Below are 1143451 nucleotides of genomic sequence, written 5' to 3'. Positions count from 1 at the left end.
CAGAAAAAGAAACGAAGGCAACGCAGACGGCAAGGGCCCAGGGCTGCACGGCAGGGCCGGAGCTCTACCTGCAGACAGACACACGCCACCAGGATCACCAGCAGGCAGGACCTGGGCCATCATGTGACAGACACCCAGGGAAGGGGAGGGAAGGGAAGGGAAGCCTCGCCTCAACACCTGGCTCTGCGTCTCTCCCAGAGACAGAGACCCTTACAGGACGCCACCCCAGCCAGCCAGAGCTGCATCTGGAGGCTCAGCTGTGAATGCCGGGCCCGGCTGGGGCCGGGCCCTGCAGAGACCTCTTCACTGGGCACAGCCCGGACCCGCACGCACAGCTAGCTAGCTAGCTGGCTACCTCCCTCCCTCCCTCCCTCCCTCACTGCTTCTTAAAAACACAAAGCCCTTTGAACGTGAAGTCCTTCAGATATATACGCCCGACTTTCTCTTTGAATTACGAACTCAATTATGCAGAAAATAAAGGCTTTGAAGTTTTAGAAAAATAAAAATAAATTAGCTTTATATTTAAAAAAGCCAAATATGTATCAAAGCCCATTTGTGAAGAGTTAATACACATGACATCAAAAGCCATGAAAAGTCACCTGTTTTTATAAACTGAAGTGTCTTAAGCCACTAGAAAGCCCTCTGAGCAGGCAAGTTAGACTTTCTTTCATCGCCGCTCTTACACAGAGGAAAACGAATGCTGCAACATTCCCATTTCACCAAGAGGCAGTCCAGCCTTGGGATCCCTCCTCCCCTCCGCTATGGCTTTCCTCTTTCTGTCTGGACAGGCTGAGGGCAGGCAGAGACACTGGGGAATCACACCGCAGGCAATGCAAGACAGCGGACAGGCAAGGCATGGTGCAGCTCCTGCGGGGGAGGGGGAGGGGAAGGGCTGCCCACCGCGGGCAGGCACAGACCTGGTGGAGCTGGGGGAGGGGAGTGGGGGAGGGCTGCCCACCGCGGGCAGGGCACAGACCTGGAGGAGCTGGGGGGGAGGGGAGTGGGGGAGGGCTGCCCACTGCGGGCAGGCACAGACCTGGCGGAACTGAGGGGAGGGGAGTGGGGGAGGGCTGCCCACCATGGGCAGGCACAGACCTGGAGGAGCTGGGGGAGGGGAGTGGGGGAGGGCTGCCCACCGCGGGCAGGCACAGACCTGGAGGAGCTGGGGGGAGGGGGAGGGCTGCCCACCGCAGGCAGGCACAGACCTGGTGGAGCTGGGGGAGGGGAGTAGGGAAGGGGGAGGGCTGCCCACCGCGGGCAGGGCACAGACCTGGAGGAGCTGGGGGGAGGGGGAGGGCTGCCCACCGCGGGCAGGGCACAGACCTGGTGGAGCTGGGGGAGGGGAGTAGGGGAGGGGGAGGGCTGCCCACCGCGGGCAGGGCACAGACCTGGAGGAGCTGGGGGGAGGGGAGTGGGGGAGGGCTGCCCACCGCGGGCAGGGGACAGACCTGGAGGAGCTGGGGGGAGGGGAGTGGGGGAGGGCTGCCCACCGCGGGCAGGGCACAGACTGGCGGAACTGAGGGGAGGGGAGTGGGGGAGGGCTGCCCACCGCGGGCAGGCACAGACCTGGAGGAGCTGGGGGGAGGGGAGTGGGGGAGGGCTGCCCACCGCGGGCAGGCACAGACCTGGAGGAGCTGGGGGAGGGGAGTGGGGGAGGGCTGCCCACCGCGGGCAGGGCACAGACCTGGTGGAGCTGAGGGGAGGGGAGTGGGGGAGGGCTGCCCACCGCGGGCAGGGGACAGACCTGGAGGAGCTGGGGGGAGGGGAGTGGGGGAGGGCTGCCCACCGCGGGCAGGGGACAGACCTGGAGGAGCTGGGGGGGAGGGGAGTGGGGGAGGGCTGCCCACCGCGGGCAGGGCACAGACCTGGAGGAGCTGGGGGGAGGGGAGTGGGGGAGGGCTGCCCACCGCGGGCAGGCACAGACCTGGAGGAGCTGGGGGAGGGGAGTGGGGGAGGGCTGCCCACCGCGGGCAGGGCACAGACCTGGTGGAGCTGAGGGGAGGGGAGTGGGGGAGGGCTGCCCACCGCGGGCAGGGCACAGACCTGGAGGAGCTGGGGGGGAGGGGAGTGGGGGAGGGCTGCCCACCGCGGGCAGGGCACAGACCTGGTGGAGCTGAGGGGAGGGGAGTGGGGGAGGGCTGCCCACCGCGGGCAGGGCACAGACCTGGTGGAGCTGAGGGGAGGGGAGTGGGGGAGGGCTGCCCACCGCGGACAGGGCACAGACCTGGAGGAGCTGGGGGAGGGGAGTAGGGGAGGGGGAGGGCTGCCCACCGCGGGCAGGGCACAGACTGGCGGAACTGAGGGGAGGGGAGTGGGGGAGGGCTGCCCACCGCGGGCAGGCACAGACCTGGAGGAGCTGGGGGGAGGGGAGTGGGGGAGGGCTGCCCACCGCGGGCAGGCACAGACCTGGAGGAGCTGGGGGGAGGGGGAGGGCTGCCCACCGCGGGCAGGCACAGACCTGGAGGAGCTGGGGGGGAGGGGAGTGGGGGAGGGCTGCCCACCGCGGGCAGGGCACAGACCTGGAGGAGCTGGGGGGAGGGGAGTGGGGGAGGGCTGCCCACCGCGGGCAGGCACAGACCTGGAGGAGCTGGGGGAGGGGAGTGGGGGAGGGCTTCCCACCGCGGGCAGGGCACAGACCTGGTGGAGCTGAGGGGAGGGGAGTGGGGGAGGGCTGCCCACCGCGGGCAGGGCACAGACCTGGAGGAGCTGGGGGGGAGGGGAGTGGGGGAGGGCTGCCCACCGCGGGCAGGGCACAGACCTGGTGGAGCTGAGGGGAGGGGAGTGGGGGAGGGCTGCCCACCGCGGGCAGGGCACAGACCTGGTGGAGCTGAGGGGAGGGGAGTGGGGGAGGGCTGCCCACCGCGGACAGGGCACAGACCTGGAGGAGCTGGGGGAGGGGAGTAGGGGAGGGGGAGGGCTGCCCACCGCGGGCAGGCACAGACCTGGAGGAGCTGGGGGAGGGGACTGGGGGAGGGCTGCCCACCGCGGGCAGGGCACAGACCTGGAGGAGCTGGGGGGAGGGGAGTGGGGGAGGGCTGCCCACCGCGGGCAGGCACAGACCTGGAGGAGCTGGGGGAGGGGACTGGGGGAGGGCTGCCCACCGCGGGCAGGGCACAGACCTGGAGGAGCTGGGGGAGGGGAGTGGGGGAGGGCTGCCCACCGCGGGCAGGCACAGACCTGGAGGAGCTGGGGGAGGGGAGTGGGGGAGGGCTGCCCACCGCGGGCAGGCACAGACCTGGAGGAGCTGGGGGAGAGGGGGAGTGGAGGAGGGCTGCCCACCGCGGGCAGGCACAGACCTGGAGGAGCTGGGGGGAGGGGGAGTGGGGGAGGGGGAAGGCTGCCCACCGCGGGCAGGCACAGACCTGGAGGAGCTGGGGAGAGGGGGAGTGGGGGAGGGCTGCCCACCGCGGGCAGGGCACAGACCTGGAGGAGCTGGGAGGGAGGGGAGTGGGGGAGGGCTGCCCACCGCGGGCAGGGCACAGACCTGGAGGAGCTGGGGGGAGGGGGAGGGCTGCCCACCGTGGGCAGGCACAGACCTGGAGGAGCTGGGGGGAGGGGGAGGGCTGCCCACCGGGGGCAGGGCACAGACCTGGCGGAGCTGGGGGAGGGGAGTGGGGGAGGGGGAAGGCTGCCCACCGCGGGCAGGGCACAGACCTGGCGGAGCTGGGGGAGGGGAGTAGGGGAGGGGGAAGGCTGCCCACCGCGGGCAGGGCACAGACCTGGCGGAGCTGGCAGAGCTGGGGGAGGGCCCGTCGCACTCATCCAAGGCTTGGGCGGCTGCGGGGGCGTCCACAAGCGTCACACACTTCCTTTCCTTCTTGCGCTGTGCGTCTGGGGGCAGATCTTGGCGAGCAGGGACGCCGGTGGCGGGCTTGTCCACAGAGACTGACTTTTCTAACGGGAAGTTATCTCTTAAGTTGTTTGGACAGGACTGTGTCTCCTCTTTGCCAGGTGAGAGTCTAGAAACCTCCTTCCCAGCAGCGCTGTGGGCAAGCTGGCCTTCGGGGGTGGCTCCGTCCACGGGCAGCACCTCCCGCCTCTTCTTGAGAACAGGCACGTCCATGGCCTCTGCGATGGAAACCATTGGGAAACCAGTCAGCGAGGCGTGAGAGGCCCAGCCCTGCTGTCCTCTCCCACCGACACACACTCCCTTCACCGCATCTTCCAAGCGGACCAGGCCACACTGCTCCCCTGGGAACTTCAGAACGAGCACTGGGCTCTGGAGTCTTCACGCTGCCTCGCTCGGTGGAGTGGGCACGGAAGGACCCTTGCTCACTACGTCAGTGTCTAGGGATCGCGTGCCAAGGAAGGACCCGCTGAACACCGGGGGCGCGTGAGGCGCACCTCGCAGACACCCCTCGGGACTAGTCAGAACCCCACCCCACCACGGGGAGCTCCCCTCACGCAGCACCCCCCACCTGCCATCACAGCCCCGGTTCCTGTGCCCGGTGGGGACAGAAAGTCACCGAGTCACATGCTCGACTCTTTCTTCCACCTGAGTGCACCTGCCACGGCAGTGAAAGCATGAGTGAGCCGAAGCCAAGTACAACAGCGCCACGCAGGATGGGCTTGTCCGTCTGTAACACGAGCAGATTTTTCCTTCTGTGTCACACGGGGGGTTTGTCCGTCTGTGTCACACGGGACGGGTTTGTCCATCTGTGTCACACGGGACAGGTTTGTCCGTCTGTGTCACACGGGACGGGCTTGTCCATCTGTGTCACACGGGACGGGTTTGTCCGTCTGTCACACGAGCAGATTTGTCCTTCTGTGTCACACGGGGGGTTTGTCCGTCTGTGTCACACGGGACGGGCTTGACCATCTGTGTCACACGGGACAGGTTTGTCCGTCTGTGTCACACGGGACGGGTTTGTCCGTCTGTGTCACACGGGACGGGCTTGTCCGTCTGTGTCACACGGGACGGGCTTGTCCATCTGTGTCACACTGGACGGGTTTTGCTGCAACTGCTTCCACTACACCTGCCTTGAGGCACATCTTCTATTCTTGTGCTCAGTGCCCAGTTCATTTAATGTGCCTATCATTCTTTGTTGTTGCTGTTGGTCACAGGGCTTGAACTCAGGGCCTGGGCACTGTCTTGTGAGCATTTTTTGCTCAAGGCTAATGCGCTACCACTTTGAGCCACAGCTCCACTTTTGGTTTTCTGATGAGTAACTAGAGATAGAAGAGTTTCACTGGCTTTCCTTTGGTTGGCTTTGGACTGTGATCCTCAGATCTCAGCCTCCTGAGTAGCTAGGATTATAGGTGTGAGACACCAACACCTGGCTTGTTCTTACAATTTTGTAGCAGTAAATTTTCCTTAAGCCATATATATGTATACGTACATATATACATATATATAAAACCACAAACTTGTATATAAAAAGACTTAAAAAAAGTTGATACAAATTCTCAGCGCTATTCCTGCCTTGAGACAAAAGTAAACCAAGTCCACACACCTACACACACACACACACACACACACACACACACACACACACACACACACACACACACACACGTATCTACCTTCGGGTTCGTACTTCAACTTTAACTCATCCAGCTTGGCTCTCAGCTTCATGTTCTCACTTTCCACAACCTGCAGGCACCTTTCCTGGGCAAAGAGTTTTCGCTCAAAATCCAGGGAGCGCTGGCTCTCAAACAAGGCCTTCATCCGCTGGATGGACAGCTCACCTCGGGTGCTCTCGTTTTCTTTGCTACAGTGGCAGAGAAGTCCAAGTTCACACACAGAACAGACATGTGCTCCGGAGTGAACTTGTGTATTTGAACACTTAGCTAAAAATGTGTTTCTCTGGCATTTTTACTAACAACAAAATAATTAAAATAAGGTTTAACAATGGCAACTCTCTCCAACAAAAAAAGAATTCCCGCTGGGAAGGTGGCTCAGTGGTAGAGCACTTGCCTCGCATGCATGAGGCCCTGGGTTCCATTCCTCAGCACCACATAAACAGTGGTGTTATGGCTCAAGTGTAGAGCGTTAGCCTTGAGTTGAAGAGCTGAGGGGCAGCGCCCAGGCCCAGCGTTCAGAATTCCTGCATTCTTTTCCAATGTATCTATATGACAGTTTAAGTTTCAAATTACATGTTCTTCAAAATGCTCTGGACTGAGAGCACTTTCTGGTTTTTGTTTTGTTTCTCGCAGTGCTGCCCGCGGCCAGGACACCTACTTCAGCTCCTGGATCTTCAGCTGCAGCAAGTCTGTGTAGTAGCTGCTGTCCTGCGGAGTGGAGGGGCTGGCCTCTGCCGGGGGCTTCTGCTTCACACTCTCATACAACTCCTAGGGAGAGCACGGGTTCTCAGTCCACACCGCTGCAGGCTGACAGGCAAGGCCAGCTCCGTGCACTGCCCAGCTCCCACCACAGGGTGGCAGCATGCCCACAACTACTCTGCCCCACTCTTATAGGCAAGGGGACAGAGAAGAAAGACAGACTCTGAACCCAGGCTGGCTGCACAGTCTGTGCTTCCAACCACATCGCTGCCTGTTTCAACTTCTGGCTTGTTTTTTTGTCAGTCGTGGGGCTTGAACTCTGGGCCTGGGCGCTGTCCCTCAGCTCTTCAGCTCAAGGCTAGCGCTCTACCACTTGGAGCCACAGCGCCACTTCTGGTTTTCTGGAGATAAGAGTCTCAGGGACTTTCCTGCCCGGGCTGGCTATGAACTGCGATCTTCTAATCTCAGCCTCCTGAGTAGCTAGGATGATGGGCGTGAGCCACCAGCTCACATGAGCACCCAGCACCTTCTGGCTTTTTGAACAGAAAGAAAAGCTGGCTGACTTGAATTCTGAACTTGATAAAACCAAAAGAGGTCTGAAGTTCCTTCTGGTACCTATCCATGCCCCCAACATTGACATAAAGTGTATTTCTGCAGGGGGAAAAACGTCAATCTTAAAAAAAAAACAAAAACTTGCAGGGAAAAAAGTAGAACTCCAGACCCACGGGTGGGCAGCATCACAGCAACAGGGCAAGCCTGACGGACTCCCTGTAAGCCAGCCTAGGCCTGCGGAGATGAACTCCCCTGTGCAACTAACTGGGGCTAATAAAAAACAAAGAAAACCAGGAGAAAATAAACACTGAGTCAGTGTGTACGAAACACCTCAATTCCATATAATAAAGAAACCTATTTTAAGGCCAGGGCTCATGCCTGTAATCCTAGCTACTCAGAGGGTTGAGACCTGAATGGTCATGCCTTGAAGCCAAGCCAGGCGGAAGCTTCTGCTAGATCCCGTCACCAGTCGGCTAGCAGAATGTCAGTCTGGAGGCATAGCTCACGTGAGTGCCGCCCAAGAAAGAGCACACAAGCCAAGCAAGCCCAAGGCCGAGCTGAAGCCCCAGAACCAGAAGACCAGCACAAAAACTGAACAACAACAGAGTAAGTGAGAAGCAGCGAGAAATTCAAAATGTGCTATCTTTTAAAGTTTTCACATACCTTAAATTTCTCCAGATTTCTAACCTCCCCTAGAAGATGCTTTATCTCCCCATTCTTCTGCTCCACCATGGTAAACAACCGCTCTTGCTGCTCACACTCTGCCTGGGACCCTCTCATTTGTAGCAACGTGGCAATTTGTAACTGGAAAAAAGCCGCAAGCACATACAATAAGGCAGAGACTTAACAAGAGCACCTCTGGTACAATCTTACCTTGTATGTGAGTCTAAACTTTAAAAAAGGATTCGAAATGCTGTAAGTCAAAACTCGGTGGCTGTTTCTCATCTTGTATTTTAACAACACACAGCAGTAAGTCCTGCTGTAGGCAGAACTTTGGGTGTATTTATCCTGCTTTTTACCCGTGTCTGAAGCCCTTGGCGTAACCGTGTATGCTTTGGGAGCTCCCCAGCGCCCGCTCTACCTTCATCCGCTGCATCTGCTCTCGGTAGAAGGCATTCTGCTTCTTCAGCGTCTGATACTTGACCTTCATGCTGTTGAGCTGCCGCTCCATGGCCGCCCTCCGATCTTCTACCTGGGAAGTACTCCTGCGTCTCACTGTTCTCGTGAGCCAAACGCCAGCGCCATCCAACCCCTGGTGGGTTTCCCCCAAGTACCTCCGCAAACAGTGAGTTGCCCTTGCTGTTGGGGTCCAGTGCCTGCTGCAGGGCCTGATTCAGCTGCAGCTGCAGATCCTGGCTCTCCACCCGTGCTTTCTGCATTCAGAAGAAAGCATGCATGGTGGATGGGCTGACGCGCGGCACTGAGGCTGGAGCCGAGCCTGGGGTCCTCACCGTACCTCCAGGGCGCTGTAGCAGGACGCCGCTTCCTTCTCCCGCTCGTCCTTCTCTGCCCTGAGCTGCTCTGCCTGGCGCATCAAGTCGGCGCTCAGATGCTCCAGTCTCTCCTGAGCGTAGCGGAGCTCACGCACCTCTTCTTCCAGGCCCGCCTGCTCCAAGGGGAGATGGTGAGGAGGCACTCCCGTGCACCGCGCAGTGGCGGCTCACTCCCCAAACTAAAACTAAATAACTGTTCGGGGGCTCTTCGGTGAATACTAGACTTTTTAGCAGAAAAAGAAAAGGCTCTCGAGGACCCTCCTCTTTTCCTACCAACTCAAGCCCTTAACCTTGGTCTCCAGCCCAGCCCACCAGCCTTCGCACTGGTGAAGGAACGCAGGGCCGTCCCCAGGGGCAGCCCACCTTCAGGCGCGCCACATCAGACAGCTCCTTTCGCAGGGCCAGCGTCTCCGAGGGGGTGCTCTCCTGCCGGCGCTCGGACACGAGCCGCAGCTCCTCCGCCTTCTGCGCCAGGAGCTCCTTCTGGTGCTCTACCTTGTGCCCCAGCTGCTTCTCACGGAGCCTGGCCTCGTCCAGGTCTGCCTCCAGCCTTCCCAACTAAAGCAAAACAGGAGGAAGATTTGAGATGCTGCAAGTCAAAACCACCATTGTACTACGGAAGTTTCCTATTCGCCCAAGGCTAGACATCAAGTGGGGGTGGGAACTAATGCCAAATGAAAACAACACCTAGGGAGAGGAGGAGAAATACAGCATTACTGCTCAGCAGTGTCTCTGAGATTTACATAAACTAAGCTAGGTTACCCTCTCTGAGTCCTGGGGAATGACTGTATTACACAAAAGCAGCACTAATAATGCATATTAGACGGAAATTAACACACTAGCCCAAATATGTGACCTCACTGATACAGCTATTACAGTGGGAAAGCATCTCAGGCACTGGTGGCTCACGCCTGTCATCCTAACTACTCAAAGAGGCAAATAAATCTGAGGATCGCTGTCTGAAACCAGCTTGGACAGAAAAATCCGTAAGACTTGTATCTCCCAATTAACCACAAAAATCCGAAAGCACAGGTGTGGCTCAAGTGGTAGAGTGCCAGATGTGAGGGAAAAAGCCAAGACAGATTGCAAGGCAAGGCCCAGAGTTCAAGCCACAGTACCTCCTCTCATACAAACACACGCACACGTACATACATGCACGCGCATATGCACACACAGAAAACACAGGTAATTTACTGAAAATTAAGTAATGACAGGTGGTACAAAGACATGGAAAAACCAGAAGATGATACACAAAAACTTCTAAGAGAGCAGAAGAGTCAAGGCAAGTTCTGGTAGAAGGCCCAGACCTGACAGCATTTCAGGTTAAAGCACTGGGTAACTGGGTGCTGGAAGGCGCCCACTCCAGTGGTCCTGTTCTCCCGTGTGTCCAAGTGGAGCCAGCATGCAGGGCCTCAGCCATGACTGACCATGCAGTCATGGAGAGAGAATGGGTCCTCTCTGATGGTGTTATCTGTAGTTAGCGGGTGCCTGCTGTAACTTATACTAATTCATGAGGAGTTCCTGATTAGTTCTGCAGAATTGCAAAGTAGAGCATGAGCTGCGGCAGGCGGGCAGATTCCTCCCACAAGGGCACTGCTGCACTGTGTAGGCCCAGCCCTTTGCCGGGCCAACTGTGTCCCTCACTCGGGCTTGTGTGTGAGCTCGTGTCCAGTCCCTGCTGCCAGGCTCATGGCAGGGATCCAGACTGGGCCGTACTTGGGGAAGCCTGTCTGCTCATGTCCACACGGCACTGCACAGAGACGGGGGATTTGCTCTGGAACGCGGACACCCCACCTTGCCTCTGAGCTCCTCTGCCTCTTGCGCATGCCGTCGGCCCAGCTGCTCTTCCAGCTGCTCCAGCTGCAGCTTCTGCTGCTGCTTCATGGCTTCATACTCACAGCTCAAACTCTCTAGCATGCGGCTCTTAAGCTCCACAGCTCTCTGAAGAGTGTATTTTTCTTGTTCATATTTCTGCAAACAGATCCAGTTACAACCCAATTACACAAACACCCACTACATTGATCACACGTAGCCAGGCTCACTTCTGACTACTTCAGTCTATTTTAAATGTCTACTGCTCACCATGCACCAGGCATACAGCATCTGGAGTTAACTGTGTGACTCAGCCTCAGTGAACTCTGTGGACAAGTCTGACACACGTGAAGGAGTCTCACAAACTCCCAGGGAGGTGAATACAGGGACTGGTCCCAGTGGGTGGCCGGTTGCCAAGCACCAGCCTTGGCAGCCGGCCCTGGGAAGGAGTGGAGGTGAAGGTGTACTCTGGCTCTCATGGAGCCATGACTGAAGAGAAGTGGTCTGAAGGGAGATCAGTTCATGAGGGACCCCCGAGCCCACATAAAGAACTCAGGTTTTATTGTCCAGAGGCCTGAAGCCTTGTGTGCCTGGTGCAGGGAGGGGCACAATCTTTCGGGTATTCCCTGCGGGCCTTGGGAGCCATGTGAGGATGACAGTGTGAGTGGCAGGCTGGGAGCAGGCAGGCCCAGCACAAGGGGCCGCTGTGGCCCAGTGCAGAGAGGACGGTGGCCGGGGCACAGCTCTGCCTGGGTGGATGGCTTATCGGTCAAGTACTAAGAAGCAAACGATAAACATGAGACTCTGGGGTTTTTGTGAATGCTATTCCACTTACAAAAGAGAACCAAAAAAGAACGCTTGCTTAGTGGGCAGAGATCAACTATTATTTACACTTTTCCTTTTCAGGGGTGGTACTGGGGTTTGAAATCAGGGCCTCATGTTTGCCAGGCAGGGGGTGCTCGACCAAGTCATGCACCCAGCACAGTTTCCTTCTGTCACGATTCAGATGTCCACAAGTGATAGCTGAATAAATAAGTGGGCTTCCGAGGAGAATGAAAGGCCTGCGAAGTGTCACGGGACATTCAGACGTCACGGAGCTCTGAAACAGGTCAGGCCCGCTCAGCAGCATTCAGACAAAGCCACACCAGGGGTCAGAATGGCAAAATGTGGTAAAAGTAATCAAACTGGATTTTTTTTTTTAAAACATCAGAATACATTAGGTTAGAAAGAATATGAGTAATTCATTTAGTTCATTCTCCTTTAATATGGAAGGGGTGTACAAGGAATGGGATTATGCTGTAAAAAACAAATAATAATAATAATAGCATCACAAACCTCCAGTGGCTAACCAGGCCCTTATAAACCCAAGTGCACAGCCCTACCTCAGTCACGGCCATCAGCTCATGACGACACTGATCCAATTCATTCTGCAATTCAGTTTGGCTCTCCAGGAGCTGTAGGCCATACTGCGCAGCTTTCAGTCGCTCTGATTCAGCCTCTTTGAGCTTATTTCGAAGACCTGTCATTTTGTCTTCCTCCATGTTCCTCTCCTGTCTTCAGCTGCCTATAAACTGAAGAAATATGATTACTTGAGCTTACATGTAACTCGGAAAAAAAGCTTACAAACGCAACCTCATTGCCACACACAAACATAAAGTACTGAGATTCAATTCTTGACTTCTAAATAAGAGGTCAGACCTACTTCTTATTCCAAGAACAAGAATTACTTTTGGTAATTTTGTTCCTTGGTTTGAGCTCAACACAGAAAAAGAAAAACACATTTAATTTTGCTTCCAAGAAACTTGCCATCTGGAAATGTCTGGGTGATTTGTGCCCAGTGTACAATGTTAAGGGAGAGGTTCCCATGCAACTCACGAGAACAAGCGAAACCCAGAAACTCTGTAGTAGCGTGACGGTGCATCCAGTGTAAAAGGGCGTTTGAAGAACACCGTGTCTGAGGTATCACGATACTGAGTACTGACCACTGGATCTGAATTAACGGAGGTCACTTGTGACCCCAGGGGCAGCAGTGGCAGAGGAGGGGACGAGAGCCCCAATGGAGTGGGTTTAAGAGGATGCAAATAGCAGAAACTGGAGGAGCAGCTGTAGAGGGGATAACAGCAACGTACAGAAAAGTAACAACAAGCTTGTATACCAGAAGAGTGAAAACCTATTACACAAGGGGCGATGGACTGCCCTGATTCAAGAAGATGATGAGTTCTAACGTGCAGGGACTAGCACAGGGACACTCCGGGTAGACACAGTGAGTGAAATATGTGTAGGTGACCTTCCAAATGATTCCATGTGTCAACGAATTTGGACACAAGATGAAGAATGAAGATGAGGAAGGAAAACATGGGGCTTCAAAAGAGAGAAAACTGATCACAGGTTACTCACTGAGGGCTGGCAGCTACCGCTTTATAATGGAAACGTTTATGCGCCTGCACGGTGGCGCGGCCAGCTGGCTAAGCACTGCGCTGCTGCTGTAACCAACACCTGCGGACTCAACTGCCTCAAGTACCTCATTCTGCTTCACTCTTGGAGGTCTGAGTTAACTGGACATTGTCCTCTCAACATCTGCCAGGGAAATAAGGAGCTAACCTCAAGATAGTCCCATGGACTATCCCCAGGAAGCCACAAGTAGCTCTCATGCATTCGAAGAATCTGATTGGACTCCTATGAAATTGGCACTGTGTCCGCAGCGAGGGCACCATGGAGGCTCAGACGCCAGGCAATGCCTGGGCTTTCCTCCGGAGGGTACATCCATCCGTAAAGCGGTGTTCTGCCTCCTGCCCGCACGATAGACACAGGCAAGAAGAAGCGACAGGGAGCGGCGCGAGGCCCTTACCGGGGGACCTGCCCTCCTGGGTAGGGAAAGTTCCCCGGGCCGGGCCGCGGGCGGGGATCTGCGGGGTGAGCGGGAGCCGGGCCGCGGGCGGGGATCTGCGGGGTGAGCGGGAGCCGGGCCGCGGGCGGGGATCTGCGGGGTGAGCGGGAGCCGGGCCGCGGGCGGGGATCTGCGGGGTGAGCGGGAGCCGGGCCGCGGGCGGGGATCTGCGGGGTGAGCGGGAGCCGGGCCGCGGGCGGGGATCTGCGGGGTGAGCGGGAGCCGGGCGCCGCCGCGGAGGGCGGGCCGCAGGCGGCACCCCGGCGCGCACGGCTGCGCGGGCCGCTCCGCACGGGCGATACCCACGCCTGCCCGGGGTCCTCCGCGGGCGAACGACCCAGGAGACGGGGCGAGTCCGCACCGAGCCTCCCCTCCAGCCTTCAAGGCGAGGCGCTCACCCAGCACTCGAGGGAGGAGAAGCTCCGGCCGAATGCGGCCCGGCCCCGGCCCCGGCCCCGGCCCCGCCCTCCCCGGCCCCGGCCCCGCGCTCCCCGGCCCCGCCCCGCGCTCCCCGGCCCCGCCCCGCGCTCCCCGCCCCGCCCCGGCCCGGCCCGGCCCCGCGCCACGCTCCCCGCCCCGCGCTCCCCGCCCCGCGCTCCCCGGCCCCGCCCCGCGCTCCCCCGCCCCGCGCTCCCCGGCCCCGCCCCGCGCTCCCCGGCCCCGGCCCCGCGCTCCCCGGCCCCGCCCCGCGCTCCCCGGCCCCGCCCCGCGCTCCCCGCCCCGCCCCGGCCCGGCCCGGCCCCGCGCCACGCTCCCCGCCCCGCGCTCCCCGCCCCGCGCTCCCCGGCCCCGCCCCGCGCTCCCCGCCCCGCGCTCCCCGGCCCCGCCCCGCGCTCCCCGCCCCGCGCTCCCCGGCCCCGCCCCGCGCTCCCCGCCCCGCGCTCCCCGGCCCCGCCCCGCGCTCCCCGCCCCGCGCTCCCCGGCCCCGCCCCGCGCTCCCCGCCCCGCCCGCCCCGGCCCCGCCCGGCCCCGCGCCACGCTCCCGGCCCCGCCCCACACTCCCGGCCCCGCCCCGCCCGCCCCGGCCCCGCCCCGCCCCGCCCCGCCCCGCGCTCCCCGGCCCCGCCCCGCCCCGGCCCCGCCCCGCCCGCCCCGGCCCCGCCCACCCCGGCCCCGCCCCGGCCCCGCGCCGCCCCGCCCCGCCCCGCGCTCCCCGGCCCCGCCCGCCCCGGCCCCGCCCGGCCCGCCCCGCGCTCCCCGGCCCCGCCCCGCCCGCCCCGGCCCCGCCCGCCCCGCCCCGGCCCCGCCCGCCCCGCCCCGGCCCCGCCCGCCCCGGCCCCGCCCCGGCCCCGCCCCGCCCCGCGCTCCCCGGCCCCGCCCGGCCCCGCCCCGCCCCGCGCTCCCCGGCCCCGCCCGCCCCGGCCCCGCCCGGCCCCGCGCTCCCCGGCCCCGCCCCGCCCGCCCCGCCCGCCCCGGCCCCGCCCGGCCCCGCCCCGCCCGCCCCGCCCCGCGCTCCCCGGCCCCGCCCCGCCCGCCCCGGCCCCGCCCGGCCCCGCGCTCCCCGGCCCCGCCCCGCCCGCCCCGGCCCCGCCCGGCCCCGCGCTCCCCGGCCCCGCCCCGCCCGCCCCGCCCGCCCCGGCCCCGCCCCGCGCTCCCCGGCCCCGCCCCGCCCGCCCCGCCCGCCCCGGCCCCGCCCGGCCCCGCCCCGCGCTCCCCGGCCCCGCCCCGCGCTCCCCGGCCCCGCCCGCCCCGGCCCCGCCCGCCCCGCCCTCCCCGGCCCCGCCCCCGCCCCGCGCTCCCCGGCCCCGCCCCGCGCTCCCCGGCCCCGCCCCGCGCTCCCCGGCCCCGCCCCGCCCGGCCCCGCCCCGCGCTCCCCGGCCCCGGGTCGCACCGGTCCAGCGCCGGACCGCGTCCGGCCGGAAACGCGTCCGCGAGCGCCGGGTTCCGGGCGAGCAGCGTCCGCCCTCCGCGGCCCGGCCCGGCCCGGCCCGCCCCGCCTCACCTCCGCTCGCTCCCCGGCGCCGGCGGCCGCCGAGCTGCGCGATCCGGGCGCCGCGGCCGCCTCAGGACCGGGACTCCCCGACCTCCGGTCCCCACAGCCCTCCGCCGGCGCCACCGCGTTTGAACGCAGTCCCGCGAGAACTCGCACGTCTCGCGGGAAGACCCGCCCCAACCTCGCGTCCCGGAACCCAGAGGGACTTCCGGCAGGGCGTCCCGCCCACTTCCGCTGCGGGCCGGGCGCGCGTGCCGGGTGGCTGGCGGCCCCGCGACGGTGCGACCGCGCCCCCCGCGCCCCCAGCGCCCCGCGACGGTGCGACCGCGCCCCCCCGCGCCCCCAGCGCCCCCAGCGCCCCCAGCGCCCCCAGCGCCCCGCGACGGTGCGACCGCGCCCCCCGCGCCCCCAGCGCCCCGCGACGGTGCGACCGCGCCCCCCCGCGCCCCCCGCGTCCCCAGCGCCCCGCGACGGTGCGACCGCGCCCCCCGCGCCCCCCGCGCCCCCAGCGCCCCCAGCGCCCCCAGCGCCCCGGGCCTCCAGCGCCCCCAGCGCCCCCCGCGCCCCCAGCGCCCCCAGCGCCCCCACCGCCCCGCGACGGTGCGACCGCGCCCCCCGCGCCCCGCGACGGTGCGACCGCGCCCCCCCGCGCCCCGCGACGGTGCGACCGCGCCCCCCGCGCCCCGCGACGGTGCGACCGCGCCCCCCGCGCCCCGGGCCCCCAGCGCCCCCAGCGCCCCGCGACGGTGCGACCGCGCCCCCCGCGCCCCCAGCGCCCCGCGACGGTGCGACCGCGCCCCCCGCGCCCCCAGCGCCCCGCGACGGTGCGACCGCGCCCCCCGCGCCCCGGGCCCCCAGCGCCCCCAGCGCCCCCAGCGCCCCGGGCCCCCAGCGCCCCCAGCGCCCCGGGCCCCCAGCGCCCCCAGCGCCCCGGGCCCCCAGCGCCCCCAGCGCCCCGGGCCCCCAGCGCCCCCAGCGCCCCGGGCCCCCGAGCCTCCAGCGCCCCGGGCCCCCAGCGCCCCCAGCGCCCCGGGCCCCCGAGCCTCCAGCGCCCCGGGCCCCCAGCGCCCCCAGCGCCCCGGGCCCCCGAGCCTCCAGCGCCCCGGGCCCCCAGCGCCCCCAGCGCCCCGGGCCCCCGAGCCTCCAGCGCCCCGGGCCCCCAGCGCCCCGGGCCCCCGAGCCTCCAGCGCCCCGGGCCCCCGAGCCTCCAGCGCCCCGGGCCCCCAGCGCCCCGGGCCCCCCGCGCCCCGGGCCCCCAGCGCCCCCAGCGCCCCGGGCGACCGCGGCCCCAGCACCCCGGAGCGGCGCGACCTCGCCCCCAGCGCCCCGGGGCAGTAGGGCTCCATGCCCTCAGCACCCTGGGGCAGCACAGGCATGTCCCCTAGCACCCTGGGGAGGGGCGACTGTGTCCCCAAGCACCCCGAGGCAGTGGGAATCCACGCCCTCAGCACCCCGGGGAGGCGTAGCCGTGCCCCCAGCACCCCCGGGCGCTGGCGGTCAGTTGTGGTTCTGTGGACGGCTGAGATGCCTGCAGGGCCGGAGGACAGGATCCGTGGAGGCCACTGCGTCCCGCACCTGACAGTTGGGAGGGCTGCTGGTCAGTTAAGATCTTGAAATACGTCCTCATTTTGTCTCGTGCTGGCACGGAGCTGTAGGCAAGCCTGGGTTGAGTGCTGCTGGTGCCACCACCGGACAGTAATGACACTGGGAAAAGAAATCCAGCCGGCCTGCTCACAGCCAGCTCATAGGGCTGAGCCCCGGGTCAGCCCTCGAGACCCACGGCCAGAAGAAAGAGCTCCAGTCTGTTCACAGACAGAGAGACGGGGCTTTGTGTCACACCACAGAGGATTCAAACACAGGAAGGGACTTTACCTGCTGAGCAGCACAGCAAATCCACCCAGCCCACCATAATCCCCAGTGCCGGCCCCGCACAGAACTGGGGATAAACCCTTCCTTCATGGCAACCGCTCTGGCCCACTGAATTACTAGGAACCACAGAGTGGGGTGTTAGTGCGTCTTGAAAAGCGGTATTTATTCTGACTCAAGCCTACTTAATCTGGGTGCCACAGGTGAATCGTCTACTCAAAGGAGCTTAGAGTTTAGCCAAAGAGCCATTTGCTCAACAGCAAACTCTCACTTAGAGGATTTGTTAGACTTCCTTGTTCTTTGCGTGATTAAATAGCGCTGTGAGCCGGTCTTCGTTGCAGGTCAAGCAGACACAGGCCCCGGAGCCAAGACACAAGAGCCGGCTTGATTCCGTTCTGTGGCTCATACGGGAGGGGAGCGTCTGAAAGTCGCACTGGAAGGTGTGGTTGCTGTACTGTGTGGGACGGAGGAAGGATGTACAGGGAGAAGGGAGCTCTGCACAGGACGTGGGGAGCCGACCTCCACAGAGGAAGAGAAGAATCCAGCAGGAGAAACGGAAGAGCCGTCTGAGAAGAGGTCCAGAACTGGGGTTGTCGCAAGTACTACGGTGCTCAGAACGAAGACTTGTAGCGGGGAGGCGGGTTTGACTGTGAATAGTGACAAGTCAGGGTTCGCAAGACGCCTTCCTAACCCATAGCTGGGCACAGTGGCACGTGCCTGGCATCCCAAACTAGGAGTCTGAGATTGGGAAGATGGAAAGTTCCAGGCCAGACTGGGCAAAAATGTCCATGACACTGCTCTTCGGCGGAAGGGAGCTACAGGCGGAGTAGTCCCAGAGATGGGAAGGCAGATGGCGGGCCAGGTTTGTACCCAGGCAGGTGGTGAGGCAGTATCTTCCAAAGTAGCCAGAAGCAGAGCTGGGGGCCGGGAGGTAGAAGGCCCTCCTAGCAAGGGCGAGTCCTTGAGTTCAAGTTCTACTCCCTCGAAGAAAAGATGTGTGAGGAAAACTGCCAAGCCCTGCTTCCTGAGGGGGTGCCCGTGATGGTAGTTACTGCTTACGACCTGCCTCTGCCGTGCCCATTAAATACTGTAAGAAATTGGGGTACCTGTTCAATTCACTCCTGAATAAGACACATTCAAGAGGCCTGAGTTACAGGCCTCCCTATTCTGTGGCCTCAAATTTATTTGACCTGCCGTGGAGGGCGGGGGTAAAACTTGAGTCTTAGCCTCTGTCTGAGGGGATGAGGTTGACACGTTACGTTTTTGTGCACAAGCACACACACACACACACACACGTGTGCACACACACAGGAATTCCGTTGTGAGGTGGCAGCTGTCCTGATTGATGCTTCACTTGGTGTATTTGATGTTGAGGGAAAAGTTTAAAAAAAAAATCCCATTGGGAGTGCCCACCATGCACGGGGGCTGGGGGGGGGCGCGGGGGGGGGGTCAGGGGAGTGTGCGAAACAGTCGCAGGATCCCAGGCTTCACCCCAGGTCTCCCGCCTGCGGCCAGGAGATGGCAGCCTTGGCAAACATTTCCTCTGACGGAAGCCAGCGTCCGCACAGACAGGTGGTTACTTACTGCCTGCTTTTCAGCTGATTCATACTGTGCCCTGTAGCTGATCACTTGAGATCATTATTCAGCCTCCTCTGGGATACGCGTCCCCTCCCTCTGCTTTACTCCTTGGCTTCTTCCTGCAGAGACCCCACGATCAAGGGTTAAGAATGCAACACCCAGAAATGCCAGCCGTGGTCACACGGGTCCTAAAACCAGTCGATGGCTCTGCTGTGACCTTCCTCAGCCCCAGAGCACCTAGCTTCGTTGGCGGCTGTGATCGCCGAGGGCAGGGGAGCGAGCACTTTCATAGGCCATCGATGAGTATGGGCACTGTTGGGTTTTCGTTATCAAGAGCCTCGTCGCAGCCTCAATGTGATTTCCTCCTGGACCCTCTTCTGACCAGCTCACACCACCCCCTCCAGACACCTGCCCTTCTTCGGAACGCCGGCATCCGCGGGCGTCTGGGTGGCCTGCCTCGGTGCTCTTCGACCGAGTGCTCAGGGGTGGGAGGCCCTGGGTTCCTGTGGGTTCTGCCAGCCAGCGTCATAGCGTCTGGGACGTGCTCATAGGCTGGCGTGCAGTTGGATGGATGAATGGAAAAAGAAGCGCATGCTCAAATGACGAATTCCAAATGCAGTTCATTGATGTCCGTGAGACTCTACAACTCTTGGATCTCTTGGAGAGCACAAAAGTATTACTGCTCTTAATCCTGAGAGAAAAGCACAGCACATTCACTCATTTATATGAGGGAACAACCCCAGGCCATCCAGCTAATAAGCTTTAGCATATTTAACCTTCTCTGCAGGGTGTGTGTGTGTGTGTGTGTGTGTGTGTGTGTGTGTGTGTGTGTACTGGGGCTTGAACTCAGGGCTGTGTGCTCTGGCTTGGCTTTCTTGCTCCAAGGCTGGTGCTCTACCACTTGAGCCGTACCTTTAACTTCTGGCCTTTTACTGTTGGATTTAGGAAAGTCTCAGAGACTTTCCTGCCTGGGCTGGCTTTGAATCTCCATCCTCAGATCTCAGCCTCTTGAGTAGCTAGGATGACAGGTGTGAGCCACCAGCCCCCAGCCCCCCCTGTAATCTTCACTGCAGCCCACACCGGGCATTTTAAATGCAGTAGGGACTTGGTATGAAAAGTCGTCCTGGAGAAAAGGCCTACAATGCAATCCTTGACTTAAGTTCACTTTGTGTAGTTCTCTTACTCTTTGTGTACGTTTTCCACATTGAGTTCTCTTCTAGGGAGAGCTGCCTGGACAGACTTAAAGTTTTGAAACTCACTGTTTATCATATTCTACAAGGTCGGGGCAGGTTTATTTATTTTCCCAACTGGAAGGAAAGTATGATTGGATAATTTCCAGCATCCTTAAAGTCCCTGAGTTATGAAACGATCAGTGAAAGCTAACACAAGTATGAAGTGCCAAACATCAGTCTGGAGAACACGGGAGCAAGGTCACTTTGCTCCTGGGGATCATTTTATGTTTCCCGTGTTCTGGAGGAACGGTGAGGAAGAGGTTCGAGGGTGGGGCCTGCCTGTGTGGGCGCGGCCCTGGCAGAAGGCCGGGACCTTGACCCCATCCAGATCTGTCCCGGCAGCCCACCCCCGCGTTCCTGCGCTGCCGGCATACGGGGCCCTTGTGATAGATCGCCGTCTTGTGAGATTCTTCCCTGAAGCGCAGGTCTGGAACTCATCAGGTGTCCTCTCCGACATTCCCATCTTCCCCTGGCTCCCACATGGCCCTGGCAGCTGGGGAAAAGCTCAGGTCCTCCCACGGAGCATGTTTCTCTGGGAACTCAGATCCCTGGGCCTTTGGCACGAATGTGAGGTTCTTTCTTTCTTTTTTTGGTTACACCAGGGCTGAAAAAATCTCTCTTGGGGGGTGAGTGAGCTTTTAAATATCAGAGGACACACCGTTCCAGGGACTGGCGTGCACGTAGCGGGTGGTAAGAAAGGTCAGCATCTCTCACGACTGCACGTGATTCATCCGGGCCAGGTTACATTTCGCCCCGCCATCCATCAGTCTGCCCACCGTGGCCCTCTTCCCGTCATGCCGGTCGGGTGTGCACAGAATACTTTCCCTGTGGAAGCGAGCGCAGCTAGTGAGCTAACCCTGGCGTGCAATCGTCGCCATTACCACACCACAGGCATTACGGCGTGTGAACTCCGAGAGCACTCGTGCGCAAACCTAGACCACGTAGGGTGATGGTGGGTACAGCCGAGAGACCCCTAACCCCCGTGCGTGGAGGGTGGGGGGAGAGGGAGAGAGAGAGAGAGGGGAGCGGTAAACACAGAGCCCAAGGCTATGACTGCCAGCCCGGCTGCGTACTGCCTCAGAGCAGAGTTGTAAAACATTGCTTTTTCAACTTATTTACTGAACTCTGCAGTGTTGAGGATTGAAGCCCAGGCCTTGCACACACTAGGCAAGACCTCCTCCCACCGCGCTCTGTGGAATCCCAGCCCTACAGTGTTTTGTACGCACGGAGCGCACGCCGAAACGTAGAAGATGGCATCGTAGGTGCGTGAACCAGCAACCTGGCCGTTCAGTACCATGGGCAGGTGCTTGTGTGTCCGCCGCACGTGAGAATCACGGGAGGAGCCCGGCAGCCCCGTGCGGTATCGGCCCCGCACCTGGGCAGTCAGATTTCCAGGGGCCTGGCGCCGGTCCTCAGGTGAATCCCATTTGCAGCGAGGTTTGGAACCAGCTTCCGTCCATCAGGCATTCTCTCTGGGCTCCTCGCCCCTCGGAAGCTGGGGCTCGGCAGGACTTCTCTCTAGAAGCCAGCAGCGTCTGCACAAGGCCGCCGTCGGATTCATGGGGTCAGAAACGCCCCCCACGGGCCACCGGAGGCTGACGGATGGGGAGAAGGTAGGGTGCTGGTTTTCCAGCTGTTTCCATGCTGTTTAAACGCCCGCTCTCTAGCTTGGTTCAGTGAGTTGGTTCTTACGTCCTCCGGGCTTTGAGGTGCAGCCACCCCCTTGCATCTGTTGGCAGCCGGTTGTCTGATAAAACACAGGATGCTCGGTTCCGGTGGATCTCGGCTAAGTGGAGTTCTGTTTTGGTGTGTGTGTGTGTGTGTGTGTGTGTGTGTGTGTGTGTGTGTGTGTGTGTGTGGTGCTAGTGATGAAGCAGGGTCTGGGGCGTGCCAGGCAGGGCTCTGAGCCCTTTTGTTTGTGTTTTTTGTGGACAGGATCGTAGCTCACGGCTTTTGCCTCGGCCCCTCATGCGGTGGCACCATGTTGATAACGTTTAGTTGTAAGTATGTCCCAGATCATTAGAAAGTTACCCGCTGTTTGTTTTTTTCTCCTGAAATGTCAGTTTCACTGGTGTCTTCTGTTTTTTTTTCCTCGTAACTCTAATGGGTAAGCGAGTCCCGGGCAAGTCCGAAGCCAAGCTTCGGCAGGGAGAGTCTGGTCTCACTAGCCGGGAACTGTCCCTCGGCTCTTTGCTCTGCTAGGCACAATGGCGGTAGTAACAGGCAGAGGGTAGCCTCGTAGATCAGCATTAGATGTTTCAGAGAGGAAGGTGTACTGGCAGAAAATTAAAGAGCAGGGTGGAGACGGGGACCGGCGTGTTTTACCCCTTGGCCGAGCCCTCCTTGCCTGTGCATTTATAGAACAAGAGGGAGGCGTTTGCCACAGTCCCGCGTGGTCAAAGCGGTGGACCTCTCTCTCCTGTGTTCTGCTTCCCCAGGCTGTGTGGGGAGGGCCCAGGCTGTGTGGGGAGGGCCGAGGCCAGAGGCCTCGGGGCAACGGCTCAGCGGAAATTCAGGGAGATCGCACGTGTGGATGATAAAAGAGTTTTATTAAGTTCATCCAAGGGAGGTTAATCTATGACTCAGGACACCACCTCCGGGAAGAGCTGTGCGTTTAGTCAAGTCCGGACAGAACGGACAAGTGAGGTTACTTGGGGGAAAACGCTTCCCAGATCTCCCCCTGGGGCCTAAATCCGAGGTTCCTCCAGACCCTGGGGTGTCTGTGCCCCCTCCCCACTTTCCAGACTGGCTGGGGCTTCGGCTTCCAGTAATGTGTCCATGGAGCACGTGCTATAGAAAGGGGGTGCTGCAAAGTTGGGGTGCTGCGGACGTGTTGTGCTAGTTGTGCTGTGTGGGCCCACGTTCTGTGATCGAACGAAATCTATTTGAGCCCCGAATCAGAAACTTGGGAAATGCATGCACGCACGCACACACACACACACACACACACACACACACACACACACACACACACACACGGAAAAAATCAAAAGACATCCTCATCCTGTGCCCAATGGCTTGTGTGAGACGTTGGCTGGTTTTCGTTCTGTGCCGGGCAGTCATTTTCCTGCTCACTGTCCCTGGCTTGCTCACTCCCGGGAGAGCGTGGGACACACCGGCAGTGACCTGGCTGCACACAGGTTTCTGTGCTGTGAGTCAAGACAATGGTGGAGCCCCACGGCACCGACCCCGCAAGAGACTCGGCGGTCCTTTTATGCAAACGCGGCTCTCAGAGCCAAGTGGCTCTGAGGGTCCATCCACCGGCCTGGGCCTCCGCGATACCGTTGCAGGTTGATTTCTGTTTTGGTGGCGTCTTAGCGCAACGCACACGGTGTACATCACATCTGTCCCGCAGTCCTAACTCTGCAGCTTATCAGAATTACTTGCGGCAAAATCACACATCGGTTCTGCAGTCACTGCTCTTGAAAGCAGGATGAGAAGAGCCTGAGAATTGTTAAGCTCCTCTTTTAAGTGAAAAGGTTTCTAAGCATCAGGAAAAGCCCGCAGCAAGTGCTGCTGCCCGCCCCCCCCCCCCCCATGGCTTTTTCCTCTCTTTATCTGTGCGTCCAAGCCTTCCACACGGGATCAACGCCATTGCTACAATTGTGAGAGTTTTTAAAGCAGCTCCGGGGGCTGATAAAGACAGGAAACGTGGAAATGGGATTGACATGTCCTCCAGGCCGCATTCAGACCCAGGAGAAGAATGCGAAGACCATTTCCTGTCACTCAACTATGTGCACACACGCGCACACACACACACACAGAGGACTTGACACTTTCCCACACTGGAAGAAAAATGTGTGGCGTCTGTGACGGCAGGGGCCGGTGCCAAGCTTGGCGGCGGGAACTGGCTTTGCTTCCTGCGACCCTGGCGCCCTGTCTCCACCCTGGATGGGACCCGGCTAGTTGATACGCTGGCAGGGACTCATACTGGAAGCTAGGGAAATTCAAACTTTGCTTTACCTTGATCTAGCTCTAGAGAACTGACAGGGAAGTTTGCAACTGCCCCCCCCAACCTCCCGCCCGGGGCAACATCTGCCCCGTTCTCGTTACCAGGGGGGAAGAGTTTACTTAGTAGGAGAGAAAAGACGTCTTTATAAGAAATGTGTCTTTGCGACTCCTATTTCTGGGAAACCTGATATACAAAAGCACCTACAAGTATTTGAGGTCAAGTTCCAACTGTTTTTTAAATTAAATACTTGACTGTTTTATGTATTATGGGAATTGATTGCATTTGGGAGCCTGGCGATTCGGCAGTTTGTAAGAAGCTTGCTTCTGTCTTTTCTCCGTCTCTGTCTCTCTTGTGTGCGCTCTCTCTAAACAGTATTTTATTATTATACATAAACACTGCTATTCTAATGAGCTATTTCGACTTCATCACGCTTCTTATCACTTTGGATTCTTTTTCTTTGTGTGTGTGTGTCAGTACCAGGGGTTGAACTAGGGGCCTTGTGCTCTTTTGCAGCTTTTTCCAATCAAGGCTGGTGCTTTGTCACTTGGATCTGACACTTAACTGGAGGTAAGAAGCTTGGAGATTCTTCTGCCTGGGCTGGCTTTGAACCTCGATCTTCAGATCTCAGCCTCCTGAGTAGCTGGGATTAATATCCGTGCCACCAGTGCTCAGCTTGGTAATTTTGACTTCTTTTTTTTTTTAAAAAAGGATTTTTTTTTTTTGGGTCCGGTTGTGGGGCCTGAACTCTGGGCCTGGGAGCTGTCCCTCAGCTCTTCAGCTCAAGGCTAGCGCTCTGCCACTTGAGCCACGGCACCACTTCCGGCTTTTTTCTTTTTGCTTATGTGGTGCTGAGGAATTGAACCCAGGGCCTCAGGCATGCAAGGCAAGTGCTCTACCACTGAGCCACCTTCCCAGCCCCTAATTTTGACTTCTTAAGGAGTGAAACATCAGAAAAGAATGTTCCCCTCCGTGGGCAGGTCAGTCAGAAGTCCTTTGCTGTCCTCCCTCCCAAACCAGGGTGGGAGGGAGGGGTGGGGTGGTCGAGGAGAGCCGGGGCTCTGTGTGTGAGCAAGGCTCTGCTCTGCTACGGCTCCTTTGGGACACAGGCTGTAGAGAAGGAATAGAAATCCTAATGAAATCCTACATGGCCCTTCTGTTTTGTCAGCAGTTAACTCGGAGGGAAGCACCCCCTTTTTTAAAGCTCTGGGTCCGCTTACTACCCCTCTCACACACCCCCGATCTGTTTTGGGAAGCCGCTCTTTTGCGGGGAAGCTGAGCCTTAGTATGGACTTTTGGGCCCAGCCCGGCCAAGTCTCTGACTCAGAGGCTGTTGAATTCAGAGAAGCGTGCACAGGAAGAATGTCTCTGAAGACATTCAGCAGCTCCACGCCGGGCTGCTCAGTCCAGACCTGGAAGCCAGCTCCATCGTCAAACCCCTCCTCGTTCATCCGTCTGGCTGCTCTCTCCCCTCCTGTGAATCTTCACCGAACCTCACAATTCTCACCCTAAACGAAACCACCTTGGCAGCTGGGGCTGGGTGGGAAGGCCGGGGGCATCCGGAGGGGAAAGACCTACCGACGAGATTTCTTCAGGGAGTCTTTCAAAATAATTTTTCAAATAGCTGTGGGCTGAAGAATATCGGTCAAGTTGGAGAAGGAGCGAACCTTTTATGGGCAGTCACAGCTCTTCAAGCCTCACAGACGCATCGTGGTGTGCAGTGCACGCGGGCAGGGTACGCCCCGTGGGAGGTGGGCTGGGCCGCGTGGGCCTCCGAATCCATTCCCTTCGGGGTATTAGTGGTCGGCTCGGCGTGCCTGTAGGAGCTGAGGCACACGGACCAGACCTGGCGGACAGGATGGAGGAAGCTTCCGGCTCTAGATGTCCCGGTGTGCACCGGGGCCTGGGGCCCCACAAAGCTTTATTTGGATCCCAGCTTCCGTTCTGGGGTGTCGGAGCCTGGTTACCTGAGGCTCGGCGGTCACCTTTGCGTTCGGACCGGGGAACCTGGACACCAGAACAGGGCTCCCTCACAGAGTTACCCACACATCTTCTGTGATGGGAAGAGCCAAAACAGCCAGAGTGCTGGCAGGCTGTCACCAGACACCTTTGCCGAGGTGACTTTGGGTGACTTGCTCCTGACAATCCTCTAAGACCAGGAAAAAAAAAATTCCTGTTCTGTAAACTTGCTTTACCGCAGGAAATACATGTATTTCTCAATCAGCCGGATGTCGGCCTTTATCCGCGCCTGGCCTGGGCCAGGCCTTCCTCCCCACCGGCCTCCACACATTCCCGTTCTCCTCTCATTTAACGTCGGTCCTGTGGTCCTGTCTATGTTCCGACACCACCCTGGGGGCTATCTCCGGGGCCTTGTCCCACTTCGGGGATGGGAGGGGTCCAGATAGGTTTCCCAGCAAGACCAGCTGTGCCCGTACCTGGCTGGACCTCCTTACACAGGGGAATCCACGGCAGAGAAGAACATTCCATCAGACCTCAGGGAGAGGAGGAGCGGGTAGCGGGGCGCACACACCGTGTTATCCTTCAGCTCTGGGCCCTTCCGAGGTGGGGTGGAGTCCATTCTCCCAGCAGCGTTGCTTCCCATCACCCATCCTGTGAGCAGTGGCGCCAGTCAACACACACACGGGATCTTCTCTTTCTTCCCAAGAGTCTGCCCTGCGTTCTTGCCTAAAAATGGCGTGTGTATCTTGCATTGAGGTGGCCATTTTCCTCGGGGAGTTTGTGATTCGGTCTGTCTGTTCCTCCAGGACGACGTCCCTCCCTTTCCCTGTCCTCTCCCCCACAGCCTGCCCCGGCTCCCGACTCCCTTCCTGCTACTGTGTCCGCCCCGTTGGGGGCGGCCTTTGGAGGATGCTTTCCGGACAGCTGTGTGACTCCGTGGGCAGGTGGGCCGATGGCAAGGTGAGATGCTCACATGCACAGACCTGAGCCTCCCGGAGCCTCAGGGACGGCTTCAAGGTGAGCAGGGCTCCTCACCGGCACTTCCCGGCGCTGACGGTCGGAAGATGAACTCCATATGTAAACGCGCGCTGGTGACTTTCTGTCTGCTGCAGATTTTCTGCATGACAAGCTCATGGCTTTAGAGAGGCTTAAGATGACAAAGCCAGCAACTTTACGGTGGGGAGCTGGGGGGGGGGGCGCTGTGTGCTGGGCTAGACAGATTGAACTTGACATCGGGAAGGTGCTGAGTAAATATTTCACGGGTGGAAACTCAGAGAGTAATCATTCTTGCTCAGATAATAGCATACACAGTTGGGCTCGTATTCTGGGATTTGTACAACCCACTCTCAAGCACGGGGATGCAAGGAGCTTGGGGAAAAACGAACACAAAAAAGTTGGATATGTTACTGTACGTGACAAGGCGTGTATCAGGGACCAACAGAGACCTCCAGAGCCCAGCAACAAGAATGCAAACAGCTCAGCTAAAAGTGAGCGAGAGACACAGGCGGCCGTGCTGAGTCAGCAGGGACCCGTGCCCAGTGGCCGAGCGATGCCAGCAACGGAGGTCACGCCCACAAGGAACACACCACCACCACCACACACACACACACACACACCATGCGCACGCTGACGTTACAAGGGCTGTGGATGCCAGCAGATCACAGCCATCTGTCTGCCTGCAGGAAGAAAAAGATCGGTGAACTGGAAGATGAGATTCCCCGACAGCCCAAGAGGTACACACACACACACAGATACACACACAGACACACACACAGACACACACAGACAGATACACAGACAGAGACACACACACACAGATACACACACAGACACACAGAGACACACAGATACACACACACAGATACACAGAGACACACACACACACACACAGACACACAGATACACACACACACACACACACACACACACACACACACACACACACACGAGAAACGGCAGCCAACTCCCAAAGTAAATTGGATGGTAAATGGACTGGCTTTAAGGCTCCTCTTCTGCTTAGACTTTTGTATATGATATAATATCACACTCCTTGCTATTTACAGGCTCGCGGGGAGCTGACGGGATCTCCCGCTGTGTTCTAGTGACGGGGCCCTGCGCTGCTGGATGTCACTCTGCAGCCGTGGAGGGCGTGGGCTGTGGCAGTGGCTTTCACATGGAGCAGGACGGTGTGTGTGTGTCTGTCTGTCTGTGTGTGTGTGTGTGTGTGTCTGTGTGTGTGTGTGTCTGTCTGTGTGTCTGTGTGTGTGTGTCTGTGTGTGTGTCTGTGTGTCTCTGTGTGTGTGTGTGTCTGTGTGTGTGTGTGTGTCTCTGTGTGAGTGTGTGTGTCTGTCTGTGTGTCTGTGTGTGTGTCTGTCTGTGTGTCTGTGTCTGTGTGTGTGTCTGTGTGTCTGTGTGTGTGTGTCTGTGTGTCTGTGTGTGTCTGTGTGTGTGTGTCTCTGTGTCTCTGTGTGTGTGTGGCCCTCTGGTCATTTGGAGAGGCACGCTTGCACTGTTGGTGGAGGATGGCAGGGCCGGCCCTGGGGTTACCACATGTGTCTTCTCTCGGCTGCATTTCCAGTGTCAGGCACGTTAATAACCAAAGCGCCCCCCCCCCCAGCACCAAATCTGCCCGTCTCCCGTGGACTCCCCAAGACCTCCACGCAGCAGGCCCTGAGCTGCGGTGTGACAGGACATGGGTCTGTGTCGTGCGCACGTTTAGTTTACTGAAATCCAGGAGGGTGATGGACGGGAAAGACCGGCAGGGCGGTGCTCTGGCGGACGCGCCCACAGGAGACCGTATGGCTTTGGAACTGAGAGCTGGGGCCAGCTGAGAGCGGCAAGGACGGCCTGCCATTCAGCTACCCGGAGGCTGGGGCAGGAGGACGGAGTCGGAGGCCAGAAACCAAACACAGACAAGAGGTGGGGCGTGGTTCAAGGGCTCAGTGCTTGCCCAGCAGTGTGAGGTCCGGCGGGCAGCGTAAGGAGCCAAGGGGAGGGGTGCGGCGGGAGGGCCCCGGGAGGGCCAGCGCACTGCCCGGAGTGGGCGAGGCCGCGGTGGGGGGCTGCTGTCTCCTGAGTCTCTCTGGCTGTGTGTCTGCGTCCGCCATGTTTGAGGGTGGCCCGGAGGCCCTGGCCAGCTTCATGCCCTTAGACGCAGCCCCACAGCCGAGGCGTGCACGTCTCCTCTCCTCACACATCGCCCGGCAGAGGAGGGGCTCACACAGCCAGGAAACGGCCCTGCGCTCGGGGAAGCTGCACGTGAGGACTCGCTCGCCCAGTGCTCTTGCCGACGCCGGCGGGGGCGTGCACCTCCACGCCCCTTGCTGCCTGGTGTGGGTTAGGTTCTGCAGGGTGGGAGGGGACGCAGGGGTCCCTGCTGGTCCCCGTTTCACCTCTTCCTCCAGCTGGTGATGTGACTTTGTTCTTTTTCACGGCTGAGTACTGCTCCGTGGGGCGCCTACACCATCATTATCTGATCAGCTCCTCGGTGGACGGGCCACTGCGCCGTCTTGAAAGGCTTCGTAGACCGGGTGAAGGCTTCATCTTCCGTGGCACGTTTCTGTCTCTGCGCGTCTGTCTGTCCGGTGCATTCCTCCCGGCTAACGCGACCACGCGCCCTGCTTCCATTTCTGTCCGTCGTGGCCCTTCACCTCTCGCTTCCAGCATCATTGAAGTAATCAAGGTCCAGCACAGAGCAGCGGGGCTCAGGAGAGAAAGGGGGAGGGAAGGGAAGAAAGCCTCCGGCTCCGGTGTCCGTGCGAGCTTTTGGACCCGTGCGTCTCATCTCTTCCCAGGTGTCTGTCTTGGAGGTGGAGCACGCCAGGGTGAGGGCTGCCTTCTCCAGGGTGTGTCCACCACCTGCTGAAGAGCAGAGCGGGCCAGGGGGCAGAGCGGGCAGGCCAGGGGGCAGAGCGGGCAGGCCGGGGGGCAGAGTGGGCGGGGGGGGCAGAGCGGGCGGGGGGCAGAGCGGGCGGGGGGGGCAGAGTGGGCGGGCCGGGGGGCAGAGCGGGCGGGGGGGGGCAGAGCGGGCGGGGGGGCAGAGCGGGCGGGGGGGGCAGAGCGGGGGGGGGCAGAGCGGGCGGGGGGGCAGAGCGGGCGGGGGGGGCAGAGCGGGCCTGGGGGGCAGAGCGGGCGGGGGGGGGCAGAGCGGGCCTGGGGGGCAGAGCGGGCGGGGGGGCAGAGCGGGCGGGGGGGGCAGAGCGGGCGGGGGGGCAGAGCGGGCGGGGGGGCAGAGCGGGCGGGGGGGGGCAGAGCGGACGGGGGGGCAGAGAGGGCGGGGGGGCAGAGCGGGCGGGGGGGCAGAGCAGGCGGGGGGGGCAGAGCGGGGGGGGGGCAGAGCGGGCGGGGGGGGCAGAGCGGGCGGGGGGGCAGAGCGGGGGGGGGCAGAGCGGGGGGGGGCAGAGCGGGCGGGGGGGCAGAGCGGGGCGGGCGGGCAGGCGGGGGGGGCAGAGCAGGCGGGGGGGCAGGGCGGGGGGGCAGAGCGGGCCGGGGGGCAGAGCGGGCGGGCAGGTGGGGGGGCAGAGCGGGCGGGGGGGGCAGAGCGGGCGGGGGGGGCAGAACGGGGGGGGGCAGAGCAGGCGGGCGGGCAGAGCGGGCGGGCGGGCAGGCGGGGGGGGCAGAGCAGGCGGGGGGGGCAGGGCGGGGGGGGCAGAGCGGGCGGGGGGGCAGAGCGGGGGGGGGGGCAGAGCGGGCGGGCGGGCAGAGCGGGCGGGCGGGCAGGCGGGGGGGGCAGAGCAGGCGGGGGGGGGCAGGGCGGGGGGGCAGAGCGGGCGGGGGGGCAGAGCGGGCGGGGGGGGCAGAGCGGGCGGGCGGGCAGGCGGGGGGGGGGCAGAGCAGGCGGGGGGGGCAGGGCGGGGGGGCAGAGCGGGGGGGGCAGGGCGGGCGGGGGGGGCAGGGCGGGCGGGGGGGGGCAGGGCGGGCGGGGGGGCAGGGCGGGCGGGCAGGTGGGGGGGCAGAGCGGGCGGGCAGGTGGGGGGGCAGGGCGGGCGGGGGGGGGCAGGGCGGGCGGGGGGGGCAGGGCGGGCGGGGGGGGCAGGGCGGGCGGGGGGGGGCAGAGTGGGCGGGGGAGGGGGCATTCACGGTCAGCTCTCTTCTTCCCAGCTCTTACTTCCTGGGGGATTTCGGGCTTTTTCAAAACCTATTTGCCTGTCATTCTTCAGGGATTCACTGAAAAGACCTGAGCTGGAGGAAAAGAGGAGGAGAGAATCCTCACCCCCTTCCCCGTTCTTCCCGGTTTGAACTCGCTTGCTGTTTTGTTTTGTTGTTATTTTCCCGCTAAGTGTCTTGGTGAGAGGAGGCTGGGATACAGGACAAACGTCCTTCTCCTGGCCGTGAGCTCTCTCCAGGCTTGCTCCAAGCCTCTCTGCGCATCTATTTTCTCTCACGACGCCAATCACACCAGACGAAGGTGACAGCGGGCTGGGTCATCACACGGGCAGTGCCAGGCTCGCCTACAGTGGGGTTTACATGGCTGAGGAGCCCGTGCTGTGGAGCCCTGGCTTGCTGAGCAGAGCGGCAGAGTCCCTCGGAGAGCTTGGCTTCACTCAGGCGGCGTCCTGCAGAGCGGGGTTCCAAAGCCGACCCGGGGAGCTAGAAATCCAGGCTGGACAGGAGCCTCACCAGCTAGAGTGTGGTGGAGTTACAGGGTGGCAGCAGCGGCCGCCGCGGGGTCGGAGGCCCAGTCAGTGGCCTGGTCTCGGGGCTGTCTGAGGTGTCACGTTGGTACGTCTCTGGGAGGCATGGCGGTCTTGGGGGCTGGAGGCATCCAGGTGTTGTGCGTGAAGGGCCACTTGGCCTGCAGTGAGCTCACCAGTTCTGCCTTTGGAAGGGGCCTCCGGGGCTGGCTGGTGAGCCTCCGGGGCTGGTTCGGCGGTGGTGATTTCACGTGTGAAAACACAGTCTCCGTCTCCCTGGCCCGAGCAATACAGGTGTTGGCGGCCGCTCTCCAAGTACCCTCATTCAGAGCAAACACCGGCTTTGCTGGAAATTACCCGGGTCATTTGGTGTGGATTTGGCTTGAACCGGTTCGGTAACTTTCCCAATCCCCTGTTGTGTTTTTTATTTTTTTTTTTAATTGTTTTTGCCAGGGAGACTGGTCCTGCTGCGTCTAGACTCAAGCCATAAACCAGAGACCAGGGATTTTTTTTTTTCTACCCTCAGACTGACGTGGGCGTTTTCCAGGCCAGGGCAGGTGCCTGTCACCTACAAGACGGAAGAGGCTGTGGGTCTGGGTCAGAGTTCACCGGAGCGCAGTGAGTAGCAGGCGTGAGGCCCCAGAGCTCCGTCCTCCACCCCTCCTCCCCCAGCGGCGCCCAGGGCCTGGCCTCCTCCACAGCCGCCCAGCCTCCATCCCAGGGCCTGGCCTCCTCCACAGCCGCCCAGCCTCCACCCCAGGGCCTGGCCTCTGCCTGGCCTCCTCCGCAGCCGCCCAGCCTCCACCGCAGGGCCTGGCCTCCTCCGCAGCCGCCCAGCCTCCACCGCAGGGCCTGGCCTCCTCCGCAGCCGCCCAGCCTCCACCCCAGGGCCTGGCCTCCTCCACAGCCGCCCAGCCTCCACCCCAGGGCCTGGCCTCCTCCACAGCCGCCCAGCCTCCACCGTCAGAGCGCAGGCCCCGGCCCAGCCTCCACCGTCAGAGCCCAGGCCCCGGCCTTCCACACCAAGGCTCCGCTTCGCTTTTTTCTTTCTTAAACGTGTTTCTACTCCACCATCAACATACCACTAACTTGGGGGAAAATCAGTTTCCTACAGGAAGGTAGACATTTACATGAACGTGGTAGAATTTTTCATCTCAATTGCTAGGGGGAAAAGAAAGTGGCTAAGCCAAAGCCTTCGTGGAGAGGAGGCAGAGGGGAGGTTTTTCACCCGGCGAAGATGCGGGGTTGGTTGGTTGCTCGTCTTCGGCCAGCTGGTGTTCTAGGCGATGCCCGTCCAGTCTCAGCGGATCGTCAGATGAAAACGCCCTGGGTTCGAATGTTGGTCACACCCTTGAGTGTGCAGGAGCTGAAGAAGAATACCCACTCTGTCCTCCTCCTCCTCCTCCCCCCTCCCCCTCCTCCTCCCCCTCCTCCTCCTCCCCCTCCCCCTCTCCCTCCTCCCCCTCCCCCTCCCCCTCTCCCCCTCCCCCTCTTCCCCTTCCTCCTCCTCCTCCTTCTTCCTCCTTCCTCCTCTTCCTCCTCTTCTCCCTCCTCCTCTTCCTCCTCTTCCTCCTCCTCCGCTTCCTGTTCCCCCCATCTTTTTTCTTCTCCTCCTCACCCTTTCTCCTCCTCCCTCCCCTTCTCTTCCTCTTCCCTGTTTCTTCTCCCCCCCCCCCCGCCACCTCTCCCTCCTCCCTCTCTTCCTACTACTCCTCCTCCCCTTCCTCCTCCTCAACTTTTCCCTCTCCCACTAACTGTGTATATAAAGTAAGAGACACAGTCAGGGAAATGGAAATTGTGCCTTTAAAGCAATTAGTTCATTTTCAGAAATTCCAGTTGGGCAGACACCTAGACCCAGCTCCTGGAGACCAGATTTACCACCTCCGGTCCATGGCCACTGGTTTTTAATGTATCCTCAAGTGAGTCTTTAGTTGCAATGCTGACTAGCGCATCCCAGTAGTACCTTACAGGCATGGGCATTGGGAAGCTCCTTTCATGGAAAGCGTACCGTCCATCTTGCAGGGTGTTTTCCTGGCCTTGTTCAGCGGTCCGTGGGTGTCAGCCTTTGAATGATAGGCCTTGCCAACGTGGACAGGGGTCGGTGGTCTCCGGCCTTCACGCACCTGAGCCCGTGCAGAGTGCAGGGACGCCATTCACAGCCCAGCTCCGCCTCCACACTCCCCTTCCTGCGGGCTTTATCTTTGCCAGCTGTGGGCCTTGAACTCAGGGCCCCAGCGCTGTCCCTGAGCTCTATTTGCTCAAGGTGAGTGCTCCACCACTTGAGCCACAGCACCCCGTGCAGTTTTCTGGTGGTTCAGTGGAGATGAGAGTCTCATGGACTTTCCTGCCCCGGCTGGCTTTGAACCACGGCAATCCTCAGACCTCAGCCTCCTGAGTAGCCAGGGTGACAAGCCCGAGCCACGGGCGCCCGGCTTGCCTTTTGTATCTGTTAAGAAAGTCTCCTGCCACTCCGTCCCTCCTCTTCCCTTCTGTGTTAGCACCTGAAGTTGTTTTCCTGGGGACTCTGGCTGCTCTGGAGATGTGCGGAGCGAAGGTTCACCCCCATCCACAGCAGAGACACCCGACCCCGACTCTGCCACCCAGCTTCCCGCGGACCCTCGACTCTAAAGCACATCCAGTCTTTCTACACCCGCGGCTCCGCCGATGCACGCTCCTGCCCAGTGTACAACGGGCTGCTGCTGGCTGATACCTTGGCGCTTCCACAACCAAGTGGCCACTGTGCTGGGCAGCAGGCAGTGGAAAGGGGGTTCCTGGGGCCAGCACAGAGAGTACACCGGTGCATGGTTTTCACCCAGCCACCATTCTCCCTCACTCCTCCCCTAGGTTCACAAGTGACTTCAGACATCTGGTAGACGGCCTCGGCTGGCGGTCTGGGTGGTTTCTTTGCTCTTCTCTGCTTGGCTATTTCAGAAGCGATTGTTTCGGCCACGGTACCGTCATGCAGCCATGCCCAACCCCGTCTTGAATGTGAAGCCTGGAAATTCCCCTTGCGGCACGTTCGCTCAGCGCTGTTTGGGGCCGGGGCACCTGGCAGGACTCCGGGATTTCTGCCTGCATGCTCCTTTTTCTTCTCCAAGTTGACCCTACTGGGTAGATGGGCTCTCCGTGTGTAAGATGGGGGAGTGAAGATAAGAACTTCCTCCAAGGCTGCCTTGGCTGCTCAGCCGCAGCCTTCAACTACTGAGTCCATCTGCCCAGCCCAGCGCCAACGTTCATCTTCACCAGGGTCGGCCGTGGTGGAGAGGCTGGGGCTCACCAGCCCACCCACCAAACACGCCAGAGCCCAAGGGTCTCAGCCTCTGAGACGCCAGATGGTGGCGGCGGTGCTCTCTTGGTCTGATGGATTTTGTTGTTAGGCAGATCATGAAGGTGAACTCACGGCTGGCCCGCAGTTCCCAGGCAAGCTTAGTTCTAATCTTTATTCTTGGTGCTGGAATTTATGGACTTGTCTTTACTTAATTCATCACCACTAGTTTATTGCAGCCAGTCTTCGAGAAATGTACATTTATGTCATTTATTCGCCTACCAAAGATAAGAGGTCTGCCCCGACCGGATTAAATATAGAAAGGAATTTGCTGGCTCGTATACATCGAGCCATCCCAGAGGACGGCGGGTTTCTCGAAGTTTTCTCCCCACCGCGGTTCCCTTCTCAGGGTTGGGAATCCGGTGAGGAAGCGTCCACAGTTCTGTGCCCACCTTTGCAGAACACATCTAGAACCCTCTCCTGCTGGGCAGGAGTCCGTCCAAGCGCCCGGTCTTGATTTCATTACGGTTGCCCCGGGAATTGGAGTCAGGGGTGAGCCAGCTCTTACACATCCGCCCCGTTCCCGGCTTAGGGGTGCGGATGGCTGTCCTGGACGCAGGGGGGAGGGAGGGCTGGAACTGGGAGGAACTGGGGTGTAGCTACTGGGACAGAGATGAAAGATCCCAACCAGCAAAACATCAGAATGCCTTTGAGATGGATTTGGAGGCGTTTGGGAGCCTGGAGCTGCTCAGGGCCTCCCGGTCCTGCTGCCCGCTCCTGACGCCCGGCTCCTGGTGCTTTCCTGTGTGGGAGCCCCAGCCATCCTCTCCATCCATCCCAGCACGATCCTCACTTCTTGTCCAGCTGGGTTTCTGTTGGCCTCTGGTCCATTCAGACTCCCTCCTGCGGGCACGGGAACTCTGCGTGTTCCATCCAGCTCGCTTGGATTGCTCTTTGGCATCGGAGAGGTCAGAGCCCCCGGGCCCTGCTTCTTTGGCTTGCCCTCTCTTCGGAGGCACTGTTGAAGGTAGGAGTTGAGGTGGCGAGGCCCGGCTAACGTTCGCCGTGGTTCTTCCACACCAACGCCGCGTGGACCTCATCACATATGCCAAACACAGCTTTTGAGAACAACTCCCTGGATGCCATCGCGTGAGAAGTTCTAGCGTTAACCGTCTAACACGCCAATACCGCCAAGAAACCCGAAGCCCGCTGTGTCGGGGTTGGCTTTTCCCTGTCAGCCTTCTGAATGCGCACCCCGCCATCTCCGGAGTCTCCAGACCTGAGCCGCAGCCGTGCGTGCCGCGGGACAGCGCTTCCGTGCAACCTGCCACAGAATTGATTCCCACGCGCTCCAACGCCAACGGGGCGTCAGCGACGACACCTCCATATCCCAGCAGAAACGCCGCCGCCGGCTCGGAGTCCTCAGACCTTTGGCTCAAGTTGTTCTCGTTCTGACACCGGCTTTGGGGCTCTCTGGTCCCCCGTCCCCTTCCCCTCCCTCACTCTGAGACCCCATGTTTAGAAAGTGATCTGTCTCCAAGGATTCAGGACGTCAGTCAAGCCAGAGCTGGAGGGAAGGGTCAGGGCCGGGCCCGTGGGGGACCAGCCGGGTGGACTGCTTGTCTAGACGGACAGCCTCGCTGCGTTAAACCTGACTGCACATCTGTTAGCCATCGAGGATGCTCCTGACACACAGCCAGCTGCAGGCGGCCGCCTGGGGGCTGGCCGGTCACCAAAGACGTGGTAAGATGGTGGCAGAAGAGACTCTACCTGGAAAGGGAGGCCCCAGCGGGAAACGGGGAGCCGGCCCGCGTGCCGGGAACGGAACGCGGTTCACGCCGCTCCCCGGGGAGCAATCCCGACCCCGGGCCCTCGTCACGCACTGTTTAGTCTAGGTGTAAGAAGACGTTAACGCAAGTTATGGCAGCAGAAGAGCACAGGTCTTCCCGGGGCCTGCTCTGGTGCGGTCCCCGCCGCCCCTCCCGCCCCAGCTCATGCTGACAGGAGCCAGCATTCCCTCAGACCTGGTGGTCTTCTCCGTTAAAATCTGGGGCGGGGGGGGGGCATCTAGTGTGAACGTGAGAAAGGAAATGGAAAACGAGTCAAGAGTCATCAAAGCCATCAGATCACACAGCTGGGATTTACAGGCGTGAGCCACCGGGGCCTGACGGTCCCGAGGTGGGGTTCTTACGGTGAGTCTCCCGTGGGGCAGAGCCCAGGGCGGGCCGCTGGGGTCCTGTCTGAGTCTTTAAGAGATCATCACTGTCTTTCCTGAGAAAGAAGACGGAGACTCTCGGAATGTCCACAGTGTGCATTTGATCGACACAGAGCCCGGATGTCAAGTGAGGCAGAAACGGTGTAGGAATCCTGGAGAGCCCGCTCATCTTAACCTGTCGCTCGGGCTGCTCCCGAACGTCTCTAGATCCTAGCCGGCACACAGACACCCAGGGGAGGCCTGAGTCCACACACACACCCATGCACATGCACGTACACCTGCACAGATGACTTAAAAACCACCGTAAGCCCTGTTCATGCCCTTACAATGAATTGAGCCTGCAGATGGCCGGGAGAGGGTGGGTCTGCCTGCAGTGACCCCTCTGGCCCCCCGTTTCGTACTGGAGTGGAGTCGGCTTGAGGTTGACACCAGGGCAGGCGGAGGAGGGCTGCCAACAGCATTGGAGCTCTTGGATTACGTGCTGATGGCCGCTAGCAGCAGCCACTTTGTCAATGCGTGCCCTTCAGCTATGGGGCCCATTTTGAGTTGTAATTTTATTTTTGTGACTCGGTAACACGTTGTGCTGGCTGAGACGTGACTCTCGTCCACCTCTGTGGCCGCTTGGGGGGGTGGGGGAGGCTCGAGGTCTGCTCGCTCCTTCCCCTGCAGGAGAACCTCACCAATACTCTACATGATTTTGGTCAAGCGACCAAAGCCAATTCAACCCCCCCCCCCCCACACACACACACATTCCAGCTAATCCAAAAGAAAGGAAGGGGAGATTTATTAGCACACCAGGCCAGGAAGGAGAGTCAGGAGAGCCCGGAGCCCTGTGGTTCTCCAAGCAGTTCTCTGGAGAACAGTGGTGGCGGTCCCGGCTCCACTCGGAGGTCATTTGAGGCGCTTTGTGGTCGTCCTGGTGAGCCCCCCACCCCCGTAGTTTCCAACTCTTTTGCTGTAGCCACCAGCTCTAAATGGCGGCCAGTTTACTCAGCACCTAGTTGGACCAGCCGCTTTCATTGGACGGTGGGATCCGATTCCCCACCTTCAAACAGGAGTGCTTCCCGCCCCCCAACTGCTTCCTACCCGGGAGAAGGGAAGTGTGGGGAAGCAGATGGCGGCTTCGGAGAGTGCCGCGCGGGCGCGCGAGTATTGGCTGCGGCCATGGGGCTCCGTGGCCTGCAGGTCAGGACTGAGTCGCAGGGACCCAGATATCACCGACTGCACGCCCAAGGCTCGGAGCCAGGGCCTGTTCCTTCCCCCACGCGCAGAACTGTTGGACACTGCAGGGCACGTCCGTGTAAATGCGGAGCTCCGGTCAGACGCTGGCCTCAAACCTTGGCAGTCATCACAGCAAGCTAATTTACTTCTCCTCTTAGCCTTACAAACAAAATAAAACAAGCCTGCTTCTAATCCAGCCACTGGGTTAAACAAACAATGGGCTCCGACAGGAACAAGGCCCTTCCTTTTCTCCCCTGGCCTCCTCCGGGTGGGACTGGAAGGATTTGCATTTGTTCTTGTTGCTGCTGCTAGAGAGGGATTTGTGGCTGTCACCGAGAATAATGGGGACCCAGAGATGATTAATTAGACTCTGTGTCAGACCCGGGAAACTTGACCACAAAGCCGTTTCGGTCACGTGAACGGAGATGCTTCTTTCCTCTCAGGACGAGGAGGGCTGATTTGAGTTCTAAGTGGCCACGTGGAGAAGTTCCCCGTGGGATGGTGTGTGAGCCCAGCTCACATCCCGAGTCTCAGCAGGTCCCACGCCCCAGCTGTAGAAATGCAACCCAGAGAGGCATACGCAGAGGCTTGCCGCACCGGGTGGTGGGCTGAAGTTGGGACCATCGGCGTAGCCAACCTCAGACGCGCGAAACTTCTGGAGAGGAATGAGCTGTGGGTCACAGGCCGCTGCAGGAAGACACGAAGTGCCAAGAAATGCTCATGGGTGCCGTGGCCAACGCAGGACGGAAGTGGGCTGATGCTACGCACGTTATTTAGACGGCGGTCTGTGCATCAATCTGGAAGACTACTGACCCCTGAAAAAGCTCTAGGGAGCTTCAGAACCACGGCACGTGTTTAAAGAGCGTGCTGATGGGTCGGCGGTCTGCGGGGTTGTGGTGGGTGGTACTTGTGAACTACAGAGAAACGTGGAGAGAGGGAGGAAGGAAATGGGAAGGGGGGGGTGATTTCTCTCCAGGCTCTTCTGCTTCTTCGTGGTGACTCTGTAGCTCCAGTACTCTACAGTACTCTGTAGCTCCAGTACTCTGCCACCCCACGGAAGGACGCAGGCCTGTCTTCCTGCCAGCACGGCCCCACACATCAGCATCAGCACAAAGCCTTTGCCCGGCGTCCGGGGAGGAGACGCACCTGCCACCTTTTGATGGAAAACAGCAAGGTTCTGGGAGAGCAGGTGGGACCAGGATAAAACCGGAGCCATCTTGGAAAGAACGAGGTAGTCTCCCAGAGGAAGAGTCACCGGATGCCTGTCAGTGGTGGGTCTGCGCAGTGAGCAAGCGACGCTGGAGAAGTCGCCGGCCGGAGAGGCCGTCACAGGTTCCAGGCCTTTGGACACGCTGGGCTGAGCGGCCCGGGGCTCCTGCGGCTGGCGCTGTGTGTTTATGAGCCGAGCTGAAGGCCCGGCACAGCCCTGGCTCCTGGGGCTCTTTCGGATTGTTTTTCCCTGGCAGGGAGAGCGAGGACCTACAGCAGAGAACCTTCTCACATGTTTTCCCCAGGCTGCAGCCATTCCAGAAGAGATTCTGCCCTTCACAGCCGCTGAGCCGTCATCAGCCTTCTCGGGGAACACACGCATTTCCCCATCCCGACATCCCCCCCAGTGGATGGGCCGGACCCTGAGCTCCTCCTCCAGATTTCTTGCAGAGAGACAGCGCGCGGCCTGGGAACCCGCACACACACGCCGTGTCGGAAAAGGCGTCTTCTGTCCTGCCGGAGAGCAGTCCTTCCCTGCCTGCTTCCACAGCTCCAGGCCGCAACGTGAAGAACGTAATCCACGGCGGGTGAGAATGAGCTGTGTTCTACCCCGGCCTCCGCTTCTTCCTGCAACACCCGGGCGCTCAGTCACGTCAAACGGCTCGCCCGGAAGTGATGTGCTGATGAGCTACGCGGATGTGGGAGGGGACGAGGAACGGAGGCCCATAACCCGGGGGACGACACCTCCTCTTCCCCATCTCCTGTGTTCTCTCTGTGCAACTTATTTGTTGAAGAGGCTCAACTGTCTGTCCTGTAGGATGTGCAATGTTCTGGGTCTCTTCCCGAGCTGCTTGACATGCAATCACTGTGGTTGATGTAACGGGGATCTGCGACCCTGTCCCTCATCCGCTGAGGCCGGTACTCGGATCGGAAGGAAGCCGTGGCTCACTGTCTGTCGTCTGGTGGCCTTGGCGGCCACCATTATCTTCACCTCACCCTGCTGGCTGTTTAGGGATATCTGCAGAAGAGTAATTCCATTTCTCCTGCATTTCCTGCAGGGAGTTCCCTGTAAAGAGAGGCGCCCGTCCACGGACAGGCGTGGTACGGACTCTCCGGAAAGGAAGCTGGGCCGTGATTCTCTGCAGGCCCCACAGATTCCCAGGAGTTCTCCAGGTGCTGGGTCTTGGCATTTCATGAGCACAGGAATTCAGGGGTGGCGGGGTGCTTGAATTCCTCAGCCTGATTTTCATATCCACACTCAGTTTTCCTCACTCCTGAGGGTGGAAACCTCTTGCCGTGTCTGCCGTGACCCTGTCCGGGTGTTCCCGCGGGCCGACATCGGCACTGCCCCCTTGATTCTGCGAGCTCCCGGGCAGCTGGGGTGCCGGGTGGAAGAGCCGTGTCTGAGCCTGCGCAGGGCTTTTGCTCGTCCGTTGAGGACAGTCAGTGAGGGTTCGTGGAGGAAAAGAGGTGCACCCCGAGAAGCAGGCCTGTTTAACACCCCCCCCCAGCAACGGCCACCGTCACCAACTGTCACCGTGACCTCTGACCCCAGTGGGTTGTGCTCGCCCTGGCTTTCTTGTGGTTTTCTATTTTCCCCTTCGCGCTCTCCAGCTCATACTCCAGCTGCCAGACTGTACTTTTTATTTTTCATGTACACCCCGCAAAGGGCCACCGGCCGCACGAGCCCCCCTCCCTTCGTAACATTATAGAGATGGCAAAGCTAGAAGACGATTCCTTTTCAGGACTTAGGTCGAGGGCAGGGGGTGGTGGCCGCAGGGTAGAAGGGAACATTGTGGGTCATGGAATGACCCTGTCCGCATTTTCTGGGACTGGTAAACGCGTGTGGGTGGTCAAAACTTGTCCGTCTGCTCCCTGAGATTTCTGGGAGTTCTGGAAGACCCCACACCCGCCCCTTGCCCTCCGCCCTTTCTCACCGGCACCCACGAATGCGCTTCCTTTCTCTGCGGGATTGCCGGCTGTAATCGCAGCGTTCTCCTGTCTGGCTCTTTATCGCCACGTGAAGTTTTCAGCTTTTTCCCTGCACAGACATACGGTTGCTGATGTTTAGCCAACTCTGCCGCGGGTGGACATTTACTTCCCCGTTTTGGCTGTTGGGGGAAAAGGTTGCTATCAACATTTGTATACGAGTTTGTGCGGACGCACGCTTTCACGTCTCTCGGCACCGGCCTGGAGGAAATGGAATTAATGATGTGTGTGGTCATTCCATGTTTAACCCTTTAAAGGTGTACCAAGAGAGCGTCCGCCATAGCTGCACAGGTTGTAACCCGCCAGCCATCGGCAATGAATCCCACTTTCCTCTCTCCCGGTCCACATCTGCTCCCGCCCGTCTTTGCGGTGGAGGAGCCTGCCTGCAGCCGACTCTCCTTGTAGCTCCCAGAAGGATCGGTGAGTGACGAGTGGGGCTTGTGGTGCGTTTTACACCTTCTTAAAAGAACGCCCATTCAAAGGGTTCGCCGTCCTCCGTCACCGGGAACGGTGGGTGGAGGGGTGAGAGGCTGCGGTGCAGATGGACAGAAGGACTGAGTGTTACTGTGCTCTGGTCAATAGGGTAGACACGGTGCTAGCAACAACTGTGGGTCTCAGAGTAGCTGCAGGAGAGGGTCTTGAATGTCCTCAAACCCAAAAAGTGACACATGGACAGGTATGCCAGTGACGTGCACAAATGTCACTGTAGTCTCCATCTATATGTCAGATCACTCTGTGTGTGTGTGTGTGTGTGTGTGTGTGTGTGTGGAGAGGGAGGGAGGGAGGGGGAAGGAGAAGGGAAGACAGGAAGGAGAGAGTCTCTCCTAATGCTGTACATTCTACACGTGAAATAGGAATGAGATCCGGGCCCCAGGGGCTCACACCTGACATCCCAGCTACTCAGAAGGCTGAGCTCTGAGGATCTTGGTTTGAAGCCAGCCTGGGCAGGAAAAAGCTGTGGGACTCTTCTCTCGAGTGAACCACCAGAAAAACCCTGGAGGGGCGCTGTGGCTCGAAGTGGTACAGTGTTAGCCTTGAGCAAACAGGAGCTCAGGGACAGTGCCCAGGCCCAGAGTTCAGGCTCCAGGACTGGCAAAAAAATAAAGAAAAAAATAACAGCTCCATAAACGTTGATGCTCAGAACAAAATTAATTAATTAATAAAAAACAGGTTTTTATCCCAAACTTTCTGAGGGAGTGTGGCTCCTATTAATTTTTTTTTCCCCCTCTAACAATAATGCCCCTCGGGTGCTTCGAATGTCACAATGGTTAAAACTAGTCAGCTCTGACATACTTAACGTGATGTAGTAGCCAGCACAAACAACTCCTTATCGGATGGATGTGATCTGATCGATCGGCACAGGTGAAAGCTGGCAGAGGTGGGTGGGGGAGACACAAGTTAGCCGTGTTGGGGGTTTTCTTCCCTGTGAAGCAGCACCTGAGGGGCCGGAGTGCTGTAAACCACGTGTGCGTGAGTTCAAGCTCATCTTCATCCGCAGCGATTTCATTATGAAAGCGGCGGCTTCTTCGATGGATTTCTGCCTCTTGTGCCAAGACGTGTTTTCCTATACCCTGTGCCTCCCAGATGGTGAGATTGGTGGGCGACTGGGAGAGGAAGGAGTCGGCCCTGCCCTGGCCAGGTGGAGCTCTGGGCTGGCCGGGTTCCAGCCCCGCCCCAGCCCCCCCCTCCACGCTGGTCCTCCATTGCTCCCGCTGCTCCGGGGATCCTACCCCGCCTCTCTCGGGGGAAGGGAGGTCTCCCTTGCTGCAAAAGCACGCCACCGATGGCTTGCTCGCCCGTATCTCCGCTCTCTCCCTCCGGAAGCTGACACAAGAGAGGCCTTGTGGGTTTCGCCCCCAGCATCTCCCCGCCACAGGATGGAAGGAGTTTGGCCGACACCCGTTGACCAAACTCACGAGTTAGGTCTGCCGGGGTTTGGCGCAGCTCTTTTCTGACTGACTTACGATTGTCAAAATGCACCCCCCCCCCCGCCCCAAACACCCCTCTTCCAAGGAGCTTTCCTCTGCTTCTCGGCCTGGACCAGGCTTCTCGGGGTCAATGGAAAATGGAGGCCGGTGCGTTGTCCTCCGTGGTGTGGGAGCGGCCGCTGGGCCAACGGCTTTTATTTAAACCTCGTCTCGGCCGGCGGCGAGGAGCTCGCGCTGGGCTCCGACCCCTGTCCTCTCTGTCCTCTGGCCAGGGCTGGGCAGCCTGTCACATGTGCGCTCAATTGCTTCCCAGCATCCCAGGGTCACCCCGACGGGAGAGAGCTGTGCAGCTCAGCCCCGAGGCCCGGGAAGGACGGATGAAAGCAGCGTTAACACATCGCCATTTGCCTTGGCAGCCGCTCAGTTCGAGAGCAAAAGTCCTCTTGATGTGTCAAAAGAGAGATAAACACTCGTTTGGGGAACATGTGTGATTGGACTGCAAATAACGGGCAGGGTGGCTGCGTTTACAAACAGTTCCTGTCATCTAAACAGCGTCGGTCTTCCGACCGCACGCACTCTGCCCGCCAGCCCCAGGACGGACGGACGGGAAGCATGGAGGAGGGAACAGCCCGGGCTCTGCACCAGCCCGGCCACACGCAGGCCGCGCCCCCCTCCGGATCTGGGGTTCGCCAGGACGACTCAGCCGAGGGTTCCTGGGAGATTTCCCTCCCCCGGGGTTCCCCCCCTTCCTCCCATCTTTTGAAGTTCCCCCGAGCTGCCTGCTTCTGGCTCGGGTTTGTTCCTTCTCTCCAGGGCTGGCGTCTGAGAACCGTGCTGTGGAGGGCGGGTTGGGGACGAGGAAGGAGAGGGTCCCCCACTTGCCCCTTTGGTTGGTGGAGGTCTCCCCACCTTGATAAGAGCCCCGCCTTGATAAGAGCCGCGCCAGGCCGATTCTCCCTGGAGAGGTTTGGGCAGCAGGCCCCGCGCTGTCTGCTAGGCTGGTTGGTGATGGCCCGGCTGGAGAGGAGGGAGGATGCGGGATTCCTTTGGCATTCACCACTCCAAGCTGTGATCCACCCTGTACGGATCACATTCCTGATTCCTGTAGAGCCGGACCCCGCCCTCCCGGCGGCCTCAGAAGTGGCGGGAGGCAGCCATCTCGTGAGGGCCTGTCTCCACCTACCGGAGCCCCGTGGGCCTCCCTTGTCCCCCAAGATCCAGCTTAAACATCCTCTGACGCCCAGATGCCGCAGGTCACCCCGGCCACCCCGTCCGGGATTCAGAGTTCCAGGGACCGCAGCACGAATTTCCACAGCTCCCCCCCGTTCGAAATTCTCTATCACCCTCTCAAAGCTGTGCTGTGACCAAACGCAGAATCCAGTCCTTTCTGTGAATTCCACACCGCTCACCCAGCCACCCGAAATATGTGTGGACTTAACGGAAGACACTTCCCACAGAGGTGGAGCAGGGGCGGAAGTGTATTTCCCAGCAAGCTAGATTAAAGCCACCACCAGACAGCGAATGCTCGTGGGGGCGGGGGAGTGCTTTTGGAGCCGGTGACCTCCCGCTTGAGCCACGATCACCGCCTTCATTAGAACAGAGTCTCGTGCTTAGGACAGACTCGTCCTTTGTGTTGGTTGACGTGGGATTCCACGCACTCGAATGCCCCGCTGGCCTTGAACCACCGTGCTTCTGATAGCTACCTCAGGAGGAGCTAGCATTGCCAGCATGAGGCCCCAGCCTCTACGCATGGCCACAGCAGCCCAAGGCCACAGAACGCTCCTTCTGGAGGAAATCCCAGGCTCTGCTGCTTCGTGGGATGGGGCACAGGACACAGGGCCTGAGACGTGGCCAGAAATGACAGCCTGGCCAGGTGGACACCCAGAGGCCGGCTAGTCAGAATGCTGGAGTCCAGGGAAGGCACACGCAGCCTCCACCGTGCAGACTCTGGGCACATCTTAAAGGCCCTCATCTCTCCCTGGTTTGGGGGGATGCCGGGGACGCCAGGTCCTCTTTAGAGCTAGCGTGCTTTCTCTGGTGAGACTCTTAGTGAAGATTTCACAGAAATTAGGGATTGCTTAGAGCTTAGAAGGGTGGGCGACTCGGAGATCCAATCGGTGCAAAGTAAACTGTTCCGGGCTGGCGTGAGGGAGGCCCGGGGCGTGGATGGCCTGGGCACCTGACCTGGGCGACTCTCAGTGCTCGGGTCTGACATTCTCTGGCTGGAGCTTCCTGGCAGCAAAGGCAACGTGGAAACATGTTGGGCTATTTAGTTTTGGTTTTCTGACAATGGAAAACATAGACATATTTTCTGTGGAGACAAACTTTTTCCTGGAACCAGACTCGGGCACTTATCTCATGAGTCATGGGTAAAGGGCGCGCACGGGCTGGGGGGGCGTCCCCCTCTGCGGTCTCTCCTGGGACGGCGGCTTTCCAGCTGGGCGCGCTCCTCTCCACCATGTAGGAAAACATGCATTTTCTGGTAACCGGGAGCCCAGACAACCACAGTGGAGATGCACAAGCTGGACTTTGGGAGGGACCTGCGGGCGGGTCCGATGGCTTCTTGGGGGGGGATGTTGTTCTGTGGTTCACCGAGTCACCGCGCCCGTCGGGAGCCGCCCACACTGGTGAGGGCCCGGGGGTCCCCTGGAATGTTTGGGTGGCTCCAGGCTGCACGCAGAACTCCTGGTCCAAGGAGACTCCTGGGCTCTACCTCCCCTGGGGCCTCCCCAGCCTCGTTTCCTGAGGTCTCGGAGCCATGGCGCCCTCCGTTTTCGGAAGGAGATGGTTAGGACTGGGGTACGGGTGTGACTGACCCCGTGCTGCGGTCTCCTGGTGGGTGGGAGGCCCCACTGCCAAGACGTTTGGGGAGCTGGGGAGAAGCGGGGCGGGAGACAGGAGCTGTGCACGAAGGAGAAGGGCCTGGTGGCTCGGGGCGTGTGCACAGTGTTGAGTGTCCACCCTCCGTCACCTTTAACCTAGAGTCACGACCCCCAACGCGGCTTGTCCCCATAGCTGGGTCCCTGACACGTCAGCCCCCCCCCCCCACCACAGGCCCCACCCACCCACGGAGCTTTCTTCCTTCTACCAGATGCGCTCACGCTGGACCAGCCGGCTGAGTGGGCTCAGCCCGGCCCGCACAGGCCTTCGAGTCTCCAGGCTCCTCCCTTCCCCGTGCAGACCCACGGGTTAAAACCTCACGCGCACACGCGATCCTCTGCTCTGCTCAGCCTTCTCCCCCATCCGGTCCCACGGCCCCACGCTGCCAGGGCCAAAGCACCCCCGCGTCCTCCATGCTCACCTGACGCCCGCCACGCAGCAGAGAGAAGACAACTTGAGGAGAAGGAAGTGGGCGAACCGATTCCAGTCCAATAGTCACTCGGCAGTGCTGGCTTCAGAATGGGCCCCCAAAGGGTTGCACACTTGGTGTGTCCATGGCCTGGGGACAAAGAGAAACAAATGTGACACATGGGTGTTCAACGAGAGAGAGACAGAGACAGAGAAAGAGAGAGAGACAGAGAGAAAGACAGAGACAGAGAGAAAGACAGAGAAACAGTGAGACAGAGAGACAGAGAGAAAGACAGAGACAGAGAGAAAGACAGAGACAGAGAAAGAGAGAGAGAGAGAGACAGAGACAGAGAGAGACAGAGACAGAGAGACAGAGAGAAAGAGACACAGAGAGAAACAGAGAGAGAAAGACAGAGACAGAGAGAAACAGAGAGACAGAAACAGAGACAGAGAGACAGAGAGACAGAGAGAGAGCGTGTGGTTGCACAAGCCGATGTATGCTATTTGCAAAGGGAAAGTGGGCTATGTATCTGTGAGACACCAAAGGAGAGAGTTGGTCAGCAAGCTAAGCTGTCTGTTGCGTCACTAAAGCCACCGGCCCTGGCTGGCATCTGGTCACTGTGTCTGGTCACAGCTGGTCACACCCAACTGGTCACCAGTGGCGCTGGTCTTTCTTGCTGGCCCGATGTCTGTCCGCCGTATCCTGCCGGGCTGGGGTCTGCGTGCAGGAGCGGGGAGGCCCGGCGTCTCGGCCCACCCCGTGCCCCGTGGGAAGGGACAGGACGGCAGAGCAGAAGGCCGTGGCCTTTACCACAGGGACAAGCAGCTTGTGGAGCGGCGTGCACGCACACACGCAGGCACACACATGTCCCTGGCTTGGATGGCTTCTAGAGGCTGGGGCTTGGCAAAGTTCTTGCTGAACACATCGAACAAAATAAACGACAAAATCCAGAAGGAATGCAGGGGAAGTCATGAAAAACAGACCGGTGATTCATCGCCATTTCAGCCTAATGGCTACAAGACCTCCCCGCCCGGCCGCCCCCAGCGTCGACCCGCCCTCATCAAGAAGTCTGCTCGGCAGCGGCTCCCCCTGCCAGGCCTGGCCTGAAAGAGCATGTTCTAGAAAAGAGTCTCTGCGTGGAGTGTTGGCTTTCGTGTTAATAAGGCGAATCTTACTTTATTCCCTTGCTTTTCCACGGAGGAATTCAGACCCCTCAGTACTCCCCGGCACACGCAGACGTGACTTCACAGGCCGGCCTTACCCCCCAAGGCCTGTGGCACACCATGTGGCTCCCGGCGGCGTGGGGCCGCGGGTGTCTTTGCCGCTTCGCCCAGGCCGCAGCAGACCCTCGACGGCTGAGTGGAGACCTCCACTTGCCTTGGCCCCTGGGAGTGAACCAGCTGTCAAGACCACCTCGGCGAAATGAAGACACCGGTGTTAAGTGTTCCCAGTGGATTCTTCAAGAACTACCGACCAGGCCAAGGTCGAGTCCCCGGCCAAGCTCTGCCGGCCGAAGGGGAGGCGCAGGTCACCACCAGGCCGGATACATAGCAGACCTGCCTCTCTGCCTCCCGTAGCAGCGTTCATAGTACACATGGTACCACAGTGGTACCAAAGTAAGTGTAGGCTGTGTGCCGTGGCTCATGCCTGTAGTCCTAGCTACTGGGAGGGAGCCGAAGATCGGGAGGATTGTTATTCAAGGCCAGTCCAGGCAAAAAATTATACCCCATCACAGTCACTCTGCCAGGCCTGGCTGTGTAACGCCTGTAATCCCAGCTGCAAATGAGGCTGGCCCTGGGCGAAAACCTGAGACCCTACCTGAGAAATACCAGACAAAAAGGGATGAGGGCCTGCTTCAGGTGGTAGAGCGCCTGTGTAGTGGGCAGGAGGTCCTGGCTTCAAGCCTGAGTCCCAGTACCACCTCCCCACCCCAAAACAATACAAAACAAGCAGAAACACCCCACAGTTTCACATCTAACATTTGGGGCCAAACGTCTACTCATTTCTTCTCCCAACTGAAAAGTTGAAGTTTTGCTCTTCTTTTTTTCTTATGCTCACAATGAAGTGGGGGGGGGGGGGGAGAGGAAAACGAGCGAGCGAGCAAGAGAGAGAGCACATAAACTAATCACCAGTGTCTCCCACAGCTTGCTCTGTCGCTAATACAAAGCGTGTGGCTTGGAGCGGGGGTTGAAGCCTGGAATGCAGGAACTGGGCCTGGCTGGAGCTTCTGGCTCCTTCCAGGCCTCTGGGTTGAGCTCCAGCTGGCCCTCCTTCCTGTCCTTGCCAGTCTGCCCCTGTGGGGGCAGGGTGGCCCTAAGACGCCCCCTCCCCGACCTGCTTCCTGCCTGCCCTTCCGTGTGTGGGCCCGTGGGTCCCTCCGTCCCGGGACCCCCTCAGTCAAGCAGGGCCCTTGCAGCCTCCTGGGCTGGAGAAAGAACAGAAGCAGAGGCACCAGGTTCCCAAAATACGTCAGCACTGTGGGGGGTGGGGGTGGCCGATAGCGCCCAGGGACACCTCTGAACCTGGGAGGGAGAGGGTTGGGGCAGGGGCCGGATCGGATGGGGCTCACGGAGGGCCGAGGGACGCCCACCTTCCTGCTCTCTGCATCGCTTGGCTCCACCTCGAAGCAGGGACAGAAGGTGTTTCAGCCCCTTTGTGCGAATGCTTCTGTATGATGGCTTTCCACGGGAGGACTGGGTGGGGTGGTTGTTACGCAGTGAGCCCTGACTCCCCCTGCCTCTGCCTACGCAGAAAGGCCACGGCCCCAGCGGGCAGTGGACGCGCAGAGGGTTTGGTTTAATGAGTGAATTTGTCCAGGCAACCAGGTGGTTCCCACCGGTAATCCTCACTACTCAGGAGACTGAGATCTGGTGGTTCGAAGCCAGGCCGGGTAGCAAAGTCAGTGAGACTCCTGTCTCTAACAAACCACCAAAAGGCCAGAAGTGCAGCTGTGTCTCAAGCAGTAGAACGCTAGCCTTGAGCAAAAGAAGTTCGGGGGCAGCACCCAGTCCCTGAGTTCAAGCCCCGGGACCAGCCAAAGGGGCGAGTAAATTTGTATGTATTTTCAGGAGTAGTTCACCAGTCACGACATCTTCATTGGTTGATGGATTTTTCAGTTCATGACTTAATGTCCCAATACGTACATGTGAATACACAGGAATCTCTTAAATCTTAGTGACGGAAGCCAGCAATGCCTGAATGAGTGACTCCCGTCGACGGAGCACGGAGGACAGAATGGATATTCACAGTCCGTGAGAGTCTCTGGGCGGCCGAGGCCGAGCGTCGACTCACAGTCCAACGCAGACTCTTGCTTATTTCCAACTTGAAGAATGTGATCCCGGGAGTACCCTCTCCCCCCCCCCCAGCCCTTTTCTGGGGACCCCTCTGCCAGGGGTCATGTTTCAAGAGTCTCGCCTCCTATGAAACCAGCCACGGGAGAAGCAGGTGTCCCTGGGCCAGTGTTTTCCTTGGCCTGGAGGGTGGAGGAGGAGGAGAGGGAGCACTGGACTTCACCACCTGCACAGGTCACGGTAGATAAGATCTGTGAGCAGAAGAGGCCAGGATGTGCTCTGCCAGGCCCCGCCCACTCCTGCCAGGCCCCGCCCACTCCCACCAGGCCCCGCCCACTCCCACCAGGCCCCCCACTCCTGCCAGGCCCCGCCCACTCCTGCCAGGCCCCGCCCACTCCCACCAGGCCCCCGCCCACCCTGCACTTGGCTTGCATTTACACCATCCTGTGAATCACACAATGCCATCTCTGAGATGGATTAGAATGGCCGTTTCATAGTTGCTTTAGGTGCCGTCACTAACCCAGAGCTGTCGGTATGCTGGAGGATGTGCATAGATTCACCGTTTTCCAGTCCGTGGAAGTCCTCGATCAGTCCTCCACGGAGGCTCCTAAAAGTGTGGGGAAATGGCAGAAGGCTTCCTGGAGGAGCTGAGGCCGAGGCTGAGCAAGGAGAGATGGAAAGTATGTGGCCGAGAGAGCGAAGGCTAGAATTCCTAGCTCTTTCCTTTCTCTGCGACCCGGGTGTGACTACTTCAAAATGAGAATAACTCTTGATCCAATAATTCCACTTCTAGGAATTTATTCTCGGGAAGTCACCAGACATAAAGATTTGTGGACACGGATGCTCAGTGCTGTGTGATTTATGACAATAGAAAATTAGAAACAGCCTAATGTGTATAGCGAGTTGGATAAATGAATCCATATGATGGAATATAATATAGCAATCATAGCCTCTTTAATGAGGCAGAAGTGCTAGAGTTAAACACAGTTGGACAGAGGAGTTTAAAAAAACGTGACCTCGATGTGGCTGTCGATGGATCTGAAGTGGAACGGAGCAAGTGTTATGTGTGTCAGGCGAATGGGACACAGGAAAACAGCCGGATCAATGGGAAGTTTTTGTACAGCTTCTGATATTTTCATAGATGTCCACTTTGCACTCCTGAGTATTTTGCCCAGGGTCTGGGCGCGGTCCTGAGGTTCTACCTCTTGAGCCACACGCCCACTTCCAGCGTTTTCTAAGTAGTTTATTGGAAATAAGAATTTCACGGACTTTCCTCCCTGGGCTGGTTTTGAACCACGATCCTCAGATCTCAGCCTCCTGAGTAGCTAGGATGACAGGCGTGAGCCGCTGGCGCCCGGCTGCACTGCTGATTTTCATGTTCGTTCCCTCCGCACGCACTGCAGAGCGGTTCCTGCTCCCTCACACCCTGCCGCCATCACGTTGGTCTGCGGGAACCCGTCTGCGGGAACTGGGGTACAACTTGGGGATGGCCGTTCAACGTCCTGTGTCTCTCTCTCCTCCTGCTGCCTGTCACCTTCCCCCGAGAGGTTCCTGCTCTGCCCAAAGACTTCTCTTTTCCAAAAGGGACTTTCAGAGAACGGCTAAGTATCTGCATTGAGCGGCAGCTGTAGGCCAGACCCCTGTGTGCTCGGTGGCTTCACCAGTGAGCCAGTCCGGGATCAGCGCGTGTGCACCCCACAGATGCCCTGCCGGGCAGCGCTGAGCCTTTTCTGGGACGGCGGCACTTCAGAAGAACGCCAGGTTTCTCTCCATGAAGGGAGCCGATGCCTGGGGGCCACCGTGGATCCGCCGACCTGCAGATCCTCGTGTTCCCATGTCTTTGAAGTTCACATCTGGGCAGAAATCGCGGGGGAAGCCGCCCCCCCCCCAGCCCTGGGGCTCCAGCACGGCGCGTGGAGGGCGTGCCCGGGATCTCCTGTCCTCCAGGCCTCCTTCTTGCTCCTGTGTGTGTGTGTCGGGGAGAGGAAACCTTCTGTCCGCGTGGTGGAGGAACGGGGTGTGGCTTCCAGAGCACCCGGCCTAAGCTTGGGTCGGGTGGACGGCAGGTTCTTCGGCCTGATCGCTGGGCATTCGGGGCCTGTCCCCTGCGGCAGGACTGGCAGAGGCCCAACCCTCAGGGACCTCACAGGCCGGGCCTTGTATTGCCACCGTGGCCTTGGTTCTGGGAAGCGTGGCTCCGGGGACTGTGTAACCCGGTAACCCGCCCCCCCCTCCCCCACAGGAAACCCGCTCCAAGCCCAGCTCCTCCAGCAGGGCCAACTTCAGAGCAGCTCAGCAATCAACAAATCACTTCGCATGTGTCCTTAATAACAAGGAAGAGGAAGAGGGAGCCCAACAATACCTCTCCACAACCTGCTTTTAAAAACCATTTAACATATATGAACCATACATGTTATTGGAGCTCCATGTGATGTTTCTACCTCTGCGAATGTGAACTGACCAAACCCAACCTACCTTCCCCAGCAGGTCAACTTTCCTTTCTTCCTTGGCAACTGCTATTCTACTTCCAGGTCAACTTTTCCTCCTTCCTTAGCATCCGCTATTCTACCTCCAGGTCAACTTTCCTTTCTTCCTTCGCCACCGCTATTCTACTACCGGGACAACTTTCCTATCCTCCCTAGGACTAATGTTCTACTTCCAGGTCAGCCTTTTGACTTCCACGTAAAAGGGAGAATCCATGGCCTGTGTGGTTCTGTGCCTGGATCGATTATGTCATGGACAGTTTTCTCTGATTTGTCTGTGCTGCTGCAGATGGTAGGAGCTCACCCTTCCCTCGGCTGTGAACAGAGCTGGGCAGGCCCGGGCACACGGACATCCCATTGGCAGGCCCCCTTTCTGTTTCGTGGACAGCCGGGTCATGGAACCCATCTCCCGTGCCTGGGAGCGGCTGTGTTCGCCTGTACTCCTGCCGACGTTATTTAACAATGCTCTCTTCTCCTTCTCCTTGCCAGTGGGTTTTTTCTTTTATTTATAACAGCCATTCTCCTTACCCTTCCTCTTTTTTAAGGACTGCAGATGCTCTTTTGTCTGTTTTCCATTTTGAGCTTCTGTGTGTAATTATTCTTGAAGGAGGACGGAAAGAGCTCTAACCCCGTCTCCTTACACAATACTTGCGCGCCGATGCCAGGACACTCAGGAACCCTCTGGTGGTGCCAGATTCCCCGTCTTGCTTTCCTCCTTGCTTATCCTTCCCTGGCCAGGCTGCAGGAGGCACAGCAGGCAGGGTGCTTGGGAGCAACCCCCCCCCCCCATGGGAGCCTGGGGAAGGAGGGCAAGGCAGCTACCACCTCCTCCTCCCAGGGGCCAGAGGAGAATCTCCCTGCATCTCCTAACATCAATATTGTATTTCCTCAGTGCTCTGGGCTCCGCTCCCAGCTTTGATCTGCTTGCCGCTGGGGCAGAGCTAGACAGGTGACTTTCAGGATGCAAATCAGGGCCAGCAGGCTCCCAGTGCTGGCTTTGATCTCCTCCCTGAGGATGAGGCTGGGAAAGGGTGCCTGGCTCCCGCACATACAGATTCTAGCTGACCTTAAGCTGGGAGCCGCTCTGGGGAGGGCCTTCTGTGCTACTAGAGCAAAGAGGAAGAGAGTCATTCAGCTGTCTGGGATCGGGTATCAGGACTGCCTGAGAGCAATGTGGAGAAGGGGGGGGGGGGGCTTTTAACTGTGAAGAGATGGAGGTTAAGAGGCTGGATTTAAAGCGAGACCTAGGTGTTGAGAGGTAATAGGCTTTCCCACTGCTGTGCTGGGGCTTCGTTTACTGCATCTGACGTCAGTCATGCCCGGTGGCCCATTTCCCACATGGCGTGGTGCCCGGAGGAAGAAGAGGAAGTCAGAGTCCCTCTCCCAAGGACAGGGGTGGACGGACGGCTGGGTTTTGCGGATTTGATTCTCTTGTCCGTCACCTCGGAGGGTCAGCGCAGGTGCCTTCACGGCTGTCTGGCTTCACCGGGGTAGATTTACTTCGGTGTCTATTTCTTAATACTTTGCAGAAGTGAGAAGCCCCCCGTTATTCATCCATGAGATTGCTTCTGGCAACTTCTACTCTAGACGAGGCCCTCAGTTGGATTTTCAGTTGGTTTGTGTATCGTCTAAGCAAGAGAAATCTCTCCGGTGGCCGTGGGGGCGGGGGGGGGGTACGAGGCAGGCGGCTGCGGCTCCACAGAAAACGCCATTCTCCCTCTCCTCATCTGCTCGCTTCTCCGTGGACCTGCTCTGGTTGCTGATCACTACGCAACAAACCACTCCAAGGCGCCGTGGCTCCCCATGGCCCGTCCCTGCCCTGCCGCCCCGTGGGTCTGCGGACGGCCGTGCCCCACACCTCCCCGAGGTGCTCCGTGTCCGGGCAGTCACACAGAGCCGGGGCTCAACCAGCTTGGGCTTCCGAGGAGGCTGGACTCCTGGTGGCGGCGTGGGACTCGAGGCGAGGCAGGAGGTCGTCGGGGCTGTGGTCTACACTTACTAAGTGCGACGCTCTCTGCGTGTCTTCCGTTCCTTTCAGCACGGTGGCCGAGTCCTGAGGGGACTTTCCCACCGTCCCAGCGGACACCGTGGAGATTCTCACAGCCTGACCCTGGGTGCTGAGCTGTCACCGACACTGAACCTGGCTGACCGCAGTCCAGAGCCAAGCGAGGAAACGAAGAGCAGGGAGAGCTAGCGAAGGGCAGGGATTCCCTTCATCAGGGACCCTGTGGGCCGCGTTTGGAGACCGGGTACCCGAGGCCCACTCCTGGGCTGCTCCCTCCGCGATCTGCGTGCGATCCTTCTGACTACTGTGTCCAGCACTCTGGATACGGTCCCACGACACCCTTCCTCCTCCCGTCCCTGCGCAAGATGGCCTCATTGTCTAGCTCAGAATCTGACGTTCATGATGGATGGGGTACTCCGCTTGGTCAATCCCTGGTCTGTCCATGACGTGGTGCAGCCCAGAAGCACAAACCACAGCAGCCAGCCACGCCCACGCCACAGGCTGGGTGACAGGCTCCCTCCGGGGGACACCATGGCTTTGCTCTTGCCTGTGGGATTTGATAATGAACTAGTGCAACTACAGAGGACTACAAGCCTGGAAAGGCCCATCTCCCTGCCCCCAGTGCTCATGTCTGGGTCCCTCACCCCCCGGTGCTCATGTCTGAGTCCCTCACCCCCCGGTGCTCATGTCTGAGTCCCTCACCCCCCGGGTGCTCATGTCTGGGTCCCTCACCCCTGGGTGCTCATGTCTGGGTCCCTCATCCCCCGGTGCTCATGTCTGGGTCCCTCACCCCTGGGTGCTCATGTCTGGGTCCCTCATCCCCCAGTGCTCATGTCTGGGTCCCTCAGACATGTCTGATTACTCAGGTCTTACTCCCCCACCCCAGGCAGTCATGTCCAATGTCCAGTTTGTAGCTTTCCAATGATGCGGTACAATTCAAGTAGGACAGGCCGGAGGATTCCTGGCACTTCACCCCGCTCTTTGCTCTTCAGGACTCAGAGATTCCTCTCGCGTGCCTTAGTGCTTGGGAAAAGCAGTGGTTGTTTAGACCCCTCGCTTAGAGACGAGGGAGCAGAGATTTTAGAACTAGACTGATGACTACGCCACAAACACACACAAAGACAGAGGCGGACAGATCTCATTTCCCCAGACTATAAATCCTGCGCTTTTGTCCCACCGTTCGGGGCCTGCGAACGTAAACGGAGAACACAAAAGGCAGCAGGTAGACGTCTGTTGACACGACAAGACCCTTTCAGTCAGGGGCGCCATTCACATCCTCACAGCTCGGCAACCAGATTCCCCATCCATGGAGACTGCTGGCCTCTGCGTCGGCTGACCCGCCCTCTAAGCCTGTGTGCGGGAGAGGTGGGCCCAACTGTCCACCCAACCACCTACCAACTACCTGACCATTCAACCTCTACCCAACTACCCACCCACCGCCTACTCTACCACCCACCCACCCACCCACCCACCCACCCTACCATCTACCCACCCACTCTACCACCCACCCACCCACCCACCCACCCACCCACCCACCCTACTACCCAGCCACCCACCCTACCACCCACCCACCCACCCACTCTACCATCCACCCACCCACTCTACCATCTACCCACCTACCCACTCTATCATCCACCCACCCACCCACTCTACCATCCACCCACCCACTCTACCATCTACCCACCCACCCACTCTATCATCCACCCACCCACCCACTCTATCATCCACCCACCCACCCACTCTACCATCCACCCACCCACCCACTCTATCATCCACCCACCCACCCACTCCCATCCACCCACCCACCCACTCTATCATCCACCCACCCACCCACTCTACCATCCACCCACCTACCCACTCTATCATCCACCCACCCACCCACTCTACCATCCACCCACCCACCCACTCTATCATCCACCCACCCACCCACTCTACCATCCACCCACCCACCCACTCTATCATCCACCCACCCACCCACCCACCCCCCAGTCCCGGGACCAGAGGCGACTCACTCTTCCCTTCCTACTCTTGTTTCTCACTAGCATCTTGGCACATCCCCTCGCAGCATTTCCACAGGCTGCGGTAGGTTCTCTGGGGAGCTGACTGTACCCCAGCCCAGAGACTTCAGCCTGCACAAACATGTGGAGTCTTACTGGGATTGTTCAGAGCTGCTTCCAATCTGGGCCGCAGAATTAGGCAAAATGCCTTGCATTTATCTTGGGAGCCATAAAATGGATTCTGTAGAGTGGTATTGGTTAAAAATGAATTCTCCTTACGGGGTGTGTAAGAGTGCTGAGAGCCTCCTTTCCTTTCTGGAAGCTCTTTTAAGATCACAATCTATGCGCGTGACCTGGGGGGCTCGGGTGACAAGGCTTCTGAAGATCCCGTCCACAGGTAGCTCTTAGGAAGCAGGGGAATTTATTCTTCAGTACAGCCAGAAAGACTCCACTTCCCTTCGGGGGATTTCTTTTAAAGTCCTCCAGGCAGAACTGTGTCACTGAGGTCAATTGACTTCAAAAAAAAAAAAAAAATCACGCTTTTCAGCCAAACCTACTCACTTCAATCAGAGAAGAGCCACGGTGGCCTTACTCTGTCCGACATCAAACCGTCTGCTCATCCGCTCACTCCCTGCCTCTAGTCCTGAGGCCACCAGCAGCGGTGAGTTCCTCTCCCACAGTGGGTCTACCTTGGTCCCGGGCCTCCATCCAGATAGGCTCCGGGGGATCACACCGTCTTTGAAGCCAGAAAGACCCCCATTGTGACTGACTCGACCCTTTCTAGCTGGGTGATCCTGAGTGGTGATCCTCTTCTCGCCCTTCCAGGATCTCCCCCGGGCCGTCATTATTTATTCCCTTAGCTCTTAGGGCAGACTCTGCTCCTGTGTTCAAGTACTCAAGCATCTCAATCTGGTGTCACCAGGATCTGCACTGTGGCCCATCACAGATCTAAGTCTCTCTCTTCTGGTAACGTGATCCCCCTGGTCTTCCCCCCACCCCCATGCTTATTTGGGCTTTTCCAGCATCATGCCATGGAGGTAGCATTTCCTTTCTAATATTGAAAAGATCACTGCCCGAGGTCTGCAGAACTGACACCTCTCCATCTTCCATCTGGACACGGGGATCGCGTGCTGAAAGGCAGTCCCCGGGAAACCACGGAGCCAGTGGTTTTGCCGTCCCGCACTTCACTGGGATGGCCTCTTCCCATCTTCTCTTCTCAAAAGATTCCTCGACATATACCCTGCCTTCGAAACCAGTTATTTACACTCGGTTCGCTCCAGAAATCCCTTGTAATGAACCATACAAATCTATTTGCCCTGCTGCTACTATAATTACCTATATCTTATTATAACTTAATATGGAACAGATTCCCCCCCCCCTTTCAGTGAAGCCAGAAGCGACTGGGCATTTGCTAAAACTGCCACCGCCGCGGCGGTGGAGGAAGCAGTGAACCCACTAATTGGATAAGTGGGGGATGGTGTGGAAATTTAATTAAACTGGCATTTGCTCTCGCGGCTGAAAATATTAATCAGAAAGTGAACTGTATTTTTTTTTTAAAGAAGGGAGAGGCGGGGGATGACATGAAAAACCTCGCGGACGCCGTTTCTTCCTGGCACTGGAGAGATAAATGGCCTCTTCCCTTGCATGAGGTTTGGTTTTCGGTCCCCGGAGCTCTGCTGACAGCTTCTTTGGGCGGAGATCACAAAGAAAGTGCTTGGAAAACTGTGAGGTGAGGGGAGGAGGCGTGTGAGATTCTCGATTTGGGGACCAGATGCATCCCTTGGCAGCTCTTGACACAAACATAAAGATAAAATATGTGTCTAAAAAAAAAAGAAAAAGGAAGAGAGCCAACGCTTAAGAATCGCTCCTCCCGGTATGAGATGAGCTTCACATCTGCAACCATTCAAGCAGTAACACTTAAACAATTGTCAAATTTGAGAGGGGTGGACGAGGGTTTGAACCCGGCATTTAAATACATTCCACGGACCCGGGGCCTCTGGAACTATGCCCCAAGGGCCGGGGTGGAGGAGGGCACGCAGCTGGCGGCCGTGTTTGGTTTACACCACTCCGGGTAGTTGGTTGGAGTATGCTGCCTGGCCCAGTTGTCCCTGAGCGGCTGCTGCCCTGTCACCACGGGGGCCTGGCTGGGACCCCGCGTGGACTCGGGCGTCATGGGTTGCACTAAGGGCTGGGGAGCCTGACAGGCAGAGGGAGATAATTCTGCACTCAGAAGCTCAAAGGCCCCGGGGCTCTCTCTCCTCTGTTTCCGGAGTTTGGTTTAGGTTTCTGGAAAGGACTTCCTGCTCGGTGGCCACCTTGGAAGCAAGGCCTTGTGAACGCACGCTGTTCTTGCGAGTCTTCCGTGGGTCCTCGTTCGGTTTGGGTGGTTTGTGTCTCTTTCTTCGCCAGGACCAGGTGGCAAGGAGGTCCAGAGGCAGGAGGAGGTCAGGCCGCTGCCCACTCACCCGGACCCCCGCCCTGGTCCTTCCGAGGTCCACCGTGGCCGAGGGTGGCAGGGACAGCCTGGGAAATCCCTCATCGGTGGCTTCTGACAGGTACCGAGGTCAGTCCGGGTGTGAGAACACTGAATGGAACACAGCTTCACCATAGGGTGTGGCGATGAGGACACTTCTACTGCCCTTGACGATGGCAGATCCTGACGGTGTCAACTGTAAATTAAGCCTTATCATTGATCGGGGCAGGCGTGGGGTTAGGGGAGGAAGGCATACGGAAACCGATCGTCGTAATGTAGGGAAGTCTGAGCTATGTGTGATTGCTGCAGACTAGGAGAACAACTGTAACACGAACGTGGTGGTAGAAAACCCTAGGAATTTACCGTCTCGTGGCTCCGTGCGGGGTGGGGGTGGGGGGAAGTGAAACCTCAAATCAAGGTGCCGGCAGGGCCCCCGGCCTCTCTGCAGCCTCTCGGGGCACAAGTTGTCCACACGTCTTCCCAGATGCTGGTGTTCCCCTGGAATCCTTGGCACGCGCTGGCCTGTGGGCCCGGCGGCCCGGCCTCCATCTGTGCGCATGCTCTCTCTCTCTCTCCTGGCTCTCAGAAGGATGCCAGGTACTGGGCAGACCCCTCCTCCTCACCCCCCATTCCGGCCCCGACTTCCGCCTTGGCCTGTTTACAACACAACGGTGCCTCCGGCTGACAAGGCCATGTCCCTATACCCCACTTCGGGGGTTGGGACTTCTCCGTGTGTCTTCGGGGAGCTGTGTTCGGTCCCGGACAGTGTTTATGGAAGGAAAGATATAGTGGACCCATGGCTTCCATTTAGGTTCACATGCCCGGAAAATCCTGGGGGCGCACGGACACATCACATTTTCATCGTAATTCCTAGATAGATAACTTAAAAGAGGGCAAGGCAGAAACCACCTCTCCAAGGCCCAACTCTAACCTTCCATTCAGCTATAAGCTGAATCAACACGTCTGCCCGTGAGGTTGGAACCCAGGATCCAGCCCTTACCTCCAAGTCTCTCCGCTGCTCCCAACCCTATACCCCACTGTCTTTCAGGACACATTTCAAATTCAAGCAAAACTCAAGACAGAAACAGCGTCCAAGATCCTAGCTGCGTAGTGTGGCGAACATACAGTCCCAGCTCCACCAGAGCTATAATAAGAAGTAAATTTCACGCAAAATAGGATCACAAGTTAAAATAGATTTTGCAATATTTCGACACAAAGGGCTCTTGAATCTCCACCAAACACCAGCTGCTGTTTATTAATTCGTACGGAGACACCGGCCACCCTGCATCCTGGCGTTGAAATGTCCTTTCTATCACGAAACAGGATGGCTTCCAACGGCGTTTATTTGTTCTTACCGGCTTTGAAACCGTTGCCTCACTCGGTGAGAGAAGATGTCGGTGATCCTCTGCGTTTTCTTCTGTTGAGCCTTATGCACAGGAATTGGACAGCTCTCCATCCTTCATCCCTAAGTCATTTCTTTTAGGAGAACACTCTTTAACAGAGACCCCTGGCACTTCCAGAAGAGTTTGAAATCTTGTTGCTGATGTTTCCCATAAAAATCAGCTCTTTGTTCGGGGGGTGAGGAGGAGGAGGAGGTGGGAATTTGGAGGCAAGTTCACCAGAATGATTCATCCCGGGGACATTGTAATCTGGGGACAATGGTTTGGACCTGTGATTCCCAGCTCCTTCGCACTAAGCAGAGTGGAGATCTGTGGCTGCGGGGTGGCAGTGGGTGGACTTTCCTGACGTCTTAGAAATGAAAAGCATCCTCTTCGTCCTGGTCCCCCGGTGGAGGGAGTGTGGGAAGGGATGGTGGTTGAGTCATACCTTGTGGTGAAGGACACAATTGTGAACGTGTATCCTGGACATTCCTGGAATGCGTTTGGTATCGGTGTCTCCCACTGAGGATGAGTGAGCGGGCGAGTAATTATGTGCATGCGTATGTACCGAGAGAAATACGTGAGGCTCTCTCATTTTCTTATGCTGGTACTGGGGCTTGAACTCAGGGCCTGGGCACACCCCCTGGGCACTGCCCAAGGTTGGCATTTCACCACTTGAGCCACAGCTCCATTTCTGGCTCTTTTGGGGGGAGCATGGGTGAATATTGGAGACAAGTGTCTCACGGACTTCCCTGCCTGGCCCGGCTTCCACTGCAATCCTCAGATCTCAGTCTCCCAAGTAGCAAGGATGACAGGCGTGAGCCACCGCCGCCTGGCTTTGGAGGTCTCTTTAACTCAACCCAGTGCCTTCCGGTGCGGTGCCCTCCACATGGCCTTCGGACGTGATGGCGGCCATCTGTCTCGCTGGGTTGAGCTGGCCGAGGGGGCTCTGGGTCTAGCTCAGGCATCCGCCGCCGCCGAACAGAGGACCTGACGGAGCTGCCAGAGCTGCCTGTATGGGGTACAAGGACCCAGAGCTACCCAGATGGCCGTGGGGGAGACCACGGCAGAAGGTGCCGGCCCTGGCTGCACCTTGCACGCCGACGCCAGTGCTTCTTCTCAGGGAAGCAGGGCTGGTTGTGCTGGGCGTGGGGCACGGGAGGAAATTTCTGTGACTCCCTCCGCCCCCTCCCCATTACTGCCTACCCAGCCTTGTCGCACACCGGCCTCGGTGAGGCCACCTGGACACGTGGCAAGGAGCGAGCTGGGGGCAGCTCCATCCTGCTGTAGGCAGAATCAAGCTCTCTGTTCTCTGTTTCTCCCCAGACGCCTGAGATTTGATCACTTCCCCAGAGGAGGCGACTTTCACAGGCCTCCCTCCTGCTCTCCGGGCCCATCCGCAAATTCTATCCGTATGGGCTCCTTCATTGAGCTCATTAAGCCGTTGTATAATGAGGACGATTTTGGCGGCCGCAGATCCTTCAGTTCACTCCCTGTGGCCACAGCTTCCTGTGTGTGAAGAACTCGAGCCGCCCACCCCGAATGGCTGCTCTTCAGACATCTCCCGGCAAAAGCAGAGGCCTCTTTCCCTGCCTTCCGGGACAGGGCAGGGGGTGGTGGCGGCATCTCCAGGCTGCCAGACACAACACTGCATCGTGTCCGCCCTCCCAGACCTGGGCGTCCACACCCGCATGCATGCGGAAGGAGAGGGGCCTCTAGCACGGAATGCAGGCTGTACCACGCCCGTGGACCCTCCTCCTACAGCAGGGCTGGGCGGCCTCTCCTCCTCCACTTCGCTTTCTATGTCTTTTCCTTTTCTTTGTCCTTTTCCTTCTAGCATTACAGCTGTAACGATTCTGTTCCTCTCGATGATGACTGACTGGTGGGCAGAACGCAAGAGGACAGGCGTTGGCATGGGTTTGTAAGCATGCCGCTCTGAAAAACTCAAATGGGAGAAGCTCAGAGTCTTGGTGTCCCAGCATCCTGGAAAGCCTCTTTTGAAACTGCACACAGAGCTCGGGGCACACAGAGGAGATGAAGAGGGCATGAAGACAGGGCAGGAGGCATGCTTGGGAGCAAAGGCTCCAAGGCCCGGCCGCTCGGAGCCAGAGGCTAACTTCAGTCTGACCCTAGGAGCCTTCTCACTTCCGCTCCCGAGACACCCCGCTGCTGTCTATCACGCAGACTCAGTTCTGAATCACGGGGTGCTAAGCTCTTTTTTTTTGTCTTTAGCTTTACCATCTTAATATCATTGGAGCTCAGACGATCACGGTTTAGAGCCAGACGAACCATCTCAATCACTTACACACACACACACACACACAAAACACTGGGCGTGGTGGTGGATGTCTAACATCCCAGCTCCCTTCGAAGTATGAATAGGAGGACTACGGTCCAGCCCAGCCCCAGGCAAAGAAGTGAGACCTTTGTTCGAAGATCACAAATGCAGAAAGGGCTCGGATAGGGCCCAACTGGTTGAGCTGCCCAGAAAGCACAAGAGTCTGAGTTCAAACTCCAGTATTGAAAAAAAAAACCCAAACCCCAAAGCCCACAAGGCTTCCTATTGTCCAGATTTCTTTCCGTTGCCCGTTTTCAGAACGCCATCTTTTGGTATTTCCCCTGGCGGCAGGTCCTCTGATTGTGTGGTCTGAGGACGCTGTGCTTCGTCTAATTTTGCTGTGGTTTTCTCTTCAGAGTAGCAGAAGGCCCTCTTGCTTTGTCTCTTTTTGTCACTTACATACATTCCTGTGGCCATTCAGAGAAGGCACGGAGAGTTGGGGGCTGCCCCGTCCATGATCTCCAAGTGAGACATTATCTATGGTTTCCTCATGGCCCAATCTTGTCTAGGTTGTTGCAAGGATCCTGAGAGACTTGAAAAATACCCACGGCAACAACCGAGGTTGATCTTTCCACCATTCCTCTCCCGCCTTTATTCCTGAGGAATGTTTGCGATGGACATCAATTTCTTCGATGCCAATTGTGCTCTGAAAGCAAATGAAGGCCCAGTGCAGTGGGTTGAGCCTGTAACCCTACCTACTTGAGAGAGGAGGTTGAGGGACGATGGTTCAAGGCCAGTCCGGGCAAAAAGAAGCTTGTGTGACTCGTAACCCATGGCTGGGTGTCAACACTGCTGTCCTGGCGGTGGGGAAAGCACAGTGTCCCGATGTAGTGACGTGTGTCTGTCATCTTCAGAGACCCCGGGAAGGAAGAGGTGGGGGAGGGGTCACAGCCCCAGCACAAAGGGGCTGTGAGAAAGAGAGACTGAGAAAGAGACTGGAGGGGTGGTTCACGCAGCCCGTCGCCCACCTCACAAGTGCGTCTCCCGGGGCTCCATCCCCAGCACCACTAAAACAAACCAAACGTAATACCGTACCACTGGCTGCCCAGCTTCCACTGACACACCTGCTGTACCGCACTCCCCGTTACATGCCTTGCCCTCTGGCTACTTCCGGGAACGCTGTTCATAAAGCTCCACTAGGGTGTGATTCGGTGTGGGCTCTGTTATGCTTGGGATTCGTTAGGGTATCTACGATCTGCAAACCAATATTCTCACCCATTTGGGACCATCCTCATCCCCTCTTCCCACTTTTCTCTCATTTCTCCTTTGAAGTCCTTAGGTGACGGATGTGCTACTTCTGTTGTAGACAGTCCCTGCACCCCTGAATCCGACCTGCGCTCTCTCTCTCTCTCTCTCTCTCTCTCTCTCTCTCTCTCTGTGGCAGGTGCTTTTCCCTCCCCAGGCAGGGTGCTAGGTAGTTTCTTCTGGGCTGTCTTCCAGGGTATTTGGTTAGAGTAGGCTGTTGAATCCAACTAATAGGTCCTTAAAAAAACACAACTCTATCAACAAAGCCTGAGAATTTACAATTCTCAGGCTCCTGCTGGAAATGTTCAGTTCAGCCTCCATATCTATGGAAAGAATGGGCCAGTCGCTTTCGTTATGCATCTGGATGGAATTGCCCCATCCGAAGTCTTTGCAGTGCGTCCCGTTTTCCCCACCTCCCGTTTTTTACCTAGGATATCTCACATCTCTTCTTCCAGCATTGGACGAGGCGATTCATTTTTAAACTGATTGGGTGACTTTGCTGCTTTTGTCTTCATCTCAAGAGGAAGCGTTCTCATTCCAGGGTCTGTGGTTCCAGTGATGTAGTCTTACCTGGTTCCAGCTTTAGGGTGTAGGGTTCCATCCCATACAGTAGACTCTTTGCTAAACGTCGTTATTAGGAAGAGTAGTTGCAGTCAGGACTGTGTCTTACCAAAGATCACATCTGTGCAGAAGCGAAGGAATGGCTGTGGCACTCACATCGTGAGCGCCTCCCACCTTCCAAACCTGAGCGATCTCTGCTAAACACAGTTTAAAAGTGCTGTGGTTCTTCAAATTTTTTATCCATTCTGCCACAGGAGTGCACCCCTTCCCCCCCTCCCTTGGGCCATGTCGCCTGGCACGTTGCTCTAGCTTGTGTGCGTGTGTGTGTTGTTTTATGAGATAAAGTCTTGCCATGTCACCCAGGCTGGCCTGGGTCCTCCTCCTCCTCCCCCTCTCCAGCGTGCCCCCTTGTCCCTAGCCTCTTCACCTCCCCTGTCATTATCCTCTCCTCCTTGACCACACTCCTACCCCTGCTCATTATTGCAACAAGTCTCTCCTTGGGAGCTGTGGTCGTGGGGTCCTATCTTCCAGCGGAGCTTTTTACCCAAGTGTTTCCTTAAACAACACAATGACCTTTCAGACAAGCCCCCCCCCCCCCCCCCCCCGCCGTGGAGACACGGTTGCAGCTCCTCCTCTCCTGCGCGTCCTCACGAAGCACCCGGTTGCTGTTTGTGAGCTCTCCCTGCGTGAGGAATGTGCCTGAGAGGGTTCTGAACCGGTGCCTGGCCAGGTCCCGGTGTCTGAGGTGCGTGTCTGCCTCCCGCCGCAGGGCATTGCCAGCTCTCCGCCCTGCAGGTGCTCCGGACATCTGGAGGTGGAAGGTACATATTTATGCACCGGCAGACATCTCGGGTCGCTCCGCCGACACGTTTCCCACCAGGGGCAAGACGCCGACGCCGGGGCCGTGACTCCCACGCTGGGTGGTGAGCGGTCCGTCTCCCTGACCTGCTTGTGGCTGGGGAGCGCTCTGTCCGTGTCGAACACCTTTTCCTCCATGTCTGATTGCTGAGGGATGATGGTGCTCCATGTGTCCTGGACTTTGAAAAGAAGGAGAGGGAGAGGGAGAGGGCGAGAGAGGGAGAGAGACAGAGAGACAGAGAGAGACAGAGAACGCGCATTAGAGGGCTGCCGAGGGACAGTAACCTCTGGGCGAGCCCCCTCTGCCCCGGTCATCCTGTGTAGATGGGCTGGGTGTTACCAGCATGCTGCACTGAGTTTGTGTTCAGAAGTGATGGCTGGAAGGACAAAGGAACCTGGGGCACTTTCCGGTTCTGCTGTGTGTATTTCCTCAGTGCTCCCAGGAGAGCAGGTGCTAGGCTAAGTACGTCAGGTAGGTGATCTCTTTTCCTCCTTTCTGAAGCCCGAAGCTGTAAGTCACTTTGTTCTCCCCACTTGGTAGAGCCGGACGCTGGGGGCTGAGGAAGGAAGGAATGGACTCAACCTTCCAGGCTTGAGTATCAGGGGCCTGGGAGGCACGCTGGGCTGCCGGAGACCAGCGCTCTCCCTGCGACCTTGTTCCCCGCCCTTCCCGCCCAGAGGACAGGCCAGGGAAAACATCCCACGTGATAATTTTTACTTTTTTGCATCAACAGAATTCTTTTGGACTTTTAACATAGCATTAGTGGCAAATCTAAACCAGGTGCCCGCTCCGTTTTGTTTTGTTTTTTACAGGAGTAAGAGTTGAACCTGGGGCCTCGGCTGGTCTGCCCGCTAGCTCCCCTCAGCCGCCCCACCCCCTCCCCCCAGCCCCCCTCCCCCCAGGCCCCCACACCCCCTGCCCCCAGGCCCGCTCCCCTCCACACCCCCCACCCTCCCCCAGCCCCCGCTCCCCTCCACACCCCACACCCCTCCCCCCAGCCCCCGCTCCCCTCCACACCCCACACCCCTCCCCCCAGCCCCCGCTCCCCTCCACACCCCCACCCCCCTCCCCCAGCCCCGCTCCCCTCTACCCCCCCACACCCCCTCCCCCAGCCCCGCTCCCCTCCACCCCCCACACCCTCCCCCAGCCCCGCTCCCCTCCACACACCCCACACCCCCTCCCCCCATCCCCAGCCCCTTTTTACACTGTTATTTTGATATTGAGTCTTGATTTTTGCCCGGGCCACTCCAGGACTGCGATCCACCTGTTTTATGGTTCCTGCTGTAATTGAGGGGACGGGTGTATGCCATCCAGCTATTGATTGAGATGACTTCCTTCCCTTGAAGGTTTTGCCTGGACCGTCTGTCCTCAAACCTCGGTCCTCCTGCTCTGAGCCTCCGGGGTAGCTGGGGTTACAGATGTGAGCTGCCGTACCCAGCTAGTCGGCGTTTTTTAGAGGGAGTCTAGAGGACAATGCTGCTTTGTTCTTTTCCTATAGGAGCCAGGGCTTCACAAAAGCAATGGGAGCCTTCACGGCATCTCAAAGAGGAGGAGGCCATGGCACAGCGGGTGGAGCGTGGAGAGGCCACAGGGGAGAGGTTAGAGGTCACGGTCCTCCGAGATGAGCTGGCCTAAACCCTGACCTCTGCGGAAATGTCAGAACGTTTCATGGTGGATAACTCTGCGTCATGATTAAAGCGTCTCGGGAGATGAGCCCCATTAGAACCAACGGGTCAGAAGCATGTAATTACACGACGCCATTTTTTATTCTATTTCTGTGTTGGTCTGAGCATCAGATCACTTCCTCAGGAAAGAGAAAGGGAGTCGCGCAGCTACCAACGTCAGAATTCTCTCATGACCGAAATCCTCGGGTTCCTGCCGGCATCCTGCCCCACCACCAGAGCACACACCCCTAGTATAGGACCCACTTCGTTGATTCGCCTCATTGACTATAGGTTGATTGGTTCATTCATTCATGCATGCATGCAACCTATAGCAAATGCCCACTCTGTGTCAGGCAGTAAGAGCCCAGGATTGTGTAGGACTCAAGCCAGGCCAGGGAGCTTCACAGTCTCTGGGAAACAGAGTAGGCTTCTTTGTATCTCAAGTCCTTTTAGCCATTGTTTCTGCTTTGTTCCCCCTGCAGCTTCTCGGGTAGGTGAAAATTACACGACCTGAAGAGCCAGGGAGTGTTGGGTGGGGGGTGGGGCTGGTTGTCCTCGGCTTCTCTGAGCTGAGAGGGAGCCGGTATGAGCTGAGTCTTCAGGCCTCCGCACAAAGCCCACAGCAATGGCCAGGAGCTTATTTCTTCCTCTCCCCTCCCGGTGGACGCGGCTTTCTCGAGAGGTCTTTCAGCACTGGGGCTCTAGTGAGTCTAATCCCAGGGCCTCTGCCAGGTGAGAAGCGTCCAGTCTGCCAGGCTGAAGCTGGATGCTCTCTGCCATGTTACTCAGTTAACGTCTGCACCAGCGAGGAACATCAATCGCCCCGGCCTGGCTTACGGCCCTCGGGGACGGAGGAGGTTTCCAGGTTCCACGGAGTATTTACCAGGAAGCAGCAAGCGCTGCTCACGTCACCCACATCCCCGCCCGCCCTGGAGTCCACGGCCGGCCGCGAGCTTTCCCTCACCCGCTGACTGGGGGGCAGGCACACACCCAGCCAGCGCTTCCGCAGCTTCTAGAACTCTCAGGGACCAACACCGCAGCCTTCGTCTGTGCTGAGCTGAGCTGGCCACTCCGTCTGGAACACCGTTTGGTTTTATTTATTTATTTTTTTCCCTTGAAAAATGGACCAACTGGCACACCGGTTATTTGCGCTCGGCAGGCATTTTCTCCGAGACTGGGTGATGCGGGCTCGGGTCCTTCCAAACACGTCCAGAATAAAATCAGAGCATCGGGGAGGAAAAGAATTAATTATGAAACATTTATGTGCGCCGCCGGATTCCAAGGTTTCCCTGCTAGGGCTCCGAGGCCATGGTAATGATTATGATGAGTTAAAACATGTCATGCGACGGAACACGTCGGCATTTGGAAGATATGGGCAACGCGGGAAAGAAAACCACGCCTTCCCACTGGTGGAGTGTGACCTGTGGGCAGGTAGCAGTCGGGCCTGGGATCTGGGGGGACGGTGGGGACTCTGCTCAACTGGCCTGGCGTGGTGTGGCATCCAGGGCCTCCCCGGTTATCCCGAAAGCTAGGGATGCTCTCCCCGGTCTTCTTTGTGGGCTGGGGTGTGTGTGGCCTTTTTCACCTCTTCAGCCCTGAAGGCAGAACTAGACCAGACGCCTTCCGTCGGACCGGACGCAGGAGAGAATTTGTTTTTGAAAAATGTACAGCAGTGTTAGTCTTCCCACCTGATATTTGTCTTTCTAAAATGTAGTGTTCAGGTACAACAATCTGCACTTCTATATAGAATCTATACTCCAGAATTCTATAGATTCTATTTAGAATCTATACTAGATTCTCTTGAAAGGAGTGAACGTATTACTGTTCATTAAAAAATTTTAATGTAATTTTATTGTTATTAATAATTTGATATTACTAATTTTATTGTTATGGTGCAGAGGAGTTACCACTTCCAGGTCTGGTAATGAGTATATTACCTTCCTTCCTTCCTTCCTTCTTTGCTTCCTTCCTTCCTTCCTTCCTTCTTTGCTTCCTTCCTTCCTTCCTTCTTTGCTTGCTTCCTTCCTTCCTTCTTTGCTTCCTTCCTTCCTTCCTTCCTTCCTTCCTTCCTTCCTCTCTCTTTCTCCTTCCTTCCTTCCTTCTTTGCTTCCTTCCTTCCTTGCTTCCTTCCTTCCTTCCTTGCTTCCTTCCTTCCTCTCTTTCTCCTTCCTTCCTTCCTTCCTTGCTTCCTTCCTTCCTCTCTTTCTCCTTCCTTCCTTCCTTCCTTCCTTCCTTCCTTCTTTGCTTCCTTCCTTCCTTGCTTCCTTCTTTGCTTCCTTCCTTCCTTGCTTCCTTCCTTCCTTGCTTCCTTCCTTCCTCTCTTTCTCCTTCCTTCCTTCCTTCCTTCCTTCTTTGCTTCCTTCCTTGCTTCCTTCCTTGCTTCCTTCCTCTTTCTCCTTCCTTCCTTCCTTGCTTCCTTCCTTGCTTCCTTCCTTCTTTGCTTCCTTCCTTGCTTCCTTCCTTCCTTCCTTCCTCTCTCTTTCTCCTTCCTTCCTTCCTTTCTTTCTTTGGACAATGTCACCTCTCTCTTTATTTTCTCCCCATTTCTCCCTCCCATCCCTGCCCACAAGTTACACAGACCATTTCCCACAGTGTGTCTACTGAACAGCACGATTGCATCTGTTCACCCTTTCTCTTCTCTCTGCTGTGCCTGTACTTTATTCCCCCAAAGGAAAAAAAAAAAAGCAAAACCAAACACCAACACTAATAACACCAATAACAAGGGGAAAAAAACTGTGTTTCCATTGTCTGGAGTTTGTTTGGATAGGTTTTGTTCTGTTTTTTTGTTTTTTGTCAGTCGTGGGGCTTGAACTCTGGGCCTGGGCGCTGTCCCTCAGCTCTTCAGCTCAAGGCCAGCGCTCTACCACTTGAGCCACAGCGCCACTTCTGGTTTTCTGAGAGGTTTATTGGAGATAAGAGTCTCACAAACTTTCCTGCCCAGGCTGGCTTTGAACTGTGATCCTCAGATCTCGGTCTCCTGAGTGGCTGGGATGACAGGCGTGAGCCACCGGCTCCCGGCCATCAGTAGAGTTTTAAATGTCCAGAGTAGCCGCAGCTTGGGGTTCCCCCCGCCAGCGTGTGCTTCTTTCCTCTTTCTGGGGTGGCCCAGAGTCCTGTATGGATTCATTCAATGTGAATTTCCGGATGACAACTACTCAGTTATCTTCTACCCCACCAGCCAGGGGTGCTCAAGTACTTTCGGGACGGGGGTCTTGAGACTACGGTGTTTGAGAATGAGTGCTCTGAGGGAAGGAAGCTGCTCCGGGGCGGGCGGGCCCTGAGCAGGTCTTTGGTGACCCTCTGTCCATTGCTCCATGCACATTGGCTCCCAAGCGCCCCAGGCAGTCCTGGTCTGGGTGTTTCCTGCACCTCCCTGGAGGTGTATGCAGGGGTGCATCCGTCCAGATGTCCCCCCAGGGAGAGGACCCTGAGGCCAGAGGGGGCAGAGGAAGGGGGGGTCCTTATGGAGCTCTGACCCCCAGTGGCAATCTTCCCTCAAGAACTCTCCGTGGCTGGGGCCGGAAGTCTGCGTGCAACGAACCACCTGGCCAGCGATGGGAGTGGACGGCCACCGGGCCGGAAGGGAGAGGCTCGGGGGACGCACGGGAGAATCGACATCTCCAGCCGAGACTCAGGAGGGAGCCCAGAGGCCAGGCCGTTCCCCGGGTGACCTCACTGTCCCTTGAAGGCCCGCAGCTCTTCCCACGCTAGCCCGGACGTGGATTCGTGGCCTGGACCACAATTGCTAGCTGTGCCGGGCAGCCGGGGTCCCTTTAATTCAGCGTCGACACAAATAGCCCAGCACACCCGCCCGTGTGAAGCCCACGTGCCCGCAGTGGGGGGGGCGGGCGTCGCGTCCGGTGGAGGTGAAATCCCGCCCCTCCCCACGTAACCCACAGAGGCTCGGGACAGGAAAGCCACTGGCCGGATCTCGGCCACACTCCCATGAGGACCCGCCGGCTTCTCCCCTGACCACGGCTGGGAGGGTTAACTGCCTTTCTCAGGTTACTGGTTTGGGGGTTTTATTTCGGTCGGTTTGTTGTACTGTGGCTTTTGGTGGTGCCGGGGACTGGCGTCAGGGCCTTGAGTCTGCAAAGCCAGGGCGCTGGCAGTTGAACCACGCCCTTCCACCCCCTTAGTTAAGAGGGTTGACGTGTCCAGGCTGGCCTGGCCTGCCGTCCTCCCGCTTCTGCGTCCTCCTGTGACTGCGAAGGACAGGAAGGCACCACTGTGCCCGGACCTCATGCATCTGTGCCGCTGGGAGACCTGGCCCGTGCCGCCACGCCCGGCCCTTGGGTGACGTCTCTCCAACTTCTATGCGCAGGCCTCCATCCACCTGGCCTCCGATCTCTGGGATTACAGGGTGCAGCACTGCGCCTGGCTTCTTGTGGTCGAAAACCCTTTTTCCTTTTCTGAAAGAGCTGACGTGGCAGGGTCCTGAGCTCTGACCCCGCTGCAGCCTCGGGCTGGAGCGCGATGCTTGGCCTTGCTCTGTCTCTGTGTATAAACCCATCATGCGTGCGGCAGCGCAGCCTGCAAAGGTTTGGTCCAAGCCGACCCCCGGCAGGGGCCCGTGGAGCCTGTCCCAGCTCATAGCACGCTTGTGCGTTAGGCAGCAGTTCTATGAGCAGCACAGAGCCTGTGTCGGGGGTCCAGAAGCTCGCTCGTGTGAGGAGCTTCGTTAAGGTATCTTTAATTTGCTAAGCTGCAAAATGTTTTCCATCTCTAAAATGAGAGTGGGTGGGAAGGTACAGATCAGTGTGTAAGACGCATCTTCGCTCAGAGTCAGGGCCGGGCCCGAGGACTCGGGAATGACCACCTGCTGGCGCAAAGCTCGGGTCCGCCAGCAGACCCCCGCGGCACAGAGGAGGGTTGGCCCGCACCCCGCTAGACCCCTTGTGCTGGCCGGCCCGCACATGCCTTCCCCCAGGGCATGAGGTGGTTCTCACATATGATTTTAAACGACTTTTGCCGTGTTGGGGATGTTTCCCGGGGGTCAGGGGGCTTCACCACGCAGAGGTCAGACAGGGGGTTGCAAATGGATCTACCCAGAGTAGTTCGAGACAGCCACCTTCACGTTATCGCGTCTCTGAGCGAGGCACAGCTGGACACGGAGCAGCAGCTGCCTGTGGTCGGTGCGTGGCTGATCCTCCCGGAGCCGGTGCTCTGCCCGTGGGAATCTGAAGGTGTCTTCACATCTCCCCAGTTCCGCACTGGTGAAATTTAACGTCGTGATCACACCGCAGAGGCCTTTTCCCGGCCAAGGTTTTCAGCTTTACGGAAGTCTAACGGACAGTTAAGAATTGTGTGTTCTCCAAGGGCACAATGCGGTGCTTTGATCACTATGAAACGATTATACCACCGTCAAGCTAATGATGCTGCCCGTGGCTCAGTTCCCGTGGTGTGGGGGTGAGAATACGTACAACGCGCCCGCCCAGCACGCGCCCGCCCAGCACGCGCCCGGGAGGTGGATGTCTCCCTGCTAGACGCACCGTTAGGCTAAGTTGCTTTTCTTAGTTGCTGAGAAAAGCCTTTCTCATCAGCTTTGCCCTGTTTTCTTTTGTATCTTGCGTCTTTAACAATAAATCTGGGCTTTGATGGTCTGGGTGTTACCTATGCTTTCCCAGAGATTATTCGTTTGCGTTGGTTAAATTGTGGAAGCGTGAGGGCTAGCCAGTGCATTACAAGGGTAAAGCCAGCCTGACCAGCCACACCGGGCGGGACTTTTGTCCACACCCCAGCATCTCATCCAGCTCCAGACCTCTTTACCTTCCCCAAACTCCATGCTTGCAAATCGGGACCAATGTTTTGTGTACTGGGTGGAAAATTCCCACTATACCTGCTCAAGTGCAAAAGGCAGACAAATACATCCCTGGAGAATATATGGGAAAATTAAGAATGGTGATGATTTGCAGGGACCAGTTCTAGGACTTGACCCAGGGCTTCACACTCTTGCTTAGTTTTCTTGCTCATGGCTAATGCTTGAATCACACTCCCCCCTCCCCCCACGCTGGTTGTTTTGGAGATGAAAGCTCAAGAATTTTTTTTCTGCCCAGGCTGGCTTTGAGCCACGACCCTCCAAGTCTCAGCCTCCTGAGTAGCTGGGATTACGTGCATGCACTACAGTACCCAGCTAGCATTACAGATACCAGCCCCTCACCCAGCAAGGATGGTAATGACCCTAATAAAAGACACGGTTTTAGGTGTCTTTTAGGTATTAAAATAAGTGACAAAAACTGAAAAAAAAATTTAGTCTGGATTGTCAAGAAGAGGCCGGGCTCTGGTGGGAGCTGTGGCTCTAGCCCCCGAGAGGCCAGGCTGGAGTCATGGTGCTGGGTGGATACCCCAGAAATCCGGCACCCCTCCTGGCTCCCCCCCACTTCCCTGCCCGCCCTCTGTCTACAGCAAGGCCCAGCCACAGAGCGGGCGCCGGGGCGGTGAGGTCTGCGGAGCACCCGCCGAGACTCAGTGAGCGGAGGAAAACCACCAGAGAGCCTGGGGGCCATTCTGAACGACGAGGCGGAGGGTCGGGAGCAGCCGGAACTGTCTCCAGCCAGCCAGGCCCTCGGGAAACTGCCGGTGTTCAGATGGTGCCCATCATCCCAAGGCCAGCTCCGGCGCTGTGCCAGGCACCGCATGGATCATGCTGGTGTCTAGGCCGGGCGTGAGTGGCCTCTGGTGGGGGTCCAGTGTGCAGAGGCTGAGTGTTAGACCCCTGGGCCCCCGCCACACAGAGACCAGGTGGGGGGGGCAGAATGCCCTGGAGGGGAGGCAGACCCCCAACAGCCAGACAGACCATTGGGCGATTATGGTGGTAGGGAGGGCTGGACATGACCAAAGCAGTGGTCACTCTTGGAAATGGAACAGAGGGGGCAAAGGCCAGTACCGGTACCGGAGACGCGAGTGGCCTCGGTGGCTGGACGGGCGGCAGTGCAGCGGAGTCCAGGGCAGCCCCTCACCCCCCCCCCACCCCGCTGACCTCCATCTTGGTCCATGCGAGGGGAGACAGTCAGCAGGGCCGGTTCTCCTGGCCAGCCTCCTTTCTAAAAAACCCACATCTCTCGCTTTCTCATCCTTTCCTTCTGTTTTTTTTTTTTTTCTTTTGTATGAACGTAACAAATTTTAGAAGCAGCTTGGAAAACCCCAGTTAGAGACAAATACACCAGCCCCCCTTTCCTCTGCGGCAGAGGCCTGAACACCGCTGGACAATTCCTGGAGCTGGGGCCGGGGCTGTCTGGGAGGCTGGAGCGGAGCTGGAGCGGAGGATCTCGTTTTCACTCCGCTTGGCCTCGGGTGTGCGCTGTGTCTGTGCTGGGATTGCGGATTTGCTGAGAAGATGGTTGTTCAAAGCCGTTTCGCTCTGCGGCCTTCCTGCCTTGGAGGAGGGGAGGGGAGAGGCTGGAGGAGCCTGCTCCTGAGGCCTGGTCGGTACGATGTGAGCCGCCTCTCCCCACCGCCCCTGTCTTTTTCTTCGCCAAATCATTCTCGGGAAACAAAAAAATAGGAATTAGTCTTAAGGGCTGTATGCAATGAAAGACTCCAGGCCACCCTGGTGAGACTTTCCAGTGTAACACAGATCACTGGCCGGGTGCCAGCGGCTCACGCCTGTCATCTACCCCGCTACTCAGGAGGCTGGGATCTGAGATGGCCAGCAAAGTCCCCGAGACTCTTATTTCCAATGAACCACCAGAAAACCGGAAGTGGCAGAGTGGCTCGTAGTGGTAGTGTTAGCCTTTAGCCCGTGTTTACCCAGACATCTGTTAGCTTTGTAGCGACTAAGCCTCTTTCTCCCTCCACGTCTTCGCCTGAACAATGAGTTTCTAGCGTCAGCACTTGATTTAGAACTGCGATGAGGAGCAAGGGAAGCAGCAGAGGGAATGTGAGCCTGTGAACCGTCCGCATTGACAGTGACCATGGTCACCACGTTTGACCCGCGACCTCCGGACGGATCTTACAGGGTGGGTGTTAGCTTTTCCCGTGAAGGAAGCAGAAACTCAGGGAGCCAAAAGAACAATGGAAGGAAGAAAGCGCTGCGTTGGGATAGAACAGCACAGAGGAGGCTACTCTCTGCAGATGGGGGGATGAGGGTCTGCTCGCTGGGCGTGCGGGACGGTGGGACACACGGGAGGAAGAGGGCCGGGGAGACGGGACCGGATGGGGGGCACCCCACACGGCCCCCAGGAAGGACACCAGCTGCCCAAACCGCGCTGTTAACTGAGCATCTGCTACGTACACACCATGGCGTCAACGTACACCATGACGGGGGAAACGGAGGACTGCCATCAGCCCCACGGAGCCACCACGCACTCTACCGGGAGGAGGAGCGAGCGGAGCCGCGCGCGGCCACCCCAGTACCCTTCCGGTGCATTCTGGCATCGAACAGAAACGCATGAGAATGTCAAACTTGGCGGGGGGACCCCCCGATTCTTCACCCAAAGTGCTTCACTTCCGGGTCATTCCAACCTCTCGACAGAATTCAGAAGCGTAGGATTTCGCGGCGCTCCCGGGGTTCAGCCAGCCTGGCGGGAGGGGAGCGGCTCAGCCCGGGGGGGGGGGGGGGGTGCGCACGGCCTAATGCGAGCGGCCCGTTGACGGTGGGGTCCCCAGATCGCTGGGCTTGCTGCTCACGGTTCTCGGGGGAGCACAGAGGAGGGCTCAAGGTGGCAGCGTGCCCACCACCAAAACCCCCTGCCGGCTCCTCAGCCCTGAAAGAATGTGAGCCATTCACCCCTGACCTCAGTCACCGGCGGGACGGCCCCGTGAGGACCAGGCATCGCCAGAGGATCCGCGGTCCGAGGTCACCGGCGGGGCGGCCCCGTGAGGACCAGGCATCGCCAGAGGATCCGCGGTCCGAGGTCACCAGCGGGACGGCCCCGTGAGGACCAGGCATCGCCAGAGGATCCGCGGTCCGAGGTCACCGGCGGGACGGCCCCGTGAGGACCAGGCATCGCCAGAGGATCCGCGGTCCGAGGTCACCGGCGGGGCGGCCCCGTGAGGACCAGGCATCGCCAGAGGACCCGCGGTCCCTCCAGCTCTTCTCTTCCTTCCGCCCCTCCGCATGCTCTGTCTCCCTCTGTGTGTATCTCCAGCCAAACTCCTATTTGTACTTTTAAACCCAAGACACAGTTCACCATCTGGGGGGACAGGGACTCCTCCAAGCCTCCTCACACATCCATGACTAGAAGCTGCTTCTCAGGTCGCACGCCAACACCCAGCCGGTCCACTTGAGTTCGGAGAGGCCCCCGGAGGTCAGGAAGGGCGCGGCGTGCTTCCTTGCAGCCCACGGGCCGCCCGTGGAGGCAGACAGACCCTCCGTGAGGTGCTCAGAGCTGCCCTGGGCTGGAGTCCATCCCGCGACACGGTACCCGCCACTCAGGCCAGCCCAGGGCAGCTCTGGCTAAGGCTCCACCATCGCTGCCCTCTGAGGCCGCCGCAGCCGCAGGCAGATCACGAATCCAAAAGTTAGATTCCCTGCGTGGCCAGAGAAGACAGCCGTGATGTCTGCCTTTGGCTCAGCGCCCGGTGTCCAGCGCCTCCCGAGTCACAAGTGACCGTTCGGACATTTCCCACTTGGTCTTCCCACGGCCTCCATCGCGGTCCTCCCCGAGTAGGAGCTGAGACCCTCCAGGACCCGCAGCAAAGCGGTGCTGCTGGCCACGGCCGGCCTTCTCCTGAGAGCCTCCGTCTCCGTGAGAAATCCCCGTGCTTCTGGATCCCATTCTCCATGTCCAGGAGACATAAGTGATAAGAAATCATCACGAGGCTAATGAACAAGGAGGCCGGGGGAAAGGCAGACCTCACGTTGATAGAATAGTCAACCACGTGCCAAGAAAAGAAAAAGGGAATAAAATAGCTGCTGTCAAATAAAGAAATGGAGGCTCGAAGTAACTTAATAACTGGATAATTGGGTCGAGACTTGGCTGATGTCTGACTGAAAGTCCACGTGTTTTTCATTATCCGTGGGTGACAGGGGTAAGGGGAGGAGGGGGCAGGACATGGGGCTGGGGGCTGGGGCTGGGAGGCAGGGAGAAGTGGATTTTGTGGATATTCAAACAGGGATCACTGAACACAAACAAGTAGCCAGAAAGGGCACAGAGTTTTTGGGGAAACGAAGCCAAGAGAGACCAAACAGAGGTGCCATACCGAGTTGGAGTTGGCATGGCTCCTGGGTTTCACGAGCTTCCTCTGTGTGGCATGAGCTTCCTTGGGCCGGGCTACCTTGAGACTATTTTATAGGAACCTGGTGTAGGAGGGGGTAGGGTGAGCTCATCCTGGAGCCCCTCCCAGGATCTTATTTGAAGAGGTGTTTTAGGTAACGGTGCTCTAGTGGTTCTCTGCCTCAGGGGGATGCATTTGAACATCTTGTCTACCTGGGCTCCATCCAAGAGCAAACAAGCCGGGTTCAAGGTGTGGGGCCTGGCATCTCTCCTCTCTCCAATTCTCCCAGGCTGATGAGCAGCCACAGTGGAGACCAAGTTCAATTCTAAAGCAAGGTTTTACCATGGAGAGATCGGACACCTACTTTTTAAATTCTCATTTCTCTACAGGGTCTCCTGTTGGCCTTCGGCGTTGTGGCCAAGGAAAATGGCACTTTGTAGAAGGGATGATCCTACGGGTCGGAGTAGGGGTTGGTTCGGAGCACGGTTGCTCTCTGAGCTTTTGGGGGTCAGAGTTGGGTCCCGGCCCTCTGCTTTTGCTGGGGTACCGCCATGGCACTAGAAAGGCTATCAAAAGTTAACAACAGGGGATTGTGAGAGACTCTGGACGTGCCCGGATGAATCCAGCCTTGGGCTGGCGTCAGGAGACACGGGGTGCGGTGGGGAGCGTTTCCACTCTTTTGCAAGTCCCGTGCTCCTTGAAATTGCTGCAAGTCCCCGGGAAGATGGACTCTGTCTCACGGAATTAGAAGTGAACTGGAAGAGATGTCGGGAGCCAGAGAGAAAGATGAATCACGGCTAGCATTTAACCCTCTCCTGATGTATCTATTTCTTGGGATTTAGGACAGGTCAGGAGAGAAGAATTGGCCCAGAGCTACTCAAAGAAGATATGGCCAATGGGCTGGGATGTAGCTCAGTGGCAAAGCGCTTGCCTAGCAAGTGCAACATCCTGGGTTCAATCCCCAGTACCAAAAGAGAAAAGACAAAAAAAACACAGTTAAAAAAGAAGATATGGCAGCAGAGGGGGGAGGAGGTGGTCCCGCCCCTCCATGTGTTCCACTCACACGTGAGACCCACTTCTTCGCATTTTGGGGAGCAGGAGTCGAAACTAGTGTATCAAGTCCATTTCTTTTTTTCTGATAAGGAAAATGGGGTCCGGAGAGACGAAGTCTCTTAGTGTTGGGCCGTCAGCCATTGGTAGAGCTTGACCCAGAACCCAGGACAGATGACCAGCCAGGCAGCGTGTAGCGACTGCTGGAGACCGGGCGCAGGGAGGGGAGCTGGGGCGAAGGTCGGATCTTGTCAGCGTACAGGAGATGCACGCATGGAAATATCACACTCGACCCCCTTGAAATGCGTTATTTGTACATGGTTCACACGCACAAAGAAAGACAGGCAGGAAACGTGAAGGGAAATGGACAGGGGGGTGAGAAAAGGTAGACACCCAGGGGAAGGCCGTGCGTCCGTCTCTCTCGTTAGGGGAAACGTGCGGCCGGCGTCCTGACCCCGGGCCAGAGTAAACCCGCTAGCGATGTAGGAGGCCTGACTCATGTCTCCGTTCCTTCCCACCCGGAAGGTCTCGGTGCTTGGCCTGATCAGAAGCGGGGAGCCGGCCCTGTGTGACACGCTGATGTAGATGGACCGGGCTTCGGCGGCTTCTGTCTGCGCTTCCTGCGCGGCTCTGCCTTGCCCGGTTCTGGCCTCCGAGACGGCTGCTGTCCTTCCCAGATGTGTTGTCCGGGTCTCCGGGCCTCCTGACCTGACCCTGAGGACCAGGCCACGTGGCCCTGCCCCTCCCATCCCTGCCGGGGCTGGCGCCGGGCGGAGGGGACTCTGGTGCTCCTGGGGAAAAGAGGACAGGAAAATGCTTTCCCTCCGCCACATTCCTCTGGGTAAGCTTGCATTCCTGTTGATTCTCTTTTGCAACATGCAGTGGTGTGTGTGTGTGTGTCCTTTCCAATTTGAACCAATTTTGTCATTCACCCTAATGCAGAAAGCCGCCAGTCATTCTGAAATGATAGCTCGGGCTGAATGCTGAGAGCCGATTCCAGGCTCCCCGGGGGGCCTGGCGTGCGGGCCTCCGGCCCCTCATCCTGCCTGTCCTCCTCCCGCTTGCTTGTGGTGCTCCAGGTAACACTTCGGCCTCAAGCCCGAGAGCCTGAAGGCCTTAGGTGGGCTTCCCCCGGCCACGCGGACCCTCCCTCTCGGACAGACTTGTGATTCTACACCAGCCAGGCTGGGGACGGAGAGCTGAACCCTCTACAGAGCATCTCCTGTCCTCTCCCAGCCAAGACGCGTTTGGCTGCCAGCAGCAGAAAAGTCTCACACTCAGAGCAGCTGAGCCCCGCCTCCCCCACCCCGCCACGAAGTCCTTCGAGCGATTGGGTGATCTCCTGAAGAACCGACAAGATCCCGTCCACTCCCCACGGTGGGCGGCCACCAGGCCGCCACGCTCCTCTGGCTCAGCTTGCAGGGCCGCTCCTGGGGAGCTCTCTCGACAGACAGACAGAGGGACGTACTCTCAGCCCGCGCCCTCCATGCCCAGGCCAACATCCTCAGGACCCCACACAGCCGGCCTCACGTCCTGCCGGCTCACACCGCTCCCGGACGAGTCTTCATCCATCCCCGCCCCTGCGTGGAAACCTGTCCGTGATCCGGGACCTGCTCAGGTCTCCGATGGGCCCGGCCTGGGTCTGGGGGAAGTGCTGCCGTGATCCGTGAGGTACTGCCCTCCGTGGCTGTCATTTTGCTCTTTTGCTTGGCAGAAGGGAACGGGCACACACCTCGTAGGCTTCTCGGAAGGCTCCCGTGGTCTTCGACCCTGCAGTTAGGAACCTCAGACACACTGGAGTCCTCCGTCCCTAAGTCTCCCCCGGGACGGCCGGCAGCAGGTGGGGTGTGATTCGGGGGTGTCTCCACCTTCCTCTCCCCCCCACCTCGTCTGCGCTGCGCTCCCGGAGGACGGCAGTCGCACACATCATTGCCCTGGGCCTCCCCCGGGATCCCAAGCTCGGGCCTAGGCAACAAACACTCAGCATACACGAGCGATTGCTTAATTATTCAATTAGTTGAGTAACACACAAGCTCCGGGCCGGTGGAGGGGTTTGCAAACTACCAAGGGGGAATCACGCCATCAATAACTCACAGGCACACGGAATGGTTTCTGGAAAACTAGGCACACGAGTAAAGGGCCGGACGGGTCCTGGACACAGCATCCCAGGAAACGGTTCAGACCGGCTTCACCGTTCCACATCTCCATCCGTGTCTCTCTCTACACCTCCTGTCCACACAGCCGGCTCTGCCTTCTCAAACAACCGCAAGCACGCCTTCAGACGGTCCCCGCACCCCGGGGCCGTTCCCGTACCGCAGAAGCCCCTCGGAAGGTATTCCCGAGCGAATTCATCCCACACGGGTGCCAAAACGCTCGATGGTGGACATTTGCCCGTGTTCCAGGTCCGCATCTCCGCTCGACTGCGGATGGTGTGGAACCTGGCTTCTGTTTCTTGGGGGGGCAATCGGCCCTGGCTTTTCGAGCTAGCACACGGTAGCTGAACCGCTGACTCCCGGTGCTGGCCTGCGATCCGCCATCTGCCATTCCAATCTGCCCTGGCACCACGGAGGAGAACAATTGGCAGGCGCCGTCGGCCGAGCCCCGGCTGCCCACCGGGCTTCCAGTTTCCTAGGGTTGCTCTTCTTCCAGGAGTAAAACCTAGGAGAGAGATACTAAGCAGGCCTCACGTTCAAGAGCCTTACCGAGTGGGTTCTAGAACCTTCCATTCCCCTGGTTCTCTGCCGCAGTGTGGGCCTGCCTGCTCTCCCTCGTTCGTTCTCTTCCTCGCGGGCCAGCCCCTCCGCTCGCCCTGCATCCGCCAGGTTTTCAGCACGGCTCTGACTCATGCCGACCCTGTTCACCTCCATCTCTTGAAGGGACAGGAGAGCCACTGAAACCTACACAGAGCAAGACGGGAGGACAGGAAACGCCTCCCACCCAACAGCCCGCAGGCTTTTCCTTGTGTACTCGGAACGTAGGGCTTAGCCGGCAAGCCACACCAATGTCCTGGGGCAGGAGGGATGGAGCCCAGACAGGAGAGAGGTTCTCGCTCTCCACGGTGGCATTCTCGTCTCCCGAAGCCCAGGGGCAGAGGCACACGCGGTGGCACCTGTCCCCGTACATTTCAGACGGTTCCTTCGCATGTTTTACTTCGTTTCCTTACGACGGTGACTTTGAAGATTCGCTTTGATCTATTTTACATGGAAATAGATGGGAGTCGGAAAAGAAGAAAAGAAAAACACTTCCAGAGCGCTTCCCTCCCTTCTGCTCCCTGCCGCCCCTGTGGGGCGGACGCCAGCGCTGTCAGGTGTGGAGGCCACCGGCCAGAGCCTGCGTGTCTGGGTCCTGAGGAACCGTCTCCCCTGGGCGCGCGCTGCCTGTGACTCGAGCTGGACGGTCTCTCGAGAGGCGTATTCAACGGCGGGAACGCAGGCACTCAGGCAAATGACTTCCAGCAGAGAGCGCTCATAGCGTGGTGGGGTTTTCAGGTCCAGGAACTCAGCAGGCGGGGCGGGATGCTTGCAGGACCGAGCCCCTAGAGCGCCAGTCTGGTGCGTGGTGAGCCTCACGCGCACATGTGAGCCCGGAGGACTGCCCCCCCCCCCCCCCCCGGCCACGTTGATCCGGCTGTTTGAGTCACACTGTGGCTTGGTGCTCTGGACGGCTGCATGGCAGCTCACCCATGGGTCTTCACTGCTGTCTGGAAGTGCAGCGCCTCCCGTGTTCTGACTCTGAGCATCCTTGCTGGGTGACCTGCACAGTGGGCTCCGCGCCGGCTCCCGCAGCCGGCCGTGCCGGGCCCCACGCACGCATCCATGCGTGTTTATCATCAGAGGGTGACGGGGCCTCGACATCCGGAGGCCCTGCTGTCCTGGACCTGGGATGGGCTGAGGGGACATCGCCCACAGGCCGCCCCGGGGCGTGGGCTGCGCACCGCAGGGCGCTGCGGCATGGCCCCCTAACCCAGCCTCAGCTCCCCCCGCAGAGCGCTCGCCCGGCCTGTTCAAAGCCTAGGGTGTGATCCCCTAAGGCTGCCCCCTCAATAAACCAATGAGCAAACACAGGCCCCAGAATGTGTAGAGAAATCCCAGCTTCCGCCCCCCCCCAGCCCAAACTCCCGGGGTGGGAAATGGGACATCTCCCCCCCCATGCAGGCCGGGGCAGCGCCAGCACCCAGGGGAGGAAGGAAGGTGGCGGCCGCCATCTTTGACCGCCTGCCACTCCCCACCCCACCCCATGTGGTGCCTCCACCTCGGGCCTCGTGACCCACAGCAAGAGAGCCTGGGTCAGGCCGTGCCAAGAAGCTGGGGGTTCTGCGGGGTGATGGTGGAGAAGGTGGACGTTTAGAGGCAGAGAAACCCTCGCTTTGGTGCCTGAGAAAAGTTAGCACTCACGGCTTCACGGTGGTGGTCGTGCAGCACATCTCAGCCCCGCTGGGGGCCCCGGCGTGGGGGCCGCGCAGCTCTGCCGGGCGGTTTATGCTCAGGGCTCCAGCAGGCGGCCGAGGCGGTCAGGAAGCGGGTCAAGGCGAGCCTTGGGGACTTCGCGCGGCCTGAGGGAACAAGGCCCAGGCCGGGGGGCCCTTAGACGGAGCGGGGGGGCAGCACCCAGCCTCTGGCTTGTCTCTCCTGAGCCTTGCTTGTCTCACGGGGATGGCTGGGTGGGATTTCCAGTCTGATCCGGTTCTGGTCTTGGCCAAGATGCCTTGAGCCATGTCGGAAATCTCTAAATCAGCCTATGTCTACACAAGCAGCCTGGACAGCTTCAGCCAAGGCTGCTGTGCGAGCCCTCAATGACCCGGCCCCGTGGGTCCTCAGCGCCGATGACCCTTGACCCGGCCCCGTGGGTCCTCAGCGCCGATGACCCCCATGAGCCTCCATCCTCACTCCCAGCCCGTCAGCCCGTTCCCTGCCACCTGCAGTGGAGGCTGTTCTATGCCTGGGGGCTGGTGGGGCGCCTGCGGGAAGGGGTGCTTCTCCATCCTTCCCTCCATGCCACTGGCTGACCTTCTCTGCCATGCTCTAAGCCCTGGGCAGTGGGGGGAGGGGTGGGGAGGGAGTGGGGGGAGGGGGAGGGAGGGGCGGGGGAGATCAGCCAATCACCACTCCAGGAGGAGAGGGAAGGGCTGTGGGGGGAGAGCCAGGTCTTCCTGGACGTGAGTGTGTATCTCTCTGCTCCTGTCCAGCCTGGGCTCCGTCCCCGCGCCCCCCTGGGGGTCCCGGGACAGGCTGGGCTCCTCGGGACAGCGCTGGCTCTGGAGCAGCGCCCTGCCTGCCCCACCCCCTACGTTGTCGGCATCGCCTGCACGGGGTCTGGCCTGTCCGCCCACCGCAGCCCAGCCCCCTTCCCACCCTCGCCTCGGCACGTGCCTTCCCATCCCCTGTGGAAATCTCATCCTTCCCCCCACCTCCCCTTGGTGAGTGAACCCCGACCCCTGATGTCTCGGCCCATCTGTATAGAGCTGCAATCTACATAAGTCAGCAATCACCTGTATTTGTGAACTGACCTGCAGAAGCCAGGGACCATCTATATTTGTGAGTTGGATGATATATATATATATATATATATATGTATGTATATATGTATATATACATATATATACGTATATATCATATATATGTATGTATACATATATATATGTATATATATACGTATATATATGTGTGTATATATATGTATGTATATATATATATGTCAGGGACCATCTGCTTTTGTAGGTTGAACTGTGTACGTCAGGGACCAGCTGTATTTGTAAGTGGATCTACATAAGCTAGGGACCATCTGCATTTGATTGCCTTGTCCCTCCACTAGACCACAGAGACAGGGCCGCAGGGACCGTGTCAGGTTTATAGCCAGGGTATCTATCACGGCACCCTAGTATGTAGTAGACTCCTGATAAGGAGGTTTTGAGTAATAGATATCATCTGAGTAATCACATGGTCCACACGTCCTCCATAAACACACCTTCAGCTACTGTGAAGACATACCCATACATCTTCGGTAAAACGCATGCATGTGTTTTCAGAAAATACGATTCAATATCCATCTTCCTGGAGGTCAGAAAGTAAGGCCATTTAAAAATAACAGCAGCAGCAGCAGCAGTAGCAACCGAGGCTGCCGAGGGCGGGGGGGGGGGGGGGGGACTGGCATCATCGGATTTCATGCAATTTAATTTGCCCCGTACCTTCATTCCTTTAGGGTATTTTTAGAAACCCGGTACCCAAACAGGGCTCGGCAAGGAAAACGTATACTCCCTCCACCACCACGTGTGTGGTGTGCAGCAGAGCAGAAAAACCACGGCAGGGCTGAGCATGGAGGAGAAGAGGGTGGAGCGGAGCTCTGGGTCAGGGCATCTCGAGGAAGCCAGCCCCACGGCTGTTCCCATTAAAACAACGATTGCTTTCGACGTAGGGTGGACAGCAACCGTAAGCAGTCTGTAGCCTATAATCTAACACGACTCAGGGAAATGGTCTTAATAGATAATTCAGCTCAGTGTCTCAGAAAGCCCAGCAGGGATCGCTCAGAATCGGCCTATATTGAGCTGATGTCGTACCATTTCTCTCCACGATTTTGTTGTCTTCCACTTCAGGATACTTGGCAACACACACACAACACACATGCACACACATGCATACACACATGCACACACTCATACACACACACGTGCACACACGCACAGGCACAAAGAGCCCGCCCAATATTCAACCCCTCCTGTCCTCACTGGCCACTTACATACATCACCAGCCTGAGCCCTCTGGCCGGCGTGGTATCAGACCCAGTTAAGGGTTAGCTGGAAGAGAGGAAGTCAGTTCTGGGGTGTGAATGCTCTCTCTGTGGCAGTCACATGGGAGAGAGAAGACTCGGCCCCTGTGGTCTGGTGGAGGGACAAGGTGACCATGCATTGTCCTCCCCAGATGGGCAGCGCCCTCCCCCCCGCCCTTCTCCCCAGGGCCCTTGGCTCCGCTGATGCCCAGGGAGCGGACCGGGCCGGCCCTGTGCCATTCTTATGTGGTTGGGTACTGGACTACACAGGTCCCTGGCTCCGGAGGCCACCAGCTCCTCAAGGTCAGGCTCGTGGCTCAGATCCCTTTCTCACTCTTGGATTTAACTAGGAAACTCCTTTCTTTTGGGCTCATGAAAAGCTCCAAATTCTAAGCCCAAAGACCCAAATCTGAGACATCCTATCAGACAGATGGAGAGCGGAGACAGCACCACAGGACTACCAAATAGAAAATCACGAACAATAAACTATTCCCGAACAGACTCCAGGGATCTCCACCAAGTAAGGTTTGGTTTTTCCATTCCTAAGGATAGGAGAAAAGAGTTCAGATACACAGAGCCAGTAGGTAGAAAATATTGTATTTCCTTATAACAAATCAATGAGAGAAAGGCCAGATCACATAGGAAGAAAACTAAGAAGTTAAAAACTATCACAGAAAGCATAAACCCATCGATTTTATTACATTAGAATCATAGTGAAAGAATATCGCATATCGACTACATTGAAGTGTTCAATGTCACTAATCAGGACTCACGGGACTCATGAACACACTCACCCACCCACACGCCAGTCCCCCTGATGACAGCTCACAAGCAGCACTCAGAAGACATGGGAGACTCGGATCTTCACACCCGAGCCTGCAGTACCACACCAGAGCTACCAACACCACGCAAGATTCCGGAAGACGTCACAGAATACTCCAGCAGAGTCCCCAGTGTCAGCCTTTCCCACAGCATCTGCCTGTGCGGTTCAGGCAGCTCTAGGGACTGAGGACGCGGTGTTTCCTCTGGTCTTTCTTGAGTGAGCGTGTCCGCCCAGCCAGCCCCACGCCACGTGGAGGAGCGTGGGGAGAGGGGGGACCGTGTGCCCACGTGGAGGGGTGGGCGCTTCCTGCATCTGCCTCACAGGCCTCGGGGTAGAGAGGAACCGGGGTGCAGAGCTCTTGTACCCCAAGCCCAGGCCGATGAACTTGAACTTGGTGTGGTCTGCACTGGGGAAGAAGGAGCAAAGGAATACTCGGCGATTCGTGAAGCAGATATCCATGTACCTGCTCCACCCCCACCATGTCTGAGCCGTGAGTGAGTCAGGGCAGGGGCCAGGCTGGAGCCCAGGCCTGGGTCGCTCTCTTCTCCTTCCTGTCCCTCAGCCGCAGCGGCAGCAGCAGCGGCATCTGGAGATGGTTCAGCCACTAGCTGCACAGCTGCATCTCAGCTCGGACGGCCATTGTGTGAGAGGAAAAGGAAATCTCATGTGTTGGCCGGTCTGCATGGTGGTGTGGCTCCAGGCACACAGGCACACATGTACTTGCGTGTGCACACATACACACGTGCGTGCACACACAGAGGAGCCTTTATAAGCAAGCTCACATTGAGGAATCAAAGCCAGGCAGAGAGGCGGCTCACGAGGCGGCGGCAGACTAGAAGCTAGCGGCCCGGAAGAAACGCTACGGTGAAGTACCTTTTGAGCATTTGATGTGCCCTCCTCAGAAGTTGAGGGTAACCATTTCAGACCTCCCCCCAACCCCGAACATCTGAAAAAGAAATGAATAGATCCTTTCAAAGGAGAGGATTGCGTTTCAAACGGAAAAGTTGGTTGAGCACACACGCGTGTTTATTCATCCTATGAAAAGGTAAAGCCCAGGGAAAGGGAGGCCAAGTGTGCTGATTTCTACGCTCTGGAACCAGGTGAGGAAATTGGATTTTGATTTATACGTCGCATTCTACAAAAGTCCAGCTGTGCCACGGATCTCCATAGAAAAGTTAAATTCCTAAAGGAAAGCAGGGCAGAATGTACGTGGGCCACGGAGTAGGGGCAGGTATTTATCACACACACAGCTCACAGAGGAGTAATATTCATGACAGCAAGAGAGCACACACTCGGATCAATGACAAAGATAAAACCGGACAGAAAACAACCCGCAAAAGACTCAAACAGGTGCCTCCTCAGGAAGCTCCAGAAGGTCTGGTTACTATGTGAAAAGGCGTTCCAATCCCTGGCTTATTACATCACCTTTATAATGACAATAAACAGGTGTTTTAAAAAGATGTTCACACACACACACACACACACTCCCCGTCATGAGGGAGATATGAGCCAAGACTTCAGTGTGGACCGCCAAAAACAAGTAAGAAGAAGAAAATAAAATCACCAAGCAATGGCCCTGCTGTGCAGGCGGGCGGTGATGCCGGAGAGCATCCTACGGGGAGGTGCACCCTCACCTACCGCACCCCGTGTGACCGAGAGACACACGTCTGTCCTCAGAGCCAGGTGGAGCTGAAGTTGCTTATCCCAGACCTTCACACGCCTGCCTTGTTCTGCCAAGAGAACAAGACCACCAGGAATCCCAGCCACAGCGAGGAATGGATAGAATTTAGGACCAACGTTTCTGGAAAAACTGGCCACGAACCCAGTCAAGCAGCAGCTCTGAAAGTTGGAAAAGACACAGGACCAGAGTTCCCTGGAGGCCCCCCCAACCCCCTCCCCCAGCCCCTGCGGAGCACATCGGGTACTTGGAAAGCTAAGGTGGGGGGATCTGAGTTTGAGGACAGCCTGAGAAATCTCCCATGGTTCCCTGCAAAGAATAAAGCGCAGAGCTGATGTCTGGATATTGAACGCGCTCCGTTCCCCCCCCCCCCCCCCCCCCCCCCCCCCGCTGCTGGCCACGTAGTGAAGGTGAGGTCTCAGGACTCACCTGAGCAGTGGGCCTGCCCAGACGGGAACCGCAGACGCAGCACCAAACCTGACCTCACAAGTTCCTTGTCTCCGGCCCAGTGTTTCAGTGATGGAGAGCTAGCGAACACAAAGGGAACACTGGGAGGTTCCGTGACTTCACAAACAAACACGACGAAGCAGGAGAGGTCAGGATGTAGATGCCTACGGGGGTGTACCAGGAAGAGACTCGGGCCCACGGGTGGGCGTGTGTGCGTGTGTGTGCGTGTGTGTGTGCGTGCTCACTTTCACTTGCAGCTGCGGGGCTGTGCAGCTCTCTCCTCCGTGAGGAGTCGGATGGAGTTTGACTAACCCCCCCAGGCACGCCGCCCTCCCACAGCGAAAGCGACAAAGCAGCCCCACCTCGGGCCAGGAATGTCCCCAGCCCACACTGCGGTCGGCCCTCCACCCAGCCTGTCCACCCACCCCGTCTCTTTCTCTGCTCCTATAATTTTCACTTCCCAGGACGGTGTCTGGTTGGAATCACGGCGTGCGCTCTCCCTGGACGGGTTTGTCACACCTGGTAGGGAGCACGTGGGTCGGGTCTGCGCTGGGGTACGGTCCTGCGGCTCCGTCCACTGCCAACCACTCTTTCCCCTGAGCAGGGAAAGCACTGGGGTCCCGTCTGTATTCGGCGTCTCTGGAGGGAGGTCCTGTGATGGTTGGCCACAGGGCTCTGTGGGGACGTAGGTTCCTTTCTTCGGGGTAAGCTGAGTGGTCACCTCAGGATCGAGGGGTCACATGATGAATCTGCATGGCTCCGTCGTGGGGGATGCTGGGGACATGCTCCACCATGCGGCGAGGGCAGTCGTGATTCGGCGTGCTCACCAGAAGACTGCGGGGAGCAGTAGAAGAGGAAGAGGAGAGGCGCAAGGCTGAGCCCCCAAGAGAGTCGGAGAGACGAGGAGGCGGCGACAGATGCCAAGGCCGAGCAGCGGGCCGCGGGAGGAAGGAGAAGCCACGCGGGAGTGGGGGAAGGATGGAGAGCGGACGGGGCGCAGTCTGGTGCCCGCGTCGGGAAATGGGGGCTAGCTGCGTACGTGGCAGAAGGCAGACTCTGTGGACGGAGCCTCGTGCTGGGGAGCATCTGGAAAGCCGAAGTTCCTGGGAACCGCTTTCAGGATGTCACTGCTAGGGTAGGAGAGATGAGAGGGAGGGGAAGGCCTAATTGTTTGGGGCCATTGGAGAAGAGAGGAATGAGGAAAGTCGATTTGCCTCTCAGGGACCTCTTTTTACATATTAGGGACCCAAATTCATAGATCATACTAAGTTGTAAGCTTGGCATCACTGAATCCAAAGGAATATTCTAGAACTCCCGTTGGCATCCTCTCAGAGCCCACCACGTATACCCGTCCTCCGCTTTCCCGCCCCGGGTTGTTTTCTTTCCTTTAGAGACCTCCTAGGGAACCAGGAGTTCTCTGTCATATCTTCATTATTGTTTTTTCTTCAAAAAAAGTCATATGCGATCAGCTCAAAAACTTCAAAAAGAGGAGTGAAGATAAGCCCTTCCCACACTTCTGCCGCTTCTGGTGTTTTGCTTTCTAAGGCCAATTTCTTTAATGCCAGCTCCCTCATCAATTGCGCATCGCGGATGCAGCCAGCGCTACATGCTCTTTCCTCTAGTGTTATAGATGAAGCGCTTTCTAACACGCAGCTCCTCAGACCCCACTGTTTTGTAACTTGTCACGTGCTCACTCAACATGAATGAGCGTACTATATTTCTACTCAGCGATGTATGGCTGGACTTTTGAATTGCTTCAGATGTGCTATTAAAATACACTAGGATGAATGTCCCTGAGCATATTTAAACATAATTGAGAGTTCGTGATAAAGCTATCCGCCGCCGAATGGTCAATTATTAACTGTGAATGTGCTGTTAATGAACTCTCCTACATCTCATTAGATGATCTGAAACGCAGAAAAAGTAATTTTTAAGTTGAAACCTCGTAGCAGCAGCCACGGAAACAGAAAGAGCACATGAAGACATTCCTTGAGCTGATCCTCCTTGCGGAAGCTTCACCCTCAGCTACACTTGGCTTGGAATGTTTGAGAGAAATGAAGTACTTCACGTAACACTTGCGCTCCTCCTCCAGCCTTTTTCCTTGTCCCGGGAGCTGACCGCCCAGCAGAACTTTGCGTTCACACTCCTGATCAATGTCTGCATTGCTATCTTCATCTGAGTGTGTCAATACGGAACATAAGGTCTTCAATCTGCTTGTTTGAAGAGTTCCATAAATGGCTTCACACCGAACGTATTTTTAAGCTCCGTTTTCCTCTTAGTTACACCCTAAAAGCATGTTCATGTTGATACGTTGGTTGACACAGGTGCGGCATTTGCCTCGCTGTGTGTATGTTGATGGTGGTGTCGGTTTCCCCGATAGTTTGCACTTGCGAGTGGTGTTATAACCAGCCCGTTTGCACAGTGCCTCGGTGCAGGCTCAGGACGGACTCACTGGGTTCTTTCGGCTGTGCAGTCAGATGGGGGTAAGAGCGAGTCTGTCACAGACCTCCTCTCTGCCAATGCAGTGCTGGGTGCTCACAGCTTGGTCACTCGCTGGCATTGGGCTGGGGAGCAGGGGTGGGGGAGGGGGACAGAGATGCGTGAATTCTCTCAGAGGAATGATTTCATTATTCACATTCTACTTCATATCATGAACAAGTGCGGGAGTAGAACCATGAGATTGCCCTCTGCGTGCAATAATACAAGCACATAATATAAGGCCGGCGGTGGTGCCCTCCCCGGCCACCCAGCTGGGCAGGGAACCGAATAAGAGGACTGCAGGTCAGACGGGCCCGGGACCCGAACGTGGGAGACCCTACTTGGAAAATGACAACTGCAAGAAAGGGTTAAGGATGTGGTACCTGTGGCATGGCATCAACCGGGCACACAGGAGGCCCTGAGTTCAAACACCAGCAACCCCAAGGAAAAGACGAAAGAGGAAGATGCAAAAGAATGGCCCCGTGCCCTGTTGGGGACTGCGGGTGGGGGTGGGGGGGTCTGTTTAGAAAACCCGCTGCTGGGTGGGTGCAGTGTCTTTGTCTCCATTGAAACGAAGGACCGGGATGTGGGTTCCGGGGATGAGGAATGCGGGGCGCTGGGGAGGGGATGTGTGTGTGAATGTCTGATGCTGAGCTGGGTGATGGGAATTACTGTCAGCCTCGGGGCGGGGTCGGATGTGGCCGGGGTTGAGCTCCAAGGCTAGGCAAAGGCATAACCCGCCCACCTCTGGAAGGAATCAAAAGCCAGAAGTCACAAAACAGACTCTGTTGCTCCCAGCACGGTTATGTCAGCTATGAAAACGCATTTACAAGTCACCCGGCTCCAAGTCAGAGCCCTGGGGCCTCCTAGGCCATGAGAAATAAATAGGAACGTTTTTGAGAAGTCTTCTTTCAAACCCCGTCCACACACATTCCACCGTGCACACAGAAAGGAGGGCAGGGCCTGGATTCAAAAAGCAAATTGTTCTCACCCTCGAATGGAGTCTGGCGTCTGCCTGAATTCTGGAGATCGTGAACTCTTTTCTGTCCCTTGTATTAAGCGTGATGTGCATAATCGGGACTGTACCAGTTCCCAAGTTACAGGACATAAAAGACAGTTGTCCGACATGTTTTTATCTTTATCTATCAGCGACTTGACCTGGCAAATGGGACGTGAAGGCTAGGACTCATGACCAGGAGGGTATTTCACTGGTGAGGAGTCTTGTGGCGGCCGTGATGTGACAGATGGAGAAACTGAGGCTGATGTGAGGTGGTATTTGTTCTGTTTCTGAAATGTGTATAGGCGGCAATATTTTCTCATTTAAAGATTATAGCAGGGAGGCAGACATGAGAGGATCGTGGTTGAGTCTAGGCAGGCAAGACAGTTTGTGAGCTCCTCTCAGCACACAAGCCGGGTGTGGTGGTGTGTACCTGTTACGCGGGGTACGTGAGAGGCGGAGGCCAGAGGATCACGGTTCGAGGCCGGCCCCATCAAAAAGGTGAGATCTTATCTGAAAATGGAGGCAGAAAGGGCTGTGAGTGTTGGCTTAAGAAGTAGATCGAGGAGGACCTAAGTTCAAGCCCCAGAACCACACAAAACAAAACCAAGCCTCTGGCTGCCACTTGGACGCATGCACAGAGCTGGGTAACTAAAACCATAAGGAAGCTGTAGGACATTTCCACCACTGCAAATACCTCGTGGCTTTCCCCCAGCCGCCCCCTGAACTCACTGCTCCTTGCCATCAGAGACGTGGATCCTCGTCTGCTGTCTCTTCAGAAGGGCGCCCAGGGTGGTGGAGACAGAAGTTCCCGGAGGTGGTGGATGGAAGCTCCAGGCTGCTCCCCAGCAGGAGGGCCCTGGAGACTCCCATCTGGACACTTCCTGACTGTTTCATCATTCAGCGACCATTCACCAGTTGATAAACATCTGGTTTGTTTTCATTGTCGGCTCACGGTAAATAAAACTCCCCAACAGCCAGTGTCCGGGCCTATGGTGGACACAGGCCTTACCTTCCTGGTTAAACTTCCAGGAACAGAGCGTGGGTGGGGCGGGCGTCCCTGGCCTCCGTGGGGGGCGCAGCGTGGGGCGTCTGGGGGCGTCCGTGGCTGCTTCCATGACCGCGGTCATTTCTATCTGTGTCCGCGTGCCCACCTCACCTCCACTTAGACCACGTCCCTCCCCCCGCAGGTAGAATGGCGCGGTCCGAAGGCGCAGATGTTTTCCATTTTGATTAAATCCAATTTGTCGTCTTTTTGTTTTTTCCTGTGAGGATCTGCGCCTGCTCCATCTTGGCTAACAAACCCTCACCTCGCTCAAGCTTAGGAAGATGCTTCTCTGACCCCTTCCCCTGGGGCGTCCACGCTCTGGCCACGCCATTTCAAATGTGTGATGGGTCAGGCCTGGGGTCAGCCCACGGCCCGCCGGTGCCCTCCGTCCCCCTCCCCCTGCCCCCCCCCCCCCCACCGCAGAGGTGCTGTGCTGAGTGCTGAAGCACTTAGCATTCCGGCTGAAATCACTGACGGGTTTGGTGGAGTCCTGCTTTGCCCTCTCTGTACAGTTGAGTCCACATAAAGTTGTGACCAAGCCATACTTTTCTCTCCGTGTCTTGTTTATTTCACTTAGCATGACATCTTCCAGAGGCTGCCGTGCTATGGAAAAATGGCAGGATTTTAAAGGCTTTGGAAGATTAAATTTTACACACACACACACACACACACACACACACACACTCCCTTACATGCCAATTTCTTTTTTTTTTTTTCTGTCTTTCCTTTTGAACTCAGGGCTTGATGTGCTTGTGGTCTAAGTTCCACGAATGATCGAGGTCCTGTGACGTTTGGCTTTTTGAGCTCGGCTTAACTGGCTAAACACGATCATCTCCAGTGCCATCCATTTTCCTGAAAATGACATGTTTTTTCTCTATGACTGAGCAATATTCCGTTGTGTGTGAACACACACACACACACACGTGTGCATGCGCGTACCGTGTTTTCCTTACCCGTTCATAGGTGTTGGCGCTCAGCTGATCCTGCAGTTTGGTTGTTGGGAAGTGCATTGCAGGTGTCTCTCTTGTAGCTGGATTTTCAGTCCTTCAGTTTACAATCCTTTGGACAGATGCCCAAGAGTGGCATTGAAATAATGAAGTTGTTCCTTTTTCCCTCACGTTACAGACAGACGATCCTCCTGGCTGTCTCAATAGAGGCTTGGGAGTTCTGTGCTTTTCTCCTGCCTCTCTACCCACCTCGCAGGGTAGCTGAATATTTCCCGACTTCTCCCACATGTCCAAGAAGTGCTGTCTGGATCTCCTCTGTCCATGTTCTCTGGTTAGCACAAGGGGCCTGTGTGAGTGCTGGGCATAGCTGCAAGGGAGTCTGGGAAATGTAGTCTTCCCATGCCGGGAGGAGGAGGAAAGTGTGGCCCTGTGGGCATTGAACACCACGGCGATCCCCCTTGATTTTCCTGAGAACTAGACAGTCAGCCGATGCAGCGCTTGGTGCCCCGCGCCCTCCCAGGTGATCCTCCGTGCCTGCCGCAGAGCTGCTGGCCAGCAAGGCTGGTGATCGCGGCCTGGCCTCCCCGACAGCGAGCCGGAGAGCCGTGAGTCCCCTGTGCCCAGGATCCAGGCTCCGTCTGCCAGGCTGGGTGACAGCGTCTCACGCCCCGATTTGTGTGGCTCCCTGGGTCGGCCGCATCTAAGGAGCAGACTTTCTGGTTGATTAGGTGACTGAATGGCAGCGCCATCTCCCGGCCGACGGCCCTTGCTTTGCGGAGACCAGTTGTCATTGCGTAGATTGGAGCGCCTCTTGTTCCATCCCTCGGCCCCTGGGGAGGCCCTGTGGCCCTGGCGTGTGACCCTCTCCCCATGGGACAGTAGGAGACGGGATAGGGCGGTCAGCTCCCTGGGGAACAGATGACCTCTGTCAGTGGACATGGAGTCCATCTGATGATGGCCAGCACAAATGACTGGCCTCCACAAAGACGCAGCAACTCTTCAGGGATGGTGGGCAGGGAGGAACATTCTGGAAGTATGGGAACTCTCCCCCCACCCCACCACCACCACACACATACACACCAAGAGAGGAAGCAACACTGAACGCAACAAATAAACCTGCAACAGGAGAGTGTGAAATGAGCTTGCTGACTGGAGAGCGCATCGTACATTTAATTCATCCTCAAGCATCAAAGACTTCTTGATACTGGTAGGCCTCGAGCATGCAAAAACAGATCCGGCACCTGTGTGCCTCTGAACGCTTTCGGATCACATAGCACCCTGGACTTGAGGCATCGGGGGGGGGGGGGGGCAGCAAGGGCTCCTGGAGGAGGTGACAGCCGCGCCGAACCTGCGGGCGCTACGGTGGGAGAGAGGAGCCAGGAGGAGGAGGCCTCCACCCAGTGAGAGACCCCGCACCCGGGCTGGAAGAGGCAGGGGTCCGCCCAGGTTCAAGGCGGCGCTGTGAGAAAGACACCCGGATCATCAGGGCCGAGGACGGTTGGCAGAGCCAGAGGTTGGAGATGAGATTGTAGGCTGTGTGTGTGTGTGTGCGTGCGCGCGCGTGTGCGAGTGCACACACACACACGTGCATGCACACTGGTCAAGTAGGGGAAACAGCAATGGCTAACTGTAGGATGTGAATAGCACAGGAGAGCCAAGAACTGGAAAGCACTGGTCCAGCGTGCTAGCCTCTTAACACTCAGCCCACAGCCCCCTGAATGGGTGTGTTCCCGTGGATCTGCCACCTACCACACGCTGTCTTCTATGGCAGGAAGGAAGGAAGGAAGGAAGGAAGGAAGGAAGGAAGGAAGGAAGGAAGGAAGTGGGGGGGGGGATTGGGTGGCGGCAGCCAGCTCACGTGCTGGCTCCTTCCCGGTAATCTGGAAATGTGGGACGGTTTCCGGGCCCCCCCCCCCCGCCCCACCCCCCCGCCGTGGGGCCCAGTCTTAAGAAGACTTCTGAAAAAGTAAAGAGGGAAAAATCCAACAGTTGGCCGAGAAAGCTTTTGGCCGAGAAAGCTTTTGTAGAACTCTGAGAATCACGCTGCACCGTGCAAAGTTGTCTTTGGCAAGTGGATCTAGAAAATTCTACCCAACAGCCTGGTCCGCGGGGACTTCGCAGGACTTCTGCAGGAGGAAGCCGGCACCTTCCCACGATGACGGGGAGTCGGGAACGGAGCTCGGGAGCCCCTGTGCTGCCTGGGACCCCGGCAGGGCTCCCTGCATACCCATCTGACGTTCGGTGTTCTCAGTAGATTACAGAGCTGACCAGGCCCTCAAAGTTGGTGGGAAATAATGTCAGGATGACACAAGATAGAATTGGATAGAGTGGATCCCAAGATCGCAGGGCTTCTCAGGGGGGCGGTCGGGGTGGGGAGATCTGGGGGACTTTTATCCCCTAAAGGAGAATGAAGAACTGTAGTTACCAGAAGGTGCTTGTGACCTGGGGGGTTCCGTGATGGCTGAGGCCAGGCCAGACCAAACACTGCAGGATTCCCTGCAGCCTCCCTTGGTGGGAACCTGCAGCTCCGTGGGGGGCCCCCTGCGCTCGGTTCTCCCGTGGGCTTCTCCCACATCTGAGCGCCCACGCAGCCGCGCAGCCACCCAGCCTGGGTGCCTAAACGTGGGAAATGCAGCCGCAGGCCCAGGCTGGAGAGATCGCAAAACATGCACGCATGCCTGCCTGCATGTGTGCATGGAAAAGACAGCCGCAGCCCCGTTCTTTCCTGCTGCACAGTCTGCAGAGCTCCGGGGCCCTGGACCCTGGCCTGGGGCTCCCACTTAGTCTTAGGACTAAATTGGTTCAAGCTTGGGGGGGGAGGAGAGCTTCAGAGGAAGGGGAAGGGATGCCTGGAGTTGCTCCTGGCTGAAGTCACCCAGCACCGCAGCCTCGACGTCTGTGGCCACCAGAGGGCACCGGCAACACGAACGCAGCCAGGAGAGGCCGGCGTGGGCCGGGCGGGACGCTGGGTGTGCATGCCCGTGTGAGTGTACGCGTGTGTGGGTGCACGCACACATGCGATTGGGTGCCTGCAGCGAAGACTTTGAAAATCAGCTAAGCATGGTAGAATAAAACCTGATCCCCAGCAGGATGAGTGCCCGGCGCAGAGTTTCTGGAAAGAACAGAGACGGAGAGGAGAGGCTGGGGAGCCGGCCCCAGATGGAAAGGGGGTTCACAACTGATGTGTGTTCCGGAGCCCACGTGTGCACGTGTACGAGTGTGCAGCATGTCCGGGCCCTCCTGTGTGAGAGTATGACTGTGCAAGCTTGCTGTGCCCATGTGTGTGTGTCTACAGGTGTGCGGCGCGCCCTGCCCAGGTGTGCATGGCCGTGCATGTTCACAGGGTCCAGACGCCCCGGGCGTGCGGGGCTGGAGGAAGCCTGCAGGCTCCTCACACCCAGGCACAAGCATGCACAAGTGCAGGAGGAGTGCTCGCTCACGGGGGTGCCCCGCGTGCCCGTGTCACCCCCCGGCCCCCGCCCCGGCTCCCTGGGTCGCGTGGCACCGCGCTGTGGCAGGTGGCGCTGTGGGGCGCGTCCTGGGACCCCGTCCACCAGCGCCCTGGCTGGCTGGCTTGGGACCGGGTCACCCCGTACCGCCCCCAGCCGCAGGGCCGGTGTCCAGCCCGGCGCGCAGTTAAAACCCTCAGTGCACCCTGGCCCACCCACCTGTCCTCCCTGCGCCCTCCCCGTCCTCGTCCCTCCCCTCCTCCCGCACTGCTCCCCATCCTCCTCACGCTCCTCCTCCTCCTCCCCAGCTCCTCTCTGTCCTCCCCACGCTCCTTCCCCTCCTCTTCGTCCTCCCCGCGCTCCTCCGTCCTCCCTCCCGGCTCCCGCGCTCCTCCCCGCGCTCCTCCCGGCGCTCCTCCCCGCTCCTCCCCGCGCTCCCTCCGTCCTCCCTCCCGGCTCCCGCGCTCCTCCCCGCTACTCCCCGCGCTCCTCCCCGCTCCTCCCCGCGCTCCCTCCGTCCTCCCTCCCGGCTCCCGCGCTCCTCCCCGCTCCTCCCCGCGCTCCTCCCCGCTCCTCCCCGCGCTCCCTCCGTCCTCCCTCCCGGCTCCTGCGCTCCTCCCCGCGCTCCTCCCGGCGCTCCTCCCCGCTCCTCCCCGCTCCTCCCCGCTCCTCCCCGCTCCTCCCCGCTCCTCTCCCCGCTCCTCCCCGCGCTCCTCCCCGCGCTCCTCTCCCCGCTCCTCCCCGCTCCTCCCCGCGCTCCCTCCGTCCTCCCTCCCGGCTCCTGCGCTCCTCCCCGCGCTCCTCCCCGCTCCTCCCCGCTCCTCCCCGCGCTCCTCCCCGCTCCTCCCCGCGCTCCTCCCGGCGCTCCTCCCCGCGCTCCTCCCCGCGCTCCTCCCCGCTCCTCCCCGCGCTCCTCCCCGCGCTCCTCTCCCCGCTCCTCCCCGTTCCTCCCCGCTCCTCCCCGTTCCTCCCCGCGCTCCTCTCCCCGCTCCTCCCCGTTCCTCCCCGCTCCTCCCCGTTCCTCCCCGCTCCTCCCCGCTCCTCCCCGCGCTCCTCCCCCCCCCCATCCTCCCTCCCGGCTCCTGCGCTCCAGCAAACTTCCCAACTTGGTCGACGCGCGCGCGGCGCAGCCAATGGGAGGCGGCGCTGGCGGTTTTGGGGGGCGGCGGGCCGGGCCCCGCGTCTCGGGTGTCGCCCGCCCGGCGCAGTGAATGGAGAGCGCGGGCGCCCGCCGGCCGCCCCGAGCCCCCGCCGCCGCCAACGCCGCCGCCGCGCCCCGGAGCCCCGGAGCCCCGGCCCCGAGCCCGCGCTCCCCGGGCGCCGCGCCGCCCCGCGCCCGCCCCGGCTCCCCGCGCCCGCCCGCGGCCCGGCCGGCGGCCCCGCGGGGCCCCGGGGGCGCCCGGCTCCGGCTGCGGGGCGCGGCGGGCGATGCGCGCGGCCCCCGCGCCGGCCCCGCCGAGGGCGCCCCGGGCCCCGCGCGCCTGAGCGTAGCGCCCGGCCCGGCCCCGCGCGCCCCGCCGCCGCCGCCGCCGCGCGCCCCGCGCCCCGCGCCCGGCCCGGCCCCGCGCGCCATGGCCTCCGTGCCGCCCGGGGCCCGCGCCGCCCTGCGCGCCCGCCTGGCGCTGGCCCTGGCGCTGGCGAGCGTCCTGAGCGCGCGGCCCGCCGCCGCCTGCCCGGCCAAGTGTACCTGCGCCGCGGCCAGCGTGGACTGCCACGGCCTGGGCCTGCGGGCCGTGCCCCGCGGCGTGCCCCGCCTCGCCGAGCGCCTGTGAGTACCGGGGCCTGCGGGGCGGGCCGGCGGGGGAGGAGGAACGGGTGGGGAGGGCCCCCACCGGGTCGGCGTGGGCATGTGACAGGGCCGCTGTCCCCCCCCTCCAGGGGAGTCCAACGCCTGGAGGTCCAGCTTCTGAGGTCAGGGTGAAGTCGGGGTGCTCTGCTGTCTGAGGCCAGCGCACACTCGGGGTGCTCTGCTGTCTGAGGCCAGCACACACTCGGGGTGTTCTGGTATCCTCTGAGCCCAGGCTGAAGTTGGGGTGCTCTGGTGACTTCTGAGGCCAGCACACACTCAGAGTTCTCTGGCTTCACCAACCATGAGGCCAGGATTAAGTTGGGGCGCCCTGCCTTGGCACCCCCCGTCCCTGGAGATGCCAGGTGGGGGTCATCCGGCCAGCCCTCGGGGAGCGAGCAGCCACCGGGGTGGAAAGATGGATGGCCCCGGCCCAGCACCGCTGTGATTCACAAACCACACTCAGCTGGGATCTGGCCGGCCGGGAGCCGGGCGGTGGGGCGGGAGGGGCTGACCCGCGCTTTCACCCCAATTGTGCAACCAAATATTTACTTTCCGTATGTCAACATTTTGGAAAGGGTTGTCATTTGGATCCGCAGACCAAATTCAGAACTTGGACTCAGGGTGGGCTCGGGGTGTGGTGGGGAGGGCAGAAGGGAAGGGAGGCCCTGGAAGGCAGCCCTGGAGTGGCCAGGCTGCGGCACCCACCTCCCTTACCCCCAGTCCTGAGTCCAGGCATCATGGGGGGCACAGGGTGCACAGATCTTCCGTGCGGCACCCCTGTCCCCCATCATCTCCTCCCCTCACCCCTGCTCCTCTCTCTCTTCCCCTCCCCTCCCCTTCCCTCTCCTTCTCCATCTCCACCTCCTCCCCTCTTCTTCTCCCTTGGGCCAACCTAAGAGACCTGCCCTCCTGGTTCCTGGAGCTCATCCTTTGGGGCAGTGATCTTCCGGGGGATTGGCCAGTGACCTTCCAGAGGGGCCCAGACAGGACAGGCCCAGGAGGACACGGCCAGGCTGTGGCCAAGGGAAGGTCACAAGCTGGGGATACAGGGATCTGGGGCGTCACAGCATACACCCCCGGGGGTGTGTTCAGGGGGTAGAGCCTCAGCGTGGAGTGGTGGTCAGTCACGGGGTGCTGTGTAGCCTTACATGGCGTTACGTAGAGAGCTGGGCGGCCACGCCCCTGGCTCAGTGCAGAGCTGCAGCCCGGCGCGGGCCGGACCACTGCTGCTCTGCCACCTCCCAGCGTGGGGTCAGCTGGGACACGTGCAGACTGACCCTTCGAGGACAGGCGGCCACCGCTGCTTCTTGGGTCCACCCTGCCAGCCTTCTGCTGCCTTGACCTCCGCGTGTGTGTGAGGAGGGGGCCGGCCTCCCCCGTTCCAGTGTGCAGGGAGTTTTCAGAAGCTGCGGCCAGCCCCGCAGCCCTTCAGCGAGCGCGAATGGGGTTTTCCAGTTCCACACGGGCGCACGTGAGGGACAGACAGTCGGCCACAGTGGGCCACGGGCGGCTTTGTCTGCCCCCTGATCAGGACCTCCTCAGGAAGGGCCTCCTCCTTCGCTCACCAAATGTTACCCGGGCCTCCCGGCCTCCCTCTGTGCGAGATCCTCTCCTAGGCAGGAGCAAGCCGGGGCTCCACTGACAAGAATGAGAGCAGGTGGTCGAAGAGGGAAATGTCCTTTCCCCTACCCATGCCACAGCCAGCCGGGGCTTGGGACCTTCTGAAAAAACCACTTTCTGATCCCAGTTGTTGAAGTGTGTGTGTGTGTGTGTGTGTGTGTGTGTGTGTGTGTGTGTGTGTGTAAAAGAAGCCCTTTCTCCATCCCCCAGCCGGGCTTCTCCGCCTCCCAAAGAGCCTTCCAGGAAGGTGTGAGAGTTGTGTGTGTGTGTGTGTGTGTGTGTGTGTCTCTCGGGAGCTGCTGGCATTCTGGCCCGGGGCTGGCAGAGTTTAGTTTGTCACGAAGCTGTGTCAGAGTTGGGGGTTCCTTCCTGCAGTGTCACACCCCCTCTGCTCTGAGAAGGCGATTCGTTGTACACCACAAGGGAGCCACAGAACTGCAGAGAGGAATCCGGTGGTGTGTGTTGCCTGAGCTGCAGAGGAGAGGCGGGGAGAGGCGTGTTTACCCCCAGTGCAGGGTAAACACGGCTGCACACAGGGACCCCGCAGAGCCCGCATCCCCGTCCACGCGCAGTGTCGCTGGGGAAGAGCTTCGGGTGAGAGGGAGGTCTTCTCCCTCCCCTCCCGGTTGGGCCTTGACCAGCACGTGTCCCCCACTGCCCGGCCAGGTGACGGCCTGAGCCGTGTCGGGGAGGGAGAGGCAAGGGTGGACATCTCTGGTTTTTCCCCTGGCCCCAGAAGATGTATTTAAATAAACATTTCCTGTTTGTGAAGGAGAGCCGGCCAGAGGCTGAAACGTGAGAATGTGGTAACTTAATTTTCCCCGTGGCTCCAGATGGCGGTGGGGCTTTGCCGGAGGTTGGCTCCCATCAAAACCGACACGGTGTCATGGGCTTTCCTTCCCTGGACCACAGAGGTCCCGGGTCAAGTGGGAGACTTTCCAAGAGTCCCAGCGGCCGGCCAGCCTCTGCATTTTGGTCCTCCAGCCCCCCAGGCCTGGCCCAGTGGCCGGGGCCGGGCGTTCCCTGGTCTCTGTGGACCAGGGAGTGCACGGTAGAAGCGGTCAAGCCATGACCTTGAGTTCCCATCAGGATCCTCCTCTCTAGTTCCTGACACAGTGTCTCAGGACCCTCGACAACCCAAGCGTCTCTTCAGTCCTCACATGGGACAGACGGACAGTTACAGATTCGCATCCTGCCGGATGGCCAAGGGCTATCTACGCATCTCCTGTCCCGCAAGATGCTGCCGCTGCCGCCACGTGGAATCTGGATGTCAGGAACTGAAATTTTCCCCTCCCTGGAATTACCAAAAATGCCTCCTGGGCGACCCACTGTGTGCTCTGGCTGCCACCGTTGCTTGGCAACCCCGTGAAGCGCCTACTGTGTGCACCCGCCGGTGCAAGGAGCTCCTGGTCCAGAACCCTGGAAGCCCACGGCCTCCGTCCGTGAGGACCGTGCCTGTCTGACTCGTGTGTACGCACGCACGCACGCACGCGCGCGCTCTCTGTGGTTCCCGACAGCTGCACTTCTTGGACTGTTGGTGTGCTTCATCGTCGTGAAGGTTTGCTTCCAGTCGTCCGGTTTCCGTTGCTTCTGCATCGTGTGGCATTTGCCTTCTGTCTGGTCTATTACCGCCCCCCAGTTCTTCCCCCAAAGTGAGAATGCGGGGCGGGCGAGCTGAGGGATCTTTTGCCTGGATCGCGTCTTCCAGAACGGCAGGATTTCTCTTTTGCTGATGGGATCAGGAAACCCACGGCTTTGGGATTGGATTCCGCTGCCTCTGGAGTGTTGTGTTGCGGCCCTGGACGGAGGTCTGCTAACCCCTCTTCAGAGCTGTGGTGTGGGGGTGTCATCATGGAAGCCCAGAGCGGCCCAGGGCCTGTGTGCTGTTCTCTGCTCATTGCTCAGTGCTCCCCCGTGGTCCCAGTGTGGATGGTTCAGGTCTTACCTGGGACTCTGGGGAAATGATGATCAGGATGTGGTTATCGGCTCCTGGCGCGTCGGAACTTTCTGCACACCAATAACTGGATGACTTTTTTTTTTTCCTGCCATTCCCGAGGCTTGAACTCGGGGCCTGGGCACTGTCCCTGAGCTCCTTTTCACTCAAGACTAGCGGTCTGTCACTTGAGCCACAGCGCCACTTCGGTTTCCTGGAGATTAATCCGAGATCAGAGTCTCAAGAACTTTCCCACCGGGACTGGTGTTGAATGGCCGTCCTCAGATCTCAGTCTCCTGAGTAGCTGGGATGACAGGTGTGAGCCGCTGGTGCCCGGCATCAGCGGGCATTTTTGCAGGTCTGTCCCAGGCCCTGGGCTCCAGGGCCCCTGGCATCTGTGGTAGGTTTTGCTCGAACCCAGAGCCCTACAGAGGTTGATGAGCCGCACTCAGCACAGAGTGCCCAGCGCCCTCCTGCCTGGACCTCTGCCCCTCTCCCCCCCATCCACCCCGCCTCTCCCCCTTCCCAGCGCTAAACCCAGGCAGTGGAAATGGCAGTAGCTTGTAGCCCTGGATGCCTCTTCATGCACAGAGGAGTTTTCTGGTCCCTTCTATCTCTGCCTACAAACCTCCTTTTGTGGCTGCCCCCTTCCCGCCTTTACTGAAAACAGCTGTCTGTACTAGTGTGCCTCCCGCATCGTGCAAGGTGGTCTTCACTCTTTGTAGAGCGGCTGAAAAGCCAGAAGTGGTGGAGGGGGCCCGGGATCACCCAGGCAGCTTCCTCGACCACCTCTGAGCTGGGAGGGGGTGGATGCACAGGATACCCTGGGCTTGGCACACGGCGCCGTCCCCCTGTTCATTGTGCCCCAGCCTTAGACCATCAGCCCTGCTCAGGCAGGAAACTCGTCCAAGGTGTCCTCTGCCTGTGAGTCCCGCAGAGCCGGACCCTCTTCCCACCACTGCCTCGGTCTGGAGGCTGGGATGGATCATCCTCGTTGACACAGTGACCCCAGGAAGAGCTGGCGGGGGGGGGGGGTGTAAAATCCTCGGTACCGGGCACCCGAGAGCCGGAGCAAGGGTGACCCTCGTCTGAGAGGTTTCTGACTTGGATTTCTTTCTGGCCTGGCGTAATGACAGGCCTTGGCAGCCTCCACGCCAGCCCGCCGCCCCATGTTTTCTGTGCACCTTGCACACTGTTTGTGCACCACTTGGTGGCCTGCAAGGTTTTCCACTTGCCGGCACTGTGTCAGTCTTCAGAGGTTTCGAGATCTGGAGATCTTCAGGTTAGGCCTGCTCTGGTCTTTGTGAGGAGACAGTGCACCCCGGCTGCCGCACCCGAACCCTCAGTACGTCCCGGACAGGTGTCGCTCTGGGCCGGCCCTTTCCACCCCAGCTCCGTCAGACCTCCCCCCAGCAGCCTTTCCTCTGCTCCTCTGTCATCTCTCGAGTTAGGTCTGTACAACTCTCACTTGCTGGTGTTGATGTCGGAGACAGGGAGGGGATCCAGACTGGCCACAAACTCGGGTCCTCCGGCCTCAGCCTCCCGAGTGCTGGGACTAGAGCTGTGTGTCTTCTGCCGTGGTGGCCTGTCGATCACCGTGTGGGACAGGAGACCAGAGAGCAGGAGATGCCCGCCTCACTTTCAGAACCCCTCTCTCTCTGGAGAATTCTCCAGTCTCCTGGGGACCAGTTTGCCCTGCCGAGCTAGCACCTCCGTGAGCTCACCCCAACCCCTGAAGTGTCTAGGACCTCCTGTCAGCGGGTACCCCGAGGGCACCCCGCTCAGCTCTTGCCGGTGCTCTCCGCCAGGCCTCGGGCCCGGTAGAGCCGGGGCGTCTGTCACAAGCGCCCACGCACCTGCGTCCCAGGGGTGTGGGTCATGGGTTCACCAAGGCTTTGCTGTCACCTGATGCACCAGGCACTGCTTCCCCCGTCTGAAACAACCAGACTGCGTTCCTGACCCGTGCGCGCGCACCGTGGAGGGTGTGGTAATTTATCACCGGCGGATGACGCGGGGACCCCGTGCCGGTCATGGAGGATGGACTCCCCGGCGAGAACCACGTAGTGAGAATCTCCCACCAGGCACCAGGCACCCGAAATGTTCTCCTCACCAGAACAGCGAGGAACGAACGGGACCTCAGCCTGGGCTGCCCCTTCCATCTCGTGACTGTTAAGACCAAGGCTCCCTTGCTGGGTTCTGCAGGGAGAAGATCCTGGAAGGCCAAGCCTTCCACCAGGAACTACTGACGAACCAAGCCCCACCAGCCCTCTTCGCGTGTACAAATGCGTAGAGAAACTCACACGTCGTTAAAAAAAAAAATGGTACAAAGTGGAATTAAGAAACTCCAGGGGAAAATACTGTTCGGAGAACAATGGTGTCTGAGAAAGCACTGGCGTTGGTCTCCGCAGCCCGCTGGCAGGCAGCACCAGTTCTGCATTTTATTAGGGACCTAACTGCGTAGAGCCCTGGCCTTATGTGAGAGGCATTTCATAAACAGAGACGAGTGGAGCAGCCCCACCTGAGGCCGTGGGGAGATATGGGGCCACCTCTGGGAAGCCAGCGTACCCCCCCGCCTCGGGCTGGGGCCGGACCCACTGGATGACGTTTCCTTCTTCTCTTTGAGGTTTAACTAAGCAGGACAGAAGTTTCCCTGGGGACAAAATGAGGGAGTGGGTTTTGGAATGCAATCCCTTCTTCGGGCAGATTTGCCTAATTGGACCGGCCAAGGGAAGACTTGGCTCCAGCGGGGAGGGTCTGGAGAGCTGCTTAGAAGTCTAGCCTTCTGCCCTAGGGTGTGACCCTGTGGGAAGGCGATTCTCAGCAGCTGGAAGAATGTAGCTGGGCCTGGTGGTGCAGGGCTGTAATCCCCAGCACTCAGGAGGCTGAGATAGAAGAGGATCATGCGTTAGAGGCCAGCCCCCAAACAGAACGGAAGGCTCAGGGCCTTGCCATCGCTGTGGGCAACGTGTCCTCTCTGTCCACTCTTGCTGGAGGCTGGCACCTCCCTTGCCGTCAGCTGTTAGCTGTGTAGGCTCTGAAGTTCTGCTGCAGGAAGTCGGCTCTGCTCCTCCTCCTCTCCTCTCCTTCCCTAACTGCTGGGGCATCCTGGGATCCAGCCCACCTCTCCCTGCTGGTCCCAACCCGTTCTGACGCTGAGTGTCTCAGAGGCAGTGGGGTTGGGGGAGACACTGGCGCTGCGATCTGCAGGTGCGTGTGTGTGTGTGTGTGTGTGTGTGTGTGTGTGTGTGTGTGTGTGTGTCCCCTCTTCATTCCTGTGTTCAGGCTGAGATCACTGTGCAGTCTGAGAAGCCAGGGTCGTAGATGAGGCCCCCGGATACATGGCTCACAACGGGAGGCACAGATGGAGAATTTGCAGAGCTGCCGGCAGGAACGCCGTGGCCTGTCCAGCGCTGGAGAAAGAGTGGTGGGAACCATGATGGTAGAAGTCAGAAACCAGACCGGGAGCCATTTGCTTCCGGGAAGTTCTTCTGGGCTTCCTGCCACCAGCCTTACACCACCAGATGTAGTGTCGGTGGCTTCCTGGTGGAGGCCCCTGGCCTTGTGCATTCCTAATGCAGCAGAGGCCCCGTGGTTGGTTGCCGCTCTGGGTTCTGGGCTGGAGTGGCGTACTCACTCCTGTGGAGGTTTACAGCCGGGAAGCTCTCTTCCCTTCCCCTCCCCAAGGAGACCATGGGTTTCTTTGTGTGCTGTTAACGAACAAAGAGCCCCCCCCCCTTGCACAACAGCGGTTCACAAGCAGAGAGGGCCTGATCGCACCTCCTGCCAAGTGTGAGTGTGTGGCTGTGTGGGAATCGGTGCTGTCGAGACCGTGGAGGGAGGCGGCTTGGGGGAATTTTTAGCAACTGCAGCATGATGGAGAGGCAAGAAGACATGCCTGGGAATCTGGAGGCCTAGCTGTGCCTCTGATGCACTGTGTGACCTTGGGTAGGTCACTTGACCTCTCTTGGCCTCTTAAGTTTCCTCGTCTTTAAAAGGGAGGAGACTGGAAGATGTCCAAGGAAGACTTCAGTCATCATATCTTTGCTTCTGGGCTCGGGAATCTGGGATTTAGACCTCAGCCAGCACTGCGCTGACCCAGGGGATACTTTGGAGGTGAGACCGGAGCCAGGGCAGCTGTTTTGGGGCCGGGTGTGGGCAGTGAGGGGGATGAGGCAATGGGTCCTGATTAAGGCTCAGCTAATCAGCCCAGCTCCCCAGTCAGCCTCCTGACATTGAGGAAGAAAAAGGTTGTTTTGTGTCAGAAAGAGCAGTTTGTGTTTGTTAACACTGATGGCTCTGGGTTTTGTAGGTTTTATGCAAGGCCTTTGTTCCCTGCTTCCCTAGGCTGTGGTTTAATAGACGCTGAACCTAGGGTGTTCTATGTTTCTGAGTCATTGCGGGCTTTTGATCCTTGTGTGTTAGCTCCCCTGGGTCCTTGGATCCCATGGTGGAACTGGTGTCCAGCCCAGAGGACAAGGCCTGGCACTGCATACCATTCAGAAAGCCTCCACTCTGTCTAAGAAACCACCTTTAGGGGTGTAGAGCTGCCAGCAATTTCACTGTGCTCTGTGGTTCTGTGGGTCAGGGCAGAGGCTGTGGCCCAGGAGTGTGGCTGGTTGAGGTGACACTGACCCCTTGGTGGGAATGGCCGGAGGCTGTGCTCAGCCAGGAGCTCTGACTGGTGTCTACCCCAGAACCCCGGCAGATGCTTGAGGTTCCTGTCAAAATGGCGGCTCCTGAGCAATTGTGTGGATTCCCTTAAACCAGGCTTCAATGCTAGTTCAGATTTAAGAGTGGAGCCTCCCCTCCAGGGAAGGCATCTTCCCACCGCAGCTTTCTGTCCCAGACTCTCCTCTCCACGCTAGGTGAAGTTTCTCAGGGACAGGAGCCATGCATTAGTACAGTGAAGATGGCACCCACAGACCTTTACAAATGAGATTGACTTGCATAGGCCCCAGGTCTGAGGGAGGGAAGGACCTTCCTCTGGGAGCCAGAGGCAGCTGTCTGCAAAAACCTGAATTCACAGTGTGCCTATCAGCAGGTTACTTGTCTTTCTCATCAAAAAATAAATAAGGAAATAATGGCAGCTGTGAGGAAAGTCCCCAGTGGGCAGGGGTGCTCTGCGGAGCCCGTGGCCTTGTGGTGGGGTGCAGATGCCGCTTCCCTCCCAGCGCTCCCTCGGGATGACTCTAGGCCCTGCCTCTCTCTCAGTCTCCAGCCCGTCACCTGATCAGGAAGGACTCCATGCATGTTACCTGCGGTGGCTAGCTGCACCTGCTCCGTCCTCCCCTCTGTCGATCCGTCCACGAACCAACACGTGGTTTGATGTTGACAATGTATGAGGAGCTCATGGTTGGAGGCCCCAGATGCTGGGTGGAGCTGGAGGAAAGGCCCACAGCCAGGAGGCAGGCCTTAGGAGAGAAGCGCGGGGCCCCTATGAAAGTGCTTGACTTCAGCACACTCACGACCCAGTTTAAGTTATGCCAGGGGCCCTTGCCCACCCCACGCCGTCCTGAGCTCCTTCGGGCTGGGCCTTCCTCCCGCAGAGACATCCCTGTACCTGGATCCTGAGGCCCGCAGGAGCGTATTCACTTCCTCCCTGTGGTGTCTGGTTCCATTCAGGCCTGGTTTTTTTCTCCCAGCATTATTTTCCTGCTTCTTATGTGGCAAATTTTAAATGAGGGCGCCAGGGGCAAGTCACAGTCTGTGGGGAGAACTCAGCAGAGTGGGTGCCTCGTGCTAGGCTTCCGGGGAAGGTGAACTCGGCCACCACCCCAGGTTACGTTCACCCGCGGGGTGCACTGTACCCCGAGGAATTCAACCCCGCTGGAAATGACAGCAGAGAGTCCCCAGCCCCTGGTTCCCAACCCTGTCTGCCGTTGAAATCACTCGGGGGGATGGAAAGTTTCTGAAGCCTGGGTCCTGTCCCAGTGTCGCTTCTAGTGTGATTTCGGGGTGCTCTCTGGATGTTGGGGTTTTATGAAAGCTCCCAGATGTTCCTGGGTTGCAGCTGCATTTGGGGAAGTGGACTTCGTTTTAAAGTCTAGAGAATGAATGAGATAAGGCCTGGGGAGGGAGGACGTGGCCTGGCGTGGGGGTTGGTGTCCGGCGTGCGGAGCGGCGTCCGCCCTCTGCTCTCTGATCCCCCTTCTACCTCCAGGTGTCCTGGGTTGGAGCGGTCACAGAGATGCGGGGGCTGGGGTTCGCGCTGCCCTCGCCCGCCTCTCCTTCTGGGCTGAAGGCCACATCGTAAACAGAGCCAGATTATAGAATGTACACAAGTGCGATGTGTTTCCCCTCCACAAAATGACCATGGCGAGGTCCTCAGACTGAGGGGCCACTGCCTTCGTGGACAGCACCATTGATTTATAATTTCCATGGTGACAGCAGCGTCCGATGGCCTCTCTGCTGTGGGGCCCCTGCCCCTCCAGTGCCCCCTGTACCCAGCGCTCTGTCCCCACGAAGTCCTTTCTGTAGAGAAGACTGCCGTGACGTGTCTGGCCTTGCAGTTCAGTGCCTCAGAGCTGGTGACATCCGGAGCTAGATTTTGGGGTGCTGTTGTGGGGGGCTCTCCTGTTCATTATGTTTCTAGGAATGACACCCCGGAACCCTCCAGGTAGATAGCAGTAGTAACCCGGCTTTGCAGGGCCAGGTGATGGCAAACACAGCGTAGCTCGATCTCAGGGAAGTACGTTTGTGTTCCTCGGTCAGCAAGCTCGTGACCGTGCCGTGGCCATTGTCAGTGGGGCCGGGACACTCGCACGCAGGTACCCGGGCCAGATGGCTGCCCGGCCTGCGTCCTTGCGTGGTTGTAGTGCGGTGATGCACCCGGGCAGCACCAGGGCGCCAATTCTGTCTCCAGAAAGCGGGGCACGTGCATGGAGCACTCAGAGCATGGCACGGCCACCGTGGCCCCTTCCGTGGCTCCCTTAGAAACCTGTGGTCTCCAGGCACGTCCAGGCCTCCGACTGACAGGCTGTGCTCACTCGGATCTCCTGGGATTGGCTCACACCGTCAGCTTTACCGTAACGACGTTCATTTCTTTGTCAACATTTTAAGGTTGGTTGGTGTGTTTCCAGCGTCGTTTTGAAAGGCTGGCAGGCCGGGGAGAGGCGGTCAGCCTGGCTCCGTGGCAGTAACCACGTGGCTCTCTTCACCACACCCCTGCACTCCGCACAGAGCTCCCGCTCCCAGATGGGCCGACTCCCAGCCTGCCCTGGGGCCATGCTGTGTTCTCTTCCTTCAGCCCAACTTTGCACACACCTGTCGTGTCTATGGCTCCCCCAAACTTGCGTTGGTGGCACCTCCCTGGCCGCCACACCGGCGGTATCTGTTCCTGTTCTCATTTTAAAGATGGGGAAACAGAGGCACAACCCAAGGACAGCTCCTGCCAAAGTCAGGGTGTGAGTCCGCGGCAAAGCGGGGAGCGGAGGCCGAGCCTCCCTGCCTCACCTGCAGGCTCCTCTGGCTGCCCGGGTCGCTGCTGGAAGAGACTTCCAGCATCCTGAGACGCTCTGTCCGGGCCTCTGCGTCCTGAGACTCTGTCTGAGTCCCTACATCCTGAGGTGCTCTGTCTGCAGGTTTTCTCGTAGAACCCATTCTCCGTACCGGGAGCCCCGAGCGTGACCGGGCGGGGTGGACGTCTTCCCACACTGTGCTCTTCCGTATCTGCGCGTCTTCTGCTGTGTCCAAGGGGGCTGCCCGTGCACCCCGCTGCGCCCAGCGGCAGCCCGGTGGGGTGAGTGCTATTTCCTGTGGGAACACGCGTTCATTGGAGGGAGCTGAGGGGAAGTGACCAACCGGGAAATGTGCTGAGGGCTCCGGAAAGAAATAGAAACGAGGAAGAAATCACCACCCGGCACCCAGAATGCTCCTGGGCACACAGCCGGGAACGCGCACCCCCCAAGGACGGGGGCCTGGATGCTGTCCGTGAGCTCTTTTGCACCAGGTGAGCGCTCTGCCACTTGAGCTCCACTTCTGGTGACCTGCTGGTTCCTTGGACATGAGAGTCTCATGGACTTTCCTGCCTGGGCTGGCTTTGAACTGTGATCCTCAGATCTCAGCCTGCTGAGGAGATGGGATGATAGGCATGCACACCAGCTCTCCCATTCCTCTGGGCTGCTGCCTGGGGCAGGGGCTGCTCAGGCAGGGTCGGGGAAGGCTCCGGGGCTGGGTGCCCAATCAACACGACCCCATGGTGTTGTGAGGCCACGGCTCCCGCACACCTGCAGTCTGGCTGGCGCTGCCCCTAGCTGGGTTTTTGGCTTCAGGGTCTCTGTGTGCAGTAAACGTTCCTGTCAGGCACAGGCGCAGCCTCGGGCCCAGGTGCTGGGTTTCATTCCATGAGACGTGGGTGTCTTCACTGAGCTGCCTCAGAGCTGCCCGTGTGGTGGAGACAGAGGTGAAATCCGCCCCTGCATCTCCTGGGGGTAGGGTGGGGAGGGGCGGCTCCTCCTGCCTGGACCCTCACTCTGCCCCCTGGATTTCTGGCCTCACTGCCTACCTTTGTTTTGGAAACGCTACCCAACTCCAGCCCCACCTGTGGGGGGGGCCTCGGTGCCCTCTGACCCCGGGAGGGGGGGCTCTGCTGTGCTGGAATGCATGGTGGCGGTGGCTGTGCCCCCCTTACCCGCCCTCCCCGGCGCCCCAGCTCCCAGGAGCAGGGCAGAGCTCCTTATCCAAGCCCAGCTGGGCTGTGGATGGACAGGGCGGCCTGCAGGACATTGACCCACCATGGCTGAGATCCTGGGGTCCCGAGAGTGTGCATGTTAATGTCGGAGCTCCGTGTGTGTGTGTGTGTGTGTATGTGTGTGTGTGTGTGTGTGTATGTGTGTGTGTGTGAGAGAGAGAGAGAGAGAGACAGAGACAGACAGAGAGACCGCAACAGCGCTTACTCATCGTGCCGGTCACCTCGCCATGCCCTGAGAAGGATTGTTCCGTTTTCCTGCTCACAAGAACAGGACGAGATCCCAGTGGAGGTGCAGTGCATTGCTCTCCCACCCCTGTGGTTCCCCAGTGTGAGAGCGGTCATCTGGGGCCGGGGGTCCCCGGTCAGAGGTCTCTTCCCACCCCCGTATCTGTGACCTCAGCTGCTCCTGGAGGAGGGGACACGGGAGAGCTGAAACGTGCAGGCGGTGCTGGTGGAAGGCAACGTGGTCGTTCCTCACGAAGCTAGCATTCCCACGTGACCCAGTAACTCCACGCCTAAGACTTGATCGATCAGTTGTGAACACCACTGCCCTCGGACCAAGAATTGAGCGCGGGGACTCCCTCAAGCGATGATTACGTAAAGTGGGGGGCGCAAGAGTGAGTGTGGAACAGCCATCCCTGAAACACGCGAGTGAGCGCTGGCATGACCCACACACGCATCCGTCCACGGACCAGCGTGTGTGTGCAGCGGAATACGACCCAGCCCTCAAAAGGAACAGAGCCCTGGGACCCGCTACCACGTGGGTAGGCGCACCTGGCCAACATCGCCCGGAGGGAAAACGCAGAGGCCGAAGGTGAACACCACGTGCCTGCGGGAGGCAAACTATATCCCATATGCTCACCATACTTTCCTAAAGCAAACCTCATCGCCAGAGAATCAAATAGCCGGAGTTAGAGAGGAGAGAAGTTCTGTGGAAACCCTGTTCCTATCATCACCTGGCACCCCGGTTCTCCCAGCATGGGGCTTGGGCATAGTACATGCATATTTCTCTCTCCCCCCACCTTCTCTTTTCCCGGCTGAGCCAAACTGGGAACACAATAATTCTATTTGTGGCGGGAGACTCGTGGAGGCTGGGGAGGGTGCGTTCCACTGCCATGGTAACCGGGGAACACAGAGATGGTAAAAATGAAAATGCAGGAATATCTTTGGCAGGTGGGGTCAGCCGGAGGTAACTGCGAGCCTGGGAAGAGAGCGATTGTTAATAATTGTTCTAAAACCCCAGGAAAAAACAAAAACAAAAACTAGCCAGGCCAGGCCAGGTCCCCACAGCTCCAGCCCCGAGGACACCCCGGGGGCCCTTCCAACTGGCAGAGACGGAGCACTGGGTGAAGCTGGCCCTGGAGCACGGGCATCTTGGTGAAGGAAGATGGGGCCCAGCCGTCCGTCCACCCCCAGCGCAGTTCGAATCCCAGACAACGCGGTGGGTGGACAGGTTGGGACTGCCCCACCTCCCCTGTCTTCATCATGCAGAGTTCTGTCTGGGCCCCCGATGGTGTTGCTTTTCCAAGCTTGTCCAGTCCCGTGTCCCTCGGCCTGGCAGTGGCTAGTCTGAGCTGCCGACAGACATCTGCCTTTCCCATCACATGTGGACAGGAGACGCGGGAGCCAGCGTGCGCTGCCCCGTCCCGTGTGCTGGGTGCCGGAGACCTCCAGACCTCTGGCCACCGCCCCCTGCCTGCCCGCTGACCAGGCAGAAGCAGAAAGAGGGTACAGAAGCTGCCTTCAGGAAGACGAGGATGCTGCTGCCATTTCCAGACTCCCCAAGGCAATGCCGGTCTTCCCCGGTCCCCAACGATGGATCGCCAGTCATCTGGGCTGGAGGCTCTCGGTTGGACCAGGCACCGGTCGCTCCGAGGCCCTGTGGAAGTGTAGACTGACAGGCCCATCCAGAGCCAGGGGGAGGGCCTCCACTGGTGGATGAGGCCAGTGTGCATTTCTAGAGAGTTCCTTTGTCTGCCAGTCCTGTTTTGGGGGTGGGGGGATTCTGTCTTGGCTGTTCCCCTAGAATTACCTGGCACCCACTGGTCTCTGGGAGCGTGTCTACCATCTTGAATTGTGGCACGCTGCTTCTTACCTCTCTTCATGCAGCGGTTGGGATTTTCCGTGTAGGGTCTACACTGGGGGGGGGGGGGGGGTCAGGAAGCCCCTTAGTGCCGTGTGCAAGGCCTCACACCCGCAGGCAGACAGACGGGTTCCGAGTGGGATCAGCATCACCAGCCGGGTGAAATCTCAGGGTGGGTCTGGCTCCGGGGGCAGTCTGGAATTTTCTCCGAGGGTCCCGGTATCCAGTCGGTGCTCACGCAGTGCTTGAACACTGAGCACACACGCATCTCTGCGGCCCGTGGCGGGAGGGTCAGCATGCCTATGCTCTTCAGCCTGGGTCCAGCCCCGGAGCTCAGCCCTGGCTGTGTGCTGAAATCACGCTGGGGCCTCAGAGGCTCTGGTGCCCGGGGGGCTCGGTGGGCTGGTCTGGGGTGCGGCCCGGGCGGCCAGGTTTCCAAAGCGCCCCGTGATGTGAGAACCCCTCCAGGGGGACTCGTGGATGTAGAGCCTGGGGCTGCGGGTTTTCTGCTGGGCATTTATGGAGGCTGTGCGTGTGTGCGTGTGTGTGCACACGTGTGTGTGGATGTTCATAGTGATGCGTGCGCACGCACGGTGCGGGGATGCGGGGAGCTATGCACTCCTCTTGAGCATCTCCGGCATCTTCCAGGCGCAGGGCCTGGAAGCCAGCCCTCGGGCAGAAGCTCCTCACCTCCTTCCTACAGGGCGGCTGCTGGCTGCCGTCCAGGGCGAGAGGGCTGTGTCTCAGGTGTGGAGGGGGGCTGGCGGGGGGAGGGGGGCTGGCACTGCCTCCGGGGCCCCGAGGTACCCGCCAACCATGGGGCACCATCTGCCAGTTTCAGGTGGCTTCTGGGGTTTCTCGGTGGAAACAGGCCCAGCTGGGTGAGCCCACCGGTGGGAGAGGTCACAGCAGCCCCCTCCTCCGCCCTCCCTCCCCCCACCCCCGCGGGTGCTGACTCAGCACAATCCTGCTGTAATTAAGCATGACAAGAAGGAAGGGGGGCCACGCACTTGGCCCGGGGCCCCGGGGGTTCACAAGTGCCAGCTGCTCTCGGTTTTCTCGGAGGCCAGGCAGGGCTTACCTGCGGGGATGGAGTCTCCCAGAGAGGGTGCTGGGGGAAGGTGACTCCCCGGCCACATTCCAGCACCCCAGGCCCCAGGCACACAGGGAGGGCTGAGATGGGAGCCTTCGTGTGCAGAGGGGAAGACTGTCCGTCCGTCCGTCCTCATGGGGCCTGGAGTCCGAGTTCAGGGACACAACTGGGCTTGGGGAGGGCTGGGGCACGGCGTCTGGGGGGCGTCCGGGCCCCGCGGCTCCTGGCGTGCGGCTGTCCTCAGTGCTCCTCCAGCCCTGGCCCGCTGTCCTGTGGGTTCCCGTGGGGCGACGCTGTCCCGCGGAGCTCCCGCCTCCGTCCTGGGACAACCTGCCAGGCCTGGATGACCCCACCGCCCGCAGCCGCAGAGCCTTTCATTTGGCCCTGAAAGAGCGGCAGGCTGGCATTTGAGGAACCGGGAGCCAGGTGTCATGGCCGGGGCCGACTCTGGGCGGCTGAGCTGGGACCAGGGCCTGCTGGGAGCCGGGTCTGGGCAGGGGGCCTCTTCCCATCGCCCCCTCCGCTCCGCTTTCTTCAGAGCTCTGCGGGCATCCTGGGGCTGCTCTTGGCCGCCGCACTGAGCGCCTCCAGGGTACCGCCGTGTTCCGCGCACACCGGAGCTGGGCAGGGCTGTACCAGCAAGACCAAGAGCAGAGGGAGAGGTGTGTGCACATACCAAGGGTTGTTCTGACCCTTGATACCCCCAGATCCGCTTAATGGCCCACCCATCCTGAGGAGAGCTGTGTCCCAGGCTAGCCCCATCCCACAGGGGCCGTGTTCTCAGGAAACTCTCTTTGTGGACATTGGGGTATAAACCCCAGGTAGTTTCTGTGCATCAGGAAGTACTGTTCTTCAGAGTCCCCGCCCCCCCCCCCCCCCAAGCATTTGAAAGTGCAGGGCGCTCTCCATCTGGAGGAACAGAGGCGGTGGGTCCCAGCCGGCCTACGGGAGCCCCGGCCCAGATCTGCAGGCCCACATACGCACTGTATAGTTCACATGTCCAGCCCTGGGCCAGGTCACGAGCACCGGTGGGTGACTCATGGCGTGTGAGGCCGAGCCGGCACGCAGCCGACGGGATCTCCCCGCTGAATAAAGAACGCAGGGTAAATCAAAGTTTCCCCCTTCGAGTCAGGGGTGGGAGCTGGGCCGCCGTCTCAGAAATGGCAGGAGGTACACACACACACACACACACACACACACACACACACACACGTTGGGGGCGCTTGCGGGAGAGCACAGAGATATTTTTCTTCTACGTAGAGTGTAGCGATCTCTTCTTCACCAGGAGACCTGGGAGGAGCGTGCGATACGTGGTAATGGGAAACAGATTTCCCCCAGGGTGGATGAAATGCCCCCCTCCCGGGCCGCAGGGGCGCCAAGAGCCGCCTTGCGTTCTCCCAGGATCCGTGAGGAATGTTATCAGGTCATCACAGGAAGGCTCGGCTCTGCCCGGCGAGGGCAGGCTGGACCCAGTACGGCCTCTTCCTGTCCCTGGCATGCTACCAGTGCCAGATGGCGGAGCCAGGCCACCTGAGGGCTCTGCCGTGGGGACTGGCTGGCCTGGGCCGTGGTGTCTGGGGTTGGGGGCAGATGACCTGCTGGGCGGAGGAGCCACGTGTCTCCAGGGGGCCTCGGATTGGGGAACGTGGAGAACTGAGGCAGGGCCTGGGCCGTGGACCTGGACAGAGGTGGGCAGTGCCACCATGCGTGGATGGACAGGAGTCTCTGGCCAGGTGTCCAGGGGGAACGGATGGACTGCAACCACCTAGTTCTGGGTCTTGAACATGCTTGCCCTCTACCAGCTCCGGAGACCTGGAAGGGGGCTCTGGTCAAGCCCTGCCCTCTCCGCTGTGAATGGAAACAAGCTCAGAAGCAGGGGGAAGATGTGGCCCTGGGGCAGCTACCGGACCTCCCTCCGGGGCCCTCGCTTACCGCGTGGCAGCCAGAACCGGCCCCCTCGGGGACTCTGAGGTGCACCGATCCATACAGGACGGCAGAAACCAGCCCTCGGCGTCACCGCGCCCAGGCGCCGCCCGCCCACCTCCCTACATCGCGTCATCAGACGGCCTCAGGTGTGCTCCACGCCTGCGAAGGAGAATGAGGGGTTCCCCCACCGCACACGGGGCCGATTTGCAGGACTCGGGGCTCACGGCGCGTCTCCAGGTGCGCCTCTCCGTCTCCCCACAGGACACTGAGCCGTGTCGGCCCCGGGTGACGCCGGGGTCCGTGGAAGGCATTCTCTGCTCTGAGGAGCTCATGGTGCATGTAAAACAGGAGATGCTCCACTCAGGCAACTGAGAGCCATGTGCAGGCTGAAGCCATTTTGGTGGACAACAGTGAGAGTGGGCCACGGACCGGCCACGGACCAGCCAGGGCTCTCTCCCATGGAGCCAACGGATGCCACCGTGTGTCACCTGTCAAGTTTCCTCTGTGTGCCCTGGACGGTCAGGTCCAAACTGCATCCGAGACCGCCCCTCCCCAGCCTCCGCCTCCCTGCCTTCCTCCCCAGCCTCCACCGCCCCTCCTCCCTTCTTGCAGGCCTTGGTGTTATTCTGTGATTACCCCGCATCATCCTTCCCAAATGTGCATCAAATTAAGGAGTTACTAGGGTACGGCAGGACATGTTTATGGGGGAGAATTTCCTTTAAAGTCACAGCTCGGCCTGAACTCACTTTATTAGTGTTTACACAAAGCGTGTAGCCAGTTCCAGAGCGCTCCGTGTTTATATCCTCCGCCGCTTCCTTCCTGCTTTCTTAAAGAGATCACTGCGCCTCCTCCATTTCACGCTCACGGTGCGTGCCCTCTGCCGGTGCGTGCCCTCTGCCGGTGGCCGTGGAGGTTTGACACGCTTGGAGGCAGGGCTGCCGTGTTCCACAAGCAGGCGTGTACGGAGGAGTGGTCTGGAATCCAAGCCCATAGGTGATAGGTAGTGGTGGGAAGGCCCGGCCCACAAGTTCAGAGACGCAGGGCAGAGCCCCCCCTCCCAGAGCCCCCTGGGAGTGGCCCTGTTTCTGTCACGAGTGGCTTTGCTGTTGTGCTAGGCTGACCCTTGGTCGTGACCCTCCTGGGAGAGCCCCGATGGCCGTCTGTCTCTCCTGCTGGAGTTATTAGCCGCTTCCTCTGACTCAACAAAAGCATTCGAGTTCAGCTGATAAATGACAGGGGCGCTCCGATTCCACGGCCCAGATTTACTGGCATCATAAAATCCTGACACCAGCTCTCGATCCAAAGTTGTGTTCAACGCAGGGCAAAGGAAACGAATCGACACGGTCACTAAGCCGGGGCCGGCGTTCACGCCTGTAATCCCAGTCTCCTTGGGAGGTGGAGCTGGGCGGAAGCTCGAAGCAAAACCAGATGAAAACCGGTTGAGACAGAGCAAAAGTTCAGACCATCCCGTCACTCCCCAGGTATTTGTTTGCTGGCTTCGCGCTGAGCCCCGGGGATTCAGACACACACACAATGTGGTGCCAGGAGGAAGAACTTGGAGTTCTTTTAACGTAGGTAAAACGCTGTATGGGTTCCTTGCGTGAAGCTGCTGGTCGCAGCACGTCTTTGTTGTTGTTTCTGGTTAAGTTTGTAGCACTGGTCCCCGGGCTGCCTGTGGCGGTGAAGACTCCCTGGACCTGTCGGGTTGTGACCGTGCACACCAGTGCCCCAGTGTGCCTGCACCGCGGCTGGTTCGTGTGTAGGAGGGCAGCATTGCCTCCTCAGCCTCGGGATACATCCTGGACTCTGCGCACAGTGCTCGCCGCGTGGTAGACGCCGTGCACTGGCCCCTGCGTAGAGATCTGGCCGTCAGCGGAAAGGCACCAAGAGCAGGGATCACAGGCTGCTGTGTGTGTTCTCTGTTGGCAGCGGTTACGGGGCTCTCTGAAGTCTCATTTAAGATAACGTGTGCTCTGGGCACCGTGTGTGGCTCTCACCTGCGGTCCCTGCTCCTTGATTGGGCGGTGGCAGTTCGAAGCCAGCCTGGGCAGTTAGCGCGACCCCCAGCGTCAGGCCACAGGAAGCTGGGTGTGGTGGCGGGCGGGAGGTGTGAATCGGCGGGGTCGGGGTCTGGTCCAGCCGCGGCAGGACGTGTGGGATCCTCCCTGAAAAAATAACAGATGAGGAGGGGTGGGGCGTCTGACTCCAGTGGTGAGGCCCGGAGTGCCATCCCAGGACCGAGGGCACGCGGACGTGCACGTGCACACGCGCGCACCCCGATACCGAAGGTCGAGGCTGCAAGTCCTAGAGGCTAGAACATCTTATTTTTCTCTCCTTCGAAGTAGGGGAAGGTGCCGTGTGCAAAGCCGGGTCCTGAGGTGGGAGGACCCTGTGGCCACCCTGCTGCTCCCACTCAGTTCTGCTGAGCCCTGGGCAGTGGGTGGAGCCAGGAGATGGGCAGAGCCATGTGGTGGGCGGAGCCCTGGGCAGTGGGTGGAGCCAGGAGATGGGCAGGGCCATGTGGTAGGCGGAGCCCTGGGCAGTGGGTGGAGCCAGGAGATGGGCAGAGCCATGTGATAGACGGAGCCCTGGGCAGTGGGTGGAGCCAGGAGATGGGCGGGGCCATGTGGTAGGTGGAGCCCTGGGCAGTGGGTGGAGCCAGGAGATGGGCAGAGCCATGTGGTAGGCGGAGCCCTGGGCAGTGGGTGGAGCCAGGAGATGGGCGGGGCCCTGTGGTAGGCAGAGCCCTGGGCAGTGGGTGGAGCCGGGAGATGGGCGGGGCCATGTGGTAGGCGGAGCCCTGGGCAGTGGGTGGAGCCAGGGGATGGGCGGGCCGTGGCAGAGGGCGGGCCATGAGGTGGACGAAGCCTTGGGCAGTGGAGAGTTCCAGGAGGACTCTGCCCGGGTCCCATACTGCGGGCTGATGGACAGGAGCTGACAGCACCGTGACAGTGGCTCCGTCGTGGATCTTTCTAGAACCTCATCACTGGTAGCATCACAGCCCATCGCCCTGAGCTCCAGAGGGGACCCCACCTGTACAGGCTGCAAGGACTAAGCATGTCCCCACCAGAGCCTGTCCCCCAAGCCGGGGACCACGGAGCCGCTGTCCCGTGCATGGGGACAGGCTCGGATTCCGGATTAGGGTGTGAAATGCTCTGGAATTTGCAGTGAGTGTACACACAAGAGCATCGCAGACATCTAGACTAAACACCGCTGCAACCAGGACCAGCTCGGGGTGGGGGGTTTGCTGTCTGTGACCCAGAGCCTGAGGCTGACTGAACCCACGGGGAGCCCTGCCCCCGGCAAGGAGCAGAGATAGGCCCATGCAGCCTCGTGGGGTACCCCTGGTCTGACCCCCCCCCCCCCTTGCAGGTAGCTGTCTGTCTGCACAGGGCTGGCCGCGGGCCTCTTGCAGGTGTAAAATTATAGATGCAAGAACGCTGCCAAAGCCCCAACTTCAGCCCAGGGAGGCTGTTCGCGCACAACCGCGGGAGAAGGAAGCCGGCTTTTCAATCAGATTCAGTCATTCCTTTCCTGAAAGCGCGCGTGTGTGTTTAAACTTGTATGCGGTTATGCAACGGGTCTGAATGAAGTGCAGAACACCCTGGCGGATGCCTCCTGGTGCGTGAGTCTGGGGAGAGGAAGCAGGGAAGGGCCCTGCAAATGAGGGGAGGGCAGGGTGCGGCCTGGGGCCTGGGGCCTGGTGTGGCTCAGAGGCCCTCGAATACTTGCTGCTGGCTTTCAACAACCGAGGAGGAGGAATGAAAGCACCAGGTCCTTTGAGCTGGGAACAGGATAGAAAGCCGGAGCTGGGCAGGCCAGGGAGGACCCGGCCAAGCAGATGTGGCATGGGCGGCTCCTAGGAATTTCCGGTCTTTCTGTTTATTTATTTTGACAGTACTTTCACTGGAACTCGGGGTCTTGTGTGTGCTAGGCAGGGCCTCTACCACCGAGCCAGGCCCCCAGCTCTACTTGAGACAGGCTCTGGCTGGGCCTCCTCAGGCCACCAGCCTGCTGTTTGTTGCCTGCAGTAGCCGGGCTGACAGGAGTGCACCACTGTGTCTAGCTTCCTTGGTGGAGATGAGTTCTTGTGACTGGTTTTCCCGAGGGCTAGGCTGGAGCCGCCGTGGCCCTGAGCACAGCAATGCCCCCCCCCCACCTCCACACACACACACACACACACACACACGTGGTTGGGATGCCAGGTCCCACTGCCACACTCACACCCAGCACGGGGGTTGAGATGGAACCTTGTGACTGTGTTGTCTGGGCCGGTCTCAGGTGTGGTGGTCTTCAGATCTCAGCCGGAGGAGTAGCTGGGATTACAGGCGTGAGCCCCCATACCTGGCTGAACTTCTGTTCCCTGTGGCTGTGGGGAGTCTTAGGTCAGCCGGACGAGTGTTTTAACACTTTTTTCCATTCTGTTCACCCACCTGGATCCTTCTGTTCCCCCCCACCCCCTCCGCTGGCTTCTGGTCCTCTATTCTGAGATCCACAGCCCTTCTCCAAGATGTCTTCCTGGCTACGCGGGGCCTGGTACCTGCGCTTCACCCTGAGACGCTTCCCTGGCCGGAATCTGTACTCCCGATGTTCGCTGGGGCGTTGCTCCTCCCTATTGGTCTTCGCTTGCTACCTGGCTCTGTGTCGCCTCTCCTTCTGGCAGCCTCCCTGGCCTCTGCACCCCCAGGGTTGGTTGAGGCCGGGGAGGGAGACCCTTTCCCTGCAGCCCGGGGCTTTGGGCTGTGGCTCGCCTCCCTTCCACTGGGCCCTGGGCGGGGGGCTGCTCTCACCTCTTGGCCCAGCCTCCCTAACCTGGCTGCTTGCCCCTCCGGGTCATAAGTTCGGGGCCACCCGTCTCCCCATGGCTGCGCTGTGACACCAGGTCTGTCCCACATTGAAGGAGGGGAAGGAGGGAGAAGGAGCTCAGGGGCTGCCCTGGGACCTATCTACCATCCTGACCCAGGAGACGGGAGCCCTGGAACAAGAACGGCTTCCCCGTTCAACGTTCTCTCCACTCTGCCAGGGCCAGAGTGGCGGTTGAATAAAGGTAGACAGAAAGGAGGGAGGAGGAGAAAAGCGACCGGAGGGAGGAAGGAAGAGAGGGAGGGAAGAAAGGAAGGAAGGAAAGATGGATAGAAGAAAGGGAGGAAGGAAGGAAGGAAGGAAGGAAGGAAGGAAGGAAGGAAAGAAGGAAGGAAGGAAGGGGGAGGGAGGGAGGGAAGGGAAAGGAAAGAGGAGGAACCTGCTTTTCTTTCTTTCACGTTAACAGCCAAAATAAGAAAGATATCTGCTTGCACTTTACCCTAAGGCAGTGCTTCTGGGCCTTTATCCATGCTGCCTCTTTTACCCAGAATCCCTTTCCTGCCTGTCACACATTCCTGCGCCCCCTGGCTGTGCGGGGCTTGCTCCTGAGGTCTCAATTAGAGCGCCACTTCTCCCGACCCCTCCCGCGACCCCGCCAGCCACACAGCCCTCTCCTCTGGCTCCCGCGGGATTTGTTTACGCCTCTGGCGCACTGGGAGCAGGGGTCTCTAACTGACAGCTCCAGGGCCAGGTCTCTTTCTTCCGCCTATTTTTACACAGCCACACCCACTCATTCAGGCTGAGCCATGGCTGCCTCACGCCCCAACGCAGAGTTCAATTTGCTGACCCAGTTGTGTTTTTTTACCGTGTGTCCCTTTTTAAGAAAAGTTTCCCAAGTAGGCTTTAAAAAGCCATGGATGGCTATTGCTTCCTCACTAAATTCTGCGTGCTGTATCCCTGCCGGACTATACCATAGCATTTATGACAGACTGAAGTACCTAGTGGCCAAGACGGGTTTGTTGAATGAATTTGCAAATGAAGGAATGAATGAAGGAACGAAGGAGGTATCCCATTGGGAGTGCTAGGAAATGTCCCTTTTGATTCATGGTCTTCCAGTGTTGTCCTGAATTCTTCCCCCTCCTTCCCCCTCCACCCAAGGTGTTGAACAGATGTGCAAATCGCGCGCTGGTTTTGCGATTCGGGATGGGGAGTGAGCACAGATGATTGCCTGCTGGGTGGGGACAGCAGCGCCGAAGTCCTGGGTGCCCGTGGGTGCCCGTGGGGTACCGAGGGAACGCACCCCCTCCCAGGTTTGCAGAGGGAGCTGGGGTCTTCCCGGGGAGGCAGGAGGGGAGATGTGGCATCATCTTCTGTGACCTTCTGTTTGTTTATGTACCCCCCTGGGGCTCTCGGCTCTCCTTCATTTAGCAGATGACACGGAAACGCTCTGCCCCCAGGGGTGTTGGGGCCGCTGCTGGGTGTCCTGGTAAAAACGGGCCTCTGCGTTCAGTCTCTCTGAGTTTGAATCCCAGCCTTACCACGTACTGACATTCCATCTCACGGCAAGTTTGCTTTGTGGGTAAAATAACACCAAAAACCTCCTCTAACCAGCGGAGAAAACCGAGCCTCAGCCTCATCTGGACAGGGAGATGGTAATAACAGGACTCACCGCAAGTGACCAAGTGGAGCAGAACCTCCTCCCCCCCCCCCCCGCCCCCTCATCACAGGGCCACTGGCCAGGAGCCTGGGCCCGGGACCCTGGGGCTGGCTCTGAGCAAGGTCGGTGGGGACACAGCGCTTCTTACCTGCTGAAGGGAGCGAGCAAAGCCCACCTTTCAGCACACTTCCTGACAAGACCAGGAAGAGTGGGAAGAAAGCTCTGATGCGGACTGCATCTTTCAGCCCAGCCTCCAGGGCAAAGAGTGCTGGGCTCCCGGTGGAGTTGGGTGACTTTCCTGGAATCCCCTAGAAAGCAGGGGCAGAGGTGTGTGTGTGTGTGTGTGTGTGTGTGCGCATGTGTGCGTGTGCATGTGTGTGTGTGTGCATGCGCGTGTGTGTGTGTGTGTGTGTGCATGTGTGCGTGTGTGTATGTGAGTGAGTGAGTGACGTGTATGTGTAAGGCCATCCAGGGGCTGGGACTCTCAGCATCAGGCCTCCTCCATGGTCGCTTCTCATCCCAGTCCCAAGATGTGTGTGTGTGGGGGAAGGGGGCGTGGGTTGGAGGTGGGAGGGGCAGGAAGTTTTCTGGCTCAGGCCTGCAGGCAGCCATCACTTCTGCCAGTGTGGTAGCCACCAGGTCTGAAGGGATCTGGTCACGTGATGCGTGCCGGGCAAGCTGGGAAGTGTAGTCTCTGAGTGTGCAGCCTGGTCTGGTGGACAGCCTGCGGATCGGCAGGACAGTGGTTGTTACGGTGCCCTGAGCCCCGTGGGGAGGTATGGACCTTCCTAACGGTGCGGGCTTTTCCTTTGCGGAGCCCAGGAGAGCGGCCCGGGCATCTTCAACCTTCAGCCATCATCCTGGGCCTCCATGCCAGGGCTGAGGGCCTCCACGGCCAGGTCGGTGTGCGTGCTTCCGTACCTGACCTGTGGGCTGGAAGGGGAGCTTGGGCTTCCTAACTCTGTATGCCTGGGCCCCCCCCGGAACCCCACGGTGTTTTGCAGCACACTCTGTACCCCCCTTGGCACAACACACATTCATTGGCACTACCCGTGTGGCGATCCATCGCCGGCACCAGCTGCTAGGATTCCAGGCCGGCTTCTGATGTTCACATTTGTACTTGCGTTGTCAGCCCTGCAGTTGTGTGTGGGGGGGGCTTGTGACATGGGGAGCGGGCACAGGTGCCCCCGCCCTGGAAGCCCTGCCTCCCCCCCGCCCCGTGTGCCCGCGGCCCTGTGGAATCTCATGAGGGCAGACCCAGCTCCGGCTCCCCGAGGAGCTGCGTGGATGCAGTTTTGAGGGTGGGAGGTGGAATCAGGCGAGGTTACGCGAGGACTCGAGCGCTGGATTTTTATTTCCATGTCAGTCCTCATTCCTTGGAGAATGGTTTCCTGCTTGCACCTCGCGGGCCGTACCCAGCTGGAGCTCAGTGGGCTTCGGGTGGCCGTCACCACCGGAGGATGCCTCGGGGCCAGTAGTACACCCCGTGTTTGGGTTATGAGCCCTAAGATCATGTGATGTTGTGGCCCTGTTTCCTGGGGTGACAAGCCACCTGCACAAGGATGCTGGATCGCCGAGACGTTCTTGTGTCGGGGAGCGCGGGGCTGAAGTGCTGTGTGGCACCATGCGGCGATCTGGAGAGAGCAGGGCCGGCGTCGACGCCGGGCGGAGAGCCCGGGCTCTCCTGGTCTGGAGCGAGGGGAAGTGCAGTTCCAGGGGGCTCACAGGGGAGGTGGTGGGATGGGTCGGCCCGTCGAAGCGCAGAGGCGTCTGGCTTCCGGCGTGCGGGACGCAGACCCGGGACGTCTCTTGGCTGGCTGGCTCTGGAGAAGAGATGGGTTCCGGCAGGCCTCAGTAGTTCTCAGTTCCAGTATGTAGAAGGGAGTGTTTGTGTAAATTGTGCATGTATTCCTGGGACCCCTGTGTCCAGAGGGAGCTGGAGATGTCTGAGAGTCGGGCCTGGATCTGGGGCTCACTGCAGGAATCCCTGACACGGGATGTGGGGGGGGGGGTTCCCGCCCATGTGTCTGCTGAGGTCTGGAAACTCAAGGCTGGGGAGGGGATCGCGAGGCTGGTCTGTTGTTGGTGGAAGGGGCCAGAGGAGCGAGGCAGCTAAACATAACAGCTCCGCTGGGCACAAGGGAGACCTTGTTCTACCGCAGCCCGCGGCTGGCCGGGCGCGCCCAGGGGGTCTCCCATCACTGGACTCGCCTCCCGCACCACCCCAGCCCCTCTAGTCTATGCAGAGTTGGGATAAACACCGGTGAGTGCCACCCACCAACGTCTGGCCTGGCTTTGCTTTCCACTGCAGGGACCTGGACAGAAATAACATCACCAGGATCACTAAGACGGACTTCGCTGGACTCAAGAACCTCCGAGTCTTGTGAGTAGCCCGTGCTCTGTAGCGGTCAGCTCAGCGGCCCCGTGAGAAGCTCTCCACACCCTGACGTCACATTCTGTCCCGGGAGGCCCGAACTCGCGGCTGGGCAGCCCTGCATTCCCACACACAGCTGGACACGGTGTTACGTTCTGCGGCCCTGCATTCCCACGCACAACTGGACACGGTGTCGAATTCTGCGGCTGGATTGGCCAGCCCGGAAGAGCGACGCCAGAGCTCAGTTCTAGTGACAGGGAGAATGGCAGGTGACAGATGATACGTGAGCATCGGGGCTCCTGGGAGGAGAGCAGCGTCAGGCGGAGGAGCTCGCTAGCTTCCTTGAAGAGGATGGCTTCCTCTGCCGCCCTAGCATCAGCAGAGCAGTCAGGATGCGTGTTATCCATCGAGGGGCTTCCCAGAGGTCCTGGGAGTGGGGAGGGAGAGGGTCAGACAGGTCACGGCTCTTGCTGAACGTTCACAGCTGTGCGGACAGGTAGCAGGTCTGAGATGGGGATGGACAGGAGAGGAAAGCAAGACCCCCCTCCCCCCGCCCTGGGTCTGTTAGGGGTGAGGTGCGTCTCCAAGACTTGTCACTGGAAGAAAGGGTAGATGCTCAGAGGTACCAGAGGGAGGAGACACTGAGTCCTCCTTCCCAAATCAGTCTCGAGTGTGAGTGCACACCCAGCCTGCCATCTGGGGACTTGGTCTGCTTCGTGGCGTGGACTCTTGGTGCCAGCTCTCTACCAGCAGTACCAGCCAAGCCTAGGGGACCAAAGCTCCATTCTCTAACCACGTCAAAAAGCATCCTCTCGTCTTCTTCCTGTGGCATCTGAAAGACTGGAAGACATGGCAGTTTCCATATCTGCCCCAATATCCACTTCTCTATCTAGCGAGTTTGAACATCCTTCACAGACGATCAGAGCAGTATCCTCTGAAGGGTCTAGAACAGTCCTGGGACTGCAGTTTATCTTTTCAGTTAATTGGTATGGTTTCTTTTTTTTTTTTAAAAAAAATATATTATTCTGGTATACTATGCCAGAAAAGCTCTTACCCCTACTTTATGAGTCCTGTTAATACAGACGCTGGGGTTGGTGATCTTCGTCTTCAGCTCCAGGCTGAAGTGACCCTGTATTCCAGGGGCTGGATTGCTGGCTTGAAAAGAGAGCTGGACGAATAAAGCATCCCAGCTCTGGGACAGCATGTCCCCTCCTGTTCTCCGCTGAAGGAAGTCTGGGCAGTCTTCTTTATCATCATTATTTCTTAAACCTTCCTCGGCATCTTTCCTCTCTCTGCCCCTTATTTACAATCCATAGCGGGACTAAGGAAAGCCGGGAAGGTCTCCACGGCGTGCACCTGTGCCCCTGGCTGTCGGAGCCGCCGACGGGGGCCGGCGGGCGGGTGAGGTTGGATGAAGACAGGCCAGACCGTGTCTCGCCGAGCCTCTTCTCTCTTAGTAATCCATCGAAGGACTCTGCTGTGTTTGCAGTGCGGGCGGCCAGTTTAACCCCAGAGTCAAACCCCGCCTGGCCGTCCTCACCCGGGCTGTTTCCGATTCTGGTCCAGTGTTGAAATTAAGCAATACCAGAATGCTGTGAATGAACGCAGACTCTGGCCACAGACGGCCCTTCTGTGCCCTCAGCCATCTGGCCAGTAAATGGGGGTGGCCCCGCTGGCCTGCAGGCAGCTCTTGCTGGCTTCTTAGAAGGCCCGATGCAAGTTTCATGGCCCAGTCCTTCGAGATTCTTGTCTGCAGTCAAATGGCAATGATTTGTGGGGTCTTCTACGGGCCCAGACTTCTGCAGATGGGGGCCATGCTTTAGACAGGCCTTTCCGAGAGGCTGACGCTTGCACAAGGCAAAACAGGAGAGCCAAGTGGAGAATCGTAGGAGATTTCAGGAGGAGGTGGTACGGGTTTCCCGGGCTAGAGACCACAGGGAGCTGCTACTGCCCAGGGCATCAGGGAACGGTCCGGGGAGAAGTTAGCCAAACCTGGCACAGCTCTCCCTCCAGGGCCAGTGCCACCCTGAGGCCGCCTGGCAGGGGGAAGGGCTAGAACCAACAGCCTCGGGGTCCCCTCCAGCGTGCCCCCCAGAGCCCCCTCTCCGACCCTCATCGGCCGACCCCAACAGGAGGCGGGGGTCCACGGAATGTGTTTGAGTCCTTGGAGGAGGAGGGTGTGGTGGGCATGTTTGGCAGAGGCTGGCCGGGTGTGTGTGCAGTCAGCCCTTTTTACCCCCTTTCCTGTTTCTGGGCCATGCTGAGCACTGTTTGGTGAGGGGAGGGACATTTGCTGGGAGCATGTTTACAACAGAGGCGTGTGAAACTATGTCAGGTGCGGGCGGGGAAAGCCCGGGAGCGGGCCGTCCGGTCCCACCACCCATCCCACCACCCTGAGCTCCCTTGAAGGGGTCCGGAGGGTCCCAGGAGGGGGCTGCCTCCCCGGGAGGCCCCAGGCCGCTCTTGACCCCGCTTGTGCCTTGTGGTTTTAGGCATCTGGAGGAAAACCAGGTCAGCGTCATCGAGAGAGGCGCCTTCCAGGACCTGAAGCAGCTGGAGCGACTGTAAGTGCACCCTGGCCGCCTCCGGCTGCCTGGAGACAGCCTTGCGGGGTGGGGTGGGGGCAGGGGGGGCAGGGAGGGAGGTAGAGGGAGGGGAGAGGGGGGAGATGCCTTTTTTTTCAGTTTGTTGGGTTTTATTTTTTGTCCACGCGACTTGTGATGTTATTGAAAAAGCGAAAAGAAACCACGCGCGGTCACGTTGCTCTGGGTGCCGCTCGCTCCTCTGCATGTGTTCTAGGGATCCCAGCGAGACCCACTTACTTATAGTTCCTTGTTGTTGTTGTTTTCAGATGCTGGGGTTTGCATCTGGGGCTTGTTTTTCTCCTTCCACGGGCGGGCGGGGCGTGGCTGTCTCTGTTTCTGTCCTGGGGAGGGGTTCCTGTGTTCCCCAGGCCTGAGGAGGCCCAGCCTGCAGTCCCCCCCCCCCCCCGCCCCCCTTACCCCTGTCCTGGAAGCCGCTGAAGATTCTCCCCACGCCTCTGCGGCTGCTCTCTGCTCAGGCTGCTCCTCCAGAGCAGAGCAGAGCAGAGCAGAACAGAGCCCTCTGTCCTGAGGAAGAGAAGGAGGAGGAGGAGGTGGGGGAGGAAGAGAAGAGGAGGAGGGGCGGAGGGGCGAGTGGGCTCAGCCTCCCTTCCCGCATGCCTGTTTTTCCCAGGAGCCTCAGCCTGTCTCTGAAAACCCACACATTTCCACGAGAGAACACACTGCCAGTGGTTTAAAAATAGGCCCCAGATTCTGCCTCAGTGGTGGGGGGGGGGCGGGCAGGAGCGGGAGAGGCGGGGAGGGGAGGGAGACTCCGTTTACTTCAAGGATGAGTGCTTTTGCAGAACACCCCGGTCCCTTTGGTGACCAGGATGGCTCAGAGGGCTAAGGGGGAGCTTCACCTTCCTTTCCTCAATCATCGCCAGCAGCTCCCAGCATCTGGATGCTGGAGCCGTAGTCACGCTGGTGGTGGCTCTGGCTCTCCTCTGCTCCGTGTGTGTGTGTGTGTGTGTGTGTGTGTGTGTGTGTGTGTGTGTGTGTGTGTCCGTCCCTGTGGGAGTGGGAAGGGACCTGTCTCCCGTCAGCGAGGCCACCCAGCCCAGCGCTTTGCCCTGTTGTGTGTTGTTTTCCTCCTGGGTTGAACCGTACCATGTTCTTTGCTCTCATTGGCTCAAATATAGGAGATGAGTCCCTCATCAGGGTAAACGGTTATGGAGGTAGGATTGTCTTTGGCCAGGCTTTGATTTTTTTTTTTTTTTAAGCTTCCTCAAACCTCATTCTTTGTCTTTATTTAGAAACGGAGAAAATAGAAAAGAGGTGTTGTTGAGCCTGTTTTTCCTGGAGAACAATCCCCGGGGGCCCGTGCGTGGCGTGGAATTAGTGGGCTACCTTGGACGCCGGGGCTGTGCTGGTGGTGTGCATTTGTCCGCTCTTTGGTCCTTGTGACGTTCCAACACGGCATCTGGTCATGGGGACGAGGGGCCAGGGCCTCCTCCCCAGGGGAGGGGGCAAGCAGCGAGGTGAATGTCACGGGGAGGGGAGGCTCAAAGCCGCGTCTGCCCGGCGTCAGCGCGCGCGTGAGCGGCAGACACTTGAGGAGCGTGGTCCTGACTCCCGCTCTCCCGCCCTCGGAGTCCCTGGAGAGTCGGTGCCACGTGGCGTGAGAGGTGCGGCCCCTGGCTCCGTCCGCCGGGCTGCAGTCCCAGGCCTCAGTGGGAATCACCCCCTGCGGGGCGCTCGCTCCCTGCGGTGCACACGCACCACGCCTCCGAGTGGACCCGCGTCCACACATCCGCATACACCGGCGTCTGCGTGCAGCGTGTGTGTGCACCAGGCCCACGGGTGGGAGGACCAGGCGCGGGAGGCTTCCCCGCAGGAGACGCGGGAGAGGGTGCTGTCCTGTCCACGCGTACCCCCTGGGCTGTGACGTCCATGCAGCAGGAAAGGTCAGGCTCCACGCCGGCCAAGGGAGGGGCCGGACTCAGCCTGGGCTGGCCAGCACCGCCTTCCATCGGAAGTGAGTCAGAGAAAGATGAGCAGAGGGAGCTGGGCTAGAGTAAGAGCTGGACAGGCCGCCCGGAGTAGCAAGGAGACGTACGTGTGTGTGTGTGTGTGTGTGTGTGTGTGTGTGTGTGTGTGTGTGTGTGTGTGTGTGTGTGTGTATGTGTGTGTGTGTCCATATATGCCTGTGTAATCCTGACTGTGCCAGTTAGTTTCTATTGTATCGGGCTAAGTGTGGGAATGGGAAAATATAACGTATTTGCTGTGTGTGTGTGTGTGTGTGTGTGTGTGTGTGTGTGTGTGTGTGTGTGTGTGTGCATGCCAGTACCGGGACTTCCTTCCGTTGTATTTGCTGTGAAGAGGAACTTGAGAATGGATTGAGCCACCCCTAGGCCTCCTGGCTCACCTTACCTGGGTCTATGTTTGGGAATAGATTAGTCCTTACTGATCATATTCTGTGATATAGCCTGAAAGAACTTAGAAGATATATAGATGTATATATGCATAGCTATATATGTATGTATCTCTTTCCCTTTGAAGCTCCAGGAACACTTTTGTGACTTAAGAAATAAGCAACCAAGATTACAATGGAAGTTTATGTGAAGTTGCTTTTATTAGAAAAATAAAGACGAATATAAAACCTCATATTCTCCCTAGAAACAAAGTATGCAAAAACAGACACCCACAAAGAGACAATAGCTAAACAGAGAAGCTATTCAAGAAGAGTTATAAGGCTTTAGACCTTACATACGTGTATTTATATATATTTATGTGTGTGTATATATTTATACTAAACAACAACATAAATCACAATTGTTAAAACCTCAGAAGTTGAATAACTAGAGAAAAATAGAGTTTGGAAGATGGAGTGAAGAATCCAGGAAAGAAGTTATAAGTAAAGAAGTCATTTCAGAAGAAATATTGCTCAGTGCAATCCCAACGAACAGTCGTGTAGGAATTACAAATCTACTCTGAAGACTTAATGTAATTCTTCAGAGTTGGGACACTGTGGTATGGGGGAGCCAATGTACACATGCATCGGGGTGTACAACAGCCCAGGTGAACAGAATCCACTGATTCTTGATAAAGGCGCAAATACAGTTCAGTGGAAGGGGAAAAAAAATCACCTCTTCCATGGTGCTGTGCAATGAAGTTCCGTGTGCTGAAAAATGAGTCCACACACAAGCCATGTGCTGTCTACAAAATTAAGTCGCGTGGCCCCTAAGTCTGCGTGTGAGAAGTACAACTCAAAAGCTGGGGGAAGATATGTGGGAAATGTTCTGGAACTTGTGCTTGACACAACTCTAAAAGCTCCACCCAGGAAAGAACAAAACTGAGGAGCTGGGCTTTATTTACCTTGAACACTTCCGTGTTGCAAGGGGGTACTGGTAAGAGAATGGAGGAAATGTTTACAAAACACCCGCTTAAAGATTTGTAGGTAAGATACAAGAAGAACTTCTAAAAATCGCAGTAAGAGGACGGACGCAAACACAAAATGGAGAAAAAGATTCGAACAATACTTTGCAAAGAAGACACAGACCGTTGAGCAGAATGGCCGGGACACAAGGGGCTGAGCCCAATTTCAGGCGGCAGACGCCCGTTGCTGGCAGTGATGCCCAATGGTAGCGCACAGCCACTCGGGAGGCATTTGGGTTTCCTCTGGGGCCAAACCTCATCTTACCACACGGCAGGTGCCAGAGGCTGCAGGGGAGAGTGTGGACGGACGGTCTAGGTGAGGGCCGGGTTAGGATCATGAAGCCACGCCCTGCTCCGGGACCCTGTGTGGGACCCCTCGCTCCCATCAGGCCACAGAGCAGTGCAGAGAGTGGCCCTTGCAGATGTAAGCGCCTCGAGGAATGGAGAGGAAGCAGTTGTGTCGGGCCTCACATCTGCCTCAGCCCCAGAGATGGAACCCGCTCAGATGCTCACCTCCACGGCTCTGGGAGTGAATCCTTCCGCAAGGTGGAAGCCTGGGAAGGTCTTCAGGTCATTGAATGGTCTCGTGGCTGCTACTGGCTTCCCTTTCCTTCTTCTTGGCTGCCTGGCTGGACCCCCAGGACCGAATCTGAATGTGTGTAAAGTTTTCAAGGAATCGTGTGAGACTCAGACAAAACAGCTGAGTTCAGTGTCTTCACTGAAGCCTTCTTTGAGGAAAGCGATCTATAACATTAAAGCTGGGGAGAAACGGAGAAATCCAGGCATGGATGGACAGGCATCGATGCCAGGCCTGCGTGGTTCACATCGAGCACTTGCAGGTCGCCGCAGACCCCCTGTACCCCTGGGAGAGGAGTGCTGTCATGGTGAGGGACCCCAGTTCCATAAGAAATACAAACAAGCTGGTGGCTCACACCTGTCACCCTAGCTACTCAGGAGGCTGAGATCTGAGGATGGTGGTTCAAAGCCAGCCTGTGCAGAAAGTCCATGAGACTCTTATCTCCAATAAACGACTCAGAAAACCGGAAGTGGTGCTGTGGCTCCAGTGGTAGAGCACTTGCCTTGAGCTGAAGAGCTCAGGGATAGTGCCCAGGCCTAGAGTTCAAGACCCACAACCAACCAAAAGGAAGGAAGGAAGGGAGGGAGGGAGGGAGGGAGGAATTCAAACATACAGCGAAATGGAAGTCATTATTGAGTCTAAAATGGTGGATACCAAATAGAAGATATTTCTCTTTTTCTGTATTCTTGAACACTGATATGATCACAGATTTCACAGATGTGTCTTAAATTTTTTTTTTTAAAGAAGTTATTCTGTCCATTTTATAGAGGGCAAAAATCTGGAACTCAGAAAGCTAAAGTAACTTCCCGTGGTAGGATTTGAATCTGGGAATATTCTGAATCCAGCTGCCAGGCAAAGTAAACATAGTCCTTGGGCACAGGAAGGAGACAGAGATGCTGAAGGCCCCGCCTCCTCCTGTCAGAGAGGAGGACCGGGACTTGCAGCCAATTGGACAGCCCTGTGCAGGATTTGGAAACGTGAGCTTCCTTGGAGTTTTCTGTTCTTCCAAAGGGTGGAAAACCGGCCTCCACCCTGAGCCAGATCCCACGAGTGTTTCAAAGAGTTGAGAGATAAACCACGGGGTTATTTATTAAAGCTCCGGTGTGTGGCAAATACATTCTTGCAAAGGACCACCGGCACCCCTCCGGGCTGGGGTCCCGGCCGGCCTCGCCTGCACCGGTGCGTGCCGGTGGCTCACGCCCACGGCTCTGGCTCCGGGACCCCACCCCCGAACGCCCCGTGAAGGTGGCCTTTCTTCCTTTCATTCCTCACCACATCAAAAGCCCGGCCATTGCTATTAACTGCGAATTATGGACAGGCCTTACTTTGTCAGATTTGTTGCCTGTGGTATCTGCACTTAAATGACTGTGAGTCCGTGGAAAAACAGCTCCGTCTGGATGTGGGTGTGAGCTGCCCACAGCTCACTTCTGACAGATGCTTCCCAATCGGCTTATTATCCCTCATTTCTTTCTTTTTTTAATTCTGTTTTGGAATAGATTTTTTTTTTTCTGTGCATACCTTAAGAATGGCAGTTCGGGCTAAGGGCAGCCATGGGATGGGCGAGCAGGAGCGTAAATATTGGGTGCGGAGCAGCACCCCACTGTCGTGGGAGAAAGTCCTTCGTGCTGCCCGTCTACCGTCTGGGGGTCTGTGTGTTTTCACGTCTGCAGGAAGCTTCAGGAAAGGGAATAAAACCATGGCAGCAAAGTGAAAAGGATAGCCAGATCGCAACGACAGCTCCACAAACATCCCCAAGGCATGGGGGTGGGAGCCCAGCCTCTGGACAGCCCCGCCCCAGCCCTCCCTCCTGCCCTCCCTCCCCGGTGCCTGGTGGAGAGCCACCGCCCTGCAGCCACAGGCTCAGGACGGCGAGGTGTGGGACTGAGAGGAGCAGGGAAGCGCTCCGAGGCCACCCGGAGGAAGCCTGGGAACTCGGGGGGACATCTGTGAAGCTCCGGCACCTAACCACCCTAGAGTTGTGGAGATTCTCAGACAGCATCTGTGAAACTGCTCAGGGCTGCGTCCAGCCCAGAATAAATGCTTAGAAGCACTTCCTGCAGCCCGGGGAAGACTGAAAGGAAGATAGATGGAAAAAGAGATGGATCACCTGCTCCTGGGAAACTGCTCAACCTGCCATCTTTAGGATCATCTTCCTCTGAGCATATCTGCATCCAACTGCGTCCCCAAACCCATGGCGGCGTCTCGAGCTCTGGACAGGGAACAGAAAGAGCCCTGTCCCGTGCCCATGCTTGGGATTCACATGCTGGAGGTCAGGGTCGAATGCCACGGGCTTACTGGAGCTTTCCAGCCCCAGATGTCCAGCCCTTGAACCCAGCCTTCAGGGAAGCACACACCACAATGGCTGGGGGAAAGTCCGGAGACAGCAAGCAAGCTCAGGGCCTTGCATGTGCTAGGCGGGGTCTGACCCTTTCTTGCTTTTTGCCTGGGGTGAGCCTCAGACCCTGATCCTCTCACCTAGGCCTCCAGCAGACCTAGCAGGGCAGTCATGCCCTGCCGGCCACATGTGGCTTCCTTGTTGAGATGGATTCTTGTGAACTCTTGGCCCAGGCTCTGTGATCCTTGACCTCCATCTCTGCTTCACGAGTAGCTGGAACTATAGGCGTGGGGCACCATTGCTACCCTTTCTTTTTTTTTAAATCTACGCGCACTTTTGCTAGAATTCAGGGGAGGGGAAAGAACACTATAGTTGAATAGTTGGTCTTCATATTTCAGAGTATGAGGAGGATGGTTCTAAGGCCAGGAGTATGTCCACCGGGGTTTGAACTCTGTGCATTCCTCTCTCCGTCTCGGGGGAGGACACTCTTCAGAGATGTGGAGTTTGGAATAAAAACCGGGAATTGACCTTTAACGAGAGGGCAGAGAGAGCCACTTCTGCGTGCGCCATGGCTGAGAGCTGGATTTTAAATGTTTGATTAGGTTATTAGAGTGTTTTGCTTTGGCATAATGAGCTATAAACTCGTGATTGCTGGCCAGCGCCGTTAGTGGGGAAGGAGAAATGATCCTGAGCAGTGCTTCAAAACCCGAGATTCATTCTCTTAGCACGGCGGGGCTCTGAGTAAATCACAACATAGGAGCGAGCGTTTTGTAATTCAGGTTCTGATGAGTACGTTCCCTGGGAGCAGGAGAAGGAAAAGAGGCTCTCCGGGGCGCTTTTACATCCGTCTTGTTGGTAAAAATGTTCGTTTCGAGTATTCCGCTTTGTTGTTTGGCCTCAGACAGCGGACCAGCGGCTGGGGACCAGCACACGCTACGGGTGCGTTGTCGAGCAGTTTATCCCGAGAATGTCAGGGCGGCGGGGGATGCTGGATGCTCAACAGATGGATTCAAACCAGCTCCGGGGGCTCCGGACTTACGCCACAGGTGTCCGGGGTGGGGGGCGGGGAATCGATCCCATTTTCCTCTCTGTCTCTCTAAATCTGTCTGTCTGACTCACAACACACTAGTAACTTCATCACACATTTAAGATCCAGCTCTTTCTCTCTCAGTGGAGGTTAAAAAACTCAGGGTGTCTCTCTCCTGCTACCTAAATCCCGACCCTACTGCTGAGCTCAGCCCCAGCCCAGCCCCAGCTCAGCCCATGCTCCCCAGGTTTTTGCCCACACCCCTCATTCTGTTGCCAGCAGTCTTACCCCCCGCAGCAGCTCCCGTTTGCAGCCTCTGTCTCCCGCCTGTGCGAGTTTAGGGAATCGCTCTTAAATGGTAAAGGTCCCCTCTAGGGAAGGTCTTTCTGGCTCCTGGCTTCCGACTCTCTCCCCAAGATTCTTCTAGCAATTTCCTCTCAGTCCCAGAGTCTCTCTCCGGCATGGCCGGGTTCCTCTCCCAGGAGGTACTAAATAAATGAACTGTAATTACATTTATGTGATTTATTTGAGATGTGTGCACACCGGGAACTTTATACCGCACGGCGCACAAACGCACCATTTATAATTGATGGAGTGGGGCGGTCGTGGTCACTGGAGAAAGTGTGCATGCGGGCCTCTCTGGGGATGCCCGGCTTCCGTGGCGAGACCAAGTTCAGGCAGCCACCGCCGCCGCCGCGGCTGGAATGCTGGGGGTTGGCCTGGTGGAGGGGAAGGCAGGCCGAGAGCTCAGGAGGCCTCCACGGCCTGCTGCCCAGCCTCGCCCGGGGCTCCGGGCCACACCAGAGCCGTGTGTGATGATGCAGGAAGGTGTTTAGCAGAGCACCGACTGTGTGACCCACAGGGAACTCAAGCATGGTGGCCGTGTGGTTTCAGACGTGGGGACGTGATTTGGTGGTCGAAGCCTCTTCCAGAGATGCAAGCAAGCGTAGACCGGGGAGACAATGAGCCTGTCAGTTCACAATGGCTTAGGAGCGGTCAGGCCTTTCCTGTCTGTGCCAAACCCGCTCAGCGCTCTTGGTCTTGGGGTTCGGGGTCCTTCTGCCTCTTGGGACTGGCCCCCCCTTTCTGTGTGCTGTGACTCCGTGGGCGCCTAAGGTGTTTCCCCTCACCAGAGGGGCCGAGGGGCCCCAGAAGCAGAGGACCCAGCTCCCCCACCTCCAGAGTAAGGTCTTGGTATCCTCCTCACCCCTGTGTTTTCTGAAGACGCAGCAGTTGGTGGTGGACGGGGCGGGATTCCGCGTCCCTCGTGGACGGGCTCCAGGGGCCGGGATTCCCCCCTCCCCCAGTCCTGTCCCAGCCTTCCCCAGGCTCCCCTCTGCGTCTGAGTTCTGCCTGCAGACAGTCAGGAAGACAGATTCCCCGGCCTGTCCGCGGAAATGGTCTCTGAGTCGGCCCTGGGGGAGATAAGAAGCAAGCCCTTTGCTGGTGTTTTTCCTGCTTGATTTATTTGACAGCGACTCGTTTTGTACCTCTGGAATTTCGGAGTCCCTTTTATCTGCAGAGGTCTCTCTTCAAAGCTCAAGGAGAAAGGAAGGCCGGGCTGCGCATGTGGTTCAGGAGGTGACGCTCCAGACCCCCAAACACTGCCTTTCCCATTTGTCTTCCCACCATGAGATCACACGGTTCTAGAGCCGAAATCCCACAGGTAGGGGAAGCTTTGCCCCAGTCCCCAGCGCCCACCACCACCATCGAACACACGCAGGGGCATTATTTGGTGACATCAGTGTTACAACCCGCCAACCAAAGGAGCCGTCACCAGTTCCTGGGATCCTGGAGAGCCTGGCCGTCCCTGGGCCAGGCCTGGTGCGGAGATCCTGGGTGCTCTTCCTCAGGGGGTCTGAGCTATGGCAGGAAGTCCTTCCCAAGAGCAGCCTTTCTGCCAGCCTGTGACTTGTCAGACGGGGGCTTCCCAGAGAAGGCCCTGTGGGAAACAAGCACGGGTACCGAGTGTCCAGGCTGAACTTACGCGTGCCTGTGATAGTCCACGCCGCTGGATTTATTGGTCCCCCCAGGACACTCCTGCGTTGGCCGCGTTGCCAATCCAGGCTGTGACTAAGCGGGGGCTGTCTGCATCTCACTCTGGGTCTGGGCTGCTGAGGGTGCTGACAGGGGTGGACAGCCAGGCTCTGCCCAGCCCTCCTCGAGAATCCCAACACACTGAGAAAGCCTTTGCAAGCCCTGCTTTCCCGAGCGCGTGCGCGCTGCGCCAGGACTGGGCTCTGGCGCGGCTTTGCTGCTCCACCGCCCCACCCTGTGTGTGAGTCCGGCAGCTGGCGCCACGCCGTTTTTGTTTTTGCTTTCTCTTTTTCAATAGTTTCTGTTTCTGGAGCTAGAAACAAAGGAAATCGTTAGATCCGGGAGGATCTTTTTTTTCCTCTCGTGACAAACCTGACAAGTAATTGTCACCTCTAATTGTGACCCGAGATCAGATCAATACCCCGCAAATTGATATTGAGCGTCCGAGGTCCTCACGGCCCTGCGCCGGATGGTCACCAAGGAGGACACGGTGACATGGTGAGCGGAGGACGGCGACCGCCTGGAGGTGAGGCCCACGGAGGTCCGTGTAAGAATTGGAGATGCCGTGAATGCGTAGAGAGGCCTCCACGGACCCCAGGATGTGCTAGTGAACAGTGGCCAGTATCTCAGTCCCTACCCGATCCTCAGCCTCTTGATTAAGGTCTCAGTCACGGAGCACGTGTGCACGCCACCGCACGCAGCTCCACGTGCCGGCTGGTCACCCGAGGCAGACGCCGGGCTTCCTTGAGGGTCTGACGGTACCTGGTCGTCACCTTCCGTGGCTGCCCACGCATCCCGAGCGTTGCGATGTCACGGTGCCTTCGTCCTCGACTCTGTTCCCGCTCGGCCGGCGCTGGCTGGTCGGCGATCTAGCATAGCTGCGGTCCCACCCGGTTTGTTGGTGCTCGCGTCATGCCAGCCTGCTGCGTGGGGCAGGTTCACAGAGCCTCTGTGATCCGAGTACCCAGGGAAGCCAGAAACTGGCGTGCAGCACCATGGATCCAACGAGAACCAGTCCCCGGCAGTGCCAGACTGGGGGGGCGGGAGGAACGGAGTCCCCACAAACCAGGTCACTGCCGACACGCAATTGGCCGGGAGCCCGGGTGGCCAGGCAGAGGCCGGGACGCTGTGGTTGTCCTGCGGGTGGTGGCCTCCTGTGGGGAGCATTGGTTTGATGAGCCAGGAGACAGTGGGTTTGAGACTGGAATGGGTTTCTCCCACCGAGTACGCATGTTTTACCGTCTCTATTGATAACTCCTCCCACCTCTGTCCTCCTCTACTCTGGGGTCCCTTTCCCACATGCCCTTGCCCCCTCCCTTTTCTAGGCTTCCCGAAGTTATTCTTAGAGGAAGTTACAAGAGAAAGATAAGAGATAGGCAGGCAGGTGGAGGTAGAATGAGAGAGAGAGAGAGAGCATGGGAGAGCTCCTCACGTATGCCCGGCGGAGCCCGCATCCTGCATAGGTGAAGGAGATCGGCGCTTAATTGGCTGGGGTTGGAGAAATCCGGACAAGTCCCGAGGCGCTGCCCGTAGTGCACGGCTGGTCTTAAGCACTGTGAGCGCTGGAGAAGAGCTGAGCCGCTGCAGCCTGCCCGTCCTCTGCCGCTGGGGGCCGGGGTGGGCCTTTTCTTTCCCTCTTGGTTCTCAGCCAAAGCTGCAGAGTTGCAGGTTGACCCTCCCTGTCCACCCTGTCCTGGGGGAGAGAGGCCTGGAGCTGCAGCCCCGGTGCGCTGGCTGATGATCTAATCAGGAGAGCCATTTGGGTCTGTTCCTCTATTTAGGTTGGCTCCCGGCCTAATCTCCTCACAGAGGATGGGCCAGCTCCCCTTCACGTACAAGTACTCTGCGGAGTTGGAGGCTGCCAGGCTACAAGGGACTGGGCAGTGCCCTGTCGAGGAGGGCTACGTGGGGCGGGCAGGGCAGGGCTGGGCAGGGCTGGGCTGCCCCTCCCCGGCTTCCACTCAGCACTGAGCAGCTGCACACTCCACCCTGCCAGCCACTCACACATGCACAGCGGGGCCTCTGTCCGGCCGGGGAGCGGAGATGGAGAGACAGAGGCTTAGAGGTGTTAATGTGCACGTGCACGATGGCTCTGGAGCTGGGAAATGTAGAACCAGAGGCGGCGGGCGGGCGGGCAAGGGAGGGAGGGAGGGAGTGCTGGAACTTGAACCCCACAGGGCTGCTCTGTCCCTCGAGGCTGGGCTCCTCTGTCCTTCTGTGACAGTAATCCGAAGTCTGCGGCTCCACGGGCCTCTGTGAGCAAAAGCAGGACTTGCTGGCTTGGTTTGAGACCTGACTTTGGTTTCTCTTCTCGCTGAACAAGCGCTGAACCTCCACGACTTACGGAGATAGATAGGGCTGTGTGCATGGTGTGCAATGGACGGAGCTGTACGGTGTCTTCGTCCACCGCGGGCAGGGACGGGCCGGGGACTGTAACAAGACGCCAGAGACTGGACTTGTAAGGAGCAGGAAGCTCCTTCGCACAGATCCAAAGGTCGGGAAGACCCCACGGTGCCGGTGGAGCCGGTGACTCCCGGCTGCATCCTCACGCCACGTGATGGGAGAGGCAGTCAAGGGGCACCACCCCGACACCCCACCTTCTCACACCCTCCCTTTGGGCAATTTCGACGTATGAACCAGGGATGGGGTAGTTCAGACCTTAACTCCCAGGAAACACCGAGGACAGCTAAACTGGACGGTGACAAGTGTCGGCCACACAGACAGCTAGCTGGCCTGCTCCCTCCTCCCCCCGCCCTGGACCCGGGCTGATTTTGAATAACAACGCGTGTCCTCATTTTGATCACTGTGACCTTGGGATGCCATCTGGAGACCGTGGAAGGACCGTGACATTCCTGTCCAGTTACCAGCTTTGTCTCAGCCCCCGCCAGGTTCACATCTGGAGATGGCGCGGAATTCCTTTCAGGATGGAACCGGTGGTGGTGTGTGTGTGTGCGTGTGTGTGTGTGTGTGTGTGTGTGTGTGTGTGTGTGCGCCTCTGTGTGTGTGTGCGGGTGTGTGTGTGCGTGCGCGTGTGTGTGTGTGTGTGTGTGCCTCTGTGTGTGTGCCTGTGTGTGCCTGTGTGTGTGTGTGTGTGTAGATGAGCCATGGTGGTCCAGAGGCCAACACACCTGGAATCTCTTTGTGAGGATCACGGGTTCAGCCCGCAGAGCCGGGCCCTTGGTTTATTGCTCGCTATGTGAACATCTGGGATTCGGTTTGCGACGCCAGGCTGGGAAGGGACCCTGGGTTGGGGGTGGGCAGGGGAACCGTTGCCCGAGGTGGGGGTGACGAAAGGGAGCCGGGCTCCTAAACCATTCTACCAGCAGAGAGTCCTCCACAGGCTGGGAAGCATAGAAGCAACACACACACACACACACACACACACACACACACACACAGAGGAATTAGCTAAAGAGGACGTGAGTGGGTCAAAGCATTAACGCGATCCGTAAGGCACCTCCTTTCCACTTCGCCCCCGTTTCCTTTCCACCCAATAGTTCTAATAATGTCCAGGTATTTTTCTTCTCTGGGAAGAAAAGAATGGGGGAGGGAGGTAGAGGATTGGACCTAGACCAGGAAGGAAATGCTCTGAGAAATAAAATTGTAATTAGTTATCGACGGGATCTGGTCATAGATAATTGCGTTGCATTCTTTGGCTGGGGCCTGCAAGGGCTGAGAGACATAGCTCGGGCTGGCTGGCTGTGTAGACAATCTAGCCGAGCGAGCGGGGGCTACACGGGAGGCAGGCCCGGCCGTCCTTATCAGATCTCGAGGGGTGTGAGTGTTTCCCTCGGAAACGGACAAGGAACTCGCCATTCACAGGGAGAGCGTTTGAATCTTTGGCCGCTGTGGGGACATTCCCCGCCCCCCCTTCCCACTTTGAACTTAGCAAGAATACAGCACAGAGGTCAGTGGGTTCAAACAGGGTCGGGTTAGGCAGAGCGCTTCCCGAAGATTTGTGCTGAATGGCAGAGCCCTCTCTGACATCTTCTCCAGATGGCGTGTTTCCCTGTGCATCTGTCTCTTTTCTACCTGTGTGGGTCAAAGAGGTTTGAAACTGGACGGGGGCCTGGGGTGTCTGGCACGGGGTAGCCAACAGACCAACCAACCAGCGTGCACCCTTCCTCGGGGCTCCATTCCCACCCCGCCACGCTCTCTTCTCAAACCTGTTCCCTCGCTTTCCCTCCCAGGACCCGGGTGGCTCCCCCCCCACACACACTCCTTTCTCTCTGTGATGGCTTCTGTGACCCACAGCCGAGTGCTCGCTCCTCCTCCATCTCCCTTTTCATCTCCACGGTGGCCACGTCTAGATTCCTGGTCTTTGATACCATTGCCCGGTCTTCGCCCCAAAGCTTGGTTCACATATACTGGAGTCTATGGGCCACACTACTTTGTACTTATTGAAGCGCTACCTTCCTTTGTCCTCCTCTTTCTGCCTGACTCTGGGATCCCTTACGACTTGCTTTTAATTCATCAGCAAGTGTTCTCATCTACCTTCAAGCCATTGCCAGAGTTTGACCGTTGGACACCTCCACAGCTGCCAGTTTAAGGTCTGTGTGTGTGTGTGTGTGTGTGTGTGAATGACATGTTCACACGCACATCCCACACATGAATAAACAAGTGCTTTCTCCCACCCTAGTTGTAACATAACTAACGTAGCTCCATAAACAATGTGGAGGGGGCGGGCTCCCCAGTTCACTCTCTCCTGGCTTTGGTCAAGCCTCTGGGCTACAACCTCGCCGTCTCCTGTATTGTTCTAGGCAGACCCGGGCCTTGCAGATCAGCACCCCTGAGGCCGGCGGACCCTCGGTGCCCTTCGGCTCACTCTCTGCACAGCCTGTAGTTTTCCACTGCAGCTGCTTAGAGGCACCTCCCTGCGCCCTGCTCCCCTTTCCTGCTCCTCTCCTGAAATCAGGGTCTGGCTGCGGGGCGTTCATGCACATGGCTGCTCACAGGGCAAGGGGCAGCGGCAAGGCAGGCTCCCGCCATCGATGTGCTCTGAGTTCCCTGAACAGCCATGCAGGTGGAGGAAGATTGGTGTGATGTGAGGCATAAGCAGAGTTCCAGAGGGATTGAGGATGTTCTCGTTGCAAGCTGAGATCCTGAGCTGGTCCCTGAGAGGTGAGGTCCTGGGAAAGCCCAGAGTCTTCTAGAACTACATGCATCAGGCTCCAGGAACTGCCTATGAGACCATGCCAGGACCACACGCAGGACTTTCAGAATAGACGGACGCGTCAGGGTAGATGCTCCTAATAGATGGCCCGGGACCCGCTCCCCGCTCCAGCTCTGGCTCTCTGGGGCCTTTGATCCCAGCGAACGGGGTCTGGACAGTGAAGCCGAACAGGCGCAGGCTCCACTTCCCAGTCTGCCTTGATTCAGCTCCTCCAGTTTTGACACGAACAGATGTTCCTCATTACCGGGCCCCCCTCTGGGCTTGTCGAGCAGCCCTCCGGTCAGCCAGGGCCCAGAGAGCAAGGAAGTGGAATGGCAGAGGGAATCAAATTGTGGGCTCTGGCATCCAGAAGGCCTCCACTGGAGCCTTATATATAAACTGTGGGACATTGGAGAAACTCTGTCACCTCTCTGTGGCTCAATTGCCCCGTGTAGCAATGACCTACATTAAGAGCCACTTTAAGGACACAGTGAGACAGCACATATGTTTGCTCCTTAGCAAATAGCAAATACCCTAGCCTTAGCAGGAAGAATTACGTGAGAAAATGAGGGATAGAGAGAGGGAAGGAAGGAAAGAAGAAAGAGAGAGGAAGAGGAGGGAGGGAGGAGGAGAAAAGGAAGGAAGGAAGGGAGGGAGGAAAGAAGAGGCAATTACTGCTTTGCTGCTGAAGGCATGTTGGTAATTATGAGAGTCTTGCCAGATATTCACCTAACTTCCTTGACACTTCCCCGATTGCTTTGTAATTAGGTTTGGGTCACGTGGCACTGGTCTGAGAGCAGAACGCTTGTGAATCGCTTCCAGGTCACAGGGCGATGAGTCAGTGTGCCCCTGTCTCCTGGCCCAGCAGCCAGGGAGACCGAGTTCTCCAAGATGTCCACACAAGATGAACAAGCCCCGTAAGCAAGGTAGAGCCAGCCTTGACCGGCTGGGCCCAGTGAGATTTTGGAGTTCATGTGTTCCTGCCTTGCTAACCAACACAGCCGTTGGTGGAGGAGAAATAAATCTGTATTTCCGCGCTCTTGGGGCATGGCAGGCCGTAAACGCCGCCATTGAAGGAGTCCTCCAGAGACTCCAGGACGCTCTCTCGGATGTGAGAGGCCCCACGGCCATCCCGGGTAGCCGGTGAGCTGTGCCCTAAAATCATCTCCTGGGGACTTTTCAAATGGGTTCCTGTGAGCAACTTCAGGGAGAGAAGGACTGCTCCTGGGCAAGAGCTGTGGATGATGGCAAGGGAGGTGTCCTGGATCATCAGAGGTTAGCGGAGGTGTCCTCCTGGATCATCACGGTTAGCGGAGGTGTCCTCCTGGATCATCACAAGTTAATGGAGGTGTCCTCCTGGATCATCACAGGTTAGCGGAGGTGTCCTCCTGGATCATCAGAGGGTTTTTTTTTTGTTTTTTGTTTTTTTTTTTCGGGGTAGGGTGGTTAAGTTGCTATGAGGTTACACGCTGAAAAAAACCAGTCTTCAGAATTGGCAGACGTCAAGCGAGTGTCACTGAGCCAAAACTAGGGTTGATTTTGCTCCTTATACATGGGATGAACATATGATATTGTATTATATGTAATGTCTCTAACACATATTATATATAGCATGGTATACATAATACACATGACAACATAATACACGATATAAGTAATATCTAATACATATATTTTTGTGTCAATTACGGGCTTAACTTTGGGTTCTGGGCACCGTCCCTGAGTTGCTCAAAGCTAGCCCTCTACTACAGCACCACTTTTCTGGTTTTCTGGTGGTTACTTGGAGAAAAAAGTCTCACTGACTTTGCTGCCCAGGCTGGCTTTGAAGCACAATCCTCAGATCTCAGCCTCCTGAGTAGCTAGGATGACAGGCGTGAGCCCCCAGCCCCCAGATCCTCTGCCTTCTTGTTTGGGGGTGTGTAGCTGGCCCCCAGTAGGTTCAGTGAGATCGGGCCTACAAGTACTTCATATCATTCCCGAGGACTAGTTGTTGAAACACGTTGGAGAGAACTGCACAGTATGGAAATTCTAACTCCCCAGCACGCACCCTTCCTTTATCGATGTGTTTGTAATTTCAGCAAGTCTGTGCCCCAAACGGGATCTGTTCCCCCCGCCCCCCCCAGCTCCCTCCAACCTCCCGTGCATTCGGGCAAAGCCCCGTCGCGTCTGTCTCCTACACGTTGTTCCCTGTCGGCCGCCACCAGCTCCTCCCCCAGCCACACTGATTACCCAAGGGCCTCCTTAACTGCTGTCTTTGCTTCCAACTTTACCTTCGTCCAAACCACGCTTACTATTTCTGCAGAGGACATCTGAAAATTCAAACCAGATGGTCATTCCCTGGCTAGCGCCCTTCCTGTCGCTCCTTAGCCCTCTATAAAAAGCCAAGCCCAGATCCTTGGTCAAGATCCACAGACCTCTCGAGAAAGAGAGGATCCTACACAGCTGGGTCCTGTGCTACATCATCACCTTCCTACTACAGCAGTGCCCCTCAGGAACACGCATGCTCTAACTCTAGAACTCTCTCCCCAGTCTCCCTCCTCCATTAGCTTATGGAATTTTTTTTTTTGGTGTCCATATTGGGGCAAGAACTCCAGGCCTCATACTGTCATTCAGTTTTTGTCATGCATGACTGGCATTCTACCACTTAAGCCATGACTCCACTTCTGACTTTTTGCTGGTTTAGTTGGAGATCAGAGTCTCTCTCAGATTTGTCTGCTTGGGTTGGCTTCCAACCTTGATTCTCCGAGCTCAGCTTCCTGAGTAGCAAGAGTTACAGGTGTGAACCACTGGTATCTGGTGGACATGCGTTCTTAAAGGGAGCGTATCTTATTTGTCTCTATATGTTTCTTTCTAAAAGAACTGGAAATGTGGAAGGAAGGATGGAGATGATGGATGGGTGGATGATTGGTTGAATGGATGGATGGATGGATGGATGGGATGATTGGTTCAATAGATGGATGGATTGGTTGAATGGATGGGTAGATGGGTTGGTTGAATGGACTGATGGACAGATGGATGGGTGGGTGGGTGGATGAATGGATGGATGATTGGTTGGGTGGATGGATGATTGGTTGAATGGATGATTGAATGGATGGATGGATGGGTGGGTGAGTAGATGATTGGTGGGATGATGGATGGGTGGCTGATTGGTTGAATGGATGGATGGATGAGTGAGTGGGTAGGTGGCTGATTGGTTGAATGGATGGATGGATGAGTGGGTAGGTGGGTGGATGATTGGTTGAATGGATGGATGGATGATTGGTTGAATGGATGGATGGATGAGTGGGTGGGTGGGTAGCTGATTGGTTGAATGGATGGATGGATGAGTGGGTGGGTGGGTGGATGATTGGTTGAATGGATGGATGGATGATTGGTTGAATGGATGGATGGATGAGTGGGTGGGTGGGTGGATGATTGGTTGAATGGATGGATGGATTGGTTGAATGGATGGGTGGATGAATGGGTGGGTAGGTGGCTGATTGGTTGAATGGATGGATGGATGAGTGGGTGGGTGGGTGGCTGATTGGTTGAATGGATGGAAGGATGAGTGGGTGGGTGGGTGGATGATTGGTTGAATGGATGGATGGATTGGTTGAATGGATGGGTGGATGAATGGGTGGGTAGGTGGCTGATTGGTTGAATGGATGGATGGATGAGTGGGTGGGTGGGTGGCTGATTGGTTGAATGGATGGATGGATGAGTGGGTGGGTGGGTGGCTGATTGGTTGAATGGATGGATGGATTGGTTGAATGGATGGATGGACAGATGGATGGATGGGTGGGTGGATGATTGGTTGAATGGATGGACGGGTGGATGGAATGATGTACAGGGTGGCTGTGTGAATGAATCTACCATTGACTGTTTGAATAGTTGCATGAGTGGATAGTTGGATGGATGGAGAGTTGAATGGATAGATTAATGGATGGCTGGATGTATTCAACAAAGTCATAAGCACTTCTAATTGTATTTACCCACTCATGTGTGCCCAGGATGGGCCCCACAAAGACGAGGCTCTGTTTCTGACACTTCCCAGTACAGATGGAAAAGCAATATGACTGTTCAACTCAGCAGCCCACGGGGTTTGGCCTTCAGGCTCCTCCATTGTGTCCGTCAGGAATGTTGCAAGGTGCTGTGGCTCTTCGGGAAGAGGGAGGGGATTCCTGGCCGAGCCTTGTCCTGTCCCGGCCTAGCCCACGTTCCTGTCTGCGACCTCCTCAGATCTGCCTTCCTACAGCCCTGCGTTCTATCCAGGAATCCGAGTTTCACTCCCAGCCTGAACTGTGGCCAGAGATCTCCACCTCTGGCCTAAGGGTCACAGAGCGGCAGTTGGCACAGGCCGGGCCCCATAGCTGTGGCCTGAGGCCAGGCCTTCCTTTGCCTCCCAGAAGAGAACCTCGCATTGCCCTTCCTCTTCCCGCTTTGTGGAGCCCCCCCGGAAGTGTGTCCTGCATGGCCTTGAGCCTCCGCTGGCTTTCCAGGTGCACGGTCACACCGGCCTGCTCACCAGGCCCCCGCAGCCCAGAAGCACAGTGCCAGGCCTCTGGGAGGAGCCCGAGCAGAAGTGCCAAGGCCCTGAGGCCTCGGGGGGGGGGGTGGAGCAGAGAGCCCGGGAAGGCCACCCCACAATCCTCGCTCAGAGTCCAACAGGCCGCAGGCCTGAGCAGCTAGATTTGGGTGTTTTTATTTTTGGTCCAGCCACAAATGCCGGCCACGCGATGAGAATGACTCCTTCCCTTCCCTCGGCCTCCGAGCCCGGCCTGGCAGTATTTTTAGCTCCGACTCTGGTTTGGGGCTTTTAGCCCACGCACACCCTTGCCCTGCCACGGCGGCCGCGGGGCCGGAGAAGTTTTGCCAACCGTGGGGTTGGGAGTTGGGTGGGACTCATGCCAGGCTTTCTACAGGACAGCAGAGGGGTCAGCTGCCCCAGGCTGGCCTCACCTGGGGGGAGGGCCGTGTACCGCGCCTGAATCCGGCCCCGACTCACTTCCCCTTTGCTCAGATTTCTCAGCTCTGTGATTAGGAGGAAGGGAGCGGTGGGGGGGAGGGGGGGAACACCATTAGCTCATCTAACCAGACCTATTCCATCCATTCTAGCTGGAAACGTTACCCAGGCTGCCAAGGGCTCTCTTTCTGCTCTAGAAACTTCCGGGGCTGTGAGGCGTGTGCGTACAGAGTGATTTCAGGTTCCCGTGCAGAGGGAGAGTGCCTTGCACTAGCCAAGCTAGAAATAAACTCGGGGACCGAAGGACGGACCCTCTGGCCTTGTACCCCAGAGGCCTCTTAGGTGACTCGGAGCGTCACCAAGCCTCAGGGTCCCTGGGCTCCGTGGGCCCGGCATCCACGCGGGGCCAGCTCCACGGGCCCCCACCTCACGCTCAGGGCCCCCAACCCCGGGGCCTATCTCTTCATCAGTCCCATCGGGGACCGCACCGGGAAACTACCACGCTTCCCCTCCACGACCTCAGGTCTGGCTGTATCATGCTCGCTCTGTAATACCTGGGACGCCTCGCTGCTTCTCTGGACCCGTGGAGACATTTCCTGTCCTTTGAAATGAGAAGGGGAAGCCTGAACTTGGAGGTTGAAAGACGGGCGCGTCGTGTGATATAAATATGTTTGCTTTTCGGGAAACCTCTTGTGGAGAAAGCGGTGCAGAAGGCAGAAGCACCCCCCCCGCCCAGGGCCGGCGGGGTCACGGCGCACGCAGCCCTGCCGTGGCCCAGAAAGCCAGCCTGGCAGGCGCGGCACTGCGTCCCCATCCTTCCACCCATGGTGACACACCCGCCCTCAGCTCCGTTCCTATAGCAACTGCCATCTGCTCCTGTCAGTGTCAGTCGCATGGAGAACTTGGAACGTTTTCCCCGGTATTTAATCTATGCCTCACATGGCGGTCCATCACTATCACCTGGTGATAACTCCGCAGCAGCACCCGTGGTGAGACACGTTCCAAAGTTTTGTCTGTGGTCCTGGTGGGGGGAAATGTGCTGCGATCAACTACTGATGTCTGTCTCAGACTTGGGACAGAGGAGGAGAAGCACAGTATGCACGCGGGGTTTGTGCTGAGGACTGACCTTAGCCTTCCGTGCCCGGCTGCACCGTCGGCTCTACCAGGGTGGCATAGGGAGACACACCCACACCACACACACACACACACACACACACACACACACACACAGAGGTCCAGACTTTCTGGGGGTCCCAGATTGATTGTTGATGCCTGTGTGCAATTTCGTGCTCTTTTTGACGTCTTTCCAATCTTCTCTCCCCGGCAGGCGCCTGAACAAGAATAAGCTCCAGGTTCTTCCAGAATTACTCTTCCAGAGCACACCGAAGCTCACCAGACTGTGAGTACCGCTGACTTATTCACTCTTTCGCTTGGACCTTGCCGGACTTTGGTGTTCTGCTCCAGGGCCACCGGTGTGTGTGGCACCTGTGATGTACAGAGCCTGCCAGTGAGGCCCTGGCAGGGAGGCTCAGCCTGGGGCTCCGGCAGTGTGGAGGACGTGGCGCGGAGGCCCGTGTAGCCCTTGGAGGGTATTTTGTTCACTGCCTTGGTGACTGTTGAAACGGTTCGTGTCCTTGCTCGTTTCCTGCCGTTGCCAGGACTCCGGGTCTTGAGGTCTGTGGTTTGGTAGAGAAAGGAATGTGCGCCTCCTCGGGTTTTGTTTTAGCTTCCAGAGCATTTCAGAAGATCGCAGAGGGGAGGAGCCGGCAGTCCCCCATGCGTTGATTTACGGGAGAGCTGGAGATGAAGGTGGTGGTGGACATGGCGGGCTCACATTGCGGGCGTCGTCAGCAAGTCCTGATTCCCCACCGTGCACGGATCCATGACGGAGGCCCGGGTTCTCGGTCCTCGTGGCCTCTGGGGGTCACGGGGTGTGCCTGATCCTGGGTTGCTGACCATCTGAATGGTGCCAGACAGGCAGGAAGACCTCTAGCGAGGAAGGCTCTTAACATTACCAGTGAGGCCCTGGTGTCGTGGTCCAAGCTCCCTCTCTGTGGCCGGGTCTAAGGCCTACTTAGACAGTCAAAGCAATGCATGGAGGTTCTGGAAAGAACTGGAAAACACCAAACAAATGTCAGTGTGCGCCCTTCGAATGATCTTCCAAGTCAGGAGCACAGATGTACATATGTGTCTCTATGCACGCACGTGAACACACACACACACACACACACACACACACACAGAACCGTCCACCATGAGCAGGGTTCCAGTAGACTCGTAGTCCTGCTTGCTTCTGTCCCTGCCACGCCCGCCAGTGTATCTGGGCGTCGTCCTGGGTGACTGCTAGAAACGGCCCTCCCGGATGGGCACGCGGTGCAGTGCCCAACACACCCCAAGTGGGTGAGCCAGGTACCACGCTGATTGATTCCTTCCCCTTCCCGTGCGGTCAGCCCTCAGCTAGGGTCTGACTCCAGTGATAGCCAGATGCCCGGAGGCCCCGGTCCCCCGAATGACACGGCGCGATGGTAACGTGTAGGGCTGTGCATTCTCTCCTGTGCTTTAAGTCATGTCTCGATTGCCTACGGTACTCACGGCAGTGTGAGTTACGGTACTCACGGCAGTGTGAGTGCGCCCCCCCCCCCCCGCCTCACCTCCGTTTCCAGGCAGGGCAGGCTCTGGGGGGAAGGGGGTCTCTGGGGGACACGAGGGCTGGATGCGTGTGCTCCGGCGGCTGCAGGGCGTCAGGTGGGCATTGCAGGCGGCGGTAACAGATCTCTGAGCAGCCAGGAAGCTCCTGGCTTGGGTCCTACAGCCTTCCCCACTGTGCCTTGATGTACCTCCTGCAGGGGAACCCCACCCCCTCCCTGCCCGCCTCTCCCCCGCCCCACCCCCTCCCTGCCTGCCTCTCCCCACCCTGCGAGGGAGCTGCCGGTGCGCCTTGGGATATGGGGTGTGGGTAGGATGCCGGGGTGCACCTGTGGGTTTTCCGGAGCTGGAGACTTGCAGGAGCTGAATCTTCTTACCACCTGCCGCCAGTCGCCCTTCCCAAGGGGAGGAGGGGGACCAGGAGAGAAAGGATGCCGAGCTTCGCAGGATCGCGGTTCCACTCACTTGGTGTCTGTCCTTCTCGGGGCCTCAGGCCACGCACACATGGGTCCCCGGGGAGCGCTGGCCGAACGGGGCGGGGGGGGCGAAGGAAGCAGGTGTCCGAAAATGAAGCCGGGGCCCTGGCGCCGACCCCCGGCTCTACGCTTTCCTTCTCTGCGGGGCCTCATGAGATTCACTGTGAAGGATTGCGGGGGGGTGGGGGGGCGCGGGGGAGGAGAGAGGTGTTCGTGAACCCTAGATGACTCTGCATTGTGAACTTGTAGGTTTGGTGATGCGCGCATGCCCAAGCCAAGGCTTCTATCCGAGATCCCAGTCCCGAAACATTAAGAGAGAGATTTTACTGCCTTGAACATATGCTAGCCAGCGGACCGTCCTAAACTCCCCGCAAGTTCTGAGAGAGAAAGAAGGGGGAGGGGGAAGGGAAGCTCTGCCCAGGCCGCCTGGCACATCTGGTTGGGGTTATGGCGGGGTCCCTGCAGGGGTTGGGGGGGGAACCACGGCTGGAATGCGAGACGTCCCACAAAACGCGTTTCTGAGGGGCCGCTGCCTGGAACGTGGTGCCCCACGGCCCCCCACCGCCCTGCTCAGAAGGTGGCCTCGGTGGCTTCACACGGTGGTGGCCTTTCTGGTTCAAAGGTGAGGATCCCGCGGGGGAAGCTGATGCGGGGTCCGGGGTCATCTTCTGGTGCGCGTCGCTCCCACGTCACGGGCCACGGCCACAGAGGCCCCCGTCCTGGGGGGATCTGGTCACCGAGCGCTGACCAAACCGGAGAGGCAGCGAGTGCGGTCACCACGCTGCACCGACAATGGCAATGGGGGAGGGGGGCGGCGGGAGAGGGTCCTGGGTGAGGGCGTCAGACGGGCTTTGGTGACCCGTCCCGGGCCAGTGACGGGACACGCATGCGTGTGGCCGAGCGCGCGCAGCGGAGCACCTCCGTGCCCGGTGCAAAGTGAGGAGACCAGGGATGCACACAATGCAAAGCTGAGGCCGTCAGTCCTCTACTGGCGACGCACCCACCGGCTCCCGGGAAGACCGCTGCGGGGTCAGAGGCCGCCGAAACGCTGCCGACGACCTCCTGTGTGTCACCAGGGCTGCGGGGATGGCCTACTGCGAGCAGGGCAGCTGGGCACCGAACCCAGAGGTGCCAGTGTGCGTGCCCTGCCACCCGGCTCCCGTTCGGACGGCCTAGGCTGTGCCCGAGTCAGAACCACAGCCACGTCCCCCACGTTGTCCCCGGTCTCAGCCCTCGTGGTGCGGCCTGCGACCAGGCCGGGCCTTGTGGCCCCCCGTGCTCACACGCAGAGCCGATCACCAAGGACGGAGTCGGCGTCCACCCGCAGCACGCACCCTCTTCCTCCCTGTGGGGAGGTGTACAGCGACCGACCGGGACAGCAGGGGTAGAAGAGCAGCCTCTCCGGCGTTCCTCCCCCATCTGGGCCAGCGCCCGTCCTGAACTCCGGCAGGCATCCCCGCCCGAGGCCCTTCCACACAGCCCGCTCATCCTGCCTTTCCACCCGGCCTGTGGGAAGCTCCGGGGGAACAGGGTGGCGATTCCACGTGCCCCGTTCTAGCCTCACGTCAGCTCACGTGTGGAGGAAATCTCTGTGACTCGGTCTCCCTCCCGGCTCTCCTGCGGGCTCTCCAGCCTGGGTTTGAACCTTCACTTCCCTCTGTAAGGTTTACAGCTCCTTCTGAGTCCTGGGGAAGGAGTCAGAGGGAGGGAGTGTTGACACAGTATTGGTAACAGAACTACGATGACAGGGAACCGTCCAAGCTGGACGGACGGACACCGGGACACTTGGACGGACGGGGGACGCTGACGTAGACTTCACGCTCCTCGCCTGAACGCGGCGTGCTGGGCCTGGGGTTTGGACCCACGGCTTGGAATCGCATTTGCACGTTTCTTTCATGGCGTGCCTCTCTCCCCGTGGTTCTCGTTCTGAGGACCGGGCCTGCCCTCCACGCGGGGCCCCTGCTGGTATGCGGCTGACGGCGCTCCCTGGCTGGCCAGCCCCGAGCCCGCCTCCGCCCCGTGGCGTCGTGGTGCGGCTAGAGCTCAGGACACGATGTGGAGTCCCGCCCCTGCGCCCACGTTCCCGGGCAGAGGTTGCGTCCTGGCATCACGGAGGCCATGCGGTGGCCTGGGGACAATGCTCGGCTTGCAGGAGGGTGAGCGTGACGGAGCCGCCCCTCCGCCTCCGTCTCCTGGATGACATCTGTGAGCCCCCGGTGAGGGCCACGATGCTCCTTAGAGACCGGTGTTAGCTGTGCGCAGAGAGATGCGTGATGGATTCCATTCCCGTCACTGCCCCGTCTCACACACACACACAGCCACAAAGGAGACACACATATACAATGTGCACACAGCCATAACACACGCACGTGACATGCTATATCACACAGCACACACAACACACCTCACACATCTATGGCTTAGCACACACAACACACACAACACATATCACATACATACAGCACACCACACACAGCACATGCAACACACGCATCATGCACCGCATGCATACACATATAACACAGCACATCCCGTGTACCATGCCACGTGCCTGTGACATGCTACACCACACGCAGACCCCCCTTCATCCCTCCCCACACATCTGCCCACCCATGCACGGGGCCTGTCCTGTCACTCCACGTGCATGCGTGCACCACGCCACACATGCACACGCATGAGTCCTGTCTGTGTTGGAGTCTGCGTGTGGGTGATGCGGACCGTGCTCCGGGCTCTGGTGCAGTGCACAGGGGTAGTTTCACGCTGGTGAGCCTTGCCCCCCATTTGGGGCTGAGGTGCTGGTTTTGAGGGGCGGAAGCGTTGGGGCAGGGGAGGGGCCCCAGGTGCCTGGAGGCGCCTGGGTGGCTCCGTGGCCGTGGCCAGGTGTGCATGGGGCCCAGACACAGCCACGGCCGATCTGTGTGCCAGGAGGTAAACCGTGACTGTCAATGAGTTCTGGTCTGTGTGAGAGGCACACACACGGGTGCACCCCACGCGGTCACAGGCACACACGTAAGGAGGCACACCCGTGTGCACAGCCTCACAGCAGACACGGGAGCACGAGGAAAAACGGACGGAGACGCAGCGGACCCGGCAGCGCTCCGCCGGGCTGCTGTCCAGCTGAGGGGAAGCACGTCTCCCGCAGACTGCGGAGCACCGCGGAGGAAGCGTGCGCATGCTCCTCGTGTGCAGGTCGGGGAGCAGCCTCGCACGGTGGGTGTGGTGAAACACAGACTGCACCCCGGGAACACAGTGCTGTCCCCGCAGCGCCACAAGCCTTGCCCCTGGGAATTTCAGCACCTAGACAGCTAAAGCCGGCCTGGAGCGGGCTTGGCCGAGGAGTCTGGCCTTCCCAAGCGCCGGTCTCTACAGGAGTCTGCGTGTAAGCACCACGGCCGCCCGGTGCCGGGCAGCGAGGACCCACGGGGCTCCCGGTGGGCAAGGTCCCGGTCCTGCTTCCCGGCTGGGCGCTGGTTACTCGGCTGGCATGCCCATAGCCGGTGCCCTGGGGGACAGGTGTGAGCCCACGCAGGTCCCACAGCAAGCCGACACGGCCGTCCTCCAGCTTTTTCCAGCCCATAGAGAAGGGTTCTGAGGCCCAGGAGCTCCTCCAGCTCCTAAGCATGGGGTGGTGAGCAGTGAACGCGGAGAGAGGTCCAAGGCTCCCCCTGCCCAGGGCCCCAGCACGTCTGCAGGGTGGTGCCAAGGAGGCTGACCACCGGAAGGTCAGTGAGGGGCAGGGGGAGGGGGAGGAGGTGACGAGCCCGGTGAGCAGGCGGGGGAGAATTCCAGCTGTTATGGGAAATGGCCACGGGCTGGGCGCCGAAGAGCTGCCAGCCACAACTCCCCTGGGATCCCGCCAGGGGTCGGGACGCTGGGACACCGTCCGATGCCAAATGGCTTGTCGTGTTTTATTGCCAGAGAAGGGGGGGGGGGGGATTTTGACTGTTTGCCCTTGGCAGGGACAGGAGCCTAGAGCAGGGTAGGGAAGGGGAAGGGAAGAGGGAGGAGAAAAGTTCACCTTCCTGGGGTCTGAACTCAGAGCCTGGGTCCTGTCCCTGAGCTTACCCCGCCGCCGGCCCCTCCTTCAAAGCTAACGCCCTACCACGTGAGCCCGTGGCTCCACATCTGGCTTTTTGCCGGTTACCTGGAGACAAGAGTCTCACGGACGTTCCTGCGGGGGGCTGGCCTTCCTGAGCAGCTGGGATGGCAGGCATGAGCCGCCAGTCTCCGGCTACAAAGTTCACTTTTCATCCCAGAGAACGGAGAGAAAAATCCAGGCCACGCCAGGGAGCTTTGGCCTGACCTCGCTGTCAAGGCCCTTGCGGCCCTTCTCCCTGCGAGGAGAGACATGGAAGCCTCCGTGTGAATTACCGGGGCGGGGGGGGGGGGGGGGGCTGGCCTAGATCCTTCCACGGCAGGTGGTGTGGAGCAGAGGCCGGGCCAGGCCTTCCATGTTCGGGGCATTTCACAGCTCACTCCCAGATGAATGGCCCCGGCCAGGTGTCCGCGGGAAGGTGAGGTGAGGTGTAGGAGCCCATCTGCCACTTCTCTGAGCGGTGACCTTCGTCACCACTCGGCTGTGGTGATCGCAGGTCTTCCCTTTCCCATCGTTCAACATCAGCTCTGGGTAACGTTTGTGGATCCGTGAGGATTGGGTTCAACTGCCAAGAACAGAAAACTCGGCCATCACGGAGCTGGAACAGCCAGCCGAAGATGGATCTTTCCAGATCTATATCTATAGACGTGGGTGGAGCTGAGGTGGGCTGGGAAGGCCTGCGTGTCCCCGTCCAGCCTCCCCTGGGGCATTGGCTTCCTGGGTCGGGGGCACGTGGGGACCTCAGATGTTAACGCCTCCTCCTCCTATGTGTGAGTCATTGGCTTTGCTCGGTCTAAGCGTGAGCCTCCGTTCCTGAGTTTCAGAGCCAAGGCTCTTGCTGGCAGACTGGAGGCTCTTCATGCCGTCGTCCTGTGTGTCCTGACCCACGAGTTCTCCCCTGATTCACTGCTGACCTTGTGGATCCGTTGCCAGGGTCGGCGATGGACGGTGCAGGCGGCTAGGGCTTGGACAACCGGGCACGCGCCACGCGCTGCCCGCGACTGCTTCCCTCACGCCGAGCGCCCGGCGCTCTGGGAGCCCCGTTCCACCATCGGGGCCTCTTCCCTGCCCTTTGCGGCACACCGAGCGCAGCCCCTCGCTCTGCAGAGACGTTTGCACACCAGCAGGGCGGTGCGGAAGCCCTCTTGGCTCCCCGGCTCGGCCCAGATGCTGAGCCGAGGGCCCCGTCACCTGGTAGGATCAAGGTCCCAAGGGAGATGGTGACACGCGCGCTCAGTGTCCTCCAGGGCTCTCTCCTCGGGAGGTTCTGGAAGGGAGTTAGGGCTTAGAGGTAGGCGTGAGGACATGTTAACTCAGGTTGGACTTACAAGCAGGACAATGCGGGTGGGCCGGTACTAGGGATGGAGCCCAGGGAAGCCTCGGAAATAAGAGCCTACGTTCCCCCCATCCCCACTCCACCCCCGGCAAAGGAAGCAGGGCGGTGCAGGGTGCAGGGAAGGTTCTCCAGGGCCACGCTAGACTGAGAATGATGCCTTTGTGAAGTGGTCACCTGCTGTGGCAAAGGAGAGACGGCCGAGGCCCCGGGGCCAGGCCGGGAGCCCCCAGCGGGAAGCAAGGGCGTGGCGCCTTCTGTTGGACCCCCGACACCCATTTCCCTCGCTTCTCTCCAGGCCCCTCCTCTCTCTGCCCCCGTTCCTGGGCCATCACCTGACACCCCAGCCCGAGCTGTGGGGTCAGTGTCTTCTCCTCCCGGACCCCCTCCAATCCAGAAGTCCAACTGAAGAGAAACGTGGACCAGAGCAGATGGGAGCTCCTGCCCAAGGTCGTGCTCAAGGTCACGGCGCAGGAACGGAGCCAGGTTACCTGCTGTCCCTTCCTCCTGTGTCCTGGCATTCCCAGCAGGCTGTGAGGAGGAGGGGTCATCAGAGAGGCTGGTACAATGCTCAGCGTCCACACAACCAGCGTGAGGCTGAAGCGGGCGTGCATGTGTGCACGTGTGTGTGTGTGTGTGTGTGTGTGTGTGTGTGCACGCGTGCCTTTTGTTTAGACCCCGGTGCCCGTCCGCGGGTCCTGGAAAGCCTGCACAGCCTCACTGCCTTCCTCCTTATCTCATTTTATGTTTAACCTCATTAGTCGCCCACGGACCTCTCCTGGACCCCGCAGTGCGGCGGGCGCGCAGGGCAGGGGGCCGTGATGTTTATCTCTGCCGCGGGCGTCTGGCAAGGGTAATTAGCCCAGAGTCCTGAGCAGGGCGGGATCTGGGGATGAAGGGGCCCGAGAGTCAAGCCAGAGCCCCGGCTAATTCACAGAGGTCCTTCTGAAACAGAACCCCGCGGTCTGTTTATTTGTGGCTCCTCCCGGGCTATTTCTCCGCGGACTATTTATATTTGCGTGTGACCTGAGATCTGACCGCACGCTGTGGGATCCCGGCAGCTGCGTGGGTGTGAGCGCGCTCTCCTCTCCTGCAGGAGACTCGGTTTCTTCATCTGTTAGGAGGATCCGAGGGTAAAGCAGTGGCCTCGGCCTCCGCTGGGTGGACAGGGAGGTCAGCGAGAGTGGGCTGGTTGTCCTGTCTGGCCTTCCATGGCTGTCTGGGGGCCGAGGTCCCGTTCCCTATGCCCGTGCACAGGTCCTTATTCCTGCCAGGGTCAGGCTGTCTCTCGGGGCCTCTCCTGGCTCCGGAGAGAAGAGTCCGGTGGAATTTGACGGTGAAGGGCCTGCCTGTGTTCTCTGTAACTGAGAACGCCATTCCTCGTACCCGCAGACCGAAGACTCGGTTGATGTTTTTGCTCCCTTAGCCTTCTTGGTAGCATGACGCTATTCACAGATGCCCACAAAAGCGGGTGTCAGTGGCCCCTGCGGTCCCCGTGTCTCTGACTGTGTGGACAGAGGGCACGCCAGGGGTCGCGGGGACGGGGTCCCTGGCTGAGGAATCTGACGATCCCAAGACCCTCACTACAGAACACGGAGGTCGCCAGTCCAAAAGCAGATCTGACGACCGGGACTGAGCACTGGAACGGGAGCACTGGAGCTAGGATGCATCGGAGAGACCAAGAATGCCTGCGTGCGCTCTCCACAGGGAGACGGGACTGTGTGCAAGCACCCCCCGCACCCCACACAATCGCTGTGTGCCCGTGCCCCTCTATCTGCAGTCAGATGAAACCCACCAGCATCATTTCCTCTCCATTTGTCATGCAATTAGCGTGTGATTAGAATTCCCCAGGCTGCTGTAGGGACGGACAGGGCAGCTGGGGTCCTGGATGTTAGAAGGAGCGAGGTCTGGCTTCCAGCCCTGCCTGCCTCCACCCAACGGTTCTCGCCATTCAGGGCAGGTTGGCTTTTTCTGGCCCTCAGTTTTCTCCTCTATAAAATGGGGCTGATAACTCCCCTTGACTAGAAGATGCATTCCGAGCCTCATGTCTGGGACTAAACCCTTTTGCTAACAAATGACGGGTGCTATGATTGTTTTGACTTTTTTTTTGTCAGTCGTTGGACTTGAACTCTGGGCCTGGGTGCTGTCCCTCAGCTCTTCAGCTCAAGGCCAGCGCTCTACCACTTGAGCCACAGCGCCACTTTTAGCTTTTTCTGCTTTTGTGATGCTGAGGAATCGAACCCAGGGCCTCATGCATGCGAGGCAAGCGCTCTACCACTGAGCCACAGCACCACTTCCAGTTTTCTGGTGGTTTATTGGAAGTCTCATGGACTTGGCTGTCCGGGCTGGCTTTGAACTGCGATCCTCAGATCTCACCCTCCTGAGTAGCTAGGATTACAGGCGTGAGCCACTGGTGCCTGGCTTAATTTTTTTTTTTTTTAAAGAAGGAAACATCTAGTCACTGGCCTGCCGTGGATCTTTCTCGGAGAATGACCTCGGGCTCCTAGGTTATCATCGAATGCCTCAGCTTCACCGTGTTTTATCTGCCCCGGGTCCTCGTTAGACATTTAGTAGACCGTGGCAGAAGTCTGCACTTCTTAGAGAGTCCCAGTGCTGGAGCACAAGGAGCAGCCGGGTCCCACTCCTCCCAGCGGAGGCCGAGAACGGAGGCCGAGCCTCCGCGGTCTCCACACCGCGCGGAGAGAGGCAGCAGTGCGTCTCCTCAGGTGCTGTGCTGAGTTCACCTCCGGGAGGTTTCGCCTCAGACCTATGAAGAGCATTGCTTTGCGGGGCAAACGGAACAGCCCCGACTAGCCAGCCCCAAGCCGCTCATTCCAGACAGCCAATTAAACCCCGCTGCCCCCTCGAGAGATCTCAGCCTCTTCTACCCGGTCGCCTGCCTGTCCTCTTCAGTTCCTCTTCTGGGCACCGAGCGATTTCCCAAGCGAAGAGGAGGAGGAGGGTGGGAAGGGGGAGGGAAGAGGGACCTGAACCCCAAGAAGCCTCCCTCCCACACTGTGTGGGGGCTGACAGGGAACACCCATGGCATGTTGAGTCATGCACCTCTCGGGGGGGGGGGGGGGCTCTCTCTCTCTCTGTCTCCACAGAGGTTTGCCAGATGGTGGGGACGGAGCTTGGGGCCCCGGGGCCTCCCCAGCATGCATCATCCCGGTGCTGCCCGCCCCACCACCCCCAGGTCACAAGGGCCGGCTCCATTAGCCCGCCATTGCCCCGGTCGGGCTGTGACCGGAGGCCTGTAGGCCACAGCAGGAGGAGGAGCATGGGCGAGGTCTGTGACGGTCGGAGGAGATTCCGATCTGGAGTTAATGAACTGCTTTTCTCTGTGTGTGTGTCCCTGGGTGGAATGAGTAGGCAGAGGCCCAACGCCCGGAGATTTGTGGGCTGGCAGGAGGTGGGGAAGAGCAGATCATGGAGCTGGCCCCTGCCTGCCAGGCCCTTATCTTTATTTATAGCTGGCTCCGCCGCCCAGAGCCCAATTTCTGCCCTTGAGTGGCTGGTGCCTCGCAGCTTTAGTTCATGAAACACTGTTTGTTTATAATCCTTCACGGATTCCGCTTTATTCAAGAGGAGGCTCCGTGCGGAGTATAAATAAAGCGCAGGCAAAGGTTTAGTTTGTATTCACAGGACATGCGCCCTGGGCGGGAACGTACCACACACTCGTGCGCGCTCGTGACCTGAGTTTATTTTAAAAAGAAATCCTAACGGTCTCCCCCAGGCTCGGGCCGCACATGCTCCGGCCAGGAGCCGCGGGAGAGGTGGGAACGAGACCCCCGAACTCTGCTCTGCGCGGTGGGTTTGTGAGTTACTGGTTGTTTCTGTCTGCTTGTGAGATTCTTCACCGCTTCTTCTGTTGACAGACGAGGAGTCCCATGGACTTTTGGCCTGCCCAGGAGCTAGGAGAACAAGAGAGGGGCACCGCGCCTTCAGCAGGGAAGTCAGACATGAGGGCTGGAGTCCAGGCAGCCAGACCCTGGAGGCTGGGAGGACATCGTCTGTGCCCTTTCTTCCTTTACTTTCTTCCGGCTCCTCTCCCTCCTCTGTCCCCCGGCTCAGCCCGGCCCCTTCCCATACAGAGCCACAGCCCCACCCAGCCCTAGGCTCGAGGCCACATTTCCTCCAGGACCCAGCAGGAAGGCCCACCATTTCCTGAGCGGCCCTGGGTGAACCCATCTCCCCCGGCCTCCGTCTGCTTGTCATGGGACTGTGGTGATCTAGTCCTGCCCGGGAGGCCTTGGGCCATGGGGTGGCCATGCCTTCTGGCCTGATGAATTACACATCACCTTGCTTTAAACGGAAGGAACTCCGTTCCGCCCCCGACCTTCATTCGCTGGGGAGCGGGTCGCGACCCAGAGACAGAGTGGTGTCTGGATTTAATGACGCCATAGCTCATGGATGAGAGCCCTGCCCTGGCAATCCAGGCAGACCTCCGGGCTGGGCTCCCATGAGCCCCTGAGGACGGTTAGCATCCCTCCAGCGCCTGCTCCCCAGGTCCCTGCTCCTGAGCCAGTCAGCACAGCACATAATCACGGCCGTCCCCGGAGTCCTCGATGGACAGACCGCACCAGCACTGACTTACCCATCATCCTCTGGGCTGCGCCCCCAGCCAGCCTGCGCCCCGGGGCCCTGCGAGATTCCTCCTCCTGGCCCATTCTTGGCTCCGATGGTGGTGGGGAGAGGGCCGTGTGGATGGGCCGGCCCATCCCGGTGACCGTGTTTTCTGCGCTCGCAGTGTTTGAGCCCCGAGGTTCATCAATCAGTGCTTGCACCAAGGGGGTCCCAGGACGCTGGCAGATAGATGGCCTTCACTCCCAGCATTCTTCATTCTTTTGTCCGGGATGGGTGGGCATCTCTGGCTGCTGACGAGACACACGGAAGCTGAGCCTGGTTTCCCAGCAGAGCCCAGGTCTCCGTGTGGCGCTGTAATGTGGTCGGTGTCTCGTGGTGCCCCCTGGCTAACTTCTTCCTGGCGTGTTACGCTCACGCCTGCCCCTCTGGAATTCTTGTGCCCTCATTTGTTCCCACAGTTCATCAGTCAACCTGGGTCGCTAGCCCTGCACCCTGGGTATGGTCCTGGAGCCCGGCTCTGAGGTTCTGTAGATCCCTGGATCCTTGTGACACTTCCAGTGTTGCGCGTCCGAGTGTGGGAGAGAGCACGTCACACGGGCGAATCACCTCGGGCACGGTGCTTGCTCAGTAAAAGCCGGTCTTACTTGTTACTCTTCCCGCTTGTTACTCTTCTGCGCTGACTCACACACCCTCGTGTCTACTCCAAGCATCTCAGGACCGGTGGAACCTTCTGTTGGTTCTGTAGACGGCGCCAGGCACACAGCACAGGCTGCCCACGGCTTTTGGGTTTTAATCAGACGAACTTCCGCCAACGGCTGGTGGTCTCGGCACCGGGTGGCAACGCTCAGAATAAACCCCCAGAACACCGGGAGTGGCGCTGTGGCTCAAGTGGTAGAGCGCTTGCCTTGAGCTGAAGAGCTCAGGGACCGTGCCCAGGCCCAGAGTTCAAGCCCCACAACCAACAACAACAACAGAGCAGGAAGGTGCGGCTTCATTCTGGAGGACGGGAGAAGCGGTGGAGGTGGGGACAGAGCAACCTCGGGGGACGCTGTCCCCTGTGCTCCTCGGGGCCCGCGTGGCCTCATCTGACTGCTCCGAGGTTCTGTTGGGTGGGGTTTCGGGTCTCTCCTCCGGGATGGGGGCAGAGCCCGGGCTCGTGGGGGGCCTCTGTCCCAGCGCAGCCCGCTGTGGAGGGGGTCGGTGGCCCTGTCAGTAACCCTGGCTCTCCTCTCCCTCCTCGGGGCCCCAGGGCCCCCCATGGAAGAGCCCCTTCGGCCCCAGGGAGCGGAGAGTGACTTTGAAACTGCGGCCCCGTGGCATCTACTGGGGAAGGCACCAGAACGGGCAGCCAGGACCGGGCCCAGCATCTGTCTCCAGATCCTCCAGCCTCCTGTGGCCAGCCTCCATCCTGCCAAACCGCGAGGCCCCACGGAGGGCCTGGCCTTGGGGGTAAGGCGGGTTACGCCGAGGTCGGAGGGACAAGGGCTCAGGCAGGTGTCCAGAGGAGCCGGGGTCAAGGTCAGACTGAGGGCCGCTCGGGTGTGGGCTGAGCAGGGAGGCAGTCTGCCATCCGGGGCGGGCAGCGGATGACGAGAGAGGCAAGCGATCGGGGAAGGTGAATGAGCAAGCGCCCCCGGGCCCCTCCGAGGAGCTCGCCAGGAACAGATGCCCTGCTCCCGCCTCCCGCCTGGAAGCAAGCTGCCCTGCACGTGTGTGCACGCATGCGCACGGTGCAGGCAGCGCGGGTGCAGGCTGCGGGAAGGACAGGGAGGGGCCCCGGGTCCGCCCAGTGGTGTCCCCTCCACAGCGTTCTGAGGAGGAAGTCCAGAGGGCTCCAGAGGCAGAAGCGGTGCTGGGACAGCCAAGATGGAGCCTGGGCTGTCACAGCTCAGCTCGATGTCTTATGTCTGTGCGCACGCATACATGCACGCACGCTCAGCGATACACGTCTAGGCACCTGTTTGCATTGCATGCAACTCTTGGTTTGTGCATGTGTGTACGCGCGAGTGCGGGCGTGCACTTGTACACGTGCACACGTGCATGCGCACCGCTGCTTCAGCCTGCTCTGTAGACCGGGACACAGAACTCCGGCCAGACTGCGGGATGGTGCTTGTGGTTTGGAAATGGAGGGAGGGGCAGAGGCAGCCGCGTTGGATCCCCGAGCGTGCTCCATGCAGCAGTGCCCTCTTCCGCCCCGTTCCCTGCTTCCAGAAAGGAAGTGCGTAGCGTCGGTTCAGCCACTGTCTCTCCTCCAGCCGGTGTATTTATTGTGTAGTGAGCACCTACTTACCCCACACTCCGTGGGCGCTGGGTAGATACAGAGGCCTCTATAGACAGTAGACAGAGAGACCCAGGTTTATAGACCCTGTGGGTCTGTGGGAAGAGGTCTCTCTCCTCCAGATGTTCGGAGGCCCTGAAGGAAGCATCTTCCTTACGAATCGCAGTACAGAGGGCAGCCCGTGCCCTGGAGGAAGGAGGCAGAGCAGGCGGGCAGGGACGGGCAGGTGCTCAGGAGAGGCACTGGGAAGATGCTGATGGAAGAGGACAGTGGAGACCTGATTGAGGGTAGAGTGGAAGTTACCCAGGGGGAGGGAGAGGCCAGAGAGCCCTAAGGGAGTTAGACGGAGGCAGAAAGGCCCAGGGGTCAGGAGTAGCCCAGTGCGTGAGGCAGACAGAACCGAGGATTTCCGGTCTCAAGGTATCAGAGCACCACGTGGTAACGCCGTGCAGGTTTTATGTGCCAGTCTATTAAAAAAAAAAAAAAACAGTGAGGAAAAAACGTTCATCTCCAACGAAACAGGCGAACAGTTGAAGAATAACAAAAGCAGTTAGGAAATAATCTTCACCGCCAGCCACCGCCATCCTGTGTCAAAGGCAAGCTGTAAAAGCACGCCCTAAACTGTGTCTGCCCTGGGCCGCTGAGAGGCGACCGGAGGGCCACCCGGGGAAGGAGAAACGGGCTGATGCGTGTGTGCCGTCTCGGGGGATGGAAGGGGTGAGGGGAAGTGGTGGACCGGGCCGGGCCCACGCTCTGCATGTTCAGAACCATTGCATTATTAATGAAACATTTGCATCTTAGAAAAATGATTTAAAAAAAAGAAACAGGCTGCTACATGTAAAAATTAAGTAACTCAATTTGTTTTAACAGCTTGCGCCGTAGCTTAGCAATTTGTTTGGCATCTACACGGCGCTCCATCAGAACAGCAATTATGCCATGCTAATTATTCCCGGGCATTGTGTACATGTGACATTTAATTACCGAAAGTCTGTAAGAGGAGACTTCTCCTCCTCCCCCCGCCTGCCTGGCAGACGCCTCTTCTCCTTGGCACCCACGTGGTCTCCATGCCAGCTTGTCATCTGCCATGGATGGATGATGGATGGATGGATGGGAGGACACACGGACGGACGGACAGACAGACAGAAGGCTTTGTGTGTGCCTGCCAGCTCTGCGCAGCCCTGCTGCCCGAAAGTCACCAACAGTCAAAATTAGCAGACGACGCAGATGTAACTCTCCCCCCTCCCTCCCCCTCCCGTGGCTCCATTCTGATTTCTCCCCCCACTTCTATCAGGAGAGGCCGTCCGCTGTCAACCTGGGGTGGCCTCTGGCAGCCTGTACGTTGCGTCTCCTGGTGGCATCTCGGTGACCGCTGCCCATTAGTGTCGACCTTTGGGGGTGGGGATGGGCTCTGCTGGAACCACCTCCATTCCTGCTCTTTTCAGTCAGTCCACCTTAGGGTCCTGGATGCCCCCTCCAGCTGCAGACACTCCGAGCTGGGGATTTGCAGAAGTCTTGAGTTTCCCAGCTTTGTTCACTAGATCGTTTACGGAGCCTGGGCCTTTTAAGAAGTCCTAATCCTTGTGTTGGGCGTGAGTTAAATGTATCCGAGCAGGCTGCGCTGTGGTGGGTTTAGTGAAGCTTCTTGTGTACATACAGGTTGTGTAAACACACGCCTGCTACCCCTCTCCGCTGGGTCTCTGCTCCCCTGCTCTGGGTGTCTAAGGCTTTGGAATCCCACAGCCCTGCACCCCGGCCTCCACCTCTGCCGCCTCCTCTTTCACAGCAGCATAACTATGTCGTGATGAATATGCACGCGCGTATAAGAGCTAAGTACTTACCGGCAGAGGTACTGCAGGTGTGTGCACACAGCTCTCCTTTGCTGCACCACGGATCTTCCCTGCCAGAAAACCTTCCCTCAGAACACGGCAAATAAGGAGCGAGAGCCCTCCCTGCCCCCAAAGACGACCGCTGCTGACGTTTGCCTGCCTTTCAGCCTTCCAAACGTGAGGCGCCCCACCCGTAACTACCCCTCGATAACAATTACCCCAGCCCCATCTACGTGCATAACAGTTTCTCCTTTAAGTGAATTTCGGTTCACCGGATCGGCCGATGGTACCCGAGGTCCGATTTCAATGGTGTGAGAAATGATTTTGGCAACAGAAGTTTCCTTCCGTAACCGTTACGTTGCTTCTACCAGACGGATTCCTCAAAGGGGAACATTCCCAAGGCTTTGGGGAAGCCGGGCAGGAGCCCCCAATTTCCTGAGCGCGAAGGAACTTCCGCTGTGGAATTCCAGGGCCGCTCCAGCCCCCCCTGTGAGTCCTGACTCAGCCCCCAACGCCGAAGCTCCGCCTCGCCCATTCATTAAATCATCCGTGCTCTCCTTCACCCTCTTGGTCTTCCACACGTCCACCCACTCCTCCCATTCTCTCAGTCATCCAGTCATTCGGTGAGTGGTTCTGTCTGGGGGCGCGTCCTGGTCACCGAGGCGGACGGCCGCTCCCCCTCCCCGGACGGCCCTGGCGGCATTCTCTGGGTATCTCCATCATTCAGGATCTCCGAGTGCCTGGGTGGATCCTGGGGTCCCCGCAGACCTGGCCTCCTAATTATATGCCCCGGGGTGACGTGACACCGGCCAGGGGCTTCAGTCTGAAGCGACTCATGGGTGGGGGAAGCCGCTTGGTTCAGTGGGGGAGAAACATTCGGGCCACCAAGGTCAAATTACAGTCGGGCCACCAAGGTCAAATTTGAGACAAGCCGCGTCCACCACAGGGCCTTTGGCCAACGTTCCCGCCACCTGGCCGCCCCACCGCGTGGCGGGCAGCAAGCACCAGGCTCCCGTGGCCTCCCTCACCTCCCGCCCGGCCTGCTCCGGGCCCCGGGCCTCGGTGGCTGGTGCTGGAGCGGCCTCCGTGAGCCAGACGTGGACTGTGCTCCACCGTGACATCCCGAGGGGTGCGTGCGGTGCAGCCATGCTGGGGGGGGGGGGTCATTCCTTCTGAATCAACCCGTTCCTCCATGCTCACGGACGCTGTGAACTGGGGGAGAAGAGGGGCTCTGAGGACCACAAAGCCTTGTTCATTTAGCAGCACCAGATCTGCTGCCCCCCCCCCTCCCCTTCTATCTCACTGTGTGTATGCACTTGCCCCAACTTTCCAAGTTTTTCTGTGTCCTCTGTTCACAGCATAAACAAGATGTAGAGGTGTGTGTGTGTGTGAGAGAGAGAGAGAGTCTGTTCTAGTCCTGGGGTTTGAACTCAGGGCCTGGGTACGATCCCCGAGCCTTTTGGCTCAACAACTCTACCACTCGAGCCATAGCTCTACTTCCGATTCTTCGGTTCATTGCACCTAAGAGTCTCTCCTTGAACCGTGATCCCCAGATCTCAGCCTCCTGAGGGGCTAGAATGACAGACGTGAGCCCAAGGGTCTTCTTACACAGGGAGACATTCCGGGAGGCACCCTCGGGTCCAGCAGTTTCTCCGCAGAGGTAGAAGCCAGGAGCCAGGACACAGCTCATCCCACCGGACGGACAAGTGACGAACGCAAGCTCCCCACAACCCGGCTCCCGCGGTGTGTGGTCTCCGGGACGCCATCCGAGGGGCCCAGCCCGCGGCCGGGCACGGAGTGTATCTCCTCTCTTCCCGTCTGGTTTTATCTCTACCTTGGGAAAGATGAGGGCGTCTCTTGGGACCGTGAGCCCCGGGACGCGGGCCTGGCTCCTCTCGGGCTGATGGACAGGTATGGGAGGAATGCGTTTGTTGGCAGGAATTAGTGCCGGGCACAGATGGAAGTCACGATCTTATCCGCCCTCTCTCTGCTTTGGTGGAAAATATGTGTGGGGGGGTGCGGGGCAGGGGGGTGTGCTGTGGTGGGAGAGGGGGCAGGCAAACCGTCTGAGCTGTCAGCTGCCGCTTGTCCACAGGCCGTGAAGCCCGGGCTCCCTTGTCCCCCCCTGCCCCCACCGCCACCACCGGTAGGCTTTTCAAGTCCGTGTCCAGCCGTGGGTCAGGCCCAGTGCTCGCAGGTGGGGAGATGGCCGCTTGGGGGCCGGAAGTGGTGTGGGAGACTCGTCTCCCAGGCCCATGGAGGGCGGTGGTGCTGGTTGTGTGCGACCCCGGCATCAGAGCGGCCAGCTGTCCAGCCAAGCTGGGGCTAGCGACCGTTTCCCTGGACAGGCTGACCCACGAGGGTCTTTTCTGTGAGGTTTTTGTTTCCTAACATTCTTCCTTGAAACCTGGAGGAGTGATACACTTCGTCCATTCTCCAGATGTCTTCTCACGGTCCCCCACGCCCTCCCGATCTCTATTCCTCTGGTCAGAAGGGGTGGCTCCTGCCTGTAATCCCAGTCCCTCAGCAGGCAGAGCTGGGCAGCACCTTGATCGGACATGGGGGAGGGACAATGGAGGTCCCGTCTCAACCAATAAGCCAGGCATGGTTGTAGGTACCTATAACCCCAGCTCTTCAGCATGCACGCGTCAGATAGATCATAGTGCTCAGCTGCTCCCAGGCCAAGAGCGTGAGACTCCTTCTAAAAACATACATAACACAGCACAAATGGTAGAACAGCTTCCTAGCAAGCACAGAGCCCAGGCTCAAACCCCAGCAGTGCTGCCCTGTAGAAGAAAACCCCTTTCTTGGTTCTGTTCTGTCTCTGCTCGCGGACTGAGGGGTTCAGGCAGACCGGAGGCTGGAGAGTTTGGCTCCGGGGCCTTTGCTTGCCTGTCTGTCCGCCGGTTCTAAATCCCTTTTAACAATGTGACAGACGTATCGTGTGGCCCGCAGTGGTCCTTAGTTTGGGTTCATGAGCTGACACAACCAAGAGCCGTTTGTACTTGGCAGTGTTTCCAGAAACCCATCCAACTCGGATGCACCAGGAAATGACTCAATCCGAGATTCAGGTGGGCGCTTTCTCCAGAGAGGGAGGTGTGACGCGGGCAGGTGTTTGGACCTGGGGCAGACGCCCAGTGCGCCAGACAGAGCCCCTCCTTCCAGTTTGCTCCGAACTTTGCCCTTTCTTCTGAGTCACGGGCTGGTCTTGCTCTCAGTACGTCCACCAGACACTTCGGAAGCATCAGGAGCTAGCCGCGAACTCCATTTCAGATTCCTTCTTGGTGTTGTCACCTGTTCATAGAAACTTCCCCAGGGGTACAGACCTGTAATCCCAGCCTCTGTGACCACCACCGCCGCACGGGCCTGAGCCCTCCCGCCCATGCTGCCAGAAGGGAAATGTCGCCCCGAGACACCGGGGCTCCCCACGCATCAGACTCCCACGTAGCAAGAGTTCAGGTCAAGTCGGGTCTGGGGGGCTAAGGGAGAGGAAAATCTAATGTCCCGCCTTGCTCTTAAGTCAGGCAGCACAGCCACTCGCGGGGTTAAGGTCCAGGCCTCGCTGGCCACGTCAGCCTCCTCTGCTGCATACATCCGTCGTGTATAGAGCAGGGTGATGACACCAGCCCCTCCCTCTGCTACGGCCTCCCGACCTTCTGCCTCTGACTTCTGACCTCCAACCTCCAACCTCTATGACTCTTTCTGGCTAGGTACCATGCGTGAGCTGCAAACCCAGAGGTCTGGGGATGCTGGTGTGGTCCTCTCGCTTCGGCCTCCCTCGTCTCTGAGGAGGGAGGAGGGGTGACTGCAGCCCGCCCACCACCCCAGCGCCACAGCGGGGCGGGTCGCTCACCAGGCCACAGGCCGGGTTTGTGCCCTCGGGAGGATTTGTTGGTGAGTCCCCGCTGAGCTCAGGTGAGGAAGGAGGAGGCCCGGCCTCTGGAGGCTGGCCAGGACCAGCACACTGTCCCTTCTTTCCATCTGTCCCATCCCGGTCCAGCAGGTGTGGTCCAGGCCCCGTCCGGCCCGCCGGCCCGCCGTCCTGCGGCAGGGATCACCCACTCCTGTGCTTTCACCCTGCCTTGTCCTCCTGCCCGCCCTGGCCGCCCGTCCTAGCCACGCAGTGGGACCGGGCAAGGGGCATGGTTGGCGCCAAAGCTGCCACAATTTGACTGTGTCATCCGTAGGAGCAAATACCCGAGGCCTGGACTCAGGCTCCCCCAGGAGGGCTGCTGCCTCAAATACGAGTTGCAGAAATGCACCCTTGTCGCAGCTCTGCGGGCGCAGGGGTCGGGATCCCAGCAGCGTGGGGAACCCGGGCCTTGTGTCTCCCGGTGCCCCCCGACAGCCCCAGGACGGTCATCACCCCCCCCAAGACCACACACACACACACACACACACACACACACACCAGAGTCACAGCACAGAGCACCCGGAAGGCGCGGACACAGCCCCGCGACACTAGAGGAAGCCGGGACCAGCAGTTGGGACCAGAGTGTGACAGGACACGGGGCTTTCTGCCCCGTCCCGCAACGTCTTTGGGTTTGGGGGAGAAGAGACGTCCCCTGGGTGTGTGCAGGGCAGAGGCTGCGGGGAGACGCGGGGAGACAGCCAGCCATGCTGCAGCAGGGAGCGGCCTCCCGCCGTACGGGCCGGGCTGCCCAGCTGCTCAGCACTCACTAGAAGCAAAGCCAGGCCCGGCTGCCCAGCCCAGGGCTGAGTCTTCCCCCCCCCCCCCCCCCCGGGGAGGGAGTTTGGCCAGAGGACCTGCCAGGAGCTGCCCTCTCCCCGCTTCTCTCTGCCTAGCCTCTGTCCGCAGGCGCTGAAGGCCTCTGTGTCTTTTCAAGTTCAAGGCAGGGATGGGCCAGTTGGGCCCGACTGTTTTGACACGGCCTAGGAACGGAGCCAGCCGCTGTCGCTTCTCTGGGACACGTGCTGCAGGGGACAGGCCGGCCGGCCGTGGTGGGGGGAAGGAGAAGGGGGGAGGGAGGCCCCAGACCTGTTTGTTTTGAGAGTACTTTGTGTGTTCATCCAATCGTTTGGACATCCGAGTGAGTGTGCGAAGCAGACCGCCGCCACATCTACCTTGTCTTTGCAGTGCTTTGAGGTGCTAGGTGGGAAATCCAGGGGGGCTCTCTCCTCCCTTCCCTCCCCACGCCCCTGGCATGGACCCTGGACAGTACTCACCCTGTGCTGTCAGCTCGGGGCCCTGAACCCCAGCGCTCTACCATCTGCCCTTCCTCCTGTGCTCGGGAGAGCACCCCTTGTCTGTGTCTAAAGACCTCTGGCTTCTCCGTGCGCACCCCAGGCTGCCAGCAGCCATCGCTGAACCCCGCCTTCCTGCCTCTCCTTGTCCCGGGGCACCCTGCTTTATCCATGCCTGAGTGAGCACCGAGCGCAGAGCGCCGGGTAGGTGAGCTCTGCCTTCCTGGACCTCGCCTCTGTCGTCACGAAATGCCAGTAGCCGGCTGGCTTTATAAAGGAAAGTGGTCTGTCCAGCTGCGTCGACCAGGAGACTGAAAGTCCACACAGCGTCTTAAAGGGGCCGGCCCGCCGGGGCTGGGGTGGATAGTTGCATCAGGAGACGGTGCAGGAAGGAGAGCTCGCCTCTGGAAACAGGAATCTGGAGAGACTAGGTTGCCCCGTCCCTTCTGAGGCCGCACCCCTATGGGCTTGAGATCCTCCCTGGCTCTTAAAGCCCCATTACCTCCAGAATGACCACAGTGACAACCACGACACCACCGAAGGCCCTGCTGCCCGGGGCGGAGGCCTCCCCTCTGCGGGGGCCCTGGTCCTCCTGTCTCTCTTGGTCCTCTGGGGAGACCTTCCAGTGTGTGTGTGTGTGTGTGTGGAGGGGGGATCCCACATGGAACAGGAAGAAGCAAAACCCTCCCTGCGGGCATGAACCATGGACCCGTGCGTCTGTTCCAGGATGGCTCTTGTCGAATTTAAGTTCACGTGTGGTGCAGCCCGGTATTGTCGGCGTGGGGAAAACCAAGGGAGAGGGAGAGGCTGTGGATATGCCAGAAACCTGCCTCTCACCCGTCACAGGAACACAAAGGGAAATGGAAAGATGTGGTATTAAAAATCTGTTCCTCCCTGGACGGGCGCCAGCACCCATACAGTTACACACGGCTTTCCTTGAGGTTTTCCCGGGAAGACGGCCACTCTTTCCTTGACATTAAGATGCTGGGCATGTTTCTCTGGAAATGTCGCACCCCAAAAAGAGGATGCCCATCTAAGAAGGGCAGACAGAACACGCGGCAGGTAAACCCACCCCCGAAACACCCGAAAACGTTTGAGGGTCCTTTCTATGTGAACCCCCCACCCCCCAGACTTGCTTGAGAGCTGGTGATCTTGGTCTGTCCCCGAATGGTTCTCTGGTGGCCAGGAGACCGGAGGGGGAGGAGGACGCTTCCCAGAGCTCGCCAGAGCTGGTGCCCAGCCCCGCGACGGGAGATGAGGGCCTGGCCCAGAGCACAAGGGGCCCTCTGGTCGTTTGTTGACCCGCCGCTCCTGGGCCCGCTCAATGGGCCTTTGACTTTCGATGAAGCGGGGCCCTGTGTGCAGTCAGCTGCTAGTTTTTAAAGCCATTCCATGTTGACAGGTGAAAGCCGCGTCAGAATTACCTGGCGCGGAGATGTCAGGGAAAATACACCCGAGGAAATTGGAAAATATGACTGAACCCCAGCTTGCGCTCACCCCTCCCCGGCCTCTCTCCTGGGGCCCGCGGGGCTCTCGGATCACTCGGGACAGTTTTCCTTGTGGAGGTCAGATGGGGAAACAGACCACAGCCAGGTAAAGCCGCACACGTTGGCTGAGAACTACAACTGGGGTCCAGACCCTGGGGTGAAAGCTTTACGCTGGAGGTGTCTGTGGATTGGAAGATGGCGGGAGGAGCGGGCGGGAGAGCCGAGCGTGGCCTGCACTTAGGAAGGGAGCGGCTGACGGCTCACGAAGGCTTGGGAGTGTGCGGCCCGTGCCTTCCTGGGTGACATTTCCCCTCAAAGAACAGAGCGGGGTACGGCAGAGCGACCTGGGTCCATGGAGCGGAGGGGACGGAGGGGGCAGCAGGGCGAAGCTCGTTAGAGTCGTGGGAGCATTTTCTGGAAGGGCAGAGGTAGCGGTGGAGTCAGGAGCTCTCAGCCAGGCCGCTGGGGGCTGTCACTCTGGGAATCTGCCGTGCAGCCCTGTGCCCCCCCGCTCCGCCGGCCTCCACTCCTGTCCAGGTGTCTGACCCCCCCCCCCCGTGCGTACGGCCCAGGTATGTGATCCCCGCCTCCTGGAATGTGGCCCCTCTGGAGATAGGATCAGCAGAATGACACTGGCTGCCAAGAAACAGCGCTTTGGGAGGGAGCCCTGCTAACCAGCCGGCCCAGCACCGTACCCAGGGAGGAGAGCTCGCAAATCATGGTCTCCAGAAGCCGTCCACGCTCACCCCTTCCGTCCTCCTCCGTGCGTCTGTCGGTGGGGTGTCAGCCCCGCCCTCCTCCCCTTCCCTCTGCCCTTGCCTGTGTGACCCACCTCCTTAACTGGACCCAGCAGCTCCCGCCCTGGCTCCCTCAGAGCTGCAGATATACCAGAGGCTTCACGTGGGGTATGGAAGAAGTGAAGAGCCCACTGGTAGAACAGAATCCGCCTGCAATGCAGAATCGATTCCCATTCTGGTTTTGTGATGGAGGGAGGGAGGGAGGGAATGAGGGAAGGAGGGAGGGAGGGAGGGAGGGAGGGAGGAAGGGCCTTCTCTGTGGTTCTCTGAACCTACCTCTACTAGGAAGGACAGCACCTGCTGAGACTGGTTCACACTCAGAGCACTCATGTGCCTTAGAATGTTCTGGTAACTGGCCACGTGTGTGCGGTATGTAGATCCACCTGTATTCCTGTATGTGTGGCGTGGGCAGGCAGTGAGTGCCCACATTTTTGGGGGGGGGGGGTCCGGTCATGGGCCTGAACTCTGGGCCTGGGCGCTGTCCCTCAGCTCTTCAGCTCAAGGCTAGCGCTCTACCACTTGAGCCACAGCGCCACTTCTGGCTTTTTTTTCTGCGTATGTGATGCTGAGGAATTGAACCCAGGGCCTCAGGCATGCAAGGCAAGCGCTCTACCACTGAGCCACGTTCCCAGCCCATAGTGCCTGCATTTTAAAAGATGAGAATTTTGAGTTTTTGTTTTGCCTTAAGAAAGACACAGGCTAGGCGCCAGTGGCTCACGCCTGTCGGATGACAGTGACTCAGGAGGCTGAGACCTGAGGATCACAGTTCAAAGCCAGCCTGGAAAGTCCGTGAGACTCTGATCTCTAAGTGACCAACAAAAAGCAGCTCAGGGACAGCACCCAGGCCCTGAGTATGAAGCCCCAGGACTGGCACACACGCACACACTGTACACGCACACGCACACACACACACACACACACACACGAGGTCTTGGCTCCTTGGAGGGGAACTCTCATGCTGGAATAATTTGTGACTGATCACACACACCCAGGCATGAAGCCCCACATGTGGAGAAGCCATCTCTCCAAACCAAATAGGAGCCGGCGGGCCGGGCGATGCCTGGCAGGAAGGCACGAGCAGGAAGCCCAGGCTCAGGTTCTTTTCTCTCTGCATAGCTCTCTGACGGGTTCATCCCAGGTGAGGGAAAAGCACTTGTCAAGTATATATATATTTAAAGAACATTTGAAAGCCCCTGGTTTAGGTCCCCTGGGCTCCCCACTTGCTGTATAAAGAATCTCAGGCCTTGCCTGCTAGTGCCATCAGACGGAGTGGAACCTGTACTTGGTTTTCTATGGATGCCTGGGAGCCGTGGAGGGGTGGGGCATGGAGGAATGGGCCACGTAGGGGTTTGTGTGGAAGAGTGGGGCGTGGAGATGTGGGTGTAGCCCAGCTCATGGCTCAGGAGCCGTCAGTGGTCATCTCTGCGGGGCTGCTGTACTCCAGAAACGGTTCCATCCACCAGACACTGAGGTGCTGCTCCGAAGAAAGGCAACAGGCCATGGCTTGGGGTCAAAACTGTGCAAGGGCCATGTATAAATAAAGTTTTATTGGATCACAGACACACCCATTCATTGGCATATCCTCACCAGCCCCACCCCGCTCGCCCATGAGGATGCAATTGAGTAATAGTGAAGGAGACTGTCTGGCTTGGCAAGCCTAAACCATTACCCTCTGACCCTTCACATGCAGCCCCTGCTCTAAACAGAATCTACAGATACAGAGAAAAAAATATAAAAGTAGAATGTACGTGTGCGATGTGCATGTGTGCGTGTGTAGGTATGTGCGTGTGTTCAAAGTCATTGCCATAATATCCCAGAGCACCAGGAGGATGTGGTTTGGGCCAGGACTACCCGGCCTTCATATGTTTAACATGAGGAAATCAACCCACTGGAAGTGAAGTTCCGTGTGAGTCCTGGAGTGCTGGGTGAATCTGAAGGAAGTGGGCAGACTCGGGGGTCCGGTTCAAAGTCCCTGTGACCTGGGTTTGAATGTCTGGCAGAAATAGAAATAGGAAGGAGGGCAGGGACCCGGGATGGAGGGGGGGCGTTTACAACCTGCATCTGTGACTGGCACTGAGGGCGGCGGCCCTAGCCTTTTTTTACTTTTTTTTTTTTTTAATAGGTTCTCCCCGACCACCTCCATCCATCTGATTCTCCTTGGTTGCACCTGCAGGGTGGAGGTGACAGCTTCTTGTTGAATGAGAAGGGTTGTTGTGGGTTTTGATTGGCTGAGAAGGGTCCTCGTGGGTTTTGATTGGTTGAAAAGAGTCATCATAAGGTTTGATTGGCTGAGAAGGGTTCTCATGGGTTTTGATTGGTTGAGATGGATCGTCGTGGGTTTTGATTGGTTGAGAAGGGTCCTCATTGGTTTTGATTGGTTGAGATGGATCCTCGTGGGTTTTGATTGGTTGAGAAGGGTTCTCATGGGTTGTGATTGGTTGAGAAGGGTCGTCGTGGGTTTTGATTGGTTGAGAAGGGTCGTCGTGGGTTTTGATTGGTTGAGAAGGGTCGTCGTGGGTTTTCATTGGTTGAGAAGGGTCGTCGTGGGTTTTCATTGGTTGAGAAGGGTCGTCGTGGGTTTTCATTGGTTGAGAAGGGTCCTTGCGGGGTTCTTTTGCCTGGAAGGTCCTTCAGAGGGGCTGGGATTAGAGGTGTGAGCCATGGCACTTGGCTTGGATTAGTTCTAACGGTCATTATTTGCTTAACAACTATCAGCACTGTGCTGGGTGCTGTAATTGCTCTCGAGATGCCTTAGAGCATCCAAGGAGGGCATTGTGGGTTTTTCTTCAGGGTCCTGAGCCTCCTCAGCTTGGGTTGGCCTTAGGGTCCTATTTGTGAATGAGTGGAGACGACCAAGTTCTCCTACAGTTCACTTGCAAGGCACCGGCAGGCTGCTTCGGTTCCTGGGCCGTTGGCTGCCAGCTTCTGCCCTACAGCCTCCTTGGAGGTGGGCAGGGAGTGTGGAGAAACTGCTCTGTGAATGCTGATTGCTCTCCTCTGCCCTTGGCTCAACCCACTCCCAGGCCGGGCGATTTCTGCTCCCCCAGCTTTGGTTAGGATGGGTGAATGTCCAGGGGTGGTCGGTGCCACAACTCTACTAGAGCTGCAGTTCCGCCCCAGCACCGGGCGATGGCTGACGAGCAGGCCTCGATGCTGGCTTTGCACACCATCTGCTCACACGGCAGGTGCAGGCACAGCGGAGGGAGCCCCCTCCGCGCGGGCCCCGTCCTCCTGCTCACGCCTCTGGGGTCTCCCTGGGAGCCACTAGCCTCCCTCTCTCGACAACCAGACAGTGATTGTCAAGGTAGCTGAGCCCCTTGCTAACAGCTACTCGGGAAAATGTGGGCAGCACATTGCCGTGTGGCACCAGCTTGTTAACACGGGGCCCCGAGGAACTGTGCCCTGGCCTGTGACGGGAGCTATGTGGCTCCAGGAAAGAGCTGAAGGAGGAGGGATTTCTGTTGCATTGATGCCTTCCAGTCACTTGGGGGGTGGGGTGGCGGGTTACACGGGAAGATGAGTCAGAGAGCAGAGCCACTGGGCGGTCTGTGTTCTGCCACCTGGCATACTGTGTGTGTGTGTGTCTGTGTGTGTGTGTGTGTGTGTGTGTGTGTGTGTGTCTGTGTGTCTCCCTTGCAAACCTGCAGGAATTAGCAGATAGAGATCCCGCAGGGTAGAATCTGGCAAGATGGCCACAGATGTCAGAACGGTTAACTTACCACATGGACTGCCATGACCAACAGGAGATTCCCGAAGATCAGGGGTGGCCGAAAGAAAACGTGACTCGGTCCGACGCTGATCTGTCTCCTCCGGCCAGATCTCTCAGTAGATGGTGCACAGCTGCTCCCCTGCCCCTCAAACTGACTCCCAACGCTGGCTAGGAGCCCCCCCCCCCGCCTGAGCCCCGCATTGCAGTGCTGCTCCTCAGCCCTTCCCTCTCCGACTCCCCCCGGAATCTTCTCTTTGCCCTCTCACCCCACCCCCAGAAGCCTTCCCCTCCAGAGGGACATCCCGTGGCAGTAGGTAGAGAGGGAGGGCTGGGTTGTATCAGGTTGAACATCCTGATCTGAACACCTGAAATCTAAAACTCTCCAAAAGCAGAAACTCCACACCCACACCACACGCGAAAAGTCCGGGAGGCTGATCTTGGAGTCTGGTTACTCAGCGTGGGGAAGAGCCTGTTCCTGGGCAGCCTCCGGAAACCGCAGGGTCCCGCGCGCGCAGATGCACCGAGCACCCGGGCCCTCGCCCCCTCTCTGATCACGAGAGCTTTCTAGAAGGAAAACTAAGAAACAAAGGGTACAGGTATCCTTAAAGTCTCCGTGCCTGTTGTTAAACTTCCAGAAAGGTTTTTTTAATTCTTCCCAGCAAGAACTAAGAGCTCCAGCCTTGGGGAACTCTGTGAGGATTGGCGGCGGCGGTGGCTCTGAGTTTTCCCCCTTTCTTCGTGGCTCTCATGTGCATTCTTTGGCCTTCTAGCCATGTGCTGGACATTCCCATGCATGTTCAAGCTCAGCGGCTCACCCAACACTTAGAGACAGACATCTTCGCCAGCCTCCGGTTCAAGCCCACGCTTTAACTGGATGGACACTTGCGGCTGGAGTCTGCCGACCGCCGAAGGAGAAGCTGCTCTGTGGTCCCAGAGATTGACTCCCCAAGAATTTAGTTTGCAAATGTAGCAGAATGGCCGCCGGTTCTGAGTTCCCATCCTGGCCTTTTATTCTGCTGCAGGTCATTCGTGCTCAGCTCACGTGTAGGGGGCGGTAAGCCAAGAACACAGCACACACACACGCACACACGAACACAGCACACACACACACACACACACACACACACACACACCAAGGGTTCCCAGAGCAAGAGGCAGAGTTTAACCAGAGAAAATTGCTTCCTTGTCAGCTGGTAGCACCTGGCTAATAGCCTGCTCAGCTCTTTGTGACTTGACGGGTCTCCTCTCTGCCCCCTCTACCCTGGGCCTGGTGTGTGTGTGTGTGTGTGTGTGTGTGTGTGTGTGTGTGTGTGTGTGTGTGTGTGTGTGTTCTGCATATGCTGGTTCTGGTCTTGAACTCAGGGTCTGGATCCTATCCTATGGCTTTTTTATTTTGCTCAAGGTTGGCGCTCTACCACTTGAGCCACACCTCCACTTCCAACTCTTTGCTGGGTAATTGGAGATGAGAGTCTCCCAGACATTTCTGTCTAGGCTGGCTTTGAACCCTGATCCTCAGCCTCCTGATTAGATAGATGTGAGCCACCAGCTCCCAGCAAAGGGGACCTGGAAGTTTTATTCTTCTCCCATTGAATCATGCGATGCGTCACATAGTTGTCTGGAGACGCTCAGCATGGATGCCCTCTCCTAGTGGTTCTCAGATCACAATGCCTGCACACAGCCTAGGTATCTGAGCACAGCGGACAAAAACTCCCACCGCTTAGAGGTGACTTTCAGGAGCAGCAGGAAGGATGGCAGATAGACCGCGAGAAGGACTTCCTGACCACAGAGTTGGCTGTGTGGGAGAAGAGCTGAGAGACTGGGCAAGGGGAAGGTTGTTGGCGAAAAGCTTCCTCAGGGATGTGTTTTTAGAAGAAGAAAAAACAAAAACAGAATATTTCCATCATATGCTTTCTAGCTTCCACTGGGGGCAGTTGTGGGCTGTTGCAAGAGCTCGTGACTTTGGAACCCAGAGCTGGTACCAAGGCACCTGCCTCCACGGTCCTGACCAACCCCCCCCCCCCCCGCCCGGGGCAGACCAACCCTGGACAGCAGGGCTATCGCCCCCTCAGGGTGGGCTGAGCTTAGCAGAGCTGAGTTTACCTGGGCCTGGCGTGTGGAGCACCATTCTCCTCCTGGTTGTACCGACAGACGCCCGGGCCACACGGAGTCAGGCGCTCCCAAAACCTCCTTCTGATAGGCCCCCGACTTGGGGCTCTGTCCTTGGCCAGATGAATCCAGTTTTAGCGAGAATCCCCTTGAGTCAATCTAGCCGACACCTACCTCTCCGTGAGGTTCCCTCCGCTGACCCCCTTCCTCCCCCGCTCCTTGGCAGGGACTGCACTAGTCCCTGAATTCAGAGTCCAGGCCGGTCTGTCCCTTGTGCGAGGCCCCTGAGGAAATCTCCTGGTTTCAGCTCCAGAAGGAAAGGATGAGACAGGAAGGAAGAGAGGGAAGGAAGGAAGGAAGGAAGGAAGGAAGGAAGGAAGGAAGGAAGGAAGGAAGGAAGGAAGGAAGGAAGGAAGGAAGGATCAGTGAAAGGCATCAGACACCTCACTCCCACAGAGGGCCTTCCTATGATCCTCTTCCTGTGATTCTCTTTCCATGGGCCCTGATTCACTTCCTGTGATTCTTTATTATTCTCTGATTCTCCTTTTCTGTCTCTCTCTATGGTTCTGATGTTTTTTTCTGATTCCCTGTGACTCGTCTTTTGCTGCAGTTCTCTGATTCTCTTTCTCTACGACTATCTTCCTATGCGTCTGTCTCCAGTTTTCCTCTGATTCTTCGATCCTCCCGCTCCCAGACCCAAGCTAGGTCTTGGGTTACTTCCGTGGCTTGGAGGTTCTGATCGCCGTCAGTTAATCCAGCAAATCAGACAGAGACGGGGCCGTGGGTACAGAGACACAGCCCAGGGGAAGTAAACCTAGACGCCATTATCCATTAAAGGGAGACTTCATTTCTTCAGTGACACTTTTATTTTTAATAACTGAGGAAGTTTACTCTGGAGATTCTGGAAAACATGGAAATGAGCATCTGCACGTCCATTAGGAGATAACCTACCCTTAGCATCTCCATACGCAGCCCCACTCCCGGCTGAGTGTCAGGGCTGTGTTCGCAGTGTGATGCTGGGGTGTATTTTTATGTTTAAAGTACTTCATTCTCTAAAGACCTGACATTGCGTCACGCAGTTGATGGTCTGTGTATCAAGTCTGGGACTCAGAGAAACGAATCGAGGTTCTGTGTCTGATTAGCTCTTTCCAATCCCATGAATTTCAAAGCAACAACAACCTTGGGAAGTCGGTTAGCAATTTTCTACAACCTATTCTAGATGTTCCAAGGACTCGGATTTACAAGGTCTGGGTCCTTGTAAATGTTCCCAGCCTCTCTCGGGCTCCCAAGGTTCATTTCTCCTGGTCCGTCTCTTCAATTAGGTTCAGCATGAGAACGAAAACAAAAAACTTGATTCTGGCCACTTTTTTTTTTTTTCCTGGAAACACTCTGTTTAAAAAAAGGAGGTATAAAGAAAAACGGGGAGAACAGGACTAGAAAGGGAAGGGGAGGAGGAAAAGAGAACGGAAAGAAGAGGAAGAGAGGGGGAAAGATAGGTGGGTGGGTTGGGTTGGAGCCTGCTGAGACACCGCACACGTCCGGCGATCTGTTGTCCCTGGGGACAGGGGTCCAAGGACAGGCCACCGGGGTGACACCGCACGTGCCCGGGACTCCTCAGGTTCAGTGCGTTTCCCTCGTAACGCCATCAGACTGTGCCAAAGACTCGCTGCCCCTCAGCAAAGCTCGGGCTCTCACTCGCCGTTTACAGAGGCTCCTTTGCTCTTTCCCCCGCTCTCTGGGCGCCCCTTGCTCTCGGGAAGGTTCTCAGCCCTCGGGGCTGGGAAATGCTCAGGCCCAGTGACAGAACGTAGGCCCCGCGACTGAACCGCAGCGCAGGACTGGATGGGCGCTTCTCTGCAGAATGCACGCCAGCCATGTCTCTGCTTCTCTTGAATTTTCTTGTTGTTTTTTTTCTTTCAATTTTATTATTTCTTTTTTTTTTTATCACACTTGGCCCAAACCGCATGTACTGTCTGGGAATCAAGCAGACTGAGATGAGATCCCACAGAGCAGGGCTTTGCCTGGCGGAGAAAAGGCACGCCCTGAAGACAGTGCTGGTGGTAATCAGGTTTACTCCAGCCTCCATTTGCTGCTTAAAGAACCGGGCCCCTGCCTACGATGATCCAGGCTCAGTCAACTGCTGGGGTCGTCCCTGGGATGGCGATGTTCCTCCAGCCCCTGTTGGCAGCACGGTGGGTGCCCTGCCCTGACAGGGGAGCTCTGGAAGGCAGAGTGTGTAACAGAATACCTCCAGCATCACACTGCATGATCGTGTTGCATTGGGATGCTCTCCCTCGGAGAGGGAGCACGCCACATCCCTGCTCACCCCCCGCACATGGAGACCTGTCCGAGTCCAGGTACGTGCTTGACGGTCCCTGACTCAGGACAACTAAATGGAGACCTGTCCGAGTCCAGGTACGTGCTTGACGGTCCCTGACTCAGGACAACTAAACGCAGACATCCCAGCGTCCGCAGCTCCCTTCTCCCGCCCGCCCAGTCCTGGTTACTTTAGACTTCTCATGCATTGAGGAAAGATGACCAACATGTCAAATCCAGCCATCATCCAGCGTGCCTGGTCCAGAACAGGTAGCGCCACCCCAACGAATTCTGCTTACATCGGACTGTCCTCCCTCCACTGGCCTCGGGCCACGCGATTCCTGTGTCATAAAGTTACTTAGAGCTCTCAACCAATCATAAAGCTACTCAGAACTCTCAACCAATCATAAAGCTTAGAGCTCTCAACCAATCATAAAGCTTAGAGCTCTCAACCAATCATAAAGCTTAGAGCTCTCAACCAATCATAAAACTACTTAGAGCTCTCGGCCAATCATAGGGTGGCCCTTAGGAGATCAGTGGTGAGCACACCCTCCTTCCTTCTCCTCCTGCATACTGCACAGTACATGGGGAAACTGAGGCGTGAGGAGGTGTAAGTGCTTTGCACAGAGTGATCAGGAGAGGAAGGGAGGACATCAAAATTCAAAGACAGAGTACCTACCCACCTACCTACTGGGGGCTGGTGGATGTGAGAGCACTGGAAAGAGATTTTCAAAAGTTTTAAGGTCAGTTTGAAAGTTAGGGCTAGAGGACGGAGAAGCTGGCCAGCGCTGGCAGACGGCCTGCGGCATCCAGCCCAGGGGTGTGGGAGCCTGTGATGGGCCCGGCCTTTGCATCTTTAAATACCTCGGAAGGTCTGCTTGGCAGTAAGGGCCTGGAGCGGAGCCAGGGGCTCGGTTGGCAAACTTAGCTGCTCGAGAGACTTTCTGATGGAACTGCCGATGGCACGTGGACAAAAAGGTCAAGCTCGTTTAGAAAGGTCATCCTAACTGGCTGAGCCATTAGTGCAATCTTGCCTGTTGCTTCTCCCTGGTGAGTCTCGGCTGAGATCTCCAATGTGGTCCTCTCTGCCACACAGGGCCAGTGGCTGGAGACGAAAGCCGGGGGCGGGGGGGGGGCCTCCCTCCTGGCCCCTTCTGGAGAAGGATCTGACCCCGTGAATCCTCCTGGGGGCTTCCCAGGCCTGTCTGGTTACAGACGTAGCAGATTCCTCCGTGATCGCTCCCTACTCCCCTTCTATCCCACACCACCTCTCGACGTTCACTCTGCTTTTCTGTCTGTCTGTCTGTGCCCCTTCTTTATCGCTTCCTCCCCTTCTTCTACTCCCTCTCTGCTCTCCAAACCCCTGGGGGGCAGGGACGCTCCAGACCGGCAGGCCAGGCCAGCCACCATCCACGGCACAATCCATTGTCTCTACCTGTGAGGGCCTCCGACCACTCAGACCCTTCTAAGCAGCCAGTGACGGTCAGTCACGTTCCAGGCTCACAGAGCGCCGCGTTTATGCCTCTGGATGTCCCATCTACCGGCCTCAGGCCTTCCGGGACCTGCACAGGACCCCTGGCCAGTGGCTAGTTTTCTCTCCTGCCCCTGACAGGTGGACGCTGACTGTCCTGGCACACCTTTCTGAGCTGTTTCTCCTCCACTGAGCCGTGCTCACCCGTCCCTGCTACAGGGACACAGCAGAGCCCACCCCAGCAGGATCCTCTGCATAGATTTGTCTGCAGAAACAAATACCTGCCGCCTTCATTTGGGGGGAGGGGAGGGGTAAAACAGCAAGATGTAAATGTGATTCTTAACATTTCTCTCCCTCCTTCCCTTCCTTCCTTAATTGTTTCTCTTCTTAAAACAGGGCGAGCATCCTCTTAAAGCAGGATTTATTGTACTTTTACAGCTGGCTGGGGAACACTGCTAACCAGCCCGAATGGTGGAAAATTTCCAAGCTGCACAGTTCACTCGTTTATATGACCTAATAGAGAGATAAATAAGCCATGATTCTTCTTAAGGACTGGCTTTTAATTAGATTTTTAATGGATACTCTTTGACTTGCCCCAGCGTAAGTACTGCTGTATTAGTCCATTATTGTGATTAAAAGCAGCTAACAACGATCATAACCAAATAATTTTCCCCGAATGTTCCAGCTCAGCGTGATGCCCAGGGCTGACAGAGGCCGGGCTGAGCCTGACCCCAAGAGTCCAGGTCCAGGGTGCCCGAGGCTGGGCCCAGGGCTGGGCCTACGACGGGGGACAGCACCGGCCTGGGCCTGTGCGCGGTGTCACGTGCTATTCAGAGGCCCCTCGACTTCATTTCTCGGGTGGCAGAGGCTCCTGGGAAGGGTAGTGGGGTTCTCCCCGGTGTCTGCTACCAGCTGGGATGGGATTCAGCAAGCCTGCCGGGAGCTCTGGAAGCCTGGGCTGCCTGCCCTTCAGCTTCCCGCTGGTGTCCTGCCGACCCCCAGGGCCCTGGGGGGTTCTCTGTGGAGCCTTACTCCCGGTAAGCCCGTACGTAATGTGTGGGGGCATTCTGGGTGAGTTTTACACGCGTACGTTTGCTGAAGGGACAAAAGGGGCTTTTCACAAGGCCAGAGTCATCGTGGACATTTTTTTTTTAATATTATTTTTTGGGAACTACTCAGAACAGAAATCCCAGTTACTATGAATAGCGTGTGTTTATTCTCCTGTCGTTTCCTGGGCCTGCGTTGATAGCTCTATTATTTTCTCTTTCAGAAATGGCAGCGTGTTGTTGCCTTAGTAATATATCACGGGCGGTTTCTCATGCCACTAAATGACCGTCGATGAGGTTGCTTTTGAGGCCCGTCAGGGGCACCATTACACAGACGTGCCATAATTTATTACTCTCTGCCTTCCACCGGCCGTTTAGACGATGGTAAGACCTTTATTATCGTAAGCAACACGTCAATGAATTTCCCATTTTAAAATATTTGCACATTCTGGGGTGAAAATGTGGCATGATTTTGCTCTGTTCTGCCAGGATGCCTTCTAGAAAGGCAGAGGAACGAAAGCTAACAGCCCTGGCCCGTGGAAACTGATTACCTCTTCTCCTGTGCCCCGAGATTCCAGTGCTCACTTTTCCCCGTTTCTTGATCCATAGTTGTGTTTTGGTTTGGTTTGGTTTTGAGTCACGGGGAGTTGGTTTATTTCACCTTTCCTTCATGTGAAGGCCGCAGATTTCCTCTTCTCATCCTTTGCTCGTTTTGTGGCTTCAGTTTGGTTCCCTTGTGAAGAACTCTGCCAAGATAATTCTCCTTCCTGTCTGCATTACTTCGTGCCGAAGGAAAGTCAGGGTCAACTTTGGATCTGCGGTTGGGGAAATAGAATATCAGCCCTGTGGTCCTCCTGGTCAACCCAGGAAGTAGTTCACATTTCTATCGACCAATCTGAGTTTTATTTGCGTAATTGTCGCTTAAGCCGCATTTTGAGTCCAGAATCTTCCATGTGCTAGCTTTGTGAATTTGGTCCTCACGCCCCTCTGCTCTGAGACTCGGTCTCCTCATCCATCAGACAGGATGCCAACGTCGCTCTTTTCCATAGTGACAGGTGTGATTGGGCGTATAAAAACACAGTGTCTGGTGCACATCCTCGAAGGCTCTGTGATGGACACATGGGAGCTGAGCAGAATGGGGCACCCAGGTACAGGTAGCACAGAGCGACCCCAGGCCCCTCCCTCCTTGCTGAAGAGACTCCCAGGAAAGGGGCACAGGCCAAGTCAGAGACGGTCCGTCTCCTGTGGAACGGGCCTGCGGCAGGCCCCTCACAAGGCTCACCTCCATCCTGGCGCCCGGCCGTGGGAACAGAAGCACTCCCAGGACCCAGGTCTGCCCTGGGGAGGGTGACTCGGCCTCACATTCCCCGGCAGGGAGCCAGCTGGGTGCCTGGTACGGCCAAGCCAAACGCTGAGCTGGGGGTCAAGCGGCGACAAGGAGGTTTGTTTTGGCCATCAGGTTCCTCTGACGTACTCCCAAGAGACAGGGACCCAGAGCCTCTGGGGACGGCTGGACGTTGGCTCCGCTCTCCAAATACTTCCCAGTGGCAGGAAGGGCTGGGAAGTGGCTTTTAACAGGGCCTAGCTTTGCCTTAGGGCTCTCTGTTCGGCAGCCTGGTGCCTTCCACACTTTCTTCCCGGCATTGAGTCCTCTCTGATCCTTCACCTCCCGTCTGCTCTCCAGGTGAAGGCCAGGGGCTCACCTGGGGCCCGGGGAAGAGGCAGTGTGACCTTATTTGGAGCTGGTTTGTGGGAAGCCATAGTCTGGCTTCTTTGGCGTGGTGAGGACTCGGGTGGGATCCGCATCGAACCCTTTGCCAGGATTACTCAGGACTGGGCGAACTCTCTCCTGTCGGCTTCTGGCCTCCTCGGGGACCACACTAGTAATTTCCACATCTCCCTCCTGCCACGCATGACTGCTAAGGATGAAAATTAAAGCAGTGGGAATGAAAGGTGAGAAGATAGAGTGTTAAGGCTTGCAATTAGACTGGGCTCCGGTTTCAAACCCGCCAGGGGGGGAACTCTCTAAAGCACTTCTCCCCACTCATTAAAATGAGGAGGCGGGGCTGGACGATCGCCCCCATCCCTTGTGTCCAAAACATCCCAGGAGGCTGTGCGAAATCTCAGGACCCGTCCCCAGCACCTCCCCACCCGTACCGCACCCGTGGAATGGAGCAGGCAGCGTGCAGAGAGGAGACGGGCCGGTCTTTGTACTCTGAACATCTGGGCAGCCACGGCTTAGATGCTGCTGGACCTGACAGCAGAGGACCTGCATTCACGCGAGCTCAGTCACGCTCCTACACATACTGAACGTAACTGGAACGGAGCCGTTTGCCTTCCTGACCTTAGTTTGTGATTCTGTGAAGAAAAAGAAAAATTTAAGAGAGAGAGATAAGACTCGACTCTAGGTCTTGTGAGTAGCAAATAAGATTCTGTATCTACAAATACGTGCAGACTGCAGAACCCTGCATCATGAGGACAGCCGCTGGGCTGCGTCCGGGAAGAACGTCCACGGGGGCCACTGAAAGACTCAGGGGTATTGTCCCGGAGTCAAGGGTGACTGAAGCAAGCGAAGACCGCTCCACCCCTCACCTCCCGTCCCCACACCTGAGACGCCCTTCCAGGAAGCCCAGGGTTCAATCTGCCTACCTGCCAGGAAAGAGAAGGACAGGGGACAGGTGGAAAGGTGTTCCTTCATTATGGGCCGGTTCCGTGTCCCTGGCCCTTCCCTTACAAAGATAATTGATGTGCTAATTATGCCACCTTGCCACTGCTCCCCAGGTAAATGAAAGAGCTGCGTGTTGTCAAATGATTCCATAAATTAACAGGACCCCTTCCAGGTAGGTGGTTTCATGGCTCAACCCTGCCTTTGTATCGTCAGAATTTGTGTGGAGAGGAGATGGGGGGAAGGCGCCCTTAAAGAAGTGTTTTCGGTACTTAACGCCTCCTGCCCCCTCTGCTCACGGCGTCTGGTGTGGTACGGTACACACGTGCAGACTGCTAGTGTGCAATGCTCATTGCACACCCAGGAGAAGCTCACCGCCCCTGTGGCTCGTGGTTTAAATTCCTTTGCACGCCTCTTCCTGCCCTCAGTACTGCCGAGAACCTGGGGTTCATGTCACATACATAAAACTTGGACCAGGACCTCCTTGTTTCACACACACACACACACACACACACACACACACACACACACACACAGAGGAATGGCCACAAGTACAATGGATCCTGGAGCCAATAGACCCCAGAGGATACAAAGACCCAAGGAAATTTCCTCCACTCATTGGACAAGTTGAGAACACAGAGGTTCAGAGAGGTTAGGAGGCCTGCCGGGTGCACACAGCTTGTGGGAGTTTTGCCCATGGGGAGCACATTCCTTCCATGGTACCAGCCCATCCCCACCCACCCCAGCCCCCGCTGGAGGATCCTTTCCCTCCCCAGGGCTGTGAATTCACCTGCACGGGGCCCGGTCCACTTTGCCAATGCGCTTGCTCCCTGGTCTCTTGGAGCATTCATGGAGTTGAGATCCTGAAAGCCCCAGCTGTAGGAATGGCAGGAATTGTGTGTCCAATGGGCACCCACTGGGGCCAGCAGTGAGGGCTGAAGGGCTGAGGTCGGCTGCCAGCCTAGTTAATCTCTTTTAAGAGATTGTCAGCTATAAATGTCCGGGAGGTGGCCAGTGATCCATGGTGAGCACTAAACGATTGGTAAGTCAGAGCTCTCTATTGATGGCAAGCAATGTCAGAATCCGGCAACTTAACAACGCATGTGGAAAAGACAAATCAATCACACCCGGGTCTCTCTCCGAAGGTGGTTTGGGGAGGTACCGTGCGCAGATCAAGTGTGGAGACACGTCTGTTTAATGGGGTGCTTTAGGAACAAACGCTGGCATGGTAATTGAGGAATCGTTGGCTCTCTACGCTTCCCCTGGCTGGGAAATCTGCCGGACAGAGGACCCTCAAGGCCCCACATCAAGTAGGAGCCCCCTCCTCCTCAGACAGCCCGCTCATGGAGGAGCAGGCCCCAGAGAGCTCACAGGGAAGGTTCTAGAACATTTTCTGACCCTCGGCTGCTCCTTACCTAGAGGAACAGATTGAATGCCCCCCCCCTTCCCCCCCGCCCCCCTCCCCCGCCCAGCCCAGGCCCCAGCAGCATCAGCCGGGGCTACCGGAAAAGCTGCCATCCGGGGCCCAGGGCCCCCCACCCCCATCAGCCCTGCCTCCACCAGGCCACTAGCTTTCTTTGCTTGTTTGTCTTTTGCTGGTTCTGGTGCTTGAACTCAGGGCCTGGGAGTTATCCCTGAATCTGACTTATGCACTTGCTCCTTAGTCATTTTGCTCACCTGCGGTGGAAGGTTCCAGAAAGTAGGACTCCGCCTTATTCCCAGCTGCCTGTGGCACAGCTCGGCCCGTGGACGGCGTCCTCATGGAAGTTGGGTCCTGGCCGCCCACGCCTCCCGGCAAGGGAGGTGGTGTGAAGGGAATTGTGGGGGGGAATTTCAGCCTCACCCCAGACCCAAAACAGCAGGGTGAACGGGGTCATGGATCACAGATGTGTACTTTTAACAGCTGTAAACTTCTAAGAAGCAGACATAAGCCAGGCACCAGTGGCTCATGCCTGTCATCCTAGCTACTCAGGCTCAAAGCCAGCCCGGGCAGGAAAGTCCGTAAGACTCATCTCCAGGGGACCACCAGAAAACCAGAAGTGGGGTTATGGCTCAAGTGGTAGAGGGCTCACCTTGAGCAAAAAGAAAGAGCCCAGGCCCTGAGTTCAAGCCCCACGACCAACCAAAAAAAAAAGAAGAAGCAGGTGTGGGTGGGTCCACGTGTAGAAGGCTCAGCAGAACCTGGCGGAGGGAGGCTTCCCGGCCGCGGTTGTTTAGTTGTCTTCGCAGTAACACGGCGCATGACTTTGGGCCTGGATTTCAGGAAGCTCTCTGCAGTGTTGGAGAGATTCCGGCTGGAGGGACTGGCTGGGACTGGAGGAAGAGAGTCACTACAGATGGAATGTTCTAGAGCCACAGAAATGTGTTTGGGGGATTGGTGGCCAGTCTCCTCATGTGGACCGGAACAGACTTGGTTGATCTCCTCTCTTGGGAGATCCTCACCATCTCCTGCAGCTCTAGGGCCTCCAGTCTTGGCATTTTCCTCTCCTTACTAGGACGCATTGGTCAAGGCTGACAACAATGCTTCTCCATTTTTTTTTCCATCTGTGAAGATGGCCTTTCAAACAATAAAGTCGCAGTTGCAGATAGCAGGGGTCTGGAGACCAGTGCCTATTTGGGCGGGGGGGGAAGCATGCACAGCACAACCCACCCATCACTCAGATCTGAGGGAAGGGAGGGGAAAATTCCAGAGCTGAAGAGAGGTGGATTCGTTTTTGTTTTTCAAAGCTAAGACACTAAACAGATGTGAAGGCTAGGAGGAGCCAGGGTAATCCGGGAAGATTCTCTTGTTTGGTTTGTGCACAGGCAGGTGGAGGTTGGAGAGTATCTGATCTATAAAACATAGCCTATAGGCGCCGTTTCTTGTCCAGCCACACTTCACACATCATCCACGGCAATCCTGTTCGCCGGAAGGGTTCCCACAGAGAGAAAGCAAAGCCGGCCCAGGCCACTCAAGTCATAAAGCACCAGGGAACATTGGGTTCTCCTTAATGCTCTGCGGAAAGCCAACATGAAAATGAAGTTAACCGAGTTCAACTGAGTTCTTAAAAGCTGGATCGAGGGACACAACCCACATTTTCCTGTTGGAGGAAATGGAAGGAAAACCTGTCCTCTCCTCCGGCATCTCTTGACCCTCCGTTCTTGGTGGAGCTGAGCTGGAATAAACAAGTGTCTAATTTGGTTGGAAACGTTGGAGAAGAGAGGCCAGCTCCGGTCACGGAGTGCATTTCAAACAAGTGTTGACAGGTGCCGAAGCCGGGCTGAACGGGCACAAACCCCCTGCCGGGCCCAGGGCTGGACGGGGTGGGGGAGGGGCTGTTCTGATGTGGTTTGTCTGTGCCTATTGCTGAGGCTCTTTGATATCTAGGCCCGCCAGACCCAGCGGCTCTCCTGTGCGCACCGGCACCTCTCGGCACGTTTGCCTGGAGACGGTAGCTCTCCGCTGGGTCCGCCTGTGGAGCAGGAATTTGTAGGCCCCAGACGTAGGCCACGACCCAGCATTTCAGAGGAAGCATGGGTGACGTGGTACGCGATCCACCTTCTTCCACTTCGTACCCAGATCCGCCACAGAAGATGCGGCCAAGTGGGCCATGGCTCGCTGGAGCCAGGGATGGTGGAGGCCATGGCCTGTGATCCCCACTGCCCCCACCCCCTCCACCCCCAGCCCACGGGTCTCAGCCTGCTGACAGACAGGCTCATGAGTGCTCCCAGTCCACTCTGTGTATTTTCTGACGTCTTCCCTCCCTGCCTCTCGTGATGGTTGGGAAGTCTTGTGTGGCATAGCTCGCCTTGGATAGCTGGCTGCTTCCTGTGTGGGGGGGGCAGGGAAGGCGGGGGGGAGACGTGGGTAACCACCACGCTCTCCATCGGAACCAGCCCGCTGACCCCCCAGGAGCAAATTACACCGAGAGAAGAGCTGTCTCTGACGCGGGCCGTGTACTCCTCCTCCGTACAGGAGACACGAAAGGGGGGGGACCGCAGCCGCCCCGTAAATCCGTGATGGCCTGTTGGCCTCCGCTCAGGCGGGGGGAGGCTGTCCTGAAGAGATGAGGACTTTTTTTGGGGGGGAGTGGGGGGAGCACATCTGGCATTCATTGACTGAGGAAAAGGGAAGGGAAGGAAAAAGGATCCCCAGCCTTGGGACAGAATTTCAATTCTTTTCATGTTGCCGTGTGGGTGAGGAGACACGCCCCCCCAGGAACCAAACCCGGGTGGGGGGCGGGCAGGGTGGGGTGGGGTCTGTGGGCTTCCTTTCAAGTTTTAAAGGGGACATAAAAAGGCACATGGATTTCTGTGACGAAGCTCGCTGGCTGGCAGGGTGGGTGTCCTTTGGAAAAGGGGGAGCTGGGAGGGGGGGCGTTGGGCAATTGTAGCTGGCCGTCAGTGTCTTCTCCGCTTCTGGGGTTGTGATGTTTCTCCTTCACTGCCCTGTGGGCAGGCCGGGGTCAGAGCTTGTGGTTAAGAGACGCCAGGGCAGGCAAACTGGAAAGGGATAAAAGTTTAGAGGGTGTGTGTGTGTGTGTGTGTGTGTGTGTGTGTGTGTGTGTGTGTACACACGCGCGTGCATGCTAGCTCTCTCCCTCCCCTTCTCTTCTCTCTGGTTCTGTGGAGCGATCTGGTTCTTAGCCCGACATCCCCAAATTCAGACCCCCTTCCCACCCCACCGCTTGGGATGGGGCAGAAGGAGAGTCCACACCTGCCCTCATCCCAGATAGCCCAGAAGGCCATCAAGACCCGCCAAGACTTTAAAATCAGAATAGGTCCCGGGAAGCCCGAGTGGCTCACAGATGCCATCCAACAGTGGGACCCCCACTTTTAAGTTTTAACGTGAACTCTGGCTCTACCCTTTATGGCTGTCTTAATTATCCTGGACTCCCGAACAGCTGTCTATTGATTCCAATTAGCGTGATTGACAACTCTTCTGGAGGTGCGGGCTAATCAAGTGGAGGAACCCCGCCGAGATTCATTTCCTCCTTTGCAGCCTCTGCTGGGCAAGAGGAAACTTAATAGAGAATCGAGATTCCGCACCCAGGGCCGTGATTTACTTTTTCTTGCGCAGCCCGGCTGTGTCTGGCCTTGGGGAGGGGGGCGAGATTTTTATTTTCTGTTAAATGGCAGTTTATTTGTGAACCAATCTAGAATTGGTTCTGTTGCCTTTCCTTTTTCTTCCTCTCTATATTCTGTGGATCTAAGTTGCTCCCTTGAGTGTTGAGGGATTTTTTTTTTCCCTGAAAGGACCCACCAAGTCTTTTTATTACTTTCTACACCACATTTCGAACTTGACAGGAGCTTCTAAGGACAGCCAACTTTCCCTCCTCTCTCTTTCTCCCCCCCCCCCCCCCCCCCCGCTCTCCTTGATGTTTATAAAATTCACATGCAGATCTTTGGTTTTCCCTAAGGATATATATAGATAAAATAAGAGAGGAGTTGTGTGAGAGGTCAGACTCCACAGGCTGAATCTAAATGTGCTCCCCGGCAGGAACTGAGGCAGCCAAGGCCTTCAGACATCCCCATGGCTGGTGAGTGCCGGGTACATGGAAACTTCTGGAAGGGGTGGATGTGATCTGACGGGGGGGCCCACGGCCTTGCCAGGGTGTTCCTTCCCTGTGCTCTCCTCCCGGTCGCAGAAGGAATCTGGAGTCACAGCAACACGCTCAGTGTAAGCAGCGTCACGTGGTGACAAGACCAATACTGTTAAAGGCTGTGTCATACCCGGTCCAGAGAGGTCAGTGGTCAGGCATTAACTGGCATTTCATTTGACCGTAAATTCCACAGCGGACACGCGGTTGGTGTATCAGCACCGCCCTGTGGATGCTGCCAGGTCAGAACTTGTCCTCTGGGCTAGGTGAGATCCAATAACAACAGAGAAACATGACTCAACTTTGTGCCTGGTGTGCTGGCCAGATAGAATAATGAGGGGGTGGATGGATAGATGAATGGATGATGGATGGATGGGTAGGTGGGTGGGTGATGGATGGGTGGATGGATGGATGGGTGGATAGGTGGATGGATGGATGAATGGATGGATGGGTGGATGGATGATGGTTGGATGGATGGATAGATGGATGGATGATGGATGGATGGGTGGGTGATGGATGGATAGATGGATGGATGATGGATGGATGGATGGATGATGGATGGATGGATGGATAGATGGATGGATGGATGGATGGATGGGTGGATGATGGATGGATAGATGGATGGATGATGGATGGATGATGGATGGATGGATGGATGGTTGCACGATGGTTGGATGGATGGATGTGTGGATGGAGGATGATGGTTGGATGGATGGATGGATGAATGGACGGTTGCATGATGGTTGGATGGAAATATGACACATAGATGATGGATGATGGATGGATGAATGGAGTAGATAAGGTAAGACAAGGAAAGTGTTTTACACACACAACATAAAAATAACAGAACATTTTTCTGGGCAAGTAAAGCCCGAAGTCTGTCCTGAAGAAGGAGCTCATAGGCTTTGCGTGCTCGTGCAGTAGGGGAAGCAGCCCTGTGCCTCTAGCCGTGGTGTGACTTTCCAGTAGGAGGAGAGCAGATGGGAAGAAAGGCCAGAGGTCCAGCAGCCGAGGTGTCGGTGCCGCCTCCAGGCTGACTGGAAAATACTCTCCCCTTACTCCCATTGGGGTCCTGTCCCCTCCATCTGGAGGAGAAACGGGGAGAAAGGGAAACAGCTAAGAGGAAAGAGACATCTCCACTTCACCGGGAAACCCAGGTGTCCACAGCCGGCCATACAAAGCCAGCTCCTTCCTGGTAAAAATAAACATGTGTGGCAGCATTTCTTAGCCAAAATAGAGCCAACCACGATAAATACAGACACCACCGCACAGCCACCCCGGGACGCACGGTGCTGTCACCCATTCCAGCACTTAGGTCCCAGCCAAGTCGATTTCAGCGTGCTGCTGCCATTGGTCAACCACCAACACCGGTTTACAAGTCCTCACGTCACCTCTCACCAGGACAGTGGCTCTTCAGACAAGTGGACCTTCCCAGCTTCCTGCAGGCAACCGGGCTCTGTGGAGAGAGCCTGCATTGGGGGGCTGTCCTGCCCATCATCCCTGTTCCCCTGCTAGGTATAGCGGGCGGGGTAGGAGGGAGGTTAATTACCTGCCCTCAGAGAACCAAGTGAAGAAAAGCACCATCCTGCTCCAAGTCAGTGCCGGCGTTGATTTCTGTCCACTTGCTCTGGTTTTCTTAGGATCTTTGAATAGCCTAAGAGCTCTTCGTTTGGGCAGTCGTACTGCTCACCATTAGAGAAGCTGGGGCGGGGGGACACGTTAGCATCCAGGAGCAAGGCCAGGGCGGCCTGGGTCTGAGGAGCCTACAGGACCTCAGATGGCGGCGTGTGTATTTTGTCAGCTACGCATGGTGGTGCCCTACAAATGTAACACGAGTCCCCCTTAAAGGAGGGAAATTTGCCAATGAAAGTCTCAGAACTCACCTCTGCAGGGCAAGGGCCTAAGAAGGGAGAGAGCAGACGGTGTTCGGGGCCAGCAGGAGCAGCACGGGCCCACAGGGAAGATCTCAGAGCAGAAGGGTGCAGACAGGGGGACAGACGGGGGACGGACACGGGGAGAGGCAGGGGACGATTACCTCCGAGAAGAAATCGTGTTTGTAATTGCGCACACTCGGGGCTCGTACTAACGACTGCAGGAGCCGGCTGGGAGGTAGAGGGAGACGGGAGATGGACACGCTGCTTCCCGCTGAGCCAGCTTTGGTGCTGGGAAGAGTGGGAAAAGCCCTGCGTGGGGACATGCTCAGAGGAGATGTCCAGACCCAGACAGAGAGGTCGCCCCCTCTGTCTCTCTCTCTCCTCTTCTCTCCTCCCTCTCTCGGCATCTTCCTCGCCTTCTCTCTGGCTTTTACAGCCAAGGCAAAGCGAGCAGTACCTGCAGCGCATCGGGGTCTGGAAGCTCCCCCTCTGCCTCTGCTAACGGGAACGCGTCCCCGGCCTTGCTCCCACAGCAGCGCTGTGTGACCTTTGCCCCTCCGCGCAGGGTCCTGGCGTGGGGTTCTCAGGGTGCCCGGCAGAGGTGCTGCTGCCAGACCCTGGCCCAGAGTTCAAATACCAGTAGTGCCTCCTCTCTACCCCCTCAAAGAAACGATGCAGGAGCGAGCAGGTGGATATTGATTATTCTAGATAGAGAATGGATGCGTGGAGGGCAGCCGTGCTTCCGGAAGTGACCGGATGTGGGCGGTCATGCTGTGACCAGACAAGGCCCAGCACAGAGACTGTGGGCAGGTGGATGGACGGACGGACATGGTGGATAGACATGTCTGCCCCCTTCTTCCTGTCCTGTGGACGGCACCCGTGCCAGACTGCATGGGCCTCACGCTGGGCTATCAGTCATCTTGAGAGAGATCGGTTCTGGCTCTTAGGTCCACTCACATACCTTCCCTCCTCTCTTCCCGTGGAGGTCGGGAGGTTGAGGGATCTTCAATCTGGCGCTATCACGCCAGGTTTTGCTACGTCGATAAGGCAGCCCCCCGGGGCTGGGGGTGGGGGAGGGCACAAGGGAGACTCCGGGGCAGCTGGGGTCCAGACAAAGATGCATCTGGAAGCCGAATCGCGATCATGTTCTCCACTAAGTGTTCACGCATCTGTCTCCCCCAGAGGGCAGGAAATCAAGCTGTCGGAGGCGGGGAGGGGAGAGGAAACCCGGACCTCAGCCTCCAGCTCGAAATGTGCAAGACTGTGTTGGCGGTTGGGCCATCGGCCCGCGGGGTCCCACTGGACGTGGGTCGAGCTGTGGCTAACACAGCTCATCCGCCTCCCGGCTGAGGGATAAACACAGACAAGCCGAGTTCTCTCAGTAGAAAGACGCTTTATGGCGCCAAGACAGGGACGTATTGGGGTTGTATAAACAGGTAGGAAGGGGCAGGGGGATTCCCCAGCAGAGCAGATGGGGCGCAGACGGGAAGCGGAACTCAGCTCCTCGGGGCCGGCGGGGAAACCACACCGCGCTGCCTGCGGGGCTCGCTCGCTTATCCAAATAAATAGAGTCCCTCGTTTGTGCCAGCTTCTGTGATGTCCACGTGGGATTGGAACGGTGTCACCAGTGGTCCCACAGTGTCCATCCGTGACGGCTGTGTGCAGAGAGGCGTTCCCTTAGGAAGGAGAGAATGTTCCAGAAGCTCGTGGCTCAGGACCTGTGCAGGCCGGCCGCATCCTCGTTGGCTGGCCTTGTGTGTAGAGCCCGTGCCTGCTTTGTGCCCTCCGCGGGCTGTGGCCGAGCCCGGGATCCCGGACTTGAACCTGCGCCCGTGGCTCCCCCCGGCGAGCCCCACCCCCAGGGCAAAACACCAGTCACGGCTGTGAAGCCGTGGAGCGGGAGTGGGGCCCAGGCCGAGCTGAGCGCCCCTCACCCGCGGGGACCCCAGGCAGGTCTTGAGCCGGGCCACAAGCTAGGGTGCAGCTTGGCGCCAGCCGCGCAGGGCGGGCCTCTGTCAGACCGGGGTGTGTGACCCCATCTTCAGATGGACCTGTGCGCCCTGCACCTCCACCAGACAGACACAGGCAAGGCCGGCCCGATGCGAGCGTGCGTGCAGATGGTGCGCCGTGTGCTCACCAACAGGTGGGTGTCCCATCCCTCTGACAGACAGCGGGGACACCCTCAGCCCCCACGCTGCCCCAGGCTATCCCACAGGCCCTGGCCCAGCCCCACGCTGCCCCAGGCTATCCCGCAGGCCCTGGCCCAGCCCCACGCTGCCCCAGGCTATCCCGCAGGTCCTGGTCCAGCCCCGCACTGCCCCAGGCTATCCCGCAGGTCCTGGTCCAGCCCCGCACTGCCCCAGGCTATCCCGCAGGTCCTGGTCCAGCCCCGCACTGCCCCAGGCTATCCCACAGGTCCTGGTCCAGCCCCACGCTGCCCCCAACCCCACCCCTCCCAGTTCTGATCCAGTACTATCCCAGGTTATCCCGTGGGTTATGGTCAGAGCATAGTTTATCACTGGTGCCGTGTTAGTATCTCTCAGTACTGCGTGCTGGTTATCATCTCCTCGAGTACTGGTGCGTGATGGCCTAGGAACTGGAAAGCACAGCTCACACCCACATGGTCCTTCTGGGGCTGTGAGATCGTGCCCAGCACGGGTGCTGAGGTTTATCTGGAACATGTACACGCGTGTGCACACGTGCATGCACACACACACACACGGTCACACGAAACGGCTAAACAGCAGTGTCAACACAAGGCAGTCGTGAGAACGTGCCCAGCACGGGTGCTGAGGTTTATTGGGAGTGAACACACACGCATGGGCACACACGCGTGTGCGCACAGCGCGTGCCCGGTCACACGAAGTTGTTAAACAGCAGTGTCAACACGATGGTGAAGAACGAGGTGACCAGGAAGTCGTACACCACCCAGTGCCAGACCAGGGGCTGTGTCAGCGCGTGCCACAGGTGGTCGTAGGAGGCCAGCGGCGCCGTGGGACCCTCGTCCGCCGCCGCGTCCATCAGCAGGTACAGCTGCTGTGGTCCGGCTGGCATCCCGGGAGAGCTGGCGGGGCCTGCTGCGCACCGGGCCGCGCGGCCGCGGGGTCCCCTGACGGGCCAAGGCCTGCGAATGAAGCTGGAGAGAGATTCGGGTGAGAGGGCGCGGCCCGGCCCTGATGTCACCCGGGGCCCTGTCACGGGTCAGGCCCACCCCTGACACTTTAATTAGCTGGGACAGACCGGCGGGGTACAGTATTTTTCTATTTCAAGGCACAGAGACCCCCCCCCCCCAGCTCCCACTGAGAACTGTTCGGGTCTGCCCCAGCCTGAAACTACTTTTCTCTCCTTGTGCAAACACAAGCCAGGATTGCTAGGACAAAGGTCTTAATCAACGGAGCCAGAGAGGGGGTGGGGGGTCCCTGGGAAAGGAGAGTCCTCCACGCAGACAGCTGAGGGGGACACCCGCTCACCTCAGCCGCCTCTCCTTAGGATCTGAGGATCAGGTTCCAAGGCCAGCCCTTGAGACTCTCCCCGGCAAGAAGCTGGCATGGAGAGTTTGCTCAAGTGGTCGAGCACAATGCTAAGGGATAGCATTTCGTTGGGGACGTGGGAGGTGACAATGTCCCTGCACCTTTGTTCCCCCGCCTGGGGTGGTGCCTTTGGAGCCTTCTGTGGCCGTGTCTAGGGAAGGAGCAGTACTGGGTTTTGAGCTCAGGACTTTGCCCTTGTTGGGAATGTCCTCTACCACTTGAGCCTCGCCCCCAGCCCGTTCCTTTGCTTGCTCTAGTCAGTCTTTGCCAGAGGCTTGCGTTTTGCCTGGGCCTGAACTCAGCAGGCATGCTCCCATCCCTCCCTCCCACGTAGCTGGGACCTCAGGCGCCCGCCACCCAGCTGGAGGACAGAGGTGGACATTCCCTGACATTTTCAGAGCTGGCCTCGAACTGCGATCCTCCCAATGTCTGCCTCTTGAGTAGCTGGGATGGCAGGACTGAGCGACCGTCCCAGCAAGACCCCTTCTTTAAAGAACCCTCGATCGTGAGACCACCACCGGCCCCCGTCTTGTTTGGCTAGCCCAGCTAGACTCCGTGGGAGCATTAGGCTACCCAGAAGCATCTAGATAAGACAGGAGTCCCCAGGTCATTCATCCACGTGACCCCGAGACGCTGGCGGACTCTGGTGGGCCGGAGCCCCCGCTGTGGCGTTTGGTTTATCGGTTCCCATTTGTACAGCTTGGGTCTGGGGTTTCCCTCCATCTCTGCTCAGGGGCTGCAGAGAAAACCGCCCCCCGAGGGTAGATCGCCACCCTCCTCCCCGGCTCTGATCCCTGACCCGCATTTCCTCCACAAGGACCGTGGCTCTGTTGGGAAACAAAACACCACGCGCTGGCGTGGCTTTGACCGTGGTGCTCAGGTTTGGAGCCTGGGAGACATCGATGCCACGCGCCTTGTACCACGTGAAGGCAGTGCACTGTCCATGGTGGTCTGTCATCTCCTAGGAAGCCGGGGCCGCAGCTCCCACCTCCCGGGGCGGTGGGCAGGGAGCAGCCCACCCTGCCGAGCCTCCGCTCCCAGGCTAAGGGGCCCGAGGGTTTCTCTATGCAGCTCAAGTAAGGAAAACCCCAGCCAAGAAAGGTCTGTGTGCAGCCCGGGACCACACAGGCCGGGACGGAGGGCAGGCAGAACCCCACCACGTAAGGCCCTCTCAACAGACCCCAGGGAAGGTCGCAGTTGGACTTGGAGGGGGAGCGTGCGACCTTACTCCCAGACATGGGAGGATTACTCCATCCCAGAGATGAAGACCAGCCTGGACAAAAGAAGCAGAAGACAGCGACGACGACAAAACCCAATTTGGGTTTGCTTTACCCGAGCCTCTCCTCCTACCTGTCCTCACTCCTTGCTGCTCTGTGACTTTTGGTAACTTACTATACCACTCTGGGCCTCGGCAACCACCTCTCAGAAGTAGAGAAACGTAGGCTGCTGCTGCGAAGGTGAAATAATCCACGCACAGAGCTTAGCACGGTGTATGGCCTCGATGCCGGCAGCCTTAGATTGTTCTAGAAGGCAAGGATCCAGGTTGGTGGTTTACCTAAGAAACATCTCTGGGACTTTGAATGACGCCAACACTCGGGCCAGCGGGGCAGGGGTTCGGAGACTTTCCGAGCTGGCGATTTCCGCGCGGACGGCTGGGGTGGTCCTAGGGCGTCATGTAGAATAGTTATGTGCTAAATAGTCTTGTAACTACTTTCATGCCTATTAGGAAAACTGTAATTAGCGTCTCAACCCTGATTTCACAGGTCATTTGTTTAGGTTGACATTCCTCTGCAGACGGCGCAGGGGTACACACTAGATACGAATAACACACGCGTTAGCGTTTGCACACTGATGGTGACCCACAAAGACGGAGGCTTGAGAACTGTGTGCCACGGCTCAGGGCTGCATTCGCATCCGCCCGGGAGGCTCAAGGGCCAAGAACAGCCCGGGCGGAAGCAAGCTGAAACACTAGAGAAAAAAAAAAAGGCCGGGGGGCATGGCTCAGGCGGTAGAGCCTTCACTGAATAAGCAGAAGTCAGCCCGTGAGTCCAACTACCCACCCCCCCCAAAAAAAAGTGGGTACAAGCCAAAGAAGTTAGTAAACCTATGCCCAGTGTAGGTGATCGCTGTAAAGACTAAAGTTTTATTCAGCAGTTACAAACCTTTCAGCCAAATAAATAAATAAATAAGGTAGGTTTCACGCAGTAGATTGAGAACACCTAACCTGTCTGAGAACAGAGAGCTCTTTGTGTCTAGAAACTTCTTTGCAACGGCGATAACACATAGCAAACATGGCTTCGTGTTTACCCTGGGCTGTAATTATCGTTACCTTGTGTGTGTTGGCATGGCTGGTGGTAATGACATTCTGAACTTTCGTAACGCCTTACCCCTGACAAAGCCCTTTCGCCGATGTTATGTAATTGGGCCTCCTAATTGAAATTCCAACCCACGGAGGCTGGAGTTTTGCCCCCTACCCCACTCCCATCACCCTCCCCCCTCTCCCCCACTCCCCCCATCCCCGGTCAGGGCCAGCGGGGTCAGGAAGGTGGCCTGTCCTCCAGCAGAGCTACGCAGACCCGGGGCTGGGTCATGTGACTGACGGGTGGCATTTGTAATTCCCTTAACACCGGCCCTCTTTGACTCCTCGGCCCCTCAACCAGGCCAACGCCGGATGCTTCCTGACCATCCTCTATAGTGCTTACCTCCTTAGTACTCACAGCTTACTGCTACTGGCAATCACCAGTGCTTATTTCTAGTGGTGCTTGCCCCTAGTAACACTTGATAACATGAGCAGCGTGCAGACGCTGCAGGCAGGAAGTATGAGCCCACCGGGCAATCAAGCTGCTTTTTTTTTTTGGCCCAACCTAAGGCTCGAACTCGGGGCCTGGGTGCTCTTCAGCTCAAGGCGACCGCTCTACCACTTGAGCCACAGCACCACTTCTGGTTTTCTGAGTAAGAGTCTCATGGACTTTCCGGCCCAGGCTGGCTTAGAATGGCAATCCTCAGATCTCAGCCTCCGGAGTAGCTGGGATGAGAGGCGTGAGCCACCAGCGCCCGGCTCCACACTGCTTGTTAAGGGGGTGGTGTAGTCTTGCTGTAGTGGGACCCACGGCCCTGCCTGCAACTCCCGCACCACAACCATGTCAGTTCTGCAGCAGCGTATGAGAGCTCTCGTTCACGTTTGTTAGAGGAGCACAGAAATTAGAACCCGAGCTCACTTTCTACTCCGATGGTTGCCTCTATAATCAGCCAAGCTTCCGTTTCCTTACCGTTAAACTAGGTGTCGCATTGGAATATCACACTGGACTCTTCACCCTTTGTACTGTTGTCTTGAAGGTAACAGTGGACTTTTTACAAGGAAGTCCAGCGTGGCAGATACGATCTCCTGTTCTAAGCACTTTTTTTTCTTTTTGGCCAGTCCTGGGGGCCTTGAGCTCAGGGCCTGGGCGCTGTCCCTGAGCCTCTCTGTGCTCAAGGCTAGCGCTCTACCACTTGAGCCACGGCGCCACTTCCGGCTTTTTCTGTGTATGTGATACTGAGGAATCGAACCCAGGGCCTCATGCATGCAAGGTGCGCGCTCTGCCTCGGAGCCACCTTCCCAGCCCCTCTCAGCTCTGCGGGGAGGAGGGGGGGAAGTGGGCAGGGGATGCTCACACTCACACACACACACACACACACACACACACACACACACACACACACACACACAGCCAAAGTTCTCGTGTCCCTGTAACTGAGATCAAAGACCTTGTCATTTACTTCCCACTTCCCCCCAACATCTCTTTGTTGGCAAAATACAGGAAGATCTGGGTTACTAATGCAATTTCAGTCGGTTTCAAACTAAATAGAAAGAAAAAAAAATGGTATTCTAGGGACTGGGGTTCTGGGAGGTCTCTCCACGCCCTCACTCCCCACGGTCTCTTTCCCTCCAGTCAGTGGCTCTCAATCACGGGGACCCTGTGAAAGCGGCTGGCCAGCCCACCCGGGCCTGGCCGGGCGGCGTAGGTCTGGGAAGAGCCTGCTTTGCATTTCTAATGAGTCCCTCAGGAGCGGCCTCGCTCCGTGCTGGTCCCAGGCCCACCCACAGGACCACACGTGGAAAACCACGGTGGGAAGACAATAGCCAAGAATGTTCCAGATGCCGCCCAGGGCAGAGGGGGCAGGCTCGGGGCGCGGTGGGGGGGGGGGAAGGTAAGCACTGAGGAACCCAAGCGCTGCTTGCGTCCTGCGTCCGCTGTGCCGTGCCCCGTGTCCCTTACAAAGCCCGTGGAAGGACGGGGTGACCGTGTGGGAAAGGCTGTCACAAAGCAGTTGGGAACTTCGGGGTGTCTTCCCGACCATTCCCGGCTCCGTCTCCCTGGCCCTCCTTCCTCTGCGTCTCCCACACACATTCTGATGTGTTGACTGTTATTGTCAACAACTCCCCCCTCCGGTTTCCAGAACGTTCTCTCTGCCTCAAGGCTACCAAGAGGTATCCAAACCAATTCCACTTTTACTTACAGAACTCCCCCTCACCCCACCCCAGCCCCGGCTCTCTGCCAGGCTGGGTGGGGGGGGGGGGGTCAGGCCTGGACACCTCCCTCGTTTCCAAAACTTTGCAACGTCCCGAACGAAATGATTCAACGTGTTTAGCCTTTCCCCCGGCTTACCCTTACCCGGGTGATCGTGCAAAAATAAACAAACACTTGGCCCTGTGGGCGGAATGGTACTCGCATTTAGAGTCTTGTCTAGCTAGCAACCCCCCCTGGAGGAAGGAGATCAAAAGCAAGCCTAGGAGTCTCTTCCCAGAAGACACGCACCTGCACAGGTAAATGCAAAAGGCCATGCACAATTCTGCGACTTCCTTAGTCACGAATAAGACGGCCAGGGTGTACCAGGCACTGCAGGGAAATCTCAGCCGGTCACACCTTGCAACAACCCTGTCTCTAGAAGACAGCACCCCAGCAGAGCCAGGGGACCGCTTCATCTCCTGCCACACAGCCCTAGAGACACCCGAACAGACAGACGCAGCCTGTACACCGCCCTGGGCCGATCGCTTGTCTTTCGGGAAGAGATGACCCTGAGTTTCGCTCAGACCCTCTCCCCCTCAAGTCTAGAATGCAAAGATGGTTCGTTCTTTTTCTCCCCGCTCCCGTTCCCCCCCCCCCCAGTCTTAATGGGGGAAATGTGCGGGGGAATGACCAGTGGCATTCTCAAGGCTGCTGTGGCTCGGCGGTGGTCCCCACGTTTGTAACTAACATGTACGGCAGGGTCCTGGCCTCCCACCCACCCCACCGCAGCAGCCTCCCTTCTTCTCTCCTCCTAAGGTGTCTTTTCAAATGAATGCTGTCTTATCACCGTTTCTGGCCAGAGGCAGCATTCTCTAAAGACAGGAGAGACAGCCCGGGAAGAGAGCAAGGGCTGCGTCCTGCCAGGAATCTCCTCCACGCCCCTCCCGTGGCCTTTTGCAGATGCTCCCTGGAGAGCTTTGAACCACCAAAGCTTGGAGGCTTGTTTAGATTTGGAGTCCCACTGCTTAACTCTCCTCCAGGTCTGGCCACAGTGAAACAGATCGGCCCAGGCCAGGAGCCCCCCCCCCCCCCCCCGTCCCGCCCTGTGCCCCATTCCCCCTGTTTATATAAGCAAATTGGACCCGCTGGTTAAGCTCCACAGGAGGGGGAGGTGGCCGGCAGCAGGGAGGGGGGCGCGATGGGGGAGGGGAGGAGTGGAAAGGACCAGATGCAAGGGGCCTTCGGATTGGAGGATGGCCGGGAAACCACATTGGTGGGATCCGATTAAGTCAGCAGCAGATAAGGGCCTTGGCCTGGTGCCCGTGCTGGGGGAGGGGGGGAGGGGGGCGGGCAGGGCGGGCATTTCAGTTCTTGTTAAAAAACTTCCTGGCTGAACCAGGAAGGAGTTCTCCAGAAAGCCGACGGCCGTGGGCACCGACAGACCCCAGGGCGGCCATTCTCCCATCCGCTCTGGCTCTGGCACGGCCCGTGATGGAGCCGTGGCTGCAGCGGGCAGGTCTGGAATGGACTGCGGGGAAGGGGGTCCCCTGAGCTTACCCGGTCTGTTGTGACCTTCCTTCCCATCAGATGGGGGGGAGCTGGGGGGCAGGTGAGCAGCCTGGGGTGGATGAGAACCCACATTCCGGCATTATCTCCCTTGAGAGTTGAGCTCACACTTACTACCCCAGCGCGTCCACGCTTGGCCCCGCGCCTCTGTCCATTTTCCCGGTGGTGATTTTTGAGAGGGGGTCACGCTTCCAGCAGCCCACCACCTCCGTAGCCTTCCAGCCATGGTTGGAGTGACAGGCATGTGTGGCCACCACGCCCGGCTTCCCCCCTGAGGCATGGAGTGTCTCGGACTTTCCTTCCCAGGATGGCCTGGATTCGTGATCCTCTCCATCCCGGCCTCCCGCATAGCTTGGTGTGTGATGAGCATGCCACCATGCCCGGTATGGTCTGGCCTCACACTACAATCCTCCTAATCCTAGCCTCCCATACAGCTAGGATTATAGGGCCTGAGCCACTGGTGACCCTGTAGACCTGGGCCTTGTCATCTGACTTTTAACTCACTGTTCCTAGAGATCTGCAACTCGATTGGACCGCATGGCATTGCTCTCACCTAGACCTTGGGCCCCCTGTGCTGGGGCAGGGGAGGGCAGGTGAAAGACCAGCTGTAGGAAGTTAGCTGATCACCACCCTGTTTCTTCTAGGTGGGGCTAGGGCTCAAACCCATGGCCTTGTGCAGAGCATGCTAGCTATCCTTGAAAAGCCCATCCAAAAGCGGCTTTAGGGTCTGATGTTTTGTTCTCTGACGATGGTCTCCGTATCATCTCCCACACAGACATCACAGCTCACACGTCTGCACACTCCCCGGCCTCTGCAGACACGGGGCAGGCGGTGTTCTACTTACAAACGCCTCTGCTCACAGCGCCCGTCCGTCAGTCCTTGGGCACCCCCCCACCCCATCCCTGCTTGTTGGAACCTCCTCCCGAGTGGTGCGTGCGTGGAATCAAGCGTGCCTGGAACAGTAGAACTCGCACGCTTGGTCTGTTTCAGCCTGCGTCCGAGACCCACGCCACTGCGTGTCGAACATCAGAGCCATCGGGCTGTGAGGTTCGGCTGACCGCCGCCTCGAGCCACAGCACTCGCTTCTGATCTAGAGCCGCAGAACATTCTAGTCCCTTCCGCCCAACACACTCTCCCAGGGAGCACCCCCCCTGCCCCCCCCGGGCCGTACCCAGAGCTTTGAGTTATTTCTACTATATCTGTGAGTCTGTGAACTCACCGTGGGCAGCCTGGGCTGGAGGGTGAATGCCAGCAGGAATGTGGCCCGGGGCAGCCCCATTGGTCACTTGGGCGTGGGAATGAAGCCCCCCTGTAAGATCAGGGGCTCACCTGCACTTTTGCCATCCCAGGTCACAGGTGGGGCTGGGGCCGGGCTGGGGACCGGCCCGCGTGGCCATGGCAGACAGGACAACCCTCAGTCCCCCGGCGCCCTGATATTCATCTCCACCATCCAAGGGAGGCAGATTTTAGGCCTAGATTCTGTCGTGCGATGAGCTGTCACCATGGAGATGAAGTTGGAAATTCTTTTCCTGACAACAGCACTGTTAAACCCTTTGTTTAATTATTTGGGTGTGGAGGGGGTGCTGTGAGCTGCTCCATCGGCCCATCCATCCGTCCGTCTGTCCGTCCGTCCGTCACAGCCTCGGATCCCAGCCCCTTTGGATTCGCGGAGCAGAGCAGTCCCAGATGGCCTAAGATGAGGCTTCCGGCCATCCACGGAGGAGACCACAGGAAAGGGGGAAGAACGCACAGGGTCCTGGTTGCCTTCCGCCCGGCCGCACAGCTTTGTCCCCCTGGGTCGGGCTGGAACCATTCCTGAATTCGCCTTTTCACGTGTGTAAGAGCTTCTCTGAGAATCCAGCCTGGCCCGAGCCTGCGGCAAACTCCATCTCTCCGCTCTCCAGTTGATTCCAGAGCCATGTGCCCAATGCCCTGCTCTGACTCGGACCCGGGTCATCAGCACAGAGACGGCTGGAGACTTCCAGAACCCCAACACCTGCCCTCCCCCTCCCCCAACCACCATCCCTGAGACCTGCTTCTAACCAGCTGCCAGCCCTGAGAATAGAGTCTGACGAGTCGCAATTCTGTTTCAAAATTGTTTCCCAAGTGTTGAGGCTGGTGGGGGGAGGGGGAGACCTGAGAATTCACCCCAGGGCCCTTGAGTGGACCCTGGCACCCCGTTAGGAGCTGCTTCAGGTTGAGCCTGTGTCTCAGGATTGTGTCTTTCTACCTTTCCTTGTTTTACCCTCTCTTGTTCTCACTCTCTCTCATTTGCGCCAGGGCCTTACACTAGCCGACGGGCAGTCACCCTATTTTTGTTCGAGGCGATCTTGTCCTTCTGCCAGTCTAGCCCCAGCTCGGATGCCCTCACATCTGCCAGGACGACGGGCATGTGCCACTGTGCACCTTTAAAGAAGGAACGCAAGGGCGGGTTGCTTCCAGGGACAGCCTGGGGGGGTGGGTCCCAGGCTGCTGTTCCCACCCACGAGCCACGTGGTCTGTTCCCTCCTCCAGCCCCGCTGCACGCCTGCTCTCCCTGCCCGGTTCCGTTGCTCTGGAAACCAGCAGGCGCTTCGGCGCGATCGGCACCAGGATCCTGGTCAACCCGAGCAGCTGTTGGGGCAATGTCTAGCAAGGCAGAAGTCCCCCGTGCTCAGGGCAGGGTGGCGGGGTTTTGACTCAGATGTTTGAGATTTTCTAGAGAGCATTGGAGCCTGGGTGAAGATACAGAATCTAGGCTGAACTCTAGCCCGGCCGTGGGTTAGATCCGCCATGCCGAGGGGGTGGGTGTGTGCGCGGTGCGGCCTTCCTCCACACCCCGCCGTGCTGGTCTCTCCCCACAGCGGGGTGCAGTGCTGTGTCTACCTCCTGCGGTCTGCTCCTGGATGAGAGGGCTGTGTCCCCCTGGGTCTGTCCTCTTGCTGCCCTTAGGGACCGGAGCTTAGCATGCTTTCCTGTCTCCCGGAGCCCCTCCGGCCTGCTGGGGTGCTGTGGGTGGAGTTACAGCTGGGTTTCACCGGGGTTTCAGCCTCTCCCTTTCGGCAGTGAGCTCGGCTAGCGGGCACCGTGCCGTGGGTCTGAATTCAGGCCACAGTCAGCAGCAGCATCGCAAGAGGGGGACGCTAACGGGTCATAGCCCCCCGCCCCGTCCACTCCCCATTTTGCAGACGCTAAAAGGCATGCGCTTCCCGTCCCTCGGCCCCGGTCCTCACGCGCCTCCGTGCTGCGCCAGAGGGAGGTGGAAGGGCGAGCTTCTCCCCCGGCGTCCGGCCGGCCCGCACCCCTCGCTCCGTCGCTCTCCCTCTGCATAGAGGTTCTGCTGGTGCTGGCATCGTGGGCCCTGAGGAGAGAGCTCGGGCCTCGATCGCACGGCTGCTCTCCAGCCGCCTCTTCCGCCCAGTCCCTCCAGCTGATGGGAAGGTGGTTAGGACATCGACAAGACTTCCCTCCATCGCTCTCCCTAACTAACTCCTAGCCGCGGGGCACACGGCGGGACAGTTCAGTTCATTCCGCCGGCGGCGTGAGTGAGTTTAGCAGACAGCGAGGGATCTGTACAGATCGGGATCTCTTTTCCCATCATGAAAGACCTCAAGCCCCACTTGCAAGAGCTTCTGGGAAATACATTCAAGCTCTGGAACCCCACCAAGGATAATGGGGTTTGCTGAGTGGTTAGACAGCCTCCCGGAACCTTCTAGATCAATGTGTGACAGGCCTTGTCAGCGAAAGGCCATTGTCAGAGGCATCACCGTTTGAGTTTGGCAGCTCCCCATGTCTGTCCCCCCCCCCCCCGCCCTTCCCTTCCCCCCCCCGTCCACCCCTCCCTTTGTCCTGTGGCAGCAGCATGTGCCATGTGTTGCCAAAATGGCGGCCCTGTTCCAAGAAAAACCTGATTGTGCAAACAGGCAGTTTGGCTCCAGGGTGCTAGTGAATCACCCTCCGTGCCAGGCTGGGGAAGAACCCCGGCCAAGCAGGGCTCAGGGCGTGAACACTCCTCTGTTTGCAAAGATCGGGGAAGAGGCTGTCTCCACACTTGGCAAGCGGTGAAAGCAAAGGGACTAAGTGGCCGTAAGAGGAGTGGAGGGACACGTTTCAGTAACCCTTCACTAAAAACAAGAAACAAGGCAAATGTTTGTTTTTATCAAAAATGGCGATTGGAAGCCGGGCTCTCCGGGGCAGGTGTGGATTCCCGCACTGTGCGGATCTCGGTCCCAGGCCCGCCCGCCCTGGGGAGAAAAGAAGAACTAACAAAAAAAGCAAGAGAGGCCTGGGAGCGCGGCCCAAAGAGTAAAGCACCTGCCTCCCGAAGCACAAGTTCAAAATGAACTTGTGCACGCCGCCCCTCTCCAAAAAGCATCACGGGTGGGATTTGGGAATCCCACCACCGGGTGGCTGCATGGGAACTGGGATGCAGACCTTCAACCTGCGTCGTAGGGAGGGACACAGCAGTGGCCGTGGAGAGTCAGAACCGCAATCCAGCGGCTCACCCCTGCATCCTAGCGGAGGCTGAGATCTGAGGATCGCAGTTCACGTCCAGCCTGAGCAGAAAAGTCCGTGAGACTCTGATCTCCAGTGAACCACGAGAAAACCGGACGTGGCACTGTGGCTCACGCACTGGCCTTGAGAGGAAAAAGCGCAGGGACAGCGCCCAGGCCCTCGGTTCAAACCCCACGACTGACTCAAAACAAAACTGCAATCCAGGCTGAGCTTTCCGTGATTCCCAGGGTTGGCCCCTCCTGGTAAGCGCTGACCCCCAGGTCTGAGGAGGGAGAGCTTTATGTGGGAGTGCCAGCCCCTGTCCCCTCGGGTCCGCTCTCCATGCTACTCCCTCTCCACGTTCTCCCTCTGAAATCCATAGTCCTCCTGTTTCCCAGCAACCAGCGGGAAGGTGACCGGTGTCAAGGGAGAGGCAGGAAGCGGTGCTTGCCACCAGTCGGCAGAGGGAAGGTTAAGGGCACCCGGCCGGGGAGAGGCCACCGAGGCAGAGCCCGTGTGTACATGGTCCCCAGACGGAGCAGAGACAGAAGGAAAAGAGACGCCCGCCCCGGGACCCCCTTTCCTTTCGAGAGAGCCAGTCGCCAGGTTCCCCACGGCAGCTCACTCGTGCCTGGACAGGAGAGAAGACAACGGGGCCCCAAGGTTCTCTTTTCTGGTGGGAAGTGGGAGACGTGCATCGCTGTGCGCGGCGATGTGGCGCAATCTGGGTGTGTGTGCGTGCGCCGGCGGGAGCCTGCCCCGGCCAGGCCTCGCCCGGCCAGCTGGGGCCGCGTGGCAGGATGGAGCCCGCGGTCCGCTCAGCACCCAGCCCTGGCCAAGGGCAGGCTCTGAGAAGGACAGCCCTGACTGGCTCTCCTCCCGTGTGCCTTCCAGACGGGCATCCAGGTGCCGCCCAGTGGGGCTGAGAAACTGGAGCTGAAGAGGAGGGACTTGCAGCAAGCCTGGTTCACACCCCAAAGGCAGGGATAAGGGAGACCCCAGTGGGGGGTGGGTTCCCTGTTTGTCATTCACATTTGCATGGATGGAGAGGCCCCATCCACAGCCAGCATTGGGTTTTTTACTCTGGATCTCTGGTCAACAAAGTCAGTCCTCAGAGAACCGCTGGTCGAGATTCAGCCAAAGGCGGCACCCCCCCCCATCTGCTCCCTCCTCTTCTGTCCCCCCCCCCCCACTGCTAACCCAACAGGGCTGCGCGCTCCCAACTTCTTAGCCACTTTGGCTCACGCCTGTAATCCCAGCCATGCAAGAGGCTGAGATGTGAGGATTGAGGTTCAGAGTCAGCCTGGGCAGGAGCGTCAGATTCTGATCTCCAACTAACCCGCAAAAGACCAGAAGCTGGAACTGTGGGTCGAGCGGGAGCGCGCTAGCCTTGAGCAAAAAAGCTGAGGGCACGTGCCTGGACCCTGAGTTCAAGTCCCAGGACTGGCAGGTGTGTACACATGCGTGCACACGTGCACACATGCACACTTATACTAACTTTCCACATCATCAGAGAGGCCCAGGTCCTGCCAATTTTGATTCAGAAAATTTGTTGGAGATATAGATATATAGATATGGATATAGATACATATATAGAGAGAGAGGAGAACCTAAATTGTATGTATAACAATGCAGGTGAAGGCTACCAGAACAAAAAGTTATCTTCTGGAGCCACTCAACCCCTGTGTGTCATGCGGCATTTTGGGGTCTTTCGCCTTTGCTCCTTTGAAGGCTGGGCTGCACCCTCCTCCCGGGAGACAGGGAACCAATAGGAACCGAGGTGCTTTGGGGACCACACGCACGGGCAGGGAAATGTTGTTTGAAATCCTTAACTGCTACCTGGAGGTCCAGGAAGGACTTGGCAAGGCATGAACAGAGCAAGGAGCAAGCTGTGCCCAGGATTCTTTGGGGCCACTGAAGGACCGGCGGTGGCGGAGTGGGGGGGAGGGACGCGGGGAGGAGGCTGACCAGACCACCTATTTAGCTGGGGTTAAATTCCACCCCAGGAGGGGCAGGAGATGGGGAGGCAGCGGCAGGGAAGGAGTAACCCAATCCCAGGGCCGAGGCCTCCTTCCTGCGTGTCCAGGTAGCCTTTGAAAAGTGGCGCGGTGGTCAGGTCCGGAGCTGAGGCTCGGGTTTCCGTTTTAATGATGGAGCTGAAGCCCGGTCCCAGCCCGGGTCCCAGGGAGCAGGGTTTCCTGTCCGCGCCGACCTGCCCGCACTCACCCCATAGAGATCCTGGCGGCCCCCCGGGCACCCCTGCGCACTTGGGTTCAGACTCACCAAACCGCAGGATGGAGGAAGAGGCCACGGAGATGCTGTGCCAACGGCGGGTGGAAAGTGTGTGAGGGGCGGGCACCCGGGTGTCAGGGGTCACAGCTCGGGGGGGGGGGCACAGTGCCAGTTATGATGTCACAGAGGGAAAGTGAGACCCTGAGGTGGGGCTCGGCCAGGCCAGTCCCTCTGCCCCCCTCCCCCACCCCGGAAAAGAAAGAGACAGTGACGTTCCACTGGTCACCCTCATTGTGGTGACTTGGAATAATCTAGACACTGGGGGGCTGGTGTGCACCGTTTTCTTCACCCTCGACATTCTGCTGCGTGGATAATGTGCCTGAAATGCTTGGGGTCGGGAGAGGTGAAGATGGGGGGATTTTTTGGTTGGTTGGGTTATTTTGGCAGTCCCGGGGCTTGAACTCTGAGCCTGGGCGCTGTCCCTGAGCCTCTTTGGTGCTCAAGGCTGGCACTCTACCACTTGAACCACGGTACCACTTCTGGCTCTTCCCCAGAAGATCCTCCTGGACTTGTCTGCCCAAGATCCTCATCTCTCAGCCTCCTGGGCGGCTAGGATCACAGGTGTGAGCCACCGGGGGGGGGGGGGGGGCAGCTTGTGTTATTGTTTATCATTCTGGAATCTTGGCGCATCTCTCACGAGATGTCTTGAGGAGGAGGAGGGGGAAGTCTAAGCGCAAGATTCACCGGTCATCCCCACACACTGCACGTCACCTGAAGGCAGATTTATATGCCACCAAGCGCGACTGGGCTCCCTCCTCCCTTTGACCTGGACCAGTCGAGCCCTGGATGCCGGCGACTGGCTGTGGAGTGGGCTGGTGGGTGCGTTTCTCTAGCCGTGCCCCTTCTGGGGTCCCCAAGGCACCCTGGAAAGTCTGGCCTCGTCTCTGCACGGCTCTCTCCTCCACAAATCGCCCTCCATGCCAGCCCTCTGAGCGACAGAGGAGTCTGGTCTTAGCTTCGGCCAGGAAGACAGTGAAAAGGACCGGCAGCTGGACCTGTGGTGGGGCCTTCCGGAAGCCCCAAGAAAGGGAGACGTACCTGCGGCTCCGTGGCTGAGTCAAACTGTTTCACAGTCCGCCTCCTCTTCAGTCTGGAGAGAGGAAACCTGGGATCAGACACGCTTGGACCTCAGGGCTCACGGGAGACACGTGGGAAGCGAACGTGATGGGGTCATTTCTAGGATCTGGGCCAGGCCGGGACTAAGCCAGCCGGGTCCTGGGGCCAAGCTGGGCTGGGTGCTGACGCAGCTTGGCTTAGAGCCAGATCCCCAGCCTGCTGCTTTTCCTGGGAATGATTAGCTTCACGTTTCCCATCTTCCCGGGTTCCAGGCAGAGTTAGTGGCCTGCTCTTCCCTGCTCGACCACGCATCAAAAGCATTCCTCCCTGGCAAAGAGGATCCCCAGGTTCACAAATCCAGGTGTGCAGACTCACGCAGGCCTTCTAGCCCACACCACACCGTCCACCATGCAGCTCAAGTCGTCCTTGGGATGGCCAGATTTAACAAAAACAAAGGGAGCTCGGGCCATGGCCTCTGGAGGCTGGATCTGAGGTCCGCGGTTCAGTGAGTCTGAGCAAGGAAAAGCTGGGAGTGGAGTTGTGGCTCAAGTGGTAGAGCACCAGCCTCACATGCAAAAAGAAAAAAGCTTAGGGACAGTGCCTCAGGACCTGCAGGAAGGAAAGGAAGGAAGGAAGGAAGGAAGGAAGGAGGGAAGGAAGGACCCTAGTCCTGGGCAGCAGCTACTGTATCTGCCATCTGTCCATCCAGGCCAGTGGGAATCTGGGACGGAATTGACCCTCGGTCTGCATCACAATTCTAGGGACTTTGACGGAGTCCGAGTAAACCAGAGACGGATGAACAGCAAACATAAACGCGTGGTTGCACTGGCATTGGTGTAGCACACGTGTGGTGTGGCACCGGCTTTCCTGCCCTACGCTTACAGCTCGGGGTGAGCCACGGTGTCCGCGTGCTCCACGCCTCGCCCCAGGCCCGCACCCCATGTGTGCGGAGCCGGCTGCGGCAGCCAGGGTGGAGTCGCTCCGTGGGACCTGGGGCTGGGGCAGCCAGGGTGGCCTCTTCACCTCCACCCCGTACCGAGCCACATCAGGCCAGCACTGGACGGAGGTCCAGCTGGCAGAAAAACCAACAGAGGGAGTCCATCCTAGTTGGTCTTAAAAGCCTCGTAGCGCCCACGGTGTCCCACGACGGCCACGTTTTCTCGCCTGAGCACGGTGTCTCGCAGTGAACATGTTTTCTCAGACACGATCGGAAAGACCCTGGCTTGCCCGGCCCGCGGGCGAGGCGGACAGCAGGCAGCCGACTCTCCTACCTGCATCCCCCGCGCACCATCACGCTGCCCCTGGCCTCGGGGAGGAGCCGGGCCGACTTCCCCTCACGTTCACTCCCCGACAAGGCACAGAATGAGCCCTTTGGGGTCTGTTTCCTTCCAGGCGGGCTGTGGGCTCCCAGCCAGCGATCCTCTCCTCTCCGTTAATGAACTAGGAACACCGCCCCCCCCAAATTAGAAACAGATAAGGAGAGGGGGGTGCTGGGAAGGGGGAGACAGAGTCTTGTGTTACGTTGATGATTTACCCATGTTTTCCTAACGTGAGACCCGTTGGCTGAGGGGGAGGGCCTGGGTGGTGGTTTTAGTTATTTTTTTTTACCAGGGAGGAGCCTCCGCCGGACAGCTCCGCAGTCAGCCCCCCCCCCCCCCCCCGTAAATCCCCGCACCCGCTACTTCTCCAGAGCTGCAGTCTCAGAGCTCATCTCGCTGGTCCTTGCCAGCCGCGGCTCTGGCCTCGTTGGGGGCCTGGCGTGGGAAGCCATTTCATAGTTATTCTTGTTATTATTTGGAAGGAGCTGAGCAAGAAAGAAAAAGAAATCACCCCAGCGATGGTGCCACCCACCCTTGCGTCTGTGCGGGATCTTGCCTTGGTAGCACAGACTCCAGCATGGCCAGGACTCCTCCACCGGTGCTCCCGGTGGCCGTACCCGCCTTGCCCACTCCTGTCTATGCCGACGAGATGTCTGAAGGCTGCGGTAAGGAGCCAGGGTGGCCAAGGAACCGTTCGGATATGGCACTCCCGCAGAACATTCTAGAAGCTGACTCCCCAGAAAGTGCCACCCGCAAGCCCGCAGCAGGGGGGTGTATGCTATACAGCCAGGCCAGAGGGTCTCAACCCCAGAGGCGTGGGGTTAAGATGCGGAGACGCCACGCTGTGCAGTGGCACCCAAGGGGCTTCCCGTAGGGTGTAGCCAGCGAACCAAGGGGTCTTTGGCCCCCACGAAGCTGAAGAGCCACAGGACAAAGGCAGCCTTCAGGCCCGCCGGGATCCAGCGAGACTCCGGCTGTGTTACTCACGCTGAATCCAGCCAGCGTGTTGGGCCACACAAGGCACAGGTGTTCAGCCAAGATGGTGGCTGTGGAAATACCAAGGAAGAATGCCACGGAAGAATCCAGACTCAAGAGCCTAGCAGTTCCCGTCCGTGGCTGCCTCTGATCGCTCGCTTTCCCGGCCGACCGCACGCGCTTGTCTTGGCTGCGTTTGCCATCCATCCTCCCGCCGAAATTGCCTCCACTGTTTCCACACTCAGAAACTCCCCTCCCGCCAAGCCGGCTGGCCGTGTTCACCTTCCAGATGCCAGAGTGCGGGCCAATTCTGCGCCTCTCCAACCACACACCTCCAGGCCCCGAAGTGTGGGTGCCCAGGGAAGAAAGGCGGGAGGGGCCTCTGCTTAATTACCGGTTCGTTTGCCACCAGAAAGCCGGTGCAGAGAGGGAACCTACAGCCCCCAGTCTAAAACTCTCTCCCTTTGTTCTGTTGAGATTGTTGATGAGAATTAATCATTGAAAAACAAGAGCGATACACTCCCGGGTTCCAGAGATAGCTCGCTCCTCGTTGCTCCTCCTCCCCGTTCAGGTGTGATAAAGAAGGGTTCGTTCATCACCGTTTATGAGGTTTTATCTCTGGCCTGTCGTGAGACAGCAATTGTCTGTGTCCGGAATATCCCACTTATGGTCAGCCTCAGAACAAGTCTTCACGTGGGGCGGAGCCGGGGCTGCCTCTGTGCGTGAGGCCCTCGGACGCCGCACCTGTGGGCTTTGTAGTGTGAGGCAGTGGTTCGGGGCACCACCCCGAGTTCATGGGAGGGCCAGGGGAGGGAGGAGGCCGCAGGGGGAGGCCGAGGATGGGTGTCTGAGTCACATGCTTCTGATGAGCTTGGTCAGCCCTGAAGCCAACAACTGCCTGATCCCATTGGGATCTGTAAGAGGATTGATACACAGAACAGCACCCCAGCCACCCACCCACCTCACTGCCCAGGCACACCTGGCCCCAGCTGCCTGCCCTCCGTAGAGGAGCGGCCGGCCGCAGGTTGTCTGGCCTTCCTGATGGGCACCAGCTAGACTTGGGGTTTCGGAGGGCGATGGCGTCACGCAAGATCCATCGGGAAATGCCGGGGAGAAGCCACGTCCAGGAAACCGTCCCGGCGATCCTTCTTGGGAAATCGCTCGAGGAGCGGGAGGCGCCGGTGTCCCGCGAGCTGCTGGCCTCCGCCGTCCCGGGCCACGGGCAGAGCCCCAGCCTAGTGCGGGCTCAGCAGGAGAGCGGCGAGGGCAGCCGAGGGAGTGAGCCAGGGAGCCCCACATGAGGGCACGTGCTCCCGATCCGTGGGGAGGACTCTCCACCTCGGATGGGTGAGGATCACGGCCTCACACACGGATCCCAAGGGCTCCCCTCGGGAGGAGAGCCCGGCCTCCCTGCCGGCCCTGCGCCTCAGGTTTCTGAAGCAGATTAGCCCCGCCACACCCTGCACCCCACACCCCACGCCCCATCCACAAACACAGGGCTGTCAGATCGCTCGCTTTCCCCATTCGATCACCAGTTACCCCAGGGAAGACCGAGGTCGCTCCAGAAGTCACTTGTGCAAAAGCAAGACTGAAAGATCTCGATTGGGAAAATAGATGTGAAACAGTTAAGTGCGTATTAAAACCGTGCAATTAATGGCCTGGCAGGGACCCAGTGCCTTTCGTAATGCCGACCCTGTCGGATGAGCTAAGCCACTATTTGTTTCCCTAAATTATCCCACATGTGCGTACACATTTGTGTGCGTGCACACATACACACTCCCCCCTCCCTCCACTGCCAAGTGTCTCCCTGCACCCCCTCACCCCGTTCTTAAAGGGGTGACGTGATTCAGTACCCGCGTCCTGTCAGGTCTAAGTCTTCCTTCCACATAGCACCGGGCTGTGCGGACAGCCGGCCAGGACGGCTGCTCAGGCCACACCCGTGGCGTGTGGGCTCTCCATGCCACGGGCTGGTCCGTGGGTCACGTGCGAGTTCATCACGGGAGGCAGGACTGCGATTTAAAAAATGTTTCACTTCTGGGCTTTTCTATCTCATGTCTTCCGACGGTGGCTGGCGGCAGGTCGTGGAAACTGTTGCAAGCCGAGCTGTGGGAAAGCGAGACACCTGGCACTAGAAGCAGGTGCTACTCAGTCCCCCTTAGTGTCCACAGTGGGTGCTGAGGGCTGGGTGCCCAGTCCTTGGCTCTCAGGGGGCTGATGTCGCCTTGAGTCTCCCCGTGAGCCTCCACTAGGTGACTTGCAGTAGCTACCACAGCAATGTGCTGTGCGTGGAGCGGCAAGCGGGGGAAGGCGGGGGGGGGGGGGGCGGCTGCGGCCCCGGCCCAGGCCTCTCCTCTTCCGTCTTGGGTGGCTCTGCGTGCTTCCCGTGAACCGAAGCCTCTGTGGCTCTCGGAACGGAGACTGCGGCCTGGTTTTGAGGTTCCATCGCAGGCTCCAGGCTGTAATTATATTTACGGGGAAGAAACAAATAAGCGCATATTTGCCAATCCAGCCAATTAGGCCGAACGTGAAAATAAACCTGGGAAGGGCGGGGAGGACCCACAGTCATCATCTTTATTTTCTCCCTTGGTGGTAAGAGAAGGTCCCGGCTTCCGCCCCCGGGCGCCCACCCACGGCTCCCAGCGGCCCCGGGGCTGTGTGCAAACTTTCGCCACCCCGTGCGGAGTGGCAGTGGGGTGTGGGGGTGGGGGGACTCTGTCTTTTCTTCTCCACTAGGAACGGTGGTCCGGATGGTCCGAATGGGGGTGGGATGAAGAAGGATTTTCGGGGGGGCCGAGGAGACGTGCTGAGAGAGGAATGGTCCCAGTTCTTCCCGACTGGTCTCGGCTGTTCTGCCTGGTCAGAGGCCGGACCTGCCTGTGGGTTCGAGCAGTCAGCTCCTGGTTCCTGAGGCCCTCCACCCCTTGAGGCGGGCACAGCACCCACATAAAGCTGGGAGACCCCTTTATTGCCAGCCAGGGGGCCCTGAGCGTCGGCGTGAGCAGGGACCAGGAAAGATTCAAACCCGCATCCTTCCACGCTTCTTCCTGTCAGAGAATGGATTGTGCTCTGTGAAGGCCTGGGGGGAAGGAGGGGAGGAGAGTCTGGATGAACCCCAGCTCACACGCGTGCACAGAGCCGCTCAAGCGCTGGCTGCTGCCAGGGGGGGTGTTTGCAGTTTTTGTGACAGAGCGCACACTCCAAGAGGCATGAGCGGAGCGGAGCCGTCTGCGGGTGATAGAGGGAGGAGTGGGGAGGGCAGGGGAAGGAGGGGGGAAGCCAGGCCTCTGCCCCCTTTCACGGGATGCAGCCCCAGGGCATCACCAAGGAAGAGCCACTGCCCGCTGTGAACCTTAGCTCTCCTGCGCCGTTCCTGGGGGGTGAGCTGGAGGCATGGGTGTCCCTAAGGCCTCCTCAGAGTGGGCGCCCCCAGGCAGGCCCCGCCCTCGGCCGATTGATGGACAGCAGTGCTGACCAGCCAGGCAGCGACGCAGCAGACCCCGCCCCCAAGCCCCACCATCCTTGGCTGTTCCTTCTGTCTGAAACTGGGACTCGGGATCTGATGCTCAGTGCTCATTGGCAGGGCCCTAGCACCTGAGCCAGGCCTCCGGCCCCTGAAAGGCCGGTTCTGTCTCTTTCTGTCTGTCTCTTGGAACGACACTGTCCAGGTCCAACGTTGGAGCAGGGGCATTGGTTTTTTTAAAGTTGGGGTTTCTCATTGAATGAAATGCAGTCACCGCCTCTAGGCTGCCGAGGCTGGAGGTTGGGTGGAGACGGGCTCGATCATTCAGAAAGCATCCAGCACGCAAGCCAACGCCCTGGCTTCTTGCAGCCTGGGGATGAGACTCCAGCTCCCCGGGAAAGTCCTATGTCTTACCTACTGTCTCTGCTTCCCCCATTGTCTGTAGCTACGGGGACAATCAACTCTCTCCTTTTCTTTAATGTCTTTTTATTAGCATATATTAATCGTGCAAAAGGGTTTCGTGGCGGTGTGCGCGTACAAGCATGTAATGCGTGTTGATCAAACACACTCCCGATTCCTCTTTCTCATTCCCCCCCCCCCCTGCACACACACTTAATTCCCTAATTGTGTCCAATGGTTTTTATGGTTCTGTTTTCATCCGTGCGTCTGAACTCCTTCGACCTTGTTCACTGTCTTTTCTCGGATCCTTTGCCTGGAAGTTCAGGTCGGCTACCCTTCCTCCAGTAATCCTTGGGACCAGAAATGCTTTCGGATTTATGTGTGTACGGATTGATTGGGGAGGGGCGGCGTATGCATCACGAGATACCCCCGTCCAAAATGTGTCATCTGTTTAGGTTTCTTATACACACACAGGGATGGAGGTAATTTCGTTCGCCATCAGTGTCCGTCACGTGAGCTCAGGAGTGAGCATCGTTGGAACATTCCAGAAGGGGGAGTTAGGTGCATCCGACCCCCCCTCCCCCGTAGCTGACATCTGATTTTTCGTTCTTGGGGGCGTGGTTGCAAGTCAGATTTTCCTCGCTCTTTTAAGGTACCCCCAGCACGCACACAGAGACCGTGTACTGGGGCTGGACACGGCCCTTCCCACCGACCCAGGAGGGGAGAATGAGGCGGGTCATCTGGACGGTTGCTAGGAAGTTTCCCCCTGCGGTTCTGGCAGATTCTTCGGAGGCAGCTGCCCCTGTGTTACAGTACCTCCTCTATCTTCTAGAAAAATCACTTGGATCCGTTCCTACCTCTTGTCCTTCCACTCACTGTAGAATGTGTCTTGGAAACTCATTTTCAGGAAGGTTTTGTGGCCAAGAAGGGTTTTGTTTTGTGAGCATCTTTAACCAAAACACCAACACCCCCAAATGGTCGTGTCTCCGTGTACATTAGGGTGTTCGCTCGTGAACGGAGGTGCCTGCCTCTCCTGGATTTGTCTTTCTCCTCTGTTTTGTAGAGCTTTTCTGTGAGTAGCCAAACTTTCCAATAAAACCCTTGCGTGCGTGGTACAGACTCTGAGGCAAAGTCACTTGGTGCTGGGGTTGGATCTGCGGGGCCATTAATGCCCAACAGGGTTGAGAGCCAGCGTCTGGCCCTGCAACATTTCTTTAGGAAATAAATCAAGAAAATTCTGCTTTCTGATGTGAACAGTGAGCACCGACAGCTGGCGTGGCCCGGATGGGAACAGCGCCGGAGAGTCCTGGGCACGCCGCTGCCTTCCTCCTCTGGGCACACCCCGGGAAAGGCTTTGGCGGCAGGGGGAGAGGGGGCCTGCTAGCCCAGCCGGCTCCAGAGAGCTCCCGGTGTCTTGTGAAAAAGACACCTGTGCAGGTTTGGCATCCAGGGGAAAGCGAGCCCCCTGTGCAAGCACTGGAAGTCCGCCAGGTTCCAGAAGATTCTCTGAATAACGTCTACAAAGCCACACGCACGCACACGCACGCATGCCCACACCCCTCCTCGAAGCCCCGTGGCTGAGGGGGGTACGGGGAGCGTTTTGGAAGCCCTGAGGATGGAGTCCCACGCTTTCTCTCTAGCCCAGTGTGCTGCCTGAGCAGGCTCACCCCGGTCTCCCCATCCTGGGAAGTCTGGGTGCACTCCACGGCCCATCTCAGGTACAAAATCAGTGACCTGGGGCTTTGGGCCAGCTCTGGCCAGCGCGTGCCCAGCCATTGAGATCCCCATCAACGGATCCCACGGAATGTGGCCACCGGCTGTCCACCTGAAAGCCAGACGAAACCGACCAACCAGCAGGGCCCATGGGTGCGTTAGCATCCCCTCCGCCACCCAGCACAGGCTCAGGACCCAGGGGGCTTCCTGTGGAGTCGGGCTGCTGCCGACCGGCCCTGCCCCGGGGGGAGAGCAGCTGTGACCAGCACCTCCCTCAGAAGGCCACACCTACGCGTTCACTCAGCCTGGTCCTCCTGCTCTGCTCAGGATGTGCAGATGGCAAACCCCAGAAACAGAGTCAGGGGCTCGTGTATATTCTTTAACCTCCCAGCACCACCACCAAAAGGGAAAAGGAAGGTGGTGGGTGCATCGGTGCCGCAGAAATCATCCCACTGTCCATCTCCTCCTTCTGGAAGTAGAGGCCTCCTCTCTAATGGGTGGGCTGCCACCTCCTGGTCCTGCTGGGGAATGCAGGAGAAGGCCGGAAACCACGGAGCCATGATGCCTCTGGGTTCACAGGGATTGTCTCCCACCTGTGGGAGGCAGCCTCCAATGACGAGATTTGTTATCATTGACGGATGAGGTTGGACGGCAAGTTTCCGCCTGGCGCCTGCTCCTGTCAGGGTCGGGGCATGTCCTGAGGTGGGCGCTCACGTGGTCACGGTCCAACAGATGAGCAGAGACAAAGATGGTGCTACCCTTGTAAAGTGACACAGCTAGGATTCCAGCCCTGGGTCCTAAGACTCACTGATGGCCTTGATGAAGATGGCCACACTGGAGGGCAAACGGAAAGCAAGATGACACTGCAGACCGCAGGAGCCACATGCATCCTGGGAGAAGCTAGCTTGGACTGGGGAGATGAAACCAAACTGGGGAGAGGCTCCAGCATCAAAGGCAGTGGGCTCCCATGAGGGGTCGGGGTTGAAGAGCAAGGGAGAACATAAGATAGTTTTCTGCTCGGACTGGCTTTAAACTGCAATCCTCAGATCTCAGCCTCCTGAGTAGCTAGGATTATAGGTATGAGCAATCAGTGCCTGACTCACTGAGTTTTTTGTTTATAATGCCCATTTAATGATTAAATACGTTAGCTACTATGAGACACATCTGTCCAAACCCTGCCGGGACCTCTGACGTCATCGGGGTTTTAAAAAATGTATTCAGATTAAACACTGTACATGCTTCCCAGCCCAGTGTGCTGTTCTCGTTCGCGTCCGCGTGTCCAATGGTCAAGTCAGGTAAACACATCCACCCCCGTCAGCTCTCCTTTCTCTGTGGTGGAAACATTTAAAATCCTCTGGAGCATTTTGAAATGTGCAGTCCATTCTTGTCATCCAGAATTCCCAGCCGATAAACGCCCTGTCAAAGACATTCACGTCCTTAGCAGGAGGAGGAAAAAGAATGAAATCAAGTCATGGGAAATAGGGGCAACACTCCTTAGTCTGTCGGTAAGTAGACACACACCTGCATGTAGGGAAATGCAGTCCGAATGCAGGCAATTAGACGCAAAGTAAAGGAATGACAGTGTTGTGCTGTGTGTGTGTGTGTGTGTGTGTGAGCGTGCATGCACGCGCACACGCTTCTGTCTTTGAAGACCTGTAGCCATCAACTCACCCACGGGCTTTGGTCACCAAAGAGTTAACCGGACTCAGTCCTAGCTCTAGCCTCTCTCCGGAGCCCCAGAAACTCCAGATGCCTGTGATACAATAAGCCAGGGCTCTGAGAAGACTCTGTGCCTGACATTGATTCAAAACGCTTATCGGAGGAATACCAGCGCAGATGATGTATTTTAGAGGTCCGGCACAGAGCTATTGATCGAAGGTGAAATTAAGACTTATGGTGAGGAGAGTGGCCGGCGGGGGTGGGGTGGGGTGGGGGTGGTGCCCCAGGTGCCGGGCAGCCGGCGCGACTGGCTGTACAATAATTAAAGTCAGGCGGGGTTGGTGAGATCGGTGGCTGCTGATTAGGCCCTCTGGTGCCTCCGGCTGGGCGCGCGTTTATTTGATTTTATTTTGATGGGGGCAGGTGTGTGTGTGTGTGTGTGCGCGTGCGTGCGCATGCACGCGTGCACATGTGCACACTGGATACTCGGAGCAGGAAGTGGGCTCGGTCCTGCTCTGGATGGCTGCCTGCTCTGATCTTCCCAGATCCTTTGCCGTGGTGGCCGGGTGAGGAGAGCCAGGCTCTGGCGTGCTCTTGGCCTGCCGCTGCCCAGGCCTCATTCCCTGGAGTCACGGAGGAGTCACGGGTCGTCGGCATTGGTTCCCCACCCTCATCTTGGCCCGGGCAGAGGCCACCCTTCACCTTGGTCTGGCTGGAGCGTGCGTGAGCACCTAACTGGTCCCGTCCCGTCCCTGTGACCACCACACGGGGCTCCGTGTGGACAGGGCGCCGTGATGCAGGACAGGCAGGGCGGGGAGGGGCTGTGCAGCCAGTGAGGTGGTCTAGGCAACACCCCCACCCCCGCCATGAGTGGGCGCACCTAAAGGGAAGGACCTGGGCTTGGATCCTGGGGGCCCTCACGGCTTTCAAGCAGGACAGAGCCTCAGCTTTGCTCGTGGACAGGTGTGTGTTCTGGGAGCTGGAGCAGGTAATCCCCTGTCCCCACCCTTTCCTGTCCCCTGCCCCTTCCCCTCCAGCCTCGCCCTCCCCTCCCCCTGCCTCTTGCTCCTGGGAAGAAAGCTGAAGGCTGAGGACCAAGACCTTAATGCTGCCGAGGACCCCCAGCAAAGCCACGCCCGCCTCTTTGGATCTGTTTGATGGAAGCGTGGCTAGCGCAGAACCTGGCAGGGAGCCTGGCATCCCCAGGCCTGCCTTGAGTTGCGTTTGAACTTTCTAGAAGGAAAAAAATCACACCAATACAGCCTCCTGGGATCCCCTTGGGAGCTCCCAGCCCCCTGCCTGGCCCCTCCCGCTACACACACCCCGTTCCTCAGCGACCAGACCCACTCACACGCTACCCACACACCCTGTTCCACAGCAGACCCACTCACACGCTACACACACGCCCCGTTCCACAGCAGACCCACTCACACGCTACACACACGCCCCGTTCCAGAGACCAGACCCACTCACACGCGACACACACGCCCCGTTCCACAGCGACCAGACCACTCACACGCTACACACACGCCCCGTCCCACAGCGAGCAGACCCACTCACACGCTACACACACGCCCCGTCCCTCAGCGACCAGACCACTCACACGCTACACGCACGCCCCGTCCCTCAGCGAGCAGACCACTCACACGCTACACACACGCCCCGTCCCACAGCAACCAGACCACTCACACGCTACACACACGCCCCATCCCACAGCGACCAGACCACTCACACGCTATACACACGCCCCATTCCACAGTGACCAGACCACTCACACGCTACACACACGCCCTGTCCCTCAGCGACCAGACCCACTCACACGCTACACACACGCCCCGTTCCACAGCGACCAGACCACTCACACGCAACATGCACGCCCCGTCCCACAGCGACCAGACCCACTCACATGCTACACACACGCCCCGTTCCAGAGACCAGACCCACTCACACGCTACACACACACCCCATTCCTCAGCAACCAGACCACTCACACGCTACACACACGCCCCGTCCCTCAGCGACCAGACCACTCACATGCTACACACACGCCCCGTCCCTCAGCGACCAGACCTACAGCGACCAGACCACTCACACGCTACACACAGGCCCCGTCCCTCAGCGAGCAGACCCACAGCGACCAGACCCACTCACACGCTACACACACGCCCCGTTCCACAGCGACCAGACCACTCACACGCAACACACACGCCCTGTCCCACAGCAACCAGACCACTCACACGCTACACACACGCTCCGTCCCTCAGCGACCAGACCCACTCACACGCGACACACACGCCCCGTCCCTCAGCGACCAGACCCACTCACCCGCTGCACGCACGCCCCGTCCCTCAGCGACCAGACCCACTCACCCGCTGCACGCACGCTCCGTCCCTCAGCGAGCAGACCACTCACACGCGACACACACGCCCCGTCCCTCAGCGAGCAGACCACTCACACGCTGCACGCACGCCCCGTCCCTCAGCGACCAGACCACTCACACGCTACACACACGCCCCGTCCCTCAGCGACCAGACCACTCACACGCTACACGCACGGCCCGTCCCTCAGCGACCAGACCACTCACACGCTACACGCACGCCCCGTCCCTCAGCGAGCAGACCACTCACACGCTACACACACGCCCCGTCCCTCAGCGAGCAGACCACTCACACGCTACACGCACGCCCCGTCCCTCAGCGAGCAGACCACTCACACGCTGCACGCACGCCCCATCCCTCAGCGAGCAGACCACTCACACGCGACACACACGCCCCGTCCCTCAGCGACCAGACCACTCACACGCTACACGCACGCCCCGTCCCTCAGCGAGCAGACCACTCACACGCGACACACACGCCCCGTCCCTCAGCGAGCAGACCACTCACACGCTGCACACACGCCCCGTCCCTCAGCGAGCAGACCACTCACACGCGACACACACGCCCCGTCCCTCAGCGAGCAGACCACTCACACGCTGCACACACGCCCCGTCCCTCAGCGAGGAGACCACTCACACGCTACACACACGCCCCGTCCCTCAGCGAGCAGACCACTCACACGCTACACACACGCCCCGTCCCTCAGCGAGCAGACCACTCACACGCTGCACACACGCCCCGTCCCTCAGCGAGGAGACCACTCACACGCTACACACACGCCCCGTCCCTCAGCGAGCAGACCACTCACACGCTACACACACGCCCCGTCCCTCAGCGAGCAGACCACTCACACGCTGCACGCACGCCCCATCCCTCAGCGAGCAGACCACTCACACGCTGCACGCACGCCCCGTCCCTCAGCGAGCAGACCACTCACACGCTGCACACACGCCCCGTCCCTCAGCGAGCAGACCACTCACACGCTGCACGCACGCCCCGTCCCTCAGCGAGCAGACCACTCACACGCTACACACACGCCCCGTCCCTCAGCGAGCAGACCACTCACACGCTGCACACACGCCCCGTCCCTCAGCGAGCAGACCACTCACACGCTGCACACACGCCCCGTCCCTCAGCGACCAGACCACTCACACGCTGCACACACGCCCCGTCCCTCAGCGAGCAGAGCCCGCCTGTGCCCCCACCTGCACCCCGGTCCCAGCGCTTTCTCTGCAGACCTCATTCTTGGAGAGAACTGGCTTTGTCAGCAGCTCAGCCTTTTAGACTAAACAGAGGAAGAGCAAGCCCTGGGGAGGAGCAGTCCCTCTGGGACGTGGCCCTGGCGCCCTCTGCTGGCGGGCGGCGGCGCCCGCGTGCGCGGGGACCGAGTCAGGACTCCGTCCTCCTCCTCCTGGGCCTGGCTGGCCTCCCGCCCAGGCCTGCCAAGCCACCTCTGATTAAAATCCAGGCGTTGGGCCGGGGCCCCAGCTCATGCCTGTGATTCAGCTCCTCTGGAGGAGGAGCTGGAGAGGACCCCGGTTCAAGGCTAGCCCAGGCAAGTTAGCGCCCCCCCCCCGCCCCTCACCATCTCAACCAATGGGCCGACGTGGGGTGCCCTTGAATTACAACTATGCACAAGGCCCGGAGTGGGGGGGTGTTGGCAGTGTGAGACCAGGCTGGGCAAGAGGGAGACCCCAAAGCAAGGAAAGGGGCTGGAGCATGGGCGTGAGCGACAGAGTTCCCCACACCTGGGTCCCTCTGATGAGAGAGGAGAGGCCAAAGCCCAGGCCGGGCTGCCTCCCCTCCCTCACCCCTGCCCTCCCTCCCCACCCCTGCAAGCCATGAAGACACCGAAGGAGCCCAGTGTGGGAGACAGAACCCTCCCCCACTCCCCCCTGCACCCCTCCCCCGTTCCCTCCCCCTCACCCCCGCCCAGGTTAAGCTTCTAACCTACAGCAAGAATTTGGACGGGCAATTTCGGGAGACAGTTAAACGATTAGATAGTAAATTCACTTAACAGAGACTAATCGCCTGGGACTGGGTTTCATATCCTGTTTTGAAATAATGTATTTTCTTTTGTGCTCTGGTCTGAATCTGCCATCCTGCTTCTAATCGCGGGAGGCAGTGATTTCTAATCTTTGACCCTCTCCCGGGGAATCTAATCGCAGTGGTTTTCTGATCTTCCTCTCCTTATATGGTGAAGTTGGGGGAAGGAAAAGAACTCACAGCCCCCCCCACACACACACACATACACACACACATACACACACACACACTCACACACACACACACACACACAACTGCATGCTCCACCAGGCAGCGCTCAGAGACACTGGGTGGACAGGTGAGGTCAGACCCCGCCCGTTAGACGGTCCTGAGTGGGCACACATGGCAGAGAGAGCAGTCCGACCAGGACTCGCGAGGATGAGCGCAGTGACAGTCGGGAGCTGGGCCACCTGTCCTGGGCAGCGTGGGGCCGGGTGGACCATGGATGGAGAGCAGGCTTAGACCACGGCCACCCGCTCTGGAAACTTCCCGGTAGTCGGCCCTCCCCTCCTCCCTCAAGCTGGGAGGTCTTGGGGTGTTTCCCAGCGATCCAGCCTGATATCCTCCCTTCCCCAGTGGTGTCTCCAGGAATCCTGGAGGTACGTGCCGAGGCCGGATCAGGTCTGACTAAAAAATGGCAGTGGTGACCTTGTGTGCTTCCCCGGCCCTCCCTCCCACACCCGCCCCCCTTTCTCCGGCCCTCCCCCCGCTGGGGTCCCCCACACCCTTTTCTCTGCTCCATTGCTCTGGGACAAGTAGAGCACGGCCCCCCCCTGTCCTTGTGACAAAGGGGGAAAGCCAGGCCCTTCACAGCTGAGCGCGTCCTCTTGCTGACAGTAACCACACTCGGCTGGGGGTCCCTAACTCAGAGAAGGGACTGTTCCCTGCGGGGCACCGGGAGCAAGGGCAGAGGAGAGGGAGATGCGTGGTGGGGCCGCGGTGGGCAGGCCGGTCCGGTCACTCGCTCTCAGCCCCTCCCCCAGGTCAGCGGCCACTCCGCACGCACGCCGGCCAGGCCCAGCTTCCGCTTGGGCGTCCCAGAGGGAGCCTCTCACTGGATGGTGTGGTCACCTGGCTGCACTTCCTTCCTCACGGCCCTCCCAGCTTGCACCCCCGGCTCCTCGAAAGGTAGCCCAGAGGTCCACGCAGCCACGTCTCCCCAGAGTCCCACCTTGCTGGCAGACAGTCACAGAGAGATTGCCACCCGCCAGGCACCGGTGCGCACGCCTGCAATCCCAGCTGCTCAGCAGGCTGGGGTCTGAGGCTCAGGGTTCAAAGCCAGGCAGGAAAGCCTCCTCCAGGGAACCACCAAAAAGCCGGAAGTGGAGCTGTGGCTCAAGATGATAGAGCGCTAGGCTTGAGAGAAAAAGGCCGGGGACAGCGCCCAGGCCCTGAGTTCAAGCCCCATGACCAGCACTGCGACAGACAGACAGACAAATACACAGGAGAGGGAGGAGAGAGGAAAGGGGAGAGAGAGATGGTGCCCAAACCAGAGGAAGTCCCTCCCTTGGCCTCCCTCCGCACCCCCCATCCCCCACGGTTACCCACCAAAGGGCAGGTGAGCCCAGTGGGCTCCGTCTGTTTCCTTCCCGTGGCCTCTGCCTCATTTGAACCTGTGCTCGCCGTCTTTCTCCCCTTTCTCCCCCTCCCCTCCCCTCACATTCGTGACTGAGACCAGGAACGCGTAGGAAAACAAGCACCCAGCCAGCAATGCCCCCCCATCCCGGCTCCAGGTTAGCCTGGTCCCCACGGGAAGCCTGGGAAGGGAAATGACCCTTTTCGTGCTTTATTATCGTGATGCGTGACCGAGGAAGGAAGGAGAGACACAATAAAATGAACGCTCCTCGGCCGTGTCGATCCTCCACGGCTGACGTCGACAGAGCTGCGGGACCGGCGGAGCCCGAGCCTGCGTTCCCGGGAGCCGGACACAGCCCTGATGTGTCCCCCTGGAGGGGGGATGGGACCCCCAGGCACAGGTCCGTCCACAGGAGGACGGGGTGACGGAGAGCCCCAAGATGCCTGGCTTCATTTCATTCCTACGGCTGTCCCCGGCAGTCACCGTGAAAATCCGCTTTCTATCTGCGGTCAGCCGGCCCGGGAGCCATGCTCGATGAGTCCCTCCTGGGCGCTCTGTCGATTTCCTCTTCTGAGCAGGGATTCGAGATGGTGGCTTTGCCTGCCACGCTGAGGTGGGGGACTGAGGGGCCGTCCGGGGGGAACAAGCAGGGCTCTGCACACCTGCACCCCGCTGCCCCGGCTCACCCCCACACACACCCAAGAATTGAGGGACCCCCGTTCCTTCAGAACCATGCAGACGGCCATGGGGTCCACCCCCCCCCAGAGGTCATGGAAGAGTGGAAGAGCCCAGGAGACACCCTGCGAGAGAGCCTGCTCCCCGCCGGACAGGCTCAGCCGTGTTCTCTTGGAGCCTCAGTTTACCCGGCCCCCAGGAGAGAGGGCAGCGATGGAGCTGCCATCAGGCGGCTCGGGGGCTGGAGGAGACGGCGGACGCGGCGGCACCGGGTCCAGCAACGCCTGGGGTTGCTGTGCGTGAACGGGGGCTGCGCCGCCCCGGACACGGTGGAAGCGGCGGCCGGCGGAGCAGCGGACGCAGCCGCTGACCACGCAGGCGCCGGACCCTGGCGCTTTGGCCATGCAGGTCCTTCACGTGCTGCCCCTTCCTGCTCCCAGAGCACACAGCCAGAGCCGGGGTGCTGCCAAAGTGGGGGGGGGGGGCGGTGTGCTGACAGTGCCCGGGGCAGAGGGGCAGCGCGGGTGAGGGGCAGACTCCCGGGGGGCAGAGGAGCGAGGGCAAGAGGTAGAGCCCGGTCCGAAACATGGCTGCGGCCGCTGCACACAGAGGGGTGGAGTCACCTGTACGTCTCTGTAACCTCGTGGCGGTGTGAGTAGGGGTGTGCGCATGCACATGCGTGCCTGTGGATGGCGTGTTGGGGGGCGTGTGGGTGATTGTCTGTGTCCATGTATGAGTGTGCACCTTGTATGTGTCTGTGCATCCCTGTGTATTCCTGAGCATGGGTGTCTGTGGATGTGGATGTACTTGTAGACAGACAGACAGGTGAGAGAGAGAGAGAGAGAGATGATAGATGAAAGATGATAGGTTGGCAGACAGACAGACAGAGCCTCTCCAAGGCCAAGCCCTGGACAGCCAGAGGCACAGGCCTCCTGGAGGCTCCCGGCCGGTGCCCAGCCGCCCCTGCCGGTGTGGACCCGGGAGGCACGGTGTCCGCGCCCTGCCCTGCCCCCCTGCGGCTCTGCTTCCAGTGCCCGGCATGCTGGGACTCGAGGCGTGAGTCAGGCCCCTCCTCGTGGCCGCGGGGCCGGCCTGACCGGGCCTCCCGAAGAGCGGGGACTCTGGGTGTGAGTCCTGGCGCCCGGCCCTGGGACACAGTATCTCCCAGGGTGTCCTCGCAAGGTGGTAAAACTTTCTGAAATCAGCCACAAAAAGATGTCTCCGGTCCCTGTGTCTGAGAGCCGCGGACCCGCCGCTGTGAACGGCGCGGTGAGGTCCGGGAACTGTCTGGACAGGAGCAGCCTGGCGTGGGCTCCACTCCAAAGGAGGGGGCGGGCTTTCCAGATGATGGGCGCGGGCTGTGGCCAGTCCCGACGGGCCTGGAAGGAAGATGGCCGGGTGGGGCACCGCCCTCACCAGAGGAGAGGATGGGGGCTAACGTACGGGAGGGGAGGGTACCTGTGACCCCGGGGGACTCGCGTGACCCCCAGGCTCCCGCGAAGGTCGGCCTTGATCAGCCCCGTCGCCGTCTGCCTGCTGCTTTGCCTTGCTAGAAAGGAGGTATGAGGCGGTACCGGGGTGCTGCGCCCGGCCTCTCCGCTGGGGTTGGGGTGTCTTGGGGTGTGCGCTCTGCTTTGTCCTCTCCGCACACGTGGCCTCCAGGCTCTGGTGGCCCGGGGCCCAGCTTCCACCCCCCCACCTCCGGATCCTCGGCCGCTACGGAGAGGAGAGCCAATACCGGAACACCCCACACCTGCTCCACAGACGGGAGCGCCGCGACCCCATGACCAAGCTGCCCGCCTCTCACCCGTCGGAGCAAGGGCGCGCTCGAGGCTGCCGCCGGCCAGGCTGGGCCGAGTGGCGTGTGTGTGTGTGTGTGTGTGTGCTGACCGCTGACCGCTGAGGCCCGTGGACCACCTGTGGGGGGTGGGGGGACGGGGGTCCTCCCTCTGCCCCGCAAACCTTGGGGCACCCCTTGTGCCGGGCATGGGGTCTCCCCCCTCCCTCCCGCCCCGCCCCCACCCGGGCCGGCAGAAGGGGGACCGCACGCCAGCCGACGGGAAGACCGACGCTGAACCCGTCTAATTCACCCTCACGGCCTGGAGCTGGCGCCTGCAGGCCTGCCTTCCAGCCGGGGCTCATCTGCCGTGGCCCACCGCGGGCAGAGAGGCCGGGTCACCCCGCGCCGCACCCCATGGACGGCCTCGTTCCTCTCTGCAGGGCAGGACGGGGGGGGGGGGGCTTATTATTATTCATTAGTAGCAGTAGTTGTCGCCCTTACTATTATTTCAAGTTTGGTAGTCCTTGAACTAAAAAGAAGCACTTTGAATCTTCCTCTGATGAAACTGAAGGCTGGGCCGGCAAAGCCCCCATGCGCGCGGCCTCCAGCTGGAGTCTCTTCTGCATCACCTTAGACCTCGTTGTGTCTTTCCAGACACCCTAGGGACCCGTGAATCCCGCGGTCGCACAGCTGGAGAACCTGAGCCAGGGCCGTCTAAGTCTGCCTGGATCACCTAGGCAGGCAGACAGGAGGCTGTCTGTGGGAGGATGGGGAGAGGAGGCTGTCTGTGGGAGGATGGGGAGAGGAGGCTGTCTGTGGGAGGATGGGGAGTGGAGGCTGAGATTTGAAATGAACCGCCACCACCCCAAGGATGATGGCCTTGGGTTTGTCCAGATCGGCTCCGTTTGTGTTTTATTTACCAATCGTGAGTGAAGCTCCTCAGGTTCTCCGGCTTCCTTCCCGCCCCGTGTCCAGCTGGCTGGGAAAGTTAAGCTACGCTTGTGTGGGTGCTGGGCTTCTCCGCCAGGCTTCCGGTCACCGCTTGCACATCTTATCCAATCAGATGTTAAAAAAAAAAAAAGGCCCCTGAGAACGCATGGAAATATCCGCCTCTCTCCTTCTCTCCCACGGTAGGAAAACGGCTTCCAGCGGTGACGTTGGGCTCCCCACACTAAATAAATCTCCCTCCCACGTCTCTGATGAGTTTTCATTTTCACAAGATTCCATCACCAATCCAGTCAAATCGTTCCTCGTATTTTCTACCACCTTGGGACTTAAACAAGCAAAAAAAAAAACCCTCCACTGCACTCCTGAGGACTTCATGGAAGTGAGCACACACGCTCGCCTTTATCATGGGAAGCGTTTCTCACTTGGAGGGAAAATCAGGCTAGGGAGCTTTATTTGTTTGTTGATTGTTTTAACTCCAGACAGCTCCCCGTGGCCTCCTAAATTAGACCCTGTGGTATTTATTGCTTGGTTGGTCTCTTAAAATCCAGGTTGAGGGCCTCCTCCCTTAACACCTTGCCTTTTATTTTTGTTTTTTGTTAGCGTTTGTTCTTAATAAGGTGATGTGTGATGGAAGTAAAATGCGGTCTCCAGGTTAGGTGATTGGGAGGCCAGTCAGAAAGAGAGACAGAGACAGACAGACAAAGGCTAAGGCCTCTTGCTGATCACTCACTCGGTAATCCCAGGCTGGCGGGTGCAACCGTTCGTGTCCCCAGGAATGCCTATGGAGGACCTATCGAGGGGCAGGCTGTGGGTTAGACACTGGCAACGTGTGTACAGACAAGACTTAGGCATTGACTCGGACGCAGGATCACACATACACAAAAGACACTGCGTCTGCTACCTGCCGGGCAGCAAACGCTTTCTGCTCTCCTGCCCCAAGTCCTTGCATGATCCTCAGCAATCGAGTCCAGCGTTCCCGCCCCGGGGGTGCATGCCCCCCACCCCGGGGCGGGCCGTGGAGAGGAATCGTTCTCTGACCCCCAGAGTGTGTGTGTGTGTGTGTGTGTGTGTTTACACAGACGGGCAGCCACGGCATCCCGCACAGCTGGAGTCCCGGGAGGGGCTGGGTGAGCACAGGCCTACCCCGTTCCTTTTCTGAAAGTTGGTGATTCCAAGAAGTTCTCCGCCAGATTCTCGTCGGCCACTCGTGCACGCACGCGGGCGTGGACCAGGCTGGGGACGCGGCACCATCGAGGGGCGCTGGGTTCGAATCCTGGCCCGGCCTCTGACAGCGCGTCACTCTCCCCCTGCTTCCTCCACCCCGCAGGGGGACCGGTGACCGTCCCCAGCTTCGTGGGAGGATGAACCCACCCCCGGCCCGCCCCGAATAGCGCCTGGCACGAAGTGAGCCCGAGATGTGAGCCCTTACGATCTGAGGCTGAGGCTCCGCGCGGGGAGCGGGCTGCAGCTTGCGGCCGGCGCCCGGGCCCAGTGCCAGCTTGTCTCTCTTCATTGGAACAAATGAGCCTGTGTTTGCTTTGCTTTTTCCTCCACTTAGAGCTCTCGGCCGCGGAGGCGCAGACCACACGGGGTAGCGGCTCTCCGGGGCGGCGTGCACGCATGTGGGGTCTTTCCTTACACGCAGTCACACTGGCATCAACACAGAGCTCCGCGTGGGTTTGCGCGCCTGGGGGAATCTGGGGTGTCATTCTGGAGAGAAGCGCTTGCTTACAGATGGGTAAACTGAGACTCGGGTGAGCTGGAACTCTCTCAGGGTCACAAGCAAGGGAGCGTGAGCCGTGCCAGGGTGGACACCCGTGTTCACACATTCCCAGGCCCGTTCCATTCTGCTTGGCCACCGGCCCGACTGTCGCTCAGGAGGTGGAGGTGGGAAGATGGAGGGCTGAAGCCGGCCGGGGCAAAACCTCGAGACCCTACCTGGAAAAGCACGCTCCAAAAGACGGGTCTGCGGCCCCCTGGGGGCTCCTCAGGCCCCACGTTCAGTTCAATCTGCAGTGCTGCTCAGAGAAAGCAAGCTCGGCCCTCGGGGACGGCCCAGGGCCGGCCTCCCCGGGAGGGAGGACACGGGAGCCTGCAGGACGCGGCTGCTCCGCAGTGGGCTGAGCACCGGACACGTGATCTTCACCCTCGCTCCCGGGTCATGCAGGGATGTGACCGTCATGGGCTCCTTCAGCAGGAGAGACCCAGGGCATCCCGGTCTGTGATCTGGAGGACCTGTGTGCAGAAGGGAATGCCCGCCCCTCCTCCCCACACACCTGTTCCCGACTCTCCCTCCCCCCCACACACCTGTACCCCCCGACTCTCCCTCCCCCCCCACACCTGTACCCCCCAACTCTCCCTCCCCCCCCACACCTGTACCCCCCAACTCTCCCTCCCCCCCACACCTGTCCCTGACTCTCCCTCCCCCCCCACACCTGTACCCCCCAACTCTCCCTCCCCCCCCACACCTGTACCCCCCAACTCTCCCTCCCCCCCCCACACCTGTCCCTGACTCTCCCTCCCCCCCCACACCTGTACCCCCCAACTCTCCCTCCCCCCCCACACCTGTACCCCCCAACTCTCCCTCCCCCCCCACACCTGTCCCCGACTCTCCCTCCCCCCCCACACACCTGTTCCCGACTCTCCCTCCCCCCCCACACCTGTCCCTGACTCTCCCTCCCCCCACACACCTGTCCCCGACTCTCCCTCCCCCCCACACGCCTGTCCCCGACTCCCTCCCTCCCCCCACACCTGTCCCCGACTCTCCCTCCCCCCCACACCTGTCCCCGACTCTCCCTCCCCCCCACACCTGTCCCTCCCTCCCCCCACACCTGTCCCCGACTCTCCCTCCCCCCACACCTGTCCCCGACTCTCCCTCCTCCCCACACACCTGTCCCCGACTCTCCCTCCCCCCCACACCTGTCCCTCCCTCCCCCCACACCTGTCCCCGACTCTCCCTCCCCCCCCACACCTGTCCCTCCCTCCCCCCACACCTGTCCCCGACTCTCCCTCCCCCCCACACCTGTCCCTCCCTCCCCCCACACCTGTCCCCGACTCTCCCTCCCCCCACACCTGTCCCCGACTCTCCCTCCTCCCCACACACCTGTCCCCGACTCTCCCTCCCCCCCCACACCTGTCCCCGACTCTCCCTCCCCCCCCACACCTGTCCCTCCCTCCCCCCACACCTGTCCCCGACTCTCCCTCCTCCCCACACACCTGTCCCCGACTCTCCCTCCTCCCCACACACCTGTCCCCGACTCTCCCTCCCCCCCACACCTGTCCCTCCCTCCCCCCACACCTGTCCCCGACTCTCCCTCCCCCCCCACACCTGTCCCTCCCTCCCCCCACACCTGTCCCCGACTCTCCCTCCTCCCCACACACCTGTCCCCGACTCTCCCTCCCCACACACCTGTCCCCGACTCTCCTTCCCCACACACACCTGTCCCCGACTCTCCCTCCCCCCCACACACCTGTCCCCGACTCTCCCTCCCCCCACACACCTGTCCCCGACTCTCCCTCCCCCCCACACACCTGTCCCCGACTCTCCCTCCCCCCCCACACCTGTCCCTGACTCTCCCTCCCCCCCCACACACCTGTCCCCGACTCTCCCTCCCCCCACACACCTGTCCCCGACTCTCCCTCCTCCCCCCACACCTGTCCCCGACTCTCCCCCCTCCCCCCACACACCTGTCCCCGACTCTCCCTCCTCCCCCCACACCTGTCCCCGACTCTCCCTCCTCCCCACACACCTGTCCCCGACTCTCCCTCCTCCCCACACCTGTCCCCCCGACTCTCCCTCCCACACACCTGTCCCCGACTCTCCCTCCTCACCTTGACTCTGGTCCTCTGATTTCTCAGGTTGAAACGGCACTGTGTGCCCTTCAGCTCAGGGCGACTGTGATGAAGCGTTCCGTTCCGGGGTCGGCTTCCAGCAGGACCTGTGGCACAGCCTTTTCTCTGCCAGGTGGTGCAGGGAGGCGGGGGCCTGGGCTTTCTCTCTGGGAGAGTTCGTAGCGCTCTTCTCTAGCTCCATGGGTGCCTCTCATCTGTTTTTCCTCCTTGAAAACCTCTAAACGGGTCTGTTTGCCTCAGTGCCCGGGGCGGCTCCCTGCCACGAGCCAGCTTGTGTGCCGCAGAGCGGATGCAAGGCGTGCCCTTGGTCATCTGGCCTGCCCTGGGCCTCGGAGCACAGGGGCTCAGTGAAGGCCGCAGCCCGGGCTGGTGGCTAGGCAGGCCCTGGGGACGGGGAGATTGGGAGGGTGCGGGGAGCGGGCCCGAGACCCAGGAGGCAGCTGAGCCTGGCCATTAGTATTCGGCACTCAGGGAAAGCATGCACACCGAGGCCCCCGCAGGGCACCTCCGGAGAGCGGGGCCGTCCAACCTGCACAAACAGGAAAATAATTTTCTTTTCAAAAACACCGCCGTAGCCAATTGGTTTGTTAATGGGTTCTGGCAGCCTTTGTATTAGTCTGAGAAACCATTCCCACCACCGTTGACAATGTCAAACTCATAAATGGCTCTTGTTAAATCCCTACGTCCAAATTAAATAGGAAACACCTGGGGCGCCGCGGGAGACGCCAGCACCGCCACTGGGCGGCCGAGAACGGGCCCTGCAGGGTACGCAGGGTCACCCCGAAACGTACAGAAGGAAAGGTCCGGGAGGCCGGGTGCTGGTGGATCATACCTACGATCTTCCTCACCCCAGAGGTGGAGACCCGAAGAGTCAAGGTTCAAAGCCAGCCCAGGTAGAAATTCTTCCACAATTAATCGGCCACAATGCCAGGCCAGTGGTGTGGCAAACGGTGTGAGCAAGAAAGCCGAGCAAGCGTGCCCAAGGCCCTGAGTTCGAGCCCCAGCGCTGGTGCAAAGAAGTAAACATCGAAAGGGAAAGTCAGAGGATGCGTGGTAACCCGTCGGGACAGAGCTAGGAGTGAGTTCTTCTTCTCACACTCCCGGGGTAGACAGCTGGAGTTTCAAACAGATGATCAGCGTTCCCTCTTGCTCTCTGCCCGTCGCCTGTGTGTCTCTCTTCTCCCAGTCATTCCCAGTGCTCCATGAGCTTGGAGCTCAGGGCAGACAACCCCACGGAACCTTCTGCCATCTCCCGGCCCTCCTTCCTTGCTGCTCTTTGATCCTCAAGAGTACACCTACTCTCCCTGCGAGGCTCTGTGCTCAGCCTGACACCTGCTCCCCTCCGGCAGACATGGCACCTTCCAGGTGCGTTTTCCTCAGCTCCCAGCTCCACAGGAAAGGCCTCTTTGGGGGTCCACTGTGTCTGTCTTCTAGAAGCCATCTTAACAAGCTTAACCGTAGCCCTTGTGTTGTTCCCCAGCCACAGGATGCAAGGAAGATGGTTTGGGAGGGCAAATAAGTACGCGGGCGTGCGGGCGCTCTGCGAAGGGTGAGGCTGGGTCCCCTCACCCCAATTCCCTGGGCTGAGTCAGCTGCGGAGGCTGCCAGGGACGGGGGTGTGCGTTCCTCAAGGCCGCGCGGGCATCCGCCGCGCGCCCGCCGGGCTGTTCTGGAGGCCCGTGCCCGCCTGGACACCTGCTCGGGGTTCCACTCTTGTCATCTCGCCCAGTGACCACGCTCCCTCGCTCTGTCTTACAGAGAACTTCCTGCGCTCCTGGCCGCTGTGTGCCCTAGATGAGCCCTAAAGAATAAGACGCTCACTCCTTGTCCTCCTAAACTGTAGGCGGGCCCTCTAGGTGACCTCCCGACAGTCTCTGAGTAGGGGGCACGGGAAACGTCCACCTGTCAGGTGACTGGCGGGACATTGCACCAATCAGCTCACAGCTGTGGGAGCGAGCGAGGGAGAGTCCGTTTGGGGTCTGTCTCCTTGCACAACCTTTGGCCTAACTCTTCTGATTCTCTTCCGGAGAAGTCTCCACTCTGAGACCTCCGTGTGGGCCTCCCCATGGTCTAACCCGACTCACCAAGTTGGTCTGGCCAGATTTCCCCATATCCGATCGTCTAAACGTGAACCAAGATTTTACATACGTAATCCCCCCCTAGCCATCCACCCATCCATCTGCCCTCTGGTGCCTGTTCCTGCCCTTTCCCTCATTTTTTCTCTTCCTTTCTCATACTCCTTCTTTTTGTTCTTTTTCCCCACCCCCACCCCCCACCCCCACCCCCCCCACCCCCCCACCCCCCCCACCCCACCCCCCCACCCCCCCCCCCCAGCCACCTTTGTTTTCTCTGTGGCATTTCCTCCTCTTCCTGCAAAAATGCAGAGCTCGGGATTCTGAGATTGGAAGGGAACCGTTGAAGGGAATTTCTGGGGCCTTCGGAGCCGGGCGTGGAATGCAGCGACTTGGGGAAGTAATACCAGATGTGGCACTGGTGCCAACAATCTGCCCGAAATGTAAATGTGCGTGGAGCTCTGGTCACAAAAGCTCTTGCAGCTGGAGAGCAGGGGATCCAGAGGCTGGCTGGGGAGAGGGGCGGGAGGAGGGAGGGAAGGGGGAGGGGCGGGAGGAGGGAGGGAGGGGGGAGGGGCGGGAGGAGGGAGGGAGGGGGAGGGGCGGGAGGAGGGAGGGAAGGGGGCAGCCGCCCCTCCTCCAGAGCTGGCTGGAGGCAGGTCTGCACCTCACGTGTGTGTGTGTGTGTGTGCGCGCGCGTGTGTGTACCTCCAGCATCCCCTCCTGCTTTCTTCAGAAAGGTGATCCATCTTCCCCGAGTTTCTTGGAGGCGGTTTTCCAACAAACTTATAACATATTACGGGTGGCTCCGTGATTCATGGGTTCACTTTCACCCCACCGCCCTCGGGAACCATCCGGGATATTTCTTCTTACCTGACGGTGGTGGAGCCTTGAGCAGAGCGACACCCCGGTGTGGAGTGCGGAACTGGGGCGGAGGGGTCCAGGGACCCCCAGAGGCTTTCGTCCGGGACTGCGCGGTGTTATCGCCAGCCTCTGGCAGCCCGTGCAGCCAAAGATCCACAGTTCCCTTACACAGGCTGACATGAAGGCCCGGACTCCAATTCCAGACCAAGTGTACACAGGGCTTTCACAAGAACCCCTGCGCTTGACCCTGGCAGAGAATCCCGGGGTGGACCTCGAGCCGAACGCTGGGGGGCCAAGTGTCCTGAGACCTCCGGCCGCCCTCTCCCTCCTCCCCCTGCCCAGCCCCGCCGCCGCCCTGCTCCTCCTCTGTCCTGAGCTCATCCTTTCTCCTTGGGCTGTGTCTCCTCAGTCAAGGGGAAACAAATCTGCTTTTGAAAGCATTCTAGGATTCCCCCCACCCCTTTTTTTCCTCGATGTACATGTGCTACATCCTCAATCTGCATGGTCAGTAAAACTCACTGAGATCAGGAAACACCAATAGCCGGCTGTTTGGTGTGATATTTATAGATCAGATCGTGAAGGGAAAACTTCAACCTGCGGATGGGCTTGGGCTCTGTGTGCAGGGCAAAGAGAGGCGGATAAATCATTTATCCGTTCGGTGTTTATCTGCAAGCCTATCTGATTTATAGGTGAACCATTTGTCTGTTTGGCATTTGTGTATACATCTATCTGATTTATAGATGAACCCTGTACCTATCAGGAGGAGTCATCTGCTGTGCTATACCCAGACAGAACTGAAAGGGAAAACAGGGCTCTACTCCTCACCTCTGCCATCCCTTTCCCTGGAAGTACTTTGAGATGGATTATTTCTTATGTATAAAATGAGTCCTTCCTGCTTTATTAGAAGGGAGTGTGGCCTGGGAAAAACTGTCTCCAGGGCAAATCTGGCCCCTTGTCTGCTCACTTTCAATAAAGTTTTATTGGAACCCAGGTGCGCTCGCATTGAATTGAGTGCAGACTAGATGGACCCCAAACTGAAATACTGGCCTCTGGCACCGTGAGAACACTCTCCCGGGCATGCACCTATGACCTGCACAGACCGGCCCTGGTGCACCGGGCCAGTATAACCAAGTCCGGGGAACTGGGAGACGTGTGTGCACATACACACATGTGTGCAAACACGTGTACTACTGGGGATCCTGGGGGCTGAACCCAGGGCCCCACACGTGCTAGGCCAGGGCTCTGCCGCTTCAGCTAAGCCCCCAGCCCCAACGTCTGTGCACGGAGTCCCGTGTCTCACAGCTCTGGGCTGCGGGAGTTTGGGTGTCTGGTGCGGGTGTCTGTCTGCTGGTTCACGGATGGCACCTTCTAAAACCATGTTCCCACCGAGTACTAGGCACAGCGCCACCCTCTGCCCCTTCCCCAAGGGCGCTAATCTCCTTCCGGAGGCCCCCTGACCTCCCCAGGCCCCGCCTCCCCAAATACCATCCCGTGGTCAAATCTGGGGACATGCCGTGGGGGTCCACGGCCGGCTATGTCTGGTTCATTGCTTCGTGTTGCTGGTGTCTTCTGGGGTTTTGAAGCGTAACTGCCGTGCACCCCGGCTTCCAGACACGGCCTAGTGAGGATGGCTCTCCAGGCCGGCGCATCAGATGGCGCCAGAGCGTTACTTCTTGCCCGACCCGGTCACCAGCTTTGGGCCTGATGGACACGGCTGAAGGGTTCCTGGTGGCCGCTGGGAGCCCACGGAGCCGCACATGTGTGACCGCCTGCATCCGTTTCTCACGCCGTCCCCCTTCTGCGTGTCCGTGGAGGTGCCGAGCGGCTCCTGAGACGCTGGGGACCGTGGGCGGCCTGTGTTCAGCGGGAACCCCGGCTTCCTCCAGCCCAGCGCGGTGGCACGAGGTGAACGTCAGGACTGGGAACCTCAGAGCTCCTGCGGGGGACGGGCATCTCCCGGGTCAGCCGATCCAGGGAGCCTCAGAGCCCCCCCAAAAGAGCTCGCTAAAAATACAGATGCTCAGCCTGGGCCCCAGGTGAACCCGGAGAGGTGGGGACGCCCCGATCAACACGAGGCTCCCCTCCAGCGTCAGGCCCTCCCTCTCCTGACGAGAAGGATCCCACCAAACCAGCTCCCAGGAGCCCTGGGGCCACAGTGGCCGCCCGAGCCCCCTTCAGCCCGGGGAGCTGCCGACTGCACCCTGCCGGCTTCTGACCACGCAGGCTGGCCTTCCTTCCCCATCCTCCGCCGAGACTCCACACTGCCACCGTCTGGCCACAGAGCAGGAAGCAGAGGCCTGCAGGGCTGCCCGGCCGGCCACAGCTGGGGGGTGGGGGGAACCCAGGGGGCCTCCCGGTGCACAGGTGACACCACCTCGGCCAGGGACAGGTCCCGGGCCCGACCCCCCCCCCACGCCCACCCACAGAGGCGGGGCCCCGTGTGGGTCTTTAAACCCCTGCCTCTTTCTCAGTGTGTGGTCACAGGTGGGTATCGGGGGCTTGGTTACAGACAATGTGAGTGCTTTCTCCCCACTGCCTACTGAAACTGCAGGTCCTGCCGGGAGGGCGGAGCTGCTGACACAAAGGACCCCCTCCCTCCTCCCCTCCCCCCTCCTCCCTCCCCCCTCCCTCCCTGCACACCTGCCCTTCGCTCTGGACACCTGTGCTCTGTGATGGAGGGACAGGGCTGGCGTTTCCTCCCAGAACCCCGTCCCCCGCTCCCCCGCAGCACTGAGGCTGCCGTCATCCCATGGACTCCAGGTGGAGATGGCCGCTCGCAGTCCTAGGTCGCCGCTGGTCCTCGGTAGCCCATGGCTCCAGGGCAGGCAGAAGCCCAGACAGGCTGCAGCTGTTTCTTGCCCAAGCAGCCTGCAGATGGCCACCCCCGTGGTGGTCAGGGGTCCGCGTGGCCGTCGGTCAGCCCGGGGTCCTGCCTTCACCCCGCCTGTCCCCTGGAGGTCGCTGTTGTGCTGTGTGAGCCAGGCGGGGACCACTTCAGGGAACACAGACACCCTGGCCCCCCGTGGTGGCCCCTCGGGGCCGGGGGAGGGAGGAGCTAGCAGTATAAGGCCCCGGCCTGCTTGAGGGCTTCTGGGAGGCCGTGGCTCAGCGTCCCAGCTGACCACGGCCCCTGCTCCCGCGTGCCCTGCCGCCGGACAGAGCAGGTACTGAGAAAACGGGCCAGCCGAGCCCCACTTGGGGGTGGAGAAAGTTCAGGAACACACACACACACACAGCATCTGTGAGCAGAGACCTGGGTTCAAATCCCAGCCTTGTTAGAAAGAGAACCTGGAAACCCTGCTCTCGCCCCCAGGCAGATACATTGCTGTGGGAATGAGTCAAGAGGACCATGTATAGGACTTCACTCGTGGGATGGAGTCCCACGGGATGGAGGCTCGTGGGACAGAGGCCCCGAGGTAACCAGGTGTTAGAAGCAGCACTCGGGGGCCTCCAAGCACCCAGCCTGGGAGGAGAAGCTCCATTTTTCATCCAATCATGGAAACACACACAGGCCCGGCAGGTTAGAACAAAGCCAGGCAGACTTTGGGCCCATTGGGCCCCATCCTGTTTCCTCTGGGCTTGGTTTGGGGTTTCCCTGAGCCGCTGGCTGCCTCCTGCCTCCGGGGTGGGGAGGGAGGATGCAGGGGTGGCCCCAAGCAGGTGGCCCTTTCTCTTACCCTAGGGATTTAAGTGGAGTAGTAGGGCAGGCCGAGACAGCGCCAGGACGAGTCAGCAGAGAGACCAGAGCCCCTGGACGGGGCCGAGCAGAAGCTTCTGGTCCCCTTTTGGTTTTCTTCCCCCTGGTCAGGTCAGTTATTGGACTCCCTGGCATGAATCAGAGTGCGGCGTGCGAGTTGATTTGACCATCACTTTCCAGAAATTCCCGCAGCTCTGCCGATTTGTACACACACACCCCTCGGGGGGCGGGGGGCCCTCCTGTGCCCCCAAACCTCCCGTCTCCAGTCTCTGGTTCCAGCCCAGGTGGGGCGCTCAGCGCTGTCTGCTGAGGAACCAGTAGGCGGCAGGAGTGGGGTCCCCTCCATGGGTGGGGGGGAGGGCACCCCGTGAGAGAGCTGGAACTGCCGATACCCCAGCAGACAAGCTTGGTTGGGTGGCCAGCCCCGGTGTCCCGATGACCGCGGATCCCCTGGCGTGTGCGCCAGCTTGGCCTTTCTAGGGTTCACTTTGGCATGGGGATCCCTAATCGCGGGATATGCCCACACTTGCAGGGGTGGGTCTGGGACTGCCCGCTGCAGGGGTGTGGGAGATTGCAGAGCCGATCCAGCAGGCGAAGAGGTGGAGGGGAGGGGAGTTAGAAGACAAAGAGGGGAGAGCTGCTGGGTTAATTCCTCTTTCCTGGGGTGCAGAGACACCTGCCCTGCCCCGAGTCTGCGTTTCTTCACCGTACAAAGCCGCCTATTAGGAGAGACAGGATGTCCACCCCCCGCAGCTGGCTTCGGAGCCTCTCCCCAAGACAGGCCCAGCTGACCCCCTCCCCAGCCCCTCCATGGGCTCTATCCCTGGGGGGGGGGGCGTGGGTGGGCGGGGGAGGGGTTGTGGGCAGTCTGCGCTGCTGCTGCTGCTGCTGCTTCTAAGAGTGGAGTGGTTATCCAATTACTCCGACATGTGGCCGTTCTAGGGACTTGTAAGTGGATTAAGTTCATTATAAAAAGATTAGTCGTGGGATGGGGATGGCGCATAACAAAGTGAACCTTCTTCAGAAAGTGCGGCCTGGCCTCCAGGGTGGGAGAGGGGAGCTGCAGGGACCGGCAGGAGGGGGGAAGGGGGGGCTGAGCCAAATGGCTCTGTTTATTGAATTACCGCTTAGGGATTTGTGGAGGGGGGGGTGCTTTGTGTTCCCACCCAGCTGTGCCTGCCAGCAGCCGCCACTGACCACCTCTCCCGCCCCAGCCCCCCCCCCCCCAGCCCCTCTGCAGAGCTGCTTCTCAGAACCACCATCCTGGGCTGCCCCAAGAGGCATTGATTGGAATAAGTTGGAGAGACTGGGGGGGAGGGCAGTTGAATGCATGTTTAATGCTTCCTTCTCCTCTACCTCCAGCTGCAGAAACTTTCCCACCTCCCCTCCCCACCTTGTACAGAATATATCTTAGGCCTCTTCTGGAATCTGCCCAGGAGGGAGAAGGGGTGTCCTTGCCGTTCCTAGAATAAATATCTGGCTCCTAGAATAAATATCTGGCTCAGTTGGGGTACCCCAGGGTGCACAGCATGGGGAGGGGGGATGAAGGAGAGAATCCGTGTGGAGCAGGAAATCGTAGATCACTCTGCGAGCCTTTCTGGGGCCCTAGACTCCCGCTGGGACTGGGGCTTGAACTCAGAGCCTGGGCTCTGCCCTTTAGCTTTTCATCCAATGCTGTCCCTCTACTACTTGAGCTACAACTCCACTTCTGGCTTTTTGGTGATTAATTGGAGAGTCTCGTGGACTTTTCTGCCCAGGGTGGCTTTGAACTAGGTACCTTAGACTCTCAGCCTCCTGAGTAGCAGGGATGACAGGCGGGAGCCACCAGCGCCCCGCAAGGTCGTTTCTTGACTCACCGAAGAAGGACAAAAGCCAGGGGACATGGATTCCTCCTACAGGGGGGGCCGGACAGCCACGCACCCCTTGCTCTGAGCCCCAGCCTGCCACGTCTGCCTGCTGCGGGTTGGCACCCGCACGTCGCGGTTGCTGCTTCTCAGGATACACCGCTCTTGACAACGCTGGCAGCTTTCAATTTATTAGGCTTATTAGGCAAATCAAACTGTCCTGAAGAGCCCAGATGCGCTCTGCGGAAGATTCATTTCAGGACTGATTTAATGCCACCTGCCCGGCTCGTTTCTTTCACATCTCCAGGTTGGAACTAAATCACTCGTGTCTCCTACCAGGGTTGGTGTTTGCAAAGTCGGCCAGGCTGTCAAGGGCCGGAAGACTCTGGCTGCTTCCGGCTCCTCCTCTTTAGAGCGGAGATGGTCAAAGTGCCTGGTAACTTTGTGTGTGTGTTGGGGGGGGGGGGGGTCCTGGCCTTTTCCTCTCTTCCCTCGCATTGGCCTTGGTGATGGTGCTTGTGGAGCAGCGGTGGAAGGTGCATTCAGATCATAGTCCTTCCCCGTGGAGGGATGGCCCGTGTGTGCCCTGGAGTCTCTGACAGAGCCCGAGTTGACACGTGGGATTCCGTCAGGACATCCTTGAAGAGTGTGTCCAGCCAGGACCTACCGGTCCTTCAGATCCCCCCCCCCCCCCCCGGGGGCTGCCGCAGAGGGTGGAGGGAAGGCAGAGACCGGCACAGAAGAGACGCGTCAGAACTAAAGCAGCCAGTGGCCCCCAACGGCCGTCCCTTGTTAGCGTTCATTGCCTGGGTCCCGTGTGACACGCCTCATTTATTACCGGGCTTTTCCTGTTTAATCCTCCCCGTCTCCCCCCACCCCCAGCCCCCAGGTTACATCTGCTGGGAGCTGGGCCTCCGGCTAGTCTCCTCCAAATCCCTTCTCTGTCCCTGCTTGGGAGACAAGCCGTGTACCTTCGCCCCGGCTCAGCACCCGACCCCCGCCCCTCTTCCTGACACGGGAGTAAAAAGAGGAATAATCGGATTAAACTAAGCCAACCCCCCCCCCCACACACACACAGCTCGTGGCAAGCGCACCGTGGGTGGCGGCTGCCCTGACCCCGATGGACCCCGGGGTGATGAGGCTGTAAGCGTAAAGCAGGCTGCCGTCCACCCTCCCCGCTGGCATGTCTGCGCGGAGGTGGGCCCTGAGCCACCCCCCCACCAGGCCTCGGCCGCACCCCCCATCCCGGGAAGCCGCACCCCTACGTGCGGACAATGTCTGCGGTGCTCCCCGCAGCCCTGGCGTGGACGTGGGGTCGTGTCCAGCGGAGACACTGAGGGAGCTGGGAAGGCCGCCCAGTCAGCTTCCCGACATTGATTTTCCTCCCCGCTCCCGTTTACCTTCGCAAATTGATTGGCCAAGCCTTCCCACTCGGGGTGTAGCTGGCCACGCAGAATTCACCATCGGGGCACACGCCACTCCTGCGCTACCTGGTTTAGTTTTGTGAAGTCTGGGCTTCGTGTGGCAAAGTGCACCGAAGCTGTGAACACACACACACAGACGTGTACACATGTTAAATGCACACGCACGGTACGCATGCATGCATGCCCATACACACACGTGTGTACACTTCCTATCAACCCCACGTTTTGGTGGCCCACTCCTCCGTCAGTGGACAGGTGGGTGGCTTAGAACTTTTGGCCAGTACGTTGTGCACCATGAATCGTGGATGTAGAAACATCTCTTCAAGACCCTGGAATGGCGTTTTCTGAATCATAGAGTCGTCCTGCTTTTCAGCTTCGGTGGAAACACCACGCTGCGTCCCGCGGCCTTCCTGCCACAGGCCACGGCTGTCCCTTCTCTCCATCTCAGTGCTACACGGAATCGCGGGGCTCCGTAGTCCCCTTGGCGTGGGCGTGGGGTGCTGTCACGCTGTGTCCGTGATTTGTGTTCTTCCCGGGGCAGTTGTGCGTTGTGTGCGTGGCCGTGGTGTGGCTGGTGTTTGCGTTCTGCGTGTGTTCCGTGGCCATGGTGTGGCTAGTGTTTGCGTTCTGCGTGTGTTCCGTGGTCGCTGTGGCTGTGATCTGCGTTCTCGTTCTTCCCAGGCAGTTGAGCGCTCTGCGTGTGCTCTTGGCCATGCGGAGAGCAAGCTGGCTCTCTCCCTGACCCCGGTTCTGCCTGGGAGACGGTGGTAGTACTGTGGCTGGCAGTGGATTTCCACCTCCTCTCTGAGCTAAGGAGGAACTGGGAGGAAGGAGGTAACGCCGGCACTCTGCCTGTTAGGTCCAGGGCTGAGAATTACAGGGGCGACTGCAGGAAAGACATTAGGGTATAAAGAGCACAAAAGCAGAGTCCCCAGTTACTGGTTCAGCGGGTGACTCACGGCGGCTGTCTGCTGACACCAGTGCAGTTCTGGTCGCTGGAGCCGTGTGGAGCCTTCCTCCTTCCCACCCCGCCCCTCCGGTGCCCTCCAGCCCTCTAACACCAACTCCTCCTTCTCTGCCTGTCCTGAAACTGGAGCCACCTCCCCAGAGGCATCGGGGGCCGTGGCTGCCCTGCTGCGCTTGGGCGTGGCCCCCGGCCATGGCTCCCGCAATGGCCCCTTCCTCTCTCCATCCTGGGCCCCGGGGTCCTGGGCTGGCCCCTGGGTCGGTTCCCCCGGCCGCCGGCTGAGCTCTGAGACGCGGCATCGTGGCAGGAACGTGGCCAGACGGCGCTCTTCCCTCCTGCGTGGACCGCTCATGGCCGGCTCGCTCCTTTCCGAGCGGCGATCGCGCCCCTGGGCTCAAGCGCCTCGCATTCAGACCCTCGGTGTCTGCGTGTGAGAAAATCCAGGAAACCGGTTTTGACCGGCTGCCTCTCCCGTCCTCCCCTACCTCGTGGCCCTCAGGGATAGGAAAGCCACAGCAGCCATCCCCAGTCCCCCTGCGGCCTCTGGTGCTCTTGCTTGCGGAGGTCCAGGGCGGAGCTCAGAGGGAGGGGGTCACCTCGCCACATGGACCACGGGGGCGGGCAGGGCTCTGCGGCCAGAGGCCTGCGTGCGCCTTCCCAGCGTCCACACGAGGCTGGGGGGGGGGGGTCTCGCTGTGGCGCCGCCGGCTGCTCCCCCTCCTCCCCCCCACTCCCGGGAAGTTCTGCAGCCTCTCCCCGCTTCCCCGCTGTCCACACGCCTACGTGCGTGGACTTCACTCCCTCCCAGGAGGACCCACGGGAGCCTGTGGGGCCGAGGAGGACCACAGATCGCCTAACCGGCGGCAGTGGATTCTGCCTCCATTCCCGGCTCCTGCAACTTGGAGACTTACTCGAACCGGCAGCCTGGTGCAGCCTGCGGCCTGTCTCCACGTCGGAACCCGGCTCCCATCCTCTGTCCGCCCTTCCGCCCGCTCACTGGGCTTCAGAGGCTTTCCCAATTGGAAATAAAGCCCGGAGGTGTGGCTCGGGGTAAAATGCCCACCTTGTAAGTGCCGGGCCTCGAGTTCAAATCCTACCACTGCCCCCCGCAATAAAAACCCCTCTGAAAGGATCCTGGCTGCTTACGGGGGGCCTGAGCTGAACGGAGGCACACGGGGCGGGTGTGGATTTCTTTCCTGAAAGGAGGATTTGGGGGGGGGGACAGGCTGTAAGACGTGCATCCCAAAAACGCATGCAGTTGGGGCGTCCTGTCACAGCCCCCCGGGCCCCTTGGCAAGGCCTCTGGGACCCCCGGAAGGTGCACACCGGCATGGCCGTGGCAGGGAGGGGCAGGAGGACGGTGGCTGGGAGAGAGACGGGAGAACCGGGCAGAGGGCAGAGGGCAGAGGGCACGGAGCCTCATACCGTGGCGGAGACGCTTGTCTAGGTCAGCAGTCGGCGAACGTTTTCCGTAACGAGCCGGATGACAGACGCTCTGGGCTTCGCGGGACAGACGTTGTCTGTGGCGGCTGCCGTGTTGTGCAGCCACGGGCACGGTGGTGGTGGTGGTGGTAAACTCAGCTTTGGGCACCGGCTGGATTTGGCCTGTGGCCCGCACTCTGCCGGTGCTGACGAGCCTCTAGGAGATGGAGGACTGCTCTCCGGTCGTGTTTGTGTTTCTAAACGAGTGCTAGGCCCCCGAGAGGACAGGACGCTGGTTGGGGCAGATGTGAGCAGCCTGGAGGAGGTGAATGTGCTTTGTGTGGCTGAGGATGGCATCCCGGCTGGGGTTGGGGTGGGGGGGGGAGAATACGAGGTAGAAAGAAATGGAGTGGACGGGGACCTGGAGAGTAGAAATGCTAGGCTGGGGGCTGGGGGCTCAGTGGTGAGCATTTGCCTTCTCAGGTTCAAAACCTACCCAGTTATAACTTGGGGATCGGTCAGCCATGAGGACTTATAGACGGCGGTAGGAGCAAGGAGTCAGATTGCTCTCTCTTTTTTCCCCCCCATTGAATGATTGGTTCACATCAACCATTTCCCCGGACCTCCTGAGCACAGGCCTTTTCTCTCCTGTGCGTGGATTCTCGGTGATTGGGAGCCGCGCTGAGCACCCATACACCCCGAATGAGCTGTGGACTCCATCCCCGGGCGCCTCTCCCCCCCCCCCCCCGCCTTCCCCATCCTGGAGGCTGAGGGGCCCCTGGCTCTCCAGGGCCTGTCTGAGCCACTGCAGTCTCTTCATCTCAGATTCAGTTCCCTTAGCAGCCCATCTCGTATCGCCAGTGCCCGGCCCAGCCAGCTGGCATCCACGTGGCCCACGCCCAGCCCAGCCAGGCCCTCTGTCTGTTCTTCTGTCCACTCCCTCTGGAGTGAAAATTCATGAAAATTCATGAGACTGTGCCTGTGTGCCTTAGAGCTTTGATGGGCCTGTCGCTAGCCCTTACCGCAGCATTCCAGCATCTGTAGAAGCCCAGCTCTCTTCAGATCTCCTCCCCCTCCTTCTCTCCTCCTCCTCGCTGTGGTCTCCCTCCCTCCCTCCCTCTGGTCTCAGCGAGTTCCTCTCCCCAGATCCCCCTGCACATCCCAGCTCCGCAGATGTTCACGCCCCTCATTTCAGGTCTCCACCCGTGGTGCTGTCTACAGGACCAGACTTGTTTCAAAGAGAAAGGCTAGACTTGAAGCCGCTCACACATGTGGACTCACAGACCTGGCCCTTTGACTTCTCAGAGCCCCCAGAGGCCTGTGAAACGGAGCTGCCTTGCAGTCCGCAGAGCACACTCCCACGATGCATTTAGAACATCCCAGGTGACAGAGAGAAAACTCCCACAATGCATTTAGAACATCCCAGGTAATGGAGGGAAAACTCCCACAATGCACTTAGAACATCCCAGGTGTTCTATAAACCAGACCCCTTTTCCCTTGTGTGCCCCAAGACTGGTTTGCATCATTAAGCTGGTATGGACGGAGTTCTTAGAACCATAGCTGGCTTGGGGCACACACGCAGGGAGGTTAATCTCTTTTTCTTATTAAGTTGAAGGGGCATCAGGCAGCGTTGATCAACTCTTCCCTGTCTGCTGGCCGTTCCCTCACTCCGATAATCACTGGGTGGAACTGGAAGTTCAAGAACGCCACGGGGGGGGGGGGGGTCACGGGGGGGGCTCAGCGGGGGGCAGGGGGCAGGAGGGGGGCCACAGCGGGACCTGGAGACCAAGGAGACGCGGCCAGAGGCCGACCACGGGCGCCCGGTGTGTGCATTTCCCAAAACCAGCTCCACCTCGGTTTTTAATCTCGCTAATGGCCAGTGCTCATTTGAGGTGTCATGCTGAAATAACTCTTTCAATAAAGGAGATGGATGCACTGGTCTCTCCCCTGCTCCTCTGCGTCGGCAGGGCCCGGTGTGGTGATGTATATCACCCTTTTATTTTAATTAAGCCTATAGCGGCCAGAGGCTCGCAGAGAACGTGCCAACGGAGAGCTCTGGCTGGCTGCGCCGGGTGTGAGCTCGGGGCTGGCGTGCTCCGTGTACCCGTGGGCCGTGTTCCTCGGCGGGAGGAGAGCTTCCGGAGCCCCACGCTCCTCTGCGTGCGAGGGTTCTGGAGATGTCGGCTGTTTGGGAACGCCAAAAGACGTGGCACCGAGAGTTTGTGCAAAGGTGGAGGCTGGCGGGAAGGGAGGATCAGAGCCGATCCGTTAGGGAGGGTCCCACATCTGTGTCAAGTGACAAGACTGCTACGGGTACAGATTTGGGGGAAAGAAAACATTAAAATACCAGGATTTTAAATCCGTCGCAGATTTGGGGTCTAAATGTTCATTGTGGTGCCTAAAGCCCCTATGCTTAGCCATTCCGGTCTGTGAGTCGGATATAAATGAATGGAGGAGTGATGGGGGGTTAAATCATGGGCGTGGAGGTTTATGGGGTGACATCAGGGCAGCCGGGGGGCTTAGCGCCTGGCGTGTCTGCGTCCTGTGTCCTTAAACGTAGAGGGACATGGACCTCGGTTCACCGTCCGGGTGAGATCGGGCACTGCCGTGCGGCAGCGTTCCCAGACACCGAGCACGGACCCAGAGCTTCTCAAGCAAGGTCCCTGAGCGGGCACTAGCAGGGGGAAGGCCCCACATTGTACGAAGACCACCAAGAAGTGTCTTCTTTTGTATGGTATTGGTCAGTGAAGGACCTATGCTAATGACCTGGGTAGCACTTTAAAACATATTATTATTATCATATTATTATTATTAATACCGCCAGGGAGGAAATGAAAGACCTAGGGGTATTTGAACTAGAAAGAAAAGGCCTCAGTGTGACTTTCTCCACATTAGGCAAGAGGAGTTTTTGGTGGTGGTGGTGGTGGTTCACTATAAAATTAGTGATGGCCTTCGCATTTTCAAACCGTGCTTTCCCTAGTCTCGCGGTCTGAAAGTCCCTCTCTCTCGCACAGGGGTGCGTTGTGGGACGTGTCCCCGCAAACTCGAACACAGACCGTGCTGTGTTTTCGTTTCCTGTGCTCTGCTCTGTTGATCGGTATGCCAGAACCCGATTCTTCAGTCGCAAATCACATGGCGTGGTGGGGTCACAGGGTCTGGAGGCCCCCCGGGTTTTCCGTTCAACACAAGGCGGTCAATCACTGGGACCGATTCCAGTCTTTCCCTCTGTGGCCAACGTCCCAGGAGCTAGCATGGCCAGCGGGCACGCGCACAGCACCTGAGCTCCCGGAGCTCGGACCCCGCGGGCGGAGCGTCGGCGGCTAGGGTGAGACCCTTCCATACCCCGTGTTACACACGGCCCGGAGGGAGGACTTTGGAGAAGGAGGTCAGTACATTCCCAGAGGGTTTTAAGAACAAGTGACACGGCCCCGTCTCAAGTCAGAGATCCTGGTCAGGAAAGGCCCTGGGAATATCCCAGAGATGGTGGTCGCTCGTGTCCTAGAGAAGAGCAGTCCCAGAGCCGACCGGTCACCCCGTGACTCCAGGGCCTGTGGCCTGTGTCCACCCACAGAGAGCTGACCGCTGCCCCCTGAGCTCAGCCAACAACAGGGCGAGGAGGCCACTGCCCCCCACCCTGGGGTGAGAAACCCTCTCTGTCCCCCATGTTGCAGGTGTCGAGTGACCACAGACAGCCAGCTTCTCCACCCACATCACCAGCCCCGGGATCTTCTCCCTCGGCCAGGGTGGGGACGTCCGGTAGGAATCTGCACACAGGCAGGGGGGCCCCTCCCGCTAGGCGTCCCTCCACACGCTGAATTGGGGGTGTCGGGGTGTCCCGTTCTTCCCTGCCTTCACCTGCCCGTGTGTGCTGTCTCCACATGTTTTTCTCTTCCCTTAATTCATTAGATACAGCACTACTGTTTATTCCTCCGGCTTCCCATGTGTCTGCTCCCATGTCTTTGAAGCACCAGGAGGTTGAGAAAGAGAGAAAAAGAGAGGGGGGCGGCAGGAGGATTTAACTCTCCAGGGCTAACCGGAGACTGTTTAAATTTGTAGAGGTGACTTTAGCCCTTTGTAGATCTTTCTCTAGATAGAAATGCATTTGTAATCAAAACGATCCTCCGTACCCCCTCGATCTCCAGGGTAGAGGAAGGAAGGACTTGGGGGAGAAGCCAGCAATTTGGTTCCCAGGTTGTTTGAAGCCAGTGTGTGTCCAGGGATTGAAGGTTGCCTTTGCTGTGAGCCAGGCCCTTCAGCCCGGGGCAGAGAGTGACACAGGGCTCTGGGAAGGGCTCCTTGGCCGTTCTACAGAGAACTTGGATTGAGCACCCCAGATCCTTCCAGAATGGAGGGGATGCATCTAGAGATAACGTGGACGGAGACGCAATGCCAGGTTTTGGGGGGTTCCCCTCTTTTTTGATGGGGAGACAAATGTTACAAGAGACCTCAGGCTTTGGGGAGGAGTCTGGTGGGGAGCCCCTGAGGCGGGGGGGGGGGGGGGGGAAGGGGAGGGAGCAGACAGGACTTCACACAGAGACTCGAAAAATAAAAATAACAGTGGCCGTGAGTGTGCGCCGCTCCTGGCTTGGGCTTGTGGCGGAAATGCTTCAGAATCTGGTACCGGTGAGGAAAGCAACTCAGGGCTCTGGCTGGGACAGACTCAGGAGATTTGTCACCCCTCCTTTTCCTCCAGAACACACACGCACAGCAGTGCAAGGAAAGGTTCTGTGTCCTGGCTGTAGTTCTGTCATGGCTGTGGTTCTATTTCATGGCTGTGGTTCTGTCATGGCTGTGGTTCTATTTCATGGCTGTGGTTCTGTCATGGCTGTGGTTCTGTCACGGCTGTGGTTCTGTGTCATGGCTGTGGTTCTGTGTCATGGCTGTGGTTCTGTGTCATGGCTGTGGTTCTGTCACGGCTGTGGTTCTGTCACGGCTGTGGTTCTGTGTCATGGCTGTGGTTCTGTGTCATGGCTGTGGTTCTGTGTCATGGCTGTGGTTCTGTCATGGCTGTGGTTCTGTCATGGCTGTGGTTCTGTGTCATGGCTGTGGTTCTGTGTCATGGCTGTGGTTCTGTGTCATGGCTGTGGTTCTGTCCTGGCTGTGGTTCTGTCACGGCTGTGGTTCTATTTCATGGCTGTGGTTCTGTCATGGCTGTGGTTCTGTCATGGCTGTGGTTCTGTGTCATGGCTGTGGTTCTGTGTCATGGCTGTGGTTCTGTCATGGCTGTGGTTCTGTGTCATGGCTGTGGTTCTGTGTCATGGCTGTGGTTCTGTGTCATGGCTGTGGTTCTGTCATGGCTGTGGTTCTGTGTCATGGCTGTGGTTCTGTGTCATGGCTGTGGTTCTGTGTCATGGCTGTGGTTCTGTGTCATGGCTGTGGTTCTGTCATGGCTGTGGTTCTGTCATGGCTGTGGTTCTGTGTCATGGCTGTGGTTCTGTCATGGCTGTGGTTCTGTGTCATGGCTGTGGTTCTGTGTCATGGCTGTGGTTCTGTGTCATGGCTGTGGTTCTGTGTCATGGCTGTGGTTCTGTGTCATGGCTGTGGTTCTGTCATGGCTGTGGTTCTGTCATGGCTATGGTTCTGTGTCATGGCTGTGGTTCTGTCATGGCTGTGGTTCTGTGTCATGGCTGTGGTTCTGTGTCATGGCTGTGGTTCTGTCATGGCTGTGGTTCTGTCATGGCTGTGGTTCTGTCATGGCTGTGGTTCTGTGTCATGGCTGTGGTTCTGTCATGGCTGTGGTTCTGTGTCATGGCTGTGGTTCTGTGTCCTGGCTGTGGTTCTGTGTCATGGCTGTGGTTCTGTCATGGCTGTGGTTCTGTGTCATGGCTGTGGTTCTGTCATGGCTGTGGTTCTGTGTCATGGCTGTGGTTCTGTGTCATGCCTGTGGTTCTGTGTCATGGCTGTGGTTCTGTGTCATGGCTGTGGTTCTGTCATGGCTGTGGTTCTGTGTCATGGCTGTGGTTCTGTGTCATGGCTGTGGTTCTGTCATGGCTGTGGTTCTGTGTCATGGCTGTGGTTCTGTGTCATGGCTCTGGTTCTGTCATGGCTGTGGTTCTGTCACGGCTGTGGTTCTGTCACGGCTGTGGTTCTGTGTCATGGCTGTGGTTCTGTGTCATGGCTGTGGTTCTGTCCTGGCTGTGGTTCTGTCACGGCTGTGGTTCTGTCTCGTGGCTGTGGTTCTGTGTCATGGCTGTGGTTCTGTCATGGCTGTGGTTCTGTGTCATGGCTGTGGTTCTGTGTCATGGCTGTGGTTCTGTGTCATGGCTGTGGTTCTGTGTCATGGCTGTGGTTCTGTCATGGCTGTGGTTCTGTCATGGCTATGGTTCTGTGTCATGGCTGTGGTTCTGTCATGGCTGTGGTTCTGTGTCATGGCTGTGGTTCTGTGTCATGGCTGTGGTTCTGTCATGGCTGTGGTTCTGTCATGGCTGTGGTTCTGTCATGGCTGTGGTTCTGTGTCATGGCTGTGGTTCTGTCATGGCTGTGGTTCTGTGTCATGGCTGTGGTTCTGTGTCCTGGCTGTGGTTCTGTGTCATGGCTGTGGTTCTGTCATGGCTGTGGTTCTGTGTCATGGCTGTGGTTCTGTCATGGCTGTGGTTCTGTGTCATGGCTGTGGTTCTGTGTCATGCCTGTGGTTCTGTGTCATGGCTGTGGTTCTGTGTCATGGCTGTGGTTCTGTCATGGCTGTGGTTCTGTGTCATGGCTGTGGTTCTGTGTCATGGCTGTGGTTCTGTCATGGCTGTGGTTCTGTGTCATGGCTGTGGTTCTGTGTCATGGCTCTGGTTCTGTCATGGCTGTGGTTCTGTCACGGCTGTGGTTCTGTCACGGCTGTGGTTCTGTGTCATGGCTGTGGTTCTGTGTCATGGCTGTGGTTCTGTGTCATGGCTGTGGTTCTGTCATGGCTGTGGTTCTGTGTCATGGCTGTGGTTCTGTGTCATGGCTGTGGTTCTGTGTCATGGCTGTGGTTCTGTCATGGCTGTGGTTCTGTGTCATGGCTGTGGTTCTGTATCATGGCTGTGGTACTGTGTCATGGCTGTGGTTCTGTCATGGCTGTGGTTCTGTCATGGCTGTGGTTCTGTTATGGCTCTTCTGTGTCATGGCTGTGGTTCTCACGGCTTTGGTTCTGGGCCTCATCTCGGTTCCAGAAGCAAAGCCCCCAGGCCAGCAGGGGTTATGAGTAGGGGGCCGTGGGAAACCATCCTGTGTTTCTCTAGACTCAGGCAGACAGTGCTCGCTCTGAGCGGGCACCCCGTGGACCTCAGGTGGGGTGTGGGTGTCGGAGTCTTCGGGGCTCGGTGACGGAAGGCTGGTGATGTTGGTGGAGCCGGCTCATGGCTGCGTGCCGTGGCTACTCAGCACCCATGGGAGGGGCGGCAGAGTGCCCATGGAGAAGTCCCGCGTCTGCCTCACCCCTGCAGCGGAACGCACCTCCATGCTGTCAGACGAGGGTGGCAGTGTCACCCGGCCGTGTGGAGGGAGGGGGGCCCAGAGGCAGGCAGAGAACCCGCCGCGGGTACTCCAGAGCTGCCCGGCCCCCTGCACAGCCCGCCCGGTCCCGCGTGAGCCCCCACCCCCAGGCTAGCGGGAAGCCCCGGGGAGGAGGGGGGAGGGAGACAAAAGGAGGAATGGAAAGGGGGCGGGGCTCCTCACGCTCGCCCAATGCATTATTTTTAAAAACCCTCTTTGTTAAGTGGCAGTGAGTTATGATCGAAATCAATAGAATTGATAATGTTTTCAATCTTGAAAGGTTAACTACACATTTGACACACTCTCCAATCTCCCAAGCAACTTGGCTTTTAAGACAAAAGAAAAAAAAGAAAAGAAAGAAAGAAAGAAAGGCAGGAAGGAAGAAAAAGATCCTCTGGGCAAGAAGCCTCCAATCCACTTAATTTAAGGCCATGCTTATGGCTGGTCACTGACCTTGAAATTCCATTAGCGCTAATGAAGGACGGGGCTGGAGACTCATCCAGCCTCATGTCCCGTAAGTGACGCTGTAGACACCGGGAGGGGCCTGTCCCTCGGTCCCTGCACCGAGCAGGGACATGGCTTCACCAGGGCCTGCCGCCCCGGCCCAGCTCTGACTGGCAGGGGCTGTATGGGAGGGGAGGACAGGAAAGACCATCAGAGTAAGAGCTGAAGGTACAGCGGCATTGGAATCCAGGCAGAATCTGCAGGATCCCCCAGCTCCCCAACATTCCTTCTGAAAGAACCCGAGAAACCAAAACAACATCCCCACATGCTCCTGTCTGAGATGTACCAGGGAGGGTTGTTTTGCCGACATCTTTTGCAGAAATCTTTTAAGCCTCAGATGCTGTGCTGCTTCCTTACGAACTAAAAAGTCCAGCCAGGCCTCACTCCAAGCAAACAGCGACATTCCTGAGAGCTGCTCCTCCATCCACACACCGAGCCCGGTGACCCAAAGTCCTGACAGTGGTTAAAGACAAATGACTATCAAAATCTGAAGATCAAGGTCAGAGGCCAGCCCGGGCAGGAAAGTCCATGAGATTCTTATCTCTACTTAACCAGCAGAAAACTGGCAGTGGAGCTGTGGCCAATTTTTTGCTTTGAGCAAAAAAATCTCAGGCTCTGAGTTCAAGCCCCATGACGGACCCTTCAAGGCGCCCCCCTCCCCCATTAGTATTTTTGGGTTTCCAGGCAACGCTCCGAGCTTTCCCAGCCGTGGGCCCACATTTCTATCCCAGCCCCTGGGAGGTGGGGGTTTCACAAATCCTCCCCTGCTGGGGAGCCTCAGATGGACCCACTATCCCTGAGTACTCAGCGAGTAACCCCACCTGCCTCACAAATAAGGAGACAAAAGTACAGGAGAGAGAGGAGAGAAGGGACCAGCTTTGGGTGGAAGAGCCACAGGACGGCAGCGTGGGGATTAGAAGCGCGGTCCCTTGTTACCCAGGGGACCGGTCTGTGTCCCTCTCTGGCTACCCAGGGCAGGCACGGCGGCGGGCAGAAGTTCATTCCGTTCACCATCCGCTCCGTGCGTTCTATACGCAGCTAACTGCCTCACGCGCTTGCTGCAGCCGTCTGAGATTAAATTTTCCTCAAACTCCGGGCAGACTAAGCCGGCCCCGGGAGCTCTCTACTTCTAGCCCCTCCCCTGCGGAGAAAATGAGGTGAACGGCACCACTTTGGAGATCCTCGGGGAATTATCCGTCAGAAGTGTAAGTGCATGTAACCCCTTTTGACCCAGCAATTCCACGGCTGGGAAATTCTCCCAACAGATTCACTGAAAATATTCCTGCCAGTGTCGGTGCCTGGAAGTTCATTGCCCCGCAGGATACTGCGGGATGTGGAAGGGCTGGTTTATGTCACCTCTGGAGAAAGGGAAGGTGTGTGGCCCACTACAGGAGTAGGGTAGAGTTACGCATTCTCATGACGGGCAGTGGGCAGCGATGGTGGAGCAAGGGACAGTGGACAGAGACACACATATATTCTATTATCCGTGCCTGTTTTAAATATCTGTGTGCCAGGATATGGAAGAGCGTTTTTATGAAAGATACTCACACACACACACACACACACACACACACACACACATCAACTTAAGATCTTTAGATCAGAGGTCAGAATGAAGAGGAAATAACCCCAGTTTTTGCTTTTCGTTCTATGTCTTGTTTTTAAGAAGAAACTTGTGGCTAAGTGTTAACTTTGTAAAACTAAACATATAAACCAGTGGGAATGACCAAATCAAGCAGCTGGATAGGAAGAGTATGACATTTCCCACCCGTATCTGTTGTAGCCACTGAACGAGACGGCCGTTCATAGTTCATAGTGCTCAAACCAGCAGCAAGCAGCAGTCCTATGGGTATCTGCTGAGCCCCGGAGAGGAGCCTAAACCTTTAGCCCAGGCAGCCGGAAGTAGAGGTGAGCAGTCAGAAGACTGCGGTTGAATTAGGGAGAAAAAAAAAAAAAAACAATAGACGTGAAATGACTCAGAGCTCCATCAGACGATCGGAAGGAAGCGTTCCCGGTCTCTGCATGGCTTAGAATGCAAAGTGGAGCTCTTCTGGGGACTGCTCGGGAAAGGGCCGGACCCTGGAGCCCAAGAGGCCAGGCAGGTAGACACGGAAAAGAAGAGAAAGCAGTTTGGGGGCGGGTGCGGGGAGGGAGACCAGGGCCAGGGAATTGAGAATGGCTGGTTCCGAGAGGAGCCTATGATCAAAGCCACCGGCCGAGCAAGAGGCTGAGCTTACAGTGACAGCATGACCACGTGCTGGAGCCAAGCCAGACTGTAGTTCCATCGTTGTAAGTGTGCAACGCACATCCTAGAGACATTATAGTGGTTAACGTGGAAGGCGCATTCTCGGGTCCGTTTGTTTGCAATATCAGAAATGAGTCTAAGCGAGGACGAGAAGACAGAGACAGGAAGAAAGGCACAGGGAGGCACGGGCGTCCGGGACCACATCTTCCAGTCCTGGACCTGAGCCCTGCCTTGGTGTGTGTTTGGAGGCTTCCCCGGCCCTGGCAGTCTTTCTCCTTGCCTGTCACTGGGGAGTACTTCCTTGTCTTGAGGACGGAGGTAGGATGAGGATCACTGTCCGAGAGGAGGCGGGGTTTAAGCCGCAGGGTATCAGCGTGCATCTCCTAACACGTACGGGACAGGAGGACAGTTTCCCGTGGATAACAGTGATGCCGGCAGAGGAGAAGAGGCACCACGGCCAACTGCGCACACGTGTCACATCGCACGTGGCGTGCATGTGTCTAATGACCCGTTTGCATGTGTGTATCTAATTTGCACGTTGTACACACCTATCAAATTATACGTTGCACGCATACGCGCAGTCACACATTGTATTCCTGTATCTTATTGCACATCAAATCTATATGTATTGAATTACACCTGTTGTGCATGTATCCAATTGTACATGCCATGCACATACCAGATTACACATCACCTGCGTGTATCAAATTGCACGTTACATACGTGCATCAAATTGCACATTGCATGTGTGAATTGAATTGCAAGACCATGCTTCATCAGTAAGTACAATATTAAATGCGAAGAGAAGATGGAAGTTTAAGGTTGATGGTGAGGTGCTCTGCCAGCATTTGTCTGGGACATCTAGGTTTTCTTTTGGCCAATTTCAAGTCACCATTGCATTGGCTTCATCTCCCAGACTCGCTAAGATCCGCAAGAAAACAGCTCCTCCCAAAAAAAAAGGCGGCCAGATCTGCAGGGCTCAGGACGCTGGCTCTCCCCACTCTCTCTCTCCGGGACTGGAATTCTTCAGAAAGGTCGCCCGGTGGGAGTTGACTTCATACCACCAAGGAGGATGAACAGATTTCCCAGGTGTGAACATGCGTGGAACCATTTCCTGAGCAGACTCTGCAAATGCCAGGTTTAATCAGAAACTCTTCATGGAGAGCAGCCTTGCTGGTACACAAGTCCCGGGGAGTAAGTTCAGATCCGCGGTGCAGCTTTTCTCCACCGGTCCTGTCTGGCGTGGATTCAGACAGCACCGAGAATGAGACCAAGACAGAGCGCCCCTTCCCCCCCCAGCTACCTGCCCCCCCCCAGCTCTCTCCCAGACAGCGCTGTGGCCTAACACCCACATGTGTGCTACAGAGCTGTCCTTCACACGTGTGTACCGATCGCTTGGTTTTCACTAACACGCACAGATGAGAATCTGGGCTGGAAGGCCGGCCGGCCCGCCCGCTTTCTTCTAGAGGAGCCGTTCGGATTCCATCACGGCTTCCTCTGCTTCAGTCTTTGTGCCAGACACCGGACCAGATTCCCCGTGTCCAGGGTCGAGGATTTTCCTGGGGCCTTGTTTTGCTTTCGCAGAGGAAGGGAAAGGGCTGTGCCTTTTCTCCATAGCCTGGTGGAGAAGACGCGCACGTGCCACAATGAGCGTGAGCTGTGCTTTCAAGAGTCCTGGTTCATGAGGCCGTGCAGGCCGCGTGTGCAGATTGCTTGTCCTGAGCAGCACACTTGTTCCGTGGGCCGGGGGGACAGGGGGTTGAAGACATGCAAATTGCACACGTGAGCTTAGGGGAATTCATGGACGGTGCAGGAACACGCGTGCAGGTGTGCCGGCGTGCGTGCATAGTGATGCAAATGCCTGTGCGGGTTTGCAGACACAGAACGCCTTTCAGCAGCCCCGGTGAGCTACTGTCGCATAGGCCGCGCTCCGTCAGATACTCGGGTTTGAAGATGCCGGCTCTGTGGCTTCCGTGTCCCCTCCGGCCTTTGGGTTTTCAGGCGTGTGTGTGTAAACTGTCGGACTGCGCCACCATTCCCCACCCCACCCCCCACCACTGTGGTCACCTGACTGCAGCAAAGAGGACCGTGTGCAAAGAGGAATGCGGTACATTTGTATCCGGTGCTGGCGGTGGTTTGGATGGTATAGATGATACAAAAGGAAGGTGGGCTGGCTTCTTCGAGGGCAGTGTCTGGGTGGTAAAGCACCCAGCCCGGAAATCAGCGTCTGTAGCCGGGAGCCAAGGAGCACAGGGATTCTCGAAACTCCAGGCCAGGGATTCCCACAGAAACGCCTTATAGTGAAGTACTTGCGTGGAATGGGCAGGTGGAATACAGTCGCTTCTCTGCAGAGCCAACAGCAGCCACGCCAGCCTGATGGGAGGTGACAGGGGACCCGCCGGGGACCTGTGCCAAGGTCGCAGAGGGGGGGGCTTCCCCAGGGGGCAGGCACCACGGGGCCGTGCGCCGGAGGAGATAGGGCCCAAACGGATGGATGTGGAGACGTTTCCAGAGAAGCCTCCAGCCCCGGTGTGTCCGTGGATTTTCTGGTGGTGAAATATTGTCCCGGATATTACCAAATTTTTTTTTAATGTGGAAACTAAAATAAATGGCAGTTTGCAAAGAGAGCACCCAAAGAAGGCCGGGTTGGGGCGGGGGGGGGGGAACACTGTCCCCAGCGTCCACCCAGGGGTGACAGCCATCAGGGCGGGGTCCCCGGAGGAATTGGGGGGCACAGGAAGAGATGCGGCCCGTGGGGAGATGGCTGAGGGCCTCGGCGGTCTCTCGGGGGACGCGTCTTCGGCTCTGTCCACCCTGCGAGCCTCGCGGCCCGGGGACGGGCGGGCTGAGGCGTTGCACCGGGCTTCGTTACCCACTCGGGTTTGTTGCTGTTGCTGTTGTTTAATATTTGAACACGAGGAGGATCTGCAGGAAGCGGGTTTTCTGGTCTTCGGGTTCCCTTGCGGTTAGCGCGGCTCCTTGCACAGTTGGTCACGCTCCTCCTGTGCCCTTCCCCCCACCCGTGACCCTTGTTAGAAGCCCCGCGGGGTCACCTTCCAGCCATCGGTGCAGAACACCACGTCCAGCACTCCACGCTGGGTCTGGGACGCGGAGACGCTGTCATTCATTCAGGCTCTCCTGCATCTCACGCCCTCCTCCTCCTCCTCCTCCTCTGAACAGGCAAGTCGTTCCCGCAGCCCGGGTGATGTCATCGGGGCTGGAACGCAGCCCCAGCCCAGCCGAGCAGAGCCCAGTCTCAGGTCACCCATCCCACTGTCCTGCGGGCAGACGGGAACGGGTCGGGCAAGGGTGCGGGAAGGTCGGAGCCCTGGGTGACCGCTGCATCCCGGACACCCGGGACAGGTCCCCGTGTCCGCCTGGGCTACGGCGCAGCTGCTTTGTGATCTGAGGCTAGATGGGAAAAGAAGAACGTGAGACAAAACCTGGCCTTCTGTCCGTCTGCCTGTCTCTCCTGTGTGTGTGTGTGTGTGTGTGTGTGTGTACACACATAGCTTATCCATAGGAGAAAGGCTGAACGAAACAAGCAAAATATGTACAAAAATAGTTATTTTGAATGGAAAGAAAATTCTGGCTGGGGGGAGGGTATGTTCACGTGTTTTCCAACATGCCTTTACCCAGTGGGCACTGCTTTAAGAAATAACCGGAAAATATGCTGTGCTGTGCTGCGGACAGCCCTGCGGGGAGGGGCAGCACCCCTCTGCGGTCCCCCGTGGGTATCTGCCCCCCCGCCCTGCTGTCCTCTGAGCTACCTGAGCAGAAGCTGTGCTGTTCACTTCTGTTCCCTGTTTTCTAACTAACACCGTGTCTGCCATGCATTGGGTGCTGGCTGGATCATGGGCAGGAGAGTGGGTGGATGGATGGACGGACGACAGACAGACGGTTAAAGAACTTTTACATTTTCCCAACCCGAAGAAATGATCCTGTGTGAGGGCTGGCGGATGTGTGAGCTGTCCTGGTTTGATCCCTACACCTTGTGTGTTCCCCTACCAAATGTACCCGCAGAGACGCTGCGGGTGGGCAGAGCGCGGGAAGGACTGTGCGTTCACGCAGACGGGCCTGTGGCAAAGAGGCGGGGAAGAGAGAAGGGATAGTCAGGAGGCTGAGATCTGAGGATGGCGGTTCAAAGCCAGCCTGGGCGGTTCAGTTCCGTGAGACTCTAATCTCCAGTTAAGCACCGGAAGAAGCGGTAGAGGGCTAGCCTCAAACGAAAGAGCTGAGGGACAGCGCCCAACTTCTGAGCTCAAGCCCCACGGGGGGGGGGGGGGGGGTGGATATAGACGCTCCAGCAGCCACAGAGCCGCCAGGTGCTACACGCTACACGAGACCCCAGCCCAGCCCTGCCTGTGTGACTCGGAGCCTTCTCTCTCACCTGTGTTCTTATCTGACCCCGAACCCGGGCCATGCCGCCCTGCTCCGGTTCTCCATCCACCCGGCCCTCCCTGCGACCGGCCCCAGGGGCTCAGCCCTTCCGGCCTCATGCTTTGCCCCCAGGCCTGTCCCCGGGCGGAAGTCCTCTGGGTGCTGCTTTGTTCTGCGGTACCAGCACTCGAACTCAGAGGTGGCAGGCTGGCGTGGCACCATGCAAACCTCACCTCCGGCTCCTCTTGCTTATTTGTTCTTAGAGACCTAGGCTCTGCGTGCATACGGAAAGGTTAGGACTGACTTAGAAAAGCTTGGGGAGGGGAGGAGGAGGAGGAGAATGAAGAAGAGGAGAAGGAGGGGGGAGGAGGAGGAAGAGGAAGAGGAGGAGGGGGGAGGAGGAGGAAGAGGAAGAGGAGGAGGAGGAGGAAAAGGAAAAGCAGGAGTCTTTACTTGCCTTGCCTCACCATTTGGTTAGGGAAAAAAAAATGTGCTTTTGCTTGGGATGAAAGGTTTTGCCTCTGTGTGTGTGTGTGTGTGTGTGTGTGTATGTATGTGTGTGTCGGGGATTGAACCCAAAGCCCAGTGCATGCCGGACAAGCGCTGTACCCCCCACCCACCCCGCCAGCCCCCTCCCAGGCCCACTGAGTCACTGTCCCCCCCCCCCCGGCCCGTGAGCCCCTGCCTGGCTGTCTGTGGGGTTGTCCTTTGTGTGTTCTCCGGGGGACCTCCTTGCGGACTGTTAGAGGACAAACTGAGGACCGGAGGAGAGCGATGGCGTTGGCACGTTCAGCGGTGGCTGGGCGGGTGTCTCAGGAAAGTTGATTAGGAGGATTAGAATTGAAGGATTAAAAGACTTCAAAAAAAAAGCCAGGCCATTCCTCGGCCCATTACTTTATAGACATTCTCTGAAGTCAGGGGGAGGGAGGGCGGGAGGGAGGGAACGGGAACTGGCCTGCGTTCAGAACGTCAATTACGTCTTTTTTAAATTCCCTTTTCACAATTTATTTGACATTTTGAACGGTGGCCAAAAAAGCTATTATAACCATAAAACATATTCATCGGGATAAATCTCATTAGCCGAGCGATTTAATTAAGGTATTGGCATGCTTAATTGATAACGAGTATGCCAAGACCATTTTCGGGTCTCATTTCCATATGCTCCCCGCTTGGAGAGATGCGAGGAGCTGGATCTTTAAATAAAAGGAAGAAGCGGGGGAGGAACCCTCCCTCCATAAAAATGCTCTAGATTCACGTCCCGGGGGACGGCTTCCCGCCTCTCTCCTTGACTTCCAGCAAGCCCCTGCCCGGCTCCACGCGGTGACGCACGGGCCTGAGTGCCTGTCAGGCCCCGGTGATCAATAGGAGAATATTTATATTAATAAAGCACCAAGTTAATTAAATAAAACGGCCCTCTGGGTAAACTTAAGATACTTGGCGGGGGGAGGGGGTGGATGGAAATCGATACGTCCAACATTTGAGCATTAAGGATGTGTCTCGGAGTCCTGTGGGGCTTTGAGGGGAAAAAAGGAAGAGGAGGAAAGGAAAAGAAAACTGGCTTTGTGATGTGAAAAGTTTGAGCCGCCACGCTCCACCTTGGGCCTCACCTTGGACCTCACCTTGGGCCTCGGAAGGCAGGGACCGTGACAGGCATGGGAGAGCACCCCTTCCATCCAGGGAGCACCGATCTTATCCTGGGGAGCAGCTTCCTGTCCACAGAGCTCCGTAAACTCCCATGCCAGCGCCCCCTGTTTATTCTACATTGCTCACAAGTCAGGCAGGGCGTAAAACAATCATCACACCGTTTTTAAGCTAGTCAACACACACATACACTCATACGCGCACAGTGCTGGGACTAGGGCTTGAACTCAGGACCTGGGCACTGTCTGTTAGCTTTTTCTCTGAAGGCTGGCACTCTACCACCTGAGCCACACCTCCACTCCCGGCTTTTTGCTGGTCAAGTGAAGACAAGAGCCTGTCGGCTTTGTCTCCCCCTCAGATCTCAGACTCCTGAGTCTCGGCACCTAACTCAACGTATATATTTGAAGTCAGGATCGGAACTGGTGCTTAGCTGAAGCGTGCGCCCACAGACGCGCTGTTACACTGGGGATGCTCGCGGCTGGCTGGGAAGCGCCTGCCGAGTCAGCCTCCCGCAAGCCTGCAGGGTCCTGGCAGGTGGCTTTTTTGGTAAACAAAGTCACATTAAACTGTTGCCCGAGGACGAGGCCAGGCTCCCCTCAGAGAAGGGGCCTCCTGGCAGGTTTGCCTCTGCCTCTCTTCTGGGAAACGCTCTCTTCTGGGAAGCGTGGGAAAGAGGCTGCATCATGGATAACCTCAGCCTCCTGGCTCCACACAGAAGCCCAGCCCCCGCTTCTCAGCTCCTCCCCCTTGGGTCCCCCTCCATCTGTGGGATGCTCTGCCCTGACCCCCCATCCATCCACGTGGGGTGGGGGGAATGAACCCCGGCCTAGTGCGCTCCGCTCCAGAAGGGGTCCCGGCCCCGCCTCATCCCTTCCAGCACCGGCCCATCCGAGTCTCCTGATTGCAAACGCTTTCTTGGCGTGGGACTGTCTCCGGATGCGGACCATCTCTCCAGGACAGATGACGAGAGACAAGGACGCGTCTCCAATTCATCGGCAAATGCCCGGCTCCCGCTCTCGGGCCCGGCCCAGGATCGATCTCCATAAAGCTACTTCTGGAGATGAACTCACCCACCCTCCCTGGGCCTTTCTCCTGTCCAGCGTCCAGCCTATATCAGCCTGGCCTCCGGGCTCCAGATTGACAATGTCGGCTCCCACAATCAAATTAGGGGGGAAAGCCTGGAGGAGGGGGAGGGAGGAGGGGCAGTGTGCAGCATCGGGGGAGGGGGGAAGGAGGAGGAGGAGGTCATTGGCTGGGACATCTCTGGCCCAGGCCATGTCCCTGGATCCCTGTGTCACCAATGGCTTCCCACTCCCCTGGGCCCTTCAGTGGCTTCCACAATACAGACAGAGCACACCTCTCTCTCTCTCTCTCTCTCTCTCTCTCTCTCTCTCTCTCTCCCCCCCTCCCTCTCCCTCCCTCCCTCCCTCTCTCTCTCTCTCTCTCTCTCTCTCTCTCTCTCTGCTCCTCACCACCCTGCCCCCAGACCCGGCCTTCACCTCTACCACCCAGGTTTCCCCTGGGGTGGGACTTGGGCATCCAAGGCTGTGGGGTGCTGGGCGCGTGAGCCCCATTCATGTCCCACGAAGCGTGGCTTCTCCTTCCTGCGTGGGCGGGAGGGGTTTACAAATCCCTGCTGTCCTCCGTCCCCCCTTGGCCCTCACCCTGAAGACGCTGAGCCTGCTCCAGGGCAGACGTGACCCGTGAACACCACACCCCACGTGGCACTAACCTGAACGGCTGCTTATCCGCCTGCATGGGGTCCTAAAACTCGACCAGAGCATGGATGCCAGGGCCCATCTTGATGATGATGACGATGATGATGATGATGATGACGATGATGATGACACTGATGATGATGATGACGACGATGATGACAATGATGACAATGATGACGATGATGATGATGACGATGATGATGATGACGACGATGATGACGATGATGATGATGACGACGATGATGACGATGATGATGATGATGACGATGATGATGATGATGATGACAATGATGACGATGATGATGACGATGATGACGATGATGATGATGACGACGATGATGATGATGATGACAATGATGATGACGATGATGATGATGATGATGATGACGACGATGATGATGATGATGACAATGATGACGATGATGATGACAATGATGATGATGACGATGATGATGATGACAATGAGATGACGCTGATGGCGATGATGATGACAATGATGATGACAATGATGATGACGATGATGATGATGATGATGATGATGATGATGATGACGATGATGATGATGACGACGATGATGATGATGATGATGACGATGATGACGATGATGACGATGATGATGATGACGATGATGACGATGATGATGATGACGACGATGATGATGATGATGATGACAGTGATGATGATGATGATGATGACGGTGATGATGATGACAATGATGACAATGATGACGATGATGATGACGTAGGCTCTGAGCTGCTCTGTGGCGGTCTACCCTTACGTCCACTCTTTATGCCACCCTGATTGTCTCAGATTCCACCCACCCAACAAAGCACAGGCTTCGCCCTCCCAAGTCCCAGGGGTTCCCACAGCCCACCTTCCCCTTTTCCCTACTTATTCTTCTCTCTTAAAGCCGGAAGGCTGCGGACCCTGGGCCGCACGAGGAGTGAGAACCGTTTAGACGCACCCTCCTTCCCGTTAGCGAAGTCCCTGGCTCCGCGTGGCTCTGTGTCTGTGAATGTAATTGGGGAGGGGGGATTCTTTTTGTCTGGGCTCATCGAGAGCGTGAATTCCGGGAGGAGGGCAGGCCTCAGCGCCGCTGTGTCTGCACGTTTGGCGTGCAGCACACAGTAGGAGCTTGCGTCCCACACACAGCACACAGTAGGAGCTTGCCTCGTCTTTGGGAAACAGACGTGAGCTGAGGTCAGATCTGTGGGGGCGGGGGGGGCAGGGCGGGTGGATGAGCCGTCCGGCTGTTTCCGGTGAGTTCTAGCCGGTCCACCCCTCCATCCGGCCACATCTTCACCTCCAGGAGCAAGCAGAGAAAGGTCTCCCAGCCCATGGGGCGGTGGGGAAGCCATCTTGCCCCCGTGGATGCTCGGGTCCCGTGGCCTCCCCCCCAGTTGGTGAAGCCATCTGTGATGCAGGGTGCTCATCCTGGCCTGGCGCCGGGCTGGAGCACAGCGTCCCTAGGCTGGGACACAGGCTGGGCTCATTGGGTTTTGACAGCAGCCCACCTGCAAACACAGAATCTTGCTCGTTATGATAAATTGCCTGTGGAAGAGGTTTGCCGATGGAGATCCATCTCCCCCGCCAAGTCCGCTCGGCAAAGTCCTCAGGGAGCACTGCCTCTCCCTGAGTTCCTACAGACAGAGTGGGGGACCCAGGGGCTGGGCAGGGAATGGGGGGGTAAAGGGTTGTGGTTACATGGGGGGGGGTGCTGACATACTGGATTTGTGGATTATGCAACCGAAATCTTTTAATCCCTAAGTGAGCTCTGATTGATAGTCGTTGGCCATTGGGCAGATTTACACACACACACACACACACACACACACACACACACACACACACACTTAGGCAAACAGGAACATGAACATCTATCCCCACCAGCCTTGCAGAACAAGGCAGTTACCCGCCCCCTGGTCCACGGCTCCACGTCCCCCATTTTGCAGGGACTAACTGAGAGTCGGTGGATTTGGGGCGGTTGTGTATTTCTTTATGTTTTTAGAAGGGTGCCGTTGAGCCAGGCATCAGTGGCTCCTGCCCATCATCCTAGCTACTCAGGAGGCTGAGATCTGAGGATGGTGGTTTGAAGCCGGCTGGGGGAAGGAAAGTCCCTGAGACTCTCATCTCCAATTGATCACAGAAAAATCTGGAAGTGGCACCATGGCTCAAGTGGTAGAGCACTCGCTTTGAGCAAAAAAAAAAAAAAAAAAAAAAATAGCTCAGGAACGGCACCCAGGCCCAGAGTTCAAGCCCCAGGACCGGCAAAGTGAATAAATAAGACTGTAAAACATCAGAGGGCGGCGTGACTGGTTTGGATGCGTGGGGTGGAGGAAGAGTGGTAGGAAGGCGTGTACACCCATCCGGGGCCAGGTGGAGCCGGTCTCATTGTCTTTTCCTCGGCGCACGGGCTCCCTGGGTGACCTCTGCTCCCTGGGGTCGCCTGCCTGTGCCTCTTTGTTTGAGAGTGATGTTTTAATCTGCTGGGAATGGGATGGTGCGGAGCTGCCCTCCCCCAGCTGCTGGGAGGGAGTGCGGGGGGGGGGGGGGGGGGGGGGGGAGGACACTGCCTTCATCCCAGCAGTGTGCGGACGTCACCGAGACCCAAAGCTAACGTGTCCCAACTGGGGGCGTCTTTATCAGTCTATCCTTGGCGGATGCCGGCTCCTCTCGGATGGTCTTGAACCGAGAGCCGTCGGCAGCAGGGCTACAAAGCCCGCGCCCTCAGAGATGAGCTCTCCCCAGGGGTTTCCTGGGCCAAGGTCGAGACTTTCCCCGCCTGTACCTCATTCCCCTTCCTCCTCCTGGGGTCCTCCCTTGCTGGCCCTGCTGGGAGGACTTCATGCATCAGCCGCTCAGCCTCGGGGTCCTTGGGCTCCCCGTCTGCTTCCGGGACACCCCCAGTGGGGTCAGACCGTACTCCCGAATTAACCCCCTGCTCCCGCCCCGTCCAGAGCCACCGGGGGACGGAGTCCAGGAGCCGCCCCGCAGGTGACCGGTGGGGGGGGCCTCAGCACCGCCTCTGACCGGGAAGATCGCGTGTCACGCTGGCGTGTTGGAGTCTCTGCCTAGCGTGAGCGAGCTCGGGGCCCGGGCCGGCGTGAACGGGCGTTTTCAGCCAGGGGAACGCGGCGTCCGCCAGGAGCCTCTCCCCCGAAGTCAGATCAACCCTCACATGTGCTGCGTGGTGTCCCCTGGTCTCCCCGCATCTGATGAGGCCCGTGGGGTCCACGCCGTCACTGCAGAGACAGGGAGGCTGAGGCTGTGAGGGATTCCCACGGCTCCTGGATCGCTCTACCCCCTTCACAGATGAGACCTCCACACGCACACACACACACACAAGTTTCTGGAAGCTTCCAAATCCCACCTGGGATCAGCCAGGCCACCAGTAGCTCACACTTGCAATCCTAGCTACTCGAGATCTGAGGATCACAGGTCAGGGCCAGCCAGCGCAGGAAAGTCCGTGAGACTCTTATCTCCAAGTAAGCGCCTAAAACGTCAGAAGTGGTTCATGTGGTAGAGGGCCAGCCTTGAGCCAAAAAGCTCAGGGACAGCTCCTGGGCCCTGAGTTCAAGCCCCAGGACTGGCACACGCACACACACACACACACACACACACACACACACACACACACACCCATGCTGCCACTTTGTACAGGCAGGATTTCCTGTCCGTGTGCTGTAACAGGCCTCTGTCTGAGGAAGCCCAGGAATCACTGCCGAGTCTCTCCGGGAGAGTCTCTCCGGGAGCCACACAACCTCTCCGTGCATTTATCATCTGCTGGCAGGCAGATGAAGCAATCATAAATTTGCAAAGAAAGTTAATCTGTGTCCAAAGCATTTTAGTAAATTAAAAAGGTTGGGGGACGGGCGGGCGGGAAGGGGTACGCATCCGTCCCTGCCAGCTCCCGTTTGACTTACTGTCTCCTTAATAAGTCCGCTTTGCTCCTGTGTTTGGGGATGGAATAATCGGGCGGTTAATCATTTTCCGGAAGCTGAGAGATGCACTTTCGCTAATGCACTTCTCTTTTCGCTTTACGGCCCTAATTATTTAGAAAGTTCTCCTAACCCGGAGCCCCGTTCCCCAGCCAAGACGCCGCTCCAGCCGCCAGCTCATCCCTCCCCGCCCCGGAACCCGACGCGCCCTGCACCCCCAAAACTACCCCAACCCCTTGCTTCTCTTTCCGGTCACAACTGCTTTCTCTGGGTGGTCTTTGGGGTGTTTCTGGGGATCCGGGGCTCCTTTCCAACCCCTCATAAAGCTGACGGTTCTGAGTCTCCCTCCCGCTTTTGCTCATCCACCACCATTTGATTCCAGAGCTTATCTGCCCGAGCAGCCAAAGATAACAGCGCAGCCCGGCCTGGCTGGGGCTGCGGGACAGGGGCTGGGGGCCGGCCCTTTCTCCGGAGGCCAGTGGAGAGCGGCCCCGTGGCCCGAGACACGGCCTGACCCTCATGTCACTGTTCACAGCTCGACTCCCGGTGGGATCCAGGCTCATGAATCAGGCCACTCACTCACCCAGGCTTCAGACAGGGGGACCTAGATTCGGGTGGCGTGCACCCAGTTATTCAGACCCAGAAACCCCAGGACTCACGGCATCTGCCCCAAGCTAACACGGCAGCGGGGGGGGGGGGGTGGTGCAATCGGTGCTGAGGCCAGGCTTGAACTCAGGGCCTGGGCGCTGCCCCCGAGCTGCTTTTGGTCAAGGCTAGGCTCTGCCACTTGGGCCACAGCGCCACTTCTGGGTTTTTTTTGTGGTTGATTGGAGACAAGAGTCTCTCAGACTTTCCTGCCCGGGCTGGCCTTGACCCGAGATCCTCAGATCTCAGCCTCCTGAGTAGCTGGGATGGCAGGTGTTTTACACACACACACACACACACACACATTCATTTTATCTCCAATGCTGGTGTGCTGGCAGGGGCTTGGTTCTTCTATCTTGGTGCCGGTGTTTTCTGTGTGTTTTTAGGAAGCCCGCTGCAGGCGTGTGTAAGTGTGTATTGATGTGTAATGGATGTGTGTGCGGTGTACACGCCACGCTCTCCTCACGCTCTCCCAGCCGCAGCTGCACAGACCCCGCCCGAGGCTGCTCCCGGGGTCTCCGGGGTCCCCGGGGGCTTCTGGGGGGGCCTCACTGAGGACAGTAGGTTCCGGCTGACTGTATATGTGCTGTCCCAGAAAGCAGGCCACAAGCCGTCTGGCTCTGGGGAGAGCGAGGGAGGACGGGGGGGGGGGGGGGCAGACGTGGCTTGGGCCGGCTGTGGCCCCCTCGGTCCCTTCCCTCCCTCAGAGCAATGCTGGGGTGCCTGCGGGGCGGGGGTCCCGGGGTCTTCCCCCGGAGGTGGCAGGACCCCGAGAAGCAGGTGCAGTGTATGTGACAATAACCCAGAGCTTGAGTGGAGGCCGGGGGGCGAGGGGCCCCCCGCGTGCGGGCTCCCGGGGCTCCCGGCGGCGGCCGCTCCCGCCTGGTGACCCGTCCAGCCCAGGGGTCAGAGGAGCAGCGCGAGGGCTCCTCACAGCGCGTGCACACACACACACGCACACACACACACACACAGGGGTTTTGTTATCTTAATGAGATGCGAGCACGGCAGATCTAACCGCCTCTCCTCTCCTCTTCTTCTCTCCAGAGACCTGAGCGAGAACCAGATCCAGGGCATTCCCCGGAAGGCGTTCAGGGGCATCGCGGACGTGAAGAACCTGTGAGTGCCGGGCTGCCCCGGCCGGGGCCGTGGGGCCGGGTGGGAGGGATGGGGGGCGGGGGGGTTCAGGGCGGCTGCCCGGAGCCCCGCTTCTCCAAGCGGTCAGTCCTAGGCCAAGGCCTGACACAGAGGCCGCAGGGTGGGGGGCTGGCGGAGGTGTCGGGCGCCGGGAAGAAAGCGAGGGCCTGATGGGTCGCAAGACCTGAATGAGTAGAGCCTGGGCGAAGATGGTGGTGGTGATGATGATGATGGTGACGTCACTATCATAAACATGTCCAGCCTGACCCCCCCCCCCGAGAACCCTGGGGCCTGTGCTCCAGAAATGCAGCCGGACCCCCGACTTCCACGACCGAAGACGGGTTGGTTCTTCACTTTTTATTTTAAGTCACTGTTGATGGGCAGGGAGCGCGTGCGCGCGCGCGCACACACACACACACACACACACACACACACACACACACACACACACACCGGGACGCCGGGCCAGGACCTTGGTCCTTATCTCTGAGATCCGAGCTGTGTGTGCCCTCATAACGTGTGTGTGCACACACATGTGAGGACAGAGAGACAGACAGACAGATGGACAGAGACACTGACAGAGAAGCAGGAGACAGAGACAGCCCAGAAAGGAAGCCGGGAAAGCGATGACAGGGACACAGAATGGACACAAGCACAAAGCCGGTGTGGGTTGTTTTGAGAGGTGCCCCGAGGTCTCTGCCACCCCGCAGGACGGGGCCCGCAGGACGGGGCCCGCAGGACGAGGCCCGCAGGACAGGCACTCCAGGAGGGAGAGGCAGTGGCCCCGGTGGCCGGCCCCATTGGGAATTCACGGTCTGAAAACAAAGCCGGGCAGGAGGCCTTTGGTTCCCTGTGAGTCCACCCGGCGGCCTGGCCCGGGGTCAGCCCTCCGCGTCCCGAGGTGAAGGAAGGCTGTGTCCGGCCCCAGGAGCAGGCAGTGGGGAGAGGGGGAGCAGGGAGGGCCAGGCCCGCACATCTGTCCAGAGCAGCTCGCTAATCTTGGTCACTGCAGCTGTAGAGGTGTCCACACTCCAGGTCAGCACACGTGTGCATGCGCACACACACACATGCACACGGCCCTGTACAATCCAAGGTGCTTTCTGGCTCTGCTCATGTTTCCTGTGCATAGGTTCATTCCGAGTATCTTCCTGCCCCAGGACCTTTGCACGACCTGCCTGCCTGCAGGGCTGTCCTCCTCTCTCAGATCCCCTTCCCATCTCGGCTCAGAGCTGCCTTCTCTGCCCCTCGGAGGCGGTGCCTGGGTTGGGCAGCCATGGTGCTCCGAATTCTGTCTGTCCGTGCCCCTGCCAGAGGTGGTGTAGTGACTCAGGCTAGACTCTCAGCAGACAGGGGCTGTCAGAGAGACCCTCACGGGTCTGGGTTTGGGCCTGGAGAGCCTCAGATAGCTGGAGAGTGGGAGAGGGTGGGGAGGAGATGGGGGGGGGGCACATTACCACGGCTCAAACCCCTGGTGCTGGCATGGCAGGTTCTCATGGGGACCCAGAGTCGGGCCTCCATTTTGCTTTGTTGCTGTATTCAGTTCTGTTTCTGCTGGGACTGTTAGAGTCAAAATGCTCCGCATGGCCGCTGGGTGACTTAGGGCGGGTTTCTTAACCTCTCTGAGCCTTCCTCCCCAAAGAGATGAAGGAAGGAATCTGGGGCACGGGCACACCTTGTGTCAGCATGATGCTCTGTGGTTTTGGGGGAACCCCCCCCTCGAGCTGCCTTCACAGACAGCTGATGTCCCCCAGGTAGAGAGGGGGACGTGAGGCTGGGGGACAGGTGGGAGCTAGGCCAGACCCCGGGTGACCCGGGCTGGGTGAGCGGGGGGGGGGGAGGGCGGCCTGCACCCCTCAGCGTCCACCTCCGGGCAGCGGGGCTGGGCCGGGACCTCCGAGGGTGGCCCCGGCGTGGCTTGGGGCTCCGCCAGCCGCGTGCCCTCTGCGGGGCCGCTTTGGGGGCACACGGGAGACAGAAAACACGGGGGACCCGCCCGGGACACAGCCGCCGTGGGTGCGTCCTGATGATTGCTGACCCACTGTGTGTACACACGCGTGTGTGTGTGTGCGCGTGCCGGGCTTGAACTCAGGGCACACACACGTGTGAACATGCGTGCACTGACACGCAGGAGAACCTCCTTCCTTCCCTCTGGGGGGGGCCTGTGTGTTTAATGATGGGGATGCGGGGACCGGGCCGGGCCGGGCCTGTCCTCTGCCCGGTCAGCACTCAGGCCCTGGGGTGGCTCAGGCTGCCGCGGTGGACGGATGGATGGAAGGACGGGCGGGGGTGGGGAGGGGGGGAGGGAGCCTTCCGGGGGAAGGGGCGGCGACGAGGACCCGGCTCCCGCCTGGCTCTCCTCCCCCGCAGGGCCGCTCCCCGTGCCCCCGCCCGCCCTGGGCTGCCCGGCCCAGCCTGGGATCACAAGCCCCCCTCACCCGGCCCTCCGTCTCCATCTCTGTCTCTGTCTCTCTCTGTCTCTGTCTCTCTCTGTCTCTGTCTCCTTCTCTCTGTCCCTGTCCCTGTCTCTCTCTGTCTCGGTCCCCATCTCCATCTCTCTCCTCTCCTGGAGCGTGTCCTTTTACTTCTTAGACCCTTCTGGCTGTGCCCACGTCCACTGGAAGGATCTGGAAGGATCTGTCTCTTTCCATTCCTTCATTAAATCACTGCACTCCGGCTCGCTCACACTCCCTCCCGTGTGTCTCTCTCCCTCTCTTTGTTTTTCTTTTAGTGGTAGTACTAGACTTCCAACTCGCGTGCTCTAGCCACACGCCTGTCCTTTCTGTGTGTGTGTGTGTGTGTGTGTGTGTGTGTGTGTGTGCGCGCGTGCCAGTCCTGGGGCTTGAACTCAGGGCCTGTCCCTGAGCTCTTTTGCTCAAGACTAGCGCTCTACCACTTGAGCCTCGGTGGCTCCACTTCCAGCTTTGTCGTGGTCCCTTGGAGACAGGAGTGTGACAGATGCTCCTGCCCAGGGCTGGCTTTGAACCGCGACCCTCAGACCTCAGCCTCCTGAGCAGCTGGGGTGACAGGCGTGAGCCACGGCGCCCGGCCTCCCCGCCCGTCTAGCCGTGGTTAGGTTTCAGGGCCCGCCCCTCCTCGGCGGCCAGCCGGGCCGGAACTGCCCTGCCCCTCCACAGTGCTCCACGCTGCAGGTACGGCTGAGTACCGCCGCGTGTACAACCCGGCCAGGGGCACCGCTGCTGAGGACCCACACCCACGGTCACGGGCCCCCCGCTCGGTGGGATCCCCAAGAGGCGCCCGCCCGGGCCCTGGTGGCCAGCTCCGGGGGTCACTGGGACAAGCCACAGCCCCACGGGGACCCCAAGAGCTGCCGTATGGCGGTGGCGGGCAGCGAGGCTGGGAAAGAACCGGAGGACGGGAGGCAGCGACCGGCCCCCACCGCCATCTTCCCCGCCCACCCTGCCGCAAGCTCCAGAGAGCCCAGGCCGCCCGCACACACGCCTCTCTGCCTCTCTGTCTCTCCTGTCTCTGTGTTTCTGTCTCTCTGTCGCTCTCTCTCTTTCTCTTGCTGTCTGTCTCTAGTTCTCTGTCTGTCTCTCTCTCCCCCTCCGTCCCTGCCATCTCCGGTGCCCGTCAGCTCTCGAGCCGGGCAGACGCGGGGACAGCGCTCCGGCTCTTCATGAAGGGTCCGTGCGGGAACCCGCCCCTCCCCGCGCTCTGTCCAGCGCTAACTTGATTAACATGGAAAAGCGCGGGGCTTGGGAAGCAAACGTGAAGTGGAAATCTCTTTACGGAGGGCTTGGGCCTCCCGAAGCCCGGGTTTATGGATTCCCGGGGTTAATTTATGCCATCTTCGTCCCATACATTAATTTGGAATATATTTGTTGAAAATTTCCTGTAGCTTGCATTTATGGTTGTCAAAGGGGCTTTTATCTCGGGTAAAAAAAATGGTGCTGGTTTTAATTACAGTTCTAAATGGCTTCCTGGCCACCTTGAACTCTGGGGCTACATTATCTCTGTGACAGCCAGCCGCTCCCGCCGTATCGATTTTGTCATTTGCTCCATTAGGGTGGATGCAAACGTTTTGCACAGAGCCCGTTCCGGCCTGTTCTCTGGGGGAGGGGTAAGAGGGTCCCCAGAGTAAGTAGATGCCCCCCACCGTTCCTCTCTCCCTTTCCCTTGGCCCTTTGGGTGCCCAGCTTCTGCCTGCCATCCCCTGGCGCCCGGGAAGCTTCTTCTCCCGGCATCGACTCGGAGACACTGGGCCTCCCCGAAGAGACTCCGTCCCAGAAACAGTCTCCCTCTGTGTCTGTCTGTCTGTCTGTCTGTCTGTCTGTCTCGCTTTCTTCCTTCTCACTCACTCTGCCAAAATTCACGGGACACAGACTCAACTGTTTTTTTCTTCTCCGTGTGTGTGCGTGTGTGTGCGTGTGTGCATGTGTGTGGTGTGCATGTGTGTGTGTGCGTGCGTGTGAGCATCTCTGCACTGTAGCTCAAACTCAGGGCCTCCTGCTCTTGCTTGGCTTTTTTGTTCAAGGCTGGCGCTGTGCCGCGTGAGCCACAGCCCTACTTCCAGCCTTTTGACGGCTGATTAGAGATAAAGAGCCTCACAGACTTTCCTGCCCGGACCGGCTTTGAACTGGCGTGTTGGGTAACTAGGATCACAGGTGTGTGAGCCACCGGTGCTCAGCCATCTTGGGTTGTTTTTTTTAATCAGAAAGAGGAGCGCTTCAGATTGATTACATGCTGAAAATTCAGGAGCACCAGGCTCCAAACTCACCCCTTCAAACCAGCGGGAACTGCAGCTGCCAGCCACCACCCACTGTCCCCCAGAGGTCCCCCGTCCAGACACCGCCTGCCCTAGAAGCTCACCACGGCGGCTGCTTGGGGGTGTGCAGTGCTCCGAGCACCGCCCCTGATGCGGCATGTTCTGGAAGAAGTTCCTGTCTGATTTTTCACGCCTGCATACTATCCCCTGGCCTGTCCACACCGCCGTCTCCTGTCCATCACCGGTGGACGCTTGGGCTATTTCTTTCTGCCTCCCGGTGGCCACCATGAGTGGAGCCGCTTGTGCGTGAACGCCCGGTCCGCTTCCTTTGGCTGAGCAGGAGCCGCTGGGCCCCTGCGGCAGCGCAGAGCGGTTACCAGCCCGCCGGTGCCATGGGGCTTCATCCACGGCTCCGAACAGGGCTCTGGTGTTCCGTCTTTCAGGGATGGAGTCCCAGGTGACCTGAGGGGGGGTGCTGTGCCCACTCCCACTTTGTAAACGTCGTTGCAAAACAAGAGAGGGGGAGGGGAGAGAGAGAGAGAGAGAGAGAGAGAGAGAGAGAGAGAGAGAGAGAGAGCGCACCCCTCCCAGGTTAGCAGCAGAGTCCCTAGGAGCCTGGGTGCAAAATCATGTCCCAAGCCCAGTCCCTGTGCCTCAGTTTCTCCTTCCACAAAAGCAGAGCAATGGAGGGCGGGAGACACTGGGCCCGGAAGGTGGTGTCGTGGCCGTGGCGGTGCCGTGGCCGTGGCGGTGCCGTGGCGGTGGTGGTGCCGTGGCCGCTGCCCCCCCCCCCCCCCCCCGCCGGAAGCTGGTGCAGAGGAGAGCCGGGCGGCCAGTGGCTGCAGCCTTGGGGTGTTCTAGGTGCTGCGCTATGTCCTGGCTTCATTGAATCGGCGGACGGACAAACAGAAAAGGAACGTCAGGGTGACTCTACTCCCCGGCTGCCACGGGGCTGCCACTTTTCTGGCGCAGAAAACACATGCGGGTTTTTCTCTGATGCAAGTTTGTTGGCCTCAGCGTCTAGTATTTCACCCTCCTCCTCCTCCTCCTCCTCCTCCTCCTCCTCCTCCTCCTCCTCCTCCCCCTCCCCCTCCTCCTCCTCCTCCCCCTCCTCCTCCTCCTCCTCTTCCTCCTCCTCCTCCTCCTCCTCCCTCTCTTCCTCCTCCTCCTCCTCCTCCTCCTCCTCCTCCCTCTCTTCCTCCTCCTCCTCCTCCCCCTCCTCCTACCACTCTTCCTCCTCCTCCTCCTCCTCCCCCTCCCCCCTCCTCCTCCTCCTCCCCCTCCTCCTCCTCCTCACCTCTTCCACCTCCTCCTCCTCCCCCTCCTCCCCGCCTTCCTCCCCTCCTCCTCCGCCCCTCCCTCCTCCGCCTCCCCCTCCTCCTCCCTCCCCTCTCTTCCTCCTCCTCCTCCCTCCTCTTCCTCCTCCTCCTCCATCCTCCTCCTCCTCACTCCTCTTCCGCCTCACCTCCTGCCCCTCTTCTTCCTCCTCCTCCACCTCCTCCTCCTCCTCTACCCTCCTCCCCTCCTCTCCCCCCTCTCTCCTCCTCCTCCACCTCCACTACACCACCTCCCCCTCCTCCACCCTCCACCACCCCCTCCTCCTCCACCCTCCCTCTCCTCCACCACCTCTTCCTCCTCCTCCTCCCTCCTTCCTCCTCCTCCTCCTCTCCTCCCTCCACCTCCTCTCTCTCCTCCTCCTCCTCCTCCTCCACCTCCCCTCTCTTCCTCCTCCTCCCTCCTCCTCCCTCCTCCTCTCCTCCCCCTCCTCCTCCTCCTCCTCCTCTCCCTCCTCCTCCTCCTCCTCCTCCTCCTCCCTCTCTTCTTCCTCCTCCTCCTCCTCCTCCTCCTCTTCCTCCTCCTCCTCCTCCTCCTCCTCCTCCTCCTCTTCCTCCTCCTCCTCCTCCTCCCTCTCTTCTTCCTCCTCCTCCTCCTCCTCCTCCTCCTCCTCCTCCTCTTCCCTCTCTTCCTCCTCCTCCTCTTCCTCCTCCTCCTCCTCCCTCTTCCTCCTCCTCCTCCCTCTCTTCTTCCTCCTCCTCCTCTTCCTCCTCCTCCTCCTCTTCCTCCTCCTCCTCCTCCTCCTCCTCCTCCTCCTCCTCCTCCCTCTCTTCTTCCTCCTCCTCCTCCTCCTCCTCCTCCTCCTCCTCTTCCTCCTCCTCCTCCCTCTCTTCTTCCTCCTCCTCCTCTTCCTCCTCCTCCTCCTCCTCCCTCTCTTCCTCCTCCTCCTCCTCCTCTTCCTCCTCCTCCTCCCTCTCTTCCTCCTCCTCCTCCTCCTCCTCTTCCTCCTCCTCCTCCCTCTCTTCCTCCTCCTCCTCCTCCTCTTCCTCCTCCTCCTCCCTCTCTTCTTCCTCCTCCTCCTCTTCCTCCTCCTCCTCCCTCTCTTCTTCCTCCTCCTCCTCCTCCTCCTCCTCCTCCTCCTCCTCCTCCCTCTCTTCTTCCTCCTCGTCCTCCTCTTCCTCCTCCTCCTCTTCCTCCTCCTCTTCCTTCTCTTCTTCCTCCTCCTCCTCTTCCTCCTCCTTCTCTTCTTCCTTTTCCTCCTCTTTCTCCTCCTCCTCCTCCTCTTCCTCCTTCTCCTCCTCTTCCTCCTCCTCCTCCTCCTCACAAAGGAGGGTGGGCATCCAAGCTGAGAGCTGCCCCCTCCCCAGGGAAGATATTTGATGTGTATCTCAACCATAGCCACTTCGATCTAGAACAGAAAAAGAAGCAGCCGGGGGTGGTCTTGAATCTCCAAGCGTCTCAGGAAATCCAACAGGAGTTTCTCTTCAGAACCTTGTTAAGAACTTGGCCTCCGGGCCGCATCACTTCCAGATTTTTCCTCTAGTCCATGGGGTGGATCTTGACGCAAATGCAATGAAGCAGTTCGTGCATTTCATTCATGTGATTCTCCAAACTGCCTTTGGGGGGGCGGGGGCTGGATGAGTTTCTCCACTTTGAGGACACACAGACCAGACCTGGACCTCGGGGAGATCACAGCAGCCTTCGTGCGCCCCTTCCCCTCTCCTCCCCCTCCCCTCTCCTCCCCTTCCCCTCTCCTCCCCCTCCCCTCTCCCCCTTCCCCTCTCCTCCCCCTCTCTTCCCCTCCCCCTCCCTTCCCCTCCCCCTCCCTTCCCCTCCCCCTCCCCTCTCCCCCTTCCCCTCTCCTCCCCCTCTCTTTCCCTCCCCCTCCCTTCCCCTCCCCCTCCCTTCCCCTCCCTCTCTCCTCCCCCTCCCCTCTCCTCCCCCTCCCCTCCCCCTCCCTTCCCCTTCTGCTCTCCTCCCCCTCCCCTCTCCTCCCCCTCCACTCTCCCCCCCTTCCTCTCTCCTCCCCCTCTCTTCCCCTCTCCTCCCTTCCCCTTCCCCTCTCCTCCCTTCCCCTCCCCCTCTCCTCCCCTCAACACCAGCCAGCTTCTTGGTGTTTATTCTGTTAAACTGTCGTCAGCTGCTCGGTGGAGTTTCCTCCCCAGTGAATACCGTATTGTAGATCATGTGTTTCTGGATACGTACATCCCATGTATGTTTTCACGTACGTGTGTATCATTTAGGTCTGACTTCCACGTAGGAGAGAAAGAATACACGTGCCGGCTGCCTCTCTAGCCCGACTGCAAATGACATATTCTTCCTGACAGATGGGTAAAATTCCATTGCACAGATGCCCCGCGGAGGGTGGATGGACCAAGAAAATGTGAGACAGATAGGAAAGGGAATGAGAGAGACAGAGAGAAGGCAGAGAGAGAGAGAGAGAGAATTATTCCTTCGATGGGATGATCCCTGGGCCCAAGGCGGAGGCCCGGCCTGTCTGCTCCGGCCGGTGGTGACCCGATGCTCTGGTCCAGCTCAGCACCATCTCTCCAGCACAGACGGCCCAGGCTGTGGCCTCTGCTTGCTCCTCAAAGTCACACACTAGAAGCTAGAACCGGTTGCTGTGTCCACAGGGAAGTCTCCCCAGTGTCCCGGAGCGGGCAGGTAGAAGGCCTCTGGCTGCAGTCTGCGCGGTTGGATTTGGGTTTAGAAAAAGGGGTAAAGAACAGAGAGGGCAGGGATCACTCTTCCTGCCGGTCCACAAAAGCCGGTTCATCTCTCAGCTCCCAACCCCTCCTCCTCCCCCACCCTCCCCCACGCACTAGCCCTCCCATCACCAAGGAAACAGAGCAGGGGGGGGAGAGGGGGTCCCCAGAGCTGGACCCCAGCAAGGCTGGGGCAACGGGGGGCGGGGCACTTCTTACAAAGAAACCCCGTTCCCAGGGGGGTCTCAGGAGAGGACAGGGCTTCGGTCCTGGTCACCGTCCCCTCCCCCCCAGCCTCCAGGTGGCTGCTTGCAAGGGGAGGAGGTCAGGGAGCCTCTGGGAGCCCGCGCCTCCAGACACCAAGTTTGGAGATCAAAACCGACGCCTGGGTTTGCAGTGCGGCCAGGGAAGCCATGCTCACATCCAAAAGCTGCTGGGAGTCAGACAAGGCTTCCCGCTGCCCATCCGTCCGTCCGTCCGTCCGTCCGCTCAGAGCCTTGGATTTGCTCTGTGACGGTCTGGGGGTCTGGGCGGTTGTTGTTCTGTTCTTTATCTAGAAATGCCAGAGAGTTGCAACGAATCGAATCGCAAGCTCCCCCCTCCTCCCCCCGCCAAAGGGGAGCAGAGCGTCTTCCCAGACCCCAGCTTGCCCAGCGGGGGTCCCTGCTCCCCTGTCTTCAGCACAGATCCATTCTGCCAAGGGCCCGTGGTAGAGCACAGCATAGAGACACAGGCACGCCGTGGGGTGGCTACAGCTTCGGGGGGGGGGGAGCGCGGTGTGCAGACTCTGCTTCACACTCAAAGGTCAGGTGTGTGTCACCCATCCATCACCGGACTCCGGTGTGTCCCCCAGCGCATGCTGTCTACCTCCACTGGGACGCTGAATGCACTGAGTGCAGATGCCATAACACACGGACCGGGAGCACACCCTTGTTAGATAGACGCCCGTGGAAGTGTCCGCCAGGTTCAAGGCTAAGCACTGTGATGCAGAGCTTCACGCCACGGAGGGCCGCATCCCTTATGAACTGGAGTTTGCTTGGTGGAAGTCTTTAGGTAACAATCACCTAACTCTCGCCGCAAATACGCGTGCGGGAAGTATCTGAGGTCCGCACTTAACCTGCGCTGTCAGATACGTTTGGAATTACAGGCCGCCGTAGGGAGAGATTCTACGCAGCTCTCTAGGTGTGTGTGTTCAAGTTGTCAATTCTGTAGGCAGAGTCTTTGCCGATCCTTCAATAATTCACGGACTGGCAAACATATCCATAGATGTGTGTTCTCGGGTCTGGTGGAGGAGTATTAAACGTGTCAGAGAATAGATGTGCCCCTCCTCTTGCTGGTTGGAGGTGGCGGATTCGTGTAGAATCACATCCTGATGATGGGGGAAAGAGCAGCCCCTCATGAGCAGATCGTGGCTCAGAGCAAGGCGTCCGTTTGCACCTGTGACCGGCCCTCACTTATGAGACGTCTGTCATTTCTTTGGAACATACTTTTTTTCCCCTCTTCACTGGCCAGTTAAAATAACGCTGAGCTTTATTTGTATTTTGGATAGACCACCCCCCGCCCCAACAGCAGACAAACTCGTCGGCAACATACTCTTCCGTAATGATGCTTCTAGCACGTTAAACTATCATTAAAAGGGGCACTGTGCTGCCCCTGCTAGATTTTCTTATGTTCTGCTTTAAAGACAGCTGGGTGACAGGGAAGCAGGAGGCTTCACGTGTTTGTCCCCGGCTTTGTTTGCAGGAGCAGGAAGTGCCCAGTGTTCTCTTTATAACGACCACCAACTCTCCCCAGCCTAAAAGAAAAAAAAAGCACCTTAAATGTGTGGGTGCCTGTGTATGTGTGTGCGCATCTGTGTCCATACACGCGCAAACACGCGTGTGTAAGCGCATACATAAAGCTTATCAGAAGCAAATCCAGACTCCATCCGTCACCACCGCTGCTTAAAACCGCAGGTGAGGTAGCCGGCTTCCGTATTCTTGAAGCCCGCCTCCCCTTCTTCTCTACCCCGGACTCAAACTTCTGGTCTCAGCCCTGTTGGATTGGTTCCATGCAGTCCCAGAGCAAGAAGCCCTGGCTGGGCCGGGTGGGAGGCAGCCCCGCAGACATGCCAGGGGGCAGACCTGGTGTGCAGCTAACTGGATGGAGTATCTCCTGTTCTCCAGGCAAGTGCGCTCGCGCTCTCTCTCTCTGATTATTGTTGGGAGGTGACTTAAGGATTTAGATGTACTTAAGTCTTTGAACGGCTGAAGAACTAACTATTCCTCTGCCATTACAATTACGAGCTTTGGAATTGTAATCGAGCAGGCTGAGCGGCGATAATGGGAGAGTGTTGTGTTTAGAAGCGGGGATTCTGGCGGACACGTGCTACACACACACACCGCTCGTGCCTGTGGACATTATGTTAAGCCCGCGTTCTCGCTGGCTCTCCTTCCTGGCTTGTGAGTATTCTCAGAGGAGGAAAGCACAGGGGTCAGGAGAGGAGGCTGGGGCAGACGTCAGGCATCTGCCCTGGGGTCTCATCTGCGGAGTTCCTCCGAATGGACCGTGGTATCATTTTCAGCTCGTGCTGTTTGCTGACATCCCAGCTTCCCTGGGGAATTAGAGTCACTTTGATATTGGGAAACGTTTGGGGCTTGTCTGGTCATTCAGAGACGGGGGGATGGGACACCAAACAGGGCTGTGTGCGGATGACACCGAGGACAGCAAAAGTCCCCGCAAAGATGGCATCGTGCTTACCCCGGCCTCTGCCCTCGGTCCTCGACACCCCTTGGGGACTCTGCCAACCCCATCTTGTTCTCCAGGGCCTTCTCGGGTGCTCTCGGGGAGAGATCTGAGTCTCAGAAAGCCGGGGTCTCCGGGAGGTGCCGAGCCTGACACGGCGTGAGAGGAAACCAATGCGCATAGCAACTCAGAACCACGGGAAAGGCCACAGAGCGCCACGGGGGTGCGTGGTTCTTGGCCTACCGCTTCCTGCTCGGTGGTTCAGCCGAGATCCCCTGGCCTCTGTGGGGCGAGCAAGTCTTCGAGTCCTTTCGAAGGCACAGTTGGGACCTTTGACCCGATAACTCACGGTGAGCTTGGAGCATGGCCGCCTCGGGTAAAACACTGCGACGTCCACCGCCCCACAGGCCAGCGTCTGTCTGTCTGTGAGCAAGCGGAATGGAGGCCAGCTCAAGCATGACCAGCGTGGGCCAGGGGGCCGCCCTTCAGTGTGACTGTTAGGTCTCGGCACGTCCCATCGGTGTTCACATCAACGGTGGAAATGCAGCTGTCGGGCCGCTGCCGTCAGGGCTCGGTTTCCCCGTTTCTGAATACACAGCGTGGCGGTGGCTTGTGTGCCCACCGCCCACGTGTGAGCGCCGTGTCATGTGTGGCCGGGTATCACCGCCCCCACGGGGACCCCCAGGCTCCGTCTCTGACATGCCCCCTTGGCCTGGGAAGCAAGGCTGTGTCAGAACCCTGTGTGTGTTCCCAGAGAACCTTCTAGCTCTTCCATGACTCACATGCCCCTTTTTTTTTAATTCTCCTTTCACCACTTGGAATTTTTCCCCCGCTTCTCCTTTCCTATAACTTTCTCCCACCCCAGAAGATCCCTTTTTTCACACACTACCCCTCCACACACACAAGGAAAAGGTGCATCTTTAGAGTCTCTCCCTGGATTTGGTGTTTCCCAAAATGAAAAGAACCCAGCAGACGGTAACAAGGCGTGAAGAGCGAGACAGAGCTAGGGAGGGGCCGTCGCTCCTCACCCGACGATTTAGAGGCACGGGCCCAACAGGCCGTGTTTTCTGCCGAATTCAGCATGTTCCCTGAAGAGTTTCTGGGAGCCAAAGCCTACTGGACCGCGTTTCTGCTTGGTAGGCCCGGCAGCCTCTGTCCACACCGGGAGGAGGCAGTGATTCATCCACCTTTATTACCCCAAGACAAATCTAGAGGTGGGGCCACATGGCCGCGCGGAAGCCCAAAGAAGGAGAAACATCATGCAGGAAACGGGCCGGGGAGGGGGTGTGGTGGGCAGGAGCCCTGTTGAGATCCCGTGGCTCCAACATCAGCCGCCTCGGGGTCATGGGGGGAACTTGGACATCCGGTGTGCCACTTGGTCCCATTGTCAGTCTTCATCATCCCGGCCTGGTGCCGTGAAATGTCCCCCCGGCTCATGGATTCCACCCCCCAGCGGGCGGAGGGACGTAGCCTGCCGCTGCCCAGCCTCGGGGTGCCCTGCTCAGACACGGCCACGCCGTGCTGCACCCGCACCTTCTTCTCTCAGTGGCGATCACATCCTAGTTGCCAGCTGATAAAAATAAGAGCGTCATGGACGGTGTTCGTGGTGCACAGCACATCCTCCCATCTGAGAGGTGTGTGTGTGTGTGTGTGTGTGTGTGTGTGTCCCGAGGTGAAGGGAAGGTAGGCACACCCATGGAGCCTTACTGCAGTCTGACTTTCATTCAGCCGAACTTTCCACCCAAAGGCTCCGCAGGAGGTGTAGGCATCGGGTTTTAAGAGTCGTCTCCTGTGGCCCGGATCTTCTGTTGTTTTTAGGGATTCGATGAGATATAAGTACATAAGAAATACACACGCGCGCGCGTACACCTATGTGAATATATGACACATCTAAGTGGGGTGCGGTAAGTAGCCCCGACTTCATCATGCTCGGCTCTGGATTTAGAGAGGATGCATTTTCTTATGCCTCAACAAAAAAAGACCCAGTTCCCCGCTGAGAACGTGCCGGTCATGGAGGTGCCTTGTTCAAAGGCCGTGCTTGCACAGCAGGGGGGGGGCGGTGGAGGGGGGACTCCAGAGGGCCCCTGTCTGCCTGGTTTGGATGTCTGTGGCGAGGTGCTAAGGCTGCGGGCCGCTCCTCCGCTCCTCTTTCTCCCCCATCACGCCGGCCTCTTCGCTGAGTTTCCTCCACTTCCCGGGAGACTGGTCCAGCCCCCCGGGGTCTGTGTTTAGTCAGGAAGTGTTTCGGGGCGGGGTGGGGGGGAAGGGGGAGCATTACAGGGAGCGGAGACGGCAGACCACCGCAGGCATTCGGTGCTTAGAATAATAACAAGACTATAAAATTAGATTCGTGGGGTCTAATTTAGAAGGGGTCCATCCCCCCCTCGCGCCCCCCCTCCCCAGACCGCTGCCGGGCAGATCAGGCCTGGAGATTTAGCGCTGTGGCAATTTCCAGGGAAGGGAGCGGAGGGAGAAGGGGGGGGGCGTCCGGGAGGTCGTGCGGGGCAGAGCGCTGACCTCCAATGATTTACAGGCCTTTAGCTTAATGAAATTGTTTCGGTGACATGACAGTAAGAGCGCGTAATGGATTGGATGCCCTAATGTAATGAAATTACTCCCTTCTGCCTAAAAAAAAAAAATGCGCAATTAATATTTACTGAGACCTGCCAGCCTTTGGTGAGCTCGCCCGGGCCGGGCCGTCATCTCAGACGGAGAGGAGAGAGGGGAGAGACGGGCAGAGGCAGACAGACGGCGGCTCTGCGGGAGCCGAGAGGGGGCGGAGGAGGGACGGCGCTGGCTCCGCTCTCGCTCTCTTGCTGCCGGCCCTCTCCCTGGCCGGCTCTCCTGCGCTCCCTCTGTCTCTCTCTCTCTCTGTCTCTCTCGAGCCGGGTGGTCCCGGGCTGCCCCATCCCCCTGCTCAGCCTTCACCATGTCCCTTGCTTTCTAAACAGGCAACTGGACAACAACCAGATCAGCTGCATCGAGGACGGAGCCTTCCGAGCACTGCGTGACCTGGAGATCCTGTGAGTTGAATCTGCGGTCGCAGCCGGGGGTGTGTGTGTGCGCGCGTGTGTGTGCGTGTGCGCACTGTGCAGGGAGCGGAGCGGGGAGACGGCGTGTGGGACCATCACGCAGTCTCCCCGGCTGCAGCGCCTGGAGATCCTTCTGTTCACCTTGGCCAAAGTATCTGCGGGCGGCCAGAGCGTGGGGTGGGGGGGAGGCTGCCGTCCCCGAGCCGGGGGGACCCTGGTAATGAGGGTCTGGAGGAGGAGGGGCCCGGAGCTCCCCCCTCCCCACCGCGCCCACCCACCCAGGGAGTGTGCCCCGGGGTGTTTGGCTCGGCGTTGGACTCAAACTTCAGGCAGAAACCAAGTGGAGGGAGGGGAGGGGTGAGAGGGGCGTGCCCGCCCGTCACCCACGCGCGGCGCCTTCCGGAAGCGGAATGTACATAGCGAGGGGTCGGTGTCCAGGGTTCTAGCCAAGGAAACGGAGTCAGCCTGGGGTCACTGGCACAGAAGTTGGGTTGTGTGCGGGAACGTTTTGTTTCTCTCGCAGGGCTGTCCCGGCCCGGGGAGGTCTGGGGGGAGGCGCCAGGCTCCTGGGGCACTGCCAGGAGATGCCTGTCCCCCCCGCGCCCCTCACCGGCCGCCCGGCCCTGTCCTGTCTCCTTGTTCTGCGTCGCATGGTGAAGGGGTTGCTGGTCCACCCTGGCGGTAACGTCCACCCCTTTCCACATCCCGCAGGAGCGGTTACAGTGCTAGCCGCTCCCTGACAAGAGATGGGGTTGATGGCGCATCCCTTGGGGGGGGGGCAGGCAGCAAAATGACCGAGTCGGGGTTTCCTGCGTGAGTGAACACATGTGCACGCTGCAGTGTCCCCCCCTCCCCCGTGCACAAGGTCCCCCCCTCCGCCGTCCTGAACCCAGCCTGCAAGACCCCAAGCCATGGCTGGGGACAGCCCCTCCGCCCGCCCGGAGCCGAACCCCGGATATAAACGGGGCTCTGGTGCCGCCAGCGGCTGGAGAGGGCATGCCAGCCCAGAGCCGCCCATTGGGAAGGGCCAGCGGCAGCTCGGCTCACGGAGCTCAGCCGGTCGTGCTGAGGACAGACGGTCTTTCCTCACCCATGTGCTGACCCCGGAACCGGCCAGGAATGCCTGTCCTTGGGGAAGCACGTGCCCGTCCAGACTTAGAAAGGCAGGACTGCTCGTACTGGAGGCCACGGCCTGCGAAACGCCTTCGTAGCCCCCCTCCCCAAGCCCCGCAAGGTGAGGTCACACCAGAACCGGGAACCCACTGCCCGTGACTGCCCGCTGGCTGCACCCTGCGAGCTGAGGAGGGGTGGTCTCCTTCCCCCCCACCCCCCGCTTCCGGGGCTTTACCCACGACCACGCCTCAATTCAAACCTCTGAATCCTCTCCCTCCCTGGAGAAGAGATGATTCCAGTAGTCCGTGCGAGGCCCTTCCCACACCCCCTCCCCTCCAGCCCTGCCCTCACCCCCTCCCGTCCACCCCACCTACCCAGGACGGAACCCAGAACCAGCCGGTATCTGTTAGGGAAGGGGAAAATGATCTCCAGCTACAAGTGAAAAGCTTAGAGAGCCATGACCAAAAGCATAAAGTCATCAAAATGAAAGTTCCCATTTACCACCACCCCCCACGCCACCCCGGGGCCTAGGGCCAAAGCGTGAGACCCCCATCAGAGACAGGCCCACACACCCCGCCCCGCGGCGTCTGACGAGGTTATCCTCTCGATTTTGCACAAAGGCGGATCGATAGCTCTGTTTTTAAAGATGCTTTTCGTGCCGGCCTGATGCGGCGTCTAAGTACTTAAAATTAAGCATCATCAGTCATCCCATGGGTTTTTAATTTCCAGCGCAGGCCCTGCGCTTTGGGGGCCATCCGTCTTCACGGTGAGCCGCTCGGAAATCGGCCGGGGCTGACATCTCCATGTTCGGAGCGCCCAGCGCCAGCCCCACGGCCGTGTTCCCTAGCAGACCTCCTAGCGCAGTTTGGGAACCACAGAGACGCTGGCCGGGAGATAAGAAGTGGGAATTGAGTGAGAGTACCAGACCCCAGAGAATACCAGCTCAGTAAATCTTTCACAGACAGACAGACAGACACACGACAGCCTGTCCCGAGGAGGCTGTTTTAGTCCTTGAGGTGTAACCGTGTGCGGATGGAGGAGACGCTGTGTGAGTCTAGGCGGGCTTGCTCTGTGACGTCATCGGCTGGGGGGGCGCGAGGGAGGACGGGCGCGTGGCCGCCTCCCGGGGGGTCGGCGGACGTCAGCTGCTCTGGGACTATTTCAGCCCCTTCTGATCCCTGCTTGCAGCTGGAAATGCCCGCTGCTCGCTCGCTCCGCCGAGGCCCGGGCCGGTGTCCCGGGTTATGGGGGAGGAGAGCCTGGCGCATCAGGGAGGGGCCCCGGATGGATGATGGGGTGCGCCCGCCACGCCCTCACCCACGCTCTGCCCAGAGCGCAGTGCTCAGCACGGAGTGCGGCCGACGGGAGAGGAGCGCTCCGACAGCCAGACAGCCAAAAACCAGTAAGAGCAGAGCGCGGGGCATGGGAGGCAGAGACGGGAGGATGGCGGCTGGAAGCCAGGCCGGGGCGAGGTGGGAGGCCCTAATCTCAGAAGGAAGCCGGGGTTGGTGGTGTGTGATCGTGTGAGAACAGAGGTGTGCAGATGGTCTGGGGCCGGCCACAGCGTGAGACCCCCCCACATCGGAGACGTAACTAAAGCAGAGGAGGGATGGGTGTGGCTGGAATGGTAGACCAGCCGCCTAGCCGGTGTGGAACCCTGTGTTCAATCTGGTACCGCACGGAGCGGGGAGGAGAGCAGAACCATCTCCAAGCTCGCACGCCATTCCCAGGGAGGTGGCATCACGGAAGCGATCACCCTGCGCTCCTCTGTGGGTGTCACCCCCGCTCCCTCCTTCCACAGAAGTAGCCCGTCCCAGAGAAGATGAGTGGCTGTCTCACTACTAAGTGACCATGTGTCCGGCTGTCTCTGGGATCCGTGGTTCAGCAGCCGCCCCCCTCCCACACCCAGGGGGTCCCCCGAGCATGGCCGGCGTGTGGTAGCAAGGTGGCATGAATTGTCCTCCTAGAGCTGGGCTGGGAGAGCCGCAGCCGGGCCGGGTCGGTCGACCGCAGGTCTGCAGACTTGCCCTCTCCTCCCTCTCTCCTTGATGCCAGGGGCCGGGTGGGATGGGGAGGGGCTGGCCGCCGACTCCCAGGGCATTTGCCCAGCTCACTTGGTCCTTCTCTCCCTTCGCCACATTTCAGGGACTCTTTTCCAGACACCTTTCTGATCGCTGGTCCCGGGACCAGCCCATGCCAAGGGTTGGGGGGGACGGTTCTGTCTGAGGTCTGGCCTGGGTGATAATGTATCCGACATCCGGTTTGCTACACTTAACACTATCTGCAAATACCTTTCCATCTCCCTGGAAAGCGTTGGGAATCAGATTCTTAATCACACCTGAATCCCTCCTGGCATCGAAGGTTCTTAGGAACCAGCTTCCGTGAGTCAGCTTTGCCCTGGTCCCCGCATTGTGACTCCTGTCTCCCTACCTGCTGTGTACGTTTGGTTTCCTACCAGTAAGCCGTGCCAATACCAGCTGTGCCAGGATGCCAGTGGTCAGGCATCTGCCTGGCACAGACCCGAGCGGTGGCTTTCCACCCCCTGCCAGTCAGGCTGGGAGCCAGACGCCAACCCGGCCGGCAGGCAATCGTGCGTCCAAAAGAAATGGCTTAAAGCTGACTGAAAGAAAATTGAGAATATAGACAAACGGAAGAAAGATAGGAGACCCTAGTTAGCAAAAGACGTGATCAACATTCTTCCGTCAGTAGTGTGGAGGGAAACGAAAAGATTGAGCAATAATTAATAAGCAGATTGGAAGGAGGTGCCTGGTCACCAATGCCAGACCTCAGGACACACCCTGGAGACCTCGCCAGCTGCCAGGGTGACCGCCCACCCCAGTCCCCGCCCAGCTGGGCCGCACGGAGACCAGCCACTCTACCCACCACCGGGGTGACGGTCCTAGCGGCCTCAGCTCCCGCTGGCCACGCTGGTTAAGCCGGTGAGGTCACACAGCCTAGTGGCCAGGACACCCCTGGTGTTTCCAGAATGACCTGTGGCCCGGTCCTGCTCTCGATAGGAGGATAGAATGGTGGGGTGAGGGCTGCAGATACCCAGTTTTCAGTTCTGTGAGCCCTGACCTCAGTGGGGTGGGGGCGGGGGGGATAGTGGGTGTCTCCATACAAGATGGAGGTACAGGACCCCGGTAAGCCTGAGGTCTTTGGCACTGTGGGTCCTTTCAAAAGCCACCACCCTGTATGTTCTGAGAGATGGCGGCGGGGGTGGGGGGAGGGGGGAGGGCACGCATGTCCACCACACCGCAGGGACGCCCCCTCCCCCCCCCAGCCCCTCCACTGACTTGAAGCCAGAGGTTGAACACGCCCTGGCAAGCCACGGGTGGGAATTCTCCCTGGAGATGGGTTTTTGTTGTTTAAAAATGTGAAATTAGCATCTCACATTTAAAACTTGGATGGCTTGCCTGGGAATCCAGGTTTTCGGCTTCTCTTGAACATTCAGGAGCACGGGAGGCCGTGGACGGGCGAGCAGCTCGGCGGGGGGGGGGGGGGGGGGTCCCCCGGCGGGGTGTGTGGCCTCCACTTCGCCATTTACCCCATCCCATGAAGCCACTGCGCGCCCCGTGCCGCCAGGAAGCGGACACCCGCTGTGTGTGGGAGACGGGGGCTGAGACGCGGAGGGTCCGGAAATGGAGCGAGACACCCGGTGGTCAGCAAGGTCCGGTGCCCCCAATTCCCTGTGAGTTGAAAGATGGCTGCGACTGGGTCTGTGTCCTTCAAGGTCACTCAGGAGACCTGGGCGGGGCTCTGAGCTGCCTCCCACACCCGCCCCTCGTCCCCCGCGGGCCCCCAAACCCGTGCTGGAGGAGGGCCGTGCGTAGATGGACCAGAGGGCAGTGGGGGACAAAGGCCTCTGGGGGAGACAGGCGGGTGGGAGGGGGAGGGGTGTGAGAATGTTCTAGGTCACTGTCAGTCCTGGTCTCAAAACCTGGGTTTCTGCCTCCCCCCGGCTGGCTGTGCGTGTGGAGCCCGGGTGCTTGTCTCCGCCGGGCTGGCTGTGCGCATGGAGCCCGGGTGCGGGCCTCCGCCGGGCTGGCTGTGCGCGTGGAGCCCGGGTGCGGGCCTCCGCCGGGCTGGCTGTGCGCGTGGAGCCCGGGTGCGGGTCCCCTCGAGCCGCGAGACGCCGCTCCTCACCGGGGAGTCACACTGTCCGCGGGGTTAGGACCGCGGGATTGTGTGTGAGCCGCCGCCCCGTGTCTCCCAGGCAGCACGAGACGCCACTGGAAGGCAGCACCCCATTCAGAGCTCACGCTCCCCGGACACGGAGAGTTCCATTTCCTCCCTTAGCCGGGAGGATGTGGGGGTCTGGCAGAAGGGGAAGAACTTACCAGTACGGGGGGCAAATACGGAGGGGGGAGGGGACGCTCTTCTCGCAGCCCTGACTCCCATCCCTCCCAAAATGACAGCCTGTGAACCTATCCACTGCAAACAAGGCTGCCGGTCAGCAGCGTGTGCGGGCACCGAGGCCGGCTGGCAACCACAGCTTTCCGTGCGGCCGGTGCCCATCGATAAAACGCCCGGGTCTAAACTTAAAACTCTGCTGAGTCAGCACCATGATGGGGATCCACAGAAACACCCCACCACCGCCGCCGCCGTGTGGCCGTTGGAGGTCATAGCTGACCGCGGAGAGGAGGACAAGTCCTCCGCAGAGCTGGCCGTGGTCCGACCCGGTGGCGGGGTGTGTGGTCCGGCTGACGTAAGCGTCCAGACCTGGGCGGGACACTCGGGGAACTAGAACCGGTGCACGCGCTGTGTCGTTCCCAGGGCCTTCCCGCGTGCCGGCGGCGGCCGGCACCCCCACCCCGGGACGGGGTTATTTCAGAGGCAAGGCATGGATAAGGTTTTGCTGTTGCGGTGGAGTTCTTCGCGGTCGCCCTCCCTGGCTCTGCGCTTTCTGTGTCTACGTGGTGGTTCCTCTGTTTCCCCCTCTTGGTTGGTCATGAACATAGTCAGGGCCACATGGAAAACTGTGGGCGTGCAGTTCACCCAGCGTTTCACCCGGGTCTCTGTGGGAGGTGGCCGACGTTTTCCGTGTCCGCAGGCCTCCAGATCTGTGCCTGGTCCCCGACCCACATGGTTTTGAGTATGAAACTGGGGCGGCTTTGTGGGAAGTCTTCGACTATCTTGGGTGAGGATAGTTTGCTTTTCAGGCCTGTGCTGCAAACGGTGACTTGCTCAGGCGATCAGAATTCAGCTGCGCTTTGTGAAAACCAGTGGTAGCTTCTGTACAGCCCTGGGAAGCCAGGAAAAACACTGGGTCTTTTCTAAATGATCTTGTTCCCCTCCCTCCACACACTCCTCCCTCAAAGTCCACCCCAACACGCACACACGCACGCACACACACACACACACACACACACATACACACAGAGTCTAAAATGTGAGGGTCAGCATGTGCTTAAAATGACCGGCCAGGCTTTCAGAAAGCAAACATTCCTTTAGAATCTAAAATCACCCCAGAAGTCAGCGCCGTGCTCCGACCCATCTGTCTCCCGGCCTGGCAGACAGTTAGAGAGACGCAGCCTGGGGCCTAGGGCTGCAAAGGGGAGGAAAGGGGCCCCACTTCCAGGGGCCACACTGTGGGGGGGAGGGGTGGATCACAGGCTGCCGGGGTTTCGGCCTTTGTCTGGTGGGGGGAGCGTGGACATTGGGGACCGAAGTCTCCTTCCGGTAATGTCATTTTAAGGTCACACCGACCCCTGTGGAATTTGAAGGTGAGATGCTAGGCTGGCGAGATCCGGGAGGGGTCCTGGCAACTCATTCTCATCCTCAAAAAGGGGAAAAAGAAAAAAAAACGCCACTGCACCAGAAAACCTCAGCAGTGGGAAATTGTCACGCCAGAGCCAGGCCACAAAGCAGGTTTGTATGCAGCGTTCTTTTTTGTTATTTTCAGGGGTTTTTTTTGTTATTGTTTCTATAAAGGTGGTGTACAGAGGGCGTCAGTACACAAGTCAGGTGAAGGGTGTGCGTCTCTTCGGGGACACCTGCACACTGGATAGGCAACCTCTTGCTCCTGATTGCCAGACAGGAAACAAAAATTCAGCGAAGCCAGCCTTGCGTCCCGTCTGTGCCGGTCCCTTAACCCTTCCTTGCTTTTTTTTTGGGGGGGGCACCTTTCCGTTCTAAGGCCTCTGGCCACTGCTTGGGAAATGATCACCCCCCAGTGACCCCCCCCCCAAAAAAAAGCCAGCAGACAGCTTCCCGTTGTTTGTAGAGTTGGTGTGGATACCAGTGAGCTCTCGGCTGGCGGACGCCAAGCCCTTAAAACCCTCTGTTTTTCCTGGTGTCTTTTTTCTGTCTCAAACTGTCCATGGTTTGGTTTGTGGCCCTCAGCCTGGCGCCTGCCCACCGCAGCGGCTCGGGGCGGGCGGCGGGGAGGGGGGTTGGTTGGTGAATGGATTTTGTTTCTCACCGTGACTTAGTTGTCAGTCTGAAAAACCTGTGCAAACCCTACAAATCTCACGTCCCTCGCAAGAAGCCGCAGAAATGCCTGGCAGCCCGGGGCGGCCGTGTTGATCACAACGCCACTCCTCGGATGGCTGGCTTACTGACCCTGCCTGGCCCAGCTTGTTTAGCGTGGACAATCATCTGTACGCAAAGACGTCCCGGGCCGGGCCCTTCGTGTTCTGAAACCCACCGCCCATTCGGTCAGTGTCAGTTGTCTTCCGTGCATCCGGCATCAGGCCAAATCCTGACTGTAGAGAGAGCCAGGCACAGAACAGACTCCCTCGCTCCCTCTCGCTCCTTCTCCCCCTTCTCCCTCTCTCCCCTTTAGAACAAGGACACATGCCTGAGTAGTTACAACCCTATAGACTCTTCCTCCTCCTCTCCCCTCCCTCCTCTCTCCATGGGTATGCACACCAATACTGTCCTTTAGCTGGTACTCTACCACGTGAGCCATGGCTCCGCTTTCGACTTTTTTGGTGGTTAACTGGAGGTAAGAGTCTCACAGACTTGCCTGTCCAGGCTGGCTTTGAACCTCGAGCCTCAGATCTCAGCCTCCTGAGTAGGTAGAGTTACAGTCATGAGCCAGGAGCGCCTGGCCGGCCATTTCTTCTCTTCTTGATGACGAACTCCACAGCCCTTAGTGGGTTTGAGGTCAGGCTTCGGCCCTTGGCCTCCTGCCGATACCGTGGCCTGCTGGCCGTGGCCTGACTGCTCTAGCTAGCAGAGTGGACACACATGTCCGAGGCCCTCTCCTAGAGCACAGAGAGGGGAGAGTAGCACCTTCCCACTTGCATTGACGTTGATGGTACTTTTGTTTTTCCAATTAACTCCGATGTTCAAAGGCAGCAGAGTCCTTCCGAACCGCTGCTGGCAATATTGTGCAATGTCTGGATTGGAAATTCCATGCAGTCAAGAGCCTGGAAGGGCTGGCTGCCTCCGGCACGGAGCCCACGCGGTGTCCAGCTGACCAGTGGAGGGCTTAGAGGCTCCCCTCCCGCTTTGAATCTTTCACCCTTCACATCTTCTTCTCCGAGTGTCCGTTTTCTCTTACCCCCTGCTGGGAGGATGGAGATGTATTCCCGGGTCTCATAGGAAGAGGTTGTAAAGAAGAGCTGGGGGCCGGTCCTGGTGTTCAGGAATCCGTGCCATCAAAGGCCCTCAGCGGCCGCGGCTGATTGTCTTTCTTTCTTTCTGGGGGTTTTACGTGACACCTGAAGCCCGTGTAGAATGTGACTTGGCGGGTGAGAGCTGGGTGTTTAAAAATAACGTGTACCCGGCGCCAAGCCACGTTAGAGCCGGGTACAAATATTGAGACAGAAACCCCAGCTGTGACTGCTTCGGCTGCTAATTTGAGGTGTCAGACGAGAGGCCGACGGCTGTACGTCAGCGGATAAAGCCCCTTGCCGGCTCGTTATGTTTTCTAACCGTCGAGAGTAATGGCCTAATCAGCAGCATCGGTTGTTTTCATTATAAGCCCTCACAATGGTTATGAGCTTTCATTTAAACGGTCCCCAGGGAGACGGAGGACAGGGACTCAGTGATGTGTGGCGCCCAGGGCAGCTGAGGAGAGAAGGTAAGGGGGCAGGAGTCGCTTCCCTCCCTCCTCTCCTCCCCCGCCCCTCCCCTCTTCTCTCCTCCCCTCTCTTTTCCTCCCTTCCCCTCTCCTCCCCTCTCTTCCTCTTCTCCTTCCCTCTCCTCCTCTTCTCCTCCTTTCCCTGCTCTTCTCCTGCCACATCTGCGTTCTTGCTTCTACTTTAAGATACCCATCAACCCCACTGCCAGGGGCTGCCGTGGAGGGCAAACCTTAGAAAGCTTTACCACCCAGGTCCTTCCTGGTGGTGTGCAGCCTCCGGCATCATGCTGCTTGTCAGGGCTGAGCTCTCGGTATTTCAGCCCCAGTGTGGGAAGGACCTCGGCCGGGGCCGCTGTGAGGCAGTTCTACGTGATGCTTACACCCCCAAGTCCTAGTGTCGCACCAGCTTCCATCCATCCCCACTGGTCTGCAGATCGGGCTGGGAGTCCAAATGGCTAGAGTCGCCAACGCGAAGTCTCCCCAGGAGAATTGAGACAATGGGACAGGGACCCGGCACGAGGCCGGCTGTACAAAGACCGAGTGAGAACTCCTGGCGGCCGACCCGGGAGCCGTGTCCTCTCCCGGCCCAGCCCAGCGGCGCGGGGGGCACTGGTGCGCATTTTCCCAGGGCCGCGCTGCGGCTGCGAACACGGGGTCCGATGGAGCAGGGTCGGTGAGGCCGTGTGCCCTGAGCTTCTCCGACCGGGTTGTGGGCCTGGGTCTTTAGCACCAGAGCCCCACCCCTCCCCTGCCTGGCGCCGTGACGGTGGGCGGCCAGCAGTCCGTGACTGCTGGCCGCCCATCGTCACGGCGCCAGGCAGAGAGACTGAGAAGGGGCAGCCTTGATTGCATCCGAGGGCAGGCAGGGACAGGACGGGCCCAGGGGACAGAGGTGTCCTTAGCTGCATCCCTGCTGTCAGACGGGAGCCAGGCGAGGGGCGGAGGGGCTCCCAGCTCCTCCCGTGCCCAGGCCGCTCCACACCAGCCGATCGCGTCTCCCCACAGGCCCAGGGAGACAGTGACCCCCAGCCCCCCTCTCCACCTGGGGTCCGCTGGTCCCTGGACCCCACGGGTTAAGGACAGTCAGGGTGGACCCAGGCTCACTGTACAAAGGACATCCTGTTGTCATAGCAACTGGAGACTCACCGGGTCTCCCTCTTGATGGGGGGGGCACCTTGCTTGTCTAGACTTAGGGACGAAGCAAGCCTGCCATGACAGAAAGTGAACAAGCCCGGCTCTCCCCGGGGGAGGGGGATCCCAGACTTCCAGACTCCCCCTCTCCCCAGAGGGAGGGGTCTAGAGGCACCTTGCACTTACACGACACACTCAGTCACACGGCTGCATTAGAGCCATTTATGCAGTGCGACGGGCCCACGGCAGAGAGCTGACACCCAGAGCCAGGAAAAGCACCGAGTGACAAAGCGGTGGCCTAATCGGAGGAGACACAGGGAAATGTCAGCCTGATTAGGTTTGCCAGGGTGGCGTGGCCGGGCCCCGCTCCGGCACCACAAAGATGGCTATCTGGAGAGGCAGCAGAGACCAGACCGGCGGAGAGACGGAAGCCGCAGCAGAGCTCTGCTCGCGGCCCCTCCACCCGGGAGCGTCCCCTCCCGCGCTGCACCGCACACTGAACTTCAATGAGGAGGTCCGGTCCCACTGCCTGCCAACATTTTCTAGAAAAGCCGGGGAGTGGATAGCTTGGCATCGCCAGGCTGCCCGGGTCTCTAGCAGATGTTGGCACCCAGAGGCACCGGTCCAGACAGACTTCACCGGACGCCCCCGGAGCCGGCACTGCGGGTGCCACCTCCTGGTGCACCTGTCATGTCCAAGGAGCCCCGTGTTCCCCCAGTCTTCAGCTTAGAGATGGCAGGAAGCACACAGTCTTTCTTTTGGGGCATTCTGCCTGCACTCTTGGGGAGTAATGCTCGGTCTTCTGATCCTTAGCAGCCTGGGGGGGGGGGGCAGGGAAGCAACAATCCAAGGTCCTTTCTAGTGAGCAATCAAGACGGGCTGGCATGCCCGCCTGGGTGGCTTCCACGTGGAAACGACGGCTTCTGGTTAGGTATTTACACCCCGGGCGTGACTAAGCCGGAGAGAACTCAGACCAGCACGGGAGTCGAATTTCAAGTTGGAATAAATTCCATATTATAAAGGGGAGAGACACGGGAGGGGAGAGGCTGGGACCTCGGGATCACAGGGGGGAGGCGGCCGTGTCTGCTTCCAGGTTGCACTGAAATGCGCATGCAGTAGCTCGTATCTTCTGAAAGGAGGGAGGCCAGGCAGCCCCAAACGTCTCTGAACCAACTGACTCCGGGGACTCGAAGCAGGAGGATCGGAGTTCAAGGTCAGGCTGGACTCCATAATGAGACCCGGTCTCCAAAAACCCCAACGATCGGGAATGGAACTCAGTGACTCAGGGGCTTTTGCCTAGGTGTGCAGGATCCTGAGTTCAGTCTCAAGCAAGGAGAGAGAGAAAAAGGGAGTGAGGGAGAGAGGAAGGGAGGGAGGGGTTTGAAAAGGAGGTAGAGAGAGAAAGAAACAGGCACAGAGAGAAAACAATGGAAAAGGAGCCGGGGTCCCAGCAGCTATGATTAACTTGCCGATCTGAGGAGAGAGGAGGGTCATCCTGTGTTCCCCGGAGACCCTAAATGTAATCACGAGGGTCCTTCAAAGAGAGCGTGGCTGGGTATCGGCGGCTCACACCTGTCACCTGGGCTCAGGAGGCTGAGACCTGAGGATCGAGGTTCAAAACCAGCCAGGGCAAGAGAGTCCGTGAGACTCTTCTCTCCAATGAACCGTTCAAAAGCTGCAAGTGGAGCTGTGGCTCAAGTGGTAGGGCAACGGCCTTGAACAAAAGACCTCAGTGGCAGCACCCGGACCCCTGAGTTCAGGCCTCGGGACTGGTGCAGAGAGAGAGAGAGACAGAGAGAGAGAGAGAGAGAGAGAGAGAGAGAGAGAGATACACAGAGAGAGAGAGACAGAGAGAGAGAGAGATACACAGAGAGAGAGAGACAGAGAGACAGAGAGAGAGACAGAGAGAGGAAGCAGAGGTTCACAGAGAGATCGCAAGAGGTCTGAGTGACTCAAAGAGGTCACGAGCAAAGGAATGCAGGTGACCTCTACAAGTTACAAAAGGCAAATACAGTCTCCCCACTGGAGACTTTAGAGGAGCAGCCCCGGGAGCCCACATCGGACGTAGTGCAGTCCAGCCTGTAAGAATAAGTTTAAGCCAGCCAGCCATGCCTATCTGTTATAGCAGCAGCTGGAACCTTGGGATCCGGCTTGCGTGGACTCAGATCATGACCCCATGAAATCGGGGTGGCACAATGCAGCCCCTAGCCCCAGAGCCTGCCTGGCGTAGGAGAGCCTGCCGGTCAGCCGGCCGTGTCTTCCCCCTTAATCACCGGGCCAGCCCTACCCGATGGGCGCCGTTAGAAAGGAGGAAACATAATGAGAAAGTGGTCAGCAGGGTTGCGGGGCTGGGGGGGGCAGAGCCAGACCCTGAAGCAGGCCGGGACGGTGGCAGCCCACTCTCACCACCGTCCCTCCGCGCTGGGCAGCCAAGGCCAGCTTCCCCCATTGAATGCCAGATGGCCAGGCGGGACACGAGGTGCAGACGGCAGAGCGCGGCGCTCTCTGCCTGGGTAAACGCTGCCAAGACTCGAAACCAGACCGATCTGCTCCCTGGTGAGGCAGCCTCGCGGCTGCCGGGGAACCAAGCATGCGAGAGGCAGCGGGTCTGGGACGCCCGGCTCGGGCCGGCCCGTTCCTCACCGCAGATCATCATCAAAGCCTGAATCCTGTGCTCCGACGTTTTGGTCCTGGACTCAGAGCTATTACGGTAAATGTCTCACGGCCCTCCTGACGACTCACATTTGACTGTCGGCGTAATAATACGTGAATAAGTCGTTGCAGCTGCCCTGCTGCCGGAGGCCTTACTGGGGAGGCCTGGGTGTATTCAGCTAGGCGGAGGCTGGGCTGGGGAGGGGCTGCCCGGCCTCCTGAAGGAGGCTGGCCTTCGAGGATCAGGACGGTCAGGGGTTTTGTGGCGGTGTAGTCAGCGTTCCGCATGTGGCCTAGAACTAACTCTTACGACGGCTAGAAGAAGAAATGAAAGGCTGGTGTCGGACCTGGGCGTACTCCTCATCTGCTGACCGAGACGAGGAAAGCCAGGTTTGTTCCAGGCCAAGACAGGTGTGTGTGTGTCCTGAGAGAGCAGGCAGGGGTCCTCTGGACAGAGGAAGCTTCCAAGCAAGTCTCGTCCGGGATGGGAAAGTTGGCAATGCAGGACCTCGGTCCCCACAGCCGGGGTGTGGGAGGGGCTGGGAGGGGCTGCACTCCGATCCTGTCCCTGCCTCGCTGTAGCCCGGGCTGTTTGTCTGTGAGCGGCAGCCCCGGGGCTGCGCGAGGCCAGGCAGAGGACGCGCACGCGCACCGGACGCACAGCCGAGCTCCAGGAGGAGGGGTTTTACGCAGAGTGGGTTGTTACAGGAAAGAGGGGGTGTCCCTGAGGGATGGGGCCACAGGGGTCTGTCACCATCTGGGGACCGGCCCGCCCAGCCGCGGGGCAGCTGTGGCCACCGATGACTGGTCCCTTCTGCAGCCTCACCCACCCCTCCGGGAACATCTCCCCCCCCCACCCCACCCCACAGCGCATCTCCCTCATTAACCATGGCCTCCTTCCTCCATCTCCACAGAACCCTCAACAACAACAACATCAGCCGCATCCTGGTCACCAGCTTCAACCACATGCCCAAGATCCGGACTCTGTGAGTGCCCTCCCCCACTCCCACCCCGGTCCTCCCCCTCCCCTGGCCAGGCAGCCCCCCCCAGACCCCCCCGCAGTGCCCATGCTGCTAGCCAAGGGGCGAACAGAGGCCCGGGGACGGGTAGGTAGCATGCCCGCACCACCATGGCTCTGGTCTGCCATTCTGTGCCCCAGGGGCCCGCCGGCCACCCCCTCTTCGGGGCTGCTCAGCATCTTTGTTGTGTGTGTTTGTTGCTCTCTGGACTCTGGTGGGAAACTGCTGGTGGGGCTGTGGAACTCTGACGTGTGCCGGTGTCGGGCATGCGGCCCAGCCAGTGGCCCTGGCCCTGTCTTACCACAGTGGTTGTCATTGGGAACAGAATGGGAGGAGAAGTCTGTCTGTCTGTCCCTCTCTAGCCCGCCGAGCCCCCCTTTACCACATTCCCTGCTCCCCGATACAGGCGGGACTCTTGATCTGTCTTTTGTGTCTGGGATGGGCGTGTGCCGGAAGCGCGTCTCCCGTGCTGCCCACCACTGCTGTAGGTACACGGACACCCCGGCTCCCCCATTTCCTGCCAGGAGCCCCCCCGTCCCCCGTGGCTCCCGCTTAGACGGCTCTGCCGGCCTTTCCTGGGGTTCACTCGCTGCCGGCAGGGCTCGTGGTGGTGGATTTGGAGCGCGGTAGCCGTGGGGAGCTGGCCCTTCGTGGGCTCTGGAGACCCGGGGCCCTTCCGTGTCATACCTGGCACAGGCATGCGACCTTGTTCTGCTCCCCTTCCCCCCCCAGGCCCCAGCAACACAGCCCACCAGATATCAACACCCCTGGAGGCTGCGGCTTCCAGAGCAAAGCCCCTCGGACTCACGGCAGTCCAAGTCACCAGGATGTGTGACCAGGGAGCCCCACCCCCGCCAGGCCCCCCAGGCTGCCGACTCTGAGCCAGCTCTGGGGTGGACTTCACTCTGTCCTGGACTCGGCCTCCTCCGGGAGCACCCCTCCGGGAGCACCCCAGACCTCTGCAGAGGGACAGCGCTGCGGTTGTGACCCAGCAGCCTGGCCCGGGTGACCTTGATGGGAAAACCCGTCCGTGCTTGTTTTTGCCCTTTTTTATGGGTCTGGGCGCTGTCCAGCTCAAGGCGAGCCCTCTACCACTTGAGCCACAGCGCCACTTCTGGTTTTCTGGTGGTTGATTGGAGATAAGAGTCTCTCGTACATTCCTGCCAGCCTGGCTTTGAACCATGATCCACAGACCTCATCCTCCTGAGTAGCTAGGATGACAGGCAGGAGCCTGTGCCCAGCCCCAGTACGTGCTGTATAAGCAGACCCCAGGACAGCCTGGAGCTGGGCGGGCCGGGGGCGCGGGGGTCCGGCCCCGCCCTGGGGCACAGCAAGCTCACCAGGCCTCCGCACCAGAGTAGAACAGGCTGGGATGCGTGGAGCAGCCGGTACGCCGTGTGCAGATGACAAATAAGGAACAGTGACAGCTCCGGCCGCCTTTGCTGGGGCTCCATATCTGCTCTCCCACCGTTTCCTGGGACCCCCCTGACACACACACACACACACTCAGAGGACAGTCTAGCCCAGCCAGAAAATCCACCCATTCCTCTCCCTTTGAAAACAGGGCAGACCCGTCAATAGAATTGTAAGAAGCCATTTGGTCTCCAAAGACCTCTACACAGCTCCCAGCCGCACCCCCTGCCCCCCAGTGCCCCTAGCCCCGCCTCCTCCGTGAGCTGGGAAGTAGAAAGTAGCAGGCCCTAGGCAGGAGGCTGGAAGACAGCCCAGGGCGCTTCCTGTTTCCCCTTCACCCCCGCTTACAGCCCCCCCCCCACTTTGAGCCTCAGGGCCGCTGTGGAGGAGGTGAGGCAGGGAGGTTGGACGGTTCCGGGCTGCTGTACTGGGGTCCTGGATGGTAGCGTGTTGGGGGCCTTCTTTGAGGAGTCCCCAGGGGAGGTGCAGGCCACAGCACCCAGGGGGCTTTTCTGGGGTGTCTCTGGGGAAGGGCGGCAGGGTTTATCGCCTAGCTTCTGGTCCCGCTGTTCTCTGTGGTCCAAACACTCATCCTCTGAGTTCAATCAACCCATCAATCTGGTCTTCCCCGCGCTCCCGGCTCCGCTGCTGCCGTTTCCTCTTTAGTTTAATTTCAGAGATGGCTCCATGCAGAACTCCTTGGAGAGGGGCTGACTAATCCCCTGCCCTGTAATTAAAGTAGGGAAGGGAGGGTCAGGGGAGGAGGGGAGGGGGAGGGCGACGGGGGAGGAGGAGAGAGGAAGGAAGTCATAAACGGGATTGCCACAGGAAAGCTTTTACATCGAATTCAGAAAGCCGCATTTTATAGAAAATGAGCCCCGACCCCGCCCCTCCCCGTCTTAAACAGATTTGCCAGAAATTGAATTTAGCCTCTGCGGCTTAAAAGGCACCTTCGCCGGCGGCCCTTTGGTCTCGTTCCCTCACGCGCCTCACGCACGAGGAGCCCTTGCGAAGCGTCCACCCCAGCGGGACCCGGAGGAGCTAAGCTGTGGCCCCTGGGCCGTTGTGAAAGCAGAGCTTCCTGGCTTCGACCGCTGGGCAGGATGCAAAGGCAGGAGAAAGACAGCCAGGCGGGCGGAGGGCAAGGCTGCCCGAGCTTCTGAACGGCCCAGGAGCCTCAGAGCCACCGCGCCCCTCGGGATCCCTGTACCAGGACCAGGGAGGTGATTGGATCAAGCCCTTCCTCTCCAAGGAGGGCAGAGCCTCGGTTAGAGAGGATGGTGCCAGCTCTCCGCCTCCGGCGCTTGTGGAGCGGACCGGTCCCGGCCTGGGCTTCCAAACCTAAAATGTTCTGGTTATCACAGGAAAAAAAAAAAAAAAAAGTTGGGTTGTTGTTGTTTGTGATGGTCGTGGGGCTTGAACTCAGGGCCTGGGCACTGTCCCCGAGCGCTTTTGCTCAAGGCTAGTGCTCTACCATGTTGAGCCACAGCTCCACTTCCAGTTTTCTGGTGGTTATTTAGAGAGGAGAGTCTCATGGACTTTCCTGCCCAGGCTGGCTTTGAATCGTGATCCTCAGATCTCAGCCTCCTGAGTAGCTGGGAGGACAGGCGGGAGCCACCAGTACCCAGCCAAAAGCTCATTTTTTGTTGTTGTTCCATTTCATCGGAGAGGAACGTGCGGCTGAGTTCATTCCTGGTGGTGAGGCCCGCCGTCTTCATGTTACCACGGCTCCGCCAGAGGAGACACCACCCTCCCGAGTTAGGGCTCAGCTCTGGCTCTTCCGGCACGTGAAGAGCGGCCGCACTCTAACCTGTGGGGCACTCTGGGCATGGGGTCCTTGCTGGACCCTTTGCCCACGCTACGTGCATGTCTAGGGAGGACCGAGGGGCGGAAGGCTTCCTCCTCTCCTGAAATCACGCCGCCGAGCCCCCTCGGGAGCAAGGTGGTTCTGCTCACTTAGTGACCCATCCGCCCTCCTGGCTCAGGACTGTGCCTCCCTTCCCTTCCCATCTCCACCCCTGCCCGGAGCCCACTCCCGCTCAGGGGGGCCTCAGCGGAGAAGAAAATGTCCCAGTCGCTGTGTCTATTCGACGTCCCAAGCAAAAAGAAAGTCCCATCCAGACCAATCATTCCTCCAGCAAGATCACCAGGGTCTCCACAGACGGGTTAGAAGGGGGGGAAAAAAGTAGGTGTTGCGTGGGATTCTGGGTTGCTCTCCTCTGTGTGCAATGAAAGATCGCGGCCAGCTGAGCTCCCGTGCCCACGGATGGCGGATGGCTTTGCCCACAACACACAGCCTGAACTCGCCACTGCTGGGCGAGGTTGGCCTGGCGCTGGTAGACAGCAGTCCAGACCTTCCACTCTCCTGTCCCGGGCAGCGAGGTGGCCGAAGCCCCACCTTCCGCTGTCACTCGGCGCTGAGCTGTGAGGCCGAGCGCTTCCCCGGGGGGACAGCGAGTGGCCCGGTCCTTCTGGCCCGGGGTGAGACTCAGCCCCCCGCGGGAGGGAGTCCGGGCACTCCGGGGTTTTCAGAGGCTCCAGAATCGGTTAGCATCACGAATGCCCCCGGTAGACGTGAACGTGGCAGGGACAGGAGGGCCCCGGGCAGTGGACCCCCAAAGCCGCATAGGAAATGAGGAAGGCTGAGCATCGGGTGGCGGCCGTGCGGGTCTCCCGCCGGCCCACGCTGGACGGTGAGGGGACCCGTGTCTCCAGCCAGCCTGGCCACTGGCAATGTCACTCTAGCTGTCCTGTGTGCAGCGCGGGAAACGTCGGGAGAGGAGTTGCGGCGGGGAAGATTGCTCAGAGCCCCGGGGCACCGGTCAGGGGTGGGCTCCAAGGCACCGGTCAGGGGTGGGCTCCAAGGCACCGGTCAGGGGTGGGCTCCAAGGCACCGGTCAGGGGTGGGCTCCAAGGCACCGGTCAGGGGTGGGCTCCAAGGGAAGAGCCGTTGCGGCCCCGGCGTGGGGAAGCCGCGGGGGCCGCAACGGCTCTTCCCTTGGGGCGTGGCTCTCTTCACCGCGGTGACGCCCCCTCTCTCTCCGCCCCTCCCTCCCCAGGCGCCTCCACTCCAACAACCTCTACTGCGACTGTCACCTGGCCTGGCTTTCCGATTGGCTGCGCCAGCGCAGGACGGTGGGCCAGTTCACGCTCTGCATGGCTCCCGTGCACCTGCGAGGCTTCAACGTGGCGGACGTCCAGAAGAAGGAGTACGTGTGTCCAGGTGAGGCTGCCGGGCTCGCTCCCCCCCCCCCCGCCCCCCGCCTCGAGCCAATCCCCCAGTCCAGCATGTAGCGGAGCCGGCCTCCTCCCGGACGCTCCTGACGTCTGGTGAACGGACGCGCGGCTCACTTTCCGCGCAGCCCTGTAGTCTAGCCCCGCCACCATAAAGCTGGACGCTCCCCAGGGACGGGGATGATCCCACACGCACACGTGCTCCTGATGTGTTTCCAGCCTGGCTGGAAATCCTAGCTCTGCCCCTGACGTGCAGGGTGTAACTCAGGAAGTCCCGTCTCCTCCGCTGTAGAAATAATAGCAGCGCAGAGCTCCCAGGATGGTAAGAAGACCGGACGCGTGCCGGCTCCCGCTTGACGCCCGGCCCAGGGTGCCTGCCCAGCCAGTGGGGGCAGGTTATTCCAGCAAGTTACAGGGTGGCATGGAAGCCCCCAAGCCAGGCTGGGCAAACCTCAGAGCCGGACCTGCGTGCGGCTGAGGGTGACTGAGCCGAGGGCCTCCACGGAGCCTCCCAGAAGAGGTAGCTTTGAAAACCGACTCCAAATGCGCCTGCCTATGTGTTCTCATTTTCTACTGATCACCTCTATGTCCACTCACTCCCTTCCCTTTTCTTGGGTCAGTGAAGTAGAGATTGCCTCTCGGTATTTTTCCCCCCAAGGGAAGAAAGGAGAAGGTGAGAAAAAGAAAAGAAAGGGGGAAGAAAAGGGGGAAGGAGGAAAGGAAAAGAGAGAGAACAAAGGAAATACTCAGTTGCAGTTTTCCGGGAGCCCGGGAGTCCTGGGATGGGAGGCTCTGAAGGCTGAGTGTGAGGGGCTGGCCCAGGCCGGGAGCTGACCAGTTGTTCAGAGGGCTTCTGGGCTCCCAGCCGCAGCGTGGCCAGGGTGGGCCCCGCCCATCTCCTCCCTAGGCCGCAGCTGCCCTGCGCCCGGATTTCCCTGTGTTCCCTTTCCTCTCTCTCTCTCCGCTGCTCCCACCATCCTTGATTCTCGGAACATCTGAGGGGGATCCCCGTAACTTCTCAGAGACGCCCACTTAGAAATCGCTTCCCATCAAACACAGATAATCGAACCGTTTATCGCACAGGCGGCCAAGCAAACACGGCGGCTGTAATGACAGTCACTGTTAGGCACGGGGTTTGCCTACCGGCCTAAGTGCCGAGTAGGAAATAATTGCAGAGTGCGGGAGTCGTCTGAGAGCTGGGGGGAAGGGGGGGGGAACTAATGACTAATTAGGGACAACGTTAAACACAGAGTTAGGTGAGGCCAGTGCCGGTGTAATGTGTTTGTTGTGATTGTCACCTTGTCCTGGATACAACTTCCCACCCGAAGACCAGCAATGTTGGGGTGGAACCCATGGCCCCGGACGGCCCCTCCCCCCGAGGTTCCCGGCGCCCAGAGGCCCCCAGCCCCCCAGATCCTCTGAGCAGCCACAGATCGGGTTAGTTACATAGACATGTGTGGATAGTCACTTAGGACAATGCCGGTAGCTTCCAGCAGATTCCAGACTCCAGTGTGCTGTTAGCAGACTCCCGTCCTGCCATCAGGGTGCATTCTTTAAATGAGTTAAAAACCCAAACGCCATGGCAGCTTCCTTTGGAGAAGGACAGAGTCACTTTATGGTGGGGTGGTCTAGGGGACCGCTGGACCCCCGACGCATAAACCACCATGGATAGCGGCGGCGGGGTGCAGACACGAGCCCTCCGCCGCCCCTCGGCAGTGGTTAGGCTGCGCGAGGGACTGCCAGCGGGGAGCGCGCGCTGCCCGGGGCCTGCGGTTGGGACTGCCGCGGTCAGTCGGGAGGCCCCAAGGAGATGTTCACAGAGAAGGGCAGGGTCCGCACTGACCACACACAGCACCCACAGAGGGTGCTGACCCCACCCCCTGCCCACGGCCCAGGCTGGCATCGGAACGCAGCTGCCTGGCGGGACGCTGCCTGCCGCTGGTTCTCGGAAGGTCGAGGCAGGCTCCGGGTTCAATCCATTCCCTCGCTCCTCACGGAGGACGCTTCCAGCAAGAACTTGGGGACGAGAGCTCTTTAAGGAAGGGAGGTCACAGGGCTGGGAAGGTGGCTCAGTGGTAGAGCACTTGCCTTGCATGCCTGAGGCCCTGGGTTCCATTCCTCAGCACCACATAAGCAGAAAAAGCCGGGAGTGGTGCTGTGGTTCAAGTGGTAGAGCACTAGCCTTGAGCTGAAGAGCTGAGGGACAGAGCCCAGGCCCAGAGTTCAAGCTCCATGACCGACAAAAAAAAAAAGAAAGAAAGGAAGGGAGGGAGAGGGGGAGGGAGGTCACGGCTCAGCAGCAAGGCAGGTGCAAGATGTAAAGGTGTGCATCCATCCATCCATTCATCCACCTATCCATCCATCCATCATCCATCTACTCTTCCATCCATCCATCCACCCACCCACCCATCCATCCATCCATCTACCCATCTACCCATCTGTCCATCTACTCATCCATCTACCCAGCCATTCATCCATCTATATTCATCCACCCATCCATCCATCCACCCACTTATCCACCCATCCACCCATTCATCTACCCATTCATCCACCCATCCATCCACCCATCCACTCTTCCCTCTATCTACTCATCCACTCATCCATCCATCCATCCATCCACTTATCCATCCATCCACTTATCCACCCATCCATCCATCCATCTACCCATTCATCCATCCATCTACTCTTCCCTCTATCTACTCATCCACCCATCCATCCACTCATCCATCCACCTGTCCATCTACTCATCCATCCACCCATCCATTCATCCATCTATCTACTCATCCACCCCTCCATCCACCCATCCACCCACTTATCCATTCACCCACCCACCCATCCATCCATCCATCTACCCATTCATCCACCCATCTATCCATCCATCCACTTATCCACACATCCATCCACTTATCCACCCATCCATCCATTCATCCACTCATACATCCATCCATCCATCTGTCCACTCATCCATCCACTCATCCATCCATCTACTCATTCATCCACCCACCCATCCATCCATCCATCCACTTATCCACCCATCCATCCACCCAACCCATCCTTCCATCCCTCCCCAGTACCAAGCCCACAACTCCAGACAGGAAGGTGCGTTATCTCTCTCCCTCGGCCTGGGAGGGGCCCTGCCGACCCAGCCCAGGTTATCTCTGTGAATTAAATCCAGCTGTCTGGAGCCAGGTCTCTTCTCCCAGAGGCCCTGGACACCACTCTTTATCTGTCTAGCAAGTCAGTGAGGCTGGCTAGCAGCACACTTAGCAACATCCGTCTCCTCCATCAACTACCCTGTTCCAGGAGTGGACATCTGCTCTCCCCAGGGTGGGAAATAAACCTTTCTTTTGCTTTCTCATCTATGCATGATCTGGGATGCACCTGCCACTCTCAGCTTCTTGGGGAACCTCCGAAGGGTTTCCCCTTTGTTCCATGCACAAGGCTAGGGTGCCAGGGCTAGGAACGGTCCGGGAGCCGTGACGCCCCCCTGCTGCCTGGACTAGCTAGACCAGATCTTTGTCGAGTTCCTGATAGACCAGAGGAGAGCTTTGCCTTATGAGTCGCCAGCTTTTTGTTGTTCTTTGTGTGTGCTGTTTGGTTTTTAGACTTCATCTAAGGGCTGATGTGGGAGTTTCAATCCTAGAATTTATTTTCTGTGGGGTGTTTTCCAGCTGCTTGGCCTGAGAGTCCCTACCTGTTACAGTCCATCATCTATGGCTATTCGTGAACTAGTGAACCGCTCCCTTGGAGGTCTTGGAGCCTCTGGTTTGTCTACCCACTTTAGACTCACCTCCGTGGCCTTCATAACGGCAGGTGCACTGTGTCTCCTGACAGGGTTCACGAGAACCCCCAACTTTATTTTTCAGGGGCTTTCCTGCCTAGGGCAGTGCTTGAACCTCAGTTCTTTTCCATACACATGTGCCCTTTATTGCGAAAAATGAGATACGCTTCTTTCCCTTGGAATGAGCACGCTTTCTCCCCATCCTTCCTTCTTCCTTTTCTCTCCTCCTTCCTTACCCCCTTCTTTTGTTCATTTAGGACTAGCTACTACAGACAAAGATAATTCAGGTAAGCCAGGACTGCCCACCCGTCTCCTTAGGAGGTTTTAATTAAAACGCCATAATTGAACATTGCAGGAATGAGATTATTAGGTTTATTTAGCCATTTCCGAAATTATCATGCCTCTAGTATTTAAATCACATTCATTTATATTCTCATCATCATTGCTGGAGTTTTCTGCTATCGCAGTGGTCTGTTGTTGGCTTTTGAAAGGCCAGAGGCCCATAGGGAAGCTTAATTTGAATACTGGAATTAATTTATTTCCACACACTTACAAGGCCGTTGGAGTCACTTTGTTTCTTAACTCTGTGCGCTCTACTGGGTGATATTTTCTAACAGAAATAAACACATGAGACATCCGCTCTCCCCCGTGTTCGCTTAGCCAACCTGGTCTTTGTCCCTGCACCTGCTCCCCGGCCTAGTGAGCTCCCCGGCCCCCGAGGCCACTGGGCCGCTGTGTTCTGTCGCAGTAAGGACAGGCTCTTCGCAGAGAAGACCGAAGAAGCCCAGCGCCCCGAAATGTTAGCGCAGCATCCTGTGGCTGTGGTAGGGGGCGGCTGCCCCTTCCCTCTGCCCCTCGGCGTCCTGGCCCACGTCGGGGGGCGGTTTTCTGGGGGTACGGTGGTGTGTGCTGGTGTGTGCCGCAGCAGGGCTCTCCGATGAGGGTCAGGGCCATTCCCCGCTTGCTTATTCTGCAAGGTCCATGCCCACAATGGCCGCTGGGGGAGCTTGTCCAGAGTCTTTCCTCCGGAGCTTGGTGACCTCCGGCCTCCAGGGCCCGCCGGCATCTGGGCCAGGGTCACAGGTGAGCTGGCCCTCACACCCGGCCTGTGTGAGTCGAGTTCCGACTCTGCCTCCTCCGCCCTGTTCAGCATCCTGAGAGCCAGCCCATCAGCGGGAGGCAGACCTGCTGCCCTGGAAGAATCCTCTTCTCAGGCTGTCCCAAGAGGAGGGGAAGGGCGGGACTTTCGCCCGCCACTCACAGGCGCTCAGGTGTGGAGCTTTAGTGTAAGCCAGGACTGTGATCCCAGCCCACAGCAGCAGGATGCATGCCTCGGGGTCCTTACCCAGCCGCCCTCCTCTGGCGCGTCTCCATGTAATTCACGGAGTCGGGAGCGGCCTGGTTAAGGAATCTCTCAACAGCTCTCCTACCTTAAAGGCTCGCCTGGAAATGTACGCTGGCCGGCGTTGGCAGAGTTGGAGCAACCCCCCTCACCCCCCCAGCCAAGCCAGTTACTTCCCAGGGAGTCAGGGGCAGGGCCTCGCTCAGCTTGGGTTTGGGATATAGTTCCACTTTAAAAAACACACACTCAGCCGGGCACCAGTGGCTCACGCCTGTCATCCCAGCTACTCAGGAGGCTGAGAGCTGAGGATCTCGGTTCAAAGCCAACCCAGGCAGGAAAGTCCACGAAACTCTTATCTCTAATAAACCACTAGAAAACGGGAAGTGGTGCTGTGGCTCAAGTGGTAGAGTGCTCGCTGAAGAGCTGAGGGACAGCGCCCAGGCCCAGAGTTCAAGACCCACGACCGACAACATACACACACACACACACCAGGCCTCTCTCCGTATTTCCAACAGAAGCTAAAAGCTGAGGGATCATAGGGGCACCACCACCCCACCCCTGCAGGGATGACAGCCCTGCAGGGCTCAGAGCTCCATCCCTGCAGTCCCCAAACAGTAACGTGGATGTGGAAAGAGAAAAGCCCAGAGACGATCCTTGGTGGAAAAGCACCCGGCAGTGGGTGGAAGCAGCCGTGGACGTAGTGCTAAGTCCTAGTACTGCGTCCTGTGTCGTTACCACCTAGTACTTAGCAGCAGTACCATGGCCTGTGTACTTGGCGCACAGTTCTACACCTTACGCACCCCTCACCGTGACCCCCGTCCGGCCTGCAGGTCCCCCCGCGGAGGCTCCGTCCTGCAGTGCCAGCTCCCTCTCCTGCCCGTCCGCCTGCACCTGCAGCAACAACGTGGTGGACTGTCGAGGCAAAGGCTTGACCGAGATCCCCGCCCACCTGCCCGAAGGCGTCGTGGAAATGTGAGTGTCCCGTCCGCCGCCGCCGCCCCTCTCCTGCCCAGCCGGTCCCATGCTAGGCTGCCCACACCGCAGCCGTGAGAGTGGACCATTTAGAACATTCCGGAACCTCTTGCCCGCTTCCCCAGGTCTGAGCTCAGGCATCACGCCTGTTTATGGTCAGTGGCTACGTATGGCCCATGGCCAGGTTGGGGAACAGCGGTGAGCAAAGGAGACCTAGCCTTCTACCTTCGCGGCCTCGGTGGGGTGGATGGCGGTGGCAATAGAAAAGTCAGGCAAGGACAGGCTTGACGCAAGCCAGCGGTGAGACAGCTGGCATCTGGGAGAAGCGGACAGAGGGAAAGGCATGTCCAAAGGCCCTGGGGTCGGCGCGTGCCCGGTGCCCTTCCGTGCTTGCTGATGACCTCTCCCTCCTGTGCTCTGTTTCCCAGACGGCTGGAACAGAACGCCATCAAGTCGGTCCCGGCGGGAGCCTTCACCCAGTACAAGAAGCTGAAGCGCATGTGAGTGTTTCCCTGGGGAGAGGTGAGCCCCAACGTCTCGGGGCTGGGGGGTGACCTGCGCCGTGTCACGCGCCCATGCCCCAGACGACAGCCATGCTCGCTCTTCCCGGTCAGGTCCAGACGAGCCTGAGGGACAGGGAGGGAGGGTTCTGCGGCGTCAGCCATGGGAGTCATAACGCGAGCGTCCACGTGCAAAGCTAAGCCCCTCGCCCGCCACTCGCGCTGAGCAGAGCTGTGTTCAAGCAGACAGGGAGTCAGCCTCCAAACCCCCTATTACTGCGTTGTGTGTGCGCCGATCCTGGGGCTTGAACTCGGGGCCTGGGTGCTTCCCTGAGCTTGGTGCTTTTTGCTCAAGGCTGGTGCTCTACCACTTGAGCCACAGCTCTACTTTGTTTTTTTGGGGGGGGAGGGGTGGTTAGTTATTTAGAAATATGAGTCTCACAGACTTTCCTGCCCAGGCTGGCTTCAAACCTCGATCCTCAGATCTCAGCCTCCTGAGGAGTTAGGATGATAGGCGTGCGCCACCGGCACCCAGCTCTGCATTGCTAATTTTAATGCCAGCTTTAGTGATCACAAGCCTGAACTGAGCACTTTAACAGAGTCATGATGGTGGCGCTTAACTTTCTGTGTGCCTCCACTCTCCTTTCCCATCTCTCCCCTCCCCTCCCCCCCTTCTCCTTCCCCACGGTCCTGCTGCGGGCGCTATATAAATATGGGCCTGACTATTTAAACCCCGGTCATTCTTCTCCCGTACCCCAGCTGCCGGGCCCTGTCCCTCAGCTCTTCAGCTCAAGGCGAGCGCTCTGCCACTTGAGCCACAGCACCACTTCCAGTTTTCTAGTGGTTTATTGGAGATGAGAGTCTCACGGACGTACCTGGCTCTGAACCGCAATCCTCACATCTCAGCCTCCTGAGTATCTGGGATGACGGGCGTGAGCACGGGGCCCGGCTCCCCATTCACTTTTCAAGCCCAGCAGGATGACGCAGCCGATGGCAATCCCACTGAGAGATGGCGCCTCTGTCTCTGTACCGCTGAGCCAGGCCCCCGCTAGGATTTTTGGTGGCAATCTGGCGGTTTAGGGCACGGTCCTGTGTCACTGTTTCTGCTTCACCCCGTGGGAGTGGCCGTGACCTGTGCACTCAGAATTCATCCGCCCACCTCAGTCGTGACCCAAAAGTGAATGCAACCTCAGATGGTGGGACGGCCGTAAGGAACTGAACGGAACCTCAGGAATCCAGACTGAGGCAGGGCCCCAGGCCAGGCGGGGGCCCGGTGACCCTGGGTGGCTGTCCCTAAGAGTGACCCACCCCAGTACCCTCCACCAGTGTGCGACAAACAGAACTCCCCGGTGACAGCTAGCATCCAAGCCGAACAGCCGGATGCTGGGAGAGTAGACCCAGGTCCTGCCCCGGCTTTAGAGAGATGGGGTCCTGACAGTCCTGGAGGGCCCCAGTGCTGGGTTAGGAGCTCTTTCCAGCTGGGTATGATAGGGCATGCCTGTAATCTCAGCACCCAGCAGGCTGAGGCAGGAAGACAGTTTGTCCAATGGCAGATCTGGGCTACATGGTGAGTTCCAGGTGAACTTGGGTGACAGAGTTTTTTTACTGCCTCAAAAAAACCAACAAAAAGCCAGGTCCTGTGGCTCCCGCCTGTCATCCCAGCTACTCAGGAGTTGAGATCTGAGGATCTTGGTTCAAAGCGAGCCCGGGCAAGAAAGTCCGTGAGACTTTTTTTTTTTTTTTGTCGGTCGTGGGGCTTGAACTCTGGGCCTGGGCGCTCTTCAGCTCCCTCAGCTCTTCAGCTCAAGGCGAGCGCTCTACCACTTGAGCTACAGCGCCACTTCCGGTTTTCTGGTGGTTTATTGGAGATAGGAGTCTCACAGTCTCTCCTGCCCGGGCTGGCTTTGAACCGTGATCCTCAGATCTCAGCCTCCTGAGTAGCTAGGATTACAGGTGTGAGCCACCAGCGCCCGGCTTCCGTGAGACTTTTATCTCCAATAAACCACTCAGAAAACCAGAAGTGGCTGTTGTGGCTCAAGTGGTAAAACCCTTGCCTTGAGCTGAAGAGCTGAGGGACAGCCCCCAGGCCCAGAGTTCAAGCCCCACAACTGACCAAAAAAAAAAAAGCAGAGAGTTCTCTGCACTCCTCCTCTTCTTCCTTGGGGAAGTGAGATCTCATCTCAAGGTAACGAGGGCTGGGGGTGGAGCTCAGCCGTGGACAGCTGGCCTCCCCAGCGTGAGGCCCTGAGTTAAAAAAAAAAAAAAAGGAAAAGGCTAAGTGTCCCCCAGTGTGGACACCCGCCCCACTGCTACACTGCCAGGCCTCGATTTCCCCTCCACCGGCCCTGACGGCAGCACAGAGAGGGGACTGGTACCCGGGTGGGCAGAGTGTGGGGGCTCACGCCTGTAATCCCAGCTCCTCAGCGGGAAGAGATCAGGATTGGAGATCAGAAGGTCACAATTTAAAGCCAGCCCCGTCAAGACGTTATTGAGAGTTACACACACACACACACACACACACACACGCACGCGCACACACGCGCACGCACACGCACGCACACACACACACCCATCTCAACATAATGACTCACTTCCGTAAACCCAGCTATAGGATTATGGCTAAGAATGGCACAAAGGGAACAGAGTTTCCGATGAGGCCCTGGGAGGATACTCTCGGCGTCTCCCTCGCCCCATGAAGAGATAAACCGCCCAACAGGGCGGGGGGAGCCCCGGTGGGATGTGGCGGGCGCACCCTGGGGGGTCGCCGCCGTTGGGTCTGCCGGCCGCACGCGTGTGCATGCTCACCTGGCCTTCCCTTGATGCTTTCAGAGACATGAGCAAGAACCAGATCTCCGACATCGCTCCCGACGCCTTCCAGGGCCTGAGATCCCTCACCTCGCTGTGAGTGGGGGAGGGATGGGGGGCCCAGGGCGGGAGGGGACGTTGGGGGACGTGGGGAGGGGGAGCCGTTGACCCAGGTACACGCTCGTCAACCTGGTAAAGAAGCAAACTGCTCCTGGGGGAGTGGATCGGAGGATATTCCTGCCACACAAGCGCTTTATTTACATCGGTTCAGTGCCCACCTTCTTCCCGTCCACACTGGCTTCTAATCCCAGTGCAACTTCGGTCTGGCCTCAGTCCCCTTCCACCACACGCTGGGCAGGGCTGTTGAGGGGAGACCCCCGGGGGAGAGTCATCACACACACACACTCACACACACACTCCTCAGGACCATTGCACCACCCCAGAGACAGGCTCACTGCCCGCTGCCGGATTCTCTAATCCAACCCGGTGACCATTCTTCCGTGTGCTGGGCCTGGCTTTGATATCTCCAGCATGTGGGCTGCCCACGTGGAGAGGGGTCGGAGCCCCACCACCAGAGGCTGCCAGACCCCAGATGTGAGCACTGTGGAGTCTGCCCTGGTCCGAGGTAGCTTGGCTCACACAACATGGAGTCGGGGGAGGAGGGACGGGGAGGAGTTAGAATTCACAGTCTGGTGAGCAAACAGGAATGCGCAGACCACGGGCCGCTTGGGCAGCACAAGCCGGGCAGGCACTGCCAGCGCTGCTCGCCCCTAACCCAGGCTCTGGTCAGTGGAGCAGACGCCAGACACCTGCTACACACTGTGCCTCGAATTCCCAAGGAGACGGGACACAGCTGACAGGGCACAGAAACACACCCGGCCTCCACTGGGGAGGGGCTCGGAGACAGAGCTGAAGAGCCCTCACCCGGAGCCTGCACATCCATCCATCTACTTGTCTGTCCATCTACCCATCCATCCACCCATCCATCATTCATCCATCCACCCACCCATCCATCTATCATCCATCCATCCATCATCCATCTGTCCATCCATCATCCATCTGTCCATACACCCATCTACCCACCCACCCACCCATCCATCCATCCACCCATCCATCATCTGCCCATCCACCCTTCCATCCATCATCCATCCATCTCCCCATCCATCATCCATCCATCAATCCACCCATCCATCATCTGTCCATCCATCCATTATCCATCCATCCATCATCTGTCCATCCATCCATCCATTATCCATCTATCTATACACCCATCTACCCACCCACCACCCATCCATCCATCCACCCATCTCTCCATCCATCCATCATCTGTCCATCCATCCATCCATCATCTGTCCATCCATCCATCCACCCATCCATCATCCATCCATCCCCACCAGCCATCCACCCATCCATCTATCCACCTATCCATCTGTCTGTCTAGCCACCCATCCATCATCCATTCACCCATCCATCCCTCCATCCATCCACCCATCTATCCATCCCTCCATCCATCCATCATCCTTCCATCCATCCTTCCATCCATCCATCCATCAACCCATCCACCCATATATCCAACATACTTAATATGCTAGGCCCAGCTCTGTTCTCGATGCCAGGGCTCAGCCGGGAACACACTATCCTGTCACTGTACTCGGGGAGCAGGTGAAGGAAGGGCATACGTTTTTTAAAACAAACATTATAACGTGACGTCGGGTGATTTCCTGAATAAAATCGAGTAAGAGAGAGCAGAAGATGTCTGCTGAAACACTAGGAGATGTCTCGGTCAGGGGAGATGCGCAGGGCGGGCGGGAGGAAATCAAGGCAGAGTCCTGGGCCTGTGGGCGCCTCGAGGGGGCCCCTCCCCGGGACGTGAGGACCGGGCACACCCCCACCCTGCACTCGGGCAGCCTCTGGGCCTGAGCGGCCCTGCCTGTGACAGCCTGAATGTAACGCTGGGGCGATGGGTGGGCCGGGCTGCCTGGATGGGCGAGGGAAGCAGATCGGAGCCCCGGCTGCCCAGACTGCCCCCGGCGGCCTGAGGAGGCTGGGAGGCGGTGCGCTCAGAACTGGCCCAGGGTGACTGTGTCCTGCGCTCTCTTCCAGCGTGCTCTACGGGAACAAGATCACTGACATCGCCAAGGGACTGTTCGACGGGCTCGTGTCCCTGCAGCTGCTGTGAGTCTGTGCGTCCCGGGCGCGCGGTCCCACCGGAGTCCGCCACGGTGTTCTCTCCCCGAGGAAACAGAAACCTCTGCACTGGGCTCTCCAACCTCGCCCCCGGACTCTTCCTCTGTGGACAGAGAGCCAGGGCCATGGGTGCCGGGGGTGGAGGACCAAGGGCAGGGGAACACAGTTCAGGACCCGGCCCAGGTGTGAGGTTTGGGGTGAAGTTAGGACTCACAGAGGAGGGCTGGATTGTGGGGGGACTAAGATGCTCACAGGGAAGGCAAAGGCCACCATGACCCAGCCGGGAGTGTGACCTTGACGTGTGTGTGTGTGTGTGTGTGTGTGTGTGTGTGTGTGTGTGTGGTAATTAGAAAGGAAGATTGGAGAGGGGGTGATGGCTGCATGGTTTAAAGGAGGATTTGCCGCCTGGAATGCTAAGCTCCGGGATTATTTATTTGCATTTAGATCATCCCTTTGAGCTGAAATGTTTGAAGAGGATAATTGAACTGCGACAGGGAGGAGGGGGAGTTGAGCGTGTGCTACGTTTTGGGGGTGCGGGCTGAGGGAGCGTCCCCGCAGGTGTGTGGCTGGGCAGCGTGGGCCTTCACGCATTGTGTTCCTCTCTGAGTCTGTCTCGAGGCCCCCAGTGCACTGGAGAAAAACAGAGAGGTAAGCCATCTGCCCTGAGCCACACAGCCAAGCCGGTGTGGAGGAGGGCTGAGCTAGCAGGGGCTAAGTGTGCACGGCACAAAGTGAGTTCAGACGGGTATGAAGCAGAGGCCCGGCCTCCTCCAAGTGCAGTCAGGAAGTCGTCATTGAAGGCTGAGGCCAGGTGCTCAAGCCAGATCGCCGGCTGGCGGGGCACAAGGCCCAGGGAAGAGGGCACCCAGCACCCAAGGACCATTCTAGGAGAGCAGGTGGCACTTCCACACCAGCTCTTCCCAGATGTGTCCATCTTACTCCCTCGCCTTCTTATGTCTTTGAAAACCCCTCCTCCACCGGATGGCTCACGTCTGTAATCCTAGCTGCTCAGGAGACGGAGAGCTGGGAGTCGTGGTTAGAAGCCGGACAGAAAAGCCCACCAATGAGTCGGGGGAAAAAAAAAAGTCAGGAGTACCCAGTGCTCTGAGTTCAAGCCCCGGAGCCAGATCGAAAAACAAAAAGCTGTCTCGGGCAGAACTATGAATCCCTCCCCAGCAAGTCCTGAACCCAGCCTGTCACACCAGGAGTGACACTGGAAGACAGGGAGAAATCTGTCCGTCGGTCTGTCTGTCTGTCTCTGTCTCAGTGTGTGTCTGTGTCTGTGTGTTCGAAGCTCGCAGTGTTGAGGAAGCCGTGAGGACCAACTTGGAGGATGGTTTGGTGGGCCTTGGAAGGGCGTCTCGCAGGTGGCCCGGTAACTGCCGTGTGGGTGGGCGTCTCTCGGGTGAGCTTGGGGTGCTGGCACCCCGGCGGCTTTGGTGTCCTGTGGAAAGCGGTGTCTGTGGTGGAGGGGTCAGCCTTACCCACAGCTGGGTGGAGATTCTCGGCCTTGTTTGTCGGGGATGGGGTGACGCGCGTGGCCGTGCTGAGGCCGATCCGGTTTCCAGCCCCAACGGCTCTGCTCTGCCCGGACTGGGCGGGGAGGCGGCTCCCGGTGAGTTACACCCCCGTGAGCATGCCTGGGGTTCACACACCCAACGCAATCCCAGTCTAGAAGGATCTGGCACCCGGGGCGGGCTTTGCTCCTGCGGCTGAGCAGTTTGGACCACGGGTCCCGTTGGAGCTGATCTGGTGCTCTGAGGGCTGCAGATTGAGCTCCCCACCCCCACAGGGAGTGCTGCCACCTGCGGTGGAGGTTTTGTAACCTGAGCCAGGAGGTGTTAAACCAAACCAGATTATCTCCGTGTGCACTGGAAGGAGTTAACAGCCCCGGGCACCTGGAAGAGACTCCCTGCTCTCACCCAGAGCTGCCCCGCTGATGGCGACACCCTGTGAGCCAGACCAAGTGGCAGCATCGCCCCCGGCACCCACAGACCGGATAACTGTTCAAGGACCTCGGCCATCGCCACTGGACACACAGAGGACAGAGCCAGACGGGGCCTGGAGTCTCTGAGCGAGAACCCCGCGTGTGCATCAGAACAAGGCTCCACGTGCCCGCAGAGGGCAGAGCGGCGCTCCTGGGAGAAGGGACGTCACCCTGGCCCTGTGCCCCGGGCAGGGCGGGCTGGACTGGGTGAGAAGCCTCATCCCGGCAGCGTCGCTCAGCCTGGGCCAGATCTGCGTTCCTGGGGGAGGAGGAGCACCCTGCATCTCCAAGAAGACAGATGGGCGTGTGTTGCAGAGCGGCGAGGAGATGAGGGAGATGAGGGCGGATTCTAGAGAAATGACAGGAACCGCTAATGGAGGATGAGGACCCACAGCCCGGTCCGAGCGCACTGTGGGGAAACGGAGGGAGACACCACCAGAGAACCACAGAGCACTTTCCTCTTGGCCCGGAGGAGCCTGAAGTGAGTGGAGGGAGGGCCGCTCGCCACCCCTCTCCCCCTTGTATCCGCCCCCCGGATCCGTGAGGCGGGCTCAGCTGTGACACCCACGGGCCTGCACACCTGCGTGTAGTCTTCCCCATGGAGGAAGCGTGTGCCGCACAAAGCAGTTCATCTCAGCGTCTACACCACACTCTCCAACGTACAAGTATGCGGCACGTATGATCTATCGGGTCATACACAAGTGAGTATGGCAGATCCTACGCATGTATGTAGCACGTGTGAGCCACCCTATCCCACACACGTGTGGCCCATCGGGTCACATGCAAGTGTGTAAGCATGTATGACCCTTCTGATCGCACACAATTGCACAGCATGCATCAGATCACGTGTGCGCGGCACGTGTGTCCTACCAGATCACACGTGTATAGCTTGTGTGATCTGTCCGATCACATGTGAATGTAGCGTTGTGATCTGTCCGATGATCACATGTGTGTGCTGTGTGTGACCTATTGGATCTGATTGTATCACACGTGATCTATCTAATCGCCCGTGTATACATGCGTACAGTGCCTGGGACCTATCAGCTCACGTGTGTTGGCGTGTGGTCTATCGAAGCACAGGTGTGCAGCACGTATGACCTATCCGATGGTCCCCTCTCTCTGTACAACCCCGATGTTCTCCTAAGAGACACATCTCGCATCACAATAGTCCCCAGCCATCGTCAGGCGTGTCCTGGGGACGTGTCCATGAACTCAGTATACACCCGCCTGGCAGAGTCAGTGCTGTGGACACCAATGCCCGCAGTGTAGACAGCAGGCAGCCTAGGTGGAGGCCTGCACACCGCATCGTCAGCCTGGGTCTCTGTGTCAGCCGCCCAGACCGCCCTGCACGGTCACCCCGGGTGCTGAGAGCTGCCGACACCAGCCCCCACAATGGCCCGGTGAACCCCACAGTGACCTCGACTTGAAAGCTTGCTCCGTGCTAATGCACAATCAGGAACGCACCCGGGCCGGCCCACTGAGCTGCATCCAAAGCCGCGTCCATCACCTTCCTGCAAGGCGGCGGGACTTCAACGTCTCCCTGCTCCCAACAGGCGAGCAGAACCTTCTAGACCCCACCCCTGGACGGGACGGGGGAGGATGTGTGTGGATTTTGCAGGAGCGAGCTCACTGGCTGCTGGCTGCCTGAGTCCAGTTGGTCCCTGTCCTGGCTCCCGGCTTCCTCGCCAACACCGCCCACGCCACAGGACGGGCGCACGGGAGAGTTCACGCCGGGCACTCGGGGAAAGGCGTGGCCAGGGCAGCCGTCGGGACAAGATCTGAGGGTGGAGAAAGAACACAGCGTGATCGCCGGAGCGTCACCCCACAGCCCCCCACCCCCCCGCCGCCCACAGAGGACAGCCAGGACAGAAGGAACTTCTGAACCCCCTTCCAAACACAGCAGGAGCACCCCCTGGTCCAGGAAGCCCCACCCCACCCCGTGAGCCTGGAGCTGCGCCCTCTGGAGGCCCGTGTTATAGTCAGAGCCACGGGTGACCTCCAGCCAGGGCCAGGGCCCCCTCCCAGGGTCTCTGGGCTCTGCCCGTCTCCCCGTGGGGCCTGCGGATGGACGGACGGACGGACCACAGACGGACCACGGGCTGCAGAGAAAGCACTGTGCAGCGCCGGGCTCCAGCAGCACCAGCCTTTTCCCCCTCGGAAGCCGTGGACCGCAGCCACGCCCACTTTTACCCAGATGAAGCAGTCAGCCAGCTGGTCTCTGTCACAGCTGTCACCCTGTGGGGAGGCCCGGGGACGGCTGGGGGTCGCACCACGGCTCCCACGGCCTCCAGCTCCAATTCTTCCCCCGACCACCACCACCAGGGCCCTACTCCCCCCACACCCCCTCTCCCGGGAGAGCCGGCCGCCGGGGTCTCACAGGGCCGGATTTCCCCGGCTGGAAAGCTGCGAGTCGGCCTGGAAAGGAAAACGTTGAAAATCAGACTTGTTTTGCTCCTTCGTTCCTCCCCGCCCGGCTGGTTCCGCGGCTGTCGGTCTGGGATCGTAAAGGAACATTCTTGTCTTGCAGGCTCTGTCCTGGAAAGGTCTCCCATGGCCCTGGTGAAATCTTCTGGAAAGTTTCCACCCAAAAGTGATTTCTGTGCTTGCTCCCCCTCACCCCCCCAGCGGGGGAGCAGAGGAGTCAGGCACTGAACACACAGCAGAGCGGGCCATGCAGGTGGAGAAGCTGAGGCGGGGTTGGGGGGCAGAGAAAGACCCCCAAGTTGTGGGCGAAGCTGGGCGGCCACTTCACGAGTGTCCGTTAGCTGCACAAAGATCTCGTGGTGACGTGTCCACGCACGTAGGGCGCCCTGTCAGGGCCCGAGGCACCCGGAGGGCCTGGGGGCCCTCGGGGCTGGCTCCCGCCATGGTTACCCCCATCCCCGCCGGTGCGTGTTCCTGCCGGCTGGGCTGAGCCGGGCTCCTGCTGTGGCTTAGGCCTGCGGTGCGGTCACGGCCGGGGGTGCGAGCGTTTCTCCCTGCGTTGTCCACCCGCCGGCCGTGTGGCGTCTTCTTGTGAGAACTGCTTGTTGGGTCCACTCGCCCGTTTCCTAATTTGATTCCTTTTTTATTCCGGGTGTGTGTCCTACCAAAGACTCGTGTCACCCGCCGCGGGCAGCCTTGAACAGGGGCGGACGGCAAACGGGAAAACAAGCCCTGACCTCGGGTCACGGAAGCAGAGAGGCTCAGGACCCCGGGGGGGACCCCAGGCTCCGAGGGCAGGTGGCCGGGCAGCCTCTGTGGGGCCGTTGCTGGCCCTGCTGGGACTGCAGGGGTTCCAGGAACCTGAGCCGGTGCGCCTGCGCGTCTGGGGGGGGAGGGGGAGCTACGAGGTGAGAACGAGGAAGGGGAAAGGGCAGAGGTCAGGTGACCCCGGCCCCCTCCGTCCTGTGGGTATACGTGTGTATGTGCGTGTATGTGTGTGTGTGTGTGTGTGTTGGAGGTGGGTTTCGTGCAGTGCACGCACAGGCCTGTAGGAAGAGGGAGGGGAAGGAAAATGAAAGGGGAAGGGAGGGCGATCACTGAGGTCATCAACTTCCACGAAGGCCAGTGACACCCCCCTCCGGGGCCCCCAAGCACTCTGCAGAATTCTCCCACTAGTCTGTCAGCTACAGCAAAACCGCTGGGCCCGGGGTGTTTCTTTCTCTGTGCCCAGGTGTTGCCCTGGTCTTCTCCAAGGCCCCAGGCTGGAGGCAGGGTCAGGTGCTGGCCACGTGGGGCACAGGGATCCCCCCTCCCCACCCCGCCGTGAACCCAGCGGGCGCCCAGCCCACACGCCACGGGCCGTCTCCACGCGTGGCCTCATGGCCTCCCTTCTCCCCGCAGCCTCCTCAACGCCAACAAGATCAACTGCCTGCGGGTGAACACCTTCCAGGATCTGCAGAGTCTCCACCTGCTCTCACTGTACGACAACAAGCTGCAGACCATCAGCAAGGGGCTGTTCACGCCGCTGCAGTCCATCCAGACGCTGTGAGTACTGGGCCCGCCCGGCAGCCACGGGCCCACACGCCCGCCCCGCACACGCAGTCCGGGGGTGAGGGCTCACAGCCAGGGTCGGGCTGGGGCGCGGACACAGAACTGCTCCCCCGTGCAGAGCGCCTAGGCAGGGCTGAGGGCTGGCCCTGTCTAACTCCATCCGTCCAGCCCCGGAGCGGTGAAAGGAGGGTTCTTTATGTGGGAGAATCTAAGACCCAGATAAGCTAAGCATTTTACTCAAGGTTGCACAGCTAGGCAGAAGCCGGGATCTGGGGATGGATACATGCCTGTAGTGCCAGCCATTTAGAGAGGATCTCAGTGCGAAGCTCCCCCCCCCCCCCCCCCGGGAAAGAGAGAAATGTAGCAAGACCTCATCCCAACTAACCAGCTGAGCTTGGCGGTGTGCATCTGTCATCCCAGCTGCAGGAGATGTAGATAGGCAGATCAGGGAGTCAGGCTGATCTCAGGCAAAAAGATGCAACCCTATAGCCAAAGAATAATGAAAGCCAAAAAAGACGGGGGGGGTGGTTCAAGTGGTAGAGCCCCTGAGCCCAAACCACCCAAGACTCAGAAGGAAAGACAAAGGAGCGCCAGGACTTGAATCGCAGCAGAGGAGATCCCGGGCTCTCGCCTTGCACACAGGCCTCTGTGCTCCAGGCAGGCTCCATCTCCACTGATGCCCCCGTCCGGACCCCCGGACCCTGCATCCCGCAGCCCCACACCCCTGACAGGGAGCACCTCCCTCTCCCCACACCCCACAGCTGCACACAAGGGAGACCACGTCTGTATCCACCTCACAGGGTCGCGATGGCTCAGCCCCGCCCCGCGCCCGCGCAGGCCGGGCTCGGCACTCAGTGCTGCGCTGAGTGCTCCTTGGGGAGCGGAGGAAGCTAGGCCAGGGTGCGTGTGTGAGGGTACTGGCCCCTGTTTATGGAGGCCCCGCCATCGGCCGGCGGCTGAGGAGTCTGGGAGCTGAGTGAGGCTGGAGAGAGAAAACGCGTAGGTCTCCCAGGACACGTGGGTGGGGACCGGGCTGGTGTCAGGGCCCAGGCCCCTCCTGATTCACAGCCATGTCTGTGTCCCCCCCCTTCCCCCCGCCTGCCTTGTAGCCACTTAGCGCAGAACCCATTCGTGTGTGACTGCCACGTGCGGTGGCTGGCGGAGTACCTGCAGGACAACCCCGTGGAGACCAGCGGTGCGCGCTGCGCCAGCCCCCGCCGTCTGGCCAACAAGCGCATCAGCCAGGTCAAGAGCAAGAAGTTCCGCTGCTCAGGTACCGGGCTGGGGGAGGGGCGGGGGGGCCCCCCCCCGTAATGCCGTCTGGAGGGCAGCCAGCGCCGCTGCGGATCCGGGAGAGCACTTGGCAAATTCAATTGGGGAAATTCAGTTAGCCCGGCAGAAAAACCAATTACTGTATGGATCTACACACACATACACACACACACACACACACACACACACACACACAGAGCGCCATGCTGGCTCTTGGAGCCCCGGGCCCTGGGGCAGGAGGGAGCTGTCCAGGGGGAGCCTTTGCACGTCTGTCTTGTCCTAGCAGGGAGACAGAGATTTTTTTCCTCTCCCAAGCGAGGTTCAGAATAGCAGCCGACCCCGGGCTCCTGCGGGCGCTCGGGTCACAGAGCCCCCTCCAGAGACGGTGTCACGGTTCCCGGTTCCTGTCCTCTGGTGGTGGTGAGAGGAGCCCCCGCCGGGCTGTGGTGTCCGGAGACGGGGCAGGCCCGGCTCACCAGCCGCTGGATGCACACACAGCTCACACTTCCTGTCCTTGGCACTGGGGGAAATCCCCACGCGCAGGAGCACCCGCCCCCCCCCCCAGGCCCGACGGACCGCATGGGCGCTGCAGTGTCCGGGCGTGGGCCTGGCTCCGGGAGAGGGCCGGGAGATGCACGCAGCCCTCCTGCAAGTCCAGTCTGTCTAGGGACTGGACGTAAGCCCATCGGAGGGCTTTATGACCCCACGGGCCACTGTCAGAATAGAGAGGTCGGCAGCCCCCGATGCGCCCCCCCCCCCCGGGCCCACCCGTGACTACGTTAATTACCTTGGCCAGTGAGTGCTTCCTGAGGGAAGGACAGAAGCGGGGGAGGGGGGCGCGTGTGGCCAGCCTTGGTCCTGAGTCTCAGGAGCGACCCCAGATGGAGGTCAAGACCCCGAGCTGCAGAGGGGGAAGGGTCAGCCCAGGGCCTGAGGACCTGCAGCTCTGGGGACCCGCCCGGCCCACGGACGGGCCGTCACCGTGGGCTGCAGGGAGGGGAGGGCTGCAGGATGGAAAGAACAGAGGAGGGGTCACAGAGACAGCCAGGGGAGCTGGCAAAGAGCAGAACTGAATTTTGACAGCTCTAGCGGACCCTTCCCCCTCCCTCCCTCCCTCCCTCCCTCCCTCCCTCCCTCCCTCCCTCCTGCCCTCTGTGTGCAAGATCCTACCTGCTTTTTCTATCCGCCTGGAAGCATTTGCAAATCAAAAAGAAAAACCCGGGTGCCAGGGTGGCCCGGAGGCAGGCAGAGGGCCCAGTCTCAGACTCATCTTGTCCAAAACCGCACGTTGGTTTTTAAATAACGCTCAGCAGAGCTGGTGGCCTGAGAGAGCATCCTCCTGTCTTTAGTGGGTGCTTGGGTGGGGGGAGCCACCAGGTTGCTCCAGAGGCCTTGAGAAACACAGGATCCCCGGCTGGGCCCGGCCTAGGCCTCCGGGGACGCAGAGGGAATGGGTGAGCGCAAAGCTCTGGGGGCAGGAAGAGGGGCCCCTCCCTCGGGTGGGCAGATCATAGGGTGCACTTCCTTTCCTACAAGCAGCTGCTGTCTTTAGGAGCCGACTTGGAGCCCTCCCTCTGATGGCTCTGCTTCTCTGCCCTGGGCTGTGAGATCGGTTTAGGGGTGGCTTGATCGTCGGACATGCCAGGACAAGTCTCCCCGAGGCTCATTTCCGGGCCCCGGGGCCCCTAGCGGAAGGGATGTACGGTTTGGGGCACGTGAAATGGGTAGAGTTGGTTGCCGCGAAGCCCTGGCGTGCTCAGCCCTGTGGGGGGGGGGCACCATCCAGAGGCCTGCTATCCCCCCACCCCCTCACCCTCCCACCCCCTGCCCTGCCATACTGGCACAGAGGGCCGGGGCTGTGGCCTGGTTCCTCACCCATGTCCCGCCCTGTGGAGATGCTAAGCCTTGCAGGAGGAGCGGCCTCAGCTCACAGACCTCCAGCCCGCCTGGGAAGGAGGAAGCCTGGGGACCGCGGGTGTGTGAAAACGGCCCCCAAGACCGCCGAACTCAGTCTCCCTTTTGTGCCCCCCGTGCGGCCCAGGGAAGGAGATCAAGGGGTCCAAAGGGTCTCAGAACAGGATGCCCCGGCCTGGGCTCACGGTCAGCCACCCTGCCTCCCCCTCCTTCCTCCTCTAAGCCTGACAGACGCACTGGCCACGGCCCCGGGACCACAGCCCGTGACCACGGTCTCCGTGACCGCGGTAGCCGGCCCAGACACTCGGACCAGAGCCTGTGGGCTGCACGCACTATTGCCTCCGCTCAATCTCGCTCTGTCTCTCTGTCTCTCTCTCTTTCTTGTGTAAGATGTGCTTTCTCTTTAATTCTACGACTCCTCCTCTATTTAACCTCACCTGGTCTGGACAGGAGGTTTCTGAGGAGCCAGAAGTACGGAGGGACCCCCATATCTAAGCAGTGAGATGTCAGGCTGTAGGGCAGGGACGCTTTTTCCTAATGAAGACTACAAGGGAGCCGGTGCCAGTGGCTCACACCTGTCATCCCAGCTACTCAGGAGGCTGAGAGCTGAGGATTAAGGTTCAAAGCCAGCCCCAGGCAAGAAAGTCCGTGAGACTCTTATCTCTAATGAACCATTCAGAAAACCAGAAGTGGCGCTGTGGCTCAAGTGGTACAGCATTCACCTTGAGCTGAAGAGCTGAGGGACAGCGCCCAGGCCCAGAGTTCAAGACCCATGACTGACAACAACAAAAAAAGAGTATGAGGGAATGGTGGGTGTGTCTTTATGGTAGGTAGGGGATGGAGGAGAGGATGTGGGGTCCTGGGGCTGTCCAGGCTCTCTTCATGCAGAAGACCCCGTTCTGGGATCCCTGTCCGATCAGTTGGAACAGAGTGCTAGGCTCCGTGCGGGCAGGGCAGGAACACACACGCATGCACGCACCCACGCATGCACGCACACACGCATGCACGCACACCTCTGCCTGCCCTTTCACCCCTGGGGGAATCCTGGTACCCAGGTGCCCCTCCTCGCTCCTGAGTCTTCCCCCTGAGCCCCCGGGCGGCGTGGATCCTGCGGAAGTCCCCTCCGGACTCCCGGGGCTGCTCCCGCCCGGCGGGTGCTTCCCCCGCTCCGGCTTCGCTCCTGCGCCCGCCTCCTCTGGCCGCTCCTGTCCTCTCTCTGACGCTGCTTCTCGCCTCCACCTGGTCCGTGGCCGCGGGGCCTTCCCTTGTGCTTGATCTAACCATGTGGCAGCTCTGCAAACGAAACATGGTTCTGTCAAGCACCGAGGAAAGCCTGGCGTTCTCCAGCTCGGCCGCCGCCGTCACCGCCAGCACCGGACGCTTCTCCACTCCGGACGCCACAGCCCGCCTGCCCGGGGAGGCCGGGAGGGACCTCCCGGGGTCCCCCCAGAGGGCCAGAGGCAGGCCAGGGTACCCACCCAGTCCGGTCCGATGCCAGCCCAGCTGTCCATGCAGGGGGACGAGGGATGGAGAGCACCCCTTGTGCTGTAACCGGAGCACAGTGCGGCTCACTAGGGAGCTGGAGTCTGCATCCTACCCACGGGAGACCCCTCCTAGAACCCAGAGCTCCCCGACCCCCGGCCCCCCAGATCACCTGCAGAACCCCGGCCGTTGGTGTCCCCGGAGCTCTCCAGACTTTTTATTTATAATGTACCGAGAGCTTGCTGTCGGCCTCACGCTGGACTGTAGTGCGATCGCTGCGTTTACTTTCCATCCTATCTTAACACTTGGTGTCTGTCCAGAAGAGCGTAGCCTTCCTCAGCGCTGCCCCCTCCCCCCCGCCCCTGCGCCAGGGGCCAGGCCTGGGGAGCCGACCCCTCGCGTGGGTCCCGGCCGGGCGGCTGGACTCCGGGATAGAGCTGCACTCAGACCAGAGGGGGACCGCTGGCGAGGACAGGCCTAAAACAGCTGCGGGGACGGGTCCCTGGCTGGCCGGCCGGCCCGTGAGTGGGGACGCCGTCCGTGTGCCCGGCTGGCTGCGGCCTCCACCTTCCACGCACCACTAACCACCTTTCTTGCTCACCACTTTTCGTTCACGCTGCTGGGCCACGGCGGAACTTGGTCCTCCGTTCCTCTTTTCCTTCTCTGTCATCATCCGCCCAATCTCGGGGGCATTGGTGGGGGGAGGAAGAGTGTTCTGGGCCCACGAACCAGCTGCTCAGCTGGCCACGCATTTAGTGACTTCTTCCTTGCAACAAGCCGCTGCCAGAGAGTAGCACAGGGCACAGCATCCTGGAGTCGTGGCCTCCTCCCCCCGGGGCCCGGGGCTGGTTTATCTCCACCTTCCTGAGTTACTTCTGGGAGGCATAGGCGGCCATGGGGCTGAGAATCCTCACACGGCCGTACTGCTGTGGATTTCCACCTGTGACACACTGCACTCTGTCTATTAAAGCTGTCAGTGCTCACACACCAAGTGTAGGTGTTCTGAACCTGCGGGGGGGGTGGGGAGGGGAGACGGGGGACCCAGGCGGGACACCAGATGGCATGGTCTCTCCGCACGAGCCTGGCTGGGCGTTGGTCTGTCCTCAGATCCTCCTGACATCTTGCAAAAAGCACCGCCGCTCCCAGCTGCTTCCAACCTCATCAGCGCTTCCGGTGAGATTGAAATTCACTCTTCAAGCTCGGCCAAAGTTGAAAGTCCTGTGGGGTAGTGATGAACAGGACACACGGCCCTGCATGAGCCCGCTAGGTTCAGCGCGATAGAAGCGGCAGTGAGGGCCCGCTCCAGCCACAGAAGGAACTTATCGGGGTTACGTGCAGATACTGGGACACAGTTCTGTCCTCTCCCTCCCCAAGCCCCTGGGTACCGCCAAGTAGAGCTCAGGCAAAACGGCAGGAGGAAGCCCCGGGAAGAACACACGGGTCCATCCGGTCTGATGGCGGGATGGTTTCTTTAAGCTGGGTCAGCCGCTCCGTGGCCGAGGCTGGCCGGTTATCACGACGGTAGAATCTAACAGTTACAACCCGACGCGTGCGCTGCCCGCCCATCCCAGAGCTCCTCCCGCTCACCACACACGGCCTCACCCCCCTTCCAAGGAAAGTGTCCACAGCCGGCCTAGCGTGCTGAGGCCGCCGCCTCCTCTGTCCTCTGCCTGTGGGCAGCGGATTTGCACCACACGCTGGGCCTCCAGGGCTGAGATCCACGTGCTGGTTGTGTCTTCCTGAGCTTGAGGAGATGGAGCAGGGCGGGACAGGAAGAAGCAGCCCGCTGGGGTTCCCTGGTCCCGGCAGGGAGGGTCCGTCATCATCGGGCAGCCGCGAGGCTTGCTCCTGACCAGGATGGTCCCAGGAGGGGAGGTGACACTCGGGTCCACAAACCTCGGGACAGGGTCCTGGCCCTGTTGGGTCAGGGGTCAGGACGCCCCCATAGCTCTGCACGTGTGCCTGGCATGGAGCCGGTGGGTGAATGAGGGGAGGGCGGCAGGCTGGGCCCCGTGGGTGTCTGTCTGGGGAGCCGCCGTGTCCCGCGGGCTCACAGGTATCCGCCGGGGGTCCCCAGAGCCATCCGACGGTCAGCCAGCCCTGTGTCTGTTCCTGGGAGACCCTGGGAGAAATGCGATGTTGGGGGGCGGGGAGAGATAATAATAAGATGTGTAACTGTAACCCCTCTGTGCATCACCTTTGTAATAAAAATAAATACATTAAAAAATAAGTCCAGCTCCCCTTCTTCCCAGCTCAGGGCTCGCTGTCCCGAGACACAGCCTGAGCCGGACTCTCACAAACCCTTTGCTCTTCTACACAGACTTCCAAATTTAACGTGTCACCATTATTTCCTATCTGTCTTTTTTTAAAACAGTAAAAATAAGCCGGGCACCAGTGGCTCACGCTTGTCATTCTAGCCACTCAGGAGGCTGAGATCTGAGGATTGCAGTTCAAAGCCAGCCTGGGTGGGAAAGTCCCTGAGACTCTCATCTCCAATAAACCTCCAGAAAACCGGAAGTGGCGCTGTGGCTAAAGCAGTAGAGCGCTCGCCTTGAGCTGAAGAGCTGAGGGACAGCGCCCAGGCCCAGCGTTCAAGCCCCACGACAGACAACAAAAAAATTAAAATGAGAAGGGCTACCAGCTGCCCGGTGCCAATGTTGTGGGTTCTAATTCTCCCAGGGCCCAGCCCTGAGCAAGCCAAGGCCGCTTGTCAGCGGTCACTTGGGAGCACAGGCCAGGGCTCCTTTGGGGTGTCTGTGGCCCCTTCCCGTGCCGGTGCCCACCCCTCGGGTGCCCACGGAAGCCCTGTCAGAGCCTCTTCCCTCGGCAAGGCCCCGAGGTTCAGTGGTCGAGTGCGGCCCTGGCTTCCGGCCCGGGCACCACACTGCGCTCCGGTTAGCACGCGCGTCTGCAGACGCACGCACGGCACGCACACTTACACCTGTGGCTCCTCCGAGCCCGGCACGGGGGGCTGGCCTCAGCTCCTCCCAAAGACCCGTGACCGCGCCTGGCCCCCCGAGGTCACACGTGACGCGTGGCCAGGCCTACGGGTCAGCCAGGTGGCCCACCACCCACGGCGAAAGGCCTCGCCTGCCCCCGCCACGGCCTGGGCCCCGACCGCCTCCCGCTGACACCCGCCCCCCCTTCGGCCCCCCAGGCTCCGAGGATTACCGCAGCCGGCTCAGCGGCCAGTGCTTCATGGACCTGGTGTGCCCCGAGAAGTGCCGCTGCGAGGGTACGGTGGTGGACTGCGCCAGCCAGAAGCTGTCCCGGGTCCCCGCTCACCTCCCTGAATACGTCACCGACCTGTGAGTCCAGCCGTCCCCCCCCCCCCCCCGGCCCCGCCCCTCCACGGGAGCCCCCCCCACGGGAGCCCCGCCCCCACGGGAGCCCCTCCCCTCCACGGGAGCCCCGCCCCCGCCCCGCCCCTCCACGGGAGCCCCGCCCCCCACGGGAGCCCCACCCCTCCCGGGAGCCCCGCCCCCGCCCCTCCACGGGAGGCCCCCTTGCCCCTCCACGGGAGCCCCTCCCCCCCCCCGCCCCTCCACGGGAGGCCCCCTTGCCCCCCCACGGGAGCCCCGCCCTCCACGGGAGCCCCGCCCTCCACGGGAGCCCCGCCCCCGCCCCGCCCCTCCACGGGAGCCCCGCCCCCCACGGGAGCCCTGCCCTCCACGGGAGCCCCGCCCCCCCACGGGAGCCCTGCCCCTCCACGGGAGCCCCGCCCCCCACGGGAGCCCTGCCCCTCCACGGGAGCCCCGCCCCCCACGGGAGCCCTGCCCCTCCACGGGAGCCCCGCCCCCCGCCCCCCATGAGAGCCCCGCCCCCCCACGGGAGCCCCCCGCCCCCCACGGGAGCCCCACCCCCCCCTCCCCCCTCCTCCCCAGTCACCGGCCCAGCTAAGTCACCCCACCCCTGCCTCTGCCCCCCCAGGCGGCTCAACGACAACGAGATCTCTGTTCTAGAAGCCACCGGCGTCTTCAAGAAGCTGCCCAACCTCCGGAAGATGTAAGTCAGGTGCCGGGGCGCGGCTGCCGCCTCCCCCTCCTGCCCCGGTTTTCCCCACGCCGTTCCCGTGCCGGGGAGCACGGACCCCCGGGCAGACGGCTGTTTCTGGGGAGGCCTCGTGTCCGTGCATCGGGGCCCCTCCGGGAAGGGGACCCCCTCGGTTTTCTCCAGTCTTTTCTGCTCACCGGTCCCTGCTGGTGGGATCTGAGAGACAGACAGACAGACAGAACGTGCCCGGCTCCGATCCACCAGAGCCCCAGGACACTGGAAACACAATGTCGCCCAGTCCCCTCCGGCCCCGTGGGGTCAGTGCCCGGCCTCGGGGTCCCCAGCCGCCAGTGCCCAGAGCTGACCGTTGGGGGCCGGTGTCTGAGCCCCCACCACGAAGCCTTTGGGCTGCGGTGTCTGCGAGGCTAAGGGGGTCCCCCTTTCCATCCGTCTCCCTCTCGCAGAAACCTGAGCAACAACAAGATCCGGGAGGTGCGAGAGGGTGCCTTCGAGGGAGCGGCGGCCGTGCAGGAGTTGGTGCTGACCGGGAACCAGCTGCAGGCCGTGCACGGGCGGGCCTTCCGCGGGCTCAGCGGCCTCAAGACCCTGTGAGCGCCCAGCCCGGGGACTGGGGGGGGGGGGCGGGGGGGGACCAAGCCACACGGTGCACATGTGAACATGTGTGTACACTTATGCGCAGGCAGGCACGCCACACCAATGCACGTGTATGAAAACGCAGACACACACAAGTAGATGCACCCACAAAGGGACATGTATTCCAGCACGCATGTGTAGATACCAGACAGATACACGCACACACACGTGCACACACCCATGCACACCTACACACTGCATCCCTGAAGCACGGTGAGGGAGACATGCACACGAGTTTACCCCACACACAGACAGACACGGGTTTATAGAAGTGACCTGCGTGCAGACACCTGTGCACACCTGCATGCGCACGCAGTACCTGAGGATGAAGCCGTGTACATAGGAAAATCTGATTTTCACACACACAAATGCACGCCTGTGCAGGCCTTGCGACCACGCACGCTCCCCGGGGCGCTGCAGGATGGGAGCCCTGCCCCCCTCCCCCCTGCCCCCTCCCCCTCCCCCTCACCGCCCCTCCCCTCTCCAGGATGCTGCGGAGCAACCTGATCAGCTGTGTGGGCAACGACACGTTTGCCGGCCTGAGCTCCGTGCGGCTGCTCTCGCTCTATGACAACCGCATTGCCACCATCGCCCCCGGAGCCTTCACCACGCTGGTCTCCCTGTCCACCATGTGAGTCCTGGCCGGCCCCGCCCCGGGCTCCACCCTCAGCGAGCCTGCCCCTCCCACCCAGGTCGCCCTCCCGTCCATCATCCTGGAAGGGTGTCCCCCTCGCTTGGCAGGACCGAGCATGGGGTGGGGGGAGGGAGGGCATTCTGGAGGGCCAGTTCGTGGCAGAAAGCAGCCGGCACGCCTCCTTCAGTGCCGGAAGAGTCTGTGCAAAGGCCCTGTGGTGTGGTGGCTGGAGCAGACTGTGGGGGACCAGGCCAATGGGGAACTAAGTGCACGTGCCGTTCCCTTCCCCTGGCGCCCTCAGAAACCTGCTGTCCAACCCCTTCAACTGCAACTGCCACCTGGCCTGGCTGGGCCGCTGGCTGAGGCAGCGGCGCGTGGTCAGCGGGAACCCACGGTGCCAGAGGCCCTCCTTCCTCAGGGAGATCCCCATCCAGGACGTGGCCTCCCAGGACTTCACCTGCGAAGGTGAGCAGGGGGCGGGGCGGGCACCCAGGGAGGGATGGGACAGGCCCAGCCCCCGCCCAGGCTCCACCCGGCTCCTGGACTCCCGTCACTGCATCTCAGTGGGGCGGACATGGCCCTCCTCGAGCTCAGATCCCGGTGAGCTCCGGGAGGACACCTGCGTGTCCCCCAGGGGCCGCGCTGGGGGCCCTGGTGCTGGGCATCCTGGGAGCCCTGGGCCCTGTCTTTCTTTCATAGCATGTTCTCATTAAAACATGGCACCGGCAGCTCACGCCTGTTCCCCTCGCTACTCGCGAGCCTGAGATCTGAGGATGGGGGTTCAGAGCCAGCCTGGGGTGGGAAAGTCTGTGAGACTCTGATCTCCACCAAGCAGCCGGAAGTGGCGCTGTGGCTCGAGTGGTGGAGCACTAACTAGCCTTGAGCACAAAAGCTCAGGGACAGCGCCCAGGCCTTGAGATCAAGTCTCAGGACCAACACTGACAGAGAGAGGCGGGGGAGAGGGAGAGAGAATGGGGAGGGGGGGGAGCCCAGCCCTGTGTGTGGGACATGCACACGGGAAGACCTGAGGCCGGGGCTCTGTTCCCAGAGCCCGGGTGTGTTTCAGCCAGCAGCACAGTTAGGGAAACGACGGGAACACTGGTGAGACCTCCTTCCCCTCCCTCCCTCTCCTTCCTCGAGGCTCTGCCAGCAGCCTCGAAACACCAGGAAAGGCAGACAAGTCCTGCCACGGAGGACACCAGCCCCTCCCTTCACCCTGGCTCTGGTTCATTGCCGGGGTGAGGCAGCGCACGCTGACCATCCCACTTGCCTGACTCTCCCCTGCTGGGCTCTTCACCCTCCGTGCTCACCCTCCCCGGTCTCTGCAGGCAACGAGGAGAGCAGCTGCCAGCCCAGCCCGCGCTGCCCGGAGCCGTGCACGTGCGTGGACACCGTGGTTCGGTGCAGCCACAAGGGGCTACGCGGCCTCCCCGCCGGCATGCCCAGGGACGTGACGGAGCTGTGAGTGCCAGCCTCGGGCATCCGCCTGGGTGCCGTCCCCGGGAACTCTGCCACACCCAGCTGCGGGAGCAGAGGAGAAGGTGGTAGAGAAGGAGCCCGGGCAGGGGTGGAGACGGGAGACAGGGGCTGCTCTCCAGCCCCGGCGGTGGGAGCGCCTTCCACTGGAGAGCCAGGCCAGGCCCGGTGCGGTGGCTCACGCCTGTAATCCTAGCCACTCGGGAGGCCGAGCTCTGAGGAAGCCAAGGCTCCGCAGAGCCGCCCAGCCCGGCAGGGCAGTCCCCCGCGGAGCTGGTTCTCCCCATGCACATCGTCACTCTGCTCCTGTGCCCCAGGTACCTGGAAGGAAACCACTTGACCACGGTGCCCAGGGAGCTGGCCACTCTCCGCCACCTGACACTCATGTGAGCAGCCTGCGGGGGGGGGGGGGGGGGAAGGGGGCTGTGCTGCTCCTGTGAGTGCTGCGGGCACTGTGTGTGTGTGTGTGTGTGTGTGTGCACACTTAACTATCCACTTACTCGTGTAAGTGCATGGGAGAATGAACCAGAGCTGCAATGGAAGATGAGCATTAGGATGCGTGCACACTGGGCCAATAGCTAAAGAGGTGGGAGGGTGCATGGTGGGTGGACAGAGAAGGCAGGTGGGTAAATAGGACAGTGACTGGGTGTATAGGTGGGCGAGGGAATGGAGGAGTAGGTGGGTGGGTGGGTGGATGAACTCGTGATTGGATGAGTGGATGAGGAGGTGGATATGTGGCTGAGTGGATGAGTGATTGGTAATGTGTGGATGGATGGGTGGATGCATGAATGGATGGACATGTGGATAAATGGATGGATGGATGGATGGACATATGGATGGACAAATGGATGGATGGATGGATGGATGGACAGGTAGATGGACAAATTGATGGATGGACAAATGGATGGATGGACAAATGGATGGATGGGTGGACAGGTAGATGGATGGATGGATAGATGGATGGATGGATAGATGGATGGACTGATAGATGGGTGGATAGATGGATGGATGGATGGTTGGATGGATGGATGGATGGGTGGGTGGATGGATGGGTGGATGGATGGATGGATGGATGGATGGATGGATAGATGGACAAATTGATGGATAGATAGATGGACAAATTGATGGATAGATAGATGGTGGATGGATGGATGGTGGGCCAGATGGTTGGATGAATGAACAGATGGACATATGTGTGGACATGTACATGGACAGACAGAAAAATGGGTGCATGCATGCATAGATGGATGGATGGTCAGATGGATGGATGGATGGATGGATGGATGGATGGATGGATGGACAGATGGATAGATGGGCAAATGGATGGATGGATGAACAGATGGACATGTGGATAGACAGACAGATGGATATATGGATGCATGCATGGATGGATGGTCTGATAGACGGATAGATGGATTGGTGGTAGCTGCATAGATGGATGGATGCATAGATGGACGGATTGATGGACATGTGGATTAGATAGGTGAATGGATGAGTAGATGGGTAGATGGGTTAATGATAGGAGGATAGACAGGTGGATGCATAGACTGATGGATGGTCAGCTAGATGATGGATAGATGGTGGTTGGGTGGAAAGACAAGTGGACAGACAAATGGACGGATGGATGGGATGCAAATGTGACTCGGGGAAATCTTCCTTCGAACACAGCCAACGGTAAGCCATGGCCCTGTGTTTTGCTCCTCCTAGCGACCTGAGCAACAACAGCATCAGCGTGCTGACCAACTACACCTTCAGCAACATGACCCACCTGTCCACCCTGTGAGTAGAGGCCGGCGGCCCGCCGACCGTGCCCCCAGCGGCTCTGCTCTTTGCTTTGCCAGGGCAAGGGGTTGGGCCTGGGTCACCGGCAGGAAAGTGGGCAGAGGAGGGGGCAGAGGCTGGCCTCGTTCATGCAGACACCCAGCCTCCTCCGCCCCGCAGGCCTCTGCCTCCAGCATGGTGTCTTGCTCAGATGCACTGACTCCTGAGGCTTTGTGTGTGCTTGGCCCAGCGGGAGGCCGGCGAGGGGCCGGCCCTGGGCCCTGGGGGAGGCAGAGGCCAGGAGCCAACGCGCTTCCTGGCGTTGACTCTCCCTGTCAGGGTCCTGTGTGGGTGCGTTTAGACGGGGAAGGGGGGGGCTGTGTACCTGGGAGTGGCCGGCTGTACCCCGGGGCTCATCCACACCCGGGCATAGCTGGGGCACGGCCCGACACCTGGCGCCTCCTTCCGCAGCATCCTGAGCTACAACCGGCTGAGGTGCGTCCCCATCCACGCCTTCCACGGGCTGCGCTCCCTCCGAGTGCTGTGAGTCCCCGGGGCCCGGGTTGGGTTTTCGACGGCTAGGGGCGGTGGGGGGGGGGGTACAGGGAGGGTCAACCTGAGGGCCTGCGTCCCACGCCCCCCCTCCCGAGGCCCATCCGGCCACCGCCATGGGGGAGCCCTCCCCCCAGCAAACTGCACAGCCCCTGGGGCCCTGCGCGGGCCGGAGTGGGACAGGACCCAGGGCCTGGCGCGCCACATCGGTCCTCCAGGGAGCCCTCCGTGCAGAGGGCCACGCCCAGCCTCCCTCTGGCTTTGGGTATGGCGCGGGCCTCCGCTCCTCGCGGCGTCAGACCATTCCAGCCCCTTGCCCGGCCCTCCCCAGCCCTCCCCAGCCCTCACCCCCACCCCCACCCCCATCTACCAACTGTTATGATTAAGTCGACTGCTCAAAGTGGATCTCTGTACACCCGTTCACAATTAGGGGAGCTCTGGTTGGGACAGCTCAGTGGGTGTCAGAGAGGGAAGAACAAAAAGAAATAGCGTTTGTCTGCCCGCTGCCTCTCAGGGGGGTAAGGGGGTGCCCGGCACCACCCCCACTTCCCCAGCCCTCCGCATACGCCATCAGACGGAAAACTCATCTCCGTGCGATACGCTTGGCTCCTTGAATGAAGTGCCAGCAGGCTAGCCGGGCGCCAGAGACTCACGCCTCTCACCCTAGTACTCAGGAAGCTGAGATCTGAGGGTGGTGGTTCAAAGCCGGCCCGGAGAGGCCACCAAAAAGCCATGGCTCACATGGTACCACGGCAGCCTTAGGTGAAAAAACAAAAAGCAGCAATGTGGGAAGGGTTTTACCACCTAGCCATGCCCAGAAGAAAGAAACATCATTATTATTCCATGTAAACACTGACGCTATGAGAAAGACAGTGGCGAGACAGTGGAAGGAAACGCGGACGGCTGAAACACAGCCACGTCTGTGATAAGGAAGCAGAGGTTAAGAGGAGAGAAGATAATAACGAGGCAGCAGAGACAGTTGCGGGAGACCTCGGGGCCTTTTGAAATCCGCAGCTTCATTGTCTGCAAGTGGATTTGAGCACCCATGCACGCACCCCCCAAATCTTTCTTTCTTTTCCCTGCCATTCCTGGGCCTTGAACTCAGGGCCTGGGCGCTCTCCCTGAGCTGCTTTTTGCTCAAGGCGAGCGCTCTACCACTGGAGCCACAGTGCCACTTCCGGCTTTTTCTGTGTACGTGGTGCTGAGGAATCGCACGCAGGGCTTCGTGCGTGCTAGGCCAGTGCTCTGCCACTGAGTTGGCAGTTTCCAATGCTTCTCACCGCTGGGTTCACCTGATCCCACGGCCTTCTGTGGCAAGTCGTGCTTTATTCTCCCCACGGTATAGCAGGAAAGTGAGGCTCTGAGCGGGGTCAGCACAGGGTTACAGAGCCGGCAGGCTGGCCGGGTCCAGCTCAGGCTGCAGGTGACCCCCCCCCCCGTCCATCTCCTCTGAAGCCCCACAACCCACAGGTAGATACGACCTCTCCAAAATGGAGACTTGGCACCTACCACCATGAACAGGGGCTGGGTTCTGACTCCATCCAGGGCTCTGGGGTGTGAAGCCGAACTCCCTTCCTCCCCCAACCCTCTGCTTTCATGCAGAGGAACTCTGGGCACCTGCACTGGGCTGGGGGCGGGGGGTGAGGGGAGAATCAGCCGGAGCTGCCAGCAGGGCGGCTCTGGGAAGCACCGAAGGGGCTGAGCCAGGCCCAGACTGCGGCCTCCTGACCTGTGCCTCCTGCCCCAGGACCCTTCACGGCAACGACATCTCCAGCGTCCCCGAAGGCTCCTTCAACGACCTGACGTCCCTGTCCCACCTGTGAGTAGCCCCCACCCCCCCACCCCCCACCCCCCCGTGCGCACCGGTACCCAAGGGCAAAGATGCTCACATCCTTTATGCAAAACAGCCTGATTTGCATGCGCCCCACCCATCTTCCACCATATAAATGCTGCGGAGATGGTTGCTTTACAGCCTGGCTTAGGGAAGAAAGGCAGTCTCTACCTGAGGGGCCTGGCCACGACTCTTTCTCTTACTTTTGGCCCTCAGTTGGTTGCATCTGCCCAGGTAGAACCTGCAGGGCAGAAGGATTTTCTACTGCTAGATTTTTGACAGATCTTGAGTTTGTAACACACACACACACACTTACTTCAGTTCATGCATCCTCTCTCTCTCTCTCTCTCTCTCTATATATATATATATATATGTTTATGTGCACATACATATACTTGATAACATGTTATCATTCTAACAAGTATTGTGTACAGTGATATTTGTAACTATAGGAAATTGCATCATAAACGTGACAAAAGAATAGAATTTTTAGCTGGGTGCCGGTGTCATCCTAGCTTCTCAGGAAGCTGAGATCTGAGGATCATGGTTCAAAGCCAGCCCGGGCCAGAAAGTCCGTGAAACTCTGATCTCCAATAAATGACTCAGAAAAAGCCAGAAGTGGAGCTGTGGCTCAAGTGGTAGAGCGCTCGCCTTGAGCACAAAGAGGCTCAGAGACAGCAGCACCCAGGCCCTGAGTTCAAGCCCCAGGATCAGAAAAAAAAAAAAGTATCATTTAAAAAAAATAAATTCTAGAATGTTCTTCCTAACACCACTTGGACCACACCTAAGAGCTCCCTCCACGTCCCCCACCCACCCACCCACCCCTGCCCTGGGTCTTCAGGTCGAGTGACTTGAGGCTGCTCCCTAGGTTCAGACCGCAGAGCAAAGCCTGAGAGGTGGCGGACTCGGTGGGGTTGGGAATTCAGCTTCTCCTACGGGCGCCAGGTGGGACCCCACCCCATCCAGCCCCAGCATGCAGGTTCTGCCCGTGGGCGGGCCTCACACCTCCTTCTACCTCCTAGGGCGCTGGGAACAAACCCTCTGCACTGTGACTGTAGCCTGGCCTGGCTCTCGGAGTGGGTGAAGGCCGGATACAAAGAGCCCGGCATCGCCCGCTGCAGCAGCCCCGAGTCCATGGCCGACCGACTCCTGCTCACCACGCCCACCCACCGCTTCCAGTGCAGGGGTAAGTGCTGCCGCTTCCCCCCTGGGGGGTGGGGGTCGGGGGGCCTGCTCTGCCCCCCTGAGTCACGGAAGCCCTCCTGCACTGTGCGCGCGCTACCGCACGCTCTGCGTCTGAACCTCCAGGGTCACAGATCCCTCAGCATCCAGGGGAGACTAGACCCCAGGGGTACCAAAGCCCCCCTTACCGGGTGTCAGATTTCCTCAAAAACTGCTATAATAGGACCTACTAGGATACAAACACGGGATAACATGTTGCTGTTCTATGCTGTTTGGGGCGCAATGAGCAAAAGTCGAGGCCCTGCATTTGGCTGGGACTCTGTGACTGCTTCCTGTGGTGGGTTGAACCTGCACACATGACCCCCCCCCCCCCCGCCCCGTTCCTGGGACAGACTGAGGTCTGACCTCAGGGCCTCACACGCACCCGGCAGGCAGGCAGGCAGGCAGGCGCCCCCAGACTCCAGCCTCTCAGCCAGCCCTGGTTATTCCACGGTGGTTCCGTCCTCTGCATCCCCAGCGCCCGGGGTGACAGATGCATCGCGGGTGTGGCCTTGGTGGTCCTCCCGATGCTGGCTCTAGAGCAGCTGGGGGTCCCGGCATGAGCCACCGTGCCGGATCAAGAACATACACTCCCAGCGCACATCTTCTCCCCGTGACGGTACCACGTCAGACTCCATGCTCCTCATCTTTATGCGCAGACTTCGTGTCCTCTGAGTGCCTTGTTTTCTTTATGAGTTATACGGGGGAGGATTTGGTTGTGACATTTCCACACACGTACGCAGCCAAGTCCCTTTTGCCTTCCTAAAACAAGTTCAGCTAGTTTCACCGCTCTATTTTTTTTTTTTCTTTTTTTGGCCAGTCACGGGGCTTGAACTCAGGGCCCGGGCTGTCCCTGAGCTGCTTTGTGCTCAAGGCTAGCGCTCTACCCCTTGAGCCGCAGCGCCACTTCCGGTTTTTTCTGTGTATGTGGTGCTGAGGAGTCGCACCCAGGGCTTCATGCGTGCTAGGCGAGCGCTCCACCACGGAGCCACCTTCCCAGCCCCTCTTGTTGCTTTGGTTTTTGTCACTTTGTGTTTGGACTGTTTGAGCTAGGACCCATTAAAGTCCTGCGATGCAGTTCACCTGGACACGGGGGGCCCTGGTTGGTCACAGCTGCCCGCAGCACAGATACCCTGCCCCTTGGCAAAGCTCCATGATGGGGAGGGGAGGTGGAGCTTCCCCTCCAACCTCCTGCTGAAGGAAGCCAGCGGGAGACCCTTGACTCCATCCTGGGGGGAGGGGAGGCCCCCAAACACCATCCCAGCATCGCCCCTGGGCAGCTTCCTGATCTGGGGAGCGGCACTGCCGGAAGGACTTCCTTGTGTCTCTGGCCTTAGCCCAGGCCCATGTAAGATCCCCGTAGAGCCCCGGCCCAGCTTCCCGGACCGTGAAGATACACCCAGGGTTCCTCATTATGGTGCATTGTTCACAGATTAGTACCCAAATTGGATCAGGCTAATTCCTGTAACTGATGCCACTGCGGAGAGCTTCTGGGAAGCGTCCCGCTGTGACTCCCGCTGGCTGGACGCTGGATGGCAGCTGGCTGACTGGGACTCCAGCCAGACAGAGCCAGCCGCGCTGGGGCTCGGGCGTGGGGAGTGGCAGCGAGGGGAGGGAGGGAGGGCGGGCGGTGGGCAGTACCCCCCTCCCCGGGGGCCTGCCCCTGACACCCTGCTCCGCCGCCCAGGGCCAGCGGACGTCAGCATCGCGGCCAAGTGCAACGCCTGCCTCTCGGGCCCGTGCAAGAGCAACGGCACGTGCCGCCCGGACCCCGTGGAGCATTTCCGCTGCACCTGCCCCCCCAGCCACAAGGTACAGCGCGGCGTCTTCTCTGTCTCGGCCTCAGGGCGGGGAGGCTGTGCCGACGATGGCCGTGCCCAGGCCGGCCTGGGCAACTCCGTGTCCCAGTTCGTTTACTCTCCTCCATGCCAGTCAGAGGGCACCCCACGTCCCCCCACCCCCCGCGTCCCCCACAGAGTCCCGGCAAGGATGCCCTGGGGCCTGGGAGGAAACACTACCTTTGTGTTTTCTCTGTGGGACCGGGGGAAATGACACCCCCAAAGCCAGAACGTTGAGGTGCCCCTGGGTGAAGGCACCCCTCCCCCGACCCCTGCCTCGCCCCCCTCGCCCCCAAGTCCTGTCTGGAAGAGTTGCTTGCAGCATGAGAGGCCCTGAGGAAGGCAGGGTCTGCAGGCCTGCCCCCCCTTCCCCTCCAGCTCACCACCTCGGCCAGCAAGGGCATGAAACCAGTCCACCTGCGTGTCCTGGGGCGTGGACACAGGGCCGGGCACTGTCCCTGAGCCGTTGTGCATGGGTGGTGGTGGTGCTAGACAGACAGAGAGACAGGTAGATGGACGAAGTCAGGTGGGCCTTTTCTGTGTGGTGTGAGGCCAGCACCAGTGTTTCGGAACATTCTGGATTTTGGATTTGAGCATTAGGGGTTCTCAGCCTGGGTTGTTATTATTCCCTGAGGCCCGTGGGGCTGGGGGCTGGGGAGGGGGGTGCACAGAGGCCAGGCCTGTCCCTCGGCCCAGCCTGCCTGCCTAGTGCCAGCTGCTTCCCAGCTCCAGCAACCCCATAGGCAGAGCCTGACCTCACCCGCCGAGCTGCCCGCAGCCTGAGCTCACTGCACTAGTGAGAACAAGCCAGTGCCTCGCCCCCCCCCCCCCCCGCTCCGGGTCTGCTGGTCGCCCCAGGACCTTTGTCCACCCTCCTGGGCTGGGTGCTGAGTTCACCCTAGCAGAGGTCAGGAAGCTTCATCTTCAGCCGACAGAGAGGAGATGCATCCGGAACGCATCCAGGACAGGAGGGCGTGGTGACGCTGGCGTCACAGGCCCTGGGCTCCATCCCCTCGGCTTCTCCCGGAGGAGGCTGGGAGCTCCCAGGGCCTCGTGGGTCCCTCCCCAGACCCCTGTCCCTCTCGCATCCCCCAGGGCAAGGACTGCGCCGTGCCCGTCAACCCCTGTGCCCAGGACCCCTGCCGGCACGGCGGCACCTGCCACCTCAGCGAGGTCCACCGGGAGGGGTTCAGGTAGGCACTCGGGCCGCCGCTCACCCGGGCTGTTACCCCACCCCGCACTGTGCAGAGGAGGAAACAGAGGCAGCAAGGGGGGGGGGGAGTCCTTTGCCCAGAGTCACCCAGCCAATGGGATGGCTGGGACCGGCCTCCAGAAGCCAGCGGCACAGACCGCTGCACAGACATGAGCCATTCCAGAAGCCACCTCCAGGTGGGGGGGGGGGGCTTCCGGAATGAGGTGACAGGAGGTTAGAGTGGGAAGACCCAGGGAACCGTTTCTTGGTGTGTCCCCGAGAAACACCCGACTAACCGACTGCCCCAGCCTCTCTCTCCACGCTTCCAACCCGCCTCTCGGGGCGCCTGGCTCCCCGCCCTCCCCACAGCTGCTCCTGTCCGCTGGGTTTTGAGGGGCATCGGTGTGAGGTCAACCCGGACGACTGTGAGGACAATGACTGCGAGAACAACGCCACCTGCGTGGACGGCATCAACAACTACGCGTGCGTGTGCCCGCCCAACTACACGGGTCAGTACGCCCGCCTCCCCGCCCCCCACCCCCGGCCCGGCCCGCACACGCCTCTCCCCGCCAGACAGCCCCGGTCCCCAGCCATCCTGTGCCCTGAAGGACAGGAGGATCCCACGGCTGCGGTCTCAAGACCAAAACGCCCATGTCCACACCCACCTGTCCCCCTGGCCTAGGCATCCCCCGCTATCCACCCCCTCGTCCCCCGACACCTGACTTCTCTTCCCCGCGCCCGCCAGGCGAGCTGTGTGACGAGGTGATCGACCACTGCGTGCCCGGGATGAACCCGTGCCAGCACGAGGCCAAGTGCGTGTCCCTGGACAAGGGGTTTCGGTAAGGCCAGGCTGCGCAGCCCCAGCGTGGCTCACCGGCTGGGTCCCCACCAGTCTGGGGTTGAGGCTCTGAGTGGACCACGCCCTCCCTGCCTGCCTCCCTCCCTTTCTTCCCCTCTCCCTCTCTCCTGCTATGCGTTTCTCTGTTTCTGCCTCCTTCGTGTTCTGATCTTCTCAGTATGTTTCCCTTTGCACACACCTCTGTCTCTGGTGGGTTTTCTCTTTCTCTAGGTTTCTGCTAAGAGACAGAGATCATGGAAGGATGGATGGATGGATGGATGGATGGATGGATGGATGGATGGATGGATGGGTGGATGGGTGGATGGATGGATAGATGGATGGATAGATGGATGGATGGAGGGAGGGAGGGATGGATGGATGGATGGGTGGATGGATGGATGGGTGGATGGATGGATAGATGGATGGATGGATGGATGGGTGGGTGGATGAGTAGGGAGATGGGTGGGTGGATGGATAATGGATGTGTGGATGGATGGGTGGATGGGTGGGTGGATAGATAGATTGGTGGATGGATGGATAGATGGATGGATGGGTGGATGAGTAGGGAGATGGGTGGGTGGATGGATAATGGATGTGTGGATGGGTGGGTGGATAGATAGATTGGTGGATGGATGGATAGATGGATGGATGGGTGGATGGGTAGGGAGATGGGTGGGTGGATGGATAATGGATGTGTGGATAAATGAACAGATAGATGATGGATGGATGGTGGCTGGGTAGATGGGTGGGCAGATAGATGGATGATGGATGGGTGGGTGGTAGATGGGTAGGTAGATGGATGGATGGATAATAGCTGGGGGTCAATGGATGGACTGATCAGTGGATGGATGATGCATAGGTAGATAGATCAATGGATGATGGACTGCCTACGTGGATGGATGGACAGTTGGGTGTATGGATGCATGATGGGTGAGTGGATCGATAGCTGGATGGTTGATGGATGGGGGGGTGGGTGGATGAGTGGGTGGCTGGCTGGATGGATGATGGATAGATGAATGGATGGGTACATGGGTTGATGGATGGATGGATGAGTTAGTAGATGAATGGATGAATGATGGATGAGTTTGTGGATGGGTGGATGGATGGGTGCATTATGGATGTATGAATGGATGATGTATGTGTGGATGGATGCACGGGTGGATAGAGATTTCCCCTTTCTTCTTTTTCCCTTTTTCTCTTTGCCCTCCTCCTCTCCCCTCTCTCCTCCTCTCTCTATCAGCCCATCTCCTGACTAAAGCTAGAGAAGCAGAGCCATTCCGGGACAGGCCGTCTAAAGTGTCTGGTTACCGCCCACCCAGGTTCCCAGGCCCACAGCAGGGCTGCCAGGGGGTGGGCCTGCCGGAGGGAGGGGGGGACAGGAAGGAGCTCAAAGGCCGCCCAGCCACGGTGGAGAGGCAGCGGCTTCTGGGGAATGCGCGTGCGAGTCTGAGGTGGGGGGGCGTGAGAGAGTCTGAGACCCAAATGGCAGGTCAGATGCTACAGCGTCTTTAAGGAGGACGCCAGCCAGCCAGAGAGCTCAGAGCACCTCCTTCCTGCGCCTCTTCCTGCTGGGGCACCGACCTTGACCTCTGGGGACAAAGGCTGGGATTGTTAGTGACATGCAGGAGGGGTCCAACCCATCAGGACCTGAGGGTGGGGGTGGAGGGGCCTGGGAAGGGGGGGTGCGGGCCCTGAGCCACCCGCCTTCCAGGTGCGACTGTGCGCCCGGCTACAGCGGGAAACTCTGCGAGACGGACGACGACGACTGTGTGGCTCACAAGTGCCGGCACGGGGCCCAGTGTGTGGACGCGGTGGACGGCTACTCCTGCCTCTGCCCCCAGGGCTTCAGGTAGGACGGGGAGGAGGCAGCCTGGCACCAATGGACACAGTGGTGTGGGCGGGGCTATGCCTGAGGGGCGGGGCCCAGCTTGCGGGCAGAGCTGGCTGATTGAGAGTGGGCGGGGCCTACTGTGGGTTGGTGCTCCTTGCATGCAATGGGATGCAAACCATGCAGATTGACCTTGGGCAAAGGCTAACTGCACAGCTGTGAGCCCGGAAGGAGTGTTTCCAAGGCCAGTCTGTTCCAGAGCCCACTGGATGAGTCCCTGAGACTCCATCCAAAAGCCAGACTGGAACCGTGGCTCAAGCAGTAGAGCACCGGCCCAACAAGCAGAGCCAGTGTGAGCCCCCAGACACTCCGGGAATTCCCAGAAGGGGCAGAGCAGGCAGAGACTTAGAGGAAGAGGACTGGCGCTGGTGTCAGCTGCGGGGCGGCCCACCGCGTGCGTGGGCCGGAGGTTTCTTAGGAATAACAGATGCTTCCTCTTCTCGGCCCGCCCCTTCTCCCTCACCCCCACGCCCCGGCCCCTCCCTCCAGCGGACTGTGGTGCGAGCACCCCCCGCCCATGGTCCTGCTGCAGACCAGCCCCTGCGACCAGCACGAGTGCGAGAATGGCGCGCAGTGCATCGTGGTGCAGCAGGAGCCCACCTGCCGCTGCCCGTCCGGCTTCGCGGGCCCCCGCTGCGAGAAGCTCATCACCGTCAACTTCCTGGGCAAGGACTCCTACGTGGAGCTGGCCACCGCCAAGGTCCGGCCCCAGGCCAACATCTCCCTGCAGGTGGGCGTCCCCACCCTGCCCTGCCTGCCCTGGGAAGGACCCCAAGCCCTGGCTGTGCTGAGCCCAGCCTGGGCGCCCCGAGTCACGTCCCCCTAAGCACCTCAAGCCTGGCCAGGCAGTCCGTGAGCACCGTGGGCGTGTGTAGTAGGTGCTCACTGAGGGCCGGGTGAGCACTGACTGCCGGCCCGGCCGCTGTCCCCGGACAGGTGGCCACCGATAAGGACAACGGGATCCTCCTCTACAAGGGGGACAATGACCCGCTGGCCCTGGAGCTGTACCAGGGCCACGTGAGGCTGGTGTACGACAGTCTGAGCGCCCCGCCCACCACGGTGTACAGGTGAGGAGCGGGGAGGGGAGGCCCTGCCGCAGCCGCAGCACTGGCTCCCCCGGGCTCCGTCGCCACCTACTGGGCACACTCAGCACCCAGGTGGGGGGCGGTGGTGGCCGTGGGGGGGGCGCACAGGGCCTGAGCAGGAGACGCCAGTTCAAGGCTGTGCGGCTCATGTCCAAGTGGAGTCACTGTGCTGTGTGATGTGTGCGTGTTCTGTGTGTGTGTGCTCTGTGTGTGTGTGCTCTGTGTGTGTGTGCTCAGTGTGTGTGTGCTCTGTGTGTGTGCTCTGTGTGTGTGCTCTGTGTGTGCGTGCTCTGTGTGTGTATTGCGTGTGTGTGCTCTGTGTGTGCGTGCTCTGTGTGTGTGTGTGCTCTGTGTGTGTGTGTGCTCTGTGTGTGTGTGTGCTCTGTGTGTGTGTGTGCTCTGTGTGTGTGTGCTCTGTGTGTGTATTGCGTGTGTGTGCTCTGTGTGTGCGTGCTCTGTGTGTGTGTGTGCTCTGTGTGTGTGTGCTCTGTGTGTGTGCTCTGTGTGTGTATTGCGTGTGTGTGTGTGTGCTCTGTGTGTGTGTGTGTGTGCTCTGTGTGTGTGTGCTCTGTGTGTGTGTGTGCTCTGTGTGTGTGTGTGCTGTGTGTGTATTGCGTGTGTGTGCTCTGTGTGTGTGTGCTCTGTGTGTGTGTGCGCTCTGTGTGTGTGTGCTCTGTGTGTGTATTGCGTGTGTGTGCTCTGTGTGTGTGTGCTCTGTGTGTGTGTGCTCTGTGTGTGTGTGCTCTGTGTGTGTGCTCTGTGTGTGTGTGCTCTGTGTGTGTGCTCTGTGTGTGTATTGCGTGTGTGTGCGTGTGTGTGTGTGCTCTGTGTGTGTGTGCTCTGTGTGTGTGCTCTGTGTGTGTGTGCTCTGTGTGTATGTGCTCTGTGTGTGTGTGCTCTGTGTGTGTATTGCGTGTGTGTGCTCTGTGTGTGTGTGCTCTGTGTGTGTGTGCTCTGTGTGTGTGTGCTCTGTGTGTGTGCTCTGTGTGTGTGTGCTCTGTGTGTGTGTGCTCTGTGTGTGTGCTCTGTGTGTGTGTGCTCTGTGTGTGTGTGCTCTGTGTGTGTGCTCTGTGTGTGTGTGTGTGTGTGCTCTGTGTGTGCTCTGTGTGTGATCTGTGTGTGTGCTCTGTGTGTGTGTGCTCTGTGTGTGTATTGCGTGTGTGTGTGTGCTCTGTGTGTGTGTGCTCTGTGTGTGTGTGCTCTGTGTGTGTATTGCGTGTGTGTGCTCTGTGTGTGTGTGCTCTGTGTGTGTGCTCTGTGTGTGTGCTCTGTGTGTGTGTGCTGTGTGTGTGTGCTCTGTGTGTGTGCTCTGTGTGTGTGTGCTCTGTGTGTGTGTGCTCTGTGTGTGTGCTCTGTGTGTGTGTGTGTGTGCTCTGTGTGTGCTCTGTGTGTGCGTGCGCTCTGTGTGTGTGTGCTCTGTGTGTGTGTGTGTGTGTGCTCTGTGTGTGCTCTGTGTGTGTGCTCTGTGTGTGTGCTCTGTGTGTGTGTGTGCTCTGTGTGTGTGCTCTGTGTGTGTGCTCTGTGTGTGTGCTCTGTGTGTGTGCTCTGTGTGTGTGTGTGTGTGTGCTCTGTGTGTGTGCTCTGTGTGTGTGTGCTCTGTGTGTGTGTGCTCTGTGTGTGCTCTGTGTGTGTGCTCTGTGTGTGTGTGTGCTCTGTGTGTGTGTGCTCTGTGTGTGTGTGTGTGTGTGTGTGTGCTCTGTGTGTGCTCTGTGTGTGTGCTCTGTGTGTGTGTGCTCTGTGTGTGTGTGCTCTGTGTGTGTGCTCTGTGTGTGTGTGTGCTCTGTGTGTGTGTGCTCTGTGTGTGTGTGTGTGTGTGCTCTGTGTGTGCTCTGTGTGTGTGCTCTGTGTGTGTGTGTGCTCTGTGTGTGTGTGCTGTGTGTGCTCTGTGTGTGTGCTCTGTGTGTGTGTGTGCTCTGTGTGTGTGTGCTCTGTGTGTGTGTGTGTGTGTGCTCTGTGTGTGCTCTGTGTGTGTGCTCTGTGTGTGTGTGCTCTGTGTGTGTGTGCTCTGTGTGTGTGCTCTGTGTGTGTGCTCTGTGTGTGTGCTCTGTGTGTGTGTGTGTGTGTGTGCTCTGTGTGTGCTCTGTGTGTGTGCTCTGTGTGTGTGTGCTCTGTGTGTGTGTGCTCTGTGTGTGTGCTCTGTGTGTGTGTGTGCTCTGTGTGTGTGTGCTCTGTGTGTGTGTGTGTGTGTGCTCTGTGTGTGCTCTGTGTGTGTGCTCTGTGTGTGTGTGCTCTGTGTGTGTGTGCTCTGTGTGTGTGTGCTCTGTGTGTGTGCTCTGTGTGTGTGTGTGCTCTGTGTGTGTGTGCTCTGTGTGTGTGTGTGTGTGTGTGCTCTGTGTGTGCTCTGTGTGTGTGCTCTGTGTGTGTGTGTGCTCTGTGTGTGTGTGCTCTGTGTGTGTGCTCTGTGTGTGTGTGTGCTCTGTGTGTGTGTGCTCTGTGTGTGCTCTGTGTGTGTGCTCTGTGTGTGTGTGTGCTCTGTGTGTGTGTGCTCTGTGTGTGTGTGTGTGTGTGCTCTGTGTGTGCTCTGTGTGTGTGCTCTGTGTGTGTGTGCTCTGTGTGTGTGTGCTCTGTGTGTGTGCTCTGTGTGTGTGTGCTCTGTGTGTGTGTGCTCTGTGTGTGTATTGCGTGTGTGTGTGTGCTCTGTGTGTGTGTGTGCTCTGTGTGTGTGTGCTCTGTGTGTGTATTGCGTGTGTGTGCTCTGTGTGTGTGTGCTCTGTGTGTGTGTGCTCTGTGTGTGTGCTCTGTGTGTGTGTGCTCTGTGTGTGTGTGCTCTGTGTGTGTGTGCTCTGTGTGTGTATTGCGTGTGTGTGCTCTGTGTGTGTGCTCTGTGTGTGTGTGCTCTGTGTGTGTGTGCTCTGTGTGTGTATTGCGTGTGTGTGTGTGCTCTGTGTGTGTGTGCTCTGTGTGTGTGCTCTGTGTGTGCTCTGTGTGTGTGTGCTCTGTGTGTGTATTGCGTGTGTGTGTGTGCTCTGTGTGTGTGTGTGCTCTGTGTGTGTGTGCTCTGTGTGTGTATTGCGTGTGTGTGCTCTGTGTGTGTGTGCTCTGTGTGTGTGCTCTGTGTGTGTGCTCTGTGTGTGTGTGCTCTGTGTGTGTGTGTGTATGTGTGCTCTGTGTGTGTGCTCTGTGTGTGTGTGCTCTGTGTGTGTGTGCTCTGTGTGTGTGCTCTGTGTGTGTGTGCTCTGTGTGTGTGTGCTCTGTGTGTGTGCTCTGTGTGTGTGTGTGTGTGTGCTCTGTGTGTGCTCTGTGTGTGTGCTCTGTGTGTGTGTGTGCTCTGTGTGTGTGTGTGTGTGTGCTCTGTGTGTGCTCTGTGTGTGTGCTCTGTGTGTGTGTGCTCTGTGTGTGTGTGTGCTCTGTGTGTGTGTGTGTGTGTGTGCTCTGTGTGTGCTCTGTGTGTGTGCTCTGTGTGTGTGTGTGCTCTGTGTGTGTGCTCTGTGTGTGTGTGTGCTCTGTGTGTGTGTGTGTGTGTGCTCTGTGTGTGCTCTGTGTGTGTGCTCTGTGTGTGTGTGTGTGTGTGTGCTCTGTGTGTGCTCTGTGTGTGTGCTCTGTGTGTGTGTGCTCTGTGTGTGTGTGTGCTCTGTGTGTGTGTGCATGTGTGTGTGTGCTCTGTGTGTGTGCTCTGTGTGTGTGTGTGCTCTGTGTGTGTGCTCTGTGTGTGTGCTCTGTGTGTGTGCTCTGTGTGTGTGTGCTCTGTGTGTGCTCTGTGTGTGTGCTCTGTGTGTGTGCTCTGTGTGTGTGCTCTGTGTGTGTGTGCTCTGTGTGTGTGTGCTCTGTGTGTGTGTGTGCTCTGTGTGTGTGTGCTCTGTGTGTGTGTGTGCTCTGTGTGTGCTCTGTGTGTGTGTGCTCTGTGTGTGCTCTGTGTGTGTGCTCTGTGTGTGTGCTCTGTGTGTGTGCTCTGTGTGTGTGTGCTCTGTGTGTGTGTGCTCTGTGTGTGTGCTCTGTGTGTGTGTGCTCTGTGTGTGTGCTCTGTGTGTGCTCTGTGTGTGTGTGCTCTGTGTGTGTGTGCTCTGTGTGTGTGTGTGTGTGTGCTCTGTGTGTGTGCTCTGTGTGTCTGTGTGTGTGTGTGTGTGCTCTGTGTGTGCTCTGTGTGTGTGCTCTGTGTGTGTGTGCTCTGTGTGTGTGCTCTGTGTGTGTGTGTGTGTGCTCTGTGTGTGTGTGTGTGTGCTCTGTGTGTGTGTGTGTGTGTGCTCTGTGTGTGTGTGCTCTGTGTGTGCTCTGTGTGTGTGTGTGTGTGTGCTCTGTGTGTGTGTGCTCTGTGTGTGCTCTGTGTGTGTGTGTGTGTGTGTGCTCTGTGTGTGTGTGCTCTGTGTGTGTGTGCTCTGTGTGTGTGTGCTCTGTGTGTGCTCTGTGTGTGTGCTCTGTGTGTGTGCTCTGTGTGTGTGCTCTGTGTGTGCTCTGTGTGTGTGTGCTCTGTGTGTGTGTGTGCTCTGTGTGTGTGTGCTCTGTGTGTGTGCTCTGTGTGTGCTCTGTGTGTGTGTGCTCTGTGTGTGTGTGCTCTGTGTGTGTGTGTGCTCTGTGTGTGTGTGTGCTCTGTGTGTGTATGTGTGTGTGCGTGTTCTGTATGTGTGCGTGTGTGTGCTCTGTGCATGTTCTGTATGTGTGTGTGTGTGTGTGTGCTCTGTGTGCGTGCTCTGTGTGTGTATGTGTGTGTGCGTGTTCTGTATGTGTGCGTGTGTGCTCTGTGCGTGTTCTGTATGTGTGTGTGTGTGTGCTCTGTGTGTGTGCTCTGTGTGTGTGCTCTGTGTGTGTGTGTGCTCTGTGTGTGTGTGCTCTGTGTGTGTGTGCTCTGTGTGTGTGCTCTGTGTGTGTGTGTGCTCTGTGTGTGTGCGTGTTCTGTATGTGTGCGTGTGTGCTCTGTGCGTGTTCTGTATGTGTGTGTGTGTGTGTGTGCTCTGTGTGCGTGCTCTGTGTGCGTGTGTGCTCTGTGCGTGTTCTGTATGTGTGTGTGTGTGTGCTCTGTGTGTGCGTGTGCGTGTGTCCGGGGCGGCGCGCAGGCGCGCTGGGTGGGAGGCCTTCTCGGTGTTGCCGTAGTAAGCGGGTCGCCCCCCTCTCCTGCCCAGCGTGGAGACGGTGAACGACGGGCAGTTCCACAGCGTGGAGCTGGTGATGCTGAACCAGACCCTGAACCTGGTGGTGGACAAGGGCGCCCCCAAGAGCCTGGGGAAGCTGCAGAAGGGGCCGGCGGTGGGCGCCAACAGCGCCCTCTACCTGGGAGGTAACGGCCCGCGCGGCCCTGCGCCCCGGGCGCTGCTGCTGCTGGGGGGGAGGGACTCTCCGGGAGAACGGGACTCAGGGGTGCACCCGGGAACCAGGGGCGGGGCAGGGCCTGGTCACTGCTCAGGGGCGGGGCGGGGCAGTCACTGCACGGGGGCGGGGTGGGGCAGGGTGGGCCTGGTCACTGCGCAGGGGCGGGGCAGGCCTGGTCACTGCGCAGGGGCGGGGCTGGCCTGGTCACTGCGCAGGGGCGGGGCCGGCCTGGTCACTGCACAGGGGCGGGGCGGGCCGGTCACTGCGCAGGGGCGGGGCCGGCCTGGTCACTGCACAGGGGCGGGGCAGGCCTGGTCACTGCACAGGGGCAGGGCAGGCCTGGTCACTGCGCAGGGGCGGGGCGGGCCGGTCACTGCGCAGGGGCGGGGCCGGCCTGGTCACTGCGCAGGGGCGGGGCAGGCCTGGTCACTGCGCAGGGGCGGGGCCGGCCTGGTCACTGCACAGGGGCGGGGCGGGCCGGTCACTGCGCAGGGGCGGGGCGGGCCGGGTCACCGCATAGGGATGGGGCGGGCCGGTCACCGCGCAGGGGCGGGGCGGGTCACCCCTCCCGCGTCCCCCCAGGCATCCCCACCTCCACGGGGCTGTCGGCCCTGCGCCAGGGCACGGAGCGGCCGCGCGACGGCTTCCACGGCTGCATCCACGAGGTGCGCATCAACAACGAGCTGCAGGACTTCAAGGCGCTCCCGCCGCAGGCCCCCGGCGTCTCCCCCGGCTGCAAGTCCTGCTCCGTGTGCCGCCACGGCCTGTGCCGCGCCCTGGACGGCGACAGCGTGCTGTGCGAGTGCCACCCGGGCTGGGCCGGCCCGCTGTGCGACCAGGAGGCCCGCGACCCCTGCCAGCGCCACAGGTCCGCCCCACCCCGCCCTCCCCGCCCTCCTCCCTTCCCCTCCTTCTTCTTTCTCCCTCTTCCTTCCTCCTCCCTCTCCTCTCTCCCCTCCCCTCCTCCCTCCTCTCCTCTCCCTCCTTCCCCTCCTGACTCTCCTCCTCCTGTCTGCCCCCCAGCTGCCTCCATGGCCAGTGTGTGGCCGCTGGCCGCTCCTATGTGTGCAAGTGCGTGGAGGGCTACGGGGGGCCTCTGTGTGACCGCAAGAACAGCTCAGCCAGCGCCTGCTCTGCGCTCACGTGCCACCACGGGCAGTGCCACGTTTCCGGCCACGGGGAGCCGCGCTGCTTGTGCCAGCCGGGCTTCAGCGGGGAGCACTGCCAGCAGGGTGAGGAGGGGCGGGGGAGGGAGGGGGAGGGGAGGAGGGGAGAGGGTGGGGGAGGGAGGGGCAAGGAGGGTTGGGTATGGGGGAGGGAGGGGGAGGAGGGTTGGGTGTGGGCGCTGGCTTGGACATGGACAGGTGCTCTAGAGACGAGAGCTAAGACTCCTGAAGCATAGACTTTCGGGATTTTGTAGGGCTTCTTCCCTGTCTTCTTCCGGCCCCTCCTGTCTCCTGTCCTTGCCCAGCCCTCCCCAGCCCTCCGTCCTCTGTGTCCTGTGTCATGCGGTAAACAGAAAACCACTCCCCGGTCTCACCCATTCTCTTTATCGCCAAATCACCCCGGTTATTGAGGGTCTCTCTTTGTGTGCCTTTGTGGTAAGCTCCAGAAAGGAAAGATGGGGAGAAGGTGGATGGAGTGAGGGACAGTTGGTCTGATGGAAGAAAGGTGGATGAATATAGTTGGGCAAATGGATGGGTGAGTAGATGGATGGATGGATGGATGGATGGACCAATGGATAATTGGTCTGATGGATGATTGAATGAGTGGGTGGAAGGTAAATAAATGGATGAACAGTTCTGATGGATGAGTGAATGGAAGGTGGATGGATGGATGGATGGATGGATGGAGTGATTGATGATGGAGGGATGGATCAATGGATGGATCAATAATGGATGGATGGATCAATGGATGGATTGATGATGGATGGTTGGGTGGATGGATAGATGGACCAATGGGCAGGTGGTCTCATGGATGGATGAATGAATGAGTGGATGGAAGGTAAATGGATGGATAGTTGATCTGGCGGGCAAATGGCTAGACCAATGGACAACTGGTCTGATGGATGAGTGAATGGAAGGTGGATGGATGGATGAATGGACTGACTGATAGTCTGATTGATGGTGGATGGATGGATGGATGGATGGTTGGGCAGATGGATGGATGATGGACTGATCAATGATGGATAGAAGACGGATGGGTGGATGGGTGGATGGATGGATGGATGGATGAACTGATCAATGATGGATGGTTGGGTGGGTGGATGAATGGACCAGTGGACAGGTGGTCTCATGGATGGATGAATGAATGAGTGGATGGAAGGTAAATGGATGGACAGTTGGTCTGGCGAATGCTTAGACCAATGGACAATTGTCTGATGGATGAGTGAATGGAAGATGGATGGATGGATGAGTGGACTGACAGTCCGATCAATGGTGGATAAGTGGGTGGATGGATGGATGGACAGACAGTTGGTTTCACAGATGGGCGGATGGATGGAAGATGTGCGTGAGGATGGATGAATGGACCGGTGGACGGTGGGTCTGATGGAGGATGGACAGCCCACAGTCCCCCGCCCCCCAGCCCTGACGCCCAGTCCGACCCCCGCAGAGAGCCCGTGTGTGGGCGAGGTGGTCCGCGAGGCGGTGCGGCGGCAGCGGGGCCAGGTGTGGTGCGCCACGGCGTCCCGGGTGCCGATGCTGGAGTGCCGGGGCCGCTGCGGGCACCGCTGCTGCGGGCCGGTGCGCAGCAAGCGGCGCAAGTACGTGTTCCAGTGCCCGGACGGCGCGTCCTTCGTGGAGGAGGTGGAGAGACACCTGGAGTGCGGCTGCCGGCCCTGCTCCTGAGCCCGGCCCGGCCTCCCCGCGCGCGCGTCCACGCAGGAGAGAGGCGCGGGGAGGCCTCCCCGCGCGCACGCGTCCATGCAGGAGAGAGGCCCGGCTCCCCGCGCACGCGCGTCCACGCAGGAGAGAGGCCCGGCCTCCCCGCACGCGCGCATCCATGCAGGAGAGAGGCCCGGCTCCCCGCGCACGCGCGTCCACGCAGGAGAGAGGCCTGGCCTCCCTGCGCACGCGCGTCCACGCAGGAGAGAGGCGCGGGGAGGCCTCCCCGCGCGCACGCGTCCACGCAGGAGAGAGGCCCGGCTCCCCGCGCGCGCGCGCATCCATGCAGAAGAGAGGCCTGGCCTCCCTGCGCACGCGCGTCCATGCAGGAGAGAGGCCCGGCTCCTCGCACGCGCGCATCCATGCAGGAGAGAGGCCCGGCCTCCCTGCGCACGCGCGTCCATGCAGGAGAGAGGCCCGGCTCCCCGTGCGCACGCGCGTCCATGCAGGAGAGAGGCCCGGCTCCTCGCACGAGCGCATCCATGCAGGAGAGAGGCCCGGCTCCCCGTGCGCACGCATCCATGCAGGAGAGAGGCCCGGCTCCCCGCGCGCACGCATCCATGCAGGAGAGAGGCCCGGCTCCCCATGCGCACGCATCCACGCAGGAGAGAGGCCCGGCCTCCCTGCGCACGCGCGTCCATGCAGGAGAGAGGCCCGCGGAGGAGGCGGAGGAGAAGAGAGTATTAAGTATATTGTAAAATAAACAAAAATAGAACTTATTTTTATTATGGAAAGTGACTGTTTCCATCTTTTATTATATAAACCCACCACGCCCTCTGTCTGTGTGCCAGCCAGTGCGCTGTACCCAGTTTTGTGTTGTGCTGTGTATTTGCTGTGTTTCTATAAAGACAAGACAGACTAATAAAAAAAAAAAATGTTTAAAACTAAAGGATAAAAATAAAGGAATGGCAGCCTGGTGGGAAGGCGGCTCGGGCCCAGCCCTGCTCACTTGGGGAAGGGGAGGGGGGCAGAGGGAGGGAGGGAGATAAGAAAAGGGGGATGAGGAGGAGAGGGGAATGAGGGAGGAGCAGGAGGAGGAGGAGGAAGGGAAGTGGAAGGAGGGGAGGAGGAGGGGGTAAGGAGGGGGAGAGGAGGGGAGGAGGAGGAGTTCCACATGGGGGAAGAGAGGAGGGGAAGAGGAGGTAAGGGGGAGGTGGTTGTGGAAGACATTGTGGGGAGAGGGGGAGGAGGACGAGGAGGGGGGAGGGAGCTCAGCCCTGGAAGGGCTCCTGGGAGCTCCCCACCCTCCCCCCTCACCAACGCCCCCAGCCCCACCCAGCGCGAAGTCGGGGAGCCCCCCCCCCCCCCGCGAGGTGTCTGGTAGCCCTCCCTGCCCCCCTCGGGCCCCAGACCCCTCTCCACCCATACCCCAGGCTGTCTGTGTCGTTTTGGGTCTTTGGCTCAACCCTGACCTGAAGAAACGCTGAACGCAGGGCCGGCCATGAAAGCCATCCTCAGAGATGGTTCTGGAAGAGATGGGGTTGGGCCTCACTTCTGCTTGGGCACCTAGGTTCTAGAGTAGGCAGATCCCCAGAAGGTTCAGTGTGATGTCCTGTGTGTGTGTGTGTGTGTGTGTGTGTGCATGCTCACACACATGCACAGACCAGGAAAGAGAGGAGGCGGGGCGGGCCCCATCTCAGACTCACCCCAAGGCTGCCAAAATGCTGTCCTTAGCAGCTCCGTGAAGTCTGCGCCCAAGCCCTTCCCGTGGCTTGCGGTGACCCCGAGCCTAACACCATGACCAGGTAGAAGGAAGGCCCGAGTTCCTCCCTGGAGACAGGCTGGGCCAGGCCCGGAGGACCCCGCGTGCCCCCCCAGAACCCCTGTGTGACAACCGGTCCCTCCCTCCCAGGTCCCTTCTCTGCGTTGTGCTCTGTGGAGAGCCCCAAGTTCAAATCCCCGCTTGGAGTCTCAACGGTGTGGTTTCCCCTTGGTCATCCAGCTGCCGCTGGTTCCCATCGCTGCCTCCAATATGGAAACTTCTGGAATAGCAAGGCTGTCCCCAGGGACACTGGGTGAACATGGATGCCTCCATTCTAACCAGGGTGGCATCTGACGCCTTCATCCCCGGCCAAGGAGGCCAAGGCCCCGAGCCCCTCCTGAGCTCACGGGCACGTGCCCCGCCGGGCACGGGGATCCGGAGACCCCCGCACACCCACCACACCAGCCCACCGCCACGCCAGCTCCCGGGACTCGAGACCAGGAGGCAAGGCTGTCTGCAGAATAAATGTCTGCATGCGAGAACCAGAGCGTGGCCCACAGAAGCCAGCCGTCCCCCCCATGGACGTCCTGTTCCCCCCACTTGCGAATTTACCCCCCGCCCACGCCCTCTCTCAACGTGGAGAAGGGAGGAAGGAGAGGGGAGGAGGGGAGGAAGAGGAGGTTTCTCCCGCGTTACCTTTATCCCTCTCCCCTTCGCCCAGCCTGGGGAAAGGGGAGTCTGTGTTTGTGTCAGTTTCTTCACCAGCCCTTTATTTCTCAACATGGAGAAATCTGGTTTCTGCCCTCCCCCGCCCCGCCCCCCACCTCCATCCCCTACCCCCACCCCCACCCCGCACTCTGATCTTTCTTTCTTTCTTTCTTTTCTGGGGCCTGAGCTCAGGGCCCTGGCGCTGGCCCTGAGCCTCTCGGGGCTCAAGGCTAGCGCTCTACCGTTGAGCCACACAGCACCACTGGCAGCTTTTTTCTGTGTGTGTGGCACTGAGGAATGGAACCCAGGGCTTCGTGCAGGCTAGGCCAGCGCTCTTCCCCTGAGCCACCTTCCCAGTCCCTAGGAAGTCGTCTTCAGAGCTAGCTGACGAGCTCTCCAGCTCCCGTTCTTCCTTTGTCTGTTAGCCCTGGGCCGGCGCTGGCCACGTCGGCCTCACTCCCCAGGAGAGCCCCACGCGGGTGGGACTGTCGTGGACGGGATCCACGATTCCAGCACCTGTCACCCCCACCCCTCCCTCCATGATGACAGTCCAAACGAGGAGACACCTAGTCCTGATCATTTACACGCTCAGCCTGAGGACAAGGAAGCGTCAGCCTGGACGGGGACAGTTCTGGGAAAGAGCAGAGCCTAGGGGTGAGGCATGGCCAGACACCCCCAGGACAGGGAACAGACGGACGTCAGGGCCGACCACAAGGCCGGAGTGTGCTCAGGGTGTGCGCCTGGCTCACACGCTGATGTGCTCCACAGGCTGTGAGCCCCGGCACCCTTCCAACCCTCCTCCTCCCTCCCCAACACACATCTCCAGCTAAGGCCCTGGGAAAGCTGGGGGGAGCGAGGAACCTTGAGCCTAGACCAAAAAAAAAAAAAAAAAGATCAAGAGCCTGTCTGAAACACAAATGAGAGCAAAACAGGCTGGGGAGGTGGGCCAAATGGCACAGCACCTGCCCTGAGTTCAAAACTCAGTTCTCAGTTCTGCAATCAGCCAGTTAATCAATCAATAAAATGGCTTGGGATTCCGTTCATGGTCAGAGTCCGACTGCCACCACCAAACCTTCCCCACCAGCCTCAGCCCCCAGGCCCACCCAAAACACCTGTGGAAAAACAAAATAGGCCCAGCGCTGAGCTCCTAGTTCCTAAGCCCAGTTAATCAGGAGGCTGAGAGCTGAGGATCACCGTTTGAAGCCAGCCGGGGCCATAAAGGCCCTGAGACTCTTAATCTCCAGTTAACCACCAAAGAGCCAGAAGTAGAGCCGAGGCTCAAGTAGTAGAGCACAAAAGCTCTACTGGGACAGTGCCCAGGCCCTGAGTTCAAACAGCTCCAGGACCAGCACAAAACAAAAATAAATAAGTGGCCCCATGAAATCAGTGCCTATGTCCAAGTTGACTGATTTTTTGGGTGTCTGCTGATGGCGTCGGGGGGGGGGACATCTCAGGAAGCCATAGACAACCACAGGCCCCCCTGGGGTACAGCGCTTGCCCAGGCCTCTTGTCCCAGTGCCCATGGCCATCCCCGTAGAAACGGTGAATTAAAAGATTTCAGTGTCTCTTCCAGAGAAACGGGGCCAAGGCCACGCCTCTTTCTCAGAGCCTCTGTCCCCCAGAGCAAGTTTCTCAGAAGGAGGAAGAGCAGACAGGGGTGCGGTGCTCACTGGGAGGGAAGTCATAGCCCAGCCCACCTGGCCACCAAGGCTTGGGGGGAGGGAGAAAGGGGGCGTAGCAAGGCGCCTCTCCCTGGTCTCCTTTCTCACCCACCAGGCTGGCTTGACCACACGTCCGCCAACGCTGAGCTCGTGCTTAGATTGTTGCTCAGCTTTTCTTGCTTTCTTCACTCCCTTTATTTTGCTCCCTCAAAAAAAAAAAAACCAGAACAAAACAGACAACAAGCTACTAGTACCTCCAGGCACCAGTGGCTCACACCTGTCATCCTAGCTACTCAGGAGGCTGAGATCTGAGGATCGATCACAGCTTGTAGCCAAAGTTTAAGTCCCAATACCAGAAAGAGAGAGAGATTGAGAGAGAAAGAGAGAGAGGAAACGAAGGGAATAAGGGATGAAAGGAAGTAAAAGAAAAAAAGAAAGTATGTGTGTGTGTGTGTGAAGAGACAGAGAGAGAGAGAGGGAGAGAGAGAGAGAGAGAGGAGAAAGGTAGAAAAAGGAGAGCTCACGGATGCAGTGTGAAGTACCGCGTGAGGCAGGCCTCCAGCCTGAATTTAGAGACGGCTCGTGCAGTGGGCCAGGCCTCAGAGCAGAGCTGAGCACAAAGCAGGAAGACTGGCAGGACTTCCAAGAAGGCCAGCTTTCTGTGGGGCTTCACCAAACACAGGCTGTATCAGGGAAGAGAGGCCAGGAGCTCTGAGTGTGAAGAGGTGCTATGATTGTATTTTTATTAGCAAGTGTTTTCTGGTGTTGGAAGGGGCTGAGGGTGATATGTCCATGCGTGTATGGGACGTCCTTTGATCCAATTTCACTCTTTCTGGTGACACTGTCCAAGAAGAAATGCACTCAGTACCTGAGTTATGGGGTCATAACCCCTTCCCTACAACACCTTACAGTGACAGCACAATTACATTGTAAAAATCTCACCACTTCCACTACTCTTCCTTGCGTCCCCACCGGCCCTATTTTACAGTCTTAATTGGACAAAAGAGGAGAAGTTCAGGCTGTATGTCCTCATGTGCCTGGCTCTCTGCCTCTTCTTCATGGGGCCTGAACTCTGGGCCTGGGCGCTGTCCCTCAGCTCTTCAGCTCAAGGTTAGCTCTCTACCACTTGAGCCACAGCGCCACTTCTGGCCTTTTCAGTATATGTGGTGCTGAGGAATCGAACCCAGGGCCTCATGCATGCAAGGCAAGCACTCTACCACTGAGCCACCTTCCCAGCCCATCCGCCTGTTCTTCTAACAGGGATACAATCATGTCACCACCGTAATGACCCCATCAAATCCTCTCATCCTAATCTCCTCTCAGAGGCCTCAACTCAAAACACAGGATCCTTCCCCGTCTCCCACTTCTGAACACCAATAGCAGATGGCTGGAAGTGTCCAGCCATCTTCCAAGCTTCCCAACTAGTTTCACGCAGGGAAAAGAGGAAGAAGGAGGAGGAGGAGGAGGGGGAGGGAGAGGAGGAGGAGGAGGGAGAGGAGGAGGAGAAAGAAGAAGAAGAAGAAGAAGAAGAAGAAGAAGAAGAAGAAGAAGAAGAAGAAAGTTACTTCTCCATAAAGTGAGAATGGAAGTCCTATGGATGCCATCCAACCACGGTACCAGATGGGCTGGTGGGGTGTGCTTTTATCCCAGCACTGGGAAGTCTCAGACAAGGGGGTTCCCAGTTTGTGGCCAAGCCCGGGCTACAATTGAATCAAAAGTGGCCCAACAAGAGCAAGATTGTGATGCTCTGATTCAAGTTCCAAGGTTTTCTTTCTTTTCTCTTCTCCCCAGGTGACCATCCCTGAGCTGGGGACGGGGGTGGCAAAAAAATAACAAGGAGACACCTGCAGCTGTGAGCCATGTTGATCCTCACAGACCAGGACTGTGTGCGCTCCGGGAAGGAGGTGAAGGACCTGGGTATTAAGGGATCATAAGAAGGGCTGGGAAGGTGGCTCAGTGGTAGAGTGCTTGCCTAGCATGCATGAAGCTCTGGGTTCGATTCCTCAGTACCACATACACTGAAAAAGCTGGAAGTGGCGCTGTGTGGCTCAAGTAATAGAGGGCTAGCCTAGAGCACAGAGAGGTTCAAGGACAGTGCCCAGGCCCTGAATTCAAGCCCCAGGAGGAGGAGAAGGAGGAGGCCAGGAAGAGAGCCAGGAAGTGGCCCAATGGGGACCCATTCCAGGATTACCCACTCTGCCAGGACAAGGCCCCAAGGAATGGCCACATACTGATGGCGATTCCCTGGAGATTGAAGCGGTTAAGCCTAGTACAGTGCCACATGGCTGTAGCCCCCGATACTCAGCAGAGGGGGCCGGGGGCCGGGGGCGGGGGTGGAGTGAGCTCAGGAGTTCAAGGCCAGCCTGAGCAATATAGTGAGACTCCACCTCATGAAATAAAACACTTACCCGCTTTTCACTCTTACGCATAGTGTAAATGAGGCTTCAGATATTTTTATAGCTTGATGTCACGATCTAAGAGTAAATCATCAACCTGCCAGCTCAAGGGTATGTCTGTGCAACACACACACACACACACACACACACACACACACACACACACACACACTGGGACTGCCCTTGGAAACAGAACACCTTGCCCTCCTTCAAATGGCAAGTAGGTAGTAGCTATCAGCTAAGTTACCAAACCCAGAGAGTGTTGACCTTCAACCCCTGCTGGGGCGGGGCGAGGCTGGCTTCCAGGAGGAAGGCTGGGAGCCAGCCTACACACCTGGACAGGTGCTCCTCCTTTCCTCCCGCGCCAGCTAGCCTTGGAGGCAAAGACGGGATAGGTTGGAAGGACCGAAGCGGGGTTGGGGTGAGGCGCTAGGCACAGATTTGTGAAGCACAGGACACATTGTTTTTTAAAGTTGATTGCCACAACTTAAGGGGCAGAAGGGCAGAGCGCTACCCAGAGCACCAGACCAGCCCCACGGCAGAGCAGCCGCAAGCCCCCACCCCGCCGGAGGAAACAGGAATAACAAGGCTGGGGTACGCGGGCGCGTGGCCACACAGACACCCGCGGAGCCCTCACCGCAAGTTCACGCGGAGATGCCCACTTCCCACTTGGCCGTGTGCTCACGGGACCAGGAAACCTCAAGCCGGGTGCCAGGGGCTCACCTCTGTCCTCCTCGGTGCTACTTGGGAGGCTGAGAGCAGAGGCTCTGGAGGTTGGAGGCCAGCCCAGGCGGGAGAGTCTGTGAGACTCTTTATCTCCAACGAACCACCCAAAAAGCTGGAAGTAGAGCTGTGGATCAGGTGGTAGAGTGCTAGCCTTGAGCAGTAGAGACTCAGGGACAGCACCCAGGCCCTGAGTTTGAGCTCCAGGACCAACACACACACACACACACACCACACACCACACAGAATAAATAAAATCAACTGGCAGAAACTCCTTTATGACAAAACGTCCAAAGTGGGAGGTGGAGGTTCTTGCCCTTCCGGTGTTAAACCAGCCTTTCGTCTCTCCCCTCTTTCCCCGCAGCCAGGCCTCTCCCGCAGCCCCGCCGCCCGGAGCTCTTATCTTTACAATTCCCAGAGTAAACTTTCTCAGAGAGCAGTTCCAAACCTGCGCTGCTCTGCTCTGAGATCTTTGCTGAATGTCTGTTACTCTTTGGACAAAGTCCCAAGTCTTTAGCGCAGTTTACAAGACACTTTACGGTCTGGTGTCAACCCTCTAATTGCTTTGAACTGCTTTTAAAATGAAAATTCATGTTGGGCCCTGCAGGGGCTGGATCCACCAGCCTCCCTGACTTACCTCCCCTGCCAGTCTCCCTCCCCCGACCCCCTACTGGCCCGCTGCCACCCCCAACATGCCTAGGCCTTTTGTACCTGCTGGTCCCTCTGCTCAAAACACCCAGCCCTGGGTTCTTTCCCCCAGGCTCTTCACACTTCCCAGGGGTGTCTTTGGGAACAATAGCTTTCCCTACCACCAACCCAGCAGCCAGGCTCTGTGTTCACACCCATACTCCTAGCTACTGAGGAGGCTGAGATTGGAGGATCACAGTTCAAAGCCAGCCTGGGCAGGGAAGTCCAAGAGACTCTTATCCCCAATTAATCACCAAAGAGCTATATGTGGAGCTGTGTCTTAGCCATGAGTGCCAAGGCTCAGTGCATTGCCCAGGCCCTAAGTTCACATCCCAGCATCTGCGCACACACGCGTGTGCACACACACACACACACACCAGGCTCATCCCTGCCCACTGTCTCCTGACTTGAGGAACTGGCGGCGGACACCCAGGGCTGGGCACCTAAATGCACACGGAGCCAGCACCAGGAAGGCCTCTCCCCGCCACACCGGGCCAGCCTCTGGTCTCCACGCCGCGTCATTCTGGCCTGTTCTTCACACCCGAGTCTACTATAACCAGATACACGGTCGGCGTCCGGGCCCGGCACGCGGGCCAAGGGTAATTACAGTCGCCCACCCCTGCGGAAGTGTTACTGCAGCTTCGAGGCCCGGATTCTCCCCCACCCCACCCCCATGAAGCAGTGATTCACTGATCACAGGTGCTCCTTGGCTTCTGTTGTATTAATGACAGGTTCTAGACATTTCCACATGGATGACAGCTTCCGGGTTGCATCAGAGAGGCACCCGGGCCAGTCCATCCAACCTGTGAGCCCCGGGTGAGAACCAGACCCTATGCAGGGCTGGGAACATCTGTGCAAGTTTGAATCCCAAGCTGGAAAGAGAAAGCAGGCCAGGAAACAGAGGAGAAAGGTGAGCAAATGCAGTACAACCAGGAAGGGACAGTTATACGCCAGGGACCAAAGAGGATGTTTGGTTAATAAAAAGGGTTTTCAAGGCTGGGTTTTAAAGTAGGAGTAGGAGTTCACTAAGAACTCAAAAAGAGAGCCTTTCACTACAGAAGGGGACAGTGCATCAAGTGGCATGTAATGGAGAGTCAGAAAAGACAAGAGAAGCAGCTACAGATTCCCATGGGAGTGTGCCTGACAGGTCCCACACCTGTGCCAAGACACCGGAATCTATGTTGAAGGTGGTATAGCCCAGAGAGGCCCTGTCCTGAGACCCTCCAGCGTGCTAGGGAGAGGATGGGATTAAACCAGCCTCTGGGCAGGAAGGGCCTTGAAGAGTGTAAATGAGCTGCTAGTAGGCACTGACGGCTGGTGCCTGTAATCCCTGTAATCCCAGCCACTCGGGAGGCTGAAGATCTGAGGATCCCAATTCAAAGCCAGCCTGGGCAGGAAACTCTGTGATTCTTGTCTCCAATGAACCACCAAAAAACCAAAACTGGAGCCGTGGCTCCGGTGGTAGAACCCTAGCCTTAAGCACAAAAGCTCAAGGACAGCGTTCAGGACTTGAGTTCAAGCCCCAGGACTGGCACGAAAGAGGGGAGGGGTGGGGGGAGAGGAAGGAGAGGGAGAGAGAGAGAGAATGGAGAGAGAAAAGACAGAGAGAGAGGAGCAGAGCAGAGCGAGCTGCAGAGCCCAGAGACAGGCACCCTTCCCTGTCGAGAAAGAAAATGCCCCAGAGAATTCACACACACACACACACACACACACACACACACACACACACACAGAGCCCAGTCACCCCAGCTGGGCCGGGAGAGGCGTGTCATGAACTCTCCCAGCAAGCTGACTTTTAGGACGGAACCCAGGGACAGGAGCCGCACTGACATCACTGGGAGCCGGAGGAAGGGCCATGACTTCCCACTGATTTATTCCCGGTGTCTTCAGGAAGTGCCACCACCTACCAAGGCCCCAAACTGGGGTCCGGGGAACCCTAAAACCTTCCTGGCACCTCTCTTCCTTCCCCACCCCTCTCCCTCTCCTCCTCCGGTTGTCTGGAGCCAAGGTTCGGTCTCTACGCAGCCCTCCCTAGCCGCACCCCGCCTCCACCTCACCGATCTGAACTGTGACCTGGAAGGCAGGGCTGTATCTTGGTCTCCAACTTCTCAGAACATTGCCTGGGGCCTTGGGAGAACTCCAGACGCAATTTGTTAATGACCTTTGGGGCTCTTTGTCTGTTTCTTTTGTACTGGGGCTGGAACCCTGGCCTGGTACTCTAGCCCTAGAGACCAGTGTCACGGCTTTTTGCAGATTAGCTGGAGATTAAAGCGCCTGGAGATTTGTCCTTCGGGGCTGGCTAGAAACTTTAATCCTCAGACCTAACCCTTCTAAGTAGCTAAGATTACAGGCGGGAGCCAATGTCTGGCTGAGGGTTTAAAAAAACCTGTTTTTGTTTTTGTTTTGTTCCTGGAGGAGTTTGGTTTTTTTGTAGTTTTGGTTTTCTTTTTTTTTTTTGTCAGTTGTTGGTCTTGAACTCAGGGCCTGGGCGCTGTCCCTCAAGCTCTTCAGCTCAATCCTAGCGCTCTACCACTTGGGCCACAGGGCCACTTCTAGTTTTCTGGTGGTTTTTTTTGGAGAGAAGAGTCTCACAGACTTTGCTGACCGGGCTGGCCTTGAACTGAGATCACTCAGATCTCAGCCTCCTGAGTAGCTAGGATGACAGGCGTGAGCCACGCGCGCCCGGCTCCCGTGTTCCCTTCCCATCCGCCATCATCCCTCACAGCCTGCTCTTGTTTAACAATTCTCTCCTTCTCCTAGGCCAAGCCTCCGGGCCTGGAACATAGTTCCAGCTTTGTTTGCGCTTGTCGGCATCCCGTGCTTGAACTGTCACGGTGGCGTCAGGGTGGCAGAAGTGACCGGGGTGGTGGCTGAGGATTCAGGTCTCGGTGACGCTCTCTGAAGCAGGCTGGGGCTTGAGTCTGGGAAGCCCAGGGGTTATTGGGGCGTGTTCTTGGCCATCTCTCTGCAGTAGGACCCTGGGCTACGGCTTGACCTGAGACACAGCTTGATCCTGGTGTATGTGTGTGAAGTGTGCTTGATGTTAGACAGCTTGATCGCGGTGTATGTGTGTGGAGTGTGCTTGACGTCAGACACAGCTTGATCGCGGTGTATGTGTGTATGGTGTGTGTTTGATGTCAGACACAGCTTGATCACGGTGTATGTGTGTGGTGTGTGTTTGATGTCAGACACAGCTTGATCGCAGTGTATGTGTGTACGGTGTGTGTTTGACGTCAGACACAGCTTGATCGCGGTGTATGTGTGTGGTGTGTGTTTGATGTCAGACACAGCTTGATCACGGTGTATGTGTGTGGTGTGTGTTTGATGTCAGACACAGCTTGATCGCGGTGTGTGTGGTGTGTGTTTGATGTCAGACACAGCTTGATCGCGGTGTATGTGTGTGGGGTGTGTGTTTGATGTCAGACACAGCTTGATCGCGGTGTATGTGTGTGTGTGTGGGGTGTGCTTGCCGTTAGACACAGCTTGATCGCGGTGTATATGTATGTGTGTGGGGGTGTGCTTGACGTCAGACACAGCTTGATCGCGGTGTATGTGTGTGTGTGTGGGGTGTGCTTGCCGTTAGACACAGCTTGATCGCGGTGTATATGTATGTGTGTGGGGGTGTGCTTGACGTCAGACACAGCTTGATCGCGGTGTATGTGTGTGGGGTGTGTGTTTGATGTTAGATACAGCTTGATCGCGTGTATGTGTATGTGTGTGGGGTGTGCTTGCCGTTAGACACAGCTTGATCACAGCGTATATGGATATGTGTGGGGTGTGTTTGACATTAGACACAGTTTGATCGCGGTGTATATGTATGTGTGTGGGGGTGTGCTTGGTGTTAGACACAGCTTGATCGCGGTGTATGTGTGTGGGGTGTGTTTGACGTCAGACACAGCTTGATCGCGGTGTATATGTATGTGTGTGGGGTGTGTTTGACGTTAGACAGTTTTGATCGCGGTATATGTGTGTGGGGTGTGTGTGCTTACTTCATTCAAGACATCATCACAGAGCCTACCATCTGCCTCCTCCACAGATACCCACTGGGCAAAAGCAAATGAAGCCCTCAGGCTTCCTCTTCCTTTTGCAAGAGGGGCTGGGTTTATAGTGGACAATAAACACTGGGCCGGGAAAACTGGCCCTTGGCCCATTCAGGTGTTCTGTCCAGCTCCTACATTCGCTGTGCCAGGAATGGTGCTGAGGATAGGTCAAGAGGGAGAAAATGCAATAATCAGACGTTGCTAGTGAAGGACTGGGACTGAGAGCCAAAAAAGAACTACCTGGAAACTGAGGCAGACTGACCTCTCTCAGGGAACAGTTAATTAGCCCTGGTTAGGTTGTTAGGGGTAGAGACAAAGTCCAATATGGTGGAAAACAAGGGTGCAGCACAAGAATGGCTCTCTTGTTCCCATCAGGCTGTGGGGGGGATGGGAATCCAGCGCCTTGAGGCACGCACCTCACAAAGGCAGAGGTGCTCATGCTCCTGGGGTCTCGGATGATCGAAAGGAGACTTCCGAGCTCAAGCTCCAACGAGAAGGTCCACAGGGGCGCACGGCCACAGGTCAACCAATCAGACCAAAGATAACTCCCGCTCCTCCCAAGAGGACCGGACTCTGCTTCAACTGACACCCTGTCTTTTAACTTTTTTCCTTCAATGCGACCACATCGTACCTTGTAGTTCTCATTTTGGAGTGGGGGGGGGCAGGGATCATTTGCAGGACTAGAACCCTCACTGCTTGCTGCTCAGGGTCTTCTTGGCACATCCCTATTGAAGTGACTGTGTGTGATTCTTTCTGAGAACAACACAGCTGAAGCCACAACTTTTACATCACCCGCGGGTGCTCTCACCTCTGTGGCCACAGAAATGGGAACGGCTTCTGCCCCAAATGTACCCACGTTGCCGTGAGAATCGTTTCTAGCTTCCCTTTAGGCCTGTCAGTGGGCCTGGACATCCCTTCCCCTCAGACTCCCGCCCTGGTACTATCAAAGAGAGGCCGGAAACCGTGCAGAGATCGCGACCCTAGGGAACTTGGTGTGCGTTCACAGGAGGCTCAGAGATCACTCATAGGAGTGTGGACTCTTGGAGGCTGTGTCAGATCAGAAGTCCTGACTGTCAATGAAATGACGGGAAGCAGGATCATTCTAGAATATCTACGGTTCTGTAGGGGATGGAAAAGCAACAGAATTGTGAACAGGAAGAAAAAGTGAAGTTCACCACTCAGTTGGGAGCTGCCACGTCTCCTTCCTGGGCACTTGGAAGTAAGGATGACAAATCACCACAGGGACAAAGGTCAGCATGGTGGGAACAAGGATATGGCACAAATCACCTTTCTTGTTTTGGGCCAGGGTGGGGGTGGGTGGGAGGGGGCTCCAGGACCTAACCAGCCCCTCCCCTAAGCCCCAACTTCTGACACATTGGGAACTTTAAAACTCAAGCCTGAGTTTTGCCTTCCAGGGAGAACCAGTCCCATACCAGGCCCTCAGAATCATTTGCATGGGGTGCCAGTGGCTCACGCCTTCCTATTTCCTGAACTACTCAGGAGTCTGAGATCTGAGGGCTGCTGAGGGAAGCCAGCCCTGGCAAGGAAAGTCTTGTGAGACTCTTACCTCCAATGAACCACCAAAAAAGAAAAGCCAGAAGATGAGCTGAGGCTCAAGGAGGTAGAGCACCAGCCTTGAGCACAAAAGCTCAGGGACAGCCAGCACCCAGGCCCTGAGTTCACACACACACACACACACACACACACACTCATTTGGTTCCTGGTGGGACAGACATATTCGCTTCTTCTCAGCTGCCAAGGGCCATCTGCCCCTATTGATAATGTTGTATGTCCAAGAATGTCCTTGGCCTTTGGCAGGAAGGCTGGGGGTGGGGTGGGGGTCTGCAGGGAGGATAGCAGGGCTCTGGCGACTTGCTGGAAGGCAAAACAGAAAGCTGGCCGTCACTGCAGCCCCAACCACCTGCTCAAGCCCCTGGATTCCTGGACCTGGGGAGAACTCCGCAATCCCCAGGAACCCCCAGGAGTCCCCAGGCCCCCAGGATCGCCCAGGGCCAGCCCAGGCTCCCTCCAGGGCCCCCAGGATCGCCCAGGGCCAGCCCAGGCTCCCTCCAGGCCCCCAGGATCGCCCAGGGCCAGCCCAGGCTCCCTCCAGAGCCCCCAGGACCCTCCAGGGTCAGCCCCAGGACCCTCCAGGGCCCCCAGGAGTCCCCAGGGCTAACCCCTTTGCCCTCCTGGGGGGGGCACAGAGGGGCGTCCAGGCCTGGCTGCGGGAACGGAGCACCTAGCCTTCCTGCCTGTGACTCAGTTTCCCCTCTGTCATGGGGGCCAGGCTGGCAAGCGCTAGGGGCCGCAGGTGCGGCGACCGCGTCCCAGGGCGAGCCTGGCCACGGCGGGCTGGCAGACGCGGGCCCTGGCGGCGCCACCGCGGTGTCATCATCATTACTGTTACTGTTGTTGTTGTTGTTGGGGGCCGCGGCCAGGCCCGCCCTGATTCCCTCGGAAGGACTTGAACTCGCAAACGCTTGCGCTTTCCCCACGGCGCGAAGGCCCGCTTCTCGGGGAAGCCCGGGGCCCGCGGGGGCCGGCGGGACAGCGGGAACCGGATGGACGGACGGACGGACGGAGCAGCCCCGCGGAGCTCCCGCCCGGCCTTTCCCGCCGCGGCCCCGAGCTCGCCCGCCCCGCCCACCTCGGCCGCCATTGGTGGCCTGGCGGCTGGCGTGACTGGGGCCCCGCCCCCTCCTTCCTGGGACCACTCTGAGGCGATCTCCGGAAGAGGCTGGGGGGCGGAGGGGAGGGGGGGGAGAGCGAGGCTCGGAGAAGGGGGCCGCGGTGCACCCTGGACTTTGTAGTCCGTCTGCACAGCCGTAGCCAGAGAGTGGCGTCTCCGGACGAGGAGAACTACACTTCCCAGCAGCCGCTCGGACGAGCGGGCGGGGAAGGGTGGGCTCGCGTCACGTGGGCGCGCGGCCTGGGCGGGCGAGTCCTCAGTGCGGCGGCGGCGGCGGCGGCGGCGGCGGCGGCTCGGGGCACCGGGGCCTTTTGTTCGGAGCAGCTGCGGGGGGGCCCCGGAGCGGCGAGGCCGGCGGCCTTCCCCAGCTCGCCCGGGCCCGGCCGCCCCACCCCGCGCTGGGCCGGGCGTCGCCGCCCCGCCCTGGGCCCGCCCCGCCCGGGCTGAGGGGAGGACCCGGCCGGGCCTGGCCGCGCGGCCCCGGCCGCCGCCCGTCCGCCCCGAGCTCGGCCCCGAGGCTGCCGCTCGCCGCTCCGGCCGCCGCCATGAAGATCAAGGATGCCAAGAAGCCCTGTAAGGAGCGGGGCGGGGCGGGGCGGGAGGGGGCGCGCGGGCGGCGGCGGCGGCGCGCGGGGTCGGAGGTCGGAGGTCGCGCGCGCCCCCTCCCCGCGCACGCGCGCTCGCGGGGCGGCCGAGGCGCTGGCGCCCGGAAGGCGGCCGCGGCGGGCGGCCGGCCCGGGGCCGTTTCTCCTCGCCGCGGGTTTCCGGGGCGCGACGCCGGGCCGGGCCGGGGGGCGGGGGGCGGCCGTTCTCCCCCGACGCCCGTCCCGGGAACGCGGGGGCCGCGCGCCTGGCACGCCGGGAGCAGACGCTGCCGTCGTCACGTGAGCCGCCCAGGCTCCCCGTCCAGTGCTCGGCGGGCCCGGGGCCCGAGCCTGGGGAACCCGGCACACACCGGCCCGGGCTTCCCGGCCAGCCTCGTCGCTGTCAGCCAACAGATGGCCCGACCTGGCGCTGGGAGCGTGGCCTGGTGACACGCGACAGCCCTGTCCCTGCCCGGCTGAACTCACTGCAGGGACGAGGAGTCCTGGACACACACACACACACACACACCCAGCTGAACACACACACACACCCAGCTGAACTCACTGCAGGGATGAGGAGTCCTGGACACACACACACACACACACACCCAGCTGAACACACACACGCACACACAGCTGAACTCACTGCAGGGATGAGGAGTCCTGGACACACACACACGGCTGAACACACTGCAGGGATGAGGAGTCCTGGATACACATACACACACCCAGCTGAATACACACACACACACACACACACACGGCTGAACTCACTGCAGGGACGAGGAGTCCTGGATACACACACACACACACACACACACCCAGCTGAACACACTGCAGGGATGAGGAGTCCTGGATACACACACACACACACACCCAGCTGAACACACTGCAGGGATGAGGAGTCCTGGACACACACACACACCCGGCTGAACACACTGCAGCGATGAGGAGTCTTACACACACACACACACAGGGCTGAACACATTGCAGGGATGAGGAGTCCTGGACACACACACACATACACACACCCAGCTGAACACACACACACACACCCAGCTGAACACACACACACACCCAGCTGAACACACACACACACACACCCAGCTGAACACACACACACCCAGCTGAACTCACTGCAGGGACGAGGAGTCCTGGACACACACACACACACACCCAGCTGAACACACACACACACACACCCAGCTGAACACACACACACACACACACACACCCAGCTGAACACACTGCAGGGACGAGGCCTGGACACACACACACACACAACCAGCTGAACACACACACACACACCCAGCTGAACACACACACACACACCCAGCTGAACACACACACACACACACCCAGCTGAACACACACACACACACACACCCAGCTGAACTCACTGCAGGGACGAGGAGTCCTGGACACACACACACACACACCCAGCTGAACACACACACACACACCCAGCTGAACACACACACACACACCCAGCTGAACACACACACACACACACACCCAGCTGAACACACACACACACACACCCAGCTGAACACACACACACACACACACACCCAGCTGAACTCACTGCAGGGACGAGGAGTCCTGGACACACACACACACACACACACCCAGCTGAACACACTGCAGGGACGAGGCCTGGACACACACACACACCCAGCTGAACTCACTGCAGGGACGAGGAGTCCTGGACACACACACACACACACACGGCTGAACTCACTGCAGGGACGAGGAGTCCTGGACACACACACACGGCTGAACACACTGCAGGGATGAGGAGTCCTGAACACACACACACACCCAGCTGAACTCACTGCAGGGATGAGGAGTCCTGGACACACACACACACACCCAGCTGAACACACACACGCACACACAGCTGAACTCACTGCAGGGATGAGGAGTCCTGGACACACACACACGGCTGAACACACTGCAGGGATGAGGAGTCCTGGATACACATACACACACCCAGCTGAATACACACACACACACACGGCTGAACTCACTGCAGGGACGAGGAGTCCTGGATACACACACACACACACACACACACACCCAGCTGAACACACTGCAGGGATGAGGAGTCCTGGATACACACACACACACACACCCAGCTGAACACACTGCAGGGATGAGGAGTCCTGGACACACACACACACCCGGCTGAACACACTGCAGCGATGAGGAGTCTTACACACACACACACACAGGGCTGAACACATTGCAGGGATGAGGAGTCCTGGACACACACACACATACACACACCCAGCTGAACACACACACACACACCCACCTGAACACACACACACACACCCACCTGAACACACACACACACACACCCAGCTGAACACACACACACACACACCCAGCTGAACACACACACACCCAGCTGAACTCACTGCAGGGACGAGGAGTCCTGGACACACACACACACACACCCAGCTGAACACACACACACACACACCCAGCTGAACACACACACACACACACACCCAGCTGAACACACTGCAGGGACGAGGCCTGGACACACACACACACACAACCAGCTGAACACACACACACACACCCAGCTGAACACACACACACACACCCAGCTGAACACACACACACACCCAGCTGAACACACACACACACACACCCAGCTGAACTCACTGCAGGGACGAGGAGTCCTGGACACACACACACACACACCCAGCTGAACACACACACACACACCCAGCTGAACACACACACACACACCCAGCTGAACACACACACACACACACACCCAGCTGAACACACACACACACACACACCCAGCTGAACACACACACACACACACACCCAGCTGAACACACACACACACACACACCCAGCTGAACTCACTGCAGGGACGAGGAGTCCTGGACACACACACACACACACACACCCAGCTGAACACACTGCAGGGACGAGGCCTGGACACACACACACACCCAGCTGAACTCACTGCAGGGACGAGGAGTCCTGGACACACACACACACGGCTGAACTCACTGCAGGGACGAGGAGTCCTGGACACACACACACGGCTGAACACACTGCAGGGATGAGGAGTCCTGGACACACACACACACAGGGCTGAACACATTGCAGGGATGAGGAGTCCTGGACACACACACACCCGGCTGAACACACTGCAGCGATGAGGAGTCTTGCACAGACACACACACACACACGGCTGAACACACTGCAGGGATGAGGAGTCCTGGACACACACACACAGGCACACAGTTGTCTGTCTGTCTATGGTTCTCATTTGGCAGAAAGGGTTCAAGACATACTCGTGTTCCGGTTCCTGATGACTGTGGCCTAAGCCGGGCACCAGTGGCTCACGCCTGTCATCCTAGCTGCTGAGGAGGCTGAGATCTGAAGATCGAGGTTCAATGCCAGCCCCCGGCAGGAAAGTCCATGAGACTCTTACCTCCCAGAAAACCAGAAGTGGCTCAAGTTTGTAAACTAGGAACTGAGAAGGTGGCTCAAGTGGTAGAGTGCTAGCCCCGAGCAAAAGAATCTCAGGGACAGTGCCAGGCCCAGGACCGGCCAAAAAAAAAAGTTTGTAGAATAAACTTACAGGTTGAAAATCAGAGAGTGCTTTTTTTTTTTTTTTAAAGTGTTTATTGTAGTGCATTATGAAACCATTGATCTTAAAATAGAGTCTTACAGAAACACTGGTCAGTTAATATGACTTAGAAGACTAAAATTCCTAGTTTAAAGGTCTGCTAGTTCTTTATTATAAGGAATTCAGATTTGTCTTGTTTTGTGTTGGGAAAGAAGATAGTCGGCTCTAGAAATAACAACTGACAAATGTTGCTGTACTGTTTTTAATCCACTTAAGTTATCTAACACAATTATGTTGTGGGTCTTTTAGGTTTGTTTTAGGTTTGAACTTGGTACCTGCAGTTTTCACTCATTGGCTAGTGATTTACCAGCTGGGCTACACCTCCAGCTTGTTGTGTTTTAAAATGAACTATTTGAATGGATTGTGTTTTTAAATAGTTATACAGCTATTTGTCACATGGTACATGGGAGGTACTTCATATGTTTAGAGGTGACTGTAAATCCTTCTGGCTAATACTTGCCTTTAGCTTCACACATTACTCCTAGATACTTGGCCAGAATATTATCAGATCATGAAGCACATGTAAATATTAGCTAGAAACTTTCATAGAGAATTGCTTTGATCATTGTTTGTGTAACTAGCCTTCTGATCACGTGTCAGTTCAACCCTCTTCCATGACTGACATGACTTCTTAAGGTTTTCAGCTTGTGTTTAGCTTACCTGTATGACAGTGTAACAAGATTGACAAGGTTAAGATATATTTACCTGTGATGTAATGCAGGCTTTGAATCAGTGCTTTGATGAGCCAGGTAGTAAGGATAAGGAACTTCAAGTTTGGGTTAAGCACTGCTAGTTGTGTATATAGCATCTATGTGTAATTTGCTTCTGTGTAATTTGATTGATCTGTTTTGTAAATTTAGCAGTTATGTAGAAATGATCATCTCTAGTAGATAGGTGCTTTTGGAGGCAATAGTTTCTCATAACTTCTAGTCAAAACAAGTGATTTGTTAAGGAAAACAAACTGTACCTAAAACTAAGGAGTGAGCGTATGAAGGTGAATACTGGTGTATCTCAAAATGCCAGTTTTTATTTGTAAGGATTTTTGAGAAGCATACCCAAGGCCCTGGGTTCATCCCAGTACTGCCATGGTAATAATAATAATAATGGGGTGAATAAGGGGTTTTAATATGTTCCAAATTTTTTTAAAACAAAGGTCTTTAGCATAAATAATCTTACCTTGTGGAAATGTTCCTGTGCCAAAATGTTACTTGTGTGATTTCCACCCACTCCACAAAATCTAGAAGAATGTGTAGGTCAAACAATTCGTCTTGCTTAGGAAGTGTCAGAGCATTCATTTGTTTTCTATCTTGTGTTTGTCATAAAGTCCCTAATCGCATGTGTCCTTAGTAGACTTGAGACCGTTCTAAAGGAGTGTCTCCTAAGGGTGCTTACCCAAGGAAACATTCTTGGTGTCAGTGTCCATCCTTCTTAATGGAAGTGTTGTTTCTTGCTGCTAAGTATTATTTGAACAGAGTGACAGGCAGGGGCAGGGAAACCATCTGTGATTTTTCACATAAAACTCTTACAGCAGGAACTCTATATGGCATAATAAACTAAAAGAAATTATTCAGGGATGTAGCTGTCACTTTTTTTTTTTGGTCGGTCGTGGGGCTTGAACTCTGGGCCTGGGCACTGTCCCTCAGCTCTTCAGTTCAAGGCCAGCACTCTACCACTTGAGCTACAGTGCCACTTCCGGTTTTCTGGTGGTTTTTATTGGAGATAAGAGTTTCACGGACTTTCTTGCCCGGGCCGGCTTTGAACCATGATCCTCAGATCTTAGCCTCCTGAGTAGCTAGGATTACAGGCATGAGCCACCGGTGCCTGGCTTAGTCATTGATTTTTGTAAATAATCGCCACCATGTTCATTCAAGATGGGTTCTGTAGCTAGCCACTTCACAAAAAATGAAAAATTGGTTTCTTCTGCTTCTTTCTTGTGCTAGTTACTGATAAGGAGGAGCCGTGTCCTGGCATGTAAGTGAAGCCCTGTCTGAAGAAAAGTGTGAGCTCTCTAGAAAATGATGAGAATTATTCCTCCTGCACATTCAAAATCACAGCTAATCCTAGTAAAGGTGGAAATTCTAGAATAGAGAAATATATAGAGTCCTTTTTCATTGAGTCACTTTTTATTTTCTAATGCTATACATATACACATTTCAAGTAATAAAGTAGGAATAAAAGTAGAACTATAAGCCAGGTGCCAGTGGTTCACGCCTGTAATCCTAACTATCAAGAAGCTGAGATCTGAGGATCACATCAAAGCCATGGGGGCAGGAAAGTCAAGGAGACTCTTCTCTCCAATTAACCACCAGAAAACTGGAAATGGCACTGTGGCTCACGTGGTAGAGTGCTAACCTTGAGCTGAAGAGCTCAGGGACAGTGCCCAGAAGCAGAGTTCAAGCCCCACGACCGACAAGTAAAGAAAAATAAACAGGGCTGGGAAGGTGGCTCAGTGGTAGAGCGCTTGCCTTGCGTGCCTGAGGCCCTGGGTTCGATTCCTCAGCACCACATAAACAGAAAAAGCCGGAAGTGGCGCTGTGGCTCAAGCGGTAGAGCGGTCACCTTGAGCTGAAGAGCTGAGGGACAGCGCCTAGGCCCAGAGTTCAGGTCCACGACCGGCAAAAAAAAAAAAAGAAAAGAAGAAAAATAAGCAGAATTATAGAATGTTCCGTGAAAACATTGTTTTCTTGACAATTTTTACATAAAACTGTAAAATGTATTTTGTTGCAAAGCACACTTTTAAAGGTTATTGCTTCTGGAGCAAGGCCCCAAGCATAGGTAAGCTTTTGACCTATGTAGATTTAGGGTGCTGCAGCCATACTTCACAGGCACATCACAAGGCCCACTTCTTCAGTCTGCCACCAAGGAAGCTAGTTTACGCTCTCTTGCTGAGAATATTAAGTATACAGATTGTCTGTAGAGAAAGTTCCATTCTCCTCATCAGCTGTGCATCTTTATCTTGGGATGTGTTTAGTACTGCTCGCACTAAACTAGAGCAAAGATGCAGCGCTCACCTGTTGACCCATGCTGCAGGTGTGGTGTGTCCTGTCTCCTCTTCATGCACTTGTGTTTATAGTCTCCTGCCGTCAGCTCTCCGTGGGAACAAGTTTTACTCATGTTACGTTTCGGTTCCCTGATGGAGAGGAGATAATTCAATAATTACTCCCTGAAGGGAGTTGGAAGTGATACCTGGGGAGCTTAATGGATTCTCCAGAGTCACACAGTTCAGTTCACAGGGCAGCCTGTTCCATGCCTGTCCCTGACAAGACATACCTCCACCATAATTAACCAGCTGTGCCCAGAGACCTAGCGCCTAATGAGCAAAAAAACTTCTTTAAGGAGGCACTTCTCCCGTGGGCTACTGGATGGATTACGGGGCAATTTTACTATATTAAAATATAGAACAGATGTGATACCCTAGTTGACTCAAATTCATTCACCTGGAACATGGGATGAGTACATAGTAAATAAAGCATATCTATCAGACCATGAATTGAAAGGCTCTGAGCCATCCCTAAGCGTCCTATGTTTTTTTAGAACGTGCACAAAGCTGAAGGAAAGGTAAGTTACATGTGGGAGGTATGTTTCACCTACTAACTGTTGGTGACTGAGTGCCTAGTTCAGGATGAGTGGAGTTCATGGCTAATTAGTTCCTAATGTGCATTTCTAAAATGAATGTGTTTCTCCCATTTGCAGCTTTCCCGTGGTTTGGCATGGACATCGGGGGGACTCTGGTGAAGCTCTCATATTTTGAACCCATTGATATCACTGCTGAGGAGGAGCAAGAGGAGGTGGAGAGCTTAAAAAGTATTCGGAAATACCTGACTTCTAATGTGGCCTACGGGTCCACTGGCGTCCGGGATGTGCACCTTGAACTGAAGGACTTGACTCTGTTTGGGCGAAGGGGGAACTTGCACTTTATCAGATTTCCAACCCAGGACCTGCCTACCTTTATCCAAATGGGAAGAGATAAAAACTTCTCCACGTTACACACGGTGCTATGTGCTACCGGAGGTGGTGCTTACAAGTTTGAAAAAGATTTTCGCACAGTAGGTATTTGTGACTTGAAAACCAATGATTGAGGCTTGCTGTGTTTAGTTTTGAAATATGAGTCTGGATCTCACAGAGGAAACCTGGACTTAGGACTAGATCTGGGTGGTGTCCCTGGTATGTGGTGAAACTGGAGGACTTGGGAGGTGCTGACGCTGCAGGGTCTGGGGTCAAATGTACATAGCTCCGCACGTTCAGTTCTGCTCCCAGAGCCAGCCCTCCCAGGGCGTCTCTCCAGAACCATTTGTTTAGTGCACAAGTTCCTGTCTTGGTGATCTGGCCAAACTATGATTGAGTGCTGATCTGTTGTTAACATGTTAGAGGTTGCAAAACTGCCAGTCTCCTTCATAAGTTGAGAGTTGGGATTTGGGGGCAACTGAAATTTGGCTTTACTTTCTTTGAAAAAGAAATTGTTTTTCTTTTTCTTTCTTTCTTTCTTTCTTTCTTTCTTTTTTTTTTTTTGGTCGGTCATGGGCCTGAATTCTGAACCTGGGCGCTGTCCCTCAGCTCTTCAGCTCAAGGCTAGCGCTCTATCACTAGAGCTACAGCGCCACTTTTGGCCTTTTCTGCTTATGTGGTGCTGAGGAATCGAACCCAGGGCCTCATGCATGCAAGGCAAGCACTCTACCATTGAGCCACCTTCCCAGCCCCAAGAAATTGTTTTTCTTATGATGAAAAATACTGATTTAATTTCAGTTTGAGTCATTTGAACATGAATTTCACAAACTGGCAGCCAGGACATTTTAGATACATATTTATTTATTTTTAATTTATGGTACTGGGGCTCAACACGCTTGCTTAGCAGGTGCTTTGTCAATTGAGGGATAGCTCCATTTCTGCTTTTTGGTGGTTAATTGGCGATAAGAGTCTCACGGATTTACCTGCTTGGGCTGGCTTTGAGCCATGACCCTCAGATCTCAGCTTCCTGAGTAGCTAGGATGCAGGCTAGTGCCACAGGTGCCTAGCTTTTATGATTTTGAATCTCATTCTCACCAACTTTTCTTAACTCTCTTGAGACTCAGGATCCTTCTGTCCCCACTTCCTTAGTACCTAGGATTGAAGGTACGCACCACCATGCCTGCTGGTGGGATAGTTAGTGTTTGCTAATATGCTTAAAGCCAGTTCTTACCCTGGTTATTAAAGATACTGTCATCCAAATATGGAGTTCCAATTTTTTTTTTAATATAGCTGTTTTCTTTTTTTTGCTGGTCTTGGGGCCTGAACTCTGGGCCTGGGCACTGTCCTTCAGCTCTTTAGCTCAAGGCTAGCGCTTTACCACTTTGAGCCACAGTGCCACTTCTAGCTTTTTCTGCTTATGTGGTGCTGAGGAATCGAACCCAGGGCCTCATGCATGCAAGGCAAGCGCTTTACCACTGAGCCACTTTCCCAGCCCAAATGTAGCTATTTTCTAGTATTTATAATTTTGGTTTGTTGATATCCAGACCTAAAGAGTGGAAGAATAAAGCTAGGAATAAGAGTTTGGTAATTTAAAGCCCATAGTAAATTCTAGGTAAAAGTAAAATGTTATAATACATTCCTTTCTAACCTGAAATGAATGTAATTGTTTCATTCAGCTACCCAAATTGCAATGCAAAGGCAGGGATGTATCTATCTGCTCACAGATGCTTTTGTATAGTTAGAACACAGGACTAATGAATTAGCTAAATGCTTGCACATATATGCGAGCACCCAGCTAGCTATTAATTTACCATTGGTAGCCAAGATTACTTTTGCGGAATTCTGAATGCTGAAGGTATAACTGCCAGGTGATTTGATGAGTGAATCAGTGGCGTCATGCTGAATAGCACTTGGTAGAACTCCACAGACAGCTGAAGCCTGTCATCTGAGCTACTCAGAAAGTGGAGATCAGGAGGATCAAGGTCCAAGACCAGCTAAAAAGACTCCATCTAAACAAAAAAGCCACAGTGTTTCACATCTGTAATCTGAACTAGGGAGAGGTATAGGAAGATCACAGTCTGCCTGCCCAGGCAAAAGGAAAACCAACAAGTAGTATGGCTGAAGGGTTAGAGGCATTTGCCTAGATAGTGTAAGTAAGTAAGACTTTGAGTTCAAATTCTGGTAGTACTCCCCAAACCTCTCCCAACAACAGAGGGCACAGGTAAGTAAGTTCTATGGTCACTATATCTGACATTTGTGAATATATTGGTAGGTAAATGCATGCTTATGAAAATCTAGATCATCAGATTTTCCTACTGCCCCCACGGCAGTGTCTCACAGGGCAGGCATGGGCAGTCCAGAGACTCTGTCGCACTTTGGCAGTTGGGTGGCATCCAGCTTCTTGCCCACAGGATGTCAGTGTGGCCCCTGCCTGTCGCTGTCTTTGAAAACAACAGTTCCCAGCAGAGAGGCAGAGCCCTGAGAAATTAGGCACGAAATGTGTCACAGGTGATACTGAAGTTTTGTCAGGTGCCTGAAAGTTTTGAATGGATCCTCTTTTTAACCCAGTTTTATTTTTGGATTGTCGTACAGATTGGAAACCTCCACCTACACAAACTGGATGAACTTGACTGCCTTGTAAAGGGCTTGCTGTACATAGATTCTGTCAGCTTCAATGGGCAAGCAGAGTGCTATTATTTTGCCAATGCCTCGGAACCTGAGCGATGCCAAAAGATGCCTTTTAACCTGGATGACCCTTATCCACTCCTGGTGGTGAACATTGGCTCTGGAGTCAGTATTCTGGCGGTGCATTCCAAAGACAGCTATAAGCGTGTGACTGGGACCAGGTCAGTCATCCTTTGGTTTTGTTGCAGCTTTCACAGTAGCTTCCCAGAAGTTGTGTGGTTGTGTGTGTGTGTGTGTACGCGCGTGTGTGCGTGTGTGTGCATGCATTCGTGCCTGCCTGTATCCAGTGCTGGGGATCAAATCAAGGCCCTCAGTCATGCCTCATGTAAAAGTGCTGTATATTGAGCTACTCCCCCAGCTGAAAAACACATGTATTGATGCTAACTTTACCAGGAAAACGACAGCTATTAGTGCAGCAACAAAATCTAAAGATAAATTCTGTGTTACAGATAGTACTTTTATTTTGTCGGTCAAAGGGCTTGAACTCTGGGCCTGGGCGTTGTCCCTCAGCTCTTCAGCTCAAGGCTAGCGCTCTACCACTTGAGCCACAGCACCACTTCCTGTTTTCTGAGTGATTTGTCATCTCACAGGCTTCCTTCCCTGGGCTGGCTTTGAACCATGATCCTCAGATCTCAGCCTTTTGAGTAGCTAGGATGACAGGTGTGAGCCATTGGCGCCTGCCTTTTTTTTTTTGGTTGGTCCTGGGGCTTGAACTCTGTGCCTAGGCGTTGTCCCTGAGCTCTTTAACTCAAGGTGAACACTCTACAACTTGAGCCACAGCGCCACTTTCGGTTTTCTGGTAGTTTATTGGAGAGAAGAGTCTCCCAGACTTTTCTGCCTGGTCTGCCTTTGAACCATTATCCTCAGATCTCAGCCTCCTGAGTAGCTAGGATGACAGGCATGAGCCATTGGCGCCTGCCTTTTTTTTTTTTTTTGCTCGGTCCTAGGGCTTGAATTTTATGCCTAGGCGCTGTCCCTGAGCTCTTTAGCTCAAGTCTATATGGCTTTTTGTTTTTTGTCAGAACTGAGATTGGAACTTAGGACCTTGTGGTTACTAAGCATGTGCTCTTAGCTGCTGAGCCAAACCTCCAGCCCTGTACTTTTTAAAAATATACTATGAAGACTCAAAAACCCAAATCCCTAACTGTTCATTATTGCTCAGTATTAGAATTTCCATATTGCTAAGTGCATTTTTACCTACAATGATTAGAGTAACGTTTTAACAGAAAAGCACTCACAGAAGCAGCAGTGCTCTGTTGATTTCAAAAGTATACCTGTTTATATTTTGTTCCTTTTGTTTTCCAAAGCACTTTTTTCTTTGACTACTTTTCACTTGTTAATAAAACCTTGCTGTGTGCTCAGCATTTTCCCATTTGAATTATGGTATGGGATAGTGTAGTTAATTTTTTTTTAAATTTTTTTTTGGGTCCGGTCGTGGGTCCTGAACTTTGGGCCTGGGCACTGTCCCTCAGCTCTTCAGCTCGAGGCTAGCGCTCTACCACTTGAGCCACAGCACCACTTCCGGCTTTTTTCTTTTTGCTTATGTGGTGCTGAGGAATCGAACCCAGGGCCTCATGCATGCAAGGCAAGCGCTCTACCACTGAGCCACCTTCCCAGCCCCATAGTGTGTAGTTAATTCTTTTGTTGTTGTTGTTGGTCACAGGGCTTGAACTCTGGGCCTGGGCGCTATCCCTCAGCTTGTCAGCTCAAGGCGAGCACTCTTGAGCCACAACACCACTTCTGGTTTTCTAATGGTTCATTGGAGATAAAAGTCACAGACTTTACTGACCAGGCTGGCTTTGAACCGAGATCCTCGGATCTCAGCCTCCTGAGTAGGTAGGATGACAGGTGTGAGCCACTGACTCCTGACTGTAGTTAATTCTTATAGTATGAATTTAGTGTGGATTCCCTTAATAGGGTAAAGTTAATGTTTGCAAATAAGCCATACCTACTTAGAACATGCACAGGAAAAGACCATCCTGAGGGTATGCGTAGGAGAGGGGCACAGTCTCCACAGCTAGATGCACACGATCATGTAAAGTGGCGTTGAGTGAGATGAATTCCAAGAAACAGAAAAGAGGTTTTTTGTTATTTTACTTTTTTTCCCCTTTGTTACTATTTTTATTTTCAGTCCTTTTTGTCCTGTATATAAACTTGGTTTTCTTGGTGGGGTAAGAAGGGAGCATGGAAATGGTGGGACAGAGGGTGAACAAATGCAGCAGTGATACTCACTAAGATACTGTGTTGAAAATGAACTACACAACTTGTGGGGCAGGGAGAAAACCGGGAGAAAGGGAGGGAAGAGAAGAAATGTGTTCGTTGCCTGACTTACATAACTCAGCCTCTGCACAGCTTCCTGAGTCTCTGGTGAGGGTAGTTTCATCAGTGTTTTGTTGTTGTTGGTCTTGGAGCTTGACTCTGGCCGTGGGTGCTGTCCGTCAGTTCTTCAGCTCAAGGCTAGCACTCTACCACTTGAGCCACAGCGCCCACTTCTGGTTTTTTCTGTGTATGTGGTGCTGAGGAATGGAACCTAGGGCCTCATGTATGTGAGGCAAGCACTCTACCCCTGAGCCACCTTCCCAGCCCAGTTTCATCCGTTTTTAAGAAATGGAAGCTCCTGTGTAGTAAGGAAGAAAGATTTTGAAATACTTCAGATTAGATTGATTTTTCAATTTTAAATTAGTACACCTGCTGTGACACTTAAATGTAGTAATTTATTATTGTAGGGGCTAGAAGCCCACCTCCACTGTAACTCTATTCCAGAGAATTCGTCTACAGAGTATGATTTTACTAGCTTTAACTATTAACCAAACTTAGCAGGGTTTAGGGATGACCAGGAATCACAGATTAATAGGTTAGAGATTGGAGAGACATAATTTCATGTTGCAAGTATTTTTTTTCAAAATTTTAGTCGCAGGTCAGTTTCTGTTGTTGACATGATGACCCGTTGTGTGCTTCTCCTGACCCTCCGCGCTGGGTCATGTTAAATTGTAGCTTGTCACATCACATTGATTTCATCACAGGATATGGTAAGGAAACAGGCCCTTCACAAAGTCATTTCTTGTAAGCCATTTAAGATAACAGATTTCCTTCATATCCTTCATGGTAGAAGTTTTAGCACTCCCGCCCCACTGCTTAAGTAACAGAGCTCAGTAAGTCCCACAGGCTGGCCCGTGACTACTTGTCCTACTACCTGAGCCTCTGGAGGTGTTGGGATTATAGGCATGAGCTACCACACTCTTCCTGTTAGCAGCCCTTTCTCTCTCACACACACACCAGAATGTGAGGTGTTAGTCCCAAGTGCCCCAGTGCCCAGTTCACTCTTGGTTTCACTCAGCAATTCTTCTTGCCCTTTCATGATGTTGGCATTTTAGTATTGTTTTTTTTTGGTAAGTGAAAGCTGCATTTTTCACCATGGAGACAGATTGCTGTGTATAAGTACAATCTAGCAAGTTTTCTTACCTCTCTCTAGCCTCGGAGGTGGCACCTTTCTGGGCCTGTGCAGTTTATTGACTGGCTGTGAAAGTTTTGAAGAGGCTCTGGAAATGGCATCCAAAGGTGACAGCACCCAGGCCGACAAGCTGGTCCGGGACATTTACGGAGGAGATTATGAAAGATTTGGTCTACCAGGTTGGGCTGTAGCATCTAGGTAAGTTTAACCTTTGTGTTACTGCTCTGTTGTTCATTGTTCTTGGAAAGCAGTGTATCAGGGATTGCACAGGAGATTTTTGTTCTGTATGGTTTTGAATTTGAACATTGAAAGTGTAAAAATTAACTCTACAGACAGAAGTTTATCACAAGTATGCCTCTTAAGAAACTACTTTTACTTATTCTGAAATCTCCTTCCAGCTTTTCTCTATGCAAATATGGATATCCTTATTATCTTTTCTAAATAAAGAATTGTCATTGACATACTTTTATACTTTACGCTACTATATACAGCATCCTGTATGTGTTCTAAAGTGGCCATGTAGCATAAGCATAATTCCATGTTGAAGTCACGTTCTCAGTCTGTTCCTGTGTCCCAAAGCCAGGGGGGGTAACTGCTGTTGGGGTGTTAGCTACAGAAGATGAGGAGCTGAAGGAGGGCCTTCCTGTAATCTGGTGGACTAGTGGCATAGATAGTGAACCTTAACGTACATTTCTACTAACAGTGAGGTCAGGAATAAACATGTTACTCTGTGTGCGTGATTGTTATGTTCTGTTTCTCTGTTGGATTGTCGCACAGTTGATTGATCAGTCTTTTCCTTTATGGCTTCAGGATAATGATGCATAGTAAGTAAGTCTTCACATTCCCAATATATAAAGGAGTAGAGCCTTGTATTCTTCTGGTGCTTCAGTGTTTTACAATTTCTATCTTTGATTTAATAGAAATCTTTAATTTATCTTGCAATTTTATGTGAGGTGCATACCTAGTTGGAGGTTTTTCGATTTTTTTCCCTTTGATGCACCCTACAATTTATATAGCTCTTTATCACTCCAGTGATGTCGGATGACTTCTGTTTGTTCTTGCCGTACCCTGGCTGCTTTTTGCTACTTTACTGGTACACAGACGCCTGACTCTTATTAGTAGAAGTGTAAAGTGTACTTGATGTTACAACAGCCAGTCTCCTGTTGCTATTTTGATTTTTCTATATGAAATTTACAATCATTTTTCCTACTGTAAATGAAAAGGCTTATATTTTTAGTAATTTTATTATGCTTATATGTTAGTGACAGTGACATCTTTATGGTGTTTTATCTCCCTTTTGTAAAACCTAGTTTATGTGTTTGTTTAAGGCTTCTTTTGTTCCTTTCCGACGTCTTGAAGGTCTTTGTCGTATGTGTTCATGCACTGTGGCGGGCTTGGGCCCCCTCCGGGGTGCCGCCCAGCGGGCCTGGGTTTGGACCCTGTGCTGTCACTTGTCGTGTCACACACATGTTCCCATGCCAACACATGTTGTTACTGCCCAAGATTTCTTTTTTTTAATGTAGCTTTTCTGTTCATTTTACTCTGGAAAAGCTCCCATCACGCCTCATCGACTCTTTTTTTTCCTCTGTTTCTAAGGTAGCTTGTACTTGCTTTTGCTTTTTTTCCCGTTCTGGTTAGCACTTGCATTGCTCTCTTCCAATGTGGCTAGTAGAAAATAGGAAATTCATGTCATTTGAGCCTCTAGTGGAATGCTTGTGTACATGTAATGAATGTGGTATTGAGTGACAAGTTTGACATTGAAGATTAGGTAATCTTGGAAAACATTTTGGCTTTTTACGAGTAAGTCAAAATGGATTTTGCTATTTTTTTTCTCCACTTCTTAAGTAATCGCCTTCTAATTTCCTCATTTAGTATCAGGTTTAAACATACATGTCTTCATCATCTTTGCTTCTTTATAACATCCCAGTGTGTGCTTTTCTGTGAGGTTGAATATAACCTGAGTTCTGTAAAAGATATTCCTTAATAAGCGTTTGCTTATTCCCGGTATAGATCTGTTTTTGTGTTTCACCCTGACTGATGACACTGCCCAGATTGTGGGTGTAATGGGTGAAGCGTGGCAGTTGCTGTGGCTTTGACCAGCTGTTGCTTCGTCCTGTTCCTCTGCAGTTTTGGGAATATGATCTACAAGGAGAAGCGTGAGGCCGTCAGTAAGGAGGACCTGGCGAGAGCGACACTGGTCACCATCACCAATAACATTGGCTCTGTGGCACGGATGTGTGCGGTTAACGAGGTAAAGACAAGTCACATCCTTCATTTGTTGCAGACTGCATCTGATCGGGCTTTCTTCCGGAGGCCTGTAGCACAGAAGTGTTCCGTTCGTGTGTGTGCTCTGTGGGTAATGGTTCCACTGGCTGTACACAAAGTAGCAGCTGATTCAGATTAAAGTAGCCATTGAGCCACCGCCTCCTGGTTCTTTCTGACCCTTAGCCATTTGGAGCAAGTGGAGGAAGACATACATGCTCAGAGGTTCTCTCTGCCCTCGGCTTCTCTACAGTGCTGCCTTGTTGCATGTGGATCAAGCAGCATTGTACAGGGCTATGAGGACAGCGAGACTGCGTCTTCATGGCCTGTGTGAGGGGTTTGTGCTGCTGGCTCTGAAAAGCATGTGTGTGTAGGATGAACTAGGAGCTTTGCTTCTTGATGAAAGATTTGTTCATTCACTCATCGATTGAAAACCCCATCCCGCCTGTCCCCCTCCCCTTCAGAATTTGTATTATTCTGCGGATATGCATGATAAGTCATTCAATGTACATTAGTGGCTGAGTGGGAAAGGAAGACCGTGTGTGTAGAAGGCCTGGTGTGCATAGTTACACACAGAAGTGTTTGAGGTGCTGAGACATCTGGTCCGATGACTCCTCAGTGCTTCATAGAGAATCTTGGAAGATTTCAAACAACTAGAAACCAAGGGGAAGAGAGAAAACGCGGTCCGTGGGCAAAGACAAGACGTTGCCGACATGGCCATGCAGGCAGGAGCGAGGCTGTGGCACAGGAACAAGTACACAGAGCCCCCGCTCTGTGGATGAGAATGAGATTGGGGAGTGCTTTGTGAGTGTGGAATCGTGGCAGGGAGAATGGCTCAGTAGGTCAGGCTGGGGACAGGCAGGTTGGTGGGCACCGCTGTTCTCCACCTGAGAACAGTAGACTTGGGCTCTGAGACGGCCTTGGGTTTCCTCCCCTCCAGCCACACTCAGCCTGGCCTCCCCGGCCAGGTCCCAGCGAGCGCTGCCTGCCATTGCAGGGCCAGCCGCCTGGCATCCAGGCTCCACCCCGCACGGGTATGTGGATGTACAGAGCTTTGCTCGGGGACCGAGCGGGCGTGGACTGGCAGCCGCTCTGAAGCCGCCTGGCACCCAGGTTCCGCCCCGCATGGGTGTGTGGATGTGCAGAGCTTTGCTCCGGGACCGAGCGGGCGTGGACTGGCAGCCGCTCTGAACCGCTGCACAGCGGCTCCTCCACAAGTCACTCTCTTTGTTCTCTTAGAAAATAAACAGAGTTGTCTTTGTCGGAAACTTCTTACGCGTCAACACCCTCTCGATGAAGCTCTTGGCCTATGCATTGGATTACTGGTCAAAAGGTCAATTGAAAGCATTGTTTTTAGAGCACGAGGTATGACAACTATGTTTCATTAATTGTTTAACAACCTGTTTTTAAATATCGATGTTCCATGCTGCTTCATGCCTTGTGTTTGTAAGGTAAAACTACATTTTAGGTTTTTTTCTTGAGACATGTTGTAGATCTGGTTGCTCTTGCATCTGTCCTCCTGCCTGAATGAATGTTCTAAGTGGTGAGATTACAGGCTTCCAGTTAGAATTTCAGGCTGGGTGCAGTAGCTCACGCCTGTAATCCTACTGGAGAAGCAGAGATTAGGATTACAGTTCAGGGTCATACCCAGCAAAAGACAGCTGGACACCAGGTCTCCCTGTGTCCGGCTCTGTGCTTCCTGTCTGCTACAAAGGGCAGAGCACACCGTGATGTTCTGGCTGGCCGACAGCTCAGAAGGATGGGATGAAGCCCTGACGTGGACTGCACTCTGAGAGCTGAAGGAAATTCCTCCCTTTTTTTTTTTTTTTTTTTTTAAGCTGGACATGATGGTATAAATAGTAGGACTGACCTCTAGGCCAGCCTTGGCAAAAACTCAGGAGCTTGCCTGAAAAAAGGTAAAAAAGGGCTTAAGGACGTGGCTCTAGGTTCAAACCCCAGTCCTGCCAAAAACAACCATGAGAACCATGAATGAGGATTTCCTAGTTCTTGTGAGCAAGTGAGCAACTTGAGGTATCTCAGCTCTTTAGATACCTAGGGCTGCAGAAGACTCAGTCGATACTCTGCTTTGTTAAATTATTTAAAATGATAAATGTGGCTCATCACACAAATAGGTCATTTAGCAAGGAAATTCTGACTAAACTCTACCACCAGAGGTCCCCACCTGACTCCTACTACCACTAGCATTTGGAATTTGTGAATTTCTTCACATCCAGTTTCTAATTCAATTAATAGTCCTTGTTATGCTCTGGGCTAAGTAAAGTTAACTTTAAATCAAAGTCAGTTGGTTATATTATTTATTGTAAGTTCCTAAAACAAATCCAGAATCTGGCTCTGCTCTTGTAATCCCGCGTTCCTCCTGCTGCCCTCCCTGAACGGCAGGTCGAGGCCTGGGCAGCCAGCCAGCATGCAGAACACAGAGGTTATTTGATTTATTATTATTGAATGGTCCCAAGACCCTCAGCTCAGCTGCTTTGTAGTCTTGGAAGCTTTTTATATTAAAAGGATATGTATCTGTTCAGAAAGAGCTTAAACTTTTTATCTTTTTTTTTTTTTTTTTTGTTACTCGTGGAGCTTGAACTCAGGGCCTGGGCACTAGTCCCTGAGCTCTTTTTGCTCAAGGCTGGCACTCTATCATGGTGCTTGGCTCAGTATTGCTTGGTATTAAAAAAAAAAAAAATGGCAGGCACTGTGGCTCACACCCGTAATCCTAGCTACTCAGAAGGCTGAGGTCTGAGGATCATGGTTCAAAGCCAGCCTGGTGGGAAATTGCAAGACTCTTATCTCCAGTTAACCACCAGAAAATTGGAAGTGGCACTGTGGTTCAACCTTGAGCAAAAAAGCTCAGGGACAGCACCCAGGACGCGGGTTCAAGCCCTACAGCCGACAAATCGGTGACACATAAATGTAATCTCTGCTTACTGAAAAGTGCTGACATTGCCTAAAAGCTGCCCTGCTCTAACAGTTGCTCACAATCACACAGGGCTACTTCGGAGCGGTTGGTGCACTTCTTGGACTGCCAAACTTCAGCTGACGTGTCAGATCTGTTCGTTCAAGTAGCTGAAGCCGCAGGCAGGCATCCGGGCACCGCCGCGACTGGGAACCAAAGGATGAAAGAGTCACACTGCTCCTGTTGATCTCTAAATGTCCCCATGGTCAGCCGGGAGCGTTGCTGCTGGGGAGGAGTTGCTGAAGATCCCTCATTGATGGTGTCCTCCGTATGTAGATAGCCCATGTCCTGCCGCAGTGCAACACAGACCTATTTATTTTACGTAGCTCACAGTGTAGTACCATATGCTCCAACACAGACCTTCAAGTCTCAGAGCTGGTTCGAGTATGAGAAGTAATTGGTTGTATTTGTTCACATCTGTTTTATGTGTGTTCTGGTTACGCTGTATCGCACTGTATCGCCCTGATTGCACTGTATGGGCAATCTAGGCGATTAGTTGGAGACTTTGGGAATGTGAAGGCAGCGCTGAATACTGGTTATGGTAGTTTTTGTAACATATCCTCTGTCACAAAGCATGTTGGGGTGACCTGTCCCCAAAGATGTGATTCTTCTCAAATGCCACGATGATTTACTTGAAAAACTCCTGAGTCTCAGGAGAATCCTGGGAAATTATATTTTGATTTTTGAGTTAAATCAACACAAGTTAACATGTTTCATATTTTCAGATTGGAAGCTTCCTTCCTTTGGAGTCTAATGGGGTCCTTGGACTGCGCAGACAGTGTGCTTGGGGCAAATTCATACTTTTTGTGCTCTTTTGTGGCCATGTGTATCTCAGGCCAATGTTTCTTCTCATTAGATCGGAACCATGAAAGCTAAAGATTTTATGCTGCTCTGAAAAACTGCAACAGAATCAACTTCTACTTGGATATTGTGAAACTGGGGATCTGAGGCAGAATTGCAGAGTTAAAAAAGATCAGTGTTTGATACATTCTGGTAATAAAAAGCATTATAGTTCCAAAATGGGTCGGGTTTATTCTGTCGTCGGCTCACGTACTGTCAGGTGATGACCTTTGGAGTGTTTGTCTCCAGCAACACGTTGGTGGGCCACGGGTCCAGGATGCAGGCTGGCTGCCAGGGAGCTCACCTGGGTAATTGCCAGCGCCTGTGGTGTGCTTGGGAGAGCCTGTGTGTACTTAAAACCACTATTGCGGGGTTGCATTTTTCTAGAGGGGCCTCTGCTTGCCAGGTGGGCTCCGCCGCATGACCCACGCCCTCAGCCTTATTTTGCTTTAGTTATTTTTTCAGATAGAGTCTCATGTTTCTTTACCCAGGGCTAGCCTCAACTTCCATCTTCCTTCCTTACACCTCCTGCAGCCGAGACCACAGGCATGCCTGCCTGCACTACCATGCCTGCTTGTTCTTTTGAGATGGAGTCTTGGGAACATTTTTTACCCAGAACTACCCTTGAACTTCAGCCTCCTACTCTGCCTCCTGCCTGGGAACCCAGGCGCGAGCCACGATGCCAAGGTCACCGCCACTCTCAGGGCTTGAGGAGGACATTCTGAGCAGCTTTCAGACCTTGTGCTCAGGTGCTCAAAGTTCACGGAGACAAATACAAGTGTGAGAAACATAAATAACATTGTTTCTTTTGTGCGTGTATGCGTGTGTGTGTGTGTGTGTTGGGGCTTGAACTCAGGGCCTGGGTACTGTCCCTTTTTCCCTTAAAGCTGGCCCTCTCCCACTTGAGCCACGCCTCCACTTCCACAGTAACATTTAGACTGTTGGAAACTTGAGTTGGGGCACTAGGTGGGCATTGTCAGCTCTGACAGTGATGCTACGCTTGTGAACTCTTTCCTTGGAGCGCAGGCCAGCTGTCTCAACTCGGTCGAGTGAGAGCGGTGTGGCTTCAGGCCCGTGGCGGAGGCCCTGTGTGTGTGTGTTAGGTGTGGCTGCAGGCCCGTGGCGGAGGCCCTGTGTGTGTGTTAGGTGTGGCTGCAGGCCCGTGGCGGAGGCCCTGTGTGTGTGTTAGGTATGGCACACAGGCACTCAGTCTCTTAAGGCTGAATATCCAAGTACCAGCTTGATCTCTGTGCTTAGGTTAATAGTTGTAAGCTAAAATTCATGGAGAGGGAACAGTGGTGTCTCCCATCTGTAATCTGGGAGTGCTGCATAGAATGAGCGGAGGGCAAGGCCGCCAGGATTCTGAGTGGTAAGTTCCCCATAAGAACAAGTGCAGCCAAGGCTGGGAAGGTGGCTCAGTGGTCGAGTGCTCACCTACCATGCATGAAGCCGCCTTGGGGTCCATTCCTCAGCACCACATACACAGAAAAGGCCAGCAATGGTGCTGTGGCTCAAGGGGAGCATGCTAGCCTTGAGCAAAGAAGCGTAAGGACTGCCCAGGCCCTGAGTTCAAGACCCTAGACTGGCAATACATTAAAAAAAATAAGAGTGCACTCACAGATTGCTCCCAGGACCGCGTCGCTGAGCATGGTGTACCCCAAAGGCCTGTGTTCTTCAATGTGATCGGTGAAGTGTCAGTGTGGTTGTACACTTTCTAGCAAACACATTGAGAAAGTAGGAAACTGCGTGCAAGTTGTTGTAGTTGAGTATTTTTATTTAGTCTCACAGATCCAAAGTACAAGAAGACATATTTGGGAGAAAGGCTGCATGAAGCCCTGGGTTCAATTCTTCAGTACCACATACACAGAAAAAGCCCGAAGTGGTGCTGTGACTCAAATGGTAGAGCGCTTGCCTTGAGCACAGAGAGGCTCAAGGACAGTGTCCAGGCCCTGAGTTCAAGCCCCAGGACTGGCAAAAACAAAATTAAAAAGCCCTTACATTTTCTGCTGAGGCTAGAAATACTGGTTAAGACAAAACAGTGAATGCTTTTCCTGTGTTTCAGAGCCCATTAAATTGACAGCGGGCTGACAAGTGACCATCACAGCGCCGGTCATTTCCACTTCCAAGAAGCAGTCCCTGCGGCCCCCTCCCCTGTCCTGTGTTGGAATTCCATGCCACGTCTCGCTGGACACTGGACGGGCGTTCCCATGGGAGATGCCGGGGGGGGGGGGGGCGCGACTTGCGACTTTGTTCCCCCCAGATATCCCCAGGTGTTTGCTGTGGTGCTCTGGAGTGAAGTTGCGGGGTTGCATCCTAAGTGCATTGTCCTGCCTTGCCTGCTTCCACACTGGCGTGTGTTACCAGGTGCTGGGTTTCCCCGGACCGGGAGGACACTACGGTTCTTTGATGGCCCGTGGACACACCTGACAGTCCGTGCAGGTGTCCGCCATCTGTGAACATCGCCGTTAGCTAGATGACGCGGGCACTATCATAGCAGTTTCCACTGTATGTCACGGGAGTGTCCCACGTTGGAATGTGACAGTGTATGAGACTTTCTAGTGGCCCCTTGTTCCTTATGGGCGCGGACGGGGTGAGCGTGAGCCCCTTCCAGAATTAACATATTGCTTTTGTCCAACTTGCGGCTACGTTCGTAAAGCAGGAGTGTAGTTACCTGCAGTAAGTTGAGATGGAATGGTAGCCACCTCCCGGGCTGGTGGGTGGCCTGGGTGGCATCCCTGCCTTGCTCCTGTGTCCCCGAGGTGAGCTGGCCCTGTGGGGGTGGGGGGGAGGGGTGGGGGTTGAAGGACTAGCTCGGAGGAGCAGCTCTGTTCTGTAGTTCATCTTTCTGCTGCAGACACCACCAATTTTATGTTTGGGAAGGTAGCTATGCGATGTTACTTTTCAGCACAGAGATTAGAAATGCAAGAGTGTTCTGGTGATACTGAGGTTTGAACTCAAGACCTGCTTGATGGAGCTGGTACTGTACCACTACTTCCATAATGCCTCCAGCCCTGCTTTTTGCCTAAGATGGAAACTTTCTGCCTGGACAGACCTCAAACATTGGTCTTCTGGATCTTCACTTCCTAAGGAGGTAGATTAGATTGCAGGTACGAACTACCAGTACCCAGCAGAAATCAAGGTTTGGAATTGCATAAATATATTCAACTCTAGCATGTTTTTCTTTTTTCTAAGTATCTTTCATACATTTTAATACTTAAGATTTGAATAAGCTGGGCACTGGTGGCTCACGCCTGTCATCCTAGCTACTCAGAAGGCTGAGATCTGAGGATCATGGTTCAAAGCCAGCCTGGGCAGGAAAGTCCATGAGACTCTTCTCTAATAAACCACTAGAAAACCAGAAGTGGTGCTGTGGCTTAAGTGGTAGAGCACTCGTCTTGAGCTGAAGAGCTCAGGGACAGCACCCAGGCCCAGAGTTCAAGACCCACGACTGATCAAAAAAAATAGCTCTCAAAGCAAAGTGTTTTCATTTTTTTTTTTTTTTTGGTCCGGTTGTGGGGCCTGAGCTCTGGGCCTGAGCGCTGTCCCTCAGCTCTTCAGCTCAAGGCTAGCGCCCTACCACTTGAGCCATAGCGCCACTTCTGGCTTTTGTCTTTTTGCTTATGTGGTGCTGAGGAATCGAACCCAGGGCCTCATGCATGCAAGGCAAGCACTCTACCACTGAGCCACCTTCCCAGCCCAGTGTTTTCATTTTTATGCAGCTACATAGATAAATACTATAAAATAGCTTGACATCATTTAGGTTGATTTTGTGGTATGGCTGCCATCTGGGTATCATACCAGCTCAGTCAGCAGTTAACACAGCCAACTATTTTGAAATTTGCCTTCCTTTCCCTCCCTCCTTCCCTCTCTTTCTTTCTTGTGGTGGTCATGGGGCTTGAGCACGGGGTTGGTGGCATAGGGCAGCTCTCTTTCTGATGCCTTCCTCTCTGTGAGCGTCTTTGGCTCTGAACTCTTCCAGACTTGAACCTTGCTTGAAAGATGGTGTGTGCGACAGGCTACGTTGTAGCCTGTACCACCTATGAAACTGTCCTTGTGCACGCTCTTTTCCACATGTGGAGTCTGCTGCGGTTCCTTCTGGAAGCTCTGTAGGCGTGGCTGAGCTGCCGGGGCGGGGCGGGGGCTGCTGAAATGGCAAATCAGCCACGCAGCCAACCCCAGTGTTTCCTTTACTGACTTGGATTCTGTGCATACGCTAAATGAATGTCAAACGCAGGCTCTTCATCTTCTGATTATCCGTCACCCCTTGGGCGGCGGTCTGCTTGCAGCTTCTTCCCTTGCTGCGTGAGCGCCGGGGCTGTGGCCAGGTGAGTGTCCTCTGTGTCCCCATGGTGGGGACGAGGTCTGTGAGATGACCTCATGATCCCACTTCAGAAGCGGCGCTGCACAGCCCAGCAGCCCAGCTGGCCGCACCCGTGAGGCGGGCCGAGGGGCTGTGCTGGTGAGCAGTGCTGGCAGCGGATCCCAACATTCTAGCCGGGTGCCGTGGCTCACGCCGGTCCTCCAGCTACTCGGGAGGCTGAGATCTGAGGACTGCAGTTCAAAGCCAGCCCGGGTAGGAAAGTCCGTGAGACTCCGAGGATCTAAGCTCATCCAGCGAATCAGCTGCGGCTCTGTCACTCCAGGCTAGAATGTTCTGGAAGAGATCAAACAAGTTCTCAGGCAAGCTGTGGTGGCCGGCCACAGCTTAGGTGGCTGCAGGCGGAGTGGCAGGGTCCGGAAGGCAGGAGTGCTGGTGTTGGGGGCCAGCGTGGGCTATGTCGTGAAAAAAGAACAGAACACTGCTCAGAGCGCGGAGAGGACGGGCCAAGGACAGGCTTGGGGCAGGCCGCGGGCAGGAGGACCCGGGGGACCCCAGGACGTCGCCAGCCCTGGCGTTTGAGCTCAGGACGCCAAGGTGTACAGAGTCGAGTTCATTGGGTGGCTCTGAGCTCCCCGGTCGTGGTGTGGCGAGGCCCCGCTCGCCTGTGAACCCAAGGACAGCCCTCATTAGAGTAGACATGCCGGGCTTGCTCGGGGCCTCCGGCTCCCAGCACTACCTCCGGCCGGTTTTCTTCTTTTAGATTCTGCTCAGGTGGCCTCGTCCTGCTCATAGCACACAGGCTGGAGCACACTTGGCTTGTGTTTGAGTTGCTCTCACCAGCTTTTCTGGTCTGGCTAGCTGTCACCTACAACCTTTACCTCTGCCTCCCGAGCCACTGGGATTACAGGTGTGTGCCACCACAGCCAGCCACGTATTCGAAGGATTGTCAGTTCTGGGCCGCAACCCTTGCAGCAAGGGGTGGGGTGTTGCATGGTGCTGGGGCGGGCGGGAGGGGGGGAGGAAGGGGAGATTTCCACACTGGACTAACACATCTGCGTATCAGAAGGCAGATGTGAACAGGGGAGTGTGACCTAAAGGGCGTGAGACTGGTTTCTGGACTCCCAAGTTCCCTCCAACTGGTGCTGGGGGCAGCTTGGTGTTTTGGGGTAACGTCTTCCTCCTGTGTTCTTTGAGGTGTCCCACAGAAAGGGCCTGACACCTCCTTTGCTTCTGCACCCGCGAGGGCACTGCTCAACCCCAGACAGCCAGAAATCGATGCTCGAAGTCCCTGTGTCCAGAGAGCAGGTACAAACGCGGGAGCCGGGTGGCCATGGCGCGGAGATTCAAGGGGTCCAGGTGGCTGGTCTGCGGTGTGGACCCTCGAGGCACGGCAGGCAGGGTGGGGCTGAAGGGGGGCCGACGGGGCCCATTGTAGCTGTGCACGAAGACGTCACTCGTGAAGCAGCCGAGTGCCTGAGGCGAACAGAACGGCTGCGGCCAACGCAGGCCTGGAGCCCCACGGTGGAAAGGGCCCGCGTGAGCAGTCTGCAGGAAAGCCACTGGTGCCGGTGTTCAGGGGACCCCCCCCCCCCCGCGTGAGCCCTGAGGAGGCCGGTGGAGCGCACACCGAGGGGAGGGAGGGAGGGCGCTCCCACACAGCGCTGCAGAGTGGAGGGGGCGGGCAGGGGGCTCGCAGGTGCTGCACCTGCAGGGAGACCCCCCCCACTCCCCCAACCAGGAAGCTTCCGACGCCTCCACTTTGCACCCAGCTCTGTGTGGTCGCCTGGGGTCGGTGTCCAAGACCCTTCACCATTGTGACCCCAAGCTCATCGGCTGGGGTGTCCCCCCAAGAGACCTGCAGAGGACAGGGGTGTCCGTGATGGCCCTTCCATGATGCCCGGGGCCCTGTGCACACCGCGGTGGCTTCCGGTTGGGCCAAGCACCACATTCCCAATCGGGAAGAGAGTTGGGGGGCTCTGTGGATCTGGAGGGGACTGCGGCAAGGGGCACCCCAGGGCCCCTGTTCTCCAGAGGGCTGGCCTGGAGCTGACCCCCTTCCCTCCCTCCCTCCCTCCGCAGCCCAGCCAGGCCTCTGCTGACACCGCGCCCTCTTCCTTCCTTCAAGGCTGACAGCCTTGTGCAAATGGGGACAGGCCCTGCCGGCTGGCCGGGGCCCTGACCCCGAGAGCCAGCACTGCCCCGGGGAAGCGGGGCCAGATCCTCACAGAGGCCGAGCCCACGCTCTGCCCTCCTGGGTGCGCCCCCACCCTGGAGTCCGGCCCCCAGGCCGCACCAGCCTCTAAGGCCACAGCCTTGGGGGGGGGGTCTGTCCCCACTGGAAGTCACACTCCTGCCACCGCCCTGTCACCTGGGGGCCGCTCCCTCTGCCCCCAAAACTCTTGCTATGGGGGAACCTCACTGGGATACAGGCAGAACAGCGAAGCCTGGAGCCCAGTGTGTGTGTGTCAGTGGTGTGTGTCAGTGGTGTGTGCGTGGCAGTGTCCTGTGCGTGTGTGTGTGTGTGTGTGATCCCGGGTGCAGCAGTGTCCCGGCCCCTCAGCAGCCCCGTTGCTGGCCTCCTCCGGTGGAGGCCCCGCCTGCCCCCCCCCCCCCCCCCCCGGCCCCGCCGGCCCGGCCTTCCCGCCCCCCCCCCCCCAGCACGAACCGGGCGGGGGCGCGGCGCCCGCCCCGCACACAAAACCAGGCGGCCTCTGCTAGAAGGTTCCTCTTTAATGAGAGCCGGGCGGGCGCAGCGCGCGGGGGAGCCGCCCGCCCGCTAGGCGCGGTAGACGCCCAGCACCACCGCGTGGTGGCGCTCGTAGGGCTCCAGCGTGAGCTGCTCCTGCGGCCGCAGGTCCTCGCGCCGCAGCTGGCGGAGCTCGGCGGCCAGGGCGGCGGCGGCGCCGGCGGCGGCCGAGGCCCGGATGGACACCAGGAAGTGCCCGCCGCGCCGCAGGAAGGCGTGCGCGTTGAGCGCGGCGATGCGCGCGGGGTCGGGCTGCGCCACGTCGGCCACCAGCACGTCCACCATGCCCACCAGCATGCGGTAGCGCAGCGGGTGCCGCGCGTCCTCCAGCACCGGCACGATGTTGGGGCGGCGGCGCGCCACGCCCACCAGCTCGCGGCCGGCGCGCGGCGACGGCTCCACGGCGTACACCAGGCCCTGCGGCCCGACGATGTCCGACACGTGCGACACCGTGGCGCCCGACGCGGCGCCCAGGTAGAGCACGCGCGCGCGCGGCCGGATGTGCAGGCGCTCGGCGCCGCCCAGGATGGCGGCCGCCAGCTTGGAGCGGAACGGGTCCCACGTGCGGTACTCGCGCCGCGCGCCGCCCTCGCCCACCGTCACGCGCCGCTCGCCGTACACCGACTGCCCCGGCACCAGGTTGCGCGTGGCCAGCGCGTCCTCCGCCCCGCGGTACACGAACACGCCCTCGTGCCGGTGCGGCTCCACCGACGCGGCCGCCACGGCCCGGCGCCGCCGGCCCCGCGCGCGCCCCGCGCCGCGGCCCCGCGCGCCCCGGCCCCGCGCGCGCCCCCCGCCGCCGCCGCCGCCGCCGCGCGCGCCCGCCGCCGGCTTCATGCGGCCCGGGCGCCCGCGGGGGGGACCCGGGCGCGGCCGGGGGTCGTTGGTGGATCCGGGGGGGGGCTCCGGGGGTCCCGGCGCGTCCGCGTCGCCCCGGGGGTCGCCGCTGGGTCCCGCCGGCCGGGGGGGGGCGTCCGCTCGTCTGCGTTACCGGGGTCCCCGGGGTGCGGGCGCGGCCGATCGCGGCCGCGGCCGGTGGGTGCGGGAGGCGGAGGCCGGGAGGGAGGCGAGGGCGGCGGGGTCCGGCCGCGCCGAGACGCAGGGCCGGCGTGATTGCGTCAGCACGCGGCCCGCCGCGGACGCCCTTCGACCCCCGCCGCCGCCGCCGCCGCCAGCTGCGTCGGGAGCGCGTGCGGGGTGTGCGGGACCGGGGCGCGCGGGGGGCCGGGGCGCAGGGGGAGGCCGGGGCGCGGGGGGCCGAGGGGCGCAGGGGGAGGCCGGGGCGCGGGGGCCGCTGCCTGGAACTACCCAGAGCTGGGGACCGGGGACAGCGCCGGGCAGCACCAGGGACAGCGCCGGGCAGCGCGGGGACAGACCGGGCACAGCCCTCCCGCGTGGGGCCCCGTGGCGGAGCTCGGAGGGGAGCTGGGCAGCCCCGATCCGTGCGCCCGCCCTGGGCCTCCCAGCCTCTGGGGCGCGCGGGTCACTGGGGACGAGGGAAGCCGGCGAGGGCCGAGGCGGCTCGGACCTCACCCCCTGGCCAGTGCGCCGGTCCTCGTGGCCAGGCCTGGCTCAGCAGATCGTCCCGTGCCGCGGGCCGTGCAGAGATCTGCCCTGGAGATGGCTGCTCCGGCCCGGCCCCTTTGGCCTGTGGGTCAGGGTCTCTTGCGAACAGGTCCCTTGCCGGCAGCCCCAGCTCCCCTCCCTCCCCCCCCTCTCTCCCTCCCTCATTTCCTTCTTTTGGTGCCGGTCCTAGGGCTTGAACTCAGGGCCTGGGTGCTGTCCCTGAGCTGCTTTCGCAGGCGCTCCTGGAGCCCCAGCTCTCCTTCCTGCTTTGGTAGTTTAGTGGAGATGAGCGTCACAGACGTGTTCTTCCCTTTGGTTTGAAGTGTGTAGCCAGTGTTTTGTTATTGTAGCAGATTATGTGGAACTGCACTGGTTTCACCACGTTAGATGAAGAACTACACTTGCACTTCACCCAGGGCAGCAGTTGAACCTGTCTCATCAACTTCTATATTTCCTTGATAACTTCCGAGGTTAGATTTGATTTCATTTTTTCATTGAGATTAAGTGCTTTTCCAGTATTGTGGGATAGTGATACTTAAAAGTCACAAAACACGTTTCACCCGTCACAAGGCAAATGGTCGTTGCCGTGGTCTATAAAGTCCGTGAATTCTGAGTTTTGACAATACAGTCGTTCCTTCCACGTGGGTGGCACGTACATTTCTTCCCTTTGCTTAGTGTGAGCTGTTCCCTCTTTCCCTCTCCTTCCCTCCCTCCCACCGCAGCCCTTGAGTTGCTTACTTCGTGTTCATCCATGCCCAGTGCAGCAGAAGGGCCCTCTGTTGGATGTTTCCCCGTTTCCCTCTGATTTCGCTGTATTCTTTCTGAATACTCACGCTTGGCCCCAGCAGCATGGCCTGGGATCTCGCCCAGCTGAGAGAGTCCCGCCGTGCCCAGCTTTTTATTAATTGAGATAGGGGGTCTCATGAATTTTTGGCGTGGATCACCTTGAACTCAATCTCTTTAACACTAGCGTGTCTCCATTACATCCGGGCCCCGACTCTCCTTTCTTGGTAGTGTGTATTCCTTTGCTTGATCCCTAAAAGATTTTAGATTTCTTTTTGTCAGTCATGGGGCTTGAACTCAGGGCCTGGGTCCTGTCCCTGAGTTTTTGTTTTGTGCTCAAAGCTAGGCCTCTACCACTGAGCCATAACTCCACTTAGGGCTTTTTGTTTTGTTTTGGTGGTTCATTGGAGGTAAGAGTCTCACAGAGTTCCCCGCCCAGGCTGGCTTTGAACCTCGATCCTCAGATCTCAGCCTTGGCTAGGATGACAGGTGTGAGCCACCAGCGCCCGGCTCTCTGTAGTAATTTTTGCAGTTGGAAATTGTGGGCCTTCCCATGTTGTTCTTTCTCAGTTTTTTGTCTAGTTGTTGTCCACTGACATTTTGTGTGTGTTGTGGGAACAATTGGGGAAGACTTACAAAGAAGTCAGCTTTTGTTTTGTTTTGTGTGTGTGTGTGTGTGTGTGTGTGAGTGTGTGTGTGTGAGAGAGAGAGAGAGTGTGTCAGTCAGTCTGGGGTTTGAACTCAGGGCCTGGCCGCTGTCCCTGAGCTTTTTTTGCTCAAGGCTAGTGCTTTACGACTTGAGCCCACAGCTCCATTTCTGGCTATTTGGTGGTTAATTGGAGAGGAGTCTCGTAGACTTTTCCTGCCTAGCCTGGCTTTGAACCATGATCCTCAGATCTCAGCTTCCTGAGTAGCTAGGCTGCTGGCGGCAGCACGCTGGATGCTGGGGAGGAGAATGTGGATGTCTCCCACACAGGCCGACGGCGCTTCCTCTGGGTAGAAGCCCAGGAGTGGGATTGGCTGGGATTAAAGACGGCTCTCCACCTGGTTTACCCGAGGAACCTGCTGCCGGGGCCACAGTGGCTGTTGTAATTTGTTTTCCACCAGGAGCAGTGGTGGTTTTCTCTCCTTTGCTGAGTCCTACCAGTGGGCAGGTGGGGCTTATACTTGGAGGCCAAGCTGAGCAAATGAATCCAAGAGACTCTTCTCTCCAGTTAACCAGCAAATGCCAAGTGGGAGGCATGGTTCAGGTGGCCGAGTGCCAGCTGTCAGCAAGAACTCGGGCACTGTAAGGCTGTCGGGTCCACTTGCTGTGGCGTGGAGCGAGCTCGTGTTTCTCCAGTCTGGATGATCTGGCATTACGGCGCCGCCGCCGGTCTCCCCTGGACCTTGTTAACGCTGGCTGGTGCTTTGGAGCGCTTTGGTTTTGAGTGCACACAGGTGTATCCCTGTTTCCTCTTGCTTTGTTGTTGTATAAAATAGCTTGTTATTTGGGGTGTGTGGTGTGGTGGGGGAGGGGGTGGTTTTAGTCTCCCAAGCCAGGTCTGGCACTGCAGCCCTGGCTGATCCCCCGGCTGGGACTACTGACAGCTGCGGCCACACCCAGCTTTTTCTAGTTGGTCGTGGGGCTTGAACTCTGGGCCTGTGCGCTGTCCTTCAGCTCAAGCGAGCGCTCTGCCACGTGAGCCGCAGCGCCGCTTCCAGTTTTCCGAGTGGTTTATTGTAGCTAAGAGTCTCATGGACCGTCCTGCCCCGGCTGGCTTTGAACCGTGATCCTCAGATCTCAGCCTCCTGAGTGGACAGGATGACAAGCGTGAGTTGCCAGTGCCCGGCCAGCCCTTCTGCCGTCCTGGGTCTCCATTGCATGGAGTGGCCGCCTCCGCTCCTTCACCAGTCAGTCCTGGAGCTTGACTTCAGGGCCTGGCGATGTTCCTTAGCTTTGTTGTCGTTGTTTCTCTGCTCTGGGCTGGTTCTCTACTACTTGAGCCACAGCTCCACTTGTGGCTTTTGTTATTGTTAATTGGAGAAAAGAATCTCATGAGTTTTTCTACCTGGGATGGCTTTGAACCAGAATCTTCAGATCTCAGCCTCGAGCAGCTGGTTGGTAGGCATTGTGGGCTGCGTGTGCCACCAGTGCCTGGGTCTGGTTTACCCTTTAGGAATAACTCTTTACTATTCTGTATAGTTCCCTCTCCTCTTCCTGTTTGTTTTCAGTGTTGTACTTTGGTTCTGTTGTATTACTTAGCAAGTAAGTGAGACTGGCTGTTCGGTGGCACTGAGAATTGAACTCAGGCCTGGTGACTCCCAGGAGCCATGACCCCAGTCCTTTGGTTTTTAGTTTGTTGTGGGCTGGCTTCCAGTTGTGATCTACTTCTGCAACCCAGGTGGCTGGGATGACAGGCATGCACCACTGAGCCTGCCTGCTTTAGATGCTGGTGATGGGCTCTGACTTTCCATGCCACACAGCTGGCATCCTCACTCTTACACTGATCTTTCACTTGTGTGTGTGTGCCAGTACTGGAGCGTGAGCTACGGCCTGGGCACCGTCCTTCAGTTCTCCGCCCTCCTGAGTAGGAGCACTACAGTGTGGCCCAGAGCGCGGTCTTCTGCCATTTGTTTCTGTGCAACTCCTCAGTGTCTGAGGCCTTATCTCACACCTCTTCACCATCCTGCTGCAGGTGTTTTTTCCTCACGTGCAGTTTTTTGGTGATGAGTTCCCCCAGCCTTGTCTGAGTCTTTACCAATCCTTTACTTCAGTGTTATTAGAGGGTTTGAGTTCGGGATCTTGGCTTGCTAGGCCCCTTCTTAGCCATGCCCCTAGCCTTTTTCCTTTTTTTTGCTGGTCCTGGGGCTTGAACTCGGGGCCTGGGCTCTATCCCTGAGCTGCAGTGCCCAATGCTGTCTGTTCTCAAATATACATTGTGTGGCATCATTTTGTAGTGGGCTACAGATGTGTGCGCATTTCTGGAATCTGAGTTCCACCCTTTGGTTCAGGTCTGTCTTTGGGGCAGCAATGTGATGATTTTTGTTTTTTTTGGGTCAGTCCTGGGGCTTGAACTCAGGGCCTGGGCACTGTCCCTTAGCTATTCAGCTCACTCTACTACTTGGGCCATAGCGCCACTTCTGGCTTTTTCAGCTCTTGTGGTGCTGAGGAATCAAACCCAGGGCCTCATGCATGCGAGACAAGCACTCTATCACTGAGCCACCTTCCCAGCCCCGTGATTTCTTTTTGTGCCAGGCCCAGGGTTTGAACTCAGAGCCTGCCTGGGCACTATCCTTGAGTCTTTGTACTCAAGGCTGGTGCTCTGCCACCTGAACATGACAGCTCCACTTCTGGCTTTTTTTGGTGATTACTCAGGCTGGCTGGCTTCGAACCACAGACCTCAGATCTTAGCTTCACGGTAGCCAGGGTCACAGGGGTGAGCCACCAGCACGGTTGGCCTGTTGGCTGCTGTTGCTGAGCAGCAGTCACACCGCTCCTCTGGTTTCCTGCCGAGCCGGGCTCGGTGGTCGTCTCCAGCACGGTGTCTGTGGCTTTGTGGCCTCCGTCTGCACCCAGGGGTTGGTGCCGTTCCCCACCCCAGCTCCTCACAGCCCAACGCAAAGCCCCCTCTGCTTGGTTGAGCCCTACGCCCATCTTAGTCCAGCTTTGCAAGTGGTTTTTTTTTTTGGTGCTAGTCCTGGGGCTTGAACTCAGGGCCTGTGCGCTGTCCCGGAGGTTTGTGTTCAAGGCTGCTGTTCTATCGCTGGAGACACAGTCCCACTTCTGGCTTTTTGACCAGCTGTAGGTAGGAGTCTGTCTTGTGAACTTTCCTTCCTGGCTGGCTCTAAACGGCAGTCCTCAGATCTCCAGGAGACAGGACTGAACCAAGATGCCCAGCTTGCACTTCCTTATGTATTCTTGAGATTGTTAACCTGGTGTTCTGGGTATGGATTTTGAGTTACTATTCGGGTCCTTTGGCATCAGCCTTCCGATCTTGTAAGGCAGTCCAGGTAGTGTTGTGTTGTTCATCAGGATTATTTACTGGCAGTGCTGGGTGTTGCTGTGTAGCTCAGACCCGAGTGCCAGGACTACAGGGCTGCGTCTCGCCAGTGCTGTCTTGGGTGTCTTTATGGGACGCGGCTGTCCAGGCTGAGCTCGCTCTCACTCTGGCCGGTGTGGTGCTTCCCGCCGGCCCTGTGCTCAGCCAGGCCTCTGGGAGGCACTGTGGTGGAGACAGGGTCTCCACTGGAGCAGGGTGCAGGGGGGCTCCCCACCACGCCCCCCGGGGCCTTGCAGGGGTATTGCTCAAAAACAAACAGGTGTACTTGTGAAAGTCGATTTTCTTTTTATTGTTAGAAATAGATGTGAAAGAATTACATTTGCATAGATGGCTGAGAAATCTTTGCTAAGTTCTATCTACATGATTGTTGTGTTTCAAAACCAGGCAGCCAGCACCGGCGGGAGGATCACATCTTCTGCACGGGCTTGATGCCCAGGATGTCGAAGCCCTTGGCCATGACGGTGGCCGTGGCCTCGCACAGCAGTAACCGCCACATGTTCACCTTCAGCACGGCGCCTGGACAGAGAGAGAGAGAGAGAGAGAGAGAGAGAGAGAGAGAGAGAGAGAGAGGTGAGGGTCGGCCTGTGTCCGGGAGCCCCTCCCCGCCGAGCCCCAGCCCCAGGTGAGATCTCGGCCCTCACCGGTCTGCCGGTCCTTCTCCACACAGTAGCAGCTGTCGTAGAAGTCGGTGAAGGTCGTGGCCAGCTCGTAGAGGTAGTCGCACAGCGAGTGCAGGAACAGGTCGTCCAGCGTCTTCTGCAGGACCTCGGGGAAGCGCAGGAGGCAGCGGCCCAGCCGCCACTCCTTCTCATGCTCCAGGCTGATCTTGGTCTCCAGGGCAGCCTTCTGGAGCGTGTGCTCATCCACGTTGGCCAGCCGCGCAATGGACCTGCGGCCAAGGCAAGTGGGGGCTCTGTCTAGAGGGGGAGGGCCTGGGCGCTGCCGGGTGCCCGTGGGGCTGGGTTTAGGGGAATGCGCCGGGTGCGGCATCCGGCGTGACCTTCCACGTCTGGCGGGCCCTCCAGGGCAGGGCCTCTGGGGCCTCTGGGAGGCCTACCTGATGCGTGTGAAGGCGTACAGCAGGTAGGCGGCCGTGTTCCCGCGGTCGTCCAGCATCTTGTCGAAGGAGAAGACGTAGTCGTTGAGCCGGTTGTGGGACAGGTCCGAGTACTTGATGCAGCCGTAGGCCACCGAGCTCTGCGCAGCCCGCAGCTCCTCGGGCGTCAGGACCTGACAGGGCAGAGCCACGCCTCAAGACTCCCCGCCACACCCCAGCGGCACCAGGGAACCAAAGCCAAAATCAACCACCCTACGAGAGATGGCCTCAGAGTACAAGCCTGAGACCAGACTCGGCTACACAGCCAGACTACGTTACCCAACCCCAAAGAAGAGCAGAGACAAAGTACAGCAAAAACCATGAGGGCTGGGAAGGTGGCTCATGGCAGAGTGTTTGCCTGGCATGCATGAGGCCCCAAATCAGCAGAAAAAGCTGGAAGTGGTGCTGTGGGGCTCAAGTGGTAGAGCGCTAGCATTGAGCTGAAGAGCTGAGGGACAGCGCCCAGGCCCAGAGTTCAGGCCCCACGACAGACAAAAAATAACTATGAAATGGCTGTAGTTAGACCCAGCTCCCCACTAATTACCTGGAATGTGGATGGAGTTCTCCAGTTAGAAGAGGAAAAAGACTGATTTACAAACCAAGGAGCAGAACCTCACTTGAGTTCTGAGGCTGAGGCCCAGGGAGGGGACTGTCGGTGCAGCGGGGGCACAGGTCACACGCTCCATGTCCGTCCCCATGTGTCAGCCCGCCGTGCCAGGCACGCTCACGCTACAGGCTCTCAGCCCCAGTGTGTGAAGCTGGCTCCAAAGCGCAGCCTTGGTCTAGCGTGAGCGAGGAAGCCAGCTGCAGGGCGAGGCCGGGCCCTACCTTGTCCCGTTCCTTCTCCTTCAGCTTGTCCATGGAGCGCCTCATCCCCTCCTCCAGAAGGTCTGTAAGGCGCACCGTTTCACCGGAGCGTGTCTTAAACTTCTTCCTGAAAACACACAGACGCCCCGTCGCTTGGACCCGGGACCCGACCTCCCAGGAACAGGTCTGACGTCCCATCCTTCTAGACCTGCTCTCTGCCCATGCCTCAGCCAGCCTCCAGGAAACAGCCGTTTCTAGCCGGCTTAGTTTCCTAGAGTGCAGCCTCCCGTTAGCCGCTGTGCCCCTTCACAACACGCAGCTGCCTGGTGCCTCGGCCAAGGCAGCTCCAGCAGCACACAGAAAAGCTTGGAGGGCTTTCTAGAAGAAGGCGGGGCCCATCTGCAGTTGGTGCCCGGGGGGAGGCTACGGCCGGGGCCTGAGCTAGAGCCCCACCCACACCTCCGTGGGGGAGGGGACAGGCGTGGGGCACCCACAGCTCCGCGGGGGAGGGGACAGGCGTGGGGCACCCACAGCTCCGTGGGGGAGGGGACAGGCGTGGGGCACCCACAGCTCCGCGGGAGAGGGGACAGGCGTGGGGCCCACTTACTTGTCCTCACCAAGCACCACGCCGAAGCCGGCGTGGGTTACGCGGGTCACCTGAGGGTCGTACCAGCCCATCATCTGAGCAGCCGCAAACACCGTCTGGAAGTGCACAGCCTGGGGAGGGCGGGGAGGCGGGAGTGAGTGAGGGCGGCTCTGGGCCCCGCCAGCCCACCGCACACGGCACTCCCTTAGCATGTGCCAGGCTCCAGGTTCAATCCCAGGCACCAGTGGAAAAGCACATGAATGAGTAAATAAAAACAAGTTGTGTCTGTTGTCCTGGCACTGGAGAGGCTGAGGGAGGAGGATTCTGACTCACAGCTCAGCCTAGGCTACATACTGGAGTGAGTGAGACCCCAGCTCAAAAATAAGCAAACGTGAGCTGGGAAGGTAGCTCAGTGGTAGAGCGCTTGCCTTGCATGCATGAGGCCTGGGTTCGAATCCTCAGTACCACATAAGCAGAAAAAAAAGCCGGAAGTGGCGCTGTGGCTCAAGTGGTAGAGCACTAGCCTTGAGCTGAAGAGCTGAGGGACAGCGCCCAGGCCCAGAGTTCAGGCCCCATGACTGAACTCCCCCCCCCCCTCAAAAAAAAAAAGCAAAGCTCACCTCAGGTGTTTCTAGGAAGAGCAGCTGAGCCCCGCCCCTCCCGCACTGTCCCCGGGGACACTGGACTGCTGCACATCTGGGTGCGTGGAGGGCCTGGCCTGTCCTCCAGGGCCACAGCCCTGCCTCTCCGCTGCATACCTGCCCGCTGTCCACCACGTAGATGATCATGTCCGCCTTCTCCTCCAGCAGCCTCTGTTTGATGGCAGCCAGGTCCGAGGTGTCGTAGGTGTAGCCCCCGTCCGACTTCACAACGGTCAGCGGTACGGAGCACCCCGGGACAAACATTATCTTCCTGCCCTCGTCCACCTGCACAAACCCTAGCGCAGAACAGCAGGAACTCGGTCAATGATGTGGGAGGTGGGGCCGGGAAGGCGGCTCAGCCGTAGAGCGCTGGCCTACCAAGCGTGAGGCCCTGGGTTCCATGCCTCAGTACCAAATACACAGAAAAAGCCGGAAGTGGGGCTGTGACTCAAGGGGTAGAGCGCTAGCCTTGACCAAAACAGAAGCTCAGGGACAGCGCCCAGGCCCTGAGTTCAAGCCCCAGGACTGGTGAAAAGAAAAAAAAAAGGGCGATACAGACAAGGGCCAGCCCGCGGTCCTAACCGACAGGCTGAGGGCTGGGGATGTGCACTGGGGCTCACTACGAGTCCTCTCCACTCGTGCCTGTGCTGAAGAGTTCAGAGACACTAAGTGCTGGGAGGGGGCTGCGGTGGGGACAGGAAGCTCATGGGCTTTGGAGCGCAGCTGGGACACACAGTAGGACCTGCGTCAGACCACACCCCCCACAGCCTACCTTTATCCTCAAGCTCCTTCACAACAACTGGCATCCTGTCCTGGTAAAAGGATTCTCCCCTCTCGATTAAAGAGATGTCCAGCGCATCGTAGATTTTACTAAATTCTGAAGGAAAAACAACCCAGAGTACAATTATGAACACCTTATATTGAAAAATAGCTGTAATTAAAAAAACATCGCAGGAAATAAATTACATTCAGTAAAGCAGTCTGACACAGACTCTCACATGCTGCCATTTCGGGAAACCAGGGTGTCTTTTAGGTGTGTGTGGCCACAGAGCATCTCAGTACCGCAAGGGGCCTGGCAGCGAGGCCTGGGCCTACTGCCCTGGCCACCAAGAGGCTGCTGGAGCAGGCTGCGTAGCCCTGCACTTGGAACCTTTGCCGTGAGCACAGGCCAGGAACCAGCCACACCTGAGTAGTTTCCTTTTTCTTTTGTTGTTCATGGGGCTTCAACACTGGGCCTGAGTGCTGCCTCTGAGCTCTTCAGGTCAAAGCAAACACTCTACTACTTGAGCCACAGCGCAACTTCTGGTAGTTTACTGGAGGTAAGATTTTCAAAGCCTTTCCTGCCTGGGCTGGCTTTAAACCACGATCCTCAGATCTCAGCCTCCTGAGTCGCTAGGATTACAGGCGTGAGCCACCAGTGCTGGGCACAGAAAAATAGTGGAAATTAGGGCAGAAATGAAGGAACCCCAAGACGAGTCAATCTGCAGGGGAATTTTGTGAAGTTTTCACAGAATTCTCCACTATCTAGCCTGAAAAACAATAGGGAACACTAATGAATACTCATTCTATGAAGCAAGTTGATGAATGCTGATGCACACATATCTCAACAAAATCCTTGCAAACTGAATTCAACAGCACCACATTAAACAGATCGTATACCACACCCAAGGTGGTCCACTGCAGGCATGTATGTGCAAAATACACAAATCACTAAATGTATCACATCACAAAAAAGAATCAAGAACAAAAGCCACACGACCGTCTCAACGATGCAGAAAAGGCCTTTGGCAAAATTCAGCAACCTCCTATGTTAAAGTCTCTGAAGAAACTAGGAATAGAGGAATGTATCTGAAATTAATAAAGGCTGCATATACCTATAGCCACTTGTATATTAAGTGGAGAAAAAAAAGTGGAACTGTTGTCCCTTAAGTCAGGTATAAGAGCAGTAAAAGAGAAAAAGAAATTAAAGTTGTGAAGGAAGACGTCCCTAAGAGCAGATGATCTAAGTCCCTATAGACTCCCCCACAAAAGTTCAGAACCAACGTATGAAACCAATAGCCAAAACCCAGTAGCTTTTATATACCAATAACAAGAAACAAAACAGAAAAACAACAGACTCAAAAACAGTAACATCTAGGTTTAACCCAGGAAGTGAAAGCGAATGAAAACTATGAAACCTGGAAGGAGCCAGAACACAGTGGCTAACACCCAAATCCTACCTACTCAGGGTGCTGAGATCGGAGGATCATGGCTCAAATCCAGCCCAGGAAGGAAAAAAAAAATCCAGGAGACTCTCACTTCTAACTAACCACCAAAAACTGGAAGTGAAGCTGAGGCTCCAGGGCCAGAACATCAGCCTTCGGCAAAAATGATCAGGGTTAGGACCCAGGCCCCGAGTACAAGCCCTTAGACAAACCAAAAACCCTGAAAGAAAGCTGGGTAGAATAGCTCATAACTTTAATCCTAGTTACTCAAGAGGCTCTGAAATCTGACCCCTGCAGTTGGAAGCCAGCCAGGCAGGAAAAGTCTGAGACTGCTAAAGTAACCAACAAAAAGCCACAAGTAGCACTGTGGCTCAAGCGGAAGTGTAAAAAAGCTAAAGGACAACATGCCCACAAGACCCAGCAGTGGCACAAAACACAAACTGAAGATACCAAAGATGAAAAGATCTTCCCACACAAATAACGTAGCCATAATACCAAAAGCAATCTATAGATCTGATTCAGGGTTCACCCAAATCCCAGCATTATTCATGACAGAATTAAAGCCAATCCCAAAACACAGAGGTATAAAACACCCCAAACAGCGAAAAGTTATTCTAAGTAAAAAGAGCAGTGCTGGAGGCCTCACAATACCATACTTGTAATTACGCAACACAGCGAACAACTCAGCTCGGTACCAGCACAAGAACTAGACGGGAGTTCAATGGAAGAGAGTAGAAGACCCAGAGCTACTGCTGGCTGATTTTTGAGCAGAGGAACCAAAAACATACACTAGAGAAAAGACAACCCCTTCAATAAATGGTGCTGGAACCGGGGTGCCCATTTGCAGCAAACCAACACTGGATCCGGGGTCCCACCCAATACAAATAAAACAGGTCCAAAGCGCTCCATGGGAGGCTTGGGGCAGGGAAGCCTTGGAAGGCCCTGGTAAGTGTTTTCTGAGTGATTCCGGCTGCCCGGAGGATGGCTGCAGGAACTGCAGGAGGACTTTATCAGATTAGAGTTTCCACCCAGCAAAACAGTCACCAGAACCCAGAGACAACCTACACAAAGGCAGACCACCTTTGCCAGCTACACCACCGATAGCTGACCTCTGAGGATTGTGATCTGAAGTCAGCTCGGGCAAGAAGTCCGTGAGACTTTTATCCTCAATTAATTACAGAAAAAGTAGGAAGTGGCCCAAGTGGTAAGAGTGCTAGCCTTGAGCAAAAGTAGCTCGGTGACAGCACTCAGACCCAGAGTTCAAGCCCCAAGACTGGGGGAAGAAAAGGGCTCAACATCCTTGGCTACAGAGGAAATGCAAATCAAAATCATAACTTTCTATTCTATCCTAGTCAGAGCTGCAACCATCCAGTAAAGAAATTCTGGCAAGAATGCACACTGTTAGTGGGAACGTAAAGTTCAGCACGGAGGTTCCTAAAAAACTGAGACCTTCCTTAGACCGCACAGCACCTCTCTCGGGCAGTCAATCAATACACCAGCAAGACAACTGCGTTATCTATTTACTGCAGCCCTGCTCGCCACAGCCAAGGTGCCCAACACAGGTGGCAAAGGAGAATATGGACTATGACACAGCCAGCAAGAAAGGTGGAATGACATCATCTGCAGGAAAGGGTAGAGAACGTCCCACTGAGCAGGACAGACAAAGCGCAAACAAGAGGGTATCGATGGTTTTGTTCAGGTGTGGAGGTGAGATGCCCAAGACAGTCACGGACGTGGACACACACCTGCACCTGCACACATGAGCAGACACACATGGACAAACGCAGAATGCAGGAGGGTGAACCGATGGACATTAATAAAACAGCATAGCAACCTCAGTGAAAGCAGCCGCTGCTGGGGAGAGGGACTAGCCAGGGGTGAAGACGACGCACACACAAGCAGACTACCTGCATGTCTGAAAACAACACGGAATCCGTGGGGGGAGGGTGGGGGGGGGCGGGGCTGGCGGACACACTCTATACATTTGTGGAAAGCCAATAAAGAAATCCTCCGGTGTGACTAAGGTATGCCCACACTTGACCTTTCTGAGCTGTTCATTTCAAAACATTTAAGCAAAATCTTCCTGCTCACACTCAAGTTTAGGGACATGGCTCAACTGTGAATCATGTGCACAGCATTCAGGTTTGGTCCTCAGCACACCATGATAAAGAAACATAAAGGCTCAAGAAAATTACACACAGCTGATTGAATGTTCTAGAAACTCACCCGCACGGGACACGTCACAGATGAGGTTCCAGGCTTTAATTATGTCCGGGTTTTTACTCTGCAGCAGAACCACACACTGGTACGCGCGCTTCTTAAAGTCTTCTTCACTATCAAACCTCTTCTTAGATTCCTGTGTTGTAAAAGGAGTGAGGTTTGAACTTAAGACCCGATCCCACTCTTCCAGAAACGGCATCTGCTCACTTCTGGACACTGGCATGCATGCGCGCGCGCGCACACACACACACACACACACACACACACACACACACACGAAAACACACAGCAGAACACTCCCTCTACATCGTAGCCAAGGATGCTGCCACAGGTTAAGGGGATTTTGGGCTGAAAGGGGTGTATCACCAACTTGGCAAGATCTGTCAAAACAAACAACTCAGGGACTGTGCTCAGGCCCTGAGTTCAAGACCCAGGGCAAGCACCAAAAAAAAAACCCAAAAACCAAAAAACCAAAAAAAACGTACTAATGGCTGGGGAAGCGGCTCTGTGGTGAGCTGGTGAGCTTCTGCCTAGCATTTGGGGCTCGGGGTGGTTGATCGCCCTTAACAATGTGGCCTGGAGTGGAGGAACTCAGTGTGGGGGCCGTGGGTACAGAGGCCCACAGGTCTGTTGCTAGGCAGTCACACAGATGGACCTGGATGGCAGAGCCCACCTCTGAGGGCTCAGTGACGTGGCTTTGTTTCCACGTGCGTGACATAGTTTCACTAGCTACCTGGGAGGCACATGTGTGTAAAAACATTCCCGTGTTTTGCGATGTTCAAGAAACCACCTCTGCTGGGCACTAGCAGCTCATGCTTGTCATCCTAGCTACTCAGGAGGCTGCGATCTGAGGATGATGGTTCAAAGGCCAGTTGAGGCAAGAAAAGTCCATGACATTTTTTTTTTTTTGGGTCCAGTCGTGGGGCCTGAACTCTGGGCCTGGGCGCTGTCCCTCAGCTCTTCAGCTCAAGGCTAGTGCTCTACCACTTGAGCCACAGTGCCACTTCCGGCTTTTTTCTTTTTGCTTATGTGGTACTGAGGAATCGAACCCAGGGCCTCATGCATGCAAGGCAAGCACTCTACCACTGAGCCACCTTCCCAGCACCAAGTCCATGACATTTTGATCTCCAGCAAACCACCAAGCTCAAGGACAGTGCACAAGCCCTGAGTTCAAGCCCCAGGATCAGCATGAAAAGAAAAAAATAGTAAAATAAGAAAGCACATGTCTGTGTAGCAGAGCCACAACGTAACTGTGTAGTAGATGTCGGATACTATTCCTAACAGCCTAAGGAGACACAGAATGTTCTTTCCTTTTACACTGTAGTGCTGACCCTGAGCTTTCCTGCTTAAGGCTAGCGCTCTACCACTGACCCACAGCTCTATTTCCAGTGATTGGAGGTAAGAGTATCAAAGTCCTGGGTTGGGAATGTGGCTTTGTGGTAGACTGCTTGCCTAACATGCATGGAGCTGGGTTCCACTACTCAGTACTAAACAAACAAACAGAAAAAGCTGGAAGTGGTGCTGTGTCTCAAATGGTAGAGCGCTAGCCTTCAGTAAAGCTCAGGGACACTGCCCTGAGTTCAAGCCACAGGACTGGCCAAAAAATGTCTCAGTCTTGCCTGTCCAGGCTGCAGCTAGGATTAAAGGCATGAGCCACCACCCCTGACAAAGACACAGAATGGTAACAAACGGTATGCTACTAACAAAGGTGACACACCTTGTAGAAGGCCTGGAGATCTCCAATGGGAGGCGACACTGTGAGGTAGTCTGGGAACTTATCCTGCAGGTGGGCGATGAGCATGCCAAACTGGGTCCCCCAGTCTCCCACGTGGTTCAACCTGACACCAAAGCACAATGACACAGCTAAAGATCACACACAGTCAGCAGCTCCACTTCTGGCTTTTGAGAAGACATAAGTAAGAATCTTTGGTTCCAGGCGCTGGTGGCTCACGCCTGTCATCCTTGTTACACAGGAGGCTGAGATCTGAGGATCACGGTTCAAAGCCAGCCCAGGCAGAAAAAGTCCATGAGACTTATCTTCAATGAACCGCCAGAAAACCAGAAGTGGCGCTGTGGCTCAAGTGGTAGAGCGCTCGCCTTGAGCTGAGGGACAGCGCCCAGGCCGGCTTTGAATTGCGAGCCTCCAGAGTGGCTACAGTGATAGGTGTGGTCCGCCAGCGCCCCTGGAGTCTCTTGCTCTTTGCCTAGGTCACTTCCAGAGTGGCTGGAATAGACATGGGTCAGCGTGTCTGCACTGTTCTTTGCTAGGGCCTCCCCGGTTTTGACTTGAGCTGGCTTCAGATTATGGTTGCAGTCTTTGCTTCCTGTGGCCTGAGCCACAGCATCTGGCCCAAATGTTATTAATGGATGTGATTCCTTTCTCATTTTGTCAAATGCCAGATGAATTCCTCAAGTGGACAGCAACCTGCTTACCGAGCCTGTGGCCACGCCATCTCTCTCTACTAGCCAGAGGAAACCCCGATTTCCCACAGGGCCATCGTGTCCCAAGTCTGTCCCGGCCTGCCCCTGCCCCACTAGGGACACAGAGAGCACGCAGAAAACCTCTACCGGTGGGAGGAATGGGGACTTACCCCCACCCCATTCCAGTCTATTAACGGTAGGAAAGGAAAGGGCACCTGGCAAGGGCCTGGCACGAATCTGCCGGGCGGGCAGGGTGCCCGTGGGCAGCAGCAAGCGCACACACCTACCTCAGCACGTCGTAGCCCGCAAACTCAAAGAGGCGGGCCACGCTCTCTCCGATGATGGTGGACCTCAGGTGGCCCACGTGCATCTCCTTGGCTATGTTGGGAGAGGAGAAGTCAACCACAACCTGCACGGAGAGGAGAGAGAAAGATCCTCAGGCCTGGCATCACCACTTCATTAGCACCGATTAATGATGTATCGAATCTGGGCAGGCAGCGGCAGCTGCAATTCACGTGTGCTGGGTTTTCTTGGTCATCTACGTCTACGTCAGTAGCTGACCAGATTCACGCATACCCTCACCGTCTCTTTGGGTTATACCTGCGTACATGTCCTTCTCTACCTCCGCTGTCATAATGACGTGGAGAGAGCCCCACAGGCCCATTAGAAATGTGATTTGACAACTGTGTTCGTAATTGGGAAGCGAAGACCCTTTCCCCCGGGGCATTTCCACGCACTCGTGTTGAGGGTCACACACGTACCTTTTTATTCTTCCCCAGGGCAGGCAGGTGAACCCCGTTCACTAGGAGATGGGACAACCGCTCTGACACAAAGCCTTTTCTGAGGTGGACGTTAATGAAGCCTGATGGAGGAAAAGAGAACCACGTCAGAAGGCCCCGCCCTTTCCACAAGACCAAACCCCCAGCGTCCTTACCCGAGCTCCTCGGGCCCCAGAACCAGATTAAACGAGGCAGACTACCCAGAACCCCTCTCCCGAGGCCCACCTGGCCCCCAGCACCACGGAGGCCTTATCTAGGTCTCTTGGTGCTCCTGCCCCTGTCTTCAAAGCTTCCTGCTCATTTCAGGGCCCATTCACTCCCAGCTTAACAGAAAGCAGAGACCTTTAACACGGTTCTGACCATCATCGACCTGCTTTTCCTGAAGAAAAACCAAAGGAGCCAAAGCAACCCACCCCAAATGGCAGCTCTAAAATGGTCGCTGAGTCTGGGGGACAAACTCCACTTCTCAGCTTGTAGTCCTGGGAGGTTTTTACCACCTGGTCCAGTACACAAAGGTGAGCTGTTGTGTGTGTGTGCACTTTTCAAATACTGAGGATGAAAGCTAAGGCCTCTGCAAACTAGACAGACACCCTGCTCCATCCTGATTCTTTAAAAACTTTTAGTCAGGATCTCACTAGGCTGCCCAGGCTGGCCTTGAACTTGGAATCTTTCTGCCCCAGTCTAAGCAGCTGGGATTACATGTATCATTCCTGGCAATTTTTTTCAGGGGTGGGTGGGGTGGCACATGCCAGGCAAGCATTTTATTAGAGTCACACCCCTGGCCCTAGGACATGATTTTTTTTGGTGTGTGTGTGTGGGGGGGGGGGGGGTCAGTTATGGGGCTTGAAGTCAGGGCTTGGGTACTGTTCCTGAGCCTTTTTGCTCAAGGTTACCACTCTACCACTTTGAGACACAGTGCCACTTCTGGTTATTAATTGGATGTAAGTCTCAGGGACTTTCCTGCCTGGGCTGGTTTTGAACCACAATCCTCAGATCTCAGCCTCCTGAGTAGCTAGGATTACAGGTATGAGCCATGGTGCCTGGCCCTATGATATAAATTTGATGAATACTCCTTTTCCTTCTTAATTTCATAAACTACTTAACATCAATACAACTATTAAAAAAAAACTATGTTGAGTAGAGCAAGGAATACATTTAAAAAGGGAGTGGGTGAGAACAAAGATAAGCCAGATGCCAGTGGCTCACTCCTGTAATCCTAGCCACTCAGGAAGCTGAGAACTGAGAACTGAGGTTCTAAGCCAGCCTGGGCAGACTCTTTCTGAGTGTCTCTTTATCTTCAATTAGCCAGAAAAAGAACTGGAACCAGAGGCCCAAGTGGTAGAGGGATTGAAAAGTCGAGTAAGAAGGTGAGCCTCATAGTTCCGGTTCCAGTGCTAGTGGAAAACCAGACACCAAAGGAAGAGCATAACACAGCATACCAGGACCAGCGATTTCAACGTTTTCAATGTACTCGTTTTCTGGCAAGTGCTTGGTAATGTTCTGGGCGATTTCTCTTGGATTCACTTTCTGTTCCTTGGCTTTGAGCATCTGTAACACCATGTAAGACAACTAATTACATGACAGGCTTTTATCAAGTTACTTGGAAATGGGGGACGAAACGGGAGATACACTCCTCGACCTCCCGGTGGGGGCACAAGCGAAAGCACCAACAGGCCAGGAAGGGAGAAGTGTGGACAGATGCAGATCTCCATCCCAGATGCATCGCTCGCACACTGGGACGCACAGCAGAGTTGGAACTGAGGCAGCCAGTCTCCACAGTCTACCTTTCTAATTGTTAAGTAATAAGCAGGCTGCACAGAAGCTGGCCTCCTCCCGCCCTCCCTCCCACAGAGCCACCATACACGCTCTGGCTCTCTCTGCAAGGCCACAGCAGGACATCGGTCACAGCCGCAGGTGCTTGCTGGGGTAGCTGCTGAGCATCTGGCTGACTCAGTTCCCTGCTTCCTAGTAGCCACAAGCACATGGCAACCCTGGCCACGGCAGAAAGAAAGCACCACACCAGAACTACTGCAAGTAAAAACACCCAGTGTCTGTACAGAGTTGAACAGAAAATTCCTGTTGTGGCAGGAAGAATGATTACGATATGGCGTAAACTCGTGTGGAAGCGTAACACTGAGTGCTTCCCCTCCACCCCATGCCAAGTAATGTACACCAATAAAAACCTCTGAAACACGCCTGTCACGTTTCCAGGCTGCGTCCTTTTTTTACGAAGGCCATAACCATCCGCTATGCACAGGTAGCGTGACCCACACAGAGGACGGGAGCAGCGTGTCACCTGAGAAATGCCCATGGCACTGTTGCACTGGTAGTCCCCAAACTTGGGCTGCTGGCTGGGCGTGACGACCAGAGGGGGGCTCTCCAGGTCCGGGTAGGCGGCCCTGATGGCGCACCGGAAGACGTCCTGTAGACGGCTGTGGATGTTGATCATGTTCTTAGTGGGTCGGTTCCTTTCTGCCTGAAGACTCTGCGTGAAAAAGGAAACCGTGCCCCTGAAGCAATACACCACACAGAATCGCAGAATGTCCCCAACACTGACGCATCTGGGGACAAACCAGAGGAGGACAGGCACTCGGGCACACGGCTGTCCTCCCGGAGATGCGCTGAGCCGTGCGACGGGGCAGCCAACGAGTCCCTTCAGGGGACGCTCTGAGGTCCTTCCTCTTTCTTTGTTCTTAGTGTCTGTACTGGGGCTTAGAACTCCCACTCAGATTTTTAAAGACGATGTACTACCACTGGAGCCACACCTCCACTTGTGGCTTTTTGCTGTTAAACTGAAGGATGAGAGTTTCAAGGATTCAACTGCATGGGCTATCTTTTAACTTTCAGCTCGCTGAACAGGTTGGATTACAGGTGTGAGCTGCGAGAGCCTGTCTGAGGTCTTATTTCTACATTTTTTTCTTTTTTCTTTTTGTCGGTTGTGGGGCTTGAACTCTGGGCCTGGGCACTGTCCCTCAGCTCTTCAGCTCAAGGCAAGCACTCTACCACTTGAGCTACAGCACCACTTCCAGTTTTCTGGTAGTTTATTGGCTGGGAAGGTGGCTCAGCGGTAGCACACTTGCCTTGCATGCCTGAGGCCCTGGGTTCAATTCCTCAGCACCACATAAGCAGAAAAAAAAAAGCCGGGAGTGGCGCTGTGGCTCAAGTGGTAGAGTGCTCACCTTGAGCTGAAGAGCTGAGGGACAGCGCCCAGGCACAGAGTTCAGGCCCCACAACCGGACCCCTCCCCCCCCCCAAAAAAAGTTTCATGGACTTTCCTGCCCGGGCTGGCTTTGAACCGCGATCCTCAGATCTCAGCCTCCTAAGTAGCTAGGATTACAGGTGTGAGCCACTGGTGCCAGGCTCTTCATTTATTTTTATCAGAACAAATACCAAGAGGAAGGTGTACAAAAGCTGACAGAATCCTCTTCAAGTCTGGAAGACACTGAGTGAGCCCCTTCCAGCAAACCAGATGAAAAGCCAGCTAGCTACATGGCCCAGACAGGACTCAAAGCTCACGGTTAGCCTGGGCCACACAACCAGACCCCGTCTCAATACACAACAGAAGTCAGGACACATCAGAGAACAGTGAATGTTGTAACCAGAAAAGTGGGAGGCTTTTTGATGACGAGTCTGCGGGAGAAAAGTCATGAGTTCAGGAAGGTCAAGCACAGCAGATCCCCTGCTAGATAACAGATCTGCGAAGGGAGTAAGCAGGACCCAGGCAGGAGAGTGGGCTGGCTCAGGAAGAGCAGCCACACCAGGAAACAATTATGGGAATGAGGTCATACATTAGGATGAGTCCTCAGCAAACCTGAAAGGCAAGCAAAAAACCTGACGCAAGCTCATTTTTTTTATTTCGTAAAACTTCGTATGAGCCTAGCTACTCAGGAAGGACAAAGACAGCCCAGAAGGAAAGTCTGCTGAGACTCTTATCTCTAATAAGCACCCCAAAATCCAGAAGCAGAACTGTGACTCAAGTGGTAGAGGGCTAACCTTGAGCAAAAAAAGCCTCAGGAAAGGCACAAAAAACACAAATACAAAAGATAAAACCTACGTTATAAGGCCCTTAATGAACAGAACACAAGATTCATGGGGGAAAAAGTTGTAAAATTCAGATGGAATAACCCACAAATGATGCTATACAACAAAAAAGAAAAATAACTTTTAGGCCAGAGAAAGTTAAGCATTTCCCTTTTTCAGATAGGGGCAGTAGCCTGTAATCCTAGCTACTCTGCAAGGAGATTCAAAACCAGCCCCGGCAGACATGCCCGTGAAACTTGCCTCCAATTAACCAGTACAGAACTGGAAGAGGTATGGCTCAATTAGTGGGACACCATCTCAAAATATCTAAGAGAGCTCAAGGCCTGTAGTTCAAGCACCAGTACTGGTAGATGCCCCCTCCCCACCAAAAAAGAGCAAGGTAGAAGTAATGATTTAAAAATGAGCAAAAAACTTTCACAAAAACTGTAATCAGACCAGGAATATTTTTGAAATAACAGTTCTTGGCTGGGTGGTGGCAGCTCACGTCTGTAATCCTAGCTACTCAGTAGGAGGTTGAGATCTGAGGACTGTGGTTCCAAGCCAGCCCAGACAGGAAAATCCGTGAGACTCTAATCTCTAATAAACTACTCAGAAAAGGCCAGGAGTGGCACTGTGGCTCTAGTGGTAGAGGACTAGCCTTGAGCAAAAGAAGTTGAGGGACAGAGCCCAGGCCTTGAGACACAAAACAACAACAAAAACAAAAACTGTTCAACTTGCCCACGTAGGCCAGAAACCCAGGCCAGGAGACTCAAAATAACAACAAAAACCAAAACCGTTCTATTCGTTCTTCTGGAGGTCTGCTGTAACTCGTAACTCCCACAGACAGTAACCCTACCTTTGGCCGCAGGGCTGTCCCCCGGCCATTTGTACCTCACTGTTCCAGCCTCCTAGAGGTCGGGTGTAATGTTATCTCCACGCCCAGAGCTCAAGCCTTTGGGCTGGTCCCATTTAATCCAGCCTACAAGGGATCAGTTTCTGCTGGTGAATCGTGCAGGCCCGTAGACCCAAGCCCAGAAAAAGTAAATTCTACTTTTGTGCTGGGTCTGGTGGACTTGAGGCTCTGAGCCCTTTAGGCTTCAATTTTATCACTTTCCTGGCACTTTCAGGGGAAGAAAGAAAGGAGAAAGAGAAAAGAAAACCTGTGCTGCCAGGCATGGTGGTGCACACCTTGAAGTCCCAGAGGCAGGAAAATGGAAGAATCCAATTCCAGCCTGGACTACAGTGGACTGTCTCAACACAAGCGCTACGTCAGACTAAGAGTTCCAGGCTGCCATTGGCAGTGCCCGCTGGGTCACATGCTCAGCCCTGTCTTGTCTAAGGCTGGGGGACAGACACCATTTCTACCCGCTTTTCCAACATCCCGCCGGCACAGATTACTCACAAAGATTTATAAAAAGATACTGGAGCACTCACCTTTTGGAGTATATTCAGCCGATACTTTAGTTTTAGGTTTTCTTCTTGCAATTTCTCCAAATTTACAGTTGTTTCTAAATAGTCGCCGTTTTTCAACCGGTCGATCTCGGAAGTCAGAGACTTAATCTCTTTTTCCTGTAAAAAAAAAACGCAGTGGGACCACCGTGAGCCTGGTGACCTAAGGCAGGTGGCCCGAGGAACTATTCCCTTCTTTCATCTCCTCACGAGGAAGAGAGACTCAGAGGTGAGGATGGCTTTTCCCCCCCGGACGCCGGCTCCCCTGCCAGCTCATCATCATGACTGTTTTTAAGGCCTGTCCTGAGGCTCCAGTTCCCCTGCGCTGTCGCTCCAGGCTGGCACCCTCCCCCTCCAGCCAGGCCTTCATTTCTGGCTTTACACCCTCCTGCGGGGGCTGGCCTGGCCCTGGGACCCTCAGGCTGGTGCGTGGCCGGGGCTTTGTCCATCTGGTGAACGGGGGGGGGGGGGGGGGGGGTGAGGGCGGGCGGAGGGGGGTGAGGGCGGGGGGGGCGGGGGGGTGAGGGCGGGCGGAGGGGGGTGGGGGGGGGTTAGGGGGGGGGGTGAGGGCGGGCGGAGGGGGGTGAGGGGGGGTGAGGGCGGGGGGGGGGCGGGGGGGTGAGGGCGGGCGGAGGGGGGTGAGGGCGGGGGGAGGTGAGGGCGGGGGGGGCGGGGGGGTGAGGGCGGGCGGAGGGGGGTGAGGGCGGGGGGAGGTGAGGGCGGGGGGGGCGGGGGGGTGAGGGCGGGCGGAGGGGGGTGAGGGCGGGGGGAGGTGAGGGCGGGGGGGGCGGGGGGGTGAGGGCGGGCGGAGGGGGGTGAGGGCGGGGGGAGGTGAGGGCGGGGGGGGCGGGGGGGTGAGGGCGGAGGGGGGTGAGGGCGGAGGGGGCGGAGGGGTGAGGGCGGGCGGGGGGGGGCGGGGGGGTTGTAGGCGGGGAGGGGAGGTGAGGGCGGGCGGGGGGGGGCCGGGCTGAGGCTCCCGCCCCGTCGCTCCTGTCCTCGGCTCACCCCGCGGGGAGCCCGGGGGCCGCCCCCGTGCCGTGCCCCCGCCCCGCCGCCCCCGTGCCCCCGTGCCGTGCCCCCCGTCCCGCCCCCGTGCCCCCCCCCGCCGGCCCGCCCGGCCTCACACCTGCTGCTGCAGCCGCGCCGAGCACCGAGCAACTAGCGCGTCCATGCTCCCGACGGCGCGCCTCAAGTCCAGCGACCGGAAGCGGAAGCCGCCGTCGGCCGGAAGCGGAAGCCCCGCCCTCCGCGCGCGGGGCGTGCCCCCGCCGCCGCCCGGCGCCGCGCTCTCGGCCGCCCTCTCGCGGGAGCCGGCGGCACCGCACCGCGAGCGGCGCGAGGAAGCGGGGCGGGCCGAAGAGACGGGCGCGCGGGCGGGCGCGCGGGCGGGCGCGCGGGGATCGGGTAGAAGAGACGGGCGGGCGCGCGGGCGGGCGCGCGGGGATCGGGTAGAAGAGACGGGCGGGCGGGCGGGCGCGCGCGCGGGCGGGCGGGCGCGCGGGCGGGCGGGCGGGCGGGCGCGCGGGGATCGGGTAGAAGAGACGGGCGGGCGGGCGGGCGGGCGGGGATCGGGCAGAAGAGACGGGCGGGCAGAAGAGACGGGCGGGCAGAAGAGACGGGCGGGCAGAAGAGACGGGCGGGCAGAAGAGACGGGCGGGCGGGGGTCGGAGGGGAGAGGCTCCGTCCGCCGGGCTCGAACCGCAGCCGGGCCGAGTGCGGTCGTCCCCAGTTCATGGAGGCGCAGAAGGTGGCTGGGGACGGCGTGCCCACGCGTGTGCACGCGCGTGAGTGTGTTCATGTGTGTGCACGCGTGTGTGTTCACGTGCGTGCACGTGTGAGTGTGTTCATGTGTGTGCACGCGTGTGAGTATTCATGTGTGTGCACGCATGAGTGTGTATTCATGCGTGTGCACGCGTGTGAGTGTGTTCATGCGTGTGCACGCGTGTGTTCATGCATGTGCACGTGTGTATTCATGTGTGTGCACGCGTGTGTGTTTATGCGTGTGCACACGCGCGTGTTCATGCGTGTGCACGTGTGTGTTCATGCGTGTGCATGCACGAGTGTGTATCCATGCGTGTGCACGCGTGTGTTCATGTGCGCACTGTGTATTCATGCGTGTGCACGCATGTGAGTGTATATTCGTGCATGTGCATGCGTGTGTATTCATGTGTATGCGTGCCTGTGATAGTGTGTACTCATGCGTGTGCACACACAAGGTGGACGGGACCCCTCAGTACACACGTGTGACAGTGTATCTGTGCTGTACACCCATGTGCACACACACGAGGTGCACATGGCATCTTGGTACACATGTGTGACAATGTATCTGTACCGGTACATGCATGTGCACACACACAAGGTGGACAGGGCCCCTCGGTACACATGTGTGACAGTGTATCTGTGCTGATACATGCATGTGCACACACACGAGGTGGACATGGCATCTTGGTACACATGTGCTTCGACACACAGCTGTCCAGGCAGTTGAACACAGTTTAGTCTCTCAGGAAGTCTCTAGCAGACAATTCACATTTGTAGCTAGGCCCCGAGCCTCGGGGTGTCTGGAGTCCCAGCTCCTGAGGAGGCCAGGGCAGGGGGAGGCGGGGTCCAGAGGTCTGCGATCCGCAGGGGTGACACAGCAAGTCCATGACATGATTCTCATGGACCGGTGAGCAAGTCAGCATGCTACACAGTGAGGCCCACAGAGAACCGGAACCCCTGGGGGTCCCGACCTCCCCTCCCCTTCTAGGAAGCTGATGCTCTCAGATCCCACCCACAAGCAAGATGGGGCCGTCTCTCTCCGCCAGCCTGGGCACACTGCCCTCTGCTTGCTGCTCAGGACAAGACTGCCTTACTTCTCAAGGCTGGATAGTATTCCACTGCACATGTGCTAAACTAAGCTCTTGAACAACGGATACAAGACTGAGGAACCAGGCATTTTCAGAGGGAAGGGATGGGAGCTGTCTCCTCCCGTCTGCCCTGCCCGCCCCACCCTGACAGAATAGCCGTGCCCACGCTTGACTGCTGGGCACCCCAGAATTTTGCTGGTACTAGGGTTCGAACTCAGGACCGTGTGCGTGCCAGGCAGGTCCTCTACCACTTTGACCACGCTTGGCCCTTCTCACTTTTTTTTTGTGTGTTGGGTCTCATGTTTAGCTGTGTCAGCTACTAGGGCCGTCCTCTTCCCGTGGCTCCTTCGTTTGGTGGCCAGAGGTTCATCTTAGGAAACACGCTTTTCTTGAAGTGAACTTTGTTCACGTCCTGTTAAGTTTATATCTTGGGCAAAGGAAAAGATCCCAAGATTTTCTTGTGGATGGGGAGATAAGAAATAAATAAATAAAAGGAGAACCAGGAAGCCGAATTTCCAATCGACTGGGGACCTGGAGATGGAACCCAACTCCCGTTATTCAAGACCCACGGGTCCCAGAGGAGGCCGCTGGTCACCCAGGGCACAGACAGCCCCTTTGGGAGAAGGGCCTGAGGCAGAGCAGAAACGGCGACAGTATTGAGAAGATGTGGGCAGAAGACAGTGAACCAAACCTTGGAGGGGGAACGGAGCCCACTGCCCGTCGCGCAAGGCTGGTGCTTGTCGACTCAGTGGGAATGAGATGGCTCCGTGCCAACCCCAAATTTCTGTTGAGCCCCAGTACCTGAGCAGGCCGGTGTTAGTTGGGTGTCCAGGAAGGTGTAGAGATGAGGTCATGGCCGCTGGGAAGTCAGCAGCTCTTCAGCCGGCCGTGTCCAGGTGTCTGGCAGAGGAAGAATTTAGGCAAGAGTTGACTCACCAGGAAAGAGGATCTGGAAAGGAGAGCTAAAGACAAGATTAGAGACCTCTCTACCTCCCCAAGCAATATGCAAATAGGAGGCCATTCAGTCGGAGGAAATAGAGGAGCAGAAAAACCAACCAACTGGCTCCTGTATTCCCTGAGGGCATGGGAAGGAAGGGTCTGGCTTAAAGACCAGGGCTGAACTAAGGGCGGGTACTTCACACAGGCTTGTAAGTGGTAGAGTTCTCAGTCTGGGTGTGCTGTCACATCTTAACCCTGCGGGACTGTCCAACATCCCGTGAATCCAGACTCTCCTGGAAGCCCCTTCCAGGTGGGGGAGGTGCACGGGGAGGCCAGCAGGCCCCTTCCCCCCACACACACTTGGCACGGGTTCTGTGTCAGGCCTGCCTTAAAGTACATCTCCCCAGGAAGGCTGGAAAGGCCGAGTCAGGTGGGAGGAAGCAAGATAGCCCAGGGGCTATTCACATCTCTCCCTGCAGGGAAAAAGCAGCCCGGAGACTTGAGGTTGAAGGGCCAAGGCGAGTGCAGTTCAGCTGGACACCGTCCCGGCTGTGTAGGCCAGACTGTCATCCAGTGAGAGAATGCACGGTAAGGAGTCTTTAGTAGAAGGCCAGCACCATGGTGAGTGCCTGTAATCCCAGCTACTTGCGGAGGCTGAGACTGCAGCTGAGGCCCAGCCAGACCCCATCTCAACCAACCAGCCAGGTGTGCTGGTGCCGGCCTGTTACCCCAGTTAGGTGTTAGATAGGAGATTGTGGTCTGTGAGTGCTATGTGGTCCCGTCTGGACTTGAACCCCTGGAATCAAGCAATGCTCTGGTCTCTAGTAGTCAAGACCACAGGCGGGAACAAACATGCCCAGGAGCTGTTGGCCTGGCTGAGAGGCGGGAGAGGCCACTTTGCCCGGGAGGCGAGCAGCATGGACACAAAGGCACCTCCTAGCTCGGGACAAGAGAGAGTCATCTTCGGGACTTTTAGATTGCTCACTGGCCTGGGTCCCTCCCCCTGCTGGCCCCCTTCCTCCCCCTCCCCTCCTCGAGAAACACAGTTGACAGTGGAGAGAAAGAAGACAGGATTCGCGGGCAGATGGGCTCGCTGTGTGTGTGTGAGCGGGGGCCATTCATCTCACATTTCCGGGCTGGCTTCCAGAAGATTCCAGAGGGACACCTGCGTGACTCCCAGGGGGACATTGCTAATGGGCTCTTCAGCGTCTCCCACAGCGACCGCACTGTTGGCGGTTCACCAGTGGCTGGTTTCCACGGAGACCTTCCCAGCCCGGCCGGAAGCCACGCTGGGAACGCGGGCCGGCCTGGGGCTGGCGCTGCCCGCGGGGAGGCGGCCAGGGCTCTGCCCTCGGCAGCCGCACGAGGCCTCGCTGACCTCAGCCGTGGCGCGAGGATCGAGGTGTTCCTTGGGACCGTGATCCAGCTCGCCAGAGGGACCACAGGCAGAGCAAGAAGCGGCTGTTGGCTGAGAAGGAATTGTTAGATCCCCCTCTCCGCCCCCCCGCCGTGCTCGCCGCCTCTCTGCAGGCTGCATTTCCTTTTTTGTGTGTGTGTGTGCCAGTACTGGGGTTTGAACTCAGGGTTTCATGCTTCTGAGCCTTTTCTGCTCAAGGCTGGTTCTCTACTACTTGAGCCACAGCTCCGCTCTGGCTTTTTGCTGCTGAATTGGAGATAAGACTCTCCACCGACTTTTCTGCCCAGACTAGCTCTGAACCATGATACTCCTGAGTAACTAGGATTACAGGTGAGAGCCACAAGTGCCCACCGGGGACTTACTTTTCTAACCATAGAGGCCCCACGAAGCCAGACCACAGCCAGAGACAGCTCTGAAAAGAGAAAATGCTGTGAGGCTTAGGTCCTCCGCTCCTGGCTAACATCCCAGCCACTCAGGAGGCTGAGATCTGAGGATCGCGGTTCAAAGCCAGCCTGGGCAGGAAAGTCTGGGAGACTCTTTTTTATTTTTTTTTGTCGGTCATGGGGCTTGAACTCTGAGTCTGGCGCTGTCCCTGCACTCTTCAGCTCAAGGCGAGTGCTCTACTGCTTGAGCCACAGCGCCACTTCCAGTTTTTGAGTGGTTTTTATTGGAGATAAGAGTCTCACAGACTTTCCTGCTGGGGCTGGCTTTGAACCGTGATCCTCAGATCTCAGCCTCCTGAGTAGCTGGGATTACAGGCATGAGCCACTGGCACCCGGTTGGGAAACTCTTATCTCCAATGAACCACCAAAAAAGCCAGAAGCAGAGCTGTGGCTCAAGTGGTAGAGCACCAGCCTTGAACAAGAAGCCAAAGAAGAAAACAAGGTTGTATGTTCCAGCTCCAGGCCCGGCATCCCTCCCCCAATAACGAAAACACGTGGGAAACCCAGAAGCAAGGGGAGGGGGCCTTAGAGATGGAGGGCAAAGTCTTCCGAAAAGGCCACTTTATTGATGGACAAACGGCGTTCTCCACAGCCCTCCCCGCACCGGTCAGTGGTTTCACTGGGCCTGAGACCCACGCGGCCTGTCGCCAGCCGGCGCAACGCCGAGTCAGGTGACCACGCCGGCTCCGGGGGGCTCACCAGGAGCCAGGACACACCTCAGAACCCCCTGGCGGCGTCTGCGCTGGGCTGACGTTTCTGTTGTCCATGGCGTACAAAACCCGTGCCGGAGGGAAGGTCAGGTGTGCTGCTGCTGTGGCGTTTGCCGGACCCGGACGTCCGGGGAGGACTCCCGGCCCGAGCCTGACTTCTTATTGCGATCCAGCCTCTAAAACAGGCGAGGCCGGGCTGAACGGCTGGCAGGAGAGCCGCGAGGGACGCTGCTACAGCTCATTTAAATTCTCTTTCCCAAAAATACACTCCTAAATATACAAACTATACAATCTGGTCACTTAATGCTGTTTTTTTTTTTGTATTTTTATGTTTTTCTCCCCCTTATTAATTATTTAGTGTGTGTGTTTTAATCATCATCAGACCCAGCCAAGGAAAACAAACAAACAAACAACTGTGTTCATCTCAAACCAACAAGAGTGCTAGAGGACTTGTAGCTCGGTTCCTTCATATAACCACACATAAATACGTTCGCCACAGGGGGGCGCTGGCGGCCTGCCCGTGGGACACGGGAAATACTTTTCTGGCGATCAGACGTCATCTGCGGACAGGGCTGGAATGTGCAGCGGGGGCTGGGTGAAGAACCCCATCTTCTCCCTGGGAAGGCAAAAGCCGGGCCTCAGCCGGACTCCGGAGGCATTGGCAGCAGGATACATCTTTGCGTGTGGGTGCTAGGAGGCCCAAGGCCTCCTCTACCGGGAGCCACGCCTCAATGCTGGGTCACACACATTCTCTGTGTGGGAGCTTTCCGTTCTGGGTACCGCAGAACCAGTGGGAACCATCACAAATGTATAGGCCAAGGCTGCGACACATATCTATAGTCCCAGATACTTGGGAGGCCGAGGCCGGAAGATCTTGAGTCACAGATTTGCGACCAGCCTGGGCAACACGGTGAGATTCATCCGCCCCCTGCCCCCCACGGACAGATATCCCCTGTAGAAAGATGGGGTGGGGTGGGGTGGGGTGGAAATCTCCCAACTGAGAGCCACTCTCTCAGGGACCCATTAACATGGCCAACTGCCATCTGTTCAAAGCAGGGGCCCTGGATCACTCCCAACATTTGATCTATGAGATCCAGCTCATGCCTGTAACCCTAGCTACCTGGAGGCAGAGAAGAGGAGACTCACAGCTTGAGGCCAGCTAGTCTGGGCAACCAAGTGTCTGAAACCCCATCCAATAGCTGGACAAAGTGGTACCTGCTGCCCTAGCCACACAGAAGCCGGAGATGAGGAGGATTGAGGCTTCAGCTGAACGGGGCGTATCGCAAAACCACCAGAGCACACAAGGCCGGGCCCGGCTAGGTGGAGAACCTGCCCGTCTACCAGCAAGTGCACACCCCAGCGCTGCCACCAAGGCAGAAAAGGCACGTCCGAAGAGCCACGCGGACCGCAGCACCTCCTCAAGGGTTTATGTTCCACAAGAGGGTCTTTTTGGCTATCTGCTGTGTCGTCTGGTTTTTTAGTTTTTGAGTCAAGGTCTTGGGGTCTTGCTGTGAGAGTTGAGTAGCTCAGCATGCCCGAGGGCTGGCGTGACAGGCCTGCACCCCACGCCGGCCTCAGAGGACTCCTTGTTAGTACCCACGCAAACACAGCATCCTCATCAAAGGCCAGCGCAGATCCACCCGCAAGGCCCTCTGGGGGCGGGAGGCCCCACGTGGGGTCTTGCGGTGGGAGACCTGGCTCGTCTGTTTAGTGTCCACCCCCTGGCCGGTCCTCGTCAGTAGCCGCGTGGGAGGGGCCGAGGGGAAAGGCCAGGCAGGGGGCTGGGAGGACCCCAGCATTAGCACGCCAGGCTGGGGCTGAGGCTCGTGGCTGGCGGGAGAGCCTGCGGCGCGGGGTGCGGCTTGGCAGATGGTAGGAAGAGCGCCAGCGCTGGCTGGGGGGACTGAGGAGGGCGGGCGTGCGGGGCAGGGGGTGGGGTGCCCGCTCACCGCAAGGACTGCACCTCTGGGGGCTCCTTGTGGCTCTGGCCCCGGAGTCTGAGCACATCCTTGGCAGCCGACCTCAGCATCTTCTCCGTCTGCAGCTCGGCCCTCTGCTCCGTGCTGTCCACCTGTAGCGCAAAGCCAGCAGGGAGACCCTGAGACACGTGCCTTTCCACGCCCACAGCCCGCAGCCCCATCCTAGCCACTGGAGGGTCGAGGCCAGCCCAGGCAGGAAACTTGGCAAGACCCCTGGTCCACCCCGGGGTTAAGAAACAACATCGCACGCAGCAGGGAGACAGGAAGAGAGAAAACGAGCCTGTGTGTGTGTGTGTGTGTGTGTGTGTGTGTGTGTGTATCTGCCTTCCTCTATGCACAGAGCATCTCCAAGTGACCAAGGCTCACGGTGTGGGATAAGAGACTTCATGATCACCAAGTGCCAGCAGCTCACGCCTGTCACCCCAGCTACTCAGGAGGCTGAGATCTGGGGATCGTGGCTCAAAGCCAGCCTGGGCAGGAGATTCTCATCTCCAACGGACCACCAAGAAGCCAGAAGTAGTAGAGTGCCACCCTTGGGAGAGAAAATGCTCAGGGACGGTGCTCAGGCCTCGCGTTCAATCAAGCCCCAGCACTGGCGCAAAACCCACCGCCAAAGCTGTGTGCAGACCCGAATGTGTCACCGGGAGCCCTGGTGGGAGCGGGCCTTGTGCGGGGGGCCTGGGGGCCGGCCGGCAGCGGGGCGGCAGCCTGGGGGGCAGCCTGGGCGGGAGGGGCTCACCCTCCGCTCCAGCAGCTGGCGCGGCAGCTCCCGCTCCCCCAGGCTCTGGGCGCGCTCCAGCTGCTCCTGCAGCTCCTTCAGCGCCGAGATCTCCTGGGTCAGCTGGTGGTGCCAGGTCCGCGTGGCCTGCAGGTCCAGCTCGAGGTCCAGCAAGGTCTGGAGCGGGCGCTCGGGGCGCAGGGACTGGACGGATGAGGGCTGCGGGGGGGGGGGGCGGCTCCGTCACCAGGGAGGCCCGCCCTCTCTTTCCAACCACAATCCCCACCCCTGACTTCATCTGCAGACTCTCACGCCTCCCGAACCCCGCTGTCTGCAATCCCCCGAGCACCACCGAGCATGGCGCCACCACCACCCTTGCCTAACTGCACTCGTGCTCCAGGCTGGAGGAGCGGGAGATCCACCCAGGCAGTCACGTGACCTGCAGCTGGCCAATCAGAATTGCACGCTCGCCCCTGCCCCATCCATTAGCAGGTAAACTCTGTGGCTGTGGCCGCACAGGTCCACTGGTCCACAGGCCGGCCCTCACCCCGGGATGGAGGGGGGATGGAGGAGGGCAGGGCGGGACCTTCCGGGGGACCCTTACCCTCTTCATGCGGATGCTGCGTCTCTCCAGCGAGTTCCGAACGAAGGCGGGCTTTTTGGACAGGGTAGAGCTGTCACTGTCGCTCCGGTTCAGCTGGGAGACATACACAATCCAGCATGGTAAGAAGACCTTCTAGAAGGTTCTCTGGGGGGAGGGTCACCCAGCCCGGTCCTCCCCTCCTGGGCTGCCCAAGGCCTGAGGGGCCACTCAGCCACACAGCACTGAGGCAAGATGCACAGTGCTCCGGCCTGGCCCCACGCTGAACAAGACGGGGTTCCTCACCGCCTTCTTCCAGCCCCCCCCCCCCAATCCCCAGGAAGCTGGTAATGCTCTTTTGGTCTGGGCTGAACAGCTGGTTAAGAGAAGCCCCCACCCCCCACTCTAAAATTAACTGCTGTGGGGGGAAAACAGGGTAGGGAAACAGAGTGCCCCCCTGTAGTCTAGGGAAATGGCAGGAGAAGATCTCATTAACCAGCAAAAAGCTGAAAATGGTGCTGTGGCTCCAGTGTTAGAGCGCAAGCCTTGAGCACAAAGCTCAGGGACAGCGCCCAGGCCTTGATTCTAAACTCTAGAGCCAGCACGAGCATGTGTATGTGCGCGCGCACACACAGAACAATAACAACAAAAACTACCAATGTTTCTCACTACTGACTCTTATTTTCTCCCAAAATTTATATATATTTCTGGGCCTGGGCGCTGTCCCTCAGCTCTTCAGCTCAAGGTGAGCGCTCTACCACTTGAGCCGCAGCGCCACTTCTGGTTTTCTGGTGGTTCATTGGAGTTACGAGTGTCACAGACTTTGCTGCCCGGGCTGGCTAGGATTACAGGCGTGAACCACTCATGCTCAAGGCTGGCCCTCTACCACGTGACCAGAGCTCTGATTCCGATATGTGCACTTAAAAAAAATTTCTCAGTGAGCCAGGCGCTGGTGGCTCACACCTGTCATCCTAGCTACTCGGGAGGCTGAGATCTGAGGATCACAGTTCAAAGCTAACCCAGGCAAGAAAAGTCCGTGAGACTCTTATCTCCAATTAAGCACCAGAAAACTGGAAATGGCGCTGTGGCCCAAGTGGTAGAGGGCTTGCCTTGAGCTGAAGCACTGAGGGACAGCACCCAGGCCCCGAGTTCAAGTCCTACAACTGACAAAAAAGTGAAAAACGAAGTCATCTTCTCCCTCCGGGAGGCAGAGTCCTGTGAAGAGACTGCCACGCGGGGACACGGAGGCTGGGCAGGTCGGGGAGCCACTCACCCGGCACACGTACTGGCTCTGGGGTCCCGGGGAGAAGGTCTTGGAGCGGATGATGGTGCTCCCGCGGAGGAGCGGCCCGGATGAGGGGGGGCCCGTCCGGTCCTTGGGCCGCACCACCATGGGGGGCGGGGCCGCGGTGTCCGTGTTGGTCTCTTTGTCCACCTGGGGACCGGCGGGGGGTCAGCAGTGCCCACCCCGAGTCTTCCAGCTCGTCCTGCCAGGATGGTCCCCAGGGCTGGGAGTGCAAATCCTCCCCTGGCAACCATCGGAGCGCGGGCTCCCCGAGTTCCCACGGCTTCCCCCCCAGCCTCCTCTCCCCCTCAAGAGAGCTGCTGGAGAGCTTTCTGGAACTACAGGGAGGGCTTGTTTTGAAACCCAGGCTGTGGGTCTTTTTCCTGTCTCCGCACAGCGCTCCCCAGCAAGCACGCACAGAAACACCGGAACGCACACGCGGTCCTCTAAGAGGCAACACTAATACCTTGGCCCTGCACCCCGGGGCCCTGCGTGAGGGTGCACAGGCTTCGGGGGGCCACAGGCACCTCCCGCGGCCGGCACTCAGAATCCACGAAGTCGTGGATGCAAATGCTGCACCGCAGCGTGCAAGAGGAAGCCCACAGAGGCCCAGGAGCCCGAGACCCGCTTTCCCCAAGCAAAGACGTTGGCTCCCTGCAGGCTCTGGTCCCACTGGGCATGGCTGGGGATGACAGGAAACCCCTTTATTCTCAGATTTCTCACGTGTGGTTCAGACCAAGTGTGGTCTTAAAAAAGTGCAAAGCAATTTCTAAAACCAAACTTTTTTTGTCAGTCGTGGGGCCTGAACTCTGGGCCTGGGCGCTGTCCCTCAGCTCTTCAGCTCAAGGCCAGCGCTCTACCACTAGAGCCACAGCGACTCTTCCAATTTTCTGGTGGTTCATTGGAGGTAGAGTTTCAGGGATTACTTTCCTGCACAGGCTGGCTTTGAACCGCGATCCTCAGATCTCAGCCTCTTGTATAGCTAGGATGACAGGCGTGAGCCGCTGGTGCCCGGTTCTAAAACAAAACTTTTAAATTCCCTCATGTGCACTGCACAGTGCAATGGATATGGAGAAATACTCGGCCAGTCTTGAGTTCTTATCAGGTGTGATTTATGTGTGTGCATATGTGTGTGCACGTGTGTATGCATATATGAGCTGGTACTGACTGGGGCTTGAACTCAGGGCCTTGTATTTTTAATTATTTTTTAATTCTCATTCATTAGTGGGACAAGAGGGTTTCAATTCACCTGTCAGCTTATAAGCAAAAAGTATCTTTTTTTCTTGCCAGTCGTGGGGCTTGAACTCAGGGCCTGGGCACTCTCAGTACTCAAGGCTGGCGCTCTACCACTTCAGCCACAACTCCATGTATGGCGTTTTTGCTGGGTAATTGGATGTCAGAGTGTCATGAGCTCTCCTGCCCGGGTTGGCTTTGAACCGTGACCCTCAGATCTCGGCCTCCTGAGTGGCTAGGATGGAGGAGAGAGGAGACAGAGCCGAGGCCTCCATGAACTTCTCCAAAACCACCTGAGGCCGGGAGGCCGGTCAAGGCAGCTGGTGCGGGCTGTCATCCCTGTGGGAGGTCCCGGACGCAGAGCGGGGAACGCTGTCTCCATGACCGGGCTGTTCCGGGGGCCCCAGACTTACCTTCAACGCTGGCTGCTCATCCTCAGCCAGAGAGGCTTTCCTGGAGAAAACGTCCTCTTCTCCCTCCTCTTCCTCCCCCTCCTCGGGCACAGCCTCGTTCTCACTGGTCTCCTCCGTCCTCCTATGACACAGAACACCCGGCTCACCATCCAGAGCCGCACCTCACCCTTCCGGCGGGCTGCCACGTCCCCCCCCTTCCCCCAACACCCAGGGCCTGGCGTCTGCACACACGGTTGTTTAGAGCCGGGGCTGAGCAGAGCGTTCGTGACCCTGGGTTCTCTCTGGTGAGACCCAAAACAAAACACCTAACCAATGAACTGGCTGGGCACTGGTGGCTCACACCGGCAGTCCTAGCTCCTTGAAAGGCTGAGATCTTTTTCTCTTTTTGTCTGCGATTGGGACTCAAGCTTCGCACCTGATCCTTCACTCATTCATTGGCTGGCATTCTACCAACTGAACCACACCTCCAACCCCAGGGGCCGGTTCTTTTCTTTCTTTTTTTTCAGATCTGAGGATCAACATTCAAAGCCATCCTGGGCAAGAAAGTCCATGAGACTCTGTCTTTTTTTTTTTTTTTTGTCAGTTATGGGGCTTGAACTCTGGGTCTGGGCGCTGTCCCTAGCTCTTCAGCTCAAGGCGAGCGCTCTAGCATTTGAGCCACAGCGCCACTTCCAGTTTTCTGGTGAGTTATTGGAGATAAGAGTCTTATGGACTTTCCTGCCTGGGCTGGCTTTGAACCACAAGTCAGATCTCAGCCTCCTGAGGAGCTAGGATTATAGTCGTGAGCCATTGGAGCCTGGCTTCTATGAGATTCTTGTCTCCAATAACCACCCCAAAACCAGGAGTGAAGCTGTGGCTCACGTGGTAGAGTGCTAGCCTTGAGTGGAAAAGTTTGTGGACAGGAAGTGGCGCTGTGGCTCAAGTGGCAGAGCCCTAGCCTTGAGCTGAAGAGCTGAGGGACAGACAGAGTTCAAGTCCCACAACAACAACAAAAAAAAAAAAATTAGAGAAAAAGCTTGGGGACAGTTCAAACCCCAGGACAGACTCATCTATCTATCTATCTATCTATCTATCTATCTATCTATCTATCTATCTATCTATCATCTATCATCTATACACACACACATATACACACACAGAAGTATAATTGGACACTGCTGTGCAGTGTCTACTAAATGCAAAACACACTGGGCCCTGCAGTGACACATATGGCATCTGTCCTGGACAGACAGACACCGCGTCCCTAGGGGAGGAGGCAGTATTCCAGTGTGGAGTCTGATGACTGTCTCCTGCATGTATTCAATACTCTGAGCTCTGTTTTGTTTGTGGATCTTCCAAAAAACACCACCACTGGCGGCAGCAGCAGCCCCCTCCCCCAAATCCTGCGTTCTGGTCCTCTGCTCCGGAGGACTCCAAACAGAGCAGAAGAGGTTGGCACAGAGGCCCGCTGGGCTGTGGTGATGGTGGTGGGAGCGGGTAAGGAGGGGTGGGGTCGGGGGTCTCGGGGCCACCCCAGGACCCAGGGCAGCGCCCAGCCCTGGGGGAGGGTGTGTGGATGCCAGCAGCAGCAGCTGCCTTTGTGAGTCAGGGGCCGGGGAGTTTGAGTGGCAGGAGGAGGGGAGCGGGGGCCGCAGGGGGAACGAACAGAAGGCCGTTGCTAGGAGACAGCTGGAAAAGTCCTCACACAAGCTGGGAATCGAGCTCAAACCAACTGATCTGGTGCCAGGTTCGCAAAGACAGGCAGGACCGGGCCTATTTCTAGCGTCAGGGCTTCGCCTGGGTAAAGGGGGATACAGTGCAGTCCCGGGGTACCAGAGCAGAGCAGGGGCAGTGGGGGGACACCAGGCGGAACACACAAAACCCCCAGGCGGCGTGTGTGGCCTTGCTCGCAGGGCGCCCAGAACCCCGCAGCCTGCGGGGCCGATGCCGCCTGGAAGGCTCCTGGCACCCTGTGAATGTGGAAGAGCGTCATTATCAGCGGCTGGCACAAATGCTAGGGGAAGCACACTTCCGCATCCACAAAGGAGGTGGCACACAGGCGTGGCTGGCCACACACCCGTGGAGAACCGTGTGCACGGCCAGAGCAGACTGGACGACAGTGGACCCGAGCTGGGCTGCTGTGGCTCTGCTTTTGTAACAGACGAGGACTTCCTCTTTATGTGTATTGTTTGCCCTCTGGTCCGAGCTCCCCCCCTCCCCCCCGATGTCATGTCCAGGGATCTCATCCATCGCTCCCCAGGCCTCAGGAGCCTGCCCTCACTCACCAGCCGTCCTCCTCCGCCTGAGAGCCGGCCCGTTCTTCCTGCCTCTTCCTCAACTCCACTATGGTCTGTTCCAGCAGTGCGGACACCGCATCCTGCAGAGGAAGAGGCCATCGGCCGCTTAGAAATCAGAACCACAGGCCTTTGGGCTGGGAAGGTGGCCTAGTGGTACAGTGCTTGCCCAGCGTGCATGAGGCCCTGGGTTCAAATCCTCAGGACCGCATACACAGAAAGATCCAGAAGTGGGGCTCTGGCTCAAGTGGTAGAGTGCTAGCCTTGAGCAAAAGACGTTCAGGGACAGTGCCCAGGCCCAGAGTTCAAGTCCAGGACTGGCAAAAAAGAAGGAAAAAAAATTATAGGTCTTTGTTCCTCTCACCAGCAATTCTGATGATTACACCGTTAGCTAGCAAATGAACTCGGGGTCCAGGATGGGGAAGGAAGGAAAGAACAGAACAATTACAATGGACATGGCAGCTCACGCGGTAGTCCTAACTATGTGGGAGGCAGACATCTGGAGGACTGTGGTTCAAGGCCAGGCTAGGCAAGTTAGTGAGTCTACCATCCCAGAGAAGCTGTTTGTGGTGGCTCACACCTGTAACCCCAGCTAGCTAGGAAGCACAGGCAGAAGCATCTTAGTCTGACAGTGGTGGACAAAAGAATTAAAAGTGAAAAGGAGCCGGGCGCTGGTGGCTCACGCCTGTAATCCTAGCTACTCAGGAGGCTGAGATCTGAGGATCGCAGTTCAAAGCCAGCCCAGGCAGGAGAGACCGTGAGACTCCTATCTCCAATAAACCACCAGAAAACCAGAATTGGCGCTGTAGCTCAAGTGGTAGAGCGCTTGCCTTGAGCTGAAGAGCTGAGGGACAGCGCCCAGGCCCAGAGTTCAAGCCCCACGGCCGACCAAAAAAAAGAAAAAAAAAAAGTGAAAAGGAGCCAGATGCAGGCAGCTCACACCTTTCATCCTAGCTGCTCAAGGGGCTGAAGATCTGAGTGTTAGGGTTGGAAGCTAGCCCGGGTAAGAGAGTCCGTGAGATTCGTATCTCCAATAAACCACCAGAAAACCAGAAGTGGAGCTGTGGCTCAAAGTGGTAGAGTGCTAGCCTTGACTAAAAAAAAGAAAAAGCTCAGGGCAGTGTCTAGGCCCTGAGTTCAAGCCCCATGACAGACCCCGTCCCCCCCCCCCCCAAAACAGTGGAAAGGGTCAAAAGGGAGATGGCCAAGCGGTGGAGGACCTGCTTTGCAGATAAGCCGAAAACAACAAAAATGGAACAACCGAGGGCCTGGGCTATGGTGCGCACCCCAAGTTTAGAGAAGACAGAGAAGGGGTACCCCAAACGCAGAGAGGAGCGAGGAGGTGGGGGGAGGGAGGGAGGGCCACACCCCACGGCCTGCAGGGGGCTCCCGGCCCTGCTTCTGAGGCCCAGTCTGCTGAGCCCCGCTTACCGTGTTTGTGGGGCCTGGGGACCCCGCGGCCGGGGCCTCCCTGCTCAGCCTCCCCAAGTCTTGCGAGCTCAGAAGGTTGTACCAGCGGGTGAAGCTCTCCCCAGACCGGCAGATCTCGGCGAGGCTGATCTGGGCTCCTCCCTGCAGACACAGGAAGGAGAGGGGTCCTGGGGATGGGCGCAGCGGGGATGGGTGCGGGTTTTAATCTGGCTGCACGGGCGGAGAGAAGGGGGACCACCGAGAACTGACAAAGCAGCGACGACACAGCCATTTATGGTGCCCGGATGGCAGGCCGGCTGGCCGCGCCTGGCCGGTGGCTCTGACTGCCGCGTGGAGGGGCAGGCGGGACTCTAGGCCCTCGGGGGAGTGGCGGCCTGCCATCTCAGGAAAGTGGCCGTGTGATCTCTACACGGAGTGCGTGGTCACAGCCACACAGAGGAACAGAGCCCGCTGCGTCCAAGTGTGTCGTTTGGGGTTTTGGTATGAGGGAGATGATGCTGGGGCCTCGCTCCTCTGCTAAGCAACTGCTCTGCCCCTTCAGGTTACTGTTTTATTGATTCATTTATTTTATTTATTATTTTATTTGTCAGTACCGGGGCTTGAACTCGGGGCCCGGGTGCTGTCTTCTTACGCTTTTCTTTGCTCCAAGCTGGTACTTTACCACTTGAGTCACAGCTCCACTTCTGGCTTTTTGGTGGCTCACTAGTGATAAAAAGGGACTCACGGCCGGGCACCGGTGGCTCACGCCTGTCATCCTAGCTACCCAGAAGGCTGAGATCTGAGGATCGAGGTTCAAAGTCAGCCTGGGCAGGAAAGTCCATGAACCACCAGAATACCGGTTATGGCGCTGTGGTAGAGCGCTGGTAGAGCACTGACCTTGAGCCCAAGAGCTCAGGGACAGCGCCCAGGCCCAGAGTTCAAGTCCTACAATCAACAACAACAAGAAAACAACAAGAAGACTCACAGTCTTCCCTGCCTAAGCTGGCTTCCAACCGTGACCCTTACATCTCAGGATCTACAGGAGCTGGGATGATAGGTGTGAGTCGCTGGCACCGAGCACATTTTATTCTATTTTCTTGCTGAGATAGGGTCTCACTAACGTTGCCCAGGCCAGCTTCGAACTCTAGCTTCTTCTGCCTGTTTTGAGGACACAGGACCCAAGGCCACGCCCACCAAGCGCTGGGCCCAGACACTGCCAATCTGCGTTCCGCTGGAACTGCTGATTTTAAGAACAGATTGGGGATTCCACAGCCCAACAGTTCTGGGAGACTCCACGTGGGTCCACGTGGGAGCGTGACAGCCCTCCTCCTGTCTCACTTCCTCTCCTCCAGCCACAGAACCCACAGCCTGGCGTCCAGACCCCGGGGGCCTGCCCCAGTGCCCACGGGGGGCAGGGGGTTCCCGTGGGTCCCAGTAGGGACCACGCAGCGGAGGGGCTTTGCCTGCTGCTGTAGCAACCCAGAGGCCGGGGGAGGAAGGGCATCCGCTAGGGAGGAGCAGATAGGATCAGGTCCTTCTCCTGGCTTAGCGGCTGCTTCGCTGGAGACGCCCTGGAAAGTGCTCGCCCGGCCGCCAACGCTTCATCTCCAGCTGCACCCACAGAGCCCCTTGCTGGCTTCAGATGCCACATGGGGGGTGGGAGGTGGGAGGGGGCTGCCAGCGAGTGCTGCCCGGATCACTGACAGCTCTGGCCCGAGGGAAGAGCCTCCCCCTCCGGTGAGCCCATTTCCTGGCTGGCATGCAGTATCTTTTTGTTGTTGTCAGTTCTGGGGCTTGAACTCTGGGCCTGGGTGCTGTCCCTGCACTCTTCAGCTCAAGGTGAGCGCTCTACCGCTTGAGCCCAGCACCACTTCTGGTTTTCTAGTGATTTATTGGAGATAAGAGGCTCACGGACTTTCCTGCCCAGGCTGGCTTTGAACCGTGATCCTCAGATCTCAGCCTCCTGAGTGGCTGGGATGACAGGCGTGAGCCGCGGCGCCGGCTCGGCTTGCAGTATCTTATGCCATGCGTATCACTGCTTCCCTGTCCACGCTCCGCAGCTCCTGGAGCACAGCCCTGTATTTGTGGCGCTGTTCTGGGGTGGGGGGTAAGGGAGGGACGGGGCGGGCTGCCATGGGTGCTCAGCATGTGTGGACACTTGCTCCACATCCCAGTTGCACCAAACACGATCTAGAAACGGGGCTAATGCTCCCCCCCCCCACCCGCATCTCCTTCCCGCCTTGAGGCTGGAAAGCAAGTGGACAGACGGACGGACGGATGGACGGACGGGGTCCTCACCAGGCACTCCTCGGGGTGGCTCGTGTCAGAGGCACAGAGGTCCACTCGTAAGGTCTTCTGGTGAAGGGCGGGGTAGGACATGGACACCCAGAAGGCCTCGTTGAACACCAGGGTGTCGGCGGCGGCGTCCAGGGGCCGGGTGTGGAGCAGGCAGGCGCTGCTCTCTGGGCAAGGAAGGATGGCCACGCGGAAGTTCCTGGAGGGACGGGACAGGAGTCCGCTCAGCCGGGGATGCGCGGCGGGGCTCCCGGTGCCGTGCCCAGCGTGGAGCGCAACGTGGCATCATCTCCCCGGCCGCCCCCAGGGGCTCTGGATCTCGGAGGGGGCTGAGCCCCAGGCAGCGTGCAGAGGCCCAGGGAAGACCCCGAAGAGCCAGCAAGGACAGAGGTCTCACCCCTGCAGAGGGCACTGGGATTGTTATGCCAACCGCAGAGCTGGCCTCGGACCCCGAGCCTCCCTCCTAGGCCCCGCGGCCCCGTGTCCCTACAGGTGTCGAGGTGAGAGGTCACTGGCACGTGGCATGCAGGTGTCCGTGGCTGGGGGGGGGACACGCGGCGGCTGGCGTGCCCGGGCGGCCCTCAGAGGCTGACCTGCAGCCTGCCCCATGCGGGAGGCTCTACCGGGACAGAGCAGGGAATCTAAGAACGGGATCCCGCGGCACTGCCTGCAAACACGGGTCCTGAGGCTTCCTCCTCCCCCACGGACACCGAGCGTCTGTTTGCCGGTCTCACTGCTCTGGGTGGGAATCCCAGCGCCACGCTCCGGGAGAGCGGAGGAAGCAGACACCGTGTCCTGCACGGGGTGTGTGTGTGTGGGGGAATTGGTACCAGGCCGGCTCGGTAGCACTCACACTTTCCGGCCGTGCTGGGGGGACAGCACAGAGAGGCCGCGCAGCTGTCCGATCCGTATGGCGAACTGCTTACTCTTCTCATCGTACCTGAGAGGAGAGGGGGAAGGACCCGCTGTGGGCCACACGCTGGTCTCTCTCCTCTGCCTGCTTGTCCGTCTGCCTGCCTGCCCGTCTGTCTGTTTGCCTGCCTGTCTGCCTTCCTGCCAACCTGTCTGTCTCTCTGTCTGCCAGCCTGTCTGTCTGTCTGCCTGCCTGTCTTGTCTGTCTGCCTGACCATCTGTCTGCCCATTTGTCTGTCTGCCTGCCCACCTGCCCGCCCATCTGTCTGTCTGTCTGCCTGCCTGCCTGTCGATCTCTCCTAGGGACTGTAGTGATTTACATGCACAGCTCTGCTGCCCAGGTGAATTTTTAAATACAGGCCAAGTGTGTATGTAAGATCCTGACGCTAAAATGTTGGCAATAAATTCCAAAAAAACCCACAAAAAGCAAAAACAAAACAAACAACAACAACAACCCCCCCCCCTAAAAAAAAACAACCCAAAAAAACCAAGCCAGGTTGCTGGTGGCTCACATCTGTATTCACAGATGCTCAGAGGGCTGAGCTCTGAGGATCACGGTTCAAAGCCAGCCCGGGCAATGAAGTCGTGAGACTCTTGTCTCCAATAAACCACCAGGAAACTAGAAGTGGCACTGTGGCTCAAGTGATAGAGTGCTCGCCTTGAGCTGAAGAGTGCGGGACAGCGCCCAGGCCCAGAGTTCAAGCCCCACGACTGACCAAAAAACAAACAAACAAAAACCAAAACAAAGCAGCTGAGCTGAGCTCCAGTGGCTCAGGAGGCTGAGATCTGAGGATCACAGTTTGACACCAACCTGGGCATCTGAGACTCTTATCTCCAATGAACCACCAAAAAGCTGGAAGTTGAGCTGTGGTTCAACTGATAGAGCACTCGCCTTGAGCTGAAGAGCTGAGGGGCAGCGCCCAGGCCCAGAGTTCAAGCCCCAGGACAGGCCCACACATGAGGCAGTGGAGGCCGCCCCAAACCCCACCACCAACAAAGAGAGCATGATGCGGGCGTCAAGCCAACCCGGGCAGCAGCCCCGGGCCACCCAGCACCTGCGCTCCCCTGGGAGGCGGGGACAGCTGGCAGCTCTGTGGCTGGAAACCCATGGTGGCCGGTGGGGCCCGGGCGCTGCTTCGGCCCGCAGAATCATGGAGTCACGGGCGGGTCCTTGGGCAGGGCCACCCTCGGTCCGCCCTGCCACCCCCATCCCGTCCCCAGCCCCCCCCCCCCCCACTCACTTCAGGGTGATCTGAGCGCGAGCGGTGCCCCCAGCGGCTTCTGATTCGCTGTCGAACGCGGCGGCTTTGGAACTGCCCAGTCTGGAAGACAGCAGGGCTGGGGTCAGCCTTCTGCAAGGGTCAGCCTCCCTGTGGGGTCGGGGATCAGCCTCCCTGTGGGGTCAGGGGTCAGCCTCCCCACAGTGATCGGGAAGCAGGGTTCTCCCCGCCAGGCTGGAGTGCCTGCTGCCCCTGTTTCCTGGGGTCCCCTCTCTGGAGGAACCCCGTTTTCCAGCCACGGCTTCCCTGGCTCACAAATGCTTTCTAAGTCGCTCAGGGCCTCCTCCTCATGTCTGCCTCCTCCCACTGGCCCGCACAGGGCTGGGCAGGGCACTGACAACTCCCTCCCCGGCCTCCACACGCCTCCCTGGCCTCCACATGCCTCCCCGGCCTCCACACGCCTCCCTGGGCCCTCGGGGACGCACCTCCGCGCAGAGGCCTCGTACACACCACTGTCCCCAGCCACGGACTCGTCGGACACAGCGGCCGAGACACAGGCCGCTTTCAGGCTGCAGCCCGGAGCCGCACCCACCGCTGCGGGGAGGGGGAGAGGCGAGCTGAGAGAGCAAGACCCCCCCCCTGCACCCCTGCGGGCGCGGCCCCACTCCTGCGGGGCCCGCTCATCTTTGTACTCATGCTGACCCCAAAGCAGGATGGTCTGGGTGATTTCTGCCCCCGACTAGCTGGGCTTGCAGGCGTGAGCCCTGCGCCCGGCCTACAGAACGGTTTCTCCATGCACCCTCGGGTACGAGCCGTCCACGGAACTGCACACACCTCTGAACTTCCAGCAAGGCCCCTGCTGCTTCGGGTGAGGAAGACAGAGGCGACTTTATGTTTAATAACTGGGGGAGGGGGCTGGAGCCCAGGGCCAAGCAAACCCCACCACTGTCCTGCGCCCCAAAGTCCTGGGCCGACAGGAGGGCGCGGGGCACGCACCTCCTCCCTGCTGGGACAGCTTCTAGAACCATCCACGCGGAGCTTCTCGGGATGGGGGAGGGGACACTTGCTCATGCTCTGCCTGCCCTCCCTCCCCCCCCCCCCGCCCTGGCGCTGGGGACAGGTGGAGCAGACAGACAGGTGACATCTGGCCTCCAGGGGGACCCCCCCACCCCGGGGGGTCGGACGGGAACAGCCCGCACCTGGAGACCTCAGCCCCAGCCTCGCTCCCACCAGTCAGTCCTGCACGTAGCGCCTGCCAGTCCCTGGACATGCTGTGACGTGGGGTCTGAGCAGGGGGCCGGCCCACCGGGAGCTGCCCACGGCACGGCCCGGGGCTAGCCTCAGACCCTTCTTGCCACCCCGTCGTGTGTCCGTCTGTAGAGCCCACACCGGCTGGTGCCTCTGGAATGTTCTTTCTCACACCATGCAGGGGAGGGGTCAGATCAGTGTCCCCCCCCCCCCCCCCCCAGCTTCCTAAGGGCCGACCTCAGGTTCTGGCTGTGTTAGGAGAAAATCCTGCCTCGTTCCCTCAGCCCACGGGGCATGGTGGAGTGGAACTGCCAGCCCTGCCCCACACGCCCGAGTGTGCCCCCGCTGCCCAGCCCTGATCCTGCTCCGTCTCTGTCCCCACGCGAGCTGGCACAGCAGAGGCCACGCCCGCCGGCCCCAGAGCTCCCCACGGGACGTTGCTGCTGGACACCGGGACAGATGAATTTGGGGTGTCTGTTCGACTGGGCAGGAGCAAAACCACTGGGGGAAATCCCTTTGCTGCCTGTCACCCTAGCTACTGAGAACTGAGCATCAAAGCCAGCCGGGAAAGAAAGCTCCTGGTGCTTATGTGCTAGCCTTGAGCCAAACAACAACAACAAAACAACCCGAGCAACAGCGCCCAGGCCCGGAGCCCAGGCCCCAGGACCAGCACAGAAACCAACAACCACCACTCTCTATATAGGAGGGCCCAGGGCCCGGGGCCTGGTGTCCGCCTGCCAGGTGAAGGAGTCCTCCAGCCTGTAAAGACGCACGCATGGAACCAGACAGTGACCACCGCAGGGCCAGAGTGCAGGGTAGCCTCCGCCAGCAGCCCACATCTGCACACGGCCCCTTCCACCTCCGCCAGCAGCCCACATTTGCACACGGCCCCTTCCACCTCCGCCAGCTGCCCACATCTGCACACGGCCCCCTCTACCTTGGGCGGTCACTCCTGGCTCCTCCAGCCGGTGTCTGTCCCGCAGGCCGCCACCGCCACCACCAAGGCTCAGCCCACAAAGGGCAGCGCTCAGTTCCAGATCGTCCACCTCCAAGGGGATGAGGAAGGCGTCCGAGGCCAGAAGGGGGTCGGCCAAGAGCGGGGAGCAGGGAGGGGACGGGGAGGAGAAGGAGGAGCGTGGGGACAGGGAGGCGATGGACTTGGGGGTGCCCGGGGCTGGCGGGCGGGTCCGGGGCACCTCGCCCTCCGGGATGGCGGCTCTGCAGCCCGAGGGCCGGAAGCCGGCCGCGCCCTCCAGGAGCAGCTCGCAGCCCGGCGGCCCCAGGGGGTCGCAGCGGAGGTCGGTGGCGCTGGCCGACGTGGACGAGTCCAGGCTGGAGGTGAGGGAGCCCAGGCTGCTGCCGGAGGACAGGGACTGTGTGCTGCTGGAGAGGCTGGGGGAGGGCAGAGGGAGGGTGAGGGCCACCGGGACTCCGGGGAGTACCACACCTCCCCCCCCAAGTATGCCATATGCCCCCATTCCCCTGAAGAATAAAATTCAAGACCCCGGCAAATGCCGGCCGTCCTTGTCACCACAGAAAGCCTAAAAAGGTCGAGTGCAGGCCGGGCACCGTGGCTCACGCCTGTTATCCCAGCTACTCAGGAGGGTGAGATCTGAGGATCTCGGTTCAAAGCCAGCCTGAGCAGGAAAGTCCGAGAGACTCTTATCTCCAATAAACCACCAGAAAATCAGAAGTGGCGCAGTGGCTCAAGCGGTAGAGCACTCGCCTTGAGCTGAAGAGCGCAGGGACAGCGCCCAGGCCCAGAGTTCAAACCCCACGACCACCAAAATGCACACGCCCTGATGCGGGCAGGAAACGCCATCTGTACGCAGTGGCCCAGCCCAGAAGCCCAGGCCGGAGACCGAGTCTCAGACGCTCGAGCACCTGAAGGGCCGTGCCAGTCCTGCTTGGTAAAGACCGGCACTCCCGACAGCCACACGCACGCCGCAGCCGGTGAGGGCAGACGCCACGCCGGGGGGCGCTCGCCCACCCCACACCCACCTCCTGAGCTGGCCATGCAGCACCGTCGCCAGCCGCGTGGCTTCCTCCAGCTCCCGCACCAGCTGGATCCTCCTATCCGTCTGCGTTAGCCTGCGGGGAGAGGTCACGCTCCAGCTGCCCACGGCCCCACAGCCCACACGCACACTGACCGACCCAAAGACCCGGAGCTAGTGCCGGTGGCTCACGCCTGTCATCTTAGCCACTCGGGAGGCTGAGATCTGAGGATCGCGGTTCAAAGCCAGCCCGGGCAGGAAAGTCGGTGAGACTCTTTATCTCTAATGAATCACCAGAAAACTGGAAGTGGTGCTGTGGCTCAGTGGTAGAGCGTTCACCTTGAGCTGAAGAGCTGAGGGACAGCGCCCGGACCCAGAGTTCAAACTCCAGTAATGGTGAGCACACATATGCGTATATGTATGTACACACACAACACACATGTGCGTACACGTATGTACACACATACACACAAAGCAACAGGTGAGTAATATAACTAGAGGCTTATAAAACATTTAGAGGCTCTACTTCCTCTTCTTCTGGAAAGTTCCTTCGCTGCTGGGAAGCTGATGGCAGCCATTGTGGAAAACCCTGTGTTGAGCAGGAGGTAAAAGGAGCCGCGGGCGCTATGGTCTGCTGCAGCCTGCCAGGCAGGCCTCGCGCCTCGGTTTCCGATCCCCGCAGGACCTTTCCACCCTGGTCCTGAGCAGTCTTGGGGTTGCCAGCCCTCTGCACATGGGGGTTCATGAACACGAGAGCCTGTTCCCCCCCGCCCCCCTCCCCGGGGGTTAGCTCTGCTTTCTGTCCACCACCGCTATACTGCTCGTCCCTGGCACCACGTACGTGCTGAATAAAAAGGTGCGACTGCACCCCCCCCCCGCCCCCGTGCCGTGGTGACTTGGTAATACCCCCTTTGCTGTCTATACCTCTTTCCTTTACGGTGCCGTTCCTGGGGCTTGAACTCAAGGCCTCGGTGCTGACCCTGAGATTTCTGTTTTGCTCAAGGCTGGCATTCTACCACTTGGACCACAGCTCCCCTTCCAGCGTTTTTGCTGGTTCGTTGAAGATGAGAGTCTCACAAGCTATCCTACCCAACCCGGCTTCAAGCCTCAATCCTCAAACCCCGCCTCCCGAGCAGCGGGGATGCTGGGAGAGCCCCCAGTGCTGGACTTGCCGCCAACCCCGTGGATTGCCCGGGTCTGTGGATGCCATGCTGCGGGCTGGCTGTCCAACCACCCAGGCCCTGGGAGGACACAGGAAGTGGAATGACCACTACCTGCTTTGAAATGTTTGCTGCTGTTATCTGTTTTCTTTCTTCGGTGCTGGGGATAACAGAACCCAGGGCTTTGCTTATACCAGGCAAGCACTCTATGGCAGCGCTTCACCTCTAGCACTTGGAAGGGTGGACTTCCGAAAGCCGGCACCAGGCAGCCGTTTTGGAAACGTGAGTCCCCACGGAAAGCACCAGGATGGCTCCAGCCCTGCCCTTCTGCCCCTTTGGGCCTGCAGGACAGATGGAGGCCCGTCTGTCTATCCCCTCGCACCCCCCTGGCCCCCCTGATCCCAGGCCCCCCCTGACCCCCGGCCCCCCTGACCCCCGGCCCCCCTGATCCCCAGCCCCCCTGATCCCCAGCCCCCCTGATCCCCGGCCCCCCTGACCCCCGGCCCCACCTCTCGGCCAGCGCCTTGCTCTGCGTGTCCCGGGCGGCCTCCAGGTCCTTGTCCAGCTGCTCCAGCTCGCCCTGGCTCCGCTCCCGGGGGCTGGTGAAGCGCATCTCCTTGAGCAGCTGCTCCTTCTCGCTGAGGAGGACCAGCCGGTCCCTCTCCACGTCCAGCGCCCCAGGCCAGGCCTCACCGTCCAGCCTGGCTAGCTGGATCTTCAGGACGGCGATCCTGAGGACCAAGGGGGTGAGGGTGAGGCTTGGGAGCCGCAGCGTGGCAGGCTCAGGGAGGGGGCCGGACGAGGGTGAGGGCGGTCACACCCAGGCCACATGCCGTCTCCAGGGCACGTGCCTTTCAAGCTAACGACCGCATGTGGGCACCAGCCCTGAGCCCACTGCACAGCTGGCGCTGTTGGGATGGGTGCAGATGTGGGGTCCTCGGCCACGCCCCCCACGACCCAGCTCCCCTGGGCTGGGCGAGCCCCCAGCCCTGCTACTACGTGAGCGGCCTCCAGCGTGCCTGGCCTTTATCCAGGAGGGACACGCGTTAGAACGCTGAGCTGGGCACGGCGCGGCAGCTCAGCGGCTGGGCACCGTTTTGCACGCACGAGGCCCTGAACCAACCCCAGCAGCAACCGGAAAATCAGATTTTTGGGGGGTCAGTGGTGGGGCTTGAACTCTGGGCCTGGGCGCTGTCCCTCAGCTCTCCAGCTCAAGGAGAGCGCTCTACCGCTTGAGCTACCGCACCACTTCTGGTTTTCTGGGGGTTCATATGAGTAAGAATCTCATGGACTTTCCTGCCCAGGCTGGCTTTGAACCGTGACCCTCATATCTCAGCCTCCCCAGTAGCTAGGATGACAGGCGGGAGCCACCGGCGCCTGGCCGGAAAATCAATTTAGTACCAGAAGTTCACAGCACGGAGCCTGGCCTGCTAGAGTACTGACCAAGAGCAGAAGGGAGGCCCGGCGGCCTGGGCCCTTCTCCTCTCCAACCAGCCTGCAGAGGGCCGGAGCGGAGGCGCGGGGCCAGCGCTGAACAAAAAGCCAAGCAAGGCTGCAAGGCCTCGAATTCAAGCCCCAGCACTGGGGTGTCCCCCCCCCCCCCCGCCTCCAGTACCGTCTCTTCGCCTCTTCGTAGCGAAGCCGCAGTCTGACCTTCTCAGCCAACTGGTTGTTGCTGCCACCACCGAACTAGGGGACGAGGAGAAAGCCAGGAGTGAGGCCGGGGCTGGAGTCTTGTGAGCTCACGTGGGGGGTGGTGTGTGGCCGCAGCCCGGGGTCACCCCTCCTCCCCGGGGCGGGGGATGGGCACGCGAGCCCAGCGAAAGCACTTTGCTTCCTTAGGGCCTCGCGGCTGGCCCCAAACTCAGACGTCTGCCAGATCAAGAAGAGCAGCGCCCTGGGCCTGGGTGTCACCGTACGGACCCAAGCAGCTCAGGGCCACAGAGCTAGGGAGGCACAGAAGACGTCGGGGGAGGGACGGGGGGGGGGCACCCGCAAGAATGCAGCCAGAAAGGAGGTGCCGGCGGCTCACGCCCAGCTATTTAGGAGGCTGCCACCTGAGGACTGCAGTTCAAAGCCGGCCCGGGGAAGGAAAGTCTGTGAGACTCTCATCTCCACTTAACCACTAAAAAGCTAGAAGTGGAGCTGTGGCAAAAGCAGGAGACCACCAGCCCTGAGCACAAAAGCTCCGGAACAGCGCCCAGGCCCAGAACCCTGGCTCCTCAGACTGGCGGAAAAGAAAAAAACCACAAATCTGGGGATGGGGGCGGGGGGGGGGGGGTCGACAGAAACCTCAGCAGGCTGCAACTGGGCATGAAACGCTGGGAGAGTGTGGAGAAGGTTCTAGAAGGTAGGATGTGCACCGATTCTGCAGCTCACAGGTGGACAGCAGGGTGGTAGGGGGAAGATCCCAGAGAAGGCACCGTGTCCCCGCATGCCACCGCCGGGCCCAGCTGGGCCTCGTGTTGGGGCGTGGAGTGGGGACCGGGAGGGGGCACAGGCCCCGCCCCGCACACTCACGCTTCCAGAGACGTCCGTCTGCGAGCTCACGTCTAGGAACTGCTTGGGCAGCGGGCAGCCTGAGCTGTCCAGGGAGCCGCTGCTGGACCACAGGTCTGAGCGAGACCCCCGCTCGGGGTGGAAGCCATCCCTCAACGCGGCCAGGCTCTGTGGTGGAGGAGAGACGGGGTGGGTGGGCACGGAGCCTTCGGCGGGGAGGGCGCTCTGTGGTTATGAGGAGGGTTTCCTCAGTTTCCCTGTCTGGAGCCCACGCTGGCCCCACACGTGATCCACGTGGCGAAGAGTCCCAGTCTTAAGAGGAAGCTGCCTGCATCCTGACTCTATCTGCCAGAGTGTGTTTGCTCAGCTCATTCCCTGCTGTGTGACCTGAGAGCCCCATGAACCTCTCTGAGCCCCAGAGTCCTCTCCTGTAAAGCAGGAACCCTGCTGTCCTCTCCCCCAAATCCATCCGTGTTCCCTACACGCCTCAGACGCACAGCCATGCCTTCACCGTGACCCTCCACCGAGAGGAGGGTGGGCGGCGTGGAATTTTCCACTGGTGACTTGAGGTTGGTGCCGAGGAGAGGCTCCGGCCGGGGCTCTGGGGTCGGGTCCGCCCCCAGCCTTCTTTGTGTCTGGTATTTTTCAGCTCAGGTCTGACGTTTCTGCTGCTGGCTCCCCTCCTCCTGACACCTTCCGAACAGCCGGGATGCCAGGCGCTTGCTGGCACGTGTGGGTGAATGGTTGAGATGGGGCCACTCTTTTGCCTGGGCTGGGCTCGAATCCAGTGATCCTCCCCTCCCGCTGTTTCCAGAGTCGTTAGGATTACGGCGCCTGGGCCTGAGTTGAGGGTTTGGGGATGCTGAGACTCTGGTGATGGTTTGTCTGGGCCATGGTGGGGGGAGTGGGGGGAGGGGGAGGGGCTCACACACCTTAATGAGGTCTTGCTTCTCCTTCTCCCCGCAGGTGATGGCTTTCCTGATGGCTTCCGTCTCTCTTAAAACAGCCCGGGCCTCGTCCAGTTGGTAGCCTCCCTCAGCGTCAGACATCTTCCTGTTGATTCTGCCAGACAGGAAGTGGCAGGTCAGGCACCTACCTGGGGGCGGGGCCGTGGGGCGGGAGAGCGCATGCGGGGCGCATGGGGGCGCAGCTGCGCGCCGGGCCGGGGCGGGGGTCTGTGAGGGAGGCCAGGCCGCTGCCTCCACGCAAGGCCGCAGGGCTCCGGCTGCCCAGCCGGCCCCATGGAAGAGAGCTGTCCACTGGGTGCTGAAATGCCTCGACCCCATTTCCTCAGGCCCTGGGCAGCTGGGCTCCAGGAGGAAACGGGGTGGGGACAGGCAGGGAGACAAGGGAGGGGTCCCCATGATGAACTCTGTGAATTTTGTTTTGGTCGTGGGGCTTGAACTCTGGGCCTGGGCGCCATCCCTCAGCTCTTCAGCTGAAGGCGAGCGCCCTACCACTGGAGCCACAGCGCCACTTCCGGTTTCCTGGTGGTTTATTGGAGATAGGAGTCTCACGGACTTTCCTGTCAGGGCTGGCTTTGAACCGTGATCCTTAGATCTCAGCCTCCTGAGTAGCTAGGATGGCAGGCGTGAGCCACCAGTGCCTGGCTTCTGTGAATATTTTATCTCTAATTAAGCACCAAAAAGAAGGAGAAAGAGAAGGAGGAGGAGGAGGAGAAGAGGAGGAAGAGGAGGAGGAGGAGGAGAAGGAGAAGGAGAAGGAGAGGGAGAAGGAGAAGGAGGTGGAGGAGGAGGAGGAGGAGAAGGAGAAGAGGAAGAAGAGGAAGAAGAGGAGGAGGAGGAGGAAGAGGAAAAGAAGAAGAAGGAGAAGGAGAAGGAGGAGGAGGAGGAGAAGAAGAGGAAGAAGAGGAAGAAGAGGAGGAGGAGGAGGAGGAGGAGGAGAAGGAGAAGAGGAAGAAGAGGAAGAAGAGGAGGAGGAGGAGGAAGAGGAAAAGAAGAAGAAGGAGAAGGGGAAGGAGGAGGAGGAGGAGGAGGAGGAGAAGAAGAGGAAGAAGAGGAAGAAGAGGAGGAGGAGGAGGAGGAGGAGGAGGAGGAGGAGGAGGAGGAGGAGGAGGAGGAGGAGGAGGAGGAGGAGAAGAAGAAGAAGAAGAAGAAGAAGAAGAAGAAGAAGAAGAAGAAGAAAAAGAAGAAGAAGCAGAAGCAGAAGCAGAAGCAGGAGAAGGAAATGGAGCTGTGGCTCAAGTGGTACAGTGCTACCCTTGAGCAAAAAGCTCGGGGACAGCATTCAGACCCTGAGTTCAAGCCCTAAACCAGAACAACACCACCAACAACAAAAAGCCCACAATAAACAACCAACAAAAAACCAAAAAAGAAAAACAAAAACAAACCCAACCCATTGCCACCACCACCAAATCCTACACGAGCAGAGCTCAGTAGCTCCGAGCTCCTGCCTCAGCCCTTACTTGCGGCTGGCTGCCTGGCTTTGGTCTTCCTCTAGAAAATGGAAAACTTCTTGAATAACTTCACCAAGTGAAGAGCAAGCAACAAGGTGGCTACACTGATGGGCTCCCGGTCCCCCTCTGGGCGACCCGCTGGGGGAGGGGGAGGGGCCCGTCCGCCTGCGTCCCCTCCCAAGCTGGAGAGGAGCCAAGTGCAGGTACACCCTCCCCTCCCCTCCCCTCCTCTCCCCTCCCCTCCGTCAATGCCCTGGCAGAGCTGCACGCACTGAGGGCCTGGGCACTGTCCCTCAGCTCTTCAGCTCAAGGCGAGCGCTCTACCACCTGAGCCACAGCGCCACTTCCAGCTTTTTCTGCTTATGTGGTGCTGAGGAATGGAACCCAGGGCCTCATGCGTGCGAGGCCAGCGCTCTACCACGGAGCACCTTCCCAGCCCGGGACTCACTTCTTCAGGGTCTGGAAGCCATGCTCCTTGAACTGAAGCTCCTGCTGCAGATGGGTCATCTCCCTCTTCAGCCTGTTGACCTGGATGGCAGACCGCACCGGGCTGAGTCGGGGATGGACCCGGGGAGGGAGGGGACCCCAGACCCCGGCTCGGCTCCCGCACACCCCGCAGGGGCTCACACGCCCTGCCCTCCCGCCGTCTCTGCATGGGCGGCGGGCGGCAGCCCGGCTGGAGTTCCTGTAGGTCCCCCCACCATCTCCCACCCAGGAGATGGAACTGAGTGTCCCTTCCCATGCCACTCTGTCCTAGAAGCGATGGGAGTAACAAGATGCCCGAGGTCCTGGGTTCGAGAGTCCTAGGTTCTCAAATGCCAGGTCCAGCCTGGACAAAGGCATGTCTGGTCCGGGTGGCGTTGTTAAAACTTGTCCTCACGAGTCGTTATTAACGATGGACAGAGAGCTTTCCTATTGGGAGCCTAGGCATGCAGTTCCTTTAAAGGAAGGCCTTGACACGCCAAGCCCACATTTCGGCACGGGACGGGCCCGTCTCTCTCCGTTCACAGCCCCCCACCCCTCCCTGCCGCTCCGGCCCAGTTCCCTCACCCACGAATGGCGTGTCAGCATCTGACCTGCGAAAACCATTCTTTTTTGAGTCTGGCTAGAACCGACGGTGCACAACACTGGCCATGCCACGAGCAGCCGCGGGCCGCTGTGGTTCTGCGCCGGAACGTGGGCACGGTGATGCGTATCACCAGGAGTGGGGAGGCTGGACGGAGCGGGACAGAGCACACCAGCAGGGACCCTCCTCGACTCCACGGCCTTGGAGGATTCTCTCCGCGTCCTCAAGCCTCTGGCTGCTCATCTCTAAAGTACAGGTAATGGCAGCCACCACCCCGTGAGGTGCAGCGCTGTCTGGGGCTCAGCAGACGCCAGGGAGATGAGAGCTGCTAGCAGCGTGACCAACTCACTCCCACGGCTGCCTGGCCCGGCTACTGCGGCCTTCAGGATGAGCTAGAGTTCGAAAGGGGAGAGGCAAATCCTCGAAGGCGGCAAAGACCTTCACCAATGGAGAGGCAAAGCCTCTAAAGGAGCAGAGACCTCCCCCAGTGGGATGGCAGAGGCCTCTAAGGGGACAGAGACCTCCACCAATGGGAGTGGAGAGGCCTCTAAAGGGGCAGAGATCACCACCAATGGGCCTGCAGAGCCTCTAAGAGGGAAAAGACCTCCACCAATGGGGAGGCAGAGACCTCCACCAATGGGAGGCAGAGACCTACCCGGGACTTGGTAGTGGCAATTTCCGCTTTCAGGATCTCGGGGTCATACTTCGAGCTGGATGATGAACACACTATAAGGCAACAGAAAGAATAGAATTTTGGTTGGAGGAAATGCAAAACTGTCTTATTTGGCAGGCGAAATAGACTGAAAGGACTAAAATAAGCTAACTAGTCAACAGAAGGGAAGCTGTCTATCTAATAAACATGGCACAGAAGTCAAACGCTGGCACTGCAAAGAGATAAAGCAAACTACTGACTATAAAGGGAAATTCTGCCGGGAGCCTGTGGCTCACATCTGTCATCTAGCAAGTGAGGAGGCTGAGATCTGAGGATCACGGTTCAAAGCCAGCCTGGGAAGGAATGTCTATGAGACTCTTGTCTCCAATAAACCACTAGAAAACCAGAAGTAGTGCTGTCATTCAAGTGGTAGCGTGCTCACCTTGAGCTGAACAGCTGAGGGACAGCACCCAGGCCCAGAGTTCAAGCCCCACAACCGACAAACAAAAGGAAATGTCTGAAAATCATTCCATAGAATATATCTTATGAAGAAATGTACAGAATAAGTGATATACAGCTGGTGCCTGTGGCTCACACACTTGTGATCCTAGCTCCTCGGGAAGCCAAGACCTGAAGGATTGTGGTTCAAAGTCAGTCTGTAAAAATAATGTCCTTGTAATTCGATCTCTAATTAAGCAGCAATAAATCAGGCATGGAGGGGCCCTGGGGGCTTCACACCACACACTGGGGCTCTCTTACTCTGGGGTCCTCTGAAACAGCTCATGGAACTTTAGGTGATGGCCATCTTTAAACATATCTGCACCTATTTCTCTATCTACACACTCACGGGCAGAGTTGGCTAGCCCATTCCACTTTCTAGCCTTTACTTTTCTTTGGTCTCCCCTCTGCTGGACTTAATAACTGTCATTTCCATGCTTGCTTGGTTTTCTGCAGACTTTGCCCAAGCTCAACTCCACACCCTTCCTGTGATCTATGCCCCTCCCTGGCCCAGAGCACAGACCAGCACACCTTCCCCCCCACCCCAGGCCTGACATCCTCCAGCCCCCCTCCCCGTCTGTGTCTCAGATCTCCCTCTTTCTGGACTATCGCTCCTCTGGACAGAACATTCTAGTAGATGATTGAGAAGGGGAGGGGCGGAAGGAAGGAAATCTACTTTTTTTCTTCTCCCTGAAATGTTACATGACTCAAAATATCTTGATCCTAACCCTACATTTAGGTAAAAGTAGTTTTGCTGGGTATAAAATTCTGGGGTCAAAACAAATCCCCCCCCCCCCCTTTCTACCTGTAGAGGCATCGATTGCACCATTGTTTTTTAAGTTTCCCAGGTCCCTGGTGATAGGCTGTAGCCATTCTGAGTCTTGATCGTTTCCTGTGGCCTGTTGATTTTTCTCCCAGGAGGCCTGAGTTTGCTCCATGGTTTCAGGGTTCGACACCAATGATGAAGTGTGGTATGTTGATTCATCCATCATGTGGAACCGTTCCTCCTCCTCTTCCTCCTCTCCCTCCTTCTCCTGTCATGAGAAACTTTCCCGAATCATCTCCTGAAGCCTCTCTCTCTCTCTCTCCTTTCAGGTCGTAGGTTCCCTGGACCAGGGTGGCTTTTTCTCTCCTTAACTTTTCTATATATTCCTGTAGCTGTCCTCAGCCTCAGGTTCCAATCTTCCCACAGGCCCTGGGGCAGTCTCTATTCTTCCTTCACTGTGGGGGGCCTGCGGGGAGGTCTGGAGGGGAGCTTGCCCACTCAGATGTCTGGTGCCGGACATGGCTGGCCGCTTGGCCCAGGAACCCTCGATGCCGGTGTCATTCCTTCTTCTCTCTTCCAGGCCTTTTCAGGCCAGACTTCCCAGGCTCTCCTCCTGTCTAGCCTGGGGGCCCGATGGACGGCCTCCTGCCTTGCTGGACACCAGGCGGTCTCAGAGCCCTGGGTCTCTTGGTTATGTAATCCTGCTTCTGCACGGTGTGCTGTGGCTTTGAACCTGCCTGGAGTCTAGAGCTTGACTTACTGTCTCTGAAAGTTCACCCACCACCACAGGCCAGGCTGCTGCTGGTATTGGTCCTGCCTATAGCAATTTGGGGAGGGTCTGAGGGTCTCTCTCGGAGGCAATTTTCATCCAGTGCTCCCTACCCAAGGCCCTCCTCGCCCCACTCCCGCTTCCAGGGATTGCTGAGGCCCAATTCCCTGCGCCCGAGTCTCGGCAGGACTCCCAGCTCGCAGCCCGCGGCCCTTTTTCAGGGGCCCACTGGCATCCGCCCTGCTTTCCAAGGCCCACATCTTCATCATGATGTCCTTTCTTCTGCAGTTCTCAGGTCCTTCTGTCTCTCTCTTTTTCTTTTCTTTTTTTTTTTTTTTTTGGGTCCGGTTGTGGGGCCTGAACTCTGGGCCTGGGCACTGTCCCTCAGCTCTTCAGCTCAAGGCTAGCGCTCTACCACTTGAGCCACAGCGACACTTCCGGCTTTTTTCTTTTTGCTTATGTGGTGCTGAGGAATCGAACCCAGGGCCTCAGGCATGCAAGGCAGGCGCTCTACCACTGAGCCACCTTCCCAGCCCCCTTCTGTCCCTTTCAAAAATGGCCTTATCTGATATTCTCTTCATTTCAACCCACCAAGTCCCCGGTGATGTGTTTTCCACACAAGAAAAGGAACCCCAAAGACGCCAGTCTCTGGGCTGAAGTGCTCAGAAACACCTGCAGGACGCTGCTCAGCGCCAAGGAAGCGGCTCAGAGGCCTGGTGTGGGCTGCGACTGGCCGACCACTCGGGCACCAGAGGCAGTCCGGTGAGGCTGCAGAGAACCCCTCCCCCCATCCTCCCCATCTCCGAGCTGGGAGGTGTGGTAGGCCGAGGCCTGTGGCTGGCCAACATGGATTTGGTGAGGACACTGAAGGTGGCAGAGCCGAGGGACACCCAAATATGCACTGAGTCACTGAGGTTACAGGCATGCACCACTGTGGCCAGCTAGACCCACCAGTTCTTAACGTGTTTGCTCAGTTGATCTCTCCATCCCCTCTTCTACCCTTGCTCTTTCTCAGTGGGTTTCTAGCTCTCAGTAAACCTTCAACAAATGGTCAGACAGAAGTGGTAACAACGCGGGAGAACCACGTTTGAATCCCTCATAGACTCGGCTAGCTGGATGTGTCACTCTCTTCCTTTTGTCCTCTCTTATTTCCCCGTGGATCTTTTCTAGCCCGGGAGTGAGTGGCTGATCACAGGCATGAGCCACAGTGCCTGGCTCCCATCTCTATAACTGCTTTCCCTCCACGTCTCCCCAGCTAGCCCCTGTTGGGTTTAAACATGGAGGAGCTACAGGATGGGACCGGCCACAGGAGCTGGCTTCCCACCACAGGGTGCAGAAGAGCTGTGAACCCGTAAACAGCAAAGGGATGGATGGGGATTCGGATGCGTGTGGACCGGCAGCCCTCTGCCTGACTCCGCCCTGCATGGGTGGGCAGTACTCACAGCTGACCTGGGAGCCCAGCCTGTGCTCCCAGACGGCGTGTAGCTGCTGGTACTGCTGCTGCGCCAGCTCCAGGCGCTGCTGCTTCACCTGGTAGATCTCCTTCTGGGCACTCAGAGCCTCCTGCGCCACCACCAGGTAATCCTTCAGCATGTGCTCCTGCTCCCGCCGCCACTGCTCCCGCGGGTCCTCAATCTGAGTGGTTTCTGGAACAGACCAGGGGCTCCGGCTCAGCACCGTGCGTGAGGAGCTGCCGGGCTGGTGACCGGTGGAATCCACTACCAGACACCAAGGGGCAAAGCACATGGATAGACTCACAATAAATGTACCTGGGTTAAATTTGCTTACTACACGGAAGAGAATCTACATGTATGTGGCTCAGTCATAGAAACAAAAAGGACACCGAGGTGGAGCTGTGAACTGGATGTCAATCTCTACCTGAGGAAGGGCCAGGTTTGAGTTGTAATCTATTCAGAGGCCAAAGGGGATTATAAAAACTGGAGGTCATCTGTCTTCATGAAGAGTAAATGGAGGGAAAAGTGTTCAAGAATGTGAAGAAATAGCCGGGTGCTGATGGCTCACGCCTGTCATCCTAGCTACACAGGAGGCTGAGATCTGAGGATCACGGTTCAAAGCCAGCCCAGGCAGCAAAGTCCGTGAGACTCTTATCTCCAAGTAACCACCAGAAAACCAGAAGTGGTGCTGTGGCTCAAGTGGTAGAGAGCTCGCCTTGAGCTGAAGAGCTCAGGAACAGTGCCTAGGCCCAGAGTTCAAGCCCCACAACCGACAAAAAAAAAAAAAAAGAATATGAAGAAATAGCTGGGTACTGGTGGCTCATGCCTGTAATCCTTGCTACTCAGGAAACTGAGATCTGAAGATCATGGTTCAAAGCCAGCCAGGGCAGGAAAGTCTGTGAGACTCATCTGTAAATTAAGCACCAAAAGAGCCAGAGGTGGAGCTGTGGCTCAAGTAGTAGAATGCTAGTCTTGAGCAAAAAAGCTCAGTGACAGCACCTAGGCCCTGAGTTCAAGTCCTAGTACCAGCATACATCACACACACACACACACACACACACTCCCCTTCGAATGGCTATTAATTTATTTATTTTTGTCAGTTGTGGGGCCTGAACTCTGGGCCTGGGCGCTGTCCCTCAGCTCTTCAGTTCAAGGCTAGTGCTCTACCACTTGAGCCACAGCGCCACTTCTGGCTTTTTCTGCTTATGTGGTGCTGAGGAATCGAACCCGGGGCCTCATGCATGCAAGGCAAGCACTCTACCACTGAGCCACCTTCCCAGTCCTGAATGGTTATTTTTTCAAGAACATGCATTATCAACCTGCATTAACCCCTCTATCCAAATTGACATAAAACAAGGCACGATCTGGCGTCTAGAACCTTTGGTGGCTCCTGAACACTGGGCAGGGCAGGAGGGGGGTGAGGAGGAGGAAGGAGGCAGGGGAAGGGAGGACAGAACTTACTGGTGTTGTGGTCTATGAAGTAATCTCCAACCTGGGGGTCGTAGGCCTCTTCCCAGCCCAGAGGCAGCTCATTGCTGATGCAGTCAGCAAAGGTGAGGGGTTTGGTGAACCTGGAGTGAGGAGAGAGATCTATTCCATCAGCCCACGGCCCCCCGTGGCCCCTGTGGCCTCTGCAGCAAGCCTTCCTGGCCTCCCACATCCAGGAGTTCTGTACTGCAGCCAGCTCTGCTGTCTCTGGTTCCTGGGAAGGGGGCCATGCCGTGCGGTAAGATGGGGGCGAGGAGGTCCTGGAAGAGAGGGGAGGGGAGAGGGAAGCCAGCCACCTTCCCTCTTGAGCCTCCTTTTCTTTTCTTTGTCAGTCGTGGGGCCTAAACTCTGGGCCTGGGTGCTGTCCCTCAGCTCTTCAGCTCAAGGCGAGCACTCTACTGCTTGAGCCACAGCACCACTTCCGGTTTTCTGGTGGTTCATTGGAAAGAGTCTCACGGCCTTTCCCAACCAGGCTGGCTTTGAACCACGATCCTCAGATCTCAGCCTCCTGAGTGGCTGGGATGACAGGCGTGAGCCTCCGGTGCCTGGCTTTGAGGCTCCATTCCTTCATCTCCAACGGAGGGTTTGCAAGGCGGGGCTCTTGGGACAAGTCTGTCTCCTGCCTTGGCGCCCAGCTCTCTTTGGTCTCTTCCCCTACAGAGCCCTGGTCTGCCGGCCTGCAGTCTTTCCCCTGGCTCTCTCCCGGGGTGGAGGGGGTTTTGCACCCACTGGTCCTTCAGAAAGCTGGCCTCCTGCCTGCCTGCTGCCCCGGGCTGGCCGAGTGCCCGCACAGCTGTCCTCCAACAAACATCTCCAGCAAGAACTACCCGCTAAGCACCCACACTCCTGCTTTTCCTCAGGTGCTGAGACCTTCCAGATGAAGCTCCCACAAAGCTTTGGTCAGCTGACCCCCCCCCCCCCCCAATAAGCACCCTGTCCTTGGGCCTCGAACACAGGAAACCAAAGCCATTTCCCTCTGTGCCCAGCCCACCTCAGCCATCCCGTCCTTCCGCGCTCCATACTGTCTAGAGCAGCCCCATCCTTTCCCCTCCCCTTCCCTTTCCTTTCCTGTTTATCTGCTTACATTAGTTACAGGGGCAGGCGGGTTCACTGTGACACTTCCATGCACGCATATAATGCATTCTTACACCACCCCAGCCACTCAGAGGCAGGCATCTCACTGTGCACTTGACACCCAGAAAATGAAGAAGGTGGAGTGTCCTCCCCCTCCTCCCCGCACCCACCCCTGAATCTGAAGAGCACCTTTCAGATTCATCCCAGAGGATTAAGGATTTTAATCTGTGATGCATCCACGAGGTAGAGCTAGCACCAGCCACGTGTCTGGGGAAGGAGCGCGTCAGACCACGGCTCTGAGGGGAGGGACAGGTGCAAAGCCAAGTTAGTTTTCCATCTTGCTAACGTGGGCATGTGCTCCCCGTTCACCGCGGGGGGGGGGGAAACAGCCCTGGAGGGAGAGACGCACAGGGGCTCAGAGCCCCCCAAGTTCCCCGGCTAAAGACTAAAACCTAATGCAGGTGAACAGAGCGACAGGTCTCAAAATGTTCTGGAGCGTGGTACAAGCCACGCTGCAGGACTAGAGGCGAGACTGTCCTGGCGCCTGGAGCCCCTCAGTTATCTGTGGTGGGGTGCAAAGACATGCAGGGCACCCCAGAACCCCACTCCCTCTGAAGCCCAGGACACAGACGTCCCAGAGCTCGTCCAGGGACGGAGGAAAGGACTCAGCAACGTAGGCACAAGCTGGACAGCAGGCTTGCTCCGCCACCAGCACCAGGGGAGGTGGATGGCTCAGTGCGTGGAGACGCGTCTTGTTATACCTGCGCTGGGATTTTACACACGCACACACACATGGACATAAATACAGGCACACACACCTGCAGACACACAGGTACCTATAGACACGTGCACACGCACACAGCCACACATGCACGCGCACACAGGTGCACACCACATGCACGCACACAGCCATCCATTTGTGGGCAAGCACGAGTATACACAGCATGTACGTGCATGCACACGCGTGTTCACGTATGTGCTTCCTGCTAGTGAAAGCAGGACTGTGTGGGACCCCACCCCCCTGAGGAACTGTGGGTACTCCCCGGGCCCGCAGCCTTTGCTCATGGCAGGGAGATGTTCTGGTTGAGATCCGGACAGGACCAGTCTGCCGGGAGGGAGCTCCAGCCCGCAGGTCTGTTCTCCCAGGCTGGGCACACAGCCGGGAAGCTGGTGTCAGCTTCAGGGTTCAGCGGGAGAGTGGGCTCAGGGATGAGAGCCTGCACCTCATCTAGAACTGGGGTGCACCTAGAATCCCAGACTCCTGCTGTGTGGGAGAGAAGTGCGGGTTCATGAGATGAGGGCAGGTGGGTGGGGAGCCTTGGGGGGGGCGGTGGCGCTGTGGGCGTGATCCCAGAGTGTCTGTGCACCCTGGGACCCGTGTCACCCTCAAACTTAAACCGGAAGCCCCATTCTTTACCCTGAGACAGGAAGTGGCATCACGGCTCACAGGCCCTGGCCAGAACCTCCTGCTGCCGTACCTCGAGGTCTGAGCACCCGTCTGCCTGACTGTGCTTATTTTCTGGTGCCAGCCCTGGGGCTCGAACCCCGGGCCTGGGTGCTGTCCCTGAGCTCTTGAACTCCTGCCACAGCTCTACTTCTGGCTTTTTAAGGTGGTCCACTGGACATAAGAATCTCACGGACTTTCCCGCCGGGGCTGGCTTTGAACTGCGATCCTCAGCTCTCGGCCTCCTGAGTAGCTAGGATGGCAGGCGTGAGCCACCAGTGGCTGCTGGCTTCACAAAAATATTTTTAAGACCGACATGGGGGCTCATGTCTGTCACCCAGCACCCGGGAGGCTGAGGCAGGAAGCTGCAAGCTCAGTGCCAGCATGTGTGTCCAGTTGGGTCTCCAAAACACAACTCCTCTGACAATTCAGTACAAGCTGCTGACGCACGAGCCTTTATCCCCACCCCCACTCCCAGTTGGCAGACAGGTTGGTGGTGTTAATGGTGCAACCTGGAGATGAAAAGCAAAATTCTGTGCAGTATTTAGCAAGCCATGCTCTGCCCCAGGTCCCCAGCACTGGCTTTAGATAATTCTGAAGTGCACTTTTATTTTTTTAAAATGCACTCAGTGTCTGGGGCAGGCAGAAACACCCACGGTGTCCGCTTTCAGTGGTAACCAGGTCTCCAGTAGGATCAGGGCACTAGGCCCTCTGCCCTCCGCCCTCCCCCTCCAGGCTGGGGCAGAGGGGCGGGGGGGGGGGGGGGGGGGGGGGAGATGGCGGTGGACAAACCTGTCCAGCCACATTCCTGAAGCAAGCCCGAAGTAGGTTAGCTCTCCCCAGCCTGGGAGCACAGAGGCACAAGGGACAAGTACTTGAAAAGCCAAGGATGCAGAAGGCTCCAAAGAGTCACTTTTAGCAGGGGGAGGGGGGAAATGCTTGAGTGTTTTTTGCTTAAGTATTTGTTTTCGTGTATGCATAAAAGGATGGGAATGATTTATTTTTTTAGTTTTTATTTTTTTTGGGTCTGGTCATGGGGCCTGAGCTCTGGGCCTGGGCGCTGTCCCTCAGCTCTTCAGCTCAAGGCTAGCGCTCTACCACTGAGCCACCTTCCCAGCCCCCAGGATGGGAATGATTTAAAGAAAAAAGAAACAGGGGGCTGGGAAGGTGGTAGAGCGCTTGCCTTGCATGCCTGAGGCCCTGGGTTCGATTCCTCAGCACCACATAAGCAAAAAGGAAAAAGCCGGAAGTGGCGCTGTGGCTCAAGTGGTAGAGCATTAGCCTTGAGCTGAAGAGCTGAGGGACAGCGCCCAGGCCCAGAGTTCAGGCCCCACGACCAGACCCACCTCCAAAAAAAGAAAAAAGAAACAACCCTAAGTCTGAAAGGATTGCTTCAGCAAGCACGAGATCAACATGGGCAGCTGAAAAAGTGGGTAGTCTTTTAGCAGCAGGTTTTTTCTTCCTTTCTCACCACTCAGCATAGTGGTGCTTCTTGAAAACCAATGTTTATTCCTAACAACCCAAAGCCTGCACACAGTCACATGTCAATTACGGCTAACTGGACTAAGCAATGTGGTACCGCCATACGGTAGAATACTACCTAGTCATCAAAAAGAGACTCTTGTAGGCTGCCATTTCTGGAAAAGTTCTAGAAAATACATGCTAACACACACACAGAGACAGCTGACCGTGGCTGTCTGGGGTTGGGGTAGAAAGGATGGAGGAGGATGAGAAGCCTGCTATATTGGACAAGCGACACAGAGAATCCTCAGGGGCCCGTCCAGCCTGCAGTCGCTGCTTCTCACAATGCCCTCATATCCACCATCACTAAGTCTTCCTTTACCTGTCGGTTGGGTGGACTGTCACCTCACACCTTCCTAATTGACAGGTGCCAGGACTGGACACGGCCACCCGGGCTGTGGTCCTCTGCCTGTCCCTCCCTCCCAAGAGCTGTCCCCACCACCCTCCCTTGAGGGAGTGCGGGAGGGGGTGCACTGCTGCTGGGGTCCCTTCCTGGGGAGGGGCTGGCTCACCTCCAGCCCGGGCTCCATCTCATCACAGAGGCAAACATGCTCCGCACATCTCAGCTATGGCTGCTCAGACGTGGAAGGGGCCTTGGTGAGGGGGGAACATGGAAGGACACCGGACGTGGAAGGACACTGTATATGGAACACGGTACGTGGAACACAGGATGTAGAAAGACACGGGACGTGGAATAACATGGGACATGGAAGGACAGGGGTATATGGAAGGACGGGAGGACAGGGCGTGGAAGGACAGGATGTGGAAGGACAGGATGTGGAAGGACAGGGCGTAGAAGGACGGGATGTGGAAGGACGGGATGTGGAAGGACAGGGCGTGGAAGGACGGGATGTGGAAGGACGGGATGTGGAAGGACAGGGCGTGGAAGGACAGGACATGGAAGGACAGGGCGTGGAAGGACAGGATGTGGAAGGACAGGACGTGGAAGGACAGGATGTGGAAGGACAGGACGTGGAAGGACAGGGCGTGGAAGGACAGGGCGTGGAAGTACAGGATGTGGAAGGACAGGGTGTGGAAGGACAGGACCTGGAAGGACAGGATGTGGAAGGACAGGACGTGGAAGGACAGGACGTGGAAGGACAGGACGTGGAAGGACAGGACGTGGAAGGACAGGATGTGGAAGGACAGGGCGTGGAAGGACAGGGCGTGGAAGGACAGGATGTGGAAGGACAGGGCGTGGAAGGACAGGGCGTGGAAGGACAGGATGTGGAAGGACAGGACGTGGAAGGACAGGGCGTGGAAGGACAGGGCGCGGAAGGACAGGATGTGAAAGGACAGGGCGTGGAAGGACAGGACGTGGAAGGACAGGAAGTGGAAGGACAGGACGTGGAAGGACAGGGCGTGGAAGGACAGGATGTGGAAGGACAGGGCGTGGAAGGACAGGACGTGGAAGGACAGGATGTGGAAGGACAGGACGTGGAAGGACAGGGCGTGGAAGGACAGGGCGTGGAAGGACAGGATGTGGAAGGACAGGATGTGGAAGGACAGGATGTGGAAGGACAGGGCGTGGAAGGACGGACGTGGAAGGACGGGACGTGGAAGGACGGGATGTGGAAGGACGGGATGTGGAAGGACGGGATGTGGAAGGAAGGGACGTGGAAGGACGGGACGTGGAAGGACGGGACGTGGAAGGACGGGGCGTGGAAGGACGGGGCGTGGAAAGACGGGGCGTGGAAGGACGGGGCATGGAAGGACAGGATGTGGAAGGACAGGGCGTGGAAGGACGGGACGTGGAAGGACGGGACGTGGAAGGACGGGGCGTGGAAGGACGGGGCGTGGAAGGACGGGGCGTGGAAGGACGGGGCGTGGAAGGACGGGGCGTGGAAGGACGGGACGTGGAAGGACGGGATGTGGAAGGACGGGATGTGGAAGGACAGGGCGTGGAAGGACAGAGCGTGCAAGGACAGGGCGTGGAAGGACAGGATGTGGAAGGACAGGATGTGGAAGGACAGGGTGTGGAAGGACAGGGTGTGGAAGGACAGGATGTGGAAGGACAGGATGTGGAAGGACAGGGCGTGGAAGGACAGGGCGTGGAAGGACAGGATGTGGAAGGACAGGGCGTGGAAGGACAGGGCATGGAAGGACAGGGCGTGGAAGGACAGGGCATGGAAGGACAGGATGTGGAAGGACAGGACGTGGATAGGGCGTGGAAGGACAGGATGTGGAAGGATGGGGCGTGGAAGGACGGGACGTGGAAGGACGGGATGTGGAAGGACAGAGCGTGCAAGGACAGGGCGTGGAAGGACAGAGCGTGCAAGGACAGGGCGTGGAAGGACAGGATGTGGAAGGACAGGATGTGGAAGGACAGGGCGTGGAAGGACAGGATGTGGAAGGACAGGGCGTGGAAGGACAGGGCGTGGAAGGACAGGACGTGGAAGGACAGGACGTGGAAGGACAGGGCGTGGAAGGACAGGATGTGGAAGGACAGGGCGTGGAAGGACAGGACGTGGAAGGACAGGATGTGGAAGGACAGGACGTGGAAGGACAGGGCGTGGAAGGACAGGGCGTGGAAGGACAGGGCGTGGAAGGACAGGATGTGGAAGGACAGGGCGTGGAAGGACAGGATGTGGAAGGACAGGACGTGGAAGGACAGGACGTGGAAGGACAGGATGTGGAAGGACAGGGCGTGGAAGGACAGGGCGTGGAAGGACAGGATGTGGAAGGACAGGATGTGGAAGGACAGGGCGTGGAAGGACAGGGCGTGGAAGGACGGGACGTGGAAGGACGGGACGTGGAAGGACGGGATGTGGAAGGACGGGATGTGGAAGGACAGGATGTGGAAGGACAGGACGGGACGTGGAAGGACGGGACGTGGAAGGACGGGGCGTGGAAGGACGGGGCGTGGAATGTGGAAGGACAGGGCATGGAAGGACAGGGCGTGGAAGGACAGGGCTGGAAGGACGGGACGTGGAAGGACGGGGTGTGGAAGGACGGGATGTGGAAGGACAGGAAGTGGAAGGACAGGAAGTGGAAGGACAGGAAGTGGAAGGACAGGGCGTGGAAGGACGGGACGTGGAAGGACGGGACGTGGAAGGACGGGACGTGGAAGGACGGGACGTGGAAGGACGGGGCGTGGAAGGACGGGGCGTGGAAGGACAGGAAGTGGAAGGACAGGAAGTGGAAGGACAGGGCGTGGAAGGACAGGGCGTGGAAGGACAGGGCGTGGAAGGACAGGGCGTGGATGGACAGGGCGTGGAAGGACAGGGCGTGGAAGGACAGGGCGTGGAAGCACGGGACGTGGAATGACGGGGCGTGGAAGGACGGGGCGTGGAAGGACGGGGCGTGGAAGGACGGGGCGTGGAAGGACGGGGCGTGGAAGGACAGGAAGTGGAAGGACAAGGCGGGGAAGGACAGGATGTGGAAGGACAGGGTGTGGAAGGACAGGGCGTGGAAGGACAGGGCGTGGAAGGACAGGACGTGGAAGGACAGGGCGTGGAAGGACAGGACGTGGAAGGACAGGACGTGGAAGGACGGGACGTGGAATGATGGGACGTGGAAGGACGGGGCGTGGAAGGACGGGGGGTGGAAGGACGGGGTGTGGAAGGACAGGGCGTGGACAGGACGTGGAAGGACGGGATGTGGAATGACGGGACGTGGAAGGACGGGGCGTGGAAGGACGGGGGGTGGAAGGACGGGGCGTGGAAGGACAGGGCCTGGAAGGACAGGGCGTGGAAGGACAGGGCGTGGAAGGACAGGGCGGGGAAGGACAGGGCGGGGAAGGACAGGGCGTGGAAGGACAGGGCGTGGAAGGACAGGGCATGGAAGGACAGGGCGTGGAAGGACAGAATGTGGAAGGACAGGGCGTGGAAGGACAGGGCGTGGAAGGACAGGACGTGGAAGGACAGGGCGTGGAAGGACAGGGCGTGGAAGGACAGGGCATGGAAGGACAGGACGTGGAAGGACAGGACGTGGAAGGACAGGACGTGGAAGGACAGGGCGGGGAAGGACAGGGCGTGGAAGGACAGGGCGGGGAAGGACAGGGCGGGGAAGGACAGGGTGTGGAAGGACAGGGGGTGGAAGGACAGGGTGTGGAAGGACAGGGTGTGGAAGGACAGGGCGTGGAAGGACAGGGCGTGGAAGGACAGGACGTGGAAGGACAGGACGTGGAAGGACAGGATGTGGAAGGACAGGGCGTGGAAGGACAGGGCGTGGAAGGACAGGATGTGGAAGGACAGGGCGTGGAAGGACAGGACGTGGAAGGACAGGACGTGGAAGGACAGGATGTGGAAGGACAGGGCGTGGAAGGACAGGGCGTGGAAGGACAGGACGTGGAAGGACAGGACGTGGAAGGACAGGACGTGGAAGGACGGGACGTGGAAGGACGGGACGTTGAAGTACGGGACGTGGAAGGACAGGGCGGGGAAGGACAGGGCGGGGAAGGACAGGGTGTGGAAGGACAGGGGGTGGAAGGACAGGGTGTGGAAGGACAGGGTGTGGAAGGACAGGGCGTGGAAGGACAGGGCGTGGAAGGACAGGGCGTGGAAGGACAGGGCGTGGAAGGACAGGGCGTGGAAGGACAGGACGTGGAAGGACAGGATGTGGAAGGACAGGGCGTGGAAGGACAGGGCGGGGAAGGACAGGATGTGGAAGGACAGGACGTGGAAGGACAGGACGTGGAAGGACGGGACGTGGAAGGACGGGACGTTGAAGTACGGGACGTGGAAGGACGGGGCGTGGAAGGACGGGGCGTGGAAGGACGGGGCGTGGAAGGACGGGGCGTGGAAGGACAGGAAGTGGAAGGACAGGGCGTGGAAGGACAGGGTGTGGAAGGACAGGGCGGGGAAGGACAGGGCGGGGAAGGACAGGATGTGGAAGGACAGGGCGTGGAAGGACAGGGAGTGGAAGGACGGGACGTTGAAGGACGGGATGTGGAAGGTCGGGATGTGGAAGGACGGGATGTGGAAGGACGGGACGTGGAAGGACGGGGCGTGGAAGGACGGGGCGTGGAAGGACGGGGCGTGGAAGGACAGGATGTGGAAGGACAGGGCGTGGAAGGACAGGGAGTGGAAGGACAGGGCGTGGAAGGACAGGATGTGGAAGGACAGGATGTGGAAGGACAGGACGTGGAAGGACAGGACGTGGAAGGACGGGATGTGGAAGGACGGGATGTGGAAGGACAGGATGTGGAAGGACAGGGTGTGGAAAGACAGGATGTGGAAGGACGGGATATGGAAGGACAGGGTGTGGAAGGACGGGACGTGGAAGGACAGGGTGTGGAAGGACAGGACGTGGAAGGACAGGGATGTGGAAGGACAGGATGTGGAAGGACAGGACGTGGAAGGACAGGATGTGGAAGGACAGGACTTGGAAGGACAGGGCGTGGAAGGATGGGACGTGGAAGGACGGGACGTGGAAGGACAGGACGTGGAAGGACGGGATGTGGAAGGACGGGACGTGGAAGGACAGGGCGTGGAAGGACAGGGCGTGGAAGGACAGGATGTGGAAGGACAGGACATGGAAGGACGGGGCGTGGAAGGACACAGCACATGGAAGGGACCGGGGACGTGGAAGGGATCCTCGTGGCTCCCCACAGGTGGTAGTGACCCGGGTGCCAAGGCTGGCTCCGTCCCCACAGAGGGCCTGGTGTCGCTGGGAACTTTCCCAGCCCCGCTGGCGTGCACCAGCCCTGCCCCTCTGGGGTGCCCGGGCATTGTTCCTCCTCTCTAGAGGCAGACCCACCACTGGGGGAGGGGCAGCTCCGGGCCGGGAGGAGGGCTGGGCCAGGCAGAGCCCGGGGGGCCATGAGTGTGCGTGCGTGCAGGGCACAGACCGAGGCCGCCACCCTCCCTGCACACACGTAGGTGCCACCTTCTCCCGGCGGGCGGAGGGAGACAGGAGCCTGGCACCCCCCCTCCGCTGCCACCGTGCATCGCTGCCCAGACCTGCCACAGACATGAGAACCATGGCTGAGCTCTGAAGCTGTCCCCGGCCAGGCCTTTGGCAGACGATTTCCATCGCCGCAGACACCGCCGTCCCCCAAAAACCCGTGGACACCCTCTTTCTCCCCAGCTCCGTTTCTTCTCTCCCCTGTCCCCTGCCTAAACCGGCGGCTCCTTCTTTTCCAGCACATGCAGCGGAGATGCTTTGGGGAGGGGTGGGGGCACCCCTCATTTGAGCCTCGGGCTTGGTGCTCACCTGGCACGCGCCCCACCACCAACTCTTTTCACTTTACTTATTTTCCACGTTTATGCCACGGCCAACCTGGACTGTGATCCTCCTAGTTATATAGCCGGGGTAATGGGGTAGGTGCATCACATTCTGCCAGGTTTCACTGGTGATGGTCTCCAGGAACGTTTTGCCTAGACTGGGCTGGAGCTGTATTCCTGCTGGCCTTGAACACGGTTCTCCAGATCTCATCTCTCGAGTAACCAGGATTTTACAGGCCTGAGCTACCATGCTAGGGATGACGTGTCTTTTTTTCTTTTTGTTAGTCCTGAGGCTTGAACTTGGGGCCTGGATGCTGCCCCTGAGCTATTTTGCACAAACCCAATGCACAGTGGTAAGCCACAGCTCCACTTCCCATTTTTGAGTGGTTAATTGGGAGTTAAGAATCTGACAGGGACTTTTCTGCCCAGGCTGGCTTTGAACTGCGATCCCTCCTCCTTGGATCTCAGCTTCCTGAGTAGATAGGATGACAGGTGTGAGCCACCAGCGCCTGGCTTTTGAAATAACACTTTTAAGAAGTCTTTCCTGATGGGCGCTGGTGGCTCAGGTCTGTCATCCTAGCTACTCAGGAGGCTGAGATCTGAGAATCACCGTTCAAAGCCAGCCTGGGGAAGGAAAGTCCTGAGACTCTTATCTCCAACGAACCACCAGAAAACCGGAAATGGCGCCGTGGCTCAAGTGGTAGAGTGCCCGCCTTGAGCTGAAGAGCTGAGGGACAGCGCCCAGGCCCAGAGTTCAAGCCCTACAACCGACCAGAAAAAAAAAAGAAGTCTTTCCTGACCTGACCAGGCCTCCTCCCACTGCCTTCGGTCACGGTCAGCGGGCGTGGTGACAGCGCTGGCCTGCACAGGGCCCCAGCCTCACTCAACTCCCTTTGGGCCTCTTCTAGGAAGGGCTTCCTGGCCAGGGCCTCTTTCCTATGTATCTCCATTGGGCCCTGAGGACAGTAAGGAGACCCCCCATCTCCCACTACTGTGCTGGGGGACCCCGGCCTGTCCCCTGGGGGGAGCCCTGGTTGGGCGGTGGTGGTCACCCCACTGTCCTCTGGCTAGCCTGGGACCCAGGACCCCGGTGACGGGGACCGCGTGGCCCTCCCTCCTTCCTTCTGCCGGCAGAGGGAGGGCAGCCTCGGTGGGCAGGGAGAGTCTAGAGGCCTGTGCAGGCCTGGGTCTCCCAAGGGTCCCCCAAGTCCCTCCCACCTCAGCCTGCACACGTGCCCAGCACACCCCGATTTAGGGGCCACGGCTGCCAAGCGCCCTTGGTGGGGCAGTGTCCCCCCCACGGTGCCCCCCAACCCCACCCCGGGGGCGGAGCGCGGGGCGCAGGCCCGCCGGGTCTGCACGGCGCTCACTAACACGCACTCACTGACTTCCATCGGCGGGGATGGGAGGCGGCCCCAGACACCTCTCCACGCCTGTGCAGCAGAGACGGGCATCGAGGCTGTGAACCGCAGGGCCACTGGGCCACGGACACCCTGGGAGCCAACCAGACTACAATGTGTGCACACAACCCTGACACATGTCACGTGCACTAACAGTAACAAGCAAAGGGGGAGTCGATTAACTCCCTCCCTCCATTCTTCTCTTTCTTCCCTTTTCTGACTGTCCTTTTTTCTATTCAGTGTGTGTGTGCGCCAGTCCTGGGATTTGAACTCGGGGCCTGAGTGTGGTTGTCCCTTAGATCTTTCACTGAAGGCTAGCACTGTACCACTTGAGCCACAGCTCTGCTTCTGGCTTTTTGCGGATAAAGAGTCTTACGGACTTTCCTCCTCCCAGCTGGCTTCCAACCGTGATCCTCAGATCTCAGCCTCCTGAGTAGCTAGGATGACAGGCGCGAGCCACTGGCTCCTTTCCATTTCCATCTGGCGTGTCGTTGTGCATCTTTATGGGCGTGGTGGGTAACGGTGGATCAGGCTGGGGGCGGGGGGGACGGCCCCATCCAGAACCTGAGACCCCGGCCATCCCGTCACCAGCGGGGACCTTCCTGAGGGACACATGGCTCCCTTGGGGGGACAGCAGAGGGGCGGGAGCGGACGGGTGGTTTTTCAGGCCAACAAAGCTGCCTGCAGAGCCCCTTCCATCTCCTCCGAGGTTGCCGATGAATTCATCCCCTGCCCCTGATTGTGACCTCGCTGGGAGCTCAGGACCCGGAGGTCTGGGGCGGGAGGGATGACGTAGAACAATCTCGTTGGTTTATGGGGTGAGCCATGCCTCCTTCAGCTGCAGTGGCCGGACCGCAGACACGGCCGTGCGCCGGCCCCGGGACCCAGTGTCTGCAGCCACCGTGGCTGCTGAAGGTGCAAGCGTGTCCCCCCCTTCCACGGCTGCAGTAGCCCGGCCGAAGGAGGCTGCCCTTCCTCCACCGCTAACCCCGGAGGCCGAGGGGAGACTCAGAGTTTAAAGACCCGTCTGGGTGATACAGTGAACACCTGTCTGGAGAATCTAAGGAAGCAGCCGGATGCCTGGCGGAGGAAACTGCGAGCAACGCTCATGTCTCACAGCCAGAAACCATCCTTTCTGCTCCCGTCCTCTTCTACCTGAGTCACTGTGGCTTGCTCTGCCCCTCCCCTTTTCAGTCACTTCTGGCCCAGGGAGGAAAGCAAGGCGGGTCGGGACCCGGCTCCCAACTCCTTTCTTGCAGGTCCAGGAATGTGTACCATGCAGCAGAAAGGCGTTGGCTGACTCCAGGTTCATGAGCACTGTCGGTTAATGATAAACACTTCCCCGCGCCCCTCCTTCTCCCCCGAAGAGTGGATTAAGTTTTAACGTGTGCTGGCAGGGGCTCAGGCTTCTGAGAGTCCTCCCCTGGCATTTTCACGGGGCAAGCAGACATGGGCGGTTGGTAAGAGGTACCAGAGGAAAGACGGCCCGGAACGCTGCCTTTGAAGTTCTTTCTTGAAAAGTCCAAGGAGCCCTTAGGGGAATCTCAGCTCCGGTGGGAAGGGAAGAGAGCCGGGGCCTCGGGAGTGAAGTCTGGCGTGGGCATGGGGGGCCGCAGACCCCTCGCCCTCCCTCCCTCCCTCCCTCGGCTCTGAGATCAGGACATGGAACCCTTGCAGGGGTTGAAGCTGAAGGCGTGTGTGGGAGGCTGGGCAGGGCACAGGGGAGCAAGAGGCCTCCATGGGAGGGAGGGGGCGGAGGGTCCCGGCTTTGTAGTTGTCTGGTCGGCTCTGATTCTGCACCTGTGGGATCCTATCTCCACTGAACCAGCAGAAAGCTGGAAGTAGAGCTGTGGCTCAAATAGTGAGACCACCAGCTGGGCACAAAACCTAAGAGACACCCACCGCCCAGGCCCTCAGTTCACACCCCAGTACTGGCGCATGCAGACGCGTGTGCACGCACGCACACAGACACGCACATGCACGTGCGCGCGCGCGCACACACACACACACACACACAAGTAACCCACAGGCAGTCCAAGCCCACAGTCTGACCAGGATCTAAGACCTCAGAGGTCAGCTTGGTCCTTGCTAAGCTCTGTCACAGATGTCAAGCAGCGAGCAGAACACAGCAGGGAGGCTCGGAGCTGGTGCCTCCAGGGTGGACAGGGCCCTTCGTCCACGAGACGATTCCTGAGAGGGAGGCTGACAAGCCAGGCGGCTGGGGAGTTGCTCGCACACCTGCTGGCTCAGCCACAAGACGGACACATAGCGGCGCTCCCCCCCCCCCCCCCCCCCAGCGAGCGAGTGAGCCCAGCCAAGGGCTGGCCCCAGTCCGGATTACCAGGCGAGCTCAGGACCACCCTCCCTGCCTGACCTTGGGGACAGGTCCCGGCCTGTGCTGCTGTTTAATCAGCCCCAGAACCAGGACTCGGTTTCCCCAATGGCAGAACCGGAGACAGCAGCAGTTTTTGCCTCGAAGCGTGGCTACCAGAATTCGACCCCATGCTGTACGCCGGCTGACACAATCTGAAGTCTTAGAAAATGTCAGCCGGCATTAGCTCCCACCCACGGAGTATGACATGCGCATTGAGGGCATTGTACCATGCCGGGCGCTGGTGGCTCACGCCTGTCACCCCAGCTACTCAGGAGGCTGAGATCTGAGGGTCACGGTTCGAAGCCAGCCTGGACAGGAAAGTCCATGAGACTCTTATCTCCAATTAGCCATCAAAAATCGGGAAGTGGAGCTGTGGCTCAAGTGGTAGAGTGTCAGCCTTGAGTCAGCCCAGGCCCTGAGTTCACCATGACGTCTGACCCATTTCTGAGTCGGCAGTAGTTAGGCTGCGGCTGTGTGGTTGCGGGAGGAGCCGAATAAATACAATATTGCAACGTCCTGTTTATTTACAAGGCGTCTCACCCTACGATAAGACACTGAGCATGGGGGCCAGGAAGGAAACCAAGTCACAGAGAGCTGGGCACTCCCTGGGGGAGCTGGACTTCGCCCGGCACACCAGCCCTTAGCCCCCTGCAGCACGTCAGGCTCGGTAGTGTGTGTGGGGGAACACAAAGGTCCCCCCCATATTCCAATCTAGGGTCACACCAGCACGGTCCTGGCGCCCCGTGACATTCACACAACACCCCGGTCCCGATCACACGCACCGCCACCACACACAACACCACCCCCATCGGTGTCATCATCACGGGCCGGGCTCTGCCTCACCCGAGCACAGACACCGGAGCGGCAGGCCGGGCTCAGGGGGCGCTCTGTCCACCGACGCCAGCAGAGTGGCCGTGCCTAGCTGGGCGGGGCTGTCAGGCCACGGCCCTTCCAACGCTTCAGGCAATGTCTGCAGGCTCTCCAGAGCTCAGGGCTTGTCTCTGATAAGACCAAGCACTGCCAAGATGGCCAGCGGGTACAAATGTCCACGGGGCTCCCCAGGAGGAAAATCGCGTGGGCAGGGAGGGAAGGAGGAGGGGCCATGCGGAAGGGAAGTCCCTCCTTAATCCCACTTGCAGCTGTGGAGTGGGGCCTGTCCAAGGTCACAGCCAAGCTGTGCGGGCGAGTCGGAGCCGGCCTCCGTTGCCGAGAACCGTGTGCGGTCGTCGTGAACGAAATTCCGCACGACTGCGGGGGGTTTCTGCTTATTTCCCTGATTCTTTCCTCTCTCAGAACCCCTAGAAGGGAAGAGGAAGGCCCGGAAATCCCACAGACCCAGCTGGAGGTCCCGCTCACACCCGCCAGCCCCTTAACACCTCGCGGCCAGAAAGAACGCGGCATGGATTAAAGATCCCACATCGCCATCACCCTGCTTCAGCCCTTTGGCACGTGGGTGGCATAAAGGTGCATCGTGTGCCTGTCAGAAACTTCTGGAACGCACGGTGAGCTGCTCACTGAACTCTGTGACGTGTCCAAGCCAAGCCATGACCGGGTCAGCTGGCACCAGGACGGACGCCCTGTAACCAGTCAGGCAAGGAGTAAAGGGGTATGTGGGGGGGGGGCAGGAACTGGGGGGAACTTCCCCCAAACCAGGCTCTGATGACAGCAGGGGGGGAGGGGGGGCTGGCGGGCTGCGTGTGGAAGTTCCCGCCACAGGGAAGGTCTGTCCTGCCCTCCACAACCCCCCTGCTCCCCACGTTTGATAGAAAGTTTCCTACGCAGCCGCTAAGTGGCCCGGAGCGGAGGTGGAGGGACAGATGTCGCTGGGTAGCTTTTCTCCGCTTTCTCTGTTTAACCTCCAGCCCTGCCCGGCCTCCACACCCGACCTCCTGCAGCTCCACCCGTGGAGCTAGGCGCTGGCGCTGCAGGGCGCTGGACCCTGCGGGACTCACGTGGACTCAACCCACGTCCAGCACCCCCCCCCTCCCCAGCCGGTGACAGCAACTTTGCCAGCGCCATTTCTCCACGGGAGTGGAAGCCACGTATCCAGGGCTCATCCACGTATTGGGGTGGGCGGAGAAACTGTGGACACCCGTCACCTGGAGCAGAGCCACGGGAGCTCGGAGCGCTCAGCTCGGACAGCCACCTGAGCTGTCATCTCCTGAAAACGCTGTCCCCCCCCCTGCACCCCCCCTCCAGGGCCCCCGCAGCCACACGCCCGCCCCTCCGGCGCCCTCCTACTGGAGACCTGACCGGGCTGTGCCCGCCTTCCCAGTAACCTGTCTGCCTTCCAAAGGGTAGCGTTTGTCTGGGACCCAGGCCTTGGGGAAGCGGCCAGCTTGGGCATGGGCTCCTTCCTGCCCTTGTTCCTGCCCGTCCTTGCCGGGATGGGGGGCTTTCTCTGGTGACACGGAGAGGACTTCAGCCCCTCTGAGTCTGGCGGGCACCTCCTTGGCAAGCGCCCTCCCCAGAGGGCTGACGGGCAGAGCACCCGGGGAGCCTCAGCGGGCCGCGGCTCCTGGTCACGTTCTAGACATCCCTGGGCCGCAGCGCTTTCTCCCTGTCTGGGCTACGGCTCCCCCCCCCCCCCCCCACTTTATTTCTTCCTGGTACTGAACGCAAGGCCTGGGCATTGTCCCTTAGCTCTTTCACCCAAAGCTGGTGCTCTACTGTTTGAACCACAGCGGCATTTTTCTGGCTTTCTGGGGGTTAATTGGAGATGAGGCTCCCACAAACCTCCATCCTCGGATCCCAGCCTCGTGAGTAACTAGGATTACAGTCACAGGCCACCAGTGCCCGGCTTCGTCTTACATCATCGTCCTTATTACTATTATTATTATTTTGGAGGAACTAGGGTTGAATTCCGGGCCTCTCACGTGCTTAGGTGGGCGCTCTGCTACTTAAGCCACGCCTCCATCTTAAAATCAACCCTGGAAAAGAACCAGGACAGCCCTCTCACAACCGGCTGAGCCATCAGGACTCCAGGCAGGTGTTTGCGGGCCCTGAGGATGTGACTGACCACCAGGCAGAGGAACTTTGGGCAAAATCCCAACCTGGAGTGACCCCGCCCGCCCGCCCGGCCGCCCGGCCACGCCCCTCAGTCCCTCTTAACTGACCACAAAGCAATCCCGTCTGTCATCCCTGAGCCTTGGCTGCACGGCACACGGCAAAGTCTGCAGAGGACCCACACCGCTGCCTGCGGTCTCTCCAGCCAGAAAGGGGCGTGAGGAATGACCCTGCCATCATACCATCCACAAGGGCCGACATGGATGCGTGCGAGAGAGAGGGAGAGAGAGAGAGAGAGAGAGAGAGAGAGAGAGAGAGAGAGAGAGAGAGAGAGAGAGAGAGCGCAGGGGAGACCTCTTCTAGACCCCGGCTTGGCGATATCTGCTGCACAGCCTTGGGCCGGTCACAGCTCTGTCCAGGGTCAAGTGAGAAGCAGGGTCAGGTGACCGGAAAGCCCGGAACTTGCCCTCGGTGCCTTCGCCGGGCCCAGCCCTGCCCAGGCCCTGGACCTTTAGTGCTCTGTCTGTGGCTTCCTTGTTCCATGCAGGGCAAACGCGAGGCCCAGAGACCCCGGCAAGGCCGCGGGCCTGGGTCGCCTCGCTGGAGCTGGGGCTGCACCGCAGCAGTGAAGCCTCTGCCTGGCGTGAGATGCCTGCTTCCCCCACACGGACTCTTCTGACACTCAGACCACCAGGCAGACGAGGCGGCCCGTCCGAGGACTGAGAGCAAGCCCCGGGACAGAGCCCTCAGCGGGAAGTTGGGGGGAGCCCCTGAGGACCTGGAGGTTCTCTTCTTGGGGAATGCGCCCCGCACTGTGAACACCTGGCGCCCGCCAGAGGCCGCAGCGCGGCTGGACTTCCCGCTCCGATGACCTCTCCACCACGGAGCTCGCAGAAGCCGGCCCCGAATCCCGAGAGACGCCGCCCTGGAGTGCGTGGGGCGTGGGGACCCCAGGCCTGAGTATTCAAGGCTGAGGGTTTCCCCATCCAGACCCATAGATGCACCAGGGCGCACAGGTGAACACCAACGGGGCACAGGCAGGAACCGGGCTTCCAGAAACTTCTCTTTACAGCCTCATCCGTCCCGGCCATCCTCCCTCCCCGGGGGAACAATGGTGCATTTGTTCGGCGTGGCGTGGAATGGACACGCAGGCCGGGCAGGCTCTGAGCGTACCAGCACCGGCTGTGGGGTGGCAGAGGTGTGGGCCGGGTCCGAGGGGCCCCTGCGGCCCCCGCTCCCCCCGACAGCCCGCCCCTCCCCACCCCGGCCCGCCCGGGCAGCGCTGTATCCTTTGGCCCAGTGGGCAGGGCCCGAGCTGGAACCCTCTCCGGTTGTTGGGACGACGGTGCCCTGGAATTTCAGCCTCCCTGGGTGAGCAGGGCAGAGCTGGCAAGGCTGGCGGCCTGGCTGGTGAAAGGGATGTGAAAGCTGGGTCCCCCCCTCCCCGCCCCCAGCAGCCCCAGCCGGCCCGGGACGGCTGGGCTCGGTGGGGACATTCTCCCGGGTTGCTAACCGGAGGCTTTGTCCCCGTCCCCCCCAAAGGGGCTCAGCTGTGGCTGAAGGACCACCTGACCTACTCAGGACAGGGCTGGGGCCTGTATGAGCCGCAGAAGGAAAACCCCTCTCCAAGAGAATTTATCTCTCTATCCCCCCCCTCCCCCCCCCCCCCCCCCCCGCCCAAAAGAGGCTCCATGTTTTGCTCCAGCCTCTCTGTCTCAGATCACCCTGTCCTCCCTCCCCTCCTGTCCCCGCCTGGAATCTGGCCGGGAAGCCGGTGGCGTGAAGGAGAAAGGCTCTACAGCAAGTCCCCCAGAGATCACACACAATCCACCCTCACAGGCCAGCCGCAATTCAGAGCTCAGAGAGGTCAAGTAAGTTGCCCGAGGCCACACAGGCCGGACCAAAAGCGCCATCCCTAACAGGGAAAATTCCACCGATGCACAGGTAGGTGTAGGGAGAGGCAGAGCTCTACCCCAAATCCTCCACGGAAGCCCAGCACAGGGGCTGCGCACCAGGCCAGCACTGAAGAATGACCAAAGACGCACAAAGGCAAAGCCTCGGGCTTGGAAGGATGGAGCACCGATGGCTCCAGGAAGGCCCAGTGTGCTTCTGACCCCCTCCCCCACACAGGCCGAGCCTGCCTGACCCCGGGCAGTCTCCGGCTGTAACAGAAGGACGTCCAGTAATTTTCAGGGCTCCTTCTTATGTAGAGTGCTAGGTATTACTTATTTCCCATCTGTCAATGTGGCAGGAAAGGGGTTCTTGTTGTTCCGTTTCGTGGTACCGGACTTGAACTCGGGGCCTGGGGTGCTTTTCCCTTAGCTTAGAACTCAAGCAATCCAACACTGAAATGCTGCTCCAGAGGGGACTGTCCCAGAAGAAAGGCACTCGTGACCTGACTGAGGGAGCAGTAACCCTCGGCACAGCACCTCAGTAATAGCAACACCTTTCTACGTTTCAGAAGTTTCCTTGCAAGTGCAGGAATGCTGAACACAGAGCAGGCACCGGGGACAAGGTGCGGATGGACGGACAGATGGACAGACAGACAGACAGATGAATGAATGGACTGATGGATAAGTGGACAGATGCACGGCTGGATGGACCCATGGATGGATCAATGAATGGATGGATGGATGGACACACGAACAGACGGATGGACGGATGGATACAGGCACTCTGTGACTCTCAACTCTCGTTTTCTGCTTCTTTTTTAGAAAAAGACCTGGACACACATCCCAACCTGGGCTTAAGAGTCCCCCCATCCAGACCTGGTGACAAGGTCAGTGTTCCCCAAAACCGACCTCAGCTGTCTCCCAGGACGCGCCCCCAAGGTCACAGGCTGCGGGGGGGGGGGGGGGAACTCTACACTCTGTTCCAGAGACTGGCGGCGAAGGGCCGGAGAGGGGTCTGGGGACAGCAGGCACCCCTACGCCCCAGTGCCCGGGACACTCGGGGAGGACTGAGCGCAAGCACCGCGCAGTACCCTGCTATGACCCAGATAAGGGAAGTGAGAAGCTGGGTGCCCCCCAGGCGGCCACCTGACCTGCGGGGTGGGGGTGGGGGGGGGCCAGGGGGCAGGGGTGGAGCAGAAGGCATGGGGGGGGGCTGGGGGGGAGGAGGATGGGATGGGGAGCACGGAGGGGGGGGCCTCTCACCTCCACAGCCCCCAACCGGCCGGCAGGGTCCTGGAGGGCAGGGTGGCCGCTGCCGCCCCCCGCCCCCCTTCTCTCCCCCCTGCCCCCTCCTCCCCTCCCCCTGCACCCCTCCCCCTGCACCCCTCCTCCCCTCCCCTCCTCCTCCCCTCTCCCCTTCCCCCCCTCGCCCTCCTCCCCCTCTTCCTCCCCTCCTCCCCCTCTCCTCTTCTTTTCCTCCCCCTCTTCTCTTCCTCCCCCTCCTCCCCCTCTTCCTCCCCTCCTCCTCCTTCCTCCCTCTCTTCCCTCCTCTTCCTCCCCCTCCTCCCCCCCTCTTCCTCCCCCTCCTCCCCTTCCCCTCCTCCCCTCTCCTCTTCCTCCCCCTCCTCCCCCTCTTCCCTCCTCTTCCTCCCCTTCTCCCCTCTCCCCCTCCTCCCCCCTCTTCCCTCTCCTTCCCCTCCTCCCCCTCTCCTCTTCCTCCCCCCTCTTCCCTCCTCTTCCTCCCCCCTCCAGGTGTGGCCGGCCCCGGCTCCCCCCCCCCCCCGCCCCTCCCCTCCCGCCCTCCCTCCCTCCCGGGGGCGGGGCCGGGCGCAGGTGCGCGTGCGCGGCGCGGCCTACCTGTCCCGCGGGTCCACCCAGCTGGTGGCGCGGCGCGCGTGGTCGATGAAGTAGGCCCGGCCCTCGGGGTCGCGCGCCCGCTCCCAGCCCGCGGGCAGCGGCAGCGCCGGCCGGGGCATCGTCCCCGCGCCCCGCGCTCCCCATGCGGCCGGGCGCGCGCGGGGCGGCGGCGCGGGGCGCGTGCGGGGCGCGGCGGGCCGGGCGCGGGCCGGAGCCGGAGCCGGAGCCGGAGCCGGAGCCGGAGCCGGAGCCGGAGCCGCCGCCGCCGCCGCCGCCGCGTCCGCCCCGCCCCGCGCGCGCCCCGCCCCGCCCCGCCGCCTGCGCCAGGTGCGGCCGCGCGCAGGTGCCCGCGCCGGGGACGGGGGCGGGCGGGGCCCTCGGGAGGCCGAGCCCGGACCCGACCCCTGGCCCCCGACCCCGACCCCGATCCCTGACCCCGACCCTGACCCCGATCCCCGCGCCCGGACCCGACCCTCGACCCCGACCCCGACCCCCGACCCTGCGCCCAGACCCGGACCCTGACACCGACTCCGACCCCCGACCCCCGATCCCCGATCCCCGCGCCCAGACCCGGACCCCGACACCGACCCCGATCCCGGCGCCCGGACCCGACCCCCGACCCCGACCCCGACCCCCGACCCTGACCCCGACCCTGACCCCGACCCCGACCCCGACCCCCGACCCTGCGCCCAGACCCGGACCCTGACACCGACTCCGACCCCCGACCCCCGATCCCCGATCCCCGCGCCCAGACCCGGACCCCGACACCGACCCCGATCCCGGCGCCCGGACCCGACCCCCGACCCCGACCCCGACCCCCGACCCTGACCCCGACCCTGACCCCGACCCCAACCCCGACCCCGACTCCCGCGCCCGGACCCGGACCCTGACACCGACTCCGACCCCCGACCCCCCGATCCCCGATCCCCGCGCCCGGACCCCGACCCTGACCCCCGATCCCCGCGCCGGACCCGGTGCCGCGGCCGGCCGGGCCCCGCCCGCCTCGCAGCGGCTCCTGAGGCCGCGACCCGAGGATCGGGGTTCGAAGCCGGCCCCGCCTCTCCAGGAGCCGCCAAGCCCGGCCGGGCCGCGGCCGAGCGATAGAGCGCCGGGTCAGGACAGCAGCCGGCCGGAGGCTAAGCCGGGCCGGCACCAACTCCACCAGCAAACCGGGAACCAGACCCAGAACGAAGGCACGGGCGGGCCGAGGCCGGGCCGGAGCCTCCACCAAGGGACTGGCCGAGGCCAGGCCGGAGCCTCCACCAAGGGACGGGCCGAGGCCGGGCCGGAGCCTCCACCAAGGGACGGGCGGGCCGAGGCCGGAGCCTCCACCAAGGGACGGGCCGAGGCCGGGCCGGAGCCTCCACCAAGGGACGGGCCGAGGCCGGAGCCTCCACCAAGGGACGGGCCGAGGCCGGGCCGGAGCCTCCACCAAGGGACGGGCCGAGGCCGGGCCGGAGCCTCCACCAAGGGACGGGCCGAGGCCGGGCCGGAGCCTCCACCAAGGGACGGGCCGAGGCCGGGCCGGAGCCTCCACCAAGGGACGGGCCGAGGCCGGGCCGGAGCCTCCACCAAGGGACGGGCTGAGGCCGGGCGGGAGCCTCCACCAAGGGACGGGCGGGCCGAGGCCGGAGCCTCCACCAAGGGACGGGCGGGCCGAGGCCGGAGCCTCCACCAAGGGACGGGCGGGCGGAGGCCGGGCCGGAGCCTCCCAGAGGGGCCAGCGGCCCAGCGCCCCGTGGGCCTTGGTGAGGGAGGGGCCCTGGCCTGGGCCTCAGCGTCCCCCCTCCACCCAGGTGTGGACCCTGTGACCCCAGGCAGGTGACCCCACCCAGCCCTTTATAGGGGACCCCTCCCCTGCTCAACCACTGGAGCACAAACGACAAACCCCTTCCACTGCTCTTGTTCTTGTCTATCTAGGGCCTCCCCCCCCCTTGCCCCCCAAGCCCCTCCACGTTCTGATTAGTGACCCCGGGGGAAGACCGGCAGGTGTCTCCCCCAAACACACAGGACCCTGCTGGATCTAAACAAGGGGAATGGATCTGATCTGTGTGGAAGCTGAGGCTCCAGCGTGAGATGGTGCGTCTGTCAGTCTGTCTGTCTGTTCCCAGCAGGAGCCTCCCAGCGGTGAACTCACCTAGCTGCTTTGCTGCCTACTTTACTTTGGTAATGCTAGATTTCCTCCAGCCCTGGGATTGCGATATTAGGGTGAAGATCCAGGCAGAAGACCACCTGGATGATTACTCATTAGTAGGGATTGTCTCCTGATGTCTGCGAGGTCAGTTCCTGGGGCTCATGGTCACATTCAACGGTGGGAGAAACACATCACAAGACAGAGAAGGTTTGGGTGAAAGAAAAAACAAAACAAAACCCTGGCCAGGTGCACGCAAGGCAGAGATGGGTTCCTGTGTGTGTGTGTGTGTGTGTGTGTGTGTGCGTGTGTGTGTGTGTGTGTGTGTGTGTGTGTGTGTGTAAGACAGGGAGACAGATGGAGTGAACTTGGGGCCCCAGTGCTGTCCCTTAGCTTCTTTTGCTCAAGCTGAGCTCTTATGTCACACCTCTACTTCTGTTTGCTTGTTTGCTGTTTTGTTGAGTCTCACCACGACATCCATCCATCCCCAGATCTCAGCCTTCTAAGTAGCCAGAATTACAGGCGTGAGCCACCAGAGAGATCCCCCCGCCCCCCCCCCCCCCCCGCCCCACACCATGGGTTCCCAGGCAGAAGAACCAGGGCCAAGTGGGAAAGGCTGAAGGTCACTCAGGAGAGGAGGGGTGTGGGAGAGTTCCCAGTCTGGATTCTTGCTGTGGGGAGACACTGCCAGTCCTCACCGGTTTGATCACTTGATTCTCAGCTTGGCCTTCTCCTCCTCCCTCCTCTCTTCCTCCCTCCTCCTCTCTTCCTCCCTCCTCCTCTCCCCCCCCCCCTCCGGCTTTGTGCCCTAACTGAGTCCAGCGACCCTGCAGCTCCCCCCGGGGCTGGTAGGACAGGTTGGGCCAGGGAGCCACTGTGTCTTTCACTGAGGGGGAAGTGAATTTGGAGGAGGAGGAGGAGGAGATGAAATCCCAATGTTTTTCCGGGGGGTGGGGGGTGGAAGAGAAGAAGGGGGGGCGAGCAGAGGCCTCTCCCATCCCGCAGCCCTCTCCCCCTGCCCCCCACCCCGTCCCGGGCAGCAGGAATGGGGGTGCAGTGCTCAGTAACCAGCAGGCCGGCTGAAGCAAGTCTCTGGGGTATTTATAGCAACCCATTGTCATGGTACCGGGCTCCAGGACACTTAGATTAAACGCAGCCCAGCTTGCTCAGAGATGCCGGGATAAAGGCCTAGCGGATGCAGCAGCAGAGGCGGGGGGGGGGGGGGCTGCACGCAGATCTGGGGGGGGGGGAGAGGAGTGGAGAAAGCCCTCAGCAGCCACCTGCGGGGCGAGCCTGGTGCCCTGTCCCGTCAGTCTGCTCGGCCTCTGGCTGTGAATGCCACACCCCGGGGCCCTGAGAGCCCCAGCTTCTGGTTGGAAGTGAAGTGCCTGTCCCCCCCAAAAAGGCCAGGTGCCTGCCAGGAGCTTGGTCCCCGGCAGGGGCCCCCATGGAGAGGTGTCTGGGTCCCGTGGCTTCGAGCTTCACCCTTGGGAGGATGCGCCCCGTGAGAAGCCCCCCCCCCCCCCCGCGTCTGCCCGGGGCCTTTGCACAAGCCCTGGTCCCGCGGAGAATTCTCACTGTCAGCTGGAGCAGCCTCGAGCGGTTCTTTTTCCACTGCTTAAGGTTGGTTTATGCTCTCTGCCCCCTCCCCCACCAGCCCACCAGCCATACCAGGTGTGGAACTCAGGGCCTCATGCAAGCCTCTATGACTTGAGCCAGGTCCGCAGCCCTCCCCTGCCCTGTGTTTGCTTGAGTCATTTGTCACCGGGTCTCGCACTTTTTGTCCAGGATGGACAGTGATCCTCTTACCTACGCCTGCTGGGATTGTAGGTGGTACCACAGGGCCGTGCCTAGCCGTGTGTGTGTGTGTGTGTGTGTGTGTGTGTGTGACTTTTCTTTTTCTTCTGATTTTCCAGATGGTCACCTCCTGGGTAGCTGGAATTACAGGTGGGAGATCCCATGCCTGGCCATACTCTCTTTCTTTCCCCCTGCAGCCTTATTTTACTTCTGTTTCTCTTTCCCTAAGAATCGGCTTCTTATCACCGCCCCCCCCCTTTTCCATCTCTCCAGGGTGTGAATGGGGACAGCAAGGAGGACCCGGAGACCAGCACCCTGCTTAGAGGACAGGGCAAAGGCCCGCCCAGCCCACCTCTTTAGCCCCTCTTCCTGCTGGGAGGGAGCAGATGGCCGTACTCCCCCAGAACAACTGGGACCCCCCACGTACCCTAGAAGCCACGCGCCTCTCTACACCGAGGGACGGCCGCTCGCAGAGCCTGAGGGCCGTTAAAGAGCGCGGTTCCCTTTCCTTCGGGTCTGAGACGGGGACCACCTCCGTACCTGACACCTTCGCCCACTGGAGGGGCTCCTCCAACAGAACCACGCCTCCAACCCAAGTTCTGCTTTCTGAGTTTGAAGGCGTTTGTGTCGAGAGTGGGTCTAGATGTAAGAAGAGGCCGGATCAGCCAGGCCGTCAGTGGCTCTTGCCTGTCACCCTAGCTGCTGAGGATCGGGGTTCAAAGCCAGCCCAGGTAGGAAAGTCTGTGAGACTCTTATCTCCAATGACCCACCAGAAAACTTGACGTGGTGCTGTGGCTCAAGTGGTAGATGGTAGAGGGCTAGCCTTGAGCTGAAGAGCTGAGGGACAGCGCCCAGGCCTAGAGTTTAAGCCCCATGACCGATAAAAGAACAACAATAAAAAAAAAAACCCAAACCACTGCATTTTGAAATTTTATTCCATTTCCGTCTCCTTGATCACAGTGGCTGATATAGACAACGCTCTCCCTAAAGCCTGACTGACTGAGCCAGGTGCCGGTGCTCAGGGACAGCACCCAGGCCCTGAGTTCAAGCCCCAGGACTCGCACAAAAAACAAAACAAGAGCGACTGATGGACAGACATAACAATCATGAATTAATGACGTGCCTTGAAACAGACACTGAGTTTCTTTTTTCTTTTTTTATCAGTCATGGGTCTTGAACTCTGGGCCTGGGCGCTGTCCCTCAGTTCTTCGGCTCAAGGCTAGCGCTCTACCACTTGAGCCACAGCGCCACTTCCAGCTTTTTCTGCTTATGTGGTGCTGAGGAATGGAACCCGGGGCCTCATGCATGCGAGGCAAGCGCTCGACCACGGAGCCACCTTCTCAGCCCCTGCCTGCCAACTTCTTTTTTTTTTTTTTTTTGGTCTGGTCGTGAGGCCTGGACTCTGGGCCGGGGCACTGTCCCTCAGCTCTTCAGCTCAAGGCTAGCGCTCTACCACTTGAGCCACAGCGCCACTTCCAGCTTTTTTCTTATGTGGTGCTGAGGAATGGAACCCAGGGCCTCAGGCATGCAAGGCAAGCGCTCTACCACGGAGCCACCTTCCCAGCTCCCTGCCTGCCAACTTCTGATTTGGGCCTGGGGCCTCGTAGCAGCCAGGGCCTGGCCTCTCCTGGGCCTCGGTGTTAGGAGCTGTGCACCCCCCCGCCCCCCCCAAATGCTCTCGCTCTTTAACGGCAAGTGCTGACGGGAAAGAGTGGGGAGCAGAGTCTGTGTCTGGACGTGCCCCCATGGACGTGGCCCCTGGACAGCGCCTTGCGCCCCACAAGCCCAGCTGCGAGTGTCTGACGTCCGGCCAGCACGCGGGCACCGCTTGAGGACCGAGGTGACCGCAGGACCCAGACTCACGGCCCAGGGGGTGAAGCGGCCTCTGGCCTGCCCGGTGACCCCAGATGGGGCATGCGCTGGGGGGCGGCTCTCCTCAGCAGCCAGGGTGGGGGTGGACCGGGCCTCCCAGGGGAGGAACTCCCCTCGCCCGGCTGCCCACTGGTCCTGGCTGGTCGCACCCCGTGCTGTGTACCCCCCCCCCCACAGCGGTCGGCCAGGTCTTCAGCTGCAGCGCCCTGGGCTCTGAGAGTTGGGGCGCAAGGTTGGAGCTCTGAGGCCCAGTCTACGTGACCGAGGGGGCCAGGCCCCTCGGCAGGGACAAGCCGGCCCTGGCATCCCAGAGACCAGCGCGGCGTTTGTTCTGCGGTTGGTGGAGACGGGCGGGGCTGCAGGTGTGCTGCGCGTGCTCGGGCGCTGGTGGGATGGGCGTGCTGGGCTCACGGGTGGGTGTCCAGGCGGAAGGCGGCTGCCACCCGGGCCCGCCCTTCAGCAGCGGCGCCAGCTGGGCACACTGGCTCCCACCTGGAGCCCCAGCCCCTCACATGGCCCCACGTGTGACCCCACGGGATAAGACCCACGCCCCCCTCCCCGTGTCTTGAGCTCCCCCGGGGTAGAACCCTGGGCTCTTGGTTTCTGGGTTCCCGGTGGCCTCCCACCCCACAGTGACCCCCCGGTTCTCCCTCTGGAGAGCGAGACATGGCCCATCCTGCACACACAGCGCACGCCCCGCGCGTCTGTTCTTTCGGTGGTTCTGGGGTGTGAACGCAGGGCCTCACGCGTGCCCGGCAGGCGCACTGCCGCTGGAGCCGCGCCACCGGCCCCTTTTTACCTTTAGTTATTTCAGAGAGAAGTTTGGCTGCTTTGGCTGAGAACGAGAGAGCTTATGTATAAAAGCCTCCCGCTTCTAGAGTGAGCCACCGCATCCCAGATTCCACGTGGACATCGGGACTCCCTACCTGGGTGTCCAGGCCGGCTTCGGCCTGTGCTACCTGATCTCGGTCTTTCACACTGCCACCGGCATTACAGATGTGTGCTACCCTACGCAGCCTTGGTCCATAGGGTTAGGCCTGAATTGTCCATCGCTGGGTGTCAAAATGCCCGTGTCCCCGAGGTCCCCAGTGGAAGCTTCTCTTCACGACCACCCTCTTCCCTCCCTTCCACGCCCAGGCTGCTGGGCTCTGGGAAATACTCCTGACTCCTGGTGCCAACCAACGCCCCTATTACGACTGGTTTCAAGCCTCCAGCTTGCGGCCCCTCCCTGATGGCAAAAGGTCAGAACCTCGCAAAGGTCCTGGGGCAGGGCCTGCTGGTCTCCCTCGGGGAGGGTCGTGGCTGCTCCCGCAGCCGGTGAAGGGCCTGAGCGGGGCTGAGATGGGGGTGGGGGTGGGCTGCGATGGTGGGCAGGGATTTTCTACCCAGGGGAAGCTTTGCAATGAACGCGGCTTCTCCCCTCCCCCGCGATGGCTGGCGTTAGGAGGTGTCTCAGGCCTCCGGAGGGGCAGGGTTCAAACACACGGTGGATTAGACGGCCATTTCTGCTCACACCTGTCCCTCCTCCCTTCTTCAGTGAGTGCAGGAAGAACCCCCCCCCCCCCCACCGTCCTTTGTTTCTGAGACAGAGTCTCCTCAGCCTCCTCCATGCCGGGATGACAGGTGAGCGCTACCACACCAGACCGCGGCATTCATATCAACTCGGCCCGGGAGCCCAAGCGGGGCGCTCCTGTACCCAGAGTCCTCGGTACCATCACACACACGCACACACACACACACATGCACACACACGGCACACACGGGCACACGCACGTGGCACACCGGGCACACAGGCCCACCTGCTCAAGCCAGGGCTTATGGGACCCTGCACGGGGGCTGTCACCCGCCTGTGTGTGTGTGTGTGTGTGTGTGTGTGAGACTCCCCCCGTCCTGGGCAGGCCCTGGGCACCACCCCACCCTGCACGCAGCCTCGGCCTCCTGGCTCGGCCCCGCTGGCCAGCCCAGTTGCGGGCCACACCGGCCCTGGCTCTCCTCAGTGCCTCTTCCTCCCGATGCCTGGGCCTCTGGTTGGACGGCGGCAGCCGCTGCGTGTGCCGGTGCTGCCATCTGGTGGCCACAGGCAACCCCCGCACCCAAGGAGGAAGGAGGAAGGGACGGCGGACAGGTGGGGCCTGTTTTGGCCCTGGCCGGCAATGCGGCGCCCTCCCCTCTACGTGCCCCCCTCCCCCCCCCCCCCCCCCCGTTTACAAGGACCCTACCCTACGCACGTACCTCTGGGTCTTGTCAGAGAATGTCCCCCTCCTTGGGCGGATCTGCGGTCACCCGATGCTGTGGGGTGGGGGGCTCCTCGCCTCTCCCCTCCTCCCCTCCCCACGTCCCCCACCCAGTGGGAACTCACCCAGGGAACTTTGCACGGATACACCAATAGCCAGCCAGCTCCCCAGCCTGCCGAGCTAGGGCTGGGCCACGGCGTCCCTCCTCCTCTCTCCTCTCCCTCTGTCTTGTCTCTCCCTCCCTCTCCGGTCCCCCCTTCCCACCTGGGTCTCCCAGGTGCGGGGATTTCAGGGTATCCCGCCATCTCTCTGTGTTCTGGCTGTGCTGGGGACGGGGCCTGGACCCCACTCCAGCCGCCCAGGGGACGGGGGCGTGAGTGGTTCTGGCCTTGCGCTTTCTCCCCTTCTCTCCGGTTTAGTTTTTGCTTGGCTCCCATGGCCCCTGCCTCCTGCCCTTCCCACCAGGGGTTCGAGACCAGCCTCCACAGCCTGACCGCCTGGGCAGCCCAGGCTGGGAGCGGGGCCTGCACCTGGCCGCTGCTTCCCGCGTCTGAAGTCAGACGGCTGCGCTGCCTCCCGTCAGCCCATTTGTGACGGGGTGGGGGAGCTGGACACCCCAAAACTTAGCCGAGGCCTTGGCACCCCAAAGGACACTACCGAACAGATGAAGGGGAGAACGGGGTCCCCCGCCCCCAGCACTGCGGCCAGCTCCAGTTCACCCAGCTGTCTGTCCACACCCCTCCAACTACGGGAAGTTCCCTCTACACCTGAGGTGCACACAGTGCTTGGGAGGCCCAAGCGGGCAAGTTTGGGGGTGCGCCGATGCGGCCTGGAGGTTTCCACCCGTGCACGGCCCAGCCCGAGGCTCCTCCCCAGCTACACCAGCCAACGCAGACTTCTGGCTGCCAGGGCCGGGCAGGTGGTGTGCTAACACTGAACCATGCCCCCACTCTGTTTTTGCTGATTATAATTAATATTATTACTGGCATCAAGGATTTGTCTGCCCGGGCTGGCTTTGAACCGCGATCCTCAGATTTCAGCCTCCTGAGTAGCTAGGGTAACAGGTGTGAGCCAGCTGCTCCTGGCTTTGCGATTGGACCTGCCCACCGTCTGCCTATGCTGAGCATCATTGGTGGGATGAGGGGTCCGTGTGTCTCTGGGCCCAGCCTCAAACTTCAATCAGGTCTCAGCCTCCCAAGTAGCCAGGGTTTACAGGCTTGAGCTCCTTTTCCCACTCAAAGCATCTCCACAGAAGCGCAGTGTCCACAGGAGTTTTAGAGACTTTATTTATGTATAAACCATTTAAACACTTTGTCATAAATTGTCTTTGCCTGTCCCTAGTCTTTGCTTAGCAGCAAATTAAAATTAATATAAAAACTCGATGAACAATTCATACATGTATATTACAAAAAAGTTCCTGTACCAAAGTTCTGATTAGACTTGTTGTGTTTTCGTGGTGTTTTTTTTTTCTTTTTTTTTTAACCTTTTAAAATTTTTTTTGTGTGTGTTTTTTTAACTTTTATTTAATGTATTTTTTTTTCTTTTCTCTCTCTCATGTGATTGTCTCAGTTTCTGGACCAAACAAACACACTAATATTGGAAGTCGGAAACAGTGGATGTGCCTCGTGGCACGCGTGGTATTTACAGGGCGGTCGGACGTGGTACCCGTTAGCAAGATTTACAACGCCCACCTCTACCGGAACTGATACCCACAAACTACGGTTTCTAAACAGACTACACCCTGTAACTGTGAATTACGGCCCACAATGGAATCTCCAAAGACAAAAAAGAAGAAAGAAAAGAAAAGAAAAGAAAAAAAAAAAGGAAAAAGGAAAGAGAAAAGAGTATGAGATTCATCTGCGGCGACTGGAAGCCGCCCCTTTTGAATTGAAATTTTACACTGTGCATTCACAGAGATCAGCGCAGGCCCGGCCGAGGGCGGCCCGGCCTGTCCAACGCCGAACGGTGGTGATTTTGCTTTGACTTGCGCTATTAATTGCTTTTGTTGTTTGTGGTGGTTTTCTTTTCTGTTTTTGTTTTTTGTTTTTTTGTTTTTTTTCCCCTTTGTGTGTGTTTTTTTTTCTTTAAAAAAAAAAAAGTATTTTCAGTGCTCACTCCTCCGCTCGGATCGTCTGCCCCCTCCCCCACCCCAGGCCCTAACACGCAGGAGTCGCCCCCAAAGTCATGGTTTGTTTAAATGCACCTGTATTTGCTTAAACGAAAACCTCACGTCTCTGTGTGTGTGTGTGTGTCTCTGTGTGTGTGTGTGTGTCTGTCTGTCTGCCAAGCAGTCTGAATGCATGTCCCTCCGCCGGTCAGGCGTCTGTGGACCACTCACGGGAGACTCGATGAGGTTTTGGAAGGTGGTCAGCGTTTGTTTGGTGGTGGTGGTGGTTGTGTGTGGGTTTTTGTTTGTGTTGTGTGTGTGTGTGTCTGTGTGTTTGCTCTTGCTTTTTGTGTTTTGTTCTTCTGTTCCTTTTGGATACTTCTGCGTCTCTTTGTTTTCTTGCTTTTTTTTTTGTTTGTTTTTTTGTTTTTAAAGGCCCCCCTCCCCCCAACAAGTGGGTCATTATCTCAGGGTAACTCGAGACGTGGTGTCTGCGTGCGTGTGTTTCTGTTCTGTTCGTTCAATTCATCCGATGGGTTGGTTTGGCTTCTGCCGCCGAGGTCGGCAGCCAGGTTTTTCTAATTCTACTTCGGGACGAGGGACATGGGTGCTTACGTAGCAGCATTGGAACTCAAAAAAATGTGAGCTTTCCCTGCCGCGCTCGCTCCCGAAGCAGCCCGGCCCCAGGGCCCTAGGTCTTCGCGTCTCCTTAGGAGAGGACCTCCCGGTATTCGGTGGAGCCACCCAGACAAGAGATGGCGGCGGGCGATCGTGTTACCTCCTGCCCATCTCGTTCTGTCTCAAGAACTGGATGTTGTTGGTGCTGTCCGCCAGCTCGGGGTACTGCTCCACGGGCAGGACGTAGTATCCCTCATAGCCCTGCACGCGGCCCGTGCTCAGCAGCTGCTGCCGCTCCCCCTCCGTCCACAGCCGGCTGCCTTCTCTCCCGTCCCTGGCCCTGTGCTGCTCCTTGGCCCACGCCGTGCCCAGCGCCCTCTGCCTGGCCTGGTCCAGCACGCGGGCTTTCTCCTCGTCCAGCGTGTCCGGGGTGAGGCCGTAGCGGATGCTCAGCAGTAGCGTGGAGTACTGGAACTCGATGTTGGTGAACCTGCGCGTCCGGCCGTTCACCAGCAGCGTGGGCTGAGACACGGTCACGTTCACCCCGCTCTCCAGCACCTTGCGGCCGGTCGTGGTGCCCAGCGTGACCAGGTCGCCGTCGGCCGCCCCGATCTTCACGAAGTAGTGCGTGTCTTTGCCGTCGATGCTGTAGTGCATCCTCTCCAGGTAGTAGGCGTTGTTCAGCACCGAGGCCACCTTGCGGCTGTCCTCGCTGGCCAGGCTGGACACCCCGGTGGTCACCCGCCCTTCTTTGATGGCGAACATGACGCCCTTGCCGATGATGGGCGTGGTGGTGGCGAACCAGTGGCCGGCCTTTTCCCGGATGCCGGCGTGCAGCCTCTTGGAGATGACCTGCCCCTCCAGGGCCATGAAGGCCTGGTTGTGTCTCTCTGTGGTCTGCTGGATCCCGGTGATGAGCTGTGGGGAACAGAGGACAGAGAGCTCACTGGGAGGACTGGACGGCTCGCTGGCTCCTTCTAGTGCCGGGCCCGCGCTAAGACCGCCCCGCCTCCTGCCGAGGGCCGGGAGGCCCTCACAGGCCCGGCATGTCCCCACCTGCCGGGGTCCTGGGACCCAGCAAGGCTACCCGAGCAGCTGTGAAGGCCACCTGGGTGCTCTGCACTGCTCTGGGGCCCGCGGCCTGCGTGGTCACTCCCTGCCGTCCTGGCAGTGTCCGTTGCTGCCCGGCCCAGGGCACCGTGTGGGCAACGTGGGATCTCAGGCTGCCCCCCAGGCCCCGGGCAGAGGCCTCGGGTCAGCCGGACACTGGTGGTGCTGTGGGCCCCCAGGCTTCTTTGTGGCTTGTTTTGGGTCTGTGGAGGAAGGGGCTGGTCATTTGCTCCAGGCCTTGATTTCTCCACTCGCAAGTGAGAATTGGCCTCCGGTGGAGGCCAGGGGGCAGGCTGGGATGAAGACCAGGCTGTATTCGGAAGGCCAGAGCCCCCCAGAGCGTGCCCCGCTCCAGGGCCCTCAGTGGCCAGTGCCCCTCCTCCTGTCTCCCTGGCCCTCCCCCCCCACCGTATGGGGTTGGGCTGAGCAGGGGTCCCTCCTTCCACCTGACCGGGCTGAGGCCCCAATGCACCCAGAGTGGATCTGACTGCGTCCGCATCCCCGGAGAGACGGGAGTGCACAGACCGCTCTGGCAGATGTGCTGCGTGTGTCTTTACCCTGCCTGGGTTTTATGTAGGGCGTAAAAACGTTCTTCAGTGGGACAGAAAGTGCAAACCACGGTTTTATGACGTCCCATAAATGCCGCAGGGTGGGGGTGGGGGGCTGTGATCTCACAGGCCCTGCAGATGGTGGGGCTGCTGTGAGATTTCTCCGCGCGGCTGTAAATCAGGGAGCGACAACTCCAGGGTGTCCGCCCAACAGGTTAAGGAGTCCCCAATTATGGTAATCATGGAGGCTGGGAAGAAATACGGGCTGCAGCCGGCAGGGAGACAGGAGACGGCCGGCCAGGCTTTCCTGGGAGGCCCGGCTGTTATACCGGTGGCTTTTATACCCAGCTTGTGTGTCCCCACACCCTCTGCCCTGAGCGACGCTGTCTTACCTGCCCCGTCTCACTCGCCTGACTCTCGGACAGCTCATAGGGAGGAGGCACGAAGTACATTTTGGCTCTGGGGAAGCCGGGGATTATATTGCTGAGCTGAAACCCAAACATCACAAGCCAGCTTTTCACATCTGCGGGAGGGAGAACACAACAACAGAGATTTCTGAACTCCTGGCAGGCAGACAGCACGCCGGGGTGGATCCCGGGGTGGGGGGAGGGGCACCCAGAGTTGCTGTACCTGGGTCCCCGAACCCTCCTCCTGTCCTTCCCAACTGGGCCAATCGCCAACCGTGGCGTTGTGATGGAGGCCAGTGCTGGCTAGAGGTGGGTGGAGTGGCACCAGAAAAAGCTAAGGGACCGTCAGATCCCAGGCCCTGAGTTCGAGTCCCGAGACTGGCATGCACTGTGCACACACACACACACACACACAGAGACATGCGCACATGTGCACACACATTGCATACATACACAGGCCTTGCCTTTTATTTTATTATTGCTATTGTTATTATTATATTCTTATTTTGGCTGGGAGCAGCCGCAATCTTTCTAGAACAGCTGAGATGATAGGCCTGTGTCACCACACCCGGGGTTTTCGTTGTTGTTGAGACGGAGACATCTCAACCTTTCACTACCCCTGGGTTGGCCTCAAACCCAGATTCTCCTGGTGTTGGTCCTCCTCCTGAGTGTCTGGGATTACAGGCGTGAGCCACCAGGCCCAGTCTATTCTCCTAGGGACTGTCGGGCTGTGCCACATCTCCGGAGGCCCCTTGTGTGCTGGGCCCCCTCTGCCGGCTCCCGGGGGTCCGGTGTCCCTCCCCCACCCCCTGGGGCGCCCCCCCCGGCCCCTCACCTGTCACGTAGTTCTTCAGGTCCAGCTCGTTGCTGAGGGGGTTGTTGCCCTTGAACATGTACAGGTTGAAGGGGACGGGCTCTCGGCCCACCGCCTTCCACATGGCATAGTCCGGGGACGTCCAGCGTCCGGCCAGCACGTCGTAGTCGCGCTGCGTGAAGTGCACCAGTTTGGTGAGCGGGTCGTACAGGCCCCCGTGGAAGCCGATGACCATCTGGAAGTCGGGGTTGGAGTCGTGGTACACCTCGCCGTAGGCCGTGTACTGCAGCTGCTTCATCATGAACCCGTTGATGCTGAACACGGCCAGCGGCGTCCCCGTGTTGTCGGATGCCACGTAGTACTCCTCGCCGCTGCTGCTCTCCATGGCGAAGAGGTGGCCCTGCAGGTCGTAGTAGAGCGAGGTGATCTCGGAGTTGGAGTGGTTGTAGACGTGGGTGACGCGCGTGGGGTTGTAGAGGTCGGAGTAGAAGTACTGCAGGTGGTGGCCCAGGTTGGTCTTGTAGGAGGCCCGGCGGCCCACGCCGTCGTAGCGGTACTGCACGCTCCAGCCGCTCGCCTTGTTGTAGGCGCGGGTCAGGAGGCCCTTGGAGTTGTACTCGAACACGTCGGCGCCGCGCTGGCACAGGTAGCCGTCCTCGTCGATCTTGTACTGCACGTCGCCCAGCCGGGTGATGCGGTCCCGCAGGTCGTAGCGCAGCGGCATCAGGCGCACGCTGTTGCCGGGGTTGAGCAGGTGCAGGTTGCCGTTCAGGTCGTAGCTGTAGCGCCAGGTGGGCCGGTCGTTGACGGCCACGCTCTGCAGCTGCCCGTCGCCATCGTAGTCGTAGGTGTACTTGGTGGTGTTGGCGTAGGGCCCCAGCTTGAGCTCGCGCTTCACCACGCGGCCCATGCTGTCGTACTGCACCGTCATCCAGTACATGAGCGAGCGGAACATCTCGTACTGCACCTCCTTGATGCGCCCGTGCGTGTCGAAGTGCTTGCTCAGCGTCATCACCGCCGTGGTGATGATCTGGTTCACGTCGTAGTAGATCACGCCGAACTTGCCGAAGTGCTCCACCTTGCCCGAGATCTCGTCGTAGCGGTACAGGTCCACGGGCAGCGGCGTCTCGCTGATGACCGGCTTGATGCTGGCGATGCGGAAGCTGTTGTCGTGGTAGGTGTAGTCGAAGCGCGCGTTGATCATGCCTTCCTCCGAGAAGCGGTAGATCTGCTTGTCCACCAGCGGCCCCACTTTGCGGTAGCGGATGGTGCAGGAGAAGCCGCCGCTCTGCAGGTTGACCATCTTCAGCACGCCCGTGGTCTCGTCGTAGCCGAAGGTGACCGCCGTGCTGTCGTACACGATCTCCGACAGCTTGGATAGCTTCCCGTAGCGGTAGAACACCTGGCGGCCCGTGCCCAGGAACGACGTCTTGAGGATGCGCCCGTCATCGCTGTAGTCGAAGATGACCGACGCGTTGCTCTCCGGCGGGTTGTAGATGTTGCGGATGTAGCCCACGGAGGTGTGCGTGGACACGCTGTGGCGGGCCACGCTGGGCATGGTGACGGCGTGCAGGCGGTCCGACGCGTCGTACTCGAACACGTACTGCCTCTGGCTCTGCAGGAGCAGCACCATGGACTGCGGGGGGGGGGGGGGGCGGCGCAGGTGAGCGGGCGGCCGCGGGGCTCCCGCTCCCCCTCACCCCCCGGGGCCCGCTGGAGAGGCCATGCGGGGAAGGGGTGATCAGCACAGACCTCACGGGGGCCCTCAGGGACGGGGGAGGGGGCGGTGGTGGTGGAGAAGAGGAACTGAACTCTGCGGGTCTGGGGTAGGGCCTGAGAATCTGCATTCCCAACTCCAGAGAGGAGGCCTTGGGAGATGGAGAAATGGGTGGGGGTGGTGCCAGCCCCCCACTTGCTGATGGAGGGTGCCAGGCCTGTCCAGGGGCCGGCACGCACCCCAGCGGCACCCACCCCCTTTTCCAGGGAGCTCTGCCCTCTGCAGGGAGTCACCTGCATGCGCGGGATGCGGGGGAAGTTCCCTCCCCGTGGCCTGTCTTTGGGCAAGCTGGCCACGTGCTGGCTCGAGCCAGCCACGCAGCCCTGGGGAGGGAGTCGCGGCTTCAGTATTATCTTGGGGGAGTGAAATCAGACGATCTTATTTATTTTAGCCATCGCTGAGCGTCTCAAAATCTCCCCACCTCTTTCTTTCTATACAATGGTGCTAGGCTCTGAGCTGCATTTTCCTTCAGAAATTTTCTCCATCGTGGGAAGGAGAGCGGGAGGGTGAGAGGGACCAGGAGAGGCATCTCACAGTGAGGGACTTCAGACTAGCTCAACGAGGGACAGGATGCCCTGGGACAGGACGCCGCAGGTACAGGACATGTCAGGGGTCAGGATCCCCCAGAGGCAGGGCGCCGGGGGACAGGACGTGTCGGGGGTCAGGATCCCCCAGGGGCAGGGCGCCGGGGGACAGGACGTGTCAGGGGCCAGGATCCCCCAGGGGCAGGGCGCCGGGGGTCAGGTGGGCGCTCACCTTGTCCAGGTAGGAGTAGCTCCACACCTTGCCGTCGGCGAACATGCGGGAGACCACGCGGCCCTGCTTGTCGATGTCGATCTTCTCGCTCATGGCGCCCCGCTGCAGGCCGGCCAGGCGGCCGTTGAAGAAGTAGGAGACGTTGACGGCGGCCAGGCCGCTGCTGGGCAGCCAGAGGAAGGGGCGGCCGGCCTGGTCGTAGATGATCCTCAGCGTGAACTTGCGGTGGTCGTCGTACACCTTCTCCGTGCGGATGTTGCGGTCGTAGTCGATGGACAGGAGGTTCCGGCCGTGGACCTGGGGGGACACAATGGGCACTGTGGCTTCAGAGATGCGGTCCGGCCGGCGGCAGCCCCCCAGTCTGGGGCTGGGGCGGCGTGGACGCGCGGTTGGTGGTGGGATGTGTGCGGGGCCCTGGGATGAGCCGAGCCTGCGGAGGGTGGCGTGGGGGCTGGGTGGGGGCTGCTGTACCATCCCCGGGGTGCCCACACCCTGTGGAACGCGAGGACACACCGCATGGTGGACCGTGGCGGCCCTGCTCACAGTTGATTTGTTTTTCAGCCGTGGGGCTGGAACCCGGGGCCTGGGCGCTGTCCCTGCGCTCTGCAGCTCAAGGCGCGTGCTCTACCGCAGGAGCCACAGCGCCACTTCTGGTTTCCGGAGTGGTTTATTGGAGATGAGAGTCTCAGGGACTTTTCTTGCCCGGGCTGGCTTTGAACCGCGGTCCTCAGATCTCAGCTTCCTGAGCAGCTGGGGCCACAGGCATGAGCCACCGGCTGTCACCAGGCCTGCACCCGCTAGACGCAGGGGATTTTGCACACGTGCTGGCTCGCTCGCCGCTTTGGTTGGGATTTGGAGGCTGAGAGTTTGGAGTTTTCTGAACAGAAGCTGGGGTTCTCACGGGGGAGGTGCCCTGGGAAGACCGGCTCACTGACACTGAGCAGCGGAGGCGCCGGTGGGGCAGGGCTCACAACCGGCCCGTCCCCGGGGTGTTTACCCAGCATTCACTGCGGGCACAGGGGCGTTGGTGCGCCGCCCTGGGAAGGCGGTGTGCGCTCCGCACAGACCACGGGTGGCGCCATGCTGAGATTCCAGGAGGCGCAGAGCAGAGGAGGCCCGGCCACCGCCCGCCACGCCAGCCCCGTGGCCTCTGACCCCTGGCTGGATGCGTAGGCCGGGTGCTCACTCCTGGAACTGTGGCATGTCTCTGTAATTTCACGTTTTTGGGCAGTTTCTAGGCTTTGGACTTAAGAGCTGGTGCTCTGCCTCTTCAGCCGTGGCTCTGGACTTTTGCCCTTTAGATAAGACTTCAGTAGTGGACGCTCATGTTTTTGTTGGCGATCTGCCTGCTGATCCCCCGCGTAGCTGGGATTACAGGCGGGCACCACTGTGCCCGGCCTTTGGGGCACCTTCACCTATTGCTAGAAGCGAGAGCTTAATACTGCCAGTTGGGGTTAACTTCGGAGATGTGAAATTTCTAGAAAACGCCCAATGTCTCTAATAATTAAATAAAATAAATTCACCAGGGTGCTGGAGAGCTCGGGTCAGCCGGAGCCAATTTGGCCACCAGGGGCTGGGGTGTGGGGTGTGTAGTGAGACCCTTGGACTTGCAGGCTGCGGTGAGTGAGGTCTCAGCGCCGATGCGTGACTTTTGAGGTGCGCAGCCCCCCAGTTTGGAGCGTGTGGGGGCTTTGAGTCACTCTGTTCTCTTGTTCCGAATTAAATGATCTCTCTAGCAATACTTAAATTAACCCTGAGGCTTCCTGGAGAATACAGAAGTTATTTGGGATTATTTTCACCGCCATGCTCAGCGCAGTTCTCTTCCTCTCTGGCGCGGTAGGAGTTCGGGGCTAGAGAAACCAGGTTTTGAATTCATATACTTTTGCGTTTGTAAGGAAGCCATTAGTTTTAATTATCAGGCATGGCCCTTGGCCTGGCTTCCCGGGTGAGTAAAACTCAGCGATTCAAGCCGCTTTTATTTGTGCGGAGGGTACACTGGGGGAAGTGCTCTCCTGCCACCGTGGAACTGCCCGGAAGGTTTCCGTCAGGCCCAGCCCAGGCCTGCCACCAGGAGGCAGGAAACTGGCTGTGGGAATGGCCCGGCTCGGCCTCGACTCTCACTCAGCTCCCAGGGGTGAGGACCAGTGCGGGTGATTGGAGGAGGCGCTGTAACACAGCGGGAGACATTTCAGATGGACACCGCTGCCAGCGAGCAGTGGGCGTGGGGAGCCAGAGAAAGAGGCGGGAGGGAGGCGCGTGGGACCGCGGGCCAGGTGCTGCAGAAGCCACTTTCACAGAGCCCCAGGGCCAGGGGGTCTGCGCTGCGCGGTGTCCTGAGATTCCAGGGCCCATTTGTTACCTGGTTGCTGCTGGTCCCTGACCGTTACATGCTCACAGGGCCCTGTCAGCATAATCTCACTAGAACTAGACTATGAATTACTGGCCACATCTCTCTCTCTGTCTCTCTCCTGTATACTCAGTAAACACCCTCAGAACAAATGGAAAAAAGCGTGGCGCCCTGTTGGACCGTGGGGAAGGACTGGAAAGTGGGGGGCAAGGCCGGCCGCCAGCCGTCTGTCTCCCAAGTGTGAGGATCCAAGGCGCTCTGGGTCCGTCCGGCCCTCCCCTCTTCCCAGGGCTCCCCTGTAATTTCCGGGACTTTCTTTCATTTCATTCACTAACCAGTTTATGAACTGAATTAAAATAAATGAGATGCAAATAAATTCCAGGCTTTCTCCCTCATTTTCAAATTACATTCTCAGTCCACTCAACCTGTTATAATCTCAGAGTGATTTTCATTTAAGAGAGCTAAATGGATTTGTGATTATTGTTACAGGAGCGAACCCCAGACAATTAAATGTTGAGGTGTTGGTGGAGAAACCTCGCTTCGGATTTGCATAAACAAGATGCCAGCCGGCGGGCCCTGGCAGAAGCTCCGCGCGCGTGGCCCTGTGCGCGCACCCCGTGTCCACTGCCCACGGCAGGTAGCGCCATGGGCGCCCCGGTGCCGGCCGGCTTGGCGTGGGGGCCATTCTACGCGAGGGCCGCGGTGCTCTTTGTTTTGAGTCACAACGCGTAACTGGTTGATCAGAGAGAAGACCAGACGATGACTTATAATCAACTTCCGCGGTACAGGGTGTCAAGAATCAATTATGCAGCCCTGAAATCCAGCCACGAGGGGTTTCGCGGCTAATCTCGTTCCGTTAGCATCGTTGGAACCAGGAAAGAAAGCTCTGGATAAAGCCTGACACCCAGAGGAAACCCAGCCAGGCCCGGGCGGGTGGCGGTGTGTCCTGGGGGCTCTACCTGTCCAGGTGTGTGTTGAAACTTACCATTGTCAGGTACCAGAGGCCTATAATCCCAGTTACTCAGGAGGCAGAGATCTGAGGATCTCGGTTCAAAGCCAGCCCGGGCAGGAAAGTCTGTGAGACTCTTATCTCCAATTTTCTGCCAGAAAATTGGAAGTGGCGCTGTGGCTCAAGTGGTAGAGCGCTCGCCTTGAGCTGAAGAGCGCAGGGACAGTGCCCTGGCCCAGAGTTCAAGCCCATGACAAAAAAAAACCCCAGACGTGGTCCTGTGGCTCAAGTGGTAGAGCACTAACTAGTCTTGATCACAAGAGTTCAGGGACAGCACCCAGGCCCTGAGTTCAAGCCCCAGGACTGGAAAAAGGCTATTACTCAACTTTAGCCTACACAAGTCTTCCTGTGGGATTTCAAAGTGGTTTTGTTTTTGTTTATTTGCCAGTCCTGGGGCTTGAACTCAGGGCCTGGGCGCTGTCCCTGAGCCTCTTTGTGCTCAAGGCTAGCGCTCTACCCCTTGAGCCATGGCGCCACTTCCGGCTTTTTCTGTGTATGTGGTGCTGAGGAATCGAACCCGGGGCTTCATGCGTGCCAGGCGAGCGCTCTGCCCCTGAGCCACCTTCCCAGCTGGATTTCAAAGTTTTACACTCTTTTGTGTGTTTCATGGTTCAGCTTCTGGCTGCGGCTCGTGTTGATCTCTGAATGAACGTGTGTGCGCACGTGTGTGTGCGTGTGTGTGCGTGCCTGGGGGGGGGGTGGACACAGACTGCAGGCTGCAGCCCAGGGCCCGGCGCCTGCCGTCAGCACACACCAGGGCTAGACAGAGGCTGGGGTCAGCCCCGGATCTGGGGAGGCGCGTGCCAGGCAGGGTTGGGGCCGCGTGTGTCAGCACCACGCGGGGTCGGGGCCGCCTACCCGGAGCTTCCTGCCGAAGATGGTGACTTTGCCTTTGACCTGCTCCTTCCTCAGCCGCCACTCGATGGAGTTGAGGCCGTTGTCGGTGGGCAGCGAGATGTTGCAGCGGCTGATGGTGGGCGTGACGGCGCCGGCCAGGACGTGCGGCTCGCTGTGGAAGCTCACGCCCATGCCGTTGGCATACATCACCCGCAGCGTGCCGTTGTTGTACAGCTGGTAGCTGTTCCGCACTTGGTCTGAGGGGCGGGGTGGAGCAGAGGGGACGCACGGGACCGTGCGGTTAGGCCGGCGTGTGCGGGGCCGTCCCGTTCCCCCCGGGGTCTGCCTGCACCTGGGGGGGGTGGTCAGCACGGGGTCAGCTGGCGTGGGGCCAGCGCACGGGAAATACACGCACACGAGCTGCTGCGGGAGCAAGGATGCCTGAGATTCCTCTTGTGCTCGCTGCAGGCCGTGCGGGAGATGTCTACCGCCCGCACAAGGCGTGTCAGTCAAACTCCACAACTTCCACATGGACAGCCATCTCTATATCCATCAACGTACACATACGCACACACATGCACGTAGAGGTGTGTGTGTACATATATGCATTATAGCTTATATATATATAAAAGATAAATGAAAGGAAGAGAACTTTAACTTTTCTTCCTCTTGACCACCCAAGGCTGGTGGTCGGGCCATGGATCGGATCAAAAAAATAATGCAGAGGGGACAAAAAGCCGCCTTCTGTCTGTCTCTGTCTCTCACTGTCTCAGTCTCTGTCTGTCTTTGCCTCTGTCTGTCTCTGTCTCTGTCTCTCTGTCTCTGTCTCTCTCTGTCTCTCTGTCTGTCTGTCTGTCTGTCTCTGTCTCTCTCTGTCTCTGTCTCTTACTGTCTCTGTCTGTCTCTCTGTCTGTCTGTCTGTCTCTGTCTGCCACACACGTGTGTTGGTGCTGGGCATGTGCACCTTCCTCACGGATCTCCATGGGTCAGACGACCTGGGCCTGGAGGAGGTGGGAGGGTGAATCTGGGTTCCTCTCTGGGCCGGGGCACTTGGGGGTGCAGGGCTGGCCCCCAATGCTGGCTTTTGGGGGCATGACGGGGGGTGGCTGAGGCCACCGGCCGGCCCCCACGTCATTCGTCATGGGGCCCAGCGGAAGGACAGTCACGGCGGCAGGCAGAAAGGTCACCATGTATCCACCGAGGTGACACTGCGTCCTGGGCCCGCGCCGGCCCCGCCCACCCTGTATCTTCACTAAAAGGAAAATGAACCCGAGAGTTTCCTCACAGCCTCTCAGCCTCTCCTGGCTGCCGGCCCTGAGCCGAGGATGGCCGCCGGGCTGGGCAGACGCCTCGGGACTCTCGGCCTGGCGGCAGATCGCCAAAGGACCGGGTCCAGAGGTCATCGGGGAAGACGCGCTTGCAGCTGAGCTCGGAAAGGGAGCGGCAGAGCTGGGGACCACCCGGCGGCCCCCACGAGCAGCAGGAACTGGGGGAGAAACTGCGGCAGAGGCGCTGATGGACAGTTGGCGTGGGAGAGAGGACTCGTCCCAGGAACGGAGCACTTCCGGGGAAGCAGACACGGCTCGGCCCCCAGGCCTCGGCTGCGGGCCCGCAGCTTCCCGGAGTCTATCATCCCCATCAGCTGTGATCAGCCACAGGACTGGGGGCTGAGCCCGGGGCCAAACTCTGCTTGCTGGGCAAGTGCTCTACCGCTCGAGCTATGCTTCCAACCTAACTTTTTTTTCTTTTGGGCTAGACCTGCAACTTGAACTCAGCTTGGGTGCTGCCTCTCGGGGATCCCCCCTACCCCCCAGGCAAGTGCTCTACCACTTGAGCCACACAGAGCTCTGGATTTCTGGTGAGTCACTGGAGATCAGTCTCCCCGTCTTTCCTGCCCCGGCTGGCTTTGAACTGCGTTCCTCGGATCTCGGCCTCCCGAGCAGCTGGGGTGACAGGCGTGAGCCCCCTGGCACCTGACTTTCCAGCACAATTCTTAACCACGGTGACCTCATTCTGGGACCCTGGGGTCTGAGCTCCGCGCCTGGTGCTTGCAGGCCGGGCTGGATGCCGCCCGCCCACCTGCAGAGCTGCCCTGCTGTGAACAAGAAGGGGAGCTGAGGGTCGCGGGGGGGGGGGGGGGGAGGGGGAAGGCGGGGCTCACCTTGCACCACTGTGTACGAAGCTTCCACCGAGGAGAGGTTGGTGACCACGGTGACATCGTCATCCCGGTTGGAGTTCTCGATGTCGATGGTGATGGACTTCTCCATCTCCCGGTGCAGGCTGGTGACCACGCCGGTGGGGCGCGTCACGTTGGTCAGCCGGCCCTCATGGTCGTAGCTGGAGGGAGGGAGCGTGGGGTGGAGTCACATCCAGCCAGGTGGGTGTAGGGAGGGTCGGGGTCAGGGTCAGTCCGGCCTCCCTCCCCCAGGTGACCCGGCCTTGGCTGAGCTGTGTGTGGGGGGAAGGAAATCTGGGGGGGTTCTGGATCAAGTTCACCTGTGGCTCATCTGCTCATGGTGGGTCGGGGCTGAAGGGTGGCACTTGGGGGGGGGGCCCCCGTGAGCATCTCAGAAGCCTGAGCTGTACTGCCCGCCCTGAGACACAAGGCCGAGCCGGGGAGCGCAGTGCTGGCAGCTGCCACCAGGTGGCAGCAGCTTCCTTCTGCTTGAAGGTGAGACTTGGGAGCCATTCATGGCCTTCTGTTCTTTTCTCTTGCTCCCCCCCCCCCACCCCCACACACACACTCCTTCTCTTTGGGATATCCCCTCCCTTAATTTACTAAATTCAGCGATAAGGATCAGCGAGGGCCCAAGCCGGTGGCTCACACCTGTCATCCTAGCTACTCACGAGGTTGAGATCTGAAGACCACTGTTTGAAGCCAGCCCGGGCAGGAAAGTCCATGAAACTCTGATCTCCAATGAACCAGCAAAAAACCAGAAGTAGAGCTGTGGCTCAAGTGGTAGAGTACCAGCCTTGAGCGGATAAAAAACCAGGGCCAGTGTCCAGGCCCTGAGTTTAAGCCCCAGGACTTAGCTTGCTCCTTCACCACTACGGAGACCCAGCTATGTGCAGACTCTACTTGGGGGCCGCCGGGGACCGGCATTATTTCATGGGTTAGTACTATGGAAGGCTGGAGACTTGGGGTGTGAGATAAGCAGGAGGGGAAACTCGGGCGGCCCTCGCAGCTTTCTCTGAATTGATTTGCTTCTGCTGAGGAGGACGTTCAGAGTTTAGCTTCCTGTCTGCAATCATGTGTGCCGCTGGACCTACTGAAAATTACGGGGAGCCCCACTGGGAGCCCCCACACCCAGGGCAGTCATGCATAATCAATCCGGATAATCAGCACCTGTCTCCCCGGGGCGTGCCCAATATCCTGAGATCCAAATGCAGGCAGACAACAGGAATTCCCAGTGCTGGCAGAGACCCCAGAGAGGAGAGAGGAGACTGGGGGGGGGGTGGGAGAGGGAGACGGGGGGGGGGGAGAGGGAGGGGGGAGAGCGAGCTAGAGAGAGGGGAGAGAGAGCCAGGGAGAGGGACAGGAGAAGAGAGAACCCAAATATCCTGAGATCCCAAAACTTATTAAAGTCAAGAAGACAAGGTTACTAAGCAGTCCACTCTCTCTCTCTCTCTCTGTGTCTGTCTGTCTGTCTGTCTCTTTCTGTCAGGGCCTGGGTGCTGTCCCTGAGCTTTTTTTGCTCAAGGCTAGCGTTTTACCACAGAGCCACTTCTGGTTTTTGTTGTTGTTGTTGTTCATTGGGGATAAGAGTCTCATGGATTTTCCTGCTTGGGCTGGCTTTGAACTGTGATATCCAGACCGCGGCCTCCTGAGTAGCTAGGATTACAGGCACGAGGCACCAATGCCTGGCCAGCAGTATTCTTCTTGTGCTAATCTTGGGACTCGAACTCAGGGCCTGGGTGCTGTCCCTGACCTTTTGTCCTCAGGACTAGCACTACCACTTTGAGCCATAGCTCCACTTCTGGCTTTCGGATGGTTAATTGGAGATAAGAGTCTCATGGATTTTTTTCTGGCTTCAAACCACGATCCTCAGATCTCAGCTTCTAAGTGGCTAGGATTACAGGTGTGAGCCACTGGTTCCCAGTTCCTGAGCTTCTTGTGCTCAGGCCTAGCTCTCTACCGCTTTGAGCCATGGCTCCACTTCTGATTTTCAGGTGGCTAATGGGAGATGAGAGTCTCACGGACTTTCCTACCCGGGCTGGCTTCGAACTGCGATCCTCAGATCTCAGCCTCCTGAGTAGCTGGGATGACAGGCGTGAGCTACCTGTGCCCAGCCAGCAGTTCGCTTTTCGTGCCAGTCCTGGGACTTGAACTCAGGGCCTGGATGCTGTCCCTGAGCTGCTTTCGGTCAAGGCTAGCTCACTCTCTACCACTTGCGCCACGGCTTCACTCTAGTGGTTTGGCGGCTAGTGGGAGAGGAGAGAGTCTCAGGGATTCTTCCCACCCGGGCTGGCTTTGAATCGCCATCCTCAGATCCCAGCCTCCGGAAGGGCCGGGGTGATGGGCGTGAGCCCCCGACCGAGCGGCCCTGAGGAGCAGGCGGCACTCACTCGTAGAAGGTGGTCCAGCCGGTCTCGTCGCTCTTGGTGGTGAGCAGGCCGGTGTTCCCGTCGTAGGTCATGAGGCCCAGCTCGAGGTTCTGCGTGGACACCGCCTTGAGGCTGCCGTGGGTGCCCACGGTGAGCGTGACGATCTGGTTGTCGGGCATGAGCAGGTGCCGGGGCGTGCCGCTGCTGTCCCGGCGGATCTTCAGGGAGTTGCCGTTGTTGTCCACCAGCTCGGCGACGTGGTTGTCGGGGCTGTAGGTGAAGTTGTACAGGTACTCGCCGGTCACCAGGCTCATGGTGTACTGGTGGATGCCGTCGGCGTTGAACACGTACAGCTCCTGCTCGCCGGGGGAGGCGGCCTCGTACTGGTTGAAGGCGTTCAGCACGGGCTTGTTCTTGCTGACCGCCCGGATGCGGATGTTGCCCAGGTCGGCCACGTAGACCGTGCCGTCGGGGGCCACGGCCAGGGAGGACGGGGAGTTGAGGATGGCGTCGGTGGCATAGGCATCGTCGCCCGCGTAGCACACGCAGTTCACGTCGTTCTTGCAGTCGCAGTCGGAGGCGGCGCCGGCCAGCAGGCAGATCTCCCCGTTGGTGGTGACCTGGCGCAGCCGGTTGATCTTCTTCTCGTCCGTCTCGGTGATGTAGAGCACGCCCGTGTGCGACACGGCGATGGCGCTGGCGGACTCGAGCGCCGAGTGGATGGCCAGTTTGCTGAGCGAGTAGTCGATGCCCGGGACCTGGCAGTGCATGGGCCGCCCGGCGATCACGCTCACCTGGTGGTTCTCTGTGATCCGGAGGATGACGTTGTTTTCTAGAAGATACAGGGAATTGTCCATGGGGTTCACGGCCAGGTCTGTGGGCCACTCCAGGCGTACCTGGGGAGGGACAGGGCGGGTTAGAGACTGGGCTGCCATCCGGCTGACATGACGGCGGTGGGGGGGGCACCCTAGCTTTCTTCTTTTGTGCCTGGCCTGGGACTTGAACTCAGGGCCCAGGTGCCCTCCTTGAGCTGGTTTTTTGTTTTTTGTTTTTTTGCTCAAAACTGGAGCTCTACCACTTGACAACAGCTCCATTTCTGCCTTTTTGCTGGTTCACTGGAGATAAGAGTCACGGGGACTTTTTTCTTTGTGCCCGGGGCTGGCTTTGAACTGTGATCTTGAGATCTCGGCCTCCTGAGCAGCTAGCATGACAGGCATGAGCTGCCCGTGCCACTAGCGTTTAGCAGGCACACTGTGAGCCATCCAGAACGGCTGGCTGTGTGTGTAACAGAGAAGACACACTCGACAAACGTGGCCAGCTCTGCCCACGGGGCCACGTGTCAGCCCTGTGTGTGTGTGTGTGTGTGTGTGTGTGTGTGGCATTTCACACACAGCTGCGCGGGGGCCAGAGCCGCCTGTCTAGGCGCTGCCCAGGCAGAAAACCGTGAGCCACGAGGGGAGCCCCGTGTCCACACCACGTGAGGGGCTGCGGGGCCCCAGCCGAGGATAAAGGACAGCGTGGTGCCACTGCCACTGCTGCTGCTAAGGGAACAGCACACTGGGGCTGGCCCAGGATTAAGGGAGGGAGGCCCTGCAGACTCGGGGTGCTGGGCTTTGGAGGGGCCTGTCCTCTGTGGGCACTGGGGGCATCTGCCACAAGCTGGGCTAGGGCTGCAATGCAGCGGGTGGGCTCACACCAGCAGGGGCAGGGCTTCCTCCGCCCGCCTCACAACCCCTCCTGCAGGGGAGCAGAGGAGGAGGTACAGGGCCCCCCATCAGTCACCATCCCGCCACTTGTTGGAGCATCCCTCCCCCCTCCCTGTCCCTACCTTCTTCCTTCTTTCCCTCCTTCCCTCCTCCCTTGTCTCCCCTTTCTTTTCCTCCTTCCTGCTCTCCCTCTGTCCCTCCCTCCTTCCCTCTGTCCCTCCCTTCTTCCTTTTTTCTCGCCCTCCCTTCCTCCTCCCTTCCTTCCTGCCATCCCTCTTTCCTTCTTTCCCCTCTTTTCTCCTTCCTTCCCCTTCCCTCCCTCTTTTCCTCTCCTCTCCCCTCCTTTCCTCTCTCTCCTCCCCCTTCCCTCCCACCTGTCCCTTCCGGGTCCATCTTGCTGCCCGGTGGCCCCGGGTCTCCAGCAGGCGGGTAGGCAGTGCTGGGGTCTTCACCCCTCCCCCCCGCACACCCCCCCGTCTCCTCCCAGCACGCAGGCAGGGGTGGGTGGGGGCGCAGGGGGAGGGCCCCACCTGAGCCACGTCCATGCTGGAGTCACAGCTGAGGGGCCGGACGGCGGTGAGGTCGTTGGAGCCGAGCAGGGTGGAGATGATCCCGTTCTGGTCCACCTTGCGCACCATGGTGGCGTCCACGAAGTACATCAGCCCGTTCTTGTCCACGGCGATCCCTAGGCCAGACGCGGGGTTTGGGTGAGGGGCGGGCTCTGCGGAGGGCGGGGCCCGGGCCTGGGGTGGGGGTAATGATGGTGGAGGCCGGCATGAGCTGAGGCTGGGGGTGGTGTGGGTGGGGTGGGGAGGGGACCTCTACCTCTGGGGCTCATCAGCGTGGCCTCCACCGCCTTGCCTCCGTCGCCGCAGCGGGCCTCATCGAAGGGCAGGCACTGCTCGCCCGTGCCGGCCACCACCTCCGAGTTCCCTGCCAGGTCCTTGGCTCCGCTCAGAGACCGGACACGGTAGATCCGGCGGCTGTTGGTGTCGGAGACGAAGAGCGAGCCGGACACGGGGTCCACGGCCAGGTAGTACTTGTGCGCCGGGTTGTTGCTTTAGACAAAGCAGCAGAGGGAGAGGAGATGAGGAAGGGTCCCGGGGCTGGTGTGTGTGTGCATGTGTGTGTGCACACGTATGTGTGTGTGCACGACAGACAGCCTCTTCCTGTCCCTGGGCTCTGCCCACTTTAGTGAACTGGAAAGCAAGGGCGCTCTGCTCAGTGTTCTGACCTCCAGTCACGCCCAACTCCCTCACGCTGTCAAGGAATCTAGCCATCTCCCACCGGAAAGACCCCCCCGTTTGATCCTGTTTATTTTTGTGCCTGTGCTGGGGCTTGAACTCGAGGCCGGGGCGCTGTCCCTGAGCTTTTGTGTTCAAGGCGAGTGCTCTACTACTCGAGCCATGGCGCCACTTCCGGCTCTTCTGGTGGTTCATTGGAGATGAGAGTCTCAGGGACTCTTCTGCCCAGGCTGGCTTCGAAACTGAGATCCTCAGAGCTCAGCCTCCCGGGCAGCTGGGATTACAGGCGTGTGCCACAGCCGTGGGGTAGAGCAGCTTTCAGCGCTGACGTGAGCGCAGGGTCTCTGGTCGGGCTTCGAAGGGCTGGGACAGGAGAGGGAGGTGTTGGGTGTTTCTATTTATCCAGTAGACATTAGCAGGCAAATGGCTAATTAAGACACTACCATTTGGGTTCTTTTCCAATTTAAGGAAAAAAAAAATAAATAGGAGAGCCAAGAAGCTATTTTTGGGGGAACAATTTGTGAGTCGAGACCGGCTCTCATTCCAGCTGCTTCTACAAAGACCCGGGGTTTGAACTTGCAGTCAAGGTCTTTGGAGATGCCAGCCTAGGTAAACTTCGGGGGAGAGGAGGCTGGTAGACTTCAGGACCTGGGGCAGGGGACAGCTCCCCTGAGCCCCGCTGGTCTTCCGGTACACAGTGGGTGTGATCCTGCTGATAGGAGAGAGGGAGACGTTGCGTTGCGGCCCCATTGCTGACGCCTTGCTTGTGACAGGGTGGAGAACGTGGGACTTAGGAGTCGGAGAGAACTGGCTCACATTTCTGCTCTGCCACCCCTGGCGGTGCCCAGATGTCTGCATCTGCCAGGGGGGACCTGTGCGCTGGGCGGACCGGGCCAAGAAATGTGCCGAGCCTGCACGAAGCCTCACGGCTGGCACTCCTCCTCTTCCTCCTCGTCCTCGTCCTCGTCCTTGTCCTCCTCCTCCTCCTCCTCCTCCTCCTCCCTCATTTTACAATGTAGAGTTCACGAGGTCATTTTCTCACACGTGGCTTGGGCTCAAGCTTGCAGAGTTTCTGCAGGACTGAAGGTAGGGCATCCTCCAAATGCTGTCTCTAAAAGCAAAGCACACCCGCATTCCAGCCGCAGAAGCGTCGGCTGTAGCAGGAGCGCAGGACACGAGCAGACCCCGGGGCTCAGGCCCTGGCTTCAAGGCCGGGAGGGAGGCAACCACGGCTTAACAATGCCCTCGTTCTTTCTCTTCTTTTCTTCCTTTTTCCCCTCTTCCTTTTCTCCTTTCCATTTCCTGCCTTGCCCTGCTGTCCTCTTCCTTCCCCCTTCCCGTCTTCCCTTCCCTCTCTCTCCTCTTCGTTACTCCTCTACCTCCTCCCCTCTCCTTCCCTTCCTTCTCCTCCTCCTTCCTCCTCTTCTTTTGGCTAAGTCATTAGAGAAAATCCATATATGCAAAACAAATTAGGGCTGAGAGGGAAAACTCCTGCCATTTTTAATTAGCCGCTGCACTTACTGAGATGAACGGGAGCTGGTGAGATCAACAGAAAGATCAAGGCGCCTCACATCTGTGCCTGTGTCGGAGCAAGCTCATTAATTCTGGACTTCTCTAAATCTCCGGCACAGGAGCCGGCTTTGGGGTGCAGGGCTCGTTCCTGAGCAGGGAGCCTGTCTTCTCTGTGGCTTCCTCAGCCCAGATTCTTGTAGGTCTGTTGGAGGGGGGGCCGGCCTGCCCGCTTCACCCCTCGACCACGGGGGTGGGGTGATCTTTAAGAAATGGCTCGGTGGGGGCAGCCATCGGCCAACGTGGGGGCTCCGGAGGGCAAGGGAGCTCTTCCCAGGTGGGGGCCGATGCCCCTGGCCGGGGTGCCCGGTGGGCGTCGGCTGCCACCTGCCTACCCTTGAGCTAGGGCCGTGCTGTACTCCCTGCGATGGAGGGAGAACACAGTCTCTTCGGGTTGGGGTGGAAGTTGCTCAGTTTCCCTGCTCTCCCACTAGCCATCCGCGGCCAAGCGTCTGTGTGCACGCACGCACGCGACAGTTTTAAACGACCTGGGGTCTGTGGAAGGACGAAAGCGTTGGGTCTCTTGGCTCCATCCTGCTGATGGAGCGCCACCAGAGCGGCCACCGCACCTCACCTGACCCGCACATCCTTGGCGCTACACTTGCCTGTGGCGTGTGAGTCTCCCCCCCCCCCCCCCCCGCCCCAAATGATCGTCTATCTAGGGGAAAACCATTAATGAGTAGAAAATGAGTTTTTGACCCGTTTCCAGTTCATTAAAGCTTTTGTGAACCCGGTCCAGCATCTCTAGCAGCCAGAAGTTTTCCTTCGCCGTCTAGCCCAATTACGGGCCACCGCGAGTATTTGGGATGGAAGTTCAGCGAGAGTTCACGGTCACGTCCTCGCGTGTCTCAGAAATTCTAATTAATGTCAGCTGATTCGTTGCTTTCTGACTGCAGATCGTAATTGCCAAAGCTTACCCCATCCACGACACACATAATTAGCACAGAAGAAAGTTACGGTTAAAAAAAAAATACACATTACGCAAGGTGGACAAAACAAGACAAAATAAAAACCCCTGCAAACACAAGGGAGCAGGCGAGGTGTGTCGAGAGACAGGGAAAAGGGTTGATCATCTTACCTATGTTTAAACTCTTTATTTCTTTACAGAAAGAAAACAGGAGGAAAAAAAAGAACACACAGTTAGCCGGAGAAGTGGCGAGACAGCCAACAACCCATTTTCGGTCTCCTCTGTCTACAGCCCCTTCCCCCCCTCTCCCCCCCTTCCCCTCTCCCCCCCTTCCCCCCTCCCCCCCCCCCCCCCCCCCCCCCCCCCCCCCGCCAGCCTCTTCTAGCTCACTGACAGTTCCTGGCTCTAGTACTCTGGATGCAGCCGCGAGGGCAAACAGTCCTGGGGCAGATGGCTGGCCGCAGACAGAGCTGGGCTGCTACACTCTGCCGCCGGCTGTCAGCCGTGCGTTACGGGAGGAATCAACCGGGTGCCGGTGGCTCGGATCTGTGAGCCTAGCTACTCAGGAGGCTGCCATCTGAGGACTGAGGTTCGAAGCCAGCCCAGTCAGGAAAGTTCACGAGACTCCTATTTCTAAATAACCAGCAAGAAGCTGGAAAAGGAGGCGGTGGCTCAAGTGGTACCGCGCTCTTGTCTTGAGTGGAAGAGCCCAGGCAGAGAGGGAGGCCCCAAGTTCAAGATCCAGGACAGACACACACACACACACACACACACACACACACACACACACACACGCACGCATGCACGCACGCACGCACGCACGGTAGAATCAGCAAAATACAGCCAAAAGACAGCAGGTGCTAACACCCAGCAGCAGTGAGGCCCGGGAGCCATTTTCCAAACCCGGTTCATCTCCCGCCTTCTCTCCTCCTCCTTACACGTGTGTGTGTGTGTGTGTGTGTGTGTGAAAAACACCCAGGTTTTCTCCCAGTAACACTCAACACAGGATCACTCCAGTCCCCAAACTTAGAGGCAATGGCGTCTTCCTGCAGTTAAGAGCCAATAACCGGTTGCAGGGCTGGGAAGGTGGCTCAGTGGTAGAGTGCTTGCCTAGCATGCATGAGGCCCTGGGTTCCATTCCTCGGTACCACATAAACAGAAAAGGCTGGAGTGGCCTTATGGCTCAAGTAATAGAGTGCTAGCCTTGAACAAAAGAAGCTCCCGGACAACGCCCAGGCCCTGATCAAGCCCCAGGACAGGCCAAAAACAAAAACAAAAGACAAAACAAAAAAACCCATTGACACTATATAAAGCACTAGAGGTTTCGTTGTATTTTCTTTCCTTCCTTCCTTCCTTCCTTCCTTCCTTTCTTCCTTCCTTCCTTTCTTCCTTCTTTCCTTCCTTCCCTTTCTTTTTGCTCCTGGTCCTGGGGCTTAAACTCAGGGCCTGGGCACTGTCCCTGACTCTCTTTGTTTTGTTTTTGCTAAATGCTAGCACTTAACTCCTTGAGCTCCACTGGCAGCTTGCTTTCTTCCTTCCTTCCTTCCTTCCTTCCTTCCTTCCTTCCTTTCTTTCTTTCTTTCTTCCTTTCTTTTTCTTTTTATTTTTTTTATCTGTCATGAGGCTTGAACTCTGGGCCTGAACACTGTCTCTCAGCTCTTCAGCTCAAGGTGAGTGATCTACCACTTGAGTCACAGCGCCACTTCTGGTTTTCTGAGTGGTTTATTGGAGAGAAGAGTCTCACGGACTTTCCTGCCTGGGCTGGCTTTGAACCGTGATCCTCAGATCTCAGCCTCCTGAGTAGCTAGGATGACAGGCGTGGTTGGTCTTTTTTTTTTCCTGATTAATTGGAGATAAGAGTCACTTCAAATCAGTTTCCCCGGTCAAGATCACAGGGCCCCAAATCCTCTTTCCTTTTGGCCAAGGGCGGGGGAGGGGTGCAGGAGAGGAGCTATGGGCAGGGGTGCCCTGATCCTAGGCTGGAGGCTGCCCAGGCCTCCCCGGGGGCCGTCATTAGCGGTGGGTTTGTACAGGGATTACGTTTTTACATTTTCATTCTAACGTGTGAGTTTTGGCAGGGAAAAAAAAAAAGTTAATTAAATGATGCTGATAACTTCTGAGCTCTGACTGGCATCGTGCAATTTAAGATTCTCTCCGCAAAGCCCGGCGTGGCAGCGTGGCAGCCGGGAATTCTCACGCCGGTTCTATATTGCTTAATGAAAGGGAAATGTTATCTGCCACCCGTGGTAGGCATATTTGGCTCTTAATTATTGCAATATCAATTCCACTGTTTTTTTTTTTTTTTTTTAAAGTCAAGATTTTTGTGAGGACTGGATGGGATTTGGGTCTGAAGACATGACCTACATCTTTCCGGAGAACATCTGCTTTAAGTTGATTAATTAATATCGTATCTGTGAAGGGTTGGGGGGGGTGGGGAGGTGGGGGAGAAGGGGAGGGGCCGGGGCGGCAGTCCTTGGGGCCGGTGAACTCTGGGTAAAGGCCGAGGTCACTTGCCACTCAAGTTCAAGGTCACCGGCAGGTCTGGCTCTCAGCTGGCGACATGCCCAATTCATCGCATTCTGCAGTGGGTCTTTGCTGGTAGAGGTGGCCTGATTAGCAGGGACAGGCCTGGGCCCGTCCTGTGGGTTAGGATGGCTGGGTTCATCCTCGAGGGGGGGGGTCTCACTGTGTCTCCTGTCGGGCTGTCAGGGGCTCTCCCAGCGTCCCAGCCTGTGTGGCACAGCTGTTACCACGCTGGCTGGCGAGTTACGTGGTGTGTGTGTGTGTGTGTGCGCGCGCGTGTGTGTGTGCGCGCGCATGTGTGTATGTGTGTGTGTGTGTGTGTGTGTGTGTGTGATTGCGCATGCAAGCATGAGTACCTGGACTCGCTCTAGTCTTCCCACTTCTGCTCAGAAGTGGGAAGATGGGAAGATGGCCTCTTTCCAGTCCCGACCTTGCTGTGGCCCCTCTCCTCCTTCTGAGGAGGCGGGCAGGGGTGCTCGCGGGGCGGGCGGGGGTGCTCGCGGGGCCCGGTTTTGGGGCTACTGTTGCTGTGTCTGGAGGGAAATCGAGTTGGGGGCGGCGGGGCGGAGCGCAGGGGATGTGTGTGTGTGGTTTGGAGGCCGCTGCGTGTCTGTTACTGCTAGCTCTATCTGGCGACAGGATGGTGGCTTTCTGGAACGTTCCCTGGCTCCTGGGTCGGCTCACGTGGCAGGGTTTACAGTGCCCAGCGCTGAACTCACGTCTGGCTACTGTGGGGAAATCAAGCGGGGCTCAAGGAAGACGGGAGACGGCCAGAAATGCTTGCACCAAGGAAACTTCCGGATGGACCTGCCGCATTTTATGATGGCCACATGCCGCGCACCGCCCGCTTCCTTTGAGGCAGGCTGTGGGGAAGCGCAGAGGCTAGCGCGGGCCGGGTGCGCGAGGCCGGGAGCTCAGTGCCCGGGAGAAAAGGAATCGCCGGAGCAAGCTTCATTCTTTGTAAGGACTCCCAATCTGTGGGGACCCAGCCTTTCCCACTGTGCCTCCTTCTGCTCAGTCTGCTCATCCTTTGCCTCTGAGCGCCTCTTCCTGCAGCCTTTGGGCTCTGTCCCTGAGATGGTTTGGCTTGGACTACATCTGTTCCCCCAGGTACCTGTTTCCACCTTTACCAGGGTTCCCGGAGCCCGTGTTTCACCCGCCCGGAGCCTCAGAGCAGCGGAGACGGGGCTGTTTGTGCTGCTTGGTGGCCCCAGGTCTGGGTGGCTCCCTTGGTGACTCTCTCTTTCTCCCTCCATCCTTCCCTCCCTCTCCCCTCCTCCTCTGGCTCCATTTCTCACACCTCACCCACCAGATGGAACTAGGAGACACCTCTCCCCGTGGCCCTGCCGTTCTAGTCCACCCACACCCCAGACCCTCACCACGGCACCCCTTCCCCATTTCCTGCCTCTCTCCTGCTCTCCAACTCCACTCTCCATCTAGAAGCCACTGCCATCTGTGTGTGTGTGTGTGTGTGTGTGTGCGCACGCTGGTCCCAGGGCCTGGGTATTGCCCCTGAACTTTTGTGCTCAAGGCTGGCACTCTACCTCTTGAGCCACAGCTCTACTTCTGACTTTTTGGTGGTTCACTGGAGAGAAAGAGAGCCCGGGCTGGCTTTGAACCTCCACCCTCAGATCTCAGCCTCCTGAGCAGCTAGGATTAACAACAGGTGTGAGCCGCCCGCGCCCGGCTAAGGGGGTGTTCCATAGGTACACGAGACAGTTCCCCACACCCTAGCCGGTACCAGGCCTGGGGTTCGGCTCACCCCGGGGGGTTCTCAAGGGAGAGCCCAGAGTCCAGCCGCCCTTCACGGGGGGGGGGGGGGTCAGGAGGTGCCCGGGCCCTGCCCCCGCGGCCTACCGTAGCTCGAGGATGCTGGTGACGTTCCGGGACGGGAAGATGCGCCGGACGTAGTTGAAGTCGCCCACGTAGAGGCTGCCGTCGGTGCCCACGGCCAGCGCCACGGGCGCCAGCAGCTTGTTGCCCTCGGCCAGGCCGTTGCAGCTGGGGCAGGAGATGCTGCGCCGGCGCCCATTGCCCATGACGCTGGTGATGATGGCGGGCTGCTGGCTCAGGAACTGGTTCTCCCCGGTGCCTTTGTGCAGGACGCCTGCGGAGGGGCGCGGGTGCGGGGTCAGCACACGGTGGGGGGGCACGGGTGCGGGGTCAGCACACGGGGAGGGGCGCAGGTGCGGGGTCAGCACACGGGGAGGAGGCCTGCGGAGGGGCGCGGGGTGGGATCAGCACGGGGGGGGGAGGCCTGCGGAGGGGTGCTGTGCGGGGTCAGCACGGGGGGGGGGAGGCCTGGGGAGGGGCGCTGTGCGGGGTCAGCACGGGGGGGGGAGGCCTGCGGAGGGGTGCTGTGCGGGGTCAGCACGGGGGGGACTGCGGAGGGGCGCTGTGCGGGGTCAGCACGGGGGTGAGGCCTGCGGAGGGGCGCGGGGTGGGGTCAGCACGGGGGGTGAGGCCTGCGGAGGGGCGCTGTGCGGGGTCAGCACGGGGGGGGGGAGGCCTGTGGAGGGGCGCTGTGCGGGATCAGCATGGGGGGGAGGCCTGGGGAGGGGCGCTGTGCGGGGTCAGCACGGGGGGGGGAGGCCTGCGGAGGGGCGCTGTGCGGGGTCAGCACGGGGGGGGGAGGCCTGCGGAGGGGCGCTGTGCGGGGTCAGCACGGGGGGGAGGCCTGTGGAGGGGCGCTGTGCGGGATCAGCATGGGGGGGGAGGCCTGGGGAGGGGCGCTGTGCGGGGTCAGCACGGGGGGGAGGCCTGTGGAGGGGCGCTGTGCGGGGTCAGCACGGGGGGGGAGGCCTGGGGAGGGGCGCTGTGCAGGGTCAGCACGGGGGGGAGGCCTGCGGAGGGGCGCTGTGCGGGGTCAGCACGGGGGGGGAGGCCTGCGGAGGGGCGCTGTGCGGGATCAGCACAGGGGGGGAGGCCTGCAGAAGGGCGCTGTGCGGGGTCAGCACAGGGGGGGGAGGCCTGTGGAGGGGCGCTGTGCGGGGTCAGCACGGGGGGGAGGCCTGGGGATGGGCGCTGTGCGGGGTCAGCATGGGGGGGAGGCCTGCGGAGGGGCGCTGTGCGGGATCAGCACGGGGGGGAGGCCTGTGGAGGGGCGCTGTGCGGGGTCAGCACGGGGGGGAGGCCTGGGGAGGGGCGCTGTGCGGGGTCAGCACGGGGGGGAGGCCTGGGGAGGGGCGCTGTGCAGGGTCAGCACGGGGGGGGGAGGCCTGTGGAGGGGTGCTGTGCGGGGTCAGCACGGGGGGGGGGAGGCCTGGGGAGGGGCGCTGTGCGGGGTCAGCACGGGGGGGGGAGGCCTGTGGAGGGGTGCTGTGCGGGGTCAGCACGGGGGGGGAGGCCTGGGGAGGGGCGCTGTGCGGGGTCAGCACGGGGGGGAGGCCTGGGGAGGGGTGCTGTGCGGGGTCAGCACGGGGGGGGGGAGGCCTGCGGAGGGGCGCTGTGCGGGGTCAGCACGGGGGGGAGGCCTGTGGAGGGGCGCTGTGCGGGGTCAGCACGGGGGGGAGGCCTGCGGAGGGGCGCTGTGTGGGGTCAGCACGGGGGGGGGAGGCCTGGGGAGGGGCGCTGTGCGGGGTCAGCACGGGGGGGGGAGGCCTGGGGAGGGGCGCTGTGCGGGGTCAGCACAGGGGGGGGAGGCCTGGGGAGGGGTGCTGTGCGGGGTCAGCACGGGGGGGGGAGGCCTGGGGAGGGGCGCTGTGCGGGGTCAGCACGGGGGGGGGAGGCCTGCGGAGGGGCGCTGTGCGGGGTCAGCACGGGGGGGGGGAGGCCTGCGGAGGGGCGCTGTGTGGGGTCAGCACGGGGGGGGGAGGCCTGCGGAGGGGCGCTGTGCGGGGTCAGCACGGGGGGGGACTGCGGAGGGGCGCTGTGCGGGGTCAGCACGGGGGGGGGAGGCCTGGGGAGGGGTGCTGTGCGGGGTCAGCACGGGGGGGGGAGGCCTGGGGAGGGGCGCTGTGCGGGGTCAGCACAGGGGGGGGAGGCCTGCGGAGGGGCGCTGTGCGGGGTCAGCACAGGGGGGGTGAGGCCTGGGGAGGGGCGCGTGGTGGGGTCAGCACGGGGGGGGGGAGGCCTGGGGAGGGGCGCTGTGCGGGGTCAGCACGGGGGGGAGGCCTGCGGAGGGGCGCTGTGTGGGATCAGCACGGGGGGGAGGCCTGGGGAGGGGCGCTGTGCAGGGTCAGCACGGGGGGGGGAGGCCTGCGGAGGGGCGCTGTGCGGGGTCAGCACAGGGGGGGGGAGGCCTGGGGAGGGGCGCTGTGCGGGGTCAGCATGGGGGGGGGAGGCCTGCGGAGGGGCGCTGTGCGGGATCAGCACGGGGGGGAGGCCTGCGGAGGGGCGCTGTGCGGGATCAGCACGGGGGGGAGGCCTGCGGAGGGGCGCTGTGTGGGATCAGCACGGGGGGGAGGCCTGGGGAGGGGCGCTGTGCAGGGTCAGCACGGGGGGGGAGGCCTGCGGAGGGGCGCTGTGCGGGGTCAGCACGGGGGGGGAGGCCTGCGGAGGGGTGCGTGGTGGGGTCAGCATGGGGGGGGGAGGCCTGCGGAGGGGCGCTGTGCGGGATCAGCACGGGGGGGAGGCCTGTACGCAGTGCGGGGGGGTGTGGGGCCCCCAGGAATTCAGGTCCCATGGGTGTCCTGGGGTGGAGCCAAGGCTGCAGGGGTGCCGCCCGGACTGCGAGTTTGGGGACGGGGGTCCTTGATGAGAAATAGCAGAGGCTGGAGAGAAGGTTCTAGCAGGGCCCCCCAAGCACATACCGCTCCTGACGTTGAGGATGTGGTGCTGGTCCAGCGACCAGCCGCCCAGGTTGGACGGGTCCAGCTCGAACCCCTGCAGCAGGGACGTCCTCTTCTCCCACAGAATGAGGCTGGGGCAGGTCTCGTACTCAAAGCCCACCGACACTGTGAGGCAGGAGGGGGGGCGCCCGATCACTCCAGTGCTCCCCACCCCGCCCAAGCACGCAGCCCTCCGATCCCCTCCCCCACGACCTCTGGGATTTGTTGCCCAGGGTGGACTTTGAACTGCAGTCCTCTAGTTCTCAGACTCCCGAGTAGCTGGAACGATAGGACGGAGCCCCAGTACCAATTGTCCATCTGTTCTTAGCTCTTAATTTTTTGGCCATGGGGCTTGAACTCTGGGCCCGGGCGCTGTCCCACAGCTCTTCAGGTCAAGGTAAGCACTCTACCAATTGAGCCACAGCGCCACTTCTGGTTTATTGGAGATAAATCTCATGGACTTTCCTGTCCGGGCTGGCTTTGAACTGTGATCCTCAGATCTCAGCCTCCTGAGTAGCTAGGATGACAGGCATGAGCCACCAGTGCCTGGTCTTACTTCTTATCTTAAGCCCCCACTGGGACAGGGGGATCATGGAAGAGAAGTCTTGTCTCTCTTACTGGCCCTGCTGTCTTTTTTTTTTGGGTCCGGTCGTGTGGCCTGAACTCTGGGCCTGGGCGCTGTCCCTCAGCTCTTCAGCTCAAGGCTGGCGCTCTACCACTTGAGCCACAACACCACTTCTGGCTTTTTTCTTTTTGCTGAGGAATTGAACCCAGGGCCTCCTGCATGCAAGGCAAGCGCTCTACCACTGGGCCACCTTCCCAGCCCTTTTTTTTGGGGGGGGGGGGGCAGTCCTGGGGCTTGAACTCAGGGCCTGGGTACTGTCCCTGAGCCTCTTTTGCTCAAGGCTGGCACTCTACCATGTGAGCCACAGCTCTACTTCCAGCTTTTTCTGTGTATGTGGTACTGAGGGCTTCATGCACGTGAGGCCAGTGCTCTCACTAGGCCACGTTCCCAGCCCAGCCATGGCGTCTTTAGCTACTGGTACAGTGCCTGGCACGCACCAGGGACTGAACCAACACTTGCCCAAACCCAGGGACCAGCGGGTAGTGGAAGCTGACACACACCAACAGCGTCCGAGAGCCCGTACACCCGCTGGCCGTAGGCATCCGTCTTGTCCCAGATGAAGGTATAGGCCAGGTTGGGGGACGCCTGGAAGGACTTCTGGAAGAGGTGGCCCTCCACGGCCACCATCAGGTGGACCCTGACGAGGTTCAAGGGCACAGCGGACTGGGTCATGGTGATCTTCAGCAAGGACTTGTACCCGGCCGTCCTGGAGCTAAGGTACCGGAGCTTCACGCTGGAGCCGGGCAGCTCCAGCTCCTCATGGAGAACCTGCCGGGGGCACACGAGGAGGCAGAGACCCCGTATCACATGTGTTCCCCGGTGCCCGGCCCCCGGCCCCCAGCCCCTGGCCCTGCTTGCTGGAGCTCACGCCGGCCACGTCCCGGGACAGAGGAAGGAAGGAAATAGCATTTTATCCTCCTCCACCAACGAGCAAAGGGGTGGAGGTTATGATTCTTGGATTAATAATTATTCTTGGCCACTGTTGTGTTTCTTTAAACACCGATGACAAAAATAAACCCCGCACGGCTGGCAAGAGATGTGAGCAAAAACAGCGGGCTTTATCACCAGCCGTGTGGGAGGAGGCCGTGAGGGGAACCCGCGGCCACAGACCCTCGGTGGAAGGCAGGGACGGCTCGAGCCTCCTGTGTGCCTAGGACTCACGGAGGGCAAAACACCGTGCGGGGCGGCATGCACGCGTGTGCCAGGCTGCCTTTACCCAATCAAAGCCCTGGGAGCCGGGCACTGGTGGTCACACCTGTAAATCCCAGCTACTCAGGAGGCCGAGATCTGAGGATCGGGGTTCAAAGCCAGCCTGGGCAAGAAGGTCCATGAGACTCTCATCTCCAACAGAACCATCAAAAAAGCTGGAAGTGCCGCTGTGGCTCGAGTGTTAGGGCGCTGGCCTTGAGCAAAAAAATAAAACCTCAGGGACGGTGTCCAGGCCTCGAGTTCAAGCCCCAGGACTGGCATAAAGATGTAAAAATAAAGGTCCAGTACTGCCCAAATCTTGCACAGCTCTCTGCAAACGTGTAACATGCATGGGGACCCAGGCCTCTGAGTCCTGTGGTGGGACCGCTCTCCTGTTCATTTCTGTCAGGTGTGTGTGTGTGGGGGGGGCTGTGGGGGGGCCTGGCCCCGGGGTCCCCGCCTTCCCACCTGGGTCTCGGGCACGATGGGGCTGTGCCCCGGCGCGGCACTGAAGAAGGTGGAGAGCGGGGAGGCGATGATGATGGGGTCGGGCCGCAGGAAGCCGCTCAGGTCGCAGCTGGGGATGGAGTTCTCCTCCGTCTTCATGACCAGCGTGTCCATGGCGTGGAAGCTGTTCCAGGGCAGCCACACGGTGCGCTCCTGGCTCATGAAGGGGGCCCGCTCGAAGTGCAGGGTCAGGGCCGCGCCCCCGTTGGCGATCAGGTCGAACCTGGGGGCGGGGGGAACGGAACCCGTGGGGAGGCTCCGCGTGCACACCGCCCTACACCATCGCCCGCCACTCGCACCCAAGGCAGGGGGAGGAGGGCCCTGCGTGTGAGGCCGGCGCAGGCAATGCTGTTCCTGAGCCGTGAAAGAACCAAGCTAAGCTGGGCACTGGTGGTGGCAGCTCACACCTGTCATCCCAGCTACTCAGGAGGCTGAGATCTGAGGATCGTGGTTCAAAGCCAGCCCTGGCAGGAAAGTCCGTGAGACTCTTCTCTCCAATGAACCACCAGAAAACCGGAAGTGGCGCTGTGGCTCCAGTGGTAGGGCGCTCGCCTTGAGCTGAAGAGCACAGCGACAGCGCCCAGGCCCCGAGTTCAAGCCCCACAACCAATAATAATAATAAAAAAAGAACCAACCTAAAAGTCTGTGGCCGGCGTGCGGGGATTCCAGACACATCCTGGGGTTTTGGGGTTTTCCAACTCAAACAGGCCAAGGATCTTAACCTTGGGGCATTAGTGAACAAGGCTGGACTGGAGTCTCGGCCCTCCTGTCCGTGGAAGCCCATGGGTTGCCCACGTTGAAGTGCTGTTTTTTTTTTTTAATGTTTTTATTTTTTGCTGGGCTTAGGGCTTGAACTCTGGGCGTGGGGCACTGTCCCTGAGCTCCTTTTGCTCAAGGCCAGAGCGCTACCCCTTTGAACCGCAGAGCCACTTCAGGATTGGCTTTTTTTTTTTTCTGTGATTAATTGGAGATTTAAGAGTCTCATGGGCTTTCCTGCCCAGGCTGGCTTCAAACTGTGATCCTGAGATCTCAGCCCCCTGAGCAGCAAGGAGATCATAGCTGTGAGCCACTGGTGCACGGCTCACAGTTGAGTTTTATTGACTGAGGGTTGTGTCAGAGCTACGGTGAGAGTCTCTGTGCTGCTTTGGAAGATGTGTGTGTGTGTGTGAGTGTGTGTGCATGCACATGTATGTGTGTATGTGTCTGTGCATGTGCATGCACATGCATGTGCATGTGTGTGCGTGTGTGTGCACGCACGTGCGTGTGTCCTTCCCCTGGGGCTTCCTTTTCCTTGCCCCCGGGAAGAGCTTCCCTCTGTCTCCAATCAGCCGATCAGGGTCTGGGAGGCTGGGCCTTTGCCTGGCAGGGAGGCTGCTGAGTGTATTTAATTAGACTTTTCTGATTGCAGCTCTGTCCCTCAGGGCTGCCAGGCAAACAAAACTTCTCCAGCCCCAGATGAAAGCCGAGGGGGGCCGCCGCGGGACGCCTCCCCGCCCCCACCCGTCACCTTGCGCGACTGAGATTTACACTCGGCGTGTGCTTCTAAGCTCTGCCTCTCCTTCTTTCTAGAATCCTCCCCCACCACTCCCAGCACACGGACGGGCGCAGACTCCCCTCCCCCCCCCACTTACGTGCCGTCCTGCCGGGTGATGGTGTAGCCGTATTTGGGGGACTTGATGAAGGAGACGTTCACCCCGACCAGGGGGGTCCCGTCCGTCGTGAGCACTTGGCCTCGGATGACAGACACCAGGCTGCGGGAGGAGAGCCCAGGGAGCGGGGGTCACGCGGGCAGGGCCGGGCCTGGCTGGACTTTCCCTCCAGGCCACACAGGGAGGAACAGGGAAGGGTGGGTGCTCCCCGCAGCGCAAGGAACGCTAGCCCTGACATCTTGGGGTGCCATGCGGTGGGGGGGCCACGGGGTCCCCCACAGGACTGGGCAGTGGGGTCTTCTGTATTCTCTCCCTGCTCCGTGGCCCGGTGTCCCGTGGCTCTGCCACGAGCGGTCGGCCATTTCCTAGTTTGGCTCCGGAGCGAGGCCCTGGCAGCTCCTCTCCAGGCGGGGGCGTCCGGGGTGCGGTGAGCACTGGGGTGTTTACCATGTGGGGGTGCGTCATCTCCCACTGCCCTCGGAGACAGAAAATGCCCACAGTTCCCGGCAGCCCGAGGGAAGGAAGGCAGAGGAGAGATGTTTCCTCCGGCCCGGTCCTCTTGGATACCGGGGTGCGGGTGGCTGCTTGTTAGCCTTTCCTGCTGTCTTGGGGGGGAGGAGGGTGAAGCCCCTCCCTCTCTTTCTGTTCCCGTGAGAGCCCTGCTCCTCAGCACACAGTGCCTAGAGGTGCCCCGAGAGTGTCCCCACCCCGAGCCTCCCTAGAGGCCAAGGAGAGGCCGCCACCTGGCCCAAGGCCCAGGGCCAGAGCGCCGTCAGACTTCAGACCTCCGCTTGCCTTGGACTCTGCACATGCTCATCCTGAGAAGCTTTAGGACGGGAGCCAGGTCTGAAGCCTGAAGTGCAAGGGTGTTTTGCACACACCTTCTATACAGGGCCTGAAGGGAATTAAGATGTATTTTCATGTATGTATGTATGCATGTATGTATGTTTATGTATGTTTTGTCGGTCCTAGGGCTTGAACTCAGGGCCTGGGCACTGTCCCTGAGCTCTTTTTGCTCAAGGCTAGCGCTCTACCACTTGAGCCACAGTGCCACTTCCGGCTTTTGCTGTGTATGTGGTGCTGAGGAATTGAACCCAGGGCTTCATGCATGCTAGGCAAGCACTCTACCACCAAGCCACCTTCCCAGCCCCACTATTTTATTTAGAAAAAAGCTTCGTGCATGAATCAGAGTTTCACAAGGGGGTGCGGGTGCTAGTGGGCAATTCCTGTGAGCGGCTGAGGGGCGGAGACCCGGACGCCGGTGGTTCAGACCTGCTGGGACCAAAGGTTCTCGAGACCTCATCTCAACAGAAAAGGCTGGGCATGCATTGAACGGAGCGTGACCCGGTACACCTGCGTGACACCTGCACGCCCAAGTTCATTGCAGTTCTGTTCAAAACAGCCAAACGGCGGAAGGAGCCAAGGTGCCCAGCAACCACCAAATGGCACGCACAGACCATGCGATGTTACTGAGCCATAAAGGAAAACGAAATCCTATCACTGGCAGGAAACCTGATGCAAGCGGAGAGGGTCCGTGTGTGAGGCTAGTCGAGTTCAGGAAGCCAAACATGGCATGTTCTTGCTTATTTGCAGAACTCAGAACCGAAATGTGTCTGGACATGGATATGCACATACTTGCATACATGAAGAGAGAAGATGAAGATAACTATAGGGCTCTTTGGGGCGCTGTGGGAGGGGCAGGGAGTGATGGAGATGAATGATATCGAAATACGTTGTGACTGGGTAGGAAGATGACCTCAGGAGATACACGGAAAGCCGTTGAACAACGCAGGGGAGGGAGGGATGGACGGGGAGGAGAGGAGAGATGAGGCTAATCTGACTAGGTTACAACACACATATCTTAGTGGAACCTACTCATAGAATACGTGGCAAAAACAACAGCAAAAAAAGGCGAGAGAGTAAAATAGGCTCTTTCGGGGGTACAGGTACCAGCCAGGTGTGTGTGCGTGGGAACAGAGCCGGTGAATTGGGGTCTGCCGTATGCACGTGTGAAAATGTCAGAGCGAAACAATACTAAAAATACTAAAAATACACAAAAGGAAAAGACGTCAGCAGAGTAAAAAGGCGGATCACAGTCCCCCGGTGCTGGGCCTAGGGTGAAACCCCACGTCAAACATCACCAGAAGAACAAGGTCTGGGGGTGTGGCTCAAGGGGTAGAGCTCCTGCCCTGCAAGCTCAAGGCCCTGTGTTCAAACCCCGGCATTGCCAGGGGACGAGGAAGAGGAGTTTCCTGGGATGGTGTTTTCCACTTAGAGCGTCGCACCCATGTTTGGGATTTGGGAATTTGGGGTTGGGATGCCTGCATCCTGTGACTCTGTTCCAAGTCCCCCGAAGGGAGAACACAGCCTGGCCGATCCGGACTCGGCTCCACAGAGCAGCTCCAGACCCGCATCGACCGCTGGCCCAGGCTGGCTGGCCTCGCATCCACGGGTCGGGGAGACACAGGCACGGGGGATTCGGTGCAGGCCGGGGGCTCAGGCCCGCGTGTCTCCTGCGCTCCCGTCAGATGACCACCAACCCTGGGCTCAGCCAGAATCTTCTCAACCAGTTTTGGAATGTGTTTCCTTGGGTAATCCTGGGTGTCCTGAGTCTCTGTCCCCACCGGCCACACCGCTGACCGTCCAACACTGCTGGCCTTCCAACACCACTAACCATCTGACACTGCCGATCTTCCAACACCCCGACTGTCCAACACTGCTGACTGTCCAACACCGCTGACCATCCACCACCACTGACCATCCAACACTACTGATCTTCCAACACCGCTAATTGTCCACCACTGCTGACTGTCCACCACTGCCGACGGTCCAACACCACTGCCTGTCTTCCTCCAGCCCTGGGTGAACTTGGGAGCCAGTAGACTGTCCACCCACAGCCCTTGTCCGGTGTGAACAGACAGATCCCACCTTTAGCCGGTCTCAGTGCCAGAGCTTTCTGAAAGTGGAAAACAATTGCACGGAGTCCTTTTGTTCCAGTCTCTGATCTTAGCTCAGATGAAGGTTTAAGGCTTTCCTGATTACTGATTTGATTTTCATGTGTGTGTGTGTGCGCGCATATACTTGCGTGTGTTTGTCTATGCGGGCGCACATGTGTATATGTATGTGTGTGCATGCACACATGCGTGTTTTGCGTGTGCCTGTTTGTGCATGTGCGTGCATTTGTGTATGTGGATGCACATGTGTATATGCATGTGTGCACGTGTGCGTACATGTGTTACATGCATAGGTCTGTACATATGTGTGCATGTGGGTGCACATGTGTATATGCATGTGTACATGTACATATATGTTACATGTGTATGTGCATGTCTGCGCATATGTGTGTGCATTTGTGCATGTAGGTGCACATGTATATATGTATGTGTGCATGTACATGCATGTTACATGTGCGTGTCTGTGCATATGCGCATGTAGGTGCACATGTATACATGTATGTGTGTGTGCATGTACATGCATGTTACATGTGCATGTCTGTGTATATGCGTGTGCATTTGTGTATGCAGGTGCACATGTATGCATGTATGTGTATGTGTGCATGCACATGCATGTTACACGTGCATGTCTGTTTGTGTGTGTGTGTGTTGGTACACAGATAATGTTCCTGGTGTCCCCTTGCAGCTGTGTTCTTTGAACTCGGTCTGGTGGCATGAGCCTTGCAGAGCTGCATGGTGTTAAAGGGGTCTGGGTGGCTGTGGTTTCTACAGCTCTGTTTTTTTTTCCCCTTGAAGTCTTTCCACCCTCCCCAGTTCTTCATTGTGGCTGGCGTCTTATCATTTCCATTCAGTGAAGACATGCTCTCAGTTCACTTCTCTTTATGATTATTGGTGTGTAACAATTATCACATTATCTAGATAGTGAGATCTGCTCTATAAATTATAGTGGTAGAGCCAAAGCATTTTAGTTATTTTTGTGTGCCATTATCTAGGGGAACGCCTTTTGTGAAGTCTTGAATTAAGTTCTTTTTTACTCCTGGCTCTGTCCTTCATTATTGTCAGACGATAGCGCAGCGGCGTTCACATGCTTGCTGAACTTCAACCCGTGCCTTGGAGTGCAATTTTATAAAACTTCGGAATTATGCATCCACACAGACAGTGGGGGGGTGGTCATCTCAGCACACTGTGGCTTGCCTGCCTGCCTGCCTGCCTGCCTTCCTTCCTTCCTTCCTTCCTTCCTTCCTTCCTTCCTTCCTTCCTTCTCTCCCTCCCTTTCTTCCCTTCCCTCCTCTTCTTCTCTCCCTCCCTCCCTCCCTCCCTTCCTCTCTCTTTTCTTTCTTTCCTTTTCAAACTCAGGGCCTCATGTCTGCTGGCAGATACTCTGTCACTGAGTCATGCTTACAGACCTTATTTTGCACTGGCTGAGAGGAGACAAGGAGGGGAAAGGCGAGGAGAGGAGAGGCGAGGAGAGGCGAGGAGAGGCGAGGAGACAGAAGGAGGGGAGGGCAGAGTGGAGAGGAGAGGAGAGGGGTCAGGCAGGTGAGAGTGTAGGGCTGTGGGAGCTGTGAACAATGACACTCCAGATGCAAAAGAACTAAACGGGATGTTACATGCATCCATTGCAGTACCTCTGCGAGGTACTTCACAGAGGATTTTGATAAGCATGAATAACAAAGAAGAGGACTCTGGGGTCGGGGATTTAGCTCCGTGGAAGAGCGTGGGCCCGGCTAGGGTTCAGTTTCAAGCACCAAAACAAACCAATGCCCCAAACACACACATGCCCCCAACTCTGTAAGATCGCCTTGTGTCAGTCAAAACAACACAAGACATCCAGAAATTAGAAAAGTAAGTGGGATGGGAAGGCAGAAAATCAGAGGAAGACGGTGGGGTGGGGACCCTCCGAGGGACCCGAAGGCCCTGACACGCCAGCGTGATTTTCGGGAGCCTGGGGGTTTGCTAACAGACAGCGGGTGAAGGGGTGCAGAGATGGGCGGGGTGCCCCAGGCAGGTGGCCCTCACTGAAATACCATGGACAGATCCTGTGGGCACTCAGAGCTAGGCACAAGGGGACAGAGGTGAGCGAGTCCCAGCCTGGCCGCAGGGCCCCGCCCCGCCCTGTCTCCCCTCAGAGCCCAGCTCAGGGAGGGGGGGCGGTGGCGGGGAGGGGACTGTGCCTGAACCCCGGGTCACGGGTCCTGTTGCAGGGGGACGGGCCAAGGCGACCACAAAATAAATCCAGTTTGGCCCTAGGATATTCGCGACCCTCCAATTAGCAGTGGAGGATCCGAAGGATGAGGAGGCTGAGGAGCGCACAGGGCCTCGGCCCTGTAGAGAATGAGCAGGTACCACCCACGGCATCTCTGTGGGCATTAGGGGGGCCCTGCGCCATGTGACTCATCCTAGGTGCTGAATAAACTCACCACCCCCCTTCACCCTGCCGCCATCATCTTTGTGCTAAGACGCCGGGAAAGATGGGGTTCGGTGAGCAAATTAATAACAGCTTTCAAAAAACAGGCTGGTGCGTGAGCCACTTCAGCGACGCTCAAACAAAAGCCACACTCAAGAGACAGGGGAGAGGGGGATGGGAAATAATGACCAAAAATGTCATAAAATAATAGATCATTGAAAAAAAAAAAAAAAAGATCTCAGAACTAGGGGAATCAACAGGTGTCTTCAACAGGTGGCCAAACCTGCAGAGGTCAGGACTGAACTCTGGAGCTGGGGCAGGCTGACGGAGGCCCTCTGGGAACGGGGCAGGCAGCTGGCCCAGGAGGGCCATTTCTAGGACAGATGCGACCCTGCTCCAGGAGGGAGGCTCCGCGGGGCGGCGGTGCTGTGGGCCATGGACAGGCCAGGCGGCACCTACCTGCTGTGGAAAGGGTTGTCTCCTGGAATCACATGGGTGCTGTCCTTCCCTGCCAGTAGCTTGATGCGGTCGTAGAAGGACTTCACGGCCGGCCACTCGGTCTGGCCCTGCTGAATGACCTCCAGCGGGTCCCGGGACCCCCGGCAGAGCAGGCTGCTCTGACAGGCTGACTGCAGGCAGCAGTCTGGGTCTAGGCAATCCACCAGGCCATCTAGAGGGACAGAGCAGAGCCAGGGTGAGCGGAGTTCATGGCGCGGGGGGGCCCTTGGAGATGCCAACGCGTTTGTTATCACCGCCCAACCCGGTCGGCCTGGCTGTGTTCCACTGTGTGCAGAGAAAAACCAAACCAAACAAAATCCGCCCCCTCCCCCAAAAAAACCCAGCACGGGGTGGAAGGGTGAGGGGGGAGCCGGAAGGAGAGCCTGTCGGGGAGCACGGCCCCAAATCTCCAGTACCACGCCGAGAATCCAGCCACACCAAAGCCACAGGTAGCGTTTGCCTGGAAGGTAAAGGATGGGAAGGAAACGGCTGTGGACACGCCGTGGGGGTTCCCAGCGCATGGGCCCTGGACTTCGCTGGAGGGTGGTGGTGAAGCTGTTCAATGACTCCGTCTTCCTCCTGGGAGAAGGGTGATTGAGCATTTGGAAATCACCCCAAGACAATTGCCCCGGTCTGTGCTGACGGGTGGCCGGCCGTCAGGACACGGGGCCCCTCAGGGCCGGCCCACCAAGAGAAGCCGTTAGTCCCTGGAAGTCAGGCAGGGAGCTGGGCACCGGCCCCCTGGACGGCCAGGCCAACCTGGAAATGAAGCACTGGCCCTGTCACCCCTGCTCACCTTCCATGTCCCTCCTTTCCTGTCTAGATCCACCCCCCCAGCTTCTTCCCTTTCCTGTCTAGATCCTGCTCTATCCAGCTTCCCCTTTTCTGTCTAGATCCCACTCCCCCCCCAGCTTCTTCCCTTTCCTGTCTAGATCCTGCCCTATCCAGCTTCCCCTTTTCTGTCTAGATCCCGCCCCCACCCAGCTTCTTCCTCTTCCCCAGGCTTGGCTCCAGTTGGTTCATTTGCCATTCTGCACACATTTGAGTGACAGCTCCCTACTGGAAATGAATAAAGGAGTGTGGCAAGGGACCCCAGGCAGTACGGTGGGAGGAGAGCAGGGCTGGCTCAGGCGCGAGGATCCACGCGAGGATGGTCTCTCCATCCAGGAGACCTTCCTGGTGATGCCCCTGCCATTTGGTGTAGCCTTACGGATAGCATGTTGTCCGTGATTCTCCACCCCAGTTCCCATGTGGACACCCTAAATCTCACGGTGCTGGTGTTACAAGAGGGCCTTGGGGGAGCTTACAAGAGAGCTCCAGACACATGGAGAAGGAGCCACCAACCACGTGCCGGAACTCAGGCTCTGACCCCAGGCAATCCCCCGGCCTTGACCTTGGATTCCCACCTCCTCCAAACCGTGAGAAACAGACGCGTGCTGTCTGCCCCACCCGCTGCCCGGGTTTATGTTACAGCAGCGTGGACTCAGCGACGCGTCTACGGACGCCTGTCCTGTGCACCAAGAGGCAGCTTCTGGGAGCAGGTTCTGGAAAGAAAGTGCATTTTAGTCAGGGTTACCAGAGACTCCGATGACGCCCATCGAGTTTCATAAAGGGTTAGTTGTTTCTTAACGCTCACTCATTATCTTCTTGGTTTTGCCTCCCTGTCTGGAAAGCGAGTTGAATGAGAAAGAAGAACAGGGTTTAATTAATTTCCACATCTCGCCCAGCACAGACCAGGGCACTCAACAAATGTTGGTTGACTGAATAATGCTTGTATTCCATTCCTCACGGGACAGAAACATCCACGTCAGGACTTGCCCCTTAGAACTGCCCGTTAGATTTGATTCATTCGCCAACGCTCATTTCATTTATCAGGGAATTGAGTGATCTGGAGAACAAATCGCTCCCATCTCCTGGATTTGATAGATGTGTTTTGGCCATCATTAGCATCATAGAGACACGGGTTCAAATCCCGGGTCGCGCCATGACAAACGCTAGCCCAGGAAACTCTGAATGAGAGACTGCGGTGTGATTCCGTTTTGGTATTACCCCTTTGCGTTTGGCCGGCCTAGTGGAATCAAAGTATGTAATTTCACTCAAGTTCTGCTGTCATTGAGCAATTAATGGACAATTATGTTAACGCATGGCTTTCTTTTTAGCAAAGCCAATCAGAAGGCTGCAGGTTTTGCTTGGTTTCAAATGATGTAAACTAGCCTCTCGTTTCCACATGGGCAGATGTGGCTTGTAATACGTTTAGAATTACCAATTTTCTGGAAAGGCAGATGTGGGAGGACTCACTGGATTGGGTAGTTCCCAGGCCCCGGGAGCCTCAGGCCCCAGGAGCAGCTACTCGAGAAGGGATTTCTTCCCAGCAGCAGGTTGACCTTGAGCACTGGTCAGATCTAGGCCTAGATCCTACCTAGATTCAAGGCTGTAGGCAGAAAAAGGAAAAGAAAGAAATAAAACAAAGAAAAAAAACCCCAAAGAATTGCAGTGAGTCCAGCCTTGAATCACCTACTGCGAACTGCCCGGGGAAGCCGGGAGGAGCCTCCACGGAACACCAGCTTCAGAGTTTACAAAGACCCCACTGACCAGTGGCTCACGCCTGTCATCCTAGCTACTCAGGAGGCTGAGATCTGAGGAACATGGTTCTATGCCAGCCCGGGCAGGAAAGCCCATGAGGCTCATCTCCAATTAACCACCGGAAAACCAGAGGTGGCGCTGTGGCTCAAAGTGGTAGAGTGTTAGCCTTGAGCAAAAAAGCTCAGGGACCTTGCCGAGGCCCAGTTTTAAGCCCCAGGACTGGCACGTGCATGCACACACATATGTATGAACACGCACATACAAGTCTCATACGCACAAAGAACCTGCCAGATGCTCCTACAGACTCTTCAGGTGGGAAGAAGCCACTGGGGCATGAAGGACTCTCCGCCTCTTCCCTGCCTCTTCCCATCTGCCCGTCTCTGGCAGCCTTTCTCTCCCTCCCCACCCACTCCCTAGTATCTGCTCCAGGACCGACATGGACCCCTGGAATACCGGAGGTCAGTTTTCCTATTCAATATGGTGCATCTTTCTCCCCTCCTTCTCCAGTCTGTCCTTCTGGGCTTGGGACCGCCTCCAACTTCTCCACTGATGTGCATTCTGGGCTTTGTATTCAGTGAGTGCCAGATGTCAGAGAGCAGGGAAGGAGGAAGGCTGTGGCCATCTCTTCCTCTGTATTTCCCCGTCCAGCGGCGGAGTCCTGCCAGGGTCACTGGGTGCCAGTGTGCGCCCCCCCTCCCCCTGCCCCCCCCCTCCTGATGTCTGGCCATGATGGGTCACCACCGCCCTGTGCTTTGGAGCATGGGACACGGCGAACTTCCCATTGACGTTGCAATCTCCCCTCGGCCATCAGTCAGGAGGCTCTGGGCTCCATGCCTGCCAGGCCCCTGCACGTGGAGTCTGACATCGCAATCTTCACTAAATTACCCTGTCACCCACAATCTTGCGGTTATCTCTCAAACAATCAAGCAGGCAATCAGACGGCGTGCAATTGCTGGTTTGGGTCCCGAGGGGACCCCTTCCTCTCCAGATGTCTCCATTCCACGGGGTGGGAAGCCCAGGGTCCTCACACTTGCCTGGGGAGGCGGGAGGTCTGTGGAAACTCAGGGAAGATCTCTGTGTCTGGAGACCTTGATGGCTTGTCTCTGAAGGCCGCCCCTCCCTGGAAGCCCTCCGAGATGCCTCCTATCTGCCAACGTCTGGCCACCAAGAACTGGCCAGTGCTTTCTGGCCCAACCCATGCTGCCTGCTTGTATTGCATATGGATACGTCAAATGCCAGTGGCCATTTCTGAGAAATGTGCAAAAAGTGTCAGAAAGCATTCCCCCACCCCAGGAAGAACATGGAGGCATTGCTCTGTGGATTGCTTTTGACAAAGAAACTCAGAGAGTCAGCCATGTTTCCAGAAGCAGGAAGCGGAAATCACGTTCACGGTTGCCAAACTGGATCCTTCGGATCCATCCCACGGTTACAAAGCGGAAGACTCTCCACAGAATTGGAGGAAAGACTCGGCCTCCCGGGGTTGGTGGATCTGGGGTAGAAGTCTGATTCTTCTATTCCTGGCTGGGTGAACTTGAGAAGAGAGACAACTTCTCTGTGCTTCGGTTTTCTTGCCTTTAAAACAGAGTCGTCCTAATGCTTTTGCTGTGTGACAAAGAAGAGACAAATCGATAGATGCCGACACGTTCACACACGTACATGACATTCCTTGGGTGTGTATCTGTATTCGATAGACCATTGGTCTTTCTAGGAGCAGAACGTCCCAAAGCATTCCTTCCCTAGTCTGGGCTCTGGGCTGGCAGATTCTTGGCAGGTGTGCTGATTCCAGATAGTTCTAATCAACTACCAAGGAAGGAATCTGCAGTCACAATAGACGCTGTGGTTAGGGTAGGATTTTCACGCATTCTTCCGCAATAATACCACCCTTCAATGTCAGAGTCTGGGTATCTGGGTTGCCACGTCAGACCGGCTCCGGCCTGGCTGTTACGTTGGTGAGTTAACCTGCTCTGTGCCTCAGTTTCCCCCTTGGGCCCACTGGAGAGGTGGCGTTCGGCAGTGCTGCTGGCAGGAATGAAAGCGTGCAAGGGTCGAACCCTTCTCATGGCAGTTTACACGCCCCTCCCCCCCACCGCACTGGTGGCCAAGTCCGTGCTGCAGCCCACGCCCGAGGGCTCCAGGGGGCCCATGGAGAAGGGGAAAGAGCCCGCAGCGTCCCGGACCTGCACCTGGAGGCGGCCGCCTGGGTCTTAAGAGCCAAAGGCCCTGGGAATGAGGTGTCCTTATTTGGCCCCTTCCCGTCCATGATCCATGGGCCCCGGGGCAGCAGGTGGACATCTGGTGGCGATGGCCTTGTTCCTTTCTGGGCACCTTTGGTGCCCCTCAGCCTGGCCGGGACGTGCACAGAGTCTGCATGAGTGTCCACGTGCGAGCCGAGGACCCCGGCTGGAAGCTCCGAGGCTGACAGGAGCCCAGGGTGCGAGCACGGGTCCCGGTGGAGACACAGGGCCAGGGGTCCAGCCCACTCCTCGCAGAGCTGGCAGAGGAATGCGGGAAGTTAGGGGCTGTCCCCTCTCTAGGGGGGCCTTGGCTGGCAGGGGTCACAGGTCCTGGGGACCTCTCTGGGTCCCAGGCACCTCTTTGCTCTCATTCTGATCACGGGGTGCATAGAGGTGATTGTATAAAGTAGGAACCAAGTCGGCGGTCTGTAAAAAGAGTGTGTGGGAATCGTGCAAGCACGCTGCAAGGCTCAGAGCACCCGGGTGCTGGTCGAGGGCTTCTGAGATGCCTTCTTCTCTCAGTCTCTTCCTTCTCCTCTTCCTCTTCTCCCTCTTCCTCAACCTCTTCCTCCTCTTCCTTCTCTTCCTTTTTCTCCTCCTCCTCCTCTCCCCCCCCCCGCTTCCTCTTTCTCTTCCTTCCCCTCCTCTTCCTCCTCCTCCTCTCTGCTTTTTCCTTCTCTTCCTCTTTCTCCTCCTCCTCCTCTTCTTTTTCCTCCTCCTCTTCCTCCATCTCCTTTCCCTTCTTCTCTTCTCCTTCCTCCATCCCCTCTTCCTCTCATTTGGTTTTCTTTATGAGTCTCTTTGGCAGCACACAGGCTGATCACCTGTGGCACTCCCCCCCCCCCCTCCAACCCCCTTCCCACCAGCACCCAAGGCTTAGGAGAAAGGCACGTGCCAAGTTCCCATTCCCCAAGAAAGACGCAGCACGCAGGTGGCGGATGCAGAAGGGCTGTGGTTCGGAGATGGGCTGATGCGGTCCGGGGCGGGAACGAGGCAGCTGCTTGGGTCAAGCAGGAAGGAATCTGCTGTCCTTCGCTGTCTGGATGGAAATGGAGAAATGAGTCAGGGCCCGGAGGGTCGGGGCTGCCAAGGAGGCCGATTCTGTAGTACGCAGTACGAAGGAAGATGCCACCGCAGGCTTGATTTGGCCTTCGGCTCTAGCGGGGTCAGTCCGAGGTGCGCTGGGAGCTCAGGAAATTATGTTCGCTGGCTTCTGGTCTCAACAGTTTGAATCATCCCAAATCAGAAGTCTGAACCATTCTGGCAACCTAATCTCGCGACAATGGTAAAGAAATCCATGGTGTCCTGCCAGTAGGCGTGTCTCACGCTGCCAGTCTAGAGCAGGGTGGCCTTTCCAGCGAACACTGCTGACCCTGGCCACCGGAAAAGCGCTCATCCCCCCCGCCCCCGGAAGTTTCCAGATCACTGCAAAGCTCAGCACCCACAAAGAGCCCATGCGTGGCCAGGCCTGACTTGCTGACGGGGCGTGTGGCTCAGTTTGGGGGAGAACTGTGAACCAGTTCTCGTTCTGGTTTTCCAAGCTGGTCCCACAGCCCACCAGCTTCCACGACGGCGGTCACGGAGGGAGGGGGGGTGACCTCCGTGTTCCAGTCTGCAGCGCGGGCTTCGCAGCGCCGGCTCTCCTGCGAGCGCACGGGGGTGCTCCGGGAAGGTACGCGTGGCTCAAAGCTAGCCGTGCCCAGCACCGAGGACGGACGCTATTTCCTGCTCTCCACGGGAGCGGGGCACGGCGCCATTTGCATTTTACCCTAAGCCTGTTGACAAGTTGGAAGTGAGGGATAATTGAAAGTATTGGGGCTTGATGTAACTAAGAAGTGAAAGGCGCGGGCAGGGCTGACTTGATTTAACCTGGCAATATGAGATTAGTTCTTCATTGCCTCTGTGAGGTCTCCCGCGTTGCCAACCTTGGCGAGCCATAGATGGGCTGACAGGGGGCTCATTTGGAAGGTATCACCTGCCATTAACACCCTGGCTGCTTGATAGGTTGTTGTACTCTAGGCATCCTGCTTCTCCCTCCACGGAGCAGGGCCGGCCTGAAATGTGGTGTTCCTGGAAGCCAGCTGGAACTTCTCCTCTCACTCCTTGCCAAACTCTCTCCGTCAGTCTCCGAGTTCCAAGGCCAGCGAACCTGCCCCGAAGCACCTGGAGCTTTTCTTACAGCTTAGCGGAGGGAAGATCAGTCGTGTCTGACCAGAGATCTGCTGGCTTCCCTGTGCCTTCAGAAGGAGGCAGAGAGAGGAAAACCAGAGGCCTGGGTGGCAATCTGCGTGGGACTTTTCTTTTGGATGACCGAGGCTGCTCCTTGAAGCCAAGGGGGGAGTTTGACGTTATTTGTTTGGGATGGGTTCTCACCAGAAATGAAACCGACAGACCCAAATACACAGAAATGGTATCAGCCACAACCATTCCCGCTAATCAGCCTCGGGTCCAGCCGGGGATCTTGTGAAAACATCCTCTAAGCCGGGCAGCCGGGTAGCTCACGCCCATAGTCCCAGCGACTCAAGAGGTTGAGATTGGAGGGTCTGCGGTTCGAAGCCAGCCTGGGTAGAAAAGCCCTCATGGTGACTCTCATCTCCAGTGAACCACTCAAACACTGTTTTCCCGTGGAGCTGTGGCTCAAAGTGGTAGAGGGCACTAGCCTTGAGCCAAACAGCTCAGGGACAGCAAGCACCCAGGCCCTGAGTTCAAGCCCCACGACCGACAAAACAACAAACAACAACAAGACATAGTCTAACCCAGTGGGCTCCGTCTGGAGCTTCACCCACAAGCCCCGCCTCAGAGGAACCAAGCTGATGCCCAGATCCCCCCCCGCCCTGCCCCAGCGTGCCCCAATCCCCACAGGAGGCTCCGGAACCTGCATTGGAAGCCAGGTTTCTAGGTGCTCCTTTAGCCCCGGATGACTGCACACACCCACGGCGGTACGGCTGTCCCCATGGGAGACACGGAGATGCTATTTCCACACGGGGTCTCTCCTGGGGGCCAGGGGAGTGGAACCAAGGGAGGTGGGAGCCGAGGAAGTCCACAATGCAGTGCGGGAGGCCTCGGTCCGCTCAGCCAAGTGAAGCAGACGTCCTCCCTGCAGGACTTCTCAGAGCCTTTGGTGCGGAACTTAGAACTCGGGGCTCCTGTGGTGGTGGTGGTGGTGGGGCGATGGTGCCCCCTCCCCCCAGGCCCCCTGTTGGCTCACAGTGGGTCTGTGGTCCCATTGGCCCTGGGAGCGAGTGCTTTCATCCTCCGGTAGCCGGAGGAAGTGGGGCTCAGAGAGGGGAGGGCCCTGTCCAAGGGCACAGTGAGTGACCCCTACGGCCTCCTCTTTTGTTCTGCAGCCTTCATAGGAGGCTGGGTGTGGCCACGTCCACACACACCGTGGGCACACTGCGTGTGTGTGAGGATTGCTGAGGTTTGAGAAAACATCTTTAGTTTCTAGTTGTTTCTCTCTCTCTCCCCTTCCCTCCCTCCCATTCTCTGTTCCTCCCTCCCTCAGCCCCCCAACAGCCTCATGTGAGCAGACGCAGCTGCCCTCGCCAGACTGGCACTGATTGTCCACTCCTGGCGGATCTCTGTCCTGGCTGCTGTCACCCCCTTGACCACTACAAAAGCCGGTGGCCACAGAGATCAGGGGCTCTGATCCTGCGCCCCCCCCTCCCCCCTGCTCCCCGAGGCCCGGCCTCTCTGCCTGCATCGTCCCCCCCTCCCCCCCCCCCCCGCCTCCAGCCCCTTGTGTCACAGAACCCGCTGGCAGGTCAGATAGAGCGAGCTGATGGCCGGCCAGCCCAGCCCGGCAGGGGGGTGGCAGGCTGGTGGGGAGCCAGGCGGCTGCCCGCTGGGTCCAACAGCAAGAAAAGGGACCATCACTGTCAGCGGCCGGCCGCACGACAAGTCTGGACGGCCTCTTCCCGCCTGAGGGGCGACCTGGTCTGGAGGGAGGTGAGGAGGGGGGGTCAGGCTGGGTCCCCGAGATGAAGAAGTAGAACGGACAGGACACGTCTCTGCTGTGGCCTCAGTTCCCGCGGATGGCCGGGTGGCCTCTCTCACGAGCGTCTGACTCAGTGGAGAGCAGATGAAAGCACTGATTTCAACACCTGTGCTTCTCGACCACAGCGCCGCCGGCTCCAGACACGGGGTCGAGGACCCCCCGCCCCGCCCTGCCCGGAGACCCTCTCATCTAATCTTTACATCTCCGCTGTCCTCTGGGTACCGGGGACCCCATGGGGCCTTCTTCAACCCCAGCCTTGAGTAGGCCTCTGGGGAGGAGTGGCGGGGCTGCGCCGGGAAGAAGGCGGTGTGTGCTGAGCACTGCTAGATGTTCTCTTCCCAGCTGGAGGAACACAGCTCCAGAGAGACGAACTTGAGCAGCCGGGCTAAGGCCCAGAGGCCGGAACAACACGGCGAAAACGCCCAGGCGGCTGGCATTTGCGTTCCTTGGCGTTGGCGATGGTGACGCTCAGGTGTGTTCACCGTCCGGTGAAATTAAAACGGGATCGGCTCCAGCCCTGGCAGAGTGCTTACACGGGGGTGGGGGGGGGGTGGGGGGGTGGGGGGGTCGGGGGGAGCCAGGGGCCCCCCCCCAAGGAGGACGAGACACTGGGGAAGGGTGACGCAGTGGTGGCTCGTCCAAGACCACCACCTCGGGGTGCCACACCCTACACGTGCTGCTCTTCATCCCCAGCTCCAGCCTGGCCTGGCCCCGCGTTTCGCGAGGAGCTGGCAGCCGGCTCTGGATGGTGCCTGCGGTCCCCTTCCTCCGAGCTGCCATCACCTCTGCGGATCTCCTGTCCCCTGGCCCGAGCCTTGTGAACCTCCTGGCAGGTGGGACAGACGAGCCCTTCCACCAACAGGGTGGGAAGGAAGGGCACACACGTCACAGAGAATCAAGAGGACCCGGATGCTAGGCTTAACCGGCGCCCATTTCTACGCAGGGGCAACAAAAGCGTCCACAGATCAGCAAGCGTGTGCAAAGAGTTCTGAGCCCTGGGAGGCAACCTGGGCGGGCGGGGGAGCTGTGGGTCTGTGGCCATGGAGCTGGGTGCCGCTCCTCCAGAGGGTGGAGCCAGGCCCCGGCCTCCGCCACTCGATACAGTGGGCTTCGGCTTCGGGGGGCCGTGCACGTGTCTCAGGCCCCTAAAGTCACATTGCACCATGAGATAATAGCGCTGCAATTGCCATTTAAATAAAGAGGCACGCAGGGCCTTTCTAGATGCTGCATAGTACACCTTACAGGAGCCCAATGTAGGGGGGGCGGCAGCGTGTCATCATTGTGCGTTTCCAGATGCCGGAACTGGAGGCTCAGACGGGCCAGGGGCCTTATTCCAGGGTGCACAGCTCGTAAAACACAAAGGACAGGTCCGCCTGGCTGTAAGGCTGTGACCACGCATCAGCTGATGGTGAACTCAGCCCCACAGAAGTGTGTGTGTGTGTGTGTGTGTGTGTGTGTGTGTGTGTGTGCAGATGCAGGTTGGCACAGGTGCCAGGCCATGCTCGGTCCACACCTGCCTCCTCTTCCAATCTTCCCGAAAGAGGAAGGTGAGGTGCAAGGGGCCGGAGCTCCGAGTCGCCCTCCATCACCCTGCCTTGGTGACAGGCCCTGGGTGAGCCTGGGGGTGTCCCCAGGGGACACGTGCCCGGCACGCACTGTAGGACACGTAATCGTTAGGAGGCCCGGGCTCCGCTGGCCCTGGGACTCCCTGGAAAATGGCACCGAGGGGGCTGCCACAGCGCCAGCATCGCCGCTGCGCGGTGTGGGGTAAAGATGCACGTTCTCGGCCCCACGCCAGATGCTCTGGTGAGAGTCCCACGCACCAAGTCAGGGCCTGGCGGTCTGCGGAGACAGCCGGCCGGGAGCTGGGGGAGGGGGTGGGGTTCTGCCCTGTCCATGTGCTTTCGTGAGCCAGCCTCAGCCCCACTTCACGGAGGACAAAACAGAGGCTCAGAGCGACCACAGGCTCACGGCACGGGCCGAGGAGCCAGGGGACGATGGGGCGCCATGGGGTCGGTGAGGGCTCTTCCAAACCCCACCCCACAGGCTGCCTCTTACCTCCCCACCCTTCTGGGCCTCAGTTCCTGGCTGGGAAAGATTGGAGCGGACGCCTCTGCCCTCTGTCCGCAGGACAGGTGCGGCTGGCATGTTTTGAAGAGCAAGGCTAGGTGGAGGGACTCAGAGAACCATGGCAGACGCACACCACTCTGGTCCCCACGAGACCGACCCGGCCTCTTCCTCGGACCCCACCAGGCATTTCTGTCTTGTTCCCTTCCCACTGGCTATCCCTCCACCCATCATTGCCCTTCCCTTCCTCCCTCCCTTCCTTCCCTAATTCAAGATCTTCCAAAATTCAAGCGTGAGTACTTGGCCTCCACCCCCTCCCCTGGGAAGGGAAGGCAAAGCTCTCTGGCCTTCCTGCTAGCTGTGCAGGTGCCCCAAAGCCCTGTGTCTGTCCTGCTCGCTGGGAGCCCCTGAAGACATCGCGTGACCTCCTCGGGGCTGGGTAGCCATCGGGAGACTTGACGGGACGAGAGTGCGTATCGGGGCAGTGTCTCGCTGTACTACTCCCCCCAGTCTGGCCTCAAACTCACAATCCTCCGGCCTCAGCCTCTGGAGTGTTGGGATTTACAGGCGTGCACCATCACGCCTTGCACGGGACGTTCCCCAACGCGCATAAAGGAAGCCATCCCAGCTTCCCACAAATGGGAGAGGTCCTGTCCCTCGGTGGTGTGGCGGCAGCACCCAGGGAACGGAGGAGACTGGGGCGGATTAAGGATGGTGTGGATGGGAGAGGGGAGAGGGGAGAGGAGAGAGGAGAGAGAGAGAGAGAGAGAGAGAGAGAGAGAGAGAGAGAGAGAGGGGAGAGAACCCTTGTAGTTCTGTGTGCGGTCACATTTGGCCACACGGCTCTGGTGTCTCTCCAGACCCTCAGAGCTCTGGGCAGCGGCCCTGCTGGGCTGCACAGTGAGCCTCACTAAGGTCCAGCTGCTCTATGTTCCCCGGCGTGCCAGCATGCAAACACTTCACTGCAAAGGAGCCCCTTCCTGAGCCAGTGCTGGGGGACAGCTAACAGCCATGGCATATCAATCAAGCATCAATCAATCAATCATCAATCAATCAACCTGTGTGTAGATATGAGCATATTGCAGGACTGGGGTTTCTCCTCCCTCTTCCCGGGCACAACGCTCAGGTACCTGGAGGGTCTCAGAGGAGGGTTCCTGTGTGGGGCTCTGGATCCCTGCTGGGCTGCGTTTTTGGCTACGGGAATTTGGGGCCGTCACCTTACTTCTCCGGCCCTAAGTGAGTGTGTGTGTGTGTGTGTGTGTGTGTGTGTCAAGGAAAACGAAAGAGTCTTAGGGCTCCGTGAGCCCCGTTTTGGTTTACAGGGACAAGGCGGGGAGGGTCTCAGCTCGGGCTTAGCCCCTGGCCAGTGCTCGGCCCTCGGACCTCTTGTGCTTTGGTGCCCGGCTGCAGGGTGCGTCTGGGTCTGCGTTTCTCCACAGTGGAGGCCAGTATCTGTGCAGATTCCCAGTCCTTAGCAATTCCATCAGGTCAAGCCTGACCATGTTCCGTTACAGATCTCTTGTCTCTGTATGTATGCAGCCTGTCCAGCAGCAACCCGGTACCCATGAGATACCAGTACCCTTCTGGAATGCTTCTAGAGGCTTCCAGAAGCGCCGTGGAGAGCAAAGTTGCCCCTAGTTAGAGAAGCACTGATGGACAGACCTGGATCCTGGGAGACATGGAGCAAATAAACACTAATGGTTCTGGGGCCCTCAGGCTTGTGTGCTGGAAGCAGAGGAGAGTTGCTGCTGTCCAGGCTGAGATCCTGGCCAGGGCCCAGACACGAGAAGCTGGCCCAGCAATAGAACCGTTCTCTCTCAGCCACCTGCTAAATCTGTGTTCTAATCCTCTAATTCCCCAAAATAAATCTGCAGTGAGTTAAATGATTACCTTGTATTTTTCCCCCCAAAGACTGTGAATTTCTATCACCATTTTGTGATAAATATTGGACTTGTCATCTAATCAGGGAAAAACAGAATCCCTGAAGAGATACTTAATAATCATTTAAAGTAATAAAGACTTGATTAGAGAAGACTGAAGGTGCCATGTTGGGTAAACTTATGAACTTCAAATACCTTAAAAAAAACCCCACAAAAACCCCAAACCCCAAACAAAAGCCAAGCCTCCCACCCCAAATTCTTGGTCAAAGATACTTATCAGGCAAAGCGTTCTGACGGGAAAGTTCTATCTTATCTTGGAAGTGATTTCTTCCCCCCCCCCCCCCCCCAGATCTGCCAGTAGAAATACAAATTCTGCACACGTCAAACTTCTACAGAGAGGCTGGCTACTTCTTATTAGGACTTGAGAAGAAATAAGTCAAGCATGGCCTTGCGGGAGAGAGGAAGGATGGATGGGCTTCACAGTTTAGAACCCTCCTTCGGGCTGCCTGCCGTTCACAGACCGAGATGCTCACAGCAAGAAGAGCAGCAGGTAAGGAAGGGCCTGGGGACGCTGCCCCCAAACCAGAGCATAGAGAGTTCGGCACAGCGCACGGCACCTTGGAGCTCTCCGGACTCCTACCTGTCAGCATTCTTCTACGCATGGAAAATGGGCTGTACCTTTTTTTTTTTAAATGGCCTCAGAAGAGTAAAAGAAATCAGAACTCCCAGCTTCCAGCTCCCTACCTAGAAGAGAGGGAAGTTACTGGGTGGGCTTCCATCCTTCTAGAATGCCACAATGTGAAGAAGAAACAGAAAGCAATGCTCAGGCTAGCAGGGGCGAATCGGAGAGCGTGCAGAACCCATACGGGCTCCAGGCAGCTGGCACGATCTACCTGTTTCATAGGCAGGAAAACAGAGGCCCTGGGAGGGAACTCAGCCTGCGGGGCTGGGATGCAGGGCGGGGACGCGGGGCTCACGGTGAAGAGCGGAGCGTGTCCTGTGCTGCTGCTGTGTGCTGTCACGGCGTGGTCTCTTCAGAACCCACGGAGCGGGAGGAGGCGGGGCTTCAGCACATCCCCGAGTGGGTGACGGGGGCAGGCTCAGCTGAGAAGGACAGGCGTAGCCTGCTCTGTCCCGCCCCCAGGGATGGACGGGACGTGGCCTCTCTCAGCCTTCTGTGCTGGCTTGAAATGATGAGTGGAGAGGGCACAGGTGGGTGGGTCCCGTGTCCACAAGGACCTAGGGAGGAGCAAGGACCCCCCAAGCCGGGACATGCTAGACAGTCCCTGCCTGCAGGGGAGATCTGAACCCTTCCCCCCACACCCCTCCCTGGCAGGGAGGGACTGACGCTCACACCTCTGTCCCGGTGGCGCTAATGAAAAACCGCACGCCTGCGGCACACACGTCGGGCATCTGCGCAGACGTTAACGAAGCTGGCATTTGTCTTCCGTAAGCAGAAATAGGTCTTCGGAGTCTCTGTCAAATGGAGGTGCGAGGTTCGGGCGGAGCTCTCCCGCGTGGTGGGAGGCCGGCGTGTCGGGGAGCCGTCCCTCCTGCAGGGCTGTGATGGCCGGCCCCGGCTCCGCTCTTCTCACCCATCCAGGTCACCCGAGCCTGGCCGGGGGACTTGGGAGTAAGGCGGTGACCGGTGGATGTAGGACCAGTCCTCGGGGTGATCTCGGCTGCGAGCCGAGTGTCCGGGCTTAAGTTCCAGACTGACAGAGGCTGCACAGGGCGTGTTGTCTGCATTTGCTTTTATCGCTGTTCTGAGATATTCTGGGGGTGGGCAGGGGGAGAGTGCGTGGGTGCCAGTCAGTGGGTGGAGCACTTGTCTAGCCCTGACAATGCACACACACATACACACACACACACAGGTGTGTGTGCACACACCTGCATGCACGTGTGGGAGTCATACCAAAGATTCTTCTTAAACCGGAGTGTTTCTAGACGGAAAGGTGGTTCAGAAGGTCATTTGCCCCATGCATGAGATGTCTAACAAGCGCATTTCTCACCATTGCTCTTGGATTGCATTCATGGTTTTTTTTTTTTTTTGGCCTGGATGCTTTCCTGAGGTCATTCCAGCTTTCATTTTTCTTTATTTTGTCGGTCGTGGGGCTTGAACTCTGGGCCTGGGTTCTGTCCCTCAGCTCTTCAGCTCAAAGCGAGCGCTCTACCATTTGAGCCACAGCACCACTTCCAGTTTTCTGGTGGTTCCTTGGAGATAAGAGTCTCACGGGCTTTCCTGCCCGGGCTGGCTTTGAACTGTGATCCTCAGATCTCAGCCTCCTGAACAGCTAGGATGACAGGCGTGAGCCGCCGGCGCCCGGCTTCCTGTCAACTTTCAAAACCCACACAGCAAGTCCCTCTCAAAGCCTCTGAGCCAGGATCCAGAGCCGGGGTGCAGGCCACCCCCACCCCAAATCAACAGGCTCAGTCACTCCTGAGCCAGCCAGTGTGCTGTCGGCCTGGATCTGGGGCCGGGGGACACGCACACCTCCTCGGGAGGCAAGGAATCAGAGAAAGGCGCTCTCCTCCATACGACGGGACGGGTGAAGCTGCGAACGGCTTGAGCCGGGGCAAGAGTAGGCTGAAGCGCCCGCCCCTCCCTCACCTGACGCCAGTGCCTTGGAGTGCCACACCCCGCTCAGTCCTTCCTTTTCCTTGGTGGCGATGACTTCCTCAGGAGGCTGCTCCCACAGTGCCCACAACCAGGCCGTCACCATCTCTGGTAGAACCGCTGTTCCAGGTTCTTTGGCACCTCTGCCCTTCTGAGCTGGGCTGTGCCTGCCTGCGGCCCTTTGCGCCCCGCCCCCCCCCCCTCCCGCCCCACCGGGACCTGGCACTCCACCCGGCTCCCCCAGAACAGGGGGCTCGATTGTGCCTGGAGAGCCTGGGGGTGGGGGTGGCGCGTGCAGGGGCGGGCAGCCCCTGGGTATCCGGAGCCCTCGGGGAGAGGGAAGAGCTCAAACAAGGCCCTTCCGCCTTCACACCTCTCCTGGTTATAGACCAACGGAAGACGCTTCTGTGCTGGCTCTTTTGGGAAGGGGAATGCACGCAGGGGAGCTTGGGATGGAGTCTAGCAGCCGTTTTGGTTGCCAGCTCCTCTGTGTGGGTATGCCTGGTTATTATTCGTGGATAGAGACGATTCTAGATTATTCTTGTATAAAGGTGATCCTAGATTATTCCTGTATAAAGACGATCCTAGATTACAGAAATGGCACAACACTCACCGAGAGCACAAGGAACAACCAAAGCATCATGTCTCCTATTCATATCCCTCATCCACTGAGTTACACTCCATCGGGACACCAGGAGGTGACACGGGGTGGGGGTGGGGAAAGAGGTCAGGGCTGACTTTGCCCGGGGTTGCTGATATTTGCAGGGACCGACACCCCGCAGGGCAGCACATCCCACTGGACACCAACCCACCGGACTTCCGGCTTCTGCCCTGCGCACATCCTGACCGGCGGTGGGTCGCTGTGGAGGGAGCGTGGGCACACCCGCGCTGCTGCGTGGGGCGCTGTGTTTGATCACATGGTCTCAGGGCCAATGCGAGTCCCATGTGGCCCAGAACCTCAGGCGGGGCTCCTGGGAATGACCTAGGTGAACTCAGCTCCCGGGGTGAGAGCGGGGGGTGCAGAATGACCCGTACGTAGGGCTGCGGTGCAATTGCTGGACAGCAGTGTGTGTGTGTGTGTGTGTGTGTGTGTGTGTGTGTGTGTGTGTGTGTGTGTGTGTGGTGCTCTGCATCCACCTGGCTCGATGATACACCAACCACCCGGCACAGCTACATCCCAGCCACAGGACGGCGGAAGATAAAAGGTGTCCGTGGTTCAGAGAAGGTTGAGCCACGTTCTCCACATGCTAAGCTGTGACACCCCAACTCACCCCGAAACGGAAATTTCCAAACTCGTCGGGATCCACACATCAAATATACACAGCTTTTGTAAAAAAAGAAAGTCAACCATTCCCCATAAAAATAAAGACTTCATAAAAAAAGAACCCCCCAGGTTTCCCAGGCCAGGAAATCTTCCAACATCGTTATTTTTACTTTTCCACCAACCACGAAACAACCACCACCACCACCACCACCAGAAAAAACCATCAGAAATTGAATTTGGCCCACGGGCTGTTTTGCCCACCACAGACCGGAACTCTCCCCGTCCCGGGTGGAGCCCGTGGCGCCGGAGTTGGGTCCTGATTGGGAAAGAGCTGGAATAACTGGGTAAGGTTAGGGAAGCGTTTTCCAGGCTCGGGCCTGTCCCCCCCGGCCGAGGGCTGCGAGGATGAACGGGCCGCGTGGCACGTGGCGTCGCGCCCCCCGCCATCACTGCGGCTACCGGAACGGGGCTTCCCGGCAGACGCTGACACCACCGCGAAGCCTGCCATGGCGGCGTGGTGACTCCAGATGAGCACCCGAGCCGGCCCCGGTGCGCGCCGACCGGACCGCTCAGGATCCCGTCCCCTACCGTGGCTGGAAGGAAAGGTTAGGACATTTGACAGGTGCTGTGGGGAGGTCGTGGAGGAGAAAAGCGATCGGTGAGGAAGGAAAGAGCACCTGACCAGCCCTGGGCTGTCCGGGTTGGGGACAGACGGACGGAGGGACGGACGGGAGGACGGTGGCGGGCTCACCTCCCTCGTTGTCCTTGTTATCGGCGCACGCTGTCTCCATGGCGACGTTGCATCCGGGCCCTCTCCAGCCCATCTGGCAGACGCACTGCCAGCTGTTCTGACCCAGCGTGCATCTTCCATTACCGTTGCACAAGTCCGGGCAGCCATCTGGTTGGAGAAACGGAGAGAATGAGGAGGAGGGACGTGAGAAAGAGGCGCCGAGGAAGAGGGGGAGCCATGCAGAGGGGGGGTAGAAAGGCCGAGGAGGGCAGCCACTGGGCCAGCCTCGCAGCACGCCCATGCCTGCCATCCGGAGAGTCGGGGTGGAGTGGGGGCGGGGCAGGCCGCACCGGGGCCGCCTAGCAGCAGCAGGGGGGGGGAGAAGGGGGGACTCGTACCTGCCATCCAGAAAGTCAGGGGCGGGGGCGGGCGGGGTGAGCAGGCCACACATGCAATACGGAGGGGGTGTGCGGATGCAGGCGGGGTCTCCCCGTGAGAACTGACCTGGCTGCAGGGTTAGAGCAATCTTGCCAAAGTGGGGAGTTCAAGGCCTATCCCAGACAGTACCAGTGCTGAGTTGCAAACTGGGCTAACTAGCCTGTGATTTACAGATAGTAGCCCTCTCAGTAAGAGCCCTTCCTTCCTTCCTTCCTTCCTTCCTTCCTTCCTTCCTTCCTTCCTTCCTTCCTTCCTTCCTTCCTTCCTTCCTTCCTTCCTCCCTCCCTTGTGCCTTCTGCAGAAGAGAGAACATTCCCTACATGCCCAGGGCAGGGGTGAAGGCCTCTTCTATACGATCCTCAGGAGTTTCTCATCATGGCTAAGAGCTGGATGGCTCTTCTGGGACTATTTTCATATTTTCTGTAGCTTTTAGGCTTAAGGGCACTTGTAAAAGTTGGCTGCATTCTCACTCACCCCAGTTGTGGCAGATTTAAGCCTAGAGCAGGATTTAGAGACTGTGAAATGGGCAGGTGCTGTATGCTCTAGAGGGGGCGGGGAGGGTGGAGAAAGGGGGGGGAAGACCCTGTGTGGACGGGCAGTTCTTATCTTGTGGCGTTCTTTTCTTTCATTCCGTCCCCTCCCTCCCCTTTAGTGTGTGTGAAATCTGCCGTGCCTACTTCCCTTGGCCCCAGCCTGGTCCTTCAGAGTCTGAGTGAGGAGAGAAGAGAAAGGGAGATGGAAGACATCCGGCTAGCCGGGTCTCTGTTGTCCTCTATGGGGTAGAGCGGGAAGGGTAGGACCGAGGAGACACAGGCACACTCGTAAACCACACTTGCTGGCATGAAGCACTCCTAGAGGCTTATCTATTTTTCTGTTCAGCTAGCCGCTTTAACCGAGGCGAAAATCTACGTGCCAGAAAGTTCGCCTGTTTTACACGTACAAGGTAAGGATGTCTGGTAAATTAGGAGTCACATGACCTACACCTTTCCTCCCCCTGCACTTAAGTTCACTCCAGCGACTAGGGCTTTACGGGTCCTGAGTGAGCAAGCAGCTACCTCGACCAGCCTCTGACCCCGTCTCTCCCTCTGCCACCAGCTCCGTGTCTAGAGCTGTCTAAAACCACCCACGGGCAGGGCGGTGGCAGCGGGGGTGGGGGGTGCCATGATCCCGGGCAGCTGTTACGGATCTTCCACGAATCTAGAACCCCGCAGCTCTCCAAGCCTCTCCCTGGCAGGCAGAGGCCTTCACCAAGAGCGGCCTCCGTCCATCTTCCCTCCACAGAGCTCATCTGGGACCGCAGGGGGGAGGAGCTGCGGGACTCCTCAGGAGGAGGAAGGCCCAAGGGCCTGGAGCTGACGTTTACTCCTTGAAGACTTGTGTTTGGATTTTGGTGTACAAGGATGCATGTGTGTGTGTGTGTGTGTGTGTGTACACGTGTGTGTGTGTGTGTGTAAGACCCTGGGATGTTTAGAGGGGAAACTGAGGCACTGATAGTGGGAACCTGTTCTCTTTTGTGGCCCAGAACTGCATTCTGTCCAGCATAAAGCTCTTGTGCATACGCACACACACACACACACACACACACACACACACATTGGCCCCCACAGCCCACCCAGATCTCCCTGTCCAGACTCTTCCTCTGGGAGGAGATGGGGGTTCTGCCTGGACAGACCAGTGTCTTTCAAGGGGGGGAACAGGTCCCCCCCTACCCCCCTACTTCAGAGACAGGCCACGGACATTTCCACAAGGAGAACATGGCGGGAAAAGCCCAAGGAACGTCGGACGTGGTCTCAAGAGGTAGGAGACGGCTCTGGCGACCCTGCTTCACCATTTCCACCAGTGGAATTTGTGGGACAGGATGGCAGTGGGTACAGGGACAGGGCCACGACCGTGGTCTCTGCTCTGGTGCCTTGCTAGTTAGTGCCTTTCAGATCCCGGGTCTGGCTAAAATCACGTCTCTCCAGATTCTTCACTGTGTAGAGACCCACATCCACCGCAGCAAATTCAAATCTGCATGTCAGCCCGAGATACACACCTGAATACAAGATGCACCTTCCTAGACTCAAGGAGGCCTTCCTCCCCTCCTTCCTTTCTCCTTTCTCCCTCTCCCCCCTCCCCTTTTCCTCCAGCCAACCGAAGGGAGATAAACAGACCGCCCGGGCGAGTCTCCTTCACATCACACGAGGACGAAAACAGAACAGTGGGAAGCTAGCCGATCTCAGAGAAGTTTCGGGGCAGCTGGGAATTAATGGACAGGACTTTGCTTTCAGCTTGAAGAGGAAGAAAGCATCACCAGTGGGCGCGTGGCGTTGCTAGGCAACCCTACCCTGGCGCCCCCCCCCCCCAAGTTCATTTCTGCTGGCGGCCTTCGGAGAAGGTGATTCTTTGTGTTTGTAAAGTGCAAAGCCAGCGTCTGCTTCAGGAAAAACAAAACGTGGGAAGTAATTAGTCTGGAGGGCAAATGAGTATCAGGTGGCGGCTTTCCTCCGGAGGGGATACTGAAACCCCGGGCGGAGTGGGCGCTTTGGAGCTCCCCAAGTCAGACATGGAGTTTTCCGCATGGAGTTTTCCGAATTTCAGGCTGCCTCTCCGGGTTGTGACAATGTATGCAAGGCCCAGCCCCGTGGTTCCTTGTGTGGGCCTCTGGAAAGAGCTGGCTACTGGGGAACACTTTGGATTTTATGACTTCCCTGGCTGGTCTCGGGCGCGCACAGAGGTGTCTGGCTGAATGGAAAACACACAGTAAGGCTCTCTGTGGTCCGGGCGCAGTTTTAACCTCATTCTTCCCACCGTCACCCCACTTGATCTCACCAATCGAGTCCAGCGGCGCCGGCGGTACGTCGGCCTGGCTTTGTCATCTTGCCACGCACACCCAGCCGATGCTGAACTACGCCCCCAAGCCCCGCCCAGGCGAACACCCCCTCCTCCCGCAGGCTGTGATTTCTTATCAGGAATGGCACCTCCAGACCCACTGCCCGAGACGGAAGCCTTCCATGAAGCTTCCCCTCCCAGCCCCACTCAGCTCGGCTATCTCCTCCTGAGGAGTCTGCTGCAGCGGGGGTATGGCTTGGGTGCACCCACAGGTTCACTGTTGGGAGCTCGGGCCTCAGGTCTCAGGTCGGGCTGGGAGATGGAGCTGTGGCACTCCAGTCTCTTGACGGGAGAGACCACTGGGAAACTCTGGTGGAAAGAAAGGCTGGTGGAAAGCTCCCCCGGACCCCCCCAGCACCAATCAGGATGAAAGCAGCCCATCTTGGAGACAGAGCGTTCTGGGCTGGGACCCTCTCACTTGGCTGTGTGGGTCTGGGCTGGCTCATGCACCTCTCTGAGTCTGTCTGAACGCCGCCCCCTGTACAGTTTACCAATGACTCTCAGGAGCCGTCTCTGCCAGCGGGACTCCCGCCTCAAGGCAGGTCAAGATTTTTGTCCCTTTGGCTCATTAAGATATTCTCAAGGTCAAGGTTGGCAGAGACAGCGGACACACCACACACACCCAGTCAACAGAGCGCAGCAGCGCGTGGCCGCCGCTCAGCGGAGAGGGCAATGCTGGTGCTGACGGCGTTGGTGGAAGTTGACCAGTTATCATTGGTGGGCAGCTCTCTCTCTGTCTCTCCCTGGGACGTGGCCCAAAAGGACAAGACAATTCTCTTCTCTTCACTCCCAGACTGGGAAGACGACCATACTTAAAAAGGTGGGAGTTTCAGAGCATGTTTTCTCTCCTAGGCAGAAGCTGGAGCTAAACTACACCAGGACATAATCAGTGAGTGATACAGGACTCCAGGCATGCACACACAGAGCCCCAGGAGGCTCCTCCCCCTTTGTTGTTGTTTTTGATTTTTGTCTCGTAAGTCCATTTCTCTGTCTTAGGGGGAGGTTGGGGGGGCACAGATATGGAGGGACAGGAGGTGATCCGATGGAGCAGGGGTACTCACTGCACACAATGTGGAAAATGAGCTCTACAACTTGTGGGCGGGGATGGGAGGGGGGAACTGGGAGGAGAGCGGGGGGGGGGGGGGGGGGGAGGGGGACGGCATTGTCCAAAACGAAAGGTACTCTTTACCTGACTTAGGTAACCGTAACCCCTCTGTACATCATCTTTCTAATAACGATAAAAAATAATTTTAAAAAGCGGTTATTGTTTCACAGGTGCTACTTGGTTACATTTTAGCCCCCCCTCCCCATTCCCCCTAGAGCTGCCAGGTGAAAACAACAATAACAACAACAACAACAACATCGGGCCACGCCACGGGTTTGGCTGGGTGTGAAGGAGCCCCATGGAAACAATGGGGACCCCAGGATGGGAGAGGCGGAGACCGGTGGAGCCCCCTTCTGGGGGAGACTCGCGCTCATCTGTGACGGTTTGCTTTTCCTGAGACAGAGCCACTGGAAGGCGCCTAAGCTGGCCTCTCACCCTGGATCTCTCTTCCTCAGCCTCCTGAGAGCTGGGACTAGAGATGCCAGGCTCCCTGGGACTAGAGATGCCAGGCTCCCTGGCTGTGGGTTGGGGCCGGGGGCGGGGGGGGCGGGCGGGGAACCCATCCCTTCCCCTCCCCCATGACGGCGGGCACGTGGCGGATCTGGGGGGGGGAGGCGGGCTGCGCGGCGCGGGACTTACAGGTAGGTGCACCGAGGGGAGGCTTAATAACGGTCCTCTCTCTAACGAAACAGCAGTGTGGATGTTTAGACGATTCATCGGACGCTTCCAGACTCTCTGGGGGGAGGGAGGGGGAGGAAACCTGTCACTAAATCGACCAGGCTGGCAGCCGAGGAAGCCACTGGCCCCGGCAGAGCAACCGGGCTGTCACCCTGGCTTGAAAGGAAAACGCCACGTCTAGGCAGGCGTCCGCAAGGACACACTGCCGGGACCCGGGGCTCCCACAGCTGTGCTTGCTTGGCCCGGGGAGGCACAGGGAAGTCTCTTTGGTCTCCACAGCACCTGTGGGAAGGAGGCCCAGGAGGTCCAAGGACACCGGGATGGGAGGAGGGCGCAGGGGGTGGGCCCCGCCGCCCGCCCCTCCCCAGCAGAGCCTCCGCCAGGCAGGCGAATTCAGACCCAGCTGTGGGCGGCACGCATGCACATCTGGATTCTGCGAGATCGTCTCCGTCTGCCGCAGGCTCAGCAGGAGAAGACGCACGGACTTCTAAAGAAGTGTTTCAGGCTCTTATTTTCTCGAACCGGAGGCGGGAAGTTCCACGCAGGAACGGGGAGGGAAAGACCTCGCGTCCCTGCCTCGGTGAATTCAAAGCCGGCACGTGGCTGCCCCTCCGGGCGCCGCCGTGGCTTCTCTTCCTGGAACACCAGCCATCTGCTCCACTTCCCCCATCAAAGGCGCACCCCGGGGGGCTACTCGTGGGGGCCGGACTCAGGGCCACCGTGCTGGAAGAGCAATGCCCACCTGTGTGTAGGCCCTGCAGACGCGTCTCTTGGATTTTCCCCCTTGAGATTTTTGTCTGCAGCACCTGCAGGTCCTGGAGCCCGTGAGAAATGCAGGGTCCCGGGCTGCGTCCCCACACCCACGGGTCCGCACCTCTCATCCCGCAAGGTCTGTGAGGACCCGCGTCCCCCAGGGGGTCGCTGAGTCCCCCGGTTCTATCCAGTCCTGTTCAGCTCTCTCTCTCCTGACATTTCTGTTCCCTGACCTTGCCACACCAGCCTGCTATGCTTTGGGCTCTCTGTTAATTTCTCTCTCTCTCTCTCTGCAATGCCCAGGAACCCATAAGGGATATCTTTCCTGACTCCCAGCTCAGGAAGACCCCAACTTCACAGCACCACCTCCTCCATGAGGTACCTACATTGATTCCAACTCATCCGTGGTTTAAAAGCGATGCTTCCCAACTCAGGCTGCACATACTTGGGGTCATGCCTCCCTCGGGAAACCTTTCCCTCCCAAGGCTGCATCTCAACACCTGGAACCTGCATCTTTCTTCTGCTCTTTCTCCCCCAGCCTCCGCCTCTCCCCCCACCCCCCTTTGGGGCATCAACCCAGCCAGAGCTTCGATCGTGCTGAGCGTATTCTCCAGCATGGAGTGAGACTCCCCCCGGCTTCTTTTTCCTTGGGGGCGTCCTACACACAGCTGGGGTGCGGAGGGAGGCCCTTTGTCTTGGGGTGCTCTGAGCCCCGAGTCTCAGCCTGGTTGTTCACGGTTGTAGTCCCTAAGTTCACCCACGGACTTTGTTGGATGATTTTATGAACACCCTCAGCAGAGATTCTCAGCAGCTCTACTCTGACCTTGATGGAGCAGCGGGGAGAAGGGAACGCATCCTGCGGGTCACCCCTGCCTGCAGCCCGGAAAACTCGAGAATGTCCCCAGCAGGAAAAGCAGCTGCCCACAGGCAGGCAGCCTGGGTAGCGGCAAGCGGATGGGTGGAAGAGGGGCTGGATCTTCCTGCCGGGTAAGAAGCAGACCGCAGCGCCCACGGGAAAGTCGCCGCCCTACGCCCCCGGGCAGAGGAGAAGACGGGACGCACGCGTCAGAGCGTGACAGGCAGGAGGAGCCTGGGGTGGCAGTCCCCAGAAGCCCCGTGGCTTTGTTTGGGTCTGGGCGGATCATCGAGTCCGTGCCCTCAGCCGTCTGCCTTCCTGTGGCTGTGCAGCGAATTACGAATGTGGTACGGAGGGAGACAGGCGGGTCGTGAGGTTGAGTTCTTATTTGTTATTTTTTTAACTATCTAATTTCTACACACACACACACACACACACACACACACACACACACACACTCCCAAATTGTAGCACAGCCATGCCCAGGAGGCACAAAGCGTGACTGATTTTTTTTTTTTTCCAATAAGGACCGATACCCCTTTTCCACGGAGCGCTCTGCATCTCTAACCACGCCCCGGCGTCCACCTCGCGCCGTGCTTCCTCGCACACAGCCCTCTGCCTTTGCCTCGGCGCCCGTCCTGCTTTCTCTCACCACCAGGCCTGGCAGCCCACATCCTCTTCCAGTTCTGCCCAACCTCCCGGTTAGAAAGGCCCTGCAATCCATCTTGATTTAAAGACGCCGGGGTTTTATGTGGCTCTGGGAAGTGTGTCTTAGCTCTTTCCGGAGCTCCAGTAAGAGTGGTGATGTATGGCCGTGCGTGTCTGCGTGATGGATGGTGCGCACGAGGGCTCGGAGCTGGTAGAGGTCACCCCGGGTGTCCTGAATAAAACGGCTCAGATCCAAAAATACCTTGCACGAGAACTCTGACTGCTCATGAAGGCAGTGACATTGCTCGCTGCCGGCGACATTGAGGGGCTTTCCAAACAAAGTCGCCTCCCCCCCCAAAAGAGGCAATTCCAAGACGAGACGGGGGTTGTTTTGGCTTCTTGGCCATCCCTCTGTGTCGCAGGAACGGGCTAAGTAAGGGGTGAGGCCGGTTGGTCGCGATGCTAGTTTCTGAAAGGATTTCAAAGTTCAGGGAAGCAGGCCCTAGTATGGAGCGAATGACACGTCCGTGCAAAAATATGCTACGGTGTGCAATGCCGTGGTGGAGAATTTAAATGCACCAAAGTCAAGAGACTCCAAGTGATGGCTCCCACAGCCACTATAACTCAGCTCTCTGGTGAATATAAAATTAACTTTATTGCAAAACATGCTGTTCAATTTACGCCTTAATCTAGTCATGGCAGAGTTACAGTTGCTGTGAGAACGCTCACTCTGAATTGTTTTGAATAATTAATTTAATGAAAAGTTGGTGGAAATGTGAACTCCGAGAGAAAGTCAATGGAGATGCAGGCGGGCGGGCCGGGAGTCAGCCCCGAGAGCGGAGATGACCTGGTGCGGACTCTGGCCCGGGAGGCAGGCTTTGGCGATGGGGTGAGGGTGAGAAATCTCCACCACGCAAGCCACACTCTGGCAGGCGATGGTGACTTTCCCAACAGGAGAGGGTAGCTTCCCGGGGCCCGGCTGTCTGATTTCATGGCTGGCCTCAGGAGAGGGACAGAGCGGGCACTGGCAACAGTGCCAGAGTTCCCCGGGGCTCTGCCTGGTCCACTCAAACTTGTGGCCCACCCTCCGCCTTGCGGGTCTGAAGCCATCCACACGTGGCTCGCTCTCTCCTGGCCAGCTTCCTCTCAGTGGGGACCGCTCACTGCTGCGGGTGTGGCTCGGGGAGCGGTGCCAGGCTTGCGAAGGGTCTGGGGAGGAACTCAGGAACAGGGAAGAAGACAGAGGGCCAAGTCCAGGCCCCCTGTCCTGCCTGTCTGATTCTTTTGGCCCAAACGGATCAGGTGTACAGCCAGGCAGCGAGCCGAGCGGGGACAGAGGCGGAGGGCTTGCCCAGTGTGTCATCTCCGATGAGGCTGGGATGCTTGATCTTCTACAAGTCAGCAGGTCTAGCATCTCTCCAGTAGCTTAGTGCCACTCAACGTTGTTTTATTCTCTCTCCCAGGATTGTTTTTGTTTCCCTTAGAACTTCCCTCCCCATTGTGAAATGTTCAAACCCACTGGTAGGTTGACTGTATCGTACCTATGTGCATAGCCGTGTACACCTTACGTGGATGTGTCTTATGTGTTTTGCGCCTCTTCTAGGACCATTGTCCTGGGGTGATACTGCCCCCTCCCCACGCCCTGTCTGAACATCCCGTCTGAACGTCCCCCCACTCAAAAGGACACTCTCGGCTGGTCCAGCCAGTCATCTTTCTAGGCTAGCTCAGAACCCAGAACTGTATTTTACAACCAAGAAAGGGACGCTAAGAATTAGCCTGGTATTTATGAAGATGTCTGTCCCATCTGTCTGTCCATCCATCTGCCTGCCTGGCCCGGCGTGGTTCTGCAGGTGGGTGGAGCGGAGAGAGCAGTCGGCCCAGGGCTCAATGGACACTTGCTGCATCCTGAGTTCTTTGGCAGGGGAGTGTGTGTGTGTGTGTGTATGTGTGTGTGTGTGTGGTTAATTGGTGATAAGAGTCTTACAGATTTTCCTGCCCGGGGGCTGGCTTTGAACCCCAATCCTTAGATCACAGCCTTAACTGTTCTTGGGGGGGGGCTCTACTTCCTTCTTTCCTTCTGCTCAGTCTTGCTGTGATGCGGTGTGCCTTGCTCACCAGGTCCAGTAATATTTTTAATGTCTCCTAAAAGACACGATTTTTATAACACTGCAATTGCTTGCTTTTACTGCTTGGGAAATATGTTCAAGTTGTGTCACTTCGCATAACTTCGTTGGTGATAGGAGAGAGACTGGAATGTGAAGAGCCATTCTGGGAGCGTGGAGGTCAGCGGGACACTGCTGGAAGGGACCGGATGGCCCGGCTAGGTACATGGCTGGTCTGGAATTTCAGCTCTGCGTCTCCTGAGACCCGAGGGGGTGCACCGTGGGAACGCGGGGCTCCCGAAGGGCCACCACTGGCCGAGGGCTCTGGCTGCCCCCGACGGTGGGCAGAGTCCGGCAGACTTCCACGGGGAGTTCCCGCTCCAGCTGTCTGCAAACCGTGCCATCGGGGTCTAACCTGACAAGATAGGGGGCGGATGCTCCGTCTGTGCGGCTTTCCTCCCCCGTTCTATGGGCAGCACGCAGCGGGTGCTTGCTGCACACAGGCTTCTGTTCATCTACAGACTTTTAAAACATTCACCGTGGAGTTTGATCTACGCGGGAAGAGCTAAATGCCTGGTGCCGGGGTTTGGGAAGCTCAGTCCGGTCCCAGTCCCAGCTAGCTGGGTGAGGACTTTCCCATCATCCTCTGCGGGACCATTAGAATTTGCACCCTTAGGGGAAAGACAGTTGCCCCTGACCCTGGAGCCGGGCGTCCCGGATGGCGGGATCAGATGGAGGCTGGTGGCTGTGTGTCCACCGCCTCGTGGCTCCTTCAGCCTAGTTACCTCCCGACCCCTGCGTTCGGAACAGCCAGACGACTCCCGAACCCGTGCCTGGCCTCCCCGGGAAGGGTGTGCTCACATGCAGAGGCCGAGATGACCGCGGGCCCGGCCCATGCTGGGAACGCTTCCCAGGACCCAGCGGCCTGATCGGAGACCGTGGAGGAGGAAGAGCAAAGCAAGCTAGGAGGTGGGGGCCGGGGCTGGGGCCGGGGCTGGGGCCGGGGCTGGGAGTGGCAGGGGGGATACTTGTGCTGTGCTGTCCTGGGAAAATGTCAACACGTTTACACTGCTGAACTCGAGTCTTCTCTCGGGGTCACGCCTGCAAATCCCAAGGAGTCCCCTTGAGTAGAGAGGGACAGACAGTGTGTCTCTCCTCTCCATGCCCCACAAAGCAGCAGGATGGGCACGCTGGGCAGCCAAACCCCTACCCCTAGTCATGGCAGGAAGAGGAGAGCTGCCTGCCAGATGCACTAGCCACGGCAACTCGAGAAGATTCGTGTCCGGGTCCTTCTGGGCCCGTGGGATCTTAGCCCCCTTTTTCACTCCTATCAATGCACCGGAGCTGTAGAGAGCATGCGCGGCACCTCTGTAAGACAGAGAATTCCACAGCTGTAATCCAGTCCCAGGGAGAGAAAGGGACAATGGTACGCCCCCACCCCCCACCTCACTCCCCCAGGGGCAGCAAGAACTCATAGGCACTGTCGGCAAGACCGCAGGTATCCTGAATGCCGCACGCAGCTACCCAACTGGAAGTCCGGGGACTTGCAGATGGAGTAAGACGAGCCTATTCGGAGGATGGCATTCGACCCATGACCAACGCAGGGACTGGTGTGGTGAAGGGCATAGCGTGCCATGCAGGGCCTGTCCAGAGGTCAGGTGGGCGTGCACACACACACACACACACACAGACGTGTACACACTCACACACAGAACAGGGAGCAGTCGCCGGCTCGGTTTGTGGCGACGCAAGGCTTGCCTGTCTGTCGGCTAGGCGGGGAAGGGACCACACTCATTGCCAGTGGTGTCGCCGTGGGTTTGGGCCCGGGGATCGCCCTCGCTGGCCGCTGCTCACGGTGACTGAGACAACACAAAGGCTGTTGAGCTCCTCGGAGAAAATCCACCATGTAAGCGCAAATATCCCCCCGCTGGACCACGGTGCCGGGCTTTCCCTCCGCCTAAGCCAGCCACCAAGGAGAGCCTGGGCATCCTACACGGGTCAGTGTGTCCCGGTCTCCACCCAGGCAGAGATGCCTGGCTAGTTCCACACAGGGCCCCGGCCTGCAGGCAGATGCCGGTGGCCACGCTGCGGGGAGGGGGCTCCCCTGGACTTCGTTGTTTGAATGGTCAGGATGGCATTTGCATGCAAGCTTCCATACTGGCCAGTATTTGACCATTGGGAGCGTAAAGTTTACTTCACGAGAGTCCCAATTTCTGGCCTCCATAGGAAAAAGAAAACCGGCATGTTTTTTGGAAGTCCTAGCCTTGTAATTCTCCACGGCCGCGCTCAGCCGAGGCTGGGTCACATCTGTCCTCCATGGACGGCCGCTCACGGGCCCAACCGTGCCCACTCCCCTCTCTCCCACTCTCCATTCTAACAGACACTCACGTGCCCTGCCGAGGCCTGGCTCTTCACAGGGCTGTTTGAGTTCACAACTCGTTCCCCAGGCTCTGCCCACCCTCTTTTCGCCTCAAAGTCAACAGAGATCTTGAATTGAGCATGTCACCCTTCTCCAACTCTGGCCAATTCCCTTCTAGAAGAACAGGCCCAACCACCGCCTGACTGCCAGAGGGAAAGAGGGAAGAGGGCTTGGCTCCTGTCCTTCCCTCCCTGTCCCGTGTCGCTCGTTCATCTCACAAACTCGCAGTGTCTCCTCTTGAAGATGTCCGAGCAATAACACAACGAAATTAGAGGGCGAGTGCACAGGGATTTGCATCATAAACATGCAGGCGGAGCTAAGAGGAGATGAGATTTAATTAACGAGTGTAGGAATAAGTTGTACCATACACGGAGGATTAAAAGATAGAGAAAGAGAGGCAGGAGGGGGCATCGACTCTTCATGAGCTGCCGTTTTTACTGGATTTAACCGCCATTTCCTCCATTGCTGGAAATATGAACACTTACAAGTAACACCTGCACAGTTTGATACCCGGCTCCGTCTCGTGTGCAGTGACGCCGTATCACAAGTGAATGCCCAGACGTCTGCTGGAAATTCAAGCCTGCCCCCTCTCATTGGGAAGCTATGACCTTGGGCCAAGGTTGAAGGACAAACCCAATGGGATTCCCAAAACCACAGGTGTGACTCCAAGGGTGTGTCTGGTGCAGAGTAAAACCGAGACTGGCCCAGGGGAGAAAGACAGACAGGACGCAAAGATACCACACACTGCCATCCACCCAGCTGCGAACCTTCTCTTCCTTTGCCCTGCTACCCCAGAGATACCCACACCTGGTGTGGCACCAGCACGCAGTAGGCACTCAATAAGTGCTCTGTGAGTAGGGGCTGTGTGGCTGCTGAGAGGGAATGGTGCTCGGGAGGTGTAGACCTCAGCTATCACGTGGATGGTGTGTAGATGGTTCTTATCCATAAGGAACTTATGGCTCTCTGGTTCTTAATGCTGGTGATGAGGGGTCAGCTAGCTGCTTGCTATGTATCCCTTCCTTTGCTTCCCTTCCTGCGCTACCCCTTCTTAGATGACTGGAAGTCAGGTTGTCCATCCCAACGGAGCAACTTCTGGATAGCGGAACAGGTGGAGGGTAAGCCCAGGAGGGATAGCTCTGCAGGCTTTTTCTAGAACATCGGGCCCTGATCTGTGCATGTTTCTGTCCTTCCTTCTGCCCTCTCTTCCTCCCTTCCTCCTTCCTTCTCTTCCTCCCATTTTCTTGTTACCTACTGGGTTCTTTTTAAAAATTTTTTTTTGGTCGGTCGTGGGGCCTGAACTCTTGGCCTGGGCGCTGTCCCTCAGCTCTTCAGCTCAAGGTAAGTGCTCTACCACTTGAGCCACAGCGCCACTTCTGGCTTTTTCTGCTTATGTGGTACTAAGGAATCAAACCCAGGGCCTCATGCGTGCAAGGCAAGCACTCTACCACTCAGCCACCTTCCCAGCCCCGCCTACTGGATTCTTAACTGTTCCTTCCACGAAGGCACCCGGGGAACTGCAGCAAAGTGTGAAGCCAGATGCTAATGATTGATGACTAAGGTGACATTCATCCTAGAGTATCAAGCGCCGCCTTCAGCGTCTCACACCGAAGGAGGGCTTTTACAACCGTACGACGTGGAGACGGCAGACCCAGAAGCTTCTCCATCAGGCTGACACACTTATCACCGGCCACCCCGATGTGCAAAAGCGATGGGGGCTGGATCCGCAGGCCGACCTGCCTGACTGCAGATGCTCATGCACGAAACATTCTCGCTCCACATTTCCTCACACATTCCCCCCCTCCCCCCCCCGGTCCCCCCACCATCTCTGAACACACCAAGAATGGCGATGATAAAGTACCGATAAAGAGGGTCAGTAGCCAGCCACGGGGAAGAGGTTGCATTCTCTGGGCTGAGCACCAGGGCCGGTGTGTGGGGGGGGGGGAAGCGACGGCGTGCAGCCGGCGGATCTTCATGTGTGTTGTGCATTTCGAGCTGTACTGCCGTTCTGCCCTCTACTTTTACCTCTGTCTGAGATGATAATATCATCTCCTTTGCCACACCCCAGTTCGCAGTCACAGTTCGGTGCAGAGCGGGTTGGGAACTTGCCTGGACCCCGTGGATTCACGGGGCGAGGGGTGGGGAGGGGAAGCTAGCTTCTCACCACAGACACCTCCGATAGCTCTGATCTGGTTTTGTTCTCCAGGGCTGAACTGCAGCCATCAGTGGTACCTGTGCTTTACAGACAAATGGTGTCCTTGCTTGCTGGTGACACCCCCGTGCAAGGCTCACGTCGCTGCCTTGAGTTCCTCGCCCTTGGAGAGAGCATCTGCTTAGCCTTTAGGAGCGTCCAACCATCGATCGCCCACTAACGTATTGGGATACAGTGAGGTGGAGACATGTCCTGCGTACCAGTGAGGTGGTTATTTTGTACTCTTACAAGTAGTTCTCCAACCCCTGGGACATTATTTCTGGACACACACACACACATGCAGGGCCGCCTGGGGGTCCTTTTGGAAGTTAAAACGTTATTTGAGGAATACAGAGATGCAATGCACACTTCTCAGAGCACATCGCTTCCTGCGCAGCCCGAAAGGAGTAACCTGTCTGCGTCAACTTCCCTCACCAAGTTCATTCATAATTTGACTAGGGATTTGCTGCTGCTGCTGCTGCTGCTGGCCCTGGAAAGCATGGTCCAGGAGCCTCTGAGTTCTTTAAATTCTCTCCTGTCCAACAGTTCCATGGGGCTCTGTCTCTCAAATGGCACTTTAGCCCTTGCTTTCTCTGGGGCTTGAACTACTTGGTGCTGGGTGTCATGAATGGTTAGTGGGGGAGGAAGAGCCTTGGAATTTTCTAGAAATGCCTGGAGTGACAGTGTGTACGTGTGTGTGTGTGTGTGTGGGGGGGATGAGCATCGCTTTTGGGAAGAGTCAGGAATTAGGAGAGGTGACAGAAATGCTCCTTACCGCGACAGACGTGTAGGGTTGGGACTGTGTGTGTTCCGTCAGGGCCGGCAGGGCCCCCGGAGAAGCTAACGTGGGGCCGTGTGTGGCTTGAATTGTTCCTGGTATGAGATGGCCACGGCTCGCTGAGATCGGCCTATAAATTCCTGCCAGAGTGATGTCCTCTGAGGAAGAGAACCATATCCGCTGTCAGCCATATCTGCAGTGTGCTGAGGCTCAACCTGTATCACAGACCACAGCGGGGGTGTGGGGGGGTGGTGGCCTGTGGCAGCAGCAGGGGGGTGGGGGGGTGACAGGGCTGGATGTCCGTCCTCCAGGACCTCCACCATCAGGGAGACGCCGGCCCGGAGCCGTTCACTCCTCTGCCGATACTTCTCGGTATCACACAGGGCCAGATGGCCCTCCGCCCTCCCCGATCACGACGAAAATCCCCACTTTACTTAAAAACTAGGGATATAGTTTTAATTAGAGTTTTAATTAGGAGAAAGATTAACGGAAGGCATCTTCCCTTGTAATTTAATCCGCTCTAATTATCTGGAGACTGTTTATGATGAAATACTTTTAAACAAAAGTTATCGTTGTTTCTTTTTCCTAAGCTGCTATTCGGTATGTTCCTCAACACTCAAAATGGAACCGCTCCGAGGTGGACACGGTTGCCCCCGCAGGCCTGGTTGGAATGACCCGTAGATGTGGTTTATTATCGAGGTGGAAACAGGCCTGTGTCTGGACCGCTCTCTGCTTCTTCCACGGCTGGTATGACAGTCAAGTGCCACTGTGCCCAGCTCTTGGTTGAGATGAAACTTTATCAACCTTCCTGGGTAAGGCGGCTTCCACGCTCAGTCTGACCTGTCTCACACTTTCCCAGGTAGCTGGGATTACAGGCGGAAGTCACAGCTCCTGGCTGTACTTTACTTCCCAGAGGTAAGAGAGGCAAGGCTTTTAAGATCACAATGAGACCCATTACTATTATTTTTTTCCTCCCGGTGCTGAGATTTTTTTTAAAATTCTTTTTCTTTATTAGCATACATTAATAGGACAATAGGTTTCATTGTGATAATTGAATCGCTGTGTACGGGGTGCTCTGCACGGGTTCCTTCCCTTTATCATAGCCCCCTCTTCCTTACTTTATGAGATTAATATGCGCTCAAAAGGAGCGATCCTAAAAAAAGCTTGTAGGATAGATGAGGGTTGATGGCTGGCAGCCTGGGAGGGAGGGAGGGGGGGGAGGAGGGAGGGAGGGAGGGAGGGGGGGAGAAGGGAGGGAGGGAGGGAGGGAGGGGGGGAGAAGGGAGGGAGGGAGGGAGGGAGGGAGGGGGGGAGGAGGGAGGGAGGGAGGAAGGGCACTGTACAGCTGCTCCCCAGTCAGGCTGGGTCTGTGGAGCTACTCCGGGACATCCACAGCCAAGGCCCAGCAAAGCTCAGAGCCCAGGGCGAGGAGGAGTGGGAGGAACAACTCAGAGGGACCAGGACACGGTGCCCTCAGAAACGCTGGCTAGGGAGCAGTCTTTAAGACGCGATGGATTCTTTCTCCTTTTTCCTCCCTTCCATCTGTTCCCTCTTCCCTCCTATTCTTCTTTTCCTCTCCTCTGCCTTTTCCTTCCCTGTCCTCCCTTTTCTCCCTCCTCTCCTTTCTTTTGCTCTGCTTCCTTCCTTCCTCCTTTCCTTCCCTTTCCCTTCCCTCCCATCCCAGTCTGTCCCTTCCCTTTCTGCCTCCCGCCTTCTTTCTGCTGGGTGGGATGCCGGGCGGTGCGTGCGTAAGCCGGGGTGATTGCTCTACCTCCGAGCCGCGCCCTCCGCGGCCCCCACACCTCCCCAGAGGGACGGGACACCCCTCCGTACTTCTCAAGAACGTCTCTCATTTGAAAAAAACAAAACAAAACAAAACAGTGGGAAAGAGCGGAAGCGCTCTCCTATCCAGCAACACCAGGATTTCCAGAGAACACGACAAAGAAACTCTAGTGCTCCTCCCTTTTGAAAAATGCACGTATTATAAGAATAAAAGACCCATAATTTAACAGTGAATTCTCCTAGGCCCTCAGCTCCCCCAGAGGCTGCGTGGAAGAACCAGCCGCAGCCTGATTTCACAAGGAGGTCCCAGTCACTCACTCTCCACGGTGACATAAGCAGACTCAGTTCCGGGGAGGGCACCGTGTCTCTCTTTCTCTCCAGAGCACTATGACAGCAGCACAGGTGCTGGAAATGGATGGTGGGTGATGGTGACCCGTGACATGCCTGAAACCTCTTCACACGTGGAAGGTGGGCGGGGGTGGGCGGGGGTGGAGAGGAAGGTGGGGAAATGCTTTAGATGTGGGGGTCCTCTCCTGCCCTTCTGCACAGGTACCAGGTGAGGCTGGCAAAGACAACCACGTGCTAGCTTCCTGCTTGGCACAGTACCAAGTATGTCACGACCCGGGTCACGCTTACACACGCACCTGCCCCGCAGAAGAGAAAAAGGCCCCGTCGCAAGAGGGCTACAACTCTGCGCGTGGACGGCACTCTGAGAGTCTCTCATCCGGGCGTCCTGCACGCAGCCACATAGTGCCTTTGTGATAGTTGCTGGATTGGCGCTGTTATTTACTTAATATCTTTCTTTAAATTTGCTCAGGCCTAATAATGCTACCCCCTCCCCCCCCTCCAAGCAAGAACACCTACGTTATTGTGAGTTTGACGGCCTAGTTACATCCCCCCCCCCAAAAAAAAATGTATTTTTAAGAGCTCTGCAATACTATTCACTAAAGGATATTTGCATAGCAGGGAAAAATACGTCGCGCTGGCCTAGGGCACCCTAGACAGAGACCCTGGGGTCTGAGTTTTGGGGGGCTGGAGGTTTGTGCATGGCACACTTCAGCCCTGAACACAGACAACCTACTGCACCATCAAGCTATTGTTCAGGACACCACCTGGAGTCAGACACAGAGGGGTGGGACATCTTGAAAGCCTTTGATGTGGTACACGGGGAGTTCTGAGCCTGGAGGGCTTGGGAGGGGCCTGGCTCTGGGTAAGAGCTCGTGCGTGCCACAGTAGATTGTATTCTGATGTATGTATCCCTTTAAGTCTGGGATCTTCCTTGTCCTACTTTGTGTGTGTGTGTGTGTGTGTGTGTGTGTGTGTGAGCACACTGGGGGTTGAGCGCTGGGCCTTTTCCTCCGGCACTCTACCTCTTGAGCTGCAGTTCTGGCTTCTCACGGGCTAATTGGAGATAAGAGCCTCTTGGATCTGTTCTGCCCTGGCTGGCTTTGAACCGCCATCCTCAGATCTCAGCCTCCTGAGTGATTAGGATTATAGACGTGAGTCACTGGTGCCTGGTTCTTAGTCTAACTCTCGCTTCTCCTCAGGTTCTAATAATTTCGAGTCTTTCTTCAGAATTAAAAAAGACATTTTTCTTTCAGTTCTTCGCTCCGGCGAAGTCTTCTTTCTCAAGGCACGAAGCACAAGAGACCACAGATTATGGCAATCCCACAAGACTGTCTCAGAGTTGGGAAATCTGCATCACCGGCCATTCCACCAGCACAGAGACGCCGTCACCTGACTGTGGTGTGCCAGCACACGGGCTGTCTAACGAGCAACACCTGTGGCGTGCACATTGGGTCACGCTGGATCGGGGAATCGGGTGGCTGGACTAGCGGCGTCTCCCGGTCCTATGCTGCAACTCACACTGCCGTCACAGCATCTGTTCCCGCTCCCAGAGAGCCGGGCGGCCACCGCCTGCCGTGTGTGCGGGCAGCGCGTCACCCATACTCTTGCTGCATCGATTCACGAGGCCAGCCAAGTCCGCAATGGTGGAACGGCCCAGTGACGTGTGCTCAGAACAAGTCCACACGGGGCTTCCCGCTACTCCACGCCGGCCTTGTCACTGTGTCTGCCACACTACCCACGCCCCGGACGTCATCCTGGGGCAGCCCGTCCCCCACCTTCCCAGAGTTCCTCTCCTTTGGGACAGCGAGCGAACACTTCCGAGGATAGGAGTCTCATTACAAGCGAGATGTGTCCCTTCTTATTCCTATTATTACTTCTTCTTCTTCTTCTTCTTCTTCTTCTTCTTCTTCTTCTTCTTCTTCTTCTTCACAGTGCCTTATAACTTCTATCTCATCAGTCTTTGTTCTAAGTGTGGTTCGTGAACCTTGAACGGACTACTCCATCCAGCCCGGAAGAGAATTTCCAGGCCCTCCAGGGGAGGAAATTTCTGGTCTACACCACCTGGCTCATAGTTTGGTCAAGTGACAGGAAGAGAGAGAACCATCTCTCTGTGGACATCTGTCTATAATCTCTAACGGTGAAAGGCTAATACATGAATATAATAAATAAAAAACCCCAAAAGTAACTGTGGGGATACTTTTTAGAAGAGCCCCCCCCTCAGGAGGGGCAGGCTAATTAATGAGGCCTGGTGAAGAGGCCCCCCCAGCCCCCCAGTCCCTCCCCTCCCGCCCGCCGCATTCACCAAAGCTCAGAGGTCCAAGGACAGTAGTGCCAAGCAGAAGGAAAAAAGAAGGAAAAAGAAAAGTTTCCGTAACTCGGAAGGAGACGCAGAGGCGGGGAGGCCCCCAGCCAGACACTGGTTAATTTTAATCGTCCTCTTCTTCCCCACTGGCTCTGGATTTTTCCAGACCATGGTCCCTCGTGGACAGTGACCCCGAGTGCATCTGGTGACAGTCAGTTAATCAGCACATCCAGCCGCCGCCCGGCTGCTTTTACCTTGGGTAAAGATTCACTTTCCTTATTAACATCGCAAGAACCCCTTTCTCTCCCCAACCAATTAAAGAGGAAAAATAGAAGGGCCCAGCGCGAGAGGAGGGAAGGAAAACAGTTCTGGCTCTCGGTATACACTCAGGTCGTCGGCTGGGCTCCCGAGGGGTGCTGGGAATCGAGATGCCACAGTCGCGGGACACGCACAGAGGTCGGGACCACACAGGCAACACACACAGGTTGGAATAACCGAAGCAGCCGCCGCTCCCCGCCCAGGCACGGAACCGTTCCTCGGGTGTCCGTCTGTGGTGCGTCCCTGGACCGAGAGCCACGTGCAGCAGGAAGGCATGAACCTTCTGCTTCTCTCCCCCCTCCCTAACTGCAGGAATGTGGGCTCCCTCCCCCACTTCTTTTGGCCATTCTACTGGCAAAACATGTGCACAGACACACCTCATGGTGTCAGAGTGCAGGAGAGCCTCATCCAAAGTCACCGAGATTCTTAGCCTCTTGACCCAACAACACAACACACACACAGCTCCTTCATGCTTGCTTTGCCTGCTCTCATTGTAGTAAATCCCCTGAATTAAGGAAGGGATTAAGGCCATGGGGCGGAGCACATAGCCACAAGCACCCTTTTAGGATCACATGTAAAGAATGAACCCTCCTCTAGCAGTACAAGGCACCATGCAGCGAATCCAGAAACCTGATGTAAACTGTTCGTTTCATTGTTTGAATGACCTCAAGAAAGTGACCTCACGAAACCAAGCCACAGACAACCTGGGTACCCCACACCAAGCACCCCCCCCAAACTTCCCATGGCATTGTTTATAGACTAGATGCCATTTCGTTCGTGTTGATTTTCTATTTGCAAGAGCTAGCATTTGAGCTTCTGCTTGGCGAGAGCCAAAGGCCCGCCTCTCCTCTGACCGTTTGGGTCCCCGAGGAAGGGGACTCATGCTGGACTTGTAAATGGTGGCATTTACTTTCATTGAAATGACAGCAGTGTCTGTTCAAACGAAAACACTAAAATCCGTGAAACAGCTCTGGGGGCCAGAGGTGGAAAAGTATAAGAAGCAATTATGCACGTACAAACATCTCTCTAGCTTTCCAATAGCAAATCTCACCAACCAAGGGACATTTGGTGTTTTCTCTCTCTCTCTCTAATTTTAATTTTAGAAAACCTCAGGAAAAAAAAAAGCTAGGAGGAAAAGTCACACATCCTACTAATAAAACCTCGGCATCCCAATTTCTCCTAAGAATGGGCTTTGGCAATCACGAGCTTCATAAATTACGCAGCACATACCCTGAAGCCACAAGCCATCATCATTGCGAGTCCGGGACTTCTGCAAACCCTCTCCATCCTGGAGCTTTTATGACAAATAAAACTGCACTTTCTCGACGCCCCTCGAAACTCACGGGCGTCAGCTCACGGAAGCGTGACACACTCAGCCACGCGCTTGGGTTGCAGAATCAACAGTCAACTCATCTCACTGAGATCAGCTTGACCAAAGAGCCTGGCTTCTCTCGCTGGCCGTATATCCAATCCAAGACCAAAGCCGTCATTGTCCCCCTCATTTCCAAAGACCCCAGAGCTGTGTCTCCTCTCCCATTGTCTTCTCTCCTCTCCAGCTCTGGGCCACCTGCAGCATTTGTGTTGACTTTCCCGATGACCTTCAAGTCATAGCTGGTCATGCCTTTTCTCAATGGCAACACCTTTCTCCTCTGTCTCTGTCTCTGTCTGCCTGCCTGTCTGTCTGTCTGTCTCTCTCACTTGGATACTGGAGAGACTCTCAGCCACTTTCTGTGCATTTACACAGGGCCAGAAAGCAAATAGGCTTTGTGGGCCCTTGAGCCTCAGCACCGAGATGCTGTGGAGGCTGACGTGGCACCAGCAAATGAAGGATGCTGTCCTTTACCAACGGAAACCAATGTTTACATTCCGCAGAACTGCCACATGCCAGGAAATACCTTTTGTTGGCTATCTAATGTTTGAAAAATAGAAAAGCAGGCCTCAAGGTTGAAACCCTGGCTGCTGTTGGCTAGCTCCCATCCCCCTAATCTATTAAGACGGGATGTAAGTAGTGGGGGAACCTGACCCTAGCAGGCCTCATTTTGGCACAGAAACTCTGTCCCTTACCTCCCCTGGGGAGGGGAGAGGCAAGGAGGGGAGGTTGGATGGGTTGAACTGAGAGGAAGCAGCCTTCTGTTCCAAAGCTGCTGATTGGCAGGGAGGGTGGGAACAATCCTCATCTAATTGCAAAGGCAGGTCGACAGGAAGCCATGGAGAGGGTTAGCTATGGGAGGAACTGCGTTGCTCTTGGGCCTATGTAGCCCTCCTCTCCCTTGGAAGTCTCATGAGTTAAGCCTCAGCTTTGGCAGGGGCTGGAGATGAGAGCAGGTGACGTGTGGGTGGGTGGCGGGGGGAGAGGGGAGGGGGGAACGGGACCTGGAGTGTCACTGAGAGATTTCGGAAAACGATTCACTGCCAACAGACTGTCCCAGAAGGGTCCCAGTGCTCTTGCTGTGGCCCGGATTGGCACGCTGCTTCTCGGGTGCCCAGTTGGATGGAGATGGAATGCAGAGTCTGCCCACTTGTTGCTCTGCGTCGTCACCCCAATGAACAGCATGGGAAACTGAGTCTGACCTCAGCAGTCAGCCCTGGGCACACTCCTCACCTCGTGTCTCTCTCTGGGTGGATGAGCTATGATTTTGGGGGTGAGAGTTGCTGGGATCTGAGATCATTTCGAGGGGCACAGGGCTGTTTGGTTGGAAACCAGGCAGCGTGGCCTGTGATGGTGCCCAGGATGTAATGAACCACATGGCCAGAGCAGAAACTGGAGGAAACGATGCAGTTCTAGCTCTCTGAGAGAGACGGGAAACCCCAGAGCACTCGTTCACCCTCTTCTGCCAAAGGGACCACTAGGAACATTCAAGTCAGAATGCTACAATAATGGCCAAAATCCTAGGCAAAGCCAACCAAGCAAAAATGCAACCCAATTACTTTTAGGTTTCAGAAACAAGAATCTTACTCTGTAGCTAGAGCTGGCCTGAAAATGGCTACTTCGCTCAGGCTAGCTTGGATGGCACGATCCTCCTGCCTCCAGCTGGGTTATAGGCATGTGCTACCACACCTGGTTTTAGAACTATTGCTTCTCATGAAAGAAGGTGACCTTCAAAAAATTAAAAAAGGAAATTCTTGGTCAAGAAGCTTCTATAAAGAGGCAGTAAGTGAAATAAGAACTGAGGAGGAGGCATTGATAATGGTGTTGAAAATGGCAGGGTCAGGAGCCAACCACGAGATGGCAGCAAAAGGTTCAGACCTCAGAATCCGCTACTGGCAGGCAAGGATGGCTGGATCCTGCCAGTCAGAAGAGCGTTTGACCAGGGCAGACTAGCAGATCTCAGAGACAATGAACAGGTGCTCTAACCTGTAGCACTGACTGTTTCCCATGCTTGCACATTTCTCCCACTCCCAAAGCCAGCAGTTTGGATGGGGGTTTCTGATCTGGCTGGGTCTGTTTTCTTCACAATCTGGCATCCTGGAAGGAAGGCCAAAGCCTCTTCCAGGGAGGATCCCAGCTTTCCCTCAGGCTCCCCAGCCCGATGGAGATTTAGAGAAGCAGCAGAAGATTGGGGGTGGGGGAAGCACGCGTGTCCCTGCGGGAACAGCCCGTGGCAGCACGCGCGACCGTCACTATCGATCTACGATTTATGAAAATAAAGCAGTATGTGCCTGTTTCGGTGCCTGTCGTTTGCCTACCAATGGTGCAGTGTTCACCATTCCAGCCCTCTCGGCATTCACATTTGCCATCTTTACACGTCCCGTGCTCAATACAGCGGGGGTGGCACACGCGCTGGTCGCACGCGGCGCCCGTCCAGCCCTCTTCGCAGCGGCACGCTCCCCCGATGCAGACGCCGTGTGTGCCGCAGTCTACCGAGCACACTTCTGGAAGAAAAACAGGGGTTACAGCTCAACACAGCCGCCGCCCGCCGCCCCTCCACCGAGGCCGCGGGCCCAGCCCCAGGCCCCGTGGCTCAGCTCGGCCGAGCGCTCATTCACGGTGCACGTTTTGAGGTTTCCTTTTTTCTTTTTCTCTTGCCAGTCCTGGGGCTTGAACTCAGGGCCTGGGTGCTGTCTCTGAGCTTCTTTCTGCTCAAGGCTAACTCTCTACTGCTTGAGCCATAGCGCCGCTTCCGGTTTCTTGGGTGGCTTTGACTGAGATCCTCAGATCTCAGTCTCCTGAGCTGCTGGGATTACAGGAGTGAGCCACCAGCCCCTGGCTGTCTTACAGTTTTTCTTATTAGAGTATTGGCTCTCGGAGAAGGGTTATGGGGGCCAGCAGCATGACATGCCCTGGCTGGACCGAGTGAATCAGAAACTAGGGGAGTGAGGCTCACACATCCATCTTCTCCCATCCGCTGGGCAGTCCGGACTCTTGAGAGAGGTCCCACCCGGGAAGAGCTCTGAGAGCCGGGACTGACTGAGTGTGGTGGGGCCCGGCCCCTCCACCCCGCCTCTCCCAGTCTGCCAGCGCCCCACACCTCCCGTTCACCTCGGAGGCATGGTGACCGCGGCCTTGACACTGCCCTTACACAGCCTCTTTCTCAAAGGAGCTCAAAGCCTTTTGTGTCTAGGGAGGAGACAGACAGACAGATATACACGCTCTGGCCTTCCAGACCTCTCACGCGGGGACAAGCACCAGGCAGACATTCATCCTTTCAGCAGCCCACGAGGAAGGGAGGCGTGGCCGGCCACGCCCAGGGGCGGGGCCCCCTGCTGCCCAGTACGACCGGTGACTCCCGGGAAGTCACGCAGCTCCTCTGCAGCACAGCGGGGGCCTAGGCCCGTCCCCCCACCCCATCCTCTGCAGAGGGGGCCAGCACCAGGGAAGAAAGCAGATTCAAGCGGGCTGATCGCCCCCGAACAGCCCCGTTGTAACCGACTGTGCTTCCCTGTCTATTCCCTCACGTCTACTCCCCTCCTGATCCTCACAGCCCTGTGACAGCTGTCTCCCCGCCCCGGGAAGGGGGTGTCACCGTGGCTGCTGGCTGCTCGGGTCAGGGGCTCGGTCTGCACGGTGACCAACCCGGGGAAGGCCGGGCCGGGCTCCACCTGCTGAACATTGCGGGTTTTATTTTCTTTAAGGTCACTTGGGGGTTGAGACATGTGGGCTTTAACGGTAGGGAAACGAAGTGGTGTGTGCCGCGTGCGCGCGTGCGGCTTGGTGACTTTCCCGTTACTGGGGTGGCGCGGAGCATTCTGACGGCATCACCCCGTGCCCCCGGGGACCCCTCCCTCCTTTCCTGCTTTACCGGCCCTGCTATTCAGTGTGTCTGGACCCAAGCCTTGCTCCCTCGAGGGAGCTAGGAAACCTTCCGATGCGAACACGAGCTTTCCTCTCCATGAGACACAAGGACCCATGCGGTGGGCCCGGCCTGCGCCCCGGGGTTCACAGACCCCCCCGTGGCTAAGGGTGGGGGGGAGAGGCGGCTTCCGGAGGCCCCATCCCCCACGCAGGGCCCCCGCCCCCCCCCCGCCCTGCCCCTGCCGCGGGCTGGGAAAGCAAGACGAAACCTCTCGGCTTACCAACGGAGCAGTCGGGGCCCATCCAGTTGGGGTCACAGCTGCAGAGCCCCGTGTCCGGCAGGTAGGTGCCGTGCCCGCTGCACTGGTCCGGGCACTGCACCCGCGCCAGCTCGCAGTTGAGGCCGCCCCAGCCCGGGCTGCACAGGCAACCCCCGTTCACGCACACGCCGTGGCTGGAGCAGGTGGGGTCCAAGCAGTCGACTGAAACGGAACAGAAAGGGGCGCCAATCACCAAAGGGAAGTGGGGGGAAGGCCGGAGGGGGGGACCGGGGTGGCACGGGGTCGGTGCCCACCATGGCCTACCGACAGCCCACCACACGGAGCAGCCCGGGACACGCCTGCAGCCGCCCGAAGCACAGGTCAAGGGAGAGCTCTAACAGCGTGTCTGCATACAGAGCCCCGAAGTCCAGCAAAAGAAACCACCGGGAATGGGGTGCTCGAAAGGGCGCGCGGTGGGGCCAAGGGGGCGGATGAAGGAAGATGAACAGAGTGAAGCTGCCGACAAGAATCCAATGTCCATCCTGCAACGTTCATTAGCGTGAGGGCAGGGGAGGGAGGGGAGGGATGGGCGAGGGTGCGGAAGGGGGTGATGTGGGGTACGACGCTTCGCACCCACGAACTGCTCTGTGCAACGCCGGCTCCTCTGCGCGACTGCGGGAAGATAATTTAAAGACAGAATCGAAAACACAGAGGCCGTCCGTGTATCAACACTCCCAATTCCAAAGCTTGAAGAGGGCGAGCGAGAACAGAGGTTTCTGCAGCCGCCCTAGGCAGCTGAGTCTACGCCGATACGGAGATGAGCTGGAACCCGAGAACTCTGTACCGGGAAGCCTGCCTCCCTCCACCGGCCGGTGCCAGCGAGGCATGTACGTGCACGCCCCCATTCCCAGCACACACGCGTGCAGCCTGGGCTCTAATCGTTACAGCCACTGATGGAATAATGGAAGGCAAACTTCAACAGGGGCAGGTTCGGGTTCTTTTACTAAAGGAAATCCTGGAGTTCTGCTCCTTTTTCTTTTTTTTTCCTAAAAAGGAAAAAAAAAAGTCTGTCCCCATTCCTAATAAAACTCCAGAAAATATCCACAAAATTATCTTGTGTGTTACTTTCTCAGAGATTGCTCTCAACCTATAATTAGCCATTTAAAATGCTTGGTGAAGTGCCAGGAGCTAGCAGCTTTCAAAAAATGTATCATAGTCATCTTTTCTTCTTTTTTTTTTCCTTGAGAAGATGAAATAAAATAATGGAAAGTAACATGAGAGAGAAAAGAGAGGAAAGAGAGGAGGGGAAAAGGGAGATGACAATTTGATGAAGATGGAGAGAGAGAGGTTGAGAGAGAGAGAGAGAGAGCTTTCTTTCACATAAATTAGCATTCTCTTTTCCATCCTCCATTATGGTGTGAAGAAAGTAGAAAAAAATGTATGCTAGAACACTGCTAGTATGTCTTCAAAAGCCCCACTTACAAAGCCCAGAAAGAGGAGCACTTCTTTTCTCCGGTGGGAGACACCAGTGGATCTGTTACCCAGCCCCTCCCGGCCTGGGATCTTATCCTCACAGCCGCTGCTGGAATAACGGAACGCAAACTTCAACAGGTGCAGGTTCACCATGCATTTTAAATTCGGCCCCCGTGTCATCCGTGTCATCCGACGGGCTGTCTGGTGGCCATATCCCTTTTAAGTTTTCACCAGGCAGCAGGGACCATGGACGACATTGGAGAATCTTCGTAAAGAAAAACAGCTGTACTGAAACGGCGGACAGCCGGGCTTTACCACTCAGGCCTCCAGCCGCCGGCCGTCGGCATCCGAAATCAGGACAACTCATTTAGCCGTGCGTCCTGCGTTGGGTTGGACAAAAGGAGGGTGGGGAATGGGATTCCTCTCCCTAAGCCTGAAACAAGGAGGTCAAGGAACTTGTGTTTTAAATAAACAGTAGGCATAGATCAGGGACCCCTGAAGAATCCTGAATTACGTTTACGACATTCCGTGTCTCTGAAAAAACAACAACAACAAAAGACCCAGCCATGCAGTGATGTGAAAACACGGATGGCGTCAATCAGAACAGGAGCCCACCCCTTGCTTGTCACCTCTCCTAGAACATGATTGTGATGACGATGAGAAATAATTAATAATCATCATCACAGAGAGATAAAGTGCTGGTCCGGGCTGTATGATGATGTCTCCTGTTTTGCCAGCAGCGCATGCATCCCCCGGGGTAAGAGCGATCACTGGAGAGATATCGCAAGGGTGGCTGGCTTGGTTCACTCTGAACATTTAAACAAGACCAGCTTGCCGAGGCGGGAAGTCGGGGACCCATTGGAAACTCCAGACACCCTGTCTTCCCTGCGGTGGGGGGGGGGAGTCTCCCACCAGGCCCTTCTTCCAGCATGTTCCTCACGCCCTGTAACCTTTCCTGTTGAAGAAGTGGCCTCTGCCAAGTTTTCGGCAAAGGCAGCGTTGTCTCTTTCAATCATTCCATCTTTCCAGCAGGGTAACCAAGTCAGGATTTCCTCGGTCATCACCACTGGTTTGGTTTGATGACAGATCCATGCCAAGGGAGAAATCTGCCGGGGCTGTGTGGGTGCCCTGGGACATCTTGCGGGGAGAGAGGTGTGGGACGGAGACACTCAGCTATGGCAGACCGAGTGGCTCCGTGCTAAGGGCCAGGAGTGGACCGAGGTGGAGAGTAGACAGGTCCGTACTGCCTGGCGGCGGTGCCAGGCTGCTCCTTACATGGCCAGAAGCACCTGCTGGGCCACTAAAGACCATAGCACGGAAGGACAGAGAGAGAGGAGAGTGCAGACAGACACCGACAGACAGACAGACAGGCAGGCAGACACAGAGAGGAAGGTGTGGCAGCTGTGTCTCCTTGCTTACTTGGTACAGGACTTGGTTCCAAGACTTTTGTACTGAATTATTCTCCTGGAGGAGACAGCTGGAGTAAGCGGACCCTGAGACCGGCCTCCTTCTGCTCTCTCGGTCTCAGAGTGTAATGCCCCTGATGGGTTTGGTTCATGGCATCCTGTGGGTCCCCATGCTGGGGAGAGGGGAGCCACACACCGTGAGCTCCCAGGCACCCCTGCCCCTCGGTCCCAGCCCTCCCGCCGCACAGACACTCTGCCTGCGTTCGGTGTGGCTGGACGGAGACACCGTGATTTCCCTCCACCGTGGCCTTCCACGCCTGCCGGCTCTCCACCGGCGTCCTGGATCTCGTGGGAATAGTCACACAGGGGCCTGTGCATCTCAGAGCACCAAGAAGAGTAGAAGCAAACCAACCACAGAGAACCGAAAACATACAATGAGCACAACTGGGCACCCGAGGCTCACGCCTGTCATCCTCGCAGGAGACTGAGCGCTGAAGATTGTGGTTTGAAGCCAGTCCCGAGAAGGAAAGTCCTTGTAACTCTTATCTCCAATTAACCACTCAGAAGAAAACACAAGCCAGTGGTACTGTGGTAGAGTGCTAGTCTTGAGCTAAAGGCGTTGGGGACAGCGTCTAGGCCCTGAGTCCAAAACCCGGGACTGGCAATACATGAATGAATGAATGAATGAAATGATAAGATAAACAGCAGAGCATCTCCAGCTTTGAGGAAGAAGGAGGCTCCAGACATCTTGTTCCTTTTCTCTGGCCAGCGCTAGGAATTTCCAACCCAGAGGACTCTAAATAAAGCAGGAAGAAAAGGCGGGGGGGTGGGGGTGGAGATAGGAGGGAGAGAAGGAGGAAAAAGAAGGGGAGAGGCAAGAAAGCATCAGAGGCACAGTGAGCAGTTGAGAGACAGAGAGACAGAGAGAGACAGAGAGACAGAGACAGACAGACAGACAGAGACAGAGAGACAGAGACAGACAGACAGACAGAGACAGAGAGACAGAGACAGAGAGACAGAGACAGACAGAGACAGAGAGACAGAGACAGACAGAGAGACAGAGATAGACAGAGACAGAGAGACAGAGACACAGAGAGACAGAGACAGAGACAGAGAGACAGACAGAGAGACAGAGACAGAGAGAGACAGAGACAGAGAGACAGAGACAGAGAGAGACAGAGACAGAGAGACAGAGACAGACAGAGAGAGACAGAGAGACAGAGACAGACAGAGAGAGAGACAGAGAGAGAGAGACAGACAGAGACAGAGAGACAGAGACAGACAGACAGACAGAGACAGAGAGACAGAGACAGACAGACAGACAGAGACAGAGAGACAGAGTCAGAGGGGGGGGAGAACACAAGAAAGAAAGGGTCTCTACCTGTCAAGAAGGGGAAAATATAGTATTATTTCCAGAACCATCTCCACAGGCCTTGTCTCCTCTGTCCATCTACCAAGCCGGGGGTTTGAAGTCCTCTGGCTGCGTCTGCCAGGCTGGGGCCTGGCCAGCCCCGAGCGGCGCCCCCCCATCCTCGCCCCGCCGCCCCCCCCCGGCCCCCGCTCACCTTCCTCGCAGTGCTCGCCCTTGTAGCCCGTCGAGCACACGCAGCTGCCGTCCACGCAGGCGCCGTGGCCCCCGCAGGTGGGGTCGATGCACTGGTGGAGCGGCACGTCGCACTCGGCGCCCTTCCAGCCGCTGTAGCACTGACACGTCCCCTTGGAGTACTGGCCATTCCCGCTGCACAGCACCGGGCAGGCGGCTGCAAGACCAAAGGTGGACACCGGGTCACCGGGGAGGCCGGGGTGGGCTGGGGGGCGTGTCGGGCAGGGCCGCCGGGCTCCCCACCACCCAGCTGCAGCCTTCCAACGGACCACGGAAATGACATTCACGACCTCACCTCCCCGTGAGGCAGGGTGGAGAATGTTCTCTGCCCAGTTCCTGAGGGCGACCTCCTCCTCCTCCTCCTCCTCCTCCTCCTCCTCCTCCTCCTCCTCCTCCTCCTCCTCCTCCTCCATCACCTCCTCCTGCTCCTCCTCCTCCTCCTCTTCCTCCTCTATCACCTCCTCCTCCTCCTCTTCCTCCTCCTCCTCCACCACCTTCTTCTGCTCCTCCTTTTCCACCTCCACCTCCTCCTCCTCCTCCTGCTCCACCTCCTCCTCCTCCTCCTCCTCTTCCTCCTCCTCCACTTCCTTCTGCTCCTCCTCCTCCTCCTCTTCCTCCTCCTCCTCCTCTTCCTCCTTCTCCTCCTCCTTTTCCACCTCCCCCTCCTCCTCCTGCTCCACCTCCTTTTCCTCCTCCACCTACTCCTGTTTCTACCCTTCCTCCTGCTCTTCTTCCTCCTGCTCCATCACCTCCTCCTCCTCCTCTTCTACCTCCTTCCTCTCTGCCTCCTCCTCTTTCTCCTCTACCTCTTCTTCTTCCACCTCCTCCTTTTCTTCCTCCTCCACCTCTTCCTTCTCTTTCTCCTCCTCTTCTTACTCTTCTTCTTCCTCCTCTACCTCCTTCTGCTCTGCCTCCTCTTCCTTCTCCACCTCCTCTTCCTTCTCCTCTTCCTCCTTTTCCTGTTCCTGCTCTTCCTCTTGGTCTTCCTCCTCTTCCTCCACCTCCTCCTCCTCCACCACCTCCTCCTCTACCTCCTCCTCCACCACCTCCTCCTCTACCTCTTTTTCCTCTACCTCTTCTTGCTCCTCCTCCTCCTCCTCTTCCTCCTCCTCCTCCCTCTCTTCGTCCCCTCCCTCCCCTTGAGCTACAACTACGTCTCCTTATCCCTGTGCAGACCACTTAGGGAACTTGCACAAAGCTCGCCAGCAGGGCAGCCCAACTAGGTACCAGTTCTACCCAACCCTCCACCTCAGCCCTTCTCTTGATTGCCCTGAGCTGCTCCTCCTCCTCCTTTGATCTGAAGGCGGTCTGCTGGAGGTAGACTCACATTGCAACATTCCTCCCCTGTCCTCCCAAAAGGCCGGGGAAGGGGTGCATAGAAAGAGGAAGGAGCCAGTAATTATTGCCCATATTAGTTGATAAAAATAAAATCAGGATTAAAAAAAACCCTCATAATAAAACTCTCCTACTCAACTTCTCAAGTGATGGGGAAAAAAATTGGAATTGTCTAGAAGAGGGAAGATTGGGTTTTACTCAAAACCAGGTTCCTGGGAAATCAAATTTAAAACGTGACCTACTTTAAATTACTCAGGGAGAAAAGCAAGCAGTCAGTCAGTCAGGGCAGAGCTGCCCTCCACGGTGAGCGGCGCCGTTTGTCAGGGTGTTCGCGGGGCGTTTGCTGCAAGTGTGGTCAGAAGCACAGACGGGCGGTAAATTTGGGCACAGCACCGGCTGCCTTGGCTGGTACCAGGAAGGTGGGCTGGAGAATTCATTTTTGTCCTGGGGCTAGCAGATGCCAGATGCACACCTCCCACCCCTCACCCCCAAACACAGCGGTGTCTTGGCTCTCTGCACAAAGCTACCTTCCCTCCTCCCCTCTGGGGAGACTTAACTCATTCCGGAACATAACCCAGAATGTCATCATCTGCGAGGCCCAGACGTGTCCTTGTGGGAAGCAGAGACGACCGTCAATCGACAGTATTATTTCTTCAAGGACAGGATAGAGACAACTAAGTACATACGGTATGGGTGGAAAGAGGAAGGGCTGGATAGTGGTCAGACTCAGGTTCAAAACCTCGGCTTGTCATTTGCCTGGCTGTGGGATTTTTTCACGAGATGGTTAACATTTCTTGGATACCCAGATTTCCCCTGTGAAAAGACTATCTCTGAGGCTGGGCACCGGTGGCTCCTACAGAGAATCCTTGCAACTCGGGAGGCGGAGAACAGGGCATTAACCGCTTGGAGCCAGCCCGGGCAGGAAAGTCTGTTCTGTGAGATTCTTATGGCTAATAAACTACCAATAAAGCAAAACAGAAGTGGAGCTGTGACTCACGAGGTAGGTAAGCATGCTCACCTTGGGCAAAAAGAAGCTCAGGAACAGCACTCAGGCCCTGAGTTCAAGACTCAGGCCGGCACACACATACCACCACCAAATGATCTCTGAGAACTAAAGAGAGGGTTGGGATAAAATGGTGGACGCCTGGAAGATAAAGTAATGGAACTATCCCCCACCTCCCACCCCCAGAGACACGGCAAGCCAATGCCCCAGCATTCCCTCAGGGAAAGACAAAGACACGTCATCCCACTGTGTGCCCACAGGCCACACTTCCAGCACCCTGGAAGGGTGTCGGAACCAGCTAGAGCAGAGAGTTCAAAGTTCAATAGACCCCCCCCGCCCCCCCCCCCCCCCCCGCTGTGGGCACAGCTGGCTCTCATTGGTCAAAACCACATCTAGAGCCTTTGATGCTCCTGCCCCTTTGCTTCTCCAGGTCTAAGGCTGCGAGGAAGCAGAACACCGAGCATTCAGACTTCCATTTAAAATCAATTAAAAGCCGTATACGTGAACGGACCATTCCCGTGTCCCGGTCGACAGAAGCTTTAAGAAAAACAAACGACAAGTTAAGAGGCTGGATGACAAGAAATGACACAATCGAGCGTCGCCTGAAGAGCACAGAGCTCGTTTTCGCTGTCGGGCCGGGGAGCCCCCTCCTGGGGACCCCCCCCCCCCCCGCAGGCATCGTTGGCAGCAGGCAGGCAGCCAGCCGGGTTGCAGGGTAAGCCACCCCCTTTTGTGCCCGAAGAGAAACCGGTCCTGGATCCTGGGGACAACGAGGGTTTCAACACTGGGAGAAAACTCTGGGTTGCAGAAGAGGCTCAGACACAAAAATAGATCCCAAATGCCTGAAGCTCTACCACTCGCCTGTGGGCCCAGGGGAGAGGAATGCCAGAAATTACCTGAAAATAATGATATTAAACCAAAAATCCCTCCAGAGAGCTCAGTACCGGAACCCAAGACCCCAGGTTCATTGTTAAAATAGCCAGGGGAGCCTTACACGCTGTCTTACCCAGTGACCTACTATGGGCCCATGGCCGGGCTGCCTACTGTGTGCAAGAGGTGCGGGAGGCGTAGGGAAAGGAGAGGAGAAAGGAGAGATTACCCCTACCCCCCCGCTGCCCCCCCCCTCTACCCCCCCCAGGCAACGTTTAAGGGTGAAGTTGGCCACCTGACGTGGTCCTGCATTTTCTTTCAAGGTTGGAGCGTCCTTCGCTTGTAGCTAGAGCCCAGCAATTGGAGATTCATTTGGTAGGCAATAAAGTTTGACCCTTTCTCCACCCTGTAGCCAGAAGTCCCAATTCCGCATGGAGTTACAGACCTAAGTGGAAACAGACTACGAACGTATTTAAATAAAAAATATGCTGAAGATCCCTGTTTTGTTTTCTTGGGCAAGCGAGGGAGAGAAGAAAGACATGGCTGTGCGAAAGGTGAAAGCCCAGAGAGGTGATTGCGTGTGTGTCCTCAGCGCTTACATCTTGTGTGTGTGTGTGTGTGTGTGTGTGTGTGTGTGTGTGTGTGAGAGAGAGAGAGACAAAGGGAACACTAGCTCAGAATTAGGAGACAAGCAACACCAGGAGGAAGAAGTATTTCCAACTTGTCTTACAGAATAGACGTCTACTACGGCAGACAGACAGGACCTCTGGGAAATATACACAAAGAGACAGATGAGTAAAAGCCCGGGCAAGTAGTATGCCTTGCCGATCAAAGCACCATCCGCCATCCAGCTTCATTAGGAAGTACAGGTAATAAAAAATGAGATACAATGCTTGGCTTCTTGGATCGGAGATGATATTCGCAGCACTAGGTGGTGGCGGTGTGTGTGTGGGGGGGGGGAGGTGGAGGGAGGGGTCCTGAAGGGCTGGGCTCTGATGGGCATCCTGTGTAGGAACGTGAGTACAAGCCAACTCCCAGGGAACCGATCTGGCATTTTATGGACAGTTCCCCGGCTCACCTCATCCAATCGAGAGGCCTGTAGACCCAGTGCCTCAGGGTCTCCCCCTTGTTAAATGGTGTGTGTGTGTGTGTGTAAGCTGCACAACAGATCTAAGGAGTAACCATGGAGGTAAAACACTGAGATCGCCAGCCATTTGGACACGTACTGCCCTTCCCCCAGCTGCCCCAAGGACTCAGATGTTCGAGATGGGTTCAGGTAGGGTGGTATCCAGCAAGACCCCCCCCCCCCCCACAAATGAGGAGATCAGAGGATGCCTGTGGCCAGCAGGTCAGCAGGTCTGAGCTGGGCTGCAGGCACGCATGGCCTCCTCATTCAGCTTGGTCACACAGCACGCTCACAACAAGCCCAGAGACCATTCAGGAGACTTTCCAGAAGGACACAAAGCTCATCAGGTGTGTCAAGTTCTGACACTCCCGGAGCCGCGGGGTGGTGGTGGTGGTGGTGGTGGTGGGGAATGCGGCACGCGCTGACTTCGGCAGGAAAGTATGGATGCCTTAATTAATCCGGGGTGAATTTAATTGCTTTAGTTAAGTGGGAATCGGGTTAAAAATGATGCGGAACATGCTGGCGTGTGTTAAAAACATGACATATGAACGGATGAATCGATAAATTAAAAGTGCACAGATGTTTTAATTAAACCCAGGGAAGTTAACGAAGATCGCAAGAGACTTTTAAGCCTATGATTAATTCAATTCATTTAAAATACCTGTAGAGACCTGGCGACACCTCCAGTTTGAGAGTTATGAAAGTTCCCAATGGATGAGTACTTAGGCCCGAAAAAGTCAAAGGTGTGGATGTGTGTGTGTGCGTGTACGTGTGCGTGTGTGTGTGTGTGCACGTGCATGTGTGTGTGTGACCGCAGCACTAATTACAGAATGAATATTTAAATTCGTGGGGATACACGGCAAACGTCCTCTTGTCCTTTTCTGAAGCCCAGGTCTAGATCACCACCGCGTTGCGTTTTTGTGGCGATCGGAGCTTCCGGGAGAACCGGGCCGGTGTGTGGAAGGCGCGGGGCTGTCTTACTCCCGTCTCCCTGTCTTCCTTTGGCTTTTCTGTTGTGTGGCTGGGAACCTGCTAAGCCTCTTTGGGACTTAATCCCGAGTGGAGTAAGACTGGGACGCGGCCACTCTGCGGTGTGTTCTGGGGAAACGAGAGAGGCTGGGAACAGAAGGTGCTGCCTGAGGACCATCATGTTTCCTAGAATGTCGGCTAATGGACACGCTCTGAAACCTGCCGCCCACCCCGGCCTTGGCCGCCCACCCCGGCCTCAGCCACCCTAAGCCCTGGGTGAGCATCCAAGGCTGGGCATGGTCCTGAAACCCTGGGGCGCCCAGGCCCGCGGACTCTGTCTTCTAGAATTTTGTCCCTTATCTAGCAGTTTACCAAGAGGAACTTCCTATCTTCTCCCTTTCCCTTCCCCTTCCCCTTCCTCTTCCCCTTTCCTCCCTCCCTCTTTCCCTCCCTCCTCCCTCCCTCCCTCCTTCCTTCCTTCCTTCCTTCCTTCCTTCCTTCCTTCCTTCCTTCCTTCCTCCTCTCCTCTTCCTTTCCATCCCTTTCCCTTTCCTCCTCTCCCACCCCTCCCCCTCCTCCTTCCTCCCTTCCTCTCCACTTCTCCTCCTCCCTCCCTCCCTCCCTCCCACTCTCCAAGGTTTAGAACCCAGAACCTCTCAGCTCGAGGCAGGTGCTCTACTGCTCAGTGCACACCAGCAGTCGTGTTTGAATGGGCCATTCTTCCGGCAGGGCTTCACTTTTATCCCTGTCCAGCCTGGCCACACCTTCCTGTCTCCGCATCCCCAGCAGCAGCCATGCCACCCAGCTTCTTCTCCAGCTGGGCAGGCTCTGGGCACTGCTCTGCCCTCTCCCCTCAGTCCTCCCTCCCTCGGCCTCCCGAGTAGAGTAGCAGGGATGACAGGAGGGAGCCGCTGTGCGTGGAGAAGGAAGAAACTCATCCTCTGCCTCAGAAGAAGGAGCCTGGCCATCAGTGTTGGAGCCCTAGCAGCCTAGCGAGGCACCTTCCGCCAGACACACGTCTCCCCAGCATTCTGCAAACCTCGGCGGCAGCCCCAGGAGCCATGGGAGCCCTGGGAGCCCCGGGAGCCACGGGAGCCCCGGGAGTCCCGGGAGCCCCGGGAGCCCCGGGAGCCCCGGGAGGCGTTTGAAGTGGGTAGGGTGAAGCTCTAGGAGAACCATGGCAGTGGAGATGGTGAGGAAGAGGAAGATCACACCATGGTGAGGAGGAGGAGGAGAGGAGGAAGAGGAGGAGAGGAGGAGGAGGAGGAGGAGGACAGGAGGAGAGGAGGAGGAGGAGGAAAGGAGGACAGGAGGAGAGAAGGAGGAGGAGGAGGACAGGAGGAGGAGGAGAGGAGGAGGAGGATTGCACCATGGACAGGAGGAGGAGGAGGAGGAGGAGGAGGAGGAGGAGGAGGAGGAGGAGGAGGAGGAGGAGGAAGAGGAGGGGAGGAGGAGGAGGAGGAGGAGAGGAGGAGAGGAGGAGGAGGAGGATTGCGCCATGGACAGGAGGAGGAGAAGAGCAGGAGGAGGATTACACTATCATGAGGAGGAGGAGGGGAGGAGGAGGGGAGGAGGAGGAGGAGGATATCACCCTGGACAGGAGGAGGAGGAGAGGGAGGAGGAGGCAGGCTGTACAAGCAGAGGCTGGTGGGCAGAGGGCAGGCGGATGGAGAGGAGACGTGGGACAGTTGGAGGAGGGAGCAGAGGCCATGGAGGCGGGCGAGCTGGCAGCGGTGGGGAGGAGGGTGCAGAGCAGACGGACTTGGTCTCTAGCGCTGCCCCTCCCGTCCAGATAACCCCCTTCTCCTCCCTCTAAAGGCTTCCTGGGAGCCCAGGGCCAGAATCCAGGGCGTCAGCAGCACACATGCAGCGTATAGCAGCCACAACCCCTGTGCAACCTCAACAGACCCCTTCCCAGCTGTGTGCTCGGGGCCAGCTAGTGACCCTCTCGGTGCCCCTCATCTGCCTTCCTGCAAAGAGTAAGCCATCTCTAAAAAACCAGGGTGACGGGAGGTTTCACGGGAGAGGCCTGGGGCTGCTGTGTGGAGGTGAGGATGGTGGCGGCGGCGGTGGTGGCTTGGACTTTGGCACTGAGTGTGACCAGGAAGGGGCAGACAGCAGGGACACACTCGACAGTGATCAGGAGAAAAACAGCTCCCCGACTCGGTCTCCCCGGCCTCCCTGCGCGGTTCCCGATGCGGGTGGAGGCTGGCAGAGGCCCCAGGAGGAAGGACGTGACTCGCCCGGCGTGTGGCGTTTCTGGGACTCCGAGACAGATGTTCGGCGGCGGGAGTTGTCATTTCTAATAGCGATTAAACTCGCATTACCTAGCAGCTGCGCGCCGGGGGCCTGCGGGGCAGGCGGGGGTGGGGGGGGGCCTCCATGCAGCCCAAATGAGCCAGGAAAGACAACTCGAGACAGCTCTGCTACAAGCTCGCCGTGTTATCTTTTCTGTGTGCATGTGCCGATCCTGGGGCTTGAACTCAGGGCCTGGGTGCGATCTCTGAGCCTTTGTGCTCAAGGCTGATGTTCTACCATTGAGCCACAGCTCCACGTCTTGGCCTTTTGGAGGTTAACTGGAAGGGAGAGTCTGTCAGACTTTTTCCTGCCAGGGTTGGCTTTGAACAGCGACCCTCAGGTTGCAGCCTCCTGAGCGTCTCTCCCTCTTCCAGAGGAGGAAGCCGAGGGGTACAAATGCTGCCCGCCCTGGCCAAGGCCGTGGGTCCTGAGCAGTGTCTGGATTCCTGGCTGGCCCGGCTCAGACCCATGCCTGGCTGCCAATCTTGGAACTGCCCTGGTGGCTGACCCTGGGCGTTCTACCAAGAGGAAATGGGAAAGGCGGTGGAGACCGGGCAGGTCTAGTCAGAGTACATTATGCCGGGCTGGAGGCCCAGCGGCAAGAGTACCCTCTTAAGAAACACGAAGCCATAAGTTCAAACCCAGGACCTCCTGAATACATTACCTGCCTGAGGTAAATATCACCCTCGAAACTCCTCTGTACAATTCAGGTTGCCGACAAAGATTCCAATTAAAGAATCAAACAGAATGAAATATAGATGTGCAGCAAAAGTATGACCCGGTGCTTTTGTTCTATTGTTCTATGTGTGTTCTGCTTGACACAGGAATGCATGTGGTCCTGTGTGTGTGTGTGTGTGTGTGTGTGTGTGTGTGTGCGCGCGCGTGCCGTCTCCATTCCCTGCCCCTTGGGGCCACTTCAAGGTCACCTTGAAGGTCTCTTGCCAGCGAGGTGCGCAGCCCCGGCCCCCCCTCCCAATTCCCCGCTCTCCACAGTCATTTTCTTTCTTCCATTTCCCTCCCTCAGGGATCCCCAGACCCCAGCCTTCCTCTATGAAGCAGCGCAGATGAATTAATAATACGATTTAAAACCTATTCCACCAAGACAAATAGTGCTTCCTCCGCGAAGAGGGACGCTGGCTGGAATGGATGAAGTTTCCTCACCCCGAGCTGCTGGGGGTGGGGTGGGGGCATTAGAGCACGCAGAGCGGCGATCAGAGAGGCGGGTTGTGGCTCACGGCGGCCGGGCCGGCCTCCTGCTCTGAGCAAGTCTTTCCTCAGTGCACCCCAACGCCCAGGAAAACTTCCCGGTTCTCCCAGATGATCACAGGCCACCCCTGGGCCATGGGCTCACCCACTGTGCCCGTGGGGCCTGCCAGGCCCCTGAGGAGCTTCCCCCGAAGGTGGGGAAGTTGAGGCAGTACCTTTAGCACAGTCCGCTCCGAGGAAGCCCGGGAAGCAGTGGCACTGGCCCGACACGCACTCCCCGTTCCCGTGACAGTTCCGTGGGCAGTCCTGCACTGAATCTGAAAGAGAGAGAGAGGGACAAGCGTGGGTCCACCACCGGCCCGCCCGCCTCGGTGCAGGCTCTGGCAGTCGGTCCTGCATTATGATTACAGATGGCAAGTCTACGGGGACTGCGGCGACCGCCAGCCGGACGAGCTGGAGGAGCCGGCAGGGCCGGAACCAAGGACTGCAGCAGCACAGCGCCCGCGTCACCAAAACCTGGACCACAGACCTCCGTGGTTCCTGCCTTCTGAGAAATTCCCACTTGCTGTCCATCAGCACAGCGCCCCTCATCTGGGCCCATTACCATGGACTCTCTCTGAGCTCCTGGCTCTCAGTGTCAGGGAGGGGAAGGACCTGGGGGGGAGGAGGGCAGCTCACCACCACAGGGCCTGTGTCTGCTCAGATAAAGAGGGCAGGTGCATTGCTGGAGGAGCACATGCATTATGGGAGGAGCAGGTGCATTGCAGGAGGAGCAGGTGCATTGCAGGAGGAGCAGGTGCATTACAGGAGGAGCAGGTGCATTGCTGGAGGAGCAGGTGCATTATGGAAGGAACAGGTGCATTATGGGAGGAGCAGGTGCATTGCTGGAGGAGCAAATGCATTATGGGAGGAGCAGGTGCATTGCTGGAGGAGCAGGTGCATTATGGGAGAAGCAGGTGCATTATGGAAGGAGCAGGTGCATTACTGGATAACACAGCTCTACCCTACCCCAAACTCACTGGCAGGGAGACAGTGAGGAATTTGGCTGGAATCCAAAGAAATACAGGGGTCAGAGTGTACAGGCCCCGGAAAATGGGAATTCTGACATCCACTGTCACTGACGGTGCCTGACCCCGGACCGCGTGTGACCCTGGGCTGTTTGTGACCTTGGCATGTGTGTGACCTTGGGGGAGACCGTCCACATCTCCCAGCCCCCGTGTTCTCCCCAGGAAAGTGGAGGGCCATGGCACCCTTTCCGGCTGCCTGTGGGGTTTGCAGATGTCAGAGGACGCAGCCCACAGCCCATATGCACGCGGTCTCGACTCTAGGACTGTGGTTTACAATCCTGCGAGTCTGTGCCGCGTCCCACGAGCCGGCCCTGGCCTCAGGCCCCCGGCAGCCCCCAGGTGTGGGTTCAAGTCTTCCGAGGTCAGGTGCCAGACACAGAGAAAGCAGTTCTGGGATGAAGGCATTACCACCCTCCCAGCCCTGCAGGGACGCCGCACTCCGCTTCCTCCTCTCCTCTTTCAGTGACAGGGGGCCATGGCTCTCCCCGTGGGCGCCCTCTGCAGGGCGGCCCCCTCCCACCATGTCCCGCGGAGCCCGCGCCTACCTAGGACCACCGTGTTGAACGACACCATCTCCTTATCCTTGCCGTCATTGTAGAAGGCCAGGTGCCACAGCCCCACGTCCAGGTACTGCACAAACACGGCCTCGTTCTGCACCAGGGTCTGGATGCTGCGCCGTTCCCGCGGGGACTCCACCACGCTCCACTTCTCCTTCCCGTCCAGGCGCTCCATGAAGTCATACTGGCAAAATGACACGGGCCGCGGCCCCGTGAGGCGCGCGCCGGAGCCCCGCCGGCGCCCCCAACCCGGCATCGAACCCAGAAATGCCTCTGGGGATGTCCTACCGCCCACCGGCCAGCCGGCCGGCCGAACGTGGACCCCAGGCCACGGCCGTACCAGCGGCCATCCCTCAGTGCCCGCAGACATCTCCTCCGTCTGATTGCTGTCAGCCCCATCTCCCCATCTGCAGGTCTAAAATCTAGGAAACGTCCCACTGGGGGTGAATTTCCTTCCACTCTGCACCTGTGTGCCCTGGAGGGCGTTTATTTGAGGGGTGTATATATAGGTGTATGTATGTATATATATATATATTTGAGGGGTGTATATATGTATTTATATGTACAAATATATTTGAGGGTATAGCATGTATATATGTGTATAAATATATTTGAGGGGTGTATATATGTATACATATATTTGAGGGTTTATACAAGTATATATATGCATATATATTTGAGGGACACACACACAAGCATATATATACATACATATATGTATATATATGTATGTATATAGTGTTCTATAGAACCTAGTGCAGGTCAGTTCTAACTGCTCTGAAATTCTCAACTTGGAAAATGCATTTGCCCCCCAAGACCTGAGGGGCCCCGGTGCAGGTATCCACGGGCCCAGCCCTTCCCAATGCCTAAGCAGACCTGCCTGGAGAGAACACAGCCATGACAGTGGCTACACCCGACTCTTGCCTCGGTTTCCCCATCTGCATAGGCAAAATAACGGGACTTATGTTTCGGGAATGTTGCGAGGATTCATACAGTATGAAATACACCAAGGGGCACGGAGTACACACAAGATACATTAGCTGCCATTGTCGTCATCATCATCATCATCATCATCATCATCAATATCATCATCATCATCATCATCATCATCATCATCATCATCAGCCAATCACTGTTGATTCAATTCTTCAAACACTCTACCTTGGGACAATATCTACCAATCATTTTCTATCTATCTATCTATCTATCTATCTATCTATCTATCTATCTATCTATCTATCTATCTATCTATCTGCTTGTCCACCTTTCTAATTGTCTATCTTTCCATCCGTTATGTATGCATCTATAGATCATGTATGTATCTATCATCTATATATCCACCTTTCTGATCTTCCTCCTCTCTACCTACCTATCTAGTCTATCAATCAAATCGATCTAATCTTCCTTATATGCATTATTTATCATCTGTTTTATATATAATCTATGTTTCAAACTATCTCATCTACCTTTCTACTCTTAATCCAGCCTATTATCCACCATTTTTTCTATCTCTGATCTATCTAATCTTCCTCTACCATCTCCTGATCATCCATCCATCTGTCTGTCTGTTTGTGGGTGGTGCTGGGCATCAGCAGACTCTCTCCCATTGAACTATGCCTCCAGCACATATCCATATCCATATTTTCCATACGTAGGAAACTGAAACTCAGAGAAGTCAAGTTATGTTCTAACAAGTCACACAGCACCCCAGGGACTGAGACAAACCTCAGACACAGATCTATCCAGCTGCAGCGCCCCGAGCTGCCCAGAGCTGGTCTTGGATACACTGGTGATCAGAGTTTGATCTCTGTTTCAGTGGGAAGCAGGCTCAGAGCTGGCAGAGACGAATGAGACAGAGAAAAAGCCTGTGCCACTCAATCTCAGCCCGGTCTAAACGAAGGGCAAAGCCTTAGAGCAGGCAGGTGAGGGCCAGCGGTTTCCGAGAGCAGTGTGCGCCCCACACCCCGCCACGCCCCCTTGGAGACCTCCGGACCCCGGCTGTGTCTGTCTCTTGGCAACCTGGGAAATGTCTGGACAACACAGGCCTCTGTCTACCGGGCGTGGTCAGCCTGATGGATGGCCGACGCTGCCCGAGGAGAGTGGGCCTCATCTGGGATCCGAGTAATCACTCCCAGGAGGAAAAGAGCGGAGAGGTGGTTACTCGTTTGGGACCGTGGCTCAGGACTAATTCGGACATCTGTCATTTTCTGCACAATGGACACTGGCAGCCCGGGGACCCCGGGAGGCTTAGGGGCCGGCAGTGCTGGCCGTCCACACAATCAAGTGACATGGCCAGAGATGAGGACAGGCGTGTCCACTGGAAGGAGCGCTCTACCCGCCTCAGGTTCTCCAATGGGGCCTGGGACGGGGTGGGGAGAGGCGGCCGGGGAGATGGTGAGTCTCCATGCTGCACCCTGACTTTACAGTTTCACCAGCAGTTAGCACCCCCCGGACCCTCTAATTATTATTACTATTCTTTGTGCCAGTCCTGGTGCTTGAACTCAGGGCTCCGGCACCATCCTAGCTTTTTTTGCCCAAGGCTGGTGCTGTATCACTTGAGCCACAGTTTCAAGTTTGGCTGGTTCATTGGGAGATAAGAATCTCATGGACTTCTACCCAGGCATCTTCCTTCCTTCCTTCCTTCCTTCTTTCTTTCCTTCCTTCCTTCCTTCCTTCCTTCCTACCTTCCTTTCTTTTATGGGGCTTGAACTCTGGGCCTGGGCGCTGTCCCTCAGCTCTTCAACTCAAGGTGAGTACTCTACCACTTGAGCCACAACACCACTTCCAGTTTTCTGGTGGTTCATTGGAGATAAGAGTCTCATGGACTCTCCCGCCTGGGTTGGCTTTGAACTCGATCCTCAGATCTCAGCCTCCTGAGCAGCTAGGATGACAGGTGTGAGCCACCGATGCCCAGCCTGCTTTTCCTTCCACCCAGGCTGCCAGGCGTCTGCCCTGCTGTGTGTCCCCACATTTTCCTGGATGGGACTCGGCAGGGCGGGAGAGCCCCGCATGGGTGTCCGTGGGTGTCTGTGGTTCCATCCACTCTTGCTGAGGACCTTTTCCTCTTCCTCTCTCCCTCCTTCCCTTCCTCCCTCACCTGCCCCCATCTTTATGTGCCCGTCCTGCATCAGACAGTGATTGAGTCCCTGCGGAGACCAGGTTTGGGACGCCGGGTGATTCCTTCAGGACCACACATTCCAGAACAGCACCCCCACTTTCCTCTCAGTGTGCCCGGGACGGCAGGCTCGGAACGCGCCCCGCTGGCAGGCGGTGGAGATGAAAGAAGAAACCAGAGCACTTTCTTCCCCCATGATGATAAGAAAGCTCTGACCTGGGGTCTGAACCAAGCCTGCTTCCCGAGGGAGAGCGCCCGCCGGGTCGGCGGGGCCTTGGCGGTTTGCCTGTGGGAGATAAGCAGATTAGAGCGCCTGCCAAGTTTCTCTCCCCCAGATCGAGCCTGAAATGCTAGCTGTTAAGTTCCAAGGGAATACACTGTGCATTTTTGCTTTCATTTTCATTAAAAGGGGTCTGTCTGGACCATCTCTGGGGTGGGGGTGACTGAGAAAGTGGGGGGGGAAGCAGAATGCTCAGAAGGACCGGAGGTCTTCCACACGTCCGACACACCCCAGCATCCTTCCTTCTTCGAGCGCTTTGGAAGAGTCATGAGCCGGGCCGGGGCATGACGTGGTTCTGGGCGGGGGACGTTCCTGGAGATCCTTAATTCAACCTCCACACAGCGTCCTGAACATGCGCAGGGCACAGCCGTCTCTGCCTTGCGTCCCGCTGTGGTCCTAGGATACACGCAAGTCATAGCACTCCATACATGTTGGCAGAGGGATGTATCAATCGAAGGCTCCTCGAAATAAGTGACCCCGTGCCCGTGGAGTTTCTGAGAAGCACGAAGAGACCACGGCCACGTGGAGCCTTCACCACCAATCCCCGCAGCAGGGAGCCAGGTGCGGAGCTCCTGCTTGAAGGTGGAGAGGGCTCCGTGGGGGCTTGGATTGGTTTGCCTTGGCTTTGCTCTCCCCATCACTTTTCTCCCTACAGAAACATCGCAGAGGTCCCGGGGCCGGTGGCTCACGCCTGTAACCCTAGCTGTAGCCTGGGAGGCTCAGATCTGAGGATCTGGGTTCAAAGCCAGCCTGGACAAAAAAAAATCCCCATAAGACTTTATCTCTAATTTAACCACTCAGAAATCGGGAGTGAAGCTGTGGCTCAAAGTGGCAGAGCGCTAGCCTTGAGCCAAAGAGCTCAGGGACAGCACCCAGGGCCCTGAGTTCAAGCCCCAGGACTGGCTATAAAAAGCAAGAAAAGAATCACCTCAGAGGAAATGAGAGTTTGACAGCATCTGCAACCGTCTTGTGGCCGTCACGCAGGCCCTGAGATCTCCCTTTCAACCAGCTGTGGGAGCCGGGAGCCGGCCCGACACAGCACATGGCCGTCACCGCCGCCCGCAGTCACGGGCTCCAGGCTCCGTCAGGCTGAGTGACGAAGGAGGCATTTTTAATATTTGCTAAACAGGATTGCCGGGAAGGTGAAGTCTCGGCGGGGCTCCCAAGCGGTAACTGCTCCTTGTTGTTTTAGGCTAATCATGTACCTAATTTGCCGATTATTGACTTGTTCTCGCCAAGGGTTTTCCTTGGCTTGACACATCAGCTGCAATCAGCGATGGACTGTCAGGGAAATGTGCCGGCTGCTTTAACCACCCGCGCTCCCGCCTCTCAGCAGCAGACCCGAGGTTTCCTCCCACACGCCACGCGGTAGCCCCGTCAGATTAGTATTTCCCCCCCATCTCCTGCTAGAGCCAGGGTTCAGCAAGGCTGACACAGTTCGCCAGATTTCCAATCTCTGGCGAGGGGCAGCAGAGTTGGAGTCGGGAGTCCGCGACGCCTTGCAGGATTGCCTCTCTCTGCCCTGGCTGATTTTGTTGCACAAAAGAAAAAAGAAAAAGAAAAATGCAATCCAGGCCACCACGACGGTGCATTTTAAACATGGCATAATCTCTGACGAAGCTTTAGACACGTCAATACCAAGTTTAGGTCAGGTCAGTAATGAACTGAGGTTAGCAGAGGTCAGCAGAGGTATAGGGTACTTAGACGTGGTGCGGACAAAGAAGATCTGTCAGAGTTTATCCTTTTCTTTTGAGGTCTTCTCTTTTTCTCTTTTCTTGTTGTCCTGCTCCTGGAGTTTGAATGGCTCAGTACCTCTCCCCACTTCTGGTTGGTGCTGTACCCCTTGAGCGAGCCACAACTCCACTTCTGGCTTTTTGCTGGTTGATAGAAGATAAATGTCTCTCGAGTGCATCTGAGACCTGTGTTCAGATCTCAGCCTCTGCGTGGTGGTATTACAGGCGGGAGTCACCAGCCCCTGGACATCAGGTCTTATTCTTAGAACCAGTGCTGAGGATACTCCCTTGAACTCAGGTGTCAGGTTTGTCTGTGGTGGGTCACTAGGCTGTTTGGGGGGCATTTTTGGACATCACCCCCATTTTTTTTTTTTGTAAACTTATGATGTGATTTGCGTGACTAAGCTGAGAAAGGCTTAAAGGTCATGTCTGGCTTCCAAATGGGACACGCTGGGGACATCCAAACTCCACGGGGAGCTGTCCAGGGTCCTGGGAACTGTCCAGGGGCCTGGGTGCTGTCTAGGGGCCTGGGAAACTGTCTAGGGTGTTGGGAACTGTCCAAGGTTCTGGGAGCTGTCCAGGGTCCCATGTTCGGCGAAGCCCGCATTCACTAAGGAGGAGCAAGGCAGGCAGGGGTTCTCAGCCTGGGTAGTGCTAATGACATTTGAGGCTGGTGACAGGCTGTCCTGTGCATTGTCACCAGTCATAACTCTGGTCTCTGCGTTGTGAGCTGGCCACCATCAGTCAATCTAGCCTTTGCCCAAGGATGACGGTCACATTGACAGTAAACAATATGGCCAACAGTGTTTCCAATAAACCATTTTCCCAGGGTAGGAGGACGGTTTGTCGAAATCACCTTTGATTAAGAACCACTGGTACAGGATAACAAGAATCAGCCTGCGCTATTCGAAGCTACCGAGACTTGTCAGGTGGTTTTATGTGTATTTATGTATGCATCTATTTTTAAAAAAAAATTTAACTGCAACGGATGTGTTTCACTCTAGTACAAACTACACATATTAGCAAGGAGCCAAAAGGGACCACCTCAAAATTATTGCTCACTTTCTTTTCTTTTTGTTTCTAAAAACACTTGTTTTGCAGTGAGAAACATAGTTTGTTGTCCACTAAGAAGAAAATAGAGAATTAGTCTTAATCATCTATTGTAGATGGTATATTTAACAGGACCACCTAAGATTCCTTTCTGTGGTACTGGGGTTTGAACCCAGGGCTTTTACGCATGTTAGGCAACCGCTCTCTCCCTGAGATTCTCCCCCAGTCCTCATTCTTTCATTAGAACAAAGCAGCATGGATTTCATGATGACGCCCTCACACACGTACACACATATACCCATGTTCCTCCCTGGTATCCACTCCCTTCCCCCAGCGACTCTCCTCCTCTTTCCCCTTTCCACTTGCACACTTTAAAAAAAGCATAGGTTCAACATCAGAGAGAAAACTGGCATTGTCTCCCGAGTCTGGCTCACGTTGGTCAATCTGGATCCCCACACACTTTTCCACCAACACAGTCTTAAGTTTTTGAACGCATTCCAGCCCTGCTATGATATCTTTCTACTGTACTTCTCATCCAAGCTTTGGAGGCAGGTAATCCAAATCAGAAAGAAAAAGAAAGGAAGAAAGGAAGAAAGGAAGAAAGGAAGAAAGAAAGAAAGAAAGAAAGAAAGAAAGAAAGAAAGAAAGAAAGAAAGAAAGAAAGAAGGAAAGCAAAGCTAAGACTGGTGAAAGGTCACAGCCAAGGTCCCTGGGTTAAGGTGCGGCCTGTGTTCGCTCACGAGTCTCGTGGTAACGAGGCTGTCTCCTCAATGCCACATTGCTTCTGCCTCTTCTTTTCCAAAGTCCATGTAAGAAAGCCAGCTGGGACCCAGCCCGAGCCTTGGGAAATTTAAGCAAGTGGAAAAAGGATTCTCTTCTGTATTTAATATCCTTGGACAAGAATTCTACACCTTGTAGGCTCTTGGTCAGAGCATGATACTCTGTAAAATTTCCACAGAGCTATTTCGTGCAACGTAGCCAATAGAATTTCACTTCCTCCCCCTCCTTCTTCTTCCACTTTCCTTTCTCCAGCTCGAGTGAGTCACCTTGGCTTGCCTGCCAATCTCCACGGAACAGTGCTCCTCCACAGAACATACCAATGGGAACGAGAGATCCTGTGACAGTCGTAGCGGGGAGCCGGTCTTTAGCCCTGCGGTGTAGCTCAGCACTGAATCCTCCGGGGGATGTGGCTCTTCATGCGGACACAAGCGAAGCCCGGGGCTTCTTCCTCTCTTCTTTCTTACCGAAGAGCTCCTGCCCTGCCTGTTCCGTGCCCTTCTGACTGTCTGCAGCCTGCTGCTTCACCCGGACGTCTGAACACACCCCGCACACTGAGTAGAAGCTCCAACACACATCCCCCCTTCCCTTCCCCCCACCCCGGTGCTCCTCCCTTCTAGAAGGGAACATGAGGGTGGGTGTCCCTTGAACAGGGCTAATTTGAGAGGGTGATGAGCCCCCCAACAATGACCCACGTGGCAGGAGGCAGGCAGGTAGGGCAGGGAACAAAAGAAGGAAAGGCAGAGTCACAAAGCCCAGAGTTCTGCATGTCAGGGAGGAAGGGGAGAGATGTAGGTCCAAGCCCGTCTGTCCGCTGTCCGTGGTCCGCTTTTCGCTCAGGTGCACAGCATTGTCCGTGTGACTTAATGCTCCCACTGGCTTTTTCCATGGTGCCGAGCTGCCCAGAGCAGAGAAGCAGGGGAGGAACAGGGCTTTGGAACCAAGTGGGGGAAAGAAAGGCTTTCCTTAACACAGCCCTGGCTGGCTGTGCCCAGAGGCAGGCTGGTGCATCCCTGAGTAGCGCTGACGATTGGGTTTCAGGACTGTAAATCCTCCACGCAGCCACACTGGAGCTAGCGGAGCCTGAAGGGCAGAAGACCCAGGCAGCCATCTGCGTGTAGCTTCCCGGGGCAGCACCCTGCTGGCTGGCTGGGAGCCACGCAACCACGGGGTGGGCGGGGGGTGGGGGTGGGGGACGCGTCCTTTCCTCAGATGAGGGTCTCTTGGGAGAGCAGATGGGATTTGTGGCGAGAAGTTTTGCTGGGTCAGAGTCTGTGTTCACTCATCTCTAGGAAGCGGCGGTGGGGGGGGGCGGGTCTCATGAATACCTTCCTGCAGAGATGGAGGGGGCTTCACAGATGAACACTGCACACGCGAGGGTCCCCCCTTCCCCCCTGTAGCTCGTGGCCAGTGCCGCCTTCTCGGTTCAAAACCGACACAGTCATCAGAGGCCTGGCATCGACCAACGCAGGTTGTTGGGACGGGGCTGCAAGCGAAGTTGCATCTTGAGAGACAACACTGGTCGATTAGTACTGGCTGAGCAGTGCTGGAGGCGTTGGTGTGTGAGGCTCTGTGAGGTGGAGCGCTGCCATCGATTAGCAATGTCTGCTGTGGGCTAAAGACCCGGGGTGTGCGTGTGTGGGGAGACAGTGGCCTGTCTTGTGTTTGCCAATGCTTACAGAGACTTCAGTTCTTCCGCAAGGAATGTTCTAGATGGATACCTTCCCTGCACATCCTAGTCGGCCATGACTGGATCATATGAGTACTTTCTCCCCACGGGGCTGGGAGGACGGGTGTAAAAATCCACACCCGGCTGCCGTTTGAGATGGAGTCTCACCAACTTAGCTTGGACTGGCGGGCACCCACGCTCCCCTGACCGGCCTTCCCCAAGCGGCTAGGATGATGACAAGCAGGAGCCGTCAGTGCCCAGCGGGTCCTTAGTGGGAAAAGAAAGCCAGGCGCGTCATCTCCCATTTTATTATACAGGCCTGTATAATAAAATCTCTACCGGGACAAATGGAGGTCAGACGAAGGAAGAAATGATGCTATCGAAGGTCTAACTCTCCAACCTAACATGGGAATAATCACCCTTTTATGGCCCCCAAATACCCCAGGGGAACTGACCACCAAGGGGGATTGTGGGTAACGCCACCCCCCTTTTCCCATTCCCAAGGGATGTCACCAAGGAGGAGGTTTGCTAAGTTCCCGGGACGGGGGTTCACAGTCTCACAGCACGTGGGCATTTGTGCACTGCTCTGAGATGCCCCGAGGCATGGTCTGATGTTGGATTATTTCCTTCAATTCCCCCAACAGAGTCTCCTTCCCGTTAGTGGCCGGTCCTGATTCTCCTGCTCCCAGGAGTGTGCTCTGCGGTCAGCCTGCGTCTGCCCGCTCCAGATGGCTCAGACCAATCGCACCCTAACCCCTGTGGACTTTCAGCGTCATAATCTCAATTTTCATGTACCTGACAGCATGTGGCTTTTGTCGGTTGTAGGACTTGAACTCAGGGCCTATGTGCTGTCCCTGAGCTTTTTTTACTCAAGGCTAGTGCTCTACAGACACTTCGAGCCACAGTGTCACTTCTGGTTTTCAGCGTCATTTCTGGGTTTCTGGTGGTTCATTGGAGATGCGAGTCTCACAGACTTTCCTGTCCAGGCTGGCTTTGAACCACAGTCCTCAGATCTTCAGCCTCCTGAGTAGCTAGGATGACAGGCGTGAGCCGCCGCGCCTGGCTAGACTCTGTTTTTTCTTTTAATGATTGAATAACATTCCATTGTAAGTGCCACATTTGTTTTACCCATTTGTTCATAAGGGGGCATTTGACTTGTTTTTACTGTTTCTTTTGAGCAGCAAGAATACGGTAATGAACACTGGCATTTTGTGAACAAAAGGCTATCTTCACCTCTCCCGAGCACCACCTCACTCTTGGAAAGACAAAATCAAACCCCCAAATAAAATTCTCCACGACTTGTTGCCCCCTCCCTCCCCCGCCCCCATAGTGGCTGCTCCTCTTCATTCTTACCAGGAAGTTGCCGGGCTGGCGAGAGATTTCCCCACATCCTCACCAACACCCGCTAGTGTTTTTTTTGGGTCCGGTCGTGGGGCCTGAACTCTGGGTCTGGGCGCTGTCCCTCAGCTCTTCAGCTCAAGGCTAGCGCTCTACCGCTTGAGCCACAGCGCCACTTCCGGCTTTGTTCTTTTTGCATATGTGGTGCTGAGGAATCGAACCCAGGGCCTTGAGCATGCAAGGCAAGCGCTCTACCACTGAGCCACCTTCCCAGCCCTAGTGTGTGTTTTACTGACAGGCACCCCCTGAAAGGGGGGGGTAGGAGGGGTGCACACGGGTAAGTGTGCCGGAGGTGAGCGCATACCTGTGCGTGAGATGGAGGAAGACCCCTTCTGATGTAGACGCCGAACAGCGCGTCCTTCCCCAGGGAGATGTTGAACTTCAGGAACTGTGGCTGGCTGAGGTGGAGCTGAGATCTCCAGAACACCCCGGGGGGCACCTCCTGCGTCGCCCGCCGGCCGACCTCCGCTTCGCCGCTGTCTATGCTGCTGTTTTTCAACGACCAGGGCACTGCAAAGCAGGAAGGGGCACCGAGTTAGCCACACCGGGAACACCGCGTTGCTTCCCTCCGGTTGCGTGCCAACATCCGTCCCCTTGTTAACTATGGAGATGACACTCAAGCTTCTCCCGAAAGTCACAACGAACACATCCAGATCCTTAAACAACAAAGCTCATCGATCAGGACGTATTGTGCTCATAAACGGCTTTGTTAAATGGCAGCTCCTTTGTACAGCTACTTGAAGACAATGTAAAAAAAAGAGAATTAAACATTAAAAAAAACACCCACCATGACAAAGCTATTAACTCCCAGAGCACGTGAAATCTTGGCATGATGCTTTCTAAAAAAATTCTGTGATTACCCTTTACCGATCAAATAGAATAAGAGCCTGATAAGTACATGTAAAAATCTCCAACCGCACAGAACACTGACGGGTGTGCAAATTATCAGCAGGAAGAGGGGAGGGTGATGTTAATTTGTCACCAGATTTAATTCTTGGAGCCTTTTATTATTCTTGCCAGATATAAACAAGTCTAGCATCCTCTGACATTTGGAAGGTATCTCTCGGTCTAACATCAGTAAAACAACTCAGCAGAGAATGAAGACTTGGCGGCATGCGAACGCTGGGTTCGGGTCCCATACCGGGCTTGGCTCCTTCTCGGAGTTAGACTCAGGAGCCTGGAACCACCAAGAGGTTCTCACTTTGCCCCGGGACACAGGAACACATTTCAGTGGCTCAGGTTGGAAACAAGGAGGATCAGGTGTCTGTCTACACTCAGCTTCCTTCAGAAGTTGAACAATAGAAGTTTGGGAAAGATCCCGAAGGAGCATTTCTCTGTAACAATGGCTTCTTCAGCAGCTATGTGATGAAGGTCAGTCAAGAGAAACACCTTAATTGATGTCTCTGAGCTTTGCCTTCCTGCTCTGCGGAATGGGAAACCGACTTAGCTCGAACATGGCTGGAGAAAGGTCACTCGCCATGGCTCCAAAGAGCTCTGAACTAGGTAGGAAGGATAAAGATCACATCTCACCCCGCTCCGGTCTTCCCAAGGATGGCCGCCCTTCTGGGGGGGAGGGGCAATCACACTGGCGGTCCCCAAGGCCGGACAGCCCAGTTCAGCCTGTGTGCATAGGCCCCTCTGGGCCGCACAGACCCGTACCGGCCAGCACGCCTGGCAGAGGGTTTGGATGGCCCTGGAGAAATGATACTGTTGTCAAGACTGGCAAAGAAGGCCCAGTGTACCGTCCCGGGCTCTTAGTTTGCTACTGCAACATGTGATCACAACCTCAGTTTTTCCATCTCTAAAATAGACAGGTAACATTCTGGGAATCTCTCAATGATTAAAACAAACAAACAAACAACCCCCCCTACGCTATGGGGTAGCATAGATACCTGGATTTATGAATGTTGGAATGTCTAATTTTTTCTTTTAACATGGAAGAGGATAGTTCTTTTTAAAATTTGGTTTAATAGCAGATAAGAAGCCAACGAAGCAGGAGAAACATGGGTTTGGACTTCCAGAAGAATCCCTCTAACATCTAAGATAATCACAGTAGGGCAGGCAAGGTGGAAATGCCTACGTCGTAATTCCTTAAGAAGCAAAGAACCAGAGACCCTGAGTGGGTCTGAACTTGAGCCTGGCAAACTGCAAGGGAGGACGGGGAGCGGAGTAGGAGGTGTGGCACAGAGACCTTCGGTGGAGGCGGTATGGGGTCACGTCTTCACGTTGCTGCTCACTAAGTGTAACGGTGTTCTGTGCCTCAGTTTCCCCAGCTGTCTCCCCGAGACCCCTTCTTGCGTATTTCACAGGGTTGTTTTGAGGAATGAGTGACTTGGTCCATGCAAAGTCTTAGGATAATTATTATTAATAGTATACATTGTCATCATCTGTAAGGTCTGAAGTCTTACTTGGTGGTTTCACGGAGATAATGATAGATCCAGGAGGGAAGATTCATTATCACCAGTTGCCCGGAGAATCTGATTAAGAAAAACTAAAAACTATTTTTTTTTTTAACTTTACAAGGTTGCATTTAATGGACTCCCCCGTGGCTGGCCCCATGCACGTAAGCATCTCTTCGGGAAGGACTCAGTCAGGAAAACCAGTGCTAGCCACACCCACAACTGCCACAAAGCCCCCTGGGAGAGGCGGTGGGAACAAGCCAGCCCTGCGGCGCCATTTCCTGAGGATCCCACGGAAGCAAGCGGAGCTCCAGAGACACTCTCAGCTCGCGAGTGTCGGATGTGTCACGGGAGAGTTTATAAGATGTAACTCAAATGGCGCCCATGTTATACATGTGTGCTTTGCCCGGTCAGAGGCTGGACTGACACAGGTTGCCGTCCTCTGCCAGGTGCCCAGAGGCCCCAGCTCAGGTCACAGCCCAGCCCGCGAGCCCCTGGATCACAGACAGCCTGTAAAAGCCCATGCCAAGACCGTGACCTTCACCTCAGCTGTGTGTGGCCTGCAGGTGACCGGGGTGCTCAGTACACACGAGGGAGTAGCCCAGCCGGCCTGCCACGGCGTGCGTCCGCCATCGGGAACCGAGACGAGCCTGACGGTTGCTCGACAGGGCGAAGCATCCCGGTGAGCCACACAAAGTCTCCCCACCATCCCCGGAGCTGGGGTCTCCAGGGCCCGCTTTCTACGCTGACGTGGTGGTTCTGGCTGGTGTCTCTCTGGCTTGCAGACAAGATTCCCGTTTTCTCTTCTTCCCTTGATTAGTATTATTTTTTTCGAGGCAATACTCTAATGATCAATTTTCCAGGATCATCTAACTCTCTCTGTAACGCACGGAAGATTGCCCGTGACAGTGTGGAACGATGGTCGAATTCTGAAACGTGTACCTAAAATTTCAACCAGTTCAGTGAGACCGATGCTGAGCCCTCGTAGCCACCGTAGAGACTAATTGCTCCTCAACGCATTCCTGTAATTCATTCCTGGGAACAGCGAAACGATTCCCCGGGCCAGCGCTAAAGGAGCGAGCACAGAGTGCTACCCAGGACACAAGGCCTCTTATTAATACTTCCTCACTTAACCGAACTCCAGAGGCACGCATGCATAAATCTGCCTGGCTGACTATTCCGCTTCACCTGTTTCTATCTATGGCAAATCAAGTCGAATTCAGAACATTGCTTCAGTCATTCTACCTCGTTTCCATTTATTTGGGAGCCAAGACAATCGCTGGAGGCTTCTGTTTAACCAACAGGTACCGGAAAAGTCTCTTCGATTCTCCTGATGGCTGCTGCTCTGGACCAGACTTGTTCTTTAGGCTGAGATCTGCAGGGGACAGGGGCCTGGGACAGTGCTCTTGGCACGGTACCTTGACGGTGGTTTGTGGGAAACCCTTCAACTGCACAGGGCCCGGGTGTCTTCCGACAGCTCCAGCCATCGGTCCCCTCTCCGTCCCTGAGCGAGTGCCAGCATCCAGGCCTCTGAGGGGTCAGGCGATGTCGCCTCTGCACTGCCCCACCACCGGCACCAGAGCCACTGGTCCGGGGTGGCTCCCTGCCACGCAAGCCCCAGTACCCTTATATCTTTTCCCCCCGCTTCTCCAGTGAGAGAAACTAAGATGGGTGGGAGCTGAGGGGGGGTGTCCACAGATCTCCAGTGTGTGTGTGTGGGGATTTGGGGCAAAAGCCACCTCTGATGGGCCCTGAACCCCACATATCTGACTCCTAGGTGGGCCACACTTCAGAGCCCGTGCTAAGTACACTGTGCACAGAGATGTGAGGGTGGAGGGCTTGGATGTAGGGAGGGAGGGGCCGGGGGAGGGGGACACCCATCTCTGCAGAGACATGCGGGCAGAGGTGGGGACTGAACCCTGGGCGCACAGGCCAGAGCTAAAAACACAGTGTGCGCAATGGGAACGGGGGGAAGGCCGGGAGCATAGGAACCCATGTCAAGCCACAAGGATGCTGTATATAACAACAGGCCACGCAACAATGATCTATGTGACAACAGTACTCCAGACCCCAACACACTGCACCACGAGACTCTAGGCAACCACAACGATCTCTACAATAAAGCGCTACACCACCACAACACCTGCATAGCACGACACAACCACCTACTGCACAACGGCAATCTACCCAACAGCCATCCACACAAGGGAGTGCTATACGGCAGTAATCTGCACAACAGTAATCTCCACAGGATGTCCCAGACAACAACCCAAACCACCAGGCTCTGAAAAACAGCAACCCTCTACCCAACAGCGACTGCGATTCTCAACTGGACAGGATGGGGCAGATGCACACCCCAGGAACAAAGGGACTTGGCCCTGACAGTGCCCGTCCTAACGGTCTCCAAAACAAGCCGGGCCACAGAAGCCGGCACTCTCTCTCCAGCAGACTTTCACTGCCGCCAACATGACCCCTCGTCCTTCCAGAAACTTCCCCGACTTTGGAAAAGCCCCACACAGGGAAGCGATCATTTAGAAACCCCGGGCTGTGTGCGGGGAGAGGCGGAGTTGACGGGAACCAGAGGAAGAATCTAGCAACCTCCCTGCGAATCTGGCTCCTGGTACCGTGCATTAAGCCAACGAGTAAAAATCATTACGAAGTTTTTGCTGAAGGGGCAAGATGTGGAGAAACATGTTTCTAAACAGGATAACAGGCTTTGCCATTTTTTTCCAACTTGCGCACCATCTGGAAATTCTGATTTTTTTCAAAGGGGAGGAAAGAAATGTGCTTCAGGCACAAATAAATGTTTACAGCGGAGTTATAAACCGAGAATGGCAGGGCTTAAAACAGACAGGCTGGCCACGCTGGAGCGCAGACTGGCGGGAGGAGAGCTAACCACCGGGCAGCCAGCGTGCTCTGCACACTGGCTTCCTCCTGGGTGGGAAGTTCTGCTCTCCACGGACCTCTCTCTGCCTCCCATTCCTGTTTCTCATCTGTGAAATGACCCCACCTCCTAGCAGAGGACCGCAGTCAGCTCTGAGAAGGAAGAGGGAAGAAAGGAAGGATGATGGTGTCTTGACCTGCTGGAAGCTCTCTTCCCTTTGGGAAGACGCAGTGTCTCAGAGAAAGCCGTGACCCATGGGACCTTGGGAAACCAACTGGCTAGGAGAGACAGGTGTGACGTCCATTGTGAGCACAAAACACAAGGTGCGGTCACCCACGCCCACGGCAGGCAGAGAGAGAGGGAGAGAGGGAGAGAAAGAGGGAGGGGAAGAGAGGGAGAGAAAGAGGAGGAGAGGGAGGGAGGGGGACAGAAGGAGAGAGGGAAGGGGTGGGAGACAGAAGGAGAGAGAGAGGGAGAGGGAGAGGGAGGGGGAGAGAGCGAGAGTTTTAGAAAAGGAGAAATGAATCTGGAGATGCAGAGGGCCCTGGAAGCCTGGGGAGCCGGGGCCTCTGTTGTTTCTGGTGGCCTGCACCTCTCAGAACAGCTGCCAGATTTGATTTTGGGGGTGGATTTTGCTGACCTCTAGTACAGAGGACACTTGGGATCAAAGGTGAATGACAGGTTTTGAGAAAGGCCGTGAAATTCTACTGGACAGTTAATTCTCTGAAATTTAGGGCACTAACTAGGTACCCAGGATGTGGCCTTTATAGTTCCTGACACCTCAGCCAATCAGAGCCATGAGACTCAATCAGAGCCAAGAGAATCAGCCAATCAGAGCCAAAGGACTCAGTCAAAGACAAAGGACTCAGTCAAAGACAAAGGACTCAGCCAATCAGAGCTGAGAGAATCAGCTAATCAGAGGCACAGGACTCAACCAATCGGAGCCAAAGGACTCAGCAAATCAGGTATGTAAGACTCAATCAGAGCTGAGAGAATCAGCCAATCCAAGCCAGAGACTCAATCAAAGCCACAGGAGTTGGTCAATCAGCTTGGTGGGACTCAGCCAATCAGAGCCAAAGGACTCAGTCAATCACACTGGGTCCCTCTTGCCAAGGGACCAGGTCAGGATACCACAGCTAGGTCTTGGTTCTCACGGCCAAGGGAACCCCGGATCTATAGGAAAAGGACCCCACTTTCTCCAAAGGGAGACACAGAGAAACACACACCAGACGGAGCAATGCTGGCAGGCCCACACCCCTCTTCTTCACGGATGCCCAGCGGCCCCCCTTGCTAAAGTTTCACTGAAGGAGGGCAGAGCAAAGATGATAAGCAGGGGCATGTGGAGAAGGGAAGGGAGACAGAAGCCTCCCGGACCAGCTCGCCCAAGGAGTGAATCCAGGGCACGTGCAGCTGCCCTGCCTGCTCAGGTCCGCACTCCGGACACGCTCCCGAGCGACGGCCATCCACGGCCCATCTCCACGTCTGAGAAGGGGCTCGCAGGCCTGTGGCTTTGCTCACACTTTAATTCGCTCCTGCCAGATACTTAGCCAGCAATTGCTTAATAGGATTAACGTCCCTGGCAATGTGTGGGGGTGAATCTTGATTAAAACATCGGCATGAAGGGTTATCGTAACCCCCTACACCCCCAAACAAAAATGGAGGGGGTGTTAGTTAATTAACTTATTGCCAATGTGTCCTCTTCGCTTTTAGCAGCACTGAAATAACTGACTGAAATCGATCGGGTTATCTAAGTGTATAGAATTGGGGATGCGGAGGTTGCTGGGTTGAGAATTTCAAGCCTCAGTCACTTTCTCTAAAATTCAGTGTGTGTGTGTGCGTGTGCACGTGCGCGTGTGCATATATATGTACATGTTTGCGTGTGTTGTGTGCATGTGAGCATGCATGCATGTGCATGTTTTTGTGTGTCTGTGTGCGTGTATATGCATGTGTTTGTGTGTGCATGTGTGCTTGTACAGGTAGGGGGTCATTAAATTCTGATCGCTTTATAATCCTTAACAACAACAACAACAACAAACACCTGGAAAAGATGCCAGACACCCTCAGCCATCAGAAGAGCACAGTTCTGCTCTTTTGAAAGATGAGTTTTGTTTCATCTTGATGAAATTAAAAAAAAAAAATTCTCACACTTTTTCAGTTCCCAATCAACAGAAAAATCCACTGGGTGTCGGTTTGGCCAGAGTGTCTTGTCTATCTCGTACCTCATCTGGGAAATACCCGAGTTAGTACAAATGGCCCAGCACTTTCTTCCGAGGGAGGGCCAGGGTACGAAGGAGAGGGTCTCTCTGTGCAGACGGACGCACATGTGCGGGCGTGTTCTCCGAGGGGGCTTCTGTGCCCCTGGGCTGTGGTGAGCTACAGTAGCATGGAAGGGGGTCTATCTTCACCGGTGGAGCTCTGTGCTCTCGGAGATGTCACGCCACGTGACCACGCCCAGCCAGTCCATCCCCGCGCACGCCCATCCTCCAGCAGACAGCCTCACCTGCAGATGTGCGCCCCACACCCCCAGAACTTCTCGGGGCTGACTGTGGATTAAAGACCACCACCGACGGACAGAGACCCTGAGTGGAGAGAGGGGCCTGTCTCATGGATCGCCGCACAGCCCGTGATGCCCCTCCTCCAAGTGATCATTTCTTATTGGTCCCAAGGGGGAACGTGCCCGCCAAGAGCCTGGACCGCAAAAGAAAGTGCTAGAAGGTGGTGGACTTCCACTTCCACATCCCAGGCCAAGCACCATGGCCCTGGGGTCTGGGAAACTTGTCTGAGCTGAGCTCAGAGCGGCTCAGTGTGATGATCACTGCAGAATGTATCCAGCGGTTCTTAGAGACAGGGCTAGAAAGACAGAAGGGTCCCACCTGGAGCTTTATGGCAGCTCTGGGAAGATGATTGAAAGACAATTAGCTCTCTCTGTAACCTGTGCACACCTCCAAAAGCCAAGGGGTTCTGACATCCTCCCTGTGGAAATCAACATGTCTAAGGAGAAGGCCACCATCCAACCCAAAGGTGCACAGGACACGGGCCTGAACTCAGTCTGTACCTGCCTAACTTGCCACGGGCTATGGGGCAAGTTTCTAGAACAGAGATGATCCCTCTCCCCTTCGAGCCAGTAGGGTCTCACAGTTCTAAGCCAGGGGCACTATAGGTCCCCAGGAAGGGTCCTCTCGTTCTAAGACAGATGCTGCAAGGCCTGGAAAGAGACAGTACTGCCGAGCGGCCACAAAGGCTCAGAGGCAGAGGGGTGCAGCCTACGCGTGGACACGCCGTCCACACACGCAACCGCCACGCCACGTCCAGCCCTGTAAGGGCCCCACGGCTGCCCCTGCCCAGCCAGTGTCTGTGCCCCACCGCCCCCACGGGCCTATTTGCTCCCTTCTTTCTGAGCATTTCTCAGCACCCCGTGTGAGCACCTCTTTTTAACCCCCGCAAGAACAGCGCGCCGCTGGCTTCGGTGAGCATTTCCACCGTCCCCGTGGACCAGAGACACTTCACTATGGAGTTGTCAAATCCCCTTTCCTCTCTCCCCAAATCAGAGCAGCCCGTGGTCTCCCTCACGCCAGCCAGGTCTGCCCGCTCCCTGAGTGTGGGGGGGAGACGGTCTGTCTTGTGGCGGGAGAGAGCCTCCCAGGCTGGCAGTGGAGGGAGTGCCACCCCCCGTAGGCAGGGCCTCTTCTAGCTGCGGTTTCTACCCAGGTCTTGAGAAGCTTTGGAGCGCTCTAGATGGTGCCAGGCGCTGGATAGCAGTGCATGGGCAGCGGGCGCCCGGCTTCCAGCCCAGCACAGCTAACAGACAGGAGCAGCACACAGCTTGTACAGGGACACCCCTCTCCCTGCCCCCTCTCTCATGCCTTCTGAGATTTGGATTAAAAAAAAGCGGGGGGGGGGGACCCTGGCTCCGCTTTGGCGAGGGCTGTTGAGCTGTCTCTCCTCCGAGCCACAGGGCGCGTGCGGCCCTCTCCTCACCTTTGCCCCCAGAGGCTGCCGTGGCCGCATCGTCGCTTCCCGGCAGGCTGGTCCTTATCCCGTTGTTAAAGGCGTGTCCATCCGCGGGCTGCAGTTGCCAGTTGAGTCCCAGCAGATGCATGGCTGCGGGAGAGACAAAGTGATGGAGATATGAATGGAGAATTCGGCAAGGCAAAGGTCAGGGCGAGGAGGGCCGGGGAGCCGTTGGTTGCCTTTAAGGAAGCCGTGGTGCGAAAAAGAAAATGGCCGCAGCGATTAGCTCAAGACCGACAGACAGACAGCGTGCCAAGCTGACTTGCATGGGTCCCGGCACCCTAGTGTGCACCCAGCCCCTTGGTGGGTGGGAGCGCGAGGAGAAAACAGGTGGGAGGTGCCCGGGTGGAGCCTCCCCCCCCCCCCCCAGCTGTGGGAAGCAGGTGCTCTAGGCCCACCTTCCAGAAGCAAGACCCGGGGTGCGATCTCCAGACTGCTCAGGGAGACTCAGCTTCAATAAAAGAGTGGAGGCACCCTGGGCTCCGGGTTAGGCCTGTTCTGCCCCCTAGATCACCGGTCTGTGTGAGAGGGGAGGCGTACCCCCAACACCTGCATGTCCCCAAAGCCCCCTGGGAGGCCGTGCTCTTGGCTTGGGACCATGAAGGACACCGGGTCTGCGGGCTGTGTCGGAGACCATGGGCTGACACGATGCTGGCATCCGGGGCACCGTGGGAGACGGAGGGCGGCCGCCGGGGCGGCTCAAGAGTTGTCTGTGGGGAGGCGGAGAGCGTGCAGGTAGCTCCGTGTTCTGGTGGCAGTGAATTCTGCAAGCCTGCCATCCGGAGGGAGGCTGCATTCACGTAAGGTTAAAAACTCATCTTCAGACAAGACCGGTCAGATGGATGGACAGACAGCCGCGGACGAAGACAGCGAGGTATCTGTGTGTGCGCGCGCGTACCTGTCCTGGTTTTCTCTCCTACGTCTCCCCGTGTCCCACGCATCTCCGCCCGTGTGCAAGGCTGGGTCCGCACAGGCATAGGGGCCTCCCGCTCGCTTACGCCCTCCGTTGGGGTGACGCCCGATATCCCCCCGCTTTCTCACCCATCCTATGTAGGTCACTTCCTCGAAGAGACCGGATGCCACTGCCTCGAATCATGACACACTTTCACCACTCGGAGGTCAGGAAATGAGAGCCGACGGTGGCGGCGGCTTCAGATAACGAGAACTTCTGGTTTGTAATTACCAGGTGAAAGTTGCCGAGGAATGAGTTATTTCAATGTGATCTTTTTTTTTTTTTTTTTTGGTCCAAGAACAACCAACCCCCCCCAAACCATCCCCAAACTCCAACCCACGGTCCTCCCAGTCCTGTCTGGGTCCAGCTGCTGCTGGCCACGAAGACCATGCCAAGGGGCCAGCAGCGTCTCTACCCCAGGACCAGTGCGGGGAGAGGAGCTGGTGCTCCCCACCACTCAGGGGACGGGGCGGGGGTGCAGAGGGCCGCGGTGACCTCCCGTGCACCGCCCCATCCTCGTGAGACCACTGGCGACCACCGCGCTCGTTCTGGGCGGGGCTGGTGGCGTGGAGGGAGCAGGGCACTCAGAAGTCGCTGGCTGCTGAGCTGCCAAGCAGAGGGCACCTTGTCTGGCCTGGGTGCCATGGTAGTTTTCTCTTCATTCCAAAACCAAATCTTGTGACCATGAGCAACCAGAGAAGGGTGGGGGGAGAGGGTCCATCAGAGCCAGGGGGAGAAGGGAGGGAGGATTCGAGACTTTCTGTGGGCACTTGGATAAAACACCCACAATGGAGACCCAGGCTCTGGAGAGCCGGTGGACCTGCTGGCCAATGACCTCCCGTCTCTTGTTCTGCTACTGATCAATCAGTGTCTGCCCTGGGCACTGGGAGGCGGGCTATCTGCAGCAGCATGCTATCTGCGTCCTTACGGTGTTATTATTATCCTAATCTCTATCAATGAACTTTATGAATGTGCCGCCTCTTGATCTGCGTCACCCCTTGCTGCATCCTCCCCCATCCCTCCCTTCCCCTCCCCTGCCCGCACTCTTCCTAACTTCGGCAGATAGACACTGGATTCTTGTCTACATGTCCCGGCTCTTCTCTTCACCCTTCTTCTGCCCTTCTCCCCTCGACCCCACCCCATCCCTTTCATGTACTTGCTTCCCGGTGAGTTCTTTCCACGAGCTCCGATCTTTGATTCCTTTCTAAGCAATTGCACCAGCCAAGATGTCCCTTGGATCTGCTGCATTCCAGCAAATCCATTTGTGCACCAACTTGCCCACCACACCATCTATTTACTTAGGGTGTGACACAAGGGGGGAGGCATGGGGGCCATCCCACAAATAAAACCAACGCCGCCACCACAGAGGGCCGGAGAGTGGCATCAGATCACACCGTTGCCATTTATGGACCGGATAGCCACGTGATGATATTTTGATGCTATCGGAATAACTGTATCTAACAGCTTCTGTCAAACATGGAGGACCTCGGTGCCGGTGTCCAAGGCCCCCCGGGCAGTCCAGGTGACATTTTACCACACTATTATCTAGCCAGGCCACCACTAGCCAGGGATAGAAGAAATGAGCCCTGACAGTCATGAGTCCCCTTAGTGAGTGGGGATCTTTGTTACAGGATTGTGTCTGAGTCCACGCTGACTGATACACTCACTCAAAAAAAGAGAGAGGGGAGATGCCACATGGCTACTCCAGATCTCTGTGTGACCTGCATGGTTGACTGGGTCAGGATGTTCTCCAAAACCCAGGCTAGCAGAGTCAGCCCATTGTTAATACCTGCTAAATTTGCTGTTTCCCGCGTGATAACAGCGTCGCTCTGGCTCTGGAAGTCCGTGAGACTCTGACCTCCAATTCACCACCAGAAAACCAGAGGCAGCGCTGTGGCCCAAAGCGGTAGAGCACTAGCCCCGAGGGTGAAAGTTCCTGGAGGCGGCCTGGTGGGCACGAGGCCTTGAGTTCAGCCTCAAGTAATGCCGGTCCCCCCTACCCCCAGGGGAAAACAAAACACCACCCAAACCTACAAAAATCAAACCAGGTGTTCAGGAGACCTCGCAGTGCTCCTGGGCCTCAGAGAGTAAATGCAGCTAGCTCAGTGACACCGGCTACGGGGGCGCCAGTTCAAATGCAAGGCTGCCTTCCTCCCTCTCCTCCTCCCCCCCCCCCGCCACTGGCCCACCTGCACCTGGGGTAAGGAGGAGAAAGGAGCTAAGGAAACACGGGCAGGCCGGGCCTCACACCCTGCGTGGAACTCTCTTGCAATCGGGTCATCTGCTCAGCAAAGCCGACACTGGGCACCCGGGGAGGTGGCCAACAAAACTTCCCATTTTTAGTTTCTGTCGGGGTTGGCTTGAGATTTTTTTTTCCCTTTTCACTCAGAAATGGAAAAGAATTCCTGCATAAGCAAATATGTGCGTACGCATTCCCTCAGTTCATTTGCTTTTTTTTTTAAAGGTAACACAGAGGTCTTTTCACACATTGATTGTGAAGGAAAACATTATTATCCGACATTCTTATTATTAATCATTCGATTATTCTATTATGATTACTACATTCCTATTCTCTTCTATGTTTATTTTTATTGTTTATTTATATTATTATTATTATCCTCTCCCAGCTCATGTCCAGCTGAGAAAGGAGGTAGTGTGCAGCGGTCTCTGTGTGGTGATATTCTTCTATTAAACACGGTGAATACTAAATCAGCGAGAGAAGTAAGGGTCAGTTCGCTTTGGAAAGGGAGCTATCGGTATCCATGAAAGAAAGGCAGCAGAGCTTCATCTGTAATTAGGTAAGTGACACAGTTGGACGTATTTTGGGTGGCTGGCCACTGACTTCTCAGAAGTGATTTCCAGGGCTTTCTGGCATAGGCCGGTCCCACACGTTTCTTTGCTGCTAGAAGGCGGTGCACATTCCTCCCCCTCCCCACACACACCCCGACAAATGGCCACACACACAGAGCCAGCTGTGACACCGTGATTCCTACAAAACCAGCGTGATGACAGCAGGAAGATGCTGGACGTGGCTTCGTCCCCTCCCCGAAGCCTTCGGTTGGTGGTATCATCTGGAGACGGGCGACGTGTGTTTTGTTTTGGAGGTGCTTGGATCTAAACTTCACGCTTGCCAGGGGAGTGCTCCGCCGCTCAGGGAAGGCCCCGGCCGCAGCGGAAACACAGCCTTACACGGTGGTGCTGAGAGACAAAGACTTGGGGAAGAGTTAGAACAGACCGTCTTCAGGTGGAGTTCTGCCGGCTTCCTAGGGAAGAGAGGCCAGAGCACGCCGGTAAACGCACACTTCCGGTCCTTAGGTGCTACGGTCCCCATGCTGTCTGGAGGTGGCCTGCTTCCTCTTCTTAAGGAAGCAGCCCGATTCCGGCATTTTCTAACAGTGAAGAGGAGCTGGCTAAACGCCACCCTCCCGGGGGAGAGCGCCCATTGCACACCCGGGCCGAAGGAGAGGTCAAGTGTAGAGTGTTTATAAGGAAGCGTTCTGCTGCTGGGCTGCGCCTCCTAACCGGGTCCCCTCGGAGCCTGACTCGATTTCCCTCAAACTCCACAAGATGTCTGCAGGTGGGGTGGGGGCCGTGGTGGTTAGGAATTCCTCCTCCCAACGAAGACAGCTCATCGCTCAGGGTGGTCAGACTCTGTTCCTCGAGCTGCTAGATCTGGATGTTCTGGAGAGTTCCTGCGGTGAGACCTACATCACCCCTGCAGCTACGCCCCGGAACCCCCGGAACGGCCGGGAGCTGCTGCCCTCAGACCTGCTGCCCCGGCCGCTGTCCCACAGGACACCCCCTCCCCCCGTGGCATCTTCCGCCTGGAGTTCTCCACCCAGCACATCGCCGGCACGTTGCCAACACAGACCCAGAACTCAAGCCACACCGGAAACTAGTTTTCCAATAACCGCACTAAAAAGGAGGAGCACAGAACCGGACGCACACGAGTGGCCACGCAGCCAGGTGACCAGAGGGGAGGGCGGGGCGGGGCGGGATGGGGGAGGAGGAGGATTGGGGTGACGCTGATTGAGATGCCTGGCGATCGTGAACTGACACGCTGACTGGAAACCCCTCGGCACAAGCGCTGACAGATAATCCAAAGTGTGAACCGGGAACACCGGAGACCACCGAATACCGTCACTCCAACCAGGAAGAAGCACAGATATCACCAGCGAGACGTTTTATTGTTTCCCCCGCACGCACGCAACCTTCCAAATCTGGCTTGTAATTTGATGCTTCCAGCACATCTCCTCTCAGAAGCTATGTTTCCAGAAGCTAATGGAAAACAAGAGCAGGACCATTGTGTACACACACACACACACACACACACACACACACACACACACACACACACACGTCTTCTACTTCGGCTTATAAGTCGAAATGAACTCAAAGTGAATACGCCTCAATTTCCCCATGGGAAGGGGCACACCCGGGCCTACCTGCACCGGTCTAGCGATTGTGTCTCAGCAGGGCTGACTTCCTTCTCCACGTTTCTGGAAGGTTCCACCCATCCATCCATTCATTCATTCACTCACTCGTTTGTGCATGGATTCGTTCACACCTTGCACGCATGCGTGCACCAGCCGGCTCCATGGAGTCGGGATGCCCTACACGGGGGTACCCTGCTTTCTGCCGTTAAGGAATGCGCAGTTACAGGGGTGATTTATGAGTTAAGTAACTCTGTGGTGGGGACAGAGTTCTGGCACGGGGCCACGCAGCACGGGGGCGGGGGGGGGGGGGGTAGACGGTATTTTGGACGGCGGGTTTGAAGACTTGCTCCCTCATTTTGCAGTGAGCCCTGAATGTGGCTGTGTGTCTGTCTGTGTGTGTATGTCTGTGTGTGTGTGTCTGTGTGGCCCACCAGCACCCACAAGGGCACCGGGGCAGCCGGTGGCCTCCCCGCCAGGAGGAACTGAGGATGCGGGACACAGCCATCATGACCCACTCTGTCTGTGCCAGTGCTGCGAGTTACCTGACCTCCTGACCTGCTCTGCAGTCAGCGAGAGCCTCTCTCTCCCTCCCTCCCTCCTTTCCTTCATTCCTTCTTTCCTTCTTTCTTCTTTCTCTCCCTCCCTCCTTCCTTTCTTTCCTTCCTTCCTTCTTTCCTTCTTTCTTCTCTCTCTCCCTCCTTCCTTCCTTTCTTTCCTTCCTTCCTTCTTTCTTTTCTCCCTCCCTCCTTCCTTTCTTTCCTTCTTTCCTTCTTTCTTCTCTCCCTCCCTCCCTCCTTCCTTTCTTTCCTTCTTTCCTTCTTTCTTTTCTCCCTCCCTCCCTCCTTCCTTTCTTTCCTTCTTTCCTTCTTTCTTCTCTCCCTCCCTCCCTCCTTCCTTTCTTTCCTTCCTTCCTTCTTTCTCTCTCTCCCTCCCTCCTTCCCTTCCTTCCTTCCTCCCTCCCTTTCTCTCACTCTTTCTTTCTTACTTTCTTGCTTTCCTTCTTTCTCCTCTCTCTCCCTTCCTCCTTCCCTTCCTTACTTCCTTCTTTCTTCTCTCTCCCTCCCTCCTTCCCTTCCTTTCTTCCTTCCTTCTTTCTTCTCTCTCCCTCCCGCCTTCCCTTCCTTCCTTCCTTCTTTCCTTCTTTCTTCTCTCTCTCCCTCCCTCCTTCCCTTCCTTCCTCCCTCCCTCCATCTCTCTCCCTCCTTCTCTTCCTTTTTTCTTTCTTTCTTTCTTTCTTTCTTTCTTTCTTTCTTTCTTTCTTTCTTTCTTTCTTTCTTTCTTTCTTTCTTTCTTTCTTTCTTTCTTTCTTTCTTTCTTTCTTTCTTCTCTCTCCCTCCCTCCTTCCTTTCATTTCCTTCCTTCCTTCCTTCCTTCCTTCATTCTTCCTTCCCTTCCTTCCTCCCTTTCTCTTTCTCTTTCTTTCTTTTTCTCTTTCTTTCTTTCTTCTCTCTTTCCCTCCCTCCCTTCCTTCCTCCCTCCCTTTTTCTCACTCTTTTTCTTGTTCTTTCTTTTTTCTTTCTCTTTCCTTCCTTCTTTCTTTCTTTTTCCTCTCTCTCCCTCCTTCCTTCCCTCCCCTCCCTCCCTCCCTCCCTCCCTCTTTCCCTTCCTTCCTTCCTTCCTTCCTTCCTTCCTTCCTTCCTTCCTTCCTTCCTTCCTTCCTCCCTCCCTCCCTCCCTTCCTCCCTTCCTCCCTTCCTTCCTTTTCCCTCCCCCCTTCCTCCCTTCCTTCCTTTTCCTTCCCTCCCTCCCTCCCTCCCTCCCTCCCTCCCTCCCTTCTGGAGGATGTTGACCGCGCAGAGGACTAGGCGGCTATCTTGCTCCTGCCCATAACCCATCACCCGCCTCGGGACCTGGGACTGAGTAGAGCCATCAGATCCAGGCCCAGAGCAGCGCAGCAGGTCACACATCTGGGTCACTCTGTCTTAGAGCATCGAACACAGGACAGAGCCAGACAAAGCTCCAGTTCCTCCACACACTTCCTTCCTCAGCCCAGGAAACCGACTTGGGCTCAAGGCCACGCTCACTCTTCCCGAGCACAAGGAATCCCTTTACAGTCTCAAGACATGGAACAAGAAACCCAACACGCACCCAGAGCTGTGGCCTATGGCCGTGCGCTTGGACGCAGGGTACGCCCGGAAGGCAGGCTGTCTGGGACGATGGCAGTCATGTCTAGACTAGATAGATTTGGAGCGAGCCTTCCTCGGGGTTTTCTAATCCAACAGAAGCGATGCTGTCTGGAAAGCCCTAAGTGAATTATCTGATAGTTTGAGTGAAACCAAAAGCCCGTCCCGGGCTCTGGCAGCGTGCTCGGATGTAAGAGGAAGATATTATATTTCCTCTTCGGGGAGAGCCCCTGACAGAATGGACGTTGTAATGAAGTGCCAAAGATCGGAGCTGGCCCCGTCACCAGCGAGGGCTCGTTGACGGAAGGGGCTCACCGTCCTGTGATCTTTCTGGTGTGTGTGTGTGTGTGTGTGTGTGTGTGTGTGTGTGTGTGCGTGTGTGTGTGTGCGTGTGTGTGTGTGTCTGTATCTGTGTGTCTGTGTCTGTGTGTCTGTGTGGCTCATTTCCAGGCAGGTGCACTCATAACCGCCCGGCTGGTGAAGGATGATCCATTGAATAAGTGCACGGGGCTCATTCGCCGTTTCTTGTGGAGCCCGTCCCTTCCTCCTGTTTGATCCCCTGACTTCGCAGAGAACGTGGATGAGCCCCGACCTCCGCCCGGGCAGGGACTAGCTTCGCGGGTTCCAGCCCCCAAGGCTGCAGAATGTGCTGGACTGAATCTGTCGCGGCGTCTGGTGGCGGGCTCCTCCCTGTGGTCATTCAGCGCCTTCCTTCTGTCCAACCTCTTGCTAGGGGCTTCTCAAAGACAGGCTCCTTGGAACCCTTACCCTAGCCACGTGACACAGGTTGTATGGCCATACCCATTTTACAGGAAGGAAACTGAGTCACAGGGAGTGCTCCCTCCCCCCCCTCCTGTGCTCAGACAGCTGATGAGAGAAACCCCAGGAATAAAATCCCATCCTTTCCCCATCAAGTAGGGGATGAGGGACGAAGGCCATTCCCCCCATCTGGGATGCCACATCTCACGCGCCCTTCCTTCAGGTGGTAGACGAGAGAACAGGGGAGAAAACCCTGCCTGCCTGGGGTCTACCCGCCTCCCTACTTGAGCCTTGTTCTCCCCACTGGCTCCAACTGTCAATCCCTACTGGAGACGTCTTGTGTTCCCATCAACTGTTCACTGTCTGCCCCTGTGGACTATTACCCAGCCCCGAAAAAAGTGCTTTCACTCTCCAGCTTCCAAGCACGGTTTCTGCAGAGCAGCATCGGCGTACGCCTCTACGTCGATCACTTTTCAACACTCTCAGTCAATCTTCGACTTTAAACAAACCATGCCATTAGCATGCATGCTATGCAAATGGAATGCAGGGCCTGTATTTGTTGGGCCTCCTCAACCTGGGTTCCGGAAGCCGATCACATCAAATATTTTCCAGTTTATGCAAAGCAGAACCTCCCAGTACAGTTTCTTTTCCTTCTTTCTGGGTTTTGGAATACGGCGTCGTCTTGCTATTTGCATGCTTCCACTCTGAACGCGTCTGTCCTGCCCTTTGAAAGTTAAAACGTGGAGAAGTTCCTTTTGCATGCCAAGGGTCTTTGGAGTCTGGCAGGCCTTGACCTGTGGGTACCGGATGGTGGGCCTCCACACTGACTGGGTACCCGGAAGCCTGCGTAACTCTGTGCGTTGTGTCCACAGCCCTTTTCCAGCTGCTCTTTTCTCCGGCATGGCAGGCAGGCCCCGGCGGTGCACAGAGGTGGCTGGAGAGCACATGCCTGCTCACACTGACTGTGGCATCTATTTTTTTCTTAATTGTCCTGAGATCCTAGAAAGGAAACAGGCGTCTGTGCTGACAGAGGAGCTCAGCGTGAACTCTCATTTTTCACATGGAGCTAATTAAAAACTGAAATTAGTTAAATATGGAAATGACACTTGCAAGCACTTTAGTAGAATTCTGGCAAAATCCCTCTAGAGCGCTCTGACATTACCTGCTGCTTCGAAACTCCCCAACTGAATTTCACAGTTAAAAGGCTGAGCAAAGGGAAAGTTATTATTGAGATTTCGGATTCAGAACGTGTCTGTAAAACTCCAAATTAAATTTCATGGCTGGCCCTTGAGTGGCTGGTGGTAGAGCAAGAAGCAGGCCAACAGAGCCGGGCGCTGGCAACAGCCCACACTCCACAGCCCCAATTATCCCTCTTTAGGTTGACATGGCCCCCCCCCCCCCCCCCCCCCCCCCGCTCACAAGGTTAACTGTTGTATTCCTCCTGGAATCTGACCTCGAGCAGTCTGCACGCACACACCTCCCAGCCAAGAAAAGAGCCTGGGATCGTGCCTGGGGTGTCTGACGGGAGAAACCCAGCAGGGTGCGGGGCTATGAGGACAGTCCGTAGGTATGCAGTCTTTCTCTGGAGGTCTACTGGTGTCTGCCAACAATCCATCCATCCATCCATCCATCCATCCACCCATCCATCCATCCACCCATCCATCCATCCACCCATCCATCCATCCACCTACCCATCCATCCACCCATCCATTCATCCATTCATCCATCCATCCATCCAACCATCCATCCATCCACCCACCCACCCATCCATCCATGCATCCATCCATCCACCCATCCATTCATCCATCCATCTATCCATCCATCCATCCCTCCATCCACCCACCCACCCACCCACCCACCCACCCACCCATCCATCCATCCATGCATCCATCCATCCACCCACCCACCCACGCATCCATCCATCCATTCATCCACCCACCCACCCATCCATCCATCCATCATCCTCCTGTCATCTAACTATCCATCCATCCTTCTATCATCTATTATCTACCCATTATCTATAATCTATCCACCCACTTTTCTATCACCTACTAATACATTATCTATCTATCTATCATCTATCTATCTACCTACCTATCTAATACATCCATTATCTCTCTCTTTGCATTATCTATCATCTACCTATCCACCTTTCTATCATCTATCAATCCATTATCTACCTACATATTATCGATCTAGCATCCTTCTTTCTATCATCTGTTTCTTTCATCTTTCTATTACCTATCTACATGTATTCTTCCTTCCTTGTTTTCTTTTCCTTTCTTCCTATTATCTATTACCTATTTATCCATTTGTCTATCATCTATTCATCTTTTTTATCTATTTACCCATTATCTATCTAGCATCAAATATCTACCATATATTCACTCATCTACCACCTGTCCACCCAGCATCTATCTATCTTTTATTCTATCATTTACCTGTCCTCCCTCCCTCCCTCCCTCCCTTCCTCCCTCCCTCCTTCCCCTCCCCCCCTTCCTTCCTCCCTTCCTTCTTCCTTCTTTCCATTCCTCTCTTTCCCTATGTATACCTATCTATACAAATGCATGCCACTATATATATACACACAAATCTATCTCCTTCCATTTTTGTACATCTCTCTCGGGCATTTCATAGTTTCTGCGTCTCATCTTGATACTCCATCCTGAAGCAGGGAGATCAAACTACTTGAGTCTTAAGAGTGAGCGAGGATGCCCTTCCCCTTTGGACCTGTGAGGAAGAGCCTTTCCAAAGGCCTGCGATGAAGCGGTCTCCTCCGGGCGGGGGGTGGGGGGTCCCTCAGACCTGTAACAGGCAAAGGTTACAAAATCTGCCCAGAGACAATTATGATGTTTGCCTACATCTGCATACAATTTCATTCTCTCCGCCCATGTGTCTGGCGGCTGTGAATCTGTGGCAGGGTCCAGCCGTTCTCCAAACAACTGGAGTGTTATGATTTGATTGCTTTTCCAACACCCCGTCCATTTCTCCTAGAGATGCTCCTTCCCCTTGGAGCCCGGCCATGACTCAGGCGCCCCCCCCCCCCCCATTCTCCGGCTGGGCAGGACCGGGTGAGAGGAGTCGCTCGGTGCCAAGGGGACCCGCTCGGCGGGGCTGGCAGGAGCTGGCGGGCTGGGCTGCCAGGGCTTCCTGGCAGAGTCGGTGCGCTCACACGCGGGCCTTCCAGCCGGGGTCTGGGCGCGGCCGCGGCTCACCCAGCTGGTTGGGTGGAATGCTACAGCTGTTCCATCAGGCTGGCTGATTTTTTTTTTTTTATTATTGAATTTTGAATATCCAATTTCAAAGCCATTCAGATGAATTTGCCCAAGGCCTCGGAGCAGCGTGGCGGCTGCTCACACTCTGCGGTAGGGTTTGGAAGTTCATCTTTCTAAACAAAGGCGCGATCACAGACGCTTGCCTTGTCAGGACGGCACCTCGAAGCACCCGCTGTGCCCACGCACGGCCGGGCCACGGAAGCGGCTGTGGGGGTTCATCTGCACCCCTGGGGGTGCAGACTCCTCCAGCGATTAAAGACACTAGGACACTAGCCCCCCTCCCCCTCCCTGGGGTTGGGTGGAGGATCTAATGATGCATCCTCCCCCACGATCCTGTGGGCACCACGCTGATTACGAAGCGCAGCACGGGTAGATGCACACAGTGTGACCCCATGTGGGCCAAGTGGCCCGGGGTTGGGGGCAGAGCTGCCCCCCCCCACCCCCAACCTTGGAGCCACAGAGCAAGACGAGAGACCGACGCTGAAGTGGTTGTGGAACACATCTCTCCCTGCCCCGCTTCCCATCCGGACTGAACAGCAAAAGAGAGTGAGCCAGGGTCCAGCAGTGACCGCTACAGTGAGTCTGGGCAAGTAATGGCTCTAGCTCCCCAAATCTGTGTCCCCCCTCACCCCTCGCCTCCCACTCTGACAGGTTATTCAAATGAGGCCACGCCCACCCCGCACACAGCTCAATTGAACCCAGGGGTGAGGGCTGCCGCCCCCCTCCCCCGCCCCCCCGGAAAGGCCAGACACAGGGTCTCCTGGGCCAGGCTGGCAGGGCGGGGGGTGGGGGAAAGAGGTCACCAGCTGTGACTCCTCTTGGGAGACATTTAGGGCTTGGCACGCAAGGGGAAAGGTATTTAAGAATCCTGTGAGGACCAAACCAACTACGGATGACCGTAACTCATCACCTTCCCACAGGGGCAAAAAGACAAAAGCTCAGAGTGGGGGGGGGGGCTGGAATGGAATCTGACAGTAAAGCCGGACAGGGAACTCCAGAGCAGCAGGGCGGCCGCTGTCCCTTCATCCCCAGCCCGGCCTTCCACCCCAGGGAGCCAGCCCTGCGCGGCAGTTGCGTGATGAATGAATGCATCGGAATGAATGAATGCATCGGAATGAATGAGTCAATAAAGGACCGAACAGGGGATTGTCCTTGCTACATGTCACCTCAGGACCCCATGGATTTCAGGTCAGAAAGACTCATCACATTACCACTCCATCCTGGGAAAAAAGACTCCCCCCCAGCCCTCAGTTTCCCCATCTGTAAAGATGGGGCTGAAGAGCGCATGAGAAGTTGAACAGAAGGACCTTCCCTGCCTCTCATTTGACTGTGCAAGCGACACCTGTTCCTGGCTGCCTAGGTTTCCTTTCTATCCCTTTATGGAGTCTGCCTTTAAGGACAACGAGAATTCAGACATCAGAGAGGGCTTGTGCTCTGTTCCCGATGCCCGCTTTACCTACTCAGAGTAGCCAATGTTGGGGTTCCCCTCACCTGACTGGGGTGAGCTATGATATTCTTTTAAGGATGAGTTACATGGACTCAGGCAGAATGTAGCCTCAGATATAAACTAGAACAGAGAATAAAACAAATTAAGTTAAAAAAGAAAAAGTCGGCAGCTTTGTCATACACACCATAGCTGGGGCAGATGTTTCTAGAAACCGCAGGTCAGGATGGCTACCTGTGAACCACTCTATTTTGGTGTGGAGACATGTGTCTTTAACTCACTGGCTCCTTTAAGCTGACAGCGCTGACCATATACCCAGAAGATGCTTTAAATTACAAGCAGAAAAAAAAAAAAAAAACCCACCAGAAACTCATGCTGGAACCCTGGAGCCCAGAACCCGTGCCCTGGAGCCTAAGAGGAGCTTTAAAAAAAGAAGGAAGTGAACAGACCCAAGGAGACCTGGGAACACCAGCGGGAAGACTTGCAGGTCACGCACACATCTCGGCATCTCCGCCAGTAGGTGCCACTTTAGTTCCACGAAACTCAGCCTGGCTGGCGTTTGCCTTCTCTTTCTGCATTATTAACTTTTTTTTTTTTAAATAGAGGGAAGGAACAAAACTATGAGATAATGCTCAGCCTACCCCAGTGGTAGAAACTCTGCTTTCCCTCACCCCACTTGGTCTATCTGTTCCTGAGAGGCTCCTGTTGTATTTTCTTTGTGGTTGGATGTCTTTTCCTCCTTTGTGGCACTGCCGGTGCACGGCCTTCATCTCTCCACAGTAGGCAGAGGCAAAGCCCCCTCCACGCCGGGCCCTGGACCCCCCGTGAGGCGGCCACTGCCTCGTGCTCACTCGCTGACAGCCATGGGCCCTGGGACCCAGGGGTCATGGGGTGGGGTGAGATGCTTGTAGCCCAGCTGGAACACATCTGAGGACCTGTGGGGCCCTAGCATGAGCTCCTGTGGCGCAGGGGAGGAGCGGGGCAGCGGGTGTGCTGGCTCCACACCCAGCCCTGTCCAGCCCAGCCCTTCCTAGCCCTGCCTTGCCTTGCCCTGCCCTGCCCTGCCCTGCCCTGCCCTGCCCAGCCCTGCCCTGCCCAGCCCTGCCCTGCTCAGCCCTGCCCTGCCCTGCCCTGCCCTGCCCAGCCCTGCCCTGCCCAGCCCTGCCCTGCCCTGCCTGCCCTGTCCTGCCCAGCCCTGCCCTGCCCAGCCCTGTCCTGCTCTATCTGGTCAGACCTTGGACTCCTCCCACATAGCTGGCATTACTAGGGTGAAGCACCACCCCACCCCCAAGAATCCCTTCTTACTCATACCTGGAGAAAGGGAGAGCTTTCCAGTGTTTATTAAAGAAGTCTCTGGAACTGTGGAGCCTGAGGGTCTGACTCCTGTAGCTGAGCAGTGAGCGGGTGGTTAGGTGCGGGGGTCACGGCTCCGACCTGACACGCTCACTATTAACACAACCACTCCACCCCTGACCGCCGCCAGCCTGCAGTGTGGCGCCTGTTTTGCCCCTGCCCCTCTCCTCTGTCCATTCCTTGTCCCCCGTATCTGTCCCCTGTCTCCAGCCTCATCCTTCATCTCTGTCTCCTCTCTGTCCCCTGTCCCATCTTCTCTTCCCCTGTCCCATCTTCTCTTCCCCTGTCCCATCTTCTGTCCCCTGTCCCTTGTTCCCCGAGACCCCAGCGCAGGGCTGCTGGAGTCCCCCACGCCCCTCTGCAGGGCCAGCCTCAGTGGGTCTGTGCAGCACGGCTCCCAGGCGGGGGTGGGGGTGGGGGGGGAAATTAAGCCTCAGGGGACAACTCGGCACCTCCAGGGACTTCAGGGACGAGGTGTGGCCTTGCCCGGCGCTTCCGAGCCCCGGCTCCGACTGTCCCCAAAACCCAAGTCCGTGGCAGAGGGAAAAGAGGGACGTTTGTAGATTCCACAAGAGTAATGGCCGGCACCCTGCCCTCCGGGTAGGCGGCCCAGGGGTAATGGGTGTGAATTCCACCCGAGCTAGAGGAACAGGACAGTCCCCAGATCTCTGGGCAGGCCGGAGCAGGAGTGGAAGCCATCGCGTGCACTACTGGGGTCCCCCTGCCCCCTCCCCCATCCAGACCGGGACAAACATGGGTGGGACTTCAGCCACGTCTCTCCAGCCTCCCCCTCCCCTCCCCTCCTCTCTTCACCCCTCCTCTCTCCCTGCCTTGCTGATTTCCAGCCCCAGGTTCAATGCCCTCCCTTCCTCCCTTCCTCCCTCTCTCCCTCCCTCCCAGACCTCCTCAAGTCTCCACTGATCATTTCCTAGTGCCCAGGGCTTCCAGAGAGTTCCACACTGCTCCTCTACTCTGAGTTCTCAGCAGAGTTTTAAATGCTTAGGAATCAAATCCCATCGGTGCCCCACCAGGCTGGTGTTCCCGAGGCCTTGTGCCCTCTCTCCACCAACTGCCCCGTCCTGGGAGGCTCTGTGTCCCCTGGTGAGCCGTGAGCGGTGTCTTGGCCACTACCATGACCCCAGGGGGACGTTTATCACCGAGGCCCTGGCATCCTTCCCCTCAGACACGCACGGCTGCCAACTCCTGGGTACGACTCTGCAGATCCTCAGACACCAGCGTCAACTTCTCAACGCTCGGAACTCACCGGGCCTTTGCTTCCTCCTGTCCTAGGCTTTTCTGGACAAGCACGAGTCTGAGTAAAACGGGCCTGAGCCTTCCTCCACCAAGGGGCCGGCTACAAGTCTGCAGTCACAACTGCTCCAGGAAAGGGAGATGCAAAGATGTCTTCCCAGAAAGGGATGCAAGCAAAGCCAGCAGGCTAAGCCGCCCCGATTCTATTTCCTTGAGCACTACTTATTTCCTCATGAAAAAAAAAAAAAGAAAAAAAGATTATGTTTTTGCCTAAAAAAAAAAAAAAGTAGCTCATAAGACTGTGCTAAAGCAAATGCTTGGAAAATATTTTTGAAACATTTGGAAGTAATTTCTATTCACAAATTAGCTCCATTCACAAAAATGAAAAGGCAAATTATGGGAGCTGGGTAAATTCCGAGAGAGAAAGACATCAGACGTAACGCCGGGAGGAGAGGGGAGGGGAGAGGGGAAAGAGCGACAAACCAGTCCTTGGCATTTCTGCAGTAAGGGGAGTTTCCGGGGCCGCCTGCGTGGACTCCCCCTGAGGCCCCGCCGGTGCGGCAAGAAAGGGGAGCCTACACCAAGACAGGGTGTCTCTCCCACCAGAGGGGTGGAGGCCAGAGGCCTGGACAAGGGAGACGTCAGGAAGAACAAGACGGAAGGAGACAGCAGGGGGGATCAGAGTCTCACAGACTTTCCTGCCCAGCTGGCTTGGAACCGTGATGCTCACAGGTCTATGCCTGTGCCTGACAGGAGGTGGCAGCAAGCTGCTTGGTCCCTTGGGTGTCGGGGTAGGCCGGAAGGCCCTGCAGAGGTGGGTGCAGCAGGACCACATCCAGGGAGGGGCCGGTCAGTGGCTGACCGTGGCCTCTGTTTCTGCTGAGCTTGAAAAGGGCGACTGGTTTGGGATCTCCTAAAGGAGGTGCCACAACCACACGCCATGACAGGTGGAAACGCCACGGCCGAGCCTGGCTCTCCCGCCGCCCAGAGCTGAGGAGAGGTGGAGGCAGGCGGCAGCGGGGACATCGTTAGCGACTAGATCCGGGACCATCCGCACCGGGAATCCAGACCGCCCGAACAGAAGAACCTTCGGGGCCTGAATGAGGCTGGGTGGGTCTGAGGCGAACCCCTAGATTCCCCAGGTGTGGACGCGTGTGAACACAGGCCAGGTGTTCCCGGAGCCTCAGGCGAAGGTGAAGGCACAGAGAAATGAACGGAGCTGCGGTGTGGGGTGGGGGTGGGGGCGAGGAGCAGGAGGTGAGGGAGGGGGCAGGGTGAAGGGCAGAAGTTCGTCCCCCTCTCTTCCCGGATCTATAAACCCATAACCAACTCCATCCATCTCCCTCCTCCACCTGGGCACAATGACGCGAGCTCATTTGTAGATTACAGGGTCAGACACATTAAAGTCCAAACCCACTCCTACCGCACCGATGTAGCAGATTTATCATCATTTCCAACCTGCCTCCAAGCAGCCGGTCAGAAAGAGAAAGTCTCTTCTTTCTCGAGATTTCCATTTGTAAGCTTCACTGACCCCGCATCAGGAAGGACGGCGGCAAAGTCCGGTTGGATGACCCCATCCACGCCCGTCCCGAAGGGCGCTGGTACTATACATGGGTGCCCGGGGTTTCAGCCCACAGCCTGACATCTCTTCTTGGGTTTGTCCCACACGTGGGCCGGGCTCCATGGAGGAACTGTGTTATTCTTTCAGAGTTTACTTCCAACCCAGTTTGCCTCTGTCTTTTGCTTGACAGACATTTGTTCGAAATGCAAACTGCGTATCTCAGGTGGGTGGCATTGGATCAGAGGGTCCTCTTGTAGTGAAGAAAGCGCACAGAGACTTACTGAGGGCATTAAAAAAAAATAGAAATGCTTCCAGCCAGCCCTGTGGAATTATACAACGCCCTCTCCTCACCCTAAATAATAAAAAAACAAAAGTTTAGGCCAACCAGGCTTTTTTGACACGTAAGTGGTGATGGGAAGCTAGCGTGTACATGTTGAATTTTAAGTTTTTTGGTTTTTCCATTCTGCCAGTCTGGGGCCTTCCAGGATGGGTGGGAAACTTCTTCATTTTCTTCAGCACCTCAGTGGAGGGAACTTGCCTCCGTGCGTCTCTCCTCCTCCTCGGGAGGTGTTCCACGTGGCTCCCCGTGGAATCTCCACGCTGGAGGTCCGAGCCCCTCACGGTCACTCACCCCAGGGATGCTGAAGACCAGGCTCTGGGCGGCAGCTCCACGCCTGCCCCCCTCCCCCACGCTAGCCGGAGCCCTTCATCAATTAGAAAATAAATATTTATGAAGCCTCACCCGGTAATTGACACGCTATCCTGTCACGATTTGCCCGCGTGTTACACTCCCGCCCAGAGGCGCACGGCCCCTCCCCGGTGCCAAATTCATCAAATTAAGCCTCCGGCCAGGTGTCAAGGTCATCCATCACGTGGTGGCCTGGCTCTGCCCCTCCCATTCCAGGCTCTTGGGAGGGGGGACAGGGTGGGGGAGGGGGGAGAAGGTCTCCTCTTGGGCATCCAAGCTGTGGAAGAATTAAGCAGTGATAGTGATCTCACGCTCACGCTCCCTGCGGGCCTGGGGACAGCTTGGGCTCCATTTCCACCCACTTCTCCTTCCTCTGACCCTTGGTAACCCAAGCCCTAAACTACAACATAGCCATCTTTGGGTGTTTTCTCAGACACCATGAAGCAACAAGCAAAACTAACTCGTAAAACAACAACAACAAAAATTAGGATCTACTTTCCACTCGACACAGCACCACAATGAGAGGAGGTGGTCACTGCTACAAATCCCTCCCACCGGTGAAGCGCAATAAAACACAGGGGAGGGGGGAGGTCAACGGACATTTCCGGAAGCTCCCAGTTCGCCGACAGTGGGATTGGGACTTGGCTCCCGTATCCCCAGTCCCTGCCGTCTTCACTCGGATGGCCAGATGGCTGTTGGAGGAGATGCAGGCAAGCAGGGTCCATTCTCCAGGCGGAGGATCAGGGGGTCCGCGAAGGGCGGAGACACAGGGAGCTCGAGGTTGGATCAAGAAGGGAATTTGAGCTGTGCTTTCCCAATGACAACGACCCTTTCCTACGCCTCAGCCTTGAGATGCCCCTGGACACCCCTGCCCTCCCTTCCTGGGTCACCGAGGGAGAGCCTGGAGCGCAGCGGCCGTGGTGCTGGTGGTGTTTTATGTTTCCTGGGATGACAACGCAGGAGAGCTGAGTTTGCTGGAAATTCAAAACCAAAACTTTATTTTTTTTTGGCGGGGAGGGAAGGCAACAGGTGCACCCCCAGCCGAACCACGCTGGCTGGAGCCCAGGAATCTCCCTTGGCACCCGGGTGAAAGGCCCCGTAATGGCAGCTCGTTAGCACGGAAGAACAAGGAGTTTAAGGGAAAAGTCGGCAGGAACGGCAGCAATCCCGCCTGAAGCAGGAGAAGGCAACCTTTCTCTCCTCCCTAAAACAAATCGCCCTGGCGGGGCCCCGCTCGCTATTACCGGTTAATTCGACCGCAGGCGGACGCGGCAGCTGGGGCCCGGGGGAGCGCCCGCCAAGCCAGGCCCGGCTAATCCCCCACGTAATGAAAAACCTATTTCTATTTCTGAGCCCTCACTACTCTTCATCCCGAAGAGCCTGGTGCCTGTCACACATTTATTGAGGCTTATTACTCATCTAGGCGGTGGGGCCCCGTTAGTAACGTGGAATTATATTTTAAAATCACAATTTTCTATTATTTATTTGAGGATTCCGTGGCAGGGGTGCGAGCGTGTCTGGTGTTATTCTTGATGCGCATTCAGAGGCATGCGATCCCTATACCAGATCTCCTTTCTCCGGGGGGGGGGCTCTTTATGAATGGGGCGACACAGGGAGGTGGCCCTCAGGCGGCCCCGGGCTCGGGCATGGGGAAGGGCAAACTCCCCATGGCGGCAACGTTTGCAGACCCACTGGGTTTAGATCCCTCTTGTGCCCTTGCCACTTGCTCTGGCTCTTGAAGATAAATGGAGAGCGTCTCAGAGAGCTGGGGCTGGGCTGTGAGCGGATGAGCAAAGGCCGCAAGCATCCTCACGCAGAGGGTTTGCTGCAGGAAGCTGGAACTTGAGTGAATTCACAAGGCCAGTGGTGAGCAAGAGGCTCTGGCTCCATAGAAGAGGAGAGAACTGTCATTCTCTCTAGGAATCTACCTGGTCTCATCTGCTTTCACATCTGTCTATCATCTCTACATCTGCCTGTGGACATAGTTGTGTCTAACCATCTGTCCTTCCATCCATCCTATGCATCATCTATCATCCATCCAATCCATCTCCTCCCTTCTCTATCACCTGTCCATCCACATATCCATAGCTATCCATTCTATTCATCTATCAATGACTTATTCATGCACTTATCCTCCCACACACCTATCAATCATCAGCCTATGTATCTATCTATGCATGCATGCATGTATCTATCACCTTTCCATCCATCTATAGCTATCTACTCCATTTATCTATCAATGATTTATTCATGCATTCATCCATCCACCCACACCTATCAATCATTAGTATGTGTATGTATGTATGTATGTATCTATCTATCTATTGTCTATCACCTATCCATCTACCTATCTATAGCTATTTATTCCATTTATCTATCAATGATATATTCATGCATCTATCTATCTATCTATCTATCTATCTATCTATCTATCTATCTATCTATCTACTTACCTATCATGTACCTATCAATCTATTGATTTATCATCTCTCTGTCTTTTACACAGATGTACATTACATACAGAGTTTATGTCCATACATACTCCAGTTGCTCAAAGGAAGGTCTTGTTACCCTTTGCTTTTTTTCCTGTGGTATTTATTTACTTGTTTTCCCTTCATACACACACACACACACACACACACACACACACACACACACACACACACACAAACTATTCTCTGCTGTTAGGGTTTGCACCCTACGTGGTCTAATGCACGAATAGAAGATCAGCCTGAGTTTGACAGCATTATTTGCACAAGATAAAGAATCATTTCCTTCTCCCTGCAATTCACACCTAGTTGCTTTTCCTGGCGAGAGTGTCTCTCTGCACTCCCACCAACAGAGACGGCACACCAGTTCTTCTAATGAAATGCCCGTTGTGTGTCTATCCTAGTAAGTGATTTTTGAAGGGCACAACAAGAAGGCCAGAGCCAATTCAATCCACTTGGGGTGTTTTCTCAATTAGCTGGTATTTGGTTTTGTAGTCTCATTTGGTCTCCTGGGAACCACAGGCGAGGTGAAATTTTGGGGTAGGGACGGGACACCAGTAATGTGAGATGAAGCAGGAATTACATGGGGTGTGGGCCAAATTAGCAAGGGTCCTCAGACAAGCAGTTACAAGGAGAGTTCAGGCTTGATCTCTGTATTATTGTTTTCTTTTCATGTCTGACAGCCTTCTCCCTGGGTGGGGTACAGAGCTTGTTTAATAAATCCTTTAGACATACAAACAGAACAGACAATTCTTTTTCTCCCTTCAAGATAAATCTAGTCACAGATTTTTTTTCTATTGGTTCCACACTTGACATTAAAACAAGCCATCAGGATTTCATTACAACAGGGCTCTCTCTGCACCGTCAGGTGACCTTTTCACAAGGCTTAATTCCTGTCAGTTTTGAAGAGAAGAAGAAACCACTACACCATCAGCATACAAGTCCTTACAAAGGAAATCAAGACAGTCCCACCCAGACAGGGCCGGGGTGGTGGGAGCTGAGCCTCGGCCCTCACTGGAGTGAAGGAATTCAAGGTGGAGGCAGGGAGATCTGTGGATGCACAGTCTGAGATGAAAGGAGCTACACTGTCATTGCACAGAATGTACATCACTGTTCCCAAATTAAACGGGACAGAGCAGGACAAATTTGGAAGTGGGCCAAGGGTACGGAAAGGTGCAATGCGTGGGGAAAGGGGAGAGGAGGGAGGGGAGATGGTCACTCCCATATGTAAATACATCTCCAAGGAGTGACTCTTTGTAAGCTAGACAGGAAGATGGTATCCCCAAACCAGTGCTCCCCACCAAGTATCTCACGAAGAAGTGTACAAGTTCGGCAGAGAGGGAGGATGGAGGGAAGGTGAGTCATGGCTAACAGGATATCGGCAGAAGAACCAAGTTCTAGTGTTTCACAGGATTGCATCCTTCTATTATACATTTTAGGAAGAACTAAGATTTCCAAGGCTCCTGACATAAAGGAAGGAGAGATGGTCAGCAAGGTGGAAGTACTATTTATTCTGATTTTTGATTACTCCTAAGTTCATACTGAATGATCACAGCATTTGTACAAACATGTCTGACTACTTGTCTAATTAGTTAAAAAATGCTTCTGACAAGACTATGCTAGACAGGGTATATACATGCATATCACAGAGAGAGAGAGAGAGAGAGAGAGAGAGAGAGAGAGAGAGAGAGAGAGAGAGAGAGAAGACTGTAGGAAAGGAAATGTATTCATTACCTGACACATGCAATTGTAATCCCTTTGTACACCATCTCTATAATAACAATAATGTAAATAGTAATTTTTAAAAAAGAGAGAGAATAGATCTGGAGTAAAATAATTCTTCTGCCTTGAGTAGATTTTTGAACAAGACATGAAGGAAGACTCTGGAGAATGCCTTCACTTGATTGTAAAACAAAACACACTCGGTCTCTGATTTCTGGCCATTCTGATGTCACCTCATTCGGAGGTGATGGTGATTCAGAACCCCCAACTTTTGATGACTGCCACACCCATTCTTTCCCTTTCTGCTATCATTACAGTGGGATGGATTGTGGCTGAATTATATAGATATCAATTAGACACAACACAAGACAAACTACCCTTTGTGCAAAATGATTCTGTAAGATGAGTTCTTGGTAGAGCCCTCCCCCTCCCTCCCCCTTCATAATATGTTTGGAATATAGATTGATGTTTGACATTAGACACATTACTCTCATCTATTAGGCAAGAGCCTGCTGTGTCTCTAAACTCAATTTCCTTCATCGTAGTAGCTTTCTGGTTGATTTGGATAAATGTTGAGCTGCCCACTGCTGTTTAAGTAGTTCACGAGGGAATCGGAAGTTTAATGATGTCGGATGAGGTGGTGAGGGGGCATCTTCAAGCCATTCTCAGACATCGCCTCTGATTCTACCACCCCCTGAGGCCTGCCGGTTCGAGACACGGTGCAGAGGATTATGGAGAGCTGGGCACAATCCCCCCTCCTAGTCTTTTCTGCTTCGAATGGGTCCATATTTTATCTTCCTTGACATATGTGTTTCCCAGTTTGTGTTACTAGTAAACGTTTCTAATTATGCTATGCCTTTTCTCTTCCTTCCTGTTTTCATTTCATCCCAACTTTAAAAGTATTATTTCCTCTTTCTTGGGCTCTTGAGTTTTCCCTGCTGTGGTTCCAAGAAGTGTAAGCTAGTCATATGACAACTCGAGTGCTCTCCTTCCCTCCCTCTCTTCCTCCCTCCCTCCCTTTCTCCCTCTCTCCCTTCCTCTTCTTCCCTCCCTCTTTCTTCCCTCCTCCTTCCTTCTTTCCTCCCTCCCTTCCTCCTCCCTCCCTCCCTTCCTTCTCCTTCCTTCCTTCCTTCCTTCCTTCCCTCCCTCCCTCCCTCTCTCCCACCTTCCCTCCTTTCCCTTCCCTCCCTCCTTCCTTCCTTTCTTCTTCTCTCCCTCCTTCCCTCCCTTCCTTCCTCCTCTCCTTCCCTCCTCCCTATCCATTTGAAAGTTTACAATTTTAAAGGTAAACTGGAGAGGAGAAAAAAGTTTTCATTTGCTAAACACAAACTGGGTGAAGGCAGAGATGCCCTCATTTTCTTGTGGTACAGTGGTTATGACTCCCTCCATTTCTGAGAATCAGTGGTGATTCACAGGAATGAGTAAATAAAAGCTCTTGAAAGGAACTTCAGCTTCCCCATGGTCCTGGTTTATGTGGCCCTCTGATGCCTTTTATTACTGATGTGTGCCTAATTAACACAGTGGCTCCAGCCACTTAAGCAAAACATGACTCACTGCAGGCTCTCTGGACCTTCATCTGATTCCAGTTCAGGAAAAAAAGAGAAAAAGTCAAGTAAAAGTGCCCTAGATTTTGAAGTTGGTCAGCAGATTCCAGCACACCATGCAGCTAGCCAATCACTGGCCAGCAGATTCCAGCACACCACGCAGCCAGCCAATTACAGGCCAGCATATTCCAGCACACCATGTAGCCAGCCAATTGCTGACCAGCAGATCCCAGCACACCACACAGCCAGCCAATTGCTGACCAGCAGATTCCAGCCCACCACACAGCCAGCCAATCAGAGGCCAGCAGATTCCAGCACACCATGCAGCCAGCCAATGGAAATATAGGGAAACTACATGCACAGATCTATGCCTACAAATTTTAAGCAAGTTGACCTAAAATTAATAATACATGAAACGAAAATACAAAGTTGCAAGAATTTCCTTCACAGCAAAGAGGGTAGCCCACAGCTCCCTTGAGCTTCAGGAAGTCTATATATCTTGTTATTAAAAGAAAATTTAAACACATGCAGTCTAAATTTATCCAGGGTCCCAGAAGTTATACGTTGGTAAAACGGAGGGTATAAAGTGCCTTCAAACCAATTCTGAAAACGCATCTAATTCAAAAGCAGACACAACGTGCCCTGAAAGATGTAACCGCGTTTATCACAGCCTAAAGAACAGAATGTATCTGACATGCCCTGGCGTTCTCCTCTCTGTGGAGCGTAAGCGGGTCTAATCTAAACTTCATTAAGGTGCCTTGAAAGCTCTTATGGTGTAATATAAGTAGGTAAACAGAGATGATTGCATCATGGTTGCACAGACACAAGAAGCAATATGCCCTTCTTTTCTCAAGATCGCAGTCCCTGGGGGCAGAGCCTCACACGCTTGTACAAATCTTCCTGAAATGACCCAGCTCCACTGAAAACCTCGGAGCTGCACAGGAAACCATGATGGGAGAAGTTTCACAAAGGTGAAACGTCCCGTCCCATTCCTCGGGCAGAAGAGGGAAAAGAAAAAAGTCAACGGAAGATGGTGCGTCGTGACGTCTCTTATATATTTCTTTCTAGGGGAGGAGAATTCTTGTGTGGCACAGCTTTCCTTACTAGTAGGCGGTAGCTGAGAGTCATGATGATTTCTGATGCATTTGGATATTTACTCACTTGCTGGAGCCCAGAAAGTTGCTAACAGAATAAAGGTAAACTGTGTGGAAGGTGGAATGTGTTATTCTCTTCTTCGCTGGTGATGTTGAGTGTGTGGATATCAATGGACAGTTTGTCCTAAGGATCTTACCAGCATCTTACCAGGAGATACTTGTTTTAAAAAAATGATCTGTTTGATAATAAAGGGCAAGAGTCATTCATGTCCACAAGGGGAAAGGAGTAGATGAATGAACTGGACGACAGGAATTCGATGTTTACCCTACAAAATGAATGAAGCAGGGTGAGCAGGTCCATGGGGGTGAGGTCGATCGGTGCACTGTGTTCACAGACTGCCCAGTGGCAACCGCACAGCACAGGTATTCAAAGGAGCATTTCCACTGGAGGGCGTGAAGGAGCGTCTGGGTTGTGAGAAACACACAGGCGTTGGAAATTTGCTATGGATCAAGTATCTAGCCTGTATGGCCACCCAGCTAAGCAGGGCCTTTCTGAGCCCAGAAGGTTCTAGAAGGTCGTGTTCTCACAGCCCTGGCTTAATGCACCGTCATTCTTTTCTTGTAGTGATTGCATCTCATAGTACCTCCTCCCTTCTGCGCCCCCCCCCCCCCCCCATCCCGCTTTCTGCTGAGAACTGGCTGACCGCTTTTGGATTTAGGTCTTTATTTGCTTCTTTACCTGGAACTCCTGCTAAATTCCGTTAGACTTTTGCAACGTGAGTTGGGTCTCTCAGCTCTTCAGCTCATGGCGAGCGCTCTTACCACTTGAGCCACAGCGCCACTTCTGGCTTTTTCTGTGTATGTGGTGCTGAGGAATCGAACCCAGGGCCTCATGCATGCGAGGCAAACGCTCTACCACTGAGCCACCTTCCCAGCTCCCACAATCTTGTTTGTTTTTGCCCTTCCTACTGGACCAGGCCTAGAAGGCTGAAAGGGAGTACAATGACCTCAGCGCACGCACTTAGCTATGCCTGCAGTGAGTGCCAGGGCTCAGGAAATTCCTTCCCTGCTAAAACCGGAGACTTTCTCTTCCCTTGCTTCCCTGTGAGTGAGCTCAAAGTGCCCTTTCTAACTGCAGTTGCCTTAGAGCTGCAGTTGTCTGGTGGCTGGTGTTTGTCTTACCAGGCTGCATTTGACCACAGCCTAGTGATTCACTGTCACGTTGGGGGAGGGGAAGTGCATGTCCACACACAGTCACCACAAATCATAAATGCCGTGTCGGTGACCCTCCAGGAAGCACAGGATGGGGGGGGGGGAGCTCTCCTAAGCAACCGCCGGACACAGGGCTTGCAGGAAAGCGGGGTGTGCCTGTCATGACAAAGAAGTAGGAATCTCTCCTCCTCCTCTGTCTCTCGGATGAGAAACTAAGGTACAGAGAGCTTAGATAGCACTTCCAGGGTCCCAGTAAACAGGTCGGAATTTGAACCCGGGCCTCTCGACACTAGCGTGTTCCATTCCTGTCAATCTGCTTGTCCACTAATCAAGGACAGGCACGAGTCTCTCCCACGGCATTTCAGATAGAAAATATGGAATGAGAGAGCCTGGTGATGAGACTCTAGAAATTTTGCCCAATGTCTGAAATCATTGGAAATGCACATATGACGGTGGTGTGTGTGTGTGTGTGTGTGCGTGTGTGCGTGTGTGTGTGTGCGCGTGCGTGCTTAGGCCGTGGGAGGGTAAGCTGCCTGTGGGTGCTGAGGGGTCTTTAGATCTGGCCCCTACCCTGAGGGGGGCAGGGTCAAGCCCACAGTGGGCTCTCGGGGAAATCCGGTCTTCTAGCATGAACAAAGCCCTAGGTTGAATGCTTGGTACCCCCGCAAACAGAAGGAAATGCCAACCCAGAGTGAACAACAAAACCCTGACTGAACCAGCAGCGATCCCTTGATGGGTTCTGAACTTGGAGCCACAGAGGGGACGAAGGTTCCAGGAACGGGTCAGGAGATGACGGCAGAGAATGCTTCATGACCAGCTCCCGGGGACAGGGTCCTGGCCGGGCAAACCATGTGGACGCGGCTTCCTGGCAAGGCCCGGGGGCTGGGGTGGCTGCCTCTTCTCCGCGTCCTTCCTCAGGGTCAGGAGCACCTGTTTCTTCCTTCTCCTCCCCGCCAGGTCCCCAAGGTGGGGGGGGCGAAGAAGGCCCTGCCACCTCCTGACCGAAAACCTTCCACGTCTCCAGCTTGCACAACATATGTCCACCCAGACATGAAGCAAAAGAACTCATCTTCCGCTCGGCGTCAGACACGAGGTAGCGGGCGGCCACACCGCTGCCAGGGGATGAAGACTTAGCCGAGGAATGACTTAATTTGCGTTCTGTAAATTGACAGACCCAATGAAATCAGGTGTACAGCTAGGAAACCCCGGTCCCACTGCCAAAGACACACTGACAGGACTTTATTAGCAGGTTAAGAGCACATTAGCATATCTATTAGATCAGACGTCTGCTGGGCACGGCAGAACAGAAATAGGAGCTCGGTCCCTGCCTTATTAGTGGACAGCATCTTTCTCTTCTGGGGTCTGGGAGCAGGTTGGAAGGGCCGGGCGCTGTCAGGTTAGACTGACTCACTGGTATGGTGTCCCTTCTCCTCTGTCATTATTTCTCTACAAGCTCCCCAAATCTGCTCCACCCTGCTCAGCGAGCAGCCAGAATGCATGGGCGTACATGCACGCACACACACACACACACACACAAATACCCGCTAGCTGCCCCTGAGGATGCGCACGGAACCATCGGGAATCTCAACGTATCAGTTTTCAAGTGGAGCAACTCGAAGCACCCGGCGGGCTTTTAGCTCCCATCAAAAACAAGGTCTCATTGTTTTCCAAAGAAACCGAAAAGCACCCCCAAATTACCGCGCTCTTAGCACGGTGACACGTGGATGGCCCTTGTGCTTCACAGATCAAAGTCGGAGTGGCAGGAGACGGGAGCTGGGAGCGGCTGACTCACAACAGACCGCTTCATATTTGTCAGGAATTATTGCAGTGAGGAGGGGAAAAAAAAAGACAAGGTGACTTTCTAACGTGTGTGTGTGTGTGTGTGTGTGTGTGTGTGTGTGTGTGTGTAATTTTAGCTTGGTAGAGATCTGGAGAGCTAAAAACTCATTTAGGGGGGCATCATGCTCCCGTCTTTCTCTCTCTGTCCCCTCGCGGTCCCCACTGGGCGGAGTGTTTGATGGGAGCAGGAAGGACGCCGGGGTGGCTTGCGCATTGTTCGCGCATTGTTCGTGACTCAGGATGGCAGCATGCGTGCTGCGCCCCGGGGTCCCTTCTGTGGACCCTGGTGCAGCGGAGAGGAGCTATTTTTGTGTGCCAGGCGCCATCTGGGCTATTTATAAACACGTCGTTCACGGGCCGTAAGACATGACCGAAAACAGCCAAGGAGAAGCAGACGGGTCTGCTCCGGTCTTACAGAACCTAACCGGGGTCCCAGGTCCCAAGGATCTCACCTCCGTGGTGGGAGAGGAGCCCTCTCCGGGACTCCTGTGCCTTTTTGGGAAATGAGAGTGTACCATGCGTTCGCTGGCGTGGGGGTCAAAATCCAGTGATGTCATAGCCCCGCAGGCTGCGGGCGGTGGGGGAAACTCAGGAGAGAAACCCAACGGGTGCCCAGGACAGAAAAAGGAGCTTGGGAGGGAGCCCGGGGAACGCAGAGAGGGAGGGGGAGGGGTGGCTGGCGTGGCCCCACCTGGTGGGAAAACATCTCAGAAGCGCAGTGGAGGCACGCAGCGAGCGTACAGCTGTCTATTTCTATTCTGTAGGATGTGCGTAGCTAGAGGCCGACGTGGATTAATGTACTCCCCCTTCCTTTTCAACCTGGGCTGTGCAGTCAGACATAACGTCACTGCCCGTTACATACAGAATGTCCACGTCAGGAAATGTCAGTCATGGCCCGGCTCCGCTGACGGTTGAACCCTCGGGTCACCCACGGCAATTCTCCGCTCCGGAGCGGCAGGGAGCTCCCGGGAGGGGTTCATCTTGAGGAGACGGGAGGTCAGCGTGTCAAGCAGGAGTCGGCACACTGCCTCGGGGAGGAGCTTCACATTTTCTTTACTTAATTTCACTTGGTGCTGGGCCTGGGGCTTGAACTCAGGGTCTTTTGAATCTCCTCAGCTTTTTTCCTCTCAGGGCTGACGCTCTACCCCTTGAGCCACACCTCGACTCGTGGCTATTGGCTGGTTAATCAGAGGTAAAGAGTCCTGTGGATCTGTCTACTGGGGAAGGGAGAGACAGAGACAGAGAGACAGAGACAGAGACAGAGACAGAGACAGAGAGTGTACGCTCTGGCTCCTACTCATTAATAACGTGTCTCCTATGAAGACGACAGCAAAGTCCTTTGGATATAAAACGGGGGAGAAAGATCCGCAGTGGCGGGAGATTCAGAAACTTCTGGTTTTGAGGGGGGCCTCTGCTGTGGCTGGTTCTAAGAGCACTGGCGTTTCCTCTGGCATGTCCACCCCCAGGCTCCCAAGCCCTGGCTCTCGCTAGGACCCGTGTGGGCCAGGGGCTGGGTGGCGTGTACAGTGGGCTCCCGTGGTCTGCGTGGCTTTCTGGAGGTGCCCGGGGCACCGCTCACATCTGGGAAGCTTTCTCTCGGCCAGTTTCAACACGCCAGAGAGAATCATTCGACCGATTTGTCACGGCGCCCGGCCAACCCCACGCCCGTCCAGACAGGTCTAGGGGCTGGCGCTCCCGTCTGGGGACCCCGGAACGGGGCCTCCCCAGGCCAGCTGGGGTGGGTCCTGGGGCTTGAGAACATGGGTCTGTTTAACATGGGGTGAGGTGGTTGTAGGTACAATTACTGGCTGTTTCCAACAAGACTTGTCTTCCTCCCGGTTTTCGCAACACACTGTGTATGCTCCTGCAGCTTCGTAATTAATAATATACGGCTTTGCATCTTCAAAGTGATTTATACACATTAATTACTGCGCACTGTACTTCAGAGAGTCTGCGTGTAAATAACCATCGCGCTCCCAAGGTGCACCGGGGAGACGGAGAGGGACGGCCAACGACTTGGAACCCCCGGAGCCTGGAATCGCAGGTGGGCTCAGAGCCCCAAATCCTGGGCCCTCTCCCTGCCCCCCAAATCTCCCCCCACCCCCACCGGTCCTCTCCTCGGAGTACCCTGTCCCCGGCAGGGTAAGCCGGCTTGGATCGTCACATCGCTCATTCTGAGACATGAACTGCTTTCCAATACTCCAGCGTCCTAGCGAACGCCTCTGGCATGGAAAAAATGATGGATTATCAACTAATAAAGCGTCCTGAGATAGTTAGGTCCAGTTTCCCGGAGACTCCGGCCTGAGGATAACTAGGTCCTGAATCCATCATTTGCCGGTTACACTCCCGATTAAAACGTGAACCGCTTCCCGCGCCGCGCGCCCTCTGGGACAGCCTTGGTACCCTAACCTCGGAGCGCAAGAAACGGGCGGTAACCATCTTTCTCCCCCTGTGAGCAGAGCCGGCCTCGGCTTCCTGTCGCTGCTGCCCACAAAGCTCGCAGGCCGGGCACGCGGACCCTTCCTGAGGTTCCGGACTGACAGCCAAAACATGCAACGACCCAGAAGGCACATTGCAAATGGGCTTCCACCGGGCCCCAGAACAACACACCAAACTCGCTCAACCAACATCACGTGATTCAGGGGACCACCGTGGCTTAGTCCTCTGCTCCCCCAGCCCTCCCCCCCCTTCCCCCCCCCCCCCCCCCCCGCCGCCAGCCTACCCAGCGCCTGGTCCTTCATCAAGAGGCCCATGTGAGCTGGATTTAGGAGTGCTTGGCCATCAGGCCTACCTCCTGGTGGAACCAGGGCTCAGAGCACAGAGGCTCTTGTGATAACCCAGGCAGCCTTGGCGCTTTCCCCCAGCATGCACCGTTTCTCATGGGCTCTCCTGCCGCCGGACAGCCCCAAGAGAAGCCCCGGCAGGTGACACAAATGCTTATTTTCCTCCACGAAAACCAGCTTTGCTATCCTACAGGGGGGCGAAAACCTAGACTGATTTTTAGCGTGGTATGCCTCGCCAGCTGCTGTCTTTCTAGGGGATGTACCGTTATACTCCCGTGTCCACTGGGCAAGCTCGGGTCGGATGACCGGGGCAGTGGTGGACAGGCACCACGCAGGCTGCTAGCAAGTCCTGGAACTGATGAGCGAGGCGAGAGAGCATCTACGAGAAGCATGGAAGCCAGCCCGCCAGGGCCGCTCTGCCGTGTGTGCGTGCGTGCGCGCGCGCGCGTGTACGTGTGTGTGCGTGCATGTGTGCATGCGTGCGTGTGCGTGTGTGTGTACGTGCGTGTGTGCATGTGTGTGTGTGCGTGCGTGCATGTGTGCGTGTGTGCGTGCGTGTGTGCATGCGAGCATGCATGTGTGTGCGTGTGTGTACGTGTGTGTGCGTGCATGCATGCGTGCATGCGTGCATGCATGTGTGTGTGCATGTGTGCATGTGTGCGTGTGTGTGTGTACGTGTGTGTGCGTGCACGCGCGTGCGTGCTGGGATCAGCGTGCAAGTCAGCCTCTCGTCGCTGGTGTGCTGTTGGCTTGCTTTGCAACGTGGCCCAGTGGCGCTGGGCAGAGCTGTCCTGTCTGCTCTGCAGTCAAGCCTGGACTTCCCAAGATGGCCAATCAGCTCGAACGAACACCACCACCATGCCTGTGCCCGGGCCAGGAGACCGGCCCCTGGCAGGCGGGGTGGGTGGAGCGGCACCACGGGGCCCTTCCCTCTGTCCGGCCAGGAGCTGAGAACGAGGTGTTGTGTCCAGCCAGCGTGCTTACATGGCTGTGGCTCACTGAGCCTCGCCTCTCACGGCCACTTGGCTGTCCTCACAGGTGAACCCCCAGGGAGCCCACTCCCCCGATCCACACACCAAGTCACCAGGAGACACCGGAAGGATCTGAGGCTCAGGCACATGGGAGACCAGAGTTGAGGCCCAGGTATGTGTGTGTGTGTGTGGGTGGTGGCTCGGGGCAGACGCCCGACTCCCGACTCCCAGGCCCCGGTCCCGCGGGCAGCATCCCGGCTGGGGGCCCTGGCCCCTCACCTCTGTTTCTGTCACCGTTCTGGAAATCAGCCAGTGAGGCTCTCCCCCACCCCTCGGCCCGGCCCAGGTGGGGTTTTCGGGTCTACCCGCCCCGGGCTCTTCCATGTCATCTGTAGCTAGTGTGAACCAACAGTGCACGGATTTCAGAGCCACTCAAGGTCAGAGAGGTCCAGAAGATCCTTCTGGAAGCGAGGGCCGGGCGTGCCTCAGTGGCAGCCCTCCATGGCATCTCCAGGAAGGAGCCTCTGACAATGCTTCATTTCCCTTCTCCTGAGTGTCATCAAGGAGAAACTCATCAGATGGAAATGGATTCCAGCAGCGGGAGGGGGAAAAATCACTCCCATCCATCACTCATGATTACGCTTTTCAGAAGCCAACGGTACCAACGCTCGGGAGAGCCGAGAACGTCCCGGGCCCAGGGGGTCTCTCCCTCCCGGCCGTCCGCGTGGCGCGGGCTGGGCAGCCTCCACTTACCGATGAAGTAGGCCAGCAGGATGGCCAGGAGGAGCGCGGCGGCAATGGCGGACAGCGCCGCGCACTTCCAGCTGCAGTACTTGGACGGCTTCTTCAGCTTGAAGGCCTTCCTGGAGAAGGTGTTGCGGGGCAGCAGGCGGGGCGGCGGGGTGTAAACCGTGCCTGAGGTGAGGGGGTACCCCGGAGAGGAGCTGCTGAACAGGGGGGTGCTTCCCGAGGAGGTCTTGAAGAGGAAATGCCTGCCGGGGAGAGACGGAGGTCAGCTGGGCGTCCGGGAAGGGTAAGAGGCTTGCCCCCACCCCCTGGCCGCGCCCCCCCCCCCCCAGCTCCATCCACGTGCAAGACCCAACGGGGCGCATGCACACATCGTGCTGGGGGTGGATTTTCCTCAGCCAGCCTGGCATGCATTCAGGACACCTACAGGGAACTAAGAATGTGTAGCCATCCTGACCCACTGGGGACACTTGTATTGTCACAACTGCCCCCAAACCACATAGTGCAGCATTCCATCTCACTGCAGACAGCTCAGGCTGGGTTAAGACACCTGACCTCAGAGATCGCTTTGAGAAACCTAATGTCGACAACACGGGTCGGGGTGTGTGTGTGTGCGCGTGTGTGTGTGCACGTGTGTGTGTGTGTGTGTGTGTGTGTGTGCGTGTGTGTGTGTCTATTTCCCCCCTACTCCCTCCTTCCTATATGGTCAAGAAACTCTTTTGATTGGCAGAGAACATACCAGATGGTTTGGCAGGTGTAAAAGAAAAAGTTGACTCAGCTAAAGCACCTAGCTCTCTCTCCACACGCACAGAAAAGCCCAACGTGGCGAGATGATCGCAATTGTTGGAATGAGACTGTCATTCCGTCACTGGGCGCTTCTTCCAATTTCTCAGCATGTTTGAAAATTTGCCTTTTTTTTAAAAAAAAAAATACAAACTTTGATCCACCCGCAGTCCTACACCGAGGGAAGACGTAAAATAGAATACAATGAACAAGACCTACACGTGGCCCCAGAGAGGACCAGGAAGGTTTGGTGGGGGTGGGGTGGGGAATGAATGTGTACCAACTCCTTAACTCAGCGATTCGGACGTTTTCCCCGCCGGGGAGCCAGCTCCCAGTGTTCCCAGGAACCATTTGCGATGTTCCAGGCGGGTGGGTCATAGGAAAAGAAGCTCAGCTCAGGACTCCAGGCGTCAGCAAAAAAAATGGTGTCGTTTCCACAGGCACTTGACATTTTTCAAGCACAGCTCAATTGCTCTCAGAATTGGCCACTTGTGCCTCCGAAAGCAAAGGCAAATGAGGGGCTCCAAGCCCTGTCCTCGGAGTTTGCTAACACTCCAAGAGACAGAGGAGATCGCTCCTTGACGCCTTGCACAAAATAAATAATAAAAGAAAAGAGGAGCCTGCGTGCTTCTCTTCCTTCCCATCCATGTCAGAGTTGGGGGTGGGGAGGGCTTCATGCCAGGCACCCAGAAGGTCTGCAGGGCCGGGCAGAGGGGCTCAGAATGGACAGGAATTGTTGCACAGAGGACAGACCCTCTGTGTGTGTGCACACAATCCTGCAATCCTGGGGCCAAATGACTTCTTAAGGAAACAATGCCAGGCTGGTCAAGGTGGTGCATGTCTGCAATCTCAGTGCTCAGGAGGCTGAGACAGGAGGAGCTCAAGCTTGAAGATACTGTTAGGAAGAGGCCCTGTTTATCCAAACCAACCAACCAACCAACCAATCAACCAACCAACCAACCTATCAACCAACCTACCAACCAGCCAACCAACCTATCAACCAACCTACCAACCAACCAACCAACAAACCTTTCAGCCAACCTACCAACCAACCTATCAACCAACCTACCAACCAACCAACCTATCAACCAATCTACCAACCAACCAACCTATCAACCAACCTACCAACCAACTAACCTAGCAACCAATCTACCAACCAACCAACAAGCCTTTCAACCAACCTACCAACCAACCTACCAATCTACCAACCTGTCAACCAACCTACCAACCAAACTTTCAGCCAACCTACCAACCAACCTACCAATCTATCAACCTATCAACCAACCTACCAACCAACCTATCAACCAACCAACCAACCAACCTATCAACCAACCAACCAACCTATCAACCAACCTACCAACCAACCAACCAACCTATCAACCAACCTACCAACCAACCAACCTATCAACCAACCTACCAACCAACCAACCTACCTACCTACCAAGCAACCAGGAAACTAACAATACAAAAGGAAGAGTGAGGTAAAGGTCACACAGTGATCGTTTATCCATCTTTGGGGTACACGGCATTGCGTTTTTTCAAGTGAAGATGGAGCCATTTAATAAAAGCTGTGTGGGCAGCCCTCCCAGCCATTCTGCCACACGATGTGTGGCCAGGACGGGGATTTGAGGCAGAGCTGGGCTGAAGCCAGGCTTGTGCTTCAAATTGGCTTGAACATGAAGGGCACACACCTTCTCTGACTAAACCAGCAGGGAGGATTTGAACAGGGAGCCCAACAATCCCCTGAGTGTGAGCAACAGCCCAGCAAGTTCAAACTCTGTGAATGTTTATTTCACTCTTGGGATGTACAGCGGAGCCTTGAGCAGTCTCAGTGGGAGCCCGAGAAGTGGAGGCTAAAGACCCTTGGCCTTCACAAGAAATTTCTGCTCTTCTCTCTCTTCCCCCCTCCCCTTTCTCCTCCTCCGTTCTCAACCAATCCCAAGCCAACTCAAGTCATCAACCTCAAACACTACCAAAGCAACAAACAAATACACGCACCCCTTTAACACGAAGTGCTGCTTTCTAGCATCTCAGCCAACCAATGGGGTCCCGGGAAGGGGCTCCCTCATCTCTCCTGGGTTTGGCATTAGTCCCCGGGGAGGGGGGGGGGGGAAATCCCAGCAGGGCTCGGAACGGAAATGTACTTACACCACAAAGACTCCAGCCGGCCCTGAAGTCAGGGAGGGCTTCTCCCTTCCCCAGCTCGCCCTTTGCCCTTTGCCCTTTGCCCTGAGCCTCTGCCACGAGCCAGGGCGGCTCATGGCTGCCCGCCACACACTTCTAAAAGTAAGGCATTAGTCTAGAATGACCTCACAGGTGGACCAGGACACACAGGAGGGCGGCGCGGGTGGGGGGCAGGCGGAGAAGATGCTGTCTGTTGTTCTTGTGAGGAAACAGACCTGACCTCCCAAGTGACATTTCAGAGACATTTTTACTCTTACACGGGCGCGGTTGCATTTGACTTAAAAAAGAAGATCCAGAGGGAGGACGCAGGCAGAGACCAACAGGAATGGGGGCTAAGGTGTTCCCGAGGGGGACGGGTGCGTGCCGGGAACTGGAGAGTTTGTCCCAGGCCACGGGTCCCGCCAGGCCCTGCCACGCTCCGGGTTGATTGTCTCTGCAGGAGCCCACTTCATCGAGGGGATGCCCATAAAGGCCGCTGTAGCATGCGCAGGGACTGTAACTAGGTTTCAGGAGTTGGTCCTGAGTGTTTATCTGCAGAGAGGTTAAAGAACCACTGTGCTTGCTGATGCCGACTCTTCAGGATGAAGGCCTGGGTGGGCTGGGGAAGATGAGATGGATGAGCTCCGTAGGGTCCGAGCAGACCCGGGGAAGGGGACTGAGGAGAAAGTGGAGGCAAAGAAGCAGGTGGATGAGATGGAGGAAGAAAGTGAGAAGAGTGGACGCTGCTGGGTGGTGTCAACCCAGCTGCACCTGCGCAAGAGAACCTCCCGGTGCCGACGCTTGCACACGTGAGTATATACATTATTGAGAAAATATCGGGTTGGAGGCGTGGCTCAGGTGGTAGAGCACCAGCCAATGACTGAAAGCAAGTGTCAGCAAGTTTGAGTCCTGGTCTTGGACGGAAATGAAAAAGCAGCCTCCACTGCTATTAACTCAGTTGTTTTGAAAAGTGAATCGGCCCGTTCTAAGGTGAGGATGGTCGGCTCCGAGCCTGGACCTGGACAAGCAGGCCTGGGAAGGTTCTTCATCTCTGGGAGCCCCAGGGCCCACCGGTGTGGGCTTGTTGGCGGGTGCCAGGTGGCTTTGTTGACGGGAAATGCTTAGCCCTGAGCCTGAACTCCGGTCACTGGGCAGTGAGCGCAGACATTAATTGCTGGAGAGCAGGAGCCATGTACATCATAACATCAACTCTCCTCAGCTCCTCGTAAATACTTGCTGAATTAACAAGCGCTAACGAGCATGACAGGGTGCCCAGCCCGCCAAATAATTTAATTACGAGGAGAAAGGAGCGGAATTTTATCCCTGTGTCTTTTTTCTCAGCTTGGAACTGACACTGGGGCTGAGGAGTGAACTGTTGCTTTGCACATAAAACTTAATTTTCTTTTTTCAAACAACAATAACAACAACCCCCAACAATAACATACAACCCCCAACAAGAAACCCGTCACCCCCGTCAGTAGACTTCGAAGTCCAGTTTGCATCATGGCTCCTAAAGCTTTATACTCACACCAGTTCTGACTCAATGAAAACACAAAGAAACCAAACCAGGTAGTGGAGTTTCCACCCCCACCCCGCTCCTTGGCCAGGCTTTGGCCTCAGACAATAGGAAAATCCTCAGTCCGCCCTCTTCAAAATTCACAACCCGACCACAAACACTCACAGCTGGAATAATTAGCAACTCAATTTATTGCCTTCTGGTTTCCAAACAGAAGCTCGGACTCTTGATATTTAAATAGCGTCACACTGCGCGATCACATAACATTTTTCATGACAAAGTTGTTGTTTTTGTTTTTGTGGTTTGCTTTTTAAAATCTATTTATTTTTCTCCATGAAATGATATACTGCTCCCCAGAAGCCCCGGTGCTGGTGAGCAGATTCATTTCTGAGTCTTTGGGATGAAATGAGGAATCTTTAAAAAAAAAATATTATTTTCCCTCCTGGAGTTGTTCACTTGTTGACTTATTTCTAAGTTAATTGGTAGAAGTCTTGAGATATTTACAAATAATATTTATATTATATAATATATACTCGTACATATTATTATATATTTATAATATATAATATATATTATATGTACTATTTGTATTATATATGTTTATATTATATATAGTATTTATCTTATACAAACATAATTTATGTTATAAATATATAATTTATATTACCTATAATAAACAATACATAATTTATATAATATATAATTTAGGCATATATCTTATATCTGAATATTCCTGATATATATATATATGATAAAACAACAAATTGAGTTTGACTTTCACTTGACCTTGAGTTCGACAGGTACCACAAGGTGGGGGTGGAGAGGGAGCTGTCTGGATGGACATGCACTGTGTCCACTAGCAGCCCCAGTAATCAGGTACGGTCAGCGAGCTGCCCACCTCCCTGGGCACCCACTCACAACTGCTGGGTGGGCAGGCTTGGCCGTCTTCTGCTTCTTGTCATTCCGTGTGTGTGTGTATGTGTGTGTGTGTGTGTGTGTGTGTGTGTGTCCTCTGACCCTGGAGATGAGCAGGCAGCCCTCTGCGTCTTGTCTCCTTTTCTCTTCCCCTGTGTCCTGGGGTTGCTCAGAAATCCTTACGGGAGTCCAGCAGGAGACTACGGACTTGGGAGCCACACTTAGCCTGACTCCGACGTCAGCCGGAAATCGTGTGGTCCGGGAAGGACATCGCTCTGGCCCCGGGTGCCTCATCTGAAAGGTGGGGCTAAATCCCCAAGTTGCTACCCCAGCCCTGCTGGAAAACGCTGTCCCACCACTACCGCACGCCCGCCACAGCGTCCACACGCCGACGTGTCCTGACTCCTCATTCGCTTTCCAGCAGACCCGCGACATCGCTGTCATCAGACAGATCCCAGGGAAAAGCCCGGCTTCTCACAAGGTTCCTGGTTTCATCCACGCTGGCTTCTTAACAACGCAGTGTCAAAGCCAAGTGTCACACGTGCTTGGCTCAAGTGGCCAGAGCCTGTCCCCGCAGCCTGGAAAGGGCCGATGGACAGGTGGAGGCCTGGCTGGACTGAGAACTGCCAGGCAGGGGGCAGGGGGCAGAGGGCAGGGGGGCGTGGGGCAGGGGATGGGGGGGCGTGGGGCAGGGGATGGGGGCGAGGGCGGGGGGCGGGGGGCAGGGGGTGTGGGGCGTGGGGTGAGGGGCGGGGGGCAGGGGGCGGGGGGCAGGCAGGGAGTGGAGCACAGAAGCTTCCAGGCTTTTGCTCGGCAAGTGGCAGGCAAAGTTGATATGAAGCTGGAAAGGCGAGGCAGGAGGAGGCCCCCTCTTCTCTGCAGACGCCTGGCCGCCGCCCCTGGACACGGGGTGCTGGCTCGCTAGGTGCCCCTGCTTGACAAGGGCTAAGTGGCTATGGAGGGCGGGGAGGAAGAGGAGGATGGGCAAGGTGAGGTCCACTGGGCTGAGTCTGGGGGGCCGGGCGGGGTGGAGGAACCTGCTGCTCCCCCGGTCACCCCGAGCAGGCTGGAGCAGATCGACTCCCCGTTCTGTGTCCTCTCGGTTCTTCGTATGCAAATAGCCGACAATGATCCACCGCGATTTCTTCTTTCTTCTTAGGGATATTTTGTGGATGAAGTGGGGGCTCAATCCACTTGACATTGAAGCTGACCTTCAACGGATGCTAGTCTCGACAGCCACGGAGATGATTATCAACGGATCTTTGGAGATGATTATCAATAAGCCAATGGAGATAATTACCAACAAATTGTCAGAAATAATTATCGACGAGTTAATTGCCAAGAAAGCCCCTAATGACAGAGGAGCTATTAGCTCTCATCTTTCAAGAGAGGATCTTGGTGTCAACCGGGATCTTTCCTCTCCCGGCACACCTGACTATTACATATCTTCATGTGATAGCCCTGACAGGCCCCCCCCCCCCCATGCAAGGGAATCAGAGGGTGTTTGATCCAGCAGTGGACACAGGTACCACCGGCACAGACCGCAGTGTGCCACGCCTCCCCGTTCTTATTCTCCACTTGTGCCAGAGAGGCCCTTGGGGTAAGACACCGCTCCATCCATGGGAGTCAGACCCGATCCTGGCCAGACTGCCGGGGTGCCTCCGAGACCCCGCAGTGCCCAGCAAGACATCTGTCCCAGGAGCTTCTGGAACCTGACTGGGCTCTCTGAACGGATCTGAACAGGGGCTAGAGAGAGGGCAGGTGGGCGCGGAGAAGGGGCGACCTTAAGACGCTGTTGAACTGTGAATGAGAAAACAAAAGGCAGGAAGGCTGGGTGTGGAAGCCGGGGCGACATCGCTGAGGAGTGGAGAGAAGGGCGTGGGGCTAGAACGGGGGGCGGGGGCTGGCCCCGTCCACATGGACGCCCGGCTGGCGTGGAGGAAGGGCAGGCAGGCAGGGCTGCAGCTCCTCGGTTGGGTGCCTGCATGCACAGGGCCCCGGGTTGTTAGTTCTCAGCATGAAAAGCCCCCAAACAACACGAACAGAAGAAATATCGGGGTCAACAGCTGTAGGGCCTTGGAATTTAATACCTTCTTTCTGAAGACACAACACTCTTTCTATCCTATGTCTGGGATACAGGATGTCGGCTGGGCCTTGTGGCCCACGGCTGTACTTTCATCTACTCGGATCGTGATTAGACTAGACCAGTCTGAGCAGCCAAAGTTAGGGAGAACTTCCTTCCCCGTCTGACTCCTCCTGCACCCCATCTCAACCATGAAGCCGGGCATGGTGGTGATGTGTACACCTGGAATCGCCGCCAGGGGGCGTCTGTTGTCTGAGGAAGTTGGGCAGGAAGCCACAAGGCAATGAAAGCAAAAACAGGTGGGCAGCGTGTCTCCAATGGTGTCGACCGCTTGCATAGCAAGTGCAAAGCCCTGAGTTCAAATCCCAGTCCTTCCAAAGAAAGGAAAAAAAAATAGAATCTCACACACAGCGTATAAACCTGGGGCATTCATTTCAAACACATCAGAGGACTGGAGGCTATAAAACAGGGAGAAAGGAAGATGGGAGTGGGGAAGTCTGGCCGCGAGTTGGCTCAATCCATTGCATTTCAAAAATGTGCACCAGACAAGCTCTGAGGCAGCGTTTCTCCTGCCAGGAATTTAACTTCAGAGCACAATCCTGTAAGTATGCAAAGGAAGACGGATACACCAGGCTCCACCTTAACAGTTTTGTTTGTGGAAGCCGAGACTTGCGTGCAATCTAATGCCGATCAAGAAGACGCCATCGGATAAACACATTACAGAATTATGGAATGTTACACAAACTTAAAAACCAGAATGAGGGAAGGCTATGTGAAATTACCTGAAAACACTTCCCCAATATCTCATTAAGTTAGGGAGGAAGTTGCCAAGTGGTACATATCGGATTCTATTTGCATCGAAAATATACGTTTAGACATCCATAAACATTGTTGGAATCTTCAAATAATATAACCTTCAGAAGCTGTTTGCTTGAAAATAGAGAAGCCGGGCTATTCATTTCCATTTTCAATCTTGTTAGTCACTAAACTTTTTTTTTTTTAACCCAAAGAATACATATATTTAACCACAGAGTGGCTGAAAGGATCCAATCAGCCCCAGCGATGCGGTCCTGTCTTCATTCTTTGAGCTCTGTTTTGTGGCAGGAAGTGGAGACAGAGGTCTTGAACATGGCCGGGGTATCCAAGCCCACAGCATAGGACAGTCAGGGCACTGGGAGGCTGGAGCTAGGGGCCTCCTTGGAGCCAGCTCCCCGTGGCCATTCAGACCACAGGCTTTGGCCAGTTCTAGGACTTACAGGCCCTAGCCTCATCTGCAAAGGGCTTTAGGGGGTTTAGACCTGGGTTTAGTTTGAAAATCCTGACTCTCTGTACCCTTGTCTTTAATGATCAAGGCTCAGTTCAACCTCCATCCTATGGGCACCTCCCGCATTCCTTTTCCCGGACTGTCTTCTGATGGAATGGTCAGAGCGATGGGCTAGCCTCCTAGAGATGGCTGTCCTTTGTTCCTGTGGTGCTCTGTCTCTATCTCTGCCTGTCTTTCTCCACTCCCATTTCCCACTCCACCCAGTCTCGGGCTGGTGCCCATCCCCAGCTCTCCTCTCTGTCTGAAACAGCCCTCAGACAGACTTTAGTTGGTGTCAAATGTTCCACATCAACCAACAGAGATAGAATTTGGCAAGTGGAAAACCGCCCCACCATTGCCTTTGGAAATGCTAAGTGGCATTCTGAATTTTCAGGCGCCATTTTGAATTTTTGTAGATACCATTCCAGGCAGGACATAGGAGCGCCGTTATGATATTTCTAAAGACAGGGCCAACAATGGAGCAACCCAAGTAGACCAGACAGACACACACATGTGCACGCAGGCACACGTACACACGCACACACACACACACACAGCAGGTATGAGCTTCCTACCTCCTCTGCCACCCCCTGGAACACTCCTCTGCTGAAGTTCTTGTGGGTGAAATGTGCATGCACCATCTTCCCCTGTGACTCCCCCAAGCCTGTCTACTCTGAGGGCCACCCAAATAATTCACGGGGTGCAAATGTCAAAGAGCACGGCTGTTCACTGGTTACACGCCGGGTTGAATTTTAAGAAGCGACTTGTCACTTCATGACACCTTGACCTATTTTGGTTTGGCCCAGATTGTGATCCCTGCTGGAACGGAGTGTCCCCTGCAGAACATTCCCTCTAAGATTCAGGTTTTATTCTATTATCTTTTTTTTTTTTTTTTTTAAAAGCAAAAGCCCAACTTCTTGCAAGTAATTCAACTTTACCAGGTAAAACTGCTTTCCCAGCCACTTCGAGGAGACAGAACTGCTGTGGATGTTCAGAGTTAACTTTCTCATTATGAGCCCTCGTAAAGAGCACTGGTTAGTGAGACAATAAATGAGCGTGTTTTAATTAGAAAATGTGGGATCCAAGCACTTTTGTAGGAAGGAAGATGATGGCTTCAGAGAGACATCAGGAGACTAATGAAAGTTAAGACGCATTCAGTGAGCAGAGTGAACTCAAAGGTAGAACTGTGAAAGGTTTGAGAAGTGAACCGCAGCGCACCACCAATCAGAAGGGGGCGGGCGGGAGTTGGCACGTGGACTGGATTCTCTCTCCTTCCTACCGGGTCAGGGCTGACCTCCCTCCTGTGTCCAGAGAGAACCCACCGTCCTGAATCCCCCTCCTCCCTCCCTGACCAGGGCCATGGCTGCCCGGGGACAGAACCATTCTAATCAGGCCCCAAGAGAAGGGAGCTGGGCTTTTGCCTTCTATTAACAGGGTTATGTGTGGATTACGGGCCACCAGGCTCTCCATCATCAGGTCCTGTGTAGGTATGTGGCCAAGGACTAGCCAACCAATGGGTTCTGTTCTCCAAGCGGCTCCCTGATTGGGCCAGTTGTGGTCAGGTGACCCTTGCTGGGTTCCATGGGATTCCATCAAGGGAATTCTAAGGTAAAAATCAGAAAAGAGCTTCTTTTTCTCCTTTGCTTTCTAAGCTTGGGCTCCACTTCTACCTGGGGCAGAGAAAATGTCCCACCTGCCTCTCGTCCCCTGGGGAAGACTTCAGGAAAAGGTCCCAGGGAGTGGCGGTTGGCTGGTATTAGCTGAGTGGGTAAAAGAACTGGAACTTTCCCCAGTCTTCTTCACCTACATAGACGAGGGTACACACGCATCCTTTCAAGGCATGGCCACGAGGTGGCGCTGTCGGCGATTGAGGGCCCCAAGGCCTTGGCTACTGATGAATGGAGTTCTGAAAAATGTCTCTTCTGGAGCCTGGGTAGAGCTGCCCTGCAAGTTCCAAGTTCAAGTCCCAGCATGCGTGCATGCAGAGGCTTTGTTTTAATCGGCTTAATAGGTTTTGCATTTTGAATCAGCGGATGCATTTGAAGAGGACAGCTTCTTTCCAGCTCTCTCCACCCCCCCGCCCCCCCACCTTCCAGAAGGCTTCCACACATGTAAATCACACCCAGACCGGCCGGAGCCATCCTGAATAAGATGTAAGGCTTGTTGCTCTCTTAATGCACCTTGTAATTTGCACACGTGCCGCAACACTTTATTTATTTTCTTATTAATGGGCCGGAGTGTGTTTAACACCACAAGCCATAAATCGCCAAGGGGGGGGGGTGGAATTTAGACCTGCTTCTGCATTCCTGCCAATTGTCAGAAAGTGAAGTGGGTGAGGGGAGGAGGGGAGGGGGAGGGGAGAGGGCCCCTTCTTGAATTGCCTCTTTCTTACCCTTCCCTGTCCTCATTCTCTCCGTCCAACCACCAACCCTCTTGTTGCCACCTGCCAGGAAACCAAAGCACAAATGGGAAAAGAAGGAAAGAAGAAAGGAAGGAAAAAAAGAAGGAAGGAGGGAAGGAAGGAAGGAGGGAGAGAGGGGAGGAAGGAAGGAACAAAGGAAGGAAGGAGGGAAGGAAGGAAGGAGGGAGGGAAGGAAGGAAGGAGGGAGGGAGGGGAGGAAGGAAGGAAGGAAGAAAGGTAGGCAGGAGGGAAGGAAAGAAAGAAAAAAAGAAAGATTGAAGTAGGCTGAGCTGGCCCATTGAGTAGCTAGTGAGATTGATAAGCTGCCAGTTTTCCAGGAAGACTAAGGAAACCACACAATTAAAGTGCAGTGCGACATGCAATCTGCCGGTGGCCAGACCGGAGTCCAGTGTCAGGAAGGCCAGGTGAGGCCGGAACCAAGGCAGGCTCGAGAGGCGGACCTGAAGCTCTCCCTGCGTCCACGCTGTGTCCAGTGAGAATGTAGGGGAGGCATCGTGTATTGCACTATGGAGAAATCAAGCCGCCTATTGATTTAAAAGGTGCTTCAATGCATTTGTTTCACCAAGAATGATTTTTAACTTTAAACTGTACTTAAAAACAGGAGGAAGAGGTAGAGGGGGAGAGAGGAAGGTGAAGAGGAGAAGGAAGAGAAAAAGGAGAAGGAAGAGAAAGAGGAGGAGGAGGAGGAGGAGGAGGAAGAGAAAAGAAAGGAGGAGGAGAGAGAGAAAGAGGAAGGAGGAGGAAAAGGAGAAGAGGAAGAGGAAGGAGACAGAGGAAGAAGAGGAGGAGGAGAAAGAGGAGGAAGAGGAGGAGGAAGAGGAGGAAGAGGAGAAGGAAGAGGAGGAGGAGGAGGAGGAGGAGGAGGAGGAGGAAGAGGAGGAGCAGGAGGAGGAGGAGGAGGAGGAAGAGGAGGAGGAGGAGGATTTCCAACTCTCACCTCAGCTTCCTGGACATCATCGGCCAGGCCCCACAGGCTCGGGTCCCAGCCGGGACGCCCATGCTGTCAGCCATGGTGCCTGGGGTGGAGTGGCCATCTCCTATCTACCCTGCAAAGCCCTGCCCACGACCTCCCTCACCACGTTTCACAGTGGGCGGGGCATCAGGCCTCTCCCGAAAGCCAGAGGTGGCTGTCAGCAGCCTGGACCCCAGGTCTCCACCTCCAGTTCCCGCCAGCCCCTCAGAGCACCGACCCGGTGCGGAGGCAAATTCATCGCCAGGACCAGCGCCTGCCTCCTCGGTCATCACAGACACACGCGGGATTTAGGGTCCGGCAGATCCGAGTTCAACCCCCAGCTCGGCCACTTTCTGTTGGTTGATCGGTGTGTACCTTAATCTCCTGAGCCTCAGTTTCCCAGAATGTGACGCGGGAATGGCAAGGTACAACCGCAGAGGGGAGAAGGGCTTTAAATGGGATCATAAATACACAGCCCAGTCCCACGCCCACATAGAACCGGAGGAGTGGAAGGCCACGCCCAGAGCCCCACGGCCACGTGGAGTCAGGGTGATAAGATCTCGGCAGTTCCAGCAAGGGGGAAAATAACCCGTTACCCAGCGCTTCGGATCCACGGAATTCTCTGTGATGTGTCAGTGCGTGATTTCTCCACTAGACCTATTAGTTTAGATTCAAAACGTCTGGCCAATCATCCGGACACTCCATTCTCTGGCCACGGAGCCTGTCCACGATTGGGGGGAGCTATGTTCCTCCCTACCCTGACTCCTCAGTCACCACCCTGAGAATGTGTCCTGACCCTCGGCTCCTGCCTGGTAATCGTTAACTATGGTTGATCCAGCCCAGGAGATGTTCTCCATCACCACCAAAATGCGAGAGGACCTCCCGGTAGAAGCCCGGACAACCAAACAACCATCGAGAGAACTCTTCTGCTTATCTGACTCTCTTGCTTAAAAGGCCCTAATCACCTCTTTGGTTTTGGTGGTCGTATGCTAATATGCTATATATATTATATATACATTATATATGTGCTATACATAATACTATATATGTAATATGTGCTATATAAAAGATATGCTATGTATAATACTTGCTATAAAGTAATATATGTTATATTAATATATAATGCTATATGTAATACTACATATAAAATATGTAACATGTGCTAATTAAGATATGCTATATATGTGCTATATATAATATCAGGATGTTAATATGTGATCTACATAACATGTGCTATATATGTTAGCAGATATTTATATATTAATACATAATACATAGATACTTAATGTACATATAAATGAAAAATGTATTAGTATATATTCACATAATAGAGTAATACATATTATTTGAATGTATTTTAATTCATATGTAAGATATATGATATATAAATATGGAGATATTACATGTCAGCATTACATGTAGATATAATGGATATGATATGTAAATGCATTATATATAGATGCATTCTATAATGTGCATAAATATAGATGTATGCAGAAGTTTAATCGGGAGTTGAAATCGATCTATTCTATCCATTGCAGAGATAAGAGTTTTGTTGGCCGCACACATCCGTTAGTCTTCACGGGGGAAGGCTGGAGAGAGGTCTGGTTAAAACCAGCCTCTCATGGGCAGAAAATAGACGGCTCTGGCGTCTGGCTGGAGCGGGTGTGGAGGGAGCACTTGGCTTTAGTGCAGAGGAGTATTCTCTTAGGCAGCTAAGAGCTGAGTACCGGAGTACCCCGAGTACCCCGAGTACCTGGAGTACCGCAGCCTTCCACACGGCTCCGGCCTGGCGCCCGCAGGGCCCCTCTGCTCCCAGGACGGCTCCCATCCTTTCTGCCTTCCTTCACGCCTAGTCACCAGCGTTTAAGGAGACGATGTCCCACCTGCGTGAAGCCCTTGCTTTGGACGGTGGCTTCGGCTCTCCCAGGGAGCACTGGCACCAGAGCTCCAAGTCCTGGAAGCCGCGGCTGGGCCTCCACCTCCTGCTGCCCCAGGGCCATGGCTGTGCTTTTGGGTCATGAGGGCCCTCAACATGGGCTTGGAAGACGGGAAGGGAAGGGAAAGAAGCCAGGCCAAGCACAGGCCGAGCATGGGCAGAGCCAGACAGCGCCTGCCGACCCCCTCCTCCCCCATCCCGTCCCGTCCCCCCTCTCTCTACCAGCTCCTCACCCCGCAGCCCCCGCACTGGACTTCGGTGCGGTGGGGGTCTTAGGAAGACCCAGGGGTGCGTCTTGCATTCTCCCCCCTACTCCCCACCCCCCAACACTTCCCTTCCAAGGAGTCGTCATTTCTGACGGCGATCGTCTCTGACTGTGACCAGTTCCTTGCTGATGGCGGTCATTCTCTTAGTGGGGGACACAGGCTCCAAGGACGCGCATGAGCATACTGAGGGACAGCGTTGTGCGGCCGTCCTGGGGTCGGTCAAGCCGCCCTCGGGCACACACACACACACACACACACACACACACACACGGAGGCGGTCTGTCTGTCCCGTTGTGGACGTCCGCCGGGACGCCGTGGGGGCCCTGGGGACTCACCGCGTCTCCAGAGGCACGTTGCTGTTCAGCACCCAGCTGTCCTGCAGCTGCACGGACTCAGGCGTGGTGGCCAGGTCGTTGGGCGCGGGGGCCGGGGCGTGGATCTGGCTCCGGCGGTTGGTCAGCGAGTTCCGGTTGAGCGAGTTGGCCGAGGAGTGGTGGTGGGCCAGGGTGTGGTTGTGGGGGGGCGGCAGGGGCGGCCTCAGGGTGGACTGGCTGTGGTGGTTGGGGGGGCCTAGAGAGAGGGAGAGAGAGGAGTCAGTCATCAGCGCCCCTCCGTTCCAGTCTCCATGTGCAAACGTGCCAGATGGCTTCCTACGCTACGTGGGCAGCCGCTGAACCTCTCCGTGGGCTGGACGCCCCCTTTTCTGCTCAGAGCTGGTGTTGAACCTCAGTCCTCTCAGATCTCAGCCTCCTGAGTAGCTAGGATGACAGGTGCCAGCCACCGGGACCTGGCTGTCATTTATTTTATATATATATATATATATATATATATATATATGTATTTATTGGTATTATCTCTAGTTGTATAAAGGGGTTTCGACGGGATCCATCAGATTATGAGTACAATGCATCTTGGCCAATCATGCCCCATCCATCAGTCTTTTCTTTCCCCATCCCACACATGCCCGTCTTTAAATAGATCACCACGCAGGACGGCTCTCCACGAGAATTCGCCACGGTTGCTGTCAAGTGTTTTAAGAAGAAGGGAAAGAAACAGAACAAAAGCCAGAGCAGTCTGGTAGGCCACGGAGGGAAGCGGATTGTTTCATTTGGATGGATGCTGAAGCAGGACCTTGCATTTGTGTCCTTGGGGAAAGTTGAATTTCTCCCCCCTCTTTCCAAAGCCTTCAGCCAGGGCTGCCGGCTCCCCAGCCAACCGCTGGGCCCTGTCATGTTGGCCCCTGCCAACCCTGAAAATCCACAGCCCTGCCTCCCCCCCCCCCCCCCCCCCCCCCGCATCCTGCCTTCAAGAAGCTGGCTCAATCATTTACACCAGCCATTTGGCATCCATTTCCACGGCGTGTCTCCTTATGGGGCCGGGTTCCATCCCCTGATCTGGGTTCTAGCGCCCCGCCCCGCCCCTGCCTGCCCTGCAGACTCATTCCAGGCACAAGACAACGCCTCGGGACCATCCTGGGTACACAGGCCCTGGCGCCCGGCAAACGCGGGGAGGGAGAGAGCGTCTGCAGGAGCCGGGTGCCTTCCAGTCTGTGTCTCTGGGTTGAACATGTCTAGGGAGATTCCCGTTTTATTTTTTAATGCTCAGAAGTCAAATCCGGTGGGAGATGGCACGTCCATCTGCTAGGAGTGGAGGGGGGGTGGGATGCAGCAGTCCCGGACCGGGGCGGGGGGTCTCCTCCAACCCCTCCCCGGGGAGGGTGACTTCTGCCTTCCTCCCTCTCTCAACTCTCATCCACGTAGAATTGTCACGCACCACACGTTAGGTGATGTCAGGAGACTCGCTGGGTGTGTGTGTGTGGGGGGGGTATGGGGAGAGGATCACCTTCCCCAGCACCCCAAACCCTAGCTTTCCAGAACTTTCCACCTCCCGGGTCAGACCACACACCTTATTTTATTTTGCCCCCACGTACAGAGAGGCCTCGGTGAAGGATCTGTGTCAGTAATTGGGTTGAGTTGGCATAGCCCCCAGCTTCCTGGACTTTCCTTCCTCTGCCCCCGCCTGCCCCCCCCCAGGGCCCCCGCTTCCCCTGGCTAAGTCTTCCCGAACTTGGGTGGTCCCAGCTGAGCCCCGTGTGTGAGGATCCTCGACCCGCCGTGCCCCTGGGGATGGAAGCGAAGACTTGGCCCAAGTCGAACGGATGGCACATTTCCCAGCCAGGTGGAGAAGAGTTCAAGCTTCCCGCTCCCTCTCTCTCCCCTAAAGAGAAGGTTTAGAGCTTCCCAGAAGACAAAAAAATAAAGCAAAGGAGCAAGGGAAAAAAATTCATGCTCTGCCTCCCTGCCCTCCACCCTCACCTCTGCCGATCACCTGAGCTCCTGCGGACAACACACTCGGCTCATGCAGTCACCCTCCGCTCCCCAACCCGAGGATGGAGGGCATCCCCGACCCGAGAGGCCTGCCCCCTTTGCTCACAGATCCAGCTATCCCACAGGCAGATCGCCGGCTGGTTGGATGGATGGACAGACAGATGGATGGCTGGGTGATCACCAGGCAGAGCGGGGGGCACAGGCCCGCAGGAGCGAATCTGCCACCGAAGGCTTTCATCCCACGCTTCACTCATCTGCCGAGTTCAGGACACAGCGGTCACCCCCTGGTCAGGTGGCCGAGGACGGACGGACGGACAGACGGACGGCGCTGGCCATGCGGCCCTGTGTCCAGCACACCACTGCGTTTTTATTTACTTATTCTCTGCAGATCTAAGCGGGCAAATAAAGCTAGACTTCATCTAGGTCCAGAGACCGGGCGGGCAGGCCGCCATCTGCTGCTGAAACCTCAGAGTTGGTGTTTCTAGAACTTTCACTAACAGTCCATTCTCCCTGACCAGGTGACAGCTCAGGGCTGTTTTCTGGCTTTCCCTCAGCCCTCACGAGTCCCTTCCTTTCCCTGTGGGACCCAGCCAGCCCCCCCCCCCCAATTTAAACCTTGACACCTCCTCCTGGTGTTCCATGTGGGCCGTGATCCTCTAGATCGACCACGCCTTTGCTAGGAGATGTTCCAAGCACTGGACATTCCTCCATGGACGCAGTACCCACAGCCACCCCAGTGTGTAAATACACGATCACGCGACAGCGCCATTTGACCCCAGTAACCACGCCACCGGACACTCAACGCCTCAGCCATGGATACCAGACACGCAGGCCTCGCGGCCCGTGAGGGAGCAGCCTGCAGGAGAGACCTGAATCCAGACCTTCCATCCCGCTGGACGCAGGGGCGGGGCTTGGGAGGTGTTTTAGGTCCTGATTGGCTGAGAGTCCACACAGAAAGAACCAGTGGTGTTTCACCGAGGCAAAGCGGGGAACTAGGCCCCGGTGGCTCACGCCTGTCACCCCAGCTACTCAGGAGGCAGAGATCTGAGGATCGCGGTTCAAAGCCAGCCCAGGCAGGAAAGTCTGTGGGACTCTTATCTCCAATGAACCACCAGAAAACCGAAAGTGGCGCTGTGGCTCAAGTGGTAAAGCATTGGCCTTGAGCTGAAGAGCTGAAGAACAGTGCTCAGGCCCAGAGTTCAAGCCCCACAACTGACCTCTCCCCCCAAAATAATGAGAAAAACCTAGAAGCAGAGGCCTTGCTTCGTGCTCGGTGCTTGTAAATCGCTCATCATCGGAGCTGGCATGCCCGCTCTTGGGCCTTGGGCATGTCCACCTCCCCGGCCTCGGATGATGAATTACCCACGGGCACTTCTGCCTTCCACCCACCTCCCCGGACAAGTTCCATCCTGACAGAGACCCGGAGACCCCGCCGTGCCAGGACGGCCGAGCCTGGCGGCCACGGACGATGGAATCAGCCGGATCAGGTACACGTGGGGGGGAGATGGGGTCACGGCTCCGCCTGGCCCCGAGGCTGCTGCCCACGGGCCGGCGGTGGCCGCCTTGGTCTCTGCATGGCCACCTGCTGGACGTGCATCCTGGGGGAACTGGGGCCTTTGTTCGGAGCCAGTTTCCTCGTCTGTAGGAGCCTGTAGCCATGTTGCTCCTCCGACTGGGTTGTCGGGAGCCAGTGAGGGCAGAGCTGAGCCGGAGGCCTCTGCAGGTCCTTTCTGGAATGTCTCCGTGGCGTGGGGTCAGATTCCTGACCTCTGACCTCTGGGCATTCCAGTGGATCTCTGGAACTCTGGGGTTCATGAGGGCGTGGGGGGGTGCAGGGGGCCTGTCCTCCGGGCTGAGCCCCGGCTATGCCCCTGCAGTATGCACTTCCCAGTCAGCCCAAACCCCACTAGGCCAGGCCTGGATGGTGGTGGGAGGGTGGGGCAGGAAGAAGGTTTGACCTCCCTGTCAGCAGCAGCCCCAAGTGCCAGCGAGTGACCACACAGGATGGGTCCACCCCCCGATAAATAGAAGAAGAAAAAATAAGGAACATCAGCACAAGGAAGGCCGAGCCTTTCCCAAACCCCGCTTCTCCTGGGAACCCAGGGTGAACGGGAGGTCCCGTCTGGGAAGGCTGCTCCCTGACTGGGCACATGAAGGGCAAAGGCAGGGGAGGAAGCCCACTATTTGGGAATTTTCTGGCAAAGAAACTGCTAGCACAAAAGCATTCTACATCTGGCCCAGCGCAGCACCCGACGTTGGTGACTCAGCTTCATGCCTGGTTCTCCACGCACACACAGACGGGTGCCTGCTTTCTCGACGGGCTTCCGCCTGATTCCAGAGCCAGCCACACAGGATTCTGCTTCAGGGCCTTTGTACTTGCTGTGGCCCGCAGGAGGGGTGAGGGAAGGAGGGCTCTGGATACAGATAATTGATCTGAGTAGTTTTCTCCTTCCTGTCAAATGTCATCTTGGAAGACCACCCAGCAGTTTTGTCCTTCCTTCTTGCTTTGACTTCTTTCTCTGCGAGGTCCATGTGTGCTTTCATTTTTTAAAAAAAGTGATTCCTTTCTCCGTACTGCAATGCCAGCATCACGGAGGCCGAGGAGCTGCTTCATCGTCTTCCTGACCTGCGGTTCTGCAGCACTGGGCAGGCAGAGCCGACGATCCTGAAATTAACGCACTAACCAACACACAGACCGACGGACGGACGGATGAACTGTATCCTGATAGTACGTCGAGGAGGCCAGCAGAGAGAATATTCCCAAGGCAGTGTGGCCAGGCACGGCTTGGGACGAATCTCAAAAGCCCGCCCTTGAACAAAGCTAGGAAAGAAAACAAACTTGGGTGTCCCCTCCCCCACACCCCTCTCTCCACACCGACCGTGGCGAGGTGATCATCTTCCCGGCCACCATCCCGGGAGCCTGGGCGGAGGGTTAGTGGGGGCTGCATGTCCCGTGTGAGACCCACGGCTCTGCCCCCCAGGGCCCCCGATGGCTACGCCAGGCCCCTCAAGTCTCCGCTGGCACTGATCAGAACACACTGCGTTCACCATCGGCTTTGGGAAATGGCAGCTCCTTGTGCAACTACTTAAAGGTGACTTAGGATAAATACATTATGCCCTGGAGGATCGGCGGCAGCGTGACGGGAGGAGGGAGGAGGCCGAGGGCAGGAGGATCGGGCCGCGGAGGGCTGGCACGAGGAGACCCAGAGCCAGCCGTCCCCTGACGCCCCGCGGTGGTTCCCCCACCCAGCCTGCAAAGTGGCCACGTGCGCGTCACCACACACTCCGCCCGCCCAGGGCTCTGCGGGCCCCGGGAGCCCCCGGCCCCACACCCACTTATCTCTTAAGCCTCCACCCCTGTCCCGTCAGAGATGTGCACACGCAGACACACACATCACACACAACCCACACACAGACACACATGCAGACATGCACGTACACACAGACAGGCAACGCACACACACATGGGTACACAGATGCACACACACAGATCATACACATGTGCACACGGGCGTGTGCCAACACCGTGTGCGCACACAGACACGCACGCACACGCACAGCCTCAAGGCGTCTTTCCCCGTGCCCCATTGGAAGGCGGCTACGCCGCGTAGACTCACAGGTGCGTTAATTATTACCTGTGGTGTGAAACGATAACGTTTTGATCCACGTGTGTGGCAGCGGAGTGTGGTATTTATCAGCTGTCTTTTCCGCTTAATTCTAGATAACAGAGCGTGGTGAATCCGAGTCCTCAATTATGCACGTGAACGCACGTGCGTGAGCTCTTTGCAAGGCTCAGGCTTGTGCCCCGGTCCTGGATCCCGGGGTGCTGACGGGAGGGGGGGGGAGGGGATACGAGGGGTCGGGGGTCACATGCGGGGGGGGGGTGTCACGTGACCCTCTCAGTCCTGGCACAACACCCAGGCCCCTGCAGTCAGGGAGTGGACAGACACGGAGGAGGCCGCCTGGCCTCCAGTCCCCTTTGCCCGCATGCCCGCGGTCTCCCGCACTTAGACCTCATCATCGTTTAAACCCTGAAGTGCATCCGGGTGCCGGTGGCTCACGCCTGTCATCCCGTAGACTCGGGAGGCTGAGATCTGGGGATCGAGGTTCAAAGCCAGCCTGGGCAGACAAGTCAGAGAGACTTTGATCTCCAACTAACCCCTCGCTTTGTCCCGCTCCACATGGAGACCTCTAAAGTGCGCGGGGCCACTCTGGAGTCCGGGGCCTCGAACCCAGGAAAGGGAGGAGCACACATCTCCTCCCTGGATGCCCGATTTCCCTGGATGATTCTGATCCTCCTCCTCCCTGTGGAGCCTCCTGCAGCTCACTGCTGGCTTGTTCTTCCCTGGGGTGTGTGTGGGGGGGGAATCGTGGGATCGTGGCTCTGTTTCTGGCAGCAGCCGTGGTGGTCCGTGCCCTGGCCCCCGCGGCCCCCACTGACCCCCTCCGCGGCCGCTCTTCCTAGCTCCCCAGGGGCTCCCTGTGGCTCTGTTCCTCTTCCCTTTCGGGGGACACTGTGTCCGCAGGGTCCTTGCTCCCGGGTGCCCCGACCTTCCCCCCCACGCTGACACGAACACTCCAGCCTCCACTTCCTTTGCTTCCCACCCCAGCCCGGAGCCTCCTGCCTACCTGGACGAGGGGTCAGCGGATGCGGTAACAACACCCAGCCTCCCGCACCCAAGCGTCTGCCTGCCACATACACCCGAGTCTGGAAAGTGCTGGAAAGACCTGGAAAGCTGCTGGGTCCCAGGCTGAGATTCCCAATTAGTGGAGACTGAATCCCAAACCAGGAGAGCCTTGCAGGGAGGAGGCCAGGGAGGAGGGAAGGAGGCCAGGGAGGAGGCTGGAGAGGAAGGATGGAGGCTGGGAAGGAGGGGGGAGGAGGGAAGGAAGCCAGGGAGGAGGGAAGGAGGCCACAGAGGAGGGAAGGAAGCCGGGGAGGAGGCTGGAGAGGAGGGATGGAGGCTGGGAAGGAGGGGGGAGGAGGGAAGGAGGCTGGAGAGGTGGGAAGGAGGCCAGGAGGAGGGAAGGAGGCTGGGGAGGAGGCTGGAGAGGAGGGATGGAGGCTGGGGAGGAGGGAAGGAGGCTGGAGAGGTGGGAAGGAGGCCAGGAGGAGGGAAGGAGGCTGGGGAGGAGGGAAGGAGGCTGGGGAGGAGGGAAGGAGGCTGGGGAGGAGGCTGGAGAGGAGGGATGGAGGCTGGGGAGGAGGGAAGGAGGCTGGAGAGGAGGGATGGAGGCTGGGGAGGAGGGATGGAGGCTGGGGAGGAGGGAAGGAGGCTGGAGAGGAGGGATGGAGGCTGGGGAGGAGGGAAGGAGGCTGGAGAGGTGGGAAGGAGGCCAGGAGGAGGGAAGAAGGAGGCTGGGGAGGAAGGGAGGAGGCTGGAGAGGAGGGATGGAGGCTGGGGAGGAAAGGATGCCAGGGAGGAGGGAAGAGGCTGGGGAGGAGGGAAGGAGGCTGGGGAGGGAAGGAGGCTGGGAAGGTGGGAAGGAGGCTGGGGAGGAGGGAAGGAGGCTGGGAAGGTGGGAAGGAGGCTGGGGAGGGAAGGAGGCTGGGAAGGTGGGAAGGAGGCTGGGGAGGGAAGGAGGCTGGGAAGGTGGGAAGGAGGCTGGGGAGGAGGGAAGGAGGCTGGGAAGGTGGGAAGGAGGCTGGGGAGGGAAGGAGGCTGGGAAGGTGGGAAGGAGGCTGGGGAGGGAAGGAGGCTGGGAAGGTGGGAAGGAGGCCAGGCTGGCTGGAGCCCTGGGGTCAGGGGAGCCCCAGTCAGGCAGAGGCTGCTGCTCCGCCCTCCCTCCCAGGAAGGCCACTGTCACCACCTCTAACCCCCAGAGGCTTTCCGGGCGCTGGGTGCCGGGAGGCAGCAGTTCTTGCAGCTTGCAGAACCTGTCTTTCACAGGTGACGAAGCAGCCCATGCCCGGGCTCCCAAGGCTAAGGCGCTACCCTTTCACCCCCAAACGAGGGCTGACTTGATGTGGGAACGACGTGAAAGTTTCAGGACGGAGAAAAACCCACCCAGAATCTTCCTTCTTCCAGAGACATTGTCCTCCATTCCCGTGCCCTCCCCGACCCCCGCTTCAGGACTGAGACAATGTCAGAGGCTGCTGGAAACTCTAGAAACTTCTAGAAACCTGAGTTTCCCAGACAGGAAGAAGGAAGTCTGGAGGTGAGGTGCATTCAATTTAAGCCCGATTCCTGGAACCTTTGAGTGTGTGTGTGTGTGTGTCTGTGTCTGTGTTGACAGTCCTGGGGCTTGAACTCAGGGCCTGGGCACTGTCCAGGAGCTGCTTTTGCTCAAGGCTAGCACGCTACCACTTGAGTCACAGCACCACTTCTGGCTTTTTCTATGTACACGGTACCGAGGATTTGAACCCAGGGCTTCATGCGTGCTAAGCGAGCGCTCTACCACTCAGCCGCTTCCCAGCCTAGAACCGGTTTGACAGTGGCCGGGCACGCCAGCCTTCTTCTACTGCATCACACCACACGTCACAGGTCACCTTCAGTGACATGCTTACTCGTGAACAATACCAGCGCAGAGACCGTGAACACTTGGAGCACTCGCCCCTGGCTGCATTCTGTCCAGAACTTTCCATGGTGAATCGGCTCGATGAACACAAGGGGCCCCTGGGCGGGGTGGTGAGAAGAACTTCACAGGTTATTTGCAAGCCAAGGGGTCCCAGTGTGTGAGCCTCCCGTCTGGCCACCGTCAGCGGCTGGCTGCTGTCATTTGGCCACACTGGGTGCGTGTATAAATTCACAATTGGTTGCTAAATGTGGCTACATTTCTAAAGAGGGCACAATGAACGTAATTCAACATGTAATTGATGACTGAAAACCTATTAAGAGCAAACATAATTGTTCCACGTAGCCACCAGCTCCAGATCGCTGGGTTCACTGGTTTAAAAAAAATACAGGTAGGGCCGCCGGGCGCTGTGGCTCTCGCCTGTCATCCTAGCTACTGAGGAGGCTGAGATCTGAGGGTCACCGTTGGAAGCCAGCTGGGGGAGGAGAGTCCGTAAGACCAATGAAACAACTTGTTGGAAGTAGAGCTGTAGCTCAGGCGGTAGAGGGTCAGCCTTGAGCAAAAAAAAGCGCAAGGACAGCGCCCAGGCCCTGAGTTCCAGCCCCCAAACTGGCGTGCGTGCGTGTGTGCGTGCTTGCGTGTGTGCATGTGTGCAAACACACAAACCGCATGCTTGAGTCTCATGTAGGTATGTGTCTGCGTGTTCCGCATGTTTCAAAGCACGCTTGTCTGAATGAACGGTGGAACCAACCGACGGAATTGGTGGTGGGCTCAAGCGCATCACCGCAGACTGGGGGGTCTAATTCTTTCTCTGGACGAGTCTTCCTCTAAACAAGACACAGGGCCCTTTGGCAAGTGAAGGGCACCGAGAGACCCCCACCACGCAGGCCGGAGGGGACACCTGCCGGCAGGCCTGGCCACCCGGGCAGCTCAGGCCGGGCCCAGCATGGCGGAGATCAACAGACACATGCCTCTCTTCTCGGATCTTGCCCAAGACTGCATAAGAAATGTCACGCTGCTATCTTTAGAATCCTCAAGTGTTTGCTTTGGGCCCACGGAGCCGCTGGTGCCCTACATCTCAAAGGAAGGCCAAGCCGCCCTGGGTTCAAAGCCACTGTTAATCTGTGATAACGAACCAGGCAGACAGGCTCAAGACCCCACCTGTACCCCTTCCAACCGCCCTCCAGCCCAGAGCTTTGTAATCTAGCTGTTTCCAAAGGAAATAGTGATATATACATACACATATATACATACAATATATATTCATATGTAGTTATGTATCTACGTAGTATACATAAAATATATAACACATTAATAATACACACTGATATGTTAAATATTACTTTCTGAGAGATGCTGCGTGGAACACACATTCACGGTCATCTGAAGCAAGCCATGGAAAGGCCCCCTGGCTGTCGATGGTCCTCGCTAGCAGAGGACCCGGGATGATTACAAATGACAGAGGTTTGCAAGGGACAGAAGGGACTGTGTGATCTCCACAGCGTAAGAGAAGGCCTGGTCTCCGTGGGCTCACGACACTTTGGGAATCTCTTGATTTTATTTTTTTGGTAGAAATCAAAGGCGAATGCATCCTTTCCACCAAGGATGACATGGATGGCAGAACACACACACAGACCAGGTATGGTGGCTCACGCCCAGCATCCCAGCTCCTCAGAAGGCTGAGATCTGAAGATTGTGGTTCGAAGCCAGCCCGGGCAGGAAAGTCTGTGAGATGCTTATCCCCAATGAGCCACCAAAAAGTCAAAAGTGGAGCTGTGGCTTAAGTGGTAGAGCACTATCTTTGAGCAAAGAAGCTCAGGAACAGCACCCAGACCTTGGCAAATAAAACCAGGACAAAAGCAATCAACTATTATATACATATGTACACATATAGATGCACTATATATATGTATATGTGTATATCCTCATTGTACACTATACGGTGTATAATGAGGATTCTTAGTGTTTAAAATTGGCCATTATTGTTTTAAATGGGATCAAAGACCAGTAACTCTTTTGAGGTCATTTGGATTTTTTTTTTCCATAAATCTCCAGTTTGGTTCTATTCATGGTCCCTTGAAAAGAGATCATGTGTCCTTAAAAAAAAAAATCTCTCTTCTCCAGGAACTTTGTATCCATTGTCACAAAATAGATAAGCACCCAAAAAAGAGAGAGAAATTAAAAAGCCAGTTAATTCAAACGAAACCCTCATTTAACTATCAACAGACATTAATAATCCATCTTTTGGAGAGGGACTGGGAGCCCTTTCTTTTCAATATGATTTTTTGGTTTTTTGATGCTGGTGCTGGGACTTGAACTCATGTCCTTGAACCCTCGCTGAGCTCTTGTTTTTGTCCAAGGCTTGTGCTCTGCTCCTTGAGTCATAGCTTTACTTTGGGCTTTTTGCAGCACACTTGGAGATTGAGAGGCTGGTGGACTTTTCTGCCTGGGCTGGCTCTGAGCCATGGTGCTCAGACCCCAGCCTCCTGAGTAGCTAGCAGGGGGAGCTGGCCACGTCTGGCCCCACGGGCTGGCTTCATCACACGCGGCCTGAACTCATTCCTCCCACAAATGGAAGCTTGCACTGGGTATCCATCCACACCGCGATAAAAGCTAACCGTGAGGGTGTGTGTGTGTGTGTGTGTGTGTGTGTGTGTGTGTGTGTGTGTGTGTGTGTGTGTGTGTGTGTGTGTGTGTGTGTGTGTGTTTGGCGGGGAGGGTTTTGGGGTGGGCTGGTGCCACCGCCAGGCACAGATTCCCTCTGTCGGAAACAGGCCAAACCCAACCCATCCGTTCAGGCCTCTGCTCTTCCCCGGAAGAAAATAGAAACTGCCATTTCCCTGGAGTGCAGTACGGAGACCCAAGCCTGCGTCTTTTCTCAGCAATAACCATTAATACGGGCTCTGCTTTGTGCAGACATGTGTAAAACTGGAGTGAGCTGGGCTCTCCGGCAAGATGAGTGGCCACCTTCAGCACCGGTGCACAGAGAGGACAGAAGGTAGAGGCAGAGCCGAACGGGACACCCGCCCGCCCCCGGCTGTAAAGACAAGTCTCACTCACTATCCCTACCTGTTTTCTCTCTCCCTTCCCATGGCCCCGTGGGGGTCCACTTCAAATTAAAACTCCTGTCCCAATGGGCGGGTCCAAAGGCTCCAGTAAGAGATGACTTATAATCCTTCCGGTCCAGCCTGCAACCTTTCTGACAACCCATTCTGCAGGCCAGACGTAAGACTTGATAAAGTCCATATGCACTTACTGAGCATCTATTATGTGCCCAGGCCTGATCTTGCTGTTCATTTAAGACATGGTCTCTGATCCTTGAGACGTTTTTATTTTTATGTTTTTGGTCCAGTAGGGAAGACCGTAACGTCCACAGAATGTGAAAAGTGGAGAGGAGAGGGGGCAGGGAGGGTGTTCCGGAAGTATCGTCTCCGCATGACAGTGTTTGGGAAATGGATGACTTTCTCCGGGGTTCCGTGGTGTTTCGTGCTGTGCAGTTTTCCTGGCCTCTCAGATGCGTTCCTCCGAACGGCTCTTCCAGACTGTAAGAACCTCCTGGCCCTCTTCTCACAATGGGGTACCTCGCATGTCAGGAGATGATACGGCCCTGTCAGCCTGTCTCCAGCAAGCTCCCCACGATTAGATGGCCGACAGCCCCCGCCCCCGGCCCTGCGGTCTACAGCTGGGATCATACCACGAGTGTCCTGCCGAGACAGGAATACCTTCCGGGTCCCTGCAGCATCCTGTTTCCCAGATGACGGCGCGATCTCCCAGGATATTGTCAGAGTGGAGAATCCCCAGGGCCTCAGAAGTTAGGCTGCTGGACTGCGGGGAGGCCGGGGAGGTCGGGGAGGCCGGGGAGGTCGGGGAGGCCGGGGCCGGAGCCAGGGAGGTAAGGAGCAGGACCTTAGGAGGGGTGGGCGGACCAATGGGAGAAAGGGTAAAGCCAACCTCCCCAAACTGGCCTGGACCCTCTCATGACACAGACCGTTTGCTCCGGGAGGCATCCTCTGCCCCCTTCCACACAGATTGGCACTAAAAAAAAAAAATCAGGATTGATTCGTGCACTAAGGGCCATCAAGGAGGTGATGTCATCCCCCCCCCCCCCCCCCCCGTAGTGTGCTAGCATCTAGCAGAGGCCAGCAGGAAGAAAGATGGCCGCGGCGGGCTGAAGATGGCCGTGGCGGGCTGACGAGGATGGGAGATCTCATTGAAGAAGACAGAGAGAAGGAGATGGAAGTGTGTCCGGGTGGATGGGAGGAGGCGAAGGCCGGGGTCCAGGAGGCTGCTCTGGCCCCAGAGAGAGAGGATGAGGGATGGAGGAGTCTAATGGATGCCTAGAGCCAGGGACACGGCCAAGACAGGCCGGGGAGGGGCCGAAGCAGGTGTCAACAGGGAAAGAACGGACCAAGGATGACACAGGGGTCCAGCTGGAGGCCTTCAAGGGAGGCCTAAACACAAGCACCAGAAGCCCAGTTCCTGATAAAGACCAGTCCTATGTTACCACTTCTTTTCATTCTTCCAAGAGTTCCTTCCAGAATGACTGACCCTAGGCTCTTCCTGAGATGGGAAAGAAACCATGCCGACCCTCATCACGGCTCCTACACCCCAGGGAGCACCTCTGATCCCTTCGGCATTTGATCCTTTGTTTTTCAAGCGGGAATATGTACGCCTTTCCCACAGGATGGTCTTCGTGAAGACTGCCCGAGGCCTAGAACTCTCCGTACGACGTAACCTGTGCTCAGTACACATCACTGACTCTGTTGCTCTGTTACATCTGGTTGTTATTATTATTATCTGCATTTCCCTCGTGTAGCGGGTGCTCTCTGGAAAACATGAAGACCAACTTTCTTCTTGCCAACTGTCTGCTTCCAAATTGTCTGTATATGGTCTCTCTATGCACCCACACGGGTCTTGTTAAGATGCAGTTGAACTCGGGGAACCCAACCCCAATAATCATCCAGAGACTCACAGGTCAAGACATAAGCATCTAGACTCTTTTTAGACAGTTCTGGAGAAGGAGAAAGGCCTGCAGTTGGAACAACTTTTTGCCAGGTGCTCACGGCTCCCATTGACACTTATTCCTGAAGAGCAAGAGTTTCACTGTGACCGCACGGTCTCTCCAACGGTACAGTGAGCTCCTGTGAAGGAAAACTGCTACTAGCTGGCCCTCAGAGATCCTCCAATATTTTGGAACAAAAGTTGGCCTTAAAAAAAAACAAACAAAACAAAAACTCCATGTCTTCTGTACACAGTGGGTACGATCTCTGCCCTCCAGATGTAACAAATACATTTCTCCACGCATGTCCCATAATTGATCCCACACTTCCCTCTCTCTGCGCATGGTGGCTTGTCACCAGGGTGGCACCCATCGGATGAGATGAAGACGCACCAGTTATTTTTAATATTACGGTGAAATCGGAATTCTTTTTTAAAATCTCTTAGAGGGTTGGTTTGATAGAAAGCGGGAGCCTCCATCCATCCATCTCTCAGTGCTTGAGATCTGCGGTAACTTCATATTTAATCTACACCCTATCAATACCCTCATCAGGAGTGAGAATGGATCAGAAGAGCTCCGGAGATAAGCAAGGCCAGCACACACAGAGGTAGACGGGTCTGTGGCTCATTGGCTGGTCTGATTGTATTCTCCATATCCCAATTCTCCCCAATTTGTAACTCACCCCTTGGGCTCCCCGGGGTGTTTTCTCAGTTCTTTATCATGTCATGAAAACAGATTCTTTTGTCTGGGAGGCTTATCTACTTAAGTTTTGAATTTAAGGTTTAAGGCCTCCTCCCCCCTCCCCCCCCCCTCCCCCCCCCCCCCCCCCGCTGCCCCCATATTTATCTCCTTCCAGTGCCAAGGGCCAAGCACGGACATACAAATGGCCTCAGGGCTGGGACTTCACTCTGTCCTCTCAGTGCTGACAAAAGACCCAGAACAAACAGCATTTCAAGGACCGGCATTTGGCATTCATCTTCACTTACTGATCGGAAGCCGCCAACCTCTTTGGCATCTTTAGTGTGGGTGTATGGTTGAGTCCCTAGCACCCTTCTCTACCCAATCTCCTCCATGCCTTCCAAAGTCACCCCAGAGACCCCCGCACCACGATGTGAGAGGAGTTGAAGGGGCGCAAAGAGCAACGGTTCCCACCGGACGCTGTGTGGAACACGAGCTCACTATACCACCTATAGGTGGGGACGGGAGGGAAAGACTGGGAGAGTGCGAGGAGGGGGTGGCATGGACTTGTTACCTGACTTACGTGACTGTAAGCCCTCCGTACCTCACCTTTATGAGCACAACCAAAAACTGAAAACATAAAGAAATGCAAAGAGGAAACGGAGCTGTGGCTCAAGCGGAAGAGCGCCAGCCTGGGGCAGAAAGAGTCAAGTGAGAGCTTGAAACCCTGAGTTCAAGCTCTAGTGTGTGCACACTGGCTCGCGCACACACACACACACACACACACACACACATCTTCCACATGGAAAATGAGGGCCTTTGAGCCTTGCTCAGACACCTTCCGTGCTTCGTGGCACGCACATTTATTTCTGCTATTTTTCACGCATGCCTCCTGGTTTGCTCTTCTCCATCCCCGTAATACTTAAGGCGGTGAAGTAGGCTCAGGAATTGAGAACGGTAAACCGCTTCTTTCCAAACACAGTGTTAGACCCATGCCGTTCTCAGAAAACATCTTTTCTCTCTGGCCACGGGTTTGCCACTCCAAGCTCCTTCTCTGGGCACACAAAGACACCCGAGACTCTTGTCCTCTACTTAGAATAAAAGCCAGGGAATGATGTGTCCTTAAAACTGCAATTTGCTTGCGTTTGGCAGCTTCCTGTCTGGACCACAATGGTCCCCTATGGAAATCAGGTTTATTTATTCATAGGTGCCGGCGTTCTATTACTTTCATCAAAACCAGCCGGGCTGCTTGTAGCGGCCTCTGCACACGTATACACGAACTGGAAAAACAATTAACACTTGCCGGCACTTCAGACGGTGGGGCGAGGGTGAGGGGACCTTACAGACTCCAGGTAACCCCACCTCTGCGGGTGGACGGAAAGAGAGAGAGAGAGAGAGAGAGAGAGAGAGAGAGAGAGAGAGAGGCCTTCCACATCCATGGGGAAAACAGAAGTGACACAGATTAAAACAAATTGTTGATCCATCGCCGAGCGGTGAGGGAAACAATAGAAGTAAAAGCATAAATGTCAATTTAGGATGATAAAGGATACAATCTAAATGTAATGCGAGAGGCCCCCAGACAAAAGCCAGAGATAGAGATTGCACATTAGTGAAGTACCAGGGTTCTGGAACATTCTAATAGACACGGGCGCACAGCCCGCCGATTCAGATGTCCCTGGTAGAGGAAAACACAAGCAACACATTGCTGATTGCTCACCAAACCCAATTATGAATTAAGCCCACCACTGCAGAAATCCGCCCAAATTATGCTCACTTCAAGCTGCTCCCGAGGACGTTCTGTTCTCCTGGTAACTTTGTTCTCCGGATCGCCTCCAGTCTCCTGTTCCTGTCTCTCTCCGGAAGCCTAAAGATGACGGGGTAGGGGAGGGGTGGAAACCCACCCCATATCTGGCGGGGTGCTCAGCCCCACCAGGAGGGTCTGCCCAGATGCCTGCTGATCTACGTGAGACCCAGGAGAGAGGAAGGCCAGCCTTTCACGTCGTGGCTCGGCGTCCCGGCCTCCGCCATGCTAGGACAGCATCTCGCTCCCGATGAGCACCGATGCCAGGGTAGACCGAATCACAGGAGCGTCCAGCGGGGTGCAGTAGGGTTTCGGGGAGGGAGAGAACCCAGAAAACGCCCATGCTTTGCTGGCTGCGTGCGTCAGAGCTTTCTAAGAACCCATGGCCGCTGTTTCTAATCCTTACCACGTATAAGGCTTTCCATAAACGAGAGCAATGCACAGAGGCCGAGAATACCAAAGCGAGTGTGTGCCCAGGGCCCTGGGGTCATCGGGTGTGTGTCTGACACCCCAGCCCAAGGGCTGATTGAGCTCAGGACTGGCCCGCACGCCACGCAGCAGTAACCCCCCCCCCCCCCCGCCCCGTCGTGTTGTTACCGTGTAGGGTGAGTCATTACCGTAACGCCGGTCGCAGCGGCGGTATTGGTAAGGGCAGAGGGGGTGGGGTGAGGGGTAGGCTGCGCCTCTTGCACACGCATCTGTCACGGGGAACCCCCCGGGGGAGGGGAAGAGGCTGCTCGAGATGCAAATGCTGTCGATGCTCCAGGGGTCGGCGAGACCCCCGGCCCCTTCACTGATCTGTTTCCCCCACTCCAGCAGGCACGGAGAGCAAGGGAGGAGGGCGGGGATGTGTGCGTTCCCTGGGGCTTGCCCATCATCGGCAGGGTGCAGAGACCCACACAGCCAGGCGGGCTTTCGAGGTCACAGGGGAGCAGGGGACACACGGGTGACCTCCCCACACACCGATGAAGGCACTGGGGTCGGAGGCCCCAACCCTACGGCCTTCCTCCACAGACCGGCCCCTTCCCCCTCGCTCGGAGTCTGAGGGGGTCTCCTCTGTGGAGAACTGGGGTTCGCAGGTCACCCCAGGTCTCTGGGGGCCACTCGCTTGGCCCAAATTGTGACTGAGAAGCAAAGGGGGGGGTAAGGAGCTGGGGATGGAGGGGACAAATCCCTTCTCTCCGTGTGAGAAACTTAGAACCTACACAGATCCTGGCTTCTGTGCATATGCCTCCACAGCTGTGGAAAGTACTGGAACCACAGCAGCCATGACAGGGCCCGAGTGGGTGGGCTTGTCCACCGAGAGGGGCTCCGGCCTCCAACCAGGGGCAGCGGGTTATTGAAAACCTGCAAGCTCTCCCCAGCCTGCTTCCTTCTCCTTGTCGTTTTCTCTTTTTCTCCTCTGGTTCCAGCCCTGACCCCCCTGCCCCCCCCCCGTCCCCCAGGAGGAGTGGGGCTCAGCTTTCCAAGGTAAACTCCAGTCCTGGGGCTGCTCAGCAAAGGCCCGGGGACAGGCCAGGGAGGGAGGGAGGGAGGGAGGGAGGGAGGCAGGGGGGTGGGCAGATCAAAGCTGCCTTTGAAGGGAGTCTAATTTTTGGAATGTTGCTCCGAGTGAAACACACGGTTCAGCAGGAAATTGGCTGCGGAAACCACTTTGTGCCAGCTCCCTGGGACGGGCGATCCTCTCGACCCCGGGCCAGGGGTGCCAAGCCCAGCAGTAGGGGAGAAGAGAATCGCCGAAGCTCACGGATCTCATTTACCTTTTTTCACCGAGTCCTTTGCCTCTGACTTTCTGAGCAGAAATTTAGTATAACCGTGTCCAAAATAAGCCCTGGGAGAAACGGAACACGTAGCTCCTCGGTGGAGCCTGAGCGGTACCGAGGCTAGACTACAAGGGCTTTTTACAGAAGACGTGATACAGCTAGCCCCTTGGTACTAGGGCAAGAGACGCTTGCTCAGCCTAGCGAGAGTCAGACCTGTGACCTTGATCTGGCCAAATAGCACGGGACAGATGACATCCGGACGTCCCGTGAATGGATGGTGCCCATTTGGTGAGTCATCTCCCCCACGATCGACGGGGTACGTTTAAACACCCCGTTTTATAGATACGGAAACTGAGGCTCACGGAGATCATCAAGTAACTCAACCAAGGCCAATCAGAGACAAAATGGCGGCACAGATGACCCCTGGAATCCAAACCCCGCCCTTTCTCATGTACATCCTACTCCACTGCCCAAGGCCAAGACTTCGGACAGTAAAGTTTATTTTTGCCACCTTGTAGGCCCTCTGGAGGAAGAGATTCATCTTTGTTTTTTTTAGGACATCAAACCCTAAAGTTTGTTTTCCAGTGGTAAAAGAGACAGAACCAATCTCCGCCCTTCTTCTGACTTACTTTTCTCTGCCAGGGATCTGCAAAGGCTAAAGATGCCTTCCTTTCTCGGTCTGTTCTTTTCCTTTCTGTTGTGTGTGTTGTTAGGGTGTTGGGGGCATTCGAGCGGTAATTCCATAGGCGGGAACAAAAGATATTCATGGGCTGGGAAGGTGGCTCAGTGGTAGAGCGCTTGCCTTGCATGCCTGAGGCCCTGGGTTCGATTCCCGGCACTACATAAGCAAAAAGAAAAAAGCCAGAAGTGGCACTGTGGCTCAAGTGGTAGAGCACTAGCCTTGAACTGAAGAGCTGAGGGACAGTGCCCAGGCCCAGAGGTCAGGCCTCACAACAGACAAAAAAAAAGATGTTGGGGGTAGGAAGCGAGGCTTGGCTGTCCCCTACATGGGCTGGAGAGGCTGGGCAGTGCCAGTTAAAGGGAGCTGGTGGTGGGTGGGGTGTGGGCAGGGAGAGGGGGAAGCCATTCAATATAGAGCAAAGACACTTCCAAGAACGGATTCAGACACCTTCCATGAAAGCTCAGTTGGGATAAATTTGACCATATGGTGTCAGGGATTTAATTTCTTCCTTTCTCTACAGTCTCTCCCAAGTCCTGTCCCCACCACGTGTGAAATCAGGCTTCGGCGGCAGCCGCGCCCCGCGCCGTGTGTCCCGTGTCATGGGGAGGGGGTGGCTCGTCAGCGCTTGCTCTGATGAACACTGTGAAGCGGGAGCCTCCAGGCGGGGGCTCAGCCTGAGTGCTTTCCTTCACCCCCGCTCTACACCAGGTCTTGGGGGGGACATTGGGGGTAACCACAAGAGCGGTCACCCCTAAACATGGCCACATCTCCCCAGGACCTGTGACCGGTGTTGCCTGGAGAGACCCCATTCCCACCGTGACCTCCGTCCACACAGCATGAGCTCTCTTGATAGAGGTTCGCTGCAGAGGTCATGGCCAAGGTCACTGCAGATAGACCGAAGCCACAGTGGAGTGAGGTGGACGCTCACGCCAGAGGGGGAGATGGCCGTATGGAGACGCAGGGCCAGACCAGGATGAGAAGCCAGAGGCAGGAGGAAAGCCAGCCCAGGAGACACCAGGCCCGCCCCGGCCATCAGGACGCGGGAGGGCAGCACCGCCTCCAGGTTTCAGGGCTCTGCTACACACGCCTTGAATCCCCACAAAACAACCACACACACATGATGGGAGCTTCTCTACAGAGCAAACCAACGAACAACCACAATGCGTAACGAACGAGAGCAGGCACGCACACAGCCACACAGCCATGCCGACAGCACGGACCGGCGGCTCTCCAGCCCGCGCTGCTCGGACCTTCACACGCTCGGTCTGCTCCAGGCATCACAGCCGCCGCAGGCCACGGCTCCGCGCTTAGATCCGCTTTCCTGACAAGGAGGAGGCTGCAGACACCAAACTGGATGGCCTCGGTAACATGGACGGACAGAGCCACCCGGAGAAGCGGGCACAAGCCTCCCCTTCCTGCCTGTAGAAACGCCGGGGCAGGATCGCAGCCGGGAGGGGCTGCCCAGCTCCCTTTACAGATGCTGCCGCTCTTAAGCCGGGTGACTTGGCCTTTAGAAGCTGGTCAGGGCAGCCCAGTTTGCCAGAACAATCCTCAACCCATCGCTTGGCATGGTGGCTTGTGCCTTTCACCCCGGCCAGTCTGGGAAGCTGAAAATAAGCAGATCGCAGTCCAGGAGCATGCCCTAAAGGGATACCTTCAAAACAGCCGGCCAAACAAACCCCACACGGGCTGTAGGAGTGGTTCCACGGTAGAGCACCTGCCTAGCCACCATGAAGCCCTAAGTTCAACCCTCAGTCCCAGTAGAACACAGGAAAAGAATTCTATTGTTTGAATTGACAGACCACACATGGTGGTGGGTGAATCTGAAGTTGGCAGCCAGGGAGTTGGGAAAGGGGGGGGGAAGCCAGGCTGTATCTTCTTCCTATTTCACGAGCGGTGCCAATCTCCTGTCGCGAATGGATGAGAAGAGCGTCGGCAGAAACAAATGTGCTCCAACCCCATCTCCCCTGCTCCGCTCCACCGGCCGCACACGGGGACACCAGTGTCCTCAATGCTTCCCGCAAGGTTGGAAGAGCTACTGCTCCCTGGTACGGGGTCAACGGGGAAGAATGACCTCCCCGAGTCGGGACGGCGCTAGGAAGAGCAGCCGAAAGGCGCGGGGCTCAGGCACGCTGCCAGCCAGCCAGCGGGCGGTGCGGCGAGCCCACAGCGCCACCTCTGATGTGTGTGTACCCACTGTGTGCACCAAGCTGGGGAGCGGCGGGCGGGGAACAGCGAGCCGTGGCTGGTCCTGACTCCTGAAGAGCATCACTCCAGAGGACTCTAAGCCAGATTGGGGGGGGGGGGGATGTGCCTGTCACCCTGGTACTCACGAGGCTGCGGGCGGAGATGCGAGGGCTTGAGACCAGCGTGTGAGAAACGGTGAGCTGGAGGCCCTTCCTTGTCTTGGCTACACAGCGAGAACCCGATTCGAACACCAACAAAATACAACACAACCAAACAAAAACGGGGAAAGATCCGAGGGCTCACGAACGACTCGGTAGAGGACCTCCCCACCCCAAACGGGAAACTACTTAGCTTCAAGAGAAACAGGAATTCTGCCCTTAGTGGCATGGAAGGCACTGACGGACACTCAGTTACGGGGAGCTCAGCGGCAGGAAGTAAACCCTGCGAGCATTCATGTTAACCACAGAAGAGAGCAACCCTCAGACTGGGGTGCAGGGAGATAGGGGGTGCCCAGCAAGGGACGGAGGAGAAACAAACTCACGCGATCCATCTCTTGTATAAAAAGAAGGATATATTTAGCAATATATACTTACAACTTGCTGAGAGTAGGTTTTAAGTAGTCTCACCATTAAAAACCAGTTCAGTATGCAGGAATATATATATATATATATATATATATATATATATATATATATATATATATATAATATAGAGTTTGATTTACCAGTGGACAATGTATACCGGGACCAAAACATCATAAGTGCTTTCAGCTTTAATCGCTCTGAGCCAGGCAAGAGAGCTCACACGCCCAGCACAGGTGAAAGCTGGAGTCGAATCCCCACCACCAAGTCCTGAGTCCTAGAAAATCTATTAAAGGAAGAGAAACGGAAGCAGAAGAACCAGTGAGTTAGAAGCCAGCGTCCCTAGGTAGACTTGTGGACTGGCTGACCTGGTATACAGCGGTCATGAGCACAAGCTCACCGGCCGGCCGGCTGTCGGAAGTGACTCGCTCCATGTCCCAGTGTGGGAACTCCAGGCTAGTGCTCCCTGCAACAGGGGAGATCTCAACCCAAATCTGCTGCTTCCTGACTCACTACTACAAGACTGTGCCGATGTGTGCGTGCATGTGTGTGTGTGTGTGCGCGCGCGTGTGCGTGTGTGTAGCAATGAACACCACAGGAAGTTATTCATCTCCAGTAAAACATGATATAATGGTGCCTTACCAAACAAAAGCAAATAAAAAAAATCACTCTTAATTCTAGAGATTGTTATAGTTGGGAAAAATTTTCAAATCTTCTAATAAGTTTACAGCCAGGCGCCGGTGGCTCACACCTGTCATCCTAGCTACTCAGGAGGCTGAGATCTGAGGATCGTGGTTCAAAGCCAGCCCGGGCAGGAAAGTCTGTAAGATTCTTATCTCCAATAAACCACCAGAAAACCAGAAGTGGCGCCGTGGCTCAAGTGGTAAAGTGCTAGCCTTGAGCTGAAGAGCTGAGGGCCAGAGATCAAGCCCCACAACTGACAAGAACAAAAAAAAAGACGTTTACAATTTGAGCTCTTAATGACAGTTTTAGATTCATAAACACGCTTCCCCCTAGGGTTTAACCAAAATAAATATGTATTCATAAATGGCATGGTCTTCCGTTTAGCAGAGACCCAAGGAGAATCTCCACGCCATGAAAACTCTTTGTCCTCATCATGCGAACTCGGCCGCCATATATTTACTTCTTTTAACGTAACTTGAGATCTATTACTCCTCTACAAATACACTTTCTTTAAGAATCCTTCATTCTGTGGAGGGAGGCTGGCGCCAATATTCAACACAAAGTCGGTTGGAACTGTCTGGGTCAGGGAAGAGCGATTGAATAACAGTGAAGTTGTGGCGGGAGGTGTACATTTTCCTTCTTTCTATTTTTGTGGGTGGTGGTGGAATGCACACAAACTGAGCTATAAGTTATTGGATTTCAGGGATGTAATGTGAGTGTGTATGAGTGTATTCAAGAATAATTTGGACCTTCGGACCACAAAAACAGCAAAGATGTAACTATGTGTGGCAGTTTGCTGCTACAATTCCAGCTATCCCGCAGGGGAGACCAGGAGGATCACAGATGGAGGCCAGCCCATCAACAAGTTGGAGGAACCTCTAACTGAACTAGTCAAAAGGTGGGTGTAGTGATGTACCTAGGCTGGGTATAGACACGAGATCCTATTCAACAACATAACAAATGCAGAAAAGGCTGGAGGCCCCCGACTACCAAGCACAAGGCCCCGAGTTCAAACCCAGGGACCCATCCCTGAAGGTTTATGACAAGGACGGCTGGTCCTGCATGCCCACCAGTAGTGTCTGCTGGCAGGACACTTGGGACGTATGGGTGGGTGGCATCTGCTCACAGCAGGGATGAGGGTGGTAATCGATTAGGGATGTCTGCCCTGAGTACAAGAATGACACACGGTCAGCCCTGGTTGCTTTCAGCAGCTGCCCCCAAATAAAGGAAATTCCAGAACTGGAAGAGAAATGCCAATCCAATGTGGTTGGTGTTTCAGACAAACACCAGACTTTTACAGAAGTCAAAATAATATAATCTCAGGGAAGACGTGGGAGACAAGCCTTAGGCTAGTAATGGCGCACCCACAAGTTCTTCAGAGAAGGACTTGTACCGCGTGTGTGTTTGCACCGGGGAGAAGTCCCACTTACGAGGCAAACGCAGGCCTTTTCAAGGAGGCTCTGCTTCTGCTTCTGTTCTGTGCTGTTCTCAAGGAGCCGACTTCATCCATCTACCTGGCTCTGTCCATCAAGCAGTGTTCCAGTAACTTTATTTTATTCTGTATTCTTTCCCATGCAACTCCTCCCCCCCCCCCCCCGAAGATTCTCTTTCTGCTTTACACACGGAAGTCTTGACATCCGAGTGATCTGGGCGTTAGGGATCCAATCTCAACAACCCTGTTGCCTGTATTTTATTATTTTACTCACAATTTCTATTTCATGCAGATCTGATGAGCAATGGTTAATAAAGGTCAGCCCTGCAGGTCTTAAGAGAAATTGTTGTTGGGGTTTGAACTCAAAACCTGGTGCTTGCTTTGGCAGGTGCTTTGCTACTTGAGCCATGCCTCCAGCTCTTTTTGCTTTGGTTACTTTGTCAATCATGGGGCTTGAACTCTGGGCCTGGGCTCTGTCCTTGCGCTCTTCAGCTCATGGTGAGTGCTCTACCACTTGAGTCACAGCACCACTTCTGGTTTTCTGGTGGTTCATTGGAGATAAGAGTCTCATGGACTTTCCTGCCTGAGCTGGCTTTGAACTGCGATCCTCAGATCTCAGCCTCCTGAGCAGCTAGGATGACAGGCGTGAGCCACCGGCGCCCAGCTTGGTTATTTTTTTTAAAGATAGAGTCTGCGTTTTTGCTTGGAGTTGACCTGGGCCTTGAGCCCCTGTTTACTCCCTGTTCTCCTTATGGGGTTCACAGGTATGTATGTGTACATGCCTGCTTTGTTTATTCTGTGATTTTCCTTAACTTTTTTTTTTTTTTGCCAGGCTGGTCTTGAACCACAATCCTCCCCATCTCTATTTTCTGAATAGCTGGTTATACAGTCATGGGTTACTACACTCAGACTATAAAAAATTTTAATCTAAGAATACAGTGTCACAGAAGGATTACTGGACTGCTTCATTATGAACAGGAGAGAAAACTGAGGTGTGGTCATCATACACACATTTCTGTACACGTAATTGCCCTGTGACAATACTTTTGATAATCTTTCATCTCCCTGCAGGAAGGGAGATCAAAGGTTCGTGGTGATTTCATTTATGCAATAAGACAAAGGGAGTGCATTTAATACTTGGAACCTAAGGCAGGGATCAAGCATTTTGTTCATTTCCATCCCAAAGAGTCCGTCTGTAAACTCAGGGAACAAGTGAAAATTCCTTCCATGTGGCATCCGACATTTAAAATGATGCCCGGGTTTTGACGTGGCTTTCCATTCTTCTCTTAGGAAAAGGGACACTGTTTTAGAAGAAAATAAAACGGGTTCTTTTTTTCCCCCTAAACATGAAAAGTGAGAGAAAGCGAGAGAGAAAAGAAATGGGAAAACCTAAAACTCAGCAGAAATGTCGCACAGGGGAAGAATAATATACATTCAACATTTTTTAAACCATGCACGAGTTCTAAAATCTATGACCCCTTTCCACACACGGAAAGGCCCTGCGTTCAGCAGATACCGCTGCGAAGTGGGAAGCGAGGGCGGCTCCGAGACGCCTGCACCCCGCAGACCCGGAGATTTGCGCTGATCTGCGGAAACCACCTGTCCCTGCCAGCCACGCACTCCGCCAGGAGACCTGCCAGGCTGGCTTTTTCTTCTCTTCTGCACGGGTATTTGTTGAGAACCTACATGTTTAGAACTGTGCAGTGGAGAAGGAATGAAAGTCAGACAGAGAGAGAGACAGAGGGAAGCAGAGAGAGGGAGAGAGAGGGAGAGAGAGAGGGAGGGAGAGGCAGAGACACAGACATAGAGACAGAGACAGAGGGGAGGGTGACAACTGTCTAGAATGGTGGCTTCAAACCATCCTTCGACTACACAGCCCTCTGAAGGCCTGACAGAAGTCTTAGACAATGTTCTAAAGTCAACCTTCCGGGGCCAGGATACCTGGGATACAGGGAAACTGAGGACCAGGGGTTGGCTGGCAACGGGAAAGCTACAGACAATGGACGGACACACAACCACAAGGCTGGGCGGCAGCGTTGGGCATCTTGGGGTGTTTCCCATTCCATCCGGGGGTCACGGCCATCAGCTCTGTCAGATTTAGCTCCGTGAGAGCACGGCCACGGAAAGAATTGTTATGGCAAAGTTAGTGGTACTTTTCTCTCTCTGTTGGGGTGGCAGGAGAGGAAAATGGAGTAATAGCTCCAAGTGTGTAGTTCCTTAACTATGCCACAAGAAGTCTAAAGTGTTTTTTACCTTGGGACCATCTAAAGATTCAAGGACCCAAGAACCATCTCCACCAGCTTTGTTTTTCTTTTTGCCTAGTATCGTTTATACATTTCAACATCAAGTGGGCTTCTGGAGCGACAGGTTTGAGGAGAATGTTTTCAACCTTCGACGGCAATCCTTCTCAAAGTGGCGTGTGCGCGTGCTTACGGCGGAGGTGTAAGGATGCGGGGTCTGATAGTCCGGACTCAGGCCTTCTGATTAGGTGAACAGTCTCCTTTTATATTATTATTTTTTCTTTGGCGTACGATCTAGCATCCTTTCAAATCGAATTCTATGCCAGGTACTCAAAGTATCTACTTCCAATCTCTCCTTCTTCCATTTCTTTTCCACCCACGCTTAATCAAAGGAATGAAAGGTAGCCAGTCGGCAGAGAGGCCGGGAGGAGGAAGGAGAGCAACAGGGTAGCGGTACCGTTCACACTACACACCCCTGAGGCTCCACCAGCTCAGGGAATGCATGCACCGTGCTCCTCAGTGGTGTCCTGCGATGCTGGGAAGACACCTCCCCCCCCATCACCTGGGCTGTGTGAGTGTGTGTGTGTGCGTGTGTCAACAACCAGTTCATTACAGACGAGGCCCCGAGTGGGCAGGAGGTCCAAGTGATTGCTTCCAAATGCCAGCCTAGAGTACTTTGATCAGAGGGGAAATTGAGGGGTTTGGTCGTGGGCACTGAGTTCCTACCGGGGAGCCTTTCTCAGGAAATCAGGGTCTGCACTTGGGCGAACAGGTGCACAGCTAATTGTGGGCTCTCACTGCAGAGGGCCTGCATCTAGGGGGGGTCTTTGAAACATTCGCTGATTTGATTGTTGAACTCAACCCACAGGAGACTCTTAATTGCATTCCTAGAGGTTTGGGCTTTCCATGAAAATTACTTAAAACACAGCTTAAGTGTTAAACCAGAACGATGCACTGTGCCATTGGAGTGTTTATTATTATTATTATTATTATTATTTATTTTTATTATTTGAAAAAAAAAAACCTCATTCCTGGCTGCCTCGCCCCAGGAAGTTCTGACAGGGAGAGCTGGGGGCTGGCTCACATTCTAACTTATCTCCTGCGGGGCTGGCAGGTGTGAGTTATGTCAAATAAATTTATTACAGTCTGTGCTAATAATGAAAATTATAGAAAGGCTGGATGAAAGTACTCTACAGCCAGCTAATTTGAAGCTACCTTACTAGACAATAACAAGCTCCTAACAGTTTTTTTCCTTTTTTTTTTTTAAAAAAAAAAACACTAATTATGTCTAATGTTCCTTGTCGCATTAGCTTTCATGGTAATTATATTTCAAAACTTTTGCAATTAGGGTGCAGTTAATATTGTGGAATATTGCAATTATTTTTCATTGTGACACCTCTATTGAAAGCTGGTGGCATAATGATCACATTGTTCAACTAAATCAGAACTGTAGAAATATGGCAAATGAACCAATTACACACTATTATTTCTAATTACAGATAATGTCATTTTCTCTGCTTTTGTCCAAAAGAATTTCTCAAACACAGATATCCCAAATTCTCCTATTTGTAAAGGCTCCCTCGCTTTCTCCGGCTTACTCGGATATATATTCTGATATTAGTACCCTGAGTGCTAAATTTAAAAAGGTCTCGTGGGGATTTCCTGATTTTTCCTTCCGCTGCTTCTCCTCCTCCCCGACCCCCACTCCCCTACTCCAGTGGAGAGTTTAAAAACCAGGTGTTTTCATTGAAGACTCTCAGCTCCGTCCAGTGGCTGCTAAAGCTAGTGTGAATTTAGCTCCGTGAGATTTGTCACTGATACTAGCTTGCATCTTCCTTCCTTCCTTCCTTCCTTCCTTCCTTCCTTCCTTCCTTCCTTCCTTCCTCCCTCCCTCCCTCCCTCCTTCCCTTCCTTCCTTCCTTCCTTCCTTCCTTCCTTCCTTCCTTCCTTCCTTCCTTCCTTCCTTCCTTCCTTCCTCCCTCCCTCCCTCCTTCCCTTTCTTTCTTTCTTTCTCTCTTTCTTTCTTTTCTTTTTTTTATACAGGTAGTGGGGCTTTAACTCAGAGCCTTGCATTGCATCCTTCCTCAGCTATTTTTGCTCCAAGGTGGCGCTTGACCATTTGAACCACACTTCTACTTCTGGCTTTTTTTGCTGGTTAATTAGAGATAAGAGCCTCTTGGATTCATCTGCCTGGGCTGGTTTCAAACCTGTATCCTCAGATCTCAGCCTCTAGGATTCCTGGAGGATTACAGGCATGAACCACCTGGACCTGACAGAATGTTAGCTCATTTGTACTCATCCCACAGGCTCCCCCTCCTCACACGATGTGGTTGGAAGATAAACTTCAGACTACCTAGAAGGCTCTGCCTGGAAACGAAACAGACGTGGACAGAGGGTATCTGTCCAGTTGCCTGCCACGTGTGATGTCTTATTTTATTCTATTCTAATTTGCAAACACACGGCCACCCTAAGTAATATGGACCGTGTTCATGAAGCCATTCGTGGATTCAATGCCTGTGATTATTTGTCTTACTGTATTTATCTTATTATGCTGGTTTATCTTATGAATAGAAATCCAGTCCTCCTCTGCCCCCAAAACCAGGTCCTGACAAGCACAGGCCAGACATTAGTATCTACAGAGAAATAACAAACAGCCAGAAGAATTACCCTAGATTTTGTATCTTGCTCATGATTAAACTACACGGAGTCTCCAGACCTGGTCACCACACATTCCCTCAAGTGTGGGAATGACTGCTTGGCCTACTCTGCCTGGCTTGAGGCTTTCTACAAAGTTCTCTGAACTAAAGCCATGACTTTTGCAGGCATACTGGGTCACTGGATCACCTGAAGTCAGCCGGCCTGTGAGCTGGGCTCTCTTCGAGCTGAGGAAACAGGAATTGTCCCAAAGCTGGGCCTGACCACTTGTCCAAGTAGCTGGTGGTGGCCATGTCCAGGGATGGGCCAGTCCCTGTAGGCGGGGCCTGCTTTCGTGGGAGGGACCAGTCCTGCAGGCAGGGCCATTCTTTGTGGGCCAGGACAGCCTGTTGTGGGCGTGGCCAGTCCCTGTGGGTGGGGCCAATCATATGTAGGCGTGGTCATCCCCTGTAGGTGGGGCCGTCCCTGTGGCCTTAGCCAGTCTCAGTGGGTGTGCTCAGTCATGTGGGCGTGGCCAGCCCCTGTGGGCGGGCCCCTGTGGGCCAGGCCTGTCTCTAGAGGTAAGTGGGACCCGTCTCATGTGGGCATGGCCAGTCGATGTGGGCGTGGCCATCCCATGTGGGCGGGGCCTCTTTGCTTCTCCTTCCAGGTCCTAGGCTCTGAACTCACACTGAGGAAACAATCACTGATGTTAATCGTGTGCGTGTATAGAGCCCTTATCAAATTGCCTGGCTGAGTGACTTCTCTGTTTTCTAATTGAGTCAAAGGAGCGCAGCCTGGGGCAGTGGGGGCCTGGGCGTAGATTCCTGCCCTGCTCGGAGGGTCCTGAGACAAAACACCTTAAAACTTAGAGGGAATGCATGTCCCGATTGTCCTGAATGGGCACTGGCTCTGCCCAGACGGTAAACTGAGGCTGGAACGTCTCTCCTGCATGGAGTAAGGCCGGGTGCCATTGGCTCACACCAGCTACTCAGGAGATCTGAGGCGCCCCATTGAAAGCCACCCCGGGAAGAAGAGTCTAGGAGACTCTCATCTCCAATGAACCATCCAAAAGCAAGGAATGGAGATGTTGCTCAAGTGGTAGAGCACCAGCCGTGAGCAAAACTAACTCAGGGACTGAGTGACCAGGCCCTGAGTTTGAGCCCTAGTATAGACCTCTCCCCTACCCTTGCCCCCCCCCCCCAATCAACAGATGTGCTCTCTTAGGTTTGTACAATGTTCGAAAACAACGTATCTAACTCGTCATCACTGAAACCCAAAACTAGAAAGATTCAAAGGTAAGACACATTTCAAGACAAGACACCTTAAGCTGCTTTCCACCCCCTGCTCTGCTCTGTGCTCTCTGCCTGACTCCTGAGAGCATGCCCTGGCCTTGGGTCACCGCTACCCACCCCTCCGTGAGGCTGGTCACTCAGTCCTTCTACTCAGCTCTCCCAGGCTCAGCCCCGCCCCATTCCCACGCCAGACAGGCCACGTGAAGGCCTGACCTATTGTCAACCATCTTTCTCTGCCTCCGTCGTAACCAGGGAGTCACCAACCCAGTCTGTGATGAACAAGAAAACGAACAGTTAGAAAAGCAAGGCCAAGCCTCCCTCCCAGACAGATTTCCCTTCCAAACGCAGGAAGTCATGTTCGAAAATCCCCGTCCGTGAAGCTCTTAGCTCCGCCATTTCCACCTCCGCCTTCTAGAAGGTTCCTCCTTCTCCCCCCCCCGAAAGCTGGGAGTCTCATACATGAAAAGGGCTGTGTTGGCTTTTTTTTTTTATCTTTTCAAAATTACAAAACACGGGAATCTCAAAGCTGGCTCGGGGCTCACGTGACACGTGAAGATGCTGAGAAGCATCGCAGCGCAGAGCGGCCTTGGGGAGAAGCTTCTGGAGAAGCGTCTCACCCCCTCATCCCTGCGTCCTCCGTGGAAGCAGGTGAGGGGTGCCTTGGGGGTGCATGCCCACCGCCCGGCAGAACTAGAATGCAGTGCTGGCGGTGGGTGGGATAAAAGCCTCGCTCGAGAAGGGCTTCCTGCAAGGTGATTGACAGATGACCTTCCAAGAGAATCTAACAGAGTTTTCTTTTCTTTTGTTCTCTTTGTTCCAGTACCAACTTTTTTTTTTTTTTTTGGTCAGAATTGAGTGTGATGTGTGTCCTCTGTCCTGACTGGGAATGTGGCTCATGTGCCTCGAGACATTCAATCTGCACGGGAAAGCTGCGTTCTGTGCCATGGAACATTCTAGAACCCTGGCCGGTGTCACAGCCACCTACAAGACTGCTTTCTGCAGGCTGCACAGAGGTCTGCCAGACTGCCTGAGTCCACACAAACCTCCCCCATTTTATCCTGTGTGCTCCTGGGTATGGTACTGAACATCTCCGTGCCTCAGTTTCCCCATCTGGGAGGTGGGTCTGGCTGGCCCTTCAAGGTTGTTGTTGGCTGAGCACCTCCCGGACGTGAGTTTACATAATAATAAACATAAGGAGTAAAAACAATATAAATAAACACGAACGGTGACAGTATGTCTGGCACGGCACCAAATTACTGCATGGCTTCAACCCGTGGAGGAAAGGATTCTAGCCCAGGCTAGCTAACCAAGCAAGATGTGCCGGATCACCCGGAGAGCTGGTGAAGGCTGGTGGCTGGGCCCCCCATTTTCAGGTGGAACTCACACTGTAGGCCCCGGAAAAGGAGAGAAGAAGAGAAACCAGAATCCGTGTTTCCGGCCCGCTCTCAGGAGCTAGCCAGCTGATGCCGGCGTTCAGGGACCAGACACCGAGAGTCATGGTCCATGATTCTCTTCTCCCTGGAGGTGGCTGGGCCCAGAGGAACCACAATTATGAGGTCTAAAGAACCCTAAGGAATGTGCTTAGGATCAGCGCTCTAGGTGGAGGGTTCTCAGAGCTCGGTCCAGGGTATTGGAGCGGGCTTCTTCAATCTCTCCAATGGTTTTGCCCACTGAAACGGGCTGGGCTTCATTCCCCGATTCTGCAGCCAATTGTCTAATGCTGAGCTAGCACCTGGGTGATACAAGAACATGAAAGCAAGACTGCAGACAAGCCGGCTCCCCGGTCCGGGCCAGCCATGGTTCTCTGCCTGTTTTTTTGTGTGTAGATCATCCTACCCACATCCAGCAAGCCAGCTGCCTGCTGCTCCATCAATTGCGCTGCCCGGTGAGCTAGCTTGTTTCTAGAACAAGGAAGAGCGCAGAGCGCAGGGAACAACGGAGGCAGCTCTCACTCACACGGCGAAGAATGTAAATGCTGGAATCTTCCTTCTCTGGGAAGAATGTGTGTGTGTGTGTGTGTGTGTGTGTGTGTGTGTGTGTGTGTGTGTGTGTGTGTGTGTGTGTGTGTGTGTGTGTGTGTTCCCCTCTTTTTGTCCAGAGAGGCAACTTGACCCCGGCAGGCAGATAAATCTGTATTCAACATTCACCCTGAGGATCGGCCATTGTAATTACCATTCCTATCCGAATTCTTGAGGCTTTGTAGCAAGAAAGGAAGACCAGAAATTTAACTCAAATGAGGTTCAGAGAGCTTTTCTAAGACCTGATTTTTTTTTTCCCCTCCTCGACCTGTCTAAGCATCTGTATTACAACCAGCTCTTTAGCTAATATTGTTTTTGTGCTGAAAAGCAAAGTTTACCAGGGCTGTCTTCACTGTGAGCACTTTATAATTACGGGAGAAGGACAAGTCTCTGAATTTTGAGAGAGAGAGAGAGAGAGAGAGAGAGAGAGAGAGAGAGAGAGAGTACCCAGTACTATATCAGTTCAACTAATGGCAGAGATAGACTTAAGAGCCAATATGAAAGAGGAGAAATTGGATGGGTCCTCATTGCTTGCTAAATTGGGGGGAAAAAAACCCCACAAAGCTCAACGGAACCAGCTCATCAGTCAGTCTTTCCTCATATTTTAAAAGCATGAATTAATCAGGGAGGTGAGGAGAGAGAGAGGCGCAGGGCTCCGCTCCCGTTCTTTGAAGCAGGGTAGAATGATGAGCGGCATATTAGAAGCTTTTCCGCCATCCAGGACCCACCGAGTTAAGCTCATTTCGGGTGGTTATCAAGATTCATGTGGCAATTATTTAGGTACTTGCACAGGCACCCTTTAATCAGGCCTGGGAGATGCACGTGCAGGCTATTTTCTGGGCGCTTAGCAAGGAGCATAAAGCAGGCATGATTCTAAAGGTAATTTGTCTCTAACAGCTCCGGGAGTTTCCAGTTCTCAGTTTCTACCCCGGCGCTTTTTTTTTTTTTTTCTGAGGCAAGGGAGAGAACCAGCTATGAAAATAACTATTGAGGCAAAGATTCCGAGTTTCTGGACTTCTTTCTCTTGCCTCCATCCATTGGTACTGTCTCAGAAAACCCTGACAGGATGAAGGTGAGCCTGATATGTGTGTGTGTGTGTGTGTGTGTGTGTGTGTGTGTGTGTGTGTGTGTGTCTGTCTGTCTGTCTGTCTGTCTATCTATCTATACACTCACACACACACACACACATACACACACACGCAGCCATTACATGTTCAGGTTGGGTATATTCAGTGGCAGCAGCTCCTCCTCTCTTTCATTGCTGTAACCTAGGACTGGAGGCTGGTTCAGTTCAACAAGAAAAAGGGTTTATTTACCTCACAGCTCTGGCTTGGCACTGATTTGGTCTGTGAAAGACTCAAGGGGAATGGCAAAACAGCAGCCAGAAAGTGTAGGAGAAGTTACCGAGCGCAAATCAGGCTGCTAGAGGAAGACCTGGTTCTGTGAGAGCTGCATTCATCTCTTCCGATGACCCGGTAACCTCCCTCGGGAAGTGATCTTCCCACAGAGCCAGGATTACAGGTATGTGGGCTGTGGCTTAGTCATTGAGATGGAGGAGGGGCGGTCTCCCTAACTTCCTGTCTTGGCTGACCTTGAACCATGAACCTCCTGATCTCTGCCTCTCTCCTCTTGAATAGCCGGGATTACAGGCAGCAGGCACTGTGCCTGGTGACTTCTGTTCTTAATATTTCTCCCACTGCCTAGACTGTTTCTGTAAGGCGGAGGATCTGGTTTTACTTACTTCTGATTCCCTATTGTGCTACTTTAATGTCTGTAACGGTAGATGTTCTGTAAATATTCAGGGAACTGGAGCAAACCGTTCCTGTCATCCAAGGGTGGTAACAGCCACAGGCTCTGTACGCATCTGCCTACCTAACATTGTTACACCATGTATCAGGTAGTGAGAGAGAGCTTCCAACCAGGGGTGTCTGATTGGCATGAGTGGACGTTGCCCAGGGTACCTGTTAGAAACCCAAACTTCTAGGTTCAAACCCAACGTATGGAGTCCTCGAATCCAGTGCAGGGCTCTAGGAAGCGTGTGAGCACGGGAGCTTTCAGGGCTCAGAGGAATGATTGGGAAGAGGGTGTCTCAGGAGATCAGGGGCTGGACCTGGGCGCCGAAGGCTCACGTCCTTGCTGCCCGCTGGTGGAGTTGGTTAGCCTCACTACGCGCTTCGTAGCTCACTCTCCTCCGTACTGAGAGGCGGGGACCAGAGCAGAGCCTGTACAGGGCCTGTTGATCACTTACCACCCTCCCAACATGTGCCATTCAAGAGAAGGGGGGAGGGACCGGAGAGAAGGAAGGCTGCCCAGTCAGCTGTCTCTTAGAAATAAGGTATCTAGTCTTTTTGAGAGTTTCAGTTCACATAGCATAGAAAAAGTTCCAAGAAGGTACCTTTTATTCTGTACAATTCAGTTTGTCTCCAAGGTTCTTCTCTGTTCCCTTCCCTCTCCTTTTCCATCCTTCCTCCCATCTGGGCATCCAACCATTCATTCATCCACCACTAATACACCCACCCACCTACCCATCCATCCATCCATCCATCCATCCATCCATCTATTCACCCATCCATCCATCCATACCCATCCAGCCAGCCAGCCAGCCACTGATCTAACCATCCATCTACCCATCCATCCATCCATCCATCCATCCATCCATCCATCCATCTATCTACCCATCCATCCATCCATACCCATCCAGCCAGCCAGCCAGCCACTGATCTAACCATCCATCTACCCATCCATCCATCCATCCATCCATCCATCCATCCATCCATCCATCCAACCACCCATCCAGCCAGCCACCATCTATCTAATCATCCACCCATCCATCCATCCATCCATCCATCCATCCACGAATCTAACCATCCATCCACTCATCCACCCAACCATCTACCCATCCATCCATCCACTCATCCACCCAACCATCTACCCATCCATCCATCCATCCATCCATCATCCAACCATCCATCTACCTATCCACTAATCCATCCATTCATTAATCCATTTACCCACTAATCCATCCATTCATCAATCTAGCCATCCACTAATCTAAACATCCATTCATCTATCCACCCACTAATCCATCCATCTATGCATCCTTTCATCCATCCAATCTCTCATTCCACTTTCCTTTAGTCCTCCCTCCCTCCCTCCTCCCTCTCTCTCTGTCTCTCTTCCTTCCTTGCTTCCTCCCACCCTCCCCCCTTCTCTAGGCTAGAAGAAAGGAGGCACCATCTTGGCTTAAGACACACCCAAAGGACATTTTCACAGTGGATTTGGAAAGTACGCCATTTTCATTTCAATTGGAGTTTGGAAAGAAGCGTTTCCTCAAGGATTTTGTTAGAGTTACACAGTGGATATTGGAAAAACATCCAGGTGTGTTTGTCAATACCCGGAGTGCTTAGCAAAGTGCCCGGTACCCTTCTGGCTCGGGGGACGCTGACAGACAGTGGGGAGGGGAGGGGGGGAGGACACCCACACACAGGGAGGGGGGCAGGGCATGGATGGAAGCATGGGGACAGAGAAGGACTAGAGCAAGTGGCTGGGAGTATGGGCATGCCACCAGGGCCTGGCCTTTCTATGGAACCTAAGCCCAGGGTTGCTGCAGAGGCAGAAGGATGGGAAGGGAGAAGGATGGGAGCCGGTCTCTAGCCAGATCACATCAGAGTAGCCACAACAAGGGGCCAGAAGACTTTATTAAGTGTACTGGCATGGCCTCTTTTTAAGCCAGATTTTTGCATCTTCACAGGGGTTGGCTCAGGACCATGCAAGACCTAGAACACCGAGTCCTCCTCTTCCCTCTTCCCCCCTCCCTCTACCAGTCACCTGTGATTTCTTCATGAGTAACAACGACACAAACGCAGGTTAAGACAAAACTACCTAGCCAAGCACCTGCAGAGCCAAGGTGGAGTGCTCCTAAGGATTTGGGGTGCTAACACCTCTACTGACCTGCATCGCCTGTGTCGGCCTTCACAGCTAAGTAGGCCTAGCTCACGGGCACCCCACCCCCACCCCGTCTGCAACAGGAGCCCAGACAAGGAGAGCTCAAGGCTGACACCCCAGATCCACCGGTGCCACCACAAGACCCAACCGGGCTCACACCTTCCACCCATCCTGCCACGAAGTTCTAAAAGCCTGTGAAGCCATTTCAGCCTAACTAACTCTCATTTCATTCTCTCAAAATGCCTCTCGATAAAACCAAACAAAAGCAAAAGGCAAAACAAACAAACAAACAAACTGCTTTTTCATAAACGTTTCCTGTGGCAAAGCAAAAGGAGGAAAATGGAGCGGGCATGAAGGTAATTTAAGAGTTGTGATAAACCAAAAAAGGAGAGATGAACAACCCCTAGACACTCACCCAGGTAAAGTGGTTGTTCCTTTTCTTGAAAGCAGTCTAATTGGACACAGCAGGAGGGGGTTGATAAGGGGGGGCTCGTGGTTTTATGAGTGGAATTTTCTAGCACGAGGTGGGAGCTGGGCTTCCTCAGGATGGATGAGCTGTCTTGGCTTTAGGGTGATCCTGGAGTCGCAGAAGGGCGGCTCTCTCTAAACCCCAAGCATCAGAAAGGTGAACTGTGTCTATGACTTGCCAAGTCTGGGTCTACAGTGGACATGAGCTGAGTTCCTTGTGTCTGGTCCACAGCTGGAGGAAGCCCGCTCGGGGGCAGTGACTCCCCCTGCACGGTCTCCTGGGAGAGCTCAGGGCGAAGGTCAGGTTGAGTGGGTGAAGCTGCGGGGCCCAGCTCGGCGCTGCTGCCCCTGTCCACGCGTGTGCTCGCGGGGCGTCATTACGATTAAACAATAATGATATCCTGGCCTGCCTGCCTCTCGCTGCGCCACGGAGAGCATTTCCCTCACACATTATCTTGAAGTATAATTATCTCTGCGTTATAAATGGTGAGACTAAAACACAGAGAAGTTAATTAAACAACTTGCCCAGGGTAACAATAGTCCAAGCAGACAAAGGAGCAGCTATAGAGACCCCAAGTGTGGGGGTCTGAAAAACAATGACAGAGATAAAATGACTGGCAGAGTACCACCAGCCCCACGGCCGGCTGGGAGGCAAGGGCAGCCCATCCAGGCTCCCCCAGTCCCCCCCCACCCCCACCGGTCTCTCTTGACCCACTAAGTGTTCTACGACCCACTAAGTGTTTCTTCCTCCAACTGTGCCCTTGTGACACGTCCAGTTATAAAAGGGCAGGAGCCAAGAGTGATCATGGGAGGGACCGACAGACTCTTGTCTGCTCCCGCCAAGATCTCGCTCGGTAACCCGAGCCTGCTCCTCATAGACTGTGGATGCTGGGTATGAGCTGGAGTGTGGCTTGAAAAGCTACACAAACTAAGGGGTAACCAAAGGACCCCGAGACAAAGCTGGAAACAGATGTGGTGGGGCAGTGTAAGTCGAGCAGGAAGAGCTCTATTGAGGGAGTCACTGGATCGTATACATCAATATATCTTCTGTTTGTCTATCTGTGTATCTATTTGCCTATCTATAACCTATCTATTTATTTACCTACCTACATTTGTATCTATCTGCTGCAATCCACCTTTTATCTATCTAGCTACACTGAAATAGCTATCTATAGTCCATCTTTTATCTATCTAGTTTTATTTTCATCTATGTATGTATCTATACCATTTAATCTACCTACATTTTTATCTATCTGTCTATATATCTCTCCATTCATCTATCTATCTCAGGCATCTACCTTTTTACCTGCTTTTCTACCTTTTTATCTAAAAGCTATATTTAATCTTGCTATCTCTCCATCCATATATGTATGTATATATGTATGTCTCTATTTTCTATCAACTCATCCATCTTTCTCAATTGTCTACCTTTTATCTATCTATCTATCTCTCCATCCATTTCAGTCAGCCACCCTTTTTACCTGTTTTTCTACCGTTTTATCTAAATAGCTACATTTAACCCCTCTCTGTCTATCTCTCCTACCGTATATGTATGTATGTCTCTATCATCTCTCTGTCTGTCTGATTATCAATTCACCCATCTTTCTCAGTCATCCTCTATCTATCTGTCTGTCTGTCTGTCTGTCTGTCTATCTATCTTTCTGGATCTATCATCTATCTGTCTATGTAACTAGCTAGCTATCTTTCATACGACAGAAAACAACTAAACCCTCACTTAATCTGTGTGAATACATGGGGACACTGGATCCATGGTAGAAAAATAACAGGAGAAGGCCTTGATCATAGCAAGTTCAAGACTGTTAGACCCCGATAGGGCCTGTGGGCAAGTCACTTAATTTTTCTGACCCTGGAAGACGGATCCATTAAGTGGGGGTGAGGATGTCCTTCCTGCTCTCCACTCTGCAGGGCCAGCGCACATCCGAGGGGCTGTAAACAGAGTGCCCGTGAGGATGGGCGTCATTCTGCCTGTCACCGTTACAATCAGCGACAAGATTAGTGGAGGTGTCACCCTCATTTTCATAACCGCCGCCCGGCTGACAGGCTAGTCAACTGGGGTCACAGGCTGAGATGGCCGTCAGAGACTGGCGGCTGATCCTGGACTCTGGTTGTTGGCCACCATGAAGGCGTGAGAGCTGGGAAGGACAGCAGCGGCTGTTTCCAGAAAGACAGAGTCACAGATGTGTACGTGAGACACCCTGCTCCGTGGACGCTGCCAGCTAAATATGAAAAAAAATTACTTAAAACGTATCAGGAAGGACATTTTCAAACAGGCCGGCACGCGGCAAGCTCATTTGCCTGAGGGCCTAAACTTCGCAAGCTCAGGTGAAGGGATGAGCGCGCTTCTTAAAAGAGAAAATATGCTACGCACGAAGTGGTACCACTCAACATCATCACCATCATCAATATCACCATCATCATCATCACCATCATCATCATCACCATCATCATCATCACCATCATCAATATCACCATCATCATCATCAACATCACCACCCATCTAGACAAGGGCACAAGCTTTGATTTCCAATCTTTGGGAAAGAAGACTTGGGTGGATTTTTGTACACACACACACACACACACACACACACACACACACACACACACACACACACACACACACACAGACACATATCAGTCTAGGAGCCTCAGTGCTGTCATAGAGATGAAGTAAGCGTCTCCTGCTTCTTGTCAGGCTTGGCTTACGATCTTGGCATCTTTGCAAACTGTGTGGCTCAGCCCCAGTGCCACGCATCCCCGGTCCATGCTGGGGAGGAGGGACAGGGGAGGGGCAGGGGAGGGAGGGGGGTGTCCCGCGGCTCTCAGACTCCAACGTCTCCCCATCACCATCATTTGCTTTCTTGGTTTCACACTTTCTTTTTTATCTTCTGAACCCTTTCAGCAACCTGAGATCAATAAAGAGAGACAGCAAAGGCCGCCTCTGCCTAGTGTAATATGCCTGTACCCCCCCCCCCCCCGCCCTCCCACCCTGTGAATTATTTTCACCCCGGACTTTCTTCGTGTCTTACATTCTAACCACGTTTCACTCCTCAGGAGGAGGAGAGTGCAGGTTAGAGAAAGAAATCACCCCACTCAGCACCCTAATACTTTAACTAGATGCTATCCTTTCCCCCTCTCTCCTTCCCTCCTTCCTTCCTTCCTTCCTTCCTTCCTTCCTTCCTTCCTTCCTTCCTTCCTTCCTTCCTCCCTTCTTTCTTTCCCTTCCTTCCTTCCTTCCTCCCTTCTTTCTTTCCCTTCCTTCCTTCCTTCCTACCTTCCTTCCTTCCTTCCTTCCTTCCTTCCTTTCTAAATTGTGGACCAGACATGAGAAGACCCTACTGAGAAACAGACCATTTAGCAACCAGTCAGGTTCCCTGGCATACACAAGCGACAAAATTGAGGATATAAATATATATATGTATGTATAGATATATTTATGGAGGGAGGGTAGGTAATGGTGAGCACCTCTTCCCTCCCCCCCCGCCAAGATGGGAAAGCTGTGAACATGAACATAATCTTGGGACCGAGAATGATGATTCCATTACCGAAGACAAGCGAACACAGCATCTGAGCCGACGGAACGGATAGAACTGGATTAACCACAGTGGCTTAGACACAGGGATCGTTTTCCACCAAACGACAGCACTCACGCACGCCAGAGCGGCCTAAAAGTGGGTCTGGCCGCCCTCTCTGCCTTTGCCAGCACCAGGAATGGAACCAAATAAGGACAAGAACAGCATAAAACCAAAGATCTGATGGCAGAGGACAGAGAAGGCCGGTGCTGGCCCCGGGCTGTCAGAGGGAAGGCTGGGAATTTTAAATCACTGCACAAGATCAGTCTCTTGTTCATCCTGTGGGTGGTTGATTCAGATTCTGGAGTTTAAATATTAACGATATTGCTTGGCTATGCTCGCTTCTGGCTCTCTTTGCCAGTCAGGCAGCACAGTTCTTTCTCCTAGAAAAGCCTTCCCCTCTCCCTGAAATAAAGCAGCAACTGTGGGGCTGGGCGCTGCTCAGACCCTTCCTTGGAAACTAAAAGTTCCCGCACAGCCTCCCCCCTTCGTCTCTTTTGATTTTTCCCTTCATGCGTGGCTCATTTGCTCCAGTTCAACTTTTGTGAACTGCCACGTGCTAAACTCAGTGCCAGCTAAAAGAAGAAGAAAAACACCACGTATCACAGAATAAAATGGGCGATAAGGGAGAGCAGGAATGAGTGTGGTCAATCCTGGCCGTGCTGGTCAGAGAGCCTGCCCTCTCTGTACCTTTCCTGGTGTTGTTCTGAGAGACAGCTCCGAAGCCATAGCCAAGGCTCACTTCACCAAGTGGCCATGGCTGACCTTGAACTGACCTTCAGCTGTTCCCAGTCAGCCTCCTGGAATGACCCATCTGTGCCTGTGTCTCCCCGGCTGACTTCCCGGTTCTTTTTCTTTTGGAGGGGAGTTTGAACTCAGAGCCTTAGAATTTTCTGGGTGGGCACCCGCTGCCGCACCACGCCTCCAGGCCCAAGTTTCACTGGTTATTTTGAGGATAGGGTCTCAGGGCTCGTGTGTGGGACACCGCGGGCCTACATGGAGGGTCCCTGCTGAGTGCCACCACGGCCACCTTCCCTTCTTTAATGACTGGTTTGTAGTTATGTTACAATCTAATCCTGACTTCTCCTTCTCATTTCTCAACTTAAAAGCCATCAACGTGGTATCGCCCAAGAGTTGTACAAAGGGGTTTTCTGCGGAACACACGGGGTTGATTATGTGTGTAATAGTTAAGCACGGGGTCACCCATCTCCCCCCACTCCCCCCACCCATCCCCATCTCACGGAGTGCCCTGTGTCACCGCCATTCCTATCTCCAGGCCTCTGTCCCTTCCTTTTTAATCCCTGGCCCTGAGTCAGGACGTGTTTCAGATCCTTGGTGTTCATTGTTGTTTTGATTTTTGGCTAGAATGGTCCACCGCTGAAAGGAGTTGCATCACAGAATCTTGTTCCTGTGCGTGCATGCCTGGGTACGTTTGCCGGTATATGTCTGTGTTGATATGTGAGTTCATCGTTGAGGTCTAACTCCTTGGGAGCTTTCCTGTGTGGGCTGGCTTGGCAGCAAGATGGTTCCAATTATACTCTCCGGCACAGCGTGGGGGTGCGTTAACCACCCTGCTCCTAGTGACGGGGCTGAGAAAAGCGTCTTTTGGACGTTTCTGCCTGGGATGGCCGCGAATCATGATCCTCCCGGGCTCAGCCTCCCAGGTAGCTAGAACGACACAGGTCTGCGTTATGTGCCTAGCTTCTCTGGGTTTTCCTTTGGAAAGCAGTGACGTGCCCACACATCATCAGAGATGGCCTCATATCGAACACCGCATCACCGTGACTCCGGTCAAGGATTCTGTAGACATGAACCGGCATTCCTGTCCTTCTATGCCTCGGTGGGTGAGTGAGGTTCTATGCTCACTTCTACCACACCAGGTACTAAGTGATTAAAAACGAAACCACCACCCAAGTAAGTGACCCTTGCCTTTAAGTGGCGACAATTTAATATCGACACAAGTGAGTTATACGCGCGAAACACCAAGGGACGATGACAAATCAGAATGCAATGAGGTGCTACATTGAATACGCCGGGTGATGAGGCTCTTCCATAATCGTGAAAGCAGTTCTGGTTAGGCTGAGCTCGATGAGAAAAGGCTTTGAGTTAAAGATGGGACCTGGGCTTAGATGGATGTAGGATCAGGGACATGGACTAGACAGCAACCAGGAGGCCTGTGTGCTCACTCCATCCCCAGCCTGGGAATCCTGCAGAGATAAATAACTGAGACCCTCACCCTCCCACTGGGCTCCCCAACAGGAAGAGGCAAAGCCCAGCCAACCCCAGAATCAGGGAAGACAGACACTCCAACCTCACCGAGCCCTGCTTCCTGTCCAACACCTCGCCCTTCATTCACTGGATGCTAGTGTGTCTGGTGAACATTAGACTACTACCCATCTGGGGGAGCGGGGTCCGACCATCATATTAAGTGTTGCTCCTGGCAAATCTTTGTGCACTTTCTATTAAAAATCTCGACAAAGAGGAAAACGTGCACCGCGTCACCAGTCGAGCAGCTTCAGACGACGTTTGGTTTGAAAATAGCCATCTTTATTCCCACACCACCAACGCGTGTCTTCCTTCCCAGCAGAAACTGCATTTACCTTTTTTTTTTTTTTTAAATTTTGGCTGATTATTTTGGTATTTATCTCCAGTTCTATAAATAGCGCGCTTGGCTGCTATTTCTTGTGAATTCAATTTTAGGCATTATCTGGTAACTTCGCAGCACAGAAGGTGCAGCGCTGGGCTTTCTGCTCCTGCCCAGCCAACATCATCTCCTTTCCTGCCCACCCCCCTCTCTTTCTCCCCCAAAGCTCAGAGGCTATATCCCACATCACCTCCTTCATGACTGGACAACAGTGTCCAGACCCGAGCCGGGCTGAAAACACCCCGACTTATCTGTAAATTCTCCACTTAAGTTCCCACACGCTCATTGTTCTGGAGACCAGCTTCTTTACATCAAGTATTTATTCATTCATTTATTTGTTTGTTTGTTTTTGTCCAAACTCAAACTTGGCATCTGATGCTTATGCTCACTGGCTGGTGCTCACTGCCTGAACCACACCACCAACCCCTGGGTCAGGTTCCTATTGTGGAACTTACTACTAACACAGAGTTAGGCAAGTGGCCTAACCTCTCTGATCCTATTTCCCCATCTTTAAAACTGGGAGAAGGATAACATTACAAACTCTCAGCACGGCAATGTCCATGTTTTTCAATCAAAAGGCCGCCAGGAAGGAAGGAGCATCTGGGATCTGAGAGGTCAGTGCCTCATTCTAATGAGCTCCTGCTACCACCCAGGCTGCAGGATTCGCTGGCTGTCCACAGCAGATGAATTGCCATGTGTAGAAATAGTTAGCACAATGGCTCTCATGTGAAAAGCCCTGGTGGCTCATTCCTATAATCCTCACTATCTACTCAGGAGGCTGAGAGCTGAAGATCAGGGTTCAAAGGTAGCCAGGGCAGAAAAATACGTGAGACTCCATTTCTAGGTAACCAGCAAAATGCAGAGGTGGAGGCATGACTCAAGTGGTCAAGCATCATCTATCAGCCGAAAAAGTTGAGTGAGGGGGTGAAAATGAGTCCAAGTCCCATTACTAGCAAGAAATAAGTACGCCCTTGAAGGGGTTATTTATATAGCACCAAAAAAATGCACAGATAACTAAAGGAAAAAAAAAGACTGATAAACTCCAACATGGAAATCTTTTGTACTCAGAGTACAACAGAGCAAAAAGGTAACTTACATGTGACAGGAAGAAACCTCCACCCATCATTTATCTAATAATAAGCCAATGGCACCCAAAATACACCTCAATCATAACAGGAGAAACCAAACGATTCAATTAAAAACTGGGCATGGGTCTGGACATAGATGTTTCTCTGAGAAGATACACAAATGGTTAAAAAGTCCATGGAAAGATTTCCCTCAAATCACAACTCATTAGGGATAGCCAGTCAAAACTGCAGTGCATACTGGCGACGCTGAAGTTCTGGGTGAAAACAACAACAACAACAACAACAAACCACGACCATCTTGAGGGCAGGAGGCTGTGGAGACGCTGTGTGCATGTGCTTGTAGCCTCTGCTTGCCCGGGACATGTTCTCTTCATGCTAGAAGCCGGGGATGGAGAGGGAAGAGAGGCAGATGGTACACAATGCTTACTGACCCTGGGGTTTTTTTGTCAATATCAAGATTATTTGCTCAGGAGGAGCTGTGCTCCCCTGGCTGTACATCTCCAAAGGATCGCCCATCCCTCTTCCCTGTGTACTCAGGGGTTCTTGGTAGGGGTGGAGGAGGGGCAGAGCTGTTCTCATCCCCCACCCAGCTGGAACCCCAAATGCCACACATGGGATGTGTGTGACCACATCGCTGCTGGGTCTCAGTTTCCACAACAGTCTAGATGGTACGGTGCAGGGGTCCCCAACTACGAGAAGGTCTGAAGGTATGTAAGAAACTCACACACAGAACCCTTGAGCAAGAAGCAAGCAGGGAGGTCTTTAGACCCCTGCTTAATCTCGCCAGGCAGGGAATGGATGGATGGATGGATAGATGGATAGATGAATAAGTGGATGGATGGATGGATGATGGTTGGATGGATGGACGGATAGATGGATGGATGATGGATGGATGGATGATGGATGAATGGGTGGATGGATAAGTGGATGAATGGATGGATGGATAGATGATGGTTAGATGGATGGATGATGGATGGATGTATAGATGGATGATGGTTGGATGGTTGGATGGATGGATGGATGGATGATGATGATGGATGCGTGGATGGATGATGGATGGATAGATGGATGGATGATGGATGGATAGATGGATGGATGATGGATGGATGGATGGATGATAGTTGGATGGATGGAAGAGTGGATGGATGATGGTTGGATAGATGATGGATGAATGGAAGGATGATGGATGGATGATGCATGGATGGATAGTTGGATGGGTGGATGGATGGGTAGATGGATGATGGCTGGATAGATGGATGGATGATGGATGGATGGGTGGATGGATGATGGATGGATGGATGGATGATGGTGGGATGGATGGATGGGTGGATGGATGATGGATGGATGGATAGATGATGGTTGGATGGATGGATGGGTGGATGGATGGGTGGGTGGAGGATGGATGGATGGATGGATGGATGGATAGATGATGGTTGGATGGATGGATGGATGGGTGGATGGATGGGTGGGTGGAGGATGGATGGATGGATGGGTGATGGATGGGTGTCAGGCAGGTCATGAATGAATCCCTGAGGGGTGAATGCATGGCTCTCCAGAACTCATGCTGTGCAGCCACGACAGGAAGACAACTCATTCCCAAGCCTGGGCTGCACCCTGCAGTCCACACTGCAGTCTGGCCAAATGAGCCAGAAAGTGGTGAGGGACCTGCACGGGGCTCCTTGGGCCCCTTGGGAGCCTGGACGGGCCTCCCCCGGGATGTGTCCACAAGGACGGGCCTCCCCCGGGACGTGTCCGAAGTGCTGGGGAGATGGGTGTGCAAAGGAACACACATGTGCACTTCCCTCCAGGGCTTTCCCCTTGACTCGGCTTATCCCACACTATAAAGGTGATGCGAAAGGAAGGAAGGAGTCAAGGCTATCCCATACTATGGGGGATGCAAGGCCAGACAAACACGACACCATTGAACCAGCCAGGGGACTGAATTCTTGAGTGACCATAGGCCAGGCAAAGCTTGCCTGATGGATGGGTGGATGGATGATGGATGGGTGGATGGATGGATGATGGTTTGATGGATGGATGGATGATGGATGGGTGGATGGATGATGGATGGATAGATGGATGGACCATGGATGGATGGATGGATGATGGTTGGATGGATGGAAGAGTGGATGGATGATGGTTGGATGGATGGATGGATGATGGATGGGTGGAAGGATGATGGATGGATAGATGGATGGACGATGGATGGATGGACGATGGATGGATGGATGGATGATGGATGGATGGATGGATGGATGATGGTTGGATGGATGGAAGAGTGGATGGATGATGGTTGGATAGATGATGGATGGATGGAAGGATGATGGATGGTGATGCATGGATGCTTGTGTGTTTCTCTGCGCTGGGGAATAAACGCAGGGTGCTGTGCATGCCGGCAAGTCTCCAACCCCTGAGCTCTACTCGAGGACCATGGGTGTTGTTTTGCTGCACCATCTTCATTTAGCATCACCCAAGATACTGCTTTTTTTTATCCGAAGGGACCAGGCTCGGTTCCAAGATGCAGCTCAGCTGCGTCAGGTCAAATTCGCTCCGGGGGTTTTTGCTGAGCGGGTCCTGGCAGAGCTTTTGCATCACAGAAAATTATTTAGATTTTTATTGTTATTTAAAAAAAATCTAAAACTCAACCTTTCATGGGGAGAGAGACAAGCTAAGGCTTTTAGAGACCAGCCTGGCTGCGGATGCATTTATAACTGTGAGCCCGTGCTACACACACCAAGTCCTATTCTCATACACGGGGCAGCCTCGCCGTTCCTGCGGCCAGACCCCAGCTTTCTCTCCCCATGAGTTGTTCCGTGGGATCTGAAGTGACATCACTACAGGAAGACAGTTTGGCGGCGATAACCCGCTATGGTGGGAGGTCAGGAACGGAGGCCGGGCCCTCCTCGAGGCTCAGCCCTCCGGAGACAGATGCTCCAGAGGCAGCATGGCTGTCTCTGTTCAGAGCCTCTTCAGTGGGCGGGTGTGTGTGTGATGGTGTCCACTGAGGGTCAGAGCAAGGTGGCGGTGGAGGAGGCTAGCTTGAAGCACCACCCACTAAGGAACACGCTACGGTCACAGAAAAATGACCCAGCCAGAGGTGAACCGGGTTGTGTTGCCAGCAGGGAGTTTTCAGCTGGGGAGAGAATGTTTTCTCGCCTCTATTTTGTGCCCACATTGTCCCTTTAGAACAGGGCTCCTTGGGGAGGAAGAAGCGCATGATATGTCTCTTCGAGGTGGTGGGTTTGGCCGTAAGAAGAAGGCAGAAATAGTGGTTTTGTTGGTGGTATTTTGATTTTGTTTTTCCTGTTGCCTCTGGGCTGAATGTTCTAGAAGGTATTAACCTCTCCCCTAAGAAAAAGACAAAGGCCAAACTGCTTCCCGAGCTTTAGAACACAGGACCACTTGGGGCTGGGAAGGTGGCTCAATGGTAGAGCGCTTGCCTTGCATGCCTGAGGCCCTGGGTTCGATTCCTCAGCACCACATAAGCAAAAAGAAAAAAGCCAGAAGTGGCACTGTGGCTCAAGTGGTAGAGCGCTAACCTTGAGCTGAAGAGCTGAGGGACAGCACCCAGGCCCAGAGTTCAGGCCCCACAACCAGACCCCCCCCCCAAAAAAAAAAAAAAGAACACAGGACTGCTGCCCTTAAGAACAACTTTTAGACTCCATGGTTAACAGGCAAAGCTCTGAGCAGGGCATCTCGCATCAAGATCTATTGCCAAGCCTTTTCGTTCCTGGCAAATGCATCTGCCTTTCAAGGGAATCCCCAGATTTGCCCTGGGACCCCCAGACCTGTTACATCTCATACACACACACACACACACACACACACACACACACACGTGCTCTCTCTCACACACACAGACACACAGACACACAGAGACATGCAAGAAGCCAGAGTCAAGAATTTCAAATGCCTATCCATTATCCAGAGTTTTGAGGTCCCCCACCCCAACCTGATAAAGATTCTGAAAAACCAGGGTTCTGCAAAATTAATTTTAACTCCCTTCTCTCTCGGTTGAAGATTAAATCGTGTGGTCGTGGTTCTTGTTTGGGATAAAAATGGACCTTCGTGTATTATTTTCTGGTCTCACTGATGCTAAAAGCCACCAGTGGTCTAACGCGAGTCTAAAAGCTTGGCGTGGAGCAAAGCGGGCCACTGGGACCCCAAACACACAGAACTGTGCCATCCACCCAAAAGAAGGCCCGATAGAGGCCTGAGCCCAGCGGTGATGTCCACCCACCAGGACGGCAGCGGATACGCTGTTCTGGAGGAGAGGGACGGTGGAGTGCATTACCACCAGCAAGCCTGCTTCACCGGCCACAGAAACCCACGAACCTCCCATACAAAAATCAACTCAACTGGGGTGTCCATTGGTGCATAAAAGGATCTAGTGTTTTTGGTTTATTTTTAAAGCTCATCTTCTCCTTAATAATTGTCTGTTTTTAAAAAGCTGTCAGCAGGTGCACCTCATTTCAAAAAGCCCCGTGTCCTTCAAAATACAATATTCATCACGATTCCATAGCATGAAATAAAAAGCAGCCAAACATCAGTGAGGGTGGTTCAATTAAATGCGACATAATCTCTCTAGGAAAAAAAATATAAATAAATGAAATAAAAAAGCTAAAATCGGGTTCCGTGGAGAGGAAGAAGGAAACATATCTCCACATATTTTTAATTATATAGAATTCCCTCAAACATGATTTTTTCATAATATATTCCATTAAGTTAACATCATATTTGAAGAAAGAGCATTTTCCGATTTCATTCTAAGCCTGGTTTTGAGCAATTACAGTGTCATTGTTCCATGGTAGAAAGGTTGAATTCATTTGCTGTGTGGTTCTGTTTCCTGTGATTGATGTCTCTTCTGCAAATGGTAAACCAATCACCCCAATGATGCAATGTCATTTTAAGAGTGCCATAATCACATTTCTCTCCAACGAGATGCTCTGATGAGTTCTAATAAAGATTTATGGTAGATTAAAGGCCTTCGTAATATCAACAATGGATTGCTCATTTGATGAGAGATTTGATTAGGTAATTTTTTTTTTTTTTTGGGAAAAAAGAATATGAGTTTACTAAATATATCAGGCCTGGCTTTGAGGAAGGGCATGGGCCTCTCTCATGCTGCCCGGTGGAACCGTACCAGGTCTTCTCGGTACCAGGAGCGGACAATGTTCATGGATAGGGCCCTGACGCCGAGCCAGGGGAGAGAACAATCCATCCCTGCCATCCGCCCTCCGCGGGCCCTGGATAACTTCATCCCCGAGCACCAACCACCCCTACATTCTCGCATCCATGTGAACACACCGCCCGCCACGGCGGAGAGCCACGTGAAGTGAACGCTCCCGGAGCCTGACGGGGGGGCGCTGCACCTACGATTTAGGGAGCTGAGGAGATCCAAAGGTTGTGTCCAGCCCATCCGTCCTGGGACGATGGGGCAGGCTGCATTTACCAAAGCCAAACACACACACCCTGGCCCAGCCCCGCCGGTCAAATTCCAGGGAAGTGGTAGAAGGGGAGGTATCGCGGGACAGGATGCTCTTCCCCCCAAATGCTGCAGACACGACCCGGACAATTTAGTATTCAGCCGAGGGAGCACGTGGCAATCGCCAAACCATTTCAGACAAGCCAGGAGAAAGAAGTCAGACGCAAACCACACCTGGGATGGGCATTCATGAGAGGCACACAAGCCAGGGCAGGTGGTGGTGTCCAGGACAGTCACCCAGGACCAGAGTCCTAGCCATACGAAATTCAGTGTGCCTGCTTCTCTGTGCAGCTCACCCCAGCGACCAGCACGCTCCACCCGGAACCGTGGGCAAACTCCTTCCATGGAAGGAGGCTCAAAGCCGCTGCTGATCAGTCTGCGCACGTGCGCACGCGCACACACACACACACACACATACACACACACACACTTCAGTCACAAATGGGGCTCACAAATGACAATCCCCATTTCACCCCATACCACCCTCTCTCTCCCTGGCTGGCCCTTGTTTCACAGTGGTCATTTTTCTCCGAGGCCCAAGATGGTCACGCACGACCCCAGCACACATTCAGACAGTACTCAGAGACAGACAGAGAGAGAGAAAGAGAGAGCATCCTTACCACCGCCGGAGGTTTGCTGGGGCCCTGAGCAAGCTCTGAGCAGGTAGGAATTGGGGGAGAACTCCTCATCGGGGTTGGTATCCATGATCTGATGAGAAGTGTTGCTGTCTAGCAAGGGCATCTGGCAGCTAACGGGCGGAGGATTATGGGAGCTGGGCAGCTGGGCAGGTGGGAGGAGGCTAGACGAGGAGGTAGGTGGAATGGGTCGACCTGGGAGAGAGGAGAGGGGTCAGAGGTCAGCAACGAGCGTCACGTCAGCATCCGGAGACGGTCGCGATGGTCACACCCGAACCAGCTCACAATACACGGCGCTTACTTTTTCACGAAATGGATCTTGCAGAGTGGTTTGACAGTTGGTTCTCCAACAGTCTCTCTACATATGTATACAGTAGATACATGTATAGCTATCTATCTGTCTGTCTGTCTGTCTATCTATCTATCTATCTATCCATCCATCTATCTATCATCTATCTATTTGTGCCAGTCCTGGGGCTTGAACTCAGGGCCTGGGCACTGTCCCTGAGTTTCTTTGGCTCAAGGCCAGCGCTCTACCACTTGAGCCACAGCTCCACTTCCATTTTTTTTCTGAGTTGTTCATTGAAGATAAAGGTCTCAGGGGACTTTTCCTGCCCGGGCTGGCTTTGAACCACAATCCTCAGATCTCAGCCTCCTAAGGAGCTGGGATGACCGGTGTGAACTGGAAGCCAGGTTGCTCTGTGAGTTCCCCGAGCCATGCACTCTCGCACAGCACAGCAGTTCTCTGTTGTATGCGGAAAGAAATACCAGCGATGACCCCAGTTGCGTCCCCTACCCCCCTCATCTCTAATCAGGGGCCCCTCCGGAGCACACCCTCCCTGGCTCCAACGGGGCCACCTTTATGCCTCTCCAACATGCCAACTTATTCATCCCTGTGCCGTTGCCGGGTATCTCTCCCCTTCTCCCCCCATCCCCGCCCCCCACAGGCCTGCAGCTCCTCTTCAATCTATGTTTTCTCCTTGAAGCAGAGGTGACCTGCTCAACCATCTGCTTTCCTGGACTGGACAGCTACTGTCTGTTACTCAGTATCTTCCTAAAGAAAGGCACTTGACACACGGGACAGACTCAGCCTAAATCCATTGCTTTGGGGGTTGCAGAAGAGGAGGGTGAGAAAGGTCATTATACTCGAACTGTGCACAGCTAGTCCTTGTCATACTCTGTGTGACTCAGTGCTATGACTTTGCACACCCAGGAGTGTGTGTGTGTGTGTGTGTGTGTGCAAATTCCCAGGAAGAGCGGACGGCCACGCAGTGCCTGGAGGAGAAGCAGCCGGTCTGGCAGCAGGTGTGCCGTCTTCAGAGTTGCCTGTGGGTCAACTCTTACTGGAAGTGCTCTTCCTTCTGTGCCACGCCGCCGGGATTCCTGGCAGCCTAACTGCTGAGCCAGGGTAACGGGCATCCGCAGGTCCTGGGGCCGTGGCACCTGCGTGTGTGCTGCCACGCTCGCTCGGGAAGCTCAGGAAAACGAGCCAAGAAGCCCGGCTCACGGGGCGCACCCCGAGGCTGCGGGGCTGTGGAGGGAAGGGCGGGAGGCTGGGAAAGCAGCAAGCCCTTTGACTCCAGTGGGGCGTGTTCCCGTCTGCAGAGAACCTTGCTTCCTGCCCGTAGGCGACAACACACGCAGAGAAGGTTCAGGATCTTTCGGCTACTGCTGCTGCTTCAAAAACGGTAGCCTCTGATTATCTGGTGTATGGAGGAATGGGCAGCGTGGCACACTTTGCTACGGGATGAGGAGTCGAGAATGAGCAAGCCCCTGGTCCTGTGAGCCCCTCTGAGGGCTCGTGGTCCCGTCCTGTTAAAGAACAGAATGGAGGGATGCGGCCAGAGACATGTTCTGACACGGGGAGAGGAAAGGGCAGGACTCAGCCTGGCTAGGCAGGGGTGCGAGGGGCGGGCCCCCACGAAGGCCCCTAAGGGAGAAGGCTGAACACAGCTCTAAAGAGGAGGAAGAGTCCTGGGGGAGGGGAGGGGGGCAAACAAGTACAGAGAGACGGTAGGTGACAGACCCCGGAAGTCTGAATACTCCAGCTCCGGTCCAGCGACCGCTGAGATGCGAACGCATCATTGCTCACGCAGACCAGTGGGTAGAAGCCTCCGGTCCATTTACAGCTGTAGGGGAGAAAAGCGGGGCCAGACTCTCTGACAGAGGTGGGCTGAAGTCATCCAAGCCATACCAAAATCGGCCACTAAATCCCACCCCCCCTCCCCCCCGCTACTTCAGGTCGTGTTTGAGATCTGGGTCCCGGGGTCTGCAATCCTCCCACCCTGTCTCTCTTCTAGCGAGGATTACAAGTGCACAGTGCTTGTTGGTTTGGTTGGGATGAGGGTCGCTGGTTATTTTTTTTTGTCCCGTGGACCTCAGACTACAACCTCTTCCCACACCTCTGCTTCCCAGGTAGCTGGGATGGCCAGGGTAAGCCACCGCACCCGTGCCGACATCAGTAATGGTGAACAACAAACGGGCGCCATGCAGGCCCCCCCCCAGATCTGCCGCTATGTACCATCTCATTTAATTCCCAGCCTGATCCTCAGGAGTTGCAATCATCCCATAGTCCCCTAAGGGAGGGGGGCCAGTTAGGGGCAGAGGCCAAGATTCCTACTCCATTCCCAGCTCTGGTGGCATGGTCCACAGGACCATGGAAGAAGGCGATGAGGGACAGACTGACCTAGGTTTCTGGGCTTCTCCCTCCTCCCCCCACCCCCCTCCCCAACCCCGGCACCCAACCTCAATATTCCAAGAAAAGATGCATGTTCCTGAACAAGCACGGAGGGGCGCTGTCAGGGCATGGCGCTCAGAGCAATTCTCAGAGCTTTTGTTCTGGACTTCCAAGTGGTTCTGTGTGGCCATCCCCCCCCCCAAGCGGCCGCCCATCAAGGTCCCGGCTGCCCCTGTGACGTTGGTACAGAGGTCCCCGGAGCCCCCGGGCTCTGGTGGGAACAGCGTTCTCGAGGCTGGGCTCCAGGAGGCCCACGCGAAGCTGGGTGATGAAGAGTGGGGTGGCTGGCGGCCAGGTTTGATTGCCCTCCAGGGACTGGGGGGGAAGAGAAGTTTCCGGATATGAGCGTGGGGTGAGGCCATTCTGTCTATGAACTTTTTCAGTGTGGCCGCGTCCATCTGCACGGTGTTTACATGAATGCAGCCAGTAAAACAGTGGCCATACAATCAAAGCACGGGGCACCCGTCTGGGAATTCTCCAACGGGTCCCTGTGCTTCCCTGCCCCTCTCCTGCCACGCGGGGGGGAAGTGCTTTCAGCTCTGCGTGCTGATACCTCTACTCGGAGAAAATTCCTCAAGCCCAAGACCTCCCCCTCCCCAGTCAGAGTCTAGACTCCTGTGCATGATGTCTGTTAATTTCACTCAATTGAGCTCCATCTCCCCTCTGACTGTGGCAGCTGGAAGAGCCTATCTGTCCATGTCCACGGTCTACCAAGGATGTGGAGGTGGGTGGAGGCGGGGGAGGGGGTGGAGAAGCGATTGCTGGGCTTTTCCAAGACCTCCCTGAAGATCAAAGTCTAAATAGCTGAGGGACTGGAATTGCCGTGACCTTGCACATTAGGTAGGTGGGGGGAATTCAAGTTTTCCTAATTGACCCAAATGGATAAGATTTCACGTTCTGTTGAAAGACTTATAGCCGGACAAACACTTGAACTGACTGACAGACAGACAGACCAGTGGTGGTTGTTTGGGAAGCCATGGGGGGGGGGGGAGATGACAGGAGGGATGATGGGGTTCGGCGGGTAACAGGAACATCATGGGTGCAGGCAGAGGAATAGACGGAGCTAGCCAGAAGGACCCATGCCTCCCAAGTTTACGCCAGATAGATCAATGGATTCTCCATCCTGCCCTTTCGTTCTCATTCGACTGGGGAGTTGGTGGTTGTCACTTTGGATAAGCCACTTAGCTATTGGGGTAGAACTGGAAATAGACTCTGGACGTTCCGTCTCCAGAAGAGGAAACCTGGATGTTTTTCGAGCTGAGTCTCTTCCTGTGAAATTACAAGCAAGGGAACAAGAGGTCCCAGGAACCCTGCGGATGCTGGGAAGTTCCGGAGCTAGTTATAAGGATATTGTGGGTACCATGGAACCGGGGGGAGTCTCAGGCAGATGGGCAGATGGCTGTCCACCGATCAGCATGCAGGCAGGCGCGGGGTGGGGGGCGCGTTTCTGCTCTCAGTACTAGAGAGGAACGCAAGGTACTTCTCAGAAGCGTCGAGGAGGATTACATAAACCTCCGTTCCTTGCCTACGTCTGACACTTTTAGAAAGAAGACCAAGATCGTAACTTGAATCCTAACAGTGGAGTACAAAGCAATACCCAAGAAATACAGCTTCGCACGGTTAAAACACAGAGACACAGTTTTTTCTACGTATACACTTGTATAAATATCTTTCTTCCTTGTTGCTCATATTGGCCTCCATTTCTAGGCGAGTGAAGTCATTCTTGAACAGCGGGGGGAAGTCATTCTTGAACTCCTCAGGCAAAGCTTGGCACTGACTGCAGACATCTCGATCAGGACAGCCAGGGTAGCTGGATGGGGTGTTACTGGCGTCCAGACAACACAGGTCAGGGACACTCCGAGGCACTGAGAAGATTTTTGTCTTTTTTTTTTTTTACTAGCTGATTAGAATTGGCCAGTAGAATACTTACTTAACCTGTGTGAACCCCTGGGTTTGACCTCAGCACCAGGAAAAGGAAGGAAGGAAGGAAGGAAGGAAGGAAGGAGGGAAGGAAGGAGGGAGGGAGGGCGGAAGGAAGGAAGGAAGGAAGGAAGGAGGGAAGGAGGGAGGGAGGGAGGAGAAAGAAGAAGAAAACAAGTACCAGAAGAGGAAAATTTGATGCAATCAACTCTACTCCCTGCCGAAGAAAACACCAAGCAAGTAAACTTATATTCTCATCGGGGAATTTAAGTTTACAGAGGTGAAATCTGCCAAAGCCAGTGTAATTAGTCACCGAGGGAAGTCTCGGCATGCCTTTCTCCCGGGGCGGCAGAGCCCCGTTGGGGAACAGAGAGGCCGGGTGTTCTTTACAGAGGCCAGAGATGGGCGGGAGGCTGTTGCAGCATGATTTCGGGTTATTTCAGCTTCACCTGAGGAATTCCCATTATGACCCCTTCCGTCTTCTCGAGGAGGCGGCCGCGGCCAAGCCGCCTTCGCTGTGTCCCGCCTCACCCCGTGTCAAGTTTTTATTTTCACAGCCGCAGACCTAATTGCCCTCTTCATTCACACTCCGGTGAACCCACCGAAGCCCAGTTAAGCATTTTCCTGACAACGAATCGTTTTCAGATGGTCTGGGCAAAACCCAGCCTGATTGCACACGAGCTATTATGGCTAATTGATTGGAAGGGGGGGGGCGCGGGTTGGAGCTGCCCCCCCACCCCCGTTTAAGGGGAGGGGTCTCCCGCAGGAGTTCACAGCTTGGGGCTCTACGCGTTTGGATGTCATTCGTACATCTCACCAGCAACGGGACATGTGGACGTATCGCATCTTCCCGGCAAGCACTGTACTGCGGGAGGGGTCTGGATGGAAGGTAGAGTCGGCTTTGGTGGGAAGATGAGTTCTTTAATTTCCTAATGCTGTGCTTTTTCCAGCTGAAATGCAATGAGTCTGCCGTTCCCTTCCACCAGGACACCTGTCCGCCCTACACACAGCTGCACAACTGTTGACCGGCTACCAGAGGAGCTTCAGATGCCTTCTGCCCAGAAGTCCTGGCCACGCCTCACGGCGCCGCCCCCAGTCATCTCTGGGACGTGGCCGCATTACAATTCGGGGGCCGGGTGGTGGCGCAGACCCGCGTGTGTCCAGCGGCACTTTCTGTCACGGCGAGCGCGCTCCACCTTGGCAGGGTTGAAAATCCTCTGCCCAGGGCACACTTGAAACGCGGGAACCGACGTTAGGGCCTCCGGATGTCAACAGACCCCAGTCCAAGTACTCCCATGGCCAGCGGCTCCCCTACTGGACAATACGGTGTAGAGGACAGGATACAGGTTGCATCTTCAGTTCCCCCAGAGCTCAGGGGTTAAGTGCTTTATTGAGAGTGGCTGGAGTAGTGGGTGTGTGTGGGCTTCGGGGGGGGGGTCCTTAGGTTGTGGGGGGGGCGTGTCGTTGAGTGGACTGTGGGACTCCTGTCCATCCTCACTCTTACTTTGCTTCCTGATCAGGAGGACTTTCGCTCTGCCACCTGCTCCTCGTCACCGCCCAAATCAATAAGAGAAGGAAACTTCCGGAACGGTGAGCCCAAACCGAACTCCTTCTCTGGGCAGGTTGATTACGCTCACGTGTCTGTTACGTGAATTGAAAGTGAGGAATGACAGTCCCTGGTCCCTCTTCCCTTGCACGAGAAGATGCCGTGCACCGTACATGCAGCCACAGGGCGCGTTCCGGACCGCAGCGATGCACCCGTGCCATTTCCTCTTAACCCCCCCAGGGTCCCGCTGCCTGCCTGCACCACCACCTCATCCCGATCACAGGCTGATGCCATGCCCAGGAGCGAAGGAAGCATGTGTCACGCGGTAGGGCCAGGACCCCCATCCCAATCCTTGTGTGGTAATGATCCCTGGCCAGCTTCCCTCATTACCTCACTGTGCCAAAGCCAGGAGACCAGGGAATACGCATCCTTCCCTCCTTACCGCCCTCACTGTTCATCCTGGCGATGGACCCTATTTCCCCCAAAGCTCCCCCACCCCCACCTACTCCTTAGAGACTCGCCAAGAACCACTCCAGCCACTGGAACTGGGGGACATCCGTGTGCTACTGTGCTTGTAACACACTGACCTTCATTTCACCTTAATTTGCCTGGCTCATTCACGAGACCTTCACCGACCTCGAGAGGCGACTGTGGATGGTCCGTCTCTGCGTCCTAGCTCCCAGCACAGAGCCTGTATACCATCCAAAGCTGCCCCCCCCTCCACTGGACGGATGGTGATGGATTGATTATAAAAACTGACTCCACAGATATCTATCCGATGCGTGGTGACGCTCTGGGCATTGACTTGACTTTTGGGTGCTGTGCTAGCGTGGTTTTATGTGTTTGTTTTTTGGTAGTTAGATGTTCGCATGCCTTTTTAACATGCGTCTTGTTAGCAAAAAGAAGAGAGCGGGTTCTGATGTCAAACGTATGTTGTCTTTCTAGTCAAGTGGTGTGGAAGGCTCCGTCACTCATCATTTGGCGTCCCGGTAGAAGCAGCCTTTCTGGAAAAGCCGGCAGCGAAGCCGAGAGAGAAACGCGTTCACTCACGAGGTAGCGCTTCAGAGGGGATTGTGAGCCTGGCTGTGAGTTTTTTCTTCTTTTTTTTTCTTTCTTTGGCTCCTCTTCAGACTTTAGACATCTGTGAGGCCCTGGGTGAGATCCGATCCAAACATCATTAGGCAGTCTCCCGGCCCTGGGAGATACCTGGGAAGATGTGAACCAATTCTGTCCAACACCATAGGAGGGAGAAAGTGCTGTGCTGGGTGGTTGGACAATCCCTCGGCGGCCGTCTCTGAGGGTCAGCCTGCAGTCCCGCCTTCCCGACGCCCCCCTCCTCTGGAATCTCTTTTTATACAGTCTCTGCTCAAAAGAGGATCACTGGGGGAACTTGAATGGGGATGAAATTCCATTTCCAGAGGTTGGTTTTGCCAGTGGACGTGCTGGCTGGCTTCAGGTCAACAGCCTTCCCCGCACACCACCGCCGATGCACAGGGGAGGTAAACACACTGAGCTAATGGTCAGGATCACCGGAGAGCCTCCTGGCGCTCACACTCAGGATGAGGTGACCGCGCATGTGCAAATGTCCAAGCGCTCTGCCAGTGGCCACACGTCCTGATCTTGCTGGTGAAGCGTTTCCCCTCGAAGGCTTTGCCTGTGGATAGCAAACCGTGCTCTGCCGTGTTTCAGCCACGTGCTTTAGGGACAGCCGAGAGAAAATATGAGCAGCGGACAGGTGAGAGAAAATTGAGTCCATGTCTTTCCGGTCCTCACGGTGACCACCTGCCTGTTCTGCCACGAGTGGCCCATCGCGCGGTGCTTGAGGTCAGATGTCTTGGAGATGCTGAAGGGCAGAGAGGCCGAGAATGACTCAGAAACCCCCGCCCCCGGGCACTCCTGAGGCAGAGGAGAAGACCAACGTCCACACTATAGTACCCGTTTTACAGAGAGTAAACCGAGGCTCGGGGAGCCTGTGGGACTTGACACGAGGCGCACACATGGTCAGCAATGGAGACAGCCCAGACTCGAACCCAGATCTCTCTGATGAAGGATTGGGTCACTACGCAGAGTCACCGATGTCAGGGATTCAGGGAGAGAAAAGTCATTCCACGTGGGGTGAAGTGGGAAGGCCGTGGGAAGGTTGAATAGACAAGGTGTAGTGAGCTCTCTCTCTCTCTCCTTTAAAACTCCACCATCTTTAAATGCTATCCAGTCTACATGACAGGCTCTAAGATCAATCACCAGGCTGCACTCACATGCAAGGTTTTATCCCGGCAAAAATTTATAACCCGACTCGTGACTTCCACCTTCTTCCAGCCTGCCTTAATTTGTTTTTCATGAAGGTCAAGACAAACCTTCCATTCCCCAACCCCCCACCTTTTAGTCCCTTCGCCCTACAGATCCAGCGTCTCTGAGCTCAGAAGGCTCAGGAAAGGGAACACACAGACTGCTGGAGTTGAGGAACAAAATCACCCCAAGGGAAGGAGGGGACACAGACTTGCCCCCTTGCAAGGGTCCAAAGGTAACTTTGCAGCTGCACCAGCCATGCGCTTCTGCAGCCTCTGCCCCGGGGCAGAGCCCCAGAGAGTATAGAAAAGACATAGGCAGAGCGATGGTTCCCGGGCCCAATGGTCAGTGCCAGGAGGTGTTCTCTGTGTGTGTTTCTGTGTTCACGTGTACGTACCCCCTCTCCCCCCGCACACACACACCCTAAAATCGACCAGAGTCAGCACAATTAATACGCACCCACAGAGACTGTCAGCCGAGGTTCTATTTTTCCATAAATAATGCCTTCCTCATCTTTTCCAGTGTGCATCTTGGCTACCATTCAAAGCCCGTCTAATGAATGTACCTCCACTGTCAGCAATGTTAATGTCACTTTAAAGAGTGTGAAATGTTGCTAAATGTGTCAGGAAACAATTAGATAACATAAGAGCCATGTTTCCTCGGTGCACAGAGAAATATATTATGCAGGCAGAAGATAAACGCGAAGTTTCAAACGAGCTACAGCAAGAATATTCAGCACCTCTCTCCTACCCCCGCCCCCCCCCCACCGCCCGCCCTACTCTTTAATCCAACAGAGAAATTGTTTGGCAAGAAGGAGCCTCTGTTTCAGACGCTCGGAGACGGGCAGGAGGCCTAGCTCCTGCCTCTGTCGGCTGGAGCCAGAGCCGAGCCCGGTGCTCAGAGAGACACCAACAGTCTTCCTCTCAAATTAAAATGTGTGCGCTCCTAATTAGCATGATAAATATAGGTTTCTGGGAGCCACAGTTGATGAATTACAGTGTTGGGCCCGGAACGGATGAACGGGCGGGCGGTACGAGGGCCTTGGTGTGTGCGTGGCTAGAGGGAGGTCCTCCGGCCGGCCCGTCTCCTAACCATGACATGTTAAGAGAGGGACTTAGAATTCAGTGAAGGAGGCCACTGGGAGAGAGGGACAGGAGGGAGGGGAGGCGATCAGGGGTGAAAAGGGAAAAACTGCTTCCGAGACTAACAGTGCTCAGCCAAGTGCTCTCCTTGGGCCAACGCGTGGCCCGTTCTACTCCAGGGGAGAGCGTTGGGGTTACGAGTCTTGAGACACTGAGTTAACCAGGGGGAGGAAAGGAGGTGTAGCCCATGGTCTCAGGAGCACAGTTAGGAGACATTGTAGAAATCCCCCAAATCGTGAACCACAGGCCAGGCAGATGGAACGGACCAAGGCAATCAGCTGGACACGAGGAGCAACGGGAACTAACACAGACAGCCTAACAGAGTCTTTATGCGCGCAAAGCACCAATGTGCCTGTTGACGTGATGGATAAACACGCAAAGCTCTTTCTACCCATCACCAAGTAACAACTACACCCCCATCCCCCCAAGGTAGTGAGTGGCTCATCACAGGAAAGACTTTAGCCACCCCCAGCTGCTCCTGACATACAGGTGATGTTCCCACACCCACTGGGAATTAGGATTCGTAGCCCAGATCCCTGGAAATGTGTGAGCATCCTTGTCAATCTCTTGGGGCCAAGGAGACACACATCACTTCAAAGAGACATCCAGAGTAAGCAGTCTTTCCCATATATATATATATATATGGGAAAAATTCTTTTTGTTCACAGTTGAAAATTGAGACCCATATAGATGCCTGCATCCTTGGAGGACTTAATTTTATTTAAAAGAATCATGTCACCGTGTAGAAGCTTAAGCTCAAATTAATTATAACAAGTGCAATATTTGGCCAGCCTCAATCTCATGCTGCAACATTTCTGCTTGATGGGTTTCCAGGGTGAAATGAGAGCCTGTAACCATTCTCCAGGTAATAGCATCTCCCCACCCCCCTCCTGCTTTTACAGGTGCTTTCATCTGTGGATCTCAAAGCCTCGTGCAAACAGTAATTAGTGCTCACCCGGGAGGCAGGGGTGCCTTGGTTTGGCTCATTTGGCAAAGTGGATGGGGGACAGAAGGGAGGGGCTGGTCAGTACCCAGTCAGAAACCCGAAATGGCTGGATTCCTAATTTCAGTCTCCTTTTGTTCTTTTCTACAATGCCAGGAAACTGGTCACAGGGTTTGTTTAATGGAAGAATTGTCAACTGTAAACCAGGACTAAGATAGTTTCTATCTAATGTAAGATTGATTGTAGGGAAGAAATGAAAAGACTACCAGGGAATTTCCATTACAGCTTTGAAAAAGGTTCTTAAACGCCGTCCCTCCTTCCCATCTTCCCTCTCTCTTGTCTTCTCTTCTTCTTCCCTCCTTCCTTCCCTCCTTCTCTCCTTCCCTCCCTCCTTCCTTCCCTTCCTCCTTCTTTTCCTCCTCTTCTCTCCTTCCTTCCTTCCTTCCTTCCTTCCTTCCTTCCTTCCCTCTTCCCCTTCCTCCCTTCCCTTCCCTCCCTCCTTCCTTCCCTCCCTCCTTCCTTCCCTCCCTCCTTCTTTCATTTCTCCCTCCTTCCCAGTGAACAGCTTTTAACATACACAAGACTAAGAATACTTCAGAAAGAAAAAAAGCATTCCCCCTGCAAACTCGTATTCACATGTGGTACAGAGCAGCAAATTAATTTTGGTCGTGTTCTCTGATTTCTCCTGTAGTCTGACCTGATTTCTTTCAGGCCTTAGGCGGTGTTGGTTTGTGAGGAGAGGTCTGTGCACGGACCCCAGAGCCTGTATTCGGGAATGTGTGTGACAAGGCGGGGAACTTGGCTGAAATGTGAATGCACTGATTTTCTTTATTATTATTTATGGGAGAGCTGTATCTTCAGGGCTTTTAGAATAGAGAGAAATGGAAGATAGGTGATAGGAAATTATATTTTTTAGCATCCATACCCTTTGGTTGATACATAAATAATAGACACGGAATGATAAATTACGTTAAGAGTACAATTATTAAGTAAAAAATGTAGATTCACACAGTACGATATTCCCAGCTGCTCTCGTGGTAGGAAAATAGATATTTATATAACACTCAATAAGGTGTTTTTTTTAAAAAACTTATTTGAATTTTGCTACTATTGAGATATTTCATCACAAGACCAGAAAAAGTAGTTACACCAATAAAGTTTCGCGTTGAAGCTCAAAAGCTTAGAGAGGAAATGGCCACAAATAAACAATTCCAGCCTGCCCAGAATGAACAGAAAAGGGATGGAAAAGTTGTCTGGCTGGTTCTGAGCGACACACCAACTAACACACCAGGCAGGCTGGAAGGAATAACCCATGAAGAAAGTCTAATCCTTCCCAGAAATCCATACCAAGTCCTGAAGTGAGGGGGAGGGGTGAGGGGCGGGGCAGGGGGCGGGGCAGGGGGAGAAGAAGAAAACATTTGCTACAAACCATCAACAGAAGAGACAACCCCACAACACCATCTCAGAGCTGTGTGTGGCCTTCCAGGTGGTGAGTGAGATCTCCCATCCTCTCACCCGGAGCCTACATTACCCTGGCCACCTCCTGCCCATCAGCACCTACAGAGTTCTAGAACACTGTCATTCAAGCAGCTTGGTTGTCCTCTGAGAGTGGTACCAACAGAGGGAGGGGGTGAAAACTCATGAGTCTTACTTTACTTTTACGTTCCCACTGAACAAACTCAAAACGCAGCGCAAACACTTCCTCAGAGTCTAGAATGTTCTGCCACCATGGAACATCCTGTGTAATGAGATGAGCACCAGTAAATCATCATACCCCAGCACTCAAGAATTGGGCTCTTTCTTCTGGGACCCCCCCACTCCCCGTTCACTTTGTAGGCGAAAAGTTCCACATTATGGGGCAGAATTTGACCTCCAACCGGACGGACACTTGTGTTTCTTTATATGTGATTCTTCAATTTCTTAAATTCTGAGAATGATCCCTTCCTCCCTCCCTCCCTCCCTCCCTTCCTTGCTTCTTGTGGCAGTATTAGGGATTGACCTCGGAGCCTTGAACTTGAGCCATGTCTCCAGTCCCTTTTTGCACTAGATTATTACTTTTTGTCCACCATGGGGTTGAACTCAGGGCCTAGGCACTGTCCCTGAACTCTTTTGTTCAAGGCTAGCACTCTACCACTTTCAGCCACAGCTCCACTTCCAGTTCTTGAGTGGTTCACTGCGGATAAGAGTCTCATGAAGACTCTCCTGCCCAGGCTGGCTCTGAACTGCAATTCTCAGATCTCAGCTTCCCGAGTAGCTAGGATCACAGGCGTGAGCCACCAGCGTGGTAGATATTTTTAGGGTAGGGTCTTCACTTTATGGTAGAGCTAGCCTGGTCTGTGATCTTCTTACCTGTACTAGCATTGTTGGGGAATGATGGATTCACGCTACTGTGCCCGGCAATGGTTCAGATGGAGTCTCAGGAGTTTTGATGCCAGTACTGTCCCCCCATCTCTGCCTTCCAAGTTGCTAGGATTATAGATGTGAGTCACTAGGCCTGGCTATAGCTTTTCCTTTCTTTAAGAGCCATGTTATACTTATACAATGGAAGCAGGGAAGCAAATAACACAAAAACAGAAACAGAACAACAATCACCACCAAAAAAAAAAAACAAAAAACCATCAAGTACTATCCGGCCTGGATTGAAGATCAATCCATGGGTTAACAATTGAGTACTGTCAAATGTTAAAGCCACTAAATTCTCATCTTGTTAAATCATCCGATGGCCCTTTCTTCTTTAGTTAAATAGGGATAAATAATAAAAACAATTTGTGACTAAAAGATGCTGGAGCTCTGCAGCTGTGGAATGTCTTTTGGGGAGATTAGATTCTATAATGAGGAGATATAACCATCATTTTATAAAAGCTGCTGCCGTCTAGGGGAAAGCAGGCCTGAATGGGATTAGAAAAGAGTCCTTCCCTCACAAACCTATTACAGTCAAGCCCTGATTGCTCGGCATATGCTTAATGACATCTTCATAGCTGAAAAACAATAATTTGTTACTGTAAATCTTGACACACTATATTAAGTCCAATTGTGCTCTTATTAGTCTGACTTTTGACTCGAGTGGTTGAAATTCACAAGACCCTCCCTGAAGCTGAAAAGCAAGCCCACCATCTGTAATTTCAACAACTGAGTCGATCGGTTTTTCCAATAGTTCCACTGGAAGCCTTTCTCTGTTCATTCAAATGTCATTTGGGGCCTTGACTGCCACCGGTCCTGCATGAGGTTGGTTAGAACCCTGGTCAGAGAATGGGAAGTGAGGAGTTGGGGAACACGTGTTGTGCAGATGTCAGTAACACATAGACACGGCCACCATCCTGGCCACTTTCTGGGCTCCACAGAGACAGAGCCAGTCCACTGACTTATTGTAAGGAATAAAGGAAGAGGACAGGGATACTAGTTTCTTCTTCCTTCCTTCTCCAACTCTTTCCCAGGTCATGACACCCAGTATCTCGGCCTGTCTCCCAGCAGAAAAACCTGACCATTTTCTCAACCACAAGCTGCCTTCCTGAGGCTGCGGCATGCTGCCCACACACGAATGTCCTGTGTCAGAGCTTTAGCCGCCAGACGTGTTCATTTCTCACAGTCAAAAGCCTAACCTCCAGCTCCAGTGCTGCAGAATCCAAGACCAGAAAGCTTTTTCAGTATTAAAATAAGACAAATAGCCAGATGCCTCCCTACTTCCTTGCACTATATTAAAACCTTAGTAAGAGCTCAGGGACAGCAGCCAGACCCTGAGTTCAAGCCCCACGACTGACACGAAAAAGAAACCTTTGGTGATTAGGATAGATTTATACCCATTCATCCAAATATCCATCCATCCATCCAACCATTCACCATCTATCCATCCATCCATCTATCTAACCATCCATCCATCCATCCACTCATTCAACCATCCATCCAACCATTCACCAACTATCCATCCATCTATCAACCCTTCCATCCATCCATCCATCCACTAAACCATCCATCCAACCATTCACCATCTGTCCATCCATCCATCCATCTATCTAAACATCCATCCATCCACCCATCCACTCATTCAACCATCCAACCATTCACCATCTATCCATCTATCTCACCATCCATCCATCCATCCACTCATTCAACCATTCACCATCTGTCCATCCATCCATCCATCTATCTAAACATCCATCCATCCATCCACTTATTCAACCATCCATCCAACCATTCATCAACTATCCATCCATCCATCCATAAACCCTTCCATCCATCCACTCGTCCTTCCATCCATCTATCCATCTATCTAACCTTCCATCCATCCAACCATTCACCATCTATCCATCACCCATCCACCAACCCTTCCATTCATCTATCCACCCATCCCTCCATCATCTGGCAAACTTATTGTTTGTACCTACATACATAATGCAGTCCTTGTTCCTATATACAACTTATTCCTGACACATTGATTTAAAAATATATAATGATTATGCACATGCATTCATTTAGCTTCCTGTCTTTTAGGATTAAAAATCTTTACACCAGGACTCCGAATTTGTGAGTCAGAGGTCAGACAAGGATAAAATTGGCTCTCTCCCCTCTGCTCCTAGCAGGCACAGCACCCATTGGTGTAGAGAAGCTTCTACTTAACCAGTCAACATTGTCACCAAAGGAGGGCCATGGAGAGGTCCCTGCGGCTGGCAAGTATACTAGCTAGAATTCAAGGTTTTACTCCTCAGGGCCTGGTTAGAAATGATCTCTTGGCACCAGAGTAACAATTAGTGATTTATTCATTCCGAGGGTGTGAGGACTGGGTGGGAAAGATTGCACCTTCGTGAATGAACATGAGAAAATTCAGAGTTGTAATTATTTAGCATGCTTAATGGTGATCGTATCTACCTCATGTAGATTCCTGCATCCGGCATCACGGAGCCCCTAGTAAGGTCTCTGCAGCCCTTCCTTGGAGGCTTGGCAGGGGTCTGCTCTGTTGCCTTTCCATGCTGGCCCAGGGGCTTCGGAAAGAGAGTCACATGAGGCCTCCCTGCCTTGTAGCCCTCAACCTCTCAGGAAACCCCTAGAAATGGTCAGTTGTTTTCGGTTGGCTTCCTGCTTGTCTTACTCTCAGAAGCTGGGAGAGTACTATCTGTGGGTGGAACACTGGGAAAAGGACATAGCTTTCCTACTTTAAATATTGGTCTCAGGGGAAGGACTTCCTCTTCTGCATTCAGGCTTGGTGTGTGTGTGTGTGTGTGTGTGTGTGTGTGTGTGTGTGTGTGCACGCGTGCACGTGTGCCTGCCCTGAGGTTTGAACTCAGGGCCTGAGCACTGTCTCTGAGCTTTTTGCTCAAGGCTAGTGTTCTTACTATGTTAGCCATAGCTAACATAGTAAGATTCTGGATTTTTGTTTTGTTTTCTTTTTCTAGTAGTTAGAGACTGAGGTTGTCACCCAAGCCAAGAGGAATTCCCTTCCTCAGCAAAGCTCCCCAGATCCCCAAGTTCTCAGGTCAGGTCCGAGGGTAAGCAGAGGCGCAGACCCCTCCTCCCTCCGCTCACGGAAGGTCACAATGGATAGCCTGTGAATATAGGTCTGTCACATTGTGGCAGTATATCTGGTCTTTCTGTCATTCTAAAAACCTTGGACTATCCAGAATTGATGGAAGAGTCTTAGAAGATGGGTGATGGGTGGGACCCCGCATAACCTCTGGTTAGAAGGAAGAAGGGCCAAAAGAGGAACTGATCATCAATAACCCATCGGGTGATCAATCATGCCTCAGAGGAAGGTGGAAGCTGAACCCGCATCGTTCCTGCAGGATGACACCGGGCACCAACCTTTTCTGCCTCTTCTCCTGTCTCCTACTTTGTGCCTCCCTTCCATCTTGCAGTCCAACTAACCCACAAGGCAGGAGGAAGGAGAGATGAGGGGAGAGAACAAGAGAGAACGAGGTACAGACTGAGTAAGAAAGAAAAGGAAAAGGAGTGCCCAAGGCGGCAGAAACAAGAAAGATCGAGGAAGGGTTTGTTCTGATGCCACCAATCCAGGAAGTGACATGGAAATCTCTGAAAACCACCACTCCACCAGGAAGCCGGATACAGCCAATCAGATCCAGGCGCAGGCCAAGAGGAAAACCGAGAAAACCAATGCCAAGAGAACAAGCTTGGCTCGTGCGCCCTCGAGTTTGTTAGAAATCTATTGTTCACGTTGCAAAAGGTCTGCCAAGTAATTTGTTCTGTTTCAGTCACAAATGCCAGCTTACGGCAGATGCGTGAGTCCTGTTTTCTCCCGCCACTTACGCACGCATCCTGGTGACTCAGACCCAGAAATGTACCAAAGTAGATCTCAGAACGGGGCTGCGGAGGAATGTGAACTTTGTTTACACAATTAGGAGCCTGTCACGTGGCTGCCCCATCAATGACAGGGTCCCCGCAGCAAATTAACAAGAACAATTTTCCCATCTCAGTAGCTGTCAAGATGGGCCCCGTTGGCCAATTTATCTTACTCTAGCACATCTCTGGTGCTTGTCAATCAATACGTGAAACATTTGGTGCTGATTGCCATTTTTTCTTTCCTCTTCCCTTTGCCTCTTGTACCAGGCAATTTTCTGCAAGTCAATCAAGGTCGAAGCCGACCTTGTTTAAATAAACCACCGCGGAGCTCTCTTCACACCAACAATTTCAAAGACGGAATGAGCTGTATCTTTTACATTTATGTTTAGACTCCACCCCTCTTCCCCCAACCCTGCCGCCCCCATTTCCCACTGGAGCTTCCCAAATGCCAGCTTTGAATTCTAAGTCAGAACTTAAACTGCCTAGGGGATGAGAAAACAAAACTTGGAGAGGAAATGTGTGTCCTTCTGTTGGTGGGAGGGTATTGGAGTCCAGGTCAGAGCTTCATGCTTGCTAGAGCTGAGCCCCAGGGGCTCAGGTATCTGGGGAGGGGGGACAGAAGGACACTTCCGGTGAGTTCAGAGGAACCGGGGCTGGTCCCAGGTCTGGAGGATGTGTGGAAGAGCAGCATTCAGCCACAGCAGCATCTGTCATCCGTTTTCCCCGTTATCTCCCTCATCCTACTTTAAAGGTATCCCTGTCAGAGCTCCATGCTCCATTCCATTGCAAAGTACTGGGTGGGCCTGGTGTTAGACTCAGGGTTTGTCCATGGGCCGTGGCTGGGCTTGGCTGGGCATGGCATTCTCTGCCAGATCTAACCCTTCCTTCCCAGCAAGGTCTTTCCTCAAGTTCAAGTGTTTCTGTGATGGCTGTCATCCCTGCTTCCTGAGGGGCAAAGCATTTTGGGGACTTGCCTTCCTGGGAAGTTCGTATGGGACTCAGTTTCCCCTCCTCCACCTTGGAAAACCTCCTAATACTTAGAAAGAAAAAGGAAAAAAAGACAGATTGGATTTTTCCCCCCTCTAAGAGAATATAAAAACACTGCATGTGTTCATCGTTAATGAGCATGTTTCCAATACTAATGGAAATTAGGTCATCATATTGAAGACATGCCTATATTCACTTTGGTCTCCATTCTTCACACACACACACACACACACACACACACACACACACACACACACACTTTCATTTCTAAAAGAAAACCGTTTTTTTTAAAAAATCCATATCTCAACATCCATCTCTCATTTTTTTCTTTCCTAAAAGCTAGGATGCCTTGGTTTCTGATGCTAACAAATGTTATATGACAGGTTCACTGATTTTCTCTTCTGTACCCTTTTTAATTATGGATGTATGAAGGGAAATTTCACCAAGGAAAACAATAAATCACCAGTGAAATTATTTGTTAGTTGAACAAGCTGAATAAACAGTTGGCTTGGGGCAAAGATTCATCTGGCATCTTTGAAACGATCCCATGTTTTTAGTTTTTTTTTCATTCCTATTTTCACAGAAAACAGGGCTGGGCCTTCAGGAGTCAGGAGAAGTGTACTGCTATGGAGAAACAGAGGGAAGAAATCCCCAGCCCACAGATGTCCTGAGTGGTGAGCAGACTGATTTTTATCGAGTCTTAGTGTTGATGGTGAAGGTCTTTATAAACTTACTTAAGTGTGCACCTAGGACAATTCTATTTCCTATACCTGTTCAATTCCAAATGACATCCTAAACCAAGTAAGCCAATATTCAATCAACATACCTACATACCCAAGTTTACTGTAGAAGTGTTCATAAAACCAAGCTATGGAATCAGCCGACATGTCTGTCAAATGAGGAATGGTTAAGGAAAATGTGGTGTACACACAACATGGAGTATGCTTCAACCATAAAGAAGGCTGAGCCTGAATCTGATATCTCACGCCTGTCATCCTAGCTACTCAGGAGGCTGAGCTCTGAGGCCAGGCAGGAAAGTTCATGAGACTCTTATCTCTATTAAACTACCAAGAAGCCCAACATGGAGCTGTGACTCGAGTGGTGTTAAACCTGAGCAAAAGCCCTGAGTTCAAGTCCTAAGCCTGGCAGAAATGGGGGGGAAAAGACTGAAATGACAACATTCACAGAAAAATGGAATGTGAGATCACGTGAGGCTACAGAGGCCAGATTGAGAAAGCTACCCAGCCATGCTCTCCCCATGCGCAGAACCTAGTGATTAACAATGCATGGCAGACAGGGCGGCTCTGTTGGGTGTGGGGAGCAGCAGAAGGAAGGTAGAATGAGAGGGTTGGGGGGGGTGAGTGGGGTCAAATTCTACATACACATATGAAAATGCAACAGACCTTTGATCTTTGTCCAAGGAGGGGGAATGACAGAGGGGAGGTGTTTGATTGGGAGACATATAGAAATACCACAGTGGGAATTCTTTGCACAACTAATATGCATTAATAACCAAAACATATCTCTATCCTCTGTAAGATGTTCTGGGCTCAGAAACTGCTTCAGACCCTGGGCTTGCCACTGTCCAGTTTAGAAAAAGTTAGAGGGCTATGGAACAAATGAAATAGGAGTGATGATTATTATTTTTTTTAAAGCCAGGCACTAGTGGCTCACACCTGTCATCCTAGCCACTCAGGAAGCTGAGATCTGAGGATCACAGTTCAAAGCCAGCCAGAGTAGGAAAGTCTGTAAGACTCTTATCTCCAGTTAACCACTAGAAAATCGGAAGTGGTGCAGTGTGTCAAAGTGGTTGAGCGCTGGCCTTGAGTGCAAAGAGCTCAGGGACAGCGCCCAGGTCCTGAGTTCAAACCAGCATTCTCATCCACTGAGGGGAAGGCAGGTACTGAAATCCAACGTTGCTTTTGGAAGGTGATTTAGCAGGATGTTCGTACTCTTGAAGGGTTCACGTAGCAGGGCATCTTCTTGAGATAACAGAGATACGCACGGCAAGTCACTCGCCTTTTCCTGACAGCAACTGGTCCTTACCAGGGACGGAAGGCTTAAATACGCAATGGTAAACAACTCACACACGGCACAGGATCCAATCCGTGAAAATCATACTTCAAGCCGGGCGCCGGTGGCTCACGCCTGTCATCCTAGCTGCTTACAAGGCTGAGATCTGAGGATCACGGATCGAAGCCAGCCTGGGCAGGAAAGTCTGGGAGACTCTTCTCCCCAATTAATCACAGAAAAAGCTAAAAGTGGTGCTGTGGCTCAAGTGGCACAACACTAGCCTCGAGCGAAAGTTGCTCAGGGACAGCATCCAGACCCAGAGTTCAAGCCCCAGGACTGGCAAAACAACAATAACAATGACAGAAAAAAGCCACACAACAATATATACGATCAACGCCACAAATACACACCTCATCTCTGGGCCGGCGTGCAAATACAATGCATATTATCAGCGGAATTATAGGGAAACGAAGATCTTTTCATTTTCTCCACGGACTCCAACTTTGCCCAACTCCAAAATGGCCAGCAGCAAGTGTTTCTGTCGTTTCGATACTCATGAGGAAGCGATGCGCGTGACTTTCCTGGGAACTCCGTTTCTTTCTGACGGGCACTGAGCTAATCACACACGTGTCCCACAAGGCGTGAACTTGGGTGACGCGGAAGGCCCACGCTTGTGAACGTCTTAGTGAGCGTTGCGGGAAGTGCGGAGCTCTTCCTTTGGCTGGGGTCCCTTCAGGGTGAGCGCTCCGGATGATGCGTAAGTGTGAGAACGTCTCAGCCCTGGAGACCCTGACCCATTCGTCACCGCAGATGTCAGGCTCTGAAGATGCGGGCATGTCCTCAAGTCTCTGGTGACAGCTCCCTGAGGTATGACTGGGTCTCAAACCCCCTGAGGGGAGTGGGGACTGTTTGTGAACTCCAAGAGACAATTATGAAGGGCAATTAAAAATTTAAATTATGTTAATAGGCCAGAGAAAAATGACTGTTTGCAGAAATCAGTGCCAATTACCAGACATAATGGTTCTCAATTAGGCTGGAGGGGATTTCTGTCATTCATAATTCACTATCTTAAATGTATCATAAAAAAAAGTAATTGTCACTTGTTAATAAAACTTAGTTAAAAACAATGTCGCTCTCTCGTCCAGAAAGGACCTCTTCTCTCCTCCACTAGTCTTTAAGAATGTACATTCTAAATTTGGAAAAAAAAATGGCAGGCTGGTTGGTTCAAGGCAAAAAAAAAAAAAAAATCAAACGAAGCGGATGCGTATATCATGAACAAAAAATACATCTGGACAGCTCTTTCTAGACTCTGCTCCCAATTCAGTCCGTGTTCTTCCTCCCTACCCTTTCCACGAAGAACAGAACTGGGCTGGAAGGAAGGAGACCAGCCGAAGAGTAGCTGTCGTATTTTTAGGCAATTAAAGGTACACACACGCACGCACACACACACACATGCACACACATCATTATCTGGTTTCTGTCATGTTCCTCTTCCCCCGTTTTCTGATTCTTTCTTGAGAAGTTGTCTCCTCACACACGGCTTCCATTCCTCCTGGAACACACCCTGTGTGCACGTGCAGCCCGACACTCATCTTCTGGGAGAACATGCCATTTGCTGTATGAATTTCTTTGTGGGGATGTGAGGGGGCCTCATGGATTCTGTCCAGCCGGCTCCAGGCTTTATTTCTGGTGCTTCAGGGGACAGAATGAGAAGGGAAAGAAGCGAGAGGGACAGGAGGAGGAGGAGGAGGAGGAAGGACAGAGGGCGACTCTTGAATAAGCGGAGGATTAAAAGGAGAGCCTTTATCTTCCGCCTCAGTACCCAGCTGAGCACGCCTCTTTTGTCCTCTCTGATGGGCCTGCTAAAAATGGAAGGCTACCTCCTCCGTTTTCCCGTCTGCCCAATCTAGGCAACCTCAGCTGCAACCTCGCATCCCCGGCCGCAAATCTCCATCTCACAGAGACTCGGAAGGGGAGGTGAACGCCTTCCCCTCCTCTCCGAACAGTGACAGCCTCACCTGGCTGACTCACAGTTCAGCAACCTTTCCAGAAACTTCTCTAAAGGGGAGCTGCGGGCTATTCAGAGTGTGGCACTTCAGAGACACGACCTTATTTAATTTCCGACACGCTCCTACAAAGCGGGCGTTTTTATGTCTTCAGGTTATACCCCGGGGCCCGGATGTTCACAGAAGGTCAGCGGGATGCTGTGGGTGACGGGAAGCGCCAGTACTGGGATTTGAACCTGCGTATTTCTTGACCCGAAGTCTACGGACATTCCACTTTAACATACGCTCTTGGGTGAAAAATCAAAGAGATGCAACTGTGGAGATGTGACGGCTCAGGACAGCGCAGCCCGCAGCTTCCTTGCAGGTCAACCACGCTACCCACAATCCTGACCAGCAAACAGACTCGGGGATAGGACACCATGGAAATCTACCACCAACAGGCATGCAAGCCCAGTTCTGAGTATTCTTTTTTAAAGCACCGGCGGCCGTAAAGACTGAGTTCATGTGGAAAGCAAAGGCATCCGCAGAGAAATCATGTTGCCCTCTCTGAATCTCTGTCCTCAAACGCTCAAATGAGAGCCAAAGAGGGGGGAAAAAGTCCTTCTGAAAGGCACAGAAGATCTACATCTTGTAATAAGCAGTATACACATGGCTGTGTTCTTCCTGTCAATCAAAGACTACCTCCTCTGCAGTGCCAGCCCTCCTGTTCTCCTTAAAGATGGAAAAAACCTGCCATTCCTTTGATCACATCCTGTGTTTCAAGGTTTTCAGAGGCTCCGCATGCTCCGTGGTGTTTTTCAGTTACTTGAACCGTCCTTGCTTGCTTTGTCGGCTGTGGGGGTCAGCTTGCCACTCTTCCCGCCCCCCCCCCCCCCCCGCCCCGTCGCACACAGAGCCTGGCATAAAGGAGCGTCTGTTGAACATGCAATGAACTGTTTGTAAAGCTGAGCACCTCTTTTCATCAACAGTCTTAAGTAGGGGCTTCTGAGACCAGAGTCAGTATTTGCAAGAGTGTATCGGAAATGAGAGCAATTGTCTACTCGGGAGGAGTCACGTGGAACCCGTGGCTGTCATGAAGAGAAGAAAAACAGCTGAGGGAAAGGAGAGTGACTAGAGCTGACAGCCCCTCAAGGTGACAAAGGACACGTCAGCGCGTCCCGGGCCGGGCATGGAGGATTGCCAGCTCTGGGGATCGCATGCATGCTTTCAACTCTGTTACCCGAGTGCAGTGTTATCTGTCCAATTAGAGATAGGTCCTACTGTCAGGCTGCCAATGGCAGAGACGAATAAGATTTGTTCCAGCCAATGGCGGAAGACCTACATAGAAGGCATCGGGTGGCTTCTTCCTCCGAATTGGTTGTAGGATGGGATTTTTTGTCAACAGTCCACCCGTAGGGACCAATGGAGGGCAACACTCGTTTTTTCTGCCTGTTCCTTTCATTCTGGAAGATTCAGGAGGCTTTGTCAAGGAAGTGCACACGAAAGGAAAGGTTAAAGACAATTAAAAGAGGCTCCTGGCTGGGCCAGTCCTGAAGTTCTTGGGCCACTGGGTTCTACCATTTCCTCCCCCTCCACTTCCTCAGACAAAATGAAAGTTCTCATGGTTTTGGAGGATTCTTCTATCAGACTAAAAATGTTTATTCTTGCCATAAGTTAGTAAGTTCTTGAATGTTTTTTTTTCCAAAGAAATAATAAATAATATGAATAAAGAGGAAAAGGCACCACTGATTTCCCATTCCCAGCTCTCTTAGGCCTCATTGGCATTCCTGAAACAATGACAACAAAAAACAAGAGCCAATCTTCTTCTTCTTTTTTCTTCTAGATATAGATACTCTGCATGCTTTGGTGTATGTTCAGTGCTGTGATGCGAAGAGCTCACTAGCAACTGGCTCTCCATTAACAAAAAAGTCCTGATTTGCAGCATGTTTACATTGCTGTGCAGTAAATGCTCTTCACAGCCACACTTGTGAGTGGAGAATACACTGGAATCGGGGATGAGCCTTGCTTTGCATACTGGGTCTTTTCAAGCCCATAGAATCTGGTTCTAGTACACCAGCACATTTCCTTAGAAACGGTCTCTCTTTCACTTACTTTCTCAGACTCTCCTCTCCCTTCTCCTCTTTCTCTCTTCCCTGCCTCCCTGCCTTTCCTTTTTTCTCTTCCTTTCTTTCCTCCTTACTGAAATCTACCCACCCACCCATCCATCCACCTATCCATCCATCCACCTACCCACCCACCCATCCATCCTTCCATCTACCCATCCATCCATCTACCCATCATCCATCCATCTACCCATCCATCCGCTCATATATCCATCATACACCTATCCATCCATTCACCCATCCACCCATCCATCCTTCCATCTACTCATCCATCCATCTACCCATCCATCCATCCATCCATCCTTCCATCCATCCATCCATCCATCCACCCATCCATCCGCTCATATATCCATCATACACCTATCCATCCATTCACCCATCCACCCATCCATCCATCCACTTATCCATTTATCACCTATCCATTTACTCATCTATCATCTACCCACCCATCCATCCATCCACTTGCCCATCTATCATTCACCCATCCATCATCCACCCATCCATCCATCCATCCATCCATCTATTCACTTATACATCTATCATCTACCCATCCATCTATCTACCCATCCATCATCCACCCACCCATCCATTCACCCATCCACCCATCCATCCATCCACCCACCCACCCATCCATCTATCCATCCATCCATTCACTTATGTATCTATCATCCACCCATCCATCCATTTACCCATCCATCCATTCACCCATCCATCCATTCACTTATTCATTTATCATCCACACACCCATCCATCCACTCATCCATCATCCATCCATCCATCCATCCATTCACTTATCCATCTATCATACATCCATCTACCTATCCATCATCCACCCACCCATCCACTCACCCATCCATTCACTCACTTATCTATCCATCCATTCACTTATCCATCTATCATCCATCCATCCATCCATCTACTCATCCATCATCTATCCACCCATCCACCCACTCATCCATCCATCCATCCATTGACCACTCACCCATCCGTCCATCTATCCACACTTGCATATGCTTGCACATGTAACTTCATGAACACAAACTAAGATCCTACGTCTTCAAACATTTACGAGTATTAAAATTCACATACCCTTTCCACATTGTGAAATTTCCTCAGTGCTCCTGGTAACTCGAAAAGCCCTATGGGAAGCTCAAAGCCAAGCCACATGGTGGTCAAGAGCTATGGGCTTGTACGTACACACATGCATGTGCTCTCTCTCTCTCTCTCTCTCTCTTTCTTGTCTGTCTATTGTGGAAGGGAGTAATTCATCATCGGACACCAGGTTGTGCTCAGATGGTTTATTGTTCTGACCTCATTAAAAGCATGTAATCCTTGAAGCGCCGTAAATCTATGCCTCTAAATACTTTCCTCTTTAATTTTTTAATACTGCACACATGAAGAGAAAGGTTAAAGCCAATTAAAAGAGATACAAATACCATTATTACTGGCCTGACAAACAGTTACTTATTGGATTTGGTCGTTTCAGTTTAGAAAGCTATTACACTTTTTCCTTTTTTTTGTTCCTGAATGAATTAGTAATCAAGCTATTTATTGACTTGTCTCATCTCAGAGATGCTAAATATTTTTTTTGGTGGGGGGAGGCCATTCTCTCTCTCCCTCTTAATTGTCATTATTCCTACACGCATAAAAATTACAGACAACTTAATGTCTAAGTGCCAACAGGAGCTGCACAGCTGTGTGTGGAGGCCCACATATGGACAGGGCCATCATCTCTACTGGGCCAGGAAGAGAGAGCTACTCACCCCCCACTCATTCCTATGCAGCAAGTGGTGGTTATTGGTGGTGGAGCTGTCTCTCCCTCCCTCCCATTAAGGCTATTATATGGGACTGACAGATGCTTAAAAGCATTTAGGGCCGAAAGAACTGTGGGGAAAATTGCCACAGAAGGATTGACAAATGATCTTCCTGTCCACAAGGTTCTTATTTCCTGTGCAAAAATGGACCAAAAAAAAAAAAAAAAAAAAGCAACCCTCCAACAAACCCCATAAATAAATAAAGAAAAAGACAGAGACGCATTAATGTGGGGTTTAGAATTGTTTTCTGACATGAGTTCATATTTTCCATTGCATTTGGCCGGCAAAACGTGACTCTGTTTATGAAAAGGCTGGCGGGATGGTTAGAAGCCGCGTTTAACTGTTCTGTGGCGGGTGTGGGCGTGTGTGAGAGCCTCCTCCTCTCCCCGCTCTCTGTGGGCTCCTCTAAGATGTCATACGGGCCTGGCGGGATCTGAGTGGATGGATGGGGGGATGGACAGACAACGGGGAAGATGGACAGGCCAGCTGGCTACCTGGTCCCTCACCTGTCCACCCATAGGCCCTGGGTGTGGGTAAGACTCAGAAGCACATCGACCACAGTGATGGCTTCAGAATGGAGTCACACCCACGAGAATTCATAGGAATCATAATTCATCTGTGTGGTATCTCATGTTCTCAGTGGGTACAGAAGGGCCCAAGGACCCTTTGCCATACCTGGATTGCGGGCTGTGCAAATCCCTTGTGCCAAGAAGTGCAATGTTGGCTGAAAACCTACAGACATCTTTTCACACACGTTAATCATCCCTACGTGTCTTATAATGCCCGACACTGGAAACAGTTATGATGCAGCAGTGTTTAGAAGAAAAACAACCAATGTATAGGTTTAGTGCGGTCAGAAATTTTTCATTTTTTTTAAAGAGATTTTTGGCAGTACCAGAATTTTAACTCAAGGCTTCGCGTTTGCGAGGCAGGCACTCTGATGCTTGAACAACGCTCCCCCCCACCCACGTTTGCTTGGGTTACTTTCGCCACAGGGTTTTGCATGTTTGCCTAAGCTAGCTTCAACCAAGATCCTTCCAGAAGAGCTGGGGTGACTGGCACACCGCAAACCCACCCAGGAGAGTGCCAGGTATATTGGCACAGACCCATAATTCCAGCCGCTCCGGGGATACAGGAAAGGCGTCGCTGTCTGGAGCCGGCATGGGCGAACGTGAGAAGGGCTATCTCGAAAATCTGAAAAGGGCTGTGCAGCGGATGCCTTTGCTTTGCCACCTCAAGACCCCAAGTTCAAAGCCCCATGCTGCTTCCCCGGAAAGAAAACAACAGCAGGACAGACTGCAAGCCTGCAGACACCTCCTCGGCTAGAACAGGAGTGCATGGATCCAGAAGCGAACTTATAGCACAGCACCCAGTGACACAGGAGATGACAAAACACTTGGAAATGGAGGGACTATAAAAGAACAGAAACCCTCAGAATGACCTTGCCTCTCCCACGGGAAGGGAGCCGGGGCAGGGCTCTCCACGCGCCCCCTGACCCCACCGGCACCAGTGTCTCTCCTGAGCATCCTCTTCGCAAAGCTAAGTTTCAGACCCAGCCTAGACATCCTCCATTCCCAGACCTCGCGTGGGGCTGTCCATTTGTGATGTCCAGTGACCTCTCACATCTGAGGGCCCCGGGGCCCCAGAGGAATTGCTTTTCTAGGTCTGCCTTGCAACCAGGCACACATTTTGACACCACTAGTGTCCACACCTCTGTCTTTGGCCCGCCCACTACTTTGAGTGACACATGGAAGAGCGACTGAGGTCGCACCGATCTGTGTGCCTGCTCTCTCCCTAGACGGCAGCCTCCGGAGGTCACCGGCTGTCTTCCGGTCCCTTCTTCATGCCCAGGGCCAGCCTGCGGCCTAGCACAAAGTAGGGATTTAGGAAATTAATAGCAAGATAAAGTGGCTACGTAAGGCCCACGAAATCAGTAAGGAGACATTTAGAGGGATTTAGCTTCATTAAAGTTAATAGTTCTAGCTTGATGAATTAGCTACTTTCCTAAGCGAAAATAACTTCTGCTTGCTCTGAAACGGATAGAAGGAAAACACAGTCAGAGGGGCATCCATTCATCCTAAGCAACGTCTAATGAGGTCGCTGCGTGTTCCTCCCAGGGAAAGAGAGAAAGAAATAACCAAACGCTTCTCACACTAACCGCGCCTCATAAAGAAAAGCAGAATCTGTCAACAATTGAGTTGCCTTGCCACGTTCCGGAGGGAGTTTCCCATCCAGACAGCGCCCATCTGATGGAGACTTTTCGCATCCAGAACTCGGGATGGGGGCTCTGGAAGATGCAAAGAGTCACCTGACTCTGCCCAAAGGGCCAAGGCTCCCAACCCCCCTGGAGCTTCTTCTCCAGCCCTGAGACACCTAGAAGAAAGGGAATGTCTTAGGAAGAGGAGCCGACTTGAGCCCCTGCCAGTCACCCACTTAGGAGGATCTGTTATGGAGCTAAGGAAGGGCCTGCTGACCTTCACGATGTCACGAAGTGTCCTTCTTGGCCTCCATTCTCCCTAATGCCAACTAACTACAGACGCCGGTGCTACCCAATCTGTCCACACCTGCTTCGCGTCAAGTTCTGCTATTGGATCACCCAAGTTCTCACCCAGAGAACTGGCTCATTTTGCTCTTCTGAGCCATGGTTTTCGCATCTGCAAACGAGAAACCATGTGTATACGTCCAAAACAGGATAGGGAGCATGTAATCTAGCCAGGCAATGGACACGGAACAGGTACTCAGTAAATCTTAGCTGCTCTAGTTAACTGATATCACCCTATTACCCTGCGCTACATGCTATTAGAGAGTCTTGCGCTAAGATTGCACCATCTCCCGAGACGAGACCGGTGGCGTGGGCATGCTGTGTCTACGGCTCCCTGACACCGCTTCTTTTGTATCTGTGTGTATTTCTAGTCTCTCAGCACAAAGCCTTGGTCTGTGATCAGATCCTCAACATGATGAGGACCGATCAATCCAGTCGGGACCCACGGAGCCTGCCTCTTCATGGCAGGACCTGACCCCAACCAGTGGGTGGAGCAAAGAGACGCGGCCGTTTCCGTAGGGCTGAGAACCCACCCCGGTTCTCAGCATTGAGACCCGAGCTTTTCATCCCACACCATGCGTGTTTGTTTTTTTCTTCTTCTACCGCATAATGGGAAAATAGCATTGCAGATGTGTTCCACCAGGAGGACGGGCAGACAGTTAATTTTCACCTCAAACACCCCCAAGATTTAAGGAAATAGAACTTCAATCCACTGCTCCTGTTCATGACGTCCTCAGAGCAGCCAGAGTGTGCGTGGAACACGCCGGCATCCTGAGGCTCGGACGGCCACATGGACGCAGGCTGCTGGGGAGCAGAGCCCTGGGCAGGGACTCGGACTCTGAGCTGCCCGTCATCAGAGTGGTAATGTATCACTCCGATGGGACTTTAAGGCCAATCATCAATTCCCAAACTCTTACGTCAAAGACTCGGACATTTAACGCAGAAATGATTATACAAGGCTATCATTTTTCTTGGACTATCCCTTAACTAGGAAGACAGGATCACAAAGGATAAATGCCTTTCCTAATAATGTTATATTAACTTGATTTAACTTTATTTAAGAATTGTGATATATATATATATATATATACTCATATATTTTTCTACCTTTCTATAGATGAGAAACATTACATGTTCTGGCTACAGACAGCAAAATGGGGAACAGACGAGTTCAAGGACCTATTAGGCAAATATTTATACAGTGTTTATTAAGTGTCAGTTACTTTAATCTGGCTGGGGACATCAGGTAATAAAGGAGCAGGTGGTACCTTCCCAGGTTATGACTGAAGCCCAGGAGAGAAGGTAACTAAAAATACACGTTTGGATGGACAGTCCTTGTCAATTGCACTCAGAGGACCCGTGTCCTGAAAGAGAAAGGAGAGGGGTGGGAGGCTGGCCTCAGGGGCAGCCCAGGAGCTGCCTTTGGAGGGTTGGAGGCACGCGTTAAGGCCCTATAGCCATGTGCTTGAGAGACTGCCCGAGGGTGTTGGCTCTCGGTAGAGCGTGAGCAGGAAAGTGGTGGACCAGAAGTCTGTGCACGCTCAGGCATCAGCAGCCCTCGGAAAGGCCTTGCTTGGAAGTTCAAGGCTTTGGTAATGTCCCCGGCGGAAGCCGGAAGTTCATGGCTCAGGGGTAGGAGAATCATGCATGGTGTACTCTCTGTGCATTTCCTCCCTTCAAGGTGTCTATGAAACAACTCCTCACAGAGAACAGTTCTCCAGGTAAGAAGTTTTAAATAAAGAACCCCTGTTTCATTCATGCTCATTAGACTGTTTTCCCCTCCACCCCGATTCCCTGCCATAATAAATATAATTATATCCATCTTTAATGATTTTGGCTTCTTGAGCTGCAGGTGTTGGAATACTGTATTTATTAACATATTTTAAGCCCTTTAAAAAGACTGCATTAATTCCTATGATAATTTAGTACCCATAATACACTCTCTGTTCTGAATAGATGTTAATCACCGCAGGATGGCTGATTTGCCCAGGTACCGGCTAAGCCTCGCTCTAACTAGTAGCTAGTAACTTCTTAATTCAATATTGTTACTGAAACTGCTGATTAAAATCTAGCTGCAATAATGATTCTTCACCCCCTCCTGCTGCCCGTCCCCCCCTCCCCCGAGCAGGTCTCACCTTGGAACCCTAACAATCGGACTCTGTTCTAGGAAAAGCAAGCGTGCTCATGTGGAAATGGTGTGTGTGTGGGGGGGGGGACAGCTCTGCTTGGGTAGAGTGCTGCCTGGGTCCTGCTCTGGTTGCCACTGCTTTGCTGTCTGGCGAAACGGCCAGAAGAGGATGCAGAGAAGAGGACGATCAGCTAGAAGCCTGCCTGGAGCAGCCGTGGGGGAGCCGGCAACCCCGTAAGGGTGGACCCCCAATGTCCAGCTCTCACTCCACACCAGCAAGGCAGCCGGACATCAACACCAGGTCTCACACGGTCAGCACGGCCCTTGGTCCGGAGGTCATGCGATCCTCAGTTCCAGGAGGCCCAGCCCACAGTCCACGCTGTCTCTGGGGGATGGGGGGACAGGCCAGGGTCACACAGTGACAGGCAAGGCTAGACGCCGGAGGTCAAGTTTAAAAAGGAGCAGACTCAGTTCACATCCGGTTGGTCACCTTCCCACTCATCCCAATGTGACAGCGAGCAGGCTGTACTCTGTAAAACTCAAGGCCTGGGACGTTGCTAAAATGCAGAAGGTTCTGCCATGGCCATCTGACCAGGAAATGAGCCATCATTAAAATAAATCAGGCCTCAGGGGCTCCCCCTAGAGCCCGGTACCACACAGGGATCGCACGGAGGTCCTGGTGGTCTGGGGCAGGCTCGGTGATGCGTCCCTCCTGCAACTCTGCCCCCATCGCTGGGCCCCAGACCCACGAACCCCCCACAAACACACAGACACACGTGCACACGGGTTTCCCAGGCCGGACGCCAGGACTCGTGCCCGCAACACACACAACTCGTGGTCCCATGGACGCCCTTTTCTCTAAAGGCATTTCAGACTGGCAGAAGTCAGGGACGGAGGGTGACAAGGCACAGAGGTGAGCGGTGGGCGGCCCGCCAGGCTCCATGTTTGTTTGAATTTGGTTGTGCGCCTGGGAATCCTGGGTAAACCTGCCCGTCCTGAAGAACGCTGAGCAGGCTGTGGAAAGCGTAGCCTTCAGAAGCTTTGCATTAAACCCTCCCTCCACCGCGGGTGATATTTTTAGCCCTCGCCTTCTCCGCTGCTGTGAACTGCCAGCGGCCTAGACTTCTGAGGTTGGAGATGACCCGAGCTCTGCGGAGCGGCACAGGGCAGGGGATGGGGGTGGGGGGATGGGGGTGGTGATCATCTCTCCAGCTCCATCGCTCGCCTTCCTTGTGCCCTGGGTACCCGCCCCCCACCCCCCCCTGCCTGCAGTGCCCGGAGTTGTGGGATGTGCTCCGTGTTGGGAGCTCTGGGTCTGAAAGCTCTGTGTCTTTCAGGGTTCTAAACCACTTGACTCTTTTGTTTGTTTTTAGCCATGACCTCTGACCCTGGGGGGCCCTGGGGGCATTGAAAGAGAAGCTTCCTGAGGCTTTTGTGAAAGGGGTCTCCCTACCAACCTCTCCCATCTCTGTGTCATGGTCACTGTTGAAGGATCACAGATGGCCCCAGGCTGGACCTCTGTGCTCCCAGCCCGGGGCGGAGACAGCGAGTGCACGTGGCTGCCAGCCTGACCCTCACACTGGTCTCAGAGGCCACGGCACTTTCCCAACCCCTCCCCTCCCCCCCGGCCACAGGGACAGGGCCACGCAGGGGAACCGGCGATGCCTACACATCACCCCCGGTGCCAATGCAGCTCCCAGGAGAAGCCAGACAGTTCTTTCACAGCAGGAACGACGCAGGGGCTTGCAGGAGAGGGTTCCTCGAATGTTGTAAGGGTTAACGAAAGGGACGTGCTCTCCGGGTCAATAACGGTCATGATGATGTTTCTCGTGCCATACGCCCCCCTGAATGGAGCGCATATGACATCTCAGGCAGAAGCATCTGGTCTCCGCCGCTTCCCGGGGCCCAAGGAAGCTGTGTGCTCAGGCTGAGCGCACAGAGGTGCGGGGAGGCAGACACAGACTCGTGGGTACCAAACACAGTAACCGCGGCCGCCTCATTCTCTGCTGTGTCTGAAAGAACATTCCAGAAACGGTGCAAGAAACATTGAAATGAATGGTGGCAGAAATGAGAGAGTGGGCATTCTAAGCCTATAGACTCCCTGTGCTTCTGTGTGTGTGTGTGTGTGTGTGTAAATGCACAACACATGCATGCTTTTGAAACAAGTTAGTGCTTCACTGATCACACATAAATGACCCTCTGCCACCAAAAGCTCAACGTGTTAAGCACCGCATGAACACAGGGCCCCACTGATGTGTAAACTATGGGCCAAGAGGTAAGGCGTGTCTCTTTGGAAATACTTGGAAATATACAAAGGAAAACTATCCATCAAGAGCCAGAGGAAACAGAGCACCCTCAGCCTACAGCTCATTTCCTACACTCAGAGAAAAGGTGGCAATCGGTGCTGGGGGGAGGGCTCCCTCTCCGGGCTTCCTCCAATGCACCCGCGCATTTACTTCTTTCACCCGCAAAGATCTTACGCTCCCACCTTCCTCAAGTTGGTTTACCAGATCCGAGTGGGTTTAATAAAAAGTTTGCCTCCTCTCAAAAGGCACCCGTGTCGGTTGTTTTTCTTGTACCGAAACCCTTGTGCTTATTTTGTCAGAAGCACAAAAAAAGCAGAAATGCAATTGCATTTGTGCTAATGCTAAATGTTAATAGATTTGCCTAAATGCTCGCTAATAGTCCCCTAAAATTAGCTAGACTAGTAGTGCATGCCTAATGTGGTGGTGTTTTTGTTGTTTTACTTGCTTTTTTTTTTCCTTTTCTTCTTCTTTTATTAGAGCTTTTTTTTTAAGGTCTCCTGAGGGGGAGGGGGTGGAGGGAGAGAAGTGTAGGTTTTTAAACCATGGGCTATGTCACCCCGCGTGTGAGTTCTGGAGAAAGAACATCTATTCCGAAGAGATCCCACAGTCCCGACATCCTGTCACAAGGGTGAGACATCCGAGGGCTCTAATGTTTCATTAAATTAGACATGAAATGTTTAATGTTTTGTTAAATTAAACATGAAGCTGTGACTTTGGGCTGGAGAAGCGCAGGCTTCCTTCCATTCTTCACCTCCCTTCGGGTCAGTTTTTTGGGGGTAGGACTAATGGAGTTTTGTTTATCGGGGAGGTTTTCATTTCTCTCTGCAGCTCAAAGGTACGTTCCTCTCATGCACTTCTAAATAATAACAGTAATAATAACACAACAAGACACCCCGCGTGTGGACGCACGTGGCTCCCATCTCCAGACTCCATCCCTCAGGGAAGGCTGGTAGACGCCCCCCTCCCCGCCCCTGCTCAGCAAATCCTCGATTGCTCTCTCTACCCTCATATTCTCACAGCCATGGCTGTCAGCTTTCTCAAAAGCGGGGGCATTCCCTCCCCAGCCCATCTCACAGGTGGGAGAGAGAGGAAGTCGCACTGCCACACACCCTCAGAGTAACAGCGCTCTGGGGTCATCGCGAATTTGGGAAGTGAAACAACACAAAAGCATCACTCAGAGCCGGGAAAGCATTTGTACGCGCGGACGGCGGAGGGGCAGCGGGGCAGGGAGAGGGGGTAGATGAGGGCTTTTGTGACGCAAGAGTAAGAAGTTTTTGATGAACAGTCCTGGCATGCCGGGAGAGGCTGAAGGGGCACAGACAAGATCACGCATCTTTTCCACCCGTCCACGGACACATCTTTTGTGGCCATCTAGCGAGATACCTGGAGATACCTCCAACACATGAAACTCCTAGATGCTATATTCTAGCGAATACACCTCCACGCTCTGTTTGGAATGGTGACACAAGCAACTACTGATCAAAGCAAAAGGCAAAGAATACACCTGTCCGATAACAAAAGTGTCAGAGGGGTGTTTCCCCCCCCTCTCATTTTTAGGTGCATTTTAAGTGAGCGATGACTACGTTCCAAATGAACTTCCATCATGGTCCATCTGGCAACAGCCAAGAGAGACTGTACTCTCCCATCCCTTCCTCCCTCTCCCCCCACAACTCCCCCAGCTTCTCCACAGACACACCGCTTTCTAAGGCTGGTCGAATCCTCGGAAACAGAGCCCAGCTTGGCTGGGAGACCCTTACCTTGCACAGAGAGAGCCTTGCTCTCAGCTAGTTACCCCAGCCAGGAGGAATACAACGGACACAACCATTCCCAAGCTTCATGTCTGAGAGGCACACTAAATAAATTAAATGGATCCCACTTTAATCTTCTTTTCTAGACCCTCAAATGCCTTTCATCGAAAGGAAAACAAGAGAAAACAACTGTTCCCCGAGGTCTTCTTTTAAACCACCAGAGTATAAGCCAAAGAATCATTGTCTTTTGTTGTTGTTGTTGTTTGCAAAATGCCCAGAGCCTGTGTTTGAACTCCATCAACAACTCAGAACTCCCTCCAAACATGCCTCCCTCCCAGCCTCTCCCCTCCTGCTTTTGCCTCCACAGCTCTTCTTCTGTGGCCAGGACTGACAGGATACTTGAAATCAAAACCTGGGAGATGCTTCCGCCGAATATCTAGCCCGGCAAAACCTCCTGTAAAGATTCCCACGAAAAGTCACACTGGCTCCCTTCCTGCGTGCATGCGCCCAGTGCATCTATGTCTCTCTTACTGATCTCCCCCTACCCCCCGCCCCCCCCGGAAAACTGTGGGGCTGCAATGGGAGGGGGGCGGGGGTGCTGTCTCACCATGACGACGAGGGCTTGGGGGAAGTCGAGCGCGGTGGTGCTTCTTGCACTGTGTTTCGGGAGTCCTTCGTACCCTGTTAGCCTCAGCTGTACACTTACCAGGCTCTCTCTCTCTCTCTCAGGACGCTGACGGAGCTGTTCTGTGTCTTCGGGAGTGGCGAAGACAACGTGAGACCAGCCAGTCCTGAGTGGGAGCCATCGGGGGCCGGTGGGCGGTGGATTCTCTGCTCCCCCCCGGAAAAAGAGCCGGGGAGGCCGTCTCTTTCCCAGCTTTCCCTCCCCTGCCAGCCTCCCCCTCCTCGGTGTGGTTCACCACCGTCCTGGCTGCAGTTTCCAAAGTACTACTACTCAATCAAAAGGTTTTAAAGGCTGTGCCGGGAGCCGGGGTGCTTCAGATCCCGGTCTGGCTTTTTTTCTCCATCAGCATTCCTGTGCAAGCCCGCACAGGGCCGCCGATGCTACATTATTTATGTCGGCTCTAGCCTCTGGAAAACACACGCTGGCATCCTGATTGCTAAGAATCCTCACGGATACAATTAAACCATTCCCACGTATATTCCCGCCCTCCCCCCACCCCAACCTGCCCCCCCTTTCCCTTTGCCTGATTCACCATCTAGCACAGGAAACAAAAGCACTGTGAGGCGGGTCCCAACTCATCTAACCAGGAGCCAGGAGAGCACGGAAACATGGCCATCTCGGCCCCAGTGAGCCCGAGGGATGATGGGACTGCCTCCCGGGAAGGGAGGTGTAGGTGACCGTCGGGTGGGTGGGTGGGTGGGAAATGTCCTTCAAATGACCTCCCTGGGTGAGGGGTGCTCAGACAGAAAAACCACCACCAGGAAAGCCTTTGGGTAAATTCGCTGATTTAGAATGAATCCGCAGGGCCAGGAGACCAAGCTTCCGAGCTAGACTGAGCGCAAACAGGCACACCCATCAAACACCTCCTTGGCGCCCACTCAAAATCATACCACTGGATGGAAAGGCCAGAGCCTTGGCCAAATAGAAGACTACCCTCAGGCCCAACCTCCTCGAAAGTAAAAGCAGCCGCTCCACCATCGGCCTTCTGGGTAGAGCTCCACAGTGTACCCAGAGTCACCGCCGGCCACGGGCAGAATGAACCCGACCCAGACGCCACCAAGGCAGGAAGTCCGACTCCGCTTTGCAAAAGTCCCAGGCACGGCTTGCTGAAGCGGGACTTCCCAGCGCGGGTCCGGTGACCCACAAGGCCCAGGGGCCCCGAGAGAGGCTCGTCTTTGCCTTTCTCCAAGTCTCCCTCCCTCGCCTGGAATGAGCGTGGCCGTGGCTTGGCCAGGTGACGGTCACCTCCACAAACACTGGTGTCCTCCCGGGAAGTGCAAAGGGGCTGACTAGGCAGGGTTCAGATAGGACGCACACACGCCTACACACACACAGCCACGCAGCGCCCATTCCCGCCACCAGGATCTCCAGGGGCAAGCTCCAAGTCTGCTCTACAGAGCCCTCCGCGATTGCTCCCGAAGTCAGGCTGACATCGGCCGGACTCGCACACTGACCCCCGGTGATGGAAACAAGCGGGAACCCCTCCTTCATGAGGATTACAAAGATTAACCAAACTAACTGAAAGATAAAAATTAAAAACACAACTGATAAAGGATTCAAGCCAGGCTGTGATTTTCACGGGATCCATTGCATTCAGAAGCAGCTGAGTCGCGTAAACAGAACAGATGCTACTCTTCCAGGAGGAGGTGACGGGCAAATACTGCTTCATCAATAAGTCATTCTCACGCCCGTCATCCTGGCTACTCAGGAGGCTGAGATCTGAGGATCGCGGTTCAAAGCCAGCCCTGGAGGGAAAGTCCGCGAGAATCTTATCTATAATGGATCACCAGAAAACTAGAAGTGGCGCTGTGGCTCAAGTGGTAAAGTGCTCACCTTGAGCTGAAGAGCTGAGGGACAGCGCCCAGGCCCTGAGTTCAAGCCCCACGACCACCACCACCAACAAAATAACTAAGTCATAACCAGTGTAGCTGAGTGATTGTCTCTGGCTAATGTCCCCTGAGCAACCCCTTCTTGGCCTCTGGCATGGCAGGGCGGGAAGCCCTCAGGGGTGGACAGGCATTTGCTCTGACCTCAGATGCGTGGTCCCTCTGGACAACCTGGGCATCAAGATCTTAGGACTTGGAGGATTCAGTGAGAAATAGCAAGCACTTACTTCTGGGCCTGGCACTCAGGGAGCTCATCACCACCCTGGGCAGGCGTGAATGCGGAAAGCTCTGTCAATGAAGAGGCACAAAATTCACGCTGATGTGGTCCACGCAAGCCCCGGCTCTCCCTGAACATCTGGCTCGGGACTGATCATCAGTGCACACGGTCCCAGCCCCAACATCGCTCTCCGCGTACCCGCACAGAGGGGCTGTGCTCCATGGCAGGGGGCTGGTCCACCAGACCCCCCCAAAGGGGAATCAAAACTGAAGGGGGCAAGAGGAGGGGGCAGGGAGCGAGGGGGACCCTTCTATCCACAGCTACGTCTCTGGCGGGGATTCCAAAGCTTTCAAAGTCAACCGCATTCCTTTCTGTTGATTAAGGTGCAAGTCGAAACAACTCCAGAATCTTGACATCCCAAGCAGAACGGCTCTCTACCAGAATGACGATGAGAGAAATAAACAAATAAAACCAGAATTCCCTCTCCTGGGGGCCTGTCCCATGTTACGGACGCATCCTCTTCAGCACGCTTCAAGGAACAGAGGCCTGAAACGTTTCCATCGAATGCAGGGCTTGTGATTCACGGAGAGGGACCAAGACTCGTCCACTCTCACGCCACCCAGCCCAGCTGGGCTAAACACACTTACTGCTCCTTCCTTCTCCACAAGGCTGACGGCAACACTCCACACAACTCCCGGCCTATTTCACTCCTCTGTCCAACAAACTGGCTTTGACGCAGCTCTGTCTTACCCCGTGAACACCTCCGGACTTACACGGCCGGTCCTTTGCATTTTCCCAAACTACTTTTTTTTTTTTCAGAAAGTGATGGATATACATTTTGGTTTTTAAGGTTTTCCATAAGCGAGGCTCTCTATAATCTGTTAGTCATTTTATATTTCTGTATTATGTGTTTTATTGTTCTAAAAAAGTTACGTGTTGAACCCTTCAGTGCTGGGGATTGAACCCAGAGCTTCATACATGCTCAGCAAGGGCTCTATGATGGACGTATGCCCCCCACTCAAGCATGCTCTTTTAATCTAAGGATTTTGATGGCTATTTCTAACAGAAAGGCAATGCCTTAAGATCTTCCAATGCTTTAGAGGCTGTGTTTTCACTGAGTGATGTCATACATATACGTTAGTAATTTCTGAAGAGTGTAGAAAGTTATTCTACCTATCTCCTCTGCCATGCCATAACCAGGAGAACATTTTTTTTTTTTTGGTTGGTTGTGGGGCTTGAACTCTGGGCCTGGGCGCTGTCCCTCAGCTCTTCAGCTCAAGGCGAGCACTCTACCACTTGAACCACAGCGCCACTTCTGGTTTTCTGGTGGTTCATCTGGAGATAAAAGTCTCACGGATGTTCCTGTCCGGGCTGGCTTTGAACCACAGTTCTCAGATCTCAGCCTCCTGAGTAGTTAGGATGACAGGGGTGAGCCGCCGTGCCCAGCTTGTGCCCTCTTTTGAAGAAACACAAGGGGTCTTGAACCTGCCATTATGGGAAGCCCTTCTTCACACGATTTCCTGTTTCCATAAACAAAGGCTACTGACATCAGAAGGCTTTTTTTTTTAATTGTTATTACAAGGGTGATGCACAGGTTGGTTACAGCTAGGTAAGTTGGGAAAAGAGGACCTCTCTTTATGGATAATGCCATCCCTTCCCTCGCTGTCCACCATAAAACCTGGGAAGAGGGGGATTTCACGTTCTCCCTGCCAGAAGGTACGCAGCCCCTCTCTACCCGCAACCGCAAAACCACACCCCTGGGGAAGAGGCGTGTCTCTTGGCGGCAGCTCCATCTTTGTCTTCTGTGAAGTTCCTTCTCCTCCTTGAAACATGAACGAATGACAAGTCCTGAGGAACCCACCAGCCACATCAAGTCTCAACACGGTCCTGCTTTATTTACTCCTCAGATCCCGGCTAATCACTTTCTAATACGAGCCATGATTTTGCTTCATTAAGCTAACATTACCCTGATTTTCCCCTTATTTAGGATTTACCACCATGAAGACACATCCCGGGAATTCCAGCGTGGGCTCGGCAATCTCTCTTCCTCTAAACGTGCTCTTCCTCGGAGGGAGAGGACGCCGATTGGATGGAGTCCCGGAGTTTACACCATGGGTGGGGTGGGAGTAGACGGGCGCGGGCCGGCGGGTGCTTACATGCCGCTTTGCTCCCCTCATGGCTCTGGGCTGCTCAGAACAGGTGTGGCCCCGCCGGCACTGTGGGGAGAGCGGCTCCCAGCTTACCATCTGCCCCCTGCTTCCTCACGGGCAAAGCCGTTGCTGGACGGAGATCTGGACACCAGTGGCTTAAACAAATTCAGACGGGCAGGAAGGACTCAGAAGCCGTACAGGCCTGGTCGGAATCCTTTCCTCGTGAAGTCAGAAGGAAAGCCAGTCCTGTTCCCCTTGGGAGTCAAACTGAAACTCGTAAACGTCTTTCGTGTCTCTACAAGCCGGCTCGGGGACTTGGTTGGCTCTGTGACGTTCTACGCTGAGGCTGGGGCGCAGAGCCCCGAGACTACAGGATGATGCCCGGAGGGGTGTTTCCCGGGCCTTTTACGACGGTGTGGCTCTGCGGTGCACTCCCTCCTGCCACGGCCTCAACTTTTGCCCATGAAAAAAGAAAAAAAAAAAAGACCACGGCCCACACGTTCAAACGCTGTGATCTCTGGTTTTGTGCGAAAAGGAGGCCTGGGCGTGGCTTTTGAGGACCCTGGCATGCCGGGCTATGGGGAACAGAACTGGTGGTGCAGGTTACAAGTACCCCCCCCCCCCCCCCACACACACACATGCACGGGTGTTTACAGATCAAGAGTGGCCTTGTGCTCCAAGCTGGGCAGGGAAACCTGAACTCTTTGTTCCACACGCCTTCTAGCTGTGGGAGTCCCTGACTTTGCTTCTCATCCATACAAGGAACAGAAGAACCGCGCCTTGTTCTCTCCCCCTCCCTCCCCTCCCCCCCCCCCCCCCCCCCCCCCCGCCAGCGTCTCTCTCTGGTGCTTGTCTGCCCAGGGCTGGCTTTGAACCACAATCCTCAGATTTCAGCCTCCTGAGTGGCTATGAGGAAAGGCGTGAGCCACGGGCACCAGGCAGTTTAAGGACAGTGTTGCTAGCTGCACGGCAGGCACTAGTACTCCCCTTACACACTCACACACACACACTCACACACACACGTTGGAAATACTATCCTAGGTGAAAGGTCTTCTTGTTTCCCGCCTTTATGTCTATTTTTTGAAAAAAGATTTTATACAACTCTTTTTTAAAAAGAGCATTGGGACCACAGCAGACAGGGGAGAGGCTGTAGGAGCGGGGGGGGGGGGGCAGGCAGTGTTCACAGCCCCTCGGCCCCGCGTACCCCTAGCCTCTCCGCTAGGGCGCCCGCCGATGCTGGTGGCATGCCAGATCCCCTCGGTGAGTCTGTATTCTTTATTGCCTTCTCAGTAAGAGTGTGTCCTTTGTGCCTTCTCTCCTTCGGAGTGCTCTGCTTCGAGCAAAATGTCACCCGGAAAAAAAGAAATGGTCTAAAAATGAAGTTTTCATTATGTCTCGTAGCCCAGCTAGAAAACTCTGAGAAGCACCCACCGGCTACTTTTTTTTTTTTTTTTCATCCCAGGGATAGATCCTGGAATGCGTTAAAATGCTATTTATTTTCCGACAGGCTATTTGGGTCCAGCACCACGGAAACCCGAGTGTTTGTGGAGATCCCTTGGGGACAGAGGGAAAAAAATCGTGTGTGTAGATCAAATGAGTATTAGCCGCATTAGCCATCGGTCCCGGGAGACTGATAAAGGCCCTTTCTAGACAGATTCCCCAGCAGAGCTCCCGACGCGTGTTCCCGGGCTCCTGCTGCACCCCGACATCAGAGGAAAAGGGGGGGAACGAGAAGTGGGGGGTGAGGACGGCTTCCTCCACACCAGGCCCCTCCCCCCATTCTCATCAATATTTCACGTTCCCCGAGTCGGGAGAAAGCGCCTCCACCACCTTGCTACATGGTAATCTGCGGGACGGGGCGGAGGCGATGAGCGCGCAGGTTCAGGCTTTAAAAATTCATCCTCATCCCCACCAAGGGAGCAACAGGGATGTGCTGAGGCCTACGGAAGGTTCTACAAGCCTGCCATGACCGATGACCACAGGGGCCGGGGCCACGCTACAGACACAGAGCTGAGGGGGGGAGGGGAGAAACGAAGACAGAGACAGAGAGGAAAGGAGAGACGGAGACAGGAAACACAGAGACGGAGACGGAGAGGAAAGAGACAGAGACAGAGGAAAGAGAGATGGAGACAGGGAAAGATAGAGAAAGAGAGAGGGAGGGAGGGAGACAGAAACTCATGACCGCCTTCTCCAGGCGGGGCTTTGGGGGGGATGGGGATGGGTCACGGATCTGTGGGCCTCCGGACACCTTGCTGGGGTTCACAGTGCATGATTGCTCCTTACCTGCTCCCTCCGCCCCGTCTCCCTCCCCTGCCTCTGCCTTTGTCACTTAGAGCAAGTTCCTTCCTGGGCTGGTAACGACACACACTCACCCCCCAGTGTGAGGCTTGGGGGTCCCTCAGACACAAGCCTGGGGCGCAGGAAGGCCCAGCGGAGGGTCCATGAGCACCGGACGCCGGGGGACATGGGTGTCACCCGTATCATCCTTCCTCCATACCCCTGGGGTATCAGCTTTGACGGAGAGACATCTTGTTTGCACACGAGACTGACGGTTACCCACAAATTACAAAACAACCAAACACCCGGGATCTGAGGTCAGCACAGGGAACGCTGGGACGTCCGGTTCCTGGGAGCCGGGCACGGGTGACCCCAGTCATGGCAGCGCCCCCCCCCCCCCCCCCCGCAAGGGGCGGCTTTCAAGAGAGATCTCCAAGGCAGACTCCCACCGCCATGTACCACAGAGACCCAGCAAGTGCCCCAGCGGTGGAAGTGGGCTCCGGACCAGACGCGAAATCCTTTCATCGTCACCCCTCCTCAGAAGCTCCCCCCTCTCCCCTCAACTCCAGACTGCAGCGGCACAGAGCCCGCGTCCCATGTGAAGTTTCCTTCCACTCCTATGATTCTCCCACGGTCTTTAAGACCTGCTTTCCGGAAACTTTCCAAGTCCCCCACCCCACAGCTAAAATAAACTCGGGCAAATCACGCATTGCTGCCTCACGGCCGCATGAGCCGCGGTGCTGTGTCTGGTCAAGCCTCGGGCCAGGGCTCACGCACCACCTGCGTCTGGTCATCCCAAACAGCCATGATCAGCCACCAACCCGATGGTTCACTTTCTACCACTGAGCGCAAAGCTCCCGCCACCAGGTCTCTTTTAAAAAACAGTTTTGGTTGTTGTTTATTTATTTACTGTAAAGATAGTGTACGGAGACATGAGTACGGTAAGGAGTCCATTTCCTATCCGGCATTGTTAGCCCCTCCTTTGTTTTCCCACTAGCATCCCTTCCCTCCCCACCTCCCCAACTCCCCCCCCCCACGCCGCCACCCCTCTCACCCCCGCCCCCCACCTAAAGTTGTAAAGTTCATTTTCAACATGCTGTCTTGGACGTCTCATTGTTACAATGGGTCAACCTGTATCCCTGTCTCAGCATTTTGTTTATCACGGCATTATTCACCATAGCACACACACACACACACACACACACACACACACACACACACACAATGGAATTCTATGTTTCCATCAGAAAGACTGGAAAGACGTGGAAAAAAATTTTATTAAGTGAAGTAAGCCAGGCCCAAAGACACATAGGTCCCACGGTTTCCCTTATTTGCAGTAAGTAGTATATGTCTAGGCTAATCTTACATGTCTTGAACACCACAAATATCATCACCAATACTTGACACTTGGTCCCAGACAGGACAGGCCACGCCTCCCAAAAGACCCCAACCATGGCACCTCCCGGGAATTCCCCCTGGAGCCACAGACACTTCACGCACTCTTTATGCAAAACAGACAGACAGACAAAGAAGCCCAAGGTTTTGAATGAAATCACTTTTAAGTACCATCCTTCAGTAGCCTAAGTCTCAGAGGTTTCCCTCCTTCTGCTTGGCCTCCACCCTCTGACTGCTTTAGGGGCCCTGGCTGGCCTCTCAGAGAGCAGCAGATAGAAGAAAGGCCCACACACCTCTTTCCAGTCACTCAATCACAGTATGCGCTATGGCGTCTCTGCTTAATCTGCTCTGAGAAGGGCCTTCCCAGCCGGGGGAAGCAGACAACTGAAGCCAGTTTCTTTGTTGCCCCTTGGGACACATGCTGGTCCCCACTGGGGCTGGTGGCTGCCCTTGGGGATGAGCAGGAGACCCCCCGCCCCCAGGCCACCCACTTTTCCCAGGGCACAAGCCAGCCCTGCCTGATATAATTATAGATTTGTTGTTGTTGTTGTTTCTTCTCCTCTCCCACCTATCTTGACCCGATGCTGGATGAGGCGGTGCGGCCTTGCCCGAGAGCAAGCATGTAGGACGTTCCCCATCAACCTTCCCCACGGCGCGAATGACAGAGCCGTCAAAACGTCAGCCGTACCAGCGCGGGACGGGGTCAGTCTACGGAGATGTGATGGCGGAGAAACGCAAGGGCAAAGAAGGAAAAAAAAAAAGGAGGAGTTAAGGAAATCAAAAAGGACCTCAGCCATGACACCTGGTAGCTGTCCTTGCTGGAAACTTCTGTTTTGCTCTGTGTGTGTGTGTGTGTGTGTGTGTGTGTGTGTATTCTGCCATCTACTCTCAATGCTATTCGTGTCAGAGGCAGGGAGGCTGGAGGAAGCTTTTCTTTTTCTCCCCAGAGTGTGCAAACAAAAGCTTGCATTTGGATCGGATGATCTAAACCAACAAAGTACAACCTCTTCCCAAGGAGTTGTGAGCTGTTTGACAACACCCACTTTTTATCTGGCAAGTTCAAAGTCTACCACGCGGCAGAGCCTTTCTTAATAAGAGGGACTAATAAGATTATTTCCTTAAAGATCTAACCTTGGCACCTGGCGCGTCCTTCCAGAAGGTAGAGAAGGTTCATTCTCTAAATTGCTGATCTTCAAAAAGAATGTTCTAGCGACGTGAGCAGGGTGTCATCTGGATGTGAAGCAGCTATTATTTTTACTTTCTCTTTGTGGAACATAATATGATTTTTTTTCCTCCATCGCCAACAATTTGATTCCCCAAATGAAATTCAAAGTTGGCGTTTCAATGGAATGAGTCAAGAAGTGCTAATGGTTTTTACCCGTTCAGAAAACGTGTCCATCCCTCCCCACCCCCTTCCCCCATTCTTGCCTCTATTCAGGGACATATTTTGCCAACTCTTAAAAAAAATTAGCCAACCTTGGCACATTTTCTAGCCAAGCAGGATTTAGTGCAAGGAGAAAAATGGGACATGTCTGTATTAAGTATATATAGAATAGAGGACTCTATTGAGAACTTAAAATTTTTTTCTTTCTCCTGTGCTTGTATTTTGACCCATTTGAGATCACAACCCAAAATCTTCAGTTGAATGGAGAGGACCGGGAACGAAAGACTATATGATCTTCAAACTGAATTCCTTCTCCTCTCCACCTCCCGCGTCCGGCAGGCCGGGCAACGCGGGTTTATGTGATCTACCGAAATAGCTAACAAGGGCCTCGTCTTCCTGCTCTATCTGGAAAGGGAAATGACAGGCAGTCACTGGAAAGAAAAGGCGGTGTAAAGCCCAGACCATTCAAACAGGCCACCGTACTGCTCCAAGCCAAGCAGTGACCGGTGTGTGAGAGTTTGTGATCTAAAATGGAACAGCAGAAGGGCAGAGTTCCCACTGCAGAAAGCAGGTGCCAACTCTCAGGAGAGAGGAGGGCCGAGCAGGGGGGAGGCAGGCGGGGGGTGGGGTGGGGGGGAATGGTTCTTCTGGGCCCGAGGCCTGGGCTGGATGACCATCTGGGTCTTCCTTCCGGTCTTCACGCCAGCCTCCTGGAGAGGCCCACACTGGCCCCATCCACCAACATTATCACATGTATCTCTCAGCTTCTTTTAGGATTTTCAAGATAGATACTGGAGGCCTTGTCCGGGGAGTTTTCACCGTTTTAATTGGCTAATTTTGTCTTCTCTCATTTCCCACGCGAGGCCAGGGGTTCAGGGAGTTCATTGTGAGGTGGATGAAATATTGCCAGAGGGTAAAAGAAAACACAGGGTGGGGGGGTAACCTATTGACATTATTTTAAGAAGGGAGGAGGAGGTTAGGTAAGGTGAGGAAGGTGGAAAGGATGAGGGTAACAGGGAAACACAAGGGAATGCCATGATGAGCCCCCTGTGTACAACTCATACATGTTAATCGAGTGTTTTTATGCCACTACTGGGGAGTGGACCCGGAGTTTTGCACGCTCACTTGGCTTTACTTTTTTCCCCCCTGCAGGCTTGCATTCCCCCACTTGAGCCACACCTCCACGAATAAAACATCTTCATTGATGAAATGAGACACGGAAGTGATCAGGCCACTTCCTCATGAGGTTCCCAACGCTTCAAACACCACGCTGATTCTCTGGCAATGAAGACTTCGAGCGCTGGGAGCACCGACGAGCAGGCGGGAAACTCCCCTCCCCCTCCCCCCCGTTACCCCTCCCCCCCCACGTACTCCTTTGTCACACCAGGCCCTGCTCCTTACGCTCCTTCACCAGCTCCATGCCACCGGAACAACTCCGGTGAGGAAGCCGGCCCTCCAGGAGACACGAACAGCAATGTGAACCCCGCACAAGGCATCCGCTTGAACCCAGGCTTTCCCAGCTGGGATACTGCAGTCTCCATAGGATGGAGAGCATTATGCTCCTTCCTGCAAGTGGGTGTGGTCATTCTGGAAATGACTCAGGCCAGCAGTTTGCTATCTTCTCCATGCCCTACGATAGTCCTTTCCAGATTACAGAACGTCACAGCTTCTGAGGACACTCGAACCCTGGACATCCGGAGTCCCGGGGACAGGGCGCCAGGACACCGGGGTTTGAAAGCGGCTCAGCCCCGGCTGCTGGGGGTTTCCACACTGCTCAGGGGAGTGAGACAGTCCATTCCCAGCGGGAAGTGTGCATGTGTGTTCACACACACAGACCCTTCGTGTGCACGCGTGTCCACATGCACAGCAACGCCCTCCTCACATGCATGTGTTCACAGGCACAGCCTCTTTGTGTGCACACGTGTTTGCATACACCCTCCTCCTACGCATGCATATTCAATGCACAGCCTTCTTGTGTGCACACATATTTGCACACACCCTCATATGCATGCATGTTCACATCCACAACCTCCTTGTGTGCACACATATTCACATACACCCTTCCCATGTGCATACATGTTCACATGCACCGCCTTCTTGTGTGCACACGTTTGCAATACCTTCTCACATGCATACATGTTCACATGCACAATCCCCTTGTGTGCACACATATTTGCACACACCCCCTCATATGCATACATGTTCATATCCATAACCGCCTTGTGGGCACACGTTTGCATGTACCCTCTCACATGTATGCATGTTCACCTGCACAATCTCCTTGTGTGCACACATATTCACATACACCCTCCCCATGTGCATACATGTTCACATGCACAGCCTCCTTGTATGCACACGTTTGCACACACCCTCCTCATGTGCATACATGTCCACATGCACATCTTCCTCATGTGTGCACATGTTCACATATATGGCCTTTTCATGTGCATGCATGCTCACAAATACTGCCTCTTCAAGTGCATGCATGTTTGTATCACGTGCGCATGCGCGTTTGCACCACAGGTACATGTGTGTTCGCACTGCATGTGCATGCATGTTCATACCACACGTACATGCGCGTTCGCATCACACATGTGTGTATTCACATCACAGTGCATGCGTGTTCACACACATGTGCATGTGTGTTCACACACAGCCTCATCAGCTTTCTATCATTCTGCCTCTCCCCTAAGTCACACATGTCATATTTTTAAGCGCGTCTGTCTGTCTGTCTGTCTGTCTCTAACCTGCGTTTATCAGGTCATCTTTAGTTCATTCTCCCAGAACTCGTTCATGATATCACATCACAGCAAAAGACAAGAGACTTGGTGGGCTATTTGCTTGGCATCATTTTCCTGTGACTCAGCACAGACTTCACCTTCTTATTTCCTCCTGGACCTAGCCCGGCCCACCCCAGTCTTCTTAGCAAAGGTGCCCCATTGCTGCTCTTGTGTATGCAATGGGCACAGTCAACGGGGTCACTGCGAGGCCTAGCCAGCGGGCACGCTTTATCTGTCCACCAGAGCCAAGGCCCAGCAAGCCCAGGGATTTTGGCCAGAACACCGGGAAAGGTGTATGGTGAAGAATTCTACCAAAGGGAGGTCTGACCTTTGTCCATGGCTCTTAGGAAGGGATCTCAAAACCTTTGCGATAAGAGGACCCACAGTTTCCCCGGGAGCACTGGGCCACACTGGAGGGTCCACTGGTGTGATGGGCAGCGTGACCCTCGGACTACGCCAATACCAGCGTGGCCTCTATGGGCCTAGAGCCAAAAGAGCAGACCAAGGGTTGTTGATCTGTGTGCGTGTGACCAGGCCCTGAATAAAGACCAATGACTTGAAGTCTCAGCCCAGGGGCTGAGGGGGGAATGGGGGCCTCAGAACTTTGCAGCGGATGTCAGAAGAAAGGGTGATTTTCCCTCCATCCTCTCAGCAATAGTGGGCTTTGAACTCAGGGCCCAGTGTTTGCTAGGCAGATGCTCAACCACCTGAGCCAAACCCTCAGCTCCTTCTCCGTTTTTTTCTTCTGTTCTTTTCTTTATTTTTTGCCCTTGGCCAGCTTTAGACCATAGCTTTCCTACGTACATACTCCTGTGTAGCTGCAGGTACAGTCATATACCCCCACACCTGGAGTATGGGTTAAGATTTCGTCTCAACTAGAACTAAGACCTCATCTCACCAAGTTTTTGCCTGACCTCTTGATCTCCACCTCTGGTATAGCTGGGATTATAGGTATCAGCCATCACAGCAGCCTTCCTGACTGTGTAGAAAGAGTAATTTTCCTTACCTTTGTACCATCTCTACCGAGGAGGGATCAGAAGAGGTGATGGACGTGTCTTTTTTGCAACGGGTCCTCGAGCTCTAATATGACGGTGCTGCTGCTTTTCAGTTTCACATGCAAACACGCTTGAAAAGGATATTTGCAAGACATACATTCCTTCACATAACCAGTCTCAGTGGACAGGCTTTCCCCGGGGATCAACACACCCTGGCACACGAAAGGACCCCGCAATGGCCGTTACTGCCATTTTGGTTTTTGGTATTTGCCGACTGCTTGTTCAAGCCTGAAATCTGGCGATGAGAGCAAGGCTTGCACACTCCGGGAACCTCAGTCCTACGAGAACTCCCGTCCTCTCTCAGCCAGGTGGACGTGCTCGGGCTGACCCATTCACCTGTGAGTCTCAGCCCCGCAGCCTCGGCTTACATCTGGGAGCAAGCCCGCTTCGGATCCTCTGCGACAAAATATGCATATTTCCTGAAACCCGAAGTATTCTCGCCGAATATAATAAGTGGGAAGTTATTTTACAAGGAAATGAAAAATCTCAGATTAATATTCTCTGACGCTGTCTCTCGTCCCCTCAGGATAATTATTCACTGTACTACAGCAAAATAAACTTGCAAAACAGGAGAATTGGTTTTCTTGCCGGGTTTCCCGGGGACGTGAGCTCCCCAGGTTCTTACCCGGGTGCTCCGGTCCTCCTCTTTCCCTGGCTTCTGCTTCTCCGGCCTCCGCTTCCCCTCCCTGAATTAGAATGGAGTCTTTTGGAACACACAAGCTTGAAAGGCACTCATGGTGATGTGCCGAGTGAAGGGAAGGGGAGATGGACGGTAAATCAATCAGAAACCGGTGATGGATCACTATTTGAGAGGACCGCAGGAGGTCGGTGATGTCATGGTCGACCTCCGGGACCCTGAGTCATTGCTTTGCCTGCTTTGGTCAGTCCACATCTACTGGACTTTGCTCTGCTAGATGCTAGGAAACAGAATTTCCCTGTGGACTTCAGAGCGTTCCAGAACAGCAAATCCCAAAGGGCTTTGCTGTTAGAACTGCTTCGCAGCTCTGTAGGAGAATGGAAGACACGAGCCTTCGCGCAGGACACTTTCCACAGAGGAATAGAAACTTCTTCCTCTCGAAAGTGACTCCCACAATTGTTGTACTTACCCAAGTTTGAGACCACAGGGAGAGAGATGATAAAACACACACACACACACACACACACACACACACACACACACACACACACACACACACACACACACGGACACCATCCAACAGCTTGTCCGCACCCTGTCTGCCCCTCACCCACTGCGCAGCGTGAAAGACAGACAGCATCTTAGAACTTTCCAGGCCGCCAGTGCTGCTGCCTTCTGTTGCTTTCTATTCTACCACTTTTAGGGGTGGCACTTGAATGGGGTATCAGCTGAGAGGTTTCCCCGAGGGCCGCTTATTTTTCATTTTTCTTTTCCAGCAATGAAAGCGGATGTTGGCAGAGCAGGCGGCTTCCTGACCTAGAGATGGGTAACCCCTTCTCCAAAGTCGAGGCGAGGCTGTGGTCGACATTCGCTGGGCCCCTCCTGATATCTAAACGGGTCCATTAGATTGAGCGGAATAGAAAGGAGAGTCTGGTGGTAAAGACTTTAATGAAATTACAGGTGTGAGACTGGGTGGGAAGAGACGGAAGAAAGCAAGAGAGGAAGGAAGGGCTGAGCTTAAGGCTCAGTCTCTGCCGTATTTCCGTGTCTGGTCTAAATAGTGATATTACTCATACGCCCTAAGGTGTCTGCGCTCTATTTCCTGGGAATGCCGTGCTTGAGTTTCCACGGGACCCCCACAGGTCCCCGGCTCCCTAACTTATGGCCTGACCTCCACCTGGAAAGCAGAACTCTTCTCAGAGATCATCAGAGTGGAGACGCGTTCCTCTCTGTTTCTGTGGAGGACGCCCTGCTTCCCAGCTTCCCTTCCAGTAGGCTGCCCTAACCTTCTCCCCAGTGTCCCCTTCATCAAAGTCTCCTACCGTGGGAGGAGGCGGAAGGAGACAGAGCTGTGCCCGCGTGTAGAAAGCTCCTCCAGGACGGACTTGAACGGGCCTGGCCACAGGTAAAGGGCCCTGGAGACTTCGCTAGCCCTCCATTTCCTCCTAGATAGAGGAGTGCAGCAGAGCAACCTGACCCAGGAAGGTAGCCGATTCCATGTGCACGGGGTCAGAGCGAAGTATTTGATAGGTACAAGGAGATGACCCATGGACGTTTACTTGCCACAGTTCCTGAGAGCTCGGGGCTCTTTCTCACGTCCCCTGTACCAGGCATGTGGATCTTTCCCTCTCTTTCTGCTCTCAAGCCTCAGCTGGTGTCTAGCGGGAGATGGCACACTGTATCCTACGTACATTCGTCTGATATATTCAGGGTTCACCAGGCCTCGTGCGTAGGACTCATCCGGGCATCCAGGGAAATGGCTGCCTGTCTCACCGGGAAGGATCTGAAGGCCGACCGGTGTGACCTTGGCCTGGTCGTCACTTGCCGGTCGCACGGCAGCATACCCATCCCTCTTGGGCCAACACAGGGCGCGCCCAGTCCCATGGGACTGGGGGAGGATCCATCTCGGTCACCATAAGTCACCGCGGGAGGACCCTGTCCCGGTGGCTGCATGTCACGCAGGTCCTCCTCGCTAGGAGGAGATGCATGGAGACAGCGCCCGTGGGCTCACAGCCGCAGAGCAGAGCACAACCCAGAGCCACCTCTTCTTAGCTTTGTCTGGATGCTGTATCCTCCTGGACCGCCCAGTTTGTATCATCTCGCGTTATTTACTGCATATTTCTCTCTCTCTGAGCAAAATCATTTTCTCCTGATTTAATGCTTTTAATCCATATATGTATACACATACACACACACACATATATACATACATACATACATATAGAGTGGTACTAGACTTTGAACCTGGCACTGGTCTTTGCTGGACAGGTGCTCTACACCTCGAGCCACACCTCCAGTCCTGGTTTGCTTCGGTTTGGTTGCTTTCCGGATAGGGCTGAGCACTCATTTTTTTGCCCATGGCCAGCCCGGAACTGTGCTCTTCCTCACGTGTAGCTGAGATGCGATGACCAGCGTGTGCAGCCCCGCCCGGCTTACTGGTGCAGCCAGGCCAAGCTACGCGTTTTTGCCTGCGCTGACTCTGAACCTCCTAGTCTTGAATCTCTGACTCCTGGGTATGGAGCTAGTCTGAGGCCACCACTGGACATGTGAAATACATACATACATACATACGTATCTCTTTCCTGCATGGATAGCAAGCAAAGGTTAAAGAGGAAGGGTTATCTCTCATTCTTGATTTGATGTGAGAGGGGTGGGGGAGGGGGAGTCCAGTGTCCAGTGCTCGGTGTCCAGTGCTCAGTGTCCAGTGCTCAGTGTCCAGTGCTCGGTGTCCAGTGCTCTGCACAGAAAGTCTCTAGGAGCTCCCCGTCCCCGACCGTGTGTCATGGAAGAAGGCTCCTTGTATCTCTGCCCTGCTAGGAGGATTCAATTACCAGGGTTCCCCAGAAAGCCTGAGGCATGGCACTCACTGCAGGAGAGGTTGGAAGGACGGGGTCCCGGGGTCAGGGATGGGGTTGTGGAACCATCAGCCTTCCCCTCAGTTTTATTGCAGACCACCCAGGTCCAGCCTGCACCCACCAGCCCGGCCTCCATTGGGGGATCGCGACCTCCTGAGATGGAGACAGTGATGTTCTTGTACTCTAGGCTGGAAGCTCATCAAGGGCACCCCAATCCTTTCCTGACTGTAGAGATCAAAAGACAGAATAGCTCCCTCACCCACAGCGGGCGGAGTGTGCGTTGTGTCTTGGACAGACAGCGTAATTAAGAGCCGGTATCAACACGGGGCCTCGGAGGACAGGAGGGGTTGACTAAATGGAAATTTGTTTTGTGTGGCTTTCCTTTCCTTTCTTCAGTATTCTTTTTCTCTCCCCCCGGGTAAGTTTCACTTTGAAGCAGGACCAGGCAGGAGCTGGGAGTCTAGAGGAATTCACCCATCCGCCCCTTCCCTGCCCTGGGATTGCTCTAGTCCCCTGCCAATCAACGCCACCATGGGAGGGCGGGGCCTGCTGCTCACCCAGCTGACAGGAGGGCGGGAAGGGAACTCTCAGGGTGTCCTGGCTTAACCGGGGTCTTCCCAAAGCAGGGACTCCTTCAGATTGTCTGCATTCCAAAAAGCAAGAGTAGGGGGATGCCTGGATCGGGGGCAGGAGGCCTTGGGTGAAGGTACAGTGACATCCAGGTGTTTGATCCAGGCTCTGGCTATGGAGTAGGCTGGGCAGGGGCAATCCTCTGTGGTTCCACTCTTCAGTTGAGTGGATTTGGACAGCTTTGTGTTGGCTGGGGAGGGACTGAAGTTTGAGCTCTACCACGAGCCACCCTCCAGCTCTCCTTCGTCTATTTTTATTCTATTACTATGACCTGATGAGACAGGGCTGGGCTGTAGGACCATCCTACCCTATTCTGCTTTCTGCTTTAGCTAGGATGACAGAGGGGCTCACCCACGCCCAGCTGTTGGTTGAGGAGGATCCTCTGCACTTTCTGCCCTAGCTAGGATGCAATCCTCCTCATCTCAGTCTTCAGAGTAACCGGGATGACGGGCATGAGCCACTGCACCTGGCTTACACGTAAACGATTCTAGCCACCAGTTCTTTCATCAGTAAAACAGCCTATCAGGATGAATGACTGAAATAATTCACGGGGCGGGGGGGAATGTTGCATAGTCCCTGGCACTTAATATTCAATGAAATGTGTGGTTCTTGGTTTGAGGAGTCCTGACTCCAGATGCTTGACATCAAACATGTTTTGCATCTGAGGTGGGATTTTTTTTTTCCTTTAACCCACATACTGGGATATTCTCATAGGCCTAATGTGAGATCTTTGAGGTGGAACCGAGATCAGGAGGTGAAACCTTACATTCCCGCCTCGGTGGTAACTGTGCACACAGAGTGTTTCCTGGTATGGAATTTTCCATTCTCGGCATACTGAGTGCCGGCACCAGTGCTCTTGTCTATGCTGGGGTTGGGGACAAGTCCTGCGCCAACTGGAGCAGTGCACATATCATCAGCATCGCCTCCTTGTTCTAGAACCATCTATTGCTTCTAGCTTCCTCAACCTTTTGAGGTGAAATGATAGGTAGAGGAACAGCTTCTTCCCCCTCAGAGATGCTTCAGCGACTCGTGGCTTTCCATTTACCTTGGAACCAGGATGTGATGCCAACAGGGAAATTTGCCATCCTACCCCCCTGAGCCCCCTAGCCACAAACACATGCAGGTGCTAACCTTGGGGTAGGGGTGGGCGTGGGGTGGGGAAATGGGCATCGATCTCTCTTCCAGCTTCAAATCAGTCCATAAAGGGTAATTGCACGCAGGCGTTCTAAACGAGAGACTCCCCCGAGCGCTAACTGCTTCTACGAGCGAGCGGCTCCGTAAAAGGGGAGGCATTGTTCCAGTGAACTCAGGGGGCCTTGAGTACCAGCAGAGGAAAGGAAGTTAGGACTCTGGAGAATACACAGCACGCCACACCCCCTCCCCCTGCAAGGTGCCAGCCTTGCAGATGAATCCTTTCAAACTCGGGAGATCTGACAACCCCGAGAGCCCGGGCCTGCGCCCCCACAACTGCATACGCCAGGACAGAACCGGGGCAGACAACTGCCGGTGTTAGGCAAAGCGGAATACCAAGCGGAGACCCCATCTACATCGCCACACTCTCTAAGCACTGGCCCCGAGGAGGGGATGGTGGGTAGATTGCTGTCTGGCACAGGTGTCAATTTCGATTGGCCAATGCAGCTTGACAGGCTGAGTAAGAAAAACAGCTATTGGGGGAAGATGATGGCTCAGTCAAGTGGCTGCACTAGCACCGTGCACGAGTCTGAGGAGCCTCAGAAGCATGCGATCTCGGACAGCCCCTCTGGTAACAAACTCCAGCACACGCAGCATTCACGGTGGAGCTGCCACTGGTCCAGGCTGTGGAGGTTGGACGGAGTCTCTAGAGTCTTAAGATAATGTCGGCCATGACAGGCAGGGCCCACCAGCCCCAAACAGCCTCGTGTTGATGCCCGAAGGCCTACACCACACGCACAGGCCAAATGAGCTGCGATCGATGCTTCAACGGACAGGACAGCGGCGGCAGTGTGGCTAGGGAGATGGAGGCCCATGTTATCAGGGTACGGATATCAGAGCTGAGAACGGCAGGCCAAGGATGTGAGGATGGAAAGGAAGGGGAAGAGAGGAACCGAGACCAAGAGCAGGAGAACAGAGTGACAGGCAGAGTCAGAATGCGAGCTCCTGGGCTTGGAGCGAGGGCCATTGACAAGGAGACCGCAGCGAGAGGCCAGGGCTCACAGGCCTCCGCCTGCCGGAGTCTGACCATTGTCCAAATGGCCCTAAGACAGTGGTTTGTTTTTGGTTTTATAACGGGTGAGGAAGAACAGTTAAGATTCTAGTTGAACCTGAAGGAGGTAGAGGTGTGAAACTGTATAGGACTCACTCACTCCCAACATGTGTCTCCTGTACAGGGATTCCTGACAGCTCCTCCCTTCCCACCCCAGCCTCCTAAAACCACATGGCCTTATTTTCCCTATACATTTTGCCCGCGGAGGCAACCGTTTGGAAATAAACACATGTAATTTGTCATGCCCGAGGAAAATGTTTAGTTTGTGGCTGCTTTATTTTTTTTCCTTTTCCTCCCCCCCCCCCCCCAAACAAGTTGTTTTGTTTGGCAAACGTGTGCCGCCAGCCACATCTAGGTGATGAATATCTGGGCTCGGAGTGGTCTGGTGGGTGACATATCTCCCATAATATATTCTTCAATTAAACAGGTAGATAGAAATAGAATTTAAATATTCAGGAATAATAATTGTTGGGGAGAGGAGCCCTAAGCGATATTCCTTACTGTCTATCATTTTTCTATTCTTACTTCTCAAATTTAGGGCTTATTAACATTTTTCTAATATTTCTCTCTCTCCAAGCTAGCAGAAAGGTGCATACAGAAGTGAACCAAGAATAATAAAGTTATGCTTTGCTCCCGGATTACAGCACTTTGTACTCTAGTCAGTCATATTTGCTCCCACTGTAAGGATTTTTTTAAGCGTCGTAAACTACAACGGGAGAGAGAATGCATAATGCGCATGTGGCTTTAACGAAAAGAGAAGGGAAAGAAGAAATAGAATTGTTCATAATCCCCACAACGAGTATCTCCAGAGCCATGTTCATAACCAATCATATAGCGGATGACACGATTATCGGTATTGCTCTCTCTGGCCCTCAAAACCTGACTTTGCCCACCTTGTGAAGACATCGACTATGATCACCTTCACTGGACAGGGAAGAAGAGGAAGACAGAGGCTCAGAGACGTCCTTTGCTCAAGATGGTACCATGAGGACTTGCGGAGACCAGCCCTGAACTCGGTCTGTCCCTTGCTTTCAAATCCCAGCTTGTGTGGTGCCACTTGGGAGGGGAAGGGGAAAAGGAAGGGGAAAAGGAAAGTGATCTCCAGACACTCTGGAAGAACGCACACTGTACACTTCTGGATGAATCTGGGCAGGGCCAGAAGCAAGGAACGCGGGAAGAAACACCCACCGCAGGGTGTGTAGGAGGGAGGAGAGCCCCCGGGACGGAAGCTCCCGCAGAGGACGCAGCTCCTGCGGGCATGGTCGAAACGGGCCCGCTGCGTTCCTAGCTGAGCTCTGATCGCCGCCATGTACTTCACGGGGCATCCAGGCTCTCCCCTGGTGCTGGGGGTAAAGGATCCCTCTTAAAGGAAGGCAGTGGAGATCTCTGCCTCCGATGACCCCGCTGGCCACCCCACCCCCGGGAGCTGCTCGGTCCCCCATGTGGACACCAGCTGCCCCCCCCAGGTCCCTCACGGAGGCCCGCGTGCCCCTGTTCCTAGTGGCCCTGCCTCCCGTCCCCAGGCAGCGAGCCACGGGCCCCAACCGCCACGCTGACCCTCCAGGCAGAGGCCCCGGCTGGTCCAGTCTGGGTTGTGATGTCACCATCCTGGCCATGGCCAGGTTACTTTTCTAAGGAGACTGTGAACAGGTCCGACACCCCATAACACTCAGGGCAGAGGTCAAAGGGCAGGTTCCCCTGGTTTACTGGACGCAGGCCTACCTCACGAATGGGGAACGCCAGCGTTGGGAATTCTGGGCCCCCTTGCCCTGTCTCTCACCGGGGTTCTTTGGATAGAGGCCTAGGGACAAGAGGAGACCCATTCCCGAGGAAGGGGCTCCCTGGGGTCAGGAGGCTCCTGGTGGCGGTACCCGGCCTGACACGGCCCCGCCCCAGATGCCGTGCGAGCCCCCTGGGGTCAGGCTCTCAGATGGGTTCAGCACACCGCGACCCCTGGACGTCCACTCCACTACTCCACTCACCGGCCCTGTGGAGGGCCGGAATCAAGACTCCAAGTCTCCTCTGATTGCCAGCTTCCGGGATCGGGGACTAGGTGATTCGCGCGGAGTTCCACGCAACCACAGAGCCGCTCACTCGCTCCAAAGGCATCTACTGGGCCGCATGCAGTCCAGGCGCAAGGCACCGTGGGTTTCCTTCTAGGTCAACCACACGGGTGTGTCCGGCGCACACACGATTGACAGGTGCACACAGGCTAAGAGTCCTTAGGGAAACTCTGAAGCTGCTAAGACATCCCTAAGGGTGCTTGAATAACAATGGGGCAGGTGGCTGGCTGAGCTCTGAGGCTGTGGTGAAGGCCGCCACACCTCCCTGGCACAGCCAGCGGCCACTGGAGAGACAGGGATTAGACTCCTGGGGGCCCATCGAGCCTGAACAATGAGGGTGTCTTCCCTCCCCGCCCCCCCTTCCAGGCACGTGACGTTGCGGGGTCTGGGTTGGCGTGGGGGGTCTGTGATGATCTGAAAATGCGTGTGTATGTGTGTATGCATGCGCGTGCACGCGTGCATTCTCCAAGTGGGAATCATACAGAGACAAGCACTGCTTCGCCCAAATCAAACGCAGGCTTTCAGAATTCCAGTGGGCATGTTTCTTATTTTAGCGTAGAGACAAAAAGCCCTGGTCTGTATGGACAGCTTCCTTTCACCAGCTCCGACTCTCCCGGTTCCTCCGGCAGCGGTGGCCGGGCCAGCGTGATTTCTTTTGTGCGTTGCTTTAAGCAACCTCAGAAGCCGCCGGCATTCCGTGCCCTCACGCAACGGAGACCCGGGCCAGGATCAAAGCCAGGGCACGGCTCCGGCACATCTTTGAAACAATTTCCCGCTTTTCATTTTCTCTCTTAATAACAAGAGATGCCCTCAAAGAATTGAAATAGAGATCAAATCAGAAAACCGGGCAACGAGAAACTCAAATTCCCCACGCATCTTCTTTATATTACCGTCAACGGCAAAGGGATCAAGTCCCCCTCTTTAAAATGTCCGGCGTGAATACCCAGGTAATGACAATGAAATAATGCTGCCGAGCACGGATCGACTGTTTGTCATGTCTCAGGCTTTGTGCCAAATACGGTTTCTAAACTACAGCCCTTCTGGAGCATGAACTACTATCAAAGCCTTATTTAATCTTGCTGGTAGCAGGTGAGCAGAGATTTGGTTGAAGACAGTCTGGCTTTACATTGCATGTGTATACACACATCCATCTGTCTGTCTGCCTGCCTGCCTGCCTGCCTGCCTGCCTGTCTATCCATCTATCCATCTATCCATCCATCCATCAATCCATCCACTCACCCATCCATTCATCCATCCAACTATTTATCTGTCTGTCTGTCTATATATCCATCTGTCCATCCATCCATCCATCCATATCTATCCATCCATCTATCTATCTATCTGTCTGTCTTTCTGTCTGTCTGTCTGTCTATATGTACATACACAAAAACACACACACACACACACACACACACATATACACTCTGGTGAGAATTTGAATTCAGGGCCTCACATGTTAGTCAGACATGCGCTCTACCACCTACATCCCTTTTTGCTCGGGGGATTTCAGTTGTTGCTTGGAATTCATTTCCCATCATCACCTATTTGCAGATTAAGGAGTGATACCTGCTACTTCCATTTATTTATTTGTTTGTTTGTTTGTTTGTCAGTCATGGGGCTTGAACTCTGGGTCTGGGCGCTGTCCCTCAGCTCTTAGCTCAAGGCTGGTGCTCTACCACTTGAGCCAAAGCGCCACTTCCGGTTTTCTGGTGGCTCACTGGAGATAAGAGTCTCACGGACTTTCCTGCCAGGGCTGGCTTTGAACCACGATCCTCAGATCTCAGCCTCCTGAGTAGCTAGGATGATAGGCCTGAGCTACTGGCGCCTGGCCCTGCTACTTCCTGACCCCTGAGAAGCAGCAGCCAGCCTCTCCTGGCTGTGGCCAGGATGCTGAGCCCCCCCCCTCCCCGCCCAGCTGCCCTGGGGGCAGCTGCACATCCGGGGGACAGACTTTCCTGTGATGGGAGAGACCCCCCCCCTCGCTTCTCTTCCCGTCTCTGGGAACCTACTCTTCTCTGCGGCCAAACTTCCCTTGACTCAAAGAATCAATCAGACAGGAAGAGCGAGGCTGGAGACCTGTTCTGCCACGGGCTTTACCACCGAGACATTTTCCTCGTTTCTGAACCTTGCTCAGTTTCCTTGCGCCTGGTACTGGTTGTCCGAAATTATGAGTCACGTTTGGGCGATAATAGTGGGTTTTAAGCCAGACACATTTTCCTTGACGAAGTGGGTTTAACAGAGGAAATATTCCGTTACTGACTCCTTTGCTGTCCATTAATGTAGGCTTGATGCCTTTCCAGGAATTTCCCAGTGTAAAGGCGGAGTAAATCACGTGAGAAAGAAGAGAGCCACGCCTCTTATGAAGGAGGCTGGGGTCAGCTCACCTTCCCCAGATCCCAGGAGGCAGGGGTCTCCAGGAAAGGCTCTGAACTGCTTCCCTGCGATCTGGATGGAGGAGGGCTGGCTCTCTCCAATGAGGTCGTAAATCAGAACAACCCCGCCCACTCCCGGCCAGCGGAGACTCCACGTACTACCCAAGGGCCACTAGCTGCCGTGACCACGAAGAATTGATGAAACTTAAACGTCAGGGCTGTCTCCGTCACAGGCCTGTCCAGGACAGATGACCTGGGCAGGGCGCTGATTTGAGAGAGAAAGCCGCCCGTGTGACCGCAGGTTTTTGACAGTGATGGCGGAGGACATCTGGCTTCTCACCTGACACCTGACATGAGCTGCCCTCAGCTCCCGGGGAGGGGGGGAGGTTGAGCCTTGTGACTTGTGTCCTATGTCCTGGGCTGACATGCTCTCTCCACGGCTACCACCTGCTTTCCTGGCACACGTGAGTCCCGGAGAATTGCCCCCGTTCCCAGGTACAGAGGAGACCAGGGCCGAACAAAAGCATGGTGCTCCTCTGTCCAGAAAGACCAGGGAAAGGAGTGTCGTGTAGGTTTGGTCACAGAGATGCCAGGGCCGGGCGCCGGTGGCTCAGGCCTGTCATCCTAGCTGCTCAGGAGGCTGAGATCTGAGGGTGGTGGTTCACAGCCAGCCCAGGCAGAAAAGACCCAGTGAAACTCTTAACGCCAATGAACCACCAGAAAAACCAGAAGTGGAGCTTCGGCTCAAAGTGGTAGAGCGCTATAGCCTTGAGCAAAAGAGCTCAGGGACAGCGCCCAGGCCCTGAGTTCAAGCTCCACAACTGACCAAAAAGGGGTTTAAAAAGACTCCATGACAGGTATTTGCTGGTTTGGAAGAGCCTCGTCTGCGCTAAGATTGCAAGAAGAAAGGACTCAAACTACCGGTGGGAGTAGAAGGGAAGCACAGGAAATTAAATTATTTTACTTCTACCTGGAGACAAAGGACGGACAGACTTGAGCCAAAGGCAGACAGAGATAGGAACCCATGGAGTCGGGTAAGTGTGAATCCTTCTACTTACTCAATGCATTCATTTTTTTTTTTAAAGTTCTGTCATTTACAATTGTATGAGCAATAAAATCGCTTAATTACTTGCTAAGTGATTTTCAGAAAAAAAAAGTGCAGCACGGATACCTTTAAGAAATTAGCATGCAAAAATTAAAAAGGAAAGACTAACAAAGGGCCTCTTCTTAGAGAGAGGCCCCCCCTTCCTCTTCTCCCTCTCCCCATCTCTTGGCAGGCACGCGGAGAGTACTGTGGCTCCCGTCTTAGGAGTTGAACCTACTTGCTTGGCAAGAGTTGTACGAATACGATAAAGCAACGTGCTGTCCTGGAGACCAGCCAAGTGTTCAGGATGTCACAAAGGGACTGGTACTTACTAAGTGCTTGGTAAAATAGGTTAAAGGGTGGAGAAGAATCATGAGGCGGTGGCCTGCCGTGTTGGGGTTGGTGGAAGTGGAGCGAGGCTCTAGCTGGTGGCTTCTGAGATAGCATCTGACGAACTGTGATCTCCTTCCCACCGGAACAAAGCCACTGTGTGGTGAAGGCTGGCTTTGAACCCAGGATGGAGAGCAGTCACCATCCCTACCTGGCCCTACTGCCGGCTGCGTTCCATCCCTTCTTTTGCAGACATCTCAATCTTCTCTCCTTCATCTCACAAGAGGAGGTGCTGTGTGGAGACTCTGGCTTCGTGGTTTATTCCTCCCTCTCCTGGACATAGCAGCTGATTAACAACAACCACGAAGACCTAGGACCCAAGCTGTTTCCCTGAACCCCCACCTGGGGGTGGGTGGCTGGTATTCACAAAGAGAGAGCTGTCCTGCTCCAATGGAGTTGGACCAATGACCCCCCGTAGGCCTGGACAGGCCTGTTCTGCTAACAGGGGCATCTTCCTGAGAAGAAGTCCCTCTGAGAGACTGATAGGCCCCCTGGAGAGTCTCCAGCCAGCCATTACTGTAGTTAGAATTCCCCTTACCTCTCAGGTGTGTGAGACAATGAATTCCTTCTGTGTGTGTGTGTGTGTGCACGCACACACACACACACACACACACATGCGTGTGTTTCGCAGAAGCCAGCTGGAGTTCAGCGGCTGTCACTGTCATTTGTCAGAGAGAAACCCTGGCTGACTCCAAATGCAGCAGCGTTAGGCTTGGTACCAGAGGCACTGAACAAACGCCGCTGGCTTTTCCCAAGCTACAAGTTGAACTGTAAACGTGGCCCTTTTGGTAATGGCACTGGGGAGAAGAGAGCAGGGATTCTGAGTGCGCCTGGCTGGGAAAGGGGCTTTTACCAAAGCAGCAGGTGGGAGTCGGGGTGGTGAGGGAAGATTGCAAATAACGGACCCTCGCTGTTCGACTGCCCGCCTGCGTCTAGCAGTCCCTTAACCCATGCTGTCCCAAGGGGACCGCCATTCAACATGCTGTCTTCGACTGGACAGGTTTTAAGGCCTGCATTTGTAAAACACAGCCCTTTATTGTGGCCAGCCAGAGCTGCCGCCGGCCAGGGCTCAGGTTAGCACACCTGCCTGCTAAAGCTGCGAGCTGAACTCTATAAAAGTTGCCCTCCCGGGGATTTTTCTATTGATGAGGGGATCGTGCATACATTCAAGACATGGATGCGATCGGAGCTCCCTACAGGGCCTGGACCTCGGCGATCGATCCCTCCGAATGCTCCCCTTTTCCTGCAGGGCTGGAAATCAATTGTGTGTTTGCAACTCCCTGGGTCTGAATCCAGGGAGGCCTGGAATTGAAATGCAGAGTGTTTCATTAGCTGTGAGAGACAGAGACAGAGAGAGACAAAGAGAAGAAAGAAGAGGGACAGAGAGAAACTCCCCTAAAATAATTTCATAAATGAAGCACCTGTTTATTCAAGGGTGTTGGTTGATCTTTTCCTGGCATTCAGTGGTCTGTTAAATCCCTTCCTGCAATGCCCAGCAAATGGGGTGGGGACACGTACAACTGCAGGCTAGGCTAGGCTAGGAGAGGTGGGTGGGAAGGGAAGATCTGTATAGATCTGAAATCTCTATACATATAGGCTTTGGCAGGCTATACCGAAGAGGGGGAGAAAAAGGGATTCTGTCTATTTAAAGAATTAAATATGTGAATTTTTTTTCCCCTTGTTACTTCAGATTGTCTCAAAATACCACATAGGGCTGCATTAATGGAGATGAAGTATATTTAGAGACAATAATTCACAAGACACCATCAGTTCGGCACTATTTCCTTCACAATGAAAAGGACCTTAATTTAACAGGCTCTAGATGAGTTCCCCGGTTTTACTGAAATGGTTTGGGGTTGAATAAATTGAGTAGGAGTCACAAATCATTTGTTGGTAGTATTTTAGTTCCCCCCCACACCCCCGTCTCCTCTGCCTCTCTGTTTTTACCTTGAATTGAAACCCAAATAACACAAACTCTCAATTTTGTGAGATGCTCTGAAGAGATACTGGTACACATTTTGATATTTCTTTCCAATGGATGACATCCCTTCTAACCTTCTCTTCACCTCTCTTTGGAACAAAAGAATCACAATGACAAAATGCAAATGTGTGACAGCTTATAGTCACTGCCTGGCACAGAAGAAAACATGGTTTGAGATATCTTTAGCACCTGAAAACTCGTGGCGCGCCATCTGCCAGGGGAGGTTAAGCACAGGTGAGCAGAGGCTGCTCGGCAAGGGAGCATCCAGGAAGCGGAGTGGTGTGATCTGGCAGCTTCCGCCACCGCCGCCTGTGATCACACTTCAGCTTCCTCTTACTGAGGGACGTGCCACGGTCTGATATAAAAGGGTGCGTGACTTCTGAAGACCAATCAGAAAGGACTGAGTTCCCAGAAAAGGAAAGAAAAGAAGAAAAGGAGGAAGGAAAGCGGCGCTACGACTTAGCTGCTCACTCACTTGAGTCAACCCTGCCAATGAGGGATGTAAAAATAGGAGGGTGGCAGCCCAGTCTGCCAGGTAAAAGCCAAAGATCCCATTGGTACAGGGATATCCAAAACACCAAAGGGCTGGAGTTGTGGTTCAGGTGGTGGTAGGCCTGCCTAGCAAGCACCAACTCCAGCAATACCAAACTATACCCACAGGCATTGTTCTCCTCTTTTCTTTAAGCTAGTCCCCACTTCCAAGTCCCTCCATCCCCCCCCCCCCCCAAAGAAAGGAACAAATGAGCAACCTCACACAAATACACTCATGTTATAGCACAGAGCTGAGGATTGCCGTTCAAAGCCAGCCCAGGCAGGAAAGCCTGAGAGACTCCAACAAACCACCAACCTATCTCCCATTAGTCACCTGAAAACCCTAAGTGGTGCTGTGGTAGAGTGCTAGCCTTGAACAACAGAGCTCAGTGACAGACCCCAGGCCCTGGGTTCAAACCCCATGACCACCACCACCACCACCAACAGCAAAAACTTTTTTTTTTAAAAAATTGCTCAACTTCCTGTCTTCCTCACACACCCGGCCCAACTGCCTTCCTGTTCCAGGCCCACACGGGAAGCCCACGGTGCCACTCCACTCCACGCAGGCCTTGTGAAATCTGTAGGCTTCATCACCACCGTCGAGTGGTTTGATGGGAGGCAAGGAACCCTTTAGACCCTGCCTGACAGCTCTGTAACAGTGCGAGACGACACGATGATTTGGAGTGAAGACCTTAGCCTTCTCCGGAGGTCACCGCGTCTCCCCGAGGTCAGCGGGCAGGAAGAGGCCGGACTAATGAGCGGAGGAGAAGCGTGGGCCTCCACCCCGCCCAGGGTGGCCTGGCTGCCCTCCTTCCCGTCCTTAGCTCGCACGGCCGGCCGTGGCAGCTAACTGCGCTAACGAGTTTCCCGGGGATTGGATGGGAGCTGCGGAGGGCTTGTTAAACCGGGGTTCACAAACCCTTCTTCCCCGCGGTGGTGGGGGCCGCAGCCCAGGTATCCAGCGGTCAGCCTCAAACATGCGCTCTCCTGCCCCCTCGCCCAGTCCTGGCCATCTCCCGCACCATCTGTCAGCTGACTCTTCCTCCGTGGACGTGGATTTGAGAGGCGGGCTGAACCCGGGGTGGGGCGGTGAGGAGGGAGACAACCCTGGGGGAACTAGTCAGAAGCAAACAGAAAGACAAGGCAGGAAACAAATAAAAAAAAGAACTGTTTTCACTGTGAGCCGATCGATGTCTCCCCTTCCAGGGTGAGAGGAGAAGGAACTTGCCCACTCCCATCCATTGTGCTTTGAAAACCAAGCAGCCGGTCCTCCCCTCGCTGCAGGGCTGGACATGGGAGCCCGCGGGTGGGCGGGAGTGGGCTTGGGGGCTCAGCCGGCTCACCACGGGGTGGGGCGTGCAAACCTCACACCCACGTCCGCTCTGAGATCCAAAGCAGCCGTCCCGTACACCCGGTTCTTTCCTGCGAGCTGTGGTTTAAGCCGAGGTGGGGAAAATCAAAAGCTACTGATTCCTTAGTGAAAATATATATTTAAAAAACGGCACCCAAAAGACAGCTAACGGGGCCGTGACTAGTAATAAATACTCAGACGCACACCGTTAACTGCAGGAAGATCTGGAACCGAGGTAGAAAATGCCTCATCATTTGACTTCCATCAATTTGCTTGAAGATCTTCTAGACCTACACCCCTGGAATTTAGAATGGCCACACACTCAGTGAACTTAGAGCCATTAAACCTGGCTAAACTCGTTTACAGCCGCACTGTTAGACTCTAGATTGGTAGTAAGAAAACAGATGAATAGTTTCTTCCTGTCTGAGGGTTCATAAGCTGGTTATTTATATATGTATGCATTTACTTGCATTACCTATATTTACCTATTTACATTGATACTTGCATTTGTGAAGTGGGTGCTTTACCACTTGAACCACGCCCTCCGCCCTATTTAGTGTACTTATCTTTCACACAGGTTTCCCAATTTTATGCTCAGGTAAACTGGTACCACCACCTATTCTATTTCTAGTTCCTGGGGAACTAGGATGACAGGCATTGCCTGGCTTTTTATTGGTTGAGATGAGGATCTTGCCACCTTTTGACCCGGCTGGCTTTGAACCATGGTCCTTCTGATCTCGGCCCCCTGAGTAGCTAGGATTACAGACATGAGCCACCGCACCCAGCTCCAGAAATGGACTTCTCTCACATAACATTTTAATTTTTAATAACACAGTGCCTGGATTATTATCTTAATATTTTAAAGCAAACTCAGTACGTTCATTTGAATAACGTGCACTACAACTTAGTAACCCAAGGAATCTTGACAATAGAGGGTAACCACAAAAAAAAGGTATAAAATACTAAAAAAAAACCCCATGGATCAGGGGAAGCAGAAGCGCATTACACCTGCTTATGAAAATGCTATTTCTGGTCCAGTGTCCTGAGTGCAGCCCTTCCCCTGGCTTGTGGTGAGCGATGGCTCACAAAGTGGCGGAAGACGGAGACAGAATTAGACGCCACCCAGGCATCGCTCCTGCCGACGACCGGAGCCTGATTTCCTGCGCCCTGGTCGCACACTCATTAGCTGATCAATACACGGCTTGGCTTTATGTATGTTTCTGTTTTAAAGACACCTTATTTAATACGTATGGATCGTGGGTTCACGGGTACCGAACCCGGCCATGCACACGGGATACTGCTCACGATGACACAACTGTGCGCGTGAAGCCCAGACAGTGAGGATTATCTCTACGGGACCCAACAGCGAGGGGCACGCTTTGCTGTCGGAGACATGGCAGAAGCCATGTGCTGGGAGAGGGGCATGCCAAGCAGGCAAACCACCCGACACTCACCAACCCCAGATGGGAAAATACGGCATGTGGAAGACCCGGGGGGTGGGGCGGGGGCCCCTTGGTGCTTGGTTGCCAGTTGCTGGCCCTCCTGTCTGTCAACAGAGGTGTTTTTTCCATCTGACAGAGGATGCAGCCCTGGATGCGCGTCTTTTCACTTTCTACGGGGGATGGACTTGTCCTCTCTTTCATCTTGTGACCACGATGCTGTTCTGCGCTAAGATAAAGGATTCCAGAGGCACCCTGAGCTCTGGGCCATGGCTTGATGCGCACGCATGGGGCTCACGCCATTCATCGAGGGTTAAGAGATCATGGTGGCTGGTGGGAGATGCAGGAGTGAGATGGAAGAGGGCGGTTTCAGGGCTTTGTCCTCACAATAACACTGCCGGCCCGCGCGGACGTGCGCCCTACACACGACTTAAAAAAAAGGAGGCACCATGCGCTTCTTCTAGTTTTTTTTTTTTTTTAAATCCAGATTAACGATCCCATTTGGGGGTTATTATTTTAATTCCCTGTGTTGAAAGGACCGGGCTGTTCTGCTAATGCTGACAAATTCTACTGTTGAGTACAGGCAACTGTGCTTATTTCCAGGGAGGAAACTCACAGAGGGGCATGTGCATGCATGTGTGTGTGTGTGTGTGTGTGTGTGTGTGTGTGTGTGTGTGAGAATGTGGAAAATGGGTTTCGGAAGGATGAAAGAACTTCCTGTAACAGTTCCCCGAGACCCAACACAGTACATCTACGACGCCTTTATTTGCCCTTGACAAAGAGCTCCCTTCTGGACCTTACTCTCCCAGCCAAACTTACTATTATTATTTTTTTCTGGAACATTCCTCCGCATATATAGTTCTCCCTGGCTGCAGGGAGATCCACTCGTACCCAGTGTGGATTTATAGCCGAAGATCCTCATCTTCTCATCTCTGCAAATCCATTTGCTAGGGCACAAAGCCCTCTCTTGTCACTCATGTCCCACAGAGGCTGTTACACTTTTCCTGTAATGGGCAGGGTGTGCGTGTTAGCTCTGAAGAACCCACGTGGCACAGCTACGCTTGCTCTTTCTCCTGTGGGAGTGTGGAAGCGGCCAAGGCTGAGGAGCCAAAGGAGAGCATGGCTCTGCTATAAGGAAACTTTATTTACAAAGCCAGACCCCAGCCCCAGGTCAGCCCTGGCCTGCCAGCCGGGATCCTGTACCTGTGCACGTGGGATCTGACGTTCCTAATCACACGTACTTTCTGTAAGTTCACATAAAGGGAAGCTTTTGCCTCACCACGTAAAAATCACGCCTCTCGAAGCCATGAAAAATGATCAGAGAAGACTCAGAAATCTACAAGCACCTAAGGTAGCCAGCCCTCGTCTGAGAATTTATGATGCTTTATTGTTTATTTATTTTTTAACCACAACCTGAATGCACGAGACAGGGCACCGAGGAGAAAGTTCCAAAGTGAGTTTGCCCTAAGTGAAGCACGTGTGAAAAGTGGTAGGGCTGAGATTCAAAGCAGGGAGTGAGTGCCGCCACCCAAACTCTCCTCTCGCCTCCGACATATTATCGTACCCGTCTGGACAGTGCCACAATAGCATCCCTTCCATGTGCTAAAGCAACAAGTGAAGAATTCGCTTCTGAAATGTGTTTAGTCCATGCAAAGCGTTCTGAACAATACAAGCAAAGAGACAGAGAATACAAACTCATCATCCTAAATTCCCCGCTTCTGGAAGCTGTTTTCCAGACATCGTTGCCTCTCACGCTGATAGTGCACATCCTGTTAATCGACTTTCATCTGGCTGACTTGTTAGCTGACTTCACACACTCTGAAAAGGTGCAACCATGTTCCATGGACCTTACAGCTCTTCCTTCATCCACACCCCTCCACCCCCCCCCCCCCCCCAAACTCCAACTCCACTCCGGGACTCCTGGAAATTGTTTGATTCTCAAACCTATTTATTCCAGTTGTATTTTAATCTACTTTATCAATTCAGTTAAATATAGCATGCATCAATGAGATAGTGTGAAAACAAAGTGTTTTCTTAAGCTCAGCAGCTGAGAAAAAAAAATATTCAATGCATGCAAATTGCCACAAACAATGCTATCGGAGAAGTTACGATGATGACAAGCATGGATTCGCGTCCAGGCTGATTTGTAAGCCTTTCATTTCCTGCTCTCTTTTGTAGAATTAGAGGAGAGGAAAAAAAAAATCTCAGAGGATGTTTAAATGGGAGAGCTTTGTGCGAGAAAGCAACAGTTCCACACTCAAAAGACCAGGACAGTTTTAAGGTTAGTGAGAAAAAGGAACACACACTCATGCTGACGTTAAAACAAAGTATCTGGGTATGGATGGTTTGATCTTCGGGATTTCTTGCCTTGCTTTTCCAGTTATTTATCATCAATCACTTGATTTGTTCATGCAGGTCAAGTATGCTCCTAGTCTGTATGTATGTGGTTTGTTTTCCTTTGCATATAATAAAGATGTACGCACACACATACACATTGATTTCATTTAGCAATATGGAAGAGAGCTCTGTGCCATTAGCCTGTTTTTTTGGTGGGGGGAATGCTATTTCTTGTAACTGCTTTGCTGCATAGAAATCATAGTTCACCATTCTTTTTGTTGCATGTGTGAAATTCCCTGCTCTCCTGTTGGAAATATTTACTGTAGTCTTTATTTGTTCAATAAATAGACATGGGGCTTCTACTTAGCTGCCAGTCACCATGATACCATTCGTATCCAGTTAAATATACTTTTGTACATTGTTTCTTTGGATAGATTCCTAGAAATAAAGCCGCTGGGCCTGTGGTAAGCATGCTTTTCCACAGCACACTTCTGCCCTGCCTGTTTCTCTCCCGCTTCCTGAGCCTGCGGATCTTGCCTCATTGATCTCTTCTCTCTCTCTCTCAGAAATGAAAAGAGGATGCACTCTGAGCAGGCACTCAAAATAAAACAAAGAACCACACATGTTTATTGCATCTTGAATAACGAGCAGTGCTCGGTGGAAATACTTATTTACTAGAAAGAATTAGAGACATTTTTCTCCGTCCCACCCCCCTTTCCACAGTCCATTAAAGCTCATAACCGGTATTTGTCACAGAAGTCCTGGCCTCAGTAATCCTTTCCGACAGGAGGCATCCGAGAGTCCTGGCAAACCCGGCCCACGTGACCCACGGTGCCGAGATCACCTAATCTGCCCCCAGAGTCTCAGATTTGTTTTCTTCCAACCATGGTTGGCAATGTTCTAGGGAGAGCATCTGCCCGGCTGCTGGGGGGGGAACCCCCAAACCCGGTCCTCCCCCCACCCCGCTTCCTTGCTTGTCACAAGCCAGCCTTGGGAGATTATCTCAAGCCGAGCAGCTTCCCTGTATCCCCTGGACCGCTCGCTACACTTGGATAACCACCTTCCTTCACAGATGCACTGGAATCTATAGCGGACACAGACACGTTAAAAATAATCTCCGAGAAAATCGCAGGCCTATAGACGCACAGGCTTTCCTCCCACTGAACAGCCCCCTGCATTCCTACCCCCTAGCCATATCCTGTGTAACACAAGCTGGTTGAGGGCACCCCCGGCTCTGAGCCCCCCTTTCTCTGTGATTTGTGGAGGAGACTAAAGATTCATTTACAACAGCATCTTTCTCATCAGCAAGTCCCCTCTGATCCGGGGACTGGACACCCAAGCTTGGATCTGATGACTAGACCTTCTGTTGGCTTCTCCTCATTTTCCCTTAGCAAACCCTGCTAGGCAACCTGGCACGGTGCTGCCCAGGTACTGACTGAATATCTACTCGTGAGACATTCGCGAGTCTTTTCTGGAGATGGCTGAAAGGAGCACTCTCTTGGCAGGGCTGTCCCAGTAATCAATGGCAGCAAGATGATGGAGAGCCAAAGAATTAGGCCCCGGGTTCAGCACGTCTGTGTGGAGGCCCTGGAAGATGGCCGTGGGGTGAGGGGACAGACGTGGAGCACACGCAGCAATGAATGCCATCTCCAAGGCATGTTGGTGACGGTTCTGAGTGTATGTATGCATATCACCTTATCCATGGAATATGTCATCCATTCCTTCCCTCCCTCCCTCCTTCCTCCCTCCCTCCCTCCTTCCTCCCTCCCTCCCTCCCTCTCTTCCTTCCTTTCCTTCCTTCTTTCCCTCCCTCCTTTCCTCCCTCTTTTTTTCCTCTTTCCTTCCTTCCTTCCTTCCTTCCTTCCTTCCTTCCTTCCTTCTTCCTTCTTTCATTCCTTCTCTCCCTCCCTCCCTCCCTCTCTCCCTCCCTCCCTTCCTTCCTTCCCTCCCTCCCTCCTTCCCTCCTTCCTTCCTTCCCTCCCTCCCTCCCTCCCTCCCTTTCTCTCCCTGGCCCATCACTGGGTAGCAATGGCTTCTCACTGGCAGTTGGAGCAGCCCTATCTTGCAGCTTTGCAACAAGCCTGCCTTTCCTGTTGGCATCTGGGTCACCTGCTTCTTCTAGGCATGCCCTTCTATTAGTTAATTTGTTAGCTTGCTTGAATCACAGTCGAGAACCCTTCAGCTTTGGTTTGCAGCAATAAATTCAACTGACAGCTGAAATTTGGAACGCTCACTTAATATTGATTCTGAATGTAATAACAAGCGACATGACCTTTTGGATGGTGTAAAATATGGCCGCCACAACATCTGTGCCACATTTCTTGCTGTTTAGTAATATGCTAGAACAGCGTGGAGCTGGTATTAAAGCTAAGCTTTATTATCAGGGAGATCACTCCCTCTCTCTGGCTGCATTAAAAAAAAATGCTTTCAGCTGCTGGTGTTGATATCGTGTCTAATGCACTTGCTGTTTCCAAGACCTAATTTGCCCTGCAGTAAGAGACAGAAAGATATCTGATGACCAAACAGGAAACAAGGAAGAACAGAAAGGGTGACACAGACACCCCCAAATTCTAAGGGAGCAGAAACAGAGGCAATCTTCCCAGACAGGAAGAAGGGTCTCTGAGAAGATCTCTGAAGTGGGTGCGATTCTCCAGTCTCCACCAGATATTGAGTATCTTTTCCTCCTCAGCCCCCGGCGCCCCCCTCCCCATCACAGAGAGTACGATCACCACTAGGCTCTGCCCGGGTACGGCAGCAGCATTGCAATGTAGCGTTTTGCCCTAGGAAATCCTAAACTAATTTTGCTGGGATGTTTGCATCTGATTTACTCGCACTGCTTTTCTTTGAAGTCTCCGTATCTTTTAAGCGTTCCCCAAGTAGGCAGAACATCAATTTATGCACTTTTTTAAAAATCCAATTTAAGCAGGTTAAAAATCGTCAAAATAGTAGAAACCACATTTCTCCAACAGAATTTCTAACCATGGATCGCTCTCCCCTCCCTCCCCCTCCCCCTCCCACCCCCTACATACAACAACAACAGAAAGCTAAACTTGAAAGCATTCTATCATTTCAATATATTCCGCGGCTTAGGTTGACTGTCACCCAGCGAAACAGGGAGAATTTAAATCTCTTTATCACGAGAGTTAGATCCTGACTCTGAAACAATACACCAGGCCTTTTCCCAGATGTGCTATTTTGACTCTGTTTGGGCTGAGCCATTTCTGGAAGGAACACGCATAAAGTTTTCAATCCTATTTCTCTGGAGGGAAGAAAAAGAATTAAATCACATTTAAGAGGTCTTCTTCCCTGCAAAAAAATATACTTCAAAATGAAAGACCTGCCAGTAGCTTCAAAGAAGTTAAACATACAGAAAAAAGAGAGAATACTTTTGTTTTTCTGACCAGATGATACCAATTGCCTGTAACACACAAGCCTGGGCTGCTCTAGGAGTCTAAACATGGGCATGGTGGTGCTCTGTATGCCAGCCACTATCTTACAATACAGCCCTTTCCGTATCAGACCTGCAGAAGAATACGTCTCATACTTGGGAAGTTGTTTTCTTTTTTTTTTTGATTCAAAGAAAATTCTAGGTCTGGCAGGTGATTGAAAACGTCAGATTTCACCGTTCTAGCATACACTGGGAGACTCTGGCCTATACTCTTTCCCCAGGAAAACTTAGAACACCAGCTAGGATACAAATGGACAGGCATTCTACCTTTAAAAAAACTAATCAAGCCACAAGTGTGATTCCTGAAGGTCAGACAAAGGACAAAAAGCAAGCTCACCAAAGTGGCATCCTCAGAGGTGACTGGCTTGACTGTCCTTATCTGTAATCTCTGCCAGTTTTTCCCTTATTAGACTCCAGCCATTATTAGGATATTTGGTTGATCTATTATCTGTCCAGGGGATATTCATCTTAGGTGTGTTCAGAAATGCCGGAGGTCACTCTTGTATTCCAGGGAGCAAACATTTATTCCTGCTCATTATTCCTGTAGCAGAGCCTGGGTAAAATAGGATTGGATTCCTTCACTGACCCAAGTCTGTGCCAGATGGAGAGAATGCCGCCTTCATCTCAGGAAGAACCGGAAGCCTTCACAGAAAGGAGGAGGTCTGGGGTCGCAAGGTAAGACCGTCCCTCGTGATCAGACCCCAGGAGCCTTAGAAAGCCGATTTCCGACTCAGGCATTCCAATGCCAGGTCCGCCATTAAACAGCAAAGGGCCAAATGGCCCTGAGTTAGGAGGGCCAGGAAGGTGGAAGCCAGACCCAGTTAATCAAAAGCATTTCGGCCTTATGATGAGATGTTTGGCTCCGAGTGCAGAATGAATCAATCCTCACACTTGGCAAGCAATAATTAATTCCAGCAGTGTATCACTCATCTGTGCAGCCAGTGACTGCCCCACAAATAGAGATCTTACCAAGCATTCCCCGGTGAAATCAGACCAGCAGACCATCCGAGGCCATCAGACACAGCCATATGCTCACAGCTCAGCGAGGCCGGGCACAAGGCAGCGTCTATGGATTGAGATGTAAACTGCCCAGAAAACAGTTCAGTCGTAGAGGTTGAAAGCCACCGGCTGATCTCGATTCTCATCAAGAAGGCCAGGCCAACACACAAGCAGAGCCGCGCAACCCAGCAAACACCGACTCCTCTTCCAACAGCCCAGGGTCCTCCTCTGCCTTTCGACCCGGTACCTACTGCTCCTCTCAGATCCTGGGGTAACTCCGTGGATGGCACACCGGGAGACCCACGCAGGGGCCAGATGACAGAAAAGAGCCCACACCCCAGGGCAAGGCAGGACTCAAACCTAATCTGAGTCTATGAATATTATGAGCCACGACGTTATCATGCTGCAGCAATTACCAAGCTTTCACACATAAAAGAGAGTGTTTTCTTCAGTGCTGGGTTAATCCGGCAAGTGTTTAGCTTCAAAGCAAAAGTTGAGAAGGATAAAAGGAGGGAGAAAGAGAGACAGAGAGGAGACACATAGAAAGAAAAAGAAAGACACAGAGACAGAGAGGAGAGAGAGCCTCACTGATGTAGGGTTACAAAGTAGTTCAACTCTTCTTCTTCTTCTTCTTCTTCTGTTTTTAGTGAACTTTAGGAGATTAATTTCCTAGGAGAATCTTGGCTCTCTGACCACCAGTGAGGCTTCTGTAGACTGCCGGCAGTTAGCTCGGTTCCTTTCCGAGACAAGGCTAGATTGCTGCTAGAGACTCTAGAACAAGCCCACAGACGCCGGATGGTGGCTTGGTGTGTGGCATGAGTCAGAACTCCACGCCAATCTTAGAGATGAACCGTAGTAAGAAGCCCAATACGGTAGCTCCAAGTCCAAGTTCAAATCTCACACTTGCCTCCCGGGGTCAAGTTCAAGGTCAGATCTCACACTAGCCTTCCAGGGTCAAGTTCAAGGTCAGATCTCACACTAGCCTTCTGGGTCAGGACTGATGAGCTGACTACTTTGTCTGTCTGTGCCAAAGCATCTGGGAAGAAGATGTCCGTGGTCACCACAGCCACCCCGCGATTGGCAGAAGAGGCCAGCACAAAGCCGCACATGGAGGCCGAGTGCCCTGGTTGTGTTTCCAGGCCCATCCGTACCACTTCTCTGACTTCATTAAGCAGTGTGGTAAGGGCTGAGACCACTAGTAGGGAGGAGTCATTTCTGGCTTTACAGGATAAACTAGTCAGAGTGTGTGTGTGTGTCTCTAACGGCTTTGAGTTTCCCACAAAGACACACTACCATCAAATCGTGATTCTAATGAGCACCACCCTGCAGTCGTTAGAAAAACAATCCAGTCGAATCCAACTGGAGACTTGTATGGAGCCGTAGCCATCCGCTCAGCATCCTGGGTACGCTAGCCATCATCCTACACACCAGCCCTCACAGGCCCCTCCTAGAGCTGGTAGGCCACTGCCTAGGAATTAGTATTCAAGCTTCACCGCCTCTCTGCATGTCCCATGCTAAATACATATTTTAATTGAGCCCAAGAGTGTGGACTCACAGACAGCAGTACAGACAAAAAAATCACTAGGAAAAAAAATGGCAGGCAGAAGCAGCCTTTTACCTTTGAATGGGATATGATGTATACAAAGCATCAAATAATATTTTTTTTCTCCTGTTAGGGAAAAGCCTGAGGCAAGAAAAACCTGCTCAGCTTTTTAAGTGATAACTAGGCAAAACAGAAAAAAAAAAAAGTAGAAGAAAAAAATTAGTGTTTCTTATTCTTCAGAAAACAGAAAGTCCTATCAATCCAGGGGATAGGTCACCTGAAGCAGATGAAATCTATTGCCTGTGGGTTGTGGTTTTATTTTCTTCCTGGGTGATACTGAACATGATCATTCTCCAGTGAAAAGCTTCTAACGGCCAGAATAATGTTAAGCCAGGGTTCCACCCCACTCAGACAGGGGGTGTCCCCTGGAAAGAGCAGCAAACTGGTTGCCAGGCAACCTCTCTCACCTCTGATGAACAGACCAAGTACCTCCAATTCCCTATTCTAGACACAGAAATCCGCACCCCCCACGCCAATCAGTTCATCTCCTCTGTAATTCCACTGCATCTCTATGCACTCAAACAATAATCGTGTACATTTTTCTTTATCTTTTTCTATAATGTCCTGAGCTTTTGTGCTCGAGGCTAGCACTCTACCGCTTGGACCACGGCTCTACTTCTGGCTAAGACTCTCACTGACTTTCCTGTCCCAGGCTGGCTTTGAACTAGTGTGAGCCTCGGATCTCAGCCTCCTGACTAGCTGTGATTAACTAGGCGTGAGCCATGGGCACCCTGCAGATGTGGTCATTTTTATGGAAATACTACGTGCAGCCCACTGGTGATAGAAACGCTCTGTATTTATTGGGCCATTGCTTTAAGGCCCCCGTAGGACAGCCGCTCACGTTGATGATGGTCTTTACCACCCCAAGGACCTCAGAGGCTGGTGTGATGGCGTCTCCTCTCCCACTGCATAGAAGAGAATCTTGAGGCTGAAGAGTTAAGTTCGCTCACGAAGACTATAGGGACCGCAGGTGGCTTCAACCTGCGGGCCAACCGCCATTTTCTGCTCATTTCCAACTCTCACAGCTCAGTCCCTTGTAGAGCCCCCCCCCCCCCCACTCCTCCCTTGCAAATAAATAAAACAAGACTTTCACGGGCTCTGATGGCTTCCCAGGAAGCCCACGCGTGGCCCTGCTACAGGTCATTTGGCGGTAGATGGAGCGTTGGCTCACCACAGACGTTTCCTTAATAATCTACCGTTATTTTCTTGACATACCGGGGCCGTCATGCGGAATGCCAATAAAACCCCCCAGATTTCTTTTTTCCAATGACGACGGTGATGACGATTTGTTCTTAAAATAAACCTCAACCTTTCTAACCTTTCCAGTGGTCTTTCCCAGCCTGTGTCATGATTGTGGGAGGCCCCCTGGTCTGCTTAGGCGGCAGGGAGGAAGAAGAGCCGGAGCTGGGAGCGCCCAGGCTCCGCCGTGTTTGTGTTTTGGACCCAGGGCTCTCTAGCTTGGATAATAAATCATTACAATGAATGTCAACACCGCGCTGGGGGGGGGGGGGGGGAAGGGGAGTGGCTGCTCCTGGTGTATGCTAATGAAGGCCTCGCATGCCTAATGAGGAAGAGCAGGGACAGGCCCTGCCAAGTGGCAGCTAGCAGGGGCCGGGTGCCAGGAGAGCCAGGATAGCCAGGCCGTGGACCAGGGCCTCATGTCAATGGCTCTCCGCCCGAAATAAAGCCTTCCTTGCCACGCACTGAGACCTCAAGCCTTAAGCACCTCCGCCTGTAACAGGGATTTCCACCGTCTACAAGAGCCGTCTGTTTGGCGGCCTGCACCTCTAAAACCTAGGCCAAGATGCACAGACTCTCTGCCTTTCTGCTGCTGTCTGAATGTTAGACTCACAGGGCACGCTTCCTCCCTCCCCGAGTCCCAATCGTCCTGGTGACTCCTTTTCTGTCTAGCATCAAAGGGGGTGATTCAGGAGGCCCAGGGGGCTGGTGGCTCATCCTTGCAATCCTAGCTACTTGGGTGGATCATAGTTCCACGTCAGCAAAAAGAAAAGCTACTGAGACCCTCGTCTCCATAAACACGCTAGACACGGCGGTGAGCGCCTTTCACCTGAGCCGGGCAGGTGTACACAGGAGACGGCCGTGGAAGGCCCGGCAGACACACAAGGCTGGAGCTATCAAAATCACGGGAGCCCGGACGGGGTGGGGCACGATGCTAGCTGTAGAGAGACTGCCTGAGTTCAAACTCTACCAGGAATGGAACGAAGCATCTCCCAAACCACACAGATTTAATTTTTTTTTGATAATTGTTTTGAGCTCTAACAGCACAAAGTAGATCTTTCCGGTCATTTCTGGTTGCCCGGAGCACTGTCCTTAAGGACATCCTGGTCGGGAGCACAAAGCCTTATTATCATCAGGTGTCTCCAGAGCTCTGTTAACGGTCCAGACCCAAACTCCAAGCTTGCTGCTCAGGGGGTCCGCCTCACACCCAGGATCCAAGCTTGCTGCTCAGGGGGCCCGCCTCACACCCAGGATCCAGTCTCTCCCACTGCCACCCGGTTTCCTGAAACTAGAAGCCCACCCCATCTCTGCTGCACCGTCCGGCTTATTTCACACACGGCGTAACACCTTGAAGAGCTGGTCACGTGGCAGTACCCATCAGAACTTCCCTCCTTTTCTCACTTCCAAGGTGGTGATTAAATCTGTCTTCACAAGAGGGTGCCAGGCATCAATTCTTACAGGGACCTAATCTGGAAGCAGAATGGGACCCTAGGGCAATTCTATGCTGAATTTAGAATGGCAGTGCCCTTCCCTTCCCTTCCCTTCCCTTTCCCTCCCTCCCTTCCTTCCTTCCTTCCTTCCTCCCTCCCTCCCTCCCTCTCTCCCTCCCTCCCTCCCTCCCTCCCTCCCTCCCTCCCTCCCTCCCTCCCTTCCTTCCTTCCTTCCTTCCTTCCTTCCTTCCTTCCTTCCTTCCTCCCTCCCTTCCTTCCTTCCTTTCTTCCTTACCTTCCTTCCTTCCTTCTTCCTCCCCCTTCTCCTTCTCTTCCTCCTCCTCCTCCTTTGGTGGTACTGGGATTTGAACTCAGGGCTTCATGCTTGCTCAGCTGGTCTTCTTGCCTGAGTTACACCTCCACCCTTGTGGTTTTTTTTTTTATTATTTGTTTTTCTTTTTTCTTGTTATTTTGGAGACACAGTCTCCTGGACACTTCGGCCCCAGGCTGACTTTGAACCACGCTCTTCCAGGACTCAGTCTCCTGAGTAGCTGGGATTACAGGCGTGAGCCCTGGTACCCGTGCCTACCACACTGTTTTCTACAGACACCGCACAACTTTGTATTTCTACCAACCATGCACAAGTATTCCCCACGTCCTCACCAATGCCATTTCTCCTTTAACATTGTGTGTGTGTGTGATAAAAGTCATCCTAATGGGTGGGAAAGGCGCATTTAGACCCCAAAACCCTCTCGTGGCTTCTCATGGCACTCAGAATAAAATAACCACCCGTGTTGGCCCTGCGTGACCTGCCTCTGCGGAACCCCCCATCCCATCTCCTCCTCAGCCCCCTGGCTTTTGCAAGGCACGGTCAGTCCCGCTCAGTTCTTGAAACCTCTTCCTGAATTTAGGGCCGAGGCACAGATGAACCCCGTCGTGGTGAGCACTAATCCCCCCTCTACGTTCGAGGCCTTGTCAACAACGATATTTGTGGCTCACCCTTTTCTTATGCTTCCTTTCCCTGCACCTCTCTTGTGTGTGGGGAAAGCCCGGGCCTTGTTGCTCACCGTCACAACAGTATTTGCGTCTCCTCGGGGCCTAGTGAAGAGCCTGGTGCACACAGTAGGACCCTGGCACACAGTAGGTCTCTGGCGACTAGCAATTCAATTCACTGCACGAGTGACTTACAGACACATACAGGCCTGTGTACAGAATATACAGCCACTCTCTCACCTGGCTCAGTTCTGAGAAAAGACCGGAAAGAATATGTCTGGCAGGCTCTGTGCATCTTTTGGCCTGAAGAAAAAGAAAGGAAAAAAAAAAACCACCCCACACATCTCAATAACAATGGGATCAATTCTGACATTAACACGAATATTACAAAAGCCCAAGAGGTGCATTTACATTCGCCAGGCTCGGCGGTAGATAATATAAAAGCTCTTACTTGTTCTCCAGAAACAAGAAACTTTCATTTATAGCTTCCCAGCTCTTGCTAAGCCAGCCCATTAGGCCAAAATATTGCATTTTACATAGGAGACGAGGCTGTAGAAGAGAATGATGTAACACTTAGGCACTGAACCAGCTGGCAGATTGAACGCTGAAATCCCCTTTATGGAGGTGTCACAAATCCAGGCCGCCAAGCCTTTCTGCCACAGATTCCCGCCTGGTGCTCCTCACGGCTAGGTGGGAGAAGACATGCAGGGGCACACCCCTGTATTTGCATACCCAACTCATTTGTAAACCGGAAAGAGACACATCCTCGCTTTTGCCCGCGAGGTAAATGTTTACTCAGAGAGGTGACGGGTGACATTGACAATCCTGTCACTCCCCTCCCCTCCGGTAAGTGCTGCAGGGGGCTCAGCTCCGGCCTTTCCTCTCTCTGTGAGCCCAGCGGTATGCATACCCTCCGGGTCTCCATTTGAATAACTTTCCCCTTCGAGGTGAGAAATAGCTCCAGTTGCCAATAGAAAGAGCAGCCAGATCGGAGTCTTTCATCTCCCTTAGCTCCCCGCAGACCCTACAAGTGGGGTCTTGGGGGGCGGTCTCGCTGGAGTGTGCTCGGGTATGGACCTCCTCTCCAGCATGGCAAGTTGCACACCCCTCCCCGCCCCCAGCTCTAGCCATCAGGCCCCAGAAGCCTGACTGGCTGGTGAAGAGGGGCCGCTGGGAGGTCTCCTCCCAGGCAGGTAGAAAAGGCGGATTCATCCAGAGACCAGAAACGCGCATCTCTCAGGAGAAGTTAAGATCTGGACTGAGCCACAGAGCACAGACAGCGGCCCGCGGCTTCAACCCAGGGTTTCTGCAGAGGAAGGAGGCCTCGGCCAGCTCCCAGATTTTTACCCCTGCGTGATTTACCCCCGCCCCTCCACACCCCTTTCGGCCACAGCTGAAATAATATTCAGTGGAGAACTTTCTAGCCTGGCTGGCTGGCTGCCAGATCTGGCCTGAAGATGTCTACAATAAAAAGCCCAAATAGAAAGAGATGCATGGTGGATGCTTAGCATGAAGAGTGCAGAAACACCTGTCTGTATCGATTGCAACACCCTGAGGTGCCTTCCCGTGGAGAAAGCTGGGATTTCCAAAGCCTGGCTTGCCAGTTTACGCCTGGCCTTCTTTGCCAGGATGTGTGTGTGGAGGGGGAGAGGAGGTAGAGAGAGAGAGAGAAAGAGAGACAGAGAGAGACATGCTCCTGTACACGAGTGCTTTCCAGGCTCCACAAGTTGGAAGGTCAGAGGAAGAGCTTCATGAAAGTACACAGAGGATTTAAAGGGAGGGGGAAGTTCAACCTTCCAGGGGTGAAACATTCTAGGCATCCAAATAAACGCATGGGATGTTAGAAGCCCTTGCCACCATTTGTTGTGGATAAAAAGGCCGGGTTGGTGATAGAATGATCAGGACCTCCCCCCCCACCCTCCAAAAACAAAAACAAAAGGAATGTGAGCTTGACTTTGGCCATTCATGATGCACACAGGAAGCCACGTGCTCACGAGGAGAAGTCCTTCTCTTTCCCTGTCCCGTCTCCCATCACATCTGAAAATGATGATAACCTCCATTCAGCCTGCCTGGCCCTTGCCTGGTGTCAGCCTAGGGATGCCTGACACCTGCTGATCACGGTGATTTCCAAGCTCTGGGAACTGGGAAAAGCTCCCTGGAAGACGTTGCGTTTTCTATGGGCCGTGTAAGTAAGATGTAAGGGCGGGAGGGGAGGGGGGGAAGGTAGGAAAAGGTCAGGCTGGGCAGCGCGGCACAGACAGCCAGGAGGAGCTTTTCCTGGAGACGGTTCTGGGGATCCCGTTGCCGTGAAGGACTTGTGTGTGAGCCTGGCACGGGCTGCCTTCCGTAGACAAGACAGTGCAGGCACGGAGGCTTCCAGTGCCAGTCCTGGGGTAGTGTGCGCTGGACTGGTTTCTGGAATTGCTCAGCAGGGAGAATTCAGGCCAGAGAGAAAATGGGAACAGAGAATTTATAAGCCGGATAATCAGTGGTGATGGGAAAGGAATACGGGCAGGAAGAGGACAAGAAGGGCCCGACAGTCCAACTGGAATCTGTAAAAACCCTTGCACGGTAGCCGCTCTCCAGCTCCTCTGGGGACCGGAGGTGGACGCCTCTGAATAATTCTTCTAGTAACAACTGCAGGAGGATTTGGAATTGCCTTGCAACTAACGTCTGTGGAACTTAATGAAGCATCTTCTCCTTTTTTTTTCCTTTTCTTCTTTAAACTGGGTCAAACAAAGGGAGAAAACACCCTGAATGCCAATTTTGGCTCCTTCACAATTCACTGAAAAAGAGTTGTGGTGGACAATGTGTAAAAGCCCCGGCCTGGGGCCAGAACGCAGGGTGAACCGGCACAGCCACAGCCTTCCCGAAGCCCAGAGATCAGTGCCAGGAGAATATCTGAAATGGCTTTTTACCCAGCGCCTTGCCATCCCCAACTGACAGCCAGAACCCTGGGTTTCTCACACAGGCCAAATAAATGCAGGAAGGAGCAAACAACTCTGGGAAAACAACTGCCCACCATGACCCCTGCCTGCCCTGCGTGACCTTTCCTTACATTTCTTCTACCTGATGAAGAAGCATGATACTTTACCCAGAAGAAACCAGGTGATTCGATCTAGCTAAGTCCTCCTGTACCATAGCAAGGACGGGGGGTAGGGTGGGGGGGGACTGACAGAGAGAGAGAGAGAGAGACAGACAGAGAGAGAGACAGAGACAGACAGAGACAGAGAGACAGAGACAGAGACAGAGAGAGAGAGAGGAGAGTGTGTATAAGCTAGGCAGGAGGAGATTATTATTTTTTCCTAAAAAGCCAGGTATGTGTTAGCTCACTAGCACAGGATCCTGGAGTTGTGTAGGTGTAGGAGTATGTGTCTAGGTATGCATGCATGAGAGACAGAGAGAGCGAGAGACAGAGACAGAGAGAGATAGAGAGAGAGACACAGAGAGAGAGACAGAGACAGAGAGACAGACAGACAGACAGACAGACAGACAGACAGACAGACAGAGAATGAAAATGAGCCACTTTGACTTCAATCCAAAAAATCCATCTGAGAACCAAAATCAATGAGCTCTTCAGGCCAGCCTGGTGTTTTTACACGTGCTCAGTTCTCTCCAATCAGGGACTGGCTCTCATTTTGCATGTTCTCAGTTCGCTCCAATCAGGGAGTGACTCCTACTTTGCATGTGCTCAGTTCTCTCCAATCAGGGCCTGGCTCCTATGGCACTTACAGGTCACTGGAGGAGATCTTCAATGTTGATGAGACTTTTCTGGGTGATTCCACTGCCAGGTGTGGTCTTTCTGCATACCCCCTTGGATCTCTAGCTCTGGCTAGCGGACATGATAATTTCTAGAAGCATCCCTGCTGGGAGAGGAGGTGGTGAAGACACAAGATTTCCAACCAGAGACTCTTGTTTCCTACTGACTACTAAAAAGAAGAAAGTAGAGCTGTGTCTCCACTTGTGCGCGACCCTTGAGTAGAAAAGCTAAGGAGCAGTGCTCACACCCTGAGTTCGAGCCCGAGCATCAGCACCAAAAAAACAAAAAAAGTCACATTGACTAGTTATAAAGACAAAACTATTTTTGTAGTATTTTCCATATGATTTAGGATGAATTTGCCTTTGACCAGCCAGCCATATTTCCCCAAGATTGAGAAACAGCACTGATTGAGCTTTTGCTTTGTGGAGTTGGAGAACTACTCGCTCATTCATTCAGCAAGATACTGGCAGAGAGCTGAGCACGTACCAGGCTCTGGGTGCATGGAACAAATCAGTGCAAAACATACCCCGTTCCCACCCGGGTGAGTTTATATGTTGGTGGGTGGGCCGCTAGCTGATGTTTCTAGTGAAAGCCAAAGAGGAAATGAGGGGAAAGGGGGTGGCAGGAAGAGCTATGGAGTCTGCGATTGGAGGTTAGGGCCAGAATCGAACGCCAAGAGGCCGTGCCCAGCGAACCCCACATTTCCTCCTGTGTTTCCATGCTCTCTGACAGGGAATTAAAATGCTCTCCTGGTCCGACGTAAAGTAACACTAGAGAGTTGTCACTGTCCTGCACACAGGAGGATGGGGTCAGGGAGGGCCAATTGCACGTTCCGGATAGTTACCAGGTGTACAAGAGGAACAAGTATCTGAAAATCGGGATATCTTTATAGCTCTGTATTAATATATCTCAATCTATATGATATGTGTATGTATGTATGTGTCTGTCTATCGATGGATCTGTCTGTCAGGTCACACTGCAGTTCCACGGGGAACTTGCCAGAACCTTTGTAGACCTGCTCTCCCTTCAGTATGGTTGGAAGCATAACCAGGTTATACCACCATCTCTCAAGGTTGTTTTGTCTTTTTCTTTTCCCGTTGTTTTTTCTGCTGTGGATGGGATGTGAGAAAAGAACTATACAGCTTGTGGGTGGGGATAGGAGGGAAAACCTGGGGGGCAGCAAGGGAAGGGGTGACAATGCCCCGACAGAAATGCACTCATTGCCTGACTAACGGATCCGCCACCACGCTGCACATCACCTTTATAACCACATTAAACGTGATTTTTTAACATGTGGGACTCCAGGGCATGAGAGTCCATGACCTCCAACCCGGCCAGTCAGCCCAGACCTGGACCTGCCGGAGAGGGGTACCCGGTCACATCCCAATGCCAGTGGGCGGGCTTCCGGGCACCCCCGAATCCTCCGGTGTGTGTGGTCTCCACGCTGGGCCGTCTGCCCCAGCGCCGGGATCGGATGTCTTTACCCTTGGGGGGTTCTGTAACGGTGCACCATTCTCCACGCACACAGTTGGAAGTCCCAGGACGGCTGGGGAGCTGTCCCAAGCCAGGCGCCAAGGCGAATCGCGCCTCACGTTTACAGCGTGCTGACCACGTGCCGGCCACGCGGAGCCACGGGACGGGCAGCTGTCCCACGCACTGAGGCTTTGCACCCAGCTGGTCTTGCTGAGTCTCCACCACACTTTACTTGAGCGACGGAGGATGCTGAACCACTGAGGAGTCAAGCATGGACGCGTTAACTTAGAAGCCACCGCGTGGCTGTCCTGCCACTCGAACCCGAGACCCCGAGCTCCTGCTTGTAAGCTGGCTGCCGATGTACGAGGAAAAGACTTCTGTGCTTATAAAGCCCTCGTACCTTGATCCCACTCCCCATGGGGGATACAGCGCGGCAGAGGGGAGACTCAAGGCCGGGTAGGATCCAAAAGACAAAATTCACTGCTCTGTGTCCTTTTCTCTTGCTGTGGTGGAACCTGACATGCCTGGACGTGAACTCAGATACCCAAGCAGGGTACCGGGCAGAAAGATGGCACCGCGTGTGGTCAGAGGGGGTGGGAACAGGGCTCCGGGGCCTATCGAAAGCAGGAAGTGGCACATCTGTCTACCCCCAACATGGCCGACGTGATCTAGGGAGAGACAGCCATTGGAAGACAGTGACTAGAGAAGCAACCAGCCTTTGCTACCACAGGCAGGAGGCCGCTGGCCGCTGACCCCCCCCCCCCCGAGTCCACCCTGGGCTCTCTGCCTGACATCTTCCCATCGGAGAGGAGAACGCCGCCGTGAAGGCTTCCCAAGACCGTGGAGGACAAACAAAGCGTGCGGCGCGGCGCGGCCCCCGACGTGGTAAACTGGGGCAAGCCTTGCCCTCCCGGGGACTCCGTGTCTTCATCATGCTAATGAGACAATTAGACCGCTTGCGATTACACTGCCTTCCAGCTCTGACATTTTAAAGTTTTATGAATCCACCCTCTATCTATTTCCCAAGAGGTCTTCAGAATAACTTCAAAAAAGAAGAAGAAGAAGAAGAAGAAGAGCCTAAAGTAGGAACGGCGGCCCCCTCCTCCAGCGTGAGTTCCCGGGGTGTCCGCAGGCAGCACCCCGGCTGGCTGCGCGTTGGTGATGGGTGGAGGGAGCCTGGCGGAGGCCCGAGGGCTTTGGCTGTGTCAGAGGGCAGCCAGGACCCAGAGTGTACAAGGACAGGAGAGGGCTGGTGCTGAGCCCATCTATCCCGAGAGCCCAGGCAAAGGCACCCCTGGGAGGTGTGGGAGCCTCTGTGAGCCCGACCTGACCCCCGCCTCCAGCTCGCTCAGCCTCCAACCCCTGCTGCTGGTCTCCAGACACAGATGTCCTGCGCGGGGGGGTGGGGGGACCCTGGGAAATCAGAGGAGAGCTGGAGGAAGGAGGAAGGAGAGGAGGAAGAGGAAAAGGAGGAGGAAGAAGAGGAGGAAGAGGAAGAAGAGGAGGAGGAGCGAGAAGAGGAGGAATAGAAGGAGGAAGAAGAGGAGGAAAAGGAAGAGGAGGAGGAGGAAGAAATGGAAGAGGAAGAAGAAGAGGAAGAAGAAAAAGAGGAGGAGGAAGAGAAGGAAGAGGAGGAGGATGAGAAGGGAAAGGAGGAAGAGGGAACAGAGGAAGAGGAGGAGGAGGAAGAGGGGGAGGAAGAGGGAGAGGAAAGGGAGGAGCAAAAGGGGAAGAAGGAAGAGAAGGAGAAGAAAGAGGGGGAGGAGGAGAGGGGGAAAGGAAGAGGAGGAGGAACACGAGGGGGAGAAGGAAGAGGAGGAAGAGGAAGAAAGGGAGAAGGAAGAGGAGGAGGGAGAAGAGGAGGAACTGGGGAGGGGGGAGGAGGAAGAGGTGGAGGAAGCCCCCAGGAAGGCAAGTGGCAGGTGTGGGCCTGTGGGCACACGTAGGCACCCCCAACAGAGGTCCCCCAGCTCCCCACCCCACCCTCCACCCATCCCCCAGCCCCTCCCCTGGTTTCTTAAAAATCTGCTCAGATAGAAGCAACAAGAAAAACCAAACCCCAAAACCCAAACCCGGTGAACAGAGTGGATCATTTCCTCTCCCTCTCTTACTTTTTATTTTTTGGTGCCTATTTTAGGACTATTTTAGCACAGAGCTAAACACCCGCCCCCCGGGGGGGGGGGAGCCATCGAGTCATATATTTTCAGTAGCGCCCAGAGAACCAACCACAGCAAGCAAGCGCTCTTCTAAAGGTTGGAAACCACAGGGTGAAGGCAGCTGGCTGCCGCTCAACGTCAGGTCCTCTCGGAAGGGCCAAACAGGGTACTTGGCCGCTGTCTGCAGTGCATAAACCCCACTGTAGGTCGATTTTTTTCCCCCTCAGGATATACCCGCCAACCCTGGTGAGGGAGGGAAGGGGAAAAGAAATTCCTATCCACAGCCTGACAGGCATTAGGAGCAACAGAAGCAGGAGTTGCTAAATCCTGGAAGAGAACCTGGGCGTGCAAACTTCACTCCCGAGCCCCCGTCACGGCTGGAGCTCTGGCTGACGGGTTCAAGGCCATCCTGGCCCGCGCACATCTCTGGCTCTGACCCTATGGCTTCCCTCCTCCTCTCCACAGGTTAAGAGGAGGCTGTCGGGTCTGGGTATGAGGCAACCTGGCTTGTGGTTCCAAGCCGGCTAATGTCCAGGCTCCCCGTCGTCCACGCTCTTCCTCTACTGTCCCCCTCTTACACTACAAAATTGTCACCGGCTTCCTGCCGGCCATTGGACACAGCTGAGGCCTCTCACTGAGCAGGAAAAAACGTGAAGGCAAAATGTGCTCTCCCGGCTGCTCCCTCTCTCCTCCCTTCCCCGTAGACAGACGCAGCATGGGGTTCCTGAGGAATTAGCTGAGGGAGGACTTCTCTCCTGCTGGCAGCCAAATGCCAGCCTCGGTCCTGCCCATGTAAAGTGCCTGACATTTCTGCAGCTCCCTGGGTTAACATTGCTTGACACGGACTTGCTGAAACCTCTCTGTAAAAAAGGCGTGTGCGTGCATGTGCGTGCATGTGTGTATGTGTGTGCGTGTGTGTGTGCAGATGCCTGTTGTTTCCTGGCATCTGTGTGTATAGTTTTTTTTTTGTCTTAATGCATTCTCTTCGGAGCTGACACCTCTCTGCGGTGGCATTTCTACTTGGGCAGAAGTAATTGGTTTCTGAAGGCTGTGAAGCCGTCTTTGAAGCCACTGGCCCGTTCCTGGGGAAGGCTGCCAGGAGATGCTCCACTCTCGTTTTCCCTTCAGTAAAACAAGCAGCTGAAACCCGGAAGGACGGGGGTGGCGGACAGCGTGACACACGCACATTCTCACTACCTGTTATCAAATGACCTTAAAGCACTTGTCTCTGAAACAGGGTCACCAGGCCTTCCCGGTCAGTTACCTTTCGGGAGACATCAACAAGTCTGCAAGGCACCTTGAGGAACCCCCTCTCCATTCTCAAGGACTCCCTGAGCATGCGCAAAGCGGTGACCGAGCCCGGGCCATTCTAGAACATTCTAACGAGTCACCCTTGTGGGGTGGGGTGGCTGTCCATCACAGACGGCTCTCCATGTCCTCTGCTGGCAGTGTCCAGTTGTGGAAGGATGTTCGAGGAGGATGGCGTGAAGCTGCCAAACGAGAATTCCACCGGGAAGCCGCCGAGCCGGCTCCAGCTTGTGCACGGGGAGAGGGAAGGCGGGTGATGGAGAAGGGCTAGAGCAGAGTGTGTGCCCAGCACACTCCACACATTCCCACACCACCAGTGCAGAGAGTCAGCGTGCATGAGGCACCACAAGCCACACCACCACCACCACCACCACCGTCATCGCCACAGCAGCGCTCTTTAGAGAGCTCTGCAGAAGATCAGGGCAGAATCCTCACCACAGAGTGTCTCAGGGATTCCCGCTGTCAGGTGACCTAGCAAGCAGCCTGGTTCCCCTTGTGTCCCGCACAGCCGATCATGGGGAATCTAAACCTCGTGTGACCGTGCACGATCTATGAGCCCTGAGCGAGGAGCAAGTGTGGAGGTGTGCTGCATCTCCGTTTCCTCCTCTGTCCCACGGAAATGACCTTAGGGGCTACCTCAAAAGCTTGGGAGTTGGAGTTCACATACAAAAACATAGTTCCATATCACCTTTAGCAATGACCCCCATTATTAACGTCCGGAGTCTTCCCGATCGCTGGCTCTCACCAGGGAAGCCGCAGTCCCCCTTTAAACTATTCCTGGCCTCACTCGGTTGTCAAGAATTCTCTTTCTCCACACTGGGCCCAAATGTACTTTCCATCGATTTACTCCAGATCTACTGGGAAACACTGAGTCAGGGCAAGTCTCATTTCTCTTCTTCTGACAGTCCCTCACGGCGTTTGAGACAGTGCAATGGATCCCCGTGTCTGCTCAAGACCAAATCTTTGCAGTTTTTAACAACGTGTCCTTATATGGCAGTTTTTCAGGAGTTTTTCCTTATCTTTACCACCTTTTTTTTTTGGATGCATTCAGCCTTGTCAGCCATCTTAAGCCACATGGTCTCAAAAGGAGCAGGATTCTTGGGTGTGGATGACAGGAGACAAATAATTTTTGTTGGCCCAGTTACACCATTTATTCAGCTTTACAATCTCTGGGTGCTGCCTGTGGCAGTTCACACACAAGTAGCCGCCTATCGCCTTTCCCTGAAACATGTTTCTCATGCACGTGCTCTGTTTCTATGTTCCCTCTGACCTTAGTGTAAACAACACAGTCAACAACAACAACTCTCTGGTATAAAGACACACATAACAAAGAAGTTGCTGGACAAGTGGAAACTTTTGAACACTCTGTTCACAGCTGTTTTTGCATATCTGGAAGTAAATTCCCGAATACCTCCATGATCAGCTAGCCTGACACCTATTTTTTTCCCCAGAGACACAGAGCTGAGATGACTCACCCAAGCTTACCCACAGATAGAGCTGAGCAGTACACCGAGATGAAATCACAGGCTAGAACATTCCGAATGCTTCCTCCTCATCCTCCTGACAGGACCAAAGGCATTTTTTCCCCCTTGCTGTGGATCTGTCTTACTCAGTCTATCTAGCTCTTTACAGAAGAAAGACAGTTGTAGCATGGGGTGGCTGTTCCCATACAACTCTCCAGTGATTGGCTACTATTCCCATAAAACTCTCCAGTGATTGGCTGCTGTTCCCATATAACTCACCAGTGATTGGCTGCTGTTCCCATACAACTTGCCAGTGATTGGCTGCTGTTCCCTTACAACTCATCAGTGATTGGCTGCTGTTCCCATACAACTCGTCAGTGATTGGCTGCTGTTCCCATACAACTTGCCAGTGATTGGCTGCTGTTCCCTTACAACTTATCCGTGATTGGCTGCTGTTCCCATACAACTCATCAGTGATAGGCTGCTGTTCCCTTACAACTTATCCGTGATTGGCTACTGTTCCCTTATAACTCATCAGTGATTGGCTGCTGTTCCCATACAACTCGTCAGTGATTGGCTGCTGTTCCCTTACAACTCATCAGTGATTGGCTGCTGTTCCCATACAACTCTCCAGTGATTGGCTGCTGTTCCCATACAACTTGCCAGTGATTGGCTGCTGTTCCCTTACAACCCATCAGTGATTGGCTGCTGTTCCCATACAACTCGTCAGTGATTGGCTGCTGTTCCCTTACAACTCATCCGTGATTGGCTGCACTCACTGAAATACAGCTGTGTGTAGGTGTGGTCAATGATAAATGTAAGTCCAGTGCTTGGGATGGAGAAACGGCCAGGTATGACAGTACTCACTAGTGAGCGGTTTCAGGAGGCAGACAGGGAAGGCCCATGAATCTGAGGCCAACCTGGGTTACATGGAGAGACTTTGTCACAAAACCACTGCCACCAACAACAGAAAGAACAAGAGCAACAAAAGCCAGGAACGCGCTGTCTCAGTAATGACTACATGCTATACACTTCAAAACGCCACAGGAAAAGCTTCTGAATGCTCTGGGGACAGAGGAATTCGAGATGTCAGAGTTGAAACGTTTAATGTGACGAAAACGTCCCATAATGCCTACACGTACCAAAATATCACGGGGTATCCTGTTAATACGTATGCACTGTTAACGTTCATCAATTAGAAACAGAGTCAAGCCACACGTGGAGAGAATCTTGCACAGGTGTTTGGAAGAGCGACTGACTGCAGGTTTCCTAAGCTAGGTTCTCATTTCTCCCTAATGTCTGCACTGCTTGCACTCTGTGTGTCCTCTCAGAACCCTTCCTGGCTGTGCTGATTGACAGATGACTCAGAACAAGGTATGGAGCCACTCTAACTCTACAAGGATCTTTTACAAGGAAAAGAAAAATCTGATTCTCACTTGCCTAACAAAGACAACACAAACCTAAATAAAGATAGGTGTGTGTATTTAATTTAAAAAAGACCGAGAAAGCTACTTTTAGAGGAATTTCTTAATCTGGAAACAGTTGTATCTAAAAATCAAAATAACAGCAAATGAGCCCCAAACAAAGCCAAATAACTCTCCGGCCTCTGAATTCCATGCTCCTTCCCGCTCCAGTTCCCTGCCCTGTCTCTCAGGACCTAGAACATCTCATTGTCCCTTCCAAATCCACTCCTTTTCCTCCCTGCCCTCCTGTGGTGGTTCATCAATTCTCTTCCATACAGAAGCTCTCCGAGCGCCATGCTCAGTCTTGTGTCTCCTGCTGCTCCGAGAGTTTTCCTCGAGACTTTTCCTAGCATATTTCCTCCTGCACAGGCAGGGGGTGATGCACACTATACTGCAGAATTGTGACGTGGCTGCCAGTCCACTCCCCACTTCTCAGACACTTCTTCTAAGAGCCACGACATGGAAGGCAGAATTCTTCCCCCCCGCCTTAAGACACCAGTCCAGACGTATTTCTGGAGGTGAGGGAGAAGCTGGCCTAGTGCTGAATCAGCTACCCACATCATTTTTATTAAAAGAAGAAAAAAAAAGGAAAAGAATAAGAAAGAAAGCCCCAGGCTGGAACACGTACTTTCGGTGGCAGACTGGTTTCTTTGGTTAATGAGTTTAATATTCAAAAAGGCTCCCAGAAGATTCCAGAGAGGATCAAAGTGTATGTGAGTCATCCATGTGTGCGCTGGAATTCTCATTGGCCATTTCTGATGAACCCCTCCTGGTATACAAGCCCTCCCGTCTTCACCCATCTACCCTCTTGGGAAAGTTCGAGGTCGCCACAGATACCCCACAACCAACACTCAGTCCCCCCCGCCCCCCCCGGCCCAAGAACCAACTTCAGAAAACACTAAGGGCAAAAGAAGAGGCCTAGGCCAGGATGGGTGGCAAGTGTGACACTGGAGGTATGTAATCCTTCAGGCCACTGGGAGTCGAAGACAAAGGGGTCCACTCTGCAAATGGGGTTTCCTGACTTGAAGGTTCAGGGAGGCCTACGAGGTCCTCTGAGCAGGCTTCCCAGAGTTCAGCAGAGACGCACAGGGGAGCACCAGCCTGGGGCGGGGGCGGTAATGGAGGAGTTCTGGTCACTGAGCACCTCTTCCCTGCCTCTCCCCTTCCCTGAAGTGGACCTGGTGTCCCCCTTCATCCTACTTATTCTCTGGCTCACCCTTTCTTTGTTAGAATCTTCCAGGTAGGTGGACATCACATGCCTTGTCATTCACCCCCTCCTACCCTTCATCTTTAAAATCGTCATCTCCATTCTGGTCTTAGTGGCTCAGTCTCATCCACCCGGGTCAACACAGAGAGATTATTATTACTATTTTTTTTTTTTTTTTACTCTTTCAGAGTGGACCCTGAAGCTAGAAATGAAGGCAGTTCCAGATCTCAAGTTCCCGCCGAACTCCGCTTGCTCACTAGAGAGAGCTGGGATCTCAATTATCCAGACAGAACACATGGTCTCAGAGATCTGGGCGGAAGAGCAAAGGTATTCAAAAACACAGATTTCAAATGCGGATGCACAGGGAGCGAAGGACTTTCCCGTACCGCCCGCCGCGCCCAGCTGACCGCAGAGACGCGGGTCACAGGGCTCAGTGCAGTGCTCGAGTCCCAGAGTGACTCAGTCTATCACACGACTCTCCCTTCCCTTTGAACTTTTATTCCGAATGTTCACCTTATTATGGATATTTGAACATGCTCCCTCCCCCTCCCCGCCCCATCTGCCTACTAAAGCTAAGGCTTTCAAAGGCAGGACCCAGACCTTATTCATGACTTTGTTCTGCCTGTTCTTAATACAATGCTTTGTCCTAAATATACATTTTCCCCTACTTTGCCTCTATTTCTCCTCAGTCATAGTAAAAAAAAAAAAAAGATACTCCATTATTCCCATAGATATGTAGGGAAACCAGGGATTGTTGTTGGATTTCTTTGTAAAAAATTCAAGGAAATATGCAAAATACGAATTGTCCTTATTTTAATGAAAACCTAGAAGCATTTACAGATAGGTGTTTTTTTTTTTTTTTTAACACCAATACTGTGACAGAAACAATGGAATTAGACAAGATTTGTAATCTATACCAGAAGATAATCTAACCCAAGTTTAGTATGGATGCATTTATATGCTTTCTTTACCACTGAAGAGAAGTTCTTTGAAAAATCTTCAATTGACTAATGGGAAAATTTTCTGGTCATGACTACAGGCAATTGAAAGGAAAATGGACAATTAATTCATCAAAAAGCAAATCCGATGCGTCGATTAGATTATGAAACATAAAACCACACTTATATCCCAGAAATCTTTCATGGAAAAATTTTTTTTTTACCCATCTAAAGGCTCCTGACGTTGGAAAGCACTCACAATGAATCTTACGGGTTTCACCAGGAACTGTGCTAGGAATTGACAGAATATAAAGAGCTAAACCAATACCCGCGTAGCATCGGGGAGAGCAGTAAGAGGTGCAGACATCACCACGACCCCATGACCCTGGGAACCACTCAGTGTCACTCATATGAGTCAAACACATTCACATTCTAACTGACTGTAAGTCCAAGGTGATCCAGTCCAGAGGTGTATCTTTAAGGGAGTTGAAGGGGGAATGCGGGGCAGATGCTCAGAAGAAAAAGCTCTTTCAGCACACGTTAATGGAAGCGAGGTTGCGAATGTGGGCTGGGAAGATGGACAATGGATATGTTAAGTCATTCTGCTGAAAGGGAAATCCCCTATCTTTACAGAAGGTGTGCAGAATCTTTATGTGTGTCCATTCCTTGCCATCTCCCCAGCCAGGCTGCTAATCTGTAGCAAGGTATAGCCTTCTCCCCCTTGCTTTTATTGTGTTATTTCTTACTTAGTTGTTGTTTTAACAACGTTTGTTATTTTCCATTGGTTTCGTTTCACTGTGAAGCTAGTCACAGCCTGCTGTCTTCTGTACCTAATGCACAGAGAAGTGTACATTTTCATGTGACACCCTCCGTCTCTCCATACTGTTTCTTCCCATCCCGGTGATTTATGTCTTTAGTTAACATCCCCCATTTGGCACAAAATTGTAAGCTTCAGAAAGGCTTGAAATTCTCTTTTTCCCCATTGCTAATGTCTTGCGTTGTATCTACAGCTATGCGTTCTAAGTGCTTAAGAAAGATTTATAGGCCATAGGAGAGAGACCATATGCATTGCCCTCGAAGCTTATTTATAATATGTACGTGTGTGTATAAAATGGAAGATTATCCAATTATTACTCAGGAACCTGAAAAAGCCTCCTTAAATAATTTTAGCATTTCCTGTGTATTTCCACTAAACATCTTTCGAGTAGCTCGGCGCCCAGTATTCTCCCTTTTTTACGCCCCCAGTATGCCCATAATGGAAGAATAATGTAGGCAGGGGCCAGGTGAGCTGAGACCAGTCTGGGAACCCAGCGAGAGTTGTAAACAATCACAACTCTCATTACATGCCTAGTTGGTTCAGTCTGGGTACTTAGCAAGGCTTTTAACCAATCACAGCTCTTATTACATGCATAGTTGGTTCAGTCAGGGTACCAGGAAGGGTCTTAACCAATCACAGCTCTTATTAGATGTGTAGTTGGTTCTGTATACATGAGACAGGGTCTCAGCCTCTCAGTCCCCTTGGCATCTTCCCAGGGTCCATCCAGGGACAGAGCATGAAGCTTATGATTGACACATTTGCACCTGTCTATACCTCTGTTAAAGCTGGATTGGGGGTGAGCAACTCAGCCTCTTGAGGACGCTGTAGTTTAGAAGGGAAGGTTTCTATATGAGGTCTTAGGGCAGATTTGTAAATCCCTGACTCGTTTTGAAGGGCCATGCTGTGGAGATGGCCGGTGGGGGTGGGGGGAGAGGGGGATGGCTGGACCGCTGGAGATACCTCCCAGGAACTCCGGCTTTCCTGTGCGTGAGCCGGCAGGGTCAGCGGTACACTGCAAAGCGTATGGATGTGAATTCTGGCTCCAGATACATTGCTTCAAGTGAGTTGCTTCCTTAGACACCCTTAGCCCCTCATTAAAATTCCTCCTTCCACACTAAGTTGTGGATGCAATAAAAGCGATTCCCACAGCTTGGGTACAGGAACGTCTCATAAGTGATGGACAAGAAGCTTATTTTTCTTTAAAAAGTGTCCATACAAAGATATATACATACATATTGACAAACGTGGAAGAACCCCAAAGTGGACACAATCAAAATGTCCACCATTGGCCAGAGATGAAGAAAATAGCTTACACTATATCCCTGGAATAGTACTCTTCCGCAACTTAAAAAGCCTAGACATTTGTGTGTCGATGGGCATCTAGATTTATACCACATCTACTCACTACACAGTTATTACTGGCATATACTGGGAGCATTGATGAGTCTATGAAGCCCTGATTGCATTTCTCTTGGATTAAACTCTCCGTTGGAATCACTGGATCCTCTGTTAGTCGGATGGCTGCATTTTGAGGACACTGCATATGATTTTCTACAATGGGTAAGGAGCGAGGAGGGGAAACTTCTAAAGTTCTGTAGGATGGCAGCACCACTGGGGTTGACAAGAGTTACTCAACTATTTCAAGATAGCCGTTAGAGATCAGTTTAGTTATTTCCTAGTATGAAGCAATGATTTGGTCTGAGACGCCGGGTAAGCCATGGCCCTGATCTGATCCTGACAGACAGAATGTGAACGCTGACGTACTGCCCCCCCACCCCCCAAACAAGCATGGACCATCTATCCACAAAACACGGACCACGCTACACACACGGCCCTGCAATGCCATGCTATGCCTCCAAATCGGGCACCATTACTATTTATCAACTCACTCATAAAAATGAAATGAAGGTATCGGAAAGAAGGAATAGATTAACATGCACCAATGTGGATGGTGGAAGGCGGGGGTCTAAGACCCCTTGGCAGCTGCTAATAAAGAAGATGCCTAATGGGTGTATTTACAGAGGCAGGAAGCTGACCGGTGGTGGTCTCGGCTGGGGTGGGAGCAGAGATTTGGAGCAAAGCAACAGAAGTTTCTAGATGATGGGCGTGTTCTGGTCACATGGCTCTATTCACACACTAAACATGGGAGAATTACCTGTTTCCGGCGCGTGCATTCTGCAGAGTGTGAATCGGAGCACAGTTGCCTCCCCCACCCCCTTTATTAATTGTTATTGCAGAGTTGATATGTAGAGGTGTTACAGGTGCCCGGGAGTCAGGCAGAGAGGGACCAGTACAATTCTTTTCGAACCGTTGCTCTCCCCCGGCGTTTCCCTCCCCACCACCCCTTTTCTTAAAGTCTGTTAAGGTTCTGGGAGGTACGGGTGGCAAAGACCCCCCCCCCCTGCACCTGGCTGCTATATGAACAGAAAAAACCCTGGTCTCCGACAGTCGCATTAACCACCGGTGAAGACAGTGTGGAGGAGAATGAACGCAGCGTCTGAGTGCTTTCCCTGTCTAGGAAGTCTGGTCAAAGGCAAACAGGTGTTCGATGCTCAGTGCTTGGGGTGACACAGAGGCAGGAAGGCGGGCGGAGGGGTGTGTGGACCCCATCTGCCAGCCACAGACACACGAGTCCCACGAACAGGGGAATCCCTGATAGAATGAAATCTACAGATGCTTGGAGGATGTGAAACCCACCGTGCTCTTTTAGAGAAAGAGGGAGGGAGGGAGAGTGCACAGTGCTCACCCTACAATTAAAAGCTGCTGTTATACCTGAAGCTGTCAGCCGCTGTGTGACTGACCATGCCCCCTAAACAGAGAGCATCCTGAAGAGAAGCCTTGGGCGGGAGGGAGGGAGCTCTATTAATGGGGGAGGGGGATATAAAATGTCACAGTGCACCTTTCCAAAAACTAAAAAAAAGTGTCCAGACTCCTCCAGGAAAAGAGCAAGAGAAGAAAAGGGCACCAAGGGCTTGAAGAGAAAACGACTGTATTTTCCCTTTCCCGAGCTCCTACGCCACATCACAAGGGCAAGCCCGTCACTCCCAAGGTGTGGCCCTGTCTTGTGTGGCTTCTCTCCCAAGAGCCATCCATGCGGCTAGAACAAGGGGGCGGGGCAGGAGGATGAAGGAACTTGCTGGCCGTTGCCCAGTTATGGCAGCCAGGAAGTCCAGGGGAAGCCTCTGACGTCTCCCGCCCGCCCGACTGTTTCTTGTCTGAGCCACGCAGCAAGGAGGAACTCGGGGACCTGACTCCACCAGCACCTGGCAGGAGTCAGGATTCCCAGATACGTATGCTTCTAAAAAGACTTCAGAATCACCACTGCACTTGTGCGTGTCTGTCTTTAACAGGCTGATTTCCTAGTGAGCCTGAACCAACGGGTTAACCTATCTCCAGACACGGTCAGCTTGGGATCTTGCTGAGTCCCAGAATTTGACCTTGAACTTCGAAGGCTGACTGGGCCTAGGTGAGTCACTCAACTCCAGAAGACACAGTCCCCCGGGTTTAGAAGACACTCGGAGGTAACGATTGCTCAAGTACATCCTGGGTTTTAACAGAATTCCTGCCGTGTATCCATGGGGTCAGGGTGTCAGCCCTCGACCCCCACTGAAGGCTCTCGGGGTGAGGTGGTAGGGCCGGGCCTCTTGGCTAGGCAGATGGAAAGGTCCATCTTCCCTTTCCAACAGCAAAACATCGTCGACTTCCTTCCCACCAACCCGGCACGCTTACGGTTGCTCTAATTTAACTTTATTACTGTTTGTCCTGTCGATACGCACATAATAGTGTCCTTAAAGAAAATGACAGCTCTATTCTTCCTCTCTGAGGTTTATTTCAGACACTCCTCTTTTTTTTTTCTTTCCTAATGAGGTGGATCTACGTTTGCAGTTGTATATTGTGTTCTCTTAATGGGAAGGTTTCCAAACACAGAAGACAAAACAGAAAAAAGAAAAGGAGAGACAAGGTGGCCTGCTTCTACCTGTTGATCGCCCGCTCGCCCTCCTGTTGGCCCACGCGTGTTCATGGAGGAGTCGCAGGTGTCTGCTGATGGTGAGGAAGGAGCCTCCTTTCCTCTCCACCGTGAGGACGGCCGCCTGCGCGGTCTCCGGGACTTCCCTGCGCTCACGTGGCCTCCCCCCTGGGGGTACCCTCGGTCCCCACGACTCCTGTAGGAGCAGCAGGTGCCAAGCAGCTTTGAAGCTTTTTGATCAGGTCTCACGCTGGGAGCCATTATGCATTAACTGGCATATTGGAGCTACCACCGAGGCACCATTAGTCCACAATTATTGGACTTTTAAACTCACTCTCTGCTGGGAGTGCACAGGGACGTGGGCTCGCGGGCCCGATGCTGAGAGGCAGGGAGGAGGCGCGTGTGGGAGGGGGGTTGTTTCCCCTCAGTGGGGGCGGGAGGGACCCCAGGACTACAGGATGGGGGGCACTGGGGTTCTCGTGGCCCGAGCCATTCTCATGACTGGGAGAGACACCCCTTAATTCTGCCTGATTTGAGAACCGCCACTGGGGGCTAAAACGGCCATGAAGACACAGACGCACACACAGCGAGTTTAGACGTTCTTGGCTGGACGCAGTCGGGAGGAGGAACTTTCAGAGTTTGGGTGCTGGTTTCCCTGCTGACTTGAAGCCCAGGGAGGGGAGATCAGTTGTCTTTCTCCTCCCCACCCCCCCTTTTCTTCTCTTTCTCACATGGTGTCTCTCTTTCTTCCTTCCCTCCCGTCCTCCCTCCCTCCTTCCATCCCCCTTTCTTCCTCTTTTGCTGGTACTGTGGACGGAGCCCCAGGATCTTACACCTGCCAGGCAGGTTCTTTACTACTTGGACCATACCCACTTTGTTTTTTGCTTTTCAGCTTGAATTTGGATAAGAGTCTCAGGCTAGCCTCCACCTATGATCCTTCCCGATCTCCACTTCCCTGGTATCTGGACCCACGGGAGAAGGCCTGGGCACCTGGCCTGGCTTTCCTTCGGCTCCCATAATCCACAAAGGGGCCGGCCAAGGGTCACTTTGTCAGCCCCACGGTGAGTGTTTCTGCGAGCCAAGTGTCCAGGGGAGAAGCCGCTGCTCTGAGGGCACCGTGCCCAACCCGGGGCTCTGCCCTGCATCCGGCCGGCCACTCCCTGCCGGCCTACAGGCGGTCAGAATCGCATGCCTCCGGAGACTTCCACCTCACCGTGGTCCGTCCAGATCCTAGTGCGACCGACGGAGCTTCTGCTTTCCAGGCATTGGCGGCAGTGCCAGGAGTCCGTGGGGGCCTGTACGCGTGCCAAGGCTGAGAACACAGGAACAACACGGCCCGAGGGCCAGGGCCAGGTGGAGGAGGACAGAAGGGCGGAAGGGCTGCTTAATAAGGGTAGCCCCGGGGCCCAGGATCCAGGCTGGACCGTCCTGTGGAACTATCTGGAACACATTCTTCCTTTCTTTCTTTTTATTATTATTATTATTATTGGTCCTGGGGCTTGACTTCAAGGCCTGGGTGCTGAGCTTCTTTTGCTCAAGGCTAGCACTCTACCAATTGAACCACACCTCCCTCCCTCCACCCCCTCCCCAGCTTCTGGCTAATTTGGGGGGAGGGGTCATTGTATGGGAGATAAGGGTCTCAAGGACTTCCCTGCCCAGGCTGGCGATGACCCACGATCATCCATCCATCTCAGCCTCCTGAGAAGCTGGGATGACAGGCGTGAGCCACCGCCAGGGTCCGGCTTGGAGCGCACTCTTACAGGGGCCTGGCTGCCTGGTCTTTCTCGCTCGCTCACGTCCTCAAGGCGTCCAGAGAGTCCCTGCCGGGCGGGGAAAATGTATCGGGTCTCTCCCACAAGCAGCCAGCCGTGCGTTTGCCCGGAATAACGCTCCACGAAGAGCTCCGAATGCCCGCAGCTGGGATGCGGAGCTCTTAATCCATGCAGTGTGGGTGTTTCATCCGGACGCCCCGTCCATGCAGGAAACCCCTAGAGGCCCGTGTGCCCCTCACGTGGAACTGAACCCCGAGCGGGAGCACATTAAACCCTCTCGGAGTTAAAATGGAGGAGGACACTGTCCGCGGAGGGCAGCTTTCCGGCTGGGGCTTCTCTTCCTGAAGAAGCAGCGGGCAAATGGTGAAGGCAGGCTTCTGGAAGTCCTGGGCCGGGGCTGAGGCTCGGTGGCCGCCGGCATGGCTGATCACAAAGATGTTCCCACCTCCCGGGCAATGTGTGTGGGCACGCGCGCGCGCGGCTGCCACGGCTCTCGGAATCCTGGAGAGGATCGCTCCCGGCTCGTCCACTTGCCACGCTTTGACGGCCCCGTGCTGGAAACTGTCTGAGTGCCCGAGGTTAGCCAATGAACTTAAAAACGGGGCCTGATCAAGAGCGACACGGATGGCCTTTTCCCCCAAATCTCTGTTCTAGCGGTGACAGGGACCGCTTCTATGGCCCTGGGCAAAAATCTCATAAACTCAGCTTCACCGGGTGGCCAGGCTGATCATCGGGGAGGCCTGGCTCAGCTGCAGAGAGGAGGTGCTGGGCGTGAGCTAGCCCGGGGCGTCGTGGCTGGGTATGCCCAGGCCTCCCCACCCCATGCCCCAGGTACCTGCACCTGCTTCCTGCTGGTGAAGGGACTGTGAGCCTTGGGAACGGTAGGAGGTCAGAGGTGACCAGTAATGGAGATCTTCAGAGAGCAAAACACAGGTCCTGTCCAAAAACTTCAAGCAAAGCCAGGTCCCGGTGGCTCACGCCTGTCATCCTAGCTACTCTGGAGGCTGAGATCTGCGAGGTTCAAACCCCACCCAGGCAGGAAAGTCTGTGAGACTCTTTATCTCCAATAAACCACCCAGAAAACCAGAAGTGGCGCCATGGCTCAAGCTGTAGAGCGCTCGCCTTGAGCTGAAGAGCTGAGGGACAGCGCCCAGGCCGAGTTCAAGTCCCACGATCAACCAAAACCAAACAAGCAAATAAAAAACTTGAAGCAAACGGCGAGTTTTCTCTGCCAATCATGCACCGTGCGTGTCCCCTGTAGAGTCCAATGGATGCATCCTGCCACGGGCGGCCTTCCATACCCCGAGGGGAACACGGCCACGTCTGTGGTCTCCAGGCTCCACATTCCAACGCCAGTACGTCCATCCCTGGCACGGCTTGTTGTAACTGGGAATGATGGCGGCAGAGTCCACCGTTCAATGGAGGAATAATATTTTCTTGGAAACTCGAACCGTGTCATTTATCTCTGTCAGAAAACCACCCATGCACAATGAAGTGTCACTCCTTGTCACTAATGAGAAATCTTCTTGTCCCCTGAACACTCAGAGCTGGGGGAGGAGGGGATGGTACCGACGCTGACCGGCAACTCTTAAAAGCCCCACCGACATTCAAAACAGCAAGCTGTCAATCATGTGACCGTGAGGAGGGAAATACAGGAGCTCATCCTTGTCTTTTCTTTCATTCTTTCTTTTTTTTTTCATTTTCTGGAAGACAATGTGGTTATTCAGTTCTCCCTCTCCTTTTTTTTTTTTTTAAATCCTACCTATAATGGATCTCAAATCTCATCATGTCCACTAAATGCGGCCTTAAGTGTAAAGTTTACACTTTGCAAACCCTCAGACACACTTAACGTTTTACATAATGGATGTTTACATTCACGGAGGATGCATCTCTCTCCCCGGATGGCTTTAGAAAACAAAAATCTAAAAGAAATGTAATTAAAAACAGACCCAAACACAGTAATGGCCTGGTGGCATCTCCACAGCTTTGTTTCTGGCGGCATGTCAGGGTGTGAGTACCGTCTATCCGAAGGAAAAGGAGGTACAGAAATATGTCACCTGTTTTGCCTTCAGCCCTCCCAGGATATCTTGGACTCACGCGCTCAGCTTCAAAGCAAGAAGCAAGGTTTTCAACAGCCTTGTCCGCAGTCAGGATTGAAAATCATGAAAATCAGTGCGACAAAAAGGGGGGGAAGGGGCGGGCTATTCTTTTCTTTTTACCCTTCAAAAGACTACGATCCTCACTCCTGTGCTAGTGATTCCTGATTTGCACACAACATCATCATTCCTGATTTCCAAAGCTTGAGCGAATTAGCAGTAGGAAGCTGGGAAAGGGAGAAGAAAATACCATTTCCCAGACACGCTGCGAGAGCAGGGGAAAGTGACAGCTACTTACTCACTTAACAAATATTTAATGAGCACTTACTATGTGCCAGGCTCAGTGACAAGAGAATAGCATGGGAGCGATGCACAGGAAGGAAATACTCTTAGAGAGAGAGATAACACCCCCCCACATGCACACACGCACACACACGCGCACACACGCACACTCACACGCACACACTCACACACACGCACACACACACGCACACGCGCACACTCACACACACGCGCGCACACACACACGCGCACACACGCACACACGCACACTCACACATGCACACACGCACGCACACAGACACGTGCACACACGCACACACACACGCACGCACACACACACACACATGCACACACACGCACACGCACGCACACACACACACGCACACGCACACACACATGCGCACACACACGCACACACATGCACACACGCACACACATGCACACACACATGCACACACGCACACACACACGCACACACACACGCACACACTCACACACTCACACATGCACACACTCACACACGCACAAGCGCGGCAGTCTGGGACCGGTCGCGAGGCAAGTCAATAGTCTTAAGTATCTCAAAAAAAAAAAACCATCTCAGAGAAATTGATACTGTCGCAACCACCCAGCGTCAAGGAAATGAGTTTCAATGATGCCGAATGTCTAGAGGGGCAAAATACAGCCACGTGGTATCAAGTGATGGAAGCGGGTGAAGCAGGAAAGAGACATTTTCTTTTTGTCAGAGGAGGAAAAATCCCCAACAGAATCCCTTCCTTCTCCAAGATCCGAGCTTCACCTTCCTTCGTGACCCCATTCAACCATCCGCGGGCTCCGGAGCCCCATCCAGAGATGGAGGTTTCATCTCCAGAGCTGGATAAAGGAGGACGGACTCCAGAGAAGATGCCCTCAGAGCACAGACGAGGAATCTCACCCCGCAGGCCCAGGAGCCCCCCGCCAACCCCAGAGGGAAACATCTTGCTGGAAGCTGTGGGCACGGCTAAAAATCAAACCTGTTTCTCTCTGAGCTGCGGCTGGGGTGCGGCTGGATGGTAGCTGCCCGTGGGGTTGTAACATCTCTTACACAACCAGCACGGGGGCTTTTGTGATGTGATGTCTTAATATTTTTTGTTTTTTAAAAAAATCAAAGGTGGGCTGGGAAGGTGGCTCGGTGGTAGAGCGCTGGCCTAGCACGCACGAAGCCCCGGGTTCGATTCCTCAGAACCCACATACACAGAAAAAGCCAGAAGTGGTGCTGTGGCTCAAGGGGTAGAGCGCTAACCTTGAGCAAAAAGCAGCTCAGGGACAGTGCCCAGGCCCTGAGTTCAAGCCCCAGGACTGGCCAAAAAAAAGAAAAGAAAATGGAAGGTAATTTGCGTCTTCCCAGGGTGAAATGATCGGGCTCGCAGGAAGCAGACACGTGTTCTGTCCCAGGAATCCTCGTCTCCGCAGAGAAGTGCAAAGGATGCTGGGTGGCAACAGTGTGCAGAGCATCTCAGAACCAGCGGTTCCCCGTGGTGGATCCTGAGAAAAGCCGGGAGTCTGTGCGCTGGCCTGCTGATCACTCTGCTAACAGCACAGAAGTTCTGTGTTGCTGATTTCCAGTTCCAGCCACACGCGACAGCTGTGATTCTCACACACCGGATTACCCATGTGGACACGTTTCCCATCAGTCCACGGAACGAACCCTGGAAGGTCTCCTAGCCGAGAGGCGGGGTGACCCAACCCCTCGGTCTGCGCGCCGACCCCTCCCCCTTCCTCCGCTGACCTCAATTCTGCAAATTACATGAGTGCCCCCAAATTCCCTTCCCTCCAACCAGCCGGGAACCACCAGGTATTTTCATAAATAGGTTTCTCTATTCGGGTCTGATGAGGCGGCCGGGGTGCGGGCATTTCCCGGGGAAGGCCGCTGTGAACACAGCGGCTGGTAGGGGAGTAGGCATTGTTTCTCATCTTAGAGAATCTAAAAATTCAGATTTGCAATACAGCTGTCCAGCACCTGCCCTGTAGAACGCGGCCTCTCCACCCCACCATCAAGAGCAGACGCCGTTTTCTGTCTCCGACACAACCTTATTCACCGAGGAGAAATATCCTGATTGCCGTGTGATACAAAAATGCCGAATTTCAATTTTGATAAAATAAACCAACCCCCCCCCCCAAAGAAAGACAACATGTATAAACTCCCCCTCAGGCCTAAGACAACCACTGTGACTCCAAGAGGCCCATTTTCCAAAACTACGCGAGAAAATTGATGGTGGAAACAATATTATTTAACAATCTCCCATTAATTGACACTTCCCAGTTGTTGAGTTCACCCAATTGCATTAGCCTTTACACAGCCAGCACTCTTCCGTCATTCTTTTTCTTTAATAAAAGCGGCCATTTCGCAAGGTTTAACTTGCTAACGAAGGGTATTAATTTCAATAAAGCAATTAGCGCATTTACATAATTTGATATTGTTATTTTAATAGAACGCAAGAGCTCCGAGAAGCAGTCACGGCTAGAGGAAGGAGAAGAGCGGCCTGTTCACCCGCAAAACCTGTACTCTGACTCGCTGATTAAAAAAATAACTTCATAGCAAGCGGTCTCTCTGTGGTCAGAAGTGGAGCATGGAGTGGTTCGTGGAATACACGTCACCACGGAGAGGTGGGTGGGAAGGAGAGAAGAGGAAAATAACCCATCAGCTGGTTCTCACCGGAGGTGGCCCACCCTATTTATTGGCCATCTTGGAGATCACGGCCACTTAGAATCTAATAAGGGTCCCCTGCCAACTGCTGGGCAGGAAGCAAGGGCCTTGGCCTTGGCTACGTGTCCATTCTACATCCATCTTCTTGTTTAGGGCCATGGTCTGGCACTTCTCAGCGCCCTTTCCCAGGGGATCGAGGACCCTGCAGCCCACGGCGGGGGCGGGGGCGAGGAGGGCGTCCTGGCCAAGGGTAGGAGCGGCCGGAGATGTCTGTGGCCACACAGTGCACAGTCACGGGCTGGTCTCGGAGCTCGGATGATGTGCCACTTAAATTCTCATCGGCTGGGCCCTTGTGGGGTAGCCGTGATTTGCACCCAGACCTGTGGCGATTCAGAGAAAATACACAGAAGGTGTCTGGTGTCATTCTTAAGGCAAAACGTGCTTGGGAAATCTGAGATGCATCAAGGAGTTTTCCCTGCTTCTCTTCCCAGCGCCAGGGTCTCCGGATGTCCAAACACACCACGTAAAGAGCACACGAAATGAACGGAGGCCTTAACAGAGACCGGGGGGCTGCACTCGGGGGCAGAGGTGGAGTTAAAACACACAACTTCTGCGTGGGCACCGCTGGGATGCCTTCATAAAGCATATTTATTCACCTCTCATGAAGACTTATTCTTTCAATTAATTACCAACAATAGAAATTCAAAGCCACTCATTCTCCGGGATAAGGCTGAGAGCGAGGGGAAGGTCATCTGACGAGCGTGAGGACCCCGAGTGTGAAACGCTCTTATTCTAAGAAGAAAGAGGAAGAAGGGGAGGAAGAGAAGGAGAAGAACAAGGAGGGAAGAAAGGGAGGGAAAGGAAAAGGAGGGGAGGGAGAGGAGAGGAAAGGGAAGAAAGGAATCTCTGCTGTTATTGATGCATCTTGGAATGACCAAATAGATTTTTTTTTTTATTCCAGGGTATGAAGTAGGAAAGAACATAGTTACTGCTTTTTGAGAGTCGCGTCATTGAACGCTTTCTTTAAATGTCATGATAAGCTTTCTGAGTGCATCTTGCTATCTGCAAGCAGTCTGGCTATACCTGTAAAAGCTCCACAGAGCTAAAATCATAGCTACCCAGGAACAAAGTGGTTCAAAGCCATCCCGGGCAGAAAAGTCTCTGCAGCTCTATCACTAATGAGCCAACCACAAAGCAAGGCTGGAGGCGTGGTTCAAGCGGTTGCATGCTTTCCAGAAGATCGCGATATTCCGTGTCGCTGTTTGGAGCTGTGACGGGTGACAGATGTGAGTTAGGATGGACCCAACCAGCGAATGGAACACAACTTTGCTCACGCCATTTAGTTTCTCAGAGAAAAAACTGGACTGCTTCTCATTGGAAAGTGGACGTATCCAAGACAGAGAACAACCATGAGTGCATTACTCAATAGTGCGGTGCCAGGAATACCGGACGGATGGTGGGGGAAAATACAGCTTTCCTCATGGCCCAGTGGGCACAACGCCCCTCTGCCTGCACCTCGGGGCTCAGCTGGTCCCACGGTCCCCATCGTCAGGGATCTTCTGTCCCCAGAACCACACAACCACTGCCCACTTTAAGAACTGGAGGCGCCGTGACCCTGGCCCGGAAGTTTCTCTGTATGTAACGTCATGGGTTCCGGTGTTTTTCATCATTTAAATCACTGCACCAAGAAACAAGGTGTTCCCTGATAATTCCACCTTACACACAGTCTTCTCCCCAAAGCTCCCTCTTTCTTCTCTTTCCCTTCACCCTGAGTTCATGGTTTTGATAATAGTCAATCTTTGCTGAGAATACTTTATTGAATCCCTCCTTCCCTCCTCCCTTCCCTTCCCTTCCCTTCCCCTTCCCCTTCCCCTTCCCCTTCCCCTTCCCCTTCCCCTTCCTTCCTTCCTTCCTTCCTTCCTTCCTTCCTTCCTTCCTTCCTTCCTTCCTTCCTTCCTTCTTTCCTCCCTCCCTTCCTCCCTCCTTCCTTCCCTCTCTCCCTTCCCGGCCTCTGTGGCCTGAAAGCCAGGCATTTCCATCTCCTGTACATCTCTAGATACTGCCTTAATTACCACGTGAAGGAGATCAGAACACAGTAGGGCTTTTCTATTACAATCTCAGATTCAGAGAGGTTAGGAGGGAGTTGCAAAGCCACAGAGCAAGGGAACGGAAAGCAGCCAGCGAGTGGCTGGCTCAGAGTCCCTTCCACCGGCCCTTTGCCAGTCTGCGGCGGGAGAGGGTGGTGAGACTGCTCTAGGAGTCACGCGGCACCGCCGTGGGCTGCTTATCTAGATTCCCGGGAGCCCAGGACACAGAGGCAGTGGCTGCCAGTGCAGGTGTCAGGGCCACAGTCCCAGTGATCAGGAAGCTTCGGGTCCAGCTCCTGCCGCCAAAGCCCGTCCTTGGGGGACGGGGTCGGGGGGAGGGGGACTGCCGGTTTCCCAGGTCACCCCTCAGCGCAGGGAGTGCTGGTCTTCGGGCCCAGTCCTGATCTGGGCACAGGAAGGCTGGCCTTCCTCTTGCTGGCTCACGCGGCGTCTGAGCCCGTGTCACACAGAAGCCGTTAGGCCCGGTCCTCTGCTCTTTGGGGCTAACTTTATAGCAGCAGCAGAGACAGAGGTTTGAAAACCAGCGAATAAGCAGGAAGGGGGTTCTGACGGAAGCCGGGATGGGGTTGGCAGAGAGGAATCTGTGCCAGCCACGCCCGCGTTCCCTCATTCACTCACTCAACGCGCATTTACTGAGCACCTACTGCACGCACGCACCAGGACCTGAACTGTACAGCACACACAAAATCTCGAGCCCAATGTGGTTTTGACCATGATGGGCAGGGACAGAATCCACCGAATAAATACAGTTAAAATTAAAAAGCACGCGCAGAGGAGGGCCTTGGGCTCGCGGCCCGCACGGCCTGCCCCACGGAGGGCTCGCAAGACAAGTGTGGCTTCTCCATGAAAAACACTCATCCGGTGTTTCCTGAGTACCTACGAAGGGCTTGATGTAGAACCAGAAGGCACGGCAGAAATGAGGGAGGGAAGGGCAGCCAGCTGCAGCCAAGGGAAGGAGATCAGAGGCAGAGGGAACGGGAGATGCCAGGCTGAGGTCCTGGGGAGGGGGGGATGCCCAGCAGATTGGCGGGGCACAGACAGAGGGGTGCAGTCAGCAGGACGTGGGCCGCAGAGGTGAGGGGAGCTGAGCTGGCTCTGCTCCGCGCGGGGACAGGACGGGGGCAGCAGGTGCGGTCGTGCAGGAAGGAGGCAGAGAGAGGGTGGTCCGGGGTGGGGCGGGGTGGGGCGGGGGTGGGTGGGTGCAGGGTTTGCTTGTGATTTCCTAGAGGGTAAGCACAGACCATGCACAAGGGAGGAAGGGCGGGCACGGGAGGAGGAGGCAGGCGGAGCCCGGCAGGCCGTGTGGAGCTGCTCCTAGAAATAAGCGAGGCCAGGGTGAGCGGGAGTCATGAAACAGCCCCGTGTCTGGGGCAGAAGGCCCCGGCTGGCGCTTGCTTTCTGGGTCCAGTGGCCAACAGTGGGGTGTAAACATAGTGGGTTTGGTGGTTTGTGTTTTGTTTTAAAAGCGAGGTTGAAAACGATGGCCTACTGTTTCCACAGCAGGCCGACAGAGCTGTCATGGCGGAGCCCGCGACCTCTTGGGTGCTGGGTGACACATGGGAATGAAGAAGAACATGGACGACCATCCTTCCAGCTCCCAAGGGGGCGCCCGCCGCCCCGCATCCCCACGCGCTCTCCCCAGCGCCCAGCTCCGTTACCTAGGCACCGTCTCTGCTGGGAGAAGGGCTCGGGGAGGACCCTTAGCTGAGGACTGTGACTGGAGTCATTTGGCTTCAAAGCCGAATCACTCGCAGCTAGTATGTCTTTAAATGAACACAACGAAGCGTCTTCCTGGTCTGGTCTGGGATTTCTCCCTGCTCCCAATGAGGCAGTGAGGCGGAAGGTGAACTCTCAATGATGACCACATCCTAATTCTTCCTACATGTGGCTCTGTGACCTCACAGCCCTTTCCTCTGCGAAGAGGGAGAAAGGCCCAGGTGGGTTTTCCCCAGGACAGCTTGGACCGTCCAGTCTGACCCATGCAGACTCGTAAGCAAGAGACCGCCCTGGCTGTGTTCACAGGGAAGCCATAGAGGAGGGGACAGTGCTGGCTTTGAAGGCCGAGGGAGAGAGGGAGGGGTGGAGGGAGGCGGCTCAGGTCAAGGAATTCACGCAGCCTCTGGAAGCTTCCAGAGTCAGGACAGGTAACCTCACCTAGATGCCCCAGACAAACATCATCCTGTTGAGTGGTCATGCAAGTTTCTTCAACTACTCCAGAAAACAGTATGGAGGTTCCTCATAAACTTAACCTAGAACTCCACCCTGTGTCTCACTCCTGGGCATCTATCCAATGGAAAACACAAGCAAGGTTTCAGTAAAGCCACCAGCACAACCGTGTTCATCGCAGCACTGCTCACCATAGCCAAGATATGAAATCCACTCAGATGCCTCTCAGTGGATGACTGGATTGAGATCGGTGTGGTATATACATACAATGGAATTTTACTCATCCATTAGAAAGACTGATAACTGTACCATTTGTAGGAGAATGGAAAGACTTGGGGAAAAATATTCTAAGTGAAGTAAGCCAGACCCAGAGGAACGAAGGTTGTATGGTTTCCTTCGTTTGTGGGAGCTTGGATGTGCCTGTAACTCTATAAATAAACACATAGGGCCGTGCGCAAGGGGTTACAAATGAATTAACTGCAGTATAATAGACTCTACGGAGAGCTTAAATAGTGTAATCATTTAGAAAGACTAGGACCCAGCTCAACAGAATCAACACCAGGAAATGGGTACCTGCAAGGGAGGAGGCAAGAGGAAAGAAGAAGACAAATGGGGGGAGAGAATGCAGTCAAGAATTCCTTGTGTAAACCACAAAATTGAGAAAAAGAAGGGAAGGGGTGAGTCAGGGTAGGAGGTGACACCAATCAAGGTGTGCTGTATTCATTTCATTGCTTTGTTGGATGGTACCTCCTTAAAGATAATTTTAAAAAGAGCAGAAATAGCTTCTTGCCTACTGCATATTTGAGGCTGGTTTAACACCTGGTTTAACAACTCCTTCCTTCCTTCCTTCCTTCCTTCCTTCTTCTCTCTCTCTTTCTCTTCTTTCTTTCTTTCTTTTTCTTTCTTTCTCTCTTTCTTTCTCTCTTCCTTTCTTTCTTTCTTTCTTTCTTTCTTTCTTTCTTTCTTTCTTTCTTTCTTTCTTTCTTTCTTTCTTTCTTTCTTTCTTTCTTTCTTTCTTTCTTTCTTTCTTTCTGTTTTGTTGGCTATGGGCTTGAACTCAGGGCCTGGGCGCTGTCTCTGAGCCTCTTTTGTGCCAAAGGTATAGTGCTCTACCACTTGAGCCACAGCGCCACTTCTGTTTTTTTGAGTAGTTAACTGGAGATAAGAATCTCATGGGGACTCTCCTGCCTGGGCTGGCTTTGAACCCTGATCCTCAGATCTCAGCCTTCTGAGTAGCTAGGAAGACAGGTAGGAGGCACCGGCGCCGTGCCCAACTGTTTTCTTGCACAAGTCCAGAGGTGGAGGTGGAGGTGAAGCTGGACGTGAATGCTTACAATGTCAACAGTTACCTTTATTCATCCACAAAGTTTTTAGTGGCTTTCAAAACACAACCAAACCACACAAAGGAAAAAAAAAATCTCTTTTCATCCTTTGTTTCTAAAGGTACACTGTGTTTTTACAAACCTGCTAAACGCTGACAGCTTATGATATTAACCGACTTCTCTCCGAATGGAAGCTGGGATTAGGTAGAACATCAAGCTAATGAATAACTGAAGGGCAAAAGATCTTAAGGCCGCTAAATCCTCTAATATTACGGTAAGTAGGATCAAAAGAGAGATGGGATGTAAGTTTTAAGTAATTAGGTAACTAGAACGCAGGATTTACTGCATTCTACAGGCCCAGCTCCTCACCGCGTGCCCTTCGCCTTGTAGATCCATGGCGGACTCACCCCAGCATAACCCACAGCCAGCTTCCCGTGGAAAGTGTACAGTGGGTCCTTCTTGGGACCACGCATAGTGCAGGCAGTAACAATGGCACGCACAGCTGCAAGGTATTACACGAACAGCTGTAAAGCAATACCTTCCTTCTGTGTCTGACACCAGGCATCGCCGGAGACGGGGTAGAGGCGCAGGAACTAGAATGTTCTCTCTGGTTTCATCGCAGGCCAGAGCATCTGGTGGGGGTATCCTTCACGGACCCGTGTTTCCCACTTCCTTTGGCATTAAAAATGCTACGCCTGGCCAGGTTTTACACCTCCTTGGTTTCCATAGTCTGCAGTTAAATGGTAAGGCAACGAAGTCTCCTACGTCCAGGTGGGTAATTAATAAGTAGCGCAGTAATGCGATTCCTCTGAAATACCAGATTAGCATCCGTGCCCAGGCTGGTGCAACGTGATTTCTTGGGAAACTGGTTTTGGGGACCTCTTTCTGTGATTATGAACGCAGACTCCCTGAGATGGAGAAGCTTCCTGAAGTCTGTGGGCTACACAGCCTCCAAGCTGACCTTTCTCCAACCCAAGGACGTTCGGAGCCAATTTCTCCAGCACTTCTGATACCAGGGCCAGGAAGTCTTTGCCTTGTTGGGCAGGGAGAAGGGAGAGGAAGGCCGCCCTGTACACCCCTTCCTGGTCTCTGCGATCCTGCCCCAACATGCCAGAACACTGCCCAGCTGTACAAAGAGGGGTCCAACTGCCACTGACTGAGAAATCCCATTGTATGAGAGCTGCCCAGAGCCTGGAAAGGTTTTCCTGTGTGTGTAATAGCATCAGTATGCCTGCCTGCCTGCCTACCTTCTTTTCCTTCCTCCCTTCCTTCCTTCCTTCCTTCTTTCCTTCCTTCCTTCCTTTCTTCCTTCCTTCCTGCCTCTATCCCTTTTCTTTTTCCCCTCCCTCCCTCCCCTCCCTGCCTCTCTCCCTCCTTCCCTCCCTCCCTTCTTTCTCCCTCCTTCCTTTCACTATCCCTTTTTCTTTTCCCTCCTCCTTCCCTTCTAGTAGCACAATCCTCAAACATCAGCTGAGACGGCGGCTGTTTACTGCCTGTCATTCTGCATTCATTCTCAGCTCATCAAACATTCGTTTCACCTTTCACCTCCTCCGAGTCCCACGCTCTCCCCTTCCAGCTGCTCCAGTGGTCTCCGCCCGCTCCTGAAGGTGGACCCTTAGGATATTCCCCCACATCCTGATGTTGTCCTCACTCCTTAATGCTCATCCCCGAAGAGCCGCCCTTCCTGTGCGGCCCTTGATCCTACATCGTCAGAATCAGGGCTACTGACCCGGGAAGAGAACTCGGGCTGGGAGGGATTCCACACTCATGGAGGCCAAAGCCATTTCACAGAATGCTTCCATTCCCAAAGGTGACATGTGTTTCATTAGGAATGGCGTTGCCAGTGATGAACTCTTTTCTCTTATAACTGTATCACCAGCATTTCCTCCATCTGTGTGTGTGTGTGTGAGAGAGAGACAGAGACAGAGAGACAGAGACAGAGAGACTGAGAGAGAGAGAGACCTGAGGCTTGAACTCAGGGCCTGGGCGCTATCCCCACGCTTTTTTTGCTCAAGGCTAGTGCTCTACCACTTAAGCCACAGTTCCACTTGTGGATTTTGGGTGGCTCATTCCAGATAAAGAGTCTCGTGGACTTTCCTGCCTGAGCTGGCTTTGAACCACAATCCTCAGATCTCCTGAGTAGCTAGGATGACGGGTGTGAGACACGGTGCTGGCTTCCATCCCTGTTTTATTTCTGTGTCACAGGGCTCCGTGCTTCAGGTGTTCATCCCTGGGTGGGGTGGACAGACCACAGTTTACGTGTGAACCTGAAAACACAGATGCCTTACGCCGCCGCCGCCGCCGGTCTTCCTTGCCCGCTTCTAGGTCTCCAGCCCTGTGCCTGGCACACATCCTGCCATCCAACACCCCCATCCCCAAACGCTGCCGACAAGTGGGAAGTAATCGGCCCTGGTGCAGATAAGGAGATTGGGTTCGGGAGGATTAGGCCGGAGGTGGAGATCACAGGGGTGTGTGTGATCTATGAAGCCAGAGGGAAAGCCCCACCACACCGTGGATCGAAAGAACAAGACCGTCTTTCACCGCAAGCTTCCCGGACGAGCCAGGAAGCCGGCTTATCTTTAATTCCTTCGAATCCTGATCTATATAAAATAGGACCTTAGCGCGGATACCTACGCCCGGGTGGTGGATAAAAGCATTCTGCTATCTGGTCTCTTCCCTTGCCTGGTCCTTGAACCCCATGGGTATCTTGTGCTGTGAGGAAACAGGCCGGGAGGACTGGGGTGGGGCCTTGCGTGGGACCGGGTCGTGATGGTGACCATAGTGATGGCAGGCAGCCACGGGGATCGCTGGGACTCGTCCACGGCCAGCCCTTCCATGGGTGGTGAAGGGACAGGACACGCACTTCATCAGCGGATGAACTTGGCCACCTCTCCTCTACCCCACACAGCTTCCCAGGGAGTGGAATGGTTCAGAAATTGACCTGAACAACAACGACAACCCAACAGACTTCTCTGAGCGGGACTTGGTGGTGTGAGTTGGCGTGCTCCAGGTAATGGCACCCTGTCCCTGTGGCCTGGGCAATATGCCTAAAATTGAATCCATGTGTGCATGCCTGAAAAGCATTTTAAAGAAGCACAGACTTGAAAAGATGATTTATCTAGGGGATCTTTTTTGCTGTTGTTGTTGTCGGTCATGGGGCTGAACTCTGGGCCTGGGCGCTGTCCCTCAGCTCTTCAGCTCAAGGAGAGCGCTCTACCACTTGAGCCACAGCGCCACTTCCAGCTTTTTCTGCTAATGTGGTGCTGAGGAATCGAACCCAGGGCCTCATGCATGCAAGGCAAGCACTCTACCACTGAGCCACCTTCCCAGCCCAGGGTGACTTTAATTTAAAAAAAAATAGTTGAGAGTGTGGAAAGGACAGGAGAGGAAAAGCTAGGGGATTTGTTACAAACACAAAACACTTCACTTCTGAAGCCAACTTGGAAGCAACTTCCGGTGTTTTAGCTAAAACGACACTGTCAAAATCGAACTCGGTGGGGAGGCGTCCGTGGGTGAAAGCTCTTCCTCACACGGAGAGCAGCCTAATCTACGCTGCTTCCCTTTCGTAGGTCCAGAAACTGAGGCTGCGCATCACACAGCTCAGCTTGTTACCGGCGCGCTCTGAAGGTCGCGCACGCCGGTTCCCTCGGCTCACGTCCGTCAAGCAGAACAGGAAGACATTCAATACGCAGGTAAAGCCCTGCGTGTCTTAAAACACCAATAAAACCTCCAAAGAGATGGATGGCATAAATCCTTTAAGCACGCCAGCTAAAATTAATACGCATTCAAGGCCCCAAGATTTCAGGGTAGGAAGGACAGGCCAAGAAAATTCATTCTGATAAGTCTCCTGGGTATTTCCCGCTACGTATTCCCAGGTCTGCTCACCTGACGGTTGATGGTTGACAACCACCCGCTCACGGCGGCAGGCAGAAGAAGCAAAGGATGGGAACGAGGTCCGCAGGCGCGTGGAGAGATGTTTAAAGCTGGGCCAACCTGGCGTCACGCAGATTTTAGGAACCACAAAGGACTTATCATTGGTCTTTTTTCTCCCAAATTCTGCATTCTAGACACCTGCTCCCTCCAAAGGGAAGTCCACCCCAACCCTCCGATGCTACTGCTGCACGTTCATTTTGATTCCTGAACCTCAAGCCAGGCCACGTGCTGTGTGTTTCATTTCTGGCAGTCAGTTTATTTATCAAGAGCCCCGCCAGAGCACAGCGGATGTCGGGAAGAAGAGAAGTCCCCGCTCCACCGCGCTGCTCCGGGTGTCCTACAGGTCCCCTACCCAAAGGCCACAATCTGGAAGGTATGTAAATACGCACCGGTAAAAAGCCTATGAGTGAAGGCGCGGTTAATTCCCACTGACACCGCCCCGCTGCTGCTGAGAACCTGGATGCGGGATTCAGCCCTCAGAGGAAAGTGTGGGAGCGACGGGCAGACACAGCAGCACACGGGAGCCCGTGGTGGCAGAGGAGATGAGCGTGAACTGGACAGGGCAGCAGCTTGCCGGGGAAGAGACAGCTTTCCACTCATCGCCAACCCCCCAGCGACGTGTAGTCCAGCCTTCGAGACAGACAGCCTGGGCTTCTACTACAAAGGACCCGGCCCTTTCCCTGCCCTCCTGGGCTAATGGAGGATGCGTCCAGGCCATGTTTTTGAGTGGCCTGCCAGAGCCCTGGACCCTGGCACGTGCCGTCAACCGCCGTCTGGCGTCCTACTCAAGCATCAGCATGCTGCCCAAGAACGGTATCACTCTCCAAACGACTCCTCCAGTTATGCTGTGTCACCTCCCATTTACTCCCAAGGCATGGGATTAGCAAAACGTTACACTGGCTCAATCTTTGTCCCTAGGAAATACTATCTTAATAGCACACACACACACACACACACACACACACACACACACACACACACACACACACACACACACACATACACAGTGCATCTTGGTGGAGCACTTCTGAAAATATCTCCTAAGTCACAACTCAACGTCGTGACCATCTACAGGCCAAGATGGAGTGGAAAGGATATTTTAAAGGATATTGTAATTCCACTCCTTAGCTCTGCGTCTGCTCAGGCCTGTTTGTGAATAAGATGGGCTGTCGTGGCCGGCGACAGGCGTCTCCGGCCATTCCCAGAGGAGCCGTCGGTTGTGCTCTGCCGTGAGGTCTTTTCTCCTCCCGCATTCTAGTTATTCTGATCGACTCCTGTCTGTCAGGGCACCGTTGGCAGGAAGCGTGCCTTCTTTGGCACACCACTCGCCAATCTGGCAATGGTGCAACCTGCATTGCTGTTTGTATTTTAGGAGAAAAACAGAAACACAATCTTCACACGGGGAGGGGCGGGTAGCAAACATGGCAGGGAATTTCATGCATTTCAACCATTCCTGGATGGAAGCAATATTGCCCTGAACAATACCAGCACTATGATGCTTTCTCTACAGTGCCACTGGATGCACACATACACACTGGTACCCGTCTGTCCACACCGGGTACAGACAGATACATACACATAACACAGCAGCAACACGAGCTCCCAGCCTGACTAACAAGACAAGACGTTTTCTTTTCTGCTCCCGGAGGCTGCAGCACATAACTCTTCAGCTATCACTTGCTTCCACGGAGAAGACATTCCAGTCCAAGTGGAGAATGACCTGAGCATTTAGTAAGGAAACTACGAGTATTGGCTCAAAGGAATATTCTATCATTTTAGGGTGTCTTGGTTGTTTGGTGCACCAGCCTCCTACTGGGCTGTTCTAATTTGCCCGGATCTGGATACGTGTTTTATTCCACATTAATTGGTCATGGATTTCTACGTCTAGTCGGTGCGCTCAAACTCTGAGTGAGATCACAGGGCAAAGTGTGGGGGGGAGCAGCTTCTACACAGAAAGAGAAACAAGGAACGGAAAAGACACAGCGGAGCTCGCACCTGAGGAGAAGAAGGCGTGGACGGGAACTGTGCAAAATGATGTAAGTTACATCGCTCCGTATTGAACAGACGCAGTTTCAGAGAGAAAACTTACTCCCTGTGTTGCCACAACAACGAGATCCAGTTTGTCTCCTTTCCATTTTCATTTTTTGCATTTCTGAAGTTGGGATTCATTTTATATCGTACGTTTAATTTCCCTCCCAAATCTTATTCGGAAACCTCTTACAACGGATGGATGCTATCCTAAAACCTATTCACGAAGCGCACAATAGAAAAATCTAGATGCTTGAGATGTGAGTTGGTCTTTCTTTGTTGCATTTATTCGTTTAATTGTCTGTTAATCCACTGATTTACTGGCTTGGAAATGGAAGCACGGTGTCATTGAGGGCTGAGATTTGGCTGACTAGAGTCTATCCATCTTCACCCTTTCCCAAGGTGGGGGCACGTTTAGCCCTTCTCATTGTTAATTTCTAGTGATCAAGACTCTGCTAGCAAAAAAAAAAAAAAAAAAAACCAACCAAACCAAAACAAAACACTATTTTATTTTTTTAGCTGATGCAATAAAGATTAAAAAATAACTATCATTGAATTTGTGCCACAGATAATTTTCAAATAAGGTATTGGAAAACAAAATTGCCCAATACTTGTTGGTAGCCGTGAAGGAATGCCCTACTGTTTGCTTTTGGAAATCAGGGTAAAGAAAGAGGGGGCAGGAACAGAGTGAAGTTAGGAGAGGAGGCAGCCAAGCCCAGAGACCTGAGCCCACATCACCCTGCGGTTCACAGCCACCCCGCTGAGAACAGCCGGCTGGCGTCTAAGGGGGTCGGAGGTAGAGCCGCCCAGCAGAACCTCTCAGCCAGACGTGATGCTCGACCCGTGCAAACCACCAGGAGTCCATCTCTCTGTCTCCGCGAGTCTCTTCCTGCCTGGCTGCCTCTCCCCTTCCTGCCTCTTGTTCTCTCTCATATTTTCAAGCACTTCTAAAAAGTCAGAGCCAATTTCTTAAGCAGAAGGGATGTGGAACTCTGGGCTGTCAACAGCCATGTTCTGTCAGGCGGGTGACGGACCAAGACACGGGCTGTCGTGGGAGAGAGGAGGCCGAGGAAGAGGCCCCGGGGTGCAGAATGAGATGGTGCTGTGCACAGTGCCCCTCTCCGCGCACGCTCCTTCCTCTCCTGCTGTGGGGACAGGACCAATTAACCAGCCCGGGACAGCTAGCAGCTCTTGGGGCTTTTTAAAAAGCGATTCCAAGTGCGATGGACGTGGGAGTTTAGTATCTATTCATATCCTACCGTGACTTCCCCGCCGTAGGGGGAGAGACAGCACATTCAGCGTCGGAAAGGGCTTCTACACATGGTGCGGACCACAGCAAATAAATTCTAATAAGGTAGATTATCCCCCCCCTCTTCAAAAATTACACTCAGGAAAGGAAGAAATGGATCCTGTAACAATGAACGAGGAAAGCGCTGGGGATATACTGGAATAGAGGCTCCAATAACAGAGGGCTGAGAGAAGGCCGCACTGGGAGAGCACGTAGGGGAGACTGGACGGCAAAGCAAGAGGGGAGGGGGTCAGGGGTCAGGGGTCAGGGGAGGGGGCACCGGCAGGGTCCTCAAGGGGAGGGGCGGGCTGAGGGGAAACGTGGCCGTGGGGCTTGAGGATAGATTGGTAACGGCGCTAGGTGCTCAGGGCTGGGTGCTAAGCACCAGCGCAAGACAGAACCTGGGTTTAGGAAGAGGAGCGAGAGGGGTCAGGTATGCTCACTGGGCAGAAGAGAAAGAACGTTCTGGAAGGCCTCCTGAGCAGGAACGGAAAATACAGGATTTGCAACGAAACCAGGCTTGTGCCTTCTTCATAGTTACAAGCCACACGTCAACTGGGCTTTCATTTTATGTATTAAAGAAAACAACAGCTGCAGCCTGGACGGTTTTAGTCACCGAAGGCACCTCTGTTCTGTGGTACTTCACAGGCAAAGCCTCACCCTGGGGGCACGGGGTTTGAACTCCAGGGCTAACACTTACACGGCAGGTGCTCTTCCCCTTGAGCCTTGCCTCTCAGCCATTCTGTTCTTGTTATTTTCTTTTCTTGCTTTGTGTCAGATCAGGCCCATGATTGCCACCCCTTCCCCTCCTCCTCCTCCCATGTATTCTTCCTATACCTCCAGGATTACGGAGATGCACTACCCATGCCCTGCTGTTTTATTGGGTGAGGTGGAATCTCACTAACTTTCTGCCTGGGCCAGACTTGCATTATGGAATTCCCCATCGCTGTCCCCCAGCAGGAATCGAGAATGACAGACAGGAGACATCACACCCGTCCGGAAGTACATTTCTGGTCTACTGCATGACAATGTGCGTTGGACAGGGAGGAGGCCTCTGGCCCGCATGGGCATTCAGGGACTGAGGTTCGTTCTCGGGGCTGCAGTCTCTGCGAAGTTCTGCCACACAGAGCCCTCCATTCCTTGTTCTGGCACGCAGAGGAACAGAGCAGAGAATCATGCAGGGTACGATTTGCTGTGTGTGTGTGTGTGCGTGTGTGTGAGTGGAAACGGTGCATGCCATTTCTGACGGGAGTCTGGTCAGCCACGCTCCAGGGGGCGAAGGGCCTGAGATGGCGGCCAGGAAAAAAAAAGAAAAAGGGAAAAGGGTTTGCTGGGGACAAGCAGACAGCACCTGGCGCCTCCCATGACCTTCTCAAAATAAGACGCATACGATTGGATAACACCACACAAGCATGCAATGCATCGCGTGTACATCTAGTACACACATGCCCTCTCTTCCTCTCCTCTCCCCGGACCCCCACCCACGGCAGCTGCTTCCCCACAGCAGGGCAGAATGCAGTTGAGTGAACTCTTTATCGGAGAGAGCCCATACCACATGGCCTTTTCCCTTCCCAGAGTGCGTCTTAAGCAGACCCTACCGATCGATCAGAATCGAGAGAGCTCAGCCGCAGGCTCCGCTTCCACGTCGATGAACCAGACTAGAGGAGGACGGCACGCACACTGGGCGGACACACAGTTGGGCCAGCAGCTCTGAGCACCGTTCCTTATCTCTTCACTTCGGTAAACCGTTGTAAACACGGTGAGTCTCACCTGACCCCAGGTGTCAGCTCTATGGTGGTAGGGATGGGGCGGGGGAGGGGGGGGCGGGGGAGGGGGGCTCTCTATTGACACACTTGCCAACCTTGGCAACGTGGCGGCGACCTGGAGTTTCTGAGTGAATCATGTCCTACACGTCATGCCGTTCCCGTTGGCAGAGCGTACAGACCAGCAGACAGAGGCGCGACTGACTGCCGGGAGGCTGCTCGACTTTCGCGCAGGTTAACACGACGCGCTTTGCATCCACACGTGAACTATCGATACGAGCAACAGCATCAACATGCTGGCAGCCACAGCACCGCTTGGGCGCCAAGAGGAACAGAAGCAAATACAGATGAGTCAGGTTCCATCTGGCCAGCCAAGAAAATGGGGGATACAGCGGGAAGGCCACCCGTGGAACGCCGAGACCCCAGTCGGAAGATGCGTCACTGGTTACCCAGCACGAGCTGCTGAGCCTTTTCTTTTTGGTATCAAACACCCTTTCCCAGATCTCCTCAGACAGGGGGGACACATCTGACAGTTTTCCTGTCTTCAAACATGCTGTGAGAAAGTTCCTTCACTGGAGCAAGCAGGCAGGGCTGGGGGGAGGCAATGAAAGCAAGATAAACTTCTAATTTGCCAAAACAGTCCCTGTGAGGGTCGGGGAGAAGGTAAACATGCTTACTTTTAGTCCGGTTTATTACGTTAGGTACACGAGTCATAGCAAAGAGAGGTCAGCTGGAAAACCCAGGAACTGTCATGAAAATAGCAAAATATACATAGAGAGAGGTAGCCAGAGCCTTGCTGACCGCAGCGCCAGAGGAGAGAAAAGCATAACAGGAATAATAGTAGTAGTAATAATAATAATAATAATGATAATAGCTGTAATTTCGCATCTCCACCAAGAATCAAGAACTGTGCCAAGTACTTGATTGGATCTATCGAGTCATCCGGTGAAACGGTAGAACAATCTATGACATTCTGGCTCTATCCATTCTGTTACAGAACCAGAGTTTAAGTCACCTGCCGCAGGTGCTAGCCCGGGGCACAAAGCCAGACTTTCTTTCACACGCTACATACATGTCAGGAATCTGTTTAACTCTCCCCTCCCCACACCGGCCTCCTCCTCGGGACAGGTGAAGAAACACAGGGCGAGAACAAGCAATTGTTTCCCCTGTGCTAATTTCACGCAGTCATGGGAGCTGAATATACAAATCGTGGGGATAATCCTAGCATTAAAGACTGGTCCCTTTCCAACCGGTTCAGCGTGTTTATCATCTCAGGTTCATACAGGTTTGACCACGTGACGAAAGAAAGCCAGCCTCACTGAACCAGGACGTTTGCAAGTCATGCCAGAGCCCTACATCCTGCGAGGATCCAGAAACATTAAAGAACCAGGAAACGAAATCCACGGCGTGTGGATTTCTCGATCTCGTGTGTACTTTGCTGTGACAGCTGCTGTTTAGTAAGTACCTCTGGTCACGTTGATAGTGCAGGCTGGTGGGATCATCTGGGCGTGAATACTTTCGCCTGGATAATTCTTGCTGTGTTGTTAGAAACAGAAATTGATTCCTATATTGTTCTCCTATATTGTGAATTGTGTGTGTGTGTGTGTGTTTGTTTTAATGATAGAGAAAACTGTGCCCAGTAGCTCACACCTGTAATCTCAGCCCCACGGGAGGCTGAGATCCGTGGACCACGGCTGGAAGCCAGCCCAGGTGTAAAAATCCATGGGACTCTGCTCTCCGATTAACTGGCAAAAAGTTGGAAGTGGAGCTGTGACTCAAGTGGTCGAGTTGTCAGCCTTGGATGGAAAAAGCCAATCAGGAGCGTGAGGCCGTGAGTTCAAATGGCCCGAGTCGATAAATAAACAAGAGACCGCCATGTGTGCTAGGGCCGGGTTCTCTCTCCTACTAGTGGTTCTCCGGACAGGGAGCTGATGAGGCGCGAGGTTGGCTCTACAATCCCTCTCTGAGTCCAGACCACCGCAACCCACGGCGGGTCCTTGGGCAGTGGCCAAGGCCTGGCTTTGCTTCCCGGCAAGACGGAGGGGGGTGGGGGGTCTCATCAAGCTGTTTGTCTGCCCCGGGAGAGAGGGGGGACTTCCAGGGGTGTGGCACCCCAAGCTCAGGGCTGCCACCCTCGGGGTGACGTCCCCGCTCACTTCCTTGAGCCCCGTGCCGTGTGATCCGACCCCCACACGCCCTCCCTCACCCCAGGGGCTCCCGTGCCGGCGGATGTCAGCTCCCCGCACCCAGAACCACTGCCGGCTGCCACTGAGGCATGCGGTGCCCCGTGGGAACGTGCGGGCTCTACCCCAGGGGCGTCTGGATTTAATTGGTTGTGGATCTTAAAAACATTTGGCCTAGTTCTTAGCATGCACGAACACTCCAGAGGGCCCTCCATGTCTTCCTTTCATCCTGGCCTCCACCGTCCCACTTCAGCTGGTGTGTGTGTGTGTGTGTGTGTGTGTGCGTGTGTGTGTGCGTGCACGTGTGCATGCGTGTGTCTGTGTGTGTGTTTATGCGCTGTATGCTAGTGATGAGCTCAAGCTTACTTTAGGGCCTAGGCTTTGCCCACGACCTTTTCTTCCACTCAAGGCTAGCTCTATCACTTGAGCCGCGGCTCCTGCCTTGATTTTCTGGTGGTTCATTGGAGATCAGAGTCTCACAGACTTTCTTGCCCGGGCTGGCTTTGAACTGCGATCCTCAGATCTCAGTCTCCTGAGTAGCGTTGGATGACAGGCGTGAGCCACCGGCGCCCGGCAGCATATCAGCTTTAAAAAAAAAAAAAAGACCTTTCCAGAAAGCTCTCCGTTCGGCATTCCGTCTGACGTTTCTACCAAGTTTTGTAAATGTCCCGAGTTAGTGTGCTCTCGTCTTATCCTATATGTTCAGAGACTAAAGAGCCTGTAGGAATTTCTCTCCGTTTCTACAGCCGACCACATCTGGGAAGAGGCCTGAAGAATCGAAGATGAACCCACAACCCGCAAACGCCATCCATGAACTTTTCTCCTTTTGCCCTCTGTGTATTTCTGCACGTGTAGAAGCCGGTGTGATTCCCCCCGTCCCCACATTAATTAAATACGTCCAGCCTGGGGACTCTCTTGCTTGTGTACTGGGAGAACGAATTCCTATCGCCTAGCCGGCTGGTGGAGGAGACAAGCGCTGGCCACGCCTGCCTCCCGCACTGAATAAACCGCCCAGCAGCTCCCAGACACAAGCCCGCCTTGCCGGTCAGCACAGGGGGTCTGCAGACAGAGGCTGCACAAGGTGTCAACCAGGATCAGCAATGCCACCCCCCCCCCGAACACAGCGGGGACTCGGGGTTCTTAGGGAGGTGTTCAGCCATGCTCCACCCAGCTCTGTCTTTGCCGTGGTGGGTACCGCTTGGCGTGGGCACGCTGCAGCCAGAGCTGCCTCCCGCCTGGGCGTGGGGCACCGGGGTGTCCATCCCTTCCAGCAGGCTGCGCGCTCTGAGGTCAGGGGCTGCCTGGGGTTTCCTTTCATGTGAAGTGTGCTCCTTTGCTTCGGATGTGAGCCGGGGCTTACCCTCTCCTGGCTTGATGATCCTCCTCCAGCCCCAAATCTCAGGGACATGGTGATGGCAGGGACAGCAACTGGGTGACGGTCAGGTGGGTGGTGGACACAGGGATCAGGGATCCTTCATGGCCAGTGGGGGGGGGAGGGAGGAGACACAGGCAGACACCCACTGAACACTCGTGATCCCTGCGCCTGAGAGTTTCCCTCTGAATCTTTCTCCCACCCACCAAGGTTGAGCTGAAAAATCTCAAAAAGAAAGCAAACACACACACAGAGGAGGGGATCCCGCTGGGCCTTTTGATGGAGCCTAAAGCAGACTTCAGATTCTCGACTGGAACCGGAGTCAGTGGAGTTCTTCTGTGCTTTGATTTTTTTTCTTTTTGGTTAAAGAGTTCACCTATTTCCCATCTGCGTCGTGAAGAACGCAGGCCGACCTTCTCCCCCAGCCTCTCTGCTGCATTCAGCACGCCCACAAACGTGGCTCTTAGACGCCCCTCCCCCGGGACACTGGACACCACCAGCTAACTTAAAGAAAGAAAAAAAGAGATCTTAAGTTTCAGAGGATTTATACTTTATAAGGTGCTTTATTCGGTCTTTAAACAAATATTTCTGGAAACTCTTTGGTGTCCTTCCCATTGCTCATTGGTGGACAGTGAGTGGAACAGAGAGAAAAGAAACAGCGGCTGGACAAGATACGGAGGGCAAAGCAATGGAGGGGGGGAGGGGGAGGGGGAAGGGAGGATGCTGGGAGGGGGGTGGGAACGACTTTCTGTCTATCTTGTCTTGCCTTTTTCACTTGGTGTATTTTGGGGGGGCCACAGTTGACAGCGTGTAATGCTTGAGACGAGATGGGGGGTTGGAGGGGCATGAAGGATAAGCACGTGGGGCCTTTGCGCTATGGAAGGATTCCGCCGTCAAAGAACAGCCCATCGCTTCACCCTAGGAAATAGAGTCCTCTCCCTTTTGAAGGAGTTCTCCGGATCGCTCCATCGTTTCTCTATTTCTTTTTATTAGAAACAAACATTCAACGAGTCCTTTCGTGCAGAGAAAATGATGGAGAGCTGTCTTGTTTGGAACAACAAGGAAAAGTCCAACTCCTGATGCTACAGGAGGGGTAGGTTAAGCATCCATGAACTATGGGCATAAGATGAGGTAGATGCCCCCCCCCAAATAAACAAAGTTGGCCAGCAGAGAGATTTCTCCACAGTCTTGCTTTCTGTGTGGCCCTACTCACAACTGTTAAGTTATGGAATCATCGTAGGTGGCCGTGAAGAGCAACGCCTCTCATCTCTATAATTCTGATAGCTTCCCGATGTTATAGCCACAGAGAACCCCGTACGCTGAAAAACTTCCAAAAATATATTTACTCTCTCGTTTTATACACACACACACACACACACACACACACAGCCTCACACGATCTTAAGTTATTTAATGCTTAGGTGGAGATTTTTTTTTAAAAGGCACCGGAAAGCTCAGGTTGAGCTTTTAATATTACCAGAGATGTACAAAATCATCACTCTGGAAAACTCCGCTCTGAGATTGAATGTAGATAAAGACAGGGCTTTTCAACACCATGAAAAGCAATAAAGCTTTAGAGAAGTTCTGAGCCCTTCGGGGAACAGCAGTGTCAGAATCAAGCGTGTATAAATATTGTACAAGAACACACAGGCCGTGTCTCCATGACTCACAGGCACAGCCCAAGTGGAATGTCAACACAGTTTGGTGGTTGCTTTACTCCCTGCTTGTACAAACCAAAGGGCAAAAGAACAGGCTGTGTGTAGAACGGCGATGAACGTTTTTACTCCACAGCCGGACACTAAAATCCCCTCCTGCATCCAGTGCGGTTACACAGCCCGGTCTCCGTGAATGTCTGCGGTTAGCTCCTCTAGAACAACTTGTGCGCACCCGGAGATGATGAGCTGGGACCCAGTTCTGGAGAGGGTGAGAGGGTGAAGAAATGACTTCATCTACTGAGCTCCATGGAAAGTCAACACAGTAGAAAGCAAGGTGGAGGAATGGCAGCGTGCGTGGACGCGTCACGCAGGCGCAGACACACAGCTGAGACACCGCCAGCTCCGACTTTCGGGAGAGTGACGTGATTTCCTAAGACAGCGGTCCGTGGCGAGGTGCGTGTGCAAGCCGGCAGTCGGGGCAGAGGGGTCACCGGCATGGGCGAGCAGGGCTCCGCCACAAGTCCAAGTTCCGTCTGGGCCACACAGGGAGACCTGGTCTCAAGAATTCAAGGGCCTTGTGGGCATGCTCAGGCCTTAGGTTTAATCCTGGCATTGTGAGGGGGGGGGTGGTGTTAGTGTATGTGTGAGTATTGTGTGTGTGTGTGTGTGTTCTGGGCATAGGAATCAGTTATTAGAGTCTTTACTGTTCACAGAGCAAATGTCAAAGTTCAGAGGCGGGATTTTTAGTAACAGATGCTCAAAGGCCATCGTTCTCACTTTGGCCACGGCACGCCTTGTTCCATCCCCTCGCCCACACAGCCAAGATTTCCTAACTCGGGGTATTCGGTGGGGCCACGTTTTTGGCCATGGAGTGGAGCAAATCCGGCTTCCCAGACATTCTGATGTTTTTCACCTCCTGAGTGCCACACATACAAAATGCCAGCCACCCTGCCCCCGTGGCTCACCACTCAAACCACGAGTCCGACCACACCACCCCGCATTACCCATGCAGCCCCCGGGGCTCACCACCCAAACCACGAGTCCCACCACACCACCCCACATTACCCATGCAGCCCACGGGGCTCACCACCCAAACCACGAGTCCTACCACACCACCCCGCATTACCCACGCAGCCCCCGGGGCTCATGGCGGCCGGGCGGGACATCCAGTCTCGCCCTCTCCTGGGTAGCGACCCTGTGATTCGGACCCCAGGCTGTCTGACTGCGAAGCTGGCCTGCACCCTGCCAACCCAGCCAGGCAGCCCGACGGGAGGCGGGGGGAACTCGTGTCGGCCCACTTCCCGGCACGGGTACACACGCAACACTGCTGCCCATGTGCCACGAGCCCGGAGGTCATTTGGGCAGCCTCTCAGCCGCTCACCACTGCATATAAGCAATCCACCTTTGTGAGGAGAATGAAGGAGAAGCCCCTGACTGGAGCGAGGGATTTCCTAGTTGGTGGAATGCAAGGTCCGAACAAACACAGAGGCGCAAACCAGGTGAGCTTCTGAGCTGGGCACGCGCAAAGTCAGCGTGTGCAGAAACGTGAGCCCGGGGTAGCCTGCAACAACAACAACAACAACAACAACAACAACAACAACAACAACAAATTGCCATGACGGCCGGCTTGTGTCTTCAGCTTTCGGGGCTGGCTGGGCTGAATCACCTGCATGGTAATTGCAAACGAACCTTCCTCGGTTACAGCCCAGACAGGCAGATTCAGACTCTCCAGGGTGATGATGCAGAAACCACAGAACTCCAGGAGACATCCGGCCACAGCCGGACCTGGGAGCTGACGTGCTAAGTTAGAGAGAAGAGGGGCGGCTGTGGAGGACCCATTCTTGGGACTGTTCCGTATTTACGGACCCACTATTATTTACCGAGCACTGTTCTAGACTCCGAGCACGAGCACAGAGTTTACAAACCTCATGAATGGAGCCCAGGAATCCACAGGTGGACACGCACCTAAGTTGTTCCACGTTAGGGCATCTCATGGTGGCCACCAGGCCCGAGGGCAGACAGCAACCAGCCAGTGGCCCAGGGACAAAGGGTGGACAGGAAGGAGGCTTTTTGTCCCCCAAGTGGCACCAATCAATATGGTGGTCACTTTGCCCAGCGGTTGGTTTTAGAAGTCAGCTCCACAGATGCTCGGAGGAAGGTCCATGCTACGTCACAGACACACAGCAAGACAGGTAGCGTGAGGACAACCGTTCTGTCCCCAGCACCAGTGTGTTTTTCCAGCCTGAAGAACAACTCCCACTGAAGGCAAACTGGGAGGAGATGAAAATAGCCCAGATGCCCTACAATAGATGAGTGGATCCAAAAAAGAAAAAAAAAGCAGTGCCCACACATAATGGAATTTTACACAGCCCTGAGAAAGAGAATCATGTCATTTTCAGGATCTAGGATGGATCTAGGACGCATCACGTTAAGTGAAGGAAGCCAAGCTCAGAGACACAAGCAGCACAACGTGTTTCCTCTCAGACGCAGAAGCTAGCTCTAAAATACACCGGGACGTGATAAATTATACAGGGCTCTGGGCATTCACACCTAGCGAGACCAAAGGAAGAGACTCTTAGGGGAGAACGCAGATGCCGGACAACGAGGAAGGCGGGATCAGAGGAGACATCAGATGGTGAAGCCTGGCTGGAGGGCAGCCCTGTGACCACCCTGGAGCACCGAGCAGAGAGCCCTCCCCAGGGCCATCCAGAGACTCGACCAGCTGCCCTGCACAAGGCCCCTGCCCCACAGCTGAGTCTAAATACCCATTAAAAGCAGAGGCGTGGCCGGGCACCGGTGGCTCACGCCTGTCATCCCAGCCACTCGGGAGGCTGAGATCTGAGGATCGTGGTTCAAAGCCAGCCCGGGCATGAAAGTCCGTGAGACCCTTATCTCCAATAAACCACCAGAAAACCAGAAGTGGCGCTGTGGCTCAAGTGGTAGAGCGCTCGCCTTGAGCTGAAGAGCTGAGGGACGGTGCCCAAGCCTGGAGTTCAAGCCCCACAACCGACAAAAAAAAAAAATGTGTACGCAGCGCGTGGCTGAATGACTGAATTCTCTGCTCTGAGAAGACACGCGGGTCTGTCATCATCCTGTGTCCACAGGCAGGGAGCAATGTCGGAAGCACCGAGAACACGGGCAGCGTCCAGCAAGCGGTTTAACGGGGCAGATCTCCCAATCAGGTTGTCCGTGTTCCTCACGCATGCACCTCCGTTCTGTTCAGAGGAAGGAAAACCGTCTGGCATGCTTCCTCACTAAGGCTGCGCCAGCCTGTCTTTAAAGGTCACCAACGACCGCAAAGTATCCAATTGATCCTTCTTCCCCTCAGACAGCGGTAGAGATACCTCCCTGGCGGCCTTACCCTCTCCCATGTTCCCTTCCTCCCGGGTCTGCTGAAAATCGCTTTGCCCAGACACCCACGGGAAGGCCTGCGGCTCCAGGGGAACCACCCCACCTCCACCTGCCCACAGGTGAGCCGCCGTTTCCAAAACAAGGTGGGGAGAACAGGTTTGGGGACAATGAAGTGAAAATCACCCCATTCTTCCATGAACTGATCTGTTTTGTAACAAGATAAACAAAAAGACGTGGAGAAAGGAATTAATCCAGTTTTTTTTTTTCTCTCTCTCTCTGGTGCACTGAGGTCCTGTACCTCAGTGTACCCCTCTGCAGTCATCCAGGGTGTCTCCCCAAACCTGTCTCGGGCCTTGCTTCTCTCCAGGCTCAGCTACTGCCCAACAGATCATGCCGCACCAGGAAACAGCCAAGACTCCCACGTGCCCCTTGGTGATCATGGAAGGAAGGGTGGGGGAAATGTCCTGTCAGCATTTTGTGTAAACTTATGACCACATTTAATCACCCGGAGTGTACCTTCACTGACGAGCAGATGTGTCATTAACCATTTCTGAAACAGTGGAATGAAATCACCCAGCATGAGAATGCTGTAGAGTAAGTCAATACTAACAGATGGTGTTTATTTTGTCACTGCCTGTGTTAAAAAAATTACCACCTCATCCCATCAAATCCATTTCTTTAAGGTGGAAGCTTTATGTAAAAATCTGCTACAGAAAATGCAATATTTTATCAGCTGTCATTGACTTCCTTAAAATACGAGCACTTGTTTTCATGGTTTTCGCTTTTCCAGGACGCGGTGCAGTACGCGGGAGATGGGTGGAATAAATCTGACAGGCTGGTGGAGGCAGTCCGCAGCTCCTGTCTTGCAGCATGCAATCTGTTTTGTTTCCCAAACAAAGTTGGGACATGAGTTGGTTGCAGCAGGAGTGTTCTGAGACAGGAAGACAGAAATTCCTCGATTCGACCACCGCACCCTCCCCCCCCCCCCCGACCTGCAAGGTGGCACACGCCGAGAACCCTGGAGTCGGGGATGGTTTCATTCTATGATTATGAGCCCTTCTTGTTGGAATCATGTGCAGATTTAAAACACACACACACACACACACACACACACCCCACAAAACTATGCCATAGAAGAGACATAGGAGAGACGTTTGTCGTATAGGGAACGAGACTACCATGAAGCAGGAAGCCAACTCTGAGGCCCACACCGGAATGGAAGGAGAAGGAATCTTGAGGCTGATCGCTCTACAGCAAATCAGAGCTCTGCTCAGGCTGCCCAGCCTGCTGCAGCTCCAATTCCTCACCACTCAGAGAAAGTGCACAACCCCCAGCGCACCAGCCTAAGCTCCACAGAGCCTCCCAAAGCGCGGGCACGCAGCAGGCATCCTGCAAAGGTGACAGATATCGCTTTATGTTTTATTCTATATTATTGTAGAGAAAGTCTCGGCACCTCTCCTCTACCCCCCCCCCCCCACACACACACTCCATGCTCATAGTGATTCTTGCTAAATGCTAAGACTGTGGACAATTTTCCAGTGCTGTTTTTACTTTCTTGGCTTCTTTGTTTATTTTAATGTTTTCTCACACATACAAAGAATGTTCCAATAGGAAGAAAAGAAGAGAGGCGGGGGGGGGGGGGACGGAAAGGAAAAAAAGCAAAACTCCCACTTGCTTTTCAGCTACTCCCTTCTGCTACTGTAAATAGTGTATAATCGTCTGACTTAAATAATTTCTTTTTAATTTTAAGCTCAGAGTATCTGATCATTTAGAAGTCTTTAAAATACCTGAAGTGAAACTTCTGTGACTCTTGATGAGAAAGCGGACCCAGTGAGCGAGTAAAAGTGCACATGAGTCGTGTGGGGACCCAAACAAAGTTCCATTACAAGGCGTGTGGGGAATTGTTCACTCCCTTTTCCCCCAGTATATTCTTTTCCGTCACAATACAATGGCCTCCCATGACGTTTGGCCTGTGCATAACGTTAGACGCTGTCCTGACAATTATACGTGTGAGCTCCCCAGGCAAGGACATCCAATGGGACGTGGACGCCGTTTTGCTTTAAACTGACGGAAACGCATGGTTTCTTGGTGGCTGTAGGTAAAACCTCGGTGAACCGTCACAGGCCGTCAGGCGACCTACCACGTCAGAAAGGCTGATCCTCAGATGGTGAACAAACTAACGCAGAGGCGTTCACCCCATCCTCTGCTCTGAGAGGCAGTAAGAACGCTTGGCACTGTGTTTTTCTGATTTCGAGAACAGATTTTCCAAGCAGGGAGGAGTCTGGCGATTGTTTTGGATGACAGTGGTTTCTCCCATGTGTGGGGGGTTTCAGCCTGTCACTGGTGCAGGAAAATCAAGGCTCTTCATCTGAGGGGATGCTCATCTCTTGAGACACCATAGTTTTTAGTCTCTAAGTCACCTATGGCTCTAACGGCTCCGAGCATCTCAGCCGAGCTCAAAGGCTGCACTCATTCTGGCGTATTTTTTTAAATCATTTTTAAAATTCATAACTGGTTAACTTGACCACTCAAGAAAATTCCAGGACACTTCTCTGAACATCACCTGTGTCTAAGAGGTTGACCCTGCTGATACTGAACGAGGTAACCACGGGAACGCATCAGGCTTTGCTATTTCTGAGATCTACCTGCTTTTCCACTCCGTAAACATGCTACCTGGAGAAAAGAGATACTGCAAAAAAGGACACAGCCTCCTCAAGCTGTAGGTTAGATGCCTAGGAGAAAAGTGATCTTAAAGATATTACTTAAGCTGGGAGCTGGTGGCTCACACCTGTCATCCAAGAGACTCAGGAGGCTTAGATCTGAGGGTCACGGTTCAAAGCCAGCCATGGCAGGAAAGTCCATCAGACTCTTATCTCCAATGAACCACCAGAAAAACGTAAGTGGTGCTGTGGCTCAAAGTGGTAGAGCACTAGCCTTGAGCACAAAAGCTCAGGGACAGCGCCCAGGCACTGAGTTCAAGCCCCAGATGATCAATACATTCCAAGCCTTATTATAAGTCATAAAGAAGAATAGAATAAATAATAATAAAATAAACCACTCTGTACAGGGCCTGAAGGCATTATTACATTTAAGCACTTCACAGCTCTGAGGACAGACACACTTCTGGTATTCCTCTGTGAGAAATGGAGCTAAAAGATGGCAATTGGCTCAACGTGACACTGCCAACAAGACTGCTGGATTTGAACTCGGCTTCTCTCTCTAGAGCCACATACTGGTAGCTGGCTGGGTGTGCCAAGTGGAGACTAAATAACCACACTCTGAAGAAAACCCCATGGATGCCATGACCTGAGCTTTGCCAAGCACCTGCCATCCACCCTTCCATCCTTCCAGAAAGACAAACGGATCCTGTGGTTACCACCCAAGACTCGGCTTCCCGGCCTCACCGTCGGAGACTCCTGAGGATGAACGTGACGTTGTGTCTAGTTGGCGTAGCGTAACGGTGAGACCCCATTTCCGGGAAGTATGTTGGTCTTGATGGCTCAGGCACGCAGTAGGGCTAAGAGACAGGGCGCACACTGGGTCTGCAGAAGGCAAAAGCCTCCTACTGTGTCCAGTGAATGCCAAAGGCGACCCCTGCGCTCACCCGCACCAGAACCAAGAGCCAGGCAGCGTTGATTTGGAAAGGCAGCAGGCAGCCCGGATAGGGTGGACCACGGCTGAGCCGGTCTGCTCCACGCCGAAGGGCTGGTGGGAGATATGCATGTGTGGGCTTTCGAGTTTCTCCTGGTGGGAAGAGATCTGAGCATCCACCTGCTCCGGTTCCTGGTGCTATGATCAGAGGAACACCACAGACAGCTGTGGGAGGGCAGTCTGGCTCCGTCCCCGCGCCTTCCCCCCTGCAGACAGAGACCACAGGCCATCCCCACCGCCAGCCAGCCAGCCACCCGCGAAGACGCACCTCATGCATCCAGGGGCGACGTGCATTTCTAATGGAAACGTACTTCCAATCACGTGAAAGGGATCATTAATAAGACACAAGGCAGTGGTGAGCGAGGCCGGCGGGCCGCTCGCAGACCACTGTTATTAAAATTAGCGTTGTTATTACAGTCGCATCAATTATTTCCGGACGCTCCGGAGCATTTTTTTTGGTTTCCTTCCCAGGCTTTCGACGGGCTTTTGTGAGATTCGTGAGAATGTCAGAGGCCGCTTCCCGTGGGCGCGGACACTCCCCGGCTGACGAAGACAGCCACCACGCTCCCTGGGCCCCGGAGGACATGATGGGCGTTATTTCTAAGGCCACCTCTGTTTCTTCTCTGCCCATCAACCCAATTCTCAGCAGCTTCGGGGGATTCGATCACATGCACCCAGATGTTTATTGAAGGACACCTCCACGCTCCAGGCTGTGATGATGATCGGCAGGCCTCTTCTCCCAGAGGTCCCCGAGGTAGAACGACGCCACACAAAGCCACCAGGAAGTAGAGTGACATCACGAAACCTTCACCACCTAGTGTTTTCCTATTTCCAACGCATGGCGGAAGGTGAGCGACACAGCCCTGCCTGGATTTGTCACAGAGCTTCGAGAAGAGACAGACAAGAAATCCCCAACCAGACACGCGGTTGCCGGGCTCAAGGAGACCTCCTGTGAATGGTGTAAGTTTAGGCGACACTATCATCATCGACTAGGAGAGAGGTCTGCCTAAGAGACTTCTCAACCGCATGACAGAGACACCGGGCTTTCTGGTTTCGATCATCAATGGTGGGTCTTCTGAGATTAGCAGTTATAATTCTGTGTTAAACCATGGGTTATAAGAATGTGTTAAACCAGGAGTCTAGGCAAAGAAAAAAAACCTGGGTTTGAACCCCCCACCGCAGTTCCGCCATCTAAATGCATACTTGTGCACATTATGTTAAAAAATAGTTTATAAGGCTTCCTTATCAAATTATTCTTTCTAAAATACAAGTTTTCATATAGCAGCGATAGGAAAAAATTTTTTAAAAAACAACCCTGAGAGTAAAAGTCATGAATACGATGTATTGAAATGAATCGTGGTGGCCACCTAAAGTCCTCTCCTTCCACACATCCAGATCTCCTAATTTAAGCAGAAAAAGGAAACAGATATTTTCCAAAAAGGAGGACTCGTGCATGCTGACCGCATACAGATTCATGCAGATGGCTGAAGCGAGAAGACATTTTCCCCTTCAACAGCCAGAGCTTTGAAAGCTAATGAATTCCTATTTTTATCCCTTGGATTTCAACACATGAATGTAGGAGGGGGGAAGGAGAAAGAAAAGCAAAATGCTAGAGCCAATCCAGTTGAACATCCCATGCAGTCTTTCTTCCCAGGTAGAACTTGACAACGGCATACATAGATGATAATAGAGTAAACCACACTGAAAAGTTACAAGTCACCCAGTCCCGTCGCAGCCGATAGGAAATTACAGGTACTTTCATCCCCACCCTGCCAGCCGCCGCTCACGCCTTGGGCTTCATAATGTGATTAGGTTTTCGAGAGGGTGCGTCTGTCTGTGTTTTGGTTTCTCTTAATCGCTTTACGCTCAGCCCGGCTTCCAGCCGACTGCTGATTGACTGCGCTCATCGCGGCGCGGATAAGAAGATGGCCAACTTGGCCTGAGAAAAGTTATTAAATTGCAGTTTTCCTAAAGGGAAGTCGCCTCAGCCACGGTGATGGAAAGAAAAATAGAATCTTTATTGACGCGTGTGGAGGGAACATACACTATTCAACGTTTAAGCTGGAATGAAGTGGGCGAAGGAACTACAGGTGGGAAGCTGCTGTCTGTGCGATGTCAGCGGAGGGGGCTGGCGAGGGGAGAGGGCGCCCGCCTGAGTGGCGGCTGGGCGGCTCCCCTGGGTGGACACACATCCTCCGTCAGTGCTCCCTCCTCCCCCTGGAGTCCACGCCTTCCCTCCTCCCTCCTCCCTCCCTCTTCCTGCATCACCTACTTATACATTCATTTTCCCTCTCTGCCTCCTTCCCCCTTCCTCCCTTCCTCCTTCCTTCCTTTTATCCTTCCTTCCTTTTATCCTTCCTTCCTTCCTTCCTTCCTTCCTTCTCTCCTTCCCCCTTCCTCCCTTCCTCCTTCCTTCCTTCCCTCCTTCCCCCTTCCTCCCTTCCTTCCTTCCTTTTATCCTTCCTTCCTTAGTTCCCTCCTTCCCCCTTCCTTCCTTCCCTCCTTCCCCCTTCCTTCTCTTCTTTCCCCTTCCTCCCTTCCTTCCTTCCTTCCTTTCATCCTTCCTTCCTTCCTTCCTTCTCTCCTTCCCCCTTCCTCCCTTCCTCCTTCCTTCCTTTTATCCTTCTTTCCTTCCTTCCCTCCTACCCTCTTCCTCCTTCCTTCCTCTTATTCTTCCTTCCCTCCTTCCCCCTTCCTTCCTTCCTTCCTTCCTTCCTTCCTTCCTTCCTTCCTTCCTTCCTTCCTTCCTTCCTTCCTTCCTTCCTTCCTTCTCTTCTTCCCCCTTCCTCCCTTCCTCCCTCCTTCCTTTTATCCATCCTTCCTTCCTTCCTTCCCTCCTACCCTCTTCCTCCTTCCTTCCTCTTATTCTTCCTTCTCTCCTTCCCCCTTCCTTCCTTCTTTCCCTCCTTCCCCCTTCCTTCCCTCCTTCTTCCTTCTCTCCTTCCCCCTTCCTTTCTTCCCTTAAAAAAAAAACCCAGAAGACAGGAAATTCAGCTCTACCAGCTTTGGTGGAGAGCATGAGGATTTTGTGGTGCGTCTGATCTTGTGTGTGCTGTGTGTAAAACCAGTCCTCCACATAAAAAGATCTGCACTCCATAGACTAGTATGCCACCTGCCTTTTAAAATTACATGCTATTCTACAAGTGCTATTCCATGTGTCTAACTACTGTTCCCTATCACACGCTCTACTGTATGAATACACCTGCTTATGTAACGGATTGCCTACCGATGCACATTTTAAATATTTCTGATTCCCTTATAGAAACTAATATGGTATCTTGGAGATGATAAATTTGGTCAGAAGAGATGAATAATTCCCAACTTTATTCTATCTGTCGGTAGGTTTACAGTATTTTCTTTATTCATTATTATATTTCAAAACCCATTTTGGAAACATATGGACTACTCACCAAACACTTAACACTTGCTCAGGAGGGTTTTACTTTTTAAAAAATCAACATTTTAAAACTAATCTATTACAGATGGAGACTAAGGGTTGAAAATGCATGGGGAAAACATGCCATAAATATCTATAGATTTCAGTGGAGAGGAAGAGGGGTTTAGCTTTGATTTGCCTATCCAGTCACATACAAGAAGAAATGCCGGGGAAAGGAAGAAGAAAGCAGAGTCATCTATTACAGTCGTAAATGAGAGGAAGTATTTCCTCCCAGTCCAGAAGATCACCACTCCTGGAGCACCAAGACATTACATAGACTTACTGATATAGGCAGAGCACATGCAATCTCCTGTGCAGAGGTGTATGTAAGATTGTGCTCATCCTTAAGGTGAAGTCCAGCAAACCATGCTGGGAGAAAATGTTCCGGTGTTTCAATTACCTTTGAGGTAACTGGAAACAGGGCGATGATGTTAAAACCAGGGTTTAGAGTTCCGGGGCCAGGGCTAGAGAGGAGATCCAATGACCTTCCTCTGCCCTTCACAGGCTCAAGGGCAGGTGGCAGTGTCTGTACCCAGTGCGGTGTAAAGGCCGCCGATACCCGCTGCCCTTCCTGTAGAACATGCATACATTTAGTTGCGGGAACAACCTGCGGGCACCAGCTGACTCCGGAGGTCATGGGCAGGTGCGTCTGCTCGCACCTGCTTTAATTAGTTTGACTTTTTCTGGATGACAAAAAAGCATCTCTCTCTCTCTCTCTCTCTCTCTCTCTCACACACACACACACACACACACACACACACACACACACACACAGCGCCTAGGAAAAGTTACATCTTTTTTCCCCCCAGGAATGAGAGGTAGGTACGTTTAGTTACATTATGCATTGTTCAAGTGAAGGATAGAGTAGATGATAAAAAATATACTTTTTATGGGCTATGCATGCAGAATGGAGCTACCAGTGGTAACTCGTGACTACAACTGTCACCTCCAACGTGTCTTCTCTTTGATTCCGGGATTCCTTCTTATCTTTCCTTTTCCCTCCTTCCTTTCCTTTCTTCTCTTTCTCCTCCTCCCTCCATCTTTCCTTCTCCCTACCCCCTTACTTCTTTCCTTCTGTTTTAATTTTTGCCATATAGGTGCTTGAACTCAGGCCTTCATTTCTCTTCCTTCTTTTCTTCCTTTTGTTTTCCTTCCTTCCTTCCTTCCTTCCTTCCTTCCTTCCTTCCTTCCTTCCTTCCTTCCTTCCTCCCTCCCTCCCTCCCTCCCTCCCTTTACATCCATTCCTTCCCTCCCTCCTGTCCTCTCTTGTTTTCATTTCTGGACCAAGAAGGAAAAGGTGGCTGCAATATGACTTGAAGATAACAACAGATAAAAACACATGCAGATAACCAACGAGTACCTTTGATGATATAAGATAACTACCAATAGGAGACCAGAGTTAAGCTTCTAGGTGGGCCAGAATGGACCTGTCTCTAAAATGGGGACGCAGGTCACAGCCATACACTGGCAAATCTGGCCGTGTATTCAGTGAAGAGTCTGTGTAACAACTGCAGTGAGCTGTTGTTGTTGGGAAGTGGGTGTACATGGTTCTTTATCTAATAATAATAATAATATTCTTAAGCAATTGTACAGAAGCCTGTTCTGTTTGCTTCTAAAAATCTGCCTCTGTGCCAGGACTTGAGATTTCACGCTGCTCATTCTGCTTGTGGTTCTAAAATGGTAAGACTCAGAGACCATTTCTGAGGTTTCGAAAAACCGTTTGTTCTCTGACATTTCTGCATCCAGCAGGTCACCTCAGGGGTATTTGAGCTCCACGATCACGGGGGAGCTGGGGGGGAAGGGTGGGCAGGGAGAACTCTCCATTACACTCTCTCCTTGAAAAATCCGAGTTTCTCACTGAACACGGCAGCCCCGGGCCCTGGAATACTGAACACACACCCCATTTCCCGCTTTCCTGTGGAGTGAGGAACTTCTTTTTCTTTTTCTTTTGCATTCCATTGACGCAAAGAAATTATTTGTGAAATAAAACTCATGAAATTTTTAAACAGCAGAGCTGGAACTCTGAACAAGGCCCCCTCCTCCCTTCCCCGGGCATGCGCCGGCCTCTCAGAGAGAATCGTTAAGTGCCCTGTGGTCAGCAAAATGGCCTCAGATTCTGTCAACACGGGCTGTCTTCCAATGACCCCCAGAGAGCTTTGATTAAAGAAGGATGGAGCTGCTTGTACTTGAGCACAGCGAGTAGCTGATCACTCAGCCCTGGCCCACCGAGGTGCAGGCCAGCTACGTGGTACCGTGACACACTAAGCCTGCTCATGATTGTAGAGAGCCAAGGATTGCTAATGGAAAAATAGGACCACCGCATTAGGAGAGTACACGGCCTCGGATGATGACAATGGACCATCGAACTGCACAGCCTTATGTTTATGTAACTATCAGCTCGTATGGGGAAGCCTTTGTATATCATCCTGAGTAGCGAGAGACAAGGTCCTTGGGCTTCCCACTTCTAAAGAGAAACAGGTCATCAATAATCTTGTTGGATATGGTGTCATTAAAACAAACTCCCGTTCTGTCATTGGCATTGGATGTGCTCTGTGCCATCTGATAGCTTACATATGTGCATGCAAGCATGCATGCATGTATGTTTGATTGTTTTCTTTCTCCCCATCCAATGGATGCTATATTTGACAAGATGGGGCGTGCCAAGCCCAAGATTACCTTTCATATATTTGTCTTGTGAGACAGTGAGAAAGAGACTTCAAATGTAGTGAATGCAGATTCGGAGTTGTCTGGGACCCGGGCTTCAACAGGACCCTGTGCATAAAGATTGTGGCGATTTGCAAGGAAGTCATTTATAAAAGCTTCCCAGCTGACAACGCGACCATCCAGGACATAAAAACAATCTGAATTCCGGGGGTAGAAAGATCACCTTTCTGTGGAGTGATGCCCCCGACAGAAAAACCCACATCCGCCGCTGCTCGCCTCTCCATCCATCAACACTGCCACTGCCTCCCGAGTTACCGCTGAGATCTTCGCCCATCGATCTCACCGGGTCTGCCCCGGGAGGGGGCTTCTGTGATTGTCCGTGCTCGACCTAAGAGGAAACTGAGGCCCACAGAGGTGCCCCGACCAGCCCAAGGTCAAGTTAGAAGCAGCTTAACCTTGTTCTCACATTTGTAGTGCCTTTCATAAAGCAGTGATTCTTCCGCCCAGCCTGCCAATGCTGCCTTTCAAAGAAATGTGAGGGGCCGGTCAGTTGTGGGTGTCAGTATTTGACTTGCAGATGGAGTTTCTCAGGAATAAACAGATCGGAGGACCCAAGCAAAGGTGAAGCCCCGGGGGATAAATGCTCAGAGATGCCCCGTATAACACAGGTGGTGGCATGATTGAATCATCAGTTTTTGACCCCCCTGGCGACCTGACCTGCATCATCCTGCAAATTCATTTGTCTCCCTGCAAAGGGCAGCCGAGTTGACTTCACAAGCCTGCAAGAAGGTCAGCCGGTCCGCCCGGCGTGACCCCAAGCACAGAGATTCAATGTCAATAACCCACACGCAGCTATACACCCTGGAGTTTATCCTGCTTTTAAAAGAGAATGTAATAGAGAAATTGGAGTCAGCACAATAAGTTGGCTTCTTTTTTTTTTTTTCTGGGAGCCTAATGACATCATTATAGAACACTCTCACTTTGCTCTCTGGATGCAATGTTGTTCGTGCCTCTGGGGCCTACCCTGTGCTATCTGCCCAGCCCCTCCTGTGGTGTCCTCTCCCCCGTGTGAGGAGAGGGGGAGAAACGACAGCTTTTATAGACACAAAAGGGTTTTACAGTAGCCCCAAAAGCACACAACATTATTTTATTCATTAGTTGTCAAGTGCCTACAGGGTTCAAAGAGACAGGTCAGGAGAAGGGTGTCTGTAATAGGAATTGTGCTACACTCCAAAAGAAAAAAAAATCAGGTATTTGCTGGAAGGTGTCTCTGGGGTTCAATGGTAATAGAAGTTGCAGATTCAATTGGGGTCTCTCAACTTTTACCTCTTTTCTGAGACCACAGGCCTGAAAGTCAGCATTTGAACTACTATTTGGTGTTTCTTTTCCATGGCTGAATATTACCTTCTAATGATCCCAGCAGCTTTCCTAGGCCCGACTTTGAAGTCTGCCCAGTATGGGTTCAAGGCCGCGACAGTAAGATGTGGTACATCTTAATTGAAGGTTCAAACACTGGAGAATTGGGAGATGTGACATTCCTTAATGGACAACTATAAAGACCAGTATAACCCTTGTTTAAATTCAACTGGTTTGTAGAGTCCCATTTTGTAGCCTAGGCTGGTCTTGAACTCCATCCTCCTGCTTCAACCTCCCAAGTGGTTTTGATTACAGGAATTTACCACCACACCCAACTCTAGCATCTCTCTCCATGGATAATGAGTATGTGGGATTTTTTTTTTCTGGCCTGAGATCCAAATAAGAATGTTCATAGGAATCATGTTTAATTCGAGGACTAGAATAACTTCATTATTTTTTCCTGATGATTAAAATAGTAAACATGCCATGCAAAAAAAATGGAAATACTGAATATATAAAGAACGTGTTTCCCATCATATAAAACCCAAGAGGTCTTAAATGTCCAAATAGAATTTAAATAATATTAGTCTTATTCCCAGGTAAATGTATATAAATGACTTGGTAATAAGTAGCACCTACACACCAGTAAACTGACATGGTCCTAAGAGATACGGTTGATTTATGATCTTTCATAAAATGCTGCCATCTGAACTATTAAGTCTGTGAATACGCTTTTCCTGAGTCTTGTCTTTTAGTGTACAGAGGAAGGGAAAGTGGTGGAGGGAGGGAGAGAGAGAGGGAAAGAGGAAGAGGAGAGAGAAGGAAGGAGAGGGAGAGAGGGAAAGAGGGGAGGAGGGGAGAGAGGGAGGGAGGGAGGGAATGAAGGGAGAGGAGAGAGAGAGAATGAATATGAATCTGTAGCTACAAGAAGGAAATGAATAAAATAGAACAGAAAGGAGAGGTGTGCATGCATAGGCCTTTGCTGACACCGGACTGTACTGCACTTTAAGGGTGTGTGTGTGTGTGTGTGTGTGTGTGTGTGTGTGTGTGTGTGTGTGTGTGTGTGTGTGTGTGTGTGTGTGTGTGTGTGTGTGTGTGTAGTAACATAGCACTGTTTTCCCTTTGTCCTTATCTCTGGCCATCTTGGAAGTTTTGATCCTGAAAATCACAAAGCGGGCAGAGAAGGATCCCCTGTCCTCCCCTCCCTCCCCATCCCTTCCTGCCCCCCTCCCCCTGGTCCCAGCCCGCCATCCATCTTTCTGATGAGGAAGATCTGAAACCAAACCCTCAAAAATAACTTTGTGCCCAGCATTGCATTCAGAGCTCTGTGTCTCTAGCCATTCTGAACAAAGGATTTTGTTGCTTGGTGCCCAGTGGAAAGACTAATTTAAATGTGGAAAGAGACACCTTTTTAAAAGAAAAGAACAATGTCAGCTGTGGGGGAAATCTCAGAGGGCTCCACCTTGGCCTCACACAGATGCAGGCCCTACCTGATCTCATGCAGCGCTATCTTTAGCAGTGAGGCCACACATCCTCATGAGGACCATTGTTCTAACGGATCTACTTAGTACACGTTTATTCAGCTTTAATCGCCTTTTATTTAAGGAGAAACTCAGAGGGGACAGCTTCCGACCCTCAACCACTGGTTCGTCTGAGAATGCAGGTCTCCTTGACATGACTATGCTTAATTACAGGTGCCCTGTTCTCCAAACCCAAAGAAGTATCCACAGGGAGAAAGCTGGAGACCCCCTCCTTCCTCTTGGAGTTGGACAAGCCTCACAGGTAAGATGTGGATTAAAGGGGAGAGATGGATGGGGAGGATGGAATGATTGAACAAAATAATCATGCTCTAGAGTATCCGAGCAGATGTGCAATGCTCTTTGTGCCTTACTGAGCACAGATTTTTTTTTTTTTTGTCAGTCCTAAGGCTTGAACTCAGGGCCTGGGCACTGTCCCCGAAACTTTCTTATTCAAGGCTAACGCTCTACCACTTTGAGCTACAGCTCCACTTCCAGTTTTCTGGGGGTTCGTTGGAGATGAAGAGTCTCACAGCCTTTCCTGCCTGGGCTGGCTTTGAACCACAATCCTCAGATCTCAGCCTCCTGAGCAGCTAGGATGACAGGCACCAGCCACTGGTGTCTGGCTTGGATATTAATTTTTATTGTTTGCTCCATTCATGATGTTGGGATAGAACTCAGAGCCTGGCTCTCTACCACTGAGCCAGCCTCCCAGTTCTTCAGCCTTGAACTGTCTTCAAAGAAGAGAGCTATGAGTCTCAGGACTTCTCTCCTTTATGTATTTCTTTACAGGGTCAAGAGATGTTTTTTCACTCATTTCTTTCTACTGAAAGCTCTATTTACTTAATTACATGAAGACTAAGTTGTGTTTTATTAAAGACATGCCCCCTTAATCTACAAACGGTACAATTATAAACTGGAGAACTCCTCTTCCCAGATCTAGACAAACTACCCACGGTATGGCTAAACAGAAACACAAGTCACACTCAGCCAGAGAAGTACACAAAGCAACACATCACTTTCTCTACAAAAAGATGGAGGATGTTGCTCTGCCCAGATCATCCCAGATTGCCTGCAAAGGCTCAGCTATGTTCATTAAAAAAGAAAAGGAAAATCCTCCTTGGAACTGCTCAGGGGAGGAGAACCCTCCCAGGGGTGCATAAAATGTTGGCCCCACTAAAATGCAGCACCATAGACGGCTAATTCAGTCATTGACCCTGATCAATTATCTCTTACCTGAGGCTTTCCTGCCAAAAGTCATGGCTTCCCACATCATCCTCTCTTAAGGTCCCTGCAAGAATGTAAGACTCATCTAAAAGCCGAAAGAGTTTAACCTACACTGACAACTTTCTCTTTCCGAGAAACCAGGAAATGAATACTCTGGGGTGGATGCCCGAGTTAGATAGAGCTCAAGAGAGGATGCCCGGAGTCATATTCATGCAAATGCGGGTGACCCAAGAAGTAAAGCGTTTAACACCAGAGGAGTATTTCTACACGCATGGAACGTCATCATCATTAGTGGATTCGATCCTCGCGGGAGGTACAGGGGTCTAAGAGAGCTAATAAACCTCCGTAGCACCAAGTTAAGTCTCCGTTAAACAAAGGGTTTGATCATTTAAACAAGAGACAAGCTTCTGGTTTTGTTTTGTTTTGTTTTTATCATCAAGGCATTTTGGCGGAGCAGAGGGATATTTTTTTTTTTTCCAAAAAGAAAAAAAAAAGGGAAAGAAAAGAGAAAAGGAAACAAAAAGTAAGCCCAGCAAGGTGTCGGCATTCAACTCACAGAGAATGACAAGATGTGCAGCAACCATCAACTGTTATTTTCCCTGTGGGGGAACTTAGCTCTGAGTACTGCGGCCTTACAGGGCCAGCCAAAGACTTTCTTCTGAAATGCGCAGGTCGCTGTCTTATTTGCTATGCAGGTCAGAAGTAATCTTCAGCATGGAGAGCTTCTTCTTGTCCTCTCTACTCAAAAGGCTCCTGGTCATCTCAAGTTCTCCAGCTGAGGAACTGAGGATGCAGAGAGTAGAATACTGGGAGCTGCAATATCCCAAGGTGACTTCAAGGGCACACATGGCCACCACCAAAGCGCTGCTGACCTCACTGAACAAAGCTGAAGCCTATCTCCCTGCGGATAGGAGTGCCCCATTTTAAAGCCTGTGGCAGATTGGGATTGAGTTCAATTTGCAGCTGAAGGCAGCTAGATGCACATCTCTCTCTTGCACCATGCTTTCCTGGGCGAACTGGTTTTTGTCTTCTTAGGACATCATAGTATTGGAGTGCCTTCCGGTATTATTTGCTGAGCGCTCTCAGGTAGGCTGTAGAATAACTCATTCATTCATTTGCAGTTGGCCATGTTTCCATGCCAAAATTACCTCATCCCAGAGAGTCTTTGAATTTAGTTGTTTCCCCCTCCCCCATATTAAGAAATTATCCAATGTCTGTTTCTTTTCCCTCCCAAACGTCTGGACCTATCAAGCACCCATGGGGTCAGTTGGATTGCATTGAACATCATATTTTCAGATGTTCACTTCATTTTCCAGATGCAAGGAGGCAAACAGAGAGCTCAGAAATGGAGAGCATCAGTTTGCATTTGGAGTCATATAACGAATAGTCAACAGTACTTGCAGAGCACAGGTAAATGGGTCAGGCTAGCACCTCACTTAACTCTACCACGATGCTAAAATTATCCTAAAGATGATAAGTTATTATAGGTATGATAAATACCTAAAGTTAGTCTGATACTAGACTAAGGTTATTACTAGCCAATATTAAGTGCTATTTTATTCCACGTAATGATTTCATATCCCAGGAAGTCAGGTTAATTATCAGGAACATTAATATTTTTTACCCCCTTTGCAGATAGGAGCTAGTGGTCTCCTGAAGGAGAATGTCAGAGGAAGCCTCTGGAGAGCAGTTCTTGTCTTCCGTCCCCAGATCTAAGTAGATGCCATTTGGGGTTGCAAGCAACATGAAATGACATCAACACGTGTGGGTTAGAACACCTGAAATTTAAATTTTATGGTAAAGGTGACAATGACATACGTCAGGTAATGAGTACATTTCTTCTTGAACACTGTCACCCCCTTCCTTATTTTCTCCCCATTTTCCCCTTCTAACTCCTCTCCCCACAAGTTGTATGGTTCATTTTCCTCACAGTGTCTTCTGTGTATCGCTGCTGTGATTTCTCCTTCCCTTCCTCAAATCAGATAAACTTATATACAAGACAAAGGGTACAGAAATTAAAAACAGTGACAATGGGGTAGAGGGGCTAATCCAAAGGAGAAAAAAATAGAAAAATGAAAGAACTTCAAATAGCACAATTAATAAAAACACAACCCTTTTTTCCCCCCCAATTCTTGTAGTTCATTTCGAGACGCATCATTTTATATGGTCACATGCACATAGCTATTGAGCCCTTGTGGTCCCCTCCTAAGAACATCCTGCTTTGGTCTTAGTGTGGGAATGTGTCATTTCTACTTTTTAAAAGTTTCCCTTCAGTACCTGCCAACCTACAGATTTCAGAACAAGCCCCTCCCCCCCCAGAAGTGGTGATGTGGCCAGGGAGGGGCCGGCTGGCGCACACTGTGGTTGGTAGGAGTTACCACCAGACCTGGACCCCTTCACAGAGCCCCGGCACGCAGCAGGACAAAGCACCAACGAAAGGCAAATGCCAGCTCCTGCACTCCACCAATGGGGAACACGTGTTTTACGTGAATACCTCAGACAGTAGAAAACCAGACAGGGCACTTCAAGGGGCAGAGCAGATGAAATGGAACTTATCAGGAGACCCCATCCCAGACTAACAGCTTGCAGCAGAAAGGAGATGGTGTTGGTGATTTTTTTAAATCTGATTGTATTTAGAAGATAATGTCGATAGAAACTGAGTGTTGTTGCTTGAGCAAGTACATGTTGGGACAGACAGAGACATTTCAGAGAGAAGGGGGAGTCGGCGGCATGCCAGGGAAACCGTCACGTTTTATTAACATCGGAGCGATCCCACGCCATTCGATGTTGGCTTTTTATGTGGGAGGGGGAGGGGAGCAGAAATAAGATAATAAGATACCACAGTCAATTTATACAAGAGTAAAATTCCGCAGGCAACCACAAGCAACCTGATTCCTTGGCTGGATTCTCTCTCTCTTACTCAAAATGCAAGACTCCTACCACGGCCTGGCCAATGATATTTCAACGGTTATTTTCAGAAAGGTTAGTGAATTTATTTAGCACACACTGGTAGCCATAAAATTTTAAATAGTTCGAAGGTACAAGCCTCCATAATCTCTCTCTCCTATACGACTCTGCGTCTCACCTCTCACCTTCCAGGTGTTCTTCGTGGTGGTTTTTTGTTGTTTTGTTTTGTTTTTCATGTGTAATGGAGTCGTATTCACTGGTGGGAAGCCAGGCTGCAGCCAGGATGTAAACGATGTCATCCAGGAGCAACAATGCCGACACCGCTACCCTGAAGCTGTAGCATTGGACACTCTGCTGCCGGTCAGGCCGGGTGCTAGCTAACTTCTCGTGGATGCCGGTGCTCGCTTTTCATCGTAACCTGCAACATCACTGTCTGGGCTGAGGAGAAGGAATCAGAGGTTCAAGGGAGAGGGGAATTCACTCAAGGTCACGTGCCTGCGAATCCGGGCTGTGGGACCCCCAAGCCTGCGTTTATTCCGTACCCCTCGCCTCCCTCCACCTGCAAAGATGACTCCCCGCCGCAAGATTTATGATGCTGAAAATCACATTTTACAAAAAGAAACCAGCAACACAGACTTCAGGGTTATTCAGCCCATGTCCCGACTAGGATAAGATCAATTCCATATAAAGCGGCCCGTTAGGGTTGTATCAACCCAAAATATAATGAGAGCGGGAGAAGGCTGTGGGGAAAATTCCTGGATGAGTGATGTCTCCCGGTTAGAGATGTCTCCTCGGAGGATAATAACGTGGAGGGTAACTATCACGGTGTCACGCCCGTGTCCCTCGGCGCCACTACGGCAGACAAAATGCCCACGCGTGTGCGCCATCAGTCTTCACCCATATGACTTTTTTATGTGCTTATCATTCTTAAAATACATCTAAGTAACCTATTTCTATAATTCATCAAACTTAACCATGAGAAATAACTGAAGCCGCCGGTCCCGGGCCCAGCCCCGGTGGCAGAGGTGAAGCCGTCCTTGTTAGAAGGTGGCCAGGGCGCTGGTTCTGGAGCTAGTGATGTGGGAGAGGGAAGGAGGCCATGGGAGGAGGCGGGACCTGTTTCCCCTTCTGCCACTCAGACTCTGGGAGACCCCTGAGTGGTTTTACCCAAGACAAAGCCAGGCCGCTTTCCCTGGGAGAGACAGGGCACTCCAGAGAAAGGAAATACCCCCAGTCAGCAGAGAGAGAGAGGAGACAAGAGAATTTTGTTTATCTACTCCTGAATTCTCCGAAGAAGAAAAGCATCTCTTCTGAAATATTCATAACCACAGGCCTGGCCTCAAGCAAAGGGAATTCAAAATTTACATAAGTAGCCCGTGCTAAGCAACCTCAAGGCAGGGGAGCAAAGCGGGGCTGAGTGGGTTGTGTTTTAATCAAACCTGGCAGAAAGCAACACATGTTTTTGTCCTGGGATGGGATAGCATACCTCCTCAGGGGAGGGGGCCCGGGAAAGGTCAGCAGGGAAGACCCCCATCCTGTCCCAGGGGGGCTTACCCCACACCTGCAAAGGGGGCCAGGAATCCGGCTTTCTGTGCCCTCCTCCAGGAGACGCAAGATCGAGGGGAAGGAGACACCAGGAGCCACACCGTCACTATTCACATGTTTTTTAATAGCAGCGGGGGGAAAAAAAGAGCACCGAGTAAGATATTCTCTCTGAGACTAGTCAGATTATAAAAAGAACTTCCAGAAATGATGCCTTCCAAATAAAACATCAACAAGGGGGATAAAATAACATTGTGGGGAAAGAAATTAAAAGTCCATGCATTTAGCTCAGTGGCAGATTAGAGCTAGTTGGGGGGGGGGGGCTGGGGGAGCAGAGTGCTTAAACTAGCGGGAAAGAGAGACCGGCGGAATACAAATGAACACACCTCACATAAATCTTACTTTCCAGGGAGAAAAGCCTCAGGATTACGGAATACGAGAGGATACTGTACCTTGGGATTTTTCAAAAGTGATGAGGAAAAAAACACAAACCCTGCATCCTCTGATTAATCAAACATAAAAATTCCTAAATAAGAAACAGCTAATAGGCCTAAGGAAGCTAATAAAGAAGAAACACAGAAGCTAGTCAGTAAAGAGCTCTCTCTTAGACACCCTAAAACCCACACGAAATTTCAACTCAGAGACCACCAAGGAAAAAGTGTTTCCCCCGCCCCCAAAGGTTCTCCAACAACAATCTAGGCCAGAGAAGAATAAAATCCTTTCCGTCTTCAACCTGAAATTCTATAATTGTTTAAACTATCATTCAGTGGTGAACGCTTAGGTATTTTTAAGGCAAGCATAAAAATGAGAGTATGTCAACCACAGACTATTTCCATCCATGTATCTGTCTATCCATCCCTCCATCTATCTATATATCTCTAACCATCCATCCTTCTATCCACTATCTATCATCTATTATCCATCCATCCATCCGTCCATCCATCCATCTATTTATCTATCCATCCATCCATCTGTCCTTCCATCCATCTATATATCTATCTCTATCCATCCATCCTTCTACTCTTCCATCTACCTATACTTCTATCTATCCATCCATCTCTATCTATCCATCTATCTATATCTATCTCCATCCATCCTTCTATTTACCTATACTTCTATCTATCTATCTATCTATCTGGAATAGTTTTAAGGTCATCTAGGAGTGTCTAATGGCCACTGTTTAGAAATAAGGCTTAGTGAATATGTGAATTCCACAGGAACTTGTCAAATCACAGAACAGAATGTGGAGTTCACGGCCCCAGGTTCTGCTGTGGTCCATGTGCCACATTTTGAGCCCCAGAGAACAGTTTAGATAATGACATTCTTGTACTTTGAGGTCTAGAGGGACAATATCTTCAAAACCATTCTTATCATTTACTTATCACTATTATTATTGTTGACTTAATTCATGTTGAACTGGGTTTTACTATTGGCAAAGGAAGGGAATAATTAATAAGATACACAGTTTGTAAGATCCACTGGGTGGTGACTCTCAGCTGCTGTGAGGCCATCTATATGAGAAAGAGAAGCAGAACTATTTTTTTCCCAAGAGTTATTATTCAAATCTAGAGCTGGAAGCAGCGATGAACTTTTAAAATGCTTCCTACTTCTCCTAAAAATAGATTTTCTAACCCCGCTCACCTTAGAATTGGAAAAATGAGTCAGGTTAGTGCAATTCCAAATTCATATTCTAAGGTGGAAAGCTTCTAAAATATTGTTTACAATCTGATTTTCCAAACATTTGAAGGGACTGGTTTGGATAATAGAAATTCAGCTAAGGCATAGAGGCAAGAATTAATGTTTCTGAATTTATTTGCTTCTGATTGTAAAAACTCATAACTATAAGCTATTTAAATGCATCATTGTTCGTATTCCAGGGAGGATCCCAACCATAAATAAGGTGCACGCTCAGTTCAAGGTACCCTAATGTCATCTAAAGACATTTTTCTATTATTTTTTCATTCCTTCCAAATACTTAAAATTCTAAAAGCATCTGTTTTCAATGTACTGCTCTTATTTTTTTTAAATGTAATTTGCTATTTAGGTAACTGACTCAGTTTTTCACATATTTTGAAAATAAAGTAAAAGTATTACTCTTAAACAGATATGTTCCAAGAATGCTACAGATTCTGATGAAGGGAATAATTTGAAATACTTGAACAGAAAAACAGTAAACAAATATATATGTATATACATACACATATATGTTAATATATAATCTGCATTATATATGTCACATGCACACAGAGATTTACCAAGCAAAGGTTTGGAAAATCAAAGCTACAGAGAAAATTTCCTTTCAGGATATCTCAGGGTATTTAGATTAACTATTTCTATTAGTAATGGCAGATTTTGTTGTTACATCGTCAGACATATTTACACAGTATCAATACGCCTTGTGAATATCTTAGAAGAGAGAGCATCATGGCGATAGAGATTCTGAGACACGCTTCTTCTGATGTGAGGACCAGTTATTTATGTATTTATTTCTTCTTTTTTGGTAATACTCCTTGCTACGGGTTTGCTGCATAACTCTCTCAGAAATGCCTTTGACTCACTGTCCAACCCCAGACAAGGCCTGGCTCGTGGTACTGACTCCTTGAAAGGTACAACCATCTATTAATAAAGTCGGAGGAGTTTTGTTTGTGAATCCAGATACGTCAGAACACGCCGATACCACGGAGCTGATCTCCACCTTATTGGAGGTGCATTTATAGAAACCCTGCTGCTTCAAATAATGGCTTAAATAACTTCTGAGCCTTGGTAGGCAACTTCACCGGGGAGGGAAAGGTGACATTTTCTCATCCTGGTGGAATTCCTTATGGTGAGGGTGCTGAATTTCCCCTTTAGGGAGAAGAAGCCAGCATGCTCCCACGAGGATGTACATCCGAACCCCACAGAGGATTTCCCCACGCACCCCTGCACAGTGGACAGCTGAGGGGAGGGGGGAGGAGAGGGGAATACCATGAAGGCAGAACTGATTCATACCCATTCCCCAAAGTCTCAAAGAGGAAACTCAGGAAGCAACGCTGAACAAGAATAACTGGGAACCAAAAGGGTAGGCAGATCGAGTCCCAGCACTCTCCAACTCGGTTCTCCATTGCTCACCCATCAGTACGATGCACACCGACAGATAAAAGAGAAAACAGGGAACATTTCATTTGCTGCTGCATCCAATCACGTTGGGGCGGGGGGGGGGGGGGGCTAGTCTCCATTGATTCATGATTTTATTCAAGTCCCCGGAGGTGTTTTTCCTGCATACTTCCAGTTAGAGATTGAACGTGTGCATGATGCTTTGCCAGGGACGCGGACGTGTTCCTCGCAAATCTGCACCCCCCTTTTAAAGCAATACTTCTATAATGGGAGCTCAATACAAGGAATAAGCACCATTTGTTTTGCTCTTTATCTTATCTTTGTTCTAGCGGAATTTAAATGCAAATGTGAAACAGAATGAACACTATTGGAAGCTTCAAGTGCTCCTGCAATATAATCATTGCAATCTATAAAGCATAACAGCCTCACCCGAGCTGTCTGCTTACTGTCACAGTATTTTGTGGTTAGAAATACATTCTGTGGGTGTTATTTTTGCGACCGCATTTGAATAGAACACTCCGAAGGAATCATCCCCAGTGTTTATGCGAAAAGAATGCTATGTTTGCCCGTGCATGTATGGAACAGCTTTATTCTGTATTTAACTTATTTTCCCCCAAACAATTAAGGCGGATGTATTTTTAGCATCAATAATTAAAAGCAGGGAATGCAGAGGAGGGTGAGTGTGCCCTGCTTCATCTAAGCAAGAGGGTTTCCCCTGGCTTCTAGCGATGTGTTTGCTCTCTTTCTCCCAACCTAATGCATTTCAACTCGCATTCCTGCCTCTTGCTCTTAACTGGAATCACGTCCACCCTGTAGAAGTGACCCCGGCTATCTTCGAGAAGTAATCAGCTTCTTTTGTTCCAGGGGAATGGGCTGGCTTTCTCATGCGTGGGTCTGAAGATCCACACTCCAGCAGTCTGAATGCCCTGCCTCTTCACTCACGCGTGGAAGCTGAACTGTCAACGTGGGACAAGGAAGAGGCCGGGACTTCAGGCATGACAAGGTCATGTGGGGGGGAGGGGGGGTTGGACGGAGAGGAGTGGACAACACAGTTTTGGATGCAGTTTCTCCCCTAATTTCTACCGGTTGCAGCTAGATGAACATCCAATTCTGATATCTGGCCCTAATGGGTCTGAGTTTGATCACACACACACACACACACACACACACACACACACACACACACACACACACACTCTTCCACTCAGTGTCCTGCCATTTCTCCCACGAAGGAGAGAGGCTGGCTTAAGGCCGGGTTTGGGTTTCAAACCTTCGTCTTGGACATTTCTACTCTCTGCCTGGCCATTTCAACACCTCCGAGAGTTGGATCGGACCAAGTCCCTTCCCGGATGGCCTGTGGGCTTTGGCTTGGCCAAAGCGTTGGGCTGAAATAAAGACCACATTGATCTTCCTCTCCTCAGCTCGCCTCCGTGTTTACGGATGGTCCCAGGTGCTTCACCCTTGCAGAATTTCAGCAACCGCGACTTGAGTGTGACAGTGAGTTACAGGGACGTCTCTCAGGGGCTCCGAGAGTTGGTGACTGGACCAGGATGCCAAAGACTTCAGATCGTCACATCTACCCTGGACGTGGGCATGCGGAGCTGGTGTGAGCCCAGGACTCTGCGGCCCGAGCTGGCCTTTCCCGCATCCCAAGTGCTCGATGCGGGATTACTTCCAGGGACGAGTTCCTCTTCAGCAGAACAATGCCGAAGACAAGATTCCCTGACTCGCGCAGGATGCAGGATCGGTGGCCATCGTCCACCCCTCGCCTCCCATGTGTGGCTGGAAGAGCCGACTCATAAATTCCTGTGACCTAATTTTCTGGGGCTGCCTTGCTGCAGCCTGTTTTAATGATTTGGAGGGGGGGTTGGAATCTGTTATTTGTTTCATTCTGCGATTACCGTCTGTGTGCTAGTTTTTTTTTTCCTAAACGATGGCATTATTCTGAGTCAGTTTCTTTTGCTTACCACCAACCCCAGCACCCAACCCTGAGTGGCTATTGATGGCCTGTCACTTTAAAGAACAAACAAAACTCCGCTTGAAACCAGAGGTAGGACTTGTCCAGTCTGTGACGTTTGTCACGGAGATTTCAGCGCCCTCGATGCTTCTGTGTTTACTTAATGATCGGTGCTGGCGGGGCAGGAACGTGGCGGCGTGGGCTGAGGGGCAGCCGCGCTAGACTGACCCACATCACCGAATGTGTCCTCCAGACACTGAGGTCCGAAGCCAGAAGTTAAGGGGTGGAAATCGAACCCGAGCCCCCATTCGGTGTGATGTCGGGGGCGTGGGTGAGCAGGGTGGTTCTTCCGCCTCCTTTCTGGGAAATGGGAGTCATTCAGTGTCTTTAAAAGCAAGTCCTTCATACGCCCTCCGTGTAATTACTACATAGCAAGGATGAGCCCCCCCCGCCCCCCCAAAAAGGTTAAGGCAGAATAAAAGTAGCTGAGGTGCGTTTCGCAGATGACAAGCGGGGTACAGGAAATGCCATTCCTCCCGCTGAAGAGTTTCCACCCTCCTGGTCAGTGTGGAACTCCCCGGCAATGACCCGGAAGTTCTTAAGCCGGCAGTCTGCATCTACCTAGTCAGAACCAGGAGGAGGAAGATAGGGAAGTAGGAAAGGAGAAACATTGAAGGCGGCCCTCACTGTCCAGATAGTGGAGGGGGGGGGAGGGGGGTGTTAGCCAGTTGAAAAGCCAAGGACTCCTTAAATACTGACTTCCAGCCCCTTTGTACTGGGCCATGAGCAAATAGAGGAGGAGGAAGATGAGGAGGAATGCACGTGCGTGTGTGTGTGTGTGTGTGTGTGTGTGTGTGTGTGTGTGTGTGTGTGTGTTATGTGTAATATACCTGCCCACGGCTGACCGTGACACGTAACCGCTGGTGGCAGACAGCAGCGCTCAGTGAAGGCTTGGGGGCAACACAGGTGGATCCTAAACTCAAAAAAGAAAAAGCCACCAGACTGGCACGGTAGAAACTTCTACCCTTGACCTCATGGCGCGTCACCGTCAAATGCAGGGGCGCGGAAAATACTGTACGTAATCACCCCTGGGGGGATGAATGGTGGAGTGTACAAACCATAAACAAAGTTCAGGGCTAGCGTCGGGGGGCACTTCCAAGGGGTGTCTTAAGATACCTCAGTATTTCCGAATATACAAGTATCCCTAAATTGGGGGGCGGGGAGGGACATTAACACACACTTGTGGATCCCAGACCTTTTGGAGGAGGGACTCTCAGCTCGTGGCGGTACTTGGAAGTAGGGAGTGGTGGTTGTGTTTAGCTCTTAGACAACGCAGTTTGGGTGACCCTGGCTTGTCTCCCTGCGTGAGAAAGGATGGATGTGAGCCTGTTTCTCTGCCTGTGAGATTATCACTCGAGTCACAGCAAAAATACAGGAGCCTCGTATCATACAGATCCGGGGTTCGCGCCCACCTCTGCTTCTCCTGAATCTGCAAGCCTTTGGCAGGCATTTCCCTGAGCCCCTTTCAAAAGTAGATTAGCATGAAAGGTCCACTGCCAGGATCTCATCAAAGTTAAATATATTTCCTCGGCACCTTCATTGAATGAAGGACAAAGCCAGGAAAAGAAAAAAAAAAACAACCCACAAAGAGTTATTACCTCCACGTTAGCCTGCAGGCCCTGTGAGGAGAGCGACACCCCGTCCAACAACTTCACCCACGTGCAGAACCTAATTAGATAAGTAATTCCCAAGTGTGCACGCCATGCCAAGTCTGCCAAGGCAGGAGGGACCCGGCAGGTCAGAGCGATGTGGACACCGTAGGCGAGACTCTTCCTGGGAGGGGTGCAGACACAGGGGTGGAGGAGGCGACACAGAACAGGACCTGGGACAACTTTGTTGTGGTTGTTGTTGCTGTTCTGGCTTTGGGAACTTCCCTCGTACATACAGAAGGTCATAGATCCCTAAAGTTATGGGAGGGATCACCTCCCAGGAAGGGGCTGGAATAGGGGAAGCAACACCCCGCCACACCCAAATCCCAAGATGTCACCAGCCCTCCTTGGGAGGCGGGCAATCCCCGAGTCTCCTTCCAGCATGTTTCTCTACACAGCTCCCATGCTGCTTGAAGAAGGAGAAACTAGACAGGGCTTAAGAATGCACGGGGCCATCATGGAAATACTGAACAGTACTTCCTTGTCTGAGATATCCGGAAAAGAATCTGGAGACTGGGTCCTAGGACAAGAGGTTAACATGGATCACACGTTTGCTTAGGTGATGCTCGCAGTGGCCGCCAGCCTGCGCCCCTAAACAGCTCCTCTGCGGTCCCCCGTATCCCTCCCCGCCTGCGCTTTTCCGGGAGACTAGTCCCATTTCACCGCCGCTTTCACATGCAATTAAAACAGAAAGTAACGCAGGATGCGATGACATAAGAGCAAAACACCTTGTGGGGGGCTAGCTCCTGAGCTGCTGCGGCTGCGCGGTTGTTTTCTTTCTCTCCTGAGGATGGCACACTATCGCTGTCAGCTCTGTGGCACGGTGACTGTGTAGGTCTGCGGACTGGAGGGATGGGTTTGCCAGGGGGCCTGCCCGGCTGCCCTCGGCAACGTGCCCCAGGGGGTCAGCTCACCTGAGAGAGGAATCCGAGCCCAGCTCTCCCACACTGCTGTCCGTCCAAGCCCCGAGTACAGATTTCATGCACTTAGTTACTGATGTATTTTTCTTCAGCCTTTCAGGTCAGTGTGGGCAATGTTCATTTGCATCCACAAAGCACGGGGCGGGCAAACGGACTCCGCTCCTTTGCATCCTGTCTCACACGTCAAGACCGAGGGCCGGGATGTACACCCCTTGGTGCATGGAACTCTGCTAAGAGGGGTGCAGGTTTCCAAGTGTAGCGGGGAGCGTGGCTTCTCATGCCGAGTGCTCTTCTTGTTCTGCTTTGGGTCGTTTTTTAAAGCGTACTTCAACTTTTGGCGAGAAATGATATTCACGACCTGATCCTCAACGTCGTCTTGGCCTTGTTGTCAGGGTAATGAGGAGGGAAATGGGATCGTGACAGAGTCTAGAGGGGAACCTTCCACCCAGGGCAGGGGCCAGCACCGCAGAACCCCTTCTCCTCTGCCCGAGATGCTCTAGAAAGCAGCCTTCAAAGTCCCTCAGATCAAAGTACAGGCCTTCCCCAGCTCTCCCCGCCCACCCCCCCCAAACAACTTCGGCTCATAATTAGCTGCTTTCCAACATCAAAAGGTGAAACATCCCCGGGGGGAGGGAAGGTAGATCAAAGCCCTGGTGCAGTGTTGCGGGGGGAGGGGTCCTGCCTCCTTACTTCTCCCTCCACCCTTGTTCCCAGACAGACACCCATCCATCCGGCTGCAGCGACTGAGGAGTCCCGGCTGCTCTCTCCAGAGGCCGACATCAAACAGACTTCCAAACGACTCGCCGGTTTCCAGGCTGGGCCAGGAGGAAACGAAGAAGCAGCTCCAGGTACCAGGCCGTATGGCCCAGGCTTCCCGATCACGTAGGATTCTCAGCATCAATCCTACAGTCCCCGCCAAGGATGAGTTCCAATGCAGAGGCCCCATGACAAAGGGAGAGGGCATGGGTGGCGCAGAGGATAACGCCCTGCATATCCTCTTCTTTCCAGGGTGGTCACAAGTGCATTCAGTTCGTAATAGCTGAAGGCCAGTGGATGCGCGTTGACTTTCTATGACAACAAACGGCCATGGGTTTCTTCTTTGGCTGTGATTAAAGCCGAGCTCCGGGCCCAGGCACAGGAGGCTGATCAGCCGCTGTACAGAACGGCCATCTCGTGCAGACCTCACGGAGCTGTCGGAACGGGGCTTCTGAGATGCACCGGCTTGTGCGGCTCCCAAGATGCGCGCGCTCTCTCTTGCCACAGCTTGGTTTCTACGGTTTTCCGCCAGGCCTGGGCACGTGAGGCTCCACCCCGGCACGTCCCCACGGCTGCCTCTCGGACAGAGAAAATCTGTTGCCAAAGCTTTTACAGATTTTGCGCCCCGGGTGCTCTTTGAAACACCACTTTGGGGTGACTTAGCAGTCGGAACGTATTGGATGATGGGTTACAGGAGACCAGATGAGAGGCAAGAGTCGGGACTCAGGTTTCTAAACTGGGCAAGATTCCTCACCTCCAACAGGTAAGCATCAGAACGGGGAAGCGGGGGGGGGGGGCGGGGGGGGGGCTGTGACACTGATTTCCAGGACACTTGATAACATCGGCCCTGGACAGGGGTGGAGCAGGGAGGTGTGGATAACTCAGCCAAAGCCAGCTGAGGAAAGCAAGGAAAGAGGAGTCTATGGCTCTGCACTGGCTTTCTTCTTGGACCCATCAACTACAAATCACCCATGCACGTGACCGTTCCCTGGCCTCGCAGGCTAATTCCAGTCTCCAGAACGCTGTCGGTTCGGGTTTCCTTTGTCCACAAACCCCTCAGAGCAGTGTCACGGCAATCTCTCAAAATTTCAACTTCCAGGGGCTGGGAAGGTGGCTCAGTGGTAGAGCGCTTGCCTTGCATGCATGAGGCCCTGAGTTCAATTCCTCAGCACCACATAAGCAGGAAAAAAAAAAAAGCCGGAAGTGGCGCTGTGGCTCACAAGTGGTAGAGCGCTAGCCTTGAGCTGAAGAGCTGAGGGACAGCGCCCAGGCCCAGAGTTCAGGACCCACGACCGGACCCCGCCCCCTCCCCCCCCCCCCACCAAATTTCAACTTCCATGGGACCACACTTCCAGACCCAGGACCCAAGACAGGCCCACAGGGCTTACAAGGAATAAAGCAATAAAAAAAACCCTCCATTCATATATATATATATATATATATATATATACACACACACATATAAATACATATCAACTATATATATTGATAGATATATATTGTTTTTTGTTTTTCTTTTCATATATAGCTCCTTCAGGAATAACCTTTGTGAAGAGACAAAGATATCAAAGTTTAACTTCCTGACCTTTCTTTCTGCTGAGGAATGTGGAGCACACACTGTGAAGCTTTCATTTACTACAGATCGACTGACTGTCTGATGGGCTTCTAAAATTATTCCCTACCAGCTCTGTTGCCTATTTTCTTTCGATTATTAAGGGGGAAAAAAAAATAAAAGATGGATGAAATAAATAGGGAGGAAAAAAGGAAATGATAGAATTTAGGAAAAAAATTCAGAAATTAAAATTTAAAATCTAGGGAAGAAATTCCTGAAAAATGGAAGAGAACACACCAGAATCAAAGAAGTCTCAGAGATGGAAGAGTTGTCTCTGGTTGATTTCCAAGCTTGAGTTTAGTGTTGCCCGGTCTGGCTTCCTGTGGCTGCCCGAAGCCCCATTTTTATGCATTTACTTATTTATTTTGCCAGGCCTGGGGCTTGAAGAAGTCTGGGCCTGAGCGCTGTCCCTGGGCTCCTTTTGCTCAAGGCTGGTGCTCTACCACTTGAGCCACAGTGCCATTTCCAGCCTTTTCTGTGATTAATTGCAGATAAGGGTCTCACGGACTTTCCTGGCGAGGTTGGCTTTGAACCGGGATCCTCAGATCTCAGCCTCCTGTAGCTGGGATGACAGCCCCCCCGGCGCCCAACCAAAGCCCCACTCTTCTGTTTCTGGTTCTCTTCCACCCTTCCTTCATGTTTGACCCGTGTGCTCATTGTTTCTTGCATCTGTTTCTACTCCATCATGCAACGGGCACCCACCGGTTCTCCCATGGGTCTTCTGTCCCCAGGACACAGCCGTGCTGACGGCTGAGGGAAAGGAAAAGTGGGACTAGGCTCCAGAAAAGGTACCAGGCAGGCAGGAAGCCCGCAGCTCGCCCTGCACAGGGGGCTTTTATGCAGCTCTAGAAGTTTCCAGAGCAATGTGGCTCTTTCCCAAACTGCCTTCATTTGTTCGGCTGATAAACTTCACACCACTCGCTTTTCAGTAGCGCGCGCCCTGAACGTTTCTAGGTGCAATTTCCCTATGACAGGTGTTCTTGGAAAGTACACCTTCCAGAGAAACTCACAGGATAAGTGGGGTGACCCCAGGGGGGGTCGTTTGCACGGCATGATGGGAGAGACGATATGTAAATACCACAGTACTGCTCTCCTACGGGATAGGATGCGAGAGAAAATAAAAAAACACTAGGAGATACCTAGTTTTCAAGCAGGAAAAATAACGAATCCTCGATGTATTTTCAGTCTCTTACGACTCATCTTAATGCTGTAAGTCTTAACTCGATGACAGACATTACTTAATAGGCATTTGCTCTCTACCAATGAATGCTTTGCATGACTTTTTTTTTTTTTTTTCCAACCACAGTATTTTTATTTTCCCCTCTGCATTTCTAACATTACAGGGTTTGGATAATCTACTTGTGAAGTTTTTGTTTCTGTGAAAGTGAAGTGGGAAGCCAACACACAGCCTGATGTTTACTTTATAAGAAGAACCAGAGAGAGAGAGAGAGAGAGAGAGAGAAATAGCCATGTTCTCATGTCACACTGAGAGCATAAAACTGGATTCTGAAGCAGAGTCTTATCTCCCTCTTCACTTTAGGTTTTATAACAAAGACATTTATGTACTATCAACTGTTTCTAAACAGAAACTGTAGGAATGTTATCCCCCAGTTAAAAGGAAAGAACTATGAACTTGAGTTCCGTGGTGGATGATGATCGTCAGGCCAAGAGAAAGGAGCCAGATGCCAGACACCCCACACTCTGATCAGCCACTGGTAGAAAATGGCCACAACAAGCAAATGTGTTTAGGGACAGAACTTAGATTACTCACTGTCTAGGGCTGGGCTGGGTGTGTCCTGGTGATTCAATTGTAAAGAAGATTTTTCTTTTTAAACAGGAAGACAAAAATGTTCTAAAACTGATTTATGGTTGTGATCTAGATATCAAGGAATTTCCTAAAGAGAATCAAATGGATCCAATTCAAAGGAACATTTTGATGACTCTGAATATAGATAGAGGCCTCAGCAAAGTCTGGTAGTTATAGTTAATACATGGATGGTTTAAGAATACCTGCAGTGGGGCTGGGAAGGTGGCTCAGGGGTAGAGTGCTTGCCTCACATGCATGAGGCTCTGGGTTCGATTCCTCAGCACCACATACACAGAAAAAGCCAGAAGTGGCGCTCGTGGCTCAAGTGGTAGAGCACTAGCCTTGAGCTGAAGAGCTGAGGGACAGTGCCCAGGCCCAGAGTTCAGGCCCCACAACCGACAACAACAACAACAAAAAAGAATACCTGCAGAAGAGGCCTTTGTGGCTGCATCCTTACCAAAACACGCCTAACTGAGAAGACAAACAGGTCATCCGCTACAGGAGCCAGGATGGGTCAAGCCGCTCCACTCGCCTCTGTAGCCACACTCAGCCTGTGGATGACACGGTTGTGCCCGTGCCCCACACACCATCGCCATACCACACTCACGCCGTGGAGAGTGGGCATGACATCCGTTCAACCAGGATGATGTCAGGACATTAGCACTCGCTCCCTTCTTTGTTGGGCCTTGCTGAGCTTTGTTAAGCCTTGCATTTTCTCCCCACATGCCCATCCTCTTACACACCTACAATATGGAAATAATTGGCCTTAAGTCTTGCTGGTTTGACTCTCTGCTGTGACAATGTGGACGGCATTTCCTGGGAAGGCAAATGAGCAACGGTTTTACATCATCGAGGTAATACGTACGGCACATGAAGGTAAAAGCCCGCAACAGACTGGACTTAATGGGATGTGTGGGGAGGGGGGAGCAGAGTTTTGGAAGCAATTCAGTCAGCAAATGGTGATGGTTAAAATCACCACTGTCTGTAGATTCTGATTGTTTGCAATGCTGAAAGCCAGGCGAAGAGCTCCGATGAGTTTTGATCCAGGCAAATGACTCATTCATTGGATCTGTGAGTCCCAATAAGTGTGTAAAAATTAGCACACACACACATGCACAAACACACACACACACACCAATTTCAGAAATTCTGACCTTTCAATAAATGTTTTCCCTGAGTCTGTTTAGCATATGAATGAGAGAAATACAAATTAATACACCAGCCAAAATTGTCTCCTCGCCATTGATAGTTTAAGGATATTACTAAGTATGATAAACATTGGGCAACTCAAATAATAATTAGGGGGGAAAATCATATGGAAATTGCTAACAAACTCATTAGCATGCGCTTAATTATTGCAGTGAAGGGTTAGTGAGAGGCTTGGAGCTTACAGAATAAATCTGTTTGCACGTGGATTGATATGCTGGTATCATAATTACTCACAGCTGTTGGACTTCCTAAGATTATTAGGAACTTAATTCCAAAACTTTCACGCCGGACAGATGCCCACAGACAGAAGCAGCACTAGGCCAGCGCCACGAGCCACGAGTAAGTCCAGATCTCACACACATAACGAAGCGGATCTGCAACTTCTTAGTTTTCTCATACTTTGGAAAGAGCAAAGGTTCCTGACTGGACCGGTGTGAGCTGGGCGATGAGAAGCTGTGAGTGATTACGTACTCCAGTTACACAGCGAGGCCCGGTGTAGTCACTGGAAAGCAATTCCTGGCTAAATGGATCTTTAAATAATCCATCTACATGCCTGCTAATTTAATAGATCCTCTGACGTCAGGGGAAGACAGGAGAGCTCACCCTTCCCCCCGTCCCACAGCCCTTCCTTCCTGGCGACTCATTTATTATAAATTAGCAGAAGTACACAGAGTTCCCTGAAGTACAGCTGAAGCTCCGCCCAATAGTGGGTTGGGTTTTTTTTTTCCTTACTTGTTACCAATCAGAAAATTAATACTAGGCTTGGGTCAATCATTGATCTCAGGCTCACTTTTTGGTCTTTGAAATGGATGGCTACGTCCCAATTTAGGGTGATGCTGATATAAAAAGCAATTATTCCTGCGTACACCCTATCCTTTGCTTTTAGGGTTCCCTCAAGTCCATTCTAAGAGTGTCTAACGTGGACAGTTTAATAAAGGCAACAAGAACTTCAGAACTCTAGTTCTTACTGCAGTCAATACATTTGCCAGTGTGTTTACATGAACCCATTACACACCCACCTGCCTGTCAAATAGACCACCTCAGAGTAGAATGTGTGTGTGTGTGTGTGTGTGTGTTTCACTCAACCCCAGGGCTCTATGACCCAAGACACAGCTCTACTTCCTGTGTGTTGCTTGTTAACTGGAGATAAGAATCTCACAAACTGTTCTTCCTTGGTTGGCTTTGGACTATGTCTGTCAGATCTCAGCCTCCTGAGTAGCTGAGGTTATAGGTGGTGAGATTATAGGCTGATGGCCATCAGTGCCTAGTTCACATCACAGCATTTTAAAATCTAGCTTTTTTTTTTTTTGGTCAGTCATGGGGCTTGAACTCAGGACCTGGGTACTGTCCCTGAGCTCTTTTGCTTAAGGCTAGTGCTCTATCATTTTGAGGTGCAGCTCCACTTCTGGTTTTTGAGTAGTTAATTGGAGATAAAAGTCTCACAGGTATTTTTCTGCCTGGGCTGGCTTTGAACCATGATCCTCAGATCTCAGCCTCCTGAGTAACTATGCCTACAGGCAAGAGCCACCAGCACCTGTCTAGAATCTAGCCTTTTTATTCTCTTGATCTCATTCTGCATTCTAGACCAGGTCTGTTGGACCCACATCTATTGTGGGTTCAAAGGTGACCAGGCCTACCTGTATTTCACTCCTCTTCTCTGTAGCTCACTCCCTTACTCGAATTAAAATTCCATCAACTCCCAAAGATCACATGAACACCTTTGTGTAAAAAGCCTACCTCATTCCCTCTCAGGCAAAAACCAAGATGTAAATATTTTTTAAACTACTGTGTTATTTCTAATCATTCAAAATGCTGAGATCAAACACACTGTTCTAACTAGAATCAAGCTCTGTTCTACATTCTTCCTATGTGATCATGTGTATCTATTAATTAATTAATTTATTTATTATTTTTGGTCGGTCGTGGGGCTTGAACTCTGGGCCTGGGCAATGTCCCCAACTCTTCAGCTCAAGGCAAGCACTCTACTACTTGAGCCACAGCGCCACTTCTGGTTTTTTTTTCCTAGTGGTTTATTGGAGATAAGAGTCTCATGGACTTTCCTGCCCGGGCTGGCTTTGAACTGCGATCCTCAGATCTGAACCTCCTGAGTAGCTAGGATGACAGGCGTGAGCCACCCGCGCCTGGCTTGATCACTTATTTTTTTAACACAGCCCTATGACAAGGAGGGATTTGATCTCTCCTACTTGGCACCCAAGTGGCGGAGGTAATGAGAACTCAAATGATTTATCCTGGGCTGCTCAGCAGTTAAGAGAGGAGAGTCACAATATGGAACTGGATAATGCAGGTTCTGAGTTCGTCTCCTTCTGATCCTCTGGTCTTTGGGTGGATGTACTAATCTCATAGAAGAGTTAAAAGCAATGGAGAATCCGAAATGCCCAACAGGCCACTTGGAACATAACTTCAGAGGTTATGGTTTTACTGTGATGCGTCATAAAAATTATAGAAATTCTAAGTACGGATGAATAAATGCAGCTCGGAGTTCTTTTCGCATGTTGGCTCTCTGGCTACCACTGTGGGCTGACTCTGTATAAAGGAGCAGGCAGGAACTTTTATACTTTGGTCCACAACTCACATACATGACCGTGGTACCAAATGAGGGTTTGGCAAACATTCTGTAAACGAGCGAATGAACAAGTGAACGAGCCAACTAATCCAGGGAGCTGGTGGATAGACTCCTTCCTCTCCTGCCACCTAAAGCCCTTCAAAAACCAGACAAATGTTAAGCCAGGGAAGCAAGGGCTAAGCCTGACTTTCCCCCCTTCCATTTCAATGAGTCAAAACCAAACTCACAAAGCAATATTCCAAAAGTCTACATCCTGAGGTTGAAACAGGGAAATTATCTGATTAATGCTGATAGCCACTCACCAATTTATATTCTTGAGCTCAAGAGAATCATTTAGCTAATTGTATAGGTGATTATGGTGCTTTTCACAAAAATCTGTATCATGCATTTAGAATTTTTAAATTGCATCTCCAAAAGAATCCTCTTAAATCTAATTATTGTATACTTAGAATTTTCCATAATCAGCTAACAGATTTATTTATTGCTTTAAAGATAAAAAGCTTTAAATGTGTGGAAATCCTCTTGTGAGAAGGTGAATTAGACATTCAAAAATAATTAGTCTTTTTAAAGTGGGCTTGAAGTATGCATTAAAATAATTGGTCAGTTTTAATTTAAGAAAAAAAAAATGTCCCTATATCTTTTCAAAGCAGATAAAGCAAAGGTATGACCATAAAAAATAATATTCTTATACTTAGGGAATTAGGACATTTCAGAGAACATTTGGGAGAGAAATAGTGGCATGACCATTGGATCTGAGATGGCTGAAGTTTTAGTCACTTGTCACTGGTGACTGGTGAAATTTGCTTCTTTGAATTTGGGCTGTAAGGGTTATAGATTGGACCCCAGAGAATATTCTCAGCAGGAAAAGAGAGAAGGAAGAAAGGAAGTAACTGTGGTGTTCCGTGCCTTATCTCTGGGACCTTGGGTAGGAGTCAAAGTGTCGGAGATCTTGTAAATTATTAGGAAGACAGGTTTTCTTCGACTCATCGTTTCAAAAGTTTCAGTGGACAGCTGCCCCTGGGTTCTTGGTGAAAGAGAGTGTTTTAGTGTGATGGCAGCCGGGAGGCAGAAAGAGACAGGATCTCCTCCAAGCCAGGGCCCTGTGGCCCAACTTCCTTCCATGAGGCCCCGCCTCCTCCATGTTCCACCCATCCCTCCCGGGCCGGGGAGTTCAGCCTTCGTCATCTTGTGCGGGGCAGTGTTCAATCCCAGTTATAGCAAGTCAGAGGGACACCAGGACTACGGTAGATCGGTGTCCTGAGACGCGTTCACCTCAGATTAAAAATACACACCAAGCCGCATGGCACAGTAACTCATTTCTAAGTGATGGATAGCTGGATGACATAGGCTATTACTGTCTACGTTATAATAGGCACCTGGCACTTTACAAGGACATAACTCAGAGGAAGTTCATCAGCTCCTTCTTGGGCTACTTTGAGCAACATTGCTCTCCAGAAGTGGGTGAACAGCTATCATTTTTACCACGTGGCATTTCTCTAGGTGGTTCCAGGGCCACCAAACAGCCACAGACCACCAATCAAAATCAGAAGAAAAAAAAAAGAAATCGCTTTTCTGTGCTCATCTCTATGATTCTGGCCCCCCAAAAGAAAAGATTTTTTTTTTCCAGGAGATATGAACACTTGGGGGAAGTTCTTAATAGGCTGGGAAGAGGTGTGTTTAACAATTCTTCCCTGGCTGGGTAAGTTGGGGGAACTTAGGAGGATTCAGGTGGGATCGCTCCAACTTAAGCACATGGTGAAAGAACTTTATTTACAGAACCATCCATTTTCCTCGTGAAGTTGGCACTGCAGGGAGAGCACATTGGACTGTCAATCAAAAGACCAGAGTTGTGTCACCAGTGGCGGTTTGTGCATCTTAGTACGTGAACGACCTTGAGGAATCATTCAAAAATTTTCTGGGTCTCCCTTAAAAGAAAATCAGTTAAATTCCTTAGGCATTTATGGATCCCCCCGCTTTTATGTGCTTGGTATAATAAGAAATCCTAATGTGACTAATTAACCCCAATTCTTTGGAGTACAAACCAATACTCTCCAAAGAGCACGCGTAAGTTCCGAGCTGTTTCCTGTTACTCCACAGAATGCACGCAGGTAAAGTTATTTGCAAAGCCTAATGTTTAAATACTTGAAGACATCCTCATGCATCACGGGCGTCTGGTTGTGAATTCTGGGGCTCTCTCTCTCTCTCTTTCTCTCTCTCTCCCTCTCTCTCTCGGAATGCAAGACCTGCTTACATGTCCTATGGCCCTAAATGACATAAACAGAAGCTGAAACTTGGAATCTCAAAGCCTGTCACACTGGCTCTTTCAGACCTCATGCTCCAACCCCATGTGACTGGATACCTCTCTACCTCCAATTTGCTCCCAACTCCCTGTTATTCCAGCAGCCAACTTAAAAGAGGAAGCCAGGGCGGTGCCAAGCCTTGGGATAGTCATCATCCCCCAAACAAGCCAGTTGCTCAGGAAATACCCAGCCGTTCCTGATATCAGAAGGAAATTGCTCTCTTGGGATGGAGAGTCAATGAACCAAAGCCAAATTGCTGTCGGTAATAAAATATATTGCCCTTCACAAAGAGATTACCAAATGATCTTCTGTGATAATTTTTTTTTAAAGAGATGTATTTCCAGGCACAATTTTCCCATGGATTATTCAAATCTCTCTTTAGGAGAATTATACCTGTAAAGAAAGTAGAGATACTGGATGGTATCTGGAATAGAGATGGAGGAAAAGAAAAAAAAATGAGAAAGAGAAAAGGAGGGGGAAAGGCAGGAACTCGGTGCTGATCTCCGAGGCCTGTATCGCAGTAGCCAAGCGCAATCATCCAGTGGCCCAGATGACTGGTGTTGTGGCCCATTCAAGTCTGTTTTGGAAAGCTCCTTGAAGCTAATTCTGGGGTAAACTTTCAAGTGAAACTCTCCCGAATGGTATACAGTAAATTTGCTTGGATTAAATTCAGCGTTTGCTGAGTGTGTGTGTCTGTGAGAGAGAGAACATTTTGACTGATTTGCTCCAATTATCCCTGAAAGCCTTCTAAGAACTTCCCTCTCCAAAATTTCACTCAATCTTCAAGGGCTCGTTCAAGTCTTCACTTTTTTAAAAAGAATTTTTTCTGGAAGATTACATGAACTATCTCAGCCCTAACCACTCCTTCTCTAAACGTTTTGGATTTGTGAAGTGTTGACAAGTCCTTCTTAACCTGAAAGGAAAGGAGTACATGTTTTGAGCATGAGGAGCGGTGCCGATAAGTCAACCCAACTCCAAGATACTCAGATCACCTTATCATCTTTCTATGGCCGTATTTGCATGCACCATTACCTCTCAGCAATGTTACCACGCATCACCCTCCTCTGAAACACCAAACACCCACTAACATTTTTATCCCTTTCTAGATTTTTCTCTCCTACCTGTTCCTTACTTCACAGCCCAGAAAGTCTGCAACTGTTCTCACTCTTCCTCTATGAGTTCCTTACGTACAACGTACACATGCTGTTAACTTGATTTTAAATCTGATAAGGGATGAGAAAAATCTCAGTTTGGGGCACAAGTCGACTTTTTTGCGTTCTCGACAACGTGACTGAGAGCTGGGAGTTTAGAGAAAAAAAATAAAAGTGAAATGTTGAATAAAACTAGCCAGGTGCTGCCATGGAGTTCACCTGAAGCCGTCATCTTAAGATAACTAATAATATAATTAAGTCGTTTAAGGATTCAGGTGGACCTGTTGCAACAATGAGAAGTACAAAACGTCATGTCAAAACCAGCTTTACAATGTCGGTGGGGGGGGGGGAGGGGGGGTATGATTGGGTGGGCGGGAGGGGGGAGGCTGGGAAGGGAGGTGAAGGGTAAACAAAGGAGGAGGCTACAATGCTTGGTAAGAAATGTATGCATTATCCTGCCCATGTAATTGTAACCCCTCTGTACAGTATGTTCTCAAATAAAATAAAATAAAATTTAAAAAATATATAATTAATATTAAGCCTCTGTACACATTTGCTATCACCTCTTCTGATATGGTCCAAGGTTCACACAAAATAAACCAAGGAGGTACCACTTTGGAATTGAATAGTTCAAAAAACAAACAAACAAGACACCTGTCATCTGTTACTCAGGAGGCTCAGGAGATCTGAGGCTCGTGGTTCAAAGCCAGCTGGGGCAGGAAAGTCCATGAGACTCCTATCTACAGAGAAGGATCAGAGCAGAGGAAGTGGCTCTTGGGATGAGACTTCCGGGCAGGCTGAGAGGGCACGGTGCTGGGCACCGGGTGAAGGCTTTCTGTCCCGGGCAGCGGCCTGAGGGGCTTCTCACGTGTCCCGCGGGGCTGAGCGGTTGGGTGGGCATCCCCTTTGGCTGCCGCCATCCCCCCCCCCCGGGTGGTGGCTGTGGCCGAGCTATGAAAGCAGAACCCCCTTTTCAGTCACTTTCCCACAGCCGGCTCAGCGAAGTGGAACTCCTATCTGCCTAGTGTGGCGGCAGGGGCTGAGACGTCACGGCTCCACTCCCAGCTTCCTGGGGTTCCGCATCAAGATGGGGGCCAAGTCATCCGCCAAATGCGTGATTACAACCCACTGTGACAAAGCAGAAGACCAGAGGGCTCGGGAGAGCACTGGGCAGCTGTCCTGACCTGAATGGGGGTGGGAGGCAGGGGTAGCGAGTGGAGGCCAGAAGGACTTTTCTAGCAAAACTGAAATAGTTAAGCAAGTATAGAAGATAACGAGCAAAGGCCAAGAATCGGGAAGACTGAGAAGAATCGGGAAAGATGAGCTTTCAAGAGGCAGCAGCAATGCTGGTCATAAGGAACGTAAGAGGGCCGGGCGCCAGTGGCTCACGCCTGTCATCCTAGCTACTCAGGGGGCTGAGATCTGAGGATCGCGGTTCAAAGCCAGCCTGGACAAGAAAATCCATGAAACTCTTATCTCCTATAAATCACCAGAAAACCGGAAGTGGTGCTGTAGCTCAAGCGGTAGAGCGCTCGTCTTAAGCTGAGGAGCTGAGAGACAGCGCCCAGGCCCCGAGTTCAAGCCCCATGACTGACCAAAATAAAAAGAAACATAAGAGGGTGCAGGAAGAAGCTCAGGGAAGAAGCTGGGAATGACGAAGAGCAAGGGGTCTGAATTCCAGAAGTAAGCGGGTGTCCACTCTAGAGACAGGTGTGGGGGGGTAGATGCCCTTCATGGGGGCACAGGGGGATGCAGTGATCTAAACAAGGGGGGACAGGGGTGAGGGGGAGGAGGGCAGCCGGGGTTCCACAGCTGGGGTTCTCCCAGGTGAGAACCGCCGCTGCCACCGCCGATAACACAAAGACAGCAGAAGGGAGGGAGACTCGGAAGGTAAATTCACTGGAACTCGAAGATGGACCGAATATGAGAATGACAAAGACAAGAAATGATGAATAAGAGGCCTGGGAAATGAAAGTCACCTCTGGAAGCCACCTTACCCTCTGCAGAATAGTACCAGACTAGTGGTAACAAGGATCGCGATGCTAATAAATAGCAACGAAAGAAACAGTAATAATAATCAGAAGGAAGAGGGAAGGAGGGAAAGGAGGAAGGGAGGAAAGGAGGGAAGGAGGGAAGGAGGGAAGGAGGGAAGGAGGGAAGGAGGGAAGGAGGGAAGGAGGGAAGGAGGAAGGGAAGGAGGGAAGGAGGGAAGGAGGGAAGGAGGGAAAGAGGGAAGGAGGGAAGGAGGGAAGGAGGAAGGGAAGGAGGGAGGAAGGGAGGGTCTCCATAAACATTTTTATTTTTTCTCAAGAATTACATCTTCTTTTTTTAAAAAAAAAAAAAATATGACTACTAATGCATGTGTATCCCACTGGTTATTCTTTAGGAAAAAAAAATTATATGAATGAGTGATTCGGCAATTAACTAGGGCAGACTTGCGTAGCAGAAATGCAAGGACTTGGGACCCAGCCTGAATACAAATTCTAGATCTCTTAATTAGTCGCCTCGAATAACCATTTCATTTTATTTTTAGGGTCCCATCTGTAAAATGGGAGGTACAACGTTTAACTCACGTGTTCTCCGTGAAGAGTTAAATACGGGGCACAACGTGTTGGGAAGAATGGCGGGAGTGTGGTAAATACTCCGTACTGGTTAGTCCATTTCCCTGCCTTCATAGCCCCCACTTCGAGGAAGGAATGGAATCCCTCAGACTCCAGAGCACATTCTAGAAGCTGTGCTTCAGTGGCCCCCCACCCTACCCCATCACCCTCCTGCCTTTGGCAAGACCTTTCTCCAGCTGGCATTTCCCCTCTGTTCAGGTCTTAACTCCACGGTCCTCCTCTCCATGAGGCCTTCCTGTCTTCCGGAAACAGCCCCTTTTCCCCTTTACTCCAGTCTTCATGGTCAGGTCACGGATGGAAGCGGTGGTGTGAACTCATCTCCTCCCTTACCACCTCTCCCGAAAACACACGAAGGTTATGAAGACTAGGATCCCAAGGGTCCCACACCCCACACGGCTACCCACAGAGCCAACCAGAGAGGAGGGGTCTCCACCCCCAGCCCCGCTGGCTGTGGGAGACAGTGGGGGGGGGGTCTTTCCCAGGGGCACTGAAGATGAATTACATCTCTCTCACCACGTTAACTGGGGTGACGGCTCCCACTTTGGGATTCTCCTCGTAGTCTCTGCCCTGCTGATTTCCCTTCTGAGTAACGGTGCTGTGTTCCGGACCCCAGGATGTTGCGATCCTACAGTACTTTTCCAGTATTGGCTTGGGTCACTTGGAGAATATGTTTGTTGTTTTTGGTTTTGTGTGTGTGTGTGGGGGGGGGGGGGAACCAATGGCTGCTGACATGACTCTCTAAGCTACCCGGAACAATATTCTTGTGTTTCCGTAGTTTATATTCTATTTCTCCTTCCTTTTCTTTCTTTTTTAAAACATTCTTTTCTCAGTAGGGACAGCGTGGTAATGGGATAAAGCTGGCCTTGCCTGTCTGGGGTGATTATCACACCCTCTGGGGCAGCATCACAAGACCCAGGAAGCGCAGTGATAGTTCCAAGTCCCAGAGAGTTCTGTGGCCTCTCCGTGGTGTGCTGTCTCTAGGAATCCAGGGGCGTGTGTCCCGGTGCCCGGGCGAGCGTGCAGTGTTATTATCACCCTGTTTGTGAGCCCTGTGAATGATCGTTCAGGGTTTGGACAACACCAGCCTGGTTCAGGTGCTAGTGCGAAGCCAGTTCTTGGGCTTGCCCAGTCTTCCATTCTCTTGGATGTATTTAAACGATTAGTTCACTCCACAGAGCCCGAGATGGGAAAAGAATCCGTTGAAAAAATACGTACCAACCAAGCGTGTGTGATACGACGCAGGTGCGTAAGAGTCCTAGGCCTAAAACATTTAAATACTAGCGGTTCACATTTGTACACGTCCTTAGAATATGGGTGAACTCATCTCTTCAGAAAACCCTCAGGGCCAAGTACTATTCATATATTGATTTTACCGACAAAGAAACTGAGGCTGATGCAAAGGGGTGGGGCGGGGAGGAGAATTCACCCAAGGGCGAATTGTAAAGATTAGGGAAACATCACCCAGGGCTCACTTCTAGCATAGCAAACGGCTGTTTCAATCTAGGGTCTATGTTTCCCTCTCTCTCTCCAGTCCCCAGGCTTCTTCGTAGACTGTTTTAGGGACTTCTCCTGGGGCATGCCTGACTTGTGATCGTGCCGTAGAACCTATGCCAATCACCCGCCGTCATTCCTTTATGCAAATTTCCATCACGCGGTCCACGGCGGGGGGATTTGAAGTGCAAATGCCATGGTGTCTGATCATACTTGCACTACGTGGGCCTCGCACGCTCAGGAGCGGGCTGCACGGTGTCACTCACACCAGCCCCAGGCCCACGGCTGTCTCTCCCCACACTCCCCTCACCCCAGAATTATTGCTTCCTGCGTAAAATGAACCAGAGGACGCGGGAGTGGCTTGCCTATGCTGCCTCATTAGCACGCAGTGGAGGCAGACTGTGAAGTCCGGCCTTTCCTGCGCCTCCTCGTCCCGTGACACCAGAGCAGGTGGAGGGATCCGTGGGGACGGGAGAAGGTGAGCACTGTCGCGAGGTCCCCACTGCGTCGTTTTAGGAGAAATCAGGCTGTGAGCAAAGGAGGAGGAGCGTACAGGAGTCACACACACCAGTGCCAGCAGACTCCGACGCGGGGGCCAGAAGAAAATCTACACCGGACGGCTCTTACACGGTGAGCTGCGGCCTTTGGCCTGTGTCTCTGACTAACGGAGACAACCGGAGATATCCTAGTAGAGCAAGGTCTGTGGAAATAATCCAGAAAAGGGAAATGCACAGGATGGGGGAGAGGAAGCCACTCAGCATCCATCCCACAGCAGCATAAAACAACGACGGAGGGAGGAACGTGAGACCGGACCGGACCGCAGTGGCAGGATTCACACCCAAGGCAAACGCAGATGAGCTACTGAAAGGACTGGGCTGTTGGGAAAAGTCTCCCAGGGCGTGGGCCCAAGACTCGAACACGGAAGCGTGACGCTCAAACCACCACCAGAGACAGTGTCCCCAACCCACCAGCTGTATTTGCCCGGAGCGATACAGATGCTCTTCTAGACACGTCTTTCAAAGAAATACACCTCTGAGCTGTGTTGAGGTTGTGAAGAAGGGGTTGCCAGGGGGCCATTGTCTTCTACACCCCCATACCAACAGGTGAACCCCAGCATCCGCTGGCTACATTGATAACGGAGTCTCACTCTGTCTCTTTTTTCCAGGGAAACTTACAGACGGAATGACCAGAGCGCAGACGAAATCCACTTACTAGCCGAAACTGCTGTTTCCTGGAGTGTGCTTGCCTTATCTCTTTTTAACAAGCCTTACTCACGAGGGTAATCGCACCGAACTCCATCCGTTACCTCTGGATTAGTTCATTAGGGTGGCTGAGACTTTGGGGGACCTGGATGGGTTGGAGCTGTCCTCCTCTCTGTTCTACAAATCGACGCTGTAAAACGACGTCGGGGCCGCGTTTATGGGGGCTCCGATCCGTGAATTAAAAATCAATGAAGACATTTCCTCCCCAAGATTGCCTATCACCCACCTGGGTTGCATGGAGAGCCCGTGGGTAGAGGGCGGACGGCTCCAATCTCATAGGGAGGCCCCTACATCTGGAAAGCACGTGAAGGCTGCCCGGCTGGGCCCGAACCCCTACCCCTGGGCCAGCCCTGACCTCGGCCCATGTGGGAGAGCCATCCTCGTCCATCTGGGGACATGGGGCTTACAGACGTGGCTAGAAATCCAAAGCCAGGGGGCTCTTCTGAGAGCAAAATTAGGTTGAACCAAGATAATAGAGATGGAGTCCTGCCTTCAGCCAGTGGGCAGAGGGGCTGGGCGGACCCGTGGCTGTGGAGCACGGTTCTAATCGGCTCTGTCAGAATCACCTGAAGCTTTAAACAGATAACAACTCCCCGGGCCCCAAGCCCTGCGAGTTATGATTTTACTAGGTCTGGGCTCAGGCCCAAGATTCTTCGTTTAAAAAAAATAAAAAGAACAAAACAAAACAAAAGAAGCCTCAGGTGAGTCAGACTCAAAGTTCAGGTCTATAGCCGCAGAGCTAGGCATGCGCTCATTATGTGTGTGTGTTTAAACAACAAAACAAAAACCAAACAGCCACCACTCAGCCAATTGAACAGGGAGGACCGGAACCACGCTCCACAGCACACCCGTCTGTGGGTTTAGATATTTAGATATTAGATATCAGGCGTGATGGGGCTGGGAAGGTGGCTCCATGGTAGAGAGCTCGCCTTGCATGCATGAGGCTCTGGGTTCGATTCCTCAGCACCACCTAAGTGGAAAAAGCCGGAAGAGGCTCTGTGGCTCAAGTGGTAGAGCACTTGCCTTGAGCTGATGAGCTGGGAGACAGCGCCCAGGCCCCTGACCTACAAATATATATACATATATAAAACGAGTGATCTGGGAAGCCTTGTAGAAACAGAAGAAGGCAGACAGCACAGAGCTACCCTGCCAGTGCGCGTCCCGAGGCCGCGAGGCCCCTGTCCCCCCCTTCTGCCTTCTCAAGGCCGAGCCCAGCACCCCATCCTTTAGCAGGGTTGAAGCTCAGTGACTAACTTCTGGGGAGGGAATGTGGTAGAAACAGCAGTGGGTCCTCAGGCTGGACCAGCACAGTTTCTACCTCCTCCTCCTCCTCCTCCTATGAGGGAACAGGGTTTCACGTCCCAGGCCATTTCTATCTCCCCACTGAGGACGAAGATCCTCTGGTCCTAGTGGCTTAGCCCATTAGCCGCTGTCATGCAAGTGCCACAGGTGGGCTTGATTTCTGAGGGTCCTGGAGCAGGAGATATGAGGACTTGAACCTGGTGAGCACCTACGTATACTTCACCGCCCCACGGTAGAAGACGGAAGGCCAAGAGAGCGCGAGGAAGGACAAGAACGGTAAGAACTGAACTCACGGCCCCCAGCGAGAGCCACCACATCAGCCCACCCACCAGCCTTCACCGCTGCCGAATCGCTGCTTAGAGACCGCCGGTCCACACACAATCTTTAGGGACCTAATTCCAAACACAGTGCTCAATAGAAGGCCTCCGGGTGATCTCTGTGGCTGGGACAGACACAGCGAGCGTCCCCTTGCGGGAGCCAGAAACTACCCTATTGTTGAATGCACAGAAATTCCCGACCCGCAAAAGCCCGGCCTAAGGAGAGGTCTGGATTGTTTGAAGCCACGAAATTGCAGGATAATTTGTTACACAGCCATAGATAACCAATCCAGCCTGGGAGGAGACTCTCCTTATCTCGCTTCTGGCTGTTCTCATTCCCACTTCATCTTTACTCGTTATCTGAGGCGCGCAGATGCATACAAATGATCACACAGGACGGGCACTATTTCACAGGTCATCAGTGCTGCCGGTGTAGTCTCCGACACAGCCCCCGTAAGGACTGCTTAGATGCGTGCATGTTTGGGATGGCCGCGGGAGGGGATGGTTTGTGGCACTAAAACCAGCCAAGGTTAACACGGACTAAATAAAATCTGAATCTTAGAAGGGGCTACCAACCAGACAATGGCCTGGTTTTACAAAGCCAGAAAGACCTAGTGTACAACAGCAGAGGCCAGGATGTAGGGTACTTGATGACTATGACTGCCAAAAATCAGAGCCTGCACCCCTCCATGGAAAGGTGAGGCCAGAGCTCTCCAACATGGGCTGTGAGTTGAAGAGTCCATGAATAAGCCAGGCCTCAAGGAACAGGCCCTGGACATCATCAGTGGAAGAGGAGGCTACGGACCTGGGGCAGACAGAGAGCCAGCCGGCAATTTGTGGAGAAGCGTCCGGTTCATAGCTCTCAGCCGTGCTCTGTGGACAGCAGAGAAACAGGTATGATCCACGGAGAAGGGAATCCCAGAATCTGGGTTCCTTTATTTCCCGCAAATGCATAGACAATAAATAGGACACGATGTTTGTCATTGCCAGCAAGTCTTCTAATGCTAGGTCCTAAGGGGAACAAAGGCCATCAGCTCCACTGAAGAGATCCCGAGCCTTGGGGTGATGACACAGCATCCGAGGCCCAGAACGCTCCCTCCACCATACAACGGATGAGCACCTGTCCTGTCAGGGTCTCTGTCTTTGGGAGGGTGAGTGACACACACTACAATAGCCTAGGAAACTACCTCATCTTCACATAATTAGTACAGCTCCCGCAGCAGGCAGATAGAAACCCACAGAAATCTCTATGAGTAGATCTACCCAACAAAATCAACAACAACCCCCCCCCCCCCCACACACACACACACACTCCTTCGGAGGCAAAGGTATGATGAAGCAGGCAGGTGGGAGGCAGGCCGTAGGAAGTTTGATCACCTCCTGGCCTTCGTATCTAGTAATAAAAAGTAATTATCTCTGGGCAGGCTGCACAAAATCCTATTGGCCATGATGGAGCCTGCAGCTGTCAGACTGAACTCCTGCCCAGCCCGGGAGACTTAAAGCTAAGGTGAAAAATCCCCAGTTTACGCTGACAAAACTCGGGGGTAAATCTGAAAGAGAAGTATAGAATCTGAGAACAAAGAAACCAAAAACATCTTCAGGCATTGTGGCTCACACGTGTGAGTCTAACTGCTCAGGAGGCTGAGACCTGAAGGATGGCTGTTCAAAGCCAATCCAGGCAGAAAAGACTGTGAGACTCAAACTCCACCTCCAATTACCCAGCAAAATACTAGACTGGAGGTTTGGCTCAAGTGGTAGAGCCCCAGCCATGAACAAAAAAAAGCTAAGTGAGAGTTCGAAGTCCTGAGTTCACGTACACACACACACACATAATAATAATATTAATAATAATAATAACTACTTATGGAACTTGGGCCTGCTGGTATATACCTGTAATTCTAAGTACCCATGAGATAGAAATAGGAGGATCACAGTTCAAGGCTCGACTGGGCAAAAAAAAAGCAAGACCTTATCTAAAATAACAACGAATAGCAAAAAAGGGTTGGAGGTGGGACTCCCGTGTTCGAACATTGGCTCAGCATTATCCGAGATGATCTGATTCATTCGTTTCTGTAAGGATTGCCCGGTTCTCGCACACAAGCTCTGAGACCAGGTCTGTCTCTCTCCAGTTGTCGACTTTGCTCCCACGACACTATTTAGCACGCTTAATTACTTCTTAAATATTCGATGAATGGATGAGAACACAAAGGGAAGCCAGTGTCTTTCGCACCCCAACTCCCTTCTTCCTTCTCAGTGTTGATATTGGGACCCTCAAGAAGATGGATGTACAAGGGACCTAGAAATCAGAAGTTGTCATAAAGAGGAAACATTCCCTCACCATCACCATGGTTTATTATTCAGAGGTGCTTGTGGAGGGAGAAGCCATGGGGGTTGTTCTTTTGTGTGATTGAGGAAGGAGTTGGGGCTTGGGGGAAAACTAAGAAAATCCTGGGGTGGGAAGTTCAAGACCAAGAGCCCGAAATTTCGGTCAAAAGTCAAACACGGCAGGGCGCTGGTGGTTCACGCCTGTCATCTTAGCTACTCAGGAGACAGAGAGCTGAGTCAGATCACGGTTCAAAGCCAGCCTGGGCAAGAAAAGTCCCTGTGAAACTCTTATCTCCAATGAACCACTCAGAAACCGGAAGTGGCACTGTGGCTCAAGTGGTAGAGCGCTAGCCTTGAGCACAAAGAGGCTCAGGGACAGCGCCCAGGCCCTGAGTTCAAGCCGACCGGAAAAAAAATAAAATCACATATGGGTAATTGTATTTCTTCTTTCAAGACTGCCTCTCTAGAGAAAGGAGAGAGAGTTGAAGGGCTGCAGATGAACACAGACAGCCCTCTGCTTCACAGATACCCGCACTTCAAGAGAGGCAAACTGCAAAGACATCCTCAAAAGATGGAGCTTTTCTTACACGTCGAGCTCCATTCTGGAGAGAGTATCTAAAAGCCCTTCGAAAATTAAAGTCTGAACTGAGCAGGATTTGAGCGCGATATTCGGTACCACGACAGCATTACAGGGAGGACCCATCTTCGAGCCCAACTTCTTCGCAACAAGTTGAACAGAAACACAGATTGTGGATAGACAGCCAGGGGTCCGAGATCTGTGTCCCGAGTTTGCTTTTGAGTCCAACCCAGCAGAGGTAGAATGCATAGGTCCCACGGATGGAGACAGAGACGGGGCCTGCTCTGATTTCTCTCTCCAAGACCTCCACTGGCTTCCACACGACACAGACATTTTCCTAATTGCACGCATGTTAGTCAGATTTGAGGGCGGCTCTGATTTGGGCCGCAGATACAGGGATGCCCTGCTGTCTGCCAGCCCTGCTGTCTGGCCAGCCGCCCGCAAGACCGCTGACCTTAGAGAAGGTTACCAGGCATCGACTGACTCTTCACATTTAGCACAACCCTACTCTTAAAATACATACGTATATCCATTATTGATCACACGGGACTGCTAATTCTCCCGCAGAGGTTCCCCCAGGTCTTAGACGCATGAACCTCAGATCCGTACAAAGCACCTTTGTCCGAGTAGGGAAGCATCACCCAACGGGCCTGCAGTCCACCCTCCCCAGGCTGTCTCGCTGGTGTAAGAGGAAAACCGCTGTGAAGGCCGGCGGACAGAGTTCCCGAGAAGATGGAGGAGCATGCTGGCCTTGACAGCAAGAGAAGAGAGTGCGCGTGTCGGATTTCCTGATTGCAGTTTAATGGGAAACAGGCATTCTTTATAAACACTTTTGCAATCCGTGCTGCCCGTGCCTGGCTGTGTCTCAGCACTTCACACACACGACGGGTTCTCAGGACGGCCATACACATCGGTGTTTTACATCTCTATTGCCTCTATCACCTGAGACTGGTGCTTCACCGAGCGCTCCCAGAAGATCACAGAGCCGGGCAGGACGCGCCGAGGCACCTGCTCAAACCAGGGCTCTTCTGGACGCCAGCCTCAAACGGCCCACGGTGTGCTTCTCTGTGCCCCACTCTGCAGAAGACGCTACGGGGGAGCACAATCCCCCCCTCTTGTCTAAAGCCAGCGCGCCGACTCCTCGTGAAAAACCGGGACTTCACGCACTTGGCGGTGAGCAAGCAAAGAAGGACGCTCCCCCCCCCCCCCCCGGATGTGAGGTGACAATGGCCAGGGGCCCCGTCCAGCCCCTCCACGCTGTGGCTGGAGACACGGGACAGAGAGAAAGCGTCCATAGAGACCGGGACCGTTCACTGACTATACTCACAAGACACAAACAACGAGGCCAGGCCAAACAATGAGGAATGCGATTTCTGCAGTCTCCTGAAACATCTAGAAGATCCCAAACACGAGGGCAATGTTTTCGGGGGGGGGGGGGATGGCGTCTAATGCGACTCAAGTAGTGAGTGGCTGGGGGAAGAACCCACTCTGTCCTCCTGTCCCCGCGGTGTCCTCCTGTCCCCGCGATGCCTGCCCGCCCGGCTTCCTGCAACAGGGCCTCTGCCAACGGCCTGCAGCGCACACGGCGATGCCAGCACCCTGAACCGTCCAACAGGCGCGTCGCAACCGCACCAAGATTCCAGCTCACTCCAGCCAGCCACCAAGGAAAGCAATGACCAAGAGTGCTGGTGAGGACCCGGGCGGAGGACCCGTCCCACACTGCCGAAACTGTCTCCAAGGCAGGGAGTGGACTGGGGGAGATGAGGAAGACAAGGAAGGAATGTTCCGTTGGGGGGGGGGAGAGAGAGAGAGAGAGAGAGAGAGAGAGAGAGTGTGTGTGTGTGTGTCAGAATGTCATTCCGACAACTCCCTTGTTTAACTCTCCTTGCCCAACAACACATACTTATACAAGCCTGTTAGAAGAGAGAGAGAGACAGAGAGACACAGACAGAGAGACAGACAGACAGAGAGAGAGAGAGTGATAGCTCACGTCTGTTAATCTAGCTACTCAGGAGACTAAGATTTGAGGATCATGGGGCCTGGGCAGGAAAGTCCTTGAGACTCTTTTTTGGGGGGGGGTCAGTTATGGGGCTTGAACTCTGGGTCTGGGCGCTGTCCCTCAGCTCTTCAGCTCAAGGTGAGCGCTCTACCACTTGAGCCACAGCGCCACTTCTGGCTTTTTCTGTTTATGTGATACTGAGGAATGGAACCCAGGGCCTCATGCATGCAAGGCAAGTGCTCTACCACTGAGCCACTTTCTCAGTTCCTTTAGACTCTTCTTTTTTTTTCCCTTGAGACTCTTATCTCCAATAAGCTACTCAAAAAAATAGGAAGTGGGGCTGTGGATCAAGTGGTAGAGCACTCACCTTGAGCAAAAGGAGGTCAGGGAAAGTGCCCAGGCCCTGAGTTCAAGCCCCAGGACTGGCCAAAAAACAAAGGAAGAGGCATATGCTACTCAAAGGCTGTCCGGGAGAACCACTTCACAGGTTGAACCAAACACCCACCCTAGATCAGACTCACACGGAAGCAACGATAATTAGCGTAGGATCTCCCAACCAGAGCCTGTAACCCTAGCTATTCAGAAGGCTGAGATCCGAGGACTGCAGTTTGAAGCCGGTCCAGGCAGAAATGGATGTGAGACTCTCATCTCCAACAAAGCAGCAAAAAGCTAGGAGTGGAGCTGCGACTCAAGTGGTAGAGCGCCAAATGAGAATACAAAGCCCTGAGTTCAAGCCCCAGTACCAGAAAGTGGGGGGGCAGACAAAGCAGAAGGACAAAAATCATGAATCTTTCAAGCCTGAGTGTATTAGAGGGTTCGGCATTTGCCAGCAATAGTCTAGTCATTCATGGATTATAGTGTTTTTACTTGAAAGAACCGAATGCCCGGGAAGAGTCACAAAAATGGTTGTGTTCTCATGTAGCTTTCGTGCAGCTTTGCCCAGACTGTCTTTCGGAACCACGGCACGTGATGGAAATGACACTTGTCCACATTACCCATTCCATCACAGAGCCCACTGCCGTGGCTCGTTTTCACACACGTTTGTATGAGCGTGTGTGCGCAGCCAGGATGGCAAGACTTTGGCTCCAGGACTATATGGCACTTTTAAAATGCAGAGAAATGACATGAGAACCGCATTTCAACTAGGACACAGTCTAGGAAAGGGAAAAGCAGCAGCCGTCCATTGAAACGGAAGCGCCTACTAAAATAGAACTAGAGCACGCACTTCAGGGACGGCCGCTCAGCTCGGCTCCGGCTGAAGCTGAAGGCGATCCTGACGTTACGTTTGCCACAGACCGCACCACGGAGCTGGAGACAGAGAGCAAGTACGAGGAAGAGAGGGAGATGAAGACCTCACACCAGAGCCTCCTCGCCCACTAACAAATGCCAAAGCAGGAGACACTCCCATTTTCAAACATTCCAAAGGCTAGAAGCAAATGAAAACCACCACCACCACCACCACCACCACCAGAGAAAATACGTCTGAAGAACGCTGCTCATAGACACATGCCTTTTTATGTCTGGATGAATCAACAGGGAAAACACACAGTTTCTTCCCATTTCCTCAGCCCAGTGTAAAGAAACACAACCCTCCCTGCCCCTCTACCTCCCCTTTCCTCCCTACTCTTCAGAAATAATTTTGAAAAACATTGACGATCTGGTTTTGTTAATACCCCTTAAATGAATGCATACATGCTCCTAATTACAAGGAAGACATTTGCAATTTTGCATCAGTGGAATTTAAGAAATTAAAAACCAAAAGAGGCTTTTCAGGAACACGGCAGAATTGCCTTTTTAATAATACATTTGGCTCCTCTAATCCATTCTTAATCTAATTAAGACAATAAAAAGCATCGGGATGCCATCTCAGGAAATGGCAAAGATGCTATAAACAAATCACAGTAAGGTGATCGCTTCACACCCCATCAAATTTACTCACAGGCCGAGGAGCGGCTCTCATTTCCTGTGCTACATATTTACAATTTGACAAATGTTTTCCGTTTGATTTCTACCAATTCACGTACAGATCAGGCTAGATCCAGAAAAAAAAAAAAAACAAAAACCGTCCGACTTGGTGAAAGCTAACCAGAATGGCACACGCAGTGGTAGAACCCTACAATTGACGCCAGTATGGCCAACGAGCAAAGGCAGTAATTAAGCAGTAAACCTTTGGCATTCGAAACAGCCACGGTGCTATTAATACCCAAATGGCAACCCAAACAAACAGCATTGATGGAATTTAATTAAACGATTTTATGATTGTGTATTCTTCGCTAGCTCAGACGATTACGTCTGTTATCCTTGGGTGAACATTTAAATCTGGAAGCCGAGATTCTATCTAATGGTCTTTTGTTTAAATATTTCTTGGGGCGGGGAGGATGGGCGGTGGAGGTGGGATTTTGTGGTCTCTCAGAAGCACACCTAGAGGAGTGGAGAAAAGAGAAGAAAAAGAAAAAAAAGCTGGTTTGGGTTTGTAGTCTCACCACGAGGATAAGAACTAGGGAGTGCCAAGTTCTGGCTAGAAGGGAGAACTTCATTTTATTTTGCCTGTGGTTTTCGTTCCTGACTGGCGAGCAACTCTTGGAAGACACACTGTGCTATCTCACTTATGATTGAGATGTCCTGACTATGGATTCCGGGAGGGTTCCAAAGATTCCAAAATGAATGGTCGTGTCCCGTGTCAGAGCCTCCCCCCCCCCCCCACCTCACTCCCCACGCGCCAGCTGACTTTATGATTTGCCAGCTGGGAAAATGACTCCATCCTGACATCATCACACAACGGGAGAACAGAGACAGTGCCACACTCTCACTTTGCAGAGGCTAAACAAAACAACAACAACAATGCAATAAGGAACAGCTACCGGCTGCAAACAAATGAGTCTGGAAGCCTCAAGCTCAAAGTCAAGGGCCTACGATGTGCTCAGGACTTTGTCAGGAGCGAAACGGAACCAAGGAAACCAAACAGAACAGAACAACAACAACAACAAGCCTGACTCAATCAACAGAAATAACACCTGGCTTCCTAAGCTACCATTTCCCCGTCAGCGACAGTTGGTGAGGAACACACTGACCGCCCGGAGGGGCACTAGAAGAACTGGAAGGCTCAGGGGCACCCAGACCGAGCCGGCCAGGGGTGCCCAGACGGAGCCGGCCAGGGGTGCCCAGACGGAGCCGGCCAGGAGCGCCCAGACCGAGCCGGCCGGGGGCACCCAGACCGAGCCGGCCGGGAGCGCCGATGGTGTCTTGGTAACAGTCTGTCTCGTCCTGCCAGGAGAGGAAGCTGTTTGGGGTGTTCACCTTCGCTCTCCTTCCTTAGGCAGCTGGGAAGGCAGAGGCCAGGAAGCCTTCAGGGCGGGGTTCCCTAGCACTCTTGTCTGTGAGTCCAACCGCAAAGCACCAGCACCTCCCAAACACAAAAGCAAAACGTGTCCTGTCCTGTGATCCCGCCGGAATGTCACCTTGATTGTCCCAAGGGACGGGTGAGCGGAGGAGCCCAGGGGTGGACAGCTGGGGGCCGACATCGTCCTCCTACATTGCGCTAACTAACACGAGGCAACAACTGAAGTAGAATGGTTTGGGCTCACGGGTTGAGGGGCTTCTCTCCCTGGCTGGGCATTTTCGTTGCTTGTGGGCCTCACGGGGTGCAGACAAGCAAAGGTGGGGACCTCGGGGTGGCGGGGAAGGGAGCTGGGGTAAGCGCTGGCCTCCAGGGACTCCGGTCATCCCAGTTCTCCAGCTGGGCCCCTCCCCGCCCCCCCCCCCCACAGCTGATGCAGGAGTCCAGTGAGAGGCGGCGCTACATAGTCAAACCATGACCGTGCGTGACCTTGAGAAGTAAAAGGTGACGTTGAACATCTCTGTGAGTGAAGCTTGGCCCCTAGGGAAACTGAATCAGACCCACAGTAAACAGATGAGGCTCAATGAGAGCAAAAAGGCTCTAGGGTAGTTATCAATGATTACAAAGGTGTTCGTGCTTTAAAAATTTTTTTTTCTCCATTCATTCATGCCTTTCAAAAACAGGAAATTTATCACACCGCATCCTTTGTCGGGTATTTTAAAACAGGATACTGAATACTCCCAGTCATCAGCTACTGGGATTTGGGGGTACACCGGATCCCCACAATCTGCCCACCCCACACATTCATCTACACCAAAGCAAGTGAATGAATCTGGGTGTCCAGAGCCTAGGCAGAATGCTGTCTAAAGACCTGTAATAGTAAAAAAAAGAAACAACAAAAAAACATCGGACTTGTTGGTTGACTTTTGAATATGCTTCTATGCCAAAGTCAACACAGAGGGGAAATAAACAATAGAAAATTTTTTTTAATGTGTTCCTTAATCACAGCCAGGGAGCATTTGAAAAAGAGTGATCATGAGGTAAAATTTCTCCTGCACCTAAGGTTGAAAACATACCAGAACAGGTTCTTTGCCACTTCATGTTTTCTTTAGAGTTGTGCTCAACACACAAGGCAGACACTCACAGACACACCCACAAAGCGTGTGATACAAAAATACCAGAAGGAAATCAAGAAGCAAGCGTGAGAACATGTATCTGTGAGGCTCAGTGTCCCATGGTGCGAGGAGGGTCCAACTTGGCTTTCTGTGGCCTGAGCCTTGGTGTCCTGTAGCTCACTATTCTCCATGGACCAACTGAGTGAAAAATATCTTGTTTGTTGGTTGGCTGTGAGCCTTGAACTCAGAGCCTGGACGCTGTCCCTCAGCTCTTCAGCTCAAGCCGAGGGCTCTACCACTTTGAGCCACAGCTCCACTTGTGGTTTTCTGGTGGTTCATTGGAGATACAGAGTCTCACGGGCTTTCCTGTCCGGGCTGGCTTTGAACCGTGATCCTCAGATCTCAGCCACCTGAGTAGCAGGGATGACAGATGTGAGCCACCGGTTTCAAAAACTATCTTGGTTATCTGACTTGGCCCAGCTCTGCCCTTCACCTAGTGGATCACTCTGAGGGAAAACAAATGTCCCTCGGATGTGCGTGTCTTCATTGCTAAATGCACAGGAATGGCCGCATTATCTACTCTGCAGAGATCTGTGACACCAAAGCAGAGAGCCACCCCTCCCACCGCCCCTGCCCTTGGAGCCCTGACATGACGTGGAAGGCCCCGGAAGAGAGCGGCATTACGTCCTGGATCTCATGGGAGAGAGCAAAGCCACTGGTGCAGCCAGGGAGACTCGGTACCTCCCACAAAACCAAGGGTGCAGTCAGCCCTTGAAATCGAACTACACACCTTACTGGTGAGATTTCAGGCATTATGTTGCTGTCTGTTTCCTAATTTCCCAGAACACTTTTTCCTCGATGGTTGCCGTTGATGTGGATAATGATGTGACTGTTTCACAAGCAGACCTGATTCTTGCACACCTGTTCTTGCACACCTGTTCTGCTCTGTGCACTTCACGACCCCTTCCCCTTTGCCGGAATCCTTTTTTTTTTTTTTTTTTTTCCAATCTGTACCTACAGCAAATGTGTCTATGTTTCGGTTATTGGCAGCTCTCCAGCGCACACTTCGCTTTCTGAATGAGCCCCCTGAAGATGTTCCAAACGCCAGCATTTGGAAACTCTCAGCGCTTGTCATCTGATGGTCTCATGTCACCCCGGAGGTCAGAGAGAAGTCATCTAGCAAAGTTCGCCTCCACACACTCGGTGTGTCAAGAAGATGCTGCACACACGTAGCACCCTTACAAGTCACTGTATGATAACGCTTTGTCAAGTGCAATTCACTGGGTCCTACTGAAATTAATGAAGGGTGTAAAAATGACAGCTATCTGACATATTTCAAATCTCAATTTGACATTTACAACCTTTTAAAGTTATTTTTAAATGCAGCGGTGTTGAAAATGTATTGCCTATATCGTAGGCCGCGAAGGCCGGGCTGGGATGGGAGATGGGAGCGGGTAGCCACACGGGGCCATTTTGCCTTTTTAAACAATTAGGCCTTCACACAAAGGGAAGGCAGGGGAGTCTCTTCCGAAAATTAAGTACATGCCAGCGTCTACTTATCTTTTTTTGGGGGGGAGGGAAAGAGGGAGAGAGGCGGCAAGTTCATTTCCATGGAGATGAGAGTCGCGATGGGAACCGCAACAGGTAGACACGGGCTTGTGCGTTCCAGGGAGAGACTCGGGGAGGGACAAGTGGAGAGAAGGGAGCATGTGCGTGCACACCTGTGGTCCTGTGTGTGTTGTGTGTGTGCGGTTGCACATGCAGGTGTGCGGTTGTCTGTATGTGTAGGTGTATGTGTGGCCCTGGGTGTGGTCATGTGTGTGAGCGGTCCTCTGTGTGTGTGTGTGTGTGTGTGTGTGTGTGCGTGCGCGCGCGCGTGCATGCCTGTGATTGAAAGGGACAATGCAAAGCAGATGAGTAGCAGGCTGGGCTCAGACGCAGGGGGAAATCTTGGGATTTCATTGGCTGCCTGTCTGGGAACTAAACGTATGAATGGAAGCACCGAGGGTTCTGTGGAACTTTCACAGCCCAAGACATGATGAGAAGAATCCAGTGCCCCGTCCGCCAGCTGCCAGGGATTGGTTGAAACATAAAAGGGCGTGTTCCTCTCACCGTTACCAAAGAATGGTTCCATTCATAAAAAACAAAAGGGAAACCAATCCCAGGGTGCTGGGCTGAAAACCTTGGGAGTGTCTGACCACAGAGACCTGGCTCTAGCCTGTCACAGGAACACCCCCCCTCCCAGGACTGTGGGCATGTGTACCCCTCCTGAGCCCAGAGGAGAGAGTCCTCTGGGGGTGACGTTCCAGACCTTTCTCTCCCCGAGCACAAAAACACTACCAGGCCACACCGGACATCCATGCAAAAGAAATGCTGTTTTGTTGTTGTGCCAATCCCCCGGCTCCTGGGAGACAGCGGGCAACAGGCCCCGGGTCCATTAGTATGACAGGTAGCACTCTTACTACTAACAACTGCTTTTTACTCCCTGTGACAAATGTGCCGGTGCCCCGGCTGACGTGTGTGTGGTAATCAGGAGTGATGGAGAGAGAGAACGCCGGCGTGCCGACAGTGCCCCCCGATTTAATGTGAACGATTTGTCAAACGTGCTGTGATAGCACTGCTGTCAGGCCCGGGCAGGGAAGCACTCTGTCATCTTCGCACCAACCAAGGTCACTTTGGCGGAGAGAGGGGCTCCTCACCGGTGGAATTTCATGTTTTGTCGGCGACGCGCCTTGCCCTACTTTCACGGCTTGGTTTTTTGTCCCCTACCCCCCACCTCTACTAACAGACAGCGATCTCAGGGTGGGGGAGACACTGCCCTGAAGAGAGAGAGAGAGAGAGAGAGAGAGAGAGAGAGAGAGCGCCGGTGGCAAGACCCAGTCCCCCGTGGGTGAGCCACATGTCACCACGGAGCTCCTCCAGAGACAGGGCTGGCCACGGCGGCCAGCACGGAACACGTGACTCTGAGCCGGGCTGTGGACAGCTCTCGCTGACCACGCACCCCCGATGAAATGTGGACAGACACAGGGGCCGCGCCCTGTTCCTGTGCATGGAGCCTTGCATTCGTTTTACTCCCTGACCTTCTTCTGGGCATTGGATCCCTCCTGAGGTCAGGTCCGAGGTGGGCTTCATACAACGGGCTCCGTGGATGGGTCAAAGAATGTTAACAAATAAGACAGAACCAAGGGAGCCACGCTGTGCGATCAGTGGAATGAAGCCCGCACCATGACTTGCACTTAGAGAGCTTTCTTTCATTTTTTTTTTTTTTTAATCCTCTTCCCACCTTCCCTAGGACCTCAGCCTTCACGGTGGAGATCTCTCTTAGAATAGACTAGAAGCCCAACAGAGCATACAGAGACGGCAGAATTTTCCACCTTTATTATCTAGCACAATTATCCGCTCAGTTACTATATCAAACACAAAAGTGAAGAGAGCCCATAGAAACCAGTGCAGGGAAAGTCACCGGGAAGAAACCCAGATGCACGCCGGACAGGAGCGGCTGGATCCGGGAGAGCCAGGTGCACAGTTTATAGAACACAAGGGGTTAGAGATGGAGGACGAGGCTCAGAGAATGAGCAGTGGCAGAGGGTGTGCGGGCTGGAGCGGGCCCCCAGGCCAAATTCGGACCCCAACAAGTTGTGTCTATGCCGTTCCGTGCTGCTCGCAAAACGTGAGCTTGGTCACTCGTGGTGGCACATCCCGAGCTTAGACGCAGGTGCGTGGATGTTGGGGGTCTCTGGGTGGCCGGGAGGCCCTCCGGACATGTTGGGCTGTGGAGGGATGGCTGGCTGGGCCATCTCCCCACACCGAGGTAGTCTAATGCCAGCTGGGACTCGTCACCATGCTTCTCTTTTTGCCAGTGCTGGGGCTTGAACTCAGGGCCTAGGTGCTGTCTCTGAGCTGCTTTTTGCTCAAGGCGAGCGCTCTACTACTTGAGCCATAGCACCACTTCCAGCTTGTTCTGTGTATGTGGTGCTGAGGAATCGAACCCAGGGCCTCATGCATGCTAGGCAAGCACTCTACCACTGAGCCACATTCCCAGCCTTGCACAACTTTTCTAACACACACACACAGAGAGAGAGAGAGAGAGAGAGAGAGAGAGAGAGAGAGAGAGAGAGAGAGAGAGCACTCTACCATCAAAAGTAGCTCAGCACCAAGAAGGGATGGCGCCCTCTCCCTTGTCCTGACCGGCCCATGTCCCAGCGGCAGACCTGAATCTGGAGCCCCTGATCTAGGCCCCCCATGGGGTTGCCTCCCTGATCCATTCGAGGTGACGGCAGCCTTTCTTCGGGGCTACGAGAAAATCAAGGTCTGAAAAGCTCTCCGACAGCAAGCAAGGGGGAAAGTGATTCCGTCCAGAGCCGCACGTCCACGAAGACAGGACGAGGGAGAGGAAGGCGCTCGATGCACATACTCCTTCAGAAATGACCAAACCGTTGCCATGGTTGGCACCACCACGGGTGAGACCACAGAAGCTTCACGTGGGGCCACGTCCCCGGTAGAATGAAGAGCGGGGCTCCGGATGTGTCAGGCCCTCTGCCAGACCACGGGGCGGCAGCCGTGGCTTAGAACCCACGGTCCTGCGTGGAGGTGTACGGGCCCAGAGCGGTGACCGTTACTATTAAGATGGTGATAGGATCTTTCAAGTTGTTGGACAGAAGGGTCTGGATTCCATACGTTAACAGAGGAGTGTCACTCATCTCCACCAAGCCCACCCCTCCTGTCTCCCCCAGCCCTCACCCGTCCCCTCCACTGCTGACACTAGAGATTTCCCTCCGCCCTGTCTCCCCCCCCCCATCTGGGACCCGAAAAAACTCTGTTGAGTGACGTTCAAATATGCATAATTTCACCAAGCCCCTCCCGGGACTCCTGAGGCGCCGTCCCCATTAGGAGATGAGATTTCAAAAACCCTCGGGCACTGGTGGCCTACATGAAGCAGTGAGGAAAAGATGGTTGCTCCCCGACTCTGCGACCTGTCGGGGTGCGAGCGTGCTAACGGGGTGACATGACATAAATCCGTATGCACACGCTGTCCAGAGGTGAACGCTCATCAGACAGAGGTGGAGGTTCACCCGGGGGACAGCCCCTCTCCCCGGCGCAGAGATTAGGCCGCATTGGACACCGAATCCTCAAATGCACACACCAGTGGCCTAATTACGCTCCCACTCCAGGGGCCGCCCCCCCAGCAGGGACGCCGTGCAGCTCTATATAAAGGAAGCTCCTGGGGATGAGTGGTTATCCGCTGGCCCTTTGATGGATAATGGGACCCACTCGATACGATGCCCTCTGGGAGCCGCACAACTCAACGCGCAGTGTTGACTCTTGTGGCTGTGATCTGCGGTCCAACAGAGGTACAAGAGCCGATTCATCGCGGACGCGTGGGAAAGAAGTGCTTTTAAATGAACGATGATTCGAAAATTAACAACGGGGCTGCGTGGCCATGCCACCCTGATCGCCTACTTGAAGTACGTCCATGACCAACTGCAAAGGGCTCAGAGGACTCTAGCACCGCTGGGATCTGGGCTGGACAAGATGGCAGACGCTGTCCCTCACGGCACTGACCGGGGGCAAGCTTGGCATGGGCCGCAGTTCAAGGCCCATACCTTATGGCACACCTCCCAGCCCTGGATCCAACCGCCTCTGTGTACCTACACCTTCTCCATCACCTTCTGCATTTACTTACCTAACACCCGCCGACTCGCAGCTTGGTGAAATCTTTTCCTAATCCATCCAAGTGGATCATCTTACAGGGCCTGAGCATGGTGATCCACACCTAAACAGTTCCTTAGTACTTGACTGACCATATTGAGGAGCATGAAATAGTGCTCGGCTATTGCGTTCTGTCAATGACACGGCGACTCGCTAGCTCCTGATTATTCGGTTAGAACTTCAGCGCTAAAAGTGAAGCTTAAATGAGTTTACTAGCTGTAGACTTTTTTTCTTTTGGCCAGTGCTGGGGCTTGAACTCAGGGCCTGGGCGCGGTCCCTGAGCAATTTTGCTCAAGGCTAACGCTCTACCACTTTGAGCCACAGTGCTACTTCTGGTTTTTGAGTGGCTTATTGGAGATAAAAGTCTCAAAGGGACTCTTCTGCCTGGGCTGGCTTTGAACCACAACCCTCAGGTCTCAGCCTCCTGAGTAGCTGGGCTTACAGGCCTGAGCATCGGTGCGCCTGGCTTGGCTTGGTGTTTGTTCCTCCCCTTGCCCCCTTTCTTGATCAATATGTGTTCAGGGCCTACTAGGGGACACGCCTTCCTAAACAGGACCAAAAGATCTGGCTCTGTTTCCTATTTGTCTTCTTTCTCCTAGCGCCGCTCTGCTTTTAAAAGGTCCTTTTCAAGTTAGCATTTTAAGAAAAGCAGCAACAAAGACATCATTTTCTTGTGCTCTATTAGGCTTCTCAGTTGTATAGGCTCCGCCAGAGCAGGTAGCTGGCCGCAGGAGACCAGCCTGCACATCTTAATCCAGAGTCACGGCTCCAAACACAGTCTTAGGCTAGATGGCTCTTCAGATCCTTATTAAATGAGGTATGTAATGGGAAATAAAGCACTTGTGTAAATTCTATTCCTCATTTTCACCCTACACGTTTCCCATCTCCCCCCGCTCCCCCCCCCCCCCGACAAGCACTATGCTGTCAGGAATACAGATGGGGGTACAGGCAAGTGCTTCGTCCCCCTCATGGCACTACTGAAGATACGGGGACGTACGGTCAGCTTCGTCCTTCCTCCAGGATCTGTGAGTACCTCCTGACCTACGGGAGGCTGAGATCCGAGGATCAAAGTTCAAAGCCTGCCTGGGTAAGGAAGTCCCTGAGACTCTTATCTCCGATTAACCAGCCCAGAAGCCAGATGTGGAACTGTGGCTCACGTGGTAAGAGCATACTATCCCTGGACAAAAAAACTTTGAAGGACAGTACCTGGGTCCTGTGTTCAAGCCCTAGTACTGGCATGCGCGCACGCGCGCGCAGCGCGCGCACACACACACACACACACACACACACGAGAGTGTCTCTGACCTGAATTTTACTAATAAAACTTGAAATCCTATCACCCTTCCCCGTATATCAGAACTGATTGTCCATCATCACCAGTGACGGGCACATCCTCAGGACAGAGTGGCTTTCTACGTGGCAGCCACGGTGACAGGAGATGAAGGGCTTCCTTCTGTTCGTTCGAGTCTCATCCTCGGGCCAGCCAGCTGGGTCTCCTTCTGGGCTCCTAGGCCCAATCTGAAAATCTACAGTGTCTGAGCCACACCCTCCTCCCTGGGCCTGTGGCTACATCCCGGGAGAGTTCTGTGGTGCCCCGCTCCGGTGGAACTCTGTGACCTTCCTCTTGAAGGGCGCTTCCCCTCCTCCTGTGAGCAGATACAAGGCCTGCCTCCCGTCCGTGGGGACGCATTGACAGCCAGGGGCTCTGCGAAGTTCTCTTTTGTCTCCTCTAGGTATTTCTTTTGCCTTTCTGCATTGCCCTGCCCCCTGACAAAAGGCAAGCGTTGTCTGATGTTTTATTTGTGGTCTTGTTTGCGTGGTCGCCGTCCTCTTTCTGTCTGTCCCACGGCCTGCCTGTCTGTCTGTCTCTCTCTCCCATTGCCCCCCACCCTGCTCCCAGAAACCAACAAAACCAGTACGTACCCTACCTCCAGTTCACATCAATTAAAAACAGTGTGTGGGTTCTCAGGGATTTTTTCAGACGTCTGAGTGGAGCTATATTCCTTTTTGCTGGACTTGAGTAATAAGGCTTCTAATATAGTCTCCACCAGACCCTCCTCCCGCTCCTCCCCACCTCCCACCCCGAAGCTAAGCTGACCCAAACCATGACCCAGAACACGCAATCTTCAGCTGAAATTGATAGAGAAATAGTTCTTTCTTTGCTTTGTCCTCATCAATAAAAAAAAAATCCAGACGGTGAGACAATACAGAGGCGTGAACCCCGAGCGGAGAGGTGACAGACTCGCGCCACCCGCCCATCTTACAGATGGCCAGCAGTGGGGTTCGTACAAGACACTGAGTTCAAAGGTCCTGGGTCTCAACTGGAAGGAAGAAGGAGCTGAAAATTGTTTGGCTCCTTTCTTCCCCCCCCCCCCCCACCTCCTTTGGCTAGAAATAGAATGAGAAATAAACAAGGAACAGCTGAAGAATGCAGGGGCTAAAAGCCTTAGATTATTCTTGCTACTGCACAACAGCAGGGAAAAGAGTCTAGAGACAAACACGCGAAGGAAAAGAAATCTGAGGCAACGTTAATGGTCACAGCAGTGTTTATGTCCAAAAGATTACCATGTTTCCCCATAACAAAGGCCGGCTGGGTGCTGTGGCTTTGCCCCACAGTACCTCACCTTCTCCTTCCTCCTCCTGCCTTCCAACACTCATCCCCGATCCCGTTCCTTCTCGGTGTCTCCATACCCAGTTTCTTTGCTTTCTCTCAATTGCTATCACCAAATTATATATATGTATATATATATACATGTATATAACATAATATAACATAACACACACACACACACACATATATATATATATATATATATATATATATATATATAATATATCAAAGCTAGCTATGGAAGAATGCTAAGTGCAACTCTAGGAGGAAAACAGTGTTGGTAATTTTTACAAGGAAGCAGCCGCCAGGGCTAACGGAGAAGATTCATGGTAATGAATCCTATTAATCAACTAAATTAATATATCATTTCAATGATTCATAGAGTAACAATAACAAATAAGAGACTGAACTCCAAAAATATCCCAACCAGGTACCAGGAATCCAGGCATAAATTAAAGATTAATTTGTAATCCACTCACAGACTAAATCAAGGGCATTACTTCATCATTTCTCATCAAATATGCAGAAAAAAAATCACCCAGTCATTTTTCCCCCCCGGGTTGTGTCGCTATTGCTCAAGCACACCTCATCCTGAGTTCAAATACCACAGAGAGCCGCGGGGCTGGCATCACCAAAAGATCCCATGCTAAGTTCCAGCCCACCGTTGCTCAATCTGTGAGGTACGAGCCATGCATGGTTGTTTACATTTAACTGTGAACTAATTAAAAGCACGGGAAATGCAAAAACAAAAAAACTCACTTGGACATAGGGGAGGTAGATTCTCCATCATTCTGGAAATTTCCACACCGCCCTGTCCCATGACTTACTCAACTGGACAGAGATGAGTGATTAACACTGTGAGGTTTAGCTAGTGCTGGCTCCCCCTTGTACCATCCTGAGACTATCTTTTGCCCAACGTGGGTTGAAAACTTTCACCAAGGTGGGGCTTCTGTGATTTTTCTCTGTGCGCCCAGACCCCAGCTCAAGGTCTCACACAAAGTTTGCAAACTATTCCTTGAGTCAACGAGGACAGCAATGTCCAACCAGCGAAAGCAGGGACGTGTCCCTCTGTCATCCGCGCATGAAGAAACCCAGACATCGAACCGCCCTTCACACGGGCAGACCCCTTTGCCTAGATGAGCAAATGAACCCCAACTATATCAGTTGCAGGAATTGTAAAATTAATTGTGCTGACATCGACTTGGGCAGACAACAGTTAACCCAGCGGGACAGGGTGACGGGTGAGTGAAATCTCGAGGCTCTCGCGAAAGAGCTATTTTCCTCTCATTATGTGTGCCTTGATAATTACAACCAACTCATCAGCCCTGAGCTGCACACCACCTATAATCATTTTCCTGCATATTTTTTCCCAAGGAGGAAGCATAATAAGGTAAAATCTGCAGACTAATTTATGACATTTGTGGATCTATTTTCAGAAAACGCAAAACTACAACGCAGGAGGGGGATGTGAACGTGCTTTTTTAAATCATGTGTGAGTCGCTGAGAAATGAACGGTACTTAAAGTTCAGGGGGAAAAAATGTTCTTGCATACAAAAAAAAAAATGCCACCAACAGATGAAACTCCATGGCTGTTCTCACTGAGCAAAAAGTTTCTAGCTCGAGGTCTACACCCCTCTGCTTTCAGTTCAAGTGGAGTAGCAAGAAAAAAAGTCCTCAAGGGGTGAAATGCATAGATTAGAACACAGAACTGAGAATCTAGCATCCGAGAGAACTATAAAGAAAATGTTCCCAGACGTATGTATTCAGTAACTAGGGGGACACTTTATCATGTCCACGACAAAAAGAAAGATCAAGCTTGGAGCTGGTGAAGCTATTCTCGTTCACCTTTGCAAGTCGTGTGTTAGTTATGATCATGTTCTTCCACTAATCATAAAACAGTGGACAATCAACACACACACACACACACACTTACCAGCACAATATCAATCAAATAAATAAAAAAAACCCCAAACCTTCAACCAAACCATCTGGCTTTATTCTATTTTGAGTCCTCCTAGCTAAAAATGTCACTAAATAAGATTATGAATAACATCATCTCTGCTCTTGTCCTTTATAACAAAGAAGTCAGGTTTCTAAGTTTGTTTTTGTCACCAGGGCCTGAGCAAACTCTTCCTGCTGCCAATGTTTTCCCTATGGAATCAAACTTGATTTGTAATTAAAAAAAAAAAAAAGTTAACATTCGGTTAGTGGTCAGATATAATCAGAGGGTTGTTTGGTGTATTCTTAACTGTGAAACATTAGGGTGTAGGTGGTTTGCAAAAAAGATAAAGTAAGAAAACAATCCATTAAAATGTTCATCTGCAAAATCTGCATTTGTGTGTAAACTTCCTGACTTCAAAGCATTGCTCTATGTTGCTTATTTATTTCTCTATACTTATTGCTTATTTCTCTACACACACACACACACACATACACACATACACACATACACACACACACATGTTAAACTGTTCAACACCTTCCTTTGTACGCCCTGACCACCAAGTTACTCCCACAGAGGCTGTTTGGACTGTTGGCCTAGGTTTATCTTCTATGTCGTTTGCCTTTGATTTTCAGCTTCCGTGTGGAGTTTCTGTTCATTTGATAGCTCATCTAATGCCTTAAAAATTCCGACCATCTTGTCCCATGAAACAAAACCCTTTCATCTTGGAGTGCCTGGGTGCTCAGCTGAAGTTCAAAAGAACTCTGCAACCGCAGAACTTTCCAGACTGGGCAGGGCACGGGGAACCTGCTCGAGGAATTATGCTTGTAAGAGAATCACTTTTCTGGCTTTCCGTTCCTTCACCTCCGACATTGCCATAGATTACACACCGATTTCCACGTGGCAAACACACAAGGTTATAATAGGAACAGAAATGGAGTAGCTGTTTCTGACAGAGCTGGAATCCCACCTTCTCTACCATCCACCGGAGGGCTCTGCACTGACATCAACACATAAATACTCCATCTACAGCATCAACAAGCATTCCCCTTCCCCTCCGCACAGGGCGCCTCCCTCTCCCCCAACCCAAGCCCCGCCCCTCCCGCCCTCCCTCCCAGCCCCCCCCCCCCCCACAGCCCTTTCTAGTCACATTTCCCCACGCTGGCAAAATGTAGCACGCGTATTCCTTCCAGGCTTTTTAATTACCAAAATTCAAGTTGCTTTTTAAAATATCATAGTCCTCCTGGAAATCACCATGGCAATAAGAAAATGGTGCCAATATCATCTTGGCACCAACTCGCCACACATCTCAGGAGGCTTTCGCACGGGAGAGAATCAAACTTGTGGGGGGGAGGAGAGGGGGAGGGAAGAAAGAAAGAGGGAAAGAAAGGGGTGGGGGGTGGAAAGCAGGCGCACTCCCTTTATTTTTGGGTCTAAAAATGACAAATTTCAGGCTACAGAAGGTAAATACAAAAATGTGGTAACCATATGCCTCCCTCTAATATACACAATTAAAATGCAGTATCAATCTGCTCTCCCAGTACACCAAGTAAAAATGGAAAGTTAACAGACAGTGGCCCACATACAATGTCCATGTGCCAGCTTTCTTCCCTCCCTGGGGCTCTGCCCGTCTTCAGGGAACCCAGCTCCCCGACTCCAAGAGGGCTGGGACCTGGCAACCCCGGGAATGTGGCTGCAGCCCTGCGGGGCCCGCTGTTGGTGGTGCTCATTCTCTCTCGGAGCAGTGCATGCTAGGCAAGGTGTGTGTGTGCGACTGTGAAGGAGACTTATGCAAAAGACAGGCTCCGCTTCCCTAACCCCCAAACCTGAAAGGCTCCAAAACCCATAACTTTGCGGAAACAACGTGAAGCCCCAAGTTGAAAAGTCTCCAGGAGGAAAAATACTGGGTACGTTGATCTCCAAGCTATGTGTGTGGGAGAAAGAGAAAAGGATTCCGTGTATAGATCTGGGTCTCGTTCTCAGGATGCCTCTCTCTATAGAGGAATTGTTATTTTTTTTAATTTCAAAGGATGTGCATACCTATGCATGTATGAATATTAGCATCAACATGTGCATGCCTTATAACACTATCATTCCTAAATACGCGATTATTTCAAAACCAAAACCATGCAAAAGTAAAAATCTGACACTTCCACTCCCAACCATTTCAGAGCAGGGTCAGCCGCCTGTTATAACGTACAGGTATCTTTTATCTTAAAAGTCGTACAGGAGCAGTCCGTGAGGCAGGTGAAGTCGGAGATTATGATGTCATGACCTGCTATTAAAGTACGTATCACCGTAAGGCACTGCTCCCAACCATCCTCCCTGTCCTTTCTCAGAACCCCTCGCCCCTGTGGAGTAGCCATTCCTGTTTGACATGTTCTGTTTAACGGAGCCATTCCCAGGAAGCAAGAGGTGTCTATCTGTAATGAGCATCTGAAGCCCCCACAGCCTTCACTCTCCAGATGGAGCCGGGCAGCCGTCGAAGGGGTGGGGCTGAGAGATGGAGGGCCAGGCCCGTGAACTTTGCCATCCTCTTAAATTTCCATTTGGAAAAGCCTGGCTGCCGGGCGTTCTGGGGACATCCGGACCCAGAGCTGCTTCATGCAATCTGCCGGGCAACCAACTGCTGGACGGAGCCCGGGACCCGTTCCTCCAGACCCCAGAGGCCCACACGGACGAAGAGCAATCCTCCACGTACTTGTCTCTGCCTTGAACACACTAGAGTCTCTAGGTGCTCGGTCGTTTGATATCATGGATGTGGGGCAGGAAGGATAGGAGGTGTCTCAGTCAAGGCCAAATGCCCTGCCCCTTGGCTGTGGGGTCTCCTGGCAGCCATTTAGGCTCTCCCCCTCCCCCCTCCTCCTCCAGAACACAGGGATGTTATTGTCTATCCTACATCGCCAGGGTTCACGTAAGACAGGGACAGGAAACGCGGGCCACACAATCAGAGCTCCGTTGTGCCCCACAGCTGTCCAGTTCCGACACTTGCCACCACCTGGAAGAGGAAGGAGCACCAGGCAGAATGTCAGCGAAGACAAGAGCTCGCATCCAAAGGGGAAAACTAAATTAGAGTGAGGAAGATCTTTTTGCTTCTTTCTTCCTTTATTTTACAGGGAAGGAGACAGAAAGAGGGGTAGTGGGGAGAGGGGAGGGGGAGCAGATAGAGGATTTAGGCAAGGATCCTTCTGCCTATCCCAAACTGGAGCTCGAAATGCGAGCACTCCCACCACACCTACCCCCGAAGTTCAATGTCAGACGCCAGCCCCGGTGTGGGGTGTCAGGCTTCTGTCTGGGGGCTCTACCCTCTTCAGACACAAGTAAGTCTTGAGATCGCTAATGGAATATAAACAATGGAGGAGACCCCGGCTGGTTCTCTGTTTATTCTTCTTAATGAGGAGATGACAACGCAAGAAATATTTCACCAAATGCTGGAGGGTCTTGTGCTTTTGTTTTTTGGAGGAAGTAATTGGTTTGAAAATTAACCTTCTGTTTCAGAATGTGAATCTTGATATTTTATTTCATGTCAAAAAGAAAAAAAAAAAACAACTTGATCCTGGAGACAGAGCTAGTCAGTTTTATCTTGTCCACAGTGCCAACTCACTGAATAAATACTTTTATTTCTGTGGGTCTCCACTTTCTCCCTGTTTCCAAAGTCAGCTGCGGGGCGGGCTCTATCCGAAGACCTCAGCTTTGCTGCCATTCTAAGTGACGGACACAAATACAATGTAATGTTATTTCCCACAGCCCCTGGAGGCCGCTTGACTAATTTCTCTGGTCATAACCTCATCTCCTGAAAGTTTTTCTGTCTGTCTGTCTGTCTGTCTGTCTGTCTGTCTGTCTCTCTCTCTCTCTTTTTCCAGTAAGTAAAGGATGCCTTCAGAGGCACAGGTAAAGGAAGAATGATGTGATAATCAGGTGAGAGAGTCTTTAAATCCTTGAAAGTGATGTTCTCCAAATAAAGGCAGAGACAGGGAGACAGGGAGACAGAGGGAGGGAAAGTGCTTCACAGTCTTGTGCTTCTTACTGATGGCAGTTCCAGTGATTAATTTTAGTTTGGGGACCTTTTCAAGCTCTGGGACGGTTCTATTTTCCTTCAAGCTGGGGTCAGAAGCAACCTGGGTGTGTTTCAACTAGCCAGAGATGGCCACACCTCTGGTTCCTCATCTTCGCGTGTAAGTGAAATCTACAAGGGCCCTGGGGTGTCAGAGCTCATGAGATGCAGGCCACCAGCTCAGATTTTCTCCTCTGTCCTTCAGGGAACAGGTGACAGAAAAGCCAATCACTCTCGCAGTCTGGCTATTTCTCTGTGCAGACAATGAGACCCTTAGTGCTCCCTGCTAGGCCGCTGAGGGTGCTCCCCTGTGATCCTGAGATCAGAAGAGCAGGGTTCAAAGTCAGCCCAGGTAAATAAACTCAAGTCTCTTATCTCCAAATTAACCAGTTTCAAAAAACAAAAAGAGGTCAAAGTGGAGGTGTGGCTCAAGTGCTAGAAAGCCAGCCTTGAGCAGAAGTGAAGCAAGAAGAGGAAGTCCTGAGTTCAAACACAGTAAGCAAATTAACAAAGAATCAAGAACCGTGCTACAAAAACCACTATTACTTTAAGAACACTTCGTTCTGTTTCCAAGCTTGAAGGAAGCTCCTTCCTACTCAGCTAAATTTGTAATTTAAATGAAAGAAACACACAAATACTACATCCACGGCAAAGTAGAGATGGGTAGCAGTGTGAACTCTAGATTGAATCTCTCTTTTAATCGTCCTGGAGATTGAAGCCAGGGCCTGGTGTAGTCTACCTCCGGAGCCACACCCCTTTGGAGATAGGGTCTCATTAACTCTGTCCAAGCTGGGTTGGAGCTCAACTCCTGTGGCTTAGTATCTGGAATGACAGACGCACACCACCACACCTGCTTCTAGATGGAATATTTCATTGGATCTGATTGCCAATATTTAGGTGAGAGAGAGAGACACTTGCATCAGGACAACCCAGGGTTCCAGGACTGAAGTCAATTACTCTGTGCGCCTATGGGACCAAGAGTAGGCCGGGCCATTTTATACACAGCATATTTTAAAGATTAAGCTAAGATACCGAGGTTTTCCTCCAAGCCTTTGTCTTACTTATTGTATCTGGGTTCAAAGATTGCAGTTGTCATTTGAAGGGAACTACCATTTCTCTACTGCCTGGCTCAAGATGGAAGGAAGGGGAAAGTTGGCACCTACTATTGTATGATAGGATCTTAGTACAGTTTAATTTTAGTAATGGATGCATCAAGCCAGATTTCTAATCCATCGGCAGACTGCAGGGGTGTAAGCTTCTTAAACGCCGTGTATTTTTACATTAGATCCATATTACACCATCAGGACCACGAGACTCTCGGCACGTACACACAAGCGAGCATGAGTAGAGAAGGCATGCGTGTGTGATGGAACCACACCCATCCTAGCCTTCTACCCACGTGACAATGTCCCCTGGTGATCTCTGAGCAAGGCGTGTCAACCACGCTGGTATTCTGCTCAAGTAAGAAAAAAAAACTAATAGAGCGAAGTACTCTTCTTACACAAAGACCTATGCCAGCAAGGTACAACGCAAGAATATGCAGAGGTCCTGAGTTCATACACACACACACACACAGACATTTACACATACACACACATGCACACACACACACCAACCTACAGGATATTTGATGACTATTTGTGTAGGGAAATCACCGCTAAGTGAAATAAATCACCGAGTCCACAAACATACACATGTTAAATCACCAATCCCAGCGACATCAATTTCCCAAGTAGGTTGGTACACATTAAGAATACATCTCATTGTGGAAAACATTAGACAATACTCCTTAGGGAGGGGCTTGAACCCATATTTTCCCATACTACTGGATGTCACGATTACAGCAGACAAAATAAAAATAAAGCACCTATTTTTTTTTCCCCGCAGCCTCTGAAGAAGATGCGTTTGCTTGAAGTTTAAAGGAGGGCTCATCCTGACAGAGGCAATAAAAGCGAAAACAAGGGAGATTAACTTTGAATAGATCGACTTCAAGTTCGGGGCATCTATCAAAGGCGTCGAAGTTTAAGTCTGTGGAGGGATCAGGATTTGGCAAAAGGAAAAATCCATGAGACGGGGAGAAGGCGACCACATCTCGGAGGCGCCATTTGTGTGAGTGAGACACCATCGATCCGTGCGCGATGTTACGGGCGATCAATCGGGGGCTTGCATTGATGATGGCTCCAAATATGCTGAGATGACAAAATGCCAGGATGGCCCCAGGGTGCCTTTTGCTCCTATACATAAAATTATTTGGGAGGCCCACCGATGGAGAATTACAGCGGTCTAGACGTCAAGCAATAAAGAGGTTTACCGACATTTCCACACGGTTCTTGCTGGGCTGGAGCCTGGCTGGCAAAGGGACCAGAAGAAACCCCAGGAAGAGAATCAGGCCACTAATGAACCGATGAATCCCACGTCGGCAGCACCGAGGGGCACTCACAACTTTGGGATGCTTTTACAATCATTTCCCGTGAAAGGGTCATGGGGGAAGATGCCTTACTCAGCAAGCTGGAGACAGGAATTGAACTCTGGTCCACGCTTTGCTGCCCTGGCTTCAGGCTGAATGACAGCTTCCTACACCCACATAGATAAAGTTCTCAGGCAGAAAAGATGCGTATCTGTCCAGTCCCATCTTGGCATACGGTGCCAGGTACGATCACCCCCTCTTGGCAGCCTTGGTATTCTTACTTGATTTCAGCTCTTTGCTGTGCTTTCTTGGTTTTCCTTCTTAATATTTGCATACTCACCCTCCCCATGGTGTACAGAAGAAACAAAAAACCATAGGTAAATTGCAATGTATTATGAAATAGCTACCTCTCATGACACTGCTCTACTAAAGCGGGAAATACAGTTATTAAGAATAATGTCAATGTTTTCCAGGTGCCGGTGGCTCACGCCTGTCATCCTAGCTACTCAGGAGGCTGAGATCTCAGGATCACAGTTCCAAGCCAGCCTGGGCAGGGAAGTGGAAGAGGAAGAGGAGGAGGAGAAAGAGAAGGAGGAGGAGGAGGAGGAGGAGGAGGAGGAGAAGGAGGAGGAGGAGGGGGAGGAGGAGGAGGAGGGGGAGGAGGAGGAGGAGGAGGAGGAGGAGGAGGAGGAGGAGGAGGAAGGAAGGAAGGAAGGAAGGAAGGAAGGAAGGAAAGGAGGGAGGGAGGGAGAAGGAAGGAAAGAAGAAAGAAGGAGGAGGAGAGAGGAAAAGGGAGGAAGAAGGAAGAGGAGGAAAAAGGATAAAGAGGAGGAGGAGAAGGTGAGGGGGAGTAAGAGAAGGAAGGAAGAGGAAGGAAGGAGAAGGAAAAAGCAAGAAAGGAAGAGGAAGGAGGAGGAGGAAGAAGGAGAAAGAGGAGAATGAGGAGGAGGAGAAGGTCAGGAAAAGGAGTAGGAGAAGAAGGAAAGAAGGAAGGAGAGGAGGAAGCAGGAGGAGGCGGTGGTGGTGGTCAGCTTTCCCTGGGTGATGGCTACTCGATGTACAAACAGCATGAGCAAGCTGATGCTCACAATCTCCTCCGCGTGATTTTTAGAAGAAGATAGGAAGCAGGTACAAGCATCGTTTTGGAAAGTCCAGACTTTCCTGCGCAGAGTGATTGCACAATTGTGCAGAGTGAAACACACAAGTGTGTCAGGACCTTCCCCTAAAACCAGGGCACCGCGCCTCTCCTTCTAGGGCTAAAAGAAACGGGACTCATGAAAGGAAATTGAACCAGATCTTCAGCTCAGGAACAGTATGTTTACCCCCAGAACAAAAATACCAACTATGGAACCAGATAATCTTCCCTCTTATGTGCTATGGAATATGAAGGCGAGAAATAAACAAACATCTAGGCGGCCGGTTGTTTACGTCTGGGAGAAGAGGGGTTCAAGGACGGCAAATGAGTTTATTCTGTGAAACATGCCCAAAGCACCTCACGTGATCAGAGATGTCACGGGGCACCAGGAGAACCGAGGTGGCACGAATCATGCCTCAAACTATTCACCAAGGAACCCGTGCTCCGCAGGGCTCCAGCGAGACTGGCTTTCTGTGGGTTACATCACTGAAAGTTCCACCTTGGGGAACCTGACACCATCAGCACTCTGAGGGCACCATGGTGAAGGTCGGCCAGGTGAGGTAAGGGTTTTACTTTGTGGAGTTACACGTGGAAAGGTGTAGCTTGGCCTTGGCCTGGGCCAACATACATGCTTTGCCTTCTCCAGAAGAAAAAAGAGAGGTAGAGCATTTGGGGGTGGTGGTGGTATATAACACAAAGGAGATTTTAGGGGAAAGGATGTTTAAGGGAAATCAAAGGGAAATGTACAACTACTTAGAGATCATAAGCAAATAAACAACAGCAACAAAAACCCCAGACCCACATATTCAAAAGGGAAAAACTATTTCTCAGTCAAGACACCAATCAACCAAAACCACCAAATCAAAGACCCTCAGAGAGAGGAGAGAGGCCGCTCAGATGTGGAAAATGCTCCCACTCCAAGTAGCCAGGGGAAAATGTAGGCAAAACGCTCTGAGGAGAAGAAGAATGAAAGACCAGAGCTTCCTCAATGTATATAACAAACTTGCTGTACCCAAAGTGTATAGGAATAGTACCCAAAAAATCACTGCACCCCGTAGTGCAGGAAATCCCTAGTACACATCACTGAGCAAAAAATGTTCATATAAAATCTTGGAGTAAGCTAGCCTTCTGGGAGAAATCACACACACATACACACACACACATACACACACGCACACACGCACACACATGCACGCACACACAACAAACAGTGTACAGTATATTGTCACTATAGTAATTAGGTAGCATTATCTTTCTTAATTATTGCAAAGAAATGTAGTATATACTTATTGGATCTTCAATGGAGTTTTTAAAAAGCTATAAACCAATTTAAGGTATCTAAAGCATAAGAAGAGGGCCTTGCTCATTAAGTTTGAAGTACTTTTCATGTGAACAACAAAGAACCAAAAGATTATCATGGTAAGAAACTACTATGGAGAAATTTTCTGTATTCTGAAAATGTCAAATACTCATTACCCGACTCGTGTAGTTGTAATCCTTCTGTACATCACTTTTATAATAACAAAATAAGTGCTTTAAAAATGTCAAATACATTTAAATGAGGAAGATTGAGATTTTAGTTTTAGGATAATCAAATGAAGGGGACAATTTGATAAGAAAATGAATGGATGCTAAGATGAAGGATATAAAGATAATGCAATCCATAGAGTCTCCCTTCTGTGTGATCCAGGCAGGTTGTGAACTTGTGATCTTCCTGCCTTACCCCACCAAAGGTCAGAATTACAGGTATGCCTTACCACACTGGACCTAAAATACCGTTAAAAATACTTATTTCAATGTATATGACCGAAGACGACAAAATCTAACTGTAAGGCTGCTATCTTTTTATAGTGGCGATTCAGATAGACTCTTTTGTTTGTCTCCCATTTCCAACTTCCTTTAAAACAACAAATAGTTTGATTTTCATAATTACAAACTAAACCAAAGTTGTCAAGCCTCGTGCTCTTAAGACAGACATATGCTTCGGAAGAAAATGAACGTAATTGTTTGGAGAGATATTTGGTGTAAAGTTTCCACCGTGAATACTCAAAAAACCAAACCCTCCAGTTTTAAAATACTCACTTGTGTAATTTGTTTAAAGGCACTAATTTTTAAGTCCCCAAGTTTAAAAAAATACATTTGTGTAATGCAGTAAGATACGGCAATTAAAGTTTCAGATCTAATTTGATTGTAGATAACCTTTTTTTTTAAAGTGGTTTTTTTTTTCTGATTTTTTTTTCTCAAATTTCCTGACAGGATTGCTTTCTTTCTCTCCTCTCTCTCTCTCTTTCTCTGGGTGTCTCTGTCTCTCTGTCTGTCTGTCTCTCTCTCTCTCTCTCTCTGTCTCCCTCTCTCTCGCTCTCTGGGTGTCTCTGTCTCTCTCTCTGTCTGTCTGTCTGTCTCTCTCTCTCTGTCTCCCTCTCTCTCGCTCTCTGGGTGTCTGTCTCTCTGTCTGTCTGTCTGTCTGTCTCTCTCTCTCTCTCTCTGTCTCCCTCTCTCTCGCTCTCTGGGTGTCTCTGTCTCTCTGTCTCTGTCTCTCCCTCTGTGTTTCTGACTCCCTGTATGTATGTATGCATGTGTATGAATCTCTGTTATCAGACAATGATGAGAAAGGTGCTTCCAGAAACACACTGGGTAGATGCTATGAAACGTGCTACCCGGCAATCCTGAAGGCTCCATGCAGCGCACATTTCTTTCTGAATTCTGATCCTAGATGCGAAGGATAACAATTCTTATGAAGAGTCAAATTTCATTACTGGTTTGATGATGTTCAACAATTGCTAAGTAATTTGTTTACACTGCCTTAGGGAAACATCCAGGGTGACAGCACGTGACAGATTCCGGCCTGTGCGACAGTGGCAAAGATAATACATCACTCTCCCGAAACGCCAGCGTCGGGTTATTTTTATGTTTCGTGGAGATCCGAGGGAAAGTTCTAAGAATAGAGCGGCAGGATGAATTAAACCAGGCCCGCTCCAATGTGCAGAGCAGAAGCTTACCGCCGTCGCCGAGAGTCCAGAAGCTTCTACGACAACGAGGAATTTGAGATGGGGCCTACACGTCTCACCCACGAGCTCCAACAACTGTCTGCAAGTGTTCTTCTGCGTGTATTCTATGTTTTTGTTGTTGTTGGAGTAGTAATACACCAGGAATGGTGCTGGTATTATAGCAGAAATACCTCTGCAAGCAATCCGATGGCAGACGGTCTCCTTTTATTTACTTATTTTTCTTCTGCCATGTTGGAGCTTCCTAAGTCAGTGTGAAAACAGGAATGGATTGGGGGGGGGGGCAGAAAAAAAGAGGGTCCAAAGCTCAGGATCAAAACAAGAAAGAGTATCTGTTCATCACGCTGGCTCCCATCCGTGCATTTCTCCCGAGGACTCCTCCTATCTCTAGCTACCTACTTAACTTCTCAAAAGAGTCTCACTCCATCCATCCAATGGATGGGGTGACACGAGGCCGGTGGGGTAGGAATCCCCCCCCCCCCCCCCCGGAACGCTTTCTGACACACAGGAAGGGAAAATAGCTCTACCTTTCACCGTGGGAAACGAGTTTGTTTTGACATCGGGAGCAGCCATCGGAGGTTCGCGTTTATTCTGAAAGGCCGTATTAGCTAAACACAAATTTCACGAATAAAACCTACAGACATACTCGTGTGCTCTCTCCTAATGGCTCAGACGAGGGCTGGGCACCTCCAACTTGCCTTCAGAGGAACGCAAGTCCCACTGCAGCAGAGCCTTTCCTGAACCCTGTCTCGAATGTGAGGGACACCGGGGCCGAGCGGGAAAGGAACATCACACCCAGGAATCCCAAGCACACCTGTCATCCTAGCTGCCCGGGGTCCGAGATCTGAGGATGGCGGTTCGAAGCCAGCCCCAATAGGAAAATCGGTAAGACTCTTATCTCTGATGAATCACCAAAAAGCCATTAGTGGAGCTATGGGCTCCAGCCTTGAGAAATAACAACAACAAACTGTCCCTACCGCACCCAGTCCCTCAGTTCCAGCCCCAAGTCTGGCATTAAAGAATAAAAGAAAGGAAAAGACTCCAAGGAAACCACGGGGGGAGAGAGAGAGAGAGAGAGAGAGAGAGAGAGAGAGAGAGAGAGAGAGAGAGAGAGAAGGGGCTGGAGTTACAAGTATTAAAAGAGATGAATTGCATTAACCTCTGTCCTTCCCCATCACGTTCACCGCCCGGTGGAAACAACAACAGAATTACTAAAGCCCTGTGCTGTCTAATGGGATGGTAATAGGGTTTGGAGGCCATTCGGGTAAAAGGAATCCATATTTTACACGATAATAAGGTCTCACTGAAGTCGCCGCACCCCTCAGAGATCAACAATTACCGATTGAACGCGAACCAATCCACGAGCACTTAAAAAAAAAATCCCATCACACGGCCAAGTTACAAGGCCGAGGGCTAGCTCTGAAAACTCGGGTCCATTTCAGTGATGCTCTTTTACCCAAATGGGAAGAATTCTTTTTTTTTCCTTTACTTACTTTCATACGATGATTACCCGTTCCAGAATGCTTTGTGGATGGATTTGTAAAACTGGTTGGAATTTTCAATAAATGGTACCTCTGTGTGTGGCGAGTAGATTCCTGCTTTCTAACGACTATGCTTTGTCCCCCCTACAAATAGTTCCTTACCGAAGGAGTAAACCTAATAAAGTCTCCTTGATGTGAAGAGTTTTCATAAAATTCAGAGGAGGGGATTTAAGAGGGTGCTCTTTGGTTAAGGAAAGGGGCAGGTTCAATTCCTACACTGTGAGAGCAAGGAATGAGCTGGGACAGACACAGGACTTTCAGCCAGAAATCATAATCGTGAATGCGAATTGTTTAACCTGCACACAGCCATGGCTTGCTGGGTGAACTGACCAGCCATTAAGTTCATGTATATAATGTCAAGTAATTGTTGCATCACTGAACTTACGTTTATTCAAGTTTACTTATATAATTTCAAGTAATTGTTGCATCATGTAAGTTAACATTTCTGTGATGATTGTTTAGTCAGCTTCATCGAGGGCTGAGCGAAACTGCTCCTTTGGAAAAAGCAATTCGTCAAATGTAGTTAAGAAATGCACTTGTTTAGGAGAAAGAAATGGGTTTGGGGGAAGATAATTTATGTGCTAGGTTCCAAACTTTCTTTTTGATCAGAGATTTATAAAAATGGATTATTTATTATTATTGCTCTGCTAGTTCCTCTTCATAACTTCCCTGGTAACAAGGTTAAAACATGTTACAGTCTCAATCTACAGAACACAGAAGATGCTCTATCCGCTACACTTCGAGCCTTCCCAAATAGAAATTTAGCCAGACAGACCTAAGGGATAACCCCATTTGATCGTCTCTACAAAAGACTTTGGTGGACAATTAACAGGAAGAAACAAAAGCCAGCCCGGGGTTAGCTGATAAAGGCAGATGGTAATTAAAGAATCACCATAACGAGGCCAAGACAAGGCCTCCACCATGTTCTTCCCACCTCCTGCCGGACGCCACGGTCCCTGGCAAACTCTGAGGTAACAATGCCCCGGAATGTAGGTGGGTTCATATCACAGGAGATTAAAACTGCCGGCACCTTAATTCTAGGCTGATTTGTCTAAGCTAATATACTTTCCACTTTCAAGTTATGGCTTGACTAATCGGATCAATATTCAAACAGAAACAAAATGAAAACCAAAGTGGCACGAACACCCCCCACACTCAAGAAGAAGAAGCTCATGGAGGTGTGGCTCCAAATGAGCGAACATGTCAGGTACTGAGTTCGAGTCCCCGTCTCGGACAAAAAAACAACAGCAAACACAAAACAACAGGCACTCACTGATGGGAAGAGGGACGGGGCCTCTGGGAATTCCCTGGGATGGGCATCAAGACTCCCGGATCTTCCGATGATAAGCCACAGTTGTTGTTGATGTTGTTTTTAACCAAATACAGGAAGCAATTGAAGAATTTCAGGAAACTCCTAGGGTGGAGCAGGACACTCTAAACATGATGCACCTGCTCAGTTTTCTGTCATCTATCACTTAGGGGACCAGAGGATAAAAAGAGTGCAAACCCCAGACCAAAAGGAGGTGTGTTCTGGGGCTTAGGGAAATGGAGCTACTTTCGGATCCAGTTGAGAAGAGGAATGAGAAGAGGCCAAGTTCTTAAACCTAGGCAATCGTTTCTCTCGTGTGTTTTGTTTTTAATGTGATCCATACATTATTACCACTCGTAGAGTTAACCTCCTACTCCAGCGTCACCGAGGCCCTCAGCACAGGTGGGCAGCGTGACGCGGGCATAGATGATGCCCGTTTAAGCCGGACAATACGTAAAGCGGTCAGGGCAGACTTCCAGGAAGAAGCAACATCCCAGCCCTAAGGCAGGAACCAGGAACTGGGTCACGCCGCAGGGTTCAAGAAGATGCCAGGGTCAGGGAGCAAGGCATGGGGGGAGCGAACTAATGCATGATGGGGAATAATCGAGGGGCATCATCACCTCTGTGAGGATACACTCAGTGTAAGTAGGGTTTGGGCACCGAGTGCCCTGCAGGGTCGATCAACACCATCCACTGAGCACCCTTGCGACTGGAGTCACTCAAACCCGAAGACCCCCAAACTCTCAAAGTACTTCTTTAGCTTTAGTACTCTTTTAGGTTTAGTACTCCTTTAGGTTTAGTACTCCTTTAGGTTTGGCCTTAAGGCCACCCAGGTGTGGCAGGCATCACACGGACCAAACGCTGGTTCTCTCTGCCGTCTCCTTTCTGATTTCTCCCCAGGTGACATGCTGCCCGTGGCTTCCAACTTGGAAGAGGCTGAGCTAACCACGCGATCCTCGGGAGGAGACGCAAGCAACCACGGGAACAGGCCACCGATAGGTCAGCAAGGGCATCACACCGGAGATGTGCCAAGAGCGCAGCCACGGCGCATGAACGCAACGTAAAAGACAGCCATTCAGTCTTCAAAGCAGGTACGTTCTGCACCTCCAGTACCGTGTCCTGCCTGGCATGGTGTGGTGTGCTGGGGTCCCGACGGCTTCCCTCCCCAACAACAGCTTCTGGTCTCCTGCTGCCATTTTCTACATATTTTGTTCATGACTTTTCTAGAGGAAAAACTTAATAACCATGCTCAAGGATGCAACAATACAGGGACAACCTTAAGCATATATATATATATATATATATATATACACACATATATATGTAAAATCACAATTTTCTAATATAGTTTCCAACATCAGGAAAGTTTGTGAGCACAAACGAAATGACAGCCTATAAATCATCTAATCTAAAATTGAGGATCTGAATCGGCAGCTAAAATAGGAATACGTGTCAGATTTAATACTCAAGTGTTTTAAAACAATTTACCTTTATGTTCTGGTAATATTTTTTTAAAAAAAGAAAAAGAACCTCAAAGAGCATTCTGGGGAACCAGCCTGTTTTAATAAACTATAATAAAGCACTTGCAGCTTGGGGTTCTATCCAGATTCTTGCCACGTGGATGTTCATTTATCTGAGATTTACTTAACACAAATAGATTAGATTCCTTTCAGGAACAAGAATGACATGGCTTTATTTTATTTTATTTTTGGTTAACACTGATTAATGATTTCAGTCTCTAATGTCATTCGTCGGCGACCGTCATTTTCTCAGTTGAAAAATGCTCTCCCGAATCTGCGGGCTTTGTGGAGGCATGAATGTTTTCCCCATTTCTTATATTCTACTGACCTCTAGAGACTGCACGTGTCTGTATATGAACTGCATACAATATGTGACTATAAACAGATAAAACATATATATACACACACACGTATAGTATAAATGTATATATACATATACACCTATATGTATGTAAATGTATATATATATATATATATATATATATATATATATATATATAAAATGTTAGATTGAAAATGAAAAGATCTCACTTAGAGAAGCCTATTTCATTTTGGGGAAATATGTTCAGTACCCTGCTTTTCCACACCACTTTTTTGAGTACACATTTAGTCCTCACTATCTTGACAATGAAGATGTGGACCCCGAGAACAGACAGGTATGTAGGCGGGAATGCAGAAACACAAATGCCAACTATAAATACCACACAGCCCTTGGGACCCCACGCGCCAACATTTTGAAGGACTTTTTTCTCTTTCCCATTCTCAGTTTCATGTGCTATATGACTGTTCAGGTTCTCATTGAATACACGGATTGAAAGCTCTTGGCCGTTCATGCTAGTTCACTGGCTACCCCCATCTGTCCCCAGAATAGTTAAAGCCTTCAAGGAAGAGGTCTTTGTAACACGCTCTTTTTTTTTTTTAATCTAGTGATAAAAAGAATATTTTTAAAGGAGCAAGGAGAGCATCCCACGGTATGTCCTTTGGCCTACCGTGTCAGTTATGTTACATAGCGTGCATTTAATCGTGTGTATTACCTAATGCTTTAGGAACAGAAACCGCTGGTGCATCTGGAAGTCACCCAGACACTCGGCATTCACGTGCACATCTGTCTGTCAGGGTGGAGGGAGGGCAGAAGGGATCTCCCCAGGAGACCACGGGAGGCAGATGTGAGCCCAAGAGTTCCCGAGTGCCCCGCCGCCCCTAAGGAAGATGCAGGAAGAGAGGAGGCCAAGGGCTGACTGCAGAATGACAGATCTGCAGCCCCGCAGCGCGGCTGGAGCCAGCTTCCCCTGGCGGGCAGCGTGTTCTAGGATTACGGCTCTTCTGGAAGGGACAGCTACCCCTCCCAGCCTCTCAGCATTTCTGCCTAATTCTGACGTCCAAGAGGCTCAGGATCCCTGCCCCCCCCCCCGCAGGCTTTCTGTCAGGGGGTCGAATGCCACACCCTAATAATGGCCACCTAGTCAGGGACAGAGGCAGACTGGCACGAGGGCTGGAGAGTCAAGAACCAGTATGTGGATGGCTGCTTTTGCATTGAACACTAGAGGGAGATGCTAATCAGAACCCTCACCCCCCCCCACCCCCAATCTACTTCAAAAGGAGCCCTGGTCTGGACCCCATAGCCATTAGAAAGGTCTGCTAGCAAGGAGGCTGGCCCAGGAATAAATAATGTCCATGAGACTCCATCTTGACCAATGGCTGAGCACCATAGGGCACACCTATACTTCCAGCTATACCAGAGAGCACAACAGCTGGACCAGCCACTCCCAGCAAAAGAAACAAGGGAGCCCAGGAGAGCCTAAAGCCAGACCCCCACCCCTCCCTGCACACACACACACACTTTGAAAATAATCAGTGCAAAACTGTCCAGAGGTGGGGGCATGGCGTAAGGTAGAATGCCTGTCCAGTAAGCAAGAGGCCCCGAATTCAATCCCCAGCCCCACCAGAAACAAAGCCAAATACAAGAAACCCTAAAAACAAAAGGTACCCACTAGGCCCAACTCTGTGTGAGATGAGCACAAATGGTAGTTGGTCCAGCGGCCTAGAGGAGGGAGGGGCGCGGTTGGGAGGTGGGGGGGAGCGAGTGAAAGGAGAGAGAGGGGTTTGGAGTCAGCCACGCCCACTGGGTGATGAGATCCTGAAATACAAAGAGGCAGGTGTAGCCACCACCACCAGTGACCAGACCTGTGTCCCGTCTTCCCCCCTCCCCACAATTAAAACCCATCCTGTCCGTTTTAAGCGGTGACTTTCAAAACCCAGACTTGCGGCCCAAGTCTGTCTTCCGAATGATAATTCGCCAGTTCGCTCAGTTATCATCTTCCCTATCATTAGCCAAGGCGCGAACGATTAGAGAAACGGTTCACATCAGGTAGAGAGAAAAGACAGGGAAGAGATCTGAATAATCCCTCCGCTGGAAACTCAAAACCCTGGGAAATCAGCACCACGCGGTATAGGCAATTAGGATGCAGGCCAGTTTGGGGAAATGTGTAATCCATTCTGCTTCAAGCCGGTAAAGGCCTATTTCTAAACAAAACACAACCAAACCAAAAAACCCCCACCAAAAACCAACTTGTATTTCAGCTTGCAATGGCTTAAAAAGTTCCCCTTACTAGATTGTCTCCAATTACAGAAAGCACGCTCAAATACAAGGCTGCAGGGGTCTGTTAAAGCCGCAGGGCTGCGCGTAGCCGGCTGTCTCATAGGGTTCACAGCTCACAGGATCTGGGGAACGTGGTGACACCACAGGAACCATTCTCCAATCCCATAATGGTATTTGTTTCCCAGTCCCTGAAGTGTTGTTGTCAATTGCTGGTAGGCTGGGGTGGGGGGGAGAGGGGGATGAGGGGGGCAGAGTTGTCTTTAAATAACAGGTTCTGAATAGTAAGAAAATTTTTAAAAAGCTACAGATAAAGTCAGACTAGGTGGGGCACCGGTGGCTCCCATCTGTCATCCTAGCTACTCAGGAGGCTGAGATCTGAGGATCACGGTTCAGAGCCAGCCCGGGCAGGAAAGTCTGCGAGACTCTTATCTCCAATAAACCACCAGAAGACCAGAAGTGGAGCTGTGGCTCAAGTGGTAGAGCGCTCGCCTTGAGCTGAAGGACTGAGGGGGTCAGCACCCAGGCCCAGAGTTCAAGCCCCACAACCAACAAAAAAAGGAAAGTTAGACTAACCTCAAGGATATTATGTCAGTATACAAACATGTATCCATGTCCACGCACACCCACACCCCCCAAATGCAGCTACTGTGGATGTGACTATGTGTCTCAGTGTTGAAAGGGGCCACACATGTGTTTGAGGAGGACAAGATTTCCCCACAACTGTCGGTCAACAGAGTGAAAGGAAAGTCAGCTTGGCTACTGCAATCAAAATGTGGTGATGCTAAACAGTTAAGAGATAATAATAAGGGCTGAAAAGGTGGCTCAGTGGTAGAGTGCTTGCCTAGCACACATGAAACCCTGGGTTCAATTATTTTGTATCACATACACAGAAAAACCCAGAAGTGGCGCTGTGGCTCAAGTGGTAGAGTGCTCACCTTGAGCAAAAGAAGCTCAGGAACAGAGCCCAGGTCCTGAGTTCAAGCCCCAGGATTGGCAGAGAGAGACAGACAGAGAGAGACAGAGAGAGACAGAGAGAGACAGAGAGAGAGAGAGAGAGAGAGAGAGAGAGAGAGAGGATAATAGTAGATGTAAGTGTGTTAAGATCTCTTGTGAAACTAAGGGTATACACATTACAGATCTGTGAATGCTAACTTTTTTCCTCCCAAGCTTTCTAGGACCCTCAGTAAAACACACGGAAGCAAAATAGTCAAATAAGGCAGGCTGGAGGAAAGGGAGAAATCCACCTACATTCAAGGTATTAGACAATCGTTTCTAAGCCTCTGGGATCTATTTTTTTCTCTCGCATTGTTATGCAGTCAAGGGTATGAGTGATGTCTTTTGTGTTCGATAATGTCAAGTTTGAATGTCATGGGCAGCCCCATCCCTGATGGTATTGAAATGGTGGGAAGATGAAAAGCTTTAAGAAATAAATGGAACAAATTAAATTAAAGTGCTTGGGAGGCCAAGGAACCATTCGGTTCTGCGGTGACAAGGGGGCCACCCTGTGTCCCTGGAAATCGGTTAGCCCAGGCGGTGGTTCTGAGGACAGGGGTGCTCCACTCCTGTTCAATTGTGCTAGTCATTATTCTGGCTCCTTCTACTGAAGGCAAGAAAGCATCTCTTATGTGCATGTGTAAACGACCGTGGTAGGTTCCCAGACTTCCAGCCACAGCGCTGGACCATCGAGAAAGCCAGGCATCCGAGAGTTCAAGATGAGCCGGTCCAGGCCTACACCAGGTTACTCAGGTGGGTCCGGGAGGCGATGGATGCCAACACCTCAAAGCACTGAGCCACTCAGAGAGAGAAAAACTCCAGCCTGAGACACATCCATCCCTACTCAACGCCAGCAAAGGGAAGAGAGGCAGAGCACAGACTGATTATGCCCAAAGAGTGCCCCCCCAAACTCCACCCTGTCTAAATGATGCGCCTCCTCTTCCACCAACAGCCAGGGGCTTGCTCGGGAAGGGAGCAGGTAAACGGGCCCACTCAGAAGAGGCCACGGCGCAGAGACCAGCCTGCCATGGTTACAGAGAGAGGGGCCCTCACAGCCACGCCTCTCCCCCCCGTGTTTCCCAGCCCCTATCAGACAGAGCCCCCGACCTCCAGCTCCTCAATATCCCTGTGAGGTGAAGCAGTTCTCTCCCAGGGCACCCCCGACGGCTCCTGCCTCCAAGTTCCCCGCTGAAGACCCGTGGATGAGTGTGAATGCGTGTGACACCCCCATCCCCGTCCCCAGGAGGAGCTTCAAACAGACAGGCTGCCAGATTGCCAGATCACGCCTCCCTGGTGGCTCCCAGACAGCCCGGGCTCCTGGTTCGAGGCCCTCCGTTGTGCCCGCCTCAGCCACGGTGTCATGTGATCCCGGTGAGCGTGTGTGGGTCGGTCGGTGTGGGACTCCTGTAATGTCACCCTCCCCTCAGCGAGGCCCCTCCGCCCGCGGCCTCCGTGGATGCCGGGGCCCGTGGGAGACCGTGATGCCACCGACGACAAGATGGCACAATCCTGTCATTCGTGTGTGCACATTTGACTGGTAACTCTCCGGACGGAGTCACTGCTTGAGAAGAGCGAGATGCAAAAGGATGGAGGAAGGAGAGCTAGGATACAGCATCTATAGCTTACTTTTTTAAAGACAGAAAGAAAAGTAACCGGCCAACCATTTATCACACACACACACACACACACACACACACACACACACACACACACACGCCCCTGAATCCAAGCAACAGCAAAAAGAAACAAAATAAACTCAACACCCAAACCCTAGGACATGCATGACCTCCGGGGCTTTCCAGTGTTAATTACAAAAAAATAATAATAAAATAAAGTCGACACTCACCATTTCTAAATCTAAGGCTCTTTCTCTGCAGAAAATAAGAGAGCCGAACGGGTGTCAAATCAAAACATGCTCTGGACAGTTCACACCTCAGGCACGAAAAGTAACAAAGAAGGGTTTGATGCAAAAGAAACAGAAAAAAAAAAAGGGAACCCAAGCTTTCGAGGAGAGGTAGACACCCCTGTCCTGGGTGGGAATGATAAATACACGTCTCTTTCACGAGTGAAAGGGGTTGGCTGATCATTTCCAGAAATAAATATTCCCATAGACAGAGGTCACTGGTTGCCTTGGAATTGTATCAGGTCCTCTCTGGGTACTCGAATCCCGGGCTCCTCCGAGAGGCCTTTGTCATTTTATCAGAGTGATTACCACCAGAGAAAGTCCAGCCCGACTCCTCTCCCAATCCCTATGCCTGTTCTCCTCTGCTAAGCCTGGTGGCCTTTGCTTTGGCAATCTGGGACTTCATATCCAAGGCTAATTATGTTTCCCACTCCGAGGAAAAATCCTGTTGGGCTAATTTTTCAAAATCATAAAGAACTTCAGTGACAAGCCATGTAGTTTTTTTCTTTTCTCTTTCAGGCTAGATCTGTGAGACACTTACTATTCCCTGGGAAAACAGTCTTGGAGCGATGAAATTCTATGACTTTTGAGTTTGTGTGCTTTTAATTTCTTAATCTTTCATTCCATGTTGGCTCCTGGTGTGTATATATATATATATATATATATATATATATATATATATATTATATATATAATGCATTTGATCATTACTCTTCTTAGGGTATTCTCCTTCAGATCTTTCTCTGGCATCGTATTTGCATCTTAAAGGTTTTTTTTTTTTTAGCATTCAGGGATCAAATGTTTTGAATAGCAATGTGCAAACAGCAAACAGACATTCTATGCAGGAATTGAGAACAATCCCATAATTTTTAAATCTAACTCTAATTTTAATAGCTTCTGATAGATCATAAAGTGCAATGATTCAATATAATTCATTAATTAGTAAATTATGCAAAGTGCCGTCCACAGAGTTGGGAGAGACATATCTTTCTTCCCTGCCCTTTTATAAGTCTATTGCATTCCCTTTTTTTTTCTTAGAAAAATATGATCTTTTCTTTGCTCTCCAGCAACATCTACTGGAAACATCAGAAAAATGCTATTTATATAAATCCAATAGTTTGAGGAAGGAGAGCTTTGATTACGCTCTATCGAAGAAATGCGTGGTGCACTAGCGTCCGGTTTACAATGCAATTATTTCTGCTTTCTTTCCTGCGATTTCCTCCTCTCCGACAAGGCAAGCGGCTCAGTGAAGCAGAGAACCCGGCTGCAAGTTTGCATGCCTCCCTGTGTCTCACCTTGAGGAAGTCATTTTCATAAATCAAAGTAAAAAGCCTCGCTGATCAGGACCACGCGCGGCTGCTGACCCCAGCTTCTGTCCACACTTGGCAACTCTGACCAGAAGGGATCATGACGACCAAGCAGCCAAGTTCACAGCCCCCCCAGCCCCCACAGAAGAAGAGTTGGGGATTGCTAGAACCCCGATGAAAGGCTCTAGGGAAGGGACGCAATGCCATATAAAAGATGGAATTGAAGAAAAGCTACTAGAAGATGCTGCAAAGTTTCTTAAGTTGAAGAAAAATTAAAAAAGAAAGAAAGAAAGACACCACACCACAAGGGGCTGGTTAAAGCTCACGACCTGACCATCGACACCAAGCATTCGACACCAGCTTCTCCTCTCCCAGTGTACAGCGTTTTCTGCTCTGTAAAGCACCAGAAAATGATGATGACAATGATAATAATAATAATAACTTTTCCTGCACCTGTACGGAGAGTTTCCCAGGGAACTTCTGCCAGAGATCATCTCTCTCAGGGAGCCATGGTGGCTGAGCCCCCTCACCCCCCAGGCTCTGGGATGCAGAGGTGACCCACGTCCTGGCCTTGGGCGCAGCAGCCACAGATGCCAGGAGAAGGAAAATACCCACCGTTTCACCAAACAAATACCTAACCCACTGTTTGGACAGGCTTGCCGGACCCAACACCGGTGGGACACAGCCCACCACGGCCCCCTGCTCATGGCTAAGATCAAACCTTGGGCGGGCCTGGAAGCTGCCTTTCTAGCTTCCAGTTCCGAGAAGCATTCACTGAACAGAATTTTACACTTTCCTTAGTAGACTTGTCCCACCCCTAAAAAATAGAAAAATCATGTAAAAGCTCAACTGAAATATGTCCAGTAATAACCTGTGTCAAAACCAGAAGAAGGTGGATAAAATTCTGATGAGGGGGGGCTTCCTAAAATGAAAAAGTTGGCAGTTAGTGGGGTTTTGTCTGTCTGTCTTGCCGTCTATTAATCCCATTCACGCCAGTCATAAATTTTTAGCAAACAGAGGCGACGAACACAAAATATACAAAGACTGGGTGCACACCCAAAATAGCCCAAACTTTAAAACAACAGTAACAGAGCAAAAATCTGGGCTGAAGCATGTCTAGCGTATCGTATGCTGCGGTGATTCCAGGGGAGAACAGATGTGGGGCTCTTTCTGAGCCTTGTCCCAAAGCTCTTGAAATGAGAAATGTCATCAAATATTATCCACAAATCCCACTCGGGGGGCACAAAAGGGCCATCACGCACACAGCCACCTACACCAAAGGCCACACGGATTCTAGATATTGAGAGTCGACAGCGAAGTTCAGACTTGAGCCTGATTAGCTTTCTCCATCATTAAGCCAGTGCAAATCCATCCAACAGTGCAACTAGAGTTAATTTCCCCCTTTCAAACGGTCATCATTCCGATCTCCCCTGTCTACAACATGCCATCCCTTGGTGTTTTAACTTCACATTCCATCTGGGGCAGCCCTGCCCAATCCCCCCCCTCCCTACACACACACCCCACCAACCTGCACAGGTTCACACACTTAAAACCACCTCACTCCCAAAGATACCAGTCCAGCAGACCTCCGCCAGCCAGCTACACTTAAATAAACTCTCCCTTCGCTGAACCCTCGGGTGAAAAATTATCACCGCACACCAGAAGTTCAGTGAAGAAAAGAAATGGGAAGAAAACAAAAATAAAAATCAAATACCAAGCTGTCTCTCAGGGCTGGCATCCCGGAGTTCAAATGCAATACCAATTGGATTATCATTATAATATTTTTCCTCTTGCGTTAGCTGTTAGGCATTGAACGTAACACCAAGTGCTATTCGGATCACAATCATCGTTCTCCTCTCTCTCTCTCTCTCTTTCTCCTTAAATAAAAGGGAGGTGAAATCATTGGCTAGAAATGCATTTACTACACAGATCTATTTTCAGTTGCATCGGCTGCAGGCTCGAGTTCATCAGAATACATACAGGTACTTTCTCGGTTAAACAATGGGAAGCCAGCAGAAAGATGGGCTCATGCATGCCCATGCCCTTCTCGCCGTCCGTCCGAGAGGGTGGACCTGGGGCTGGGAGGCAGCCGCTGGGGCTCGGGGAAAGCCGGATGGGCCAGCTTACCTGTCTCTGCTGGAGGCTTCCTTCCCTTGGTGGCATTGTGCAGCATCGCTCCCTGTTTTCCCCGGACTCAGCGCCGCTCTCAAATTACACCGCCAAGTCCACCCCTCGCCTTTTCCCCTTCTGCTTTCTTTGCTTTTTTTTTCTTTCTTTCTTTTTTTTTAAAAAAAATGTTTTTTCTTCTCTTCTTTTCTGCCCCCTCTTCCCACCCTTACGGAAGGAAAATGCTTCTTGCGAGTGATTAGTTGCTGCTTTTTGTGGTTGCCGTTGTCCCTTTTGAGTCCCTCCTGCAGGAGAGAACAGGGGAGCCACCTTTTAATCTTTTGTAAGAGTGAAAAGGCAGAAAAGGAACGCTCGATCAAACTGAGCTGCTGCACACATGACTGAAACTCGCAGGAGACGCTGCTGCTGCTGCTGCTGCTGCTGCTGCTGCTGCTGCCGCCGCTGCTAGCTGAGGGAAGGACTTCTGGGTTGAAGTGTCAGCACCGAACAGGGGAGTAGATGGAATGTGATTCACATTTGTGAATCAAAGGCGGGAGGAGAGAACAATGAAGGGAAAGACAGCAATGCGAGGAGAGAGAGAGCGACAGAATGAGAGGCAGAGAGAGCGAGCAAGGAGAGCGAGAGACAGAGAGGAGAGAGAGAATGAGAGGGAGAGGGGGAGAGAGAGAGAGAGGGAGGGAGAGAGAGCCGATTTCAGGCAAAAGGATTCTCAGAATAAAGCCACAAACAGCGAGTGTCTGGCAGATTCTGTTTTTATCTCCTCCAGCCTGACACAGTGCCTCTCTCATTTAGATACACATCCGTGTATCTTCCAGGTTTGAACACGGAGCTAATCGCCGGAGATCTGTCATTTTGGTTTTTTTTTTTCCTTCTTATTTTCCTTTTTTTTTTTTTTTTAAATTTTTGTCTGATTGGCATTTCACTGTGCGGTGTACCTGTAATTTTATTTTTTTTTAATTTTTTTTTTTTGGTCGGAGGGGGCATTTGTGTGCAATTGATTTCATCTATTTATTTATGTAGGCTAAAAAAAAAAATGAAAGCTGTTAATTTCTACGGCGATTTGTAATGTAGTTTTCCTGGCAGATGGAAGTGTGCTTATCATCACTGACAAACTGCCCGGGTTCAACAAAAGAAGAAACAAATGTCTCGTCTTGATCATTGTCTCTTTAAAACCACCACCACCACCACCACAGAAACCCACACCCCAAATATTAGCACCCCCCCCCTCCCCGTTTCAATTTAAAAGGTGTTCTCCCTCCACGAGTTTTAGAAAGCAAGGTAAAATAAACCGGCAAGACTGGACGTTAGGAAGAAAGGTGTGGAGGAAGAGGCTTCGTTCGGCAAAGGGAGGAAGCTAAAATCCCTCCCGGTTTCTCCGCATCCTGGGGTCCTGGGGACAGAGTTTCTGCCTTCTCTGAGAGCCAAGGCCTCCCTGGGTCTGCCTCCCTGCCTCTCTGCACCACTGGAAAGTAGGTGCCTTTTTTTTTCTTCTTCTTCTTTTTAAAAAAACAAAGTCCAAGAGAAAGGCTCTACTACTTGTCATCGTTTGAAATGCTCTGGGCAGCCTTTGTTCCACCCCTTGCTTCCCTCCTGCCGCACGGCGGCCAGGATTACACAGTTAAATTCCCCCAGTGACCTCTTTTTTATAAGGATGGAAATTGCTGATTCCAAGGTCAAGTATTTGGTGTAAGTTAAGTTATTGGCGAAAATGACTGTTTGGCTTCCCGTGGAAATCTGAGGGAGGGGTATGGGGTGGCGGGGGGCGCGGGAGAGCTGCCCGTGAAGCCAAGAGGGAAGGGGAGACACCCAGCTCTGGGAGGGCCGTGGACGCTTCTCTTCCAAATCAAGCATCTCCGAGTACCCAAAAGGCAGCTTCCGTATGTCCTGTGTATAGCTGTTATCATTGTGTGTGTGTGTATGTGTGTGTGTAGTGATGGGGGTCAATAAAAGCATTTCACCACAATATAAACATTGCCCCAAAGACGTGCTCCATTTCCGGGCAACTATTAGATGTTCTGAAACTCTGTGGACCCTCCACATCTTGGGGTCCCTTGTGTGTGAGCCAGGCAGATGTAGAATAAGAATGGACTGGAGATGAGTGTCCGTCCCCCCCCCCCCCCCCCAGCTTGGCCTGGCCAACACGTTGTATCCAAGGAGTGGTTGCTTATTTATTTATTTATTTGTTAAACTAGGAACATGATGCTTTTCATGGCTTGTCTCCGGGAAGGGAGACATGAATTTTTACCTGGGCCCTGAATACAGAAGCAACGCCCCCCCCCCCCCCCAACTCCCATGTGTTGTTCAAGAAGATGCTCTACTTATCATGAAGATGGCGCCAAGAATAGAGAATACACATGGGCTGAAGAGGATGATACATATATACATATATATATACACACACATTTTATATATTATATATATATATATAATACATGGAGAGACAGACAGAGGAAAGGGAGAGAGATGCACAGAGTAAGGCTATGCAAAAGCCCTATAGACCAGGAGGGAAAAGGTATATTGTAACCCCTGGAAACATGTTAGAAGCCCCTCTCAGTCACAGGAAAGATAGAAGATCTCTAGTTAAAATTAACTTTATACAGGAGGAACACAGACCCGAAGAAGCCTTTTCCACCAATAACAAAGACCCAGACTGGAGGACATAATTATTTCCGCATTCTGGTAGCCAAGAACCAAGGCAGGGCACTACTAAACAGGATCAGAAAAAAATCAGAGACCATAGAAAATAAAAATTAAGGCTGGACAGAAAGAGACAGACTTTTTTTTTCTTTAAAAGCTATAAATGTCTGTTTTTTTTTCTTTCTGCTTTTGTTGTGAGGAGGTGGGGACCTAAAGTGGAGTCTTTTGTGGTTTGATACATGTGATTTATTCTCAAGACATCTTAAGTAGGGGAAGGTGGTATCTCCTTGTACTGTGGTGCCAAAGATGGCCGAATGCATGTAACTATTCCTTTCTGCCTTGTGCCTTCTGTGGGAGAGCTGCGATGGTGGAAGAGGAGGCAGCAGTTATATTCCCTGGTTTTGGAACCGCTGGGGGACTGAATCCTAGCCCTGCCACCTGCTTGTTCTGTGACCTTGAGCAAGTTACTGGGCATCTCTGGGGCTGCTTCCTCCCAGGGTTGGGTGTGACCACGCGTGTGCTATTGGTCACAGGGTCGGTGCTCAGCACAGAGCACATACCTTGCACACGTCAACCTTCACGCTTAGGAACTCCACTGCCCACCTACACATTTTTAAATGGGCAACATTTCATCTCCTTGAAATGGATGGCCCCTGGGATGTCATTTTGTTTTGACCTTCTTGATGGGCTGTGGTTATTCAACCTGCCTGCTGGGCCTTTCCATTTGGACAACCCTCCTAGAACACCCCACATTCTACAACCAGACAGCCTACCTGTACCTCAGAGGACGGGCCCCTTCTCTCCACAGTGGTAAGATGCAAAATAACAACGATGATGACAATAATAATAATGATCTCGGAGGCTCATGTTTTTGCTCCCCGCTCCTGATCAGTCATCCATGCGAAGCAAACCCTACTCCCGTATTTCTCAATGATCTGATCGTTTCGTTTCAGACGCCGGGTCCTTCCAAACCCTAGACCATTCTGGCCCATTCCTGTGTCTTTGCTTTCGGTGCTGATGGTGCATCAGGAGGGGGCCACGGCTCCTACAGCAGCCTGCTACACCTCCCTCTCCCTTTCCTCAGAACGCACTGCACATCAGGCAGTGGGAATGACACTATTCCAGGCGTGACCTTGGACAGGTCCTGAGGTACAAAGGCAGCCCATGCTTGGCCTTGTAAGCTGTGTGATCCATTTCCACTCTGTCGGGACACCGAGTGTGCAGAGCCGCCATTTTGAGAGGTTTTCCTTTCCTTCTCCCACTCCATTCTTAAAGAGCCGGAACAACCACCTTCACCGCACCCCCTCCTCCTGTGAATGACGTCCCTTCCCCATAGTTCTTGCTTGGCCAATGGAAGGTCTGCTTTATTTCATTTATCCTATGGAGTGGGCTTAAAGGTCATCAAAGGTCGCCAGTTCCTGAGAGAACCAAGTGTGGATTTCGTGGCCTCCCGTCATTGCTTCTTGCTCACCCAGCAAGATCAGACGTGGGTCCGTACCCCCAGCCTGCCCCCACACAGCCCCTCCTTGCCCCCAGGAAACCCTCCTGCCCTTCCTCCGAACAAAGTTCAACTCAAACCTCTTTCTCCGAGCCCAGAACAAGTAACAAGTCCTCCCAAGCTAGGGCCCTGACCTTCCTGGGCTAGAGCAGCGGAACTGCTTTAATCCCAGACGCCAGCCAAAGGCCCTAGGGAAGGAGGTATGCATCGTAATTAGGAGCTTGGCTTCGGACTTGGCCCTAGGTCCAAATCCTGACCCTGAAATCTGCTTCCTAATTGTGGAACATTGGTCAGACCCTTTTCTCTCTAAATCTCCCCTTCCTCATCTGTGAAAACATGGTCAGGACGTCACTAGCTAATAAACGCAATTAGCATAAATCCGAGTCTGTAGCTAGTAGCTACCCAAGAAAGAGTCTTTACCCATGATAGTTGTGAGTGCTGCTTACCGAATGGGACTCAGCTTCGCCTCTAATTCTCAAAACAAATTTTAACATGCCACCTAACAGCTGTTATCCAAACCATTTCACAGAAAGGGAAACCGAGGCACAGCCCAATTAACCCAACTGATGGCACACAACCAACAAGCCACATATGAATCTTTTTCCTTTCTATCTCCCAGATTTTTTTTCCCTTTTCAATCCCCACTTTTCCTGTAGACCTTAGCCCGTGTGGTGTTCAGCTCTTATTGTCAGAATTTTGTGATTTGGGTTCCATTTTTCCCATTGTATGATCAACAACACGAGAGCACTATTCATGTTTTAAACATCTCTGCGTCTTGAGTGTCTTCCATAAATCTTTAAACAAAGTAGCTTGCTTACTCGGTAAATGTTTGTTGACTGCTTGATCGTCAGTGCTCACGAGGATTAAAGTTTTAGCCACATTTAAATTCAGGGACACTGTTTTTGGAGGAAATGATTCCATCATGCTCTCAATGAATACCATCGTAATTATACAAAATAATATAAAAGGCAAACACTACATATGAATGAGCCACGCAGAGAGGAACAAATGGAGTTTTCTGTAAAAGAAGTAAGGCCCATCGATTTGGTCCCTCGTGCGACATACTGATATCTGCTTGGAGACGCTCCCGTGAGGGGCACATGGCAGACACAGGAAGAGAGACACCATTGACAAACTGTCATCTCTCCAGCCTCACACCTGCACCTCAGTCACCTTCACTGCTGCCTTTTAAGTAAACGCAGTAATTGCATTCTCATTTGTTTGCTCCCTGGCTCTGTCTATCTGTCTGTCTGCCTGTCTGTCTATGATGCAAAGCTCCTGGAGCAACATCACGAATTCAGTCAACCAATATCTTTTCCTTTGTGCGTGCTGATGGACGCTATTGTCGACGTGCACACACGTGAAAAGCCACGAAACGAAGACAAGAAAGGCCTGGTGCTCCTTGCCCAAGCCGACTGACACTCTCAAGCTCTGAGTCTCTTCCACTGATTCTACCGTGGGCCTGAGTTCGTGAGGGGTGGAGGCTTTCCCCGTGGTTCATGTCCCCGCCCTACTGCATGGTGTGCAATGAGGCCCATGTGTGAATGGCGACCGGGATTCTCTCCCCCATTTTGCCCACATCCACCTGTCTCTCACAACACACTCTGCTTCCTGCCTTTGCCTTCCTTGCACATGGAATGTGCATTCTGAAATGCACGCTACCGTCTGTTCCATATAAAATTGCTTCGTCTCCCAAGAGTCCTTCCTAAGATGATGCTAGCTCATGATCAACGCTCTCTTCTCAAATTTCAGAGCACCGTTTGTCTGGCACACTTCATTACATATTGTTTTACAATTGGTCCTGCCCCATCTTTGGACATTCCCTACAGAACCTGAACTATTATCCTTCTCTTATGACTGTGTAACTTCTATTTGTTTACTTATTTTGCTGGATTTCTATCTTATGCCACACAGAGATTTAAAGCTTCCTGGAGGGTGGAAGAACTAGATATCTTTAATTTTTGTATAATACATTTCTATCCCTTTGATTACTCCTGGATATTCAGAATGCATTTGTAAAAACATGCTGATTTAGTGTTCGTATTGAACACATGGCTGAGTTGACAATTCAATCTTTCAGAAGTTATGAGAAGGAGCTTATAATACAATCCCGCAGTTTAGAGAATGGTTGTTAGGATCAGGTGGAATACTGGCAATATAATTTTTTGGTTGCTTTTCCACCACTGAGGAAATACAGAAGGCTGCTCCTTTATTGGCTTACATACACATACACACATACACACACACATATACACACACACACACACTTTTTGTTGGTCATGGGGCTTAAACTCAGAGCCGGGTGCTGTTCCTGAGCTCTTGTACTCAAGGGTAGCATTCTACCACTTTGAGCCATGGCACCCCTTCCAGTTTTTCCAGTAGTGAATTGGAGGTAAGAGTCTCAGGGACTTTCCTGCCTGGGCTGGCTTGGAGCTGAGATCTTCAGATCTCAGCCTCCTGAGTAGCGAGGATGACAAGCATGAGCTGCCGGCGCCTGGCTCTCATACGTATTTTTGAGGCCACACTTTGAATCAACTGATGTTTGTGCCAAAAAGGAGCTCATCCCATGCAATGGAGAATTGTGTGATGGGATGGAATCAGCAATTCGGCCTCTGTGGGGGGAGGGGGACACATAGCTTTCTCCTAATCATTTGTGTATTAGTTGGAAGTCATCCAACGTTGACTCACTCCCAACGAGCCCCTAGAGATGGAGATTCTCAACCCCACAGGTCTCTTCTAGGGGTCATTTCTGGCCCCCCTTACGCAGACATCTCTTCTGGGAGGTTTGTTGCTTTCTCCTGAGGATGCGAAGGACAAGGGAAACATTTCAGAGCCTGTCTTGTCCTGGTAACCCTTTCTACTTGAATAAAAGAACAGCTCTTTCAGGAAGAGTTTCACCCTCCTAGAGCTGCTCTCCGGACTCAACGGGGGGGTTCACGCGGTTGGAACTGTCTACAAATTGCTGTTTTTCAAAGGTGGGGGGGGGAGTGGTATACAAACATCCTCCCAAATAGGAAAAGAATGAACAGAACCCATGAAGTTTCCAAACTGACCTTCACGTACCCTTCTCATCTATAAAGATGAGATAATTCAGGGATCTTTTACTGCCTATTGCCCCAATTACAGCGCCTCTGTAATATGATGGAAGGTTTGTGATACAGTTTTCCGAAATTAGTTTATATTGAAAATCGTATTGCTATCAGGTTGTATTGAGCCAACTGAAACCAACTGTTTTTGTTAATAAAAACTGCCAGCATCCACGCCCCTGTTCTGGCATTGGGCTTTTCGTCTGTGGAAGGGAAGTGAGTCTCACTCCGTTTTTTTGGGTTTTTTTTTCCATTTCCGTTTTGCACAGCGAGGCAAACGTGAACACCAAAGTAGCAGCTGCCTAATCATAAAGTAAAAATGTAAAGCAAATCAAGAGAGAGCCTCACGTCTCCGCCGCCCACAGCGGGCCCCACGGAGCCCAATTCAAAGGAACTCTGTTCCTCTCTGGGGAGTGGAATACAGACTTCCGGTGGCCTACTTACTGCCTCTTGTTCCTGATAACTCTCAACCTGGAACATTTGAAAGCATCCAACAAGAAGTTACTTGGTGATCACCGTCCTGAATGGATCATGGTGGGGGGGGGGGGGTAGGGGGGTATATTTGCTGGCTGTGGGTATTCATTATTTTTTACAGTAACTCATGCGCTGCGTTGTTTGCTCTGGGTGTTCTGTTTTTCCTTCTTCTTCTATGTTCTGACCCCGTGACGAATCACCAAAGCAATTCCCAACCTGACTTATCAGAGAGTTCTGTGTTTATTTGTTGGTTTTTAGAATAATCTGGTTGCTTCTTGGTTAAAACTCCAGGACAAGACCTCGCAGTTTCTGATGAGGACTGTAGGAGAAGGAAAGGAAACACAGGGCCATATGTGCTGGGGTGGAATTACAGCGGACAGGCCTTCTCCACCCACCGTGAGCTCCCTACATCACCCCAGAGGAAGTGGTGCCACGTTCTGGAGACTTCCCAAATAGACGCCACCACCCACGTTTACAGAGGCCCCCTTCCGTGGAGTTTTCCTTAGCTCCGAATGTTAACACTTTCCTGGATTAAAAGAGTAGAGCCGCCCCCCCCCCCACCTTACCCCCTAACCCTGAACCCATCGATCCATCAGAAAACAATCTCTATTGAATAACTCCTTCCAGAAGAAAAGGGAACAGGAGGATTTCAATTAAATAGGCTATTTCATGAGCTGCCTTTTCTAAATCTCTAGATGCACTATGAAAGCAACCACATCTTTCTGATGAGAACTAACACACACACACACACACACACACACACACACACACACACACACAAGTGGTGATTTTTTTTAAAACAGCTGACAAATCCCCTCTAATGAGGGGCTTACACCACAACAAACAAACCACTTTTCCAGTGATTACACTGCGCAGATGTCAAAGAGGAATACCGTGCATATTCCCTCAAAGCGTTTTCCTGACCATCTATAAACCTGGGAGAGGAATGGAACAGCACACCACTGAGAGGCAGCATCGTGCAATAGTTCAGTCCTACCATCTCCTATTTAACACCGGCTGGATCAGGGAGCAGGAGGAGTTCCAGCTTCCTTCCCCACCCACACCCAGGGGGGTGGGGGGGGGAGCAGGGAGGGGGGAGAGGCGGGCTGGGTGGGGGGGGGGACGCACTAGAGTGTCCAAGTCTATGATAATACGATTAATAACAAGCATGAGCATACTCATAAAAGCAGAGCTCTCTTTCCTTTCTCCTTGCAGTTCGATCCTACCCACGCCGGCTGTATTTAACTCTAAGGAAACCAGGGGATTGTATTCTAGAAGTTCAATGTTCCTCTGCAGGTAGCTGGCCTTCGATGAATGGAATGATGTAATAAACCACTCAATAATGAGAGGATTAGCCCAGCTCCCCTCCGCTGACGGTACCGGCAATGCTCTGAACTCTAAAGAGGCTCAGTAGATAGGAGCTGACCAGGATACGCAGTAGATTACCAAGTTTGCAATGGCTTAGAAAACACACTGAATGATGACCGCTAATATAAGAAACCTCCGTCCGACCTCCACGGCTGATGATGATGTCATCTCATGCATAGTAAGGTCCCCGGCATCAACAATCCCGGAAGCTCGTGTGACTTAGGGAGAATGAAAACGAGGTCGTCTTTCAAAATAAAATCAGAACCAGGCACTTCTGGAAAAAAAAAAAGCCCCCCCCCCCCCATCACCCCGGACTGGCGGCCTATCACTGTTTCCACTCCGGATGATGACAGAACTCTCCAATGTGTCTTCTGGGTTTCCACACTGGGCTCCTGTGGCTGATGGTGCATGCAAAGGAACCACACGGTAGCCTGCGTCTGTATCTCCATGTGGGACCGGTCTGGTGGATTGCTTTGGCCCATAGCAGGAAAGAATTAGGGATACAAGCAAGTCACGTTGGGTTCTGGGGTTGCTCCACCCTTCCCGTTGGCATTTCCGATCTCACTTTCTCTTCATCTCTCTCTGATTCAGGTGTATTCACATCTGCCGGGAGCGTGCTTCACCCTCCTGGATGTGGAGTACTCTCCAACATCATTTTTTTTTTCCCTCAAAGCAAAGAATTCCAATCACACCATAAAAACCCCAAGCTTCCCATTCCTCCTCTATACTCACTGTCCCCTGTGCTTAGAATATCTCAGGGACTCACTTTTCTGGGTTTACATCAGGCTCCTCGACCAGAATGCCAGCCCCAAGACAGCCTGGCAATTGGTTTTCCCAGACTCACGGTGGCAGGTAGCATGGGCTTAGCAGGTATTGGCTGCATGCCCAACGGAACCCTTCTGAATCAGCATCCCTGGGACTACAGAGTGGGTCGTTCACTGGATGATAATATTGAGAGTACACAGACGTTTGAAGGGCGTCCAGTGGAGTTAACACAGATGTCTGAGTTGTCGCTGGACAGAACAGGGAAGCAGACTAGGGGACCAGCGCTTCCGAAGGTTCAATCAGATCTTCCTTGCAGCAGGTGAAGCTTAGGATGTGTTTGAACCTTTGGCAGGAAAAGGCTCCCAAAACGAACCGAGGGAGGGACACCACAGGGCCACGCCTACCCGAGTGTTGAGAACCGCACACCAAGCCAGCGCTGAGCCCTGTGTCCTTAGCTGGTGACAGTCCCTAAATAAACAGAGCCATGGGACAGGGGGCAGCACATGCCTCCGCTCAATGATTGCAAAACTCGATTGTGAGCAGCCGGGGGTGGGCGGGTGGGGAGAAAGAAATACACCCTAGCTCAATTAGGCAGTTCTACGTGGGAAATAAAGGATGCTGGCCTGAGTTCTTCCTATAGACAGCCCTCTCGATTCAGTCTTCCTAAAAAAATGAAAATCGTCAAAAAGCAAACATGTGGGAAAGGTAGAGTGAGGAGCTACCACAGCTGATAGATGACATCCCCCCCCTCAGATGACTGGGACCCTTTGTTAACTTACTACCCCAGCCTGCCTCTCAGAAAACTACCAGCAGCCAAACTCCCCAACAACAAACCCATTCCCCGCCTCGCCCCCCCACCATCCCTGAAACTGCTTCAGTGAGTCGTTGGTGGCTTTTTGCTAAAATTCGAATTCTGCCAGGCAAACAACTGATTCTAGCCCAGGAGACAATGAGACTGTTGATTTGTGTGTGTGTGTATGTGTCTTGTTTTGTTTTTGTTCTTTTGCAGTAATACAAGTGCATCCCGAGTAGCTTCTTGTTTTAGGGAACACAAGAGCTGGGAATTGCATGCTAGATCCTTCCACCAGCTCCCATTGCAGGATCCCCGTTGAACAGCAGAGCAAGGCTACACCCTGTGACCTCGGCCACAGCCAGCCCCGGGTTCACTCTTCTGCAGCTCCTCCCTGTCCTCTCCAGCTGCGGTCCCCTGTGCATCTTGAGAAGGAGTGAAATTAATAGGGGAGCAACCGGTTATTCATGCAATGACCTTGAGCCTCCCCCGGGGGCCCTGAAGGCGCTCGATGCTTTCGCTTATGATGTTTTACATTTCAAAGAGCCCTCGCTCCCTTTGATATTAAAGAATAAAATGTGCCAAGTAATTGTTATTGTTTTATGACCTCTGCTAGGTTAATCAAGTCTGTATCAAGGTTTCTACTGGGGTGGCTTGGTTCCAAAAAAAAAAAAAAAAGATGAATTCCGACAGAGGTGATGGACGTTCATATTTTGAGAAAATGAATACCCTGAGTTAAGCCATGAAAAGCAAGCTCTACTGGGAATGGCGGGGAATGATCGCTTGGCTTAGTTCTTCTATAGGGGAAAAGAGGTTCTGTCACCTTTGGTGTTGGCATGTTGGCAAAACCATCTTTGTGTGCATGCATGTGCGTGCGTGCAAGTGTATGCGTGCGTGCATGTGCACAATTGCGTGTGCATGCGTGTATGTACGGTTGTCTCATGAATGGTGAGGCACTTAGCCGCATTCCCGGGCTTTGCCTGTTCAGCACCAGCAATACCTCTTCTCCTTCACAAAACCTTCTCCAGACTCCCTCCAAGTCCCTTGTGTGTGGGGGGGGGGAGGTAAGATTTTACCCCGTCTCAAAAACAAAGACAAAAACTCACGAGCTAAATAAAAACGTCGAGCTGGGTGGGGTTAGGGCTTTCAATGCAGAGAACCTAGTAGCCAACAGGATAATTAATATCATAGTTAACACGACGAACCAATTAGCAGTAGGCTAACTGCTTTAAATGTTTGATCTCACTTGATCCTTTAACAAACCTAAACGATGGTAATTATGATTTGCAGTTTTTCAGGTAAGGAAAAGTCAGGCTGACAGGAGTTAAATAATGTGCTTGCATCCACCCAGGTGGAAAGTGGGAGGGGTTAAAACACCCACATCCAGTTATCTATCGGCCTCGTTGATCTGTTTTCCTTGTGGCCCCAATGCCAGGGTGAGAATCAGATGCATTCAGGAGTTGAGTAAGTACTTTTAACGTCAGGAAACCTACCACCATGATAAACAACACTCACCCCGCGCCCCCAAATAGAAGACGCAAGACATGTCTGTCCTCATATAACTGGGGTAAAACAGAAAACACAACAAGGAAATAAACAGAAGGAAAAGTTGTGTTGAGCTGCTCAAGAGAGCAGACGTAAGAGCAGACATAGAAGGCTTCAAGCCACGGCGTCTCCAACTTCTCTAGGTGCTCGGAACCTTGTGTTTGAAACCTAAACCACAAGGGTCTTCATTCTGAGGGAGCAGACTTCAGACCAGGCAGGGGCTTGGCCTCTCTGTTTTGATTCTTCTGTTGGGTATTTAAACAATCATTTATATTTTAAGCCAGGCGCCAGTGGCTCACGCCTGTCATCCTAGCGACTCAGGAGGCTGAGATCTGAGGATTGGGGCTCAAAGCCAGCCCAGGGCAGAAAAGTCCTCATGAGACTCTGATCTCCAATGAACCATCAGAAAACCGGAAGTGGTGTGGTGGCTCAAGTGGCCTACAGCAAAAGAGCTCAGGGACAGAACTCAGGCCCTGAGTTCAAGCCCCACGACTGACAAATTAAAAATAATTTTTAATTTTACAAACCCTCATTAAGAAGTTACGTGCAGTGGCTTGCTCCCCTCACCAGCCGCCCTGTGGGGGAGGAGGCTGGGGAAACGTGGCTCCGTGGACCAGGAACAGGTTTGTGAAGCACCCACACCGGCAGTGTAGCGGGTGGAAAGGGAGGAGGGAGGCTGGGGACTGGCACACTTCTCTCTCGGGCCTTTGCTTGGAATATCCGCGAGCTGCCTACTCACGCAGAATGCCCACGTGTGCAGCTACACATCTGCTATTTTAAAGGACAAATATTAATTCTGGAGTGCAAAAACACCTACCCACCAAACATAACTGGGTTTTGCAAACACATTTTCATGACCAAATTTGTCCTTTGGGGAGAGAATGTTTCTCTCCAACATACTATGTTCTGGGTAACACACACACACACACACACACACACACACACACACACACACACACACACACACACACACACGCATGGTAGCTCCATTTCCATTCTCCCTCCCTCTCCCCTCTACAGACATGGTAGCTTATAAGATGGGTAAGTTGCAATTAGCCAAGAATCTGTACAACGAGGGTGAAAATTAAAAATCAAAACAACAACAACAACATAACAAAAACCATGGGGGAAGGCCAAGAACAAGAAGGTTTTTAACCCAATGAAAGTCACAATTAAAGTGATGATTCTGAGGGTTGAAAAAGGCCTGGCCATTAATTTCACTGTACTCTAGAAAGGCAGAAATGGAGTCCGGCTGTAGACACTCAATGGAGAAATGTTTTGTGAATGGATCTCCACTAATGGCCCTGGCCTCTTCACCCAGACCACGGTGACCGCGGCAGATCACAAATTGCTCTGCGACACTCGGGTTTGACCGCAGATCATAATGAAGGGAAGGCCCGTGAGTCGCTTGGATCTCCAGCTAATTCCCCTATATGTGTGGGGAGGGACTAATTCACTGGGCTGCAGACATGAGCCACAGGTAATACAAAGGCTGGCAAGCTGGGACATGGACCTGACCAATCACCATGCATATAATTCATGCAGATACAAATGAGACCTGGAGCTGACCAATCACTATCGAGATCTTCTCCTCAGATACAAATGAGACCAATCATCAACCAGATCTTCTATGCAGATACAAATGAGACCTGGAGCTGACCAATCACCATCCAGCTCTTCTCCTCAGCTACAAATGAGACCTGGAGCTGACCAATCACCATCCAGGTCTTCTCCTCAGCTACAAAGCGGGGGAGTGAGCACAAGAAGGGGCTGAAGGGCTGTGTCTCCTGGGTCTCTGGCATTCGAGCTGCCTTGTGCTGACGGAGTGCCAGACTGAGCTCAGGTTCACTCCTTCCACGCCTTACTTGGCACCAGTCTGCGAATACCTAGACCAACTCGGCGGCCATCCTCAAGCGCTATCTGGGCCCAAGTCAGTCTTTGCCACTTGGCAGTGACCGGCGTCACACCGGTACGATGTGTTTCTAAGCCCGTCTACCACTGAACGGTGCTGATGTTTGCTCAGTACTTTTTTGTGTGTGCTTTGTCTCAGTGTTCACACTTTTAACTTGCTTCCTCTTAAGCAACAATATCCGTGAATATCTGTGCTTGAGAGTATGTTTCTTGGGTGACCAAAGCCATGGTGAGGATAATCCAGTGGACTTGGGTGAGCACTGGAAGATGGAGCGTCTGGGGGCCTCAGGACTCACCCCAGGGGACAGGCAGGTGGCTTTTCAGAGCTTTTGTGTCACATTCTGAGCCACATCCTTTCCAGCGGCTCTGAAGCCGTTCTTAAGCTGCTCTGCTGGTGCCAAGCACTCCGAGCTCCTGCTGTAGTTGCTTGGTTTATTTTAAATTACCGTTGTTGTTTTAAATAAGGAGGGCTACACAGCTACCAGGTAAAGACAGGCGCTCCTGCGAGAATCACGCAGGCCCAATTGCTACGAGCACAGCTCTCGTCACTAACCCCTGCCGGGCATTCCTCAGAGCACAAACCCTGTCCCTATGTTCCAGAGAGGAGAAGCAAGGCTTCTCCAGACACACAATGGCCATAGAAGGCCCAGGGCTCCGGCACAGAGCCCCTTTCCAGAGCCTTATGTTCCCAGGCCACTGTGGAGGAGGAAGCCAGGCAGGAAAAGAGTATGTGGTAGCAATAGTCAGGAGAAAGAGGGAGGAGAAGAGGGAAAGAGGAAGGAGTGGAAGGAGAGCAGGAGGGAGAGTGGAGGGAGAGAGGAGGGAGAAGGAGAGAAGGAAGAGGAGGGAGAGGAGAAGGAGGGAGTGTGGAAGGAGAGGAGAAAAAGGAGGGAGAGGAGAGAAAGGAGGAGGAAAGGAACAAGGAGGAAGAGGGAGGAGGGAAAGGAGGAAGAGGAAAAAGAGGAGGGAGAGAAGGGAAGGAGGGGGGGAGAGAAGGAAGATGGAAAATCATGCAACACGCTATAGCGTGAGAATTTTATATTGAACATTGTATTCCCAATAAAGAGCCTGACAAGTGTCTTAAGTGCCTGACAGGAAATTCAGATACAAGTTAACCATGATTAAGTTGTAAGCACACACATACACCACACACACACACACACACTTACACACACATACACATACACACACTTCTCAAAATGATTAGAAACATCTTCATTTGCCCAGAGCTGAGAGATTAGAAATTAACCGATAATCATGGAAATGTTAATATCAAATGAAGGAATGTGCCGCCCAGCACAGGGGCGCCTGCCTGGGCGCATCTTTAGAAACTGAGGCAGTAGGATTAGGATCACCTATCACAAAGAGGGCAGAATGTGTCTGGGTGACGTAGGGAGTCCCCGTCCAAAAAAAGAGAAGAGAATAACAAAAAGGAAAGAAGAGGAGAGAAGAAAAAAACAAAGAAGCAAGAAAGAGGAGTGGCAAGGGAAGAGGAGGAGAGAGAAACAGAGAGGAGAGGAAAGAAGAAAGAGGAAAGGGAAGAGGAAGAGAGAGGAAATCAGGAGAGGAGAAGAACAGTAAGAGAAAAAGAAAGAAAGGGGGAAAAAATGAACTTTCTGCCAGAACCCCTCCTGGAGCCCAAAGTTTACGTAAACACGCAATGTGTAACTCCCTGACAAAAACTCATTCACAAGGGAGAAGGCAAAGCTGGAATACGGAAGGCCTATCTGCTTTATATGTCTATGAAGAAGAAGCAAGTTTGGGCTGAGGATAACCATCCATGGAAAGCTATCCGTAATTCCTTCCTTTAAATGTCTAGAACCCAGTCTAGCACTGACTTACTAAGTTTGTCATTGTTGAACGCAGAAAAATGAGAGCTTTTCTACATTTGACTGAAAATCTTTGCCTTTTCCTACCAGTCTGAAATAGAAACTGGCAATTAAATCAATTAAGCAATGAAAATCAAATATTCCATTAAAATCGAATTTTCCTCCTATCTGATTGGTTGTAACTCAAATGAGCTGGAAACAGAGAGGCAGAAAGACGCCACGTCTGAGACAAAAGATGACCTTCCACTGGCTCCTGAGAAATGTCATCAGCCCTTGTGATTTTCCACCCCCCCATCCCCCCCGCCTTTTGGCTTATGTCAGTTTAACCATTAGAGGTTCCCCAAACATCGGAGTTGGGAATGAAAGCTGAGGATCCAACCAGAGAGTAGTGCTGAGATTCCTTCTTCCTCGAGTGAGCCGGAGACATCCCATCTCCGACGTGAGGAGATCTGCTTCTAGAACACACGGAGAACAGCTGCGTGTTCTCCGTGCTCTGACACACCCAGAATTGCGCTGCTGCCACAGATAGCGGCTGGCTGATTAGAAGTATTCACATTTGCTGATTCAAGGAATTCGGGGGGGGGGGGGGGGCCAGGAGTTTCAAGGAGGGATTTATTCCTAGGAGAAAAACTCTCTCTCCTGGGGAAATGGGGTGTGAGCCGGTCAGCTGACTTAAATATGCCTTTCTCCTCTGTTCCCCGAGGAGACCTGAGGAGCCAGTTGCCTGCCTGCCCACTGTTTGAGAGACTCCAGAATCCTAAACCCAGAGTCCAAAGCGAACACGATCGTTTGGGAGGTGAGCCTGCGGAACGGGTCATCTGTAAGTGAGCAGAAAGGAAAGATTTAAAAAAAAAAATAAAAATAACACTTCAAAGACCACCGCGGGTCTCAAATCTTACAATCGGAAGGTGCGGTTGGCTAGCAGTTCTCAGGGAGCTCTTTGAAATTCACTTATCAAACTGGAGGCCCAAATGTTAGGCGGGGGGAGGGGGATCTTTCAGAGACTGGCACCCAAATTAGGTGGCTGGGGCTAGCCTCCAATTGGGTGATCGGCGAATGTAAATGGGGCCCTTTCTAAGACACACTGGAAGCGTATGCAGGTGTGTGCACAAGTGTGCAAAGTGTGCAAGCCTGTGCACACACATGTAATCTAGGCAGACAAGGCTAGGAGAAAGGGGAAGGCTTAATTCCATTGGTTTCATTACTTTGCAGACAAGGAAAAAAAAAAAAAAAGGAATGTAGGGAGACGTGTGCTTTTAATCTTGAAAATTAAAAAAAAAACACACACACTTATAAGAATATCTTTGCTTTGTCAGTCTCCCTCCCCGTGAGCAGCTGTCTTCTCTGAATAGCTGGAACAGGTGGGAAGAGGAGGAAGAGCAGCAGAGCAAGCTAGAAGCTCCTCACAAGCAAACAACTGCTCTTGCCTTTCTTCTCTCTGCCATCTCTTCAGTCCAGTCCCTTTGCTTTGCTTTTGCTTGTGTCATTCACCGCCATGAGCTGGGGTGCCTGGGCCCCCCTGAGCCCCCCATTCATCTCCTGACTGCCAGGCTGGTGACCTTGGAAACATCACTTGACCTCTCTAAGCCTCTGTTCCTCATCTCCGTAAGACATCTTTTTAACAGCTCGCATGCCCGAAGGTTATAAAGGTCATGAAGAACGGCAGCCATCCCAAGTGTCTTTTCCCCACGCCAAGTGTCCGTAGCTCTGAGTGTCCCTGCCCGCGCTGTGTCTGTCCTGACTGACCGCCGGTACCCCCATTCTCCACCCTCTCCTGCCAGGGAATTTTTTTTAATGGTGGAAGTGGCACAGTGACCTCATCAGACTTAAACATTTGGCCAGGAAAGTAACGAGATCCATCATCACTCTTGCTTTTCTTGTATAGGGATTTGAACTCTGGGCCTTGTGTCTGCTCATCACTCTTGTTTTTTTGTTTTTTTTTTTTAAAAGAAAATCACCTATGCCCAGCTTTCCGAGGCATCTGGTTAGACTGTTGCTTTAATTATTTAGCAGATATGTGACCCAGCTTTCTTCTACCCTTCTCTCTTGGATCTGACCATTCGGAAGGCAGGTCTGGGGCAGCGCCATCTTAGCTTTGGAGAAGGATAAATGGCAGTTTCTTATCTAAAAGGTCAGAGGGCAGCGCCAGGGAGAAAATCGGGGCAATGGTTCTGGTCCGGGTGATCATTCAGGACAAATTCCTCCCCCAACCCCAACCAAACCCTGATGTCACACTGGATTACCCCAGGCCCCGCTTCCCACGGGAGCCCTGCCCCGCTGCTCGGGGGCCTCCTTCCTCCCTGCCCACCACCCTCGCCCCGCCTCGGACCCCAGGCCTGCAGAGGACCCTGCCCCTCTGGCCCAAGGAACACCCCAGCTCAGAGGCCCTCCGCCTCCCGCTCTGAGAGACACTGGGGTCTGTCCAGCCTGCCCTGCCCACCTGGAACTCTCCAGACCCTGCATCACAATAGAGCCTCAGAAAAGTCTGTGTGAAGAGGGAGGGTGTGGAATTTAACTCCATCCATCAATGTCAACCTCTCTTTCCCCTCTACCCCAACAGCTTGCTCCATTTACCTAGAAGCTGAATAGGCTAAATGCAGGGGATTTTGTGTTCATCTCATTAGAAAGGGAAATTAGCCAGGCACCGTCCAGCTGTGCCCAAGGCCGGCCCGCTCCTGCCCCACACCCCGCCCCAGGCTCCCCTTTGTCACGTATGATGTCCTGCGATCCCTTGAACAGTTCTTAAAGAGTCATTATCCAGCCCGGAACAAATTCAGAGTTTCCTCATCCTCAATTCGTACGTCCCGTTCACCCAGCCCAGAAGCAGGTGCCCCGGCTTGGCCACCAGGTCCGTGTCTGGGCCACTGTCCCCGTGGGCTCCTGGTGACACATTCCCCCACGCCTCTTTATCCAAAAGTGTGCAACGTGTTGACTTGTCTGTGCCACTCGAGCTTGGTTTACACCCGCCCTGTCCCAGGCCCTGGGATCCTGCAGTGGCAGGATCTGCTGTCTGGGCTTGGGAGGACCTTCCTACCCCTGCCACCCCGGTGCTCAAGCCGTCAGTGTGTTTTCTGCACAGGACCCATCTCCCTGGAAACCCTTTCCCTGCTCCCGCCAAGTGTGTGCTGCGGAGCGACCATGACTCTGCGGGTGCCATGACATTTTCAATGGACAAGATGTCTGTGCCCTGGAGCGGGAACCGCGTCTCATTCATTCATTCTTTCATGCACTCATTCACTCGTGATTGACCTGTCATTGTACCCCAACCCCGACTCTAATGCCTGACATCTAGGCGGTGCTTACTGAGGCTTTGTCTAGTGGATGAATTCCATGTCGCCACAAAGGAGTGGAGCTGTGGGCCGCGTTTTGAACGCAGAGCTGTTCATCGCCTTCTTTGAAAGCAGGAGCAGTTAACTGTGGGGTGCCACTGGTGAAGACTCTGTAGGCAAACCGGTCATCTTGCTGGCCCAGAGCTTCACGGACATGACAGGGCTACCCTCCAAACACCTACGTCGCTGCCAGCCCTGTGTCTTGTGGGGTGACAAAGAGCTACGAGGTCAGTTGGGGCTCTGCATCTTGTCAACAGCATGTAGCGCTAGCTAGACGCCATGGCATCCTAAGTAAGCAACGGATGCCTTAAAATCCAGATGCGCATTGAACGTCCCAGAGAATCGAGGTAAAACCATGGGCAAATAAAGCCAACAGCACTAAAAGAAAAGGTAAGGGATAGTGGCCAAAGTTTCCTGGTGAACTCCAAAAGGAGCACCAAGTCCTCATGACCCAGCCTGATCTCCGCTGGATTCTCCCCGTGTGGCTTGGACTTGTTCACTCACATCTGATGGCTGATAAGACTGTGGGCAATTCCAGGACACCGGGGACAAGTGAGCGGCATCTTTTGCTGTCTGGCTTAACACGTGTTCATTTGTGATAGCAACCATGGTCTAAAGACACTTCACAGGGAATCGAGAAGTTCTAGCAATGAGTAATCAACTGAAGCGATTTAATGTCAGCTCTAGGGTTTTTTTTTTATCAGAAAAACTCCAAATATAATAAATATGTTCAAACTAGCTCCTCCTCCCACCCAGATATTTTAGTAATTGGTCCCAGTAAGAGCAATCTGGGGACACCTGATATTAAGTTGAAAGGAGCACTCTGCCCCTCAAAGAGAGTACTCAATGGGAAGAGTACTGGGCTGACCAATGGTTCAACACAGTGGTTAGTCACTTAGTGAAAACAAAGGAATAAGTTAAATAACCTCAAAACTTCATTGAATGGGCATATTTGGTTTTATCTAAGTATGTGTGCTATGTATCTATATAGAGGAATGTGCTCAGTATTAGAGGACATAGAATAATCCATAAACTAGCATTTTACTTAAGGATCTTCTTTTTTTTTTAAAAAACATATGCTTAAATATATATTTGAACAGGATAGATCAATGAGAGATTAATAGATGGGTGGGTAAAAATAACTCACAACCTCTTATAGCACCTCTCATGTTTGTTGTTGTTGTTGTTTGTCGGTTGTGGGCCCTGAACTCTGGGCCTGGGCGCTGTCCCTCAGCTCTTTAGCTCAAGGCAAGCGCTCTACCACTTGAGCCACAGCGCCACTTCTGGCTTTTTCTGCTTATGTGGTGCTGAGGAATCGAACCCAGGGCCTCAGGCATGCAAGGCAAGCGCTCTACCCCTGAGCCACGTTCCCAGCCCTTGCTCACGTTTTTGTTGGAGCTCTACACGGTAACAGAAATGTACTGGGAGTTACAATCCTCTGTTTCTGTTTATTTATCCCTTTATTCTTGGGGCCTAGAAAAGAGCCTACTAGGTAGCAGACAGGATTTGCAGAGTTAATAAGCAAGTTGACATGCGAAATTGTACCCCTCTTGCTACAATACAGGGAGGCATGGACACAACTCTTTTCTAGAGAGTTCCTTCGGCAGGTCTGGATCGTGCCTTACCCCTTGTTTCTCCACAGGGACAATGATTTCAGAACCTTCTGTCCCCAGACACGGGGCAATTTCTGATGCTAGGACTCTCGCTGCCTGGCAAAGACTGACTCACAGCGGGGTTGGGGGGTGTGTGTGGAGGGAGGGGCTGTGGAGGGAGGGGGTGTGGGGGGAGGGGGCTGGCCCCACACTGCCTGAGTGCTGTCTCCACCCACAGATCAGCCACCATTCACAAATGTGCCTAGCAAGGGGCCACTGGCCCTCCTCTGTCTCTGTCTGTCTGTCTCTCTATCTCTGTCTCTGTCTCTGTCTCTCTCTGTCTCTCTGTCTTTGTCTCTGTCTGTCTGTCTCTCTCTCTCTCTCTCTCTCTCTCTCTCTCTCTCTCTCTCGGATGGTGGGCCGTCCATCACAATGGAAGATGACGTCTGACCCCTCAAGGCGAGAAGAATATGTGCGCCGACATTTGGAACCTCAGAGAGCAGAGTTTGGAGAGAGTCTGGAAGTCATGTAAATCAAAGCTCCTGGAATCCGGCTCGTCATAAAAATCTGTGCTGGGTACAATATGCTTCAGGGGAGGAGAGAGCAGCAGTATGTACATTTGCCTGTAGCTCGTAGCTAGGTATATTCACCGCACCATATGCCGGCGTCTTTAAGTAACCCATTACACAGAAATTAAATATCTTGTGACAGATTGTTTTGACAGTGTGGGGCAAAAAAAAAATAAGAGAAAGAAAGAAAAGTGGGAGAGAGTGGGAGAAATTTCATTTTTTTTTAAAATGCGTTTGACTGAAGGCAAAACGTTAGGTAGATGTTAATTTAACAGATGTCTAGTTTTGCATTATCAGCCTTCCCAGTGCATGCATCACCACACAAAATCCTCGCCAAGCCTCACAGGCCCGCCTTCCATGACCTTCCAAGGGAGCCGTTTCCATTCAAAGGAAAAAAAAACCTCTGGAATTACCCAGGGAAGATGGGCAAAGGTCTGGAGGGGATGGCGTCCAGTCCTGTACCCAGGTACCACTGAGGCAGCTAGCTCACAGCGGCCACGTTTCAGAGGGGAGAGAAAGAAGCAGGACCTGTATTTACCCACCTCCCATAACAACAACAACAACAACAACAAAACAGCCAACACGTCATAAAGTGACTGCTATGGTAAGACGCACCTGCCACCGGGTGAATTGATCAAAGAGATTCATCTACAAAACAGATCACAGAACCACAGAAGCCCCGCTGATCTAAGCTGCCCATTACCAGATGCTGCTGAACTGAAAAGCCATTTGAAGAGGGACCTGTCAAGAACGGGTTGTCCCTGAGCACCTGCTTTTGGAAAGGTTGGCCCTTTATACCAAACCTCGTAGTGATGTAACTATCTGGCACATGTATACACATGTAGACCTATACGAACATATATGTATATGTCTAGATACAAAAGAAAAGCCACCTTGGATGTCATGTCTGGTTCACTCATGGATATTTGATAACGTTAATTGATTTGGATTTTGTAAATTCATTTCCCTCTTGGAGTCTATGTATTTTACATTTAGCACACAGGCATTTTTGTGCTTGTTCAAATGGACTGGATTTAGGGTAGGCTGAGGAATGGCTTCTGGTAAGCAGAGCTTGTAGGTATTGGGTTGGTGTCAGCCTCAGTCTTTCTACACCAAAGACACGTTGGAATTCATTCCCTGGTAGACTCCCGTTCCTGATGCTTCTATGATGGTCTGAGCTGAAATAGCATCCCAACACAGTCTCCAGCCTACTTCCTGAGGTGGGAGACACTTCTAGGGAGAAAGAGGAAGGGAGGGAGAAAGCAAAGGAGAACTGTTCTACAAAGAAGTATGGATCTGCTCTGCAGGATTATTAACTAGCTCTACTTCTTTTAATAGCAAAGAGTATTTTACAACTAATGTAATAAAACATTTTGTTCCCAATAAACGTAAGCTGCATTGTCCTACCACCCAGTGTCCTACCAACCAAAAAAACCCTATTAAATACCTCTGTGTGTGTGCACGTGTGTGTGTGTGTGCATGTGCGTGTGCGTATAACAGATTCAGTAGTTTTTATTTTTAGTATTTAAAGAAAATGGTCTATATCTTGTTTTCTAAGGAAATATGGCAAGAGGCCATCTTTAAGAGCTGAGAAAGATTAATGATATTATGGCAACCTTTTGAGAATGAAACAAAATTGGTTTAGTCTCCAAGCAATTTAACACAAGGAGCTGTGAGTGTGTGTGTGTGTGTGTGTGTGTGTGTGTGTGTACATGCCCCTGTGTGTGACACGTAATAAATGCTGAGTTACAGAACTTCATCCCCAGGTGATACCATTTTACGGTACAAACATCAGAGCCACGGGGACCTGAGGAAAATTAGCCCTGTGAATTCCAAGATGCAAAAATGCATATTAGGAGGAAAAAAATAATCCAAAGGGGCAAGTTGAGTGTTCACACCAACACAACTCTCCTCCTCGCGGGAGCAAGACCGAGTCAAGTACATGATGTGAAATTGAAGAAATCGGTAGGAGAGAAAAAAAAAAAATTCCCCCTTAAACCGCTACAAGACTGCAAAAGGAATGAGGGAGAGAAGAATCTGTCAACACAAAAGAATCCTTTCTCACTCTCTGAAATTCTAATCCAGTCATCGGGTCTGCCTTCTGAAGCACCTTTCATCCGACTATCTCAAAGTCCTTTATGGTATTAAACATTCACTGGTTCCCCAAGGTGGGAAAAATTATTCTAGTCATTTTACAAATGTATCTATTCTCTCAACCCTCTTATCCCTGGCAGTGATAAGTCTGAGAATAAAAAATCAAGAAACGAAGAATGACCAAGAGTCCTTATTCCTTTCACCTGTTTGATAATTACTTAGGGGATGTTCCTTGATTTGTGACGGGAACGTGCCGTGATGAACTGCATGCAAGGTTTTGATTTGCTATAAATGATCTGCTAATATATGCTGACATAGCCTTGCTCTCCTCCTCCCTCCCCTTTGTCCCTTACGTGAGAAGGACTGCAGAATGTACTAGGAATGGCACCCAAGAGAAAAAAAATGGTAAGGAATTAAACATACAAAGAGAAAACAGAGCTGAGTGGACTTTATGTTTTATTCTCAGCTCCGGGTCTGACAGCCTATCCCGAGAGACTACGATGAAGTGAGAGATGTGCTTATGACCTAGACGTACGACCTGCGTGGCCTTCCCTCACTATTCCACGAGAAGCTGGGGTGACATCGATACGCAGGCCCTTGGCCAGGGGTACTCCGGGTAGCACAGTTCCACAGTTCTCTGTGTTCTGGCATGACTCTCCAAATTTGACTAAAAAAATCAACAACAACAGGTACAAAACATCTAAGAGAAACATTTCAAAATATGTCTGGCGCCGAGGACCGCCAATAATACCAGCATTATTCCTCTTCGCGTGTGACTTACTGATCCTGGCTACCCCGAGGGACCAAGAGTCCGGTTTGGAACTTTCATGACGGGTGGTAGCAGATGCCAGCCTGCCACAGGAAGTCCAGAATCTGTTAACCCCCCTGCCCCACCGCCCGCCCCTGTCCCCTGTCCCCTGGACCGGGTGGTGACAAATGTACAAGATGGCACCACAGGACCGTGGTGTCTCTGCCCCCGAGCAGAAGCAGCCAGCGTGGTTGTCAGGTCGGCGCAGTGGAGTTGGCAGGGAGGCCGGCACCGTGTTTGAACGTGGAGGAAAGCAAAGGGACCAGGGGGGCATCCGCCGGTTCGCTGTCATGCTTTCTACCTCGAACAGCGCGCCCTCCCTTGGTGTGAAGCGAGCTCCTGCCAACATCTCTCCGTGGGGGGGCCTCCAGATCATCCGACTATCAAATGGAGACGCCCCCCTTCACCACGGATGCTGCCCGCTCCTCCTAATTTAGGCTTACATCTCAGAGAGCATTTATCTTCTGTGCAGCCTTCTGTCACCGCCATGTTCAGTGCAGCAGTCGGCAAGAGCGCGCGCATCCCTCTCCAGAGGACAGGTCTGAGCATCCCGAGGCCCCCGGCTCGGCCCCTTGGGTCAGAGGTGCAGCCTGGGCCGTACCAGGTTCACGCCGGAAAGATCTCAGGCATCTCAGGCCACAGATGGGGATGATTCCAGCAGATGATGACTCATCTGGCATGGAACTATTTTAAACGTCATGCATGAGCTTTGAGGGGTTATAGCAGAGACGGGGAAAGAAAAAAAAACTACAGAAGATGGCATGTATCCCTGAACCAAAGATGAGGCCCTTTGCCACACAGGTGGCCCACACAGCCGAAGGGTACAAAGCCTGGAGGGGTACAGAGGGTACCAAGTCCGGACCTCTTTCACAGCCTATGGAATGGGACAAGTTATTTAATTTCCCTGGGCCTCATTTTCCCCATCTGTAATAAACAGAATATCTACCCATCCATCCATCCATCCATTTGTCTTTCTGTCTGCCTCTGTCCGTCTATCTAGAATGTTGGTTGTGAACACTAAGTAACTGGTTTCCTACATAGTATTACTTAGAAGTAATTCCTATGCCATTTTCAGATAGAGCCTGTTTGTCAGTCCCAAGTTTAACAATAGTATCATCATCATCATCATCATCATCATCATCATCATCATCCCTGGATGTGTGACTCTCTACATCTGTATGCTCGGTCATAGTTTTCTCAGACGCTGTGTGTGAGAGCCACCTGGGTCAGAGATGTACGTGAGGCAATTAAGGGACAACTTAGAAGATAAACTGGAGTCTTAAAGCAGAGTATTTAAGCGGGGCCTGGCAATGGTTCATAAACTCTGGCTGTACGCGTAAGAGAAGGAAAACGTAAGTATTACGTAAAAGCAGGGCCCTGGGGGAGGGGTGGCTGGAGAGGGAGGGCAGTATGGCTGTGGGGAGAAAGAAGGTTCCATAGTTGGAGACCAGTCTGTCAGGAAATCGAAACCGTCATCAACTCAACTCCTTTTTCACAGGGAAGCACAGTTATCGGCCTCAATCGTCAGCCCACACCCACCTACACGCGCATTATTACTCCGCAGCACATTTTCTGGCCAGAATCTGTATCTCACTGTGCTGACATTTGTTTTCATGTGGAGAGCTCACGTCTCCCTGTAGACTAGCGGCTCCATGAAGACAGGGGTGCGTGCGATCTCCTCCTGCTTCCCCAGAGCCTCTGCCTGGCAGGCAGCACAGGGCTGAACAGAAGTGGGGGGAGGGAGGGATGAACACACCCACCCTGGCTCTATATTCACCACAAAGAGACGGGTCTGCATATTCTTTTTTTTTTTTTTGGTTGGTCGTGGGGCTTGAACTCTGGGCCTGGGCGCTGTCCCTCAGCTCTTCAGCTCAAGGCTGAAGAGCTTGAGCTACAGCACCACTTCTGGTTTTCTGGTGGTTTATTGGAGATAGGAGTCTCACGGTCTCTCCTGCCCGGGCTGGCTTTGAACCGCGATCCTCAGATCTCAGCCTCCTGAGTAGCTAGGATTACAGGCGTGAGCCACCAGCGCCCGGCTTGGGTCTGCATATTCTAAGGGCTCCGGCTTCATGACGAGAGAGCTAGGACGATCGCATACGGGTCTCGTGGATGAGTTCTGGGGCAGACAGTGTCAACCGGTCCCTTCACGCGGTGGAGATTCACCCGCTCTTCAGTGGCCCTCAGTATTTCCAAGCTATGGTAGGATGTTTCACACGCGCCCCGGGTATTATCATGCTAGGTGGTGCCACAGATTTCCACCCAGTGTCACGGGAGGTTCTGGAAGGCCAGGCCGCGGAAGGCACTGCTCTCTCTGGCTGTCTTGTGATGACGTTGAGGGGTGGTGTCACCTCCCTGGCCCGTGCCTGTCCCCCAGGTCCCCTGGGAGGGTCACTAAACAAGCACACAGGTCAGCCTCCGGTCTGCCCTTCCCCCCAGGGTGCTGTGACTTAGCCTGGTGGGAAACTGGGCAGAAGTTCTCAAGGCACGGTGTCCCTCCCGCCCAGAGAGGGCATCTTGGCCTGCAATATCGCAGCCAAACGACCCTTCTGTGGAAATGGAGTCCCGGCCAAATGCCGTTAGCTCCAGGAAGATGATGCACCATGGATTGTGACGCAAAAAAAGCCATCAGCAGACCACTGGGTGAAAACCAAAGAGACTAGGCCACACAGAGAGACACGGGGCAGGGGGGAAGGGGACAGACAGCACCGAGGGGAGAAGCAGAGGGGGGTGGCCCCCCCCGCAGCCAGGGAGCCCCGAGAATTTCCAGCCAAGCGCCAGGAGCCAGGAAAGGAAGATCTGTGATTTTGTTTTCCCCTCCCAGATCTGAAGGCACGGTTTTGCCAACAGCCTCACTTGCGGGCGAGGGGGTGGGGGAGGGTGGCTCCCCTCCAGGACTGCTTGCTTTGCTTCAGTTGTCGACGACACTCGTGTGCCAGGCAGTGGGTTCTGCACAGAGCAGAGACGGCACGCTCGGCCTCGAGAGCCTTCAGGTGTCCGGTTCCCTCCACTCCCCGCCCTGGCCCCGATGGAGCCTCTAGCAGGCTCTCAGCTTGCTCTCGAGGAAGAAGAGAGAGAGATCTGCCCATCCCGTCAGCAGATGCTCTGGAAACAGAAGGAGGCTGGACTTGGTCACTCCCCGCAGGACTTAGGAAGTGCGTCCCTGAGTGCCACCCCCCCCCCCCCGCCCCCCAGGGCCTGAGATGCACTAATCCTGAGCTAGAGTCCAGCAACTTCCCAGTGCCCACCAGTGACCCCACTAAGAAGAAGTACATCCTGGACCAACTGGGCCCGGCTTGAGGCTGGGGAGGGGGAGAAGGGTGGGGGGAAGTGGGGAGTCACCTGGCTGGTCCAGGCAGACGCAGGAGAAGATCTGCCCAGTTAACCCTGAGCCCGGGGGCTGGTTAGTGCACAGCAGGAAATCACTATGATCTTCTAAGTAATTCTGGTCATCTTGTATGGTAGAGACCTAACTCCTTCCTGGGCTTATAAAGTCCTTTATGATTGACAGGAAGAAACCAGGGCCTATAGTGGTCAGTGCAGGGAAGGTTCTCATTAGGGGGAAGACAATAATCAAAGCACCCTAAGGTACATCTTTATGTAGGCAGCAATAAAGACAATTGATCACAGAAGCAGCAAAAACAAAATGGATTATTTTTTCATACTCAGCAATGGTCTGGGCATATTTCTTCTCAAACTTCAAGGTGCTTAAGAATCCCTGGGGGTGTTCATTCACTCACATTCAGATTTCCCAGCGTTAACCTGGCAAAGACACTGGAGGGGCAGCCCTGGAATTGACCTAGTAATCTGAATTTTCCTTCAGCACGGTAGGGGTAGTGTGTGTGTGTGTGTGTGTGTGTGTGTGTGTGTGTGTGTGTGTGTCTGTGTGTGTCTGTGTGTGTCTGTGTCTGTGTGTTCTGGTCCTAGGGCTTGAACTCAGGGTCTGGATGCTGCCCCTGAAGTTTTTTGCTGAAGGTTCACACTCTACCACCTAAGCCACAGTTCTACTTCTGGCTTTTCAGTGGTTTATTGGAGACAAGAATCTCACGGACTTTCCTGCTTGGCCTGGCTTTGAACCACGATCCTCAGATCTCAGCCACCTGAGTAGCTGGGGTTACGGGCGTGAGCCATCAGTGCCTGGCAGTGTAGAAGTTCTTCTTTAGGTGATGTAGAGATGCAAACATCTTCAAGGCAGACCCAAGGGTAGGCCCCAGGGGGAAGATCAGGGATCTCTAGAATTTAGACACAGAGAGGTTGTCCAAATTTGAAGCTGTTATCTCAGTGCACAGAATGACCTGGGTGGCTGATCTATTCTACTTGGAGTTATCACCACTTTCTTCTTTCTCAATGGGCTTTGTAACCGTGTTGGGAAGGGAGCTCGGCTTAGGTCTCGCACAGCAGCAGATCCTCCGCCCATCTGTTCCACTGTCCATCTCCCCCGTCAGGTTCCCAATTACATCTTGTCCACTTCCCAGGTTAAGGTCAGGCCCAATGGGCACACAGAGGACACCAGGTGGCCAGCCACGGACACACGCGTGTCTCCTCCCCCACAACAGTGAGTCTAGGCCTGGTTGATGTATGCGTCATGTAACATCAATACAATTATAAAATGCTTCCCTAACGTGCATGGCTTCAGAGAAAAATACTTCATGCTGCTTTGCAGCCACCAGAGGAATTAAGTGGAAGACACTAGGTCTTCAGCTTCAGCTTACACGGCACTTTCAATCCGCTTCGCAATTGGAAGCAAATTGAGTGACGACCGACTTTCAATGCAGATATATTAACTGCAGAAGCCAAGCCTGACATGTATATCTGGAAAGTGTGGTAGTCAGGTATGTGTGTGTGTGTGTGTGTACATGCGTGTGTGCACACACCCACATGTGCACTCCAGGAGCGTGTGAAGGTCTTGATTAAAAATCCCTGCTGCTTTGAGGTAGCGAGTTTTCAGGCTAGAGAATTTTATTTTTTAAGTTTAGAATGTATGACAACTCCTTCCTCCCACACATACACACACAAACACCTCACCTTCCCAGCTTGTTTATTTATTTATTTATTTATTACTAATCTAAGATAGGCTCCCTGTGTCATTTAACGAGCTCCCCGTCATTAACTCTGCAGGATATAGCCAATAAATTTAATATGTGTGTACTTAAATGATAGAACTGACAGCTATGAATTGTAAGTAGGAATCTGATATAAACAGATTTTTTTTATGAGAAAAATAAGAAGAATGGCATCATTGGAACTTGCATTAACAGCAAAATTCTCCTGGCTACTTCTTTCTGGTTTTATTAGAGGAATTAATGCTTTAGGACGTCTGGGGACAAGACAGTGACAAGGCTTGGTTCCAGGAGAAGCAAAAGATCTCCAGTGAGTTCATTTCAGTTTGCTACCCACCTTCCTGGTCTCTTGTTTCATGAAGCATGAAAAAGAAATAAATAAAAAAACAAAAAAACATTACTGCTCTCCTTCTAGGCCACTAACCCTTCCATTTAAAAGACATGTTAAGGAAGGTGGGATGGGGAATTAAGAAAAGAAAACAAAAAGGAACATCAATTATTTTCCTTAGAAAAGGAAGAGGAAAGGAAAGAAGTTCTTCTGTGAAGAAGTCATCCTGTTGTATTTCTTCCATTTGTCTATGGTAAAACTCATGCTCACTGTCTTACAAAGAGACATTGAGAATTCAACAACAACAACAACAACAAAACACAAAACACAAAACACAAACACCCACCTGGTGCCGCTTGAGGAATCGATGATGGCAGTGGTACTGGACTGGGTGAATTCTCAGTGTGCCTCGACTCTATCAAGATTTTCAGCTTGAAGTCAGGGGTGGGAAAGTTCTTCCTATATAAGGCCGCAGAGTAAATATTGTCGGTGCTGGGAGCCATATGGTCTCAGTTGTCACGCTCAGCTCTGATGCGGGAGCATGAACACAGCCACAGACAGTACACAAACGGACGGGCATGGCTCCGTGCCAGTAAAACTTATCTTCACTGAAATGAGACTTTCATTTAATTTTCATTCATTTTCCCCCACCAGGGTATCAGAATGCAGGGACGGTTCCAACACGACAGACACAGGCACACACACAGACACACAGACACACAGACACACACACACACACACACACACACACCAATTTGTCCTGGAAGCCTGGGCTCTCAGAGCTCGGTTGTTAGTTCCCCCAAGTGTCTAGAGGTCAGGGGCTGGATTTTTCCCTGTTGATGGTTCCCCCCAGTATTTCCAACAGTTCAGGCTCTAGCTGAACCCTGGCTGAGTGAACGGAGCAGCACGTGGCTTTCTGTGGCGCCATTTTTGTGGTTTCCGTTGTATGCTCCTCGTTCTCTTTTTCCTTGAGCTGGAATGTGTTCAGTTGCTGTAATTTTAAAAAAAAAATTTTTTCCCAAAGAAAAACAAAAGTTGTATCACTTAAAGTTACTGTACCTGAACAAATGCATGGAAAGTGGTGCCGTGTTTGCCTGCATGAACGCGCAAAGCCCCAACAACTCCCATGAGCGATTAATCTTCTAACACTAATTAGATATTTGCTAATTAGCGTCTGATGTGTGAAATGAAAAAAACATTTTGAAGCTGAAATGAATAGGGTCTAGAAGATAGGGCTACATTCCTGTCCCCCTGCTCCTTTCCATATTATTTATCATATTTCCATAAATATTAATAAGGTCACGTGATACCAGCTGCTCTATAAAATTATCTCTCTGAATGGAAGCCTTTGTTCACTATAATAGGGAGGTGTCAATATTTGGCACAAGGAAGAAAGCGCTCAATGAAGGAAAGCATTTCTCCCTTCAGTGTTAGAGAGATGTCATATTTCATGAATCACTTTTATGCTTCATCAAACAGTCCTACTTTTTAACTGGGGCCTGTTCTTCCTGTGAAAAAGAGGTAGAAAACTTCTCTCCTCAGTCACTTTTGTCCCTCTCTAACTAAATCTTACCTTGGTTTAAAAGAAAACTTAACAGAATGGAAAATATCTTTAAACCTCTGCTGCAGTGCCCGGGTAAGGCTGAAACCATTCTAGAACAGTCAATTTCAATAAGAAATGTGAGTAATAAAATGGAGACATTTGAGTCCCATTAATTGCATGCATGAGACAATCCTAAAAATATCCCCTATGCTACCATCATAAAAATATTTATAGAGACTATGATAGAGATTTCAGGTCCTCTAATGCACACAGGCTATAATATTCAAGTCATAAATATTAAGTCGTACTATATTCTATAAAATGTAACATTTTGATTTGGGATATTTCTCGACTGAAAGCCCATATTAAACATTCTTGGTTCTGAAAGAGAAGACGTAGAATAATAAACGATTTTGGTCGGTGTGCGAGTTCTGCCTCCCCTCCCCCCAACTACTCACCTGCGAGTGCTGGTCAGATCCCAAATTATATCTAATTACAGCATTGATACAGTAATTTGGAATGATAGCTAAGAGAAGTTGACAAAGGTGACTTTGAAACATGATGACAATGAGATTACCATTTTCTTAGGCTGACATTTCGTGATTATAATAATCCTGGTTGAGATTATTAACACTGTAATGAGGGGACAGCTCCTAGCGCTAGAACAAAACACACTGGGACTTGACACAGCTGAACCATCCTACATTCTACCCTGCCTCAGTCGGCTTGCCGATTCCAAGGTAAGATGAGGCTTGTGCCGGGGGAACGGACAGCCACTGACAGACAGCCTACTCTGCCTACAAACAAGAGTTTCTGTTTTCCAAAGCTGGAGAGAAAGAGAGGATCTGGTCATTCCTGCCAATTTTCCCAATTGACACCAGAGATTGGTTGCCCGTTGGCCTTGAGGCTGATACATCCCAAACACCCAGACATTATCTGTTGAGAGAGAGTCACCAGGACCTTCAACTTGAAATCCATGGCGATCCCAGGGCTCCTAATCGTCGCAGACGCCATGCAAATGGGAATAGTCTGGCAGACATTATCCTTTCGCTTATCGTTAAATGAGAATAAAACCAGACAGCTTTTAATTACCAACAACAGAGCAATGAGTCAGGGGGAAAATCACACCCGATCAAGACATCACCAGTCGATCCGGCACGGCGCCCCGGCTGGCTAAACTTGGGAAAGGGACGCCGCTCTACTTATTGTTCTCTTCAGCAGTATCAAACTCAAAAGTGTCTGAGGAGACGTGTAATTCCTCACTTCAAATGTGCAGGAGAATTATGCCGCAATTATTTGAAATTGCCCCGCGAACTGGACGTGGGCTTTCAAACTCTGTTTTTCTGTGAATCTCTGGGATTCTGGGTCTTACGGTATTGCCATAGATTCATGGGAACAATCTGCAAGAAACAGCAGCAGCAACAAGAACCTCTGCAATCAGCCTGCACAGGTCCATTCTGCCAACAAGGTCAGAGTGGGAGGTCCTAGCTTCTGCCTCCGAATTGGAAGTTTCCCCTTAAAGATTCCCAGCATTCTCCAACACTTGAAACCTTTCCTTCCTCCTTCAGAGTCTAAGCCGTTTGTCTCTCAGCAGCTTTGCAATGGGTCTTGGTTTCCTATAAAAACTGTAGGTCTTACGCCATTTCTAACGAAGTCTCCCCCGGCCATCTCTGTGCACCTGCCTTCCAATCTAACAGCATCTGCCTGGGTTGTAGTGGCATCTTCCCTCCTCAGGGATCACCCCGTGACATTATCTATACCATGTATCTGGGAAGGGAAAGGAAGAGAGCACAGGGTATGAGAGACAGTAGAGACTTGCGCCGGGCTCCGAAGTTTGCACCGGAGTTAGAGAGCCAAGGCTGCCTCCGAGGGCTTTTGTTTTTGGTCTGTTTCCAGAGAGGAAAACGATCATCATTCTGACAGAACTGTGCCTCCCCTGCTAGACTCGAGCTCCTCCATGTTCTCAGCGTGTGTAACCTCAGAGCTTTTCATCGCTTCCTTTGTGTCAAAGGCTGGCTGTTGGCACAGTAATTGGAGACGCCAGCGACTCTCTTGTTGACAAAGGTAATACTGAGTCATCACTGGGATTGTCTCCACCAGAGAACCTGCACGGTAATAAAATGTCTTACAGGGAGCATTGCATCGTCTCAGAGATGCTCCCCTCTGTATTTTACATATAAAGAAATACGGCTCAAAGGACGTTGAATCGTCTTGATGTTTTTAATGAATTGCCCAGTGCATGCCGAACGTTATTCTCGACAACTTACAGTGCGGACTCTCGGCAAACCCCGCCAGAGGGCCAACCGTGGATTAAGTCTTGCTTTATATTGCCTGGATCCACACTAACATCACAGATGTGTTAACTTCCCAAACAATGACTTCCCTTTCATTTTGATCTCATTGAGGGGAATAAGGAAATAATAATCCATGAGCCAAATCTAGTCCTTAAAAAAATTATTGTCCGCATTCTAAGAATGGCTTTTCTATTGTTAACAGTTTCTTAAAAGATATAATACAAAGACATTATAGACCACAAAGACTCAAACATTTATTATTTGGTCTTTTATAGAAATGTCTGTCCACACTGATCACTATATATAAGTTAAAACTGCCTTCAAAGCCTGTTGAAAATGACTGATAATAGCTTTGTACAAATACTGAGTACTGCCATTCTATCTGTCTCTTTCATCGTATTATGAAAATAGATATTTCAGGCTCCAACGAGTGTAATGAACTGTTTCCTATGGTTTGTCTAATCGAAACACTTTCAATGTCTTGATGAGACCAAAACAAATTTTCATAATCTGAAAATCCTGGCCAAGACACCTAACTTTCTTGGTAAATGGTTCTTTACCTACAAATGGGCAGACTGTCGGCTTGTGGCACCACAGTCTGGTGGGACCACCCAGCACAGCTTCATGGCTGTTTGAAGAAAGTCCACTGCAAACGTGTGCTGAATGAGTGGATACTGCAGGAGCAGGCTCTCTCCCCGTTCCCACGTGGGAAACACGACCGAATTCACAGCCTGCATGACTGTGGGAAGGACAGTGTGGCCCAATGGCGTTTCTGGAGTTCAAGTACACAGCCAGAGCGCCTGACTTCTAATGCTAAGAATAGTTTGTTTGCTTTTTTGCCATTTATGGGGGTTTGAACTCAGGGCCTGAGTACTGTCCCTGAGCTCTTTTGCTCAAGGCTAGTGCTCTACCACTTTGAGCCACAGTGCCACTTCCAGTTTTTGAGTGGTTCATTGGAGATAAGAGTCTCATGGGGACTTTCCTGCCCAGGCTGGCTTGGAACTGTGATCCTCAGATCTCAGCCTCCCGAGTAGCTAGGATGACAGGTGTGAGCCATTGTCTCTTGGCCTAAGTGTAGATGTTTACTGTTTTCAACACATACACACACACAGACACACACACACAAGAGCATGTGTGGGGATGTGTATGTGACATTAACCTGGTTTAATCAGTTTATAAGACCTATGTGCATCAAAAGATCACATTCTACACTGCAAATACCTATGCTGTTTTAAGTTACCAATGACACACGAGGAAAGCTGGGGAAATGCAATGCAATGCGAACTCAACGAAGAGATATCGGAAAAGAAAAAGATCATTACAGAGGATGGCTTAAGAAAACAAAGACAAAGGATGATTTATAGTCTTGCCTGGGACTCTGGGATCGCCAGAGAGCTATCACCACAATGTGTGTGTATGTGTGTGTGAGAGAGAGACAGAGAGAGAGAAAGAGAAATGGAGAAGTAGGTTTAGGACTTCACAGAAAATAAGCAAGGGTCTGGTCGACTGGTCTACCACCGAGTGGCCCCTTTCTCCCAGTTCTTATAGTAAAGTCTTTCCCACAAAGTCAGAGCCACCCAGGACTCTGTGAGGTAGAAGAGGGGCAGGCATAGGGGGCCAGTGTCCAGCTACTTTGGGATGTTTAATGTGATGTGTACACACAACCTTGGAGGTGCTGTGCTGCCTGGGCACCCATGTTCCTTGCACTCCTAGATGCCTGTATTGCTCTGTCTTCTTCCCTTTGGCCCAGCCAAGCCATGGCCTCTCTTCAGACAGTGGAGTTATTAATGCAGTTAGATTGCTTCTGGGCATCCAGCTCGGCTCCTTCAAACGCTATCGCCTGCGTGTGTGCTCACAGTACACACACACACATCCCAGGTCCGCTGGCTGGAGAAGCCGTGTCTCGCACGGAAAGGAAGCCAGGGACAGGGCTCGGAATTTGTCAATTTCCTGCACCACGCAGCTGCCACACAGGATGGGGGCCGGGGCAGGCCGTGAGCAAGAGGCCAGAGCGGAGAGAAAAGAACCTCTTAGTGGGCTCAGGAGCCCGTTGTGGGGAGGAGCAATCGATTCGATGTGACCTCGCACTAATCAGGGCTTTCTGCGGAGAACTCCCAATTTAGGAGGAAATCCGCCGTGAGCCCCCCTCATCCTCCCTGCTCCACCCGGCCCCCCTCGAGAAAGAACCCATCACAGGGTCTCCTCACGGATTAACGAAAGAGGGCACGGGAGCAGGAGCATCCATCCTGGCCCCTCATCCACCATCACAACTGAAAAACTAAAAGGAGCCCGAGAGAATCCTCACCTACACACACACAGGTATTTCTGCACCTGTCCTGGGCAGCTCTTCTCTTCTCTTCTTCATTGATTCTTTTATTCTTAGGTCTCTCTTTTTAAGTTATTTCTTCCAAAATAGTGTTGCTCCAGCTGTCCGGAGGGATGTGTGTGCTTTTAAAGGGAATTCTAATCTGTCAGACATAAAAATTATATGGGTATATATATATGTATATATATATATATATATATATATATATATGCATACATGTTCTGTGTGTGTGTGTGTGTGTGTGTGTGTATGTATGTTGAATGACCCTGTCCAGGTCAAAATGCTTGACCCTGTGACTCCAATCTTCAGTTTCTCTGTATCTCATTAGGGATGGTCAACGCTTGGTTAGGGAGCCGGCCCACCTGTGGGGTACATGCTGTATAAAAGACTTGGCTCCGCCAAATGGCCAAGGAACATGTGGGAATCTCCCTGGTGACAGGAATCTATCACAAATGCATTAAAGTCTGGAAGAATAGCTATTCCTTGTCTCTCTCCCTCTGTCCATCAGCTGTAAACATGCGGGTTTGAGGTCTCCAAAAACCCTCCATTGTGGGGCACCATGGTTACCTGGGGGTTCCTGTCAGGTCAAGGGGTGTCTGGGGATTTTAAAGAGATAAGGGGATCTCACACAGCAGCTACTTATGTGTGTTTCTGTCCGTGCCTGCCAGGGCTCTGCCGGCCCATCCTAGATTTCCATACTGGTCGGCAGAACTCAGTTCATGGCTTGTGTGTCTGTGTGGAAATATGCATGGTTTTCAAGGTTACTCTTTCCTGCAGCGCTGCTCTGGTATTTTCTCCATATGCTCAGACCCTCCGGGAGTAAGACACACTCAGAGCTGGGTAGCAGAGGCGGCCATGTTCTCATAAGCACAGAAAGTGGACACATAAAGTTGTGACCTTCAAGAAATGATGTGAAATCCCGAGTTATAGGATGGGGTCTTGTCCTACCATTTTTTTTTTCACAAGCATAAGATGGTAGAGCCTCAAGTAACTCCCAGAGGTTGTACCTGGAGCTCTCTTCCTTTCACACCCACTCATGTGTAAGTGTGAAAAAAGCTAGACCAAGGCTGAAGAGAGACAGGTGTACTAGCAAGCTCAGGTCAGATATCCAGCTTGCAAGGTAGGCTGAACTGAATAGAAACCATTTGCTGAGAAGATGGCTTTTTCTCCACCTAAGACTGCAATCCACAAAACTGAACTTGGAATGAGCCTCCCTTCATTCAACATCCAGGACCTATGGCTGTAATCTGGAGGGAAGGCGAGGAGACCTCTGAGCCAGAGGCAGAATTCAAACAGACTCTTCAGGGACTCTTTTATGTACTTCTACAACTTACTCAGAAAAAAAAAATCAAAATCAAGAGGAAACGATAAGGCCACACACAGTACTGAAGTTGGCAAAGCCCAAGGTGAGCACCTAGTGACCGAGAGCCTCAAGAGAATGGGAGGTACAGCAAACCTGGCTGGGGTTGAGGCGGGGAGGGGGGGTGGGAAACGCATGCCAACGAGTTCAACTAAGATCATTTCAATATTCAGGCCAAGAGGAGTCATCCATGGATCAACTGTGAACCCCAAGGACTCAAGCATCATGGAAGCGTTTGTGCCAAGTGCTAGGTAGGAGGAGAAGGTACATTCCGGCATACCAAGAGCGTTAAAGAAATGGTACAGCCCTTCGCAAGGAGCAGGAGATCGAGCCCCAGGAGATCCAGTCTGTGCCAGAACTTTGCACGCTATTTCACCTTCCCAACAAGCTTCCGACAGAGCATTATTCCATATATATATGGATATATCCCCCCAGGTTTAGATCGACACTTAGCTGACGTAACTGGTGATTTGAGGGTAGATGCGCTTCAACGTGTAGCAAGGTGCGGACACACACACGATTCCCCTGATGTGCAGTACGCAGCTCACCGTGTCTCACACGGTCCATGCCGACTTTCAGAAGAACCAGGACACCAAGCCTGCCGGAAGGACCGTTCTCATCTGTGGAGAATTGATGTTCCCCTTTTTGGTTCACGTCCGCCCCTCTGTATCATCCAGGCTGGGGCCCCAGTGCCCCCCGCCCTCTAGGTCGCCAAGCCTTTGCTGGACGTGTTAATTATAAAATTTTAGCTTAAGGCAGGCAGTATGAAATCTGTCAGGAGAGCGACTGGTTCTGGTGGTCAAAAGGCTAAATACCTCCTACAGGTGGACGGGAGAGAGCATGTCATAGACGTGAGTCGAAACAGAAGAAATAATTCTCTTCCCGTGCCCACACAGAAACAATGAAATTCCCCCCCCCCCCCCCCGTTGCTCCAGTAAAGCCACCAGGTAACCTGTGGCAAGCAGTTATTTTTGACAGCACACAAGATGAACTCTTGGCTCTCCTGGCATATGGAAGATTCATTCTACCCATTCATCTTCCTCTCCTCCCAGCAGTGGTCAAAACACACGCAGTCATGCTCTCTCCCAGATTTCTTCATCTAAACACATAAGGCACACCTAATTCATTCAACAACGAGCCAGTTCAGAGAAGACTGTCCACAACGCATTAGGATACAATAGGTGAATAAGCAATTATTTCTACTCCCCAGTCGGGGCACGCTACCAGAGAAAAGGTACCATGTCCGCTCACCCATGAGCCTCTGACATTTGAGCCACCACACCTGCTTCTGGCTTTTTGCTGGTTCCTTGGAGATAAGGAGCGTCCTTGTTTTGTCTGTTCTGAGTGGTTCTGAACCGCCTTCCTCCTATCTCAGCCTCCAGAGCAGCAAGGATTATAGACATGAGCTACTGGACTTCAGCTCCTTGTATGCCTGAATTACTCCCCCATTTATTTTACAAAGTGGGTCGGGGCAAAGGGGTTTAGGGACAGAGATGAGCATGGAGAGAGAAGACTGGAGAGGTGACAGGCCATGCTCAATTTTGAGACTGTCTCTGTGTCGAAGGAGTATCAGCCTGTGGCACTGTCGGGAGGCAGGGCCAAGCGGGAGGAAGTTAGATCATTGGAGGTGTGTCCTTGAAGAGGATTCCAGGCCCCCATCCCTGTCCCTGCCCTTCATCTGCTCCCTTTCCTCCACAAAGGGAGCCATTGTGTGTAGCAGACATGCTCTGCTGTGATGTTCTGCCTTCTCTCTCGGGGGGAAAGGGAGGGGTTGTCTTTTGTCAAATCTTTAAGTACAGCAAGCATGATTATTCAGCATTCCATTACACCAGGGCCTGTACAAGATTCAGATAGATCCTGTAGGCACCAAGATTTGAATTATTTTAAATAATTTTATTTCCGTGTAGGGAAAAATTTTAGTCATACATCTTTGGGAAGTAGCAATCTACCCCCCCCCCTCTTCTTCCCTCCCTTCTTCCCTCCTTCTCTCTTTCTCTCTCTCTCCTTCCCTTCCCCTCTCTCTCTTTCTGTAGCAAGTAGGGATTGATAAAAAGATCATACATCTCAGATGCAACATCCTTTGTTTCATGAGGGTTTGTGCTTAGTAGCAAGAGACCGCAACTGATTGCAATAACTCCAAGTAGACCACCTTTCTAATGGTAGAGCACATACCCTCAGATCTTCCCTATTTAAGAGATGTACCAACTGCAGTTTTATTTCAGATCTGCAAAGCTGAAAGTATATGGTACCAGAGAAAGTGTTCTGTCTGGTATGGGGCTTGTATAAGCCAGTTTAGGCACTGAGCAGGAATATGAAGAAAATTTAACTTTCTAGGAAGATCCAGAGAAGCACTTTTGAAAACAACATACTGGCATGTACAACATCATCTTTTAAAAAAGGATCAATTTATTAAACCATCCCTAGGTTAACCAAAAGATCATTTATGAAACCATAAATGTTGGCTCAGATTGAATCACAGGGTACAAACAAATCAAAAGAAGAAAAATAAACTGCACTTTCAAAGCAATCAACAGTTGTCATTGTTTTTTCCCCTCCTCATTATATAAGTTCCCCCCCCCTTGATTATATTATAGGCTTGTTATGAAACATTGAAAAAAAAAGAGAGAACTCTGAATTCTCAGTACCCACTGTTAGCAATCTGTTGATGAATATTCTCTCCTCCTTCTCTATTTGTATTTCAGTGTGTGTTTACTATTTTTAAGAGATGGGGAGATAGTTGCCCATGGATAACTCTACACTCCCACCCCGGATACTCGTATTTCAGCTCCACATTTCCCTGTGTGTCTACCTCATCTTTCCCAGCATCTGGATTCCTATAAAGGGTCATTGTTGGTTGTTCAGAAAAGCACGAGGCAGTGCCCTGTAAATTCTGGAAACCACTCAGGTTGCTTCTCGTTTTTAAGGCCATGAACACACGGGTCCCTTTCGAGGCAGATCTTTCTTCCTTCATTAAATGGGTTGGCCACTGACCACTGGGCCTAGTCTCCGAATAGGTGTGAAAATGTATTCATTCCCGAAACGGGTTCCCTGATAATCAGGAGATAATAAAGATATCCTGAAAGTATGCAGCAGTGGCCATAGTTGCCGTAATACAAACAATGCAAGCTTTGTTCTTCCAGAAGTGACAAGTGTCACAGCAAGAGACAATAATCTCGGAGGAACTGAAGGTGGCTGTGCTAGTGTCTTCATCTTCCCAGAGAGGATGAGAACTTGCTAGAAATGTCAAAGGGAAGGTGATTTCTCCTGATGTGAAAATACAAAAGACGTCAGCTGGGTGACACCTAATGTGAAATCACTCCGGGTGGGTTCAGGAGTAGAGGAAAGGATCAAATTGGCCTTGCAGGTCTCAGTCAGTGGGGCTTGAGACCCAGGGTTGTCTTTTACAGAGACAGAGACACAGAGAGACAGAGAGAGACAGACAGACAGACAGAGAGAAAGAGAGTTGGCCATGTGGAAATTTCCATATCATGAGCCTTTCATTTTCCTTCATCTTCTACATTCTTCTTGATAGCAAATCTCAGTGGTGCTGGGCCATATGCTCCTCCTTGGTTCTTTGCTCGCTACTCTGAGACTTACGACCTATAAATAGCGCCTCAAGGAAACATCACGACAGAAAGAAAACTTGACCTAAAAAAAAAAGAGGGCTGACATTTGGATATTGGTCAAAATATTACTGTTAGACAGTGAGGTTTTGTCACAATATTGTGACAGACAAGGGTATCACCTCAGACCAACTGCAAACGGGAGTTCCGCTACGCCCTCCACTTAGGCAGATTTGCTCATTCAAAGGGACCCCTTCCCTGTGAGTCAGGAAAAGTAGGGAGTAGCTTGAAGAGAGGGCGCTGTGTAATTTATGCACTTGCTTTGGAAACTGGCCAACACAGTTCAGGGAAGATCGGCACAGGAACTGCTCATCAAGCTGATTAACAAACACAAACAAGGGTTGATGCTTGTTAACAGCACCGGGTTGGGGAAAATACCAAAATATCGTGTTTCCTTTAAGATGCCTGTGACACTAGCTGTGGGCACGGTGTAGACATGCTCTTATGCACCCTGCTGGCTTTCCTCCAGGTGGGTTGGAGGCTTTGGTTTCGAACAGAGAGGCAAGGTAACTTTTGTACACCATTCTTGGGGAAGGAATTAAAATTCTGACCCAGTAGGAGAGTGGGCCTCAACCCTCGCTTCAGATTAGATGGCCTTGGGGAGGTGATGACAGAAACGCCAGTGGCCTGGGTTCGTGCCATCTGTGTTCGGCTTACACGGTCTGGGGAAGAGGCAACATGGTATAAATGTGAAGCAGCGTTTCTGAAGGCTTTCTCTGTGATTGTAATGGGTAACTGGTTTCGCAGGCCGTCTTCCCACTCAAAGGACAGCACCTCTGTAGCTTGGGGCACTGTTACCCAGGCCCTGCTCAGACCTAACCAGTCAGAAGCCACGTGTCAATGGCATTCCTGGAGGGGTTGTACATAGGATGCATTTTTGAGAAGCCCAGGCACAAATAAAGGAGAAAAGCAGAGCGATACGAAGTGTAACAAAGAATCATCGTCGTTAATACTGAGTCTGCAGTGTGAGTCAAGTACTATTCTACATGGAGAACGGGCATTAAACTCATTTGTTTTTAAGACAAATAGGTGCATATTGTTATTATCCCTCGTTCTGGGTTTTTTAAAAAGTGGATGTTGGTGGCCTTTTCCAAATTTCCATGGACACTGATGGAAGACTGGTCCTCCCCCAGAGCAATGCTCACTCTTTGCATTAAAAAAAAAAAAAAAGGCAGTTTAGCAGTCAACAATGAATGAGATGGAAGGACCAAGCCCTGGAACATGCTGACCTGGTGTGGAGCGGCGGTGTGGAGGTCTGAGGATGCACACGGATTGCCAACGCCATTTTCTCCTTACTGAGGAAAGGCTATAAGGTTATCCATGATGAATGCCCAGAAATCCAGAGATCGTAGATAGCCCAGGGGCCGTGAACCTCATTCCCCCGCCCCCCACGTTTACCCAAGCACTGGACCCACTGTGAAGACTTTGGACTTGGAATTCAAATGCAATCCATGATCAGCACACCCCGCTCATCTGGAGGGAGAGAAGTCCTGAGTAACGTCTCCCCGAAGGAGAAATTTGGATGAATGCCTTCTCCTTCAGAGAAATGACAGGTGCATTTGGGGAATGATTGCCTGGTCAACCTACAATAATGTTATTCTATTAGGTGCTAAAGAAATATTTGTTGAGTTAATGGATATGGATACCAAGTGCGCTCTCAAAGGTAATTTCATTCTGCTTTTTTTCTTCTTTCTTTCTTTCTTTTCTGAGATTGAAGACTAGCGAGCCCTGGAAATGAAAGTGGTCCACTGATTACATGTCTGCTTTTTTTCCCCAATAAGCCAACGCCAAATATTGGGATATAAAACATAAATACACAGTCCCCAAACCCAGGTGTCTGGCTTTTCCCTGAAAATTGGACTATCTGGCAACACTGAGCTAAATGTGCGACTTTCGTTCGGTAATGAGGTGTCGCTGGCAAGAAGCGGCACCTGCTCCCTAGTGCTTTATTCTCTCACCCACAGTGAGGTGAGTGGTAGGGCCCAGAGATTCGAGTCTTGGTCTTAATCCCGGAACGGTTATCTCCCAAGGCAAAGGAATGGAAAGTAGCTACAGGGTACAAGAATCTCGGGAGGAGGAGCTTACCCGGAGTCATCTGGCTAGGCCCAGAGCGCTGCCAGAGATATGTTCATAGAAGAGAGGCAGAGAGAGAGAGAGAGGCAGACAGACACCCAGAAGGGAGGAGGTGACAGTACAATGAGCCCAGGGAGATAGGAGCACCATCCAAGTAACGCCCACAGTCTTCGATGCACCGGAAGGGCCTTCCTGCAAACACCAGGCCTTTCAGCACGGGGAGAGAGTGCACACCCCGGGAATCCATCTCCCAGCTCCAAAGAAAGGGCTGTGCACTGGCAGGGGTGCAGTCGATCGGTTTTAATAGGCCGGTGGTCTGTTTGTTGGGCACAATAGAGAGGGACAGAGTGGCTGAAAAGCTGTCATCTCCTAGGGCCCGGTGCCACTCCATTCTGGAATGGGAGATCACGTGCTCTGTGTGGGAACACTGCGGGTCTCAAGATCGAACGTATGGATTTTAGATCACTTTATCGGTTTTTACTAGTCTAACTTTGTAACATAGCACAAAGGAGGTATTACCTACCAGGAAGAAAAGAAGCAGAAGCAAAAGTTCCAGACAATCAGAAGGCTCCTTACTCTCTTCACTTTGCCCATGGGGAAATTTGACCCAGAGAAAGTAAGTGTGGGTCTCATGATCTCAGAGGATCCGGCCTTCCCACAGAACCATCGGTCCACCCGCTTGATTCTTGACCTTCTCAAAGGTGAGCTGTGACCCGTTTGCCAGGAGACCGCATCTGCTCAAATATGATACAGGCATGCTCTCATTCTATCAAATAAAATACTGTGAAAGTCTACCTCCAGACAAGACTTTCGCTCACCAAACTAATTTACCCAGGACTTTTAAATGACTTCATGTTCAACTATAAAGAGGTTTTGTCATGATATTAGTACTGCTTAATGCACTACAGAGTAGGGATATTAAGAGAAATTGGACAACTCAATTGGTAACTTTCTAAAAGGGAAGAGTGAAATGGCAGAGAATGTATCTTCACCCATGTATTAGAGATATTTGAAAGGCCTTTAAGAGAATCAGAAAAAAATGTAATTGGGCTATATAAATTGGGAATTAATACAGCCAGCTCAGAGAGCAAAGAGTACCCCAAATTAGTGTTGTACACCAAGGTTCTCTGTAGGGGAGGAAAATGGAGAGGGACAGAGTGTGAGAAAGAAAGAGAAAGACTTAATTAAATTTTTTTTTTTTGCAGTGACACAGAATCCTTAATAAGAGCTGACTGACAAGAGCATCACATTAGCCAACTTTTACATCTCGTAGGCCTCAGGGGTTCAAGTCAGATTTGGACTTTATTCTGCATTAATTTCACACACACACACACACACACACACACACACACACACACACACATACACATACGCAACATAATAGCGGTATTTCCACCAGGCAATTGCAGAGCACCCTAAAACTGAGGGAGTGTGGATTGCTGGAACTAATTGATGAAATACGAAAGACGAAATCTTCCAGGGGGAGAGGTACATTCACACACCACATCAGTACCTGGCTGTGCCGAGAAACGACCGTACACAGTGGTAAGACTGGCTCACCAGCGGCCATTACAAACCTAACCATGACAAACATCTCTGCGGAGTTTATGGGTATGGGCAGTGAAGTCCACCACATTGAGCACTAGCATGCCGCACCTGCTTCTCACACAACAAAAGACGCACCTCCACCCCGAATTGGAATTTCACTTAAGTCTTTCTCTTCTGTTATGCAAAGAGGTAGAAATTATTTTTAAAAATACTCTCCTGTCTCAAGGGTGGAAAAGTCAAATATTTGAGTAGCAACGTACTTGTCTTTTCTTGGTTCAAACAGTGGATGTGGCTCAACTCAATTTTATAAGAAGTCAAATATCAAGTGGTTTATCAGTGGCTAGCCTGGGTATTGTTGATTTATTTTGTGTGTCACACACACAATCCCCTAAAATATCCATTGTCACAACAACTGCATTTTTTTCTTCCACTTTGTAACAATCTGCTTCATGTGACCATACCACTGGCCATATAGATTCTTCTATTTCCTCCTTCTCGGTAAGTCTGGGCTAATTAGCTAGAAACAAGATTTGATTTACAGGCAATCTGTGCTAAACATGATCTAGAGCACACATGTACACACGCGCACTTACACACACACACACACACACACACACACATACGCTAAGATAGTATTTTAGAATCTTGAACTTGTACTAAGGAAAGAGTTAAATAGTTAAGACTTAGAGCCAGGCCCTGGTGGCTCACACCTGTCATCCTAGCTACTCAGGAGGCTGAGCTCTGAGGATTGCAGTTTGAAGCCAGCCCGGGCAGGAAAGCCCATGAGACTCTTATCTCCAATAAGCTACCCAGAAAAAGCTGGAAGTGGAAATGTGGTTCAAGTGGCAGAGTACTAGATTTGAGCCAAAGCAGCTCAGGGACAGCACCCAGACCCAGAGTTCAAGGCCCAAGACTGGCAAAAACCAAACCAAACCAAAACAAGTCATTGCAGCTGAGGATGGAAAGTCAAATGCAGAGGTGAGCCATCATCCTTACCGAAGTACCATTGCCAGGAAGCTGAAATAGTGAATAAGTGAAACTGGTATAGAGAAAGAACAAAGAATAGAGAGCCGTGTGCACAGAGAAGCTATGCCACACGAACTCAGGACAAGCACCAGAATGATGATCTATGACCCCTCAGAGTTCTCCGGAACATTTCCTATCTGTAACCATCTACACAACTCTACCTGCCCACAACAACCTCTCTTTCTTTCTCTTCCCTACCCATAAAAGGCTAACTGTCTATGATTACAATCATCCACATGAACCCCAGTTTTCTACCACTGCCTGCAGAACATGAACCAATCAGTTTCTTCCAGGCAAGGGAGAGAGAGATCATCTGATGATATTACGCCCTTTTCCCAGTTTGATGGCATGCTACCTGAGCTCTGTCCTACTGCAGAGATGCATCTGTTTCCTAACTCAGATAGACTCTTATGGAATCATCGATAGCATGGGATTCTGGCTATGTATTACTCATGGAGACCTAATACAGCAAAGACCAAAATATCTCAAAGCTTAAATGTGCACTCCCCAATTGCTCCTTGCTGGGTATTTTAAGAAGTTGGTTGATTAAATATCTGGTGTCATTAACTCTAATTTTAACTTCAATTAAATGTTTAGGCTCCATTTAGTCTATGCTCACAGAAATGGTGAATCAAGGTTGTAATTTCCAGCTTCTCCGCACGGGACCCTTCAGCTTCAGCATGCTTTCTATGTGGATCCACACATCTGAAAACACTAATGGATTACATCTGAGATGACTCCTCTTGTGAACATCAAGCTAGAGTTAACACTATCATTAACTAAGATTTCAATCTGACGTCATGTATTTTGGAACAGCTCTCTGATGCCAAACTGTGCCTACAATGTTTATGCTTTAAAGATGATATCCTATTAATTGTAGATGATTGTAAAAAATAATGATTTTTGCTTTTAACATCTAGCTGAATCGTTTCCGTATTTCATCACTCCCACCATCTTCTCTTAGCAAATGGTGATTGTAAACTTCTACACAGCTGCATTATGAGATCAAAGAATGATCTTGGGATATTATGAGTTCTTTCTTTCATTTGAACAGAACATGACAAGCTGAGGGGTTGAACTGTTAGTTTCAAGAGCTAATAACCGAGTACCATGCATCGAGAATCTGTGTTGGAGAAAATGGATTGTTTGATGATGTCAATGCTGTTATCACTTGAATGTCTCGATGTCTAAGGAAAAACGTTGAACGTTAGCATTCGGTACCCTGGATAACCAGGCACAGCACAGCGACTTTTGTGTGATCAGTTATGTGTACCGTGGTGGTGGTCAAGCCTTTTAAAATGTAACACAAAGTTGAGACACAGATTATTTCTTCTGTCTTGGGAAAGGCCGTTACCTGGAAGCGGATATAACATGCATACGTGAAAAGCCACGAGAAATCCCAATATAGGATAAACGATAAAAATGTTTTGTTGGCTGGTATTGACAGGTTGTTAGTTCTATGTGAGCCCAGAGAGGAAGACAGATGGGTTAGAATCCTTCACTGAAAGAGAAAAGGATGACCAGGTAAAGTGTGGTTGTCGCCATACTCCATAACTATGTAAAACTTAACAAGCTACGTCACCGCAGTGACTTCTCTGATTCAAGGCTAGATATGAACCCAGCTGGTCTGGGTTCTGCCTGTCCTTCCGGTTCTCAAGGTCAAAACCTCAAGGTCAAAACCACCTGTTCTCGTCCCATGCCCAATGCCTCCCGCCCTTTCCCCATCAGGTTCAAGCTCCCCATTTAATCATCTGGATCCTGATGGACCCAGTTTGCTTTCTGTAGACACATTTATACCCAGGGCCATTCCTCGATCCCATTTCCAAATGCTCAAACATGAAAGGCAGAAAACAAACACATGCAGTGCCCACTACTAATATAGAAAGAAACTGTCTTAAGACGCATAACTCTGAACAGGACCATTTACTGTTGCTTTGTGACCTGATAGTGGTTGCTCAGCCTCTGTTCTCTTGTTGGTAAAAATCAGATTAGTCAAGGATTAAGTGATACACGGTATGGCCAGGGTCCGGCTAGAGCATGAATGTGGTCCAGGGAAATACGATCCCTTTCACAATTGCCAGATGATGTCTACCCTCAACACCTTTCTCATTCAAACCCTTGGCTAAACCTGTACACATTACCTGGTTGTCTCCTCATGAGTTACAGGAAATCATCCACACTCAGCCGTTTTGATTGACAAAAATGACCATGTTATGTGACGCAATTTAAGATGAGACCCCTCCCCACCCCCCCCCCGATCCATCTTTGATCACTAACGTTCTCTAAGCTAACAGCCTAGAGTCATCACTTGTTAGAGGCATGGGAAGAGGACACAGGGAGTCATGTTTTGGTCTGGGAGGGGCGTGGGGAAGAGGAAAATTCGAGCTTGGGACGTGAGTTTAATTGGCAGCTACAGTGAAAGCAAATATGGTATCTAAGGGTCTGGGTGAGAACCAGGGGAAAGAGAGGGGGACATGAACTTGGCCCTGGCATGCTTCTGCCAAGGACAGGTTGGATTGTCTTCGGGCTCCCCAGGCTTCACCTCCAAGTGAGCACAGCTATCCGTCCAGCGATTCAGGGCAGTCAGTTCACTCGCTACACTCAACCAGATGGACCGTTGGTTCCTAGGGAGCACAGGTCAGGCCAAGGAGCCAAGGAACGCAAGACGGCTACAGGTCTGTTTACTCTATATGCTTTTAAATGTCCCCAGACACAAACTTGCATTTGTCAATGACCCAGCGGGGAATAAATGAGAATGCTTATCCAACCCCCTCCGTGGAGAGAGCTCCCTTTATCCGCTCACTGATGAGATAACGCGGTAGGATTACAATAATCAACTGGCAATATGTCCTCTATTAGCGCTTGAAACTATAGCAGTTCACGAGCACTAGCAGACTCTTCTTCATTTACATAATATAGTGACAGGCTTTTGCCCTTGTGAGTCCATCCATTATCTCCCTATCTCTCCCTTTAAGTATTTCAAATAGATACAATTACACCGAGAGCCATTTAACAATTGCATGTGCAAATGGCCAAACTTAAAGGGGGTAATATATATATCTATATATATGGCTAACAGTAACTTGAATCACTAAATGATAAGCATATCCAGACATTAACAGTGACATTAGGTTTCTCAGTTTCTCTCAGGATGAGCACTGCAATAAAGTGTCTGGGAGACCAGTATGTAAATAGAGAAAGTAATGATGTGAAATACTCCCTTAAAATACCTTCCATATCACTATTAGTTGCTGCAGTGACATTTCCACGTTATTCCTCCTTCTACTCTTGCCTAGTTAGGCACCGTCATGGCCGCTGACAGAGAGAAGGCACGTTCTGATCTGCTTTTTTTTTTTTTTTTTAACGTTGTTTTAAAATTCCTGTTATGAAATTGCAAAATTAAAAACAAAACAAAAAACGTTGAGATAATTCATTCAAGCTTGGCTTTTTTTTTCCCCCATGCACTTTTCGAAAGAAAATTTAAGGTGTCAAAACTGCATATCTTGGGCTCATTATTAAATGCTAAATACCGCAGTGTTTTTGAGCTGCCTTGTGGCCATTATAAAGAAAGCAGGTGTTCTGATAGATGATAAAGTGTGAGTCAGATGGCATGTGGGACCGATCTTAATGAAGAGGCTCACCCAGATCTCTGACTGGCCTCCTGAAAGCTGACTTAAAGACAGAAATCACAAGAATGCAACCCAGGGAAGCATTCATGGATAACCAAGGAGCAAATGGGATGCAGAAAATCATTGTATTGAGGTGCCTTTGCCTTTCAATGCGAGTTAATCCAGCATTAAGCCGAAGGAGAAGGTAGGCACAACTGGAAAAGATGGCCAAGTCCAGGAAGAACATCTCTTCATGGCCACATGAATTTCCTCCTTCATGTCATGAGCCACAGGGACAGGGACACAGTCCACAAGCGAGGAATCACCAGTTCCATTCCTGAGGTTTCTGTTCGGAGGCTGTCCGTAAAATGTGACATTTCTACTTCTTGCTTTACGTTACCATGTCCTGAGAAGACGTGAAAGGGAAAATCCACATAGGATTTCAGGCACAGCGTGAAGTTTCAAAAGAAAGTTCCAGGTGACAAATCTGGAGGTATTTATGGTGCTGGGATAGCCATGAAATTAGGTGGCATCTTCGATTAAAAATTATGACTTTGATATCCAGTCTCTGTTACAAAAACCTAGATCCCAGCTCAGGCTGGTATTTTCACAAAAATGAGCATTTTTGTGGTTTTGGCACTCCTAATCAATCATTATCAGCAAACACTTGTGGAAAAATAGTTCTACGTCCTCAGGCTAATCATATTTTAGCTACTTGACCATAAAGATCAGGACAGAGTTCATCACAGGGATAGAATTCTTGCATAAATAAAAATGTCCTTTGGCTAAAGAAGCATAATCAACAAGAATACTAGAACGATCTAATTCTCATTTGCCCCAAGTATCTATGGTGTAAGCCAGGCATTCATTAGCCTATGATTTACTTATCTCCGTTTTGTTGACTCTAGGCTTTCTCCGGGCAAAGCTCTGAATTCCTCTACTGTGAAATCTTCAGGACTTAGCATAGTGCCCGGCTCTGCAGGCATTAGAAATACAGTATCAAGATTTGTGTGCCTGAATAAATGGGTTTGAATGTGAATGATATACAATTCTGAAGAAAAAAATAGCACGACTCCACAAAAAGGCAACCTACAAAGTGTTGTTGAAATTATGTCTCTTAATTAAAAAAATCATATAACATCTGCGAATGAAACCCGACTGCATACAGCCTGTATTTTTGGTTGTTTTCGTGTTGTGACACAAATAAAGTGATGATTGTATTTTTTGGTGTGTACACACACATACAACCGATAAACAGTAGAAACATGAGAACCCTCACACTGCTATTTGGTGTAGTCTGTAGTCCTCAGTGATGGCTTAAATGTATCATCTACCAGTTTTAAAAGGAACTGTGTTTTTATTGGACAGAATCCCAAAGAATGTCCTATCTCTTGATTTTTTTTTTTTTGCTGGCTCAGGGTTTTTGCTTACTCTGAGCTACAAACACTTCACCCTTCCACCTTTGCCCTCACTCTCAAAAAGGTCCTTCCTCTGCTCCTTACAGGGGTAATTCACCCTGTCCATCTTCCAGGTCCTCCTCTGGAAGGGTTTCTGGAATTCCAAGGGCATCTCATGCTCCGGTGGAATGTCTAGTACTTTTTTTTTTTTGGAAATCATTTGCCAATTCATATTTAATGACTGGCATCGTTATGTATTTTTAAAGAAATACGGCTTGTGTCGACGCACATTTCATAACCCCAAGGCCACGCTGAGTTCCTTTGGAACGAAGCTGTTTCCTGAGCTCTAATAACACTGCCCCTACCCCCCCCCCCCCCCCCCGCTCTTTCTCACTCCCTCATGGAAGTGGAAGGCATGGATTCGTGAACCGTCTCCCTTGCCCTAAGCAAAGAAGTTGATGGAGCCATGGTCCCAACTAGACGTTCGGGTCCCTGTCTTCTGTAGAACATAGAGTAGGGATGGATGCTATATCCCCATCATCTCTAGCCCATGTGGCTTGATATGCAACCGAATCTTCTGGAATGAAGAAAGAGGTGGAGTCTCCGTCTATTCGCCCGGTCTGTGCGAGGTGATGGAAAATGGGGATTTGGATTGCGGGCTTTCTGGCAAAATCCTCAAATCCATTCAGCCCTGAAAACTATGTAACCGATCTCTGGGCACAGGTGGCCACAGAGAGATGCTCTATCTTTCTTCTTACTCAGAGAATTCCAGCACCTGTTCTACCACCTTGAGGCCCCGGGGGGGGGGGGGGGAGGGGAGAGGACGGGGTGGTGAGGGGGAGGTTCCTTTGTGGGCAGGGTGATGTTTGGCAGCCAGTTCCACAGCTAACAATAGGATGTCAGTGACGGATCACCGGCTCTTCTCTCCCAGAAGCGGCTCCCGACTGTCTGGGGTGAGGTATTTTGAGGACCCAGAGAGTTCCTGCTGAATGGGATCACCCTGTCCCACGGAGCACCCCTGGCTACACCTAAGTACACTTCATTAGCACCCATGGAAAATGCGCCCCGTTCATCCCGTCGAGCACACACGCACCTGCTTTAAAGTGGCCGTTCTAGTAGCTCCTGCCACTGGCATGCGCACCGGAGGCAGAGGCGCGACGCGCCAACACAAACGCTCACAAACGTAAGTAATGAGGCCGGGTGGAGGAGACACACATTTAAATGTTTCCTTTCCAAACAGGCTCGTAAGGCATTTATATGTCGACCATAAAACTGAACACTTCCACTCTGAGCCAGCAGACTTTGCTTCCATTATCCCTCACTTGCAGCACGTATTTGATGTTTACTTCCCTTCCGCTGAATGGTACTCTATTATTAAAATGATATTCTGTGTTTTATCGCCCCTGCACATCTCCAAGTAAAACATATTTTAGTGCTCAAATAAGTACAGGCCGACTGGAATGAGCCCTTTCCCCCACACCCGCCTGGAGTCCGCGGGTCATATAAGTGACATATTACTAAGGAAGATAAAAGAGAGCTCAAAGTAAACCATTATTCCTTGCTTTCTATCCAATTAAACTAAAGCCAGCAAATGGTCCAAATCTCGGTGGAATGAGAACTCCAGATTTTATCTCATGCCGATGAAAAATGAGACATTTGGGATACCTTTGTACTTCAACTCCACCACAATAAAATCCTATCTTCAAACCAGTCACACACGGTACGGTTCTCACGCAAAATCCTGCCCGACCACTTCTTTATGGGTGTACTAATCAATTATCACTTAAGGACAACGATTGTTCTTATCAACCTTGCTTCAACACAAGACACAGCCCAGCCACTTAGCCATTTACAAATTATAAGACGGGGTCGGTGGGGGACGAGAAAACTACTTCATAAAGTAAGAAGCCACGCCGAGGCTCAGACCTGGGGAAAATTAAATTGCTTTTGCTGGAGCTTCATAGGCAATCCTGACATAGAGGGAAACGGATAAACTGTATTTAAGAAATAATTTTGTAACAAATCTCAGCTCCTTTATAAACCTAGGACGTGTAGTTGGGAGATTAAGTGGACTGCCGGACAAATATCAGTCACAGAAAAACCAATACGTACAAAAGCTACCACGGCTCCTCTTCACTGGCTGTGAGAAACCGGTGTCAGCCGTTTAACCTCACCGCCATCACAAGGCTAAGCCTCTCTGGGCGTGGTGAGACCATCATCGACGTAATGTGGGTCATAGCGTGTGCTGTGGCACGCCGTTCCACGCAGGAGGCAAGTACTCATCTTGCCAGGCTGCTGGTAGTTCAAGCCTGTAATCCTGGAGGTGGAGATTTGCAGATCATGGTTCAATGCACAAACGTCTCTGAGACTCGTGCCTCCAATTAAGCACCAAAAAGCCAGACGGGGAGCCATGCCTCAAGCAGTAGAGTGCTTGCCTTGAGTGAAAAAGCTCAGGGATGACACTCAGGCCCTGAGTTCAAGTCCTAGGAGTAGCGTGCATGTGTGTGCGCGTACACACACACCTGCAGAGTACTCATTTTAAATGAACTGTGTTGAAACAAGGCTGCTAAAATACTCATCTCCACATGCAAGAATCAGAGCTGCTATCAAGCCGCCTGGGCCTGGTGGATTCTTCTAGCAAGTCACTGAGGCCACTTGAATTTCAGGATTTCCTAGCAGCTTTCTCTGACTGATGAGGCTCAGCTACAGTACATTCTAGAACTTTCCCCAAAGCGCTTCCCAGGTTGCTTAGGCAGAGCGCCAAGCCACAAGACTCGGCACAGAGGCCTTCAGCTTAGCCTTAAGCCCCGTGGAGACCTCATGGTGGCCAGGACTGCCGTTGTGCCAGGCGTGAAGTGAGACACTCCACCCAGCATCACGCTGCTCACAGAAGACGTTGGACATAAAAGCGTGCCTTGGCATTTAGCAACCCAGAATGTGGAATCTCACCTTAGCTGGGCCCACTGCATGGTTGGAAATACACGGTGCGGGCTCCGCCACGTTTCCTTCTATTTCCACAACAGAGTTAATCGATCAACAACCACCTTCCAGCGAGTTTACACTCGCCTTTTAATTCCCCCCACACAGCCTGCCAGACACACCATGCAGTTGTGAGTCATGGATCAAAGCTCGCAATCAGGATTCCCTTTATTTACAGGGTGGCAGGGGGTGGAGGGGCGTGGTGGAAATTGGGATTCGACAGGAAAAACTGAGGTGAGATTGCAGTTGGGAATAACGGCAGGTCCTCGACCATTTGAGCCACACATCTGGTCTGTGTAGGGTCTTGGTCCCCCGCCCCCTCAAGACTGGCATTAAACCATTATTGTTCCGTCCTCTGTCTCATGATTAGCAGACAGAGGAAAGCCAACTGCAGTCCAACCATCAATGGGGCTTTAGAATAGAATAAGGTGAGCTCTTGGAATCAGGAAGAGCTGGGCTACTTCAACAGAACTTAGAAAGCCACCAGATGGAGCATGTGGTGTCACCGGCCTGCTCACCGGGCAAAGGTCTCCAGACAGGTGTGGGGAAGTGCAGCACTGCATTTGCAAGACCCAAGAAAGAGACTGGCTATGAACTTGAACACTTTCAAGATTAAATGACCCTCACTGACCACCTTCCAACACCCATCTCCTGTCTGAAGAACAAAGTAGCAATGTAACAAAGCTGAACACGTGTCCAGGGAGGGTCCACGGGAGGCCAGTCATCTGCGAGGTTTCAAAGCGACTATGTGTGGCCTGGTGAGTGAGGACCGTTCTCTGTGTTTAACTGTGGTGTAGGCTTCCATCTCTGTATTTCCACCTCATGGGTCAAACCAATTTGGGGCCAAATCCTGGCTGCTCTTCCATTGGATAGCTTTTATGCTGCGTGGGGACACCGTGTCCCTAGGCCTAGAGTGATAAATAAAGGGTCTATCTCCACTTAATGGCCTCACTGTTAAAATTATGTATGGTAATGCCTGTTGAAGGCTTAGCGTGGCTCCTGGTACACGGTAAGTGCTCAATAAATGCTCCCCCCTACTACTATTATCACTAATAATAATGACCTCTGCTAGAGACATCAAGTAGCTTTAATTACCCATTAAATCCCAAATTATTAGATTCTCGAGTGCGTAATTGCTACAGATCAAAATATCACAATTGGGATAAGAAATATAATCCTAAGAAAGAATTGACCCAGTGTAAATGTGATAATCGAGTGTCAGTGGAAGGCATCAACCTTAAACCCGTACTTGGAATAAATCTTCCAAATAAATGGCGACTTTTCGAGTTAATCCAATAACTTTGGCATTATTTTTTTTTTTCAGCGTACTCAATTATTTCAAGTGAGAGAAAACTATCTCCAAATAAATCTCCCATGTGAGAAAGCTGATGGACGGGGACTCCAGGGGAAATACAGCACCGCTCCTTCCTACGATTAGAAATGTTTAATATATTTAATTTAAGGATAATGAGTCTTCGGTCTTTATCGGTGTGACGGTCGCAGGCAATCCCGGGGAGGGAAAACATATAGACAAGAGTGACCTTCATGTGTCATCACAGGAAACAGGACCCCCCCAAAACACTGAAAGAAATGCCAGATAGGAGGGGGAACTGAGCTTGCGGTTCAAACACACACATTAATGTCGGACTAAGGAGTAAGACGCCACCATTTTATTCCCCCAGTAAAATCATTCAAATCTATTCTCGGTTTGGTCTGGGAAAGATACCTACAAGGCTGCTGGCACGGGGGTTCTTTTGTCCTGTCCCTACTCTTTTGTTATTAGTTCTTTCCTTCAAAGACTTGTGAGTATGCAGAGCTATTAGGATCTGGTTTATAATTTAATTGAGCCAAGGTTTACACTCATAACTAAACAATAAAGTTGAAGTAATGAGTTTCAATCACAGGACTGTAGCACATAGTTTAATTTACATAGCTAATTAAAATCACCACCCTGACTGTCCTTCTCTTTGTACTTGGAGCTGTACAGGCAAGATCGCTAGATATTGCCAGAACCCCCTTTCTGTTAAAGGGGGTGGGGGATGGGAAGAGGACCATGGGGTGGGGGTGGGGGGGGTAGAAGGGACTATGTGGATGACAATTCCCCAGCTCCTCACCCTCTTCGGAGAAGAGAGAGCTTCAAGTGTAATATCTTTGGGCCAACCGGTTTTAACGTTCAAATCAACATTGTTCTGATAATGACAGGAAGTTTAACAAACTGACCGAGTGCTGGCTTTCACTAAGAGTCATGAAGTCCAACATTCCAGAATGTTCTGCGGGGGGGGGGGGGTTCCTGGGCTCACCCAGGTTGTGGATTCCCATCCGCTAAGGCTCTTCCTTACTGCGGGCCGTCATTTCTCACCCTCCTGATCTGTGACAAACTGTGATTTAACCATCAAGAGGCCATCGTGGAGCGACAAGTCCTGATTTTACAGTCAAAAGGAGAGGAAAATCGACAGAGAACAAGCCATTCTGCATTTCATTTAAATAAAAAAACCCCACACAACAAGTCGGCTTCAGCAATCGCTGCAGCCGGTTTCTGGGTAACTCTCTGGACGGCTCTAGCTATGACGGAGGATGTTTGCTTTAGTGTTCCTTGAACTCTGGGAAGAGAGTAGGGCTGAGAAGCCGGACTTGCCCGACAGGGTCCACGGGGAAGCTATGCTTGCCTGACACTAAGGCCGGTATCTGCCTGGTGTCCCCTGGTCCAGGCCCAGGAGGTGATGGGCAAATCACCCCGAATGACAGGTGGTAGTGCTGACAGGTGGTTCTGAGGGCAGCACCAGAGGCAAGGAACCCTATAGAAATATAGAAAGGATGCATCCTTGCCACATATGGCTAGGTACATATATGTATATAAATATATATATACAGACACACACATAAATACATCTTTTGCTAGGTTATATTGCAACTTTAATGTTTTACTAAATGATCATAACAGTTGGCATGGACAAATTCCTAGCAATGAGAAATCCCATTTTTAATTCAGGATGTATGTATGTATATATACATATATATTTATATATATTACATACATATATTTATATGTATATATTATATATACATATGTACATATATATTGTTTTTGCTAAGTTATATTGCAACTTTAACATTTTACTAAATAGTCACAACACTTGGCATGGACAAAGTACTAGCGAAGAGAAATCCCATTTTAACGCCGGATATATGTACGTATACATAGATATTTATATTATAGATACATATATATATATATTTGTTAAGTTATATTGCAACTTTAACATTTTACTAAATAGTCATAACACTTGGCATGGACAAAGTACTAGCAAAGAGAAATCCCATTTTAATGCAGGATGACATAGAAAGCCAGCTCTGTAGATAACTCAAGGAGATGCCTATTTTTTTTTAAAGCACTAAAACACAGTTTAAGGAAGGATTTCAATGAAAGGTAATTTTTTTTCCTTTTAATTTCCTGGGCAATAAGGATCCTACTAATCGAAAGTTAAGGAATATTGAACAAGACTGCAACTGGTGGTTTACCAGGGTAAAAGTTGAGAGCTTAAGTTCTTCAAGTGAAGAGCAACATATTTAAAACTCTATACCATGTCCAAGAACTGTCTACCAGAACTGGTTTTGCTTTAATACGATCTGCTAATAATCACCTGATATTTTGCACCAGTAGAGTTGTTTTTAAGTCTAATTATGGGGAGAGAAGAAAAACCGTTCCAGATGCATTAACTGCAATGTATTTAAATTAGATGTGTTTAAAAACTAGGATAATCGGTGATTTTTTTCAGACCCAGAAACTCATGGCCAGAAATATCTTTATATATTAGGGAGCAAATATTTCTCTGTATCATTTATGGGGGAAGTTTAAAATATCACTCCTGTCCTGTGATGAGAAATTAAGAATTCAGTGAGGTGAAGTGAGGATTTTGGAGTCCTCCTTCCCTTTTTCTCCACACTTGCTTACCTTAAGGATGGGATAGGGTACGAGGAAACAGAAGCGAAATCAAGCAACCCTTGAGTGACATGACCCCAAATGAATTCGATGCTCACAGGTCTGCCTGCATTGCTGAAAACTCCTTTGCTAAAAACAGCTTTAACTGTAACTTCAGACATCAGCATATTTGTACCAGTAAGACACCAAGTTATTTTCCTTTCCTGAAATGTATTGACATGTGTTTCTGAGTTATTTTCTAGCCTGAATTGAAAACCATGTTTCTCAAAGTGAGGTGTTGTTAAATCAGTCTTTTCTGCGTTACATACACGGTACGGGCTTTCTGGACGAGTTATACAGCTACTTGCACCTTCGGGGAAAGGAGGAAGGAACCCCACAAGTTCCTTGCTCATTTATCACTGTTCACCACAATAGTCAGTTTAGTTGGTAGACAAATTGCAAAGTCTTTTTCTGGAGCAACCTTGTGAAGTATCACATGCTAACATAAAAATACAGAGTAGAATATGTGAGTGTTCTTTTTCTTTCTTTTCCTCTTTCTTGCTTGCTTTCTCCTTCCTTCCTTCCCTCCTTCCTTCTTTCCTTCCTTCCTTCCTTCCTTCCTTCCTTCCTCCCTCCCTCCTTCCTCCCTCCCTCCTTCTCTCCCTCCTCTGTCTCTGTCTCTCTCTTTCCCTCTCCCTCCCTCCCTCCATTCATTCCAATACTGAGGACAGAACTCAAGACCTGCTGTTCTTATTTTTTTTTTTCCACTCAAAGCTGGTGTTCTACCAGTTGAGCCACAACTCCACTTCAGGCTTTTGCTGTTTCATTGGAGTTGAGAGATTCTCCCTGACATTTCTGCCTGGGCTCCTTTTGATCTCAGCCTCCTGAGTCGCTAGGATTCCAGGCGTGAGCCACGGCTGTCCAGCTCAAGTGAGTCTTTTGAAGCGTACCACCCCCCCGCCCCACACAGGTCATTCCCAGGCTGTCCTGTCTGTCTGGAACATTCATCTTTACACTTGCCCCAGGAACATTTCCCAGGAATGTTCTAAAGGCCTGAGCTCTGATACTAATTCCTTTGCCCAAGGTCATCAAGATTATGGACTCCATTAATATTTTCTTGCTGCCTCCTTCATTTTCCTTCATAAGCCTGTCACAATTAGTGCTCATCTATTCCAAACGGTTTTTAAAATTCATGTCTGGCTCCCCTAACTCTATTTAGGAAAATCAAGTTTCTCTCATAAATTGTTCTATTGCTGTAGTCAATCAGTATGATACGAATGAATGAATGAATGAATGAATGAATGGTTGTCTGCTTCACATCACTCCCAATCTCCTGCATACTTTAGCCCATCTCCATACAGATGGCTAATTTTCAACAACAAATCTTTCTTCCTTTCAATTCTCCTATTTCTTTGGTATGGTAAACTACAGTTGATCAGCAAAGCAATCCTTTCTCCGTACCCACACACGCAGACATTTTGTATTCCTAAACTCCCATGCTCTCCATGCCTAAACTCTAAATAACTAAGTGGCAGTTAAAACTCTCACATCCTCTCCTGTGTGAGGAGGAGCCCCCCAAAATAATATAAATGGAAGAATAATCATGGATATTAAAACATGTTTTGCATTCGACTAATTTGCACATGTTAAAGATCTGAGGTAACTAATAATTCATCAGCCTCTTCCGCATGCAAACCAAGAAAATGATAACATCAGTGTGAATCTCAAACATAATGATATTGAGGAAGTTCTCAACCATCACTGAGAAAATGGTACCATCAGTTTGAATATCAAAGACAGCGGTACAGAGACAGTCCTCAAGTCATCCATGTGAATGCGAGAGAGAAAAACAGAGAGAGACAGAGACAGAGAGAATGAGAGACACAAGAGAGAGTCAGAGAGAGTCGCAGGGGGAGATCTCCCATCCCCACCAGTGAACACAAGGCCTGGCTCTCTCCTGTTATCAAGAAGAAGTAGAAAGATGGAAATGCCACTTCCCACTTCCCTCTTTGCTGCAGGCTCACCTGCAAATCAAGGTAACTCCACAGCCTAGAAGAAATACCCTGTAGGGACAAACAAAGGCGGTAAAAGAAGAGGAAAGGGTAGAGGAGGACATGGTGGTCCGTGCCTCCAATCCCGGCTCCGTCGGAGGCTGGGGCTGAGGAGGATGCCAAGTGCCAGGCCAGCGTAAGCAACTCAGTAAGTACCCATCTCAAAAAATAACAAGACAAATGGTAAGTGGGGAAGAGCGGGAGGTGTAGCGCAGTAGTAGAATACCTGCCTCACCGTGTGGAGGCCGGGGGTTCACTCATCATTAGCACTAACAGATAGATAGATAAATAAATACAGCGAGAATTGGTTAACTCACCAAAAGAATAGTATGTGAATATTGCAATTAGGTCTCTAGGTTCTGTAGTATCTGGGAAGACATTCTATACTACCCGGCAGAAACCAGAGAGGAAAGGAAAGGCAGTGATATTAATTCTGAGTGACATTAAATAACTCCAGGCAGGTTTCATCTCGGCAGGTCTGACGGGTGCTGACAATGTACAGGGAAGTGGTCAGGATTTCACAGGCACGAGGTCTGTGCTACGCCCTCCGCTCTTCCTCGTCTCCCACCTCCAAGTGGTGAAAGCAATATTTCTCGCAGAGAGATGCATGTAATTTTTCATTATATGGTTTCGAATCAAGCTCCAGTCTTAGAAAACAGAAACAGAAAAATCAACATCGTGAAGTATTATAGATTTTGCATGTCTAAACAGCTTTGATGAATTAGTCACGGTTACTATGAACTGTAGGGGGAAAAAAATCTACAGGCAATATATTGCTTTTGCAAGTTTTATATTAAAGTAAAAGAAAACCCTCCAGTGATATTATATAATAAATTATTGTAACAGTGGTTGGCAGTAGAAGTAATTTAAATAAGATTAATTTAACAACCTTTAAATATCAATAAGTAATAAATATCTTCATGCATGGGGGTCCACGTTTCGCTTTATTTAGAAATAATGAATAATGCCTGTTGCCTAATACAACCCTAATAACAAAATGGGAATACTGAACACTTTAACAATTTTCATTAGGAGAAATCAAGTAGCTCACCCAGCTGAGAGCCATTGTGTCTGCTACATATTAGGCCGGTGAGAGAAAGTCTACAGAGAAGTTTTCAGAAGTTTCCATAGCAAAGGAGATGGAAACAAAACCCAGCTCTGCCCCAAGCCACATGGCCACATTCATTCACTGCGCCTAATTCTGCAAACATCTGTTCTTCAACCTAAGGAGAATGAGCTGCCAGCCCTCCTCTACTTTCCTCTACTTGCCTAGAAATATATTTTGGTCTGTCCCCCCCCCCCCCCCCACACACACATACATACACACACAAACACACACACCATGATTTCGCCTTCCTTCTCTCAAACTCTCTCAAGTACTAATTCCCGCCTTGTTTCCCAAGACTCCATTCCCTTAAAAACCCTGCTGGCAGGAGGCATTAGCTTTGTTGAGTGAGAATAAGACCGAGCACAAGTGCATACCTGTGTGTTCTTTATGATTTTCCACAGTTTCCTTTTTTTAAAAAATAAAATAAAAGGTACAATCATCACAAATGTTTTGCATCGCGGGATCCTAGGTTATTTAAATAAGGATCTACTTGTTTATTGTCATTTCAAGAACTCCATGAGGGAACTTGGGCCAGGGCTTACTAAGAAGTGAAGGATATAAACGCCCGTGTTATTTTAGAGATGGAACTCATGCTGGCATTGGGATCTCACATAAAATATCCCGTGTGTGGTAGCGTTGGGGGCCCCGGGGTGGGGTTAGCAGCTGGAGAGGAAGGAAGCAGAGTGGGTCCGTCCGTCATCATCTACACTCACCACACAGCTGGGTATCTAACCAGAAAGGGGGAAAAACGAGGCACAGATGTCTTCACACGGTGGGAGAGAAAAGCTGAAATAAAGAAGGCCTATATAGGTTTAGAGACTGTGGTTCAAAGGAGCTAGACTCGAGGATGAGCTGAACATCCATTTCCATCCAGAGAGGGGAGGTTTCCTCGGATTAAAGTCACGGAAGGTGAAGTGAACTCTGCCAGGTCCGGAGAGCCACAAAAGCAGCAACATGTAATTCCTGTAGGAACACTGGGGAACGGGCTATTGGCATCCCTTTTTGTGCGTGAGATAAATTACGTGTTCACATCCCACTGCCGTGCTGCTGCGATCTGCTGTTCTCCAAAGTTGGTGAACCACAACTCTTCTGGAAAGTGGTTAAAAACACGGATCCCTGTTCGTGAGGGGAAAATTCGAGGCCTTTGGTCTTAGGAGAAGGAACACAAGAATATGCATTTCAGGACACATTCCCCACCAGAAAGAGATACAATGGTCCCACTTCCATGCCTCGCAGAAAGAGCTGATTCTGACCGAGTCAGGGGCTTTGACTAAGTCAACCCTTTTAACTGGCTTTTCTAGTTGATTACCCCCCACCCCCGCCCCGCCGACATCTTTGAAAAGAAACCACCACATAAAATGCATGCAGCGAGCTATTAGGAGCTAAATACGCCATTATATACAACGCAACATGAACACGAGTCGGAAGGCGCTCTGGGAAGATTTGGAACTAACTAAGCTTTCCCTCTTCGTGTATCCAGTTGAGAAGTTGCAGTTGAGGACAAGAGCCGTGAAAGAAAAAATGAAACAAATCAATAGAACTGGAGAAGAAAAGAAAAGTCCCACCCCCAAACCCTGCCATCAGAAAGTGGCATTTTCGTGGCGCCTGGATGTGTTTCTTTTTTCGTGTGACATTGGCGCGTACCAGGTCCTTGCGTGTCTCTCCAGTCAGAACCTGAGCACCGGTAGGTTCCTGACGGGTGAGCAGAAACAGCCAGAGGTCGCTGCCAGGCCATGCGGCTCTAACAAGTCAGTGAAATCCGAGCGGGGGTGACAGGACATCACACAGGCCTGGAGCCACACTCGCAGAGCCTTGGGAAAATCTATGCACGCTGGCCGTATCACGACGGAAAAGCGGTCTGAGTGCATGTCAGAATGAGAGCCTCCTGGCACTGCTCAGCCACGCCATGGGTACCCACAGCCGTAACACAGCACTTCTGACACCCCTCGGAGCCCGGGGGGGCAGCAGTGCACACCTCCTCCCACCACCAGTGGCAGGATCGGCCAGCTCATGACCCAGCTCAGTTCCTTTCCCGTCCTGTCTGGATTCACAGATGGACTGAACTTGGAAGAAGATTCCAGAAGAAGCCATCCCTTCCTCCAGAACCAGTACGGCTCTCGACACAGAAGGGCTTGGCCAGAAAGGCTCCTCACGTCCATTTCTGGACATTGCCTGAGCTCCCATTCTCCTTCAGCCAAACCCCACTTTGCTTGTGGATTCCCGGGGTCTCCGTGAGCTGTGTGGAACCAGGGATGTCATTTCAGGGTGAAAAGGGAAGGATGCTTTCTGGGAAAACTCCAAGGACGCGAGGACACATGGTCCGTGCTGGTCCTCTCTGACGGAAGGTGGTAACCTCGGAAACATTCCTGGGTGATGTCACAACTCCCGGGAAGACGTGCTCTGGGACAGAAAACCTCGCCACGCACTCTGAGCATCGTACAAGGTCCAGGGCCAACGAGGGCTCCTGGTTGTGGAAGGGACAGAGTTTAACAGACCTCAGATGCAAAAATCAAGGCCCGGGCAGCAGAAGGAATCCAACCTGGTTCTTTCTGAGAGCCTGCAGGGCCTCAGCGGCCTGCGAACAGAGCAAGGCAGCAGCGCACGCGGAGCAGATGGCCCAGCTGCGGCGGATTCTGAGAAAGAGCAAGGTCTCGTTTCCATGTGAACACCAAGCTGTTCCCTGGGACAACAACAAACGCACCCCCCTCCCCCCCAGAAGGGGAGACAGACTGTCCTCGTTTGTAACCGGTCTGATCAGAAAGGCCAGCTCACCATCACAGAGCCTCTCCACAGAGTTCCGGGGCCATTTGGCCGTGCTTTTGATTAGGGGGAGCTGCCAGATGGGCAGGTATCAGAAGGGGCGAGGTAGACTCGGAGCACAATCACAGACGCCGATGGTATGGCAGGGAACGCAAGCCTTGTTCACATTTTGGTCCTGCACCAGGTCCCACAGGAGCCTCATGGATGCTCTGTGATGAAGCCAGCCCTGTCCCACGCCAACTGGGCCCATGGGGCACCCAATAAATATTAAGGAGGAGGATGAAGCTCAGCCACTTCCGGGGTGAGAGTCTGCCCACATCCAGCCAGGCAGGCCGGGGAGCCAGGGAAAGCGGGTTTTTCCTAATTGAAACTACAGGGGGGTCTTAGGTAACAGGATGTAATTACCTCACCTGGAACTGAGCCAGCACATGGAGGGGTACATAACGGGCCTGGTGTTTGCAGAGAGGATCTTCCCCCAGCCATGGTGGCGTGAAGTGACAAAGCAGACCCCATCCCGGGGAGGGGGCCGGAGGGGGACTGAGTGTCAAGTTATCAAAGGCGAAGCAAAGGCCCTGCTCTGGCATCGCATTCCCAAGGAATGCTGGGAGGCAGGCTTGCCTGAGAAGGGTGATTGCATATGGCGGCTTTCTTCCCCAACCCCAAGTCCCAGGCCAGACTCCACACCAGGGGAGCCTGCTCTGCCCGGGGGAGGTGTAAGCGGCTTCGGTTTGGATCACCTTTCTCAGTCTCTCTCCTCTGGCAATATCGCGTCGCCATCCCCTCTTATTAGAGGAAAAGATGATCAAATGAGAAACCATCTCTGATCTCCATGCTTTTTTCCCTCCAGATTTAAGTGACCACCTAGGATGATGACCCTAATCATGCAAATACTCTCGCTAAGGGCCTTTCAGATTTGAATCTTACGCATTCCTTGTTTTGCAAATCGGCAACTCTTGGGCTTATGTGACTTGGGAGAGTCTCTCTAGGAGTACTGACTTCAATCGCTCCATTTATGAAGTAGAGGGAGAGGGGGAAACTCCACATCTACAGACGGCTAGCATCTGAGTGTTGGCGTGCACACCTCTACCTAGTCCTCAGTTGAAGAACTTAATTGGATGAAGGACAAACAGCGTCAGCCATGACAGAGCAAGCCTGGCCAATCATTAACGGTCCTGGACTCCTGGACGGGTCATTGGAGATTCGGGCCCCTGCCTCACACCTGTGGAATGACAGCTGCTCACGAAATACAAAAGGGTTCTCTGCGAATGTCCTGTCCCAAGCATGAACTGTTAATGTGCGCCACTGAAGCAAGCAACAGCTGCACAAAGCGGACCAGGATACCAAGGGAAAGAAAAGAAAAGGGAGTTGTTCTGTAAGGGCTTTTTTTTTTTTTTTTGTCTCTATGACATTAACTTTCTCCTACCAAAAAGCCATCTGAACCCTGCCGATCTCTGCAGTGTCATTTTAAAAATCGAAGTAAACAGCAGACTTGAAAGAAGTAATACAAAGAGACAAGGTAATCTTCGGAAGCTAGCGGGCGTCTCTTCCTGCTGCCGATAAACAGATCTTTGAGCAGTACGGGGACTCAAGCGGGGAGAGGGACTTGGTGACTATTTCCAGCACCGGGCTGAAATGAATCACATTGAAATCCAAAGGCTTGTCTGGAAAGGGCCAATTTCAGCCCTAACTTCATTTCTAAAAGAACTTGTCCTGGTGCAGGCTTGAAATCCATTCCAATTGATGTAGCGACTCCGAGTGCAAGATCTTCTATATTTTTTTGAATGTGTTTTTCTTTTTTCTCTCTCTCTCTCTCTCTCTTTTTGGTGCTTAAAATTCTTTTTATTCTTCGTACACAGTGGAGAGAAGTACTGGTGAACCTCTTTAATACTTTGGGAAATCTGAAAATTACGTGTGATTATAATGAACTCCAAGGGAAAAAATATTACATAAAATTAAACTTGGCTTTGAAGTCATGAAAAACAGTTTCCAACCAAGGACTTTTTTGGGCAGGGGTAGGGATTGAAAAAAACGTTATGTGGACTATACCGCAGGAGGATTCCTTAACATTTTAGACTTGTAACTGTGACAGAGCTGTCCGGGGCTAAGGTCTCTTCTTTTGCTTTGTTTTTAGGCTGCAGACAATGGAAACCAATTTAAGTTAAGCGAAACAAGACAGGCATTTTACTGCAAGGGAGCCGGCTTCTGGAAGGATCCATTTGGGAGTAAGACAACTTGGGGTGGCGGAGAGGAGACTCCGGGCATGCCCCTTGACCTCTTCCCCCGCGTCTTTCTTAACGTGGGCTACTTCCCAACTCCGAGGGTCTAAGTTTTCAGAAGAAAGCGTGTGACGCCCTGCTGTACACAGTTCAGTTCCACCTATTACTTGTTCTAATTGTCTGTCATTGCCCGGGAGGTCAGGTTCCCAGAATACACCTGAAGGGTGTGCTGTCACTGTTCCCAACAGATCGTATCACTGTGGACACTGTGCTAAAGATGGGGTTACAGAAAAGGCCACTCAGGAGGCTGATGCGTGAGGATCTCGATTTGAAGCCAGTCCCAGCAGGAAAGTCTGTGAGACTCAATCTCCAAGTAACCACCTAGAAGCCAGAAGTGGAGTCATATGGCTCAAGTCATAGAGCACCAGCCTTGAGCAAAAACCAAATAAACAAACAACAAAACTTAGGGACATACTGTCAAAGTTTGTGGAGTTCACAAGCTTTATAGACCATGATAATGACAATTGGTCTTGTGAAGGTTAAAATGTGTCTGTGATTTTAGCTAAATATCACTATCCCACAACACTGTGAACTTCATGTAGTCACTTAATCCCCATAAAGAAATTAAAAATAAAACAAAACAAAAAAACCTTAGGGACAACTCTTAGGCCCCGAGTTCTGATAAACACACACACACACACACACACACACACACACACACGGTAGGCACCCCAAAGAAGTTTCCAACATCACAACTTTGTTTCCTTTTTTGTGGCAATCTTGGTGATCTATAAGCCCTCTTGTGGAAAAAAAAAAGAGATTTTGTTGAATGGGGTTGTATTATTTTGTTCTTGGAAAGCAGTATTACTCCTTACCAGCGTCTCTGACTTTGCTTTAGCTTAAAAAAAAAGTCTCTGAGAAATTTGACCTCGGGGAACCTCTCAACAATTGTGTGTGGTGTTCATTTTAAAGTATTACAATAAACTGTATATTAAAAAATTCCACCACTAGAGATTGTATATCGTCTAAATAAATCCATGTGCTTACGTGGATTAGAAATGTCATTTAACTATAGTTCATAAATTTTAGAGGCTGTATATTAAAATTACTTATAATAGTCTAAATGAAATCTTTAAAAATATGAATTATTGCATTTAGTTGAATATATTAGATTTTTCCTTATCCTAGGGATTTTATCTCGGGTCATCTCTTCAGCCCAACTTTAAGTCTTGCTCCTAACAGAGGAAGGTAGACTGAAAAATGGCATAATTGGATTTTTTTTTTCAAAGAATCCTCTATTTTCCTAACAAAGAGCAGGGGAAACACATTTGTGGTTCTTTCTTTCAGTTTTTCACGTCTCTGGGAGTTACAGTCTCCTTGGTGCTCTGTCTTCAAACCTGTCCAGTTCACTCATGTTCATCTCTCTACCGCGCTTACGAAGCCCTTCCATCTGAACCGGGCTCAGGGGGACATACATGCTGGGTGAATGAATGAGTGAGTGAATGAATGAATTGGTAAGCACTTACGGAACGTCACAAAGAAGTATTGAAAAAAAGTTTCCCTAAATCCTCCTGGGTGTTTTATTCTTAAAACATGAAACCATGTTACGTTCTTATTTTAAGAGCTCTTTAGCCATGCCCTGACTGTCAAACGAACAAAATCTCTCAGGTTGTGAGCCCAGCCATTTCAAGTCTTTCAAGGCCTGAGGTAAGTCGGCCTTCCCGGCCTTTACTCTCACCAGCTAACGGTCCTATTTTCGGCAGGAGCTCTGCCTGTCTCTGACGAACGTTGCTCGTCTCCTTTGGTTAAGAGGCGATTTTATTTTCCATAGGAGAATGTTCACTAATTATAGTGACTCACATCCTCATTAAGTACTGGCTGAATGAATCAACTAATGGATAAATCATTAATTTCCACTCATCTTTGAAGGAGGAAGTCGAACCTTGTTCTTCCGGCTGTCCCACCGGAACTCTCTGTCCTTGCTCAAGTCTTCTCTGGGCTCCTTCCTCAGCCCCTGGAGTGTCCTGCCACTTTGGGCCACTTGTCAATCTCCATGCCATCCCCTGTTCAAGTGTTTCTTAGCGTCACGCCAAGCCGACGCCCTCTTTCCTCTTTCTATGTCCAATGTGCCAGTGAGCAGGAATGTGTTCCATTACTTACTCTCTCGCTTTCCAGACCTAAGTGCCCAATACTTTCTCCCTGAAAGTTAAAAGATATCACCTATTTTATCTCCAACTCTACCTATCTCACGCATTTGATTCATGGGGTATCTGTGGGAATGACACGCGTTTATTGGACGTTTACTAGATGCCAGGGAACGCGTAAGTCATTTCAGTCTCGGGACTCTCACGTGGGTGAGAACTAAGGTTACAACCGCTTTTTACGCTTCCGAGGTGTGAAGCTGTTTGCCCGACACCATAAGAAGCTAAGCGTCCAGGCTAGGGGTCAAATCCAAGCATCCAAGATTTTATAGCTCGCTCTCTCTTTTCCCGTTGGCTGGTCCTGGGCCTTGAACTCTGGTTCTGGGCACTGCCCCTACAGGTCCTTTGGCTCAAGGCCAGTGCTCTACCACTTGAGCCACAGTACTACCTTTTAGCTTTTTTTCTGAGTAGTTTATTGGTGATAAGAGTCTCATAGACTCTCCTGCCCGGGCTGGCTCTGCCCCCAAATCCTCAGATCTCAGCCTCCAGAGTAGCTAGGATGACAGGCGTGAGACACGGGCGCCCGACGGCTGCAGCTCTTAATAAAAACGACACCACGGTAGTTTCTGTAGTAACCACCATGGCATTTTGAGAGATGATTCCACGTATGCAAAAGTACCGGGGCAAAGCTATCTAACCCTGAGTTACAGAGTGAGAGAGTACCACCCACAGGTTCCATCAGTTCCTACTCTGAAAATGCTCCCATTCCACCTGCTGCCTGAGGGCTCATCCAGCCCCCTAGGGAAACACTCAGGGAGAAAGCCAGGGCCGCGCAGGGGCCGTCCAACGGCTCTCAATGCTGGGGCAAGTCCTATTACTGCACCATGACACCTAGGAGGGTAAGCGGGAAGTCTTCTCCACAATTGTCAGCACCATATCTTCATAAAGCTTGCCCTTCCACAGATTAAGCCTTCTCAGGGTCTTATATATATATACATATGCATATATATATATATATATATATATATATATATATATGCTTCTACTTAACAAAATATCTTTGCATGGCAGCTGGGACAGCATATTGAAAATGGGCAAAGCTTTAGCCAAAGTATTAAAACAGCCAATTGAGTTTTGTGGGCCCACATGAAACACACAAGGACTGACCCACCACCACCTCCTCCACAGCTCCACGTATTATTTAACGGAAGCTCCCTGGAAAGGCTGCATCTAGCCGTACACAGGTGTCATTGCCAGTAATTGAACTAATTTCGCTTTGTGGGTCATGAAACCCAGTCCCAAGCAGGCCTCTGCCCTCCTCAAGCACGTAAGACTATCAAGCGGATTAATAAAGCCAGAGATGGCCACAACGTTCTTAACCACTACCCCATGCCGTCCCTCAAAGATGACGCTCGCTGAATAGAAGATGAAGCCTGAATTCCAGGGACGTGTACAACTTGGGTTTTAATTCTACCCAAAGCAGTTAAGTTTTATACAGGGAACAACACAGTTAAACCTTTCAGGCGATAGCCGGGAGATTGAAAAATGGATGGCCTTTCTCTCGCTTGCTTCTCTCTCTCTCTCTCTCTTTTAATTTACATCTTTCAATCTGTGCTTATTCCACTTTCCATATATATATATATATATATATATATATATATATATATATATATATATAATTTTTCTTGATCAGGTAGTTGCTTGTGTGCAGGTGGACCAGGGAGTAAAAGGGCTGAATGTACAGGTGAATGGCTATACACAGTTAATTGGCACTTTTAACAGAACACTTTGTGGACTGTTCAAACAAGAGAACTGAGAGCTGTGTATCCTTGACAACAGTACAGGTAGACAGCAAAACAAAAGGAAGACAAGAAGGTTCGCAGTAGGAGATCTAAGCAGCGCATCATGGGGTAGCGGCGAATGGGCTTCTGGAGAAAGCTTCAAACGCTCTGAAATGTGTTCATGAGCCGTGTGCCGTGTTAATGATGGTGAGCAGATGACACTCATAATTGGGATGGAGGCTGACGGGCCACGGTTGAAAATCCGTGCCGAAGTCTACATTTTCTGTGTGGTTTCACGAGTAATTATTCGAAGCAATGCAGCCACAGAGAGAGGGAGATGATTCCGTGAGAGGGTTAAGAGCTGCCTTTTAATACCAACTGACCACGTGTCACCGGTAGCCATTCTCTATGGGCAGGAGGACATACGTTTACGTTTTTACCCTACCTTTTGCAGAGGTAAGTGGAAACGATGCTCAGGGACGCTGTGGCACATGGGTGGCTTGGCCTGACATCAGCGCGCACGGAGCTCTCCGCCATCTTTACTCTCACTGTAGTAGCAGCCCACAACTTCAGAATCCTCTTCCACGGGTCTCCACGCACGAGATTTCGTCTGTCTCTTGGAGTGGACACTGGTCCCCGGAAAAGGCCAACGGGCACAGCTTGTTCCTTGACTCAGTGACAGCTAAACAACCCACGAGACGTGCAACTGCCAGCTCTTTGATCATCCTGCAAACGCTGACAAGAGACGTCGGTGGTGGGTGTGTAGACCTAAAGCAAGAGGAGACGAGTCCCAAAGGCAACACGGGACTGGGGAATCTGTCCTCCTTTCCCATCACGAAATCTTCATCATCTGCACGTGGAGGTGAACGGAACTCCTGGCCCTTGGCGACAGAGATGCTTATCTAACAGACTCAAAGCCGACTTGAAAATAATCCATTAAGAACTAACTTGAAAATAATCAATCTTGGCCTAGAAGCCATGCTTGTTGGATATTCTACTCCTATGTTTCTCAAATATTTATGATGATGAGATCGTATTTCATGTAACATTTACTAAATTGGGAAGAATTATCAATAATCTGATAGACTTGCAAGACACGTCAGCATACATTATCGCTTCCTTCAACAGAACTTCACGCGTCTGATTTGGAGCAGACAATATTCATTCATCAAAACTACATTATACATCAAACACCCTGGCATGTTAGCGACAAGTACATATCATGAGAGAAAACCTAGGCATGAGAAGGGAGGAGCAAGAAATCTGACCAGGAAAAACTACAAGTGGAGATACTATTTGGTGGCGTGTGTAATGCAGTGACTTCAGTTTCTTAGTTTTGCCAAGTGCAGGAAGACTGTACAAGATGTCAACACTGCGGAAGACCATGGTGCCTTTATGAGTGTGTAAATATCAAATTCCCTTAAAGAAGAAAAGATTTCTTGAAACCTGTATTGCACACATTTTTTTAAAGACATCAAGTTGGAAAGATTATTTTTGCAGCAATGTAAAAATATGCCTAATGTGCTAGGGAACAACAGACCCTGTCAGTGATAGTAGTAGAGATAGATCAGCGTCAAACTCTGAGGTATTAAACTGGTAAGTGGTATCTAACAATGTAAAACTAGCATGTATGTTGGTCCCCAATGACCACTTCCAGAAAAGTAATGAGAAGGAAATAATCTGAAGTGTGGACGGGTACGCATGCAGGTGGCTGTTTGTCTAGGTTGAATCCTTAATATTTGTTACAAATTTCAGCCAAGGAATAGGGATGGGGGGGTTAAATATAATCAAAATACTTTATGGTAATGAAATAGTGGATGTTGAAATTTCAATAAACGAGACCGTAAGGAATAAGTAATGGGCATGTGCATTTGATCAAAATGCAGCATGCGCTGCAATATCGCAATGAAACACTTTCGTACAGTTAATATGTGCCAATAAGAAATAAGTAAAAGAATTCAATCTAGGATTATAGCCCCTAGTAGTATACTAATAAATGATAGAATATCCACAGTATCAGGAAGGAATCCTACTGAACCAGAAACAATCAAGATGTCACGGGTAAAGAAAATAAAAATCAACAAAAAAAGCAGGGATGCCTTGTTTGGATATTAGTTAAGCGGGAAAATTCATCTCCACAGACAATATAAAGAACGCGGCATCAATCATTATCTAAACATGTAGGGTAAGAATCTATGCTGGATGTTTCCTGTGTGGTGCACTGGAGGGATAAAGAAGCAATGTCTGTAAAGATTCCTGCAGAAACGGCATGTACGGTCCATTATCATGCAATAAACAGGGTTTTAAACACGGCCTGTTTCGGGGTGTCAAGTGATACCACTGCGTGGAACAAAGCAGGGGAGGAGATGGTGCGGGCAGGTACTACCAATGAACGGCACAATTACAACCGGGTGCAAAAGATCGTGGTAAAAGTGGAGAGTGAGCAAGGTCCTGAGGAAAGGAGTGGTCTGGGGACAACAGACCCGGGAAGAAGAGATTCGAAGGGATACCTGGGCAGGCGTGAGGGAGCAGGGAGTCAGGTTTTCTGGGCCCCGGAGTGGACGGGGAAGAAGGGTCAAGAGGGTTTTGAGACGGGACTGGGGTCTGATTTATCTTTTTGCCGGGACTGTTCAGCCATGTTGCTGAGGAAAAGGTGGTGGGGTGAGGAGTGGGGGAAGGAGTCAAAGAGAGACAACTTCCGAGGAAGGGCCATGTGTCCACAGCCAGGACGGAGGAAGGGCCATGTGTCCACAGCCAGGACGCTGGCGGCGGAGGCTGGAGAGGGCAGCTTCTGCAGCAGTTAGCTGCCCGGAGTCGTTTGAGGGAACACGAATGGAGAGAGTTGGGTATAGCGTGATGGCCGGGGGGCAGGCGTGAATGGGAAGCAGGCCAAAGCGTTTGCTCTGAAGACAATGGAAAGGGGAGAGTTATTCCTAGCTCCTGTGCAGACGGGTACGGCCAGGTTCAGGTGGAAAGCGCAGGCCGGGATTCAATTCGGGATGTGTCATCTCCACCGCAAGAGGACATAATGGCGCACGCGGTGAAGTTGCATTTCGGAAGAAACCGCACACAACGTGAGGTTAAAAACAAACTAACTAACTGATGACAGGTCAAGACTGGGTAAGGCCACCTGATTTCACACAGCAGAGAGACAGCGTATGATGGGGACCGGGGCGGGGGGGGGGGGGAGCCGGGGCAGACGCTGACACAGAGATGTCACGGAGCAGGGGAGGAGATGGAAGAGGCCATGAGAGAAGAATGGTTAATGAGTCAGGAGCAGAGCCAGGCGGCGGGCAGGGAGGGAATGGAGCCTTTCCAGAGAGAACAAAGGATCTCCTGGGTCAAATGCTACTGAGTCTGAGAAGGGGTAGGTGGGTGATGGCCTTGATAGCGTCGGGGTTACGGCTTTGCCAGGACGTGTTTCAAACAGAGTAGGGGAGGAGACATGGACCAGGGAAAGGGAAGACTTGGGGCAATTGCCAGCAGACAAAATGAGACAAACAAGGGACTTTGAACTCATATGTGATACAGCAGGATAATTTATATTCATAGCTAAGAGGCAGGGGGGGGGGAGGGGAGAATTCATGATGCAGGAGAGACTGGAATTCCTGGAGTGCGTCTCAGAGGCGTAGGGAATGATCTAATGCTCAATTCCTATTCACGGGTGTGCACTTCTGTCTGCCTATTCAAAATCATCTGTGCATTCTGTGCGCTTTCAGGTAATCTCCATTTGCTCTGTTTTTCAAAATATTTTCACAATAATCTTACAAATTATACCTTTTGTGACCAGAAAAATATTAGGTTAACAATTTGTAAGAGAGCATTGAACGCGTCTTTAAACTTTGCATAATAGGCTGGCAGAGAATACGTAGGGAAGAAGAAGGCAGACGTGGCGCACACAATGGGACACCCAACACGGAGCTGTGCTAAGCCTCAAGTGCTCAGGGCGGGCAGAAGCGACGGGTGAGGCTCTGCTCCCGTCTGGTGCTGTTCGTGTCACACAGCCCTCTATCTGAGATGGAACCACGCAGATGATTTGGCAGAACTGCGTCTGACAGTAGATATTCCATCTGTTAACCAAAAGAAGACAGCTCAAAGGGGGCTGGGTGAAAAGACCTCAATCCCTATTTGTCTGGACTGGGGGTATGACTCAGGTGGTAAAGCACCTGCCTCACCAAGACCAAGACTCTTGAGTTCAAAGGCTGAAGGTCACGCCCTCTGAAGTCCAACAGAACTAAGTGGGTCACTGTTTCCTCGGTGAGATACAATCTTACCCTGGAGGACAGTGGTGTTCTTCTGAGGGCTGGTGTAAAACCTTTCACCTTGCTCACAGATCTGAGGGTCATCGGTGTCACCGGGCTCTGTAGGGAGTTTTCCCGATACACAAAGCGTGACTTACACAAAGCGTGACTGTGGGGTGGGGCTCCTGCCTCTGGACATCAGCTACAGGAAAAGGAGGTGCATTCTGGTTCAGACAAGGTCACTTTTAGCCTGTCCTCTTCACGCCTGTGATTCTAGCAACTCAGGATACTGAGGCATCTGGTGTCCAACTAGACGACAAACCTCACAAGACCCTATGTCCACCAATAAAATAAAAGCCCAAGCATGATGGTGCTCACCTGTCATCCAAGCTGTGGAAGAAAACACACGCAGGAGGACTGTGGTACACACACACACACACACACACACACACACACACACACAGATTCTAGCTCAACCACAGCGGAGCAAGGACTGCAGGGATGGCTCAAGTAGAAGAATGCTGGATTGGTGCGTACAAGGCCCAGAGTTCCACCCTACAACAGCACACAAGCAGCACCTGCCCCTCTGTCCTGAACCCAAACTCTGTGCGTCTCCCTGCTGGTGTAACCATCCTGCCACACACTGGTGTCAGGAACTCCTCCACAGACCTGGACCTGTCTGCTGCTCTGCTTCAGCTTCAGTTCCCACGCACGCGGCCTCGTGCAGATCTAGAGGGAAGCCTGACTGCTCGCTCCTTCCTTCCTTCCTTCCTTCCTCCCTCCCTCCCTCTCTTCCTCCCTCCCTCTCTTCCTTCTTTCCTTCCTTCCTTCCTTCCTGGGAGTGACGGGAGACCCCAGTCACTACGCTGCGCCCCTCCTCCAGCTGTGCATTCTTCCTGCACATATCCACGCAGAAGGAACCAACGTGGGGCTCTCCTCAAGCATTGGCACCAAGTCCTGCTAATCACCGGCCTGTGATCCCCGAGCTTAAGTGCCGACTTGTGCAACTGTATCAGCAGCTCCTGCAGGGGCATGCGCTCTGGCGTGGGAGAGGCTCCATGTGTGTGTGTGTTGGTTCAGACTTGGAATGAATTTAACGTGTTTTTCCCCCCATGTATCCATCATGCTATTTACAATATTCTGAAGACATACATTGGAGATATATATGCATATATCTATATCAATATCTGTCTGTCTGTCTATATCTGTATTTCTCCATTCCCTACCCCTGCCCAAAGACTTGGAGGCTATCATCCAAGAGAATTATAGTGGGAGGATTTTCTGCTATATGTTAGGGACATTTTTCATATGAGTGTGTATACAGTATGTATATATATTCACACACACACATATATATTTATAGTGTGTGTGTGCGCGTGCACACGCATGCACATGCGTATGTACACGCAGAGACAATTCGGGAGCCTGTGTTCAGATCCATACACTGTGTGCCCACGAGCATGCACAGGCTGGCTTAAGCTTGCTGCTGCTGCTATTCTGTTCAAGACGCAGGGGCATCTCGAATCAGGAGCTGGCTCTCTGCACTCCAAACAGGCCCAGGACGCCAAAGAGGCGCTGTGTGTCCCCTCCGATGTGCTCTCCCCCGCCCCCTGCGTCTGTGAGACTACTTAGCCATTCAGTGTCACCGTGACACGGTTGTTCCCGGGGACACCAGACCCCTGTGCTGCTCCTCCGTCTGCCCCCGGAGGGGCCCCGCCCAAATCCACACGCACGACCCGGGAGCACAGTTAGAGATGAAAAATACGGTTCATTATCTCGGTAGCTCAAGAGAACAAAGAAGAAATGCTACGGCTTTATTTAGCAGTGGCTTTCATGCTCTTTAAAAACATGTTAATTTCATTTTTTTAATGTAATTGTGCATTAATTCATCTCAGACAATTGTGTGATGTTGGAAATAAAAGTCCAACAAAATAAGTAAAGCTATAATGTGTGTGTGTGTGTTGGGAGGGAGTAGTAGTAGTTGTTGTTTTTCCTGCTTTTTGCAGCGTGTTTTTATGTTCCTCAACCATTAGTGTCTCTGCTCCTTCCTGAGCTGAATCTGGGGACTCACTCAGATGTGTTTTTCCCCTTCCTGCCTTCAATTCTCCCTGCGCTCTTGAGTTCTCCCTGTGGTTACTGCCTCTGCGGCTCATGAATTATCAACATTAGAACGTATAAACTCACGTAATCCTTCCGCCTGCTCCCTTCCAGGGCTGGATAAAGATCTCAACCCAGGGTGAGGTGGGAATCCTCAAAAGCTGTCTCAAGAAAAGCAGCAAATCCTGGGCGACAGAACTTCTCTGTAGGCCCAGGAAATGCTGGCCGTCGACTTTTCTTCACCAGGGTCTGGGCAACGGAACGTAGGTCATAGGACTCTGCGTGTCCGTGAGAGAAATGCGGCGTCTGTGTTAGAGGAAACTTGTCTTCGCGCTCCTCCCTCGTCAGCACCGTCTGAGGAGGTGGATTTTTCTAGCGGACGTGAGCGATGGCTGTTGGGGCCCCTGAAGTGGCCGCTGTGTTACGAGTTTATTTAAGACTAATTTCACCTCCCCTCCCATTAAGACAGACCCACCATCCGTTTCTCTTCCTGGTGTCAGTCCTGGTGCAAGTGTTTTAATGTAGATTGTTCTCATCGGGTGTTGGGTCTCCTGGAGGGGAATCTGCACTCCTTAGCCAGCTCTGGTTGAAGTACACCCTTAACACCATACAAAGGGACTTTGCAGGTGTGAGTGGGGAGCGGCTGGCCTGGTATCCTTGAGTCTGTGTCCCCTCGGCTCCTCTCCGGGGTCCGTCTGTCTCCTTACACAACCTCCCTTCCGCGGTTCATTCATCCCTTCCTCCTCCATCTTTATTTAATTCTTATATTTGGCAGCATTAGGCCGCGACAGCTCTAAACCTGGAACTACGAGGTGTGCCCCCAAACCCGGCTGTTTTTCTTTTTTAACTGATCTCAAACACTTTCTGCTCAGGCTGGATTTGAACCTCCATTCTGTTGGATCTCAGCCTCTTGAGTTGAGTAGCTAGGATGATAAGCTTGAGCCATCGGCTCCAAGTTTACTTTTCTTCTTCTTTTTTTTTGGGGGGGGGGGGGAGGGCCAGTCATGGGGCTTGAACTCTGGGCCTGAGCGCTGTCCCTCATCTCCTCAGCTCAAAGCGAGAGCTCTACCCCTGGAGCTACAGCACCACTTCCGGTTTTCTGGTGGTTTATTGGAGATAAGAGTTTCACGGACTTTCCTGCCCGGGCTGGCTTTGAACCGACATCCTCGGATCTCAGCCTCCTGAATAGCTAGGATGACAGGCGTGAGCCATGGGCACCCAGCTCAAGTTCACTTTTCTCATGAGGACATGCCTTCTGTTGGATTAAGGTCCATTTTAATAACAACTCCAGCTTAGTTTAAGTTCTTCCACAAGCCCCCTACCTCCAAATAAGGCCACAGGCTGTAGGAATTACACTTCAATGAAGTATACCTTTCTACAACTCAAGCTGTTAAAAGAATAGGAAACGTTTTCTCTTTTCTAATGATATTCACCCAATGTAGAAACAAAAAGCACACTGCTTTGCCAACACTAGCATTTAAAAAAAATGACCAATAAGAGATTTTCCCCCCTTATTTGAAAATGATTTTTTTTTTGCTATAGCAAGGATATATATAAATAACAAAGGAAATCGCTCTTACCTTAGTTGTAGTGCAACCCTAGAGACAGGTATGTGTATGTACGTACATGCACACCGTAACCTACACAGCAACTGGAGTATGTACACGTAACTAGCAGTGGAATTAACTCCTGCCCCAGGCTGTGATGAAATGTCCATTAAACAGCCAAGCTCTCCGAGCTTGCTGCTCTGTCTCTCTGCCTTGGGGAGCTTCATGTATTCAATTTATTGTTAAGTAAAACAGCCAACTTGGCAGCACAGTCAGATTAACAAACTATAATGAACTTTTTCTTTTCCGAAACGAAAAAATAAAGCGAGCTTAGGTTCCCAAAAAGTAAATTTGAGAGAGAGAAAGATTTTTGAGGGAGGTGATTGGTTTGTGACCATTTTCTCACGGGAGCAGGAGGAGAAACAATATATAAAAGGAACTGGAATAGAAATGAATGAACGTTTGCTATTAATATTAATATTAGAATAGGAGGGTCTGCAGCAGAAGCCAAGAGGAAATGAAGGAGGGTGGGTCCCAAATAGGACTGTCTTCCCTTTGACCTATTAAAATTCCTTTTATACACTTGCACACACACACACATACACACACACACACACACACAAGAACATACAATTTCATTAACTTCTCTTGATGGCATATTCATTTGATTATGCCCCGGAGACTAATGGCTCTCTTATCGACAGCGGGGTGACAAAAGTCCATCTTCTGTCTCATTGCAGACTTGCTGTCTTCTAATTGCCATTTCCAGTAGGGTCCTAGTGGGATGGTTATTCCAGGACAGAGACTAGTGTTTTCCATACTCTCTCCTCACAACACCATCGGGCAGGTAGTTTTGAGAGGAGGAAGAGGAGGCGGCAGGTGATGGGGTGAATGGCAATCTATGACCTTGGCGCCTGTCAAGGGCATCAACGTCCTAGGCAGCCTAGCAGCCGCTCCTGAAGGCGTGACACTGTCAGCTGTGGACAGAGCTGAGTTTTATGGAGAAGCTGGACGGTCTTCTTCCAGGTCACATCAGGATTTCTAGAAGGACGTGTAGCTTTCTACTGGGGGGGGGGGGGCAGAAGGGGACAGTCGGCTGGATGTTTATGACGCATCCCAACCAACAGTGACCAGCAGAGCTCTGGCCACTTGACAGATTCTGATGGAAACCCTTCAGGCCTATCATCACACCTAATTGAATGCTTAGACTATGAGATAGGCTGTAGAGCCATTTCTAATTTCTGGAGCTTAATAGCCTGATATAAGTCACACAATTAGATCTACAGCCTCCAGGCCCGCTCTGAAGTCTCTTTCCTAACTAACCATGGCTTTACTCTCTGCCTGTCACAAGATAAAGCACCCTCTGATTTTGCCAATCAACTCGTGGGATGACAGCAATCAGCCTCCTCAGAGGATGTGTTTATAAGAATTAGGGTGCACGACCTGCACCTCTCAGCTGCTTAACATATAAACGAAGGAAAGGAAGAGCTCACTGGAAAGGATGCTCCAGTCTGGGTAATAAATTATATTTTTTTTTTAAGAAAGAAGGAAATAGTCAAAACCAAAACAGCCCCCACAACCCTACCAAATGGAGACACAAACTACAGCACAGCCACAAGAATGAATAACATTCAACCAAGAACCATGGTTTCAAAGGTTTGTGAATGCCCCAGGTAATTATACCCTTTCCAGTGATACTGAACACTTTCTCTAGTAAGTCTTCTAATATATAAACACAGTTGAAGATGTGTCTGGAAGAGACTTGAGAACTTGATAAAAGAGAAGAGGACACACTGGGGAAATTGATCCATGAGCGTTCCGGGTAGCTATTCATGCTAAGTCCTGTTTGGGGAATGTTGCCATTAGTGATGGAAAAGGAGGGGATACAGGCAGCCCGCGAAGAGGGGTCCCACAGAGAGCCTCAGGATGGGAAGAAGAGCCAGACACCGGGTCCACTGGATGGAGTGCTCTAAATGCCCAACGGATAGGGCAGCGATTCAAATATATGCAAAGCAGAGAACGAACACATCTTTCCTCACTAAAAAAAGAAACGATAAATAATTCAACCACATCCCTTGAAGTACGACTAAATTCCTTGGATGCTTTGTGAGAATGTAGACTCTCAAACTCAACCAGACTAGGGACTCAATCAATTCAGCATGTCCTGAGATTATGTGTGTGTGTGTGTGTGTGTATAAATATATGTTCACACATATACATGCTTATGTATATGTGTATGTATATATATACATATCTATGTATATGTGTATGTATATATATATATATATATACATACACATGTACATGTGTATTCACACTGTCTCTACAATTACACAATAACGCATCTTAGCACAGTCCATCCCCTGGGCCTGAGTCTACCCTTCCTATAGCTCTATGAAAACTTCATCACTTGCTGGGCACCAGTGGCTCACACCTATAATCCTAGTACTCAGGAGGCCGAGATGTGAGGATCCCGGTTCAAAGCCAGGCTGAGCAGCAAAGTCCGTGAGACTCTTATCTCCAATAAACTGCCAGAAAACCAGGAATGGTGCTGTGGTTCAAGGTAGAGTGCTTGCCTTGAGCTGAAGAGCTCAGGGGCAGCACCCAGGCCCCGAGTTCAAGCCCCACGACTGACAAAACAAAACACAACTTCTTCATTCATTTCAGTAAACATCCTAGAGACCTTCTTATCAGGGGTCTATGATTCCATCTAACAAAAATGAACTTGTAATGGCTGGCACAATGTCTGGCACAGACTCCTATTTGACTGGAAACAGGAAGCACCAAATCAGATGTCACTGACCTCCGGGAGCTATGAAACACTTCCAAAGAACTACGAGGAAAACCCAACGCCCAAGGGAAAGGACCATTCTTCCTCTGAGACATTGGACTATGATGCTTTCAAGATTGTTATTATTATTTTTTTTTAGGGAAGGTATTTTTAACCTCACTCATCATTAAGGTCTACCCAGTAGAAAAGCCCTAACTCAGAAGTTCATGTAAATCTAGATTTCATCCAGACATTTAGAAACATCTGAGTTTGATCTGCGTTCTCATTTTCTAAGCTATATGCCCGTGACAATTCACAGGTTTCTCCATGGCTATCGACCGTGATAGATGACTTACTAGCAATGCCAGCTTGTCGGGCATTTCACACACATGCACACGGTGTAGTCACGTGACACTTACTTCGCAACACTGTGAACATTAAAGAAAACAATGCTTACCAAGTGATTAGCATTGCATCTGCTCCGCAGATAAGAAAGTCGGCTTGTGCGGCTCTTATCCAAGGTGTGCAGACAAGGAAGCAAAAAAACCCAAAACAATAGTTGAGGAAGTTGTGGTTAGAGAACAGGATGAAACAAAACAAAACTAAGAGCACAGGCTAGGTCGCTGAGAAAGGAAGGTTAAAACTCGCACCGGAAACAGCACTCTCTGGCCTGGCACCTTGGGTGGGGTTGGTGTGACTCGTGTCATGTGGTACAGAGTGACGGCCAGGCCCATCCTCTCTCTGATCGCATGACGGCCACGAGACTGAGCACCACACAGAATTATCATGGAATGGCCACAGCCAGGTTATTAGTGTCTTCTTCTCAACTCTGAAAATGCCAAGGCCTATGGGCCTGGCGGATGCAGAAGGAAGCCGGGCTCCTGTTTCCATGTGCTAATGAAGGAAAACAAGGCACTGTCCGCAAGGAAGGGAAAACCCAGAAGGAGCCGAGGGGGGTCTGTCTAGGTTCCTGCATTTCCAGCCTCATTAAAATATGCAGATCCCATCGTTAAGGAAACTTTGCTTCCAGAAGGAGTTGTCTCCTGGAGTTCAGTTACTCGAACGCAGTTGGCAGGTGTTACCGGGGTGAGTTACACAGTTCTATTCTTCTATCCAACACACACGTACACACACACGTTAAGATGAAGAAGTAGCAGAAGCATGGTTTCACTGGGAGGATTTCCCCCCAGAAATTATGAGTCTGTATCTTCAAAATAAATAAACCAAAAATAAGATCATTAATACTTGTTTCCTTCCTCCAACAAGGTGTACAATTACTCCACACACTGAAAATCCCTGTTTCCCCCAAACTTTGATCTTTCAAGTTCAGGGAGGGAGGGAGGGAAGGAGGAAGGGAGTGTGTGTGAGTGTGTGTGTGTTTCAAGTTCAGGCACGTAGGGTGTGTGTGTGTGTGTGTGTGTGTGTGTGTGTGTGTGTGTGTGTGTGTGTGTGTGTCTGTGTGTGTGTGTTGTACAGGTATCAGAGAGACCAGAACTCCGCAACTGAATGAAGATGAACTTGGTTTTTCCTTTCTTCCTCCTCATTCCTCTTTGTTTGTTTTTTGGTTGATCCTGGGGCTTGAACTCTTTGGCTCAAGGTGAGCACTCTACCACTCTGAGCCACACCACCACTTCCAGTTTTCTGGTGCTTTATTGGAGATAAGAGTCTCATGGACTTTCCTGCCCGGACTGGCTTTGCACTGTGATCCTCAGATCTGAGCCTCCTGAGTACTAGGATGACAGGCGGGAGCCACCAGTGCCGGCGATCCCTCTTCTATTCATATAAAATACTGTGGAATTGTTTTTGAGTTCTGACTGGTCATTCTTCTTCTTTGTTTTAATGGAATGTCATTTTTACTTTAAATACTGGAAGACAACTATGGCTCCTGGGCATGGTACCCAGCAGAGGTTCTGGGGGGAAGGATTGGAGGGACAGAGGCAGGTACTGGCCACGTGGCTGTCACCAGTGGGAAAGCAAGCGCTCAAATGAAAATCAGTATCGTGCAACACCGGAAATCACGCCACAAGCACAGCGGCTTCTCAAATCCTGAGGATTCTCCCGAAGATCTTGATGATATTTACAAGTATGTCTGCTTATCATGTCACACTCTGTCATGAAACATAGGTGTGGAAGACCTATCTGTCTCAGGAAGGCTGTGTTTTCTAAAAGCTCAAACCCTGTGGTTAATCAGATTCTGCAAGAGGAAAATGATCCATTTCAACTGTACTCAAGGTCAATGGATTTTAATGTACGTAGAAAAATTAATTGATACGATTATGAAAAAGATCCCATGATGTAAATTATCTTTAAGCAAATATTGGTGGAGTCTCTCCAAAGCCACAGTGAAGACTATCTCTATAACTACCTGAAAAGCCTATTGAAAATAATTCCCATTTTCTCCCTGTTTACGCATGGAAGGCCTGATTTTTCTTCACACACTTCAAACCTAACAACCAACCTGTGGTATTACTTCTGGCATTGCAGACATTCGGCAAGAATGAAATCATGTCTTTTTTCACTACTTGTGAGGCACTTTGAAATATCTCCCCGTAAAATGCTATTTGCATACATCGGCAATGGGTTTGTAATTGCTACTTTAAAACACAAACGTCTCATGATTTCAGAATAGTCACTATCAGCGTACGACACGTACATGAGCACCATCTCATAGGGTCAATCGCTTTTAACTGTACAAACGCCGCCACACAAATCCTGAGAAATGCTGTTCTAGGTGCAAGCACGGTTCTGTGTGTGTCTAGCGCTTTGACAGCCTAGGTGTTTGATAAGCCTTCCTTTTCTGTAATGTGGCAGTACAACCCCAGGCCTCATGCTTGCTAGGTAGCTGTTCTACCACCGGAACCACGTTTCCATCCCCTTTTGTCTCAATTATTTTCACAATAGGGCTCTGCTTAATGTCTGGATTGCCATCCTCCTATTTGACTTGATCCCTGCTCCCTTCAGGAGCTGGGATTACAGGCTCATACCACCACGCCCAGCCTTCTGCCAATTTGGAATGGAGCAAAGTTCTTTTTACCCACAATGACTTCCAACTACAATCACCCTGGCCACACCTCTTGAGCAGCTAGGATTACAGGCATGACTGCTGGCTTCCAACTGTGAAGTGTGTCTTTGTGTACACTTACGAATCAGGTAAAGCCCTCAAAGGAAATACTCTCTCTGGACATGATGTATGCATATTTTTGTGCTTTCACTTTTCTTGACAAAATACACTCGGAGCAGATATATGAGCCAGAAAAAAAAAATCTCCAACAAAGTCAAGGTTTGCAAACTTTTGAGCCTCACTACCAGCAAAGAAGAAAAAAAAAAAAAAAGTAAGGCAGAGGGAAGGAACGCTTAACAAGACTCCAGATTTGTCATTCCTGCCCCCCATGAGTTACACAGCTTTCAAATAAGCATGACAATAAATCTCTTACATATTACTTTAATAAAACACCATAATAGCTACTTACGGTAGAGATAATATTTATCTCCAAGATGAAGGAAAGCAGTATGTGTCGTAACTCAGCTGACACTGAATGTGAATATAAAATCAGGCTAAATCATTTCATGACACTCATGTCACCGTTTGAGCAACTACATCTATATGCAACCTACAGAAAAGGTAATGTGTGGCAGTACTCATAACGTAGTTAGAATTCCGTGTAACTAGGCTTGTAGCTTTCAAAGTTGTAAGTTACTGCTTAGAGTACTCGATCAACCTTTCCAAAACATGTCCTTCACCCACTGGCCAAATATAATTGTTTTTCTTTGGAATGTCACAATTTGATGTACGGAACGCGTTCTCTTTTAGGTCGTGTTATGAAAGTTTGAATCTGATGATGAATCCTGCTCAGAAAACGGTCATTTTACTTGGAACTGGGAAAGGTGGGCATCAGAGTTTTGAGAACTTTAACTTGCAGGTAATCAGCAAGCAGGCCGGAATCACAACCAGTTGCACAGCAAAGTTCCAGATCCTTCCAGAGGCTGGTGCTCCCTAGTCCTTCCAAGGGTATAGATGTGGTGCCGGCAATGCCAGACTACACAATGATCTCTAAAGAAAGGCTCCGACTGGGTGCCATCTATGGTTAGCAAGAGCGGCACAGCCATCTGACTAGAGAGATAATATTTATAACACATAATATTTATATTATATTTATACTTATAATATTTATCCCATGGCCCGCAAGAATAATTCCCTCACATGTGGTATCTGTCTGATACGTTCCTACAAAACCGATCTCACTTTGGCAATTAAAAGCCAAACATTCAGACATGAGATATCCCAGTGAATGGAATACTAAGAAAGTTATCTCCAAATATTTAAAAGCTACATTTATTCATAAACCGCTTTCCTAAGTGGTTAAAAAAAATAAAAATAGGTTAACATTAACAAGGAGCTTTATTGGCTCCGGGGTCTTCAAGGAAGTTTGATGTTTGTTTCAAGTTGGGAACAGTCACTTGATGCAGCCAAAAGGAGCCAGGTCAGATCTGAACTAAGAAACTCGCTCTCCTTGTGTAGAACTAGTTTTAAAAGACAAAGGTATCAACAACAAAACAAAATGAGTTTGGGGGCTTGAACTCTGGGCCTGGGCGCTGTCCCTCAGCTCTTCAGCTCAAAGCAAGCCCTCTATTGCTTGAGCCACAGTGCCACTTCTGGTTTTCTAGTGGTTTATTAGAGATAAAAGTCTCACAGACCTTCCTGCCCAGGCTGGTTTTGAACCGTGATCCTCAGATCTCAGCCTCCTGAGTAGCTAGGATTACAAGCGTGAGACACCGGCACCTGGCCTATGTATGTATTTTGTGCTGGTCCTAGGGCTTGAACTCAGGGCCTGGACACTGTATCTGAGCTTTCTTTGCTTAAGGCTAGTGCTCTACTACTTGAGCCACAGCTTTGCTTCCAGTTTTCTGTGGTTAACTGGAGATTACAGCCTCACAGATTTTCCTGTCTGTGCTGGCTTCGAACCCTCCGATCTCAGCCTCCTGAGTAGCTAGGATGCCAGGCAGGAGCCACTGGCTTGGTATGCGCTTGTATCTTGATGGTATGTGCTTATGTAGGGACACAGCTCAAAAGTCATCATGCCAATATAAAAGTCTTCTTGGAAAGAAAATACGACAGCAAGTGGGAAAATGGCTGATATTCTCTCTCTCTCTCACACACACACACACACACTCACACAAGGTTACCATCTGAGAGCGGAAAATGCTTCAGGTTTTACTATTTTTTAAAAAATTTAAGCTATTGTGTTTGTTATTTTGGTCTTTCGATTTCTACTACCCCGATTTGTTTATTGTCCAGCAGGGACCTGGAGAAGTTATTAGATTCCTCAAGGTCACGGGGAAGGGCACGGCATCCCTGGGAAGGGGTTCTGGCGTTCTGCGTTCCCGCACTCCAGCCAGGCCCCACGGCTTCCTGCCCGGAATGGGCTCACGGGGAATGAGGGAATGCTCTTAAGCAAATTCCAATTATGGTTTATTAACTTCGCACGTAGCATTTATCTTGCAGTTTCCAAAAATAGCAGAACCAATTAAACTGTCTGTTTAGCATGAAGCTCCTTCTTCTCTTTTTTTTTTCCCCCTCTACTTTTAATTTTTTCTTCTGATAAAGCCTTTATATAAAGATAAAGGGAATGATGGAGACAGACGAGTGTCCCGACTCCTACCATTCCCTTCTTTGACTTGCCAGGCCTTTCCGAACAAAATCCAGCCAGCCTCCTGGGTCAAAATCAGGCACGAGACACAGTGGCAGAGACCAGTGACAGAGGATAGTCACTAATGTGAAATAAAAGCCCGGCAAATCCTGCAGTCCTGTCCACTCACTGTTCCAAAACAGATTATAAACCATCGCCCGGAGAAAGAAACAGTAGGGTCCTTAGGAGGCGGGCCGGAGGACGGTGTTTTACTTCACACTTAAAACCATCATCTACAATTTCTAATCAGATGCAGAGAGGGAGACTTCGCCTCTGAAAACTCTCCAGGGACCAAACTTTCCAGATGCTTCCTCGAAAACATTGTCCGGCTGAAGGGCAGTGGAGGGCTGCAAGGGGGGATTTCTATGTTGGATGTTTTCCTTGGGAGAGAAACGCAGGCAAGCGCGCTCTGCAAGTTAAAAGTGTAATAAAATAGGCATCTCTTCTCTCCATTTAGCTGGATTACCGTCAATTTCCAGCAACCACAAATGGTCTATAGGGCAAAGGATAGGTGAATCACTGGGAGGGCTCAGGCCCACTTTGCTCGGAATGGAGCTGCGTTATGAAGGAAGAGATGCTCTGAAAACGAGCTGCAGAGAAAGAAAAGGATTTGCCTTCTATCAGGCTGCCTGGGCTCAAGCCATTGCCTCTTGACACTTAATCTAGTTCTTTTTCCACTCTCCTGCAATGCTGTGAATTGGAGATTACTTTCTTTTTTTTTTCCCCTTCCCTAGATTTCCAACATAAAACCTCTCTCGACGGCTTGTCTATTACAGGGACCGTTCATCGCACACAAACCTAACAAGAGTCGGCCTGTGCAGACTGCCATGCGGTTCCGGTGTGCGTCTGAATTAATTATGTGACACTCCTAAGGTGGCAATGATCTTGAAATAACACCATTACTGTGATCCTATTGAATTTAGCATTCTATATTCAGAACAGGTTTGTTTTTTTTTTTTTGAGGTTACCACTTGGGTATAGCTGATTCAACTAGAAGTTTTGGGTGCAGGTCAAAGTAAATTTCTCCACTAAATTAAAACAGAAACTACGAATCAAACCAAATCCACTGCAAATATATGTTGAGGAAAAGAGCACTCCCCACGGGAAACAAAACAAAACAAAAATCAAGTTTTATACACACAGCCCTGAGATGTTGCGCATACCATAACGCAGAATTTCAGAGCTACCGATGTATTAGACGTGGAGTGCTGATCTATAACGGCAGCAAAGCTACCTAACATAAACAATTACGGTTGTCAATGTAGATAAATATAATGTCGGCGCTTATGATCTTGTAACATGATTAACACCTAGATCATCTAGTACTGCATAGCTTCTTTCCGTGGCTTATTACACATGCCCATTTGGTTCCAGCCCATGCAGAACATTTTGTATTATTTATATGATTGACAGATGTCAATCATCTGTGCATACACTCTTTGGGTTCACCTAATCATCGTAACATCTTAGTATAAACACAATGGGACTATTTACCTCATGAAGATAATTTATTTAAACCAAATCAAATTCAGAAAATGTATTTTCGTAAACAGAAGCAGACAGACAGACACTGGAGACTATAAACATGGTGCATTTGTAAGATGAAGACAGAACATAACCCAGGTGCAACTTTCCCAAGATGAGATTCGAGGAATTCTGTGTTGGGGGAAAGAACTTAGGATTCTAGTTATAACTGCTACTATTCTAAGTTTTACAGTTTCTTTTGATCAACCCACATGGAAAAGTACATGTACCAAATGCCCCACTTTATAGAAACAATGCAGGTTTTCTGCAGTTAGTTAAAATAAACTGTACCAAAAAATGTCAAAGCCTAACTGGCAATCTAAAAAAATAACCACAGAAATAGTTTGCAAATGGCTGGTGAGTCATTAATCCCAACACTTGTATCATAAACCTTGTAAACACTTTAAAAACCCTGGCCCCAATTAAAAGGTCACACACAGCAAAAATATTCTAGAAAATGCCAGGAAAACCCTAATTTGCTCTAGTAGACACCCCAGAGTTGTGTCTGACATATTGCATTTAAGCCTTAAATTTAGAAAATTGATTTATAACATTAATTTTAATCTTTACTTGGGAAAATAACAAATGCTTATCATCATCAGAATGTAATTAAAAGCCAAATGGCCTTGTAGTCTCTTTATGCCGTAGTTTACGAGATGGCACTTCAGCATTGAAAAATATGGTTTTTAAAGTAACCATCAAACATGCTTATTAATAAACCTAATTACACAAACACAAAAATGTATATTTTAATTCCATGTGAAGACTAATCCCTGGTTTGATGATTATCCTATCATCTTAACTTCAAAGTTCTTCTTTTTTTAAAAAATACCCACAAACTTTTACTTCTTAATCTGTTGTTAAGATCAAACACTCTTGGTAGAACGTCCGTCCGAGGGGGCAGTTTTGTTGAGAGGATTCAAAGTTCCAACGAAAATCAACATGTCCCAACCATTGTTTGTACAGGAAAACAAAGTCGGGATTCAAATCTTGTGAGTTGTGTACCTTTAAGGAGAGGAGAGGTCTTTGTGAGCGGTATCATTCAGACCCAGCAAAAGGGAGCCCTCCAATGGAGGACAATAAAAGCATTCCTGTCACCCAATGGTCACAATTTTAGAGGCAATCATCCCACTGTTCCTTGTACAGTAAATCTAAAATGGAATTACTCCAGTCCTCCAAGCAGGAAGGTACACCAGGCCTTGCCTCTTGGAGCCAGTGACTCAGTGTACAGTTTCCTATTGGTTGCCTGAGACCAAAGGAGTTCGCCTGCATCTATGGCAGCTTCTCTAAGAAGAATGTGAAATACAATAACGTGTTCATACGACAACAATTCTAGTTATCAAAACTATGTGCTAGCTGGGCGCCGGCGGCTCACGCCTGTGATCCTAATTACTCAGGAAGCTGAGTTCTGAGGATCGCAGGAAAGTCTCTGAGACTCTACCTCCCACTAACCATCAAAAAGCTGGAAATGGACCCATGGCTCCAGTGGTAGAGTGTTAGCCTTGAGAAGAAAAGGCTCAGAGACAGCGCCCAGGACCTGAGTTCAAGCCCCAGGATATACGTGTGTGTGTGTGTGTGTGTGTGTGTATGCACTACAGGGAGTCTGGTTACATTTTCAGAAATCCAACACATGACAGAAAATTTCAGTATACAAAGAACTACTTTCTCTCTTCTTCAATTTCTAATACTTTTGAGTTTATCTTGTTTCACCATAGATACAGTCTAGTGCTGATATTTTACCTTTTGAGGCCATGTTGGGATTTGAAGTCCGCACGTCACACTGGCTAGGCTGGTGCACTGCAACCTGAACCACACCTCCATGATTTCTCTTTTTTCTTTTGGTCTTCTTACGAGAGAGCGTCTTGTGAATGACTCCTGGCTAGAAGGGCTTCAAACCACCATCTTCCCACTCAAAATCTCTTGAGTAGCTGGGATCACAAGTGTGAGGTAATGGTGCTTGGCTACATTTTAAAAAATATATCTACATCCAAAGGCTTCTAAAAGCCCTATTTGTACTCATAGTGAGAGGTACTTGTAGGGGAAAAGATATTACTCTAACGGAACGTGCACAGAATAAATGCCGGTTTATGGGCTTGAGTCGGTTCTAGTGACCTTCATTGCCCCAGAAACATCCATCAGTGAAAGATTTGACCAAATATTTGATGGGCAATAAATGAGATACCTAATAGCCATAGAGCGTGAGCCTTCCGTCAGGTATGCGTCCTAACTCCCGTCTGTTTTCCGCTACGGCACCCGTGAAAAGCAACAAGGAAATCTCCCTGCTGCCCTGAAAGTTCAGAAGGGCTTTTCTGGTGTGGAGTTTTCAAGAGTGTTCATGAAGGCCGCGGTTTCTGATAAAGCCGAAGGTCACTTTTCCCACGTACTCAAGAAACACGATGACCCGACTTTACCCACACCAGGCCTCCTCTATCAAACCGGAGCTCAGGCCCCGGGCCCAGGGTGAAGGGGTCCAGGTTAAGCTAGGCAGAGCGCAGAGCATGCTGTCTGAACTACGGAGGAAGAGAGGGCCTTGGGTAGGCCAACTCTTCATTACTGGAACAACAAACCACCCCCCCCCCCCAAATAGACGCACCTGTAATAACTTTCCTTCCAGCTTTGTCAACCGCACAAAATGAACCCCGTCGGGATGGCATGTGTGCAGGGTTCCCTGGCCCGTGTGCTGGCTGAGTTCACTCCTTGCACCAGATGCTCAGATACAAGCTATGTTCAGCCTGCCATCGGAGCTGCTGCACCTGAACTTCCGCCAAAACTTAGACGCCTATCAAAATGTGTGGTGGTCCACATGGCCAAGCTCTGGACCACGAGGCGGGCTTTTACCCAAGACAAACCCACCCTCGTCCCGTGGTGAACCTGAAGCACTTTCCTGGGCAAGCTAGGTGCCGTAAGTTAGACTCAACTGTATAGACTGCATACTGATCATCTGAATTAAACTTGAACAGCTCAGCACACTCCCAATAAATGCGTAGCTACTGCTATATTCTTCTTCCTCTTTTTCTCAGAGAATTTACTGGGGGAGAAATGAGCCTCTTGTTAATACTACTACTACTAATAAAAGGGCCCTGAAAGCAGAAACAATATTCTCTCTTTCCTTCTGAGGACAGCTGGCCAGAATCTCTTGTGCGTGAACAGAGCCGAGTCTGCTTGTTTGCTCGCTTGCTCACTTGGTCGTGTGTGTGCAGGGGTTTGACTTCAAGTTTAAAGAGGCCTCGGTCTGGTCTCCTCTGCGGCGACACACGCACGTGCGTGCACGCTCTCTTACGAGAGTGGATCCATTCCAACAAGCTCCATAAGTAAAACACAGAACACACGAGGAGCCTAATAGGATATTCATGATCCGGGCTGGCGCCGGCAATTCATCAGTAAGGGATTTTACTTTTTATTATTTTTTTTCCTCCTTTCCCGTTGTAAAAATGGTGCATCCGGATACATGATTAGATTACAACAGATGTTAACTTCTTTATTACTCCCTCATAGGGAGGCGATACGTACTTGTCAGAGATACGCTCCTTAGTAAAATGAGCCCCGAGATGTCACCAGGGTCTGCCTGCCACGCGCTGAGCTCTTCCCTCCGTGAGAGGGAACCAACCTGCCTTCTACTATTGATCAGGCGCGTATGCCTCGGGTGTGGAATTATTTACTTGCTTCTGATAAGCAGCAAATGCATCTATATTTCTCTGAGTCAGCTTTTAAATCTATCCTATGCACTGAAGATGATTAATACTGCACACACACACACACACACACACACACACACAAGTAGTTCTCACTTGTGAGATGCTGGGTCTCTCCCGGAACTTCCTGCCCAGCCCTCCTCTTCCTCTCCATACAAGATTTCCCTGAGATCCAAACTCTGGCTTCGCCTGGACCTGCCCAGGCTGTTAGGCAGGGAGTAAGCATGGTAGGTTCACATTTGTTTTGTTTCTAGGACATTAAGAAGTTCTTTGATGTTGTAGTAACTGAAAGAGAATCACACGACTCTCCGGAGAAGTTTACCTGAAACAAGCCTACCAACGTGAAGGAAATTAAATATCTTTTAAGATTCAACACTACTGACCTCCACGTACACCGACTGCTAAACATCCCACCTTTGCTTTCGTGGACAAGACATTACCTCAGCCCAACACGGTGTCCTCTAAGCACAAAGACATCCGGCAACAGCGGCGGTACCAAGATGGTAGAACACTAGCCCGCCCAGAGGGAAACAACCACCCAGACGCCGCGTTCTACCAAGTGCATCCCCGTGACGGCAGACATTTTCTCTTCACCTCTGCATGTTCCTTACGTGTGTGATGGTTGGTGTAGTGCGACTGAGCCGGCGGCAGGGCACAATTCCACGCGTGAAGGGCTCACGGGGCCCTTGCTCAGCAGGCAGTGGGTTTGTGGGAATCAGGAGCCGTCAAGGCACGGTTCTAGTCATATCCGGTGACGATGACTGGAGAGCTCTCGTTCATTGAGTCCTTGAACTCGGGAGCCGTAGATACGGAGTTAGAAAACATGGTATGGTTTTATCCATTTTCTGAACTTGTATGAAAGTGTTGCATCGTACGCGATAGAGAAAGAAGCACAAGGATCCCATGATGTCTCCACAAACACAGCTAAGGGTGTGCGTGCCCAGGACTCCGTGGAGCTCAGTCCTTCATCTGGTCCCTCAGGCCCCAGAACGTAGAACTCTACAGGAAGTCCAAAGGACAAAGGAGTGTGTGCATGTGTGCATGCATACGTGTGTGTGTGTGTGTGTGTGTGTGTGTGTGTGTATGAGAGGGGGGAGTTTATGAAATCAGTCTGTAATTACCCCCAATGCTGTCATATCCATCTCTTGAGATTCTGCTGCAGCTGAGTGAATATGTATGCCTACCTGTACCTTACAACAATTACGCTTTCCACACGCGTTGATCTCTCACATCCGGTAAGCCATCAAGTACACGGTTCTACATTCTACGAACAATGTGTAAAAGTAGCCACAGTGACCCAGAATAGCAACTTCTGTGCAAAATTAGCAAGCCAGGCATCGTGCCAAATTAATAGTGTACTGTAGCAACACAAGTGTTTACGTCTTGTATCATATGCTTTTTTCCCTCTCTCTCTCTGGTGTAATTTTGGTAGAACCTTCGTGATACTGTTGAGGTACACGTAAGATGGGTACAGCGTGGCTGAGACAATGCTTCCTGAGGAGACATGTTGGTGTTCAGACAGTATAGAACCTCTCGTCAACATTAAACACCTGTGGAAGACTGCTGGCTGGAAGGTAACCAGCCCACGGTGAGTGGACAGACAGCCGTGGTTTACTCAGCAGCATGTATGAATATGAAATCGTATGTGATCATGAGTGGGGAAATGAGGAAAGAGTAGCCTAGAGGAATCCGCGGAGCACGGTCCAGGGGTAGACAGAGGAGATATTTTCTGCCCCTTCCCCCAAAAAATAAAATTCAGAAAATTGTTCTAAAGCTCATTTTCTGACAGTATGAGGAAGCTGACATTGTCTTATGGTGCTGTACAGAGTCATTTATTTTTAGTTGTGCAGCTGAAACTCTCCAGGCCCGATGAACTGTGGCTGTTTAGTGGTGTGTTCAGCAGGAGGGGGCGGAAGGGAGAAGGAGAGGGAGAATGAGGAGGAGGAGGAGGAGGAGGAGAATGGGAGGGGGAGCTTTGCCATTAGCTCTAAAAATATCAATGGCCTGTCAGGGTCATCATCTCTATGTTAAGAACTATGGTGAGTTAGAGAGAGATGAACTTCCGTCTCTCCCACTCAGCATCTTTGGTGTAGATGAGGATTTAAAAGGACCTTCCATGGTGGTTCCGTCAAAGACACATCCCAATTCAAGCTCTGAAAACAAGCTCTCCTCCAGCGGAAGGCGGGGCTGGAGAAAACAACTGGAAGGGATCTCACACTGGCAGTCCCTCCTTAAGACCTGGAACGTTATGCAAGGCACAGCTGCCGAAGATACAGGAGACAGATGATACAGTATCACAGCAGTATGGAAGAGTAGCTCTTGGAGATTTGTGGGGTGCCAGATTAAGACCGTGGGGAGGGCAGGAATTCTTATGAAAGAGGGACCCCACACCTCTCAGACAGCCGAGTCTCGTGCTGGTGGACTGGAGGCTGTACCAGCTCTTCCCTGATTCCAAGGGAACAGATGGAGATATCAAGGGAAAAGAAGGCCCAAGTTCAGAAAGGCCCGGAGAAGAGAAGCCACCATCTGTGTGAGGCCCCAGTTAGAAATGCCCGGCGGTGGATGGGGAAGCACAGTGGGCTTCTGACCAGCACCGGACCCAGTGACCGGAGGCCGTGGATGGCAGGGCCTCTGAGAGGCGGCATGATGTATGGACGTGGATCTTCCAATCCTGGGAAAACATACCTTGAACATTGTCGGCTGGGTGCTGATGAGCAGATGGCGGAGACGAAAATCAGCTTACCGCAAATAATTACACAGAGTGAAAATTAGATGGATGAAACCGAAAACTTGATGCTTTTTATATTAAGTCAAAATTAGAAATAGATAAGCTCATTTGGGGAGTTGATAAATTGAAAGGAGAACATTCATCTTGTGGAAAACTCCAGAGTGGAGATGAACATCGTGTGCACAGAACTTGTTGAAGCGCAGTTGCCTCTATTTGCTCTCCATTTTCTCTGAAGAGGATGCTCTCCCAACCCCCCCCCCCACACACATACATACAGAGTAAAATGCCTGAGAGACAGAGCAAGCCAGAATCACAGACATGAGTGTGTGTGTGTGTGTGTGTGTGTGTGTGTGTGTGTGTGTGTTTCTGGAGATTCACAGCAGCACGATGCTGTTTTGACAAGAAAGAACAGATTGGGGACAACCCCAAGGTTGGACTTGGTTTGGTTTGAGCATTAACCAACAACAGGGTCCAGAGGCCTTTTGTGTCTAGGGTCACATCCCCCCCCCCACCTACACTGCCAACTTTGAGATTCACCCAAGATGAGTACCTCCACCTGTTTCCAGCCAGAAAATGGGGTGGCATCTCCCTCAGGGGATGTCCCCCCCGCTCCCCCAAATTAGGGCACGATAACCCTCCCACATAACAATAGCCAATGAGGAACGATTAGCCCCAACGTCCCAAGCTCATGATTGCACGGCTCTTCGTAACCTGCTAAGGACAGCATCCTCTCCCATGCACAGAGACCGGCGAGGTTATTTTTTTATGGAGAATCTATGGAATTGATTTATAACGTCTGTCCGGCAGAGGTCAAGGGGCAGCAGACAGCGGCTGGGCATCTTTTGTGCAAAGGTCCCGTCAGTTGCACACAAACAAGCTTGAAAACCATAATCACCCTTGAATGGTCTCTGGGGTCAGTGACAACGTAAAAGCCACATACAACCCAAGGAGCTCCGGAGAAGCGCAGAGCAGCCTTTAAAAGCAGAAGGCAAATGAACTTGAATTACCAAAGATAACTGTTAACTTCTTTATCAACTAAAATTAATGTACTGACAAATTAAAAGCAACAGTGAATTACATGCACTCCATAGCTGGGAGAGACATCACTTGGGGGGAAAAATGAAAAGAAGACAGATAATGAAATGTTTTATTTTCATGTCCCCAGGAGATATCTTTGAAAAAGAAAATATGCTCAAATATCAGCAACAAGGTAGAGGAGCCAGACCCTTGACAGAAGATATAAAGTATTTCAACATCCTCCTCCTCCTCCTCCTCCTCCTCCTCCTCCTCCTCCTTCTTGAAATATCCTATTTGTTTGGACTGAGGTGAGTTAGTTACCCACTTCAAAGAAGAGCCACATCTTCATTTCAAAGCTCAGAACGGGACCCAAATGATCAACTCTGTTTTGTGTTTGACTTCTTATGGATTCCTTTGTCCTGGTGTTTTCTCGGGGAAAGAGAATCTCTCAAGAGAAAGACCTCCAGTTTCTCAATAAAAATTATATATATATATATGATTATATATATATATATATATATATATAAAAGAATGCATGAAGATGAAGAGGGCGAAGATGGATGGAAGGAAGAAAGATCAGATATACGCAGAGGTCTGAAGGCCACATTCGGGTTCATACGGTGCTCAGAAGGCTGGGGTTCGAAGCCACAGAGCCCTCCTTCCTGAGGAGGGACAGAGCTGCCCTTGACATGTACCTTTGCTCACTTCCCCCCCCCACTCTTATTACTTCATTTCCGCTCTAATCTGAAGCCGTGAACATCTTGGCCGGCAGTGAACATCTCGGCCAGCCAGAGGATGAGCAGGGCACCCGCTGGCCCGGGAAGAGGCTGCCCTCCTCCCTCTTCCCAGAACGCTTTCCAAGAATGAATTCTGCTCCCGGGCCGGCCAGTATCACTCACGGGCATTCTGCGCACTGGCCTGCCGTTCCCTTAATACACCTCCCCCAGCGCCGCCCGCGACCCCGGAATACGATTACAGACATCGATGATTTATAAGAAGGGAAAATTCAATTGGAACGACTCAAAGTGACTTTGATAAACTATGATCCAGGGGACAGGCCGTATTCTCCAAACACACATTTTCATTGATTATCTAAATCCCTGAGCGGTGAAAAGGGGGGGGGGTGCATTTAGAAAGCTTTAAAGCACAACAGACAGGAACGGGGGGGGGGGCAGATGATTGGTTAGCCTACCATTGGCCCAGTGAATATTCCAGACAAATCATCGTCCCTTCCCATCCACCAAAGGAATGGCTTCCTGGGCAAAGCTTGGTGTTTGAACTCAGACCCAATCACAGCTCGTGACTCCGGGCCCTAAATTATCAAATTCTTTTGATCCTGAACTAAAGGCAAATTGGAGGGTCTGTTTGTGCCTGCTTGCGCTCTCTCTCTCTCTTTCTCTCCTTAGTTTATCATCTCTGTGAGGATAAGAGAGAGAAATATGGGCAAGCTGCTAATCGAACGGCTTCTCTCAGAACAGAGGTCTGAGGTCAGCAAGGTTGGGTATGATTCACCCAAAGGCACACCAGGTGGCCAGGACAGACACCCAGAACTTTCCCTGTCCCCTGTCCGGGTCTTGAGATTCCTGAGCATTCCCAGGGCTGTTTCGAATCAAGAGGGAAAGGCATGGCATTGGGTCAAGTGACGGCCATTCCCCATGCTTAGCCACTTCTTCCTTTCATCAGCAAGAGGTCGCAGGCCAGTGGCAGGCGATTTTTATGGGAGAGGAGGAGAGGAGGAAAGTAAAGGCATTGGCGAGCGGATTTCCGAGGCTCTCGGTGAACTGGAAGCCTTTATGAAGCCCTACTTTCACTTTTTTAAATTTGGCCACAGCGTGGTCTTGGATACACTTCAGGCTTCGCGCGTGCTGGGCAAGTTTTCTGACACACCACCACGCTCCCTTCCCCTCTTCTGGTGCTAGTGGTTCTGAGTTGGGGCCATGCTTTTGGACCGGGAGTCGCTTCCACGGGGCTTCCTGGCGATGTGGGGACAGCAGGCCCGTGTGACCCACACACACCAACTTCTGTGTACACAGAGCGCCACCAGCCTTGCTGCCCAGGCTGGCCTGAAGTACAATCCTCCCAACCTCAGCCTCCCCCGAGGGGCGGGCTGCCAGGTGTGAGCCACTGAGCCCTCCCACTGATCGGAAAGACATCTGGGCATGCGCTGGCCTCAAACCGTGTCTTCACGCGCAGAGAATCCGTGGAAAACGGGTGAAACATGCCGCAGCGGAGCTCGCGGGCTGCACTGGCCGTGGATGAAAATGAACGGCACAGCTCGGGGCAGAGACAGGAGGGAGGGAACGGGAGAGAATGAGGAAGCAGACGACGTGAGGCGAAAGGGACCCGCTGGACATCACCTCTAAGACAATAATAAAGAGATACACTGACATACAAATGGAGGGCCAAGGGTGAAGAGAGGCAGCTGTGGCGCTCACTGGACACCGCCCTGAAAACAAACTCTAGGCCCTGTGGGTGGGGACGGGGAGGGGGGAAATCCGGGAGGAGAGTGAGGGAAGGAGTGACACTGTCCAAAAGGAAACGTACTCCTGACCTGACTTAGGTAGCCGTCACCTCCTCTCCTGTCAGCATCCCCGAATAAATATTCAGAAATGCTTATCACGTGGACCAGTACCTCGACCACCTTACATCCCCAAACTCCGAGCTTTTCACCCCACATCCCTCTTACCCATCTACAAAGATGCCTGCGGTGATGCGTGTGAGCTCTCGTTTGATTTTCTTTTTCTTTTCTTTTGTCGGTCATGGGGTTTGAACTCTGGGCCCGGACTCTGTCCCTCAGCTCTTCAGCTCAAGGCGAGCGCTCTACCACTTGAGCCACAGCGCCACTTCCAGTTTTCTGGTGGTTTATTGGAGATAAGTGTCTCGCGGACTTTCCTTGCCCGGGCTGGCTTTGAACCACGATCCTCAGATCTCAGCCTTCTCAGTAACTAAGATGACGGGCGTGAGCCACCGGCGTCCGGCTTCTCATTTGATTTTCAAGTCAAAATGACCAGGTGCCTACCTAGACCTCCTTCCAGGGCCTTTGAGACAGAAAATGCTAAGACTCCAGAGAGAAAGCTTACTGGACGGGGCTGGGGATCAATTCCTTTCTGTTCTCTTCCTTTGAACACAGAATCCCTAAGTTCGGAGACTGGGTTGCACACGGATAAGAGAAACCTTACACAGTTAATACGCAGAAGAGCCTGAATGCAAGGGCCAGGGGTCTGGCTCAAGCGAGGCCTTCCGCATAGCTCTCCTTCCCGGTACTGTAATTGGAGGCGTGTGGCACAGGCAGAGAGCTCATTACAAGATCCTCCACAATCATCTCCTGTTCCAATCCAGGGAGGGCAATCCTGACAATCTTGGGGTCGAGACTCCATCGCTTAAATAGGAGAAACAATGTGCCAAGCTCTCCCCAGAGGGAACAGAACTCGTTTCCATGTCATGTGTGCAGATGCATTCTCCTTTATCACCTTACAGACACCCAGGAGGAAGTGCATTTCATAAGCCGGTTCAATGACTCCTCACCTTCTAATGTACAGGTGGAGATTTGCAATAATGTGTAAAGGAGGACTTTAATGATAAAAAAAAAATTAGGAGGCTTCATCTGGTTGCTGAATAGCACATTGCCAATCACGTTCGCCACATCAGAGAACCAGAAAAATTAACGATGGTGGGGTGTTCATGGTGAGAACCCACAGAGAAACGTCCTTCGGCTCTGACTGTAAGTCATGGACCGCATTTAGCACAGGGGTCAAGTTGCGGAGGCTCAAGTGAATTAATGCACGCAGCGGGGCGGGAACAGAAAACCACAGTGTGACGTGAACCCCAGCCTTCTTGCGAATGGCTTGTCTGGAGCCCTCCCCCTGCCACCAACCCCACTACCTCCTGAATTCTCTAAAGCTCTGTATTTGTTTTTCCTTTAAGACTAACTAACTTTCAAGGTATGTACGCCCGCGTGGAAAATGACATGATACATTGATGGTTCTGATATTCGCACCTCCTCCATCCACCCTCCTGAATTTCAGGAAATACTTGCTGAACATCAAAAAGACCACAAAGTAGAAGCTGCGGCAGCAGCCACCAGGGATTAGTGGCTCATACCTGAATCCTGGTTCAAAGCCAGCCCGGGCAGGAAAGTCTGAGAGACTCTTATTTCTAATTAACCACCAAAAAAAAAACAAAAAACTGGAAGTGGAGCTGTGGCTCAAAGACAGACAGACAGACAGACAGACAGACAGACAGACACACACACACACACACACACACACACACACACACACAGAGGACATAGTTTTCAGTGCAACTGAATCAACAGGAAATTAGACCCACACTCTCATTTAACAAGCAAGGCAACTGATGGTCTAAATAAATAAGACAGGTTTTGTAAACACTGAAGATGGCCGTGAGGACTGCAGACACAAAGCGATGTGTTTTGAGGTGAAGTAAGACGTGTGTAGTGTAGGCCGGCCTTTCCTTCAAGGGCAGAGAAGAAAACCCAGCCTGGAAATCCGTGGAAGAATGTTAACTGTGGAGGAATCAAGAGCATGGGCTCAAAGAGCACGGGCTGCAAAAGAGCACGGGGTATTCCAAAGAGAGTTGGGGAAAAGAGAGAGAGGTAGCACTCAGAGGTACAGCAAGGGGCAGCCGACCTCCCCGGCAGATCATGGGAACATCTGAAAGCCACATGTGCATTTTGCCAACAGCCGTCCATGCCTGGTCCTAGAGGAAGGGGGGACATTCACTTTCCTTTCCCGAGGAACTTCGGGCTTCCGCGCAGAGTGCACTTGAAGTTAGCAACTACTGAGCCGCGAAATGATGCACCTGTCTTCTAAATCAACCTGTCCCTCCACGTATGGACCTGTATCTACCCATCCACCCACCTGCCGAGCTAGCTGCTTATCCTGTGTGGGGAGAGGACGCAGCCACAGAGACAGCCGAGCCCGATGGTCAGAAGGTAACCTTCACTCTTGTTGAAGCCTTGTGTCTACAGAGCTCCCTCTCCCTGAATGCTTGGGGGACCTCCCCCCCCCCAACCTCCTGCTCACCATAAATCTTCATTATCATCCTGTCAGTGCTGGAGTCTGTTAACCTCTTTAACGCCCAGCCTGTCAGATAGGATCTGCTTATTAATTAACCAATGTTTCATTTCATGGTTGTCTAAACTCCAAAACATCGCTTCCTCATCCCCAGGATGGCCGTTCAATTCTCCAGAAAAAGACAAAATAAGTAAGTAAAAACAAATTTGGAAAAAAAAAAATCACACAACAGTGCAGAAACAACCCCAGGAGTCCAAATTCATTGGCCACCGTACCATTTTCTTCCCCCATCCCCCAGTTAGGAAATTTATTTGAAGATTCTCCTCTGCCCACTTTAAAAACAAATTTTTATTTTCTTAATTTCCTCACTTTTGAGGGGTGGCCCGGGAGGATTGCGGTCTAACTGGTCCACTGCAACCTTTAAAAACATATCTTCTCACCCAGGTGAAGAGGTATAGGTAAAACTTCCCCTGGCTTACCAAACCATCAGGTTCCCAGAGAGAGGGACAGAGGGACAGAGGGACAGAGGGACTGAGGGACAGAGGGAGGGGGTGCACTGATCCCCAGGGGGCCGGCATGTTTTTCCTTTGCATGCTGGCTTTGTTCTCCTCCCAACAATCCCAGAACCCCGGGAACCACAAGACCCAGTGAGCCTTGTAATCAATGCCAGCTACCATGGCAACCACGTGCCCTCTGCTTTATCCCCACTCAGGACCCAGTGCTACAGAGTGAGAATTAAGGAATCCCCGCTCCCATTTTTTGGGAGGGAAGGGGGGGGTTGCACATAAACTTTCTTGGACCAAGGCTACCAAACTCATTTCTCTGATAATAAATGCATTTAATTTTCATTCTGCCATGGCGTCTATTGGTCCCCAGTGTGGTGTATTAGCTGACAACATCAGCTTTTTGCAATCCCTAATCAAATTTTATCTAACCAAAAAAAAAAAAAAAAAAATAAAGCTGAACTAAGCACATTTGTCTTCCTATTTATAGCCACACATGCTTACATCATATGAGATAGCAAGATTCCTTTTTTAAACCGAAATTAAGAAAAAAAAGTTCTAAATCTTCAAATACATTCATTGGGTGTGGTTTTAGGAAAAGCGACGTTCTCCCACTAACTAGGAATATCCCACAACAATTGGAGACAGATAGCAGTGTATCGCTCATTTTCCACCCAGTGTCATCAACACGCTCAGACACACACAATACGCCAGCACAGCAGGCGGGGATCTATTGTTCGTGGGGACGATTTTCCCCGAACCACCCACCCCATTTGCGCAACTGCCTTGGGACAGCCCCCTTCTCCGTCAGCGTCACCGGTGGCGTGGATGCTGTCAGGAGTTCTTACAGGGCGGGCAGTCAGGGCTGGGGACTGGCCATTGGTCCTCTGGCAGACAGCCGTTCCCCCGTATCAATAATTCTCACCGCCACTGGGCACCATCAGAGCCAAAACAGATGTTTCATGTTGATCAGCCAAGATTGGGAAAGGCAGTTTTTTTTTTAACCCCACTGTTCATTTCTCTCCTTCCCCAAACTGGCAGAGTCTCCTCCTGGACAGCTGTCTCTTACAAGCCAATCTGTTCAACCCAGGAGTCTGGGTCTCCTTTCATAAATCACAAACCCCGCCCGGACAAGCCTAGGATCTCAGAAGCCCTTCTCTGCTCTCCTCCCTGGGACCCCTTCCTTCTTCCAACCCTCCCATCATCCTCAGAGACACTGAGCCCATTATGCCAGTCCTGGGGCTTGAACTCAGGGCTTGGACGCTGTTCCTGAGCCTCTTGGTGCTCTACCACTTGAGCCACGGCACCGCTTTTAGTTTTTCTGAGTAGTATATTAGAGATAAAGAATCTTATGGACTTTTCTGCCCAGGCTGGCTTTGAACCGCAGTCCTCAGATCTCTGCTTTCTGAGTAGCTGGGATTTCAGGCTTGAGCCACTGGTTAGGATCACTTTTGATCAGTAACTCGACATTATCCGTTTAGTGGAGACAGTCCCAGATTCCTGTATTTTCGCACAAAGTCTTTCACCTTCAAATGAAGCGTTTGGGTGTAAGCCTGGAAGTTTCATGGGGACACAGGCCCCCGGGAAAGGACGTGGGGTCAAATGGGATCCTGGCTGTCCGGAGATGTGGTTGTACCTCACTGGCCGTGTGGAAATGGGTGGTAAAGGCTTGCGAGTTGCCCAGGGGCCGGGGAAGATGGCAGGGTACTGAGGGACAAGGTGGGATCCGAGAGGGATGCCAGGAGTAAAACCTTTACAAGCAACCCAAACCGAGCAGTCATGAGCCGTTTGCGTGGTGCAACGCAGACATAATTTAAAGGCAATTTTGTTTCGCTCAATCGATGTCATGTGGTAATAACAGCCACCATTCATTAAGTACCTGTTACGGGCTGGAGATCCTTCCTGGTTGTTGTTTTGTACAATCAGCACAATGTTTGCAGTGGGATTTGCTAGCCTCATTTCACTGAGTGGGAAATTTAGGGTGAGAGAGGTTTCCAAGGTTTCCCTAGAGTTAGGACATGAATTTAAACCCAGGAGACGGGCACAGAGTTACTCTGCTCCGGTACTGGGGCTTGAACTCGAGGCCCAGGTGCTGTCCCTTAGCTTTTTTGCTTAAGGTGAACGTTCTACCATCTGAGCCACAGCTCTGCTTCCAGCTTCTTGGTGGTTAACTGGAGACGAGAGTCTCAGGGTCTTTCCTGCCTGGGCAGGCTTTGAACCGTGATCCTCTCAGACCTTAGTGGCAGGATTAGCTAGAACTTCAAATGATAGAATTCCCACACTGGATTTAATCAGGGTGATGCGGTCAGTGCCAAACAAACAGAAAATGAAGCCGAGACCCTATGTCCTAGGCTGTAGGGCAGGGGTCAGGAGGACTGGCTGGTGGGGGAGGGGGTCAGAGGTATTTTAGGGGAGTCTAGTCAACAGCAGAGGGGTGAAGCAGCAGACAGCTCCCCCCCCCCCCCCCCCCCCCGCAGAGTGTTCTCAACTTTCCCAGTTTAAGACGGAGCAGCAGGAACAACAAAAATATCATCATCAACATATAAACAGAAATTTCAAATGGCTTCTGGATAAATACATTTTGCATCCCAATTCACACTGCCTTTTACTTTGAAGTCCTTACTGTTCCTTTGGTCAACAAGAGGCTCACAGATGAGGTTTTGATTCTCGGCTCTCTGTCTGCTCCCCCCGCCCTCAGTCCCCTCCCCTCCTCCCCCGAGCCCAGGGAAGGTTAGATGTGTCACCAGGGCGCTTCTGTTTACCATGACACCATTTAGCTAAGGCGTGGAGTACAGACACAGCACCGAGGAGCCACCAGGCTCGGGGCAAGGAGACGGCGGTCAGACGTCCTAAAGTGACCTAGCTTCTCTCCATTCGTCTTTCTGCTCCACTCACGGTGGGTGGACAAGGTGTCAGTGAGTGAACAGAGGAACCACACCGGGAGGCGGGGCCTGCGTCTCCACAGGGACCAGCGGAGGGAGCAGCAGGTACGGGACCACCACCCCCAGGGCTCCCTGACGAGGGTCCACCACTCCTAACACACTTCCTCTAGGCCAGGAGATGATGCGGGGATATGACTTTAAGTGGTAAGATTTTCCAGGCTGGACAGTGGAGGGAGCAGGGAACACAGGGCGTGGGCTGGGGTTCCAGGTTTAGAAGGGGGGGGGGGCGGGGGAAGGGATTGCTAACTAGGGGAGGCTGGCCAGCTGTTAGGGATTACAAGTAGAAGTGAGTCATCAATCTGTCAGCCAGGAGGAAGGAGGTAACCTGCCCTAGAACATATCTATCTATCTATCTATCCATCTATCCATCCATTCATCCATCTATCCATCCACACATCCATCCATCTACCCATCTATCCACCTATCCATCCATCCATCTATCCATCCACACATCACCCATCCACATATCTATCTATCCATCTATTCATCCATCCATCCATCCACCCACCCATCCATCCATCATCTATCCATCCACACATCTATCTATCTATCATCTATCCATCCATCCATCCACCCACCCATCTACCCAGCCATCCACACAATCATCTATCTATCTATCCATCTATTCATCCATCTATCCAGTCACACATCCATCCATCCATCCACCCATCCATCCATCCATCCATCCATCTACCCATCCATCCACCCATCCATCCATCCATCCATACGTCCGTCTGTCTGTCTGTCTGTCTGTCTATCTATCTATTCATCCATCTATCCACCCACCCATCCATCCATCTATCCATCCACACATCCATCTATCCATACATCTATCTGTTTATCTATCTATCCATTTATCCATCCATCCACCCACCCACCCATCCATCCATCCATCCATCTATCCATCCACACATCACCCATCCACATATCTATCTATCTATCTATCCATTTATTCATCCATCCATCTATCCACCCACCCATCCATCCATCATCTATCCATCCACACATCTGTCTATCTATCCATCTGTTCATCCATCCATCCACTCACCCATCCATCCATCCATCTATCTATCCACACATCCATCCATCCACACAATCATCTATCTATCTATCTATCTATCTATCTATCTATCTATCTATCTATCTATCTATCTATCTATCTATCTATCTATCTATCTATCTATCTATCTATCTATCTATTCATCCATCTATCGATCCACACATCCATCCACACATCTATCTATCTATCTATCTATCTATCTATCTATCTATCTATCTATCTATCTATCTATCTATCTATCTATCCATCTATTCATCCATCCATCCATCCATCTAAGCCAGACATGGAGTGTCTCCAGAATGAAAAAGAGCAGCTGGCTTCTACCTGTTCCTGACAACCAAGACCCCAGAACTAGGCATTTCTTGCTGTGTATTTCCACTTTCAATGAGGACAATATGCTTTGGACTTGGCTGCCACCATGGGTACAGTAACTTCACCAGCTACAGCCAATACCAGGAGACAGTATGGCAGGGCCCACCAGACACATCAGGCGTTTTAGAGATGCGTCAGGGTTCACAAAGCCCCCCAGCATCCTTGTTTGCAAATGTGAAACCTGAGCCACAGGCACACTGAGACTGATCACTCGTGCATCAAGGAGAAAATGCGCACAGCGCAATGTCAGGTTGGCCTTCAACACGCTGGCCTCGGGGTGTTGGTCTGGGAACATATTGTTAGTATAAAGGTTTTCTTTAACATTTGCACAGATGGTAATTTTCATAAAGATTTTTCTGAGCTTTTTCCAGTGTCCGTTTTGGAGGCTTAGGTAGGAACGGAACCCAGAGTTTCCATTGACAGCGTATCTCTGGCCAAAGTTGCTACTTTCGGGGTCTCGACATGAAATTATCACACTCCGGGTAGCTGGACCTAGTGGATTTGGGGGGAATTAATGGTCATTTGGGGAGGAGAGATTTGATTTTTGTTTACTTGGGGTGAGGAGTGTGGTTGTACAGGTTCTCACTGCAAATGGGAGTCCAGGCAGAGATGAGATTTCTACCTCGCAGTTGGTTACACATTACTGCTTCTGGTTTAATCCGAGTAACTTTGTTCATTTGTTTTCTATTTTAGGCATTTTTGCTGGTTTTATATCCCCAAATGACCATGCTGTCGCAGTCTGGAGCTTATTTGTTACAGGTAAAAGTTACCAACGTAATTTCCCCCCCTGGGAGCTCGAGTCTGTCTGCCTGTGCATGTGGATTGGCAGGGAATGTGAGACGCTGCTCTACTGGGTGAGGCTAGATGGGCGGAAATAGAGAGCAAAGCGGAAATCCTGTTTCCTGAGACGTGGATAGTGGTTTCTTCTCTATGAAATGCTGTTAGAGCAGGAGGTGGGTAATTATCTCTTGCATGAAAGTCCCCAGTGACTTATCTGCCACTATAACACCAGTTACTACAAATTGGGAAAATATAAAATATAATTATTAAACATTTAGTGCCAATGAATATGCTAATATTTTTAACACTATTTTAGGTAAGTCTTTTAACTTAATGAATTGACTTACTGGGAGAGGAAGACATATGTTTTGAGTAATCATAAGACAGATTTCTTACCATTAAATTAAAACACCACAAAAATTCATAAACCATAATTTAGCTGTCTTTTTTTTAATTTTAAAAGTTAAAGAGTTGCCATATGAATTTAGTTCAGTTCTTCAAGTTAAGAGATTATTAACTCAATAATAGATAAGAAGATACAGACTTGGCTTAGTGTTTTCTGTCAAGGAAAAAAAAAACTTTTTTGAGGGACACTATTACAATCCTCCCCTCTTTTAGGACAAACAAAATATTTTATAAACTTAGCATTTCAATATACGCTTCCCACCATCACGGGAAATCTGCTAAGAGAACGATTAAAGCTTCTTTAAATGGTTCAAAGAAATAAAAACACAAGAGCTACGGGTTCTTATCTAGTTTACGCAGTTACCAGCCTTCCAAAGTCCAGTCCGAGTCTATAGTAGACCAAGGATTGGTAAACCCCTCCTCCTTCCATCCCCAAGGCTCAGAGTTCAAATCTCAATCTAGGCATCCCAGGTCACTGTGGGAACTCTCGGCTTTGCCTGGGGACAGCCAACAGCCACAGATAAGGAACCAAGTGGAAGGTATGTCCTCTCTTAACACCTGCTTGACAAACGCAGGCCTGGTGGCAGGGTCTGGTGCCTCAGCACTAGTTTACCAACCAGTGTTGGACACGGGCCCAGGGGAGTGACTTTCTTGGGTTTCCGGACTCATGATTCCCAAAGGGTAGAACAGAGGGAGAAGACGCTGCTGGGCCGTGCTATTGAGACATCTTCGCACGCAGAGGACTCTCTTACGGAATAATAAACTCCATCATCTTCGTTTCCAGCCTGACATCAATGGCTAATTTTCAAAGGCCATCCATCAGGGTGACCTTTTGTGCATCCGCAAACTTCTGTACACACACAGCAACTTCATTTGTAGCCAGGAGGGGAGAGTGTTTAACCACTCATTCCTGTCTCAGCAAATTGAGCCACTCCAGGGCTGCGACACCTGAATAATTGGGCCAGGGTTCTCCTGTCTTCCTGACGACCCATGGTAAATCCTACAGCAATGCCGGCATAAACGGCAGCCCTCCCGTACCCCGGGGGTCGGGGGTGAGAGCACTCGTTGAAAATTTAAACACATTATGCAATTTTTTTTTCCTTTGGACCACATGATGCTATGTTTTTTCTAGCCTGTCTCCTAATTCCAAGAGATAGGCAAATCATTGTCTATTTGAAAGTCGTGAGCAACAGCAAACCTCTCTTACCCTTTCCACGCCTAAGATTCAATTTTATAAGAAAAGTTAAATTTCTCACCTTGGAGACGAAAATGGAAGCAAACATTTTCGGTTAAAATGATTTAATTGTTTCCTGATAAAGTTAACCAAATAAATGAATGAATTGGGCTTGGGGGCCTATGCTGGGGTTATCCACTACTCAGTAGATTGTGGCAGTTTGAAGCCAACAAAGCAATGATTGGATTGTGTGAGCTTTACTGGAAACAAAATGCAAACACACGAGCTGGTAGTACAGCTCAAGTGTGAGAGCACCAAGCCCCGAGTTCAATTCCTAGCACTGGAAACCGGCAGCAACAAAACCCCCAAGAGCAAAATAAAAAATGGCAAAAGCAGGCAAACCACATCAATAATGTAATAATAAGATGATGAAATATTGCTGAGGGAAGCCTTGGTGACATTGGTAGGTGGAAGACAATTATCCCGTGTTGATCAGTTCTATACTTCCCCCATGTAGAAAATCTAGTTCTGGCTACTAACTTTAGAGAGCCTCACCAACATAACGTGCAACGTGTTCATCAGAGCATCTGAATCGTGAAGAAATAGAGCAAATAACTGGACATTTTGTCGATGGCAAATCAGTAAATATATTTCATTCAAGTAACACGATCTATACGCAGCTTAAAGTAATTGAGTTCGGTTAAGTACCAAAATAACACGAAAAACCCAGAATAGATCATTTGGGGAAAACATTAAAGCCAGAAAATTCTATGAATTTATTAAAAGAGTCACCGTAGGAGAGCAGAAAGGAGAGGCCTGGGCTTAACTCGGGGAGCGCTTTCCTCCTGGAGGAGACGGTTGAACAATATTCTAAATTCGAAAGGAGAACCCATCTGTCCCTTTTCCTGCCAGGTATAACTCGATTTTCTTTTCTAAAGCAAAAACAGGAGGCTTAAGAGATTTACACAAGGAGATGTGTCTGGTTCTTGGCGAGGTAGGCATCAGATTCTAGGCAAACGCTGCAGGTGATAGATCATCTGAGACCCGTCCGTGCCTGCCGGGGCTTTCTGATAGAAAGCTCTCAGGCCCCCCGCCCCATTCTCGCCCGAGAGGAAGCACTGAATTCATTTCCAGGAGGGGGAGTGTGTGTGTGTGGGGGGGGGGGGGACGCACTCACTTTCAAGAAGAAAACAGCATGCGTGCTGCTGCTGTGGACAGAGTTCCCGTGTAAAACCTCCGGCTCCTCCCGTCTACACGGGAGGGGCTGTGTTGGATTCCAGGCTGCAGGCTGTGACACCAGGGATCTGCAGGTCTAGTTGAGAGGAGAGAGGCTCTGCAATTGATGTCCTTAGTAGAGTGGGGGAGGAGGGACGGGAGGGGTGGGAAAGGGATTTCCGGGGTTCAGACGACAGGAAAGCAGGAAAATAACTGAATAAACGCGAATTACATTTAATGATAAAAGTATGCGTGCGGGGTATTTAAACAGTGACTTCATAAAAACATCCAGTTCTTCAGCTACCCGTGTACCAAATATAGATGGCCCAAAAGACAAAATAACCCCCCCCCCAAATATAAACAACAACAACAACAATCACGTGTTTGGGGCTAATGTAGAGGCAAGGACCAAGCAAAGCTGAGTGCTCCATTTCCTTAGAAGACGATTTCATCTCCTGTAACATGGGGTAAGCATGCAGTTAGCATGGTGGCAGCAGCAGCCTTGAGCTAGGTTTGGAGAGGGGGAAAATGTTAATATTTAGGTAAATGTTAGATTAATGCCCAGGAAGCCCCATGAAAGGTGTTGGCGGGGGGGGGAATGCCCGCTGTTTCCCCCCACCAGGGCTGGGAGGACCGTTGGCCTGGGGTGGTGGGAAATGAAGGAAAGCCAGCCGGAGACATGTGGTGAGGAAGACTGATTACAAATGACCCACCCGACCCAAGCAAACGGTGCTGTTCTGGTGACGGACCTGTTGACTCCCTGGGCCCCCTGGCAGGATGGAGGCTCACCATCTTTGCAGAACGTGGGGAGGGGAGGAGAAGGAAGACAAGCAAAGAAAGACTCAAATGCAGAGTAGGATAAAGGAAGAGAGAGGAAGCTGGGAAAAGAGGAGTGGAGCAGACAGACACAAGAAAAGCACGAATGGAAGAAGGCTGGACGGAGCTGGTTGTGGTGGGGGCTTACGCCTGTGATCCTAGCTACAATGGAGGCTGAGATTGTAGGTCTGTGGTTGGAAGCCAGGATGGGCAAGAAAGTCCATGAGACCCTTATCTCCAATTATCTGCCAAAAGGCTGGAAGCTAGCCTTGAGCAGAAGAAAGAAAAAAGCTCAGGGACAACACACAGGCCCTTAGTTTTAGACCCAGAACTGGCATACATGTGCGCTCTGTCTCTGTCTCTGTGTCTCTCTGTCTCTGTGTCTCTCTGTCTCTGTTCCTCCCTCCCTCCCTCCCTCCCTCTCTCTCTCTCTCCCTCTCTCTCTCTCTCTCTCTCTCTCTCACACACACTCACACACACACACACACACACACACACACACACACACACACGAAGGCTGTGAAAGATTACTAGCTATTCTCAGGGATTTAAATGGTCACTACAAAAACGAATACACTGTAGATACTTTTCCATCTCACAGTGGTCAGAGCCTTTGCCTTACCCCTTCCTGGACAGAAATGATCAGGATCTGCAGCGATACCCCTCCTTCCTCCTGCCCCCCACCAACAGGGTGTGCTTTGCTGCTCTGCCTGGCAGATGCTCCTCACGCTTTCCAGTGCCGGCATCTGGGAAGAAACCTCTGCAGGGCTGAGCCGGCATCCGCATCTCTCCATCGGAACTCTTATCCTAACTCTAAATTTCACCTAACTCAATGGCAACAAAATCATTTATTTTCATTAAGTTGTTCTAAGTAACATGATCTCAATACATCATTTAAGAGACATGAAATTACGCCCATGTTCTCTATAGCTATCTTACTGAGACAGGATCTGGGTATAAGTTAAAGGTAGATCTTTTTTTTAAAAGTAAAATGCATTTGCTGTAAATAAGTTATGTCTGAAAGCATCAGACTGTGGTGATGTATCAGACTGTGGTGATGGTAGAAAGGCCACTCTCCTTTCTACAACTGGGTATGTTGTTTTTCAGATGAAGGAGATGGTTGGAGGAATAAGTGAATTTATGTAATGCCTTTATACACTAACCAAATTTGAATTGGCAAGAATACATTATAGGGAAAAAATGTCTTTTTCTATGTGGCCTGAGGAACAATGACTTTGACTTTAATATATTTCAAGAAAAATACAGTGACTGCTTCGCAACAACTATCAGATAAAGCGGGGAATCCATAAAGTGCAATTGGATTCATTTTGATTTAGTCAGGGAAGCAGAGCTGGATACTATGAACAAGCCATGTACTGAAACATTACTTCTGGCCAATTGATTATGTGTTCGTCTCTGCTGTACTACTGATTCACATGGAGACACCAGGAAACTGGTCTTCTCATCCCCGTTTTCAGAAGAAGAAAGATTAAGGAAGCTTCTCATATCACAAGCAGCAGCGATCAGCTCCGATCTGAGGTGTATTTACCCCCGAATATGATAAAAAGAGAGCAATAGTTAGGGCAAGTCACACACATTACTATCCCACCGCAAAGTAATAAGGACATGTGGGTGAACAGTATCTTGATGGATAGTAAAGAAGCTATCTCCTTTGTTGGAACTCTGAGAGTTTGAACGGATGGGAGACATTGAAGGTGCGCTGGGTTCCTAACATCTGCTTTTATTCATCCTTTGCTTCCCTCACAAACCAAATCGCAGGAGGTACACAGGGAAACTGCTCTGCTTAATGGAGAGGGGTTTGAAAAAAACATTCATCTAGACTGGTGCACCTGCTCACCTGAGCACGGTGTTAGCATTGAACGGCTACAGAAGTTCTCTAGGTAAGTTGGTCCATCTGCTATTCTGTTAATTTCTGATTGAGGAGGTAAGATCATCATATAGGTATTCAACTTCATTCTCGAAATAATCTAAATTTGCATTGATAGTTTTCTTTTTCCTACACAAAGTCAAATAACTCGTAGAAGCTAAGCTAAAAATCTACCATCATCTTTGATTATGAATAGACAAGAAGGAATAATGAACTATGATCAAAAATTCTGATATTCTAAGCCCTAGCAACTTTATAATTATGGACTTCAATGTCCTGTCAAACACTTCTAGAATCTTCATTATATTCTATCTGGGTAAAAGTAGGCATAAGACACATTTTATGTTATAGATTCTTAAACATTTTAATGAAACTCTTAAAATTGTTGCATGAAGTTCAGAAGTTCAGTAATTAAACTAATATCCATTTTTGAGATTGTATCTGAAATATGAAATACTTATTTAAACATAAGTTAGTATTTTGAGAATAAAGCATTAATGGAACTTAAATTGTTTATCTTAAAACATTAATATAATTTAAAGTTCCTACTTAGTAACAGTTTATATTAAGAATATGGTAGACTATCTAATGGGTAATCTGTTCATCATATTAATTAAAAGTCAAATTGATATGAAAACTTTTAAAATAGAAATATAAAGGAGTCTAAGACAAATGATTCACAGGAATATTATTACATTGCAATTTTGTATGTACAGCATCCTTTTATATAAAATTTCAGTTAGTAATGGATGCATCCATATGTTATATTAAATTGTACCTTCAACAAATAAGTAATTTTAAAGGTTAGTGGGTTTTTTCCATAAAAATTAATGTCATAATATATAATTATGTTTCCGAAATATATACTAGACAATATCATTTCCTGAATTCTGTTAAGATTCCTATCCTGTTTACATGTTAGGAGATAAAAATATATGTGAAGTACATGTATCTATATTATATATTATCAATATTTTATTTTCTGGGACTATACCGATGAACAAAAATCATATTCACTGCTCTTCATTCAGGTATTATTTGTGTTGAGACTTTAATTTCAGGGAAAAAAATGAACTTAGTAACAGTCTTTAGGTTGCGTCAACTTAGCTTATAATTACGAGATCTGTTAATTTAAAAGCATCAATTAAAACCACAAAAGCGAGAAAATATCCTTGAAAGGGCAAGAGGGAGCGTGAACAGAACACGTCTCAGCAAATGTTCACTGATCTCAGCCTGCCGCCGCTATCCTCACTTCTATGTTCTGAGTTTATTGGAAAGTCACATTTGGTTCTTTGCCCTGTAGCAGTACCCAACACGATCCGTGAACACCCAAACGCTGCGCACCTCCTTCTTTAAAGGTTGGTTGACGTTCCTGTACTACTTACAAAGCTGCCAGTTTCTGGAACACGGCCACAAGATTTGATCTGCGTTCGAATCGACTCCAAACCAATCGACGTCTTATAAATTCACTCTCTGGGCACAGCGTATCAGTTACCTGCTGTTAATAAACTCGGCCAAGGTGGCAGCGCGTAGCAATCATATGCCTATTATTGAAAACGCGTTCACTATTTATTACCAAACTTCAGCTGATACTTTAGCCAGTGAACTGGCATGAGTGGTTACCTCTTGGCAGGTAAAAGAAACCAGAAGCTGAATAATTGAAGTTGCGTTGTAGGACACAGCCAGTTCTCAGATTTCCCTTAGAATAAAATCTGACTTAGCCTCTGTCCCCACCCCCAACTCTCAGAAGGATGGAGGAAATGAGAGAGGAAGAACGGAATTAGAAAGTAGAATATGAAAATAAAAAGTGTTTTCCACTTATGAAATGCAGCACCAATAATTATTCATGGACTTGGAAATCGACCCTAGCTGAGAGGCGTATGGGATGCATTCCCTGCTAATGGTCACTCGAGAACCTGGAGTTAACGCAGTTCTGTTTATGTGTACTTATGTGGATACGTTTTTTATTTTTTTCCCCCCCACTGTGGAGCCAAAATAAAACAAGTGTTCCAACTGCCCGTGAGTTTTCTTTAAAGAGACAAATTGGGCTGTAATGAGGACATTTAACAAAGCTGTTTCGTTCAGTGACCGTGAATTGTACAACAAGCAGAGAAAAATACGTAATGGGTTTACCTTCACTGGGTTTTAGATTTTCAAACAAACAAACAAACCAGAGATTAAAAAATGATAAAGGCAACGTCCATGGAAAGGATCATTTAGAGATGCGAGAAACCTGGCTTTTCAATCTCTTGCCGCTTTCTGCTAAAGAAAGCTCAAATACTTGTCATCTCAGACCTAAACAGGAGCTTGCTGGAATGCCCTTCTGGTCAGTCTTCAAAATCCACTGGGCTCATACCTGTAATCCTAGCTACTTACCTCAAAGCTGAGCTCTGTGGATCTCAGTTCAAAGCCAGCCTGGGAAGGAAAGTCTTTAAGACTCTTATCTCTGATTATGCCCTAAAACATTGAAATTGGAGTCTGTGGCTCAAGTGGTAGAGTGCTAGCCTTGTGCAAAAGAAGAACAAACAAACAGAAAAGCTCAGGAACTGCACCCAGGCCCTGAGTTCAAGCTCCAGGATTGGCACAAACTGAACATTTGTTCATTTTTTAAAAAAGAAAACAAAAAGACAACTAAACAAAACCAAATTCTACTGTGGAGCAGAGCCACTGAGGAAGATTGAGAATTGTCTCCCCCCGCCTACTGTGGACTTAGCACATTAGAACAGTAGAATTTAACCTCTATATATTTTCTCTTTATTAGCCATTACATCTATTCCAGTTTACACTCACCATTGAAGCTTCTTTTTTGTATAATGAAAACATCGCCCAGAATCATAGTTTAAGTGAAAAGTGGTAATGATTTTCACTATAAATACAAATATAATCATGGTCTATTTTTCGTTGACAATGCAGTAGTGAAAATGTTATTTGTAAGTATTCTGTCTGATCAGAAAATGTCTTTTTAGACAGTAAGTGGCAGTGGAAATGAGTTTATCCTGTGTTATGTTGGGAATAAAGATGCATACGGACATAGAAATCGACAGAGTTGGGTTCAGGGATGGAATCAGAAGAAAAGGCATAGGAGCTGGAGGACAGGACAATCTGTTTTGCAAAGAGGAGCATAATAGATGTGTGCGAAAAAACTCTTTAAATTCCCTTCGTTCTAACTTTTCCTGAATCTTGAGTTCATGATGATGTACCCATCTGTGCTTGAAGCCATGCTCTTCACCATGCTAAAAAAAGTTTCTTTCCAATATATTTTAATCCCAGAGAAATTTTCTAACCTTCGTTGCCATTAAACACAAATTGAACCAACCTCTTTCATGATCCTCGGTACCCTTATTTTCCTGATATTAAACAATGAAACAAGGTGTTCTGTTCGGCTCTGAACGTAATGGCTCGGGTTATAAAAAGGGAATAAGTAATTGTCTCAATGATCTTCAATCTAAACAGTATGCCCTCTCCATACACATTTCACACTACTCTTGGGGTGAAATGAACCATACAGATGTGTAGCTCATTTGTTTTATATTTAATGGCTTATCTAGGGCTTGAAGTTTGGGCTCTCAAAGCAAACAGAACACACTCCTAATGACTTGCGTATAGTTTCCATACCCACCATTCAAACCCATATTTTGAATCACTAAAACACCTTAATTTTTTTTTCCAGGTTCTGGGGAGCAAATACAGAATAGACCTAAACGCTGGAAACTTCCGTGGACCAAATGCTCTACCAGGTGTCACCTGGCTCCTCGGCAGCTTTTTGGATTGGAAATGGTTTTATTAGAAGGAACTTTCTGAGAGCTGTCACATTAGAATTTAACAGATCCTTATTAATGGGGGTGGGGGGGGGGGTTGTCCATTTGTTAAATCCCCAAAGCCCGGCCCTGTGTGGGGTTGCTGTTTGTTTGTTTTGATTTTTGTGCTTGGCCGGCCCCATGGGGTCGCTTAATAGGGCGGCTTTGCCTCCCATTCTCTCTGGTTTTTCTGCTTGCCAGGATACTTCCAGCAGTGAAGAGCTAAAATTAACAGACAGTAAACCAGACCCCCCACCATCTCCAGATATCCAAGTGCCAGGACGGCTCGAAAATTGTCAAAATGTTCAGGAATTCAGGGTAGGGAGGGAGAGTACAAAATAAAGGAGCGAGGAGTTGGTCAGGCATAAGGAAGAAAGACTTGGGGGAAAACCCATCTCTCTGGAACGGACGGAGGTTGATTATTTTAGTTATTTATCCTCTGCCCGGTAAGCTAGGGATGTTCGTTCGTAAGAGTGTTCATCTGACAGATCTAGGAAACTGGCTTAAGGTGGTAATGGAGTTGGGATTCAATCTTGGTAGATATGTCTACAATCATCATCACCATCATCATCATCATCATCACCATCATCATCATCATCGCATATTATTATTGTAATCAAATTAAATCAAAACTCCCCCATAAATTCCAACTCGAGACACTCCTGCCTAAGTTTCTGAGGCTCGTAGATCTTATGGAACACCCTCTCCCCTTCACCCCTGCAGACCTCCCGTGGGAAGATGCCCCCCCACCCCCTCCTCCCGCCCCACCCCCTTTGATCTGTAGATCAGCTCCCGGCTTGTATCTTCAGAGAGAATTTTCCCCTGTTGTCTCTTCTGCAGTCCTCACCTGCGCCTTTTACCTGACTCACTTGGCACCTCCTCTTCCCGGAACGGGGCAGCCAGACATTGTACCTATGTCCACCTATGTCCAGGTGTGCAGTAAACATTTTGGGATGGATTGATTTAGCACCCCCCCCACCCCCCCGGCAGCCACCACCATCTCTGGAGGAAAAGGAGGGGGGGCGGCCGAGCGTGCACAGGAATTCTCAGCTACTGAAACCACCCGGCTCCCGGCACTGAGAGGAACAATTAAAACAAACCCAGAGGCAAAATCATGACCACTTTGCTACAGACCGACATGGGACCCTCATCCCTTCCACAAGGTGTCTTAATGAGAGACATTGCTTTTGAAGGAGAGGGTGGCTGACTGCCGAGCAGGTGAAAGTGTAAGAAAGCTTGAAAAAAGGTATTTATATCATAGGATTTCCATTTAAAATTCCATTTATAGATTGGCCAGGAGACAGGGGGAGGGAGAGAGGAGAGAGAAGGAGAGGAAGGGGGAGGGAGAGAGAGGGAAAGAGAGAGGGAGCGGACCTGTGTGTATGTACATAAAGATACTTTGTACAAGACAGAAAGAGAGAGGTTTCACACCTATGGGCACTGCTGATGAAGGTCAGAAGAACGGGGTCTTCTGAGCACCCCAAGGTGGGGGTACTGGGGTGTCCACGGGAACACAGCACACCCACTGTCTTGTGTGAGGCCCTGACCATAGTTAAGAAAAATAAACATAATCTATTTTGTACACTGAGCTCTGCTTCAATCAAACAATTACCCAAGGGAGATATCATTTATAGAGCAAACTCAGGACAAGGAAAAACTCTCTCTCTCTTTTTTTTCTTTTTCATTGTTCAGAGTTTCACAGTAAAACAAGGCTCCTCAATCCTGTGATAAGATCCACTACATCCTTCAAACCTTCAATCTGACAGGCTGGGAAAAAAAAAATATATCCCAGGCAGATTAATCTTTTTTTTTTTTCCTCTTGGACAAAGACAGACATAAAATTTCAAACTCTTTTCTTTTCTTTCCTTCCTCACCCTCAATTGAAGCAGTCAAATTTGATGAGTGTGTGTGATGTGCAAAGTGAAGGAAAGACTCCCACCTTGCCTTTGGACTAACGCATCTTGGGGAGTGAGGAGCGAACGCTAAAGTTCTCAAACACCACCACCAAAACAAATAAGAAGGAAGCTGCGACGCTGAAATTTGCTGGTGTCTACGCGTGCCGCAGTTACTGAGCAACTAAGACTTAAGCCCTTGGCCAGAAGCTGGGGGTCCCATCATGATTTTACCTTAATTATTCTAGCACCTTTTTCAGAGTAAGACAACCTATTGGCACTCTGGCGGTTTCTGTACCACCGTGTCCTCCGGAAGAAGAGCGTGTTCACTTAAAACAGGATTTGCAGACGTTAATAGCAAATTAGAAGGAAAAACAAGAGAAAATTCTGAGCTGGTGAAGACAAGTTAAAAACAGTCTACAGTGGGACATAGTCAAGCCAAGAATTGTTATTGTTGAGGTCTCTCTTTCTCTACGTCCCGTTTTTCTTTCTCTTCTCCTTCCCTCTACTCTTATTTCCTCTCTTTTCTCGCTCTCTGCTCTTTCTCTCTCTCTCTCTCTCTCTCTCTCTCTCTCTCTCTCTCTCTCTCTCTCTCTCTCTCTCGCCCTCCTCTCTCCTCACCCCCTTCCCTGTCCCTTATCTCTTTCTCAATCTTTCTCAATTCCCTTCCCCCTGCATTACTCCTTCTCACTGTTTTCTGCTTTGTACTTTTGGTGGCAGAGCGAAGCATGGAGCCTAGGTGCAGGTACATAACACATTTCTGAAATCCTGATGTATTAGAATTTCAAAGAGCAATCAAGCACTGGGGACTGGCCTGGGCTCAGGTTCCAGGGTTGGAGAATCTGTGAGCCGAGGCTCTGAAGTGTGAAATCTATTTCTTCTTTCTCTCTTCTTTCCCTTCTTCTCTTTCTGCTTTTGATTCTTTTCTGGGTGTCTTTCCCCCCTCCCCTTTTTTTCTTCCTCTTTTTTTTCGTTCCTCCTTTCTGCCTTTTTGGCTCTTTTTATTTTTATTTTTTTGAAAAATAAAGGCCGAAGGCAGCAAGCCACGCTGTCTGCACGGTGTTTTTCTCAGCACTGGGCTTGCTCACGGAGTTCAGCGGGAACACATCTGCCCTTGTGGGTTTTATTCCGGGATGCAGAAAGGATGCGCTATTTATGTGATTCGTGGAGCTTTCTGTAGTGAAAATAATCTGCGTGATGATCAATTATGTATCAAAATAAATGTACAGCATATGTTGTGTGTTTTTCTTCTCGACTCCAACTTGCTACTAACTCTCTAGTTTTTTTTTTTTTTTTTAATAAACAGTTGCTGAAGTTGCTAAACAATAAGTTTAGGAACAAAACGTGCAAAGATGGGGACAAATGGCCATGTTTTGCAGGCAACAACCTACCAGCACCAAATTAGTAAAATATAAAATAAAAGCAGTCACACCACACCAAGCAGCAGCAGAAAGCTTAAGTCTAGAGTTTTTTTTAAAAAAAACTATATTATTGGCTAGACCCTGTCTAGCCTTCTGGAAAGAAAAGTGCAAAACATTCTGACGTAGCATGATAGGGCAGGGCTAATATTAGGATTCCAGGAACAAAATATGTTTGAAAACATGTTTATAAAGAATTGCAAAGAGAATCGGACTGCGGTGTACTTCTCTCAGATTGGGTTTCCAGGGTCAGCAAAGGGAGTCGTACAAGGTTCCCGGGCTAAGGTTTGAAATCTGATTTCTTACAACCGTGGGGAGCGGGGAGGAAACAAAGACAGTAGTTGCGCCCCAAAAGGACTTTGAAAGGGGGAGGGGCAGGCAGGGGGCAGGCTGGGCAGCCTGGGGGTGACATATCACGAGATGAAAATTCCTCAGGTGTGGAAAGTCCAATCCAGACAAGGGAGGCTGAAGCCCTGACATCTCTCCAGTTCCTTCAACAACCCTGTTTTGTAAGGTAAAGTCTCTAATCCCACTGTCCTCCACAGGGGTTAAAAAATAACAATAATATGAAATAAAACAAAAAACAATGCTAAAGAGAGGGCTAGCTGACCAATCACGGGCCCCTGAGCACCTGCTGTGGGCAGCCCCTCTTCTAAGTCCTTAACGGCAATCAGCCCGATTCATTCCTGCACAGCCCATGAAAAGCGTCCCTGTAATCCCCAACCTTGTTTCACCGTCAAGAAAGGGAGACAGGTGACGTTCCCCAAGATTATACAATTTACTAAGTTGCAGGACGAATCAAAGAGTAGGTCTCTGTATCTCATTTCTGCATGCCATGCAGAAATTCCCAACGACTAAACTGGCATCTAACCGGCACAGGAGGAGGACAGGGATCAAACATCCCAGGTGAAGTGCTGAGTCTCCATCGGAACAGAATCCCGCAAGCATTCAGGGGGAACAGAATCCCGTAAGCATTCGGGGGGGAACAGAATCCCGCAAGCATTCAGGGCCGACCCAGGGACTGAGGGGGTGGTGTCTCTCCCAGCCCTCAATGCAGATGTCAAAAGATCACAGCACCTGTCAATCACAGAGCCCCGAACAACAACTTCTGGGTCACCAAATCCCACACCACATTTTACTTTTAGTTTACTGGGTGATTTCCTTCGATTGCCAGGCTATTTTAATCAGTCATCAGAGTTATAGATTGATACTGTCCTGGTCTGTCTCAGGAGGAGTTCAATGCATTTGGAACTCACAGATACTCCAAAGCTGCATATTTACCTTTTGTCAAAGTACGGAGCAGGTACTGTAACCAAACCTAGAAAGCCATCTGTACTGCACTTGGATGTGAATGTGAAATTGCACTGTGCAAAACCTCATGATAGCTACATTTCATTGGCAAATATTTCTTGCATTACTGATACACTTATAATAAAACAGCCTAATCCATCACTTCAACTAGATAGCAATACATGATTTTTCCCATAGTTATGATATTCTCTTTATGAAACATTATAACTCCCACAGCTCAGAGTATGAGCCTTAAAAAAATAACCCAACCCCACAAGAATAATATTTCCAATAATTTTGGAGTTAGTAATATGTTAACAACAGTGCAAATCCATATTCGGGCTGAATAGAAAAATCTTACAGAAAATACCAATTTCATGTGATCAAAACACGACTTTCATAAAGCAAAACAAGATGTAATTTCACATTTCCGAGGGAAGCACTAAGAGCCTTTAAAAGATACCTGCTTTAATTTACTGAGGAGAAAAACGTGCTTCAAGGATTTCACTCCAATAATAATTATCTGGATGGAATTCTGATCACACCAATTAAAACTGAAACTGATGGGATTATGGGAACATTTTTTTTCTATACTTCTAAATATTGAGAAGCATTAAATAACTTTAAAACTCAAGTCTGAGCAGGAAAAGTACTTAAAAAATGTCACGAGATGGATATTGAATAGAGTGAAGCCGAACCCAAACCTGAAACTTCTTTTTCTCTTTTTTGTGTGTACCAGTACTGGGGCTTGAACTCAGGGCCTGTGCACTGTCCCTTAGCTTTTTCACTCAAGACTAATGCTCTACCACTTGAGTCACAGCTCAGCCTGGCTGAGCTGGCTTAAGACTGTCATCCTCAGATCACAGCCTTCTGAGTAGCTAGGGTGACAGGCATGAGCCACCTGTTCCTGAGCTTTACCATGCCTGAGGGTGAACAAAAAGATACCAGAAGTCTAACATGTCTTGGTCTGTCTGCGTGAGCAAAGAAGGTCTGAGCTACCCTTTCCCAGGGCTGGGTTGGTGAAGGTGAGTGACTGTCTAAGGATGGTTATTAAATGAGGGGTTACTTACTTTGCGATATTTCCAGGAGGCATTTAAAAAAAAAAAAAACTCTAGGCACATCAATCCTTCAATGTCTCTTTCTCTAATCTGCATAAATGCTGTAATTGACAGCTTGTTAACAGTTCATTAAGGACACTGAAACTTGGTGATAAATATCAGCCTCCCACCAGTGCCGTGGACAGACTAGCCTAGACCTGTGGGTTTTATCCACTTTGAAATCAACCTGCTTTGTCAACAATACTCCAAACCCTGGCTTTCCTACTCCCCATCTTCAGACAAACCAGTACCAAACGTGGTGGCTTGGTGAATCCCTCAGGAAGCTCTGATTTGCAACTTATCGGTGTCTCTCAGGTAGCTGACTTCCCTGAGTAAATATAACCGTGCCCCACTACAATGCTAGAATAATCTCATTGCAAAAGTATAGAAGTCAGGGGCTGGGAAGGTGGCTCAGTGGTAGAGCGCTTGCCTTGAGCTGAAGAGCTGAGGGACAGCGCCCAGGTTCAGAGTTCAAACCCCACGACCAACAGGAAAAAAAAATAGAAGTCAGGAGTACCTTGGAATCATAAAAAGAAACTGCAAAAGAAGGAGGGATGAACACTAACAGTTTCTGTTTCCCTCCCTCCCTCCCCTCTCCCTCTCCTCCCTCTCTTTCCCTAAAAAAACGATTTCCTTTCACGCCACCGTCATTTCTGCTTAGCAGTTTGAGAGGAACTGTGTTCATGATGGCCGCTGGAGAGAGGCTGAGGCTGAGGCCACGCAGTCCAGAGAGCGAAGCCTGTGTGTGCTTTCCTGGGAAAGGTGCATTATAGAACAACGGACTGTTGTCTTCTTTTGTATTTGGATTAAAGCCTGATTATAAGCTCATTTCAGGTGAGGGAATCTTTCTGGACTTCCTGCCAGGGAAGCCCTTTAAACTCCAAAGCGGAGAGGCCTTCCTTTTCTCTGCCTTAGCAGCAGCGGCTCCTCCGAGATTCACCAGGAGGTCTGCGGACATGGCACATCAGGGGTGAGATGTTCTGCTTTCTATTTTTCTCTCCTGACTTGGTCATCAAATAAACCCTGGCTCCCGCAGCCAGGGAAATTCCCAGCAGGAACTCCCGGTGTCTCCTCGCCAGGGAGGGAGATGGGAAATGAGCACAAAGCCATCCAATTTGGACAAGGTAGCTGCCTGATGAATAAATGCTGTACGCGCAGGTGGCTCCCGCCTGTAATCCGAGCTGCTTAGGAGGCTGAGATCTGAGGATCGTGTTATGAAGCCAGCCCACGCCAGGAAGTCTATAAGGCTCTTATCTCCAATAACCACCTAAAAACTGGAAGTGGAGCTGTGGCTCAAGTGGTGGAGAGGGTGTTAGCCTTGAGCAGTTAAGATCAGCAACAGCACCCAGACCCCGAGTTCAAGCCCCAGGACTGACAAAGAATATGAATTTGGCAAAAACCTTTTTGACGCGGAAGATGTCAGGAGGAGAAAAGCCCTTGATGCTGTGGCCGTCTGTCTTTGTCTCTATCACATCTTGGCCCCAGACGTTCCTCCAAACCTCCCAGCTTACGCCACGGATACACAGAGCTGCCCCGACAGAGAGACCATCCGCTGATGGGTATTATGATAGTACTCAGTCCCGTTCATTTTGTTCTATCAGCTCAGGCAATACTGTTAAGGATACTTTGGTTGGTGCGGATTTTCCTGACACCTCGGTTTTGTAAACAGAGAGACCGAAAGCGGTGATGAAGTTCCCAGGATTCCACTGACCGAGCAGGAATGGAAGAAGTACCTCCTAAATTAAATCACCCGCACGGCTCCAACGATGGGTCGGCCTGCCCCACGTCTGAATGGACATATCCCCACCCCTTCATGGGAGCTCTTGCCCTGTGTTCCCAGGGGCTGACTTCTGAGAGGACAGGCTTGATTCTTGGGATGGTCTCTAGGCCAACAGTCCATTCGATGTCAGCCGCAGCCTTGAGTGACCCCCCACACCAACAGCGACAACGGACACACGGCTTAAGTTAGTGGTTGGAAAGCAGGATGACACGTATAGATTAAAATGTTAATTTGGATGTAAGTGACTACTCTGTCAGAATGAGGCGCTGAAAAACAGCCATTAACATTCAGAAATAATTATCTTTATTGCTGTTGTCAGAAAGAAAGGAAAAAAAAATAAAACTAGCATGGATCATTGACCTAAATCAGGCTCCTGTTTCTTTTTAGATGTCAACAGTGCATTTGTTGTCTTCCGTGTGGCCTCAATTAGAGAACAGGTTTTTTAAATTTTTTTTTTAAATAGACGATTATTATCGCTTAGCTACGACCTCAAAATACAATTCTATAGGCCTTGCTCTTCCCGCACGACTCCTTCTGTCCTCTACTGAAAGGGCTTCTCTTCTCCGGATGGTTTCCTCTGCCTTGTGCTGCTGCGTGTATTTATAGCTGACCTGTGTGGGTATTTGTGTTTGTTCCCTGCGACTTTGTGTGTAAGCCGGGCATCGTGACGCAGTCCAGGCTGGCTTCAGATGTGGGCTCGTCCAGCCTGAACCTCCCAAGCTCCGAGATGGCAGGCAGGCCGGCCGGCCTCGCTGTGGCCACCTCTAGGGTGGTTTATAAACCACCAATAAATCCATTCATGGCTTTGTGGGTGTTGCCTGTGCATAGCTAACTTGAGTGTGTGTCACCTATCAGGACTCGCACTAAATAAGGAAGGCAAAGAATCTCACCACTGGGGGGAATTTACGTTCCAGAGGGCAAAGACGAAATACATGGACTTCGTCGGCAGTCTGTGAGGAGCAGTGCCCATGGGAGGGAGACAGGAAGGAGCAGGGTGCTGAGCGAGCCGGCTGGGTGGGAGGGAGCCGGAGGGGCCTGTTATAGAATGGCATCGGAGCCGGAAAGAGTCAGAGATGGGGGCCGGGGGAGGAGGGGCAAGCCGGCTTGGCTGGTCCCCAGGTGGAGAGGCTGTGAGGGGCGTGGAGTTGGGGAGGAGGAGGAGGAGGGCGTGGGCAGGGGGGCCTGTGTCCAGGGGTCCGGACAGCCCCAGGACCCCTTCCCTTGTGCCAGGCAACAAAAACCCTGCCCGTTCTCAAAGCAGTCTTTCCTGTGGTCCAGGGATGCTGACCCGTGTAGGTGACCACGGTTTAACGATCAGAGATGTGCTCGAAAATGGAATTTCCAAATCTTCTAGAAAAATCTAAAGAGAGGATGGCACCCGAAGGCAGTTAAGAAGTGCTCCGCCCGCCAGGCTGGGACGTGAAATGCTCCTGCCTCAAGTTAGGTAGCTGGTCCAGGGATTTAAAGAGCTACACTGGTTCTCTCCCTCTCTCCCTCCCTCCCTCCCTCCCTTCCTCCTTCCCTCCCTCCCTATGCTCTCCAGAAAAAGGAAACAAAATGCCACTGCCTAGACCACCCCCCTCCCCCACTCTTGGCTGCTGCCAATTTCTGGGTGCCACTCGGAAGGTGACACTGGGATTTTGGACATCCCTCCCGTCCCCCACAACCTGTCTGTACACCTGTCAGGGCAGGTTTCCCTTCCTCGGGTCCCCTGCTCACACAGAGAAGGCGCAGGCTTGGTACAGAGCCACGGAGTCCAGAGGCCGTCTGCAGGCCTAAGTGGCGTCTGGCTTTAGAATGGGCGTGGTCTCCACCAGGGAAGGCTGGGATGGATGCAGAGGCTGTAAGTGTGGACAAGCTGTCTCTTCGCTTCAGTCATGCTGACTGAGCCAGGCTTTGCGGAGTGAAATGGGTAATGAGCCTGGTGGAATTTTATCCGGGCAGATGCCCGGCCTTCAGCACACTCTTCAAATAAATACCGTATACATGCATGTAAAGGGTTACGTATACAGATGCACGTCTGTCTCGTACGAAAACACATATATGATCCAGGTGAACTGGCTGGCATGGATGTCTACAGTTTGCAAATTACCTACTCTTTTTCTCCAAGTGCCTGGTTGTATTTTATAATGTCTAAACGGTTTGAAAGCTATTGTAACTTCCTTAAATGACAGGAACATTTATATATGCATATATATATTCAGATATCTAGATACAAGAGACACTTGTAGTCATTCCTGATATTAAGGACTATTTCCTCACCCTTTCTAAATTGGTTCTCCTATGTGTATGTATATATATGTATGTATATGAAGATAGATGCAAATGTATATGTATATAGATGCAAATAATACCAGACCAGATACATCATACAGACATAATAGAAATTCACAGCCATTCCTGACATCTACGGACAGTATGTTCTTCTCCTCACCTTCCCAACTTTTTCCAAGTTTGACCTTTCACAACAAAACACAACAAATAATAACAATTAACTTTTCTCCTCCTCCCAGAAGATATGTGGTAATTTTTTTTTAAAGAAATGCTATAAAAAATAAGTGCTAGTATCGATCGGGGTCTCGGTAGGATGCGCAAGAATAAACATGAACGTGAAGGAACAGGTGGTTTAATGCCAACAGGCACAGTGGGCGTGGGTGCGCGGACATCCTTTTTGCAGGCAGGGTGTCTGTCCATGCACCCGACAGAGCGTTCTCCGGAAAACGAGTCCTGGGTGGGGATCCCCGACAGGGTGGCTGATGGTGTCCAGGTCAAGTCAGGCCTATTTTTGGGGTCCCATCTCTTCCTCTTTGAGTGGGAGGCTGTCCCTCCCTTCCACGTCCTCTGCTCTCAGGAGGGACTCACGCCTTTCTGGCCAGGGAAGGTCACACAGCTCGGAGTGTAGACGCCCTTTGGAGAGCGCTTCCAGAGGTGCCTGGCTCAGAACCGGTCCCAGGGACCCGCCGCTCACCAGCCAAGTAGAATCACAACTGGAGTGAGGCTGCTCAGATTGCCCTTCTGGGTCATTGGGGACAGGGACAAGGGGAAGGCGCTCAGACAGCAATATCCCCCGAAGGGAGCATCTGCTTCTAGGCTCGCTCTGAAACTCTGACACCGACCTACTGGTGGATGAAAAATGAGCACCATGGTTCAGGGTAGAAAAACACCAACCCGACAAACCCTCTCTCTGGTTTGGGATCAAGTGCCAAAGCCAGCTGGGGGAAATCAAAGGGATCAAACATTCACAGCAAATTTCTACAAAGGAACTAAAAGGAGAAGATTGTATCTCCCTCCCCACGTGAATCTGCTTTGCTGTGAGCGAGAACGGTAGCAGCCCAGTCACCAAAACAACCAACAACAACCACACCCCAAACCAGAGTCAGGGGAAGGGGGGAACCCTCACAGGGCTGTGGTATTATGGAGGGGATTTCTCAGCAATAGCTGGCTCTGGCCTATTGCGTCGTCTTGATGATAACCTGGCCTGGGCCAGTCTTGTCATCCAGTCTTTCTGTCTGCTTCTCGGGCAGACAGTTGCAACGGAAAGAAAAACGGATGTGTTCCTTTTGAATCCGCCTGGCAATTAAGAGTCCCACCTAGCTGAACTCGAGCCACCCCGGCAATGACATCTGGGGGGTGTGGGGCTGGTTGCAAACGCAGTGCAGAGTGGAGAATTCACAAACGTTCCCGTAGCAAGGCCAAGGTAACATGAACGTCTGCCACCATAAGGAAACACGGCTACTGCCCGCCCTCAGTCTATCAGGAGGAACTGGCGATGTGACTGCAGACACCGTGGCTTGGTCCCCGAGAACCATCCAAAGGCGGGTGATACTAGAGACATTTGGTTTCTTCCTGAATTCACGCAAAGGGCTCCTCTCCCCTCCCCCCATCCCACCCCAATGTCTCCCTCAAACCCTGTCAAAAAGCAAGAACAAATTTCCTAACCCAAACTGAAAAGTCCTTGGGTCTTCGAATGACTATAAATTGCCCGGCTAAGTGCATGCGGCCCCAGAGTTGTCACAATTGCTCCGCCTGGCAATTCATCATAGCGTACTAATTCTATAATATCATTACCCCGACTCTTCTCACTGTACTGATCCAGCCAGTTAATTTAATCAACTAATAATAGATTCAGGAATGGATGTACAGGGCCCTCACACTTGAAATTACATTACGAGAGACGGACAGACGGATGGACAGCCGCAGAGGAGACGGATTTTGCCGTGAACCTCTTTCTCCACACATTCTCTGAAGTCAGAGAGTTGATCAGCTCCCTACATGGCCTAAGCAATGTTAACAAACCACAGACTTCTCCTTCAAAACCAGTGCCTTTCCCTCTTCTCATGAAAGCATATGAACCATGTCGACCGGGGAGGGGGTGGGGAAATGTACTCTTTACATAACGCTAGGGCTCATTTCAGCTATTAAACAGACACAAGAAATGCACAACTTAGAAATGCACAACTTTTCATGTAAGAAGGAAAAAAAAACCCCAACACATCAGAGTTCTATGGTCCATTGCAAAGTGAGCCCTTCAAAGATGGACAATTAGTTTACCAAAATTTCCTCCGTGTCTACAAATGTCCATGACAATTAGAAAACATCATTCTGACACACCGCAGACCACCTTGTATGTCCATTATTATTTAAAAAAAAGTAGTCTTAAAAACATTGTGCTAGAAAACACACACACACATGCAAAACCGCCACCAGAATGTGTTATTTACTTAAACATAAAGCCAAAACTAGTTCGGTTTGTTTTTTTAAAGCAGTCCAACTAACTCAAGATGAATGAGTTCAGTTTTTTAAAAAGTAGTTTAGTCAGAAGGGACTTACCTACATGTCCTTTAGCTCGCGGAGGGACAGAGGGACAGACACCCAGCAGAGACTAGCAGCAGCCACCTTTGAATTCATCCGAGTCTGCCTGTCTGTGCGTCTGAGCTCAAACAGATGAACTCACGCGAGCTTCTCAATCTCCTTCACCTCCTCCACCTGGGACAGGCTGCGGGGCCTGTGGCTAGCACCTGCTTACAGCCAACTTCAGACAGACCGGGTTTCTCTGGTGAACTATCAAGTGGTATTTTATTCAGCTGGTATTACCCAAGCAAACTATAAACAATAAATAAATAAACAAAAATGAGTATCTGACCCTTCTTCTGATTTTTCTACTTATGGACAAGTAAACTCGGTGTCCTCACAGAGGTTTTGAGATCAAAGTCAATAGAAAGGTATTTACCCCTAAATGCTTCTCCTAAGATGCAAATGTGTTTGTTTCCATGAAATGTGTGATCATCAGATGATCATTTCTCTTCAAAAGATATTTGATGCCAGTTTGGTCTATGCATCTAAAGACCACCTTGAACCTGAAATACTATGTACAATTGTGGTTTGTCAGGAAATTTGCAATAACCACGTATTTCTACAGAAACTCGGCAGCTCCCTGGTACGAACCTGTCCTCTGTTTAAGAAATAAGTGAGAAATCTCTCGCTTCTGTATAGTGTAAATCCAGTAGCATGTCCATACAATGTCACCCTTTGCTAAATGTGATTCAAATCATGTTTGCTTAGCCTAAACGCAAGATAGCTCCGTGAGCTCTGTAATATAACAAAACAAATAATTTTCCTTTCATCAATATACAACAGCTTTGTTCATTATCGAGAGACGTTAGGTGGCAAAGGATTGAGTGCTATGCATTTTATGCCTAAATCAATGTACTGTCTTGCAGTTATAGTACCTAATGTGTTTTTAAGTCATCTGCTACAGAGATCAATGTGATTCTTATTTGATATTCAGTGTTAAGTTCAGCCTCATAAATTTAGAATTGCACTCTGTTATTTTGATGGTTATATATTAACCACGTACTGAAAGTTTTATGATGGTAGACTCCGCTGGGCTGTAAATCACCCCGATTCCATACGGAAGGCAGAGGGCCGGCTGGGTGTTTATCGCTCTGCCCCGGAGGAAACGGACAGATGCGTGGACATTTGGGGGAGGTGACCCTGCGGATGTTTGGACAAATGCTTTAGATACACGCATGTCGAAGGCACGGTTCAGAAAACTCAAATTAGACAACTCACTGCAACTAGCCTTGTGGGCCTGTTCAATAAGACGCCCAGACTGTCGGCCTTCTACGTGAGGGCCCTCCCCAGCCACGGCCCACCCTGAACTCACGCTGGGGAGAGAGTTCAACCAACAAGGCTGTAAGGAGATTAAATGAACTGGGTGGGGGGAATGGCAGGGAGGAAGGTGATGGTGGTAGTGATGGTGATGGTGGTGATGGTGATGATGATGATGGTGATGGTGGTGATGGTGAAGATGGTGATGATGGCGATGATGGTGATGGTGATGGTGGTGGTGATGATGGTGATGATGGTGATGATGGTGATGGTGGTGATGGTGGTGATGATGATGGTGGTGGTGATGGTGATGGTGGTGATGGTGATGGTGGTGATGGTGATGATGGTGGTGGTGATGGTGGTGATGATGATGGTGGTGGTGATGGTGATGGTGGTGGTGATGATGGTGATGATGGTGATGATGGTGATGGTGGTGATGGTGGTGATGATGATGGTGGTGGTGATGGTGATGGTGGTGATGGTGATGGTGGTGATGGTGATGATGGTGGTGGTGATGGTGGTGATGATGATGGTGGTGGTGATGGTGATGGTGGTGATGATGATGGTGGTGATGGTGATGGTGATGATGGTGATGGTGGTGATGGTGGTGATGATGATGGTGGTGGTGATGGTGATGGTGGTGGTGGTGATGGTGGTGATGGTGATGGTGGTGATGGTGGTGGTGGTGGTGAAGGTGGTGATGGTAGTGATGATGGTGGTGGTGATGATGGTGGTGATGGTGGTGATGGTGATGGTGATGGTGGTGATGGTGGTGATGGTGGCGATGGTGATGGTGGTGGTGGTGATGGTGGTGGTGGTGATGGTGATGGTGGTGATGGTGGTAGTGATGGTGATGGTGGTGATGGTGATGGTGATGGTGGTGATGGTGATGGTGATGGTGGTGGTGATGGTGGTGATGGTGATGGTGGTGATGGTAGTGGTGGTGATGGTGGTGAAGGTGATGATGGTGATGATGGTGATGGTGGTGATGGTAGTGGTGGTGATAGTGGTGATGGTGATGATGATGGTGGTGGTGGTGATGGTGGTGATGGTGATGGTGATGGTGGTGATGGTGATAGCGGTGATGGTGATGATGATGGTGGTGGTGGTGATGGTGGTGGTGAAGGTGATGGTGATGGTGATGGTGGTGAAGGTGGTAGTGATGGTGATGGTGGTGGTGGTGGTGGTATACAGATTGTCCTCACTCTGAGGCCTCTCTTTCACGTCAGAGATTGAAAACACTAAAATAAAGTAAGGGCTCCAAACAAATATCTTACCAAAATGATGAACTGGGTTGTTACACCAGAATAAATCAATGCCCACACAGAACAATCTATGGGGGAAAAATAGTAGAATTGAGTGAATGAGGATCACTAGCGCCATAAACAAATAAATAGATAGAGAAATCAGTGAATAATACCACACAGGAGGAAAGGCTGGCAAGGCCGGCGCCTCTGGGCGCGTGCTCTGGGTCAGGGGCACGCCTCACCCCGTCTGGCCCCTGAGACCTGAAATCCTCTTCTCCCCGGGAGGTGAATCCTCCATACACCCTCAAACACTCATGTTCCTCCCAAATGCTCGTTCAGTGTCTGTGCTACATCTTGGTCATAAATGGCAGTCACTTGGTTCTCCCTCCTCTCCATGACGTGTTTTCAGACTTGGCACTCATCTCCATAAGCCAAATGCGGAACATCGTCCACGGGGACTAAACTGGCAGACCAGACAACACACGCCAAGGAATAGCTGGCAGACCAGACAACACATGCCAGAAGGAATTAGCACTGGGGGGGGGGGGGGGGGGTCAACCCTGATCACTGGGAGCTCAGAGGAAACAACACACTCCCCTGTCCCTTCCTTTCTTCCTTCCCTCCTTCCCTCCCTCCGTCCATTCCTTCCTTCCCTCCTTCCTTCCCTCCCTCTGTTCATTCCTTCCTTCCCTCCTTCCTTCCCACCTTCCCTCCCTCCTTCATTCCTTCCTTCTCTCCTTCCCTCCTTCCCTTCCTCCCTCCCTCCCTCTCTTCCTTCCTTCCTTCCTTCCTTCCCTCCCTCTCTCCCTCCCTCCCTCCCACCTTCCTCTCTTCCTTCCTTCCTTCCTTCCTTCCTTCCTTCCTTCCTTCCTTCCTTCCTTTCTGCCTTCCTTCCCTCCTTCCTTTGCTCCTTCCCTCCTTGCTTCCCTCCTTCCTTTCATCCTTCCTCTCTCTCTCTCTCTTTCTTTATTGTCTTTGACATTAGGAACTACAACTTGATTAACTTTTCTATTTTTCTGGGTATGGTGTTACCTTTATTAATGAATAACAAATATAGCTTAAAAACCATCCCAGATATTCTGTGACTACTTTTAAATTCCATTACCCTACCACCTTCTTGGTGGTGGTGGTGGTGGTGGTGGTGGTGTGTGTGTGTGTGTGTGTGTGTGTGTGTGTGTGTGTGTGTGTGTGTGTGTGTGTGTGTGTGTGTGTGTGTGTGTGTGCGACCTCTTGTGCGTAACTCTGGGCAGTAGCGATGTCCTCCACGGGTTATTTTGTCTCTCTGAAAGGGTTTCTGTGGAGGCTTTACCATCTTGACCGATCTGTGGGACAGGAAACACTGTATCTGTGAAGGTTGGTTCCCAGACTGCTCTGTGACTGAGTGGTCCTCAGGTTCATGACAGGTGTCAGAATTCCCTGGAGAGCTGGTCACGGGCACTGTAGAGCCCAGTTTCAGGTTCCTGAGGTCTGGGGCAGAGGGTGGTGTGTGGGGGGGGATATGTGTTGTTAGTAGCCCTCCCCCATCTCCATGCCCGGCCGTAGCAAGGAAGCAGACTCTAAAAGAATCACTGTGAAAATCGCTTCCCAGCTACTCAGTGGCTCTTTCTTCTTGCACCCGTTTTGCAGAGTAAAATCTGGGGATCCTGACCCCACCTCTCCTTGATCGGGAGAGACGCGTGTGCTTGGGAGAGCACATACCTTGGTGGGGAGAGGTTGAAGTAGCAATCAAGCGAGGGTACACCGCACGTTCCCACAGGCAGCGCACCGCTAATGTCTCTTACGGAAATACTCAGGGAAGGAGTAAGTGTGTTTTTTTCTGGCAGTTGGATTTCCATCTTTTGTCCCGTTTCGCATGGGCATACGGCGTGATCAGCAGGAATTCAGTCAAAGCAGAGGTATGAGATGTGAATATGATATTGTAAGTGCAGAGATGCTGGAAACAAAGCACTTAATAGCCCAAAGAGAGAAAACTTAGCCGTGGATTGTTTGGGGAGCAATCCACACACAGAAGATCATTCTTGTGGAAATTGTCCAGGATGGAATAAGGCAACCCGGCAGTCTGATACAGAATCACGCATGTTTTTCTAGATTGCTTTACAATTCCCCTGTCTTCAGATCTCCTGATGCCCATGGAGATGTTGTCAGCAAGGTCATCTGTTTGCCTCTTAGTAACACACTCATACATACACAGACAAGCACGCACACACACTTAACATGTGCACATATGTGGATGCACACGTACAGCAAACTGGAGCTTGCGTAATCTGCCCTGTTCTTATTTCTGAGAATGAGATTTTATCTCTGTTAAAGACTCACTGAGACCCAGAAAGGTGTTATAAGTAGACTAAGTCTACAAGCAGAATTAATTTTGAAAACCAACTTCAGCTCGGATGGTTGGTTTTTGCCAGATTCCACTACCCTTTCCTGCCCAGCTGCCCCCAAAGCAGAGCCTCCTGGGCCCAGACCTAGAGTTCATCCGTGGACAAGAAGAGAGAGCAGCTGCCTTCATCTTGAAACAATGCTACCACAAGGGGAAACGGGTCATTTTTTCTTGGCATGGAGTTTATACTCTTAAAGAACTTCTCCAGGGTATATGATATTTAAAATAATGGAAGGCCCGTCCAACGTTAGTGCCACATTTTGTTCTCTATGACTGAAGGATTACAGATCAGACCTCTGCTAAATTATGTGTATAGCAGGTTCCTGGGTTTTGTTTTGTTGTGTTGTTTTTTTTGTGCCGGTCCGAGGGCTTAAATTCAAGGCCTTGGTGCTTTGTTGTTCAAGGGTAACCTTCTACCACTTGAGCCAGAGCTCCACTTTTGGCTTTCTGTCTTTCTTTTCACTTCTTTAGAAATGAGTCTCATGCCTCTCCTGCCCCCGAGAGCCAGTTAGGAACCCCAATCTTCAGATCTCAGTCAGCCTCCTGAGTAGCTAGGACTACTGGCGCCCAGCTAATTTTGATAGAACATTCTTTGGTATATAAAGTATAACCCACTGAAATGTACCTAAAATATCTGAATTAAAAAAAAAACAGACTGATTTAAGAGCCCAGAAACCCTATCATTTTTTTTTTTAAATCTAAGCCTCTGGTCAGCCTCTAACTTAAATGAGCCTGGCAGGAAGCTCCACTCCTCGGAGGATTGTTTCTGGGGTGATTTTATACCTGCTTTGTGTACAGCACGGTGACCGTCAGCTTAGGTGATCTTCAAAGGCACTGTGAACCCTATGGGGAGAATTTCTGCTAAATGAGCGATGGTTCCTTTCTCATCCAAAGTCGGGTTCCCTGTCCCAGCATTCTCTGCATTTGGAATCTTATGCACGTGAGGTAGAGAGTGCAGATATGATAAACTGTGTCACAAGAATGAGTTTCGCGTCTACACCACAGACCAGAATAAATAAATTCCTGGAGCATATGGCCTATTAGGCTTAAATAGCTCTTTTTTCCAAGGCGATTCTGAGCACCATATTTTGAAAGATAAGGTAGTGGGCTGTTGTGTTTGGATATTTGCCTTCATAGAGATAGGCCATCTGTCTCATCAAGTGGTAAGATTCGAATGCTTAGATTGCTATTTTCCTAATCAAGACAGATTCTAATGTATTTTAACATGCTGATGAACCAGGTCTGACGTTCTAGCTCGAGGTATTTGCTGGTATCATCACGGTCAGAATTTCATACTGCCCACAAATACTTCCTACGCAGTCCACGGTGAGCATCTGGGACTTTAATTTTCTGAGGCTAGATGAAAGGTTTGGGTGAGGCAGTACAAGTTACAGCATCTGTGGTTGAACCCCAGTGGAACTATGGAATTTAGACTTCATTTAGTGGGAATAATGAAATTAATATTAATGAAGAAGTTCTGCCCTCAATTTTTCATTGATATTTTCCTTATGGCATATTTCTTCCTACCTTAAGATGCTAATAAAGGCAGTAGCTTTACAAACCTACCAAAAAAAAAAAGAACCCACCAAGATATCCCGCCACTGGCATTGAAAATTCTATGACAGATCATTCGTGCAGCCGGTATTTCTTGATCTTAAGGTGGTAAGCGCTGCAGGGCAAAACTCATAAAAACCTCCCATGTATAATCCTAGCTACTCAGGAGGCTGGGATTTGAGGATCGTAATTCAAAGCCAGCCCAGGAAGAAAAGTCTGTGAGACTCTTCTTTGCAATTAACCATCTAAGAGGTGGAAGTGGCACTATGGCTCAAGTGGTAGAGCCCTAGCCTTGAGCAAAAGAGCTCAGGGACAGTGCCCAGATCCTGAGTTCAAGCCATATATGAACCTCTCCCTCTTCCCCCCCGGACATAGTCTGCTCACATAAAATTGCCTTAAGTGGATTTAGTGCCATTGTATAATTATAATTACAATTTTAAAAATGTGTTTTTGTACAAAACGATATTTTTGGTTGTCAGAAAAATCAGAAAACTAGAATACCACAGCAAAATCATCTATAACTTCATTATGTATGCATAGCACTGCCAGAGTTTTGGTCACATACTTTTTTCAGTCTGCTTTCTATGTGAGTTTGTCATTTTTTCAAAAAAAAGTTTAATTGGTTCTATAATGTGTAGGCCAGTTGTTAGACTGCTTATTAATGTAACAATAGATGGGTGCTTGCCTACAGTATTAAAATTTCACTTACTTTTAAAATGGTCCCTTGGGGATATGAAAGTTTCTTCTATTGTTTTGATGACTTTTTTATTTCTAGATACTCCCTTCACTTTCCTGAGTGTTAAAAAGAGAAATGGAAACAAACTTCCTTCTGGAGTTCATACACGTTATCTCTTTCCCACACCAAATGTTTAGTCTCTGAAGGATATATCTTTCAAAAAGTTGACTACAGGCTCATGCCTGTCATCCTGGCTACTCAGGAGGCTGAGACCTGAGGATCATAAGTCAAAGCCAGCCCAGGCAGAAAAGTCCATGAGACCCTTATCTCCAATGACCTGTTACTCAGAAAAAGTGGTAGAGCGCTAGCTTTGAGCACAGAGGCTCAGGGACGGAGCCCAGTCCCTGAGTTCAAGACCAGGACCAGAAAACAAATCCTACAGGATCATTGCATGTGTGTTACTATTTTTAAAATTACATAATACCTGTACAGAGGGATTTTTTTGGGGGGGGTGGGAAACACATCAAAAGTAAGCCTGTCTAAAATACCATTTCTTGGCTGATACCTGGCCCCAAAGTAAGTACTTTATCACATCTCTGAAACATTCAATAAGCTTGCTATTATTAACTAAAGGCTGCATTTCAAGTACATTATTGCATCACTTGAAGTAATAGCAACTGAAATGCGCCTACTTAATGGAATCGATCTTTCATAAAGACTGCAGCGAAGTATTATCAGAAGTCACTTACTGAACTTTATTTCTCAATGATATAATAAAAAGTAGCATGGCGGGCATAAAAATGTCATTTATCACTTCAGCGTCTGGCACCTCAGGAATATTATCAAGAAATGGGGAGGGGGGGTCACGTTCCTCGAGCCGGACACAGAAAGGGAGGGTCGGCAAACAGCTCAAGTTCCCCACAGGAAGAGCCTGAGCCGGGCCCCACCCCTAGAAACTCGAATGTCAGCAACCTGAGCGTAGCACCACCACGTCCTTGAGAAAGAGCAATATTTACACCATTGCTTTTCCCACGCCAAGGCCTTAACAGCTTCTACCTCCAGGCTGCCCACCCCCCTCCCATACTTTGGGGAGGTGCGGGGGTGGGGGGGTTGAAATGATTTAAACGATTATACCTGGGAAGAGGCCAATTTCTTTTCTCTGTCATACTTTTCCAGTTCGTCTCCGGTACGTTTTGGTTTTCATGGTGCATTTGCTAGAGTCGATGTCTTCAAATACAACACAGCATCCCCCAGCAGCAAGGAGAGACGCCGGGGTTTAGACACTGGCCCAGGAGAGCACAAAGACGGCCGGGATAAAGTGTGATTCACTGGAGACATTTCTACGTGCTGATGTGACCAGAGTGTTAAGACGGACAGCTGGCCTCCCTGGGCAGAAGGTGGGCTTCAGAGGACGTTGGCAGGGGATGGCTCCACGCTGGGTTTGTCCACTGCACCCTTCTGCCGTGGACACTCTGTGAAGGCCGGTGGTCGCCTCCCGGCTCTGTTCTTCTTCTGGGTGGGGGTGGGTGGGAGGCAGGGGAGGCACGGGAACATGACCCAGGCACCCAGCACCTGGGAGTTGGAGCAGCCGGCCCTACCGAGTACCTGCCCCGCTGCTACTCACTGTCTTCTGCTTAGAGTGGCTTCACCTCAGGGTGGGCTCCTGGGATGTCACCCCAAGGTGAGTCGAAGGGCATCACTACTGACTCAGAATGGTAGAAGATCTGGGAGAATTCTATGCTGATTTCCAGATGTCAACAATCAAGAGAGCAGACTCTTCCTAGAGCGCATGCACACCCACACCCACCCATCCACACACACACACACACACACACACCAGTCCTCTTTACTTCCACTTTCTGCTATATCTGGATGACAAACATATACTATTTCACCCACCTTTTTCTGTTGGGATGGTAGGGGGCGGGGCAGGGAGCTCACAGACTTTCTGCCCAGACTGACCTAGAATCCAGATCTTCCCGAGCACTGTCTCCCAGGAAGCTAAGATCACAGGCATGAGCTACCAGTGCCGAGCATGTTACTGACTGTGGGTCACTGTCGTCAAGGTCTCTTGTGAATCTACAAACTGTCCTAATAATCCAACATGATGACAGAGATCCTGGCCACAAAAACAAAACAAAAAAAGAAAAGAAAAACAAACTCGGAGTGTCCCAGAAGCAAGGACAAAGCAGGTGGTATATTTCAAATGCATATAGAATTAACCTATTCTCATTTCTTTTGTTTTCCTATTTGCATTCAGTGTTTTCTCAGATGAATTGCTGGTGTGTGTTTTTCCGGAATGTTTAATTAATATTGTAAACAAACACCTTGTTTTTTTAAAAATATTAAATTATTAATCGAGAATTACATTTACTCTGGAAATGCTGCATCCTGTCTGCTACACGCTGTTCCCGGGGCTCAGTGGTCAGTGGGGAAACTGAGACCCATTCAGGCATGCACAGGGCCTCAGGGAGAGAGGAGACCGACGGTAACCAGGTCTCTGCCAACAGAAGGAAGCAATGGAATACAGGAAACGAAATCCAGAGCCGGGCAGATTTTAATCTGGCTTTGGCACTTAGGCACTTCATGATCTTCCAGAACATTCTCCTTGGATGAGTTTCCTCATCTGGAAAACTTACTGTTGTTTTGTTCACAGAGTTTCAAGAGAGGGAAAAACAAAACAAAACAAAACAAAACAGAATCATGCTTATCAAGGACATTTCATGACCTATAAATCAAAGGATGATATTGATGGTAATTGTCTTTAAAAAAAAAATCTAACTGATAAAGGGAGACTGGTGGTTTCCTGCTGCTAGTCACTCACATTTTATATCTCAAGGATTTGACCAGGCCCTGAAATATTCAATCTACTTTCCTTCAGCACAGGCAACTGAGCATGCAATTGCAAAAATAATTGAGCTCTTCAAGTTCATCGATAATACTTAATTCTATGAATATGCATGCAAGGAATAATACAATTTCCACAGGGTGCCTAATGTCAGGCTGCAAAGAGGGAGACGCTGTTTCTGATTTGCCAATGCAAGAAAAACCATCGCTAAACAGCCAGGATGGGAACCGACAAGGTGAATTAGCGCCAACTCTGAGCAAACTTTACACACTAGTTTAATTAAACCGGAGTCTATTCTGCCTTTTGTAAGCTCATTAGAAGCTTTCTTTTTCTTTCTTTCCTTCTTTTTTTTTTGGTATAGCATTTCTATGGAAAGTCTATTAAGTTAGCTTCCCAGTGACTCAATTACTTAAGAAACTGTAGGCAAACTCCAGCATCTTCCGGAGCTGGGTTTCGACTTCATGCATTCTTCTCCAGTGCCAACCCAGACAAAGGATTTTTAACATCACATTAAGTGGCATTTCAGGTCTCAAGACATGAAAAGGCTTAGCTTTGGGGTGTGTGGGGGAGGTGGCAGGTCACCTGCTCAGTCTCTGAAACTCTCTCTGTGCCTGAACAGATGGATGAGTGGAGGTATGGAAATGCTGCGTGTCTATGTAAATACAGCAAGGAAGCCATCTTGTATGTAAATACACGTTCACTCAAAAAGAAAACTGTTAATGCTAGGGAACAGGAAGACTCCTGACAGCCAGATTACCCCTTCTCCTAGAGACAGGCCTTTCTCCAGCCCTGGTATGAGGACAGCATCTTCTCCAGCCATTTCTTCTTCTACCCAGCGCTGCTTTAACAACCTCCTCTTGGTCCAGACACTCGGGAGGCACGGATCATACATCTCGAGAGTTCAACTGGTTGAAGATGTAGGTGTCATTTTCTCCATAAAGGTTGAGTAAGGGGCCTCTCAAGGAAACCGTTATCTTTAAACAGGAGGGAACTGCTGGTCAAGTTCAACGCATCTAGTCTCATGTCAAAGTCCACCACAACTTCCTCTGTTGCTCCCCGGTGCAAGTTCGTACATCCTTATAATGCCCAAGGAATAATTCATGATATAGTAAAGATTTATTTTTTTTTAAAAAAAATCGTTATCCTTTTGATCTAAAAATCCTTATAATTCAACTTTAATAAGTTCCTTCTTTGACTCCCAGGAGTTCAATACATGCCGGGCTGCAGGTTCTCCCAACCCTAGTGTTGAACATCTCATGTAGGTTTTCTGTGGTGTGGTGGTGTGTACCTATCACCACACAGAGCATGAAGGGAAAGGGCTGAGCAAGTGTGCAAGGTTGACACCAAACCCAGACTTGTGGAACCATGGGGAGGAGCAGCTAAGCATTTCACCAAACTGTTCAGAAAGATAGGTTGCTACTCAGGAGTAGTCCTTGCCTAAGGCAGATATACTGGCATCGCATAAGTCAGCCAAGAACAACACCGCTCAACAAGTCCTTGAACAACAACTGACACCAGCTGACTACAAACCGTTTTTATGTCATTACCAAAAAGTCCAAGGGGCGGGGGTAGACGTCTCGGCCTGCCGTGGCATCTCAAAGAAGTATCTCCGAGCACATAGAACACCAGTGGCTCACACCTGTAATCCCAACTGCGCAAGAGGCTGAGAACTAAGGATCTAGGTTCAAAGCCAGCCCAGGCAGGAAAGTCTGTGCAACTCTGATCTCTAAATTAACCAGTAAAAAGCCAGAAGCGGGGGTGTGGTTCAGATGGTAGAGCACCACACTTAAGCAAAAAAAAAAAAAAAAAAGGGATAATAAAAGCCCCAATACTGCACACACACACACACACACACACACACACACAATGTCCACAATTACTATGGATATATTAAGATAATATTTTTAATAGCCAAAATTCAAAACCACAGACACAGACACACAAACATAGTCACACACAGACATAGTCTCTCTCTCTCTCTCTCTCATACACACACACACACACACACACACACACACACACACTTTCTCAGCAGATAAATCTTTGAGGAAAGAAACTAGACCCATAACCAAATCCATTCTCCCTTGCTCCTTGTAAAGGGTTTACTTCAAATCCACCCAAAGCTGCACAATTTGGAGCTTTTAGGCCTTCTATATGAGCTTTAAGCATATGCTCCTTTTATAAAACTCTCGGAGGACTACAGAGAGAGCCCCAAATTAACTTGCAGGATCGCCCTGCATCTCCGCATTATCTAACATGGTCACCCCAGGGTGGATTAGACAACAAGGTTGTGAGTCTCACAGTTCAGATACTGCCAGTTCCACCGCCAGCTCTTCAGAACCTGCTTAAGCCACAGAACGTTTGTGTTTTCAAATTCCTTCCGCTTGGAGAACAAAGGGTGTTAAAATGCTCAGGGCGATTTACCAAGAGTTGGTTGAACGCTAGGAGCTGTGGTGTGCCTTGGGCCTCTCATGATAGCCCAGGCAACAGGCATTGAAATATAGTTCCCTTGCCTCATGGGATGAGGGAGGGAGGGAAGGAGAGAGGGAAGGAGGGAGGAAGGAAGGAAGGAAAGACAGAGAAGAAGGAGGGACAGGAAAGGAAGGAGGGAGGGAGGGAAGGAGGAAGAGAAGAAGGAAGGAAGGAAGGAAGGAAGGAAAGGGAGGAAGGAGGGACAGGAAAGGAAGGAGGGAGGGAGAAAGGAAGGAAGGCAGGCGAGGAGAAGAGAGGAGAGAGAGAGAGAAAGAGAAAAAGAGAGATATGGGAAAGCAGAGAGTATGAGATGGGAGACAAATCTGCTTCTCAGTCAGCAGCCATCTCTGCCTGGCTCTTGCTGTCTGTCTCTAAACATCACCTCCATCCACACTTGACCACACTCACGTTTGTGTCTGCATGTTCGTGGACGCCTTAAATCCACACACGCTTGGAGTCGCAAAACCACGCGCGTTCTGCTGAGCGTAAGCCATTTGTCAAGGGTGACTGTCTCAGCCCACGCTTATGCATTGACGGCTGGGTACAGAGCCGAAGGACGATGTTGAGGTCAGGTCGTGCACACACTGACATGATCCTCACTACAGCCCGTCCCTGTGGGTGTCTGTCACATTTCCTTTGGTCCTTTTACCGGTGATGAAAAAGGATTTCCCGGAAAGTTGGAGAACTTGGCCAGCGACCCAGCTTTTAAATGAAAGACGTGGGATACCAACTCAGGTCTGTCTGGATCCCAAATCTAAGCTTTAACATTGTCTTTTATTAAAAAAAAAAAAAAAAAGATAGCGCTGCTAATGTTGTCTTATTTTACAGGGATTATAAAAGAGCTGTCGGGCTGTATGACATGTTCTATTAAGGAATCCAGGAAAAGAAGCCAGGGTCACGGACTAAGGAAAGTGTACGCGTCCCCATTTCTGATTTCTTCTCTACCATTAGAGCACCAACAAGACCAGGAAAGCTACACGGGGAAAGGGTAAACAGCACTACACCACAAAGGACCAGAGAAAGGAAATTTGTCCGTGAGGACTCCGTCCTATGCTGTTTATCAACTGTTGGATATCAATGTCCCCCCGTTCCCTTCTCCTCCCCTGTGTTACTTCTATGATCGCATTTCTAAGTGCCTAGTTAACATCTTTATACTGAAATCCAAGAAAAATCTCCACTCAATAGTTCCCTGCTAGAGTTCCCTTCCTGTCTCGGCTCTGTGCTGGTCATCATCGGCTAGCTTAGGCGTCCACTTGTACCTCCCTGAATCCAGTGCTGGGCACTCAGGTCATTCGCTGACTGAAGCCTCATACATTTCCACATCACTGTCTCCAGTGCTGCAAAGGCTCGCAAATAGCCTTCTAATTCCTCTCTCAGCTGCCAGTCTGATTCCTCCCCACCCCATTAGAGATCCTGAAGGTAAACGGAATCAGGATCTTGCTTCACGAATAACCTCTGGTGAAGCGTTTGCTGGTGAAGCTGCAATTCTTTTCCACGCACGCGATCTGAAGCTCAGCTTGAAGCTGAACTAGGGTGAGCTTCGCGCTGTCCTTCTCTCCCACCCACGAACTCTTATTCTCTCTGAACTTTACCGCTCTGAACTTGCCACATACCCATTCCTCCCCCACCCCAGAAGGAGGAGCCAATTTTTCTCTTTCTATCCAAACAGTAACCACACTGGGCCATCCTCTATCATATGACCATACACAGAGTTGTGTCCACTCTAGGCGGAGACCAGGCCACTGATCTTATTCCCAATATTTCAGGGACCTCTGCTTCCCCAAATGGGGAAATTTGGATTGTGACTTTCCACCTCCCAAAGACTGGTGTGTGCGTGCACATGCGTGTGACAGAGCGGAGCCTTAGCACCGGACACGCTCACTGCACAAGAATGTACTTAATGACTTCTCTTCGGTGCTATTCTCTGTCCTTCCACCACGCAGATTCCCTCCTAGGATGGGAGAGATGGGAGGCGAGGATTCTGGGAAATGTATCTCTGTACCACCAGCTCTCAGCATGGAGAAAGTACTCAACAAAAGTTAGATGACTTGCGTTTGGATTGAAGGATGCTGCCGGCTGCTCCCAGGCAGCGCTGGAGATGATGATGAGCTCCTTTGCTCTTGTGTTCCCCCCTCTGCTGTGTCCCCCACCCCATCCTGGCTCCGTTACTGGTGTTGATCCCTTCCCTAACTATTTCTTTTTTTTAATCATCAGCTCTGCAAGTCTGCCTGGCTGCAGCTGGATATTTACTGGATGAGACTTCTTAATTAATATTTAACTCCTTTCCCTTGAAGAACAAAATAAAAGCAAAAAAAAAAAAAAAAAAGAGCTCACCTTCTAGAATTCCTGTTTGATATACAGAGCAGACCTCCTGCTTGTGACAGCTTCCCAGAAAGCGGAGGTAAGTGAAAATGATCTAATCCCTTCGCCTACCCTGCCAGATCAATGCCAGGATTTACATTTCCTGCCCCAGGACCCCACGGCCCCAGGGTTATGATGGAGACGTCGAAATCGTGTTTAATGACTTGCCGGGGATGAATCTACAAACGTGAAAGGCAGCCCGCGCTGATTGAATATGACAACGAAGAAAATTACTTTAAAACAATAACCTATGAAAATAATCAGGGCATACCACGTGCCTAGCAGTCTGCCAAGGGCTTGCGATGTCTCTCCTTCTGCGTGACTCACGGACAAAATAAGAAGGGCAGGCGATGGTGAGTGTGGCCATTTCACAGATGGAGAAAGTGGGACGTGGAAAGTCTAGTGCTTCGTGAGCCACGTCCTCAGGTGGGCAGACGGAGGAGCTAAGACTCCGTGGCCCAGCTGACTGTAGACTCAGTCTTTGGGTGGATCAGCTGCGCCCGACTTTTGTACTTAGTTACAAGGCTGATGCCAGAGAGATGAGCACTGAGGCTTTGACCAAATGCTTAGTGGCAAAGCTGGGACAAGAACCCAGGTCTCCAGTATTTTCCCCCCAAAGCCTTCCAGCAGTGTATATGTTCTGTCTTCATCATACCCTTGACCAGTCTTCATGGGAACAAACTAGAAGCAGAAGGAAGTTCCTCAGTCTGGGGAGTAGAGTCCAGGTAGGGAAGGGAATACAATTGGAAATCACGAATGACCACCCAAAATGGATTCTAGAGCACATGACCTTCACGTGTGTTTGATTGATTCCCGTTTCAAAGACACACTGGATTACAATCACATATGAAACTCACATTTTTTTTTTATGCCAGGACTATGGCTTTGAACTCAGGGCCTGGGCACCATTCTTTCACTTTCTCCATTCAAGGCTGGCGCTCTACCACTTGAGCCACAGCTCCAATTCCAGCTTTTGGCTGGTTAACTGGAGACAAGAATCTCATGGACATTCATCCTCAGGCTAGCTCCCAAGCATGATCCTCACATCTTAGCTACCCCAGTAGCTGGGATGACAGGTGTGAGCCACCAGCGCTAAGAGTTTGCTCCAGTCCTTTCTTTCCTCCTCTCTGTCCATCATTGTCCCTACTGTGTTGCTGTTTTTTTTTTCTATGTGGGCCACTGCCCAGGTCTCTCTTCCAGGGCCCCTTCTGCACCATTTCACAACTGTCCGAGTGGCCTTGCTATGCGGTGCACTCCGTCCACAAGCCCCTGGTCCCGTGCCCTCTCTGTGGTCACCGTACTTCACCTAACAATCCTCTTAATTGCTCCTCGGTAACGCTTCCTCTACTTTATCAGATCAGCTCCCAAACGCTGCCATCCACCTTTGTTTATCCTATCTCCAAGAGGCATCTGAAACCCTCTGTGCATCTGTGGTCATCCGGCTACAGGGGTCTTGGCTACAAGGCACAGGAAGGCTATGGAGGAATCAAAACAGGAAGAGATTGCAAGTGGAAGTCTCCCCCACACGGGGCCCGTGATCTCAGAGGAAATGGAGAATCTCAGATCATTCTTTCACTGGGGAGATGACGGGAAGGCAGGTGCAGAGACAGTTCGGGAAAAGGACAAGGGACTCAAGAGGCATGAGAAGGAGACTGGGCGCTCCCCGGAAAAGAAAACAACAAGGAGCCCAAAGAAAACGATAAGGAGCCCACTTGAGAAGGAACTGCAAATATATTTAGGTTGGAAGTGGGAGCAGGGGCTGAGCACATAAAATCGGACTAGATTATGGAGAGTCTAAAATACCACAGTGGGGCAGATTAAGGTGATTTGTATACTTCCTGCCTTCCCAGAGTGCCTTGCTGTAAGCAGCCATAAATGTACATGAGCGGAAACGGAAGACAACTTGTACTCGGTTAATTGTTGCGTATTTCACCGGGGACTCCTGGCTCTCCGGGCACAAAAGGATACCACACAATGTACAGGGCTGTTGGGTTTTTTTTTTTCCTGCTCTTCCCCCAGCCCCACATAACATCAATTATTAAGCAACACTGTATATTAGCCCAGTCGTAGTGTATTATAATAGTAATTGCTTCCACAGGATTATTTTCAGGGTAGTTCTCTTATGTGTGGAGATATTTATCATACAGGCAGAACTACCTATTTTGTTAAAAAAAAAAAAACAAACTAGTATGCCTACCACTGGGTTTGTGATTGCTAACCTACTTGAGTCACAGGCGCCACGCGTAGAGGAAGTTTTAAGGGTATTTAGTGCACCGTTTGCTCAGCTCTGTCTTCTCCAGGTACCTTGAAGATTATCTTAGTAGATGTGAATTTCCTCTCATCACGCAGGATGCAACTCTATCCTTGCTTGTTTATCATGAAACGAAGTTCTATGAGATGAAGTTCTACATTCTGAGGACTCCATAAGCTGTGGTGCTTAACCCAGAAAAAGCGAAAACTCGGCTTAGACAGAGCGAACTTTCCTTCTTTTGGCTAATGCAACCATGTTCAGTGACTTCCAGGTAGCTAACTAATGAACTATACCCCTCCCCTCCCTCTTTCCTTCCCCCTCCTTCTGTTCCCTTCTGTCCCTCCTTCTCTCCTTCCTTTCCTCTTCCTTGCTTGTTGCCTCTTTCTCTCCTCTCTCCCCTTAGCTCCCCTTCTCTCCCTCCTCTTCTCCCTGATCATAGATAGAATGTTCCACCCTATAGAACAAAAGTCACTGGCTTTTGGAAGGATGGCCACGTGTCTTTCACACCTGTAAAGGAATGTGTGTGATCACATCTGCACAGATCCCACAGCTCCACCGAACACAGGTGTCAGTCTCCACGTCACGAAGAGCGAACACAAACTAAAAAGGGAAAGGAGAGACCGCAAGAAGGATCGTAAGTCACAAGACGCAAGACGCACAGGTGCGGGGAACACCCAGCGCCTCCCCTGGAGGAAAGGAACTGAGGACGGGGAAGCAAGCCTTTGCGTCTGTCACCGGGAGAGACGCTCAGGCCCGTGTCCTGGGATGCCCTCCGCAGGAAGCCAGGTTCTCACACCACATCGGCGCGGGAAGCAGCGGTCCTGTGAGGGCAGGGGTTGAGAAAGGGTTACAATTGTGCGACTGGCCACGGTCTAAAACGCTGGTCGGAATGTATCCTAGGAAAAGGGTCGGCGATGGGCTTGGGAATTTCACCCCGTGGCTTCTGTTCATCACACCACTTTGATACCGCACCTAAAATACGAATGAGTCAAGGGTTCAATGAGGGGAAACTGAGGAAATGCATTCAGCGAAAGGAACAGTGGGCACCACTAAATACGATAAAATATGAATGCCACAGGGAATGATTAGAGTATATTTCCTGGATGGTTTTTCTTCCCTCTCAGCCAACACTGCTTCTCATTTTGGGTGTCTACCAGTTCAAACTCTAGGGTGCATGTACACACACACACGCAGGGGCTCTATGTACTTCGGCCAGAAAGGATTTGTAGGCATGATTCCCTGATCAAATGCACACTGGGCAGCTCACCCCGGGGGGACTTGGGTCAGATGTGAAGTCCTCAGGGTGAAACACAAACATTCTCTGTCATCTGGCTATCCCACAGCTATTGATATGGCCCTACCACTAGCCAATAAAATCACTAGGTTCTAATTAGTGTGCTTGGATTTTAAGATCTCTGAAAGACTCTGTCTCCTGTGGGTGGTGGGGTGGGAATCACAATTACTGTTACCCCAATTCCCCCAGTTCCTCCTATCACCCCAACCTGGCTTTTGTTATTGGGGGTACTCATCATGGCATTTCTAACCCATGCAAGTCCTCACACCTAGATGGAAATAAAACCTTGCCATGTGTATTTCTCATGGCTTCTATTGAACACAGGAACAGTCTATCTAGCAAAAGTGAACATGAATGGGGAATTCAGAGGAAAACTTGAGTCCTACAGAAAAAAAAAAAGTTAAGACGTGATCAAACCAGACGGCCATGAACCGCAAAGAAGACATTTGAACTGCTTGCTGCAAGATAATGGATCAGCCAGACATTGCGAGGGGAGACTGGCTGCTTAGTCTTCATCTCCTGGGAAATAAAATGTCTAAAACAATAGTCCCAGCATTCTGTCATCCACCTGCAACTCTATAAAGATTTCAGACACACTTTCAATGTATACATTTCCACACTTGTGTAATCTGCTGTAAGTGATGCGCATTTAGCAAAATAGGATGTATGTCATGAAACATACTTAATATTGAAACTGTAAAGGATACATGTATTGATGGATGTATATTCACATATACACACACACACATATGGATAGAAGTCGGAATCTTCCTTTCTGTATTCCAGTGAGACTCAAACCATGTCTGTGCTACCCAAGCCATCGTTTGGAGGCTTGATCTCCTCTTATTTTAAGATACGAAAGACATTAGCTCACGATGAAGTAATTGGAGCACTAGTTATATTCAGGGTGGGATGCAAAAGGCAGGAAAGAAGAGATGGGGTTTGGAAGGGCAGGGGGAGGGGAGGGTGACATGGAAGATCTTATCGTCTATTGCAAAGAAATCGTCAGACTCCCTACCAGGTCAAATATTATTTCCTTGACAGACTGAAACTGAGTTAGAGTTCCCTTGGGGTAAAGCTGTTAGGCAAGTCTTGAGAGGAAATGTGCTCTTTGACGTGGATTCTGACCTGCGTGGCGGGGTGGCGTAACTGGTGATTTGAGGGTGTAAGGGGCAAACTCCTCTGGAGGACGGCCAAGAAAGTTCAAGTTAAACAACGGTGACCACAGATCTCCCTCCTCAGAATCTCACACACACACACACACACACACACACACACACACACACACACACAACAGTCATTAAGACACTCATCTATATTACCATCTCCTCAAACATGATCAACTTGAAGTTGTTGTTTTTCTTCTGTTCATATTGGTCATGGCTCTACCACTTTGAGCCACGGCGCCACTTCTGGTTTTCTGAGGGGTTCCTTGGAGATAAGAGTCTCATGGAATTTCCTGCCTGGCCTGGCTTCGAACCACGATCCTCAGATCTCAACCTCCTGAGTAGCTAGGATGACAGGTGTTTTGACATCCAGTCTTTTTAGAAGTCCAATAAGAGTCAAAGAGTCACCATAACTGCAGTTGCTATTCCTTTTTTCAACCAGTACTAAGTAAAAAGCAAAACACACCTTTAGTTCGCTTCATTCAATGTGTTCAAGTCACCAATGACCACTACCTTCTACACACACTACCTTCTACACTACCTTCTATTGGTATTGCTGCCAAACATCCTCTCAGATTAGTGAGCACGTGATAGCTCTCTCCTCACCTGAGGTGTACGCTCTAGAAATCATTCCTGATGTGTCTCTGGTTACTGAGCTCTTTCTCTGGGTGAGCAGGCACGCATTCCTGTTTAACACAAGCAGAAACACCACCCCACCGAGGTGTGGCTCCATTCCAGTCCCTGGAGGAGAGATCATCCTGGAAGCAAACCATTTCCCAACGAAGGTGGACAGCAATGTCAGCTTCCCTCCATCAACAACCAGCCTTGTCTTTCAATGATCTTTCCTCCTCCACAAATATGTGGGGCATCGGTTCCCTGGGACCCTGCCTCTCTATGGGTGGATGGTGGGTGGCTTGGAGAGGTCTGGTTTTGACTCCCCCGTTCCCAACCCCTCAGTGTGAACCATCTTCACCCCATGTCTTCCTCCTTGGGGACGTCGGAGGTCTTTGCAGATCTCTCTGTGTGTTCTCTCCCCTTGTCTCTGCTGATGCTCAGCCCATCAGATTCTGTAGACGTGTGCCGAACTCAATTCACACTAAGCTGTGGTTCACCCTTGGAAGAGCTCCCTCCTTGATTTCCCCACTCACGCCAAGTTGCTCACATTTTCAGAGTAGATCTCCTGCCCCCCAGTATTTTCACGTGGAGACAGCTTTCGGTATGTGCGTTCGATCAAAGATTCCCAACTTTTCATCTCTCAGTAGTGCGGGCTACCTACTTCAAGAAGACCGGGCTAGCAGATCACCCACCCTGCCACATAGAAGCAATTACTTCATTACTCTCCAAATTAAATGGATTTTCGTTTGAGGTAATTGTATCAGACCTGTTTAATTGCCTTCAAACTCTTTTTAGAATCTTGGCATAAGAACTTTCAACTCACTTTGTAGATGACTTAAACTTACAAAAAAAAAAGGAAGGAATATCACCTTAGCATGTGTCCAGTTACAAGCCAGCAGCCTCTACCTGCCTTCCTCTCATTTTTCAGTATTTCTGATCTGCTCTGAGTTGGCACATGGGTAAAAGCTGTTAACTCACATACAGACAAAGATTGAGTCAGATCTTAAGAATGGAGGGAGCGCAAGTTAAGTACAAGGAAATCTAGCATACCATCTAGGTCTTCTTATAATGTTTCCAGACCAGATTTGCCCAGAGAGAGCCTGGACCAGTATGGCTGAGACGTGTCCCCAAATAAAAGGTTCTGACTCTGACGATTTCTACTTTTACAATGTAGTAAATTATTTTTTTTTATAAAAAGATAGTGAGCAATTCAAACCATTCTGGGAGAGAGAGAGGAAGAGCAGGTGAGTGCAGCCGTCAGACTCAATGTACATAAGTGAGAATGGAGTTGGGTGGTGTGGGATGGGTGGTGGGTTTGAGAGATGGAGGAGGGCCCTGGAGAGGTAAGGGCGATCAAGATGCATTGATTGTCCTCACACACCGACTGCTGAACGGAAACCTCTTTGTTCAACTGCCATTATTACAACTATGACTGCCACTAATAACAGTAATCATGATGATGATGACAATGGTGGTGGTGGTGGTGGCAGTGATAATGGTGAACTCTCCATGTACTGGATTCAGCCTATGAAGTCTGAGTGTCTGAAATCTGAAGTGAGCTCCCTCAAACCTCTTCCATCTGTCAACTCCTTCAGTGATTTCAAACTGAGATTAGCGGGAAGAGGAACAGGAGGCACTAAAGAGTCTTAAGAATTACACCACAAGCACGTGCATCACACACACATTCACAAACCCAACTTCAGTTTCTAGTCAATTTACAGATCTATTGCTTAAAACGTTGCCCCTCTCTCTAATTGTGCTACCTTGCTAGGCCTCCCGTGTTCTCCTCCGACCCATTCCGATCTGATCCTATTTTCTATTCAAATTCACCCCGATTCCTTTAGTCTGCTAGAAATAACACTTATCTCAGCTTTAATCCATTTTGTTTATAACCCTAATATTTGATGCGCGGCGCATTTCTCCCATCTTTTAGACAAATCAAATCTGATCCTTGACAAACAACCACAGAGCAGAGTCCCGACGGAGGTAAGGGGCAGTTTCCTGATGGGAGACAAAACATTTGCACGCTGACTTGCTTGAGCCTGCACCCACTGTACTGAGAGTTGAAGTCCTGATATCAGGAGCTCGGCAGCTTAGAAAAGAAAAAAACTAAATGATTATCCACCAAACCCAATGTCTCCCCGAAGGCCTGGAGATTACACGTGTAATAATCAGGCTGGCCGGCCAGGAGTGAGGCTTAGCGCTTCCATTTATTTATTGTATTTATTGAATGGAGCCAGGGCTCCACCACCCCCGGGAACATTAACAAACATGAAAGCAACCACCGAAGGAAAGAAAGAGATATATAAATAAGGAAAAACCACGCCACTAAAGTTTATAACCTGGAACATGCAGCCCTGAACGGTACCGTGGAACGTTCCAGAATTTTTCTGTTCTGTGTTAAAGCGATGGAGGCGCAGCTCCACTCACCAGAACAACAAGGATTCCTAAACTCTCACACGGGGCATTTATAATACATCCGCCCCTCTTACTTCTTGCTCAGATTATTGTGCCATGTGAAACAGGTATAGTCCTAAATGTTTGCCTGTCTTTGTGCATTTTTATCAGCTGTGTTTAGGCATTGCAATTATTTTATGTTTCAGACTCCCATTAATAATCTGTTTTTTTTTTAAACCAAAAAACAACTCAGGATCCTTTATCAGTGTACAAGTTTGTCTGTACAAACAGGTCATTATTTCACTCAGAATAGACCGAGACTGACAACCTGTAAGATTTGTTCTTCTGTCCTTCGGATTTTCGACTCATATCGTACCTGATTTCACATGCTTCCTTGTATGTTTCTCTGATGAACTTACAAAAAAGCAAAAAGAAAAAGAAAGAACTGGAACTCCCCCCACCCCCAATCCCAATTTGAAATAACTGTTGCCAACATGAACGGAGAATGCATCACTTTGCATCGTTTTTGTTTTGTTTTTAAAGGCTTGAGACAATTATTTTCTCAGATTCTATGGAAAATTCTCTCTTCAGACAACTTCACTGGAAAAGCCATTATCCTAGGTCAAACACCCAAAACACAGTTGAACAGTGCTCTGTGCTCTCTTTTCTGTAGCTATTTCTTTTACTGTCTGACTCCTCCCTTTCCTTTGTGGTTATTTCTAATAAACAGAAGTGTGTGTGTGTGTGTGTGTGTGTGTGTGTGTGTGTGTGTGTGTGTGTGTTCTGGGGTGATATAATGAAGGAAAAAAGAGTAGGTTATAAAATACAAAATAAACGTACATAAATGCAAGCATAATAAAATAGGTGGAAGCCGAATCCATAGTAGTTCTTTTGTGCATTTACTTAAAGATCACTTAAATGATGAAGTTATTGGAGAGATGGTTTTTGAAGAGAAAGCAGAAAGACTTTAAGACCTTACTTCATATATATATATATGAATGGGATTCGGTTGGTGGTAGCAACCTAGGGTACTAAGGAAGACCAGGCTATCTCTCGGAGTTCGCTGCTCAGTCTAAGTTAACAAGCAGTTAGGACCTCACTCAGCATGAGGAAGCTTTGGTGGGAATTTCAGCCAATGAGGCCTCTCACCCTAATTGAACCTGTGTCTTAACACCAAGAACACTCCACACAGGTCCATCACGTGCCAGAACCAGCTTTCCCGGCCCATGAGTTTCGTGAAATGCAATAGAATTAACCCTCCATTTGTATTTTCAGACTCGAAGCACATCAGGAGAATTATAAATTTCCCAATTGACAACGGAGGGAAATGAATATTGTTCGTATTTACCTTGGGTGGAAAACAGAGAAGGCACGGGAAAGATAAATATTTGAAAGCTGCAAATGAGGCTAGATTTAGTTTTCTGCAATTTCTGCCATTCTATCCCGTGGCCAAGTTTATTTTCTTTGTCCTTTGTCTTTTTCCATTTTCTTTTTCGGTCTAGGTTGCCAATAAAAGAACTGAAACTTGAATTATAGTGGAAAAAAAATCTCAAGGATATTTTTAAGTCCTCCTGGTTTTTTTTTTTTTTTTTAAAAAAAAAGCACCTAAGGGAGTAAGGAACACATAGGCCAGGGTTTCTGTGCTTTTTCTTGCCTTCGAGGAAGACAAGAATAAATAGTGACTGTCCCATTTCCCCAGAACTCGGGTGAGGCAAAAAGAAGAAGAACATATTTTAAGCGGGACATTTATTACTGAAAAAAATAAATAGATAAAAGGGTGGGGGATATGATTCTAATTTGAAGGCGCAGGGGGGAAAGGCCCCTTTGTAGAGACTGCAGTTGAATTTCACTGAGCAAAAATCTGGCTTCACCCCTCCACGTGCACTGTCATTTCTCGGCCAAGCTCTCCTCAACTCCAAGACAGACAGACGGAAAGAACCTGGGAGGGGCTGGGAGCAGCTCCGCTTAAGGGGTTTATCTATTTAAAGCAAAACCAGCTCCGGCCAGCACAGCGCTAAGACAGAAGCCAGAGGGACACAGAGAAGGCCGGAGCTGTGAGCGTGGCCCAGCAGGAAATACAACAGATAAACAAAAATGGTGGGGCCGTGGAAGGTCTTCCCGGGGGTCAGGGTCACGGGCCCTGCAGACGCAGGGAGGAAGGCAGATGCACACTCGGGGTCTTGCCGAGTCGGGGGGGGGGGGGGGCTGATCACAGGCTTTCTGAACACTGGCTACACCCTGCATCCTGGAGAAGAGGAAGCCAGTTTCTGAGATCCGTCTTGGTTTCCTCACTACACCCGGGAGAATTCCAGTCAGATTTCTGAAGGGAGCTCTCCTCCAGGCATGGGGAACATTTACAAAAGAAAAGAAATGAATCTATGCACTCCAAGATCCCACCAGACAAGAGAAATAAGAACATAGATCCCCAGGGGGGGGGGGGGCGGTGGTGGGGGATTTCTTTTGTGACCACGCATCCTTAAACATCTAAAAGCCAACTGGAGAGCTCCGCGGTCTCCGAGCCCAGAGTCCCAGGCCTTCTCCTTCAGGAGAGCCGGCCGTAAAAGGTTATTGATCGGGTTCTGAAGGACACGGCTCTGGCCAGGAGGAAGCCGGCACCGGGTACAGGTGTGAGAAATTAACGAGGGCTTTGTGAGCACCCACGCCCGGGCGTGGGATGGGTGGGCGGGCAGGCGTCCATCTATATGGTAATACATTCCCGCACTTCATAAAACCAGTGATGTGAGGACGTATCGATCCCTCTGTGAGCTAAACAGAATTTGTCAGAAAGACCAAGGAGTCTGCTGAAGTTCGCATGCCTCTGTGCCTCACTCTTCACGATAAGAGCGTGTCAAATGTACTGTCTTTTTAGTTTCTCGTTGTTTCCGGCCAGAAAACGCTAGGAGGACATGCACCCGGTGTCTAATTTACCTATGTGGAATAGTGGCTAATTCCTCCAAGATAGGTGGACAGGAAAGAAATTCTACCTGGATGTTTAAAATATGTTGAGAATAACAGAAAGGGTAACACGGCTCAAGATGCATTGTACTCATTGTCTGACTTGTTGAACCCCTTTATATAACTACTTAATAGAAGAGTACAAAAAAAAAAAAGCATCGACCTAACAAACAGACCTATTAAACAAAAACTCCTCTGTACAGCTACTTAACTATAATGACTGACTGCCCCCCACCTAGATTGACCTCTGAGGCCCAAGGCCCTCACACTCTTAGTTGTATAGTGTATTTCTCTTTATGCAACTCCGGTTACCATAGAACCATCGTCTATCAAAACAAAATGATCAGGATTTTGCATATAAGGTTTCAGCTTCCATCCCTGTGCTGAAATTTATACAGACCGTCTTAAAGTGGAAAGCGCTCAGACACGACACTTCAAACGAGAGGGGAGAAAGGAGACCTCTGTTTATCAGACGTGCCATGAGGTGTAAAATTTCACCCCCCACAGCAGCAAGGCGATGGTTGGTTTTTGGCTCACTTGGATTCCATGCAAACCTCCTCTCCCAAGCTGCCTTTGTAAGGGACAGGTATAAATAACCGGAGGATGGGGATTCTATAAATCAGGGGAAAGAGCCCCAGATAGATGGTTTCCCATGTAGATGCAAGAAGGCCCTCCTGAGAGGTTTGCTAAAATGCCTGATGGGAAAGGGAGCCGTGAATTCTTAGGTCACAGATGCTGCTCTTCGTGAGTCAACCCAAAATGCATCCACTACAGTTGCATCTGACACTGATAGAGGTGGAGGAAAGACATGGGGAAATGGATCCAAGTCTTCATGGAAACTTCTCGGAGGAATTTCCTATGGAATAAGCACCCTGGAGTGTTCAAAGCGTCAAGTGTCAGCGTTTGGTTAAGGAGTCGGATGGGAATTCTGTGTCGAGCATGGATTTGGAGCCATTAGGAACCCATATCCCTTGTCCTGGCTACACAGCCAACTATTTCCAAATCAAAGACACATTGAAAGGTACCAGAGAGATGGCTTTGCAACTCTCTGCGACTTTCCCTGGCAAATGCATCCCCAACACAGTGGTGACATGAAATGCCACTTCGCTTACGTTTTTCGCATCCACCATAAACCGCCTTGCCTGTAGATTTCTTCTTTGCGTGCTTTTTCAATGAAAGAAGATACGAAGGCCGCTCTAGCAGAAGTTTGTAATATCCTAGACAAACCATTCTTAATTATCTGTAAACATTTGAATGATGATTCTTTTGAGCAAGCGGGCAATCTATGCTCACCGAGAACTGCAGCACACATGATACTTTCTTCCTAAATGAGCCGGACCTAACACAATGGATCTTTAAAAAAAAAAAAAAAAGTGCATAACTAAATGGAGTCCTGAATGGCTGGGAAACCCAGGAGTCAAAAGTTCATCTCTTTAAAGACGCGCTCAGACACCCTTCTACTTTTCTGCTTCACGATTAGGAGCATTTAATTTTTCAGCCTTTCAGGAGAAATCACCCACAAAGCTGGAGGCTGGAGTGGATGGTGTGGGAAGGGACTGGCCTGTCCCGGTACCCAGGGAAAGGGGATGCATCACAGAGCGTGTGGTGGGAAAAGTGGCTACGTGTCATGTTTAAACTCCAGAGCCTGGCGCACATTTGATCTTCAATACGGATGTGAGGCTTTGCTGCCTGAACGTGAAAGTCTAATATAAGGGAAGATTCTGAAAGAGATCATCACACTCACACACACACTAATAATAATAATAATAATAATAATAATAATAATAATAATAATAATAATAATAATGAATAGTAACCCAGGTGGCCGCTTGCTGGATAGAGAAATCAATACCAAGATCTAGAAACTCACAGAGAGAAGACGGTGTCTGATCGAGAACGTAGTGGACCTTGCTGCCTCTTTCGCCGTGTAATTCGCTTGCTAATAAGCCCCACCTGACCATCCCCAAACGCCCTGGGATTTCCACATTCTCTTCTGATTTCCCATGTGGCTGGAGGAGCACTGCCTTCCTCCCCTGGCCCCCCGCCCAGCACCCCCACACCCCCCACTTCTGGACCGGGGTAGACAAGGCCGAGGTAGGAGCCAACGACTGGTTGGATCCCATGTCCTTACGGAAGAACAAAACCACCACACAGAAAACCCACCACCCCACCGGGAGCGCGCAGCCCCGGCGCGGGGCCATCCCCGGGAACGTGGAAGAAGCGAGGCCTACCGTTCTCATCCTCTGACTTATTCTCATTGTCTGAGTCAGTCAGAGTCAGGGCGGAGTTCTCCCGACTGGACAGGCCGGAGCTGCGTCGGGACTTGAGCCCTCTCCCCCACAGTCTGATGGCGTGCTCAGGAGACATGCCGCCCTCCGTGTCCGAGTCCGCGTCCGAGCCTGTGCTCAGGGAGAAGCCCTGGTGGAGGATGCCCAGGTCGGAGCAGTAGGTACTTCGGTGAGGGGAGGGTTCACACATGCTCAGCTCCGCCAGGGTGAAGTTACTCCCTGCAGTGATAGCAACAGAGAAGGGGGAAGGGCGTGAGACGCGGTCCACAGGCCAGCGGCAGGCTCGCACGCACGCACGCGCGCACAAGCACACACACATGCACACATGCACACACACATGCACACACACGCACACAAGCGTGCGCACACATGCACACACATGCACACACGCGCGCACACATGCACACACGCACACACACACGCGCGCGCGCACACACATGCACACACGCGTGCGCGCACACACACACATGCACACACGCACACACATGCACACACACGCGCACACACACGCACACACATGCACACACGCACACACGCGTGCGCACACACACACATGCACACACACGCACGCACGCACATACACGCAGACACACACGCGCACGCACACACACGCGCGCGCACACTCATGCACACGCACACACATGCACACACGCGCACACACGCACACACACGTGCACACACACATGTACACACATGCACACGCACACATGCACACACACGCACACACGCGTGCGCACACGCACACACGCACCCATACACACACGTGCACATACACATGTACACACATGCACACGCACACATGCACACACATGCACACACGCACACATGTGTGCGCACACGCGCGCACACGCGCACACACGCACACATGCACGCACATGCATGCACACACGTACACGCAGACACACACATGCAGATACATGCACACAAACATGCACACACGCACACACACACGCACACACACATGCACACATGCGCATGCACACAGACATGCACACACACACACGCACACACACACATGCGCACACATACGCGCACACACGTGTACCCGCACACGCACACACGTGCACACACGCACACACACTTACACACACATGCACATGCAGACACACACGCACACACATGCACACACACATGCACACATGCGCGCGCACACAGACATGCACACACACACGCACACATGCACACACATGCGCACACACAAGCGCACACATGTGTACACGCACACGCACACACGTGCACACACACTTACACACACATGCACACGCAGACACACACACGCACACACACACTTACACACATGCACACGCAGACACACACATGCACACACACACATGCAGAGTCATGTCATTCTGCCGACATCAAGTCTTATCTTGCCCCCCATTGTCTCAGTCCTCTGTGGGCTGCCCTGCGGTGAGATCAGGTATTCACTTCAGGGCATAACCCTCCGCTTTCATGTGTGAGATTCTTTTTTGCCCCCCTTCTCCCCCCTTCATGTAGCTGACAGTAAAATGGGGGGGAAGCAAGGCCTGCTGTTAGGAGGCCGTCACGTTCGCTACTATTCACCGAGCACTTTGTGGGTGCTGTTTCTTAACGTGGGCGAAGAGTATCTTCCGAGCATCATGTGACCTTGGACGGAGGTGCAGAGAATCTAGGGGACGCGCCCCCTCCCACCGCACCGAACCTCGGTGGCGCCCCAAGCTTGCCTGTGATCGAGTCACAGGGCTTGACTCCCAGTGGGGGGGCCCCCCCGTGGGCCTGGCCACCGGAAACCGGGGGGAGGCGCTGGGGACCTGTGTGGTGAGTGTCGGAGCTCACCTCTCCCCTCAGCTGGCAAACCCGGGCATCTGGCCCTGTGACTCCTCCCAAGTTGGCCACAGTCGGCTGACACACTCCATCCTGCTCTCTCCAGTGAGTATGTACCAGGCGACCCGGGGCCGGCCAGGCAGAAGCCCAAAGGAGGCAGCAGAGCTAGTCCTTTGGTTTCTGAAGCACATCAGAGAGGGGCTCTTCAAGCCTGGCACTGGCGGCTCACACCTGGAATCCCAGCAACTCCGGAGGCTGAGATCTGAGGATCGCAGTTCAAAGCCAGCCGCTCTGGTGGGGTAAGGGGGAGGGATTGGGGGAGTCCAGGAGACTCTTCTCTCCAATGAACGGGAAGTAGAGCTGTGGCTCCAAGTGGCAGAGTGCTAGCCTCAAGCACAAAAGCTCAGGAAACAGTGCTCAGGCCCTGAGTTCAAGCCCCATGACTAACAAAACATGATCAGTCAATAAAAGCGTGTGTGTAATGGGGACTGGTCAGATGAGCAGTGAAAATGGAAGCTCACGAGGGACAGGTGTGTAAGGGCACATCTACTCCGGGGTCGAGGGTCACAAAGCGAGGAGGCGCTTGCTGGCTCTGTGCCCTCGACGTGGTATATGTGGTACACCGGATGGGTGCGTACCGAGCTCTGAACGTGGCCTGTGCCGGGTACTGTGTGGGTGCTTACTGAGCCCTCCCTGGGCACGTGTTGGGCATGGGGTGGGTTCCAGGCTTTATCTTGCCCGGAGGTGGGTGAGGGGTTGCTGGACCTAGAGAGGGGACAGGGGTGCGGCCCGGAAGGCCGTGGACGGGCAGGTGGTAGAGTCAGACCCCGCACCCGTGCTCTCTCCCCCATCCCACGCGAACACCAACCTGGCAACGGTGTGTTTGCACATTAAATGCGGCGTGAACAGCTCCAGGGACAGATATTTCCAGGCTTCGGTGCAAATTAGCATTGTGGAGGTGGAGATGCATCCGCCCCCGCCCCTCCCGCCAGGCCGGCCCTCCCCCTCCCAGGTGTATGGATTACATTGGGGCCGCTCTCTGTCAAACTCCTGACGTCGGTCCACACGCAGGTGTCATTGTTTCCCAGCCCTTGGCTCTAGAAGACAGCCAGCAGCCATCCGCAGACACTTAGCCTGGCTCTAGTGTGTGACAGTCACGCGACATGTGATTTACCATGTTAGTCGCATCAGCTTACTTGACTATGCACATGGCGGAGTGAGACTCATTCGTTTGGGAACTGGCCCAAACCCAGATGCCCATTGGCATGGGGAAACCCTCCTCTATCCGCTACCTGCAGGGACCGAGGGGTTACTCTCTGCCCATGGTGTGGAACTGAAGGCTGGGTATTCCCTGTTCTGGAATTCTCTACCTAGGAGCCATCGCTCCCAGCGGACATCTCAGGCAGCGTTTTAGTTTTATTTTTTATATAAATTAAAGAGCGTCCACTTTTTATTTTCTCATAGTGTACATTCATAATGACTGAAGTGCAGACTTTAATCTCATAATCTGCAAGACGAAAGGTTAGGAGTTGATCATTTTTATCTGTCACGACAAGACCTTTCTTAGCCGGGCGCCGGTGGCTCACGCCTGTCATCCTAGCAACTCAGGAGGCTGAGATCTGAGCATGGCGGTTCAAAGCCAGCCTGGGCAGGAAAGTCTGTGAGACTCTTATCTCCAATAAACTACTCAGCAAACTGGAAGTGGCGCTGTGGTTCAAGTGGTAGAGCGCTCGCCTTGAGCTGAAGAGCTGAGGGACAGCGCCCAGGCCCAGAGTTCAAGCCCCACGACCGACAACATCAACAACAACAAAGACCATTCTCTTGGTGTTGCTTTCCTGAAGCAGCCAGAAAACCTTGTGTGATATTCACGTTGTCTCGTCTGCTCAGGCTGTGACTATTCCGGGCTCCATTTTCCCTCCACAAATAAAACCAAGCCTACCACAACTACGCTTCCTCTTCCCTCCATCTCCAAAGGGCCTTCAGCCATCCAGTCCCATCTTAAGTAGGGTGCATTAGGTAACGAAGTAACTTTTCTTCTATGTTTTCTTCCTCTTACTGTCTAGCCTGAGGTTTTATGACTTTCTGGAGTTCACCAAAAGAGAGTTGTCTGAGCAAAAGATGCAGCAAGAGCATCCTGTGGTTGATTTGATCTGAGTGCTTGTGGTAAGAAGGAACAGTAGACCAGGACCACGAGAAGCCACGTCATACACATGATGTTCTCTCTTGGGTGACCAAATTTATTCTGATAAGAGCTTCTAGCTGGTAGTTCTTTTTTTTTTTTTTTTTTGGGTCCGGTCGTGGGGCCTGAACTCTGGGCCTGGGCACTGTCCCTCAGCTCTTCAGCTCAAGGCTAGCGCTCTACCACTTGAGCCACAGTGCCACTTCTGGCTTTTTTCTTTTTGCTTATGTAGTGCCGGGAATCGAACCCAGGGCCTCAGGCATGCAAGGCAAGCGCTCTACCACTGAGCCACCTTCCCAGCCCTCTAGCTGGTAGTTCTATGTGTTGTCACAGAAGACTTGAGATCACCACGGATCAGGAAAACTTTGCACGTGTTTGACAGAAACCACAGATGTTAGCAAGAGGGAAAAAAAAGTGTACTGGTAGGCTTTTGGCTTTGAGCCTGTAGCTTTCTCCCCACAAAAATGAGCAGGCAGCGTAAAGAAAATCACCCACTGCTACACCGGATTCACACACGGGCTTCCAGGACTGGAGATTTCTTTCCCTCCCAACGCCAAATCGTTTCCTCAGAAAAATTATCTGGTAGACTCCTCTCCATCTTGGAATAAGAACTGTCTTCCCAGTGCCATATCCTACCTCCCCCCCCTCCCCCCCGCCCATCCCCACAACTCTGTGTTTGGAATCTTTCTGTTTGCCTCCAACCCAAGAAGAGAGAACTTCATTTCCCACGGCCCCTGCCCAAGGTCCTGAACTAAGCCTCTTGGATTTGTGGCTTTACCATGGAAGCTGGTGAGCCGTGCACATGGGGACGCGGGAAGAGCAAACCCTGGCCGACCATTTATTAGCCCACTCAACAAATATTTATCATCCCAAGAGCCGCGCCAGGCGTCGGGAGGTAACCGTGAGCATTATTACAGAAATACAGCCTCGTTGAGAAACAGTCAAGAGGGCACAGAAATGAAGTACCGTCCATGCGGTTATCAGGGGAAGACAGGCATGGGACAGAGGCATGGAAAGTCCACCCTCCCAGCTGGCCCGCCTGGTGTCCAACTGGCCATGGGGGGCAGGGGAGGGGTAGACTGCTCCAGTCTGGAAGCAATGATGGCTACTTCCACTGGTTCTCAACCGCCTCCAAGTTTCAAGTTTCCCAATGTATTCTTCTGAATGTACGGATGTCAAGAAGAAATCAGGTTTTCAGGTGGGCCATATTACCACCTGTAATACACTTTTGCCCACAACAGCAAAGAACTGTACAGGTTTTTGTGTGTGTGTTTTTTTTTTTTTAATACCAGGTCACTTATTGTTTTGCACTTACTTTGCTCATTGATGGAAGACTTATTTTGCTCTAACTCATCTTGTGTAATTATGCCTTTATTAACCTCCATGGCAGCTTTGGATGGAAGAAAGAGACCAGTCATTCTGTGATGCTCAAAGCTTAAGATTTCTGGTGGAAAGCAGTCAATGCTTTATCCTTCCTTTAACTATCGCATAAGGAACATAGAAACGAGGCACAGTGTTTTGGAATCCGTACAGCACCTTTCCCCTCTAGCTGCCTCCTCTGCCTCTCCTAGGGCTGAAGGGACCGGCACCCCAAAGTCATTTCTTTCGCATATACCCTTGAGATCCATCTCCGGTAAGTGGTCCAATGGCTCCATAGAATGATTCAAAGATACAGGCGGTCTACTTAGGGATATGCGGTCTTAACGAAATCTACGGCATCCGCATCAGGAAATTTGAGTACGCTTTAAGGTATCGGGCAGAATGTTAATGTTGGTGATCAGAATAGGGAAGAGACGGTTGGGGAAAAACCACACCGCTGGGCAGACTTTTGATGTTACAGTTCCCTTTCCTTAGTTCAGCACCTCGGACCTATCCAGAACATCTCCACAGCTTGGATTAGGGAGAAATTTAGCTACAATATTAAGCCTTGCCCTTTGACCCGTTCATTCCCACCGGACACTCGAGTCCCAGGAAAGATATGTCCACGCGTCATGACCGTGGCTTTATTTTATAGGGTCTTTTTTTTCCCCCTCTTCTTCTTTTACCAACTTCTCACACTTTGAAATAACCTTTAACTAGGCGAAGCACATATGTAGCTAAGTCAGAATTATCATGTCATCATAATACCAGGGTGTACAAATAGCACTGAAAATGTCAGCATTTGAGCAGATTTTTCTAGTATGAGGGCAAGAAGATAAAAGTTAACGGGAGTACAGGGCGGAATGCAGAACAGAAAACTCTTATTATCTCCATGTTACCAGCTAAACTCCCTGAATGGCCAAGGAGTAATTTGACATGGAGAAGGGAAAACAGCCACACCACCAAAATAGTCACTAAGGACCACCTGGCAAGTGGAGCCGTCCACACTGTTGCTCACTCGTTTTCTACAAGCCTCTCTCCCGCATCCGTCTCTACATGGGCAGCTAAGCCATCAACCACTGTTAGCAGCAGAGAGAGAAAGAGACAATGCTGACGTGGAACTTGCCGGGGATGTGTGTACAACCGCAGATTCTCCAAAGGCTGGTAAACGTCACGAGCAGAGAGCTACCCGCATAACAAGCAAGGGTGCTGGATCCAAACAAAGCCCGGGAACCAGAGAAAACACAGGGGGCTTTGCAGGCACCGAGAGGAAACCTCTCCAAGACCATCTGAGCACGCTCTGGTTCAAGTGCTACAGGAGAGGACCCCACGTCCCTTCCCCCTGGCTGTACCCCAAATCCCTGGACATTACATAGGAAGCCACACAGTGTGCTTTGAATATAAAATCCCCCCCTCCACTCCAGATACACACATACAGGGACTCCTATGTTGAAGGACGGAGGCTTGCTCCCTGCCACTGGACTGCACGGGTGCTGATTTTGTCGGTGGACTGATGCAGTGAATTAATAGTGGAATGGGTCGTCGGCTAGGTATGACCTAATTGGGGAAAGTAGGTCGGCTGGGAGTGAGGCATTAAAGGATACGTATTCTAGCCTCTCTCTCTCTCTCTCTCCCTTTCCATTGAAACTTGAAAAGCATATGTGTATACATGTATACATATGTAGACATATATACATACTCTTGGCATTGAAGTGTATATCTTCTCTCTCTCACCCTGTCTCTATGCACAGGGGTGTGTGTGTGTATGTGTGTGTGTGTGCGTGTGTGTGTGTGCGTGTGTGTGCGTGCGTGCATGCGTGTGTGTGCGCGCATGCGTGCGTGTGTGTGTGCGTGTGTGTGTTGCGTGTGTGCGTGCGTGTGTGTGTCCGTGCGTGCGTGTGTGTGCGCGTGTGCATGTGTGTGTGCATGCATGTGTGCGTGCGCGTGCGTGCGTGTGCGTGCGTGCATGTGTGTGCGTGTGCGTGCATGTGTGTGCGTGCATGTGTGCGTGCACGTGCGTGTGTGTGCGTGCGTGTGTGTGTGTGTGCATGTGTGTGTGTGTGCATGTGTGTGTGTGCGTGTGCGTGCGTGCGTGTGTGCATGCATGTGTGTGTGTGCGTGTGCGTGCGTGCGTGTGTGTGTGCATGCGCGTGTGTGTGCGTGTGTGTGTGCGTGCGTGTGTGCGTGTGCGCGTGCGTGTGTGTGTGTGTGCATGCGCGTGTGTGTGTGTGTGTGTGCGTGTGTGCGTGTGTGCATGCATGTGTGTGTGTGTGTGTGTGTGTGTGTTCTCTTTCTCTCTGTCCTCCCTCCGCCCCCCAGCACTGAATATTATTTTACTCTCTTCTCTTCTTTCTCTTTCTGGGCACTGAAGTGTACATATCATCTCTCTCTCCTCTATCTGCACTGAAGTATGTGCGTATGTGTGTGTGAGGACTGCATTCTACATATTATCTCTCTCTCTTTTTATCCTTTCTCTTTCTTGGCATTGAAGTGTATATATTCTCTCCTTTCCTTCCTTCCCTCTCTCCCTCCCTCCCTCCTCCTTGTCTCTCTCTCTAGGCATTCAAGTGTACATATTACCCCCCAGCGGTGAGTTCCTTGCATTGTATTTCACCCCATGTATCCTAGATTTGGTGTTGGAAAAAAAATCCACCCATCAGACACAGTAATGGGAACAGACAGAAGAGGACCGGAGAGTTCTAGGCCAGTGTCATGGGAAGATGCGCTCCTCCACCCCCATGGATAAATCATGAAGACCACATGAAGCGGAGAACACGTCCTCTTCCCGAGGCCGAACGCCGCTCCTGACCCCCACCATGGGGCTGGTGGAGGCCACAAAGAGGCCGGACCTCTCCCCTGCCCTCTCTTCCCTATGACAGGCCAGGTGGGAGACTTCGCCATGCTTGCAAACAAGCATGGGTCTCTTTCCTTGAGCAAATGTTCAAGCCCATATTCCGAAGTCAGGAATAATAAATAGGGTCCCCAAAAATACTTTTGGAGGTGCTTGAGGAAAACGATCTCTATCAGTATGCAGGAGCTCCCTTGGATCATAACAACTGAAATAATTCAATCTGCGGTCTTCCGTCTCGTCAGATAGAATGTCAGCAAGGAAAGTATGGCAACTCTAAATAATGAAGTGTGCATTGTATTTCTTTTTGATTACCCAAATTACCTTAGCAATTTGGTTTTTTTTCATACTTAAAATAAATATTTTGAATTGAAACATTCAGTGATTATACCTATGTATGGACTACATAAAATAATCAGTCTCACACAATTACTAACATTGTCTAAAACATTGTTTTCATACAAATACAAACAACTATGCGTTGGAATGAGCAATCATCGCCATTTTGAAGCATCTGTTTAGGAATTCTAATGTTCCACGCTTACATTTACTAAAAAATTTCATGTAAACTCTCTCTTAATGCCCTTCTAAAGTTCATCTGCTTTTACACATTCAGATATTTTCTCAAATGTTGACAAAACTGTTCCCCAAAAGATCCCAGAGCTTAAAACTACAGAGTAGGTAGACATGTATTATTATTCATAAAAAATTTAAGCCAAATATTTAGACTTCAGGGAGTGTACTTTAAGAGGTATGATTTTTCCTTCCATGTGTTAATACCTAAAATGTATTTCTGTCATGTTTATAGAAGTTTACAGAAATGATTTTAATCCACACAGGTATCTGATGTGCCAAAATGTTTACAGTTTTTAAGTATTCTGATGCCAAAAAGTAAAAATTAAAAAAAAAAAAAACTCACAAAAAAACAGATTCCTGATCAAAATGGCGGCACTCAGTCCTGAAGCGGTGGAGTTTTTCACTTTCCAACCAGAACAAAGCCCAATTTGGAAAACCCCAAAAGCAGTGACAACAAAAGGTCTGGCTGAAGAAGAGGCAGAAACAAATGGAAACAGAATGCCCGGGAGCCTCGGGAGCTACAGACTCCTTTCCACAGATGGAAATTCCAACAAGATTGAAAATCAATTCCTGCATTACACACGGTATCAATCATGTAGTCTGAGGGAGGACACATGCATTCATCAGACTACCAGAGACCTGCTTTTCCAATATATATATATATATATATTGGATTAATTATATATTATATATAATAAATATAATCACAGGGGGAAAAAAGACCACCAGGAGTTAGCTTTAATAGTCTAGTTGTTTTCTGATGAGGGCAAGCAGATTCGTTCACATTTGCTGAGTATTCTATAATGTGGCAGGCGCAGTCCTAACTGATTTTACGCAGTTTCCCAATTAATTAGGACAGAAGACCTATAAAATAGTCAATGTATCTAACCCAGGGTTGAGAGCGCGTTAGAATGTCTGTTTTAAAAATAGTTGTTAACCGTAATAGTCTTAGAATTAATTACTCCTGCTGAGTTTCTGTTTACTCATTGATACAATCTATATAAAATACCCGCTACCTTCACAGGGCTGCACTGAATTAGGTAAAGCGGGTGCCAGCTCTTAACAGCATTACCTGCCACAGAATAACGCTACACGTAATCATTATGATCATCACTTTGCTGATAAAGTATTCAATTTCTTGATTCCCCAATGACTAACATTTTCTAATTTTTTTTTTGGTGGGGGTTGGGGGGGGGGCTGGTCGTGGGGCCTGAACTCTGGGCCTGGACGCTGTCCCTCAGCTCTTCAGCTCAAGGCTAGTGCTCTACCACTTGAGCCACAGTGCCACTTCCGGCTTTTTTCTTTTTGCTTATGTGGTGCTGAGGAATCGAACCCAGGGCCTCAGGCAAGCAAGGCAAGCACTCTGCCACTGAGCCACCTTCCCAGCCCCACATTTTCTAATTTTTGAGTCAGTTTAAATATTTCAGAGCAATGTGTTTTACAGGGGTTTTCCCACTTGCACTCAAATGGGTTGGTGCAAAGTTATCCCTATGTTTCTAAGTATTAAATTACATTTTCACTAGTTTTGCAGAAACCTGTATTTGCGTTCATTTCTATTACTTATTATTATGTCTATATTCTTCTTACTAGATTGTTTCCACTATTGATTCTTTTCCTCCTTCAACTTGACAAAACTGTATTATACTTGGTTTTCTTGTTCAGAAATTGTTTCTAAGTAGTTGAGCAAAGGGGTCTCAATTTGATATGTCAATTTATGAGTACAATGCATCTTGAACAATGTTACCCCTTCCGTCATTCTTCCTGAAAATTCTACTCTGATCCTACTGTCTGGATATGTTCTTTCGTTTATTAGCATATACTGTAAAGCAAACAAATCTCCCTTACCTTTGCATCCACTCATTTATTTTCTATACCTTTAGGTTTTTATATGCGGTGTCTATATGTTCTACCCTGCTTTTCATTGACAATCATTTCAGGCTCTGCCTTTTTAAGCACTGAATCCAATTTTGTATTTGTAAGAATATCAGCCACTGAAGACAGGTACTAGAACTTTCCATGGTGCTGGAGTTTCTTCCTGGTGTTTTCGTGATGCTTGTAGTTTATTTAAGGCTGTTGGTGTGTGCATTAGGTTTAGTATTACGACAGCTTTATTTTTTTAAGTCACTACTGGGGCTTGAACTCAGGACTAACACCTTCTTCACTTAGCTTACAGGCTCAAGGCTGGGACTTGTACACTTGAGCCACACCTCTACTTCTGGCTTTTTGCTGGATGGTTGGAGATTAATTTTTTCTTTTTCTTTTTGCTGGTTATTTGATTATTTTTTGGCTGCCTCAAGAATTCTTTTACTTTCCATGAGGCCCTCAGTTTGTGGTTATTCTTGTCAAGCTATTTATGATTTCTACATCGCCATTGTTCTGACCAGAAAATGGGGAAATGGCACATTTGCCTCATACTGGAGCTGTAAAGTCAGAATAACAGAATAAACAGAGTGAAAAAATGACAGAGTCAATACATGTGATTCCAGACGTCTGTGAGGAAGGGATGTGGAGAAGGTAGAGGACCACGGTGCAAGGCCCACCGTGGTATCACATTAACGGACATCGGTCTCAGCCCACAGCCGGACAGAGTTGGCTTGCACACCTGCAATCCCAGCCGTCTGGAAGGCAAAGCTAGGAGAATCCCCATCTGAAGTCAGTTATGGGGAAAACACAAATGAAAACCCTATCTGAAGCGTAACTAAAGGGCAAAAGATCAGGAGGCCTAGCTCAGGGGACGTAGTACCCACCTGGTCAGTAAGTGAGAGGTTCTGAGCTCAAAAACAAAAATCCCAAGCCACCTTAATAAATATCAGTTCTTACTACCATCATCAGTACTTGCTAGAAAGCGCAAAACCATGAGGTAAGAGCGAGTGAAACAAAATCCTATATTCAAGTTGACTTCATCACCATCTGGAGGAAATGCAGTTTCTCCTTAAGCTTCGTGTGTTTTGATACCTTTAATGTTCTCCCCATTCGGCCGGGAGCTTCTCAGAGCCATGCAAACATATTTGATGGATCCATTGGGCTCGACCAGCATGGAATGGAACGTTGACAGAGGTAAACCTCATTAGCATTCTCCGCCTTCTCCTAGGCCTCTGTTTCTATCCCCGACCTGATGTTTTGAAAACATTTTGACTTTCTCATCAGCGAAAGATTATTCTAGATCTCAAGAGTTAATTAACTCGTCTACAGTCTGACATCCAAGGAGACGGATGGGTTGGTCTATCTCTGGGGAAAAGGTGTATGCGCGGCGGATACTTTTTAGAATATATGCATGGCATATCTATATCTATATAGATATTTTAGTATATGCCTGACAGATATTTAACTCAGTAACTATTCAGAATCTCTACTGCCAAATACACTATTTGGGGGGCGGGGGGGGGGATACGCCTTTGGAAAACAATTCCTTTAACTGACGGCTTTATCGCCAGCTACTGTGAGGATCCGAACCCGTGTCTGAATCCATGCTTTTCGTATCTAGCCACCGTGCTTACCCTAGAACGGCAAGACGGCAGCTTCCTGCTGACTGTTTGCGTCTGTTCCACAAGAGAACACTGGGAACGGGGTCAAGAATTCTCCTTTTCTTTCTTCCCCACCTTGTTTCCAAACACCCATCCTAGGCTACAAAAATACACGAAGGGCCTCGGTCGCACCGTGCATCGGACAGCCACCGAAGTGCCGGGCCGTGGAGCCGTGCTAAGCCGAAGTCAGAAAGGGAGTTCAGGAATAGAAGGCAGGGCTGGCTCAATAGAGCGAAGGAAAAAGAAAATCTATGCCAGCCCAGCTGGAACACCGCCGCATCCGTGCTGTGGAGCCTGCGGGGGAGATGCGATAACCAAGGAATAGCGCCACACGCCAGTTCTCCACCACACCCGGGGTCCCAAGGTGGCCTCAGCCTCGCAGGGAAGGGCTTTATTCTCACCTTCCTCTAACAGGACGGACGCACGGAGGATTCCAGCGTGATCTGGGGTTCTCTATTTCCATCTGATCGAAGCCCGTGGTCCAGCTCTAGGACCCGGTCCCGATGATGCCCATTCCTTTGTGTGCCATGAATGCTTACTGACATGAAAACAAAATGAACCACCTGACGGATCTTTTCCACTACCCACCGAAAACTTTTGCCCATCCCCTTCCCCCCCCCAAAAAAATGCCTACTTCTGCCAGCAGAGCTGCTCACTCCCTGGAAGAACGCATCATTACAACGCAACGCCACAACTGGGCTCTATGGAGGTATACTTCTGCCCGGTGGGACCTGGCAGGTGCTTTAAGGAAGCGGCTGTGGTGTCTGGGCGCGTGGTGAGCGTCCATCTGAGGAGCCACGTGGCTCTTGTGTTGTCAAAGGAGACCGCGGCTGTGCCCGCTGCCTTCGGGTGCTAGTCAGTCCACGGTGGACGTGGCTAGCTGGAGCTCTGTACGCCTGTGCCGGGAGGGGTTCAGGGCTCACGAATCCCCAGACCCTCAATGCAGGGTGGTCAGGGATCCATGGAGGCCTATTCTTTCCAACTCTTCTGGCATCAGTTTCCTCCGAATAAATCATTCTTGTGTGAGGTATGCTCCATCTCCATTTGGGTTCGACAGCGACAAAATGTGCGCTAGGTACCCCGGAGGGCCACAGAGGCAGAGAGGAACTCTGGGCTCCTGCACTCATGGATGGCGCGGGTTTAGCAGGGAGATGAACGGGGAAAGAGAGCGTGACAGCCCACCGTGCATCGGTTTGTTTTCTACCCACACTGGCAGGAGTGAGCGGGCAGTCCACGTGGGCAGGGTCAGGTTTCTTTCCTGCTCTGGAACTCCTGACACTGGGTGAAGAGTTTGTAGGTGCCCAGAGGCCACTGGATCCCCCCGGGGCTTCAGGGTGGGGGTGTGGGGGGGGGTTTCTGATAATCCAAGAAAAGAAGCCGCTGCACGGGCTCGATGCGTTTACCCATCTGACAGGACGTCTGTGGCTTCACATTGTTGATCACGTGCTAGGCGCCATGGCTGGGTTACCAACCATTCCAGCAGAACTGTAAATAATCTTCATAGAATAATCACAAGGAAGTTTGTGCTTCCAAGAAAAGAAACACTTCTAAAGAAGAGGTAAAGAAAACCTTCCTCCTTCCCTCTCTCCCTCCCTCCCTCCTTCCTTCCTTCCTTCCTTTCCTTCCCTCCTTTCTTCTTTCCTTCCTTCCTTCCCTCCTTTCTTCCTTCCCCCTCCCTCCCTCCCTCCTTCTTTCTTTTCCTTCCCTCATTCCTTCTTTCCTTCCTTCCTTCCTTCCTTTCCCTTCCCTCCCTCCCTTTTTCTTTCTCCCTTTCTCTTTTCTTCCCTTCCTTCTTTCTCTTGTTTGTTTGTGCTTTCTTCTCATCTCTGTGTCTGTCTCTGTGTCTGTCTGTCTGTCTGTTTTCAGCACTGGGGATCAGAACCACGGCTCTCCTCGCACTAGGAGAGGGCTTCACCACTGAGCTGCATCTCCTGCCCTCGGCTTACACTGCACGCACGCCTTTTGCTATGAATAAAGGAGAAAGAAGCCCAAGATGGGGTTTGATGGGAAGCTGAAGACTGGGCTTTGCTGTGTCTCCATGACGGCTCAGCCACACTGACACTATCCCACAGGCCCCCGGGGTCCCCAGCCCCCCCACGAGGCTGCTCTCCTGCTCCTCTTCAGGGCAGGGGTGCCCACAAAGATTTGCTGAATTAATTAGACATAGGAAGATTCAGAAGAGAGAGGATGAGCAGCCAATTCTGTTCATCAAAAAAAAAACCCAAAAAACTAAACTTGCCAAGTACAGGTGGCTCACGCCTGCCATCCCAGCTACTCGGGAGGCCGAGATCTGTGCAACATGGTTCAAAGCCAGCCCGGGCAGGAAAGTCCGTCAGCCTACAATTAACCATCAAAATGCCAGGAGTGGAGTTGTAGTTCACATAGTAGAGCAATAGTGGACAAACTCAGGGGCAGTGCACAGGCCCTGAGTTCAAGCCCCAGTACAGGCGCGTACACACACACACACACACACACACACACACACACACACACACACACAGAAAAGAATGCACGTTCTGCCTCTTCCTCTTCCTCAAATCTTCCTTCTACATGCTTTCTTCATCTTGATATAAAAATATAAATATAAATAAAAATATAAAACGGCCCCTGCGCAGTGTTTTCTGCGTCTCTCTCAACCATTCTAGCAATTACATCTTCAAAAAACAACAGCAAAGCCAAGAACCCCACCTCCACCCCCTAAAAAAAGAAAAGAAAAATCAGCTCTGCACCAGCCACAGCCCACCATGTGGCACTTCTACCAGCTCGTGCCAGGCACCATGGCAGACAAAGGCATCTGTAGATGCATTGCTACTTTTCTGCCTACTAGCAGGTCTTTCAACCAAGAAATCATCTGCCCCGCCCCGGTGCATATCTTAGAACCAACGTTACCCTGTCACACCCATCTCAAAATGGACAGTACGGTGCTATTGATTCCTTCATTCTCCCAGACCTCGAATAACAAAAAGTCTATGTATGTATTTATTTCTGGCCTGGCCTGCTTGGCCCAGCCAAGGCAGCCGGTTTAGCAAGCATGCACAGATTAGTCGGGAGTATGGTTTCAGGCATTTCTAGGCATTTCTCCCTCGTGTTCCTGAGCATGAGCTGATAAACACTTCAAAGTAAACCGCTCATAAATATGAAATGAAAAGCCGAGGGATCGTCCTGCGCGGCTTTGAGATACAAATCTCTTTATTCCCTTCTGAAGTGGGCTTTGATTGACATAATGGGTCACAGATCCTGTCCAGAGACACACTGCCTGCCCCCTCCCCTTTCCTCTGGAGACTAGGGGGAGTTTAAAGAAACCCACTTCAGAAGTTGGTGATAGACAGCCTACTTGAAAAAAAATAATAAAGTCGGATCCTATATTAAATAACTTATTATTTTGCGTTAATGCTGCCTTTGACAACCATGACATATGTCAAAGTTTGACAACATGTTTTCGCGAAGACATTATTAGCTACAACTCCGAGAAGACGATTGCCAAAGAGAAAGAAAAAAAAAATAGTGCCATCTTCTTTTTTCTCTGAATTGTTGCTATGTATGTAGACCCTTCGTCAGCCAGGAGAGAAAACACTCCATTAATTCATTCATAGTAGGGACCTAAAATCCTGTCATCTCAGAGGGCACGTGGAGAAACACGGGCCACGGAGGAGTGTTTATTGTCGGTGTTGTAAATAGACATTCTGCAAAGAGGAAAAAGAAACTCACGTTGCCTGGTTTTCCAAGGACAATAGGTTACAAAAATGGTGGGAAGGTGGACACCAGAACTGTGTTGACGCCTTAAGTTTTTAAAACTATCTGCCTGCCTGGAAGAGATGAGCGTTTCAAACGGTACACGCAGCATCGTTTGCCTTACGTGGTACGAATTCCCACGGCTCACAGACGCCGGGCAGCTCACAGATGTGTGCCCAGCCAACCCTGGTGCAATTCAGCGTGGATTAGCAGGAGGGAGAGCCGTGCAAGTCTCAACCGGGAAAGCGCCACCCTGCCCAGCGATAGCAGGGTTCTGCCATTCGAGAGAGTGGGGGCCATACTGACAGAGAGGCAGCTTTGCTGGGGGTTTTCCACATCGGTGTAGAGCTCATAGGACTCTGAGAGATCTACCAACGTGACGGTAGACCACAGCACCAAAGTGGCATTGGAATGGGACAGGTCTGCGCTGAGGGCCTCTGTCTCTATTGTGGGGGATGCCGTGCACTTGCTATTCGAATAAGACCTTTGAGGAATGAGAAGAGGATGGGGGAAGCATAAAGGCTTTCAATCAGAGAGACAGAGACAGAACCTCCAAACCATCCGCTCCAGCCGGGGAGCAGCTCCAGACGTGAAAGGAAGGTTTGATTACATCCGGTCCTCTTCTGGGCCCTCAGATCACAGAAATGGCGCGTCGTTACTGAACTAAGGAAAACTTAGAAAACTTTTTGTTTGTTTGTATGTTCTGAGACGATAGTGTTGTTATACATAGAACAGATCTGGCTCATGCAGCCCAATCCTCCCGACTCAGTCTTCTAAGAGCTGACGGGAAACTTATAAACAGCCAATAAAGATCATGTTGTGAACAAAGAGCTCACGGCCACCTGACTTGGTGGGGCATGTCTGTAATCCCAGCCCTCAGAGGAGTCTGAGGTAGCACAGTCTCTAGCTTGAGGCCTGGTTGGGCTACATAGAAAGAGACCAAAACAAAAACCCACTGACTTTTGGCCCAAGACCCTCTCATTCTCTTCTAATCTTCTGCCCAGAGACAGAGCCTGAGTGTCACAGAGGAGTTGTTATTCTCCAAAATTCCCATTCGCCTTCCATAACATAAAAGTACCACTAGTTGGACTTAACTTCCTGGGTTTAACAAGAAGTTCTCCGAACCCAAGGTCCTATCCCTGTCTTGTGACCATGTCTCCGTGTCACAAGCATGCAAAACTTATTTTGGATATGATCTATACTTTATCTACCTGGGTTTCCCGCTTCATCTAGATATACCTCAAAAATAATGGGATTAATACTGAACAGAGAGAAGATGTAGTTTACAGGGGAAAGAGATCAAATACTGATGCCCCATTCATTGTAAACTCATTGTAATGACAATAGCTATCATTTAGCCAGACTCGTTTTCTACCAAATCTTGAGGAACTGAGAAAAGGACTCAACTAAGTAGAAAAGCAGAGATTCAGATGCAGGTTTTGGAGGCCCCCAAAAAGTTGTGTGCTAGGCAGGTAGCTCAGTGGTACATAGACTGCATTACAAGGGTTCGGTCTGCAGCACCACACACACATGCACACATACATGTGCCCACACATGCACGGGCATCCTCTCTGCCCTTCTCTACCATTTGCTGTAGTGTCAACAGTTGGTAACTGAATGTTCATTGCAGATGTCACAAGTCCAACGCGATAGCATTCAGCATCGCTCTGTCAGCTGGTAGAGCTCTGATTATTTGCACCATGAGTTTTTAAAAAAGCAACTGTGAATAATACAAGCGCCATCCAAGCAATATTTTGACACAAGAATGAGCTGGTCAATATGTGATAATGACTTTCAATAGTAACTCTGCCTTTTAATAGAAGTAATGTCTTACTAGAAGGCTATATATATATATATATATGTCGTCCTGGAGTTTGAACTGAGGACCTCCTGCTTGGTAGGCTCAACCACTTGAACCAGGCCTTCAGCCTGGAAAGGCCTATGTTTTGAATGAGATGTTTTCACTGATATGAAAAAGAGAGATGATAGCATAATTTTTAAAAATGAAGTAAAGTATGTCTTATATAGTTACCATCAGAAAATATCAGTCATGAAGCTCTAACATAACCACTAAAATAAAAGAGACAAGATATATATTTCTCCATATACGCAAATGTGTGTATATATATACATGTGGAGGTACAGGACACACGCACAGTAACAGTAATAAGAGAACTGAATGAAGAGGTATACTTGCTTATGAAATGGTAATTATTGACATCAGCAAGTTCACATATACCATATACCCATAGAACACATGCACACACACACACACACACACACACACACACACACACACACTGGTATATTCAAGAAGGGCCATCTGCGACGGATCCCCAACTTACGTAGTTCACAACTGGCACCGTTTCACACTAGGAATGACTGTGTGGCTTGATGCGAAGGGAACTGGAATGAGACTAAACAAAGTTCAAATTCCGTAGCTTCTTATTTTGGGGGACATAGGTGAACTTCCCCATCTCTGCAGATTTCTGCAGATTTCCATTTCCTCATTTGTAAAATAAGGGTAATAACATGGGCAGTAACCCATACAGACGGTGAACACACAGCTCTAAGAAACATGGATAAAAATTCAGGCTCCAGCTCCTATCTGAGGAATCTAAGATAGACCAGTTCGGCACTGAGCCTAATCCAAGATACTGTGAAGCTGAAATTCAACCACTTGTCTGGGGTGGGGGTGGGGGTGTTGGAGGAAATAAGCGTGAGAATCTTGTGAGGTGAAGGAAATACACAAAACTGCATGGCCCACAGCTCAGGCATTGGCTGTGCCCAGGGTGAGGGCGTTTTACGTCACTTGTACGTCGCTGCTCAGTAAAGCAGAGAACCCATGAACAAGCTACCTGGGTCGCACAGAGGCCTTTCTATGCGAAAACAGAGCCCAGAGAGCCGAGAGAACCACACGAGAGAATCAAAGCGGAAGAAGACAGAGACATGCGAACGCTGGCGGTGAATGAAGTTCACCCCCTCTTCTTGTGTCTTGACTTGAAAGGAAGAGGGGGAAAACTAGAAGTTTCCACGAAAGCAAGGTTTGAAAAAAAATGTCATTTCATTTGGATTCCATTACCAGGCTCTGTGTGTGTGTGTGTGTGTGTGTGTGTGTGTGTGTGTGTGTGTGTGTCTAAAATACCCCCATGACAATAGTTCCCCATTTAACTTGACTTTGGCTGTCATAAAGCCACAGATCCCCTGAGATTCAAACACTCTGTGGGACCCACCAGAGTACAAAGGAATCACCTTTTACAGAAGACACCCATAGCAGAATCCTATTCCAATCTTGAGGGCCTTTAATCCTCTAGGCTGGAAATAGTTTGATTAAGTAGGCTGCACTGGGATCATGTATTCTCTCTCAGTCTAGGGGGGAAAAAAAACAACCACCCAGCTGTCAGTCACCCGGCTGTCCTCCTCTCCCGGTCTCCAGAGGCCAAGCTAAGCAAGCTGTCTCTGGGATAAGCACTCTGCCGGGAATTGGTGCTTGTCACGGCCCGCGGCTGAAAAGCAGCCATTCCAGCCCCGCCTGACTGCCTTCCTTCGTGCACAAATATAAATATGATGCTTAAGTGAATGATTACTTCTGTCCCCGAAGAAATTCCAATTAAACACTTGGAATCTTTAGGAATGGTATACCGGAGGGGCTTCCGCACAGAGCCGCAATCCATTCTGTATTATGAAGTCTGGCCTGGGATTGCAAGTCTCCTGTTCTCATGTTGGCGGGAGCTTTCGGAAGAACCATCTCTTTCCCTAAACTCTAAGCAGGAGGCGTTCCTGGAGATACCCCCTCCCCCCACCCAAGTGTAAAAGGCGCACGAGGACATCCTCTTGGTCCACTGCCAAGAGTCTTGAGGTGACCTCTCCTTTCCTCTCTTCTAGGATGGGCAGGGAGGCATCAGGAGAGGTGAACGACTGCCCCCAGTGGTGGGTGTGGGCAGCTATGCTGATCTGTTCCTGCTTCTAGGACTTAGAGCAATGCTGGGCTGAGGCGTTGGAAGGGAGAAGCCCAGGGGGAAGGAGAAAGGGGCTTTGTTCCTGGCAGCGGCCAATTCTCAACAGCCCTAGTACTCAGGGAACCGTTGTGCAACGCATCCTGCACCCACGATTGTACCTGCCTCTCCTCATCCTAAAACCCAGCACCTCCCCGCTGCTCCCCCCGAGGGGACTGTAGCGATTCTACTTATTGATAAGAAAGCAGCAGGTTGAATTTCGTTTGTTTTTGTATAGATGTTTGGATAATAAATACCCTTTGAGGACAGAGGTTCCCTCTCACCGTAGTGCAGAAGAACTTTTTTTTCTTTCTTTCTCCAGAGGTGAGAGTTAAAAAGAAAGAGACATGCTCACTGACCACAGGGAAAGATTACACCACCCTCGGCTTCACAATCTCCTGCAACTCACCCCACGGGACGCTAAGCCTCCTTTGTGGTTCTCTACAAATTAGGGCTCGGAGACCAGGCCTGCCTGCTGGTAATCCCAACTCTACTGCTGAGCGTCAAACGCTAGCCAGGTGTCCCACGACTTCCGCCCAGGTCTGCGAGACTTTGGCAGACAGCTACCTTAAGCAGCAGGGAGAAATCTCAGGCCCTCTCTGCAGAAAGAGCTACACGTGGCCTATTTTCCCAGCTCTGGTAGAGAGGCCGACGTTTATATCGCTTATCCGGGAGAAGGTAGTTGCCCATTTCAAACAGATTTCACGGGGAAACCACGCTGGCTAACGGAAACAACCCATCCAGGCCAAATACAGACTCTCCTATCCCTCCCCGTCTGATCTGGAAGGAAATCGGCTGTGCGAGGAGAGGCCATCCTAGGCGGATAAGAAATTCCCGTTCATCATTGCCCGTGCCTGTCACTGGTAGAAATTGCCGGGAAGAACTTAATAAACCCGCGCTTTGGCGATCATTCTTTCAAGTGTTTGTTTGAGGTTGAAGATGTGGCAGAGTGGTCGATGGCTGTCTAGCAAAACACAACACCTTGAGTTCAAACCCCCTAGTACCATCAAAAAGAAAAGAATCAAAAGTCTTTGCTTCATCAAAGAAAGGGAGAAAAGTGGGAAGGTGTGGTTTTTTTTTTTCCTTTAGTCTAAAGCGCTTTAAAAAAAAAAGACAAAAATTGTTCTCAAATGGGATCTGCAGGGTAAGTCGCTGATTAGCAGGGTTGGGTAGAAGATATGTGAGAGGGAAGGTTAAATCTTTCTGTCCCAGCCCTGAAAAAAAAAAATTCATGAAGTATTCCTGATGCCATACTTAATGATGGCGTCCTTTTTGGAAGAGTTTATTTGGAAACTAGCTATTTGGCAGAACTGTTCCTCTTTGCTCTTGCTGATTACTTGTTCTCCTTCAGTGGAATTAAATGATGAGGGCTAATCAGATTATATTCAGAGATAAGAAGCGAAAAGTTCCCTCTCCAAAAAAAGGGGAAAAAAAAATCAGCGGGGTGAAGAGGTTACCAAATGAAATTCCATTCTCCACTGACGTTCGATGAATCATCTTCTATTGGGTTCATCCAAATATAGTTTAAAAGGAAAAAAAATCAGGAATATTAGCTCTAGGACCAGGGCTCCCACCAAATTACCCGAAATAATATCAGTAAAACTTGCCTGATGCCACCAAGAAAGCTCTTTTTGTCTACCATGAGCCATGTCATTAAAAATAGCCTAGTTGTGTATCTACCTCACTAATGGGAGGTACATCTACTTAGTACATTTGGGTTAAAGGAGAGATAGATTTATTTTTTTTTAAGTTCTTATGATTTACAAGGTCAATATTTTGCTGGGCTGCGTATTTAACGTGCGGAGAGAAGTTCTTGAAATGGTTAAAGATTTTTCCAACCTCGACGGGCTTTCTCCGTCTGCGGATACTTGAAGTCTAGTCCTCGTTTGGCATTGAGATGGAGCAGGGGTAAGTCTTTTCTCTCAAAATTGAGATGATTCATTTGAAGGAGGTAGTTTTAAGATTCTTTCTAGCTCTAAAAGTAATATTTTTAAGGTAGCAATTTCTACAAGGTAATGAATGCTATTTGTCCCAGTGAAATTGTCCATCCATGGACCTCTGCCTTTCACAACACTGTGTTTCTCTGTCAGGCCTGCCAAAAGGTAGAGCATGATCACTTAGGGTTATTTTATTTTTTAAACAAACAGGAACCAAAACACATAGGTGAGAACAATGAATTAATTAACAATGATTATTACTACTATTAGTGGCGGATCTGGGCGTTTTTTTTTTTAAATACGTTTTTTATTGTACGGTTCTGGGCTTTGAACTGAGGGTGTCATGCTTGCTAGTGACCTCAAACCAAACCACTTCATTCTTTCTTCCTTTATTTATTTTACCTCCTTTAGCGATTCTTCAAATAAACGAAGTGTTTCTCAACACTGCCCCTGGCACCAAAAATTAAAAAAAAAATTAAATACATTAAATCTGCTTTCTCTAATTTTAAAATACAATACATGGAGAATACTCGGCCTGGCATGTGCCCCAAACAGGCCTGGCCCTCATCAGACACCTCCTGCACACGGCCAGCAGAAACAGAAGACCCACCTGCCCAGCCGCTCCCCTCTCCTAGCCCCACACACCCAGAGGAAGCTGAAGGGCTCGGTTACATGCAGAGACCTTTGTCACCTGTGCTCTAGCCTGGGCGAGGGGAGGAATGGATTCCAGGAACCCAGTCTGCAGCCCTACCTGGAGGTAGACACCAGTATGATATGAGGTTAAAAATTAATTCCACCGCTTACCGCCCAGTGCGGTTAAGGAGTTTCTTTCGTGAGCAGACACAGCACAAAGCACCCAGCCCACCAGCTGCTGAGGGAGTTGATGTGTTGAGTCATCAGGCCTCTGAGCAGAGCACACAGTTCAAGTTCTGTGATGGCACCAATCACTAATCCTGGTTGGATTGGTTTGATTTGTTGGGATAGGAGCATCTCAATGAATAATATTAACAGCAGCTTACAGTGCTTTGCCTTGCTTGAGCTATCAGGATGGTGGAGGATGGCCACGGAACGGGGGTGGGGCTGAACTTGCGGGGTGGGGGAGTCATCCTGCCTTGTCCCGGGGGGCTCTGTTACTCCCAGAGTTCTCGGGAAGTTTTAAAAGCCGGCTATCCTCTTCCGTGCTAATGTGGGAACTCGGTTTTTCTAAGCGATTCATTTTATTTCGGCCTTGCTCTTTACGGACCCAGGTCTGCGAAAGACACAGCGAACGCCGATCCACTTCCCTCGAGAATCACCAAAGCTCCACCCCACCGGTGAGCCCAGAGGCAGCCGGACCCTTGGTTCTTCCTTCACACCGGAAGTACCCTGCTTTCCCACCGAAGCATTCTGCCTTTTACAATGGCACCAAGTTGCTCATCCTCCAAAGGAGGTGCCTGAGGACTCGGAACTTCCTTGTGGTTATTTCTGAGCTGGGGGCAGGGTGCATGCCTGGCACGTGGGAGGCCCCGGGTTCCATCCTATGACCAAAAGGTCTGGAGTATGTACCTAGCCATGGTAAGCCAGCAATTGCTACCGCTTTACAAGTATGTCTTTAGTTTAGGTGCTAGTGGGTTCCAATGCAGGCCTCCAACTGGCTAGGCAGCAACTCTACCCCAATTGCCACATGCTCAGTCCTTTCTTTGTACTTTTATTATTATTATTAACATTTGTTTGTGGTTGATGCCAGTCCTGAGGTTTGAACTCAGGGCCTGTGCACTCAAGGCCTAGTCCTCTACTGCTGGCTTTTTGGTGGTTAATTGGAGATAAGGATCTCATGACTTTCCTGACTGGACTGACTTCAAATCATGATCCTCAGATCTCAGCCTCCTGAGGAGCTAGGAGCCACAGGCACTTGGCTTTGCTTTAATTGGTTTTTAGATAAGGTTCCACATTTTATATATATATATATATATATATATATATATATATATATATATATATATATATATTTCTTCTTCTTCTTCTTCTTCTTCTTCTTCTTCTTCTTCTTCTTCTTCTTCTTCTTCTTCTTCTTCTTCTTCTTCTTCTTCTTCTTCTTCTCCTTCTCCTTCTTCCTCTACTCCTCCTCCTCTTCCTTCTCCTCCTCTTCCTCCTCCTCCTCCTTCTTCTTTTTGCCAAGACCAGCCTCAAACTATGATCCTTCAAGACTCTACCTCCCCAGTAGCCGAGATTTGAGGCATGAACCACCTGCCTATGCATAACAGGTCCAGCTCTAAGAACGTATATGAATATTATCTTATGGAAGAACCTCATGAGCAGGAATAGCATCATTCCTCTTCATTTACACAGAAGGCAACGGAAGCCGAGAGGCAACATTTGTCATTCTCGGGAAGCCATTGAGAAGGGATGAGAAGCTCCTCCCCTTTGCCCTGACCTGCGCTCCCCATCCATCAGGAATCCCTTGCTGGGCTCATCACAAGCAGCCCAAGGCCAAGCGCTCCCTTCTCCAAGGTCAAGAAAATGAGTCTCTTGGTGCCTGTCGTTAATAAACGCCAAAAAACCAGAGCCAGGGCTCTTCAGCAGGTGAGAGGTCACCCAGAGAATACCCCTGCTACCTGTCTAGCTCGGAACACAGTGCTCTCCACCCTCTGACCCCCTCCCCCACATCCCAGAAGCTTCTGGCTGGGTTGTCACCCAGCTTTTCCCAGGAGGAACAAAGGCTGCTTTTCCTCGCGTGGGTGTAGCTCTTTGCAAAGAAAACCCAGTTTGCAGGAAGGCGAAGGAAGCAATTTCGCAAAGAATAGCAAGAGCCGGCCATACAAATGTAGAACAAAAAAAAAAAACCATAAAAAGGCACAAAAGGTATTGATAATTAATTTAAAATAGTGTAAGGGAATGGTAGCTCAAGTGAAGGAGTGGGAAAATAGAGAGCCTCGATCAACAAAAGAGAGTCTGAACTTGTGAGGCCAGGAAAGCGAAGACCCTAACATTTGGGAGAGCGATTGCTACGCCCCAATTTTTCCCCCCTCCTGTAATTATATTTCTACGTATCCCATCTTAGATTCATAGAAAAACTTGAGTGGATCGAGGATTATTTCACGCTGGGAATACAGAAATAAGTTGGAACAAATTGCCCATTTGTGATTATTTAAATAAAACATCATAATTGGAATATGCCGGTCGATAAAGGCAATTTTTTCTCCCTTCTTTCTCTTTTGTGGGAGAACAATACACTAAATGCTATCTTTTTTTTTTTTTTTTACTGCATTTCTGTAAATACAGTATTTAATGTCAGGTACCCCCTCAATTTTACATTGTGATGGCTTCCATTTAAAAGCAGGAGCAATGCACTGCGCGTTGTTTTGCACACCACCCTATCCCTGACCAATGATTAGCGGCATTCTCTGCATGGGTATTATCTTCCTGATGATTATGTGCAGCTAGACTCAGTGGCAGGTGCATTTAATGGGTCTCACTTTTACCACATATGTTTCCACCCCCCCCCCCCACCAGTGCTGGTCTTCTATTGTCATATTCTTCCCCATTATTTCTCAGATTCTGGAAAAACGCTGTTCACGTGCAAGGGGGTTCCCCAATTCTCTCCAGCTGCCGGCGCGGGAAACATCAAGTGTTCCCTGGTCTTAAGGAAACAGAACATCCTATGTGTAACATCAAAGCCCTTCTCAGTTAGGAGGAGGGGGAGAATTCTAGGTCCTCCCTCCCACGGCCTCACTCATTTTCTGAGGTTAGTTAAGTGACCACGGTCCTTTTTCCTTAGGTACCAGCCACCCACGTTGGATATTTAAAATTCTGATGGGACCAAGAGTGGCCAGAGAGAGAGAGAGAGAGAGCAGTCAGCGCGTCGTCGTAAACCCAGCTGTGTGGGAGACACAGGTCGGAAGGAAGCAAAAGCGTGAGACCCTATTTGAAAATTAACTAAAAGCATGAAGGGCTAGAGGCGAGGGCTTCGTCACCCAGAAGATAAGGAGATGAGGTCGCTCCTAGGAGGAAGTCAAGCCTGTGTGGAGGTCCAGAGAGGAGCCACACTGTAGGATGTGTCCACACTCCGGAGGTAGCTTTGGAGCAGGGCGAATGACGTGGTGTAGAACATGGAGTGGACAGGCTCTGTTATTTATTTTTCCACGTCAAGAAGGCGAGCCCTTGCAGAATTTCATGTGTTTAAAAGACACACACACACACACACACACACACACACACACACTACAACCTAGAGAAATAAAACCTACTTCTTCTCCTCAACAGTTAGGAGGAAGAGGAGTTAGAATGATAGGAAAAGAAGGCATAAGAGTGTTGTAAGAAATGCAGAAAGCTGTTGTGAATGCCCAATGCTATTGCCAAAGGTGGGGGGGGGGGGGGTAGGGCTGCCGGGGCTGCCTTGCTGTGGACATATAGTCCTTAGGGTAAAGCAGGAAGGGATTCCATGCTGTCCAATTCCACCGCCATTTCCAGGCTTGCTATCACGGATGGCAGTTCTCCTGCTAGAAACCCTTTGGAGGGAGACAGCACTCCCCACCAAACAGTTCATCTCTCTGTCTGTCTGTCTGTCTCTCTGGAAATCTCCCCATGACAGCAGCTGGAGCTGCTGTAAATAAACAAATCCCTGTGCTACGCAGAGCTAGCCCAACCAAGAACACGAGGCTGATGCAAACGCAGATTCCCCTGCCCCTGTCTTCCAGTGCACACGAAACCTCGTCTAAATCTCAGTTTCACCCACTGGAAAAAGTCGGTGCCCCGCGTGGCTGGATTCATTTAATAATGAAGAAGCCATCTCTGGAGTACGGGCACCTTCTAGAATGCTCCTCATCTCTGCACCTTCACAGACTGGACTGCTTCCTAGGAGTGACCTCACGTCCTTATCTTCTGAATGAGGAAACCCTCACTTCCTGCTCACCACAGTGGAAGCAGGGTGTTCTGGCGAAACCTTTTCTGACCATGCAATTGGAGGTATGTCTCTCCTTGTTACTCTTTCTGTTGTTGAGCTTGCTGGTGCTGGGACTTGAACTCAGGGCATGGGCAATCTCCCCGAGCCTCTTCGTGTTCAAGGCTAGTGCATTACCACTTAAGCCACATCGCCACTTCCAGCTCTTTTGAGTAGTTCAGATAGGAGGTAAGCATACAATAAGAGATAAGAATCTCAGGGGGGCTTTTCTGCCTGATCTAGCTTTGAACCATGATCCTCAGATCTCAGCCTCCTGGGTAGCTAGGATGACAAGTGTGAGCCACTGGTGCCCAGCTTTGTTATTCTTTAAATATGCATCCCTTCATGTATTAAACTGGAATCTACTGAATATCTAACTGCTAGCGTCTGTCTCAAATGCATTTATCCTGACTGGAGACTATATTAAATTTTTAATTCCTGTCTCCCAAACTGGACTCCAGCATCGGCCAGAGCACAAGGCAGATGCGTTCCGTTCACAGTTCTATCCTCTCCTGATAGGTGCCAGACAATCAAAACATATTTGTACAATAAATGTTTAATGCTATTCAGAGTTTGCTGGCTTTTCCTTTAGGCTTCTAATATAGAACTTCTTTCATTAAATTTTTATAACATAGGTAATTATAAATAGCTCTTTTTCCCCCAGTAGCTTGTAGCTTTCGTGAGACAGAAACCAGTTCTCCATAATCATTGTATGTGTGTGCCTGTACGTGTTTTGATTTTTCCCCTCCATTCTGGGGTTTGAACTCTGGGTTTGGGCGCTGTCCCTAAGCGTTGGTGCTTAAGGCTAGTGCTCTACTACTTGAGCCACAGCTCCACTTCTGGCTGTTTGTGGTTAAACTGGAGATAGTCTCACAGACTTCCCTGCTTGGGCTGGCTTTGAACCATGATCCTCAGATCTCAGCCTCTTAAGTAATTAGGATTACGGGTGTGAGCCACCTGCACCTGGCTCATTATTGTGTGTTTTAAAAGGCTTGGCTTAGTAGTTTTTAACTACATAACTGCTTCTCTAATCAAACTTGATGATCCTCCCCACTGCTTAAATTAAATGTATTTCATCTTTACTTTTATTATCTTTATCCTAAATTTTATTCTAAAAGCACATCATGCATACTTTTACATGTAGATTTTTTTATTTTTTGCCAGTTCTGGGTCTTGAACTCAGGGTCTGGGCACTGTCTCTGAGCTTCTTTTTTTGTCAAGTGGTAGAACTCTACCACTTGAGTCACGGTACTCCTTCTGGCTTTTCCTGTTTATGTGGTACTGAGGACTCGAACCCAGGGCTTCATGCATGCTAGGCAAGCCCTCTACCACTAAGCCACCTTCCCAGCCCTATCTGTATTTTAACATTGGTGCTTTATGAATTTATTCAGATTCTTCTCCAGGCCCAGTCACATAGATAACACTTTCCAGACTTCCAATTGCATTGACTTCCCATATCATCCCAAACAGCAAAACTATGGCATCCAGCAGCCACTAGCTATGTTCTTCTCTCCTAACCAAGAGCCATCCTGGGGAGGGATTTCCTGGCACAGGTTCAGCCACGGCCACCTGGCCTTACTCCTGAAGGGCACCGAAGACGGTGGATAAGCCAGGGCTCGAGCTCAGCCTTCCCGATGCCCTCCCTCTCCCCTGGGTGGGCTGATCTGCAGAAGGAACACTCTTTACCTTCCTTGCCAGTGCTACACTTTCTATTCCCCCATCCTGTTCTTTTGTTTTCTCCACCAACCATTTTCCTCTAGATTTCTTTCACCATTTACATATGCACTACTGACCTCCCTCCCAGAAGACGTTAAGTTCAGTGAGCCAATAGATCTCTTGTGTATTCACTACTCCTACTGTCTACGGTCTCGGCTCTGTCCAATATAAAATATGCATGATAAATATTTGTGGAATGAATGAATTAATGCATACATAATTAAAATATGCCCCCAACACTTACTGCAAAGCATTGACCAGTGTCTAGCTCTTGAACTATGTGTAAGCCAAAATCCACGAGGTATAATTAAGAGCTGTTGTAAACTGTCACCTGTGAGTCCTGAGCGTGCCCTCTGAGTGAGGAGGGATTTTTTATTTTTAACGACAACGGCTGACAGATTTGGTTCTGGCCAGTGAGTCATTCGATCTATGGAAGTGGGCTTTGCTCTTCCCCAGGAAGCAGGAAACTTCCTGGGTCTTGGGAAATCTGCAGGTTTGCCGAACTGATCCGAAATTAGAACAAACAAAAAAAAGAAAAGCCAACACCAGGATGGCTTTCATCATCGCTCAAACTATATTTAAACCCTATTTACTTATTTATAAGTATCGTTTAAATAGAGGAATATAAGTTCTTGTTGGCTAATTTTCAGTGATTTACTGAAATGCTCTATTTAAAAATGTCAAGTGGCCATTAGCAGTAAACCTCCAAGAATTTATCAGCCATAATATTCCTACTTAAATATTGTCATTGAGTTATTTCATTTTATTGGTTTATTTTTTTAAAAAAAAATAGTGGTGAAGCCGTTGAAAGTTGTTAATAGCGATTCGTTCTCGGTTTAAGGTGATTAAAACTCGTGGAGCCAGAAATGGAAGCGGGCGCCCCACGAGTCTGGTGTGGACGGCTGCCTGACTGAGAGGAGGGTCTTTGCATGTCAGCAGGAATGGGAGATGTCTTCCTTCAACTTTGTGCCTCCAGGTCAACTGAAGCCAAACTCAGACCCCACGGCGCACCTGTAGACTCCTAGCGGAGTTTCCTAGAGCCTTACTAAGCTTGATGTATTCCCTGCATCCAACCTTCTGGAAAGATCAGTGAGCCCGGATGTTGAACACACACATACAATTAATGTTCTAAAGCATCACAAATAGAACCCCAAACGTAGATATCCTCATTTCCACACCTTTCTTACGCTTTTCTCATTGTTTTTTATCTTTGTTTCCACATATATACTGTGGCCCTGATAAATGCTCTTCCTACGGGTCAGAGGGAGGTCAGTACCTGGTTGGTTGAGGTCTTCCTCCTCCTAGGGGTGAGGAGAGTGGATCTCACACACTTTTATTGACTCACGTTTGCAGTTTAGGACTTTATGATCAAAATAAAGCTTTCCTCCAAGAAGCCTGGACGCAGGCTTCAAATTATATCAATTAAAAGGTTCTGAAAGAAATTATCTGTCTCTCTTTCCCCAGCCACCCCCCCCCAACCCCCCCACCAAGGAGATTTAATTGGCAGGCAATGGAGAACTCTGGGTTATTTCTAACGAACATCAATTCTGCACGAGACAGGAAGCATGTTCCTGTGGCTGCAGTATTATTTTGAATTTTGAAGATTTAAGCATTTTTGTCCTAGAACACAGGCTATGGCCCTCCAGCTCGAGGGAGGTGCACATCTGAGCGCGTTGAAGGTCTTGTGGGATGGCCATCATCACCGGGCCCCCGTTACGGTTAAACCATGGCGTCCAGTGCATTGGTCTCTAAGGAGACACAGAGTCCTGCCGAAGCTCAGCTTCCTCTGTGACTGACTGACTCACGCTCACAATCGAACCAGGGTCAGAGCTCGGGTGCATGCAAACTCAGATCTCTCACCATGCCACTCATCAGGCTCTGAGTTCTCCTGCTTTCTCCCCGTGCCAGAACAATCCACTGAGTTTGTTAGAATCACGTCACGGAACCCTTCCCTCAGACCTCGGCAAGGCCTCGGGAGAGGCTGACCTCAGAAACGACCTCTCGTTCTATTCAAGGTCAAGGGTGACCTTCCCGTGTTCCCAGGGCACCCTGGGAAAACTACTGCCCCTCACCGTGTTTGGGGATAGACCCCAAGTGCAGACGCGCCGCTACGTCAATGCCCATGTTTTGAAAACAAATATTAGTACAGAATTTTAAATGTATCAATGTAGGGTTGATCAGAATATTGACAGGTGGAATTCCAGGCAACTTCCTCTGTCTCTTTAGACTTCTGAGCTGCTGGAGTGTTCAACAACCAACGAGTATTATTTTTTCTGCTTCGTGAGCGAAGAGCTGATCGTATTTAGTGAAAATATTATACATTCTCAAAATAAATCTTATGTATATAAATATTATGTATAAAGAACTCAGCACTTCAGTCCTTCAAGGAGGGGAACAAATAGTATGTATATGTAATTTGGTCATATGATATATATGATAAATGATATATATATATATCATATGAAATAGAGCATATATAGAGCATATGGTTATGCGCTATCTATAAATGCATATGTATAGCATATGAGGAAATGTCACGGAGATATTATGTATATGTGTGTATATATATATATATATATATATATATATATATAAAACACATGATACATGCGGGCCTACACATATGTGCTCTCCTACAATGCCAAGGAGACTGGTAATATGAACAAAGTTACCAAGGATGGATGCAGATTCCAGAATACCTTCTACTACAACTTTCACCCACTGAGGTTGGAGGCTCAAGATCTGTTCTTCCTTCATCTATCTGGGGCCCCACGTGTGATCATAACCTCAGCTCCACCCATGGAAACAGCACAGCCTTGTGTGTACGTGCTGAACGGAGGCCGGGATCAGCCGCCCGGCGGTCAAAGGACTTTGGGAAAATCACGCTCATCGGAAATGTTCGGTCCACCTCTGTGCCCCTCAGCTCCACGCAAACCTCCCTTCAGGGTTAGAGGACAGACAGGCTAACTATCAGGCCCTTGTCCACGTAAGGGTCATTTAGAGGAGATTGGAACAAGATGGACCTTAGTTCACGGGCTGGTGAAGGATGCAGTGGTCAGAACGCCCAGGCTTCCGTAACTTTACATCTTGAAACGGTATCCTGTGGCATCACGATACCCACGGCCGCTTCCATGTTTCTATCCCGTGAATGATAATCACTCAAAGAACGGCTTCGGTCTTTGTGAGATGGTTAGTACAGCTATCACTACGGCCTCGGGCCCAGATCACAGTGATCAGGCGACTGAGAGGATTTTCCTATTTGCTTGGTTTTAAAGACTGTAATGACTGAGTCAGCGGCCCATGACCTGCTAATGGCGTGTAATGGTTCTTGCAAGGGATCGGGAAGGACCTCGTGTGACACACTCACTGGGTATGTTGAAGGAAGAACCTGGTTTCAATCACCTAATCCTTGATTCCCTCTGTTTCATGTTTGTTTGTTTTCTTTTGGAGAATGGTATTTTTCTTTTACCCTCGAGAAATAAAGCGGAGAGAAAAAGAAAGGGAGAGAGAAACAGGTGCTAAAGCTTCCTTAGTGCTGGCTCAGCGTGTGAACACAGGCCCGCACGCCTGACCTCTGGGGACCCTAAGGGCGGAAGCGCCGCTGCCTCCATTTTGTAAATGGGCAATGGGCACAGGGGAAGTTGCACCGGGGATTTCAACCAGTCAGGGAGACAGGTTGTTCCTTCCTGTACATCAGGTCAGGCTGTGAGTGATCTGCGTCCGTCAATAGCACAGTAATCAGGGTAGGCAGCTCCTGCCTGAGTTCACTTCGCTGGCTTGCACGAACCCTGACTACAGGTCGGTGTGCCGTGTTTCATTCTACCTGGAGCACTGTCGTGGCTTTCCCGTGTTCGTGCATATTCCATCCAACCTAGCACACAATATTTTACGGCAAGCACAGATGACAGGACAGAAGACAAGCATGGCTCTTCTTCTAGGGGGCGCAGCTTGGGAAAGGGGGGTCGGTGAGGAGACCATACCTGCGTTTGATTTTTCTTTACATGATGGAAGAGGACCAGCCGTTCTCATTTTCTAAGACTCTAATGAGACGGCACAAGGAGGATTCTCAGCTTGTGGCCCGAAGCGCCATCAGCGTTGATGATATTAACCATCATTACGGCTCGCAGAGCACCTGGCGCACGCCGGAGAGGCGTTTAATAAGCGTTTGCAGAATGAACGGTCAAAGATGGATAGCGCCCGGTGCTTAACCTCTGGTGACCTTGCTTATTCCCACGGCTAACAGCGCGGGTGCTCACGGGTCCCGTGGTAATGGGTTCTAGGTAGGTTAGGGTATGGAGTGGGGCTGATGTAGAGGTTTCCTGTTTCCCCAGACACGAAGTCTCCGGTGAACTCTCCGGCCTTCAGCTTCACACCAGGCCCAAAGCCAGGCAAGCTGGCGAGCTTGCACTGAGATCTATGAAACCATGAACCTGGACCAAGCTTGACACCTTAAACCTGTTTCTCACAGATACTGGTCTTTGGGGCTGAAACGCTGACTCGCACCGTACATTCTGGCTTAGGAGAAATCACAGCAGAAGGGACAACACCCTAGCACCCCGAGAACACCCTAGCACCCCGACACCTCCCCGTCCCCTTCACAGACGCGCACACTGAGATGCCAGTTGCTCGACTTCTATCAGCTGTAAAATTAGGGGTGTCACACTGAGCGTGATCACCTGCCTTCCTCTGAGCTGTCACCTTCTCCGATTTGGAATCATTTCCACCGAGGATGCTGAAGGCCTTTGCAAAACGCAGAGAAAGAAGCAAAGCTGGCTCCTCATAGATTTTCCTCTCCGGCTTTCCGAGGTCGCATGGGTAAACATGGGTCTCCCACCATCTCATGGCGGTGAATCCTGCCTGTCTCCACAGCAACCTGCTGGGTCTCCCAAGCCCTCCCCTGAACGCGTCCTGGGTAATGTGAAGTTGTGATTTCTAAACCGGCCAACTAGATTATCTGGCTAGGCAGAAAATTCAAAGTTACCTGTGTTTTCCTTCACCTTCATAATTTTCATAAAATCACGTCTCCCTCCACCAGTTCTCTTTGTAAAACAGAACCATCCTGCCAAGGAAAGTTATTTCCTCTCTGCTCTTACTGTTCCTCTTTTTCTGACCTTAATAGAACTCAGCACCAAGCTGGTTGATTCTAAAATGCAGTTGAGGTATGTATTTGAAGTTGCTTAGGGGAAGGATCCCCACACACAGAGAGCCCACTTGTTATTGGCGAGTTATAAAGCTATTGAGAAGTTGGGTAAACTGAGGCAAATATGAGCAGGGAACTAAGTGTCTCACCTGGACAGTGATGTTCTGTGAGGGGCAGGAGGTGGAAGTGGTGGAAGACAAAGGTTCTGGACATCAGGAGCTCAGAAGAGTGATTTCCAAGCGGAAACTAGTGCTGTGGACGCAGTGGTCAGTAGCAAAACCTGTCAGATCCAGTTTGGACAGTGTCTCAGCCGAGATGGTGAATTCACTCCGTGTTACTGTGACCCTCCCATCTGAACTTGAAGCTGACTTTTCATAGTATGTATGTGTCTCATTTCACCCACATGGTGAGGGTTAACAAGGACAAACAGGAAAAGAAATGACTACTTTCTGGTAGCCCTCAATCCCACAGTGGACGTTCAGTAAATACAGTTATCACCGAACGCGAACAAGACCCGTCTGCCACACAGCCCCTCTCCCACCCACAAACCACGTGGAAAAGAGGCCTCCTCCAGGCTGAACTGGCTAATTTCACGTGCTCCCAGGGTAGTCTGCTCTGAGCCCCGTTGTCTGCTCATGATTGTCACCCCAACATGGCTTTCCTGACACCTGGGTGTCAACAGGCCCACGGGGGCCAGCCTGAGTCACTTACACAGCGTGGAGCGTGACACTCCACCCGGCATGAACACACATCTGCATTCTTGTGTCGTGAACGGTGGGGTTTACCACCTTGGGACCCGGGACGTCCCGCATGGCTCTGGGGCAGGGAGCTCCCCTCCTGGCCTTGAGAATTCCGATGCTGAAGCCAATAGGGCTGCACATGCCCTGTGTCCGGGCAGGGACACGGCGGTAAGGGCCTGCTAGGGCACCGTATGTATTTTTCTTCCCTGCAATTGTTTATTCCATCTGTGCAGCCTTTCCCCCTCCCCCCTGCCAGCCCCCTCTCCCTTCATAATTTACCAACAGGGGCCCTCAAACACACACCCACACCGTGATCTCTGCGGGCGAGGAGGAAAAGCAGAAGCAAATGCACTTTAGGGAGAGAACGGGAAACCGACACTAAAATGGCCATTACGGAGCTTTTTCAGCTCCACCTGTGGTTTCGGCCTCTGCTCCAATATATGCAATGAATGTGGCCTGATTACCTTAATTCGGCGACATTGGCAATAATCCCAACAGAAAGCAGTCCCCGGGAGATGGCCCCTGACAGCCGAGCTCCGCAGACGGAGGCACGGGGAAAATGTCCGTCAAGCACAACACACAAAGGAAACAACAGAGATTTGCACAGGAATCCGTCTCCCCGCAGAAGGGTAAACGGCAGAAAGAGCGAAAATCTCTCGGTGATTGACTCCGGGTTTGACGTCTTGATCCCTTCCTGTCATAAGGATTCTTAGTTCTCTGGAAGGACACGCGCGGAGCTGCGATGTGTTAGAACCACCACACAGACCACAGAAGCAAGCGCAGCGTGATCTGACCTCGTGGGAAGAAGAGGTTTAAGGAAACGCAAAAGGGATGAAATAGGAAAATAAAAATCAGTTGATCTAAGCTGGGCACCGGTGCTCACGCCTGTCATCCTAGCTACTCAGGAGCCTGAGGTCTGAGGATCGTGGTTCAAAGCCAGCTGGGGCAGCAAAGGCCATGAGACTCTTATCTCCAATGAACCACCAGAAAACCAGAAGTGGCACTGTGGCTCAAGTGGTAGAGCGCTGGCCTTGAGCTGAAGAGCTCAGAGACAGTGTCCAAGCCCAGAGGTCAAGCCCCACAACCAATACCACCAGCACCACCACCAACAACAAAAATCAGTTGATTTCGAAGGCCAAACAACAATGGCTACTCCTGGAACCGGAGAAGTCAGGACAGGGAAGATGTTTTCCACATCGATCCCTGAAGTCTCGGGGGATAACAGGGGGGACCACCGTAGCTGGCCAGGGTCCCATTCACTGAGGGAAGGTCCGTGCTTTAGGATGCTGGCAGGTGGGAGGAAACGTCAAGAAGCAAGCATACTTGAAGTCATGCTTTTGAAAAGAAAAGGCTGGGAAGAGCGGAGGGTACAGCATGCGAGACTGATGGCGTTTGTATGGGAGGTGTTGGAGCCACTGTGGCGTCTGTATTCAACATTCTGAGCAAAGAATAATTAGGCATGCTGAAGTACATGTGGTTTTTTTTTTTCCTCCAATAAAATTCCTTACCTCTGGCCTGCACAAGTGAGCACCCAAATTCTAACTGAATTAACAATTAAAATTTACTTGTTCCAGGCGTTTCTACATTGTAATCTCTCCAGATACTCTTAATAGGCTTAAAAAATACAGAGGACTATTAGTTGACATTAACTGTCTCTACTCAGTGGGGTACTTTCTACAGAGTGTACTGAAGCTAATTCAAATTACATGGATGAGCAGATGCACGCTAGCAGCTGTATGATGTACAACCAGGTACACGCGTGGGCATCTGTGAATAATGATACACAGGTACACCCAGGGACATGTCTTGATATTTGTACTTAACTGAGAGCAACACAAAGTGAACCTACAGTAGCTCCCTTTACTCCCACCTTAGTTAGAGTGCCCCGAACTGCTAGGAGGTCTTTTCTGGATCTGACGTTATTCTGTCTGCATTTCCTTGCTATCTTGGTGTTCAGGTGGATTCTGTGTGCTGTCCTGGTCCCAATACCAGATATCCTAATCAGAACCTTACAGTAAGATGCTTCTCTTGGTCCTGTCAGATTTACCAACCAGAGACCTAGCACTTTCTCCACTGGAGATTTTCCACCATCCATCTGCTCATTCCTTCGCTGCACAGATACTTAGGAAGCACCTTACAACTAGCTGGTCACTGTTCTATGGGGTCCAGAGGAGACAGTCATGAGCAAAGCAGATCGAGCTACCGTTAGGAAGCAAATATTCTTGCCATATATAAAGAAGGCAATAACGAAGTCAACAGGCAGGGCTCAGATCACAAAGCATGCGATACGAGGAAGAGGAAGAAATGGGAGTGGAAGATGGAAGGGATGCAGATTTTGTATTTTAGGGTGGAGCCAAGATAGAACTTGAGCAGAACCTGGAAGGAAGCAAGCCAAGCTGACAGACGTGGGTCAGACAAGGAACAGTGGCTGTCAACAGATGCTCTGAAAGAATGGCCACAACATGGGATTTATTTTTTCCAGTATTGGGGATGGAAGGTGGACCTCGCACTTTTAGGTACACACTCAAACACGTTGGTTTTGTACTTGGCCGCATCGTACACACCTATCCACAAATGAAGCTACAGTTGTTTTTTTCATTTTCTCCTTCAGCCAACAAAGGTGGGACACTGAACAGAGGTTTGTTTGCTTGTACCATCTACATCCAGGATCAGAGTCATTCTTCTTGTTCAAGACACTGACTCTGTTCATTAAAGCTCTCTGCTGGTCTTCATCTTCTGCTATTTCTTCACCTGCTATTACTTCAGGAACGGGTCGTAGAGCTCCGAAAATACTTAGAGCCAGGGTCAGTCTTTAAGTTTAGTACCACTTGAAAAAAAAATCATCCTCACTGTAGCTGTTGTTAACTCTATATACATTTCTCTGAACACTGTGTCGGACTCTATTCAATGTTATTCCTGGCTGAAGAAAGCCTATCCATTCCAGCGATACCATTGTTTGAACTTAAACTTAATTTCAATTCTGTAACGACTTCAAAACTCTGCTGAGGGGAAATGATAGCACCCTCCCAGAGGTGGGCCATCTTGTCTGTTGCTTCTTTGTCAAATCATAAAGTGTAGAAAGCCAAATTAATAGAGAAAAATGGTCATGTTATCTAATTACCTGTGAAATTCTTAGGGCAGATTGATTAAAAACTACTTTGCAACCATATGGTCCCATCTTACCTATTTATTCTGCAAAGATTATAAAATAATGATGCAATTTAGTGCTGTCCACGAGTAGTTGAATTACAACTGTCATTAAATTACTGACGATAGCGGGGAATGATAAAAGCCATTTTGTAAGCAGTCTGATAATGTTGAAAGAGCCACAAAAAAGTATTAATCCTCTTTGATCCATTAATCCTGTCTCTAGGAACTAAGTCTGAACGTATACAGAATTGTTTACTGGAATCTTTATTTATCAGAGCAAGAAAACGGAAGGGACCTAATTACTCAATGTTGAGGAGGTGGTTTTGGTAAAATTTAGCTCATCAGTTTAATTAATGGAACTCAAATATTTGGAAAGGAAAACAATATCTAAGACTGACGTATATTGTTGGTAAAAAGCACACAGGTGTGAAGACTGTGAGCAAAAATGTATCTAGACAGGAAGAGAACTTCAAGAACAAAAGGAATAGTTTAAAAAAATACTGGTTTGTTAGGAATGGGGGCTAGGTGAATATATTATCAATACAAATTAATATTAGACACAAATTATGATTATAGTTTATGAACTGCAGGCATGATTACTATTGATCTGATGTTTCTGTAATTAAAATACACCATTTTTTAAAATGTTTCAGGCAAGCAAATTACAGGCCAAGGTATAGGACTTTTATTTGACAATGATGTCCTACTTTTTAAAAAATGTGTCATGCTATCTTGAAGATGGTATCTATCTCATCTTATGGATAAATGCCAGGGATCCTGACTATATTAAATCACATATTAAATGTATTTCCTCATTTCTCCAAATTCAAGGTTTTAATTCTCTTTAATGCCCCGTTTTAATTGGAATGTTGCTAAATCCGTTGACAGTCTTACCGACCATTTTAACAACCTTTTAATTTGTCGTCTAGAAAATTATAACTCTTCATTAACTTTGGGAGATGTAGCCTTGCAGTTGTGATATATCATTCTTCATTTTATTAACAATCTACCTAATGAAATTCAAGCAGACAAGGGTGATAATGTAAGCATTTGCCCTGGATATGTACTTGTGTGTGTGTGTGTGTGTGTGTGTGTGTGTGTATGTATGTGGTTTTTTTTTCCCTTAAAAGATTCAAGAATCTATGAACAAGCATAATAGGAGAACTAACATTTGGTTCATCAGGAGTGTAAGAAGTAAAAACCTAAAGGAAGGGGCTTTGGAACCAATATAATGTAGAGTTCAGGCCAGCAGGGTGTCTTTCCCAAGATGCTTGATCTGTTCCCAGCCCGTTTTGCCACAGAATATCAGTGCTGAGTCCAAATCTGCCATTGTGTTTATAATCACAGCCCCGAGGCATGGGAGTGTACAGCGGGGACACTCAGGAGGGGTGGCGGTTAGGAGGCGAGAGAGAGAGTTCCCTGTGGGGCACCTGGTGGTTTTCTCCTCCAAATGGGTTCATATATATTTTGTATTTCCTATTTTCCCTCACCAGGCCTCACCTACTATGGTATTCATTCGTTGGGATTAGAGATAAGGAGGTGTCTTTAACGATCTCTCGAGGTGTTCATCTAGTCACAGAGATACAGTAATCAATCCTAGAAGGCCCCTAAAAGGCCATCTAGGTCTCTCTTAGTTCATTTCTGGGTAGACAGCTCAGGCACCAAGAAAGTAACTTTTCAAGGCAACAAAACAAAGGAGTCCAGAGTCTTAGCAGTAAACACGGCAGGCCAGGCAACCATCTGGTCTACCCACAGCCGCCATGTGCATTGGGTGTAATGTACTGTTTAGAGTTATCTCGAGAGGACCTCTCTCCTCATGATCAGAAACACAGCATTTAGATACCCGGAAGAGGAAAAACAGGCAGAGGTAAAAGACGGGAAGGAGAATCAGAGCCACGTGACTCTCCCCTCTTGGGCCGGTGTCCTGCCCCAGGGTGTGTGTGTGTGTGTGTGTGTGTGTGTGTGTGTGTGTGTGTGAAGCAGCCATTCCTCTGGGAACTCTCCGTGGACATCTGGCCACCGAGCAGTGCCACATGAAAGTGGAGGGCGGTTAGGACAGATCATGGCAGAGTCTCGAGGAGACGTCTTTTCTGTTTTTTTTCTTCACCACTTTTGTTCCGGTTTATGTATCGAGCATTGTGACACACTGAGATTAATTTTCACATTAGACCTCTTGCTCCCACGGGAATGAGGCCTGCTTTTCTCTTTTATTTTCTGTTCCTTCCTCCTGTCCTCCCCTGGGAAGGACTGTTGTGGCAATGGAAGAAGCTTCCCACAAACACATACGAAAGGAGAAGGGAAAATCCAGCCAGCCCGGCTCGACCGCTCGGCCCCTTTTTGTGTGTTTGGGGCTGTGGTGGGCTGAGAGCCACAAGGCAAGACTTCCCTTTGTGATCATGTCTACGCAATGCCAGACGCCTAGGAGAAGACGGGGCTGAGACCTGGCCAGGTGTCCACCGGGGCCATAGTCCTAGTAATTGTTCTGGTCATCAGAACCCAACAGCGAAGGCTTTGGAGCAGGTGTCCGTCCTTCTAATAACACGTGGCTTTGAGCGCTCGCAGCCACGCAACTACGAACTACGATCTCACATCTATAACCAGCAATTCCATGCGTTGCTAGGTTACATGTGGTTTATATAACTGACCTTAGGTACACGCGTGCATCCGGACATATCCTATGACCGTGCGCAAATAAAAGAAGACGGCAACCGGACACGCGTTATCATTCCAACTCCCCTGGAATTTAGAATTGATGCCGCTGCTTTTAAAAACATGTTTAATGCCCAGTCACATAACTACATCATCCACCCTTTGCTGCTTCAGAGATACACTGTGGAGGGTCCCACAGCCATACCATCTGAATTGGTTTTTAAAAGTGTCATTACTAGAAAATGATACCATTTTGAATCTGATTGAAGGGGATTATTACATTCCAGGCTGCAGGATTTAGGTATGATTTATAAGTAGAATTTAAATATTGTTTTGAAAACCGTTTTAGATGCATGTCTTACACATTCAGACCGATGTCAAAGCTTACTCTATTTATTCTTCTTTCTTAACTACTGACAATTTAGTCTGAGGAAATGAGCAACAAAGATGCGCTCTAACCAAAAAGTAGAGAAACTAAAATTCCACCGGAGGGTGGAAGGTTTAGGGGAAAAATGTCTGGAGGATGGCACTGTGTAATTGTTAAATAAATGATATTTTAGAAGAAGATTGGGGGAGGGAAGGACATCGTTTGTGACACAGAGTAAATAAAGGCAAGGTACGAAATAAACAGGACCGATGATTTCGATTTTAAAATACATTCCGTGTGCACAAAACTGCGTAAGAGGAAGGAGAATAAATAGATGGAGGTGATAATGGCAGTTGCTGTTCAGAGATAAAAATGGGTTATTTTAATTTTCTTTGTATATGTATATATACACATACATGTAGTTTCTTTTTTCAATTGTGTACAATGAGTATCAATTGCCTTTATAGGTAGGAAAACTGCATGCAATTTCTTGACATTTCTTTCAAGATGAATGCATGCAAGTTCTTTTCTTCTTTTGTCAGTTGTGGGACTTGAACTCTGGGTCTGGGCGCTGTCCCTCAGCTCTTCAAGGTGAGCGCTCTACCACTTGAGCCACAGCACTACTTCTGGTTTTCTGGTGGTTTATTGGAGATAAGACTCTCATCGGCTTTCCTACCCAGGATGGTTTTGAACTGTGATCCTCAGATCTCAGCCTCCTGAGTAGCTAGGATGACAGGTGTGAGCCACCAGTGCCCAGCTATGCACGCAAGTTCTTGACATGTCTTTCAAGCTGAATGTTGAGCTTTCTCTGGACTCCAGAGTAACAGCCCATGCTGGCTTGCACCCAAGACCCTAGCTCTAGCAAATTCAAATGTCCAGCATCTCCAGGCCTGAGCCAAACCAAACACTATTTTATTTCCCCAAATAAACAGTGAGCTAGGGAGAGGCTCCGAATCCCGAATCCCGTATGTTAAAATATTTACTGTCATCACTAATAACACAATTAATTCCATTTAAACAATGCTTAATGAAATAAGAATAAACCAGGTTGACACAGAGTCCCTAGCTATCTGCGGTTCATTCAGGTCCGGGCGTAACAATTATTTACATTTAGTATAAACTAATTTACTGTTAGTATCGTTTTTTTATTAATGTCATCAATTTCTCTGATTCACTTGCACACAACCAGGGAGAGGCAAACGCACGGGTATTTCCAGGCGCAGTTCATGTGTAATTGCCCAGCCTGCAGGCTCTCTTCAACGAAGAGGATTCTTTCTTATGCTCCTTGGTCCTTGCTCAGTGTTGACCACACTATATTTTTCCCGCCCTTCGAACACAAAACCTCCCTACACCAGCCAGTTGTAATTATTGATATGCATATTCAGTTTCTTTCAACAAATACATTATATCCAAGAGTGAAAGTCCTTTTATTCTTACAAATAATTGTTTTTTTTAGGGGTGTGTTGGTCGTGAGGCTTGAACTCAGGTCCTGGGCACTGTCTCTGAGCTTCTTTTGCTCAAGGTTAGCCCTCTACCACTTGAGCCACGGCTCCACCTCTGGCTTTTTTTTTGGTGGTTCATTGAAGATAAGAGTCTCACAGGCTTCCCTGCATGGGCTGGTTTTGAACCTGTGACCCTTAGATCTCAGCTTCTCCTTGAGTAGCTGGGATGACAGGCTCTATCCACCGTGATCGGCAGTCTTGTAACCTTCACTTCAGGTCAAGGTCAAGGAGGAGCTGGGAGGAGGTGACCCCTCAGCTGATGGAGATGGAGGCGGGGGGGTGGGGGTGGCTGCTCTCTGCCCGGGGCCTGGGATGGTGCACCGCTGTGGCGGGCGGCCAGGTGAGCTCTCGGAGAGAGTCTGCATCTCCCTGGCTGGCCGAGGATGGCTGGCAGGAGGCGGTCCTGGAGGACCAGGGCGGTGCGGGTGGCTTGCTTGCGGGTATCCCTGCCCTGGTTATCTCTCGCATCCCGAGAAACAGCACCTGTCACGGCGGTGACTCAGCCCGTGTCCCCCGCCTGGGAGGACTGTTTTTCTCCCTGCAAAGATGTTTTAATCCTGACGGTGTAATGGGATAAATCACAGCTGTCAGAACGGGGAATGACACTGCCACACACGTTCAAGAGAGGGAGGCAGAGAGAACCCCCCACAGCACCCACAAAACCTCACTCACCGGGGAGCCCCGTGCCCAGGGCCTCTGCCGGTCTCCACGACGCGTTCCATCTGGCCACACAGACCGCAGAGGCCCACGCGGCCATCTGCGCTGTGAATGCCACGGAGCTCCCCCAGTCTCTGCACACACCCCCGGTACCCCGTCTCTGCACACACCCCCGGTACCCCGTCTCTGCGCACACCCTCGGCTGCTTCCCTCCCGCCGGCGTGGAAGCTTGCGATGTAGTCAGTCAACCAACAGTGTGCAACCTCGCAGTGTCAGGGTGGGATGTAATAACTGCTCACTAAACGGTGCCTGTCCGCATCACAACCCCGCTGCCGACCGGTGGGGTAAGAGGAACAACATAGCTGAGTGCTTGTAGCATTGGGCAAATGGATGATGGGTGAGGAAGAGCTCCGGGAAGACCAAGTTCCCAGCGGAAATGGCCTGCGTGGGGTCGGGGCGGAGGAGGGGGGAATCCGGGGCCTGGTGCTTGTGAGATGGACACACCACCTCCCACACCACGCCAGCCCTTTGCCCGCGAGTTATTTGTCACCGGGGGCCTGTGTGTTTGTCCTCGGAGGATTCTCTTCCCTACGCAGGCTGTGTAGCTGAGATGGCAGTCATGAGCCTTACTTGCTAAAATGGAGTCTCGGTGAGTTACCCCTCCTCCCCCGGGGTCGGGGTGATATTACAATCAGGGGTGTGCGCAGACCCTGGCTCCCGGGAGCAGGACTTCCAGGAATGATCCGGAATCCGACCCCAGATGCCTCCACCTTGTCCGAGTTAGATCGAATCCCAGACAGCCCAGAGTGGGCTCGCAGCCTCTGTCCCCGTCTCCAAGTTGAACTCACGTGTGGACACGTGTGGATCCAGCGGCCGCAGGGTGCTGCCGGTGACGTGCGGATACCCGTGTGCACTGGGCCACCCTCCTCCCGGGGGGCCTCCTTCGCCCCTCTGAACTCCTTCCTGTTCCCCCTCCTCCCGGCCCTTCGCCCATCCCTGTCCAGGTCCGTCCCGTGCGTCCGCACGGCTGGCTTCCATGTTGAAGTGAGAAAGACGAGGCATCTGTCTGTCCGCGTCTGCGCCGTTTCTCTCAACCCAACGCCCTCCCGGGGGCTTCCCTGCTGCTCCGTTCCTTTTTCATGGCTGAGTGGTGTTCCACTGTGTGCGCAGAGCGTATTTTCCTCATCCACTCATCCACACCAGGGCACGTGGGTCGGTTCCGCGTTTGGGCTCGTGTGAGCGCTGCTGCTGTGGGCCTCGCGTCCGCTGCCCACAGGGAAGCCAGCGCTCGTCTGAAATGCGAACCGCACTAGACGGCTCCCTGCCGGGAAGTCCTTCACGAGCCTCCCCCGTGCCAGGTCCCTTAGATGTGATTCTCTAGGACTCCGACCCTCGGCTTTTCCACTTGTAAAGCAGGGGTTACCCAGTCGATGTACACCGGACGGAGGGGTCAAGGAAAAGCGTGCTCGTGTTTAACTACGAGTTCAGAGCTCTCTGGGAGAAGGCAGTGTCCCTGACTGACTAGTCACATGATGGAGTGTGCGGTGTCCCCGTCAGGGAGGTAAACTGAGGCTGTTCCTTGCCTGTGCTGCCTGCCTGTCATCCCAGATACCCAGGAGACCGAGATCCAGAGGATCGTGGCTCCGGGTTCACGGGGGCCATCTTCCCAGGGCCGTCACCCCTGGCACTCCTGTGACTCGGGACGTTGGAGTAGGGCGGTCAGGGTCAGGGCCGGCCCTGGGGGAGGAAGCCAGGCCACATCTCCAGGGGAGCCAGTACACACAGGGCTGTGCGGGTGACGAGTCCCGAGTTCAGACCCACCACCACGGCAGGAAGGGAAGAGGTCCTTCACACAGCAACCAGTCCCACCTCGCGTGGCTTGCTGAACAGATATTCTGGGGTTTAGGGAAAAAGGGGTCGACGGCAAGAGCTTGCAAGGACTATCTGAGATCACAGGACAAAACTCCAGCTTGGGAGAGAGATGGAGACAGAGAGACAGAGAGACAGAGTGACAGAGACAGAGACAGAGAGACAGAGAGAGAGAGAGACAGAGAGAGAGACAGAGAGAGAGACAGAGAGAGAGAGAGGTGCCCAGAGGGTCCAGGCTTGAAAACAAGCCAAGGGTGGTTCCTTGGTGGAGGAGCCTCAGACTCGGCCCTGCACTGGCCCCTCCTCCATCTCCCAGCTCCCCCCGCCCCCAGTCCACCACAGGGGAACAGACAGGGCCTAGCCTTTCCCAGGACAGCTGGGTCAGTGTGCCAGCCGGGTGCAAGGGCCTCATCTAAGGACAGCGCTCCCGCCTGTCACCCCTGAGTGCGTGCTTCATCTGAAACAGGACTTGGGCTGCGCCTAAAGCTCAAGGTCTACAACCTGCCTGGCAAATATCCAAAGCCCTGTGCCCAGTCCCCAGTACCTTCAAAGAAGTGTGGGTTGCTAGACAGATCATAAGATTAGAGAGAGAGTAAGATAGACAGGAGATCGATGGATGATAAATGGATGGCAGTCGGATGGACAGATGTACAGATAAATAGATGCTGGATGGATGATAGATGAGCGGCAGATAGATACATTTCACACACCTGCATTTATATATTTATATATATATTCACACATGTGTATCTAGACTCTGTGTGTGTGTGTGTGTGTGTACACACAGTCACAGAGAGATATGCTGCCTGGGTCTTTTCCTTTTTCCTTCCTTCCTTCCTTCCTTTCTTTCCGTCTTCTTTTTTTTTTTCATGAACATGCTCCGGTAGCATCCTACTTTCCGGCCAGCGTTCCAGCCCCAACACCAATAGATCCACAGAAAGAAACTGAACGCGCCAGTGGCTCCCGCCTATCATCTTAGCTACCCAGGAGGCTGAGATCTAAAGGATCACAGTTCAAAACCAGCCTAGGCAGGAAAGTCTGCGAGACTCTTAGCTCCAATAAACCACCAGAAAGTGGCGCTGTGGCTCAAGCGGTAGAGCGCTCACCTTGAGCTGGAGAGCTGAGGGACAGCGCCTGGGCCCAGAGTTCAAGCCCCACAACCGACCAAAGTCGGGGCGGGGGGAGAAGGAGAAGAAACAAACTGAACTTACTGGAATCACGCTAAGTGGCTTCACCACTTTGGCTCTGAGTTGTCACAAATACACTCTGCACTTTGGAGGACACGGAGCAAACCTTATCATCCCCGGGACGCCCCCTCATGGCCTCCCCCTCGGGGAGGGGGGCAGTGGGGTGGACTCGTGGGGGGGGGGGAATGCCAAAGAAAATGCCCCCGATGATTTTTAAGCTCGACTCCTTCCCATGGGGTCAGTGCTGACCGACGCCAGCTCTCTGTGAGCCGGGGGGGGGGGGAAGCAGCCTTCTCACCCCAAAAAAGATGCAAATACAAGGAGAGTCACGGTTGGGGGCTGGGGACCCCCCCCCGCGGCCCACCCGCCTCCCCGCCGCCTCCCGCCCACAACCCCAGAGACCTGCTCCATGCATCCAGCATCTGTCTGTCCATCCGTCCATCCGACTGTCACCCACTTATCATCCGTCCATCCCCCGTCTGTGTTACACTCTCTAAACGGGCCCACACGTCTTGGGAGGTCCTGGGATGCCAGGGTGGCGCGGGAACAGGACATTCTCAGACCAAACCAGGATGCTAACCGCGTGATGTCTCCATGTGAGCCGCGGCCGAGCCCGGGGAGGCCCACGGTGGACGCCCCGCGGCGGGGACACCCCGAGGAACGACGGCAGCGGTCTTGTTCTGCTTGTTCCAGAAGTTTCCAGGAAGTATTGTGGTTTTCTTTCTCACAGGCAAGCGCCCGGGGTAAGCACAGAACGTGGGCTCAGTGCGCACACTCAGTGTGCACAAAGCACACGCACGTGCCCGTGTTGCTCACACCCAGGATGAACCCGTGTGAGACCTTGCTATACAGTGCTCCTGCCCCTCTACCCCCCCCGTTCACCCCCCAGGGGCTGTGTTCAAGGGCTGCTCTCTCTGTCGATCCAGGACAGACAGTCCAGACCCTTGCTGCCACCCCACGTCCACGCCCGAGTTCATGTCCACGCTCCGGAAGCTCTCCCCCAAGCAAGCCCCGCACCCCACACTTAACGGGCCTGGGGGTGAGCACAGAGCACAGAGGGCTCTTAAATTCAGCCATTTATCTGCCTGTACTCACGGACAGGCGTACGAAGCCCGCAACTTCTCGTTTCTCAGAAATGATTCTCAGACCATCTCTCCTGGGCTTTGCTCACCCAAGGACACGGCCTCCAGACTCGTCTCCCAGAGACACTCTCTGCAAACGAAACTTCCTCCGTGCTTTCGTGTGTCCCTACTCCTCACTCAGAGATCCTGAAACAAGTGTTGTTACCTCAGGACCTTTGCACATGCTGGGGGCCTTCTGTGTGAGCATCGTCTTACCTCTTCAAGGGCCTATTTCCTCCTCAGCTGTCTCTGGCAAGAATTCAAGGATGTCACCGCCATACTTGCCTCTCACGGCACTTAACATACAGCACCCAGCCATCTTTCCACCTACCCTATCCTGCGCCTCTCAGACCACCAACCTTTGTGATTTCACACACTAAGGTTTTGTCATCATCCATTCTACTGTACCGCGTCGGGTCGTCTTGTGCGCAAACTCCCCGAACAGTCTTTCACCACCAACCTGAAGGGCGTGGCCAGAGCAAGGGGGTGTTTTAGAAAGGCAGAACCATACGCGAAAGGCGCCAACGGAGAGCCGACTAGAGGTGAGTGGTGTGCAGTGCTTGGGACGCTGCAAACCAAGATGGAAAATGGAAGACAAAGCCCAGGAAGCCACGCTTGAGGCGGAATGCACAGCCAACCGTCAGCTCTCCAGAAGATTATTGCCTAGTGGCTGTCGTTATTGAAAAAATAAAGATATATTCCTAGAAGGTAATGAAAACCAGCACTGACAACACAGATAAGATTGCTGTCTTTTTTTTTTCCCTCCCCGTGATGACATGGTCTCCGAATTACTCCACGAAGAGTCGGGAGCATGGATTAATTTTCATCCGAGGATTAGATGGATTAAGTCTTCTCTTAATTAAAGTCACTCCTAAAATATATATTTATTTACATGCCACGGGACTCGCGTCTCTGAGAACTGAACCCGGTGACACCGCATGGCTGCATTTCTGCCAATCCTTTAAAAACACAACAACAACTTGTAAACTTGTGTGACCAGCAACCCTTCATGTACAGGCTTCAGCTCGCCGTGACTCCTTTTGAAAGACAGGGCAGGGGCCGGGAAGGTGGCTCAGTGGTAGAGAGTACTCGCCTAGCATGCATGAAGCCCTGGGTTCGATTCCTCAGTAACACAGACACAGAAAAAGCCAGAAGTGGCGCTGTGGCTCACATGGCAGAGCGCTTGCCTTGAGAAGAAAGCTCAGGGACAGCGCCCAGGGCCTGAGTTCAAGCCCCAGGACTGGCAAAACGAAAATAAAAGATAAAAAGAGAAATAGGGCAATAATGAGCGAGTTACCTTCACCTGTGGGAGCAGAAGCGAGGGTGGGCAAGGCCGGAACTCCGGGGTCTGGGTGGGTGGAAATCTGTACAACTCGTGGGACTCGACGGCCAGGTGGGACAGGCTGGAGTTGCACAGAATAGTCTTAATGTTGGAAAGCGGGTGACCGGTACGTGTGCAAGCAGGGGACAACGAAGCCAACAGTAATCACAAACACCAGCGCCCGTGCTCGCTCTCCACCGGAGACGTGGCAGCCAATAGGGGGCGGTGCAGCAGACAGCTGTGTCCGGGAGGGAAATGCTCAGATGTCAGACCCGAGGGGACTTTCACCAGAGGAGGATGTCTGTGTGACCCTGTCGGTCCTGGCCTTATGAGCCTCGGGGCCTGCATACTTAATTCTTGTACACGTGACTCCCGTACTAAGACACAAGGACTCACCTAGGAAGATTCTAGAGGGTAACGTGAAGGGTTGTAAAGGACCGAGGATGAAGAGGCACTGTATCATAAGATGATGAAGTTCTTTCGAGCCGGATAGGGAAGCTGGGAGAAGCAGCCTACGCTTGCGATCCTCATTCCTCAGAGGGCAAATAGCTGGCAAAAGCCTAGCTAGAGGCGTGGCTCAAGTGGTAGAGCACCAGCTGAGGGAGCCCAGCAAGAATAAAGCCCTGAGCGCCAACAGCCTGGCTGTGGAAGGGTGAGGGGAGCAGAAGGGATGGAAAGAAATTGATCCAAAAATGTTTATACGAATAAAATTAAACCTCAGATGCGCATTTTTTAAATGCAATTTAAAAATAAAACGCGCATTTCATTCTTAAACATCCTGACCCCCCGGCTCCGGCTTTATCCATGCCTACAAGTTCTCACGCATAGGTGCGTGAAAGCGTATGAGTGTTTTCAGATAAGGACCCTCGCCTCTACCGTTCTCGTACGGTGAAGACGTAACTATTTTAAGACAAATGCAGACATCTGAAAAATGGTTTCCAGGTCTCCGAAAGCACGCCGACATTTATCTTAGATAATATTAACTTAATCAATACAGACAACACACTATCTAGCTTGCTAGCGGCTCATGAGTTTTCAGCTAATTAACATGGGTTACATTTACGCTATGCCAAATTACACAGAGCAGAATTTATTGCCCAGATTATTTTAAAGATCCTCGCAGTGAGAATTAAAGTTTCTGAAGCACCGGTGCAAATTTAGGCTAAAATGTGTACGGATGGATGCTTTCTTGTATTTATTTATCTTTCTAGAAGTGATGGGCAATTTTAAAAAATACCATCTCCTCGCCCCCCCCCCCCCCCCCCGCTCCAACCCCCACTCCATCCCCCCAGCCAAATCTTTTTTTTTTTTGGTCGGTCGTGGGGCTTGAACTCTGGGCCTGGGCGCTGTCCCTCAGCTCTTCAGCTCAAGGCGAGCGCTCTACCACTTGAGCTACAGCGCCACTTCCGGTTTTCTGGTGTTTTATTGGAGATAGGAGTCTCACAGTCTCTCCTGCCCGGGCTGGCTTTGAACCGCGATCCTCAGATCTCAGCCTCCTGAGTAGCTAGGATGACAGGCGTGAGCCACCAGCGCCCGGCTCCCCCAGCCAATTCTTTCTATAACCTTGACCCAAACAGACAGCCTGAGATGCGGGGAAAGTGTCCCATCTCTCACTTCCTCGAGAGAGGCCTGAAGTAGAAACTGGAAAGAGGAGCATTTTGAGGAACGAGGCCCCCGTGAGCTCCCTGGGGCGCAGGCCTTTGGCCAGGCACAGAAATGACCTCAATCTGTTTCAGGGAGCAATCCCATCCCTACAAGATGGCTGGCGCTCTTGGTGAAGGGGTCGTGCCGGCCCGTGGCCGACTCAGGGAAGGGGAGGGGATGGGCACTGGCTGCCCTGCTTACATGCCCTCTGGTGGTCAGCAGAGAGGTGTGGTGGGAAAGGGTGTCTCAAGCCGGTCACGTGGATCACGCCTGTAATCCCAGCTTCCTGGGGAGACTGAGATTAGGAGAGAGAGAGGTTCAAAGCCAGCTCTGGGATAAACACCAGATTGCCAGTTAACCAGCAAAGAGCCAGAAAGGGCGGGGGGCGGGGCGGGGGGGCGTAGCTCAAGAGGTAGAGCAAGCCAGCCCTAGGCAAAAAGAAAAAGCCAAGGAAGAGGGTTTTGAGTTCAAGACCCGGCACTGGTGCGAAAAGGAATCACACACACACACACACTGCCACAACAAACTCTGAGAAGCAAGGTGGTGTTTGAGAGCGTGGGTCAGCTGTGAGCAGGGCAGAGAAGACGGGGAAGTTGGAACATGAATCAGCAGGGCTGGGTGCGGAAGGCGTATCAATACTAACTAATCAATGCTGGTGACTACCGTTCCTACGCTATGGGAAGGATTTAAAGATGCGGGTCTCCCCAAACCCCCACATCCTCCCTGGGCTGTGGAGTGTGGGTGAGGAGGGCGTGGTGGGTGCCCTCCTTTATCTGAGCAGGTGGCCCTGTCTATCCATGGACAACCCAGCTCCCCGGTCTGAGAGCTGTCTCCACCTCTTCCAGCGTGTGCGGCCTCGGAGGAGCCACTTAACCTTGCCGTGACTCAGTTTCCCAACCCATAAGGAGGGGATCACATCACCACAGTGCCAACAGCCTTGTGACCCTGAGCGGCGGGCACAGACACACAATGATCAGCCAGGCCCCCGGCGTGAAGCCAGGACTCCACTCCACGTTGGTACTTCGGGGTTTTATTGGGGGGGGGGGGTCTCGTGGTCTACGCCGAAGCCGTGCGCCGGTCCTGGTGCAGTGTGGGGCCTGCAGACCAGAGGCATGAAGAGGAGAAAGCAGAGTTCCCCTCTACCATCATGTCGGCTCTGATGCGCACCCTGCAGCTCGGCCCCCCTCGCTCCAGAATCGGGGAGGGCGCAGGGGCAGGCACCTCACGCAGGCGGGAGCTGGGCTTCCCTGCTGCATTCAAAGCAGCATCCGTTTCCCAGGCTGGCCGGGGGCTCAGGATGGCCCGGGGATCCGATGCTGAGTCCTTGTGGCCAGGGGCATTACCTCCAGGACCGCTAGGATGCTAATTAGCACAGGATTAGTCACTTACTAATTACTAATTACTCTGGTGGTCACAGACCCCGGGGTCAGCCGCTGTCTTCCTCCACACCGCGAGGATGTGGAGTAACAGAGGCCAGACAGGTAATTTGCATAGTTTCTACTTAAGAGAAGAGGCTGCCGGGATAGAAGAAGGCAGAAGAAGGTTCTGCATGAAGAGCAAAGTTGGGCACGGTCAGACGGGAGCTTCCACGAGCTCCTCCCGCTGAGGCCTGGCGCATTCTGTCATTAGATACTCCAGCAGGCAAGCAAGGAAAAGTCCGAGGAGGCCTGACCCCGGGCACCACGTCCCTTTTACTGGCTGGCAATTCTGTGGTACTCCGAGCATCTGCAGAAACTGTCCAACTGCGTTTGCCAAACTTGCTCGGATGTGAGCAGAGTGTTTGTTCTGTGACAGCGTCTTGGGTTTTAAATAAGAATACCACCAGGAGATCATCTTGCTCTGATCCTCGCTAATGCACCTCTAGGTGAAGAATTACTAAGGTGATTCTGTTTTCTTTCTTTTCTCTTTCTTCTTTTTTGATTTCATGAATAAGGAAGCAAAATGGGGAAACGCATGACATTTCACAAACCATTGTCACGACTGAGTGTAACGTTTATTTTAACCCTCTCTGCCGTGGCTGGGTTTTGAGTGGCCTGTCTGCCAGGCTGTATCCTCCGCCCCTCCCCTCCATAAATAAGTGCTTATTTACTTCCTGCAGAGTTCAATTTTAGAAGCCATCGTAGGAGATCTATTCCTCCAACCCCGGCTGCCTTTCCATGCATAAATTCAGAGATGTCTTCAGAAGGAACTGCACTTGCATATGCAAATACTCTCCCATGCCTTTTCAACTCTTCTTGTGGATTGCACACTTTGGTAATTCATGCAAACACATCACACAAACAAATATGGGCTCAATAGCAACATGGCACCGTGTGTGTGTGGTTCACGGTAAAGCCGTGTTTGATAGGACCACGCCACTACCATCGTTCCCAGAGGAGGAGGAGGACAAGGGAAAGTACAGAGACAAAAGGTGTTATCTGACAAGGAAAAATCCCAGCACAGGTTCCCTTTTGCATAACCATTAATGAGGGAAAGGTTGACCTGCCCATTGGACAGGACCCCAACCTGGAACCTACAACTCCACATACAGAGAATGAGGAGCCAGGATCGGCCTTTGACAGAGACTTAAGAAGAGGAAGGGGATCTATTTCAGCCCAGAATCATGAGCAACAAGAACATATGTGCAACACCACATCTCACACACACACACACACACACACACACGAACACGCGCGCGCACACACACGCACACACGCATACGCACGCACACACGCGCACGCACACACACACATACACACACGCACATACACATACACATGCACACGCGCGCGCGCACACACACACGCATGCACACGCACACACACATATACGCACGCACGCACACACGCACACACGCACACACACACGCACACGCGCATGCACACACACACACGCACACGCGCATGCACACACACATACACACACGCACACACATACACATGCACACGCGCGCACGCACACACGCATGCACACGCACACACACACACATACGCACGCACGCACGCACACACGCGCACGCACACACATGCACACACACACATACGCACACACACACGCACATGCGCACACACACGCACACACGCACTAACACGTGCGTGCACGCATGCACACGCACGCGCGCACACACATGCATGCATGCACACACACACACACATACACACACACGTACACATGCATGCACAAACGCACACACAAACACGCACACGCACACCCCTCCAGCAGAGTGGAAAGAGCTTCAGACCACATGTGCCATCTCTTGCCTTAAAGGATCTCATCTCAGCGGGAAGAAGAGAAGAGGCAGGTGTCCCAAACCATCCGCATTATACACTCAAGGGCTCTCTCTATTAATTACATGAGGAGAGTTCTTGTTCCTTTTTTTTTTTCTTCTTCTTTTCCCCCTAGTTTCAGCTATCTGCTATTGGGCACAGGTGAGAACTAAACAAAATAAAACGTGTTGAAGACATTCCCTTATCAAAGGTATTTTGATCTGGAACAAGTTTTCCAGCAGCTCCTTGCCCGTCTCCTACTAGAAGTTCGGGTCTGTGTTTCATTTCCATGAAGATAACTCAAAAAATGAGAATAAAGATCAAATAAAGATTGCTTCCGCCGAGGATCTACATTGGCCAGGGGAGCAACAGTAAGCGTTTCTCTGTTGATTTCCTCAGTACTTTTGTTAAATACAAAGGTAGGAGCTAGCCATAAAAGGGAATATATAATATTGTTTTCGTATTAATCTCTACACTGTAGATTTATAAATTCTGGGCATCATGCTGATCAGTCATATACAGATGCATGTTTTCTATGAAATTGTAAAAAAAAAAAGAGAGAAGGTAGAAGTCATTTAAGAATGTAAAGGAGCTGGGCTGGGAAGGTGGCTCAGTGTTAGAGCGCTTGCCTTGCATGCTCAAGGCCCTGGGTTTGATTCCTCAGCACCACATATGCAAAAAGAAAAAAGCCGGAAATGGCGCTGTGGCTCAAGTGGTAGAGCGCTAGCCTTGAGCTGAAGAGCTGAGGGACAGCGCCCAGACCCAGAGTTCAGGCCCCATGACCGGACCCAAAAAAAAAAAGAATGTAAAGGAGCTAAGGGAACGGATGGACTCCTGAGGTAAGGTAGCTCATTAGGAACTGAACACATGGTAGTATTTACAGCTAAGAACTCAGAGCAAGTACAACACCAGGGTTATAAGATAAAGGATACAATCACCTAGCAGTATTGGGCCAAGACCCAGGATATGGGCAGAGTGACCCCTTTCTGAGCCTTTACCACAGAGTGTACATCCGTTCATAATTCGCCGAGGTCTTGTCGTAAGGGAGGAGTGAGGGACTGAGCCTTAGGCTCCACCCCAGCACTGCTTTTCCTCCGGGTGCATTTGCGACAATGCCGGGGTAGAGATAAGAGGATTCTTCAGGGACACCAACCACAAGGAGCCAGCCGCTGGCCGCATGCCTGGAGGAAAAGGTCCGCCCTCGCAAATCACCCACTATCCTACCACAGGCTTACAGTTTGGTGAGCGCAGGAGGGAGAGAGCTCCCAGTGGAATCGATAACTGGGCCCACCTACACTTCAAAACACCAACAGGGAACATAGTAACTCAGACTTAACAACCCATCAATTCCATGTAGTCTACAGGACCATACACCCTCACCTCGGGTAACTCTTAACCAATGCGCCTCCGTTTGTTTTGTGTGTGGCCTTGATCTCAGGGTCCTGAGCTTACTTCAGCAAGCATTCTGCCACCCGAACCGATACCTCAGCTCCTTTGAGTTTAGATTTTGTTTATTTATTTATTTTTCAGACCGGGTCTTGAGGTGACTTTGCCTGGGCCAGCCTTGAACCACGATCCTCCTGTCTTTGCTTCCGGAGTAGCCGGGATTACAGGTGTGGTTCACCAAACCTGGCTATCTGTACACACCAAGGACCAATGCACCACACAGCAGAGACTTGAGCTGGAATGGGTCCCGGAGAGTGGTCTGCAGGTAGAGGCTGCCCACCCTCCCATCCTCCCCAGCTCTGTCTCAGGAATGTGTGTTCTAGAGCCCAGGGTCTGCTTGGGCATGGCCGCAGCTCTGTCCAAATCCAAACCCACCGCGTCAGGTCTCCAAAGGCAGCGGCCACCAGAACCGCAGAGGGTCCGGCTGGCCGGGTGGATAGGAGCTGGTCACGGACAGGGATCAGGCCCCGTGGGGGGGTGGCATGTCCGCACGGGGGTGGAGGGGACCGGGGGGCGGGGCAGCCCACCTACCTTGTCTGGGAAACTCGTCGGACTCGCGGTGCACCAGGTCGGTGACTCGATTGCCGTAGTGCATCCTGCTGTCGTGGTCGTAGACCTTCAGGGTCTCGCTGGAGCTGTAGGACTTCTGCGTGGGCACACGGCAGTCCTCGCTGTCGAGGGAGGAGCTGGCGTAGCGACACTCCTTGCCACACCGGCCCCGGGTCAGCGAGCGGTGACGACGGTCCTTCACGTCCATGGTCAGGAGAACAAGGTCAGACGCCTCCGGCTGGCCAGCTCCGACCCCTGTGGCCCCGCACACCTGAGAACAAGCAGAGGAGAAAAACGCAAGGCGGGTGAGCAAACGCGTGCAGTGGCAGCTTCTCACTCGACAGCACCCACGAAGAGAAAGACCGATCCCCCCCTCTCCCCCCCCACCCCCCGGCCTGCACCATGTCTCTGCACACGCCGCACAGATGCTTTTAAACCACCCGTTTAACTAGAAGGAGCCGGCGCAGTTAGTGAACGCCGCTTTCCTGGGTTTGGAGTGGAGGGGGAGGGGAGGAGCTATAGTAAATGAAAATAAGATAAAATGAAAACCAACGAAGCCTCCTCTTTTGATTTTTCTGGATGTCAACAGATGACGGGGTAATTCTGCGCGATCTCGCTATGAAGCGATTCAAGCCAAATTGATTTTAATCCTTCTTTAATTACATTTAAAAAAAAATATCAAAAAGACAGTTTGCTATAGAAGGGGTAGAAAGAGAACAAATACCAGGGGGGCAAAAGAAATTAAGAAAGAAAGAAAGAGAGGAACCACAGTGGACCTGATCATGACTATGTATGGTTCACAAAGTAACACATCAACTGACAGGCCTGAGGAAAAGTAATAGATAAGGTGTTGTCGTCATTGTTGTTTGTTGACATCTCAACAATCTTCTAATACCTTTCTTCGTACTTTTTCACAAGGCTGAGTTTGAACTCAGGGCCTCGGGCTTCTTCTCCCTCTCCTCCTGCTGTTTTTAAGTTATTTTTCTCAGGGAGGGACTCAAGTTTTTGCCCTGAGACAGGTTCAGGTCTGGATCCTCCCATCTCCTCCTGCTGTGTTGCTGGGATTCAAGGCACCCATCACCAAGCCCAACCCTTCCTCGTTTTTCTTTTTTGTTCTTTATAAACTGAGCCTTTAACAAAACCCCGAATCACGTTCTGTCGTTTGTGGGTCTGCGTCTGGACACACTTTGGTCACCGATCTTCCTAGAGATCCCTCCAGGAAGAATCGAAGGCTGACAACACAGTTAACAGGTTCCATCACCTGCTCACCAGCCGACGCTGTGCTGGCAAAGACACTCAGTGCAGAGAAAGGAAAATGGAAGCCTGGGGAGGAGCAGAGACTATGAAGGCGAAGCGGGGAGGAAGAAACCTTCTAAGGCAGGAGCTGGCAAGGCTGCTCCGCCGCCTGCCACTTGACGCCCTTGGCTTGGCCGTGCATATGCCGGGCACGACTCAGAAAACACGAGCCTTCTGCCCAGCAAATAACCATAAAACCATGCGGCGTCTCCCAGCTCCAAATGATAGGCTCTTATTGATTTCATTTGCCATGTAAAGCACATGGGCCACAGGGCCAAGGCCTGGACAGAATGGACAAATACACATTTTAATTAAAATGGAAAATACAACCCGGAGCCTGGATAATGATTTTTTTTTCTCTGGGCTACTGTTGCTCACTGCCTCAATATGTCAGGAGACACTCCGGGCGCGGATCCGGGGTCCGCAAATCCTCTGCTCTTTTCTTGGCTATTTACCACATTGTACCGGGCTTGTCTCTGTCAACGGAAGCGCTAAACTGTACGCCAGCCAGCGTGGGGGCCGACAGCCCTCAGACAAGGTTCACCCCTCCTTTGTAGTTCCAAATCAGAGCAACCTCTGCAGCTCTAGGATCCTTTCCTCATTGGCACTGTCTGTATACGTTAACAAATATGGCTGGAACCACCGGAAATACACTTGCTTGACAACTGACCGTGGAGAAAGATGGTACATCTAGCATCAATTCCAGGACAACCGTGCTATAGAAAAAAGCAAGAAGACCATGGGAGTCTAGAGCTCAGACCTGGCGGTAAAGGCTCTGGGACCTGCTGGGAAGATGCATGGGAAGTTCCAGCGCTCAGTGTCAAGCCAGTGTCTTCCCATTGACGCCTCCCACCCTGGCCGGTCGATTCCAGCGGATCACTTCAGCATGAGAGAATCCATGCCGTAGACTGGGCACACAGCATCGGCCCCTCCCAGAGCCCTGCCACGCCATGACCACCTTCTGGCTACAGCTGCCGTCAATGCTCACTCCTGGCTCTTCTACACTTAGTTCCTCCATCAGTGAAAAAAATGGGAGAAAAAAATGGGAGAAAAAAATGGGGGGGGAAGGAATCACAGTTTCTACTTCATGGGTTTTTGATACACATTAAAACGGTCTCAGAGCAACTTTCCCAGAGTGCTGCTAACTGCGTCATCTATAACCGCATCACACAGGGGCGAAAGAAGAATTCGATTTTTTTTAGACTCCTCTGATGGAAAAGAAGAAGCCTTGACTATGTAGTTGCGCAGGACAGGGGAGGGCGGCGATCATGGAAATGCTCGCAACTCATTGCTCTAGTGATAACATACATATTTCTCGAGGCATGATTTTGCTGGGTAGCCTAGGCTAGCCTTGAACTCAGGATGCCTCAGCCCTTCAAGTCCTGCAGTGATGGGTGCACACCACCCTAGCTCCAGTCTTCATTCTTATAGTCTCCTCGGCGTTCCTGACCCTCCCTTCCCCCATGTGGGACGGCCATCTCTCAGCAACGTGAATTCACAGCCCACGAGGGGAAATGGCGCTCTGGTCCTTCGGAGCGGAGGCCACCACTTCACGTAAGGAGATGCATGCGTTAGAGCTTGCTTCTTCTAAGAGGTCATTAAGGTGGCCTCAGAGCGGTTGGAAAGACGGCAACCCACGTGATCACTCTTTTTCCCCAGGCCTCCACCTCTCCCGCCAGTGATGAGGGGCAATCACCGGATGGCGAGCATCTCTGTGACGCGGGGAATCCGCTCCTTTCCGTCCCATCCCCCTTTCCTGCCTGGAACAGAGTTGAGAGTTCATACTGACTACGGAGATCCTGCCTGTGAGCCGCTGTCTAATTCACGAATGCCATGAGCTGTAACGCTGCTCACCGTGAACATCTCAGAACGCCCGTGTGGGATCGTGTGCACAGGCACGCGCGTTACGGTGCCTGTGTGAATGATGCTCAACAGACAGCTCTCTGGGCAAGGAGTACTCCAGGTCCTGTTCTCCTCATCCATCTCTGGCCACACCCTGGGCTTGGACATTTGCTCCACTTCTGGTTTTTTGGGAGTTCACTGGAGATGGGAGTCTCATACCCTTTCCTGCATGGGCTGGCTTTGAACTGCGATCCTCAGATCTCAGCCTCTCGAGTAGCTAGGATGACAGACGTGAGCCCCCAGTGTCCGGCTTCTTAAAAGATCGCAGAGGCCGGGTGTCTTCGCTTAAACAGACAAAATGGACAATGCATAACCCCTTCCCGCTCTTTCTCAAATGTGATCTTTTTCTCCAGAGCTTGGGCAACCTAAAAACTGTATTCACAGAGACCTTTCATGTGTGTGAAACTCCTCCAGGATTACTATTTATTTACTAATATGTCTATGATATCCTTAGAAGAGGATCAAAATAGCTCATTAGCTAGGTGCATATGACCCTATAAAATGACACTGATTAAAATGAACTCCAAGGAAAGGAACAAGGGGTTTTTATATAAGGTACTGTTTGAAGTTATTTCTTTTTCCTTCCTTCCTTCCTTCCTTCCTTCCTTCCTTCCTTCCTTCCTTCCTTCCTTCCTTCCTTCCTTCCTTCCTTCCTCCCTCCCTCCCTCCCTTCCTTCCTTTCTTTCTTTCTCTCTCTCTCTTCTTTCTCTCTTTATTTCTTTTCCTTGGTTCATGCCCTGTTGTCACTGTGTTTTTGATTTCCGGACCATCTGTCCCGTATATAAGTTTATCTGATTGGGGGAAGGGAAAGGGGAAATCACAGAAATGGCAGGAGAAGGGGTAAACCAAGGCAGCAGCAATACTCACTAGACACTATGTTGGAGATGAACCTTACAACGTGGGGGGGGGGGGGGGAAGGAGAGTTAGAGGGGAGAAAGCAGGAGAAAATGAGGGAGGGGGTGATACTGCTCAAAACATACTCATTACCTTACGTATGTGACTGAAACCCTTCTGTACACCACCTTTACACAAAAATAGAACATTTAATGCATAGCCTATGAAATTAAGAAGATCGAGCAGAGGGGATGGGTTTGGAGGGATGGGGAATGACACCAGGGTGGCATTGATCACGGTGCATTATATTAAATTTAAGAGAAGTAAAGGAAGGGGTAGGTTGCGAGGTATGGGTGCGAAGGTTAAGGGAGGGGGATACGATCAAGATGAACAGAATTCATTAACTGCTTTGCTGGGTGGCAACTCCTTTGCACAACTACTTGAAGATAATAAAAGAAATTTTTTTACAAGATGCATTGCACTCAGGAGCTGATTTGTAACTCCTTGGTAAAACTAAAGGTAACAAAAATATAATTTAATTCATTAAACATCAAGAAATAGAAAAGCACCCAACAAAGTTAATATACAGATGTCTGTGCAGAAGAGAGAGGTAAGCTGAGCCAGGTTAAAGGAAACACTTCACCTGCTCATCCCCCAAAGCAAGGGTCGGACGCATGGATATGAAAAACCGACTCTCTCTAATGTTTCCAGTGTCTTCTCTCAAGAACGTGTAAGATCAATTCTGATCACAAACACACTCCAAAATATTTAGAGAGAGAATATCCCCGTGACCCTTGGGCAGACCCTCGAAAATCTGGCCTAAAAATCTACAAAAGTGGAAGACAGTGCCCGTCGTAATTTAATACACTAGTAAATAAGAGGTCAGAGGCTATTTGCTTTCTGTTCCCCTGTGCGATTCTATTGATATGTCCGGGGATAAAAATAAAACAAAAAAAACCCAACCCTTCCTTCTTCCTGCCCAGAAATTTCACAATGGTGTTCTGCTCTCTCCATGGTTCTGCCAAAATAAATAAATAAAATAAAATAGATCTCAGCCATTTGCACAGGGAAATGGTGAAGGTGAAGCCAAAATCAATTATGAATTGTGGGATGAGATGTGTTTCTACGTTCTCAGTCCTAATCAGGAGTCTGAGGATGATCACCTCCCAGCGAGTCTAGATATTTGCCGTGACAGGGCACCTACAGATGCGTTCTTATGTGAATCGTGATGTAGGGGCGGAAGTCTACATCAGATTGACACTGGGTCTCATTCCAGGCCCCCCCCCCACTCCTCCCATCCCAACTATTTCCCATTCAGGCAAGCCCGCCTTTGCCTCCGCTCACATTGGCATCCCCTGCCCTCCTCCGGTTTCCCGGGCGCCTCCTAGAGAGAGCAAGTGAGCAGATGGCTGTCCTTCAGGCATCGGCGGTGTTACCCCAACCAGAAAGGCCCTCCCACCTTCTCCCCCTCCCCTCCCCAACACGCTAAGCTCAGTGGAGCCAACCCAGGAGCCTGCAGCCTCTGAACCTAATGAGGGGAGAAGCGGAGCGCCTTCCTCCCACCCGAAGAAGGAGCAGAGGGCGCCCGTCCGCCTGCCCGCCCGGCCACAGCTTTCTGGGCACAGCTTCGACATCAGAGGTATGGTTGAGTCCTTCGTTGCAGGAACACACTTCAAAGAGCCAGTCCCGAGTCAGGGCTTCCCAGGTAAGGTTATGGCTAACGTCCAACTCTGCACAGAGGTGTCCTTCGCTGGGTTTGAAGAGAGTTGAATATCCCCCCCAACTCCCCCCCCCCACGCACATGTGTGGGGAGATCAGGTCTGGTAGCCCCCTTGATGGCAAGACCTGCCTTAAGGAAAAATGGGGTACCATGAGCATTGGACACGGGATCGTCTAAGAAGTGACTGTACTCATCCCACACCAGTGCTTCATGCAACTCAGCATCGAAATCCCAGAGAAGACAACCACCCCATCCTGCCCAGGGAGGGCTGCAGGCGAGTAGCTCTTCTGTACCACCGGTGGTGGAAACCAAGGTGACGGGGAAGATTTCAGAGGGACGGGTCCTCAGTGTCTGCTGCTGGAAAATGGGGGCCAGCGTGTGCGCCTTGAAACCCTCATGGGTTCCCAGGGATAGATGTGCAAGTGGTAGCAGATTTTCCCACCATGGTCCTCACAGCCACCATCCCTCAGCAGGAGGCTCACGGGCGGTGCATCGGTGGACCTTTGGTGCACACTACAGTCACCCCAAGTGAGTCTTAGCTGGGTGTCTTTTGAAGGAAACTCTGAAGGATTGGCCATAGAGCACTTTCTCCAGATATTAACAACCTCACCTGGTATTTGGCTTCTGCTGTTGGGAATAATCCTACGGTCACTAAAACAATGGATCTGAGATGCTCTAGCAACACCATCCACACGCAGTCAAAACACAGAGACCCGGGAAGTCCACCACAGGGAGGGCACCACGGGTGATGAGAAGAAAATGAGGTGGAAAAGATGCACTGCTTAGGAGTCATTCACTACTGGCTCGGACCCGGGTAAGTAGAAGTCCTTCTGTTTGCTGAACCAGGGCAATGGCTATGGGTAGCTTGAGGAAGTGCAGGGAACCCAAATTACTCTGCACAATTAGGGGTAAAGGAATCAAGCAGACACTAGAACCAGGAGATCAGAGACCTCGTGGGAAGGAGGATGGAGAGAAGGAGGGAGAAAGATGGGTGGAGGAAGCCGGCATTCCCTACAAACTTGCAGAGTAGAACACAGTGTAGCAAATGGCAGAAGCCCTTGGTGCTCGGTGTCCTAATCCCCGGGGCAGAAAACACTTCCATCATTGGCTTACGTGTGGGGATATGGTCGACATTTTTCAACTATCTTACTAACATGACAAAGCAGACAGCATTCATGTGAAGCCCGGCTTCCGTGACATGAAATGCTGAGAGGGAGGAAGGGAGATGTCAATGGGGGGTGATTTGCTCTGTGTCTGAGGTGTTCTACGAGAGGGGACAATTTGTCTCATGTCTGTAAGTCTATGTCCAGTCGCGCCCAGAGAATTCGCAATTAAAGAGCACCCAGGAGTTAGCTTTGTAAACATAACCAGCCGCGTGTTTTCCAGAGTCATCTGGAAGATGTGATGGGAAAAATCTTTAAAGGGACCCAAAGGCAGTGATGTCTTCTTCCCTATTTTCAGGTCTCTGTTCCTTGGCAGGATTTACATAAGAATGTGCATATCCATCATGAACTGTTTCCCGATTGGCTAAAAAAACAACAACGGACTCTCGGTGCTCTCATTAAAGGTAGCTTCTGGCTCCTTAATGGGAAAACAAATCAAGCTGGAGACTTGCAATTTTAAAAAAGGACACTCAAAGAGTAGGAGCTGGAACCCAATGGGATGCACAAGTCAAACCAGTGTCTCACTTTTAAGGTTTAAGTTTTTAAGCGTGTGCTGATGATTCCTAGCAATGTTCATATGGGAGGAACCAACAAAACTAGATCTAGACGGCGACTCCTTTCACACTTTATAAGGACTATGGCCTCTACTCAAGCCTGGGTGGCCATGGACCATTTCCTATATAAATGAATGGCTTTGGCTTATGTATCAATAAAGCTTTATTCATTAAAAAAAAACAAACAAACCAGGATTTGCTACTTAGGACATGGTGGAGAAGTCTGCGTTCCTTCCTTCCACGTGCCTCACCAACGGCCTCACAGAAGTTGGGGACACTGCTAAACGATGAACAGAAATGAGTCACAATTGCCCAGTATGGAGGTAGGAACTGGAACAGCATAATAAGAGGAGGGAGGGGTCGTTTAGGAAAGCACTGATCAGAAACTGGTGAAGACTTGGTCTGCTTCTAGCAGGAGCATGCATCTCTTGAGAAGATGTATTTGCCGCGAACTGCTGGCATGGCTTGAAATTTGACCTTTCTGTATAATATACACTTAGCTCTCCCCTGCCCGCTCATGCTAATTATTACGTGGCCAGTTACGCTCCGGTACTGGGGTTTGTCAGCCTCCGTGAGCAGCAGCAACGATGACAGGAGATCGCTTGTTTTCATCGAGATCTCATTCTCCTGTTTCGATGTCTGCACATCTTTTGTTGTTCTCATGGGAAAGGAGAACTGATGTAACTAAATGACCGAAACAGGTGGACAGCTTCAAGAACCAGGAGAATCCCACACACAGGAAAGAAACTCTACTCCTTCTTGTTGGGGGAAAACAAAACACCAACAAACAAACAAACGACCTGGGGAACTACCTTAAGAGTTCATTTATATCAAGCTGTAGTTAAAAGACTCATTATGGCCCGTGCTTCATGGCTGTGCCTTTCTTGTAAGTCCACGGGTGACACGAAAGAGAAGGTTGGGAACTGCACAGGCTGGTAGACAGGCCCATGAGAACTTAAAAATAAGGAGATAGCATCAAGCTCAAAATCATGGATCTCCATCTTCCTAATGACCCCCAACGAGATACGTCAGTCTCTCCGTAAAACCATTAGCACTGTCATTCACAAGGAAGGTCAGGCCTTGATTACTGAGGCTCAAGGAAATGCCAGTGTCCTGGGTTTGCTGTGTAATAGGACAGCACTGGCACCGCCTTGCGGGCTCCCGCGTGGATGCCAGCCTGGGGGGGGGGGGAGCGGGGAGACAGCCCTGCTGAACTGGCTGTAATAGAGAGGTGGCTTCTGATTTGTGAGAGGAGGAGACAGTTCCCTTCCTCATGCTCGGGCATATTTGTGTGCTGTTATGAACCCGGCTTCCTCACCGCCTTTGATTGTAAAACAACAACAACAACGAAAAATGGAGGCCTCGCTCTTGTAAGGGAAAAAAATAAAGGCTCAAAGAAGTCATCCAAACCCTACTTTCAAACAACACACAACTCTTTAACTCCTGGAGCTGGAAAAGAAAGCCACGGTTGACGAATGCATCCTGGTCCTCAAAAGAGGTCACCAGAAAACCCAGAGTCATCAGAATTGTTGGAAACCACAGCTCCTGACCCAGAGGACAAACGAACGAAAGAAGGGCCACGCACGAGAAGCAGATGTCTGTAAGATACCTCCCCCAGACACCAGCGGGATGACACACCTCATGCTCCGGGACTCACGCACCACTTCCTAACGCTTTATGGAAACAGCAGGATTTTTTTTAAGAGTTACAGGTTGATTTGGCCAGCGGGATGGGTTGATGACAGAGGGCAGAAACAACTCAAAATATACCGAGGGATGAAAACAACAACAAAAAAACAACCGGAGCAATGTCATTTCTGTAGCCACCATTGGAAGGGCCACCGACGATTTCAACCATTCCCAATAGACGCCCGTTCCGTCATATTACGATTTGCTTGGGTTTCCCTCCCCGCTCCCCAAATGATCATTACTAGGCAGGATGTAGCTGGTATTTTGATCCTTTTAATTTAAGTGATGAAATGTTCTCCTCCTTTTCAAAAATCAGAAGCCACCTCTATATTTCAGCCAGGTGATTGGTGGTGATGTACCAAGGGGTTACGGTTACATAGGTCAGGTTGTGAGGACCTTTCTTTTGGGACAATGTCACCCCTTCCCTCATTCTCTCCCAGTTTTTCCCTTCCCTCCCCATCCACAGGTTGTGGATTTCCACAGGTGTGTGATTTTCAACAGTGTCCAGTGAGTAGCACTGCTGCATTTGTTTACTCTCTGTCCCTCTGTTTCCAGGCCCTTCCCAAAGATATATATTGAAGAAAAAACAATACAAAAGAAAACAAGAACAACAGAGGGAAAAAAAACCCTCTAGCTCTCTTTATCCAAGTTTTAGACAGTTAAATTTCATCTTCAGTAATATGATGTTGCGAAATAAAAACGAATGAATCGCAACTCTTAATCAAGGTTAAATTCTATGACCTCTCTTTCTGGGTTAACTCCCCGCCTCACGCATACACATATACACTTTTTTTCCCCTGATCCCCAAGTGTTTTTAAGTGATTTGAGAACAAAAATTAAATTTAAATTAAAACTCATTCCAGGGGAATTTTTCACCTCTTCTTGAGATGATTAGTGATAATTTACCATCTCACAATCACGATAAATGATCGTTGTAATAAAGAGACACAGAGAGGAGAAGTTCAATTGTTGGAAGCAGGAAAGAAGTCAGACTTCCCTGAAATGGACTTCATCCAGTCTCTGTCCTCCTCTGTCTGCCAAGTTCTTCTCCCTCCAACTGGTAGGAACCTTCGAGAAGGCGGTGAGCAGGAAGAAAAGTAAGGAATGGTCTCTGGTTCAGGGACCCCCATCCACTCCGTCAAAGTCTGACCTGAGCTTAGATAAGGCTCTCTCCCTGCTACACCAGGATCTCAGTACAAGGACCACCTACCCTAGTGCACAAGTTAGCACGAGCACACTCCAAGGGTGGTTTCTCTGGGAATATGGAAATGTTTCCTCCTAAAGGAGAGACGGCCAAGTTTCAAGGATGCTGTGAGACACTCCCGGATATGCAGAATGGGAAGCAGGCTGGCGGCATAAGAGGAGACCAAGGGAGATGGGATGTAGAAAGAGCCTGAACCATTTTCCAGTGCCTACTCTTCGCTCCTGCTCAGAGACCTGACTGTAATTCTGAACTCTGACGTGTAGACCCCTGGGCACACCTGTAGAATCAGTTTTCCATTTCCACCGCAGCTGACTAGAGACAGCTTCACGTATTCGAAGCCCAGAAGGTTGCTTGACTTTGAAGTGGCATTGGTGGAAAATACCACACTCAGTCCCATGCCCCCAATATCTCAGAATATGTCTAGCAAAGCCCCCCCTAAAATTGTCATCTTCCCTACCCTATTTCTAAAATTGGCATCTTCCCTATGCTATTTTACACACACACACACACACACACACACACACACACACACACACACACACACACACACACACACACACATACCTTTTTCAGGTACTGGAGATTGGACTCAGACTCATATTTGCTAGGCAAGTACTCCACCACCCGAACTCCACGACACTTTTGCCTTGGCCAGCCTTAGACTGTGATCCACGGCGCAGCTGGGATTACAGGTTTGCCCCTCCACACCCAGAATTACCCTTCCAGATCCACATGGCCTCGTTTTTTAACAGGAAGATGTCTTAACTGTGAACGCAGAAGTTGCGATGTAATAAAATAGCGGGCTGGAAAGCCATTAACTCAGTTTCCATCTCACCCGGCACCTAAAAGCTGAGGTATCACCGTGTGGCACTAACGCATGCGGACAGCATGACAGGTTCAAATGGTGAGAACTGTCGAAGAAATCCTATTCACAGGCACAGCGGAGCCCGGCCAAGGGACGGGGGGCAGCTCCTCTTGGAGTGGAGGAGAACCCACTGCAGGGGTCCAGGGTCAGACACACCACGCTGGCACTCGCGTGAGTCCATACTAGGAGAGACTATGGAGCGTGGCCGTGCTAGGGTTCCAGGCTGGAAGGGAAGGTGTGACCCACACCCTCCGTGGTGACCCAGCCTGGCGTCCAGGTGTACAATGCACCCCTCAAAGGCCCCGCCACCCAAATCACCCCTGGATCTATTTCCATAGGCAGTCAATGGCCAGCTCATGCCAACTACGTCTATCCGCATCTGAAAATTAAATGAATAACAAGCTGAGGGTATGGAGAGAGCGTGACCCCCCACACCCCGAGGTCAATCGCATTAATACATAAGTTGTGAACGCTTCTAGACTAGTCCTCTAGCCAAATATCAGTCTTCTGATTCTTTCCGCAAATAGCCGTATGCAGAAGAGAAACATGGAGCTTTTCCATTTCCCACTAATCCTTCAGGAAAATCAACCTGCCCAGCACAAGGCCGTGTTTGAAACAGGCATTCTGCTGGTGAGCAATTCCACGTTAGGTCTGGTCCTAGCCAACAAAGACGTGCTACAAACTCAGAAAATGTTGCTCTCCCTGTCTGCAGAAAAGGGAGCTGAATTACACAGCATTCATAGAGATTTTTTGTTTTTAACAAATTGTACCCGAATAGGAGAGGTTGGCATGTGTGAAGGACAGGATAGAATATTAAATAATTTGGAAATAAACACTGGGGCTCCACCAGCATCATTTACCACTTGGGAAGCTTCCAGAATGGAGATTCAAATCCAAGGAGGATATGTCGAGAGTGATGGGTAGGCAGAATGTGGAGACTTCCACGGTGAAGTAAAACACACTTTTAATTCTTTGGGTCAATCTGCTTCTTTTCATTCTGGTGTAGGAGGGACAGTATTCTAGAGCTGGACGTGCGAATACATTTCCACATTGCACGTTCCGGCTTGAACTCTTCTTGCTATGTGTGAGCAAGATTAAAAGTCTCGCTGTGTTGAATTCTGAGTCCTGTCTTAATCTCTCCTTACCCCCGTATGCAAAAGGAGATCACGAATCCTCTCACCTTACAAGGCCCGTACTTGGAGGAGGACCGGACCAGTTGCTTCTAGCAAACACAAACAAGGGTGCCTGTCTGGTCACATGCACGTGCGCGTGTGTGTACACACACACACACACACACACACGTGTGCTAACAAAGCTAGCTGTGCTTGTTCATTTCTTTCAAATAAAATGGTAGGAAGAGCTACAATGGTCTGATGTTTCTGTGTGACCCAAATGCGTCCCCTGGAACCCCACTTTCGAGGGGAGATGAAGGGCCGCGGCCTCCGGGAAATGTGCAGACTCGGAGAGCCACGCCACCCTGGCGAGTGAGATCTGCAGCCTGGTTCAGGAGGCAGGATGGAGCCACCTGCCCCCTCCCTCCAGCTGCCCCCTCCCCCCAGATACGTGAGGACACGTGGACTTCTGAGCCCTGAGCCTGCACCCCCCAGACCCCAGGACTGGTGGACATAAGCACTGGCTGTTGATAACTGCCTTGTTTTATGGACTGTTTGGTATGAAGTCTGACGGTGCCCGAAGCAAAGGCAATGATTCGCCACAATTCCTAGAACCCGGCTGTCCGGTCAGGTCTCCGCACAAGTGGGCGTGGAGGTAAGGACACCCAGCAGACAGGCCCTCCCCCACGCTCAGCCATCCCCCCCCCCCCCGCCGTCCTCCTCCCCTCTGCTGTCGCCCTTTACCAAGAGCTGGCCAAGCGACCACTGGGTCTGCACCGCCTCCACGCTGTCTCCCCAGACCCCGCGCCTGGGAGCTCCACCAGGCCTGGGGAGGGGAAACACGCCAGCCCGTGTCTGTCCTTGCTCTGTGCCTGACGTGCCGAGTCTGACCATCGCCAGGCCCAAACTCATGAGAGAGGCCCCTGGATTGTGTCACATACACATCGCACAAACACACACACACTTTACACACAGAGATACACGCACCACACGTGTGCACATACCACACACGCAATGCACATTACACATGCACACACAGACACATGCATCACACATGCACACAACATAAGGAAATACACATAATACACAGATAATATACATCACATACACACATACAGATACACGTATCACACGTATACAAAGCACATACATATACCACACACCACACATATCACACACATCATACACACATTCATGACGTGTCCACAGGAATGCATACTTCACACATGCATGCATGCATGCACATATATACACACACATTCACACACACACATACACACAGCACATAAATGTGATCTTTACCACGGAGATCTTAACCTCCCAGGCAATAAGATCAAGAATATCTTTGCTTTAGATTTTTCTAATTTCCCCAATGATACAACCCCCAAATAACTCTGCACTACATTTAAAAATCAAATGGGAAATTCCACTTTCATTTTAAAGAAGAGAAGCCGCAGGCCGCTGGCCCAAAGTCAAACCACTCTTGGGAGGTGGGGCCCGCCCCTGTCTGCCTCCCACCCGGAACTGTAGCTGTTGCTCTGGAATGTTCCGTAGCCACAGCCAGCCCAGGGGATGGCGCTGTCTCTTCACGGGAGATCAGACGTGCATCTCTCAGATTAGAGCAGTTGCAGACGCGTTCAGTACGGGCCATATCTGCACACAGTCCAGGGGGGAGCATGGAGGGAAAGCCCCGTGGGGGAAGCCTCCCCGGAGGGTTTGGTGTTGGTTTGTTTGTTTCTTTGGAAGGATATCAATATCAAGGCCTTCCTATTTCCATTCATTATTGGTGACCTGTTTCTACCATGGAGACGTGGCCCCTGACTCTTCTGCCTCCCGCCTCCCTCCGAGATCCACGCGGCCCTCACGCCCAGGACGGTAGAGCGTGAGGATGAGCATGGTGGAGCAAACTGACGTTTGTTAAAGGCATGGCCCCCTGCGTCGAGGCTGTGAGGAGAGGCCCCCAGCTGATTCACCACTGGGGGAGAGGGGCACAGGAGAGGGGACAAGCCACCCAGCTAGAGAGGCTCCGCAAGGAATTCCAGCTCCACGCCCGGCTCCCGCTGTCCCCTTCCCCGCCCGGCCTCATTCCCTAGCTCTGGAACCTGAGCAAACATCAGAATCAACCAGATGTCTGCTAAAACCCACGGCGGTCTCCTCACAGTTTCTCAGTCAATAGATTGAGGATCAGAGAAGAGGGAGGAGAGAGACAGAGAGACAGAGAGAGACAGAGAGACAGAGACAGAGAGACACAGAGAGAGAGAGACAAAAAGGAGAGAGAGACAGAGGAGAGAAAGGAGAGAGGTGTGTAGATGTGTATATGTATGAGAGAGAGACAGAGAGAGACAGACAGATACAGAGAGACAGAGAAACAGAAAGAGGAGAGAGACAGACACATCTGAGAAGAGAGAAGAGAGAAGAAAGAGCAAGAGGAGAGAGGAGGGAACAGAGAAGATAGAAAGGAGACGTGTGTGTGTGTGTGTGTGTGTGTGTGTGTGTAAGAGAGAGAGCATCAAAAAGATTCCCGGGAATGCTGCCACCCTCGAGACCAGGATCTGAGCACCACTGACCTAACGACACTGCCCTGACCTTTGTACCTGCTCCCTGCTGGAAGAACCCCAGTTCCAAACTCACACTGATCTTCTGCAGACGGAGAGGCTTGGGGCGCGGGAAGCTCTCCGAGTTAGCATTCCAGGCAGGGTGAACCAGCCCCAGATGATGTGGCTGCTGCTCTGTTGGAGGTCACCTCACATGGTCACACACAATTCAGCCAGAAACCCTTCCCTCCACACCCTAAGCTGGCAGGGGCACACTGTCCATGACCACTTGTTCTGTGTTAGGTACAGTAGATGATGTCTAACTTGCATGCTGAGATTCTGATACCACAAGGCAAAGATAGAGATAGATAGATAGATAGATACATACATACATACATACATACATACAGATATATATCTATATGTATACATACATATGTATATGTACACACACACACACACACACACACACACACTCACATTTGCTTAGAATATTTCTGGCCTCTCAGAGTGCCTAGTGCTTCTGAGTCCTGCGTGCTGAAGAGTTTATTACGCTTCAACAATGAAATGATTCAACATCGGAGCCCGAATGGGAAAAGATTCAAGTCGTACTATTAGATTCAATTTAGCAGAAGATTGAGGAGCCTCCTCGGGTCTTTTGAGTCCAATGCCAGCCCCGAGTCTGTAACACCGACCCAGATAAAGCCAGGGAAGGAGAGAATAAACAGCCACCGTAATTACAGTGACATAATGGCTCAACTTTTATAGCTGAGGGGATCCGCAAATAGGATTTTAAAAATCAAATTAAAACTGTCATTCCACAACACTGAGTTTCCAGAATATTCATTTTTTTAATATTAATGATTTTTTTCTCCCCCAAAAAGGAACAAACAATGCTAATTCTACTGCTACAATACTGTTAATGAAGAAATAAAGAATAATTTATCATTGCATAATTAACACAGTACAGTTAAGCATGTTTTAATGATTTTGTATAATGGCCTCTCATAACTAGATGATACTTGTTAGTCATAGTGAAAAAGGGGGGGGGGGAAGAGAACTATGCTAGCAATCATTAATGAAGATGCATAAACTGACCAGGATTGCATGCTATTCGCTTCTATAAAGTGTTTACTGGACTCCTTGTGTCCTGGCATTGGTTTGATCCTGGGTCTGCAGGTTAGTGAACTATTTTAAGTAATTCAAGGAAGGAAAGGATGAAGGATGAATGGCTGTTGACAACAACCCTGCAGACCGGCAAGCTTGCTCCTCCTTTGCTTCCAAATGGAATCCACTCAATTTAAATTTATTGGTGCATTAGATGTTGAAAGTAGGAGGCTCCGGTTATCCCCGCTAGTCACAACATCTACCTCTCCCTAAGGTAATGGAGTTATTTACCAGCATCTTCTGCTCAAAGCATCTTAGGGACTAGAAGGTGGGAAGAAAGAAGGGGGGGGGAAAACCCACAAAACCAAGGGGAAGATGAAACAGATATCATATGCATGATCCCGTGTACCCTACAAAGGCCCTTATTTAAATATAACACGTTAGTTGGGGTCAACGTAAATTAGGATGCTATCTAATATGTATTGTTATATAGTATGTATTATGTACACATTATAGGTTATATAAATTATGTATTTATTTATGTATTTATTTAGACATGAGCTCACACAGCAGTATGGGACCAATGACAGAATCTGCACAAGGCTGGCTGGAACCATTCTCTTTCCAGTACGAAGAAAACTGTCTCCAGACCCTCAGCCCTGCTAGGCCCTCTTCCTTCACAGGCCATGGCCCATCACTGAAATTACCTGCTTAACCCCGCTGACACGTTTGACCCTGGCCCACCTCACCTGTACTCCAGTGCTTCCAAAGCTGGTCCCTTGATGTATCCGTTTTTTAGGAAGATAGATCTCATCAACCCCCATCCCAAGCCTAGAGAACCGGCAACCCTAGTTAAGCACTCTGCATTTCACAAGCCTCTGGCGATTCACACACAAGTCAAGTGTACTAACCCCGCCCCCCACGTGTTTGTTTGTTTGTTTGTGTTTTCTTCCAGGTGCAATAGTGTCCCTTTCCTTGGCTTGCTTTCATTCGCAGAAATCTGTGAAGGATCACTAACCAAGAAGGCCTTTAAGGGTGACCCTTTTGACCCTGTTAACCGTAGCCTGGAGATCAAGGCCTTACTTAGTCCATATTGGGTTTTCTGTATTTCAGTGGACACATGAACCGAAGATGAAGAGGACCACGATCCATCTACTCCCACGCGTGATTTCTAACCACTAACTTTGCCGCGATTCTGACTGACCGCCTTCTGAAACCAGGAAGTTGAATCTTCGCAACCATTCTCAGGGAAAACTGGGTCCTGGTGGATCTTACCTACTGGCACTCTTTGAATCTTTTCTAGAACCTTCTTGTCTCTGTTGACACCTTTTAATTACTTCGCATTTACACGTGTAAAGCATATGCCTTCTATTCTAGACCCCTCCCTGGCCCATTTAACAGCAGTCCAAACTTCAGAGAAGAGTTTTAATTACCCATGGCCCTTTTTCTGGTTTATTTTGTAACACTATTTGGGTTTTCTTTGTTTCATTTCCATAGTTTCCTCTGCTTCAGCTCTCTTCTTTCTTTAGCTGCCTGGATTCTATCTTTGTTTTGCCTCAATTATATTGGCATCTTAAGATCTGATGCTTAATGGGAGGGGTCCTTTATTCTAAATGATTTTCTCCTCCTGGCTTCTTGTGCTAACAAAACAAATCAGGAAACATCCAAAGACTGACTGCATCCCATGGATATTTGCTGAACCACCATTTAAACCAACAGAATGTTTGGAAATGATGGGTTGTCCAGTAATGGGAGAATTAAACAATAAATGGCAGTATTTCCCCAAAAGAAATACTTTTACAACATAAAGACAGTCTAGAATGACATCTCTCTATCTATCCATCCATACACACATATGATCACATGTATTACACACATACATGTACAATTACACATGTGTAGGCATAAGATAGGAAAAAAGTGTCTTATAAAGCATTATATAAGGTATGATCCTATTTTATGGTAAAGTAATAGGGAAATGTATTCCTTCTTTGCGTATCCTATTTTATCTGCATAACCTAATTTATTGATACAGTGCCTTAAGCTTTTCTGTCAAAAGCCTTGATCTATAAGCCTGTCAACTAGAAAGATCCTGTCTCACCACAGTAATGCAGGAGAAAAAAATTGAAACACAATTTAAACTCCCACTTTATGGGAGAAAAATGTACATATTTGCGCTGAAAAGATCTCCAAGTGTATGTATATATAGAAAGGGAGAGGGGTTAATGGAAAACTGCATCTTACGATATTCCACCAACATCCTTATCGCTTTACACAGACAGACTCTCTGAATACCGTGCAAACCTGGATCTTTCCCAGATCTGACACCAACACCCGTAACTCCACTCCCTTTCCCCCTCCACGCCTCCTGAAATCTCTCTTTATTAGCTTATATTTTTAAAAACAATTTCCCCTTCTGCTCCCCCTGTTTGTTTTGCAAAGTCAGTCAACCAATCAATTTTATTCTCTTTCTCTTCTTACTACTTGGGTTTCCATACATTTTCATAGAAAGCACTAGACAGAAGGCTTTCTTGAATAGTAGGACAGGAAAGTGGACAGATTTCATTGATTTTCTTAAATTTATATTTTACCAGTCCTCTTCACATGATACTTTGCTGCTGATACCATGCTTGACTCCTGGTTCCAATTACATCTGCTTCAGACATCTCTCACCTTTGTAATCAGTAAAACCCAGCAGAAATGCCCTGTGGTTTTTTTTCTTCCATTATTCCTCTTTTAAGAAATGTTCTTGGAACTGGAGACGTGGCTCAAGGGGTACAACAGCAGACTTTAAGCAAACAAACAAACAAAAAGCAAAACCCAAAGCAAGAGGGAGGCCCTGAATTCAAGCCTTCGTACCTCCACTATCTCCCCCCCACCCCCACATCCCCTAAAAGAAAAAAAAAAAGGAAATGTGCTTCCCATTTCTACCCTTCGCTTCTTGGGACCGGGTCCTTCTGGCAAAGTATGACTTGTTAGTCCTGCATTTTGTCTGTCACTGGGACAGCAGCTGGAAACCTCACACTTATTCCTCCCGGTGTTAACCTCAGTCATTGTCAAGGGCTGGGAATGCCTAAGGCCTGCTTTCATTTGGAGTCAGGGGCTCTGGGACTCCCCCAACTCCACAGACAATGTCAGCTCATTGGCTTGCGTCCCACGCCACGCTGGTGGGCCGGCTCCAAAGGCCGTCCACCGCTCACACGGTGGACGCCACTTCATGTCAGATCCCATCCAAAACTCAAACACCAAAGCCAGACCCAAAGAATGCATAATGAATGCGAATAAAGAGCACGGAACAAAACAGCAAACATGAGCCTCATGGAGTTCCCCAAGACATTTTAGGAACCACCATCAGAAACTTGTTGTTTCCAAACATCTCTGCAATAATCATAATTTCCAAACCAATCTAGAGAGATTAAAACACACACACACACACACACACACACACACACACACACACACACACACCCCAAAAATGAGGGCAGAAATCTGGGTCTCTATTGCATCATCATATAATGGATAAAGAGCTGACCCAGGAGTCAGGTCACATCACGCCACTTCTCAACCTTGGAATGCTAGCACCACAAAACTGCTACTTCATGCAAAGACACGCTGACAGATTCTGTGTTTACTAGTTGGGGTTTTATAACTTAATGGAAACAATCTCCAGCTTCACTTGTACTTTCCATCCACGAACAGATAGGGAACAAATGGAGCTGTAAAAATCAGGTCCACAGCGCTGAAATCTGTGTTTGCATACACAAGAAAGCATTTGTGCCAATGTTTTTGCATAAAACTCATCGAGAAACATAATAAGAGGGAAGAAAGGGCAGAAGTTTACAGTCAGCTTGTCATTCCTAATTAGCACCAGTTCCCTCAACTCTTCCAGGCTCCCTTTCAAAGATAAGTGCTTTGAAAATGGGGCGCATGTCTTTCAAGGGGGGAAAAAACCATGACTTTTAGCAATCACTCTTTGGAGTTAGGACCTTCATAATGGGTAATTTCTGATACATTAAATAAAAGTCTTTATTATAATCATCTTTAAAAAAGAACTTTACTTTTTTTTTTTTTTTTTAGCCCAAACATAAAAAAGTGATGAAGAACAAGAGATTTGCCATTCAAGAGTCACCACTTGGGAGTGTCGATAAATCCTGTGGAAATTCTCATCTTTGGTTTTCCTCCTTAATTTGGTAGATTTAGGGAGTGTGATTTTGGACCGCAGATCCCAGAACTCCAAAGACAACCTCCGACAATGAGAGCCACGTGGAAAAACAGAAAAAAAAGAAATAAAAAGAAACACAAGTCCCAGTGGATGCAAACCGCTCCTTCCCTGTCACATGGAGGATAAAATCTAAACCCAATCATTCTGCAGCCTTTCAGGAACTAATTAAACCAGCGTCTCCTATTATCCTGTGCTCAACCTTCCTGAACTCCATTCTACCTCCAAGGGGCGTCTCTCTCTTCCTCGAACCAACCACAAACATTCACACAAGTGTCTTCACTTCCTACAGGACTGTGTACACCAGGCTGCATGTGGCTACCCTTGGATCTTGGGGTCAGCTCCCTCCCAGATCTCCTTTCCAGAAATCCTTTTTTTTTTTTTAAATACCAGACTTGGGGCTTGAACTCAGGGCCTGGGCGCTGTCCCTGAGCTTCTTTTGCTCCAGGCTAGCACTCTACTGCGTGAGCCACAGCACCACTTGTGGCTTTTTCTGCTTATGTGGTACTGAGGAATCGAACCCAGGGCCTTATGCATGCAAGGTGAGCACTCTACCACTGAGCCACCTTCCTAGCCCCAGAAATCCTTTAATGACAGCAGCCACCATCCTTCCTATAATCCAGCTCACCACCTTTCCCCTGCTTGTTGTCAAGCTGTCTCCCTGCCCAGCAATAGCAGAAGCTTGGGAGAAGGGCATGACATGTTCTAGAGCACTAAACACTAGAGGACCGCAGGGGAGAGAGTGGAGAAAGCAAGCGCAGGGCTGGTCCATCAGCCGACCCAGGCAGAGTCGATTCTACTCTGTAATGCACAGAGGCCTTACAAAGAGCCCAAGCCTCCAGCCCAGACAGGGTCCCAAGACTGCGAATGAGGTGGGAAAGACCCCTACCAGGGCGCGGTCTCAGGAAGACAGCCATTCCTGAGGCCTGTCTCCTCTCCTCTCCCTCTGTCTCCTCCCTCTCCTCTCTCCCCCTCTCTCCCTCTCCCTTGCCTTCTCCCTCTCTCTCCTCTCACCCCTCCCCTCCTCTGCTCTGCACATTTTTACCAGGCTCCTTGGAAGCACACGAGGCCACGGTCACCATGCTGGCTGGTCCCAGAGTACAAACCGTTCTCTTGTTAAACCTTAATGAAGTGGAGAAAACGCTTTTCATTTCCCCAAATATCAGCCAAGCAACTTGTCCCGACCATCTCAGCCAAAGGAAACCCAAGAAAGAAAAGAATTCGTCCACGTCGTTTTGTATGGACTTGGCAGGCCCGTTTTCTAAGGCTCCATTCACGTCCCCTTCCCGGGTAACCGGCCCATGTGAGGAAGGAATGAGGGGCGGCCGTCACAGCCTACTCTGCAGAGACTCAGCTGGACACCAACGCAGCGAGCGCAGGACGGATGCTCCACAAGAGCACACAAAGCAGGAGCCGGCATGGAGCGAGCGCCTCTCTACCGCATGCTTCACAAAACTGGGGAAGTAGAAACGACACCTCATATTTTGGCAAGCAAAGAAGAAGAAACCATTACGGCCTCCCAAGCATCACTGAAGAAAACATCCTATGTTCCTAGTTTTTAATTTTGTTTTCCTCTTAGGACTCTGGGGTTGACTCAAGTGAGCCCTTGTAACTTCAATTGGCTTTTTGTTTTGGGGTTTTATTGTGTTTTTTTTTTTGGAAAGGTAAGTATTGGGACAAGAAATCCTTCTCCTAAGCATCGTGCAAATAAAATGTCCATTTATTTTCTGTAAAAAAAAAAAAAAAGAAATCCTTGCAAAAATGGAAAAAAATTGTCGTTACTATAGATTTTTATGATTAATTTTTGTTATCACAATCCTTGAAAGCATTTAGCCCTTGGGAGAATGTCAGGAGGTTACGATTTTTTTTTTAAAGATCTTTTTCTGTTTTGCATATCTTTGTTTTCTTATGGAAACATTGCATCCGAGACTAACAGGGGTTACCATCCTTCTACTACCACACAGCCAGCTGTCTGTCCCCCACAGCCACCTGGCTGCAAAAGAAAGGCTGTGTGTACCCCCTCATTCTGCCTAAAAGGTTACCAGGTGAGCAGTGTGTAAAATCACACTTCATTGAACACCTCTGGAGGACGCTGCAGCGGGATGGACCTTGTGGAGATCACTAGGTGATGATTTAACTCCCAGGTTTCTGAGTTTACTCATGGGACATTATTGTCATAGTCGGTTTGTTATCAAGGAGCGGCTAGGTATCAGGCCCAGCAATGACCGGGGAGATGGGTTGTAATGTAACACTTCTAGACACGATTCATTTAAAAAGGAAAGAAAAAAAAAGAAAAAGCCTGTTAGGTCATTTCTGTGGTGTGAATGTGTCCCTCACCAGTTACCTACGGAAAGCAATCCTCCCTTCAACAGTGGTAGAGGTGAGGACTACGTCCCAAGCACTCCACGCCCAGCAGTGAGTTCAGGCTGGAAAGGGGGTGGGTTGGTGATCGTGGGAGGGGATTCCTGGTAACAAAGGCTGAGTTTGTCCTTCTACTGACCCTCAGCTATATGTCACACACACACACAAACACACACACACACATACACACACACACACACGTGTTCTAAAATGACTGTGGAAGATCAAGAAAGGACCCCCTAAATGGTGCCAAGATGGCGGCCACCTTGGCAGAAAAAAAGAGTCTCTCCTAGCCTGGACTCGGCCTTCTCCAAAGGACAGCATGAGATAGAACCCCTCACCAGCTACCCCGATGACTGAGCATGGAGTGTTTTCCTGGAGTTGCTCTAGACCCGTGGTCAGCCGACATTAACGAACAGCAACAGTCCCACACGCTTATTGCGCTGCCCGGAGAGCTAGTATTTCCTCCAGCTCCGGCCCCCGCGGCTCCGTCCCCTCAATATCTTCCTTCATCACCTTTGGCACTTCTCTTCCGCTGCTTCCTTCGTTTCTGAAAAGTTTTCCCTAACCTCCAAGAAAATATTTCATAGCCCTCTAAAATTTTCTCTTTTGGGTTTCAGAAGCGTAGAGCAAATTAACCTTGTGAACTCCTGCTGCAGCGGCTGCCGGGAGAACTTCATCATCCCAGACCCCCCGAAAAAGCCCTGACCTTGGGCTGCCTGCGTCTCTCTCCCTCATTTAGTTTTCCTGAGTCGTCTTCGCTACGTTTGGCTTTTTTCTTCCCCCTCCCCCCTCTGTACTTCAAACACGGAGGATATTTCATCTTTTCATCTTAATAAACGGATCAATAGTTAGCCAATACTGTCGATCCATCAGGTCTTTGCGAAGACTCAAATAGTCTCACTTTGAATATCAGGACATCATCTCCGCCACCACCAAACGCCCCCCCACCCACCCACACATACACACACAAATAACAAGAAAATTCCCAAAATGTACACGAAGGGTAAAGATGGAGTGTGGTCTTAGGAAAACACACAATCCAAAGTCGTTCTGATCATCTCTTAATCAAGTGGAAAATCTCCCGGAGGAAATTCAAGAGGGTATGGAAGATCGCCACCCCTTATTTAGTGCATGTGTTAAGCTGGTCCTACTGGAGACAAGGGGCAGACACCCAGGAGAACAGCTCAGAGGCAGGAAGGGTTTGGGTTCACGGTGTGGGCGGAGCACCGTGAGGGCTCCATGGTTTCTGAGCTAGGGAGAGGAAGAGGATCGCGGTGGATGGGCATGGTGGACAGAGCTACCGATCTCGTGGAGGCCAGGAATTCAGAGAGCGAACAAGCCTGGGCCATAGCTCTTCCTCCTCTTCCTTCCTCTCTTGCCTAATAGGTGGTGGCTGTCCAAGGTCAAGGTTTCCTGCTCAGCGGATCCTGCCAAGTACATCTAAAAACATGCATTACTAGCCCCACCCCCAAGACATCCCTCCATCCACTCAAGTTGATGATCAAGGTCAACCACCGCTGGGAGGGAGATCCAGCACATCCGTGGGAGACACATGGTATGAGTTGATGTACTACGTTTACCCCAATTGGTTTGTCTGAAAGGAGCAAGAGTACCTCATCTGTGGACTTGCTCCTCCAAGAAACCCAAAGGGGCCGGGCGCCAGTGGCTCACGCCTGTCATCCCAGCTACTCAGGAGGCTGAGATCTGAGGATTGAGGTTCAAAGCCAGCCTTTGGGCAGAAAAGCCCATGAGCCTCTTATCTCCAATGAATCACCAGAAAACCGAAGTGGCGCTGTGGCTCAAGTGGTAGCTGAAGAGCTGAGGGACAGCGCCCAGGCCCCGAGTTCAAGCCCCACCGACACAAAAGAAAAGAAAAGGGTGTCGTGGTATATGCCTGATACCATGTGCATGAAGGCCGTACCATGTCAATAAAAAGTAGCATCTAGAAGTAGAACAGGTATAGACGCACCGGGCTTTCGTCTTTCCCCCACGTATGACATTCCTGTTTAGGAGGATGGGGAAGCTATTAGTTTTTTCTGGTTTGTTTTTATGGCTCTGTGTGCTGCTTGTTTCTAACCAAAGAGCTCCGTTAGCGCAACACAGCTACAAGCATGCCACGACTCTCACGCCCATACGGCTTCACATGCTGGCAAAGCTGGAGCACCTCCAAACCACAACCCCTCGGAATTATTCAGAATCTTGTCTCGCCGTTAGCACTTTTCCCCTCCACGCAGGGGTGGCCAACACCTGCAGGTGGAAGCTACATCTCTCTGGAACAGCTGCATGTTTTACGTGTCTTTCTTATCCTGTGCTCTTCCTCAAAGGAAGGGACCACATCACCATAAAACCTGAACCACCCCATCCACACAGCCTCTCCTGGGCAATCCAGCCAGGACTGGGGGCATGAAACAGGATGGCTGGCATTTAGAACCACGGCCACGCTTCTCAGAAGCGCCTCTGTTCACTCAGCAGTATTCTGAGACGCTAAGATTTTTGTATCGAGATGCACAATGCGACAATCAAATAATAGATCAAAACGGTTTTTATAACATCAGAGCTTTTCAGCAGGGCATGTGTTTCTCTCTAGGAAGAGGCGATAGTCTCCCATTTCAGATCAGAGAGCCAAAGTGTACAATATGTGTCAATCTCTCACGCCCGCACGCGTGGTATTCCCATCAAAAGCATTCACATATAGCGTGCATATGAGACATCGGTGCCGTGCAGGAGAAATACAATGCTCCATCTTCTCCTGGGCACCTGTGAAGAACAGGTGGGATTTATTTTAATTGGACACTTGAGCCACCTCCACTTTGGTGAAAATATAATCATGTTGAAAGGAGTTGATACCTTGAAGCAGACGCGTCTAAGATGTCACGCTCTTTTTCTTCCCTGTTAATTCCTCAAAGCCTAATGGGAACTTGATACTTGTGGCACAGCTTGGCTTAAATGAGCCAACATCACTGCTCTTTCCAGTGGTTGATAACCATATTATGGCCACAGCCACTCGGGGCACAGACAAAGCCCCCCGGAAGCTGTAGCCCGCAATGACCCTTCCCTACCGCCTGAACCTTTGTTTCCCGGTCCCTTTTTTACAACCAGCTCAGAATTCTCTCTTGACCACACATGTACTCAGTGTGTCTAAGGCGTTCCAGGACAGGGGACAGGGGAGAGGACGGGGCGTGTCCCTGGCCTTCAAAGGCCCGCCCTCTTGTCACCTGCTTTCAAGTCTACACGCCTGTGTCAGGTGACTGTCCTGGGTTTATTTTCTTCCCGTCTGTGTTGCTTAAGTGACTGCAAGATCCCTGCGGGTAAACTAGTAACTGTCTGGAATCCTCACGGAATCTCCACCCAACCACCCAGCAGAGCACATGCCTGAGGCCAAGGAGATCACAGAAATACACGCTGGATGTAAGGAAGGAGGAAGTGAAGGAAGGAGGAAGAAGAGGAGGGGGAGGACAGGAAGGATGAAGAATGGAAGACAGGAAGGGAGGCAGGAACAAAGGAGAGAAAGGAAGGGGAAAGGAGAAAGGGAGGTAGGGAGGAAGAGAGAAGGAAGGAAGAACGGAAGGAAAGAAGGAGGAAGGAGAG

The 1143451-nt window shown here is 53.8% G+C and overlaps 7 protein-coding genes and 2 long non-coding RNA genes across 15 annotated transcripts in view; 4 read left to right on the top strand and 5 right to left on the bottom strand.

Annotated features, from left to right (window-relative positions):
- The window catches only part of Spdl1 (spindle apparatus coiled-coil protein 1), a 16386-nt gene extending 1393 nt beyond the window's left edge, over positions 1–14993 (bottom strand). The window contains exons 1-11 of the mRNA XM_042670227.1: positions 14909–14993; positions 11462–11650; positions 10062–10238; positions 8631–8825; positions 8231–8380; positions 8049–8147; positions 7856–7966; positions 7438–7578; positions 6182–6291; positions 5524–5711; positions 3720–4068 (exon numbers count right to left, since the gene is read on the bottom strand). Coding sequence (XP_042526161.1) covers positions 3720–4068; positions 5524–5711; positions 6182–6291; positions 7438–7578; positions 7856–7966; positions 8049–8147; positions 8231–8380; positions 8631–8825; positions 10062–10238; positions 11462–11620 — 1679 coding nt within the window. The 5' untranslated portion in view covers positions 11621–11650; positions 14909–14993. The remainder of the gene's footprint in view (positions 1–3719; positions 4069–5523; positions 5712–6181; positions 6292–7437; positions 7579–7855; positions 7967–8048; positions 8148–8230; positions 8381–8630; positions 8826–10061; positions 10239–11461; positions 11651–14908) is intronic.
- An 82941-nt stretch (positions 14994–97934) lies between these two features.
- Positions 97935–350610, top strand: Slit3 (slit guidance ligand 3). The gene is made up of 36 exons (XM_042670215.1): positions 97935–98131; positions 124268–124339; positions 126823–126894; positions 147688–147759; positions 267917–267988; positions 282388–282459; positions 296311–296382; positions 300888–301051; positions 307016–307157; positions 307586–307657; positions 310487–310558; positions 312566–312637; positions 318462–318605; positions 319721–319884; positions 326437–326587; positions 327210–327284; positions 327737–327880; positions 328414–328557; positions 328862–329025; positions 329889–330021; positions 330354–330422; positions 331744–331815; positions 332269–332340; positions 334097–334168; positions 335203–335366; positions 337089–337213; positions 338335–338432; positions 338801–338940; positions 339177–339270; positions 340981–341118; positions 341647–341887; positions 342094–342224; positions 347297–347451; positions 348066–348351; positions 348507–348715; positions 350097–350610. Exons 1-36 carry the CDS (start codon positions 97935–97937, stop codon positions 350330–350332), a joined length of 4572 nt encoding a protein of 1523 aa, XP_042526149.1. The 3' UTR covers positions 350333–350610.
- Positions 350611–365432: 14822 nt separating this feature from the next.
- Pank3 (pantothenate kinase 3) lies at positions 365433–385549 on the top strand. Its single transcript, XM_042670223.1, has 7 exons — positions 365433–365550; positions 372919–373271; positions 375763–376016; positions 379328–379504; positions 381434–381557; positions 382808–382933; positions 384570–385549. The coding sequence occupies exons 1-7, from the start codon at positions 365523–365525 to the stop codon at positions 384618–384620; spliced, it is 1113 nt and encodes a 370-aa protein (XP_042526157.1). The 5' UTR covers positions 365433–365522; the 3' UTR covers positions 384621–385549.
- Positions 385550–386518: 969 nt separating this feature from the next.
- On the bottom strand, positions 386519–393280 carry Fbll1 (fibrillarin like 1). Its single transcript, XM_042670214.1, has 2 exons — positions 392482–393280; positions 386519–386550 (listed from the first exon to the last, which is right to left on the bottom strand). The coding sequence occupies exons 1-2, from the start codon at positions 393278–393280 to the stop codon at positions 386519–386521; spliced, it is 831 nt and encodes a 276-aa protein (XP_042526148.1).
- Positions 393281–399103: 5823 nt separating this feature from the next.
- Positions 399104–416270, bottom strand: Rars1 (arginyl-tRNA synthetase 1). Of its 2 annotated transcripts, XM_042670225.1 has the most exons (15): positions 416185–416270; positions 415044–415178; positions 411886–412074; positions 411029–411137; positions 409572–409672; positions 409098–409219; positions 408107–408227; positions 406396–406525; positions 402738–402842; positions 402083–402261; positions 401346–401455; positions 400760–400865; positions 399893–400065; positions 399477–399724; positions 399104–399351 (listed from the first exon to the last, which is right to left on the bottom strand). In XM_042670225.1, exons 1-15 carry the CDS (start codon positions 416227–416229, stop codon positions 399242–399244), a joined length of 1983 nt encoding a protein of 660 aa, XP_042526159.1. In that variant the 5' UTR covers positions 416230–416270; the 3' UTR covers positions 399104–399241. The 2 variants fall into 2 exon arrangements, with proteins under 2 accessions (XP_042526159.1, XP_042526160.1); XM_042670226.1 differs by lacking the exon at positions 416185–416270 and having other exon boundaries at positions 411886–412076; positions 415045–415127.
- Positions 416271–421252: 4982 nt separating this feature from the next.
- Wwc1 (WW and C2 domain containing 1) lies at positions 421253–472622 on the bottom strand. Its single transcript, XM_042670222.1, has 23 exons — positions 472480–472622; positions 451718–451827; positions 450245–450448; positions 446773–446843; positions 445500–445579; positions 443568–443697; positions 442657–442803; positions 441752–441825; positions 440646–440867; positions 438984–439073; positions 437920–438374; positions 436220–436328; positions 435756–435836; positions 434456–434542; positions 433606–433801; positions 431329–431469; positions 429889–429980; positions 427625–427745; positions 425967–426128; positions 424718–424810; positions 424135–424332; positions 423366–423487; positions 421253–422032 (listed from the first exon to the last, which is right to left on the bottom strand). Exons 1-23 carry the CDS (start codon positions 472596–472598, stop codon positions 421966–421968), a joined length of 3171 nt encoding a protein of 1056 aa, XP_042526156.1. The 5' UTR covers positions 472599–472622; the 3' UTR covers positions 421253–421965.
- LOC122099675 lies at positions 469994–471772 on the top strand. Of its 2 annotated transcripts, XR_006145982.1 has the most exons (5): positions 469994–470101; positions 470502–470601; positions 471192–471245; positions 471445–471509; positions 471609–471772. It is a non-coding gene; the product is annotated as an uncharacterized LOC122099675 (long non-coding RNA). The 2 variants fall into 2 exon arrangements; XR_006145981.1 differs by lacking the exon at positions 469994–470101 and having other exon boundaries at positions 470452–470601.
- A 3251-nt stretch (positions 472623–475873) lies between the features above and the next one.
- LOC122099676 lies at positions 475874–477154 on the top strand. Its single transcript, XR_006145983.1, has 3 exons — positions 475874–476233; positions 476527–476557; positions 476681–477154. It is a non-coding gene; the product is annotated as an uncharacterized LOC122099676 (long non-coding RNA).
- Positions 477155–483394: 6240 nt separating this feature from the next.
- On the bottom strand, positions 483395–1117509 carry Tenm2 (teneurin transmembrane protein 2). Of its 5 annotated transcripts, XM_042670218.1 has the most exons (34): positions 1117284–1117509; positions 1062071–1062346; positions 1061535–1061542; positions 937591–937610; positions 885719–885745; positions 802909–802929; positions 775094–775101; positions 692876–693085; positions 643534–643768; positions 628863–629101; positions 596582–596704; positions 587625–587830; positions 577287–577482; positions 575890–575991; positions 566830–567024; positions 562407–562607; positions 560553–560765; positions 537328–537474; positions 519896–520106; positions 514058–514177; positions 512388–512649; positions 511232–511499; positions 510089–510232; positions 507195–507444; positions 502986–503006; positions 499920–500152; positions 499625–499779; positions 497410–498284; positions 495005–495180; positions 492865–493100; positions 488651–488947; positions 486139–487753; positions 485289–485419; positions 483395–484156 (listed from the first exon to the last, which is right to left on the bottom strand). In XM_042670218.1, exons 1-34 carry the CDS (start codon positions 1117507–1117509, stop codon positions 483395–483397), a joined length of 8409 nt encoding a protein of 2802 aa, XP_042526152.1. The 5 variants fall into 5 exon arrangements, with proteins under 5 accessions (XP_042526152.1, XP_042526151.1, XP_042526153.1 ...); XM_042670217.1 differs by lacking the exons at positions 775094–775101; positions 802909–802929; positions 885719–885745; positions 937591–937610; positions 1061535–1061542; XM_042670219.1 differs by lacking the exons at positions 775094–775101; positions 802909–802929; positions 885719–885745; positions 937591–937610; positions 1061535–1061542 and having other exon boundaries at positions 560580–560765.
- Between the last annotated feature and the right edge of the window lie 25942 nt (positions 1117510–1143451).

This window comes from Dipodomys spectabilis, unplaced genomic scaffold (genome assembly GCF_019054845.1).
Source record: "Dipodomys spectabilis isolate Male_0828 unplaced genomic scaffold, ASM1905484v1 ptg000528l, whole genome shotgun sequence".
In the NCBI taxonomy this organism is placed as follows: domain Eukaryota; kingdom Metazoa; phylum Chordata; class Mammalia; order Rodentia; family Heteromyidae; genus Dipodomys; species Dipodomys spectabilis.
This window is presented reverse-complemented; position numbering and strand designations above follow the sequence as displayed.

Bases quoted from the DNA above. Each gene is read 5' to 3' on its own strand.
- Rars1 (XM_042670225.1), bottom strand. From the start codon at position 416,229: ATGGACGCGCTAGTTGCTCGGTGCTCGGCGCGGCTGCAGCAGCAG. The intron at 401,456-402,082 runs GTATGCAGCGGA...CGCCCTCCCCAG, and splicing joins ACGTGGTGGACAGCGGGCAG to GCTGTGCACTTCCAGACGGT. The intron at 400,066-400,759 runs GTAGGGCCCGGC...CTGCCCTGTCAG, and splicing joins AGGAGAAGGAACGGGACAAG to GTCCTGACGCCCGAGGAGCT.
- Fbll1 (XM_042670214.1), bottom strand. From the start codon at position 393,280: ATGAAGCCGGCGGCGGGCGCGCGCGGCGGCGGCGGCGGCGGCGGGGGG. The intron at 386,551-392,481 runs GCGCCTAGCGGG...ACACACACACAG, and splicing joins GGTGGTGCTGGGCGTCTACC to GGCCTCCGCCACGGGCCTGC.
- Wwc1 (XM_042670222.1), bottom strand. From the start codon at position 472,598: ATGCCCCGGCCGGCGCTGCCGCTGCCCGCGGGCTGGGAGCGGGCGCGC. The intron at 446,844-450,244 runs GTGAGTACTGCC...GTTGCCTTATAG, and splicing joins GCTGGGCTCCCAGGTCAGCT to TGTGTTCATCATCCAGCTCG. The intron at 436,329-437,919 runs GTAGAGGGGGCC...CCCTCCCCGCAG, and splicing joins GCCAGGAGTGACCGCCCAAG to CGGTGGGTGCGGCTCCGGGC.
- Slit3 (XM_042670215.1), top strand. From the start codon at position 97,935: ATGGCCTCCGTGCCGCCCGGGGCCCGCGCCGCCCTGCGCGCCCGCCTG. The intron at 124,340-126,822 runs GTGAGTAGCCCG...TTGTGGTTTTAG, and splicing joins CTCAAGAACCTCCGAGTCTT to GCATCTGGAGGAAAACCAGG. The intron at 341,119-341,646 runs GTAGGACGGGGA...CCCTCCCTCCAG, and splicing joins CTCTGCCCCCAGGGCTTCAG to CGGACTGTGGTGCGAGCACC.
- Pank3 (XM_042670223.1), top strand. From the start codon at position 365,523: ATGAAGATCAAGGATGCCAAGAAGCCCT. The intron at 381,558-382,807 runs GTAAAGACAAGT...TTGTTCTCTTAG, and splicing joins GGATGTGTGCGGTTAACGAG to AAAATAAACAGAGTTGTCTT. The intron at 382,934-384,569 runs GTATGACAACTA...ACAATCACACAG, and splicing joins CATTGTTTTTAGAGCACGAG to GGCTACTTCGGAGCGGTTGG.
- Tenm2 (XM_042670218.1), bottom strand. From the start codon at position 1,117,509: ATGGACGTGAAGGACCGTCGTCACCGCTCGCTGACCCGGGGCCGGTGT. The intron at 511,500-512,387 runs GTGGGAAGGCGG...TGCCCCCGGCAG, and splicing joins CCATCGTGCCCGAGACCCAG to GTTCTCCATGAGGAGCTGGA. The intron at 484,157-485,288 runs GTAAGACAGCGT...TGTTCCCCACAG, and splicing joins AGGCGAGTGAGACGGGGCAG to CTCATCACCGGGATCCAGCA.